Consider the following 1,153,433-nt stretch of genomic DNA (forward strand, 5'->3'; position numbering starts at 1 on the left):
ATGATTGTTTATGGAGAGGTGCCTGTCCAATTATTTTTGAAGGAACACAAGAATGCAGAATGACTGGAAGCATCAGGTTTTTGCCAGAGAATGCCTCAGGTAAGAGGAGAATGGCTAGAGGCTATAAGGAATCACAAGAGACAAGTCAGAGTCGTAAATTGGGAAACTGACATATCTCATCTAATATACTTGCTAACTAGGCCTTTAAAAATCTTGACATTTAACTAAGTTTGTGGAAAAGTTATAGATTTTTGTCCTTTCCTATTGGCTATAACTCATTAATATGATGAACAGATGTGTTTATAATCATTGCTAACATTAACATCCGAACATGAGAGATACGATTTAGGGATGCAGTTAAGCACCTAACAAGTAAACAAAGGCATTTTTGTTTACATAGGCTGTGCATTTTTCAAAGTCATGTCAGTCAAAAATGATATTTTCAGGTTATTTACCTTATGGTACTTCAATGTATGGAATGGCATGAAAGAATCCACTTATTCAGCTGAGGCATTTAAATAATGCTTTGGAAGTCATGGCCTGCTTGAAAATAGACCAAATTCTTTACTGAAAACAAACAAAAGTTTCTGATATTTTAAAAGTAAAAAAAAGTATAAAAACAAGATTTACAGTAAATGCTACCAATTAATTCAGTCTGATTAAGACACTTTAGTGATCTATGGCAAACTCAACTTTGTTGCTACGCACTGATGTGTCAAAGGTCAGTTTTATGTATGATCTGGAACAGGGGTCTCATCTTATTCACATGGGTTTTATGTTACTGATACTCTACTAAGTCCTGTGAAAGGAGAATTAAGCAAAATAATTCTGCAAAATGCAGTAAAAGACAAGATGCTGAATGCAATATGAAAAACCTGAGGGTGACTGCAAACAAAGGGTAGGGACAGGCACTCATAGCACAAGTATGATAAATACAATGTTTTTATATTTTTGCTTAAGATTTGATATTATATGAACAGGTCATTTAAAATGGTATGAAGTATGAGGAAGAGTTTTACAGCTATGGAATCTAAGGGTGTGTCTAGACTACATGCCTCCTTCGACGGAGGCATGTAGATTAGCCAGATCGGAAGAGGGAAATGAAGCCGCGATTAAAATAATCGCGGCTTCATTTAAATTTAAATGGCTGCCCCGATCTGCCGATCAGCTGTTTGTCGGCAGATCGGGGCAGTCTAGACGCGATGCGCCGACAAAGAAGCCTTTCTTGATCGACACAGGTAAACCTGGTTTCACGAGGCTTACCTGTGCCGATGAAGAAAGGCTTCTTTGTCGGCGCATCGCGTCCAGACTGCCCCGATCTGCCGACAAACAGCTGATCGGCAGATCGGGGCAGCCATTTAAATTTAAATGAAGCCGCGATTATTTTAATCGCGGCTTCATTTCCCTCTTCCGATCTGGCTAATCTACATGCCTCCGTCGAAGGAGGCATGTAGTCTAGACACACCCTAAATAAATAAATATTCCACAAAGACAGCAGAGAGAATAAGGAACAAACTTTCAGTGAGGAAGAAGCTATTCAGGTAAGTTAGAGGCCAAAATTCATTGGGAAATGGCATTTAGATGACAACTTTCTGTTATTTCCAAGTTCAATGGAATCCTGCAAATTCTTTAAAATAACCTGCATACCACTTATTTAAAACAAAAATCTCACTTTAGACTCAACTTACTTCTCAGCAACTATTTTATAGCCCAAATCTTAGTTAATTCTCCTATTACTAAAAAATCATTAGTTCTATTAAATACACTTTAGAACATTGTTAAATTATACTGTGATATCTTTTGGTGGGAGCAACCATGACTGTTGAAAAAACAACAACAGTCCAGTAGCACCTTAGAGACGAACCAAAAAAAAAAAAAAAATACATATAGTATCATGAGCTTTCTTTGGCACAACCCACTTCTTCAGATGACAAAGTGGGTTGTGCCCACAAAAACTCATAATATTATCTATATATTTATTGGTTAGTCTCTAAGGGTATATCTAGACTTCGGAGCTATTTCAGGATACCAGAAGTATCCTGAAGTAGCTACTCTACATCTATTGAAGCAGTCCATTATTTCAAAATAGGTTTCAAAATAATGGGCAGCTTATTATGACATCCCAGTAACCCTTGTTCTACCAGGGTTAAGGGGAATTTTGGAATATTGAGTTATTTCAAAATTTTTCTCTGTGTAGACAGCACCAAATTATGAAATAAGCTATTTCAAAATAACATTGAAGTAAGCTACACAAATTGCGTAGCTTATTTTGAGCTAAGCGTGCTGTGTAGACACACCCTAAGGTGCTACAGGACCATGTTGTTCTTTATGTTTTACTGAAGGTTATATAATGGTTTCCATTTAAATCTTTTTTTCAGTAGCTCTTTATTTCCTGAAGCATCAGACTGAAATATTCTTACTTTTGGTTTCTGTCTGAAATTGTTTTTGAAAAGTTTGAGCAGATAAATGTCTGTCTGCATAGAACATGTTACAGTGCCTTAACATTTTCCTAGAATATTAGCCTTGTGGAAATCCAATTTTGTATTAAAGGAAATGCATTTGCAATGTGCTCTTTTGATTTTCACTTTCCACAAGTTTTCTAGAAAGAAGGTTTGCTAGCAGGAATGGTCACAGAAATAACAAATGCATCAATGTTGGTATTTATACTGGAAATCTGACCACAAGTTATTCCCATCCAGTGAAGGAATGGAAAGAGTACAATATTACCTACTACCCATAAGAAAGCACAGCTCAAATTTCAATGAATTGCTAGGAGACAATTTGCAGGTCAGTAATTATTTAAATAAATTTGGTAAATAGTTTAAAATAACATATATATATAAGAAAATTGCAAACTACTCATGAATATTACACAGAAGGGAAAAAAACAGGCAGATTTAATTTAAATTTGTTCCATTATTTACTCTAAACTATTTGCTCAGGTGACTTATGTCAACGGCAGGTAAGCACAAGCAGTAAGCAATAGTGCACACAAAGAAGGAGCACAATAAAACATATTCAGCAATGATCCCACACTCTACTCAGCAGGTTAATACAAAAGATTGCTCCCTGGTTTGAAGGAAAGTCATATCACTAGGTAATACGATTAGTAGATGTTTCAAAGCAGTCTTTTTGTTGGGAACTTGGGATAAAACTGCTAGTTATATCCCCAGCTCATTGGCTCCTGGCCACTCGTTAACTCATGTGTCATCAAGACAAATTCAAGGTCTAGGGCCTGACAACAGAAAGTGGAGAATTGAAAAGGAAGATTGGAAGTGGGTGAGGAACAAATCCCTGCTCCCCATCTCTGATTTCCATCTGCTACTTGCAGGAAAATGATTGCTTTTTCACTGCAGGGAAAGGCAGTAGTTGTTACAGTGGAGAGACCAGAGAGGTATTCTTATCCTTCCCAATGAGCACAATAGCTGTTGTCTGTGCTTTCATGCATGGAAGTAGAGGAAAAGCTACTTCCATCTTTGTGATGTGTCACTTTTTGATTCTTCAGTGAAAATTTATCTCTGAGACAGAGCAGTTCCTCTCCAAAAGCAGACCCTTCAGTGAAAACTTTCCTGTGCACAGTCCTGTCAGGAGGGGAAGCGTTTACAATCGGGCTCCCTAGAAAATCATTTTCTGCTGAGGATCACATTGTGGCTATAGTATCTCCACTGTTTAAACAGGGCTATTTGCTTTTTCTCAGTGTACTTCCCAAAACAATTCATGTTCATGCTGACATATTGTTTAAAATTGCTTGTGCCTTTTATTGCTACCTTTGAGTTCCTAAGAATGTCTCCATAATTTTTCCCTCTATTTGAATTTTTATACCAGAAAGAGCAAGACTATCGGGTTCTAACTATTGTCTAGTACAGACTCTCTCAAATTTGATTGCACAGCACAGCACAGCACAGCACAGCCCTTTTGACAAGAAGAATTCCTACAAGATCCTTGGAAAGGATACTGAATCTCAAGCCCGGCCACCCTGGTCAGGGAGGCTAAGCCCAAGGCACCAAAGTTTGAAGGATTCTGCTCTGGGAGATGGGGCTTGGACTTTGGCTCAGTCCCACACCAGTCCTGGCAACCCCATTAAAATGGGGGTTTGACCCCTTTGAGGTCCTAACCCATAGTTTGAGAACCACTGATTCTAGTGTTTGATAAAAGCCAACAGAGTCCAGGATGCTAAATATAACAAAAAACAAGGTTTCTGCCGCAAGTGATTATAATCAAAACAGTTAAGACAAACAAGAAAGTAGCAGGGTATGACTACGGCCAAATTCACCCCTGTATTCACACAACTTATGTACTATTGTATTAATCTTTGAACAAAACATGCTTTCCATGCCATTTAAAACCTAATAACTCACTGAGCTATAAAAGGGAAGGGCAAAACAACACTGTCGGTCCGTCAGTCTTGTTTGTCGGAACATTTGATAAGGATTTTACCTTGAACCAAATTTTAGTTACTAGAAAGCATTTTATCTTTATTTCTGTTGTAACCATTTCTGACTTTAATGCCTTATACTCTTACTTAAAAATCTCTCTCACTTTGTAGTCAAGTATACCTGTTTTTTTATATAAAAACGAGTCCAATGTTGTTTTTAAATGGAATTATTTGACAGCACCAATTAAAGGAGCAAATTGTTGTACCTTGACCCCACACAGAAGGAAGAGATTTCTAATATCTGAACTGTCCAGGAGAAAGATGGACAGTGCAGAACAAACATTTTTAGAAACTTTAGAGGCTGAGAGGTTGTTGAAGTCATCCAGCAAGTAGTACCCAAGACTGGGAGAATCCAAAGTGTGACTAGTATATAGCTAACAGGCTGCAACTATAAACAAACACTTAAGATGTGCGCTATATGCTCTTTATGATCCAGCAAACAAAACATTGTGAGACACTCAAGATTTCAGGATGGGTGGTGACAACTCCTCACTGGTCTGGATTGCATCACATTGTGTTTGTATATATCACTCAGCATTAGTGTTCCCTTTCCTTTTTTTTGTGTATGAACGGAACTGCTAGTGGTGTGTGAAGGCACTTTCTAAACCTTTAGGCAATTTACTGCTCTCCACCTCTGTGCACCATTCCTTTGAATAGCATTGGGAGTTCTATTATGGATTAGGGGCAATAATGTGCATGCCATCAAAATATTCCATGCTCTCCTGGCAGCTAAAATAAAGTTGCTACCATTAGGGAACTCAATACCCCTGCAATTTTTTTGTGACACATGAATGGTGTGATGTTTTGTATAAGAAAGGGGACCATTTATATCACTATTGTTACTACTGTTACTTGATTATCATAAATCTTATACGGAATATGTCATGTAAGGTACTGTCTCTCAATCCTTCCAAGCTACTGTACCCTTTTCAAGAGCCTGATTTCTCTTATGTACCCCTCACCCCCATGCTTCACTTCACTTAAAACCTACTTGCTTATATAATCAGACATAAAAATACAAGTGTCACCATACATTATTACTGAAAAATTGCTTACTTTCTCTTTTTTACCATATAATTAGAAATTAATTGTTATGTAATGAACATACATTTCAATAGATTGTATACAGAACGGTATAAATAAGTCATTGTATGAAATTTTCATTCGTGTTGACTTTGTTAGTGCATTTTCTGTAGCCTGTAATAAAACTAGACAAATACCGGGGGGGGGGGGGGATATGTCTACACTATAGCACTAATTCGAACTAACTTAATTCGAATTAGTTAATGCGAACTAAGCTAATTTGAACTAGTGCATCTAGAACTAAAAACTAGTTCAAATTAGCATTTTGCTAATTCGAACTAGCATGTCCACATTGAGTGGACCCTGAACCGAGGTTAAAGATGGCCGGAAGCAGTGCCGGCAGGGCATCAGATTAGGACTTAGAGCGTGGAGCTGCTGTCTTAGGCTAGCCGAGGGCTGTGCTTAAAGGGACCCGACCCACACCCCATAATAGGCAGAGGGCTGGGTGGTAGCGGGTGGCTGGCTCGTGCCATGCCAGGTGCAGGTTCTGCTGGCTGGGTGCTGGCAGGCTTGCACCTGGCACAGGCACCATAGCCAGACCGTGCCCCTTTAAGGGCTCCGGGGCCGGGAGGGGGGCAGACGAGTTTCCCTGGTTGTGCCCAGAGTGGCCACCAGGGCAAGCTGGGAAGGGCTAGCCTCCCACTAGTTCGAATTAAGTGGCTACACAGCCCTTAATCCAAACTACTTAATTCAAACTAGGTGTTAGTCCTCGTACAATGAGGTTTACCTAGTTCGAATTAAGTGCGCCGCTAGTTCGAATTAAGTTTGAACTAGCGGTTTGCCTGTGTAGCGCCTATCAAAGTTAATTCGAACTAACATCTGTTAGTTCAAATTATCTTTGAAGTGTAGACATACCCTAGATGACTAGATGTACCCCCTGGAGGACCTGTGCATACAACCAGAGATGCATGTACTCCTGATTCAGAACCACTGATGTAAGATATCAAGAGAAAAGTGATGAATTGCCAACTATGGTCATCTTGTTTATATGCAAGTTTCATCTTTGTATTTGAAGTTATGAATATTAGTTACATATTTGCATCTTAAACATGCTACATTTACATCAGGACAGACAGCTGTGTGTTCATGGACCATTAAGGACACTCCACTCTCACAACTGGTCATTGAATAATCTTATCCCACGCAACAGGTCTTCCTATATATGCCACAGTCTGCAAGGAGACAATGGCCACTCACTAAGATTCAGCAAAATTTTGGAAGTTACCAGAGAAACGTTTGCAAGCCTATTCCATCACTGCTACAAACTTGATACTAGGATTCTGCAAACAATCGTGTATATATATGATCTATTAACCATGTATAACTCTCTTCTCTTATTAATGAGCCTCTAATTAGTTTAGTAATAATTGTCTGACAGCATATTTGGTTAGATCTAAGATACATGTTGAGATAGTGTAAGTGTCTGATTCTCTGGGATTAGTAAGGACCTCATCTATGGTGAACTAGGTTTTCCGTAATCCTCACTATATTAGATCTATTTATCTGGATGGGAGCCAAGAACTGAAATATGTGAATGGGACAGTGTTTGGATTTGGGGCAGGTTAACTAGTGTGTTACTGCAGAAGCTCTTTAATTATTTGCTTGGTAAATCTAAATATAAGATCAACTACCAGTTTGAAGGGATTGCCTCTGCCATATTTCTTGCAGTCTTCCCTGAATGTGGCACTCTCAGCGTGGTCCATTTCAGGTATTTGGTCACAGATGGATATGTTTGTTTTCTTGCAAATTTAGTGGCATGGCCATGCTCTCTTGTTTCTCATTTTCCCTCATTTTCTGCTGTGGAGAAGGGACCAAAGACAGGTGGTTGGGGGAAGGGAATGCTGCAGACCTCAGGAAAACCTGGCTAAGTGCAGTTAGAAGGAAGCTCATCTTTCTTCCAGAAAGAGAAGGAAAAGGCTCTGTCTCCTCTCTCTTTCTACTTTCCACCAGCCCTTAAGAGTACTGGGGTACCCGAGTACAACTTCCTAGTTGGTCTCCCCTCCCGGTGGTCTTGCAAAAATATTTCAGCCGAAGATTAAAGGAAAAACAACATTTCAGCTATGGTCTATCATGTTTGCAGCAATTAGATTTACAGTAGACTTCTGATAATCTGGCACCTCTGGGATCAGATATGCCAGTGTATCAGGAGGTCCTGGTACAGCTGCACGGCTTAACAGCTGGCCGGGACACAATCTCCCTGCCTCTCCCCTCCCCTTTCCTCTTCGCTTCTCCTCCGTGCTGTAACCTGATCTTCTTCCCCTCCCCTCTCCTTCCTCTTCACTTCTCCTTCTCCGTGCTATAATCTGATCTCCTCCCCTCTCCTTTCCCATTCGCTGAAGCAAAACGCTCTTCTTCATACTGTAACACTATCCCACTCTCCCGCCCAACCTTATGCACAGCCTGTGTACAGCCAGCATGTGTGCTGAGTGGCAGGCTTTTTAATCAGCTGAACAGGAGCACTTGACATTTTGATGCCGGAGTAACGGGAGTGCCGAACAATTGGATGCCAGACTATCGGAGTTTTACTGTACTTTGTGAAGTGCCCTTTTATAAATGCACATGTGCATGGACCTCTTCTGTTGGTCATTCTGTTCTACATGCCTGCTTAGCACTATACACCTAACAGCTGTTGACTATTTGTGAAGTGCCCTCTTATGAATGTGCATGAACTATGGCCTCTTCTCTTATAAATTTGTTTAAGCCAAACACACCAACATTAAGAGCAAGTTTTGATCTTAATCTCTATTTCACTGTTGGCCTTTTTCTCTAAAATGGATTAAACCAAAACTGCAGATTTGAACACTCCCAAAATGTTGGACAAAAATACGTATATAAAATATACATACAATATATCAGATGAACTTCTAGGTATTTTTTCTGGAATGGGATATGTCCAAGTCTTGCACCATAAAGTATGGTTAATAAATCAGCAACACTGTACATTCATATCCTATGAGCATCTAATTGTTCTAACTGAGATGGGCTGCCTGTGTTGTTTTCAGATTGGTCATTCTGTTCAACATGCATGCTTAGCACTGTACACCTAACAGCTGTTGACTTCAATGGGTCCTTTAATCCTACTCATGAACATATTCCTTTGTGTTTTAAACTCCAAGATTCATTTACTCAGATCTGAGACACATGCATCCTGAGACATGCATGGAATAACTTTAGAGAACTTTATTAAACAGTCATTTGTGTGTAATTTATAGCAAATACTTAAAGTTCACTTTTCTTGTGTCATCAGTGTTTATGTTAGTAAGGCTATGAAGCAATATCTTATACTGTGGGCACAGAGATCTACAGAATGACTCATTGGGTCATTTACCATATCAAACTTTAATTGTTCTATGTTTTGCAAATGGTTTCCTTTAAATGTATGCATACAATGGTTACCATTAAAGGGACTGATCCTGGCTCATTCAAACAATGAATTTTTGTCTAAAATTAATCAAAATACAAATATAATAGGTTACATTATTATCTGACCAACTTAGCTATTTTTTCTGTTTGAAAATTGATTCTAATTACTACAAATGTATTAACTGTTCATAGTGTAAAGATGAATATTGGTCTGTGTCAATGAAATACAGCTTTTGAGGGAAATAGAAGGGCTAAAAGAGATGCTAATTATATGCACACTTTGTCCTCAAAGTACTTAGATTCTCCTCTGAATTTGTCCTTGAACCTTGCAGAAAATCAAAAGCCCACTAAACAATCACTGGACGATTGAGATACTAACGAAGTTCTCAAGGATGGTATGAAATGAAATGAATTCTTTACATCAGTTTTCATGGCTGAGGATGGAAGAGAGATTCCCAAACCTGAGCCATTCTTTTTAGGTGATAAATCTGAGGTCCCAGACTGAGATGTCATTAGAGGAGGTTTTATAACAAATTGATAAATTAAACAGCAATATGTCACCAGGACCAGATAGTATTGCAAGAGTACTGCAGGAATTCAAATGTGAAATTGCAGAACTATTTACTGTAGTCTGCAACCTATCATTTAATTAAATTCTGAATCAAATGACAGACAAGGAGGAATCCAGAGGATATAGTGTACTTAGATTTTCAGAAATCCGTTGACAAGGTCCCTTCCAAAGGTTTTTAAGTTAAGATGTCATGGGATAAGACAGAAGGTCCTCTCATGGATTGGTAACCGACAAGAAACAAAGGGTAGGCATAAATGGTCAGTTCTCAGAATGGAGAGGGGTAAATAATGGTGTCCAGTGCTTTTCTGTAAGAAAAAAGATGCCAGTACTCTGGGGCAAAGTTGTTGGGGTGGAGGGAGGGAAAAACTTGTTGAGCATAAAAAAAAAAGTGCACTGGGGGCCTCTGTAAGAGCCAAAACGTCAGGAGCCAAGCTACCCCAGGAAAACAGGTGCCGGTACGCATGGGGGAAATGCCATTCCTTTTCTGTGTGCTGGGAAAATAGGTGACAGTATGCCATTCTGGGCCATACCATCCTGAAAAAAAGCACTGATGGTATCCCCCAAAGGTCTGTACTGGACCAGTCCTATTCAACTCACTCATAAATTATCTGGAAAAAAGGTAAACAGTGAGGAGGTAAAATTTAAGATAGTTAAGTCCCAAGCAGACTGTGAAGAGCTACAGAAGGATCTCCCAAAACTAGATGACTGAGCAACAAAATGGCAGACAATAAATGCATATTAATGCATATAGGAAAAAAAAACAAATAATCCCAAATATGCATATAAAATGAGGGGGTCTAAATTAACTGTTAGAACTCAAGAAAGAGATCTTGGAATAATTGTGGCTAGCTCTCTGAAAACACAATGCAGTTGCAGATTCCTTGCTCATAATTCTGAGGGTGCAATTATCCCCTTCATTGGTTTTCTCTTCCACTATTCGCTAGAACAACCCGCTGCTCTCTCTAGTTCACTGCTATAGTATATCATGCTGCACCAAAAAATCACTTTAACCCTCTCAGTCAACAATACTTGAATACATTTGGAATATAGGAGCACATGCAAGTCAGAAAGTCAAGCTGAAGACAATAGGATTACGCACAAGTTTGCATGTGCTTAAATATTCTCTTGAATCAGGTGAAGATTCATGATACTAGAAGAGATGAACCAGTGGCCTGATGGAAATTTATATCTGAGTCTATCTGGACAGAGCAATTTACTTGATTTCATGGATTTTGCATCATCCTCATTTAATTTTTCAGGAACTGCCTCCTTTTAAAACTGCATATCTTGCAGTGCTGTTTTGGGAGTGAGGGATGCAAGCTAAGAGATTTTTCCCACTGCCTGGGAAACAAGCATCCTGGGTGGTGTTCAACTATGTATAACCTATAACTGTATTTGCAATCTTCAAGAGATTATAAACCAATTCTCTCCCATAATTTTGGTGATGTTTTGGTTTTGGTTTTATTTCTCAGTTAACCCTTATCTCTTCTGCATTCATAGCCCCTATGCTAACAATTTTTTATGATAATCTTGCTTTTCATAAAATATCTGTTTATGGTCAGATAACCCCTAGTTCAGTAGCTGGATACATAATTCTAGAACTGGCCCATTTCCGTTAGTTTCATGCCTGTTTTCCTGAATTGCTCATTCATTCAACAGTCTACTTTCTTTCTCATTCCTTGCTAATAAAACAGCCAGAGAGCCACTCACTGGAGCTGCATTCCAGATTATGTCTTTAATTACATCAAGAGTTCAAAGTAATTTAATCACCCATGAATTTTATTTTCATCTGCAATTAAGTGGTTCCTAAAAAGGCTGTTAAGTATTCACAACTTTCTCCCCATGGTAAATCTGTTGGTTTTGAGGTACTATAGTTTGGTTTTATCTGTACCTGCCAGGAGGCTGTAATATTTAAATACACTATTAAGAAACAACAAGGAGTCCTGTGACACCTTAAAGATTAACAGATTTATTTGGGCATAAACTTTTGTGATAAAAACCAGTTTTTAGCCACAAAAATCTTATGCCCAAATAAATTTGTTAATCTTTAAAGTGTTTTTTTTTTCCAGATACAGATTAATATGGCTATTCCTCTGAGACTTATCTATTAAGAGTACCTCAAGTCAACCTCTGGACTGAACATCAGCTAAAGTTTCCATAAAGTATTGCCAGTAGTAGGCATCAATGAGATTACCATTACTTAACATATTGTAGAGTTTCTTGCCCATTGACTGTCCTTGTGTTCTGGATGTAATTATACCAATCTCTCTCACTGGATATATAGGTATTAAAATCCCCTCTTATTATTTGGCCATTTCTACAAATAATCCCCTCCAATTATTTGACCATTTTAATACAATTGTACTGTATTTAACTCTTCAAAGAACAATGTTTGGTTGATAGTAGGGACCACAGATCAACCCTAGAGAAGCAGTTTGTTCCAGAATTCTTCTGATTGGATTACATTTATATGTTAAACCATTTTAAACATTTTGCTAGTTGTTTATAGGCTTTCATAGAACTGTAAGCAGGTTCCTTTCCAAACTGCTTTATGAAAAGAGTTCACTCAACTATGTAGAGCCCAAACTTACCCCTTAACTGGGACTTGACTTCATTAAATAAAACAATAAAAGAGCGTGCACAAGATTAACACACACTAGATAAACTAAGCCAATATCAATTAACAGATTCCTCCGATAGTTCTGTTTAGTGACTCAGCATATCCCAATATCAAACCATACATCAAAGTAGAGCCTTCAAGTTCTGAAGGTCAACACACTAGGGCTGTGTCTACACTGGCCCCAAATTCCGGAAAAGGGATGCAAAGCAGGTAAGTCAGAATAGGGAAATCCGCGGGGGATTTAAATATCCCCCGCGGATTTAAATAAACATGTCCGCCGCTTTTTTTCTTGCAAGTAGGAATAAGAGATCCTCCGGAATAGGGTTTTATTCCGGAGGATCGTGCCAGTCTGGACGCTCTTTTCTGGCTTTTCCCCAAGCCGGAAAAAAGCGGCGGACATGTTTATTTAAATCCCGTGGGGGATATTTAAATCCCCCACGCATTTCCCTATTCTGACTTCTCTCATTTCCATAGCTATTACGGGTTATGTGGCCAGTGTAGACACAGCCTAGGGCTTTGTCAGATCTGCAGTGGCACAAGTTTCCAGAGATGAGACATTTTCATTGAAAATGCCCAGCCACACTCACAGAGGTGTAAGTGGGTTTTTCCCCTACTTACACAAGTCATCTGATCTCAACTGTCAAGCTGGTGATCATAAAATAGCCAGGACCCAAATCATGAAGGCCTTGAATTTAATTAGCAAACTCTTGGTAAGTTAGAGGCAGTTTGAATGCAAGCATGCTCAGTGACATTTCCTGCAAGCAATTCCGCTCTCCAAGAAAGTAAGCACACAATTTGATCTGAAGTTTCCAAATAGTCATCAGAGTTAGCCCCAAGTAGAATGCAATATGGGACATAGATAATTGTGGAAGGTATGCACTTGAAAGGAAAATTCATAATTTGCCTTGCCAAATATGTATTAAAAAGCACTTTTGGCTTCTGGTACTGCAATTTATCCTACAACTGCATGTACCCAAGGACATAAGTTTACACATCTTACTGACAAAGCAGGACTGAGCAATTTTTCCAATCAATACTTTTTACATTATACTTGTATAGAAGCAAGAAACTATTTCTTTGTACGAAAAATATTCAAACCTTTAACAACCACAGAACCATTTTTATTATCTCTTTACATATTACATTTCTAATAGTGCTGATTTCAACTTAGGGCTGGTTAAAATTCTTTGCACAAGAAATTTGCCATTGAAAAATTTGCCTTTTGAAAAAAAAAAAAAGCAGTGCAAAATTGTTCACAATAGGTATAGTTTTGGCAAAGTTTTCCATTATACTTTTTATGAAAATAGTTTTTCAATATTTCTTTGATTAAAACATGTTAAATAAATTCTAAAAATAACTACACAAAACAATCTTTAATTTTTTTTAATGAAATATTATTTCCCATTTTTCAGACTGTTTTACTTCAAATCTCATGTACATTGAATAGTCTGGGGGTGGGGTAGAGGAGTGGATAAATCCTACACATTGCAAATTTTTTGCTCATTACATATACATTTCAGACTCTGGGAGCTTTGCTCCTTGTGTGGTCATTCACACTGATCAAAATTAGTGTTTATGAGGTATAAATACATAGGCAGGCATAAAACACTTGACTTGGTCTATAGTGAAGGAAATAAGCATACATTTGGAGATAATGCAAGTTTCTACGAAACACACTGAAGCCAGTTTTTATGCCATTATCAACACAAATGAAAAGAAACTGCTGAGTATGAGTGAAACCCTTGGTCTATGTGGGAAAGCAGAAGGGGTCTCTACAGACAGATTTACTTTCAGTCAGCATAATGGAACAGTAGAATTAGCCACGTCCCAATGAATCCAACTTTATTGGCATAAATGCACTAAGAGTCAAACTGCAGTTGTACTCAGAGCACAGTTAAATGTTAATATATCTAACGAATCACATCAGATCATGGTAAAGAACATATCATAAAATCTCTACAAGTTTCAGAGGGGTAGCCATGTTAGTCACTTTCAGCAAAAACAATGAGGAGGCCTGTGGCACCTTTAATAACAAATTTATTCAAGCATAACCCAAGAAGATTAACTCTTGTCTCCAGATAAAAGAAAAATGAGAGTGTCTTGGAATTCTGATTTATATGCGTCCAAACAACCATTATAGCTAAACAGCAAAATGACCATTACCAGTGTCAGTGAGGACCTGCAAAGAGTCCTCACAAGTGCCACAAAGCAAACTCTAGCCACACCCCTCCAGAAAAGGGACTGTAACTCAAAGAGAAAGAAAGGAGGAAATCATATAATACAGGCTGCCATACATTAGGGAAAACAAGTGGGAGAACTCTCCACATTAAAATGCTGTACTGCACAATGTCTACTGTGACACACGGGAGCACTACAAATCAACTCCCGAGAAAGTGATCAGAACACACAAAGGAAAAATTAGCATGTGGTATGTAGTTTAAAATGCAATCTCCTAAGAAAATGAGTGGAAAGAAGGATCCACTCTGCTTATGCACGAATGCCAGATATAGAAAGGGAGCAATAAAATGGGACGATAAATGTAATGCATCCCAAAGGCACTAGCAAAACAGCTGAACTCTAGCACACACACCTCCCCACTTGGTTATTTCTGAACATGAGCTATATTCTCCAAAGTATCTCTTTAAAAGCTAGACACTTGCATGTGTGTTTTATTTTAAGGACATCCTCTAATCTGTAAAAGGAACTGAAAGTCTGTTAGAGGTGCCATAATGCAGTGGGAATTAGGAATCCTGCCTACAAGCTATAAATATCAGAAATAACAACTCATACAGATAGTGTCCTCAACACCCAGAATCACAAAAATGCAAAAAATAAAGAACACTGTCTGACTTCTGATGGAAGACAAATCACACGTTTTTACATATGGGTTAAACATTAAAGCCAGTCAGGAAAAAAAAAAAAATCTGCCTGGAAGGAAATTATGACATTTTGAAATTTGTTTTCATTCTGAACTGGAACAAAAATTCAAAAACATTTTCACTTAAACATTTTGTTTTGATAAGAGTGATAGAATGCTGAGATCTCACAGAGGGGTCAGCACTCTGATCACTGTAGACTCAATTAGCTCTCCCAGTAACATGTGATTGACTAATTAGCTAATAAAGTAGAGAGGCTGGGGAAATAAGGGACTAATTAGCCCTCAGCTGACTAACCATAGAGAGGAGGACAAGGCTAGCTGAGCCTGGAATGAAAGAGCTCCCTAGTGAGGTGGAGACCTCCTTTCCTTCTAGGGCTGTAGCAAGGAAGAGAATGAAAGAAGTAGACATTAAAACGATGATGTTTCATTGTATTGGTATTGGCGGTTGGGTATAGAAGAAATACAGCCTGCAAACAAGAAGAAAATGGGCCCAAGCAATTTCTGGGTCATCAGAAGATGGAGACAAAGCATCACAATAAACTGAAAGCATTTAACTTCCATAATGAATGTTAGAACACTACAATAAAAATATTTAAAGATATAATACATATTTGTAGTAATATAGATGTCGGAATGAAAATGTAAAAAAACATTCCAATACTTTTCCATTGAAAATATCATTGAAACGTGCATGTTCCTGCAAATCATTTAAATTTCAATGAAATGGCATTTTTTTATGGGAAATTGTTATGTCCAAAATTGTTCAGCCAACTCTACAAAGCATGTTGATATTCACTCTAGGAAGCAACTTAAAAATAAACAAACGTAGTCCTCTGCGCATTCTTTGACCAACTCTGCTAGATTATGTTTGTATAGCATTTAACACAGTGTGATCCTGAACTGGGGATGCTAGGCACAATGCCAGTGGTGGGCAATCTGTGGCCTACAGACCATATATGTCCCATCAGGAATCTCTGTATGACTCGTGAGACATTGTGTTTACTTTTGTCCATGCACAAGGTTGCCAGATTCTGCTAATTTCTGACCACATCGTTTTTTTCCTACCAGTATTACTAAAGTGGGTTGCATGTAAAACAAGGGCATACAAAGTGAGGTGTGTGCTGACTACATACAACATTCACTGCAAGAGGCATGCATCCAATCAAAGCACTGCTACGGTTCAATTGGTACACCAGTGCAGTAGCAAAAGTATCCTATCCCAGGAGACCTTCTTGGTTATGACAATCTTGTGGCCCACTGGGACGATGGAGGACCACTCACTAGCCTATAATTGCTGCACTATGGTAATACAAATACATAATAATAATAATTAATAATAAACTAATAAATTGGAAGTAATGGCTTATAGCCAGAACTGACAGAATATTAACACCCCAAAGAATTGCTCGAGGTAGTTCTGAGAAAAGTAAAGTAGAAAGGTCTTATCTGTCTACTATTCAAATTAATGCTTTATTATTTCAGAGTGTAAGCACTCTTCCACACAAGAACCACTAACTGCTCCATAACAATATCCTTTCCTTGGGAAGCCTCTTAGATTGTGTGATATAAGTAACTGCATTAACAAATGAGTTTTTAATTCGGGTTATCCCAGTGTGACGGCGCGTTGGGGGTCCCCCGTCTCCTGCACCCCGAAATGGCACAAACAGACTGCACCAGCCGGTGGAATAGAGGAAGTTTATTGCCTCTCCAGGTTACAGCACAGCGCAGATGTAATCTGGTCACAGAGCTGGGTTAGGATGCCTCAGGCCCCCTTGAGATGGGGGAGACTGGGCCCCTAAACTCCAGCCCCTTTCCCTAGGCTGTCTCCTCCATGCTCCCAGCCAGCAACTAACTAACTCTCTTCCAGCCCTGCCCCCCCAGCCAGGGCAGCATTCCACCTTCCTTTGTTCCTCTCCATGGGGGGTGTCTGGCCATACTGGTTTGCATAGTGACTCATCCTGTTTTGCTGGGTCATGGTACCCACGGCAGCCAGTGGGGGTTACCCCAGAGCCAGCAGCATAGAAACCAGCCAGGCACCCCCACTACGTCACACCCAGTCTAGTTTTGTTTAAAATAATTGCTTCTTGAAGCAAATATTGCTGATACAAATTGCTATTTATTTTGAATGGATTTGTGAGATAAAAGTAGTGCATTGCTATAATCAACAATGAGTTTAAGAGCTGGTTTTTATATATGGGATGCCATCTAAGCCACTTGTCACCATATAGCTAATGAGGGAAGGAAATCACTCAGAGTAACCAGACATCGTCATATTTTTTTAAATTGCAATTGCCCTTAGTTACGTCAGTGCTGCTATTTGAGGTGGATGAGGAAGCACAAGTGAAAGGGAATGTAACTGTGGATCATCTTTAAGTAGCAGCAAGTGCTCAAGCAGCACTGTGAATTACAGACACTTTCCTGCAGCAGGACAATCTAGTTTGGCTAACTGCAGTCAGAAAAGGAAAGGGAAATTGATTGCGGGGGAGGGAGTCAAAGAGAACTGTAGCTCAGAATAGACATGGAAAGACATGCATACAAATGGCCAGATGCTCTGGCTAGCTTCGGCCTCTGTGCACTCTGGTGAACTTGACATATGAGTGAAGGGAGAGGGAGACTACTGGATACAGAGGAAACATAAATGAGAAACAGGGAATAGAGTGGAGTAGCACAAGGAATTTGAAGTGAAAAGGGGAAATTGGAAGAGTCTGAGCATGAAAGGGAGGAAAAGAAGCCTTAGGGATGAGGCATGTTGCAAAGGAAGTAGGAGTGCAAGGGACAAATGGGGCATACAGGAAGGTGATGTTATTCATAGTGCAAAAGAATGCAATTAGGAAGAAGGCAAGTAGTCTTAATGAGAATTTTTTAAACTGTTATGGCTGCATCCCTATTAATATTTAAAGAGCACTATCATGGGACTTGAACCCAAACCTTACACACACAGCTGCAAAGAAGTGTTAAACAGCTTCACTGGCTTTATATGGGACAATGCAACTGTGTCATCATGTTAATGGCCTCTAAGATAGCCTGTTTCTCTATCTGGGATAGAATTGCATTCTAGAATTAAAACAGTCATTTTGAAAAGAGTCTAGCCTTGATGGTTGCTAGAATTACATGAGCAAAAGTAGGAGCACAATCCCCTCCTGTGGGAATCCTGAAAATCCTGCCATATAATTCAGAGGTTACTACTGCAGAGTAAGACTAATTTACTGCATGGAATATGGGGCTTTGGCCTCTTGAAAAAGAGAGAAAAGGAACTGGTGAAGGTGGAACATTGATAGAAGAGAATAAAATATCTGAAATCCTCACCCAAACCCACCCGACTACCCAAAAGCATTGTTCAAACTCATCTCAGTATTGTTTCAGTGGAAAACCATGCCACCTTATGTGATACCAGATGTCCCTCTGATTCACACTTTTTATTGAATAAGGTACTTGGGTGTTTTCTGGCTTATTGTCTGACATGATATCTGGGAGAACTTTCACAATACATTTTGATAAACTATAGTCACTGGTTGCTGACCTGAACAGAGTTTGGCTTTTAAAGTCAGTTTATTGCACTAAACGTGCAAATATTGCTTACATGAAGAGTCACCACAGCCTATGAAATGACAGTTATGTAACTGGATAGAATCCAATGAGGCCAGCTTAAAACTCAGGAGTAACACAGAATATCTCCCCTAGGAAAAGCTAAGCTTACATTCCACTTTATATTGAATACAGGGGGCATATTTAAAGTGTAAATTACTTCCAAGTTTGTGATAATTTGTTTACCTTATCACATATATGCCCAGGTTATAGAGGAGGTGTCTAATTGTAGCAGGACTGGAGTCTACAGTACTGTGTGGAAACAGCAAAAATCTCAAGTTAGGCAAAAAACAAACTGATTCCCATCTAATCAAACTTATCTTACATATACTTGAACAAGTCCTCTCTCACACAGAGCACTTTCCCACTAACCTTTCAGATCATTCTTGCAGGTTTCCATTCTCAATGCACATTCTTCCATGAGATAATTATTTAAACAAGCTTAGATCTTCCAGAATTGGAGTGGGATAGAAAAGTCTATGGTACTGCCAGTCAGAAGATTCTTTCTTCATTTTGGTGGCGGTTTCATGCTCTTTAGAGAGCCTGTGGTTGTGGCTGTCACTCTCTGCCACATACAGAGGCTTTTTTTATTGTCCCTGTCAGTTAGCAGCCCAAGGTTACTGCCAGTTCTCTGTCAGTGCTTTGATTTTTGTCAGTTATGGCCAGGTCCTTTTAGTTATCTGCTATCTTTTCAGCTTTGTTCAGTCTGAGCTCTACTTGTCTACTAATTAGCTCTTTGGAGATTTCCCTTTTAAAACTCTCTATCACAGAGGACAGGAACCGTTCAAAAGTTTTGTGCTGCATAGAAATTCCATATTCATCCACATCCCATGCAGCTATCTTTTTAAAATTAAAAGTGGCAGGTCAGGCCAATTTAAGGTATATAAGTAATGTAGCATAAAAAAAGATACCTTCAGGTTCTTGATCAGGTATGTAGATGAATGACAGAAAAAGAAAAGGTTTCCATCCAAAGGGCCAAGATATACAAATTAAAACAAAACTATCATTCTGTATAACGTATTCACATTTCTTTATCTTCTGGTGTGCAAATATTGTGCTAGCTGAATATAAAAGTAGCACAACTTTAGGGTACAGAAAATACACTGTAACAACATCAAGAGTGGTCTTACATCAAGGAGGGCCCTGAGGATGTCTTTGTTGTCAACTTCAGAAGAAAAGAGAGGAACAGAAGAGCAAACTGGCAGAAGGAATAGATGCCAAAGAGAACTCAAAGGATTAGGTCCGGGTGAGGTGATCGGTATTCGAAAACAGTCTGCCTTCTGGCTCTGATCTGAGGGAATAAGCTGGCAGCAAAGCCAGAGGGCATAACAGCACAAACACACCTTCAGCACACTGCTGGAGGCTTGCCTCAGTGCCTTAAAAATTGTGCTAGCAATTAGAAACAAAGGTGTGTAGGAGCAATAGGCAAAAGAGCTCTATTTATGAATAAAAGCCAGCTTTTTACATAATACCCTGTTTAGCTGTATCCCTCCCCCCATCACCTCCTCTTTTTGCCACTAAGTACATTTTTCTTGTGGTAACACACCAATGCTGTAAGTTGTGCCTACATTGCACTTACACAGTGTTAATGCCTGAAAGATGAAAGTAAAAACCTTTGAATATATTAACGTTACACTACAGATGTCTTACTTTTTATACTCTTTTTAGAAATATGGTGTGGTTAATAATGATGCAGATTGTGCTGGATGGATGAGCAGATGAAACAGGGGAATACAGATGAAATAAAAATTTCTTCAAAGCTTATGTTTGCTTCATAATTTAACTTCTGTACTTGTCATGATAGCAGTAGCTAGGTGCAACCATGCAGGCTCACATTGTTCTCACATATCCTGGTGAAAAAGAACAAACCTAATCTAAACAGCACCGCCATATCTGTTCACTTCACAGCAGAAATGAGTAATTAAAATATGGCTGGCAGCTCAGCTCCATGGTTGCTAATAATTAGAGGTAAAGTTAAACCACAGAAATACAGACAAAGGTTCTACAGCAAACAGCGAAGCAGCTTTTCCTAGATGTTAAGGCCAGAAGGAACCATCAAGTCTGACCTCCTTTCAGACAGTATCTGGTTTAGTTTTAGCCACCATGATTACAGCATCGTGTCCTCAGCATTAGGTTTCTGCCACATGAGATTGCAGCTCTCACAGTGACTCATTCTTTGCAAATGTAGACAATTGTTTGTCCATATTATTGTCAACATTGTCTTCCCTTGCCTCCCCCTCCCCATTACATTCTAGGCCCACCTATTGTCTCTTGTCCCTATTTGACTATAAACATTTTGGAGGATGAATAGCCTTTTATTTTCTGCATGCAGAATGCTCAGCAAGTGGAATCCTCCTCCTGACCCTCTGGGTGATACTTACGTTATTTGTAATTACTGTAAATTTAAGGAAGGAGCGATAAAAAAGATACCCCTGTCACTTCTACATATGCTCCAGCAGAATATTGTTAAATATACTGTATTATGACTCACCTGGACCAGTAAGGAGTTCTGTCACTACCTACCCCATACTCTGGGCACTACTGTTCAATGCAGATTTGGCTTAGAAGCCTGACATCAGCAGCCTGCTCACAGTACAATGGCCTAACCCTGGCTTCCACCAGCTTGGTCTCTCCTTGCAGGGTGACACTAACAGTCCTGAATCTCATCAAAACCATCTCTCCTGCAGTGCCCTGTCCCTCTCTTTGGACCCTCCCTGAAGTTATCAAGTTCTTTTGCCTCCAGAGGCAGAATTCAATCATACCGGCCTGTTGTTTGGCTGAGGGTTTTACCCTTCCATTTGCTACATAATATTGAGATAACAAGTACTCCTGTGGCACCTTAGAGACAAACAAAAATATATATAGTATCATGAGCTTTGGTGGACAAAATCCACTTCCTCAGATGAACTCATCTGAGGAAGCGACAAGGAGTCCTGTGGCACCTTAGGGTATGTCTACACTTTCACCCTAGTTCGAACAAGGGATACAAATGCAGGCATTCAAAATAGTCAATGAAGCGGGGATTTAAATATTGTGCAGACAGATGCCTCGGAGGAGGAGGCATCCTCCCACCAGCTGGACAGGAAATATCATGCAGATAGACGCCTCGGCGGTTAGACTGGGGGCCATCCTGGTGCAGGATGTAGAGGGAGAAGAACATCCCATATTGTATCTAAGTAGGAAATTATTCCCTAGGGAACAATCATACGCAACAGTGGAGAAGGAGGCCCTGGCCGTGAAATGAGCAGTAGAGTCGCTACGGTATTATTTACTAGGAAATTTGTTTAAACTGGTGACTGACCACGCCCCTCTGAAGTGGCTGCAATCGATGAAGGACACAAACGCGCGGGTTATGTAATTGTATCTGGCATTGCAGCCTTACAAATTTGAAGTGGTACACCAACCCGGGGAGAAACACGGAAATGCCGACTTCCTGTTGAGACTGGGGGAGATGGACAATGACACAGGTGGGGAGACGGCTGAGAACTGAAGGAGGGGTGTGTGTCACAGGGTGGCGGAGCCCAGTGAGGCGAGTCCTGCACCCCTCACTACCACGGCACTCTGTATGGATGCCGTAGGAAGCGTCCGACCGTGCCCGGAGTGTTCAGCAGCCGCCGTGGGCGCCTGCATGGTAGCGCCCGACCCAGCAGGGAGGAGAGCGCAGGCGCCAGCATACTGGCGCGGCGGCGCCGCTTTTGAAAAAGGCCAGCAGGTGAAAGGGAAAGAAAGGATGGACCAGAGAGCCAGGAGCCCCAAAAGGAGGGGCAGGGAATCACGGAGGCCACGGAGAAGGCAAGATCCCCAGCTACCGTGAGCGAGCCGCTGGAGGGGTCATCTGCATGATAAAAATCTTTTGAGAAATCAGGTTGTGCCAACACTGGCGTTCTCATTAAGCATGTCTTTAATGCCTGAAATGCCCCCTCATACACTTCCGACCACCTTACCCTCTGGGGTTGTGCTCCCTTTGTCAAGTCCATAAGGGGGGGCGGCTATAGTTGCGAATCCGGGTATGAATCTGTGGTAGTACCCGACTAACCCTAGGAACTGCCAGACTTATTTTTTAGTTGTCAGTGCTCTGTATTCTGCTATTTTTGAGGAGTAACGTTAGTTCAAATCAAGGGGTTTGGTTTGAACTAACGCGTCCTGGCACGTACTTTCACTTTTGAAACAGCTGGCATTCGGAGTAACGTGCCGGCGAAATCATGCTAATGAAGCGCGGGAAATTTAAATCCCCGCTTCACTGACTATTTTGAATGCCTGTGTTTGCATCCCTAGTTTGAACTAGGGTGCAAGTGTAGACATACCCTTATAGACTAACAGATGTATTGGAGCATAAGCTTTCGTGGGCAAAGACCCACTTTGTCAGATGCATGTATAAGGTGCCACAGGACTCCTTGTCGCTTTTGCAGATCCAGACTAACACGGCTACCCCTCTGATCATCTGAGGCACACACACACACACACACACACACACACACACACACACACACACACACACACAGAGAGAGAGAGAGAGAGAGAGAGAGAGAGAGAGAGAGAGAGAGGCCACAGGACTACACTTTTTTTTTTTAAGTTACAAACTATCACAGCTCCCCTTCTAGTACTGAGATATTACAGTTTTATCAGAAGACTACGATTATTAACAAAGAACAGATATTTAAGTGATTAGAATAGAAAAGACAGACACGGTTACAATGAAAAAACATGCTTTCTGATGACAAACAATTTCAGCAAGTAACTTGATAGTAGAATAAGGGGGTTTCATATTAAGTTCACTTAACAGTGTCAGATGCGGGCTGGTAGAACAAGGAGACATGACAGTTCGGTGTCATTTACTACCTAGATAGTGAGCTAGTCCCAGAAATAGGGATGAAAGTCAGACCAAGATTCTAGCTAACATTAGAGAGGCTGTACTCCCAAAACACCCCAGCAACCTAACCATCACATGATTCTCTAGACCTGTGCTTTGGTCCAAAAAACTGTAGTCACGTGACTACACCAAAATCTCAGCATTATTTTTAGCTCATATGGTTGTGACTCAAGTGCAATGAATGCTATAATTGCCTGCATTTGCCAAAAGCCTACAACAATATTTCTGGGAGACATAAACCATTCCGTTCATCTCAAAACTGAAGGGAAAAATGCTTCAGCAGCAGAGGCTCCTGATGCTGTTCTAGAGGGGGAGAAGCCTCTCTTGCTGCTGCTGCTCTCAGTGATTCCCCTGCCCTCCTGTTGCCACCACTATTTCAAGAATATGTGAGGAGTATGGCCATGGTATGGGGTTGAGGCCACAGGGAAGAGATACATAAGTGGAACTATGGAGGATGGGGTGTCACAGTGTGCTTAGGGAACCAGCTTATTTTGATCTGGCCCCATGTCGTAAAAAATATTAGGCACTGGTACCAGGCTAGAGGTATCATCTGGCATTAGAAAAACAGACGGTCCCTATTAAAAGACACCAATACTGTTATAGAATCATAGAACCATAAAGCTGGAAGAGACCTTAGAAGGTCATCAAGTCCAGCCCCCTGCCCTTGACAGGACCAATCCTAACTAAATCAACCCAGCCAGGACTTTGACAAGCCGAGACTTAAAAATCTCCAGGGATGGAGACTCCACTACTTCCCTAGGTAACCCATTCCAGTGCTTCACCACCCTCCTAGTAAAATAGTTTTTCCTAATATCCAACCTGGATCTCTCCCACCACAACTTGAGACCATTGTTCCTTGTTCTATTGATCACCACTACTTTCAGTCCTATCTATTACACCTATTTGGAATTCATCTGGCCATATAATTTTAAAAAAATGGCACTCTTTGCTCTAGAGGGATAACACTTGCATTTGAAAACATCTACATTTTAAATACGAACCCCAAAGTATTATGCAACATCTCTCACCAATCAGGTCCTATTCCTTGCAAGTAGGAATAAGAGATCCTCCGGAAAAGGGCTTTATTCCGGAGGATCGCGCCAGTCTAGACGCTCTTTTCCGGCTTTTCCCCAAGCCGGAAAAAAAGCGGCGGCCATGTTTATTTAAATCCCGTGGGGGATATTTAAATCCCCCACGGATTTCCCTATTCTTACTTGCCTGCTTTGCATGCCTCTTCCGGAGAAGGGGCCAGTCTAGACGTAGCCTAAATTGTCTTAGCCAGGCTAAATTGACAGAATTTCCCAAGGCGCTGTGAAAAATAAGAGGGGGAGGGAGAAGGTGAGGTGCATTCTCTGGTTGAGGTTATTTATAACCATTAGCATGAAACTAATTCCAGTATTTTCACTGGTATAACAAACCTACAATAAAAGTCCTCTGTTTGCATGAAAAGACAGAGGAAAGAGAGGAAGAACGCAATACACATTTCAACAGCAGCAAAGCTTATATGTTCATTTTTTAAATCACATTCTGCTCTCAGGTACCCTGTGCACAAGCCAAGAAAAAGGAGTTCAGACCTATTTACATACACATTTCTGGGTTAACATACTGTACTAGCCCACAGTAAACAAGGCTTATCATAGTAGCCATTTGTCTATGCTATATTTTATGCACTCATGTAGCCAACCCAATTTAGCTGCACCTGTGCAAAGCCATAGTGCAAACAGAATGGCCTAGTGCAAAAATGGCTTGAACCAGGGAAATTTGCACCAGTGGAAGCCATGATTTACACTAGTGCAGCATATCTTCACTAATGATTTGCCCTGTTAAACCAGTACCAAAGCAACTACATGGGTGCAACCGCCCATCTCTATCACCATCACTGTAGAAAAGCCAAAAAGATAAAACTGTACAAGTCTCTTTCTGAAATGATATGCCTGTAAGCAACAATAGCTGGGTGATCCCCTTCCCACTGCACAGTAGTAACAGAAAAAATAAAATCTCACAGCAATTACCACACTCCCCTTTTTCTGCTTGGTTTCAAACACTTTTACCCTTTGTTAAATCATTTTTTCATACACTTTTTTTCCTCTCTAAAATTAATTTTTTATTTAAAAAATAATGATAGCAGCTGTATAAGATAAAGGGTTATCATGGCTAGAAGGGACAGCAGGAGTTTGTGTGACTTGGGAGTTCTCCATGTCACTATTTTCCCCCTCACCAAATAATCAAGCTACTTATAATTAACTAAATATGAATATGTATGGTTTCAGACGCTGAGTGTGTGATTAGCTCTTTGATAGGTTAAAAGGGGTTGTTTCACCAGACTTGTACTCAAACAGTTAAGTGATACATTTGGAGTGGTTAAAAGAAGTCCTCCTGTAAGTACAGTGTGTATATTTGACTGGTTTTTATTTTCTAAATCAGCTGAACCTCACTCATGTGGCACTGCAAAGCAGGAACTGTTTTCAGATTCATCCCTGATGACTTGAATAATAAGGGAGGGAGTTCTTCATGTTTTTCAGATGGCAATATGAATATAAAAGCTCAACAGAGATACTACATGGACCATATGTCAGAATAAATAACACAACACAACTTTAAAGTTCAAGCCACCACAGTAGCGGCCATAAAGTCCCTCCCTAAACCTAACCTCTGTCATAAAGTTTACAGAAAACTGCAGTCTGATGTTTAGGCTGGCAGTGAGTTATTATTGCTAATGTCTGTCTACATATTGTTCACAACTAATCTGTGATAAATCAACTAATTATTTGTTAGCCCATTCTTCCTATCTTACCTTCTTGGCTGTTTCGTCCACTTGTTATTGCTCATCTTATAAGTCCTGATCCCTCTACTGCATACAGATGGACAGAGCCTTCTGTTCATGCAAAGCCCATCCACTTGGCGGGGTCCACATGGACAGGGAGATCCACCTGTGTGGAATCTATTGCAGCCTCAAAGGCTTAGATTATAAATACTATGAGGCGGGGATTATTATTTACTATCTCTTGGTCTAGTGCATAGTATTATGGAACCTGACCTGGCTGGGGCCTGTAGGTGCTACCACGATATAACCGATTAACTCACGTAGTCTGGATGCAGCCAGTAATACTACACATGTGAGTAAGAGCTGCAGAATACAAGCCCGCTGCAGCTCCCATGGAAGTCTCCAGCTATCTCCATTTGACTTCAATAGTGCAGAAAAGGTATCTACATATGATGTGAATGGGATACCCCTCGTAATAAGTTGTATGTCTTTTAGTACCATCAAGAAATTGGAAAGCAAGACTCAGCTTAGAGTTTGTGTTAACATACTGGCCCGCAGTAAACATGGCTTAGCTTAGTAGCCATTTGTCACTCTAGGGGTATGTCTACACTAGCCACCCTAGTTCGAACTAGGTGGCTAATGTAGTCATTCGAACTTGCAAATGAAGCCTGGGATTTAAATATCCCGGGCTTCATTTGCATGTTCCCGGGCACCGCCATTTTTAAATGCCCGGTAGTTCGAACTACCTGCCCCCGGCTACACGCGGCATGAGCTAGGTAGTTCGAACTAAAGCTCCTAATTCGAACTACCGTTATTCCTCATTGCAGAAGGAGTAACGGTAGTTCAAATTAGGAGCTTTAATTCGAACTGTCTAGCTCGTGCCTTGTGTAACCGCGGGCAGGTAGTTCGAACTACCGGGCATTTAAAAATGGTGGTGCCCGGGAACATGCAAATGAAGCCCGGGATATTTAAATCCCAGGCTTCATTTGCAAGTTCGAATGATACATTAGCCACCCTAGTTCGAACTAGGGTGGCAATGTAGATATACCCTCAGATATATTTTATGCACGCATATATCCAGGCCAATTTAGCTTCCATTGATAAATGAACAGAATCCAAACACAAACTTTCAACTATTATGACCCCTAATCTTGTCAAGGCAGGAAGAGAAAGCAAAGATTGGCACAAATGTGGTATGGAAAGAAAGAGGTTCAAGGTAGAGGATGGGGAAAGATATGGCATCCACAGAATGGTTAGTTCCCAAAAAACACTGAGAGAGAACAAAAGGAGAGAAAAACAAGAGAGAGGAACAAAAATGATAAAGCACATAATTAATAGGAAGTGCTGCAAGAGAAAGAAAGTAGTAAAAAAATGTGATTTAACAGAGTCAGGTTTGTATATATTATACTCTTTCTCTGAAAGAAGAATAAGCAAGTCACTGTGCTGATCACCTAATAAAGCATCTTGTTAGTCTTTAAAGTGCTGCATAGTCCTGTCTTTTTTTTCAGCAAGACAGGACTAACACGGCTACATCATCTATGTAACTGTTGAGGGAGTCACTTGCAGGTGAGAATGAAGCAGGGCATGCAAACACTCACTGTGCCTAATGGAATATCTGCCAGTGGATTTTCAGGCTTTTCACATCCATAATGCTAATCCATGTTTTGAATTGATTTAAAACCTGAAATAAAGGAAGTCAGAACAAGACATTTAAACCATTTAAAAAACATGGTTTTCTAACCTCCTGAATGACACACTCAGTAACTGTCATTTTGTATTTCACTAGACAGTAGGCACAGCTGAATTATAAATTATTGCAATATTATCATTTTCTAAATCAGTACACAGCCTCGACCCGTATCCTCATGTGGTCTTGTATTATTATTTGAAATGTATTGAAGCTTTGTGTGAGCATGCCGCAGTAGCCCCTTTTCTGGTATGCATTTCTTTTCTGCAACCTTCCTTCTGCAGCTATTCTAAACAGTTATGAAATGGTGACTGTGATGCTTTAGTCATACTCATCTGAGCAATATTTGCACTCTTAAGTTTTATTTTTGTCGAGAGAGTTATGATATGAGATTTCAGGACTTTGTTATGTAGATTTCCTAATGACTTTTTGTATCATGTTTGTGATCTCTTTGCTGTTGAAATAGGTAAAATGGTCAATTTGCTTTAGTTGGATTTCACTAATGGACATGCCAGGGGACATGCCATGGAGTGTGAAGATGACAGTCTGATTATAAGGCCAAATAACTATGAGCCATCAGCCAAATGGCTTACAGTGCACTGGAGATCTCCCTCTATGTATGTAGGAGGACACAATCATCCGTAGAGCGCTTCTCTGAGTAGTAGTTCTGTGACTTCTGTTTTTGCTTAAAGCCTTGTAAGATTAAAGAGTGAACCATTATGTCTGTATTGATGTATATACCCCTGTTGAGCCCATTTGTGGTATGGTTGAGAACTTGAGTGAAGAAGAGGTTCAACAGCATGGGGTAAGAACACAGCCTGTTTGACTCCATTTGAAATGAGAAAGGAGTCAGTGAAGTCTCATTTAAAAATACTTGACCTTGCATCCCCTCATGAAATAAACAAATGATTAAGTTTTTTGTACCAATTTTGGTGGGCAGCCAAGTTTGCTGAGGATCATCCTTAATCCTTCTCTATTGACTGTATCAAAAGCTTTTGTGTGATCGATGAAGACACTAAACAGATCTATGTTTTGTTTGATGCCTTTTTGTTGTATTTGCCTGATACTGAAAATCATTTTTTTATGGTGCTACAAATAGGTCTGAAGCCACACTGAGTCTCAAGTAAATTGACTTGAGACTCAGTGTGGCTTCAGACCTATTTGTAGCACCATAAAACAATGATTTTCAGTATCAGGCAAATACAACAAAAAGGCATCAAACAAAACATAGTAAATTGACTTGAGACTCAGTGTGGTAGGGTAAGGCGATCAACTGGTTATCTAAGGCGCAGAGGGTAGGGCGATCAACTGATTATCTAAGGTGTTTGTATACCAATGCGAGAAGCCTGGGTAACAAACAGGAAGAATTAGAGGCTCTGGCCCAGTCTAAGAACTATTATTTGACTGGGATAACAGAGACTTGGTGGAATGACTCGCATGACTGGAGCACTGTCATGAAAAGGTATAAACTGTTTAGGAAGAACAGGCGGGGAAGAAAAGGAGGAGGCGTTGCATTGTATGTAAGAGAGCACTATGATTGCTCAGAACTCCAGTATATAGAGGGAGAAAAGCCTGTTGAGAATCTACAGGTCAAGTTTAGAGGTGCAAGCAACAGCAGTGATGTTGTGGTTGATGTCTGCTACAGGCCACCAAATAAGGTGGATGAGGTAGATAAGGCTTTCTTCGGACAACTGAGAGAAGTTTCCAGAGCGCAGGCCCTGGTTCTCATGGGGGACTTTAATCACCCTGACATCTGTTGGCAGACCAATACGGCAGTACACAGACAATCCAGAAAGTTTTTGGAGAATGTTGGGGATAACTTCTTGGGACAAGTGCTGCAGGATCCGACCAGAGGCTGTGCACAGCTTGACCTGCTGCTCACAAACAGGGAGAAGCTAATAGGGGAAGTAGAGATGGGTGACAACCTGGGAAGCAGTGATCATGAGATGGTAGATTTCAGGATCCTGACCAAAGGAAGAAAAGAGAGTAGTAAAATACACACCTTGAACTTCAGAAAAGCAGACTTCAACTCCCTCAGAGACCTCATAGGCAGAATCCCCTGGGATGCTAACATGAAAGGGAAAGGAGCCCAGGAGAGCTGGCGGTATTTAAAGAAGCCTTATTGAAGACACAGAAAGAAACCATTCCAATGCGTAGCAAGAGAAGCAAATGAGGTAGGAGACCAGATTTGCTCACCGGGGAATTCCTTGGTGAACTTAAGCACAAAAAGAGAGCTTACAAAAAGTAGAAACTTGGACAGATGACTAAGGAGGGTATAAATGTATAGCTTGAGAATGCAGGGGAGTTATCAGGAAGGCGAAAGCGCAATTGGAATTGCGACTTGCAAGGGATGTGAAGGCTAACAAGAAAGGTTTCTACGGGCATATTAGCAAGAAGAAGGTGATCAGAGAGAGTGTAGGGCCCCTCCTGGATGAGGGCAGTAACCCAGTGACAGATGATATGGGAAAAGCTGAAGTACTTAATGCTTTCTTTGCTTCTGTCTTCATAGACTAGGTCAGTTCCCAGACTAATGCGCTAAGTGACACAATATGGGATGAAGGTAGACAGCCCTTAGTGAGGAAAGAACAGGTTAGGAACTATTTAGAAAAGCTAAACGTGCATAAATCCATGGGTCTGGACTTAATGCATCCGAGAGTACTGAGGGAGTTGGCAAATGTCATTGAGGAGCCTTTGGCCATTATCTTTGAAAAGTCGTGGAGATCAGGAAAGATCCCGGATTATTGAAAAAAGGCAAATGTAGTGCCCATCTTTAAGAAAGGGAAGAAGGACAATCCCAGGAACTATAGACTCGTCAGTCTTACCTCAGTTCCTGGAAAAATTATGGAGGGGATCCTCAAATAATCCATTCTGAAGCACTTGGAAGAGGGGAAGGAGATCAGGAATAGTCAGCATGGATTCATGAAGGGCAAGTTGTGCCCGATCAATCTGATTAGCTTATATGATGAGGTAACTGGCTCTGTGGGTATGGGAAAGTCAGTGGATGTGATATACCTTGACTTTAGCAAGGCTTTTGATACGGTCTCACACAACATTCTTGCCAGCAAGTTAAGGGAATGTGAATTGGATAAATTGACGGTAAGATGGATAGAAAGCTGGCTGAAAGGTCATGCCCAGCAGGTAGTGATCAATGGCTCGATGTCAGGATGGTGGTCGGTTTTTAGCGGAATGCCCCAAGGTTCAGTTCTGGGACCGGTTTTTTTCAACATCTTTATTTACTTGGATGCGGGGATGGATTGCACCCTCAGCAAGTTTGCAGATGACACTAAGCTAGGGGGAGAGGTAGACACGCTGGAGGGAAAGGATAGAGCCCAGAGTGACTTAGACAAATTGGAGGATTGGGCCAAAAGAAATCTGATGAGGTTCAACAAGAACAAGTGCAGAGTCCTGCACTTGGGACGGAAGAATCCCAAGCATTGTTTCAGGCTGGGGACCAACTGGCTAAGTAGCAGTTCTGTAGAAAAGGACCTGGGGGTTACAGTGGATGAGAAGATGGACATGAGTCAACAGTGTGCCCTTGTAGCCAAGAAGGCTAATGGCATACTAGATTGCATTAAGAGGAGCATTGCCAGTCAATCCAGAGATGTGATTATTCCCCTTTATTCGGCTCTGGTGAGGCCACATCTGGAATAGTGTGTCCAGTTCTGGGCCCCCAATTACAGGAAGGATGTGGATGCATTAGAGGGGGTCCAGCGGAGGGCAACCAAAATGATTAGGGGGCTGGAGCATATGACCTACAAGGAGAGGCTGAGGGAGTCAGGTATATTTAGTCTGCAGAAGAGAAGAGTGTGGGGGGATTTGATAGCAGCCTTCAACTTCCTGAAGGGAGATTCCAAAGAGGATGGAGAAAGGCTGTTCACAGTAGTGATGGATGGCAGAACAAGGAGCAATGGTCTCAAGTTGTGGTGGGAGAGATGCAGGTTGGATATTAGGAACAACTTTTTCACTACGGCCGTGTCCACACTCAGGGGTTCTTTCGAAAAAAGTAGCCTTTTTTTGAAAGAACTTCCCCTGCGTCCAGACTCAAGCCGCGTTCTTTCGAAATTAAATTGAAAGAACGCGGCTTTTCTTTCGACGGCGGTAAACCTCGTTTCACGAGGAAGAACGCCTTTTTCGAGGGAGATCCGTCGAAAGAACGTGAGTCTGGACGGGGGGAACCCTTTCTTTCGAAATTATTGGCCTCCAGGAACAAGCCCTGGTGGACAATCTGGGCCATGGGTTGCACGTCTGTGGTTCCTGGCTGCAGCCATTCCTTAAAGGGACAGGCGCAGCCTCACAGCCACTTGTTGCAGACAAGGAGCCAGAGCACACGGCGACCTTGCTGCAGCATGTCACAGCCCCAAGAGCGTCCTGGCCCTTCCACAGAGCCTTCTGGGGACCCAGCCAAGGGCTCCAAGCGCCGGGCACCATCCTGGTCCGGCACAGAGATCAAGAGCCTGCTGGAGCTGTGGGGCGAGGAGGAGGCCTTACAGGCCCTCAAAAGCCGGCGGTGAAACGCCGACATTTATGGCCGCATGGCTGAAGCCCTGGCCCAGAAGGGCCACTACCCCCGCACCCAGGACCAGGTGCGCTCCAAAGTGAAGGAGCTGCGGCAGGGCTACGCCAAAGCCAGGGAGGAGAGCTCCCGGTCTGGGGCAGCCCCCCACTACTGCCCCTACTACTCAGAGCTGGACCAGATCCTGGGTGGCAGTGCAGAAGCACGCACACCACGGCGGTTTGTCCAGTCTGGATTGGCAGACCCCGTGGTGGACGCTCCAGAGCGGGAGCTACAGCAGTCTGGAGACGGGGACATGGGCCCAGAGGAGGAGGACACCGAGGAGACGGCGACCCTCACCCTGGAGCCAGTCACCCAGACCTCTGAGGCCTCCCAGGCGTCATCTGGCATGGGAGAGGAAGCAGCAGGTGAGTACAGTGAGTTTGTGTCACACCCGGGGGGGGGGGAGGTAGGTGGGTGGGTGCACAGTGGGTAATGCACAAGGGAAACCTGTTATGCTCAGGCTGATGCCCAGGTCTCACACACACACACACACACACACACACACACACACACACACACAGAGTGTGACCTTCAGAATGTCTGCTTCCCCTGTCTCAAGGGAGAGGGCATGCCCTTTTGGACAGCTGTTGCACACATGACTGATTGTGATAGAAATGTAGCCGTGTTACTCTGATCTGAGGAAGTGGGTCTGGCCCTGGAAAGCTCATCCCCTAATAAACCATCCTGTTAGTATTTTCAGTGCTACAGAGTCCAGTTTATAGGACTGATTGTGTCTTCTTCTTTTCCTCCACAGCCGGACCAGCCGTGGAAGAGGGCCGCAGCACCCCAACCCCACCTCCATCTCCATCTCCACCTCGGAGACATGGGAGCCGCAGACACAGGCGTGTCTACGCCGACATCCTCCGGCAGCACGTCGAGGCTGTGCAGGAGCAGAACGCCATCCTGCTACAGAGGGCGGAGGCAGAGGAGCGGTGGCGTGATCGGCTCATAAATGAGCTGGTCCTGCAGCGCACGGTGCTGTACGCCACCCTGAGGGAGGTCAGCGGCTTGCCTGCTGCTGTGCCTGGTCCTGCTCCTCCAGCACCCCATGACCCCACCCCACCAAACCCCCCTTCCACAACAGCAGCCCTTTCCCCCCTTGGACCTCCCTCTCCCCCAGCCCCCCCAGCTCCCCAGCCCCTCTCTCCCCCTGGCCCTCCTCTCCCCCAGGCTTCCACGTCCCAAGAGCCCCCCAGCAGCCAGCCAACCAACAGGTGCATCACCCGATCCCGTAGCCGGGGAGCACCCCAAACACGAGGCCCAGCCAGGAAAGGGAAATCTGCCAAGCCCCGTTCAACCTGATCCCCTTCCCCCCCTCCAGGTTTCCAGGCCCCTTCCCCCCTCCAGGTTTCAATCACCCCCATCACCCCAGTTAAAGCACAAACAAAGGGTTAAAGGAACTGTTTGTTTATTGTATATAGTTTGGCCACAACAAAAATGAAGAAAATTTTTGTTATTTTGCCACATTGTTTGATAATATGTACAAAATTATAAATAAGTAAAGAGAACATTTTATTTTGAAACACACCCTGGTGTAAGTGATGTGTCCAAACAGGGTCAGGAGATGGGTTGTGGAGGGAAGCTTCTATTGGGCCAGGGCCCAGTCCCCAGGCAGAAGCCCCTCAGTGCACTCAGTCTCAGTGGCCTCCACTGGAGAATTGCTCCCGGAGGGCCTCCCGGATGCCAACTGCAGACCGGTGAGCCTGGCGGATGGCAGCTGTCCGGGGCTGGGCAAAGAGCCTCTCCTGGGCATCAGCAGCTCTCCCCCACCCTGGTAGGAAGGCCTCCCCTTTCCTCTCCACGAGGTTATGGAGGACGCAACACGCGGCCACCACCTCGGGGATGTTGGTCTCCCCCATGTCGAGGCGTGTGAGCAAGCACCGGAATCTGCCCTTTAAACGGCCAAACGCACATTCGACCTGGTTGCGAGCCCGGTTAAGGCGAGCATTAAACTGCTCCTTGCTCGCATCCACCTGGCCAGTGTAGGGCTTCATCAGCCACGGCATCAGGGGATAGGCGGCATCAGCCACTATGCACACCGGCATGTGCACATCCCCAACCGCAAACTGGCGATGGGGGAAAAAAGTTCCTGCCTGAAGCCTCCGGTACAGGTACGAGTTCCTGAAGATGCGGGCATCGTGTGCCCGCCCTGACCACTCAACACAAATGTCCGAAAACTGTCCACGATGGTCGACCAGGGCCTGGAGGACCATAGAAAAGTAGCTCTTTCTGTTTATGAATTGGGCTGCTTGATGGGGCGGTGCACGGATGGCAATGTGTGTCCCATCGAGCGCTCCTCTGCAATTGGGGAAGCCGAGGGCAGCAAAGCCGGCCATGACGCTGTCCAGATCCGGTAGACAGATGAGCCTGTTGAGCAGCTCCGAATTGATGGCCCTCACCACCTGCAGAACGAGACAGACAACAAAGTGTTAGAAGGGGTGCCTTATGTCTTAGGAGGAGAACCCACCGCCCACCTTCCCTCTCAAACAAACAGCCCGGGAATCCCCTCCTCAGAACCCCCCCCCCCCCCACAATTCAGGGTGAGTGGAGGAGCTCCCTCCCACTCCCACTCCACTTGGCCCTTCCTGACAGTCTCCCTTCCCCCCACCCCAAACTGTGACTGTCCCCAGACAATGACTTACCTCCATCAAGACGGCCCCGACAGTAGATCTCCCCACTCCAAATTGGTGTCCCACGGAGCGGTAGCTGTCGGGGGTTGCCAGCTTCCAGAGGGCAATGGCGACCCTCTTTTCCAGGGGGATGGCGGGCCGCAGGTGGGTGTCTTGCCGTTGCAGAGCAGGGGCGAGCCAGGTACACAGCTCCTGGAAAGTGGTCTTTCTCATGCGGAAGTTCCGTAGCCAGTCTTGGTCATCCCAGATCTCCATCACGAGCCGGTCCCACCAGTCAGAGCTGGTGTCAAACCTCCAAACACGCCTGTCCACGAAAAAGTTCGGAGGCAAGGGCAGTATGGCTGCCGGACGGGGGAACCCCTCGTCCCTCTGGTCTGGGTCCAGCTCGGGAAGGAGCCTCATGATTGTCTCACGAAGATGCAGCAACAGCTGCAGTATGGTGGTGTGGGGCCCTCGCCTGCCCAGGGGCAGCTCTGGCTCCATGCCACAAATAAGGGTCTGCAAGCAGAAAAACCTCAAAAGAAAAAAGCTGCTGGGGTGTCCCAGGAAGCTGAGCACTCCAAAGCAGCACTGCAATGCCTTGCAAAATTCCTCGAGGGACAGCAAAGGCAGCTGCAGGAGCAGAGCAACGGGTGTTCAGGAGTGTCCCTCTCACCACGCGTCTCTGCAGAGGACAGGCAGGCAGCACCCGGAAGGAAATGCTGCCCCCATGCCCTGGCAGAAGCAGTTCCGGGTGGCTTTCAATTTCGAAAGAGCGTCCGGCAGTCTGGACGCTCTTTTTCGAAATAGCGGATCGATCTTTCGATCCGCGCATTGTAGTCTAGACGCGCTCTTTCGAAAGAGGCTCTTTCGAAAGAAGCCTGCAGTCTAGACACAGCCTAGGAGGGTGGTAAAGCACTGGAATGGGTTACCTAAGGAAGTAGTGGCATCTCCATCCCTAGAAGTGTTTAAGTCCCAGCTTGACAAAGCCCTGGCTGGATTGATTTAATTTAGATTGGTCCTGCCTTGGGCAGGGGGCTGGACTTGATGGCCTTTTAAGGTCTCTTCCATCTCTATGATTCTATGACTTCTGAGACAGATGAAATCAGACAATTCAGGACACGAGCAAAGATTTTTCCAGCAACAGATAGGAGAGAGGAATATAAGCAAACCACATACAGTTTTATTTCCATGTTAAAAAATAAAGAATAAAGTCTATGTCAATTATGTCTCATCACCCATCTACCTAGAAGTTGTGTAATTATAGTAGTACTCAGGAAAGGAATGGGTCTTGAGAAGAAGGTTTGAAAGAGAAAAGTGTCATATCACAGAAGAACCTTATTTTGCTTAATGTACAAGATGGGTCATATCTGTGAACTCCATCTGCATGACATCCCAGTGACTAATATAGATCTGTGTTGTGTATAATGATAATATTGAACAATAAAATAACTCCAATTATTCATAAAACCAAACTTTTGGAAGACAATGATTTAAGGGCTTCCAAAGTTCAGTTCTGGTGGAGTGCAGCTTTAAAACAGGACTATCTTCTAAAGAATAGAGTAGAAGGATACTATAATTAATAACCAGGCAAGATATATAAAAATGCAACTTCTATGTGCCATAAAAGTGATGAGCATTCTACCTGGTCCCTTTTGGGCTAAGCTGTTTGATCAGCTTCCTTCAGTCTCTGTGGATGTCCTTATACTAGTCTAATTGAAGGACCCCTGTTCTCTTTTTATTTTTGCTCTATGAAAAATGCATTGGAGATGTCTTATAATGAACTTTGATATGGTGAAATGATAATAATGTCCTAATTATATATAAAAATGTAATTACACTTGCTACTATTATAGAAAAAACTCCCTTTATAATGAAGTGTTATGTTGGAAAAAAGATTTCATTATAGGCGGATTCCTTTACTTGTTAATTTGGCCTGTGATTCATCGCTTTAATATTAAAAAAATTCTTTCGAAGTTACTTTTGATGTCTCTCATTTATGGTTCATTTCACTGCTCTGGCACCTCAAGATGCCAAAATTGCAAACTTATTTAAGAGATACTTAAAAATGCACAGTTCTTTTTTTATAAAGAGAAGAAGAGAGCAAGAGTCCCTTGTTTCTTAGTAAAAATACTCTAACCGAACATAAATCTATAGGAAATATCCATGGATGTATTCTCACTGGCCACTTACATTTTTCCTCAGAGCTTTATTTAAAAACAGACACTTGTTCACTACCTACCATCATTAAAGGAAGGGAGGATGATCAAAAAAGATTATTAAAAAGAATAGTTTAATTAGGATATGAATTTAGTCAGTTATCAGAGATTCAACTCTCTTTTCCAAACATCTATACAAAAGAAATTCACTATGAGTCTGGTCTAATGCATTACAATTTGATTTTCTCTCAATTGCAAATATTCTTTTTTTGGCATTCTGAAAAAAATGGTAAATATGCTCTTGTGCTGTAAGAGGTGAGTTTTCTTTTGGTCTTTGGGGGTTGGGAGATGAAGATCAAGCAACCTCTCTGTTTATTACTCTGTAATTTGCAACTAACCCCTCCTGCACTGGTTTCTTCACACAGTGCACAGTCAACTTTGTAATTCCTTGCCAGAGGATATTATGAAGACCGGGACTTTAACAGAGTTCAAAAAAGAACTAGGTAGATTCATGGAGGTCGAGTCCATCAATGGTTATTAGCCAGGATAAATGGGAATGGTGTCCCTAGCCTCTGTTTGTCAGAGGCTGGAAATGGATGACAGGGGATGGATCACTTGATTACCTGTTTTGTTCACCTCTGGCATTGGCCACTGTCGGAAGACAGGCTACTGGGGTAGATGGAGCTTTGGTCTGACCCAGTTTGGCCAATTTTATGTTCTTATGTTCTTAAATTCAGAAAGGGCAGAATATTGGAACAGATATTTCCCAATTATTTAAAAACATTGAAAGTAATTTTGCCATTGGATGACAGTATTTCCTAATACAATTCCAACACAAGAATAGGGAGTCAACTGATAGAGTCCACAATCAACTCCAATAAACTACATGCTCAATGTAAAAGAGTCACAAAGTCACCAGCTCCAAAGATTAGCTTTTTACCAAAAAAGTGCGTGTGTAGAGTGGAATCAACAATAACTTGACATAAATGCTCCAGGCATGGCTATTTCTCCAAGCTCAAGTCTAATGAGCTACCTGCCCCATCGAGTCAACAGTTCCCCGTAAGGTTCCATTAATTGCTATCAGAATGGAGAAATACTGCTACCAGGTTAAAGTAGATCACAAAATAAAAGTCACCTGTAGGCAAGACAAGACATCATATGTGGGTTTTTGCATTCAATTCTTACCCTCTTCAAGATTACGTAGATCATCAACAGAGACCCTCCCTCCCCCGAGAGACAATAACATTTTGAGAGAAATATAATCAGAAATGAGGCAAGTACCAAGCATTTAAACCCAGATACTTTTTTTTGCTTGTTTGAGTAAAGAGGGATCCAGGCACACTGATGATTTAACATAACACTGAAAGCCAAGTGTGCCTAAAAGCATAAGTTAATGGAGAGCTCATTTGCCTCTCTGTGTAATTTTATCAGCATTATCCTTAATTATTAAGCCCTGTTCTCCTGGCCTCCTATTAAAGTCAACTGGAGTTACTTACAGCTTGTGGTGGGACAATCAGGTGGACATATTAGCCATATACAGTTTTAGTTAGTCCAAACAATTTGAAACTAGTACATAATTCATAGCTTTTGTGAGAGTGTGCCATCTTCTCAGAAATAGCAAAGCAAATATGAGAGAAAGCAGAAGAGGAGTTTTGAGTACTCACCAGCTAGAAAACAGAGAGATACACCATGTAACACTCAATTAAAAAATGGCCACTTCAGGAGAGTGGCTACTTGGCTCTGCCAAATTTAAAGGGCCAGATCTCAGACAAAGCATGCTGGAGAAAGGCTCCCATAAAAGGCAAGGACTGCTCCAAAGAACCTTAATAAGGAACTGGTAGTCTGAAAAAGGTGTTCCTTGGGAAAGAGGCCATTTCTCTGTTTTTTTATTCCACTGCTTTATCATGTTCCTTAGGAAGTTGCACTTTAGCACTCCACATCAGATGTTAAATTACTATATAAGATTACATCTACTCTACTAAGAACATCAAAACCTCAAAAATTCTTCCCCCATGCAAAATAAAAAGAAATGTAGAGTAAAAGAAAAGGAGCATTCCTGGAGCTCCCAGGAATTATTTTATTTTTAGGTTCAGATAATGTGTGTTAGACCTTGTGCTAATAGTGTAATTCTTAGCAACTATAAGCATCCCATATATATAAAATAACTGTATAAACATTATCTAATAAATTCTCCCCACAACTCAGTGAAACAGATCTTAATATTTCCACAGACAGATTCTGATTTAAATTACACCAACATAAATTTAAATAACTCCACGTAAAGAACAGCTGTGCATGCCTGTCTAGTGTGGGTATAAATAGCAGCGTAAATAGCAAAGCAGTGCTTAGCCTTAGAAGATTAAAGACATGCCAGAACCTTAGGATATATATTCTGCATGGCTATCTGTGCACGTGAGCAGTGCCTCCCATATCTACACTGCCATTTTTAGCAATGGAACATCCTGTTGGCTCCCAACTGCTGGAGTATTTCCCCACTGCAAGGAAAAGCTCAGGCAGCAGGGAAATGCTGTCGTGGCAAGGAGTTGCTGGAACCTGGCCCTGACTCCCTCCTGTGGTAGGGACTCCCCACTCCTGGGAAAAAGGTTCAAGCAAAGGAAAGCCTCTAGTCACATGCATTTACATACTGCAGTGGGGGCACAGCCTGCTACCTGGACCCTACTTGTTGCAGCCAGTATAGAGAAGGCCTGTAATCAGACTCTTGGCTTGAGAATCTAAGAAAGTTTAAGGCACCTGCCCAACATAGTGGAGCAAGGAGGTCAGCCTAGCTTATCACAGCATTACCTTCTGGGTTTTTAATCTATGAAAACTGGGCTTTACCATGAACCAGTTAAAGCCGTAATGATGGATAAATTCAGTGCTTCCACAACAACTAAAAAATTAGATTACGTAACACTTGCACAGTGTTTTATAACAGAACATCCCTGTAGACCAGGTTTGGGGAACCGTTTTTGTGTTGGGGGCCGATGCTCCACAGAAAAATCAATTGGGGGCCGCACACAAATAAGAAGCAAGAAACAATAACAACAAAACCCTCACTGACATGGCCCCTGACTGAGAAGGAGAAAGACACTCCCCATATTCCCATTGCATACCAGAGCCTAGGGGGCCTCAGGCGAGGGCCGGACAGAGATATTTTGGTGCCCTGGGTCAGGGCACGCGGTGCCGCCCCCGGGTGCACAGCGCATGCACAGGTCCACCCCTGGGGTGTGAGCTGGCCCCCCTCCATCCCCCAAGAGCACGGGCTCACCCACGGGGCGCATGGCACATGTTCGGGCTTGCCCCTGGGGTGCACGCTGCATGCGCTGCCAGGCCCAACTGTTGGCACGCAGCCCGAGGCCTGCCCCCGGGGCGCACGGCACATGCGCTGCCCAGACCGGCCCGGCCACTGCTGCTGGCGGGCAGCACCTGGCCATGCAGGGCCCCACAACTGTGGGGGAAAGGGTGCTGCTGGCCGATGCCGCAGGTATGGGGGGGGCCAGCATGGCGGGAGCTGCACACACGGCTCCTGATGGCAGCTATAAGGGTTGCCGCATGCCCCTTACAGCTGCCATCAGGAGCCCCCATCAGTTGGCACCCCGGGCAGCTGCCCAGTTCACCCACCCCTTAGTCCAGCTCTGCCCCCGGCTAGTAGATTTTGTGTGCTCCAGCCCCAAGAGGAGGTGGGGGGGGGTACTGGAGCACCAGTGAGGGCTCCCCAATGCTGAGTTTCCCGGGCCTGAGGTTTCTCACCCCTGCTCTAGGCATACAGGGTGAACAGAAGTTTTGATGAGCAGGAGATTCCTTGAATGTTGTCATTACTGTGGCAAAGTCAACTGCAACATAACTCTTTTGTTGTTCTGTCAGGTTAAAACAAAATACAATATAAACTTTTAAGGAAATACTAATTCCCCTTAATTATTCTTCGGTTACCATTGGCTATTTAACTCTTTATTCTGCTTTTGGATAGAAACCAAATGGTGGGAACAGCCCTCATCCTTCACTGTGTCTACCCCCAGATTCTTGTAGCATCTATGACACATTCACAATATAGACTTATGGCTCCTAAGCAGGCCTTTTGGGCTATATTCCAGAGTTCAATAAAACAAAAAAATGTTTGGCATTTCCAACTAACTTTACTGACCAATATTTCTGTTAGACTGAGATGCTAATTTTCATGTATGAAGAAGAACTTTCTCCTATTAGCAAATCCTAGGATAGGAGAGCAAACATCAAGATTTTTGACAGAAGGCACACCTTTGAAGGCTCTAAGATCCTTGCAGCCTTTAAAAATTTCATTCCAGGCTAGCCACTTGTAAGATATTTCAAAAGCTTAAATTTCCCTTGATCAAAGGCACTCCTGAATAACTCTATTATGTTCTCCTCCTTAAATTCTGTCTGCTTGGCAGTGTTGGTGTGGAATTCTGTAGTTTTCTCCTTTTTCTGCTAGAGAAGTGTACTACAGAATACAAAGTGAATGCATATCACTCCTTGAGAATGTCATAGGCTCAGTTGATGTTGAGTCTCTTGATAGCGTGGAGTAACATCTTCTGAAAAGTAGATTATCTACCTATTCTATTATGGGATTTAGGAAATCAGACCAGATCACCACTGTCGATAATATCATACAAAATGTTGTTTCATGCTCATGTAAATTAAAAAAATAATGTTAGTTTAAGAATAGGATAGTGAATCAAAAATTTAGCCCTGGTCTTAGAATTCACTTCATTTTAAATCATTAGCCTGCAAAGATGGTTGTGTGCTATTTTATGTATGTAATCAGCTACTTTGCATGTGTAATTTGGTCAGCTAGGCACCTAGTTATCAGATTTGTATGTGCAAATATAGATTTTATGTCTGCCCACTGATGTTCAGTTGTGCTCATAGCAAAGGGATATTCAATATTGGAAACCAATTTGTGCCTGTGTAAAAAATTCACATGAAGTTGGTCCATAATATGCTCTTACCCCTTTAATTTTGTATATAGACAAAAGTAACTGCTAAAATAAATTAGTGAACTTTTTAAAGAGAACATAAGTGAAATTGTCTTTCGAGTCAGATGCTTTTAATCTCACAGACACATATAATAGAGGCAGCAGTCATATAACTCTCTGCCATATTCCTCAATTCTGTTCTAGTGTTTATTTTCATTTTGGTCTTTGAGATGATACCTCCACCAAACATGCTATTTATGGTAAAAACACTTGTCCACTGGGAACTCAGTCAAAACCTCCAATTTACTAAATTACTTACATTACTTTGTAGACTTTCAAAAGAAAGTGACTTTCAGTTACTATTGCCTTGAGTCCAATTTGTGTCCTATTAGAACTAGTATAATTGAATAATCCTGTTTCCTATACCCTGAACCAGTAAGAGAGGTGATTATATTTTTAACACATATTCCTTATTAGTACTTCATAAACTGTGGGGAAAAAAAGGTTTATTGGTACAAATGCCAAGAGTGAAATCCTGGCCCCTCTGAAGTGAATAGCCAAACTCCCAGTGACATCAGTGTTGACTTCCTGAGAATGCAGACAACCTGAAATGATAACTCTGAGAGGTTTGTACTGTTTGTACTAAACACACTAAAGTTGTTAACATAATACAATCTCGGTCTAATACTAAACTGTTTTAAACTGTTTTAAATCCAGGATTAGGAATAGGGACTTCAGCCTACTTAGTACCATGGTATATACCTTTAAAAAAATGTTTAAACTTTTAAATTCAAGATATACAAAAGAAGGAAAACAATTGAAATGTAAAGTATTAAATAAAGCTTTTATTTTAACATCTCTTGTGTCTTTTCTATTTAGCTGAAGAGAGTTTGGGAAGGGAAAAAAACCCTTGTCTTGTTTTCTTTTTCTCCTCAGCATTTGAGGAAGTGAGCTGTAGTTCACAAAAGTTTCTGCTCTAATACCCTAATAAATTTGTTAGTCTTTAAAGTTCCACTGGACTCCTTGTTGTCGTTGTCTGACAGTCTCTCATGCTTGGTCTATACCAGCAAATTAGGTTTTCACTATAGCCGTCAGGGGTGTGAAAAATCCATAGCTCTGGGTGGTGTAGTTAAACCAATCTAAATTCCTGTGTAGAAGAATCCTTCTGTCAACCTAACTGCTCCCTCTTGTGGAGGTGAATTACCTATACTGACAGGAGAAACCCTTCACATCTGCAAATGTTGCATCTACACTGTAGCAGAGGGGTGGTCATGTACTGGCCTGTAGGCCAGATGGTTAGTCCCTGGTGGGCCACCAACACTATATTTCCCTGTGCCTCCACAGGTATGGACAACTGCAGCTCCTATTGACCATAGATTGCTGTTCCTGGCCAATAAGAGCTGCAGGAAGTAGTGTCCCAGTTCACATAGCTTCCTGCTTCTTCCTTGGCCAGGATTGCCAATCTATAGCCAACAGAAGCTGCAATCACCGGTACCTGCAGGGGTGCAGTAAACATAGAGATGGTGGCCCACCAAGAGCTAACCCTGGTAAACCACCGCCATTTTATTGACCATCTCTGCTGTAGTGCTACAGTGGTGCAGCTATGCCTCTGTAGTGTTTTAAGTGTCGACAGAACCTTAGTGGGTACATCAGATGGTATTAACTGTCTTTTTTAGAAACAAGGAAGTTAGTTGAGATGAGCTTGAGCTGTTATTGCTGCTGCTGCGGCTGTTAAGTCCTTCCATCCAAGCAGGTGTTCAGGACTTGGCTGGAGCCTATAATTTGGTGAAGTCATCAGGTTGCCTCTTTCTGGCCTTGTTTGGTTAGGACATTTCTCAAGGTTAGGATGATGAAGTCCTTGGGGCCGAGGAAAAAAAGGGGTGGTAGCCAAGATGATGAAGTTGGCTTCAGTAGCTGTTCTTTTGAGTGTTGTTTTTTTCTTCTTCTGAATCTTCCCCATAAAATCTCTTTCTTGTAAGTTCCCAAAAAGGGGAGTGACAGGTGGAATAGCCCAACCTCTCATTATTTTGTTGGCCAATTAGCCCTAATATCAAACATACCACTGATAGGGCTCTAGGTCAGGGACCAGTGTAAAGGAAGGGCCCGGGCCCCTCTACCCCTCCTGCCCTGAACCCCGGTGAGTGGGAGCTCAGCTGAAGGACTAGGCCTCCGAGTCTGCATACTTTAAGACTAGGCCAGTGGGTCGCATTTCCCCTAATACGGGGCAGTGTACTGTGAGACTAGACCCAAGCAGTCTAAACTATGCCCCGGACTTGGGCGGCACCCTCCGAAGGGGCAGCAGCCCCCCGACACATATCAATTTGGTCTTTTTGTTTAGATATACTCAGTTATTCTATCTCTCTTTCATACCTTTTCTCATCAACATTTGCTATTATAGTTTATCGTAACATGTTATTAACTTTTACATACTTTTTACAATTCATGTAAATTGGTAGGCCCAACTGTCACCGTACTGCATCATTCATCTCAATGGAGAGGTAACTCTGATAACTTATCATCTTTTCAGTTATTTACTGCTAATCATTTGAATAGAGACTTCCAGGTAGTGTGCTTGTCCCATGGTCTCAGATGTCCAACTGCTTATTTTCAAAGGGCCCACAAGTCATGCCCCCATTGCAGCTTCCACATCTTCCCATTCTCCCTCCCTGTACAGTGATGCCTATGGTGACAATGGTGGCAATGCAAAAATGCAGAGTACAACGAAGACTAAAGTGTGGCCAATTTACAATAAATAATTTAATATGAAAATAAATAATGCTCAAGCTACTGTGTAATCGCTATTATGGTTTGTGTATAGGAACACTTAGTGGCTCAGTTAAACTAGGGGCTCCTTGCACTACACACTGTACAAACATATAACAAGAATCAGTCCCTGACCCAAACAGTGTAAAATACACTGACCGTAGTATTCATTATATATTTACTTCAATAAATGCCCCAATTTTTTGAATTTACGTGGAGCTGCCAGACAATGCCTAGTCTGCTGAACCCAATTGCCACAGACTCCAGAAAGTCCTGCCACAAAATCCACAGGCTTTGTGTATAAACTTACCACAAGATTATTGTCTATAGGCTTAAATCTTATAAGGCTAATCTTCCATTCAAAACTCACCTTGATGTGTGCCTTGTTTTGACAGCCCCTACAGCCTATATGTAAAATTTGCACATAATCAAAGCTGATAACTATAAGTGTAAATGTCTAGGACTGCCTTACATGTTTTATACACACAGGTGTGTAATATGAATACATCACTACCTGGTGCATCCATTGTATGTATCACTTCATTACCAACATTTGAATACGTGTCTTGTAACATTAGGGTCATGTTGTGATCAGGTACAGAAAGGAGTAATTACAAGCGCAGTGACATTCTCACTGTGGTATCCCACACAGGAAATCCACCCACTAGAGGAATGAATCTGTTAATCACATATAATCTACCCTGCATACTCTCTCACCAAATAATAGATACAACAGCTATGAGGAAACAGTATAGGGATTGTGGTTTATCATCCAAAATAATTTGGCTAGGTAATCAAAAATTGATATACTGGACCAGTCATGGCACACAGGAATTCTGTGATACACAAGTGAGAAAGTGGATAGAGAGTGATATGGCAATGGTAATTATATATACTGCAGTGGAGGCAATGGCAGAAATGTTCTTGTCACCTGTGTCCCAGTCTGGGGGAGGGTGCAGGTCTCTCTGACTAAGCAACGATTAAGAAAACAGCTTGGACCAGATGGTCACTGCTTTCTGAGTTGCTTGACAGCTCTAACACACAGCGGCCAGGCAGAGATGACAGGCTCAGTGGGACTAAAGACATCCCCTCACTTAAAATCATTTTATTGAGTGGAGTGGGGACAGTGAAACCTTGCCACAAACTCTATCTCCCTCAAGCAACTTATTTTTGTGGGGCAGACTGACTGAGCTCTCCCAGCCTTTTTATCTTCTGGCTTCTCCACAAAGACTGCTCTGTGAGGATTATTGCAGCCTCAGCTGTCTCTCTGATCCCTGCCTAGGTGGGAAGTGGCACACGGGGTCACATCTTCCCCTTCCCCTTCCCCTGCAGATTTCTGACACAGAGGGAGACAGGCTGAGCACAGCTGAAGGGACATGACTGGGAAAAGCACCAGCTGCAAGCGATCCTGCTGAGGCCCACTGGTGGCCCTCAGAACAGGGAAGTGAAACAGGGCTGGCAGCACAGTCCTTTGCCTGGGAGGGTTTGGGGAATCTCCATGAGTCACATTCCTGCTGCAGTTACTTGCTTAACTATGTGTCTGCACTAGCCTGCCTCAGTGTGGGGATACAGTAGGCAAGTTGGGCTTGGTAGTCCAGAGACATAGCAGAGGTCGGGGGGTTGGAAAACTGCAGGGAGCGGGGCAGGGGAGGGAAAAAAGGGGGAGCAAAAGTGATGGAGAGGGTAGTGAGTTTGAGGGAGGCACCAAGGGTGAGGAGTGATGGATGGGATGGCCAGGAAAGGTGTGGTGGGGAAGGCCTCAAAATTGAAGTTTGCCCAGAGTGCCATTTTCCCCAAGGCCAACCTTGGCAAGGCCAGCTTTAAGAATGGGTGATGTGAGTGATCACACAGTGTGCAATGGTCAGGGGGCACCATGGTTTCCCAGAGGGTGTCTTGGCAGTGACTAGGAAACTATCAATGCTGTAGGGAGGACCCCTCCCCCTCACCACAGCATTGCATCTCTCCCTCCCCACCCCACCCCACCCAATGATCAGTAGTTACCAGTCACTTCTGGTCCCTGCATGTGGGAAAGAGAGGGCAGGATCTAGAAGCATAAACAGAAAGATTCAATCCAAAGAAACTCTCATAGCATAGTATGACATATCTTTGTGAAAGGACATACAAGGTACCCACTGACTATTTTCCTCAATTTGCAGTAATTTTAATTGCTGCTAGACCCACAAGCCCTCTGACCATAGAAAAGTAAAAAGGAACATTTTTTTGTTTTAGTATTCTGGAGGAAATAGCAGCTGGCAATGGGCCACAGTTTTCAGATTTAAATTCCAAGTTTTTTAGTTACAGCATGATTTCAAGCATATTACTTTCAGCATCCACTACACACAAGGGAATAGACTAGCAGAGACAGCAGTACACATTGGTAAGAGAATTCTAAAACAGAAAGAACCCCTTTATTAGCTTTGTTGAGTTATTGGGCACCTTCTATATGGGTATGTCTACACTTGCACCCTCTTTCAAGAAAGGGATGCAAATGAAGACATTCAAAATTACAACTGAAGCTGGGATTTAAATATCCCATGCTTCATTTGCATAATCACATTATGGCGCTATTTCAAAATAGTGCTATTTCGAAATACAAAACACGGTGTAGATGCGGTTATTTCGGGAGAACAACCTTCTTCCAAATTAACTGTCAAACCTCATTTTATGAGGAATAAGGGTTGTTTTGGAAGAAGGGTGTTCTCCCAAAATAACTGCATCTATACTGTGTTTTGTATTTCGAAATAGCGCCATAATGCGAAGATGTTTAAATCCCGGCTTCATTTGCTATTTCAAATGTCTTCATTTGCATCCCTCTCTCGAAAGAGGGTGCAAGTGTAGTCATGCCTGTCCAGTAAATAAACCCAGCTCAGTTGCTTAAGGATTGGCAGGTCAGAACAACACTGTTCAGCTTAAAGGATAGGAGGCTCATGGGCTCCAAATCTTAAGCATTCCTGGGCTTTCATTAATTGTTGGAATGAAGCCCAAAAGCTTACATAAGCTTAAATCAGGTGCGCTAGTCCAGATAAACCTGGAAGAGGAAGCATGTTAGCTATCAGTGGTGTAACTAGGTATGGCTGAACCCTGAGGTATGACATGAGTGAAACTGATGAAGGTACTTTGTGCATAAGAAACTGGTGGGTGGTTCCAATCCCAGTGATACATGTGACTAGTCACAGTGGTGCTTACAACATGAGTAAAGAATGAATGCTTAGCTTAATGAACAGCATGGAAATGTCATAATTTAAAACCCTCCATAAGACTAGAAGATGTCCATATCTGGATGAATAGTCAGTTGCTCATTTGGATAATAATTTGTTGTTAAATATGAATTCTTGTTAAATATGGCTTATACATGTGAAAGAAGAGGGACTAGGGAAGAAATATGTAGATATTCTGCTTTTCTTTATATCACTAGCAGGAATGAGGTAAGCGAGGGCAGAAAAGGTTCTAAGCAGACGTTCTATAGTGAAGCAGAGACAGACACACAGACACATACAGAAACTACCTTTAATCATAATGCAATTTTTCTTATTCTAATAAAATCCCATGTTCATGTTCAGTGTTAGAAGCAAATGATTCTATCTATGAGTTCTTACTATTGTTACATGAGAGTATCACTCCTTTTTGGAATGGATATTACATGTCATTGGTACCAATGCACCGGGCTCGCCGAACCACAGCCAGTCCCGCTCTCCAGCCGCGCTATCCGGCGATCTGCGCATGTGCAGATGATTCTGCGCATGCGCAGATTGCCCGAACCCGGCTCTTCCGGGTTACAATCTACTCGCCACGCGCAAGTAGATTGTATTATTTGTCAAGCCCTGCGCAAATGCATATTTCAATTTATTCACCACAAATTTACACTCAAGGTCAGTGTGACATTCCATTCTATATTCTTTATGAAAATATGGTTATAATCGGAATAGGACATAACTGAGATGTACTTAATGCACAGTAACTCATGTAAGATATCATTGGAAAGATTATGATTTACTGAATATGATTATTCTATTTGTATGCATGTATTGTTTTTATATCTGAAGTTAGAAATATTGACAGTGTATCTGTATTCCAACTATGCTACTTTGGGCGATGTCCCTTGATAACACTTCAGATATAACAATGGAAAAAGCCAGATAGGGCTGATGGCCAATAGTGAGGACAATAGACTGTGAAAAGACTTGGCCTTCCTGCGAATGTTCCACACTGCTATTGACTCATGGATTTCAAGATACTAACCCGCATCTTGGACTGCTGAACTGTTCCACTGGGAGGCGGGGGAATCAAACAAAGGATTCCTTTCTTATGGAAATTGAATATAAGGCAAGAGGGGAAAACACTTAGGCTACATCTACACTGGCCCCATTCCGAAATAGCCATGCTAATTTTAAACTTTGGAATAGGGAAATCCGTGGGAGATTTAAATATCCCCCACGGGATTTAAATAAACATGGCCGCCGCTTTTTTTCCGGCTTGGGGAAAAGCCGGAAAAAAGCATCTAGACTGGCGCGATCCTCCGGAATAAAGCCCTTTTCCGGAGGATCTCTTATTCCTACTTTCAGGTAGCTTTCAGGTAGGTACTTTCAGGTAGGAATAAGAGATCCTCCGGAAAAGGGCTTTATTCCGAAGGATCGTGCCAGCCTAGACGCTTTTTTCCGGCTTTTCCGCAAGCCGAAAAAAAAGCGGCAGACATGTTTATTTAAATCCCGCGGGGGATATTTAAATCTCCCGCAGATTTCCCTATTCCAAAGTTTAAAATTAGCATGGCTATTTCGGAATAGGGGCCAGTGTAGACGTAGCCCCAGGGTCTTCAGTTTGCTTCGCCTCCACCTCCTGACCTAAGGCCATATTTGAAAACACCTGAAAATAAAAGGACTATATCTGGGAGATCGGGAGGAAGGGAAAGTACTAGTCAGTACGAATAATGGTAGCCAAATTTGGTCCTATGAAGTTTGCAAAAAAGCAAGATTCTGACTTTGTTAATTTATAGTGTTAGTTCAGCTCATTTGTAGATAAATAACAATGTAATCAGGAGGCATTTTAAAATAAAATATTACCCAATATTACCCAAAATAGAAACAGCAATTTTATTGTAGGTAAAAATAAAAATAATGAATAAAAAAGTGAATGAATAAGAATCTTCCTCTGAGACTGCATGATGAAAGAGAAGTGACATAAACAATCATCAGGATGTATACTGATACATATCAGATCCTATAGTTCATCAGAAAACTGCAATGTTTTTTCAAAGGGAACTGCTGTTATTTATAGTAACCCAAGAGGGAATTTTATTTTTTGCTAAATTTTGAATGAATATAATTTTCAGTTATATATTTACCTAATTAAAATATAGTTCATCGATGAGAGGTGAGATGGGACTTATACAAACACTGATCAGGCAAAACAATATCCTTTTTAAGATTTTTTTTTTAACAGTTCATTAGGTCAGAATCTTTTCAGAATATCATGTCAGTTTCCTAAACTCTTTCACTTGTTAGTGGTCAGATTTGCTACATATTTATTGACAATCTACCAAATGGGTTTTCTATCTGTCTTTTATAGAAATACCTTGCAAGAGATAAAAAGTGCTATCCCTAATGAATTTATAAATTGCAGCTTAATGACACATTATGCAACGTGTAACATACAGTAGTATTTATTTAAAGCCTTTAAAAAAACCCTCTTCTTTTCTTATACTACAGACAACTTCTTATTCACTATAATGGCAGCTTGAGCCCTAGTCTTTGGGGAATATCCAGAAGACATTTTAGCGTCTAATTCTTCAAGTACCTCATTAGGGTGATGAAAAGCACATGATGAAGGGGCAGTGCCGTGTTCGAAGAGCTAGGGGTTCCTGTTGTCTTGAATTATTAACTACTCATATTCAGTGGTCTGCTACTGTCTGCCTGCCTACAGCAGGTGGTACCCCACTGCCTTTCACTTGGAAAGCATCTGCTTGCTCTGAGCCTCCCCAGAGCTTGCTACAGTCATTTGTTCGATTTAAGACAGACACTGTCATTATTCTGTGTAGCACTTCACAGAAATATTTCCTACTAAATGCTTGAACCATCTGAGCAGCACCAGGCAGGCTTCAGGCTTCATTAATAATGCATCCATGCTTATCAATAGATTTAGACAACTACTATTTAGAAGCTTCTTCAGAAGGAGTGGTTTTTTCACACCAGTTAGCTTCATTCTGTCAGTTCCTTGATGTAGACATTACATCCAACTGAGTTCTGAAAGCCAGAGGTGCTAAAATTGTATTTGAGCTGTTCCCTTGCTTTGGAGCACTGCTTGACTGATGTAACTCCTAAGATTATCCCCACTGTTGCACTCTTCTTTTGCATTTTTTTTAAAGAATTTAGACTAAAGGAAATTTGCAGTTATATTGCCATAAAGTTCATGGCAGCAGTGGCTTCCTAGTCCCAACAATTTAAACTTGCACCAACCTCCCCCTGGATTCAATTCATGAATAAGGTAGAAAATAAAATAATTCATAAATAGGTTTGCACATCAGTGACCATCCCCTTTATCTCCAAAGCACTCAGGCAGTAAGTGACTAAAAGCCAGAATACATAGACAAATAACAAAATGCTACCCTGTTCAAATAGAAACAAATGTAGGGTCCAAAATAACAAAGTGATAGAAAAGGAAAGCGAGAAATAAATTTTTTAAAAAACCATCCTGGAATTTACATGTTCTGGTTAGAGGGCAAGATGCATTTAGACTCCCTTTAGCCTCACACAAGTACAGCCCTCTGGTGATTGGTTTTGCTATCTATACACCACTCTGAGTGGAACTACCCAGTCTTACATCAGTTAAACTGGGTCTCTAGAATTCAGTTCCCTGTTTCTGAGCAGTATTAACCCCACATGCCCAAATGCATTTGGCACTTGTAAGTCCTTTTCTTCCAGGAGCCTGTGATCAGAGAGATGATTAAAGTGACTCAAAAAGAAGCTTCTTCAAAACAGAGCATTATTTATTTACCCAAAGGTACACAACATGCAGAGCAAAAGGATAAAACAATAAAAGCCTATACACATGTGTCTTACCTACAACATAATCCTTTCTTGAAAGCTTTTGTAAGATCCCTTCAGACAAGTTGCCACCATTTCTGGGTTGGGAATCAGTCTGCTTACTGCAGTTTCTGTCTGTCTCTGTGTCAGAGTCTTTCCCAATTGCTGCTGACAACCCATTCAACTTCCTTCTCCACATCTTTTTCTAGGCCAGGGATGGTTTACTATCTCCTTGATTTTAGGCTTAGGCCTGGGAAGGGTGAAAACTTGCTATGCTGGTTGGAGCTAGGGCAGATACAGTCCCCAATTCGTAACACTCTCCATTGTTCCCACCGTGAGTCTGATGTGTCTCATCTTAAAATAACTGGATCACATTTGTCTACTATACTTGGGGCACAATTCAATTCTTATTAAAGTCAATGGGAGTCTTTTCATTGATTTCAGTGGTAAATGTTTAGGTGCGTGGAGACCGGAGAACGATCTTGCCAGGTGAGCCTTGAACTAATGGATAAGGACTTGAGCTGGTATCCACCGAAGTCACTGGGAAATTCTCATTGTCCGCAGTGGGGCAAGATATGGGCCTAATGAATGGAACAATAGTCAAGTCAGTTTTGTTAGTGTAAGCACTGCAAGTGAGCCTGAGGCACAGATGAAGCTGCTACTGTGCATACAGTAGAGGTTTCCTTTTCAAATATCTGCCAAGAGCAGTACATGCAGCACAACTGTGCAATGCCCCAAGGACCGAATTATAACATGGGAAATAAAGACATTGTTTAAAAAAAGAATATTTTATCCCATTTATTATAAGTAAATATTAGACCTACTGTGGAAAAGGCAGGACATTATTTCAACCATGATTTATCAGGGTCCTCTGATTTTAGTTGTATAAAAGATGACACTTTTCACAATCCACATTTTTAAAGTGAATTCAGAGCTCATGCACTCTGCTAGACTGACAGCCTTGAAGAAGTCTGACAGCCTGTATTTACCTACTGAACAACTCCAGAACCAGCATGGAAGTACATGCTTTCCCACCACACCCTGTTAATATACTCTAATCTTGTTCTGAAAGGGCCTCCCTTGAAATGAGAAGGGAGTTCTGGATCTATGCTGAGACTGCAAACATGGTTCTGCTATATGCCAGTTGTAATAGAAGCTTTTTGTGATTTGGGCACTCATCCATCAGCAACTGCACCCTGGCCACTAATTCATTAACAATGTTGTACAAATTTCAATTGCATCATGGCTGTTTGGGGTCGGGAGGTGGGGGAGGAATCTTCTGCTCTTGCTGTGGAGAGGATGGACATCTGAGATGCTCAAAAGCCAGCAATTAAAATAGGTAAAAAGGTGTAACTGACCACACGGACACTCTCTACCTTTTGCTATTTGAGATATTTTATGTTTTTAATATTAATCAGGCACAGAAGACTTACTATCAACAGATATCTATTCAAATGAATGCTCTTCTTTGCACTTCAAGACCACTGATGGATTTATTTGCAGTATTAAGGCAGCCAGCACGTCTTCTGTTTTGCAAATGCGTAACTTCAGCGTTCTTTTTTATTATACCTAGTACTATTGTGGGTTCACTCAGGGTACCGCTACACAACAGGGCTAAAGTCAAATGAAGCTACACAAGTTCAGCTTCGTCAATTGTGTAGCTTAAACTGAACAGCTTAACTCGGCTTTTGGCTCTGTCTACACAGCAGGAAGTCAAAGGAAGAACACTCTTCCTTTGACTTGCCTTATTCCTCTTGAAATGGGTCAGAGTAAGAAGTCAGGGGTTCCATGGGTCAGAGTAAGAAGTCCTCCAGCTCAACATTATTTTGAAATAAAGGTTTGTAGTGTATATGTGCACTATGTTATTTCGGAATAATGTCAGAGGATTAGAGAACAAGCAACACGTGACAGATGTGTAGACACATTATTTAATGAACTATATAGTGAATAGGCTAGGATAGAATATTAGGAGCAGTGGCCATGGGGCAATTCTATTGTTCCATGCCTTTTCCCTGGATTGGGGAATTTCTCTTCCCCACCCATCCACACTTCACTGGGATATAGCCCGATTACTCCTTTGCTCTTGGTGAAGCGATTTCACCCTGAGGCAGTTCTGCTTTTTCTGCTTTCCCTCAAATATAGATGACTTCCTAATCTTTTACAATATTTCTTGTTCTCTTGTTTCATGTGCAGTTAAGAAAAAAGAATCCAATAAAATAAAACTATTTTAATAATTTTTAAAGAGGTTTTAAATGATACACACTTTATCAAGGTCGATGAAAATGACACCAGTGTCAGAGGGCAATAGGTTGCTAATAAATACAATAGTTGAGGGAAGTACTATTCTTGTCATGGAAAAAATGTATTCTGAGGGAAATAATACTTGTATAATTCATTTCTGAAAGCTAGAGAGACTTCTTGGATGAGAAATGTAGTTATTAAAGGTAAAAGTACACAATATGTTGTAATGAAATGTTTGTGCTACACGCTTCATTAAATGGTTTGTGAGCCATCTGGGAAATTCCATTTCTCCCACACCAAGAAATAATGTTTATACATGGTAGTATCACTAGAGGGAGCACATAGAGCAATACTGTAAAAGAAAACATATAGTGTTGGTGACTTAAGCCGGAGGGTAAAAACACAGCTCTGAACAAATACATTTAAGACTAACTGCTGAAATAGCTGTTTTTAGTTATTCTTTTAGTGCAAGAGGCGGGGTTCACAAGCACTGTTGACTTGTACCTGATCACTTAGTCCTATAAAAATAAGTTAAAATAGGAACTTTCAAGTCATTCTGAATGACAGGATTGGAAAACACTGACAGTTTTATATACATCTTATGTCCATGGGAAAAAAATTTACTGTCACATGAGACGCTGAAAAGTTTAAAAATTCAGAGGGCACAGCAGGGAGTCCTCCAGAAGAATTCAAAGAACTGATAGGTTTGGGGATATGTTGATTATTTGATCTACAATATCTAAAAACAGAAAATACAGAAAAATAAAAACCAAACACACATAATGTCACATGAACTCTATGGGGTCCTGCACTGTGGGCTTGATACCTAAAATAAATATTCATGAACATTCATCAGTGCAAATGCCTTTATATTGGGGGCAATATCTTGAAATATCATTTACTACACATGCTTTACTGTTTAAGTTCACTATAATCCACTCTCTATATCAGATGTGCAGTCCACTGCAAAAGCTACAATGAAGACAAAAGATTCAGAAGAAACTATCTTCTATCACCGACACCTAACCTTACCCACCTTCTCAAAAAAGAGCTGCTAAAGGACTCCATCTTTTTAAAATATTGTTTTAGCAATAAACCCAATAGATATAAAGATAGCTGAAGCCTATCACTGCTCAAAACTACATGAATCACAGGAAACCTTTGCTTATCAAAATACTGTAGCCTATTAATTTTAATGTTTTTTCCTAGAATTTCAATTAGCTGATTTGAATATTGCAGTGTAAAATAAAAATTAAAAATTTTAAATGAATTATTTATTTTTAATGTGACAGAATTTTAGTAATTTTCTTAAAATAATTACAGTAATAATTATCTAGGGTCAAATCCTCAGTCTTCATTCAAGTTTTACTCAATCTTTATTCAAGTAAAATTTCTCCAAAGCAAGTGGAACTTTATCAAAGCAATGTCTGAAAGTGGCTTCATGTACAATTGTGTCCATAGGACATCAAAGTGCATCTATAGCAACTTGTCCTCTCTCTCCCTCATCTCAGGTCTGGTGATGTAAACAAATTAGTGGGTGGCCAGAAAATTAGTGGGTGGCCAGTTAGCTGGATGTCCACATATCATGGGTGTGGCCAAGTGTTCCACAATCCCATAAAGTTTGTTTGTAGCCCTCCAGTCCTGGCTCAATTTTCTGTGCTGTTATTCAGCTCTAATTTACCCCTAAATGTCTTCAGTTGCCAAGTAAGGAGTGGAAGTGTTGGTAATGCTGCTAGACAACCTCTTGTGGTTTGGCAAATTCTCTGATTTGGCACTGGTCAGGTCCCGAGAGTGCTGGACTAGAGAGGTTCAAACAAGCACCAGATCAGACTGAGGGAGAATGTACTCCCCTATGATACAGAGATTGAAGCGGGGCGGGGGAGGGAGGAGATAATACAGTCCCAGGTTGTGAGGTCCCTGAAGCGATCATCAATTTTGGAACCTCTGTCAGTGCAGTTTTGTGAAGTCACAATTCCAGAGAGAAAGCATCTGGCAGGGGCACATTAAAGGCTAATCCCCCAAGATCTGTACTGATCTGCATATCTGGGGAGCTGGCCTAGCTGCCTGTTTCCCAGGAGTTATGGGGGACAAATCCAGCCCCACTTTTTTCCTTCCCTGTTCTTCCCTCCCCTTTTCAATGGAATGACTGACAGCAAATCTCCATGAGGAATCCACTTCACTTGACTTTTCCTCCACTTCACCCCCCCCTCTCTTTTAACACATTTAGTTGTATCATACCTATTGGTACAACAGAAAAGACAACTAAGTGTCAATCAAAGTTACTCAAGATTCTGATACCACTCCCAGTCATGGCAATAACAATTTTGTGATTGGTTGTCCTGGTGGTGGAATTGGTTTCTTTACAGCTAATTTCACATGTCTGTGTTAGGTATAGTAAATAATGTGCTTTATTAATTTAATTTAATTTAATTTAATTTAATTTAACAAAGCAAATTAGTTACTGTACTTAATACAAGCATGTGAGGTGTGAATTTCAGAAGTGATGCATTCTACCTGCATATAAACCAAGCAGCATTTGGAAAAGGCTGTTTTCATTTGAGCAGCCGGGAGTTTTAGATGTGGGCAGCTATAAAAGGGACTTTTCCCAACTATATATAAATTCCACCTCCACATTAGACTGTTGTCTGAACTTAATACCCACCAAATGTGAAAGCAGAATCTGTATATTCATATTAAGTAGACCAAGGTTCTAATTCAGCAAGGAGATATACATAGAGTCCTTGACTCCATGTGGAACTATAGTGATATCCATGCAGATTTGAGGGGCTACAGGCCAGAGATTCTATATTATAATAGATCTGGCAGTCCTTATGGTTCCTATAATGTTCACCACTCTCACTTTTTGTGTCTATTTTCCTTTCCTTAGGCAAGATGTATATCTTGCATGGTTTCTCTAAAGCTAACTGTATTTTTTCCACTAGTAAAGAGCGCTACTGCGGAACATACATGCTGAAACAGGGAGATATTCCATGATAAATGAAGGGTCACAGATTGTGCCTTTGAGGTGGTTTTAAAAAAGAGGCCTTAAGATGGTCTTGACCCAGTGTTCACAGATGTTTAATGCTGTATCCTATTTATGCAATCAATAGACACCCCTCCCCCCATCACAGGGAAATCATAGGAGATCGTGAAAGCTATTGAACACTGTGGGTTTTCAGTGTGGGTCAGGACACAGCTATTTAGCAAAAGTGTTTCCATAATCATAAGGGGAAATTAGTTTTTAATAGTCCTCAGACACACCTTCCCCTGTGAGATGGGGTTATTTATAATTAGTTGAATGGACTATAATAATAAGTAATAATAATTCAAAGCTTAAATAAAAATATTGCACCTTTAAATATAAGCATAATAAATATTATTTATATTACATAAAATACTACTTTACAAAAATATTAAGGTTGTGAAGACAATTTCTTAGGAGCTGGGAAATAAGAGTTAAAAGTGACCATGCAATCATAATTCAGTCCCGTTGAATGTAGAGTGTCTTTAATTATATAATCACAATCTATTTTTTTCCATAGAATCCCTGTATCATTTAATGAATGGGGAATTATTAAATATTCTTTTTGCTCTCCTCATTTACTGTGCAGCTTCCTGCACTTACAGATAACATTCACAAAGTGACCCTTGTGCATGATTTTTGCACATGACAGAATGCTCATGGAGGAAAGCAAAGAGGTAGTAGAAGATGATTTAGAGAAATGGACAGGTGTACTTGAAAGAAATGGCATGAAAATCAGCAGTAATAAAAAAGAGTATATATCTAGATTTGATTATATCAGATGGAAAGACAAAGGGTATGTCTAGACTGCATCCCTCTGTCAGCAGAGGGATGCAGATTAGGCAGCTTGACATTGTAAATGAAGCGACGATTTAAATATCCCATGCCTACTTTGCATAAAAATGGCCACCGTTTTTGCTGACTCAGCACTTTGTTGGCAAAAAGAAGCAGTCTAGAGAAAGCCTTTTTCGACAGATCCTGTAAACCTCCTTGCAGGGGGCATAAGGGATCTGTCGAAAAAGGCTTTCTTTCTCGACAGATCCCCCTCTAGACTGCCACTTTTTGCCGACAAATTGCTGAGTCGGCAAAAATGGCAGCCATTTTTATGCAAATTAGGCATGGATATTTAAATCCCTGCCTCATTTGCAGTGTCGACCTGCCTAATCTTCATCCCTCTGCCGACAGAGGGATGCTATCTAGACATTCTCAAAGAGACTAAGTCTAGAGGGTCAGAATACCAAATACAGAAATTCAAGTCCTAGGTAGGTTTGACTGCTCAGGATAATGGTGAACTCAGTAATGAGCTTATGAGCAGAACAGAACAGGCATGGACTAAATGGAGAAAAATAAGTGGACTGATCTGCAATAGAAAAATATCTATCATACTGAAAAATAAAATTGACAAGACAGAAATGTTGGTATGGCTCCAAATGCCAGCTACAGAGTTTAAAAAAAAGCAGAAGATCTTGAAAACAGTGAGAATGGAAATGTAAGAGGAATGCATGGAGTTACAAATCTGGATCATGTTTGAAATGAACAAATTAGGAGAAGTGTGAATGTGATACAAATTATAGAAAAGCTGAGGAAATCCAAGTTTATGTGTTTTGGGCATGTGAAGAGAAAATTAAAAGAATTATCTTAGAAACAGGGTGCTAAACTCAGAAGAGAAGAGTTAAAAGACCAAAACTAGATGAATGGATCTTGTATCAAATTATTAGCTGCAGAGCTTCTAAGGAACTGCTGCAAGACAGAACGGAGAATATGGATTCAGAGAGCTAACCCCATATAGATTAGATTAAAGCTAGAGGACAACAGTTCCATGTGTTTATTATACACCATGCAAGTATTGTTCTCAATACAGAATTATTAACTTCCTAATGGGCATTTCTATGGTGCTTTCACTATAATAGCTGATTGCTTCACAAATATTAATGAATGTATCTTCATAATCTCCTATGAGACTGTTGGTTATGGTCATCCTTCTGTTACAGACGGGGAAATGAAAAACAGAGAAATCAAAGTCAAAATTGTTGTCCACTAATTTTGGTTGCCCCTTACACTATTAAATTTCATCCCATTTTGATCATTCCAGTTTTCAAGGTCATCCAACTTCAAATTACATCGGATGATATTTTATGTCTCCTCCACATTGGCAATAACTCTCAACTTTGTGTTATCAGCAAATTTTATTAGTCCTCTCCCTGTTTTTATGCAAAATAATTAATGAAAAAATTAATTAAGGTTGGTTCCAAGTCTGATCCTTGGGAAATTCCATTTAATCTGTTCCTTAGTTACCTTTTGGATTCTCTTACTAATCCCAATTCTCTCCAATCTAACTAATATTTTTTTCCATGTGCAACTGTACCAAATGCTTTACTGAAATCTAGGTAGGTTAGGTCTGCATTTCCTTTGTCTAGAAAATAGGTTATCTTCTCAATGAAGGAGATGAGGCTGCTCTGGCATGATCCACCTTTATGTGAAACCATGTTGTATTTTATCCCAACTACTATTTACCACTATATATTTAGTGAGCTCAGGGTGGGGGAGGGGTGACAATTTTTAATCCTCATCAACACACTAATGAAATAGTTTTAAAGCAATTTTTAAACTACGGCGTTATAGACTGTAAATTCAGAAAATGACAGCGTATACCTGGGGCTGGCAAATGCCTGTTAAACGGTTTCATTATCACTTGAATGGCTCTTTCACAGGTTCAATGTTCTGCTGATAGATCTAGGCCTTTTCAGTTTTAAGTTAACTAAATACTCTCCAGAGGCAGCAGGGCTGCAGACCAGGGATAGGAAGAACAGGTGGATGGACATTTAAACACAATGATGCTCCATATTTTTGGGTGGCCATATTCTGCATACGGGTAAGGACAGTCCTAACCATGAGGCTGTTCATCACCTTTGGTGAGATCTACCATCATCACATCTCTGAACATCAGGGATTCTAAGGTGCCTCTCTACAGGTGCCAGGTACTCTCTTTCCTTGGCAGGACAGCGAGAGGACTCTGATCTTTCTGCATGTGACTCACACTGATCCAGCCACTGAAAGCAGCTGGTGGCTGGAATGTGGGGACAGTGTATTTCATCCATGTCAGCAAGATCGCAGGAAGGGTAGTCGTCCTGGTCTCCTAGGACCTATAAACAAAGGTGCTGAGGGCTGCTGAGGTTGTGCATAGTCACATATTGCACTTTCAGGTCTGTGCTTGTTTACATCTCTGCCTCACAACCAGGCCTGAAATGGGTACAGTTCTATCGTCTGGCATCTTCTTTCTTTGGCACATTGGTTTCTCACAAGTTCTTAATTTGGGGCAGGAACTTTATTTAACCCCACCCTGGGTGAGTAGGACCACATCAGCACAGAGAAGTGCCTGGTCACTGCAAATGTCTTCAGGAAGATCATTGGTCATCATTTCCTGGTGGAAGTCTGGAGCGACCACCACCTGGATAATTCTACTACCTTTAGGGTATGAGGAGAAACCTATGAATGGTTAAGTTTATTCTGAGGCTTGTTTATTCATATTATGCCAACTACTCACAAAGCCAAACCCTTGAAAGGGACAAGTTGGTAATTTATATGCAATATATGTACATTCTATTGGAGTAAGGATGTTAAGTAACAGTTAATTTACTAGTTGAGTAGTCGATGGGATTTCCATCGACTGCTCAACTAATTGATAGGCACTTCAGCATTGCTCCTTTTGAAATGTACAAGAGCTTCGGTGTTTCAAAGGGGCAGCTCTGCACAGCTGAGCCTGGGCTCAGCTGTGTAGTGCTGCCCCTTTGAAGTACCCTCTCTGCCCCCCGCTTTGCTGCCTCTATCTGATAGAGGCAGCAAGGGGGAAGGAATTAACTAGTCATTTGACTATCTAATAAGCATTTGCTTATCGGATAGGTGACTAGTTGACTAATCCTTAACATCCCTAATTTGGGGCTGTCTGTAAGTGCAGGCAAATATTTCTTAATTGTAATATTTTTAAATGAGTGGTGAAGAAAAAGGAGGAACTAAATATCCAGGGAATTGAATTTAAATTACATGTTTTGGATGAGCATTTTAGGCATGGACCAGAAAAATAACTTGGTTTTTTTTTACCAAGTAGTTTCAGAAAATAAGGAATTAGGTACTGTAAGGAGAATTTATTTTCCAATACTCAAAACTCTACTCTTGTTTTTAAAAGAGAACTATTTTAGAAAGCAGTAGAAGTTTAGTTAGAGGTTTATTTATTTATTAGTGAGCTTTTCACTAAGTCACCAGCTCCTAATAACCTTGGATGTGGATGTCAGTATTACATCATAATCTTGTCTTCAGTTTAGTAAAGTGAGTACAATCATTTATATAAAATTGTTGATTTGCCATTGATTATCCTTTTAATTATTTCAGAAGGAACTTATTTCATATTTGTTGGCTGAGTTATTACAATATTTTTGAAAACTTATGACTGACGTTATATGTTAGTATCCAGTTTGGTTAAGGAATAGGTATCTACAACTCATGCCATATTTACATATCACATCAGATCAAGAGAGGATTATAAGTGATCATTTTTGCATAGAAGCTGAAACATATGAGGCAGGTTTATATTTTTTTCTGAATCATGTATTTAACCAGCTTCCCTGACTAATAAGGATAAGATAAAAAAAATGAACAACAAAAGACAACACACAACAACCCTGCAATCTAAGGGTGTGTCTAGACTACATGCCTCCGTCGACGGAGGCATGTAGATTAGACAGATCGGCAGAGGAAAATGAAGCCACGATTAAAATAATCGCGGCTTCATTTAAATTTAAATGGCTGCCCCGCTCTGCCGATCAGCTGTTTGTCGGCAGATCGGGGCAGTCTGGACACGCCGCGTCGACAAAGAAGCCTTTCTTGATCGGCACAGGTAAACCTGGTTTCACGAGGCATACCTGTGCCGATCAAGAAAGGCTTCTTTGTCAACGCGGCGCGTCCAGACTGCCCCGATCTGCCGACAAACAGCTGATCGGCAGAGCAGGGCAGCCATTTAAATTTAAATGAAGCCGCGATTATTTTAACTGTGTTCATCTTCCTTTCCTGTCTTATTTCTGTGTCAATCTCCTACATATTCCTTACACTTTTCTAGCTGGACCTTTTTTTCACTGATCATACTCAAAGACTAGAATCCATAGGGCCCTAAATGCATTTAGCAATAGAAAATATGTAATACAGCAGAATATAAACCTTTTGACAACTCATGTTATTCATAAAGTAACATCCTAGCATCACTATTCATTATATAGGCCATAGTGGACAGAGGAAATGTATCTTGGTAAAACATTATAAACCTTGAGAGTAAATTGATTTAATCAGAACAACAAGCAATGAAAGGGAATGTCTTCTGAGAGCCCCAGAATGGAAGAAGGATATACCTAGTGAATCACAATTTAGGTATCAATGAACATGAGCTGCCAGGTTATATATTTATATATTGTCTAGTGTCTAAACTCTATTATAGGAAGTGCGCTTACCGTATGTTTCTTTAAAAATGTATCAAGTTCCTGTTAAAAAGCAATAATGGAGACTGAGGTCTATAAAACTTCAGAAACTAATTTGAATGTGAATTAGTGTTTGCATATTTCTCAGTAACTTTTAAAATCAGATGTATTACAAAAGCAGAACCCTGTGCACTGCTGTAATTATAAGTGTTAAATGTTTCTAGCGTAAACTTAATATTTCTCAGGAGTTCATAAAGCAAATCTACAAGTGCTAATTGAGAGGCAAGAATGAAGAATTGTTTCCTGAGGTAGGTTTAGATGGCTCTTGCAGTTATTTAGTTGAAAAAAAAAGTTCCTTTAAAATTATTTTTCAGGTGCTTATTCCACACTGCAGACTAATAGCTTTTGAAATGTAAAGGTTGTAACAGTGTTGCTGCTTTATCGGATAGATAATCAAGGACTAAGACAACTTTGATTATTGAATGAGCCCATCCAGGGGGAGATTAGGACACACACACACACACACACACGTGGAAAAAGTCAAAGGTACTCAATGCTAATGTCCACAGTTCCATCAGCAGGCCCCCCAGAAGGCCAAATTTGTCATTTCTGCAATCCCAGCATTTGAGGTCTGCCTTGTGAGATGCTTCTTCGGGTATGAATTATCTGTAAAATTCGACCTCACTAAAAGTAAGCTCTGAAAATGCTTGTTAATAATTTGGTAAATGTTATTTGTGATTGCTTGGCATTTTATTAATCAACTGTAATTTATAATAAATTACAAGCAATTGTCATTAATATTATACTGGCAGTTTAGCAAGCTTTGCACTGTACAGAAGGAATCATCCCTGGCCTGTACCACTCTGAATCGAAAGTGGGACTAGCGTGCTCTTCTATGACTGCATGAAGAGAATGGAAGGGATTCATACTCCCACAACCAGTCATGGCCTCATTTTATGTGAGGTCATCTGGTTAGCAGTTCACTCCACATATAAGGGGGCCTAGCAGGATTGGAAGGTGGGGACCGGGACCAGGTATCCCATTTCTAAAGGGAGAGTACCATTTCATCTTCCCTCTCAGGACACTGGGACAATAGTAATTTCTCATTGATCACCCTGATATATATGATATGATACACATAGGCTGTGTCTAGACTGCATCCCTTTTCCGTAAAAGGGATGCAAATTAGAGACATCGCAATTGCAAATGAAGCGGGGATTTAAATCCCCCCTGCTTCATTTGCATAAACATGGCTGCCGCTTTTTTCCGGCTCGGGGCTTTGCCGGAAAAAAGCGCCAGTCTAGACGGGGATCTTTCGGAAAATAAAGCCTTTTCCAAAAGATCCCTTATTCTTCTTAAAATAAGGAATAAGGGATCTTTTGGAAAAGGCTTTATTTTCCAAAAGATCCCCGTCTAGACTGGCGCTTTTTTCCGGCAAAGCCCCAAGCCGGAAGAAAGCGGCAGCCATGTTTATACAAATGAAGCGGGGGGGATTTAAATCCCCGCTTCATTTGCAATTGCGATGTCTCTAATTTGCATCCCTTTTACAGAAAAGGGATGCAGTCTAGACACAGCCATATAGAAATATGCCAACTCTCCACAAGCTAAGTTCTCTCTTCATCCACCCTCCTTCTCCCCAAAAGTAAGCCCTTAAATTATCATAGTAATTTGATGGGAAAATCTTGGTGTATACTGGCATTGACAATAAGTAGCTTGGCTCTGATGCAAGGGAAATTCTCAAGCTACATGGCTTTCAATTAGGAGTAAGCAGTATTGTCTCCCAATTTAGACATTTGGTGATGGGACAGGACAATGAAATCTATCCATACAGATTGCTAGGGGTTGGTCTGGAGGCCCATTCTAGACTTTTAAATATGATCCACTGAACTTATATGAATTAATTCAGCAGTAGAAGAGTTGAGCAACAAACCTAAAGGTAAAAGGAAACCTGATTTGGAGCACTAGTAAGAAGTTAATACTTTTTCCCTAAAGAACATAAGTGAGAGAGCAGGATCTTAGGCAGTCATGGAGATGTGCCTTTTACTGTTGTATTAAATCCACAAGAAAGTTATCTTAGATTGTTAAAGAAAGAAGCAGAACTTTTGCAGTTCCATGGAACCTTTTTGTGGTATTTCCATCACTGCTACTGCTGTCCTAAAAGTGTTTGCCTTGACATTCCCTGCTGCTGGTGCCACCACACACTCTGAGGCAACAGGGCATACTCTGGGCCTTCAGATGCTAAAATGTGAAAAATCAATATAATCCCCAGAAGTCAGAGCCATTAGTGCAGAAGGTGACTAAACACTGGCAGTTGTTCTATAGCACCAAAGCTTTGAAAGAGGATTCTACACACACACACACACACACACACACACACACACACACACACACGAACAAACGAGCTGACTTTGGAATAACATTCTGCATAGTATCACTGCATGCTTTGTGCTCTCCTGTATATAAATATTTTATTCTTCACTGTATGAAGAGTTTCCCTCCAAACACTCATTGGTTAATTTGCACTTTGACTAGCCCCTTATTTCTGTCTGTCTTGACTTTACTCTAATTTTTATCCTTCTACATCAGAGGTGGGGAACCTCAGACGCAGGGTCCAGATGTAGCCCCCTGCTCATCTGGATCCAGCCACTGAACCTCAGCATTAGGAAGCCTGCACTAGCACTCCAGCTACCCACCTGCCCACAGGGCTGGAGCACATAAAATCTACTAGTTTGCATTCTCCTCCCACTCCCTCTTCCCCCCTCCCAGCTCTGGTGTAAGAGGGGAATGTGCGGAGTGTCTTTCTCTTTCTCAGTTGGGGCTTTTCAGTTTGCTTCTCACTTATGTGTAGCCCCTGACTGATTTTTCTGTGGGTCAGCTACTCCGACCCAAAAAAGGTTCCTAACCCCTGCTCTACATGTTTAATAACTATTTAGCAAGATTAAAGGGAACTTAAATTATAGGTTGTGTCATAGTCTTGATGAAATTTAAAATGTTTGCTAATTTGTAATTATGGATACATGGTCACATATGTATATTTTATATATTAGACAGATTTGTGTAAATTGGGGTCTAATCCTGGAGCACCTATGCAAAAATCCTATTGGTATTTATGAGAGCTTTACCTGAGTTAGGACTACAGCATTAGGGCCTTATGTGACATCTCATACTCCGATCTTGCTTTGATTATTTGACCTCTTGTGACTTTACATTATATTTATTCAGTAATAATAATAATTTATTTATCCAACTTCTGGAGCACTACACTCAGGCTCCCCTGACCTTTACAATAGTAGGATCAATAAAAAAGAATCCTTAAATTATTAAGGCAAACCAGCATAGCAGTCAGAAAAGTATATCCTTCAATTTACAAATAAGACAAACAACCTAACTAGGGAAAGAATGTTCACTTTGGCGACGCTGTGATTCTAGGTCACTTTGTATAAACAGAACATGAGAATTCATCAGTGCATAGATGGCAGTGGCTCTTATTTCTTCAATTCCCTGGCTGTCTTTCTCCAAAGAAACATTTTTCTTTTTGGTGTTATGCAAACTTATAGTCAAATGGCTGTGGCTCCTTAAATATTCTCATGATTTCTGTAAATTGTGTGACAATTCACATTCAGAAACAAATGTGTTATGTGATCAGAAATGAATGTATCTGATCCAAATTGTAAAGCCACCAAAAATATGGAATTTGGCATCTAACAATGTGTACATAGTAAGTGCTGGGATTCACAAATCCTAAGACACCCGACTCTTCCATTTACTTACTGTGCATCAGTATATTCCTTTCTAAAAGATGCGCTGCACTTCCAACACAAGTTGTTGGACCAGATGGGGAAATCCCTGGGTGAAACTATGGGCTGTGTTATACAGGAGGTCACACTAGATAATTAGAATAGTTCCTTCGGGTTTTAACATGTATTTGTATTTTGCAGAGATGTTATTGCTCCTAACTAATTAACATTTGTAAAGGGTGTTAAGATCCTTGAATAAAAGCTACTATGTACTGTCAATACTAAATATTTTATCCATACTTTATACAATGTCATGGCACTGAAATCTAAGGAAAATGTATATTCTTTCATCATTGTGTGTTGTAAATACATGATATGACAGCAGTGTCTGCATGTATTCTAACAATAAATTTCTTACCTCCATTCCAAACTAGTGGGAACACTACAGTGATTTAGAGGAGGGCTTTTTATGAAATGTACCAAACAATACTCCGTTGTTAGTCATTGTTACACTACACAATTCAGTCCTGTGCTTGTAGATTTCCAACTTAAAAAAAAATCCTCTCATTCTCTTTTTTGTAACCTTTATCTTTCCTGCTTGGTTATCTTATCATAGCCTTTTTTCTCTCTACTTCTACTCCTTTGTCCCTTTCCTTCAATTCACTTACTACTTATTAACCCCACAGTTGTTTTACAAATATAGCTGATCTATCCTGAGGATTTTGCAGTATGTGACCATCATCAACATATTCTCTATCTGCCCCAGTCTTAATAGACCACAGTGAAGAAGATATAGCAAATTGGAATGCTTTTTGTATAAGAAACTGGGAAGTCATATTAACAGATTTAAAATGTTAAAATGCATCCTTTAATTATAGTAATAACTAATTACTATTTTAATAACAAATTGCTAATACCTAATAATAATAATAGTAATAACTACTACCAATAAAGATGGTCTAGCTATTAAAGCATAGGTGTGTGCATCAGGAAATGCAAGTTCTATACATGGTTCTGATGCAGGCATCCTGTATCAGCCTGTTCCTCAATTTACCCTCTTGTAAAAAAAAAGAAAAAGAAATTATTAATAATATTTATCTCCTCAGGCAATGATTATTTCAGTTAATATTTAGAACATATTTTGAAATCTCCAGTTGCAATGTCCTATAGAAGTGGACAATATAATTAGATGTAGTATTTTAACTCAGATATCTGTGGTTGAATATCTATCAAATTAGTAAGCTAGCAGAAAGCAAAAAAAAAGAGAGGAAATAGGAAAACAGGTTAAAATAGAATGTTTGTGCTTGAACGTGACTGGCCAATAGATTTTTGTTTGGCTGTAGAAATGAAGTCTTCAGAATATATATATATATATATATATATATATATATATATATATATATATATATATATATATATATATATATTCGCTGCTTATTTTTAGCCTGAATGAACAATTCACACTGTCATTTTTGTTGTACACGGTTAAAAATTACACGTTAGTTTTTGTGATGGAGAGTCTTCTCCACTGTACCTCTGTAATGTCACTGATAAAATATCAAGAATGAATTTGGCCTTGTAGTCCATATGAGTGCTGATACTGAGGTATTCAAAGGTTTCTCCCTTTTAGATATTTCCTAATTAACTTGTATTATGCTTTACACATCACATAAGACAATTTACAAAAAGAAAAGAGTGACACCATTCTCCTAACAAGCTTGATACCATCCTTTATGTATACTATCCTTTCACTGACAACAAAACAAAAAGAAAGAAAAAGAAAAAAATGATGTGGCTATTCTGGGAATGTCAAAAGTTGGTATTTTTATTGGTCTTTAACTTGAAAGCAATCCTTGTCAACGTGATGATAAAGATATCATAGAAATGATGCTTTTTATCTGCCTGACACTTAAATCGATGATCCACAAAACAAATCATCATATAGGTATTTTCAAAAACAAGCTCCAAAATGAGCCAGCCTGTCTACAAGTTACATTTATCTTTGACAGAGTAAGTTGCACTGCTTCTCCAGGCACTCACTCACTGCCAAAGCTTCTCTCTCTTGGCTGTTATAACATTGACCCTATGTAGAGGGCAGAACTGAAGATGTTGTATGGATAGAAACTCTGAAATTGGTAGCCTTTTCCAGGGTGTGAGCTGACTTAATGGGCGGCTTTTCTTTCTCTTGGGAGCAACTGCTCTCTCCATCACTAGGACAAGTGACCTGTAGGAGAGGCGTCCAAAGCTAGAAGCTGTATTTTGTTATAAATGCCAGCTTAGATCATAACATGTTTCTGTGACTCATAGTACTAATGACCAAAGTCTTCGATTTAACAGGCGAGAGGGGGAGAAAAAAAACCAGACACTCTCCATGAGTCTTACTGTAACTTCCAGAAATGTCTGTTTTATTTTAAAAACTGGTCCTTTTCTTTTGTTACTTTTCAAGGAATTAAAGTTTGCATCTAATATTCCTATGTAAATTTTTATCAAACTGTTCATTTAATTAACAACTGAGGATTACCATATAGTATCAGTACACATTTAAAACATGTTTAGGTAAATTATCATTCTTTGCACCAAGGCAGGGCATCTTGAAACTGTGCTGGAGAGGAAGGTGGTGGTTTCTATAAGTGTTCCCTAACTTGCACATTTTTATTGGTGTTAATCCACTTCATCTTCCCACAGCAGGCAGAAGCTTTGTGTTACCACAAACATCCCCTCCTCTTTGGGCCTTTTGTCTTGGAAACCACTGGATTAATCCTCATGTTGTAGGGAAAAGTGGCTCTTGTAAGGACCACCAAAGAAGACCTAGAAAAGGGAAATGGGTCCCCTGCTTCAGGTTTCCATGCACCTGAAAAGGGAAGTAGAATTTCTTTGTGCCTACATAGCTCCAAAAAAGGAGCAAAGGTTGGGAAGTGAGGTGTAAATTACAGAAGAAATGAGAAAGGAACAAAGATATTAGGAGGGGAAGAAGCAGAAAGAAAATTGAGAATATTAGAAAAAAACTGGGAGGGATATAATTAGGAGGAAAAGAAAAGATGAAATATGGGGAACTGTGACGGGGCAGCAGAACCCCACACTTGCAGCCCTTTCCCCCTCACAGGGGACAAGTGGCAGATGATAAGGGGCAGACACTGTCGCACCACACGGCTGAGGCAGGGCAGCCGAATGGCTCAACACTGGTCCCACCAAACGGGGCTGGGGAGCCCTGGGCGGCAAGGCCTGGCACATGTGCCAGTGACGCTGCACAAGGGGCCGGCCCGCCCAGTGTTGCCAGGCTATCGCACGCAGCCCCAGCTGGCAGAGCCGACATGCTAGGGGCCGGCCAGGGAGGCATTGCCGGGTGGTGCGGTACATCCCCCGCGGGCCATGGGTGGGGTGACAACAGCGGAGATGCCAAAGGGTGGACTGGGGCAGAGGCCAGGGGGATAAAATGCAGACTAGAGGAGACACAAAGAGGTAACAAAGAGGCGGGAGGAGAGGAGAATAGACAGAGAAAGGGAGAAGGAGCTGAAGAGGGACTAGGACAGGAAAGGTCCAGAGTGCAAGAAACAGCAGACGAAGGGGCGTGGCATGTCTGGAATGCTGAGAGAGAAAGCTCAGCAGACATGGGGCCTGGTGAGCCAAGAGGAGAAGGAAGCAGCCCAGGCCAGGGCTAGGGAGGTAAGCCCGCGGACTGGGGAGTTAAGGGGCAACACTCCATCAGTCAGGTTGCAGGGGGAGCCATGACTTCCCCTTGACCTCAGGGCCTTGGATCGGGACTCGGAGAGAGGGTAGGCCTGAGTCCCCCTTCCCCTCCTTTACTTCCTACTGCCCAGCCAATTGGAGCAGCATTCACAGCAGCGGCCAAGGGTGTAGCCCTGTGAAGCCCGACGGGGCCGGTAACTAGAGGTCTAAATTATCGAGACCTTTCACAGGGACCATAAAGAATAAACTTCAGGTTAAACTAGTGTCAGAGGAAATATGGACAGGAAAATAAAATTAAGAGAAGGTAGAATCAAGAAAGGGGAAAGTGACCTGAAGGGAAAATACAGATTTAAAAAAAAAAAAGAGGAAGAGAGAAAGACTGCCTGATGGTACATTTTAAAATGAGACAAAGAAAAATGTAAAGTTTGAGATGGAAAATACAGGTGGAGTTAAGAAAAAAAGAAAAACAAAGCTAGGACAAGTGTTAAATTACAGTAGTTTATTCTACCAATTGCTATGTACACATATTTTTATATGACTATGGAAGGGGATTCATTTTCAAACACAGTCTTGAAGACCATAAGCAAAAATTCTATTGGCATCAATTTGCATTTTGTGTGAACAGAGATTGAGGAATCAGGTCCAACAAATCTTTTAATATTTAAATGTATCCAGCAGGGAGCAAGGTAGATATTTTGATGTTTAAAATGCACACAATGACTTTTTACTGTCTATTCATATACCGTTAAGATACTTAATATTTCTCCTGCTTTACTTGTTGACATTCCCAGAAACAATTTACTGTATAGATTTCAAGATCCAAATTATGTTAAGTTGGAGTTAAGGATAAGAAAATATGTCAATAATTTAAGTATAAAAAGATGACAAGGATGATGTAATTATCCCCCAAATAAGGAATATTTATAGAGCTAGTAGCAAAATAGGATTTTTCCCAACAGAAAATTCAAAAAATTTACTTTGTTGAAATTTTCATCAGAACATTTTGATTTGAAAAATTTTAAAAAATGGAAAAAGTGTTTTTTAGTCCAAGTGTTTTTGTAGAAAACTCAAAATACTCTGCAGGACAGACTTTTCTACAGTAAAGTTTGTTTAATTGAAAACCCAATTTTCTGTTCAAAAACAATTTTGATATTACATTTTCAATTGGCCCAAATTATATAACTCCCTCTCCTGTCAGGAGCCACCATATTAACTGTAATAACACTCCTACTAGGACCAATTGGATGTGGTAGACATTTTGAGAGAGCACCTCTTCTTGAAGTGGTTGTGGCTTTAGTGCCCTCGAGAATAGGAGATGGCAGTCATCTTGAAAGAACATAGGATTGTAGACATGATGGTACCAGAATATTAAAGAGAGAAGATGGATGAGGTAATATCTTTCATTGGACCAACTACTTCTTATGAAGAGATCTGTGTAAGCTCAAAAGTTTGTCTCTCATCAACAGAAGTTGTTCCAGACAAGGTCCTCACCCACCTAGTCTCTCTAATTTTGAGAGAAGACAGCCTTCCTGCAGCAGAACAATATTCATCCATTCCTGCTAGATACATTTGTATTTATAAAGAAAAGTAGCACTTAATGGGAATTCTAACTCCATTTCCCAGCTTTGTGGGGAGATTCCTTCCCCTAAGACCACTAATTCTAGTTTATCAAGGAACTGGATCATCTATGGGAAGAGTACATGCACTGGACTTCTGTTACAAAAAGGTGCCAGCCATTAGGTTGGCTATTTCCCCTCTAATCTGAGCCAGAGACCCAGATAGTTAATAGGTCTCTTCCTAACATCAACCAGATATATCCACTGCTTGGTCAAAGAGGTGAACCCTATCATCCCTGAGAAACGCAGGCTCCAAATATGATACATGGGTGAGTAATTATCAATCCTTATTCCAGATGATTCAAGAGTCTTCTGGTCATGGTATCCCATGAAGGCCTGGCAGCTCCTCATCATATCCACCCCTTCGAAATTTCAGAGCAGTTTACAGTCTCCCCATCCCCAGCTACTCTTATGACAGAAAAACCTGGCAACGAATAATCAGGTAGTGTAAATCTTCACAGCTCTAGTGAAATCATTGCTGCTACACAGATTCATGCCATCTGTCCCTGTCTTGTGTATTGATTGAAGATCCAGAAGCTAATCGTCTCCCCATCACTGCCTCTGTGGTATGCCTCTGCCTCAACTTACTAATCACAAAATGGAAATCTTAGACCATATCAATATTCAGTTACCTCAGGTGCGTAGTAAGCACTAATAAGTTAATAGTATTAACTGGTGTGAAGAGAAATGATGTTTGTATAATGGATTACTATCATTAACCCTAGCATTTTCTCTCTCTTCTAAGAAATGTTGGGATCTCTCCCGAGTGGACATTGCCTGGATGATAGTTACTTGATGCAGGAGAATTCTTTGCGAGCAACACCTTTACTTTTCCTTTCTTCTCTGTGTATTTGAGCATTTTATTTCATCATGGGCCTTGATTCTAGTGTTATGAAAGACCAGGGGAGCCAACAGATTTGTCGGGCACCTGGGCAAGATAGGAGGGGTTCCAGCTCTGTGCTCTTGGAAGGGGTGGAGCCTTGGGCACAAGGGGAAGGGCTAGGGGCAGCCAGCCCTCAGCACTGTCCAGACTACATCCCCTCACTCCTGTCAGCCCTCAGAGACACTAGGAGAGGGCAGTGCAGGGCTCCAGCGGCAAATGAAAGGACCCAGGGCTCCAACTGTCACCACTGTTGCAGTAGCAGTGGAGGCCAGGGTCCTGGGGCAGTTGCCCCCTTTCTTACCCCTCCTTTCCCCCATTGACAGGACTGTGAAAGATATGACCCTTTTTTTGTGGTTTGGCACTGGCTTACTGCTCAGGACATTTCCTTTATCGTTCTACAGTGCTCGCCTATAGTGTTCAATAAACACGTATCAATAACACATTTGGACAAACAGTGAATTTAGTAATGCAGAAGAGTTTCTATACTGTATGCTTATAACTTCTATACTGATTTCATATTTTAGTTGTAGCCTCCTTTCTTGTCTTAAATAAGTTTATTATTGCCTGCTCTGCTAATGCTAGTGACTCCTATGTGACCCCTATGTAATTATCACAAGACCTTAAAAAGAAAGAGGTTTAGGGCAATGGAGATTACTTAAAAATATTTTGGAAACACAACACTTACAGTGCACCATATCTTTCACATGATATTTTAAGATTAAAATAATGTTTTTATATAGCCCCCAATTTAGCAAAGTCCTTAAATCCACACTTAGCTTTAAGTTTGAGTTTAAATGGCTTGCTAAATCAGGGCCATAAAAATAACCAATATTCAATTTTAAAAATAATTTGTAAAGGATTAAGATTTTGAAGCTCTTAAGAGTCATAGTCCTAGGCTGTTTTCAGTACCTTTCATCAATTGTACTGTCTTCTTTTTTTAGCAGTTAGACTCAGACTCCTGTACATATCCACAACTGCACAGAACTCCTGAGCTGAAGTTAATAGCTGCTAGGGCAATCGGCCAAGTACCTTGTCTGACTCCTTCCTGTGCCAGAGATATTAGCCTCCTGTTTACTGTGCTTTTATCTGTATTTGTCTTTTAAGCTAACTGGATTTAAATTATGTTGTTCTCTGTTCCTACTTAGACTTCTTTAATTCTGTTTTCATCCTATATGACTTCCTAGTGGAGCCCATTTTCTTTTCAATGAGTGTGTCATAAATAAAACTTGATGGGAAAATGGAACACTTCTAGTAAAGTATGTTATGGCTAGAATGCTGTAGATGAGAGGGGCTTAGATTTCCCAGCATTAGAAGTTAGCAATCAAAAAGGATCTTTTACATTTTTATTTTAAACAACTTTGTTAGTTTGCTTTAAACATTTACAGGTAAAGTATTTTTATTTACTTGAATTGTACACTACTAAAGGCAATGTAAGAAAATCTAGACTAATCATCAGCGTAAGTTTAAACAGACACATTAATCTGCCATAAACAAGTTTCTTTAGAAGTCTTGGAAACAGTTCCACATGCTGTAAAACAGCACCAATTGAATCATCAGAGTTTAGTCCATTTATATTGTCATCACTATAAACTACTGTGGTTAATGGCGTATCTTATGCTTTGAATGGAAATTTCCTACAATTGGGTTTACGTGGTGCAGTGGACTACTGAACTAACCTTTCACTGCTGGAAATTTGACTTACCTTAGCTACAAGACTAAGGGTGAAACTTGGTTAAAAATATGTTTGTGGAAAGCAAACACAAGAAAAAAGGAAACAAGGCTGAAGTAAATTCATGTAAAATTTTGAACGTAAATTAATGCAAGATATTTTGAAATATCCATTCAGCTCTGGTAGTTGTATCTACTATTGCTTGCAATTTAATATCTTTCTTTCATTTTTTAAAATCTCAATATTAATAAAGGATCTTTGGGTGAAAATTAATTCAAATATTTCAGAGGACAGAAAAGCCAAGATACTGCACATCATCTGAGTGGAGAGGGGATAAAGTTTATTTCTCTGTCCATACCTGTTACTTGAAGATATCAAGTGTGTGTCTGGAATCAAGCATCACAGTAATTGCTCTTCTCCAGAGTCAGCAGGAACTAAATTCAGCAGTGACATCTGTAGAATATAGAATATGGATCAGACCTTGTTAACTTTGCATTTGACATGAGTGCCATGTTGAAAAAAATGCAGAAGCATAAACCCTCCAGATGATAAAGAATGCCATCAACTCTCTTTCCCCAAATAGCTCGATGGCATCTCCTTCCAGGCATGATGATGAATCAGTAGCTGCCACAACTGTTTCAGTGAAGAGTTCCAGTATTTGAGTGCTATCCAATGAGACATGGAAGCAAGCAGGCAAAAGGGAAGTGACAGGTCCATACACAGGTCTTCACACTCTTCTTGGGGAAGGAGTGTCCACTTTTCTCCCTGCAAAGTTACTGGGTTTCATTTATACTCATTCTTTGTATTATTTTGTTCTTATTCTAACCAATTGCAGCCGCTTTGTTATACATATCACTATATAAATATTGGGTGTATATACATGTTTGCTATCTTATATGGATGTGTTACAGTTGGTATACAAGTAACAAATCCATATCCTCGGGCAATGTATTTGTAATCTAGATGATGTATTCTAAAAATTTCTCTTCTTAAACTACTTAATAGATATTTAAATATTTTAAGGAAAGGGCAACAAGAGCTAACTTTCACAGCAAAAGTTAAAAATTAGATGGATTTTTTTATTTCTATATATTAACAATAGAAAGTAGAAAATAGTGCTTTTAAGAATTTATTACTGCAGTGGTCCAAAGAGCCATCTGTTATGTACCTGAGAAATACATATAAAACTTTATATTGATGATGTTTTACTATAAATATAAAATGTAACTAAATAACAAATTACAGTAGTTACAAATTAATTACAAAGTAATTACAAATTAAATAATTATATATCAATTAAACTAATCCTTCTGCTGTGCTTTCCATATGAAATATTGAAAACATGGGTTAATTATGCCAAATTTTGAAAAATAGCTTCTATTTTTGTGCAAGGAAAATCCTCTCAACTCTCCTTGTACTCAATGGGTGGTGAGGGCACTTTGTGGTACACAGGACAGAGACCCAACAAATGCACTTGGTTACAAAAAGCAGACAGACATTCTCAGCTGATGCAACTATATCTTTTGTTCGCTATGGAAGAAAGGTGAAACTTTGTATTTAACATGAACAAAATAGAGAGGATAATAGCTAAGTTGGTTTATGACAAAACATCTATGCAAACTCACTCCTGACAATGCACGCTTCATATCTATGGACACAGTTAAGGGCAAGCAAAGAACTAGTGTTCCAGAAAATGATGTACCCTTTCATTCTTAATAACCAAATAAAAATGTGTAGTCAGTACTAGGGAGCTGCTCTAGCAAGTATATCTCCAGGAAACAAGGTTCCCCACAGACTTTCCCTTGATCTTAAAGCTTAACGTGAAACATTTATATGCACATAGCACCTAGCCAGAAGATGTGGGAAGGCAGTATTACATTGGCTGTATTTCTTTCTTAAATAATATATTTCTGCTCTCCCACTACTCCTGGAAATGATTTTTGCACTCAACTTTTTTTGTTCTTTTTTAATTGTCTTGCTCTTCTTAAACTATCTTGAATACCCCTATTAACACCCATCAAACCTTCGTGTGCTGAATGGGGTTCCAATTTTTGAAAGCTGAAATATGTAGTCAGAGTAGATTAATCTGACTCAGTTCATGAACCTCTTTTTACAAATTGTTTGGGTTACTTGAATACTAATTTGCCACACACATCTAACACTTTAACCATGTATATAAATGACACAGACTAACCTGCTATAACTCTAACTATACAGTGCACCATATCAGTTGCATTATGGATAATAGGTTCTCAAAGTCTTTCTGTTGAACTGAGGAAAAATATTCTGTGAACCTTAAATCACTACTGCAAACTGTTACCAATTCTATAGTAAATTCACTGCTGTCTTATATGGAAGTGCATAAATCATCTGTATACAGTTATACAAATCTATAGCTATAATATCTATAGCTGAATGTATTTTAAAATTGACTTGTCTGTGCATACATCCTAGGGAAGTGAATGTTGTCAATTTACATAAATAAATCTCTACATTGAAATAGCAGCACATACCAAATTTTATGTATACAGAATTGATAAATTGTCCAGTCCAAAGGCAAAACTCCCTTTCGTTGAAATAGCAACTCAGTTGAGTCCAATATCTATTATTCCATATTTACATAATTGGTGCCATAAATGTAAACTCAGTGGAAATCTGTATGTAGAGAATTAATTTTTCACTTGTAATAGCTTGTTTTTTAATGTTTGTTTTACACATAGGCCTGGATACTTATTCTTCACTAAAATCAGCATTTGGAAAGATTCCAGCTTGGAATCTTTTTTGTGCATATAAACCAGTCTTCGTATCTTTTTAAAGTAAAAAAGTTAATTATTTTAATTCTCTTAACTCAAAAGTGGGTGAACAGATTTTGCTTACTAATTCCCTGACCCTCCAAGTCCCATCCCACAACAATGATTTAAATGAAGAAAAACAAACATTACTTGAGTTAAGTACCCAAGCAAAGTTAAGTACCAGGTAAACCTTCTAGTGTAATATATATGTTGATGGGCATTGTGAAAGATAGTTAGTTCAGTAGTCCTTTGCATGTAGTCCATGGAGACATGTCTTCGAGGAATGATACTTCTTGCTATATGTTGCCCAGTCATGGCCCATTTTAGGGTTTCTGGCTTTTATGGCCAACTAAACTTTAAATAAATCTTGAGTCCCTCTCTGACCTATGATCACTTCACATTGTACAAAATATAGGAGTATCAAACCTGGAGAAATTGCCCTCAGGCCCAAAATAAGGGGACACTTCGCAATAATAAATCTCAAGTTCTTCAACCAGAGAGGAAAAAATGAAGGGATAGGGACAGATACCAAATAGCTAGATCACCTTAAGCTAAGTTCATTTTCATTTTGACTGCTTATTACTGCATCTATATAAGAACATAAGAACGGCCATCCTGGGTCAGACCAAAGGTCCATCTAGCCCAGTATCCTGTCTGCCGACAATGGCCAATACCAGAGGCCCCAGAGGGAGGGATCACAACAGGTAATCATCACGTGATCCCACCCGTTACCAACCTCCAGACAAACAGGCTACTTCTACACTACAAGTTATCTCGGCAAAAAATATGCAATATGCTATGCTCTCATTTGCATATTTTCTGCCGATCCATTTTTGCACTAGGGTTTTTACACAAAAACAAGCAGTGTGGATGTTTTCTTTTTGTGCAAAAACCCCTTTTTCTGCAAGATCCTTATGCCCCAAAAAAGGAGGTATTCGGATCTTGCGGAAAAAGGTTTTTTTGTGCAAAAAGAAAATGTCTACACTGCTTGTTTTTGTGTAAGAACCCTAGTGCAAAAATGGATCGGCAGAAAATATGCAAATGTGATTGTGACTCATGCAAATGAGTCCTTCATTAGTATATTTTTTGCTGAGAAAACATGCAGTGTAGACATAGCCACAGAGGCTAGGGACACCATTCCTACCCATCCTGGCTAATAGCCATTGATGGACCTAACCTCCATGAATCTATCTAGCTCTTTTTTGAACCCTGTTAAAGTTCTAGCCTTCCTCTGGTAAGGAGTTCCACAGGCTGACTATGCTCTGAATGAAGATAAACTTCCTTTTGTTTGTTTTAAACCTGCTGCCTATTAATTTAATTTGGTGACGCCTGGTTCTTTTATTGTGGGAATAAGTAAATAACTTTTTCTTCTTCACCCAGTAGAATAGTGGCAGTAGGAGAGGTACAGGGTTGGGATTTGGAAGTGGGGAGAGTATTTGTGGAAAGGGTCTCTGTCTTAAGAAGTGTTCCATGATATGAAAAAACAAACTCTAGGTAATCACTAGGCTAGCTGTGATTAGACTATACTGTAGCTGTATACCTGTCCTAATTGTTTTGGTTGTCCTCTTTGGCCACAATAATCGTATTGGGCCATAAAGTTCAAGAATGAATTCCCTGACTCTTACAGAGTCCTTTGGAAAGACTTAATCCATGGTCTCTAATCCAAAGAACATCACTTTCCTTACTATATAACATTCAAAAGCATGAGCAGGTGTTACAGTCTGAACTTGACTCAACTTGTAATTCATATAGTCTATTAAGAGATTAAGACATCTATGTTTAGTGTACTTCTTCCTTCTCTTTCAAATTTGTAGGTGTGTGAAATGGCAATGAATAGTTGTGGATTTTGTCTATTTCCTGGTTAACACATAACGGACATTGGGAACCTTTTGGATGCTAACTTCTCTCCATCAGCTGTTGGGGAAACAGCACTCATACTAATACTTCTCCTTTGCCTTTTGAAATCTGTAAGAGTTCTCGCTGATCCGCTGCCAGTTGCTCTCAATTTCAGTACAATTAGCAACAATGAAGCCAGTAGTTTTAGACATCTTTTTACAAAGAGAAACAAACAAACAAAAAGTTGTTGTTAAACAGCGGGTTCCTTTTCTGGTTAAGCAAGCCAAAGCCTGCTCAATGTGATAGTGGGAACCAAAAGGGTTCTACTTCTGAGTTAACCCAGACCATAAAAACTGCATTTTAAAAAACATGTTTTAGAAGTTAGCTACAACATTGTTTCCAGCCCTGAGGGAGTATGCAAAGGGAGACAGGTTGCAAAGAACAGTCCCCTGGTTTTTAACATGCCCTACAGAGGCCAGACCTAATTGTACCACCTTCCTTCAGAGAGGGGAAGGACTGCTCTGGGTTAGCATTACATTTCTCCTAAGCTGGAAAGGAGGATTTGGGAGTGGGTAGGAGCTACGAGCCCAATCCTTCTGTAGCAGCCAGTAGCATTAGCCCCAGTGGATGGGAAAGCACAGTGAAATATGGACTTGTCACTGGGCTGGCAATATGAATTCACTGTCCAGTTCTCACTGGCCTGCAGAACAGAACTGCTTCAATGAGTGGGAACAACATAATTGGAGATGACTGCTCAGTCCCCCAGGCTTGCAGAGCATCCCTAGAGAGACTGTGCTTCTCAGGACACTGTGATTCCTCACAGCACCAATGCAGAGATGTAGCTTGAAAGCCACAATCTAACTCTAAATGATTTTAGTTCACAGCTAAAATATTTCATAGCAAATTTTGGAAGCATGTAACTACATTTTTAGGTCACAAAATTACAGAACAAGGTTGTGTTTCATATACTGATTGCATATTTTTATCTACTTTTATTATTATACTATTTACTAATTATTGTATTTTGAGGGAGAAATAAATATCAAATCCAGTACTGTGGCTACCCCAAATGTCAGTTGTCCCAATGCATACGGTCTGCTTGTCAGTTTCCGCTACTAGTAGAGCTACTCCTTAGCACATTGCACAAGGGTCTGTTGTTCTGAAGTAGACAGTCCCTGCAGTGACTAAACTATACATACACTGGACCTCATAGATATGTTAAAATATGCACAATATCAAAACGAAAAAATTCCATAGAGTGATCTTGATTCTCCTGACAACGTAAACCTGTTTATTTCAATAGGATTACTCTAATTTACATATTTAAGTTGGAAGTAGAAATTGATGAAGTCTAGTATTTTCTTTGATGCAATCTTGTTTATTTACAAGGAATGGATAAAGCCCTGCTTCTCCAAATGTAAAAGAAACCAAGAATCAGTTTCTTATTTTACAACACCCCAGCCTATTTACCCAATACCAGATTCAAAGCTCTCAATGCCTTTTTGCAGGATCTTGCCATGTTAATCGGTTTGTGCTTAGCTTTCTTGCCTCTCCCCCATTCTTGTTTGTTCTCCATTTCTTTGTGATATCTTTTCCACCCACCCTGCGACCCAAAACAATACAGTACTCAGCCAAAAGGTGGGTACATTGGCAAATACCTTTTGTCTTAGATGGGAATTTATGCTTACAGCCAGGTTAACTGAAGGAAAGATTCACACCTATCAATCTCAATAAAGTTTTAGCTCAACCTAGCTCATAGCACTGCCTTTTAATGTTGGCCAACACGTCCCATTATAAGACTTAGTTGTCGGACATTTTTAATTTCACCAGACTAACTGCTTGGGCATTTTCACGGTGGATGTGTGAGACAGGATTATTATTTTTTTTATTTATTTTTTCAATCAAAATGGCTCAGCTATTCCTGAGAACAAATTTAGGGAAATACATTGCTTTGCCCATGTTAAAAACTCCTGGCAACCTTTTATTTGAAAAGCTCAAGTAAACCTTTGTTTTGGGACAGAGAGATGAAATTTAGCAAGGAGTGGCCTTTGTGTCAAGAATTCACACTTCACATATGCACATATGCCCAATAGACTTCTGAGATTTTAGTTGCTGATTTTCCCAAATTCCCATTGCAATTGCAGCTCTGGACTGCATCAGACTGTGCTGACTCCAGCTGTGCCATATAGAAGATGCTTCTGCTTCATTTGAATGCAAGGGGCACAATACACTGGATCAATCATGCATATTGGAGGGCAGGGGGAGAAAACTAGGCAAAGAGTCAGAGGTGGAACTGAAGCTGTCAATTGGAGGGGGTGGATTGGGGGGGGGCAGAGACTGGGATTGAAAGCTGCTTTGGGGAAGATGAGGAGCCAGGGGCTGAGGCAGGCAGGGTTTATCAATTAATAGATTTTAAAGACAGAAGAGTCCTCTAGATAATCTCACCTAAACTAAGCCAAAGCTGGACAGGCAGAGAGACTGGGAAAGAAAATGGGAGCTGGTTTTAGGGGAGGAGAATAAACATCAGACAAGAAGCCAGTGAGCAAATCTGAGACTAGAAAAGAAGGTGAAAGGGAGGAAGGCAAATCTGAGGTGGAGGGAGGTTGCTGGGGAAGAAAGGGTAAAGAGAATGAGACAAAGAAAGAGGAATGATATTAGAGAAGGAGTACAGGAGAGAAAAAGTGGGACTAAGAGGCTGTGGGGTCAAAAACAATAGAGCACACTTCTCTCCAAAGCCTGGAATGGAGTCTCACCATTCCTTTGCTCTCAGCAAGTATCTGTGAAACTCATTGGTAAAATGTCTCATCTCTTTCTAATGCTGACACACAGAGGATGGCAACTTCTTACTGCCATCAGTTACAGCTCAGTTTGTTTAAGTGGCAGAGCTCTGTGTAGTGGGTCTAATGATCACAAATCTGCTGATGACCCATGTGAGCATCAATATGAGACCACATGATGGAATTTCTGTTCTCAGTTTGCTTTTTTTTTTAAAGGTTGTGAAAGTGTGCATGAGAAAAGGGTACTACCCATTTAAGGGATGAACCTGGGGACTGTAAGCTGAGGATAATCACCAAAGCCCCACTCTAGGGACACAAATCAGGGAGCAGTGCAGAATGAGGGGTAACTAAACATCAGTCAGGCTGTAGTGAGTGGTAGTTGCTCCCTCAGGTGCCTGGAGATAAACTTGGGCTAAATGGATCAGTTGTAATGGTGCCTAGACTGAAGAACCGTTAGTAGTTATGCTTCCTGAGCTGACCTTTATTGAAAGGGCAGGCATGACATTTACTTCTCCTTGCTTGGGCTGTTAAACCAAAATTGATTGCTGCACTGTTGGGGAAAATGACAGTTGGGGCTACCTGTAGCAGCACCGCACTGGACTGAGAGGGGGTACACAGGGACTTGCCCACATCTTTACCTGAGAAAATTGTATGCATACACACAATATCATTAGAAGGACATTATAATGTGGAACATCTATACTTAAGTTTGTCCAGTGCTTCACTATTATTAAATTTACCAAGTCAGGCTCTCAAAAGCAAGGAAATGCCAGAATTAAGTTTTCCTGTATAACATTATTTTGACCCTCTTCCACATATGAATAATAGTACAATATTCCATTACATGATCATGTAATATCTTTTTTCCCCACAGGGCCCTGCCTTGTTCAGTATACAGGATGCATGGAGATGAATCCATGTTGTGTAATGATGGAGACGACTGTGGTCAGTCAGATCTCTCCATCTGCAGCAGAAGTGGGAAGGTTTGTGTAGAGATTGAGGCAGGAGATTGCAGCAAGAGAAATGAGGGTGTCATGGTTAAGACAGCTGAAAAGTGCTCTGGAGAACTGGATTTTATCCTTGCCTCTGCCACAGAGTTTCTATTTGTTTCTAGAGAAGTCATTTAAACCAAACTTTTCACAGATGTCCGCCAATGGTATGTTCCTCATTTTCTGACTTCCCAGTGAGAGACACTGAAGCTCTCACTTACAGAAGTGTTGAGCACTCTGAGCTGCAACTGAAGTCAGTGGGAGCTATGCTTTGAACATAAGAAAAATGGTAACAGCTGTAAAAAAAACAAATCCCAAGTGTCTCAGTCTGAGCATCCAAAATTACTGGATTAATGACAATTTTGGCCTTAATCTCTGTCTACCTCCTTTTTCCCATTCATGAAAAGGAATAGCCACCCATTATCTGGCAAAAGGTATTGCAAAGATCAATTCATAATGTTTGTGAAGCACTCTCACACTATATGAGAACACCACTGAAATGCCCATGAAAAAATTTATTATTCTGTCTTTATAGCACAGTTTGAAGTGCATGCCTAGGACCACACATTGAACAGTGAAAATAAAACTAAATATTGAATAGCTTCTCATTAATTAAGCACTATTCATTCTGTGCACTGGATTAGGCAAGGGTCCTGTAAAAATAGTGTTGGTAATTAAAGACAATAATATAATGTATTCACATCAAGGGACTGAATCAAGATTACTTCTGGCATTTCCTTACTCTGGAGTTCTTGACTCTCCAACCTTAATGTTCCTCTAACATGCAGGGTTTGTTAATAGATAGGTAGTATCAAATAATGCAATATAGCAAACAAGTAATGGACAAAAATGAACAAAACTTAAGTAGAAGCATTTCTTTCTAGCCACAGATTTCAGGAGCAATAATTTGTTTCATCCTTAATTTTATTAACACCTTCTATTTAATTTTATCATAAGATTCTTGCACATTTTTCTAGTTAAAATATTGTTCACTTTGTTACAGAAAAAGAATACACGCTTCTAATTAAATAAAGGGACAGAAGGCTATTTGTTTGGCCATTAACTACATATGTGGGAACATAACTGACCTGTATGTTATTATAGAGTGTTTGTCAGAGTTTTCTATGAGTTATACTAACAACATATAAACAAAGCATTAAAATAAAAAACCAAATCAGAACTATTGTGGTTCACTGTATTGATAACGTAAAATCTGTTACACCTGCTGAATCCAATGTATGCTAGAGATTGTCATGCTCTTAGCTAAGGACAGGAGCAAGTGATTTTATGATTTACCATGGTTCCATCTTGAGGAAACAAATATTTTCAGTAATCATGTTATGGTTTTGGAAATGCTTATTTGAATTATAATTTCCAGAAGACACTAGTTTAAAGTAGCACTTCTGGGAATCTTATACCACCTGTCTAGTAGTGCACAAAAATATGTGAGTAATTGTCATGTACATGGATAAGTGTGTATTGTAATAACTGTCTCAATCAGATATTAATTCTCATTTTTATATAAAATATCCTGCAAACATGACTTTATGAAATACTTTTAATTAAACAGTGCCTCTTTTAGTATTAAATAATATAAAAAACAGGAATACTCTGAATTCTCTTTCTACAGTATTTGTATGTAAAGCTTTAAGGTAATACAGTATGTGACAAAGAACAATGGTGACATCTAGTGGTCATATTAAGCACACTTACATATTGGCAAGAATATATAGAACTGTATACAACATTTAGGCTATTTCTAAACTGCAGAGTTAAATTGGAAAAAGATACGTAATTTGCGGTACGCAAATTGTGTATCTTTTTCCAATGTTCTTTTCGAAAGAGGCTTTTCACACATCTTCATGGTGCCAAATTTTGGAAAAACCTGCTCTTTTGACACATACCTTATGCCTCGTAGAACGAGGTTTGCAGGGATGGCGAAAGAGCGCATCTGCTTTTCCAAAAGTTCCTTGGATACTGGAGGTATCCAAGGATTGTGTCTGCTTTTCCAAACATACTTGGATACTTCCAGTATCTCAGAAAAGCGCTGCAGTCTAGATGTAGCCTTACAGAATAAAATGTTGCACTGATTATTCTAATAGTTGTCATTAATATTTTGAGGAATTGTTGGATTTGTTGGCAAGTGTTTGCTTAGTCAAGTTAGTCATTTGTATGTTTTCCTATACATTCTTCAGAGAATTTTTATCCTCAAGGATCTAGAATTTTCATTACTACAAAAAACACAGAAAACCAAAATTGTTAGCAACAGATTAGAGGAAGACATCTCTCAGAATGCATTAGTATACAATTGTGTGAGAATTCAAATATACAGAACTCAAACAAAAAGTCTTTTTAAGTTTCTGAAATGAGATAAAATGCTGCATTCCTTATTCAAGCAAAATGCTCAGTAAAGTTATTGTAAACTGTTCAATTGTAGACCTTACTTACTGAAACCACTGACAATGTCAAGTATTACAGAAATTGGTCTCTGAGAAAAAAACACAAATAATGTCTTCTTTGCTTTGTGCCCCAGCACAAATCATGTTCCCCTGGATTCCTATTCTCCCCTAAGAATCAATAAATAAGGTATGAGACAATACATCAAACAGTGAGGAGAAAAATTATTATCAGACAACTACTCAGTAAGTGATCATCATCCTTTCTTTTTACTGAATGAGACAGGGATCCAATGGGGAAAATATAATGCCATTAAAGACTGTGTCATAAAGCAAGGGAACTAAAGTGAGGCTGTATAGGAAGAGTTTATTCTGTATTTCTTTTAAAGTGACTTTGCAAAGTCATATCTTAGGGTCTGTCTGTATTACAAGTGCTACAATAACACAGAAGAGGTTTTTCTACCACTGTATTAGATCCACCCCACCTCAAGAATTATTGCACTGACCTAGCAGTGTCTACCTCCTGGGTTAGACCTTCTTAATTACATCAAAAGGGTGACATAGGTAATTCAACCTAACTTTTAGGTTCAGCAATGTAGCACCATGATGTAAATGCTCGTCAAGCGGTAGTAACTAAAGCAATAAACAAATTCTTCCACTCATCTAGGACATGGATTTTTTCACAGCCTCAAGCAAAGTGGCTAGATCAATCTAACATTTAAATTAAATTCAGCCCAGGCCTTAAAAACAGTGATGCTATAGGCAAAATTAAGTAGAGGAAGAGCTAGTAGTACCACCTATATTTGCATTCTACGCTTCTTCAAAATGTGATCAAGTTACCATTGTTGTACAAACTTAACTGTTGAAGTTCCTAATCTTTTATTATTAATCGTGAAAACTTAATTTTTCACTAAATAATCATTTTATTAAAAATTGTGGTTATATTTTAATTATTTGTTAAAAAAAGTAAGGACAAATACATATATAGAGTGAATGCTGCAGAAGAGAGAAATCTTATAGAGAATGGATAAGTGTAATTTTATTCAGTATAATCAATTAATTAGTTCAAAGAATCAACTCTCACTGAAGGTGTTACACATAGGGACAGAATTTCAAATGTAATCTTATGGAATTGCTTGCATCTATGTAGCTTATGAAAGCAAAAGCTAGTAATTGCCCCCATTCAGGTATTTATGCATCCACATTGTAAATAAGGCTTTATTTTTATTTTATTTTATTTTATTTTATTTTATTTTATTTTATTTTATAAGAAAGCCCAGAAGTTCTACATATTTTTGCACAGTTTTTGTGAAGGTATGAGAATGATGAAAGATATGCATTAAGATCTTAGTAAAAATGTAATGATTTGTACATAGTTGCAAAATATTTGTCCTATTCTAAAAGCTGAGGAAAATATGAAATGTCAGATTACGTATATGAAAAGCATTTCAAGATTTATTAAATGAACAATCTAATATTTTGACCAGCATAATCACTTAGATGTAGCTACTCACAGTGAACAATACAACTTTTGGGAAGAAAACTGCTTTTCTTAAGTGTAAAATAGCACATATTCCTGATGGATCACCAAAAATGTTTGCACCTCATGAGAGAGACTGGAAAAAAACACGTAGAGATACTTGCTGATTTTCCTGTGGATTTGCCACGGAAATCCTATATACATAGTAATTTAAATACACTGGTACCTGTGAACTGAGGACAAGATAAAGGCATCAAAATAGAAATCAGAGATGGCTACAAGAATGGAATTTTCCCTCTTCCCAACAAATTATGCTGTGAAACAGTAGTTCATGCATTGGAAATTATATACATGAAATAAAAAAGCTATGCAAAATATCACACAGGCCAATCCAATCCATAAAGGAAACAACTCTCTGAACTGAACACAGGGTCTAGGTATCAGCTATTATAGCAGTTTTTCTTCTGCCAATACTGCTGTATTTTCGAACGTCTATGTGACCTTCCAGACCCATGCAAGAATCCATTTATAACTGTGGCACAGCAGTTTTGATTCCATCATGAGACACTCTCTGTTACCAAGAAAGTTTCTAGTTGATTATTCAGCTGTAAGTGAGCAACTGACGTATCTTGGAGAAAGGAAATACATAAATGAGAAACAAGAACTGCAACTGTTGAAGAGGAGAAAGAGATTATTAATCTCATAAGCACTCATATACCAAATGTGTGATTAACTCAGGAAAACTGGGGTGTGCGCAAAAATTGTGCATTGGTACAAATATGAATGATTTTCAATGCATATCTTGTAAAGTACTAGCAGATATTCTGAACCTTGCTCACCAAATTTTCATTCTTTCAATCTTATTCTCCCTGGGTATGTCTACACTACCCTCCTAATTCGAAATAGGAGGGTAATGTAGGCATACCGCAATTGCAAATGAAGCCCGGGATTTGAATTTCCCGGGCTTCATTTGCATAAAGCCGGCCGGCGCCATTTTTAAATGCCGGCACTTCGAACCCCGTGTCGCGCGGCTACACGCGGCACGGAGTAGCTAGTTCGGATTAGGCTTCCTAATTAGGAAGCCTAATCCGAACTAGCTACTCCGTGCCACGTGTAGCAGCGTGACACGGGGTTCGAACTGCCGGCATTTAAAAATGGCGCCGGCCGGCTTTATGCAAATGAAGCCCGGGAAATTCAAATCCCGGGCTTCATTTGCAATTGCGGTATGCCTACATTACCCTCCTATTTCGAATTAGGAGGGTAGTGTAGACATACCCCCTTAGAGTTTGACACTACTTTGCACCAGTGCTTTCATAAGTTCCCTCAGCCATTTTACGTCAGTATAAACCTACCAATTTCAGTTCCAGTTTTACACGAGTGCAAGTGAGAGGAGAATCAGATCCAAATTTTTAACTGTGGAAAGCTAACTGAAACCTACCACTTCTCTGTGTAGGAGCTTTTATAACACCTTCTTGACTTACAAGTGAAAGCTGTATTGTTAAGATAGAAACATAAAACTGATTTCGTCTTATGACACTCCTCCTGAAAGATGCATTATCCTCATTTTACAAATTGGAAACTGAGGCATGGGTGGTGAACGACCAAACTTTCCAAGTGTCCACTGATTTTGGTGCATGATTTTTTCAGTACCTTACATGAAATATATAGGCAGAAATTCAGATATGCTGAGCGTTCACAATGTCAACTGAAGATCTTTCAGTTACTGAAGCAACCAAAACTAGTGATTACTTTTGAAAAGTTTGACCCAAAAGAGTTGTCCAAGGACATACAGGATGTCTGTTAAAATGCTAGAATAGAATCCTAATCTCCTGATTACTAGTGCTGTGATTTAACTCACGGATTCTGCATCCTTTTTCTCTGTACTGCCCAAAGGTATATTCCAGAAGAAATAAATACAACAAACAAACAAACATGGTGGTACCAACATAGCGCTTTCTGTGTCTTCTGCCTCTTTCCTTTTGCTTTATCCTAGAGCCCTGCATCAGTTAGCAGCACTTCAAAGCCACAATTCCTTATCAGCAATCAGATACAAAAGTGTCCATAGCATCTTCTAGTCCATGGATAAACAAGTTTAAAACATGCATCTAACTATGGTTCTTGGCTCGTTGTATTTCTAAATTTGGGAGCAGATTATCAGCAGCTGTGCATGTTAGACTATAATACTCTCATGTGAAAATGGCTAAGGACAATGTCTGTGTAATAAAACAAAAGTTAAGCTAGTGTATTACAGAGGAGCCATGGTGGTACTGATATGGTTGGAGTGGTTGCCTTGTTTAGTGATTACAAGCATCTATTTATATACAATAGCATACAGAATCTGCAACACCTAGGGAGGGAGTATAAATACATACATCATTCTCAATTTGCAAACTTCAGTTCTTCCAGTCATCTACAGGGATCTTCAGCAAAGAAAGTATTCAGGAGTTGGTATTCCTAAAGTTACACCAGCTAGTTTATTTTTTATTTATTGAGGAATAAAGGCCCAATACTTCACTTAATGTAAATTGACACCATTCCACTGACTAACAGAGGTATGCTGATTTACAGAAGCTGAGAATCTGGCTCACAATCTCTTCCTAGATCATAAAGGCTGTGTCCAGACTCAGGGGTTTTTTCGGGAAAAGTAGCCTTTTTCCAAAAAAACTTCACCTGCGTCTAGATTGCAACCGCGTTCTTTCGAAATTAAATCGAAAGAATGCGGCTTTTCTTTCGACGGTGGTAAACCTAATTCCACGAGGAAGAATGCCTTCTTTTGAAAGTGCTCTTTCGAAAGAAGGCGTTCTTAAAAGCAAACAGGCTTTTTAGAAAGAGAGCATCCAGACTCACTGGGTGCTTTCTTTCGAAAAAGCGGCTTGCTTTTTCGAAATTCCGCGTGCAGTCTAGACGCTCTCTTTCAAAAGAGGCTTGCAGTCTAGACATAGCCAAAGGGATACAGAAACAGCTCCATTTCAAACAACTAAGTTTCCCTAAAAAGTGAACAATGTTCCTCACCATAAACAAAAAGGCACCTTAAACACTAACATTTTATTATGGTGTAAGCTTTTGTGAGTTGCAACCGGGGCGGACCGTGAGCCTAGGCGAACTAGGCAGGTGCTTAGGGCGCCACTGGCCCGGGCGCCCGATGATGATGTCACGGGACGTCGGGGCACCCCGTGATGACGTCACGGCCATTGATGACTGTGCAGACAGGGGCACCAATTGCACTGCCCCGCCTAGGGTGCCAGCTGCTGCAGCTGGCCTCGGTCCACTCCAGGTTGCAACTCACTTCAGCAGATGCATGAAGTGAAAGAAAAAGAAACAGATAGTAGGGAAACAAAGATGGGAGTTACATCAGAGCTAATTCAATCAGAGTTGATGTGCGTAAGAAAGTCAGAACACCTAAAGTGGAAAATTATTGGGAGAGAGTAATTTCCAGTCCCTATTCAGACCCACTCTGATGATTTCAAATTTGTATAATAATTACAGCTCATCAGGTTCACACTGCAGCTTGTTTTTGAAGGTTGTTTTTTGGTTTTGGTTTGTTTCTTTTGCTTAAGGATGGCAACTTTCAAGTCTGTTTTCTATTTTGTGAGTTGTCAAAGAATCACAGCTATCACAATTTATCAAAAATGTGTCCTCTTTTGCCAGAGTACAGTCTGTTTATAACATACATAGGGGTGTGTATGTATGTAAATGTGCATGCATGTTCAAGACTGAGACCTGAAGCCAGACGTGATTTGGTATAAACTGGCACAGCTCAAGTATGTTCAAATGAGCTACTTTGATTTACATCAGTCTCAGAGGTGTAGCTGTGTTAATCTGTAAGGGTATGTCTACACTACAAAGTTAATTCGAACTAACAGACATTAGTTCGCATTAACTTTGATAGGCACTACACTAGCGCTCCGTTAGTTCGAACTTAATTTGAACTAGCGGAGCGCTTAATTCGAATGAGGTAAACCTCATTCTACGAGGACTAACGCCTAGTTTGAATTAAGTAGTTCGAATTAAGGGCTATGTAGCCACTTAATTCGAACTAGTAGGAGGCTAGCCCTCCCCAGCTTGCCCTGCTGGCCACTCTGGGCACCACCAGGGAAACTCTTCTGCCCCCCTCCTGGCCCCGGAGCCCTTAAAGGCCCTGCACCTGGCACGGGATGAGCCAGACACACGCTGCCCCCCCAGCCCTCTGCCTCTTCCCGGGACCAGGCTGGCGGCTCCCAGGAGCCTGCCCGGGGCTGCAGGAGGTGGACGCCCGCATGGTCTAGTACGGAGATCAGGGACCTCATCCAGGTTTGGGGGTAAGCCTCCAATGTCCACGACCTCCACACTAGGCACAGGAAAATGGCCGTCTAGGGCAGGAGAGCTGCCAGCCTGGTCACCCAGGAGCAGGTTTGCATGAAAATCAAGGTGGTCCAGTGAGACCCCCGACCCTGAGCTTAGAACATAAAAATATAAGAACGGCCGTACTGGGTCAGACCAAAGGTCCATCTAGCCCAGTAGCCTGTCTGCCGACAGTGGCCCACACCAGGTACCCTGGAGGGGATGGATTGAAGACAATGACCAAGCCATTTGTCTCGTGCCGTCCATCTCCAGAGGCCAGGGACACCATTTCTACCCCCTGGCTAATACCAATCCCTGGACCCAACCTCCATGAATTGATCTAACTTCTCTTTAAACTCTGTTATAGTTCTAGCCTTCACAGCCTCCTGCAGCAAGGAGTTCCACAGGTTGACTATTTGCTTTGTGAAGAAGAACTTTCTGGGTATGTCTACACTACCCCGCTAGTTCGAACTAGCAGGGTAATGTATGCATACCGCACTTGCAAATGAAGCCCGGGATTTGAATTTCCCGGGCTTCATTTTCATAAGCGGGGAGCCGCCATTTTTAAAACCCCGCTGGTTCAAACCCCGTGCAGCGCGGCTACACGGGGCTCGAACTAGGTAGTTCGGACTAGGATTCCTAGTCCGAACTACCGGTACACCCCGACGCACTGCCACAGGAGGCTTGTTTATCTGAGACCCCTTTCAATGAGGGTGTTTCTCTTGCAAGCACTGGTGTCATATTTTACGGTTCCCACATTTAGAGGTAGCATGGTTTGTGACCCTCCAACAGCCCAAGTTAGTTACAATATACCACATTCCAGTCTAACAACCGATCCTCCATCAGCCCCGGCTGAATTGGATTTACATAACCACACCTCAGATTCCTTCCCCATCCTAGCATGTGCTGTATTTACATATCAACAGTTAATTATCTTGCAAGGCTAAACAATCTGAGGAGCATACCCTCCCCCATTGCTGCTGGCTGATTGTAAGCAGTAGTTCAGCCCCTGCTTACAGTTATTTATCACAGAGATAAACATATTACTCTGACTGACATATAGTGTTATGTTGCAGGTTGGATGACTCCCAGAGAATGTGTCTGATCTATGGACAGTCACAAACCTCCTCAGACTGGTAGGTGGGTTACCTGCCTTCCATTCAGGCTAAATGAGGGTACGTCTACACTACAACATTAATTCGAACTAACTTAGTTCGAATTAGTTAATTCGAACTAAGCTAATTCGAACTAACGCATCCAGACTAAAAAACTAGTTTGAATTAGCATTTTGCTAATTCCAACTAACATGTCCACATTAAGTGGACCCTGAACCAGGCTTAAGGCTGGCCGGAAGCAGTGCCGGCAGGGCATCAGAGGAGGACCTAGAGCGTGGAGCTGAGCTGCTGCCTCAGGCTAGACGAGGGCTGTGCTTAAAGGGTCCCGACCCCCACCACGGACAGACAGTTCTCTGGGGTGTCCCGCTTGCAAAGCAGTCCTGGCTTGGATTGCCCGGAGTACCCACACTGGGCACATCACACCACTCGGCCACCAACCCGGCTGCACTTGCTGCAGGCTGCCATCTGAGGAGAGGGGGTAATTGGGGGGCTGCAGGAGAGCTTCCACCCCCAGAAGCCCGCAGAGCCAGCCCAGTCCTCCCTATCGGGGGCACGTACTCCATTCCTCCCTCACCTCCTTCCACTAACCCTTCCCTAGCCCCTCTTCTTGATGTACAAAATAAAGGACAATTGTGTTCAAAAATGGAATCTGTCTTTATTGAACAAAACTGGGGGAGACTGGGAAAAGGAGGTGGGAGAGGGGAAGAGAGAGGGTGGGAGAGGGGAAGGCAACTAAAATGATCAGGGGTTGGGAACAGGTCCCATATGAAGAGAGGCTAAAGAGACTGGGACTTTTCAGCTTAGAAAAGAGGAGACGGAGGGGGGACAGGATAGAGGTCTCTAAAAGCATGAGTGGGGTGGAGAGGGTGCATACAGAAAAGTTCTTCATTAGTTCCCATAAAGAAGGACTAGAGGACATCAAAGGAAAGGAATGGGTAGCAGGCTTCAAACTAGTAACAGAAAGTTGTTTTTCACAAAGCAAAGAGTCAACCTGTGGAACTCCTTGCTGCAGGAGGCTGTGAAGGCTAGAACTAGAACAGAGTTTAAAGGGACGTGAGATCAAGTCATGGAGGTTGGGTCCATGGAGTGCTATTAGCCAGGGGGTAGGAGTGGTGTCCCTGCCCAAGGTTTGTGGAAGGCTGGAGAGGGATGGCACGAGACAAATGGCTTGGTCACTGTCTTCGGTCCATCCCCTCCAGGTCCCTAGGGTTGGCCGCTGTCGGCAGACAGGCTACTGGGCTAGATGGACCTTTGGTCTGACCCAGGATGGCCACTGTAAGCTCAGGGCTCAGGGTCGGGGGTCTCAGTGGACCACCTTGATTTTCATGCACACCTGCTCCTGGGTGGCCAGGCTGGCAGCTCCCCTGCCCTAGATGGCCACTTTCCTGTGCCTAGTACGGAGGTCGTGGACGAGGTCCACGATGTCCGCACTAGCCCAGGCGGGTGCCCACCTCTTGCGGTCCCGGGCAGGCTCCCGGGAGCCGCCAGCCTGGTCCCGGGAAGAGAGGGAGGGCTGGGGGGCATCAGGTGGGTGCCCGTGCCAGGTGCCCGTGCCAGGTGCAGGGTCTGCTGGCTGGGTGCTGGCAGGCTTGCACCTGGCACGGGCACCGTAGCCAGCCCGTGCCCCTTTAAGAGGTCCGGGGCCGGAAGGGGGGCAGACGAGTCCCTGGTGTTGGCCAGAGTGGCCACCAGGGAAACCTGGGGAGGGCTAGCCTCCCACTAGTTCGAATTAAGGGGCTACACACCCCTTAATTCGAACTAGCTAGTTCGAACTAGGCTTAATCCTCGTAAAATGAGGTTTTCCTAGTTCGAACTAAGTGCTCCGCTAGTTCGAATTAAATTCGAACTAACGGAGCGCTAGTGTAGCCCTATTAAAGTTAGTTTGAACTAATGTCCGTTAGTTCGAACTAACTTTGTAGTGTAGACATACCCTGAGGGAGCAGTTAAATGCCCCGTTGTTTAGGGACAGCTGAAACAATAGAAGACACCTCTGAAATCACAGACCAGCATGGTAAGGCAGAAGTAGGTGCTCATCTATGAGACATTTTTCCTGGGTACTGCTTGCAAACACACAGATTGAATGTTGGTGGGTGGAACTGTGTCCATGAGTCACCAAACTGGAAAAACAAAAAGAGAAGCATTGGGTATGTGGCCCTTTGAGAAAGTGAAGAGATAGTTTTGGGGCAGAGTGATGTCTGGGAAGAGGTTTGGAACAATAAGAAAAGATGGCTTCCTGTTTGATTCCCACTGTGTTTCTTGAAACAGGAGTTTGTAAATAAACAGATCTGTGACAAAGGAAGATTTATAGGTCTCTCATTCTAATAGAAACCAGCCACAAATGAAGCCCTGAATATTGACTCAACACTTAGGATGAAAAGGGAGAACAGTAATTTTTTTTTCTTTTTTTCAATATTTTGCTTTTTACTATCTGGATCATATAAACTTTTACTCACTTCAGCAGGACTGCTCACAAGCCTGGAGTTATGTATGTGCTTAAGTGCTTTACTGAATCAACATATAAGAACAACAAGGAATATATTTGGTCTGTGTACTAAGCACTCAAATGAACATGACAATAGCTATTTTACCCATACATATTTGCCCACCTGTATTAATGTGCTCTGTTAATGTAGCTTTTCAAAGATTTTGAGTGTACAGTTTTAGTTGGCATTCTCTCTCATTTTGGTTTCTTATTCACTACATGAAAGAGAACAGGACCTGGACCACCCCATTTTGATAGTGGTTTGAGTTCAGTGGTCACTTAGTTTAAGTTAGTTTGCAAAGTAAGTAGTTCTAATTGCAAAAAGATGCCAACACTACACATATAATACAACTCCATTTAACTGACATAAGTAAAGCTTCTTTTAGTTCCCCAGAGTTTTCAGAATGGTCAGTTGGCATCTCTTTGTTCCTAATGTTAGAATCTGGAATGCATCCCTATCAAAGCTGTTTGGCTGGTAGCCATAGCTGACTGGCTGGCATGCAGCTTTTCAAATCTCTCTATTTTTGCTCCAAGCACTTTCCATCTATTTCCTACAAAGCACATAAATGCATCTGCTCTGAGAAAGGTCATCTGACAGCTGCTTGAAGAACTTAGCATGGGGGGAAGTATTAGATTCAGAAAGCTTCAGAAAGAGAGGTTGCTGAAGGCCTACTCCCTGCCCACAAGTCTGCCTTAAAGGTACAGTTAGTCTAAGGCCTCTTGGGGAAAAGAAGGAGTCACAAGGAAGGAGAAAATGGCCAGATTCAGCTCAGCCAAGCTTTACACAAAACTCGTCTTTGACCATAATTCAACACACTATCCCTATTCATCAATGCACTGGAACATGTTCTTAATGTTAGGAGCATGTTTAAGTCCAACTGTTTTTAGTGGGATTTTACTGAATGGAGATGGATTGAAATACATGTGTAAACGCCTTAATGAACCCGGGCCATCATTCACAATGATAACTGCATACAAAATCTCCCATGAAAAACTGACAAAATTCAAAGCAAAAAGTTTCCTTTCAGTTTAAAATGAAATGTTTGTTTCTGAAGATAAATAAGTTTATGGTTGTCAGATTCCACTCCCCCTCACCCCAACCTCCTCGTCTCTCCTTTTCTTACCTTAGTCCAGTGTTTCTCAAAGTGGGCCACAGGCCTTCTTTGGGAAAACTACTAGTGGGCCCATGCCATTTTGTTTACCTAACAGTTCCCATTGGCTCTTATCTACCATTTCCAGCCAAGGAGAGCCACTAGAAGTGGCGGCCCAGGCCATGCTGCTTCCCGTGGCTCCCCTTGGCTAGAATCGCTGAATCAGACCCCATGGGAGAAGGTAAGATTTGTGGCTACAGATTCTTTCCATAAACAAAGCGGTGCAGGACTGCTAGCAGTTTTCCCAAAGCAGGCCTGTGTCCACTTTGAGAAACACTGCTTTAGTCCCTTACAAGAAAGTGAAAATAGAAAAGGAGAATTTTTCAGAAATAACCTGAAAGATTAAGGGTCTCGTTTATTCTAAGGCCTCTTTAGAGTGCTCTGGCAGTGTAAATAAGAGCTAAAATGGGTATATGTTTTCACTGAGGTGTAAAAAGGCTTTAGTGTAACGGAAAGCCAAGCACAGGAAAAGCTTACTAGGACTCAATAAGCGAGGACTACCCAGAACCCATACATATAAACCACTTCATGACTCAACTCAAAACACTATGAAGAGTTTGCTTAAAAATAGAACATTCTATATGTGAACAGACTTTTTCTAAAAGAAAATAGATGCTGGCAGAAATTATTGACAATACCTTCTATGAGGATATGACTGCAGAACACACATTGATAATTTTCCTACGGTATCTAATTATTGGATATCAATATTATTCTCTATGATCATCATTAATACACAGATGCAAGACTTGTAATCCACAAAAAAGTTGAAAGTTTATAGTCAAACAATCTACCGTATATTTTAAAGACTTTGTCTATTTGATCAAGAACTCTTCCTAAACAGCAAGAGCTAAGGTCACCAAATTTGGTATACAGCTTTCTCTTATCATAACTTAATACAACATAAGTGTTTAGTTGTTCCAGGAAAATGGGATTTGCCTGGAATGGGATTGCTTCTCCCAAAACCAAACAGAAGAGACAGAATCACCAAATCAAGTACAGTCCTCAAAACTAACATAACCGAGTGAATATTGAAAGAGACTGAACCAAGATGAGTCAGAAAGGGTATGTCTACACAGCAAAGTTATTTCGAAATAACAGCCGTTATTTCGGAATAACTGTACTAGCATCTACACAAGCCAACTGTTATTTCAAAATTAATTCAAAATAGTGGAGGGATTATTTCGAAATTGATAAGCCTCATTCCAAAATAACACCAATTTCAAAATTGCTATTTCGAAATAAGCACTGAGTAGACACTTATTTTGAAATAGAGGGCCTCCAGCCCTTTCCAGGGTGCCCTGCTGGCCACTCTGGCTACAACCAAGAAAACTACTCTCCCTCCCCACCTTCCCAGAGCCCTTAAAGGGATAGAGTCTGGCCACAGTGCCTGTGCCATCTCCACGCCCACCAGCCCAACAAACAGTCTGTCCTGCCCCTGACCCAGTGGCCCCAACATGAGCCAGCAAGCCACTGGCAGCCAGCCCTCCACCACTCCCCAAGAGCAGTCTGCCAGCTCCCAGGAGCCTGCCAGGGGGTGGAAAAGGTGGGCACCTTCCTGGTCCACTGCAGAGATCATGGACCTCATTGAGGTTTGGGGGGAATCCTCCGACGTCCATGATCTCCACACTAGATGGAGGAATGCAGATATTTATGGCAGGACAGCTGCCAGCATGGCCAGCAAAGGCCACATCCGCACCTAGGAGCAAGTGCAGATGAAAATAAAAGAGCTTCAGCAGGCATATGCCAGGGCCACAGGGGACAGCTCCCAACCAGAGGCACACACACCAAGCTGCCCCTATTTCAATGCCCTGGACCGCATCCTGGGCAGCAGGATGGTCCGTACCCCCCAGGTGGTTGTCAACCCTTGGGCAGAGGACCCTGACCATCGAGGAGGAGGAGAGCCAGGAGCCACAGCAGACCAGATGGTGTGTGCTGAGCAGCCAGGACCCCCGAGCTGTCCCAGCAGACCTGTTGCTGAGGCCACGGAGGCAACAACATGTGAGTGCCATCACTGTCCCCTTATGCGGGCGAGGGGAGGGGACGGAAACCAGGGACTGCATGTGTGAGCCTTGCTGTCCATGGATAATGCAGCAACCTGTGCATGTGTGAGCACGTGCCATGCCACCCCCTGGGTATGTAGCCCCAGCTGGCTGCCACATAGGGACCTTACCCTGTAAGCCACACACGTGTGTGAAGAGGCATGACATTCTTCTAACTCGGGTGAGACACAGCAGGACACTCTCTGTCCATAAGGCCACTCTACACAGATGCGGGGGACATCTCCCCACCACACACACACACACACACACACACACTATATAAAGCACAGGGGCATGGGTGCGGTCTTGGGGCAGCTCCAACTCCTGGGGATAACAAGAGATTCCTACCAGCAGCGACTGGTGGGACCACATCATCCTGGAGTGCTGGGGAGACCAACAGTGGACGCAGAACTTCAGGATGAAGAAGGACACCTTCCTTGAACTCTGCGAGTGACTTGCCCCTGCTCTGCGGCAATGGGACACACACATGAGGCCTGCCATTCCCGTCCACAAGTGGGTGGCCATCGCCCTGTGGAAGTTCTCCACACCGGATAGCTACCGATCCGTCGGCAACCAGTTCGGCGTGGGGAGATCCACTGTCAGAGCGGTGCTCAGACAGGTACAGCTCTCACTGGCAAATGGGCCTGGAGTGGTGGCTGCCAGGAGGATGTGGGCTGCCCCAGGGAAAACGGGGGGGGAGGTGGTGTAAGTGCCCTCCCCGGATTCGGTGTGTCCCGGCTGCTCTACAGACCGCCTGCAGTGGCCAGGATTGCAGCAGTGGTTGCTTCTGGGAGTGGGGTGTGGGGCAGTGGCAGGGAATGAACACTCCCAGATGCCTGGGCACCCCAGTGACCCTCGGTTTTGTGTGTCTCTCTGCAGGTGGTCAAGGCCATCAACAGGGTGCTGCTCTGCAGAGTCATCTGCCTCACCAACCTGGATGCAGTCATCCAGGGGTTCAGTGCCATGGGCTTCCCCAACTGCTGGGGGACAATCAACGGGATGCACATCCCCATCCATGCCCTGGACCACCAGGCCTCCCTCTACATCAACAGGCAGGGGTACTTCTCCGTGATCCTGCAGGCCGTGTCTGACCACAGGGGCCAGTTCACGGACATCAATGTGGGCTTGTCCAGCAAGGTACATGACGTGCAGCTGTACCGCAACTCCTCCGTGTGCCAGAGGCTGCATGCTGGGACTTTCTTTCCTGACCGCGACATTAGGGTCGGGGACGTGGACATGCCAGTGTGCCTGCTGGGGGTTGCGGCCTACCCACTACAGCCCTACCTGATGAAGCCCTACATGAGACACCTCAACCCCTCCCAGCAGGCTCCCGCAAGCTCTCCTGCTGCAGCTGCAGGTCCCCTTGCACCCACTGCTCCTGGCTGTGAACCTGCCATCCCTGTAACCGCAGCTGCTGCCTCTGGAACTCCTCCTGGTTGCGGGTGCGCCTGCTGGCCTGGGTGCGGGTGGATGGTCCAGGCGGAGTGCTGCATCCTGCACTCGCAGGTGCTGCGGCTGTGGTGAAACAAGAGAAGTGGTCAGTTCTCCCTGGGGACACAGTGGGTGAAACCCAACCCCCCTCTGCAAGGCGAGGACAGCAGGTCTCTGCACCATCATGTCCTGCTATCCCCGGGAGTGTGAGTTGGCCTAGGACTGCACCCCAGCCCCTGTGCTGCCTATAGTCTGGTGGGGGGGCGGGGAGGGGAGATGTGCCCTGCCTCTATGTAGAGGGGGCGTCGGGAGGGAGGGCAGTGTGCAGTGTCTCTCCCCAGGGTCAGGAGCCTGTCATGTGCCTTCATGCATAGACACATGTGGGGAACAGGCCAGGGCCCCTGCATGGCACCCAGTTTGGGCCACAGGTCCTGGATGGCATGGCAGATGCACAGGTTGCTGCCTGCTCCATGGTCAGCAAGGTTGACGCGCTCTCCCTCCCCCCTCCCCCGCCCCACATAAGGGGACCGTGATGTCACTCACATGTGGAGGCCTCCCCGGCCTCAGATGAGGCTGCTGACAGGCTCTCAGGTTCGGCTCGGGAGTCCTGGGTGCAGGATGCGCTCTGTGCAGGCTCCTGGCTGCCATCCTCCTCCTCTTCCTCCTCTTGCCCTGTGTCAGGGGCAGGGCCCTCTGCCCCAGGGTCGATGATGACCGGGGGGCACGGACCGTCTGACCCCCCAGGATGTGGTCCAGGGCTTAGAACTGCGGGCAGGCCTCTGGGTCAGTCCCTGGTTGGGAGGCCCTGGCACAGGCCTGCCGCAGTTCTTTTATTTTGCTGTGCACCTGCTCCTGCCTCTGGTGACCAGGCTGGCAGCCATGTGGCTGTAAACGGCTGCATTCCTGTACCTAGTGCAGAGATCGTGGGCATTGGAGGCCTCCCCCCAAATCTCAATGAGGTCCACGATCTCCGCACTAGACCAGGAAGGTGCCTTCCTTTTGCGGCCCCTGGCAGGGTCCTGGGAACCACCAGCCTGGTCCCAGGGAGTGGTAAAGGGCTGGGTGGCAGTGGGTTGCTGGCTCATGCTTTTCCTGGTGCACAGTCTGCTGGCTATGTGCTGACTTGCTTGCAACTGGCACAGGCACTGTGGCTAGAGTCTGCCCCTTTAAGGGCTCCAAGGCTGGGGAAGAGCAGACAAGTTTTCCTGGTTGTGCCCAAAGTGGCCACCAGGGCTCCCTGGGAAGGGCTAATTTGAAATAAGTGTCTACACAGCACTTATTTCGAATTAGCTATTTCGAATTTGGTGTTATTCTTCGTAGAATGAGGTTTACCTAATTTGAAATAAGGGCTCCACTATTTCGAATTTATTTCAAAATAGCGGTTTGGCTGTGTAGACGCTATTAAAGTTAATTCGAAATAACTGCTGTTATTTCGAATTAACTTTGTATTGTAGACATATCCATAGTGAATGATAAGCATTTATAGGGATGAAGAAAAAAAAACCAATCTTGATGGAATTCCAATTTTAAAAATATACTAAAAATAAACCGAAAAATTGTAACAGTTCCTTTTATAAATAAATCCAAAATAAAAATTAACTTCTTAAAAATAACAGTGTATTTTTAAACATTATAATTTAAATAAAGCATTTTCCTTTTATTTCACCCTCCCCCCAAAAAATTAATTGAGTTAAGAACTTGAACAACACCAGATAAATCTGCTAATGTATTATAAATTAATGAACTTTGTCCAGGTCTACCTCAACTATTTCTTATGAAACTGAAGACTGATATATATTGTAGAGGATACTGTATACCAGTGATTTGTTTATAGGAATTTTTTAAAATGTCAAAATAGGTTTCCTTTTCACATATATTTTCCAGTTCCTTTTAAAAACAAAAATGTTCATTTTAAGCCATGACAGCTAAAATAGAAATGTCTCAGCACAAGCTTAGCTTTCTAGCCTGCAGGCAAAATATAAAATTGTTGTTAAAATGGAGTGGACCAGAAACTAGATGGTAAAACTCATCCATGAAACTTCTGCTAATAACAAACATTTGTCTTGTGACATGTACTGTAAGTAATAGCACATGACAAGGTATGTGTTACATACAGCAGGATGCAGGAGCATTTGGGGGCACAAAGCTAAAGACCACATGACTCTGGTCCCCAATGTTTGTAGCTATTACCCCATGCATTTGGGCTGCTTTTATTATTTTAAACATTATTTTAAAACAATTAGGAAAGATTTTTTGCAATATTTGAAAAATTATTAAGCCCATTTCCATAATTTAAAAGGTTATTACATTCTTTAATATTTTCCTTGCCTTTTCAATATTCAGTCAAATGTTCATGACTATACTTCTTATCAGACCTTTAAATGCATGGCAGCTGTCAGTGAACTGGCTCTGGCTGTTTGAACCTAAGCCGTTATACTATTATTTGAAGTGTGTGGCAGTAGAAAGAAAGAAAGAAAGAAAGAAAGAAAGAAAGAAAGAAAGAAAGAAAGAAAGAAAGAAAGAAAGAAAGAAAGAAAGAAAGAAAGAAAGAAAGAAAGAAAGAAAGAAAGAAAAAGCCTTAACAGTATTTTGCCCCCATCCAAAAACCTCTTGTTTTTCTGACTTCAGAAAAACTTTCGAGAAATCTAAACTCACAGGCTATGTTTACACTGGCGTGATCTTGCGCAAAAACTTTTTAGCGCAAGAGTTCTTGTGTTAAAGTAGTTGCGCAAGAGAGCGTCTACATTGGCATGTGCTTTTGTGCAAGAGATATGCTTTTGCGCAAGAGCATCCGTGCCACTGTCGATACTCTCTTGCGCAAGAAAGCTCTAATGGCCATTTTAACCATAGGGCTTTCTTGCGCAATAAATTCATGTTGCCTGTCCACACTGGCCTTTTCTGGAAGAGCTCTTGCACAAGAGGGTTTATTCCTGACCTGGAGCATCAGAGTTCTGGCGCAAGAAGCCCTGATTTCATACATTAGAAAGTCAGTTTCCTTGCGCAAGAACACGTGGCCAGTGTAGACAGGCAGCCACGGTGTAGGCTAGAACACTACCAAAAGGCATTAAAATAAACATTTTTATTTTAGCCAGAATAGACTTTTTTTCCATAAGTCTCATTAACTGCAGAGGCCTCATCCTGTATGCCCTCTTCAAGGAATTCAAAACTTGGCCCATAATGTTCTAGCTAGGAAGTAGCTAGGGATAAAAAGGTGTTGGTACAGTATGAGCCAACTCAAATCTTCCTCTAAATTGTGAGCCAAGTATGAACCTTTGTTTAAGTTCAACATTTAGTGTATTCTGGCACTTATTGCTTTCATGCAAGACTAAAGTTGCGATTCTTGTGGGAAAGAAGTTGCTCTCCTTGTGTCTCCTTATCAAACCAAAAAATACTATAATGAGGGTGTGACGGACCCGGCAGGGTCCGCACTAGGGGCGGGGGAGGCCCCCCCGCTCCGGCAGAAAGCGGCGGCCAGGGACGGCCAGAAGCCGCTCGGCGCGGCGCCGCCGGCCCCGCAGCGGCTAAAGGCGGGGGCAGGCGCGCGCCAGAGGGGACGGGGGAAACACCGGGGGCTCGGGAGGCGTCCGGCGCGGGCGCCCCGGTTTGCGCCCCGGGCGGAAGCCGCGGGCACGCTCCGGCCGGAGCCGCGCGGGGATCCGCTGGAGTGGGCAGGGCTGACGGCCCCGACGTCACCCGGCTGTGCCCATAACAGGGGCACCGGGACGCCCAAGGAGGGGGAAGCGAGCGGGCAGCCACCCTGGCTTCCCGGCACCCCAAGCACACGGCTTTCCGGGCGACCAAGGGAGACGACCCCGGCAGTTGGAGATTCGCATTGGGACGAACCCGGTGGCTACGACGGGGTAAGTGACCCGACTCTGCACCGGCCCAGGGGGCCGGAGCATCGGGGGTGGAAGGAGTCCGAGGCGGGGCCGTTCTGGCGCCCGTGGGCAGGCGAGTTTCGGGCGGCTGCCCCGCCTGCCGTGAGGGGAGCACCTTAAGGCACCCATCTCACTTAGGGCCTCGGGCTGGGACCCGGTGGTGAGGGCGGGCCCGGGTCCCCCACTCCCCCACACCCCGACCTCAGCGCAAGCCCAAAAAGGCAGCGACGGTCGAACGCAGCACCCCCCCTTCCCCCGCAAAGAGGGGCAACGAGGCGAGGGGGCAAAGAAGAGAGGGACGGCTCAAGAACTCCGGTCGGGCCCCCGATCGGGGGCCGCCCGGGGAGATACAGGTCCGGGTCTGCTGAGCCCCCTCGACCCTGTAAGGGGCGAGGGGTGATCGCACCCGGGGCCAGACTTGCCCGTGGACCCCGGAGGGCGGGGCAGCTGGGCATTTGGAAGGCGGTGGGTACGCGGAGCCCCCCCCCACCCCGCTGGCCCAGCCCGGGGGATTTCGGGGGTGCGGGGCTCGCACCCTTAAAACCCGCCACAGAGGGTTTTGTGAGACAGTCCAATCTCTGAAGATTTTCAGTCCAATTTTCAGAACAAAAAGAACAGACTGGTGCACGTAAGCACTTCAGATGGATGGAGAGATGCCATGTGAATACTATGATGCCTGAGGCTTGGTCCTCAAGGATTTGGGGAAGTAGGAATGCAAGGCTCCCCAGTTTTCAGTTTTAAAATGAAGTTGTTGTCCGCAGTTTCTCTCTTGCAAAGGTATCATTGAAAATATGTCCACACATGCTGCTTATAAGGACTGAAAGATGATCATTGTTTATGCTTGAAGATCATAGTCATTAGTGGTGCTCCCTACTAAAACCTAGGGCCAGCCATTGGGATCTATACAGCCCTTGGCCACATATCCCTTGATTTCTCCGAGCACTCCTTGTAAGTTTGTAGTTCTAGTGGCAGTGCCAGCCTGTCTGTCACTGATTTTGCTAGTGCAAGCAACTACGATAATGCCTGGCTACAAGAAAGGACAGGAAAGAAGCACAAGCAGGAGAATGAATATTTTATATAAAAGGAGCTTAACTGGGGTTGCCGCAAGAATCATCTTGCAGACCCTCCCCAAAATCCTCATGTGCTTAATTAATGCTATGGTCATGAAGAAGAGAGATGGGTCCATTTGTGGGGATATGAAATTTATGAGAGGAAAGCCAGCTGTGATTGGATGCCTGACAATCCTTCTGAAGTTCACCTATCACTGCTCCCACATCAGCATTCTATATTTCAGAACGAAGTTTTAGTCAAGTTTCTCAGAGCCATGCTCCTGAATTCATATTGCCAAGCAATAACAAAAACTCTACATGGTTTACAAAAACCTGTTTTCCCTTCATTTTTCTCATAGGTGAAGCACAGATACAATACAAGTTAATGTGACCAATGAAATGCAAGTAATATCTCCATGTGGAGTTACAAAACAAACTCGGTTTCTTTTTTCCTAACAATTTTATAAATAAAAATAAAAAGACGGCAAATTTCATGGACCTGTTGCCCTCTCCTTGTTCTCATGAAGTGTTCTTAAGACAACTAATGTCTCTTTACAAACACTGTTTTGCCTTTCCTAGAGACATAGTAGCCTACAGAGAGCTCACACAAAAGTATCGTTTGTGATAACTGTTTTCAAATATATATTCTCTATATTTTACTGTGTTTTAGTTTGCAGGATTCTTCTGCTTTGGCTCCATACAATTTCAGGGTTGGGTCAGAAGCACTATGAGCACTTGAGGTTTACAAAACATGAGTAGCCTTGCAAAATCTAGGCAATTTGCCAGAAAGTTTAAGCCTTGTTGAACTATGTTAAAAGGTTAAACATTTCACACAGTTTTAATTCTCTCATCCCATTTTGCCTTGTACTTCATGTCTTCTTGTCAAGCAATGAAATAACCAACAATGGAGCAAATGGAACTATTTCAACTCTTACACAGTGATGATGGCATTGTTAGAAATCTGAATTAAGTGTTAGTCTTGTTCCTCCCCCTCTCTCCAGTTTAAATGGCCTGCAAATATCTAATTGGTTCAATCTTCTTTCATATCTCATAATATAAAGGTTTCTTCACTGGAGAAACATTGCTTGGAGGAAATTGGTGGGTTTTTGTTTTGTTTTTGTGGGTTTTTATTGTTTGTTCTACTGACCAAACAGATCTGGCACAAAATAACTTGGTATCTCTCTGGGAACTGGAATGAAGGGAGATCTACGTGTACCAAAGACCAGCTTTGCTAATGTCTCCATGAGTGGAAAAAAGATTTGTTTTAACTCTCCAAAAACATTGATTTGTGCATCATGCAGCAGAGGGACAGTTCCACAGTTGTGTCACGTCTCCCTCTTACTAGATGGCAGGGAACTCCAGTTACGTAAGAGTGCAAAGGCAAAAATAAATACAGTGCAGCTTGGTAAAAATTCATATTTTAAAACCCCTGACAATATCGTGCCATCGATTTTTAAATTTAAAAAAATCGATAACACAATATGGTCCCCTCAGAAGTGTTCTGAATGATCTATTACTATTGCAGAGAACTTCTCTAATTGGAACTAGTGACAGCAAGAACCACTATGCGTAACTGAGTTTTGCAAATTAGCCAATAATGAACAAATACATTAGAACAAGCTAGGCATATATGTAACAAAATGTACTCTGTTCATTTGTTTTGACAAGTGTCATTTAGTTTTTATTTATTTATGATTGCACTTTACAATGCATTCAAATCTAACCCTAGCATATTCTGTTACAAATGCAGCGTTAATGTGAGACATCTCTCATAGTCCCATTGTTAATAAATCTTTACTGAGAAAAAAATCAACCTATTTTGTGCAAATTACAAGGTTTATGGATTAAGTGTAATTCACTGTTTCCACTGTATTACATAAAATTACACTAGTGACTTAATAGAGATTCAGGCTAGGATTTTCAATGGAGTTTAAGGAAGTTAGGGTATGTCTACACTACCCCCCTAGTTCGAACTAGGGGGGTAATGTATGCATACCGAACTTGCTAATGAAGCCCGGGATTTGAATTTCCCGGGCTTCATTAGCATAAAGCCGGCGCCGCCATTTTTAAAAGCCGGCTAGTGCGAACCACGTGCCGCGCGGCTACATGCGGCACGGACTAGATAGTTCAGATTAGAAGCCTAATCCGAACTATCTAGTCCGTGCCGCGTGTAGCCGCGCGGCACGGGGTTCGCACTAGCCGGCTTTTAAAAATGGCGGCGCCGGCTTTATGCTAATGAAGCCCGGGAAATTCAAATCCCGGGCTTCATTAGCAAGTTCGGTATGCATACATTACCCCCCTAGTTCGAACTAGGGGGGTAGTGTAGACATACCCTTAGGGACCTAAAACACATTGGGTATGTCTACACTACAGCACTAATTCGAACTACCTTAATTCGAATTAGTTAATTCGAACTACCTTAATTCGAATTAGTTAATTCGAACTAAGCTCATTCGAACTAGTGCATCTAGACCTAAAAACTAGCTTGAATTAGCATTTTGCTAATTCGAACTAGCATGTCCACATTGAGTGGACCCTGAACCAAAGTTAAGGCTGGCTGGAAGCAGTGCCGGCAGGGCATCAGGTTAGGACTTAGAGCGTGGAGCTGCTGTCTCAGGCTAGCCGAGGTCTGTGCTTAGAGAGACCCAACCCCCGCCCCGGACAGACAGTTCTCAGGGTTCCCCGCTTGCTTGTCTACCTCAATAAGGGACAGCAAAGCAGTCCTGGCTTGGAGTGCCCTGAGTGCCCACACTCGGCACATCACAGCACTCGGCCATCAGCCCGGCTGCACTTGCCGCAGGCTGCCATCCAGGGGGGTCAATTGGAGGGCTGCAGGAGAGTTTCCACCCCGAGGAGCCCGCAGAGCCACCCCTCCCCATCGGGGGCTCGTACCCCATTCCTCCCTCACCTCCTTCCACTTACCCTTCCCTAGCCCCCCTTCCTGATGTACAAAATAAAGGGCACGTGTGTTCAAAAATAGAAACTCAAACCTGAAAATAAACTGCTGTGGTGTCCGGGGAAGCAGAGCAACCAGAGCAAAAACTGTAGCAGTTTTACTTTCCCTCTAGGAGGTAGGTAAGCCAGAAGCAGGAGCAGAGCAACAGCTGTCCAGGAGGATCCCTTTAAGCATGCATCTCTGCAGAGAGCATGCAGCGGTGCCTGGGCTTTAAGGCTGCCCCTGTGACTAGGAGCGGCCTGAGGCCGGCTGCGGCAGCTGGTGCCCCAGGCGGAACGTGCAATCGGTGGCCCCACCTTCAGGGTCGTTAATGGACTGACATCATCATCGGGCACCTCAGGCGGCGGCGCCCTAGGTGGCGGCCGAATCCGCCTATAGTCACGGGCCGCCCCCTCTGTGACCTTCTAGAAGCACTTCTGGGTGCCTTCTTTTGTCGACAGAGCATCCAGCAGTCTGGACGCTCTGTAGACAAAGCAGATTGTTTTGTTGATCCGCATTATGCAGTCTAGACGCTCTTTGTCGACAGAAGCTTTGAGTGACAAGAGTCTGTCGACAAAAGCCTGTAGTCTAGACATATCCCAAGGTGCTACAGGACTATTTGTTGTTTTTAAAGTTACAGACTAACACGTATACCCCTCTGTGATTGTATTATAGCGGGTTAATGCTGTAGGGTAAAGCCACTACATTCATAAGTTAAACAAATAATTTGCCTAAATAGCTTGCATTGTACAGTCAAGGCTAAATTCTAACCTTATTTATACATAGTGTCTCCACTGAGGTCAATGTGATAGTGCAATTATAAACAAGCCTATGGCCTTAGACCAGTGGTCCCCAACCTTTTTAGGTTGTCGGGCGCCAGGGGGCGTGGTCGTTTGCCCGCCGGGCACCAGGGGGCGGGGCCCGGGGGCGCCCCCCCATCCACGCGCCCGGGGGCGGGGCCCCACCTAGCTGCGCGCCCGGGGGCAGGGCCCCCCATAGCTGCGCGCCCGGGGGCAGGGCCCCCTCCAAGGGCCGCGCGCCCGGAGCCGGCGCTCCCCCTCCCCCCCGCCGAGTGCCGAGCGCCCGGAGCCGGCGCTCCCCCCCGCCGCCTCCCGCCGAATGCCGCACGCCCGGCGCTCCCCCCGCCAAGCGTGCTCTCCCCGCAAGCGCCCGTGCGCCATGTGCCCGGGGCCAGGCCAGCCCCGAGCACCTGGCGGGCGCATTGAAATGCCCCCGCGGGCGCCATGGCGCCCGCGGGCACCGTGTTGGGGACCACGGCCTTAGACTATACTCAGTACTAAGATTTCTTTAATATTACCAGACAAATTCAGAATTGATTTTTTACTACTTATAGTTCCAGTGAAGTTCAGGGGAAAGAGGTGAAAAGTTCCACAGAATGGCAAACCATCCTGTGCAGAGATGACCTCTTTAACTGTGCCCTTTAGCTGGAAGGGAATTGACTATGATGTGTGGTGTAAGGACATAGTTCCATTATTCAATTTCAAAATGAAAAATCCTGCAAATCAAGCCATGTAGATACTGAAAATAGGGCTCAAATAACACCAGAACCAAATACTAAAACTTAATTGAGTAAATACCTTTTGAAGTTACAAAGCAAAGACTAATTAAAGACTTACAGAAAGGAAAAGCACCAATGAGCACACATTTCAGCTCTATAGAGCTTTATCAAGATTGTCCTTTAAAAGAATGTCATTTTGTGTTTCACTTCGTAGCATGCTCTGTTACTATACACAACTCCTCTTTCCCCTCTTTGATGCATTTGAGCTCATGTCTCTTTTTCTTCCTGATCAAAATCTTGATCCAGACCCCTTAAACTCCATTCATCTGAAGAAATAGGTTGTGTCTAGCTCATGATACTATCTGCATTTTTTTGTTAGTCTCTAAAGTGCTGCAAGACTAATAATTGTTTTTTAAGTTTTTCTTGATCTTCCTGATAAAGAGAAAACTGTGGAGACTGGGATTTATTTCTCCTATCAACTGGTTTCCTCACTTATATTTCTCCATTCTCTTCCCTGTTGGAATTTTGTGGGACTTTGAAATGTTTTTTGCTCTCTCTGCTCAGTGCTAGAGAGGGTGTAAAAATACTATACATGAAGGAAATAAAACTATGATGTAGTCTTGAATGTTTAACTCATTTTAACAGAATAAAATCTAAAGTTAACTAGACAAAGTATTCACTAGAAAATAATATTTCCCATTTCTTCATTGAACACAAATGTGAAAATGACATCATGAGAAAAATGGTTAATTTATTCAGATTTACTGTTTGTAAAACCTTTCAAAATACATCTAATATTAGTGACCTGCAGCATTAGCCTTTTCTTAGAAATCAGGATATTTTCTTTGTCAGAGTTTTTTTCTGACAGTCTCAGTAAGTGAAGTGTGTGCTGTGATACAAATACTATCTGATACTGAGGCAGTATAAGAAGTGTTATTGTACAGAGTTAGTTGCCCAATTCTCCATTTCACCAGCAAGCACTTTTCTGCTGTCTTGAATGCTTCTTAGCAGAAAAAACATCCATTTTCAAAATATATAAAGCCATCACCTTTTCCTCCTTCAAGTACTTCCCCCAAACTCATCTTTTCCATAATGCCTACAATAGACTGCTGTTATCAAGTGGTGAGTACTGAATACTATTCCTGACTGGTAAAGAATTCTGTATCTTCTGTTATTTCGTACACTATGTCTCCTTCCTCCCTAGGCCATATGTTTGCTTCAACCACTTATGTTATGTCTTGTCATTTTCTATATACAGGTTGGACCTCCCTGGCACCCTTGGGACTTGACAGGTTCCAGATAAGAGATTTTGCTGGATCAGGAGAGGTGATTTCTGAACCCTGCCACCAGTCTCCTGACCCAGGCACTGGCCTCCCAGCCGGCTCCACACATTCTGCTGGCCCCGCTGCCCTGCCGACCACTCTGGGCAACCATTGTTGCTGTGGCTCTGGGACCCGCCGGGCAGCCCCACACTGGGGCTCCAGGACCTGCCGAGCAGCCGTGTGCCACAGCTCCTTGCCCCACTGAGCTACTGTGGTTCCCAGCCCCACTGGGAATCCATGAGCCAGGTCTTGCAACCCTACCAAGCAGCTCTGCTGCCCTGCCGTCAGCACACGGTGGGCAGCCCACTGCCCTACCGGCCCCGCAGGGATGCTTGCCACTAGCCTTCTACCGGACTCTCTGGACCTGCAACAGCCATGCCAGACACATGGATGTTGCCGTACCAGACAATCCCGTTTAAGAGTTTCAACCTGAATTTTCACCATGTTTGCAGGGCCCAACCTCGTTGGTCTTTAGACACTACCACAATATACACTATAGCAATTAGCATTGGAATATCATTAAAGTTGGTTTAGAGAGCTAATAGATCTTAAAATCTATCATGACTATTTCGTTAGTCCTTTTACAATAAATGTAAAACTCTATTGGTTTCATAGAGTCATTGGAAGTTAATTTAACAGTGGCAGCCACTGAAGTCTTTACAAGTTGTCTTTTGAAGTAGCTAACCACACAATAGAGATGCCTATATTTAACTAAAGGTATGTCTACACTAGCCCCCTAGTTCAAACTAGGGAGGCTAAGGTAGGCCTTCGAAGTTGCAAATGAAGCCTGGGATTTAAATATCCCAGGCTTTATTTGCATCTTCCTGTCTGGGCGCCATTTTTAAATCCCCTTAGTCCGAACTAACTGTCTGCAGCTACATGCGGCAATCAAAAGTTAACTCGAACTAAGTCCGTTGACACCTCGTGGAATGAGGTGTAACAGTTAACTCAAACTAAGGACTTAGTTGGAGTTAACTTTTGACTGCTGCGTGTAGCCGCGGGTATTTAATTCGGACTAAGGGGATTTAAAAACGGCGCCCCGACGGGAAAATGTAAATAAAGCCCGGGATATTTAGTTCGAACTAGGGGGCTAGTGTAGACACATACTAAGGAAGTTATTAATATTGCTACCACATTAATTACTTGCAAAGACAACAGTAAATGTTTTGAAAATGATGATCAAACTTTCTTATGGTTTCATGATTATTTTAATAGTAAGATAAAAACAATTCTGATTTAAGCCTTTTAAGGATTGATTTTCAGTATCTTAGGATCCCAGAGTCATACATAATATGCACTAAAATTTGCTCAACTAATTGGTGAGTTTAATACTGAGATGTTAGGGTGGTATGTTGGTTTCCCCAGGTTCTCTGCACAAATGCACAGTTAGACATTTATAGTAATTGCTGTCTAGCACACAGATACCCAACTTGAAATCAGATGCAGTAACTGCACATCCAAAATCAGGTATATAATTTCTCCATGCAGTTTTGTAGGCTTCTGCAGTTTTGAATAAAGAAATAGTCACTTAATCTGTATTACTGTAAAAACTAGAGTCATCTTACAGCTAGGCTCTGTGCAGTACAAATACAATTAATAATTATTTCTTTATGTGCATTACACCCTGGTTGCAGTACAACTCAAAGCTACAATTTTACTACACTATGAGGTGGAGTTCCTGAAGAATGTTGCTTCACAGGCAGCATCAATTGCCACTCTGTCACTCACAGGCTGTTTCTATTTTCTTCTCAGAGGAGTGAATCCCCATGACGATTGTTAAAGCTTTAAAAGCTGAGTTTTCACTTGAAAAAGCAATTTCTGAGCACTGACTGTGTTTATGCAGACTTTTTCAAGCAGAATCAACTATTCAACTTTTCTAGACTCTCAAAGTGTTTGTCTCTCTTGAGGTGCTTTGCAGTAACTTTACAATTAAAAAATAAATCAGCCTTCTAGAGCTAATCAAATAAGTTAAAGGCTAGTGAAAACTAATATGTATATATCCCTTGCACCAGGTCAATATGTAAGGGTTCTGTTTAACACTGCAAAACAGAATCAACTCAAGCCCCCACCCCAAAATCTGGCAACATTGAATTTAGCATCACCTTTAGGAACTTCTGAGAGGCAATATTTCCAATCTTTTGCATTCTGAGACTCTGTACAGCAAACACAAATAGTATTAAAAGGGAAAAGAAGACCCAACATTAAAATTGGAGAAAAATGGGACCATAGGGAAACACGCCCCCTCCCCACCTCACCCCAGTGCTTTGGGCAGTGTCCTTTGCCTGTGTTTCTCACCTTGAAGCATGAAAGTCAAAAAATGAATAAGCCTTAACATACCACTCCCCTCTGCCTCTGTTGCACCCCACTCAGAATTGGAAAAGTTAGCCAATTCTGTTCAGCCATGTAGTTGTGGGGGGTTCACCCAAGCTATGCTTGTGCTGCTGCCTCTGCAACCAGCTCACAGCTGCCACTGTCTCTCTGCCATGTCACATGCTGAGATTCCACCACTTAATCCAGCTCTTAGTGACTGCAGTGGTTAGCAGGGAACCTCACAGACCATACAGTGTTGGTGTGGTCTTTTGCAGCAACACTGCCCTCACACAAGATCTAAGGCTTAGTTCCTAGACCTGGTCAATAATGATGTCAGCCCTCGGACTCACCAAGGACTTTTATTGAGTCTAAACAGTTCTGTCTTTAAACACTGGAGAAAAGCATGACAAATGACAAAAAACACCTGTCCCCACACACTCTCCACCTCACCGGGATTTGGCCTTACTACCCCTAGTTGGAAAGTGAGGTTCAGTTGAGGGTGATGCTCTCAATTAGACCATGTTAAAAATTGTTCTGCTTTCCATGACTCAGACACTTCCTTTTACTCTTTCACTCAAATAATACAGTGATTTGTAACCCAAGTAGCCAAAGTTGATCATTTTGGCCAACTTTCTCGATTTGCGGTGTACAGAAGCAGAATAGGCATGTCTGTGGAAACATAGATTGCTCTTGAAGTCTTTTCCCCAGCTCATCATTAGGCCTTGGGTAGCATTTATGGAGACCTTAATTACATATATTAAATTTAGACTTAAATAAGGAGATTTTAAGCACCTTTCTTGTATCCATGAATTTCCGGAAAGCAAGTGCCTAAGGATAACCGCCGTACTTGATATTTTGTCCTGTAGCTGTAGAGATGACCCACTGATCTTAGAAAGCAGCAAGTGAGATATGAGACACCAAATCAGTGGGGTAATTTGGCCTTTGTTTATACTAATTTATAAAGTTCTTTAAACATAAGAACAATCTGGCAACTGGTCAAAGGATGGGGTGTACATAATCCTGCCTTTCTGCACTAGTGGAAATTCTACCAGAAGTATGTTGTATTATCAACAGCCTTTTAATCAAGGAGGATGCAAAAATAAAATCTTGAAGAATGGTTGCAGGAATTCAGTCCTCAGAGGAATGAAACCACATTGATAGCCAGGATTGTGTGGCTCTAAACAGAAACCCATAGAAGTCTGTATTTTGTACCATGTGACTGGTAGTCCAACAATTTTCAGATATCAGATTACGTCTAAACTACAGGCTTCTTGCACAAGAAGCTTTTATCGGAAGAGATCTTTTGCAAAAACTTCTTGTGCAAGAGTGCGTCAACACTGCAAAACCACATTGAAAAAACGATTCACTTTTGCAAAAGAGAGCATCCAGATTGCATGGACGCTCTCTCAAAAGTAAGCTCTGAGGGCACCTGTGCTTTTTCCATTTCTCCCCATCCACACACACCTTTTTGCTAAAGAGCTCTTTCGCAAAAATCCGTTCTTCCTTGTAGAATGAGGAATACCTATGCCGGAAAAACCCCTTTGTTCTTTTGATTTTTTTGCGCAAAAATGTGCTTGAGGTGTGGACGTTCTGTGAGTTTTTATGGAAAAACTCATGTTTTTCAAAAAAACTCTGTAGTGTAGACATAGCCTCAGTGCTGAAGGATCGTTGTCAGCTATCAGACATGCAAAAATGTGAAGAGAACAAATGTTCTCAAAACAAGGACCTTTCCACACTGAGCAGTAACATAGTTCCATTATCTCAGATAGTATAAAGAAAACTACCATGCATACGTGCAAGATTTGTTTGACATTAGAGGACAGCACATACACACAAAACAGTTTATCAGATTAGAAGTTGTATTTTTGACCTTGTTCACATGATTCCTCTTAGATCAGCTATGCTGGCCTTAGTGTGCTAAGCCACTCAGAAAAAATTCTTGTTTATGTTAGGAGTCAAATCCACAGTTCTGATAGCGTAAGGAGTGACGATTCATCTGTGAGTGGAGGCGGTTTTCTCCTATGCCTTCATAAAATGAACAGAACAGGCTAATTTTCAAAACAATGAAAGGGGCCTTAAAATTAATCAGTCATGAATATTAGTCCCATGATTTAACCATGGGGTTTCCTCCACTGTTGCTTTCTGTAATCAATGTTAGTCACATAGCCTCAGTTAAAGGGGCAATACTCAGGCTTTTTATATGTGCTAAATAGGAACAGATTTATTCTGCAATGTTCCAAAGGTAAGTTTACAGCTTCTAGAGTATTTTTTCTTTAAATAATATTAAAAATAAGATCAGACAGCTTCTTTGATTCAACTTTGCTTTCACTGCAACAATTTTATTGTGATGATAATAGATCTTTCTAAATAGTGAGAACATAAGACAGCTTGCAGATAGGCATTTTCAACCTATCCTATCTGTAAAATATATTACTCTAACTCATAGGGTACGTCTACACTACATGCCTCTGTCGGCAGAGGCATGTAGTTTTTTTTGTTCAGCAAAGGTAAATGAAGCCGCGATTTAAATGATCGCGGCTTCATTTACATTTACATGGCTGCCGCGCTGAGCCGACAAACAGCTGATCAGCTGTTTGTCGGCTCGCCGCTAGTCTGGATGTTCCCCCTGTCGACATCAAAGCCCTTTGTCGGCAGCCCCGGTAAACCTCATTCCACGAGGAATAACGGGGCTGCTGACAAAGGGCTTTGATGTCGACAGGGGGAACGTCCAGACTAGCGGCGAGCCGACAAACAGCTGATCAGCTGTTTGTTGGCTCAGCGCGGCAGCCATGTAAATGTAAATGAAGCCGCGATCATTTAAATCGCGGCTTCATTTACCTTTGCCTACAACCCTAATCTACATGCCTCTGCCAACAGAGGCATGTAGTCTAGACACAGCCCTAGTCACAGTCATGTTGTGGCTCCTCTGAATCTCCTTCAGCATTCTAGTTACCCACTCTCTAGTTTTTTCAGGTGATCAGCTTCCACTATGGTTCTGAAGCTCAGACCTTCCATGTGTACTCTGTCTGGGTACACCTACACAGCAAGGCTAAAGTCAAATTAAACTATGAGACTTCACCTATGTCAATTGTGTAGCTGAAGTCATAATAGCTTAACTCAGAGCTTTTGGCGCTGTGTACACAGCAATGAAGCTTCACACCACCATATTCATGGTTCTACTGTGTGGCTTCCATTGGAATGCCACAATCATCATTTATAATATTGCTCATATATGCTGTATTAGAAGATGAGGAGGAAGAATAAGAGATTGCTTCTATGCCATTAGGAGAAGGGGTACATAACTCTAGTTTCCAAACCACCCAGTTGAATGCCCTAGCCCATACGCTGCAGAGTCAGTGTTACTTGCTATCTCTGGCCTAATGACTATTTATACAAACCATCAGTGGAAGGATAGAGCCTCCACACCAGCCTATCCCATAAGCCAGGGGCTAGGGCAGTTTGCTGAAATTAGGGTGACCTAAGTACACAATGTCTGCTTCACATCAGGTATGTACTCCCCTTCCTCCCAGGCTAAACCTTAAGATGGGCACCACCTGGTGTTGACAGACTTCTATGAATCTAGCCCTCTTTTCCTTTTTATTGTCAGACTTCTGTGAATCTTCTTGTTGACAGACTTCTGTGAATCTAGCCCTCTTTTCCTTTTTCTTTCAAGAAAAACAAGACAAGACATTTTGTTCAGGGTTGAACAGAATATTTCATTCAACTTCTGATGTGCCAATTTTTTTCCAATTTTCAGATTTGGTTCTGATTTAACTATTTTTCATTTGTCCAAACTGCCAGCAGCAAACTGAAACAAATAAATCCCTGGGTAAAGGACAGTTTTCCATAACATGCAAAGGGAGGGGCTGCTGTTCTGAGAGACATGATATGAGTGTGACCTCTGGGGGCAGCAAGCCCACCGGGGACATTGATCCTGCAGAGAGACCACTGGGAGCAGCTGCACCATCAGTGGAATGGCCAGTAGGGGTTGGGTTCTGCCCTCTTGCCTGCAAGCATGCCAGTAAGTAACCCCTCTCCCTCAAACTCTCTGTTTTCCTCCTGGCCCAGGGCTGCAGATCTCCCCACCCCTTGGACAGGCTGCAGAACACGGGGGGGCTGCTGGAAGGGGCCAGCCCCGAGAGCCTGCATTCCATGCGAAGAGAGCCTGCGGGCTGCAGAGGCTGGGGCCATCCCTCCGAGCCTTGTCCCCCCATCCCCAGGCTGCAGGCCAGGGCCAACCCCTGCAGCACCAGCCCCTCAGGAGAAGCTTCCAGCTGGAGAGGACCACTACAGGATGACCTGCCACCACAGCAGTGCCACCCTCATCTGGTAACTTCACTTCCCCAGCCTCATAGCCCCCTGCTCTGAATCCCCTTTCCTGAGCCCTGCACCTCCCACTCCCTGCCCTCACTCCTGAACCTCCACCCCATCCATGAACCCCCGCCCCGCTAGGGCAGCTGGTATTCTAGGGGAGGGAATACTGCCAGCCTGGCCCCACCCTGCTGTAGGTGCTCAGGGGCCAGAGCTGCTGGAGTCGTACACCCTCCTCCTTTCCTGGTACTCCCAGGCCGGGGAGGCTGGAGCCAAGTGCACTCCTCCCTCCCCCTTGCTCTGGGGCCATGGTGGTGGGTGGGGAGGCAGCTTGACTCCTGTGGGGGGTGGGATCCCATCAGAAGGGACAGGGCTGGGAGTGAGGCTGGGGGCTTACCTCCCCTAGCCCTACCTTCACTGACTGCCCATGGCCCCCCACATTCCCATACCCTTGCTCTGAGCCCCCCCCTCCCATCTCCCTGCCCTATACAATCATGTAAATAAAGCATGTACATTTTCATTTTAATTTACAAAAACAAACCCCAAATATTAGTACAGTTAAAGACCTGAGTAATGCCGGGTTCATCTGCTAGTAAATATATAATCTTGGACAGTGATTTCTCCAGTGACCTGAAAGGTTCTCTGTTCAGAGGTGGAGGTAAAATCACAAACATAGGGAAAAAGCGGCATCTAAAATCCAAACTAAATAACTATCTACACTGTGTTGTAAAAGATAGAAATTTGCAAGAGGGTTAAATACTGCAGCTGGGAACTGACAAGTTCAGAGTCATTTTTCATTTAAATGAAAAACAGGAAAGCTGTGAGTAGACAACATACATTTTAGTGGTGTATGATTAAATCATTACCATTAGATTATTGCTATTAAGATATTATACTGCACAATCTATTTTGTTACTGGGGCACAACTCTAAAATATGTATATGTGCTGGAGAATATGTATGTATGGCTATTTTGCAGCTTAATATTACCATATTTATCTCTTTTTTTCCCTTAATCTCTTTTTCCTTTTAGTATTTGAGTTTGTACACATCATTGGGAAGGACAAACTATTTCATTTCATAATTGTTCACACATACCACTAGGAATCTGAATTTGATAGCCATTCTGATTAATTTGTTTTTGTTTTATTGTTTTGACACTAGAAACTGAACATCACGTACACAATCTTCATTGCCCTCTGTGATGTTCCAAGTTCAATCTTTAGCCAGGTCCTATAAAACATTATGTTATCTTTATCCTCAAAGACTCACACCTTACTTCAGAAATTTCTACAGCAAGAGGAATTTAAGTATTCTATTAAGAAAAAAGACAGAATATTATTCAACTATGCGTATTAATAAATAGCAAGTTGCAACTGGAACATAATTCCTTGGGACTTGATTCTGCAAGATACTTAACCAAATGCCTAACTTTAAGAAAGTGGTACTGAACTCAACAGAACTACTCCCATGTTGAAAGTTAGACATGTACTTGTCTAATCAGTGTCTCAGAATCAAATTCTCCTGTCTGCTACATTCATTTGGCACAAGTCATGCAATGTCAAACTTCAGCTGACCAGAGATTTCATCTGGAGAATTTCCTCTTTTCTGTTCTAACTTCTACAAGCTTGAACAGTCATGGATTAGGGAGCTGTAGCTAGTTCCTTGTACCTAACCATTGGTCTCTATGTCTGAGTGCATCTTGGAAGTAATGAAAAAAATTGGGGCCTCAGTATTTAGGGCCCAATCCAATGCCTAAGTCAGTCAATGGGAGTGTTGGATGAAGCATTTCAAGCACAGAAGAAGAGTGAAATTAATGAGGCACTTAAAATGGAGGTGACGGTTGAAGGCTTGTCTACACGAAAACTGACAGTGCAGTCCTAGTTTGCAGCAACGGTGCAAAGTGTTCAGAAAATGTGTCTCATTTAGACAAAGCTCAAGAAAGTGTCTTGCAGGGAAAAATGACTCCTTTGCTGGAACTCTGAAAAACTGCATTTTATTTTGAGAGTTATACAGTTCATTCACCCTTAGCCATCTAATATCCAAGAGTTTAGGTATTCCTAAGTCAATGTTTATCAAAGTGGTCCATGAAACCACTTCGAAAAAGCTGCTAACTGGCCATGCCGGTGGGTTGAATTTACTGGTGCTGTGGCCATAGAGCCTCACGGCTTCCATTGGCTGTGGTTCACTGTTTGCAGCCAAGGGGAGCCGTGGAAAGTGGTGTGAGTTGGGCTGCCACTTGCCGCAGCTTCCCATGGCTGCAAACAGTAAATTAAACACACCGGCGCGGCCAGTTAGCAGCTTTCTCAATGTGGTTTCACAGACCACTTTGAGAAACACTGTTTTAAGTATGTTAAAAAGAGATATCTCCTTAACAAGGACATACTGGAGAGTGGTGAACTTTCCGAACCAACTGGAATCCGTGATAATATAAAGTGTTTCAAAACCATGAAATGATTTCTTGATGTAGATCTCAAAATTGTTCAGCCTGATCTGCCATTCTCAAACTTCTATAACTGGAGATTAGCTTTGTTCTCTTCTCTTCTATATATGTTACTAACATTCACATGTGCTGTGAAGAGTTGAATATTGGGACCCCAGAACAGCTGTGCATATCTGAAGCATAATTTTCTCCTGAAACTGTCTAAGCTATAAATTATTTTTTTCTTTCTAAGCAAGGCTACATGTATCTCTAGATAATTTTCTTGGGGCATGTCTACACAGCAAAGCTAAACTCAAATCAGCTATGCAACTTGAGCTATGTCACACAGCACTTAGTTCGAAATAGAGCACTCTTCCACCGATTTCCCTTACTTCTCATACAATGAGGTTTACATAAGTCAGAATAAGAAGCCCGTTATTTCAAATTTACTTCAAAATAATGGGCTTACTGTGTAGACGTGAACTATTTTATTTTGGAATAACTGATGTTATTCTGAAATAACACTGCTGTGTAGACACAGCCTTTCTGGCCATTCCTATTCTTGTAGCATTTCTGGAGTATTAGAACTATTTTGAGCATGAATACTCTCTTATCTATTACTTTCATTTCTGAAGGATTTTTATAAAATGTAAGGCACCATATTGGTTGACATTATTGGTAAGGAAATAATAAGGGAAATTATGAGTAACAAACCAAAATAGAGATATTTGTCATTCCTTATCTCCTCTCCTTGGCCTACATGGAGTTGATGTAAAAAATTAGAAAAATAAAAGCCTCATCCATAATCTTTATTTAGTAACAGTTAAAATTGAATTGGGACACACCCCACCAATTCAGAACCTGAAAAGTATGGGGAAAGCTTCCTGCATTCCTTCCCACGTTCAGATCACCAGAAACAGCATAAAAATGCACTCCAATGCTTCATAAGTTTTTCACTTCCATGACCAACAGATAGCAAAAACGCAGTAGGTATTCCAGCTTCATCCAATTTGTACAGATATTAAATCAGATTTGGAAAACCCTGTGAAGCATAATTTGGACTCCTCAGACAGTCTCACCAATGACTTTTTTCTCTACTCAAGCTTATCTGAAGAAGTGGGTTTTGCCCATGAAAGCTCATGATGCTATATATGTGTGTGTGTGTGTGTGTCTCCAAGGTGCCAAAGGACTACTCATTTTTAAAGTTACAGACTAACACGGCTAACCCTTTGAGACTCCCCCCCTTCCCCCGGCCTCAGCAAGGCAAAAGCTTTACTTACAACAAAGAATTGTGTCATTCATAAACTCCAGAAAGATGCATAGATTTAACATAAGATTTGGAAGCACAAAACATTTATTCTTCTCTGTATTATTGTATATTGTAGCCTACAGAGTAGTCCCCAAGTGATGTGTGAAGAAACTCTGATATCCTGCCTCACACATCAGTAGATTATTATGGATCTGGCATGTGAAGGAAGACGCACACAGGGGAATATATTCCTCATGCTTCTTTTATTCATCTCCTAGCTAATGTTGAAAGAGCCCCAGGAAATCAGAGAATGCCTGCGGGAAAGATACCTATAGAAATGCCCTGAAGGTACCTATAGAGATGCCTCAGAGAATTTTTGGTATGGACCTGTATTCAGTTAATATTTGGGATGTTAACATGAACATATTTATTTCTACATATAACTGTGTCCATTCTTCTGAAAAATCTGAACTCAGCAAAAGAATCCAATGTATCTGTTAAAACAGAAAGTATTTATACCACAAAAGAATGTCATTGGGCTGTGCTAGTGGCAAACATTTCTCTTTAAAAGTTCACAATCAAGTTTTAAAAGGAAAAGCCTTGTTTATTTTGCTCCTGGGCCCGTCTCAGAGTCTCAAACTCATAGTGGAAAATCAACCCTTGCTAAAGGATTCTCTGGCCTTCTCTAATCACCTGACCAAAGGATCTGTGGGACTTCTGTTTACACTTAGGCTATGTCTAGACTGCAAGCCTCTTTCGAAAGAGCGTCTAGACTGCAAGCAGTACTTTCGAAAAAGCAAGCCGCTTTTTCAAAAGAGAGCACCCAGGCAGTCTGGATGCTCTCTTTCGAAAAAGCCCTATTTGCATTCAAGAACGCCTTTTTTCGAAAGAGCACTTTCGAAAAAAGGCATTCTTCTTCATGAAATGAGGAGTACCGCCGTCGAAAGAAAATTAAATCTTTTGATTTAATTTTGAAAGAACACAGCTGTAGTCTAGATGCAGGTGAAGTTTTTTCAAAAAAAGGCTACTTTTTTCGAAAAAACCCTGCAGTCTAGACACAGCCTTATTGTGTAAGGACTTTTTTCTTCTTTTTGGCCTTAGGCCTATTTGATACATGTAGCATCTAAATTAGGATACTGAATTCTGCATTGATGTGTTCTGACTGACACTTACTCAGAATTGTGTACTCTTAGACAATCACATGTGGAGACCATGCTTCAAAAGTCGAGAACTGAGGAGACCCTTAGAGTAAAGCACAAGAATGTGTCATTTCTATATTTACATGGGACGTGTGTGCCATAGTTCATCTACCACCACGTCTAAATATCACTGCCAAAACACTTCTGAATATCCTTGCCAACACTGACTGCATATCCAGCTGCTTCCATTTCTCAGCATGACTGCTGTGCCTCACTCTCACAGACTTCCCAAATCACCTCACTGTCTCAGTATCCATAGTCTCTTAGTTCCATAATCATCTCCAGCCAATACCCAAAAGAAAACACCATGGAGCACCGTGGTCCCAAGGGGATTTGTGTCTCATTTAATCTTTTAATAACACAAAGATTAAACTGACAAAAGTAACAGGCCATGACAGCTGTCAAAAGGTTGTTTCTAGGTGAAAGGATGGGCCTAAAGCAGCTAGGAAAGAAAATAACTTACAGAAAATCTTTAAAAGGAAAATATTCACCACCACGATAACTGCAGGCAAGTGCCACACAAATGGCAAATCCTGCCTTTTCCTCTGCAGCTTGTCCCTCGACCACAGAACAAGAATGGTTCTGCAATCCTATTGTGGGGAAGGATTTAAAGAGACTGTCCAGAGGGTGTGCTACATCATTGGGAGTGCATGCAGGTGATAATCCGGGTAGGCTTAGTTAGAAGGTGAAGCCAGGCCCAGAGGATCCATTCCCACCCTTCAGTGACTACAAAGAGTGCATCAGGACATTGGAAGCCATGGAGCTCCACAGCAGATGGCCAGAGAAAATTCCTTTTGTCCCATCCCCAATACACTGCCAGCACCTGGCCCATCTGTCTTGATTGGCTCTGGTCTAAGGATATGGAAATACAGGGCTAAATCTCTTTTTGTAATTCAACATTAGATTAGCAATAAAAAGCATCAGGTAAAACACATTTTACAGCTGACATTTAGTTAGATCCACAGCTGTGGCCTACGGGATTTGCCTTCAGTACAACAACAACACAGCTCTTCAGTTTTTCCAGCATATTTTCTTTCCAAAGGGCAGCATTGATTACACTGCAAATTCTTTATAACCTTTAACATAAACCAGCCCAGAGCAGTAGAAACAACAGTTGTTTCCTAACCCAGTAAACAATATTTTAAAAGACACATGTGCCTCTTACTCTTGGAGACAGATTCATATGGCTTTTCAAAACACATAGCCCAGCTGTCACTAATGCTGCCTCTTAAAGCATAATTTCACATACCATTTTCAGAGGTCCCATTCAGCACCAAGTCACTGCAGTAGGTTGGTTCTTGGCCTAGGAAAATTCTCAGCAAACCCTACCTATCTGGTTAATGCTGCCACTAGTTTTTATCTGTACCATGGGAGCAGTTTGGCTCCTGCTGGCCTCAGGTCTCAAACTCCTCACTTCAAACTTCTCACAAGGATCACCCATATTTTGCCCATGCCATAAATAATAAGAATTATTTCAGCCTAATATCTCCAAGTCCCTTGCAGAGGTACAGAAAGCCCACCTGCTTTCTTTTTTTCTATGCTCAGACTTGTTTAATGATCCTCCTTCCACTCAGTCCCATCACTTTCTCTCCTGGCTCTTTCTTCCAACTCTGAAAGACAAATCCCCCAAATGACTTAATCAGTTACTCTGATCTTTTTTCAAGAATTTTTCACTGGTGGGCACTGGCTCCCTTTATCTTGTAGCAGGTGCACCCTGTTGTTGTAATCTATTTCCTCTTCTTTCCAGTGTCTCCCCTACATAGGCCTTGTTTTGTTGGGCTATTATGTTTTACCTGCGCCAATCCCCCACTGTAAAAGTAAGGCCCACTGTCTCCAGGGCCACATGAACTCTCCTCACAAAACTGTTCTTCTGTCATGACAACAGCTTGAGCCCCCAACCACCTACTTATAAGCAAACACATCTGCCCAGCTTCACTCACTATAGCTGTTCTCTCTGCCTATTGACTTGTGAACTTTACCTGTCAGCCTCCACAAACCTGATACTGGGTCTGGTTTGGGGGACTGTGGCTCTGCAAGAGCATACTACATTTTTTATATTCAGCTCTGGTAATGAATATGGAATATACTCCCCTCCGGCGGGGCCAACAGCCACCGCAAGTCCAGGGGCAAGGTGTGGGGGGCTTGCCTCCATGCCCTGGAAGGGGTAGAGCCTTGAGTTGACAGGCTGGAGCCAAGGGCAGTCAGCCCTTAGTATGACCCAGAACACAGTGCTGGGCCTCCCCTCAGATCCACATGAAGCGGCACTCCTGCAGCACTTTAAAGACGTCTGGAGATCCTGGCTGCTGCCGCTGCTACTACAACAGCGGCTGAGCTCCAGGCCCCTTTGAATTGCTGGGCCCCTGTGCAGTTGCCCCCTTTATCTCCCTCTGTTGGCAGGACAATCCCATTTTAAGCCTCTCTACCTAGCCAGAATGGTGTAAAGGGGGCTAACTGTACAAGAGAATCTAGCCCTCTAATATGATGGAGTGAGGCAATATTAGGATAGGACCTGTAATCTGGACAATTTTGATAACATTCCAGCATAGCAACTGAGCAAGTATGGGGGGGATATGGTTTTTATTTTGAGGAGACTTTAGAAGCCTTTCTTTAAAAAAAAATCTTCATGGTAATCAACCCATCAATTGACTGATGATTGGGACTCGCTAATGATCAGGACTCATGCTGTTTTATGCATTTCCCCATTTGTCATGTTTATCCTTCTTCTTCCCCCACAGCCCAATGACAGCTCACATTTTTGTCCACTGCCTATACATCATCATCTCCTCTGCAGTTCATTTTTTCTCTCTGGTTATGATTTTTCTTTCAGCCAGGGGGCAAATAAGCAGTGACCTTTGTAGCTGGCACCAGTGCCTCTCTTGTGGATAGTCCTGAGACAGCCTTTGTGCAACAGGCAGCCAACTCCTTCCCCAGGGGAGGATGTTCACCCCCTCATAGCAAGTCTAAGCAAGTCTAATCCACTCTGAGTGAATTAGACTTGGCTCTATTTAGTAATTCATCAATTAACTTCATTTCTTTTTTGTGGGGGAGGTAAGAGGAAACTATGGTTTAATAGTACAATGCAAGCTTCAGAAGTGAGCACTAAGGAGGGAAAACTGCTTTGGATAAGATAAGAATCCCTCCTAAGCCTTCAACCTAAACTCAAACTGAATCTTTGAAGACGTTATAAGTCACAGTTATTTTTCACTTTTCCATTATATTTTTCTTCTGTGTTCATCTCTGAATTTCTTGGTTCTAGCACACATGTAAGAGTGACAATACCATAACAACAGGAGTGGAGCTTGTCAAATAATTTGTTGCAAATACTGACTGTGATTTTGGGCATATTTTTCCACCAGATAATTATTCAAATACATTTTTCCATTATTCAGCCAGATCCAAAGAGGCTGAAGGTGATTTTATCTGGCCCAACTGGAAGAAGAAATCGTATTATGATTTTTAAGATTAAGAGCACTGGAGAGTTCAGATTTGCCTCTCCCGGTACTTACTAGGCAAGCTATGATACATTAGTCCCATTTTGCAAATATGTATGTACATACATAGTCAATTTACACACACACTTCAGACATATCTTTGCAATAGAACTACTTGTACTTAAAATTATGCATATGTGCAACTGCCCAAGTAGGTCCTCAGACTCGCTTTATTTTAATTTGGGTATTAAATTTGTAAGTTTATGGACAGTGAATTTCATGCAAAAAACAGAACTTAACTTGCCCAAACCTTCCAGAATTCAAGATTCATTTAATCATTTCTTTTACAGTTAACACAGCATAATATTAATGTTTGCATTTGGAATCCTAGTCACCCAAATAGAAGGGCCTTATCCAGCAGTGTGCTAAGCACCTTCAAATCTCATTGATTTCAGTGTTTTCCATATGCTGTAGGCTCTTTTTATTTCAAGGTTCATTTTGAATGCGTCAAGTGGAAATCAGGTCACAGTGACATGCAGTGTTAGAGCTGTCCAACTCTATGGGAACTAATTCTGTGAATTACCTCTGCCTTACTTTATCTCTGTTTCTTCTCTTCATTTGCAAAGAGTCAGTCTAAGCGATCAGGACATGATGAATTCAGTGGCTATCATGCCAAATGATTACAGTGATTTTGTGCAGATGACACTTTCCAAGAACTGATTTTGACCGATAAGTATAGGAATGCCAATTCAGTCCTTGTAAAGGAGAGTGATGAATGGCATGTCTAGAGTGTATGGTGCTGGCTTCCTGTCACAGAAATGCCACACTCTCCATTGCTAGCACTGTGATAAGCCTGGCTAAGTTTAGCAGCTTTCGCCAGCCAGCTGTGTATCAGAAGAATCAAGGCTGCTATTTCACACATTGGGTGTTCTGTCAGCACAAAATGCTGAAACCATTAATTGGTCTTGCACAGACGGTTAATGTTAGAGCTAAACATAAATCTAAATGAGTGAAAAAAAATTATAAACTGACTCCAAACTAAATAATGGGTTGTTCTGAGGGAACCTAAAGACATGAATCTCATTGTAGTCTTCTGGTAATGAGAAATGGAGGCTCATATTTTTACAACTGTTTTAAAGCCTTCTGGGATTTTTCTGTCTCCAAGCTGGTGGAACTGAAGTGTATCACAAAGAAGAAGTCTGTAAACAAAGTATTCTTTTAAAAACCACTGTTATTTCTATGGTGAAGCTGTCCCAGAAGGGCAAGTAAAAATCACACTACCACTCAGTCTTAAAGAAATTGGGAGAAAGGGGGTAATGGAAAAACATAAGAAACCTAAAGTCGTTTTTTTGTTTAAAGTTTCTTACTCGGGATTACAGGCCAGACTATTTTTACATACTGTGTACTGGATAATAATATGAAAGGACTTATAATGCTTGTAAAACTAAACTATTTTTTATTGAGAACTTTTTTTTACAGAGATGCTGCAACTGCATCTAGCGTTTTAACCTCCCTCCTCCCCCTCCCCCCCATCCCCTTATAGGTTGCTACAGTGCAATCTGGGGGCCCAATAGGGCCTCCAGAGACATTAATGGTCAGATTTCTAGAGATCACTCACATTCTATTGCTACGCTCAGCACCTTTAAAAATAAAAAAACCCAAAGCTGGGGAGCTCTTTTTAATAGTGTTTCTTGGATGCCTTCACCCTATTAGGATGTAGCAGACTGTTCATTCATTATAATAGACTCATCCCACAGATTGGTTGGGGCTGTACCTAACCTGCTCTCTTTTTGGCTGTACGGGGACCAGGAGCTCTGCATGTGAGGGGGAGCAGGAGTGAACAGTCCTGTCAGCAGCACAGAGACTCATATATAAGAATCCTCTACATAAGCATACATTGGTAGAAGAAAGCATTTTTCTCACTGTGTGCTGCCACCCTGAACGGAAGCCATTTTCAGTCTGGGGAATGCCTCCAGCACTAGGATAAACTCTCAGAATAGAAACACGAGCTATGCATCTCTCAGATGTGACACCCACCTCTTGTAAAAAGATTTTCAAAATATTTGGCAAAAATATAGAGTACCTTCTTGGAAGCATTGCTGGAAAGTGTTTGAAATCCATAACTCTGCAATCCAGCCCCTTTGAATTTGCTGAAAACATTCCTCATATGCCTTTGCAAAGAAAGAGAGAACATTACTGTTGTAATATGTACCAGAAAATGAGAGTAAGATTTTCAGTACAGCTCAGCATTAGTTTAACACCTCTCTGCTCCCATGGAAGGGAGGACGAGTTTTACCATTGACTTCTATGGTACCAGCGTTAAGCCAATGGGGAGCTCTTTTTAATAGTCAACCACGACTACTGTTGTGTTGTCTCCTGCTTCATTTTCTGTTAATTACTATTTTGGACAGTGACTTTCCTCTCCTACATTATCACCCATACACTCGTGGTTAAATTTGCATGTGAGCTGCACTTCAGCCTGAGACTATTGATGTTACCTTATTGCTATTTCTTTGTTTTATTTCATATTTGTTTTTCCCTATGCCTCCAAACTACTAGTCTCTCTGTGTTTTCCCCATTGACTACTGATGGTATTAAGTACACTGTTCAGCAGCTGTGCCTTACTGCCTATTGATTAGTTTTATCACATGGCTGTTAATAGGTTGTATTGATATTCTGGATTCATTTCATACAGATTTTGTCAATTTTTCCCATTTTCATGCTCAGATTCATTCTTGTTTGAGGAATGGATGCAATTAGTTCAGCTCTTAAAAGCCTAGCTCTCTTATTTGTGATTTAGCCACTGGCTTTATTTACTCAGGGTTCTTCCCATTTCTAATTTCTCTGGTTTTTCGAGTGCTCCCTCCTGTCATCAAGTAGATCCATGGTCTAATCCCAGTACTGCCTGTGGACTTTTGAGTGCAAGCAGATCAAAAGCAAATCTCCAAATTATGTTCTGTTAGCATTATGGATCTCTCTCAAATCTCGTTCTTTCTAGATCTGCATTGCTCAACCCACATCTAAAAGTTTTGCACCAGATCCTCTGTTGGAGTAAATTTGTGAAACATCATTGCACTTGATAAAAGTGTATGCAGATTTAGGTAAACCAAGACTCTGATCCTTTATTATTAATGAGGGAGGATCCCAAAAAATCATTTATTTCAGTCCAGGCAATACTTTATATCAGCTACTTGTTGAAGAGCAGTACATAGGTCTGGTAAAAGTATTTGGGTCTAAATTATAGAAGATTGGAAATATTCCAGAAGTTGTACATATTCCAAAAACTGAACTATTTAATGATCATTGTAGGGACTGTGCATTCATGCATTGTTGATACCTTTCCAACTGTTCTCGATGATTTCTGTTGGATAATTCTGAAGATTAATTCTACATTCACTACTGAAACATATACCATAGAAATGTAGGGCCCTCAGCGGGCCATCTAATTCAGTCCTTGCTCTGAGAAAGGTCTAAGAATTATCTAGATAGTTGTTTGTCTATTCTTTACTTAAAACCCTCCAATGACAGAGTTTCCATATCCTCCATAACTAATTACCAATGCTTAACTACCTTTAGTTAGTCAGTTTTTCTTAATAGCTATCCTGAATCTCCCTTGCCACAATTTAAATCAATTACTTCTTGTCTTGTTCTCAGGAGAATAATCACTCTTAATAACAATCTTTTACATACTGTAAGACTGTTAGCACATTCCACCTCAGTCTTCTCTTCTCCAGACTAAACAAATCCATTTTTTCCCAATCATTTCTCATAGGTCATGTTTTCTAGACTTTCAGTCATTTTTGTTACTCTCTTCTGGACTTTCTTCTCTTTGTCCACATCTTCCCAAAGCATGTGCCCAGAACTGGACATAGTACTCCAGCTGAGGCCTTATCAGCACAGAGTGGAAGAATTACTTCATATGCCTTGCATAAAAAAAACTATTGCTAACACATCCCAGAGTGATCTTTGCTTTTCTTTCCCAATAGTATTATACTGGTGACTCATATTTAGTTTGTGACCCATATAATCCCCAGATACCTTTCTGTAGTACTCCTCCCTAGGCAGTCATTTCTCTTTTTGTATGTGTGCAACTGATTATTCTGTTCTAAGTAGAGTACTTTGCAATTTTTCCTAAATGAACTTCATAGTATTTGAGACCTTTTCTCTCATCCGTCAAGATCATTTTGATTTTTAATCCTGTCCTTCAATGCACTTGCAACCCTTCCCATTAAGTGTACTCTGATCTGTTTTTGACCGGCTAAGATATTACTTGTCACACATACTTTATTTGTTATTCTTGAGAACTAAAGTTTAAAGTCTTGTCTATGTGGCAAACTGGAATGTGAATCCACAGTGCACCAGATTGCCTTGCAATAATGTCTCATGTGGATGCTGTTACAGCACAATCAATTTCCCAGAGTCCAGTTTAGCATTGTTATTCTAAGTCACCACATGTTCCTTTCACTGCCCTCCTAGTCTCTATCCAGTTAGTGCCAATTATTTGATACATCCACATATGTCTTTTCTTAAATTAGACTTCAAATTCTTCAGGGACTATCCAGCATCTAGCACAAGGAGACTAATCCTAACTGAAATCTCTGGAAACTATTTTATTTGAATTACAGCAAAATGAAAAAAAAATCAGTTTTGTTTTAGAGTTCATCATGAACTGTGTGGGAAGATAATCACTGTTTCTGTATATCAAGCAAGGTATCTCCTATTTCTTGAAAAGTGGTCCACTCGGGGGTAAAATTTATACACTCGACTGTTTTGATTCACGTTCAGCTGGAACCAGCACCACGTCTGTCCTTTGTTTACACAGCAGGACTGTATCAGGAGTATGGAGAAAGGATGTAGGCAGGCAGGCCAAATGACTGGCTGAGGATTATAGAAATAACAGAACAATTTGCTGCAAGAGAGGAAAGGCATCATAAAAAAACAGATAGCATCCTGCTTCATATTTGCAGTTCTGAAAAGCTCAAGTTTGGCAGTCTTGCTCTGTGGCTATGGCTTCCTTATTTGGGAAAAAAAATAGTGATGCTAAAAAAAAAAAAAACAACCAACAACAGAGAAAGAAGGAGAGTATTTTTTGACAGGACTTAGACCCAGATAAGCAAAGGCAGATATATGTTATTAATTGAAAGACCACAACATTGATAGTCTGATTGCCTATTTCAATGGGAAAAAAATAAGATTTACTGAATGATGATGCCGGTTAATTGTTAATACACTGGAATATTGCAAAGGAGTGAAGAAGTATAGAATGTATTAATTTGGCTTTCCTATTTTGACAACAAAAATCTTGTCCAGAAGCAAGAGAATGGTTAAAAAGCACATAGTATTCAACTACTTAACTAAACTGCAGTGTGGTGAAAAAAATTGTGTTTTGTGTTTGAAAACTATAGTGAGTGTCAGAAAAGTATAGCTAGTACCCTATATGGATACAAAATTGGTATCTGCATCCGCATCTCCATAAATAAGCTGTGGATATTCACATCCATACCCATTGATACGGATATCCACAGATAAAAAGTGGAGGTCTGCAGATTTGCAGGGCTCTAAGCATAACATGGCATTCATGGTGTATCACTGCGGGGAAATATTTGCCATTTGACGCAGGCTGGGCTATTGCAGTGTCCATTGTGTACTCCCACTGCATGTTGTGGGGCGGGAGAGGAAGAAGATAGAGCAATGACAGTGCAGCTCCATAGTCCTCACTACTTAAGAGTGTAGCTACTATAAATGCCATAGGCTAGACATAGACACCACTTCAGTAAAGTGCTAATGCCTGCAGTCAGTGAGGCATAAGCATGTGCTTAAGTGCTTTGCTGAATAGGATGGACATCATCACATGGCTTACATTAACCATGTGATGAAATGCTTTACTGATTTGGGGCTTGAGTCATTACTGTGGACTGTACACATTTAATTTAAAAAGTGAGCTGAATGGGATCAACCTCATAACCAGCCCAGCAATCAGCATGAATTGCGGCTCTATTACCATTCTAGTATTTACAATATGGCTATGTCTACACTCGTGGCTTCTTGCATCAGAATATGCAAATGAGGCGAAGCGTGGAATATCACGGAGCCTCATTTGCATACCTAATGAGCCGCCATTTTTGCAGAAGAGGCTCTTGCGCCTGAAGGAGCTGTCTACACTGCCCCTTCTTGCGCAAGAAAAACCCTCTTACGCAATGCCGTTATTCCTGAAATTAATTGGCGTAATAGCATTGCACAAGAGGCTTTTTTTTTTGCGCAAGAAGGGGCAGTGTATGGCAGCTCCTTCTGGCGCAAGAGCCTCTTCTGCAAATTGGCGGCTCACTAGTTATGCAAATGAGGCTTGGCGATATTCCACGCTTAGCCTCATTTGCATATTTGATGCAAGAAGCCGTGAGTGTAGACATAGCCTATAAATCTCTGCAAAGGGTTCCGACAGTGAATGACCGGATCTACTTCACAATAAATATGTTCCTTTGACAGACCTTTTGTGCATTTCTCTCTGAGAATATCTGGTCTTCATTAATGTGGGCTGCACTTTCGTTGCTACATTAAGAGGCAGTGCTTGTTTTTCATTGTATAAACATTTCTCGCTTCCCACAAAAATCTCTGGAAAAGAACCCTCATGGCCAGAATGTTAGAATTAACAGTGTAAATGCAGCACTTGAAACAATGAAACCCATGCTTTCCTAATCAGCCATTCCATGCTGTTTTTCCTGTGTACACAATTTGTTTGTATATACTGTAGGTTAACATCTGTCTTCTTCCAAAACATATGCTAAGCAACTAGGCAACTTAATGTAGTCTGATGGTGTCATGTCATTTGAATAATGATAGGCTACATAATGTAAGGCATAAGTAACGTTATGGTAAAGGTCTTAAGGACTGTTCCTGGGACAGGACAACTTTAAATTGACTCACTTGCTCCAGGGCCCTCTAATAGAGTCTACTCCAGCAGAAACCAGAAACCTAAGTTGCTTCTACAAAATGCATGCATAAGCTCCAAGAGATAATTGCATATACCATGATGCAATTGCATCCTCAAACCACTGGATATTTTGCAGGTACTTTTTGAGTCTTTCTGTTTGAAGATAAGATCTTAAATGTCTCAGGTAAGTGTCATTTGTAAATACCTTGTCAGGTGACCAAAGAGAGAAGAGCAAAAATAATAGTTCTGCTGTTGGCTAGATGATACTCCTCTGCAATGTGAGTTGGAAATTTTCAACGCTTTCCTGAAAATCTAGGTGATATTGTAGGACAAATTCCTCTGCAGCTACTTCAAGGCTCCTGGGATAAAGTCTGTTGGATTATCTTAATTATAACTTTAACTTTATGAAAATGTCTGAGGACAATCCACATCAGGGCTGGTACTATTACTAGCATGGTTAGCAACAATGATTATCCTGAGACTAGATAAAAAGCATCTTGTAGGTCTCGTATCACAAAACATTGCAAAGAGCCAGTCCAGTATAGTGCTGCTGTAACAACACAATACAAAACAAGTTGATTGCACAATATGCTGTTAATTATCTCCTCTCTGTTCTCATGAAATAGCAAGACCAGATTCTTTTGCTCTGCAAATGGCTGTTCTGAGTTATTAACCTTTGCATGGTACAAAAAGTTCTGACTTAACTCCAAAACAAATCACAAAAGTCAGCTACAAAGATCCAGTGCACAAAGAAATAAGGCTTCCTTGCTCACACTGATGAACTGTGGTATGCTGAAAATGGTTTTAAAAATGGACTTAAAAAAATTTCGTCGCTTAACTCACCTGTTAAAGCACGGTGTGGTACTTGTTAAAACAGGTAACAAATAAACTTCCATCAGATTCGCAATGCACAGAACATTACACATAAATGCCAATTTTACAAGATTGGAACGTCTTTAAATTTTAGTTTTCCAGTTCTGCGGGTTTGGTACAGCCCAACAAGTTTTTGTAACAGCTTATTTCCTTCCTGCTGCTTCTTAGGGCCCAATATTCTGCAGCGGGTAGGCCTATAAACTTGCACCTAGAAACGTGGTACAGGTAAGCACAACTTCATGTGCATGAATCTCCTCTCCCCCTCCCAAATACATGCAAATGGCCATCTTCACATGGAACGTGAATAGAAAGACACACAATGTGGGAGCAAGATTTAAAAGACACTTTTGTAAATTTGATCTTACTTGTCTTTATACAGAAGTCTGAACCATAATACCTCTGCCAGGATCACAGCTCATCTGCATCTCTTTGGTTGACTCCCAGTATCAATGATTTGAGATCGAATCATTTTTAGAGTAAGTGATAGTAAACTCTCTGACCTCTTGCTATTCAGAATCACAGGTCAAGATGGATGATACATTAAAATATATCATGTAGAAGAGTTCAGCTTCATTTTAAAAACAAACCCATGCTGTAAGCAGGTTTTAATGTTGCTGAATGAGAAGTAGGTAAATGGATATTATAATTCTGTGTAAGTGTGAATATATAGTGCAAAGATATAATTACATTAAATAAAACAATCATTTGATTATAAATCCTCTGTGTCAAAGCAAAATCAAAAGAGAGGCTAGCATTTGGGAAAAACAGAGTAAAAAAATCATACTGCTGAAACATGCTCCACTAATACTCAAGTGAAATACTGAGAGCTGAGACTGCTCCAGTCAGTGAGCCACATCAGTCACTGCAAATTTGACTGTTAACTTCAGATGTATTACAAGAGACCAATGTGACCATTGCATAACACCAAGAAAGCAATGTCAGCTCTCAAAGTCAAACCTTGAATCCTTTCCACTGGCTCTGTTGCTTTCTTTTCATTACAACAGAAAGGCACTTCAATTACCCGGCTAAAATTAAAGTACAGCAATACTTTCAAGTAAAAGTGTGGCCACAACAAGAGTGCTGGGAGACAGATATCCCAGCCTCTATGTAAACCACCTCCACAAAGGGCGTAGCCGCCGCACTGGGAGGCCCATTTACACTAGCGCTTTACAGCACTGTAACTGCTGCACTCGAGGGAGGGTTTTTTCATATCCTGAGGCAGAAAGTTTCAGTGCAGTAAAGTGGCAGCGTAGACTTGGCGATGGAAGCAAAAACCAAATGCGGCTCATCTCATTTCAATATCTAGGATCTCCAAGGATCTCCTTCCCACCAGGCCAGGGCTCCTCCAACCCATCCTTTGTGACAAATTAGTGGCAATCTGGATCTGTGATCTTTCCCTCAGTCTCTCCTCATGGGTATGTTTTCCAAATGCCAGGTCTCAGTGGGTTCTTTTGCCAGAGAGGAACTCCTTGCTTTATGCCCATGGGCGGTTGGTGCAGCTGGGGGTGGGGGAGGCAGGCCTCCAGCCCCACCTACAGCCCTGCCCCCTCTGCTGAGGGCCCACCTCCACCACAGGGAGGGGAGGAGGAAGAGCAGCATGCGGAGTGTGCGCGCACCTCCCCCCACCAGAGGGAGGGGAAATGCGCACCCCAGCATCCCCAAAGCAGTGGGGAGGGAGGTGGCTATGTGACTCCATCCTGCCCAGCCCCCAAGCAGCGGGAAGGGAGGTGGCCAGGTGACCCGAGCCGGCCCAAGCCTCCTCAGGAGAAGCAGGAAGAAATGCGGCCACACATGCAGGACAAACACATGCAGGGAATTAAGTGACAGGCCTAACTCCTATTCCATGGTTCTAATGCTGGGGTTGCCAGGCTCTAATGGAGGGCATTATAAGGCCCCTTGCCACGTTAACCTTAACATAGGCTGGCTCTCCTCAGCTTACCATCTATGACTCAGCTGTAGCCAATTTCCCACAATTAGGGGGAAAAGGGGTGCAGCTGGGTGGGGACTGTGGCCCACAAAGGCCACAAGATCTCGGCTTATCACATAAACGAAGACCTGTCACTTAACATCCGATGTTTGTTTCCCTCTGGAAACTGTTCATTTTATTCTCTTAACCACAAGAAGCTGGAAACTGGCCACAAGTTGCAACGAATGACTACCACCACCACCTCAGTTAGGTACTAAGTGTGCTCCTACTTAGCTCGCTAGTTTGAAGGTGCAAGGAAAGCAAAAAAACTTGTCTTCTGTCAATTAGCCTATGGGAAAAAAATTATATCCTGACCACCTAAACAGAAGAATGACTTGACCTGCAACATCTGTCAGGCCATGCTCCTATTCCTAAGTCAGATGTATAGGGTGAGCTGCTAGAATGGAGCTGAAAGAGGTTCTGGTCTAAATCTTGAGAGCTGGGGAATGCTGGCCACTCAGCACCCTTTTCTCCCAACAGGCCAATAGGTGCCAGAGACTCCCAGAAAAAGAAGCTCCCTTGCAAGTGTTTCCCTTCCTTGCTACTGGCATTGCAGCCCCATCAATTTCCCTCACCAGTTGATGAGCTTGGGTGGCTTGACTCGGTACTTTCAAACAATTCAGTGCATTTCAAGATGGGATGAACAACAGTAGCCCTAAGGAGAGGCGATAGTACAGTATGGGACATTGAACAGACAAGGCCAATACTTAGAAGGAAAATCTCACTACCACCTCAATGATCCTTATCTTCATAACAGTCCTATGAGGTAAAGAAAAATTATCCCCATTTTACAGATGGGGAACTGAGGCACAGAGCCTAGCTTATCCAAGCCCATACAGGACATTTGTGACAGACCCAGAAGTTGAACCCAGACCCCCTCTCCCTGAATTCCAGTCCAGTTATACATAAGATCATCCTTCTTCTATACATGTCAAATCACGTCCACCATATAGCAAACAAAAAGAATACCTCCCACCTTCATCACCCCCAGATATGTCATTTGACATAAACATTCATTTATGACTTATTTCTTTCTTGTAATACCTGGTAATAAGATTGCTTTGAATCTGTATTTAAAATGGATACGTTTTTGGGGGACCTTATTGCATTGACTGAAGAATGGTTTCTTCCACTTATTGTTCATGTAAAAGACTATAACGATCATCATACTTATGAATAAGTGATATTAGCTGAAATAGTTGAAGAATCTCCTATTCCTTTGCCTCTGATTTGTATTTCATTTTTCACAACATGAACTTTGTTAGTTTGGGGCTACTCAAAGAGCTGCAATGTTTAGTAACCTATTACCAACAGCTGCTTATAGGCACCGTCATATTGCTTGTCTAAGATATGAGGAATATTTGTGAAGAAGGGTACCATAATCCTACTGTGTTTCTTTCTGAGTTAGATATTTGTTTCTATTGTTGCTATTTTTTCTTTAGCATTAGTTTTTGCATAAGAGTGTTATTATAGGAATTCATTCTATGTATAGCAGTCTAAAGAGGTTTGTAGTTTAGTAATGGAGACAAATATTTATCAGGAAAGTCTCAACAATCATATATGTACAGGCAGTCCCCGGGTTACGTACAAGATAGGGACTGTAGGTTTGTTCTTAAGTTGAATTTGTATGTAAGTCGAAACTGGTACATATTGTAGGGGAAACGCTAGCCAAACATTTCTCCAGAGCTCAGTTTTATTCTCCCACACCTCACTTCCCTCAGTCCTTTATTCTCAAGCTGAGGTGTCTGCTGAGAAAAGCCGCTTCACGTCTCCCTGGTCTGCTGAGGGGAAGCAGCTAGTGCGGGGTTGCCTCACCCCGTTTGTAAGTAGGGATCCGATGTAAGTCAGATCCATGTAACCCGGGGACTGCCTGTAGTCCTTAAGCATATTCTTTTCTGCTATAGAACAAAGATACCTGATTTGGAGCACATATACTCAAAGAAAGTGAAATATTGTTTAAACAAACAAACAAAACATGAAAGGTTACCTTAATGAAAAAAAACCACCAGATGTGGCAAATGTCAAACTCTTTAGAGCTGCTGAAACATGCAATGAAAGGTGACTAAGGTAACAGAGAAACACACTGCTATTTCTGTTTCTATTGAAACTTCAAGCAGAGTTTGACACACCAAAGAGTTAGTTATTCTAATGCCCTACAATGGGACAATTTCCAGGGGAAAAACAAAAAAGCAGAATTTAAAAATGGTGTTACATGTGTGTGCTTGATCATAGATACTGTATTGTCAGTGAGATTTGGAAAGAAACAAACACATTTCCCTGACTAAAGACATAACAATACATGACATCACTTTCCTCTGGAAAAGAACTGAATCCTTTCCATGTAAATTATGGAAAACATACATAAGAAGAAAGAGGCCTCTTCACACCAAAGACATAATTGAGAAAGCATGACATGACCTTAAGCAAAATGCTAATTAAAACAAATCCACATTTTTCCCCAGCTCCCAGCAATGTCCTTTTCTCTGACTTCTTAGATCAACTTGAGGCATTTCTCCCTTTTGACTCTGCCACATGCAAAGTTTTTGTTTATGTAACTCAGTACATGAATATTTGGGGGGGGGGGGAGTCTGCTTTTATTTATCTAAAGTTCAATACCTTGTTAGGACACATTTACAAAATGGTGGAGACTAAAGTCCATATGAAAATAAATGTATGGGTACCTCTTTTTGTGTACACAAGCACATATTTCTTATGAAAAGCGGAAAATTTGCTGAGTATCTACAATGCATGCTATTAAACAACTAAGTGCACATATTGGTTTCTGTTCAAGCTTTGAGTCATGGCGGCCTCAGCTTTCATCCATTTGAAAGTTTGATCCTTTCTTTGTAATATACACAAATAATGCTATGCTTATTTTCCCATTAGTTTGACATTTCTTCTGAATTTTCTTTCTCTCTCTGAGCGCATACTATCCTTTTTCCCTTTCAGAAGTTGTAACAACACATCCCTGAAGGCAGAGACAGGGAAAATGAGACACACTCCACCCTCACATTCTTCCAACACCACGGGTTCAACAGACAGGAGATTACCACCATATGAAGTAAAAAACTATACAGTCCATTTGATCTCTCATCCACTTCTTTCCCAGACATCTTTCCAGTATCTGGTTTTAGGGTCATTTCTACATGAAAGGCTAGCAATAAATCATGAAATCAGGACACAGAATTTCCTTCTTTTCTGTGAGACTATACAATATATTTTATCTTTAATAAATCCCACATATATTTAGCCATGAATTCCCTACATTTGGATATATTGCCCATGCAAAGAATTAGAGACAGAAGACACTGGAAAACTTGTGATTAACCCAAGGTATTCACTATTTATAGTAACACAACCTAAATATTCTTATTGGGATTATTTTCCAATGCAGCTTCTCTCTTTAGGGCTCTTGGTGACGTTTCTTATAAATATAGCACCACTAGCTGATTAAAAATTTCCCTGAAGAAGTTGGTAAAAATGTACCTTTGGGACTGGGTAGCTGATTCAGAAGAGTAACTTTCTGTGTGTGAGGATGACAGTTTCTAGGATCTTGCATCAGGATAAGGGACTGTTCTGGGAAGCCATCTACATACAGGTGTGAGACCCATGTGTAAGTGATTATAGCTTACTCATACTGGAAGGTGAAACTCATTAACACAAATGAGGCATAGGAGCTCTGAAGTGTCTCTCTGTGGGAGAGAAACCTAGAGACTAGGCTAATGGAGGGAAGTTAAAGAATGTGCTAAGAGTATGTTTTATGTTATGTAATTTGTGTTACCAATAAAAGAAAACTATAAATCCAGATTACATATAGTCTATAGTGCTGGAAACTCCACTTGCTTATACCATGTAATAGGATTATCCTATTTCTGTTGAGGGAATAAATTTTTTTCCAATCATCTGTATGTTCACATTAATGTTCCAGGGGAGTTTGGCACCTAACTGCATATTTAGGTACATAAATAAAATTTAGCCCAATTTGTAGAGGTGTGGAACAGCTGCAAATTCTAGTGAAGTCAATGGAATCTGGGACTGAACACCTCCGAAAGTCAGGTCACTTTTTGGCTGATTTAGAGAGTGTTTTAAATGTCAGTGATTTCACCCAAGGTTCATAAAGGTGGTCAGCTTTCTAAGTGCTTTCCATTCATTTCTCATCTGAAGGTGGCCAACTTTTCTGATTGGCCAGACCAAATGCCATTCATGGCAATGGTGCCCAGTTCATCCACTCAAGAAAGTTGGCAATCCTATCCACATCCTTAAAAAGAAAGCTTTCATCAAAAATAGGACTACAGTCTCTCTCTCCCAGAAAGGCAGATGGGGGATAAAATGACCAGGGATTAAAATTTGAAATGAAATTTTATTTTAAGATCTTTAATAAAACATAAATCATTTACCAAGCAAATTATTAGCATCCACATATGCTGTAATCTTGCTTTAAAATCTAGTACTGTGATCACCAACCAGTAGATCGCGAGCTACTAGTAGCTCTCAGGGGCTCTAAGAGTAGCTCTTGAGCCCTCTCTGAACTGCGCGCCTGCGCAGTACATTTACATTAGATTTCCTCATTGGAGGAGCAGCTACTCACCAAGCAACAACACAGGTGAGTAGCTGCGAGGAATGGTGGGAGCTGGGAGGTCGGGAGGGCTGAAACACCCCAGCCAGCTGACTGTGGCTTTCAGCTGAAAGAGGCTGCCCCGCGCTCCAGCGGATCAGCAGCTACTCCTCTGCGCCTGCCCAAGTGGAGTTTGAGCTGAGCGCCATGGCCAGCTGGCCGGGCAGCCACTTCTCTTCCCTCCAGCCCAGCTGCCCTGCGCTCAGCCCAGGGAGGCTGAGTCTAGCTCCAGCTGTGCTGGAGCAAGCTTCCCGGGCTGAGCGCAGGGCAGCCGATTGGGAGCGAAGAGAAGCGGCTTCCCAGCCAGCTGGCCATGGTGCTCAGCCAGGGTGCACCAAGCTCCACATGGGCAGGCGCAGAGGGGAAGCCGCCCAATCAGCTGGAGCGTGATTCAGCCTCCTCCGGGCTGAAGGCCACAGCCAACTGGCCAGGCAGCTTCTCCTCTGCACCAGCCCACTTGGAGCATGGTGCACCCTGGCTGAGCGCTATGCCCAGCTGGCCGGGAAGCCGCTTCTCTTCGCTCCCACCCGGCTGCCCTGCACTCAGCCCAGGAAGCTTGCTCTAGCACAGCTGGAGCTAGGCGCAGCTGAACCGCGCTCCAGCTGATTGGGCGGCTTCCCCTCTGCGCCTGCCCACGTGGAGCTTGGTGCACCCTGGCTGAGCACCATGGCCAGCCCAGGCAGCCGCTTCTCTTCGCTCCAACCCAGCTGCCCTGTGATCAGTCCGGAGGGAGTGTGGGTCGGAGGCTTCCCTCCATGGCTGGTGTAGGGAACTCCCTGCCCCCAACCTTGTTCCCTCTTCTCTGCCCCAAACTTGTCCCCCACCCTCCTGGCCCCCCATTCCCTCTCCCTTGCCCCCCCCCCCACTGCAGAAACCTGCCCCCCCCCCCCCAGAAACTTGTCCCCTGGCACCCTGCCCCCCCTGCAGAAACCAGTTCCTTCTGGCACCCTGTCTCCTACTACAGAAACCTGTCCCCCTGCTCCCCTCTGCAGAAACCTGTTCCCCCCAGCACCCTGTCCCCTGCTGCAGAAACCTGTCCTGGCACCCTGCCCCCTCTCCCCTGCCCCCACTGGCACCCTGTTCCCTGCCCCAGAACCCACTAGCACCCCTCCCCAGTACTGTGTCCTCTGCTCCCAAATGACTTTTCTATGGGTCAGTGACTCCTGACTTAAGGCAGGTTTCCTGCCATTCTCATAAATAAAGACAATGCAGAAACTTATTTGTGTTTAACATAGTATTTTATTTAAAAATGAATCCTGGCCAACAAACCTCCAATTGGGGCCAAGCCCCCATCTGGCCACAATCACTCCTGCACTGCCCCTTCCCCAGACCCTAGATCTGAGCCTATCAAACACTGGAACCTCCTGACCTTAGCCCCTCACCTACCCCAACCCAAATTCCTGCACCTTCACATCCGCAAGCCTGTGGCTTGCTTAATATCCCAACACTGCCGAGCCTGGAGCCCCCTCCCTGAGCCAGTGCCCCCTTCTCCACCTCCTCCTGCATCCAGATTTCCTCCCAGAGCCTGCACCTCTCACCCCTTCCCACACCCAAATCCCTCATTCCCATCCAAGAGACTACACATCCTGTCTCAACGCAGCAAGGGTACAGCTAAGACTGGAGTTTTTCAGGATTCTGGAGATATCCCAGAAAAACTCTTCTAAATCCAGGATTGCGTTTGTTCTTCCACTTTTTTAGTAGAAGAGCAAACAGGCTCTTTTGGTCACCCCTATATTCCTCTTTCCACAAGGAATAAGGTGGCGTCCAAAAGAAGGGTTTTTTTTCTGACATTTGGTCCAGTCTAGACAGGCCAAATGTTGGAAAAACCTCTACCTACAGAAGAATTTTTTTTAAAGCAGCATTATAAGGATTGGGGATAGCAAGTGATGGAGAGGAGGATAATAGAGAGGGCGGGGCTTCAAGGAAGGGGTGGGGCTTCAAGGAAGGGGCGGGGCGGTAGATCTTGGCTTGGTCTGTCATTTAAAAAGTGATCTTCGGTTAAAAAGATTGAAGACCACTGATCTAGTAGATCTCTCCTCCCCTTTCACCTACTCACACACCTACAAAATATGGCAAAATTTCCTATTGATTATGAGGTTCTCTAATCATATTATAATAATGTTACAATAGTACTGTACATAGAAGGCCCATTTTGCACATGCAAAGATGCCTAGAAAAAAATTTAACTTTTGCCCTACAGAGTTAAAAAAGCCAAACTATCTTTTTAACTGAGGGTGTGTCTAGACTACTGAGTTTTTTCGACAAATGTGGACTTTTGTTGACAAAACTATACCAGCGTCTACACTACGGCTGAGTTCTGTCGACATAACGTCGACAGAACTCAGCAGTTTTGTCGACGCTGGTAAACTTCATTTTACGAGGCATAACACCTTCTGTCGACAGAGTTCTGTCGACAGAAGGGGTACGTCTAGACTACAGGCTTCTGTCGACAGAAGTTTTGTCGACAGATACTGTCGACAAAACTTCTGTCGACAAAGAGCGTCTAGACTACATTCAGTTCTGTCGACAAAGCAAGCTGCTTTCGACAAAGCAAGCAGTAGTGTGGACGCAGGTATAGTTTTGTCGACAAAAGTCCACTTTTGTCGACAAAACCCTGTAGTCTAGACACACCCAAGGTGTTACTGCTTGTAGGGTTGCGTCTATACTACAGGGTTTTGTTGACAAAGCAGCTTGCTTTGTCGACAGAACTCAATGTGTCTTGACGCTCTATGTCGACAGAAGTTTTGTCCACAGTATCTGTCGACAAAACTTCTGTCGACAAAACCCTGTAGTCTAGACGTACCCTGAGATAATATGACATACCACAACTTATGTGTGATATAAAAGGCTTTCTCTTTGCCTAAATAAACTACTAATCCAAAAAATTACACTGAGTAGATTGAAATATTCATCAGAGAGATGCCAGACTGTACAGGAAGGTGACTGAAGAATCAGCAAACAGCTACCCAGAGCAGCTTTAAATCTCTGTTCCACATCAGATGAGTTGAGCCTGGCTGCATAACATCCAGTTTTGCCTAAACCCACCCACTGAACAATGAGAACAATGTCACTTTGGAAATTTTAAGATGATTTGCCTTCCTCTGAAACACTGATTTGATAAATACTTCCAACCATAAATAAAAATGATTTAGGGTTCTCTTAAAAATAAAAGTCAGCTGTGATGTGCACAGCTTCTGGAAAAAAGGGTTTTCTTCAGTAGAATTTATCATGTAAAGCTGTGCTGTAATGGGGTGCCAAATGTGGTCTCAACTGTGATGTGGTGCTCAGCAACTGAGTAGGCAGGGACCCCCTGGGGAGGTCCTTTCTCCACCCACTGTCCCAATGCCATCCCGGGTGTGCCCAAATGTCCTCACCAACTGTGAGGCCACTGACCCGTCAGACGAATCTAATCCGGCAGCAGTCTCCTGCAATGCTTCAATGTGTTTAAGGCCTTCTCGGCCAGCAGGCAGCTGGGAAAGGTAGGGGGGCTCTGGCCCACCCCCTCTCTGAGCCCTGTCCCAGGGTCCTAAGGATCAGGATTTGGTTCACTGGTCCGGTTGGTAGGGCTGAGAACCATAACGCACCAACCCACAGGCATCCACAAGCCGTGCCCTAGCCCTCTTCCTACCTTCCTCCTCCTCTCATGGTTGCTTCTGACTGCTCCATCTCACGACCGCTTCCTATGGTGGGGGCACTTCTTTTAAGCATCCCGCCGATGATGTGTCCAACGTAGGGAGGGCCATGCCACTGCCCTTGGTCCCTCCCCCTTCCGGCTCCTTGGCGTGGTGGCGCCAGCTGGCGTCCCCAGCTGCTTGGGTGCTTGTGCATCCGGCGCCGCCCAGGAGCATCACCGCCGCTTCTCCCCTGATGGTGTGCTTGGCGGGCGGGGTGCTGGAGCATCCTCACGCCAGTCGCTGGCCGCTGTGGAGAATGCGTGGCAGAGCCAGGTCTGGGCCGGCACCACAGCTTATCCCCAGAACGCCGGGGACGGCATGGCTGGCATGCAGGGTGCCCAGGGATCCCCATCACATGCTCATAGAGTTTGGGATCCCAGTATACAGAGAATATTAGATTTAGCTTCTCTCTTCTGTAGGCATATGGTTTATCACTCTCAAATTTTCTTCTTGTCTTTTTCCAGCCATCCAATACTGCACTTCAGTTGGCCCCTCTCCCATCTTCTGTATGTCTTCCCAGCTATTCAAACTTAACATCATCAGACCTGAACATTCCTTTCTTCTAAGACAGTCCCTTGATCCCACTGTTGAACAGCCAGCCATTCGACCTGTCCCTTAGGTCTGTAAACTGGGTGTCGTCTTTTACTTCTTCCTCATCCCACTCATTTGGGCCTTGTCCAAATCCTGCATCTGAGAGACAATCATTTGCATTCCTGCAGTGCCTTGTTTCATTCACTACATGCCTTCTAGCTTCTGAAAAAAAATGAAGCACATACTGTGGCTTTATTCCCAGAACCACTTTTCCCTAAGTAGGGCCGATCCTGTGCACTGAATGAGCAAGCTAGGAACCTATTGGAAAAATAGTATGAAGTCATGTCTCTTATATACGGACAACTAGGCTGAAGGAAGGTTTCCCTCTTGCACAGAATTCTATCTCCTTCTGCTCTTATTAACCTATCAATTTTTCCCTGTTATCTCTCCCCACTTCTGTTCAACCCGGTCTGCCTCTGTCTTCCTCTCACCCCACAACTTTCCCCTTTTTCTTCTCATCATCCATTTTCAACTCAGGCTGCATCCTTCTCTCGGACACCAGCAGACAGAGAATTGGGAGCATACAAGAGTTGCTCTGCTCCCAGTTCTGACACCTCTAGAGGAGCAATTTCAGGAAGTTTTCTGGAGTATATTCACTGCAGACTAAATCATCAGAGAATTTTGCTGCTAATCTCTAACAAGTATCTACTGAGCATATGTAAATGATGATTAGTAGAGGCCTCTTACTCAGCCAAATTTTAGGTGATTAGTCCAGGGAGAGTAAAAGACACATCTCCAACTCCAGGCACTATAGCTTCTCAGCAATTTATAGTAAGAATGTTTATAGCTGGAAAACAATGTCTTTTTAGCCTAGTCCTAACCTCAGAAAAGCCAAGCTATTTTTAGAGAAACTTAAAATCAGTCAGATGTAGATATCCATTATGGAAAATTCAACCCAAATGGTTGACGCTGTAAGGTCTTATAATGGAATGTGTTAGGGAACTTTAACTATAGACAGCCAGCTTCACCTATATCAAGAACAGATTAAAGAACATTGCCTCTGTTTTTCCCCACCAGAAGAGATCTCTTGTTAGATAGCTGCAGATGCTATATTCTGCAAATGGCTAATGCAGACATTTTTATATTTACTATTATTTAATATCTCACACCAAAATCTGTTCAGGTTTATTATTGAAAGAAAACCATGGATTCTGAATAATGCTAAAATCAGCAGATTTGTTACAGAGCACATTTTGACTATCTTTAGTAAGTTATACACAAGCCAAGTGGGGCCCCAGATATTTAACTAGCCACATAATACTTTCTGTTTAGCTGGAATTTCTGCAAGGAAAAGCTCCCTTCAGAAAGTTTAAGCTTTAAAAGAAGTACTTTGAAATTTCCCCCTCCCTTCTTTGCAACAGACCTGGGGAGTATGAAGCATTTCTCTTGGACACTGAGTATAATTATAACTAATAATCCCCTTCTCCTTGGAGCAACATTCGTTGACTTCCCCTCATTTTAGGATCGTTGGCTGACACAATTCAAATATAATTACTCGTTTTGCATGATAAACTCCAGCCATGTGAGCAAATATGTCTCATTTTCAAGTTTGGCTAGACAGCAGCAATGTAATAAAGACCTTTTTCAACCACTGCTGCAGCCCACTGCCTTTGAAACTTTCCTAGATAACAAAACTGCCTTCGCTTACCCTTGGACTTTTTCATATATCCATATTAAATACACACCCAAACCCCTAAAAACCTATACACTTAATCAACTGGCTGCCAATCACAATGTTTCTACTGTCAGTACTATATGATGCCTGACAATAGGATTAAATGTTAAGATTGAGCATGGGGATTATAAATTAAGATTTACTAGACCACCTGAATTATCCCAGCCACTCTAAAGGCAGAATGCTGCCTAGCCATTACTGTGCAACTATAGATTTCCCTCCCTCCCCCCCATATGTATGATTTGCTGAATTCTTCTTGGTGGATCATCATATCAGGCCATATTTGAATAATGCCATACTCCACACACAGTCTCATTTACAACAATGTCGAGTTAGTTACTACACAGTATTAGTATGGTCCTTTATATTTACAGCTTAATAAGATCTCAATATTGGAACCCAGGCACTATAACTAGTATTTGGACAGCCAATCAGAGTGCAGACATTTGAAAAATTGATAGATGGCAAAACTCAATATTCTGATTGGCTCCTATAAGGAGTGGGTCAAGGAACAAAGGGGGTTAATGTCTCCCCTTCCTCTCTCTCCCTTATTCTGACATATGCTGAGTACCTGAAAATCCAGTTTACTTTCATGTCAGTTGTGGGTGATCAACACTTCTCAGGATTTGCAGTATCTTAGTTATAACCAAGACATATAGAGATGTGTGAAAATAAAAGAAAAATCTCAGAAAAAATTTGATTTCAAGTTCAGTTGTCAAGAAGGATTAAATTTCAGATTGGATCAAATGGAACAAAATGGTTCATCCATCAGCACTTAAGAGACTGGGAAATTCCCAGTGGGAGTGCAATAGCAGTTCAATGCAGAGTGGAAGAAGAACCAGGCTATTAGATACAGCACAATTATTATTTTCACACTTCTGCGGAAGGCAGCATGTTCCCAGCAAAGCTATTGTTAAAGCTATTATTCTTGTAAGTCTGGTTTTCATGCAGCCCTGTAAATGGATGAGTGTTTAACACAGAAGGCCAAATTCATTAGTGCTCTAACACTACTAAAGTCAATGGACTTACATAAGGGATAATTTTGCTCCAGACTGCTTACAGAGCCAGACAATCCACTAATATTCAATCATGATTGGCTGTCAGCATAACCCAAACCATAAAATACATTTAGAACAGGAGCTTGAGAGCTTTGGATTCAGGAGTGTGGAGAGATTTTTTTTATTTATTTTTTTTAATAAAACTCAATAGTGTAGCAGAAAATTCTCCCAGGTTACTTATTTAAACAGGCAACAACTCAGAAGAAGTTGTACAATAGTATGGTAGAGAATTCTCCCCCATTGCTTATTTAAACAGGGAATGCAGAAGAAGAGGCACAATGTTTTTAATCAGTAAAGATGCAGCACTGAGGGAAAGCATCATGGAAATAGAAAAAGGCAAAATAGGGTGCATTTGCATATATCACTTGAAATTAATCTGTGTTGCAGCATGTGGTGTACGCATATGCATTGGATGTCAGCTGAGTTACATTTTTCTCAAGGTGACATTGGGGCTTGTCTTACCAAATTTGATACAACTGACAAGTGTTTTCATGTAAGGGGGATATATACCTCCCATCACCTTGTCAAGCTGAGTGAAGGCAAACTCCAACATATTCCTTCTCCAGTGATGAGGTGGTTCGGAGTCATTAAAAGCCATAAAGTTATACTGCAGCAATGTGCCATGAATACGATATGAACTCAACCAAGGCTGTCCTCCCTGAAGCAGGTGAAAGCACCAGTTCCCAGCCTTCTCAACTCTAACTCAGACAGAGGCCCAGAACCTGGCTGAGATTGAGGTTTCTTTTTTTAATATGCCTTTGAAATTTCATGAGAACTGTAAATATCGTTTCAGCCAGTCTTCCTGCTGCTTGTTTTCTCATTAGAGAAATATCTAATGGCTCTCTCATTTACCCAGAGTTTTCCCAAACATCTGACAGGGATCAGCACTCTCCTAGTGTCAGCTGTTCCTGCAGCACACTCCATAATGACATTGAGTTTCCTACTAGCCATGGTAAACAACATTAAACAAAACCTACTTCTTACACAGTATCCCCTCTTTCCCCAGCCCAATCTTTCCCAACAAAGGGATGTAATTTCTCTTGGCTATGATTTAAAAGAACCTCAGATCATTCTGACAGATCATTATAAGGCAATTTGTTTAAGAAAAAGAAAAAAATCCATTGATTAAAATGGTGTGGCGGTGAGGTACTGAGGAGAGTTTACCGCTAGTCTTTGCTGCCATTGTACAATCTTGCTGGGCTGTAACTTTTGGCTGAATACCAAGTCGCATATTGCTCTGGCACTGTGATGATGAATGTGCTATAATATCCTAGACAGATAAATAGCATTACACCATTTCAATATGCCTACAAATATCCTGCTTAAGTGGTCTACATTCTCAGGTGCAGTTCCACGCTGGTGCAAATAGTTATAGCACCAATGACCTAGTGTATTCCCAATAAGAGTTTATTACTCTTGCAATGGCCATTGGTTTTTGATAGGAGATTTTTGTTCTATTTGTAAGGCTACGTCTAGACTGCAAGCCTCTTTTGAAAAAAGAGAAATGAGGAGTACCGCTGTTGAAAGAAAAACCACATTCTTTCGATTTAATTTCGAAATTAAATCGTCTGTAGTCTAGACGGAGGTGAAATTTTTTTGGAAAAAGGCTGCTTTTTTCGAAAAAAACCCTGCAGTCTAGACACAGCCTACGAGACAACATCTGTCCTAGTGTTGTTTATTAATATTACATGTAGGATAATTGAGAGGGAGGAATGCCTTGTGAGTAAGGCACTAAATTGGGACTTTTGTGATGGGGGTTCAGTTACCAGCTCTGCTGAGGACTTCTAGGGAGACCTTGAACAAATAATGTAATCATTCCCTGACACCGGTCTCCAGATGTAAAATGGAGATAACAATATTTCCTTTCGCACACCCTTGTCTGATTACAAGCTCTTCAGGATGGGATTGCCTCTTACTAGATGCTTGCCTAATGCCTAGCAAAATGGGGCTAGCCTAGCACAAATGTAGGCACACTGTAACACAAATACTAACACACACCAAGATTAATAATGTAAGAATATTCTAGAGCTGAGAACCATTTGGATCACTCAAAAGTCAGGTGGTTCCAAAAGTCACAGATTTTATGAAAATGTTACATCAGCCAAATTGCACAGCTTTGTAGAACAGATTAAATACCAAAGAATGATTTGTTAAGGTTTACAATTTACAAGGCAAATGGAAGTAGCAAATACTGCATTTATATAATCTGGTCAAGTTAGTGTTGAGACTAACTATCTTCATTGTAAATTTTTCTAATTTTTAAATTATTGCTCTCACAACATTAATATTGCACAAACATTAGCTTGCATAGTTAATTTCCCTGACTGCTTTTAAGGAAAAGAAGAAAATGTAAGCACCCCTGATTTCAAGATTCCTCCATACTGTTGAAATTGTTTTAGCAGCATAAATTTAAAGGGACACAATCAATTTGAAATCTAATTAATTTTGTAAAACAATGAGCTAAAAGTAGCATCAGATATACTTGGACCCGAGTACTCTTCTAATTTTTTAGTTTTAGAAATATTTTCCTGTTAAAAAATGTTTTCATTTCCTCTGCTTATATGTGAAAGACCCACAAGAACAGGTGAACAGAAAGTCTACACAGAGAAACAGTAAAACTGTTGATTATGAACAAAGTACCATCAAGTCACGTGCATAAGCAAACAAAGTGGAACACACTGATTTTTAACATGCTATGAGTTCATTCAGTTGTAGTAATCTTAGATGTTATTTGTAACATCAGTATGCTGAAAAATAATTCAGAAGCATGATTGTATAATTTGATTGCGTCTTTTCAATTAAGACACACTAAATTCAGGAGGGTGTATAAAATAAGTCTTTATAAATACATACATAAATATACCTATTTCTCTCAGATGGTATTGCCTAATATTTTTTATTTATTAATGTCAAATATGCTAAATTATTCTATGCAACCAGAGAATTCTATAGTGTCTGGGTAAAATGTCAACCTTAAAAATAATGAACTAATATTTCTAACATGTAAATTAATGTTCATTCTCAAATGAGGACTATAAAACAAGCCTAGTTTGAGCTTTACTATATCATTTTTATTTGTGTCATGTAAACATGAAGATTTCATTTAGAGTACATGGAGAATATGTGTCCCATACACTTGTAACCCAAATAGCTGAACTGATTTTACTCAAGTTTTCCAAAAACCTGGATCACTGAGCTAAAACCCAGCATCACAAATATTTGGCAAGAATTTATCTGAGAAAGTTATAAGCTAATGAATAGGTGAATTAAAATGGAAACGAGCTAAGCTTTATCTTCAGCATTTACAACTAGCCAAAGCTGTACAAGTAGTTTTTATGATGCTTTAAAATGGGAAAGCTACAAACAGTATTTCTTACACCATCCCTACATCCACTGGGTAAAGTCATGAAACGCAAGCCCTTCTTGCTGGTGTATATTTCTTCCCTATTTTTTTTCCATCAGGGCAATTTAGGATCATTTTGACATGCATAAATTCTTAACAAAGGGTAAGAGCCATGACCAGAGGTCAGTACAACTGGGTAATTCCTTATACCTCATTTAAATCTTCTAGACCAATAGCAGTTTTGAAATGGACTGAACTAATATGTATAAGGATATTTAAATCCTTGCAGGGACTGATTATAGTTTAAAAAAAACCTACAAATTCCTTTCTAGAAAATGAAATAATGTCCCTAAAGCTATATGCATTGGATACAAAGGGCATAATATATTAAAGATCTCATCAAATGCAAAAATCTGACTGTCAAGACTATGTATTTCATCATTAAGGCTCTAATCCTTCAATGCAAGTTACTAAGCTTGGCACACATGCAGATACCCACCATAACCAACAGGACTCTGTAAGAATCTATTTTAGTGAATTTACAAAGCGGGACTGGTCCTTTGTTAGAATAGATTGCTTCTGCCGGAAGGTACACAATAAAATATAGGTGTATACAATTTGGGTCATATCTACAGTTGAGCTGCTAAAGCATCACTTCAGCTGTGCAGCTATAGCATTAGAGGGTAGATGGTACCTACAACAACAGAAAGTGTACTTAATCCATCCCTCTGAAAGGCAGCAGCTGGGTCAAAAGCAGGATTAGTCTGCCAATTTAGCAGCTTCCATACCAGGACGTAGGTTGACTTAACTATGTCTCCACATCTCCAACTTGATGCTGACGATCAATCTTTTGGAATTTGATTTAGCAGGTCTAGTAAAGACTTGCTAAATTGAATGCTGAGAGTGCCTCTGGTCGGTACTAGTACTTCTTGCAATTGCGAAGAGTAAGGGAAGCCAACAGGAGCATTTGTTCCTGTCAACCGCCCACTGTCAAGTCCACACTAACCTCAGTTTAAGGTTATTTACATAACTGGAGCTGCGTACGGCACTAAGCTCATCTTAAGGTTATTTACATAGCTGAGTTTATGCCGACCTTCCAGGTCTGGTATAGACCTGGTCACAGGGAGAAAAATTTTTCACAGCTCTAACTGCTACATCTTGATTAATCTGATTTTTACATGTAAACCAGGCCTCATTCTCCATATAGACGAAAGAGATGACTGATGGGTACAATGAAGGGAGCATACGGTAAGTGTCTTGGTACATTTCGGGAGGGAATAAGAAGCTGTGTGTGTTGAATCTTTGATAGGCAGCAGCAGAAGCTGCTGGCATTTATAAGAAGGCAAAGCACCACACCCAGATTATCACTAAAATATCCAAATGTGTATTTTAATCCAGCTCCCAGATAATAGTCTCTTTATCACTAGGCCATGATGGCAGGATTCCCTATAGCCACAACATTATAGAGACACCATAACGTCTCCTGAAAAGACACCAATACATGAATCAATGTCATAGGAACAGAATGGAATGAACTTAGCATGTCATGCTGCAGTCCTAACCTATTGCATGGAAAATACAGAATCAGTTAAAAAATTGGCTCATGTGCTAAGTCTAATTCTTAAGCTATAAAAATGAAGAAACCAGCTATCATATGTACCAGCTTGTCAATGTTCAATATGACTCACTTCATGATAAAAGTGCTATTTACTCTGCAAAAAGACCACACATTAACAAGAACTCACAGCCATTGATGGTCTGATCCCATCCTATTTATATAGTCTGGTTTATTCCATCAAACACTTCTCTAACTCTGAACTGATTTTTGCCTTCTCCTATATCAGACTGGATGTAGGATTGGGACTCTTTTCTTATGGACATTTATCAATCAATCAGTCATGACTACCAATGTCATAGAGAAATATATAAAAAGAATCAGGTACTGAGAGCAATCATGATAACACAATAGAGGGTGGGAGCTGGAGAAAAGGACCTACTACACTGTAAACAATCACCCGTTTTGTCGCTGTCAGATGTAAATCCTTCAAAGTAGCAAAATTCTAACCAATTGTCAGTGGAGCTCCATCCATTCATACCACTGACCATTTTAGCCTGGAGTTTTTAAGGAAACCACCAAAAGACTATATTCTGTAGCCACTCTGCTGTAATATGATAATATAAGATGAACTTGAAAAAATCAGTATTAACTCCCACTAACAAAATCTTTTCCCCTAATCCTTAGTAAGAATAACAAAGCACTTTTTAAAAAATATGGTATTTATTTTTAACAGGAAAATACTTTTGATTATTATCTAAGAGCCCTTTAAGAAGGATAATGTTATCTGTCACAATGGCCTTCAAAATAAGAGCACAACAAGGACAAGACGCAAAAGTTAATCAGACACTGATAAAGCTAAAGGAGAATGATCAGCTTGTTTTGGAAACAATTAAACGAAAACCAGAATTACTATGTAAATAATGTTGCATCATTGTAAATCAGCAAAAGCAGCCTTGAGTAACAGTATTACATTACAGAACTTTGATTTTAAAATGGCTTGAATTTGAAGCTTTTTGTATTTATTAAATAGATTAGCTTTCAGTACAAAAGGAAAATACCTACTTACTTACCCTTTCATAATAGATGACTACTGCAGGCCTTACCTCGATTTCACAGTACTGAAGAGCAATTTCTTGCCCTAATTTTCAGGCTCTGGCATTTGATTATTTACAAGCAGAGTGGCCTAGTAGCCAAAGCACTGCCAGCACTGAGATTCAGGCAGCCTGGGTTCTCTTCCCAACTCTACTGGTTTCTGTGAGGTTGGGTGAGTCACTTTCTCTCTCTATTTCCCTTCCCACCTTTTTTCTGTCTTACCTAGTTCACCTGCATGTTCTTCAGGGTAGTAACTGTCTCATACCATATGACTGAACAATACCGGGCATAACAGAGCCAAGATCCCATTTGGACTTTTAGGCACCACTGTACTACAAAAAAATCATGTGTAAAAAAAAAAGGTATTTTAACACGATATCTCACAGCGCATTCCAAATAGCATAGGAGATAAAAATTCATATATACATCAGCTACAGGACAATGTTCACAAGATTTGGGAATAGCCTGTACTCTACTTTCCAGAGACAGTGAGAAAGGTGGATTGATTTATTATTCCAGAACTGCTGAGCACATTCTGCACGTCCACAACAATCTGCTAGCTAGCGGTGTCTGGCCAGGAACTCAGTCTTGGGCAGGATACTTTTCTTACCCTGTTGTAGAAGTATGTTGTAAAGCAAAGGGCAGAATAGTATTGGAAGTGGGATGGTGTCAGGTTGGAAGAATTACTCCTAGTAAGAAACCTTCTTTTCAATAGATTTAGATCAGTATTTAAGTTCCATAAAGTGATTGTGGCAGTTTTAAAATCAATAGTCTAGACATGATGTGAAACTTTAAAATTGTAGTTAGCTAGAGGTTTTTTAATTGCAATATTAAGCTTGCATGCCCATCCAGTCCATCCCTATAACACATTCATACCGTACCCCCCACTAAACAACAAAACAAAGGAAAGAGAAAGCTCATGATACCATCTATCTACATTTTTAGTGCTGCAAAACTATTTGTTGTTTTTAAAGGAAAGAGAGTTAGAGATATCACGTGCCATAGTGAGCTTGAAGTAAGTAACAGAAAAAAATATAATGGGCTATCAGCCAGGCATGATGCACTTGATGCTTCAATATTTGGCTTTAAAGAAAAAGCAGACATGGCTTAGAAAAAGCAGACAGTCCTGCTGAGCTAAATGAAATCAAACACTGAGACAAACCATTACAAATATTACATGCTGGGGTCTAATGCTAGAAAACTTAACACTGCTGGATAGGCTTTGAACCACACAGTAATGGCAGGAGAAACAGTGTACATGCATTGTGGTGGGAGTGCCTCTGATGGAGGCTGAGATATGATTCTCTGTTTTCTGAGGCTGTGAGCAGGAAAAGATGTAAACATGATTTTACTTGCCTAGGAAGTGAACAAGCAGAGTGTTGCTTCAGGAAATACACATGTGATCATCCTCTAATCCTCTTTAAGCAATTGTCTTGCAACAATGAAGGATCATGGGGGTGAAGAGGGCTGGACTTGATGGCCTTCTAAGGTCTCTTCCAGCTCTATGATTCTATGATTCTATACCTCCATTGGAGAAATTATTGAAAAAAAATCTAGTTTTTCAAGCTATCATAACCGATTATATCAAATTACAGGCTATCCTCACTATAAGTCCAATATACATTCCAAAATACTTGGACTTGTAGTGAAACAACTTAAAGCAGGGATTTTTTTTCCCACAGCTGACTTCTATTTGTGCAAATTGAGGGGGTTGGGTTTTTTTGCGCGACTTAAGACTGGGGAATGGGAGGACTTATAATGCATCAGTTCCTACAAGCATCAGCGACGTTAGTACAGAACGGATGTAAACCGGGGCGACTTATAGCAGGGAATCCCTATATGATTGTCCCACTCCAAATGCCTGCTCCAACATCACCAATAAAAATACTCAGCATTAACTTGTTTGTTAGACACAATGGAACTGCGAAACCAACTTCCTTCCCAGTGCCTCTGTTCAGTGATTTTACAATCACCCCAACAAATTACCAGGGACATGTTAATATCTGTATATAGTTATGTTTAGAAATACATTTTTCTGAGATGCGAACAGGACCTCAGTGCTAAATGGTACAATTATGTCTTAATTTGAAAAGGTCACTGAGATTTGAGGATATATAAATGACAAAATCCTGGTCACATCACCCCCAAATGACATGTCCTTATGACTATTAGATCTTAGCTAGGGCATGCCACTCCATGCCCCAAAGCTTTATATCTATACAAATGCTGACATATATCACACACACCCCAACCTTCCATTGTGCAGATTCTTCCTAAATACTGGGTTTTGACAACATACTTCTTGGATCACTGAATATGTGCTGTCAAAGCTCAGTCTCATTTATTTGGGTCAAATTTCTAAAAATTTAAACATACCTAGAGGAATTTCTTTAAAACGCCAGCCTTTGAATAACGAGCTGGGAATAAGGAACCAACTTCAGCCACATCACCAGCACTAATTTATAAGTGGCATGAAAGGAGCAGGACTAGAACAATATTTCCACCTCTTCTGCGTTCATCAGGAAAGGCAGCTGGCTTCAGGGAGCAGAGCAAGACCGTGCACGTCCACACCCCCTTTCACACCCAACAGTTCCCAAGCCAGGAACCTGATGTGGCGCATTTCCTGGCGCTTTTTCTGGGGACTAATATAAACTGTGCATCAACATTCAGGTGTAACTTTGAGATAATAATCAAGTCATACAGTAATGTAGGTCAATGAGCAGAATCTCCAGCCAAGGAAGATGAATATTAATCTCCCTAGCAGCAGAGTTTCAAAACCTTTCTGCAGGGCCTTCATGTGTTGAGTCCAGAAATCCAGATAAAATGAAGCTACTCAGAATAGTCCCAAGTACTGCAGACCTTCCTAGCTTCTTAACCACCTGGGAGGAGAAAAGACATATCCATCACATTCTAAACTAGCTTACTTAGAAAAGAGAAGACTGAGAGAGGACATGATAGCAGTTTCCAAGTATCTAAACGGGTGTTACAAGGAGGAAGAAGAAAAATTGTTCTCTTTGGCCTCTGTCGACAGGACAAGAAGTGATGGGCTTAAATTGCAGCAAGGGAGGTTTAGGCTGGACATTAGGAAAAACTTCCTAACTGTTGGGGTGGTGAAACACTGGAATAAATTGCCTAGGGAGATTGTGGAATCTCCATCACTGGAGATATTTAAGAGCAGGTTAGATAGGATGGTCTAGATGACGCTTGGTCCTGCCGTGAGGGCAAGAGACTGGACTCAATGATCTCCTGAGGTCCCTTCTAGTTCTAGTATTCTATGATTCCTCCTCTTCCCCAGATAGCCAAAACTATAGGCTCTTTCCCTCTATCTTTATATCCCCTCAATAACAATGTGACTAGCAGTGGTTAAGGCTAAGCTCTAGTGCACACTAGCACTTTCTCAACTTATCATACAAACTGTGAAAATGAATGCTATTTGTTATCATCATGATTACTAATAATGCAGGTACTTAAGAGCTGACCTGAACTGTTATTAAAATCAATTAATGGATCAACTTTCTAATAAATCCAGGTAACTGACTCCTCTTTTTTAAAAAAAATTATCTTGAAGCGGTCCAAACTCTAGCTTCCTATTGCAATGCACACGAGAATAATACCAATGAATTATGAAGAATCTGTGCATGCTACAGACATTGTCCAGATTATAAACCATTTTGAACAAGTTCATGTTTACAGAGCTGTCTCCATGTAACTTCTTTCTCAGTGAATCAGACACAGATGTTTTCATAACCTAAACTTGATCTGCCCTCCATGCAGTTCCAAAGCTGCTGCTGCAGATAAAGTATAAGATTTAATGACTGCTCACTAGAGTCTGGGAACATAATGCACTGGTCTGCAGATTCTAGACTACACACATACTGAGTTCAAACATTCAAGTACTGTCTTTTGCACTTGGTAAATAGCATCTATAGCACATTATATATGTTAAACAAAACACAGCCAAAAAAATCCGAGTAGCCTTAACACAAATATGATCAGAATATGGAGTCCAGACTGTTCTGTGTATAGTATGACTCAGTTTTCACACTGTTATAATTGGGATAAGAATCTAACTCACTTATTTCTCAATATACTTATCTAGATTACAGTAGCTACCAGATGCCCCATTGAAATAGTGGCCTCATGGCGTAGGGTGCTGTACAAACAGTCAGGCTTAGTCTCCACTAGAAAAGTATGCCAGCATAACTGTTTCACTCAAAGGATGAAAAATCCATACCCTGGAGCAGCATACTTAAACTGAGTTAAAACCCCATGTAGATGGTGCTAGGTTAACAGGAGAATTCTTCCATCTGCCTAGCTACTACCTCTCAAGGTAGTAGATTTCCTATATCAACAGAAGAATCCCTCCCGTCAGCGTGGATAGTGTCTATGCTGAAGTATTAGCAATGCAGTTCTAGTGTTTTAAGTATAGGCAAGCCCACAGCAAAAAACAGTCCCTGCCCTCAAGAGCTTACAATCTAAATCCCTGATCTTGCACAGACTAGTGCATGTGCTTTCATTTCTGCTCTACGAATAGTGTCACGTGAGTAAAATCTGCTACACACTCAAACTTCAAGGGAAAACCTACATTTCTTTAGGAATTCTCTGTGAAGAGCATTCCAGGATCCGCACTGTTAGGAGACGATAAATAATAATAATAACAACTAACTCTTATGTTTTTTGCTGTAGCGTTCAAATCACTTTGCAAAAGGAGGCAGTAACAATAACCCCATTTTACTGATGAGGAAATAGGCACAGAGAGGTGCAGTGACTTGCAAACGTATGGCACACAGCAAGCTAGTGACAGAGATGGTATTCAAACCTAGATAAATGATTATTCAAAACTAAATTGTAAAAAATATTTAAATCTGAGGCATGCAGTGATAAAACTCATGGTTTTGTCCATTAGGGAGTATTTAGTTTCTAGTATAAAATGGCAGTAAATACTACAAGCCTTAGATATTGCAAAGAGATTTGGAGAAAAACGTATATAAGTTAAATCATTTCCACTCAGACACCCACCGCACTTCTAGTACCTCTGCCAGTTTACCTCACTCCCAACCTACAGCATTCCTCATATGACAAGGAATTGGCCATTGTAGCAGTCTAAACAAAACATTCTTCCAGTCTCCTTCCTCAGCTTCAGGACCCCATAATTCATAATATCATAGCTGGGAGCTCTAAAAAGGGAAACAATGCATCCTTAATTCTGTCTTGTTTAAATTGGCTATTTAAATGGGCAACAGTTTAAAAAAAATGGTACTTATTGAAATATTCCATTATATGGATTGACCCTTATCTCTAAAATGTCTTGATTTATATAAAAGGGTGCAAAATCTATCAGAGAGAAAAATATTTAAAGAGATAAATTTGGAATTCATTTAAAATACAGAATTAAATCAAATTAGTATAGCGTCTGGATGGCCAGTTACATGATACCTGACTGGCTGATTTGAATAACGACCTCCCAAGAAAGGAACAGCCTGACCACTTACCAGAGTTCCTTTAGCATTGCTTCCAGCCCTATTCTCCATATATTTTGGAAATATCATGTGACTGGAGTAGGCTGCTGAATTTTTTTGATGTGTTAAATGGTCGGTTCGCTTGTCACCATTTGGTGACAGGAAGGAACTTTTCTCCTAGACATAGGTGGGTTTGCTAACCCATGTTTTGGTGGGGTTTGCATGCCTTTCAGAACCCAAAGGCTACATCTACACTGCAGGCTTCTTGCACAATAACTGTTTTGCACAAGAGTTCTTGTGCAAAAGGTCTTCCACAAGACCACGTCCACACTGCCATGTGCTTTTGCGCAAGAGATGTGCTTTTGTGCAAGAGCATCCATGGCAGTGTGGACGCTCTCTTGCACAAGAAAACTCTGATGGCCATTTTAGCCATAGGGGTTTCTTGTGCTAGAAAATCATGTTGCCTGTCTACACTGCCTTCCTGTGGAAGAGTTCTTGCGCAAGAGGGCTAATTCCTCGTGGGGAGAGGAATAACTCTTCCAGAAGAAGCCCTGTTTTCCGACGCTGTACTGTAAATTTACTTGAGAAAGAACACGCGTGCAGTGCAGACACCCGGCAAGTTTTTATGCAAGAACAGCTGTTCTTGCGCAAAAAGCCTACAGTGTAGATGTAACCAAGAGGTTTGGTTGTGGTTTATAATTTAGTTAGTTGTCATGACCGAAATAGATGTCCAATGAAGGATTACCTAGTTAGTAAGTACCAGGAGTTGAGCCCAGCAAACTGATGGGGAGGTCAAAGGCCAATGCAATGAAGGGTGAGGATATGACCCACAATCTCACCACCAGGCTGATCCTCAAAACTAATGAGTAAAGGTGTCGGGGTATTTTGTCTAAGTGCAAATTCCCAGTGAAGACTTGCATCTTTCCTCACAGTTGAATTGGTCTCATCTTTTAATTTTTGTTCTTAAAATTTAATAAAATTACAGACGTACTTGAAAGCCAAAATCTTTTCTGTGTCTCATTTCACCTCCCGTCTCAAAGTCAATGTGGCTAGGCAATTTTTTTTCAAGATTTCCGTAGCTGCATTCATTTATACTCACCACTTTTACTTACCACAGACTAACTTTAGATGAGGTTTGAGCAAAATGAAATTAATCATCTCTTTGCTATTCATAATCTTGAGGGATGTTAATACCATATTTGTTCAATGGGCCTGAGGTCAGAGCTGCAAGGATGTTACCTTATCCTAATTAGCTCCCCAGATACTATTTTTTTTAAAAAAAATAGACTCTACATAGTATTGAAGAATGTTTTGTGTCATTATCTCCTTGATAAATTAAGTCTTAGTCAAACAGCTGTTTTTCAACAGAGACTTCATGATACACAAGATTTCTGGTTATATTTTTGGACCAGTTGTTATGTTTTCCAACACTTTGTAGAAATACAACCTCTAACGTGCATCCCATCCTGTCATGATCATTGGTACCAGACAGTCCCTTCTCATATGGTAATGAAATATAATTGGCCAGATGCTAAATTAGTGTAGCTGCAATGAAATCAATGGAGCTATATTAATTTACAGCTACTGAAAATCGGACCTATCATGCCTGCCAACGGGGAAAGGGGGGGAAATAGTGGCAATTGCCCCACAACCCAATGAATCAAAAGGGCTCTGAGCTCTTGGCTCCTAGTGCAGCAGCAGTAGCTGTCAGAGCCCCAAGCCCTTTAAATCGCCGCTGACGTGCAGTGCTGCATGCTGTGCACGTCTCTAAGGGCTGGGGCTGCCTCAGTCCCACTCCTTCTGCCTGTGGCCTGGCCCCTTCTGCCTGAGGCTCCCCCCCTTTCCAGAGCATGGAACCCCCCATCCCTCCACATACACATACATCTTGCCCAGGGACCCATGGTGGCTGTTGGCCCTGCTGCCTCTTCTTATAACTGCTGTGCTTCACTGCATTTAGTACATAAGAACGGCCAATACCATATGAGCCAGAGGGAGGGAACACAACAGGTAATTTCATTTGGTGACCCCCTAGTTCTTATATTGTAGGAATAAGTAAATAACTTTTCCTTATTCACTTTTTCCCACCAGTCATGATAGACCTCTATCATATCCCTTCTTAGTCTCCTCTTTTCTAAGTTGAAAAGTCCAAGTCATCTCTCTTCGTATGGGACCCATTCCAAACCCCTAATCATTTTTGTTACCCTTTTCTGAAACTTTTTCAATGTCAACATATCTTTTTTGAGATGAGGTGACCACATCTGCATGCAGTATTCAAGATGTGGATGTACCATGGTTTTATATAGAGACAATAAGATATTTTCTGTTTTATTCTGTATCCCTTTTTTAATGATTCCTAACATTCTATTTGCTTTTTTGACTGCCATTGCACACTGAGTGGATGTTTTCAGAGAACTATCCACAATGACTCCAAGATCTCTCTCGAGTAGTTGAAGCTAAATTAGCCCCCATCGTATTGTATGTATAGCTGGGATACTTTTTTCCTAATGTGCATTACTTTACATTTATCAACATTATGTTTCCTTTGCCATTTTGTTGCCCAATCACTTCATTTGGTGAGATCTTTTTGAAGCTCTTCACAGTCTGCTTTGGTCTTAATTATCTTGAGCAGTTCGATATAATCTGCAAATTTTGCCACCTCACTGTTTACCCCTTTCTCCAGATAATTTATAAGTTGAATAGGATTGGTCCCAGGACAGACTCTTGGGAAACCCCACTAGTTACCTCTCTCCACTCTGAAAACTTACCATTTATTCCTACCCTTTGTTTCCTGTCTTTTAACCAGTTATCAATCCATGAAAAGACCGTCCCTCTTATACCATAACAACTTATTTAACAGCCTTTGGTGAGGGACCCTGGCAAAGGCTTTCTGGAAATCTAAGTATATTATATCCATTCAATCCCCCTTGTCCACATGTTTGTTGCCCTCAAAGAACTCTAGTAGATTAGTAAGTCATGATTTCACTTTACAGAAACCATGTTGACTTTCCTCAACAAATTATGTTCATCTATGTGTCTGACAATTTTATACTTTACTATAGTTTCAATTAATTTGCCCAGTACTGACATTAGACTTCCCGGTCTGTAATTGCCAGGATCACCTCAAGAGCCCTTTTTAAATATAGGCATCACATTAGCTATCTTCCATTCATTCGTAAAAGGGGAATAATACTTACCCCCATTGCAAAGTTGTTTTGTGGATCAACAGGATTGTAAAGCTTTGTGTAGTCTGTGTATGAGACACACCATATAATGGAGCAATTATTAATTTTTATTGTGTATGTTAATTTCGTTTTGTCAGATTGCCATGTTTACAAGTCTGTTTTAATCCTTGTTTTATTTTTTTCTCTCCAGGCTCCTTCTTTAGTCTCACTAATTCCTTATTCCAGTCTTTTTGCCCAGACAGCCCCAGTTCTTCCCTGCAGCAGTTTGTATGAACAGAAAGCATATAACTTGCAGTTCTAGAGATTAGCTACTCCATTTGTCTGCTCGTTTGAGGTAATCTATGGTATATGTCATTTGTTTTATTATTTGTGGGGGTCCAAGCTTTTATTATATAAGGTGAGGGACTGATGGATTTATCATCTATATTCACTCAGGCACTTTTGAAAATTCTAGTAGGTTCCCAACTCCAATTGAAATAAATGGGAGTTAGGTGCCTGCTTGCTTTTGAATCTCACTAAGCATATGCACACACCTTTGAGGAGCTACATATTGTAAAAATCTGGTCCAAAGTCTATAGGCTTTATATTTAGTGATTCACCTTAATCAAACGTTTTTAAAAATCCTATTCAGAGTTTAGAGGGGAGTACAAATCCATAGACACATATCCCAACTTTTAAAAGTTGCCTCTCTATCTTTACAATAGAACAAATCAAACCCACAGATAAAAACATCTTGATATTCGGTAATCAAATTGAGAGCTGGTTCTAGACTTTGCAACTTAAACCTGTCTCTGTAGGACTTGTGTCAATAAGTCACAGATGAGAGAGCATGCTTCATCACAAAAAACATCAGCTGTTCCTTTAAGGAGTTCTGTTCCTTACCAGCAAAAAAGTCATTTCTAGTAAGACATGAAATATAGACAACCATAATCGCTCTTACTTATGCAAGCAGATACTTTTACTACTCCCAAGTAGTATGGCTTCATTGTATCTGTGTTCAAGCTTCAATACATTAGTGTCAGGTTTGTCTGGATTAATTTATTATTATGTGAAGTCACAAAGGATTTCAGATGTTATGAAGCAGAAAAAAAGCAGCAGCAGTCCTTTAAGATTTTTGACAAGAATCATCACCTTTTTGCAGTATAAGGTCTTGGTAGAAAGAGTCCTTAGCACTTATTGAGATGAAGTTAGTTTTATTTTTGTCTAAACATACACTAATACTAAATGTGCTGTTAAGACTGAATTCAAATTGTTTTTCTGCTTAATTGTTAAAGGTGGGAAGTATATAATATTATGTTACCCCTTTTTGACCTGAGCCACTACTCAAACTTTGGGGCCCTCAGTATGTTCCACTTGGGAGTAGAAATTGATGAAGGAGTCTGGTATTTTCTTGATGCAATTTTGTTTCTTTACAAGGAATGGAAAGAGTCCTATTTCTGTGAATGCAGGAGGAACTAGAAGTACGTAAATGGAATGATTTCTTAACTTGTGGGTCCATGTTTTCAGCTAGTACACAGAACCTTTCTCTAGGTTTCTCCAGGTTTGCACTATGTTTACAGGCTGTCACTTTGCTATTTTGTCTATTCTATCTGTCTTTCTGTTTTTATTTGCACTCCAGTTTGCTTTATAATTGACACTCAGGCTATGTCTGCACTGGCGGGTTCTTGAGCAAGAACTCTTGCGCAAAAACACATCCACACTGCTATGTGCTTTTGTGCCAGAGCATCCATGGCAGTGTTGATGCTTTCTTGGGAAAGAAAGCTCTGATGGCCATTTTAGCCATAGGACTGCCTTGAGCAAGAATCCCTGCCATGCGTGCACATTGCCTTCTTGCACAAAAGCTCCTGTGCAAGAGGGCTTACAACTGTTAGAAAAGAGCATAGCTCTTGCGCAAGAAGCCCCCTCTTCTGACACCATACTGTAAACCTTCTTGCGCAAGAGCAGGCAGTGTGGACGCTCTGCGGGTTCTTGAACAAGAACCCGCCAGTGTAGATATAGCCATACTGTCAGAACCATACACAGTCAAACCCTCCACTCACGCTGTGCAAACTCCAGTAGCCTTGTTTCAAGGGTAACCCTTTAGCTCTCTCTTATCACAATCATAAAGGAAGGGCAGGTTCACACATCAGATTGAACTTAATCCATAAGATTTATCCCAGATCATAACAACTAAATTGCACCATTTGGAACAGCTGTTTCATTGTTGTCTCTTTTAAAATGGGCCAATATCAAACATGCACATAAAAACATCCTGATCTTCGGTATTCAAATTGAGATCTGGTTCTAGGCTTTGCATTGTGAACCTGTCTCTGTAGGAGGGTATGTCTACACTACAAAGTTAATTCGAACGGACGTTAGTTCGATTTAACTTTAATAGGTGCTACACTAGCGCTCCATTAGTTCGAACTTAATTCGAACTAGCGGAGCGCTTAGTTCGAACTAGGTAAACTTCATTCCACGAGGACTAAGCCTAATTCGAACTTACTAGTTCGAATTAAGGGCTGTGTAGCCCCTTAATTCGAACTAGTGGGAGGCTAGCCCTCCCCAGCTTTCCCTGGTGGCCACTCTGGGCACCACCAGGGAAACTCGTATGCCCCCCTCTCGGCCCCGGAGCCCTTAAAGGGGCACGGGCTGGCTACGGTGCCCGTGCCAGGTGCAAGCCTGCCAGCACCCAGCCAGCAGACCCTGCACCTGGCACGGCTCGAGCCAACCGGGACTAGGCTGGCGGCTCCCGGGAGCTTGCCCAGGACCGCAAGAGGCGGGCACCCGCCTGGGCTAGTGCGGACATCGTGGACCTCGTCCACGACCTCTGCACTAGGCACAGTAAAGTGGCCAGCTAGGGCAGGAGAGCTGCCAGCCTGGCCACCCAGGAGCAGGTGTGCATGAAAATCAAGGTGGTCCACTGAGACCCCCGACCCTGAGCCCTGAGCTTACAATGGCTGTACTGGGTCAGACCAAAGGTCCATCTAGCCCAATAGCCTGTCTGCCGACAGCGGCCAACCCTAAGAACCCTGGAGGGGATGGACCAAAGACAGTGACCAAGCCATTTGTCTCATGCCATCCCTCTCCAGCCTTCCACAAACTTCGGGCAAAGACACCACTTCTACCCCTTGGCTAATACCACTCCATTGACCCAACCTCCATGAATTGATCTCACTTCTCTTTAAACTCTGTTCTAGTTCTAGCCTTCACAGCCTCCTGCAGCAAGGAGTTCCACAGGTTGACTATTTGCTTTGTGAAGAAGAACTTTCTGTTATTAGTTTGAAGCCTGCTACCCATTCCTTTCCTTTGGTGTCCTCTAGTCCTTCTTTATGGGAACTAATGAAGAACTTTTCTGTATGCACCCTCTCCACCCAACTGATGCTTTTATAGACCTCTATCATATCCCCCCTCCATCTCCTCTTTTCTAAGCTGAAAAGTCCCAGTCTCTTTAGCCTCTCTTCATATGGGACCTGTTCCCAACCCCTGATCATTTTAGTTGCCCTCCCCTCTCCCAGCCTCTCTCTTCCCCTCTCCCACCTCCTTTTCCCAGTCTCCCCCAGTTTTGTTCAATAAAGAGAGATTCTATTTTTGAACACAATTGTCCTTTATTTTGTACATCAGGAAGGGGAGCTAGGGAAGGGTAAGTGGAAGGAGGTGAGGGAGGAATGCGGTACGAGCCCCTAATGGGGAGGACTGGGCTGGCTCTGCGGGCTTCTGGGGGTGGAACCTCTCCTGCAGCCCCCCAATTGCCCCATCTCCCCAGATGGCAGCCTGCAGCAAGTGCAGCCGATCTGATGGCCGAGTGCTGTGATGTGCCCAGTGTGGGTACTCCGGGCAATCCAAGCCAGGACTGCTTTGCAAGCGGGGCACCCCTGAGAACTGTCTGTCCGGGGTGGGGGTTGGGTCCCTTTAAGCACAGCCCTCGGCTAGCCTGAGACAGCAGCTCCACACTCTAAGTCCTCATCTGATGACCTGCCGGCACTGCTTCCGGCCATGCTTAACCCCGGTTCAGGGTCCACTCTGTGTGGACATGCTAGTTCGAATTAGCAAAACGCTAATTCAAACTAGTTTTTTAGTCTGGATGCGTTAGTTCGAATTAGCTTAGTTCAAATTAACTAATTCGAACTAAGATAATTCGAATTAGCGCTGTAGTGTAGACATACCCGGACTTGAGTGGGGGTTTGGAGTCCACCACCCTGTGGTCTAGAGTCTGATGCCCTCTCCCTGAGTTCACTGGAGACCCCACTCCCCCTCCCTACCTTTAGCAGGTCCCTTATTCTGCTTTCCAAATGTAGGAGCCAGCTCCATCCCAGGGGCAGGATGTCCCACTTGCTTGTTTGTCTGAGGGATTCCATCAGGCATGGGCAACTTTAAAACTCTGGAGTCCTGCTCACAGCAGTTCACTGGGAGATAAACTAACTCAGCTCACCTCCTGCTCAGTTCCTATCTTATCCATGGCCAACCACATTTTGAGGATGGTGCTGTTCGGTTTCATGTCCCTAGCTCAGTGAGAGTTTCAGGCAGAGAAAACTTGACCACAGAAGCTGAAAATAGAAGAACCTAGATAGTGACTCTGATCCAAAGTTTGGGGTGATTACTGGCACCTGAATGAATCTGATGCTCATATTTATTGTAAGTGTCAAAAGTGACATCTGTGACCATTACCGTGCAGATGTTCAAAGCCAGAGAATATCTCCATGGCCATATTTACATGTTACATGAAATATTAAGGTGCTGATTCTACAGCCCACCAATCTCATTCCAATGTCACTACACAACACTGACTAAATGTTCATATACTACAGTTCTTCTGACAGGGTGGATGCTGATATGAAACCTCTGGCACTGGGCTCCAAAGCTGCTGCTTGCAACACAAATGATGCCAGTTGCTTAAAACACAATGATAAACTGCAGCAAAAGATGCTGTGACATCTGCTTTAATTGCAATTTATTTTGAACTACAATTCACAGTTGATAAATGTCCTGAAACCTACTTCTAAACATAAACATAGCTTTCAAACCCTACACCAAGCAAGGGGGCCTTGAGAAAAATAGTTTCCTTACTGTGAAAGAAAGCAGCTGTGCCAATACTACCTTGTCTTAAGCATGTTTTTCTCAACTCAAACTGGGTAGCAGCTGGAACTTTACAGCAGGGATTCAAACCCTCAAACTTATTTTAAAGAGAATCTCACACTACTGGATATGCTGCTCTATTATAGTATCTGTATGTATTCAGCACCTGAATTTGTGACAACTTATATCAATGTTGCAAAACTGCTGGTTTTGCTAAAGGTGCCATCCAAAGGATGTGTCAGAGGGGAATAACATTGTTGCAATTTCAATAACTAGATTATTCCATGGAAATGGTCGTTCTTCAAGAGTTGAAAACAGTCTTCTTTTAAAGGAAAAGCTTTTGGTTATAGAGCAGAAAACAGTCTTCTTTTAAAGGAAAAGCTTTTGGTTATAGAGCAAAGGTATAATTAGATAAACCAAAAGCAAGTTCAGTTTTTAGTATCTGCTTTATCTGACCATTTCCTTTTTCTCTTTTTGAATATACTCTTTTGAATATACTGCTAGAGAAGAGTCAGTCTTGCTCCTGAAAATTGATCTGATCTTTGTAGAAGAATTTGAACTTGGAAAATGCATGTGAAATAAAATGCATAATCTGCTTTTCCCTTAAGAGTCACTGAAGTTCCATATTCCTTTGGTTGCTTTCTCTTTGTCCAGTGACTAATTTTATATTTGTGCCCCTGCATAACATCTGCCATTTTAATAGCACACTATTATGTGTAGTAGAAGGAATAAGAATGAGCTTCATATCATCTGTATTTGACAGTGGAATAAAGCAAGATCTGAGAACAATAAATCATTAAGTCAACTGAGAACTAAATTCCCAATATTAATAGGAGGTAAATTTACAAATCACTTAGAGTCATATAAGTCATCTAAGGAAACCTTAGGGTCAAGAACTTATATCTGACAAGAACTTATATCTGACGGTCCGCTTTAAATCTTAGACCATAAAGAAAATATAAACTTTTTTCTGAACTTAATTAGGTCATTCAATATTACACTGAATCCAATAAACCAGATACTGATCTTGCTTGTTAAAAGTATAAAATAGGTGAATACTAGTGAAACAGATTAAAAATAGCTAAGGAAGAAATGCCTGACAGAGGTTTTAAATACAGTAAAACTCCAATTGCCTGGCAACCAGTGGTCCGGCACTCCCGATAGTCCAGCACCAATTGGAACCCAGAAGTGCTCTGGCCAGCTGGACAATTGGAGCTGCTCCGCGCCACTTCCCCAAGTCCGCTGCTGAAACGGACCAGCGGCAGACCTGGGGAAGCGGCACGGAGCAGAGCAGCTGGGGTGCTGCTGGGTTGGTCCCACCGCACCTCCCCTCACCCCCCCTGCTCGGTGCCTGGCAACACCCCAGCTGCTCTGCCCCAAGGGTTCCCCAAGTCCACCGCTGGTCAGTTTCAGCAGCGGCAGACTTGGGGAAACCATAGGGCGGAGCAGCTGGGGTGCTGCCGGTTTGGTCCCACAGCACCGCCCCTCACCAGCACCCAGTTTGCCCCACACCGCACTGTTCCCCGCCCGGCCCCCTCCCTCAGACCCGTCACAGCTCCCCTACTGTGATAATTTCCTGTCCTGCTTATGGTTCCTTGTTTTAATTAAAGATCAAGCAGGCTAGATAGTAACACAATCTTTCCCTAGCTATTTTCTCCCCCAGACCTTTCCCCCTTCCTCTTTAAGCTCCTGTCTTCAGCAGAACTGCATTTGAAGGAGTCAAAAAATTAAAATGGAAGAGACCATTTATAGAATTATCTCCCCCCAGAAGTATGGTTACAATAACTAGGAAATGAAACTTAGTTCTTACATATTCAACTGTCTGTCAAAACAGTGGCTTACTCTGGTGATTGTGTGTGGCTAGATTTTTACTTAGGCCAGCCAAAGCTGCTCTTTACTTATCTAGCTAATGTAAATAGTCTGTTTTATAGTGTCCGGTTTGTTTCATCTACTTCTCTTTCATTATGACATGCCTGGGGAAGGGGGTTGTTTCAGCATTATCTATTGAACCTGATTTCTATTTGGGTAATGTGGCAGGGTAACCCCACTCCTGGGTCCCAGTACCCTGCTCAGTCTTTCACAGACAGTCTCCATACTGCATTACTAGCCCTTGGCTAGGTTTAAGCTCTGGTCCCTCAGCCACAAAGGGCATTGGGGCCAGTGCCCCCAGGGTCAGGCTGGGCTGCCAAAACAGTCCTTTTCAGCTCTCAGACTGCCTGGAAAAGATGGGCCTAATACCCCTCTTTGGAGCTCCTCAACCCCACTTTGCTCTCTCTGGAAGTGTTCCTGTTGCCTTGCTTAGTCTGCTTGAGTCATCTCTCACTCCACTTACTTTTTTCTTCCCTTTTTTTCCCCTCTCTCTCTCCCCTCCCTGCATGGAGGGCTTCCTTTTAAAAGGCTCCATGGCAGCCTCAAGTGAGATCAGCTGGCCCTGATTAATTAACAACAGCCCTGTCTCCTTTGCCCCTGATTGACCAGGGCTCTTTCTGCCTTACAGCTGCCTTTCTCTCTCTCAGTTGCAGTACTCCAGCCTGATCCTGTCACAGTATACACAAAGGCTACATCTACACTGCAGGCTTCTTGTGCAAGAACTGTTTTGCGCAGGAGTTCTTGTGCAAAAGGTCTTCCACAAGAGTGCGTCCACACTGCCATGTGCTTTTGCACCAGAGATGTGCTTTTGCACAAGAGCGTCCATGGCAGTGTGGTTGCTCACTTGTGCAAGAAAGCTCTGATGGCCATTTTAGCCATAGGGGTTTCTTGCACAAGAAATTCATGTTGCCTGTCTACACTGCCTTCTTGTGGAAGAGCTCTTGTGCAAGAGGGCTTATTCCTTGTGGGGAGAGGAATAACTCTTCTGGGGAAAGTCCTGTTTTCCAATGCTGTACTGTAAATTTACTTGCGCAAGAACGCTCGTGCAGTGTAGACGCTCAGGCAAGTTTTTGCACAAGAACAGACGTTCTTGCACAAAAACCTGCAGTGTAGACGTAGCCAAACTGTCTCTAACCATTCTCCCAACCCCATCACAAAGAAATGTGGCTTTCATCAAAAAAGGGAAAGAAGAGTCAGAAAAGTCTGAGGACATAGGCACCAGGTATTCTATACCATACTTCTCATATTCTTATCTAATTTGGATAGGAATTACTTTAGGCAGGCAGCCTTCTCCATCATCTGTATCTCTAGTATGTTTCTTATTTCTCATTTAAAGTGTCTTTTACTAACAAAGACTATACCCTTTTCAAGTTAGTTCTAGAGTGACATAAGTAGCCCCTTTCTTTCTCTTACACTTTTAATCTTTAAAAACAAAAAAGTAGCATTTTAAGAACAATGAAATGTACATTAATGTATCTGAAACATTGAGCCCATGTATATATATAGCGTCATCTTGTTCTTGTCTGAACATTTATTTACATTCAATTATTTCTTTATAAAGAACTATCCTGATGTCACTGCTATCTTTATGCAATGCTTTCATAAAAATTTAGGGAATGAATAGGAACATGTGATGGCCCATAACATTCTACAGCAGGCCAAGTGTGGTTTACCATTTGTATGTATGCTTAATAGATAAAAAAAATCAAGAATTCAAATGTATGTATTCATGAGAAATTATTTTGACAGTTTTAAAAGGTCAATAAAAGAAGTAAATGATTAAACAGAAACATATGCTTCAGTGGAGACCAGTTGAAAACACAGAAAACTTGGGAAGAGGAAAATTATAACATATTAAAAATATATGAATCAGGCTTAGCAGCTGTAAATAACAGAAAGACATGTAAACTATATAGGTGGAGACAGGGGCTTGGAGTAATCTTCCACAGTTAGTGGTAAAAGTCATAATCAATTCAAGAGAGAATTCCAGAAGAGGAGACTATTGGGTTTATAAGGACTACATAAGGCCTGTGCAAAATACAGCCCATGGGCTGGAGCTGGCTTGCCAAACCACCAGATCTGGCCCATGAACGTTGCAGGGAGCCCCAGGCAGGCTACCCTCTGGCCTCACCTCACCCACACGTGGCTCTGAAAAACAGCTGTGGGGCATTTTTTCTTTAAAAACTGTGAGTGCGAAGGGTTAAGGTAAGCTTTAAGAGCTGCTCCTGCCCTCAGCACAATCCCATTAGCCAGTTTCTGGCCAATGGGAGCTGCCTATTTCAATAACAGGCAGCCACAAAGCACAAGGTTCTCCAGAGCACATGGCTGCAGCCTATGCGGGGGTGGAGCAGGCAAGGAGACTGATTTAGGAATGGGCTGCTGGCAGAGCCTACCTTAGACACCACAGTCCCTCCCTATCCCATCCCTCTGCCCCCCACTCCTGTCCCCTACTCCACATACCCAAATCCTCTGCCCCCTCCTGTACCCATATCCCCTCCCAGATCTGGCACCTCAATCCCCTACCCCAGATCACAGTCCCCTCCTGCCCTAGCTCACAACCCAAATCCCTGCACTCCCTCCTGTACACCTTGCCCGAGATTACAATCCAACCCCCTGCACCAGTCCAATGCCCCAGGTGTGCAAAAGGAGCTCAGTACTTATAAGAGACTCAAATGATGTTTTATTCATTAGTGGATATTATTTCTATTGGGAAGCAGTTAACAGAGAAAAGACTGCAGGAAATGCTTAGATCTGAAGTACTAGTAAAGACACTTTATACATCAGCTCAGATGCACACTGAACTATCCTTTATACCCACTTAAATATTCTTTGTGAGCAAGATCAAAATTCTGCATGTTTAACTCATCTTTGTTGCAAACTTGTTTACATTTTCTTTAGAAGAATTTGTTTTTAGAAGATTGAAGCTGATCTGAATGTTTAGTTGCTTGTATTTCTTTAGAATAGCTTTCTATCACAAATTCCTAATTGGCTCAGGTGAACACTCTTGTGATTTAATTCTGAACACCAAATTATGATAAGAGAAGCAATATGAATCCACGCATACTTGGGAATGGACAGAGTCCAAACCCAGAGACTGAGTTTTGGGAAAGATTTTTGGGGGCAGGCAATCTGCAGTGATTTAAAATGTGTACATCGAATTATTTCAAAAATTTGTTTTGTAAAAGTGTCTTTTGCCCCTACAGGGCACAAACTGGACCAAAATGAGATTTTAAATTAGTGCAAAAATGTAATAGTATAAATTAGACTACTCTGAATTCTAGAAAGTAATGACACTAGAAAGAAGGTTAGAAGGTAAACATCATATGGCATTTAAAGAAGGAAACTTGACATACTTTCAAAATTCACTATGCACTGCAATTGAGAACATCAGAAAGGAAAAATCTGGAAAATAAAAATGACTTACACAGATGAATAACCACCTGGAATAACTAGCCCATCTGCTTGAATTCAGCTAGCACAGTATTGTCCTGTCCTTTCACCTTGCAGTGGAGACTCACTTTCTTCTGAATTTGAGGTCACTTAACTCATGAACTTTGTTTCCTGGAGTGTCCCCATTTGCAGATGGGCTTATATGTTGCCTGCTGAGCATCATTTTGAAAATACAAAATGATGGATGGGGAAAGGAACTAAAAGATGGTGGATGAATCTGCACCTTGGAGCTGTATCAGCTCTGTGTTTGGTTCTTGCTCTCTCCTTTGGATTGTTGATATTTGGAGCTTTGTGAGGAGTACCTTGAGTTTAGCATCCCTTTTCCAAGTGCCTTTGTTTTAGCAGAAGCAAAATGCAGGACAATGTAGCACTTTAAAGACTAACAAGATGGTTTATTAGATGATGAGCTTTCGTGGGCCAGACCCACTTCCTCAGATCAAATAGTGGAAGAAAGTAGTCACAACCATATATACCAAAGGATACAATTAAAAAAAAATGAACAAATATGAAAAGGACAAATCACATTGCAGAACAGGAGGGGGATGCAGGGGGGGGGGGGGAGGAAGGAAGGTAAGTGTCTGTGTCTGTCTGTATCTGTGCGAGTTTGTTTTAGCAGGAAGTGTAAATGTCAATGATTCTTAGAAATAAGTATCTGCAAAACCCCAGCCAAGGGAGAATAAAAATTACTTGGCATGATGCAGGTGCAGAATGAATCTACTCAAGAGTTTGATCTTCATGATCAAGATGTTTGGGGTTTTTCTTTCCTTTTCATAGGGTCAAAAGAAGATAGAGAAATCCCCTAGACAATAAGTGCATCATTAGCAATAAGTTTTGCTATGTCAAGAATGTAGTATAGATTTATGCTCTTTCGTTGAAATTTGTGAGAAGGGAACTGTAAAATTTTGACCATATTGCAGGAACTTTAAAAAGTGAAATCCAAATATGCAAAGACCAACATAGTGTCCTTGATTGGAGAAAAAGTTCTAATGTTTAAAGAACTAAAAAAAGTTGGAAATTAGCTGTAAAAACAAGAATTAAGGATAATGCAGAAAGGGAACATATAGATGGCTTTTGAAATTGCTTGGAAATGTTATAGGAAATTATATTAAAGACACCCAGATGAACAGAGAATGTTTCTAGTACCCCGTCTAAGATTTATTAAGCTATGATGATGTGACTGTTGCTGGATGAGTGTGTTGGGCAGTAGTGCTATAATACTTTTTATAGTGATGGTGCCATGCCCCCTCCTTGCTTCTGCCTGTGCCCCTTAGAGCAAGGGCTGAGAGCAGTGTCATGATTGTGTGTGTGTGTAGGGGGAAATGTGAACACAGGTTGCTGATTCAATTGCATCTATTGCACTCACTGACTTTATCCTATGCTGTCTGCTGCATTTTCCTGGAGAAGGTTAGCGGTCTTGACTAATCACACAAAGAGATGCAGTTGCTGATTCAATTGCATCTATTGTTGGCTTTAAGTATTACAAGCAAGTGCAAGAACTGGAAAATGAAGCACTTTAAGACCCACTGAAGCTATGGAGGTGAGCAACTGAGTTCTTAGTAATTTTAATCACAGATGCACTTAATTGCCAAAATCTAGTCTGCAGATGACAGTGCATGGATCAGGGTGACCAGGCACAAAGATTTATCACAAGTAGATGTGACTCCAGGGGGCTGGCAGCTGGGACCCTAGGTGTGGGGCCAGGAGCAGAGTCAGGCATAAAACCTGGAGATGCTGCAGCACCTCTTGTACCCCTAGTTCCCATTCCTGATTGCAATTTGCCCCAATCTGTGCAATCTTTGAGACTTATCAGGCCTGGAAACTGGTCCTTGTAAAAGAGGAACTCAGTACAGCTGGGATGGTATTTGGAAGCAAGTAGAGAGAGGGCTTCCAGCCTGTAGCACTAGCTGAAGAAGAGTTTGGAATGCTACCTGCATTGGCCCTTTGAGGAACATGATGAACTGGTTTGTTTCAGATTCATCTGAAGAAGCGGGTTGTACCCATGAAAGCTCATGATACCATCTACATGTTTTGTTAGTCTTTTAGGTGATGCTAGACTATTCTAATAGTTTAAGGGTTTTTTGGTTTCTTTTTGTTTTTAACTCCCAAGAGTAAGGTTCTGTATTTTGACAAAAGTGGGAGCTGAGACATGCCTTTCCCTTACAAGAGGAGAGCCTGAATTCTTGAGAATGGCAGAAGTGGGGTTTTTTTGTTGTTTAGACGGCTTTATTTCCCCGAAAGTGGATGGGCTTTCTAAACAACTAGGCTGGAGGTCTGTATTGGACATGGAGTTGTGGCTACCCAGGGCATGATGTATGAGCTATGCAAGGTAACTGCCCTGATTGCAAGGGGATGACCTTGAGGCCTATCATTTTTTACAAGAAATAAATGAAGACAGTTTCTGAAGCTGCAGGCTGTGTCTAGACTGGCAAGTTTTTCCACAAAATCATCTGCTTTTGCAGAAAAACTTGCCAGCTGTCTACACTGGCCGTTTGAATTTCCACAAAAGCACTGACAATCTCATGTAAGATTGTCAGTGCTTTTGCGGAAAAACTATGCTGCTCCCATTTGGGCAAAAGTCTTTTTCCGAAAGACTTTTGCGCAAAAGGGCCAGTGTAGACAGCAGAGATTTCTTTTCCGCAAAAAAGCCCCGATCACAAAAATGGCGATCGGGGCTTTTTTGCAGAAAATCGCGTCTAGATTGGCCACAGACGCTTTTCCCAAAAAATGCTTTTGCGGAAAAGCGTCCTGCCAATCTAGACGCTCTTTTCCAAAAATGCTTTTAACGGAAAACTTTTCCGTTAAAAGCATTTCCGGAAAATCATGCCAGCGTAGATGTAGCCGCAGAGATTACAGGAAAAAAAATGTCAAAATGTGGGGAACTGCTTTCCTCTAAATGTTGAAATCTTCTATTATTTATGTTTCTTCCTGGCTAATAACTGCTCAGAGATTACTAGAATTATAGAGTAGACCACAAAGGTTTACTCTTGTGCAAATATTTTAAAACTTTTTATATAAATTTTTTGCATCGGTAATGTACTACATAGACTGTTGTCACTCTAGCCAGAGAAGTTGATGTGGACTGGCTAGTGACACTTTTGGATGAGCACGATAGTGTTACTTCTCCATTTTGGACAGAACAAAGGGGAGGAATAGAGAAGTCGGGGAGACCACAGTCTACTTGATGGTGCCCCAGGCCATAAGGGGCTTTTAGCAGGGCCTGTTCAGAGTGACTCTCATGGTGACTTTCACTTCACCTGTAAAAATCATGAACCTGACTCACCTTCTGTATTGGTGCACAGAACCAGAGGGGAGATAATTTGTGTTTCATTATCCTGGCACTGGTTCAGCCCCCAGTGAAGGTTAGGCCACCCCTGGGAGCTGGCTTAGCTTGTATCCCACCTGTCTTAGCCTGAGGCTTTACAGTCACCTGGAAATGACAGGGCACAGGAATGCCTGAGACATCCTCTCTCAACATTCCCTGGAAAGCGAGCTTCTGCAGGGCACCAATTATTCAGGCTCTATGAACACATAAGAAAGTCCCATGGCGTTCTCTGCAGGCCAGAACCACTGTTGACCCAATGTGCTATACATAAATAAATAAACCCCAATGACGAGGACAGGAAATATTTTTATCGGAAAAGTCAAACATCTGCTTTCTGACGGACCTCAGTTTACACAATTTAGGAGGAAAAAGTCTGACCTTTTAATACCTAAATATCTCCAGGCTGGAATAGATTAACAGTGACATACACAGAGTGCTTCCTGTAGGATTGGTTATTTAGCTGGACAGTACTATGAAACTTGAATATGTAATTGTTGATTAAATTGGGAATATGGAGAAACAAGTGCTTCCTTTAAAAGTGAGCCTGCTGAAATGGAAAAGGACTTGTACATTGGGCCCCATCCTATTTTTATTGATGTCCTTGGCAATGTTCCTTTTGATTTAATTGAGAGCAAGAGAAAAGGGAAGGAGAAAAAGGCAGAAAGGAGCAGAGTGATCATCACTTTCATAGATGTGGCATAAGGTATATTCAAGAATCGACCCCAGTTTGTCAGTGGTCCCTTGCAAACTATTTTTAGATTATCTAGAAGCCCAGGCTGCTCTAATAAACCTGGGAGAGAATGTAACCCACTCTTTGGGAGGTCCCACTCTTTGTGTCTCAGTTACAGCAGAAACCTTGCCAAGAGCTCTAAAGCAACCTTAAAGCAGGAAAGCCAACAAAAATAAGCATGTACACAATAAATTCAGTTTAAAATAATTAAATTCCTTTTGCTCCTTTGATCATCTCTGTCATTGGAAAGAATATTTGCATCCTGTGTGGTAGGAGCTTTTCATGACATTTTTCACTGGGCATCTTTTGCCTATTACTCAGGCTCAGTTGCTCTTGAACTGAAGCTTTCCTTGGGGAAATGTTTTATTTTCAGATTAGAAACCAAACTTCCCAGGTATGATACGGGTTCATGAAAACAGAGAATCATAGAATACTAGGACTGGAAGGGACCTTGAGAGGTCATCGAGTCCAGTCCCCTGTCCTCATGGCAGGACCAAATACTGTCTCCCTGATAGACATTTATCTAACCTACTGTTAAATATATCCAAAGGTGGAGATTCCATAACCTCCCTGGGCAATTTATTCCAGTGTTTTACCACCCTGACAGTTAGGAACTTTTTCCTAATGTCCAACCTAAACCTCCCTTTCTGCAGTTTAAACCCATTGCTCCTTGTTCTATCCTCAGAGGCCAAGATGAACAATTTGTCTCCCTCCTCCTTATGACACCCTTTTAGATACCTGGAAACTGCTATCATGTCCCCCCTCAATCTTCTCTTTTCTAAACTAAACAAACCCAATTCTTTCAGTCTTCCCTCATAGGTCATGTTCTCTAGACCTTTAATCATTCTTGTTGCTCTTCTCTGGACCCTCTCCAATTTCTCCACATCTTTCTTGAAATGCAGTGCCCAGTGTACCAGATACATTAACTGCTGTCCACTTAGTTACATGTAAGGGTTTCTTAAAAAATCCAATTCTCCTCATTGCTTTTAAACCCATTGGACTATCTTCTGATTTAACCTTCTTATTAGTGCAAAGAGCACAACTCCACCAGGCACTGCATAGTGTTGTACATGAGCAGGCCGGCTCACAAGGGAGGGGGGGAGGGATTACTGCCCCCAGGACTCAGCAATTCAAAAGGAGCCAGAGCCCCAAGCCCATTAAATCATCACGCGAGCCCTACGTAACATTCTCTGGACAACTCTGAGGGCTGGCGGGAGGACAGAGGGGGTTGGGGGTGGGGACATGCAGCACAATCTGGGCGGTGCTAAGGACTGTCTGCCCCAGCCCTGCTCCTTCTGCCAGAGGTTCTGCCCCTTCCAGTTTTGTGCAAGATCCTTATGCCTGACCTGGAGAGGCATAAGGTTCTTGTGCAAAACGGGGGTTTTGCGCAAACCCCCTCCCCCCCGTCCACTCTGCTTCTTTTTGCGCAAAAACCCCTTGCACATAAAGAAACGGCAGAAATATGCTAACAATGTCATGACTCATGCTAATGAGTCCCACACTAGCATATTTTTTGCCAAAAAAACCTCGTAGTATAGACGTAGCCTTTGAGAAACTGGAGAGAGACTAGCAGACTAACAAAAATGATTAAAGGTTTAAGAAAATCTGACCTACAAGGAAGGTTTTAAAAACTGAGTATGTTTACTCGTGAGAAAAGACCACTGATAATGGTCTTCAGATACATAAGGGCTATAGAAAAAGGGTAGGAATCAACTGTTCTCCAAGTCACTTGAAGGTAGGACAAGATTGGGTTTAATCTGCAACAAAAGATTTAGGTTAGATATTAGGGAAAAAATCTAAACTATCAGGGTAGTAAAGCTCTAGAATTAACTACTAAGAGAGGTCGTGGAATCCCCAACATCGGAGTTTTTAAAGAACAGATTGGACAAACACCTGTCAGGAATGATATAGGTTTACTTTCTCCTGTCTCTGCATAAGGGCAGGACCTGAGGACTTCTCAAGATTCCTTCCAGACCTACATTTCTATGATACTGTGATCACTGTTATTGAAGATGATTTTGTTATCAGATCTCCTCTTTGCCACTTCATATTCCCATTTTCTCACTACACTCTCCCACTCTCATCTTCCGTGTATGTACCAGCAGCAGACACATTCAGTCCATCTTCAACCAAAATTCCACAAGCACAATTTCAGGTATTTCTTTCCATCCAGCTTAATGCAGCCTAGGTATTCATTTCTTAAATGCATCATCTGTTTTTGGCAGCCGGGGAGGGAGGGGGCATGAGCCAGGGCCAGCTGAGGGGGGGGTGGGCAAGAGCTGGGGCCGGCCAGGGAGGCAAGAGTCAGGGCCAGGGCAGCTTTGGAGCTAGGCTCTCCCCAGCAGCTGGGGGGTGGGAGGAAAGAGCCAGGGATGGGGCGACCTGAGCCCCAGGCCCTCCACGGAGGCCGGAGGGGTGGGAGAGAGCCGGGATGGTTTGGCCCCTGGCCTTCCAATGGCAGGGGGAAGTGCTGGGGGGGGGGAGCTAGGGCCGCTGTAGCCTTGCTCACCAAGTCCCCATACTCCCAACCCCCTCACTCACACCTTCCACTGAGATCCCACACTTTAGCCCGCTCCTGCCCCTCCCCCTGGCCAGATACCTACCCCCAGCTTGTTCTGACCTCTTTGAATGTACCTTTTTCTTATCAGTTTCACTTTGTCAGTTTAATGTCAGTTTCCCCCTATAAACCTCCAAAGGTCCAGAGTATCTGAGTATGGGAATATTTTCATTTCAACTAGTTTGCTTTTGTGGATCTGATAAAATGTGGGTAAATATTCTTGTATACTTTATGGCCAAAAGTCTTTTTCCAAGGAACGTTTATTCTGAGTATGCTATTACAAGGGTTAATCTTTCATATAAGGGGCATGATTACAACTCCCTTCACTGGAAGGGAAATGTATGGCTTAACTTTATGGAGGCAAAAGGAACAGAAAACTGACACTGTAGCTGAGAAGTTTAAAAATGTGAACTGCAACATGACTTTATTGCAAAGCAAATGATAGAAAGACCTCAGTGGGATAAAATGGTATTATTGAAGGAAATGCTAGATACCTTTCCAATGAACTAAGGCATATTAAAATGTTATTAAAAACACACTGTTGGAAAATTGCAGAATGTTGAAACTTAATGATGGAAAACTTTGTTTTTTTAGTTAATACCAAAATACTAGCTGGTATAGTGTCTGAAAACACTTTATCAGATGTCAAGAGTATTTTAATAGTGTTTGAAACTACACATGGCATTCATTCCCGCTTCTGAAAATACACTGTACAGTTCTCAATAGTGGATTTTTAGAGATACCTTAAACCAGTTCAGAAAGGTGTTTTCTGAAGGGCAGTAGGACTTGTTTCAAAAGGAAGAAAGAATAATAAAATAATATAATAATATAATGCCACCTAGTGCTTTTCCTATATAGATCTCAAAGAACTTTATAATGACTCATATTTTACAGATGGGGAAACTGAGGGAGGGAGCAATGGAGAAACAATAGACCAGAAATTTGCTATCAACCGTTTTCTGAATTTTATTTGCTTGTTCAGCTGATAATGTTTGTTCTCTGTTGTTGTTGCAGGTGTTGAGTTTCTTTACTTTATAACAGATAAAATTTGTCAGCAGCTGGGGTGACAGTTCAGAGGACATTCGTATCTACCAGCTTGCTTGTCCTGACAAAATGCAGAATGTGAAGTAAGACTAATAGGTAAGATCATCTATGTTGCCAGAATGACATTACCAAAAAGTACTAAGTGCTCTTTCCCACTTCTTTTCAAGAAGTCTTTCTGCCTCTCAGAAAAGGATCTAACACACATCTTAAATGAAAAGAAGTCAGAAAATATTATTTTCTCCTGCAGAACATTTTGGCTTTTCATCAAAAAAGTGAAAACTAGTGTTTTATTGAGTGCTCAACATTTTCTACAGAAAGTAAGCTATGAAGGGGAATATTGTTTTGTTGAAAATAATATAAAAAAAAAGATTTGACACAATTTAAACCAGTCCTGCTCAGAGCGCTTTACTCATTGTCTTTGCAAAACACACTTTAAACCCCCAAAATAAGAAGTAAAATTAATTCATCCTTATTGAAGGTCTGAATATTTCATTTGGAAATATTAGATTAGAAACTGCTTTCAATACCTCAGCATACATAACAGTTGTTCCTTTTTTTCCCCTTAATGTGACAAATAATAACTTACTTCTGGTGCCTATGGAAGTTACCACAAAAGTAGGATTTTATTGCTTGAAGAAGAATCAAAAGATGAGAGCATGAAACCAAAGGTTTTACTTCAAATATTCAATTATTAAGCATTTGTAAATTATTTATAATTAAATGTATCGGCATTTCTTAGAGACATAAGTAATGTTAACAGCAGAAACGCTTTTTGATTGGTTTGCAGCACTCATACAGTTTACTGATTTTTTTTTTTAATCTGGAGTTCAACAGTTAAATTGTTCAAGTCAGTTGCAAATGATTAGTTTTTTTCAAAAGCCCCCCATATTTTGAAACAAGGACTTTAATAGCGAAGGATCTTGCCCTGCTCCCACTCAAATTTCATCAAGATATCAGCCTTTGACAATAACAGTTCATGCATGCTTAATAAAAACTTGTTAGAGCTTTGTAACTCAATTTCCCAGAAATTACATCCAACATTCAGCATGCTCTGGCCAATGTCCGAGCAGGAATTTCCCTCCAATAACATCTTTAGGGTGCTGTGGCTCTGGAGGATGACCCATAGGAGGGTCAATACCATATGGTGGAATTTCTGTTTTCTCAGTTTGATGTTTAAAAAAAATCTGGGAAATTACATGTGACCATTGTCCAATTTGAAAAATATCACACTGACACAGAGAACAGATATCTCCAGTGCTCTCAATAATCCGCTTGCAGAGCTTAGGCAGTGTGGAGAATTATCTGATTCAACTGAAGATGACAAAAGAGCCAAGTCCTGAGGTAGAGCAATATATTGGGACAATGAGTCTGGTCTGGGAGAATAGGAAGCTGGCAAAGGAAGAGGGAACTTAAGACTGAGTGCTGGAATGGTTCAGAGACTGAGCACAAAGGCTGGGGTCAAAGAAAGGCTTGGACTGAGAAATCAGAGGGATAGTGGGAATAAGTACGAAGTATGAAGAAACACATTAGACAGGGAGTCACAGTGGTGCACATGGGCAGAGGAAGTAGGAGTTTTCCTCCCAACTTCCCCACACCCAAGGACCAGCTCCATCAGCCCTGGATCCTGGGTTTGGGTAGCCCCTCTGGAGTCCCACTGGCTTTGGCATCCCTCAGGGTCCTGCCACTTGCCATCCCCGTGGTCCAGACCACCAGCCCTGTAGACTGTGCTGCTGCTCAGGGTCCTGTCACTGGTCTAGGGCTCCACAGCCACCTGCAGTTGTGGCTAAGTTGGCAACTCTCCTAGAACAGATGCCATTTGCTGCAATGGCATCCAGTTCGGGAGAGTTGGCAACCTTAAATGTGACCCCAGCCTGGGGCGGTAAGGGATGTAGTGAGGGAGATAAGACTGGAACATGAACAAATTGCAAGGGAAGAGGTAGACTAGATCAAGCTTGGGTGAAGTGGGCAGAAGTGTCTGTGCCTTTCAGGGCACACTACCTTGCAGAGCCTCATATGAAACCCAAAATTCCTGGGTTTTGTCATTCCTCTGCTGTCAGCAAACATCTGTGAAACCTGTGGGAAAAACATAAAATAGTATGCGCTCATGCAATTAAAGACTTATCATAATGCATACATAAGGCAGCTGAATTACGGTAATATGGGACAATCATAATTCTAGAATTTCGTAACTCATGTCCTTGACTTTTGTAACCTGTAGGGCTAACCTGCTTGCTTTCCTGTAGCTATATACATTTATTATTTCCTTATGGTTGTATTGGCAGCTTGGCTGTAACGCAAGAGACTTGCAGGTCACGACTTGTATGCTGAGCTAAGACAAAGTTAGTATTTTTGTCTGGGACCTTTCACCCAGATAGTACAGTTAGCTTTCATATGTTTGGGACCTTTCACCTAGATAGATGATGATAAGCTTGAGTGACTTTCCATGGTATAGGGATTCCCAAGAATACCCTCAAACTTAGCAGGTACATCATCACTTAGAAAAATCCGAAATAACTGGTTGAGAACAGACCAAATAACTTGGTAAGACAGAAATAATAAAGGTGCTAAATTGACATATATGATAAGTTGAGATCAATCATATACTAACCTATTGGAAAAAGACACTTCACCATTAGTAAGGTGAGGAAATACAAATAAGGAGGAAAAGGAACATCCGTGCCCGCGGCTACGAAGTCCGCACTAACGGGGATTTAAAAATGGCGGCGCCCGGCAAAATGCAAATGAAGCCCGGGATATTTAAATCCTGGGCTTCATTTGCAACTTCGATTGACTACATTAACCACCGTAGTTCGAACTAGGGTGGTAGTGTAGACATACCCTTACTGAATATGCATCAAACATAACATCAGTGTAATATATATATATGATGGCCACTGGTGATGATGGGGAAGGAGATGAAGAAGATGATGGCTAACACCTCAGGTTGTTCTAGAACATGGGTTCCCAAACTGGAGGGCGTGAAGAAATTCCAGGGGGGGCGTGAGGCAACGCAGCTTCCCCCCGCCCCTTCTCCTCCCAACAAGTTTTGCTGCCCTGGTCAGTTCCTTTTATTTTTTTTGCTCAACAAGTTTTGCTGCTATTTTTTTTGGAGGGGGAGGGGGGCATGAGGGTTTTTCAAAAATCAAAAAGGGGACGTGATGCCACAAATGTTTGGGAATCACTGTTCTAGAAGAAGTTGTGTGAGTTTATGGTATGGAAATGGAGATGCATATTCCCTATTTATCTTATGAAACTGGGGTGTTTATTAATACATATAGCACAGTCACAAACTATGTTTGCAAATATACAAGAGTTCCCATAGTGTGAGTGTTGCATCTGTGCATATCAGGGTTCTCAATCACAGAATAATTGAATACTGGGCCTGATCCTGGGATGAAGGACCAGTCAACCCTAAAGGTAGTAACAGGAAATTCATAAGCAATCTTAGATCAGACAATACTTTGCAACTTTAATATTCTTTTAATGAGTGCTTTTTGTGTTCTGAAAGCCCCCTGCTTCTCCCAGAACTGGTTCCTCCATAATAATCACATCAACACAATCTGGCTTGTTAAACACCGCAAACTACAAAAGCTCAAGGGAATACAGATAAATTTCCCACTGTAGTTCATAGAAAAGCTCTAAAATATTTAAGATGACAAATCCAATGCATAATGGAGCCATTTCCATTCCCCTCACCATCTGCAAATCTTGTATGTAATGTGTTGTAAATAATGGGCATATGAATAAAGATACAGATGAATACAACTGTTGTTTATTTTTAATAATCCAATGAAACCAAGCAAGAGAGGTAGTTCTGATATGTGTGCTGATTCCTGAGGACAGAGTAGTTCTCTCAAGATTTCTTACACTCCATCTCCACCCTGTTTTCTCTCTCTCACACACACACACACTCACACACACACATACACCCCTGTTAAATAATTGAAGTCAAATGATCTTCAAGTTTGGTTTTGCATTTGTAAGCGGGGGAATGGTCCCGCTATTGTGGGGAACTCTCCTGGCTTCTATACCACCCTGGTGAAATGGACCAGCGAAAGGATCTGAGTCCCCGCTCCCACTTCCTTTACCCCACGGCTTCCCTGATTCTGAGGGCTCCCCCTCCACTCTCCTGAGTAGCAGAGTCCTCGAAACCCCAACAAGGCTGGGCCCAGGTTTCCTGGGGCTTAATCCCCGACCTTGTAATCACTAGGGGCAGGAGTTAGGGTGTCCCCACTCTGAGGTGCTCTCTTCACACTGCATGCTTTCTTGGCCCAGTGATCATTTCATAAGGTTCAAAGCAAATACAATTTATTAAACATCAACTGATTAAAGAGAAAATAACAAGAAAAAATGAGAATGGTTAAATGAGAACACACAGCCCTGCTCTGAAGCACAGGGACATCAAAACAGCAGTCTGCAGAGTGTAAGGACAGTCCACAGTCTCTTCCTTAGAGGCCCTGGATGTGCTGCAGGGGGGCTGCAGGCTGGAAACGCTTGCTCTGGCAGTGACCACACAGCCTCAAGCTCTAAGTGGCCAGACCCCTCCCTCAGTCTGGCCTGCTGGGCCTCTTGGCTGGTGATATCTCCCTGCCCAAAGCCTCTCCCCACACTTTGCTGGTCCCAGCTGCTCACCACACCCAGCTGCAGGCTGTGCTGCGTTGCCAGTCTCCAGCTCCTTGTGTTGCTTCTCTGTCCCTTTAGGCTCTCTGAGCACTGCCAGTCTGCTGCTCAACACAGGGTCTGCGCTCCTTGCGCTGTGTGTGCCTGGCTCTGTTGCTGCAAAACTGCCCCTCAGCACAGCTTGCACTCCTTGGGCTGTCTGTGCCTGGCTCTGTTGCTGCAGGACTTCTTCTCCACACAGCTTGCTCCTCTTAGCAGTCTCTCAGCTCTCTCCTTGCTCAGAAAGAGACCCAGAACAATCCCAGCTCACAGGGAGGACAGGGCCTGGCCTCTCACTTTCCTCACTGGCCTGTCCAACCTGTCAATCAGGACGAACTGGAGTGTTGGCTGCTTTCCATTGTCTCTGGTGTCTGTCAGTCTCATGGACCTGTCCCCTTTTGACACTGGGAGCTGGCGAACCAAAAACTCCCACAGAGTTTTAGTAAGGGGCTAACAGTCCCCTTACACATTGAAATAAAGGCAGTCATTGGGCACATTTTCTACTTTAAGCACACTTTGGCATACACATTATTAGTGCTTAGTCTTCTCTGTTATTCTTCTTCTCCATCTTCTATTCTTTCCTACCACAGCCTTGGTATTCCTCTTTTACCTCAGAAGTAACTGGTACTGGGATTACATCATCTTCATCTTGTTCCTCAAAAGAAACATCATGACATATGTCCTCTGCTGACATTTGTGGATATGTTGACCTCCCCTTCATCTTGCAATTAGACAATAGCCGGTGCCACATCCTAGGCATTCAAAAACATCCCTCATTTACCTCAGTTCCTGATTGAGATGTTAAGTGTCAGCCTGTCAGCAAAGGGATTGGATCTTCCTGTATGTTTGTACAACTGTGCATGTGTTTGGCCAGAACTTCAATCTCAGAGATTTCTCTCCAATTATTCCATTAGAGGGACAGCTGGAGCACACGTGCACACACACGGTGACTCCTGTGGACAAATCCTGGGGAAATGCAAGGCCATCTCCACAGACAGCCTCCACCTTCATACTCTATCTCCGGCAGCCCGCTTGCCCCAGACATAAGGTTGCTAGGTGTCCGGTATTTACCCGGACAGTCTGGTATTTTCGCCTCCTGTCTGGTAAAAAAAATCAGAGAATACTGGACACCTGAGATGTGTGGTATTTTCTGAATTTTTCCCCGGCCAGGAAGCGAAAATGCCGGGTACCTGACAACCGTACTAACTCTGAGCACCTGGCTTCCCCCGCCCCCCCAACCTCCATGCTTACCTGGTTCCCCAAGGCTGCCAGCACAAAATGACTGCCGGACAAAAGACTTAGGGGAAGCAACGCTTCCCCTGGGTCTTAGTGCTCAGCTTCTCCCCTGTTCCTATCCCTGCACTCGCTCTTAAAGGGGACATGCTGTTTTATTTTAATTTTGGAGTCCCGTACCCCCTTTTTTTTTTGCTCAACAAAATTTTGGTCTCCCCTCCTTTTTTTCCCGTCAACAGAATTTCTTCCTGGTGGTTTTTTGGGAGTTTTTTTGTTGCGGGGAGTGTTCGGTATTTTTGTTTCAACCATCTGGCAACCCTATGCACACACAAAATATAGCAGTGTAGCTGCAGTAGACTCATGATTGCTATGGCTTCTGCAGCCAGTGTCTGTTCCATGATCACTTGAATGGAGCTTCCCACTACAAAGAGAGAGTTATAAAAGAGCCTTACAGCTTTTGGGTGAATAAAGAGGGTCCAAAAGGAGTGGTCTCTATTCCATACAGGAGAGTGTGTCTTCCATGAGGGATTGAGGGCTAGGATTAGGCCCACTGATAAAGGACTCTTCAATAAGCATCCCTCTGAAATTATTTCCTTTTAGTCACAATCTTATTTTCCTTAATAAGAGTTAGTGAGTTATCTTTGTTTTTACAGCACTTTTCTTCCCTAGCAGTTTGGGATAATAAAAATATGAGTGATTTGAGCCCTAACACTTTCAGGCACCAACATCTTAATTATTTAACAATTCCTGGACTGCTGATATTTCCAGCCTGTGGACGTAGTTACAAGCTTCAACCCTGGGAGTTGTGTTACTGAAAACAGATTATTAAATAATGAAACAGAGGCTTTGAAAAGCCTCTGAGATGTTTACCTTCAGGAATAAGACCAGCATTAAGAGATTTCTAATAAAATATTGAATGAATTAAGGGACTTCCTTTTTCTGTATGCTGAGGTTACATTTAAATCCCCTTGCTGCGTAGCAGCCTTAGGCAACTCAACCTTACTTGACGTTTTGTTGCCTTGAAAAGGATGAAGAAGTCAGGCTTCTCTGCATGAAAGACAGGCAGGACTCTTCCTTCCACTCTTGACTTTTTCCTTTAGGCTCCCTGGTTGACTAAGGCTGTGGTGATTGAACTGAAACCCCTGGAAAGAATTTGCCTGACTTTCATTGCTTTTAGCGTCTCTGTGTGTATGTTTATTTTCTGGCATTGAAGCTGCAGCAGAGCTAACTTTTGTTTGTACAGCCCATGCCGGAAAGAGCCTAAAGCTGGGTCAGGCCAGGCATGCCTTTGTAAGAGCAAAAGGTCCTGACCACCAGTGGACACAAAGAAAGACTTGAGGCCTTGGGGTCACTGGCTAATTTGAACAACATTGGGGAGAAGTCAGAAAAAACATGCTGCAGTGCTGGGGATGAGAATATACTGCCTATGAGAGCTGGCTAAAAAGTGGGGGGGAGGGGCAGATTAATTAAAGCTTTCACTTAACTTGCTTTTTTAATTTTCTTTTGAAATTTTTACTTTTTTGAAATTTTCCATTGACAGAAAGACATGATAAACATTCCAACTGTGCTTCATAATCCCTTAATTGTGATTTGACTCTGATCCATTATCAATATCCAATAGATCCTTTAACCAACTGACTTCATCACAATCATAATTCAAAATGCCCAAATCCCAAAGGATGCTGACTTCTAGCATCTGGTTGCCACCTAAGCTTCTGTTGGTCTTCTAAAGCCACTCTCTTCAAGCACGGGCAACCAGCAGTTGCCTTTGGATTACCACAGATGCCCCTGACAGTCCTGAGACATAAGGTAGGCACTGGCTGATGTAGCTGTGTGATGAGACACAAAGTCACTTCTCACCCTGGGATGATATGTCAGCAAATTACAACATCTCATAAAAAAGGGAAGGGTAAAAGTAACAGTTCTGCAGGAAAACTATGTTGGCCAGGGCCTGCCCAGGCTTACACTAAGATGGATGAATAATACAAAACCCCACGCTGCTATTATGGTGCAGAAAAATGCCAAATCTTGAGTTCTGTTCATGGACCATATTCTTGGTTCTAAACCAGTATTTTGATATCCATGAAAAGGTGTACCAATCTCAAGAGTTAAATAAATGGTAGTGGAATGACTATTTCCCTGAAAATGTGTATTGGAATGAGTTAGCTGCTAATAGTTATTATTTACTGTTATATTATTTTAAAACATTCAGTCATCCACTAGCAGGCAGAAAAAAAACATTAAGGGCTACACTGTGTCCTGGTCTTAACGGAGCAAGAAAATAAGACCCACAAGACACATTGCTCAACCTAAATAGATCTCATGGGTTACACAAGACCCACTCCCCAGATACTGCCCCCTTCAAGCTAACAGGAGAGAACAAGGCAGGGACAGCAGAGACATGACTCTGCGCATTCATACCATACCTCATACTCTCTTGTAAGAGAACAGGAAGAGAAATAAACTGCATCCTTTCAAAGTATGCAGTAACGTACTATGCATGCACCTACACACACACCCCAAGAAGAAAGCAATGGGGGAGTTATGCAGAGAACAGAGTAAATAACTGATGGGGAGTAAGCACAGGTTTATTAATACAAATAAATAATATTAGCAAATTTGAACTAACAACATCACTGTTTTCATTGCGGAGAGACTTCTATCCCCAGACATGTGTATGCAACAACATTTGAGGTCAAGACATAGTGTATCAAAGGCAGAGTTTGCTCCATCATATTTTGGCATGGCATGGCACCTCTAGGTATCTTGCTAAAGATGTACACTGGTTAAATAATAAGATCAGAGAGCATGTTTTTTTGTGATCCATATATAGAGCGTGCCCTCCAATTGTGAATTGGGCCTACCCCTCCTGGAAAGTTTTCATGGTCATAGATTGCTTTCTCTAGCTGCTGCTGAAGACATTTGGCAAAATTTAGAATCCACTTGGGAATCTACACAAAATGGGGTCACCTTGGAAAGATGTCATGGTTACCGGGCATGCTGCACCTCAGATCTTTTTTTATGCCTTTCCAATGCACCCCATCAGGTGACAAGCCTGTTCCTCGCTCTGGGTGGAACCATGGTATCCAACCAGTCAGACTGATTCTCTGGGTGGCAGCTTTCCATGCTAACCTGACTGGACCAACTGAGTTTGGTATCTGTAAGTATTTCTCCAGAAGCCTGTGAAAGTGGCTGATTAGTGACTCAAAAGCAATTTCTTCCAAACAAAATATTATTTAACCCAAAGGTACATGGCATGTTTGGCAAAGTTTTAAAAAGAACAAACAGTCCTATAATCATACTTCCCTTTACCTGTACCTTAATCTTCCCTGGCAAGCATTCGTAAATTAGTAAACCCAGCTAACTCCACTTTTCTGAATGGGAAAAGCATATTGGCCTGCTTGCAGCATGCTCTCTCTGTCACCGTGTAACTCAGTTAATCTGGATAACATCTGACTGTGTGGTGAATACCCACCTCCCACATCATCTTTAGACTAGTATCTTCAAGATTTTAGTATTCCCCTTGGTTTTTAGTGAAAAGAATTCACCTCAACAGACTAACTGAAGCCAGGTAGTTGATATTACCCCCAGTTAACGGTTGTCCTCAGGAAAAGGCTTATTATTATCATAGCGCCTTATCTTTGCAATTGTTTAATTCCTTGTAGGTTGTTATCTTTCAGTATCCTTTGATTTCATATGCATTCAAGCAGGATAAATACTACATAGGTAACCTGAAGGACTTGTGATAGTTATAATAGAATGCTACATATAACTCACTTTCCACAAAATATTTTAACTTTTCTTATTTGATTAAATCAATTTAATTGATATGTTCAGACCTCACGGATCAACTTACTTATGCTTACCATATTGTTGGGTTCTTAATCATTTGGGGTATGTCTACACTACAGCACTATTTCAAATTAACTTATTTCGAATTAACTAATTAGTTAACGAATTAGTTAATTCGAAATAAGTTAATTCGAAATAACGCAGCTATACACAAAAACTAATTCGAAATAGCATTTTTCTAATTCAAAATAGTGCGTCCACATTGAGTGGACCCTGAATCGAAGGTAAGCCTGGCTGGAACCAGTGCCAGCAGGGCATCAGGGTCGGACTTAGCGTGTGGGGCTGCTGCCTCAGGCTAGCCGAGGTCTGTGCATAAAGGGACCCGACCCCCCCATCCCGGACAGACAGTTCTCAGGTTTTTCTGTTTGCTGGTCTACCTCGCTGAGGGACAGCAAAGCATTTGTGTCCCGGAGTGCTCTGCTTGCCCTCACTCGGGACACAACAGCACTCTGCAACATGGAACCAGACCTGCCCCTGGGGACTCTGCTGCATCTCATGGACACGTTGCCAGCAGCCTGGCTGCACTGTCTGCAGGCTGCCATCTAGGAGGACCATCAAGGGGCTGTCAGGATCCAGGGGGCCCTGCAGGAGAGCTTCCACCCTGAGGAGCGCTAACAGTCTCCCCGGTCTGCCCCACTGGGGGCTTGTGCCCCATTCCTCCCTCTCGTCCTTCCACTTACCCTTACCTAGCTCCCCTTTCCTGATGTCAAATAAAATGCACTTTTGTCTCAAAAATACAAACTCTATTTATTTAACAAAACTGGAGGGGGGATGAAACTCTGGGGAGATTGGGAAGGGCAGCGGGAGAGGGGAGGAGAAAGGGTGGTAGAGGGGAGGGAAAAACTTGGAGAAGGGAGCTGGAATGGGGAAGCAAGGGGAAGAAGGGGAAGGGGAAGCTCAGCACTCAGGGGTGGAGGTCTCGGTGGGCCAACAGCCTCCCAGCACCGTGGGGGAGGGGGCCTCGGCATCCCCGGGGGGATGGGGAGGATGGTGCGGAGATTGAGGTGCGGGGTGTAGAGATTCAGGAGGAAGAGGCAGGAGGAGGGCAGGAGTGGGAGGAGGAACAGTAGCTGGGGGGGCAGCAGGCGCAGGACCAGCATGGGGCAGCACGTTCTGCACCAGGGCCTGCAGATGGTAACAGATGGTATGACCCTGGGCAAGCAGTTCCCATTGGAACTCCCGTTCTTCCTGTGCCTGCTGCTCCGTGATCCAGGTCTGGGCTCGCAGGGCCTGCAGGTGCTGCTCTCGGTACCCCTGCCGCATAGTGGTGGTGGTCCTGCTGAGGCCGTGGGTGCGGAAGCATGTTCTGGGCAGGGTGGTGCACCTGCATGCGCAGCTGGTGCAGCTGTAGAGAAAGAAGAGAAGTGGTCAGTTCTCTCTGGGGACACAGTGGATGATGCCCAGCCACCCTGCGAGTTGAGGATGACCATGCCCTGCATCATCAGAGCTGATGTGCTTGCACAGAGGCCATGGTCGGCATGTCCGGCTCTGCCCAGGAGTGGGAGCTGCCCCGAGACTGCACCCGTGCCTCTGTGCTGTGTATAGTGCGGCCAGGGTGGGGGGGGGAGATGTCACCTGCCCCTGTGTAGAGGGGGCGTGTGAAGGGAGGGCGTCCTGCTGTGTTGGCTCCCTGGGAAGGGCTGGAGGCCCCCTATTTCGAATTAAGTGTCTACACAGCACTTAATTCGAATTAGCTATTTCGAATTTGGCTTTACTCCTCGTAGAATGAGGTTCACCAAATTCGAAATAAGTGCTCCACTATTTCAAATTAAATTCAAAATTTAATGTGTAGACCCTAATGAAGTTAATTCGAAATAACGGCTGTTATTTCGAATTAACTTTGTAGTGTAGACATACCCTTGTTTGTGGTAGCATTCATGCCATCCTAGATGCTTTCTAGGCCTTCAAGAAGGGCTCTAAAGATAGAAAAGTAAACAAAGAACACATCCCTTCCTCACAAGGAGCCATCTTTTACCCCATAAAGGCAAGTTGAAATTTTTTCATCAAAACTGTTTTTCTATGAAAAATTGGATTTTTGACCAAATAAAAATGTTGGTATACTTTTCATGGAAAATTTTCAGTTGTGGGAGAGGGGAGTAAGGAGAGCATTAAAAAACTCTATTTGCCAACCAATTCTAAAAAAGTCATCTGCCTTGGATGTCTTACTAGCCTGAAATCAAACAAGTCAAAAACAAACAGGGACCACAGAAGAAAACTTTTCTTCCCTATTAGCTTGAGACAATGACCAACTTTCCTTCCAATCATATCAAGAGCAAGCTAAGAAAAGGAATAAAACAAGAGTAAAAATAAAGCTTCTAGACCGGTTATTGTTTGGAAAAAACTGTCATTACTTTGAAAACCAGGCTTGTCTGATAAGTCAGTTCTAATTTTTACAGACATCTTGTTCACAGTTTCTTTCAGAATCCCTTGCCTTCTTTTGCTTTCACTGTAAGGCGTTACGCACATTCCTTGTTTCTGGCTTCAGAACAAAGACTATTCTCCTGGCATAGTCACTATCACATTTTACCTCCAAACTCTTCCCCTAACCTGGGACACAGATTGCTTGGCTTTGGATGTGTGACTTGATATAACGTCATTAAATCTGCACGAGCTCTTATTATAAGCCTGAACCCTTTAGACAAAACTTTCTACAGAAGTGTAGAAAAAAGCAGGGTGAGACACTGCTTCCTTTCTAGGCGGTAATTAGACAAATTGGGATAGCCGTATAGACCAGGGCTACTCAGCATGCGGGCTGTGGGCCACATGCAGCCCGCTGCCCATTTGTTTATGGCCCGTGGTGCGGTGTGGGTTTACGCCGGGCTCAACACACGGCCTGCGGGTGGGAGCCAAAACAAAAAAGTAGTCAATATAATGGTCTTCTGTTGATATGCATTTTAGTAGTTAAATTCCTGGACTGTCATTGCTCATTAAAAGTGCTGTCATATGAGTAGAAATCAGGTAAATATCGCATTTTATCAATATCAATTAAATGGGGCCTGTGTGTTGTATTGTCTTGCCTTAATCTTTGTAATCAGGTCCATCAGTATGTATATTTACATGTATATTTGCATGTACAGGCAGTCCCCAGGTTACGTACAAGATAGGGACTGTAGGTTTGTTCTTAAGTTGAATTTGTATGTAAGTCGGAACTGGTATATATTGTACCCCAGGTGTCCCCAATTCAGCCGCTGCTGAAACTGACCAGCGGCTGACTACAGGAAGCCCGAGGCAGAAATGCTTTGCCCTGGGCTTCCTGGAATCAGCCGCTGATCAGTTTCAGCAGCAGCTGACTTGGGGACACCTGGGACAGAGCAGCTGGGGTGCTGCCAGGTTGGTCCCCACAGCGCCGAGGTGTGGCGCTGCGGGGACCAACCCGGCAGTGCCCCAGCTGCTCTGTCCCAGGCGTCCAGATTTAGCTGCCGTTGAAACTGACCAGCAGCGGCTGAATCGGACACGCCTGGGGCAGAGCAGCTGGAATGCTGCTGGGTTGGTCTGATAGCGCCGACCCTGGGTGCGAACCCGGCAGCACCCCAGCTGCTCTTGGAGACGCCTGGGGCAGAGCAGCTGGGGTGCTGCTGGGTCGGTCCCGCAGCGCCGCACCTCGGCACTGTGGGACCAACCCGGCAGCCCCCCAGCTGCTCTACTCCAGGCGTCCTGATTCAGCCGCTGCTGAAACTGACCAGCGGCGAGAAAAGCCTGGTCTGCTGGGGAGGGGGGTGCACTAGCTGCGCCCCCCCCCCCCCAGCAGACCAGGGAGACGCGGGCGGTGGAACCGCCGAGACGCGCCGTGGTCCCGCCGCCCGCATCCTCCATGGCTTTGCTCTGCGTCTCCCTAGTCTGCTGGGGGGGGCCCCCCAGCAGACCAGGGAGACGCGGAGCAGCTTTTCTCACCGCGGAGGACGTGGGCGGTGGGACCGCGGTGCGTCAGGGCAGTCCTGCTGCCTGTGTCCTCTGCGGTGAGAAAAGCCCCGTTCGTAAGTAGGGATCCGACATAAGTCGGATCCACATAACCCGGGGACTGCCTGTATATGCAATCCCACTTATGTTGCAGCCCTCAGCATGTACTGTGAGTATCATTGTGCCCCATAGGGCTTCCAAAGTTGAGTAGCCCTGTTATAGACAGTGAGTAAGATTTTTTCCAGCCTCTGTATGGATTAGCAGATGGAAAGAGGTTAAAAGGAACTTTCCTCCATTGTACCCCTATGCAGTGCTGAGCACACAGGCAACCCTTGTGCTTAGAGTCCAATAGCTGCTCAGTTCTAGCCCCACTGCGTACTCCAACATCTGCAAAGACGGTACAGTGCCTCCTGGAGCTCAGTCCAGGAGAGTGCACCTGCTCCCAAACACAGAGCTATGCTTTCCAACGACAATAAGGCTCAGTTTCTGAGGGAGGTGAAATGATGAAGAGTGAAGGCTTGCCATGAGGTTCTTTCTACCAGCAATAAGACAAACATTTTACAGATTTGCCCTTTGTTACATTGAGGGCGCACAGATTGATAGTTACATCAATGGTATTTTGAGATAGACTAGTCCTTTTTAAAAATTGTTTGGTTATTTTAACTTTGTGTTCTTTCTTTGGTGGTTGTGTGCTATAGATGAATGTCCCAGGGGGGTTTGGCCATCTCATTTCATGTGTCTAAATTTGACCCATAGACTGCAGAAGGGAATTGCAAAGTCAAGTGGACTAGAAGTGCAATTCCTTCTGTTGTAGATGTAATGAGAGATGAGAGTATTTCATTGGGCCAGATCCAATGGAGCTATGATTGTTTACACCAGCTGAGGATTTGGCCTAATAGTTTCACAAAGTTCACAGGAAGCACCTGAGATATAAACATAGCCTACACTGAGGCCAGAGCTAGAAATAAATATACAAGCAAGGATTTGTTTAAATTACAGCTGGCCACAAGACATGATATACAACCAAAGAGCATTCATTTCTCAAACATTCCTTCCATTTATTCCCCTCCCAGAATCAGGATATGGCTAGACAGCAGAGGTTTTTCAGGATACCTCTGGTGTATCCCAAAAAACCTCCACTGCATCCAGGGTTTTTTTGCAGAAGAGCAAACATGCTTTTTTTAAAATGGAACAGCAAATACGCTCTTTTGGAAGCCCCTGTATTCCTTGTTCCATGAGGAAGAGGAGGGCTTTCAAAAGAGTTTTTTTCCAAAATTTGGCCCAGTCTAGGTGGGCCAAATTTCGGAAAAGCCTCTTCCGACAAAAGAATTGAAAAAAGATATGCAAAATGTGTATCTTTTTCCAATAGATCCTCACAGTCTAGACGTACCCTCAGTGCTAAAGATGATCCATGCTGGTCTATCGAGCATGAATCTACTTTTAAAGCCGGAAGTAACAGTAGACTCACTGAACAGCTGTGTTCAGAAGACTGAGGTCTCGTGATCCCTCTTTTCACACTCAACACCTGACAAAGGTGTTTTTGTTTAGTAAATAGATATTACTAGGGAATTCAAGCCTGTTTGACAAACCAGCTTTCCTTTATAAGGACATTTATTTGCTCAGGCTCTTTTTCTCATTTTGTTTTTTTACCCGAAGATGTCATACACGCTCCCTCTTTCATAGGGGACAGGGTTTTTTTCCTGTGAGTAACTATGGATCATCACAGGTTCATGTACGACTCTGTGAATTAGCTTAAAATATTATTAACATTCCATACTTCAAAACATTTCTCTTCAAAATTACACACCCAGGAATTAAGTGAACAATAAAGTAAACAGAGTCATTTAAAATAATAAATAGTTTGGCCAGACAGTAGAGTTTCTACATCCGATGTACAATTACACAGGATAAAATCTTGAAAAGTTATTTTGCAGTGGTTCAAATCTTTCTGAAAAGAGCATCCACATAAATCAGATGGGTGTCTTAGTGTTCTTAACCTCATGAGAGAGGTTTTCTTTCATTTGGTGAAATTTTTCTAGAGCTGTCTTTCTGCATTAGCATCTATTTTTATTACCAATATGGACATGCATGTGGTAGAAGGTGTGGGGAATGAGATAAGGTAATCATTCATACTTAATAGGCACAGTCCATTTTGGGGAATGGATCAGAAGTATACTACTCCTTCTGGAACTCTAGGAAGCATTACATCTCTTGGAGCTCTTATGCATGTTCCTTTTGTGGGTGCACTTTGTGCAGCCCTCTCCCCACCCTGTTGTCCTGGCCAGTAATAGGAGATGGGTGACACAGGCAAAGCCCCACTTTCACCCAGTCTGTTACCGACACTTGGTTCTTTGCCAAGGGGCAACAGAGCCAAAAAATGTTCCAGATCATTGCTCTTATTAATACATCCCAGAATTATGTTTTCTTTTCATTGCAACAGTGTCACACTAACTCATATTTATCTTGTGGTCCACTATGACCCCTACATCCCTTTCTGCAGTACTCCTTTCTAGGTAGTTATTTCCTATTTTTGTACGTGGACATCTGATTGTTCCTTTCTAAACAGAGTACTTTGCATTTGTCTTTATTGAATTTCATCCTATTTACCTCAGACCATTTCTTCAGTTTGTCCCAAAGCACTTCCAACTCCTCTCACCTTGGCATCATCTGTAAACTTTAAGTGTACTCTCCATTGATACAGATATTGAACATAGAAGGTTTCAAAACCTTTTTATGCCCTTCCAGAATGACTGTGAACCATTGATAACTACTCTATGGGGAAAGTTATCCAACCACCTTATACCAGCTCTATTTTATTAATGAGAAAGTCATGCAAGACTATCTAATGCCTTAGAAAAGTCTAGATATATCACATCTACAGCTTTCCCCTATCCACAAGATTTATTATCCTATAACAGAAAGCTATTATGTTGGTTTGACATGATTTGTTCCTTACAAATCCATGCTGACTGTTACTTATCACCTAATTATGCTCTAAATGTTCACAAATGGACTCCTTAATTATTTGCCCCATGATCTTTCCTGGCACAGAAGTTAACATAATCCGTTTTGTTAAAATCATCCTTCTTGTAACAATGTTCTCGACTTAGTAGTTATGCCTAATTATACCACACAAACTCACCATGGAGTGGTTAAAAAAAAAAGTTGGAGGTATCCAAAATATAGGAAGACATTAATTCAAAACTTGCCAAAAAATTTTCCTCAGGAAGTTATAAATTTCATCTCAAAAAGTTGCAACAGGAAGTAACCAGCTGTATTCATCATAACTACGTACATATTATTTCATACAATAACTTTAAAATATGAATTTATGGTGACATTATTCTTGTTTTCAAAACAATGAATGGTTATTAGAGGTGCAGAGTGAGGCCCAATGTTTCTGGATTGCAGGGGAGCACAGAGGCCGAGAAACCACTGGTCGGCCTCTTTACAGGATGCAGCATGTACTGATACATTAGAAAACTGTTCCATTGGCTACTGTGGAAGGAAGTGAGGCTACGAATTTGCCATCAGCTCACTTTGAGAGTATAATGCTGCAGGAGGTACTGGCCTCCTGGGTTTTAACATTCATATTCTATTCCTGTGCTGAGGAGAAAGTGAGAAGATGGCTTGTGCCTTCTTCCTCCATTCATCTTTACACAGTTTGGCCTGAGTCTTTAAGCAAAACATCAAGAGTCCAATCCCTTTCATGGAGCTGCATAGTCAACAGGGATTCCTCACAAGACCTGGTAGTATAGGGCTGTATTCTCCACTACCTTCCACCTTATTTGAACCTGAGCAAAATGGGTGCAAAATGCAAGGAACAGATCAGTAAAGAATCTGCCCAATAAATCAGCCCAATACAGTACTACTTTTAAAAGCAGCACAATGTATCTTTACTTATTTTGACTTTTAAATAACGGTAGAGCAGTGCCTGACAATAGCCATAGAGCTAAATCAGTGGTCACAAACCAGTAGATCAGGATCTACTGGTAGATCTTGGAGCCTCTGACAGGTGATCCTAACTGGTTTGGCCAAGAGGCTATCAAGCACAACACTTCTCCCAGCCACTGCTCTGCTGCTCCAGCTCTCTGCCTTGGAGCTGCCCCCAAGAGCCTCCTGCTTGCTGTGTAGCAGAGAGGAAGCAGAAGAGGAGAGTGTTGATGTCAAGATGTCATCCTCCCTCCACTCCTGTACCCAGTGTCCACAGAGTGAGCAGGGTGGGACCTTGGAGAAGGGGTGAAATGGGGCAGGGCCTCAAAAAAGGGGTGGGGAAGAAGATAGGAAAAACGTATTTGGGTTTGAAGTTGCTCCTAGATTGACTTAAATTGAAAAAGTGAACTTGTGCTTAAAAAGGTTGGAGACTACCGAGCTAGATTGTGGCTGGCCCTGTTAGGAGTGTGAGGACGGGAAAGTACAGGTAATCCTCCTTACCATACAGTCTATGTAAGTTAAGACCCTGGACTCAGGAATGCAGAAACTACTTTTTCTGTGCCCTTAGGCATGAAATCCACCCCATAGAAAAGGTGAAGCATGGTGGAATCAGGGCATTTGGAGAGGTCAGTGGTTGTTCTGGACCCTTTGCAGGGCTGCAGCATTTCATATGTCCATGCTGTTGTGCATTGTAGAAAAATTCTTTCTAGAAGCAGAATTTCTCCCTGTGCTATCCGCAGGGCACAGCCCTGCCCTGAACTCCGAGGGCTAAACAATTTGCGCACGCTATCCCACAGACGTACACTTGATTAATGCTCAACTTTAAAATGAATTGAAATGTTACCCATCTTGGAATGTCTCCTTTCTTTAAGGAACCATTTTCTTACCTTCATATATGATTATATCGCCTTTAGAAAAAGGACAGACAGCAGAGCGCTTTAGAAAGCAGAAACAGAATGGCTGCATTGCATTTTTGAAACTCCCTGAGAAGTTTGAGACTTTTCTCCCCTTTGATCTACCTTGAGATTGTTTTAATTTTTAAACAGAACAATTTTTTCCTTTGCTTTTTATTCATTTCTTTTGGCCAGACAGAAATAAACCTATTGTACATTTCTTAATAGACAAGTTGTTCCTTAAATCAGTTTGTTTCCTGCTTCTCTTTTTTTTTTTTTTTTTTTTTTGGCGTGTTGATCAACTAGAAATAATTGTTCCCAGACTTTCATACTCCACTGCCGCTTTGTATTCCCAATACCTTCCTTCAACCCAAACTACAAAGGCCAAGAAATTGGCTTTTGCCCTTGCTAACATGAGAAGCCTGTAGACAGGGGTCATTTTTGGTAGATAAGAAGTAACCTGAGGACATTAATCAAAGATGACAGTTAAATACAACTATCTCCTGTTATCAGGACAACCGTATGATTCACCCCAAATTGCCAATAAAGAGGACTCTTCTGCTTCCAGCAAAGAACACAGATACATTTAATTATAAATGTAGGCGTAGAGATCCTGAGTGTGCTTCCACTATCCAGATTTAAATGAGAGATGACTGCACTGTAGAAGCCAACCTGATGCACTTGCATCAGGACCACATTGCAACTAATCTGGGGAGTTGCATTGATGGTATTTTCACTGTATTGGCCACATTTTGCTTTCTTAGTCATCGTTGCTACTCAAGAAAGGCAGGCAGAATTTGACACTCCAGATGCAGAGGCTTCACATCCCCTGTATCCTGCATTATTTTAATATTGTGTATGAAGGGAATTATGTATAGTAAAAAGTTATTTGCTTCCACACATCTTTTTTCTCCCCCATTCCCTTTCCTTGCTGCCTGCAAGCATGGAAAATGCATCTTCTATGTGGCCTCAAATGACACAGAATCTCTCAGCCCATCACTGAAAAAAAACATTAAAAACAGCCTTTCGCACAGCATTTGAGTCCAAACTAAAGCACACATTTTAGTCCAAATGCCAGCAACTCCCACAGTTTCTCTTTGGTTTCCATTTTGTCCAAACATACCCAAGTTCAGACAGGATAATTTCTGTTCTTCCAATTAAACTATTTACTATTAAACGAAGTACAAGCAGTGCAAAAGACCACAGGAAACTTCATTACCAATGTCTGAAGTCTTAACATGCTTAGAGGAAGTCAGTGAAGTACTTAGATGAGTATGTGTATTCTGACTGAGAAAACAAACTGCCTGTGAACTTTTAAACCTCCCTTTGTAGAGATTAGGGACTTTTTCTTCAATGCTCTTAAAACTGCACCTTTGCCCTGTTTAGGAAAAATGAATTTCAGGAAGGATTCACTCTCAAGTTTGCACTGCCACTCAACCTCAACTATTCCCCCCGGGAAGGTTAGCTTTAATTTGCAGCCTGGTCTCACCAAAAGTCCTGTCAACATAAACTATTGCAGCAATTCACTGAACCAGTGGATAAACCCATCACTTTAGATATGTGCCCTTTTTATCCAATGCCACTGATGTTTGGTGTCACCAACCTTCTTTGGGCAGATGTTCCTCTCCCAGGGTCCTCATGCCTGAAGTGAGAGCCACTGTACTTCTGGGATCCTTCTAGTACTAGGTGTTCAGTATTTCTGGGGTTTAATTAAGGATGTTAATTGAAATGAATAACAGCTGTGATGCTCTGACTCTTTCAGTATAGTAGTGTAATTCAGAACAAAGATAGGAAAAGTCTTCATCAAATTCCCAAATTATAGGGGAATACACTTTTGATTTTTATAAAAGTTCAACATAAAAAATGAGTTTGTTGTCCTTTGCCACACATGGCTTCTAAATGTAACCCTCCAGATTTGCGGCTTGTTATGCAAGTAATAAGAATATAATAAAACTGTATGAGCTCTGTTCCCAGATTGATGGACATTAATCCTATAATCATGCCAAGAAAAACATTTCACATGCACTGCATTGAACAAAAACTCTTCCTGTGAAGGAAGAAGGAAGTCATTTACCAGATGGTGCTGTTTATTTTATAAGTCTCTCTTTGACTTTTGCTTATTTTCTCTTGACCTCCTAAGCTTATCCCATATACATTTAGTGTGGAGAAATATAAAGAATCTGAAAGACTATTGAAAAGTATCTAGTTTATCCAGCTGAATCCCTCTGAGTTTCATCCTATATTGCCATTTATTAATCCAATAAAACTGTTGATTTAGCCTGACCAATTTCATCCTTACATGTCTGAACAATATAAATTGGCCGCTGTTGTATATAGAGGGCTCTGTTGATGAAAAAAGTGCCATTTACTTCCATACTTAACGGTTTTTATGTGGGACTCAGTTTCAAGACACTGGTACAAACACTGATTAATGTGATTCTATGAGTGAATCAAGTCAAGTCATAATTGCCAAACAGAAAAAAATCACCAAGAACCATCACAGAACAAAGGAGAGCATGAGATGGTTTATCTGGCCTTGACTAATAAGTGTCTCAAACAGAAGTATAAGAGGGAGTAGCTCACCAAGAGAAATGACAGTAGGAGTTTCCGTTCTCTTTGATCACTTTAAACATTTAGAACAATGTTCTCTTTCCCTCTTACACCAAAATAAACAGGAGGCTTCTGGTGCTGCTAAATAATCTATAAGACACTTGAATCCCAGTCACTTTGTCTATATCTGTAGTCACATATACACAGACAACCCAGTCACCAGCAAGACCTTTGGCACTACATGCACAAGCTTCTACCACTTCAGCTAAAGGAGAACTAACTAACTCTTGTGAATAAAAGTCTGTCCCTGCTGTGGCTGGAAGCATGTCTTCCCCCTGTGGGAAGATATACACCCCCTATCTCTGCTTATGCTAGTCTGCTAATGTGGCAATAGCAGTATGGGTAGCAGCTCAGGATAGCCTCCCACGGTCAAGATACTTGACCCCCCATGTATGGGGCAGTTAGCCCCAACTCCCATCTGTGCCACTGCAGGCACACTATTTTTAGCACACTAGTTTGAGTAGAGCTAGCATATGTCTAGGCGGTGAGGGCTCTGAGTTACTATAGAGAATTATTTCCCAGGTGCTAGGCTGGTGGAACTTGCCCACATGCTCGGAGTCTAATTGATGGTTATATTTGGGGTCTGGAAGGAACTTCCCCCCCCTCCCCAGGAAGACTGGTAGAGACCCTGGTGGTTCTTCACTTTGTCTTCAGCATAGAGTACAAGTCACTTGCAGGTTTAAATTAGTGTAAATGTTGGATTCTCTGTAATTAGAAATAATTAAATCATGATTTGAAGACTCAGCCATTAACTAGGGGTCTTACAGGTCATTACAGTTGAGGTTTGCTGTGGTCTGAAATGTGCAGGAAGTCAGACTAGCCAATCATGATTGTCCTTTCTGACAGAGGATAGGTTGCTGTTCGTCCATCGAGGTCGGTGAGGACCTCCCAGTATCATCAGTTTAGTTGGGGGGTGGGTTCGGATGGCTGATTAGTCCAATCCAAGCCCGAAATTGACGGTTACAGTCGGGACATGGAAGATCGGACTGCCAACCAGAGGAAGAGAAGATACCAGCCCTGGACTTGCGAAGAAGACGTTTCTCTGCAGCATAACACAGTTTCTTTTATTTGTGGGCTATTGCACCATCATGTATTCGTCTGCGCCAGGCGGAATGATCATCAGCAATATTCTCCCAATTTCCAGGATCTATGTTACAGTTCTTAAGGGAGGCCTTAAGGGTGTCTTTAAATCTCTTCTTTTGACCTCCAAGAGATCGCTTGCCGTGTTGTAATTCGCCATAGAGCATCTTCTTGGGCAATCGATCATCGGACATGCGCACAACATAGCCAGCCCATCTGAGTTGTGCCTTGCAAAGCATGGTGTGGATGCTTGTCATATTAGCCTGTAGAAGAACATCAGTATCTGGAACTTTATACTGCCATCTTATCTTCAGCAGTATCCGTAGACAGTTCAGGTGGAAGTGATTCAGCTTTTTCGCATTACGACTATATACAGTCCAGGTCTCACAAGCATAGAGGAGGGTGGGCAAGACGACCGCCGAGTAGACTTTTAGCTTGATCTCAGTCTTAATGCCTCTTCAATTCCAAACATTAAGTTGAAGCCTTCCAAAAGCTGCACTGGCTCTGGCGATTCTAGTATTCACCTCCTCATAGATGTTGGCTGCCTTCGATAGAGTGCTGCCAAGATATGTAAACCAGTCCACGTTGTCGAGCTTCTGGCCATTGACAGTGATGGATGGCTCAGTGTAGTCACAGCCAGGAATGGGCTGATGCAGACCCTTGGGTTTTTTGGTGGAAATCGTGAGGCCGAAGCTCATGCACGCTGCGGAAAATAGATTCATGCAGTGTTGCATGCCTGCTTGCATACCTGAGTTGAGGGCGCAGTCATCCACAAATAGAAAGTCACGAATGGTCTTGACCTGAACCTTGGTTCTGGTCTAAAGCCTCCTCAAAACGGTAGCGCAAGTCGATCCCGACATTATTTTCTCTAAAGGCATCAATCAGCACAGCAGAGAACATAAGGCTGAAGAGACTGGGGGCCAGGACACATCCCTGTTTCACACCATTTGTGACTGCGAATGGCTCTGAATAATTGCCACGATCTTGGACTCTGGCAAGCATGCCGTCATGGAACTGCTTCACCATTTCAATGAAGGTATCTGGGTATCCAAATTTGGCCATAATCTTCCAGAGGCCCTCACGACTGACAGAGTCAAATGCTTTAGTTAGATCCACAAAGACAGTGTAGAACTGGATATTCTGTTCTTGACACTTTTCTTGTAGTTATCTGGCGGCAAATATCATGTCAGTAGTACCCCGTCCCTTCCTGAAGCCACACTGACTTTCCGGCAAGAGACCTTAGTCAAGGTGCTGTGTGAGTCTGCTTAAAAGTATTCTGATGAGGACCTTTCCTGCAACACAGAGCAGAGTGATTCCTCTGTAGTTGTCCCAAGAGTGGCGATTTCCCTTGCACTTGTATAGATGAATAATAGACGCATCTTTGAAGTCTTGCGGGATGCGTTTCCACATCTCACAGAACATTTCAGTAAGCCTCTTAATTAACTTGGGTCCACCAGATTTGTAAATTTCAGCTGGAATAGAATCAGCTCCAGGAACTTTACTTTTGGAGAGCAATTCAGTGGCCTTTTGAGTTTCCAGTACTGTTGGAGGATCAGCCAGGCTTTCGTTGATCTCCACCTGAGGTAGGCGGTTTATTGCCTCCTCGTTGATAGAAGAGGGCCTGTTAAGGACATCAGCAAAGTGCTCTGCCCAGCGATTAAGGATCTTCTCCTTATCAGTGAGCAAAGTACTACCATCTGCACTCAAGAGAGGGGTTGAACCAGATGTGACTGGGCCATACACAGCCTGAAGAGCATTGTAGAAGTTCCTCATATTGTGTCTGTTGGCAAAGGCCTGGATCTCATCGGCTTTCTGGCTCTGCCATGTGTCCTGCATCTCACGTAACTTTATCTGTACAGTCTGACGTATCATGGTGAAGGCAACTTTTTTTGCTACAGACTTAGGGTCACTGCTGTAGGCACGATGGAGACAATGTTTTTCATCCAGCAATGCCTTGATTTCTCCACAGTTTTGGTCGAACCATTCCTGGTGCTTTCTTGTGGTGACGCCAATTAACTCGGAGGCAGTGGAGTACACCAGCTGTTTGAAAGCTGCCCAGCTGTGCTCTATATCAGCGTCAGTTCCAGTGGCTTCCAGTTTAAATGCCAGGGCATCAGCAAGTGATTGTTGGACGCCGCTGTCTTTCAGTCTGGAGATGATTAGGCGTTTTGGGACCATGATGCCTTGTGGATGTCTGGGCGGCTGAATCCTAAGGTTCATCTTTGAGATGAGCAGTCTGTGGTCCATCCAGCAGTCGGCACCACACATAGCCTTGGTCACACAGACATCCTGTCGGTCTTTCCTACGGACTATTATATAGTCAATTAGATGCCAGTGCTTTGAGCGGGGCTGCATCCAAGTTGTTCTGTTATGTTTGGACAGACGGAACACGGTATTAGTTATCAGGAGATCATTTGTTGCACATGTCCTCAAGAGCAGATGTCCATTGCTATTACAGCTACCAATGCCATATCTACCGATGACTCCCTTCCAGGAATCATGATCAGTACCAACTCTGGCGTTGAAGTCGCCTAAGACAATCAGCTTGTCTGACTTTGGTATTGTAGCAATCAGCTCTTCCAGGTCTTGGTAGAATTTGTCCTTGATGTCTTCTGGGTTAGTCAATGTTGGTGTGAAAGCACTAATGAATGTGACTTGCTTTTTCCCAGACAGAGGTAACTTCAGCACCATCAGCCGGTCATTGATTCCTCTTGGTAGGTTGGATAGCTTATTCACCAGATTTATCTGCACAGCAAATCCAACTCCCGACTTGCGGCATTCGTCTATTCTTTGCCCACTCCAGAAGAAGGTGTAACCTGCTCCAATTTCAGTCAGCTGTCCTTCCTCTGCCAACTGGGTCTCACTCAAAGCTGCTATATCAATCTTGTAGCGAGCAAGCTCCTTGGCAATCAGGGCAGTTCTCCTTTCGGGTCTGTCGGCATCCGTATGATCCATAAGGGTACGTATGTTCCACGCTCCAAGAATGAGTGGAGTGTTACCGGTTTTCTTTGTATTTCGACCGCATAAGCAGGATTCCCACCAGCCGCGGTAAGCTGGTCAGGATTGGTGAAGCAGGCATTTTTTAGGGCACCTTTTCTAGCCCCTTCCTCAGACTACGGAGATAAGCAGCGCTATCCTAAAAAGGACTGCTCCGTCGCCCAGGTGGCTGCGGAAAACCACTGCTGCTTCAGATCAGTGGAAGACAACCCTATGGCCTGAGCCGCCTGAGTGCAGGTTTGCCACTGCGGCCGCCAGTGTATCCACACCTGCCGTTTCGCAGCTAGCCCATCGCCGCAGGACTTAGGGTGAAGGAATGGATGATAACATGGGTGACTTGCGAGTAAATTTGATTAAAGTGAGGGAGAGTTGCACATCGTCAACCTCACTCTCTCGTCCAAGCTCCATTTCTCCAGTGGCAAGACATAGTCAAGACGGCTGGAATGGAAGCTAGATGCAGTGGATGACCAGGGCATTCTACGTGTCTTGCCATGCTCTATGCTGTCCACAAAGCATTGCTGGAAATCGCCTTTCTGCCAGTTGACCACATGGTGATTCCTCTGCGCAGTCCGCCAAATCCAGTCTTCACGTGCATTGGGTGACAAGCCCAAAAACTCACCGATGGTTCAGAGCCCATCGGCTACCCTCACCTGGTTCAGCCGACCAGTCGAAGCCGTTGCCCGTGGTGTGGCCACTGTGCATGCTACTTGGAGCCACAGGTGAGAGCTGAGTGTCAAGTGGGGACCAAAGGTGGACGAACTACTCCCGAGGGAGTATGGCGTGTCCTCCGACCAGAGGTGCTACCCCTCCATGAACACCCCATACACCACTACAGAGGATAGGTATCTATCCGCACACTATCAGCTGAGCCAGCTGCGGTGTAAACATACCCTAAAATTCAAATTGGAAGTCACAAATGTGTAAATCACCGCAGCCAGGCCTATGTCTTTTTGCCACCAGAGCAATCTGGCCATGCAATAGCATGGAGGAGTCCCAAAAGAGCTAAAAGCTATCATCCAACTTGACAGTACAACAGCAGATGTCATCAAGAGTTGGGAGTTATAGCATGAGCAAGTTACTAAGAGCACTTCCCTCTTCCAATAGCATCACATGCCAGATTTACCTGGGCTCAGCTTTAGCCATCCAGGTGATTTCATCTCAACAATATAAAATGTAGACTGCTCTCTCACATGGAAGATGGACATTGTCTGCAAACTACTAACCTCTTGGGGCACGTCTAAACTTGCTTTCACTTTTGAAAGAAGATATGCAAATTCAATGCAAATTCTTCCAATCGCTTTTTCGAAAGAGGTTCTTTCGAAAAAGAAAGTAGTCTAGATGCAGTTCTTTTGAGAAAATTTTTTTTTCGAAAGAACCATTCTTCCTAAAAAAATGAAGTTTACACAGTTCTTTTGAAAAAGTTTCTCGAAAGAACCACATCTAGACTACTTTCTTTTTCGAAAGAACCTCTTCTGAAAAAGCGATTGGAAGAAGATATGCAAATTCGTGCCAAATTTGCATATCTTCTTTCAAAAGTGAAAGCAAGTCTAGATGTGCCCTGGGTCTGTGTTTTCTCACCAGCTCTTCCAGAAGCTTAACTGTTGAATAACATGGGAAAGCAGGTTGAAGTTTGAAGGCTGTGGAGCCCCCCTGCAGTGCAAAGGGTCCAGGCCTAACTGGAGGAGTCCTCTTGTGTACAAGGGGTTCGGAGAAGGGCCCTGGTTAGTATAGGAGGAAGAAATGCCAGCCCCAACTTTCTGTTGCCATACTACCTCCTATGGAGAAAGACGGGAATGTCACCACTTAGTAGAAATTCCCTATGCCTACACAGGGACAGGTAGGTACAGGCCAACTGGCCACATCTCAGCTAATCAGTTGGCACTAGTGTGAGGCTGTAAAGAGGAGACACAAGCTTAATGTGTGCTACTGGAGGAGGAGGCAGATCTATATTTAGCAGAAGAGCTCTGAACCAGCTCAGTGAGTGTAGACAGACACCAGGCAACACAGCAAAAACTGAGCATCAAGCACTAGTGACTACAAGGGACAGAAGATTCCTGACATTTTAACAAAGGGCTGGTAGTATTTCTTGGGGACTCAGCACACTGTACTTGTGCTGTGATGGAATTCTAAAACTGTATTCTAATGTTTGGCCATCATGTGTAACATATCTAATCTGCGCTAATCACCGCCACACCCGTCAGTGCATTAAAATATCTTGAAGAGAACACATCTTGTGTCTCTCTCCATAAAGGAAGCTCTTAGCCAATCCAAATCTGGTATAGCAGCCCTGATCTGCCAGCAGCAGCTCTGCAACTTACCAGGCACAAGGTGCATATGACCAATACTGAAGATGGGAGACACCACACAGAGGCCTCTGAATGGTCCTTGGCACTAAGGTTTTTCTCTGTGGTAAGACAAATTACTACACTGCAATTGAAACCCCTGAAGCTGGCCCTGACTCAGGTTCAGAGGGCTGTTTAACTGTGGGGTAGATGTTCAGGCCAAGGTTCTAGGAACCTGCGAGCTGGAAGGATCTCAGAGCTCAGGCTGCAATTTAACAGACCCTGAAATTTAACAGGTTTAGGTTGGACATTAGGAAAATGTTCCTAACTGTCAGGGTAGTCAAACACTGGAATAAATTGCCCAGGGAGGTTGTGGAATCTCCATTTCTGGAGATATTTAAGAGTAGGTTAGATAAATGTCTATCAGGGATGGTCTAGACAGTATTTGGTCCTGCCATGAGGGCAGGGGACTGGACTCGATGACTTCTCGAGGTCTCTTCCAGTCCTAGTATTCTATGATTCTATGATTCTTAGCCCAAACCTGTCATCTGGTAGGGGCCAGCTGTGGGTGTCTACTTGCAGCATAGACAGACCCAAACTGTTAGTTGGGCTACAGCATTTATTTCTGGGGCTAGTTCCTGCATCCTCAATAATGGTTTTCAAAGGAGTCCAAGGGGAAGATGCAGTGTTGCAGGCATATGGATATCGTAACAGAATAAATCCTGAACAGTGTAATTATACTCTTCTAGTCTACTGAGTATTTTAAGGGTTTTTTTTATGCTTATCCATAATGTACTCAGACCCCCTTGAGATAAATATCTAATGACAATAGGTTTTCTGTGTGTCCATTACTCTCATAATGCCCATGATTCCTACTTTCACTGATAAGAGAATAGTTGGTCTCCATAATCAGCTAGTCCTTGATCTCTGCGCTGGTTTTTGTCATTTGTGGTGGATAGTCTGTGCTATTGTATCCAGTTAGGAATTTGATGAAGGCCCCCAGTTATGAAGCTGTAAACATACGCTAATTATTTTTGGATTTTCTTTGAATAAGCCAAAACTTTAAACAGAAAAGTGCCTAATATATTGATTCAAATACTATATCTGAAGATGACTTTGGGAGGCAGGCCAAAGGCATGCCCCTAACCTGAGACAAATAATCACCACCAACTTCACAACCCACAACAGAAACACTAATCCATGAACCTACTCCTGCAACAAACCCCATTGCCAGTCCTGTCCACACATCTACCCTAGTGACACTATCACTGGATCTAACCACATCAGCTATACCATCAAAGGCTCATTCATGTGTACAGCTATTAATGTAATATATGCCATCATGTGCCAACAGTGTCCCTCTGCTGGGTACATCAGACAAACAGGACTGTCTCTATGCAAAAGAATAAATGGAGACAAATCAGATATTAAGAATGGCAAAATGCAAAAACCGGTTAGGAGACACTTTAATTTCCCTAGACACATAGTTTTGGACTTGCAAGTTGCCATTCTCAGGCAAAAGAATTTCAAAAACAGAGTACAACGAGAAACTGATGAACTGGAATTTATACGCAAATTTCACACAGTGAAACAAGATTTAAATAGATACATGAAGTGCTCGCATTACAATAGGCCATTTCCCATCAGGTACTCTCACCTTCTCCACTCTGAGGGTATGTCTACACTAGCCCCCTAGTTCAATCTAGGGAGGCTAATGAAGGTGACTGAAATTGCAAATGAAGCGTGGGATTTAAATATCCCACGCTTCATTAGAATGTTCCCGGCCGGTCGCCATTTTTAGAAATTGACTAATCCGAAGTAACTGCCCACGTCTACATCCTCCTGGAATGAGGTTTAACAGCTAATTTGATTTAGGGCTTTAATTCGGAATCCCGTTTCACTGCCACGTGTAGACGTGGGCAGCTACTTCGGGCTAGTCAATTTCTAAAATGGTGACCAGCCGGGACCATGCTAATGAAGCACGGGATCCCGTGCTTCATTTGCAATTTCGGTCGCCCTCATTAGCCTCCCTAGATTGAACTAGGGGGCTAGTGTAGACATACCCTGATTTAATTAGAGTTGATGTCACACTCCCATCTCTCTATTCCTCTTTTTCCCTTTCTTTTCTCTTCAGCATCAGAAGTAAGTTGTAGCTCATGAAAGCATATGCCCTAGTAAATTTGTTAATCTTTAAAGTGTCACCAGACTCCTTGTTAATGCTGAAGTAGGTTCTGTACTGAGCAATGCCTGGGAGATAACTAATCGTGGAGCTCCCATCAACCTCGGTGCACTGAAGGAACGGGCTCCTACATAATGGAAAATGGTTGTTGCTGATTATCTAGAGTTTGCAGGAAAAGGCAGAGGGAACCCAAGGAAGTACCAAAATCAAGTAATTTTACTGAGGAGAAATAAGAAGAACTGAGCATAAACCAGGCTGTCATCAGCATTCCTTAGCCTCCTAACATAAAAAAAAAGCCTGAAACTTTTTCCACAGGAAGACCTTTGCCTATACTGGAAAAAGGACAGGGTCTTCTATGGATATAATATATCATAATTCCAAAATATTCAAACCAATGGTTTTTAACCAAAAGCAAGTTGAATTTGCACAAAAACAATGCAAAGTGTGCAGACCTTGTTGTTTCAGCTTTAGTAATAGACTTGTTTTTCTCTGTGAAAAATCAGCTGCTGTTTTTATGGAGGACAACCCAGGGAATTTCTGTCAGAGCGATGAGCATCACAGTTCACACATGAGATCCTGCCAACAGACACAAGTTAGGAGGTTTAAAAACTGTTTATAAAACAAAGCAAGGGAAAATGTTGCTTCAGAAAAAAAAAAACAAAGAGACACTGATCTTCAGCAATTCAGCTACAGGTTGGAACTCCTTGGTCCAGCACCCTCAGGACCTGACAGTTTTCCAAACTAGAGAGAGAGTTTTCCAAACCAGAGGAGGCCTGGGAGGAGGGGGGTGCCAGCCTCCCCACTGGGCTCCTCTCCCCAGCCTTCTCACCTCGCAAGCTGCAGCAGTCTTGCCAGAGCTCCTGGCCCTGCTGGAGCTCCCAGCGGCCCTACCAGCCTTATAGCAGCCCTGCAGTCCCACCAGCTGTGGGCTCCTCTGCCCCACAGGCTCTGCTATGCTGCTGGCCACCTCTGCTGCTGGGGTTCTCTAGTCCCGCAACATCCAGGGTCCTTCCAGACCGCAGAGGATCAACCTGTATTACATCAGGTGTGTGGGAGCAATAAAAACCAAAGAATTAACCATTAAGAATGAAAAAGCTAGGATGAAAAAATAGATTGAAAGTTCTGAAGTAGTTCATGGCTGTGACTCTGCATGCATACCATGGGCTATAGAAAGAAAAGGCCACTCGAGTCCCAATTAGCCCCTTTGTCAGAGAGAAATGCTTCAGACTTTGTATCTCTATATTACAGCAGGCAAGAGATCTTCTTTGTGTTTCACATGTGCTTTACAGGAGTTGCCATTCCACTGGTTACTCGACTCATTGCCCAAATCAAACATCACTAGAAAATCAGTTTCCGAACAAAGGGAAACATTTGGCAAATAACATGCTGATGCAGGTGGCGGGAACAATGATTCATCTTTTCTGAATGGATGGACAATACGGTCTTGGAAACAGGGCTTCTATTGTGTTAGCTCATGACTTGCCAGCATGCAAAGCTCACACCTGGGCTAGTTTGCAAAGATAAGTGAGAGGGATGTAGGAGATGAAGGTATGTGGGGAAGTATGACAAAAGAGTAGATTGGGAACAAAGGCTGCAAAAAATAAAGTTGTAGTTATTGTCAGCGATTTGTTTATTGGCCTCAGATGTTCTGCTACCTGGCCCTGATTCAACAGGGTGCCTAACCTTTAAGCACATTAGTGTCAAAGTCTGTTCAATCATTTGAATTAATATTTTATCTAGTTCAGCACTGACCCAAAAAAAAGTGAGATCAGGGGCTGACAGAAGTCTTTGTGGAGTTTATTACTATGCTTAGTTACTTGAGCAAGAATCCGATTACATTAGAATTATAGAGGAGAGAAACTTGTTTCCTGATATCAACTCTAGATATTAGGCTTAAAGAGGGCGCTGAGAGTTCCACCTCTAGGGGAAAAATCAATCTTTGACTATTATCATTTACATTCATTATAATATCGGTGATACATAGTTCACACTGTGTGTCATTGCTTTAGTTGGAATGTGTGAATGTTCTGATCACAGAAGTGACACTAGTTTGTTCCTGTAACTGAACTCATGAATGGGCATAGGAAATATAGGAATGGGCATAGGAAATAGGCCTAGAGTGAGTGAATTGCCCTGAATGCAGAAGTAGTAGACTCTGGTTTAGAAACAGGACTGAAGTTCCACAAGGGAGGGCAGTGGGCTCCATCGTAGAGAACAGAAACTCAGTCCCAGGAAGCCTTTGTGGTTCAGATTTCTCCAACTGGAATGATTCTGAAGAACGAGACTAAGTTGAACTGGTGGCAGTAGGTTTTGTAATGGAGCCAGACCAGCAAACATCACAGCAGATCAGAGGTGGCAAAACAGACTCAAATTTACCACAGGCTCTGTGAAGATCAGAGGCAGCAGAGCTGATGTCACAAAACTGGATCAGGCAGCAGCACATCCATTTGGAATTATTTGCTGCCCCCCATGGTACACCTGCACTTAGCATGAAGCATTTGCCTACTGGTGTCTGCTGTACTTCAGCTCCCTGAAACAAACAGCCTCTGGCCACAGACAAACACTTATTTCCAGATCTCCACAGACCTCATCCGCCTAGGCTAGCTACAGATACACCCCAACCCCACATGCCTTCTGCCAGAATCCCACTGCAGTATCCAGCCTGTCACTGTGCACTCACAAGAATTAATAATTCCAGAGCGATAGCCGTGTTAGTCTGTAACTGAAAAAATTTAAAAAACAACAAATGGGTTGTGCCCACGAAAGTTCATGATGCCATCCACATTTTTGTTAGTCTCTAAGGCACTGCAGGACTATTCATTGTTTTTAAATGTTTTCAGTAATTAAGGAACATGACACTCAGAACAGAAGCATGTTTGATTCCATGGAATATCCATTTCAATGGAACAGCACAGCACCCTCATCTGTTTATAGTGAAAACAGATACAAGTTTAGCAAAGGTTAAGATTAAAAAGAGAGAGCGAGCAAAGATAATCACAGGTTTACATATAAGACAAAAAATCTCACACAATTCTTCGACTCTAAACTTGATCTTAACAGGTTAAATCCTTGTCTAAAGCAACTTGTCACCTAAAGCAGTCTTCCAGCATCACTAGGGGTATGTCTAGACTGCATTCCTCTGTTGGCAGAGGGATGCAGATTAGGCAGGTCAACATTGCAAATGAGGCAGGGATTTAAATATCCCGCACCTAATTTGCATAAAAATGGCCACCGCGTTTTGCCGACTCAGCACTTTGTTGGCAAAAAGCGACAGTCTAGAGGGGGATCTGTCGAGAAACAAACCCTTTTTCGACAGATCCGGTAAACCTCTTGCAGGAGGCATAAGGAATCTGTCAAAAAAGGCTTTCTTTCTCAACAGAGCCCCCTCTAGACTGTTGCTTTTTGCCAACAAAGTGCCGAGTCGGCAAAACACAGTGGCCATTTTTATGCAAATTAGGCGTGGGATATTTAAATCCCTGCCTTATTTGCAATGTTGACCTGCCTAATCTGCATCCCTCTGCCAACAGAGGGATGCAGTCTAGACATACCCTAAGATTCCAGGATGCCCAGGATCCAACGTCCATGAACACAGAAAAGCACTGTCCTTTTTGCTTCCCCAGGGAAGGATAAGAAAAAGGATCCTCCTTGTTTCCTTCTAAGGAACTTTTGAAATGCCCATTCACTCTTCTTCCTCATTGCTTATTCTGATATACTCTCCCCTCTGTTGGTTTCTCATCCCCCATGTCAGTCTGTTTTTTCCTGGTGACTTAATGTGCAAACAGAGCTTCCATTGTGTTGATGTAATTCAAATGTGAAAGAAAGATACACACATCTTATCTCTTGTCAAAGAAACCAGATTGTCAACCTTGCCTTAATATAGATGTTTTAGGAACATATTTCTAAGTATACACACACACAACTCTTTACATGGGAGTGATACTTGTAAAGATCAGTATGACTGGTCAAGACGCATTTTGGGACTATCACCTGATGTGCTGAGACCTTACTGAGCTTTCTCCCTGCCAGCTGGGGACCCCAGTTCCCTGTTTTGTTGAGTCAGACACACTAGCCTGCTGCAACATGTAACCACTGAGATACTTGTCTCCAGCACTCAGATACCCAGCCCCTTTGGGAGCTGAATACTAGATAAATCTGTGTTATGCTGTACATAAATATGTACCATATATATTCATGAAATTCGCCCTTTCACTGTGTGAAGAGAAATGCACAGACTCCTAGCCCCCCAATATCAATTATTTACTCTGAATTTATTTATAAACAAAGGTGGTTTATTAAATATAAAAGGTAGGACTTAAGTGAACATAGAAGATAGCACACAGAACAGTGCAGGTTACTAAACAAAGTAAAACAGAACACAGAAGCTAAGCTTAATACCCTAAGAAATTACATGTAATCTCCCACCCTCAAAGTTGTTCTAATAAGATTCCTTCTAATCCTTTGCTCAGTTCAGTCTTAGATGTTTCCAGCAGTCTTCTTGGGTGTGGTCCTAAGGGAGAACTGATGACTAAGATGATATTACTTCCCATCTTTACATAACTTTCGCCTCAGGCAGGAACCCTTTGTTTCAGTTTGTCCCTCTCCCAGCTTCTCATGGAGAATACAGGGTTTAAGATGGAGTCCAGTGTCAAGTGACAAGGTCCCATGCAGGTCTGTCGATGGCACGGGGGAGGGGCAAAGCAGGCCTAGAGCTACTACTGGCAGGTGCTGCTGCTATTGCAGCAGTAATGATATGTGAAGCCTGGGCCTTTTAACTCACTGCTGGAGCGTCACACAGCATGCTCTAGGCAGCACTGACGGCTTCCTGGGGAAGGTGCACTGCTCTCCATGTAGTGTTGAGGGCTGCCTAGCATCAGCCCTGCCTCTTCCGCTCAAGGCCCTGCCCTTTCCAGGGGCATGGAGCAGGACCCTCTCATTTCTCGGCCTCACTGGTCACGTTTCTGAAAGACCCTGTCTCCATCATTCATGGGCTGACTCACATGTCCACTGGAAGGTTAAGCTCCACTGTTTCTCTGCTAATGGGCCTTTACAGCCTTAGGGTATGTCTACACTAGCTCGTTAATTCAAACTAGGTAGGCAAATGAGGAGACTGGAGTTGCAAACGAAGCCCGGGATTTAAATATCCTGGGCTTTATTTGCATGGTCCCGTCCTGTTGCCATTTTGAAATTTCACTAGCCCGAACTCACTGCCGCGTGGCTACACACGGCAGTGAAACGTTAATTTGAACTAAGTCCTTAGTTCATATTAACTGTTACTCCTCGTGGAATTTTGCCCAGAAATATGATATAAATATTTCTGGCTACTCTGGATTCTGTGGTTAAGATACACAGAACAAAAAATAGTGTAGGGTTTTTTGTAGGTTCTGTTGTTCATGGCTACAGTTCTGTAGTGCCAACATTGTGCTGGGTGCACCAGAATGCCCATAAAACCCGTAGAGGGATAAGAACTTAACAGTTCTAGAAAACTTGGTGATTTGAAAAATTATCCCTTGAAAATAAAGCCCTGTAAACCACGTCAGTTCACAGAGCCCAACAGCAGCAGTTTTGGACTCCACATTACACAGAGGAGATGCATGGCATCCTAAAGATCTCCTGACTCTTATATAAAAGTCAGTCTTCTGAGGGGCCCCTAGGAAATGTCTCACTGGTCCTATGTGTAGTGGTGTGGAGTTAGACAGAAGTTGGTTAAGTATGACAGGAAGCTGGAAGAATAGTTTTACTAACCCATTCCAAAATGCTGACCTTGGCTTGGATCACATCCTTCTTCAGAGTTTAGCAATAAGCCAGTCCTTAATTAAAGTTCAAGGTGATTCAGTGGACGGAGATAGATTTAGGGCCGGATTGTAATATGGTCTGCATTGGGATGGTGTGGAGCTCTGGGGCACAGCTGCAGCCTGGAAAGAGCCTCTGTCATAGGAGGTATGCTCTCCACCCCATTATATGCCAGCTTCACAAGCCAGGGAACAGACCCAGCTTCCCCAATTCTCCCCCATATACCCCTCTTTTGGAAGTTTGCACAGAGGCATCAGAGGATCTTCAAGATGCGGAAGTTCTTTTCATACTCTTCTTCCCTCCCTCCTTCCTTCCTCCCCCAAGGACTCATGTTGGGGTCAGGGACAATCAAGGCCTTAGTTTAAAATAGCGTTAGAGCCAATGTTTAAAATTTCAAAACTATAAATCCATTATATTAATATAAGCAGGGTCTGAACCACTGCTTCCAATGAAGCCAGCTGAAAGGGGAAAGGAATCCTGGATGTGGTTATACTCATTCAGTTGTTTAGCCAGCAAGATAATCAACTGTTGATATGTAAATACAGCTCATGCTGGAATGGGAAAGAGATCCTAAGTGTGGTTATGTAAATCCAGTTCAGCTAGTGCTATAGGCCTGATGGATGGTCAATTGTTAGAATAGAATGTGGTATATTGTAACTAATTTGCCTGTTGTGGGATCACAAACCATGTTAACACTAAATGTAGGAATTGTAAAATATGATACAAGTGCTTGCAGGAGGGACACTGTCTTTCTAAAGAGTCTCAGATGGGCATGCCTTCCCCTTCCAGACTCAAGTGGACTGGACTGGGGGGAAGAAGCCTGAACCAGCAGGCTTTGTGCCCTTCAGGCGTGAGCTATAAAACTAGTTCAGTCTGTCTCTCTTTCCCCTCATTCTAAGGATAGACCTAAAACTGACTCCATGAGTCTATTTGTTATTTTGAAATATTATTCCAGTGGGAGATGGAATCTTTTGGTCAGCCTAGGTAGTGAGCCAAGAGCTGAAATCACTGAGAAACTGACAAAGAGTTGAAATCACTAGGTATGGCCCAGAGCCAGACTCATCATGGAAGCAGCAGCTGGCAGGAACAGGCAGCCAGCAGTGTGGCTGGTGGGAGCAGGTGGCCAGCAGGGCGGCTGGCAGGAGCAGACAGCAGCGGGGTGGCTGGCAGGAGCAGGAAGCCAATGGGGCAGCTGACAGGAACAGCCAGTCAGTGGGGTGGCTGGCAGGAGCAGCAACGAGTGGCCAACGGAATGGGTGAGATGCCTCCTATCTCCACCCTGCAAGGGTGGGAGGTGAGCTCTGAAAAACACCTCTGATCTCTGATCTACCTGACCAAGGGCAGCAACTATGAGTGGGGTACAAAGAAAGTCTGGGCATGTGAATAGGACACTTATGTTGCTGGACTTGTGGGCCTGAGAGGCAAAGGACATTGCTCAATCCATTTGAGCTGGAACGTTTACTCATGCTTTGTTTATGAACTCTGTGGTATTTTCCCTACAGTTACCTCTCTCCCTCTTTCATTAAAAGTTTCTTTTCTACGCTCAGACTCTGTGCTTGCGAGTGGGGAAGTATTACCTCTCAGAGGCGCCTAGGGGTGTGTGTAAATTTCCCAGGCTAGTGGGTGGGGGCTCAATCCCGTTTTGTGTGAGATGGATGAAAAGGAACCCCTAGATATTGAACCCAGCCCTGGCTGCTGCCAGCGCTATCTGGCAGAAGAGTTAGATTACCCAGCCGAAGGGTTCAAATCTTTACCCTCATCTCCAAACTAAAATTCATATTCAATCAGGTGAACCAATGTCCAAATCAGTTTTTAGACAGTTTATAACACACACCCTCCCCAGTTATTCCTTTTCCTCTAGCAATGGGTAAGGAACTAAAATAAATTAATAAAATCAAAAGGCAGATGTTTTTAATAGCAAAAACAAAAAAGAAAGATTAAATGAGTGCTAAAGAGTCTGTAGAATGAAGCAATTTTGTACTTGCCACAAACCCATTTGTAAAATTAATCCCTTCTGTTTCAGCTATAACCCTCAATAGCTGGCTGGTGAGGGAGGAGAAAGTTTATTTTAGTGCTTCTTTACTAAATATTTTTCAGAGTTGAAGGGATGACAGATAAAAAGTTACAGCTAAAGAAACGAAGGAGCAGCAGGGAGTCAACTGGTGTGTGGGGAGCAAATATAGAAAGAGACACAGGGTAGATAGCAGGATAATCCAGAAGGAGGGCTGACCAGCCAGACAGCACGCACTGAGCAGCTGCTCTTGTGAGGACCAGTACTGTAGTTGTGCCTAATGAGCACAGATAGTTGTAGTTACGTAGTGCAGAATGGGGACTATGAAGAGGCAGGCCTAGATGGTGAAGTGAAGTGAGTACAGGCAAAGCTGCAGAACCAGTTGGCAGCAGAGCTGTCCAAACAACAGAATTTTCAGCTCAGTGGCAATTCTGGAAAAAAAATGTCCAACCCAGAATTAAATTTTTGGTTAATGGGAGAAAGTCAGAAAATGTATTCCAGATCAAACAAAATGCTTTTGCTCAACTTAAAAATAAAGTGGTTTTGTATCAATTTCAGCCATTTTGAAGCTTATTTGCTTTTTAATAAAATTGGAGGAAATTTCTACATTAAGTGATTTTGACCTGACTCATAAATTGGAATGTTGTTTCCAGAATGCTAAAGAAAAAATGTTTTCAGAGTTTGTCTCCAGTGTGAAAAATTCAGCAAAATCAACCCAAATTCATAAAATGCTTTTGGTGTTGTTACCAAATCTACATTTTTGCTGAAAAATGTTTGACAAAAAGTTTTGCCCAGCAGCACTAGTTGAAAACCAGCTCTGCATGAGCAAAGCATTTATAGTCTTCTCAGAGTGAGGAAAACTTTTTATCATTAGGATGCTTGCAATGGGCTAGCGAGGCAGCTCATTAGAAGTAAAGGGTGAAATTATCCTGGATAACCATAAAAAGGCAGTGGGATATGACAGGGTGCATTTTCTCAAGAGCCTATGCAGGAGGGGGCTGTCCACTGAAAACAGGAATAAGGGGTATTTTACAGCATGAATCTTTGTAAATGATCACATACCTGAAGCTCTTAAAAACCAACTGTCTTTGAGAAAGTATCAGAGGGGTAGCCAAGTTGGTCTGTACAGGATAAACTTAAAAAACAACAAATGGTCTGGTAGCACTTTATAGACTAACAAAACATGTAGATGGTATCATGAGCTTTTGTGGGCACAGCCCATTTCTTCAGATGACCGTAGTGTTGTATGTCCAGAACAAAAATAAATACGGAAGAAGGGAGGAGGAGGAAGAAAATGGGGGGGAGGAGGACAAAATGAGGCAGTGGATATCAAAGTGAAAACTAAGTTAGTATGTAACAGGCAAAATTGATAGTCTATAAGCACCTAAAAACTGGAAAGTTACAAGGAGCAGATAAGGATCATTGGTTAGCAATTAAAGAGGAAGCTTATGCTCTCATATCCCCCACAGGGAAGAGGTTCCCTACAGGTACTGTGATAAGAAAATGTTGGATGGGGCAGGGGAGGGGCAGGCATGGAGAAGGATCATTCTAACTCTTGCTGCGCCCACAGTTGTTAGGACCTGAGCTAACTAAGCTCACACAGAGACATCTTGTTACCCATTGGTTTAATTTTAACTTTTAAGATTTAAAGGGAACAAAAATGCTGCCTCCTGGTTCCAGAGCATCTCTATTGTTAGCAGAGCCAGATGTCATTGCTGCACAACTGGAGCTGGGTTTGGAAGGCTTGGTACACGGCAGGCCAGCAGTTTGCGTAAAGATGGCAAGCCCAAGACAAGGACATTGATTACTATGTAATGTGTCCAGTTGTCCATCCCAATCCTCCTAAAGGGGTCTCCAAGAGCATGGAGTGATTGGGTAGAAGTAACTTCCATGGTGCAGCTACACAGTGGACTCTGGTAGGTGGGGGTATGTCTACACTACCCCGCTAGTTCGAACTAGCGGGGTAATGTATGCATACCGCACTTGCTAATGAAGCCCGGGATTTGAATTTCCCGGGCTTCATTAGCATAAGCGGGGAGCCGGCATTTTTAAATCCCCGCTGCTTCGAACCCCGTGCAGCGCGGCTACACGGGGCTCAAACTAGGTAGTTCGGACTAGGTTCCTATTCCGAACTACCGTTACTCCTCGTGAAACGAGGTGTACCGGTAGTTCGGAATAGGCACCCTAGTCCGAACTACCTAGTTCGAGCCCCGTGTAGCCGCGCTGCACGGGGTTCGAAGCAGCGGGGATTTAAAAATGGCGGCTCCCCGCTTATGCTAATGAAGCCCGGGAAATTCAAATCCCGGGCTTCATTAGCAAGTGCGGTATGCATACATTACCCTCCTAGTTCGAACTAGGAGGGTAGTGTAGACATACCCTGGGTGACTGAACTATTCCCTGCTTCCTGTGCATCTAACCATCCCAATTGCTCAACCTGGGAATTGCAGTTAAAGCAGACATTCTGGTTTCTGATCAGCTCTATGAGAAATTCCAGAGGGAAGGGGGAGGGGATCAAATTGGCCCTGTTACAGTTTGGGCCTTTCTACCATCTCCTGGCAAAGAGTTCTACAAGTTGACTGTGAAAAAATAATTTGTTTTATATCTGGTGTCTATAAATTTAATTTAATTCTCGTGTTATGTTAGTGATGGAGTAAATACATTTCCTTACTCTGATTTTCAACACTGTTCATGATTTTCTAGACCTCTAACATATCCCCTCGTCTTTTAGTCATTTCTTTTCCAAGCTGAAAAATCCCAGTCTTGTTAATCTCTCATCATTTGAAAATTGTTCCTTACCCCTAATAATTTCTGTTGCCCATATTGTACCCTTTCCAAATCCAATATATATATATTTTTAAGAGGGTTGACTAAATCTGCATATAGTATTCAAGATGGTGGCATACCATGACTTTATATAGAGGAAATATGATATTTTCTGTTTTAGCTATTCCTTTCCTAATGTTTCTCAATATTCTGTTAGTTTTTAGTCTGCCACTGCACATTGAGCAGATGTTTTCAGGGAACTATCCGCAATGATCTCCAAGATCTCTTTCTTGAGTGGTAACAGCTATTTTAGATCCAACATGTTTGTGTATGTAGATGGGATTATATTTTTTCCATGTGTAATACTTTGCCTTTCTCAACATTGAATTCCATCTGCTATTGTGTTGCCCCATTGCCCAGTTTTGTGAGATCCCTTTGTAACTCTTTGTCATCAGCTTTGGATTTACCTGTTTTGAGTAATTTTGTGTATCTGCAAATTTTGCTACCTCCCTGTTTACCCCTTTTTCAATAACTTTTAAAAGTTTAACAGTACTGGTCTAAATTCAAATCCCAGCAGCACAACTATCATTACTACTCTTCCTCCCTCCCCCATCTTTTAAGTACCTGGCAACATTTTCATGATGATCTAACAATCCTTCAATTACTGGAATGCCCAGCCTTTTGTTATTCTGCCTCCCTCCTTTTATAACAAACTCCCTACCTCAAAGGCAAAACTGCAAGCAGCCCAAACTCTTTTGCAGTTCAGAGCTGCCTTTGGAGCCAGGGCATGCAGTTTTAAGCAGACCTCAAGTATGAAATCCAGAGGCTGAAACTCATTAAGGGAGGGCTACTGCTCCCCCCCCTCCCCCCCAGTCCTCCATAAATGGCACCTATGCTCTGAGGGCTGGGAAAAGGCACTCCACAGTCCAGGCAGAGTTGAGGGCTGGCTCATCCCTTCCACCCAAGACACCTCCCCTTCTGGGACACCTACCCAGCCCCCCACACCTTGTTCAGGGGCTCACAAAAGCTGTTGCCTTCCTTGCTTCATACTCACAATCCGCCATCAGATTGACTTCATTTTCAGATGGGGCTGACCCACAATCCAGGTGCCACCAAGTGCACTAATTGCTCTTTTACACCACATCACAGTATTAAATATATTCACATTAATACTTAGACTTTTATTTTGAAGTGATTCAACACTGAAAATGAAGTGTTTGAATCTTTTCAAAATGGAATCAAAATAATTAGATCCACACATTCTTGAGAAACAGATCTATTTCAACAAACAAGCATTCCCTAACCTATTCAGAAATTTTCAACTCTTACGACAATGATGATTTGGTCTCAAAGGGAAAAAGGAATAGTTTACCATTTTTTATTTAGACTGAGGCATCATAAAGAAGAAATATGTATTCTTCAGCTGCGCACCTATTTGCTGCTGATGTGCTCACCTTAAAATTAAAACTCTGAATGAATATAGCATTTAACTAAGCTTTGGTTTTGCTCCTGGGCTTCTAGCCAAACTTTAAACGAGCTGTCATGGGTTCCCAGTCAGACAGAATCTTGCTAGGAAGAGAACCTATCAGTCATGAGGTCATACAAATGTGTTCCAGTCCTCAGAACCTCAGTTAGCATTCCCTTGCATGTTTTTGCTCATTTACTACAGAAGAACAATAGTCTATTGTTTTATTTACTATGAATTACAGACTTTATGAGGAACATTCTGTTTCAACTAAAATTTTTATGAACGTTTATTAAAGCAAAACAAAAAAAGGAAAAGAAAATAAACAGGCATATCACAGACTGATGTCTTTGCAGTAAATTAAAACCACTCTTGTCTAATGTGTTCCTATAACAGTGTCCATTTCAATAGCCTCAATATACTTTAATAAGATTTCAAATCCAGACCCTATTTTATAAAAAATGTACTAATTCAGCTCATGAGAAAATTATGTTAGACTATTTCCTCATTCCCTTCAAGAGAAGCACAATTTCATTAAAGTTGCTCAAATGTCTAAGTAACAGGGGCATGGTTTTCTATGATGAATAACTCTAGTCACAAGGTGTTGCAATTCAGCAAGGAACACTTGCAGTAGTGATGGACCAAACCCAGAATGTTTAAAAGTTTGGTTTGGTAAATAGCCGTGACATTCCTGACATTTATCTGAATCAGTTTGCTACACAAAATTGGGCTAAACCCTCTAGAAATCTTTCACAAACATACCAGCAGAAGAAATGTGATCCAGCAATTACAGCATTTCACGAGGCATACCAGAGTGGTCGACAAAGGCTTCCCTTGTCGACCGCAGCGCGTCCAGACTGCCCCGCTGTGCTGCCAAACAGCTGATCGGCACAGCGTGGCAGCCATTTTGATGTAATTATTTAAATTGCCGCTTCATTTTCCTATGTCTAGTAAACTCATCTACATGGCTCCGTCGACAGAGCCATTTAGTCTAGACATACCCTTAAAATATGGTAATAATGCTTATAATTTAGCTATCCTGTCTAGGTATTTACATAGCCTTCCTTATACTTTCTGAGCACTTTGTGAACATTAATGATTTTGTTTTCAATATGCCCCTCTAAGATAGAAAAATATTATCCCTATTTACTAGATGGGGCACAGAAAGTGATGAACTGATTTGCCCAAACAGGAAGTCTGCAGAGAGTCAGGAAGAGAAGTCAAGTCACCTGAGTCACAATCTAGTAGCTCAAGAGGAAGGATGGCCTTGTGGTTAAGTCACTAATGCTTGTTAATCATTAGCACGTCATCTGACAGGAAGGATCAGAGGAGTGTGAATTATTGTTACAACTTCTAGTTTATAGTCAGTTGGCTGAAAATATGAGATCAGCCTCTCTTACTATTCAACTTTTTCAATTTTGGTCCTACCTATATCCAGAAAGTAAAGTGACGGATGTATATTGGGGGAAGGGGACGGAAAAGGATAGAATAAAACAAAACAAGACAAAAACCCTCTTCATTTCAAAAGATGGGCAAAAGATTTGGGTTGGATTCCGTTTCAGTTAGCCCCAACTTGAGCAGAATTATTTCTTAAGTCAAAAAACTCATTGACCTCTGAAATGGGTCCAATGCCAATAGCTGTTAGAGAACTATTTCCCTTTTTTATTTGGGATTATGTCTTAGTGTACCATACACCCTTTCTTTGTACTACAATGTTGAGTAAAAACAATACATGAATTATAGGAATTGAATGCCATCTGTAGCTTTTGGGTGTTGACATTAGCCACAAAATTATACTCCTCGCCTCCGCCACTACAAGCTCTTACCATGTTTGCTAATTATTTAGTTTACTGAATACACAGTTATTGTTGCTGTTTTGTTTTGGTTTTTTTTAGCTTTCTTATGTTGGAACAGTATCAAAAAAATCTGTCAATGTCAAACGTCTCTCACTAGTCAAGCCGCAGTGGCGATATCAGAATCTGATGGGATTAGTCATGATTATTAATGGCCTCATCTGCACTTGCAAACTTTGTAGCTATAATTCCACCTTCAACCAGAGGAAGAAATGGAAAAAGCTACATGTAGACAGGTCTCATGCTCTGTCCACCATACAGTAGATTAAGGTTGTCAGAGTAGGTTTAAGTAGTAGCACTGGAGCTCTATCTACACTAGAGCTTTTGCCCTTTAAAATGGAACTGCACTGTGAATTGTAGCTATGAAGTTTGTTCATGTAGATGTTGCTAGACAGTAGGACACATTTTTCTGCTTACTTAACATCAGCAGCAAGCTAGCCTTTTCAAGCTCCTTTTCTTGTCTCAGAATGGAAGGCTAATCAGTCAGTCTTATACCTGCCATTGTGAAATAAGCTGTTGAACTTTGATTAGGCATCAAAAATATATTTCTTCTATCAGTGCATGCCTTGTCAGAGCACTACAGCATTCTCAGATAGGACAGGTAGAAAGCTGCTAGGGCCACTCGATACAAGTCCTCTCCTTGGAAGTCACTGGAAATCTATATTTAGAAGCAGAGGTTGGCCACTAGGTAAGAAACACACTTACACACTCAGAGTTGGCACTCACTGTTGGAAGTCTCAATAGACTAGGTAAAGCTTGCAGGCCCATTCCAACCCCATTTGACAACAGTGACACTGCATTATACTGTTAAAAGAGCAGAGAGGCTGAAGTACCCTCCTACTATTGAAGGTTGAACATACACCTATACTTGGAACTGTGCAAGAAAATTTCATTGCAGTTGCCTCATCCATATCTGCTTTGGATATACCATGGATTGAATTCTTTAGACTCAAGGGCTGTCAGTTGAGTGACTAATTCCATGTATTCCTTTCCTTTTCTACTAAAAAAGTGGTGCTAGACAGCCAGATTTATATAGTCTATTGTTTCTGAAGACTAGTGAAGGAGAAAAAAAGTCTCTCATGCTCTCACCCACACAATAGGTCATCGAGCTTGATTTTGATACAGGCCAAACTATTCAGCTACAAGATGTGTCATAAGGGATGCTTTTCTGTAATTGAGCTTCACAAATGACTCATTGCACCTTTACGTCAGGCAATTTGAAACTCAGCCAAAGTTCTGAATAATGCTAGAGTCCCTCAGAGTATGTCTACACTAGCCCCCTAGTTCAAACGAGGGAGGCTAATGTAGGCATTCGAACTTGCAAATGAAGCCCGGGATTTAAATATCCCGGGCTTTATTTGCATGTCCCCGTCCAGTCGCTATTTTTAAATGCCACTAGTCCAGACTAACTGCCCGCGGCTACACGTGGTAGTTAAACTAATTTGGAATGAGGTGTAACAGGTAATTCGAACTAAGGACTTAATTCGAATTACCGTTTAACTGTCGCGTGTAGCCGCAGGCAGTTAGTCCGGACTAGTGGCATTTAAAGATAGCAATTGGATGGGAACATGCAAATAAAGCCCGGGATACAGTATTTAAATCCTGGGCTTCATTTGCAAGTTCGAATGCCTACATTAGCCTTCCTAGTTCGAACAAGGGGTACGTCTACACTACAACGTTAATTCGAACTAACTTAGTTCGAATTACTTAATTCGAACTAAGCTAATTTGAACTAATGGATCCAGACTAAAAAACTAGTTTGAATTAGCGTTTTGCTAATTCGAACTAGCATGTCCACATTAAGTGGACCTTGAACCAGGCTTAAGGATGGCCGGAAGCAGTGCCGGCAGGGCATCAGAGGAGGACTTAGAGCGTGGAGATGCTGTCTCAGGCTAGCCGAAGGCTGTGCTTAAAGGGTCCCGACCCCCACCCCGGACAGACAGTTCTCAGGGGTGCCCTGCTTGCAAGGCAGTCCTGGCTTGGATTGCCCGGAGTACCCACACTGGGCACATCACAGCACTCGGCCATCAGCCCGGCTGCACTTGCCGCAGGCTGCCATCTGGGGAGAGGGGGCAATTGGGGGGCTGCAGGAGAGCTTCCACCCCCAGAAGCCCGCAGAGCCAGCCCAGTCCTCCCCATCGGGGGCTCGTACCCCATTCCTCCCTCACCTCCTTCCACTTACCCTTCCCTAACCCCTCTTCTTGATGTACAAAATAAAGGAGAATTGTGTTCAAAAATGGAATCTGTCTTTATTGAACAAAACTGGGGGAGACTGGGAAAAGGAGGTGGGAGAGGGGAAGAGAGAGGCTGGGAGAGGGGAGGGCAACTAAAATGATCAGGGGTTGGGAACAGGTCCCATATGAAGAGAGGCTAAAGAGACTGGGACTTTTCAGCTTAGAAAAGAGGAGACGGAGGGGAGACAGGATAGAGGTCTCTAAAAGCAGGAGTTGGGTGGAGAGGGTGCATACAGAAAAGTTCTTCATTAGTTCCCATAAAGAAGGACTAGAGGACACCAAAGGAAAGGAATGGGTAGCAGGCTTCAAACTAGTAACAGAAAGTTGTTCTTCACAAAGCAAATAGTCAACCTGTGGAACTCCTTGCCGCAGGAGGCTGTGAAGGCTAGAACTTAGAACAGAGTTTAAAGGGACGTGAGATCAAGTCATGGAGGTTGGGTCCATGGAGTGGTATTAGCCAGGGGGTAGGAGTGGTGTCCCTGCCCAAGGTTTGTGGAAGGCTGGAGAGGGATGGCACGAGACAAATGGCTTGGTCACTGTCTTCGGTCCATCCCCTCCAGGGTCCCTAGGGTTGGCCGCTGTCGGCAGACAGGCTACTGGGCTAGATGGACCTTTGGTCTGACCCAGGACGGCCATTGTAAGCTCAGGGCTCAGGGTCGGGGGGTCTCAGTGGACCACCTTGATTTTCATGCACACCTGCTCCTGGGTGGCCAGGCTGGCAGCTCTCCTGCCCTAGCCGGCCACTTTCCTGTGCCTAGTGCGGAGGTGGTGGACGAGGTCCACGATGTCCGCACTAGCCCAGGCGGGTGCCCGCCTCTTGCGGTCCCGGGCAAGCTCCCGGGAGCCTCCAGCCTGGTCCCGGGAAGAGGGGGAGGTCTAGGGGGCATCAGGTGGCTGGCTCGAGCCGTGCCAGGTGCAGGGTCTGCTGGCTGGGTGCTGGCAGGCTTGCACCTGGCACGGGCACCGTAGCCAGCCCGTGCCCCTTTAAGGGGTCCGGGGCTGGGAGGGGGGCAGTAGAGTTTCCCTGGTGTTGGCCAGAGTGGCCACCAGGGAAACCTGGGGAGGGCTAGCCTCCCACTAGTTCAAATTAAGGGGCTACACACCCCTTAATTCGAACTAGCTAGTTCGAACTAGGCTTAATCCTCGTGGAATGAGGATTACCTAGTTCGAACTAAGCGCTCCGTTAGTTCGAATTAAATTCGAACTAACGGAGCGCTAGTGTAGCGCCTATTAAAGTTAGTTCTAACTAATGTCCGTTAGTTCGAAGTAACTTTGTAGTGTAGACATACCCTAGGGGGCTAGTGTAGACATATCCTCAGTATGTTCAGCGTATTCTCTCTGTAATCGTAGGCAAGCATTTCATTGTCATACATATGTGTTTAAATGTGCGTGTGCTTGCCGTTATAATGCAGCAGGATGAGCTCCTTTTGCAGTGAGTTGCTGCTTTTATTTTTTTTTTAAGAAAGAACTTTGAATTCATGGTCAAAAATAATAGATTAAATATGGGAGGTTCTCCTGTTTGAAATATAGTCACATAGTAGGTAATACACAGCCACAATGTCAAAAGAACAACAACAAAAAAGGCACACAGAATACAAAGAAATATCCCAAACAAATGGGGCCATGTTTTCAAAAAGGCACACCGAATACTTTTGTCTGGCACAAGACTGGAGGAATAAAAATAATTCTTATTTGAAAAACTCAAGAAATGTATCAAATTAGTCAGAGATTTTGTTCATGAAAGTAATGCAGTGCTGACAAACTAAAATAAATCTCAGTATTAATTGAACAAACCCTTTCATGATTACTCAAGCAGATATAGCTTAGATGTAAATAGAACCTGCAATACACGTTCACACATCCTAGATTTTCATACAGAAATGATGATTCACAAACATAAACTGAGAGTAGGTTTCTATTTGCCAATATCTTAGGCTACGTCTACACTGGCATGATTTTCCGAAAATGTTTTTAACGGAAAAGTTTTCCATTAAAAGGATTTTGGGAAAAGTGCGTCTAGATTGGCAGGATGCTTTTCCTCAAAAGCACTTTTTGCGGAAAAACATCCATGGCCAATCTAGATGCGGTTTTCCGCAAAAAAGCCCCGAAAAAAAAAGCCATTTTCATGATCGGGGCTTTTTTGCAGAAAACAGTACTGTGCTGTTTACACTGGCCCTTTTGCGCAAAAGTCTTTCAGAAAAATACTTTTGCCCGAACGGGAGCAGCATAGTATTTCTGGAAAAGCACTGACCATCTTACATAAGATCGTCAGTGCTTTTCCGGAAACTCAAGCGGCCAGTGTAGACAGCTGGCAAGTTTTTCCGCAAAAGCAGATGATTTTGCGGAAAAGCTTGCCAGTCTAGACACAGCCTTACAGTATATCTAATCCACCCAAAAACATTAGCCTTCCTAAATGGCAAAACTTACAATATCCATTGCATCCAAACATCCTATATTTGTAAATGCAAATAGGCATTTGGAAAATACAAATCAGGTAATTGATAAACTAGGAAAGTAGTTAAGTGTGCATTTAGCTACTGTATGCACATATATCTATTAGTATTTGAGTGTGATATTGGATATGATTTAGATGTCTATAATCTACCTTTAAAAAAATTGGCCACAGAAAAATAAAAATTCTCCAACGCTTTCTTCTCATTTCTCAGATTCTCAGTAGAATCTCTACTCATGGGATATTTCTGCGGGAATAAAATAAGGCTTCCCAGACCTGAAGAACAGCTCAAAAACTTTTCTCTGCAACCAACAGACATTTGTCCAATAAAAAGATATTTTCTCCCTCATCTTTTCTTTAAGTTTTACAGTACAGACCTAAGTATATTGGAAGCTCTCTGAAAAATTGATTGGGTATTTTTTACTATTGCCCACTGAAACCAACTAAAAGTTCCTAATGAAATAGAAACAGATTTTTGTTGTTATAGTTGCTGTCTTCATAGCAAGGACACATCGTCCTTTAAACCAACCAAGCAAAGCAGCAGCCATGAAAGTGGCCTTTCTGATAAACTTTAAAAACATCACCACACAGCAATTCTAGTTGTTCTACCCCACTTCAATACTTCATATGTATCCCCCATGTCAAAATCTATTTACTCTCTACCTCCAGGAATGATCCATTAAGATACATCTCCTATAAAGGGATATCTGTGACAAGAGAATAAACAAGAGTTTTGAGATCCAGTACCTAGGGAAACACCCTATAGATGCCAAACATTTGACCAGACACAACATTAGATGTTTAATTCCTTTAAGGACATTTGAATATAAAAACACAGAAAGATTCAGTTCAAGGTTTTGGTCTTATACCAATGTATGCAGGAGAACACATGGTATATGGGAGAGTTATACCATGCTCACAGCTTGAATTCTGTGAGAAGCTGCAATGATTAAAACCACAAAGTATAAGTTTACATGAAACTCCTTTATTACAAAACTCCAAGTGCTGCAGACTGCAGCAGTGTGGGTTTTTATGAGATGATGCTGAATGAGCTCCATGTGTTGAGTCATCGTCCAGCTCTCTGATATTTCACGCACTGTAGTAATGGCAGGGTTTATTATTACTGAATATTAACAGAAGTGGTTCACTGGAAAATTGCTTCCTATAAATCCTGCTCATAGTTGACTTAGTAAAAGTTGTTGTTACTTTTAATATTCCTAGTTAATGAGTTCTAGGTACACAGAGGTTAGAAAGGGCAGGGTTGTGGGTTCAAGTCCTGCCTCTCCGGGCGGCCCCAGGGCAGGAGGGATAAGGGGTGCCCTGATGGTAAGGGTGGGGAGGGTTTATCCTACAGCCACTTAGTCACAAGGTATCTTTAGCTATGAGAGGGCATGTCTACATATAAAGTACTGCACTGATGCAGCTGTATGCTTGTAGTGCACCAAAAGGAGAGTTCCTCCTTGGGCAGGTGGATTAGCAACACCCACATAAGAGGAAGCCATGATGATGGGAGAAGCCTGCCACTCGACACCAGGCATTAGGTCAGTATAAGGACATCGTTAAGGGGTATGGATTTTTCACTCTCTTGAACAACTTGATTATAACAATGTACATTTTTAGTGCAGACCCAACCTGAGTGCCATTTAATTCTGGGCTTAGTAAGTGCATGGAGTGAGTTTGCAATATCAGGGCTGTACTATATAGTATTAGTCCTTCCTATGGCCCCAATACTCTTTGTACAAAGTATTATCTTAGTCATACTCAGTAGTATGGTCATGTTGAGTAGTTAGTTACCTATCAAGCTGTTGCCCCAACCTCAGCCCCTGATTTGCATCCTCCCACCCAGAGCTATGGGCCTGCTCCCAAACATGGAGGCGGGGGGGGGGGGGGTGAGGTAAGAAAGTTTGGGGATAAAATAATTCCCAAAATGGCTTACAAATGGTACAACAACTAGATTTAACAAATTATGGAAAAGATTACACAAAGCAGAAAAGAATAAGGTAACAGCTAAATACTGTGCAGTTGTACAGAGTAGCTATGCTCTTGGTTTTATTTGGAAAGTGGAGGGGAAAGGTTGGGACGCTGAAGCAAGTGAGGTTTCATTGGTTGGTATTTTAAAATTCTGCTTGAGCAGGCTCCAAAGTAAAGGCTCCCTTTGCCCTCCACAACCCTTGGATCAGGCCCTTTATTTCCACTTTACCTAGGTTGAGCTAAGAAATTTCAAAAGCAAAATATACTTATTTCCATTTTTAGTTGTAGTTTGTGACCAGTAGGTGTTTCTATTTGAATTTATATTTTTATCCATTGCCTAGCAGAATTTTTAAATGTACTAGTAACTGGACGGTGAGAATATAAATACCATTGTCCATGAAACTGAACATATAATGATGACCCAAATACAACTCTGAATTGTATAAATCAGTAGCAGGACCAAATCTTGGCCAAAGTCTTATGCTTGTGATTTGGAGACTTCTCCACAGCTCACTGAAGAGAGTGGAAACGCTACACTGTACCATAAACGTGAATGGGTTTGGACTAGACCCTTACATAGTGCCTTGATTCTAGTTACTTAAAATAGCTTAAAATAATTTAGAGATCATTGTAAGGAACAAAATTTGGATCTAGGAACTGTAGGGATCAAGTGAGAAATTTGGATCTATATCTTCTGATTCAGAATTTTAGTCCCCATCTTTTTCCAGAATAAAGCCTGACAATACGCCTGTGGTCAAACATTTCACAAGCAGCTTTCAATTTCCAACCTGAGACACCATCATCTTGAGTCACTGCTGTTCAGAAACTTTGGGAAAAAAATCAGACTAGGATAATCTTGACACAACAGATACTTACTCAAAATTAATTTCCACTTTTGGAAAATTTGTGACTTGTCTTCAATTACACATTAAGTCAAGGTAGAGTCAGCATTAGCCCGGTCTAGTGTTTTGACCATTACTCGATGTTTCCTTCCCGTGCTTTGGTTTGTTGTTAGCTATATGTAACAAAGCTCTTCATAAGTAATATCAATGTAACTTCTAAAATGCCAGGAGATACTGTGTTAGGACATTTTTTTAAAAAAGACACTCACACTCCTTTCTTAATTTTTATGTGCTGAGTATTAACCTGGAATATCTCAAGGTGTCTAGTTCCAAGAACTTGGTACATGCATAGTAGAGGAAAACTTGTTTGTATTTCCCCACATAAGAAAGGTTCCATGAATATGCTTCAACTAACTAAGCAGAGAAAGTTTCAGTGCAGTGAAAGGAGAGGATCACTCACATATTCAAGGACAAGTCTCATGATCTTTGACAGGAAATTGTCCAGGAAACTAATTCAGAGAGATGAAAAAAGGGTGGTATGTTCCCAGGACCCAGGGTTAGTCAGAAATCTTACAGCTGCATTTTGTACATATGGTAATTGAACAGAGTGGATACAGGGGAGGGGAAACAGCTGACAGAAAATTTAGTTGTTACTGCAAGGGGAAAAAAAATGTGAGCAAGAATGTGTGTCATTATAAATACAAGATAAGTCAGATAGCCATCATATTTAAATGAAAAACAAAGATAACTTTCAGTAGTAGGAGCAGAAATATTATTATTTGAAATACATTTTAGATATAACTTCTGTATTACACTAACTGATCATTTAATGTGCAGGACACTGTCTTCATTTTTCTTCTATACTGTCCATGAAATGTACGCTGTCTTGCCATTGCACCTCAAAATAACACGTGAGAAGAGAGTGTTTGAATATGTGGGATTTATTGAAATCCCTGAATAGCAAGGAGCTAAAATACACTTATATGAATTCTGTCTTAAGCAATGAAAATATTCCCCCTTCATTTAAAATATGTATTAGACAAAAGGAATGTGGATCTACTACCACCGCTCCAAGGTTCCAGCCTCTTGCACTTTCTAATAAAATGATCGAGAGGGATTTAAAAAGAGTTTATCAGTTACATTTTACATATGCACACTGTACACTGGCATCCATTCAGAGAGGACATCATTTTTGATGTATTGCACAATGATAAATAAAAAGGAAGGGAAAAGGAGCAAATTATACAACTGACCTTTACTCTGAAGCACTTTTTAGAACCTCTAACTTCTAAAAATAAAATGAACCATACAATAGACAACTTATATATTGTCAGTGATGGGGAAGTGGATAGGAATGCCCAGTAAGTAGAGCAAAAATCATGCCTACTGGTTAGAACAGAAGTCAGAGCCATAGTCAAGAGACCAGTCACTAGAGCATGCACACATACACACAAATCCATCCACATTCCCTGGAGTGAAGCAGGGTAGAACTATCAGAGCCATGGGCAAGTACTTTGGCTATATCTACACTCGCGGCTTCTTGCGTGAGAATATGCAAATGTGGCTAAGCGTGGAATATTGCCGAGCCTCATTTGCATACCTAATGAGCCACCATTTTTGTAGAAGAGGCTCTTGCAACAAGGAGCTGTCTACGCTGCCCCTTCTTGCGCAAGAAAAACCCTCTTGAGCAATGCCGTTATTATGCGTAGAGGCATTGCGCAAGAGCGTTTTTCTTGTGCAAGAAGGGGCAGTGTAGACAGCTCCTTCTGGCGCAAGAGCCTCTTCTGCAAAAATGGTGGCTCATTAGGTATGCAAATGAGGCTCGGTGATATTCCACGCTTAGCCCCATTTGTATATTTCTCACGCAAGAAGCCATGAGTGTCGACATAGCCTTTGAGTAGCTGCTTTGGCTGGGCTTAAAACTGATCCGCTAACTCTTCTAATCAATCAGGGTATGTCTATACTACGAAGTTAATTCAAACTAACAGCCATTAGTTTGAATTAACTTTCATAGGCGATACACATACAAACCGCTAGTTTAATTCGAACTAGGTAAACCTCATTCTATGAGGACTAACACCTAGTTCGAATTAAGTAGTTCGAATTAAGGGCTGTGTAGCCACTTAATTCGAACTAGTGGGAGGCTAGCCCTTCCCAGCTTGCCCTGGTGGCCACTCTGGGCCAAACCAGGGAAACTCTTCTGCCCCCTTCCCAGCCCCGGAGCCCTTAAAGGGGCACGGTCTGGCTACGGTGCCTGTGCCAGGTGCAAGCCTGCCAGCACCTAGCCAGCAGACCCTGCACCTGGCACAGCATGAGCCAGCCACCCGCTGCCACCCAGCCCTCCGCCTCTTCCCGGGGCCAGGCTGGCGGCTCCCAGGAGCCTGCCCGGGGCTGCAAGAGGCGGGCACCCGCCTGGTCTAGTACAGAGATCATGGACCTCATCGAGGTTTGGGGGGAGGCCTCCAACGTCCACGACCTCCGCACCAGACATGCACCCTCTCCACACCACTCATGATTTTATAGACCTCTATCATATCCCCCCTCAGTCTCCTCTTTTCTAAGCTGAAAAGTCCCAGTCTTTTTAGCCTCTCTTCATATGGGACCTGTTCCAAACACCTAATCATTTTAGTTGCCCTTTTCTGAACCCTTTCCAAGGCCAAAACATCTCTTTTGAGGTGAGGAGACCACATCTGTACACAGTACTGAAGATATGGCATACCATAGTTTTATACTTCCCCTCCTCCTTCTTCCTGGCTTCCCCCTTCCAGCTCCCTCATCCCAGGTTTCCCCCTCCCCCTTCCACCCTCTCTCTTCCCCTCTCCCTCCTCCTTTTACCAGTCTCCCAAGAGGTTAATCCCCCTCCCCCCCATTTTGTTAAATAAAGAGAGTTTCTATTTTTGAACACACGTGTCCTTTATTTTTTACATCAGGAAGGGGGGCTAGGGAAGGGTAAGTGGAAGGAGGTGAGGGAGGAATGGGGCACGAGTCCCCCATGGGGAGGACTGGGGTGGCTCTGCGGGCTCCTCGGGGTGGAAGCTCTCCTGCAGGGCCTCCTGGATCCTGACAGCCCCCCGACTGTCCTTCCCGGATGGCAGCCTGCGGCAAGTGCAGCCGGGCTGATGGCCGAGTGCTGTGATGTGCCGAGTGTGGGCACTCAGGGCACTCCAAGACAGGACTGCTTTGCTGTCCCTCATTGAGGTAGACAAGCAAGCGGGAAACCCTGAGAACTGTCTGTCTGGGGTGGGGGTCGGGTCCCTTTAAGCACAGCCCTGGGCTAGCCTGAGGCAGCAGCTCCACGCTCTAAGTCCTAACCTGATGCCCTGCCAGCACTGGTTCCAGCCAGCCTTAATTTTGGTTCAGGGTCCACTCAATGAGGACATGCTATTTCGAATTAGGAAAACGCTAATTCGTATTAGTTTTTAGGTCTAGATGTACTAATTCGAATTAGCTTAGTTCGAATTAACTTAAGTTAGTTTGAATTAGTGCTGTAGTGTAGACATACCCTTCGTTTGGTGTTTTCCTACAAGCTGCAGCCTCTGAAGTCAAGCAATTGTAAAGATATCTCAGCCCTCACTTTACAAGAAAGAGATTCTAGCCCTCATGTTTTCACAGCCAAAAATGAAAATGTCACCTCTATGCAAATATTCCCAGGTGTAATTTTTTAAATCATTTTTAAAGCTAATCTTACGACTTTTAGGAACCTGACTCCTGATTTTTCAGTTCTTGGAGTTAATACTACCTAACCTGTAAGACACTGATTTTTGAGAAGTCCTCCCCCCAAATCAAATTATGAAATGTAAAGAACAGTTCTATACCAGCTGAGCTGATAGCATGACTTCTGATCACAGGGCAAAGATGCTCAATAACACAAGCTGCGGTGATTGTCTGAGCAAGGTATTAATTCCAGCTGTGACACTGATTTGCTGTGGGACTGCTCATAAAGTAAAGTATTGCTCACACTGGCTAAAGGTGTGAAAATCTGACCTTTTATTTTCCAGTTTATTTATAGTCAGCAGACAGAACCAGGCCATTATTCTGCTCTGTCAGCCATCTGAAGATAACAGTAGCTAAATCACACTCTGTTTGAATGATTTCCTATATTTATTGTTCATAAATACAGAATATATTGAGTAACTGAGCTAGAGCTGATGTAGGATTCAGAAGTAATTTGAATTTATACCCACTTTTTCCTTTGTGGGAAGGGAAAAAAAACAATGCTGATAAGACATATGCCTAATTCTGTTTCAGTATATTTATATTAGGGAATATATGTCTTGGGTTTCTGAGAGGAGAATCCCAGTAGTCCGACAGTAACCTGAAAGGCAATGAATGGGAAAGTGTAGGAAAGGTTAGACGTTTCCCACAAGCTACGGGATTTCCCACAGTGGTTTGATATATTCTAGTTCTATTCAAATTCTGTGCTGAGTTACATGAGCCAAAACCCCTCTGATTTCTGCAGAGCTACTCTGTGTGAGAGTGGAATTTGATACCCTGCTTGCACCACTGAATATTGGTTCGGAGCAGGTCAAAACTATGGAAGGTCAGTTCTGAGCTAGCATTTTAAAGGACAGTGTCCTCTTCACAAAACATAACTTCATGCAGCAGGGTACCAAGAACACCTCATAAGATCATGGAAGATCAAAGAAGACCCTGTAGTTCTAGCTGGGTTTTCCTGAGACTAGGAGACAAAGAAAGGGCTTTGCTGTAAAAGTAGGCCATTTTTATTTTTTATAAGTTTGACAAATACCAATAAGGTTGCCAGGTGTCCGGTTTTGAACCGGACAGTCCAGTATTTGAGGTTGCTGTTCGGGAAACTAATTGAGAAAATATAAATGTCCAGTATCTTCCAAATAAGATGTAATGTAGATTGCGATGTAACGTCAAGTGTGTCTGGTATTTTTGTTGAAACCATCTGGCAACCCTAAATACCAATGTTTATTTTTATCTATCCAATTTTCAGTTGTGGGATGTTATGGAGGGGAAAGACGATTTAACAACAGACACTGAGATTCAAAAAAGTTGAAGCTTCATAACTACTAAAAAACACAAACTGTCCACATTACATCAAAAGATACAAAGTAAGTTTCCTTAAATCAGACTCTCAAGCAGTATTTTTCTTTTTGCTTGTCTGAAAATTCTGATAATGGAAATATATTTGCTGATAAAAATTGAATCCTTTCAGACCTACATATGAAAATGAGCTTGACAAAAGAATTATTTCATTTAAAAGCAAATGGACAGGACCTTCTGTCCAAGGGGGTCTAAACCATTGTAGAAGTGTTGAAAGACTTTGATCTATTACAGCCCTCATCTGACTGATGGGCTGTGTCTAGACTGGCAAGTTTTTCTGCAAAATCATCTGCTTTTGTGGAAAAACTTGCCAGCTGTCTACACTGACCGCTTGAATTTCCGGAAAAGCACTGACGATATCATGTAAGATTGTCAGTGCTTTTCTGGAAATACTATGCTGCTCCCGTTTGGGCAAAAGTCTTTTTCCGAAAGACTTTTGCGCAAAAGGGCCAGTGTAAACAGCACAGTAGTGTTTTCCACAAAAAAAGGCCCAATCGCGAAAATGGCAATAAGAGCTTTTTTGCGGAAAACCGCGTCTAGATTGGTCACAGACGCTTTTCCGCAAAAAGTGCTTTTGTGGAAAAGCATCCTGCCAATCTAGACGTGCTTTTCCGAAAATGCTTTTAACAGAAAACTTTTCCGTTAAAAGCTTTTTCGGAAAATCATGCCAGTGTAGACATAGCCATGGCGTATATGAAATGGGTCACCTCTGGTAAGCTATTAGCATGTATATAGGAACTTTGGCTTTTATATTACTATACATTTTGCTTCGTAGAAACAACTGTGTGGTAACACGTGACTGTTGGCAATATACTGGTCACAGCCTTCAGAGAGAAAGCAAAGCACACGTCTCTCAGCAGACTGACTGTCTGGGTATAAGGCACGAGCTGTGCAGTACTAAATTCCCAGGTAGAAACCATGGGACAAGGATCCAGAGACAGGTGATGACTGGACACCTGAGACCTTACCGGGCACTCCTGCAGTGCACCACGGGGAGGAGAGAGGGTTGGAATACAGGTGCAATTAACCCTGAAACTGTGGCACACAGTTCTCTGGGAATTTGATTTTTTACTCTGTCCAGTCTTTGCCAAGAGCTGAAAGATGGCTTAGAACTGCTCAACTCCAGCATAACTCAGAGATGCACAAGGAAAGCCTTAATATACAGCACTGGCATACAAGTTCCAACCCTGAGGACTTCCACCAGTGGAAGAGAGGGGGTAGTGAAGTTCCACACTGCCCCATCCCTCCCAGCTCTGCTTATACCTTGTCTCCAACCTGCCTCCTACTTCCTCTTATACCAGCAGTACAAGGGGCAGCTGGTGCAGAAAGCTGCAGTGCTCCTTCCACCAGTGGAGAATTTCCTACTGCAAGGGGAATTATTTACATGCCCTCTTACCTGATACAAAGTAGCTTTAGCAAACCAGTGTTTCCTAAGCTGGCTTGGACATTTAGTACAATGCCATAGTCATGGTGAGCAAAAATTGTTAGCGATAAAGAAACAAATCTGGAAAGTAACTGTTGCCAGGCAGGGGCCTCATTTCCTTTGTTGTCTAGAATTATTAATGACATAGTGAGGGACTGTATTTATATCCAGAGAAGTTTGAACACTTCATGAATCTATTAATGAGAAAGGGGCTAGGATTGAGATTCTGGTAAAAACACTGCAATCCAGTTTGGAATGGAATTAGTTATTTACTGTTATTCACAGCAACTGTCTGGAACAAGGTGACATCTGGATTTAGATGTTCAGTAAGTGAAACTCATATTTTGTCCTTAGTTAAGCCCCTAGTAACCCTTTATTATTAACCATCCTACTGTGCTCAGTCAAGAGGGTTTCTGTAAGTTAGTGGCAAATTTGATCACTACAAGACAGGACAAAAGACAGGACCGTGCAACACTTTAAAGACTAACAAGATGGTTTATTAGGTGATGAGCTTTCGTGGGCCAGACCCACTTCCTCAGATGAAATTGTGGAAGAAAATTGATATATGGCATGACCATATATACCAATTTTCTTCCACAATTTGATCTGAGGAAGTGGGTCTGGCCCACAAAAGTTCATCACCTAATAAACCATCTTGTTAATCTTTAAAGTGCTGCGCAGTCCTGTCTTCTGTTTCAGCTAGACCAGACTAACACGGCTACTTCTCTATTACTATTCTACAAGCCAGGACACCCACTGGAAGAATAGGGACTAATTCTGTTCTTACTGACACCAGTGTAAGTGAGGAGGAAAGCCAGAGGAAGTGCCAGAGGAAGTCAGGTGCAAATGGAATCAGAAGAAAGCCTACTGAAAATAAAACTTGGTCCCAATTTGAAAACAATCTTTACCAAAGAGCTAGAATATCAGTTCCAACTCAGAAAATGTGGTGATAGGTTCCCATTTTTAGGGACTGTGGTAAGTGATAATACAATGAACAGTTTATGAAGATGCAGACAATGGTCATATAAGTATATCACTCTAAATCTGTCCACATCTCTCAATTCTCAAGTATGATTTTCCAAGAAAATCTTTATGAGACAATTATTTTAACACTCGCATGGACATATGAACACATTTAGTTCCTGGTTCATCCAGTCTTCCCCTTTCCCTTCCCCAAAAGAGGAATCAGCTACCACTTCCCTATAGATTTTCTTCATGTAATCTAAAAGAAACTACATATTGAATATCTGTCTCCAGACAAGTGCCCTGCTGTAATATTTCATCTCTGGGCAAGTTAATGAAATTGCATTTTTGGATGCATTAAGGCTTTTCCCAATACTATCAAAATTCTTTCATTTTATTGCCTAATATAAAACATTTATACACAATCAATTCAGAAAGCAGTAAAAAGGGAAGGTAAATTTCAGCTGAAAGTTTGAAAACATAGACATAACTCATGCCTTCTGTTTCACAAGTACACAGCAAATAACAAAGGAAATGACACAAGCAAGCAGCTTTATATGTGCATTAAAGCAAACCTAAAACAGTCAAGATGAGCTGAGACTTTTAGTTTCTCAGAAGTCTCTAAGAGCTTTATCCCACAATGAGCTGATCACTTCTTGGAAGAAAATGACACTTAATTTACACTGACACTGAAAGTAGCTAGTCATGTGAATAAAATTCCACCTCTCAGGGTCAAGGTGGTACAAAGGTTGGAGCCACTTACCTGCAGAGACATCGAGATCAGAGCAGAAGTAGTAAAATATTGATTTGCTCAAAGATTTTAAACAACAAAAAGTTGTTGGGTGCACCAACTTGAAACCCTTTTATAAAACGAGTCCCTGAGCCAAAGTCCAGAGCACAGTAAATGTATGAAAAGTACTTGCAAATGGAGGTGCTACAATGGACAAAATATTGGCTAAGAGCCCCAGCCAAGCATTTGCTTTTGCTCATGTTCCTTTATATTAGCAGTGTATGCAACCTTTTATAAATCATGTAGGCCCTTAATCATGTTGAGCCAATTATAGAAATGTGTTCATCAGCTTAGATCCTCAGATGTCAAATACAAAAATCTTGTAAGTTTAAGCCTTTCATATCAAAATAATTATAGCTCAAAAATGAAACATTGCCAATCACTATGCCAGACACTCCATCCGTTTGCAGGTATTGTAGGCAGACAAAATCCATAACAACAGTGATGAAAGCAAACAAGACCACTAAACTCCTAATACCACAGATGACACACCTCAAGCCACATGCAATGTTAGAAAGCTACATGTACATCACAATTCAATTTTTTCTTAACCAATAAGGTTGCATGAACCTATTCTATGCATAAGGGCATTGTAAAATATGTAAATGGGAAAATACCAGTTATTTTAAGTCCACAGTAACTCTATTGTAGTACTTTGAGCTGCAATATGTAAGTAATTTATACTGGGGTACAGGAAATATAAGTTAATAATGTAAGATTCTGATCTGGATATGAATTTCAGACTGACTAAAGTGTGGAAGTGTTTAGATTTGGCATTTGGTTCGGTCCACTGAAAACCTACTGGGATTTTCAGAAATGTGTAATTTGGTTGTGTGCCAGAGTCCCACTGAAATCAACGGGATTAAGTGTCCAATCTGATTAGGCACCTTTGGAAAATCCTATTAGATGCTCCTCCTCATCTTCAAGAGAATACTTTTAAAAATCTGGCCCAAAGTGACCAGCTGTAAAAATTTCTCTTGCTCTAGATGTGGAATTCAAACACTCCACCTCCCTTCCCCCCAAAGTTCTGTTCTTGGATATTGATTAAGGCCTGCATCTGATACACAAAAATAATTAACATGCACAACAATTTTCTTCCTTTAGGATTAAAGCTAAACACATAAGCATACACATGCTAATACAAAATGTTCTTTAACCTTTCCCCTTTAAGGAATATGCAAAGCATGAAGTGAATGAAATATGAGAAGAAAAAGCATGTGAAATAAAAGGACCATGAGTAAGGTTGCTCTCATAGTATTTCCGATTTGGCTGAGACATAGAAGTAATAAAAATGAATAAGAATGAGCAATAACAGGCTATTTCCAGAACAAGGAAGTCTGGCTATGTCTCCACAGTTAACCAAGCATCCAAACCTTTAAAAACCTAGTATAGGTTGTACTTCTCTAGACCAGCACACTCTGGTCAGGCAACATCTGTTGTCCAGCATGATTTTAGTTAGCCAGATATCCTCTTATCGTGGATATGGGCAAGTTTCCTGCAGTCCCATAACATTTGTTTACAGCCACCAGTCCTGGCTCTCAGTGTTCTGTTCTGTTATTTAGCTCTAATTTACCACTAAATGTCTTCTAAGATCCCAGTAAGTAGTGGAAGTGTTGGTATTACTGCTAGACAATATTGACCTCCCCTGGACTGGCAAATTCTCTGGTTAATCCCAAGAGTGCCAAGACTAGAGAGGTTCAACCTATAGTCCATTTCTACCCAAAGATGTCTTAGTCTATGTAACTAAAGGTAGTGTGTGATAAACTATTCACATAGTAAAGGTTTGTAGGTACACTGATTATAGTGGTATGTGATCAAAGGCCAGACCAGTGCTGGAAATAGTAAAACACAATATTAAAAAGAAAGTCCCTCCAGACATACAATTCTGCATGTATCCATACACAAACTCTTTGAAATGTCAAAATCTTATCACACGGAATAAAAACAGTGATTCTTTTTATAGTTCAATGTATAATCACATGCTTTGCAGCTATAGTATTAGAATGCTAGGATAATTTTTTCAATATGTATGGATGATTTTAATTTGTTATGTACATCAAAATCAGAAACAAACTTTCCTTCCCATGAATCTGACAAATTCTTTTGCATTGTTGCAGTATAACAATGGGGATGAAGAGGAATTTAATGGTGTGCATAGCTGAGTGAAATTACTAATGTGTGTCAGCTGAACTATGATATTTTACTTATGGACAACAGATTTCTCTCTCACCAAATGAAAGAAACAAATGCAATGTTTAAAGTATACTGTAGACACTTTATAGGCTATGGAGAGAAAGAATGATTTAGCAGTAATTGACCTCTGTTATTAAAGTTAGTTAATGAGGTTGTTCATGAGATAAAACTATAGTATATTTCAAATCATGAAATGAGATTTCATGGTACTAATTCATTTATTCATTTCTTGTCTGGATTTGAAGGTATTAAGGCTAACATTTCCAGAAAAGGTTGTACTCCTAAACCCATACTTAGGCTAAAGTGGCCTGAATTGCAGAGATGTTGAGCCTATACAATTCCCATGGTCTTCAGTGAAATCTACAATAGAATTCAAAATTTTTGAAAAACCACTCCATTTCCATAAAAGTGCCTAAATGTGAATTTAGAGCTACAATTAATAAATTCTGAAAATGTGTCTTATAGGAGAACTGCAGAGTTATACGCACTTTTGGAATGGCAGTTGTTTATAACTCTGAAATGTTCATAAACGTGAATAAAAATCACGGTTATTCCTTCAAAAGTTTACAACCGAACATTGATTTAACACAGAAAACAGATACAAAATTTAAAGTAAGTCAATTTCCTCTTTTGTGATCCTTATTTATAAATATCCTTTATCATTTCTTATTTATACATTAATATTTTGTATGTTGCTGTGAACATTTCTGCATTTGATACATATCTGATAACTGTTCTTTCAAACATCAAAGACACATAAAAGTTCAACGAATACAGACGTTAAGAACTATCAGTAAGTGCACAGATTATACTACTTATGAACAGATGGGAAGGCTAAGCGAGCATTTTAAATGATAAAAGTGATATAGAAACTCCTTAAGGAGTTTTTGGACCTCATCCAAAATCCACTGAGTCAATGGAAAGGCTTCCATTAACATCAGCAGGCTTTGGATTACATTCTTTGATAAATAGGCTCCTACATCTTTTAATGATCTTCATTTAGATTTAATTACCTTGCAGGGAAATAATATAAGTAGGAGATACCATATAGGCCTTGATTATAGAGAATGATCTACGTTGTTTCAAAGCGCAAAGTGAAGTTACATACAGACACAAGAAAGGTAAAGTGCTAGATGTCAAGATATGCACTGAGTGGACTTGATCCTCTTGAGATTATCTCCATGCAGCAACAAGCCTCCCGGCCCAGGCTGACAGACTTGGGCTACCAGGCTCATGCTAGCACTCTAATAACAGACAGAGCTTTAAAATTGCATCTCAAGCTCTGAAGCCTGTTAGAGTGCCCATGAGAGCCCTGCTAAGTGTCAACCCAGCCTGGGAAGCTCGCTGCCATGAGCTATGTAGCCATACCTGCATAGTGCAGGCAGAGTGTTGGGTGCAGGACAGGGAAAGCTAAACTGTTGTAAATGAGAGTGCTGCTCTGCCTAGTAACAGGAATAAAGTTACACACAGGAGTGCCCTAGCTAGTCTTCTAGCTCTCTCATCAGCAGAATTGATAATTAAGTTCTAAATGCAGGATCTTTAATAATACGTAAGCCAGGTGTTACACAGCTTTGACAGATCTGAAGCAGAATTTGCATGGCTGGCAATTAGAAAAAGTAAATTGATTAAACTGGATATAGAAGTCATTGAGAGATAACAGGCATGGAATCTTTTTTTTAACAGTCAGTTTGCAGAGTGTAACTACACTTTCATGTCTTCACTGTGCCTTCAGAGTCACTGCTTCCACATACGGTGTCCCCACTCTGTAAGTGTGGCCATGGCCAACAATGGGGGGTGTGGACAAAAGGGGCAGATGCCCCAGGGCCCGATCATTTAAAAAGGACCTAGGCGCCTGGCTGCCACTCTCATGGCAGCTTCAGCAGCCGGAATCCCAGGCCCTTCAAATTGCTGCCAGAGCTTCAGGTGGTGCAGACTGGACTGTGCTGAAGGGTTGGCTGCAGAAGGTTAACCCCTAGCCCTGCCATTTCCACCCACAGCCCTGCTTCTTTCAGAGGCGTCGCACCATGCCCAGGGACTGAGCCATTCTGTTGGCAGCTCTGAGTATGGCCTACATTCTTTCATAGTATATATATTTACATATCACTGTATTAAAATATATTGTCAGCTTGCACCCAATTTACCTTGCAATCTAGATCTCTCTGCCACAGTGATGTGTCCTCTTCATTATTTACCAGTCCCCCACTTTTTGGGTGATCTCCAAACTTTATCAGTAATGATTTGGTTGCAGTGCTAAATAGTACAGAGCCAAGAACTTAGCCCTGCAGAGCTCCACTGTAGAAAAGCCCAGGTACAATTTACAGTTACATTTTGAGACCTACATACCAGTTTTTAACCCATTTAATGTGTGGCATGTTATTTTTGTACTGTTCTAGTTTTCTAATCAAAATGTCATGTAGTAACAAGTCAAATGCTTTACAGAGCTTTAAGTATTTATATGAGTGAAATCCATTTTACCTGACTGTCTGCCAGAATAAAAGATTAACAGTGATTCTAATGTTTTGGTTAAAGCAAAGGGTCAAAGGGACGGGGGAGAGGCAAAGAACATATTCTGTGCCAAGACAAAAAGGCTATGTCTATATTGGCAAGATTTTGCACACATACTCTTTAACACAAGAGATCTTCACTCTTTAACACAAGAGATCTTCTGGGAAAGCTTATTTCGAAAGAGAGCATCCACATAGCAAAAGTGCAACGAAATAGTGATATGCTATTTGGAAAGATAGCGTCCACACTGATTGGATGCTACCTCGCATTTAAGGCCACCCAGATCCAGTTCAGGCAGGGCATTAGATCAGCAGTTGCTTCCAGATACTGTTGCCTACGGCTAGCTGAGACCCCCCTGGACAGCCATTTCTCAGCTTCTTCTGCTTGCTTGCCTACCTCTCTGAGGGACAGCAAAGCATTTGAAGTGTGTGCTCTAGTTGCCCAGCTTTTGGACGCCACAGAGCTGCCTCTGGGCATGCGATGGCCTGATACTGCCATGCTGCAGTTTCCCTGGGGGGTTCTGCAGTCCCGCCTTCACACAGTCCCTGTGCGGGGGGGGGGGGCAATTTAGAGGGGGTGGCTCCTGGGGAGTTTGGGAGGGGAGGAAGGGTGAGGATCTCCAAAGGGCTCAGGCCCCCCTCTGATTCTCTGTTTTGTGTCTTTCTTTGTCTCCTTCTGCAGGTGGTGACTGCCATCAACTCTCTCCTGATGCACAGGGTCATCCACCTGGGTGACCTGAACCCCATCGTGGCTGGATTTGCCACCCTCGGTTTCCCCAACTGTGTGGGGAGGGCATTGATGGAACCCACATCCCCATCTGAGCACCAGAACATTGAGCCACCCAGTACATCAGTCAAAAGGGCTATTTTTCCATGGTCCTGCAGGCCCTGGTCGACCACCACGAACAGTTTACTGACATTTTTGTCTGGTGGTCAGGGAGGGCGCATGATGTCCATGTGTTTAGAAACTCCAGCCTCTACCAGAAGCTGGAGGTTGGCACATTCTTCCCACCAGCATGACTTTCAGGGGGGGACATACAAATGCCACTCTACAGCATGGGGGATGCAGCCTAACCCCTCATGATGTGGCTCATGAACCCCTACACCGGCCACCTGGACCCCAGGAGGGACCGATTCAATGCCCGCCTGGGCACTAACCACATGTAGGTGGAATGCACCTTCAGGCACCTGAAGGCACAATTCAGGTGCCTCCTGACCCGCCTCAATGTGGGGGAGCACAACATCCCTCCTCATGTTGTGTTCTCCAGGTTGTTTTTTAAAATGAGGAACTAGGGAATAATTCTGTGTGCAAATCAGACCATTCCCTGCATTTTTTAAAGTCTCTTCATGCCTCTAGGGCAGTGGTCACCAACCAGTCGATCGGGATCTACTGGCAGATCTTGGAGCCTCTGGCAGGTGATCTTGAGAGGTTTGGCCAAGAGGCTATCAAGTGCTGGCACTTCAGCTGCCCCTCCCCCCCACTGCTGCACAACTCCTGCTCTTTGCCTTGGAGCTACCTCCCCCCTCCACCACCGGGAGCCTCCTGCTTGCTATGAAGGATAGGGGAGGGAGAAGAGGGGTGCTGATGTCAAGTGCCCCCTCTCCCACCCTCTATACTATTTCCACAGAGCAGATTGGGGGCACAACAGGACTTGGGGAAGAGTTTGCTGGATGCCTTTGGGAGTGGTGCAGGGTCAGGGTGGGGGTGAGCCTGCCTTAGCCCCACTGCATCACCACCCAAGAGCCACCTGAGGTAAGCAGTGCCAAGTCGGAGCCCAAATCCTGAAACCCTACCCCAGTCATGAACTCCCTCCTGCACTCCAAGCCGTGACCCTAACCTTGAGCACTCCTGCATGCAAATGCCATCCCAGCGCCTGCACCTAGAAACCCCTCCAGCACCCCAGCTGCCTGCTCTAAGCTCAGCTCAGAGCCCCTCTCACACTTCAAATTCCTTAATCTAAGACCAGAGCCTGCACCCCAACCCGCTGGCCCTGCCTGATGAAAGTGAGGGAGTATGGGGAAGGGGACGAAGATGGAGTGAGCAGGGGGAGGAGCCTCAGAGAAGGGGCACAAAGGAGGCGGGACCACATATTAGGGTTTGAGGTAGATCTCGGAATGCACTTGAATTCAAAAAGTGATCTCATGCTTTAAAAGGTTGGAGACCACTGGTCTAGGGCATATAGCACAAATGGGAGGCTGGAGCCATCATAAAAAGCCAGGCCATCCCATCTCAGGAAAAATTATTGGAATGGGTATTGGAGGATTGAGAGGAAAGTTCCATGAAGCAATGGGCCTGCTTTGCATCTTTGCACCCAGACTGTACACAAATTGGCTGCGTCTAGACTGGCAGGTTTTTCCACAAAAGCAGCTGCTTTTGCGGAAAAACTTGCCAGCTGTCTACACTGGCCGCTTGAATTTGCGCAAGAACAGTGACAATCTCATGTAAGATTGTCAGTGTTCTTCTGCAAATACTATGCTGCTCCCGTTCAGGAAAAAGCCCTCTTGTGCAAATGTATTTGTGCAAGAGGGCCAGTCTAGACAGCTAAAAACTGTTTTGCTCAAAAAAGCCCCGATGGCGAAAATGGTGATCGGGGCTTTCTTGCGCGAAGCCGCGTCTAGATTGGCACGGATGCTTTTCCGCAAAAAGTGCTTTTGCGCAAAAGTGTCCGTGCCAATCTAGACACTCTTTTCCACAAATGCTTTTAATGGAAACACTTTTCCGTTAAAAGCATTTGTGGAAAATCATGCCAGTCTAGACGTAGCCATTGAGTAGAATCTCTTCCACTACAGCCTGGCTGAAAAGGCCAGTTACAGCCAGCTGAGTGAGCCCAGGCTTGAAGGGCTAATGGAAGCAGCTGTGGGCCTCATTAGGCAGAGGGGACGTGAAGAGAGAGGAGTGAGGAGCCAGGATGTGGTTGTGCTCCCCAGGCAGAAGGAGAAGCTGGCTGAGTTTGCTGTAATCCAAAAGCTTTGTAAATAGAAGTTGGTGAGAAACTGACAATAAAAGGCACGGGTGACTGCACCAGAAGGGGTCTCCCACTGATTTGTGGATCAGAAGGTGTCCCAAGGCAAGAGCTTGTAAGCCCTATGTCTAAGTCCTATGGTCTAGAAACCAGCTAAAGCAGCAATTTGTATACGTAGATAGCTAGGCCTTGCATGTTGCATGCATCTGGCCAGCGTGGGTATTTAGACCCCACCATGCCCCTGTGGTCCCTTTCATATCATAGCTGTTGTGTAAAGAACAAAAATGTTATGGATGGATGGTTATACTTAGTAGTCAGAGTCCAGTCATGAGACAGAAGACACCTGAAGCAGGAAACAAGTAGGAGGACAGAATCACACATCAGGTGCCAGGAGTCACACTGGGACAGAATACCAGGAATTCAAGCCAGGAGGCTCCAGAGCAAAGCAGAGCCCAGTTGTTTAGACAGCTTCCTGTTCCTGCGGCTGGTTTAAATAAGGCCAGTGGGATAACCAGTCACTCTGGGATTTTACCAACTGGATCTCTGGGGTAGAGCCTCACGGTATGGTCTTTGAAGTAAGCAATCATCAGCAGGCTATGCCTTTTAACCTTGCAGATCTGGCTTTCAGACAAAAGGAGTCTGGGGAAATAAGAAATGTTTCAGTCACCAAATTCTAAACATCCCCAATAATCCATCCGTTCAGATCTCAAACTGTTTGTATGAGGCACAGGCTCCTTCAGATATTGGAAGGTTTTGACTTGGCTACATCAAGAAGCTCAGCTGTTTCAATTCATGTTGGGTATGGTTAATATTTTCTTTCTTTCAATTTTAATCCATTGCCCACTGAATTGTACTTTGATATTTAGGTTCAAAGAAAAGTGAAATCTCCCTAAACTGTTTTCATATGGTTTCAGCATGAAACCAATAAATCCCAACCTAGTAAATGCAAAAAAAAGAATGTCTTAACTCAGGTTTTCCTGAAATGTTCACAACCCTTGTTCAGTTTTTTTGTTAAGCCTGAATTTCTGGTTGGTAATAAAACCTGAAAATTAGGCAGCATATGGTTTCATTATGGAGGTTTATACACATTCTGGAACAAATTCTGCTCTCAGTTACCATGGTATAAATCTAGAGTAACCCCATTAATGTCAATGCTGACAGCATTTGGAACATATTTGCAAATTTAGGGCCCACCAACTTAATTGAAGTCAATGGAATTACCCTGGATTTATGCCAGTGAAAGTGAAAGAAGAATTTGGCCTAGTGTGAGTGTGAGACTTCGGAACTAGCAGCACAAAATCAATCATTGTTTCACATTATATTCCCAGAGCCAGCAATGATGTGCACAGCTTTTCTCCTAAGCTGTCTTTTAAATAGCCTTTTTCCCCTATAGCTGCTCCTTCAAATGAAACCAATCACTGCAGCAATTCATCCTCCATTCACTGAATTTTGGTATAGTTGTTTATGCTTGTAGTGCCCTCTTCTCTAACCTCTGCTCTGGCTTTGCTGCAGGCCATGGAACTCACATGCCTTTCTTGTTATTTTCTTTCAGTCCTTCTGATTGTGATGTCATTGTTCTGTCCTCAACATGTACAATTTAGGTCCCACTGCATTTGTATTAAATCCTGTGACGGGGTGGCAGAGCCCCACACTTGCAGCTCTCCCCTCCTTTTGGGGGATGAGCGGCAGGACACAGTGGGGCACCAGCTGTCACCCCGTGTGGCTGAGCCAAAGCGGCCAGACGGCGCATGCGCCAGCAGCGTCACGCAATAGGCCAGTTCGCCTGTGATTGCTGGGCAACCATATGCCACCACAGCTGATGGGGCCGGCGCGTGTAGGGCCGGCCAGAGAGATGTGGGCGGCGGCAGCACCACGCAAGGGGCTGCCTCTCCCGGTGTTTCCGAGCAACCACGCAGGCTGTGGCAAGACGATGGTTTGGGCAAGCTTGGTGGCAAGGATCGACCAAACGGCCGACCTGTGAGGATGCAGTGTATCCACGGAGAGGTGCATACATACCCGACCGTGTGGGTCACCCTTCGGGACGAGCACAGGAAGGACCGCTGTAACTTTGCCCTCACTCCCAGACTAGTGTACCTGATATTGTTGGGCAGTGACTGGCCCAGATTCGCACCAGCCTTAAAACGGTGGAGTCAAGAGGAGGGCTCCCAGGGAACAGAGAGGGACCAAGGCATAACATTGGCAGCCCCTGGGGTGGAGATGGGGAGGCCCCAACCCGAGAATAGCCAGGAATGCGCCCAGAATGCTGTGGAGGAAGATGACCAGGCACCATTTGACCTAGACGTTGGAGAAGGGGACTTTCTGCAGCAGGTGACGTCACAGGGCATCCCGGGGCAGAAGTCGGGAGGATAAAAGGGAGAAGGGAGGAGACACAGGGAGAGGACAAAGATGCAAAAGGGGAGGAAGAGAATAGGTGAAGGAGGGAAGAAGGACTTAAGAATGAAGTGGGACCAAAAGAGTCTGGAGAGAGAGGGAGCCCGGACAAAAAGGGGGGTGGCGAATCTAGGACTCCAGGGGTGGGACCCCCAACGGAGGTGGAGCTGGGTGAGCCAAGAGGGGGAGGAAGCGGCCAAGGGTCCATAAAGTGTATTTTGTCTGTAACAGACAAAGCACCAAGATGATCACTTTATTAGCAAATAATATTGGTGACCCTTTCTTCTCCCTCTTTGTGCCTCTCTGGTAGTCTCCTAGAAAACTCTTTGGCCACTTGCACCTGAAAAGATAAAGCATTGTGTTTACTTAATTATTATAAAAGTTCAACGTTGAAGTAGTTTGTCCATAAGATAAATGTTTTCAGAAGTTTCTCTCTTGCAAACTGAAGTAACTAGTGTGTTTATTTCCCCTTGTCATTAAAGGCTTACTAACCTTTTCACAGCATGTTTATACACAGAGAACAAGAAACATTCCTTCCAACAATACTATTGCCATTTTGAAAGTATTTGTAATCTTTAGCCCTTCAAATTGCAGTGCCAATTACAAGAAACCCACGAAGTTGAACTGGAGCTGCATGACTATTAGCGTTTATGTTATCCCGGACTAAAGTGCTAACTAACAGCCTGATCCCTTCACCTTTACTCTTGAGGGTGTTGCCTTTCCATATATGTCAACACTTCTGGAGTAAGCCAATATGCAACTTGAGTAAAGAAGGCAGTTTCAGGATTTCAGATCCTCCAAGATGCTGAATACTTTCAACTCCTGTTGGAAGCCAAGGATATCAAAGACCTCAAAGGATATCCATTGTCCAACATCTGTGATTATTATTGGGACCAAACTGTAATCCTTGCTATGGCCTCATTAAGGATTGCAAAGGTGTGCAAGGCACCCCATGTGCCTTTATACAGGCTACCACTGGAATGGATGGTGCTGGAAAGAGAGCGACTACCACTGGGTCATGCAGTTGAGTGGAGTAGAGTCTGAGTTTCACACACACACACGCATGCACCCACACACACATGCTGTGCACGAGCTACTGCAACTGAGTCAACACAAAGAAGAAAGTAAACTGGACTACAAAAAAGGTTGGGATAGTTTTCTTCCTCCATGATGTAAGAGGAAAAAACACAGACCAAATAAGGACTCTCAGGGTGTGTCTAGACTACATGCCTCCTTCGACGGAGGCATGTAGATTAGCCAGATCGGAAGAGGGAAATGAAGCCGCGATTAAAATAATCGCGGCTTCATTTAAATTTAAATGGCTGCCCCGATCTGCCGATCAGCTGTTTGTCGGCAGATCGGGGCAGTCTGGACGCGATGCGCCGACAAAGAAGCCTTTCTTCATCGGCACAGGTAAACCTGGTTTCACGAGGCTTACCTGTGCCGATGAAGAAAGGCTTCTTTGTCGGCGCATCGCGTCCAGACTGCCCCGATCTGCCGACAAACAGCTGATCGGCAGATCGGGGCAGCCATTTAAATTTAAATGAAGCCGCGATTATTTTAATCGCGGCTTCATTTCCCTCTTCCGATCTGGCTAATCTACATGCCTCCGTCGAAGGAGGCATGTAGTCTAGACACACCCTCAGGTACAAATCTGTTTCTTCTTTCTACTTTGGGAAGTGCTACTACATGCTGTCTCCTACTTGAGGTTGTTTTCAAGATGCCAATCCGGCCCTCAGTGAATATTGTGGTCCCCCCTGAAAACTTTTGTTACTCATAGACAGGCTTGGAAGGATTTAATTTTTTAACAGTAAATGTTGGTAAATGTTGATTTCACTACACTCACACAAATCAACAGAAAAATACTTTGATATTTACACATAGCAAAGAAAGAAAATTGCTGCCTGAGAACTTACAAGCGCTTGATTTAAGTGTATTTACTTTGTCTGTTTTGACACAGTAGGTTGATAATTTGCCTTTTGCTAACTATAAAGCTTTAGCTTTTTGAATCTCAACATCTACTCTCATTAAATTATTATTGTCCAACAACCTCTGCATAATGCCTTGCAGCCATGAAAATTTAAATTAATAAAAATTGGAGGAAAAAACTTAAACACCACAATTTTGTGCAACTAAGAACATTTAAATCAATACTAATTGAAATGAATGCTTCAAGTACACCATACTATTATCAGTTGAAATTAGAAATATATATATTTCTGCTAAGCTTACCATGGGCAATAGGTGGACTCAATTTAGATGTGTGAGAGACTTCCACAATGACATCACATCCTTTCAAAATTTAAAGATTTTCATGTTTCTATTTTAATTTTTTGTAAATTGTTCAGTTCAACAGCATTTTTATAAAGCTCTTTTTCTGTCGAGGTTCAGAGAGCACTTTCAGTCATGTGGCACAAATGGTAATATTCACATAATTAATAATATCTTACAATAATATGCCAAACACAGTTTAGAAGAAAAATTATAAAATAAACATTTTTTCTAAATGTACAATGCTAATTTTTAAATATAGTTCACCTTGTTTATTTCCCAAAACTATTGACTGAGGCCAAAGGAACTGGAATAAAAAATCTTCAGAAAAATCCTCAGGGTTCAAATTCAGCTCAATTGAGAATATGCATGCAGCTCCTCTGAACTTCAGGCTGCCTTGTACCAAATTTGGTCCCATGAATTCATTGTGCCTGTAGCTAAGCTGCCTAGAGAGTGCTCTCTTGTAGCTTATCACAGCATGATTTCATCCTTGCAGGTACTCATAGTTGGGTGTGTCCCCTCACAAAGCCAATGCTGTGGTGTCCTTGTCCACTAGCTAAGGCACACTGAAGTCCTGTAGCTTCTATTCACTGCATAGAAACAAGCCCTGAGCAGAAAGATAGCATTTAGTTGATGCATTCTAGCATGCCTCTGATTTTTAACTCATCGTTTTCCTTTATATTTTGGACTTAAACACCCGTTTCTATGCAGTTAATCCTTTCCTGTCCATCTTCCTAGGCCTAGTTACCCCATTTACCAAATGTCTCTTCCAGATTTGACACTGTATGGCTGGAACCAGGCTTCCCTTGTTGAGGGCGTAGGAGAACTTTGCTCCCTTCCTAGTCAGCCTTGAATTGGCCTAGGTCTCCTCCTTTAACTCCTGTCTGCTTGCTTGACAACATCTGCAGGTATAGCAGGACAGGGACAATTGGTCCACAGGCTTTCCTTAACCATCTTGTTACCTATCTGCCCTATAAAAACAGATCATTGGGATTTCTATACTTGTACTAGGGCATAGTTTTCGTTATATGTTTCTACAATGTTAGCACAACAGCAGTTTGAGAAGTGTCATTTTTCACAGTGTATTCATGCAATGCACTTCTGATATGCTTCATCAAATATTCCAAGATAGCAGATTCACCAGCCAGGCAAGGAAAAAATAAATCCCAGCTACAGGTCTCTTCAGTTCACCTTTCACTGGCCTTACTTTATTCCTAAAACCAGGGGTGGCCCATTAGCCTAGGTGAGCTAGGCAGCTGCCTAGGGTGCCGCTGGCCCAGGTGCCCGATGATGACGTCACGGTTATTGATGGCTGTTCAAGCAGGGGCTCCAATTGCACCGCCCCACCTAAGGTGCCAGCTGCTGCAGCCAGCCTCGGGCCACTCCTGCCTAAGACACAAACTCAAAACTAGAACACATCAGCTCAAACAACTGAGTAAGACACACCCAGGGCTCGTCTACACTGGCCCCTTTTCCAAAAGGGGCATGTTAATTTCACAGGTCGTAATAGGGAAATCCGTGGGGGATTTAAATATCCCCCGCGACATTTAAATAAAAATGTCCGCCGCTTTTTTCCGGCTTTTAGAAAAGCCGGAAAAGAGAGTCTACACTGGCCCCGATCCTCCAGAAAAAAGCCCTTTTCCGGAGGATCTCTTATTCCTATTTTGAAGCCTACTTTGAAGTAGGAATAAGAGATCCTCCGGAAAAGGGCTTTTTTCCGGAGGATCGGGGCCAGTGTAGACGCTCTTTTCCGGCTTTTCTAAAAGCCGGAAAAAAGCGGCGGACATTTTTATTTAAATGCCGCGGGGGATATTTAAATCCCCCGCGGATTTCCCTATTACGACCTGTGAAATTAACATGCCCCTTTCGGAAAAGGGGCCAGTGTAGACGTAGCCCCAAGGTTTTCCAACTTCAAGAGGAAAAGGGCTATAGCTTTTAAGTAGCCTTTCCTGTCAGCTCTCCCATCCCCTGCCTCTACCTAAGAAGCAGGAGGTCTTATAATTGACTTCCTGTAAATCTTGGGCTTGCTTCTAGTCATCTGCCTGGTAACTTTTGCTACCTGCTTTAGAGGACCCAAGAGTCATAATGAACACATTGGGATGCATACATGTACCTAAATCTCAGTGGCCTCATGAAAAGTAACTAAATACAATTCAAAATTTATATTCAAATATGACATCTCTAGGAAGACAGGCATCAACATTTTAATTCACACAGTCCTCTAAGGGCACATCTACACAGCAGGGCTAAAGTCAAAATAAGCTACGCAACTTCAGCTACATCAATTGCATAGCTTAAGTCGAAATAGCTTATTTCAGTTTTTGGCATTGTCTACGTAGCAGGAAGTCTGAGGAACAGCACTCTTCCTCTGACTTCCCTTACTCCTCATAAATTGAGGGTTACAGGAGTCGGAATAAGAAGTCCTCCAGCTCGACATTATTTTGACATTATAATGATGTAACTGCTTCTAGTCTAGACATGGACTATGTTATTTTGGAATAACATTAGTTATTCTGAAATAACACTGCTGTGTAGACGTACCCTAAAGGAGAGAAGGCAAATACTATTAAGGGCTGGCCTAAGTCCTAAACAGCTTTGCAGAGAAATAAAGGAAGCCCAACTGCACCTCATGTGTGGCTACTGCATAGGACTTAGTTGAGTTCAGACATGGGAAGAGAACAGGAGTTATGTAGCCAATATTCCTAGGAGAGCAAGGAACTATGACAGATAGCAGGGAGAAGGCAGATCTATGGCTCAGTCCCCCCTCTATATATCAGGCAGCAAAGCTAGAAAGATATAATGGTGGGCTGAGGAGAGAGAAAGACTACTCTTCTCTATGCCTGGTAGTGGGCTGACACCAAATACTTACCATGTGCAAAACAGGAGTAATACAGAATTTATTACTCGGATGTCTCTTTGAGTCACCGTTTCTTTCCAGAGCAACTCTAGAAATGATAGAGCTCCATGCCACTCCTTACACAACTCTGCAAATACTCTCTCAATCTAGCCCTTAGCCAATGAAATATTAAAGAACTACTACACATTTAGTTTCTTTGTACACATTGGGCTGCCATTAAGTATTTGTTTATAAAGCTGAGCTACGTTGTTTATTTGACCTTCCTTCATAAAAGAACCCGTATTTGCACTATTTCCTGTTGCCTATTTCCCATCAGCCAAGTACATTTTGTACCCATATCTTCATGACGTTTTACCTCAGAGTTTTTATGTACTAATTTATTTCTTGTAAAGAATATAAACAACAGCATAACACTTACAAGAGGCAAGGTTCTGATATAAACCACACATATGTTTTATATTCAGTGAGCCAAATCCTCAGCTAACATAAAGAAGCATAGCTTCACTGAAGTCATGGAGCTACATCTTTTGACACTAGTTGAGAATCTGACCCTAAAGATGAATCTGTAGTGATTTAACATAATTATACAATATCTGCATAATTCAGAAAGAGTTCTAACAAAATTTGGAGTGGTACTTAACAGGAATAATTACAGTATGGATACTGCTTTAGTTCAATGTAAATGGTAATGTAAAAAATGTTAGTAGATTCAATAGCACAGGGGGCTATCCTGCAAAAAAGTACACATGGGTATGTCTACATTACCATCCTAGTTGAACTAGGGTGGTTAATGTAGGCAACCGGAGTTGCAAATGAAGCCCGGGATTTGAATTTCCCGGGCTTCATTTGCATCTTGCCGGGCGCCGCCATTTTTAAATGTCCGCTAGTGAAGACTCCGTGCCGTGCTGCTACACGCAGCACGGACTAGGTAGTTCGGACTAGGCTTCACGAGGAGTAACGGTAGTTCGGACTAGGAAGCCTAGTCTGAACTACCTAGTCCGTGCCGAGTGTAGCCGCGCGGCACGGAGTCCGCACTAGCGGACATTTAAAAATGGCGGCACCCAGCGAGATGCAAATGAAGCCCAGGAAATTCAAATCCCGGGCTTCACTTGCAACTCCGGTTGCCTACATTACCACCCTAGTTCGAACTAGGGTGGTAGTGTAGACATACCCTATCTGAGTAACTATTTATGTAAGCAGCCCCATTAGCTATTTGCATGTCTTTTCATTTCTTGGCTTTTGGATTCAAGTATATCACAGACTACTGCCAATTTCCTGACAGCTAACAGATCCCACAAGCAACTTGCTATATAGATGCTAACATACTATATATTTTATTTAAAGTAAAATTTAAAAGAATTACATAGAAAAGTCAATTGTCCTCAGAAGTTACTTTACTAAATTAGAATCAATCTTTATAAAATAGAATGATTTTAGTTTCTTCTATCACAGATTTTAGTTTCTTCTACCACCTACTAAGCCCAGTATAGCCACAGTTTTCTGTACTCTGTGAACAGTTTTGTAAGATTATTGTAATACTGTGTGCATGTGTACGGTTAGGTTGTAGGCCCTTGAATTGTCTTTATATACCATTTCCTTTTTAGAAAGACTTAGATGTTAGCTTTGTTATTTCAGTACTGAAGTCACAAGGATTGGATGAAACCTTGTAGGCACCACTCTCTATTGAGTCGATACAAAGTCTGCTATAGTTTTCCCATATGCAAAGGGTATTGCATAAACTCCTTGGTGCCCAGTGGTATTTAAAAGAATACTGGCCAAATTCCCCTGTGCTAGCCTGCAGTGCAAAAAAAATGTACCTTCATTTTTCTCTTGGACAGGTTAATATGCCTCAGAAAATAGCCTGAGCATATGGACATTTGAACAAGGACATTAAATTACCATTTTAAAAAACCCAATTATTATACCCTTTTATGTATTTTATAGTACTAATGTTAAAACTTAAAACAAAATTATAAGACTTTATTCCTGCATAGGAATTAGCTTTAGACACAATATTCTGGCTGGTGCACCTTTACCAATGGTAAGGTAAAAGGTCCTTTCTGCTTTCAGAAAGGGTGACTGGCAAAATACACTGAGGCACATTACTTAGCATAAAGCTACATTTTAGCTGCATGGCTATACACTGAAGAACTGTTGTTGGTATCTGCTGGGGGGACAGTAGTGAGCACCTCCCCTTCAGCTCTATGTATGTGAGAGGAGACAAATGCATGTGTACCTTGAGAGAACCAGGATGCCTCATTTTGGCACTGCATTGTCTATGGAGTACCACTAGCAGGACACACCATGGGGACTATGAGCAGTTAGTTGAGTGATAAGTTGGATCTATGAATTTAACAGAGGTAAGTTAAAGTAGTGTTTGCTGGAGTCATGTACATAGCAGTGAAGGGGTTGTACAAAGGTTTGAAGGAGTTGTAAAATTAAGCAACTGCATTTTTTCTGTGGATTAGGACAAATATGTGAGTGGAGAGAGTTCTTGTTCAGTACAGGGCAAAAGAAGAGTGTGAGCAAGTGTTATGCACTTATTAGGGTATTTCTCAGAGAGCAGAGTTAACGTTGCATGGACATGGTTAAGTTTGAGTTTTGCTGAATTCAACTTTATGAAAGGACATGAGCTATCCATGTGCCATCTTAACTCTATTAATGAAGCTTTTTGAAATTTGATTTCCTAGTTTTTTTGAAGAGAAAGAGAAAAGTTGACAGAAATGTTAGTGGTCATTTAAGCAATATGTCAATGTTCAGTTGAGAAGCTCATGTGAACAGGTAACGATAATACATAGTTCTTACATACAGGTTTTCATTAGTAGATCTCAAGGAGGGAAACATCATTATTTGCCTTGTAAAGGTGGGGAAAATGAGGCACAGAAAGACATTAGTTGGCCAGAGTTACCCAGCATGTTACTGACAGAGCCAGGAACAGAACCAACATTTTTTAAAGCCCAGTCTATTATGCTTTCCAGTCGGCCACACCAGTCCTAGATGAGTCCTAAGAGCTTTTACCCACCTACTCACATAAAATACACTTTGTTGTAGTGAAACAAAGATAACGATCCTGCTTTGAAATGTGCAGATTGTTTAATTGCTAACAGAGCTTGTGAGTGACATCTCAGACATGGTCTGTCTCAAGAACTTGATGGCTTTATGATATGGTGGTTGCAGTAATTGTAAGCATGTGAAAGAAGAGTGATGTGCCTCTCTCCTTCTCCTCACAATATTTAGCCTCCCTCCCCTGACGCTATTTCCAGCTCACGCTACAGTTTCTGTCCAATTAAACCATTAGCACTTTAGAAGCCATGTGTACACACACAAAACCTTGGTAAATCTGTGAATTTTAAGAAAAGCTCTTTTATTTGGGGTATTGTATCTCAGGAACCTCTTTCTCAGATGATCCCTAATTTGGATCACTTGAAATCTCAGTTTCTGATTTCACTGTAAAAATATGTTGCTGATGACACTCTGTTCTCTCTAAGGGATTGCACCATAGCACTTAATTTAACAGACTGACTGTGAAATACACAAGGGGAAAAACATATTTCTTTTGGGAAGTGTCCTGCTCTGAAACCATGGAGACTTTACTCATGAGATTGCAGAAGCAGAATTCATTTGACGGCGAGGCTCGAAACTTTGGCTGACATCAAGTCTGATCAAGGGCATAAAAACTCCACATCTCTGAGTGCCATAGCGATGCCATAATAACCCCAGTGTAAATGAAGCTACATCAATGAAGGAATTCTTCCATTGACCTAGCTCAGGGAGATGGGGTTCCAATAGTTGTTGTTATAGGCTGCATTACACAAAGTGATTTGTGCTGGCATAGCTGTAGTGCTGTAGGTGCTCTCCCTGTAGTGGAGACATGACCTGCATTATGACAAGCCAAAACACTACAAGATTGAACCTCTCTAAACTGGGAATCTGGTCTAGCAACATCTGTGGTCCAGCAGGGATCAGAGAGTAGTTGGTGTCTGGGAACACTATGGGCCAGCAGGAAGGGCTGGTGGTGGGGAGAGGAACCGGCCAGGAGGCCAGTGGCCAGGACTGTGGGGCTGGCAGTAGGGGGGCCAGAAATTACCTCCTCTGGCAAAATCCCTCATCCAAGACTGGTCAGGTCCCAAGGGCATTGGGCCATAGAGGTCCAACTTGTAGGAGGAATACTAAGTCTGATCCTCCACTGTCTCGTTCCTTGAGTTCCATTTTGATCTGGTAGCATTATACATCCACTTTGCACAGACTATATATATGCAAAGCAATGGAAAATCAGGCCAAGTGATTTTTATCTCATGCCCATGTAAATCAGAAGCAACTCCATTAAAGTTAATAGATCCAAAAGTCCCATACAAATGCCTAGTGTTCAACATACCGATTTTAGTTTATTTATTTTCAGTCCCATTTTTTTTCGGTTTATCAGACATGATCTTAACACAACCCTTCAGAGATACCAATAAGTCTTGCTACTTGGACAGATTCAGTTTTTCTGACAGGTTTTCTTGCATCTATGTATGACATTCTTTATTACAAAATAAAATAAGTTGACCTCATGATAAATTCTTAAGCAGGCGAAACATTATATGTGAGGGTGACAGGCAGCCTTATGCCTATTCACCAGTCCTTCTGTCACTAACACTCATCTGCCCTCCATCCCAGTGTTCCTTCCCTCCTATTCCACTTAACCCCTAAGGCCTCTCTTATCCACCCACCTCCATTCATTCCACTCCCCAAAATTACCCTATCCCTCTCTTCACCCCAAACCTCTCCCCCTTCCCACCCACTTTTCCACCCTTAATCACCATCTTCTTCCATTGAGAATCTACATGTGTTTCAGCACGTTCTGAATATTCTCCTGTATTCAGATTACATTTCCAGCATCAAAAAATAAAACCATCATTTTGACCAAAGGTTGGCAATAGTTTCCACAGGGGGAAACGATTGCCCATGAATTTTGGTAAGTCGTCATGCGCCACACTTTTCCATTATATTAATAGAAAAGGTACAGGATCTGGGAGGGAGTTTGGGGCCAGGAGGAGGTCCTAACCTGGGGTAGGAGGCTGTGGTGCAGAAGGGGGTGCAAAGTTCAGGCTGTGGCTGGGCTGCTCCCAGTGGTGCAGCAGGGCTCAGGTAGGCTGCCTGCATGCAGTGGCCCCACACTGCTCATGGAAGAGAGTAGATGCTACTGACATATTTCTGCATGCCCCTTGGGCAGAGGAGGGCAACAGGTCACCCTGCATGGCATGTACCCTCAAGCACCTGCTCTGCAGTTCCCATTGGCCAGTTTCCAAGCTATGCCGTGGGGCTTTTAGCAGCTCAGAGCCACAGGTTGCTGACCTCTATTGTAGTAGTTTCCTCAATTACTGGGAGTCATGGCAGGCCAGACAGAAATGTTAGATGAGCCAAATCCAACTCATAGGCTGTACCCCACTACATTAAAAGGTCTTATTTGGTACCATTGAAATTCTCCCATATCTTCCTTTCCCTCTCTTTATTACTATTAATTATTACCCTAATTAAGATGTATTCCATAGCTGGATGTAGTCATGGATATATGGAAATAGATAAATCTTTCCAATCTGATACTAAGTAAGTTTTAATGAGCAAAATACACATTAAAAGAGTAGAAGATTACCTCTTTATCTCCAATAGTTCTTCAGATTTGACTAATTCTTAACCATTACATTGAAACATTTGAATTGAGACAAACTTGTAACATGATAAATCTATGGCCAGAGGTTACAATAACATCTGTGAGAAACACGGTAATTTTTATGTAAGATTTTTTTTTGTTTTAGTTTGTTTTTAAAGCAAACATTACAGGATTTTTTAGCCAGACCTAAATGCCATCTTCCATTTTAGGATGATAATACGAGCAGAACTTTGTCTTATATGTCATGCAATGTGACACAAAGAGATGCAGCATGATATGCCCTGTGTTAGTTAAGAATCAGCTAAAGAATATGTAGGAATGAACCAGAAAAAGTTTGGTTTATGGTTCAGCATCTAGTAACAACATCTGTTCAACACAAATCTGACCTAATCATTTCCTAATTCAAAAGAGGGGTTACAGAAATTCAAGAATCTTCTTTGGCAGCTGCTTCCTTGTGTAAATAATTATTTTCTACCACCTGTACTCTAGGAAGGCTCTATAAACTAGTTTACAACTAAATCTTTCTATTAAATTATAGAACATATGGTATTATAAACATAAGTAAAAAAGATGCCATCACTAAATGGAGTAACAATTATGAAGCTCTTGATATAGTCTATTGTATCAGTATTGGAAATCTGACCCTACAGTCCTTACCTCACACAAAACTATGACTAATTACAAAGGCAGTTTTGCCCAAAAAAAGACTTCATAACTGGACCTTGTTCACTTAAAGAAAGTAAGTCTATGGTATAAAATTAAGTCAATCTAAGTTACATTGATGAACGTCCACAACAGTAATCAAATTACATTTGTAGCATGTCCATATTACATTCCTGATTTCAGCACTGCGGGTTCTCACCAGCAGCACTTGTACCAATTTAATTGTCAGCGTGAGGTATTATGGGATGAATTCAGAAGGGCAACAACAGCTAATATAAGGGAGTGAGCATCTACACCAACACTGTCAACCTAACTAGATAGGCCTAAATGTTACACATCTCACAGAGGTGGAGTTATTAAGTCAGTGTAGCGGACAAATTACATTTGTGGGAACTATATTTTAGTGTAGACATGATATAACTGCCTTATGCTGACCTAACTCTGTAGCATATTCCAAAGCTTAGTAAAATCAACTAAGATTGTTGCCTTGCTACTATCATATATAAGATGCTATTCACTGAGGAAGACTTTCTGAAGGCTGTTTTAAGTTATAGCAGTTGTTAGTAAATGTGAGTTACTTACCTACAATATATTACTCAGAGATCTTTTAAGTGATTTTCTAATCAAATTATACAATTTCACAGCTTTTTACTCTTCTTGTAGTTTTTTCTAATATGAAAAACTTTAAAAACAACAAATAGTCTAACACCACCTTAAAGACTAACAAAACACAATACCATCTACATGGTTTGTTAGTGTTTAAGGTGCTACTAGACTATTCGTTGTTTTTTAAGTTTTTCCAGTTACAGACTAACTCCGCTACCCCTCTCTAAAGTTTCTAATTTGAATTAGGAAAGAAGAGCCATGTCACTGTAAGAAGTCAGATAGCAACTGCTAACTGCCTGTAAAAGCACAGAAGAATGCCACACACTGGCAGAAATTCACTATTTTGTTTGCACTGATCTGGACACAACCATGTTCAGTCTCATTTTAAAACTCAGGATGAGCTTGGCTTTTAGTAAGTGGTTGAAAACATAGTATCATCTATTAAGAAAACCTGACATCAGACACAGACAGCATACCGTATTTTAAAATGTCAATGGTTTTAACTGCTCTGTGTGTGTGTGTATGTGAGAAAGAGATATCAAGTGTTTACCTTTTCAGTCACCTCTAAGTGCCAATTTAAACAGAGCTTGATTGTTATCTTAGTTCTATGAAGACTCTCCAGGATGCACTCATTATTTTTGTGTGTGGCTAATTTAATACTTACAAACTGACACACCTGGAGACTGAAACCCTATATTTATCCATTGAACAACTACACAATAGCAGGTACAGTGTAAGCCCACACACGTGGGATTTGCCAACAGACCTCAACCTTGACTTGAAAGGACCACATGTAGTGATAAGAAGATTGTTCACTTTTTATGCCCATTCAGTCCTTGGCTTCTCTGCTGAGCTTGCCAGCTTGATTGTGCCAGTTACATATTATGTATATATGTCAGTTATAATTGATTTATGTAGTAGACAAAACAAGCACCGTGTGCAGGAATTTACTTGTGTGACTTTCTTTGACATTTGACATTTACTGACATTCACTGAAGACACAGATATAGAACCCTATATTCTGCCTAGATACTGTGGCAGTCCCTCTGGGTGTGTCTAGACTACATGCCTCCTTCGACGGAGGCATGTAGATTAGCCAGATCGGAAGAGGGAAATGAAGCCGCGATTAAAATAATCGCGGCTTCATTTAAATTTAAATGGCTGCCCCGATCTGCCGATCAGCTGTTTGTCGGCAGATCGGGGGAGTCTGGACGCGATGCCCCGACAAAGAAGCCTTTCTTAATCGACACAGGTAAGCCTCGTGAAACCAGGCTTACCTGTGTCGATGAAGAAAGGCTTCTTTGTCGGGGCATCGCGTCCAGACTCCCCCGATCTGCCGACAAACAGCTGATCGGCAGATCGGGGCAGCCATTTAAATTTAAATGAAGCCGCGATTATTTTAATCGCGGCTTCATTTCCCTCTTCCGATCTGGCTAATCTACATGCCTCCGTCGAAGGAGGCATGTAGTCTAGACACACCCTCTCATTGTAGTAAAGTGTCTCTTAAGGGATTAACTTTGATTTCTTCTTTGTTGGTGGGAGTTGCACCACCATTTTAAATTATGTACTTCCAATAATAATGGAGCATGTTCTTTAGCCTGTAGTAACTGTGCATAAACAGTATCTTACTGTACCCTCTGGGAGTCCCAGTACAAAATTTATGAGTGCATTTGAATGCCCTAAGTGTGTGTTTGTCAAGACATATCTAAAACTTAACTAAAGCACCTCATAATCTTACCATTGTAATCTTGTCTATCTCACTCTTTCCTTCTGTTTATTATCTTCTTTTATTGTGTCCTGTCTGAGTTTAGGCTGCAAACTCTTCCAGGCAGAGAGTCTGTAAAGCATTCAAACATAACAAATAATAATTAGTAGTAGAAATATGACCACCAATGGGACCTGGTAGATGCAGATAAAACTCCTTTAAGATGGCTATTTTTGTTCCTTTCTTAGGGCATGTCTATACTAGAAAATTATTTTGAAATAACTTCTTTTGAAATAACTCCTAAAATAACTATTTCAATATAAGCCTATTCTCCAAGGAAAGTAAGAGTTATTATTTCGAAACAACCAGCCCCTTATTTCAGTGTGGACGGTCTGCTTGTTATAAGGGTAGACCAAGGCTTAGAGATGCCAGAGTAGAGAAGAGAAACTTGTGATATAACTCAAAGGCTCTCTCATGTGGAGTCTTTCAGGGATTTACCCTGTTTCCAGTCTTATATAGCATGTATGTGAAGTCACCCTTAATTGATCCAGACACAATGATCCTCCAAGTAATTCAATAGGTGTGTGAGATGAGGACTAACATGAAAAGCAGCTATCTCAAGCACAATCCAGGCCAGATGGACCCCACTTGAGGAGGAAAAACTATTTTGAGGAAATAGCTTTAAATATTATCTTTCTTATTATTGAGAGCATTTGGCCACCGGTGATCAAAGGCCTCAGGCCCTGGTAGCTAAAGTAATCTTACTCACTATCTTCTCAAAGCAATGAGCCATACCCATTCCTACCACAACAGGCAACTTCTATCAAACTGATACTTCTAGTCCTTCTACATGAGACTGACCAAGGACTATGTAGAAGTGATAGCTGGTGCAACACGCTGTTTTATTTTCTAAACAATGCCATCCAGGGTAAAAACCACTGCTCTGCACACTATATTAGCCGCTAATAGGATTCTAAGGCCACTTCAAGCTTCCCAATCTCATATTAAAACCCTTGAATAAAACAGAGCCCTCTTGTCCCTTGGATAATCATATACTCCACTCCTCATACACTTGCTACTTTCTACAGGGACACTCTTGTAAGCAACAGATCCACTATGATGGTGGAGATAGGGTCCACCATTAAAGAACAAATTTCAACTGGGAAGCAGGCTGAGCCTGAATTCCATCATCTTTAGAGTAAGCTATCAAACACACTTGTTCAAGCTCGCATTTCCTCAATATACCATGTCAAACAACCCCATCAGGACATAAAGAATTAAACTATCAGCTTCTATTTACTATATTTAAAAAGATTTTTGTTCTTTGAGATGCAGCGTTAGAGTAAAATGTGCAGACAGTGTTATAATAAGAGCAGTTCTTCATTAAAAATAAAAAGCAATTGAGTGTTTGTATTCATTAGAAAACTACATAGACCTAGTCCTATTACTTTGGTGGAAGCAACAGTTATTGCCACTTTCTCTAGAGAGTACTTAGTCTAGACATGTTCATTAATACCAGACTCATTAAGTTTTCACAATCTATGGAATATCTGCTTGATGAGCTTCTCTTTAGTCTAGCCAAATACCAGCAACTATAGTCATATAAGCTTTCTTTCTACATTTGTATAATTTGGGAGGGATTCTTTAATACTGTGCATGAATTTTGAACAATAGGCAAGTTCTTTCAATAAGCTAGTATTTATTGTACAGACTTTCATAATTAAATATACATGGATGTGAAATTAAGTTCTTTAGTATAAAGAAAGCCATTAAAATATCTGGAAATAAAATATTATTTAATAGAGATGGTTGTGATTTCCCAAATACAGAGCTCTTGATTATTTGTTGTTGTTGAAAATTCAATTTTCAATTAAAAGAAAAAGAAACAGAAAATGTATGACAAAAGTGTGTCTAAACATTTTGGGGGGGTTGACCAACTATATGGCTGATCAACTTTTTTTAAAAAATCTTGACATTTTAACATTTTTTTAAATTAAGAAAACAATAACAAAATTCAGAATATTCTCTCATTGTATTGATTCCTCCCCCCCAAGCTCTATTTATAATATAGATTTAACTGATGGAATCAATATTCAAACCTAGGTCCAGGTAAAGATTATGGCCAAAGTGGAGTTAGTGTTTTAGTCTAGATTCAATTTTACCAAAATAATTTAATCCAAAATAGATTAAACTCTCATGAGTTTAGTGGTTCTTTTGAAATTTCCATTCCTTTTTTACCTAATATTTCATAGGAAGTGACTTGAGCACCATAAAACAAAAACTAAAAATCGTGAATTTTCGAAGTAGATGCAACATGCAACCAAAAACACTAAATAACCCTGACACCTATATTCATTCAGATTCAGACTCAATTTTGACCCTCATCTCTTCATGCTACAGCTATATAAATAACAAGTTACAAAGAAAATAGTCAATATATTTTAACTCTTTGCTAATTATCTATCAAAATTGTAATTTTTCCTCAATTTATTATTCTCAGTTCTCATATTCATTTTTAAATTACTGAACAGAAAATAGTCTGTAAATACATATTTTCTGAAGTTCATTTACAGGCTGCTCAGTGCACATATTCAGTATTTGAAATTAAAGCTGATTTGACTGGATGCAGATCACAATGTCAAAATTTCAATTTCTTAGAATAGTGTCTGACTGAAACACTAGAGTTACCAAAACTTTTCAACAATATTCATATGGGCAAACATTTCCATTCATAATAAATTCACTTGGCTAAACATTCATGAAATGTAAATGCAAAAGGAATATGAACATGTTTGAAGTAAATTTTCTGAAAACGTTTACGGGCCTGAGTCTAAGATGACCATAGTTACCCATCAGTGACAAATACATATAATTGATTCTTTATATATTATATATTTTAGAGAAAAACTATTGTGAAATGTTTTAGATAACATCTCTTTTTAAAAAAATATTAAAACTATTTTAAACTCTTGAGCTTGTAAATACCAAATGAAGAAGAAGAATACATTTTGTAAATCCTTAAAATTAAACTAAAATTACTTTTCTGCTTATAAAGAAACATTGTTAGCAAATCAACAAAGTTACATTTTCTTTAATAGACTTGTGCCCATTCACACCAACTAAGGCTATGTCTATACTGGAAAGGTTTGGTGACAAAAGTGCTGTTGACATGCAAAAGTTGCCCAAAGTGAAAAATGTTCAAACCATTTTTCTGCCTCCCATTGTCGATATTTCATGGCTACATTGATAGTACCCTGTCAACAGATAGAGCAAAGTAATGTGGGTAAATATCCCACAGAGCAGTGTCATGGGAAGGGAGAGCTGATCCCTGCGCTTCTTGAGATTTCCTCATAGCTCTGTGAGCTCTCCAGGCTGAGGAATGTCAAAGTAGCACACTAGTCTCTCCAGCCCTCCCCCTGCAGCTGTCTGCCTGCTGCTGTGTTCCTACCAGGGCAGAACAGAAGCATTCCAATTATCTGTTCTTTGTTCCCCAAACAGAGCACCTTACTCAGATGTCAGTTACTTCCTGGAGCTTTGAAAGGGGAGAAGCACATGTCTGCAGGACAGCAGAGATTACTTAACACTGAGCACCAGACATCAGGAAAGGCATTGTGGGATACTGGCAGAAGCCAGTTTTCTTGACAAAACAAACAGCAGAGTCCACACTGGCTTTTTGTTGACAGCAAAGGGAGGGAAAAAGAAAAGAAGTCTCTCACAGGGCTGGACGTTTTTTGTCACCAAAAATGAGCGGTTTTCCAACAAAGGTGGCATTGCATTAAAAACACCCTCACTGTTTTGTTGCTGAAAGCAGTTTTTGGTGACAAAACGTGCCAGTGTAGACAACCCCTTAGATTGTGATGATAGTAAAATGGCATCTCGCAACATACCAGGGTTAGAAACATAAAGTTTCCACTGTAAAGATTTCAATGAGACTTGAGTGAACAACAATTCTAAAAAGGCTAAGAGGGAGGCTAGAATTTTTATTTGTAATATAGAAATGAAAATAATGTGAAACCACACTTTGAGCAAAATATAATTTGGAAATGTATAGTCTTTAGTAAATTCATAATTCAAAGTGCCATAGAGCTTTCATCTTGCTAAAGAGAAAATTAAATTCCCACTGCTTTAAATTTAGCCTACTTAAAATTTAGTATATCATTTACTTATGGATTAAGAAAAATAAGTTTTATGTTTATGGGGCACTTGAAAGTGTTTTTCCAGATGTTTCTCCTTAGGAAAGTATGATGTAAACAATGGTTCAAAGAACGCATGAACAGGTTGTACCTCCCTAATCCAGGACTTTCTGGTCCGGCAACATCTGTGGTCTGGCAGGACCATGGATGTTCCTGGACCAGAGAGCCCAGGAGCAGGGAGGCCAATGGTGGGCAGGAGGCTCAGGCAGCACAGGGAATCCAGCAATGCATCTGAAAGCCCTGCAGCAGTGTCTTTGGTGGCGTAAATAGCCCTGCAATAGGGGGTCCACCAACATGGAGAGTTCCGGAGGTGCAGCCAGCAGCCCCTCAGGAGGGGATCAGGCAGTTCAGGGAGTCCCACAGCATAGCTAGGAGCCCTGTAACAGGGGGTTCAGGTGGTGCGGGGAGCTCTGGTGGTTTGTACAGAGCTGCTCCCTATAGCGATGTGCTACTTAGGGAGAACTTGGGGTTCTACTGGTAGCACATCGCTACAGGGAGCAGCTCTGTATGAGCCACCTGCAATACAGCCAGGAGCATGGCAGGGGCTCAGGCAGCGCAGGGAGTTCTACAGCGCAGCTGAAGCCCTGCGGCAAGGGACTCAGGTGGTACAGGGAACACCACAACTTGCAATCCAAAGGCTGAGGGGTTCAGCCAGGGCCGGCAGCACAGCTGGCTAAGGGAAGTGGGAAATGGCTGGGGCCAGAAGCGGAGCTGGTGGGTTCCTGGAAGCCTGATAACAGGGGACCTCCCCTGATCCGGCAAATTCCCTTATTCGGAACCAGTCAGGTCCCAAAGGTGCCAGACCATGGAGGTCCAACCTGTACTATATTTGTGTAGTCATTCCTTACATTTAAAAACTGCCTTTTAATAAGTTAAATAGGGCAACACACTAAAGCAATTACTGTTAACATAAAAGTTATGAACTGAGATAAACAGAAGTAAGAATTTTTTTTAAATGTAAGTTATTCTGTTTGTTGTCACATCAAATACATGTGCAGGTCTATTTAATCACCAACTATAGCAAAGAAACTGCAGTATTTTTGGCTATATTCACAATAATTCTGAATAAAGTTTAAAGCTCTTTTCATTATGCATTCTATTGTGTACAGGTTTTGCACTGGTCCCAACAGTGCTCAATTTCTATTATTATTTTTTTATTATAGCAAATCCAATTCTTCTGTTTCACCCTGACAAACAAATTTGGCCTTGTTTGTGCTGTGAATGCGATTTTTTGTTTCAGGTTTGTTTGTTTTCGTGACATGCAAGTCTGTTGCCCTGAAATTGATGTGTTGTCAAAAATGTAATATCATGATTCTGACTGTCAAGTGCTTAGATTCAGCAGCTCCCATTGACTTCACCCAGAGTCATAATTGGTCAGCATGTCTAAAAAAGTCAAGCACATATTACTTCACTGCAGAATCAAATAGGAAGAAAAGACAGTCTAGGAAGGAACAGATTTCTGGTTCAAAACAAGTCTTTGTGCGAATTAGCAATTGTGGCAAGAAAAAAAAAGAAACCCAAATAAAAAGTAAATGATGAGCGTATAATAATGTCCAGTATGGTTAACAGTTATTCTCAGTATCAAAGTCCTTCCAAATTTTCTTTTAATTCTTGGGATACTTCTCTAGTTCCCAACTGTTTAGCATTAGGAAGATTGTTCAGTTTCAAAAGTCTTGGAAGTGGCTAAATGTGGTTGTCCTCATGAAGGAAAATACAGGACTATGTAGCACTTTAAAGACTAACAGATGGTTTATTAGAAGGCCCACGAAAGCTCATCATCTAATAAACCATCTTGTTAGTCTTTAAAGTGCTACATAGTCCTGTATTTTGCTTCAGCTACACCAGACTAACACAGCTACATTTCTATTACTATTCCTCATGAAGGAAGTGTTTCTTGTCAATGGGAAGCAGGGCTAGGTTGGGTCTTTTGTTACCTCAATAGAACCTTCCAAAGGAACCCTGCTTCTTCTCTTCTGACTGGTCCTATCTTTCTCTTACTGGGATCCCCATTTCTTCCCAGGCTTGCCTTCCTTATATACCTGCTTTCTTTCACTTATCGTGCTTAAAGGCCATTCATATGGTATTAAGCCAGACCATCATACTCTTCTAGAATCTGTCCCCCATACACAGCCATGTCAGGAAGAAAAACTGAGGCACAAAATAATTAAGTTTCTTATCTCTTGTTTTTCTTAAATCAGTGGAAAAACTCCTCTTGAGACCAAGCCTTAAATGATGGGTCCAATGTCACACTGGAAGTCTATGAAAGGAAGGCCATTAAAAAAAACCCCAGTTTTCACATTTCTAGCAGAGAGGAGCACAGGCCACTGGTTGCATTGAGGTGGGGAGATCACCTCGAAACCCCAGCCCCCAGTACAGGAACTCCGCAGTGAGGCTGCAGCTGACTCTAACACAGTGTAAAGGCTGGCCCTGCCCCTTTGTGCCAGGCATACCAGGTGTGGCTGGGCAGGTTCAGCCCAGCATGAGCCAAGTGTGGAGAGGTTATTGTGGGTGATTCAGGTGTGGGGCAGTCTGGGTGTGAGTGGCTCAATGGAAGATCTGGATGCACAGGGACTCAGTGGTGGGTTCTGATGTAGGGGCAATGGGACTCTGGTTGAGCTCAGTGGAGAAGTCGGGAGGAGGTGGGGCTTGGTGTGGGGTCCAGGTGCTAGGGAAGTGGGATTTCTTAGGATAAGGGATCCAGGTGCAGCTTCCTGGGGCTCAGTAGAGTGGGGGCCTGGATGTGGGATGAGCTTGTTAGGTGAGTCCAGGTTTAGGGGAGCAGGGCTTTCAGGGTAAGGGCTAGATGAGCCTGCTTAACCAGGGAGCCCCAGATGCTGCTGAGGGGACACTGCATGCTAGACTTCTGCTCCCCCCGATTCCTCACCCCCTTTTCTTCTCTATGCTCCATGTAGGGAGAGGACAAGAAAAGAAGGGGAATGGGCAGCTATCTCTGGAGGGCTTATAGGGCTGCAGTGCCCCCTCCCCACTCCCCCCACACACCACCACCACTCCACACATTAGCAAAGGAGGGAGCCAACCAAGCAGAAAGAATGCAAAGGAGGAGAAGGGGGCAGCAAGGAGGAAACCCACTTTGCCCACCCTGGCCCAAGATTTAGGGCGGGGGGCTGGATAGGGTGAGGGGCCAAGCAGGGAAGGGGACGAGACCAGCGAGCAAGCAAGTAGCAGCAGAAACACAGCAAGCTTGGTGAGGTGTTTGCAGAGCAGGCTGCCTCTCTGGTTTGATCTGCAGGTTGAGAGTCCATGTGACTATAATTTGAGCCTTTTGCCATACAGGTTCAGGATTATGCCATGCATATGCACTGCTAAGGAGGCTCCCTGCTACTTACTATGCCTTTCCAAACACCCTGGAACCTACCTGAACCATACTAAACATTCCACAGCAACCCCACATGGCCTTTGGAGGCAGGGAGGGGTGGGGCAGGACCAGCACGGCTCCAGCTTTGGGCAAGCTGAGCCTCTCTTTGCCTACAGACCAGATGCCCATGTGGGCATTGTTAAAAATCATCCATCCCACTCCCATGGTGTGATGTGGTGGAACTTCTTCAGATCAGTGTAGTTCAAACACTTGTCTCTTTCATCAGAAGTTGGTCCAATGAAAGATGTTCTCTCACCCACTTGTTCTCTCCAATACCTTGGGACCAACACAGCTACAACACAGCATAACACAGCTGTGCCATGTCTGTACCTGGCCAGAGCCAATGGTGAGAGATCAACGCTCAGTGATGGTCTGTTCAAAGTTAAACACCTTGGCTGCATCTAGACTGGCATGATTTTGCGGAAATGTTTTTCCATTAAAAGTATTTCTGCAAAAGAGCATCTAGATTGGCACGGATGCTTTTGCACAAAAGCGTCCGTGCCCAGTATAGATGTGCTTTTGTGCAAGAAAGTTCCGATGGCCATTTTAGCCATCGGACTTTCTTGCGCAAAAAATTAAGGTGCCTGTCTACACTGGCCCTCTTGCACAAGTATTCTTGAGCAAGAGGGCTTATCCCTGAGTGGGAGCATCAAAGTATTTGTGCAAGAAGCACTGAATTCTTACATTAGAACGTCAGTGCTCTTGCACAAATTCAAGTGGCCAGTGTAGACAGCTGGCAAGTTTTTGCGCAAAAGCAGCCACTTTTGCGAAAATCTTGCCAGTCTAGACGCACCCCTTGTGACAATGGGTTTGCTGTAACTGGGAGAAGATACTTCCTCTTCCTGTCTGAGGAGAGGGGGTTTTGAGAGCAGTGGAAATAATCACCAAAAGGAAGAACAGCAGTAGTCTCCAAAGGACTCATGGGGGGAGGGGGGAAACTGGAAGTAAGCGTCATTTTGTACCACATTAAGATAAGGGAGGCTGCTGCAGGAGCCGGGTAAGTAAGGGTGTGAGGACCCTCCCTGTCTGCCTACTAGAATCCATGGTTCCCCAAGAATTCCAAAAAGAAAGGTTAGCTACAGAGGGACATTACATTTAGGATGTTTTATTGTTTTGTATCATCTCTATTCTCTGCTTCATGTGATTAAGGATAGAGGATAAAGATGTTACATTGTACACCAGACCAAAAGCTGTTTTCCTCTGAGAGAGTTAAAGCATCACACCTTTTGGATGAAAAGTTCTGGGTGAGAGGTATATTTAAGTACTAGGTGGTATTGTCAGTGCTGTGCCTAGTGGGGTAGGCATCTAGGAAGCATGTTCCAACATTCAAAGAGTGGTGCCAGAAAGAAAGTCTGAATCCTGAGACTGTGTCTAGGGCCTTTAAATTTGGGACAGGCTCCAGGAGCTTGAAACACCCTGCGGATTCAGAGGGACACAGGGTTGGAGTCACCTCACAGCTATTCTAGTGGATGATCAGGCAACTGCAATCTTTAGGATCGGCGACAGAAAGAACTGGCACATTTGCAGTGGTGGGAGAGAGTAGGAAGAGAAAAGCCATTGGTTCCTCAGCAGAGTGGAATGGTGGCCAGCAATATGAGGATGTCAGCCAACCGGGGCAGGGAGCCTTCTGGTACCCATATGAGGCAAGAAAAGATATGAGAGGGCCTCATTAGAGAGAAAGGAGCTGGAAGAGAAACAAAGCTCCTGATGATCTGAGATGATAGGGAAAATAGGAGTGAAATGAGAGCCAAATCTCCCTGACTCTTAACCCTTACTTTAGAATCCTCAAGATTAGTGGTGTTATCCTGATGGGTCCAAGATTTAACATATATTGTGTGCTGTTCATGTAGCCAGGTACTGATGAGTTCCATATAGAGTCTGACTTTCAGCAGTGCCGAGTAGCTCCCAGTAGGGAAAAGGTTCATAGCTGCACTGTAAATATATTATAGATGGAGTCAATAAAATCAAAACTCATAAAACTTCTGTTTCAGTAAAATAACCAAACATAATTTGGCATGGTGTTCATGATTAATGTGGAGGATTTCAAAACAGTCTCTTAATTTTGATATTCTATTATTTACTGTAAATGAATATCATTGTTAATAGGTCTCCAAAGGAAATGTCAGTTTAATTTCAATTATCCAGGAAATGTTTGATTTGATGCAGTAAAAAACTAAAGGGAGGAACCATAACCTGGTTCTTTTTCCTGGAATTATTAGCATTTCTGTAATGTAGAACAACTAAAGAAGGTTTGATGTATCCAGGCGCCTCCACAACTAGTGGGAGCGAAGAGGGACATGTCCCCCTCACTGTTCAGGTATTCCCATACTTAGTCTCCCAGCTATTTGATGTGATAGCATATGTTTTATAGCAATAATAAAAACATCCTTCATGAACGACCGCTATGTGGATGAGAGAGGGATCCATACTAGATTAATGGAAATTAAATGGAATGAGCCAGACTGAGAAGACATAAAACTGCCAAACAATACTAAGGCTTTATAAATCAACTAGGAGACCAGTGTAAAGAGAACCTGTATCATTTCACTCTACTTGTAAGCAATTGTTACATATTACGTGTACTTGCAATGTCATATTCCTACTCATAATCATACTCTGAAGACAAAAAAAACACTTAAAAAATAATTTTATAAACATTGAAAACCACAACATTTAAAAGGTCATTCATATTTATTTTCCCATATTACTTTCATGGACTCAGACAACACACTGTGCTCTCTGTGACAAGAAACATTTTGCATGCATAGCAGGAGAGTTTAAATTAAGAGCTTTATTCACTGGGAAACATTCCAGGTCTTTTATGACGTTCATCCTGAATTAGTTGATATATTCAGACCAAACTCACAAAAATCTAATCTTACTGAAGAAAAACCCAGTTTTTTTTAAAGAGAGAGAAGAGAGAGAGAGAGAGATTTATCGTTTCTAGACTGTGATCTTATGATAAAAGAAACCAAACCTGCTCCCATTGAAATCAGTGGGAAAAACCACGCTGCCCCTTCAAGGCCCCAAATCAGAAAAGCATATTTAAGCACATATGTAAATCCATCTTAGCTCAGCAAAGCATTTGAGTGCATTAAAATCAATTGGATTAAAGTCAAACATGTGCTTAAGTTAGAAAGGACTACTGAATCAGGGCTGAATGGATTGAGATCAGGCCCGATTGTGCCCAGCTGCTTCACAAATTGTACAGTTGAGAAGGGGGGAAAGCAGGGAGTGCTGCAAAGAGCCCTCCCCTTTACATCCCTATTCAGCAGGAACAATATCAGTCCATGAACCTCCCCCTGAGTTTAAGAAACTGAAACAGAGAGTAGGAAGAACGATTTGTCCAGAGCCTGCCATTTCACACGTGATCAGCCATTTGTGGGTGAATATGCAAATACCTTGAAGAGTGTATAAGAAAGCATGCTCTCTGTCGAGCAGTGCAATTTTTAATGTCCCCAACACATGACTATATCTTAAGACACTGGGGCTGTGTCTAGACTGGCCACTTTTTCTGGAAAAGCAGCCACTTTTCCGGAAAGCTTGCCAGCTGTCTACACTGGCCGCTTGAATTTCCGCAAAAGCACTGACCATCTCATGTAAGATTGTCAGTGCTTTTGCGGAAATACTATGCTGCTCCCGTTTGGGCAAAAGTCTTTTTCCAAAAAACTTTTGCGCAAAAGGGCCAGTGTAGACTGCAGAGATTTGTTTTCCGCAAAAAAGCCCCGATCGCGAAAATGGCGATTGGGGCTTTTTTGCGGGAAAGCGCGTCTAGATTGGCCACGGACGCTTTTCCGCAAAAAGTGCTTTTGCGGAAAAGCGTCCTGCCGATCTAGACGCACTTTTCCGAAAATGCTTTTAACGGAAAACTTTTCCGTTAAAAGCATTTCCGGAAAATCATGCCAGTGTACACATAGCCTAATGGTCCTGAGACAGACTACTGGCTAAGGCAGAGATCTGCCTGGCTAAAGAGGCTGAGGGGAAATAGCTGAGCAAGCCCAGACCTGAAGGGCTATTAGAAGCAGCAGTGAGCCTAACTGGAAGAGGGCTATATTCAGCAGAGGAAGGAAGCCAGGAGAGGGCAAGGAGGAGCATGGAGCCAGGGTGTGGCTGAGTTCACACCCAGGCAGACGGAGGAGCTGGCTGAATTGACTGTAAGCTTTGTACGTAGAAGGTGGTGGGCACTAACAATAAAAGCATGGGTGACTGCTCCAGAAGCATCTCTGGCTGATTCGTGGACCAGAAGGTGTCTTAGACCAAGGGGATGACGACTCTGCCACAGGTCCCTAAACTCTTCTCTCTGGAGCCTGTTTATCCTTAGGGTTCTCTGGTGTCCAGTATTGATCCGGACAGGCTGGTAAAAAAAAAAAGCATCCTGTCTGGTAAAAAATGTCAGAATATACCGGACACCTAAAATGTCCGGTATATTCTGATTTTTTTTTCCTGACCAGGAGGCAAAAATCCCGGGTGCTTACTGGGTTCTGCAGGGGAGCTGTCCGGCCTGGTGCAGGGAGGCAAGATGGCAGATGGCCGCTGGCCGCCTGTGAAGGCCAAAAAGCCTCAAAAGCAAAGCATTTCTTAAAGGGGCCATGCTGGGTGGTTTTTCGTTTGTTTGTTTGTTTTGCTTAACTCCTCCCGGGGTCCTTTTTTCCTGCTCAACGACTTTGGTTTCCCCCCTTTTTTTTCCTTAACTGAATTTTTTCCTGTTTTTTTGGGAGGAGGGTTGGTATTTTTTGTTAATCCATCTGGCAACCCTATTTATCCTGATTCATTAAAATGTTTCCTCCCCTGGGCTGCGACATAGTTATGAATTAGGGTATTTTGACAAAGAGTTACTCTAAACCTAAATAACTATTTGGCATGACTGAACCAACATCAAGGCCTTTTAAAAATAATCTAGCTTCTTGCTGTTGGGAAGTTTTCTATTATTCAAAAACATTTATCAAGTACGATTCAAGGAGAAATTTCAAGTAGTCATGACAAGCTCCTTTTTTTCCAGTATACCCTGCATATATTTGATAGAGTCAAGTCACATTTTTTCATTACAAATGAGATTCTTTGCAAATTTGCCTGGGGAGGCCTGGCATACATACCAGGTCAAAAAAAATCACAATTGGTCATTTCTGACTGGGGAAAAAAACCTCTATAACATAACAACAAGACTAACGTGCCTCAGAACTCCTCATTGTTTTTGCAGATACAGACTTACAAGGTTAGCCCTCTGAGACCGTAACATAACAAATATGCTTGCCTTACATGTTTATGATATTTTGTGGAAGAACTTCAAAAGCAACAACTTTTGTATGTGAGATACATGTTGGACCCTAAAAGAATAGCTGTGACTTAACCTGAAACCTAATAGAATGACGAGGTACAAAGCCATTGGGAGCCACATAGGCTGTGTCCAGACTCAAGGGTTTTTTCGAAAAAAGTAGCCTTTTTTCGAAAAAACTTCACCTGCGTCTCGACTACAGCCGCATTCTTTCGAAATTAAATCGAAAGAACGCGGCTTTTCTTTCGATGGCGGTAAACCTCATTGCACGAGGAAGAACGCCTTTTTCGACGGAGATCCGTCGAAAATAAGTGAGTGTGGACGCGGGGAGGCCATTTTTTCGAAAATAATGGCCTCCAGGAAGAAGCCCTGGTGGACAATCTGGGGCATGGCTTGCATGTCTCTGGTTCCTGTCTGCAGCCATTTCTTAAAGGGACAGGCACCCTCACAGCCACTTGTGGCAGCAAAGCAGCCAGAGCACACCGTTGGTGAAGTGCAGCATGTCCCAGCCCCAAGACCCTCCTGGCCCATCTAGAGAGCCTTCTGGGGACCCAACCAGGGGCTCCAAATGCTGGGCACTGTCATGGTCTGGGCCAGAGCTCAAGACCCTTCTCGAGCTCTGGGGAGAGGAGGAGGTCTTACAAGCCCTAAAAAGCAGGCGGCAAAATGCGGACATTTATGGCCGCATAGCAGAGGCCCTGGCCCAGAAAGGACACTACCCCAGCACCCAGGACCAGGTGCGCTCCAAAGTTAAGGAGCTGCGCCAAGGATATGTGAAGGCCAGGGAGGATAGCTCCCATTCTGGGGCAGCTCCCCACTCCTGCCCCTATTATACTGAGCTGGACCAGATCCTGGGTGGTGGTGAAGCTCGCACACCACGGCGTCTCATGCAGTCAGGCTTGGCGGACCCTGTGGTGGACACGCCAGAGCAGGACCCAGAGCAGTCTGGAGACGGGGACATGGTGCCAGAGGAGGACAGTGAGGAGACGGTGACCCTCACCCTGGAGCCAATCACACAGAGGTCTCCCAGGTGTCATCTGATGCCGGAGATGAAGCAGCAGGTGAGTGCAGTGAGGTTGTGTAACACCCGGGGGAGGAGAGGGTAGGTGGGTGCACAGTGGGTGATGCACAAGGGAAACCTGTAATGCTCAGGCTGATGCCCAGGTCACACACGGTGTTACCTTCAGAATGTCTGATTCCCCTGTCTCAAGGAGAGGGCATGCCCTTTTGGACAGCTGTTGCACACATGACTGATTGTGATAGAAATGTAGCCGTGTTACTCTGATCTGAGGAAGTGGGTCTGGGCCATGAAAGTTCATCCCCTAATAAACCATCCTGTTAGTATTTTAAGTGCTGCATAGTCCAGTTTTTTATGACTGATTATGTCTTCCTCTTTTCCTCCACAGCCGGACCAGCCGTGCAAGAGGGCCACAGCACCCCAGCCCCACCTCCATCTCGGGGTCACGGGAGCCGCAGACACAGGCATGTGTATGTGGACATCGCGAGGCAGCATGTGGAGGCCGTGCAGGAGCTCAACACCATCCTGCGAGAGAGGGCGGAGGCAGAGGATCAGTGGCATGACAGGCTGATGGAGGAGCTGGTCCAGCAGCGCACGTCCCTGAGTACCACTCTCAGGGAGGTCTGCGGCTTGCCTGCTCCTGTGCCTGGTCCTGCTCCTCCAACAACCCATGACCCCGCCCCACCAAACCCCCCTTCCACAGCAGCATCCCTTTCCCCCCTTGGACCTCTCTCTCCCCCAGCCCCCCCAGTTCCCCAGCCCCTCTCTCCCCCTGGTCCTCCTCTCCCCCAGGCCTCCCAGTCCCAAGAGCACCTACCCGCTGTTATCCAGCCAACCGACAGGCACACCACCCGATCCCATGGCCATGGTGGACCCCAAACACGAGGCCCAAGCAGAAGACTGAGATCAGGCAAGCACCGTGCAACCTGATCCCTTTCCCCCCTCCAGGTTTCAAGTCCCCTTCCCCCCTCCAGGTTTCAAGCACCCCCATCACCCCAGTTAAATGACAAGGAATGTGTTAAACAAAATGTTTATTGTACATAGTTTGGCATGAAAGTATATTTTCTACCTCAAAAATGAACAAAAGCTTTTTTATGTTTGCAACAGTTATACTATTTTCCAGTGAGTGATATTTAAAAAAATAAAACAGAACTTATTCTTTTGAGACAAACCCTGGTGTTTATTATTTCTCCAAACAGGGTCAGGAGATGGGTTGTGGAGGGAAGCTTCTATTGGGCCAGGGCCCAGTCCCCAGGCAGAAGCCCCTCAGTAGAGTCAGTGGCCTCCAATTGAGAATTGCTCCCGTAGGGCCTCCCATATGCAAACAGCAGACCGGTGAGCCTGGCGGATAGCAGCTGTCCGGGGCTGGGCAAAGTGCCTCTCCTGACCATCAGCACCTGTACCCCACCCTGGTAGGAAAGCCTCCCCTTTCCTCTCCACCAGGTTATGGAGAACACAACACGTGGCCACCACCTCAGGGATGTTGCACTCCCCCATGTCTAGCCGTGTGAGCAAGCACCGGAATCTCCCTTTTAAACGTCCGAACGCACATTCCACCTGGTTGCGAGACCGGTTAAGGTGAGCATTAAACTGCTCCTTGTTCGCATCCAGCTGGCCGGTGTAGGGCTTCATCAGCCACAGTATCAGGGGGTAGGCGGCATCAGCCACTATGCACACCGGCATGTGCACATCCCCAACCGCAAAGTCATGATGCGGGAAAAATGTTCCTGCCTGAAGCCTCCGGTAGAGGTACGAGTTCCTGAAGATGCGGGCATCATGTGCCCGCCCTGACCACGCAACACAAATGTCAGAAAACTGGCCACGATGGTCGACCAGAGCCTGGAGGACCATAGAAAAGTAGCCCTTTCTGTTAATGAATTGGGCTGCTCGATGGGGCAGTGCACGGATTGGAATGTGTGTCTCGTCGAGCGCTCCTCCACAATTCGGGAAGCCAAGGGCAGCAAAGCCGGCCATGATGCTGTCCAGATCTGCTAGACAGATGAGCCTGTTCAGCAGCTCCGAATTGATGGCCCTCACCACCTGCAGAAAGAGACAGACAACTAAATGTTAGAAGGGGTGCCTTATCTCTTAGGAGGAGAACCCACCACCCACCTTCCCTCTCAAACACCCCGGGAATCCCCTCCTCAGAACTCCCCCCCCAACAATTCAGGGTGAGTGGAGGAGCTCCCTCCCACTCACACTCCACTTTGCCCTTCCTGACAGTCTCTCTTCCCCCCACCCCAAACTGTGACTGTCCCCAGACAATGACTTACCTCCATCAGGATGGATCCAACAGTAGACCTGCCCACTCCAAATTGGTGTCCCACGGAGCAGTAACTGTCGGGGGTGGCCAGCTTCCAGAGGGCAATGGCGACCCTCTTTTCCACGGGGATAGCGGGCCACAGGTGGGTGTCTTGCCATTGCAGAGCAGGGGCGAGCCAGGCACACAGCTCCTGGAAAGTGGTCTTTCGCATCTGGAAGTTGCGTAGCCACTCTTGGTCATCCCAGAGATCCATCACGAGCCGGTCCCACCAGTCAGAGCTGGTGCCAAGCCTCCAAACACGCCTGTCCACAAAGAAGTTTGGAGACAAGGACAGTGGGGCTGCATGATGGACGATCCCTTCGTACCTCTGGTCTGGGTCCAGATGGGGAAGTAGCCTCATGACTGTGTCATGCAGATGCAGCAACACTTGCAGTATGATGGCCCAGGGGCAGCTCTGGCTCCATGCCAAAAAAACAGGTCTAAAACAAAAAAAACTCCAAACAAAAAACCTGCTAGGGTGTCCCAGGAAGCTGAGCACTCCAAACCAGCACTGCAATGCCTTGCTTACCTCCTAGAGGGACAGCAAAGGCAGCTGCAGAAGCAGAGCAACGGGTGTTCAGGGGCGTCCCTTTAACCACGCGTCTCTGCAAAGGGCAGGCAGCAGCACCCGGAAGGAAATGCTGCCCCCATGCCCTAGCAGAAGTGGTTCCGGGTGGCTTTTAATTTCGAAAGAGCGTCCAGCAGTCAGGACGCTTTTTTTCGAAAAAGCGGATCAATTTTCCGATCCTCGTATTGTAGTCTAGACGCGCTTTTTTGAAAGAGGCTTTTTCGAAAGATACTTTCAAAAAAGCCTCTTTCAAAAGAGGCTTGCAGTCTAGACATAGCCATAGATGAAAATCTCCAAGGAAATTTTAACTTCTTTAAAAAAAAAAAAAAAAAAAAAAAAAGCACTGTGTTAAAATCAAAACAATCAGTTTTCAACTTATAGCAGTATTTTATAGCTACAAGGTAATACCACCAAGTTAAATCAATCCACTTCTGAAGTTATTCACTAGTTTACTAATCTGGGGTTAGTTATTTGAATTTTATTAATCACATGTCTTGCCATAATAAGGAAAAAGACTAGAACTATCTGCAAACCAATTACTCTTTTCCCATTTTATGAAATATCATATTAGACCAGTCAGAAAAAATAATTTTCCTAAACTTCTATAAAACTTTAAATACTTCTTTAGACAAACTGTAGCCTCTCACTCACACCCCTACACTGTACCTCTCAGAAACGTTTTTGGTTTTGCCATATTCCAAGAAGAGATGATGTAAAACAAATACTTGAAGACAGTACAATGTTTACAAGAAACAAACATTCTCCCTCCCTTTAAAAATAGTGTCAGCTTGTTTTCAAAACTTTTCACAGCATGCAAAACAAAAAACAGCCAAATGAAACCTTCTCTATATACAAAGACAGAAGATAATTGTACTAAGGTTCATCATTTGTAAATTTGTGAAGAAAGTTTTAGATTCCAGATTAATGTAAAAAGCCATCATTTACCAATGGGTTTAATATTTAAAATATAAAAATAAAAGGCAAGGCATAGCTTTGTATCTTCCTGAAGGACAGAGGTAAAGGTGGTCTCCCACACTCCATTCCTTTTTTAATAAACATTTTTCATCTTCTCCATATCCTTCTGCTAGACAAAGTTTATCATAAAAGAACTAATTACCTGAATTAAGGCTTTAGTTACCATAAAGCCTCTTGCACAAAAATGGCCCCTAATGAATTATGCAAATGAAGTGTGGCAATATGCTAATCTGCTCTTCATTTGCATAGGGTTTCACGCAAGAGAGGTGCAGTGTAGACGTACCCCAGTTACTGTTTAATGTGCCACAATGAATCTCCACGTATATGTTAGAGAGTTTGTGCACATGTCTGTCTAGGAAAACAAGAAGTGCCTGGAATAGGAATGTTTTCCTGAACATGGAAAGGGAGGTAGCAGAGAGGCAAGACGTTATACTGCAGAGTAGACACTGAGGACAGCCACACAAATTAGGAGTGTGGCCAGCTAGAGCATGGGCTGTGCATGTTACCAGCCACTGAAGTGGGTAACTGGCCCCCCTGCACCAAAGAGTACTGGACCAGTAGCCCCGCTGCTCTGGGCACCCCAGAACCATACTGGGGGATAGGAAGCACAACTCACCCTCACCCCTGCAAGAGGTGCATTCCCAGAAGAGGCCAGGAACTGGGCCCACCCCCCTTAGGAGAGTGCCCTTGCTGTTGAAGAGAGTCTGTGGCCAAGGAACACAGCCCAACCAGGACAAGCTGTAGGCAGGGGAGGCTCATCTGGAGCCAGGGCTATCCCGCAGAGCCTCTCTTCCCCCTGCAGACAGGCTGCAGGCTGGAGCGGGGGCCACCGGAGGTCAGGGTTGGCCCACGGCGCCTCCCAACCCTGTCAGCCCGGTGCCCTCACTCCTGCATCCTCACCCTCTTTTTATTCTAGCAAAAGACAGAAACATTGCACATATTGTCTAGCAACAAGCTCTATCTAATGTAGAATCACTTTCCTTCTTTCATTAATACAAACAGCTCTCCTTCATTTTTTGGAAAAATACAATCATTTAAATAAAGCATGTACACTTTCCTTTCAGTTTGAAAAACAAAATTTTACTTTGGTTAAAGGCCCAAGTAATGCTGGACACATCTGCTAGTAATTCCATAAAAGGCCATGGGGTTAGAAAAACCTTAGTGAAATATAATGCAATTTAATACTTTATGATATATGATTTCATCTGGTGAAAGAATAGGGGGTTCCGCCATTTGGCTAGTAACAGTCTATGAGGTAAGATGCTTTTCTTTTCTCTCCTCTCTGCTTTTTTCCTTCCTGTGCTTTTATTTTTTTTTAATTTTTTTATTTTAGAAAAAGCTTTCATGGATATACATATTGAGACTTTTCTTTTGTTCACTTTGTAAAATTTTAATGATTTTAGATATGTACTAAATGCCTAACAAGTGTATGTTCCTTTTAAAAATAGGAAAAGGCATGAAATCTCTAGTTAGTTGTTTATTTTATTGATTCCGGTAAGGATAAATTAAATGAATTATTTAAAAACGGTCAATAATACAAAAAATGTGAGAGTCCAGAATTGATACCTGAGTGGTCTAGGAAAGGTCAAAGGGACTCTGATACCACACAGTGAAAAACTTAGGCAAAAAGTGGGTAAGACAAGAGAAAAGGTAATGTGGGGGGAGAGGTAGAAACCTGTCAAATATATGATGACTAAAAGTACAGAGAGTTATTACTACCTATATTCTTTCTTAAAATCCCCTTGTCTCTTCAAACTAAAGATCTTAGACTCAATTTGGTGGGGAAGTGGAGGGAAGAATGGCTTGACAAGATATATTCTTTATGATGCTGAGTCTCCGTGTTCAATAAATTTTTTCCAGTAAATGGAAAATTACTGTAACAAATTTCATATTTAAAGAGGGAAGGAAACATATTATATTGTTTTATATCTCCAATGCTTCGGTGCTGACAAACAGTAACATAGAGCAGCACTCTGTGCCTCTTCCAGTCAGAGTTTCTTGAGTTTATTCTTAAACTATAATATCACACAAAATATGAAAAAACCCACTCCTGGAGAAAGCAGTAATTGAAGTGACAGTAATTGAAGACAGTAAATGATTCAGGTTAGCGATTCTCCAAGGTGCATGCTGAAGTGTCAGTGATCTCCTTTCTCATAATAGCTTTTGTATTATTCTTCTCTAAAATAATTTCATTTATATACAAGAGAATGTAATCTATGGATGATCAAGTTTAGTACAACTGTAATAAGGTATATTAAACTGGAGGAGTTCTATATCTTTCATAGGGTGCAATCTCTGAGAGCCTGAGAAGTCAAACTCCATCCAAGTAGCTTACAGAGAGGTTTGGGAGGATAGCGAGTAAGACTGCGTGAGGAGTGAGTGTATAAACAGTACACCAACCAAGAACCTTAGGTCTCTTTGAGCCCTACTTTGTTACATCTTGAGGGTGAGTCAGACTCAGAAGGAGATATTTATTGTAAGGAGTTAAGTGCAGTGGGAAAAATATACTCAGGAAGGTGGTGGCCTGGAAATCATTTACTGAGAAGAGCCTGATGGAAGCCAAGTGGCCAGACAGCTATGGGAAAGAAGTAGAATTAGCTTTAGTAGGCCTTGAAACGGGCAAGATTTCAAGAAGAAGGTCATGAAGACTGATGTTCTGCAGAAAAGTGGAGTAATGGGAAGGGTGTAAAATGGACTAAAATCTCAAGACGAGGAGAAAAGGAGGAAAATGCACTCCCCCCCCCAGCAGTTCCCTCCCCCCCCCCCCAAAAAAAAAAGATTTGTTGAGGGACTCCACTGCTTTGGAAGGAAAGTGAGGTTGAAGAGGAGCCCATGAGGGGCAGAAGAGATTGTGTCATTATTTGTCAGATACAATTTGTTTGGGCTATAAATAACCCAGAAGGGCCAAGTCGCTACTGTACCAGGCTTCTGAAGTGTTGAGAAAGAGAACAAAGCAGAGTATCTGAAATATTGAGTCACACCTTGGGAGGATGCTCTGGGATGGTGAAACCAGTACAGATTGCAACACAGCTCCAAAGCCCATTTCACAACCTCAGCCCCTGACTAATTTCTCATCTAGGAGCTGGAGAGCAACTACAGCTCTTCCTGAACCAATTGCATAAGGTGTTGGCTTTCCTATGTCATTTAAACATGAATCCTCTACCCCTTCCTCACATGCCATCACAGCCCTGTGCTTAGGCCCACACAAGGTCATCATGGAAACTCGTCAGTGGCAGTACTCTGAACATCCACCTAATTATGATGAGCTAATATAAGGACGTCCTCCCTGGAATTTACTGTGAATTATAATTGTGTGTTAATAGTGGCTATAGTACTCTGGGAACATGATGAAAGGAGGGAAAGAATAAGCTGTACTTGGCTCAGGAAGAGAGGGTTTATTTATGCTTATCATTTAGGTAAAGTAGGATTAATAAATATGTCATTACTGGAAACTTACTATAAATAAAGCACTTACTGGAAAACAGTGACTTTCTGTGAATTTTATAAAAATCAAGTTTTTACAAACTTTTACATACTGAAGTCTGGGAAGCAAGCAGACACAAGCCTACCTGCATTTGAAGGGGAAGACTTGGGATTCAAATGAGGATGAGGACAATTAATGAAGAACAGGGTCAAAAGTAAGGGTCATAGGTACAATAACAGGGATGCAGAAGATGCCCCTCTTGACCATCGCTCTGGTCCTCTAGTGATCCTGGTCCTTCCATGACTCAGCCCCCTCTGATCAGATGACTGTTTCATGTCTGCCCCATTTCAGGGTATGTAAAGAGTTCAGCAACAGTGTAGCCCTCTAGGTTGAGGTCTCAATGTCTTGTCCTTCAGGCTTTGGGGCTTTTTCTCCCTTAGGCTCCCTCAATCAGGGATGTGCTCTGCCTTTGCCACCCCTTAGGGATTGGTAGGGGATTCCAGGTCAATCCTCTCCACCATATTTCAAAGCAGGGCCCAATGTACGGAGCTATATTCTTCGTTACCAAAATACTATATTGCTGCCTCCCTGGATCAACTTCCTACAAGTCCTCTTTTCCATTGGGTAAAGACACCAAATAAATGGACATCAGAGATACATTCTCAACCTTTCACAACTCTCTTCTCTTTGGCTTTGTCTACACTACTGTCAGGCTTCAGACCAAAGAAGCTCAGAAATGTTGGCCAGTTCATCTTCACAGTCTGCTTTCTAAGGACTGAGCTGGCCTGCCCCCCTTTTGAGCCATGTATGCTTGGGGTTGCCTAGATCCAAAGCAGCTGCTTAATCCCTTCCATGGTGGTGTGAGGTTTGTATACCCAAACACAGGTGTAACATTCAGTTGCCACATGAACTATATGAAAAAGATGGAGATCAGTGCCCAAAATGGGTTTATTTTTAAGCCACTCCATATATAATATACTAGCACACTTACCCAGCGTTGCTCGGGTCCTTAATTAAGGGTTTGGAGTTTATTATTTAAATGATTGTATTTTTCAAAAATATGGTGTTATTTTTATTAAATTAATTTTTATTTCAGATTTCTTCAAAAAGCATTGCTAAAATGTTTCCTTTTTTGTTTTTGGTAATTTTTTTTAAATGGGACTTCCATTAAGAGTATTTTTTTCTTCATCCCTATACTGTTATAATTTGCTATGTTTTAACAAAAAGGGCTTTAGTATACGTGATTTGCATTAAGATTTTATTTTAGCTTTCAAACTTTAAGCATTGATTTAGCTGTGCCAAAACAGAGCAATACTCCAAATTTCTCCACTTTATCTCTTTTTTTGTAAGCTTTATTGAGAAGCAATCCTACTGCAGGTTCATCCTATTTTTCAGGCTCACCGTGGATCAGTCTCCTTCAACATTCATTCAGTTATGTCAATTCTGAGGAATGTACTTGATTTGGTGACTCTGTCTCTTTTCTGTTTGACTGAACTAAGATGAGCCAAACAAATAAGATGAGAAAACTGAGACATTTGGAGTACTGCTCTATTTTGGCACAGCTACATCTGTGCTTAAGGTTTGAAAACTCCTCCTAAGTGGTAAGGGCTAGTGTAACCCATACAATTTGTATGGAACTTTTCTGGATGTTCCCTTTTATCAGGGTCCTCTACCTACGGTACATCGATGACATCTTTATGATCTGGACGCATGGCCAAGAAACACTGGAGATATTCCACAGAGATTTCAACAACCTACACCCCACCATCAACCTCAGCCTGGACCATTCTACACGAGAGATCCACTTCCTGGACACCACCGTACAAATCAACAATGGAAAATTAGACACCACTCTCTACAGAAAACCCACCGACTCATACAGTTACCTACATGCTTCCAGCTCCCATCCAGAACACACCACACGATCCATCGTCTATAGCCAAGCCCTTCGATACAACCGCATCTGCTCTAATCCCACTGACAGAGACCAGAAACTTCAGGATCTCTACCAAGCATTTATAAACCTCAACTACCCACCCAGAGAAATAAAAAAGCAAATTGAAAGAGCCAAACGCATACCTAGAAACCATCTACTTCAAGACAGACCCAAGAAAACCAACAATAGAACACCACTTGTCATCACCTACAACCCCCAACTTAAACCTGTCCAACACATTATCAATAAACTACAGCCTATATTGGAACAGGATACCATACTCAAAGAGGCTCTGGGAGACAGACCCATAGTCTCCTATAGACAACCACCTAACCTCAAGATGATTCTTACCAACCACCACAGGACATACCACACTAATACCAACCCTGGTACCTTCCCTTGCAACAAACCCCGTTGCCAGCTTTGTCCACATATTCATTCTGCTGATACCATTATTGGACCTAACCAAGTGAGTTATAAGATCAAGAACACATATTCCTGCGCATCCAGAAATATAATCTACGCTATCATGTGCCGAAAGTGTCCGTCTGCTATGTACATTGGACAAACATCTCAGACACTTCGCCAAAGGATTAATGCCCACAAAACAGATATCAGACAAGATCACAAAGAGAAAACAGTTTCTTGTCATTTCAACCAGAAAGGACACAGTCTCAATGACCTGCTAACCTGCATCCTACTTCAGAAGACATTCAAATCTGCACTTGAAAGGGAATCCTCTGAACTGGCATTCATGCTAAAATTCGACACCCTCCGCACCGGACTTAACAAAGACCCCAACTATCTTACACATTACAAAGATAGCTTCCCCAATTATCACCTCTAATACTATTAACTCACAGACATTTCCCCTTCCCCACCACTAATATCATTAACTCACTGGCATTCACCTTCCTTCCCCCCCCCCCCCCCCCACATCCCCCTTCTGTTCTGTACTGTGATTTGTCCTTTTCATGTGTGTTCATTTTTTTAAATTGTATCCTTTGGTATATATGGTTGTGACTGTTTTCTTCCATTATTTGATCTGAGGAAGTGGGTCTAAAGCTCATCATCTAATAAACCATCTTGCTAGTCTTTAAAGTGCTACATTGTCCTGCATTTTACTTCAGCTACCCCAGACTAACACGGCTACATCTCTACCACTATTTTATCAGGGAGTGAGAGCAAAGTACATACAGTAGTTTGCTTCATTCCTCATTCTGACTGGGGAGGGCAGGGCCAGATGAATCTGGACCTACCCTAGCTGGAGGACATGAACTCCTCCACTGGCTGCAGGGACTGGAGCTGCCGTGGCCATGGAGAGGCACTTCTCTCCTGGCCCCAAGCTGCTGAAGTGTCCTGGGGCAGCCTGTATACTGAACCCATATCTCCAGCCCCACCCCAGAACAATGATTTAAATGAAGCATGTATATTTTTGTTTTACTTTCTAATAATAATAATAGAGATAAGATCCCAAACAATGCTGCGTACATCTTCTAGTTAACGATACATTAATATTGTCACACTATACAAATGCTAGACAGGCTGTCAATAATAGAATTATGTACTCTGGTAACAACCATTTCTTTCTCTCTCCTCTTTTTATAACTTTATTATAATTTTTGCAGGAGAAAAAGCTTTCCAATACTATGAAATTTTCTTATTGTGCTTAATATTAAAAACATACAATTAAACACGGCACAACCAGGAGTATGTTGTTTGAATCTTCCAGAATGATTGGATTAGTTTATAAATTGGAACATACTTGTAAGATGAGTTTCTGGTCTCATTCGAGCACACAAGTTTACTCTTATTCAATAAGTTAGGCATAAGAAAAGGACAGTAAATGAACAGGATGTTCAGAATGCTTAGTAAGTCTATGAGAAAGATATAAATGGTATTTTTATAGGCCTCCTTAACGAATGCATAGTCTGTGGATTATATGGAAAGTGCAGACCGCACTCACTCTGGATAGTTAATGATTGTCAGTGCCATTTTTATAGAAGTTGATACCTAATAAAAACATATCAGTGACTCTAAGTATGTACCATAGAACTAATAAATATGAATGATTGAACTGCCTTTCATTTGGCAAACAGTATTGCCAATTTAATTACAGACCAGCATTAACTTAATGGAAAACATGTCTTCAGCTATGTTGAGTTAAGCTTGCCTGCATGACTTTGTAAATTTCAGGCTACTGAAGAGTTTCTAAACAACAGATTATACTTCAAGATAGTCACTATTTGTATTCACCAAGCAGGCAAACTGGTTTTTTTGCACTACCTGTTTGAACTAACTCAGATGGCACTGCTCTTTTTTCCATTGCTGTTAGCCAACTGAAAACTGTCGGTCTTTTCAGGATTTTAGAGACATTTCGGTTTCTTAGAATTTATTATCCAATATTCAGCACAAGTGCATATGAATTTCTCATATGATTTGGTTACCAAATCTCCATATTCTGTAGATTGTGTGGCTCCACCATCTTGATCCATTCTTCCTAATCTGTCCCTCTTCTTTCCTATTCTTTTAGAACTGCAAGTGTTAACACCCAATTAAGGGTTGCCATTTAGTGCTCAAAAAAAGAAGTTCACAGACAATTATAAAAATCTCGTGTAACCAACTGGGAAGGCAAAATTAGTTCTTGAAATCAAAATCTCAAAAGACGTTAGTAGGGCACTCAAAGACAACATTGCTTCGCTTTCATCGAGTATCCTATCATCTCATCCAGGGCTGGATTAAAACATCGACATTACAGACTTTTGCCTAGATGCAGGCTCTGGAAGTCATGTGACTACATCAAAATCTGAAATTTCATTTTAAAAAATGTATCCAGCCCTCTTGGCTTAAAAGAAGAGTTTGAAAACATGAACTATATATAACAAATACCATGACATCTGCATGAGTATGCAGAGAGCCTGAAGCAATGACTCCAAGAAGAGTAAACTGCCCTATTAATTTCAGTGGTGTATTACTTTAAGACCCACTGCTCAAAGTGCTCAGGTTGGGATGGGGAGGCCCCATCCCAGCAGAACATTCTTTGTAAGACTGTCTCACCTACCAAGTCAGGGGTACCTCAACCGAGTGCTGGGCTAAGTACCAGGCTATCCCTTGCTGCCCCCTCTGCTTCCCTATTAGACAAAGAGGATCTTTGCTGCTCTCAAAGAGACATGGGCCCTGATGCCATTCTTGGGGGTTGGAGAAAGGTCCTGATGACTCTGCTTCTCCCAGGCTACGTCTCCACTGCACCTCTCTTGTGCAAAAGACTATGCAAATGAGGCTCATATTAGCATATTGTCATGCTTCATTTGCATAATTAATTAGGGGTCGTTTTTGCGCAAGAGGCTTTTGCACAAAAAGGAGTTGTGTAGACGGCTCCTTTTTTCAAAAAAAAACCCCTCTTGTGCAAGAGCCATTCTTCCTCATTTTTTCAGGACGAATAGCTCTCACACAAGAGGGGGGGTTTGCACAAAAAGGAGCTGTCTACACAGCTCTTTTTTGCTCAAAAGCCTCTTGCACAAAAACGGCACCTAATTAATTATGCAAATGAAGCACAGCAATTTGCTAATCTGCATTTTATTTGCATAGGCTTTTGCGCAAGAGAGGTGCAGTGTAGACGGAGCCTAAGAGAAAAGTGGGCCCCTCTATTCTTGTCATACCAAGTGCTGGTAGACCCTGGGCCAGACAGGATATGTCCACACAGCGTATACAAAATGGTGGCTGGTCCATGCCATCCACCACAAGCTCAGGCTGCAGGGCTGTTTTAGTGCTCTGTACTCTAGGCTAGGGATGGAACCCAGACTCTGCATCTCTGTGGGGTGGGTGGAGCCCATGCTTTGGGACTCTGCCTGAGCCCAGAGAAATGTCTACACTGCAATGAAACATTCCCACAGCCCAAGCTCCACAAGCCCAAGTGGATTTGAATGGGCCAGCCATGCCGTTTTAGTTGTTGTTATGTAGACATACCCACAGAACCCTGGTTTGTAGTGTGCTTGCATTCCTGGATTACCTTCATCCGACACTTATCCTAGCCCAAGCTTTTTACTGAGCCTTAGGTCCTGGGTGTGGAAACAGGCACCTTCAGTGAGATAATAAAATTTTCCTCAGAATGAAAAAGGTTTATGACCATAAGGTGGGGCTTCTCAAACTTTTGATAGCATTGGCCTCATTGTAATAGAGAGGCTGTCTCATGGACACTGTCCCTTTCACAAACACATAACATCTCTGTGGCAGCTACAGTTACGCAAACTATTGCTCACCTGGAAGAGTAATACCAGGACATATTAGAAAACAGCTGTATTAGTATTTTCACTCACTTTTTTTATGTCAGTGAAATTTAGCAATTAGAAACAGGGAAGGGGTGATGTATTGGCCACCAAGCTCGCCATGGTTCACAGTTTGAAGAATTCTGCCTCTGGACAATCTGACTTTGGAAAGTCAGGGTTTTTTTTAAACATTTTACAATTCATATTTTAGTGACTCTCTTATAAGAGGCTTTTAATCATAACAAATGGGAACGTAGAAAGCAAAGGTCATGGAAATCTCCTGGAGATAATGTTTTCTCCTTGCTGTTTATCTTTCTAATGCCTCCTATTTCACTCATTTGTCCAGTATTTCAATAGGCTGCCCTGGGCTTCTTAAGTAGAAAGCTACTGTAGCGGATTTCTAAGCTCTATTGCTTAAATTAACCCAGCATTAGGGAGGAAATGGTTAAAGAACTCAGTGTTCCCTTGTGCCCCGGAGGCAGCCTTTGTGTTCAACATTGGCAGGGTCTCGGTCTCAGTTGGAGGTTTTTTTGGGGGGGGGGTAACTGGGGGAGGGGACAGAAATAGGGGACGTTCTAACATCTCTCTCTCTCTCTTGCTGATACAGTGGAGGTGGAGATTTCCAATCCCACCCAGTCACACTGAGAAAGGAGGTTTAGTAAGGCTTTCCCAAGAGAAGCCACACAGAGGAAATTCTCAGCAGCAGCCTGAACTACACTTGGAGTGAGTTTGCAGTCTCCTATGCACGGAACTGGGAGAGAAGCAGCTGCATGTTCCCAGGGTGAGAGAGCCTAGAGGGAGCTTCATGGTATGGTTTTATCACTTACTAAATGTGTATTAGTTATCAGGCATCTTATTTTATCTTTGCAACAAATGTTATTAACAACAAAAGTTTAAAATGCATAGAACATGTCAGATACCCTTAGCTGAAAGTGGTAATGCATCGCCCCTTGCATTTTGGAACTGATCTTTTGACAGTACTGCGAGAGTATTCTCTTTTGTGTTGGAAGAAGGGGAAAAGGCAGTTACCCCACAGTCAACTACACTTTGCTTAGTCTGAACTAGCCAGGAGAAAATTATTTTGTTCAGTATTTTTAATTGTAATTGCTTTAAAACTTTTGTCCCAATTAAGTTTATTAAATCCCATTTTAAACTTCATGTGCCTTTTGGCATTTTTAATTGAATGAATTAAATGTTAATACGTTTCAGTAGTGTTTAATCAATTAAATAAATCATTTCAAATTGCCGGGTTTGTTTTTAGAAATCTTGGCATGAGGATTGTCCTGATTTTGTTCTTCCTAGCAGAATAATTGTTGCTGGGAAGTTGGGTGTCTTCTTCTCAACATCCCATGCTGGCTATAAGAAATTTTGTGTACCATTGTGTTAATGACACACTGACACCACATGCATATGGCCTGTAAATGCAAAGAAATTCCTTAGCTATTCTAGATACTGACATTACATAAATAGAATGGGTTAATGTTCATTACAGAGAGTTAACACAAGTATTATTGTATTGCACATAAACAGGGGTGCTACTGCATTACTATTACACATGCATATCGGCACACTGAAAACAAACACATAGTAATGGAGGATTTGTCAATGGCTCCATATCTTGAATATGTATATCATGAATCCATGTTCTTGGGAATTTTTTTGGTTTTGGTTTTGGTACCCCTTCAAGAAAAGTTTCTTTTTGGGGTCTTAGGTATTTTGTTCTTAGTTCCTCAGGTGGTTTGTACAACTGCCATGTTGATATCACATTTAAGTGGGATACAAGTAATATATCACATTTGCACCTAAAAAGTTCATAAACCAAGAAAGAGAAGTTTAGTGACATGGTTCAAAGCATAGAACTAGCTGTAAGAAAATCTGGATTCTATACTTGGCTGCATCAGATTTGCTGTATGAACAGATCAAGTCACCACAACTGTCAGTGATTTAGTATTCCCCATTTGTAAAATGGTTGTAATAATAATAATGTATTAATAATAATATCAGACTGACAAAAAATATTGTTAAGCATGATTGAGTTTTACAAAAGTGCTTTATAATCCTAAATTGAAAGCATTGCAAAAAAATTGCTAGTGGCTCTGAGGTGCCAATAGAACAAGCATTTTTAAAATAAACTTAGACAGAAATCCAGTTCATTAGTCTTTAAGATCAAATAACAGACTAGATTATGATTTTAGCTACGCCAGTGTAGCAGGTTTGAATTTGTATCACTGAGAACAAACACAGGCATTCATATACCCTATGCAAAATACACATACACACACATGTGCTCCTATTACGCACTCATGACTTTTTACATACCACCTACTGGAATGGAAGAACATAGTAGGTAATAGTACTAAAATATTGGTAACAAAGGCCCAGTGTCAATGAAACCTCTCTCATTGCTTCCTACTGTAAATTCTTCACTGTTATTCTTTGTTTAATAATCCTTTAGGGAAAAATAGGAGGGGAAGCTCCCCATATACTTGAATTAATTAACTCTCTAATTACTTCATTAACTAATTCATTACCTCTGCAACTCCTTTATTCAGGTTCTCCTACTAATAGTATGCAACTTTCTAATCTCCTGTTTGGCTCAATGCTGCTCTTGACTTTATCCTAGTAAATACAGGGATGTCTTGTGAGAGTTTGTCACTGAGATGAAGGGAAGGGGGAGAAATTTTTGGTGCTTGAAAGTGCGCACTACACTTCACAAGAGAACCCTAGAGAGGTTTTTCTGTAACCTGTTACATGATGCAGCATTCCTAATAGCGATGATAACCATCCTCTTCTGCAGTAGGTAGGCTACAGACTTTTCTATTAACTCGGGTCACGCTTGTGAGGGAAGAACATCCCGCTACCAATGTATCCTTTAGAAGCAGCAGATTTCATGGGGTTTTCCTTGGGATTCCATGCCAAGTATTATGTATGAAGTATCTATCATGTTTGCTTTTTTACGCATTTATAATGGGCTTATCTATGACTAAACATCTGAACTTGGGCTGTACTGGAATTCTGAAATGTCCAGGATACATTTCTACTAGATACATATGTAACAGATTTAAAAGCATTAAGGGCTTGATTCAAAACCTACTGAAGTCCTTATGAGTCTCTCCACTTACTGCTGAAGGCTTTGGATCTGGCATTAAAATGAACTACCTAATTCATTAACTGGATTTGAAAATTATATATAAATGTAAGAAGCCAGCTAATTATTAAGGTAAAGAAAAATAGGTCTCTACCATCATTGTTGCAGTTCACCAAATATTAAAACTAATAATAATAATAAATACATTCTGGCCTTAAACAATTAATTATGAATTTAGAGTTGTGGCTTTCTTATTTAGTAGAATTTAGCTACGGAAAAATGTAAATGCTAGTATCCATAAAGTATCTGTAATGCTGCCAAGACACCACATTCTGATTTACTTCACTTGGAAGCCTAAGTCTTGTGACAAAACTCTTATCCACCACTTGCTGTCTGGAATGCTTTATCCCTTATGTAGACAAATACTCCTACACACTTTTGTGATATGGCAGCATTTCTTTAGCACTAGCCTTCAAATGCCATGGGGATTTTCTGTCTCATTTTGTAATCTATTATTCAAGATAGCTGCAGAGGCACTTCTTTTGAAATGAGAAATAAAATTATTGTTAATCTGTGCTTTGTTTATGTTTGTTTCTCCATGTAGGTGAAGAAGTGAGAAGGATCACAGTGAAATATTGAAAACTATTTCATTGAATGTGGCTGCCATTCAAGACTTCAGGATGGAAAGCTTTTGTTTAAAGGTCGCCTTGCTATTTCTTGTGGCTGGATGTGTCCTCAGCGACAGTTCTGATGGATATTACGCCAATCTGAGTGATTCTGGAAACTACTTGACCACTTACTCTGGAATAGAGCCCAGCTTACTCCTTACTACTATCCGACCTGTGGTGCCCAACAAAACACTGTATTGCGCCCAAAGGACTAAAATTGCGGCCACTTTCAAATACATTAACACAGTGATTTCTTGTATTATTTTCATCATTGGATTGGTTGGGAATGCAACTTTGCTGAGGATCATTTACCAGAACAAGTGTATGAGGAATGGCCCCAATGCGCTGATAGCTAGCCTGGCGCTAGGAGACCTTCTCTATATTGTCATTGATATTCCTATCAATGTATATAAGGTAGGAAGAAACAACGGCTACACTTTAACTGCTATTCTTTAACAAGTTCACAGCGTGTTTGCTTCTGTCGCTGCTTTTCTACTTATTCATAAGCAAAGTATAAAGAAAGGTAAACAGTCTATGTTTAAAAGCAAACGTCAAGACACCATTTTTAGGTTTCTCCTTATGAAGATAACAGTACATCTTTTTTTTGCAAGTTATTCTGACCTGCCATAGCAAGGTGTGTCTTTGTGTATTTAATAGCAACTAGTTACAAATGAAATCTATTCAAATTTGATTTTGAATGGTGTCCTTCAGCAACCTAGCAAAGGGCATACTTCAACAAAGAGAGCAGCGTTTGAAAAGACTGCCATTCTCTTTATGAATCAAATTGATAGCAACTATTTTGGAAACACATCCTATTTTTCCTTTGTTTATATCGAAAATATTCCCTATGATTTACAATCTTTCTGGGATGACTTAATAGCCCTTCTAGAATGTCAATAGAGTTGAGTGTTAAGGCTTGAATTTATCATTCATGGCAGAGAGTCAAATCAGTTTGGGTGCATCTACACTGCACTGTAACTTGAAATAAGATATGCAATTTGAGCTATTTCACAATAGCTTATTTCGTCGTTCGGCACTGTCTACAAAGTGCAAAATTTTGAAACAATGCACTATTCTGAAACATCCCTTACTCCTTGTAGAATAAGGAGTCATCATTACAGGAACGTCAGAATAGTGAGCTCGAAATAACAGACTTGTTGTGAAGAGGTGGAATAGCTATTTCTGGATACTCTGGTATCCCGAAATAGCATTGCAGTGTAGACATGATTGTTAAGGTCACGTATATTTATATCTAAAAATTGTTTCTTAACAACTAGATTTATCAAAATACATGAAGGATTATAAACAACTCTTTTAAATATAACTACATTATGTCGTCCAGCATAGATTTAAATGGAAGTAAGCAAAAGCACAAAAGTCTGCCTTTTATATTGTGTTGTACATTTACTGACCCAAATTTGACCATAAACTTGAATGATTATATCACTTGAAATATGTTGTGGGCTGGAAAGACAGAACTACAATTAGAAATAGATTTTAAAAAAACATGTTTTAAATAAGCAAAAAACTCTCATGGGCCCTAATCCAGTTGCTGTTGAAGTAAATAAGAATAGGACTGGAACCTAGTTATTTCTCATGAGTATCAAAACATTTGGCTGTTATTGATACTTGCCTAAATGTGTTTTAGAAACCCTTGAAATATGTTTGTAAATTTTTTCTCACTTTAGCCAAAGCAAACACGTTACTAAGGTTATTATGACTATTCTTTCCTTAGGACCTCAAAGAAGGCATAACAACATACAATAGCACCTTTCAACATTTTTTTCCCTACTTATGGATCCCTAAAAACTTTTGAAAGTAAATAGAGTCCCCTTTGGAAATTTTAGACATGACATACAGACCCCCAGGGCTCTGCCAAGCACGGGTTGAAAACCACTGTTCAATAGGAACAGCCACCTTTCGTGGAGCCCTTATATATATTCTGCAAACCCTTGAGGGTCCATAGACTACCAGATGAAAACCAGCTATAACATAAACAATTTAACCCCCAAACATTTTGGCAAATTTTGGATTTTGTTCATCTCACTTATAGATCTTTTTTCATGAATTAAAATATACAGTACATGCCTAAAGGGGCCTAAAATGGGTTTTAAAATAAAAAAGCAAATAGCTCAGATTTTGAAAATAACACTCTTTAAAAATGTATACTGTGATTTATAATTCGAGGCGTAACTATAATACAGGTGTACCCACAACAAGGTTACTCAAATATAATATATATGTATGAAATAAGATACAGGGTCTGTTTCTTATCTCATTTACACTGGTCATAATTAGAGGTTATTCCATTTAAGTTACGTTGGTTTTAAATGAGTGTGACCAGAATTAAGCCAAAGGGGTGGTCATAAAAATGCATGTGTTATAGTAGAAGTTGGTAGCAAATACAGGTAGATGAAAATTTTCAATTTAATTTGTTTTTCAACAGAGAGATACAAATTTTGCAAAATTGAAATCTTCTATGGCAATAGTTTAACTTTCCCAAAAAATGCACAATTTTACATCAGGAAAATCAAAATGAAATATTTTGTTTCAGGTTGAGCTGACGAGCTCTCTGTAGCTCAAAAGCTTGTGTCTTTCACCAACAGAAGTTGGTACAATTAAAAAAAAATTACCTCACCCAGCCATCCGTATCTCGAAACCTTGGTCCTGCTGTATGCCATGCATCATTATGAAGCAGCTTCACAGACTAGAACCACCACACAAAATACAAACAAAAGGCCCCTAACTCACACTATCAAAATACTCTTCTGGCTCTTTTGGAAAACGCATTATAATGTTTATAAAGTTTGTGGATGATACCAAGCTGAGAGGGATTACAAATGCTTTGGAAGATAAGGATAATTCAAAATGATCTGGACAAACTAGAGAAATGGTCTGAGGTAAACAGGATGAAGTACAATAAGAATAAATGCAAAATAATCCATGTAGGGAGGAACAATCAGTTTCACACATACACAAAGGAAAGTGACAGTCTAGGAAGGGGTACTTCAGAAGGGGATCTAGGGGTCATAATGGACCACAAGCGAAATATGAGTCAACAGTGTGACACAGTTGCAAAAAAAAATCAAACATAATTCTGGGATGCATTAAGAGGAGTGTTGTAAGCAAGATATGAGAAATAATTCTTCCCCTCTGTGCTGCACTGATTAGACCAAAATTGGAGTACTGTGCGTCCAGTCCTGGGCACCACGTTTCAAAAAAGATGTGGAGAAATTGGAGAAGGTCTAGAGAAGAGCAACAAGAATGATTAGGGGTCTAGAAAACATGACCTATGAGGGAAAACTTAAAGAATTGGGTTTCTTTAGTTTGGAAAAAAAGAAGACTTAAAGGGGGCATAACAACAGTTTTCAGGTAACTAAAAGGGTGTTACAAAAAGGAGCGAGAAAAATTATTCTCCTTAACCTCTGATGATAGACAAGAAGCAATGGGCTTAAATTGCAACAGGTGAGGTTTAGACTGGACATTAGGAAAAACCTCCTGTCAGGGTGGTTAAGCACTGGAATAAATATCTTCAGTGATGGGAGATTCTATAGCCTTCCTAGACAATTTAAGAGCAGGTTAGACAGACATCTGTCAAGGATGGTCTAGATGGTGCTTGGTCCTGCTATGAGGGCAAGGGACTGGACTTCTCAAGGTCCCTTCTAGCATTCTATGTAATTAGAGACTGTATTTGAAATCTTTGTCTCATTGAAGTCAGTGGGAGTTTTGCCATTTACTTTTCTGGTGTTAAGAATTTCATGCACACAAGGAGCAGAATTAAAGTTGCATTATGGTTAATTCTGCCATGTTTTAATTTTTGAGTGTTTAACTTTGCAACATGAATTAGTGGTTGAAATACAACATATTATATACAGGCACTCCCCGGGTTACATGGATCCGACTTACATTGGATCCCTACTTACAAACGGGGTGAGGCAACCCCGCACTAGCTGCTTCCCCCCAGCAGACCAGGGAGACGCGAAGCTAGCACCCCTCCCCCAACAGCAGACCAGGGAGACGCGGAGCGGCTTTTCTCAGCAGACACCTCAGCTTGAGAATAAAGGACTGAGGGAAGTGAGGTGTGGGAGAATAAAACTGAGCTCTGGAGAAATGTTTGGCTAGAGTTTCCCCTACAATATGTACCAGTTCCGATTTACATACAAATTCAACTTAAGAACAAACATACTGTCCCTATCTTGTACGTAACCCGGGGACTGCCTGTACTTAGAAGCCCGAAGCATATTGTTAGTTGGCTGGGCAAATGCACTTGCTGTACTGTGCTTCACTTCCCTGTGGCTCCTGCCACCACAAGGAGTGAGGGGGCATAACTGCTGCCGCCGTATGGTACCAGGCTGCCATTTGGCATCAGTGATCCCCAAAGCTGCCTCCTCGAGGGATGGGATGCCATCGGGGGAGAAGGCAGGATGATGTCGGGAAGAGGTAAGGTTTGGGGGTCAGTATCAGACAACACCCCACCTCCACCAGCCTGCCGAGAGTCCCAGACTGGATTGCACAATCACTCCAGCTGGGGGTGGCCCTCAAGCCAGGAGTCTGAGACCCCTTACATATAGGAATCCTAAAATCCACAGCAGCATCTAAGTGCATTCTGATAGCTACAAGATTTTCTACACTCTCTGTTTTGAAGTAAATTTTAAGAGTCTATATTTCAGAAGTCATCTTCATGATGAGCCATATAAACTCAGGCAAAGCCAGACCAGTTGGAGTTGGAGGGGCCAGAACAGTTTTCTGCTGTAGATAGTATTAAATTGCTTCCATGACAAATTAAGACAACACAATCTTTTATGTATAAATGATTTCAAATGTTTTATAAGTTATAGATCTGATCTTTCACTGTTTAGTTAGGCAAATTGCCCAAAACATCAGAGTGCAAATATTTATCTTGATAATAAGACTTCCACAATTAGGTAACACAGGATAAAAATGTGTAAGAGATTGAAACCTTCATAATTTAGGACATTAACCATACAGTAAATCACTGATCCTAAGAATAAGTTTCCTCTATAGGAAAGTTATTCCATTATTATTCACTCTATCAAAAATCTGTTTCTTTTGAGTTTCTTTGTATTTATAATGCATATGCAATCATGAACAATTAATTAATCTAAATGTATTACATTCATAAAATGTAAATTTCAAATGCAGCAAATCTACTAATTGTCAGTCATATGCTATTATAAAAAGTGAAGAACTGGGTATATTTTTCTATAAATCTGATCAAAATGTTGGAGTGTGGTTTGCAGGAGATAAGTTTCTGGATGCTCTCACAATCTGAAGTTTTATCTCTTCTTGAATAGTCCACCACTATAATTCCAACTGAGACCCTTCCTGTAACATGTAGTTTGAACTAATTAAACATGAAGTAATACTGCAAACATAGGGGAGATTTATATATATCATCTGAGGATCTGGCCCTTCATGTTTAGGTTTTTTCTGATCATGCCCTGATAGTAAGTTGGACTCAAAGATCTTCTAGAACTTTTTTCTCTCTCACTGCTATTATCCTGTAACCTCTTTTCCTCATAAAAACAAGAAGTCCTGTGGCACCTTAGAGACTAACAAACATATTATATCATGAGCTTTCGTAGGTAAAACCCTCTGCAGTCTTTTCCTCATGACTGACTTCCCCCAAAACGTTCTAGCAATATTCAGTAATGATTTCTGAATGGCCTAAACCCTTACTGACTGAAACATTGGTCTTATGACAACTTTCAGTTTTAATCAAGTTTATATTGTCTTTACACTACTTGTACCCAAATCTCTCCCCCCCTCCCCCCCCCCCCCCCCCCCGCCCCAGGGATCTTCTGATGCTTATAAGTCCATGGGAGTTACTTGTATGTAGCAAGGGAATAAAAAACTGGATCATTATTTTTTGTAAAAATTGCTGGAGCAGTGAACATAAGGGCTGTGTCTAGACTGGCCAGTTTTTCCGGAAAATCAGTCGCTTTTCCAGAAAAACTTGCCAGCTGTCTACACTGGCCGCTTGAATTTCCGCAAAAGCACTGGCTTTCTACTGTAAGAAATCAGTGCTTCTTGCGGAAATACTATTCTGCTCCCGTTCAGGCAAAAGTCCCTTTTGCACAAAGCTTTTGCACAAAAGGGCCAGTGTAGACAGCTCAGATTTGTTTTCTGCAAAAAAGCCCCGATCGCAAAAATGGCAATCGGGGCTTTTTTGCAGAAAAGCACGACTAGATTGGCACAGATGCTTTTCTGCAAAAAGTGCTTTTGCGAAAAAGCGTCTGTGCCAATCTAGATGCTCTGTTCCGAAAATGCTTTTAACGGAAAACTTTTCTGTTAAAAGCATTTCCGGAAAATCATGCCAATCTAGGCGCAGCCATGATGTAAAATATGGCAAAGTGTTAAGGATTTAGTCGTATGTGATGGGGGTTAAAAAAAGACTTCACAAATATTTATTATTAAAACGTAAATAAAATAGTCTAAAACAACTGAGCTTCCATGGAACACATTCTGTTACAATTTTAACATGGGCTGACCATCCAGCCTATGTGTCTTTTAATGTATATTTAAAGCAAAGAGCTAATCATTCAAAAGTAACCTAGGAAATAAGGTTGATGTATGACTCATTGCCTTTCATTTAATAGTTTTAAACTCTCTGGACCATTAGGTTACATACAAATGATTACATGATAAGGGAAGACGCTCAGAAGGAGCTACCACCGCTGCAGCTCTGCAGTTTAAATATAGTAAGAGCTGGGTGCCCAGGCAGTCTGGATCCTACTACATTTAAACCGCAGAGCCACAGCGGGGAAGCTCCTGAACCTGCCACAAGCCGGGACTCAGCTGGGTTTGCTCAGTCCTGACTCACACCAGGTCAAACAGCCCCTGTCCACTCCCTGCTGGGACCTCCCACAGACAGGAGCTGCTGCCAGAAGAGCTTCCCCTGCCCCCCCTTAGAGGCAGCAGCATGGAGAGAGGCAGGTGACATCACGGAGATGGTGCTGGGAGAGGCAGGCTTTTAAGCAGGGAAGGGGGAAATGCGGTGCTAGGGGGAGAATGCAAGTAGTTGACTTGACTCCCCGGGGACTTACTGGGGAGTCAACTAATTGACTATTCTTTTACATCCCTAATGGCAAATGAAATTTAATGTGGATAAGTGTAAAGTAATGCACATTGGGAAAAATAACCTCAACTATATGTACTGTATGATGGGGGCTAATGTGGCTACGACAAATCAGGAAAGAGATCTTGGAGTTATCGTGGACAGTTCTCTGAAAACTTCCACGCAGTGTGCAGCAGCGGTCAAAAAGGCAAATAGGATGCTAGGAATTATTAAGAAAGGGATAGAAAATAAGACCCAGAATATCTTATTGCTCCTGTATAAAACTATGGTACGCCCACATCTTGAATACTGTGTACAGATGTGGTCACCTCACCTCAAAAAAGATATTTTGGCCTTGGAAAGGGTTCAGAAAAGGACAACTAAAATGATTAGGGGTTTGGAACGGGTCCCATATGAGGAGAGGTTAAAGTGACTGGGACTTTTCAGTTTAGAAAAGAGGAGACTGAGGGGGGATATGATAGAGGTATATAAAATCATGAGTGGTGTGGAGACGGCCGATAAAGAAAAGTTATTTATTAGTTCCCTAAACAGAAGAACTAGAGGACACCAAATGAAATTAATGGGGAGCAGGTTTAAAACTAATAAAAGAAAGTTCTTCTTCACACAGCGTGTAGTCAACCTGTGGAACTCCTTGCCAGAGGAGGCTGTGAAGGCTAGGACTATAATAGAGTTTAAAGAGAAGCTAGATAATTTCATGGAGGTTAGGTCCATAAAAGGCTATTATCCAGGGGATAAAATGGTGTCCTTGGCCTCTGTTTGTCAGAGGCTGGAGAGGGATGGCAGGAGACAAATCATTTGATCATTGTCTTCAGTCCACCCTCTCTAGGGCACCTGGTGCTGGCCACTCTCGGCAGACAGGATACTGGGCTAGATGGACCTTTGGTCTGACCCAGTATGGCTGTTCTTATGTTCTAGTCACGCCAGCATCCAAACCTCAGCAGTTTGTGTATAGCAGCATTAGGCTGAGTAGTGTGAAAGGCATGCCTCTGGTAAATAGCATGTGACCAACCTGTGGTAAATAGCATGAATTCTCAGACTTTTTCTTTCTACTGAAGGAAGTCATGTTGTGGTATTCCTAGTTGACAATTAGCATTTCTGAGCAACAGAAATTCTGAATGTCAGGTGAGGAGCTAAACCAACCTATCCCTAGCTAATGCTCAAGGATTTAACTCAAAGTCACAGGCTGTGTCTAGACTGACCAGTTTTTCCGCAAAATCAGCTGCTTTTGTGGAAAAACTTGCCAGCTGCTACACTGGCCGCTTGTATTTCCGCAAGAACACTGACAATCTCATGTAAGATTGTCAGTGTTCTTGCGGAAATACTATGCTGCTCCCGTTCGAGCAAAAGCCCTCTTGTGCAAATCATTTGCGCAAGAGGGCCAGTGTAGACAGCACAGTACTGTTTTGCGCAAAAGAGCCCCAATGGCTAAAATGGCGATTGGGGCTTTTTTGCGCAAAAGCGGGTCTAGATTGGCACGGACGCTTTTCCGCAAAAAGTGCTTTTGCGGAAAAGCGTCCATGCCAATCTAGACGCTCTTTTCCGAAAATGCTTTTAACGGAAAACTTTTCTGTTAAAAGCATTTCCAGAAAATCATGCCAGTCTAGACGTAGCCACAATGTTTAGTATTGGTACACTTAGCTGGGTTTCTTTTTTCCCCCATCACAATTCATACACTCCACCATGCAGATGACAATGAAACAAAATGAGTCTTAAGCAAGTAGCATCACAAAAGGGGATCCTATGCAAAAGGGGTTCAGGACAAAGCCCACTAAAAACACAAATCTAAACCCTACAATTCTTACTTGGGTGAGAAACTCCCATTTAAAGCAGGATTTGGCAATACATTTTTCCCATTAAGTATTAGCCCCTTTAGGAGTAGAGTGCATACAGATTACATCCCAGCTTCCACTCAATGCTTCTAAGAAGTAGTGGCTTAATACCCACAAATTCTGCAGAACTCAGTATATTAATGGTCAGAATGTGCGTAACTCTATGGATGACTGGGAGAGCAGGGGAAACATGAGTCTTCCCTTCCTGATGCCTGCATACAATGGCCTCGGAGGACACAGGATTTGCTCCATCCTAATGAGCCTAGTGGCACAAATCACCCCAGAAAGATCAACAGGGGCCAGTACGAGTCAGGATCAAGGATCTGTCTTTCCCACGTGCTCTGTGGGAGCAGACTACAGCAACCTAAAGAAAGGGTACAACCCATATGCTCCCACTGCACTCCAAAGAGTTGTGGTACAATCCCTACCAAAGGTCCCTATGTGGGGGTACAGAGTTTCATCATCTCTTACTCACAGCTGTATATCATAAGCCATACAGAGACCCCTTAAGCAGTAAGTTCTCCTCACCCAGCACATCACCAATTCCTCCTTTTTCTTCCTTCTAAAATATGGTGTCTGTGGATTTCTAAGTGCATTGATCACGTGTAGAAGCTAGGTGCCCTAGGTATAACAAGAATGTGTTTTAGAATGTTCTCTGTTCCTTCTTCAATCAGTTGAAATAGTCAGATAACAAGGGAATGTTCCGACTGTGCATATCCAGGGTTCACTGGTTCTGTAGCAGTTCGTTAGCAATACTGTCGCTCTCTTTTAGCAACATACAAAAGGCAACACAGTTGGAAGAAAAATAAAAGCAGCACTTTGCCTAGGGACTGAAAAAAAATCTTTTCAACAAACTACCATTCACACAAGCATACCTAACAGATAATTTCTCTGAAGAAGAGCAGCACAGCTTGAAGTACAGTACACCTCAAAAGAAGGGGACGTTTGCCAACACCATAGACCATATAAAAAGAGCAACTAATCATACTGTGTAAACAATGAAAATATCACCAGGGAGATATCTAGAATTGTAAAGAATGCTTTACCACTAGGCAGACTTTGTAAAATAATAGTACAAGAATTTTAGAGAGAAACAAACTCAAAAACTTTAACTGCTGTTTGCTTCAGAACCAGGCATTCGTTATCTGCGCTTTCAGCATCTCTGTGAAATGTAACCTTTCTGCTTCAGCGTGAGGCCTGTACATCCGCATCCATAGTTACATCTCACTGCCTAAAAGGGAAGAAAAAAACAGTAGGAATCCAACTATATCATTGCCAGAGTCCATGTCGCTCACTGCCATCTCTGCTTAGCGGGACAAAGGGGATTAAAATATCTGAAAAAATTTGGTGGGATAGTGCAGAGGGGAGGAAACGTAATGGCTTTACTAATACTCCCTACTTCTCCACATGGCCTTTCACCCCTCACAAAACCTAGAGACAGCTCATTGTCCTCACAGAAAATGGAATAGGAGGAGCAAAACTAGCAATATGTTCCCTGCAAAGAACTGAAGTATGCATTGTTTAAAGTTAGTGTTGTTTGAAGCTCCAGGATTTCTGATCCCCTATAAAACATGAGGGGTGACCACCCGTGATAGTATACTCACCCAGAAGTGACTAGTGGACGGCCAGAGAAAAGATGGCTGGTGTCCTGCTGTATGGAAATCTACAAATTAACACTGGGATAATGTGGGTCCCATATTAGATTAACTCCCTGCTTCCCGTTCATGCTCCCTCCACTAATCTCACAGAGCAGGGAGAGAGAAAAAAGCAATATGGCTGTTGAAGAGCTAAAGATATTTTCTATTAGTTTGTTTTCTTCCATCCAGTTTTGGGCAGGAGGGAAATATGGACCAAAATCATCTTTTTTATTCTACAAACAGCAGAGCTGTAAGCAAAAACATCACATTACTCTGCTTCTAGCTGCATGGATCATCTCAAGGGTTTTGTGGCTTTTTCAAAATAAGGGTCATAATAGCAACTTGTGACAAGCAGCTTGCACTTCCAGAGGTACAGCTGTGGGAGTCTTCGATGCTTAACAAAGCCGCTTAGCTCTCTTTTCACAAAGGGGCAAATCCAGCCCCACCTCCACAGCAACAAGATCCTTTGGCCATGAAACCTACACTATTCCACTGCATAAGGGGAAAGGTCCCTATGTCAAAAGCACAGACCCTCTGTGAAACAGAGCTCAGCTTCGGGGTGCGGGGGGAGAGCATGAGGTCATGCTGGCAGGGCCAGGTTGGCATACTCTGAAAAATGGCATCCTCCGTGTGGCTAACCTGACAGGTACCATGTGAAGTCACAGGAGATGGGGAAGGGCTCAAACCATGCCTAGAAATACCACAATGTCTGGTATTCCAGCCACCTACACCTACAGCGCAGAACAGAGCCATTTCATATCCAGAACAAAATGCAGGATATGTACTTGGTCCTAGGTTCAAGATTTACCTATGTGCACATGTACTTAGTATATACATATATAATAGGACTATAACATTCATGTCTGTTAGATTGTAAATTGCTTGGGACCTGGACTATGCGTCTGGTTTTTATCTGAATTTCATACAGCAGTTAGCACACTAATGGCACTTAAATAGCAAGACCAGCAAAGTAAAACCAGCTGAGTGACATTTAAACATTATTCCATTGGAATGTTTTCAACACTTCTGCCTTGTTTGCTTCAATACTCCAGAATAGTAAGAAGGGAGGGGGATACTCTGGAATCTGTGGCTGGCTGTTCAATTTTTCTGAATATAAAGAGTAGAACCTTGAAATCACAGTTTCTGATTTCACTGTAAAAATATGTTGTTGACGGCACTTGGTTCTGTCTTAGGAATTGCACCATAGCTTGATTTTACAGACTACCCTGTGACTGTGAAATACACAAGGGGAAAACATGTTTCTTTTGGGACATGTCCTGTAACCTTCGAGACTATTGATGAGATTACAAGAAATAGAATCCATTTGACAGTGAGGCTTAAAACATAGGTCAACATAAGTACAGCGATCACTACGGGGACTACGTGGACACAGCGGCTGCGGACACTGGCATGATTTTCCGGAAATGCTTTTAACGGAAAAGTTTTCCGTTAAAAGCATTTTCGGAAAAGCGTGTCTAGATTGGCAGGACGCTTTTCCAGAAAAGCACTTTTTCCAGAAAAGCGTCCGTGGCCAATCTAGACGCGCTTTTCCGCAAAAAAACCTCGATCTACACTGGCCCTTTTCCGGAACAGTTTTCTGGAAAAAGACTTTTGCCCGAACGGGAGTAGCATAGTTTTTCCGGAAAAGCAGTGATGATTTTACATTAGATCATCCGTGCTTTTCCAGAAATTCAAGTGGCCAGTGTAGACAGCTGGCAAGTTTTTCCGGAAAAGCGGCTGATTTTCCGGAATAACTTGCCAGTGTAGACACAGCCAGCTTGCGTTATGGAGAATCAGAATGCCAGGAGGGATAGTGAGCCTGATTCTCCGCTTGTTCCTTGAGTGCCATTATACATACACTGTGCACAGACTATACATATGCAAGGCAATGAGATATCAGGCCCAATGGGGCTAATTTCATCTCATGCTGATGTAAATCAGAAGTAATTCCATTAAAATCAATTGATCCAAAGGATCATGCAAAGGATATAACTCCTGCTGAAGTTCTTAGGAGTTATTTGTATCCTGTTGGGAAACTGGAAGAATAGAGGCCATTGGATTGCGCTGATATAACAATAATGCAAGTGCAAGTAGATCTACTGATTCTAAGGATATTTGAATAGGAAAAACCTGACACCTACTCTAAAAGGAAAGTAAGAAATTCATAGCCAGGATTGAATAATAATGGAAACTACCCACCAAAATAACTGCAAAATTAGTCTGTAAATGAAATAAATTAATTATGATCCCAGTGATCTTTATTAAAATCAACTTAAAAAGGGATGTGAAATGATTCCATAGTAGTGTTACTTCAGCTAAGGAAAAATAGAAAGGAAGAAACAAAAGAAATAAAATACTTTTCATCTTGCAAAAGGAGAGATTCCTAGGGAGTTGAGAGGAAATGTACATGCTGCAACCAGGACAGGGTCTCATTGTGAAAACCAGTGACTAAATGAACCTTTTTCAAGTACAAGACTTTTCTTTTTGAAGCCAATGTTTGCTTTGTAGTAGCAGAGTTTCAGATAGTCACTACAAAATACAAATTCGTTTCCACTAACTCTTAAGTGTTAACTCTACTGGTAAATAAATGTTTGGATGACTTGATGGCTAAAAGGATTAATAACAGCAATACAAACCTTCCCACATGACAGTGCCACTTCAAATCCTACCTCCAGCAGTAGGAAGTAAAAGCTATTGTTATTTGGTCCAGATCTAAACACTGAGGCTTGGTCTACACTAATGGGGAAGTTGACTTATGATACGCAACTCCAGCTACGATAATTACATAGCTGCAGTTGACATATCTTAAATAGTGTTTTTGGGCTGTCCACTCAGCAGGAGATCGATGGGAGCAAACACTCCTGTCAACTTCCCTTACTCCTCATGACAAGCAGGAGTACTGGCACTGACAGGGACGCCCTCTCAGTTCAAATTAGCGGGTCTTCATTAGACCCACTAATTCAAACACTAGACAAACCTTGACCTGAATTTCGCAGTTGGAGCCATGTCTCCATAACTGGCTGGACAATTATGTTGTGGAGCATTGGAAGTGAAAAATCTTACAGATTAAGGCCTTCCATCTTCAACGGCTGTTCTTTGGCCTCTGAAATGGACTGAAGGCCTCATCCAAGAGAAGAATTATTAAGAAAAAGCAAATATATACCTGGCAAATATTTGTTAGAGAGTGCCATTCCATATAGAATAGATTCTTGCTGGCTGCAGTAAAATGGTCTTCTAGGGGTTAACTGGGTTATCCAGAGTATTATGGGTGGGAGCTAGACTCCAGGAGATTTCCCCCTACAAGAACATACCCTACTATAGGTAGAATATGTTTCCTGTGCACGTAATGATTCCTTTACAAAATTGAAGCTTGTAGTTTGTTAAATACGTTCTGTAAGTTCAGCTAGGATCAGAGGTCAGTACATTGCTAGTGAAACTTAATCGTTTCATTTATTATTATTTACAATGGCTCAAACTCAAGTCCTATTAGGATATCAGTGGGGTGTACATTTTCATGGAAGTGAGAAATAACTGAAAAGATGACAGCATTCTGTCTGCTGAGGTTTGGTTAAACACAAGTATGCTGCTCTACTGATCACATCTGGAAGTGTTGAGCATTTCTTGAGGAAGTGAGATGCTCAGAACCTTGTAGAATACAACAACAAGCAGAACCAAGCTTATATTCTAAACCTTTCCAGCAGCAGAGAGTATTGAGACCTGGGATTTTTGGTCTGGGTCCCTCTCTGCAGTATTTACATAGTTTATATACAGTTAAAGGAGAAAAGATTCCTGTTAAAAATGTACAAATAGGATAGTGTTGTTTACCATGGAACTTGCAGTCCCATGATCAGTCTGCTTTAGGAGGGGAAGGGTTTGGATTTCTAGAGAAACATGTCTTTGGCCATAGAAAATGTAAATGTTCAAATGGAATGAAAGGTCTGAACAGATAAAATATCCCTCCAAATCTGAGTAATCAGAGACCCCCACAGTTTTTTTGAAAAGTGTCACTTCAAACATTTGGAAAAAAAAATGTTGTGCCCAACATTCTTAATACAGTGTAGCAGAGTTAATATACAAGGTTATTCCCTGGTTTTAAAGACAACTGCACCAATAATGGAGTCTAGACCCTCTTGTAGTTCTAACACACTTTCCTTTTGTATTTAAAAGGCAAAAGCACCAATATTCTGGCTAATTTGTGTGTAGCTGTATAACAGAAGAAAGTGATTCCTTGGTCCCATCTTTCACCATTGTGCCTTGCTCAGAGGTAGCTCCACTCTGACATACCAGAATTTTTTTGATTGGAAGAGCCACAATTGTGTATTTTGTGTGCTTAGCAGATCCACAGGAAATGTCATGAAACTTGGGATTTCATTATCAATTCTCCTAAAGTCTGCCCCAGTTCACGCTGTGACTGGCCAATGTTTAGAACAAGGCTGGTGTCATTTAAGATTTTCAGTCAGATTGTGCCTAACCTGTTCATATGCATTATATTTCTATTGTATATATAAGATTCTTTATAATACAACCTACTTCAAAGAAGCGAACTAAGTGTGATTAATACAAGGTTCAAAGCTGTGTACGCATCTTTATTTGTTCAAAGAATAAATGACAGCTGGGATAGAGATTACTGTTGGCTCCCTAATCATGCACATGAATCAATTTATTCACGTATTATGTTAATACATCCTACAGGAAAGAAATGTTATTCCATACTGATGTCAGTCATGCATACACTCACAAGCCTTTCTATTGTCACCCACCACAACTTCAGCTCATGATCCTATATATTTGTTAGTCTCTCAAGTGCATCATGCCTTGAATACTAGACTCTAGGCCAAATTCAGCCCCGGTGAAATCAGACACAAGGGGTTTTGCACCCACTTATATCTGGGCAGGGCTGAATTTGATTATTTGTAGTAACAGAGACTGAAACATTTTAGGAAGGGATCCTCAGAATGTTTATGTTTAAACTGTCTCCTTAATTCCTTCATGTTTCTACAGTGTCTGAATTATCTCTCAGCTTCATTCATTACCAAGAGAAATGCTTAAACATAAAAAATGTTGGGCTATTAGGGCTGTGTCTGAAGACAGGTCATTACTACCGTCTGTTACGTATTCGCTGTCTACATTGCAATTCAAAGTTTCTGATTGTCTTATGTCCTTTCTTTAGCTTCTTGCTCAGCGGTGGCCCTTTGGGGATTCTGATTTCGGGCTGTTTCTTTGCAAATTCCTCCCCTTTATACAGAAGGCATCAGTGGGAATCACAGTCCTCAATCTCTGTGCCCTTAGTGTGGACAGGTATAGTATTTCTTATCCTTTTGTTGGGCACTGTTCTCTGAGACCTTTCACTTGTAACTGTTCTAAAACTGAGAACACTGAATGGTGTGGCTATGCCACTGGTCTGCTTATTGTACATACTCTCAAAAATATATAAGATTTGTTGTATGGCAATTTACAGGATTGTTTTAAAAAAATGCCTGAACTAGAATCCCATTTTTCCCTTCAAAGGACAAATAACTTGCTAAAGTTATTGTGGGAAGTGATCTGAAAGTACAACACTAGAATCAAGCAATCCCCAGATTCTAACCCTGGCTGACACTTCCTTTGTGGCCATGGACAAATGTCTCTTGCCCAAATTTTCAAACCTGGGTCCCTAAAGCACCTAAATCCATATAAAGGCCCCTAAATAAAAGTGTCCTTATTTTTAGGGATTCACTCAAAAAGTATCCAGTGCTCCTGCTGATGTCAGTACAGGTCCCATTTGACTTAGGTAAATGGGGTCTGATTTTTAAAGAAGTTGAAGTTAGTGGTCACTTTTAAGTACTTAACTTTAGACACCCTCATTTGAAAATTTGGGCTTAGCCTTTCTGGGTCAATTCCTTATATCACTGGGGTTAATCCAGTTTTACTTTTGAATCTCACCTATATGTTTGTTTGCCCCCCACATAATGTGCTCTTGGCAAAGGATATAAAATGAGCATATTGATACCCTGGTGAAGAATGCTAATGTTGAGAATTAACAACACGCTAAGATAGATTCTTATATTTCAATGAAAAAGAATAGGGTTCTTGGAGTGATTAATTAGTTAATGTTTGTAAAATATTATATCAGTAATAACTGACTGCAGTGGAGTTACTCACAATTTACAGCAGTATTAGTGAGAGTAGCATAGGGCCTAATGGGAACACAGTACTCAGAATTTGGCCCATAGACTATACATTCCACATATGGTGTTGATATAGGAGCTGTTCCTTGGAGCACTCTCTCACGATCTCACATTTCGACTTCAAAAAGTTTTACTCTGAAGCAAGTATCATTCCCACATCATTTGGGAGATAAAATTATTTTTCCAGTGCTCAGATTGAGTATTTGGATGGAGTTTTATAGGATTTTTTCCCCCAGTTTTGGTGTTCAATTAAATAAATAGGAATTAAAGCACTATGTTAAGCTCCCTTTCAAAGACAGATACTACTATGTCAATTGTGGATTATGTAATTTTTTATTGTGCATCTTGTTTTCCATGTTGCAAAACGAAACCAACATTATTTTTTGAGGTGCTGCTTTACGCCTGGCATTGTTACATTAACATAATGTCATTTCTTATATATGTGGTCAAATTATGAATCAAAGTTATCTATATTTTCAACTAGGACTTGATAAAGCAGGGAATAATTAAAATAAGCATGACTTACATAAGAAAAGGCTTCATTTATTATTGCCAAATTAATTAATTAATGATCATATGCAAAGCACAAAAGCGTGGATTGCGGTATAATAACAGTATTAATGACAGCTATTAGTATATTGTTATCAGAGATTATTGGACATCTTTTGTCATCCAAAATAAATGTATATGTAAAAACAAATCAAGAGGTTGTTTGTTATGAACTTCCAAACCAGGGTTAGCAGCAGAAAGAACTCTGGAATTGTTGAAACCACATAGCACGCTAAATGGATGTATTCCAGTAAAATATAAGCAATTAGCACTGTAAATTACCAAAACAAAAACTGTATTTATTTTTAAAAGTAACAAGCTAAAAAAAACCCTTGGACCTCCTTTGTCATATTAAAAGCCTTTTTAAAATACAAAATAAATCTGAGATCTTACTGGAGAAGAAGCCTGAACATTGATTCAAACTCCAGCAAAATTCTCTCTGAAAGGGAGGTAAAGACAAAGTGTCGCTGCTTTTAGAACTGCTTCTCCAGAGCAATACGTAATCAAATATCAGGAAAAGTTATACATGGCCATTTATAAAACAGCTTTGTTTTATGCCTCCAGCCCCACAGTTGGTGTCAATTACACATGCCTCCATGATTTCAAATGGCAGAACTTAATGAGAAAAGAGCCCATGTTCCACATCTTTGGTCACTATTGCACTTCTAATCACCTTCAGGGATGTTAACCCTGAAAAGTTTTAATGTTTACAAGAATTTTCCCTAGCTTTGTCTATTATGTAAACCTACCCATTACCCATGTCTAAACAGAAACGGGCCAGCATAAGTGGTGTACTAAAGTTTAACTGTTTATGCCCAGGGGGAACAATGCTGCTCACATGTGGAGAGGGCTTTTAGAGGCTGGCAGACAGTGCCACATGTTTGTCCTTCAAAAGGGAACACACATTTCTTGCAAATCCCTGTCAGGCCTTTTTAAACTCTGATTCATGGTGATGACTACAGCTTGAGTCTGTCTGACTGTAACTAAAGCTATGTCTTCAGTACTACCTATATTACCAAAATTTAGGTCACTCAGGGCGGTTGTCCCCACTGTGCTTTTACTCTTGCCTTGTCCCAAACAATGATCTGAAGATAAAGAGTGAAATTAAGGATTTTTTCCTCTATGCAGAAGGACTTTTTTAGCCTTTACTGCATACTGTAGTGTGTGGAACACTAACTCCAGGTTACTTGTTTTGATCTAGTAGCCCAGTTTTCAGGCTCTATGCAGAGGGGCAAGGTTATGCCAATAAACCACAGGACTTAATGGTTGCCATAAAGATCCTTCCAACCATCACCCAGCTGGCTGCAGCTGAGCTGGCTCTTCTAGTGAGAAGCCATGGTGGTCTCTTTTCACAAAGAAGAGATCAATAGCAGGAGAACCAGTGTGATCTGGTGGAGTAAGCACAGGATTGAGAGCAAGGGAATATTTGTATTCAAAGTCTGATTCTGACTAACTCCTTCTTTGCCCTTGGTCAAATCACTTATCTTTTCTGCTTAGCTTCCCCTTCTGTAACATGGGGGTGGTAGTACTTATAGTATTTAACTACAGGATTTAACTACACTTGTGATGATTACATAATGTTTATTACCATCTATATAAACAGAGGAGTAGAGTAATGAGGTAGGTGATTTTACCTCTATATTTAGTATTAGTGAGACCGAAACTGGAATCCAGGTTGACCCTCTGAAATCTGGGACTATCTGGTCCAGCAACATCCATGGTCTGGCAGGACCATGGATATTGCACAACCAGAGAGCCCCAACTGGCCAGGTTCTGGGGCTGGGCTGGTGTGGAGAGCACAGCCCTGGTGGTAGCAGGGCTGGCACAACAGGACCAGAGGCAACAGGGCGAGCCCCTGGGACTGCAGCCCCAGCCAGGGACATGAGGCCAGCCCCTGTGCTGCGTGTGGAGCACGGGGCCCAAACGGCCGCTTGTGCCACTTGCTTCCCCGTGGCGGCCCAACTGAGCAGCGCAGAAGTCAGCCGAGTGCACATGGCTAGGGGTGGGGCCTGGCCACGTACGTCACCGCCCCGCCCCCCTTCGCCTCTTGCCGTGGCTCTTGGCTGACTTCTGGGATGAGGTTTACCTGGGTGGTCAACCAATACCTTTGATGTCGGCAGGGGAGCGTCCAGACTATCACGCTGAGCCGACAAACAGCTGATCAGCTGTTTGTCGGCTCAGCGCGGCAGCCATGTAAATTTAAATGAAGCGGTGATTATTTAAATCGTCACTTAATTTTACTATGTCCGGTAGCCTAATCTACATGCCTCTGTCGCCAGAGGCATGTAGTCTAGACGTACCCTTAGGGTATGTCTACACTGCAGTTTTTCCCGAAAAATTACACTTACGTCCACACTGCAATTGCGTTCTTTCGGCAGAAAGTTGAAATAACGCAGGGGTTTTTCTGACAGTGGTAAACCTCTTTGTATGAGGAAGAAGACTTTCTGAAAAAGCTCTTTCGAAAAAAGGCATGTGTGGCTGGGGAAGAGGGTTTTATTTTGGAAGAAGAGGTTTCGAAGAAAAAGCACAGGTGCCCTAGTGGCCACTCCATCCATACTAATCACAGCTTAAATGCAAACTAGTGTCCACATTGATTGGACGCTATCTCTTGAAAAAGCAGATTGTTTTTTCTATGCCCTTTTGCTGTGGGGACACTCTTTCAAAAGAAGATTTTCTGGAAAAGCTTCTTCTGAAATTAGCCTGCAGTCTAGACGTAGCCATAAGACTGAATAAAGGAAGCAGAGAGATTCGGAAAAGGACATGAAGGGTTAAACATTGTGATATAGGACCAAGCAAGTGGGTAAACAACATAATAGGAAAGCACAGGCATGGGAACTAGGTTTCAGCTGTCACCCTGTGCACTTGGGGCTTTGCTGCTGGCCCCACGTGCCAGGGTCCCAAGTGTTGGCCATGTGTCAGAGGCTCTGCTGTTGTCCTTATGCCCCATGGGGCTCTGCTACCAGCTCCACATGCCAAGGCTTTGCTCCCAGCTTCAGCTGGGGGGGTGGACCCGGCTAAAGGGTGTGGATTTCAGCACCCTTACCCCCACTATTAAAAATGTTCCCACGCCACTGTAAGAAAGCTAAGAATTCAACAGAAAGGCAATGCTGTTTTTCAAAGAATAGAAAGAACACCAAATTCAGAAAAAGAGAAAAAAATTATCTGATTGTAAATAGAATGTGTTTTAATATCTTGAAGAGCTTACGTATAAAGCAACCATTGACCCTGTATATACACCAGAGAGAGAGAGAGAGATTCTAGTCTAAATACTCTACTGGCCACTTTGCATCTTCCACTTTTGTATTCTCCATTATTATTCTATTAGACAGCAGAACAGAGTTTTCCTCAGCAAGTAAGGACCCAATCCTGCATCCATCGATTCAATTAACTCCAATTATTACTGCAAGAGACAAATTCATCAGTCCACCATCTCATTAATGGAACTTCCACAAGCCCTATAATGACACACATGGAATTTTTACTGTTTCAGTGGTGTATACCCCAAGTTATGGCATAAGGAGAAGGACAGTACTGTATTTCTAGGATGCCTATTTTGTTTCCCAAACTTCAGAAAAAGCTTCTTCAACAGACAATATAATAAACCTATACTTCCCCGCCTGGAATTATTATTTTATATTTATTTATTACTGTTTTGGGAAGAAAAACAAACAAACAAAGCATAAATAGTTTGCAAAAATGGAACTGTTTAGATTAAAGAAATCTACCCACCAGGCCACTCCAGATTATTATGGGGACAATATACTGTTTGCTGAAGTCCAGCTTTTGACATTGCTAACCTGTTACAAAGGCTAAGTACATGTGAATTGTTGCTGCTGGAGAACCACGGCCTGTTGCTGAAAAATAACCTTTTTAAAAATGGATTAAGTTATAGGGAAAAGTGTAGTTTTTAGCATGGATTTATTTTCAGACTCTGTTACCCTCTGCTTCAGTTTCTCACAGGAAAAATGATGTGGGTACTGAGACTGAATTGACATACTGCCAATAGCACTAATGCTCACCCCAGCTATTTGTATTCTGAGACCAGGATAGAAATTATCCCATTCTATAAAGCCCAGTAACTTAACATTTAAAATACATGAAAGATGGCACTTTAAGCAGAGTAAAAAAAACCCCAAAACCACAGGTATTTTCCTGCTTGGATTTTGAGAGGTTTTTTGGTTTTGTTTTGGTCAGTATTTTAGTCTATGAAAATGGACAACTCTACCCTACCCTGGATATAAAACATTTATTTAACTACCTGCAGATATGGTGATGCCAGGTATAAGCATTTGCATCTATCAGTTTGCCACCAGCCTCCTGATCTGCTATGCAATGTTGCTGGTGGCCTATGGGGGGTAGGTTTCCTGGATGAGTGAGATCTTCTGTCATTACACAGGTAACATAGATCTAAGATTATCTCTCAAGGGAGTTCAAAGAATCTAGAACTATCCCTGCCATGTTAAAACAACCCAAGAGCTATAGATTTTAAAAATAAAATAGGCCAATGGCTGAAATATCATGTTTATCTCTTTATTTTAGGTACAGAGCAGTTGCCTCCTGGAGTCGTGTTCAGGGAATTGGTATCCCCATGATTACTGCTATTGAAATCTTCTCCATTTGGATTCTCTCCTTTATATTGGCTATTCCGGAAGCAATTGGTTTTGTCATGGTACCTTTCAAATACAAAGATGAACAGATTGTTACCTGCATGCTCAACAATACAAACAAGTTTATAACGGTGTGTATAACATTAAAGTAATCAAAGTTCCTTCTTTTGCAATAAGCCATTTAGAATACAGACACTTGCAAGATGTTGAACTGAAGAGTGAAACAAAGTTGTATTTATCTACTAAAATCTGGGAATCATACATAAATATATTAATTTTTAGTCATGAATCCCCACATTCAGCTGCAGCTAATAAAAGTAAATCTGACCTTAAAGAATTATCCTTTGAAAGACTTGAAAGACTCATGCTAGGACATGAATCCCAGGAGGCTGAGTGCATTAGGAAACATGTTTAAAATGCACATTTCCTGTAGAAAACTAGTTCCATGTGGAGTTACAAGGCAAACAAAAGGATGCCTATTTCTCTTAAATCAGCCCAGTTTGGCACTTTGATGTAAGTTTCTTGCAGTTCAGATTCTTTAATTAATCATTTACAGACATCTTGCTGTGGGTTTTATTACTTGGGACATGTCACCAAGTAAATGCTTCATACAGAGCCTACATGTTGGTCAGGTTGTATGGGGGTTGTTCATTTGAAGTTTTTGTTATCACACTCATATAGTGCTTGTGAGAGGTCCTTGATAGGAAACTGTAGAAAGTGAGGTGTTTCTTTTGAGTACAGAACAAGTCCACAATGGATAATAGCACAGAAGTTTCCTTACATTCCCACACCAAGATGTTTCAAGAATGATCTGGAGGAACATCCTGTAGCAGGGGAAATAATTCTCCCTCTGTCTCCTCAGTCCTTGTCTCTCTGCCAACAATGGTGTCAAATGGAAATCTACACCTGCCCAGCCCAAGCAGCGAAAATATTTCAGAATGTGAGGCTTGCCTTTCTTTTGGGTTTCTGCTACCAGAAGCCAGGCTGTGCATCCCTCATGGTGGAATTTCTGCCCATAGAAAATACAGCTATGGAAAGAGCTCACAATCCCCTCCTCCACATGATGGCAACGAGAAAAGAACCAATCAACACAATTCAGAAAGTCAGATGAGGAAGGGGCTTTGGCCAGTGCATGAAGGATGTGTGCTGATTCATCATATGTCCTGAGCAGCTTTTCTAGGTGTGCTCCTATGAGGTCCCATCTAGAACGTAAAGTTGTTCCCCTGAGATTTCCTCCTCAACTATCTCCTTTACTCCTCCCTCACAATACCACCTCTCAGCTCTGGACTTTACCACAGGAGGAGGAGTAAGTTCACCAATGTTTATATCCCAGCTAGTGGGAAAATCCATTGGAAACTGGGTGCACTGAGCTTTAAAACCCTACTTAAAACTGAAAATCATTCTAGAGGAGAGGTCCTATTCGATTCAGTCCTGAAAAACTTATCTGAGTAGTACCTTCTTACTAACAGTCCCACAGGCTTCAGTCTGAATATTGGTATAATAGTCAATATGCATAAAGGTTTCAGAGTCAGGCCTCTGATCAGTGGTCCCTCCATTCATTCTACCTGTCCTGAGTGAAAGCTTTATCTTAGTATAACTTATGCTTCTCTCATGTAATCTATGGCTTTATTGGTAGAGTTCATGAAAAATCAGCCTCATTAAATGCAGGTCAATTTATCTGCAGTATAGCTTTAATTTTGTTCCTCTTCAGAATCAAACATAAATAAGATCTCAGTCCTCTTGACTTCTTTCTACAGTAGTTAGGAGTCACATAATCCTCCATTATTAACATGATATTTTGGTGTGGGAGCTGTGAGGCTACAAGTAAGATCAGATTCATTAGGAATAAAGTAGCGAGGTGAAAGAGTATGAGAGACACATCCAACACACCAACTAATAATCTATAGACAGGAAGTCTTTAAAATAGCATATTTCAATAGACAATGTGGTAATTAAAACAGCTCTTCTTTAAAAAAGGAAAATAGAATACAGCATGTCTTCCAGTTTGAAAATATAGCTGCCAACAGAGGAATAAAATTGTAAATGCGCTGTCAAATATAATATGGCTCCTAAATCTCTACCAGTAGTTTAAAATTAAATAAGAAAATACCAGAAGGTTATTAGTGAGCCTGATTTCCCACCATGAAAGTCAGATAACAGGCACCCCCAAGTAAAGGGTTAACACTAACCAGAAGCTGAAGCCATTGGAAGCAGCTAGTCCTAACCTTCACATTTTCCAGACAAGCACATATTAAGTGGCCTCTATCTACTCAGTACGTAAGCAAACCAACTAGTAATCTATCCACTGATAGCTGAGGGTAATTACACTTACAAGACATTTTTAACCTACCCATTTTGGAATAAAAAACATTTACGGACCCTTACAAGGTAAATTATTTTTGTTGAGAAAGGCTCTTATGAAGACTTGTTATCCTAGAGGTTTAATATGCATTTTGGGGGCTGTGGAATTGGGATTTAGGAGTCAACCTGCAGTTTGTTTCAATACGGCAAATCAGTTGTGTGGTAAGTGTTGAGCGCTGATTTGCATGAATGACTATAAATACCCAGCAAGCACTTACTCAAGCAGCAATTTCTGACTTGAGACAGATTGTAACAAAGTTATAGACAGGTTTTCCCCAGGGAAAATGGAATGTTTATACTACAACCAAATGTCTGTTTTGTCTCTAAAGGTCATCTCCACGATTCCTCTACATTAGATATAAAAAAATAGCATGGTAATCAAGGGAATAATACACAATCCCTGGTAAAAGAATACCTTATAACTTTTCCATTTAGTCATAACAGGTGAGTTCAGTCACACAGAGATTACAATACAGGTTTATTGCTAATTCTAACCTTTTAAAACTTGGAGCTAATTAACATCTGGTAAGTCAGGAGTAATTTTTAGATATATTTATCTTGTTCCCTGGGAAATGCCTTGATGGTGCCTCAGAAAGAATCTTGTGCAAACTGTCAGAATTCCACTCCATCACAAACACTCTAGAAGGTACAAGAATGCATCAAGTTCACTGCAGTTAATAGGCTCAGAAAAACTGCTATCAACCACCACTCTTTCACTTATATTTCTGTTGTCTATTGCACTGCATTAGAAAAAAATTCATCCTCCTTTTTTTCCCCTCTCTCTCATCTTCAGTTTTACAAAAATGTCAAGGACTGGTGGCTGTTTGGATTTTATTTCTGTGTGCCACTAGCATGCACTGCTGTCTTTTACACATTAATGACTTGTGAAATGTTAAACAGAAGGAACAGCAACCTGAGAATTGCCCTCAGCGAACATCTTAAGCAGGTAAATATTAGGAAAGCCACGGTCTGGAAAACTGTGCTGCTGTGTCTGAAAGTTGGTTTATAAACACTTCAAAACATGTTTTAATAAAATAAATTCCAGGACTAGAAAATGAGGCAATAGATGACTTTTGACCTTGAGGTATTCAACCAAACCCAGAACATAAGAGTAATTTATAGAATGGGCAGATACCGGAGACTGCATGTTCAAGAGACTAACCAGAGTTTATTTCCTTTTCTATGAAAGTCTGACAGCCTTGCTCTTTACCCTTAAATCTGTACTGGCTAAATTCCCTAGAATCCTGCTATAAAGCTTTGTTTTGTGAATTTTTACCATTAAACGTAAGGCTCTGCTGGTCCTTCATGCTTTAGTTACAGCTAAATATTGTATATTTCCTGAAAAGAGCTAAAGAAAGAGGTATTGCATCCTGGTTATAAACACTTTGACTTCGTCTGTACTAGACTTTTTTGGGAAATCTCCCTTTGGTGCACTCATGGCAGAAACAGTGAGAACACAAGGTTTAGGCCACCATCAGCATTTTTACCAAACTCTTATCTTGTCCTGCTCTGAATAGTTTAAGATAAATGATAAAAACACCAAGGGCTTGTTTACACTAATGCTCCCATCATTGCAACCCTGAATGGCAAAGGAAGTCTAATGTAAACACTGATTATTGTGCAAAGTCAGTCACAGATCTTACTTTATTTGGTTTGCAGCTTTTTTTCTGGGCTGCCTTTTTAAAACTCTGCATCTATGGTCTGAGAGGAAGCTGCAAGTGCTACCTCATGCCCTTCAATCCTATCTCTTTGTCCCCAGCTGCGAATAACCCTCTAAAGGCTGAACCCCTGTGTAATCTCTGTACATAAGAGTGAGTCCCACTGTGTATACCCCTTCATAATACAAAGTGGACTCTGTATGAGCACCCTTCACAACTGTGCTTGAAAGGGTGCAGAGCCATAGTCAGGTGGGCCAAAGGAGATACTGGTACAGAAAATTTCTCCCACCCCATGACTCCCAAAGCCTAGCCAAGGTGTATTTGTGCCTCAGTTTATAAAAATGTGGGTTACTTTCCATTTTTGCTCTCACTTTCGCCCCTTCCACATTAACACTTAATTGTGCTCTTGGCTGTAGCCATGCTTGGGACAGAAATTGCTTGGGACAGAAATCAGTTATCATAATATAAGACCTGATGTAACTGCTATTACAAGAAAGAAGCTATAATAAGATTAAGTCATATTTGGAGATTAACTAAAGTTATGTGGCTGAAAATTGTAACAACAGAGGCTTACCGTGCATGTTATATTCTAATGGCAACTGCAGAGGCAACACCTCTATTCTCAACCCCACACACAATTCCTTTCACTAGCCCACACCTGTTGGGTATGATGTCTGCATTGATAAGAGTCAAGTGAAACAATCTGAGCCTGCAGTCTTTGCTCATGCAAAATTCCCAATGAATGTAATAGTTGTCATAGTAATCATGAGTTTTGCATGAACAAAGATTGCAGAATTAGGTAAGAGAAATCTTAAGAGTATGTTTTTATCTAGTGTGACTACTTTTGTGTGACTGTCACTTCCCTGCCCTGACATAGCAATGTGACTGATATATATCAAATATCTTTTTATTTGCTTTTTTTCCTTAGCGTCGAGAAGTTGCTAAGACAGTTTTCTGCCTGGTAGTGATTTTTGCCCTTTGCTGGTTCCCTCTCCATTTGAGCCGAATTTTGAAGAAAATGGTGTACAATGAAAGGGACCCTAACAGATGTGAATTGCTCAGGTACTGCAACTTCTTACTTCAACCCATTTAGAATGAAAAAAAGATAGGGTGATATGTTATTGGAGGTTTAATGTGATTAAGCATGCAACTGTGAGAACTGGTAATTTAACCAGTCAGAGCCAGACACTAGAAGACTGTATGTGCTGAGTCCTCCATTTTATGATCTTTCCGCTGTATCCTTCAGCTTTAGGGGCTTCTATTTCAATGAGATTAAATGATAAAGCAGAATTTGGCTCATTGCCATTATATTCACCTTCTTCTCATTTTTCCAAACTGGAGTGTCTGACTAGTTATTTCAGACTGGCCTTTTCTAATTACAGAAAACTGGCATTTGCATCAGAGAAAATTATCCATGTGTGATGTTTATGCACTTAGAATGTGTGAAGAGTTGTAATTATTTTCTCTTTTTTTGTTGCCTAGTTTCTTGTTGCCACTGGATTACATCAGCATTAACCTGGCAACCATGAACTCTTGTATAAACCCTATAGCTCTCTATTTTGTCAGCAAGAAGTTCAAAAACTGTTTCCAGGTAAGATTTCTGAAATGAGACATTTTTAGGTAGATGTCCCACAGACATGCCGTATTAAAGTACTTGATAAATATCTATATTTATCATTAAGTTTAAGGATAAGCATATAAGGATATGAAGTTTATCTAATTTTATTAGCAGGTCACATAGCACATACCAGAATGAGAGCTGAAACTATACATACAGGGTAGACACTAAACCAATAAAATAGAATTTTGACAAAGTAGACCAAGGCAAACATTCAGTGAAACATCTTAAGTACTGTCTACCCACTAGATGACTGTATATGGAGTGGAATTCATTTGATCATTTTTCTCCCAGTATCAGCTTCTGGCCTTTAGTTATCACGTTGTGCCTCTACATTGCTGTTGTTGGTGCTTCCTTAATGACACATTCAGAACAATAGTAGTAAAGTGAGAGAGGAGAGTTAAGAACAGAATAGAAAGAAGTGGTTGGGGGAGGCTATGAAACCAACTCATCCTTCAAAATATGTATCATTTCCTTAGCTATTGTTAGAAAGATATGTAAAGAAAGGAAAGCAAAGCTACCAATGTGTGGCACAGGTCAATGAATCACGTGACTAATGGTTTTGATGTGGAACACCTCTGTTGTGTTCAGCACAACATGAACTAATTTGGAGATTTTTTTTTTTAGGATAGTTTCACACTATGTGAATAAAATAAAACCAGGTTTGCAATCTATTACAGATTGCAGGGGGCTTGATCCCTGCCCAGGGTGCTTGGAAACTGGTGAATTTATGGAAAGGATCTTTGCCTGGACCTCTCATTGGACACCTTGAGAAATGGGGCTGGAAATAGAGTTTAACCTAGCCAGGCTGCTTCTAATATAATTAATTCTGCCTCTCTGCCAGCCCCAGTACAATTAGCACAGGCCAGCCCTGTCTCTTGTCATACAATTAATTTATGCTTCTCCCCCCGCCCCCATACTGCACCCCATATCTCCCATACCAAAAACAATACATTCAAGATACTCTCCCATGTTATCACCTTACCGCAGTACCAATACAGTTATTTTACATTCTAGCCCACAAATACACAATAGAGTTAACTTAGTCTAGTTCTGCCTATTGGCAAAGCTTTTTTGCTGCTGCCTCCCAGAGGGGACACTAATCTGGCTGGAATCCCAGTCCTCCCTTCCCTTTCCTCTCTGGAGAAGAGTCAGGAATCCCAGTTGCTGGGATCCAACTTTGTTTTCCGTGGGGGGGGGGGGGGGGAAGAGTCTGAGGGAGCAGATTGTGCCCCTGCACATTTCAAGTGGTCATGGAGTCTCACAGCCTGAGCAGAGTCCAGCAGCATAGGCTTGAATCAACATCCTCACCATTCCCCTAGCATTAAAAAAAATGTTTGCTCCTGCTCTTCCTCTCTTTTGAACCATTGTGCTTCTTAGAAAGGATGGAAGGAAAGGAGGAGGGAAAGAGGATAATGATGTAAGAGTTGCAGGAAGGTCAACTCCACCCTCACCACTCTCTTAGTACTAGTACTTGTCTTGGATCACTGTCCTAGTTTCCAGGACAGGAAAGGACAATCTACTGTAATGGAGAATGTATCACACAATGCATTATACTTGAGAAGTGTGGTGGGAAGGGATCTCCACTTACATGCCTTCCTCAGGCAAAATTCCCATTCACTAAAGTGAAAATGTTGCCTAAATAAGAATAGGGTCAGATCCTAATTCTGTAGCACAAAGATGGGCAGGTCCCACTTTTTTACTTGGAGACCCATACACATGTCAGAAGGCAGAATATGGTTCCACAGAGAGTTGCAATTTATGTTATATGGAACGCTTTTTCTTTCAGTCATGTCTCTGCTGTTGCTGTTACCAATCCAAAAGTCTAACGACTTCAGTACCAATGAATGGAACAAGCATTCAGTGGAAAAACCAAGAACTAAATAACCACAATACAGATCGAAGCAGCCATAAGGACAGCATAAACTGATACTGAAGGACACTGAGACTACTTCAGAATTCAGGAGGAAAAATGTCACATGAAAGCGGTTTAAACAGGACATCCACAGAGTGTTCCACAAAATGTACTTCATTCAGAAGTTCTTTGCCCTTCTACCTGATTTCAGAGGTGATTTCATGACTATGAATTTAAAGAACTGCAAATCTGTGGATCTTCTTGATCGTGTTAATGAAAATTACATTCATCATCTTATGAAAAATGCAAGACTCAGCACTATGCAGAGTGTTTGCAATCTTTGACCCAATCAAGAACTGCCCAGTGTATACCTGGTACCCAGAGATCTTTTTACTTGATGGCTGATTAGAATTAGTCACCATGGGATTTTCAGAATATGTCAAATGTGGAATCTGTGAGGTTATAGTTTATCTCTGTCCTTTTGCCACTTTCTTAAAAGGAAACATTTAAGCAAGTGATTAATATATTCTGTATAAAAGCATGTTTAGCATGAATTTCAAAAACTTTTATTTGGAAATGTCAGTCCACACCAGTATTTTATTTACTTAATTTTGCAAAATGAGACAATCCATTAGCTGGAAAATTAGCATTTCACTATTCAAAGATAGGAATAGCCCATCTAAAAATAGCACCAACGTTTGGCACTTACTTTCGGCATCAGTCTGTGCTATAAGGTATTATAATGTGCTATTTATTCTAACACCCTTTACATAGACACACATATTTTTCTATATCAGCAAAAGAGCAAACATTTGTAAAAAGGAATCTTGAATCACATTTATAATTAGCCAGTCATATTTAACTCCTAGGCCTGTTTATCTGCTTAGGTTTTTAATTGAAGTGGTGTGTGGCATTATCAATGAAACACAATAAACTGAAACTATTCTCGGAAGATAGTCACTAAATTTCAGCAATACTACTTACAAATTGTGACCTGAAGTTACAGTGCAAGTGAAGGCAAAACTCCTGTTGGAGTCCATAGGAGTTATGCATATATATAGTCTGAAGTGTGTGTGTGTGTGTGTGTGTGTGTGTGTGTGTGTGTGTGTGTGAGAGAGTGTGACGCTTACAAAGTTCAAACTTTTAAAATGAGTTTGATGTTTTATTGGGGTTATTAACCATATAAATGCAGTTGACAATATAATGTATAGAAATTATTGCTTGCATATATGTAAACGTGATAAAACTTTCTCTTCATTATTGTCAACTTTTTGGTTACATGGCTTGAAAAGCATCGTCTGGCTGTTAAAATGCTACCCACTCAGCAAATGTACTAAATAGAGGAATGAAATATAGCTCCATCATATATAATGTGCCTGCTGCAAAAATCTTCCCTAAGATTTATAGTATCTGTTTTGCCAAACTGAAAGGCAATAGCCATAGCTACACAATGCAGTTCTTAACATCCAGTTGTGTTTCAAATGGAAAATGAGAGCCTGCCAACAAACTCAAAATATTAAATTACTCCAGTGACTTCCACTGCACAATTTCTCAAATGTTTACATACACCGTGCATATTAAAATGTCCTGTAAATTACTTTATGTATTTTCTGTGCTTTTGTCTTTATGGCATATATGCATGTGTACATATACACATATGAATGTGTGCTAATATATTAAAAGCTTAAATATAATCTGACAATGCTCTGTAATAATGCTCAAAAGCATGCTACTGAAGGAGACCTGTTTTCTTTGAAAACAGCCTGTCACCCAAACTGTATCAGTAATCAGAAGGAACACATAATGATAAATCGCTTTGAGAGTTTTGGTATAGTGGACTTTCTTTGTATTCTGACATCATCAATGCCACAGTGACTGAAAGAATGTATTATGATGTGACACAGTTCAACATGAATGGAGGTTTCCAATACACTCTATTCTCTTGATCTCTACTCCTTCATTAAGGCTACGTCTACATTGGCAAGATTTTGCGCAGATACTCTTTAGCGCAAGAGTTTTTGCATTAGAGTATTTGTGTAAGAGAGCATCTACACTGGTGTGTGTCTTTGCGCAAGGGATGTGCTTCTGTGCAAGAGCATTCATACCAGTGTAGACGCTCTCCTGTGCACGAAAGCTCCGATGGCCATTTCAACCATCAGGCTTTCTTGCGCAAGAAATTCATGTTTCCTGTCTACACTGGCCTCTTGCGCAAGAGGGCTTATTCCTGAGTGGGAGCATCATAGTTCTTGTGCAAGAAGCCCTGATTTCACACACTAGAACATCAGTGTTCTTGTGCAAGAACTTCCCGCCAGTGTAGACAGGCAGCAAGTTTTTGCACAAAAGCAGCCACTTTTGCACAAAATCATGCCAATGTAGACACAGCCTTAGGGTATGTCTACACTGCAGTGATTGCCCCTTGGCTGTGTCTACACTGCACCCCTTTTCCGGAAAAGTGATGCAGATGAGACAAGTCGGAATTGCAAATGAAGCGGGGGATTTAAATATCCCCCGCTTCATTTGTATAAATATGGCTGCCGCTTTTTTCCGGCTCGGGGCTTTGCCAAAGAAAAGCGCCAGTCTAGACGGGAACTTTCGGAAAGGTCCCTTATTCCTCTTAAAATCAGGAATAAGGAACCTTTCAGAAAAGGGTTTATTTTCCGAAAGATCCCGTCTAGACTGGCGCTTTTCTCCGGCAAAGCCCCGAGCCGGAAAAAAGAGGCAGCCATATTTATACAAATGAAGCGGGGGATATTTAAATCCCCCGCTTCATTTGCAATTCCGACTTGTCTCATCTGCATCCTTTTCTGGAACTGCCCTTGTGTTCATGTTAGCTCCAATAAAGCTATGGCAAGGAGGGCTGTACAAACCCACTTGGAACAATGGGTACGACTTGTATTTCTATTTTAGCCATGCTAGCTAAAAAATCCCTCTTATGCCTCTGATCCCCTATCACCTAATTTTATTTCTAAGCCTTTCCCTTCTCTGCAAAATTCTTGGAAAAGGAGCTCTCAGTCATTTCTCTCTAAATGCCTTTCACACAGCAGCCTACTGGGTTGTATTCTAGCCATGGGACATACATTATTTCCTTTCACATTGTTAATGGCCTTAATCCTTCTGGTGAAGACTCTTCCTCCTTTTGTCTCAGCACATTTTTTAACACTTTGGACCATCACCTCTCCCTCTTGAATAGCTATGGAAAGGTTTCTTTCATCTATTCTAAACCCTACCTGACTTTTCCAGATGCTGATCCCATCTCTCCACTATACAACTGTTTTCTATGAGTCCTACAACGTTCAGCTCTCAACCCCCTCTAACTCCTCACTCAACTACCCTCATTTATAATTTTACTATTTTTTACACATATCATTTCCATTTCTGTTCTCTTTGTCACCTACATGCCTCATACACAACTGCTTTTCCAGGACGAATGGCCTACCTATTCCTTTGCCATCATCCCTGAGCCAATTTTTTCTCACGTACTCTATGGCTGCAGCTCTATCTTTTGCTCTCTTTGCAACATTAATAGAGTACACCAATGTTTGAAATCCATTTGTGCCCTCATTTCCCCTTACTTCTATTATCACAGCTCCCTTCTCTGGGGCCTCCACAATTGCCACCTGTACCCACATATACAGACTTCTCTCATACCTTCAATGGTCCTGTTTTAATCAGTCCACTGGAACCGCTTTCATTTCAAACACCACTTCAGTGTTGTCCTCCTTGTTTTAACTTAAATGTATTCCTGCCTGCCTTGCTAATGTTGTTTCTGTTTGTCACTCCAGTGATCTAGCATAGGCCTCCATTCTGTTTTTTCTAGGGTTGCCAGATGGTTTAACAAAAAAACCCAAGCACCTTCTCCTCTCCCCCCCCCCCCAAAAAAAAAATAAAATAAAATAACACAGAGAAAAATTCTGTTGAGGAAAAAAAAGGGGGAGGGAGACCAAAGTTGTTAAGCAAAAGTTGCACCACTCCCTCCAATTTGGGGCTACACACTAACCCCCAATGCACCTCCCCCCCCGAGCCAGGCCCCCCTAGTGCCCCTCCCATCCCAATGCAACAGGGGAAAATTGTCCCCGCCGGGCTTCCGTCCCAGGGAAACAGGAAATAGTCCGGTATTTCCTGTTTTGTTTTTTTTTTACCAGATGGAGCCCGCAAATACGGGACTGTCTGGGTGAAAACCGGACACCTCGCAACCCTAGTTCTTTCACATGGTCTTGTCTCTGTTTCTTCAAGATATTCTTCACATGTAGCTCCTACAATCTGGAAGAGCTTTGCTGTATGGCCTTTGTCGCATTTCAAATCTCATCTAAAAACTGTTTTCCCTTGCTGCCCATCTGACTGTCTTCATTTTAGCATAGTGGGATACAATTTCATGAAGACACGATACAAAATCAAACTTTACTGTTTAGAATTATGCAAACAAAGATTTCTGCTAGAATATTCTGAAATTTCCTCAAGACACAACAAACATTTTTATGAGGAAACACACTCAGGTTGCATGCTAACATTGCCCTAATTCATTCAAGGTAAGCTGCCATTCAAAACTTGGATCATCAATTATCTCTAATTTACGCTCCGCAGCCTGCCAAAGACTCAATAAGGGCAATTATCTTCAAAATGTGAGGTGATGAAGCAGTATAAAAGGTTTATAAAAACAGAAACCACCACAATTATCACCCCAATCCATGTAGGAAAAAATCAGGGAACATTTATAATGCTGATATAAAATAAAACACAATACAGTGTAGGCGAAGGGGGGAAATCTAAAATGTAGGTCACCTGCACTTTCTCTAAAGGAAGATGAAATAAAATAACCTCTGAGACCTCGTCCATAGTCAGTAAGATACTTTTTCTCTAAGCACATCTGACTGCTGCCAAAATCAATTGCTTCTTGCTTCATGCTTTTGCAGTCTCATAGGTTACAGTACCTACTGTTATTCTTGAGTTATTGGTCTGTCTAAAAATACAATTTCTAAATTCCAAATTCCTCTGGGTCTTTACACACATTTAGATGTAAACACAGGTAATTTTGTATTTTTCCAGTTCTGTCCATCTTTTACTTGCAACCGGTGAAGTAAGGTAAAGATCATAATGCTCAGGTTTGTTTACCTCTAAGATTTGGTCATGGTTAGACATCAAAAAACACAAACAGCCACAGTGTCACTTGATCAGATTTTCAGCATAATATACTATGAATCTTCTCACAAGCTGTCCATAGTAGTTGCCACTTTCCACTTTTATACACTTAGGCTGTGTCTAGACTGGCCAGTTTTTCTGGAAAATCAGCAGCTTTTCCGGAAAAACCTGCCAGCTGTCTACACTGGCTGCTTGAATTTCCGGAAAAGCACTGACATTCTCATGTAAGATTGTCAGTGCTTTTCTGGAAATACTATGTTGCTCCCGTTCGGGCAAAAGTCTTTTTCCAAAAGACTTTTGCGCAAAAGGGCCAGTGTAGACAGCACAGTACTGTACTGTTCGGGGCTTTTTTTGCGGAAAACCACGTCTAGATTGGCCACGGACGCTTTTCCGCAAAAAGTGCTTTTGCGGAAAAGCATCCTGCCAATCTAGACGTGCTTTTCCGAAAATGCTTTTAACGGAAAACTTTTCCGTTAAAAGCATTTTCGGAAAATCATGATTCGGAAACTCATGCCTTAGGCTACGTCTACACTGCAGGCTTCTTGCACAAGGATTGTTTTGCGGAAGAGTTCTTGTGCAAAAGGTTTTCTACAAGAGTGCTTCCACACTGCCATGTGCTTTTGTGGAAGAGATGTGCTTTTGTGCAAGCGCGTCCATGGCAGTGTGGACACTCTCTTGTGCAAGAAAGCTCTGATAGCCATTTTAGCCACATGGCTTTCTTGCACAAGAAACCCCTGTTGACTGTCTATACTGCCTTCTTGTGGAAGAGCTCTTGCGCAAGAGGGTTTATTCCTCGTGAGGAGAGGAATAACTCTTCCGCAAGAAGCCCTGTTCCGACGCTTTACTGTAAATTTACTTGCTCAAGAACGCACCTTCAGTGTAGATGTAGTCAAAGGCTACGTCTAGACTGCCCACTCTTGCACAAGAAAATATGCAAATGAGGCGAAGCAGTAAATATCACAGTGCCTCATTTGCATCCTTAATGAGCCACCATTTTTGCAGAAGGGGCTTTTGCGGAAAAAGGATCCGTTTACATGGCTCCTTTTTGCGCAAACCCCCCTCTTGAGCAAGAGCCGTTCTTCCTAAAAAAAAGCGGCAGAACGGCTCTTGCACAAGAGGGGGGTTTTGCACAAAAAGGAGCCTTTAGATGGCTCCCTTTTGCACAAAAGCCCCTTGAGCAAAATGGTGGCTCATTAAGTATGCAAGTGAGGCATGGCAATAGTCACCGCTTTGTCTCATTTGCATATTTTCTTGCGCAAGAGGAGGCAGTCTAGACGGAACCTAAAGGTACACCTCCCTCTTTCATTCCCTTTTTCAAAAAGGCTTTTCGTTAGTGCTTTCAAAATACCCTAAGAGCCCCATGCACATACAAACACACAGCTCTATACAAGTACTGGCATGAAATCATTGAGCTGGAAGAGTACGATATATAATGGTATGTTAAAGGACACAACAAGCATTTCACTTTGCTTCTGTCTCCTGTGCTGCTTCTACCACATGCACGTCTTTTAGAACTGAAGTAAGGAGAATAAAGTGGGCCTGGAAACAAATTGCTCCAGTTTGAAAAGTCTGCATATTGTAGTACTATTGAAAATGCAGATTTGCATTTAATTCATTTCACCATCTTGTACTGAAAACTATTGTATGGTATTGGTATATGTTGTACTGTCTGTCCAGCAACAAAATACATATCATATCTCTCCAGCAATTGTTATCAAGAGCTGAAAATATAACTCTCCTTGTCCCTTCTACTCAAATGAAAATACTGCATGGCATATATTCCTGCTAATACACAATTCAACAAGCCACATAAGAGTGTCTTTCTCTCTCTCTCTCTTAAATATTTTCTGCTCTTTAGTAATCTAAAAGTATTACATAAATAGAATTGTCCTATGGTAATTCTATAAATCTTGACATAAAATCAGGAAGCAAAGTTGAAACTAGGGATGCAAAAGCCTAACCATTTGTAGGTTTAACCGATGAGCCTAGACTGTTACAGGAAGCCTCCCTCTCTTCACGCTGCTGCCTCTGATCCAGAGGTAGCAGCGCGAGGCAGGGCAGGTGGGAGCCAGTGCATGCGGGGAGCCAGCTTTTCAGCAATAGCTGAAGAAAGCGGGTATGTTTAGTTTGGAAAAGAGGGGCCCATGTTAGTGACTTTCAAATCCTTGAAGGTCTGTCATAAAAAGATGGAGAAAAGTTGTTCTCTCTTGCCACAGAAAGCAATACAAGAGGTAATGGGTTTGAACTACAGCATAGCAGATTTAGATTAAATTTCAGGAAAACCTTCCCAACTATAAGAATAATAGGATCATGGAACAGATGGCCCTGGGAAATTGCAGAAGCTTCTTCACTGGGGCTTAGTCTACACTGCAGGATTTTTGTGCAAGAAGCCTTTTGCAGAAGAGTTCTTGCACAAAAACTTCTCGCACAAAAGCGTCCAGACCTCGACGTGCTTTTGTGCAAGAGACCATCCACACTGCATGGACACTCTTGCACAAGAAAGCTCTGACTGTAATTCACAGAATAGCCATCAGAGCACCCGTGCTTTTTCCGATAGGAGTTTCTTGCGCAAAACCCCCTACAGAATGTCCACACCTGTCTTTTTGTGCAAGAGCTGTAGCGCAAAAAGGAGTTATTCCTCATGGGAAGAGAATAACTCTACCAGCAAAAGCCCTCTGTCCTGTCGATTTTCTTGTGCAAAAACGCACTTAAGGTGTGGGCGCTCCACCGGTTTTTGTGCAAAAATGGCCGTTTTTGCGCAAAAACCTTGTAGTGTAGACATAGCCTGGAGGTTTTCAAAAGGAGGCTGGATAGCCATCTGATGATTTAGACACAACAAATCTTGCATCATGGTAGGAGATTTAGACTGATTACCTTGTGGTCCTTTCTAGCCCTATGTTTCTAATTCTAGGGCCCGTCAGCCCCTCTGTACAACCTCCAGATAGCACCAGTTGAACAGCTTGAGACTCCTCTCCTGAACTGCAAAGCAAGGAGGTCATGGGGCAAAGGGTGGGGCCACCTATGTGAACCATGTCAATAGCAGCTACAGCAAGCAGGGTCACTGACAAGCCCCTCTTACATAGACCATAGAGTTCATTCTCCAATACTGCTGTTTCAGCAGAATACTAACAAATCTAGTCCAAATCATTTCTTGCCTTTCCACTTATCCCCTGCGTCCCACGGGGAAACTGGGGGAGTCTGCAGAATGGTCCTGGGGATGCAGGGTTAGGAGGGACTGCTCTGTCCCCTCCACCCACAAACACCCTTTATCCCATGCTCCTCCGGCCTCTATATTTCCCTGCTGTCCATCAGTTTCCACAATCATGTACGCCCATCCCTCAATTCTATAGTGCCTGTATTTCCCTTACCGCATGGCCCTTACAAGAACTGAGCATCTGCAAATACCACTGAAGTCAATTAGCATTGCAAGTGCTCATTTGGCCTTTAGCCTGAACTCATTTCTGGCTTAGTTCCCTGGAGCAAATGACTTCTTTACTCATTGAGTTCAGTGCATAAATGCATAAAGGAGCTCCCACCCTGCACTCAGAGTGCACTTCCATAGGGTAGCAGGACAATAAAACATTGTAATACTGTATAAGGGATCATTTCTCCTGTCCTAATCGATAACGATACACTGACAATTGAAATTTTCCACAACAGACATAAAACTCATCCAACCGTTGGGGCCCCCAGTTCTGAAAGCTTGGGAGAGAAGGTGGGCCTTGCCCTGAAGGTTAGTAGCTCCAAGATGTGAAGGGCAATTTCTTTTCACACTATGACTGGATATTTTCTGGCTTTTTTGTTTTGTTTTGTTTTTTAATCTCTATAGTAAAGTCACTGTTCAAAGCATGGACAATAAAAACATCCCATCTCTTTCCAGATCATTAGACTTACAGCCATCCATAGCTTAAACTCCAGCACACGCTCAAATGACTGTACAAAAAAAGAGGAACATTCTGTACAGCAGACCTGAACAAAAGTTCACATTGCTTCTTGTTTAGTATGCTGGAATCTCTGATTCTTACAAAAGCAACTGCTCTATATAGTGGGCCAAACTGTGCCTGTTTGGCACAGGTTGTTGGCAGTGGTGTAGCATTGCACTGCCCCAGCATCAGCCCCCGGGGGGCATTGTGTTTTAGACAGCGATGGCTGGTGCTCAAAACAAATAATGGGACTAGGGTTGGTAATTAGATACCATGTCTAGCCATAAAAAATATTTCTGATATGTGCCCCCCAATACACACACACACTCATTCTTTACAGAGATCCCTAATACATTCAGCTAGCTTCCCTCTGCTCCCTATCCCACCACATCCTCAACAGGTTCCCCATTTTATCTTCTTCACCAGTCACAGACTCTGCTGCTCCACCTTTCACCTTCCTTGCAAAGTTACAGGCCTTCAGTTGCTTCCCCTTTGAAGTCAATCTCTTTGCTCCTTGCATTCTCACTGGATAAAATTCTAAAGTTTAGATTTCTTCATAATTAATATTATGAATTAAAATTATAAACATTAATTTCTTATTAACTTCTAGAGATCGGCACACTACAATAGCAGTACAAATCAATCAGGCCTATGTGATGACACACTACAATAACAGTACGCAAGCATTGCCGACTTTCATCTTCAAATATTACGTAAATTTGTTAGGAAAAGGTTCAAAGTAAAAAGCTCATATTATTCATTTAGGCATTGTAACGGGGTTCACTCACCCCACAGTGCCACCAGCCGTCGGACTTGGGAATTAGCTCGGACAGCTGCGTCCAGCGTCCAGCTGGTTCGTCAGGTCCCAGGGTTCAGGCAGGCCTCGGGGTTCGAGCCGGGTCTTCAGCTCAGGCCGGTCCTCCGAATCGCCAGGCACCACTAGAGCCTCGGGTTCCTCTAGGACAGAAAGTAGCCCTGTTGGCCGGCTTGGCCAGGCCTCGGCATCCCAGGCAGGGAAGCCTTTGCTGGCCTGAGGGAAGGTGGCTGTGGGAGGCCTGGGCCAGGTCTCAGCCTCATCAGCCAGGAGCTCTGGGCAGGCTGGGCCCCGACTGAGCTCCCTGGCAGAGTTCTTATAGTCCTAGCCATGACCCTTAGCTTCCTGTCAGGTGAGGGGGAGGAGCTAGGCTGTGCACAAAATGGCTCCCGGGGGGGGGTGTGAACGTGAAGTTCACTTTCAGGGGAGGCGTGAAGGAAAAAAGGTTAAGAACCGCTGATCTAGACAAGTGGTTCTCAAACTTTTTGGCATCATGCCCCCTTTTTGATTTTTGAGAAACCCTCATGCCCCCCTCCCAAAAAAATAGCAGCAAAACTTGGGGTGGTATTGATGGGTGTGTGTGTGGCTGGGTCACCTCACGCCCCTCCCCCCCAGAAGTTCGGCATACACCCCAGTTTGGGAACCCATGATCTCTAGACTTTCATTTAAATAAAAAAAAAGTCTATAGGCTTATAGTTTGTAGAAAAACCTCAAAAACATGATCCCAATGGTTCAAAAACCCAGAAGGAAAATAAAAAGCATCCAAAATACACTTTTAACATTTTAAAAATAATCTCATAATTTTGAGGGAATGATTGATGATTTCTGAACACTTGGGTTTAGCAATTCTGAACTTAACAGAAGTTTTACTGAAGTTTTGCTGAAACTATTGAAAAGAGAAAGGGAACCTTCTACACAGACCTAAAACAAAGTTTGGGAAGCAGAGTATGTTTAAACAGCAATATCTCAGGAGACTGAATAATATTTTGAATTGCAGGACTTTAAGCTTATTAGGAAATTAAGTTATCTTTAAAAGCAACTTTTGTTGAGAGCATCAGTATCTGCTGAAAGAATTATTATAAGGAATTGCAAGTTGGTAAGAAAGCTTGCAAGTTGGTAAGAGACACGAAGGAAGAAAAAAGTGAGAGTTTGGGGAAATATGGTGGCCATTAGATCTCCATGTGTTCTCAGATACTGATATCGTATGTTGCTAGTCGTTTCTCACATTTATTATGATTTCTTGTGTTATTGTATCTATACTTCTACAGGCCATGTATTATTTTGCACTGGTTATCTTTTTAAAGTATTTTAGAGACTTTCCAAAGTTCACGTCTCTAGTATTTTGAGAAGGAAGTGATTTGCCTCAGAGACCAATCCTAGATAAAAATATTTAAGGGTCCCATTTTTCCCTTTCTCTTCTAACCCAACATCAATAAATCTTAACACCCAAGCATCTGTTTTTCCTAGTTTCCTGCTCCAGACTTCCCACCAGCTGAGCTGGAGACACATGTTTTCTCTTCACTGTGTTGGATTGTAAGAAAATGAGTCTTACCCTGTTTTGCAAATTGTTGTTCTATATGTTAAAAATGATTTAGAAATGCTGAATCAGTTTTTTAAAACTTAGTAATAGCACATATTTTTCCTCACCATTCAGCTAATGTACCAGTGTTATGTCCAGGGCTTCTTAAATCAGTTATAGGAAGCCATGGAGAAAAGGGAAACAAGGAATTACACCTTTGAATTGTATCCTGATACAATATAAAGTATAAATAGTGTAAGTTACCCAATACAGGCAGTCCCCGGGTTACATGGATCCGACTTACATCAGATCCCTACTTACAAACGGGGTGAGGCAACCCCGCACTAGCTGCTTCCCCCCAGCAGACCAGGGAGATGCAAAGCTAGCGCCCCTCCCCAGCAGACCAGGGAGACATGGAGCAGCTTTTCTCAGCAGACACCTCAGCTTGAGAATAAAGGACTGAGGGAAGTGAGGTGTGGGAGAATAAAACTGAGCTCTGGAGAAATGTTTGGCTAGAGTTTCCCCTACAATATGTACCAGTTCCGACTTACATACAAATTCAACTTAAGAACAAACCTACAGTCCCTATCTTGTATGTAACCCGGGGACTGCCTGTACTTGAATAGAGAGAAATGCACAGGCCTGCTGATGGGGTGGAGGCAAAGTGGGCAACTGCCCTGAAGCCAGGTTATTTAAAAGAGCTTAGGGCCCTTTAAATTGCCTCCAGAGCCCTGGGTGGAATACTGCACAGTGGCATTGAAGGACAGGCAGGGAGTAGACTAGTCTACAGCCCCACCCCTTCTGCTTGAGGCCCTGCCCTTTCTGGGAGTACCAAGCCACCCTCCCCACCATTCTCAGGAGGCCAGCAATTCCGTCATCCTCCCTTGAGCACTATAATGCTCTACCAAAGCAGCTTTTAAATTGAGATTCTTTGATACTGTTACTACGGTTTCCCTAAGGACTTCAGAATCAAGTCCTGTAGTTTGGATAGCGACCGTCAAATTATCAACATTCTAACTTAAGCCAGTAGAATTGCCAGGTGCCTGGTATAGACCCGGATAGTCTAGTATTTTCTCCTCCTGTCCTGTAAAAATTGTTTTCTGATTTTTTTCCCGGCCAGAAGACGAAAATACCAGGTGCTTACCTGGTTCCGCAGGGGAGACAAGATGGTGGATGGCCGCCAGCAGCTTGTTTGGGCCAAAAAGCCTCAAAAGCATTTCTTAAAGGGTCCATGCTTTTGTTTGTTTGTTTGTTTGTTTGTTTTGCTTAACTACTCTCAGGGTCTTTTTTTTGTGTGTGTGCTCAACAACTTTGGTCTCCCCCTTTTTGTTTCTCAACAGAATTTTTTCCCTGGTGGTTTTTTTTGGGGGAGGGAGGGGAGAGGAGGTGTTCAGTATTGTTGGTTAAACCACCTGACAACCCTATCAGTCAGTCAAATGAACATTTCACTTGTGAATTTCACTAATGAAAACTACCAAACTTTTGGTCTAATGACTGAAAATTAGGCTCAGGCATTTGGTTAAATGACTAAATTTACTCCCAGAATAAAACAGTAAAATCCAGCGCATACTTTTGTCAGAGGAATATCATCCATATCTGCAGGTCCTGTGTGGTTTACTATCACTGCATGACAGAATGACCAATATATTTCTGTCCATTCTGGCACCCAGTTAAATTCCATGCAGTAATGTTTGATAGGCTTACATTGTATGCTGACTGTATGCTGCCCGTGGGGACCTTGAGGAGAAGCTTTCTTTCATCTCCACATTACACCACATTGTTGCAATTGCTGTTACATATTGCTAGCCATCCAGAGACAATACTCATTGTTAGTTCAGGTAACTTGAGAAACTCTGGCCATCTTTGCCATTTATCATTACAGAGTCCACAATTTTCCACATCCTGGAAGTGTGCAGAAAGCAAAGAAAAGATATTATACTTTTAAAACCTTCATTTTAGAATAAAATTAATTAGAAAACAGATTTCTGTAGCCCCTAACCCATAGCCCCATCTGGATTAAAATTAAATTTACAAAAACAAGGGAAATATTCTTATCCTTGAAGAGGAGTAGTGGGCATAGTTAGCAAATAAGCATCTTTACAACTGCATGTGCAAGTTCAGTAGCAGCATCTACACAATTGGAGGAGTGCACAACTTTGCCACAGTGGGCTACCTAAGACTTTTTAAAGCTTAAATCATTGTCTAGTGAAGAGAAAATACCAGGATCAAATAATGAAGGTCTAACTCACATTCTTCATTTTAAAATTAAAAGTTCTGATACTTAGCTTACTATGTAAACAATTCAAATCTGGTTAATGCAAAACCTTTATTTTTCTCAACCAGTTCAGCAATTGTAAACTCACCCTACAGAGCAGTGTTTCTCAACCTTTTTTTTATAAAAAAATTGTAAGTACCCCCAGTATCTATAGTTTTCAGACAGATGCAATTTTTTTCTACCATTGTAACACATTTGTTTAAATAACTTAATTGGAGCCAGGTGGGCAATTGGGTGTAAAAAATACAAAAATAATAAAGCGCTGTAAAACTTAAAACAAAAATTCAGTTTTCTCTGAATTTCAGAAACACTGCTATAGAGCACTGGTGGAAATATCCCATCTCATTCCAATTAATTAGACACAGAGGCAACCAAGGTTTGAGCCAGGGGCAGGGAATCTTTTTTGGGTTGGGGGCCACTGACCCATAGAAAAATCAGTTGGGAGCCACACACAAGTGAGAAGTAAAAAACAAACAAACAAACAAAAACCCTCACTGATGTGGCCCCTGTCTGAGAAGGAGAGACACTCCCCACATTCCCCTCCCACAGTAGTAGAGCTTAGGGGGCCCAGCCTAGTAAATTTTTTGTGATCCAGCCCTGCAGTGGGACAGTGGGGGCACTGGAGCACCAACATGGGCCCCCCAATACTGGAGGGGTCCTGAGCCTCAGAGAAAGAATCCAGGCAAGCCGACAGCCACATCCGGCCCCAGGCCTGAGGTTCCCCACTCCTGGTTTAAGCTCTTGAAAATATTAAAAGAAATATGTAAAAAGAGACCTCCTTTACAGTGCCCTGAACAACATTCATGTAATTTCTTGTTTAGTTTGGTTTTAAATAGCTACAAAAATATGAATAAAGCATCCATCTGTATGGTCTATGGTATAGTCCAATGCAGAAGCACCGATAAATAACATGACTGGAAAGGTCACATATTGTTAGGGTCAGTTTTTAATAGAAATGTAATGTCCAACTCTGGGGACAGATGAATACTCATGTTTATCACTGGTAGGGGAAATTTACTGATTTTTTCCAGGAAAAGTAACTACTGTCCCTGCCAACATCATTTTTTCAAACTCAGCCAAGATAACAAAATGAGATTAGACTTTTATATGGCCAATGAGAACTCAGTGAAATTAACTATGATAAAAAAGAGATATAAATCCTCATGCTTCAGGACATAAGCCAACTATTAACTTCCTGTATTTAGGAAGAAGTTTCCTCTATGGACAAGGTGCTCCATAAGAGTCCAGTGCATTTTCCAAAGCATCTGATACTGGCCATATCAGAGACAGGCTATTGAACACTATGAACCACTGATGATGATGATGTGCGATCACTCGCTGCTGAGTATGATCATCTTCCATGGGAGTTGTGGACCCTTAGGTGGCTCATAAGGCTGATCCTTGAACCACAAGTTCTGTTACAGTGAGGATAGATGTTTCCAGGCACAGCAGGAGGCTGCTGCCCATGATTAGGCTGCTGCTGCCCATGATTAGGCTACTGCCAGTCTCCCCTTCCTCCTGTGCCTCTTCTCCTCAGCTTGTTGGTGGGCAAGTTGAAAATGCAGGGAGCTACTGTGTAAGATTTCTCGCCATTTTGAGCGATCTGGAGTGAGTGTCTTCCAAGTGTCAACGTCAATGTTGCAATTCTTTAAGTTATCCTTTAGCAAGTCCTCAGAACACTTCCATTGTCCTCCCACATTACGGTATCCTACTTTCAGCTGCGAAAACAGGACCTGCCAAATTCCGAAATAACTCACTATTCTGAAATGCACCGCAACCCTCATGGAATGAGGGTTACTAGAACGTTGGAATAAGCCACCTGTTTCTATTTTGAAATAACGGGCTGCCTCAATAGACGTGGAATAGCTATTTCAGGATATTGGAAGTATCTCAAAATAGCGACACAGTGGAGATGTACCCTCAGAGAATGATCTTCAAACTATCATGAATGTGTTTGCTGATGCTTACGCAAGTCTTGGTTTCACCTTCAACATCAAGAAGACCAAAGTCTCCATTAGCCCTTTCCAAATAAGGTACCACATGCCCCATCTATTAAAATCAATGGAGAGGCACTGAAGAATGTTGATCATTTTCTCTACTTTGGAAGTTATCTTTCATTCAAGGCAGATATTGATGTAGAAATCCAACATCATCTGATCAGTGCAGGTGCAGCCTTTGCTCATTTACAGCACAGGGTTTTTTAAGATCATGACATTCGAACAGACACCAAATTTCTTGTCTATCAAGGGGGAGGGATAGCTCAGTGGTTTGAGTATTGGCCTGCTAAACCCAGGGGTGTGAGTTCAATCCTTGTGGAGGCCATTTAGGGATTTGGGGCAAAAATTCATTGGGGTGGTACTTGGTCCTACTGTGTAGGCAGGGGACTGGACTCGATGACCTTTCAAGGTCCCTTCCAGTTCTAGGAGATAAGCAATCTCCATTATAAAAGCCATCAACCTCCCACACTATTGTATGGGTCTGAAACCTGGACAACCTATAGACATCACTTGAAAGTCCCTGAGCAGTCTTACCTGCACTGCCTACACAAGATCTTGAAGATCAAATGGGAGATAAGTGCACTAACATCAGTGTTAGGGAAGAGGCAAAGAGTATGAACCACTATTATGATAGTAGTGGCTGCAGTCAGAGCCTTACCATTACAGCTGGTCAATTATTATTTTCAAGTGTGTTATTCAACTAACATTGTCTTTCTTATACCTGATAAATTATCTGATTAATAACTTTAACAGTATTCAACCCCAGGCTCCATATCTAATCCCCCATTAGCACGGTGTAAATATAACCACACACCTCCTGTATATGGTGTTCTTTCCCATCGACTTGTACTGAGGCTATTTAGAGAGAGATTAATGAGTGTGTTCTGTGGCTTTAGCTAAGTGTTACATGGGTTTTAGCTCATGTTGTAGATTGGCAAATACTGATCTGCAGGCCAGATCCAGTTTGCCAGGTAGCCCTTGGCAGGTCAGCACCACCATATATACCTGTGTCTTCATAAGTACAGGTGATTACATTGCCCATTGTCCATGGATTGCTGTTCCTGACCAGTATGAGCTACAGGAAATGGTGTCACAGTCCATGCCGCTTCCGGCAGCTCCCATTGACCAGAAATGGTGATCTGAAGCCAACAAGAGCTGCAATCACCCATACTTGTGGAGGCGCAGGTAAATATAACAGAAGTGGCCCTCAAGGGGCTAACCCCAGTGAACCATTGCCATTTTATTGCCCACCCCTGTTGTAGAGACTCATCTACTAAGCTCCAAAGGTCCCATGTTCAATCCCACCGGCTGATGACCAGGGTCTGTTTGTATTACAAAGTGGTGGCTTTACTGGGATTTCAATAGGGAAGTCTCTGATGCTCAAGACATGCTTCCTCAGTTAGGGAAAGTATATAGCCCACCCCTCTCCTGGATGTGGTGTTCTATCTCATCTAATGTTGCCAAGACCATTTAGAGAGAGACAGATTAAAGGGTGTGCTGTAGACCCTTAACTAAGAGTCTTATTGGTTTTAGCTCAGGCAGTATAGGCTCATACACTAAGCTCGAGAAGTCCTAAATTCAATCCTGCCCTCTGATGATTAGGGTGCAGGTGTTATAGAAAAACAATGGTTCCAATGCCAAGAAACCCATCCCCTCAGAAGATGTCCCTTTTTGTGAACATTTGTACAAATTAGATTTTTAAAAATTTTTAATTAATTAATTTATTTATTTATGCATAGCTGGTTAGGGAATGATTAACAAAAAAACCAAAGGAAGCTGTGCCTGAACTAAGGTATTACTTATTCTGTTTGTCTAAATGGTATCCCTTATTCAGTCGGAGGTCAGTAACAATGCCATGTGACTTAAATGACCAGACACAGACCACAAATAATATTTAGTTTATGTGAACAGTTCATATATTGCCAAAAGTCTAAACTTTTTTCACATAAGCTGTTGCTAAATGAGGAAAAATTGTGAATACAAGCATAAAAATCAGTCTATTTCAATGATTCACAAGATCAAAAAGTGACTAAAATCCTATGGTAACTTACTCACAATTAAGAGTTTGATCAGTGCTATCTAATATATAAAAGATGATTATCAACAATGTATTGAGTACAAAGCTGAGCTAAACAAGGATCAGACCCATTTCCAAGGCTTCCAAACTCTTTGGGCTATAAATGGCCTTACATAGTCTATCAAATCTTTCTTAGCTTTGATTTTTGATAGATTTCTTAATCTTTTCTATTTTGAAATGATCAACAACAAAACATGTTTGTAGTCACATTGAATGACATAATTAGTCATATGTGGGATGGGGTGGGGCACCATGTAGTACCCCTTAAACATGTCACAGATTTTTCTCTATGCTTGCATTATCATGGAGCTCCAGGAGGCATGGCAGCATGTTTATATTCCTCAGATAAAGAGCATATATCTCATCTTCCAGCCCTTTCTCATGCAGCTCATCCCATAAACATCAGTAGAACTGGTCACGTGAGTGAGAGTTGCAAGATCAGGCTTTAGTATTTGTTGTTGCAGGGGCTATAATCTGCTCTATTCCTGAATGCTTGATACATATAAGAAACAAAGTATCTCAGTAGGGTTTTATCTTGTTGAGTCAAAACCTTTCAGTTCTGTTGATACAGACCTGACCTCTGGGATTGGCATTTTTTCAGTTTCCCTATGAAATGTATACAGCACTTTCTGAAAGTTTCATCTCCTGTGGCTGATTATATATTCAGCTGTTCCAGATATGTGTTGTATAGGCTTTGGGAAAATGCAGTTTACACTAACTAAACACTGCATGAGAACTGAAATGTAAAGCCATTCCCACTCTGCAGCTTTTACCGTGTGTAAGTGATCTCATAAGCCTTGTTTTGTACGCATGGAAAATTGTCAAATGGGGAAATATGCCACACAGACAAAGGTGCTTTCTATGAATGAACCCAACTGACACACTTCTTACCATATGCCACAGAGTTGTTCTATATACTTCTAAATAATTATTGGGATAAAACAGGCCTCAGATAAGAAGAGAATGCAAAGCTATGCTTCAATTATTGGCTAATTAACAGCCTTTTAATATAATTAATATAACCAGTTTAATATAATTATTTACTTTTAATAAATTATCTGTTTATTTCCTATTTGAAAATGTCATTTTAAATCTGTCCTGTGCATTGCTTTGCAACTATACTGCAATTGAAGTGTTTCCTGAAATTGTTTAATATCTGCTGGACTGGGGAGGAGTTATTTATTACTGAGGGTTTCAGGAGAAAATGGGAAGGCCTGTCAGACGTAATAAATGCCGCTCAAGAACGATACTGAGCTCACTGGGTTCTTTTCAAAATGTATTCCAAGTACTGCTTTGGTTAAAAATATTCTAATGCAAATAATAATCAAATACCTTTCTTTTTGTCTGAGTAGTTTATATGCAGCAAGGCTGATGACAAGCTCTGCATTAAATACAAATTTCTCATCCTCAAGGCTTTCTCCAGATCACAACTTGTCTCTTATATTGCCCATCACCTTCTCAGTCTACCAAATTTATCCGTGTGATAGCTCAGTTCTTGCAGGGACCTCATACAGCACTAACTCCACATTCTTGCACATACCTCTTAAAGTTCTAGAGGTAATTCCATACTGTTCCCTATGACTGAAATGACTCCCCTGATCCTATATATCATTCAGTCTCCTCCTTCAAATTCCTCCTCAAAACTCTTTCCATTATCTGTCTAATAATAATGTCTGCCACTTGAAATTCTAGAATTGCATTAAATTATGGTACTGCCTTCTCCTTTTCTCCACCAAACCATTCCTGGAACATCCTTCTACTAGGGCTAGCACAGAGCACTTACCTCCATTTTTCATCAGCCAAACAGAGCCCTCAGGAGGAGCTATTAGGTAGCAGTTTTCATCTCCTTTAAGGCTCCTTTATGCTACTGAAGTGGCATAAGAGGTCTGTGTAACAGAATTTGGGCTTCATGTCTTTCATTCCTGTGTATCATAGAATCATAGAAGTGAAAGGCTGGGAAGAGCCCTATGCTGAGGCAGGACCAAGTATACCACTTAGACAACCTGTGGCAGATGTCTGTCTAAACTATTCTTTAAAACCTCCAATGAAGTGGATCCAACAATCTCCCTTGGAAGCCCTTTTCAGAATTTAACTACCCTTATGGCTAGAAAGTTTTTCCTGATCTTTAACCTAAATCTTCCATGCTGCCGACTAAGCCCATTATTTCTTATTCTACAAATGGCGGACAAGGAGAATAATTTCTCCCCATCTCTTTATAAGAGCCCTTAACATTTTTGAAGACTACAGACATACACCCAGTCTTCTTTTCTCAAAATTAAACATGCCCAGGTTTGTTTGTTTGTTTTAATTTTCTTCATAGGTCAGGTTTCCAAAACCTTTTATCTTTTTTGTAACACTCTTCTGGACTCTCCAATTTGTCCACAGCTTTCTTAAAGTGTGGAATCCAGAATTAGCCACAGTGCCCCTGATGAGGCCTCACCAGTGCCAAGTAGAGCAGGACAATTAACTCCAGGTCCTTACATACAACACAACACCCCTGTTAAAATGTCCAGAATGATATTAGCCTTTTGCACATGTGCACCACACTGTTGCATTCAATGTCTTACCCCACTCGCCTACTACCGCCTAGCCAGTTATTCACCAGTTTGCAATTGTGCATCTACGTTTTCCTTCTCTTCTTGTAGTACTTTCCACTTACCTTTATTGAATTTTATCTCATTGAATTCAGACCAATTCTCCATTTTGTCAAGGTCATTTTGAATTCTAATCGTGGCCTCCAAAGAGCTAACATCTCCTCCCAGCTTAGAGTCATCCATAGATTTTATAAGCATACCCTCTGCTCCACTGTCCTAGCCAATAATGAAAATATGGTCTAGGACCAGATCCAGAACTGACTCCTGCAGGCCCCAAAAGATATGTCCCCCTAGTTCATAATAACAACTATAATGTCAACTGCGTAGCATCTTGGAGAAATCTCAGACTGCTGAGCCCACCTACTTTGTTTGGCTTTGTGGTATCGTGAAAGGGATCTGAAAGTTCAGTGCACTGGAGAAAAGTCACTCTCCAGTTATCTCCTCTGGCAATTAATTAATGTGATATGGCAACAAAAAAAGACATGCAATTTTGAGATGCATAGGCACAGGCATCATGACTTGGCACAGGTATGGTAGATAGAATGATGCATTCATCTCCTTATACCACAGTACCCACAGGTGCTGGGACTAGGGATACCAGGATGTGGGTGCTACTGCACACCCTGGCCTAAAGTGGTTTCCATTATATTCAGGGTTTACAGTTCTGTTCAAGGACTCCCAGTACCACCTCTCTACAAATTGTTCCAGCACTCCCGACAATACCAGAAAAATACAAACAAATTGAAAAATACAAAGAGAAGAGGATGAAGAGACTGGTTTATGTAAAAAAAGATTAAAAGCACTAAATATAGCATAACTTAGCTAAGCAATGATTAATGGAGACAACAGTTTCCCAAATACAACAAACCACAAATAATTGAATGGTGTAAATACCAAGAACAAATAGTAATTATTTAGGGTAATAAGAGACTGTAACTAGGAACAATGGAATTAAATTCAGAAAAGGAAAATTTTGGCTTATTATGAAGAAAACATCCTGAGAGATAAATGTATCAGGCCGTTGCACTTATATGTGTACTCTTTCAGCCAAAGAGAGGGGTGGATTTCTAGGCAGAAGTTCCACAGCAAAGCAGAAAGACACAGAATAAATTCAAAGATCAGATGGCTTTTCCCTACTTTAATAAAGATTTTTGGTCAGTTAGATAAAATAAACTCTTTCTGTGACTCTTCAGCATTGCTAAACGAGAGCAGTGGAAGAGAAGTGGTGAAAGTCTCATTACTTTGGCTGTTTAAGGTTCAAGGCTTTTAGGTTTTGTGGAATCCCAAGGCCAATATGGGGAAAATATATGTTCAGTTCTATACACATGCAATTATCATAAAACCTCAAGGCCAGTCCCAGGTGTTTTGTCAACCATGGAAGAAAATGTTTCTGGAACCATCCTGCACACATCCAAAAGGCACATGCAAAACCAAACAAACAAAGAAACAAATAAATAAGCCAGAGGATTTAGTGCCTCCAAATGTTGGTGACCAGGACAACAGTCCTGATCACCCACCCCTAAGACAGTCCTGATGATTATGCATGCTGACTGAGAATTAAGAGCACATCCATACTACAGGGCAAAACGCAACTGTGTAGCTGAAGTTGAAATAGCTTAATTCAGCTTTTGGAGTTGTCTACGCAGCAGGAAGTCGAAGAGAGCACTTCCTTCGACTTCCCTTACTCCTAATGAAATGAGGGTTACAGGAATTGGAATAAGAAGTCCTCCAGCTTGACATTATTTTGAAATAATGGCTTGATGCATAAATGCGCTCTTTATTTCAGAATTATGTCAGTTATTATGGCTATGTCTACCCTGCAGGCTTCTTGCGCAAGAACTGTTTTGCGCAAGAGTTCTTGCGCAAAAGGTCTTGAGCAAGAGTGCATTCACACTGCCATTTGCTTTTGCGCAAGACCATCCATGGCGGTGTGGACGCTCTCTTGCGCAAAAAAGCTGTGATGGCCATTTTGCAAGAGGGCTTATTCCTCATGGGGAAAGGAATAACTCTTGTGCAAGAAGCCCTCTTTTCTGACACATTACTGTAAACTTACTTGCACAAGAATGCGTGTGCAGTGTAGATGCTCCACAAGTTTTTGCGCAAGAAAAGCCTGCAGTGTAGACATAGCCTAAGTGTCCAGCTAAGTCTCTTGATTTGCACATACATTCATAGTAACATTTCTCAAAAGGACAAATAGTTTCCTCGTAAGTCTTTTCAATTTATATATTTATTGTGCATGAAGAGAATAAAACCAGACTGTACAGATAAGATGAGTTCTTTGAGAACTGGTCATCTGTATATAAAGTTAACATGCCTCCATGTCAGAACAAGTGAGTCATTGGATTAAGTATTGCTATAATTGTATTTTACTATGGAGCAATCTAACTTGTCCACTCCAGTTTTTTCAGTACAACTAAGTTTGACATGTGAGAACTGGTAGTATGCTCTTGTTTGAGATGAATCTTTCCCATCTACCAAATTATGACTTGTGCCAATGCCATTAAATAGCAAAAGATTCAGGGGTCTGAACAAGGATTATCTGTAAATAGATGTTGACTTACCACTTGGATTTATTTCCACTAAAAAGAGCCCTCTGTGTTAAATTTGTACCTTGCCTATTTAATGATACTGTTTTAATGGTAGGTGGTTTGGAAGTGTGATGGGGATCTCAATGTTCTCTGGTAAATAACTATGCTGAATGCAGTCTGTAAATAGCTTCAGTTGCTGCAAAATATGGGGTGAATTGCTGAGAAATAAAAGCATTATTTATTTACATTATTTTTCCTCATTAAAATAGACATAAAATTCTATACTCCATTGCTCAAGTAATGTGAACAAATCAATATATATGTTTTTTCTAATTCCATTTTTTAAAGCACTTAAAAATGTTCTGTAAAATACTGTTCAAGAGAGACAGCCACTACACCATGCTAATGGGAAGTGGGTATGATGATTCACAATGAAAATTTACCAAAATAAATTTATCCTCATCTTGATTAAGCTAACACAATTGATATAGAATATCCAGGACTCTTCCTGCTAAGAGAGCTATTGCAGTGATTCTGGTATCTGCTTTCTATTGAATAACGTGTAAATATTATTATACTGTATTTTCAAGAGTTAAATTATGTTTACTGCTAAGTAACTAACCATTTTTTTCATCTCTTCAAGAAAAAGTGTCTAAAAATATTTTAATCTTATTCAGGTAAGACCTGCTCCTGCTCCACTGAAATAGATGAAGTACATTGAAGTAGCCCATTGACTTCAATTTAATAGGAGCAGTATCAAACCATTACTTCTATTTGATAGGTTATCTCCAAGGTCAGAACAGCAAGCATTTCTTATTTACAAAAATGGAAATGAGAAAAATACAAGTATAAGAAAAGCCTGTCCTGTTAGATGTCCTGAGCAAGAAGTTACTAGATCAACATATTTTAATGTGAATATGCCATTTCCTCTGATAAACCAGATCTTTGTGAGAAAATATTATGTAACCCACTCTTCAGACTTTACTACCCAGCTTTTAACTTAATTGAAATCTAGCTGATACATTCATTCTTCCTTTCCTACATAATTGACAGGACTTTTTTAATCTTTTTATTAGCCTGCCAATCAGTTATGTGGCTGAACTCTTTAACTGAACACAGATGGTCTCGTGGTTACAGTCCTGGGCTAAGGTTCAGGTAGAACTGAATTCAATTCCTGGCTCTGCCAGAGAATTCCTATGTGACACATTTAGGTTCTGAGTCTGTGCTGCACTATTCAAAGTTTACTCCACCTCTGCAGCTCAAGGATTCTGGCCCTAGCCTCCAGGGTAAGTTAAAGTAGGTCCATCAGAGTCTTTGAACAGGCACCTTTGGATTGCTCCACTATCTCAGATTAGCTGAAATATAAAACAGTCCTGGCATACCCCCAAGCTGGAAGAATTCTCCAAAAGATGATTTAACTAATTTTGCAGCCTCTGTGCAGCAGCTAATGCACAATAAGAAGAGGCTCAGAACTGGCCTCAGTTTTTCTCTGCTCTGGTACTACTGTGATGGAGAGCCACATACGTTGCTACATATATGATTTTCTGCTGTTTTTATGTATTAACAGGATATCTCAGGTTCATTCCTAGGGAGGCTGGATGTTTGGAGCCGGCTCCTGTGTTTCACACTATCTTTCATCTCTTTCAGTTATTCCCCAAGAACCATGTGCTGCCTCCAATTCATGGTCCCCAGGCCATGAGAGGTCAGATTTCTGTTCTGTAGCTGAAGTAACGCTGACACCATTACAGGATTTGGTTCTGTTTTCTATCACAGTCACAAGGAATGACTCAAGAAGACAATTTTACAAGGTCCACAGGAAAATATCTGCTGACTTTACATTGGTATTTGCTTGTTACTATAACTATGACTATGATGTCCACAATGAATAATTGATCATTCTTTCCATTAAATTGTTTTGAGAGGAGTATAAATGTGTTTAATTTATTTGCATCAGCCAGTAAGTTACCAGGTTGCTTCAGACGTCAAATCCTCCATAGTCGCAACAATTGACTCCACATATTCTTTGATGTAGTGATTACTAAGGAATTTTGGCCTGAAATGAAAACCATCAACCTCCAGTAACTGTAAACAGAGCAGCATCTTTGACATCCACCTGAACAAATACAAAACACAGGATGATGAAATCTAGGTTTAGCTTCTAATTCAGGGTTCAGGATCTTCAATAACTCAGCAATCTTCCCCTTTCCTTCCCTCCTCCCCCCGTGCTCTAGCTCTGGGCTTAATCTAAGACCTATTGAACTGATCCACATGGGAGGGTGCTACACAGATAATATTTAGTACATATTAATCTAGTAAGAATGTCCTGGAAGTGGGATGAAGAGCCTGAGCAATGGAAACTTGGACTGGCTTGGTGACTTAGATTGGACTAGGACAAGGAGGAAGGGATAAGGAAGAGAAAGGACTGGGACAGGGATAATGCAGAAGAGCACATGCTTCAGAGAAACTGGCAAAATAGTTTGAGCCCATTAGAGTCTTGAACAGAACCAAAGATCTTTTAGTGTTGTTTTTCTGCTGCTGTCAGCAAATATCTGTAAAATCCATTGGCAAAGTTCATATTTCAGCCCCCTTAGCGCTGGTCCATATAGAGGATTACAGCCTACTACTATGCTCAATTACTCCATTTGTTCAAGTGACAGAGGTCTCAATGATAGGTCTAAATTTTTCAGCCCTGCAGATGAACCCTGGGTGTCACTTTGCTCCCACACATGGGCAGTGGATGAATATCTGGCTTGAGGAGGTTAGGTGCCCAGCCCTGAATTTTCCCTCTAATTTTTTCAATCCATATGTGGAATAAAATGTGTTATGTGCACTGGTGCACATATGGATGTGCACCACCAATAGAAACACATGCTGCTAGTTATGGGTGCTGTGGGTGCTCTGCTAATCAGATCGGTGGCATTTCACCCTTGGGGTATGTCTACACTACCACCCTAGTTCGAACTAGGGTGGTAACGTAGGCAACCGGAGTTGCAAATGAAGCCCAGGATTTGAATTTCCCGGGCTTCATTTGCATATAGTGCGGACTCTGTGCCGCGCGGCTACACGCAGAATGGACTAGGTAGTTCGGACTAGGCTTCCTATTCCGAACTACCATTACTCCTCATTTCACGGAGTCCGCACTAGCGGACATTTAAAAATGGCGGTGCCCGGCTATATGCAAATGAAGCCCGGGAAATTCAAATCCCGGGCTTCATTTGCAACTCCGGTTGCCTACATTACCACCCTAGTTCGAACTAGGGTGGTAGTGTAGATATACCCTAAGTGCTTAGGTGACCACCTCTCCTGGGTGGTCACCTAAGCACTCAGCTTATAGAGAACACTGAGCCACACCCCTTCTGTCAAAGGCCCCCCCTTTTGTGCCCCCCATATTCCATTGTAGCTGCTGGCCCCTGTCCTGCTCCCCTCCATTGTGGCCACTGGCTGGTGTCTGCCCAAGACTTGCTCACACCCCCAATCCCCGAGTACTAGGTTACAAAGCAGCATGGTCCCAGCTTTCCTCACCCCCTACCAGGCAGCCATATGACACCCAACTTCCCAGCCCTAAAGCGCCAGAGAGCCAAGAAGCATGGCCTGTACTTCCAGACCCAACTCCTGACCATCCTCTCCCCTCCAGCCACTAACACCCAGTGCTGGTCCAAGAGTAGCCTGCTTCACAAAGGTAGGTAAGGGAGTGACCTGGGGCAGAGCAAGATGGAGGACCAACTCTACCCTCCTGGAAGGGGTGGGCCTCAGATCAGGCAGTAGGGGCACGGCCAGGGCAGCCAGCCCTATGTGCTGTCTGGAGGGTGCTGCTGCCTCCCCCTCTTGCCAGCCCTCAGTGCTAGCTGGAGCACATAGCGTGGTGCTGCAGCAGTGATTTAAGGAGCCTGGGGTTCTGGCTGCTGTCATAGGCCCCTTTGAATTGCTGGGCCATGGAGCTTTTGTCCCTTTTGTCCCTCTGCCTGAACCCCAATTGGCAGGCAATGCCTTCCTTTGCCTTCATTATCTGCTGTCCATGCTGCCACAGTATAGGGTTTTAGTTTTTCACATCACTTTTTAAAAATGTCTATGAAATTACTAGACATGTGATATTATGTTAAAAGAACTATATTAAGATTGCAAAGTGGAGCACTCAAAAATGAGGCAATGCCACAAATAAGGTTGTCTGTGCAACTTTCATTTGCCCTCTTTGTGTGTGTATGTATTAGGATACGCAATTACATGATTACATACTCTTATTTCCTCAGGACTGCTGCCTCATTCAGGGCACACGATGCACCTGTGATGGGGGGATGACTCCTGGCTGTGTAGTAAAGGAAGCTTTATGTGTAAAACCCTTGCTTCATTTGTTCCAGAAGTTGGAAGGTATGCAGTGAATGAGACATGACATTGCAGGAAGAGAAAGAAGGGTCTTAAGGGAAAGGCAACTGAATGCTGCCTTGAAGAAGTGGATCCAATCCCGCCTCTGCCCTAGACTTCCTATGTGATGCCTGGTCTCTAATAATATGTTCTTCAGTTTCCGGGTATCTGTTTAGAGACCCACGAGTTTGATTTGCCGAAGTCAATGAAAGCTATGCTTTGAACATGTAAAGTGTTATATAATGCTAAAAACTCTTAAAATCTAATCCTAATTGTCTCACACAAGCCACCCAAATCAGTAGATAACTTTGCCTTAATCTCTGTTTCTCCACTTCCCATCTGTCAACTTTTATTTATCTCACAGGAGTGTTGAAAAGATAAGCTAGTCAATGTTTGTGAAGTGCTCCAATACTATACTGATGAGTACCATAAAAAGAAAATTAATAATTCTGTCTTCAGAATTGGTTTCAAATAGTCTACAGTGAATAAGCCACGAGGACTCAAGAGAAAACAAAATACAGAATAGCTGTTCATTAAATGAACACTCGCCATCACTGAGACTATGTCTAGATTACAGGCTTCTTGCGCAAGAAGCTTTTTTCCGAAGAGATCTTCCAAAAAAACTTCTTACAAAAGAGAGCGTCCGCACTGCAAAAGTGCATTGAAAAAGCGCTTCCAGACTGCCTGGACGCTATCTCGCATGTAAGCAGTGATTGCTATTGTAACCCTTCTGCTGGGTAGGGCCAGCAACAACCAGGGCCAGGTTCAATATCTAGGGGTCCATCTCACACAGAACCAGCTTGAGCCCCCACCCAGTAGCCTGGGAAATTCACACACCTCTGGGCGCCTCTTCTCCACTTGCAAGCACAGAGTCTGAGTGTAGAAAATAAACTTTTAATGAAAGAGAGAGAGAGAGAAGTGACATGGCATTAACTCCCCATGAGTAACCGTCCCAGTTCAAATGGACTGAGCAATGTCCTTGGCCTCTCAGGTTCACTAGTCCAACAAGGTAAGGGTTCCATTCACTTACCCAAACTTTCCCCATATCCCACTTCAAAAGCCCCACTTACAGCTCAGTCCAGTCAGTGCAGACCCAAACACATCACCCTGATGACTTCCTTCATAGAGCCTAATGTGATGCCACCTGTGTGCTGCCCCTGCTGCCTGCCAGTTGTTCCTGCCAGCTGCTCCGCTGGCCGCCTGCCGCCGCTCCTACTGGCCGCCGTTCCTCCCAGCCACTCCGCTGGTTGCCTGCTGCCGCTCCTACCGGCCGCCCATTCCCACCAGCTGCTGCTCCTACTGGCTGCCTGCCAGTTGTTCCTGCCAGCTGCAATGGGTCTGGTTCCAGGCCAAACCAGTGACTTCAGCTCTTAGTGATTTCAACTCTTTAGCCATCACCTACACTGGCAAAAGATTCCAGCTTCCACTGGAATAATAAAAGCAGTGTGCTTTAGGTCTGTCCTTAAAACAGGGGGGAAAGGGGCAGATTGAACCAATCTTACAGCTCACACCTGGCAGGCATGATGCAGCCTGGCTCAAGCCGTTCCCCTCAAGCTCCGTACACCCAACTCTGGAAGGAGGAGACTTGTTCATCTGAGACCTCTTACAATGATGGTGTCTCTCCTGCAAGCACTGGTGTCATATTTTACAGTTCCCACATTTAGGGGTTGCATGATTTGTGACTCCCCCCCCCCCCCACAACAGCCCAAATTAGTTACAATACATCACATTCCATTCCTAGCTGAATTGGATTTACCTAACTACACCTGAGATTCCTTCCCCATCCTGGCATGAGCTGTATTTACATATCAACAGTTAACAGTTAAGTATCTTGCAGAGCTAAACAATTTGAGTGAGCACCCCCACCCCCAGGGCAGTTCTTTCCTTTTAGCTGGCTGATAGCAAGCAGTAGTTTAGACCCTGCTTACACTATGGACAGAATGGCCACCAGAGCAACTATGCTTTTTCCTCTTCCCTCTTCTTCTGAAAAAACTCCCTCTTCCCCGTCCACACACGCCTTTTTGCGAAAGAGCTCTTTTGCAAAAAGGCTTCTTCCTCGTAGAATGAGGATTACCATTTGTGCAAAAAGCCCTCTGTTCTTTCCATTTACTGTTGAAATAATGTGCTTGCAGTGTGGACAAAACTCAAGTTTTGTCGGAAAAACAGCTGTTTTTCCGACAAAACTCTGTAGTCTAGACATACCCAGAATGATGCAGCAGGAATAAGAAAAAAAGAGTAGATGATCATGCAATTAAAGATTTAAAGGAGTGCCACACACACCAAAGCTAAATTAAGGCTATACAGGCATTCTTAATACTAGTATTGACTAACTTTTGAGCAGCTAGCTTTGCAACTTTAATAATGATCTTTTAAAATAATTTGTGTGTATAATCCCTGTTTAAATTGTCATACTTAGGCTTCAAAATTAACACAGTGTCCAGCTGAACTGGACATTTTAGATCTCTAGAAACTGAGCTTTCTGACTCCCTGTGGACTTACCATAGATATCACAGCATTGTGTCACAATCATTTTACATCTGGAAGGATTTCTTCACAACCACTGTGGCTATTACAGTATCTCTTTTTTCCTAAGTGAAAGATTAGATGCTTCAAAATTTATATTAAATATCTGATCCTGTTCACCCCCACATTACAGCTCAATCTGACTCTTGGACAGCATATAGATTCCACTATTTTAGACTCATGCTTGCACATACAAAAGAATAAATTCTAAAAATTGTATTTTTTCTTCAAAACTACAAATTCACAACTTCTCACTTAGGAATATCAAATGTGAAATATGTTCAAGATTGGGATTCTGTTTGTGTGTTAATGGCAAGCTAAAATGTTTTCCTTTTTTTAAAGGTAAAGAAATACATTTTGTCCTTTGACTATAATTGCAACAACAGTTGAATGGTTTTCTTCAAACTGCCCTCTCCAAAGTATCACCTGTGGGCTGAACATAGAAAGCAAGTATAGGAAGTTTAGACTTCAGAGCATTATTTCTGAAAATTGCATGAACAAATGAAACAGGGCTTTACAATGAAAGTGTGCAATCTTTAGGCCAGTCGTGCTCTCCTAAATCTTACTACATTTGAATTAAATGGTATTTTATGCTTTGAGTCTGATTCTTTGAAATCAATGGAAGCTTTGCTCTAGTAAAGTAGAGTAGACTCAGACACTTGGAATTTGAGCCAAATTCTCCTTTCAGATATAGCACTAGTGTAACTCTGAGCTGAATATAGCCTTTTAACTATGACATTCAGTATTGCAAATGCCAAAAGGCCAAACTCTGTCCTCAGTTACAGGTGAACAACTTCCAACGAATTCAGTAGGGACTGCACTCAGGGAAATACTAGTTCTGGTTCAGACAATGCTGTCAAACCCATCACTGCAGTGGGCTCCTGAGTCATGAGGGTATGAAAGCCTGAGGGACAAGTTGAAATGGTAATGTTCACTTCTCCTTTCCCAGTTCTGTGGGGTATGGAATTCAAGTTGGGGCACATTGGAAACTTTGTGGCAATAAATTGCCCCTTTGTTTGTAGCTGGTTCAGAACACATCACAGCAACTCCCCACAAATTATTTAAAAGGAAATTCACATACAGACACAAACACTTTCTCCCCTCTTCCCATCCCCTCCTTCAGCTGCTATATAAATTTGAAGAAGGGTATGGATGCAAATGAAATTACACATAAATAGCCTGATACAGAATGAAATGTATTAGGTACTGAACACTTTTGAAAATCTATAAATCTGAACCCATAGCAAGTAACCCAGCTAAATACAAGGAGTCTGGGGCTATGTCTACACTACAGAGTTTTTTCAGAAAAATTACCGTTTTCCAAAAAAACCATGAATTACATCCACACTGCAAGCACATTCTTTCGAAATAAAATTGAAAAAAACAGAGGGGTTTTTCTGACATTGGTAAATCTCTTTCTCTAAGGAAGAAGCCTTTTTGCGAAAGAGCTCTTTCGGAAAAAGGTGTGTGTGGACGGGGAAGAGGGTTTTCTTTCAAAAGAAGAGGAAAGAGGAAAAAGCACAGGTGCCCTGGTGGCCACTCTGTCCATAGTAGTCACAACTTAAATGTGAGATAGTATCCATTCAGTGTGGATGCTATCTTTCGAAGAAGCAGATTGCTTTGTAATGCACTTTTGCTGTGTAGACACTCTCTTTCTGAAGAAGTTTTTTCGGAAGATCTCTTCTGGAAAAGCTTCTTCTGAAGGAAGCCTGCAGTCTAGACATAGCCTGAGACTAGCTATAACTACAATTGGTATAACTCAGAGCAGAATTTGGCTCATAATATTTATAATATTCCCTCTTTTGTTTGAAGATTAGCTGAAATATTTGTAGTTGCATACAACCTTACTGTGATTGTAATTACCTCAGAAAGGCTTTTAGAATTTGGTAAAATCAAACCATGTGTCTGATTAAAATAACTGTGTCTGTTTTATAAAAAGGGAGTGCTAGATGAACACTTTGCTGATACAAAGTAAATCAATGCAAAAGAAATCTTCAGTATGAGCGAGTTAAAATACTGAATACACTACAAAACACAGATATTGAATTTCTTGAATTGATAAGAAAATGGAGTAAAAGATTCCTTTGGGTTCATTTGAAGGCTAATTCCTGCAATGTAGGTATTTTGAAACAATATATTTCTCTTTGGGAAATGTTGTCCAGCACTGAAAGTTTACTTGAGTTTTGTGGGAAAAGAGCTGTTTGGCAGAGTCCCAGTCCATAAGGATCTGAGAATGATGTGCCAGAAAGACTCAAGAGGCCCAAAAAGCCACTTTAAAATATGGAAGAGTTTTCTTTTCAGGGGCCCAGTTCAGGGATTTCAGTCTGTTTCACGGATTTCTCTACACAGCCAACACAAAAGCTAACAATTTGCTACAGGCACATAAGTATTACTGTGTTTAATCAATGTTACTATTTCAAAAGGGCATTTTGTTTTCACTTGTTTTTATGGTTGCTGAAAAAACTTTTTCCCATTAATAGCTAATAGCTATTCATTTGAAATGTATTTGCAAGAAGAATGTCTTCCAGTCACATCATTGCTTATATTGAATGTTTGCTGGGATCAAAGTCTGTCATCATCCAAATATGGCTTTGTGTTTTTCTATGCCCCTGTTTATAAAGAAAGGGAATATTTGTCTTTATAATTTTATTCCACAATAAATGATTAAATCTAATTAGATGCATAAGCTATAACAGTAAACTTTCAATAAATAAATCTATGTGAGGATAAAAGCAGAATCATGCACATATTCTGAACACAAAAGCCTTTTTGCTTTTCTTGTCCTTTTTTCAGCAGCTCTTTGAGCCACTTTACACAACACTTCTGGGAAGAATTCAGGTTAAAATTCACAAAGAGATTCCTTTTAATTGATTTGTTTTAAAGTGAAGACAGCTGTATAGATTTGACAGAAATGTAGGAGGCTCTAGAACTAAGTACAAATGGTATCCATTCCCAATAGACACATGGTTTCCTCTCCAACACTCTACTTCCATTGAATTAAAAGGAAATTTTGTTACTGCTTTCAAAGGGAACAGGATAAAGAATGATTTTTAATATGCTATATTTTTTGGGTGGAGATATGGAGGGTGATTGGAAATACTCCATTTTAATGTTTTTGAAGGTGTTTGTGAAAGTAACCTCAGTCAAATAAACAGATATTTAAGAAAGAAAAGACCTACTAGGTCATTTTGCCCATTCTGCCCTCTAGCCTATATTAGCATTAATGTATATACAAAACATCACTGATAGGGTTTTGTCTCACCTTATGCTTTTGCTGTAAAACTTGCAACACTAAACAAAAGCCAGAAAGAAGACGAAGTAACATGCCATCAAGAAGCATTGCATATACCAAAATGTTCCAAAGACCGAATATCTCCAAGAACTGATGGTGATTCAAAGGTCTTCCCAACCCACTCAGACCATCGTTGTGGCTTGTAGAGCCATGATAGATTCTTAAATCTTTTTTCTTTTACAGTTATTTTTTAAGGTTGCTTATTTAAAACAAGTCTGAAGGAGACTGTAAATCAGCACTGAAAATTGGAGCAGAATAAACCAGAAAATAATTCCTATGGTGTTGTAATAAGAAAGTATATTATTTTCAAAATATTTTTACAGGAGAGAACAAACATTTAATTGTATATTTTGTGTTCCTTTGTATCGTCTTTCTCCATCTTCACTGCTTTAAAGTATGTTGTCCACAGTGACAGTATCTAAAAACTTAACATTGGAGAACTCTAGCATTTGAAACACTGTAGATGTGAAAGTACCAAAAAGTAACTGGCAACACAAATTTGGGCTAATTCTAAAAGCCATAGTAGGAAAGTTTCCATCATCACAAATGGTTCCAAAATTTTCATAAAAAACATGAATTATTTCATATTCGTATCATTTACAAAACACTGTTTAATACATATTCTTACATTTAGTGCAAACCAGAGAAGATCAATAACAAAGTTTCAATTATATCATCAGCAAATTCTGAACAGAGAAGGAAAATGGAGTTTTCTGTATTACACATATTTGTACAGATTACATATGTATGCTATTCAAATTTTAACTCTACACACATACATTTAGTTTTCCATAGAGGAATCAATGTATTTTCATAGTATAATTGCAACCTGAAATATCTACTATATGTATGTATATTTACATATAATGTACGGTATATAGTATAGTGTTTACACTGAATTAATGCCATTTCTGCAGTGATCATCCTTTATTAAAAATCACCTGTCAAATCCTCTATTCTCTTCCCTCATTAAATGTGTATTCTGTACTTCTTTTCTGGGACCTCCAAAAGAGAATATTAGTGTATTATGTTTACACTAGACTAATTTCTCAGTCATTTTCTCAGTAGTCACTTCTTAGATATAGCTTGGCTTCAATTTTAGAACTATAGCACACCCTATTGGCTATTACCACATTTTACTGCATTTCTCTTGCATATTATTTCAATCACTTTTCTGCATTAGTAAGGCTTCAAGTCTTTTCCTGACCTTACCTTATAAAAGTAACAAGAGTTAAGTGATCTGAGATAATCCAGGTGTATGGTGATGTTAAATATTACTGTATTCAGGTCTTTTCATGTATCTTTTTAATTAAAAAAAACCTTTCTGTTATCACATCAGTTTTTAAGCAGAATTCACAGTAGTTAGTAGCACAATATATCTTTGTCTCATAAAAGATTTCCTTTATACGAGTTCTGTTTTGTTAGATAATTGAGGAGAAGGGATGTACAAGAAAATATTTAAAATTTCACATGCTGAATAAAACTGTAATGCTAACCAAATGAGAGCAGGATATAAAAATGTCTCGGTGCATTTTGTAACAGTTAAATCATTGAAATTTGTATGCTGGATTGATGAATCAGGAGTTGGAAGTGTTTAAAAATAATCAAATATTTTAGTGATCCATTTAAAAAAATATCGGTAAGTGATATCTCTGAATACCCCAATTAATTAGCTTTTTACTTCTCTTTTGCAAAGTGGAGAACTATGAATGATTACTAGTATTGTGGGTTAAACCCACTGAAAATCTTGAACATTCATGGGCCCAATTCCATTCTAAGTTACTTTAGTATGATTGGATGGTTGCAAATCATTCTCCCAGAACAATATATTCCTCAGGGCATCTGATAACACAGATAATGGCTTTATAACAGTACTCTTTTCAGCATATTGTGCCTGGTAAGATGTACACTTGCTAAAGCAATAGATCTATAAACAGAATATTGTTTATTGATAGGAGCTAAAACTGTATTCTTTATTTCTGTTGGGCAGATGGGATTGATGGCAATATGATGCAACTTTCTCCCATACATGTAGTTGGCCAGAAGCCTTTCATAGTATCCAAGGCTATGTCTACACTGCAACACTATTTCAGGATACCGGAGTATCCCGAAATAGCTACCCTGCATCTTTACAGCAAGCCCGTTATTCTCATTAGGGTAAAGGATATTCTGGAATAGCGGTTTATTTCAAAATTTAACAGCACCAAATGACGAAATAAGCTATTTCAAAATAGCATCAAAATAAGATATGCAATTTGCAAAGCTCAAATTGTGTATCTTATTTTGAGTTACAGTGCAGTGTAGACACACCCCAAGAGAAGATGACAAGCCAAAAAGGGGTAGACCTGGCTAACTTGCTAGGCAATGTACCATGATATCCCACATCCCCTGGGGAATGAGGTATCTTTTGTACCCCAGCTGGTTAGCGTCCACCTCGCCATTAGCAGCATACACTAGCCTGGGCTGTGCTTTTACTTCTGCTCAGAGAATTAGCAAAGTGTGTTCCACTGTACATTGCCCTGTCCTGTTAAAAGCATTCCCACAGGTTCTGACTGAGCCACCAAGCCAAGTGATATTGCCTGGTACAGTAAAACCTGTGTTATCCGGCACACTCGGGGATTAGGGCATTCCGATTATCTAAAAATTCCGGTTATCTGAGGGTCCCATCAACCTAGGAAAAACCAATGGACAAAAATAGTAAATCTTAAGTTTTTAATATTGGTAGTTTTGTAGTGTGAGGCAGTTGGTCTCACATTTCTATTTTGAGTTAAAGATGATTAGTACTTCTTAAATAAAAAATTGTTTAGCCAATAATGGTAAACCAAGCCAGGCCTGTGTGCCTGAAGATGTGATAGTATTGTGGCTAGGAGCAATGCCGGTTAACAAAGTTTTCTGGATAACAAAGGTTTCACTGTAAATGGTTTGCTTCCTGCTGCTTCAGTCTAGTCTTCTCTCCAAATCCGGTATTAGTTAGTTGCAAGCAGACCTTTGCAGCAGGAGCTGCTGCTTTGAAGAAACAGGCCACTCAGGGTATGTCTACACTGTGTGCTTATGTCGAGTTAAGATATGCAACTTCAGCTATGTTAATTGCTTAGCTGAAAGTTGAAGTACCTTAACTCAACTTTTCGCACTGTTCTACACAGCTAGAAGTCGAAGGAAGAACACTCTTCCTTCGACTTCCCTTAGTCTTTGTGAAATGAGGGTTACAGGAATCAGAGTGAGAAGCCCGAATTTATTTCAAAATAAAGGGCTTGCTGTGTAGATGCGCACTCTGTTATTTCAAAATATAATGAGTTATTTCTAAATAAGTGTGCGGTGCAACATAGCTTCAGAGACACGACCCTTCCCAGCTATTGTTCCTTCTTATTTGGATTCCCTGCTGCTCTTTCTGCTCCCTTCTGATTCAATGCTGGCAACTCTTACAATGTTATTGCAAGTTTCATGATATTTAATTTTCCTCTTATTGTCCTCGCTCCGGGAATCATGTTCTTACACGATCTTTCCCACTTTGGGAAAGCTGCTAGCAGGTCCATGCTGCTTTGTTTACCTAAAGCTGTGGTGTCCAACTATAGTGGCTATTGCTATAGTGAACTAACCACAATCAACCGCTCAAAAGCCACATGTGGCTAGTGGCTAACATGTTGCACACCATGGACCTAAGGAGTCAGTAGCTATGGAGCCTTATGGCTCCCTTTGGCTCCAGTTTACCATTTCCAGCCAACGGGAGCCACAGGAAGCAGTGTGGCCAAGGCCACCACTTCCTGCAGCCCACTTTGAGAAACACTTCTCTATGGAATGGAAGAGAAGATCCTCATGAGCTCTCTACAGCACTGGGTGGGATGTGAAGATTCCTCCTGTTCCCTTCCTAAAATGAGAAAGGAGAAAGAAGATCCCAGCAGCACAGACCTTAGATGGATAAGTCTACTTCATTAAAATGATAGCAGGAAGCCAAGCAGGAGGCAGAAAACAAAATGTTCTACACAAAAGCTCAACAGAGTAGAGAGAGAGATGAAAAACTGCCATCGTCTCAGCAATAAGGATATACTAGGTATTTACTTGTTAGAGGGGAGAAAGCACTAGGGATGTGAAGAGGTAATCAGCGCAGGGTTGGAAGCAGCCAGGCTGAAGAAGTCCCTGCCCATGGCACCGGGACTGCTTCACCCAGCTGTGGGACGGAGGGCTATCCCGCCCACTCCTGTTTAATCAGTTAAACTTAACATCTAACTGGTTAACTAATTAAATGGGATTTTACATCCCTAGAGAGCACATATTACTATTTTCTATGTAAAACTTGTTTAGTATTAGAAAAAATAACTTTTGAGATGATCCTTTACTTTTGTCATATGACTTTGGCAGGCAAGGGGGCAATTATGTGTATTCTTTCTGCTGTATTCAGTTGAAGTCTGCTTGCTAAGGTTGTCAAAGGCAATATCTTTTACCCTCTACCTGTGCTATTCTGGGCAAGATTTTATTCCTTTATATTGTTTAAATACCATTCTAAACCCAATCATACCCAACAGTCCTCCAGTGTTCTGTGAATCCTAACCTGTCATGCTTTTGGAGCTGCCTAGGTGACAGTTGGACTTTTGGCTAAGAGATATATGGGATCAATTAAAAGATATTTGTTCTATGCTGCTAGACATACATGATGAAATTTTGTAAAGGTTTTCATATTACTGAAGTTGACAGGAATGTGACATTACTTCCTTGGAGCAAGACTTCATAATAAGCTTGCTGAATTTAAGAACACTTGGCACCCATCCTTTGTATATTGTAACAAGTCAAAGCATTGATAGATGTGTCCTTTTGAGGCCTGGTGTGAGTTATTTATGTTTGATTGCTTTATGGCCACTGTTTTCTGTGTTATATAGCCTCTGGTCTTTATGTTCCACAATATACTTTGAGTCATTGTACTTAAATTAAAAACAAAATAAGTAAGTGCAGTACCAGGGAAATACAGATGCTCACTCACTGTAACAAGAATTCATGATTAAAACTGTCAATCAACCTAGCAATAAATAAATAATATAATATAATAAATAATAATATAATAGTAATAATAATAAGTCCCCCGCTGATACAGTCAGATGGCTGGTGTTACCCTGAGCAAAGGAGCCAAACTGGAAATTATCTCACATGCTGCTCATGAGAGATGTTTCTGGAGTTAAACAACAGCCATTCTCTTCAGTGACCATCCACAAAAAAGCAAGGAAGTAGGCAGGATGTGATGGTAGTAGTTTACCAGATTCTCATAGCAAAGATCAAACTTTCTTGTACTGGTGTCACCATTATCATATTCAAACATGACAGAAGCCAGGGATTGGAAATAAAGGAGTGTTTAGTATTGATAAAGAAGGAACCTATGGTGCTTAAAACATTATTTTGGTTTCAGTTTTAAAATGGTTTATAAAGTTTTAATAAAGTAAAAATACCATAACAAAATGACTAGTGTTAATATGACCCAATGCTCTCTTCTGGACGAAACAGGACTGATCAACAGAGTATTACAGACTGCACACAAGTTCTACCCCATTTTAAGACGTAAGGGGCTTGTTTTTTGGTTCAGGAGGATCAGAGTTCTTTCCCTATTGGCACCACAAAGTTTTACATGACCAAGGTGGGCAGCACAGTAACAAGCATCAAGGCATATACTTATTCAATAAAAAATAAAAGGTAAGAGTTCTAGAAAAGCTAGAATACCTACTGCATATAAGTATGTGTAATAGTATATTATACGAATGATATATACCATGTGGAATTCAATTTGAAATTATAACAGGTCAACTACTTTCTTTGCAAATTATTTACAAGGACCATATAGTAAGGAATAATTCTATCACCATTAAAATCTCTTTTAAGAAGTTCATCAGAATGCACAGTGATGGCTATGGACAGTAATTTATATATGGCTTTCCTGTAATGGAAAATAATGCCAGTAGAGCTCTTCCCTATTGTTTTGTTTGACTGGAGTAAGAGTATTAATCTTTTCTCCAATAGAGATTTAATTAAAGAAAATATTAACTCTGTCCCTTTGATCTTAGTAATATTTGGGTAGTAATAGTACACACCTTTTGAAATCAAGGGAGTTTGTGAGTGCATTCTAGAGGTAGCATTACATCCACACCATGGTGTTAGTTCAATGACAATGCACACAGCACTTGAAAAGTGATTCCTTCTTTTATACATCAGTTATGACTTTTTCACTGCACAGTATTCTGAACATTATAAATTCACAAAGAAGAATCAACTTGTGAGAATGTGAATGCATGCCGCACATAGCCCTTGTGTTACTGAAATGAGACTGAAGGATAGAATGTTCATAGCATTCAACTCACAAGAACTGAGTAAGTTGAGGGGTATATTCTTCTATTCATTGGACCTGATTCATCCCAGTGGTTAAATCATTTCTGACCACGAAGTTACATCAGGAAGGGATTTGGTTCTTTGTTGCACCTCCAATTGTAGTCGATGGGAGTCTGCCACAACAATATGACAATAGAATATGGTCCCAAATAGTGTTCAAAAAAATAGTGTTCAAGAAAGGATTTTTCTAGGATATGATTTGTTTTCATACATTAGAACCATCAAATTCTTGTAGTTCCAAACAAAATAAAGTTCTTCTAGTTTGATTTCTTTAAATCTGTCTTCTTCAAAATATTCAAAAAGGTTCTTTCACACTATTTAGAATTTTGATTATATTTATTTACGGTGCTGATTATATATATATATACACACACACACACACACTAGGGTTGCAAGATAGTTTCAGAAAAAATACTGAATGCGGGGGAAAAATTGGTTGAGCAAAAAAAAAAAACCCCCCCATACCCCCCCCCAAAAAAGAGCCATGGCCCCTTTAAAGTCCCACACTTCCCCCGCTTCCACCATACATGGTGGGGGAGATCGTCCCAAGTGGCCTGCCGTCCGAAAAACAGAAAATACTGGACATTTTACATGTCCAGTATTTTCTGGGTTTTTTTTAATCGGACACATGCCGCAAATACCAGGCTGTACGGTCCAATACCGGACACCTGGCAGCCCTAACACACACACGTACATATAAACAAATTAACTGACTGCTCTAATAACCTGCTAGGTAACATCATGGCCTCTCTTGTACAGTTTCAGCCAGTTATATATACCTTATCAATCATCTAGCCCACCACACAGAATTACAGAGCACAGAGGTGGAAAAAGATTATTGGGTCCAGTCCAATGTCCTCCTAACCCAGCATTAATTTTGGAGAGCACCTGAAGAGTACTTTGACTTCTAAGGCTCAGAAAGTACGTGAGATCCCAACCTCTGCTCCATAGTGGTAGTGTTTGCCCACCTTGTTGCCTTTGCCAAACGAGAACCCTGTTCTACTCAGTTTTGTGTTATGCACTTATCTAAGGGTACGTCTAGACTACCGCGTTTTGTCGACGGAAGTTTTGTCGACAGATACTGTCGACAAAACTTCCGTCGACAATTTGCGTCCAGACACATGGAGTTCTGTCGACAAAGCAAGCCGCTTTGTCGACAGAACTCCGTAGTCTGGACGCAGTGTTACAGGCAATAACACCTTCTGTCGACAGAGTTCTGTCGACAGAAAGTGTTATGCCTCGTAAAATGAGGTATACCAGCGTCGACAAAACTGCGGAGTTCTGTCGACGTTATGTCGACAGAACTCCGCGGTAGTGTAGACGCTGGTATTGTTTTGTCGACAAAAGTCCACTTTTGTCGACAAAACTAGGTAGTCTAGACACACCCTTTGTCCACTCCAGAATCCTTTCCATCATCCACTCAGGCACAGCCTTTAAAATATGAATGAAAACAATATTAAAGATTCTGGGACATTTTGGATAATTAAATACACCTTCTGCAAATGATCGTGTAGTGACAAGACACTGTATCTGGAACTAGAAACAACACAGACATGGGAGAAGGTGAGAAGGGAATAATTTAGGAAAAAGTCCCCTCCAATCTCATTTTCGTATAAAGTATCTACACAGGAGATGGTTATACAGGAGACCCTGCTTCAAAAGCAGATTCTTATTAGTAATCCCAAAATTGTCAGAAACTCTCATATCTTTAATTTCAAGATGAACAAATTATCATATAAATGCAGCAGCCAAATCCAAAAAGGAAAAAAACCCATAACCACTGAAAAGTATTATTAATACAAAATTATAACATCAATGGAGCAGGATTAGACCACTGAAACAAAATAATTATGGATCATAATCAGATCACCAGTGTTACTTCTATAGATGCTCACAAAAGAGAGACTTTATCAACCCATGATCTTGGTTAATAGTGTAATACTTTAACAGAATGTTATAGTGTACTTACATTTCACATTTACACTAAACTGTAAAGCTTTGTCTCATTCTGCTTAAAGATTTTGTTCTTACTTGATTTTGCAGAATATGAACATCCAGGAAAAGAAATAAGTTAAATAGCAAAGATTAACTGATTTAACCAATTAAAAGAACTGTTAAGGTCTTTGCATCTGAATGTTACTATAAAGTTTTTTTTAAGAGTGGCTAAAAATTGACACTAGTGCTGCCAAGGATATAAACTGGCCTGTTGTTTTTATTTAATGTCGAGAAAGCATTGCTTTCATTAGCTGTTGGAAATAGAGATGAAAACAAACCAGACTATTATTGTGAGACTGCTTAAATTGTTTCCTTTCAAACTAAATATTAGTTTTGTAGGTGTCTTTTTGAGTGGTAGGGTCAAATTCACATGCTGTAAGTGGGTGGGTTGCTAGAACCTAAATTCTCTGTGTCAGTTGGAGGAGGGGAGAAAAAGAATTAATTACAGAGAGAGGGAATGAAACTGTAACAATGGGGGTGATGGTGAACTGATTTTCCTCAGTCCCTACATTAAAGAACAGTGCTTGCTGCAGGTGATCAGTTACAGCATCACCCCTTGTATTGTTTTTAAAATAAAATGTAACAGTGGGGGAAAGAAAAATGACACCCAGTAGAATCCAACAGAAAAAAAAGCACTTGGAATAGTAGAAAAATCATCTGATAGTCTGACAAAGATGAAGCCTTGCAAATTAACTAGAACCTCAGAGTCTTCAGGAACAAAGGATGTGCTGGGGACTTTACAGAAAAAGGCTGTACTAAGCCAAACAATGGCATGGAGTTCTTTGGGTTATAGCCAGGAATAAGTTTTCAAAGCCAGCTCAGGCAGGAACTCGCAGCTGGGAAATAATTAGGTTATGTGTTCCAAGTTAGGCTTAGAAGCTTAAAAAAAGACCGGGTTAGGTTGGGGAGATAGTGCTGCCTTTGAAGCATAAAATACAAGAGTGCAAAATAGAACACAATAGGCAAGGATGGCAAGAGCTCAGAATAAAGTCTATATGACCAACCCTGTGACCACCACAATTCTTGTGGAGTTTATGGCAATAGGCGATGCTGCTTAAGACTCTTGAGGGAGTCCAGTAGTGACCAGCACCTTCCTCCTTGGAGTGGAATCAGATTATGCCCATAAACAGCTAGTAGCTGGCTCCCACTCTGGAAGCAGCAAAGCGGCAAAATTTGAATTTCTGGATGCCCCTAAAATGCTGGCACCACTACTGTGCCTAATTAGAAATTCATCCCTGCAGGTATTAGAAATGAATCCAATTACTGACTTCAGCTAAGAACTACAGGTTGCACCTCTATAAACTGGAACTCTCTGGTCCGGCAACTTCTGTGGTCTGGCAGAACCTGGTACACTTCATGGGCGGGGGAGTCCAGGAGCCTGCATCGTGTAGGAGGGGCAGCGCACAACTCAGCTGGGCTGGGCGGGGGGCATGCCAGGAAAGTCCAACCTGTAATACATAACATATACAGGCAGTCCCCGAGTTACGCGGATCCGACTTATGTCGGATCCGCAGTTACGAACGGGGCTTTTCTCACCCCGGAGGACTGGAGCGGCGGGACACCCAGATGCACTGCAGTCCCGCCGCCCCCGTCCTCCGGGGCGAGAAAAGCTGCTCCACGTCTCCCTGGTCTGCTGGGGGGGAGCCCCCCCCAGCAGAACAGGGAGACACAGAGCAAAGCCTTGGAGCACGCCTGGGCTGTCCCGCTGCGGGCGTGCTCTATGGCTTTGCTCCCCATCTCCCTGGTCAGCAGACCAGGGAGACGAAGCAAAGCCGTGGAGGACATGGGTGGTCCCGCCACCCACGTCTCCCTGGTCTGCTGGGGGGGGGGTGCAGCTAGTGCTCCCCCTTCCCCCCCAGCAGACCAAGCTTTTCTTGCCTACGCCTGGGGTAGAGCAGCTGGGGCGCTGCCGGGTTGGTCCCGCAGCGCCGCTCCTCGGCGCTACTGTACCAACCCAGCAGCACCCCAGCTGCTCTGCCCCAGGCATCCTGATTCAGCTGCTGCTGGTCAGTTTCACAAAATCTGAGTTGGGTGCCTAAGCTTTTTTACAATGAATGTGGAGAAATACACACATCAGAATGTAATCCCCAAGGAGCTGCCTATACTAGTCAGTGGGGTGTGTGCTGAGCACCCTTTTTTGGAAAGAGTTGCCAGCATATACTTAAACATTAATGGGCTAGGGAAACAGTAAGAATGACTCTATAGCCTGGTGTTTGCAGCATTCACCTAACAGGTGGCAGAGTCCTGTTCAAATCTCTTATCCCTGTCAGGAATAGAAGGAACCTGAGCTGAGAGCTTCCCAGATCCTGGGTCAGCAAATACCCTAACAACTAATTCAGTGGTTCTCAAACTGTTGGTTGGGACCCCATTTTAAACAGGTCACCAGGACTAACTTAGACTTGCTAAGGCCCAGCACCAAATCCAAAGCATGAGCCCAACTATCCAGTGATGAAGCTGTAGTCTGAGGGCTTCAGTCCTGCGTGGCAGGGCTCAGGTTACAGGTCTCTTGCCTAGGTTGAAACTCTTGGCTTTTGGTTTTGGCCCCTCTTGCCCAAGGCGGTGGGCTCAGGTTTTGGTCCCACAACCTGGGATGGCAGGGCTCAAGCAGGCTCAGGGTTAAGTTCCCTTCCTAGGGGTCATATGCTAATTTTTATTGTCAGAAGGGGGTTGTGATGCAATGAAGTTTGAGAACCGATAAACTAATAAAAAGATTAAGGGTAAAGACTCCTCTCTTTTTCCCTCTCCCTGTCTGCTTTCTATTAATTTACCTGAGGGGCATAATCCAGTATGCTTCTCAAAAATCACCTACTGGATCAGGCCCCTGCGTACAGCTGGAGCAACTGAACACATATACTTAGTCTGTGACTCGCTCTGGACTTATGCAGGAGGTAGGTACCTGGGCAGAAAGAATAAGGCTGCCTTGCACATGCCCTGCCTTGCACTGTAGGCATCTACAAGTCTATGTGGTAGACAAGCAGGAATTTTGTGGACGGCAGTGGAACAAAACAAAGGGATTTGGTTCCTAAGTACCTTCATGGACTTTAGGGTATATGTAGTTATATATGTAGATTGTGACAAAGCCACCACGTTCTTACTACATTTTAAAGGTGTAGGTACCGCACTATGCCTCTGTCTCCCCTCCCCCCATGGAGACTTGCTTTTAAGCTGGTTCTCCCCAGCACTAGCTCCTGGTCCCCTCTTGCTGCCTCTGTATCAGAGACAGCAAGAGGTGGGGAAGGGGGCGGGAATGCACGTATAGTTGACTACTTGCTTACATCCCTAACCTAACCCCTCTGAAAGCTCCCTTACCTTCATGTGCATCACTCCAATAGTATACAGAATGGAGAACAGAAAGTCCAAGGCAAGAACCATATCCTGCATCCCCATCCTCAGCCTGCTCCTGTACCCCGAGCTCCCACCCAAACTCCTCATCTCTCTCCTACACTTCCCACCCTCCCAGACTCCCCCAATCCTCACCCTCCTCCGGCATCCTACATCCTGCTTAAACCTTGCACCCTGACCCCAGCCTGTTCCCATGCATCCCCTTCCCACATTTTCAACCCCTTATTGTTGTCCTCACCCCAGAACCTCAGGGTCCCACAAAATCGACAAGCCCTGGATTCCCAGAAGAGTTAATCCAATTCAGGGGGGAAGCCCTTGAAAAAGTCAAGACGACACCCATTTTATGGACATTATGTGGTAAAACTGGATCTCAGAGAGCAAGTCATATCACCAATATGATCTCCAAAGCAAATGGAGTTGGACCTTTCTGGGTTAAATGCGTCTATGGTCATACCTCAATGCACCCCATATGTACAAACATTCCATAAGGAGTGGGCAGCATGGCTAAAATTATGGTACATTGACAAACCCATTAGAAAAAGAACCCCAAGAGGTGTATTGGAAACTGTTTTGGGTGGAATTGGACTAGGAGTTGGGAGTATAGGCAGTCCCCGGGTTACATGGATCCGACTTACATCGGATCCCTACTTACAAACGGGGTGAGGCAACCCCGCACTAGCTGCTTCCCCCCAGCAAACCAGGGAGACGCGAAGATAGCGCGCCCCCCCCCCCCCCAGCAGACCAGAGAGACGCGGAGCGGCTTTTCTCAGCAGACACCTCAGCTTGAGAATAAAGGACTGAGGGAAGTGAGGTGTGGGAGAATAAAACTGAGCTCTGGAGAAATGTTTGGCTAGAGTTTCCCCTACAATATGTACCAGTTCCGACTTACATACAAATTCAACTTAAGAACAAACCTACAGTCCCTATCTTGTACGTAACCCGGGGACTGCCTGTACTGGATGCCACTAACATAGAGGTATTGGCAAACAAACTAAGTTTTGTTACAACTGAAATACAAAAGTTGGGAAAGCCTATCAGTGCATCTGTATCAAAATTAGGAATGGGACAACAATTATTTTCTAGAATATTGCCAGTATGGCAACAGCGGGGGGGGGGGGGGGAGGATTTGTCACTGTTAGCAGGAACTATGGGATCAACACAATAAAATGTGTCCCTAGCATTAGCCTGAACACATGCCCAGGAAATAAGTCAGCAGTTGTTCATTCAAATAATCTGGGAAGGTATACAAGGAAATTTGCTTTTGAAAATAAGCAAATGTTGAGGAAAAATGTTACAGAAGGGGAGAGACAATTAATGGCATGATGGAAATTGGTAAATTTTACCCTAAACAAAGATCAAATGGTTCTACAAGAATATGTAATAACTGTACACCCTAGCCCAAGAGTGGTGAACCTTTTTTTGGGTAGTGGGCCACTGACCCACAAAAAATCAGTCAGGTGCCACACATAAGTGAAAAGCAAAAAAAAACCAACCCTCACTGATGTGGCCCCTGATTGAGGAGGAAAAAGCCATTCCTCACAGTTCCCTCATACAAGAGACCCTACAGCAGTCCATCTTAATAGATTTGGTGTGCTCCAGATCCATGGTGATTCAGCAACAGGGCTGGAGTGCCAATGCTGGGAGGGGGCTCTGCAATGCTGGGACGGGGAGGGGAGCCTGAGGCTCAGGGGCTGGATCCAGGTGAGCTGGGAGTCGCATCCAACCCCTGAGGCTGAGGTTCCCCACCTCTGCCTTAGCCTAACTATTGATATCTATTCAGCGATACCTTTGGGAATCCAAAAAAATTAATTATGCATTTGATGAATCATCATCCCTGGGAATATAAAGAAAACCAACAATGGAAAACCACTGAGATGTTTGTGTGTGGCCCATGAAAATTTGGGATATGTGCACGAGGAACAAAATTTAAAAGAAAGGGATGAATGTTTCTATGTAAAAGACAAAGGAACCCAAAGATGTATGTTTGATATATCAGGCCCATACACGAGGATTGTGTGTGAACGGTGCAAACACACCCCACCATGGTCCCCCAAGTAAGAGTGCTCTGGCTGGATAGGGAAGGCAGGAGCCCAAGGCTCCCTCTCGCAGCAGTGAGGCCAGGGCTTTTCCGGAAAAACTTGCCAGCTGTCTACACTGGCAGCTTGAATTTCCGCAAAAGCACTGACTTCCTACTGTAAGAAATCAGTGCTTTTTGCAGAAATACTATGCTGCTGCCGTTCGGGCAAAAGTCCCTTTTGCGCAAAACTTTTGCGCAAAAGGGACAGTGTAGACAGCTGAGATTTGTTTTGCGCAAAAAAGCCCCAATCGCAAAAATGGTGATCGGGGCTTTTTTGCACAAAAGCACATCTAGATTGGCCACGGTCACTTTTCTGCAAAAAGTGCTTATGCGGAAAAGCGTCCGTGCCAATCTAGACACTCTTTTCCTAAAATGTTTTTAACGGAAAACTTTTCAGTTAAAAGCATTTCCGGAAAATCATGCTAGTCTAGATGTAGCCCACATGTGGGAAAACCTGTGTAAATTATTGAGAGGTATTTTAGGGTACCTTGGTCCTTAAATTTGAGTAGGTGTGGGAGAGAATCATGCACTGCCAGCTCTTCATATTATCAGCTTGCCTTCTAACTAAGCAGTCTGACAAAGTTTTGTTTTCCCAGTTTCCAAGTTGTGTTGCAAGATGAAAGTCTCTCCCTAATGTTTAAATGCCAGGGGAACATGACTGTTCGCAAAGATAATTTGAGCAATGCAAAGCTACAATCAAATACAACCAATGCTTACATATGTAGCTTGAGTGGAAGAATTTATGTGGGTTAATCCCTTAGTGCCTTCCCACCTCCTTCTCTGTGATGCAGGAAAAAAAAAATTTTGATCCCACTTTGCTTACCCAATATTTTATGCAGTCATTTAAACATCTGATTTAGAATAAAAAGCTGGCATATTAGCCAGTGTTAGCTCACACCCCCTTTAGAAAAACGAGACGTAGATAAAAAGCTTGCCACACTTAACATGGAAAACTACTCAAGAGTTTTTAAGCCCACCCGTTTTGCATTTGTGCAAGTACTTGCCTTGTTTTCTTGACCAAAGGATTAGAAGCTGTTTGCTGACTGACCCAATCGAAGAACATACAGCTTCTCCCTCCTCCCGTCGAGCCAAGGCTTTGGGGCTCTTTACAATGCAGGGCAAAGGTGTCTTTTAAGAAGAGGACTAATAAAACCATCCACCTTCCTTTTAAGCAATGTGAGCGTGTAAACAAAATGCCCGCCCATAGCGGCACCTGGCTACTAGCGAACTGGGAACTGAGCTGCAGGGACCACACGTGATTTCACCCCCATGAGCTATAAACCCAGCGCCGGCTGGCAGGAGAAGCGGACACACGCGCCTCTCTAGCTGAAGCAGCGCCCGCTCCTCACCGAACAGGCGTCACCCCCGAGAACCTGCCCTGCTGCGGGCGCATTCCCTGTACCCAGGCACGCGCAGCCCGCGGGGGCCGCGTTCTGCTGGGACAGACCATTGCACTAGACCAATGGGGGAGAACAGGTGCAGGAAACCACCTCGCAAGGAGGGTAAAACACGCATTAACCAATCGCCGTTTCACGGATCACTCGAACCTCCCGCCCAATCACAGGTCTGGAATGGGGATGGGCTCGCGAGAGGTTCGGCCCACTGGCAGCCAATCAGTGGTGCGCTGCGAGAAGCCGGAAGTGCAGTGAGGAGCCGGGGCGGAAGTGGCGCCGAGAGAAGTTGTTGCTTGGAGTCGTAGCACCCGCGTGCGGCGGAGCCGGGGAGGGGCCGGGCCGCGCTGCGTCCCGCAGGTGTCGGTGGGATGGGCCGGCTGGCCGGCGAGTCCCGGCCGCTGGTGTCCCCGCCGCGCGTGCGCTCCAGGCCGGCTCCCAGCACCTGAGCCCCCCGGGTGGAGACAGCGAGGCGCCGCGGCCGGGACCATGCCGTGCACCTGCGGCAACTGGCGGCGGTGGATCCGGCTCCTGGTCGTTGTTCTCTACGTGGTGGGGCTGCTGGTGGCGGTTCCCTTGTGCGTGTGGGAGCTGCAGAAACTGGAGGTAAGCGGCCCCCGAGCCTTTCCCCCTCCCCTAGCAGAGCCTATGGGCCGGGGTGTGCGTGGGCCGGGCCAGGCTCCGGGCACGAAATAAACAAGCAAGACTGTGTCCTTAGCGCGGGCACGCTGGTGCGAGCACACGCCCATGGGCTTCCCCCCCTCTTCGGCAGGCTAGCGTCAACACGGCGCTGGGCTTTGAAATCCAAAGTTTACACATTCCACCACCGCCGGTAAAAACGGAGTGTATGTAGAAACATCACTTTCTTGTTTAGTGGCACACGCTGTGCATCTCTGGCAACAGTTATCCGATTTCAGTCTTCCATCTGTTCCTGCGACCAATCCAATGGCTTGTTCAAAGCAATCATTGTAGGCTCATTTCCTCTTCAGTTCCTTCTTGTAGTTAGCGGCAACGTTACCTTTATAAACCCAAAATCTTATTTACAAACCCTGCCTGTAGACTTAGAGTTTGAGTGATGTGACAGCAGAAAAGTTAATTGAAAACTCTTAAGGCAAGGAGTCTGGCTCTCTTAAGTCTTAAATTTTTCTTAGTGCTAGTTTGCGCTTATTTGAAACGACCACATGTTAATGTAAACATGTACAAAAGCACAATGTAAACAATGGAGAAGTAGGCATTTGTTCTCCTTTAGGATCAGTATTCTTATTTTAACAATAGAGGGTTAACTGTTCAGACATAAGTGATTATATTGGTTTTCTCTTTAAAAGTGGAGTCATTTGCCACTCAAGCATGAATGGGGAATCTGTCAATACAATACACTGTACAAGTTTCAATGCATTTATACTAGTTTAATAGTCTGATCTAGTGGTGGGGAATGTCCAGCTCATGGCCAAATCCAGCTCCTGCCTAATTTGATCTGGCCCATGGCAAGTCTCAGTGTTGCAAGCAGGAAGCCTTGAGTCTCCGTGCCAACAGTCCCTCCCATCGAGCTGGAACCACAAGTGCTACCTCATCCCTCTTCAGGGGAAAGCTAGGGTGCCAGGCTAGTCAGCTGTGTACACTGCAATCAGAAACGCTCTTGAGTCTGAGTGAGCCTGTCCCTGCAGCTTCTGTTGTCAGGTCAGTGGGAGCTGTGGGGGGCAGTGACCCCAGCCATGGATGATGCACACTGCATACAGCCACCTTGCCATGTCATGGGAACTAAATAGTCTGAAGTTAGCAGCACCCAAGAGTGAGCCTATAGCTCTCATTCCTTCCTGCACCCCAACCTGCTGCCCCAGCTTTAAGCCAGTTCCTGCAGCCAAACTCTGTCCAAGAGCTGAAACTCCATCCTCCACTCCAAACTTCTCAGCTCCAGTCTGGAGCACCCTCCGACATCTTGAACCCCTCACTCTGCTACCTAACAGCCTAGAGAAAGCCCCAAACTGCCACATACCCAGAGGCAGCCGGGTGTGTGTGTGTGTGTGTGTGTGCGCGCGCAGTTAGTTGTTAGGATTAACCAATAAACCGAGGCTTAGTAAATTGGTGTAGTACTTCACTGACATTGAGGGGAGGAAACCTCTAATATAGACACTGACATAATTAAGTCAACGTAAGCATCCTTAAATCAACGTAAGTGTGTAGTGTAGATAAGCCCTAAGTGAGTTAAGACCAAGTAACCTCCATTTTTTTCCTTGTTCTTTCATTGCCTGTGCTTTATGCTATGTGCATGAGGGAAATACTTACCACAACATCTACCTTATTTCCACCTTACCTGTTTCTGAGATCATGTAGTGCTTTCTTCTCTCTTTATCTTGTTTAAGTGTTCCTGACTATCAGAATTAATTCTGAAGTCTAAATTCTCATAATCAGACTAGGGATGTTAGGATTAATTGATAAGACCAGGCTTATCAGTTAATCATTTACTCAGTTATACACTATCAACTCCATGCACTCACCTACCCCTTACTGTATCAGAGGCAGCAAGGATGCGGGAGCAGGCACCCCACAAGCACCAGATTCACCTGCCCACCCCACCGCCATGTTGTTACCTTTGATAGAGAGAGAAAGAGAGCAGCAGAGAGGGTGAGGGAGGCAGGCTAGAGCTGATATGCACAGAGATCAGGCTCTCAAGCAGGCTTCCCTTGTGTGCCAGCTCCGTGAACCTGCCTGCCACCCTCCTTGCTGTCTTCTACAGAGGCAGCAGGGGGGCAGGCTGGAGCTGGTGCTGAGGGGAATTACTTAAGCCATCAGAGGCAGGAGTGGGGAGGGGCAGGGAAGGCTGCTGTGAAGCAGCAACTGTGGACCCACCGCGGACAGGGGCTCGTCCATGGCAGCAGTTCCTCTCTCCTTGGGTTCGGGCTGAACTCCTTGTGGACAGAGGCTGCTGTCGCAGGCCAACCTCTGTCCTCATGGAACTTGGCCCCCACCCCTCTGTGGATGGGCCTGCTGCTACCTCATGCCACTGCCTCTGTATCAGAGGTGGCAGGCAGCCATTCTGTGCAGGGAGCTGTTTATTTTTCAATTGGCTCCCCTCATGGACCAGCTTCCTCCGGCCCCACCCGTAGTACGCAAGAACTATTGCAGAAGAACACATGCACACAGCCATGTGCTTTTGCGCAAGAGCATCCATGGCAGTGTGGACGCTCTCTTGTGCAAGAAAGGTCTGATGGCCGTTTTAGCCATAGGGCTTTGTTGTGCAAGAAACCCCTGCTGCGTGTCCACACTGTCCTCTTGCGCAAGAAGCCCTCTCTTCCCATGCTTTACTGTAAACTTTGCGCAAGAGCGGATGGGCTGTGTGGACGCTCTGCGGGTTCTTGCGCAAGAACAGCTGTTCTTACGCAAGAACCTGCCAGTGTACACATAGCCCTAGAGATTATTCAATTACGTGATAGCTAACATCTCTAACTCAGACAGCTGTGCTCCTTTCTAGATTATAAGTAAATTTCCTTGTTTTATCTAAGCACTGACAGCAAGTTACATTTCTGTTCTCCTTTCTGCATTTTAAACTTGACCATTTTATGTTCACATCTAAAAGCTTCTCTCAGAAATGTTACCTTCCTTTCTCTCTATCCACTGGATTTGCATTGTCTCACCCCACCATTCTTCTTAAGCCTGCCTCACTTTGCTTGATTTAAACCTCAGCTTTATACTGTTGAATTGAACAATAACTTCAAACCTTATACACCTGTGTTGGGCAATGGCAGGCATTGAAGATCTGAAGTTAATTGAAACTGCATAGCCTTTATGGTATTTGGGGCTGTTCTGTTTGATATATCAACATCTCATGACTGTTGAAACAATAAATAAATGTGTATGTACTAAAAATATGGCATTGAGCTTACAGTGACCATGTGATTTGAAGCTGTTCTCTTTGATCTCACAAGCAGTGTTAAAAATTCCTTTCTAAAAGCATTCTCAAAAGTCAGCACTTGGCCATAAGCTTATTTGGTTTAATGGTGGTATTTTTCTTTAGTTTTATTGAATCTCTTTAACTCCGTTTAATGACCTAGTATAGCTCAACTGCATTAGCATATGACCGTGGTTTTCAGTCTTTGATCCATGGACCTCCTGTATCTAAGATTTCCATCTCCATTTGAAATTTGTTAGTGTCTGCAAATGAAAAAAGTTGGAAAGCACTGATGTATAGAAACTTAGTGAAACTGCAGCCACTTATTTTATGACTCAAATACTCACATCTTAATCTGTGTTAAATATACAATACTCATTCATTAAGTACGGTTGTTAAATTACATTACAGATTTGTAGTGTTGTCTACCTCAGTTGAGTAATGTACACTTTTATTTGATTCCTTAAAATGACATTGTTACACGTATAATAGAATACAAGTTGAACCTCTGTGGTCCTGCCATGGATATTGCTGGACCAGAGAACCTGGGAAACCCAGTGGCAGGGAGTCCTAGTAGCTCCAGGGCTGCCTGCGGAGCCATTAGCAGAGAGGCAGAGTTGACCTCCGACAAACTCCCTCATTTGGGATCAAACAGTTCCTGAAGGCGCCGGACCAGGAAAGTCCAACCTGGATTGCTAATTAGTTGTTCCTTCTTGAACTTGCACTTACTAGTGTTGTGTTTTCTCTCTCTGTGTGTTAATTTCTGCATAATCAACATACTAGTGCAGTCATATTTCCCATATTCATTTTAATTTCCTTCAATTGTTACTTTTAATAAACAACTTCAATTTATTATAAAGTTGTTTCTTTTAGGTTGGTTTGCGGCCACTACTGCATGGGAAAAAAAGAACCAAAAAGGACTTAATGTGGGATCACTCCCTGGATCAGTATTTCTGTCTTTTGTGTTTTTCCTCGCATGTATCAAGTACACTTTATTTTGGTAACTTTTAATTACTTGATTTTGAACACTTTTAAACACACCTCTTTCACGCCTACAGTTGTTTACTGAATCCCCTCTTATCTTGTATTTTATATGTTCAGTATGTAATGCTGTTGTATTATTTAAGGGGCTTCTGAAATTAAGAAATACTTTAAAACTGATTAAAATGGTAGAGATATCAGTATAGTAAATTACCATTACTTTTTTTTATCTGTTCTTCCCTCCCTCCCTCCCAAGGTTGGAATTCACACCAAGGCATGGTTTATTGCTGGAATTTTTCTGCTGATGACTATACCAATTTCTCTTTGGGGAATATTGCAACACTTAGTTCATTATACTCAACCTGAATTACAAAAACCAATAATAAGGTAATACTTTGCATATTCTTTGCTGCTAATATTAAATTTCATTCCTGGTGATGAAAATACTTGCAGTAATCTCAGATCTTCTTTTGTCATTGATGCAGGATTCTATGGATGGTGCCGATTTACAGTTTAGACAGTGTAAGTATGATCTTTCTAGTCTCTAATTTGCAGTTGTTTGAACAACTGTGTTTTGCTTGCTCTGAGGGAAAGGGAAATGGAAACCAATGTAATACTTCACAGAACAATGCTAATGTGAAATCATTGCTGTAAACCTGACATTTCTTCAAATGACCTCTGCACACTCCTACTATGCTAGCAATCTGCTCTGGTGGGGGGATCTTCTGCTAGCAGTGTCTGCTGAACCACACTCATCCACCTTCCTAGTCTTCCCCTCACTCTCCTAAGAATAAGTCTTTAAAAGGGGAGTGGTGCTCTAGTCCCCTCAGTTCAACAGCAGTACCAGACAGACCAGTAATGTCCAGCCTTTTCAGAGATTCTGTGCCTTAGTGATATGTGTTAATTGATTAGGACTGGTGATTGTTGGCAGGATTTTTATTTATAAAGTTATTTCTTTAAGCTTTATTAGTTAATGGATCCAAAGGAGAGAGAAGATGTAGAAGCCGGTTATGCCCACAAAAGCTTGTGATACCATCTACATTTTTTGTTAGTGTCTAAGGTGTTGCAGAACTATTTGTTAAAGTTTTTTTTCCAGTTACAAACTGACGTGGCTACTTCTCTGAGTCTTTTGAATACTAGAAGGCTTTCATTGGCTTATTTTCCCCAAAGAATAAATGAGCAGCCTAAAATTCCACTGAAAATATTGTTCTCCACTCCTGGAGAACCCTAAGGTGTCAACCTCTGCTAACAGAGGTTATCTTCATTTGTGCACATCTTTGGGTCCCAGTAAGTGTCTTGCCCAGTACATCGTTTCTGACAGCAGCGCTGAGCCACATTCCAAACCCCTTTCAGATACAAAGGGGTCAGAAGATCTGTTTTAGTTCCATCCTGGTAGTACATTGTGTTGCAGTCAAAGGACTGAATTCTTCAATTTTTTTAATCTCTTTTCAAGAGAGGAATGTGAAGGGACATAGCAAAGGAGCTAGCTGGCCAAGGAGGGAGTGTACAGCAATAGAGGCTATCGGGGATATTCTGTGAAGTGGAGTGGCATGAGAAGGGGCTGGTAGAGGAAAATTATTTTAGATTTTTGCCGTGCATAAAACTACAAATATACTCTTCGGTGAGGATTATGTCCTTGTCATATTTCCTCAGTGTTTTTGATGCTCAAAAAATTAGACTTGGTGATGGTTTTTAAATGAGAAATTGCGTGTCTTCTCCCTCTTTGACTGAAGGAGATTTTGCTCAGATTTCTATAAAAAAAGTTGTCTTTGGGTAAAGCACAAGTTTAAAAAAACTTCATCCCAAACATGAATATTTCATATAGCTTTTATCTGCAAAGATCAGGAAAAAAGAACACAATGGAAATTATTAGTTAGCTAAACCAATACATTTATAGGTTATGTGACTTTGCTGCAGATATGATGTTTCAGCTGTGTAAAAGGTGAGTATCTTTAGAAATGTGACAAGCATATTTAAAAACTTATACCCATGTTATGTATGGTCTAACTGAAGCACAGCCAAATGGGTGGCAACATTGCAAATAAGCCTCTACTAAAGATACAGTTGCCTAATTTCTAATCCAAACCTCTGGTTGCTTATAACTCAGGCAAACTCCAAGATGTGAAGCATTTCAAAGAAAGTAAGACTTCTTATTTAGATTAAACAAAAGTCTTTATTATGGAGCTATGAGGTGTCTGTGTGAAATAAACTTTTCACATTATAAACTTGCAGCTGTTCTTTAAGGACTCAACTCTGAAACAAGGGATTAGAAAGTTGAAATTTCCATGCAAGTAGCCTTCACTACAAAGTGCTTGGGTATATTAAGGAAAACTGTATTTTGACAGATCTATGAACCTCTGAAAACTGAAATTTCACCATATACTAAAAAAATGCTACTGTATATAGCGCTTCCTAAAACAGTGAAGATAGAAACTGTATTCATAATGCATCTTAAGTCCTTTTTGGTGCTGCAGAACATTTAGGATTCCTTTCCAGATGTTTGGAGGGAACGTCCTGCCTGGCAGAAGGGACCCTGCTACTGCTTACTGTTGGGCAAGGAGAAAAAGAATGAGGGCCAGGAAGTCACAAGTGCTGTTGCAGACGCTCAGTGGCTTGCCTTAAATCTCTTCTCTTTTTAACTCCTTTGAAAAAGGATGTTTTTGTGATTAAATCACAGGACTGGGACTCTAATCTGGGTTCAGATCAATATTCTAACTCTTCCCTTGTGTAATCTTGGGCAAGCCACTTAGTCTGTGCCTCAATTTCTCATATACAAAATGGGGATAATGCGACTTTTCCTACGGGCTTTATGAAAATAGCTCAATATTGTGGGGCTCCCAGACCAGTTATCCTCTAGACGGGAAATTCTAAGCTCTGACTGAGGTGAGGGCAACAACAATAGGGTTCCAGTATTATCTAACCAAATAGTGCCTGATTATGGAATGAAAAATGAAATGTAACTTTAACTCTCTCCCTTATATAATATACGGTTTTCAATTACTTTGACATACTGCTGCTTATATAATTTTCTGGAGCCTTAACTACCAAAAGATGCTTATGCATAATTATGTCAGAGATATTGTCTTTAAAAGTAATTTATATGAAAAGTATTCCATCTATACTTGGATTCATTTACTTTATTTGAATGCAACTTTTTAATGTTTCCATGTTTTCTTATAGTGGATAGCTTTGAAATATCCCAACATTGCAATATATGTGGATACCTGTAGGGAATGCTATGAAGCATACGTCATCTACAATTTTATGGTATTCCTTTCAAATTATTTAACCAACCGGTATCCAAATCTGGTATTAATCATAGAAGCCAAAGATCAGCAGAAACATCTACCTCCCCTTTGTTGTTGTCCATCATGGGCTATGGGAGAGTAAGTACATTATAATATCTCTTTTAATATCTTGAATGTTTAATGCTGTGCACTTTGATACAGAAAATATGCTTGCTCATACTTAGTACTATAGTAGATGCTGCCTAGTTAAATCAATTTGCAATGTGCACACAGTACAGGTGGTTTGGTTTACCACTTCTGAACTGAAGCTTAAAGTAGTTGTGGAAAGTCTTTTCAGGTATCTGTAAAAATTACAGAATTAGATTTTTTTTTTTTAATTAACTTATGACACTGAAAGACTCCCTTGTTTTCCAAAAATAGGTATGAAAGCAACATGCACCTGTTCTCCATGATTATTCTCTTAAATTTTCCTCTTTTTGAGGCAAACTCTTTTCCAGCAGTATCCTAGAGCAGGGGCCAAATCCTGTTGTTGTAGATTTACTCATGCAGTGTAGCTCCACTGACTTCACTTCAACAGCTAATGTGAGTAACATGAGCAGGATTTGGCCCATTAACTGATCATGTTTCTAGTTGCTTCATCTGATAGATATGTCCTCTTTCTTCTGTTTGATATTTTGGTAAGTTGGAATATCATGATTTTTTTTCAGAATAACCTTGTTTTATGACTAAGAAATCAAAAGCAAATGTTTTTACATTGTTAGCAAACACATAGAACATCAGAAATAGAACTCTCTTGTGCTGTGTAAAGGTCAGGTTCTTATTGCTGAAGAAAAGGAAGCATCGGTGTCCTACAGAGTGAAACAAAACAATCTGCTCATCTATATTCCATAATCTAGTGGTTTTCAATCAATGGTACATGTATCCCTGGGGTTCTCAGGTTTTCCAGGAGGTACATCAAGTCATCTAGATACTTGCCGAATTTTACAACAGTCTATGTAAAAAACACTAGCAAAGTCAGTAAAAACTAAGGTTTCATAGACAATGATTTGTTTATCCTGCTCTGTATGCTATATATGAAATTTAAGTACAGCATAGTCATTTCAGTTGACTTAGTTTTATGGAAAATGAGAGAGTAAGCAAATTATCAGTAATATTTTTCATTAATATTGACACTTTTGTATTTTATGTCTGATTTTTTTGTAATTTTAAGTGAGGTGAAACTTGGGGGGTAAACAAGACAAATCAAATTTCTGAAAGGGGTATAGTAGCCTGGAAAGGTTGATGGTGTCAAAGACTTGGTGAGATGAATCTCATGACTGGAATATTGGTTTAGGGAGGCATATCTTTTTTCAGAAAGGGCAGGTCAGGTAAAATGAGAGGAGGTGTTGGATTATACTAGGGATGTTAAAATGGAGTTAATTGACTACTCGATGGAATTTCAATTGACTATTCAACTAGTCAATAGGCACTTCCGCATTCCTCCTTTGAAATGCACAAGAGCCCAGCAGGATCAGCTGTGGGGCAGCTGCCCCTTTAAAACCCCGCTTCTGGCATTTCAAAAGGGCAGCGCCATGGAGCCCGGGGTCAACTGGGGACTCCCCAGCTGACCCCAGGTTCTGGGGAAATGCTGTGCAGAGCCCGGGATCAGCTGGGGAGTCTCCAGCTGACCCCAGGCTCCACGGTTGCACCCTTTGAAATGCCGTGGCGCTGCCACTATTGAGTACCCCTTCCCCCTCTTCCCCTTTGCTGCCTCGATCATATAGAGGCAGCAAGAGGGAGTGGGGGAAATTGACTAGTCCACAGAGTAGCTGATAAGCAAATGCTTATTGGACAGTTGACTAGTCTTTAACATCCCTAGATTATACATCAAGAATATATACATTTGTTCTGAGATCTAGAGGGAGGCAGACCATTTGAGTCTGAGTAAAGATTAAAGGTGTTAAAAATAGGGTAACTTGATGGTACTAGTCTCCTAAACATCACCAGATCAGGAAGAGGGGGGATGAGGCATTTCTAGAACTAACAACAGAAATACCAGAATAGTAAGACCTGAGAGTAGTGGTGCGTTCTGACTACCCAGATAGCAAAACAAAAGATTTCTAATAAGTTATTCGAATGTATTGGCCTTTTTTTGGGGGGGGGGCGGTGGGGTTTTTTTGTTTTTGTGTTTTGTTTTGTTCCCGAAAATGAAGTAAACAGGGAGACAGCCATCTTAGACTTGTTTCTAACACAACAGAGAAGAATTGGTAGCAAATCTGAGGTTGGGACAGAGAGTGTCCTGTGCTAGATAGATTTCATGATTCTAAGAAAATGAAGGGATGCAGAATTGGCTTGAAAAGCAGACTTTAGCAAACTCAGAATTGATAAGAGCTCATGGGAAGAAAATCTTATAAGAGCTCATGGGGAAAAGTTATATAGGAATCTTGACAGAGGGTTGCATTAACCAGCGAGTTACTAGCCTAGTGGATGGGGATGGGGAGCAATAGATGTAATATATCTTGATTTAAAAAAAAAAAAAAAAAAAATTTAAGTAAGGCTTTTAACATGGATCCGCTTGGTAGTCTCAAACTAAGCAAGCTAAGGAAATGTGGTCTAGATGAAATTACTCTAAAGGGCACAGCTGGTTCTAAGAATACGTTTCTATTCAATTAGTAGTTAGCAATGGTTTGCTGTCAAGCTAGGGGGTGGGGATTGCATTTAGCCAGATCTGTCAAGGAATGGACAGTCCTGGGTCTGGTATTCTTCAATATTTCATGAATAACTGGGAATGGAAGGTAAGTTTATAAAATTTGCAGTTGACACCAAGCTGGGAGGTATTGCCGGCCCTTTGGAGGACAGGATTAGAATTCAAACGTACGTTTACAAATTGGATAATTGATCTGAAATTAACCAAATTAAATTTAGTAAAGATAAGTGCGAAGTATTTCACTTCAGAAGAAAAAAATTCAAATGCACATCTACAAAAGACAGTAATTAGCAATGTGCTAATACTGCTGAAAAAAATACATGGGTATATAGTGGATCACAAATTGAATGATGAACAATGTGATGCAGCTGCAAAAAGACTAATATTCTGGGGTATTATCTTGGGATGTCAAAATGCATTTATTAAGGTAGATGTGTATCTGCTAAAGTTTTCAGTGGTTACATGTTTTACACGTAGGGTGGGGGGTGGCAGCTCCCTAAGCATACCAGCTCTCGCAGAGCCCACTGCCCTCCACCACCTCTGTGTAAACATGTAACCCAGGCACATAAGTGAACTGTGTATGGGTTTACACTTTCGCATCCCTAGTGAGGGCTCTGCTGGATTACTGCGTCAAGATCTGGGCACCACACTTCAGGACTGATGTGGACAAATTGGAGAGAATCCAGGGGAGAGCAATAAAAATGATAAAATGTTTAAAAACCTGACCTATGAGAAAAGGGTTTTAAAAAACTGAGTATTGCTAATCTTGTGAAAAGAAGACTGAGGGGGAAAGCACCTGCTAAATTTTCAAATAAGTTAACAGCTGTTATAAAGAAGATTGTTGTTGTTGTTGTGTGTCCATTGAAGGTAGGACAAGGAGTATTGGGCTTAGTCTGGAGCAAGAGAGATGCAGGTTAGATATTAGGAAAATCTTTGTAAGTAATGAGGATACAGCTCGGCTACGTCTACACTGGCATGATTTTCCAGAAATGCTTAAAACAGAACAGTTTTCCGTTATATTTCTGGAAAAAGCACGTCTACATTGGCAGGATGCTTTTCCGGAAAAGCACTTTTTCCGGAAAAGCGTCCGTGCCAATGTAGACACGCTTTTCTGCAAAAAAGCCCCGATCGTCATTTTCGCAATTGGGGCTTTTTTGCGGAAAAGAAATCTGTGCTGTCTACACTGGTCCTTTTCCGGAACAGTTTTCCGGAAGCAGCCCGAACGGAAGCAGCATAGTTTTTCTGGAAAAGCACTGATGATTTTACAGTAGCTCGTCAGTGCTTTTCCGGAAAGTCAAGGGGCCAGTGTAGACAGCTGGCAAGTTATTCTGGAAAAGCAGCTGATTTTCCAGAATAAGTGGCCAGTGTAGACACAGCCCTCTAGTATAGGTTTCTAGCAGAGCTTGCAGAATCTCCATGATTGAAAGTTTTTTAAAAACAGGTCGGACAAACACCTGTCAAGGATGGTCTAGATTTACTTGATCCTGTCATAGTGCAGGGGTCTGGAGTGAATGATTTCTTGATGTGCTTTCCAGCCTTACATTTTCATGATTCTATTAATTGTTGTATGATATTTGAGCTAATTACTGAAACATTCTGGAAGTAGATTAGCTTGAAGAAAAGGACAGGAATTTTTCATCAATTGATGTCTTACATTTCTTAAATAATAAATTCTATGTTTGTTTGCAGAGTTTTATTATTTAGATGTAAGCTAGGCGTGCTGCAGTACACTGTTGTCAGACCATTTACCACCATTATTGCTCTGTAAGTATGCACATAAATAATTTGTTGTCTTTAGGATATAATCTTTGAGCTATACTGGAAAAGACTCTTTACACAGTTGGTTTTTATATTTGATTTGATGAAATCTAAAAGCATAACTTCTTTTGTTTTGCTGTATTGTAAGTGGAGCTCAAGCTGAATTGACTGTTAACTTGTGACTTCTCTGTGACCCCCGCTTATCATTTCCTGAGTTGGGGTAATGGGTATTTAACTTGGGGGGAGGCTTTTAGTCCTTCCCTTTGCTTTTTGTCAAACAAGTATTTCTCAGATTACATGTTAGTCATTGAAAGTGAGTGAAACTTTGGATGCAGGGAATTTGACTGTGCACTCTCCTGGAGTTCTGAAATAACTTTAAATCTTAAACATAGTCATCATAAAACCAATGACATCTATAAAAACTGCATTTAACATTGAAGTTACTTGAATTGTTGTTAGTGTTGCATGATTTGCAAATATTTGTGTCCTTCGTGAATTATTGCATAGACCTTATTTAAAACAGCTATATGTGTGCGGAGAGTTAAAATGTGTCCGTGTTAGGTTTCACATGGTAACAAATGGAAACTTTTTATACTGTTGAATCCATTGCAGGTGGTAAACATGCATTTCAGTTCAGGCCTCCTGTAATGGGGCTCAAAAGAATTGACTATATACCAGAAATATGTGGTTGGGACAGTGGTTAGATGAAAAACATAGTGCCCCCAATTTGCTGCTGCTGCTGCTAGGAAAAGGAGAATGTTGGAATTTTCTTTTAGCAGTTATCCTTGGAACTTGGTGAGGCAGCTTGGGAAGCCTCAGTCTTTTCAATAATTATTTTACCAGTTTAGCTCTTCTTATGCTCAGCAAAAATATAAACAGCATCAGACAACTCTTATTGGCTACGTCTACACTGGCCCCTTTTCCGAAAGGGGCATGCTAATTTTCCAGGTCGTAATAGGGAAATCCGCGGGGGATTTGAATATCCCCTGCGGCATTTAAATAAAAATGTCCGCTGCTTTTTTCCGGCTTGTAGAAAAGCCGGAAAAAGAGCGTCTACACTGGCCCCGATCCTCCGGAAAAAAAGCCCTTTTCCGGAGGATCTCTTATTCCTACTTCAAAGTAGAGCGTCCTACATCAAAGTAGGAATAAGAGATCCTCCGGAAAAGGGCTTTTTTCCGGAGGATCGGGGCCAGTGTAGATGCTCTTTTTCCGGCTTTTCTACAAGCCGGAAAAAAGTGGCGGACATTTTTATTTAAATGCCACAGGGGATATTTAAATCCCCCACGGATTTCCCTATTACGACCTGGAAAATTAGCATGCCCCTTTCGGAAAAGGGGCCAGTGTAGACGTAGCCATTCAGTATAAGTTTTCATATTTGAAAGGTTATCTTCACAGCCATAATGGTTAGAAGTTTAATTCTTTAAATGGGGAAACATTCTGCTAAATAGATAAAAATTGCCCACTTAAGCTCCTGTTCCTCACCAATAAAAACTGGAGTGTTTTTTTTTTTTTTTTTCCTCCCATATCAGAAGGGTATAGCTTCTTTTCCATTGTAAAAATACTACCATAAATATTGCTTTGTATTTCTTCCATTCTTGTATTAGCTCTCAGTACTGGTATTAATGAACATAGGTTTTTACATTCTGACTGCTGGTCATTGGGATACAAGTTAAGTAGCACTTTTAGAAAAGAGGCTCATTTGTATAATGGTTAACATCAAACTTTCTTCCAGAATCTGTGAGTTGGTTGGTGTATATGATGAAGGGAACTTTAGCTTCAAAAATGCTTGGACTTACTTGGTTATCTTTAATAACATGTCGCAACTGGTGAGTATCACAAATGTATTTTTGGTATTTTGTTAAAATTAAGATTTTCAAGTATTGGCAGGATCGCTGAAACTTTTATTAAAATCTTCTCAGTCATATCTACTAGATCCCCACTACATGTATAATAGAAGGAAAAAGTCATTCTCTACTATTTGCTTGCTTCATTATTAAACACTTCTGTAGAACATATATGAAATTTGCCATTGTGGTTAGGTAGAGAGAGAATGAAAAGACTTAGGCTGCATCTAGATTGACATGATTTTCCGGAAATGCTTTTAACGGAAAAGTTTTCTGTTAAAAGCATTTTCAGAACAGAGCGTTTAGATTGGCATGGACGCTTTTCTGCAAAAGCACTTTTTGCGGAAAAGCATCCGTGCCAATCTAGACGCGCTTTTCCACAAAAAAGCCCCGATCTCCATTTTTGCGATCGGGGCTTTTTTGCAGAAAACAAATCTGAGCTGTGTACACTGGCCCTTTTGCACAAAGGACTTTTGCCTGAACGGGAGCAGAATAGTATTTCTGCAAGAAGCACTGATTTCTTACACTATGAAGTCAGTGCTTTTGCGGAAATTCAAGCAGCCAGTGTAGACAGCTGGCAAGTTTTTCTGGAAAAGCGGCTGATTTTCTGGAAAAACTGGCCAGTCTAGACACAGCCTCCTTGTTTTAGTAAGATAATATACATCCGTTCATCACTACATCTTTGGTTCAAGTCCAGTCTGTTTGTAGTCAGTCACTACAAGTCATTTGCAACTGTTTTTTCCTTGCCATGTTGTAAATGAAATAATTTGTAATTATTCTCACTATTGGTGAGCATCATAAACTGCCACATTTGGGATTGACAGTCTCGTTGGTGTTCTCAGCAAAGTCTGAATAGGTGTGGCATTGTAGTCAAATATTAGTAGCAGTGGTTTGTACATATTAGAATTGTACTGGTGATAAAACACAGTGAGGCTTGCATGGTGACTTTCTGTGACGCCTTATTCTGTGGATAGAAGACTTTACTCTTAAGGATTGTCAATATGACATATTACTTAAACAAATTTTTCAAGTGTAAGTTTTTTAAAAATGATAAAGTAGGGAATTTAAGAACTTCTAAACTAAAACTAATCTGTAGTTTTTTCTTGCATTGTACGGAAACATTTTACATAATAAAACAGTTGCTTTAAAATAACTATGTACAAAGTAAACATAAGTAATTAAAAACTGTAAAAGGTAAGAATTTTTCTTTTCCTCTAGTTTGCGATGTATTGCCTCGTGCTGTTTTATAAAGTCCTGCGTGAAGAGCTGAACCCAATCCAGCCTGTTGGCAAATTTCTTTGCGTGAAGATGGTAGTCTTTGTTTCCTTCTGGTAAGTAAAATATTTAATCAATATTTTTTGTTTCAGGGCTTCTCACAGGAGAAACAATCTTAGGAATGTTCAGGTCACTGATGTATGCAGTCTACACACTGGGTGCCCCAAACCTCTGACTACGAGAAAATAGGACTGGATAACAGCAGATGCATCACTCAATGATTGCCCTGTTCTGTTAATTCCTTCCAAAGCAACTAGCATTGGCCAATGTTGGAAGACAGTATACTGGGCTAGATTGGGCCATTGGTCTCACCCACTATGGCATTCTGTTTAAACTACAAAAATGTACTATTGTTGAAATTAAGTTATATTTAAAATTTGTATAAAAATTTAACTAGCAAGCTTCTTTAAAAGAAATATAAAGTATCTAAGTAAACTTTATATTGTGGGAGACTAAGAACTGTTATATTTTATTCATCTACAAAACTAGAATTTCCTAACTTTTAAAATGGGTTAGAATGTTTAGGATTTAGGATGATGTCCTCAGGATTATATTCTAAGCCTTACTTATAACTCTGGTTGACTAATGTACAGTCAGCATAGCTATGTCTACACTGAAAGCTTCTTGTGCAAGGGTTTTTGTGCAAGAAGTCTTGCGCAAGAAAACGTCCACGCTGCCATGTGCGAGCTGTGCTTTTGCACAAGAGTGCCCATGGCAGTGTGGACGCTGTCTTGCACAAGAAACCTCTAATGACCATTTTACCATAGGGCTTGCACAAGAAATCCCTCCCGAGCATCCACACTGCTCTCCTGCGCAAGAGGGCTTACACCTGTTAAAGAGCTTAGCTCTTGCGCAAGAAGCCCTCTCTTACCACGCTGTACTCTAAATTTCCTTGCGCAAGAGCAGGCGGACAGTATGACACTCTGTGGATTCTTGCGCAAGAACAGTTGTTCTTGCGCAATAATGCGCCAGTGTAGACATAGCCTATAGGTGTTAGGTTACGTGAGGCTAATGAATAACTTATTGTGTTTCTGAGCAGCAATGTATTCCAGTGCAGAGGCAGTGAACCTAGGACTTCGGGAAGCTTGTTTTTTTGTCTAGACTTTTCCACTGTTGTTCTGCATGATCCCCTGGGAAACTGTACTACTTTGTGTCCATTTTTCTTTAATTTGTCTCATCTGTTAGATTGTAAGTTTCTTAGGGTGGGACTCTTTAGAAATGTGTTTAGTATAATGGGGCCTTTACGTTCTACTATAATACAAATAATAATCTTTATAGGCAAGCTGTACTTATAGCACTGCTGGTGAAAATTGGAGTTATTTCTGAAAAACGCACCTGGGAATGGCAAAGTGTAGAAGCTGTGGCCACAGGCCTACAGGTAAGTACAGCCCCTGCTTACAGGGAACTGGTAGAGGGGTAAAGTGAGTATTTTTCAAGTGAAACAGGATTGCTTGTTCACAGACACTCATGTTTCCAATGAGACTAGATTTCTGCTGCATATTGGATATTATGTGTAAGCAATGCAACTCATCTTAAATGAGTGAAGAATGTTACTTAGCACGTTGTCACCTGTTATTTGTATTGCAGAAATATTTTTTTAGTTAATCCCAACTGAGAATTTTTAACATAAATAATACATTTTTGAATGCTTTGTCACAATATATTCACTACTGAGTTTTCACTTATAGGAAGTTAGGATATGGGCTTGGATGCCACAAAGTGCCGAATTGAAACACTGTGGTAAGCTTGGTTGTCAGAGCAATCTGCCAATATCTTGCAGTGCTGCTGGTGCACAAGGAGTAGCTATTGGTGCCCCAAAGCATTGTTTTTCCAAAGCTCAGAGTGTTCCTGCCAGTTTTGCTCTGGAAATAGAGATCTAGGAATCTACATTTTGTCATGGTGATGTTCTTGCAGGACTAGATATGAGTGTGTGTCTCTCTCCTTGTTGCAGGATTTTATTATCTGTGTGGAAATGTTCTTTGCTGCTATTGCTCATCACTACAGTTTTACCTATAAACCTTATGTCCAAGAAGCTGAAGAAGGATCATGCTTTGATTCTTTTCTTGCAATGTGGGATATTTCTGATATTAGGGCAGATATATCTGAACAGGTTCGAAATGTTGGTAAGTACTTGGATGATGCATCAGTTTTATAAAATACCTTAAGGTCTGGTATTGCTGCCGTATCTGAGCACTTTACACATACATTCGATAGCAATAGTGAAGGTTTTAGTAGATATAGTGGTTTTTGGCTCTTCACCCTTGTTGGGATAAAAATTCTGTAGGGCAGGATTGTGTGTTTTGTTTTAGTGTTTATTATTATTTAATATTTTTGTTTTGGAGTAAAAATTGTTTAGGTAAGGGTGAGAGATAAAGATATGAATACTTAGTGGCATGTTTTAATTCTGATTTGCTGAAGTGATTTGTTTTCTGACTAGCTTTTTTCCTAATATTGCTGCTTAATTTTCTCATCTTCAATTTTTGGCATATTAAGGCCAGTTTCATGTAGCCCACTTACTATTTTGTACTTGATATCTACCAAACACACTCTTGGAGCTATAAAAATAATAAATAATACTTTTTAATTTGGAACAACTTTAGGAAGGACAGTTTTGGGACAGCCAAGGAAAATATTTTTTGAAGAGGATCATGAACAAAACGAGCATACAAGTTTACTGTCTTCATCTACTCAAGACCCAATTTCTGATGCTGCTTCTATGCCATCTTCACCCATGAGTGGTCACTATCAGGGGTTTGGACACACTGTGACACCTCTGACTACACCTACAACAACCACAGTATCTGATGGCATTTATAATGCTATTGTTGCAGAAGAGAATGAGGATTCCCTTGGTCCAGGACATAGTACACCTGAGAAGCCTTTGGATAAAAGTTAAGCCCATCTCCACTTGAGTGTGCTTAAGGAACCTATTCTGTACTTTCCTACAACATAGTTTCATGATGACATATTCTATTACTCTTGAAGGAGTAGTTGTTAGCTGGATAAACTGCAACTTGTCTCTCAAACAGGAACAAAGTAAGTGGTTGGAATTTCAGTTTTGAATACTGAATTTGTTTAAACTCCATAATGGATTTGAATATGTATCAGTTCAATATAAAACATGCACACCGTTTAAATTTTTAGCTCAGATTTTTAATAATCTGTTTAAGAGGGTTAAAATATTTAGAAAACACTATAGTGCCTAGCATAAAAAAGGCATAAAAATTAAACTCTTAGCACAAAAGATATCTGTGAACAAATACTCTATTGCTCTTCAAATGTGTGGGATATAGATAATGCTTCTAACTGGGGGACTTGATTTCAGGAATGTAATTTAAGCAACTAAATAGAGGAGATTTCTTATATTAAGTTTCTCTCCAATGAGTTGGTAGTAATGTGTGTCAGAATGGACTTCTGTACTTCCCCTCTCCCCTTCCCAACTCTGCTCCACACACCCCATCCTTAATTAAGATACTCTCGTTTCCAATAATATTCTGGGCATCAGCCAAAACATCCTTTTTAAAAAAGTTCTCCATACACAGGCCTAACTAAGCCTGTGAGTAAGAGACTAAGCCCAACACCCCCATTTGCCACACTTAGCATGGCAGCACTGAGTTGCTGGGATGCCTTCTAGAGAGGTACAGTCTGAGCACAGGACTGTAAGCCAGAAATGTATTGTAATTGCAAATCTAGGAAAGTAATTTACATTTTGCCACTATTTTCTCTGTCTTTAAAATGGGAATAACACTTACTTCATATGCATCCTGATAAGAATACTTCAGCTTGCAAAGTGTCAAACAGGAAAAACATTTCATAAGTTGAAGAAACTGAATTCTGTACTTAGAACTACAATGAACTTACCCCTTTCTCTTAAAAATCATTAACATGTCAAAGTAGGGTATTTCCCAACAAAATGTTTTGTCTATAAATTTTTGTTTGTGGATGTGCTGTTATCTTATGCCTCTGTATAGGTTCAAATTCAGTAGCAAACTTGACACATTGGGAGGAAAATTAAGATATTCACTAAGGTGGAATCAAGTAGCTAGTGTAATATTTAATATACTGTTACAGACTTCAGATCAAGAATATTGGCATTTATATCAGAGTTCTAAGGACTTTTCGCAAGTCTCATTAACCCTGGGGTGTATTTTTTCTATCTTAACATCAAACTTGCATTTGCATTGCATGTTTGCAACTTGGTATTTATATAGAGAAAGAAAAGTGGAGCTGCATTAGATGCTTTTAAAAGTGGTATCTGCACCATTCCACCAAAGTACTTTTTTCCAGCATTGATACTCTACAGATTTTTAATTGTAACTTCTAACTGTTTAATTCATCTTAAAAGTGCTTTTTGCAGTACTAGTGTTATGTAAATATTTTGCCTTATTCACTAGGCTGCATATTTTATAGCCGAAGTGGAGTATGTACTTAACGTATTTGAATTCGATAGAAAAGAAAACAAATCACACTTTCAATACGCCGATTCATTGCCTTCATTGTAAATAAGCAAATAAAGGTTTTATTTAAATGTGTTAATTGTCTCTTGTATTTGATTTATTTCTGAAATCTAGTTACATCCAAGATGATTTATGGTGTGGGGGGAAATTCCTTCCCCTTTTCAAAAAGATCTTAAAATGCAGCTAATCCAAACACTTCTTCAGCATTTTCAGTGTCTTCAGTGAGGCCTGAAGTGAGAAAAGGAATTTTGGCAATAAAATACACCTGGATTGATTTAGTAAACAGAATACCAACCTGCTTATGTGTCTTGATTTTTATCTACAAACACTTCCCAGGAGCCTTTTCACATAAAAACCATATTTTTAAAAAAATACATTTATAGATCCTTTAACCTCCTCCTATGATGTGGCAAAGATAGGGTAACTGGTGTGCTCAAGACCAAAGATTCACACAGTTCTAAACTTCACCTTTATTTTTCTAAATGTCAGAAAATAGATGGGATTTGTAATCTGTGTTAACTAATTGAGATTATTGGGTAAAGAGGGTATATTCCAGAAGTACATGCGTCTTCAAGGGAATGCCCTTCTGGCAGCCCCCTTCCCCTACCCACTGTGCTCTTCAGCTTCAGTGCTTCTGGCAGTTTTGAGTTGCTGGTATAGGTGATAGTAGCAAAGTTGGCCTTCGGAAGATAAGTTACAAGGATATGGCCAGATGGTAAGAAGAGCAATTTGGGTCTGTTCCTATTTTATTTTACACAGGTAAATTGTACAAGGCAGTGGAGAATCAAGATTTCCAAATTTAACTTCATATTCGTTTAATTGCTGGAGAGCGACTGATGTTTCTCCTGCCTGTTTAGTATTTCACCTGAATTACTAGCTTCCTTTTTTTATCCCTTGTTGAATATTTTTCCCCCTGGGCTCTAATATACACACATGCTGGATAGCCATCTGTGTTGGATGATTTAGGCCAGGGCTACTCAACTTTGGAAGCCCCAGGGGCCACAATGATACTCACAGCACATGCCGAGGGCTGCATATACATGCAAATAGATTTTCACATGGATGGGCATGAATACAAAGATTAAAGCAAGACTACACAACATGCAGGCCCCATGTAAGTCAGTTCTCCTTATAACAATAAAATGCAATATGTTCTACCCATATGACAGCACTTTTAATGAGTAATGACAGTCTAGGAATTTAACTATTAAAACACATCAACAGAAGATCATTATATTGACTACTTTGTTTTGGCTCCCACCTGCAGGCCGCATGTTGAGCCCCACGTAAACCCAAACTGCACTGTGTGCTGCAAACAGGCGGCAGCAGCCCACAGGTGGTGTGACAGTAGCCCTGATTTAGGCACAGCAAATCCTGCATCTTGGCATAGGGTTTTTATGATTCTATGTCGTGTTCCCTCCACTTTTTTCAAATTATTTTAACTAAGATGGAATTTATTTTATATGGCAGTGTGACCCTGCCATTTCTCTTAATCTCAATGATTTTTTTAAATTTCAGTACCACCCTTGTTCATCTTCTTGAAAATGTAATGTCCCAGTCTAAGTTGGTGTGCTCCAGTTCCAAAATGTTTAAAAGCTATTGATAAAATTAGATAAATTCTAGAGTAGAATCCATTTTTTATAGTTCACTGTCATATTTTTTCTGGAAGACATTCACAAGAGTTCAACATTAGCTCTTAAGTCATTCATTAATAAAATCAGAGGATGAAAAGGCCACATAGTCTCACTAGTTTCTACTGCCCCATCCTATTTCGCAGTATTTTCTGAAAATTGAATATGATGGTAACTATTGCCTCCTATTCATGTTTCTGATTTTTCTTTCAGAATCAGATGTTGCAGTTCCACAGAGAAGCACTCAACTTGCTGAATTCCATTTTTTTTTCCAGAAAAACTACTTCCTCCTCCCATTTCTTAGTATGCTGGATTCAAGTAACTCAAGGTTGCAGCTTCGGATCTTTCTCCTTTTCCTACTCAGATCCTTTGTATTATGATTCTAAAAAAATAAACATGGTCTGGAGTCTCTACTTCTAGGCAAGAAAACTGCCTTTGGTATAAGACAAGGAACCTCTCATTTGTGTTCAGTTGTATTTGTCCCTTGAAGGATTATTAAAACCTGCATTGAAGAGCCCAGTATTTGGTGATTTGGGACTTGTCTCCACTGCAGCAAGCGATCTACAAGTGGTTGATGTGTCCAACACACTAGCCATGTGTGACTAGTAAACTGTAAACATAGCACAAAGAAAAATCTACTGAGGGCTTCTCTGCATAGAGCAGCGATATTTTCTGGTGTGATTTCTAAAGTGCAATGTGGCATATTAATTTTATATATAGACCATGGTGGTGCTCAAACATACTAACAGCACTATATTAAGCACACTAGGTATTCTTTAATGCCCACTAGCATGTTCTACATGGATCAGTCCATGTACAGCACATTAGAAATTAGTCCCATGGGACACATTTTCCCTTTAAAGTTGATCAGTTAGATTAGGAAAGCAAGAAATAATTACTATATATATATATATATATATATATATATTAATCTTAACGTGGAAAAGCAGTTTTGATCATTGCTTTTCTCTCATCAAATGAGACGCGCCAGCTAGGCCTGATCCACATTAAGAGGGACAGTTGACAATATATTTAATTCCAGCTACATAATTATCTTAAATTGCATTTTAGGGTCACTAGCACAGCAGAAGGTTGACGGCAGCACATGCTCCCTTTGACTTCTCTTACTCCTTGGCAACGTCTAGACTGGCATGATTTTCCGGAAATGCTTTTAACAGAAAAATTTTCCGTTAAAAGCATTTTTGGAAAAGAGCGTCTAGATTGGCACAGACGCTTTTCCACAAAAGCACTTTTTGCGGTAAAGCGTCCGTGCCAATCTAGACCCACTTTTCCACAAAAAAGCCCCGATCACCATTTTCACGATTGGGGCTTTTTTGCGGAAAATAAATCTGAGCTGTCTATGCTGGCCCTTTTGCGCAAAAGGACTTTTGCCCGAACGGGAGCAGCATAGCATTTCCGCAAGAAGCACTGATTTCTTACAGTAGGAAGTCGGTGCTTTTACGGAAATTCAAGTGGCCAGTGTAGACAGCTGGCAAGTTTTTCCAGAAAAGCGGCTGATTTTCCAGAAAAACTAGCTAGTCTAGACACAGCCCTTGTGAGAAACAAGACTATTAGCAGACTAGGAGTTCATACTGGAGCTTCAACCTCCTGCCTCTAGCAAAAATGGAGCTAGCTCCAGCTTCCTGCAGCATATGGGGGGGGGGGGGGGGGGAAGAGAGGCAAGGGGAGTCCTGAGGCTCTGTGCCAGACCCAGCTTCTCAGGAAACATATGCACAGTGGTGGGCAGGGATGGAGAAGTGCCTACTTCATGAGAAGCCAGATATGGTGTGGAGCCTCAGGACCCTTGCCCACCCCAAATGGCATACTGAAGGAAGGAAGAGAAGACACAGTACACTCTTTCCCTGCCCACAAGAGCGCAAGTGCACTTTGTCTTCCCTGTGCTCCAGATGAAGGGCTGGGGGGGGAGGGGGGGGGGCGCGGAAGGGTAAAATGGTGGCACAGGATACAGCATGGCTGGATTTTTTAAAGGAGCCACATGTGCTGCTTGCAGTGCTGCCCACAGATCCTGCCCCAGAGATCCTCATCCCTAGAGACCCCTGGGTACTGACCAAGCTACCCCTGCTACCTCTTCTCTGGCCAGACTCCCACCAGCATCCTCCTTCCTGGCCAGACACCTATCCCTAGTTTGCTTCTGTACCCTACTCTCCATCCAGATTCTGCACCCCCATCTCTATCCCACTTACTGGCAGACCTGTCCTGTACACTGGGTCCCTCATTTTGGCCCCACCTCAGAGTGTAGGGGTGCCCACAAAATCCCAGAAGAGTTAATTTGGTCTGAGGCTTTGAACCCTCATCCTACCCCAGGGGCTGGAGTGCCAGGAGAGTGAGGTGTTGCAGTTAAGATCACATCACTCAGGTTTGGGAAGCTTTGGAAGGATTTTTTTTTTTTTTGCATCTCACTTGGATGGTCCCCACAGATTTTTCTGTGGGTCAGTGGCCCTGATCCAAAACAGGCTTCCCCCCCCCCATAAATAAAGACAATGCTGAAACGTGTGTTTGACATTTTATTTAAAAATGAAGACTGGTGGCCAAGCCCCCATCTGGCTGCAGCATCACAATGCTCCTGTACCTCTCGCAGACCCCAACCGTGAGCCCACCATACACCTGAACTCCTCACATCCCTGAGCTAGCATCCCCATCACCTCCTGAACCCAAATTCCCTCCCCGAGTTTGTACCTCTCACCCCTTCCCACACCCAAATCCCTCCTTTCCACCCCAGAGCACACACCATCTGTCTTAACCCAGTGAGTAAAGCCTGGGGACAGCAAGTGATGGAGAGGAGGGAAACACAGAGGGCAGGGCCTCAAGGAAGGGGTGTTGTCTTGGGGAAGGGATGGGGTAGATCTTGGCTTGCCCTGACATTTAAAAAGTGATCTTGGGTGTAAAAAGGTTGGAGACCACTGCTTTAGAGTTAAGTTCTCCTGTGATCAAACTTATGCTGCTGCAATTGTAGGGGTAGCACTGACTCAAGAACAAAATCAGTGGAGCCTACAACCAAGGAAACAAACAGTTTCAGAGGAGGGACTGTAGTCACACATGGTACTCATGAGTTTATTTTAAAATTGCCTCCTTAATAAATCTTAGTGTAACTTAAAATAGTTGCCACAAAAGGTGGGGGATTGAGGGAAGGATCTAGTTTCATAAGATTGCATTCTATGAATGTAGATGTTTATACAGTGCTTACTGCTAAGGTATCTGAGTATGCCTGCCATAGAAGTAACAGCTTCCTCTGTAGCTTGCACAATGGAAAATTAGAAATAAAGTAATCAATTCAGTTAATGAAATTTCCTGCTACAGAACAAGATATGACTTCACCATAACAGTTCAAAATGCACAATCACTTGTACTTCCATCAGTAGGTCCTCATCAAAAACACTTTTTTAATCAATAATAAAAACCCCTTTTGGACCAATACATAAAACCTATGTTTTAGGCTCATATTGTATTTAACATCTCAAGTACTGATCCATTCTGCTAGCATGCATAGATAATTAGATTTAAGCCAAGATCATTTTCTGATTTCAACTTGTGAACCAGTTTCCTGGTGACTACTCTTCACTGTTTTACTGTGATGCTGACACTGCTTTTATAGTGCTGAATGCTGAGCACAAGTTCATCTCCAAGTTGAACTAGGATGGGTTTGTCAAGAACAACTGCAGCCTGTTTCCAGTGGGAGGAATCACTCGATGTATCCAAATAAATATCATCATCTAGATGTATATGATACCAAAATGGGATAGCAGTGACTTGGCCAGACTTACAAACTTGCACCTGAAAAAAAAAGAGAATGTTTAAGGAAGTAGAAATCTAATTTTCAATTCTGATTTTATTTGTATTATGGCAACATATGCATCAACAACAACAAAAATGCAATGGCTCAAGCTTGTTCAAATCTACTTCAAAAGTGGTCTGTACTGAAATAGCTTTTGTACTGAACTTTTCAACTATGATCACGAGGAACTGAAAAAAATGGTGTGTGCTCTACTTACCTTTACTTCTCTTTTGGAGCTGTTCAAATAGGGATGCATGAGATCTAGTCTTAGAAGCGCTGCTGGCTTGCTTAAGGGCATACATGGTAATGTGGAAAGATCCAAACACACACGAACAGGCACCTAAGGAGGAATACACCAGGCTTTCAGGCTTAATTATACAACAGCAACTTTCTATTTCTGAATGATATAGCGTTAGAATGCTAAAATAACTATCACTTCTAATCCTTTTTAAAACCTGGATTGGTACAACTTGTATCAAAGGAAAGTCTCCTACCAAAGTTGTTTTTCTGAACACTGAAGTGTTGGAAGTCATAACTTTTACGGCTCTCCATGTCAGGCCACAAATGACTTCTGTCCTATCTGAAGCATCAATATTTATGCACAGAAATTAGGTCATAAAATATGTTGAAAAAAATTATTCCAACATTATTAAAACTTCCAAAATTCCTTATGGATTCCTTGTATCGAAGTTGTGGCCCTGAACTGGGCATTTGTGAATTTTGAGAGCTATGCTTGATATTGAAACATCTCACTAACTTCCTACCTTGAACTGGTTGATAAAAGGTGCTATATTAAACCCAAGTGTGGGTTCAGTCCCTTGAACTGCACTTTCAAGTACTAAGGATTGCGATTCTACGAGCATCCCATACATCACCACATATTGTGGGAATATCTTTCCTCCAGAGTGAAGCAAACACCTATAAACAGAGAGAAAGATATTTAATGCCAAAATCTGTTCTCCTGTTATTAAGACAACTAAACTTACTGCATTAAGGTTTTAATTCAGGATGGGCACTTAAGTTCCACTGAAGTCAGAAGTGTTACAATTCCCTGAATTGGGACCCAACAACTATTCAGATGACTCCCAATCTAAAATATCTTATCAAATTCTACCCTGTTTGGATTTTTAATATGCCAAACTGAGGATGCAAAATTTCAATTATGTGGCTAATCGAATAGTCGATGCAATTTGTATTAACTATTTGATTAGTCGATAAGGACGCTTTCACCTTTGAAGCGTGGCTGTTGCTACACTTCAAAGGCGGAAGTGCTGTGGGGAGCATGGGCCAGTGGGGAACTCAAGCAGTCCCCCACTGGCCCCATGCTCCATACGGTGCTGCTGTTTTGAAACACCACAGGGAGCCCGGCCTCAGGCTCCATGTGGCATTTCAAAGTGGCAGCGCTACCTGGGGTCAACAGGGGAGTGCCCAGCTGACCCCAGGCTCCACAAGTGGCACTGCTGCTTTGAAACACCCCGCTGTCACTTTGAAACGCCGTGTGCAGCCCGGGCCAGCTGTGGATTCCCAGCTGGCGCCGGGCTGCATGCGGCATTTCAAAACAGCAGTGCTGCATGGAACCCAGAGTCTGGTCCCAGGCTCCATGCAGTGCTGCCACTTTGAAGTACCCACTCCTTTAGCAGCCTCTTTCTGATAGAGGCAGCAATGGGGGGGGGGAGGGGGGGCGGGAGAATGACTAGTCGTTCACATCCCTATGCCAAGCATAAGATTTTTCCTAGGTTTTTTTAAATCATATAGTGATACATTTCTATAAAAATTAAATAATTTATCTGATTGTCTTTGACCAAAATATCTATATTGGTCACGTAAGTGGAAGTTTGGAGTTCCTAGGAAGGTTCTCTCTCACCTTCAAAAGATTTATAAATGTCATACAGTACCTGGATATTGCTGCCTTTTCCATCACCTCCTGCTGGATTAAACCTGAAGTCTCTATGACGTCCAGAATTATAATACTCCACAGTTTGTCTGATTTGGGTCTCTGTAACACCACATTCTCATCTTCCACGTGGCTGAGCCAAAACTCTAATGTATCTTTAGGGAAATGGTTGGCTTCTGAAATTATGTTTAGGGCTCTTTGATGCTGCTCTTTTTCAACAGAACTGTAAGCTTTAATTGGCCCAAGTTTGCCAGCAATTATTGGCAGAATTGAAAAACCCTCAGACACATCTAATACATATAAAGGGTCATGAGTTGAATATGTGTTCTTGTTTTGACTCTCTTCAAAATTCATCTGACTGCCACGACCATCAACATCCATTGCCTGAGATTCTTTCCATGGGATCAAGGATGACAGCACTTTGCCAATAGCAGTATTAAAGCATTCATGGTATGGCACATTGTTCAGAAGTGCAATTTCAGTGGATTCCAGCACGCATTCCTGCCCCTTGCCATCCAGTTTACTAGTAGTTTTAAGACCAGCCAGAGCACTACATAGTTCAGCCTCATTGCCCAAAGCCAGTGTATTCTCCCTTTCAGTGTCCATCACGTACTCTGAAGTCAAAACAGAAATCTTCTGGATCCTCAAGTAACAATCTTGGCAGCATACTTCCATCATCACAGTGTCTCCAGGTTTTACTGAATAATCTTATTAAAACATTACAAATGGTACATTAATAAGGGAAATTATTAATTATAAGATAATATCCATACAAATGTCTAATCTGTGGTTTTAGGAGGCAAAAGCTACACTAGAATCATTCTCCATCTACTAATGAGGAAACCATAGGCAGAGAAGAGGGATAGTGAGGGTTGGGGAAAGGTTTAGTTACAAATGATGTAAAAATTGCAAAGAATATCCAGAGAGCCTAAAAAAAAGAGAAATAAGGACTCTGCTGTGGTTAGTGATGTTTTATCCTTTTCCCCTAATGTGATCCCTTAACTCTGAGGCAAATTGATAGCATCCTTTTAAGACTTGTTATGCTCAAACAAAATGTTTTAAAAAAAGTTAATTCTGCCATGGAAAATCCACATACCAGGAAGGCCCTCCACAGGGTAGACTGCTTGTTCCCAGCAAGTTTCCTCACTGGGACTTGTAGACAGACTGTGCTCATCATCAAGCTGCAGTACAAACCAGACCACAATAGCATCCAACATGCCTTCTTGAGTGACAGGTATGCTGATCTTGCAAGGCTTCCTAGTTGCCAGGCTTTTCAATTCCTGATCACGAACGGTAAAAAGAGAAATAAAACTTGAGTATGCCTTTCCCCAACAGTGATCGCTACCTGATGTTGAAAATGGGATGTACGTCACATTCCTTTTTACTATTGAGAATGTAAGTTTAGAGCATGTTTTTAGATTTAATCCCAGAAGCTGTTCATTTTATTTTTGAATTTGTACTTTGATATGAAATTTCAGCTCCCAACTGCTATCAATCTTATTTTAAAACAGAATATGTTTGAATGACATGGTTTGAGAACCAACACTGGGCATGGGGGGGGGAGTAACTGAGTTGCCAATGTATAAAGAAGCTTCAGATTTTTTATGGCAAAAAGTTGCACCTTCATGAGTATTCACTTGTGTCAAACAAATGAAACTGAATACATTTGTTTTCACCTACCTCTTCATACAGTAAGGCTGGAGCACGCTTTATTTGAAAATCTAACTAATAAAATGTTTAGAGTTTCACATTTCTAAATCTTATAAAATGTATGTAAAGATCTTATAAAATGAATTATGTAAGATTAATAATGTATATATATTGTCACAAACTGAGGACATCAGGTATAAGATCAAGCACTTGACAAGACACTAATAGTATATCAGAGAGAAGCCAGAGGTGGTTGTTGCAGCATATAATATATTCCCTGTAATATATTCAAGTGCTTTTCTTCATTTATTGACTTCCAATGTCAGAAAAGGTAAACAGGGAAAGTTACCGATACAGAACACAGCAATTCCCAACTAATCTCTAGCTAAGAATAATTTGTATCTATATAACAATTATTTTAAGCTCTTTTGTATCACTTGGTGCAATCTCCTTTCCATGAGTCAACAAATCAGAACATGCATGAGCGAGCATCAAATTATATGGCCTTTGCAGTCTGCAAGGCCATCATTGGCTCAGAGACCTACATCTTAATTCAGGTGTATTTGGTTCATACACAAAAAATAAACCTATTTGCATTGTCAAAATATAAATGTACAAGATGGTTTCCATAAGGGAAAAATATCAAAAGTTGGTTGAATGGTGACACAAGGAGCTTCCTATCCCACCCTTTACTGCAATTATCTATAAACAGCTCATTGTTAAGTGGTAATGTTTTGACTTGAAATATACCCTTTCATGTGTCATCCTCAACAATTCAAATGCATTCCTATAATTTTAGTGGAAATATGATCAGTCACAACTCATTTATATACTGCAATCCTAGGGGTAAAAATGAAGCAATGAGACAAGAGCACATGGACAAACATATAACACATTTGATATATTTACATATCTTTACACTGCAGTTACTGCAGGACCCTTCTTGGGTGTTGTCCCTGTCCCCATCTTTGCTTCTGTCCACATATAAAACCCACTCACCAAAATTTAGTGATGCTAAGTTAACCTAACTAGAGGTAGAACCAGGAGTTCACATGCCACTTTTCCTGGTAGCCTTCCCACTTTGAGAATGAGAATGCAGCTGAATTACTTGAGCACTAACAGTTCTCCAGCCCCTATCCTTTATTTCCCTCTATGAACCCAGAAGGAAAAAATTCTTCCATAATCCAATGAGAAAGATCCTGCAGCACAAGGAACCATATATCCTAAAAAGTCTTAGTGATATACACAGGTGAGTGCAGTCCCAGCAAGCACACATGAACTCAGGTATGGGTTTATAGCATGTCTGTTCACACCCAGCGTAGGCTAACTTGGGTGCTCAAACTCAGCTACCTAACATCCAACATAACTGCAATAAAGAAACAACCTTAGAGACAAGCCAAAATTTTGCCTTTGCATCAGCTGCCCTACACTTTTGTTTGCTTGCATTTTAGGGTGTAAACCAGTGAAGAAATCATTACCTCCAGATTGTTGAAATCCACTGTCATGACTTGAAAGGGTTCTGTTAGAGGCATATACCCCCCAGGAACTCTACTGAGTTTTTCAGTGGTGTAAGGTTCAATAGTTTCTTCCGAGTTCACAGAAGCATGAATTGGACTACAGAACTCTACCGTTTCTGCCAAATGCACACAGGCAACTTCTTGTATTCCCACCCTGGGAGGGGAAAGGAGGAACAGAGAGCAAGAAAACGACAATCAATCCTAAATTAAACAAATCAAGGCCTATGAATGATTATAATGCTGAAGTTTTCAACAATAAACTACAATAATCCATACTGCATAAACTATAATGCACTCTCTTTCCCAGTCTCAATATGTTTTCAGATTAATAAACAATGCTCTTTCATTGGAGAGGTTTGTCTTTTAGGTAAGAGAAGCCATTCTGGAATATGGTGAAAAAGTAAAGCGTTTGCAACTGGTCTAAATAAAGACTAATGCAATACCAAAGGCAAGAAAAAAAAAACTTGCCAAGGTTACAATCCCCAAATGAATTTTGACAACTCCAATACAGATCTAAAAGTTCATCAGAACCAGCTCAGTCACTCAACCATACAGAATTCTGTTCATACTTTGCACTGCTGCTTAAGTTGAGGGTCTCATTTAAACTACACACATAATACATACATATATTTGTGTAAAATAAATTAAAAAAATCCCCCTTTGTTTAAAATGATCAAATTTCTTTTCATAAATCTGTCACATGTGAGCTCCATATCTTGTCAAAGTATAAACACACCTGTGATGTCTGCGTATCTCTTTGCATTCCACTGCCATCCCAAATAAAATAGCACCTGCAGGAATAACTTGACCATAGTCTTCTGTGCCAAAGTCTCGATTTTTAGGCTGTGAAAATGTAAATAAATAAGATGGTACAGTGGGATGAAGATCTATTTCTTCTGGTACTGCTGATTTTAAGTTTGTTATTTCTGTGTCTCCGTCATTACTATCTCAAAAACTTTAATAAATATTCTCAAGGTTAATTATGTTTTCAATTTTTAATGTAATTGCAACCAATTCAACTTTTGAGCAAATACAGTGAATTAAATGATGTCTCTCTTCTTGGAAAAACAGCCAAATGTATAGTATATATACACACAATGAAGGAGGAATACTCTAGAGCTCGAACCTATAGCTATTTTCCCAATTTTTTCATTTCCCACAGTATTTCAAAATACTCTGTTGAAACTATTGCATCCACAGCTACATATACTTTCATCAAAACAAATTGCTGGCATGTTAAAGGTTCACTTGCTAGAAGGTAGTAATTTTTTCCTAATGTATCTGCCTGAAGAATATCCCACTTTCAATTTCAGGCTTAACTGTAAAATAATATTTTTTCTGTAACTCCTTGTTTCTCAGTAATACCAATCTGTATCAAATATGAATTTTCAACTGATTAGAGAGGATGTCTGAGAGAAACAATGTGGTTTTATCAATCTATCCCCTGCTTATCTTGCTTAAATTAATTACTGGGAAAGTAATAGCTTCAATATATGTTTTATATTACTTTACTTTTTCCACCCTCTTTCAGCATTGGTTGTTTTCTCTGTGTCAACTACAGAGTAGAAATGTAAAAGTCTAACCAGTTAATCAATAAGCTTGATGATTACTGATTTCAGTTAACCATTAAACTCTGCTGCTGCCCTGCACACCTGGGATCCCATCTGCTGGAGTGGAGTGTGCAGCCGCAACACTGGGTACAGGGCTGGCAGCTGGCTTACCAGGCATCCTGCAATGCCACGTGGTGGCAAAGCTCCCAGGTGCAGAGCTGGAGAGCTGCTGGAACCCTGGGCAGTCATCCAGGATGCTAGGGAGGGAAATCCCAGGGGCAGGGTCACAGCAGAGTCCTGTATAAACCCTGCAATCTTCATTCTCTGATTAAATGTTACCTGATAGAAGTTTAATAGGTTACATGTTTATTCGTTTTACATATTATTTATATCCCTACTGCGTACTTTTTCTCAAATACTGTATTTCTTTTCCATACTTATCTTGTTCTAATCAGGTCTCTGTATTTTAGATATAAGTTGGCTTTCTGTTAATTGTCTTTTCTGCTCTATTCACAGTTTCAACATAAACAAGCTGCTGGTAGATACGTATGAACTCACTGAATGACAACACAGAACAAGGCAGAAAGAGTGAATCAGAAGAAGAAAATATTTATTAGATTGTTAGTACTTCTAAAACTACCCCTCTAATGGAGCTGTACGTAAGCTTTCAATTGCTGACACAGTAGTTCATTGTAATTTATAATTTTAAACCTTTTATTTGATCCATCTGATCCTAACCTTAAGGAATACAAAAGGTTAGTTAAAAACATGCATAATGAATATGCCAAACTATTCCTGTTTAACACAAGAGGTCATCAATTTCTAATACAGCCGATAAAAACCCTTCACCTAGATCAGGGGTGTGTAATAATTTTTAGTGGGGGGGCCACTCAAGATTTTGGTAAGTGGACACGGGCCACACTTCTATGGAGGGGGTCTAGGACCTGGGACTGGAGGTGGGGTGCAGAAGGGAGCTTGGGATAGAGGAATGGGGTGGAGTGGGTATGGGTGCAGGAGACAATTCTGGACTGGCGGTAGGGAGTAAGAATGGGTGCAGGATCTGGGAGGGAGTTGTAACCTTGGGAGAGGATACAGGGGGTTTTGATGGGAGTAGGAGGGGCTGATGATCTGGAGCAGGTAACTGCGGGGGGGAAAGAGATGCAGGGGGAAATGAGATGAGGGGAGTGCCAGAGATAGGCTGCATCTGGGAGACTCTTATCTAGGTAATTCCTAGCCAGCAGCCCAGCAGGAACCTGAGTCTGCGGGGTGGGATACTCCCATATGGCTCTGCTCCAGCACTGGGGAGAAAGGATGCTTTGCTCTCTGCTCCTATCTCAAGTAAAATTTCTCAGCTCCTATTGGCTGGAAATTGGCCAATGGGAACTGTGGGATTTTGCTGGGGATGGGGACAGTGCACGAATTCTCCCATCCCTGCCCAGTGTGCAGAGCAATCAGCAGGCCAGCTGTTTCAAACAGCGTAAGCTGCAGTGTAGTAAGGGTGCAGGCCAGTTGGCCATGGGCCAGATCCAGCAATGTGCTGGGCCAGATACGGCCCACTAACTGTCTCTTTTCCACCTCTGACCTAAATGGTGATTTTAAGGTAATATTTTTCTTTTAGTTTGGGAGGGAAATTTTTCACAGACTGCATCCCTGTAGGGTAAATTGAGGCAGTCCATGGTATCTTGCTGAGAACTGACAAACTCAAATCTGAAAGTATTAGGCCAGCCCTGGGAAACATACAGTACCACAGTTACTGTGACCCTAGATCCCCTGGCAACCTCATTCTAAAAGGGCCTCACTTTGATAAGGTTGGTACCAAACAACCGCGCGGGATTGTTTTTCATTGTCTACTTTGTTCCTAGAAAATAAGCTTGGATCCCAAAGATCGCGCCAAGGCAATACCACCCGTGCAGGAGATGCGTTATATTTCCGGCCGACAAAACGACCATCAACATGCCTTTGTTTATGTTGGCATACTTAGTTTGTTAGGAATAACACCTGTATTAGTGATAACATGTTTAATTGGCAATGGGCGGAGATACTGTGTAATTGTCGTAGACCATTGGCTTATGTGCATATCTCACTTCCGCTGCTAGACCTATCAAATCACTTCTCCTCCATCCATCTGCTACCTATATAATCTAATGTATGTTTTGGTTAAGTTAGTGCTCACCGGGTTAACCCCTGATGAGTAGTCCACCAGCTGTGTGAACCAATAAATCCTCTGCTTGTTTTCACCTGCACCCAGCATGTCCAGAAATTATTCCCTACAATCCCTTTATTTCATAGGACCTAAACAGAAGTTTGTTGACACAAGTAATACACAGTAGAGGTTTTGAGGGGAGAGTTACATTTACATAGTCTTAAAGGCAAGACGCATGTAGCAAACTTTCCTTTCCACAAAAGAGGCACTGGCATCTTCCAGGTTTTCAAATTAATCACCAAGGAACTATTAAATATTAAATGAGAATGAAATGGAAGATTTAACAGATTGTAAAAGAATGTTCTCTAGTATTATAAGCATAAAGAGAGGTATACTAGTTTCTATTAATTACATACATGATGAATTTGGTTTCAATTAGGGATGTTAGCAACAATCAACTAGACGACTAACTGATAAGCAGGAGCCATCCTGCTTATTGTATCCCCCCCACCCCACCCCGCTGCAGCTCTGCACTGTACAGCAGAGAGAAGCCAGTGCACATGCTGCCCCTGATCCATGCATTTCTTTTCATTCAGCCTGGTGGGGGGGGGGGGGGGGAGGAAAGGGGGTTTTGTGTGTGTGTGTGTGTGTGTGTGCGCGCGCGCATGGTGATGAATGAAAAGAAATGCATGGAACAGGGACCGACTCAGTGCCTTTGTGCGTGGCTTCCCTACACTGTGCAATGCAGAGTGGCAGCTGGGGAGGTTATGCACTGGCGTTAGCCAGAATGAGCCCTGGGACTGCCTACCTGTATTGACTAATCCACTAGTCGACAGAAAATCTGTCAACTAATCGATTAGGAAAGTAACTGCATTTTAACTTCCCTAGTTTCAGTCACAGTGAAGCCTTTTTTTTTTCTTTTTCTTCAGGCTGCTGTTTCAAATCCAGCCTAGACTCTACTGCATGGCTTTTTGGTAGCTGTGTAGTGTCTTAATACTTAATTATAGGTTGGACCTTCCTAGTTCAGCACCCTTAGGACCTGACTATCCTGGATAAGGGATTTTACCCTACCAGGGGAGGTAATATCTAGCTCCCTTGCTGCGGCCTACTCACAGGCTTCCTGGCTCCTCCCACAGCCCAGCTGAGCAGCATGTCAGCTCTCGCCTCCATTCCCTTGCTTCTGCAGCCCAGCTGAGCTGCATGCTAGCTCCCAGCTGTCCCCCATGGCATGCCGGAGTCACATGCTAGCTCCAGCCATCCCTCCGCTTCCACCCTCTCTCCTCCACAACCCAGCTGAGCCGAGTGCAAGGCTTCTGGGCTTTTGCCCAGTCCCCCAGAGCATTACGCAGGGCTCCTGGCTCCCCACCCTCCACCGCGCACCATGACTTTCTGATCTTGGAATGTCTGTGGTCATTCCAGACCACAGATGTTGCCGGAGAAGAGAGTTCCGGTTTATAGAGGTGCAAGCCAGACTGAAACCTGTTACAGGTTGCACTACATATGTATTACAAATGTCATCCTTATCAGCACCAATGATAGACACAAAGGACAAGGACTGAAGGGCCATAAACACTTGAACTACCCTCCCTACACTGCCAGGTTAGTGTCGAAAAACATCAACAAGGCAGTGTTATTCACAGGGCTGTGTCACTGCTTGTCTATTTACATACAACAGACATGATACAGTACTTGTGCTAACAAAGCTGTCAAACCTCACTTTCACAAACATTAAGTGGCTAAAATTTAAAAATAAAACATTAACTCTTTATGCATTAGAAAGAGGGGAACATATATAAGGATGTGTCATGTATGTATGTCTCAATGTGGTCCTGATTTATGAGCAGCTGAATTTATCACCTACCTTTGGTTGTAAAAGCAAATGCTCCCAAGCATGTATCAAACTCTCCACAATCCCTTCTCCAAACAAACCTGCATCTACAGTTTCTGTGACAACCAGAGAAACCCTATGAAAAATTGTTGTTAAAGAAAAGGTAGTTACAGTTTTGAAATGGTAATGGGTATTAAAAATTTCTTCTAGAAGCCAAACCTTTTAAAGAAAAATACAAATGTAAACTGAATCTAGATGTTGATAAAAGCTGTGCTTTTAAAATATTAATTAATGTAACTGAGAAGCAAAACACATCCAGCAGAAGGACACATTTCATGTTGTTGTTATTATAACACATTATTCAAAATATAGATAAGTTTATAAACACTGAGCAACAATTTACCATGAAACTTTCCAGATAATACTTATGAATCATTAGGTGTGGGAAGAACCTATGTGAAACACAAAAATAAACAGGATCTTTCAAACAGACTTGAAATATGGCAGACCATATCCCAGAACTCATGCTTATATGTAAAATAAATTTAACAGTGAATTAGCATTAGAGAGAGAGTCCATCACATTTTTGCTCCATCATCAATGAGTTTATTATGTATTAAGCTAAAGCATTCAAACAGTGCAATTTTATAATTATACTTAAAATAAAACTTCTAAGATGGACATGAAAATAATGTAATTTGAGACTAAAAACTAAGGCAACTATATTAATCTTAGATTTGTCTTAAATTGTTACAACCAACAGCAGCAAGACTGAAATGAATAAGCTTCTGTAAAATAGTGTTGAGTCCATACCAGCAACCCTTAACAGATTTCTGCTATTTAAATTTACAGCTTCCCAGAAGAATCCCATTTGAAAACAACTCTTAACCAGATGTGTGGAAAACTACAATGCTGGATTAAACTGTGGTCTGCCTACACTAACAGCTTTTTGGGATGTGGAGTGGATTGTAGAACAAGTAAATACACCCTTAAAGACAAAAACAGAAAATAAAGTGAAAACATACTAATGCTACACGAATACATGTAAGTGTGAATAAAGCCAAAATGAAATTACCAATATTAAAATTCTCATAATCTGAACAAAAAGATGCTGATGCCCTTTTCTGAAAGCTACCAGAGAACCTGAACTTGCTAAGGATGAAATCATTGTGACAGCTGCCAGTAATCAGTCTGAGATGCTTTGCAAAGAAATATGTAAGAACTAGAATCCACTTTGAGCAGTTGTAACATGGCCCTACAGATAATTACTTCAGTCTGTCGCAGAGCAGGTCCTTTTGACCACGGCCTCGCATGAGCATTGCCCATTCTGCCACAGAAAGGTCCCTCACAGAAAATGTAGGCCACTGACACACTCTGAGAAAGCATAACTTGTAAGCGCACAATGCAGCTTTCTGTGAACGGAATTTAACCTTGTAGGTATCTAAGAACAGGGAGGTGAGCATGAAAAGATAGAGCACAGCTGCAAGAGATAAATAAGACTCTCTTGACCGGTCCTTGAAGGTAGAGAGGTAGGCATAGGGAGATAAGATGCAACTGCCGTGCACACTGACCATGCCTGCACCCAGCACTGTCCACGGGGCCATCAGGCGGGCATCATGACAAATCCTATAGGGCAATATTGCACATTACCTCATTACCAGCCTATCAGGCCCGGTCAGGGAACAGACCCTAATAAAGTACCGGATATCAGGTTATGTTATAAAAGACCCTCGACCCCTTTGTTCAGCAAGGTTCCGTGTACAGGCAGTCCCCGATTTACGCGGATCCGACTTATGTCGGATCCGCACTTACGAACGGGGCTCTCTCGCCCCGGAGGTCGAGGTGGAGGATTGCTGCCTGCGAGCTCCGGGGCGAGAAAGCCCCGTTCGTAAGCTGCTCCCGGTGCCCCTGGTCTGCTGGAGACCATCTCCAGCAGACCAGGGGCACCGGGACTGAAGCCGCAGCAGCGGCGGGTTCCCGCGCTTCTGAGGCTTTGCCAGAGCAAAGCCTCAGAAGCGCGGGAACCCGCCGCTGCTGCGGGTTCAGTCCCGGTGCCGGTGGTCTGCTGGGGACCGTCCCCAGCAGACCACAGGCACCGGGAGCGAAACCGCAGCAGCAGCGGGGTCCCTCGCCTCTGAGACTTTGCCAGAGCAAAGCCTCAGAGGCGCAGCACCCCGCTGCCGCTGCGGCTCTCCTCCCTGTGTCCCTGGTCTGCTGGGGGGAGGGCGCAGCTAGTGTGGTCCACCCTCCCCCCAGCAGACCAGGCTTTTGTTGTGGACCCTGGGGCAGAGCAGCTGGGGCACTGCCGATTGGTCCTGCAGCGCCGCTCTGGGCACTACTGGACCAACCCGGCAGTACCCCAGCTGCTCTGCCCCAGGTCCTGATTCAGCCGCTGCTGGTCAGTTTCAGCAGTGGCTGAATCAGGACGCCTGAGGCAGAGCAGCTGGGGTGCTGCTGGGTTGGTCTAGTAGCGCCAAGGAGCGAGGAGCGGTGCTACTGGAGCAACCCAGCAGCACCCCAGCTGCTCTGCCCCAGGCGTCCCCAAGTCAGCCGATGCTGAAACTGACCAGCGCTGACCACAGGAAGCCTGAGGCAGAGTTGCTCTGCCCCACGCTTCCTGGAATCAGCCGCTGATCAGTTTCAGCAGCAGCTGACTTGGGGTTCTTAAGTTGAATCTGTATGTAAGTCAGAACTGGCGGTCAGTTTCAGCAGCGGCTGAATCTGGACGCCAGTTCCGACTTACATACAGATTCAACTTAAGAACAAACCTACAGTCCCTATCTTGTACGTAACCCGGGGACTGCATGTATTGAGGGCACGCGTCTTTTTGCCCGGCTGAAGGATTGATCACCCTGAGGCTGCCTTCTAACCCTTTGAGTCAAAGATAGGGGTGCGCGAGTTCTGAGTATGCTCCGAGTTCTAGTGTGTCTTAATGTTGTTATAGTTGCTGGATTTGTAAGTATTGCTTACATATATTTGTTACTGATTTAGTTAATAGTTGCATTGTGTTAATTTCACTGTGTAATTCTGTAGAGTGTAACTCAGTTCTATTAACCACACTGTGTAAATTGTATAATCTTGTGTTGCGTAGTGGCGTTGTATTTAGGCTAAGTATAAGTGTTAGAAATAGTAACCCAGGAGTTGTTAAGTTGTAAAGGTAGATTAATAACTCCACCAGCTGCCTAAAATAACCATAGAGGGGCTGGCTGTGGACGAAGTTTTTATCATCATTAGATTGGCTATGTTTTTGTATTTTTTGCTTGCATGCTACGCTGCCTTAAGCGAATTAGAGATAGTGATTTAATATAATCGAATTATAATCACAAAGTTTGTAATCAGTTAAGTGCATTTTGGTTCAGTTTTCCCCTCCTGTAAAAGCATTAGGCAATTGCTTGTTTTAAAATTCATTTAAAAGTCACTTGATTTTTGATAAAAGAACCGTTCTGTTTAATAAAAAATCATTTGTTTCACCATCATCCAGTAGTTTTCACTGGGTAGTCGGCTTTAACCCCTGGGGGCTCCCATCACATCACCGAACCAAGTTGCGACACAGTCCAGTGTCTAAAGCAGTCCTCTGTGCTGCTTAAACTTCCTCAACCTTGGGGGAGAGAATCTGGACAAAGGTAGGTCTCCACCAGCCTCCTAGAGGCCACCATGAAATGACCACCTAAAGTGCAGATTCCCTTACCTTTTGTCTCACTCCTGAATACCACAGATTTCCTTTGAGTAGTGAAGCTAAAATTCTTTGTTTATGGCATCACAGACCTACCACATATCAGAAACATCTTCCAAACTTAAATTCTGTAATTAATTGTAATGTAAGTGCAAGATGTACTGGAACAAATTAACAAATATAAATATATTTGGTAATTAGCCACATGGTTAAAATGTAAAAAAATGTAAAAAAAATAATTTGTAAGTATAAAGGCCCTCAAAAGAAACAAAGATGTCAAACTTCTAGGACACAATGTCCAATGACTAGAATCTGTTAGACAAATTTAGACTGGAAATAAGGCCTTAATTTTTTTTTTTTTTTAACAGTGAGGATAATTAACCATTAGAACTTACCAAGAGTTGTGATAGATTCTCAAACACTTGCTATTTTTAAATCAAGATTGGAGTTTTTTTTAAAAATTCCATAGTTCAAAAATAATTATATTGGAGAAATTCTTTGGCCTGCATTATACAGGAAGTTAGACAAGATTATGACTTTAGAATCACATTAAAATTACTCTACCAGTCAAGTATATATATTTTGAGAAACACCAAATTAAAAACGAGACTAACTTTTTAAAAATCCAAATTACTCTGAAGTTTTTGCTTTAACCTGATATAGTAATTTATCTTCTCACTGCGCCTAAACAAAATATGTAATAGATTTTAAACTTAGTAAATAAACGAACCTTTTGAAATCATATTCATTCCATATTTATACTGGATGGTGTTCCTTTCTTTATTTTTTTTTTAAACTTTATCCCTCTAAACTTATTCTTAGACTCAAGCCATTAGAAAGGGGTTTGGAGTGCAGGAGGGGGCTCAGAGCAAGGAGTTGGAGTTGTGAAAGGGGATGAGGGCTCCACAAGGAAGTTTAGGTGCAGGGTGGGGCTCAGGGCTGGGGCAAAGGGTTGGGACACTGGAGGTGAGCAGTGTGGGCTCTGTCTGATTGGTGCTTACCTTAGGTAGTTCCTGAAGTGACCAACATGTCCCTTCGACTCCTAGGGGTGTGCAGGTGGCTCCCTGTACTGCCTCTGCCTGCAGACACTACCCCTGAGGTTCCCATTAGTTGTGGTTCCTAGGGTAGCACATGGAGACCCCCAGGATGCCCCCCTATGTTTAGGAGCCAGACATACTGACTATTTCTGGGATCCATGTGGAGCCAGGGCAGGAGGGAGTGTGACTTAGCCCTGCTGCACTACTGACCAGACTTTTAGCAGCTTTCAATAGTCTTCAGAAGATCAATGCTGATTCTGATAAGTATCCTGGCTAATCCAGGAGGGCTCGCAACCCTAAGCGTGTGTAGATGTCTATAGTGAATTTAATCTGAAAGATGATGTAAAATTATTCTCCTGCAACCTTTATAATGTAAAGAGCTTCACAGTTATTAAATAACAGGCTCTGGTGCAAATGAGTGGACCTAGAAAGTTAATCAGACTTCCAAGTCCTATCAGGACTAGGGATGTAAAGGACTAGTTGACTAGGTCCTCCCGCCCCCTGCCTTGCTGCATCTCTCAGACAGAGGTGGTGGGGGTGTGTGGAGAAGAGGAGGATACTTGAAAGCGGCACCGCCACACAGAGCCTGGGGTCAGTTGCTCCATACAGCCCTGCCGCTTTGAATGCCACGGGGAGCCCGACATCAGGCTCTTCATGGCATTTCAAAGCGGCAGCGCCGCGTGGAGCCTGGGATCAGGTATGGACTCCCAAGCTGACCCCAGGCTCCACGTGGTGTGCCAGCTTTGAAATGTACAAGAGTCCCTGCCGGGGTTCTTGTACATTTCAAAGGCAGAATGTGGAAGTGCTTATTGACTAATCAAGTAGTCGATGGAAATTCTATCAGCTACTCAACTAGCAAAATTAATCGCTATTTAACATCCCTAATCAGGACACACAAAAGCTGCTGCCAAAAATTACAAAGAAAAAGAGGAGAAAGGTCCCTGACTGACAAGCAGAGACTGACCTAACTGACTGCATTCATGTTCTATTTTTCCCCTGTGTTTCTCCTTTCAGGTTTGTTTGCCCTAAATTCTTTTGCTTGCTAGGTAAATGGTTTTGAATGAATGGAGTTTACTCAAATGAACAGTGAAACATTATTTATGACACTGTTAAAAACTCTATCTTTTATGACAGAGAAATATTAATCTAACAAAGACAAATTTTGTGGGGATTTGTAAATACCATCTCAACAGACAATTATTTTATTCGGTTACAGTTTTTCCCACTTTCATGAACAAAACTGAAATTAAAAAAATATCACAGTAGGCTTTTCTAAACTACCTTTCAGGTATGTGCTTTGGAATTTCTATATCAAGAGACTTCATATGCAGAAGTTTGATCTTTCCTTCCATATTATTTGCTGCCACCACATCACAAGCAAGTTCATACATGGTCTTTGACAACTCGCAAGCATAGACAGAAGGTGCTCCAGCCTTCTTGGCAAACATACTGCAAAATAACAGAAATCACCACAGAAGTTAATTTATTCTTGTCCACATTTTGCTTATAAATTATTTTAGGTAAGAAAAGTCTGAATTAAAATAAATTCAGAAGTATTTATTTCATATTCTTAAGAATACTAGAGCTAATGCAAACTATAGGACTTGGGTGAATGTCAGATTTCCCCAGTATACATTGGGGAACATGAACTAAATCAGCATGTGGATACCGGACATACCAGCAGTACAGTTTGTCCAAACCTACTACAAAGGTTATATGTATGATATAAAGGCAGTAATTCATACACTATAAGGTCAGAGGGACCACTGTGATCATCTAGTCCTGGGGTGGACAAAAGCCTCTCAGCAGGCTGCATGCGACCTGCCTAGGGCTTCAATCTGGCCTGCATGGCAATTCTAGGCCCCACCTCCCAGCACACTGCCTGGGAGCCAGACACACGCAAGCCCTTTTAACTGCTTCTATTTAAAAGGCTCACACCTTCCCCATGTCTGTCGCGCAGTTTGTTGCCTGGCAGCTGCGGGGAAGGCGTAAGCCCTTTGAATAGAAGCAGTTGAAATGGCCCTAACATCCCCGGCTCCTACACGAGCAGTGAGGCTGGGAGCAATGAGCCCTTTAAATAGCAGGAACTGAAAGGACTCTCAGCTCCCATTCCCTGCTAACGTTATGCTTGAGCCATAAGAGAGGTGCAAGGCCTTTCACCTTGTGCTATTTAAAGGCCTGCCCATTCCACCCAAGACCCCATGCCTTCTGGGGCAGCGCAAGACTACTTCAATGCCTGAATTAATTCCAGTGAATTCACTTTTAAAAAATTCACACTTTATTTTCAATTTGTCTATCTTCAGGTTCCAGCCACTAGATCTTACCACACTATTATCTGTTACACAGAAGAGCTCATTATCAATTTTTTCCTTGTGTAGGTACTTATTTACCATGACCAAATCACTCCTTAGTCATTTCTCTTTTAAACAATAGGAGCCCAAACTATTTAGTTTATCACTACGAGCTATGTTTTCCAATTCAACACTGTGACTGAATGAACATGAACTAAATCAGCATGTGGATACCAGACACAGCACTGCACAGTAACAACTCTGTCTCTTTCCTTTCTTAAGCTTTGTTTTAGTAATATGATAAAATGAATTGTCATGCTTTTTTTTATAATTTAAATGTACATAATGTCTGCTAAAAATCAAGTATATTTATATTAATACTGTTTACGTAAAACATGCATTTATGACAAACCTGAGTATTCCTGTTCCTGCTCCAATATCTAGAACAGTTCTGCAACCAGAGTGGACCACCTTCTCAATGGCTTTCTGATAAATTAGATTCCTGTTGATGTCATTAAGCATAATAAAGTGCCAACGTTCTACCAGCCAGTTTGCAACACGGTAAAAATTCTCCTTTGCATCAGCAAAGTCAGGATTTAGCTTCAGTGCTTTGTGGAAATATCCAGCTGCTTCATCTCTAAAGCCCATTCTAACAGTAAAAATGACAAATAATAAGCACAGTGTATGCAGTTGGCTGCCAGACGCCTGAAAATTGAAGTAGTTAGGAGAAAAATAACATTTGTAGACATTCACTACTGAATTGTTAGGTAGCAATGGTTTTAATGTTTAGTCACAATTTGAAAACAACTTTATTTTGCTTTACGGACTATGTCTTCGTGACAGACGGGGCGTACACATTGGGCAATCAAAAGTGAGTACTAACTAATTTAAAAAGATCGAAAATAAGATGTTTTCATTTACAAGACTGTTTCAGACAAAGGTCCCTTTAATCTGCTTCTCTATAACAATGTTTTCACTAGAAAAGTAAGCTACTTGGCTAAAATTGAGTTATAAAGCACAAAATTCCTGTTTTCACTTTTACAGATATAAACTTAAATTCCGAAGTCAGTGATATGGTGGTTCTGTCTCAAAAAGGATAAAGTTAGCTTATAAAGCATGATTTATGGTTTTACTCTGTGATTTACAATGCAAAAATGAATAAAATATAACATTTGGGATATATCTAGACTGGCATGATTTTCCGGAAATGCTTTTAACGGAAAAGTTTTCCGTTAAAAGCATTTGCGGAAAAGAGCATCTAGATTGGCACGGACGCTTTTCCGCAAAAGCACTTTTTGCGGAAAAGTGTCTGTGCCAATCTAGACGTGCTTTTGCGCAAAAAAGCCCCCATCACCATTTTTGCGATCGGGGCTTTTTTGCGCAAAACAAATCTGAGCTGTCTACGCTGGCCCTTTTGTGCAAAAGCTTTTGCGCAAAAGGACTTTTGCCCGAACGGGAGCAGCATAGTATTTCCGCAAGAAGCACTGATTTCTTACATGAGATCGTCAGTGTTCTTGCGGAAATTCAAGCAGCCAGTGTAGACAGCTGGCAAGTTTTTCCGCAAAAGCAGCTGCTTTTGTGGAAAAACTTGCCAGTCTAGACACAGTCTTATTGTACTATGCATTCCTACTTCACAATTTCATCCAAGACTTAGCCGCAGTAAAACAAGTGGCATCTCATAAGGACAATCTGCACAACAAAAACAGCAACAATGAATCAGAAATGCAAGCCAGAATGTCATTCTCTGAAAATTAGAGAATTTTCATGTCAAATCTCTGAAAATCAGAGCACACTAAATTTTATCCAATCCAGGTGTAATATATGACATGATAGCTCATCACAATTCGAGTTACCAGTGATTCCAATAGACCACAATTTTAAGACTATAAGTACCATAAAAATTGCTCTGGGCTGAAATTCTCTATCTAGGAACAATTAAAAATCAACCATTTTTAAAATTTAAGAAAAACATGCTCTTTATTATTGCTCTTTATTTTAAAAAGAGATTCAGAGTGGACTATTCCAAAAAGTAATCTGGATTTCTAGTAGGAACTATGGTTTCAAGACCAAGTCCTATTCTATCATACCATGATGGTAGGAACTTGAGAGCACTGTGGGGCAGCACTTTTCGGGAACTGCACAGCTAAAAAAAATGCCTTACACTGTTAAACAAAGACTAAAGCTCAAAGTAGTCAAGAGGGAGAGACTTACAAGGTGTTCATATTCTGAACTAGCCCTCCTTTATCTTAACTGGTTGTAATGTGGGATCTTAAGAGGAACAGAAGAGAACAGAGGTAGAGGATCGTCATAACACCCACAGAAGCGTGGAACACAACCACTTACAAAAATTAAGTTACCTGAAACCATAGCCTTCACAATGGCTTTCAATCATTTTTGGTCTATTTTTTTTATTAAATAATTATTGTGTGAGTTAGTAAATGACATTTGGAAGACAGTATTTTTTATTATTATTTGTAAAGACCAAATGCATTTCTCAGAACAGTATGTTTAAACAGTGGTTACTGTATAAATTTATAGTGATTTAACAGATATGAAATTCAATATTACATATTTAACACAGTCTCCATGCTCAAAGATGCCCCTATTTAGCAAAGGTGAACCAGGTCCTTATATGTTTATTATTAATTCATAATAAATAATGCATTAAAAAAAACCTGAATATAGATTATTACAAACCTGAAGAGATGTTCCCCCATACTATTACATATTACTTCATCATTAGGAAACAGTTCCAGAGCCTGTTCATAGCAGTTAAATAAATCTTGAATCCGTGCAAGAGAAGCTAGCTCTTCAGCCCATTTGAAGAGGGTAAATTGAAAAGTTTCCTGAAAAGCGAAGCACACATTGCTAAGTCAAGTAATACACATATAAAAATTAAGGAATTGAAGACACTGGAAATTTCAGAAAAGGTAGTGTGCAATTAGTCTTGAAATGAATGCAAGGAAAGTTATTTCCTAAACAGTACATAATGTTGGAAACCCTAGTTTAGGTTCCCAGTTAGTCTATTTCTACTATTCCACCTATCCCTCCCACTAATAAGCACACAGTGTAACATATTACAGAGCTGTATGTAGAAAGCTTGTACAGTGAAAGCCAGTTCAAACAGAGCCTCATTTTACAGAATCCTAAATTCACTTATTACTTGATATCTCTTTAATTCTCCTTTCCATCCTACAAAATAAAAGCAACATCTGTTCAATAGAAAGTTCTTAAGAATGAAAAAAAATATAAAATATAACTGAGATTGGACTACCTAAAATAATTAAAAAAGCACTCACCCTGATGTCACTTTTTAGCTCAGGAGCTAGATTTAGTACCAGGAGGTAGTGGGCATATGCAGTTCCAAAATCCTGATCTTCCAGACAATGCTGAGCACTCTGTAAAGATGTGGAAACCAGTTCATGTCTGCCAGCTTTTCGACTACCTCGATGGCCACGGTGAGATCTGCCATTAGAGTTGGGCATTTTGAAGAAAATTAACTGTGCACTGCAATACAGAAAAACAAAACAAAAGATTATTATTCATGAGTTGTAAATAAAAGTAATAGGTCAAAATATTTTAAAATTCTAGCATAGAGTGAAGAAGCCCTCACCTCCTCATCTTACAAAGAGTTGAAGATGTGATTAACTTTGCACATTTTGAATAGTTCCATTGTTAAGCATATGTACAAGTATTTACAAGGGTTAAAACTGCACAATTTTTTTCTGCTAAACTTTTGAAAACCATTTAGCAGATCTCTGGAAGATCAAACTGTTTTTATAAATTTCTATATACAAATAAAAACTTATGCTTAACTATCCACAAAATTTATAAATTAAAGCTTTCCAATAGTATATACCCAAAGAAAATAGTCTCTATAAAATGATGCTGAGAACAATCTACATTGTACAGGTTGACCCTCTCTCAACCGGGACTCTCTGGTCCAACAACATCAGACCACGGATGTTATTGGACCAGACTCAGTAAGCGGCAGCCAGGAACCCAGCCAGGCTGGCTGCAGCAAGGCCAGTGGCTAGGAGTCCTGCCACGGGAGTCTGACTGAGCTAATGGCAGGGCAGCTGGAACGCCAGTAGGCTCTGGTGGGGCAGCAATTTGCTGTGGTGGGCAGTGTTCTGCTGCAGTGGAGTCAGGAGCCCAAGCAATGGAACTGCAGGCTGCCGCAGCAGGGCTAGCAAAGCCAGGAGCCCCAATAGCATGGCCGGTGCTGCCCCACTAACCTGGACAGGGTTGGGAACCCCGATGGCTGAGCAGTGGTCTGTCATGCAGTCACGAGAGAGGAATGGGAGTCCCGGCAGCAGGACTGCATGCTAGCAAGGCCACAGCTGCAGTAGCAGGGTTGATGGGGCAGGAGCACCTGCTATGGGGCAGTGGTGTGCCATGGAAGAGCTGGGAGCCCCAGCAGCGGACCGTGGACTGCTGTGGCAGAAGAGCAGGGCCAGATGATAGGTGGGGAGCTGGCTGGGAGTCCAGGCCAGAGTGAAGGCAGTGGCAAGGGAGCCAGAAATGACATCCTCTGGTCTGGCAAAACCCTCCTTCAGGACCACTGAGGTCCCGAGGGTGACGAACCAGGAAGGTCCAACCTGTAGTTAACATCTAAGAGCAACAAGTTATTACAACTTTTTCCTTAACAATAAAATATCATATATATTTGTGGATAGTTTAATCTTATGCCACATTTTATGAAATGGTGTCCTCTTTAATTTTAAATGCTTACTTGGTTCCTGCTCTTGCAGGATTTTCAGACTATATCCCAAGACTGAAAGATAGTACGGAAAACAAGTTCTCAAAACAGCAGAGATTTTTCAAGATTACATCACAAAGAAATAACAGTAATCCATATGAAAATTCATAAACTATTCTGGTTATGTAAATCCATCTGCCTATGCAACATGAGTATGACACAGACATCACATGACATAGTTATCTGCAAGAGATGGATTACCTAAAGAGAAAATAGATCAGTAAAAGTTCGGGTGATGTTTATATTGGCATTTTAAACTATATCCATCTACTGATTAGCTCTTTAGAAGGAATATTACTCCTGCTGGAGGAAACGAGTGCTGGACAGGAGAAAGCTGCCCCAGAGGTATGCTGGCACTTTGTGCAGAACCACATCCACACGTATTTACGTGGGAGCATTTTTTCTCCTACCAAGTCCTGAGGGGAAACATTTTCCTTAGTACCCGTCTGCTCTATTTTGTGTTTCTTTGGTCACACGCTGCAGGCACCATCCAGCAACTTTTGGTTAGCACCGTGACTAGTCCGTTGTTGTATTTTATTCTTTAAACCCGCCCTGGCTACAGAGGCATTCGAGGCACCACCCCGTGTGTGCGCCTGCGGAAGGCGCGAGAGTCTCCTGGGGGAAGCAGCACGAGGAGGGGCAGGTGCAACCCGCGCGGGGGGGAACTCCTGCCTGCGTGAGGGGAGACGCGCTGCTGTCTGGGTAGCAGCCGCCGGGGGCGGGGCGGAGAGCGGCCCAGGCGGGCAAGGCGCAGCACACGGGGCGGACGGTGGGGGGCGGGATACGGGGGCTGGTCACCTCAGCGCTCCTGCCGGGCGGGGCTGGCTGCTCGCGGCTCGGCCCAGACACGGCTCCGGAGCCACCCGCGGGCCGCCATTGTCGCGCCGGGCGGACCCTGCCTCGCACCGACAGCCGCTCCCCCGCAGGCCGTGCGCGGCTCTCGCGCAGCAGCGACGCCTCGGTGTCAGGGAGGTCGCGGCGCGCGCTCACCCGGCCGGGCTAACGTCACTTTCCGCCGCCCGGCGGTGGCGCGTCTATCATGTGATCGGGAGAACGGCGCATGCTCAGTAACATCTGGTGACTCCGGTGCCCTTACGCGGGGGCGACGGTCTGTGCTGGTTGCGCCCTGGGACGGGAGGGGCCGAGGAACAAAATCTAGGATGGGGGCGGGGCTATCAGAAAGGGGTGGAGAGAGAGGGAGGAGCGTTACCCTGGGCCGGGTACTGGGGCAGGCGGCGAAGAGCTGTTACGCCCAGGCAACAAATGGACGCCAGGCTGGGGACAGTCAGCGGGTGAGATGAGAGGCTGCAAATGAGGGTTCCCAAGGGGGATGTAAAAATTTGTGTACAAAAGCAAACCGGGTAACTGCTAAAAAATCCCAGCGTGGGCCCTGCAAAAGCTTATTTTAACTTTAAACGGCAGAGCCCGCCCTGAAGCCTCCTCCCTGGGAGCGGGCAGGTAGGGCTCTGGGCAGGGGTGGCCTGTCCATATAGGCGAACTAGGCGGTTGCCTAGGGCTCCAAGTTAAATGGGGGCGCCGAATGGTGGCACAATCTCATTGAGGGGTTTGGAGGCAGGGGCACCGATTGCATGGTTCACCTAGGGCACCAGTTGCTGGCAGTTAGTCTAGGGCTGCCCCTGGCTCTGGAGAGCCAGCAGCTGAGGGGCGGGACCAACCCACTACTGACAGGGGCTGCTTCTCCTACACGGCTGGAGCAGCTGCTACCTGCACTGGGCTGCCCAGGGCAGGCAGGGAGCTGCTCCAGCCCCTACTGGTTAATCAGAACCTGTAAACATTACCCATTTAGGGTGATGGTTATCAGTTAACTTTTCACATTTCTAGGCTCAATAGGAGCAGAAAGTCCACAACAGCGCCCAGTGCTCCTTAAAGGCACCTAGGGAATCAGTGGACACCTCCCAGGGGCCCAGTGTTCAGAGGCCTGATTGGCTAATCCCTGAGTCTGGCTTCCTCCTTCTGATGTGATGAATGGCCCTCAGGATGATATTGATAAGGGGGGGATCTCATAACCCTGTGGGGCCATGGGTGAGGTTTGCTAGGATCAGAAGGTACAGGGAAAAGTACAACCACATCCTAAGAAGATTTTGGAGAAACTGAAAAAGGAGCTGCAAGAACATAAAACGGGCCATACGGGATCAGACCAAAGGTCCATCTAGCCCAGTACCCTGTCTTCTAAGAGTGGCCCGTGCCAGATGCCCCAGAGGGCATGAACAGAAACAGGAAATTCTCTCCTGTCAGCCATTTCCAGCCCCTGACAAACAGAGGCTAGGGACACCATTCCTATCCATTTTGGCACATAAGTATCGATGGACCTAATCTTCATGACTTTATCAAGTTCTTTCTGGAACCCTGTTGAAGTCTTGGTCTTTACAACCTCTTCTGGCAAGGAGTTCCACAGGTTGATTGTGTGCTTCGTGAAGAAAAACTTCCTTTTGTTTGTTTTAAACATGCTACCTATTAACCCTCTTAATAGGGGCCTATCATCCTACAGGGCCCACTCAAAAGAAGCAGGAGGTAAGACTGCTCTCACCTCCTTTGACACCCCCCTACCCCCACAGAGTGTGTGCTGTGACTGGAAGCTGTTGGCTTCTAATCAAGGTTTGAAATCTAGAAGCCTCTGCTGATTGGCTGAGCAATTAGGTAGTCCAGGGCTTTATAAGCAGAGAGTCAGCGACCAGGGAGTTTGTGATCAGGTGATTACTAACAGGGAGTTTTGAGATGAAGTTGAGAAGGGGATAAGGTATATTTGCCATTCTTTTTAATCCTTTCTCTAGGAAAGCAGGTGTGGATAATGATAGGTCTGCTGTTGTTACCTGCACAGCTTGTGCCATGTTTGTCTTCCTCCTGGAAGAAAGAAGGGATTTCATCTGCACTAAGTGCAAGCTGATCACCATTTTGGAAGAAAAAATTAGAGGACTGGAGGCCCAGGTGTCAACCCTATGCTCAATCAGAGAGGATGAAGACTTCCTTGATAGAAGGCAGCGTTTAGTCCTGCAAATATGGCAGGCGGAAGAGCCAGAGAGGGCAGTACAGGACAAGGAAGAGAACTGGCAGCATGTAATTTCTAAAAGGAAAAAAAGGCCAACTCAGGAATCCCCCATTGCTATAAAGGTAAGTAATCGCTTTCAGGCTCTCTCCACAGGCACTGCGGTGGAGAATGGTTTGGGAGGGACCTCTCAAGGAAGAAATTAGAAGGGAACACCATCTACTGGATGGCATAGGATGAGTAGTCCTAGAAATGGGGGTTCCATGACCACCACCCCCAAAAGAAAAAGACAGGTGATGGTGGTCAGGGATTTCCTCCTAGAGGGACTGAGTCATCCATCTGCCGTTCAGACCTGGAATCTCGAGAGGTGTGCTGCTTATCTCTTGAGATGGGAGCTCGAATTCAGGATGTGACTGAGAGTCTTACAAAACTGACCAAACCTTCAGCTCTCTACCCCTTCCTGCTTTTCCATGTGGGAACTAACAATACGGCCAAGAATGACCTTGAGCGGGTTACTGCGGATTATGTAGCGCTGGGAAGAAGGATCAAAGAATTCGAAATGCAAGTGGTGTTCTTGTCCATCCTACCTGTTGAAAGGAAAAGTCTGGGTTGAGATCGTCGAATTGAGGAACTAAATGCATGGTTGCACAGGTGGTGTTGGAGAGAGGGCTTTGGCTTTTTCGACCATGGGACTCTGTTCTGGGCACAAGGATTGTTAGGAAGAGATGGGATCCACCTCTCTAAGAGAAGAAGGAGTATCTTTGCAAGCAGGCTTGCAAACCTTGTGAGGAGGGCTTTAAACTAGGTTCATAGAGGGGTGGTGACTAAAGCCCTGAGGTGAGTGGGAAAGTTGGATACCGGGAAGGAATGCAAAGACGAACGAGCAACAAAGGAGGACCCCAGATTCGAATGAAGAATGTAGGGCAAACAGCTGGTTATCTAATGTGTTTGTACACGAATGCAAGAAGCCTGGGTAACAAACAGGAAAAATTGGAGGCCCTGACCCAGTCCAAGAACTATGATTTGATTGGGATAACAGATTTCGTGGGATGACCCACAGGACTGGAGTGCTGTCATGGAAGGGTATAAACTGTTCAGGAAGAACAGGCGGGGGAGAAAAGGAGGAGGAGTTGCACTGTATGTAAGAGAGCACTATGATTGTTCAGAACTCCAGTAAATAGAGGGAGAAAAGCCTGTTGAGAGTCTGTGGGTTAACTTTAGAGGTGCAAACAACAGCAGTGATTTTTTGTGGTTGGTGTCTGCTACAGGCCACCGGATCAGGTGGATGAGGTAGATGAGGCTTTCTTCAGACAACTGACAAAGCTTCCAGATCGCAAGCCCTGGTTCTCATGGGGGACTTCACCCTGACATCTGTTGGGAGACTAATACAGCAGTACACAGATAATTCAGGAAGTTTTTGGAAAATGTTGGGGATAACTTCTTGGTACAAGTGCTGAAGGATCCAACCAGGGGGCATGCGCAGCTTGACGTGCTGCTCACAAACAGGGAGGAACTAATAGGGGAAGTAGAGGTGGGTGACAACCTGGGAAGCAGTGATCATGAGATGGTAGATTTCAGGATCCTGACCAAAGGAAGAAAGGAGAGTATCAAAATACACACCTTGGATTTCAGAAAAGCAGACTTTGACTCCCCCAGAGAACTGATGGGCAGAATTGTTACACTGAGGATGCTTAAGCCTAGATTTGCAATCTGATTACTACTAATTAATTAATTAAACCTCAGTGGAAGTTGCAGATACCACCAAACCTCATCTATCATAGGTGTTTGTGGATTAACATGCCGCAGAGAAATAAAAACGTTACGCAATTTAAAGGGGCCAAACCATATATTGTAGAAATTTAAAAGGTACAAGGAAATTTAAAAGGTACAAGGAAAGGTACACTCTTAATATCCCAACCCAAGAAGAAATAGGAGGATAGTAAAGTACCCCACAAACACAAGGATTACACAGGCAATAATTACACTATCCAGCTGTCGACGATGGACATGATGCACCTGTCTCTCAAGCCTTTGGCTAATTAAAGTCTCTAGCGAGAGACTAAGACGATCCCTCGCAGCAATGCCCTCTGCGGTGCTCTCGACCTTAAGCTGTAGGCTCCTTCCTCTGGCGAGGAACAGAGAGGCGGTCCCTCGTAGATCCTGGGGACAGGTGGAATGCAGGCAGGTAGTGAAGTCCTCCTCCGGGGCCTTCCGCTCCTGGACGCAGGATTCACTGCTGGTAAGTTGCCTGGCGCTGGCCTTCGGGCTGATTCCGCTCTTCAGCTGGAACCGGCAATAGACGAGCTACTCCAGACTGAATACACAAAATCCCTAACTAAACTAACACGATGCCTCCCGTCATGATATAATACCCCGGCCGCTTGAGCGTAGAACCGCCGCACTATACTAACGGACAGACTCGATGACGAACCTCTAATTAATCTAGCTATCTATAGACATGGACAGGGGATAGGGTGGAACGCTGCAGAAGAAGCGAACAAGTGGGAAAGGTTAACCAGAACTTAAGTAGTCTCTCCTCATGAATATTTATGAGCTGTAGCTTTAAACTCATTGGATCTTGTCTGAGAAAACAAGGGTCTCTGGGTGTCTGAATAAACAGCTTCTAACTGTCTGGGGTGAGTGTACTGTGTGCAGCAGCACATGGTGACATGTGCAGCTACTTGCATGCCGTGTGCAGCAGCACATGGTGATGTGTGCAGCAGAAACTAGAACCATCTATGTACATTCATGACAGTCATTACATATTCCGTGTCACTGCTCATGCATATTGATGAGAAGGCGGGGAACCACGTTATAGAATCCCCTGGGATGCTTACATGAAGGGGAAAGGAGTCCAGGAGAGCTGGCAGTATTTTAAAGAAGCTTTATTGAAGGCACAGGAAGCAACCATCCTGATGTGCAGCAAGAGAAGCAAATATGGTAGGAGACTGGATTGGCTTACCGGGGAAATCCTTGGTGAATTTGAGCACAAAAAGGAAGCTTACAAGAAGTGGAAACTTGGACAGATGACTAGGGAGGAGTATAAATGTATAGCTCGAGAATGCGGGGGAGTTATCAGGAAGGCAGAAGTGCAATTGGAATTGCAACTAGCAAGGGATATGAAGGATAACAAGAAAAGTTTCTAGAGGCATGCTAGCAAGAAGAGGGTGATCAGAGAGCATATGGGATCCTTACTGGATGAGGGAGCTAAGCTTATTACATGATGTGGAGAAAGCTGAAGTACTCAATGCTTTCTTTGCCTCTGTCTTCATGGACAAGGTCAGCTCCCAGATTAATACACTAGACAACGCAGTAGGGGAAGGAGATGGACAGCCCTTGGTGGGGCAAGAACATGTTAGGAACTATTTAGAAAAGCACAAATCCATGGGTCCAGATTTAATGCATCCGAGGATATTGAGGGAGTTGGCAAATGTCATTGAGGAGCCTTTAGCCATTATCTTCAAAAAGTCGTGGATATCGGGGGAGATCCCACATGATTTGGAAAAGGCAAATGTAGTGCCCATCTTTAAAAAAGGGAAGAAGGACAATACAGGGAACTATAAACCAGTCAGTCTGACCTCAGTCCCCAGAAAAAACATGGAGGGGATCCTCAAGGAATCCATTTTGAGGCACTTAGAGGAGGTGGAAGTGATCAGGAATAGTCAGAATGGATTTACAAAGGGCAAGTCATGCCTGGCCAATCTGATTAGCTTCTATGATGGCTTCTAACTGGCTCTCTGGATATGGGAAAGTCAGTGGATGGTGATACACCTTGACTTTAGCAAAGCTTTTGATATGGTCTCCCACAATATTCTTGCCAGCAGGTTAAGGGAATATGGATTGGATAAATGGACGGTAAGATGGATAGAAAGCTGGCTAGACTGTCGGGCCCAACGGACAGTGATCAACAGCTCAATGTCAGGTTGGCAGTCCGTTTCTAGTGGCGTGCCCCAAGGTTCGGTTCTAGGACTGGTTTTGTTTAACATCTTTATTAATGACCTGGATGAGGGGATAGATTGCACCCTCAGCAAGTTTGCAGATAACACTAAGCTAGGAGGAGAGGTAGATACGCTGAAGGGCAGGGATAGGGTCCAGAGTGACCTAGACAAATTGTAGGATTGGGCCAAAAGAAATCTGATGAGGTTCAACAAGGACAAGTGTAGAGTCCTGCACTTGGGATGGAAGAATCCCAAGCACTGTTACAGGCTGGGGACCAAATGGCTAAGTTAGCAGTTCTGCAGAAAAGGACCTGGGGATTACAGTGGATGAGAAGCTGGATATGAGTCAACAGTGTGCCCTTGCAGCCAAGAAGGCAAATGGTATATTAGGTTGCATTAAGAAGAGCATTGCCAGCAGATCCAGAGAAGTGATTATTCCTCTTCATTTGGCTCTGGTGAGGCCACATCTGGAGTATTGTGTTCAGTTCTGGGCCCCCAACTACAGGAAGGATGTGGACACATTGGGGAGGGTCCAGCGGAGGGTGACCAAAATGATTAGGGGGCTGGAGCTTATGACCTATGAGAAGAGGCCGAGGGATTTGTGTTTGTTTAGTCTGCAGAAGAGAAAAGTGAGGGGGGATTTGATAGCAACCTTCAACTTCCTGAAAGGAGGTTCCAAAGAGGATGGAGAGAAGCTGTTCACAGTAATGACAGATGACAGAAAAAGGAGCAGTGGTCTCAAGTTACAGTGGGAGAGAGCTAGGTTGGATATTAGGAAAAACTATTTCACTAGGAGGGTGGTGAAGCACTGGAATGGGTTACCTAGGGAGGTGGTGGTATCTTCATCCCTAGAGGTTTTTAAGTCTTGGCCTGACAAAGCCCTGGCTGGGTTGATTTAGTTGGGATTGGTCCTGCCTTGGGCTGGACTTGATGACATCCTGAGGTCTCTTCCAGCTCTGATTCTATGACCTGATCCATTGGCAGTGTTTGAAATAACATTGTATGTGGGGCACAGGGCCCTTCCCTTCCCCCGCCTCCTCCCCCCTCCATAACAGATCTCAGCACCTACCTTCAAGGGCTGCATTCTTGTCTGGACAAAACAGTTCTTCCCTATCTGATACAATGTTCTCAGCTGCTAAATGACTTGTGTGTGTCTGATATTTTACATATGTACACCCCACCTCTAGAAATTAGTTTTTACATGCTTTTTTAATGTATCTGTCTGCATACATCCTCTTGACAGTTCAGATTTGTCCGGCAATTCTCAATGTCTGAACTGGACTGCCTTTTTTTTTTAAACCACTGTAAAATATAATTCCAATCTAAATTATGTTTTCTAAAGTGTTATTTTTATTCATTCTAGAACTGTATTATATATCTTCATTAACATTATGTACATGGATGTCGTAGTGCTGTTTAGTTTGTTAGCAAAGAGTCATTGAAAATAATTAATAGTTGCTAGTAGCTTCAGCAGTCACATTTTCCAATGTTTCTTGTATAATGCCATCTGTTGGCAGTGTGCTATTCTGTTTTAACACACAAGTTTATTACTTTGAATTACATGACATCAAGGCTGATTGTTTTCCTGAGTTAGTGTCAAAACTTTCTCAAGCTTCAGAGGGGTAGCCAAGTTAGTCTATGCAGGATAAACTTAAACAACAAATAAGTCTTTAAAGTGCTACCATACTAACACAACATGTAGATGGCATCATCTTTTGTTAGTCAAAGAATCATTGGCACCTTTGTACCAGAAATCTGTTGGTGAACACTTTAATGTACCTGGTCACTCATTAAGAGATCTTCAAGTTGCTGTTTTGTTACAGACGATTTCCACAAGCCAAATACACAGGGAAGGGTTGGAACTACAATTCATTTACAAGTTTAATTTTCATGCCAGTGGTCTGAATCCAGGGATGGCTGGGACATTATCTATCAACCAACCAATGAAGGTGCGAATGGTTCTTTGTGTAGAATCTGGTGTTAGTACTCTTCCTCTCTAATTGCTGACTAATGGGTCTTATCTGCTTCTTTTAACTATCCAGTCTTTAGGTGCTTATAGACTATCAGTTTTACCTGTTACATACTGTTGGGCTTTCCCTTTGATATTTATATACCCACTGCCTCTTCCCTCCCCTCCCCCCTTCCTTATTTTTGGTTCTGGACATCTAACACTCCGGTCATCTGAAGAAGTGGGCTGTGCCCACGAAAGCTCATGATACCATCTACATGTGTTGTTAGTCTTTAAAGTGCTACCAGACTATTTGTTGTTTTTTAAATTTAACAAGAGTTCCCTTTGTCAACTGTTGTTTTGCCTCTCTATGCAGCACCTTATGCTTTTTCACATGATGTCCCCACTTGTATGTAGAACTTGGTTCCCAAATATTCAATGGATTTTTAGAATTTGAAAGTACCACCTAGATACTTTTGAAAAACCCTCTATTCACCCTAAATACCTTCAAAAATCTTTTCATAAGACTTTCTTGTATGAAATCCTTCTCAGAGGCAATTTCTACTGTAAATTTTACTAAATATAGGTATAAAAATAGGCCTAATAGATTGACAGCAACAAAAATTATTAGTTTTATACTCCCCCAAATGTATTAAAAAGAAGACATTTAGGTTTTTTACATTTTTTTGTTTTGTTTCTGAGCCTCTTGAGTGCATTAGCTTCATACTTTTGCTGTTACATCTTTCAAAGAAGCCACTTATTTAAATCTGTTGTGCACTCTAGTACAGGGGTTCCCAAACTTTTTGACACAGGGACCAGTAATCCATTCATGAGCTTTTGGAGGACTGGTAACATTTATTTGCATATTCATTAAGCAAATGATGAATATTCAAATAAGTTGTTTTTGGTCCTCCCAAAGCCCCCAGTTAGCAAAGCTTTTGATACAGTCACCCACAATATTCTTGCCAGCAAGTTAAGGGAATATGGATTGGATAAATGGACTGTAAGATGAATAGAAATCTGGCTAGACCAGGGTTTCCCAAACTTTTTACTTTAGTTGGAACCTGTTTTTTCAGTACTGTTTTTTGCAGCCCAAAAATATAAACGCATATAAAAAAAAAGAATGAGGGGACCCGGCACTGGATGAGCACTCCAGGAGGCGGGAGCAGGAGCAGATTGGGGTATGGTATCTGGCCAGGAGGGAGAGTGAAGGGTAGGGTTGCCAGGTGTCCAGTTTTGTACCCGACAGTCTGGTATTTGAAGGTTTTGTCTGGGAAAGAAATTGAGAAATTACTAGACATATAAAATGCCTGGTATTTTCTAATTGGGTAAGTTTTATTATAATTAGGTGTATCAGTCCTTAGCTGTGAACTGCCTGGCTGGTAGATGTGCTCATGCTGTCTGAGTGTGTCTACCTGCCAGGCAGTTTGCAACTACTCCAGGGAGGGTTGGGGGGGGGGGGGGCAGGGAGAAGGGGCAAAATGGAATCCCTGGCCAAACTCACTCATCTGCAGGGTCTGCATGTGCCTAGGTCAGTCCTGCTCTCCGCCCCCCCCCTTCTCCTCCTGATGTCCCCAGTCCAGCCCTGCTGCCCCCTTCCAGCCCTGCTTCCGGTGGCTGGTTCTCCCGTCCTCCTCCTGATCTCCCCCAGCCAGCCACCCCCCCCCCCCCCCCCGGCTCCTGTCCAGCCCTGGTTCCGCCGCCCGCACCTCCCCCCCCCCCCCATCGCCGCGGGACAGCCCCGTTGCCCCCTAGCCCTGCTTTTGCTGCGTATGTTGATTTTTCTACTGAATCGTTTATACTTCAGACTGCTTAGGAAAAAATCTGACTCTGGTGCATGAGACACTCACACACCCAAAGGGTAATGGTATGTGCTGTCACTTGAAAAAACAAAACAAAATATGTAGCATACTTAAAAGGCTAGAATACATTTTGGTGCTGTTTTTCATTCTAACATATGCACTGCTTTGTATTAACAAAAAATCAGATTTAAAAAAATAAATTATCCTCTTACTTCTTTGCATTAGATGCCTAGGTGGCATGGTGTTGGCCTCCACTTACGTGTTTTGGAGACATTGCCAAAGTGCTTTGTGTTGTAAAGCAGGCTTTTTCTGTCCACGGCCTTCGCGTATAGCCCATCCTGCCACACAAGGCCCCTCACACAAAACCCAGATACTCAGAGAAGCATGGGAAGCACAATGCAGTTTTTGTGAATGGAATTTGACCTTATAGGCATCCTGGAACTCAAAGGCACCAAGAAAATAGGGAGGTAAGCATAACTAGATAACACCTAGCTGAATTTACAGATAAGCCTCATTTGACCGTAGCTTGACCGGTCTTAGGGGCAAGGGGAAAAAGTAAACATAGGGTAATAAAACACAGTTGTCTCACACTAACTATGCCCCATCTGGTCCTGTCCACGAGGGGATCACGCATACATCACGAAAATTCCTATAGGGCAGTATTGTCATACTACCTCATCACTAGCCTATCAGGCCCTGCCAAATGCAGACCCTAGCATGGCATCAGACACCGAATTTTTGTATAAAAGACCCTCTACCCCTTTGTTCGACGGAGGTTCCGTGTATTGAGGGCACGTGTCTTTTTTTTGCCTGGCTAAAGGATTGATCACCCTGAGGCTGCCTCCCCACCCTTCGAGTCAAATATAGGGGTGCACGAGTCCTGAGCATGCTCCGAGTTCTAGTGTGTCTTTCTGTTGTTGTTGTTTCTGGATTTGTAAGTATTGCTTAAATGTTTGGTTTAATTAATAGTTAAATTGTGTTAATTTCGCTGTGTAATTCTGTAAAATGTGTCTAAGTTCTGTTAACCACATTGTATAAATTGTATAATCTTGTGTTGTATAGTAGTGTTGTATTTAGGCTAAGTATAAGTGTTAGAAATAGAAGCCCAGGAGTTAAGTTGTAAAAGTAGATTTATGACTAACTCCACCAGCTGCCCTAAAATAACCATAGAGGGGCTGGCTTTGGACAAAGTTTTTATTATCATTATATTGTCTTTGTTTTTGTATTTTTTGTTAAGCAAATCAGAGACAGTGATTTTGTATAGTTAATTGTAATCAAAGAAGTTTGTAGTTAGTTAAGTACAGCTAAGTTTAGGGTTTTCTACCCTGTAAAAGCATTGGGCAATTGCTAGTTTAAAAAAAAAAAACCATTTGCTAATTGTTAGTTTTGATTTAAAAAAAAAAAATCATTCCACTTAATAAAAATAATTTGTTTCACCATCATCCAGTAGTTTTCACTGGGTAGTCAGCTTTAACCCTTGAGGCTCCCATCACATCACAGAACCAAAGTGTAACACCTTGTCTCTGCTGTGTTTTTACAGTGGGATAGCTAATGCACGTTATTTACCCAGTGGCAGAAACACTCATTTTCTTTGCACTGAGAACACAGACTGTAATGCTGATTGAAATGTTAGACAAATTATTTGTGTCTTGAAAACTGATACCAATTGTGAGGTTAAAGAGATCCTTTGCCACCAGAAGTATTTGCTGCTGAATGCCTGCTTGGTGTCATGGAAAACCAATTAAAAACATTTTAGATTCAAGGAATTAAAACTGAGTTTTTCCCCTTATTTCTTTACTTTTTTAAAGATTTGTCTATATGATGTGACGCTAAAGTGTAACATTAATGGACATAAGTTACAGCACCTTAAACACTTGTGTAGATGCTCTTGTTCAGAGCCAACATGGCCTTAGTTTTGAGAATCGTAATTAGGGCTACTAGGGATATGAACGAGTAGTCAACTAGTCGATAAACCATTAAGCCTTGGCTTATCAATTAATCTAGTCAACTACTCGGGGAGAGGGGAGGGGAAGCTGGAGCATTGGCTCCATGGTGCTGCCTGCCCTCCGCCCCCATGCTACTGACTCTGTCAGAAGCAGCAGCATAGGGGGATAGAGGTGGGAAGGGAGGCTGCCACGAAGCAGCCTCTGCCCACAGCAAGTCCAGGCCTGCTATGGGCAGAGGCTACTCTGGCAACAGCTTCTGTCTGTGGCTCTGCTAGTGCTGGAGCAGCCTTCCCTGCCCTCTCCTCTTTCCCCTCTCTCAGCAGCCTCTATCCACAGAGAGCTCAGATCCCCTGTGGACAGGGACTGCTGCTACACCATGCTGCTGCCTCTGCATCGGAGGCAGCAGCACGGGGTGCCAGGCTGCCAGGCTGTGAGGGGAGCTGGTTTTTAAACTGGCTCCCCTCACAGACCGGCTCCCACCTGGCACCTCATGTTGCTGACTCTGAGAGAGGCAGCAATGCAAAATGGGAGAGTGCTCCTCAGGAGTGGGGCTGAATTACACTGGCTGCTGGCCCTGCTCCCGGGGACTATAGAATAGTCGACTAACTGCTAAGAATCCTTGTGGTTAGTTGACTATTGAATTAACCAATAGCTAACATCTCTAAGGGCAACCACAGAAGACTGCAGCAGTTCTTCTCAAAAAAACTATTAATCATCAACCCGTTGACCTGGCTTTAACATTTTAAAATTTTGTCTAGTAGAGAGATATTAGCAGCAAGTTCAATACCGTGTACTTTATTTACAATGTGACTTACAAGTGTTTGGTCTACACAGTGTAAAGCCGAGATGGGGAACTTATGGCCTGTGAGCCAGAGCAGCCCCTGGCTTACTTTGGTTTGGCCTACAGTGAAGCTCAGGGCTCCCCCAACAGCAGGGTGAGTCAGTGCTTGCTCCAACCCTGCAACAAGTCTCTGAGCCTCAGTGCCTTCCCTCCCCACCTTCTGCAGGGCTGGAGCTCAAGCAGAACCCCAGCACCCTGAGTGGAGGGTAAGTGAGGTAAGTGTCTGATATTTTGCTTCTCATTTGGGGGCCAGGTCAATGAGATGGGTTTTTTGCTTTTCACTTGTGTGTGGCCCCCAATTGATTTTTGTGTGGGTCAGTGGCCTTTGACCAAAAATGGTTCCCTGTCCCTGGTATGAAGCTTCTCCTCAAGCCTGTACAATACTGGTTACCAAAGCATAGGGCAGAAGAGGAGGGAGGTAACCTGCTACTTTTCCCTTCTCAGCGGCCTTCTCGGTCCACTGTCTTTTTCTGCCTCTCTTTGAATAGTTTCCATTTGAGTAGCTGAAACATTCAGTTAATTAATCACTCAGTACTTAAATTATTACCACCTCAGTTTACTCCATATAAAAATGCTTCCAAAGTACAAAGAGTGGTAAGTGAGCTTTAGGCTACTGATCTTATATAGGTGGCATTTGATTTTTCAAGGCCAAAGAGGAGAAGTGAAGCAGTGCTCACTCATCACAACATTCCTCTGTAGAAAAGCTTTTGCACAGGTATCAGCAGTTTTGGCCTGATGAAATGGCTTAAGGTTAAAATATAAGCTGATCTAATGCCCTCTCTCCTGCACTAGTCAAGATATCTTTCTTGATCAGAAGGAAGAAGGTCTGATTGTGTCATTAGATCCAGCTGTGCATGGGGCTGGTCTACTGTACATTTATCCCCTCTATAAGCAATATATAGAAAATTGACACTCTTGTCCTATTATGATTAATCAGTTGACTCATATTTTTGATGCTTTATCTGTAAAGATTCCTCTTATCTCAATCCCACTCATTATTGTAGACTTTCTTTTACTAACTGTAATCCCAGAAAAATGGTCTCACACATTTCATATATTATGATGCTTATATTAATAAATCTCTTACTGCAATATTCACAAAGGTGTGAGGACACAGTTTTAAAGGTAGCAACAAAAATATATTCAGCTCACTTAAAACAGTGTGCTATTTTGTCTCAGCAGATGTGCAAACTGATTACCTGCCCCAGAAACATCCAGAAAGAAGTTGTGGAAGTTATAGATTTGCTGTCTGTTTGTTCCTGAAGCTGTATGGGGTATTTTCATTTTAGGCAAGCTATTTGGCAAATAATTTCCTATTGACTCACTTAATAGCTGAATCAGAGTGTAAAGAGAGCAATGTTATAAATATATCTACAATCCATCTTGGAAAATGATCCGTCACTCTCAGAGGCCTTGGAAGAAAAGCCTATTCTTGCTTACAAACAATCCCCTAACCTGAAACAAATTCTTTCTGGTAACCATGCCACATAACCACATGATAAGCCTCCAGGAACCAAAAAAGATGCCAATTCTGCCCACATCTATACTGTCGAATTCATCACTGGAACCAACAACATCAGCCACCAAAACAAAAGGACTGCACATCCAGTAATTTGATCTATGTAGTCAAATGCCAGCAGTGCACCACTGCTATATATATTGAACAAACTGGACAGTCTGTGGGAAAGAATCAATGGACACAAATCAGATATACGCAAAGGAAACATAAGAAACCTAATGGAGAGCACTTTAGCCTTCCAAATCACTTTGAAAGATCTCCAAGTAGCTGTCTTGTCACAAACCTGTTCTACAAGCCAGATCCACAGAGAAGCATTGGAATTAGAATTCATCTGCAAATTCAATTCACATGCTAATGGACTTAATCCTGATGAGAGCTGGTTGGGACACTACCAATTTAACAACCATTGGAGGTGCAAACAACTCTCTGTGTTGTATCCTTCCTGACATGGGAGACTATCTGTTGACTTTGACTTTGATTTTTATCTGCTTCGGTTTAACTATCCAATCTTAAGATACTTACTGCTGCTCTGTCTCTCACCCTCCTTCATTTTTCTCCCCTTCCCCTTCCCTTACCCTTACTCTATTTATTTTGGTTGTACACATCCCAAACTCATAACTCCGGTCATCTGAAGAAGTGGGCTGTGCCCACAAAAGCTCATGATACCTTCTACATGTTCTGTTAGTCTATAAAGTGCTACCAGACCATTTATTGTTTTGTTTTAATAAATATATCGGTTCAGCCAGCCCTGTGATGTCAGTGACTGAGTAAAGCAAGAGCACACACATCTACTGATAGGGATGGTTTTGCTGACAACACTGAAGTGTTTTGAGGGGAAAAAAAAGGGAGGATGTTCACATTTTTATGAAGACCTAAAGCTGTGATGTCCAAAATGCTAGCCAGTAGTCACACACAGCTATTTGGCCGGTTGAGTAGGGCTAGTTCTCTATAGCAGTTGCCACTATAGTGGCTACTGCTTCAGAACTGGTTGGACACCATGGATCTAAGGAAACTAGGCCAATACATAGTATGATCACATTTTAGAGACTTAGGGGTAGATTCTCAAAGGTACCTATGGACTTAAGTCTGGGTTTGTTAGCAGATTTGCCCATTACTTTGAAATACGCTCATTTATTAGGGTTACCCTTCTGAGGGGGGTGGTAGATAATTCTATCAATGTGCTGTTTGTATTACAAGTGCTCTCATATGCAGCTCTACTGCTTGCTTCTGCCAGTTTCCTCACAATGGAGCTATCCTGCAAAAGGATGTTAAATTGCATTTAATCAGCTAATTGAGTAGTCAATGGAATTTATCAACTATTCAATTAGTTAATAAGGGGGAAACTGCAGAGCCACAGCAGGATTAGCTCATGTTCAAGCTCTTCTCCAGAACTATGAAGTCCATTAACGATTTTTGTGAAATTCCATTAGAGAAATTTTGTGAGATTCTTAGGTATTCATATTAATCAAGGGGTTGAGGTTTTCTGAATAACACTAAATAAAATTGAGAGTTTGAAACATTGAGGTACATATATTAATATAGCAAACCTATTATGATTCACGGTTTTAGTAATGGATCAAATGCACACAAGAAAGACCATAAGATGAACAAATTATTTTAAAATCTGCCTATTTCATAGAGGTAGGTTTAATTTTTAACACTGATCTTATTCTTTTCTATTAATGTCATGTTTGAGTTCATTGTAATCATTCAATTTACATTTTTTCCTACCAATTATAGAGTTTCCCACCTCCATTCACATCCATTTAATATAACCTCAGAAGGGTTTCTGAGGCTCTCCACATTCTGCCACTTTCTTTCTTGTTGCTGACTTGTGGTGGTGTAGCTTGGTGGTGTTTAGTAGCCTGTGATGTAGAGGAAATCAGACTAGATGATCTGGTGGTTTCTTCAGGCCTTAAACTCTATCTTTTGACTTCTTCCCTTAAATTCCTATATAAGGGAATATAACTTTCAAATATAATATAGTCATAGCTGCATATAGGGTTCTGTAGCGATCAGAATATATAATGCAAGAAATCACTTGAGTTAGTCACTCCTCAGTAGTCCTTAACTCAGTGGGTCTTTTAGGGTATTTGGAAAGTGAAAAATGTGAATGTTGGATTTTTAGCAGAAAATTTCAGGATCTCTGCCTTTACTTAATAGGACCAGATCTTTTCCTTTTCCCACCTGACTGAAAATTATCAGCTACCAGCAGAATGTGGTCTGGTTTCACTTTGACAAGGGGTTAGAACAGAGTTTTAGGACTCCTGTGCCCACGCACCTTAGTAAACAGTGGAAGTTGAGAGGCAAGGTGAAATTAGGGGCTGTAATAATGTCCAATGGAGTTAATGGATATTGACCTCTCCTGATGGTGTAAAACCTTTTATAACCATGAGTCATGGAAATAAAGTTTATTCTCTTCCCAATATTCCTGTGTGTCACATTTTTTATTGCAGAGGAAAATACTATAGATCTACAAATATAGATCTGAAAGTCGGTGTTGCTTGTGAAGTAGGTGTGTTGAGAAGTTGAAATACCAGCACTGCTGCTAGTGCTACCTTCAGTCCCTACCGGAAGTCTCCAGCACTGGGTTCAGTGTTTGGCCTCATAAATACAAATCTCATGTGGATGCTATATCACATTAACCAACTGCCAAAGAGGACGATGTGGAACTCCTTAAGAAAGGAAGATATTGCCTCTTTTCAACTCAAGTGGCCAGTCAAAGATTGAGGCTCAGGGTGTAGTCCAGTTGGGAATAGAAATTGGTGGTGGTCAGATATTTCTTTTATGCAATCTTGTTTATTTACAAGGAATGTATGATGTCCGGTGTGTCTGATCAGAAAAGGAGCCAAGAAAAAAAAAGGACTAATTTCTTAGTTTACCAGCCCCATAAATCCCTGTAGGCAACACCATTCTCAAAAAACTCTCTAGCTTTTTCCAGGGTCACACCGTGCTTAAAAGGTTCCTTGGCATTTTCTTGCTTCTCTTCCTCTGTGTTCTTATCTGTGATCATTTTATATGTTCTCTCCCAGTCCCATACCCCCACATACCCAAAACAATCTAACCCAACCTAGGCCAGCCCAAAAACTCCTGAGTGGGTTAACACTAACATTTGTTTTAGGTGGAGCTTATCCTGCTCCAAATCATAGCAACAGCATGTAACAATACTGTAAAAACTCCATGTTTCATTTTAACATTTCCAGTAGGTGTCTCCACAATACTGAGTAAATGCTTTAAAAAAAAAACTGTAAGTAAACAATTCTATAAAACCACACTACAAAATAAGGAATGGCATAATTACATTTGTTTACAAAATTGCATAGGAAAAATGTTGAATGCATGGAGCCTAATCTACCTTGGAAAGGAAACAGACATGACTGGAAGTTTGGCCCTTAGGTTACAGAATTAATGTTTCTTACTGTATATATAGCCTGTATTCACGATGTTAAGAGGTGTGTAATTGGGTAATTGTGTCATCGATAAGAGAAGGTGCTCAGGAGCAATCCCTGCTGTGGCTCTGCAGTTTAAATGTAATAAGAGCCAGGCATGCAGGCAGCCCAGCTCCTACTACATTTAAACTGCAGAGCCGCAGAGAGGTAACTCTTAGACATGGTCCAAGCCAGGAATGAGCCGGGCTTCCTCAGTTCCAGCTTGTGCCAGGTCCAGCAGTCCCTGTCTGTGGGAGGGTCCCAGCAGGGAGCTGGACCTCCTGTGGATGGGCTGCTGCAGAGTAGCCTCTCTTCGTGCCCAGCCTGGGCCACCACGGACAGGGGTTGATGCTGGAGTAGCCTCTGTTTGCTGCCAGCCCCAACCACCAGGAAGAGCCCCAACTGGTCTGGGACCCTCCTCAGATGGGGCTGCTGCCAAAACAGCCTCCCCTGATGCCTCTGATAGAGGCAGCCACACCCAGGGTGGGGGCAAATAGCACCCCCAGCACTGGCTCTTGCTCTCACCCTTGCTGCCTCTGACATACAGGTGGCAGGGGTGGGGGAACGCGATCAGTCGACTACTCTTTTACAGCCCTAGCCTGTATAACGACTATGGTGGGGTTTTCAAATTCACTCAGTACAATGCTTAGTGCTCTATAATGGGGTTCATGAGATATTATACAAATGAAGAACACACTTTCTTCTCATACAGGGTCCCACGATCTACAGTATCCTATTGCTTACTATATTACTTCCTGCATAATACACCATAGTTTTTCCCATCACAATCCTGATTACTTATAATTAAGGTAGTTTTTGCAGTTTTTCAGAAACAAGGCATTTTTCCTGAAATTAAGGCTCAGCAAAAGCAGGTTCATTTGGATTTATTTTGTAAAATATGACATTACAAAAGAAGAGTAAATTGCTATTCTCTTGGATATTCTGTAGTTTTACAGCTGAACATGACCATGATAAAAAATATAAAAATAATATAGAGACGCTCTCCTGCAAAAGTAAAAATTATATTTTCCAATAGCAAATATGAGGATTTCTGAAAAGAAATTTAATTTCTGGGACAAAACTGAATAGTTGTACATACATAATATATTTAATACTTATATACAATATTACTGTTTGTTTATGGTACTGGTGGGGAATCTTTTTGGAGTCTGGGGCCCCTAACCACAGAAAAATCAGTCATGCGGGGGGGCAGGAGTGCCAGCATGGGCTCCCCAAATGTTGGCAGGGAGGAGTCCTGAGTTCTGGGAGCCTGATCCAGGCAAGTCGGGTACCGCACCTGGTCCCTGGGCCTAAGGTTCCTCACCCTGGTTTATGCCTTGCATTATAATCATTGCAGTGCTTTTTGGGGAAATTTCTTCTATTGTGTTACACATCAGTTGATGAAAAACTGCTGTTTTAGTTGCTAGCTGTTGAAGGTAGAATGCAAGTAAATTTTCCACTTCTCCATGGGGACTGTGTTTTCAATATGTATGTATGCATTGCCTAACACAACAGAGCCTCATGTCTGATTAGAACCTCTAAGTGTCATCAGAATCCAAATACTAACAACAATTCTATGCTAGATAGTGTTGTGACCTGATTGGCTCTTTGCTGTAGGATTTCTGGATCAGCAAAATCTTGGTAGCATCTGTTGGGATTATAATACATTTGAAAATATTTCTTCTGTTGGAAGATAAAGAAAATGGACTGAAATATGGTGGAAGAAATGAGCTGCGAAGTGCAAAAGAGAGGAAGGGTTCAGCTTTCAAGTGTACAACTGTCTCCATCCCATAATGTCAACTATCTCCCATAATTTTCATGCCTTATTAAAGATTCCCACAAACCCAAGACTACTTACTGTTTGCTATCTATTAAGTATTGCAAGCACAGGACGTACTATCTTCCAGGATTTGCAGAGTAGTAAAAAGAACTGAATCAGTGGGAAACATGATAATTTTTTGGAGAACAGATTGTTGTGAGCTATAGCAAGAGCCTGTTCAAAGTTGTTGGTGACGTTTACAGAGTAGCTGCAGATAATGGAGATAATTCTGGGCCTGAAAAATAAGCACTCATCGGTGGGATCGCATCCTAATGCAAACTTGAGATGACAAGCAGAGGATGCAGAACTTTCATATGTGAAAGGCCACATTCCTGGATCTTGTGCCCAGTTTGCCCAAGCCCTCCAGCACAAGGACGCCAGATTAAGAGCTGCACTAACAGTGGAGCAGGGATCAGTGACCACACTGAAAACTTGCAATGACAGGTAACTACTCATAAGTAGGAAATGATTTTGGAGTTGGAAAATTCACAGTGGGGGGCTACTGTCATGTAAATGTGTTGCAGGGTTACTATTTGTAATTTGCAATACAGGAATGGGCCATGTGAAGGACACAGTGGATGGTTTTCCAGTAAGTTAAATTTTAAATTAATGGATATTGCCTATCTCCTAGAACTGGAAAGGACCTTGAAAGGTCATCAAGTCTAGTCCCCTGCCTTCACAGCAGGACCAAGTACCATTCCTGACAAATTTTTGCTCCAAATTCCTAAATGGCCTCCGCAAGGATTGAACTCACAACCCTGGGTTTAGCAGGTCAATGCTCAAATATGGCGTTTCCGGGGCGGAGCCAGTATCAGCTGGGGACTCCATTTTATCCCGGCCCCTGCAGTGCTGTCCCATTGAAATGCCGCCACAGCGTTTCAAAAAGGCAGCGCACACAATTAATTTTTTTAATTGCACGATTAATCACAATTACTTTTGTAATGACTTGACAGCCCTGCTATGAAAATAACACTGTCAATGCACCTATTAAGTTTGTGGCACTTGTTGTGTATTTATTATTGTTATATTGTTTGTTATTGATCCTGTGAGTTACCTCTTATTGTATGGTAACAAATAAATAGATGTTTGCAGAATTGTTATTGTAAACAATAAAGAGGAATTGTTTTTCAAAAAACAGAACATTACTCAGTAACAAAACCTATGCAAAGAAATATCTGTGCAATTTAAAAGGAAATTCATTAAAAATTAATGGAAAGAATTAAAGGGATAAGAATACTCATGTCCCTTTTAAACTGAAGATACAGCAATCATGGCTTTCACAGGTGAGATATGAGGCTGTGGTTATCTTTGATATTTCCTTGGGTGGAGTCATAGAGGTAGGGATGCGGCCTCTAGTGCAATATGGAATCTTGAGTAGGGGTATAGAGAAGCATTGATACAGAATTGTCAATAGTCTACAAAGGGAGGCAAGCCTGTGATTATGGAATCTGTAGGTTCTCAAGAGCCGGCAGCACGTTTGGTCTGAAAAGCCCACATTGTGTTCTGATGAAGCTCCCTCTCCTTTTCCTGCTAGGACACCTGGGCCTTTCTCTTTTCCTTGTCCAGACTAGGAACATAAGAGTGCAGTTGTTTAAACGGATAACCAGAAAGCTTATGCGGGAGCTGGAACACACTGGGAGCTGGCTTAAAAACAGGCTCCAGGCACGCACTGGCCTGGCCTCCAGGGAAATTTTTTGCAGTTACACAGTTAATTACACACATTTTAAGATCCCTATATCAGACTCTCTGCAGTGTTTACCCTCTAGTGCCCTTGCTAGTGGCCTGAGGGTGCACTGGCTTGTAGGATCTCATTGAATATGTTACCCTGATATCTTTCTTCTCCTTATTTGTGTCAGATGTTCTTCTGCAAGAGAGGGGAAATCTTTCAAAACTGCAATGGCAGCAGCTGCAGATAAAACACATACAGGCACCATTGTCAATACAGTCTCAAGGGGAAGCAAAAGTTCAGCTACTGAACTCCCTTCCTTTGTTCCCCAAGTTTTAAACAAGACATGCTTATTAACACTTCTGCTTCAGAGTGCTTGTGCATGTCACCACTCACAGCAAGAACCCTGGTGAGTATGGCTCATAATGGTGTGAGAATTGAGGAGGGAATGTCTTAGATTCACGAACCTATGAATATAGAGTAATGGCATAGAATACTGCCACCATTTTCCTCAGGCAGTGCTGGTTTAGCAGTTAATTCATTCACAGCTGCTGCTAATCCCCTAAGGCACTTGCGCCCCTATGCTAGCCTGTGTTGTAACACTGCCTACCAACAGGTAAGAAAAAGTGTCCAGCTACAGAGGAAGAAATAAAGCTTCAATTTCTAGAAACATTTGGCAAAGAATTGCAAAGTTCCTCTATGAAAGTTTTGAGATTTCTCAGGATTCATGGGACATCTCCATGTACATACACAATCTGTTCCACATACCCACAGGCTATGTCTAGACTGGCCAGTTTTTCCGGGAAATCAGCCGCTTTTGCGGAAAAACTTGCCAGCTGTCTACACTGGCCGCTTGAATTTCCGCAAAAGCACTGATATAAGATTGTCAGTGCTTTTGCGGAAATACTATGCTGCTCCCGTTCGGGCAAAAGTCTTTTTCCAAAAAACTTTTGCGCAAAAGGGCCAGTGTAGACAGCAGAGATTTGTTTTCCACAAAAAAGCCCCAATCGCGAAAATGGCGATCGGGGCTTTTTTGCGGAAAAGCGTGTCTAGATTGGCCATGGACGCTTTTATGCAAAAAGTACTTTTGCGGAAAAGCTTCCAGCCAATCTAGACGCGCTTTTCCGAAAATGCTTTTAACGGAAAACTTTTCCATTAAAAGCATTTCCGGAAAATCATGCCAGTGTAGACGTAGCCACAGTGTTCCCTCTAAGTTTTCCCACCCATGAACTGAACAAATTTTGTTGTGTGCACCAACATGGAGATGATGTGCGATGCATCACTTTCATATTGGTGCACATCACAAAACTTGTGTGTCCAGTGTACGGCCAAGGAATTCTGAGTATGGGAGTGGGCTCAGACCTGGGGCACAGAGTTGGGGTGCAGAGGTGTGAGGTGTACTGGCTGGAAATGCAGGCTAGAAGGTGGGGCTGGGTTGAGGTATTTGGGATGAAAGAGGGTGCTCTCTTCTCACAGCAGTATGTAGACCCTGGGGGAAGGTACCTCTCCCTGCTGTGGCAGCTCTGAAGCTGGGGAGGCAGGATAGGTGTCTCTTGCCAGCCCCAGCAAGTTCAAGTGGGGATTAGCTTTGATCTAAGCTGCCCCTGGCACAGCTGGGGCTGGGCCACCAAGAGTGCAGCAGGTCTCAGGCTGAGCCTGGGTTTTCGCCAGGAGAAAGGCACCCCAGCGGCAGCAGGTTGAGCATGGTGTTGGCTTCAGTTTATCCCTCCTCCAGCTATGGAGTTGGAGTGGGGATGAGGCAGCCCTTCCACAGCTGTAGCAGGTCTCCAGATGGGTTCCTTGAGCACCTACATTACACTAAATAGGCATCTGTGCAGCTACACAGCTAACTGGGAACTTAGCATGCCCCCCTTCTCCTCCTAAGTCTAAGGGGACTGAAAAGCAGATGACAACACTCTCTCTCTTAGTACCTCTTCTACAATAAGTAGAAAAATGAAAAGTAGATAGCTGTGGATAGTTGTGGTGCCATCAGTATCTTGTAATGCAGAATACAGTTACATTCCTACCTGAGGCTCCATCCTCTGCACTGGGTTTGACTTAACTGCCAGGACTGACTGGACTGGTATGGCTAGTGGCATTATTGGATTCACAAGTTGCATGTTCCTCCTCCTGCTCCTCACCAGAGGCCTTTAAAAATTGAGCTTCTTGGTGGTTGGCAACAATGGCAAGGTGGCAGTGTCTCTGCAAAGTATGGCATGCTTTGTAGAGGTGGAAGGCTTGAAATTCAGCATCAGATTGACTATTGGCTTCCTTGGCCTTCTGAAGTGCCTGACACATTTTCTTTGCTTTCATATGGCACTGCTATTGGTCCCTATTGTACCCCTTCTCCTGCATCTGTTTTGCAATCAGCCCGAAAGATACAATATCTCTTATTTTTGCCAAGCTGGAGCATGTCTGGAGTGTGTAGCTGTCATAGTCAGTGAAGCAGTTGTACACAACAATGGAGAGTTGCTAGGTGTGCTTGCCAAACAGTATATTCAGAACAAGGTATTTAAAAAATGTGCAGGCTTTAAAGGAGATTTGGAGCCATCTTCCAGTCTCCGTGACTGTGGGGCAACAGAGTTCACAGTTGTGAGTAAAGTGGTTACTCAGTGTTACTCATTGTGGGACAGCTGCTGAGGGACTTTTAGGGTCAACATAAACAAGACAGCCTCTAAACTTGCCCTGCATTGATCTCAGTACATTGACTATGGCTCACTACCTTTTCGGGGAACCGGGGAAGATGGTATCAATACGTCAGCCCAATTGGGTGCTCAGATCAGCGTGAGACAATGTTAATGCAGAGCAATTTATGTCAGCTTAAATTTTCTGGTGTAGATAAAGCCTTTTAGGTAATGTCTAAAATGAAACCACTACAGCAGCACAGCTATAAAGCTGTAGCTATAGTGCTTTAGTATAAATACTCAACTACAGCCAAGGGTGGGGTTTTTCCAGGGCTGTAGTTAATCCACTTCTGAGAGAGGCATAGATAGTAGGGATGCAAATGTCTAGTCAACTATCTGCTAAGCAAATGTTCATCGGATAGAGGACACACTAGGGCTATCTAGACTGGCAAGTTTTTCCGCAAAAGCAGCTGCTTTTGTGGAAAACTTGCCAGCTGTCTACACTGGCCACTTGAATTTCCGCAAGAACACTGACGATCTCATGTAAGAAATCAGTGCTTCTTGCGGAAATACTATGCTGCTCCCATTCGGGCAAAAGTCCATTTGCGCAAAAGCTTTTACGCAAAAGGGCCAGTGTAGACAGCTCAGATTTGTTTAGCGTAAAAAAGCCCCGATCGCAAAAATGGCGATCGGGGCTTTTTTGCGCAAAAGCGCATCTAGGTTGGCATGGACACTTTTCCGCAAAAAGTGCTTTTGCAGAAAAGCGTCCATGCCAATCTAGACGCTCTTTTCCGCAAATGCTTTTAACGGAAAACTTTTCCGTTAAAAGCATTTGCGGAAAATCATGCCAGTCTAGACGTAGCCTAAATGACTAGTTGCTTCCCCCACTCCTTGCTGCCTCTGTCAGAAAGAGGCAGCAAAGGGGGGGGAGAAGAAGGGGGTGCTTCAAAGCAGCAGTACCGTTTGGAGCCCAGGGCCAGACCTCCCCTGCTGACCCCGGGGCTCCATGCGGTGCTGCGCTTTGAAACGACGTGTGGAGCCTGACCCAGCTGGCTCCCCACAGTTTTTCAAAGTGGCTGTGCTGCATGGAGCCTGGGGTAAGGGAGGGCTGCTTGAGCCCCCCCGCTGGCCCCGTGCTCCCCGCAGTGCTTTCACCTTTAAAGTGTAGCAACAGCCCTAGGGACTGCTTTGGAGGACTGTTGCTATACGCCAAAGGCAGAGGCATCCCATTGACTAATCAAATAGTGCAAATTGCATCCACTAGTCGATTAGCCAATTCATCTAAATTTAACATCCCAAGTGGACAGGACAACCAAAGAATTCTTAACACTGTTTACATGTGGGGGTTAAATTGGCCTAACTATTTCAGTTGCCAACCCTCCAGAATTGGCCTGGAGTCTCCCAGAATTAATCTCTTGGTGGCTCTTGAAAGCAATCCTGGAGATTTTAATAGGCTACAGAGTTGGGAACCCTATGTAACTAAGGCATGGAGTTTTTACACTCCTAAGTGATGTAGCTAGGTCAACAAGGTAAGAATGTTGAGCTGCCCTTACACATGTATAACTTCCAAATGCAAGAATTCTTGTGTTGAAATTCACAATTTCATAGGGACTAAACTAAAGAGGAATATGGTAAAATATATGACTAACATAAGATATTTTATACTGAAAAATAAACACACCAATCTTGGCCTTTAACCAGTGTTACATGTTCTGTCTACCTCACTGTGTGGTTTTTAATTTCCTCGGGCCATCATCTCTGATGGTGCACTTGCAGATTATTTTGTTCTTCATTGGATTTTTAAATAATATACTTTTAGACAAGTGTATCTAATTTCATTTGCTGTGATCATATTATGAGTAACTTTTGGAGATGAAGAATCTAGGCAGTCAAAAAGTAAGAAATGTATATGCATGTTTTAAATTGCTTGTTATACCCAAGGGCTATGTCTAGACTGTGCCTGTTTTGCATATAAAATATGCAAATGAGGTGAAGCCTGGAATATTGTTGTGCCTCATTTGTATAATTAATGAGGCTCAGTTTTTGCGCAAAACCCCCTCTTATGCAAGAGCTGTTCTTCCTGAAAAAGCCTCTTGCGCAAAAACAGAGCTGCATTAATTATGCAAACGAGGCACAGTGATATTCCACGCTTCACCTCATTTGCACATTATTTGTGCAAGAGGCTCTAGTGTAGACATAGCCCTGGTGTTTAATGCTGTCTTAAATTTGCAACAACATTCTTGGGTTTGATTGAATTAGAAAATGCTGGTGATGAGTTGATCACTTGAGAGCTTCCAGAATTCCTTTGTAATCTTTTTATGCTCATCTTCTGTGAAAGTATTTCAACATTATCTTTTACAAAGACAGCCTGTACTGCATCTTATTTGCAACAGATGTAAGAAGATCAGATTGTTAACCAAATCCTATGCTATGGCCCTGATGTAAACTCAAAATGAAATACCTGAAGGAGACCCTTTATAAAAGGATGGCATAAACAAGCAAAACAAAATAAACAAAACCTACTGTCCACAATATCCCTGGACAAATTGCATACTTCTTTACTTGGCTCCATCTAAAAATATCCCTTAAAATCAGGAATTAAGTCCTTGTAAGTATAATTTGTAATAAATAGAATAGACAGAGTTCTTGGCATCTAAGTGAGTACATCCAGTTATTGTACTGTCAGAGCTATTTCACTTCATAGATTTCACGGGTTCATGAAGTTCTAACATACTGAAAAAAACCCAACCCCTCCCCCAAATCAAGATGAAAGCCAAATACAGATGTCCTCTTGAGCGATGAGGTGCTTCAGTATTTGCTCCCAAGAATCATATACTTAAATAGGAATTTGAAATGGAAGGACTTAAGTGTGAATCAAGGCCATAACATGCATTTTGTGGTTTATATCACCAAAGTATTTCTCACTTTCCAAGCCTTGGTTAAGAGTTCCAGTTACTTCAGTGCAAAGTCCCAGAAAGGCAGAGAAATGTGGAGTAAAGGGAACCTTCCTGAACAAACTTTCAGAGGGGTAGCTCTGTTAGTCTGTAACTTAAAAAACAACAACAACAAGAAGGGAGTAATCTTGTGGCATTTTAGAGATTCACAAGAAGGATGGGACACTTCCAACCCACTCAGTTAGCCTCACTAGCACTAACATTACAATTGACAGGTATTTTTTCTTCCCCTCTCCTTTCTTTTTATGTTGTGAGGTTCCCCCCCTCCCATCAGAGGAAGCCAGTTTTGCTCACAAAAGCTCATGATACTATATATTTTTAACAAACTCTGAGACCCAGCTACCCTTGCCACAAACTTTGCAAGGTCCATAAAAGGCTATTAGCCAGGGGATAAAATGGTGTCCTTGGCCTCTGTTTGTCAGAGGCTGGAGAGGGATGGCAGGAGACAAATCGCTTGATCATTGTCTTCGGTCCACCCTTTCTGGGGAAGCTGGTGCTGGCCACTGTCGGCAGACAGGATACTGGGCTAGATGGACCTTTGGTCTGACCCAGTACGGCCGTTCTTATCTTCTAATCCCAGCACCATTTACCCTCTGTGGACTGCAGACAGACCCAAGCCGGTTTCGGGGCAGGAAGTGCCCCAGGGCGGAGAGGAGGCGGCAGTCCTGTTCTCCTTTAGTGGGTCAGGGGGTGCTGGGAGTTGAGAGCGGAGCAGGCCAGCCAACAGGCTGTAGTGTGCGCAACCTACCGCTGAGTGTGGAACGGGCGATAGTGGCCACACAGCTTAGCTGGTTCAGTGCTAGCTGAGGGCGGCAGCCATTCAAGTCCCGGGCACCACCCAACCCAGCCCGCCGCCAAGCGCCCCTCCCGCCCCTCTCCGGCAGTTTCACGCGTGGCTAATCACGCAGCGCGGCGCCTGGAGTTTGGAAGCGCAGCAGCTGGGAGCGGGCAAGGCGCCCTACGCCGGCGGGTGGAGAGACCGGAGCTGGGCGGGGAGTTGGCAGGGTGGAGCTGGAAGCGGGGCGGGGCTGGGATGCCGAAGCTGCCTGTGGCGGAGGCTGCCGGGAGCTGGGCAGTGTCTCCGCGCTTAGCCCTCCCAGCTGCTCCCACGGCGGGAGGCTGCCCCAGGCGCTGCCGGGCGGCGCTGAGCTGATGAAGCTCTCGGGGTAGTTGCCGCTCGCCCCCTTCCCGCCCTTTGCTGCAAGAGTCCCCAGTCCAGGGAGCGGCTGGCCTCGGGCCCGCCTCCCATGCCGTGGTCGGAGCGTGCCAGCTGCCTGTTCACCTGGGGGAATCGCTGGCTGCAGCTGGGAGGCACCGCGGGCCGCTCTCCGGAGGATCGGCTCTGGAGGCTGCTGCTGCTTGGTGAAGAGGGATTTGCTAGGAGCTGAGCGGCTGGTGTAGCGGCAGCAGCCATGGGACTGCAGCCGCTGGAGTTCAGCGATTGCTATCTGGATAGCCCCTGGTTCAGGGAGAGGATCCGAGCCCACGAGGCTGAACTGGAGAAAACCAACAAGTTCATCAAGGAGCTGCTGAAGGATGGGAAGAATCTCATCGCTGCAACCAAAAGTGAGCGGGAAGGGAGGAGGGGCCGGCGGGGCAGGAGCCCCATTTGGTTGCAGACCCAAGAGCGGGGTTTTGCAGGGGCAGTAATCGGCGCTGCCTAAAGCGGAGTGTTGCTAAGCGCCGTGTGATGCGGGGCAGGGGAAACATCCTCCCCTGCAGGCTTTGGGTTGCCCCGCTGTCACCCTGGGCGCGAGCTGAGCGAGGACGGCAGCTGGCGGGGCGCCTTGCACAAAGCCAGGGTTTCCTGCCGGCTGAGGCGCGGGCGGGGGGAGGTTGCAAGAGGTGCCAAGCCGCGTTCAGCTGGAAGAGGAGCCTGCCTCAGGCCGTTCTTAGCATGTTTGCGCTGCGTGTGAGGAAAGGCTTTGCTGTGAATTGGATTTAGTGCATCGCCTTCCTCACCTTTTGCTCTACTTTGCACCCCCCCCCCCATTCCAGCGTGAAGAAACTGCTACCTTCCTGCCCTTGTGATCGTGGGAAAGTGATAACAGGCCTGCTACTGGTAGCAGCTCCCTTTTAAGAGAGCTTTTTGTAACCTTTCTTACATCTGTGACTTCCTGGCACAGGCCTACCTTAGTGTATGTGTCTCGAGCCCATACCACGCTGTACCTACAGTGTCTATGCTACACAGTACCACCACTGCCTTTGCCTGTGTATCATCTGTCCTGAAACTTAGCTAGGGTATGTGCGACAGGGGGGCTTACCTTCAGTGGCGCAACGGGGATGCTAAGGCAAGTTTCCTGTCTCTCCTGACACTGCAGACAACGCTGCGCCCTAGAAACAGCGAGCAGCAGGTTCCTAGCCAATGGCAGTGTGGAGTTAGGGTTTGGGGCAGGGCCCGTGCACGGAGCCCTGTGCACTCTTGTCTCCCACCTCCACTCTATCTAGCAGCTGACCCTGCTGCCAGCTGCTTCTGGGGTGCAGCACAATGTGCAGTGCCAAGACAGGCAGGAAGCCTGTTTTAGCACGCCCACTGGTCACCTAATCCCCCTGCAGCAATGAGACCCAGTGCAGTATGAAAACTGCTGGCTTAGGGAACATAGTCCTAGCCTGCTCAAGGTAGCTGGCTAGATCAAATTGATGAAATGTCATGGTTGGGGTTTCAGATGCACAAAGATGGCTACATCATGGTTTTTGTGGGTACCATAACTCTTAGTGGCATGATTGTGTGTTTACATTCTTGTCTGTAGTGTTGCGTTCATGTAACTTCTTAAATTTTTAAGTTCAAACTAGGGATGTAATAGTATAGTCGATTAACCGATAAGCAAAAGCACATAGGTTAATGCTATAGACTACACATATTCCCCCCCCTCCCGCCGCCCTTGCCAGTAATTTTTTTAGGAGGCTGGCCAGCAGCCCAGCTCAGTCCTGGCTCATGCCGAATCCCGGATTAACCCCCGCTGCGTCTCTGCTTTTGAAGTGTATTAGGAGGCAGGCAGGCAGCCTGGCTTAGTTCCTATATGAGAGGCAGCAGTGTGGGGCAACAGGCAGCCAGTCCGCAAGGTGAGCTAGTTTTTTAAACTGGCTCCCCTCAAGGATCAGCTCCCACCTGGCACACTGCTCTGTATCAGAGGCAGCAATGCAGCATGGCAGGGGCTCCTCAGTGACACACTGGGTCCTCACTGGCTGCCGGCCCCCTCCGGGGACTATAGACTAGTTGAGGAACCAATAAGAATTCATGAGGTTACTCGACTATTCAATTAACCGATATTTAACATCCCTAGTTCAAACAGACTAATGTAGTTCATAAATGCTTATTTGAATCCAATGATAATGTAAACAAACATGTTTATTTCATTTTGATTTTCACATAGGCTGGGACTATGTTCCCTAAATCAGTGGTTTTCAAACAATGGGTTGCAACCGAGTATTGGGTCATGGATTGTCAGGCACTGGATCTCACTGCTGCAGAGTCATCAGGTGCCCATTGGAGGTGCCAAGGCAGGAAACATTGCCTGTCCTGGCACTGCAGACTGCTGCACCCTGGAAGCAGCTGGCAGCATGCCTGGCTCCTAGATAGTGTGTGTGTGGGGGGGAGGAGGGAAAGCGCACGTACACTGTCCCGAACACTAACTCCGAACTCCCATTGATTGGGGACCTGCTGTTGGTTGCTTCTGGGAGAGAGAGGAAGTCTGCCTTAGTACCCCCACTGCATCACTGACCAGAAGCCACTCAAGGTAAGCTCCTTCTGTGTCACCCCTGACATCCCCCTCTAAAAGCTGGAGCTTCCTTCTATACCCCAAAGCTCTCATCCTCACTCAGGAGACCACACTCCAAACAAATTATGTTGGGTGATGGGCATCAATAATTTTCTTCAACTGGGTCAAGAGAAAAAAAAGTTTGAAAACCACTGCCTCAAGCTACACTGCTCGCTTGAAAGCTTGTAAAATTTGAAAATCCACTAGGGACCAGCAGATTCTAAGATGTCACCTTTTATATAAATTGTGGGGAGAGGGGGACTTAGAAGACTGTTCATGGACTAGGTTAAATGGCTGCTTCTGAAGTAGAAGGTTCCCCCGCCCCCCAGCAATCTCATTTTATCCAAGTGGCAGCAGGGCAGAACATGTGCATCTCTGGCACTGAATAACTGAGCAAAGGAGCTGGCATACATCATACCTTTTTCACTTATTTCTAATTCTGCTTTATTTGTTGGCCTACATGTTTTCTGCATTTTACAAGATGTGTTCTTTGGTGACTGCATGCATGCACGTCCAAATTATGTAGATTTGAAATCCAAATAATTGTTTTAGATTGAAGTGTGACATACAAATATTTCTAAATGTTCCAAAACTTGTAAAAAGTAGTTGTTCCCACCCTCTTCAAAACAGCTAACCACTATTTTCTGAATCTTTTTTTTCCAAAATTTCCCTTTCTGGCCCGCATGAAACTTCACGTGAAAAAGTTATACAGGTTGAACCTCTCTCATTCAGGACTCTCTGGTTCGGCAACATCTATGGTCCAGCAGGCCCACAGATGTTGCTAGACCAAAGAGCCCTTGCTGCAGGGGTTGAGAGCGGCTGGGAGCAGAGCTCCTCTGGTAGATGGCGGCCAGCAGGGCCAGTGGCCCGGGGGTAGAGGAGCTCAGGGAGAGACTGGAGCCCCCCGGGGGACTGGGGCGGGGAACTCTGGAGCGGCTGCTGCCCTGTGCAGGGCTGGGGGTGGGAAGCCCCACGAATGGGATGGGGGCAGCAGAATCAGGTAGGTGGGGCCGGAGCTGGTCAGGCCTCTGGGTTCTCCTGGTGAAGCAGCCAGGAGGAGAGTCCTGGGATGGTCCAGACACTGACCTCCCCTGGTCTGGCAAATTCCTTAGTTCAGACTCCAGTCCTGAAGGTGCTGGACCAGGGAGGTTCAACTTGTATAACTTTTAAGGAGTGCTAAATGTACTGGAAAAGCTTTGAATGACAGTACGCAGTGTAGTTGTAGCTGTGCAGGTCTCAGGATATTAGAGAGATGAGGTGAGGTAATTTCTTGTACAATGTAAGATGTTCTCCACCTTATCTATTGAATGAACATGTTTCCTTGGTAACCATAGAGTTACTTTAATATACGTAGTGTTACTTTTGCAACACAAGTTGTGCCTACGGTGTTGTCATTTCATCCTGTTAGCTCTTCTGAGTAGATAAGTTGTATGGTGGTGGAGGGTGCCATTGTGTTTATATATTTATTAAAGAAAATTAGTTACATCCTGACTGGATTTGTGCAATTGTGGATTTTTGCCCTTATGATTAGAGCCTTGCAAATCCATGGGTATACACATCCGTGCAATGCAATTATCAGCTTCTAACTTTTTTGCAGATAAAGATGCGGATACAAATGTTGTACTGTATCTAGAACTCAGCAAATGTGTGGATATCCACAGGTATTTGCATCCATGGCCCTACTTATGGTAGCTGTTTCAGCTTTTGTCAGCCTTTTTCCTCCAGTATTTATGAGTATCTCATAGGCATTTCTTGCACGCTGACAGTATTTGGTAGTAGCTGATTTTCATCTTAAGAATACATTAACATAAGCTCTTCATTACCAGGGCTGCTTGTGTATTTCAACCTAAACTATTTGGATTTCATTTTTGAATGGGAAATTATTTAAAGGTAAATACAACTTCAGGTATAAATTACATTTTATTCTGTAAATTGAGTTATTCAAGATAATTTCTCCCATGTCAGCAACAGCATCATATCTGTACCCTTATAAATACAGGGTTTCCTTTATTTTTAAAAAAAGGAAAGGGGAAAAAAACAAGAGCAACAGCTGAAAAGAAACTTCATGATGGTCCTCCATCTTTTGCTGAATGTCAGATATGCCCATATCATTTAATAAGTCCCATTTCCTGTTTGAGACACAATTGTAAGTGACTATGACATTGTTTATATGGAGTCACATTTTAAGAGGTAGTAAGCCTATGCCACTTTTTTTGTCTTGAAAGTAGGAGTTGTCACTGCTCCCCTTCTTGCCTTCCTTTTCTGTTATACTGGGCAATGATTTCTCCTCTGGTTCAAAAAGTTGCAGAGTTAATGTTGGTACACGAATATATTACCAATAAACAAACTATCTCTGCTGCAGCCATAACTGAAGTTTGTAGTTTTCAGTTTGAGCAGACTTATTGATGTTGCTTTACACGCCAAGTTTTAATTCTTTTCTGAATCTGAAAGGTAATCAGTAAGTTCTCTTGTGGTTCCTCTTAAAACTTTGCATTATTGAAGTGCCATTGGTTCTTGAAACCAAACACTGGAAAGAAAGAATGAATACACAAACAGTGGTTTTAGCTATTCACTGATCTGTCTTCATTGCGCTTCCCTTTTTCCATATTTAGTGTTTGCTATTAAAATGAATGAAACATTTATAGTAGAAATATCAATGGATTCTAGTCAAGAAATGGTTACCATTTGTGCTGTAAAGTTTGTTTTTTGAAAGGATTGTTTCTGAATAGAGGTAGTCGCTACATTTGAGAGAGATACTGAAGGGATACATATTTAGTAAGTAAATGAATTATTAGTTTGATATGAACAATATTTTCAAATACACACTTTAAAGCTCTTGAACACTATTAATGGTTATAACCTATATATGGCCCCAATACAACATGTGTTCAGATTAACATTTGAGGAACAGAGTTACGTGACTCTTGATCAAAACCAGTTTTTTTTTTTATGGCTTTCCATGAGAGAGTCAACTAAACTTGCGGAAGCCACTGAGCCACTAGTAGGATTGTGTAATGTGCACTAGCTCTCAGGCTCTGAAACTGTTGTCAATTGAAATAGTTATGCTGGAATTAATTTGTAAAATATGTAAAGAAATGGAGAAAAAGCATTTAGTCTAAAAACTGTAATTTCTGTAGTTTAAATGGCTGTTCAGTAAGTGTTTCAGAGAACATATTGATTCTTAGGATGGTTGGTTCTATTATTAAAAAAAGGAAAAGACTATCTCTATTGCAAGTTATATAGTAGATTACTGAAACAGATTTCTAAATATCTCACTTGCTCTTCAGTAGGGTGATTATGCTGTTGGTTTATCTTATGACTTTCTCTATGGTTGCAAAGTGGAAAATAATTAGTCCACTTTGTACTTGCATCCCTGTGCCCTAGCACAGTGCTGGTTTGTTGCAAATGCTGCCAAGAATGTTTACATGCTTTTATTAAAAATGAAATTTAAAAATAAAATGGAAACACTTCTATTGATCTTAGGTTTTGTAATTTTGGGGCATATCTGATCTGACTTCATTTTAAGAAATGATTACATGGAGAACACAGTCTTTAGCTTCTTTTTAGTCAGTAAGAGCCACTCTTGTTAATGTTCCTTGAAGTTAACATTAGCATAACTTCCCTGCTAATGGAAAAAGTTGCTATTGTGTAAGACAGCGATTTGAGAGTCTTTCCATTCAGCCCACCCAAAAGAGGTATTTACTTTTATGTAAATGGGATGGTATTACTCTATAATACAAATGTCGATTTAATTCTGTGGAGAGCGCTAAATTGTAATTTTTGAATGTGGTCTGAGCTGGGATTATGACATTAGAGCGATAGCCTTAATGTCAAGGAGAGGTTTGCCCAAAGATCAGACATAGCATGTAATCTTGATATAATCACCACTGTCTTCTTTCTTGTCACTTCTGTATTTGGGGTTGGTAACTTTTATAGCTTTTTTCCAAAACTCATGATTGTATGCCTGGATGTTACGCAGATTGATCTCCCTAAAGTCTGTTGATTGTCTAGTTCATGTACCAAGTCTTTGGCCTCTACTTTACATGATGGTTGCTATCCTACCAATATATTTCTCAAGTCTCTTATTGGACATGTGCATACTAATGTTGCCTAGTCTCCTTCAGTTGTCTTCAATTGGAGCAACTTCCAATATATCCCTCACAACCTCACTTCATTTCCTGTCATAGAATGATAATCTTTAATAATTATTAGTTCAGCTATTTTATGAAGTTGTTGCCCATTTGGCTCAATTGGTAATGGTAGGGAATGAAGCAGGTCATTTTTAGGACTATAGTTAATTCTTTTGACCATTTTGTGCATACATTTGACCAATTCTTACTTGTTGAGATGTTGGTTATTAATGTCATTATTAGGATTCAGACTCAATTGGAATGAGTGGAGTAGTTGATAATTCTCAGAGCTGTTGGTAGACTTCATTCACAGTGTTTTTTTTGTTTTGTTTTTTAAGAAAAATGAAAGCTTATGTTATTCAGAATATGAATCTGTCATAGACACTACAAAGTAGGATGGACTTGTTATGGAGATTTTAGTTTCAAGCTGGAGATTCGAACTGCATTAAGGGTGAAACTGGAGAACTGCTATTGAGCTTCAGGCAGAAAAATTCCACACTTAATGTATACAGGCAGTCCCCGGGTCACGTCAGTCCGACTTAAGTCGGACCCCTAGTTACGAACTGAGGGGGGGGGGGGGCGCAGCTAGTGCGGGGTGCCTTCCCCACTGTCGCCGCCTCTGGCAGCGCGGGGGGCGCTTCCCCCCAGCAGACCAGGAAGACACAGAGCTAGTACCTCCCCCCCCCATCAGACCAGGGAGATGCGGAGCGGCTTTTCTTGCCGCGGAGGACGCGGGTGGGGGGACCACGGCGCGTCGCGGCATTCCCGCCACCCGCGTCCTCCGCGGCGAGAAAAGCTGCTCCGCGTCTCCCTGGTCTGCTGGGGGGGGGGGGGTGCAGCTAGTTCACCCCCCCCTCCCCCCAAGCAGACCAGGCTTTTCTCTCCGTGGAGGATGTGGGCGGCGGGACTGCGGCGCGTCTCGGTGGTCCTGCTGCCCGTGTCCTCCGTGGCAAAAAAAGCCGCTCTGCGTCTCCCTGGTCTGCTGGGGGGGGGGGGGGGGAGGGGGAGCAGCTAGTGCCCCCCCCCCCCCCCGGCAGACCAGGCTTTTCTCGCCAACGCCTGGGGTAGAGCAGCTGGGGGGCTGGCGGGTTGATCCTACAGCACCGAGGTGTGGCGCTACTGGACCAACCCTGCAGCACCCCAGCTGATCTGCCCCAGGCGTCCCCAAGTCAGCCGCTGCTGAAACTGACCAGCAGTTGACTACAGGAAGCCTGAGGGAGAGCTGCTCTGCCCCTGGCTTCCTGGAATCAGCTGCTGATCAGTTTCAGCAGCGGCTGACTTGGGGACACCTGGGGTAGAGCAGCTGGGGTGCAGCCGGGTTGGTCCAGTAGCGCCAAGGGTCGGCGCTACCAGACCAACCCAGCAGCACTCCAGCTGCTCTGCCCCAGGCGTGTCCGATTCAGCCGCTGCTGGTCAGTTTCAACAGCTACTGAATTTGGACACCAGTTCCGACTTACATACAAATTCAACTTAAGAACAAACCTACGGTCCCTATCTTGTCTGTAACCCGGGGACTGCCTGTACTAGGATTTTTTAGGTCTTAGCAACATTTGTGGATGGCCTGGTTAGTTCAATGCTGATTGGAAAGTAAAGTATAAGAATGCACATTCAGTAATGTGGTGTGGTCCTCATGCTGGAAATGGAAAGAGGAAATAGAGCTGAAGCCCTTAAAAAGCAGAGCAGAGATAAGGCATGCACTTACTACAAGTTCTAGTTTCAGAAAAAAATGTGTGCTTTAAAGTTTTTGAAAATCAAACTGGGTGTGAACTTTTTCCACGCTTACTTTTGCAGGTAGTCATGCTATCATTCTGTGCTGTGAGTGATGCTTCTCTTATTCTAGATTGAGTTAACTTTTTTGCTTTTCTTTCTATATTTCTTTGTCTCATTATGAAATATTTTCCCCCTGTTGCTCTCACCTTGAGGAGCTATATGCTTAAAGTTGCTTTATACTGAACTGATGAGTTCTTTCAAATTGTTGGAAGTAACTTATCATTCTTGTGAGAGCGAAGTAGTAGTAGGAAAAGCTATCTGCAAAAGGGGGCGATGGAAGAAAGGATTTTTAAATAAAATAAAGCATTTTCTTAGTAGTTCTGTTTTTCACATGCTTAACAAAGTGCACCTACTTAAGGCTGATCTTCTGTCTGGGAAGACTAGCACAGATGGAGATCATTGGCTCATTAGGAGCTTCAATTTTTGATTTTCCTGTTAAATTTGATTTGTTTTTCTTGGTAGGACGAAGTCCTGGATTTAAAAACAAAAGGTTGTAATTGGACTCTAGTCGTACACCGTTTTTGTATGCTGAAGGTTTGATGGGGTTATTGGTATTGTCCATCACAGAGAAAAAAGCAAGCAAGATAAAATGCGTATTTTGCAATGCCTAATCTTTGTATAGGGCTTTTGTGCCTCAGCAAAGAATTAATGGAAATAGGAATTTTTGTAGCAGAAATTGGGAGTGATGTCCTGAACAAAAGTATGTCAGGAGCCAGCATGCTGTTATCAAGTATTCTTTGCTTTTCAAGGCCAGTCTTTTCTCTGTGTCTTTTTTTAAAATTGCACGTATGCATTGTTTATAAGTAGGAATTAATTGCATGGTGAAGAAGCTACATTTCCTATTGAACTTTTCTCACTGTTAGGGATGTAAAAAAGTAATCGATTAGTCAACTACCGGATAAGCCTAGGATTATCGGATAGTTGAGTTGATTATTCGCATTTCCTCCCTGCCTTGCTGCCTATATATATCAGAGGCAGCCAGGGAGATGGGGAGCAGGAGCTGGTGTTGAGGGAAGTCGGCTTAAAAACTGGTTCTCCCAGCACTGCAGTGCTGCTTGCCTCTCTCCCTGTACTGCTGCCTCTTATCAGGGGGCGGGAGGAAAGGGGCAGGGGAGGCTGCTGGCAGAGCAGTCTCTATTCATGGCCAGCCCCGGGGGCTGTGAACAGAGTCTGCTCCAGCAGCAGCTCCTGTCTACAGCATCCTAGGCTGGCCGCGAAAAGCGGCTGCTCTGCAGCAGCCCTTGACTATAGGGGTCCCCAGCTGCCCCTGGAATCCCCTGCAGACAGAGGCCACTGGACCAAGCCTGGCATAGTCCCGGCTCACTCCGGGTCCAGGAGCTACCCCTGTTGCGGCGGCTCTGCAGTAGGCTGCTTGCACACCTGGCTCTCGCTACACTTAAATTGCAAAGCTGTGCGGGGGTAGCTCCTTCTGAGTGCCTTGCCTTATTGACTAGTCGTGTAGTCGATACAAATTGTATTGACTACACGATTATCCAAATACCTGCCTCTTAATATCCTTAGTCACTGCAGCCCTAGAAAAAGTTAAAACTGTTTCTTTCGATCTGAAAATGTGAGTGATTTGAGTTGAAGTGCATCCCCTCCTAAGCAAAGGCCCATAAGAAATAGCCTAATTTTTCTTTTGGTTCCATTCTGTAGTTTTGAATTTTCAGTGATTGTAGGGAAATGCAAGCTGCACACTAGCTGTACTCTCCAATAGCATTAAAGATATTTGAATGTTTAAAAAAGTGCGATAGAACAAAAACCCTGTTAAATTGATGTGCTTGAGAGCTTGCAGCCAGGATTACAATGAAAGAATGAATTGTTAGGAAAAGCCTCATTCTTAAAAAGATTAACTTGTAAATAATTGAAGGAACATGCTGCAATGTAACGATGGAATTAGGACAAACTTTTCAAGCCCTAGTTTGTATTGGTACTGTTCTGTAACTCAGGTGGCTGCGTCAGCAACTGATTAGTCCACATAAAATGCAGTGTGAACATTTTGTTGTTTCAAAGCATGTTTGTCTTTGAAGATATAATTTTGTGTAATTAAAAAAAAAAATTGATTTTTTTTATGCTTTTTATTTTAAAAAGTGAATTTGTATGCTTCCATGCTTATCTACCGGGGAAATTGACAGCCATAGCTATAGTGGAATGATCATTTCACTAAAACTATTTTGGTATAACTGCACCATGTGAAGTTCTTCTTCCTGAGTAAATATTTTACTTCCAAATGTTTTTTTTTTTTATAGTACTGTTACAGTACAATATTCTCCTATGCAACCCTGGGCAAGTCATTTATCCTCTTAGTGCCTCAGTTCCTCATCTGTAAAATAGGGGATCAACAGTATTTCCTTGCCTCTTAGAGGTGTTTGTAAGGATAAAAGGTGTAAGGAGTCCTGTGGCACCTAATAGACTAACAGAAGTGTTGGAGCATAAGCTTTCGTGGGCAAAGGCCCACTTCGTCAAATGCATGTATCTGACGAAGTGGGTCTTTGCCCACGAAAGCTTATGCTCCAACGCTTCTGTTAGTCTATAAGGTGCCACAGGACTCCTTGCCGCTTTTGCAGATTCAGACTAACATGCTCTGGCAGATTCAGGCTATCCCTCTGATACTTGTAAGGATAAATACATTAACATTTTTGAAGCACTTTGAGATCAACTTATATTATTATAATTCTTTTCCCATACTTTCATCCCTCTCCCCCAATTCTGTCAAATCTTTTTCTCTAAAATCAACTCCCTGTAACTAAAACCAACTTAAATTATTTTAAATTCTTATTATGGCTTATACAGTCTGAATAGTTGCTAATTCCTGTTTAATAGATGGTTCAGCACTCATGCCACAAGAGTGACTTCTTCTCTGCGAGGTAAGTTACCTTAAAAAGAAAACATTGTTTGGGAGTTTTTTGTGTTTACAAAACATGATGAAGCTAGAAGAGTTAAAGTAAAAGTGTTTCTCAAACTATATTTTAACTAATAAAAACAGATTTAAATGTATTATTAAAACCTGTGCTTTTGGCTCTCTTCTGCTTGTTGAAAGTCTCCCCTCAGCATTAGATGTCACACAATTAACTGGCCTTATGTTTAGAATTAGCACACTCTTGCGTGATATGAAGAACATGTTTTTGAGGACTGACCATAACCCTTTGGGATGGACAGTGCTGGCAGTTAGCAGTAGAACTGGTGGTAGTGAGAGCAGCTTGGATTGACTGAGAAGAGAGGGCCTTCACTTTTCATTCTATAATTCTGGCAGGCTTGTTCTAGCTGCTGCTGCTGTTTCTCCTCATGTCCTTGTTACAAACTACATGGTTTTCCAGAAGTGCATAAGTGGTGGCCTTTTCCATCAGTGCGATGAGGTGGTCCTTCATACAGGTCTCCCCAAAGAGTCGGTAAACAAGTAGGTACTTCACAATCTTATGTAAGTAAGGCCAGAACATTTTTTTCAAATTAAGTTGAAAACTCAGTAATATAATTTTACTTATTTTATAAATGCCACCCAACAAATGCAAGTCAGGAACTAAGCTTGATACTTGACAATAAAAGGTGAATTTGATAAGTCATAAGAATCCAGTTTAGCAGGACTTTGGGTAAGTCTAGACTGCAAGTTTCTTTTGAAAGAAGCTTTTTCGGAAGAGATCTTCTGAAAAAACTTCTTCCGAAAGAGAGCCTCCACACTGCCAAAGCACATAGAAAAAGTGATCTGCTTTTTTAAAAGATAGTGTGTGGACGCTATCTCGCATTTAAATTGTGATTACTATGGACGGAGTGGCCACAAGGGCACCTGTGCTTTTTCCTCTTTCGTCTTCTTTCGAAAGACCTCCCTCTTCCCTGTCTACACATGCCTTTTTCTGAAAAAGCTCTTTTGGAAAGGTGTTCTTCCTTGTAGAATGGGTTTACTAATGTTCAAAAAACTCTCTGTTCTTTCGATTTTTCTTTCGAAAGAATGCAACAGCAGTGTGGACGTAAGTGAATTTTTTTTGAAAAACAGCCGTTTTTCCGAAAACCCCCCTGCAGTCTAGACGCATCCTTTATGATAAGACACTATTGGTTTGGGAGTAGATATCTGGAGTTCTATTCATGACTCTCTTAATATTTTTCTAAAAGAAATGCTCTTGTTCAAATAGGAATTATGTAGGGAAGTTCTATAGTCTGTGTTATACACGGTCATATTTACTAGATGATTACAGTGGTGCTTTCTGGCTTTCGAATCTATGAATGACTTGCTGTGTGGTTTTGGGTAACTCCCTTCGCTTAGTTATCTTCCACTTCTATTAAACTGTTAGCTTACTCTAAACTGTTAGCATGTGTGAAATGCTTTGAATCAGTGAGTACTATATGCGAAGTTTACACTACAAGCTAGGGAGTTGACTCCCCCTTCTCATTTACACATACTCACGCTAGTTCTCATTGAGCTAACACTAGTATAAATAGTAATGTAGCCATGATAGCACAGATTGTGGCAGCAGATGCACAGCCAAGCCATGCCGAGTACATACCCATAGGTTTCAGGTAGATTTGGATTTGGCTTGGTGGCTCTGTCATGCCGCCTCTGCCATTCCTGCAGCTATGCTTTTATTCATGCTAGCTCAATGAGAGCTAGTGTCAGAATGTGTACGCTAGCTGGGGAATTACACTCCTCTCTCCTACTATACATGTAGCCATAGAAGAGTGCTCAGTACCAAGTCACTATGTAAACTTGGAACTTTCATCCGTTATCTGCATATAATATCTTGTGCAGTGACAGTTCTCCAAGACCTCTCTTACTCTTCACTTCAGATCACCTGTACATTCAGTATTTGAATTAAACTGCAATGTTATAAAGTGGAACACATTCCCCTTACTAAGAAATGTGCTAGAAATAGAATCTGATGGGAGACAACCTTTATCCTCATACCAGAGAGGTTTTAGATGTCCTTGGTTGGAGAAGATTGCTCTGTGAGCTCACAGAGCAGCTGTACAGCACTCTCTATGCTGACCCTTGGAGTGGAAACTTCAGTCAGCAGTGTTTGGCTTTTGCTGTTACAGTACTTATTTCAGACAGTGCAATGAATTTTCTTATGGGGAATACTCATCAGCAGTTAAAGAGGAAAAATTGGGGAATACTAACTTCTCACTATAAGCCCATACATTTAATGAAAACCACACTTGAGCCTTATGGAAAAAATAAAAATATCTTCAGTATTTAGAGATGGTGGTGTATAAAGAAAATACCTGTTTTTTCCTCTTCCTCTTTGGTGTGCCTAAATGTTTAATTACTGAGAGGATTTGCAACACAAAATGCTTTGTTATAAAGAATTCCTTTCTTTCTGCTACTTTGCGCTGGATGTAATAATGTCATCAAATAACATCTGAATAACTTGAAAAGATTTAGTCTTGGCTTGAGTGAAGTGAGCAACTTGGGATAAATTAGTTTTTCCATCTGATTAATAGTTAAAGAAATATGGCTACATAAGCAGAAATGTTTCTAGATTTGTTTATATCCAGCCAACCATTCATCCTCCAAACCTCTCCCACCGCAATGTTTTCATTCCTGTTCTTAACAAAGTGGCTTGTATGAACCTTCCTGATATAGTTTGTGCATTAAATATAGCTTGCTGCTGGTGTGTATGTGTATGCATGCAAGCATGCAGGACCTAGAACAGGGTTGTCCAACTGACTAACTCCTTGAGTTGCATATATGGTTGCCAGATGGATGAAAACAAAAATACTGGAACCTCCCCCCCAAAAAAACCACTGAGAAATTCTGTTGAAGGGGGGAAAAACAAGGGGGGGAAAGAGACCAAAGTTGTTGTGCCCCTCAAAAAAAGGACTCCCAAGACTTATTAGGCAATAAATAAAAATAAAATAAAACAGCATGTCCCCTTTAAGAGTGAGTGCAGGGATAGGAACGGGAGAGGTTGAGCACTAAGACCCAGGGGAAGTTGGCAGCTATTTTGTGCCGGGAGCCATGCGGAATCCGGTAAGTATAGGGTCAGGGGGCTGGGAGTCCGGGGGAGGTGGGTGGGTTGGCCGGCCAGGCGCTGAGTGTTTGTAGGGTTGCCACGTGCCCAGCATTTTCACCTCCTGGCTGGGGAAAAAAAATCAGAAAATATCAGACATTTTAGGTGTCCGGTATTCTCTGAATTTTTTTTACCGAACAGGAGGTGAAAATACCGGACTGTCCGGGTGAATCCCAGACACCTGGCAAATATGAAAGTCTTCAGAAGTTCAAGAGTTGGGGCATTCCTGCTGGGGCTCAGGGCTTCAGCCCTGTGGGAGGCCCCTGTGGGTCGAAGCAAGAGCAATGCATTGGCCGCACTTGGTCATGTGGTGCTGCAGGGTCCCCTCCCTAAACTGCACCTGATGGAGCTGCCAAAAAGCTGGGAGCTATGGGGAGAGACCCTACATTTTCTCCTGCCTTTCCCCACAGAGTGCAAGCACTGGCTCCTCCTTGCAATTCCCAGCTGTTTGCGGCTTCCTCTCCATATAGCTCTAACACAGGAGTGGGCAAATACCAGCTGGATACCATCTGGCAAGGTTAGCTCCTGGTCCGTGCCCCACTGCTATATTTACCTTTGTGGTTGCAGATACTATCGATTGCAGCTCCCATTGGCTGTGGATTGCCATTCCCGGCAACAGGAGCTGTGACCTCCAGTACCTGCCACCCTGCAGGTAAATTTATAGGGTTGCCAGACGGTTTCAACAAAAATACCAGACACACTTGATATTACATCACAATCTACATTACATCTTATTTAGAAAATACCGGACATTTATATTTTCTCAGTAATATTTTTCTCAGTTTGTTTCCCGAACAGAAATCTCAAATTCTGGACTGTCCAGTTCAAAATTGGACACCTGGCAACCCTATAAATATAGCAGTGGCAGGTAAATATTAGCTTAGCCTAGTGGTTCACTGCTGAGTTATTGCCCACCCCTTCTCTAACACCTGGGTGTTTCATGTTGGGGTTTCTGAGAGTAAACCCTCACTCTTAGCAGGCACCAGTTGTCTCTGGCAGAAGCCCTTAGCTTCACCACGCATCCACAAGGCAAAAGCCCAGATTTTCCCACCAATATGGTAGGTAGAGAATAGGCTTGACCTGGGGTGGGGCGAGCTCTGAACTACACTTTAACTATAAAAGAGCTGCATGCAGCTAAGGAGCTGTGAGTTTGGCCATCCCTGACCTAGAAAGTCATTTGGAAGAAATATTCTGCCACTTGGAGGCTCTCGTTTGAAAATAAATAAGCGACTTTGAAAAGAATTGGAACTTTTAGCCCTAAAGAAATTTCTAGAATTTGGTCTGTGAAAGCCTCTGCCTCACAGACACGCTTGATGTGGTGGTTCTTTTTTTTTAATGGAAAAATTATATTTTGTTAATGGTCAGGAGTTAGCCTCTCATATCATAAGATTATTCAGCATTGCTCTCATTGGAACATTGCTTCCTGAAAACTATTATTAGTGTAGTAGTTGAGAGAGATAAGAACAGCTGTTGAGATTTCAGTTTGAGTCACTGCATGGGCGGAACTGGTTGGAATTCCAGAAGTGATAAGTATAGGAACTAAGGTGGAGTCATTATGGAATTTATTTGGAAAAGAGTGCTTCCAAACTTGGAGGGAAGAGGAGACATGGGATCTCTCCCTTCTGCTAGTCTGGCGATTAGAAATCTCTCTGCTAGTTCCCAGCTCATGTCATTCTTCTGCATCCCGTTGCTGTTTACTCCCTATCTCCATGTATATATCTTCTGTGTTCTTGTTCTCTCTCTCTCCTCCTCCTCCTTTGATATATTGTCTCTTTTTTGTTTTTTTTAATAGAAAAGATATATATTTCTGTTTAGTTTCCTCTCATCTTCTGTTCATAGTCTCTCATTCATGAGAAACTTATCAGTGCCTGTTGCTCTGGTTCCTGTAGGCCTGGTTTACAAGTCTAGTGTTTCTTTTCAAATTCACCATTACTAACATCAGTGCAGCTTCACCAGTGGTACCAATGTAGAGTGTAGCCTCAACAAGAATTTCACTGTTATCAGCTTCTAATATTGTATGATTTTTGACTTGCGTTACCCATTTTGCCATGAGAAGGGTTTAAGCCACTTTCAAGGAGGGCACTGCTTAGTTTCTGGCTTTTTATCATTTTTTCCTGACTGTAAAATGGGGATGATATGGTACATGCCTTAGAGCTGTTGAGATTGTTCAGTGCTTTTGAGAACCTTTTCGCAGAAGTACGAAGTGTTATTACTGTTATAATTACATAGGAACATAAGGACTGCCATACTGAGTTAGTTCTATGGTCCATCTAGCCCAGTATCATGTCTTCTAAGACAGGCCAGACGCTTCAAAGGGAATGAACAGAATAAGATAATCATCAAGTGATCCATCCCCTGTTGTCCATTTGCAGCATTCTCACAGTCAGAAGCTTAAGATGCACCAGAGCACATCTCGGATCACCGTGGCTAATAGTCATTGATGGTCTTATCCTCTGTGAACTTATCTAATTCTTTTTTGGATCCAGTTATATTTTTGGCACTCCCAACATCCACTGATAATGAGTTCCATGGGCTGACTTTTGTGCAAAGAAGTACTTCCTTTTGTTTGTTGTTAAACCTACTGCTTGTTAATTTCATTGGGTGATCCCTAGTTCATGTTATGTGATGGGACAAATACCACTTTCTTATTCACTTTATCCTTTTTGAAATGGGGTGACCAGAACTGCACACACTAATCAAAATGTGGACATACTATTGGTATATAGTGACATTATGATAGTCACTGTTTTTATTATCTTTCCCTTTCCCAATGGTTCCTAACATTAACTTTTTGACTGTTGAACATCAAGTGGATGTTTAAAAAAAGCTGTGACTCCAAGATCCTTCTTGAGTAGTAACAGCTGATTTAGACCCCATCATTTTGCCTGTCTAGTTGGGATTATTTTGCAATGTGCGTTAATGTGCATTTATCAACATAGAATTTCATCTGACATTTTGTTGTCCGGTCACCCTGTTTTATATGTTTGGAGGCTACAGACATAGAAAATGGCTTGAGCATCCAAAAAAATAACTAATGGGCAAAAATAAGGAAATTTAGAGTTAGTACACTCATTTTGTTCTTTACTTACCCTATTGTGCATAACTATTGTAGGGGTTTTACTAGTTAGTGGTTCGGTATGTTCTATTATTTAGTATCAGTGATGTAGGTGAACTACAAAGAATTTCAGTCCCTCTCTGTTTTCATTTTAATCTGTAATAAAGTAATGTACAGCTTGGAGGTGTATTATTGGTATGTACATAAAATCTGGACAGGAAACTACAGTTACTACTCCCATTGGAAGTAACACCAGCCTGAAATGGAAATAACAAATGATTGGTGAGATACTTTTTAATGTAAACATTGAGCCAGGGTTTGCCTGGGTCCACACCCATTTTAAATGACTGATAATGATTTTGTTTGTTTCATTTGTAATAGTCATGTTATGAATCAAGTGTATATATTGTAACACCTTTTTTTGACGAGAATCTTAAATTGTTTTTTTTATTTTATTTTCATATAGAAATGCTAAAACAATGTTAAACAATTTTAGAGATATTGATTAAACCTCTCAGTAGCCTGTGAGGTAGATGAACTGTGAGTCATCTTGCAGATGGCTGAAGTGAGACACAAAGAAGGTAATTTACCCATAGTCAACCAGCAAATCTATCAGTGTTGGAGTTAGTAAGTAGGAAACCCTTCTCCTTGTACTCAGTGGACTAGAATACTCTGCCTTTTTATATTTTTAGGCTGAAAAGATTAGATTTTAGATTCCCCTCTCTTCTTTTGCTTTCTTGAAAAAGTTAGTTTCATTTTAGATCAACACCATCTGAGTGGCTATCACACAAACAACAAATCATTTGCTGTAGGAACACTCACAGTTGAAATGAAGAAGACATCATAATCGTTTTAATTTTAATGTTACCCTGGAACGTATTGTAACTCCTTCCAAAAAGATGATGATTGCTTCTGCCTAAATTCTTAATCCTTAACCTTTGTACAATGCCAGAGCAAATTAGTTTTGCACGTGGAGTTTCTGCAAGAGTAATTTTCCTGTTTTCTCTTCATCCCCACTTTAGTCTGTTCCAATTTGGTCAGACTTTAGAGAATTGCCTTATTATTAAGTCATGTCCAAAGTTTCCAGTCATATGATTTCACTGAATAGAAATTTGTTACTGATGTGGGATGACCAAAACTTTGTTTTGCATGCTGACCCAAAAAATCCTAATGCTGTTATTGTATTGCTCACCACAGTAATATCTGTGTTCTATGAGTAGATTTCACCAGTGCAGACACTCCTGACCTATCCTGTCCATTTACCTTCCTTCCACATGCCTACAGAGCCAATATGGAGAGACATCCTCTTTTGTAGCTTCACGCATCTTTGACCCTCATAAAAAAGTTGCAGCATTTATGGCCTACCACAGTCTTGCTGGGATGGGGGATTTAGCCAGTGGGATTCATTTTCAGTCACTTTTAAAGTCAATGAGACTAGTCAAATATGTGCAAAAAGCCCAGATTTCCTTCTTTAGTCGTAACTTTGTCTGCTGGAGCACACATGAGGAGAGGGGAAAGTCCATATCAAATCAGAGGGTGTAGTAGGGCTGGTTCATTTAGACCAGGACTAGCCCTTGGGTATGAAGTAATTCATTCACAGTTTATCTAGAATTGCTTCAAAATAAGCAAGTATCACTACAGTTTCTTGTGACTTAAGGAATTAAATGCACATTTAATATGACTTTAAATTTGTCTTATAAGTTGGTTTTAAAAATGGTAATGAGAACCATAGAAATTCCTAATACGAACTGTGTATCACCATGTAGATCAATATAAGCAGTGATAATAACCATGCGATAGTTCACATCAGCTATGAAGAATGATGAGGTTTCTGGAAAGAAGGTGGTGATTTCTGAAACCTTGCCATCTTCTTTCTAGGAACCTTCTAATTCATAGGTTCCCAAACTGGGGGGCATGCCCCCTGGGGGGCATGAAGAAATTCCAGGGGGGCACGAGGCAACCCAGCCTCCCACTCCCCAGTCAGTTCCCTCCCCCAAGAAAGAACCCTGACTGTCCGGTAAAAAAATTCAGAAAATACCATGTGAACTGTCCGGTATTTTCTGTTTTTCCTGGCTTGGGCGTCCGCCGGAACATGTGCTGCTCGGACTGGCTGGAGCGGAGGGAGGATAGAGTGTCCTGGGCAAACTTCAAAATGGCCACCGTAAAAGGGCAGTGACTGTTCTGCTCTTAAAAGACCAACTACTTTTCCCCTGGTGTACTGGCACCCTTTTTTTACACTGGCCCGGACTGTTTTTCAGCCCTGGTCAGTTCTTCCGCTCCCCCCCCCCTTTTTTTCCAACAAGTTTTGCTGCAATTTTGGGGTGAGGTGTGAGGGTTTCTCAAACATCAAAAAGGGGGCATAATGCCGAAACGTTTGAGAACCACTGTCCTAATTCATGTAGTTTGGGGGCAGATTCTATAGCGTTTTCAAGTGGGATCTTGGGAGCCTAGAGCCCTTTCTGTGGAAACCCTGTGTTGGGAGTTCTTGCTGCTGCCATCATGGCTCTAACTCCCCTGTCCACAGATGTATTTTGGGGGAAGAAGCAAGGGTCTCTGTCAAAAAGATTAGATAGCCCCTGTCTTTGTTGTCCTCTTGTTTAAATGTCAAAGAATGAGAGGGAAGAAGTCAGACCCCCCCAAAGAATGGCCTCTTTGGGGTCCACTGGGAATTCAGAGTGTATGTGGCCCTCTTTTTGCTTTATTTCTTGTGAACTTTACAGAGTCAGATCCTCAAGTCGTGTAGTTATGAGTTATACTTCAGGATTTGAAATGAGATTGTTAGGTGTGGCTTAAATCTTATTTATCGGAGCATTAGCTGACTGTTGCGTTAGATCAGTAATAGCTGCCCAGAATCTGTTTACTTTTTCATTGCCAAATCCCTTGGCAATTAATTTTAGGACCATATCTATTCTGCCTACAATTCTTCCTTGGAACTGTCAGTAGGAAGAATAGCTATCATTTCCATTGTACAGGCAGTCCCCGGGTTACATACAGGATAGGGACTGTAGGTTTGTTCTTAAGTTGAATCTGTATGTAAGTCGGAACTGGCATCTAGATTCAGCAGCTGCTGAAACTGATCAGTTTCAATAGCGGCTGAATCTGGACACCAGTTCCGACTTACATACAGATTCAACTTAAGAACCCCAGGCGTCCCCAAGTCAGCTGCTGCTGAAACTGATCAGCAGCTGATTCCAGGAAGCCCGGGGCAGAGCAACTCTGCCTCGGGCTTCCTCTAGTCAGCCGCTGGTCAGTTTCAGCAGCGGCTGACTTGGGGACGCCTGGGGCAGAGCAGCTGAGGTGCTGCTGGGTTGGTCCAGTAGCGCGGCCGCTCCACGGCGCTACTGGACCAACCCAGCAGCACCCCAGCTGCTCTGCCCCAGGAGTCCTGATTCAGCCGCTGCTGAAACTGATCAGCAGCGGCTGAATCAGGACTCCTGGGGCAGATCAGCTGGGGTGCTGCCGGGTTGGTCCAGTAGCGCCAAGGAGCGGTGCTGCGGGACCAACCGGCAGCACCCCACCTGCTCTACCACAGGCCCCGGGCTTTGCTCCACGTCTCCCTGGTCTGCTGGGGGGGGGCACTAGCTGCGTTCCTCCCCCCCCATCAGACCAGGGAGACGCGGAGCAAAGCGGCGGAGGACCCGGGCCAGATCCGCGGCGCTGATCTGGAAGCGCCACTGGTCCGGCCCGGGTCTTCCGCCGCTTCGCTCAGCGTCTCCCTGGTCTGCAGACCAGGGAGACAAGGAGCAAAGCGGCGGAGGACCTGGGCCGGACCCGCGGTGCTGATCTGGAAGCACCCCAGCTGCTCTGCCCCAGGAGTCCTGATTCCAGATCAGCTGGAAGCGCCGCGGGTCTGGCCCCGGGTCCTTCGCCGCTTTGCTCAGTGTCTCCCTGGTCTGCTGGCTCCCCCAGCAGACCAGGGAGACAGGGAGCAGCTTTTCTCGCCCCAGAGGAGGCGGGCGGCGGGACCAGGCGTCCCGCCGCTCCAGTCCTCCGGGGCGAGAAAATCCCCGTTCGTAACTGTGGATCCGACATAAGTCGGATCCGCGTAACTCGGGGACTGCCTGTACAGATATTTGTATAATCTATATGTAATCATCAGGAAACAACAAATACAAAAGTGCCTTACAAATTTATGAAAGTATACCCAACTAAAAATTCTTAATGTGGTATTGTAACATTGAGTAACATTTCCTGGGCAATTTGTTTGACAATATTTGTTCTAATATTAAAAGTGTAGGCATGATGTGGTTGCGGTTTTATATACAGTGTCTGAGTTTTTTATTTATACAGGCAGTCCCCGACTTACACGGATCTGACTTATGTCGGATCCGCACTTACGAACGGGGTTTTCTCGCCCCGGAGGTCGAGGTAGCGGATTGCTACCTGCGAGCTTCGGGGTGAGAGAGCCCCGTTCGTAAGCTGCTCCAGTGCCCCTGGTCTGCTGGAGACCGTCTCCAGCAGACCAGAGGCACTGGGCGGGTTCCTGCGCTTCTGAGGCTTTGCCAGAGCAAAGCCTCAGAAGCGCGGGGAACCGCCGCTGCTGCCGCTTGAGTCCCGGTGCCTGTGGTCTGCTGGGGACGGTCCCCAGCAGACCACAGGCACCGGGACTCAAGCCGCAGCCGCGGGGGGGGGAGGGGTCCCGCGCCTCTGAGACTTTGCCAGAGCAAAGCCTCAGAGGCGCGGCACCCCGCTGCCGCTGCGGCTCTGCTCCCCGTGTCCCTGGTCTGCTGGGGGGGGGGCGTGGCTAGTGTGCCCCCCCCCCCCCCCCCCCTCCAGCAGACCAGGCTTTTGTTTTGGACCCTGGAGCAGAGCAGCTAGGGCGCTGCGGATTGGTCCTGCAGCGCCCGCTCTGGGCACTACTGGACCAACCCGGCAGCACCCCAGCTGCTCTGCCCCAGGTCCTGATTCAGCCGCTGCTGGTCAGTTGCAGCAGTGGCTGAATCAGGACGCCTGGGGCAGAGCAGCTGGAGTGCTGCTGGGTTGGTCCAGTAGCGCGGAGGAGCGGTGCTACTGGAGCAACCCAGCAGCACCCCAGCTGCTCTGCCCCAGGCGTCCCCAAGTCAGCCGCTGCTGAAACTGACCAGCGCTGACTACAGGAAGCCCGAGGCAGAGTTGCTCTGCCCCAGGCTTCCTGGAATCAGCGCTGATCAGTTTCAGCAGCAGCTGACTTGGGGAAGCTTGGGGTTCTTAAGTTGAATCTGTATGTAAGTCAGAACTGGCGGTCAGTTTCAGCAGCGGCTGAATCTGGACGCCAGTTCCGACTTACATACAGATTCAACTTAAGAACAAACCTACAGTCCCTATCTTGTACGTAACCCGGGGACTGCCTGTATCCAGTTTTTTACTACTGTATGTGCTTGTTTAGTTATGGCTAGGTTATTGCATCTTGATTGCAGGAGCCCATATTCCAAGTGCTTATTGATTGCAAAGTTCTCCTTCATGTTTAAGATTTTTGAATGGCTTTGTGTAACCCACACACCTAGGTGTGGTTACTGAGTACTGCAAGAGGCACCTAGACCACTGCAACAGTTAAGATCAAGAGACCTCTACAGCATGGGTTGGGAGCGAGCTGGCTTTTAGCTCAGAGGGTAGAGGCTCCTAGAGTCAGCTTCCTAGGTTCAAATCCGCCTTGGTGGTGGTTACATTTGCACTATCATTTGTCTGCCTTATTTTCTTTTCCCTTTTCTTACTTCCAACATATTTTCTAAAGTGTCCTTTAAATTGTGCACAGGCCAGCTATTTGTGACACTAGGCACTGGTGCATTCTGTAAATGAGCTTTTTCTGTATAATAACTTTTTTAACAGTTTCTGTGTCTGTACTTCAAAAGTAAGCTTTTTAAAAGTTCTCTCCCTTAATTATTAGCTTTTATTTGTATTGTAGAAACAATACAAACTTTGGTGTTTGTATATATGGCACTTTGTATACATACAAATTGTTTTTTCATAGATAAAGATAACACAGTCATATCAAGTTGCTTGGCACGTAAGTAAACACTGGATGTTGGTGAGAAGAAAGTGAATAGGTTTTTTTTCCCCTTAGTCCAAAAAGACTGCAATCATGCAAGTGAGAAAATGACCTTAGGCAAAAATTTAAAAGAAACAACTTAAAGATGCACAGCAGAATTTTCAGAATGTTGTGTTTCAGTTAGATCCTACCCACATCAGTCTTTTTTCCCCCCAGATGCATACATTACTTTCCTATGCCTTAAACATGTATGCCTTTTCCATATATCTGATGAGGATGTTAAATATCGATTTACTAATCGAATAGTCGTTTCATTTGCTGCCAACTTTGAAACACTGCTTGCGGCCTGGGGCCAGATGGGGTGTCCTCAGGCTGCATGCGACATTTCCAAATGGCAGCGCCACAGGGAGCCTGGGTTCAGTTGGTGACTCCTGTTTATCCTGGGCTCCATGCGGCACTGCTGCTTTGAAATGCTGAGTGCAGCCTGATGCTGGGCTCCCCACAGCATTTCAGAGCAGCAGCACTGCACGGAGCCACGGGTCAACAAGGGAGTCCCCAGCTGATCCTGGGCTCCACGCAGCACTGCCACTTTGAAAAGCTGCAAGGAGCCTGACGCCATGCTCTCTGTGGCTTTTCAAAGCGGCAGTGCCACGTGCATCCCAGGATCAGTGGGGGAGTCCCCAGCTGATTCTGGGCTCCCTGTGGTGCAGCTGCTTTGAAATGCCACGTGCAGTCTGTGGACACCTCAGCTGGCCCCAGGCTGCATGTGGCACTTCAATGTGGCAGCACTGCGTGGAGCCTGGGGTCTGGCCCCATGCTTCAGACAGCACTGATGCTTTGAAGTACCTCCTCCTCTTTACCCCCCGCCTCCTCACTGTCTCTTTCTGAAAGAGGCAGCAAGGGAGGGGGCGCAACTAGTCGACCAGCATGTTGGCAATCCGATAAGCATTTGCTTATCAGATAGTCAACTAGTCCTTCACATCCCTAATATCTTGGTTATGAAAGTTTCCCTTCCCCAGCTCAGGTGTGCTTATTGTAGCTGAAGCAAGGAAGCCTGTGAATATTAATGGTAACAGAACTGCTGTTCCAGCTCTTTCTATTAATGACTTTTAAATTATAGAATTATAATTCTGTAAGAGTTTTCCTCCCCTTCTACATGTATAAGAATATAGCATATATCCCAGTGTTTGCTGTGCCACCTTTCTCTGGTCTCAGTTCACACATGTTGCCTCAGTTTCCCTTCCTTAGTAACCCAACAAAGACTTTCAGGTATGCAGTGGCAACACCCTTTCTTGGGTCTTTGTTTATTGATATAAAGTTCAAAAGGAATACAAAACTTTTGGCTCAGATGTTTCCTGAAGTCACCTTAACTGGCATTGCCTGCCAGCCTGTGTTGTGGCCTTCCAGCCTGGTTCCTAGAATACCATTGTCCTTAGTAAATATGAAGCACATATGTCTCCCCAGTATTATCAAACAGACTTTGACAGTCTGTTTTCTTAAATTTCAGACATTCGTCAGCATACTCTGTTCAGTTTCTCTGCTGAGCCTCTTCTATCTTGTCTTTGGCGTTCTTGCTTGCCTTTATTATCCAGGGCTTCTTGGAGCCTGTCTTCTCCTTTTGGAGAAAACCTATGGCTGCCTCTTATATCTGGTTCTTCACAGCCTTCTCTGATCTTCCTCCAAAGGTTTAATTTAGCTTGCCTCCTAGCTTCTCTCCATCTGGGGAGGTGAGCTGATTGTAGCACAAGTAGAGCTGGGACCCCTCTCCCATAAGTATTCTAACCATTCTGGTTTATAGTGGAATTTTGCCAGTCAGACATACTAATGTACTTTACCCTGAACCACATTCTGATTCTGCCTTCTTAATTGGATGAATGTGCAAACTCTAACCTTTAAAATGTCTGTCACAGGCAAATATATTTTCAGTGGCAGATTGAAGGGATATATATCTATATTTTACTTAAGGTAACTTTTTATAGTTGGATGGAAGAAGTTTTTTGTATAATTGACTTACAGGGTAGCATTTTGCAATATGTAAATATGTTGGACTGTATTTCAGCACAGTCACAGTCTAGCAACTTGTTGATCATCCACAAAGATCCAGCAGTTTAAATCTGGAATAAAGAATTTGCTTCTGTTTTTCATGAAAGGGAGACTGACTGAAACTTAAGTGTTTTTATAGTGTTAATATTTTATACTTGTGCTCTGTTAACAGGTCCGTACTTTTTTTTTTTTTTTTTTAGTTTGGGAATACATACTAAAAACTTCATTGAAATATATATTAAATACAGTATTCTATAGCTTTCATTTTTAATGGCAAATTTTAAAAAAGGAATTTACTATATTTCAGATATATTCCAAATTAATAGAGAAAAACATCAGGCCAATTTAAGATCTCAATAATACATTGGAGCTCTTTTGGAAAGATGATCTCTGTGGGTCCTCTTCAAAATATCAAAGACCAACCAAGTCCTACCTCTTATTGTCTTCACAAATCCATATTTTGAACTTCAAGCTCAAGTTAAGCTTATGAAGCTAGAATTTCTATAATTGCAGATATAAAGTTCTAATATTGAACACAATTTTTATGGGAAATGTAAAAAACCATGAAATCATAAGAGCATGTGAAAGGAAGACACCATATTAATCACAACAATGCACTTTCTTCAGGAATAAAGAAGGAAAGACATTTTATCAGAATAACCTGTTTGTCTCCTCCTTTTTACTTAGAAATCTCATCTCTAGAGCTTAGTTGCTCAGGACCATAACTGCCAATGAGATGTTATAATAGGTAACAAAACAATGTTTTTTGGAAAATAGCTACCGTACTCAGTGCAATGTCAGTCCATGCAAGTCAATGATTGTTTCACACATTTGCATCCATGGAAAAGCTTGGGGACTGGAAAAAGGATGGGAAGTAGGTTACTAATGAAAAAACTATCAATCTGGAGATGCCACTTTCTTGATATGCAGCTGTTGTTAAATATGGTTATTTAATTAAATGTAAAGCTTAGTAGAATAGTAAGAAGCAAATACCATGTCAAGCTAATCTATTGTTCAGGGTTACATACACAGTGCCATCTTAATGAGATGATGCTCATGGAATTTTTCAAATGAAACATTTAGTCATAAAGCTGACATTTTAGTTTTTGTGCATCTCAGGTAACTGAAAACTTGACAGTATACTTAGTGGCCTGCTAGCCAGTGATTATGGGGCAGCGATTTATTGAAAGGCTTGTCAGCAGAAGTACAGGCCTTGCTGACCTGCACAGGATCTGTTACTGTGCCCTTTTCCAGGGCCTTTACAAGTACATTGAATGATGTGAAGGATCTTGTCAAGCTTTGTGGTAATTAATTCTGACATAGCTAATACCTGAAATGCAGGCATGGCAGTCGTGTTGAAGACATGGCTTTCTAGCAGTGAATGTGTTTGTGCACAATGAACTGGTCACTTTGCTTAGAGAAAAAAGGAAAACCTCTAAGAATCCTACAAAAATAGCTGACTTGTCCCATGATGAAATATGGTATTAACTTGCCATGGTTGCATTTTGTTAATTGGAGATTTGCACATTTAATTAAAAAACAATGGACAGTTTCTCATTTGTAAACAAAACTCTGCATAGTTTGACAGTACATCCACTATAGGTTGATTAAGTTAGCAGCAGCTAGTGGCAAGAGCCTAGCCTCCTCTTTCAGTAGGGAGTTCTGATATGGGCACACGGTAACATTGTCCTTCAGAAAAAAAAAAAAAACAAATCAGGAGGGAAGTGTTAAACTGGTTATAATGTTATATTCTGTCTGTATTATTTAATCTATTACATACTAGTACTGCTACTACTAGTTTCTTTTAATATGACAACTAAGTGTCAATCAATGACAGTGGAAAAAAGGTTAGCAGAAGAAAACATCTAAGCAGGAAAAGTGGGCAAGAACATTGGCAAACTTGGTAGCCAAAATCACAGATATTCTCACCATTTTTATCAGACAGTGTTTCCTACAGCAGCCTAAACATCTAATTTCTTTTGTTTTGGTTAAAGAAATGCAAAGCCCATAAATGTTGGCTTCTAACTGAAAGCAATACCAACAAGAATTCTTCTGTTTCCTTATCTCTCTGTCACACAAGTTGTAGGCAGAGTTTGAGGTGAAACAACTTTAACTGTCAGCATTCTCTGGGCTAGGATCAGCTGAGTGGATTGCTGAGTAAATTCCTATAGTCCAATAAATCTTGAAATCCAGTAAGCCCCTAAAAAGCAACCTGTCACCTTGTGACCAGTTCCTTTGTTTAGTTTTCCCTCCCTACATTTTTAGTTGCGCCTGTGCCTAAAACCTCCTTGAAAGTGAATCCATTGCTAATTACTAGGTGGGTCTGCAGCTGTCTGATATAAACTTTACCTGCTCGCTTGGTTTACGCACACATTATTCTTCATAATATAAATCTAGCTGCTGGTTTACTCTGAGCATTGTTGCATTACACAGGCAGCCAGAGACTCCTTCGCCCTAGCTTCTGGTAGATTAGCTATACTTTGATGGAAAGTGTTGGTTCTGGTTGGCTGACCGGCAGTGCTTCAAGTAAGTGGAAGATAAATGGGAAGGACTGATTATGCTGCTGTTAGTGGTGTATTGACTGAGTCTGTATGGCTGTAAGGTAAACATAGCTTTGTTTATGTTGTATTTAAACTGAATCACAGTAACTGGTGTAATTATTGTAAATAATGCTTTGATTATTATGGTGTCTCTTTTGGCTCCGCTTTTATCTTATTTCATCTTCTCCCCTGTCTCCATGATCAGTTATAACTTTTAGTATATGTTTAGAGTGTAGATTTCTCAGTGACTGAGAACTTCCCTTCTTTCTGGGATGTAAATTCCATGCACACAAATGGTTCTTGAAATTAATATCCTAGCAAAATGATTTAATTCCACTAACTTTGTTTTACTACTTTCCTTTTGGAAATCAGAACCATTCTAGGTATGAGTACAATGACAGAGTACTTGATACTAAATGAATCTCAAAAAAGTAAAATAATCACATCTGTGGTGTAGATAAAGGAAAATTACATCTCAAAGTCCTCATCTGCAATCTAACTGCGGAAGAAGAAATATAGATGTTTGTAAGGAGGTACACTATATTAGTGATACAGCATTTTGGTTGTGAGATTAGTAAAAAGAAAAAGTGGTCAAAGTAGGTATGTTAACGACTAGTCGATTATTTGATAATCAAATGCTTATCGGCTAGTCAGTCGACTAGTTGATGCCCCCTCTTGCTGCCTCTGTCAGTGGCAGCAAAGGCGGGTGTGGAAGGGACATGAAAGCAGCAGCATTGCACAGCTGATCTGGGGCTCAGCTGACCCTGGGTTCTGGGAGTACACAGCTGATCCCAGGTTCTGCAGAAAAGCTGCACTGGAGCCCAGGATCAGCGGGGGACTCCCAGCCTGGCTCCATGAGGCATTTCAAAGTGGCAGCACAGCATGGAGCCTGGGGCTGCGTGCGGAGTTCCGCATTCCTCCTTTAAAATGTACAAGAGCCCCAGCGGGAGGAATGCGGAAGTGCCTATCGACTAGTTGAGTAGTTGATGGAAATTCCTGTCATGTGGTTCGGCTTTTGGATATGAGAGGAGCCAGTAAAAAACACCTCAGGTAGGCTCTTGTTAACTTTATTATGTACAGAGTAGTAAAGGAGAGCAGTGCAAGATTACACAGATCTATTTCAGTACACAGGATAGGTAGCACAGATAATAATATAACATCTAGGACAAATACACAAGATACGTAATTTTAAGGATAGGGATATACATGTACTTATTTCTATAAATCACACATTGTTCCACCACTAAGACCTTACGATTGTCAGATGATTATCAGAGAGGAGGTAATAGCCTTGTTGTTTCTCCACGGGCAGAGGCATCCACAATGTATTGGTCGGTAGGAACAAGCACAGTTTCTAGTTGCAGCGAGTAAGGTAGTGGGTACTCTTTACCCAATTCCTTCCACTGCTATAAAAGTAGGTGTAGAAAAGATAATCGAAGTGAGACTTGGTAGTTCTAGTAAAATCTACCAATTGTTTACGTATTGTATATGCCCTTATTTGGGATACCGCCTGCTATTCAAACTATGCTATACTTGATGGACACGTCTGTGGCTGCATCGGTGATTTTCACTTATTAGAAATGTTACGTACCAGTACCAGTTACATACCAGTTACTCCCAATGTTCTTGGTATGGTTTCACTATACCAATACTCCCTACACACTATTGTTTAAGGCATTCCCTCCTTAGCCTGGCCTACATGCTTTCATGCATGAGACTTGAATCAGGCCTGGTTTGCTTTGTTAGAAGCCGCACTTTGGTCAAGGCAGCCATTGTTAGTCCGGTTAAGGCAGGGCTGGACAATGCAGATGATGTTGTTCTGGTCAAGAGGTGGTTGTCCAGGCTCCCCTACACATACTTAGGTCAAAGACCCATACCTAGAAAGCTTTACAGGAAAGTATGTTTATTGGCCAAAGTATGTTTAGCTTTGTCCAGTCCTGACATTCATGTTGCATAGGCGTCATTCAGTAGTTTATTTTTTTAAATTAAATGTTAACTCTAAATCTTCAGCAATTTTATATTATGAAAGTGAAACTTAATATCTGAACTCTTTCTGTGATTCTAAATGGCTGTTGGATGCTTGACAGCTGCAAGTCACTAATGCTCTGGACTGAATTTGAACTGGTGACCTAGAGTTGGAAATCTTCTTGTCTAATAGTTGAAGCTATGTAGATGTCAGTTTTGTCAGATTTTTTTCACATATTAAAACTTACTATCTCTAATTGGCTAATAAATATGCTTTTGACAGGCTTACTCAGTGCCCAGAAGGGCTATCTGGTGGATGAATGTGGTTCAGTAGGGTAGAAAATAAAAATGTCCCTGCAGAAATTCCACATGTATATGTTCCCATTTGGGGTTGCAACGTTGAACTTTCTTGGATATTAAGTGAAAAATGAGTGAAAAGATGAGTAACGATGATTATGATAAATATCTAGCTCTAAATTATTGGGTCTTGCTTCCATTAAGATAGTTGATTTAAAATGAGTGACTAAACAATATTTGTTAAAATAGCTTCTGCTTTTTAATATTTTTATATTGCTGTACATATTGAACCCCTCTAATGCAGCAACATCCATGATCTGGCATGATTCTAGTTAGCTGAATGCCCGCTTATCATTGGTGTGGCCAAATTTCCCATGGTATCAGAATGTTTGATATAGCCACCAGTCCTGGTTCTCAGTGTTCTGTGCTGTTGTTTAGTTCTAATTGATCTCTAAATGTCTTCTAAGAGCCTACTATGCAGTCAAAGTGTCTTTAATGCTGCTACACAATATTGACCTCCTGTGGTCTGGCTTAAAATCTCTGGATGGGCACTGGTCAGGTCCCGAGGGTGCTGGACTAGAGAGGTTCAATCTGTAATACCCAAAGGCCACAATCAGGATTATGCAAGTGCTTGTACAAACTTTGATACAGAGATATGTCTTAAATTTGAGACGCTTTAGTTTGAAAAGTAAAATAAACAAACACTTTGGACCAGTCTTTAATAACAGGTTGATGTTTTCACATATCTTGCAGCTTCTTGGTCAGCGTATTACATGAAACACAACAAGAGCAGTGAGGTAAACATTATGTAAACTATCCATTTTTTGTAAAACTGATTAAGGTTATTTTCATTATAATTATGTTATGGTGAAATATCTCTGGTATTTCATTATAAAAACACCTGTAACATCTGTACAGCTAGAAGGAAGTTCAGATATTTGGGCCTATCTACTTGGAAGGCCCTCGGTACTATAGTACGAATGCCTCACAATCATTGATGGGTTTCAGAGGGGTAGCTGAGTTAGTCTGTAACAGGAAAAACTTAAACAACAAATAGTCTAGTAGCATCTTAAAGACTAACAAAACATGTAGATGGTGTCATGAGCTTTTGTGGGCACAACCAACTTCTTCAGATGACCGGAGTGTTGGAAGTTCAGATCCAATAATTGATGGATCTTCCCAACACTCTAACAAGGGAAGCAAGTATTATTCCCACCTATGTGATGGGGGGAACTGAGGCACAGTATGATTAAGTGATTTGGCCAAGAACTGTGCCTGAATTGGTAACTGAGCTCGGGCCTCTTGAGTTCCAGCCCAATGGGCTATCTGCTAGGCTAGCTTTTTTACCCAAATAAATATATTTTAGTTTCTCAGCTGTTAGGTTTGGTCTACGCTACAGAGTGAAGTCATCATAAGGCAGCTTATGTCAGTGTCTGCATTATGGCCTTGCTCCTATCAGTGTTAAGTGCCCTACTGCAACAGTTCTCAACTGCCAGTCTGTGGACCGGAACTGCTGACCGCCAGGCTTGAGGCAGCTGCTGGAGCTGAACCACCTCTTTGCGGCAGTCCAGCTCTAGCAGCTGTGGTGGATGATTTTGCCTGGCAGTGGCGCTGGAGCTGAGGCAGAGCAGGAGTCACTTCCCTTCCTCCTCCACCCCCCCCCCCCCACCCAGATAAGATGGCAGCCCTACCAGGGCTCGCACCCGCCTCTACCTGTGATGGCGCGAGATGTGCTTGGGGAGGGAGGAGAGAACGCACGGTGGGAGAACTGTGACTATGTATACGTGTGAAATGCAGCCAGTGCCGGGCGGAAGGACACAGTCACATTCTTGGGCCAGCCACAGTAAAGCAGGAGGCCCTCTGACCAGTGATGGGGAACACACTTTATGGGAGAACAGGTAGAGAACTAGATGTGCACTGGTCCATGGTGCAATAATAAAGCAGCAAGGGCCGGTGACACAGCATGTTCCATGCACATTCTTGGAACTGAGAACACCCACTGGGCTGAGCCATTCAAGGCAGCAGCCCTGCTCTCAGGAGCTTTAAACCTTTATCTGAGGATGACTCGAGCTTCTGGCTGAGTCAGTGCAGGAAGGTGAGATACCAGCCTGTAGCAAGGTGGATCAGATCAGCAAGGGGAACCCCTTGCTGGGTTACAGTAAGCTCAGTGAAGCATCCAGAGGCACGGTGGGAGTGGGACCACTGCCCGGTACCAGTTCTAGTGACATTTGTCCATAGGTAGAAAGGAAACCAAGAGGGCTATTGCTGCTGCTTCCATGACCGTTGTTGTGGTTTGCACAGGGGGGTGAAGGGTAGGTGAGGCTTGCCCCTGCCAACATTACAGCTACAGCCCATATTCTTTCCTGAGGACTCTCACCCCTTCAATACCCTGTTCTAAGCAGATCGCACTCCCAGTAGCGGCCCTCGCAGTGCTTCGTGAAGGTCGAGACACACAGGCCACCATGAAAGAGGAATCTTAGGCCACTAATAAGGTGCCTTGTACAACTTGTCTTCGTTGTTGGTTTGGGTGTTTTTTTGTACAAGATGTCTGTCTGAAAGGATTCCAAATGACATTTGAACATGCTTTTACCTAAGAAAAGTCCATATAACAAAGAAAATACATCTGCAAATATTTCCAAAATTTCTTTAAAAAAATCAATCTGATCTAGCAATAATAGTAACACGCAATCAGTTATGGTAACATTTTATGCAGGTACAATGTTACTGGTCTGCTGAAAGTTTGTGAATGGGTTTGCCGATCCATGGTGTAAAAAAGATTGGGAACCATTACCCTATTATTCCAATGTAACCCCATTTCTGCAAGAGGCATAGGCCTTATAGAACCATGAAATTGACAAGAAAGCCAGTTCCCCAGAGGGGCTGCTTCCAGGTCTTTGCTTTAAGCTGGGCAGCTACCATCTGGGTTCCCCACTATCCATTGGGTGCCCTGCTGCTCTTTGGATTCCAGGTGTAAATCTACACACTGGAGGTTAGCAGGGTTTTCAGCTTTCTAGTCACAACAAACTGAACACTTATGACATGCTCCCTTACCCCTGACCTCTCCTTGCTCCATCCCCCTCCCTACATTGTATGCTCTCCCTGACCCTCTCTCACTTTAACTAGGCTAGGGAAGTAGGGTTCAGGATTTAGCAGGGGTTGTGGGCTGCAGGTAGGACCAGAAATGAGGAGTTCAGTGCACAGAAAAGAGCTCTGGGCTGGTGTAGGGAGTTGGAGTGTGGGGGAGGAAGGGAGGGAGGTGGACTGTGGTTGGGGATGTGGGCTCTCGGGTGGGGCCGGGGATGAGGAAGTGCAGTGTTTGATGTGTACGTATATATTGAATGCTTGCTCTGTGTGTTTGCATGTAAATAAACATGTTTTTAAAAAGTTTGTGCTGTGTAACTTATCAGTGTGCTTTGTAAAATACTACACAAAATTCAGCCAGTTTAAGAAAGTTGAGTAATCAGTACACATTATGGAATGCTTTCAACGACTGCTTCCCATTCACTTAAAATTCATCCAAAATTGCGCTTAAAGATATTCCAGGTACAGTCAGCTGTCCTGGTTGGTTGCATCATAACTAATTATGTATCTTCATTGTCTGTATCCTGTTTGTTCTTAAGTAATTTTTGGTTATGGCTACATCATTTGAAATTTACTTATTGTTGGGTCAGCATTATTCATAATAGAAAAAAGTGTGGTGATTGTATTGTTTTACTGTAGGTGGAAGCTCAATATCTGAAATCAGCATGTAGATTCTTCTGAATCCAGCTTTTCTACATTACTATTACAGTGCTCTGCTTTTTGTGGTATTTCCAATAGTGTGAAATGTGTAGCTCACATCCAGAAGGGTTATGCTGCTTCTACTATGGGCTGAACAATTTTTTTCTACTATCTGTATGGTTTTGTTAGGGACCTACTTTGGTCCTAGAATAGCTGTTCAAGTAGCAAATCACTTCTGTGTCATTTGTTGGAAATACCCTTGTTCATGTGAAGGGGTTGCAGAAATGTTGCCAGCTCCTGCGGAAGGATGAGTGGGCGAGGGTTACAGTTAAACAAGTGAGCTTATTGTTTTGCTTTGGATACCCAACCTGACTATTTGAAATATGCAGCCTTTCTGGGAAAATAAGACTTATTCAGCCATATATTTGTAGTGCTTGATTATGTCACAGGAAGGAGTGTGGTAAGCTGGTTGCTGGTTGCTTTAATTTTTTGATGCCTTTTTGAAGTTCCTGACTGTGGCATACTACTACAGGCCCAGCCCTAGGGGAAGTTAAGCACGGCAAATGCCTTGGGCCCACACTGCTGAGTATTCACCATTCACCAGCCAGGCCCGGGGCCCCACTCCCAGTGTCTTGCCTTGGGCCCCGCAAACTCTTTGGCTCGGCCTGTACTACTGTATAGAGATGTGATTCTCCCGCCTACCCCCGACCTGCTCCCCTTTTCGTCTTTTGCTGTTACTTTTGGTCTTTTGATGTAACTATAATCAGAGCTGATTAGATGGAATGGTTTATTCAGTTTTTAGAAATGTTTTTGAGTACTAGTCAGCTTGTAAGAGCCTTGTCTCCATCATATGATGCACATCATATTTAAATAAGTAATCTTCAAAACAATGTTGTACAGAAACTCCCACTTAGAAAATTGGCCAGCCACACCCTCTAATAGCTATTCTTTTATCTATTCCTGAGTCATCTGTTTAGGTCTAGTCTTATTTTGGAATGCTTGCTGAAATTGAGCAAAGAGGGAATCTTTCAACAAAGGCCTTTCTCTGCTTATGCACTTTCCACTTATATTTTAGCTTTCAGTCCCATGTGCAGGGATTATCTTCTCAACTAAATTTTCTTCTTTCTTGACATGGTAACCACTTAGGAACTGCAGATAAACTTAACAAGTACAGGTTTTCTACCATCAGAACCTATTGCCTTGATGGAAGTTGTTTCTGCTATAGGAGATGTATTTCTTGTCATCTCACAATATGAAGTGGAGATGATTTGCTGCACTTGTATTCTGTTCTTCCAGTAAGTGTGAAAATTTGACATACTGCTTTCAGATGAGTCAATTTATGGGAAAGCTGTTTTTATGTTCGGTGGCATGGGCTCTGAGTGAATTTAATACGTTATCCAAACATTCCATATATTTGTGGCAAGGAGTGCTGGTTGAATTCAGCTATTATCTATGTCTTGTTTAATTGGTATTTTCCAGTTTATTACAAAGAAAGTTTTCTTTAAATGTCTTCTAATGTTTTACTACTTTTTAAAATTGTACTTAATGTATGTAATATGAGACTATTAAAATGACATAAACAATAACTTAAATTGATTTGCCAGAGTGACAAATCTAAATCCATAATAGTAAAATTTTAATGACATTCATTTCATAGCTGCTCATGTGGGTTTTCAGATTATCTTCAGAGAAGTCATGTTACTTCTGTGTGACATCTTTTGTCATGGATAATACATACTTGTGTGTGTGCATGTGAACATTTTGTCTTCTGAAGAGTCAGAGGTATCCTTTAGCTTGTGATTGTCATTTCTGCTGGGATTCCTCCCCCTTCCGCCCCAAAATATTCATTTCAGATTTTTTGTGTGTGACCCTCCCACCCCCCAAGACACTCCTGCCCCATCTTTCCCTGTTTCATGAAAAGTACAGGTTGAACATCCTTTGTCTGGGACCTGAGTGGTCCCAAACAAGGAAATTTGCTGGGCCAGGGGAGGTCAGGCCTCCTGGCTGCTGTTCCGGGAGAACCCAGAGGCCTGACCTCTCCTCTGGCCCACCTGCCTGGCTCTGCTCCCCCCAGCCTACTCATGGGGCTCTGCTCCCAGCCCCATGCAGGGTAGCAGCTGCTCCTGGGGTTCCATTGCCCCGTGTAGGGCCACTGCTGCTCCTGTTCCAGGGGCTCCCTGACCCCGTCCTCGTGGGATGACAGCCTCTCCTTTGACTCACTACCATCAGGCCACTGGCCCTGCAGGCTGCTGATGACCAGACGGACTCTGCTCCCAGCCACTCTCAGCCTCTGTGGCTGGGGCTCTGTGGTGTTGCTGGGCCACGGATGTTGTCGAACCAGAGAGTCCCGGATGAGAGAGGTTCAACTTGTATTACAGTCCTGGATCAGCTTGCTCTGTAATAACCAAACACTCACAGGCACATCACATTTTTGTGTGTTTGTGTCAGCTGCTATGTATGTATGTAGATTCTGCAGCTTAGGTCCTCTTATTGTTCTGTAGCCTGATTGTTCGTGTCAAAGATAAAATGAGTCAGGGTAAATATGATAACTAAGGATAAGACTTCTTGACAGCTGTCTCACTTCCTGAGAAATGAAGCAATAATGCAGAGAGGGAGGATTTTTATAGTGGGCTGGGGAAGAGAAGATACGTAATAAGCACTGATAATGGGAGTTGTTTCCTCATTATGAATATTTTACAGTTGGTTAACACAAATAAGATAAACAAGAGTGATCAGGTCTGCCTGCATCCTGGGCTGCCACACCTTTTTATGGTGTCTGCTTCCTCTCATGGAATTAAATTGCCACATGCCTGTGCTCTGAGAAGGAATAATGTGTCAGAGCAGCAGTTCAGGAGCTCAGCTACTCCTTTTCTTTGTGGCTCATTGCATAAAAAGAAGGATGGAGCTTTTAGTCTTTGAAATGCTGATTATTGCCGTCAGTTCTTAAGGCTTTGTCTACACTGGCAAGTTTTGTCTCCCAAATCCCTTTTTGGCGACAGAACCTGGAGAGTGTTCACATTGCAGTGCAACCGAGACACTTTTTGGGGGTTTTGCATGAATTGATGATGGTCAACATCATAGATCTATTAAAAGAGAAGAAAGTCCAAAGTCAAGGATTTGAATATTTGCTTTTTGTAGCTAGCATAATCTTATTCCTTGGGTCACTAACATAAGAATGGCCATAGTGGGTCAGACCGACTGTCCATCTAGCTCAGTATCCTGTCCTCTGATAGTGGCCAATGCTTCATGTCAGGTGCCCCAGAGGAACAGAACATGTGATCATCAAGTGATTCCCTCCCCTGCCTTTCATTCCCAGCTTCTGACAGAGGCTAGGTACGTCACTGATGGCTCTCTCCTCCATGCATATTTTATTAAAATATTTCTTCCATCAATGTCAAACTGGATCTTTTACTTCTTATACCATATAATATATAGACTATGTAATTAACAGCTGGTAAACTCTCTTTGAATAGAGTTCAACAACATCGTGATCAAAATTGTTTCATCCTACAAGCTCCACAATTCAGAAAGAGGTTTGCAATTAAGCTTTTTGCTCTTGGTCACTGTATGGTGCTTTAAACAGGATGAGGCCAAACACAAAGATTTCACATGAACAGAGCTGCAACAGTAGGAGTGATCTGTTTTGTGAATGTACACAGCTTTTGCATACCACTTCCATTAAGTTCTAGATTGCCCCCAAATGCAGTGATTTTAAATCTATTTTTCTGAAGAAGATGCCCCTTCTTTCCCCTTTGAAGGGCAGAAATATGTAAATTGTCTTGTAAGCTACTCAGTGTGAATACTGTTTGGAAGCCATGCATCATAGTTCACTCATTCCTGTAGCCCGGAGAACATATTAAAGGAGCAGAGGCAGCAACAGCAGAGTTCTGTTTTTATAATAGCGTCCATTGAACTTGTCATTGGAGTGTCTGTCTTCCAATAAGAAAACTGTTAGAGATGGGGGAAACAAAGAGAGAAGTGAACTGTAACTAAATCAGGAAGCTCCAGTTTAAGGCCTAGAAACTGGGTATCTCTTCCCATTACTGCAGGACACAACCACAGCAGTGAGACTCTTCAAGAAAAGAAAATGAATATAGGCCCCGAGAGCAGTAGCAGCAAGCCTACCAAGGCCATGAACCACAGAGAGAAATTAAATGTATAAGAAGAGGCATCTTATGAAGGAAACCTGGAGCAGTGGCACTATCATTTCTTTCTGGTCTCCCTTTCCTCCCAAATAAATGACACATTTTCTGTTTAAAATTAATCTTTGTAACTTTTTAAAAGTTTCTCACTGTACTGACTGCCTGTTACCTTTTATTCTATTACTTTCCTTTATCCTCAAAACTATAAAGAGAAAAAGGATAAAGAGATAAAATCACTCAAAAAGCAGTATTGTAGTTCTTTATTCCAGGTTGCTTTGTGTGTCCTTGTTGTGATGGAGAGTGCCGTTTTTAAAAAAACCCAAAATAATACTGTAGACATGCTGGAATATTTTATTTCTATCCTAATTGGAAGCTAAGGTTTTGTCTACATGTCTAAAATTAAAGCGCAACCACAGCAGCACTTTAAAGTGTAAGGTGTTGCCATGGCAGGAGTGATGAGAGTCTTTCTAGAGCTTTATGTAAACCACCTCCATTAGTGGGGAGTTAGCAGTGCTGGGAGCCTATTTACACTGGAGTTTTATGGTGCTCTGGGGTATGTTTTTTTTTTTTTTTTACACACCTGAGCCAGAAAGTTGCAGCGTAGTGAAGTGGCAGCGTAGACGTAGCCTAAGTAAATGTCTGTTACTGAAACTGTACCAGTGTACCTATGGTACCATAGTCATTCTGATATAACTTCATGGGGTAGACTCATCCTGTACTGATGGAAAGTGTTTTTCTATTGCTGTTGGAACACCACCTCCCCAAGCGATAGCGGTTAGTTTGATGGAAGCCACCTTCTGCTCTAGAACAGTGCCATTCCTGTGGAGGAGGATTGAACTTGATGGTGGAAGTCTTGGGTTGTTTTGTAATAACGTGTCAGTGCTTGTAGTTTGTAGTAACAGAGTTACAATGCCCCAAAGTTAAAAAACATCTTATATATAGTGGTGGTGTTTTTTTAACTGAAAATCAGGAAGGAGAATTAGTATCAGAACTTCAGGAACAGGCCCTGCAAATGAAGAAACTACAGCTTCAGTTGATGACATTTGTTCAGACAAGCAAATCATCAGCCTGCATCCAAACGTGCCAGTTGGACATCTTAACTAATCTCCCATGCTTGGTAAAGGCCAGGTTGGCAGAGAGGTAGATAATTAAAACCAATAGGGAACACCCTTCGGCAACATAATGCACAGCTGCTAATTCTTCACCTACAGAACTTGCTCCTGCATCTCTCCTTCCAGTTCATCATTTTGCTTAAAAAATCAAAAAACAAACTAACAAATGGGGTGTGTGGGGGAGGGAAGGCTATTTGTCGTCTTAATTCTCTCAAGAAATACATTTGTTTCCTTTAGAGAAGTATTTTAGCTTTTGCATTTCTTGATTACCCCTATTCACATATTCAGTAACTACTACTGTACCATAAAAATGGCTACATAGAAGAGGAAAAAATTGTCAGTAGGTTTCTCAGATGTAACACCTCCTGTCTCATGACTTGTTTTGTTTTTTTAAAAATCTTTATGTAAATCATCTAAGGTGATGTAGTCATTAAACCCGTATATCTCTGCTTATGAGCGTAGACTTTTTAACAATGAAACGAAGTCCTCTTTTGCTTTGGCCTGATTTTTGTTAAATATGTGGCAAGAACAGAGTGAAGGAAAGAGGCTGGGCTGAAAGACCTCGCAGTCAATCAGATTAACCCTGTCTGCCTGATACTCCAAAATAAGACCACTTATTCATCCCACAAACATGAGATGAAGTAAACAAATGATAAAAGTTCTCTCCCTAAAAGACTATCTGTAATACTAATTTGGACATTAAACAGAGGTGGGTGGGAACATAAGAACAGCCGTACAGGGTCAGACCAAAGTTCCATCTAGCTCAGTATCCTGTCTGCCAACAGTGGCCAGCACCAGGTGTCCCAGAGAGGGTGGACCGAAGACAGTGATGAAGCAATTTGTCTCCTGCCATCCCTCACCAGCCTCTGACAAACAGGCCAGGGACACCAATTCTATCCCCTGGTTAATAGCCTTTTATGGACCTAACCTCCATGAAATTATCTAGCTTCTCTTTAAACTCTGTTATAGTTCTAGTCTTCACAGCCTCCTCTGGCAAGGAGTTCCACAGGCTGACTGCACGCTGTGTGAAGAAGAACTTTCTTTTATTAGTTTTAAACCTGCTACCCATTAATTTCATTTGGTGTCCTCTAGTTCTTCTATTATTTATTAGTTCCCAATATTAGTTCTTTCTTCTTCTTCGAGTGGTTGCTCATGTCCATTCGAAGTGGGTGTGCACACCGTGTGCACCGCGTCTTCCGGAGCGTTTTCCCTAGTGGTACCCGTAGCGCCGGCAGAGCGCCCTCTGGAGTGGCGCCGCCATGGCGGGGCATAAGTACCCCTGCCAGCGCTGCCCTACCTCAGTTCCTTCTTACCGCAGCGACGGTTGTTGGAGCGTCTCCATATCTCCCAGTCTACTAGTTAGTTAATGGTTCCCGTTCTCACATTCGTTTGTAAATAGTTCTCACAGTTAGGTAGTTAGGTTCTTTGCTTTGTTCCTTCTCCCTTGGGGGTAAGGAATGCCAGGGCCGCAAGGCTTCAAGATGTGCGCTGACTGCGGGAAGTTTATGCCCGGGGCGACCCACATGACAGCTGTCTTAAGTGCTTGGGTGAGGCTCATCTGGCTATTGCCTGTAAAATCTGCAAGTCCTTTAAGCCCTGTACCAGAAAAGAAAGGGTTTCCCGCCTGAAACTGCTACTCATGGAGACAGTGTTTCAGCTGGTGCCGCCGGAACAGCACTGGCTTCCACGCGGGACGCCCCTCACGACCTCCCCTCCATCCTCGGTTGACTCGGAAGGGTCGAGGTCACCATCGTCGGAGGCTCGACTGGCTACGGCTTCACCCCAGCATGGCCCAGGTCGGCATGCTAAAGTGGCTTATGCATTGGGACCACCCCATGTGGGGTCAGTACCGATCGCTACTCCGGCATCCTTCTCGTTGCCGAGCCATCACTCTCAGGGAGTTTCCAGCCATGCGTGAACTGAGATACAGTTGAGCTCCTTGCCAGCTCCCCGCCTGGCAGTGCCGGTACCGCATCTGAGTAGTCATGTGGCGTCCACTCAGACCTTTCTCTCCTCCATGGGAGGTTGCCCAGGAGCCGGCGTCTGTCTCCGTGCCTTCATCTGCACCGGCATCGACGCAGTGGTCTCATCAGGCACCGGGCCTGAGTACCCCAGTGCCGCAACCGCTGGCCGCAACTCAACCTGCACTGGGCCTGAGCACCCCGGTGCCGCAGCCTTGGGCAGCATCTCAACCGGCACCGGGCCTGGGCACCCCGGTACCGCAACTGGGTGCCATAGAACCCTTGGCACCGGGTCTGGGTCCCCTGGTGCCGCAACTGTCAGCAAGCCTTCCGACACAGGGCATGGGTCCCCCGGCCACGACGTGCTCATGCGGGTAAGCCCGAGTCAATGGCAAGGTTTGTCCCGCTTTCTTCATCGGCTCCACCCTGACCGGAGTCAGATTATTCCTCGGACTCGAATGCTTCCTCCGTCCGTTCGGGCTCCTCTAGGGCATCCTCTACCCATAGATCCAGGTCCAGACATAGGAGGGACCACACTCAACAAACGTGGCCTTCGCACCCACAGTGGCCTTTCTGGACCCTCTGGGCGTACCATCAGTGGCAAGGTCAGCTGTCTCCTTCTCTGGGGTCGGGGACTTCAGGGCACCGTTCCAGACCGTCGGCGTGTCTGTCCCGAGCCCCTCCCTCCCCTCTCCGGGCACCTCAACCCGATCCAGCGGCACCACAACAGCCGGCACCGGAGGTGGACCCATCGGGAGCGCAAGCTACTCAGACGGCTCCGCAGCTGGCGACAACTGTTCCTGTGCTGCTTCAGGAGTCGGTGTCATCGTCGTCTCCGGACGAGGCGCTAGCAGACCCTACACCGAGTCTGCCGTCAATGGATGCCCGCACACACCAGGACCTCCTCCACCGCATGGCTGCCAACTTGGATGTTCCGGTGGAACCTGTCATCGAGGACACGGATCCAATGGTGGACATCCTCACGGAAGATGCGCCTGCGCGATTGGCCTTACCGCTTAACAAAACGGTATAAAAGATTACCAACGTTCTGTGGCAAACGCCGGCAACCTTGACCCCTACCTTAAAAGGGGTCGAGAGGCATTATTATGTCCCAAACTCGGGGCATGATTACCTGTACTCACAACCCACCCCCGGGTCCTTGGTTGTGCAGGCCGCGGCCCGAAAGGAAAGACTCCCTCAGCCGGGCCCTTCTTCAAAGGCTAGGGAGCCTAAGAGGCTGGACCTGTTGGGCCGTAAGGTTTACGCCACGGGGGCGTTACAGCTCCGCATCGCAAACCAGCAGGCGATGCTGAGTAGGTATGCCTTTAACACCTGGCAGGCCGTCGAAAAGTTCCGAGACAGACTCCCTGTGGAGGACCGTCAGGAGTTCGTGGCTGTTGCCTCAGAGGGCAAAGTCATCTCATGAACTGCTCTCCAGGCGGCTCTGGACACTGTGGATTCAGTGGCCCGCACGATGGCGACTGGTGTCATTATGCGTCGGGGGGCATGGCTCCACATCTCGGGAATTCCCCCGGATGTGCAACATACAATTCAGGACTTGCCCTTTGAGGGCAAAGTGCTGTTCTCGGAGCACACCGACTCTAGGCTCCATGCCCTGAAGGACACTAGGTCCACCCTAAAGTCCTTGGGCATCCACACGCCGGCTCTGCAGCGGCGACAGCTTCCCTATAGGCAGCAGGGAAGGGCGCAGCCCCAGATCCCCCGTGGGGATTACTGGAGGTGCCGTTCCCGGGCCTCCGGTGGAGGTTCCGGGGCGGCCGCGCACCCTCAGGGGGCTAGGGGTCGACGTCGTCGCCCCAGGACCGATACCCAGCATGGAGGTCCTCATGGTCCTTCCCATCAGGGCAAGCCTCAGTTTTGACGCCTCGTTCGAGAGTCCCATACCAATCTCCTGCTCTGGCCCCCTGTTTGGGGCCAGGCTATCCCTTTTTGCCCATGCTTGGGCCTTAATAACTTCAGATGCCTGGGTTCTGAACATTGTAAGTGGAGGCTACTCTATCCCTTTCCTAGGCTCACCGCCCTCAAATCATCCGTCGCCGTCTCTAGTAAGGGACACTCCTCACGAACACATCCTCTGTCAGGAGGTGTCTGCACTCCTCGAAAAAGGAGCGATAGAGGAGGTTCCTCCGCAGCTGTGAGGAAGGGGTTTTTACTCCCGTTATTTTGTTGTCCCCAAACCGAAGGGAGGGGTCCGCCCCATCTTGGACCTCCGAGATCTAAACAAGGCGGTAGTAAACCACAAGTTCAGAATGGTGACTCTGGCATCGGTCATCCCAGTGCTACAGTTAGGAGACTGGTACGTGACTCTCGACCTCAAGGACGTGTACTTCCACGTGGCAATCAGACCCAGCCACAGGAGGTTCCTCAGGTTTATGGTGGGCCAATACCATTTTCAGTTTACGGTGCTCCCTTTTGGTTTATGTACGGCACCGAGGGTATTCATGAAATGCATGGCGGTGGTTGCTGCAAACAAGGGGTGCACGTGTTTCCGTACTTCAATGACTGGCTGATCCGGGGTCGCTCGTACGGGCAGGTAGAAGCTCCCGTGGCACTCACAAGAGCCCTTTTCCTAAGGTTAGGACTCCTGATAAATGTTGAGAAGTCATCCCTGACTCCCTCGCAACACATAGAATTTGTGGGAGCCCTCCTCGATTCGAGGAGTGGCAAGGGCGTTCCTGCCCAAGAGCAGGTTCCTCTCCATAGTGGAGCTGATCTCGGGGCTAACTCGGTCCCCTATAACGACCCCTTGGGTCTGCTCCAGGCTCCTAGGCCATACGGCGGCATGTACGTACACGGTCCGCCATGCCAGATTGCGGATGAGACCCATGCAGGTGTGGTTGGCGAAGGCCTTCAGCCAGTCCAGGGGTCTTTGGGACTCGATAATTACGGTGCCCAAAGTAATTCTGGACTCCCTCCTATGGTGGACCCAGGAACCTGTGGTACGCAGTGGGGTCCCTTCCAATACCCCTCCTCCCTCCCTGACGCTGGTCACCGATGCGTCCGATCTGGGCTGGGGAGCGCACCTAGGGCGACACAGAACTCAAAGCCTTTGGTCCCTCTCTGAACGAGCCCTACACATAAACGTCCGGGAATTGTGGGCGGTGAGGCGAGCCTGTGAACCCTTCCTGCCAAGGCTTGCCCACTGCTCGATCCTGGTTTGTACGGACAACACAGTGGTGGTCTTTTACCTCAACAAGCAGGGTGGGGCGCGATCACCTCCCCTCTGCAAAGAGGCCCTGCAACTTTGGCATTTGCGTGTCACGCACGGTATCACGCCTCAAGCAGAATAACTCCCAGGGTGCAAAAAACTGCTAGTGGACACGCTGAGCAGATCCTTTGGAGCCCATGAGTGGACCCTCAAGGACTCTGCTCTCCGCCAGTTTTTCCGCAGGTGGGGTTATCCCCGCTTAGACCTGTTCGCCTCGGCAAGCAATGCCAAGTGCAGGAGCTAGTGTTCCCTGCTGGGAATGGGGAAATATTCCCTGGGGGATGCCCTGACGACCATGTGGCCAGAGGGCATTCTCTATGCCTTTCCCCCGTTTCCCCTAATTTCCAGGGTATTGACCAGGGCGAGGACTTTTCGGTCCTCAATCATTCTCATAGCCCCCAGGTGGCCCAGACAGTTCTGGTTCCCCATCCTGGTGGACATGCTTGTCCAGGACCCAATAGCACTCCTTCCAGTCCGGGATCTGCTAACTCAACCCTGGAGCGAGGGGATCATGGTTCACCCGGATCTCCGGTCTCTCCACCTAACGGCATGGTTTATCCGTGGTTGAACCAACCTGAAAGGGAATGTTCCCAAGAGGTTCAGATGGATCTCCTCAGTAGCAGGAAACCCTCTACTAGATGGTTGTACGCTGCCAAGTGGCGGCGCTTCTCGTCTTGGGTGTCCCGGAGAGGAGTACACCCGTCCTCAGCTCCTGTTCCAACTATTCTTGACTACCTTTTCCAGCTTCGGTCTAGTGGCCTATCTTTCTCTTCTATCAAAGTCCATGTGGCATCTCTCTCCGCCTTCCATGTTGGTACGGCAGGAGTCTCCCTTTTTTCTAACCTGGTGGTTAAACGGTTTCTTACTGGCCTGGTAAAGCTGTACCCCTCGGTGAGGGCCCCGCTTCCCGCCTGGGACCTTAACGTGGTCCTCCACAGGCTTATGCTACCTCCCTTTGAACCGCTGGCCACGTGTTCCCTGCTGCACCTTTCATTGAAGGTTGCCTTTATCGTGGCCATTATGTCGGCTTGAAGGGTGTCGGAACTAAAGGCGCTAACTATAGACCCGCCCTACCTTGTTTTTTCCAGTAACAATGTAAGGCTATGGCCTCATCCAGCCTTCCTCCCGAAGATGTTATCACCATTCCACCTGTCCCAGGAGATTTATCTCTCGGTGTTTTTCCCAAAACCCCACGCCCCCTCTAAGGAGCGGGTTCTGTACTCCCTGGATGCCAAGCGGGCGCTGGTGTTCTACATTGATAGGACCAGGCCGTTCCGTAAATCACAACAGTTGTTTATTGCATTCGGGGACAGGGTCAAAGGGTCGCCTATTTCCACACAAAGGCTATCAAGATGGATGGTGCAATGCATCACAGAATGCTATCACCTGGCTAGTAAAACCCCACCCAGGGTGCCCAGGTACCGATCACAGAAATTTGCAGGGCAGCCACCTGGTCTTCCCTTCACACGTTTGCAACACACTATGCGCTACCTCAGCAGGCCAGGGAGGATGCAAGGGTGGGCTCTGCAGTCCTCGAATCTGTGATGTAAATATGTTTCCGGTTGTCTTTGTTCTTAAATGGTACCTTATCAGTGTTGAATTGTTCAAATAAATCAGTTTATTGTTCACCTCACTTCATGACTCTGTGGTATGACTGCTCCGACCCCTCCTCTGTGGGGTTAGCTTGGTGGTCACCTACTTCGAATGGACATGAGCAACCACCGAAGAAGAAAATAACGGTTACTTACTTGTAACTGTTGTTCTTCGAGATGTGTTGCTCATGTCCATTCGACTCCCACCCTACCTCCCCTTCGTCAGAGTGTCCGGCAAGAAGGAACTGAAGTGGGGCAGCACAGGCAGGCGTACTTATGCCCCGCCATGGTGGCGCCACTCCAGAAGGCGTCCTGCCAGCGCTACGGGTACCGCTAGGGAAAACGCTCCGGAAGACACGGTGCACGTGGTGCGCACACCTACTTCGAATGGACATGAGCAACACATCTCGAAGAACAACAGTTACAGGTAAGTAACCGTTCTTTTCCCACCCACCTCTGTTTAATGTCCAAATTAGTATTACAGATAGTCTTTTAGGGAGAGAACTTTTATCATTTGTTTACTTCATCTCATGTTTTGTACAGTTTTTAACATGCAAAGCAGTTTGTGTGGTTTAGATTATTGTCTGTCTGATTTAATTGTGCCATTTGCAGAAATGAGCTCTTCAACAGGTGTGGGATAGAGTTCCTCTGTCCAGCCTCATGCCTAAAATACACTGATGCTTGAAAAAGGTCACCCTTGTGATCTTGTGAGAACATCACTGGTAGAAGAACAGAACCTCAGTAGCTATGTAACCTTTTAGTATGGATAAAATAATAATAATAAAAAAGATTCTTAGACAATCTAAGAAAAAACTCGGGAATAGCAGGTAGATACTTGAAGCTATCAAGTTATTTCTCTTTAGGCCAACCTTTAACACTTTTAGTAGGTGTCCAAAACAAATTTTGTTAACAAATGTATCTCATTCTGCTCTGTATATTAATAGGCCCAGAATTGGCCTCAGGATTTTGGGGATGGTTGGTGAGAATTCTTTGGGGTCACTCATCAGATTCATTTTTATTTTTTAAAACTTAAAGGGCAGAAAAGGGAGGTCTTTGAGTTTCTACCAGTCATCTTTGCTTCAAGACAAGTGTCCAATGGAACACAGAGCTGTGTGAACATTAGCCAAAACTTGTTTTTGGTCAACGCTAGTCAAAGGATTTGGGGCCTGCTGGAGTTGCTTTGTTTCTATTTATGGTAAACTTGGGTTATTTTGTACAATCTTGTGTCGTTTAAGTGTAGAACACAAAACTAGTGTCTACAGCTTGGACCTCTCTGGTCTGGCACCCTCAGGACCTGACCGGTCCTGAATGAGGAAATTTGCTGGACCAGAGGTGGTCCCTTGTCACTAGCTCCCAGACCACCTTCCCTCCCCACTGCCGGCCCCAGAGGCCACCCCCCCCCCCCCCCACAGCCCTACTGCTAGCCCTAGCCGCCACCCCCTCCTCCCAGCCCTGCTGTCATGGCTGCTGTATTTCTGGCCTTGGCTCCGCTATCGTGGCTGCCACACCTTTGGCTCTGTTGTTGTGACTGCCACATCCCCAGGTCTGCTACTGGGGCTGTTGCAGTCACTGCTGTGCTACCCGGGGCTCCAGCGCCAGTCCCACTCCCACCGGGCCCCCAGCCTCCAGCCCTCTAGCCACTGGGGCTCCCAGCCAGAGCTCCCTTGTCCAGGAACAACCCATGGTCCTGCTGGACCACAGATGTTGCCGGATGAAGGAGACTCAGTTTTGAGAGGTCCAACCTGTAGTAGTATATGTAGGATAGGGTAGAATGTCTTGTCTGCCAGGGAAGTGCGACAAGTGAAGGTGTATAAAGTAAGCTTAGTTGTGTTGTGGGTTTTCCTTGTTTGTTCTTTCTCATTTCTTTAGCCTACTCTTCTCTCATTCCATCATGGACTTGTTCATTCCTTTTCATCCCATTTCCTTTCTCATTCCTGTGTGTCCTTCAGTAGTTTTTTTTTCTTTTCCCTTTCAGTGTAGAATAGTATCTCTTTTCCTTTAACTTTTTTCTAGTGACCTCCATTCTCTGTTGTCCATCCCTTCTGTTTTTATGTTGTTGTGTGTGGTTTTTTTTGTTTTTTTGTTTTTTGCTTTTTTTTAAACTCTCCCCACAGCATAATCTGTTGCCTTTTCTACCACACACATGCCATGCACATTCCTCTCAGAACTTATGTAGTGCTTTGACACTACATTTAAAAGCTAATCATCACCCTTCTACTTCCACTCTTTTTGGATTGAGGGGGCTAGGGTGGAAAAAATTACACAATCTCACCGTAAACACAGTTGTTGTTGGACTCATGATTAGAATACAGGAAACCATTGTTTATAATGTCAAATGGCATCAATTACTTCCTCTCACCCCCACATCCCTTAAAAGGCAGCACAGCTCTGCCCTGCTTAGGAGTTGGTTTAGCTTCAGACAGATTCTGGTGGAAGAGGGAAAGTTTTCAGTGAATGAGATGGTCACTCACTCTTGTGGATTCCCCCCAAAAAACTGAGGAATGGAAAAGGTAGACCTGGGTATCTGTAGACTTAAAGGTAATGTGGTGGGAAGCCTGTGAACCAACTGAATTTTTAGGAAAAATTTTAGCTGGTTTTCAGCATTCTAAAACTACCAGCAGAAAGGAATACAGCAAATGGACATCAAACTTCTGGGTAACAAAGGGGCCAGGTCTATATTACTGAAAATTGGTAGTGAGCTAGAAAACTTGGTGGAGGATATATCACTGTGGTGATAAGAAGTACATAAAACCACAGCCCCTTCTGATTTTATTTGCACTTAAATACTTTTTCATATGCATTAACTCCATTTACCTTAACTCAGCCTCTCTTTATTATGAGCGACGTAAAATCGAAGTCTTGCAACTTGTAGTCAGTAAATGGTGATTGTAAAAGGTCTGTAAAGAGTCTGTCTCTTACTGATTTCTCCCCTTCCCCTCATTCCTGACTGGTTTAATATATGAATTTCTTGCAGAGTAGGCACTCTGGACAACCAGTCAGTTTCTGTGGTAAGACATATTTAGTATAGCCACGTCTATAGTTCATGAGTCCTATAGACATGGTGGTTAGTCACTGCATGACAAAAAAACTCCTTTGCATAGTTAGATGGTAGTCCTCCGCTGGCCTGGAATAGGAATTCTTTCCTCTTTTCAGCCACCTCTGTAAACCTTATGACCACCAAAGTTTGTCCTGCATGAAAGGAGGATGTTGAAATCAAAGCTAGGCACTTGGACCTTGATAGGCATACATTCTTATCCCAGCTGCATATATGGGAGGACAAAGAATGGGGACTTACTGGAGCTTCTGAGCGGGTCAGTGAATAAAGATGAATTAAAAAAAGGTCCTTTTTTTAAAAAAAGATCAACCTTTATCATGATGCAGAGCTTAAAGTTTTGAATCCCTTTCTCTCTTTCAATCTGCTCTCCCATGTTCAAACAATAGTGTGTTCTTTCATTTATCCTGGCAGGCTTTTCCATTTCTTTTGAGAACAGACAAGGAACCAGGAGTCTCGAGAACTGGCACTGAACCAAAGTAAAAGAGAAGAGAATCAGGGCAGAAATGCTGCAGGATGTTGTGGTCTAGGTTACGGATGTGAGTGACTAGTCGACTAGTGACTCGACTAGTCACTTCTTACCCCCTCCCCCTTGCTCCCTTTATCAGAGAGAGGCAGCAAGTGGGGGAGCAGGAACCAGTCCTGGGGTGAGCCAACTTAAACTGGTTTCCTTCAGCACCGTTTCGGGGGGCGTGTGAGAGCAGCGGGGAACTGGCAGAGCAAGAGCAAGGCTTCTTCACGGAGCTTTGACTTGGAAATATAGCAAGAGCTGACAGGGCTTTTGCTATATTTCAAAGGCAGAGGCGCCCTTATCGACTAATTAATAGTTGATGCAAATTCCATCGACTATTTGATTAGTTTCTCTAAATTTAACACCCTTATAAGGGTATGTCTACACTGCCATCCTAGTTCGAACTAGGGTGGCTAATATAGGCATTCGAACTTGCAAATGAAGCCCGGGATTTAAATATCCCGGGCTTCATTTGCATGTTCCCGGGCGCCGCCATTTTTAAATGCCCCGTAGTTCGAACTACCTGCCCACGGCTACATGTGGCACAGACTAGGTAGTTCGAATTAAAGCTCCTAATTCGAGCTACCTTATACCTCCTGTAAGGTATAAACCTGTAAGGAGGCTTAATGGTAGTTCGAATTAGGAGCTTTAAGTCGAACTACCTAGTCCGTGCTGCAGGCAGGTAGTTCGAACTACAGGCATTTAAAAATGGCGGCGCCCAGGAACATGCAAATGAAGCCTGGGATATTTAAATCCTGGGCTTCATTTGCAAGTTCGAATTTGCAGTGTAGACATACCCTTAGTCTAGCTGGATGAAGAGTAGGAGTTTCAGAGACAAGGAAGGAAAGGAAATTCCAAAGGGAGAATGAGACAGCCCAGTATGAGGAGAGATAGTTGAACAGTTACTGGAATATGAGCAGAGATTGAGGGTGGGCGGCAGACACAGTTCAGCACAAAGACCTTTTTGAGAAATTGCTAGCTTATATGTCAATAGGCATCAGGCCTCAGCTGCAGCATCAGCTTCTGTCCAAGGTCTGTGTATCTACAGTAAGCGCTTGTGTTCCCATGCAAACATGTCCTTCAGCTTGTGCGGTTGTTAGATCATTCTGAGGTTGGTTGGTCCATGACCCATACAATTAGCAGTTTGTGGAATGATAGAATATACCATGTAGAGCAGACAACCCCTCCACAAACCTGACCCACATAGGCAACATATTTCTGAAAGAAGAGGGAGTAGAGGCACAATTGGGACATGCATTCCATTACCACTGGAAGCTGAAGTTTTGGCATGGTATACATTTTGCTGGTTTTGCACTTCTACCAATTTGGTTCTTTTATTTTATTGTCTTTTGTCTCTTGACAGTAGGTGGTCTGCCATAAATGTTTTTTAAATGTTATGTAAATACATGTTTCAAATAGTGTTTTGATTGCAAACAGGAAAAAGTCCCACGGCTACACAAACAGGTTTTCCTAAATTCATAAACATGTAATTTCATGGCAGCAGTACAAAACCTGTGCATAGAGATATGTTAAAAGGTTTTATTATATTTGTAAGCTGAAGCGGCTCCAATAATTAATAACTATATTAGTTCATTTTAGGGATGTTAAATTATGGGTAATCTAGCATTTTGCATCAACTTTTCAACTAGTCAATAGGGCGTCTCCGTCTTTGAAGTGTAGCAACAGCCTTAGGGCTGTTGCTACATTTTAAAGGTGAAAGCGCCACCTGGAGCCCGGGGTCAGCTGGGGACTTCCCACTGACCCCAGCCTCTGCAGCACTGCCGCTTTGAAATGCTATGGGGAGCCTGACTCCAGGCTCCTTCAGCAGCGTTTCTAAGCGGCAGCACCACACGGAACACGGGATCAGCTGGGGATTCCAGCTGACTCTCGGATCCATGTGGTGCTTTTGCCTTTAAAGTGTAGCAACAGCCCTACGGAATTTGCTTATCTGTAAGTCATTTGCTTATTGGATAGTCGACTAGTCCTTCACATCCCTAGTTCATTCTTTATCACCCATGTCACCGTGCAAACTGATCATGTGAGTGCACCAGGTTTCTCTGACTTGCTTTGTGCATGGGTTCATACCTCAGTAATAATAGGTGTTTGTTTCTGGTTGCATGTAGTGTCTTGAATCTACTCCTGACAAAATTGTTCTCCTTTTGCATCACAGATGTTGTAGACAGTTGTGCACTACACAGTAATGCAAACAGGATTGGCAAAACTGGCGTTCAAATAATTTTTAAGCAATGCCAGCTTGCCTTCAGTGTGCCAGATGTACATTCTATCATGATCCCTATTGCTTGTAACTGAAACCTCTTTTGCCAGGTCCTCTGAAGTCAGGAAACAGTTTCATAAGCTGTGGCAGGAATGGGGATGCAATGTTCTGTAGAATAACAGCGAGGACAGATTTGATTGATAAGAGTCATTTGGAAGAAATATAAGTGCCCTTCTTGACTAAGAAGGTAAAGTCATACCCAAAAAATTTCTGGAAACTTGCATTGCCCTAATATACTGCACATGAGTGTATTGGTGTCCATGAACCTGCATCTGTGACTGATCAGTGCCTGCATAATCATGGAATAGTACCCTTTGCAGTTTATGTATTCATTTGCTTTTTGTGGAGGATGAATTATGGATACACTAGCGCACATACCCAGTGTTGTTTGCATCTGTAATAGGGTTGTTAGATATTGTTTAATTTAATAGTCTTGGAACTGCACCAAATCTTATCGGTTACACAATTATTTGATAGTCCCTGGGGGCAGAGCCAGCAGACAGTGTGCTCTAGGGGAGGCCCCTGCCATCCCATGAGCAGCCTCTGTCCTTGGCAAGGATTTCAGAACATGTTGCATTCTAGCTCTGAGTGCACTAGACAGGAAAAATATGTTGTTTTTCTGCTGAAAACTGTATCTGTGTCAGATAATTAAACATATTAAACGCTGAAGAATTCAGTGTTCAAGAATTTTTTCTGTGGAAGGTTTTAAAAATGTTATATTAAATACCAATGTGGGTAGATTTATTTTTCAGCTTTGTTATACTGACTGTAGTCAAGTGTTTTGTTGTTGTTGTTGAAGGGCCTACGGTACAGGTGCAGTGTTCTACTAGTGGCCTTATCACTGTTGTGTTTCTTTCTTGTTTTAGAAATCACAATAGTGCTAAATAGGGATATTAAAATGAGGTTAATTTAGAATCATAGAGCTGGAACAGACCTCAGCAGGTCATCAAGCCCAGCCCCCTTCCCAACGCAGGACCAATTCCAACTAAATCAACCCAGCCAGGGCTTTGTCAAGCCAAAACTTAAAAACCTCTAGGGATGGAGATTCCACCACCTCCCTAGATAACCCCTTCCAGTGCTTCACCACCCTCCTAGTGAAATAGTTTTTCCTAATATCCAACCTAGACCTCCCCCACTGTAACTTGAGACCATTGCTCCTTGTCCTGGTGTCCCTCACTACTGTGAACAGCTTCTCTCCATCCTCTTTGGAACCTCCTTTCAGGAAGTTGAAGGCTGCTATCAAATCTTCCCCCCTCCCTTCTCTTTTGCAGATGAAACAAAGCCAAATCCCTCAGTCTCTCCTCATAGGTCATGCGCTCCAGCCCCCTAATCATTTTGGTTGCCCTCCGCTGGACCGTCTCCAATGTGTCCACATTCTTCCTATAGTGGGGAGCCCAGAACTGGACACACTACTCCAGATGTTGCCTCACCAGAGCTGAATAAAGGGGAATAATCACTTCTCTAGATCTGCTGGAAATGGTCCTCCTAATGCACCCTAATATGCCATTAGCCTTCTTGGCTACAAGGGCACACTGTTGACTCATATCCAGCTTCTCATCCACTGTAATCCCCAGGTCCTTTTCTGCAGAACTACTACTTAGCCTGTAACAATGCTTGGGATTCTTCCATCCCAAGTGCAGGACTCTGCACTTGTCCTTGTTGAACCTCGTCAGATTTCTTTTGTTCCAATCCTCTAATCTGTCTAGGTCACTCTGGACCCTATCCCTGCCCTCCAGCATATCTACCTCTCCCCCTAGCTTAATGTCATTTACTAATTAAGTAGTTGATAGGCAGCCCAGCTCAGTCCTGGCTCGCGCTGTGTCCGGGACCAAGCCCCGCTGTAGCTCTGCAATTTAAAATTCAGAAGGAACCAGGGGACAGGCTACCCAGCTCCTACTGCTTTTTAAATTACAGAGCTACAGGGGAGTTTAGTACTGGACCCAGTGCAAGCCAGGACCGAGCCGGAAGGCCTGCCCAGCTGGAGCAGGAGTGTGGGGTGAGGGGGTAGGGGAGGCTGCCACAAAGCAGCAGCTGTCCACAGCCAGCCTCTCCTCCCCACCTCACTCTGTTGCCTCTGATACAGAGGCAACAAAGGAGGGGGTGGAATGCATGTAGTGGGGGAAAGACGGCAGGCAGTATTGCAGAGCTGGTGTTGGGGGGAACTGGCTTTTAAACAAGCTCCCCCCGGTACTGACTCCTGCTCTCCCTCCTCCCCCTTTGCTGCCTGTTTAATACAGAGGCAGCAAGTGGGGGGGGGGGGGGAATGTGAGTAGTCGACTTGACTAATCCATAAGCCTAGGCATATCGGTTAGTCAACTACTCGGCTACATACTTAATAAAATGGCTAGGTTTTCAAGGGATGCCCAGGGCTCCTTGTTTTTGTTGCATGTGACAGTATTTTTGACAAAGTATATTAGATCAGTTGATCACATCTGAAAGGGAGGCTAGAGTAGGTGGAAGAAATATAGACCATTTAACACTTGTATTTCAGCAGCAGAGAAAGGGGAACAGACTGACAGATTTTACAAAACATTATGTTCTCAGGTTTTGCTTATGTTTTCCAGGTCATATTTTTAGTAACAAAGTGTCTCCCTTTTAAGAAAAAAAGTAACAGTGTCACTTGATGTCAAGTCAATTTAAAATATATATAGATAAAAGGTTCTGTATCTTTTTTGTTTCAACTTCAACCCAGGTGGGAGGTAATTGGAAAGTTACTAGCTAGATGATACATTAAGTACTCTCAGTTCTGTTCCTATAGGATAAGTGAACACTTGGTGGGAGACAACAGGGGAATTATTATCAGAATTGGCAACTACTTTGATGACTTCAGCGGAAAGGCCAAGCATTGAAAGGATATGGAGACCAAACTGCCCCTCTTGTGGCAGTGAGTCCGACTTGGGTCAGGTGTAAGGCTCTTTTTTGCAAGGAAATGTGAGGAGTTTGCTCTGCTGACATCACTGATGTACCTTTTTCTTTTTCCTGTGGATGAATGGAAGACTTGGTAAATAGGACAGTCAGTTCAGCACCTTACAGTGATACTGAATTCTCATGCTCAAGATATAGACCTACTCCTGCAAAAAGCCCTCTTTGTTCATCTTTTTTGTTGACTTGTGTTTTGGTTATCCTTCCTCCCTGACAGCATCTTAAGAGGAAAAATAAACATCAAGGTAGTACCCTTCTCCATACAAAGCACAACTGCTAGTCTGATGCTTGTAGTTGTCATGTTCATCAAGCAAAGCTAAAAATAGATTCCAATGTGGCTAATTTGGAATTTGCAAGTACTTTACCAGTCACTGGATTCTCATACCTTCATTGGAATTCCAGCCATGGATTACATTGTTGTGCTGAAAACTCTTAATCCTTTATTTATTTATTTATTTATTTATTTAAAAAAAAAAATCCCTCACTAGATTACAGACAGTCCCCAAGTTACGCGGATCCGATTTACGTCCGCAGTTACGAATGTGGCTTTTCTCGCCCTGGAGGACGGGAGCGGCGGGACGCCCAGATGCGCCGCGGTCCGCCGCCCCCGTCCTCCGGGGCGAGAAAAGCTGCTCCCCGTCTCCCTGGTCTGCAGGGAGAAGGGGAGCAAAGCCTTAGAGCACACTCACAGCGGGACAGCCCGGGCACGCTTGAGCTGTCCCCCTGCGGGCATGCTCCGTGGCTTTGCTCCCCGTCTCCCGACCAGCAGACCAGGGAGATGGGGAGCAAAGCCTCGGAGCACGCCAGCAGTGGGACAGCCGCGGCGCGCCTGGACTGTCCCGCTGCCCGCGTGCTCTATGGCTTTGCTCCGCGTCTCCCAGGTCAGCAGACCAGGGAGACGGAGCAATGCCGTGGAGGACTTGGGCGGTCCCGCCACCCCCATCTCCCTGGTCTGCTGGGGGGGGAGGGGTGCAGCTAGTGCCCCCACCAGCAGACCACGCTTTTCTTGCCTACCCCTGGGGTAGAGCAGCTGGGGGCTGCCGGGTTGGTCCCGCAGTGCCGCTCCGGACCAACCTGGCAGCACCCCAGCTGCTCTGCCCCAGGCGTCCTCATTCAGCCGCTGCTGGTCAGTTTCAGCAGCGGCTGAATCAGGACGCCTGGGGCAGAGCAGCTGGGGTGCTGCTGGGTTGCTCCAGTAGCGCTGAGGAGCGGCACTACTGGAGCAACCCAGCAGCACCCCAGCTGCTCTGCCTCAGGCGTCCCCAAGTCAGCCGCTGCTGAAACTGACCAGCGGCTGACTACAGGAAGCCCGAGGCAGAGTTGCTCTGCTTCAGGCTTCCTGGAATCAGCCGCTGATCAGTTTCAGCAGCAGCTGACTTGGGGACGCCTGGGTTTCTTAAGTTGAATCTGTAAGTAAGTCAGAACTGGCGTCCAGATTCAGCCGCGGTTGAAACTGATCAGTTTCAGCAGCGGCTGACGCCAGTTCCGACTTACATACAGATTCAACTTAAGAACAAACCTACAGTCCCTATCTTGTACGTAACCTGAGGACTGCCTGTATTTTGTCCTGCCATGAGGGCAGGGGACTGGACTCGACCTCTCGAGGTCCCTTCCAGTCCTAGTATTCTATGCTTCTATGCAAATGTGAGCGTGATTTGCTTATCTTCTTCCAACCTCCTCCCCCCAAAAGGCAGTATAGCCATAGCCTGATATACAGATTTTTCACATCTGAGTGATGTAGCTGAGTTGACCTAACTTTTTCGTGTAGACCTGATCTTACATTTTTTAGATGTAGATTTGAAACCTTCATAATAATGACTGAAAGGTGTGCATGCAGAGTTCTGTTCACAAATTCAGCTATTCAGATAGAATATTACCAATATTTTTTTAAATCTGCAAGTCTGTACAAGGCAAAATAATTTGTTCTGATTAAAAACAGAAAGGGCCATTTTGAATGAAACATCAGTTTAATTAGTAGGTGTTTTGTTTCCTTTGTGGTAATCCGCACTGGAGTTTGGTCAGCTGCAATGATTTGAATGACATCCTCCCAGAGGGACACTTTATTCTTGTTTGTAATGTACTTGTTAAGAGAATATAGTTTCAACCTGTATGGATAACAGGTGCTCCTCTTTTGTATGTGGAGACAGACAGTAGTATCAACCAAGAGAGGGAACAGATATTTGCTTTGGTATCTGTGCTCTATGGTTGCTTCCCCAGTTCATGCTCTTTCCTTGTTGAACTGCAGTTTCAACAGCTTTGTGCCTTAAGCGATTTGTGCTTGCTAATGGCACACACTTTATATTTAACAGTAATGGGCTTTGGGGAAGAAATGGAGAGGAAAAAGAAACAATAAAAGGGAAAAGGTATTGGCTTTCTTTATACTGCGCTCTGATTATCTTTTATTTCATTTCTTGTGATCCAATGCATTGACAATAGATGAATGCAGCAGCAGCATTAAAATAATGAATGACACTAGCAGCCCCCCCCCGCCATGAGTCAGCAAATGGTTTTTGCAAGTAAAAACAAAATACTGGGTGTACAAAAGAGGAGAACTGTCATCATTAGAATACATAGTTTTAAACAGAGAAACAAAAGGGCTCTGGAAAAGGTATTAAAAGGGATGTGAGATCAGAAAAGTCACAGAGTGCATCTACACTGCACCGTTATTTCGAGATAACTAGCGTTGTTTCGAAATAATGCAAGCATCTACATAGCCATTCCGTTACTTCAAAATAATTTCGAAATAACTGACAGCTTATTCCAAAATCTGTAAGCCTCATTTATGAGAATAATGCCTATTCTGAAATTGCTATTTTGAAATTAGGCGCGTGTGGACGCTCCACTGCTGATATTTCAAAATAGCCCCTTGCCAGGGCTATTCTAAGTTATTCCTCCCCAGTGCCTCCTGGGACTCTAAATCGAAGTAGCATGTCTACATTAGGAAAGCCTGCCTCAGACTAATTTTGAGGCTTCTCTGCAGTGTAGATGTGATATTTCTAAATAAGATATTTCAGAATAACTGTTCCGGAATAGCTTATTTTGGAATAAATGTAGACGTGCCCAGAAATTTCAGCAAAATGATAATGCATAGTGAGAAGATATAGCATGGTAGGCAACAACAGCAAGGCTCCTGAGCTCAAGTCCATTGAAAGCAATGGAAAGATTTCTGTTGACTTAAATAGGCTGCCAATAATACCCTAAGAGCGTGTCTAGACTAAAGGGTTTTTTAAAAAAAAGTGGCCTTTTTTCCAAAAAACTTCCTCTGGGGCTAGACTGCTGCTGTGTTCTTTCAAAAGTAAATCGAAAGAATGTGGCAGTTTTTTTGACCGCGGAAAACCTCATTTTACAAGAAATAACGTCTTTTTTCTAAAGTGCTCTTTTGAAAAAAGGTGCTATGTAATGCAAACTGTGCTTTTCTGAAAGAGAGCATCCAGACTGTATGGGTGCTCTCTTTCGAAAAACCAAGCCGCTTTTTCGAAAGTACTGGTTGTAGTCTAGACGCTCTTTTTTTTGAAAGAGGCTTTTTTGATGTATCTTTCAAAAAATCTCCTTTGAAAGAGGCTTGCAGTCTAGACGTACGTAGCCTAAATGATAAGAAAGGGAAGAAAAGTATTGGATTAGGCATTGACGGGGCTCCACGTGACTCAACAGTCTATCAAAACAAATAATAATGGCCTTATTGCTCATTATACAAGATACTTGTCTTGGCTGTGTTTCCTTGATCATGACTCACATGCCAACATGTTGAATACTGAAAAAATCACTCCAGATATAATTACGATTGAATCAATTAAGTTGTTTTCGACGTAGCACCTGATCATTCATGAAAAAGAGAAATTGGACTTAAAATATTGAAGGCTAGCTAATTTTATCTTTTTTGTGATTTTTTTTCTTTGTTGTAGGTATTAAATAGCCTTGCACCTTACATATATTAATGCCTAATTAGTGTAATACTGTGTTCACAGAGTGATTTTTAAATTATTATTTAGTTAATTCATTTGTAGTTAAAAGTGTTTCTGGGGCAGATATCATCTTTTCCTCCTCCTCCTCATGTTAGCTACCATATTACAAAAGTTCCCAAAATAGAGGAGTCTGTTGGGGAGGGGTACAGTTTCCATGGCACTATCATACCAGGCCACCTTTACTGCAGTGGTGCTGCTGGTGACAGTTTTACTTTCAGAGCTGGATGGTTGGCCAGCAGCCACCTTCTTTCTGTCAGGGTGCATTTGATTTAAAACAAGGAGATTTAAATAATTGATTTAAATCAAGTTATCAAAAAAGTTAAGGCTGACTGCACTTAAAGTGCATTTAATTTTGGAGTAAGCCCCATTAAACTCACTGGTACTTCTGTTTTTTGAGAAAATACCTTTTCCAAGGGAATCCCATTCTGTGAGTTATGCTGAAGTAAAATAGGGAATAGACTTATGGTCTCACCATTATGGTCTATGACATTGATGTTCCAAAATAAGGGGCATGTATTATGTAATTTTGCTGCCTGTGATACACCAGAGTACTTCTGTAGTCCTGCAGTGCTTGCACCAATGCAGCTTTTATGGTGTTAAGAATGAAGTCATTGCTTGGATCTGCCAAGCACTGTGGAAACTGGATGTCTTGACAGAAAACATACTGTAGTTGCCCTGTTTTATATCAAAGCCAGTTAATATCCAAAGTAGGACATATGGTGTAGACTTACATAAGGGTGACGATCTTCCCCAACCCCCGCATTGCCAGGGTCATCTGGTTTTGGATTGGAAATAAGCCATGTCAGCATGGATTTCAATACAAAGTTCAGTTACCCTATATCAGGGCTATTTTTTTTGTGATGCTGACTGGCCCTGTGCAAGTTCTACTAGATCGCCCCATGGCTAGAGTAGCCATACCCTCAAGCCAGAGGGTTTTTTGCTGGCAGTCCTGCACAACTGTGTGGAAGGCCTAACATGGCTTTTTCTCAGCAAGGTAACTTTTCACTCCATAGAATGTGTGTCCATGCATAAATATAATATATATAATGGGTTTCAGAGAAGTACAGGCAGTCCACGGGTTACGTACAAGATAGGGACTGTAGGTTTGTTCTTAAGTTGAATCTGTATGTAAGTCGGAACTGGCATCCAGATTCAGCCGCTGCTGAAACTGATCAGTTTCAACAGCGGCTGAATTTGGACGCCAGTTCCGACTTACATACACATTCAACTTAAGAACCCCAGGCGTCCCCAAGTCAGCTGCTGCTGAAACTGATCAGCAGCTGATTCCAGGAAGCCCGGGGCAGAGCAACTCTGCCTCGGGCTTCCTGTAGTCAGCCGCTGGTCAATTTCAGCAGCGGCTGACTTGGGGACGCCTGGGGCAGAGCAGCTGGGGTGCTGCCGGGTTGGTCCAGTAGCGCCAAGGAGCGGTGCTGCGGGACTAACCGGCAGCGCCCCACCTGCTCTACCACAGGCCCCAGGCTTTGCTCCACGTCTCCCTGGTCTGCTGGGGGGGGGGCACTAGCTGCGTTCCCCCCCCCCAGCAGACCAGGGAGACGTGGAGCAAAGCGGCGGAGGACCCGGGCTGGACCGCGGCTCTTCCAGATCAGCGCCGCAGTCCGGCTCGGGTCCTCCGCGGCTTTGCTCAGCGTCTCCCTGGTCTGCAGACCAAGGAGACACTGAGCAAAGCCGCGGAGGACATGGGCCGGACCCGCGGCGCTTCCAGATCAGCTGGAAGCGCCGCGGGTCCGGCCCCGGGTCCTCCGCCGCTTTGCTCCCCGTCTCCCTGGTCTGCAGACCAGGGAGACGGGGAGTAGCTTTTCTCGCCCCGGAGGAGGCGGGTGGCGGGACCAGGTGTCCCGCCGCTCCAGTCCTCCTGGGCGAGAAAATCCCCGTTCGTAACTGTGGATCCGACATAAGTCGGATCCGCATAATTCGGGGACTGCCTGTAGCTGTGTTACTTTGTTTTAGCCAAAACAAAGATTAGTCCAGTGATCCTTACCCTAATTACATTTGTTAGTTTATTAGGGCATAAGCTTTCGTGAGATACAGCTCACTTCCTCAGATGCTGAAGAGAAAAGAAAACAGAAAAGAAATGAGGTTATTCTTGTGGTGTTGTAGTAAATTATATGTACTGGTCAAGGTAGCAACTGTTATTTAGGATTATTGTTTCCATCTTCAGATTGTTGGTTGTTTTAGTCTTACTTATCTATTGTGGTGATGGCCAGGAACCCCAGAAATGAGCAGAGCCCCACTGTGCTAAATACAAATTAAAACACATAATAAAAGGATGGCTCTTGCCAATCTAAATATGTCATCTATGTGGAACTTGTAAGAGAAACTTCCCAAACACAAGCATTTTTAATGAAACTTTTCCTTTCCTTTAACATATTTTAACATAACTGCCAAGAGTGAAACTCTTAAGCAGTCCTTCACAAGAATAACTTGCCTGACACCTATTATATAATTTGCTCTTTGTATTCTGAAAGTGGTGAGAACAATCATTCCCAATTCAGAAGATGTGCTCTAGGAGGGAGGATATAGTTAGTGCACTGCCTAAAACAATACAACTTAATTTCTGAATGAAGCCAGACTGCTTTATCTCATGCAGGGGAACAGCATGTTCGTAAATCAAAATACCTAATTATGCAGCTGAGATGGAGAGATTAACTTAATGATTAACACAAAATATAGGGTAAATAATTTCTATAGGTTCTGTACCACCAAAACTAATATTGGAAACTCTATTAAGCATGAACTCTTGAAAGTTACTAAATGCTATTCTTATCTAATAGTTAACTATAGTATAACAAATGCACATATTTCAGCAAACCAAAATTAGAGTAAGACTTAACTCCAATGTTTTATACTTCAAACTAGGGATGTTAAAAAGTGGGTGATTGGGTAACCACGTAACCACTGAGATTTTCAGTGGTTACACACACGGGCAGTGCGGGGCAGCATCTGGTTCCTGTCTGCTGCCCCGCTCCCGGGGAGCCAGCTTCCGCCCTTCGCTAGGGATGTTAAATATAGGTTAATTGAATAATTGATTAACCTCATGAATTCTTATCAGTTAACTATTCCTTAAGAATGGGGCTGGTAGCCACCGTTCTCCAGCCTCACTCCTGAGGAGCCCCCTTCCACTCCACATTTCTGCCTCTGCATCAGAAGCAGCAGCACGAGGTGCCAGGCAGGAGGGGAGACCATTAAAAGCCAGCTTCCCTCGCAGACCAGCTGCCTATTGCCCTGTGCTGCTGCCTCTGATACAGAGGCAGCAGCACGGGGTGGCAGCAGCCCCTGTCCAGGGAGGGGCGCAGGATGGGTCTAACTTCCCGGACCTGGCACGAGCCAGAACAGAACTAGGCTGCCTGTTTGCTTGGCTCCTAATACACTTTAAATGCAGAGCCACAGTGGGGGTAGCTCCTGGACCCAGTGTGAGCCAAGACTGAGCAAGGCTGCTGGCCATCCTGCTAAAAAAATGTATTGACAAGGAGAGGGGGGAGAAATGTGTGTAGTCTATAGCATTAACCTGTAAGCTTTTGGGTTAATAGACTACACTGTTACATCCGTAACCCTCGCTGCTGCCTCTGATACAGCCAGTGCAGGGTGGCAGCCAGCTCCTGCCTGCAGCTCTACTCCCAGGGAGCTGACTGCTGCCTTGTTTATCGGTTAACCATGCATGGTTACACTTTAACATCCCTAGCTTAAACCATTTCTTGATACAAAAATATAAAGTCACTAAAATCTATTAAAACAAAATCCTTAGTGTGCTATTTGTTGTAAGATTCTTTGTTTGCTGTTAACAAATTGTTGATTGATAGAAATAATTAAAGCATGAGAGTCACATGTAAACTAATCAAACTGCCATTTTATGAGAGGCTTTGGCACCTGTTTCCAAAGACAATGGGATTTATCACTGAACAACATACCTGATTCTGGAGAAATTGCTATTATCTATGATTGATTGTTCAAAGACACATTCTGATTGGTTGGGCCAATTTAATGATGTTGCTTTTGAGTGCTAGATCTTTCTGGTGCCCAGTTAGAATCTAATCTCAAAAACACGTGCCTGAAGTCTATGAGTAAAGTATGGAAGAAAAGCTGAAGAACAAATAGAGAGCCTCCTCTTTATAAGTTGCCAGACTGTCATTCAGCAACATTTTGTACTGTTCTAACTTGCTTATTTAAAAACACAACTGGGAGCTTTTCAGTGTTCTATATTCAGATGTAATAAAATAGCAAGTGGATGGAGTGCTGCATAGCAAACTGCTGCTGTAAGTGCGGCTGGGCTTCTGCCTATTAAGGGATAGGAAGATGTCTGGTAGAGGGAGCATTAAGAGAGCAAAATTAATAAATACGTCCAAAATACTTGAACGAAAAAAGCTTTTGTGCACTTCATTTAATCAAAAGACTCTGACTTCAATGTCAGAAAGAATCATCACAATATCTAACCTCCAGCATGTTTCAAGTTACAGAATTTCATCCGCCCTCTCCTGTAATAGACTTATAGCTTCTGATTGAGTTACTGAAGTCTTCAGATTATCTTTGAAAGATTTTTAATCACTGCCATTTACAGTAGTTTAAGACTGCAAATGACCTCTGCAACTCCCCTGGGTATCTGCTAATCTGTTCTGGGCAAAATTCCCTTCCCATATGTAGTGATCAGATAGACCTGGAGCATATGGGCATGATCCAGACATCTGAGAGAATTCTCTGTATTAAACAGATCACCCAAACTCAGCCACAGCAAGTTTCATGGAGCAAATGAATGGGGGGAACTGGTGGAAATATAATTTAGTGTCAGATTCATTCTGACTTTAGTACAATACTTAATATTCAGGAGATGGGGCCTAGTACTCTCTAACTGTAAATATGCAGGAATGTTGAACACTTGTTTTGACATGTGCAATTGTTCTAATATTTCAGAGTATGTTGCAAGTTTGATCTCTTTGTTGGCTTTGTCTTCACATGCAAAAGATTCCTTGATAGGAAGGGGCTTCATACAGCTGACACTATTTTCAGATGTATGCTGTGCTGACTGAAGAAGACCTATTTTGAATGACTTTTTAAGAAGGTTTTATTCATATACATGTAATATTGTTTAACAGTGTCATTACAATAGATTTCACAATGTGTATCTGTACAGGGCATTTGAAAACATCTCTTGAACTGAATAAGTTTTAAAGGTAATTTAAGTGCATGCGTATTTATTACAGGGGAAGCATGTAACAGTTCCTGTGTTTTGGCTGCCTGACATTTTCCAGTTTTTTGTGACCCACTTATGGAAGCATTTACCTCCATTGTTTGCAGTAAACATTTGTAATTAAGTAGGTAGGAAGAGCGATCGGACTAGATAAATGTTTTTTCTTTGGCGTATAAAATTTGTTTAGGTTTTGCTGAGAGATTAAAATGTGGAAAATGGCCATTTCCTTTTCCGTGCTTGTAGAACTCAGAAAAAGTTTGGTAGTGTGCCAAAATTAATACCTTTGAACATGAGCTTTCTAAGATGAGCTGTCAGGCAGATTCGTAAAATACTAGAACTGGAAGGGACCTTGAGTTATCATCCAGTCCAGTCTCTCACCCTCACGGCAGGACCCAGCACCATCTAGATCAGGCATGTCAAACTCAAAGCCTACTGAGAGCCACACAAACAAAAACTGATAGCTTTGAGGGCCACCAAAGAAAATGTACTCCTATCGGAAAGGCGTAATTATTTATTATTATAGATTCTTTTAGGTATATTTTAAAAAAATTTTCAGGTCTTGTTTGACTACAGTACAATAATTTGATATGTAAAATTATTGTTTGTTCATATATTTTAATTTAAAAATAAATTTAAGGTACTTTTTAATTTTTTATGAGATACGGAACTTGTTGAAATAAAAACAAGGATAGACAGCGGTTAATCAAATAGAACAGGCTTCTCTGGAAAATTTGAGATACTTTGTAAGTTTGAGATTTTGCATTAACATATAATTATTCATGTGATTTGTTAAAAAAAGACATATTTATTGATATAAAATTAATACAATACATTTTGTGATTTTATTTGGGAATAAATAAATAAAAAACAAAATATTAGCAAAATATCCCACTCTATTCCCCAGAGCCAGGCACTTCCAGCCTCCCCTCCAACCTAATGCCTGGGACTCAGAGCCACCATTGCTGCCACCGCCATACTTCTTCCTCCATGTGCTGGGGTGTGTGAGCAGTGCGTCCAGTTGTGAGCAAGCGCTTGATGCCGTCCACAGAGCAGCTGGCTAGCTGTGATCTGCACTTGGCCATATGCTCAGAGTGGCCAGCAGGCTGCACTTTATTCTTTACAATACTGTGTAGATTGGACACACCATCACAACTCCCATTAGCTGTGAAAAGAAAAGAAAAAAAATCCCGCCCTGAAAAAAGAGCTACTTTGAATATCTATCCTGAATTTTAGCATGTTTACTGATTACTCTAAATGTGACTCACCTTCATTTCCAATTCAAACAGAGCTGACATAAGGGAGAGGGAATTGCTAAGATATTGCAAACACTTGCAGTTCACCCAGGGTTTATCTGTCATGGTGTCACTCAATTCAGTGTCCCCAGAAAATTCTAACTTCCCCATTAAAGTTAATGTCGGGGACTCTGGGGTCAGCGTTTGATCTCAGTTTAGCTGGTGTAAATGAAGCAACTTTTAATGACATCACTTCAGATGTATGAGAATAGGATTTAGCCTTGTGTCTCTTTGTGCTTGATGGCAACAAATTGACTGTGCTCTGATAATCTTGTCACCAATTTATAAAGAAATATGATAGGAAGATGTTTTAAATTAATAATAAAAGTGTGAGAAATGATGAAAGGAGATTGAAAGCCTGAGGATGCACATTTATAGGTACAGTAAAACTCGATTAGTCCGGCATCCAATGCTCCGGGACTCCTGATGGTCCGGCACCATCAGGAACCCGGAAGTGCTGGGGCAGCCGGACAGGCTTCCCCCATTCAGCTGCTGCTGAAACTGACCAGCAGCTGAATCGGGGAAGCTGGGAGCCGAGCAGATGGGGTGCTGCCGGGTTAGTCTCGTAGCGCTGCCCCTTGGGGCTGCGGGACCAACCCAGCAGCACCCTAGCTGCTCTTGGGGACGCCTGGGGCAGAGCAGCTGGAGTGCTGCTGGGTTGGTCCCGCAGCGCCAAAGGACGGCGCTGCGGGACCAACCCAGCAGGACCCCAGCTGCTCTGCTCCAGGGGTCCCTGATTCAGCCGCTGCTGAAACAGATCAGCGGCTGATTCCAGGAAGCCCTGGGCAGAGCTTTGGCGCTGTGGGACCAACCGGGCAGTACCCCAGCTGCTCTGTTACAGGCGTCCCCAAGAGCAGCTGGAGTGCTGCTGGGTTGGTGCCGTAGCGCCGTCCCTCGGTGCTGCGGGACCAACCCGGCAGCACCCCAGCTGCTCTATTGCAGGCATCCCCGATTCAGCTGCTGCTGAAACTGACCAGCAGTGGCTGAATCAGGGACGCCTGGGGCAGAGCCGGACTATCGTAAGGGGGGGGGCTATGAGGGGTCTGGGGTGACACCCCCTCCCACCCTACTCCAGATCCCTCATGGCCCCCCCTTCTGATAGTCCGGCATATCTGATAATCCGGCACCCCTTGGGTCCTAAAGGTGCCGGATTATTGGAAGTTTACTGTAAAACCTTCCAAATAAAGGCATCATGCTTAGAAGAATTTCTCATAAAAAATGTTTGGACAGAACTTTGCTACATGGTTTACCAACTCTACTGCAAAGCGGTGAAAACTTTTGGGGACACGGGGTTCCATTGAGACTTGCAGCCATAGAACTTAAACAAAAACCACAATTTCCAATATTTCTATTATGTAGTGGAAGACTGCAAAAAACTTTGATCGGGCCACATGCGGCCCTCCAGATGCTTGTTTGACGTGCCTGATCTACATTAGACAGACATCTGTAAGGGGTGACCGACTCTTAAATATCTCCAGTGATGGAGATTCTATAGCCTCTCTAGGCAATTTTTTCTAGTGCTTAACCAGCGTGACACGTAGGAAGTTTTTCCTAATGTCCAACCTGAATGTACCATGCTGCAGTTTAAGCCCATTGTTTCTTGTCCTATGCTCAGAGGTTGAGAATCATTTTTCTCCCTCCTCCTTGTAACATCCTTTTAGGTTCTTAAAAGCTGCTATCATGTTCCCTCTCAGTCTTTTCTTCTGTAAATTAAATAAGCCCAGTTCTTTTGGTCTTCCTTCATAGGTCATGTTCTCTAGGCCTTTAATCATTTTTGTTGCTCTTCTCTGGACCTTCTCCAATTTCTCCACATCTTTCTTGAAATGCGGTGCCCAGAACTGGTCACAGTACTCCAGTTGAGAACTAATCAGCATAGGGATGTTAAATATCAGTTAACTGAATAGTCCAGTAACCTCATGAAATTTTATCTGTTAGTCAACTATTCTATAGTTCCCAGAGGTGAGGCCAACAGCCAGAGGCAGCAGCGTGGGGTGCCAGGAGGGAGCTGGTCCGTGTGGGGAGCCAGTTTAAAAAAACAGCTCTCCTCGCAGACTGGTTGCCTGTCTACCTGTGCTACTGCTTCTGAGAAAGAAGTGGCAGGAGTCAGTCTAGTGGGGGGATCTGAGCTCTCGGACCTGACGCAAGCCATAACTGAGCTGGGCTACTTGCCCTCCTGGCATTTAATACACTTCAAATGCAGAGCTGAAACTGGGGTAGGTCCTGGACCCAGCATGAGCCAGGATTGAGCCCGGCTGTCTGTCCTCCCGGCTCCTAATACACTTTACATGCAGAGCCGCAGCAGCGATAGGTCTTGGACCCATCCTATGCCAGGACTGAGCCAGGCTGCTGGCCAGCCTGCTAAAAAAATTTACAGGCAGGAAGAGGGGGCAAGGGAAATGCATGTAGTCTATAGCATTAACCTATAAGCTTTTGTTTATCGGTTGATCGACTGCACTATTAGATCCCTAAATCACCACAGAGTAGAGCAGAAAAAATGACTTCTCAGGACTTGCTCACAACACTCCTGTTAATGCATCCCAGAATCATGTTTGCTTTTTTGCAATCGTGTCACACGGTTGTCTCATGTTTAACTTGTGGTCCACTATGACCCTTAAATCCATTTCAACAGTACTTCTCCCTAGACAGTCACTTCCCATTCTGTATGTGCGAAACTGATTGACTGTACTTTCCTAAGTGGATTTACTGGTTAACAGTTAACTGTGGGGGCTGGAGCAGCTGCCTGCCCCTCACAGGCAGGGACCATGGCAGCCCAAGAGGGGGGAAGCCTGGCCGGGGCCACATCAGTCTGGGTGGTGACAGGGCCACAGCAGCCTGGGAAGCAGTAGCATGAGTGGGGCTGTCTCTCCTGGCAGCTCTGGCTGCAGTATCCTGGGAGGGGAAGCTGGCTGGGGCCACGGCAGCCCAGCAGAATCAGTACGGCTGGGGCCACAAGCTGCCTGGCAGCGGGGCTGTGGCTGTGTGTTGACTAGGGCTATAAGTGATGAGTCGACTTGTCGCTTCCCCCTCTTGCTGTCTCCATCAGAGAGAAGCAGCAAGTGGAGTAGCAGAAGCCAGTACTAGGGGGAACTGGCTTAAAAGCTGGCTCCAACACTATCTCTTCACAGAGCATAGGAGGCAGAGGGTAGTGGGGAAATGGTGTGAATGGAGATTGAAACAGTCCCACTTGCGCTGGTCCAGGAGCCATGGGCAGCTCTTGTACATTTCAAAGGACAAGGCTCCATGAGATAGCAAGGCTCTCCCCCCCCCCCCCACCCCATATCAATAGGGTTGCCAGATGGTTGAAACAAAAATACAGAACACCCTACCCCTCCAAAAAAAAAAAAAACCCCCACACACACGCAACAACACACCGCCGGGAAAAAATTCTGTTGAAGGGGAAAAAAAGGGCGGGGGGAGACCAAAGTTGTTGAGCAAAAAAAAAAAAGGACTCCAAGACTTATTAAGTTTAAAAAAAAATTTAACCTGCGAAACCAGGTAAGCATGGGGTTGGGAGGCTGGCGTGTTGAGAGCTGGGGGGGGGGGGGGGGGGCTCAGGAGGCCGGGTGCTGAGTGTTTACAGGGTTGTCAGGTGCTTGGCATTTTCACCTCCTGGCCGGGGAAAAAATCAGAAAATACTGGACATTTTAGGTGTCCGGTATTCTCTGAATTTTTTTACCGGACAGGAGGCAAAAATACTGGACTGTCCAGGTGAATACTGGACACCTGGCACTGAAAAGGTAGGAAATACCTGATATAAGGTTGCCAGTGAAACACTAATTCTTTGTTCCTTTTATGTAGGTGTGTGTTATGGTACAGATTCTAATGACGTGATCCCTTTTTTCCCTTCCCTTTCCCCCACCCCAGGTGAACAAATGCGTAATTCATGGCAAAGCATGAACACATGGAGACAATATTATATTTGCTTTCCTTGCTCATGAAGCCAGACATGACTATGAAATTAAAGGGCTGGTGGTAATATGTTATGATTAGACGTTATCTTGGTGAGCCAAGTGTTCCAGGTGGTGTTGTGGTTTGTTTAAGATCTGCAAGGTGAAGAGGGAAGTGGTCAGGCTGCTGATTTTGCACTGCCTGGCACCAGGTCATTTATTAGAGGTGAGGAGTGGTGTGGCGGAGAGCAGCTTTGGAGGCACACTAAGAGTTGACTGTTGGCAAGCAGTACATTATTTATTGCACCATCTAGTTTTCTTACGTGGAAAAACAAATTTTGGATTGGTAGTGGCGGGTTTGGATTTTTTTAGTGGATTTACACCTCTGTAAGGCAAATACTGTTTTTTCTACAAAATTAAGTTTCTTTATGTAAGAGCTAACACAGACGACGACTGCTACTAAAAGAGGGAAAATTATTTCATGTTTGCGCCCCTGCTGTATGTCTTTGTCTTGCTGTCCTCCTTTGTCTTCTACCTACACTAGTCAGTGTACAGTGAAGATAGGATCAAACTGTTTTTGCAGCACAGTCTCTGGCATGTGTCTTCTGTACAGTATTCAGTACTATAGTAGCATCAGAGAGTTATAAATGGAAACATGCTTGAAAACTCTATTTTCATATTATAGTTTGGTGTATTATTGCTCGAAGAGTATTAAATCCCAGTTAGATGTGCTTCCATCATGGATGACTTTGTGTAAACAGGTAATATGTAGGGTTAATAATTTTGTATCACTTACACACTTTTCTTGAAGAAGAAGAGCACTTCAGACTGTGTGCTTAAAAACTTAGCTGGTTTTGTTTCAGTAGGGTGTGAGTCTCTGTATCTTTATTTAATCCCATTTTAAAAAATACAGTACAGTGGAACCTTAGAGATACCAGCACCAGAGTTACAAACTGCACACATGAGTGTAATTGTTTTTGGGGGGGAGGAGAGGAAGAGAGAGGACTGTTTCTTCTCTCTCCCGCAACCCAACAGAGGAGAGACATTGGGGAGGCCACATGCTATTGCTCCCACCCACCCAGTTTCTGCGAATGCTGAGCTGCCTAAGGCTTGCTCTGTTCAGCCTGCCAAGGAGAAGGAAGCTTTGTTCTTCTGCTGTGCCTCACACCAACCATGTGTCCAGCTCACTTGGCACCTCTTTCTGCAAGCCAGGCCTGGGTGAGAAATGGAGAGGGTGGAATGGAGCCTCTTCTCCTGCTGACAGAGTACGTGACTGCTCTAGCTCTCCATTTCCTAGGACCTACTGCTGGTCATCTTTCTTTCCTGTGTGTGCTAGGTGTCCTGAATGGCCACCATTGTTCCCTCTGCAACGGGGTCGGACAAGGTGCGTGGGGAAAGCATGGGGAAATGCGGAAAGACGGTGGTGTGGTGGATTAGGATTAGAATTTTTCTCCTGCACAGTGAAGTTTCAAAGTATTAACTCAGTGTTCAGTTATACATTTTTAAAAGAAAATGGTAACATTTTCTTCAGTTACAAACATTTCAGTTACAAACAACCTCCATTCCTGAGGTATGTGAAATTCTGAGGTTTTAATGTATATAATATTTTCCAATTCTCAGAGGACTCCTCAAAAGTAACATAGTGGTTGCTCCTGTTACATTTATCTTATACTTTAAAATTCCTGTTTAAATTATTTATAGACATGGTAACCTGATGATTTTTTCACAAGATATCAATGCAGCATTTCCTCATAAAGCATACGATTTTGCAGCTGATTTATTCCAAGTGTTAATTAGTTGGACAAGTACCAAAATATAGTGTATTTCCTCCCCCCTCCAATAATAAAAATATGCTAAACAAAACAAGCCTTAAATATTTCTTCTGCTGAGCAGGATATTTAGGGAATAAGGTATATATTTTCATTAGTATACAAATATTTATCTTTAGTTTCTATAATCTGAAGTCATAACTCTTTCCACTGTGAAAGTCTACAACATTGTTACTGACTTCAAGATGCATTGAAAGTGATGATAGATCTTAATTGTACAACTGTTAAAACACCACTTGTTTTTAATTTAAAAATACAGACAATAAACTAAAATAAAATATGTTGTGTGCATATTGCTGCTTAAGATAGATCTCTTCCATCGTAGTAATCCACCCTTATTAACAGTAGCTAATTCTTATTAGAAACACTGAACCTATTATGTCTTTAGGTAACTAAGAATTAACTAATTTTTATAGCAAAAGTTCATTTAGCTATTTATGCTGTTTATTTGATGTAGTTCTGTCTGATTGGACAGTGAAAATAGAAAATTTCTCTTCTTTCCAGTCTTTAATTTCCAAACTCTCATGTTATTACTATTGTGCTGCAGTGGTTGGATTTTAGATGCAGAAAAATCAATTTTGTTCTACTTAATAAACCTCTAGTTAGTTAATTATAGGATTGGCTATCAGTATTGTCTTAAGTGTAGGGTCTAAGGTGCAATTGACGGGGGTAAATCTGAATATTACTGTGATTTTTTTTTTTTTAATATATAAAGGATCGTCTGTCACAAAGGAAGTCTTGCTTGAGTGGCTAAATAGGTGGGATGCCCAAGGGAACCATCTGTTACAGCACTGTTATAATATCTGGTATATAGTGCTTGAAGGTTTCACATTTGTTGATGTAATCCAATTACAGAACACTAATTGACTAATGTGGAGTTTGTCCCCTCCTGGTATCTTGACTTCCCAAACTCCACAAAACTTCCCCAGTTCTGCTCACGACTCTCAGGGCAACTCTTTTCTGTTACAGAAAGACCAGTTCAGGTTTGCCTTTCTTCCCATCCCTGTGCTACCAGAGCTCTTGAGAAGATACGTTATGATAACGCCAGAGCACCCAACTGTTCTGGACAGTTTTGGTCCTGGACCTTCTGAGAATGGCCACATATCCTGCTATGAGGATCCATCCTGTCTCAAATCTTCTAACTCAGGAAAATGGCAAAACCAGACTCCCCAATCCAGATCCACTTTACCTCATGTTAGGGATGTAAAGAGGTAATCAGTTAACCCCAGTAAGCATGCCAGTAAAGCAATGATTAGGGGTAGCTGGTTAACATATAACTGATAAACATATAGTTTGTTTTTAACACTTTAAATGGGATTTTACATTCCTACCTCCATAGCCTGTTTTTTGGAAGGGCATCAGAGTTAGAATGATCATATTTGAAAGCTGTCCAATGCGTTCTCACTCAGAGCAGAAAAGATTCCACTAGGAAGTGCTGTCTATCTAAATAGAGAGACTTTTCTGCCAGGACAAGGAACAATCAGTCTTTCTCTGAATCAGTCATTTTTAAATGATCTCCCATCCATGACGAATTTGGGATTGTCCATTAGTTCAATTTGGGTCCATCTCATAGCACTTTATGCCTTCCTCCTGCCCATAATTGGGTGTTCCATTTGTATTTCCTCAATAACATTTAGATTCCTGAAAAGCATCATCAGCACCTTTCCTACCGCTGATAAAATCTACTCCACAATAGGACCTGAATTTCATCTTGTCAGACCACTATTTGAAAGTCTGGCCTCATGTGCTATATCCCATGTTGCCACAAAGTTCACACTTTTGGTTGCTATTACTTTATCTAGAAGGGTCAGTGAGAAGGAAGCACTGATGGCCAGTCCACAATACACCATTTCTCACATGAAGACGGTCTCCCTTTGACATGGGATTCAGAAACTACTTTCGTGAGAAATTTACGATGGAGGCAAACAGCCATTTTTTTCTTAGGAATGTCATGCTTCCACTGATGAGAAAATGCTTCATTCCTGGATATCAGATGAGCCCTTTTATTCTATCGGTAAAGGACCGAACCAATCAGACAATTATTTGCCGCTAAAGCAGAAATATCATAAGGACAAGCAATATTTTATCAGAATGTCTCATAATGGGCTACCACTTAGCATGTATCTTTCCACCCAAAAGGGTAAAGGGCCCCCTAGCTCAGAGCACAAGCTGCCTACTCAAAATCTCTTCAGGAAGTATGCAATATGGACATGTGGGCAGAGTGTTTACCTGGATCTCCATTCACAAAAAATATGCTCTAGTTCAGGGTCCAGTTGGTAGGTGCAGTTGTAGGGACTGTAGTTCTCAAAGCAACTTTAATGAATGCCTCCTCACGCTCCACTGCTTGTCAGTCATTCACATGGAATACACTTAGGCTACGTCTACACTGGCCCCTTTTCCGGAAGGGGCATGTAAATTTCACGAGTCGTCGTAGGGAAATCCGCGGGGGATTTAAATATCCCCCGCGGCATTTAAATAAAAATGTCCGCCGCTTTTTTCCGGCTTTTAAAAAAGCCGGAAAAGAGCGTCTAGACTGGCCCCGATCCTCCGGAAAAAGCGCCCTTTTCCGGAGGTTCTTATTCCTACTTCAAAGTAGGAATAAGAGCCTCCGGAAAAAGGCGCTTTTTCCGGAGGATCGGGGCCAGTCTAGACGCTCTTTTCCGGCTTTTTTAAAAGCCGGAAAAAAGCGGCGGACATTTTTATTTAAATGCCGCGGGGGATATTTAAATCCCCCGCGGATTTCCCTACGACGACTCGTGAAATTTACATGCCCCTTCCGGAAAAGGGGCCAGTGTAGACGTAGCCATCGAGTCTAGCACTCAAGGAATGGAGATAACTTAACACAGGAAGTTCTTTGAGATTTGTGGTCTAATCTGTATTCCACTACCCATCCTACTTCTCCTCTGTTTCATATTTTATCTTACTTGTGGAAGGAGGAGGAACTGGAGAGGCACCTGCCTATATCGTCTCTTATGCGTTCAGGTTGGAGCATGAGGAGAGCAACTGAGCATGCATTTGCCATTCACTTAAAATGAATTTCCAGATTCTGCTATGTGGTTTGCATGTGTACCCATGTGTGGAATAAAGACAGGGGTCACACCTCTCAAAGAACTTCCAGTTACAGGTAAAGTAGTCCCCATTTAAGGTTGCTAGATGCTTTCCATTATACATCCCTGCTTTTCAGTTGCTTACAACTTTGGCAAACTTCAAAACTGCTTAGATTATATTAGGTTCAGTGCTCACTTTATTGAATTTTGTTTACACATACAGTTGTGAAGATAATCTTCAACTTGTGCAAGATGTAAACTGGTGCATCTGTTTCTATGTTTTATACAAACGATTGCACTCAGATATTGACTTTTCAGAAGCACTTTCCCATTGTTGGATAGCATTTTTTAAAACCTGAATAGTTATTGTTAAAGTGTGTATGTGTGTGTTTAAGATCCAAAAAGAGAAACTAGTAAACTGTAAAAGTAGTAAATAAAGTATTGCTTTTAATATGTACTGGCATGTATGTTGGCTTTAAGGCCGTATGTCAGTTGTGAAGCTTAGACTGTTCTGAAGGAGAATAGTAAGAAGAGTTCATGATTTTTTTTTATTATTGTAGGTAGAGATACAGAAGTGCAGTTGCTAACCTACATGGTGCCCTTTCTGCACCTGAGGAAAAAATTAAGCTGGAAAAGATCAATCTTAACTAACATTGAACAAAGTTTGTTTGTTCGCCACCCTCCCCCCCATGTGAATGTTTTAAAGAAGCTGTGTACGTTGGTGATGTAAAATAAAAGGCAGAGAATACAATTCCTTGCAAAGAATGACAGTGATGTGGGGAACCAATAGAGACTGCTGTGAGTGGAATACTATGAAAACTGTCAGCATTAGATTTCATACAGCTATTGCAACTTGGTGTGAATTTGCTGTCATATATATATAAAGTCTGAGTACATTACCTAGCAAAGAATATTGTCATTATTTAGTGCACCAGTTCAGATTGATGACACTGAAGTTACTGTTGACGTTAGAGTAAATGGAGCCATTGGAATCTGGTATCATGCAGGTAGGTTACTGACTAGGAAATAGCAATGTCACAGTTTTAATGGAGTGCTTTCAAACTGGCACAGTTTAAATCAGTTAGAAAACAGTATTTTACTCAGAAATTCTAAAGTGGGAAAAATATAGGTTTTGTGTAAATTTTAATTATGCTGTAACATACACTGGGAGTTGATGAGTGTTTCCATGTGTATGTTTTGCAAAACTATTACCAGAAAAAAGTGAGACACGAGAGACCCAATTTCAGAAACACCTGTCTTTATTTCCTGGTATTTTAGAATACATTAGTTCCATACAAGTTCCAGCTATACAGAAAATTAAAAGCCTTCCTGTGGTCGATTTTGTTAGGTTCTTTTTTCTGTAGTAAAACATTTGGCAGACTTTCATATTCTTTCCCTGTTTACACACAATTCTGTGATGTAACTTTAACTTTTGCCAGCAATCCATCATAATTAAGACTGTTTTGAGCCTGAAACTAATATTTTGGTATTCGACATGTTTCACTAAATGGTGTTAAACACTGATGTTTTAGGGCTGTTTGGTTTTTAATGTTTTCTCATTAGATGGTAGCAGTGACTTTCAGTAACCTGCTTATTGTATGTTTCCTCCTGTTGTCAGCATACTATACTGCTGGGAAAAATTATAATAAGTAAAGCCATTTCATTCTACTTTGGTAGAAAAAGCCTGAAGCAAGGGCTTGGTGTAAGGCCTGAGACCTGAACCCAAGTCAGTAAAAGTTACATTATGAGTAACAGGCTCTGTCAGAAGCAGCTGATTGCTTGCAAGTCAGTGTCTGTGACGTGAACATGGCATCAATATTGCTAAGCACTGCTAAAACACATGGAACATGTAAATACATTCCACCAGGACAATACAAATCCCAACCTAGCTCATGATAAAATAGGTCAACGAAAGTGATGAATAGTAATATTTTGTCTGAAACATCAGGAATGAAAGCACAAGAATAGGTGGTGAATAGAAATGCTTTGTCTGAAATATCAGGAGGAAAGTACAAGGGAGGGAGGTACCAAACATTGTAAAACACATAAAATGATACATAAGGCGTGTATCACAGATTGTTAGTCTGAGTCTATACGGGTTGAGATAGCTGGACAAAGAGTTAAGGCGAGGTGAGGGGCAGTGGAAAATCTCTGAACTGAGTCCTTTGCAACAAGCTTACACCCATTAGCCTAATTGTAGACATCTGATCCAGGAAGTTAGGACACTACTTCATTGACAGTAAACCTGGCTCGGGTACCTTTGTACCTTATCTAATTGTGTGGCCCTTAGCCAGGACAGCAAGACAACCTTAGCCAAGATTGACCTATCTGCAGAACCAATGCAACACACAAAGGGAGCACGTACACACAGCCAATCCTCTATCAATATCTGACAGAACTCCACATTGGTAACAACTGTCAACACTGAAGTAATATAGCTAACATCTACTTTCTTAAATTCCTGCTTCATAGTCAGCTGAACACACTGTTGCTCTTTTACCACTTAAGCCATTGTACAGTGCTGCTAAATAGTATAGGTGTGTTATGTGGTTTTTTTATACTACAGGCAGTCCCCGACTTACGCGGATCCGACTTATGTCGGATCCGCACTTACGAACGGGGCTTTCTCGCCCCGGAGGTCGAGGTGGCGGATTGCTACCTGCGAGCTCCGGGGCGAGAGAGCCCCGTTCGTAAGCTGCTCCGGTGCCCCTGGTCTGCTGGAGACCATCTCCAGCAGACCAGGAGCACCGGGCGGGTTCCCGCGCTTCTGAGGCTTTGCCAGAGCAAAGCCTCAGAAGCGCGGGAACCCGCGGCGGCTGCCGCTTCAGTCCCGGTGCCTGTGGTCTGCTGGGGACCGTCCGCAGCAGACCACAGGCACCGGGACTGAAGCTGCAGCCACGGCGGGGTCCCACGCCTCTGAGACTTTGCCAGAGCAAAGCCTCAGAGGTGCGGCACCCCGCTGCCGCTGCGGCTCTGGTCCCCGTGTCCCTGGTCTGCTGGGGGGGTGGGTGGGCGCAGCTAGTGTGCCCCCCCACCAGCAGACCAGGCTTTTGTTTTGGACTCTGGGGCAGAGCAGCTGGGGTGCTGCCGATTGGTCCTGCAGCGCCGCTCTGGGCACTACTGGACCAACCCGGCAGCACCCCATCTGCTCTGCCCCAGGTCCTGATTCAGCCGCTGCTGGTCAGTTTCAGCAGTGGCTGAATCAGAACGCCTGGGGCAGAGCAGCAGGGGTGCTGCTGGGTTGGTCCAGTAGCACCGAGGAGTGGCGCTACTGGAGCAACCCAGCAGCACCCCAGCTGCTCTGCCCCAGGCGTCCCCAAGTCAGCTTCTGCTGAAACTGACCAGCGCTGACTACAGGAAGCCCGAGGCAGAATTGCTCTGCCCCGGGCTTCCTGGAATCAGTTGCTGATCAGTTTCAGTAGCAGCTGACTTGGGGACGCCTGGGGTTCTTAAGTTGAATCTGTAAGTAAGTCAGAACTAGCGGTCAGTTTCAGCAGCGGCTGAATCTGGACGCCAGGTCCGACTTACATACAGATTCAACTTAAGAACAAACCTACAGTCCCTATCTTGTACGTAACCCGGGGACTGCCGGTATACCATGTGAAGAGAGGGCCAGTTCTTACGAGTTGTTTAGTGACCTAATTTCATTATTGTCTTGAAGGCCAAAAGGAAAGATTTGAGGATGCTTGGCATCTTGTAGGATTAGGCCTATGCTCTTGTGAAGTTGAGATGTTAAAATGTTTGTTTTTGTAAATGTGTAACTATTGAAACTTTCAGTGGTTACCATTTACATGCAGGAGCCAGTGCTTGCATGGAGTCGGTTTTTTAGTACCAGCTCCTACATTTTCCCTCCTCACCTTGCTGCTGCCTCTGTGGGAAGTGGCTCTATAGGAGCTAGCACCTGCAGAGAGCTGGCTTAAAAGCCTGCTCTCCACATGTACCAGCTCCTGCTTGCCCCCTGTGCTGTTGCTTGTGATACAGAGGCAGTAGTGCTGGAGGGGGGCAGTTAGCTGGGCAGGAACCAGTCCATGTTGGGAGTTGGCTTGAAAGCCGGCTCCCTGTGGGTATCTGCTCCCACCTGCTGCCTCCTGTGCTGCTTCCTCTGTAGGAGGCAGCAGCAAGGGACGGGGATGGTGGCTCCCTACACACACACCAGCTCTTGTGACCCCTCCTCTGATGCCTCTGCCTTCTGTGGAGCCACCCTCCTGCTCCACACACTACTGCCTCCCACAGAGGTAGCCGTGTGTGTGGAGGCAGGTGGGATACAGAGTCAGCGAGGGGAGGGGTGCGTATAACTGTGAGGGTTAACTGATGAGCCCCGGGTACATGTTAACATCCCTTTTGTGAAGTACTTTTGCGGAGTCCTTTGAGGCACAGATGCTATAAACCCTAAATAATGCTTATTGTTTGAACAGGATGCAAGGAAGTGTATGTCTGAGAGTTAGTGTATATGAAACTTGTAACTTGTAGTTTTAATAGTGCACATTGTTATTGCATAACACGTGTGTATGTGCATTGCCACATATTCTTTCTGAGGGGGTCAGTATGTATTATGGAGTTCTACAATATTTGTGGTAATTACATCAGTAACTTTATCTTTTTTCTATAGCATGCAGATTGTACAAGAAGAAATGATGAACTGATTGCCTATTTCCAGACAGGATCAAAATGACACATACCTCTCAAGGATCTTACTTTACCCATGCCCTTTCAAAGCCTTTAATAATCCTTCGCAGAGCTATTCCTCATTCTGGTCTTCAGATTTTCCCTATGCTGAGCTGTCTACATTTGTATTCTAGATTCGCTGTCTTGGGGATTGCTCTTATACCCATGTCTTCAACTGAGTGCTCAGTTTTGTTACTTAGCCTCTGCACTGTCTGTGGGAGGTGAAAGAGGCAAAGTTTCATTTTTTTTCCCCAGGGAAACAACTGTGCACCAGTGATTGTCTCCAATCACAGAAACGAAATCCAAGTATGGTAGGAAAATATTTGGCATAGGAAAGAAAAATAGAAATTAATTTTAATGTAAATTAATAGAATAAAGAATCCAAAACTGATAGGGTAAATCTTGTGGTGGCAGTCTATTGACTAAACACAATTAAAAGCCTTCTGTCAACAATGCTTGTATGCTTAGGCTCCTACAGCTTGTTGAATCATTTAATTCAAACATCCTTTTTGTAGATAAGAATCTCTCTAATGGTCATCGCACTCTTAGAAATAATGCTTGAATGCTTGGTTCTTTCCTAGTTGTGTACTTGTCGTCTTCCCCACAATTCCATGGCTTGTACAGAGTTTATATATTAGATCAGTTTGTGGTAATTAATCATTGTGCAACATGGGACTACAGGTAACCACTCTGTCCTCTGATTGCTTTCTTCATGTAGCATTTCCCCCCCCCCCTTTATCAGTCTTCAAAGATTTTAGCACCCCAGACATAAAGATTGGCAGACGGACGTTACCATAGGGCAGGGGTTGGCAATGTTTTCAAACCAAAGAGACAAACTACATCAATATTGAGAACAAGTGGTCGTCAAAGAGCCAGTATAAGAGTGCCCATTTTCATGACTGAAAATATACAACTTAATATTACTAATAATTGATATAATGATAACAATAGCATACATTAAATATTGTACTCAGTGACTTTATTTAATGGGACTTCTGCTACTGCATCTTTTTGCACATTTCTTTGAAATTTATATCACAACTGGTCAAATTCAGCTTCATGCACACATGCAGGCGGTGTCTTGTCAGTCGTGAGTGCAAATTACCGTTGCTGTGATTCAAATGAGAGATCGTGCTCACACACATAGGTGGAGTCAAACATTGAAAGTAAGGTAAAGCTGACATTCTGCATAGTGGTGTACGTGACTGATTTCTTTCTAAGTTTGCAGAATCAGATTATCATTGTGCTCCAATTTCTTCATGTCAGCCCATTGATGCAGTTTTGCCAGCTCTACATGTTGTTGAGCAAGGCATTCTAAATCAGAAATCAGCTTGATGAATTTTTCCACCCAGATATCAAACTCCTTGAAATCTGCTATTTCTATTTCCAAATCACTGACCAAGATGCCTTGAATGACTGTTAAATCCTGTTCTTCAACAGACACTTTATGTGGATGAATCCTAAACTTAAACAGAGCACTGTATTTGCAAAAGTGAACAAAACGAGACTTGAATGCCATTAGGAGCTCAGAAACAAACCCAGCAAGCTGCTGCAAATCAAGGCTGTTACTTGGATTCTCTCTCTGATGCAAATCACAAAACATTCATAGTCTTTCAAAATGTGCCAGTCTCCCTCTCTCAACATCTTCAATGAAGACAGTCAATTTTTACTCATATCCAAGCACTGCCTGCTGCAGCCTCAAGACTGTATTTCCTTGCTCTTGAGCTTAAAGTTCGATTCATTCAAATGACCAGTAATGTTGATTAGATAATAAAAACTTCAGCAACCATAGCCTGAAACCTTGGTGTGTTTTGACATCATTCACATAAAAAATGACTTAATCTCATTAATACAGGCAGCGTAACAACACAAAACTTTGTCATGAGATAATCAGCAAACACTGTGCATTAATAGATGGGAATATTGGGAATCTACTTCCTCAAGCAGTGACTGAAATTGATGGTGATTAAGGCAAGAATCCAATTGACAATGCAAATGATCAGTCCCATTACATTTCCAAGTTCGGTTCCACAAAGTGCATTGAAAGTTCAAAAGTGGGCAGTTCAGCTGTTTTGACGAGTAAGGAATCCCCTGTATTTGCTGACCATGCTAGGTGTACTGTTTGTACACATAGACACAATATTATCCAACTGTATTTCTTTCTCATTTACAAAGTTGATCACAATTTTAAGGATATTCCCACCCCTTCTTATTTTTTTTTTTTTTTGCATTGGTATATCTCAATCATTTCTTCATGCACACGTTTCCACAAAATATATCATCCCAGAATGCACAACTGATTAATGTCACATATGTTGGTCTGTCTTGTCCAAAGCAAACAAAAAATAAGTAGCTGTACTCAAATTTTACATTTGTTCCTTGTCAATTTGATGGGCCATTTTCATAGCTCTGTCCTTCTTTTTTTTTTTTTTTCCCTGCTAATGGCATGTGTTGAGTTTTCTGTAAGATTTTGTTCTTGTTGTGAAACTTGTCAATTAGTTCATGATCAGTTTTTAGCATGTCTCTTCATGTAATCCCTGTCAGTGAAAGTGTAACCTCTTGAATAATGCTGTATAAGCCCACAAAACTTGCAGAGTTTAAACTCCATACCTTTTATTGACCATGCCAGCAGTCTATTTTCCCCAGTGTTCATTTTTCACTGCAGCTCCTTGCATGTGTTTTTTTTTCGTGAACCACCCTCAGGGTATTTTTTTAGCAAATGCTGCATGTTCTGTCATGAAATTTATTTTTTTTCATTTGAGAACATTCTTTAATTACAAATGAACCAGTGTGGAAATCCAGACCTTTTCACAAATGTATACAAGTCTGTCCATTCCTTTTGAAATATTTTAGTACTCGTCATCTCTCTCTTCCTCTTTGCCATTTTTGGGGGTTACAGAGTTCACCATCACGTATGATGATGAAAAGATTTGTTGACCAATCAGATATAAAGAGAATATTCACGATTCTCTTTGAGTGGAGAGGATGAATGGTTGTTAAAATAAACATTTTGTATATTTTGTGAAAGACAAAAAAATCAACTTGACATGAGTAATTATGCATTTTTAAAATTCTGAATTAATTTTTCATTTTAATTTAAAAAGTTGTGTGTATCTTGGGAGAGACAAAAGAGCCATATTTGGCTCTAAAGTCATAGGTCGCAGACCCCTGTCATAGAGTGTTCCTGGCCTGTATTTCCCCCTCCTCCAGCTGACTGAACATGGTGCTGCAGGAGCTCCTTGCCTCACTTTCCCCTCACCTGGATTTTCTCATTTTCCCAGGGAGTCACATGGCTCTGACCCAGCCATGAGTTCAATATTGTCCTGAGATGATAAAAATCCAAACAGTGTGCAGGGGTATGTGGAGAGGAGTGTAAGAGGGAGGGGAGAAAAGTAACCAGATGTGAGAGGAAAGGAATTTTAAGAAAGAGGGATGGGAACAGAAAATCTGTGGCTTTTGTGTCTGCGTCCTGCTAAGATGTGTCAGAAATGGATGGTATTCCTTTAATAAGTTGATACCACACAGTACAATGTAACCTTTGGACTCAGAGGTGGTGTTATCGATGTAACTGGGAAAAACAGCAGACTGGAAACAATATCTGCTAAAGAGATGTAAAAACAGTTTGTGTTTCAGCTCCAACTAATCCTGAGAATAAAATGTTTACACAGTGTGTTACATAAGTCACTCCTAGTCCTTCTGACTGGCATGAGATAGCTAAAAGATTAAATATATCAAATTGCTCTTAACATTGGTGGAGTATGAAAATGTGAAGAGAATCTTTATTTCAAGTTAAGAGTGCATGGGGACTTTCATCCTCTTGTCCTTGGAGGCCTACTTTTTAGGGTTGATGTACATGAGAGAGTTTGTAACGTCCATAATCAGACATGACAAATAGAAAAGCATATGATTTGCTCTCAGCTACAATATTGGATGATTGTTTAACATTCTGATACTGTAACTTAGAACAGAATTTTGACTAGTTAATATATCCAGTACGTTCCTGAAGGAAGGAAATAGTTCTGTGCAAAGCAACAGCAGTTTTGTGTCAGTAATAGTCAAATGCTATCAATAAAAGCAGCAGAAACTGGCTAGGAAATTGAAAAAAATTTTGAACAAGATATTTGCCATGCTTTGTAATTGTCTTTAAAATAGGATTTAAAAATTGCGGTGGAACTCTACTTCTGAAGTGATTTATTTCTGTATTGCTGAAACCTATTGAAAGATATAATATGACACATTTCTCTACAATTAAATTTAAATAACATTCAAGTTGCTAAAGGATTTTGTTTGCCTTGCAGACCTTTCGGCAGCCCAAAGAAAGTTTGCCCACTCTCTGAGGGATTTTAAATTTGAATTCATTGGTGACGCAGAGACAGATGACGAAAGATGTATAGGTATGTATAGGTGTATAGGTATGTGTGCATTACTGATTTTTGTTGTGCAGTCTTATTCCATTTTTTCTTTTCATGTTACAGATGCATCCCTGTGCGAGTTCTCAAATTTCTTAAAAAATCTGGAAGAGCAAAGAGAAATCTTGGTGAGTGCAACAATCTTTTATTGCAAACCAATTGTAAGAAGGCTTAATTTATGAACCAGCCAGCATAATTTGCCATGATATTAATCAGCAAAATGTTAGCATAATTGATTTATTATTGCACAATCTTTTTCACTACTCTGGATTTACAAGTAGCAGCTGCTTCTCACTAAGGAAAAAGCCTTTCATATTGAAGGCTGTAACAATACATTGGCTCAGAATTGTAGTAACAGTTTAAGTCAAAAAACATACAGTATATTGGTATAACATTAGGTTTGCATATTATACTGAGAACCAAAAAATGCAAAACGTGTGAAACAACCATTAACAGTACATTGGTTGGATCATCAGCAGGGATTTAAGCAGGACTGCTGTAGCTCCAAAACACAATCCTTACCCATTTTACTCAAAGCACCTGTGTGTGTGGGAGGGGAGGAGGGGGTGTTGGTGGTGGTCTTTTTTTTTTTTTTTTTTTTTTTTTTTTTAAAGTTGGAAGCAGTAGCAGTCTCAAATGAGCCAGGTACTGGAACATGACAAAGACCTACATGTGGGTTAGACAGAGAAACATGAAATTAGCCCCTAATTGGTGTATGGAGTGCTTTCTACTTCTGTCTTCCTTCTGTGTAACTTAATATATTCTGGATCATAACATTTACCCCAGTCTGTGACTGATAGCTAGGTCTTCATCTCTGAGAGAGCCAAATATGGCTCAACATAGACAGCAAATTCTGAGGCTAAGCTATTCTACTTAATCCTGCCTGCCAGATGCTCTGCATTCATCATTGGAACAAATTCAGCAGTTTAGTTCTCTCCTGCTTTTCTTTCCAGTTTTAATGTCTTCATTTTGTTTCTGGCTGTAGAAGCCTGGGACAGACATGGTTTCTCAGGGGTGGAAAAATGTGAAATTCTGCCATGCTGGCCTGGTTTGGAGCCACATCTCTTGAAAGAGTTTGAATCAGTGGGCGGTGAGCAGGTAGTTCTTAGTGTAAATTGACCAGGGATGCTGCATTCTGTATTGAACATGTTTTGTGGTGGAGAGATTGCATGACATGGAGCTGCTAAGTCGAAGGTCCTATGATTAAAAAAATGCCTTGATATTCTGGTGTTCCTTGTGCACAGACGTAATGGGTACGTCTACACTGGCCCCTTTTCCGAAAGGGGCATGCTAATTTTACAGGTCGTAATAGGGAAATCCGCGGGGGATTTAAATATCCCCTGTGGCATTTAAATAAAAATGTCCGCCGCTTTTTTCCGGCTTTTAGAAAAGCCGGAAAAGAGCGTCAACACTGGCCCCGATCCTCTGGAAAAAAGCCCTTTTCCGGAGGATCTCTTATTCCTACTTCAAAGTCACAGCATCCTACTTCAAAGTAGGAATAAGAGATCCTCCGGAAAAGGGCTTTTTTCCAGAGGATCGGGGCCAGTGCTCTTTTCCGGCTTTTCTAAAAGCTGGAAAAAAGTGGCGGACATTTTTATTTAAATACCGCGGGGGATATTTAAATCCCCCGCGGATTTCCCTATTACGACCTGTAAAATTAGCATGCCCCTTTCGGAAAAGGGGCCAGTGTAGATGTAGCCAATGAGAAGAAAAGGAAGAAGCCATGGTACCATCTAAAGAAAAGGACAAATTAAAAACAACTGTGAAAATACAGAGAAGAATGAGAGCTGAATAACCAAATTTGTTCCACAATTGGAGGCAGAATTTATGGGGAGTAGAAACCAGGAGATTAGCTTGCTCTTTGTCTTCAGTTGATGAACTCACATCTATTCCATTGTAGTTGTGCTATGAAGCAGGATGTTGGGATTGGTTTTGAGCACATCTTTAAGGAAAATGTAACGGTAAAGGTGTCTTCCTTGCTTATCAAATAAGGTTATTGGAATGTTTTTTGGCTATGCAGGTTTAATACATCTGCTTAATACAATAGATGATTAAAATGAGGTTTTGTACTGCAAAATTAAAATTCCATCTCGTGTGGGGTGGGATGATTGAGAGATCTATGATGACCTTTCAGCTACCTGCACACACGGGAGTATGGCACTCAAAGGCAAGAGATGAACAGCATATGAACATGGTAAGAATGGGACTCCATCACAGGGAGATTAATGCTAATTTTGCCTCACAGAATTTGAGATTTTATGCTCACTAATTTTTAAAAGTTATAGTAAAAGGTGCTTTAGAAAAAATATAGAGATTTCACTTGAAATGCCAGGCATCCCCGCTCAATAATTTTGTTTCTGAAGTTCAGTACACATTAGTAATTGTCCTTTACCTAAATGATAATTAAAATGTCAAAACTAAAAACTAATTATTTGCCATTAGTTACCGTACATGTGATGTGTGTTTTCTACTGCTGGTCTCTCGGTCCGTAACTTTAAATTGTAACATCATAATGGCATCTACTTTTTAACTCTACATCTGGTAACTAATTCCAGACATTATTTTATTGCTTATGAAATTTATGACAGGTAATTTGTTTCACTATTACTTATTTTAATGCGAGGAATATGGTGTTTTAAAGATTCATTTCTCTTAAGGTAGACTGTAATTTAGCTTTTTTTCAATAGGTTTAATTTTCTTTCCACCTGAAATCACATATGTGATGACCAAAGTACTTGCAGGAATTAGATGGATTTATGTGACAGATTTGCATTGATTTATTTAGCTTTGATCACAAATGTGGAATCTAATATATGGATTTCTTATCTTTGGAGCAGCATTGTTCTTCATCTCCAGTACGGTATTAATTTCTAGAAATTCTGTGTAGAAATTCTGTGTTTCAGGTGCTTATTTGCCAGCATCAATCATAATTAACAGACAAATTGGGAGCTGTTGAGGAATGTGTTGGAGGTAGGAGCAGGGAGAAATCCCAGCTGCACATGGCTGGTATGAATGGAAACATTTTGCTTGCATAAATTAGGGATGCAAAATCCTGTTTAATTGGTTAACTGGTTAACATATTATTTAACTGGCTAATCAACTAAAGGGGTGGTGAGTGGGCTGGAGAGGTCTCCCTCCCCCCCCCCACCACCATGAAAAGGGGCTGCTCTGGACAGTCACAGCATCCAGGCCAGGTTCTCTGTGGGCAGGGGCTGTTCCTGCTGTGGGCCCTGCAGGGCTGATCCAGCCCCCACCAGTTAACCATTCACATCTCTAGTGTAAATCTGTGAAGCCAGCTGGGGCATTGGGAACCCAATGAGCATCAGTTCTTCTTGCACATTTGTCTCGTTAATGTGCAGGAGTTGGATTCATAACTACACCCATGCGCACTCAGCCTTTCCTCTTACACGTTGAATATCATGTGGAGAACTTTCTAACCAATGGTGTTACACGGATAGTAGATATCACAAAGTTCTGTGCTATAAGAGTGTTTTGCTCTGGTCAAGGTTGTAAAAAATAGCACCCATATAGCTGTTTTCTTCCACCTCTATGGCTTTGTATTAGTAGAGATGTATGTATATAGCTATTACAATTATTTGGTATACTTCAGGATGATAAATACTAAGTAAGATTTAAAATTATTATTTCAAATTTTAATTTTAATTATTCAGGCTGTATCATAGGATATTCCAGTACCAAATGCAGCACTGAAAATGGGGGAATTTTGTGGCACATTTCACAGATTTCCTCAGCAGCTCTCTAGCAGTGATAACGTAGCAAAATGCAACTCAGGATTCAAAGAATCTACTGTGGGCTATATAATCTCTGGACATTGCAATTGTGCTGTGACCATGGTACAGGCAGTCCCCGGGTTACGTACAAGATAGGGACTATAGGTTTGTTCTTAAGTTGAATTTGTATGCAAGTCGGAACTGGCTCCAGATTCAGCTGCTGCCACTGAAACTGACCAAGGGCTGACTACAGGAAGCCAGAGGCAGAGTTGCTCTGCCCCCAGCTTCCTGGAATCAGCCTGATCAGTTTCAACAGCTGCTGAATCTGGAGCCTGGGACAGAACAGCTGGGGCGCTGCCCGGTAGGTTCCCACAGGACCAACCCGGCAGCACCCCAGCTGCTCTACCCGAGGTGTCCCGCAACAAAAGCCTGGTCTGCTGGGGGGGGGGGGGGGGGGGGGCGCACTAGCTGCGCTCCCTCCCCCCCCCCCAGCAGACCAGGGAGACCCGAGCAAAGCCGCACAGGTGGAGGGACCCCGCCGCCCGTGTGGCTTTGCTCCTTTGCCCCTGAGCAAAGCCGCTGGACCCCCCCAGCAGACCAGGGAGACCCGAGCAAAGCCGCACAGGTGGAGGGACCCCGCCGCCCGTGTGGCTTTGCTCCTTTGCCCCTGAGCAAAGCCGCTGGACCCCCCCAGCAGACCAGGGACACCCGAGCAAAGCTGCCCAGGCAGCGGGACCCCCGCCACCTGGGCGGCTTTGCTCCTGTCCCCCTGGTCTGTTGGGGGGGGTCCAGCGGCTTTGCTGGACCCCCCCCCCCCCCCCAACAGACCAGGGAGACCGGGGCGAGAAAAGCCCCGTTCATAAGTGCGGATCTGACATAAGTCGGATCCGCGTAAGTCGGGGACTGCCTGTATTCCACTTTATTATGTGCAGCCTGTTTGCAGGTAAGGAGGTAATATGACACTACACATGTACCAGGTGCTGGTTGCCTTATAGAAAACACTTAACTGAAATGGAAAAGATCATAAAATACACGTGTTCAAATGTGAAGGAGCTGATGACAAAATTCCTCAGGGAGTGAATAATTTCAAATGGAGACTGAATACTTCTGCTGAGATGTGGTTTCTTTCATGAGCAATGATATACTCTAGTAAATATTTTAGAACTGAATCACCATTAAAGTGGGCAGGTGGAAAAAGAACAACGGGATTAGTATCTAGGAAAAAAAAATTGTGTGGTGTTAGGGAGAAATGGACTGCTGATCTGACTACTTTTCTTTGGCTCTTCAGTGAACAGTGTAATGATGCCAAAGTTCCATAGATATTCTCTTGAAATCAGTGGAATGTTAGGACGTGATGCACCCACACCATTTGGCACCAGACCAGGGCTATAAAGATTTTCAGTTGTGGTGCAATGTTTATACTACAGTTTTTAAAGCCTTTCACAAAGGACTTCTTGCCATACCAGCATCCCCTTATCAGGCATTTATTTTTCTTTGCTATCCCAAAAGGCAGTGTGGAGGCTTGTGACTGATAAAATGGCTTTGACTGTGGTGTTGATATCAGCTGAGAGAAGCTCAGATAAGAAATACAGTTACAGATAAGATATATATTATGAATTCCTTTTGCTTAATTACTGACACGTATACTTAATAGGCTGCTGATCTTTTAAATGTGTTTTGTATTCAGCAAATGGTAAAAATGATTTTAATATCTATCTGGTAAATGCAGATATTTCAGACTTTGAATTCTAAATATGGATAAAAAGCTTTTGGAGGTATATTTTTCATAGTTTCCCAAAGCAATTAGAACATGTGTAGACATGAATCTTAAGTTCATAAAATGTTTCATACTGTCTACCACAAATGCACTCATTTGGTCTGCTACCATGTTAGATATTTAAACTGCATTCAAGCAGTTTTATTTTTGTTCTCAGTTTAAGGACTTACATGGGTTGCAAAGGTCAGGTTTCTAAATACCGAGGGATTTACTAGGTTTTGTGAAAAGAAAATCCTGGCATTGACCCAAGAATTCATTTGAATTATAGAGTGGCTCAATAAAACAAATTGCACTTTTCCGTAACCCTGTAACTTACTGAAATTCCCTGAGGCAAATATGAAGCAGGGCACTTTGCCTCTGGAGGCCATTCTGGAAATATTTCTATTTATATTAAGAATGCGTGGAATACAGGAAGTTCTAGTATGATAGAAGATTAGGGTTGGAAGAGATCTCAGGAGATCTTTTAGTCCAATCCCCTGTTCAAAGCAGGACTGACCCCAACTAAATCATCCCAGACAGGGCTTTGTCAAGCCTGGGCTTAAAAGCCTCTAAGGATGGAGATTTTGCCACCTATGTTCGCAACCCATTCCACTGCTTCATCATCCTCTTGGTGAAATAGTTTTTCCTAAAAGCAAATCTAGATGTCCCACGTGGCATCTTGAGACTATTGCTTCTTATTCTGTTCATCTGCCGCCACTGCGAACAACATAATTCATCCTCTTGTCACCCCCCTTCATATCTGACTGGTTCAGGATTACAAAAATAATTTAGGTAGTGTGTTATCCTGAGCCATTAATGTAAATTAAGTAAAAAGAGAGTCTTCCAATTTACTTTAGAGTGTTCTTTCCAGTCAATTTACTTGTATATTCTAACTCTACCATTGATAATTATAGTTAGTTACTATTTCCATTGTAGAGTCTATTAGGAATGCTAGTGGATAGTCATTTAAATGACTAACCAATAAGTCTAGGTTTATCAGTTAATCCTAACGACTACACACAACCTCCCCTTGCTGCCTCTATATCAGAGGCAGCAATGGAGGGGAGTGGTGGGAACTACTGCTTGTGGGGAGCTGGCTTGAAAGCCGGCTCCCTGCATGTACCGGCTCCTGCCTGCTCCCCTCTCCCACACTGCTGCCTCCGATACCGTGTATCAGCACCCAAATGCCTCCCTCCTCCCCTGCTGCCTCTGTAATTTAGTCAAGCTCTCAGAGTGACTTAAAGCAACACTGTGGCCCTTGGGCTGTGAGTTCAGTGCTGTGTAAAATCTATATGTGCATGTTTACAGGGTGTGTGTATTTGTGTTTATATAATATAGAAATATAAAGACCTTAAACACTTTACTCTTCTGCTTCATCCACCACTCCCATTTCCTGGTAAAGTTAGCTTTTGACAACCCCTAGGTCAAGATGAGCAGAAAGTGAATAGTGACTTTGTGGTGGCCTAAATTCAGACACCTTATAACAGGGATGGGGAGCCTATGGCTCAGATTTGGTCCCTGGCTTACTTGGATTCGGGCCCCGGCAAACCTCAGTGCCACCCTACCCCACTCAGGGGGTGGAGCATGAATGCCAGCAGCTCTAATCCTCAACTCCCTTGGAGCAATGGCAGCCCCTGACCCAGTCAGTGAGGAGTTTTGTTTTGATTCTCACTGGAATATGGCTTTCAACTGAAAAAAGATTCCCCACCCCTGTTTTAAAGAGTACATCACTTTCTGAAATTCGGCCGCTCACCTGAGATGACTTACATTTACTAAAGAATTTCAGTCCTAATCTTCAGTTTACTAGGTTTGATTTTCATTTAAAATTGGTATTAGGTGGTTTTTGGTGGTAGTTAGAGGTGTTTTTATTCAGTTGTGTGTGTGGAAGAGGAGTCAACTGATGAGAATGAAATGTTGGATCATAAACATTGCAGCTGTGTCTGTCACTTGGATTCCTTCCTTTTCAGTGCAGCTTTTTCATCCCCTGATGAATTACAATAAACAGGAGAAATTAGTTCCATAATGAGTTATGACTGAAGTATATAAGATCTTTGAGCAGGGCTGGCCTTATCATGAGGCAAACTGAGGCAGCCGCCTCAGGTGCCAGACTGTGTGTGTGGGGGTGCCACTAGGACTCAGAGTGTAGAAAATTGTGTCTGCTGCTGGTGCATATGTATTCTCTCTGCTCTAGATGCACAGAGATGGTTGAGTGTTGTGCTGGAGGGCACAAGAGACATAACAGGCAGGCAGGAGAAAAGGTGGCATGGGGGCATCATTTGAGCTCCTCACCTTAGGTGCCAAAATGTTGTGGGCCAGCTCTCTTTTTGAGAACAAGGGTAAACTAGTTGCTGACTTAAAGGGCAAACTTTAGAGAAGTCTCTATTTCCTGACATCTAGACCTGTTTTATGTTACATTTTACTGTCTAGTTCTCACATCGTAGGTTTTCCATCTGAAAACTGATTTTTACAAGGGGTATTTTTCCTTCAGTCCTCTTTCCCTTCCAAACTGGAAACCATTACATATTTTTGCTTGCAAAACTAATAATCTCATGGGCGCTCTCGAGTCCTCTTCTTCCTGGATTCCTGTTGCTGTTTCATTGAAGATATTTCTGTCCATAAAAACTTTTGTTGAAGATACTCCTTAAAAGGGGAAAGCTTCCAAAAAATTTGTTCGTGATAGCCTTTATATTCTTTCATTGAAAATCACCATCCTTCCTCACACACATCCCTTTTTATATGAGAAGGTCTTCATGAAATATTGTTGCATTTTGATCTTCTCAGCTCATTATATTCTCTTATTAACTCTGTGAGCCTTTAGCCAATAAAATGGATGCAAAGTGTTCTTTCAAAATGGAACACAGAGCTGCATACAAGTCACTGGAGACATCTGTGAGTGTCTTTTGGACCACATCATAAGCTTTCACTAACTGGAAAATAAATTGAGATTTGAAACAAGGACTTGCTACCAGTGTTTCTTCTCTGTGCCAAGACTCTTGCTTTTAAGAATGTTAAGAAATGCAAAACCCTAGCCTGCTTCCATTTTTCCCAGTGAGAGCATGAATGGCCCAAACCATGCAATTCCATGAAGGGTTGATTTAGAAATAGTTCCCCTGATCAAACCACTTTGATGGTAGCTTGAAATAATGTTTAAAATAACATTAGGAAATGGGTTAATTTATTACAGGCTGGCTGTGATCTCTGATAGAAGGAATGAAATCACATGGTATCAGGCCTGGCTTATGTTTCACTTAGATACAATCCAATAGTTTATACGGTCTACTTATTGTCAGATGTCTCCTTTCTCTTGTATGGTTGTCTTGAAGATTTCTTATACAAACATCAGAGTACTGGAATGCATGGAGTTGCTTTTTAAAAATTTCTTCTACTCTAAAGAGCCCATTTTTAATAGAACTACTCCTGGTCCATGCTTTCAATGTGTGGCAGGTGGCAACTCCCATAGTGGAAACTGAACCAAAGATTTCTAGGGATATCTCTGGAGCATTGGCCTGAGGTGTTTGCAGGAAACATGGCAAACTACAACACTAGTGCTTCAGTTTCAGTGTAGAAGTAAGGATTACAGCTAAAAGATGGCGAATGAGTCATTCCCCCACTTACAGTACCTAGAAGTGGGAGGACTGGGCATATGCAACTCTGCTCATGTTCTTATGAAGTATAGAAATCCACCTCTCTGAGCAGCTAGGTCCACAGAAGAATTCTTCAGTCAGTTTTGCTGTGTCTACACAGGGTTAGGTTAGCTTAACTACTGTACAGTGAGAATTTTTTCATGCTGGCTTGTCTAAGCTTATAAGGTGTTAGATTATGATTCATACATGCAATTAAATGAGGGTAAAATTCTTCTTGCTATATAGAGGTAAGGAAAGCCTTATGAAGGACAAAGGAAAGCTATTTTAAAAATATAGAAGAAAATAATCAGAGTTCAATTTCTTTTACAAGTACTTTACCTTGCATGCCCAGACCAACATGGGTAAATTTTACAGTATTTCATTGTATCCTCTTTTACAGCATAAAACCCTTATTCCAACAAATGCTGGGCTTGGATGAGAGCTGTTTTAATTGGATTTTTGATCATGTTCTGAGTCCAGTTAACTGTTTACTTACCTGTTTGTTTGACAAGCCTGTTCAGTTTCACTAATTTATAATTCTCCTTTGCTGTTGGTGACTAGTGTTTAAAAGCTTGTTTGAAGTTTATTTGAACTCTTTAGTATTAGCAAGAGAGCTCATAGCAACGCTTATATTTAGGTTGCCTAACATTTCCCATTTAAAAAATCCTGTATGCCTTTTATGAAAAGCTTTTACACCTCCATACACATCCTTTGCTAACACTTTTAATATTCAGCAGGGACAGAGCCTCGAGGCTAGTAACTTGCTTTTTGCTTATCCCATGATATGAATTTAGGGTTCACCCAGTTAGTGTTAAAATTGACATTTCCTTGCTCTGCTTTCATTTCTCAGAAAAATGTTAGCAGCCTATCATATAAAGATTGTTCTAAAGTGTGAGGCCTCCTAAAGAGTGAGGCATGGCCACTCCTGCACTGGAAAGAGCTAATAGTAACTGGAGTATTTGTAGTGTGTGTGGGGATGTGGATGGAGCCAGGATCCTCTCCCATCACCACCATTCCCAGCAATTGACGTCAGCCATTTCCACCACTTTGGGAGTACCATGTAGAGTAGGACCTTCTTCAACTCTTGGGGGAGGTAACAGTTTGTGGCCTAATGTTCCTGTGCAAACCTGGTCTTTTTCAGGGCAAAGGATGAACATGCAGGGTGTGAAATGAAGGCTACATGGTCAACAGTAGATGTGTCATTTCCTAAATTTTGAAAATGACTGCAACCTAAGTAATCTTCTTTTAATGCAAGGTGTTTTTTTGTGTACAATTAAGCTTAGCATATGAGAAATAGATTGGAAGGCTTAATTGGCAGGTGGGACTACTGCCTGTATATGAAGAGTGATTTGCTCTTCAGTACTGCATTTGTAGCAATACCTTGATTTGATGCCCCCAAGTGTAAGTCATTCTTGTAATTTATAAAGAAAAAAGGTGATGTGAAGTGTTTTGTGAATGAATGGGACAGAGCTTGATTGTTAGGAAACAATTGCCTTGTTCAGAAAGACTGGAGGAAACCTCATCCAAATCTTCTATTTGCATCAGACTATTCATACAGTTAATGATGCTAAACTTGGGAAATAATTTTTTATTGAAGATGAGTTGAAGAATAACATTTTCAAAATCTCTCAAGTGATGTAGGAGCCATAGGAGTTTTTTAAATGGGGCTCAAGCTCCTAACTCACTTAGGTGCTTTTTGAAAATTTATAAAACTTTTAATTTTATGTTTATTTTCAGTTGGGAGCTTAAAATGACTTGCCTTCCTCCTCTCTGGATATTATGCTATATATACTCTGATTTTTCTTTCTCTAGGCACTCAGTGTTACCGAAACGCTGATCAAACCTTTGGAAAAATTTAGGAAGGAACAACTAGGAGCTGTAAAGGTTTGTCTCCCATTTATTTGTTTGCCTTTTTAAAAATAGATTAGTTTCATTTCTCTATTTGGTCAAAGTATCTTCATGACACACATTTGGCAGAGTAGATAGAAGTGGTGGTGTTTATCTTATATGCCAATTTTTTTCTTTGGGAACTTGGTTCAGAATCAAATGGAAAGTATGTATTGAGAGGGGAGGAATGTGTCCTTTTCTCTCCCTGGTCGTCTTTGTCTTGGATAAATGTCACAAAGAACGTTCTCGTGTTGCTAATGGATGACCCTAATCTTCAGCTGTATATTCACTTGTTTGCATATTTAAAAACCTGCTCTGTTACCTACTTTAAGGAATTCAATGTCATACCCTTTCATCTTATATTTTCTACTGAAGTTAAACTGATAACTTGTTATTAAAAAATAATGATTCTGATTTGTTTAGGGTGGTGGGTTGGGAGGGTGAGTAGTTTAGCTTGTCTCTGCCTGTTCCAAAGAATTCCTGGCTCTTTGTGATTAAGGATTGCTGCCTCTCCTATCTGTCATATTTATCTCCAATAATGAAACTTAAACTCCCTGTATTAAACCATTCTTTACCGATAGAAATAGTAGAGACAGAGTTTACCTCCTTGTAGCTTTTCCTCCTATATACAGTTCTTAAAAACTTAGGGCTTTTTTGTTAAGAAAAACTTCTTAACGCTGTCCTTCTGCTGTGTACATTCCCAAAACTCACCATAATAAATTGTCTAATAACTCTGTAGATGTCAGAGCTTGGGCTCTTTTACTTGATCCTTTTGTGGTTTCACTTGGAAATGGCATCTAAAAAATTAGAGGGAAATTTCAATTAAGGGTTAACATGCTTAAATCTCCCTTTACCAAGAACACTGACATGGTGAACTTTCTAAATAGTTTCTGACACAGAAAACACTTTTTTTCCCCCTACAATTTCAACAAAATTTTGCAAGAAGCCAAATTGTCTGCAAAAATTCCTTAGTTTATAATCTGCCAAAATGCAATCCCAGCCAAAAGTTAGTGCTTCTGAAATAGAACAGGTCTGTTTCCTCCTGCCTAAACTTTGGTTGCTGATTTTTTTTCCCCACCAGGAAGGTAAAATTCCACTTTGTTCAGTGCCAAAGTGAAGAATTTCCCTCTTTATTCAGCCACTAAATGTTGCTTCCTGATTCACTTTCAACTCAGAACAAGAATCTCTTAATGGTACGCGATGGGAAAATGCTCTAACCTAGATTGTAAACAATAAAACAAGACACCAAGTCTGCCTTCACTTAATCTTCTGGAGTCCATGAGAAGTTTTTCAGTGCTCACAAGCCAATCAGGGCTTTTGTCTAGCATGTTTTAAAAGTTGTCTCAGTAATTGGTCCCCTTTTAAACAACAAAAAAAGTGAGTTAGTTGTACCACAGTTAGTCCCTACCCCCCAAAAATCAATATTGAACCAATTAGGGGGATCTGAATGACTAATTGACTCGTTGCTCCCCCCACCCCATTTGCTGCCTCTATCAGAAAGAGGCATCACGCGGGGGAATGGAGGGGCTGGGGTCTCTGTGGCATTCCAACTGGTAGCACCACAGGAAGCCCGGAGTCAGTGGGGGAGTCCTTAGTTGACCCCAGGCTCCACAGGCACTTTCGCACTAAGGCTGTTGCTACACTTCAAAGGTGGAGGTACCCTATTGACTAATCGAATAGTCGATGCAAAATTTAGCATACCTAGAACCAATACCTCATTTGTGAGGGTAAAATCATAGAGCTGGAAGAGACTTCAGGGGGTCATCAAGTCCAGCCCCCTGCCCAAGGCAGGACCAATCCCAACTAAATCAACCCAGCCAGGGCTTTTTCAAGCCGAGACTTAAAAACCTCTAGGGATGGAGATTCTACCACTTCCCTAGGTAACCCATTCCAGTACTTCACCATGCTCCTAGTGAAATAGTTTATCCTAATATCCAACCTAGACCTCTCCCATTGTAACTTGAGACCATTCTGCCATCAGTCACTACTGTGAACAGCCTTTCTTCATCCCCTTTGGAACCTCCCTTCAGGAAGTTGAAGGCTGCTAGCAGATTCCCCCCTCACTCTTCTCTTCTGCAGACTAAACAAACCCAAATCCCTCAGTCTCTCCTCATAGGTCATGCACTCTAGCCCCCTAATCAATTTGGACGCCCTCTGTTGGACCCTCTTCAGTGTGTCCACATCCTTTCTATAGTTGGGAGCCCAGAACTGGATACAATACTCCAGATATTGCCTCACCAGAGCTGAATAAAGGGAGATAATCACTTCTCTAGATCTGCTGGCAGTGCTCCTCCTAATGCACCCTAATATGCCATTAGCCCTCTTGTCTACAAGGGCACACTGTTGACTCATATCCAGCTTCTCATCCACTGTAATTCCTCAGGTCCTTTTCTGCAAAACTGCTACTTAGCCATTCAGTCCCCAGCCTGTAACAATGCTTGGGATTCTTCCGTCCCAAGTGCAAGACTCTACACTGGTCTTTGTTGAACCTCATTACATTTCTTTTGGCCCAAACCTCTAATCTTTCTAGGTCACTCTGGATCCTATCTCTACGCTCCAGCGTAGCTACCTTTCCCCCTAGCTTAGTATCATCTGCAGACTTGCTGAGGGTGCAATCCATCCCCTCATCCAGGTCATTAATAAAGATGAAACAAAAAACAGGACTATGTAACACTTTAAAGACTAACAAGATGGTTTATTAGGTGATAAGCTTTCGTGGGCCAGACCCAGTTCCTCAGATCAAATAGTGGAAGAAAATTGTCACAACCATATATACCAAAGGATGCAATTAAAAAAATGAACACATATGAAAAGGACAAATCAAATTTCAGAACAGAAGGGCAGTGGGAGGGCAGGTAAATGTCTGTGAGCTAATGATTAGAGGTGATAATTGGGGAAGCTATGTGTGTAATGGGTAAGATAATTAGACTTTATTCAAACTTAAGTGTAAAGTGTCGAATTTAAGCATGAATGACAGTTCAGAGGATTCTCTTTCAAGTGTAGTCTTAAAAGGCCTTTGAAGCAGGATGCAGGTAATCAAGTCATTGAGACAATGTCCTTTCTGGTTGAAATGGCAAGAAACTGTTTTTTCTTTGTGATCCTGTCTAATATCTGTTTTGTGGGCATTGATCCTTTGGCGAATTGTCTGAGATGTTTGTCCATTGTACGTAGCAGATGGACACTTTCGACACATGATAGCATAAATTATATTTCTGGATGCGCAGGAATATGTGTTCTTGATCTTATAACTCACTTGGTTAGGTCCAATAATGGTCTCAGCAGAGTGAATATGTGGACAAAGCTGGCAACGGGGTTTGTTGGAAAGGAAGATACCAGGGTTGGTATTAGTGTGGTATGTCCTGTGGTTGTTGGTAAGAATCATCTTACGGTTAGGTGGTTGTCTATAGGGGTATGTCTAGACTACATGGCTCCGTCGACATGTAGATTTGTTTTTTTTGGCAAAGGCAAATGAAACTGCGATTTAAATGATCGCGGCTTCATTTAAATTTACATGGCTGCCGCGCTGAGCCGACAAACAGCTGATCAGCTGTTTGTCCGCTCAGCGCGCTAGTCTGGACGCTCCCCTGCTGACATCAAAGCCCTTTGTCGGCAGCCCCGATAAACCTCATCCCACAAGGAATAACAGGGCTGCCGACAAAGGGCTTTGATATCTGCAGGGGAGCGTCCAGACTAGCGCGCTGAGCGGACAAATAGCTGATCAGCTGTTTGTCGGCTCAGCGCGGCAGCCATGTAAATTTAAATGAAGCCGCGATCATTTAAATCGCGGCTTCATTTGCCTTTGCCTACAACCCTAATCTACATGGCTTCATCGATGGAGCCATGTAGTCTAGACACAGCCACGGAGACTATGGGTCTGTCTCCCAGAGCCTCTCAGAGCTTAGTATCCTGTTCCAGTATAGGCTGTAGTTTATTGATAATGTGTTGGACAGGTTTCAGTTGGGGGCTGTAGGTGATGACAAGTTGTGTTGTATTGTTGGTTTTCTTGGGTCTGTCTTGAAGTAGATGGTTTCTAGGTATTCGTCTGGCTCTTTCAATTTGCTTTTTTATTTCTCCTGGTGGGTAGTTGAGGTTTGTAAATGCTTGGTAGAGATCCTGAAGTTTCTGGTCTCTGTCAGTGGGATTAGAGCAGATGTGGTTGTATCGAAGGGCTTGGCTATAGATGATGGATCGTATGGTGTGTTCTGGATGGGAGCTGGAAGCATGTAGGTAACTGTTTGAGTCAGTGGGTTTTCTGCAGAGAGTGCTGTCTAATTTTCCATTGCTAATTTGTACTGTGGTGTCCAAGAAATGGATCTCTCGTGTAGAATGGTCCAGACTGAGATTAATGGTGGGGTGCAGGTTGTTAAAATCTCTGTGGAATGTCTCCAGTGTTTCTTGGCCATGCATCCAGATCATAAAGGTGTCATCGATGTAGCGTAAGTAGAGAAGGGGTAAAAGGGGATGGGAGTTGAGGAAACGTTGTTCTAGGTCAACCATAAAGATATTAGCATACTGTGGGGCCATGCGTGTACCCATGACTGTGCCACTGATTTGGAGGTATAAGTTCTTCTTGAACTGGAAATAATTGTGGTTGAGAACAAAGTTACATAGGTCTGCTATCAGATTGGCAGTGGTGTCCTCTGGGATAGTGTTTCTAATTGCTTGTAATCCGTCTTCATGTGGGATGTTGGTGTATAGAGCTTCTACATCCATGGTGGCAAGGATGGTGTTATTGGGGAGGTTATCAATGTTTTGTAGTTTCTTTAGGAAGTCAGTAGTATCTCGCAGATAGCTGGGGGTGTTTGTTGCTTTGGGTTTGAGAAGAGAGTCTACATAGCTGGATAAACCAGTTGTGAGCGTGCCGATACTAGAGATGATGGGACGTCCGGGGTATCCAGGTTTATGGATTTAGGGAAGGAGATAGAACAATCCTGGTTGGGGGTCAGAAGGTGTTTCTGTGTGGATTTGTTCCCGAGTAGCTGTAGGGAGGCTTTTAAGGAGATAGTGTAGTTTCTTTTGGTATTCTGAGGTGGGATCAGAGGAGAGAGGTTTGTAAAATGTGGTGTTGGAGAGTTGTCTGGTTGCCTCCTGGTTATAGTCGGCCTTATTCATAATGACCACAGCACCCCCTTTGTCAACTGGTTTGATTATAGTGTCCAGATTGTTTTTGGGACATTGAATGGCATGGTGTTCAGCGCTGCTGAGATTGTGTCGCTTGTTGTAGTTTGTGAATAATGTCAGTCTGTGCGTTGTTGCGGACGCTTTGTATATAGAAATCCAGATTGTAATTCTGACAGGGGGAGTCCATATAGAATTATTTTTCCTTTGGTGTCGATAGGGGGATCTGGTAGGTCAGATTGATGTTCATTGGTGGTTTGGAAATATTCTCGGAGGCGGAGGCGGCAACAAAAAGCCTCAAGGTCATCACAAAATTGTATTCAGTTTGTGGGGGACGTGGGGCAGAAAGAGAGACCCCGGGATAAGACGGACTCTTCTGCTGGATTGAGTTTGTAGGTGGAGAGGTTAACAATATTATCCGGTGGGTAGAGGTAGTTGCTGTTGTAGCCTGTGGTGTGGAGCAGTTTAGAAAGTTTGTCTTTTCTTTGTTGTAGGGAATAGAAGTGTAGAAATAGTAGATTTCTTGTCTGGTGGAACAAAAGTCTTGCAAGGTGTTAGTCGGTGTCGATGTTTGTCTTGAGCTGAGACTCTCTAAGTTAGAAATGTCATTCTTGATGTTTTTGTATTTCTTGAAATTTGATTTGTCCTTTTCATATGTGTTCATTTTTTTTAACTGTATCCTTTGGTATATATAGTTGTGACAATTTTCTTCCACTATTTGATCTGAGGACATGGGTCTGGCCCATGAAAGCTCATCACCTAATAAACCATCTTGTTAGACTTTAAAGTGCTACATATTCCTGTTTTTTGTTTCAGCTACACCAGACTAACACGGCTACATTTCTATCATTAATAAAGTTGTTGAACAAAACCAGTCCTATAACAGATCCTTGGGGCACGCCACTACAAACCGACCGCCAACCTGACATTGAGCCATTGATCACTGCCTGTTGGGCCTGACAGTCTAGCCAGCTTTCTATCCATCTTACAGTCCATTTATCCAATCCATACTCCTTTAACTTGCTGGCAAGAATATTGTGGGAGACCGTATCAAAAGCTTTGCTAAAGTCAAGATGTATCACATCCACTGACTTTCCCATATCCACAGAATCAGTTACCTCATCATAGAAGCTAATCAGATTGGTCAGGCATGACTTGTCCTTCGTGAATCCATGTTGACTATTCCTAATCACTTCCCCCTCTTCCAAGTGCTTCAGCATGGATTTCTTGAGGATTCCCTCCATGATTTTTCTAGGGACTGAGGTAAGGCTGACTAGTCTGTAGTTCCCTGGATTGTCCTTCATCCCTGTTTTAAAGATGGGAACTACATTTGCTTTTTTCCGATCATCTGGGATCTTTCCCAATCTCCATGAGTTTTCAAAGATAATGGCCAAAGGCTCTGCAATGACATTTACCAACTCCTTCAGTATCCTCAAATGCATTAAATCCAGACCGATGGATTTGTGTATGTTTAGCTTTTCTAAATTGTTCCTAACCTGTTCTTTCCCCACTAAGGGCTGTCTACCTCCTTCCCCTACTGCGTTGTCTAGTGCTTTAGTCTGGGAGCTACCTTGTCTGTGAAGACAGGGGAAAAAGCATTGAGTACTTCAGCTTTTCTCACATCATCTGTCACTAGCTTACCTCCCTCATCCAGTAAGGGCCCTACACTCTCTCTGATCACCTTCTTATTGCTAACATGCCTCTAGAAACCTTTCTTATTACCCTTCACATCCCTTGCTAGCTTCAATTCCAATTGTGCTTTCGCCTTCATGATAACTCCTCTGAATCCTCGAGCAATATATTTATACTCCTCCCTAGTCATCAGTCCAAGTTTCCACTTCTTGTAAGTTTCCTTTTTGTGTTTAAGATCACCAAGGATTTCCCCGGTGAGCCAATCTGGTCGCCTACCATATTTGCTTTTCTTGCTGCACATCGGGATGGTTTCTTTCTGTTCCTTAAATAAGGCTTCTTTAAAATACTTCCAGCTCTTCTTGTAAGCATCCCAGCGAATCCTGCCCATCAGTTCTCTGGGGGAGTCAAAGTCTGTTTTTCTCAAATCCAAGGTGTGTATTTTGCAACAATCCTTTCTTCCTTTGGTCAGGATCCTGAAATCTACCATCTCATGATCACTGCTTCCCAGGTTGTCACCCACCTCTACTTCCGCTACTAGTTCCTCCCTGTTTGTGAGCAGCAGGTCAAGGGTGTTGCTGTCTTCTAGATGAGAACTGCTGATCATTTATAATCATTAAAAACACTCTTGGCATTTTTTACCAGTGTTTAACCCTGCTGTCATGTCAAATATTTGCTTGGGTAACTGTCTTCTGCCACCTTGAATTTCTCAACACAATTTCATTAGGATACCTCATTCCCCACTTTGTGTCTCAACTTGTACAGTTTTACTATCCACTGTTAAACAGCTTACTTATTCCACCCTGGAAGAGGCTACACTTCAGTGGTGGCCAAAAGGATTCCCAAATATATGCCTTCAGTACACAAGATTTGAAAAATGCTTCAGAAGACTTTTGAATGAAAAGCTTTGTATAGATTCAGGGTCATAATAAATATGTGACCCCCTTTTTCCTCCCCCAGTTACTGGGGAGCAGGTCACACTCACAGGTGTGCCTGGGCGCCAGATGTTTTAACCTAAAAGAGATCCTGAGCACCCCAGTGGTGATGGTGTTTAGTTGGGGAAAGCCCTATCCACCCCCCTTTCTGCAGTCCCTTGCTGGCAATGAATGTAAACTGGGGATGCCTCCACCTGGCTGGCCTTGTACACACACTGGTGCCTTGAGAGCCTCCAGGAATATACTCATTCCAACGTAAAGCTGGATCTAACAGAATACTTTAAAATAAACAATCTTTACTTAACTTAAATAAACAGGGATTAACAGAATAGCAAGGAATAGCATTAACAAAACACATAACAATAACTGAAGCTTATATAGCTAGACAACAGTGACCCCATCCCAGAGTGTGCACACCCTTAGACTCAGTCCCAGACACTTGCTTGCGTTGGCGCGCTGATGTTGCAGCTGTAGTGAGGATTTGGTCCAGGCTAAACAGCAGCTCTGTCCCAGGCAGCACTCTTCCAGCAAGGCCCAAACTTACTGCCTCATACTGTGCCTATAGGAAGCAGCCTGCTAACTCCCAGTTCCAACAGGCATCTAGTAGCTGCACTCCAACAGCCCCTGCACTGGGTCAGTGTCCTTGGCAGCAGCCTGGCTCCCCCTTTGGTTCCAAACTGCAAGGCAGAGTCCCAGACTGCTAGGCCTCTTTCTTCAAGCACATGGAGAGAGCCTCCTCTCTCTCACAAGAGTCCCTCCTACCTCTTTTGTTCCGAGGGCTCATGGGAATTGTAGTCTGGATTGTAGCACACAGGGTCTTTTTAGAATAAAACAGAGGCCCCTTTAGTAAGGGGACTACAAATATATAATATGTATCCATATTAAGGCTTTTTTTAAGAGAATTGATTTCTGGGTCTCCTAACATTAGCAAAAGGTTCATTTCTCCACAAGCATAATAGCAACAGAGATTCCTTGGGACAAGTTTTAGGCTCTTACTCTATTTTTATACAGTCCTTGCTTAGGCAACTGCACACAGGTACAACTATTTAAAGCAAATGTAAGGACCACCCCCAAAAAACTGCTTAGGAACTTCAGGCTCTTGCTGTGGAATTTTAACTGTATTTTAAACAAAACACCTATATTGCTAAATTTTAAGCTTAAATAGAACATTTTTAAAAATCTGTTTTATGGAAGTCTGAAGAATATTTTTCTGGAATTATTAAAATGTAGTATAATGGAAATGCTGAAGCATTAGTGATGGTATTGGAAAGATAACACTGCATAGTATCAAAATTTCCAAGTATAATACAGTCAGAATTATTGTGTCTGAATCTAGAACAGTAAATATATTTGATGTAGGAAAAATACATATGCTCACTACAAAAAGCAAATACTGAACGTTTAGTTCACCTTGTATGACTGCTGTTTAATATTAAACAGTTTAACTCATATTGGTAAATGAGACTGGACTAGACAGGTCAGGTCCAATTCTGAGCCCTCAATGAACTGACCTCTTGGAAACAAAGTTTCACAGTTGACTAAATAAATCTGAATTTAAATAGAGTACTGGTATGTGGTGAAGTTTTTCATATTAGGAAGTATCTTATTTTGGAGGAGAGGGGAAAGAGCACAAATATTTGAGCATTCTCGCAGCAAAACAAATGACCAAGTATTATTTTACCAGCTACAGTTGGTTAGTAACATAGTTAATGTATTCTGATTGGTGAATAATTAAGTCACACTCTTTTAATATCGGTTGCTAGAAAGAGCCACAGGAGATGCATTAAAGAGCCACTTGTGGCTCTCAAACCTCAACCTGAGTATCTTTGCTATAAGGGATATGTTGGTCTTATTTTCAAGCTTTTGTCTGCCACTGTAAGGGCTAAAAACTTACATAATTTAAAAAAGAAAGAAAGATGCAGTTCTCATATAATCATAAAACCAAGAGCCGGGCTTTAAAAACAAGGCAAGCTTTGTGAGTTTCACAATAAAATCTCAAGAGTTGGCAACATTAACCATAGTTACAGACTTTTTTTGTTTTTACACTGGAAAAAGCTCACTCATTTGTTAATAGGAGTTATTTTCTGTCATTAGTGTAATTGGGCTTTAATTCAGTTTAGGTCCTCAGTCTAAATTTAATTTTTTTTTAAAGTGTCACTTGTCATTTACTAGGTGGCATAGTATGTTGTGGTGTTTGTCCTTCACTGCTGCTGTTACATCTCTCACCTAGAACTTTAACAAGTGAGCAGATGAACTGTTCTTGTATTTTCATATTTAAGTGAATAATATTGAATTGATTGTTTTACTTGCAGGAGGAAAAGAAGAAATTTGACAAAGAGACAGAGAAAAACTACAGCTTGTTAGAGAAGCATTTAAATTTGTCTGCTAAGAAGAAAGAGCCACAACTATTAGAGGTACTGCTGCTGTTTCTTCATCAGTCACTGAAAATGAAGATCTTTCCTTTTTGCTTTTAGTACTTAAATATACTTAATAAAGTACAAAAAGAACACTTAGGCTGTTGAAAGACAATTGCCTTCAATCAAGGAAATTTGGTTTTCTTTAAGAAAATCATTACCAGTAGAACATTACCATTGTTTGTTGGGTCTCAGACATATTTTTAGTTCATATACGTAACATTACTGATCTTTGTCACTTTTACAGGTAGTTAAAGGAGTAGTGAAGCATGAACAGTGTGTGGAGAAACCTGCATTTATACAGGGTTTCACTGCATATATGCTTACATTGTAATATGTAGATTGGGTTGACTGATATAATGGAATACTAAATGCAACAACTCGCATGCTGATTTTATTTTTTAATTTGGAGAACCTGATCAAATGTTGCTGCCCGAGAGGAGGAAAGAATGTTGATGCCTTCTATAGGTCAAGACTTAAAAATCTCTGTTTTTTGTTGGCATACCTTTGGTTTCCTCAGTGGCCCGGCCACAGTAGATTTTGTCAGCTTCTGTTTCTCAAGGACCAGTAAATAAGGTATGAGAAGATGAGCAAAGGAAGCTTTTTTCAGCCTTTGTATTCAGAAGACTTATCTTACAGAAGGAAAATCTCCCAGATTGCTTGGTTTTCTATTTTGCTTCTCTATGCTCTACATATATTAAAGAACACTTATCACTCTCCCAAATTTAAGGTTTTTCCTAACAAAATGTTCCCACCATTCTCCTTCATAAAAACCATTTTCATAGTCCGCCAGTTACATAAGAATTTGAGCATCCAGTCAGACTTTCAGCATATTGTCTTTGCATGTTGTGTTTCTCAAAGTTAGACCATGCTTTTGCAAATCTACATGTGTTTAACTTTGAATAGATGAGTAGTTCAATTGAAGTACATTGGCACTACTCATGCTTAACTTGAAGCATATGCATAAATGTTTGTAGAATCATGGGTAGAAATTGTTCTTACTAAATTGATCAGATACTGTAGACAACTTGATACAGAAAAATGAAAATAATGTTTTCATAAGCCACGTATTGAGGTGTGTCTAAAGGTAAGGAAACTTGTAAACCTCTAAAACAGAGATGATACCTGAGCAGAAAAACAAGAGCAGCCTTTGAGCAGTGTTGAACAGATGCCTATTAACAGTACTAGCGCCACTTGTTCAAAGTATAGAAAATAAAAATAGATGTATTTAATTTTCTTGATGGAATTTTCAATAGCAAAGTTCACTTACACCAATTTCTTTTATTACCAATTAAAATATTCTTTAAAACTTATTAGATGTAACTTCTTATTCTTGTTTTTCGAAATGCTAGAAAACAAATCAGAATATTAAATATTTCAACAACCAAAATGTGCTCTTATTTAATGCCTATAAGATTTTAAATGAAAAAAACTATGGTTGAATATAAGCAGTTCACATCTTTTAGGCATGAATCTTCTTATCCCCTCTGTATCTGTGCAGGGCCCTTGTGTGTGATATTTAAGTATATATTTGCACTGACATGTTTGTGATCTGCATTGCAATTAAAATGAAAAGTCATGTGAGTTTCCAAGAACACTCCACCTTCTGAAACAAAATACAACCAAGCATATGGTAAAAGGCATTGCTGTTAATGTATCCAAAGTAAGTTACAGTAATGAATGATGTTTACAGTAATGAACAATTGGGGAGAGTCTTTTGCCTGGAGAGCCTTATTACTTAGCTTGAGAATGACATGTATGTAGAGCTGAAGATTCTATCTGTGTAATGTCTGTGAAACCTAAAACTGCTCTATTCTCTCCGTAGGCAGATTTCCAGGTGGAGCAAAATAGAAAACACTTTTATGAGCTGTCACTAGAATATGTGTGCAAGCTGCAGGAGATACAGGAACGGAAGAAATTTGAGTGTGTGGAACCTGTAAGTAGTGTGTAATAAATTCTGTATAAAGAAAGCAACACCTGATTGCTTTGACAAAGTGGAGAGATGGAGCATAAGTGGGTGAAAAACAAAGAGGATCAGAACTGATTTCTGTTTTCTAAGAAAATTCAAATAACAGGCTATCAAAGTATAATTAAAAATGATCTTGTTACATTTATGCAAGCTCCCAGTATAAAGAGAGAGACAAACTGATTTAGCTGAAAGGCACCACTGTAACTGTAGCTAGTCTAGTTACCTTGATGTTGTGACGGACTGGACTGGGTGTAGGCACCGCTGAGGGCGAGCTGCTCAAAACCAGGGCTGCTTACAGCCCTCTACGGGAGACCTTTCCCAAAATAAGCCACAAACCAATCACACAGAACACTTCAGCTGCCAAGATAGCCAGCAGGAAGCCTCATGAGCAAAACCCTCAGATCTCAGCTCTCCCTGTGCCACAATCAGTCCCGGGCCTTACACACAGGTGAGAGGTTATAAAACCTGATCTCACCTACCTGAACAGATCCTGCCCGTCCCAAAGAACTAGCCGGAGTCCCAGGCCAATTTATACTTTAGATCTTACCCACAAAAGCACGCTGAGCCAGTCCTTCAGAATCTAAAATCTAAACATTTATTAATAAAAGAAAGAATAGGTTCAGAGTAAGATTAAGGAATTACCAAATTCTTGCTGCAGGCTCTTAGCAGAGATGTTACAAACTGCTAGCTTAGAAGTCTCTGGTGTACATCCTGTATTAGGATGGGTCAGCAATCCTTGCCAGCTCTCTGTCCCTAGCAAAGCTGCATCTGGAATCCGGAGCAAGATTGAAGACAAGATGGAGACAGCCTCATGGCATTTTTATATTCCTGGGCTGTGTATAGACTGGCCAGTTTTTCTGGAATATCAGCCGCTTTTCCGGAAAAACTTGCCAGCTGTCTACACTGGTTACTTGAATTTCCGCAAAAGCACTGACTATCTCATGTAAGATTGTCAGTGTTCTTGCGGAAATACTATGCTGCTCCCGTTCGGGCAAAAGTCCTTTTGCGCAAAACTTTTGCGCAAAAGGGCCAGTGTAAACAGCTCAGATTTGTTTTCTGCAAAAAAGCCCCGATCGCGAAAATGGTGATTGGGGCTTTTTTGCGTAAAAGCGCATCTAGATTGGCACGGACGCTTTTCCGCAAAAAGTGCTTTTGCGGAAAAGCGTCCGTGCCAATCTAGACGCTCTGTTCCGAAAATGCTTTTAACGGAAAACTTTTCCTTTAAAAGCATTTCTGGAAAATCATGCCAATCTAGACGTAGCCCTGGTGTCTTCCAAACTGGAGCTGGTCACATGATCAAGTGACCGATCTCTGTTTCACATTCAAGTAGCCATTGTGCACTGGCTGGTTTGCAAGTTTCCCGACGCATTCCTCAGGTGTGTATTGGCCACTCCGAGAGCCATTGTCCATGGAGCAGTGCTAGTTAGCACAGCCATTTACCGAACAATCCTTCCTCACAATAGGCAGTCCAGGCCTATTGCTCTCTCCCAGACAGAGAACATTTGCAATACAAGAACAGAGCCTGTATTCTTCATATGATGTGTGTGCAGGGCTCGACAAATGTACTCACCCGCTCGCCCATAGCGAGTAGATTTTTCCAGCTGGCGAGTGCAGGGGCGGACTGGCCCGGTGGGCCGTTGTGATGGGCTGGCTGAGGCCCGTACCACGGGCAGCGTGACCCCATCCGATCCGCCGGCCGGTGGAGGAGCAGAGCGCTGCTGGGAAGGGGGAAGTGCGGCGATTCTTCCCACCGGGCTGCCTGCGTGCAGCTCCGGCACAAGGAGGCGGGATAGGACGCCAGGATGCTGGTGTGACCTGGCCCCGTTGATTTTAAAGGGCCGCGGCAGCTCAGCTCTGGCTGCGTGTCCCTGGGAGCTGGCTGCAGCGCGCGGCACAGCCAGGGCCCGCCTCACCAGCTCCAGTCCTGCCACGGCCCCAACCCCCCTTTGTCTCCACGCCGCCCATTCCCCATGCCACCCCTGCACTCCGGACCTCCTGCTCTCCCTCTTCCCTGCGACCCTTTGGCTCTGCGCCACCCTTACACCCCGCACTCTGCTCCCCCCGATCCCTGTCCCCCCAGCTCTGTTCTGCCCGTTCCCTGCACTGCCCCTAGACCCTGATTCCTCTGCCCCTCCTCTTCCCCGCGTCCCATTCCCCGTGCCTCCATCACATCTTGCTCCCCCACTGTTCCCTGCACCCCTCTGGCTCTGTGCTGTCCCTGCACCCTGCTCCCTCTGTGGGTCGGGAGTGAAGGGTGTTTGCCCATAGGGAGGGTCTGGACAGGGCAGGGAAAAGGCTGCTGTGACCCAGCAGCGAGTGAAAGGGGTAGTTCTCTTGAAGCGCCTTTGCCTTTATGGAAAAAAAATGAATGAAAATGCTATTTGTTATTTATAAGGCTAAAATGCTGGGACAAAAAAAGAAAACAAACAAAAAAAGAAAACACCACTGCAAAATGCAAATGTGTAAAAGACGACAAGCGGGAGGGGGGGGGGAGGGAAATGTTTTGCTTGGGGCAGCAAAAAACCTAGAGCTGGCCCCTGGGGAGGGGAAGGGGCTGGACTGTGGGGGGGAGGGGAAGGGAAAAATATGGGGAAGGGGCTTGTGCCGAGGGGAGGAGGTCAGGAGGAGAAGAAGAAGAAAGCACCAAGGGACAGGGGTGCAGGGGAGACAAATGCCAGGGGGCCAAGTGCAGACAATGAGGAAAAGGGCAGGAGGGGAGGTGTCAGTGGGAGGGGGGATAGAGTGATGCTGGGAGAGGAGAGGGTAAGGGCACTGGGGGCTAGAAGGGGAGGGGGAGGTGCTGGGAGAAGGCTTGAAAGAAGGGGTGGACATGAGGAAGGTGGGGATGGAGCAAGGCATGTGTGAGGGCACAGGGGCATAAGGGAAACGGGGGCAGAGGGTGGTGAGGGGGTGGGCATCAGGGAAAAAGAGAGCAAAGGAGGCAGGGGCAATGAGGGAAGGTGGAGGCACCAGGAGGGTGCAGGTGCCAAAGGATTCTGGGGGTGAAGCAGAAGGGCAGACACCTGCAGGGGCGGGACCAGCACCAGAAGAGAGAGGCAAGGCAGGTGTGTAGAGGAAAGTTTTAGGAGAGGGGATGAGGAGGGGTAGCTCACACGATCAGAGTGGGGCTACTGGAGGAGTGGGCACAGGGCGGAGAGAAGGGCTGGCGGAGGGATCAAATAGGATCTGAGGAAGTCTGGCCCATGAAAGCTCATCATCTAATAAACCATCTTGTTAGTCTTTAAAGTGCTACATAATCCTATATTTTGCTTCAGCCCCTCCGTGGGTGCACCAGTGATTTGTCTGCTCACTTTAAAAATAATGTGACAGATGCGAGGTTTTGAGTACAGCCATGCTTAAGCCCTGGAAATGTTCTTCAGATGACCTTGGCTTATGGTATTAAGGGCAGAGGTGGACAAAATTTCACAGGGTCTTTGGGGAAAGAGTTTGTATTGATTGAATTCAGTCCTGAAACATAACTTTTGAATCATCCAAACAGCATGTTTCCATTCTGGGGTTTTTGGGTTCAGCTTCATTTAGTCTGAAATGACAACTTGGTCATGGTTGAAAGTGTGTAAGAAAACCAATGAGTCGCACTTTGCTTCAAGCTAAACCATAAAAATTCTGCCCAGGCTTATGCTGAGCTCCAGCAAGGACTTGCTCTAAAATTTCTTCAAATCTTGACTAGGGATGTAAGCAAGTAGTTGCTACTCCCCACCCTTTTGCTGTCTCTATCAGAGAGAGGCAGCAAGGTGGGGAGCAGGAGCTGATTAAAAGCTCCAGCTGGTTCCCTCCAGCTCCATCTCCATTAGGTGTGGGGGGGGGGGGGGGCGCGGCGTAGCAGGGAGACTGGGTTGTGAGCCTGGTGTCAGCCGATTCCCGGCACATGCCTGGTCCCAGATGCTGTGCATCTGTCTTTTAAATGTATTAAGAGCTGTCAGGCTTTTATTACATTTAAAAGGCAGAGGCGTAGCCGGGAACCTGTGGGGAGTGGGGATTCAAGCAATCCCTACTTGTGCCAGGTCCCGAAAGGCAGAGGTGCAGCGGGGAATCTCCCCAAGTTCCCCATTGTGCCTATGCCTTTTAAATATAGCTGTGGCTTTTAAGCTAGCTCCCCCTAGCTCCAACTCCTGCCTACCTCCCTCCCCATGTCTGTAGGAAGCAGCAAGGTGGGGGGAAGGCGGGATTGCGGGAGCTGATATGAACCAGGTGCCTCTCCTCATCCTCTGCACTGCTGCCCCTCTATCAGAGACAGCTGTGGATGCGGGAGCAGACGGATCCAGTGCCCATGAAGACAGCTTTTAAGCCCGCTCCCCATGGGCACTGGTTCCTGCTCTCCCTGCTCCCCTTTGTTGCTTCTGATACAGAGGCTGCAGGGGGGAAGTGAATGTATGTAGTGGACAAGATTAACTGATAAGCTCAGGCTTATCAGTTAATCATATAGTTGTCTGCACAATGACATCCCTAAAACAAACTTGTTTGTCTTAATGATTGGCTGAACGAGAAGTAGGACTGAGTGGACTTGTAGGCTTTAAAGTTATACATTTGTTTGTTTTTAATACAGTTATGTAATACAACTCCCCCTACTTTTCTAAGTTGTGCTTTGATAAGAGATTGCATTAAAATACTTATGAAGGGGATTGAAAATACAACTTATTTTAATTTTTGCAGATATTTATAAAAATAGTATAACAACACTGTACAATTTGTATTCTGTGTTGTAATTGAAATGAATATATGTGAGTGTAGAAAAACAGCCAAAATATTTAATAAATTTCAATTGGTATTCTACTGTTTAACTGTGCAACTAAAACTGATTGATTGATTTATTTTAGTTTAGTGTTTTTTTATTTAATCGTGTGAGTTATCTTCATTAGTCAACAGCCCTATTTCTTTTTTGTTTTTTATCTCGATCAATTTGTGACTGGAAACAAGACATGCTCCACAGATATTAATCATGTTGTTAGCCATTTTTATCTAAATAGATTCTCATGAACAGTAGATATTAATTAGAATATTTTTATTAAAAAATAATCTGAGAGTTTTTATTTACTTATTTTTTAATGCTTCTATAAAGACTTAATGAGAATACAGCAATCCTTGGATGGCATTTGGTGTTCTCTATTCTAAGAAAGTTCTTCTGCTTGTATTCTAGGTGCTATCATTTTTTCAGGGTATGTTCACTTTCTATCATCAGGGATATGAACTTGCCAAAGACTTTAATCACTACAAAATGGCTCTGCAGATCAATATTCAGAATGTAAGTTAAGATGTTTTATGTTTAATCCATTTGCAAATGTTTGGAATAATGTTTTCTGTATATTTGGATTACTTGTTTTAGTGAATTAATCAAGAGAAACTTTGGGATTATAGTGCCATCTTCTGGCTAAACAACTATGTGACTGAATGAGCTATTGTGCAATAATTCGGACTGCAGCTAATCCTGCCACCTAGTGTTCTCTAACACTCTTTAAAATATTTTCTGACACATTTTCATAATTTGCTTTTATATTCTTTCATGTTCACACTAGGCATGTTTCTGTTTAATGCAATTAAAAGTTTAATTATGTGCAGTTGGCTGGCTCAGAGGTTTGGCAAAGGAATACAGCTCCTTTTTTCATCTTTTAAGGTCACATCTGAATTCATATTGGATTGACCTTAAGTCATTACCTCAAACTACATTGTGGGTAACTGAAGAAGATATAATGAGAGAGCCAGGCTTCCTAATGGTGTTTGCCACATTTATTGGCATTTCTTTGGCATTAAAGAAGCCAAAGAAAGAATGACATGGAGATTCAGAACCAGATGCTACTTTTTGAAAGTAGTACTCTGAAGTAGAGCTGCAAGAATGTAACCATTTAAATGGTTAACTGATAAGCATTAACTTATCCGTTTCTATTATGATTACTCTCTTTACTGGCTCCGAGCTGCTGGCCCTGCTTCTGGAGGCTGTGCAGCATAAAGCTTATATTGCAGAGCCTGCAGTGCAGTTGGTTCCCCGGGACCTGGGCCGGCACGGGGAGCCGGTGTGCATAAGCCAGCTCCCAGTGAGCTCTAATGGCCTTATACTGCAGAGCCTGCAATGGAGACAGCCCCGTGGGAGTAGGGACCTTTGTGCACCAGGAGCTGATGCATAACATGGTGCCTGGTGCACACTGACTCCTGGCTGCTGTAGGGGTGCGAACGAGTAGTCAACTAGATGATTAACCGATAGGCCTAGGCTTATTGGTTAATCTAGTTGGCTATTTGCATTTGCACATACCCCTTTTGCTGCTTCTGTATCCAGGCTTCATGGTGCCCTCCTGCCCTGTGCTGCTGCCTGTATCAGAGGCAGTAGTGGGGAGGCAGGAGAGGCTTCTGCGAAGCAGTCTCTGCCCATGGCAAGCCCTAGCTTCATGGCATCAGCCCCTGTCCGCAGGAGGGGGGCATTCCGAGCTCCCCATGGACAGGGCTGCTGTCGGAGCAGCCTCTGTTCATGGCCAGTCTGGGCCATCGTGGACAAAAGCTGCTTTGTGGCAGCCTCCCCTGTCTCCTTCCCCTTCTCCCTCAGCAGCCTCTGTCTGTGGGGAGCTTGGACCCCCCCCATACACAGAGTCTGCTGCCACCCTGCGCTTCTGCAACTGTGATACAGAGGCAGCAATGCAGGATGGCAGAGGGCTTCCCAGGAGTAGGGCCAGAGCACACTGGCTGTCGGCCCCACCCCCGGGGACTATAGAGTAGTGGACTAACAGCTAAGAATTCACGTGGTTAGTCGACTAGTCTGTTATCCACTATCTAACGTCCCTAGGCTGCTGGTCCTGCTCCCGGGAATCAGCTGCACTGTGGGCTCTGCAGTACAAGCCTTATACTGCAAATTCTGCAGTGTGTGTAATTGTTACTTTTTTTTAAAACTATTCTTTTATATCCCTACTCTGAAGAACAATGTACTTGCATCCCTGAAGTAGAGAGCTTCTGTTTAAGACCACTTAGATGCTGTTGCCTGTGCAACACTTGTTTTGTTGGTCGATTGTTGGTTTCCAGGGATGTCTGGAAATTAGGACACAGTACTTCTAGGAGGCTACAATCTAATTATAGACATGAATTGATGAGTCAGAAGAACAGACAGTAGTGGGCAGAAAAGGGGAAAGAGCGGAAGAGTGTTCCAATACTCTATGGCTATGTAAGTTCACATCTTTGATCTCACTACTCTTGCATTTCCTTTCTGTTCGTGTTCATCTTTTCCATGGACTCACCCACCCTCTGTATTGGGTTGCAGAGGGAATTTTTTGATTGTGACTTTGTGCTTGTGGGCTTTCTGGAAGATGTTACCCTTTCTCGAGGGGATTGAATAAGGGGTCTTTCTGACTGGGTTTGGGAGATTTATTTATTCCAAGCACAGATGGCAGCATAAAAGGTATAAGTAGAGAAGGATTGTAAAAATGCAATAAGTCTGATATTGGAATTATAGCAAAAAGGTGAAGTAGGACAGGATATAATAAGGTCTGAAACATAGGCTGGGATGAAGTTGTTGAGTAGGGTTTTGTAGGTGAAGATGAGGCAGTGAGAAGTTCAAAAAGGGAACTGATGTGATCAGAGTAATGAGAGAGAAGAATAATCTTTGTAGGAATATTTTAGATGGACCGAACAGCAGCAATTTGTGCAGCCCAAAGTGCAAATATATAGCAGTAGAAAGGCTAATATTATAAATGTTATAACTGAAAAGCTGAATTGGATTTCAAAATGCTCTAGAGAAAAGAGTGGCAAAACTTTGTGACAGCCTCTAACCCGTTTGGCTTCCCAGAGGGGTTCCTCCTCCTCTGGGTCAATGGGTGGGCACTCTGCCCCATTGCACTGGCCCTTTAAGTCAAGTCCAAAGTCACTAGTCCGTGCCTGGCCTTCCATCAGGTGGGACAGCACTCAACCAATGTCAACTTATGTATAGGCCAGTTATGGTTCAAGGCGGGCGCAGCCCAACAAAGCCTGTTTACAGATAGGCCAGGCCCTAGTTCAGGGTGTGGCAGCAAACAAACAGAGCCAGTTTCTAAAGGCCAGCCAGGCGCTGGTTCAGGGTATGGCAGCAACACTCACAGTCAGTTTATATAGAAAGGCCAGGCCCTGGTTTGGGGCGTGGCAATAACAAACACAGTTAGATGATGCCATGCAGCCAGGCTCTTGGTTCAGGGCGCAACAGCAACAGAACCCGTCATTAGGATTGCCAGATGGTTGAGACAAAAATACCAAACACCCGCCCCCTACCCCCCAAAAAAAACACTGGAAAAAAGTTCTGTTGAAGGGGGAAAAAAATGGGGAGGAGACCAAAGTTGTTGAGCAAAATAAATAAATAAATCAATAAATAAAATAAGATAAAACGGCATGTCTTCTTTAAGAGTGAGTGCAGGGATAGGAATGTGGAGAAGTTGAGCACTAAGACCCAGGGGAGTCACTGCTTCCCCTTGATCTTTTTGCTGGCAGCGATTTTGTGCTGGCAGCCTTGCGGAACTAGGTAAGTCTGGGGTTGGGGGAGGGGGGGAAGAGAGGCGGGGTGCTGAGTGTTTGTAAGGTTGCCAGTTGCCCGGCATTTTTGCCTTCTGGCCAGGGAAAAAAATCAGAAAATACTGGACATCTTAGGTGTCCGGTATTTTCTGAATATTTTTACCGGACGGGAAGCGAAAATACCGGACTGTCCAGGTGAATAATGGACACCTGGCAATCCTACCCGTCCGTTATGGGTAGGTTAGGCCCTTGGTTTAGGATGTGGCAGCAAACAACCACAGCAGGTTTGGGGGCTCCTTGTTCAGGAGGGGTGCAGGCTAATCACCTGTGGCAGTGGCAAGGGGGGAGACTGCCACCTAGTAGGTGCGTGGCAGGAGGGGACACAGGCCTGTCTACTCCACTGCACCCCAGCCCAGGGCCCTAGGAGCAGCAGTGAAGGCTGCTATGGGCTCAGCGGGGGCTCCAGCCTGAAACGTGCTGGCCTTGGGGCCTTTAACAGCCCCCACTAACTCCTGGGCTACTTCTCTTCTTCCTCTCAGCCAGTACCTGGGTTTCTGGCTGCGCAGTCAGGGAGTCCAGGTGGCCTCGTCCCAATGGGGTTCCAGCGGTCCGGTCCAGTCCTCCGCTGCTTGCAGGTCTGCAGGGCTCAGCCAGTCTCCTAGTGCAGGCTGGGTAAGGTGGTTGGGCCAGTCCTCAGGGTCAGGTTCTGTCAGGATCTTCGGCCTAGCCTCCAGCCTTGACAGCAGCAGCCGTCTCTCCCAGTTCCCGGGCGTGGGCTGATACACGGAATCAGGCTGGCCCCCTGGGTCCTCTGCAGAGTCTAATATGGTAGGCGGGCCAGGCCAGGCCTCAGCCTCCCAGGCGGGAAGCAGGTAGTCGGCTTTTGGCTCAGCGCAGGTTGGAGGCCCAAGCCAGGCCTCAACCCCAGCCTCCCAGGCCGGGAACCCTGAGCAGGCCTCTGGTTCCTCTGCAGGCTCAGCCTTGACTGAGTCCAGAGGCTGGGCTTATATAGCCCTAGGCCTGCACTCTGACTTCCTGTCAGGTGTCCGGGCTAGGTCAGGCTCAGTCAACAAGGCGGCTGGAGGGGTTCCTCCTCCTCCTCCTCCAAGTCGGTGGGTGGCCACTCTGCCCCACTACACAGCCTTGGATGTGGGAGGAGACTGAAAAGTAGAGACAGAGGTGATGCTGAGAATGAGACCCTGAAAGATGTGTGGAGCTCCGTGGCATTGTCCACTGTAAAGTGTCTCTCTGTGTTGATAAAGTAACACTATCTCCCTCAGCAGCGTAGAGTCACAGAAGATGTAATTTTAAAATCAATATTGGATGCTTTTCAAAAAAAATCCCCATAATAATTCCTAGAGTAGAAGTTCTGTGTATGGCCTGTTCTATACAGGAGGTCTGGCTAGATGGTCTCAATGGTCATGTGCGGCCTTAGAATATTTGAATCTGTATCACAAAAGTCTTTTAAGCAGTACAGTGCATGACAGTCTCACCAATCCCACCTTACCAATGTACTGCACAAACACCTTAATATAAGATATTGTTTTCCATCTTCCATTGGTCCATGAGATGAGAGCCCAGAGCAGCTCTAATTTCTGTGTTATGTGCATCCTGCTGCAGCTATGGTAGCTGCATTTTGTGGCAGCGTGTACTGTGGTTCAGCAGTCTGTCACTGTCTTGGCTCCATGATGGAGAAGTGTCTCATCTTTCTGCTTCCCAAAGACTGTGAAGAACACAGCAAGCCACAGTTATGCAAAGATCCAAATGGGTCTCTAGACCTAGTGTTTTCTATCTGCAATACCCAGGATGGCAGGACTTGGGCAGGCTCAGGCTTCAGTCCCTCCTCCTCAGGTTGGGTAGTAGCTTTTGTTATCAGTAGAGGGGGATGGTGTAATGAAGTTTGAGAACCCTTATTCTAGGGAACCCCACATACCCTATTTTGCCCTGGCTTATGAAAGCGCAAATGATTCAGCCCGAGGTAGAGGACCTGTAACCTGAGCTCCACCACCCAGGGCTGAAGCCTGAAGATTTTAGCGTCAGCCCTGGGGAACTTGGGCTTTGGGCCCAGCAAGTCTAATGCCAGCACTGGCAACCCCATTAAAACAGAGCCGCAACCCACTTTGGGGTCCTGACCCACAGTTTGAGAACTGTTGCCTTTAGAATAATAGTGGGGAGGGTAACTCTTGTTTATGGCAGTGTCATTTTGTGGGACTAGTGTCCCAGCCTGTCCTTGAATGTAGATTCCCAGTTGGCAGAAAACCCCAGCATTATAAGCTTTTCCAGTGCAGTCGTGTTGATGTGGTCTTCAGAGGCCTGAAAGAAAATAGAGCAGTACCTTTTTAGTTTACATACTAATATGCTCCTTGTGGAGGGCAAGCAAACTATGGCCACATGAATTTCAGTAATAACCCCAGTGCAGTTTGGAAACCCTATTCTTTCAAAGGCAGGAACATCTCAGAAATCTCTGCCACCATTTTACTCACATTCAGCTTTTCAAACCAAACTGGTTAGCAGCAGAGCAATAGCAGTTGGGGATAGCCTGTTTCCTGATGGCTATAGCAATCTACTTTTGGACCAGGATAAATATCTTTTTCTCTTTTTAGACAAGAAATCGTTTTGAAGGAGCAAGATGGGAAGTGGAGGAGCTCATGAACAAAATCAGGCGGAATCCTCAAGAACATAAAAGAGCAAATCAGTTTACTATAGAAGGCTACCTTTATGTGCAGGAAAAAAGTAAGATATATTTTTATATTATCACTTGTGTTCACCCTCCACGTCCTGCTAGAGGAGTTTCAGGACCCTAGTCATACAAGTTCCTGGATGTTCTTCAGTCAGGCACTCCTTCCAAAGGAGCATTCTCTATTGAAACTACTTTGCAGTTTGCTAAAGACATTTGACACATACTAGCCACCTGTGCCTCTACTCCCCAGAGGAGTAAATAGTAATAGAAAATATTAAAAAGAAATAGTTTGTTCTCTAAGGGTATGTCTACACTAGCCCCCTAGTTCGAACTAGGGAGGCTAATGAGGGTGACCGAAATTGCAAATGAAGCACGGGATTTAAATATCCCGCGCTTCATTAGCATGTTCCTCGGGCGGTTGCCATTTTGGAAATTAACTAGCCCGGAATAACTGCCCGTGTCTACACGCGGCAGTAAAATGGGAGTTCGAAGTAAAGCCCTTAATTCGAATTAGCTGTTAAACTTCATTCCAGGAGGAATAACAGATCATTCGAGTTAGGGCTTTACTTCAAACTCCCGTTTCACTGCCGCGTGTAGACACGGGCAGTTATTCCGGGCTAGTTAATTTCCAAAATGGCGACCACCCGGGAACATGGTAATGAAGCGTGGGATATTTCAATCCTGTGCTTCATTTGCAATTTCGGTTACCCTCATTAGCCTTCCTAGTTCGAACTCGGGGGCTAGTGTAGACATACCTTAAGTGAGAAAGATATTTATTCTGTTACCCACACCAGAACTCTCCGTATAAGCAGTAACAAAATGGAACAGACTAGACTGGTCAAAATCTACTCCTTTGGACAGGGACTTTCAAGAGAGACCTTTTCTTCCACCAGCCTACTGTTTCTTATTGCAAACTCGCAGGCAGTTATGTCAAAGTACAACTATATTAACTACAATGAGTTGTCAGAATTTCTCAGTCAGTTATCACTGAAATGTCTTAATTAGGGTGACCAAATTGCAAATGTGAAAAATTAGGAGAGGAGGGAGGGGAGCTAATAGGCAGCAATATTCAAGAGAAAGACCTGGATATTGGGACTCTTCCTGTAAAATCAGGACATCTGATCTCCTTCGTCCCAATTCAGGCTATCCTTTATAAAGTGATATTAGTATGCATCATTTGATGCAGCAAACATGGCACTTCACTTCATGATGACCTTAGTGGTTATGAAAAAGACTTCTTAATTGTAGTCATTGTCTTAACTTCCTTGGGAAGCCCCAACTGTAGAAAATTGCCTCTTCAGGAGATTTCCCCTCCCCCCCACCTGGAGGGTCCGCCCCTCTGCCTCTCAGATGGTGCCTCTCAGGGCCTTCAGCATGCCTGCCTCTGCGGTAAGCCCCTTCGGGGGGTCCACTCCCAGAGGGAATAGTGCGACCCTGTTCTCTAGACCAGAGCGACTCTCAGCCAGCACATAGTACTCATTAAACTGCTTCATCCTTTGCAAATTCTTGGGTCTTCAATTAAACCCAGTAAAGTCCATTTCAATATCCACAATGACTATAAAACTTATAGGAACAGTCCTGTACATGGTTGCAGCCAGGGCCTACTTCTCACAGGATAGGTTTTTGCGATGGAATACCTCAACGTTCAATTTTGACTCCTCAATCTAATAACAGTCCACTCTGTCTTGGTCCTTACAGGACACATGGGAGCTGCCTTCACCAGACTTTCCAAATCTGGCTGACTGAGGTCTATATTCCAAACAAAAACTCCTTAGACGAAAGTGTTTTACTTGCTCCCAGCAGCTGGGCATCTCTCACCTGGTGGAAGAAGAGTACGACGTTTGTGTGGGTTCCTAATATTCATTCATCATGGCTGTGCTCTCTAAAGTTCCCAGACTTCATAAGAGTCTGTGCCAAATCAAACTCCTTAAGCTACAAATAGTATGCGGAGCATGCAAACTTTTCTATTCCTGTCAGACATTATAACCACTGTTTGTTATATAAATAAACAGGACGGGGAGCAAGATCCAAACCACTGTTTTGGAAGGTGTCATAGGGCATGACTCACTGCCATGGCACCTCCTGCTGATCATTTGGGGAATTAGCTCAATTCTACCCTGGAGTGCTCCCTTCCAGCTGGTGTCTCACCTACTGTATCCTGTTTGTGGCAGAATCTGCCATTTTGTATTAGGATCCGTGTCCTTCCCAGACTACAACACACTCCCCTCTAGGTACTGCCCTGCTGCAGTGCCCTCATGTTCTGGGGTCCTCCCCCTTCAGGGAACTCCCAACCTTCTATACCCACTTTGCCTCAGTGACCCTACTGCCAGTCTCATCTAGCCCCTTACTTCAGAAGCAAACTACAGTCTGAAATAGCTGCTTATCATTGGCAAAGAGTGTGAACCTACTGTCTGTCTTTTATCTGTGCTGTGTCCCTGCGGCCCTGGTACCCTCATGCATTGCCTCAGGCCCTGCAGTCTAGGAGTGAGGTCAGGCCAGAGCTCCCCAGCTCTGCGTGCCTTTTCCCAGCACTGTTCTGTCTCAGGAAGCCTCCAATTTCCCTGGCAGTCAGGTTCCCAGCTAGAGCAAGTGTCTCTCTCTCCCTCTCTAGGAGTCCTTATTTATACAGCCCAAAATATGGGCCCTAATTGGCTATATCTGCTTCAGCTGAGAGCTCCACTCTGTTCTCTCTTAGAGCTGGTTTTTAACCCTGATAGGGCCAGTGCGGGACAGATGCCCCATCAGAAGAGGCAATACAACTCTGGAACTGGTATATCCAACATAGATCACCTCTCTGCAATATGTTTCTGGGCATGATGAAGTCCTTAGCAGACAGCCTCAGCAGGCTATTTTACAAGGAATGTACAAATCAGCACTCATGTATCCACGATCCATGATATTTTGTCAATGGAAGGTCTCATCTTGGGACTACTTGGCCATTCAGTCAAACAAGAAGTGTGCTCAGCTTACTTCAGGATTGGAGGGGATGCTTTCCTAAAACAATGGTCAGGCCCATGGATATATGCCTACCCTCCCATTCTCCTTCTACTGCATTTTGTGCTCAGGAAGATAAAGTGATAGTATTCTTAATAGTTCCTTGGTGGCCGAGGAAGTTCTGGTTCATGATGTTTTCCATCCCCTGCATCCACTTACTGTTACAGAATGGGGTTAGGACCAATAGTCCAACCCAGTATCTCTTATGCCTGGCTTTGGATGAGCAATAGACCTAGAGAGATACTACTTGAAGGTCCAAGCCATCCTTCCAAATATCAAGAAGTCTTCTGGGAGGAAGTTCTGTGCTGCCAGATTGAAGGGCTGACCATTATTGACTCTCAAAGAAATGTAATGGGACTAGTCCATGCTCAGTATCTTTGAAATCAGGCCAGTTACATTTTGAGGATTACAGCTCTTATTCCATAGTTCAGCTATGTGCTTTCATTATCTAGCTGTGTTCTTATTGTTTAATAAAAGAGGCTGAATGTTGAACAGCAAAAAAAATCATGAATCCTGTTGTGCTGATACACAGATGCTATGCAAAGAACTTCCTAGTGATGCATTCCAGAACACACAATCCAACTGTCAGTGTATTTAAATGATTATAGTGATCTGGACAAATGGGTGTGAAGTCAGATGTTGACTTTAAACAAGTTTGTTCATTTAAAGCAATCTGATATAAACTTTTAAATGTATGACACCCTTAATGACAATTTTTATCTAACCTGAGGCTGGCACTTCTCTCACTGAGTAAATGCTGATTAACTGCATAACCACAAGAACATCTTGTATGATGCAAATGAGGTCATGTATGAAATGAGTGTCATGTGTTTAAAGATTCTGCATGCTCCTTGAAAGGATCCAAAGTCATTGTTTTATACTACTACATTCTAGTCCTGAAAAAGCATTTTTTTAAACTCCAATATTGTGGAATCATGCTGATGACTCAATTCTCTCAGAAAACACTGTTTTGAGTCCTTGTTTCCTTTCTTTTCTTGCTTTATTTAAAAATAGTTGCCAAATACGTTTTGTGTATTTTAATTTTCTAATGCTTTCCTCCCCATCTATAGGTGCCAAATGTTTAGATTTATTTTTTGTTGTTGTTGCACAGACTGTCCAGCTAAGTACTAGATTGGCAGCTGGCTAGGAATCTTAAGGAAGCACTAATTTTTCCCCCCCAGATAGTCACCTTTAATACAGATGTGTGGTCTATATAGGCTGCCTGTACGAGCAAGCAATGTTTCTTGACCAGCTTATTCTTCTCCTCATATCAATGTGGGACATTGTGCTTGGACATAGTCTCCTTGGATTGCACATGGATTTAATTGATTATCCTTTAGGCATTTCTGCTACCTGTGTTTAATAATAACAGTGCCTATAGCAGATGAATGTGGTACCTATCTACTTTACAATATGAGAAGAACCAAACTGATTAAAAACATCCTGATCCTAATTTTAAAATAACACTTTAAGCTTTGAAGCAGTAAACAAATATAAAAGTATAGTCTTAAAGAGGCTGACTAGACAAAAAAAGCTATTCAGGTGATCTCACTAAAGTTAAGCTTTGACTAGGATCAGGTTGGGTGGGAAGAAAGTCTTATAGTCTCTCAAGATGTGCTTACTAACCATACTGAAAAACTGGGTTCTTGGCTCCCTTGCTCTGATCATACGCTGGGCTGAACTCTTACTTTTTCGATCTTTTGTCCTAGCAAATAGGTTGTAGTAATAAAGGTTCCTTACTGTTCACAAGGCAGGAATTTCTGCAGTGGCAGCTCCTTCTGTTTCCATGGGCAATTGCTCTTTGCTGGGGGAAGTGATTCAGTAGCAGGCTGGGCTCATTTTTTTTATGTTCCAACTTGAAAGCTGCACTTTTGATTTTGGTGCTCTGGTTCTGGGATACCAATGTCATAAGATCAGGAGAATCATGGCAGTTGGCTCAGAAGTGAGTCTGTGCAGTGTAACCCATGTGTATATCCAGTTTAAGCCATAGCTGTGATGTTGGAGAGTGAGGGTTGATGGAAAGGGCCTTAGAGAATTCACTTGCCGATGTCCAAAAAAATGAGTTCCAGACTTCAGTAGCTGTGGCAACCTTGCTGATCTCAGCTGTTGTAATAGAACATAAGGTGAGAGGGTCCCTAAAGTAACAGGTGTTATAACATGTAGATTTGGAAAGATGATTACTGGCACTAGGATTGAGCCAGAACCAGTTAAAGTAGAGCTTGAAACACTGGTGTTCTGTTCTCTTAGGGTATGTCTAGACTACATCCTTCAGGTGACAGAGGGATATAAATTAGACATACCGACATTGCAAATGAAGCGGGGATTTAACTCTCCCGCGCTTCATTTGAATAAAAATAGCCGCCACGTTTTGCCAAGTCAGCAGTTTGTCAGCAAAAAGCGGCTCTCAAGATGGGGATCGGCCGACAAAGAAAGCCTTTGTTGGCCGATCCTGTAAACTTAATTTTACAAAATATAAAGGATCGGCTGACAAAGGCTTTCTTTGTTGCCCGATCCCCGTCCTGACAACTGCTTTTTGCTGACAAACTGCTGACTTGGCAAAATGTGGTGGCCATTTTTATTAAAGTGAAGCACGGGAGATTTAAATCCCCACTTCATTTGCAATGTCGGTATGCCTAATTTACATCCCTCTGGCGACAGAGAGATGTAGTCTAGACATACCCTTGATGACCAACCCTACTCAAAGTTGGTCTGTACTAGCTAAGTGATCATGGACTCATCAAAGATGACTAACTCCAGTAAAGTGTATTATCGTGAAAGGCCTGGATAGCTACAGCAATGTCTCTCTTGTGGATAAAAGATCCCAGGGTCTCTTATAAAAGATTGAGGTGATCATGAGTCACGTTACAGTATTCTCTGGTGTGTGTTTGATTTGTATAGAGTAAAAAATGTCTGTGGAACCAAATGTGCCTAAAGTTCTAATTCAGGTTACCTAAAATTTGTTTTTTAAATATGAAATTCATATTGGAATTTGAATTCACATATTATCAGATTATCCAGTGCTCTGGATACTCTCACTTATTTTCAGGTAGCTGGATAAGCAGAATTTGCCTGTATATAATGTATCAGACAGCATTTTGTTTTAGAACAAGGATTACGTAAGCAATTGAATGGTCAAAAATTCTTTTATCTAGCAGAGAAGGGGGAAGGATGGAGACTCAACTAGTAAGAGCTGTTTTCCATTAGATTGCAAATATCAATGAGAACAGAACACAGCATGCAACAATTTACAGGACAGTAGACACAGGCTAACATCTATCATGATTTAACAGAAGTATTTTTCAACTTTGAACTTGGTACATCTATGTGGGGTTTTTTTTAAAAGGAATGTAATGATAGGCTAAGTAGATTTATGTAAACTGGGAAGAGTACCAAACATCTTAAATAATAATATAGAGTTAATGCTTTGATTTTTCTTTAAGGACCTGCCCCATTTGGCTCCAGTTGGATAAAACATTACTGCATGTATAGGAAGGAGACAAAGAAATTCACCATGATCCCATTTGAACACAGGTCAGGAGGGAAAATGGTAAGTACATTTCATTATACTACTTCATGTCCTGTATCTAAATGAGAGGATATGTTAGAGAAGATACGTCAGCTATCTCTTTTTCTTGTAGTTTATAATTTGCCTTCTAAGGACAGTAACCTAAAATAATGGATGATTTAATAGATAAAGAGTCTGTATACGTTTTAGTTGCTTAGTTTTGGAAAAATAGAGAACATGAGAGATCTAAAATGCACTTATTGTGCCATTGTATGTGGTTTTTACTAAGGGAATTTAAAGGGGATTAGTCTGATTAAACCCCAAGTGTGAATTGAGAAAGTATAGTAGCATTAGGTTTTTGACTTGGAACATAGACAGACAGTTGAATAGGCCCAGGGAGGGGGAGATGATTGGAATATGAAGCATTTAAATAATGTTTAAGAGGGAATGCAATTTGCACAATTAGAAATATAATTTAAGCTTTCCTTGATAACATCTAGAACATTCAGGTTTCAGTCCTTTGTTGGATGCTGAATACGCTTATTCCTTATTGAAATGACTGGGAATTGAGGGCAGTCAGCATCTTTCAGGGCCCAGCCCAGTATTAAATGATGGCATTAGTATAAATGAAATATGTTTTTGTTACAAAAATAGTAAATGTGAAGGTGAAAAAGACATTTTAAATCTTCCAGTCAATCTTCTAGCAGATGCAGCATCCTGCTCTGTTTTTTATCCTGTTTAGTTTTAATAGTCCCCAGGGCTTGCACTGCAATGGAAGAGTGTAGCCATATACGATGGGTAAAGGCGAGATTGTTTTAAACATTCTTATTAAAATATATATTTCTTTAAATGTATAAATATGTTGAGCTTGCTTGGGTAAAATTTTCATAAGTGCTTAAATGATGTCAGCCTAAGTGATGTTAGACTCCTAGCAAGGTTCCCTCTAAGCTGTACGGCAGCACAGTCCTGCAGTTGCTTAATGAGCCCCTCCCTGCTGAGGACAGAACAGCGAGTCCTCGCCAAGGTTCATCATAGTCAGGTGACATCATTTGGATTTCAGTTTTTGCTATTACATCAAGCATATAAAACAAACTTTTGTTTGTAGGGTGATGGGGACATTTTCTTCCTTACATGCTGTACCAAAAGAAATATGGATACTATAGATAGGCGTTTCTGTTTTGACATAGAAGCTACAGACAGGTAAGCTGGTAAAATGTACTAAATAAAGCATCAGGGTAAATGTTTATAGTAATTTGGATTCTTTATACTGCTTCTCATTGTGAGGATCTCAAATGCACAGTAATAAAATGACTTTCTGCTAGTAAATCATCATTAGAGAAGTATCCAAACAGGGCAGTCATGGCTTTTTGGTTAGCTTGAATATCCAAGGTTATGAGGCAGTAAGAATCTACCTTCAAATGCAAACATTGCCTGAGGCTTTCACTTTGTAGAAAAAAGCATAAATAGGTGCATTATTTCTTGACTCATGCACTATTGTTCTCTGTGCACACTAGGACTGAGTACAATAATAATGAGAAAGTGGTGGCTGTAACTGTATTTGAAACACATATTATGGTGATGGTTTGCAAAGGTCACCATGGATAATCCACGCATTCATGACCACTTCTTGTCATGATCTTGTTTACTAAAAAGTTCACATCACCAAAAGTCCAAGACAGATTCACATCACCAAAAGACAGATTCTCTGTCTCTTCAATGTTAGAGGTAAGAGATCCATGGAGATTTGTTGTGGTTTGTTGTATGCTCATGGCGGAAACAAAAGACATACAACAAAACTGCATTTTGAGTATGTTAGAACCGGGTCATTTATTCTTATTATGGCATGCAAAGGCCATATAAAAGTCTAACGTAAAGTAGAACTTGAAAGTTACCAACATCGGTATTATGAACTGACTGGTTAATCACACACCTCATTTGGAACCAGAACTACACAATCAGGCAGCAGCAGCAGAACCCCTCCACACTCTCAACAACAACAACAACAAGAACAACAAAAAAGGTCAACTATAGTACAGTACTATGTTAAACATAAACTGCTAAAAAGGGAAAATTTTAAAAGTTTTTAAAAAGAAAGGAAACGGTAATTGTTTCATTTAAATTAATGTGGATAAAAGCAGTATTTTCCTTCTGCATAATAAAGTTACAAAGCTGTATTAAGTTAATGTTCAGAGTTACAGATAGCCTTCAGGTGTTCATAACAGAGACCCTACTGTGCTAATTTTCCATTACACAGAGTACCATGATGCATCCCACTCAATGCTACCGCCATCTCTCCAGTTTGACTCCATTTGCATTCTATTGGATTATCTCAAAATGTGTATTCATTTTGCCTGTCATAGCAATCTAATATTTTAAAATGTCAAATTTTATGTTTTCAACTTTGATCAGTGTCAAAGTGGGAGAAGCCAGTTTAGAAAGGAACTGTGATTACAAAAATATTGCTTTGGTTAAGCTGTGTTCCATTGGTTAACCAGTTCTCTCTGTGCACTGGACTAGAGTAGGTCTAATGTATAATGTAAGTTAGAATGTAAGAAAGCAGTTCCCTTTAAGCTGTGCACTTATGCAGCCACTCAGGAGAGATTCAAATGCTGCCCTGCTGATTAGCAGAGTGCCTGCAACTAGGCTTTTGTTTTTACTGGTGCACGTTCACATGTGTTGATGCACATAACAATGTGTTCCACACATGGATGGGAGATTAGGAGGAACATTGTAGGAGAGTCCCATGAATTTCCAGTTATGGGTTTTAGGCTCCAAAATACTTAACTTAAACTGAATATTGGAGTATCTTTATGGATAACATGGTCAAATATAACCAAAACTTCCCTTACACTGATTGGGTATCCCGGGGAAGAGACTTTTCCCTGTGTGCCTTTTATCTGTAACCACCCAATTAATTAGCATGGATATAAAATTTGTATCTGCTTCCAATCCACAAAAATGGTTTGTGGATATGAAGTGGATAACCATGGATTTTAAGGGTGATTTAGTGGCTAATCTCACACATGCAAATTATCCTCTTTATTAAGCCCTATGCCAGTGTTGAACACATTATAATACTTTATCAGACCTCAGCGAAGCTACAGATTTTACTGTCACTCTCTTTTGGCTTCTGTGAGTGTGAAGAAATCCATAGGTTCTAGAAACATGTTTTAAAATAAGAGCTGGACTGTTTTTTAAAATGTTATTTTGTTCTTTGCCATTCCTTGTGACTCTGGCATGTCTTCCGAAGATGTGATGCTGGTGCTCTCTGTGACCTTATACACAGAGTAATCTGTCACTTTCTGTGGCTTCTCTCTAATATTTTTCTGATTTCATCCTTTTGCAGCTCTTGCCTTTCAGCCCCTCCAACTTGCTTCCTGAACTCACCAATTAATGCCATTCTAACAGTGTGTAGACTTCAAATTGTTCAGTCTTGTGTGGTCATTGTCAGTGCGCCGGAATGGAGTATGTTTGATCTTGCCCAATAGTTTTTAATGCCTATCTTCCCCTGGAAAAAACAGAACCAATTCCTGTTCACTGTGACCAGTACACGAAGTTGTCTCTTGTGGTACTGAGATGTGTCTCTTGGAGATAGAGGCTGTGCTGGCTACTCAGTAGAGGCCTGGTCACAGCTGGTTTAGGGGCTTAGCAGCTGCCCTAGCTTCATCAGTAGGAGTCTGAACAGCGCTGCCATGTATTGCTCAGATATTTTCCTTCCCTCCCCCCACCAATAGTCAAAAGGCTAACCATTGGTCCTAGGTTTTGTGTGTCCTATTGGCCTGAATACCCCAATAATTTTTAGGAAATAATCTCAGGTTTAACAACCAATTAGCATCTGTTTGTTTTCAAAGCTCTCTTAGCATGACATTAACTTTTATTTTCTTTTAATCAGAAAGCTGTGCTTGTCCTTTACGCTTACTCAGGCTCCAAAACTTGCCTCAAGCTAACAACAAACAGATACCAATTCTTCTGGTTTACTAGCTCATGTCACATTTGATGCTTTTCTACCCTCAAATTTTCACAACTTAATTATAGGTCTGTGCTGTGGGAATCCATTTAATGCTTTTAAGTACTCCAATTTCTTGAGAAATAGTTAAACTTCAGCATACTTGTCATTACAGTGACAGTGGAAGATGTTAGAAACTTTCCATATTTAACGTTTTTCATATCAGTTGGACAGATCACCCATATTTCATTCTTTCATACTGTTTCTATGTCTGCAACATGCACACTTTTTGCCTTTGCAGCAGAAGCTGAAAAATACCTGCACTTCTCCATAAAAGATTTATTCTAGCCCATTGTATGCTATTCACCCTGATAAGAGGCTTTTAATGACTGTAGTTTATGCCTTGATGCCATAACACATGTCTTCCCACCAGGTTCTTGCTGCAGCACCTGGCAGCCCCGCCTCCTCTGTACACACCGCGGCTCTTGCTGCAGCACCCGGCAGCCCCACAGGTGCTCTGGGCTGTCTCTGCAGTGCCCAGCTCCTGCTGTCATGCCGAGCAGCCCTGCAATCTCTGCTCACCTGGTTCCTGCTGCCTTATTGTTGCGCATGGGACTCCCACTACTTTGCTGGGAAGCCCTGCTGGCACGTGTGGCTACAGGGCTCTCAGTGCTAGCTATCCAGCGGGACTCTCTGGTCCTAGAACATCACACGGATATTGTCAGACCAGAGAATCCCAGTTGAAAGTTTCTACCTGTAGTGGCAAATTTTAAGAATTGAAACATTTAAATGCAGACAGCCATTGTGGAGGAGGGGAAGGAATAAATATCTCTCACAGAATAGCTTTGTACGAATACAGAACACGGATGATTCTCCTGAGATGCTCCATTCTTCTGAAATGCAACACAGAGCGAGAGAATGTGCATCTGTGTTGGGGGCATTGCATTTCTTTTTAGACTTTCTGATTTAATTTCAACATGGCCTACAAACAATGTCCTTTAGAAAATGTACTGAGTTTGAATTATTAGTTGGAGATCAGTTACAGTGCTTTCACTTCACTTTTATAATTCTAGCAAGGAGAAGGAGTAAGCACATTAGATAAAAGTGTTACACTGGATTTTGACTTTCACAATTAAAATGGAGATAAGGAAAATGCTAAAGTATTGCATGGTCCTTTTGCTAGTTCAGCCTTTTCCCTGCTTTCCTTTCCTTTCAGACTTGTTCAGTTTTGTACATTTAGCATGGTAGAAATTGGATAATATTAAATGGCCATTTTAAGCTCTGAAAAACAGTTTTTGGCCTGGAAAGTCCTTCCATCCCCCTACTTTTTCTACAGGTTGAATCTCTCTGGTCCAGCACCCTTGGGACCTGATCAATGCCGGACCACTGGGGACCGGAAATGCTGAAATTAATTTGGAGAACCAAAAAGTAGTTGAGTTAATTCTCAGTTTTTGGTGAAATTAACAAACTTCTACTTTAAATAAGTGGTATATAGTGGATTGATATTTTTTTCTGTCTTCCTAATGTGGACAATATTTGTTCACTTCTGGGATATATCAATTTCAGAGGTGAACAATGTTTTGTAATTTAACAAAGACAAAGTTTGTTCTTGGATGTTGGATTTTTATGATGGTGATTGGAGGCACCATTGGAAAATAGGCAAAATTGATGTTATATGTGTTGGCTAATAAAAAACCAATGTAGTTATTTTTCCTTTATTGGTGTTCCTATAGATTTGTTACTCCTGTGACGATGCAGGCCTTTTCTGAGGAGGATAGAAAGTTGTGGATGGAAGCATTGGATGGAAAAGAAGCTGTAAGAATATAATATATGAATTATTTTCCAGATACAGTTACAGTCTAATGATGAAATCTTTGTTCTCTGATCAAATTTTCTGCAGTCCCCTTATGCCAGATTTACATAATTTTGAAAAATGATACATTTACTGAAAAAGAATATCAGTGAAATAAAACATTAGCACACAATAGAGGTCTGTAAAGGTTGTGGTGAAACTGTGGTGTTTCATTTTAACAGCAAAAATTGATTTTTTCTTCGAGTGATTGCTCATGTACATTCAGCATAGGTGTCTGCCACATGCACTGGTGCTGGCAGTTTTCTCCTAAGCAGTACCCCTGGGGCCAGGATCATCAGCATCCCCTGGAGTAGCACATGCATGCCGCGCTATATGGGGTGCCCCCCAACCTCATCCTCCTCAGTTCCTTCTTACAGCCAGTGATGGTACTTGGAACAGCAAGCACTCCCTTTTCATTCAAGTTCCCCTTACCAAATTGTGAAGTACCTGCGAACTGTTAACTTCTGTGAAAGACTCTGCCTGGGGAACAGGGCATGTCCCACTCACCCAGCTTCAAAGCCCGTGCTGCGTGTCACAGGCCCATGCCAGTTAGTGACCTACATGCTGACTGGGGGTACAACACACGTTGGACAAGTTTCTCATTTGCAGGTCCTTCTGTTCCAGAATATTAAGGATCATAATATTTGGCTTAAAGTGCTCTTGATTGGAATTCGCACTATGTCCGTCAGACCAGCGATCAGACTCAGCAATGGGTCCCGGCACCGCAGTTCACTGCTGGTGTCAACAGCTTAGCACTGTTCATTGCCACTGGCCCCTGCTAGGAAGCCGGGAAGAGACAAGTTCCCTTGTAAGGACAAGGGGAGGAAGGGCGATCAACACGCAAATAGGCCGGAGAAGATCTAGAAGGCAGTGAGTGTGGTGCCTGGATTGCCATCATTGGTGTTGGAGATCTGTCTTCCCTCCACACCGGAGACCTTCCAGGCCACACAGGACATAAGTGTCATGCCACTTCCACCCCCGATGCCCAAGATCAGTGGTGCCCATGGACTACCTGAGGCTTCCTGGTTCAGCCCCAGGTTACCCACTCATTTGCCGGTGCATGCCAAGCCCTATTGGTGCCACCAGGGCCTCACGGTACCCACTCCTGCCACCCTCAACAGGTGTCCCTAGCTACTACCTCTTCATCGCAAGATGAGGCAATCGTGATGAGGCAATCGTGAAGGACCACCAGGACCTACTCAGTAGGGTAGCCAATAGTCTGGGGCTGCAAGCTGAGGTGGTGCAGGAATCCTTGGTCTTGTTTGGAGTCTTGGGTCAAGCAGACCAAGGAAGTGTGTCATTGGCCACCTCATGAGGTGGTTGCCAAAATTGCCACGGCACTCTGGCAGACATCCTCCTCCATTCTGCCAGTAGCCAAGAGGGCAGAGTGGAAGTACTTTGTCCCAGCGGTGTAGGGGGGAGCATAACTACCTTTATACCCACCCACCACCCAAATCCATTGTGGTGGAGTCTGTGAACCACCGGGAGTGCCGGGGTCAGCCAGCGCCCACCCCTAACAAGGAAGACTCCAAAAGGTTGGACTTGCTTTTGAGAGAAAGGTCTACTCCTCAGCCAGCTTTCAGCTGAGGGTGCCAAACCACCAGGCTCTGTTTGCACTATATGGCATGAACACCTGGGTTGGCGCTGGCAAAATTCGAGGCCTCCTTGCCCAAAGTGCGTCTCAAGGAGTTTAAGGCCCTCATTGAGGAAAGTTCCTCCGTGGCACTGGTGGCTCTAAAACAGGGATCTGATACTGCAGACTCAGCAGCCCCATGGCATGAGCCATTCGTATGAGGAGGGCAGCCTGGCTCCTCCTGTTGGGTCTGTCCCCATAGGTGCAGAACTCCATTCAAGACCTGCCATTTGACATAGGGACCCTGTTCACAGAACAGATGGACACAAGTTAAACCCTCAATGCATTCCACGTGCGTGTCTAAATGGACCCGTTTCTCCATGTGGGTGCAGCAGTGGCTGGTGATCCCTCACGAGGCATCCCTTCAGGAGATCCTGGATGACCTGCTGTCCCTGAAACACCAGGGCCTGACCTTGGCCACCATCAAGGCTCACTTGACAGCTATTTTCGCTTTTCATCCACCGCTGCAAGGTTGCTCGGTTTTCTCCCATGGGTTTACCTCTCAGTTCTTAAGGGGCCTGGAAAGGCTCTATCCCCCAGGTTAGGGACCCTTTCCTTCAGTGGGACCTGAACCTGGTTCTGGCATGGCTCATAGGATCACTGTTCGAGCTGTTAGCCACAAGCTCAGGTCGCTTCTCTCCTTCAAGGTGGCTTTCCTGATTGCTATTACCTCTGCTAGAAGAGTATCAGCATTGATGTTGGAACCTGCATATACCTGGTTCTTCAAGGGCAAGATGAAGCTTCAGCCACACCCGCCTTTCTGCCTTCCATGTGGACCAGGACTTTTTTCTGCAAGTTTTCTGCTCCAAGCCTCATATGAACAACAAGGAGAGGCACTTCCAAACCCTGGCTGTGTGTTGGGTGCTGGCTTTCTACCTAGAGGTTACGTCTAGACTGCAGGCTTCTTTTGGAAGAAGCTTTTCCGGAAAAGATCTTCCGAAAAAACTTCTTCTGAAAGAGAATGTCCACACTGATAAAGCGCATCGAAAAAGCAATCTGCTTTTTCGGAAGATAGCGTCCACGCTTCGGAAAAAAGCTTCTTCCTTGTAGAAAGAGGTTTACCAAGGTCAGAAAAAACCCTCTGTTTTTTCAATTTTCTTTCAAAAGAATGTGATTGCAGTGTGGACCTAAGTGAAGTTTTTTCAGAAAAATGGCCATTTTTCAAAAAAAAAAAAAAAAAAGCCTCTGCAGTGTAGACCTAGCTGGAGAGGACATGGGCCTTTCACAGCTCAACGCAGCTGTTTCTGACCTATGCAGAGCACAGGACGGGTTCCCCTATCTCCTCCTAAAAACTATCTAAATGGATTACTTCTTGCAGCCTCATATGTTATGAGTTAATGGGGCCTGGCCACCAGAATCAATTAGGGCCCACTCCCCTAGGGCTCAAGCTTCCTTACAAGCTTACCTCGCACATGTCCTGATCTAGGATATCTGTAGGGCAGCAAAATGGTCATTGGTATATATCTTCACATCTCACCAGGCCCTCACACAACAGGCTAGAGAGGATGCTGCATTCAACAAGGCTGTTTTGCAGTCTGCATGTACATAACTCCAACCCTACTGCCGCAGATACTGCTTACAATCACCTATGTTGAATAGTCATGAGCAATCACTTGAAGAAGAAAAGGCAGTTAGTTACCTGTTCTGTAGCTGGTTTTCTCTGAGATGTGTTGGTCGTGTCCATTCAATCTTCCACCCTCCTTTCCTCTGTTGGAGTTCTGGGAAGAAGGAACTGAAGAGGGCTGAGCCAGGGGTACCCTATATAGTGTGATAAGTATGTGCCACTCTAGGGGGTGCTAGAGACTCCAGCCCGTATGCTTAGGGAAAAACTTTCAGCACTAGTGCCCATGACAGGAACACATACCTGTGTTGAATGGACATGAGCAATACAACTCGAAGAACGCCAATTACAGAGCAGGTAACTGTCTTTTTTTTATAAATAGATGCCATTACAATGATGATATGACTATTCTAGTTAATGGTAAATGTAGACTTAATCACTTTCCCTGATAACCATCTACTCTATTCCAAGAGACTTGCACGAGCCATCATGTGACAGTATTTCCATAAGTTTTCAAAAGATACAGTGTACACTGGGAAATAAGGGTCTGTCTCGAAAATAATTTTTTTAAATCCATTAATAATTGGTCATCCTGTTTCTGGTTCACATGAAGGTACTTCAGAAATGGGCTGGAGTTGCAGTTAGGCTGTTCTTGTTATAATTAGGTATGTTAAAATGCATTTGATTAAGTAACTGTAAATGCTGAAAATTTCAGTGATTACATGCAGGCTGCATTTAGCTCCTTAGGAGTTGGGGGAGCTGGCTTTTAAACCCGCTTCCTGTGAGTGCCTGATTCCACCTGGCCCCCTGTGCTTCTGCCTCTGATACAGATGCAGCAGTGGTGGGAAGGTGGGTAAAGGGGGATCAGGCAGCTCCCTGGGAGCTGATGTGCACTGGGAGCCTGCTTTAAATTCATGCGCAGGGGGCTACCAGGAGCCTTTGTGTAACCCTGAAGGTTAACTAATGAGTTCAAGCTCTTTGGTTAATAGTGTACATGGTTACACTTTCGTATTCCCAGTTATAATTCACCAGAACTTGATTTACCCAGCAAAATTCAGCCGTTATATAATGTTGAGTTGCCAGTAGTTCTGGAAAAATCTAATTGAAAAGTATTGTTTAGGTTGAACTGACATGAACATTTGCATGTATTTTAGTTGCCATGATGCCACTTGAGAGATGTAATACAAGTGCTTTTTGCCTCCAATGCCCTCTCTAGGCTGAACTCCTTGGCCAGATTGCTGTGCATATACAAAAGATGTAGTCAGCCAGGAAGTCTGTGCATAGAGAAGAATGGGGGAATAGGGCACTTAACTACAACTCTTGTAAGGCTCTGTGGTAGCTTAAATGGTTGCAGTTTAATGTTGATCCAACCCAAAACGTAATGTCATTCCACAAAAGTTTAAATAGTTTGACTTCATGCTCTTGGGAACAAACACAAATGTCAAATATCTGAATTCCCCATGAGCTGGAAATTGTTGTTCTGTCTGCTCTAGGTTAACATACTGTATCAAGGGAGGCCCAGTATTCGTTAGCCGTCAAGTGCTGAAATTGTGCCTGGCATTAAGCAGGAAGCATCTTGATTCTGTTTGTATAAACTTGTTTACTGCAGAGCACTCACATTTTTTTTATTTTTCAATCAGCTGTTCATCAATTTGAATAGAGCTAACACAAAACGGGAGGGAAGTAAGTACCTGGAGCTACTATTTAAACTAATACTTATATTAAACATGCTTATACTTTTTAAAAATAAATATTAGGGTTTTTTTTAAATGTTAAATGTTTACCATTTAAATTCTGAAATGCATAGATAAAATGTTTAACAAGAGGTTACGCACTTTTAAAAAGATCTTAACTGTCATAATTTAGGCCACGATTCTGAGAAAATTGTATGCTCATTCTTAATTCGACTAACATAAGCCATCTCACAGAAGTTAATGGTTCTTCTCACAGGAGTAAAATTAAACGCACACATAGGTGTTTGCAGGATTGGGGGTCTAAGTTCTCACCTGCTTAGAGAAAAAAACATCCCTGTTCATATCAACTCATTTCATACAATAAGTACTTTTAGAGTACAATTTACTTCTAAGCATAAGAAAACCAAATTTGTATGGCAGTCAGAAACAAGAGCATAAAGATTAATTTCATATGTACATAATAGTATAAAATATAGCAGTTTTGCAAAAGTAGTGAGTTAATGTAGCAACGAGAATCAAAACTTGTGTGTCTTCAAAAACGGAACCATGATCTGGCACTCAAAAATATATATGTATTTTTTTTACTGTTGGCCTTTTCCTTTGGAGCATGAGGTAGTGATGAATGTTGAAACACATTTTTAAGGGCCACAGCTGGGCAGATTATTATTGGTAGCAATGAAAATGTGGATTTAACTTCCTCAATGCACAGCAGTTCATTGTAGAAATAATTACATAAGCATTAAAAAATTATAAAATATGTCTTTCTAAAAAGCCTCAGCTCACTGAGCATAAACCTTCAGTAACTATGTTGGCTTTACACAGAATCTTGATTGGCAAACAATGAAGATACAGCTAACAGTCCTAGATGGAAATTTGACTTTCTTCTCTCCTGTCTTACTTGATCTGTCATATGTCCTCCAAAGTAAGGTCTTAGTTACCCATAGGTCCTCTGATTCAAAAGTTCATTGTCGGAGCATATTGGCTGCTCCGAGACCTTCAGTCTTGCAACATCGCACAACTCTTCAGATGTTAGTTATTGAGTTAGAGCCAAATTAACACTTCTTAGCATTTATGCCTCTTCTTCTCAAAGGAGTCACATGTCCCAGAAATATGCCCTGTGGGTATTTCATTGCTCATTTTTCTGATTAATACTATGGAAGGAACTGAAAAATGGACAGAGACCAAAGATCAGTTGACATGTACCCCTCCATCAATCATTCATTTGGGCTCTTGGTACGGTGCAATCCCAAAAGGTCATTTTGACCTGGGTCAGCTTGTTCCAACCTCACTGCTCACATGTTTTTGTGGTTTCTTTACTTGGTGAGTTGTCCTTCAGTGGATATGTTCCAAAATTCCATGTTGAAAAAACAAAGTGCACGCATACATGTGCATGCGCGCGCACCTCGCCTCCCCCCACCTCTTCCATTCACACTCATAATTTTCCATATAGACTAATTTGAGAACTCTGATCCAGGAATTCTCTAGCCAATTTAGACATCTCAAACTCATGTTGATCATATTCCTTCATATCAATCATAATAATTTGACACCATCCCAATAATCAAGGTAGCTATTCTCTTTGTGTTCAGGGGTTAACGAGTGTGTTGTATGTAATATTGGGATTTATTTTGCTCACTATTAAGTGAACGGAAAAACTTCTTCACCTTCACTGTAAGCATGATCCTGAAACATGAAGGGTTAAGAGTAGATGGTTGGATGAAATGTGGTTTTGGAATATGAGATTTTAAATTATGTTTTGGTTTAATCTAAAAGGGATTAGACAGTGGTGTGGGAATTCTTTTGGCTTATTTATGACATAAAGCATATTTCATTGGGGATGATAGGATGATTTTATATAGAATACAATATCTTCTGTACAAGCACTCTCTTGTCCAGTTGAGTTACCTTTCTTAGATTGTATTCACTATGTACAATACTTTTTAAAGGAGGCATTGGATCTATTTTTAGGTATGTTGAAATTATAGCTAAGAAGCTATAAATAATGATTTTTTTATTAAAAATTTAATATTTCAAACCTCAGGGTGTCATTTCAAGAAGTTGTTAAAAATTAAAATATTTTAGCTTCAAAATTGATGTAATCATATCTTTAATAAAGGGCAAGTTCACATGAGACTTCTCTTCATCTGATTTTTCACTTGATTTTAAAAGGGAATATCATAGAATTATTTAAAGAAGCATGGAAATATAGTTATTGTATTTTTGGTTGTTAGTTGAAGGTTCTCCAACAGAAAACCTCCGTGCACATTTTACTTTTATGGATGTGGTTTAGGAATTGGGGTTTTCCTTCAAAAACCAACACTGCATAAAGCAAGTACTCAAATATGCAAGATCCTGCAGGATGTATTCCAATGAGCTGAGAATTTTTTAGGGTTAGTCTGTCTTGCTTTGCAGCAAATATTCTTAATTAGAACCATATTTTGGCAGGAGAAGAATGTGGTTTAAAGGTCCAGTTCTGGAAAGACTTACTACTGTGACTAGACTCCTGAAGTTACTACACCACAGAACAAGGGCCTGCAGCACTGGGTCTGTACAGATACATAAGAAAATAAAAACTCTAGAAAACGTAACCAAGTGCTTACTCCTGGAAATCTTTCTCAGTTTTGCCTGAGTGAGAGCTGTCTGTAGAAGGGCTCTTATATTTCTCTCTACCAAGAAAACAATACTATATTGGCTTTGAGGTTTTGAATCTTCTGGCATGTCTGCGTGAACACTTACTGCACAGCAAGTGGGGGTATATATCTTCAGCTTTCCAGTGTGTTGCATACTAACTGTCCTGGGAACCCTTAATGAGGTGCGCTAAAGGTTGTTTAGTGTGCATTGATGTACTATGGATTGAAACAGACGTAGGTGGAAATGTGTTGGACAGTGTCTGGAGCATCTACACAGACAGTTAGTGTCTGGAGCATCTACTCAGACAGTTAGTGTCTGGAGCATCTACGCAGACAGTTAGTGTGAAGCATGCTGGAATGCTGTACATTTACACCCCTGCTTGCTGCATGTGTTTATATAGACATGCTATCTGAGAGAAAGATGACAAATGTATTAATAATTGTGCCTAAAACCTTCTCAAACTGTTTTTCTTCATAGGTGCACAGTTGGATAAGATAGGGTTCACAATTCTGAGAAAATGCATCAGTGCCGTTGAAACAAGAGGTAATGATCAACTCAGCCAAGTGCTACTGCTCATGAGGGAAGGCCAAGTGGCTGAGGCCTGGGAGAAAGTGGGAATGGTGTGTGTGAGTGGATCTGATATAGAGTCTCACCAGTCCCACTGTAGAGCTTAGATCTTCTGGAGTCCAGAGGCAGAAGAAGCCATTTAGCTGTGGTTATGTTCTGGGTAGATTCGTAGAACTAAAGGGTTAGAAGAAACCACAAGGGTCATTTAATCTAGCCTCCTGCCAAGATGTAGGATTTGTTTGGTCTAGGGGAATTTGCTATTGCTTATATGAAAGTGTATCCTGTACTCTTGAGGAAACCCCCATGGAGAGTCTGTATCAGGGGTGGGCAATAATTTTTAAAAGGGGTTCATTTCACAAGTTTCTGAAGTGGCCCAAAGCCACCCCGGAAGGGGCAGGGCCTTGGGCAGAAGGGGTGGGACCAGGAGATTTCTCTGCTCCCACGCCCATAGAGCCTGATTGGCCTGGGGGAGTGTGTAAAGTTCCTCCCTGAAGAATCGCAACAGCTGGCTGTTTCCTCAAGGTGCTGCAGAGGGAGGAGACCTCGTGCTCTCTCCATCCTCAGGTCTTGATTGGCCTGAGAGCACCAGGGCAGCCACAGGCCAGATCCACTGGCTTGGTGGGCTGGCCCGCAAATGCCCTTTTCCCCCACCCTTGATCTGTAGGCATATAGTCTACCACGCTTTTCTGTCAAACTTCATGCAATCCAAGAGTGTGCGCAAAAAGTTCTGGGGATGACTCCGTTGCTACCACACAGGAGGTTTTATATTTTGCCAGTGGTTACGGGGGCACTATCCAGGGGTATGTACTGTAGAGTTCCTACTCTTCCTCACTCTGCAGAATATATAAGGGGCTTTATATGATGCTATTGAAGCTTTTTACTTTTTAAAAGGTACAATGTATATTGAAAGACTTGTCTTTAAAGAGAACAAGGTCTAATGAGGCTGGACAGTGGAATAAACTAATGTGGGTTCATTTTTTTTCCTTATAAGAGAAGAATAAATGAAAAGTGGTAATTTTCTTCCCTCCCCTCTCTCCTGCATTCTTCTTGACATGAAAAGAGCAATTGGAATTTCAGGATATGAATTTTTCTTCCCCTCTAAATGTGTCCAACTTAATGCTCCTGAAGATGAGTTTACCAGTGTGACCATACTGGAACTTCTAGTTCTGTAGAGTGAATAATGTTGCACAGAGCAGAAAATTAATATCTTTCAGTTGTGTTGTATGTCACTTTTTTTACTAATAGGATACAGGGGCGTTAACAATGGCTGTCACATCCACTGACCGTGCAGGATCTTGCTTACTAAGCAGTTTTCAAGTTGTATTTTTAGAATCTCATATGATTGATAAATACAAGTATTTTTGTGAAGTTGGGAACTTAACCATTAATAACAAAGAAAGATCTCAAGAACTGTTTTCACTTGGCTTTTAACATCAATTGACTCTGATAGATTTTTGAATAATTTCAGATTAGACTAGATGTGAACTGCAATTATTCTGTGCTTTTTGCTTTTAAAAATAGTTGTCAGATTTCCTTAGTCTAACCCATGATTTCAATTATTCTAGTTACTAACAGTGGTTTTGAACTGTGGCCCATGGATTATGTATAAGGAGTCTGCAAACTGACTGAACAGATTTCAATGATGAATCTAGTCAACAGATTTCCAAAGGGTTCTGCACCTCCTTTTGAAATCTAGGTCCCCACAAATGAAAACTGGTTGAGAACCTCTGATCTAGATTAAGATCGTGTGTGTGTGTGTGTGTGTGTGTGTGTGTGTGTGTATACCATCAAGCTGATAATATGTAAATAAGACTTAAAACATATGCTTTTCTTCACAGCAGTGGGGAAGTCACAAGCTCCTTTAATGCTGGTCCACATATAGAATGACAACCTGCTCCTGCTATCATTTATACCAGTGTTCCTTAAACTGTTTGAGACTGAGGAACACCAAACAATTTTTTTTTTTATGAGGAACACCAAGGATTTTTTGTTTGGGGAGGGGAGGGGAAGGATTGGGGGAAAAGTTATTCAGGGGGAAAATAAAGTTGCCTACCCCTTTAAGGGTGGCCATTTTGAACTCTGCTGTTCTCCGTGGCATGTCTCCAATAGCCTTGTGGCACACCGGTGTGCCGCGGAAAACAGTTTAAGAAATACTGATTTATCCTGTTTGCTCAAGTAGAAGGGATCTGTGTGGTAGATCTGCTGATGAGCCACATAATTGCCAATATGATGCATGTGATGTACATTGTTTTTAAATTAGGAAATTACACACTCAGAGCTATGTTAAATTAACAAGTTACAGAGTCAAAAGTGCAAATGCTACATGTGAAGCAGGAGTCTAGCAGACAACAATCTTCCTACACAACTATTGTTCATTCCTATCACTTGTCTAGTCTGTGCCTGAATGAGGTATAGTCTCTAGGGAAAAGAATTGTGATGATGCAATTGAAGATCATATCGCAATGCATACACACAAAGGGGATGAATTCCGGAATTTCTTATCTTTGGAGTGCTTGACTTTGTAACCTTAGTAATGTTTTAATATAGTTACTATATTCAATATATATAGTAGATGAAATGTATAGTGATGGTTAATATTGAAAACAAAATATTTCTTTCTTATTTTAATTTTATTAAGAATTTCAAAAATAAATATTCAGGGGTGGGTGTAGGCAGTATGTCTGCTATTTAGTAAACCACAGTACACCCAGTTTTGGCCTGAGGAAAACATGACTTGGAAATTGTATACAAAGTCATGGTTGTTGCTTATCTGTTCATTGACTCTGAACATACGCAAGATGTATTTAAAAACAAAATCTTGCCTTGTGAACGAGATGTGCTGTTGCTCTCATAAGGATGGAAGATCAGTTTCTGCACTTGCATTTCTACTGATGTCCAGTAAGCTGTGTGAGCATTAAGTGATGAAAGAGTTTCAGCAAGTCTCCTTGATGTACCTTTTATAATAATAATATGAAGAAAAATGTTGACTTTCAAACCTCCAGGTTTTATACCTAGGGAAGTGAAGATGCACTAAACTCAACCTTATAACAACTTTTACTGTGACTAGAGTAAGTTGCCAAAGTAATGTTCAATAAAAGAAAATAGAAGACAGATGCTCCTCAGAGTCTGTTTCTGTATGCCATGTTTTATCTCTTTTAATCATAATGGGTGTGAGGTTCGTGTGGGAGGAAAGAGAGGACAGTCTAGTGTGGGTGGAAACTGAGAATAGTCTTGTCATGTCATAGCAGAAAACTCTGGTATGAAAAAAAAATGAAAACATATTGAGCATTAAATTGTCAATGGCTGAATGATTTTCTCAGTTTGTTATTCATTTTTATCAAGCTGAGAAGAAATAAGTCACTTTGAATAAAAAAACCTATACTTCAACTCAAAGTAGTATTAGCAACTAGACTAGAAGTTTTGTGAGCTGCTGCATAAAGATATAGCTGTAACTTACTAAGTTAGAAAACTTGAGCTATTAAATCAGTATATTTAAAAAAAACCTCCTTGAGCCTATATTTTCCTCTGCATAAATGCAACTCTTATATACAATAACTGTGAGCAAGACTGAATGTTCTTTGTTGTTCCATTTTGATTTACAGCTCAGCACCTTAGTTGATAATAAAAGTGAGAGAAAAAATTCTAGAAATGTCAGAGTGCTGTTCTTCCAATAGGAAAAAAAACCTGTGTTAGACTATTTTTCCTGAGCACTCATTAGGTGGCATTCTATAAAATGTCAGTGCAAAGGGTTAATAACAAATTTCTACTTCAGTACTGCGGCAGAACCATTCTGAGATGTAGGGACAGATGGCAGCAGTGAGCCGTCATCTCTGTTTTTCCTCAGTAAGAATTTTTGTTTTTCTGGTGAGGAGAAAGTAGGGAACTTTCCTCTAGAACAACCTGATATTACCTTGATCTGCCAGTGTGCATGTATGAGCACATCCACACTACATAAGTGGACGTGAAACGTGTTGTTTCTGCAGCTACATTAATAGCTTGCATTAGGGGTGTCTATTAAGAAAACCCCTCATCTAAGCTGCACATACAGGCAGTCCCCGAGTTACGCGGATCTGACTTTTGTCAGATCCGCAGTTACGAACAGGGCCCTCCCTCTCCCTGGTCTCCAGCAGACCAGGGAGAGGAAGCAAAGCGGCGGAACACGCAGGCAGCGGACAGCCCAGACACGTCTGGGTTGTCCGCTGCCCGCGTGCTCCGCGGCTTTGCTCTGCTTTGCTCCCCGTCCCCCTGGTCTGCAGACCAGGGGGACGAGGAGCAAAGCAGAGCAAAGCCGCGGAGCCTGGGGTTCTTAAGTTGAATCTGTATGTAAGTCAGAACTGGCGTCCAGATTCAGCCGCTGTTGAAACTGATCAGTTTCAGCAGTGGCTGAATCTGGACGCCAGTTCCGACTTACATACAGGTTCAACTTAAGAACAAACCTACAGTCCCTATGGGTATGTCTACACTACAGAGTTAGTTCGAACTAACGGATGTTAGTTCGAACTAACTTTAATAGGCGCTACACTAGCGCTCCGCTAGTTCGAACTTAAGTCGAACTAGCGGAGCGCTTAGTTCGAACTAGGTAAACCTCATTTTACGAGGATTAAGCCTAGTTCGAACTAGCTAGTTCGAATTAAGGGCTGTGTAGACCCTTAATTCGAACTAGTGGGAGGCTAAGGCCTCCCAGGTTTCCCTGGTGGCCACTCTGGCCAACACCAGGGAAACTCTATGCCCCCCTCCCAGCCCCGGACCCCTTAAAGGGGCACGGGCTGGCTACGGTGCCCGTGCCAGGTGCAAGCCTGCCAGCACCCAGCTAGCAGACCCTGCACCTGGCACGGCACAGAGCCACCCACCCGATGTCCCCCAGCCCACCCCCTCTTCCCGGGACCAGGCTGGCGGCTCCCGGGAGCTTGCCCTGGACCGCAAGAGGCGGGCACCCGCCTGGGCTAGTGCGGACATCGTGGACCTCGTCCACGACCTCCGCACTAGGCACAGGAAGGTGGCCGTCTAGGGCAGGAGAGCTGCCAGCCTGGCCACCCAGGAGCAGGAGTGCATGAAAATCAAGGTGGTCCACTGAGACCCCCCACCCTGAGCCCTGAGCTTACAATGGCCGTCCTGGGTCAGACCAAAGGTTCATCTAGCCCAGTAGCCTGTCTGCCGACAGCGGCCAACCCTAGGGACCCTGGAGGGGATGGACCAAAGACAGTGACCAAGCCATTTGTCTCGTGCCATCCCTCTCCAGCCTTCCACAAACTTTGGGCAGGAACACCACTCCTACCCCCTGGCTAATACCACTCCATGGACCCAACCTCCATGACTTGATCTCACTTCCCTTTAAACTCTGTTCTAGTTCTAGCCTTCACAGCCTCCTGCAGCAAGGAGTTCCACAGGTTGACTCTTTGCTTTGTGAAGAACAACTTTATGTTACTAGTTTGAAGCCTGCTACCCATTCCTTTCCTTTGGTGTCCTCTAGTCCTTCTTTATGGGAACTAATGAAGAACTTTTCTGTATGCACCCTCTCCACCCAACTCCTGCTTTTAGAGACCTCTATCCTGTCCCCCCTCCATCTCCTCTTTTCTAAGCTGAAAAGTCCCAGTCTCTTTAGCCTCTCTTCATATGGGACCTGTTCCCAACCCCTGATCATGTTAGTTGCCCTCCCCTCTCCCAGCCTCTCTTCCCCTCTCGCACCTCCTTTTCCCAGTCTCCCCCAGTTTTGCTCAATAAAGACAGATTCCATTTTTGAACACAATTCTCCTTTATTTTGTACATCAAGAAAAGGAGCTAGGGAAGGGTAAGTGGAAGGAGGTGAGGGAGGAATGGGGCACGAGCCCCCGATGGGGAGGACTGGGCTGGCTCTGCGGGCTTCTGGGGGTGGAAGCTCTCCTGCAGCCTCCCAATTGCCCCCTCTCCCCAGATGGCAGCCTGCGGCAAGTGCAGCCGGGCTGATGGCCGAGTGGTGTGATGTGCCCAGTGTGGGTACTCCGGGCACTCCAAGCCAGGACTGGTTTTCAAGCGGGGCACCCCTGAGAACTGTCTGTCCGGAGTGGGGGTCGGGACCCTTTAAGCACAGCCCTCGGCTAGCCTGAGACAGCATCTCCACGCTCTAAGTCCTCCTCTGATGCCCTGCCGGCACTGCTTCCGGCCATGCTTAAGCCCTGTTCAGGGTCCACTTAATGTGGACATGCTAGTTCGAATTAGCAAAACGCTAATTCGAACTAGTTTTTAGTTCTAGACACGTTAGTTCGAATTAGCTTAGTTTGAATTAACTAATTCAAACTAAGTTAGTTCGAATTAGCGCTGTAGTGTAGACATACCCTATCTTGTACGTAACCCGGGGACTGCCTGTAATTGGTACACACACCCTGCCTGCTATAGCATACAGTTGAGACAATGGGCTTGTTTTGCTAATAGTAAATTTGTTTTACTAAGAAACCATGTATGTCCAAGTCAAGCCTTGGTGCTTCAAGAGCCAGAATTAGAACATGAAGTGGGGAGCCTTGCAGCACCCAAAACTGCTGATAGTGCTCTGTTCAAAGGCCTCTACTTCTGGCTGAACCAATAAGAATTGACATTTTAGTGGGCAGTAGCTAATACTCTAAAATGAATCCGTTTCAGTTACTCTTCAGTAATTAAAACTTTCAAATCTAAAATAATATATCAACACGCTTTTGTGTGTTTTATTTAAAATTTCATTAAAATAAAAATGGTGTTGAAAAGCATTAATTCCCTTCTGCACCTCTCATTATGCATTAGCAATTAGCGTTGCTTCTTTCAGGTTGATGAATTTGAACTTGATCAATTATCTGATAGTAATTGCCACCACAGAATATTATTGCTAAAGTGCCATCCTAGTTTCAATATTACCATCATTTCAGACACTTTATAGCAGCACATCTGTTTTTAAAATCAACTAATGAGTTGCTGTGGAATTTCCTTAATTATTTTTAAACATAAGATACCAATGCTTTTTGAGTCAAGACTATTTTGTTCTTACAAGTTTTAATGTTAGCAGTTCAGTAAATCAATATACAGCCTGACAGCTTAAGTTTTTGAGATGAGCAAAACCAATAAAATAGATTTAATTGTAAGAAAGTTGCTTCAACTTTTCTTTGTTTCTTGTGCACTATATAGAAAAGTACCTTTTACAGCACAAGAAACTAAAGTTGGATCTTCTTGCAAAAAGGCTTGGTGCCATTTGGCAAAACATTAAAAAGATGAATATTATTACCAAAGATCTATATATCTGTGGGCTTTCCCAGGGAGTTCTCAGGGAAATTCAAGCAAGAATTGCTCTTTGCTTTGCATCCTCTTCATTCCCCCAAGATTTCCAGTGCTTCCTAGTTTTGGGTGGGTCTGATTATTTTAATTGTTTCCTGCTAGCAGTTTTCTAGGCAGTATGTAGTACATATGTGGTGATGATCTTAGTCTTAAACATAGAACTGTCTGGAAAATCCAGAGGTATACAAAGTTAATTTTGTATTTATAAATGTATGTTATAATATCATGAGCGCCATGGCCGTTTAAACAATAAGAAAGTCGAAGAAGAAGAAAGAAAATATGGAGGACTTTGCATATTTCAAGATGTTTTGACCACTGAGGGTAGTAGGCAGTGGGTGGAGGTGTCTCTCTTGTGAAGCTGCTAGAGTAATTCATTAAGAATAATATTTATTGTGAATGTTACTTATGATCAGTGCTTTTTTTTGTGTATTAAAAAAAATGATGCCAGTACTCCAGGGGAAAAGTTTTTGAGCTCTGACTGTAGGTGCCGGTACTGCGTACCAGGCAGTACTGTCACAAAAAAAGCACTCTTATGATTGACATTTATCTAATATTTATTTAGGAATAAGCATTCCATTGTTTGACTAGTTTAACTTGTGGTTTGTTTGGTTTTTTTGTTCTATTTTGGAACTGCTGTTGAATTTGGAATTTCACCACAGATCATTGTCCTCTGTATGTTGTGTTCTTAACTAACAATAAAATACGAAAAATAAGAGCCAATAACACAAAACCTACTATGTAGTTAAAAAGAGAACATAAAGGTTGTTCTCAATATTCATACACTGGAGAATTTCTGCATTTCCAGTTCTGGGTCCATAATATATCAGGAATTAGTGAGTTGGTTATTGTAAATTGAATTTCATTAAAGCCCCAAAGTCAAACAGAATCTCCACTACTGTGATGTGTTTTGTACAGACATATAAAAGGATGGGATAAAGGGATTCAATATCCAGGCAAAGTGATCAGGGTGAAGGTGGGCATACAATTTGTGAGGGGTTTTTTTCAACTTCTTTAATGTTTTTATTTAAGCGTAGTTTTTTGGAGGAGGGTTATGTGGGATTATGCGCAGGGGGGGAGAGGGAATGTTGAAGTGAAAAGGGATTAAATAAAGGGTAAACGATAAGGGAGGGTGAAAGGAAAGTGAGTAGCATAATGACATGTTGAATGAGGCTGGGCAGCTAAATGGTTGCAATGGTGAGGCCTGTGGTCAGATGGAAGATAAGCAACAATCAGTGGCAGTGGAAAGCAAGAGAAAATATTCAGAGTCCATGTTCCAGAGCTGAATAAATCTGGAGAGCAGAAGGCTATGCTCATCTAGCTGTTTGGGTTGCTTCCCACATAGAGGAGAGAAAAGAAAGTATTGGCCTCAGTCCTGGAGTTAGGTTCCTCTCAGTATACCCAGTGTGGGGAGCACCTTGGAACCAAGCCTTGTATCTTAAGGAAAGAGCGTTGTTTACTGATGTGTGAAAACCCGGGGTTTGAGTTTTTAGGGTAGAGCTCATAGATCAAGGAAAAACCCTAAAACTATTTCTGAATGTCCTTTGTCAGTTAATTTGAAAAAAATGTTCATGCCCCTTTTTCCTGAAGACCAGCATTTTATTTAGTTTGAATTCATCTGAATGGAGAGCATAAGGATGATAATAAATAAGATAGATGCTTGTTTGCAGTGCATTGTTTTTATAGTCATGAATAACAATGTGGTAAAGGCAGCTTTGAGGAAAACTTATTGTTTAGCATTTGAAAGTTTTAAAAGTTGTATTTGCTGTAAATTTGAGTGCTCCAACTGATCTGTTTTCTTCTCCAATAGGTATAAATGACCAAGGATTATACAGAGTTGTGGGGGTGAGTTCAAAGGTCCAGAGACTTCTGAGTTTGCTGATGGGTATGCCTCTATTTTATAACAACTTCAATCATGTTTGTATTTTGATTTATGGTTGTTTTAATTTCATTGTTGAGATCTTATGTAACTTTTGCGTTCCCCTCATTATTGGTCAAATTTTAGCTTGCCTTACTCATGCAAATAGTTCTATCCTGCACTCACAGTTGTTTCTTGGCTGAATAAGACAAGCAAGTTTTAGCTGCCAGTTTAAACAAAGAAAACAGCCAAAAGGACCTGTTGGGACAAATCCTAGGTGTGGTGTAAGTAGGTTTAAAGGAGCCTGAGTTTAAATTAAAATAATCTACACCCAGAGTCTCTGGAAGTGGAGAAAAGTGGGTATATGTAAGGAATTTTTTTTTGTCTTCTGCCTTTTTGGCTCATGGTGAATAAAATTCCATTCAGCATCACACAGGATTTGTATCCATGTTAATATGTCAATTAGGGATATGATTTAAAAAACATTATCCAGATATAGGGCCTGCCTCTGGACCCAGTTATTCCAGTATGAATGTGCTTATACCAGTATAACTTTCTTTCTTTTGGGGGATAAGCTATACCAGTATGAGCACATATATACCGATATAACTGCATTCACATTAAGGGTGTTGTACCATTTTACATACTGGTATATTTAAAGTGGTATAACATATGTGTACGTGATGCTTTTTAGGTCTTCATTTGAATGTTAGGCGAATTTAACTACTTTAGTCAGAGATGGTGGTGAAGGGGTGAAGAATAACCCCCGAACAAGGTAGCTCTAAGGACCCACACCCAGTGTAGATGCAGCTTTGTTGATGGAAGAATGCTTCCTTCCGCACAGCCACTGTCCTTGGTCGAGGTCGTACTCACGCAGCAGTAGAAAAACCAGTCACGAGTGTGCTGTGGTGCGCTATGGAGTTAGGCTGATATAGCAACACAGATATGCTGGTATAGTCTCCATTAACATACATCAACACTTAAAAGGCTTTCTGCAGCAATAGGAAAGGTTCTCCCATTGCTGTAAGTAATTCATCTCTCTGAGAGGCAGTAACTAGAGTTGGTAGAACTCTTCAGTTGACCTAGTTCGTATTCACTGGGGGTTAAGTTGGCTTAACTACATCTGTCTGGAATTTTGATTTTTCACCCCCTGAGGGAGATGTAGCTATACTGATTTCACTTTTTAGTACAAACCTATTCATGCCTGTAGACTCAAGCCAGGTCTACATTATGGACCTATCTACATTACTTCAAGGTATGAAAAATCCAAACTTAGTTATACCAATATAACCTCCCCCCACCATGTGAAAAGTGCTAAATCAATGGGACAGCTTCTGCCATCAACCTAGCAACTGCCTCTTAAGGAGGGGGATTAATTAATGCTGACAAGAGGAGTACGGTACTGTAAGGCTACGTCTACACTGGCCCCATAAAACGGAATAGTCATGCAAAGCAGGTAAGTCAGAATAGGGAAATCCGCGGGGGATTGAAATATCCCCCGCGGATTTAAATAAACATGTCCGCCGCTTTTTTTCCGGCTTGGGGAAAAGCCGGAAAAAAGCGTCTAGATTGGCGCGATCCTCCGGAATAAAGCCCTTTTCCGGAGGATCTCTTATTCCTACTTTCAACTTTCCCCAAGCCGGAAAAAAAGCGGCGGACATGTTTATTTAAATTTGCGGGGGATATTTCAATCCCCCGCGGATTTCCCTATTCTGACTTACCTGCTTTGCATGACTATTCCGTTTTATGGGGCCAGTGTAGACGTAGCCTAAGTGAAGACAAGCCTTTATTTAGACTCCCTCACGTGCACTTACCAATGGAGCTTGTATAATACCTTATGAATTACCTTATTACCTCCCTCTGAATTGGGCTCCACACATATCTACACCAAATTTTCTTCTGGAAAACTTGATACTCCTGTAGTCCCAGTAGTCAGACTGTTCCTGCCCCCTCACTGCCTCTGGAAAAGTGCAGGCATCTGGATGCATTTCCTCACCTGCTTAGTATCTCTCACCAGAGTTATAACCATGTCTGCACAATGTGCAGCATTTCCAAATTTCCTGTCCCGAGCACTGAAAGTACATGCAGTTGGACAAGACCACGGGGATTCGTTCATTTTTATGGAGCTTCCAAACCTGTCACTTGACAGCAAGGGTCTGATTCTCAGGGATTCATTGGTATTCAGAGAAGCTTGTTTGCAGTTTGCACCAGGCTCTTCTCCAGAACCAGGCATGCTCCATCTGTGCTGATAACATAGTGTTCTTTGGCACAGCAAACTGGAGGAAACCAGAAAGTGAATTCATTTCATTACCCCAGACATTATGTGAATGACAAAGCGCTTTTATATTATACGCTGCTGTCAGTTCAGTGCCACCTGTAAGGTTTTTTGTTTTAAAGCAGGCTGTGTCTTCAGGAGTGATAAGAAGACTTCAGGCTTGAGGGCCTGAATGTCATATCAATCTGTCATCGTGACCTTGCTAAATATTAATTTATACAATATCTTACTTTAATCAATATTAACAATGCCCTGAGGCCCTCTGTCATTGCATATAAACCTGTCCATATTTTAAAGCATTGCCACAAGAAGGGAGTGTTCGGAAGCATCAACCAAGATTAACCAACACACAACAGGTTCTTTTGGCTGTTCAGCAGTATTATAATTAAAGACTTTTTTTAGTCATTAATCAGGGAAACAATTACCTGTCATCAGTGGAAGAACTTTGTTAAAATGCATTTGCCAGTATGGACTGTTTTTGTTTTTCAACTCGCTAGTTTAGTTAGGGTGTGCAGTTTTGGCAGTCGACTTTTCCTCTTTACCATTAGTGGTATCCAAATTAAATAGACCTAGGTTCCAGTGGTTCGGTAGCAGCTGGAAGAGTTTTATTGAGATTCCAACATCTGCTTTTACTTAATTTTGAAATGAGAGCGACTTTTTTACTCCTTTCCAAGATTGATGTAATGCTTTGAAAATCAAAGATTATACTGATGTCAAGACAGCAAGAAACATCAAACAGAGAACATGTAATGTTATGGACAGGTACTCTTCCCCTGGTCCAGTAGTTCATTGAAAGTATCACTATGCAATCCTGGTAGCATACTTACTTTTAAGTGGTTTCAAGGAAGATTAGAGAAGGGTTTCTGTTTGTTATGCCATAGAGAAGAATCTAAAATATTTGATCAATCTATACCTTTTTGTTTGAGTGTAAGTATCCTTTCAGATAAAATCCTCCTTCCAGTGTCATTAAAAATAAAACAAAAACCTATCTCTGATTAACTTTCAGGCTATTAACGTTTTAAAATAAGATCCCAATTTGTTTTCCAGCTACTTTTATTTATCATAGGCCATCCAATGTGTGTGTGGTCCATGATGAATGAAGAAGAAGAAGAAGAAAGGAAATAGACTTCAGATGCTAGGAATGGGTGTTGATGGCATATAGCCTTTTTGTCTCTGTTTGGAAAAGATATTGTAAAACCATGTATATGAAAGGAATGTGGAAAGATCTTAATTTTGGGACTGCTTCTATAATACCTTTCTCTGAAAGAATCCCACATTCCAAACAAAGTAAAAATGTGTGGACTCAAGCCTTACTTATCATCATAAATTAAATTAATCTAAAGCAAAAACATGCAGTTCTGTAAAACAGGCAGTATTGTCACTCGGTAATTGACTTATTGTCTGTTCTGATTTTCAACAATAGTCTTGTTTAAATGTGAATGACAAAGGCTAACATTTTGTAAACAAAAGTCTCATTTTTGCCTGAAATTGATATTAAATTACTCTTCTAATTTATTATAAACATGGATAACAAGTTACTACTTTGAAGGTTTCAGAAGGCTAACCATGTTAGTCTGTTTCAGCCAAAACAACAAGGAGTCCAGTATCAGAGGGGTAGCTGTGTTAGTCTGGATCGGCAAAAGTGACAAGGAGTCCTGTAGCACCTTATAGACCAACAGATGTATTGGAGCATAAGCTTTCGTGGGCAAAGACCCACTTCGTCAGATGCATGTAGTGGAAATTTCCAGAGGCAGGTATAAATATGCAGCCAAGAATCAGACTAGAGATAACGAGGTAAATTCAATCAGGGAGGATGAAGCTCACTTCCAGCAGCTGATCTGGAGGTATGAACACCAAGAGAGGAGAAACTGCTTTTGTAATTGGCTAGCCATTCACAGTCTTTGTTTAATCCTGAGCTGATGGTGTCAAATTTGCAGATGAACTGCAGCTCAGCAGTTTCTCTCTGAAGTCTGGTCCTGAGGTTTATTTGCTTCAGGATGGCTACCTTTAAATCTGCTATTGTGTGTCCAGAGAGATGAAGTGTTCTCCTACAGGTTTTGTATATTGCCATTCCTAATATCTGATTTGTGTCCATTTATTCTTTTGTGTAGGGACTGGCCAGTTGGGCCAATGTATATAGCAGAGGGGCATTGCTTGCACATGATGGAGTGTTACATTGGTAGATGTGCAGGTGAATGAGCCAGTGATGGTGTGGCTGATCTGGTTAGGTCCTGTGATGGTGTCGCTGGTGTAGATATGTGGGGAGAGTTGGCACTTGAGGTTTGTTGCAGGGTTTGGTTCCTGTGGTGAGGTGTATAGTTGCTGGTGGGAATATGCTTCAGGTTGGCGGGTTGTCTGTGGGCGAGGAGTCCAGTGGCACTTTAAAGACTAACAAATGTATAATCCCCTAATAAAGTCATTAGTCTTTAAAGTGCCATTGGACTTTTACTTTGAAGTCATCAGTCATAAGTCTTTGTCTGCACTGTTGTAGTGCAGCCAGCAGGATACTCAGTTCCACTCACTACTTTATGTATAAGTCACAGAATAAACAGTATGTTTAAGTGCAGCAATGTGCAAAGTAGGGGGACACAATTCCGGTTAGTCAGTTAATCAGTTAAACATTAGGATAATCTAACGTTTAATGTGTTAACCAACTAGTGGGATCTTATGGCTCCAGCCCTGCAGCCCATACTGAGGCTGGGGCTGGCTCTGCTGGTTCCCGTACCCAGCCCCAGCATGCGGCAGGTCTGCAGATGGTGGGCTACTGCCTGGAGAACTGATTAACCAGTTACCTGTTCACATCACTTGTACAAAGGAACATGTTTTATAAAGTGATTTTTATGATGATGTGGCTGTTAAGATCTTGTATGTTCTGTCGATGGGTTCAGTTTTGAATTCTGAGAGTGACTGCCATATAAAATGCAAGGTATCATATTTCATACAAAAGAACTTTGCAAATCCACCTACATTTTAAAACAGCTGTGAAAGTTACTGCATTGAATCCCTTGTTTATTCCAATTTTATACACAGTGTATTATAGTACATTTAAACTCTCACAGTGGCCATATTACAATCAAAACCAGAAACAAAGCTGCTCTTCGTGACCTAGCTCTGTGAACCTTGCTGGTTTCATAAGCCCGATTTCCACAATATCTGAAATTTTAGGAATTAAGAATTAAAGTTGAATTTTCAAAAACTCTCTAAAATTGCACAAAATTGTTTGTCTTCACACAACTATTTGCAGCTGCAGGTGCAATTCTTGGGTGTATTTTTAGTTTTGCCATGCACAGTTGTATATACAAAATTGTTAGCATCAATTTTGAAATCCTATTGCGATCCCTTGCAAATATGATCCTTAAATGTTTAGGAAAAAATGGAATGTAGTGGTAATGTAGAATAAAGGAAACTGTTTAAATATAAGACGACAGAATCAGAGATTCAAGAAAAGTATTTGATTTTTATGTCTTGAGATATCATTGCTGATTTTTTTGGAGGGTAAGGGAGTCTTTGAAAAGTTCTAGTGTTTTGTCTGAGGAGTTGTTAATGAAATCCTTTCCCGCTGTTTTTTTAAAAAGCAAAAATACTTTTTCTAATGGTTTTTAAGGATGATTATTCCCAGTATGAATTTCAAATATGTCATTAACAAATTCCACACAACCAAGTGCACCACTTGATTGTAAAGGAGAGTCAGTGATGATTGAGGAATTATTTGAAAACAGTGAAAATTTAATAGTGGATTACTAACATAGTTACTAGAGTCATTTGTTTCTGATGTGACAGCTGCTTTTTATTCCATGAAGTCAGTAGAAAGGTTTGTTTCTCAGTGGAAAGAATGTGATTCTCAGAGCAGAGGAAGATATGTCAGAAAGAAGAAAATAAAAGGTTCCATTTAGACATCCTTTAGGTTTTTGGATCGTGGTTGGCTGGTAGCAAGTTGACAGAAAATATCTAACTAGTATTTTAAAATAAGATTTAAATAATTGATTTAATGAGAGCAAATATTCAGTTACAGAAATAATTGGTTGGCACAGCTTTTAGAACATAATTATTTAGTCCCAGTTAGAAAGGACTGCACCTTTAATCAGGGTTTGTAATTTGATTTTTTAAATGTATGGGTCGTTTGTCTAACAAGCACAGTAACAAGTGAATTTAGGAGTGTAGGAATCAAAATGTAATACACGTCAATTACCATTGTTATAGTTTTTTGCATGTTGCTGTTAGTGGTTGTAATAAAAAAATGTTGAAGTGCTTAAAGGCGCAAGACATCTTGGCTTCATACAGGTTATGTTTTAACTGTAAAATAGCTATCAATTTTTGTTTATTTTAAAAATTCTGTAAAGTGATCATGTTTTGTATTGCTTTTTCTCAGACAGAAAACCTTGTTGATTACTCAGACATTTGACAAGTCAATTTCATCACTCCTATGATTAGTTTTGCAAAAACTAAACAGGCAAAAGATGAGTGGCTTTCTGTGGAATTTACAAGTAGTTAGGAAGCCAAATTATTTTTCCATTTGGCTAAAAACTTGTAAAAGTAAAATTAAAAGATTAATCTTAAATCCTAGGGACAGCCTCCCAGTACAGAACTTCCTTTCTTCTCTTTCACTTCAGTAATGTCTTTGCAGTCCCAGTCTTTGGGCATGGCCAACCAGGTGGTCACTTACGGCCCTGCGCTGCCCAGCCCCTGGCCCTGCCCACTCAGCTGGGAGCAGCGCGACTTTGCCGCTCGGTGTGCTGCCTTGGGCACTGCACAGTCTTTGGCCTGGCTTGTGTCTTCATTTAGCAATCAGCTGTGTATCAACTTGTGCAACATTCTTAAACAGAAGCACCAAAGTGTCTTTTTTATTTTTTTAAATCTACTTTCAAGGTATTACTATATTTGAACAGATTCCTTGGGCTCATGTGGATTTCATGAAATAAAGAACTATCATTATTATTTGTTCCTTTCCTTTCCTTTCCTTTCCTTTCCTTTCCTTTCCTTTCCTTTCCTTTCCTTTCCTTTCCTTTCCTTTCCTTTCCTTTCCTTTTTATTATATAGTGAATTTGATTTTTGTATTTTCATGAATATTCCAGTATTGAAAGCTCCCTGCCCCCTTCTAAATAAAGAAGCCTGGAAATAACTCCTCCTATAAAGAAATTTCAAATGAAGTCCTAGTCTAATTGTGCTGCTCACTGAAGAGAAAAAAAAATCAGCGAAATAGTTTTAAAAGCACTTGAAAGTAAATTTTCAAAAGAGATGGAAGTGTATTTTGTATTCTCTATCTTACTTCCATTTTAACATTTAAGAGGGAGATGACAATTTTGGATTTAAACTAACAAAAGTTTCTTAATTATTGACTTCAAATTCTATTCAGGGACCTTACCTTCTGTGGTTTTCTTTAGGATTATTATAATATTGTCTGATTTCACAGATACAAGTTTCCCCATGAATTTAACTTTGGTAAAAGTTTTAAAGTATGTAAAGATTTAGATTTGTTTTTCTTTTTTGCTCATTTGTTAGATGCAAAAACCTGCAGTGAAATTGATCTGGAAAACTCTATAGATTGGGAAGTGAAGACTATTACTAGTGCTATGAAGCAGTACCTGAGGTAAGGTTCCATTTGTTAGCTATTCATAATTGAACTCTGTTTACCACTGATAGATGATGAAGTTTTATTATTGTTTTGGTCATTTGTTTTTACTGTTGTTTGGATGGAGGTCTATACTGAATACAAATCCACATTTATTTAAGGCACAATATTTACTTTAGGGATAGAGGGGAGTTCATAATGTCACAAAGAGCAGTTTAATGACTGACAAACTTCAAAATCTTCAGAAGAGATAAGAGTTTGGCTGATTGGCTGGAAATCTGGAGTCTGCAGAATTGGTCTGTATTATAAAATGTGCTGTTTCCAGTCAGGTTAGACTTTTCTCAGCAGTATTTCTTCCTTATGGTACTGTGGTACAGCTTGTTAAAAAAAAAGGAGAAAAAAATTACAAAAATAGTATTAAAAGCTAATTTGAAATTGTTTATATTTTGAAATCTGAAAAATTTGACTAGCTTTATATTTTGCTACTCCCTCCACCCCCAAGGAACTATGAATTGCTAGGAGAAAAAAATGGAAGTGCATCTTCAGAGGTTTAGGTCTGTTCTGTGTCCACACCAATTTTCTTCTTCCCTGTTAAGATATGCAGCTGAATTATGTTAAAATGTATATCAGGAAAGTTAATATACTTTTCATATCAGTAAAGTGAACTAATAAAAGGCAAAGGAATTCTGAAGTTATCAACCTTGGTTCTTGAAGTATAGTTTAGAGGCTTCAGGGAGAAGAAATATTTATTTAAACGCACAAAACAAATTAATATTGGCCATCCATAAAATTTGGATATTTTCTGCAGTTATTTTAAAACATGAATAGAGTGAACTTGATAAACTTGAGTTTAAAAAAAAAAGTCAAGTGTTTCTGTAGTTGCTGTTATTTAAATAAGATTTTTTTTCATTGATAGTGATTTTTATGTTACTAGGAATTTTGCAACATTTTAAGGGGAATAATTTTCAGATGGTGGCACGCAGCACTTCTTAGAAATTAGATCCCTTAATGTTTGAAAGTTAGCCAAAAATTGAAGAACCCTAAATCAGTAGTCTGTTTTGACAATTATGGCTATCAATTTTTCAGTCCTCTCTGCAAGAAAAAGATCATGCTGTTGAAAGAAAGTTTCCTTCTGTAATCTTAATTGCAGTGTCTTTTGTGCTTAAATTGTGACTCACTCACCAGCACAACTCAAATAGAAAATGTTTGCACAGAACTGTTTGTGGTCAGTTCATAGTTAAATATTGACAACAAAAATTCATAAAATATGCATGTTCAAATTTTAAAAAATGATGTTTTGTTCCTTAATATCTATGTACTAAAAAGGTATATTAATGTATAGTCTACCATGATTATTCATTTAGCTCTAGCATAGAGGATGTTATATATTCCCTTACATTTGATGTAATAAAATATTCTGTTACACTTCCTTATTTTTAAACCGAGACATCTGGTCATCTGCTCTGTTATGCCAGCCATGCAAGAAGGAAGATGGCATTCCATAGATATGGTTTAATTGACCCTCAACTTTATTCACTTACAGTATCTGGGAATATCCAGCAATAAATTGTACAGTACAGATCAATGTTCTTTCCTTTAAGACTTCTCCCAGTTTGAGAAGTCAGCTGTTTGACTTCCCCCTTCCTAGCCATGACACAGAAAAATTGTGTCTCCAACCTTGCCATCCTCTTATACGAGGGGCAGGAGTGGTAGAAAAAGTGTGTGGGGAGGGTAGCAATGTAAGCGAGCGGTCGACTACCTGATTAAGGCTAGGCTTATTGGGTAGTCGAGTCAACTACTCAACCACTTGTTCCCCTCCCCGCCATTGCCTCTGTATCAGAAGCAGTGGGAAGGGAGGGAAGCAGGAGCCAGTTCTGGGGGCAGTCAGCTTAAAAGATAGTTCCCTCTTGCACTCCTGCTGTCTGCTCTCCCTTGCGATGATTCCTCTATTAGAGGCAGCAGCATTGGGCATGGAGGGGCCAAGGAGGCTGCCATAAAGCAGCCCCTGTCTGCAGTGGCCTAGGCTGACCACGGGCAGAGGCTGCTCCAGTAGCAGCCCCTATCCATGAGGGGTCCCAGAGGAGAGCTGGGATTCCCCCATGGACAGGAGCTCCTGGACCCAGTGCAAGCTGGGACTGAGCAATCCTGGCTTAGTCCCAACTCATGCTGGGTCCAGGAGCTGCCCCTGCTGTGGCTCTGCAGTTTAATTGTAGTAAGAGCTGGCTGCCTGTGCGTCTGGCTCTTACTATATTTAAACTGCAGAGCCACAGCCAGGATAGCTCCTGTACCTGGCACAGGCTGGGACTGGGGAAAGCCTTTCATTATCGACTAATCACGTAGTTGATAAAAATTTTATCGAGTAAACAATTAGTGGATTTACCCACGGCCTAACATCCTTAGTGGAGGGGTGTTCTACCAGGTGTTAGAAACCACACACCCGGCTTCCTTAGGGGATATCTTCTTCTGTCTACCTCCAACTGGGCTGTAGGGCTAATGGGGGATACTCTGGTCTGGCTTGTTGAGGAAGAGGATATAGATCTCCACAGCTGGAAGAGGAAACAAGGGTAAGAAGCGGCTGCAAGTGGGGAGTGGGTCAGCATGGCACTACTGACTCATCCTCAGGGACTGGAAGATCTGAAGAGTTCAATAGGGACAATCCTAGTGGGAGAAGACCTTTTTCTCTTGATCAACTAAAGTAGCACCTATCCTCCCTCTCCGTGAGTTGGGAAAATGCCAGGTTTAGTCAGGACCTGCTTCTTTTAATGTGAGCTGGGAAGAAAAATTTTCCCTCACCACCAGATTGGCCTAGATCAGTGGTTCCTAAACTTTACAGCTTCACACCTCCTTCTTGATTTTTGAGAAACCCTCACTCCTCCCCAACTCTTCTTTACCATCATCCAATCCCCCATTTAACAAAAAACAAAACAAAAAATAAATTCATAATTTAAAATTAAAAATAAACAAAAAAATTGGTATAAAAATTTATTCAAAATTAAAAATAAAGCACAACTAGTTGGGTTCAGGGCAAGGTTCTCATGGGGCTCTGGGCGACGGGGGGACAGCGTACTTGTGGGGTTCTGGGCAGGGAAGGGACAGGAACAGCTTGGCTGGTACCTGGGGGGTCCAACAGCTACACCTTCCCTCTGGTGCTTCAGGGAGGGCTTTGTTATGGTGAATAAGTAAGGAAGTTAGGCTGTGATGATGCAACTCATATGTAAATAGGCTGTCAAGCAGGGGAGGTATACAAGATAAATGGACCAGATAAATGGCTTGGTGAAGGATTTATAAAGGAGGGGAGTGGTTCAAGATTCCTTTGACTGGCACAGCAGGGAACCAGGCCCCTTTTCTATATAGTCCACTTTTAACTTTTGTTTGGGGGAGGAGGAGGGAGAAGGAGGAACAAGGCAAAAATCTCACTTTTACTTCTCCGGTTATGTGGTTGGAGAAAAATGACTTCCCAACCCTAAAATAAAAAAGGTGACTTATGCAGTGCCCCCCAGCAGATCCTGAGAAAACGTTCTCTTTCAATCCCAGTGGTGAGAAGATGGGTACTACTGTCCCCTCATTGATAAAATGAGGGCTTCTCCAAAAATGCGCAACTGATGTGTGGATACAGATCCAGCCACGACCTCTTCCTCCCTTAGCTCCATTTAGATAAGTTCCTTCTTCCCACTCTTGCAGCCCAATTGCTCAATGTGCCCTTAAAGTGGACACAGACCCACAACACTGAATTGCAGTGACAACATGTTAGAAACGGATGAACAACTAGATACGTAGAATACCTATATTTGTCTTTCGGATGAGTAAATCTCAAAATGTATGGAAAGTGTTCATACTACATTGGAGGCCTCACGTTTGGGTCTTGTGTTTAACCATTTTATTTTCCCAGGATTGTACTCTTAAATGTCACACTTTCAATTTGTGCTACATAAATCATTGAAATCCTGCAAGCTCCCCCCTCTCCTGCATGGAGAGGTGACTGCTTCTCATTGAAAAGCTTTCTATTTGTATTGATTCTGAATAGGAAACAAATGTACATTAATTTACTGTATTTAGTGATTCCATGTTGTTTTTGTCTTCCAGAAGTCTTCCAGAGCCTCTAATGACGTATGAGTTGCACGGAGAGTTCATCATTCCTGCCAGTAAATATTTGATTATAGTTCAAATAGAATTATTTTATAATAGCACTGTTCTAGCACTCAGGAGCAGACATTGAAAATGTACTCTCAGCTAAATTGCTCATTTCAGCTGAATAAATAAGAGGTATAGGAAAAAATTGAAACCATTTAATATGAAGTTAGATGGGAGTATACCATCAATGTATTATCTATAGACACAGCGTATAGAAATATATACACTTAAACATATATAGATGTTCATAGGTACAAGTTCATGGGGAAAATTTTTGCTTAGCTTAGAGCATTTCACTCTGCTTTGATTTATAGAATTTTTTAGTTCAAATTCTGAAGTCTTGGATTTTTTCCCCCTCTTATACTAACTGTACCATAGTGAATATTATATTTTCAGTTTTCTTGCAGTAGTTTGAGATGGTAATATTTTCATTTCCTTAAGCTATTTATACAGAAACAAATTTAATAGGATGCAGTATGCTTGTGGGAGGTGGGGGGGAGAAAGAGCTCCCTTGGATCTTAAAAGTGCTGAATGATCCTTGTTTTCAGAGCCATCTCTCTGGGAGGTCTGTATCCAAGCTGGCCTACGGGTGCCGTGTATATTACTAGAAGAAAGGAATGAACAAGCCAAATTAAACTATGGCAGTTAAAGTAAAGATTTAGAGAAGGTAGAAAAGTGTATTGGTAGATCAGCTGCATGGTGTCTAATGTTAATGGAATTGTCTGGAGGGGGTAGAAGTTGCATAAGGAAAAATGTTGGCAAAATAGCCAACCAATATTTAGCTGATTTGCTTTCCAGCCTGTGGCATTTCTGGCACTCCATGAGAATTGAAATTAAAGTAACGTTTTGAGGACAATTGTTTAAATGTTGTTGGCTAGTCTTAAAGATTGGGGGCGGGAAAAACAGCAGAATGCTAGTTTGTAGTCTTTGCATGAGTATTTTCATATGTCAAAAAAGAGAGAAATCTTTACTGATTGTTTATATATAAAAAGGAAATATTTTCTTACCTTGTGCACAGTTAGCCCTTGAAATTAATCGCTATACATTGCAATTAAGGTGAAGACCATAGTAGAATTCACGACATTTAGATAAATAAGTGAATAAAGAGTTGCAAGATACAGGATTTAAAACATTCCCTTTTCCTAAAGGAAATAACAGTGTATGTTTCTATATTCCTTCCACTCCATTTTATTAGGGTCTCCTGGAAGATGTGTGTTTACTGGTCTTAAGAATACAGTATTCACAAATACTAAAAATGTATGAGGCCCACATGTGTAATGGCTACACTTACCAAGCAAGGAGAAGATACTTGAACATCACTATTTGAATTTCAGCCATTCCGGGTTTTTTTTTCTTTTTTCAAACTTCCAAGTATCTTTCTAACCTAAGTTATAAAAATACAGTCCATTCCATTTTTTTTTATACTGTATTACATTGTAGCAGAGTGTATTCCACCCTGTTCTCTTAACAAGTATTTATTGACAGTGACAAATTCATTTGATGAAGGGTCACTTTATCTGGTGTTCAGGATTCCACAGTACTCAGAAGGACTTTTACTGTGAAGAAAGTTTGATTGTTTTGGAGACATTCTGAATTTGGCTATTCAGAAGTTTAAACTGTAGATGGCATTTTCCTTAGTGAAGGTCCACCAAGAATGTTCTCTACTAAAAATATTTCCAAATCTAGTAAAAGAAACTCTTAAGAAAAAATGGCATGTTCTCTTATAGTAATTTCCTAGCTTATGGAGTAAATTTAGGATAGTAAAGTCAGTGGAGTAGTATTAATATTAGAACTTCCCAGATTCAAAGTGTGTCATAACATCCATAATAGTTTTCTGATATGTACCTTGCTTTCAGTACTAACTTACAAAAACATAAGGTCTCTACGCTCACCTTACTATAAATCATTCTTCAGAATTAGTTTTAAGCCAAATAATAATGTAAAATAAAAAAGCTGATTTATTTTTTTATTATTTACAAATCTTTGTTTTCAGCTAATTAAGAACTTGCATGGCCTAAATTGTTTGTTTCTTTGCACATTCAAAGAAGCCATTGCTGCTTTACACCAGGCTCTGCTACCAATTACTCTACTGACAGCAGTGAGAGATGTAGTTGATATCAAGAATCCTTTATCCTGGTAATCTGACTCTGCAGCCTGGAGAGGGTTATTGGCCTACCTCTTCAAAAGGTGTTAGTTTTTCTCCTCTGAACCTTTTAGTCCTCTCTGGATGTTATTTTCCAGTGCCATTTCTAGTGCAAGGTGTTTTGAAGCAGTGTCAAGAGCTATGTAGCACCAACCAAGCTCAATGTAAAAGATAAGGATAATTAATAAATGTCAAAAGGATAAAGAAGCATCCTTTCGCACTTTGGTTTCACAATGAGATTCTGTAGCGTGTAACATAAACCTTTGCTCTGCAGTATATTTCTAAGCCACATGTGTGATGCAGAAGAATATCTGTATTAAAAAAAAATAGATGAACAGAGAAAAGGCATCCATTTACAAGTAGATTGAAATAACAAATGGACAGGTAGCACAAGAACAGGAGGCCTTGAAAGACACAGTATATGTATTCAATTAAGCTCTATTTGGGGATAGGATCTAAGTGCAAAACCAAAGTATGCTAGGAATGTTTTGTTTTGAGATAGGTGTGTGGGTGAGGAAGGATTTCTATCTTTGATATACACTATGTTGTTTCTGTTCTGTAGAAAGTGGCAGCCCTGAGTCCAGAGTTAATGCTATCCACTTCTTGGTTCATAAACTTCCAGAGAAGAACAAAGAGATGCTGGACATTTTGGTGAAACATTTAGTGAAGTAAGCACCATGGCTTCTTTTATTAGTTTTCAGAGACCTTTTTCTCCCTTTGAAACTCTTGTTATATCTAGAGTTGGCTAAATTAATTGTGGTTGGAGCCAAGGCTGGTTGTGATGATATTAGACACAATACCAGGCACCAAACCTACAGAATAGATGAGAAGTTTGACTCATGCAGTGTGTGTTTTGGAAAGGAGAGCAGAAATCTAATCTGTTAATGAAGTTATGCAAGTATTTACTTAGCACTTCTGCCAGAAATTGAGGATTTGATTGTAGTGAGAGAGTCAATTTATACTTTCTCTGTGCAAATTCTGGCAATGAGAATACTAAAGGTTTGTTAGCAAAATTAGGTTGGTTTCACACTTACCAAAGCCCAAGGCTAAGTGCATTGTACACATTTAAGTTCAATAAATGGCAACTTTTATTTCTTCTTAAATGCAGATGGAAGAATGGCTTTTCTACTTTCCAAAATTCAACATTGTTTTATTTGGAGAAACTTTGCACAAAATAAACTTCTAAAATATGGATTAGGGAAATGAAATGTTTTCATTTGTAAAGTATACTATATTTTTCAAGAGAACTGGGAATTTTCATAACTTGTTTCCTGCTTTTTGTCTTCCAATTCTTTTGAAAAAGTGTTTCAGACCATGCCAAGAAAAATCTAATGACTGTAGCAAATTTAGGAGTAGTATTTGGACCAACCTTAATGAGGCCGCAGGAAGAAACCGTGGCAGCTCTTATGGACCTAAAGTTTCAGAATATTGTGGTGGAAATCCTTATAGAAAACCATGAGAAGGTAAGACTCTATGTTTAAAAAATGCTTAATAAAGTATATATTGAATGTTACGTGAAGTAAACATTACGTTTTATGGGCATATAATTTTACATATGTACATAGAGGTTTTTCTCATATGCCCCATTGTCCCCAAAATTATCACTTTTGTGTATGCAAACTGACCTATCAGCATACTTACCAAGCATATTCAGATGCATATTTATTCATAATGCATACATCTGTACTAGTTGTATACACATGAGTTGTCATGAACAATTGCACATGCACAAAGAAGGGAACTCCTGTCTACTGCATGTGTAAATAGACTGAAAGTAAGTGATCTGTTTTCAGCTTTGCCATCAATTGTGTGTGACCTTGATCAAGGTGCCTGTTATACTTTCTGTGCCTGTTTTCCTCAGCTGTAAAACAGGATTCAGACTTTGAGCTTTATAGAACAAAAGCATTATTTGAGAAATATTGATAATATTCTTATTTAAAAATTCTCATTTAAAATTTTCATTTTCTTAAGTCATTGCTCTCTAGTATAAAAGTTACAATAGAATTTGCTTCCAGTTAAAGTACCCCACGCAGTGCTTCTTGGAGGAGACATTCAAAATAGCATCATGCATCCTCTCTTGGTTCCCCATTATTGCAGTTCTAGTAAGCATCCCACCCTTAGTGAGCCTTTTGGACCCACCTTGGCATCCTGAATTTACCCCCTGTCCCCTTTTTGGTGAGGCCTGAGAGAACCTGCTTGGCTCTTTTGGGTTCCTCCTGGATATAATTTCTTCTTAATTGGAGTGGTTGGCAGAAAGAGGTGGCAAATCCCAAGCCTTCTCACTCATGTTGTAAAATAAACTGTTGCAGTAGATTGTGCAGAAATTAATATGATCATCTTTTCTCCTTTCTTACCTGCTTTGAGCAGTGAAATAGGTAACACTTGAAATGTCAACATCATCACTTCTCTGAGGGTGTGTCTACATAGCAGCGTTATTTTCTATTGTCCACTGACCCCGTCCCTGCCGCAGAACCCTGTCCCCTGCTGCAGAACCCACTGGCACCCTGCCCCCTGCTGGCACCTTGTCCCCTGCCCCAGCACCCACTAGTATCTTTCCCCAGTACCATGTCCTCTGCTCCCACCACCACAGTTGGGGCTACATTAGTGAGACGGGGGGTGCGGAGATTGGAGGAGTTATTTTTTTGCATCTCACTTGTGTGGCCCCAACTCACTTTTCTGTGGGTCAGTGACCCCTGACTCAAAACAGCTTCCCTGCTCTTCTCATAAATAAAGACAATGCTGAAACTTTTTGGGTTTGACATAATATTTTATTTAAAAATGAAGGCTGCTCAACAAACCCCCAATTGGGGCCAAGTCCCCATCTGGCCGCAGCATTATAACATTCCTGGAACCCCACCCCTCCCAAGACCGTAGATCTGAGCCTATCATACACTGGAACCCCCTGTCCTAAGTCTTTTACATCCCCAAACTCCTGCACCCCCACATCCTCAGTCTTCTGCCATAACACTCCTGCACTATCCACACACCTGGAAATCTGCATCATCTACACACTGCCCATCTTACTCCCAACCTCCCTGCCCTGAGCCCCTCACATATGCCAACCCAAACTCCTGCACCCTCACATCCACAAGCATGTGGCTTGCTCAGTACCCCAACACTCCCCATCCTGGAGCCCTCTCCCCGAGCCAGCATCCCCTTCTCCGCCTCCTCCTACATCCAGATTCCCTCCCAGCCCTAGCACCTCTCACCCCTTCCCACACCCAAATCCCTCATTCCCACCCCAGAGCCCACACATCCTGTCTCAACCCAGTGAGGGTATGGCTAGACTGCAGGAGTTTTTCCGGGATTCCAGAGGTATTCCGGAAAAACTGTTCTGTGTCCAGGAATGCGTTTGTTCTTCCGCTTCTTTTAGTGGAACAGCAAACGTGCTCTTTCAGTAACCCCTGTATTCCTCGTTCCATGAGGAATAAAGGGGCTTCCGAAAGAAGATGTTTTTCTGACATTTGGCCCAGTCTAGACAGAATTGGAAGAAAAAAAAAAAGCGGCAGTGTAGCTGTACCCTAAAAGTGTATAAGACCTGGGGATAACAAGTGATGGAGAAGAGGAGAACAGAGGGCAGGGCTTCAAGGTGGGGTTTTTGGGGGAAGGATGGGGCAGTAAATCTTGGCTTGTTCTGACATTTAAAAAGTGATCTTGGACATAGAGGTTGGAGACCACTGTGGTAGAGGGTGCCTTTGAGTGTCTCAAAGAGGGGTTCTGCTGCTGTCTCGCCCATCTGGATCTTGGCAAGCAGAATGTCCCCCATGTGGTGGTGGCATTCTATGTTCTTCGCAATATTTGTGAGGAGAAGGGGGAGACATTCCTGCCAGAGTTTGGGGCAGAAGTTGAGCAGCTCACCAGGGCTTTTGAGCAGCTGCACACAGCTGCCATCTTGCAGGCCCACTGGGGGGTTCTGTGCATCTAGGAGGCCCTGAGGAAGGGTTTCAGACCAGGCCAGCTGTGACCCTCTCCCCTGGGCCTCCCCACAAGGGGTCTCTGCATTGTCCCTCTGTTCCTTTCCTTCCACACTCCTCCCCTGTTGATAAAATAAACCAGACCTTTTGTTTTGAACCAAACAACTCTATTTTTTGTTCAATTGGGGTAATTGTAACTAGGGAGGGACTGGGGAAAGAATCTGGGGAGGGAGGAGAGGCTGAGGGATGGGGCTTGGAGTGGCACCTGCCTCAGGTGGTCCCACCACTTCAGTGGCCACAGGAGGAAGGGGGGATAGAGGGAGAACCTGGAGGGGCGGGAGTGGGAGGGCATCTGCTCAATGGTAGCAACCAGGTAGTCGATGGCAGCTGGGTATACCACACACATGTGGCGGGTCTCTTGTGCCAGCTCCCACCAGGTGGTACGGCGCAGTTCCAGAGATCGCTGGAGACCATGTAGGCAAGACACATGTTTCTGCTCCAGGCCCTCACAGGCTCGTCTGTGGCAGTAGCTCCCACAGAGTTGGGAAGCTGGCACAGAAGGTGTTGCAGGCACCTAACTCACAGCTGATCCAGCAGTAAAGAACAAAGAGAAGGGCAGTCATCCCAGGAGACAGAGTACATGAAGCTTACCCTCATTTCTGAGGCGACATCAAAAGGTCTTGGGTCAACTGAAGGCAATGTACTTGGAGCAAGGCCATCTGTGGCTTTCACAGTGGGCCCTTTTCTGCAGGGGCACAGATGTCCCTGGGAGGAGCCTTGCTACCCCCATGTCCCAGGGACAAGGAGGCATGGGAATATGCCAGCCAGGCCAGGAGCTTGCAAGTGGGACTTGTTGCATAAAGCCTCCATTCGAGCTATTACTTGATTTTACACATGGATTTTCTGGAAATACATTAAACTGTAAGGTCCTGCCAACACATGGTGTAGGCTATGTCTAGAATGCAGGCTTCTTTTGAAGAAGCTTTTCCAGAAGAGATCTTTGAGGAAAAACTTCTTCCAAAAGAGAGCATCTACACAGCAAAAGCGCATCAAAAAAGTGATCTGCTTTTTCGAAAGATAGCGTCCACACTGAATGGACACTCTGGGTATGTCTAAGCAACATGGCTCCGTAGACTGAGCCATGTAGATGAGTTTACTAGACATAGGAAAATGAAGCTGTGATTTAAATAACTATATAGTGGAGTGTTAATTCCTCAATCAATACATCCATACTAGTGGAACCCAGTGGGAATTTTTTGGGTAACAGGACAGGGGTGATGGAACGGTTTGGCTTTCCTCCATGCTGCACACAGGCTAGGTTCAGCAGTAGCGGTGTCTTGTAGGAGAGGACTTCTGTCCCTGCCAGCAGGGGGGGGAGGGGTGTTGGGAGAGGTTTGTGTGAGTTGCAGATGCCACTTTCCGGGGAGGGTGCTACTGGGGTCCCCTCCACTTTCTTCCCCTCCCTGCAGGCTCTCCTAGCAGGAGCTCGGTGTCCTCTGCTATGCCTGCTAAGGAGCAAATACTGCCCCGAGAGAGCGGGTATACCCATGTGCCGTGAATGACACTGCTATGTGTGTGTCCATGACCCCAGCCTCCTTAGAGGTGGCTTGTGGTGGGAGGGTGTCCCACCACAGAGCTGGGAATAAAACAGGCTTCTCCAGAAACCCTGTGAGCAGGAGCACAAGAGTCCTCTGGACTGGCTCTCCACATGCAGGTCTGGGGTGCTGCCCCTGATAGGGAGCTGTGCTCCCTAGCCTTAGCATAGGCCTGCCTGAGCTCCTTAACTTTCATGCGCACCTGCTCCGGGGTGCTCATGTGGCCCTTTTGGCCCATGCTGTCAGTCATCTTACTGTAGATATCAGTGTTCCTGTGCCTGGTGCGGTGATCCTGGAAGTTTAGCCTTGTCTCACCAGATCTCAACAAGATCCAGGATCTCCGCACCAGTCCAGGATGGGGCTCGCCTCTGTCTCCGGGCAGGGGCTTGGGAGTGCCTGCAGCTGTGCTTGCAGCTGTGGGGGACTTAAGTGGCATGCTGGGGTCTGCCATGGCAGGGAATGCTGAGCTGGGCGCTGCTGTCTGGCATGGTGTCAGCAGCGCTAACATCGTGCCACAAACTGTTTCCCCTGAGTCTGCAGTTTTATGGGCTGCAGGGGAGGGGAAACTATAGAGTTCTGATGTGTGGACAGAGTGACCCCCCTGGGCACCTGTGGGAAGCCTGTAGGCCACTTATTTTGAAATAGCTCCAGCTGCCCTATCTACACATGCCGTATTTCAAAATAACTCTTTTGAGAAAGGCGTTATTCCTTGTAAAATGATGATTACAGATTTTGGAATAAGATGCCCATTATTTTGAAATTATTTAGAAATAACTTCATTGCTTTGAAATAACACTGCTGTGTAGACATGCCCTGAGTTAGTCTACATTCATCTGAATTGGACTGTCTGTCTCCCTTGGAACAATTGTTTCAGGTTCTATAAAAGAACCCAAATATAATGTTGGTTCTTATTTTTAAAGCTACCTCCGCGTTTGTTGTAATTCTCTCTCAATATATTTTAATTTAAAGGTTGGACTATGGAGGCCAAAAACAAAAAGCTTCCTGTAAAAGGTACTGGTTTGCCATATGGGCGCATACACTCTGACTCCAAGCTAGGGTCTATTTAACTCCTGCTTATCTAGATCCCTAAACAAGGTTTACAAGCATAAAACCAGGCTGGTTCTTTGTCATCTCAGCTGCTTATAGTTCATTTGAAACTAGTCACTGGTTGAATGTTTGAACCAGCAGTTGTTGTGGTTTTTCAAGTTTCCTGTAAAAAGAACTGTAGCAGAGAAGTGGAGAATGGAAGGCACAATAAAGTGATACAACATCAGCTTATACAACTTAATCTTTTATGCCTCTTTAGGATCTTGAAGGGTCATAATTTATATTTTTTTTTCTTAGAAGGGCTTTTAGTTTCTGCCTTTACCCTTGCCAGCAATGGTCTGTCTGTCTGACTGACCCTTTTCTGTCACGCACAGAGCAGCTGTCACCCAGACTGACAGGAATCTCTAAGACTAGTGGTGGATGGACTTGGTGTATGATGACCAAACTGGCAGGCAGACACTTATAAGGGCATCATAGTCATTACATATCAGATTAACATGTTTTCTTTAAAAAATGAATTTTCTTTCTTTGGCTTCCAAACAGTTGGCAGTGTAGGCAGTCAGGTGTATTAGCAGGAAGGTGCTCATCTTTGCATAGTCGTCTTGATAACAAAACTTCTACGTGCGTCAGATTTTCCAGAGAGACTCACATTATTTTTATTTTATTTATAATCTTGGTAAAATCCCAGCAGACAGTCTGCAGCTGTGGGTACAATCCTGGCACGTTAAACATGTAGAGATGTGACATTTCATTCAGCTGTAAATTTGTTTCCTTGCTAACAATTAAATCATAGAATCTAAAATTGGGATAGTAGTAGTTTTGTCGGGTCAAGACTGAGGGCACATCTTCACTACAAGCTGGATTGACAGGTTGCGATTGATCCTTTGGAGATAGATTTATTGTGTCTAGCTGAGCGCTCTCCCATCAACTGTTGTACTCCACCAAAACGAGAAGGATAAGCTGAGTCAACAGGAGAGCATCAGTTGTCAACTTACCACAGTGAAGACACCACAGTAAACAGATCTAAGTACATCCACTTAAGCTATGTTATTCACACAACTTCAGTTATGTGAACGTAAGATGATGGCCCCCGTTAGTGTAGACAAGGCCTTCGGTGCACTGTGAAGTTTGAAGTAACACTTACCCAGCTTGTGCCTGCCCAATGCATGCCTCTAGCATTCTGCAGAGAAACTTCTCCTTTCATTGGCATTAACATTTAAAAAAAACAAAAGATAACTTTAGAAGTGAGTACTGAGCCAGGTTTTCCAGTCCAAATTCAATTGGTTCAGTAGGTTTTAATCTGTTAAAATGATAAAACTGAGCGTGCCACCTTTTATGATGCTGTCAAGCTGTCATTAAACATCATTAGTGTTCTCTAGCACTGCCGTATGGGCAGCTTTGTTGAAGGATCTCAACTCATTTTTAGTAAGAGAAATAATTAGTTAGGGTTACTAGCTTTGAGATAGTGGTGCAGTAACAGCCATCATCACTCAACTGAATCCTAATTAGAGAACTTTTATACAATTTATATGTGAAGAAAAAAGTGGCTCTGGGCTTTGCCCTGGAATAAGAATAGCTTGTTTAATCCAGAAGCTATTTTTTAAGCATTGTTGAGTACGTTATTTTCTTCTAGCTGGAAAACAATCAGTGCAGCTTTCACCTTGTTTACAGATCTTGTATGTATTTCCAAATGGTGGTAGCAAAAGAGAATTATAGTAGTTTTTGTTGCAGTGGTTCAGGCTGCTGCAGCCGGCCTCGGGCCACTCCTGACTGTATATAGGCTAGTTACTCTGCAGACGGTTTTAAACACAGCTAGGGATGTGAACAAGTCACTGGCACCTGTCTGTTTAAAGCAGGGCTACTCAACTTTGGAAACCCCGGGGACCACAATGATACTCACAGCACATGCTGAGGGCTGCACTTAGTGTGGTTGCATAGATATGCAAATTGCTTCTTCCACACTAACGGGCACGAATACAAAGACTACACAGCATGCAGGCCCCATTTAAGTCAGTTCTGCTAATATTCATAAAATATTTACCCAATTTCCACCCATATGACATAACTTTTAATGAGCAATGACCGTCTAGGAATTGAACAATTAAAACACATATCAACAGAAGACCATTATATTGACTCGCTATTATGGAGCATGGTCCCAGTGGAGGCCATGTTCAAAGGATCCCACCCGTGGGCCGCATGTTGAGTAGCCCTGGTTTAGAGGGTAAACTCTTCAGCGCAAGAGCCATCTACTAGTTTGCATTTGCACAGTAGGGTTCCATTCTTCCTTGGTTCTTAGGAACTACTATAGTAAATATAATTAATACCATCCTTTGATGAAAGAGGCCTTGATGTGTGTATCTCCTTTTATTGCTCCTGGGGGCTCAGGACTATTGTTTAACTTTTTCCCAGTTGTTCTGGCCTCCAGATCCTGATAAGAGCTGTCCTAATGGTCTCTGCCCCGGGTACCATTGGGGGTATATGCACTCAGGAAGAGTGTTCTTGCAGTACCTGGCAGCATGAAGAAAGTAAACATCATTGTCACCAAGCAGCATAATGTTTTAGCCTGTCATTAGACAGTCCAGGGAAATGAATGTAACCATCACTATCTGAAAGGGTTACTTCTGTGTCACTGAATAAGCATACCTTACCGTGAAGCGTGTTGGTTTCTCAACCCTAAATTAAGCTTCCATTTAAAAAAAAAGAAAAAAAAAAGCTGAAATTAAATAATAATAAAAAAGATACTACAGGGGAGTAAAAAGATAATATTACTTCTCATTGATAAGAAAATAGAGAAGTGTAAGTATGAAGAAAGAATAGTAAGAAGAAATTACAAAAAGAGGAGAAAATGAAGTTTACAAAGGAAGAAAAAAACAAACCAAAACCTTGAGAGAAGGGCCAGACAAGAGTCCCATAAGGAAAGAAGGAAGCTGGAGTTTGCTAAGGAAAGAGAGCAAAAAGTAGTAAGGAAAGAATGAGACATCTCCCCCAGAGAATTTAGAAAATTAAATCCATAGGCAAATGCCATCTAAACATGTTTATTTTTAAAAGTTATGTTAATTGCTGTTGGAAGAATTAAGAATTTATTGATTCTTTTTTCCTTCTTCAGCTTTATAAATGTTAAGGGCAGTTAACTGGATACTATGTAGGTTAAAATATATCTATATGTCATGTCATATAGTCTAACAGGGAACTTAGAATGAAGTACTAATATTTGAATATATCTTTATCATTTAATTTTTAAGTAGATGTATCACAGTATTTGTGTATTAAAATTAAAAAATAAATTAAAATTTAAAATTAAAAGATAGTTTGATATAGAGTAGTATTTTAATATTTTTCTAAAACTTAAAACACTTTTGTACCCAGAACACTCTACAGACACTAATCTCTGCAGTAGTCATAAAAGGTGTAAGGAAACTGTATCCTCCTTACAGATGGGAAAACCAAAGCAGAGAGATGCAGGTCTGCAGAGTTAGCCAGGTGTGCTTAGCAACACTTCTGATGACTGATAGCAGGGCACTATTACAGTGGAGCACTGAAGACCCTCTAGGACTAGGAGATGAAGCCATCTCTGAAGATAAAATTTGTCTCCCTCACCAGTCTTCAAGGAAGAGTGGAGAAGCAGATCCCCAAAGAAGGGGAGAGGGAACCTTAGACTTAACAGATCTGTCTCAATGTTGGAAAGCTTGACATGCCACCTTTGCCAGGAAGACCGGGGATAATGGACGGCCAAGGTATAACATAAAACTTCACTGAGGTTGTTGAAAAAACCCACTTTGAATACTCTTGCCCTGGCATATGCTTATGCTTATGCACCCTGCTTCCGGCGACACTGTGACCTTAATCTATCGAGCATTTAAGCTTACGCTTAGTGTTAAGCACATAAGTAATCAGTGATGTCAGTGGGACAATGCATGTCCTTAAATGCTTTGCTGGATTGGTACTATTAAAATCAACCACGAACAATCCATGCTGTACCCTAGTGGATGGCAACTTAGCAAGGAGTCCTCTAGATGGGGCATAGAGTGGTTTTTTAAAGTCCTTTCTCAGTCCTAGGGACATGAGTCCCACGTAATAGTTGTTGTACCAGGGAGACCCTGGTGGAAGGAAGCCTCCATGATGGTTCAATTAACTGAAAAAAAAATCAGTGCATTCATTTAAAAAAACTTAAATCTTAGAGTAGTTTATATTAGAGGAGGCTGTGTATCTGACCTTCATCCAAGATTGTAATTGCTGCTGACATCAAAAGGAACCTAGCCTGGTTGGGGGTTTTGTAGTACATGGTTCCAAGAAAAAAAAGTATAAAACATCAAATCCGTGTAAACACAAAACACAAGCATAAGCTCTAAAAGCAGTCTGTCAAAAAATGAACTACAAGTACATCCATGCACACATGCATTGCATGCAAATAGTCAGTTCTTCTATCTGTATTCCCACATGTGGTAGATTACTGTGGAATATTTCTTTCAAGTCCATATAACATTTCCAAATGGAGTACTCTTTTGTGCTTTTTAATAGAATGCATCATTGACAAAATTCCTTGCCATGCAAACAGAAATGAGACTAGTGAGTGGAATTCAGATGACTAATTCTTTGGGGCTAAATGGCAAGGCTTGTTAAGGAATTGCTTTGCATGTGTTTAGCCTACGGAAATGACTGGAAGGTTCCAGAAGGAACACTGCTAAATATATTTGGTAAGAAAAGGAAATCCTAAGTCAGGAAATTTGCCAGAAAATGTTTTATGAGACAATGTAATTACCGCTTTCTTGAAGATGTGAAAAAAGTTAACCCTTTCCTCAGACTGGCATGCCCTGAAATTATCCACTACTGCAGCTTCCCTTCATGAGCGAAGTGCCAGAATTTACAAGATTCCATCTTTTCTCTTTTGTCTAAAGTAAACAGATCCAAATTATTGTGTCTAGTCTCAGCCAAGTGGATGTGAATAATCTATTTTGAGCCAGTATCTGCCTATATTGTTCATGAATTCTGATCAACTTTGGCTTTATTGAAGATGTCTTTAGAATCATGTGTATGATTAACTTCCACAGTATTTCTCACATAGTGCAGGCAACACCTTTTATTGCAACACTTGTTTAAGCTGAAAGGAGGACAAAAGACATTTGACATGGGTTTAATCAGGCTTCAAATTTATTATTAGATGTCTGGGACTAGCCGGCAGATAACAGTGTATAGGGCAGGTAACTCCATGTTCATTCCAAATAATTATCCAGGGGGCTTTTACCAGCTCCCCCTCTTTTCCATCCCTGTGTCTCCAGCAAACACACTGCTGGGATGTTACCATATCCAGGGTGAGAGGCTTCCATCCACTTCCCTTTTTTTTCATCTTAATCACCTTTCCTATAGAGTACCTGCACTGGACATCCACCCAAGACTTGAGCAATGAGTTGTGACCTACCATGTATCATGAGATGAATGGACAAAGCTCTTCCTCAAATCCTCTGTGGGGAAGATGGAAAAAAAACCCATCTGAACTCAAGCCAATATGGTGGTAAGGGAAACATTCTTTCCCAACCCCTTATAAAAGGGACAGCTAGCATAATGCCCACAGCAGGTGGGCATTACCAAACCTGGTATTTTACTACCTGCCAGGGAGGGAGGTTGTGTCCTGGCTTTACAAAGAGGAGGCTTCCAGCACTCAGATGTTCCTTTTCAAACCCTGCATTCCCAAGTGACAAGTCAGCAATATTTTGCAGCAGTTTTAATCTCTCCTTGCCCCCAGACATAAAGCACCATTCCCTTCATTCAGCCAGACCAGCCTAATCCTCTCCCCCGCCCTCACCTTTTAAAATTCAGTGGTCATTTGTATTGTGATCATGCCATCTGTCATCAGTCAAGATCAGGGCCTTCTTGTGGTAAATGCTGTACACAATATAATTAAAATATGGGCCGTATTCCCAAAGCACTTATGGGAGCTAAGTATAAAATAAATGACAAGAGATGTGTAAACAAATAAATTGGAGAGTGCAAGATATGTTTATTTAAAGGAGTAGCAAACTACAAACTGAATTAAATACAAATCCTTGTTGCCTAGAAGGAAAAATAGTAGCAGGATTCTTACTGTGTTAGTCAAGACCTAATGCATATAATTCCCTTTATTGTGTAGGGTCTGGCACCATTCTCAAAGTTCATGGTTTAAACCATTTCACTCCCATGTTTCAAACTTCAATGGACAGATTGAATGCTGCCTGTATTCTCCATGTATAATTTTTTACAGATGCTTGTGTTTCATTTTGGGGATCTAAGGAAACTCTCATCGCTAAAGATAAAATGGAGGAATTGTCTAGTTAAGTTTGGTGAAGCTATTCTTTGGCGACAACCTAGCTCAGTTTTATAACATTCCCCTTTATCTTTGCAGCTGCCTGTTACTCTCTTTTCCAAGAAAGAGACTTTCAAATTTTCTTTTGGAATTCTTTATTTGCTCTTTTAGTAACTAAATATGTGTGTTACATTTGGGAAAGCTATGAAATAGGATTATTTTGAGTAATTCACCCTCTTGTTTAAAGGCATTAATTGTTCCTTTAATTCTATCATAAGTAAACAAGATGTGTGGAGTGTGCTATGTCTGGCTATGATTTAAAGGGAAACCCCTGCCTTTTATTTATTCTCATTGATGCAAATACTACTAGCATTAAAGTAAAGTAATGAGATGGTGCATTTCTGCTCACTCCAAAGACAGATGTTTTAATCCATGAATATCAATTGTGAACTCTCTCTGTTCTGAATAGCAACAGAATTTGGTGACTTATTGGTCTGTTCATTGCTATCAGGAGCATTCGTATCATGAATTGGTAAAATATGGAACTAGAGCAGGATACAGAGAAAGCTGGAGTTCCTTCACTAGGAATGCTACTTTTAGAAAAGTCTGAGTCTGCAAACTCATAACTTCTAGTTGATCAAAGGATAGAAATTTTAACCTTATGTTTCTCTCCTCTCCCACGGCTGGTCTGTTAGATAGCAGACTTTTGTTTTAGAATCTATGTATAGTTTCTGCATTATAATATAAACATGAGCCACACAGTTTAAGGAGTTTCAGGGAGTAGCCAAGTTAGTCTGTACAGGATAAACTTAAAAAAACAACAAAAAGCCTGGTAGCACTTTATAGACTAACAAAACATGTAGATGGTATCATGAGCTTTTGTGGGCACAGTCCATTTCTTCAGATGACTGGATTTATGAGTTTAGGACGTGCAGACTCAAAATAAATAGTGGAGAAGGGAAGAGAGAGGGAAGGAAAAAGAGAAGGGTGCACAAGGAGCAGAGGGAATGAAAATATCAAAGGGAAAAACAAGTAGGCAGAGCTGGTGCCTATAAGCACGAAAGATTGGATAGTTAAAAGGAAGTGGGTAAGGATCAAAAGGAACTAACACAAGAATCCACACAGAGAGCTGTTCGCACCTTCATTGAATGTTAGGTTGGTAAGTCCCAGCCTTCCATTGTCTCGATTGAGGAGATGATGATCAGAGTGAGAACTGAATTTGTGGATGAATTGTAATTCCAATGCCCCTCTGTGTATTTGACTAGTAGAACTGGTTTGTCACAAGACAGCCACCTGGAGATCTTTTAAAGAGTGGTTAGGTAGATTGAAGTGTTCCCCAACAGTTTTCTGTATGTTCCCTTTACGGATATCTGATTTGTGTCCATTGATTCTTTCCCGTAGGGACTGTCCAGTTTGTCCAGTATATATAGCAGTGGGGCATTGCTGGCATTTGATGGCATAGATCAGATTACTGGATGTGCAGTTGAATGATCCCTTGATTTGGTAGCTTATGTTGTTGGCTCCAGTAATGAATTTTCTTGTATAGATATGTGGGCAGAGTTGGCACTGATTGCAGGGCTGGGTTCCTGGATGCTTATGATGTGGCTGTGTAGCATGGTTACCAGAAATAATTTGTTTCAGGTTGGGGAGTTGTCTGTAAGCGTGAATAGGCTTTCCCTTCCAAGGCTCCTGAGAGTGAGGGATCATTTTCCAAGATGGGTTGCAGATTATGTATAATGCGTTGGAAGGATTTGAGCTATGGACTATATGTAATAAGTGGAATTCTGTTGTTTTATCTTTTGGGTCTGTCTTGAAGTAGTTCATGTCTGGGTACTTTTTTTGTCTCTGTCAATCTGTTTTTTCACTTTTCCAGGTGGGTATTTCAGTTTTAGGAATGCTCTATAAAGATCCTGTAGGTGTTTGTCTCTGCCTGTGGGATCAGAGCAAATCTGGTTGTATCTTAGGACTTAGCTATATACAATAGATTGAGGCTTACCTTCATGCCTCCAGCTTCCATCCAAGACACATTTCTCAATGAGATAATACAATATACCTCAACATCCGTATATTGAAACCATCCCTTGCAGAACAAACTAAAATGTTAGTCATGGTCTTTCTCCCCCTCATGTTCTTCCTCATCATCACCATCAGTGGTTGTCCTCCTGGTATATATTATAATGTGTTGTTCTAACGCCACTATGCCTAATGCATTTTCAGACGTTTCACCCCTTTTCTTTATTTATAGTTCCTCTCCTTAACTCATATTGGGTACCCTTCTTTCATAGGATATTAATTCTTGTAGCCTATATACATCAATTAGTTGGCATGGCATACCAGGAGTCAGACATCAGGTGACTATTTTATATTTTACTAACTTAAAATATTCGAAGTTGGTATAAACTAGAATCTCATAGTTACCTACCTGCAGATTCGTCAGTCAACATTCTATGCTATATCTTATGATCTAGGTTTACTCTTGGCTATCTAATTGTTAGGATTTTGGGGGGCCTTATGCCTTGATCAGTTTGAGGCTTGTAGGCTCATTGTAATATTGCCTATACTTATACTTAGGCCCTACCTAATAAATACCTATATTTATAGGCTAGATGAGTCAATGATGGTTCTTATTTCACTATAATTATGATTTTTCCTTCATTGATTGTTTAGGCAGTCTACTTGGTTGCATTGATCAGAAATTTTTTTCAGCCTTAAAATTATGGATATTGTATAATCGTATACAGTGAGTTGCAATGAGATTTAAGCATCGAAATCCAGAGGTGCACGTTTGCATCCTGTACAGTGGCTTGGAATAAGTACATCAAAGATCACATGACCTGTTGCTGCTGGACCATTTGTTAGTGAGGCTGATCTGCCTGTAACTGGACCACCTACAGTGGTGACCCTGAGGAGGTAAGCAATTTTACAGGTTCCATTAAATTATTGTTAAATTTTATTGGCCAGTCATAATTTAGGTTTTGGTGAAAAACCTTTTTTAAAGCTGTGCAGAATAAATATCTTTTAATCAAACTCAAATTAACTCTTTTAATCAAACTAACCATACTAAAATAATGTTTTGGTTTGGATAGAAATATTTTCCTATTTCTAGGAAATACGCATCAGATTCTGGAAATAAAGTGAAACAAACTAGATATTGTGTAAAGACACAAGTGAAACTGATATACTACCATCTAAATTGAATGATTTTTTAAAAAATATGTATTATGAAAAAATTAAATGTTTAATTTTAGCCATCTACTTGAATGATAACATTGGTGAAGAGATGTGTTTTTAAAATAATATTTAGCAAAACTAGTCCAAAATGTTAATCTTTTGCATTAGTTAAGCAGTACTATAATTTCTATAGCAATGTTTTTAGCTAATAAATAATACTTAGAACATTGTATGATATTGATTTTTTTCCCCCTCATTGTTAGAATTATGATCCATAATTGTGTCTAAAAGATGACTTTGGTGGTTGAGTTGTCCATTGATAATTGGGTTGTCCTTTTTGCAGAAGTTTTTATCAATGTTAGATAGCATACTCCCTATATTTCACCTTGCACATCCCAACACTTTTTTGGTTTTCTCTCTATACTAAAGCATTGACTTATGCATGCCTGCTTTGTTGCTTTATGTTGCAGAAGAATGAAGAAATAGCACAACTAATGTCTTCATTGCCTCAAGGGATAAACTGAATGTAAATTCCAGCAGAGTAAGTTCATATTGTGAACCAGTCATATAATTTGCCTTTTATTCTGAGCATTGCTATGTTTCTAATACGTTTTTTGTTTTTGCTTTTGTACAGGTTTCTGAGTATAAACCCAGTTAGTTTATCACTGTCCCACAAAAGCTAAACCAGCAAAGAAGAAATTCTGGACATGATGAGGTTGCCCTAAAGTACTATTTACTTTGGAACATATTCTTGTAAATTGGAAAGGTAGGGAGGCGCATTGGGCATGTAGGATATATGGGCAGAGCCTTACTCTTGGTCCAGATGGAGAACTGTTGTTCAATAAAGATAATTTGAAATGTATGTGTGTCTTTTTTTCTTCTATTTAGCAATTGTAGTACACTCGTGTATTGCTGGGAAATTATTAGATAGAAACTAGTGTTTGTTGCACTGAATGTTTTGTGGCGCTCCAACTATAATACCGTAACAGAGATCATTATCCTGGTGGCAGAGAGCCATCAGTCCAGGACCGTGAGTGACCTTACTATTCCAGCATCCTGTAAATGTGATTAGATGTCAGATTACAGTATTGTGATTATTGAGTGTATGGTCAGGGCTAAAATAACTGCTTATTTTATGTGTGAATACTCTAAGAATCCTTAGGGTTTTGCCAAATACCAGGAACAACTTTAGGACCGTCTTTTTAATGTTCTGCTCCTCCAAAATGTTATGGCCAAATTCCCCAATATTTTCCCTTATTTTCATCTCACCCAGCTTTTCTGCTTACTGTTTCCATCTGCTTTTGGTTGAACTCATCCCCAAGTAATCTAAAGAAGATGGTGTGGAGTCAGGTTCCTTTCCTAGAATGGCTCCTGGTAAACATACTTCAGTTCATTGAATTATCTGGGCCTGAGACCAGAGAGACTACATTGACTATATTGGTGTCCTAGTATAGCAGCAGAGGCCACAGTTCCATCTAATATATATTTGAGAGACTCATTCTGTCTGTCTGTTCAAGAACTCCTCCTAAACAGTAAGAGCTAGGGTCACCAAATTCGGTTTACAGCTTGTCCCTGACTTATGAACGAGTTCTGTACCAAACACTGGGTCGTAACTCGATCTGTTCATAAGTCGGATTACATTCATTTACATGCAGCCGTGCTGTTTGTAAATGTGGATTTCGTTTAGTAACCTGGGGACCGCCTGTATAGGAGGTTGGTTGGAAATACGAATGGTTGTAAGTCAATGCATTCGTAACTTGGGAACCAGCAGTACAGCTTCCTCTTACCATAACTTAAGGAAGGACAGAGTTTGGTTATGCTAGGGAAATGTGATGTGCTTAGAATGGGATTGCTTCTCATAAAATCATACAGAAGAGAGAGAATCGCATAGGAGATGAAAGGGGCTGGCAAGCAGTGTGCTGCTCCCACCATCTGAGACTGCCGCAGCCCAGAGCCTTCCACTCTTCAGGCAAGCTGGAGCTCCACCCCTCCCCATTCATACAGGAACATTGCTGGCTGTTCTCCTTCATCAGGGAGCGAAGCAAAGTGCACAGTTTTCTGCATTCCTCACTCTGGCTGGAGAGCACATAGGGCAGATGAATCTGGACCTGCCCCACCCAGGGAACATGTATCCCTCCCCCAGCTGTGCCTGCTGGAGCTGCAGCAGTCATGGAGACTGGGATGGGGCAGTCCTCTCTCCCTAGGGCAGCCTGCATACTGAAATCCTCACCCCACCCCAGAGCACTGATTTAAATGAAGCATGTACATTTTCATTTTATTTTCCAAAAAACAAAAATTGAGTTAAGAACCCAATCAGTAGCGGGTATGTATATAATACATAGCAGACTCAAAAACTGTGAATTAACACAGCTGATTTGGGGCTTCTGTGGCAGCAATTTCTCTGGGCTCCAGAAGCAAGAGCTCTAGCAAGAGTTAGAAATCTGGAAGCAGAATGAGTTACAAGGGAGTTGCTATTAATCTGGAATTCTGTCTGTTAACACCATCTGTTCAGTATGGGGAGCTGCAACAAAATGTTTGTGTCAATTGCCATGTGGCATCTGTTAGTGGAATGCAGTTGAAGGAACATGTTGAATTTGGCTACTCTAGGAAATGCATCCAGAAACCTTATAGAAATTTTAATAACTATAGTAAAAGAATGGTCTAAGTGTGGAATGTAAGTGACTAGTCAAGTCACAGTAGTTGCTCTCTCCCTCCCCGTCCTTGCTGCCTCTATCAGGCTTAAAAGCCTGTTCCCCCAGCACCAGTTCTGGGGGGAGGGGGAGAAGGGGCAGGGGAGGAAGAGGTTCAGTGGGGACTGGGTGTGAGCTGGGAATCAGCTATCCCGGCTCGCGCCCAGTCCCAGAGTCTGCGCCTCTGTTTTTTAAATGTAATAAGAGCTTCTGGGCTCTTACTACATTTAAAAGGAAGAAGCACAGCGGGAGACTGGTTGTGAGCAGGAAATTAGCTGATTTCTGGCTTGTGCCCGCTCCCAGATGCTGCGCCTCTGCTTTTTAAATGTAGTAAGTGCCAGGTGGCTCTTACTGCATTTATAAAAGCTGCAGTGGGGTTAGCTCCCGGGGCGGTGTGAACAGGAGCTGCTTAGTCTTGGCTTGTGCTGCCCCGGGGAACTAATCCCGTTGTAGCTCTGCAGTTTAAATGTAGTAAGAATCAGGAAACCTAATAAACTATCTTGTTAGTCTTTAACGTGCTACATAGTCCTGTTTTTTGTTTGATAGACTAGACTAACATGGCTACATCTCTGTTACTATTCTAGGAGTCAGGTGGCAGCCCAGCACCTACTACATTTAAACTGCAGAGCCGCAAGTGGGGTAGCGCGTGCCCCCTCCATAGACTAATCGAGTAGTTGATGGAAACTCCATCGACTACTCAATTAGCTGATGATCTGTATTTTAACACCCTTCATCTTAGCGAGACTTGATTTGTTAGGTGTGGTATTAGCCAAGGTGGTTAGTGTTGAGTTCAGTAATGTATTATTTCTGTACTACAGAACAGAAAGAAATGAGTGAAACATCTCTGTGCTTAAAAAGCTCACCAAAGAGGCACATCTCTTTCCTATAGCTTTTCCACAGGAGACTTGAAGACTAACCTAGCAACAAGGTAAGTGTATGTAAGAAATCCCTACATTAAAAGTAAATTGAAACAATCTTTAAAAAATAAATCTTTCTCTCATTCCATATGAGCATATCGGGGGCAGACTTGAGAGTAGTTTTTTATTGCCACCTGTTATAATTGTATTGGTGCTCAGGTATCTTAGTAGTCAGACAGGTTAGGTACATACCTGCATAAATCATATATATTGTGAGCTTCAGTGTCTGGCAGACTGGTTTAAGGCTGATAAAATCACACTGGTAGATGAATGATAGTAACAACAGTGAGAACTAAGTTGCAGTGTGTTAGTATTTTATTGCAAATCCAGCACAATTTGGCTATAGCCTCCCATGTATAAAAATCACATTGTTACTGTATGTCCCTGTACTCTTGAAGTTTGAGTAATAGGTTTTTATCCCTACTAAAATCAGGCAATTTCGTGGCCAGAGTTCATTCCTGTAGTTGTGTTTATACATGCAAATCTATGGATTGTCATTACTTCTGGAATCCATGTGAGTGATTACTTGAAGGTATACGCCTATGGAGTAACAGGGGAATAATGATTTTTGTGAAGTATTGTCATCCTAGCTCTGCTTGCTTGCTTGCTTGCTGGTGGTTTGCTTGAGACGGCGCTCCAATCTGTTAAATATATTTACATTAGCTGTACCATGTATCCAGTCTGCATGTGACTTGATAAACCTAGAAATAAACTCTTGAGACCTAGTCAATTAAGCCTCCACAATGTACTTTGAGTTAAAGCATCAAAGTGTTCTGTAAACTACCACACTGTATAATTGATAATACATGTGAAAGTTTACCAATCACTTACATGATCATCCCTTCTTCTGTTCATATATTAACCACTTTACACTAAGCTTTTCAGGGCAGGGACTCCTTGTCTACAGAGCATTTAGAACACCTCAAATGATATCTAAATGATTAATAAAAATAAAGGTCACTTCCAGATTTTGTAAATGGTCAAGGGCTGCACTTTCCTACGGAAAGGTGTGGTGTCTGGGACAGATGGTGGGTGCAGAAGAAATGTAATTTAACACCCTCCTCCTTTTCTCACAGTTTAACTATACTGTTGTTAAATATATTGTTCTAATTCCCAATAAATCTGAACATCTGTGGGTCTAGGCATTAGCCAAGTATCAGTTAAGGCATGATTAAAGGAATTTCTGTTTCAGAAAGGTGAAATAATATCTTTTATTAGACTAATTTCTGTTGGTGTGAGAGAGAGAAGCTTTTGAGCCTCACAGAACTATCACGAACAAAAGTTGATCTAATAAAAGATATTACCTCACCCACTTGGTGTGTGTGCATCAGAGTGGGAAATAATTTTTATTGGGTGGGGCATTCAAAAATTTTGGTAAATGGTCAAGGACCGTGCTTTTCTATGGAGGGGGTTCAGGGTTTGGGACAGAAGTTGGGTCCAGAAGGAAGCTTGGGGTAGAGAATTGTTGTGCAGGAGAGAGTATGGAGTCAGAGAGGGAGTTTGGGTGGAGCGGATTGTGATCCTGGGCAGAGGATTGGGATGCAGGGTCGGGGGGAGGAAGCTATGACCTGGAGCAAGAGAGGTGCAGAGGGTTTGGGTGATGTTCTGGGACAAGGAATTGGAGAGTAGGTAGAGTGTCTGAGGCAGGCTCTGGCATGGAGGCACTTGCCTAGGCAACTCCCAGCCAGCAGCGTAGTGGGACCTACACGCAGGCTCCCTGCCTGTTGCAACCCTGGGCTGTTCAAAGTAGCTGGTTGCTCCATGTTCCTATGTGCCAAATGCTTTGTGTGATTACTAACCCTCCACCCCCCTCCCAAGTGCATGACACGGAGAGGCTGCTTTATGCCTGTACAAGGAGAAGGGAAGTCCGTAACAGGAACTTGGCGAAAGTTAGAAAAGGGAAGTCAATGACAGTTACATATATACCTTTGAGGGGAAAGTTGGGCCCTTCTGCTTATTTTGCAGACACTGACTCTGAGAAACTGTGGAGTGAGCTGCAACTTTGGCCTGCAGAGACAAATTACTATTGTAGAAAAGACTGATCTAACTATGAAGAGCTACTTTATAGATCTTACTTGCGTAAATAGAGGAAACTCACTTAAAAAGAAAAAGGCTTGAGTTTTTGGACTAGATGAAAAGACTGAAAGCAGAAAGATGAACCCCGAAACACATGTTCTAAGGACGTACATTGCAAAAGAACCTAGTTTTGCATTCAGCTTATGCTAATTAGTTCCTATCATACATACTGTATGATTTTAGCATATAAAGAGCCCGATACTGCAAAAACTTACTGCTCTGAATTTGTCGAATGGAGTTCTGTAGGACTGCTCATATCAGGAAGCAGCATTTGAAGGTTTGGGCCCATGGTGAAGTGTTAATTACAGTAGGTGGTATGTTGCTGAAGGTCAGGAGTTTGAATTTCTCCTCTCTATGTCCCATTAACTGTTTTTTGCAGACTGGAGAACTCTTGGAAATTTCTAAAGTCCGCAGCTGTGAAGATGGAGGTAATGCTGAAATCTGGCAGAAAGCACCATATTGCAAAAGGCCAGAGTAATGCTAAAATGGTTACTTGTACTTATAGTGTAATGCCATTGGGGGTAGGGCGGTACAGGCTGTATTGTTCAGCCCAAGAGCTCTCTAAAACTAATTTGTGTGCCCTAGATTTAAAATGCACCATTTCTGGAAATGTTCCCTTTTGACCTTCCATACTCCAGAAAGAAAACCTACCTTCTGGCCTGGAATATCTGAGCAGTTTGGGGAAGTGAGTGAAGGAAGAGATGAGGTTATGGCTTTGTCCAATTCCATGGCTTCATTAGTGAAACCATATTTGTTTGACCTAGTCTTGAAGTGACTAATTAATTTGCATCAGGCCCTTATGAAGCAGCAGTGCATAATTTTGCTGCTTCATTGGCTAAGCCATTCCAAAATAAGTTATTTTTGCATATAACACACTTCTGTCCCATAAAACAGATGATGATACATGCATGAAGGACTGAGCATTTAACATGGGCAATTCCAGCAAGAGTTTATAAAACTGAACTTTTCAGGAATCGTAGACATAAAGGAGAAGATTTGAGTTGATATGTCTCTTGTTTTGGGGGCTTACGCACATGTTGTTTTGTAAAGGATACTGATGGGGATCATATGACAATGTGCAGCAGTGAGTCACTGTGACAACTTCATGTGTTTCTCTGCTTCCCCAGTTCAATGCACTAGCTTTTCTAGCCATTAGCACAATTATTTTGGGCTTGCAAGGCAGTTTCATTACTTTCTGTTCATTTCTCTTGTGTGATATTATAGTGTTTTAAAAACTAATTTTTCCATCATGCTCGTAATTACAGCTGAAGTTTTGGATGGATTTACTTCCTGGATCCACTTCATTGACATTGTGCATGTGTTTAGCTTGTTGTTTCATTGAATGAGGTATTTTTTATCATTTGCTTGTAGGATGTTTTGCCTTTTTTTTTTTCTTTTTTTAAACTTGCTTGGTTTTTTAGTCCAGTAATTTCACTGGGACATATTGAAATATTTTGTGGAGTACCGAAATAGAAAACCAAGGAAATTTAGCACAGCTCTTGTAAAGTCAAGCTAATACACATAGGCAAGTTAATCTCTTGATTCCTAGAGAAGGCTTTCTTTTCCTACCCAGGGCATCAGTTTTGAACTGAGAGTTGTAGATGGGGTTAAACAAACACACATTTGTGGAACATAGTGGAGAATGTAAGACACTGAATTCTTTAAAAAATTTCTAGGTAGATTACTATTTGCCAGCGATCACAAATGTAATAATCAATCAATGGAAATAATTCTATTAGAAGTTTTGGCATTTTCTGTACTTTTTCAGAAGAAATATTCATGAGTTTGTTTAATTCAGCTTTGTTGCATTTACTCATAAGAGGGCAGTATAGCACTATTAGCCAAATACCTTGTGTGCACATTATATTTGATGATATTATGCATTGCATCATGTTTTAAGAAATGGCTTGAGAACTCTGAGCACAGTTAGAGCTTTGTGACTGGCTCCACAAGTTATATTGCATCTACACAGGGATCAACCTGTACTGGAAATACATAGATTGTTTTCTGTGTGCACATTATTTATTTATACATACAACTGTATTGCAAACATATGCAGTGTTTCTATTTTATCAATCAATATTTATAGGCATGTAAAAGAGGAGCTGGCATGGGTTTAAATTATGCCACCTTGCTCCTCAGGGAAGTCAATCGCTGTTTCCAACATTGCTTTTCCTTGGATGCCATATGCTTCCTGCCAAGTCAGAAGGGCAGTTTTCATCATTTTGCACCGTTGTCATTTCCTCTTCTTGGCACCATGTAAACCTACATTGATGCCAGAGAGCAATAAGTATAAATATGGGCTCTTGCCTTGAAGATCCTTGCAGTACGCAGCACACAATCCAGCTGCATGCAGCGCAGAGTCAACCTGTGGAACTCCTTACCAGAGGATATTGTGAAGACCAGGACTTTAACAGGGTTCAGAAAAGAACTAGATAAATTCATGGAGGATAGGCCAATCAGTACTTATTAGCCAGGATGGGTTGGAATGGTGTCCCTAGCTTCTATTTATCAGAGGCTGGAAATAGGGGACAGGGGAGGGATCACTTGATGATTATCTGTTCTGTTTGTTCCTTCTGGGGAATTTGGTATTGGCCGCTGTTGGAAGGTGGACCTAGATGGGCTAGATGGACCTTTGGTCTGACTGAGTGTGACCATTCTTATCTACAGTCTAATTCATATACACACAAGAGTCAGGATAACAGGCCAGTGAAAGATACGGTGTAAGAGTTTCTTTTAATTCATACAACATGGTGCCCTGAGTAGTTTATCTGAGTGACTACTCGCTTCCCATGTGTTCAATTGTTTGGCTTTTAGCCTCACGAGGCATGCTGTAATAATCTAGAAATATGCTATCTTTGGAGTCTTTGTTTAGAATTTCTTTATGAATTTATTCCTTAAAAGGTTTTTTCTCTCAAGGCTTATTATGAATTTTCTCTTTATAACATCTTGCTGTAATATACATGGGGTGGCCCGTGGATGTAGGCAACCTCGGCAGTTGCCTAGGGCGCTATGTTTAACGTGACGCCCAATGATGACGTCACACCACTGAGTGCTATGGAGGTGGGGGCACCGATCTGGCATTCCACCTAGGGTGCCAGTTGCCGGCAGCTCTCCTCGAGTCACTCCTGAATATACACAATGTTTTGTCTGCGTATAACTCCAGTACAAAAGAACACTGCGGACTGCAGGCTGCATATGGCCTGTTGCCTTTTTGTTTGCGGCCCGCAGTGCAGTTTCGGTTTACATGGGGCTCAACATGTGGCCCATGGGTGGGATCCTTTGAACATGGCCTCCACTGGGAACATGCTCCACAATGGTGAGGCGTCTTCCAGGTGGGGTGAGCATTAAAAGATGCAAGCAGATGGGCTGCCTGGAACAGACGGGTACAGAGTGTCTACGTTTCTATTTCCTGAGGAGGAGGTGCCAGGAGTGCTGGGGCATTGTGGGAGTTGCTTTGTATTCATGCTCGTCAGTGTGAAAGAAGCATATATTTGCATGTATATGAAACCACACTTAGTTGTGGCTCTTGGTACATGCTGTGAGTATCATTGTGGCCCCTGGGTCTTCCAAAGTTGAGTAGCCCTGCCATAGATTATTTGTATCTTGTTTCACCATTTGTGCTGTGCTGCTATATGATGTAGTGGAAATACTGTACTTCATTTTTTGTAAGCTACGTGCATGTCTGTTGTCTTCAGTGTTGTCTTGAATGAATCTTCCATTACCACATTTAAAAGGCTGCTATTAAATGCTACATAGGCATATTGATCAGCTTTTATAAGTAAATCAGCATCATGGATTAGTAAAAAAATAAAAAAGATGCAGGAAATTTGATCATCTGTGCATTGCTGCTTTACGCAGAGAGAAATGGCACGACACTGCATGTTGGATATTGAGGTTCCAAAGGTCATAAATCAAAAGATAAAATAACTAAAGGAAATGCAGTCTCTTGTGTGGTGTCTTTGTGGGTATCGTCATGGTTAGTAAAAGTGTGCCTCATGACTCACAATGTAACAGCTAATTGAAGACGTTCCAAAACAATATGCTACTCCTGCCTCTATCATGACAACTTTCCTCCATACTCTCCCTCCAAGAGCATGCTGTTTTTAGGGGTTAATATGATAGTATGACATACGTTTTCAAAATTATTATAGGTGTTCTGGCAAAATTACTGGCCCTAAGTGAAATTGTATAAATTTACTTTTCTGGTTAGTGGTTCATAGAATTAATTGATTGTTTTCCCTTGATTAGTTAATGTGTAAACAGTGCTTTTGCTTATTTTTATTTTGTATGTATGTATGTATTTATTTTTAAAGCACTCATTAAAGACCCACGACACGCTCCCAAAACTTGAAGTAATGGATTTTTGGCTCCTGTTGTCTTTGAATGAAATCCAGAACAAATGTTGTTTGATAATGGTTTATAGTTGCATTGCACAGGTTGCTGTTCATGGTAAATAATTAATGCCTCTTGTGTTCTTGATTGCAGATTTTCAGAACCCTGCCTGATGCCACTTTCTCTGAGCCAATCTCTATGTCAGTATCTCCTCCAAATGCCCCCCCAAGGCAATCGAGAAGACAAGGGCAGCGTAATAAGCGGCCCCTGGCTGTATATAATCTCTGTCTTGAGCTTGATAATGGTAAGATTTTAATTATATTGTCTGTCTTGGCAGCAGATGGAAGTTGCTGTATCTCTTATGTGAGTCTACAGTAATTTTCCATTTCACATTTCTATTTTTTTTCTTTTTGTCATTTGAGACATGGAAAAGTGGGGAGGCAAAGAGGGAATGTTCTCATATATATTTGAAACTGAGGAATAATTGCCCCCTCATTTTAAAAAAGGCAGCTCTCATTTGGGGAAAACTGTATGACCTCTGCTGAAAATGCAACCATAAAATAAATGGAGAGGGAACTAAAATTAGAGCAAATCTTTTATGAGAAGAGCTAATGCACTCTAATGTTAAATTCATCTGGATTAAAGGCTCAGTTCACCCAGTGACTGAAGAATACTGCTACTGAATTTGAATCTTTAATATCTTGATGTTCAGAGGCAGTAAATACTTGCATCCTGCTCTATGCTGCCGAGAAGCAAGAAATGATCCTGGATATACCATATGTGGCAATATCCTATAATGTAGTATGGTATATAGAGTGTCCTGCTTGTCCTGGCATTTAACCCCAGACTTGATTATCTCCTTGAAATCTTGTGGTGTGGGGACATGTGTAGTTCTGAAAAGGCAAGTTTAGTACTCAGTTTGTATGGAAACCCTCTCCATTTTACTGCCTTCCTCTCTCTTAATGTAGCTAGTTAATTATCCTACCACATGAAGAGACATGGAATCAAGACATGAAACCCAGCTAACATTAGAGTGAAGAAAATGAAGACTAGATGGTTGTGTGCTTATATGAGATTTATCGATACACTTTCATTAGATCACCAGTCTCGTATGGTGAATTTGGTAGTGAAGCACCAGAGATGCTTACTGTAGCTGTACATGCAGGTTTAATAAACAAACTCAGCACAACTGTATCAGACAGCTGGCTCTGAGAAATGTTTGCAAGAGACTCAGCATGTCTACAGTATCTTTCAAATCATTGGTGAGCTAGGGAAGCTCTGCTTCTTTCTTCCTTTTTTAAAAAAGATATATGAAACGAGAGGTATATACTAAAAAAAGTTAACAAATTACTTGGTGTATGGTCCCTGCTGACTGAAGAAAGAATGTGCTGACAAACTAAAAGACATTGTAAACAGTTTCTCCAATTATACATTTAATATTGAATTGAAACATTTTTTTTATATAACTTGAGTGGCTGCTGAGCATGTTTGAAGCTTACCACTGCCTCTATTTTGAATCCAAACTCTGATTGGGTCTGGGAACTCCCACCACACAATGGCAGCACCTCTCATTAAGGATCTGATCCGAGTAGTAATGTAGTTGCTGGGAACTGCCTAGACTTGATTGGGAACAGAATTAGGCCCTAAAGCAGGGTTGTTGGTAACAAAACAAATGATAATCTGAGAGAGGCAAGATGGGTGAGATGATACCTTTTATTGGACCAACTTCTGTTGGAGGAAGAGAGAACCTTCCAAGCTTCACAGAGCTCTTACTCAGGTGTGGGAAAGATAACTAGAGTGTGAGATAAGTACAAAGTAGGAGAGATTATTCAACTTTTCCTGTAGCCAAAGAAACAGTTCCCTCCTGGTTTGGATATTTTGAATCAAGAAAAGGTTGAGATATTAAAACTTGAACATTGCTGTGTTTAACATGGTAATCAATACTTGTTGGGATCCCTTTGAGGCATGCGGATTTTGTTGTGATAATGACTTGATGAAGCATGATAATCTAGTAGTGATGTGTCATCACAGTGAATGAGGATGGGTACCGTGTTGTCATGACTCTGCTGTCACAATATGGTGGTGTAGGATTTTGTCTGAGATATGATCCTAAAATGTGTTTGGGGGATATTTTTCAAAGCCTAAAGGGAATTAGGTACCTAACTCATACTTATTATTAGTGAGAATTGCGTGTTTAATTTCCTTTTGTGCCTTTGAAAAATTTCCCCGTTAGCATAATCCATGCATGTTGAAACAGAGGCATTAATTTAAGACACTCAACACTTTGCTTCTTGGAACTGACTGTTTGATAGATAGCTACTCTGTACTGTTTTGCACATTAATATTGACTTTTCTTCTAAATTTGAATTTAGCTGTTCAGTTTTATGAGGAACTTTTGTCAGTAGCCAATATCCTAATTATTTGACATTGGGTACAAGTAATACAGAATGTTTAGCTCAATTATGTCATCGTAGTACCTGAAAGACCATTTTGGTGGATGAAAAACATAATATGTATTACAGACTCATTAATTCTCCAGTCACTGGTTAGACTTAAATAGCTCTAAATATGTTCTTACAAGCTTTTAGTTACCTCATTCGGTAGAGAAGGGAGAAAGGAACAGAAGTTAGGTTGGGCTTTATTCCATATATTCCTAGTTTCTTGGCTAACAAATACATATTTTATAACTGCTCTTGGAAGATTTTATCCTGTGTATGTGTTGTAACAGGAAATTAAACATTAAATCACTCCCTCCCCTTTTTTTTTTTTTTTTTTAAAGTTCACAATGGCATGAGTTAAGCTTCTGTTTGCCAGAAGCTGAGAATGGGTGACAGAGGATGGATCACTTGTTCTGTTCATTCCCTCTGGGAAATCTGGCACAGGCCTCTGTCAGAAGACAGGATCCTAGCCTAAATGGACCTTTGGTCTAACTCAGTATAGCTGTTCTTATTTTGTATTTTCTGGATTTGATCAGTTTGTTGCAACCTTGTTTTTCTTAATGTATTTATAGAAAAAGGTGGGCAGGGCTGTCCCTATCAGAGTCAATGCCCTACGCAGCCCGATGGGGCAAAGAGTTGCCAACTCTCCTGGACTGGGTGCCATTGGTTGCAATAGCATCTGGCCTGGGAGAGTTGGCAACCCTGGAGCAGGGCAGGGAAGGAAGCTCATCTGCAGCCGTGGGAGGCATGGGTGGCATGAGTGCAGGCTAGAGGAGTAGAGGACTGGGGTCACTGCTGCTTAACATCCCATCCCTAAGCATGCCAGTGTGGTGCCCCAAATTTAGTGGTGCCCTACATAGCTGTAGAAATCTGTCTGTCTGTGAGACTGGTAGAGAACTCCTCCTAAAAAAATAAGAGGTAGGACCACCAAATTTGGTATGCAGCTTCCTTTTATTCAGGGATTGGTTGTTCCAGGACAATAGGATGTACCTGGAATTTCATTGTTTCCCATACTGTGGAAAGGGAAGGAACTGGTGGGACGGGGTTATATTGTGGAACGATCACAGGGAGGAAGCAAGTGCCCCAGAGGGAAGCCACTGACTGGCAGCAGCCTGCCCCGGGCAGCAGTTATCAGCCTTCGTGGACCCTCCCTGTCCCCATGTTGAATCCAAATAGCGCCAGTGTGTGGCTTTTACGGACCCTCCCCGTCCCCAGGCCAGGCCCAGGATTGCTGGTGGTAGGCCTGCACAGCACCCTTCTGCCCCTTGGCTGCCCTCCCTCCCTACCCCCGAGATCAGCTGCTTTCCTCATGCCTAGGCCACCCTGGGGTACACAGCCCCACCCCTACCCCAGGATGGTCCCAGGTAAGTCTTCTAGTATGTATTAGGGCACCCCATGGACAGAGGCTATTCCGTGGGATGCCAGAGCAGCCTCTGTCCATGGGGAGGTTGGGGGTCCCCCACAGACAGGGGTTGCTGTCACCCTACACTGCTGCCTGTGCGGGCGCCTTCATATCAGTTTTATCAGAGACAGCAGCATGGGTCAGCAGGAGAGAGCCAGTCTGCGCGGGGAGCTGATTTTTAAAATGGTTCCCCTCATGGACCAGCTCCCGCCTGCTGCCCTGTGTGGCTGCCTCTGATAAAATTGATACAGAGGCTGCGGCAGAGGGGGGCAGTGGGACCGGGAGTGCTCTGGCCACCGGCCCTGCCATCGGGGAGAGCATTTTAGTAACCCTGTAACTGCTAAGAATTGTTGTGGCTATGCAAATACTAAAATAAACTATTTCTAACATCTCTAGTGTATATAGGTATCTAGATCTGACTCTTAGCAGTGTCCCTCACATGGTCCCTTTGCTGGAAAATTTCTTAGCATATTTTACTTAGAATTATTATGCAAACCAGAAAATCATTTGGAAGGAGGAAATTAGCCTTTAACTACCAGCTGTGCCAAGGGGTCAGCAGGCTGCAGAGTCCCCTAGTTGGTATGAAAGCACAAGATCTACGCCAGGTTATTTATTTATTTTAAAGCACACGCTAGTCATAACGATTCTTGAGGGTACCCAAAATGTTTGTAGCAACTACTCAGAGGTAGGATTCTACCTGAAGTAATTATTGATAATTATACTAGGTTGAGAAGTAGTGCTCCGACTAAAATTTTTATTTTGTCTTCAAGAAATTAGCTACGCTGGAGTCTGATAGCACATAGGTTATCCTTACACATGTTAATTAGGAGATGTTTGCAAATACAATTTAATAATTAAAGTATTGTACTTTTCCAGCTTACGGGTTTTTGTTGACAGCCAGATAAACCAAGTCACAACAGATCCTGTTTTGCTGGGCTTTGAAAAAACTTTTTTGCATGGTAAAGAAATTATGACCGCTACAATCTGATGTTTTCCATTCTCTTGATATTTCAGGTAGAACACCACTAAATGGGGGACCTTACAAAAACTTTGAGATCTGGCCAGTTCCTCCAGTTCTCACGGCAGAACACTTGGACAGGTTGGCCTTTCCTGGTCCAGCATCCTTGGGACCTGACTAGTCCCAGGTGGTGCTCCAAGCTCTGCTGAGGCACATGGCTCATCCCCACTGAACAGCCCCGCTTTGGTGTGCCGGAGATGGGGTACACCATGCGGTCTTGCTGCGGGCACGCTGGGGTGTTCTGGGCTCCTGGCATTCTTGGCAGTTCGCTGCCAGCAGCCCTGCCTACACTAGTGCTCCACCGGGACTTTCTGGTCCTGCAACGTCTGTGGTCCTTGCAGATCACAGATGTTGCTGGACAAGGGAGTATCGGTTTACAGAGGTTTAACCTATACCAGGTTTTTTCCCAAAAAGACACTATACTCCGCTCCAAGTTTCACAACCTTCTGAAACTAGGGGATAGATTTCTTTTCACAACAGTATCTTTCATGTACTATCCTACTGAATGTTATAGACACCTGTGCATTGGTTGTGCAGTGACTGGTTGAGTTGTGTGTGTCATACTAGCTTTACAAACTCAGCAGTAGATGGATGGCCTTGGAAATTAGAACCTATTCTTTTGAGAGACACTACCCTTTTTTCCAAAAAGTGCCATGCATTCGTCAGTTTTTACATGGACAATCAAGAATGATTCTCAGAAGAGAGCTCTGTTGATATTTCATACATAAGACAATTAAAATGTTTTTTCCAAAATTTATTTATTTAGCCAGCTTTTTACAGGCCACAGAGAAATGCTCTAAGGGGGGAAATGTACTGACCCTGCGCACCCCTCTCAAAAATAAAAATAGAAGCCTTGTCCAAAGTTATTAAAAATGGAAGTAGGATATTATCTGTAGTCTCAGAATTGTAATAATCATGGTGGCCTGTAGGATTGGCGAGTCCAAAAGCTACAAACATGGAGTACGGAATGTAGCCCTGAATTGTCTCCATTTCTGTCTGTGCTGGTAGAAGTGCTTGTGTAACTATCAGGTGCAGGCTTTTCCCCAGCTCATGAAGTATCTATTGCCGATCCACTGCCAGAAAGTGTCTTTCCAGGCACACACTTATTTTCCAAATACCGGCAAAAACAACAAAGATAGTTCCTCTCTGTTCCTCCCACATCAAGGGGGGGAAAATACTATAAGCAGGCCAATTTGGCACTCTACAAACCATTAATCCCAAGCATGGAAGCCACTGATATATACCCTTACTTCATGCCAGCTGTGCCTTATGCAACTTCCATTCAAAAAATATTCCTTACTCAGACATGCGAAGAGGCTTGCCAAATAAACAAATGAAACCGTAGGCTCAAGTACTGTTAACAAGGAATAACACTGGAGTGAATGAGAGTACTTCTTTTAATAGGATGATGGTGTGTTTCTTTGGTGGTATTCACTGTTGGTGAAAAAAGTCTAGAGACTGGGCTTCTGACTCTATTATGGGATTGAGAGATTTAGGGGAACCATCCCATTTTACTCCTGCTCCTCCTCTACTTTTCTCATTCAGTTATCCAAATTCTGTTCCTGTTCTCCCATTTCCTTCTGCCCTTCCTTTTCCCTGTTAGATCCTGTCATTCCCAGGCAGCTCTTGGCTTCTCTTCTAGGCTTTTTACTTATCCCTGACAATGGAAAGCTGAGACAGTACCCCCTCTCCCTAATTCCAAATACAACTGCTAGGAACCAACAGCTGTGTCAGTATCAGAGCAGGTAATTGATTAGAAGGTGCTATGGTGGGGACCTAGTGATTGGGAGCTGAAACTGTAGCCAGTACCTTGCTACCTGGCTGGAGGCCAGCTAATAGAAGCAACATTCTTCTTTAGCTATTACCACTCAAAAAGAGGATCTTGGAATCATTGTAGATAGTTCTCTGAAAACATCAGCTCAATATGTAGTGTCGCATCAGTCAAAAAGCTAACAGAATCTTAGGAACTGTTAGGAAACGGATAAGAAGACAGAAAATATCACATTGCCACTGTATAAGTCCATCATATGCTGACACCTTTAATACTGTGAGCATTTCAGGTCCACCTAAAAAAAGATATTCTACAAGGGCAACAAAAATGATAAAGTGTATAGAACAACTTCTGTATGAGGAGAGATTAAAAAGACTGGGACTGTTCATTTTAGAAAAGAGACAACTAAGGGAGAATATGATAGATATCTATAAAGTCATAAATGATATGGAGAAACTGAATAAAGAAATGTTGTTTATCCCTTCACATGACACAAGAACCAGGGGTCACACAATGAAATCAATAAGCAGAAAGTTTAAAACAAACACAAGAAAGTACTACTTCACGCAGAGCAGTCAACGTGTTGTACTTCTTGCCAGGGGATGTCGTGGAGGACAAAAGTGTAAGTGGATTCAGTAAGAGCATAAGTTCAGGGGGACAGTTCCATCAATGGCTTTTAGCTAAGATAGGGATGCAACCCACTTGCTCTGGGTGTCCCTAAACCACTGACTCTTAGGATGACAGGGGTTGGATCACTCTCTGATTGGCTGTTCTCATTCCATTTGAAGCACCTGACATTGGCAACTACAGCTGGTCCCCGAGTTGCGAACGGTCGACTTATGACCGGTCGCAGTTACGACCAAAGCTGTCATAAATGGTGGACCCCAAGTTACAAATGCGATTCACGCTTATGAACAGCGCGGTCGCGTGTAACTCTATGGTGTCTGACTTACGAACGAACCGAGTTACGACCAATTGCTTGGTCCATAACCAGTTCGTAAGTCAGGAAGAGGCTGTATTGGAAGACAAGATACTGGCCTAGAGGGACCATTGGTCTAACCCAGAATGGACATTCTGTTCTTCTCACCCTCTGTTTCCATGTTGTCCAACACACTAGCCACTAGTCACATATAGCTATTTGGCTGTTTGAGTGTGGCTAGTTGAGTGTTGGACACCATGGTTCTATTTCAAACATAGTGGAAACAGAGCTGAGTGTTATCTGCATGTTGAAAACACTTTTAACATAGACCTCATGTTAACCTCATAAATCTGGGTTTAAGGAATTTCCTGCAGTAGCAGGCAAGCATTAGTGCTCCTCAAATGGAGATTTTTGAACTAGTGTAGTCATGGCACCACCTTCTCACTAGCAATCACCCTTGCTTTCTCTTCTAGCTGTAGCTTCCCTTCCTTTAATGACTTATGGCTCTTCTATAGGAGGTTCCCCAGGAACCCCACCATAGTTTTTCGTTCTAGTTGATAGTCTCCCCTTTGTCATTATAAACTGCAAAGAGTAGAGAGAGAAATTCCACCCTTGTGTATCTGATTTCCCCTTTGATTTGCCGTATCTCAGAATTTAATTATGAAGTCTAAACTGATACCCTGACTCTGGATCTGTGATGGTGCCTTAAACTGTTTGCCATAGCTTGATAAGGAGATTAGGATTCTTGAAGAATTTCATTTTACATTATCTTAGTGAAAGATTGACCTGCACCTCAGCATGTGTAGTTTTTACGGAGGGAATTGGCAATCTAAAAATTCTTCACCCTACATTTTAAGGAGAAAATTGAAGAGGCACTGGTATAAATGAAAGTAATTCTAGGCAGCAAAAATATGGTTGGAATTGCTGGGGTTTTAAAAAAAATTACACAAATGCTTTAAACAAATTAAAAAGATTTTGGGTGAGTGAGAAAGAAATGCCCTGAGATTCCCACAAGCTTGCAATGTCTTGCAGATGGAAGAACACATTTCCCTTTTCCTGCATTTTGTCTTCAGATTGGTTCATATCTTCAGACAGGTTCTGCCTTTTGCTGCTGCTTTTCTAGCATTCCAGAATCATTATGGGATTGAGGAAAATAAACTTTCTAAAACAACCCTCTGCATTGTGTATAGTCTGTATATGTGTACAGATACAGACATTTTTTAAACAACTTAATGCTGCTCTTTCTTTAGGAAAATAGTGAGGTCAGTAATTGTAGCCATATGTTAAAAAATATTTTAGCGTAAAGAAAAATTGGCCTACATAATGTTCTGCAACCCTACCTCTTACTGCACATGTTTTGAAAAGAAGCATGATTCTGATGACTAAACAAGTCATCCGCTATCTGGCAAATCTATATAGGCTTCAGTGTGCAACAGTCCTTTTTAACATTTTAATTAATGGAAGACATAATAACTCCGTATATAGTCTAACTACATGCTAAGCCAAGTCAATTGAGAAACAGATTTAGTGAAATGGGTGCAATTTGGAGGGTGCAGACAGGTCTGTATAGTAAGCAGAGTTCTGCTTACTGTTTCAGTTGGAAAGAAGGTGATTGAACTTCTATTATTTTCTTTGGCACTGAATATTCTTTCTTCAGATCTTCATATAAAAGACTACTTCTGCTTTCTGCTGTTTTGAACATGATCGGTGGGAAATGGGAGAGACATTGGCACAAGAGATTCACAACCCCTAGAGAGCTAGCTAGCCACCATCAAAAAGTGGGTGGTGGTTCGGGAGAGCCAAAACCCAATCTACAGATGGGCTGTGTAGTCATCCTATAAGCCCTGACCATGATATATAGTGGGATTTTTCTGATGGAATCCCTAAAGTGGGATGTCAGTGCAAACATAGCCACTCTTCCTAGGTTGTTGAATCCTTTCAGGGGTTAGCCTGCCCTTGGGCACTGGGGTGCAAATGGTAACAGTTGCGCTAATCAAATCCATAATGTGACAGCTTTAGTGGGGCAAATAGAAGTAGGTTGACTAGGTTTTTTCCCCTCCCTTTAGGAGCTTAAGTATCTTGTCTCAAAATCTTTGACTTCTGTTGTCATTATGTAAATGTGAATGTTCTTCTTCAACAGTGTAAGGTAATTTGTTTTGACTTCTGTTGGCATTTTAACCTAACTGGTCCTTTCAGTTCATAATCTAATTCACATAAGAATTCCATTGACCTTTTGAAGTAGAGGTGGTGGTTTGTGTCATAACAAAATACCTATTAGCCGCCATTGCTTAATAATGTGATTAGTATTTCATATCATGTGATTCTTTTTAACTTGTATTGACATTGTAAGACAACTAATCCTTTTGTCATATATTCATACCATTTCACTATACTGTGATGTAGAGCGGTATATGTTGAAGCTCTGGTGTCAAATGCAATTCTTACTTCTCTGTGGATGTTTATTATGCGCATATATTATTTCTAATCTGTGAAGTTTCTATTTAAATGTAAACATTGAATGTATCCATCATAAATTCACAAACAAATAAGATTACGTTCTACTTAGATATCTGTGTTATTGAGGAGAAATTGTTACTTATGGTGACTGAATATCTCAACTCTAATTTGCAATTTACCTATTTGGACTTTGTTTATTACAATATGAAAGGTCGGGGAAGAGGGGGAAGGAGTGGAAGTCTTTTAATCTCCCCATTTGGCATGTCTATACAGCCAAAGTGACACCTTCAAATGTATGAAAATATTTTATTCCGTTTATAATCTCTCTCTACCATGCTCATCCAGGGGTGCTAGAGCAATGTGTAGAGTGGGGTTTTTGAGAGACATTGACCCAAAGCGCAAGCCCTGTTTACAATAGAAACCACTTTGAGTAAGGGGGTGCTGCAGCACCCCGTGAACCACTACTTCCAGCACCTATGTGCTCATCTTGATATCTCAAGATATGTGAAGCTTTTACATTGCATACTATTCATACAGAATTTTCAATTTTACAAACTACTTTTTAATCCATAAATGTTCTTAGGCTGAGTTTAAAGGGGTTACTTTTTCTTTTGATGGTGCAGTCTTTAGCTCTGTTCAGCTTAGTTTGCAGAACAAAATGGTTAATTTGCTTGAGAGAGGTGTTAGCTGCCTGGTTTTCTTAACTCTTGTTACAAATGGATGTTTTCTTATTTAAAATTTTTGGATTAAAGCCAAGGACTGAATCTTGATGTTTGTCAAAGTTTCTTTCAGTTTTTGAAGCCAGCAACAAAATATTCTTTGAACAGAACATGCATTCCAATTACAGCAGCAACAACAGCAAACTTAAAAAAAAAAAAAAAGTCTAACCTAGATGGAAAGTCCTTTGAATTCTAATAGGGATAAGAATGTTGCATTTTATATATTGAGTCTTTCAAGCCTTGACCTCTGATTTTGAGTAGGGGGATGAGAGAAAGTTGGGAATTGAAATAACATACAAATTTACTGAATGCTGTGATTGACATAGTGTTGTTGCATATTTTGTCTAACAACTTTTTTTTTTTTTTTTTTTTTTTTAAACTGGGAGCAGAAGTAAGGCGAAGGGGAAGATCAGGAGTGTGGTAGTTAAAGAATTAAAGGAGAAAAAAATGATGATTGAGAGGACAGGCTTTTACAGGCAGCATAGATTCGTTCATAGATTCCCGTGCCAGAAAGGATTTTATGATCATCTGGTCTGATCCTCCTATGTAACACGAGGCATAAAACTTCTCTGAAATTATTCCCGAATTGTAGTCTTCTAGAAAAACATCCTGTCTTGATTTAAAAATTGCCAGTGATGGAGAATCCACCATAGCACTTGCTTGATAAATTGTTCTAATGGTTAATTACTCTGGTTGTTAATAATTTACTCCCTATTTCTAGTTTGAATTGATCTAGCTTCAGCTTCCGGCCTTGGAATGTTTTAAAGAGCCCATTATCAAATACTTGTTATCCAGGTAGAAACTGATCAATCACCCCTTTATCTTCTCTTTGATAAGCTAAATAGATTGAACTCCTAGAATGTGTCACAATGAGGTATATTTTCTTTAATCGTTCTTGTGGGCTCTTTTCTGAACTGTCTCCAGTTTATCAAAATCCTCCTTGAACTGTGGATACCAGAACTGGACACAGGATTCCAGTAGAATTTGCTCTAGCATAAATACAGAGGAAAAAATAACCTCACTACTGCTGTTTATGCATCCCAGTATAGCATTAGCTTTTTGGCCATGCAATTGCAGGGAGAGCTCATGTTCAGCTGATTATCCACATTTAATTGGTTTTTGGAGTCATTGCTTCTCAAGATAGAGTCCCCCATCTGGTAAGTATGGCCTACATTCTTTGTTCCTAGATGTCAAGGGTTACCTGTGTCAAGAGGCGTATTGTTTTCTCTGTCTTTATCAGTCACCTATGTTCTTCATTATTTACCACTTACCCAAAGTTTGCGGAATGAACAAACTTTATCAGTGATGATTTTATATTTTCTTCTAGATCACTGATTAAAATCTTTAAATAGCATACGTCCAAGAATACATCCTTTTGGAACTTCACTAGTAACACACCCATTCCATGACAATTCTTAGGTTTCAAAATGTAATTGTAATCTATCAGCCAGCTTGTAATCCATTTAATGTGTCATATTAATTTTATATTCTAGTATTTAAATCAAAATGTTGTGCAGTATCAAGTCAAATGCCTTACAGATGTCTAAATATATTACATCAATGCAGTTATCAACCAAATTTGTAATTTCATCAAAACAAGATATCAAGTTAGCTTGACAGGATATATTGCTGTAAAAGAGGAGTTTTAAAAGATGAGGGGATAGTGTTTTTGTGGAATTTCTAGTAGGGATGTGAACGACTAGTAGATTATCCGATAAGCATTTGCTCCATCTCCTTCTCCCCCACTGCCTTTGTCAGAAGGAGGGAGCAGAGTGGGGGTATCCCCAGCTGGCCTGGAGTTCATGCGGCATTTCAAAGCGGCAGTGCCACGTAGAGCCCAGGGTCTGCCACTTTGAAATGCCAGTCTGTGTGGGGAGCTAGTTTTTAAAGGGGCTCCCCTTGCGGACCAGCTCCACCTGCCGCCCTGTGCTATTGCCACTGATAGAGAAGCATATGTGCGAGGTGACAGGAGGCTCCCCGGGAATGGGGCTAGGAGTGCACTGGCTGTCAACCTCACCCCTGGAGACTATCAAATAGTTGTGTAACTGGTAAGATTTCATGCAGTTACACAACTATTGAGTTATATGATATCTAAGATCCCTGTTCCTTATTCAAACTTGGTACCTTGTGTAGGTCTCCCATCAGAAATTCATGCCTCCCAAATCAACTCATCCCAGCTTGCATCCTTGGCCAGTCACACACAAGTGCTGAGAAAAACCTCAGCATTGTTTGCTGGCCCCATCTTTGCCAATCTAGTGCCAGGCCTGCCTGAGCAGCCCTTTACAGGTTCCTGGAGCCAAGTTCTCCAGATGTTTTGGCAGCCATCCCTCTTCTTGGGGATGGCATTCCTGCCACTGCTATTGAGACATAAGCTGTACCTCTGCTATTGCTGTTGACTCTGCAGGAGTTGGAGGAGGAGGAATGCCAGGGTCTGCTGGTGCTGTTCTACCAGTATGCTGACAATGTTCTCTTTCTTTTCTCTGTTTGCTGTCCCTCTTGCTGCTTCCTCCCCCTTTAATACAAAGGGAAAAGGCAAATCCTGATCTTTCCTGTAGCTGCTTCAATTTTCTCTCAGTTCCAGGGGCCAATCACCTTGTCTGTCTTTCTTAGCCCCTGCTCATCAGAACACACTTTTTTATTCATACGCAAAAGCCACAAAACAAAGTTATTCCCTGATAGGGATGTTAAATTTCATGTAATCAACTAGTTAATTAATTTTCCATTGACTAGTCAATTAGTTGATAATTGGGGGAGCCACAGTGGGGTTAGCTCCCAACCCCAGGAGCTAACCCCACTGTGCCTCTGCCTTTTAAATGTATTTAGAGAGCCTGTCAGATCTTAATACAGTTAAAAAGCTGAAGTGCAGCAGGGGGGACCCTGCATGAGCTGGGATAGCCGATTCTCAGCTTTTGTGCCAGGTCTCCCGCCTGCTGCACAGCAGCCTTTTAAATGTATTAAGAGCCAGCAGGCCGAAGTGTAGCCAGGGGGACCCAGTGCAAACCTGGATAGCTGATTCTCAGCTCATGTCTGATAGAGGCAGCAAGTTGGAGGGAAGCGACTAGTCAACTATCCGATAAGTTTGTGCTTATGGAATAGTCCGCTAATCACTTAAATCCCCTATTCCCTGATCAAAGCAGTTTGCAGGGGCCCAGATGCCTTCCCCTTTGCATCTTTTGATACTGCTTCAGGCCTGTCACAAAAGTCCACTTCTTGCGACTCTTGTTTTGAGCTGAGCTCTCTCAGCCCTTTATAGGAATCACTTGACCAGTTCTCAGCTGGGTCTAATAATTGAGTTCTGTGGCTGATCCAAGGGTATCTGGTCCTTAGAGTGGCAGACAAGTCTGTTAAAGCATGGACCCAGAGTTTATTTGGACTGAAAAGAAAGGTTGAATTTTGTACCTATGTAGGAAGAAGCAGCAAGATATCAAAATAGCTTGAATGTATGTCTCTAGAGAAAAAGCCAAGATGAGAGTGATATCCAGTCTGTCTATGAGCCTGCATTGCCTAGATGATGGTGGTGTTGTCCATGGCTCTAGAGGAAAATGAAGTAGGTGTAGGACTGGGGAAGCAAAGGGGGATCAAGAACTCAGTTTTGCTCAGAATTTAAATGGATGGCTATATGAACATAACATAAGAACGGCCATATTAAGTCAGACCAAAGGTACATCCAGCCCAGTACCCTGTCTGCCGACAGTGGCCAATGCCAGGTGTCCCAGAGGGAGTGAATTGAATGGGTAACGATCAAGCGATCTCTCTCCTGCTATCAATCTCCAGCCTTTGACAGAGGCTACGGACACCATTCCTTACCCATAGTGGCTAATAGCCATCTATGGACTTAACCTCCATGAATTTATCTATTTAAACCCTGTTATAGTCCTAGCCTTCTCAACCTCCTCATGCAAGGAGTTCCACAGAGTGACTATGCACTGTGTGAAGAAGAACTTCCTTTTATTTGTGTTAAACCTGCTGCCCATTAGTTTCATTTGGTGGCCCCTAGTTCTTATATTATGGGAACAAGCAATAACTTTTCCTTATTCACTTTCTCCACACCACTAATGATTTTATAGACCTCTATCATCTCCCTCCTTAGTCTCCTCTTTTCCAAGTTTAAAAGTGCCAGTCTCTTTAATCTCTCCTCATATGGGACGCGTTCCAAACCCCATATCATTTTAGTTGCCCTTCTCTGAACCTTTTCTAATGCCACTATATCTTTTTTGAGATGAGGAAACCACATCTGTATGCAGTATTCCAGATGTGGGCGTACCATGGATTTATATAAGGGCAATGAGATAGTCTCCGTCTTATTCTCTATCCCTTTTTTAATGATTCCTAACATCCTGATTGCTTTTTTTGACTGTCGGTGCACACTGCGTGGACGTCTTCAGAGAACTATCCACGATGACTCCAAGATCTCTTTCCTGATTAGTTGTAGCTAAATTAGCCCCCATCCTATTATATGTATAGTTGGGGTTATTTTTTCCAATGTGCATTACTTTACATTTATCCACATTAAATTTCATTTGCCGTTTTGTTGCCAGTCACTTAGTTTGGTGACATCTTTTTGAAGTTATTCATAGTCTGCTTTGGTCTTAACTACCTTGAGCAGTTTAGTATCATCTGCAAACTTTGCCACCTCACTGTTTACCTCTTTTTCCAGATCATTTATGAATATGTTGAATAGGATTGGTCCCGGGACTGAACCTTGGGGAACACCATTAATTACCCCTCTCCATTCTGAAAATTTACCATTTATTTCTACCCTTTGTTTCCTGTCTTTTAACCAGTTCTCAGTCCATGAAAGGATCTTCCCTCTTATCCCATGACAACTTAATTTTCGTAAGAGCCTTTGGTGAGGGACCTTGTCAAGGGCTTTCTGGAAATCAAAGTATGCTATATCTACTGGATCCCCCTTGTCCACATGTTTGTTGATGACTCCTTCTTTGAAGAACTCTTTGAAGTTCTTTGAAGAACTCTAATAGATTAGTAAGACATGATTTCCCTTTATAGAAACCATGTTGACTTTTACCCAACAAATTATGTTCTTCTATGCATCTGGCAATTTTATTCTTTACTATTGTTTCAGTTAATTTGCCCAATACTGATGTTAGACTTACCGGTTTGTAATTGCCAGGATTGCCTCTAGGGCCCTTTTTAAATATAGGCGTTACATTAGCTATCTTCCAGTCATTGGGTACAGAAGCTGATTTAAAAGATAGGTAACAAAGAATTCATTTAGTTTCTCCGCAATGACTTTATTGTCTTTAAGCGCTCCTTTTGTATCTCGATTGTCCAGGGGCCCCACTGGTTGTTTAGTAGGCTTCTTCAAACTCCTTTTTGGCTTTTCTTATTACATGTTTACACTTAATTTGGCAGTGTTTATGCTCCTTTGTATTTGTCACTAGGATTTGACTTACACTTTTTAAAAGTTGTCTTTTTATCTCTCACTCCTTTTACATGGTTGTTAAGCCACGGTGGCTCTTTTTTAGTTTTTATGTTTTTTAATTTTGGGTATACATTTAAGTTGGGTCTCTATTATGTGTTGTCTTTGAAAAGTGTCCATGCAGCTTTCAGGGATTTTACTTTAGTCACTGTATCTTTTAATTTCTATATAACTAACCTCCTCATTTTTGCATAGTTCCCCTTTTTGAAATTAAATGCCACAGTGTTGGGCTGCTGAGGTGTTTTTCCCACCACAGGAATGTTAAATATTATTATATTATGGTTACTATTTCCAAGCAGTCCTGTTATAGTTACCTTGAGGACAATCCATGCAGGGTTGTTTTAGAGATTGACTGAGATATTGGAATTGGTGAAAGGAAATTTGTGCATTATCAGTATACCAATGATAGTCAAACAGGCTATCAGACTGCTCATAAGAGCACCCAGAGATAGTCATAAAAGAAGATAAACCAAGAAGGATAAAGACTTTGAGGAACACCTAAGAAACTGTTAGGACAGCAGTCCTCTACCTGATTTAAGTAAAAGCAAAGAACTTCAAAAATAATCATGTTCTGCTTTTTTTGTGCTGTATATAAGCTACCTATAACAAAGAGGATGTGGAAGAGAAAGGAGAACTGAAAGTTCCTGGTGCCCCGGTCTAAAAGAATTAGATATCAGTCCAGTAATGCAATATCACATTTACACACATAGAACTTGACAGTGCTTCTTATTGTGGAAGAAATGGGGAAAAACATAATAATATTAGGAATCAATTAAGCTACTGAACTTTTTTTTTAAACCCAACTGCACACAGATGGAAAAGGTTAGAGAGAACATTGTTCTTGACCTGTCTGTGTGCATTTGTATAGATTATATTCCCATTTGATAGTTTGTGACTGTAAGTGGTTAGCACATCACAGAAGCAGGCAAAATCCTCCAAAAGAGTGTGATTATGTTGACTGGGAGTACTGGTGTCACCAGTGTAACTGGTTCTGAAAAGCAGAACTTGAAGGGGAAATGTGAGTTACAACTTAGTTTATTTAAAGAATTAAATTACTTTATGAAATAAGATTACAATATTACTGGTTCATCTCTAGATTGTATTTCTGATTTTGACATGTATACCTGTAAATGAGATGTGATGAATTAGTTTTTACCTGACACTTGAACAGTTATCGTTGCATGTCATGCCAAGCAAATTAGAACAGCATCATCTAAGAATTATCAGCTCACATCATCATTGCAGAGCAGTAAGGTGGTGCAGCTGCTCTGAGAGTGTGCAAGATTAGGCTAGAATATTGAAAGACTCATTTTCTGAGGTTAGCATTCTCCTCCTCAGAATTTCATGTTCTGCTTCTACAGACTAATTTAGATGCTTAAATTAGTAGCTACTTCAGGGAGAAATTTTCAGATGATCACTTTTATCACTTGAGTGTCTTTAGTTGTATGTCATTTTAATCTCTAGGGAAGTTGTTCTTTCAAAATTACTGAGGGGGTTGGTGAAGAGATGTCTGGGGAAGGAGAAGTTTAATGCTTTGATGAATTTCTGCTTTTACAGCAGAAGGCATTGACAGGTGTAACTGGTTGTGAGGTGGAGGACAAATGCTTTTGTCCCCCGAAAGTGGTTTCTAGTTGACAATATTCAGATTTTTGAGAAAAGGAATGCAAATCAGTGAAACAGTAGAACACTCAACTCAGATTAGATTAGATTAAACTGAGCCACTCTCTGTGGGGATTAATTATGTCACTAATAGAGTTAGAAGATATAGGTGTGAGTTTTTTTCCATGTAAAGTACTATGTACACAATATTCAACTCTCAAACTAATGATGAGGTTGAGAGGTCATCACTATATTATATTATACTTTAAATATAGTATTCATTACAGCTTTCTTGAGATGTGTTGGCGTATGTTGGTGGGAGTAGAATGGAAGTCATGGAATAAATGAGGTGCATGGAGGGAATCCTGTGAAGATTGTCTTTATATTACTCGTGGATATTTATCTTATGGTAGCACCCAAAGGGTCCATTTGAGATTGGGGTCGTCTTGTGCTGGATACTGTAATATTTGTAATCTGTCTCAGAAATATCTGGAAGGATGTATATAACTATACATTTAAAGATGAAAATCTGTGCTCTGTAAATAGATAGATCCAAGTAAAATGATACGATGAGATGTAGTTTTTTGCTTGGCGATCTTGTACACAGTAATTTACAATGGTGTGGCATATCTGTAATTTTCTTTGTCATAGTTTGCGATGAAATAGATCTTTGTTTCTTGAAGGGTTTCTAGTGGTAAAGAAACAAAGCTACATAAATCATCTCTGAATATTTTACGCGCTAGGTGATGTTTTTGGAAAAGTGTGTAAAACAGCCAGCTGACCAGAAAACAATGTGGTCAGCTGCAAATTAACAGCAGCAATACCATAAAATGTCCTAAAGATATTATGTATTTCACAACTGTGTATTTGTCATAGGTCTGTTGCCCATTGTGACCTCTGTAAATTCCATAGTCTTTCATTTGATAGGATTATGATTACTGCTTTATATTGCTGAAACATCATTACCAAGAATGTTTGTGTTAGATTATTTGTTTTAAGAATCTTTTATTTAACAAAGATAGGGGACCTGAAGAATCCCAGTCCGAACAGGAAATCTGTCATAAACAAACACTCATAGGAATGCCTGAATTGGTTTGCTTTGCAGAGGTAACCTTCTAACAAAAGTGGAGCAAACTGTGTTCCATAGTTTCGGAAATACTTCAGGGTGATGGTGGGGAAGGGGGAATACTCATAAGAATTAAAATTGTTTCTCGTTATGATTTCACCATATAATATGTTGTACTTTGCTTAATTAAGTCATTTACTGTGTGCAGGATTATTTTTTTAAAATGTTATCTTCCTAACTTGCGGTATCCTTATGCTTTCCTCTTCTAGTTGACAATCACAGTCCTTCCAGGGAGGATACTCCTACTGGCAGTATGGATTCTCTCTCTTCTCAATCTCCTACTCCTGCCATCTCTAGCAGCCCCCCTGAGATTGACAAAAATCACCTTATTTTGGAGAGTGGAGACCTAGCAGACTGGGCAACCAATCAGTAAGTAACATTATTTCAGTTGGCTCTGAAAGAGAAGACTATTGCACTGGCACAAACATGCATAAAAATGTGTTCCCTGTCCCTACCTAGTTTGGATGCAATTGAGTACCTTTTTGAAGTGAATATATTTGGTTTCCATTGCTGTAACCATGGGAAGCAAAGGAGTAAGTCAGTACAAAACTGACCTGTCACATGTTTCAAAATGGCTCTCAAAGTACAGTTCTGCATCCAACAGTTATATCTGCTAAATCAGTACCTCTCAGCCTTTCCATATTGCTGTACCCCTTTCAGGAGTCTGATTGTCACATACAGGCCAAGTTTCATTTCACCTAAAAGCTACTTGCTTACAATATCAGACATAAAAATATAAAAGTATCTCAGCACACTATTACTGAAAAATTGCTTACTTTTGCCTTCTTGTCATATAATTATAAAATAAGTTGATTGGAATATAAATATTACACTTATGTTTCAGTGTATAGTATATAAAGCGGTATAAACAAGTCATTGTTAATATGAAATTGTAGTTTGTTTTATAGGCTGTTGTAAAACTAGGCAAATATCTAGATGATTTGATGTGCCCCTTGGAATACTTCTGTGTACCTCCAGGGGTGTACATACCCCTGATTGAGAATCACTGTGCTAGGTTATATTTTAGCTTTCTCCTGCAGAAAGTCAAGGTGTTTTACTATTAGCAGTTTGATGATTTATGATGATTTATTTGAGCGCTGCATTTGTAAAGTATTCTATGCATAATACATTACCATTATTTTATTTCAAACCACTGGGTGCCTCCATAAACCTAACCTGAAGAAGTGTCTACATATTGTAGGATGTTATCATCAAGACATAGGATCAAATTCTGTCCTTGGATACATATAGCGCCTGTTAAAATTAATAGCCCTTGTTATTCAAGGTCTGACTTAGATCTATATAATACATTAACACATAAAAATGCCTGTATTTTCAATTAATTTGCAGTTTGTCACTTTGAATAGTCTCTGTAGCAGTTAGTGAGCATGATTCTAGTTGAACAAAAAGTGACATTGCAACTTCTAGTACACTGGGGCTCAATTCACAATATGGCCATGCCTAAAACATAAGGAGTCTGACATTTTTTATCATAAATCAAACTGAGTGAATTCCCCAGTTTACTATTTGTACAAAATGTAAAATGTCATAAAAAAAATCTCTGACCTTGAAAGGCAAAAAGGTGAATGAAGTAAGTCTGAGGAAAGAATTTTTTAAAGATATTTTCCTTAGTGACATTTTGAGTGGCCTGGCGCGCGCGCGCTCTCTCTCTCTCTCTCTCTCTCTCTCTCTCTCTCTCTCACTCCTCCCCCCCGCCCTTAAGTAGCACACTCTTCTGCTTGGGACTTCAGGGAAGGCTGTGGACTGGGGGAAGGACAGTGGAGTTGCTGGTGGATTTATCACTGCATTGATCTGCCAGCCACAACCACCCCAGAAGAGTGTGTGCAAGGAAACTTAGCTTTAGGCTTTAGTAGCAACTGAAGGGTAGTTCTGCTAATGGGTCGCAGTTTGAGGAGAAGGGTTTTAGACTGATGCCTGAAATGCCTGTTTATCTTATGCATAATACATTACCATTATTTTGTTTCAAACCACTGGGTGCCTCCATAAACCTAACCTGAAAAAGTGTCTAAAGAAGTGAAAAAATGCCCGTTTATCTTAAACTTTGCACAGCAGTTGAAGAATCCGATTCCTGGAAGCACAGAGACAAAAAGTGGTGTGTGTAGAGCTTCTAATGTGTAGAACTTCTAACAGCGCTTGTGTGTCAATACTAGAGCTGGCATTTTTTGTCAGAACTGACCAAAGCATCTACATTGAAACATTCCACTGTGTCACATCAATTTTAATGAAAGTATCCTGGAAACCAGTCAGGTTTCTAATAGAACCATGTCTCTCAGGCAGATTTAAACCTACCTGACTTCCTGTCAGCTTGCCCAGCTGGTTCCTCAGCAGTCTTGGGTGGGCTCTCTAATATCCCAGGTCCTGGCCCAGCCTACCCAGTGGATAGTCCTAGAGCCAGGGTTCCCAGTAGAGTTAGGTGGAGAGAAGTAATTCTCTCTTGTGGAGCATTTCAATGTTTTGGAGTTTTGTTCTAAATCATATTTCTAAATCTCCCATAAAATGGAATTATTGCTCTCTGCCCAGCTCTTGTAAATACCATTCTGAGCCTAGGGCAGATGGAATTCAGGAGAATCTGGTTTCTCAAGTTTCTGCCGATGTTTATGACTTGTGGATAGTAGTTGTTGGAAATCAATCACCATAGAGCTATTATCTGTACAGTGAATAAGGTGATGGGTAACTTAATTGCTCAAAAACAAAAATTGGCTTTGTTTCCTAGGAGGACATTGCATCATAGTATGCTCCAAAGTGGCTCTCTACAAAATCAGGAGGAGGATGCTGGCTGGGGAGATGCTCTGTGACTGTGGGGCCCACTTCTGCTCCTTCTTTCTATGACACATTCAGGCAGAGCTCCCCTGGACCTCATTTGCTGACTCCCTAGATGCTTTTGAGGAGCAGTGGCTGTTGTCCCGTGATCTCTGCACAGTGTCCCCCTCCAGTTCCCTGCATTGCCTCTATGACTTCATTCTTGTCCCTCTTTTCATACTAGATGTCCCTCCAAATTATTTGAGATCTGGGTTTAGTCATTCCTCCTTTTAGACTGGGGGAGGGATCTTTCATCTGCATTGTACACATTGCACTTTTTAGCATACTTTTAAGTTTGCACTTTTTAAAGTTAGAACTAATATAACTCCATGCAAAAAGGGAATTGTCATATTGATGTGTTGTCTCCTCTCTGAAACTGGAAGGGAAATATCTTATAACTTGAGCCATAGAAATGATAATTGGATCTATTTAATATTCCTGGTTCTGAAACACTTTGGGGTGTGACTTTTGTCATTTAATCATTCAGTACCTCACTTTTCCTCATGCCTAAAATGAGAATGCTTTTGTGTCTGTGTGAAATAGCCCTGGAAGATCTTTGACTAGAAGGCACGAAGTGGAACAAAATATTTTATTGCTTTGATGAAGAACATCTGACATAACGCAGTATTTTTTATGTGTAGTGTAGATTTTCAAGCTGAGCCAGCCCTTCACCTTGTTTTATCCAGTAATCATTTGTAACAAAGGAATATGCAGTCATGCACAGCTGAAGTTCGACGAGCAATGCAGTTGCAATGTTTAAATGCATTGTTTAAAAACATAACACAAAAAGCACAGAGCTCTGCAATATTTTGTGTGCTAGAGAGCTGCTGTTAATTATTTCTATTATAGTAGCACCTACATCAGGGATCTCTGGCCCTAGGCACCGTACAGCAGTGCTACTCAGATCTCAGTGGTTCAAGAGCCAAGGTGATGGTCAGCATTGCCCAAAAGAGCCACAGTAGTGTGAGTTCATTGTTTCATTTACTATAGTACTATAAATTCATATATAAAGACTATGATGGGAAATTATATATAAAAATATTCTAAAACCAGTATTATATTATCAATGTACCACATGACAATAGACACAAGCTGTATTATCTGTGCGCTGCTTCTAAAATGCACACAAAAAGTTTGTGAACTAGTGACTAGTACTACATGTGACTAGGGATCTAAGAGTGTAGCCACTTAAACAGGTAACCAATAAGTTGTGCTTGTTGGTTATCCAAACGGTTACACGCAGCTCCTGGTCCTGCTTCCAAGGAGCTGGCTGCCACTCCGTGCTGCTGCCTCTGTACCTCTGCACACCTTGACTCTTGGGGAGCTGACTGCCATCCTGCGCTGCTGTTTCTATATCAGGCAGGTGGGAACAGGTATGCACAGGGAGCCATCTTTAAAGGCAACAGCGCACACTGGCAAGTGAGCACTGTCTCCTGGGGAGCTGCCTGCCATCCTGCATGTAACTATGTAACTGTTGACATTTTCAGTGGTTACACAGTTACACAATTACACATGTTGTAACATCTCTGCTTTTGACCATACTGTTCATGTTGTGCATGTGTTTCATCTCTGGTCAAGAATCCTGTTTTGAAGTTTCATGACTGCTCCTCCAGAATATTGTATCTCCCATGCTCCCTGCAGCCCGCTTCCTTCCCATCCGTCTGGTTTGGTAGGAAAAAAGTTTTCTTATTCCTCTAAAATTCGATCCCATTTTGCTCCTCTCTCCTTCCCCAGCTTTGTCTCCCTGACTCACCTAATCTCTGTATTTTTACACAGCTGTACTAACATTTCACTTTTTTTTTTCTCTCTTCTGGGGAAATTCCATGGCTTAAAACTCCTCCTGCCTGAGATCACCTGAAATTAATTGGATTCTTCCAGCTCAGGCTTTCCTTCATATACTTATTGCCCTTCCAAAGAAGAGTCACTAGAATGCTAACAATTCATTTTGTTTTCTTATAGACAGGTTGTGCAATATATGGCCCTTGTCATCTCATGGTTAGTTTATTAAATAACTAGAAGATTCTCCTGACATTGCTCAGGTCCCTAACTCTTTTTCTGGTTTTTGAAAAATAAAATTAAATATACATGCTTCATTTAAATCATTGCTTTGGGGAGGGGATAGGGCAGGACTAGGCAAAATATGGGCCAGGGCCTGGCTCTAGCCTGCGAAGCTATCGGATCCAGCCCGCAGACCACCCTGCTAGGTAAGACTCTCAGGAACACAGCTGCCGCAGTTTAAAACACAGTCCCTGAGGCTTTCTGCTTTGCAGAGAGGAGGAGGGTTTGTGCAATCTCTGTGCCCCCAGCCCAATCCTCAGCTCCTATTGGAAACAATCGGAGCTGAGAGTTTGCCCGCCCCCCCCCTCCCAGAAAAAAATTATTGCTCACCCCTGGGCTAGGGAGATTAGTATATAGATAGGCTGCTCAGGGGAGAGAGGACTACCCCAGCCCTCTCTCACCACATCATCTTGGAGCTAGGTGAGAAGCGCCTCCCCATGACCTCTACAGTTCCAGTGGACACAGTTGAGGGAGGGATGCATGTCCCCTGGTTGGGGCAGGTATAAGTTCGTCTGCTCCCTAAGTTCCTCAGCCAGAGTGGTGAATGCAGCAAACTGAGCACTTTCATTTACTCCCTGATGAAGGGGAACAGTCAGCAATGTCCTTGTATGAATTGGGGGGCAGAGGGGACACTTCAGCCCCCCTCTTGCTCTCCCTAAAGGGTGAGGAGGAACTGGGAGACTTGGGACTGGAGCATTCACCTGCCTGGTGATTCTGTCTCTTTTCTGTATGGCTTTATGAGAAGCAATCCCATTCTAGGCACACGCCTTTTTCCTGGCATAATCAAACCCTTACCTTAAGTTATGATAAGAGGAAGTTGTATACCGAATTTGGTTGTCCTAGTTTAGGAGGAGTTCTTGAACAGACAAACAGAAGAGATTTCTCAATTATATAGTATATCAGAGTTAGAGTTGTACACAGAGCTCAATAAAATAAACCAGAATTCATAAGTTTTCTATAGATTGATTCCCTAAATCATCACCAAATGCATTGCTGGATGTTTGTGAACAGTGAGTGAGGAAACTAACGATAAAAGCAAAGCAGCAGTAAATCTCAGGATGGCTGAAATCCTGAAGAAGAAAACCAGTGTCAAAGGAGCTGTGAGAAGGTGAGGGAAGAAGGAAACAACAATGGTTCTGAACACAAAGAAAGTCTTGGACGTAGTTACTCCTATTTGTCTGACTACCAAATGTATTCAGCCTCATTATGTCTGTAGTCACATAACCTAACTGGAAACCTTATGTGGTTCCTTTCTGTAGCTTTGGGTAGTGAAGCAAATTCGCAATTTCTGTACAGGTGGCAGGTGACTTTAATGACAGTCTTGAACCATGTTATATTCCTTCTGTGTGATTATCTGAGGTCTTTAAGTTATTTTAGAGGAAGAACACATTTAAACTGGTTTAAAAAAAGACATGATCCAATTATACTGAAATAATATACACTCGTCATGTTCGTTTTTGTAGCCTGCTATTGTTTCATCACTGTCATCCACTCTGTGACTTCAATTTTTGGAGGTATTTGTGAGTATTTGGCACTTGTTTTAATTCAGCCTGTATGTGAGCAGCACTGCCCAGCATTTCTGCAATTCCATTGAAACAAGCACAATCTAACCTCGCCTCTGAACTCACATGTTTCCTTCAAAAAACAGTCCAAGCCATAGCCAGTTCTTTCCTGAAAAAGTGGATTAGACAGCTAGAAACAGTGCATTAGAATCACTGTGTCATATTATATGGGATAAACTGTGTTCATGTTAGGAGGGATACAGAATAATGGGCTATGAATTGCAGCCTATTTTCTTCTTTTAGTCTTTTCAGTCTAGGAAATATTACTCTTGATTTCTGGAAGAGGAACAGCCTTTGACTTTGGTCAGTGGTTACTGCAGCATGCAGATATACATATGCTTTATTTTGTTCTAACTAAATTCTAATTTTAAAGTGTTTTAGCCTAGGACAGCTGCTGTAGAAGTATGCTTTAGATTTACCAGACTGGCATGAAAGATCATTGCACTAATGTGTTAGCTGCTCTACTGAGATGTCACAATCTAAGTTTAAAGAAACCTCTGTTCCAATGTTGGCTGATACCCTTCTGTGCAAATGAAGATGTATGTGTACACTGTACATATTCTGGGCCTTTTTCTTGAACAAAGGAGGGAGTTCCTGCTCTTGGGATGCTGCCCCCTGCTCTGACTCAAACTACAACCATCCGACAGCATAAACTGCAGTGTATTTCTTCCCGCCCCAACCAAACAGTCTGAGTTTTTATACAGCAGGAAAGCTTAATATGCACGGAGTGTGTTGTCTAGTGCTGGAGCATATTGGATCGCGTATTGAATTAGAAATAGGCAATACCTTTTGAAATATGTCTTACTGTAATGCACCATTTTAAAAACGTGTTGACAGAATTTTGTCAGTAATACATTGTGATATGACAGACACAACATTGCCAAACCCTTCTTTGAAACAAACCTATTTTCTAAAAAGTTGTGTGTCGATTCTTTTCATAGGCTCTCTGATGCTTGCTCTCAAGATAAGAGGCCCCTCAGTAGCTGTTACCTTAGGAACCAGCCAGATAAACATCCAATAAAATCTTGTTTTGAAGAGTTTGTTTCTGAATGTCAGTATGAAATCTTTAGCTTATTTTCAGTAAGGCTGTTCCCTCATGCCCCCCCCCCCCCCCCAGATTCTCTATACCAGGCAATAACATTTCTTCTCAAAGAGAGATGATTAGGTCAGGGTCCCCTCCTCCCCCCCAGGAAATACATTGCATTCATTTTAGCCTTTAGGAGAGTGGCTTTCTTCAACAGATTGCCTTACATTTGAGATAAGGTATACTAGTATGTTTTTTATCATCATCTTGGTAAACAAGGCTTTTTGTTAACTTTCTTTAAAATTCTTTTTATTTAAATAAGTATATCATAAGTATCTTTAAAAAATGCTACAGTGGTTGAAAAGAGATTTTTTTTTGTACTGAGTAAAAACTTCTGTTTAAAAATCAAATCAAATTCCCAGTTCTGTATGTAAAAAGTATAATAAAAGAGGAAAATAGCAAAATACAAGTGGGTCAGGTGGCTGCTTCATATTTTTGTTTTTAGTGATCGTTTCACCATGTTATGTTCAGAAATAGAGTTTTTCATTGCCGCATCATAGACCATGAACTCTTGCTCTGTAACCGCAAGCTGAAACTGACAGGCGAATTCAAGAGCAGTACTGCAGTGCTTTCTCTACAGCTGAATCATATTAAGTGAATACATCAAAAGGTGGGGGATGGAGTAATACAAAGCTCAGAGGTGCCTGCAGTTCTAAAGGTTTTTAGAAATATTAAATTCACACTCAGCTGCAAAAGTCTATATCTACATTTGTATTCAGTTTTACACTGTGCCTCAGGTGAGGGCAGTACAGTCTTATTGGTTGATATGCTACGATCACCTTACTTAATACTTCACATCGCATGAGACTTACATATTGATTTGAGCATTTCATTTCTTCCCTTATCCCTCTCTGGACACATCCTTCTGTCGCACACACCTACCCATTTAAACGGAGTGGAATGGGGGTGTGGAAGGAATGGGTGGGCTGGACCATCCCCAGCCCAATGCAGGTCAGGCCTACCACACCACAGGCAGGGCAGGGAGCTGCTCCAGCCCAACTGGGTGGTGTGCCCCCTGTCTGGCCGGGCTGGTGCAGTCTCCCACCTGTGGCAGGCACGCTGCTGTTCCAGCCTGGCTGGGCTGTCAGTTAACCGTACCGGAGAAGCATCACACAGGTAAGTGTGATGCTCACCAGTTAGACAGTTAACCATTCATATCCCTTCTCTCTCTCTCTCTCTCTCTCTCTCTCACATACACACACAGAGCTAGGTTTTTTTCCACAGATATGACTGGTCAAATAATTAGAAACAAAGTAATACATTTTGTAGGGGATTTTCTTTGTGTTTTTTGATATTCATCAAAGAATGTGTTCATTATTCACTGGTTGAGAACCAGGATATCAAATCTGATCTGCAATTCCAGGAGGCACTTCATTTGGTAGAAGATCCTTGAGCTGTTTGTAGTTGCTACTTTTAGTGACTTAAGTGGGTGCTGAGATACTTTGACAATAGAGTAAAACAAACCCAGAATATTTCTTTCCTTTTTCTATACATTATACAGCAGGGGTGTCCAAACTTTTTTCAAAGAGAGCCAGATTTGATAAAGTGAACATGAGTGAGGGCCGACCATTTTGCCTGACATTCTTTGAACCATTAAAATTAAATGCAAATTAACTATTTTATGCAAAGTTTATTGCAAACAGCATACTTTTCATTTCGTCACATGGATGACAAATCTAAACAGGTGTTAAACCACTCTGCCTTTCATATCTGAAGGCCAGATGAAAAAAAAAATCCAGGAAGCTGAAACATATGTCAGGAACATTGTAAAGTACATTACATATTATTGGTAATAAAGGTTGTCTGTCAACTTTTAAGTTCAAAAAATATGAACAGGAACATAACACCAAGTATACATGTTGTGTCAAATATATTTATAACTGATTTAGACCAACTGACATTAACTGAGATTTTACAATGTATTCATCTCAATACGTATGGATTCGTTGGGGGCCATAAAAGATAGATATTGCCAAATTACCTGTGGGGCCGTATTAAACCGGAACACGGGCCGCAATTGGCCCGCGGGCCGGACTTTGGACATGCCTGTAATACAGGTTTCAGAAATCAGCTTGGCACTAGTTTAAAGTGGGAAATGTTAAAAGTAAATAAAATAAGTATGACTTTTTAAACGTTGGAATTTTTAAATACAGACTACATTACTGGTTACTTATTGGACTTTTTTTGGACATTATTGGACTTTTACATGCCCAAAATTGTTAAAGCCCAGATTTGCAGACACCAATAGCTTGATACTGATTTTCATGATCTAAAGGTCTTAAAGTAAGCCAGACTAGCATATGCAAGCATTGTCAAGTTAGTCCTTCAGGATGCTTGATGGAAGTTTAACCCTTGACAGGGACTATTTCTCCCGCCTGGCACATGTGCCCCCAGCCTTGCACATATGCAATATTCCTGCATGAAGAAGGTCATTGGGACTTCTCGTCAGTTATGTTCACAGATGAGCACATTGTCTGTGCTCTGCAAATAAGGTTATAAAAAAAAAAGAGTGGGGGTTTTTATACTTTGGCTTTCTATGCCAAACTTCATTATGACTCCTAAGTATACACACTTCCATTTTCCAAATAAGCTGATTGGTCTGAATTTTCAGCAAACTTCCCATATTGTATGGCTATTGGATCTTAGTCCAGAAGCATCACAGTGAGCATTGTTACCATATCACAGTTGGGTGAAGCTTTTTTATCTTGGCCTTTGTCAGGAGTTGTGGAGCTGCCAAGGTGGCCCATGCCATGCTCAAATGTAACTACTAGAGCTGAGAGCAGCATCACGAGCCCGCCATTGTAATAGCTGCAACTTCTTTTGAAATCCTCCAGTCGCACATGGCTTAGTGCAGTACTGAAAAGATCTTAAAAATAGATTTGTCAAAATTTGTAAAGGCATAGTGGCAGCTCAAATAATAGCCTACAAGATGTGTTTTCATTGTAACTGCCTATATTACATAAGACATTAGGAATGTTTGCATTTGTATAATGTATGTCACCAATTTGAGAGACGTCTCATTATCCTGGAATGTAGGGCACATAGGACAAATAGTTTGAGCCAAGAAATTCAGAACTGTGGCTGGAAAATCAGTTCTGTGACCCCATAAATCTTGAGTTTAGAAGCTCAGAGCTCCCTGTAGTCACACAGTCCAACATGAAATATTTCTGACAGCAGATTTGTATGCAAGTTATTAATGCGGTCCTGAAAAAATTTCTCGTTTAGCCCCAGTCAGATTCGTTCATCAATGGTCTCATGGCTGAATACACAGTCTCCTGCAATACCTACCTCAGCTACCAGAACCCCAACACGGTCGTCTTTCCCCTTCCCCGTGTCTGTCTCAGGGAGTGACAGACAAGCTGAAAGGTACAATGTATACTTCAATTTTGTTGATGTTTTCTTTACTTCCGTCTCACTCTCATTGCCATAAGGAAAAAGCAAACGTAAGTCTTATTGTGGTCCACAGATCCCTGGATGTCCGCACACCATGTTAAAGGGATCTGCAAAAGTTTGTTAGTACTATAGAACACTGGTTTTCAGCCTGTGGTCTGCGAACTTTGGGATTCTGCAGATTGTCTTAAGATTTCCAACGTGCCCCACATCTCCAAAATGAATAAAAGTTGAAGACCTCTGTAATACAGAAGCCATTAGAAATTCAAGAATATAGCCATTTGCTAAAAGATTGCTTAAGGTTGTAGTATAACTGCTTGAAAGACGATGCCAACCGTGATGCTTAAGGTTGTAGTATAACTGCTTGAAGGACGATGCCAACAGTGTAAACTGTCTCAAGTGGACATGTTCTTCTTGCTCATATGATATCTATCTTGCTGTTTTCCTTGGCAATTGACATTATTACAGGTAGTTGTCCCCTTCATCAAAGCACAACTCTTGCAATATTCCTTTGCTGTCCATATCAAATTCAAGCTTCTCGTCCTTGCCTTCAAGATTCTGTATAACTCTTCCACTGTCCATGTCTCTACTTTCTTCTTTTTTTTTCTCCTCACTCATTTCACCCTGTCCCATCTCATCACTGTGCCTTTTCCCATGTTTCCCCTGTGCCTTCCACCTAGGATGCACTAGCCTCTATCATCTCATATTTTCCTTCTTAAAACCTTTCTCTTCTGTGAAGCCCATCATTATCCTTCCTCCTCCTCACAACAAAGGAATGCTGCACTGCTTACTTTGCAAAGGGAAGCAATCAGACAGGCTAACAAATCCTGTGCACCCCTTTGTCATAGATCCCGTTTCTGGCCATCTCTTACACTCTGCTACAGCTGTATTGTCCTTTTCACTGCAAGTTCACTGCGGGCAGGGACAGTCTCTTCCAATATTTCTGTACAGTTTTTTTGCTGCCAGGCCTCAACAAATGATGAATTAATAACACGGGTGCTTTGTCAAAATAAGGCATCGTTAAGTACCAAGTTATTGTCTATTCAGGAAAACATTTTAAAATAAGGCAAGCCAAAAAAGCTCTTAAGATTTCTGGTCATAGTAGCTGCAGAGGTCTGTAGTTATCCTAGAAAAATTGCATTGATATTTCATTATAAACTTCTTCAATACATCTCTAGAGTGGTATCTTAAAATTTTACTTCCATGGCTTTTAAGACTATTGTATGGTAAGAAAGTATTAGAACAGTTCAAATACAGGACTGCTTAGAGGAACACTAAAAACAAGAAACTGAAGTTCCCTGAAGAAAAGGGTCTCAATAGCTAAATATTATTTTAAAGTTAAGTACAGTATCCTTTACCTAGTGTTTGTTTCATTGCTAATTTCCTTGGGCAGTATTCTATGTAGCTTGTTTTTAAAAATTAGATGCACAAGTGTGTATACATAAGTATGATTACACATACAGATTGGGGATATAGAAGTTGAAATGGCAAGCTATGACATTGTAATTGTGCTATATGTGCAAATTAGGAACACAGAATTTTGCATATGAAATTTGGTGCTTAAAGAGCTAATAAGTATATTTCATTTTGTACCCCATTTTCAGTGTTACCAACAGAAGAGCCAGAGCAGTGTACCCTTGTGAGGCAGAACATAGCTCTGAATTATCTTTTCAAATAGGAGCAGTTTTTGAAGATGGTAAGTACTGTGCACACAAATGTTAAACAATAAAACCAAGCAAACTGAAAACCCTCCTCTATGGGAGACAAAATATAATCATAACTATCAGTGATATACTAAGGTGTCTGACTACAAATAGATTGTGACCCAATGGATTCTGGCATGTTGCTATAAATTTTATTGGGAGAGTATTGGAGCACTATGGTGATGATACTCTAGGCTCAGGTGATGAGGCACTTACTTTTCTGTGCTTCCAAATGCATCTCTGTAGGTGAACCTTCCTTTTTACACACTTAGCTTTATATAATTCCATAGAACTTTCCTAAAAGTTTACCTCAGGATTTAGAAAGTATGCAACATTTTAGCCAAAAGGATAAGGTGTTTTTGTTGGGGGGCAGGGGAGAATACATAAGGAGTGGTGAATATATGCATATGGGGAGTGAGTATGTGTTACATGGGGCCAAGTGATATGTCTGTGAACACAGAAGTATAGGTAAATATGGATGTCCATAAAGAGATCCTCCTTTTAGGGCATACTTGTCAACCACCCTGATTTGTCCAAGGGTATTCCAAATTTAGCTTATTTAGCTGGCTTCTACTCAGCTACTTCGGTCTACGGAATTTGGGTTGTCAGGAGCTTTTCTTATAGTTATGCCCTTCTGCTAGCAGGAGCTGCTGTTAAATTCCTCAAGATCTAGGAGGGGGCTGGATATGTCATCTACCCCTAAAAACCAGTTTGGCTTCTATCACAAAGAAGAACACAGAAAATGGGAGGACGTGGAAGCAGGAGCTGTTATGAAGGATTTTAAATAATGCAGTATTTGGAAGTTATTGCCCTATGAATGTGATGTACTATGTGCTGCTATTTGGGAAATATCAAACCAATGGAAAGAGTACCCTACAACTGCCTCTGTTATGAGGACTCAAGACATGGGCATGCTGAAAACTCCCCAAAACTTAAGTTGATCAAAATGCTTACCCAAGTTCTGTGCAGTTTGAAGGACCCCATGTTATCTGGGAATTCATTTCCTGAAAATGTAAAATATGCTGAGATCTGTGTGCTGAAATAAGGGGCACACTGACCCAGAAAAGCCAGGAAATTCTTCTCTTGGCAAGCATACCTGCTTCCTCTTAATTTATTCCCAGCTGTTCAACTTGATACTAGTGTCAGAAATTTGATATGCACTGTGTGACAGATACTGAAACTCTGCTGCAAATTAGGATGGTGTTTCTAGTGTGATCACACAGGGGTCAGTCCAGTATCCAGTACTAACCAGTATTTTTTTCATTAATTAATTTGGTAAAGGAGTGGATAGGAGGACACTTACAACGTTTGCAACAAGTGAGGAGGAGTTGCTAGCATTTTGGAAAATTCAAGTTGACTTTCACAAATTGGACAACTGGTCTGAATTCAGCAAGATGAAATTCAATTAAGACAGCTGCATTTAGGAAGGAAAAAAACAGATTGGGAATATATAGCTATATGGTAGTACTAAAAAAAGTTCTGGGGGATTATAATGGATCACAAACTGAATATGATTCAACAATGTGATAAAATTGCAAAAAAGATTAATAATCTGGATTGCAGTAACAGAAATGTCCTATGTAAGACACAGGAGGTAATTGCTCAATTGGGCATTTCTGAGGACTCAGTTGGAATATACTGTCCAGTTCTGGGTGCCACACCTCAGGAAAGACATGGGTAAATTGAAAGAATGCAGAGAAAAGCAATAAAAACTATAAAAGATTTAGAAAGCCTGACCTATGAAGAAAGGTTAAAAACTGGGCATACTTAAGTCTTGGGTGGGGGAAGACTGAGGAGACATCTAAAGTCTTTAAATATATTAAGGTACATGATAGGGATGTTAGTGTATAGTTGAGTAAATGATTAACCGATAAGTTTAGGCTTATCGGTTAATCCTGTCAATTACACACACTCCCTCCCCCTTGCAGCAAGGGGGGGGGAGAGCAGGAGCTGGTGCCCATGAGGAGCTGGCTTTAAACAGGCTCCCCCAGAGCACTGGATCCTCCTGACCCTCTACCACCACCCTTGTGCTGCTGCCTCCCATGCAGGTGGGAGCCAGTACACACACAGAGCCTGCTTTCAAGCCAGGTCCCCATGTGTATTGGCTCTCAAGGATCTGCCGCCCACCCCTACTCCCTTGCTGCCTGTTACAGAGCTCAGACCCTCTGACAAGGGCTGCTGCCACCCTACACTGCTGCCTCTGTAGGCAGCAGCGCAGGCTGGTAGGCTGCCAATCCACGAGAGGAGCTGGTTTTGAACTGGCTCCCCTCATAGACCAGATCCTGCTTGCCACCTCTGATAGGCAGCAGAGCAGGGTGGCAGGGGGCTCCCTAGGAGTGGGACCAGAGCACACTGGCTGCCAGTCCTGCCCCCAGAGACTTTCAAATAGTTGTGTAACTGATATTTTATGTGGTTACATGATTATTCAATTACACAATATCCAACATCCATAGTATGACAGAGGACTGTGATCACTTGTTCCCCAAGAAGTAATAGGCAACATCTGCAGCAAGGGACATTTAAATTAGATAGTAGGAAAAATGTTTCTATACTGTTAGTAAAGCTTTGAATCTGGCTGTAAAATCTCCAGCACTGGAGGATTTTCAGGACAGGACAGGTTGGACCAACACCTATGACTTAAGTTTACTAGGTCCTGCCTCAGCACGGGCTGAACTTGATGACTTCTCAAAGTCTTTTGCAGCCCTACATTTCTCTGATTCTGTAATCTTTAGGAAGCATTAAGTTAATTAATTTTATGTCTGGCTGTGTTCTTCTGCATGAGGGAAAGGTTACCGCAGCTCCTGAAGGAACTAAACAGCATTTGGGGAGTGTGATGGGATGGACTAGGCCCTAAGGCTACCTGCTATAGGCCTTTTTGCTCTGCTACATTCTGCTCCAGAAAAGGGCAATAGAGAGGTTCTCCAAGTAGCCTAGAACAACTCTGTGGGATCCAGCAGGTTAGTAGAAAAAGAGCTGCAGTTTCTTTGCTGGAGCTGTAGGAGTGTGGATGGTGTCTGGCTGGCTGACTGATGCAGCTAGAGAACCCTGGACAGGACAGTGCTGCCAGAAGCAGGAGAGAGGGAGTAGGAGCCCAGAGTGGGTTGTTGGGACTCCTTTTGGACAAAGCACTGAGGTATGGGTAGAGATGCCATGGGACTGTGGGAAAGTGGCCCAGGGAATTTTAGAGCCTATGCAATATAGTACAAGATGCTCTTTACAGATTGTGACCTGGGGTAGTCTGTGGGTCCTCCAATTCCAGATTAGTCTCTGAGGGAAGTGGCCTGGACATTGAGGCCAACTAAATCAACCCAGCCAGGGCTTTGTCAAACCGAGACTTAAAACCTGTAGGCATGGAGATTCCACCACCTCCCTAGGTAACCCATTCCAGTGCTTCACCACCCTCCTAGTGAAATAGTTTATCCTAATATCCAACCTAGACCTCCCCCACTGTAACTTGAGACCATTGCGCCTTGTTCTGCCATCCATCACTACTGAGAACAGCCTTTCTCCATCTTCTCTGGAACCTCCCTTCAGCAAGTTGAAGACTGCTATCAAATCCCCACTCTCTCTTTTCTTCTGCAGACTAAACAAACCAAATTCCTTAGTCTCTCCTCATAGGTCATGCGCTCCAGCCCCCTAATCATTTTGGTCGCCCTTTGCTGGACCCTCTCCAGTGCGTCCACATCTTTTCTATAGTGAGGGGCCTGGAACTGGACACAATACTCCAGATGTGGTCTCACCAGAGCTGAATAAAGGGGAATAATCATTTCTCTAGATCTGCTGGCAGTGCTCCTCCTAATGCAACCTAATATGTCATTAGCCTTCTTGGCTACAAGGGCACACTGTTGACTCATATCCAGCTTCTCATCCACTGTAATCTCCAGGTCCTTTTCTGCAGAGCTGCTACTTAGCCAGTCGGTCCTCAGCCTGTAACAATGCTTGGGATTTTCTGTCCCTTCTGTAACGAGGACCCTGTTGGACTTGAGCCCCCAAAAGGCTTGGCCTTACTTTTATTTCACATGGTCTGGTAGCACTTTATAGACTAACAAAACATGTAGATGGTATCATGAGCTTTCATGGGCACAGCCCACTTCTTCAGATGACGGGTTTTGAGTTTAGGATGTGCAGAGCCAAAATAAATAGGGGAGAGGGGAAATACACATCTGGAGAAGTAAAAAAACAGATTGACAGAGCTCATGATACCATCTACATGTTTTGTTAAACTGTACAGGATAAACTTAAAAATGGTTTAGGAAATGGTTGTAGCACTTTATAGACTAACTCGGCTACCCCCTGAAGCGTCGTTTATTTCACAGACTATGTATGACTTTGCCAGAGGGCTGAGTCAGTGAAGCCCCACCTCAAATATCTAAAGAGAAATTCACCCTGGGTGATGCTTGCTAGTGGTGGGTGCAACCCATTACAGAGTGATTCAGCTGAATCACTGGAACTAAATAACTCCAGAGAAGTCCCACCCTATAGGGTGTTTGCTTATACTGGCTCAGGCTGAATTTTCTCAAGACTAAGGGTGTGTCTAGACTACAGGTTTTTCTCGAAAAAACTTCCACTGCATCTAGACTGCTTCCGCATTCTTTCAAAATTAAATTGATAGAATGCCGCAGTTTTGTCGACCGCGGTAAACCTCGTTTTGCGAGGAATAACGCCTTTTTTCAAAAGTGCTCTTTTGAAAAAAGGTGTTCTTGAATGCAAACAGGGCTTTTTCGAAAGAGAACATCCAGACTGTGTGGGTACGCTCTTTCGAAAAAGCGGCTCTCTGTCTAGATGTTCTCTTTCTAAAGTGGCTTGTAGTCTAGATGTAGCCTTAGTAAGAAAGAAGGGGATTTGTTGGAAAAACTGCTGTTTTATGTCTGTTTGTTTTCATTTTGAGTGGAAGTGTGGATCTAGAGACCACAGATTGAAAACCATGGTTCTGTGGCAACGCCAGCCTTTTGTGGACCCTTCAGACATAGTCTATGGGTTTCAGGTAAAAAAAGCACTGCTATAAAAGGATGAGCTAGTGGCTTTTCTGATCCAGTCAGTGGACAGGAGCTTCTGTCCCAGGAGAACCTCCAATCTTTGCCAAAGGGTTAGAAAGACTTTGGCATATAAGGGTCCATAAGACTGATGGTGACCCATCTTTAAGTCTGTTTGGTTTTGTGTTTTCTCTGTAATGCTCTTACCTTGAGTAATTTGCTTGCTTAGAGCTGTGTGGTATCTTGCAACTGCTGGCAATGCACAGTTGTTAACCCTTTGAGAGAAAGCAATGCACAGGCACTGCCAATTAGGTAAACTGGCTTGCTGGGGGATATCTTAGTGTGAAGCTGTGTAGCCTGAAAGCCCCTGGTGAGAGAGGAGTGGGACAAGTCCCTGCCCCAGAGTCAGCTGATGGCTGGAGATTGGAGACCTCAGAGATATGACTGCTTCTGGAGTGGTCCACATGTGCAGTTTCCCTGAAAGTGTGACACACTGTCCTAGTAGAAAGAAGGATTTAATTGTGCTCAGCTAAATATACTGACTGATATGTGCTTAGACCTATACGCAAACACCAAGGAAGAGAATCTCTGTATGTATGCCCCTACGTAGGGGGATTCCAAGTTCCTAGCTTAGATCCAGTAGGAAAAAGAGGGAAAAAATTATACAGACAAGAACAGCTAAAAAATGACCCCACAGCCATTTTTTAAAAGGTAGTTCAAGACGGCTATTATGCTCCAGAGTGCACCCTACTAACTGTTGTATTGGACCAAAACTGTGTGTGTGGAAAGTTTCTCCGAAACCAAGATCTTTCCATCACCTCCCTCCCCATGCAGCCTCACCAGAATGTTCCTTCTGAGCTTTTTAGCAGGCTAGAATAACTGGAGCTCAGCAAAATATCTTTTTCACTGAACAAAAAGAAACCCCCCAGAAAAAACAAACTTAATTTAAAGCAGAAATATCATATAGCACAAACTTTTGTTTGGCTGTGCAGAGACATTCTCCCAAACAAGTATGTTCCAGGTTTCAGTTCTGTATGTTACAAGAGATGTGGAGACCTGGGCCCCCCAGTCACATTCTCTCTCCCTCCCTCCAATACTCACAGTAAAGGAATGTGCTGGGTGGACGTGCTTCCTGTCACAGAGCTGCCTTGCAGGCAGATCACGTCTGCATCAAGTTAGGTGGGAGACCTTTTACAAAGAAATTAGCTAAATGATTGTTCTCTTCAAAGTCTCTTAATGCAAGTTATTTTAATTTACCTTTTTTTTTTAGCATGGCTAGGAGGGATCTTTAGTAGAGAGAGATCCACGTACCGGAAAAATCTGGGTTTTGGAAGCAAAGGTGTACAAGGTGGGCTTTTTAACACAAGATGCTAAGACCTTAATCCTGCGCTATGTTGCACACTCATCGAGCTGGGGAGAAGGGCAGGTTGGGAGCTTTGACCCTCCCCTCTCTTGTGCACTAACATGGCCAGAGATCAAGCTTCTTTCATAGTAAAAAGGAAGGATCCTAGGAGTGAGACCCAGTTGTCTTATTTCCTGGTGCATCCAATAGGACATGGTGTTTCATGGCCTGGCCCTCCTGCCAGCTGGTACTTTATGCCCATGGGGATAGTCACGATCTGGGAATTATGTTGCTGCTTTTTCAGAGCAGCAGTACAGTTTATCCAGCAGGACGTCCGCTCCCCCTGGACCAGCACTGCTCTCCTGCTTTGCACAAGGATAATAATTTTGGGGTGAAATCCTTCTCACCTAGGGCCAAATTCTGCCCTTGAATATGTGGGCAGTGCTTTTAGCTGTCATGCTACTTTTAGACAATATCCTTCCTAAAATTTGGACCATTCAGAAATTCATGACTGGGGTGGGAAGTAAAAATAAGTTTATAGTGAAAGCTAATTACAGCCTCACCAATGAAGTCACTGCTTTTTATTTATTTTGGTTTGGTATCACTCAATGTCCTAGAGGCAGGCAAGCAAAAAAGAAGGCAAAATTTATCATCTAAAAATAAGACAGGAAAGTGGAAATGTCATAGAAGTAACATGGTCAAGATGGTAACTAGACATATCATGATGATACAGTGTTCCATAACGATTTTCACTTGGACGCAGCATAAACAAGCTTTGTCAGAAAGGAAAAGGTATCAATGTTCTTTACATTTTTAAAAGCCACCTCCTAATTTTCAGCCATTCTTTTGAGACTCCTTCAGAAAGGCACCTGTCTCTTCACTTATTATAGTATCTACCCTCTGGTGCATTTATACAGAAATCAAACTCCAATGAACCAATTCATGCTCTTCACTTACTCAATTTAAATTCCCATGTGGCCTAATAAGCCCCCAAATGAAGAATTAAAGTAATAATGCATCAATTCTGCTGCTCTACCAATAACCTTAACTATCAAAATGACAATGCATCAATCAAGTTGACTTACAGCTAATATCAACCATTAAAGTAACTGTTAAATTAGTGTCTGACAAAAGGTGTTGCATCCATTAGGGTTCTATCTGTCTCTTCTCCCCACCCTCCAGCTCTGTCACTTTTTTTGCTGTTTTTTCAGGCTTCCTGCATTTCTCTCTTCTGTTCTTCTTTCCCCTTCCTTTTTTCTGCTTTTGCTGTTAGCCTCTCTGTGATTAATCTAATAGTGCTTTTCCAGCACTTATATTGTCATGGACATGTGCCTGGTCCTAGATTCAATAATAGCTTTTCCTCTTCCTCTTGAATTCCCCAGGATGAGTGGATCAGACTCCAATGAACAATATGCTTTTCTGCTTCTGAAAATTTTCGAACCCTGTGTAGCTGTAGCCTGGATATCCCATGAAGGAGGCGGGGGGGTGGGAGGGAGGGAGAGATTACAGTGAGATCCCATGAAGGAGTGTGTGTGTGTGTTTACAGTGAGGGTAGTATTAATTCACTCTGGGCAGAAAACTGTTTAGGAGAGAATTGTGACAGTCCATAAAGAATGGATTAATCATTTTGATTATGGACTCCTCACTTCCCATTTAATTCTGCAGAGAAGGACTTCAGAACAATTAAATTGTCAGGAGTATCTGCAGTTACTTCTGCTTTACTGAGTCCTGTCTTATCAGAATTGCATTTTCGTTTAATGTACACAGACTAAAAATATAAATTACACAGTTGTTTCCTACCCAACTTGTACTTTAACACAGTACCTGTTGGTGTTCAGTAATTGGTCTAAGGATTAAGGCTCGGGGCTGGTATGGATTCCATTCATGGCTCTGTCACTGTATGATCTTGCACCCAAATCCTACCCACTACAGGACAAATCCCTACCCACCCTCCTCCAGGGGTATCTCCAGACATAGCAGAACCAATACAGTTTGGGGGAACGGGGAGAGGAGGGAAGATCTAGGGAGTCCACACATGGGCATTGCATGTTCTGTGCACCTGTGGAGGCCTCAGGTTGTGGAGCAGGGATACTGAAGCTGCATTTATTAATTTTTATAAATTGTTTTTTTATCCCTTGCTGGAAATCTGCTAGCAAAATGTGCTAAGTATTATCATTAGTGTATGGGTATTTTCAACAGCCCTGTATTCTATGTCAAACTGGGCCAACATTCTGCTCACTCTGTGTGGCAGGCTAGACATTCTCTGGCAGGGTTATTGGAAGCAATTGTCATATAGACAGTACAAAACCACATCTTAGAAGGTTGTCAGATACAGCTGGAGATTTTCCATTTGGGAAGAGTTGGGACACAATTTTGACACTGTAGAATAAATAACATCTAGGATAGCCATATATTTCTGTTGAAATGGATATCCCCAATGTCAACTGCTTCAAAGAAAATGAACAGAACAGGACAATGATCAAGTGATCCATCCCGTCATCCAGTCACAGCATCTGTCAGCCAGAGAGGTTAGGGACCCAAATCATGGACCTAATAGGTTTTTGCAATTAGAGGTATCCCTGGCCATTTGGCTTAACTAGGTAAAACTGGGAAGATTGTACGGTCCATCACTGTTTTGGGATGTGTGTGCATGTGTGTTAGAGATTTCCCTGTGGCCCTTCTTTTTACTTCAACTGACAGATCTTCACCTTAGAACCTCTCCCCAAATTTTCCTCCATTATGTGATAAAAAGGACAAATACTGATACTGCAGTGGGAAATGAGAAGGCAGTCCATTGACGGGCAGGTTTATCAGCTGGTATTTCTGCTGTCCCAGGAGGTGATAGCTTTTGAGAATCAGTCTTTGATCGGCAGTATAGTGCAGTCTTTTTGGGCTGTGGTTAATGTCGTGTCATAATTCTTTTTAATTTCTTTGCTCTGTATTTTTAAACCACAAATATTGTGTCTTCTTATCCCCAGCCAACACAAAGCATCTTTCCTGTTGGGTTGCTTGGTCTAGTAATGAATCGTAGCAGTTTGAGGCCTAGTGCTGCAAGGTATTTTTAAAATGAGGCAGATCTGAGGAAGTGATAAGGACTGTAATCTTTGTTGATTGAGGAGAAATGACAGAAAGGGGACACCAAAGAGCTGCTCTTTAGCCAGAGATTTTCCTGAAACATTGGATATGAACAACTTGCATTTAAAGAGAACTTAAAGACACAGTGTGTATGATTGCAGAGTGACTGACTGGTGAGAGTTAATGTGTTTGTACAGTACACTCAGGAAAAGGATGCATGGAGAAAAATGGGGCATCAGAGCAGGTTATAATTAGGGCCTATTAATCTGGGCACAGTTAATAAAGCCAGATCAATGTCAGTGTGGTGATCTTACTACTTACTACTTTGTCCCTTTTTAATTTTCACAAGACCTCTGTGAATTTTATCTTCAGAAGAATGACACACCAATGTTGCCTTGAGCCAGGTGTAATGGAGATAGATGGTATGCAAACTCCCCAAACAAAGAACTCTATTGTTACAGGGTCAGAAGCGAGGTACATCCCTGCTGTTCCCTTTCTGGTTTCCTTGGGGTGAAAATGATTTTTGGCTTAGAAATCCAATTTTTAAATGTTAAGGTCTATGGGATACAGCCTAAAATATCGTATTGAACATTTCACACTGAAATCTAAACAGTCATAAAATGGCTTCAAAATTCACTCCTAATGCTGCCAATGCAGTGATCTCATGTAGCTCACCAAAGATTTTCTTTTCTCCACCAATTTTAGGTCTTCAGTCTGGGAGAGGTCCTCAGCTCCCATTGACTTCAACTCTTTGAACTATATAAATACCTTATTTTGGAGTTCTTAAACTGGGCCTTTGAATTGTATACACTTTGTCTGATTGCTCCCCTCCATCATAATCATGGCATGTAGGTGACAAAGGGAGGGAAGGCATGCTAATTATTAATAGTACTGTAAGTGGAGAGATTTTAAAAGGTACTTTTCTATGTACATTTTTTCCTTTGGTAAATTTTTAATGAAAACCTTCCATTGCAAATAATGCTGGCAGATTACTGCTATAACTGTTAAAGTATCATTTTAAAATCTGAAGTCAGTTTTCTGCTCTCTGCCTTTTTAAGTCCTCTCTAAACTACAGTTTTTATTTTGACACTGCTTGCTTGAGCAGTGGCATTCTGTTATTGCCTGGTGATAGTATTCACCTTGGGACAGAGCAAAACGAGTGCACATGGCACATTTTTCAGAAGTACCCAAGCCCCATTAAGTGACTTAAAAGCCTAAATTTTATGGAAAGTCAAGGAACCGAAGTGCCTGCTGGCATGTCTACACTGCAATAAGCAGGGCTTGACAAATACGTGGCAAGTAGATTGTAACCCGGAAGAGCCGGGTTTGGGCGATCTGCGCATGCGCAGATTGACGGACAGCGCGGCTCGCCGCGGTTTGGTGAGCCCTGGCAATAAGACACCTGCAGCTGGCCTGTGTGACCTTGTGCACTTTGAAACTTTCAGTGTCACTGTTCAGGCTTGGAGAGGAGCCTGGACTCTGGTATCCTGCTGACTTCAGGGCTGGCCTTACTATGAGGTGAACTGAGGCGGCCACTTCAGGTGCCAGACTGTGCGGGGGGGCACCCCTAGGATCCAGAGTGTAGAAAACTGTGTCTGCTGCTGGTACATATACTCTCTCTGCTCAAGATGCACAGAGATGGTAGAGTACCATGAGAGGAGTAGAACAGGAAGTTGGCAGAATTGAGACCTTTCAAAGTTTTGACCCAAGCAAGGGGATTGGGGTTGTCATTTAAGCTCCCCGCCTCAGTTGCCAAAATGTTGTGGGCCAGCCCTGGCTGACTTGTAGGGTGCCAGAGCTCTAGCCTCAGTCCAACTGTCTAGACTGCAGTTTTATAGCCTTGTAATCAAAGTCCTGGAGCCTAAGTCACCTGTCTCTAGTCTCCCTCCCACATTTCACATGCCTTGAATCTCTTGTAGTAAAATTTTCCCCATGGCTCCAAGCCTTCAAACTCACCCCACCCCCAGGAGGTTTTGGTCTTGCCGTGTTCTCAACTTCTAAAATTTCCCCTACTATGCTTGGCTAGAACCCTAATTGCTCCCCACTGAACTTCCAAACATTGCCAATTCAGCAGTCCCTGATAAGAATCAAGATCTAATCTTCCTCTTGAGGTGGTTCTCTGCAAGCATTTTTACCTTGTATCCTTCCCAGATATTTCTTTCAAACTCCTTCTCCGTGTCCTGATCTTCTAAGTCTGCTCATCAAAAATGCCCAACCTTCCTGCACCAAACCCACCAGATTTGGTGCTCATGCACAACTCAGGTCTCTGGCATTTAGCTCCTAGGTGACACACACTAATATTTAAATTATTTACTCAGAAACCTCCTCTTTTACTCACTATGTTCTGTGGAAAAGGTTTAATGTTTTGCTGGGAATTTTCCAGGGAGATACAAGTTGAAGCTGCAAGTGTACTAAAAATACAGTAGACACTAATAAAAACTTTTTTTCTTCCTTTTGTAGTGCAATTTTCCAGAGAACCAGGTTGGCTTGAAGGAACTCTAAATGGCAGGAGAGGACTTATTCCACAAAACTATGTTCAGTTTCTGTAGCTCTCTGCATTTACTGCCCGTAAGGTGTACATGGTATCCATGGATTTTTTTTGTTAGTCACTTCTCTCCACTTTGGTGACTGCTTTTAATCAAGGAAGAGCTTGACAATGGGATGAAGAGCCTAATCTCTATAAAGATGAAATGTTGCCAAATAGGAATTTTAGAAATGTAATTTAAAGGTGTTTTTTTTTAGGGGGGAGGGCTGGTGGGTAGTTTAATTTTTTTAAACAGGTTTTACACGTGTAAAGCACAATGGCAATGAGATTGCAGGATAACCAGAATTTTAAGTGAGATATATGGTGGAACTCCAACCTAGCTGTCATTTAGAGCAAAGTTTAAAAGTATTTACATTGCTCTGGTGCTGATGAAATTGACATTTAAAAATTGTATTTATATCCAGTGTTAAATGCTACATCAACCCTCTACTATTCTGGTTCTGAAAATTTTCTGGGCAAAGAGGCTCTTATGCTGAAGGTAGAATAATAATCTGAAAGGAGAGGGGAAGTAACTAGATCAGATTAATCAGATAAATAAATCGCCCTGGGGGAGGAGGGCGCATGATATTTTTAAGTGTCTTCAAAATGCAGATGCCTTTGTGACATGTGTAGCTTCATTTTATATTACTTTTGAGACAGGGCCCATTAACATTTATTACGGGCTGCGGTACCTCCTGGTTCCATATTATGCAATTTTCAAAGTAGAGGTTTGACACCCCCAAAAATCACTGTAAATAAAATAAAACATTGTTTACTATTTGTCTTGATAATTGTCCATCTCTCATGTTGTTGGAGAGTGATCTGCCTTGTTTCTACAAATCAATAACTGAAATGCACCTTCCGAGGTGTATGTGCTGAATCAGTAAAGAGGAAGGCACTGCTGATTCTGAACAGGCCTGGGTTAAGATGGAGAACATTTCTTTCATCATACAGCTTACTGACTTCATTATCGTCTCCTAAATACAACTGGGCTGTGTCTACACAGTGGCGTGATCTTGCGCAGAAACTTGCTGCCTGTCTGGCCGCGTGTTCTTGTGCAAGTAAACTGACGTTCTAATGTATGAAATCAGGGTTTCTTGCGCCAGAGCTCTGACACTCCTACTCAGGAGTAAGCCCTTTTGCGCAACTGTTCTTGCGCAAGAGGCCAGTGTAGATAGGCAACATGAATTTCTTGCACAAGAAAGCCCGATGGTTAAAATGGCCATTAGAGCTTTCTTGCACAAGAGAGTGTCTACACTGGCAAGGATGCTCTTGCGCAAAAGCACATGCCAGTATAGACACTCTCTTGCGCAACTACTTTAACGCAAGAACTCTTGCCCTAAAGAGTTTTTGCGCAAGATCACGCCAGTGTAGATGTAGCCCTGGTGCGTCATGTGCTGCTTTCAGTCTGTAGGATGAGCTCATTGACACAAAGCCCTGTAGGCTACTTTTCCATCCCTCACTGTTTCAGGAACTCTCTGCAATTCCCGTCCTTTCCACCCATATCACTGCTTCCATGCCAGAAGTTCTGTGTCCTCTTCTCATCTTAGCAGGAGTCTCTGTTCTCGCCCTAGATATATTACTAGATGTTAGGTCAGATCCTGCACTATTGACTTCAAAGAGCGTAGGCTCAAGCCTCCCCTTATTCCTCCTATAGGCCCTGTGCATCCCTTAATTGTACCAAATGATATCTTACAGTGGGATTACTTGAGGAGTAAGTGATGGGACTGTGTGAGCAGTGAGGTAGAGGAGCAGTGCATGGGAGAGGTATCAGACTCTGGGCTGACTGTATCAGATCTGAGAGCTACCCAAAGTAGTTACCATTGTGATGAGAGCAATTTGTGTCTTTTTCCTTCTTGCATAAATATTCTTTACACACAACATGGATTTTTAAGACTTAATACATGGCAGTAGAGTGAGCTTTTGTGGGTTTTGATTCTTTTTGCAAAGCAAAAAGTTGCAGATATATTAAGTAATGCAATGCCATTATCTGTTCCTCTGCCCAGAACTGCACAGATCTTCCAAGTATATACAAATGAACTCCAGATGGTGGGCTGAGTTGGTGTTATTCTCCAGGTCCAAATGGAACTCCTCCATGCTATGAGGTTTCATATCTGTCTTTTTGTCCGGGGGGGGAGGGCTGAGCTGTGTCATACAGCTTTAAGGCAATTCTGGTTGAGAGTTTCTACAGAAGATGCTTTAGGACTACTGCAATGAGATCAAGCTCAAATCTGTCCCTTGATACATTATGGAAATAATCTCAGTGGTAGCACTGCACAGTAAATCATAGGCTTGTTCAATTTGGAAAGCAGTGTTTGGCTGGGGAGTCTATTCTCTGATCACAACAAAAGGCCCAATGGGACTACAATCTGCACACACTCATTTGTGTGCTAATAGGGGACACTGCATTCATGCCAAGGCTATGCTTTGACTCTGACACCAGTTGATTACTACAGTAGGTAAGTTAGTGACTGACTAAAAATCTAGTCAGTCATTTTCAAGTGTGAACTACAGGGAATAGCAACAATCGAGCTGTGCATAATAATTTGGCTCAGAATAGGTTCACTGTCTTCTACATGCCTTAGTTCTTGATCTAGGTCAGATGGCTGAAGTGAAAGGGAAGAGAAAAATTAGAGATTGAAGGTGTGGAGTGTCACCTCATGCTCTGTTCTGATCAAGTTTGCTACACTGCTGTCAGGTCTGTAAAGTCTTGCATATGCTATTCTGAACTTCCTGTTATTTCAGGTTCGTTTGCCTCCGATACCTCATGTAAATCTATTCCACACAACCTTGAGGAAGAGAACCCTGTTCAGTGTATTTCCTGGTCAGAAAGAGAATGCTAATTTCCTTTTTAAGTCCTAATTTGTCTAATTGTTTATTAAGGATTTTGTAAAAGGGAGGATACGAGTTAGAAGCTGGGTCAGAACTGTGCCAAGTTAAGCATACTGCCTGATAATTTTAAGAATTCAGTTCCAGAAACTCTAGAGGGAAGGTCTTCCATGGTGGCTTACACCCTAATGCTGAGAGAGCCTATGATGTATTTGGTAACAAGGGAATTGCCTTTGTTCTCTCTCTCCATTCATCTAGTGCAATATTTCAGACAATCAGTGTTAGCTAGGGTTGCCAGGTATCTGGGTTTGAACTGGACGGTTCAGTATATCAGCTTTCTGTTTGGGAAACAAATTGAGAAAATATAAATGTCCAGTATTTTCTAAATAAGATGTAATGTAGATTGATGTAATGTCAAGTGTGTATTTTTGTTGAAACCATCTGGCAACCCTAGTGTTAGGCCATCAGGAATTAGAGGTATTAAAAAAAGATCTCTCAAGCGCATAATGTACTTGCCTCTTTTCCTGAAAGCATGGGGCCTCACTTTCAACTCTTTGAATCCAATTCCTTTTCCCCTCCAAGACCTGCTTAATGACAACGTTGACTCCAAGGACAAGAATAAAGTCTTCTATGAGTGTGCCAATATTTAGCTTTTTGGTGGTTATTCTGTCCCATTTGACAGTGCCAGAAGGAATCCTGGAGAACACTTTCCTGGATAGTCTATGCTAAATGTGCAGATCAGCACTTCATCTTCCAATAGGGGAAACAACATTTCACCTGGACCTACCCCCATTGGGCAAGCTAACAACATTGCCTCTGAGGCTTTGTATTTCCTGCTCCCACCAGATGAGATTCTAGCCTCTTGTAGACTTAAGTGTGATGTCAGGGTTGGGTTCCATGTTGGTTTATTTCAACTACTGGTGCCTGATTCCTGGCTTGCTGCTGTGTCCTCCTCCTTCCTATGGCCAAAAGTAAGTAATATCCCCATTCAACTATTAGTGGGCAACGAAGAGGCAGTGAAGAACATAAGAATGGCCATACTGGGTCAGACCAAAGGTCCATCTAGCCCAGTAGAGAGTATGAACAGATAATCATCAAGTGATTCCTTTTATCCAGTTCCAGCCTCTGACAAACAGAGGCTAAGGACACCATTCTTACCTGTCCTGGCTAATAGCCATTGATGGACCTAACTTTCATGAATTTATCTAGTTTTTTTTTTTTAAAACCTTGTAAAAGTCCTGGTCTTTGTAACATCCTCTGGCAAGGAGTGCCACAGGTTGACTCTGCACTGCGTGAAGAAAAACTTTTGTTTATTTTAAACCTGCTACCTATTAATTTAATTTGGTGACTCCTGGTTCTTTCAGAAGACCTTTCTTCTCTTCTGTTCCATTCCAGAGGTTGTTCCACTCTGAGGTTTTCAGCACTGCAGCAATTTTCACTTTTCTTTAGCAGAACATGGTTGGGTTCTCAGCAGCTGGCTCCTCAGTGGTGGTCTGTTGTAGCATGGGCACTGGTAGCTCCAGCTAGAGTCCTATTAGGCCTATATTGCTCTCCTGTCAGGTGGGTGAAAGTTCTCTAACATGCATTCTAACCAACCTTGTTTGTTTACTGGGACCTTCTCAGACCAGTACCCTCCTTTGACAGTGAATCATATAGAAAAGATGGAATTAGTATTGGCTCCTGAAGGGCTGCAGTTCTTGCCAGTAACTGTAAGTACCTGGACCATAGGACTGAAGTTGTTGACTTCCTTCACTGAAAAATGCAGGAGCCAGGACTCTGATTAGCAGGAACATCAACAGGCAAGGTTCATCTCCCTTCCCTTGCTAGCAGTCTCCCCCTCTGTTGTTCTGTCTTGGATCTAGAAGTTCAGGCTCAGTAGAAACTTGTGTTTAATCAGAGGCCTGAAAGAATCATCATTCTTGCTATTCTTCATGGCAGGTTCCTCTCTGGTATGTTCTTGATCATATTGCAGAGCTTTCAAAACTTTGCTACGTAACGGAACTGAAATAGGCAAACTGACTATTTCACGTGCTACAGATTTAGTTGCGTCAGTGCAAGTCTGTGTGGGGATATGATGTAGGAAGAGTGCTCTGTTTTGAAAAAAGACTATTACTCATGTAATCTTGAAATAGGGTACCCTTTTCTTGGATTAAGTGTCCACACACACAAGCAGCAATGAAGTAACTAAATGGAAGAGGGGTGACCGCTGATAGTTATTTGTTATAGTTAGTTACTGTGCAAATAAGCCCTGTCCTCCTATGTTGATACCTTACATTCAGCTTCAGTGTGTGGGGTCTCCATAATTGCACCATGGAGATAATTCAGGCCCCCCTTTACTCTTTTTCTCTCTCTCTCCCCAACTGCCTGTTGTCCCAGTCTCAGCTAGGTTGTCTGTAATTAAACAGCAAGGCTGCAAGTACACTAGTGCTGAAGGGAGTGTATTCTATATAATAAACCATGTTAAATGGGGCTTGACATGGTTTTCCGAAACAGTGCTGAACATAGTGTGTCCTTGTCTACTCTTGTAGTAAAACTGTTCAGCAGCAAGTCAGATTTTCCCTTTTGATATTAGCAAACAATTTAAAAGCAAAGATATGGCACTTCCCATTCACTCAAAACTTTAGAAGACTTAGAAGTTAAGGGGAAAGAATTGTACAGTTTCCCACTTTTGTGTTGATCCCAATGTCCTGAAGAATTCCATAAAGCTTTTATTTCCATCTCAGACACCCCAAACCAGTGCTTATTTATGTCAGTGCTGGCCTCCAGCACCTCTAGGTGTGGCAGTTCCCAGACCTTACACCTCTAAGCTTGCTATATCAGTTATGAATGTAAAATGCTTGACCCTCCAGCTCCTCTCATTGCAAATAAAGCACTGCCAATAACAAATATGTACCCTCACTTCATTAAACCAGTACCCCAAAACATACAACCTTACCAATGATCTCATGCTTCTATAGCAACAGATCACATCTGTCACATTCTAGCATTTTGGGAAATACGGTAGTTATATTTTGCCTTAACACTAATGAGGTCACTACTATTCTTTTCTGCTGAACAACAGTGGGAGATAAGGCAGAATTAAAATTTCTTGGCACCAAAACATTTTGGTGAAACTTGATTGTTACTGCCACTACCAGAAATTGTTACTGCCACTACCAGAAATTGAAAAGTTTAGAGTGCACACTCCTAGCATTCTAAACTAGTGCAATCACTATTGCACCAGGAAAAATGCTAATTATTTGGAATATACTCTCCTACTTTTATTGTCCAAATGAAAATAGAGGTAAGGATGCCTAACTCCAATTTTTATCATATTAAACAGTTTTTGAAGGCCACTTTGTCTTCTGAGAGAGACATGCTTCACCTTCCATGTCACAACAGTCTCATGCCAGCTCTTCTGGGAGAAACAATTGGCAAACATGCTTAAGGATGCTCCCAAAGTGGTGCCTGCCACCCTCCGTAAGCACGTTGCCTCTCAACAGACAGGGCGGTATGGGGGTGTTAGCACTACAACAACTAACCCTCAAAAAGAGACTTGTTTGTAAAAAGAGATTTCAATGTGCATGAAGAGCAACAACAGTTATGTAACATGGCAATTAATTTCATGTTGTCTAAATAGATTGTTTGGAAGTGAACACAGGCTTGTTTCCAAGGAAATCAATGCACCATCAGCTAGTGAAGATTAAAGTGCAAGGAATACTTGCAATCAAACCATTTTAATCCATGTGTATACGTACAATTTATAAAAAGTGTACTTGCAGACATTAACAAAGACCAAACAATATTTTCTATTTATTTAAAAAGCTTTAACCATACAGAAGCAAACCCCAATTATAAATGCATCGTTATGCATAGATTTTACTGATTACACCATAGTGCTGACTGCTTTTATTTTTCATCCAAAAATCTATTTAAACTCCAAGAATTCTTAAACATTCTACTGACCTCAGAACTGCTGTCTATTTTTATCAAGTCATTGACCTCCAGCTGAAAACATTGCTCTACAAAAGAAAGTCAAATCTTTAATAAGCAATTAAAAGTGCATTAATTGTAGATTGTTTAAATTCATAAATGTTTAAACAAGTCAGTGAAAACACCACCCCATGAATTAGCTCATTGTAAGTATTTTTAATAGGAATTTGATATTGCAAACTTTAGTCTGTTTTATTTTGTGCAACTGAATAGTTACACGATGAGATCTAGTATTCCTGCAATACCTGCTGTAGTCTATTAAAACTATTTTACATATTAACTGTTTGCAATGTTCTTGCGCTATACCTCCATTCTTTCATTGCAACAACATAATTTAATGCAATCAGCATAAAACCAGTTTTAAAACAGACATTTTGAAATTTCATTGAGTTACATTTTGCAGGAGACAAATGCCTATTTCATTCTAAACAAGTCCAAAATACTCATTTCTTTGTTGTAGCTAAAAACAGTATTTTATTTTGCTGTAGATTTGGTTAGCTAAAGTGAGATGGTTATTCTGCCTAAGTGTTCTGGAGAAGAGAATACTGTCTCTTAAAACATCTGTATCCAATTATATCTATTGAATGATTTCTAGCAAAAAAATTCAATGAATGGTTTCATAAACAACAGGTGATTAAAGTAAAGGATTTATTGTAATCTGCTTACAGTTGTTTGCAAAGACAGACATACGTTTTTGCATAAAGATATAAATTGCTTTTTAAAACTAATTTAGTGTGTTTTTAATTATATGAAGTTTGTGAATTATGTACCGACCCAAGATTAAAAGCAATAAGGTACAAAAATAAGAGCAAACAAACAATTTGTACTGGGACAGGCATTTAACGGTGAAGTTTAGAATATGGCTTCACTATTTTAACCAAGCAAAGTTACTTAGAGATAGAAAAGGAGCTAGTAACTTTGTTAATATAAAAAGCTGATGCAGACTGTATTCACCCAAAACCTGGCTATTTTGAAATTCCATTATCAGTGTTTAAAGAAAAAAAGTAAATAAAGGATTTCTGGCCATTTCTTTATTGTAAACAACCAGTCTGCATGCAGTGTATTTATCATGTTGGGCATGTGGCATCCATATTGCTGTGCAAGTCAGTTGATTGTATTTAAGGATCTAGCTATGAATTAGACTTTCAAAATTGAAAATAATATATGTATGTATACATTTATATATAAGAACCCCACCCTCTGAATACAGCCTCTACAGATTACCCAGGGCATAAGGCAGGTGTCATTTAAAAAGACAAGCAGTGTTGACTCTGTCTTGCATGTGCCAGAAGCACAGCTCAGAGTTTTGAATCTGAAAGGGTGCGAGTGAGTTTATTAATTAACATTGGTAAGAATGCTACATTGACTAGTCAAGGGACAGCTGTAGCTCAAAAGGTCACCATTGCCCAGACAGAGCACTTAGAATAATTCTTCAGTCTTGATTCCTAGAATAATTCTTCAGAGTCTTGATTCCTATCTAGATCAGTATCAATGATGATCAGAAAAGTTCATCTGTTTTCTATTCTACTCCAGAATTTTGTATTTGTTTACAAATTGTGAAAGTCACCCCCATAATAGGTGCATCTTCATTGTTTTACACCAGAGGACACACATGGTTTTGAGACAAAAATGGATAACTAAGATAGAAATGTTCACACTGAAAAAAATCCATTTTAAATGTAGGTCTGCTTACTTTTTTTTACATTAATGTTTTGAATTTATAACCTCCACCAAGATTATCTGCCATATCAACATCTTATTCATCCTTGCCACTCAAAATATAACCAATATACTTACTGTAACGATCTGTCTGTTCCCTTAACCATAATTGGAATTCACTCCCTGAAATCAGAGGTGACAACTGGACCTTTAAAAGGTTACACGTATTCAATATTAAAAGGAAAAACAAAAGTTGGGAAACTTGAATTTTGAAAGGAAAAAAAATCATTTCACATATTATAATTTGCTTTTTTCTCCTTGAGTAAACTGGAGTAGAGGGCAGAAACTCACCACATCATAAACCTGGCAAAAGCTTTTGAGAGACTGAAATGTCTTGTTAAATGAAACCATCATAAAGCTGCAAACACAATATGGTTTCGTTTCCTACAGAAATATGAAGCAGCACTCCTAACATGTGCTCAAGTCACATATACTTGCAAGTGGTAGATAAAAATGGAGAAAAATGTACAGAAAAATAGAAAGGCTTAAGTATAACTGAAAAAGGTTGTGTGGCTATTTACAACGGATAGTGTAAAATGGTAAATTAGATATGATGCTAAAAAAGGCACAGCTTTCCCTTTCTTTAAATACACTGTAAACGGTTCATAATGCATGCAGAACATTTCACTTTACAAAAAAAATTACCTTGTTTGTTTAGACAAAGATAGTACTTAAATAGTCTCCAGCAAAATAGAATTCTTTCAAAAATACTTTCCTGTTCATCCTATTAACCATTAAAGATTTTTTTTCTCATTTACAAAAGCTCCTTGCACCTTACTTCAGGTCCTTCACAATTTATACATACAGCAATGTACAGTACAGCAAAAGACTGCAAAAATTATTTGTAAAGCCAGCACGATACCATAAACTGAAACTGAGGCATTTGTTTTAACATCTTATCCTTTTTAATTAAATAGTAAATGGACACTTAACACAGTGTATATCACCTATGATGGATAACATAGGATAACAAATGCCGCAGGTGGGGATAACGAGTATTCCACACCAAATGTTCTGTTATTACTTTACACTTTAGGGTTGTTTGTATATATTTTTACAAGAAAGGAATATTAATGCCCCATATTGACTTATGTTTTATGTGCAAACCAAGGGGTAAGCTTTAAAAAGTTTGTATTAGTCCTTGAACCCTTTTAAAACAAGCAAACAATACCAGAAACTACATGGCATATTTAAAACTTCCATCTGTTAAAATATCAAAATCAAAGAGTTATTGACTAGATATGGCTTTTCATCCAGAGGAACAGGAACATTTGCTAAGTGTTAGGAGTAAAGGGGTAATTCTCAAACATCTAGGTCTTGCCAAATCCAGATCAACTGTTTTCCAAACCCTTCACATGATTTTAGACTAGTCAGAGACTGCTGAACAAGTGTAAATAGCACATTTAAAATGTCGTTTCTTGGGTCCTTCATGGGTGTGGAATAACACAAGGAAACTTAAGGCAAAGTTCTTCTATTAAGACATTTTCCATCACTTCCTGTGAAAGTATAGGGGCTTGGCATTTCCAGACTCCACCTTTGGTAACTGGTCACTGATGATTTCCACCAGCATGGCTGGAAACTCCACTTTCAGTGCCTGAGACTCTCGGAAAGTGTAGAAACAGAATTCTAACAAGTCACTGACAAGCTGAAAAGCAAAAAAAAGGAAAATGGATTTAGACAATTTATAAACTGAACTGTGCACCCCATCGTCTCTTCTGTTTATTTTTCTCTTGAGAAGGAGTAATCAGTGCGACTTAACCAATGCAGTCAAAATCTGCAGATGGGGACTGGACCAATATCTGAACCCAGATACCAAAGTTTTGACATACAGAGATTCTGAATAGCTACCTGCTTTTTTTTTAAATATATTTTATTAAAGGCCCATTAACCTGCATTCAAGTTATGGGTGTTCAGTATCTATAAAAATAAGAGTGGGCTTTCTACTCTCTTCCTCTGCCCCTAGGAAATATTTTAAGAAAATTTACCTGTATTTTTTGCATCTGACTTTCCAGGCGATCAGATACCCAGTACATCAAGTAGTCTGATTAATTTTACTAAGCTAACATGGGGCCCAATCCAGAACACCTATTGAAATTGATAAGCTTTGCCTAATAAGGAATGAACATTCAGGCCCTGTGCATGTTACTGTGCTGACATAGGTCTGCAGTATTCATGTATATGTGCATGCATGTGCTAATGAATAAAACTATAATGTGTAAAGATATCTATCACTTTCCCTCAGTTTACTTCATCCAAATCATGATCGCAAAGGCAGCATTAAAAGAAATAAATATTTATTTTTCCAATCTTGTCATAGAATTATTTGTAACTGCCTTCCCGTTTTGATAGGTTATACCCTACATTACTACTAAGGCCATGCTCTTGTGGGGTGGGGTGGGAATGGATTATTAGAATTGTCATATCAGTCTTAAATAGATTAAGGACAACAATATGTTTCTATAAAACTTCAACTACAATTTTCGACAAGATTGTCTAGCTGAAAGTTTCATCTTACAACTTTTTTTTCCTAATGATCGTACTTCACCCTACTGAGACTAGTGAGGGCAAATGTGGAGATAACCTTAGCATAGATCTCAGAGTAAATCTACACAGCAGCGCTATTTCAGGAAATTTCCACTATCCTGAAATAGCTATTACACATCTTTTAAACAAGTCCATTATTTCAAAATAGCTTTTGAAATAACAGGCTCACTATTTCTACATCCCCATAAACCTCATTTCACGAGGATTAAGAGACATTTAGGAATAATGGTTAATTTCAAAATTGGGTGCTGTTTAGATAGTTTATTTTGAAATTTGGCACTATTTTCAAATACACTCAAACTAAGCTATGCAATATGCGTAGCACATTTTGGGGTATGGATGCAGTGTAGACGCCCCATTAGAAAGCAACTCTGTGGCTGCCATTTTGAAATCCCAATATAGCAGGATCCCAATGAACATTTATAATAACAAACTTCCTTTTTCATACAGATTACTCTTCAGTGCAGATTAGATTCTGCACTTCAGTCTATACATGCGTATGTGAATACTGTGACTGCCTTGTATTTATTTCTCTGTCTTTCAGACACTTTAAAATAAGATATTTTTCTCTGGCTTTTGTAATTCTATCATAGAAAATCACAAAACCGCAATTTATATTTGCTGTTGAAGAGATGGGCTAGGAGGCAACTAGAATGCTAACGACCAAAAGGCACTTTTATTGGTATGAATGCCCTTCAGTAGTAATGATAAAAATGCCATACAGCTAAGCCTAATGCTAAACTTACATTGGGGCAGGCATTCACAGTAAATTTTACTTTTAAATTGTGCATGCACTTCTTATTACAAACAATAAATACTAGGTTATAGTAGTAGAATTAGAAAAAGGCATTTAAAAATAGCAACTGTCTAGCAATTTCCTGGAGTCTTAATAATGTGTTAAGGCATCTATGATTTCTGCCAGGGACTGACTGATATTACTTGTCATACAATGGTGTGGACAAAACAGCAGCATAGATTTGGGCAGTTTGTTTGCCAGTGAATAAGAGACCTGAGTCTTAGTCTGAGTTAGCACATTTTCACCCTGCAGTTCATTAAATCATTGTTCCCCATGGCCGGGCACATCTGGCTTTGTACATTCATGTAACTTCATAGCAATGTGTGTGCCACTCAATCAAAAGATTACAAAATATTCCATTAAACTAGTTTTAGAGTAAGATTAAAGACGCATGACAAACTTATGCACAACTTAAGTCTACTTGCTCGTGTTATAATAGACTTTAATTGCATGTTTTCACAAATCACAATGGACAAATTTTATATATGTTCATACATATATTATCATTACTATATTTTGCCATATAAACCTCAGTAAAACAACCTATATAAAATAGAGTTAATGAGGGAATAATTCTGCAGCGCCCTACATACTTTTTCAGCATCTTGCACTACCTTAGAAACTTCTTGGTAGGAATATTACTAAGGAAAAATGTGTATTCTATTATATAATTAGAACATTTACCTGGTATTGCTCAGGGGGCTGGGAGTATGGGATGTGCATGAGACACGGCAGGGGCTTGGGGATATAGGAGGCTCAGGGCAGAGGGTGGGGATGGAGGAGTCAGGGCAAGAGATTAGGAGGTGCAGGGGGGCTTATGGTGGGGTGTGCGGCATGTAGGAGTCAGGGCAGCAGCTTGGAAGTTGGGTAGGGGCTCAGGGCACTGTGTAGAGGTGCAGGAGTCAAGGCAGGAGGTTGGGGAGGTGGAGGGGGGCTCCCTAGGATTGCTTGCTACCCCCACGTGGTCATTCAGGAGTATAACTGTCCTCTGTGCTTGTTGCCCTCCCTCATGGTCATTCTGGAATATAACTGTCCCTGCTATCAGAGCCCTCCCTTTTAGTTTTATGAGAAAATCAGATTCCATGTACATCACATTGTCCTGGCACAACCAAACCCTGACTTTGCTTTAAGTTATAAGAGGAAGCTGCATGCCACATTTAATGGTCTTATGGTTTAGGAGGAGTTCTTGAATGAACAGACTCTCTAAAACAGAGATGTGAAAGCATATGATTGTGAATTTAAATAATCTATACTATAGATTCTATCTAACGATAAACGAGGGCAAGCAATTACTATACTGAACAATCTTGTTCAGTCCCACTAGTACAGAAAAATCTTAGTGACAAACAACATGGAAGCTGATCCTGCTCAAGGCAGGGAATTGGGATGGATAACCAAGGAACTTTTCCAACCCTAGCATTTAAGATTCTGCTCTCTTAACCCTAGGCTCTGTACATAAAAATGCAGTAATCCTGTGCACAAAGGAGTGTATTTATTCTAGTGAGAATACTAGCATTTACACTTACAGCTCAACAATATTTACCTGCAATTTAAAATACAGCAAATATTTTTTCATCTCATAACTTTGAATTTTTCAGTTAGGTGATTGAGAGGAGGAAAGATTGGGAGTTAGGTGCTAGGTAGACTGGAGTTTGTACTGAGACTGATTGGGATGAAAAGCATGCATGGTGAAGTCTGGGATAAGGCAGGCAAAGAGAACTGGCTTTTGACAAAACTCAGGAATGGGGAAGGGACAGGGCAGGCACCAGGTTTGAGGGGGTTAGGCAGAAGAGGTTAAACTCAAGGGAAATGGGAAGAAGAGTCTGTGTCCAGTACAGCACAGATGCCTGCCACATTGTTCCTGTAATACACTCACTTAAACCAAACTTTTCAAGGGGCCCCAGCCTCATTCAGGGCACAGGATGATCCTGCATTGGGATGAAGGAGGGTAACGTAGTAAAGGAGGTTGCTGCCTATAGGTTACCTAATTCATTTGTTGAAGTGAGAAGGTAAGCAGTGAATGACACGGGGGTAAGAGCACAGGGGTCAAGTGACTCAGCTGCCTCAGGAGGCGAGCTCCCAGACCCGTCCTTTGTGTCCCCTCTTCTACTCCCCTCACCCTCCCAGGATCCCAAAACAGGCCCATCATGGTCTACAACCCCAGTGTTGCTTGGCTGGAGGCATGGCCCCAGCCCTGGTGAGCTTCAGCTTCAGTGCCCACAGCTCCTGGATGGTGTGGCTGCCATGCCCACAGCCCTAGGGCTCCAGGCCCCAAAGCAGCCTAGATCTTCCCCTGGCTACCAGGCCCAGCCTCCCTTGTCCCCATCTGGTTGCCGGGCAAAGGCCAGCTCTCCCCCCATCCCCTTGGCCATCAGGCAGGGCCAGCCCCATCTCCCCCCCCCCCCATCCCCCAAGCAACCTGTACTTCAATTTGATCCCCCTGCTTCTATTCCTGCACTTGTCATCCTCCCTATCCCTACCCCCTCCTCCATTCCTACACCCCCATCCTTCTCGAACCCCTCCACACCCTTATACTGCCCATCCCCTCCATTTCTATATCCCCTTCATCCCTAACATCCCCCCTTACTGTACCACTCCTCCTCCCATACACCCTATCCTCCCTCCCTACACCCAACCGAGAGCACAGAACAGCTGCTCCAGAGAGCTGGGGAAGCAGTCAGGGTGCATGAACTGCTAGGTGGGCCTGGGAGAGTGCACCTGATCCCAGCTGCACAGAGCCAGGCAGGCAGGGCCCAGAGGCAGGCAGAAGCTGCTCCAGGGGGCAAGTAGACATAGGAGAGACAGGCCAGGCTGGGTCAGACTAAAGATTCTGGTAGCTCCCCACTGCAGCTGATACCTCTGAGGCATCAGTCCCAGTCACTGGGCTCTGCTGTCGCTGGGGCTGCCTTCCCAGCTCCCAGCCTGCAAGGGGCTCCCAGCTGCCAAACCTGTTGTCGCACAGATGTTGCTGGACCGGATTTCAGAGGTTCAACCTGTATTTGACAGCTGGGCTCTGCAGGGTACAACAGCTCCAAGTGGTGGCCAGCAGCTCTACAACCCACTTTTTGTGGGGGGGGGGGAAGGTAATTCTGGGCAGAACATTACTTTGTGCACATTCTGCATTCTACAATGGAGCAGACATCCCCCGAGAGCTCTTGTTAATACAGCCCAGAATCAAATTAGCCTTTTTTGCAACTTCATCATACTGATTCATTACATTCACCCCCTCTCTCTGCCCCTATCCTTTTCAGCAGTACTACCACTGACCCAGTTATCTCTTCCTAAGAGAAGTGCTTCATACTTGCCTTTACTGAATTTCAAATGAATCCTCCAATTTATCAAGGCCATTTTAAATGCTAAGCCTACCCTCCAAAGTGCTTACAACCCCTCCCAGCTTAATGTCAACTGTAAATTTTATAAGCACACCCTCTACTCCATTATCAAGTCATGAATGAAAATATTTAATAGTTCCAGACCCACGCCTGACCTCTGTGAGACTGAACTAGATACTCCCTCCCAATTTGACAATGTATACCTACTCTTTTGAGTACAGCCTTTCACTCAATTTAAGCACCCACTTAATACTAATCTCATCTAGACCACATTTCCCTACTTTACTTATGACAATGGCATGTGGAACCAGGTACAAAGCCTTACTAAATCAAGGCACAACCCGGGTTACATGGATCCGACTTGCATCGCATCCCTACTTACAAATGGGGTGAGGCAATCCCGCACTAGCTGCTTCCCCCCAGCAGACCAGGGAGACGCAAAGCTAGCGCCCCTCCCCAGCAGACCAGGGAGACACGGAGCAGCTTTTCTCAGCAGACACCTCAGCTTGAGAATAAAGGACTGAGGGAAGTGAGGTGTGGGAGAATAAAACTGAGCTCTGGAGAATGTTTGGCTAGAGTTTCCCCTACAATATATACCAGTTCCGACTTACATACAAATTCAACTTAAGAACAAACCTACAGTCCCTATCTTGTACATAACCCGGGGACTGCCTGTAATACCTTCTACCTTTGAAGGTAATTAAGTTGGCTTGGCATGATTTGTTCTTGACAAATTCACACTGATTATTCCTTATAACCCTATTATCCCCCAGGCTCTTACAAACTGATATTAAGTTGATCTAGTATCTATTGTAGGTATTCCAGTTAGGCTGATTGGTCTTTAAATTCCCTGAACCCTTCTTGTTTCCCCCTTTTAAAGGGGAATATTGATTTTTACTATTCCACTGGTGCTATAAATTCTGTAAAGACAAAATAATGTCACTAAGGTAAAATCAAGAACCCCTAGAAAATAGAGGAAATTAAAATGTTAAACTAACATGCCATTCATCATTTACACTACAAGGCACTCTGGCAAGATGGCATGAGCTTGGCAGCTCTGATTTCCTTGTATTGTTGGTTTGTTAAACATTATTAAGCTTTTTTTTCTGTCTGTGCTTTTCAGGTTAAAGCTTAGAACTCTGCTTACAGATTGAATAAAAATAACTTTCTAACTTACCTAATGAATTGGCCTTATTTAGGTAAGTAAGAATTTAAGACAGGCAGAAAGGTTTTGTCTATGTTAAGAATGTTAAGGCTGCAAAGGCAAGTACTTCAAAGTTAGGAAAATTTGAATGTATGATTGTCTGTGCTACCCCAATTCTGTCCCTTTGTGGGCATACATAATGGCAATTGCTAAGTAGATAATCACATCCTAATATTTCCACAGGCTACCTGCTTGCCAGTGTGAAGGCTGGAAGCACAAGGAAGCAGAGTTAAGATTTCAAATGCCACAATAAATTAGGAATTTCCCAACTTTTATATGCTTGATTTGTACCCAAATTAATTATCATTTAACACAGTTTTCGTGTTTGTCATATATAGAAGACAGCTGCCCTATACTGACTTAGATAGCCTTACATCCAGATTCATTCTACACTGTATGAAAGGGAGTCTCGTTTGCTGTATCTAATCAGGAAGGAGCCAGAAAGCTTATGTTAAACTGGTCCCTTTCTTTAACTGACACCTCCTTACAGGCAGGCTCACTGATGGAAAGGAAGGAGGAGCAAAGGGGGCAATTGCCCGGTACTGGTGATTCAAAAGTAGCGGTGGTGGCAGCTTGACGCCCTGTGCCCTTTACATTGCTGTTGGAGCACTGCTCCATATGCTCTGCGTGCCTCTGCAGGCTGGGAGGGGAGGGGCAGCGCCACAGTACAAGTGGCACTGAAGGCTGGCTGCCCCAGCCTGCCCCTTCTGCCTGAGGCCCCACGCTTTCTGAAGCAGAGAGCCAGCTCCCCTCCGCACCTTGCTCAGGGGCCTGTGAAAGCTGCTGGTCCCCCTGCTTACGGACCATGATTTAAATTACAGCAACTGAGATTTAGTGGGTACTTGTAAGTTTAAATTAAAGTATGGCAATGCAAGCAGCTATATACCATCATATTGAGCTGAGAATTTGTTATATTTTATCCCATGCCTCTCCCCCTGGTTTTTACCCCGTGAAAATAGGAGTTTATAATGGAAGTGCTGATATCACTTCTACTAGAGCTGTGTTAACGACAACACTCTAATTAAGCAGTGTGAATGAAGGCACCACTGATTTCACAAACAGAAAACAGTGAGATCTTGGACAGAAATTATTTATTTTTACAACCATTAATTGTTTAAAAACTATTAAATTACTGAAAAGTTGGTTGGATGATAAGGTTGTGCTTGCTTAGCTGAGAGAATACAGAATAAATAATTTCTACTTCCTTCAGAGGAGGAAAACAATAGATCACTCTTACCAATTATATTAAGTTGTTGTTTAGCTCACTTTGATAGACTGCAGTAAAATGTGGATTTGTATCTTGGCGGATGAAACAAACCTTGTTCCATAAGAACCCCCCAAAAAACCAACTAACCAAACAAATAAATAAAATCCCAATTTCAGTGCCTATAGGTGCATTTTATTACAAAGACAGAATTCATAATATTTACTATGCTTACTGAAGTAAGACAGGAAAGCTGTTATCTATATAATGACCACCTCTGTTGGCTTTTAAGAGTGATTTGATGATAAACCGGGACAGAGATTCTCACTAATCCCATCAATTATTAATGAATCAGTCATTTCTACCTAATTCATGAACAGGGAATATGTTTCACGAAAACCATACTTCAACATTCTTAAGACTAAAGTAGGCTTTTAGTAACACATTATTGAGATTCTTGCATCTTTATGTAACAATTAGTGTCTCAATAGCCAATCTTTGCATTTGCACTCTATATTTAAGATCTGTTGAAATTCCAAAGATTAATCCCCTATTAACCAAAGTATGTCAGTTTGTCATTTCTATGAAATACTCTTTGGTCTATATTAATCTTCAGAGAATGAACAAAATTCCATCACCAGAGACAATACAGTTATAGTGGACCCGAGTCTGGCATCTGTGGGATTTTCATGGTGAATAACACCACCAGATTTCAGCCTAATGATTTTCACCACAACTTTGTACATCCAGGAGTAATAAAAACTGCTTTAGATTGCAAAGGTGCATATTACCACACACTGAGCCCTTTCCCTATACTGGCAAAATGAGCCAGTGCTTTCACTTAGAAACACCTCTCAATCTCTGTCTATGGCATGAAATATACAATTGCTCCATGACTCCTCTAAAAGTTTACCTACAATATTGTTATGATTAAGACCACATCTATGGAAACCAACAAATGGAAAATTAACAAATTCAAATAATGTAAGGCACTGTTTGGATACAGCAAAAAATGAATACATTTTCTCTAGTATTAGTTGCAATATCAGGAGCACACACAAAGTCTCTCTTTTCATGTAAAGTAATTCTCCTCCTGTGAATTCATGATGTACTGTATTGTACCATCAATATCAGCTTTTTTCAGAGAAGTGAAATCTTTGTTCTCACAGTCTCAGTGTAAGGGAAGATCCACTTCAGAAGCACAGTATTCCCTTTAGGAACCATACAAATTAATGATTCAGCAGCTGCGTCTTTAAAGAGTTTATTTTTATCAAGCTGAAAATATCAACAAGCAAATGACAGTGCAGTACTTGTCTTGCCATGCCAAGGGGTAGGTTCATATTAGGGTTTAATGACACTGCACTGAAACAAAAGCGGTCTGAACTAAAAAGTCTGTTTACATCTCAGTCAGATTGAAACTGAATTCATTTTTTGTTTTGAAAACAGCTGAAACACACATTAAACTCCTTATATAAAACAAAGATTGCCGAGATACAACCCTTGCTCCCAAGGCAAATTTGCTCCAGGAGATGCTGAAAATCAAAATGAAATTTTCAACAGCATGTGTGATACATCTGTTTCTTATGTTGCTGACTGCACAGTGTGGCTCACCTACAAACAAGTACTGTCTTTCTCTCTCAGGTACCCAAGAACAATCATGGGTATCAGACAGAAATGCTTCCCAACTGTATTAGGAAGTGGAATCAACTAGCATCGCTGCATTATGATTCTGTACAAACAATGCTGTTTAATGAAATCATTAGAAATTTACTTCCGACCATCAAAACGGTTGAAAGGAAAACTGCTGAAGAAAGGAAGTGAGGATTAAATATGTTGGTCCCCACAATACTGACAAAACTGTGTGTATGTATATTTTTATATATTTCAGTAACTGGTGCATATATAATCACCAAAGCCAGGCAGGAATGACTTTGTTCCTTTGCTCTCTGGTTCTGTTTTCAGTGCTTAGAGGTTTTATGAGTCATGACTTAAAGTTGCTGATACTTTCAAATACTTAACTGCATACCTGCTCTTCCTGAAAATTTCTTTTTTCCCTCACCTCGGCACTTTTTTGTCTGCACATATGCTCACCATGTGGATGAAAGGCTGAAAGCACTGAGCAGTGTAAAACCATCTAATTTGGTTATTATGCTATTCGTGTTATTTAAGCAAAATACAGTAAACTTCTAGTATCCTGTTTTCTTATTTTACATAGTCCTTAAAGAGGATATTTTAAAACGAGGTTAATCAAAGCAAGACTTAAGATACAAAGAAATGACATCATTGTGAGGCATTACACCAGGGTAAACTAAACTCTACAAATGATGACACGCTGCCTTTCTCTAATGAAAAAGCTGGAGGCAGCAGCGGGACTGAATACGCATGAATTCAACAGAGCTCCCTTCAGGCTTGTGCTGCAAATGCCAATGCTCTATCTGCAGCAGGGATACAAACATGTGATTTCAACTGTGGTTACAACATTCATAGGACCAAGAATATTCTGATCCTTTAAAACTAAATGGAATGAAAGTTAAAAATATACTGGTGACAGTTGAAAAGTAGTCAGTAGAGTCAGGATTTTAGCAAAAAAGTTGCCTCTGCGTTTGCATGACAAGGACTGAGAAGAACATGATGGCTACATCTACGCTGGCATGATTTTTCGGAAATGTTTTTAACAGAAAAGTTTTCCGTTAAAAGCATTTTTGGAAAAGAGCATCTAGATTGGCATGGACGCTTTTCCGCAAAAGCACCTTTTGCGGAAAAGCGTCTGTGCCAATCTAGACGCGCTTTTGCGCAAAAAAGCCCTGCTTGCCATTTTAGGGCTTTTTTGCGCACAATAGTACTGTGCTGTCTACACTGGCCCTCTTGTGCAAATGATCTGCACAAGAGGGCTTTTGCCCGAACGGGAGCAGCGCAGTATTTCCGCAAGAACACTGACGATCTTGCATGAGATCGTCAGCGTTCTTGCGGAAATTCAAGTGGCCAGTGTAGACAGCTGGCAAGTTTTTCCGCAAAAGCAGATGATTTTGCGGAAAAACTTGCCAGTCTAGACACAGCGGCTAAGTATAGGAGAAAGGTTCTGAAGGCTACATATATAGGCTGCTAGGAAAGAGATTGAAATCCAGCACCTCAATGGTAGCATTCTCTGAAATGCTTCCAGGGTCAGGTAGAGAGGCAGAAGTGCAAGGTGTCAATGTGTAGATGAGAGCAAAGTATGGGGAGGAGAAGTTTAGATTTATTAGGAACTGGGGAACTTTTGGGAAAGGGGGAGTAGGGGCAGCCCGTCCATATAGGTGAACTAGGCAGTTGCCTAGGGCGCCAAGTTAAATGGGGTGCCAAATGGTGGCGCAATATCATTGAGGGGTTTGCAGGTGGGGGCACCGATTGCATGGTTCGCCTAGGGCACCAGTTGCTGGCAGCTAGTCTAGGGCCGCCCCAGGGGGGAGCCTATCCAGGAAGGACTGACTTCACCTAAACAAAAATGGAACCAGATTGCTGGCACTTAAAATTGTACAGCAGTTTTTAAACTAAGGCATGGGGGAAAGCCAACAGGTGCGGAGGAGCACATGGATCGGACAGAGACATCCGTTAGAGAGTCTCTATTAATAGACCTTTCTCTATGTCCTAGTAAAGAGGCGAGGAAGGAAGATAAGAAGATATGAGTAAGATCAGATGAGAAATAGTCAAAAGAAGTCCCATCAATCACATCAGGTTATGGCAGACAGTTAAATAGTGACTAATTTTTAAAGTGCTTATATACAAATGCTAGAATTCTACATAATAAAATGGGTGAACTAGAATGCCTCGTATCAAATTACAGAAACTGGGTAGAATGAGAATAATCAATGGGATTCAGTAATACTAGTATACAAAATATATTGGAAGGACAGAACAGGTCGTACAGGGCAGCGGGGAGGGATTGGCACTCTATGTGAAATAAAGTGTAGAATCAAATGAAATAAAAATCATAAATTCACCAAACTGTTCCATAGTATCTTTAGCAAAATTCAGGGACTATGTAGCATTTTAAAGACTAACAATTGTTAGTCTTTAAAATGCTACATAGTCCCTGAATTTTGCTTCAGCTACACCAGACTAACACAGCTACATTTCTATTACTATAGTATCTTTACGGATCGTAATTCCAACCTCTAATAATATGAATATAACAGTTGGAATATCATATTGAATGCCTGACCAGAATGGTGATAGTGACTGTGAAATGCTAAGAGAGATTTGAAAGGCTATGAAAATTTAAAGAACAAAACCAAAAAAAAAACCCCGCAATAACAATGTGGGATTTCAGCTATCCCCATAATGACTGGGTACACATCACCTCAGAATGGGATGCAGAGATAAAGTTTTTTGGCACTTTAAATGACTGCTTCTTGGAACAACTGGTTTTGGAACCCACAAGAGGAAAGGTGATTCCTGATTTAGTCCTAAATGGAGTACAAGATCTGGTCCAAGAGGGGACTGCAGGTCATCTCTTGTCAAACTCATCTCTTGTCAATAGTACTGCAAAAATTATTCTAATATTCTTTGTTGTTTGGCCAAGTTTGGTCTCCTTTTGCATTTACACATATCTTTGGGAACAATTAAGTCAAAACAAATAAAAAGTAAATTATAAGGAGAAAAAATGAACACCAGTTTGGTAAGTCACAAAAATATCACAAAAGAACACAATATTTTACAGCCAAATGGCTGTTTTAAAGAGAATGCTGACAGCAAGACTTTCTTTAAAAATCTTGTATTAACTTGCTTATACTAAAATGATATTAAATATAATAAAATAGCATCAGTTCTTATCTTACCAAAATTAAATAGAATACCACAGCATTCTGAAGTGTTGGATCAAAACACTATAAGTTACAATATTAATGAAGTATTTGGGGTGATTACTTCGGGTTATTTTAAATGTGTGTAGAATTTTGTTAGCTATTCCTTCCATCCACACAATTCTCCTTATTAAACAAAGTAAAAAAGATTTAGAAGTCCACTACATAACTTTCAAAGAAATGTATGAAAAATATGATAAATAGTACAGGGGATTGGGAGAACTGTATTAACTGTTGTAGAGATATATATGTGAAAATTTTGCAAATAAATTTTGTTCATCACCCAGTCCATTCTTCCAAACCAGACAATAAAACATCCTTCACCAGCACAATATAAATGAAAACTCATCTCGAAAGAGTGAGCTATTACTGCAGTATTAATAATATCCTTTTCCTCCCACTGAGATTTTCAATGATTCAACAACAGAACAATATTTGAAAAATAATTCCATATGTACAATCTGTAAACAGACCTCAGGCTCTCCTACAGATTTGACCTAAACTGCGCTGCACTGTAATACGTCCCCAAAAATGAAAACTAAGACAAGTACGAAAGAGGGACACATTCATATGCAGCTGCTTCAATTAGGGCCCATGGTTCTACATGCAGCTCACAGTAGGGATGTTAAATTGCATTTAATCAAGTAGTGGATGGATTAATACATTTAAAAGGCTAAAGCACAACAGGGGGAACCAGGTGTGAGCTGGGAATCAGCTATCCTGGCTCATGCCCGGTCCCTCCGCCCCATCCCTGGTCCTCCCCATTGTACTTCTGCTTTTTAATTGTATCAAGAACCTGCTCCCTCTCTGAGAGAGGCAGCAAGGGGGAGGAAGCGATTTGTCGAGTCACTAGTCGACTATACAATAACCATATACTTATTGGATAGTCGACTAGTCCTTACATCCCTAGCTCACAGCAAAATTATTTTTGTGCCACATCAGGAGAGTGTGAGTGTTTGCGCTTTCCTTTGCTATACAGTTTAAATGGTTTTTTTGGACAGCCTTGAAAGTAGGCATGCATCTTGTAATTGGTGGCACCATAAGATAAGCCTATACAATTGCAAATTATGTTTGAAACAAAATGGAGGGCTAGAAATAATTGTATAATAATTCAATTAATGTTAGATTTGCAAAGTTCAGCAAAACTTCAAGGGATCCACACTGACCCTAAGCCATTAACAAATGTTTTAGAAAAAGTTATTTATGAGATTAGCAGCTAGAACGGGTCACATCTTTGTTCAATAGTTAAATAAACATTTTATTAGCAAACCAGTCCTTAAATTACAAAAAAGTGTAAAACTCTAATCAAACATCTTATATTGTGAACTGGCTCATGAGCATCTTAAGTTTTAACAACACACTGCATATTTCACTAATTTTTCTCTTTGAAAAAGAATTATTTATATAATTCATTTGCTGGTTTAGGGACAGATTACGGTACATTTGCTCACACTGGATAACATGACAACTAATAGTTCTGTCAACTTCACTGGGACTATTTGTGGTGTGAAATACAATTCACATGGATAAAAGTATCAGAATGTGGCCCTTAAAATTAGAAAATAAACAACTTTATATACAATTTTCCCCTAAATTTGTCCAAAAATTTCTAACAGACTCTTTGAAGACTGATTAGCTATTGCTTCCCTGCTGGCTAGTGTAATGAAAAATTACTAGTTTACCTTTAGGAAAAGATTTTTCTTTAATCCTTCTTAAAGTTACCACCCAATATACTACAAACTCCCTGATGGGTAATACTTACATCGTGCATGGAGTCCAGAAGCTTAGTCAGTTGGTAGAATCGTTGCCAGCTTTGTCCAGAGTTACTTGGACATTTAGTTACCATCTTCCTTAGTTCTTTGATGTAATTTGCCCTCATTTCTTCAAATGCAGCTTGGCTTTTGAGGCCATCCTTGGGAACTGTCAGTAAAATGACATCTTTGTATTACTGTTCTTTTTATTGAATATTCTTATACTATCTACATTATAAAGGTTGAAGGGTTATAGAAGTGTCCTGGTGTTGTGTAGAAGCATTACAAACATTTTCAAATGATACAAGAGTTCTTTCCAGGTTAGTGTATGAAGAAGGGCTAAAGTAGAGCAGCTTATCATCTTGAAAATACAGCACATTTGACTTTAGCATAAAATGACAGCAGAAGGAGTAGGAATCTTCCTATAGAATTGAGGACATTACATACAACTACTAGAGTACTACATTATACCTGGGGGAAGAGAAGATGTACATCACATACTTACAATTGCTTTGATACTCTATTTAAATTATATCTGCAAGGTGTGGAAAAGTTACATCAAATAACACATTTTTGTCAATCAAAGCTGTTAGACGGTGAACACATTATTGATCATGTGTGTGACATCTTAAAGAAAGCCATAATGCTAATGCAGAACAAGAGAGTATTTTTTCTTGTCTACACTACTCAGTGTTGTTGGATCCAGTTCAGCTACACAAGCTGCATAGCTGAAGTCAGCCTACTCACTACAGCGTCTGTGCGGTAAGTTCAGTGAGAGTTGCTTGCTCATTGATGCCAGCTGCTATTCTTGTCTTGGTGGATTAGCACACAGTCAACCTGTGGAACTCCTTACCAGAGGATGTGGTGAAGACTAGAATTTTAACGGGGTTCAAAAAAGAGCTAGATAGATTCATGGAGCTTAGATCCATCAGTGGCTACTAGCCAGGATGGGTAGGACTGGTGTTTGTCTGGAAATGGATGACAGAAGAGGAATCACATGATGATTACCTGTTGTGTTTCCTCCCTCTGGGGCATCTGGTATTGGCCACTGTCAGCATACAAGACACTGGGCTAGATGGACCTTTGGTCTGACCCAGTATGGCCATTCTTATGTTCTTATGATTACCAAGCATCAATGGGAGCGTGCTTGGAGACTGATTTATCATGTCTTCAACAGACATGATAAACAGGCAGCCGGAGGATCGATTACTGAAGCATCAATCCATTACATAGTACAGACAAGGCCTACATTCTGCTTAAAGATTTGACAAGATAATATATTTTCAGTGTTAACAAAACTTTCTTCCTAATACCCCATTAAAACTCTTATCTGTATTAGCAAAAAGCCCATTAGCATAAAGTAGAACCTCAGAATTACAAAATCCTCAGGAATGGAGGATGTTCGTACCTCTGAACAAAAATTTTTATGGTTTTTCTTTCAAAAGTGCATAGCTGAACATTGAATCAATACAGCCCTGAAATGTTACTATTCAGAAGAAAGAAAGAAATACAGAAACAATTTCCTTACCAAGTCTTTTAAAGTTTTTCTGTACTGGTTTTTTGTTTGTTTGTTTATGTTTTTGGCGGGGGGAATCTCTGCTGCTTATTTTGTCTTGGACTGCACATTTCCATTTCCAAACAAGGTGTGTGGTTGATTGGTCAGTTTGTAACTCTGATATTTGAAACTCTGAGGTTGCACTCTAGTCCTGATTTCTGTAAGCAGTTTGACGGACTTCTGTGGAACTAGTTATGCTAACAAGCGTATTATTGTCTATTTAGAAACTTCAGATAGATTATTCACAGTAGTAGATACTAAACCCAGTAGTAAATGTTTGTAGGATTAGACCAAAACTGAATCCTGGACATTCCTTTGAAAAGCTTACCAATAACTTTCAACAGTGTCATGATGTTTCTGTATTCACTAAGTTGTTTAGAGATTGTTGAGCCACAAATGTAAAATCTTCGATGGATTAACTCGGCTTTTCAATACAAAAATTAAATGCTTCAAGTGAGTTTAATTTCTAATGCAGTAGTTCTCAAAGTGTGATCCACGGACCATTAAGGGTCTGTGACCATTTGGAAGGGGGGTCCCAGGCTCAGGACTTGCTCCCCCTTATACAGCTTGAAGCCTGCTCTAGAGCTCCAGCCCTGCACTCCCCTCTCCCTTCCCCATGTGCTCAGAGCACTAGCACCAGCTTCCTGCTACAGGGGGAGCCCCAAGCCTCACAGGATGAATCTGACTCACATTCCTAATTAGAACAGTGGCTCTCAAACTTTTTGGCCTGCTGCCCACCCCACTCAATGCAAATCTTTCCATAGATCACCAGCAAACCACTCGTGATAACAAAATGCCTTCGCATATCTCCAAATACCTTAAATGCTAAAGTATTCATATTAGGCTACTGGAGCATAAAAATGTATAAAATAATGTAAATATATAGCTAATTCACAATAAGGGGGAGTATTCACTACCCCACCTGCAGCTCTGCAGGTTAAACGTAATAGGAGTCAGGTGTGCATGCAGCCTGGCTCCTACTACATTTAAACTGTAGAGTTACAGTTGGATTAGCTCCCAGGGTACTGAGAGACATGACTGAGTAGTCCCAGCTCGCGCCAGCTCTGGGACCACTGTGGCTCTGCCTTTTAAATGTAGTAAGAGCTGCCTGGCTCTTAGTACATTTAAAAGGCAGAACCACAGCGGGGGACCAAGCGTGAGCCAGAACTTAACAGTCCTGGCTTGTGCCGGGTCTGGACCTCTGTGCCTCTGTTTTTAAAAAGTAAGAGCTGCCTGGCTCTTACTACATTTAAAAGGCAGAACTGCAGCGGGGGCTCTTACTACATTTAAAAAGTACAACCGCAGCAGTCCAGACCTGGAGTGAGCCAGGTCCCCTGCTGCCTCATCTGCCACACATGCCCCTCTCCCCCTTCCCACACAATGCAGTATAGATGTACCCAGAATGTGCATGTGGCTACCACGACCATTTCTTTCATGGAATAGAGTTAGGAATGAATTTAATAGATTTTTATCTGCCTACTAAAGCAATTTATCACTGGGAAATAAGGAAGAGATCTAAAATCATCTGAACAGGAGGCACACTGTGAACCACCACCAAATGCATGGGGGACCACAGGATGAGAACCTCTGGTTTAAACAAGCTAATGGGTATTGTGTTAATCTGCAAACCAATGATAAATAGATTTCTTCACACATTTTCCATTGCAATAATACATTTGAAGGCACACACCAATGAAAGACAGCTAACACAAAGCAACCACTGTTTTAAATAAATTTGAGACCAAAGTCCAGACCAAATGAATAAACACTCACCACCTTTATTAAGAGAGATACTCTCCTACAGTAAAAAATAAAACACGTACAATATGCTATGGCTCTTACATAATATGCAAGCACTTAACTATTTCTTCAATATTCACAAATCTATCCAATTAAAAGTAGGAAAACAGACCTTTTGATTAACACTCCTATATTTCTGATGTATTATAAAATTGTGAATTAAATCCATGCTTCTATTTCTGTCAAATATTATTTCTTTGTTTACTGTTGTATTTGAAAATTACTGCACTATCATCCCAGCCAGATTATAAAAGGAAGAAATAAACCACAAATAAAAGGAACTCAAGCAAAACACCAAATTGTGAAGTCTGCCTAGTGTTTCTGATTTTACTTATTAAATTCAGAAGGGATACTGGCAATCTTCCAAGACTTATGGGCTGGGGAAAGGCAAGAAAACAATTGAGATGTAATGTGTGGTTTCTTTCACATTTAAATAGAGTGAAACTTCCTTGATGTGGTCATCATATTAGTTTCAAAACAAGCAGCACACTACATGTGACATGATTCAATAAAAAAAGCAAAAAAGAAATAAAACCAAGCATGGTATTTTCTATTACAATATAGTCTCAAGGTGAAGTGAAGGTATTAGAAACTGGAATTATTGCTGATCACAGAGAATACTCTATATGCATCACCACTATCTTTATTTCTTTTTATCCTACTTTCTTCCTCCCACTTAAAGTTACACAATGTAAATATTAAGAATATTCCATAGCTGACAATTTTTGTAGATTTTCTAAGAACATCATTGTCCATTTCAGACTGAACCAAGCAATTTATTTTTCAGTATGGTCTTGCAATGAACTCTTCAGAAAAGAATAATAATATGTGTCTATCTCACTGAAACAGCTACTGCCACATTGTTATATGCCCTGACTTCAGGTGGGTGAAAAATGATGGAGGATAGCAGCAATGTGCCATCCTTTCCTCTCTCCCCCCAGCTGGTCTGTGGGAAGCGAAGGATAGACATTTACTGACCAACCACCTGTAAATGTGCGCACCAGCATTCCTCACACAGCACTTGGAGCTTGCCTCTATCTGTTTCCAGGGCGCTTCTGCAGTGCCCGCCCAGTGCTCCCAGCAAGGAATGGGGTCAAGCTAGCCCTACTCAACTTGCCTGACATACTACTCCCAGTGGGGAGCAGGGTCTGGGCTCAGGGAGCTTGGCCCCTATGCCTATCTGCTGCACCAACAGGTTGTGGAGTCAGAGCACGGGGGCTTGTTCCACTCTGTGCAGGATTGGGGTGCTGGGGCTTACCCATCTCTGCCTGCCTTGTGCTTCCAGTGGGTAGCGGGGTCAGGATGCAGGGGCTTGCCCTACTCTGCTGCTGTGGAGTTCCCTTATTCACAGGGCAGAGGAGGGGTTGTAGTACGGAACTGGCCAGGATCTGAAGGGTGAGTGCAGTTGGGAGTGAGTCTCCCATGCCAGACAGACGGATATATGCTATTGGGTCATGAACTACTATGCTAAAACCAGCAGTATGGATGTTACGTCTTGGCCTGAAGTTTTGCCTTTTGTGCCTATGAGGCTAGGAGGACTTGAGATCCCAATTTCTAGTCCAAGCCTCACTGTTCAGACTGCTATTTTTAGTGCACAAGCTCAAGCCCAGGTCAGAAGGCTCACTCCCAGCTGCAATGTAGACATACCCAAAGTGTTCCCCCCACAAAGGTCAGAGCAGTCTCAGGCTCTTTCTCAAGCACCAATAGCTCACAAGTAGAAAGCAGGAAATGCAATGGGCCTCTGGCCACGTGTGGACTCCTCTTGTGATGGGGGAATTCCTGCCTAATTAATTCATTGATGTCACAGTCCAGTATTTGCGGCATCACAAAGCACCAAAGTAAGAGATGATGCTGTAAACAATCCTTTGGGACGTGACTGAATAAATCAAACAAAAAGAAAAAAGTTTCTGTTTACAAAAACAGATGGGGATCAGGCTGGATGGGGAAGGAAATACAGAACATAAGAATGGCCATCCTGGGTCAGGCTAAAGGTCCATCTAGCTCAGTATCCTGTCTGCCAAAAGTGGCCAACACCAGATGCCCCAGAGGGAGGGATCACAAAAGTAATCCTCACATAATCCCTTCCCTGTCTCCCACCTCCAGAGAAACAGAGGCTAGGGACACCATTACTACCCATCCTGGCTAATAGCCATTGATGGACCTAACATCCATGAATCTATTTAGCTGTTTTTTGAACCCTGTTAAAGTTCTAGCCTTCACCACATCCTTTGGAAAGGAGTTCCACAGGTTGACTGCACTGAGTAAAGAAAAACTTCCTTTTGTTTGTTTTAAACCTGCTGCCTGTTAATTTCATAGTGACCCTGAGCTCTTATATTGTGGGAATAAGTAAATAACTTTTCCTTATTTGCCTTTTCCATACCAGTCATGGTTTTATAGACTTCTATCATATCCCCCCTCCCCTTAGTCTCCTCTTTTCCAACCTGAAAAGTCCAAGACTTTTTAATCTGTCTTCATATAGGACACATTCCAAATCCCCAATAATTTTTGTTGCCCTTTTCTGAACCTTGAAAATGGTCATGCTGTTCCAATGTTTATGTTTTACAGACATGTGTATTGTATCGGGGTTGTAATTCTTTAAATCTATAGGAACAGAAGATTATTAAACATCATTGTCATTAACACTGAGGGCATGACTATACTCCCCTATTATTTGGATTATGGAGGTGTGAAGTTCAGTTCGCACTGAATTGCTGTGCTGTAACTTTCCCATATGGACTCCATGGGCATGAACTTAAGGATCCCAAGATTGCAACAGTGTAGGCCTCCTCAAACATGGCTACACTGAAGTGTACTAGAAACCTTTTAAATTGGCACCCCCAGAGATCACACTGGAGAGGTACCGCAGCAGCACTTCAGTGTGCACTGCAATTTACGCTCCTGTGGTCTGAACTTTGGGAGCATATCAACATGTCCTGTGTGGCAGTTCTTCAATACAAAAAGAAAGTCTCTGAAATTCAAGCTGCAGCTTAAGAAAAAAGCAATATTGTGTAGTATATATTATAGCATGCCACACTCACTGTACTCGATACTAGCACTAGACTTGTTTTGTCACATTCCAATCTTCAAGGGGCCTTTAAGTCATTTGTGTTGAAGACAATTATAGCTCAGTGAATCAGAATTCCTCCCAGTTCCCCAGCATGTAGGGGAGCAGGTTCTCCTTTTTACGAGAAGCAGCATGCTCCCTTGATATGCTTGACTAAATCTGTTGGTTCATTCATGGAGGGACAGGACTATAGCCCTGCTTCCTTATCATCCTTTCCAGGATATAGGACCTGAACAAAAAGAGCAGGCCCTGCTGTAATGGGGAGCAGGAACTGCAGTTGAGCTCTGACGTAGTGCAGTCAGGAACTGGGGCTCTTTGTTTTTCCATCCCTTCTCTTGTGAACTCCTTAGCCTCCAGGGCAATATTTGTTTCCTCTTTTGTTACTCTTGTACTTAAATGCCTTGTATCATTTTCTGAATTATAGGTACTAACCCAATCTGTCATCTAACAATGAGCAAGAATGCTGGGTAACAATAGAAGCTAACCTACCTGTGCTTAACAGCAGCAAAACTTTCATTATTGTATATTCTTCAAAGCTAATCTGCAAGCGAACAAACTGCAGGCTGATCTGGTGCATCCCCTGGCACAATTCAAACATTGCAGACTGGCGCATCCTCTCTCTGCAAAGGAAAAACAGAACAGAAGCAGGTGAGAATGCAAATTCATAACAAAATCCACACATGGCAACCCACACGTCCGGGAAGCCAAAGTGCAATCTTCCAGTGATACGCAGCCAACAAAGCTCTACAATAAAACCTGCAGCTCATTCTTGTTGAGCAACAGATTGATGTCCTACAAAGATTGTATGTGTTCCATCTTATCCTGAGTGGCCACCTCTGCTATATGCTGTAGGAATGAGAAAACAGAGAATACGGCCACTTTATAACTAGCTGACCTTTCTAAATGTTGTCACTGCATTCCAGCCTTACAGGACCAACAGCAGAGTCTTTTTAAGCTGTCAAGTATCAGAGGGGTAGCCATGTTAGTCTGAATCTGCAAAAGCGGCGAGGAGTCCTGTGGCACCTTATAGACTAACTGAAGTGTAGGAGCATAAGCTTTCGTGGGCAAAGACCCACTTCGTCAGATGCATGCATCTGACAAAGTGGGTCTTTGCCCACAAAAGCTTATGCTCCTACATTTCAGTTAGTCTATAAGGTACCACAGGACTCCTCGCCGCATTTTAAGCTGTGAGGCACATTGGAACATAAGTTGATTTCACTGAATCAGGAATTTTTGTTAACTGGACTTACTATAGGTAAGTAGGGATACTACTATATTAGTGGAAAACGGCTACAGAAATAAGGAAAAATATCATTTGAAAACAGATTTGAGATACACGTTTTGACGATACTAGAAACAACACATATAAGGTACATCTACACAGAAACGTTATTTCAGAATAACTAACATTATTCCAAAATAACATAGTGCACATCTACACTACAAGCCTTTATTTTGGAATAATGTCAAGCTGGAGGACTTCTTACTCCAACTCATGGTAACCCTCATTTTATGAGAAGTAAGGGAAGTCAAAGGAAGAGTGTTCTTCCTTCAACTTCTTGCTGCGTACACAGCGCTAAAAGCTGAATTAAGCTATTTCGACTTCAGCTATGCAATTGATGTTGCTGAAGTTGCATAGCTTAATTCAACTTTAGCCCTCCCGTATAGACAGTTAAAAAATACAAAATTAGGTTGTCAATGTCATAGAATCACAGAACACTAGAACTGGAAGGGACCTTGAGAGGTCATCTACTCCAGTCCCCTACCCTCATGGCAGGACCCAGTACCGCTAGATCATCCTTGATAGATGTCTAGCCAACCTGCTTTTAAATATCTCCAGAGACGGAGATTCCACAACCTTCCTAGAAAATTTATTCCAGTGTTAAACCACCCTGACAGGAAGTTTTTCCAAATGTCCAGCCTAAACCTCCCTTGCTGCAGCTTAAGCTCATTGCTTCTTGTCCTATCATCAGAGGCCAAGGAGAACAATTTTTCTCCCTCCTCCTGGTGACACCCTTTTAGATACCTTACAACCACTATCATGTCCTCTCTCAGTCTTCTCCTTTCCAAACTAAACAAGCCCAGTTCTTTCAGTCTTCCTTCATAGCTCATGTTCTCTAGACCTTTAATCATTCTTGTTGCTCTTCTCTGGACCTTCTCCAATTTCTCCACATTTTTCTTGAAATGTGGTGCCCAGAACCGGACACAATACTCCAACTGAGGCCTGATCAGCACAAAGTAGAGTGGAAGAATGACTTCTCGTGTCTTGCTCACAACACTCCTGTTAATGCATCCCAGAATCATGTTTTCTTTTTTTGCAATAGCATCACACTGTTGACTCATTTAGCTTGTGGTCCACTATGACCCCTAGATACGTTTCTGCAGTGACCTTTCAGTTCTTTTCTGGGAAAAGGCAACAGTGTTCCAAAGGAGACATATTGGCTGCTATATCCAAGCCTTCATGTAATACTTTACATCAAATACACAACTCCACACACTGTACAGCAGGAAATTGGCTAAGTGTGTGTGCGTAGTGTGAGGGAAAGAAATAGAGTGGGAAGAGGAAGGATAAAGTATATGGTCAGTTTTTACACAAAGTTCAGGGCAGTCAAAGAATTCTGTCAACATACAGACATCTTGACTTTGACATCATTTTGGATGGTGTACTATTGCAAAAATATAGCTGACAGTTTTAGGAAAAGAATAAAAATTGAGGCAAGTGGCTTATAAAAATAAAATTAAATGCATGACTGCCTGTTATCTCCTTCAAATCACTGTCATAGACCATGAAGGAGTTAGCAGCTTAATGCTATGGATGGACATCTGGGTATTAAAGAGGATATCAGGACTAAATAATAATGCTCCAGCTATTCTAACTTTCTGCCTTGCTAGCATTACCATTCCTCCACCCCAAATAACTTTCATTTCCAAAGCTGTTCCAATTACTTTCCTGGCAACATATAAGGTCAAGCTACAAAGACAAATGAGTGCTACAATAAAGGTGAATCTGATAAATTATTTTCTAGTTTATGTTAGAGTTTAGTATAATTCACTGAACTGCTTAATGGAAAATATTTTTAGAGTGTACAAGGAACTTCCAGGTATTTAGTTAAACTATTGCATTTCTGTTACCCTAGACTACCAATGGCTGACAAAGCATATATATTGATGGTGCCTTTATAAAGAAGAAAATGCCTTTTTGTAATCCCATGAGATGGTCTGAAATGAGGTAGTTTGTATAAACAAAACTCTTATTAACCAATAGAGCTTTTTCTATTTTAAGAGAAGTTACATAATGTGTCAGCATACCACACCATATTAGAGATAAAAATTTCTTAGTCATAGTTAAAAACAAACCAAATTCTACTTTCTCTTCACATCTCCAAGTAGCTCTTTTCTTAGAAAATCTCAGACTAAACTTTCCTGTATTAAAATAACAGTGCTAATTAGAACTTTGCTGTTTTTAAATTGCTATTGCAAGACAAAAAGGTAAACAGCCATGAGGATTTGGATTGCTTGCCTCACTTGTAATATTAGAATATAATATAGACGTATAATAGAGGAATATGATTGTTCAATGATCACTAGCCAGTTTTTATTGATTCTTCTGTGCTTATTCAAAATATTTAGTCACATAATACAGTGACTTAATTAATTTTAACTATTTTAACCAAGCAAAATGACTTTTCAAATGTATACACTGGCTTGTGAAAAGGAAGAATCATAGTGTAAGCAAACAAAGACTTCTCTGTTTCCTTAGATCTTTTTATTCTGGAGGCTGAAAAATGGCCTCCACATTCTTGAGTGTACTTCACATTCTCTTTTCTTTCCATCCTCTTTCTGAGATTTTGTAAAGCCTTCTAGCTTAGTTACAAGTAGTCATGCCATGTTATTTTTAATTTGCCATGATCCATCATGGATCAGAGAGATGAAAAGGAATAGAAAAATCACAAGGAAGCATTTCCAACACTTTGAACACTGACTAGAATACCTTTAGACTTTCTTACTAGCAAAACAAACAAGATAAACTCTTATTATTTATTAAGTACCCAAAGTACAAAACTTGGTAAAAGATATAGTCATTGCACCAAAGTGCTTAAAATCTAAAGCTGCAACATTTATTCAGCATATAATTTATTGATACAACAATCCATATGACTTGAATTAGACCATTTATGTACATGAATACGCTCTACATACAAGTAAGGATGTGTAAGATAAGATACAGAATATTAAACTGAAATAAAGAAATATTTCAAAAACACTTCCTCTTTTAGGATTGCAGCAATGACTGACTCTTAAGCAGGGGTGGGCAAATTCCAGCCCATGGGCCGGATCTGGTCTGCAGGCCTAGTCCCTGGTGAGCCCCCATTTCTATATTCACCTGCACTTCTGTGGTGTCCCAGTCTGTGCTGCTTCCCACCTCTCTTATTGGTGGGAACAGCAGTCCATGGCAAATAAGAAATATGATCACTCAATACCTGTGGCGGCGCAGGTAAATATAGCAGTAGCCCACAAGGCACTAACCCTGGTGGGCCACCTTTTTTTTATTGGCCACCCCTGATCTTGAGACTGTGAACCATTCCACCAGGCTCATAGGAGTTTGAAGAAAGTTATACAAAAATTATTAAAGCTAATGTTTGAAATTCATGTTTACACATGTTTAAAGGAAATGTTCTGTACATCTGGAGTCAAGCTTGGGTTATCTAAAACTGCAAGTCTTGGTTAGAAAGTTTACAACAGGGATCAGCAACCTTTCAGAGGTGGAGTGCGGAGATTTGACTTATTCTCCTCTATGTATGGGTCCGAGAGCCAGTGATACTTTGATGAGTCAATAATAGTCCTACTTATGGCAGCTTCATTAATAAATAAATAAAGATGAAGATCTTATGTTTTAGTGCAGGGGTCGGAAACCTTTCATAAGAGGTGTACTGAGATTTAACTTATTCATGGATCTGTGTGCCAGGAAAAAGGGGGGGGAGGGCGGCGGGGCGGCAAGGGGGAAGGGGGAAGGGATAGCTCACTGGTTTGAGCATTGGCCTGCTAAACTCAGGGTTGTGAGTTCAATCCTTGCAGAGGGCATTTAGGGATTTGGGGCAAAAATGTGTCAGGGATGGTACTTGCTTGGTCCTGCTGTGAAGGCAGGGGACTGGACTCAGTGACCTTTCAAGGTCCCTTCCAGTTCTAGGAGCTAGGCAATCTCTAAAAATTTAAAGCTGGGTACAGTGACCTTATTTTCTGAACCAGCTGCAGCTAGGGAGAATGTTTAATTGAAATTATGAAACAGATTAAGCATTTTAAACTTTCTCATGTTAATTTATCTAACTTCATTTTAAATAAAGTAAAATATTATGTCCAACACAAAACATGGCAGAGGTGGAGGACCTTTTTTTAGTCATGGATCCTGACCCACAGAAAAATCATTTGGGGACCAAACAAGTGAAAAGCAAATAAACTCCTCCCCAAACCCCCAACACTCACTGATGTGGCCCCAACTGAGATACCTCGCTCCTCTGGTTCTCCAGCCTCATGGGGTGAGAGGAGGGGAAGGAGGGGACTGAGGTTCAGGGCTTCCCATAGACCAGATTTACTTTTCTGAGGTTCCAGTGTTAGTGGATTTTATGGACCCACTTAGGCTCTGGTATAGGGGCAAAAATGAGGGGTTCAGTGTGTGAGACAGGGCTACCAGCAAGTAGGTACAGGATGTGGGAGGGAGGTGGGGTACTGAAGTGGGAGAAGTTGTGAGGCCTGGGTGGGAGATAGGGGGGCAGAAGCAGCCTGGGAGTAGGGTGTCTGGTCAGGTAGAGGGAGCAGGAGCAAGGAAGGGTGCAGTGTGTGGCCAGGAAAGAGGATGCAGGAACAACGTGGATGAAGGAGCACGGTGGGGGTGTCTGGCCAGGAGAGAGGGTGCAGGAACAAGGGAAGGTGTCAGAGGAAGCTGGGGGTGCTGGGTCTTGGAGGAGTGAGGGGAGTGGGATGGGGGGGAGGATCTGGGCATGAGGGAGGACCTTACCTGGCTTCATGCCACCTTGCAGCAACGTCTGCAGCCACCCCAGAGGGAGGTGCCGCTGTCAGGGCCCATGTGGTCTGGCCCCAGTGGCCCTGCTGCCACAGTCCAAGGCCACCCCAGAGGCCCCGCTGCCATTGTGGTCTGGGGCTGTCCCTGGAGGCCCCGCTGCTGTGGCCCATGTGGCCTGGGTCCAGCCCTGGAGGCCAGAGGTGCCACTGCCACAAGGTTCTGGGTCGGCCCGTCCGGGGCTGGCTTCGGACTGCACAGCTGTGGCCCCTCCAGCCTCCAGGGCTGGCCCTGGACCATGTGGCCATGGCAGTGGCAGCTCTAGTCCCAGCCGAGGTTCTGCTGAGGAGGCTCAGCCCCAACATTGCCTCCTCCACTACAGCCTAACCTGCTGTAGGGAGGAGGGAGCACTCTCCAGCCACAGCACAGCGGAGGAGGCTGAGCTCCCTTCTGCATGCCGCTGAAAATCGGCTTGGGTGCCATAAGTGGCATGCGTGCTGTAGGTTGCCAACCCCTGGTTTACAAGATACACAGGGTTCCTAATGAGCATTGTTCCAGATTAAGGTGTGCAAGTTTATGAGTACACCGCCCAAGGGAAGTTTGGCGGTAGAGCAGATATGTTCAGGGGTAGGGACTGTCCTTGGTTTGTCGATGTCTGAGTAGATCTTCTATATAAAGACTAGCCAATTAGCCCATCATAAGACGGGATTTTCAGGTCTGTCCTCCATGTCGGTCTTCTCTCCTGAGCCTCTGATCTCTCTCTCTCTTTCTCTTCTCCTCCCCCTCCTGCCTCTCACTCGGGGACTGCACCTACGGCCTTGGCACCTGTCTGAACGTTCCTCTGGCCACTCAGACTAGTCCAGCAACAGGCACAGGGAAACCAGCCTGCTGGGCAGTGGGACGATTCGGGGGTTACGCGACAGGCTGTGATGCTTGGATAGTGTAGCAGGGCAGTCTGTGAATTGCTAATGCACAAAAAAAACAACTATGCTGTAACACCCCTGACTTTGCATCTGGTACCACATGCTGCATCATTATGTATAAGTCAATGAAGGATCTTGTGCTCAGTTCAGTTCTTATTCCTCTACCCTCCCACCGCCTTTAACAGGGGAGGACCCTGTGGCTGTACAGTAGGGAATGAGAGAAGTCCAAAACGCATGAGTGTCAGAAGCGGGATATATAGGGGTATATTACTTACCCACCTTTGGTTCTCCACTTAGTTTTTGGCTGCATAAAAAAGGAAAGGGCCAGCTGATTGTCTGCCAGGTGCCCCTCCCTCCCATCTGTTTAAACTAGATCAGACTTTAATAAAGCCTTTTAGGATACATCTACACTGCAACACTAAGTCCAGAGGCGGGGTCAATAGAGCCAGGCTCATAGGGCTATAAATAGTGAAAATGCTGCAGCATGGGTCCCCTGAGGAGGGGAGAGGGTCTTGAAACCCAGGCTCCAACCCAAATCTCTATGCTGTTTTTAGATATGCAGCACAAGAACTGCAAGCCTGGGCCAACTGACCTGGTCTCTGAGATTTGGTGTCATGAGTTTGTTTTTGCAGTGTAGACAAACCGTTACTCGCCAGTTAGCTGCCCCACCTCCTCTTCCCTTAATTTAAGATTAGAAGTTGTGAGGCTTATGATGCTTCTGGTCTGATCAATCATCTGGTTTTTCCCATTGCAAATTAGAATATGGTCAGATAAGGTGTGTTTGTTTTTTTTTCCCCACCTTCCTTCTAACCTCCTGGAGCGACAACTGGATTAAAAATAACAGGATTCAAGGTTCATATAACACTTTTGTGATAACTGATGCAACTTGCCGCCCGTATCCGGGGCAGGTAAAAGGGTCAGTTCCAGAAATAAATGAGACTTGTAATTTCACAGCTGGACCGTGGGAGGGAAGGAGCCTTATAGATTGAAGCCCCTGCTCCAGGCCCCTGACACTCTATCCCCCTTGTGTGTCTTCTGGAAGGTGGTATTACAATAGAACTGACCCCCAGGGTAGACTCAGTGGGGGAGACTCTTCTGAATTATTGCTTGGTTTGTGGTTAAAATCCTGAACCTACACTGGAACCAATTAAATGCCTAGTATTTGAAAGCAGGAAATGAACAGTGTATTGCCCCTCCCAGATATAATTAATACTCATTTAATCCCACCCGCTCTGCTGTCAGTTATTTACCTATTTGCCCTGGTCAACTCCAAATAATATTTATTAGCACAAAAATGATGTGATTCTAAGCATACAAATTGTTACTTTTTTTGTTTTATTTAGTTCTTTTTACATTTTCTTTCTGCTTCTGTCATTGGTGTTTTTCTTTTATTGATGTATATTTGCTTAAAGAAGAGATATTTACTAGTTGTGATCTCAATTATTCATTATTGTTATTTATCTAGTCTCTTATCCACACTGTGTTCAAATATAGACCGAGAATTAGTGAATTTGAAAATAGTGTGTGTTGGTCCATGTCTTGAAGAGGCACTACAATTGTTGCAAGAGCTCTAGTGGAATGAGCTTCCACTCTTGAAGGTGAAGGGAGAGTTGAGAGCTGATAGCAGAATAAAACTAGCAGAATAAAACTACGAACTATTTACTGCTGAATTAATATGTTTTTCAGAACATCAGAACTGAAGACCTATACCATGAGGCAGTGCAAAGAAACTGGTCAGATGAGAGAGTTCAGAAGTGAGTTCAATCCTAGGGGTTGGGCTGCAAGACCCCACTGTGAATATAGGTTACACGCTGAATAAAGGCATGGAGGCCTTTTTACATGGCCCTGGGTCCAAGAATCTACCTGGTATTTTATAGAAGCTAGTTCTACCTCCTCTCCCTCTGCATTAAAGTTAAAAAATAAAATAGCAGCTTTAAAATCTGTGTTTCATTCTCTTGTGCGTCCTTATCAATGAAAGAATTTCAATTCCTTTTTTCTTACAAGTGATGCTGATGTAAGCAGATACCTATTTCTTTATTTTCCTTTTCCACCCATTCCCTTTATTGAAAAATTATTGGTTTGGCCACTAAAAATGTAAATATTCTGAAGAAGCTGTCACCAATGACAACTTTTGTTTATTAACAAAGAAAATATTTAACACAAGCAATGGAACCAACAACATGTGTGTGTAAAAACCTAAGTAAATACACAATCTTATTAGCGTACACTCTGTCCTCCCACATCCCCCTACACACTCTGTGCTGCTACCTCTGGTGGTGTTATTGCTAAATTTAACTGAAAACATTTTGGGTCAGAGACAGTATCATATTTATCCTCAAACACCCTATTTGTATATGTGTATAAGCAACATATTGGTATGATATATATTCATCTCCTACTATACTACAACATTTGGTATACAGTGCTTACAATGATAACAATGTGTTAAGAATTGTAAACATAAATTGCATGAGTAGCCCACAAAGATCTTATTAAATACAACTCAGACTTTCCAAAGTATGCAAGCAAAAGTGCACATCTAGTGTTAGGTGTGCCTTTGCTTCATTGTATGCAAAAGTGCAAGTATGCTTGTAAAAAGCTGATCCCTTACACTGTTATTACTAGGAACAAACTTATACCCAAATTATATGAATAAAATAAACAATATGTAATTTAAATAAATAGGCTTTCATTGTACTTGAAATAAGTACATTCCAAAAATTAGGGTTGTCTCCCCAGAAAGCCCTTCTAACAAACCTGGAGAGTGCAGAATCAGGAATGGATGTTAAGTGAATCAGAGCTGCCTTAAGGTCTCAGCTAAGTGTCTTCCCTGAAACCACACACCTATCAACAGAGGAACGGACAGAAGTCTATAGTTTCTTAGGAAAAACAAGAATTTCAGTTGCTAACCCTGTAACAGAAATTAACTGATTAACTGCTGGCTGCTGTTGCTCCTCTAGTTTTCATGGAAATAGACAGAAGATGAGCAATGTTTTGCTTCCCTCAAATGAAGGTAAAATTCGTAAACTAGTTATTATTCTAAACCACTTGCAGATGGGCTTGCTTTCACCAATCAAATGTCTGTTTTTGGGGCAAATAAAAACTGACTAGCAGGCAGCTGCTGAACAGTTAGAATTCTTGTTAATTCCAGGAGCTGACTGCCAATTGCCTGTTCTGGTAATATATTAATGGAAATGGACATTGGTTGGCCAAATGAAGATAAGGGCTTTAAACTAGTGACTTTTACAACACCCCACTCAGGTTCTGGCTTCTGAGTTTATGAAAAGGAGGGACGGCATAGCCCACTGTCAGTGTGAGAAGAAGGGCCAACCACAGTGGGATTGGGGTGTACAGGTTTTACATGAGGCCAGCATTCCCAGCAACACCTTACTCCCAAAAAGGGACTATCCTTGCTGGCCAGCTGAGAGTGGAAATGCATGTGGGACCCTCTTCAAAAATAGTAAGACTCCACATGGAAAGTGCTTTCCCAGGAAGTCTTCTGGTGCAGTCAGCTAAAATTCCTGGAGTTTGCTATTGCATAGCACCTCCATCCAGCATGTGTTGTGACTAAGCCACAATCAGCCCACAGACTATAGGAAGAAATACACATGCCCCTGGTTTTAAATAAATCTGTCTTCATTGAAATACTGTTATAACATCACATTAATAATACATTACGTTTTTCCCTGGAGAAGATAAAGACATCTGTTCTACAATGTTAAGATTTGCTAAGGATTCCATCAATTTTTATGTAACATCACATCATTTTCCATTTTTAAAACATATTAAATTTTATAAAACTCATATTAGGATTCATATTAAAATAATTAAAATAATCCAATTATTTAAACCTAAAAATTCATGATAATAAAAGCATACAAACAAATAATAAAAGCAAATGTCTGACATAAGTAACAATTAAGTATGCAGTTAATGGAAATCAAGGTAGAAGACATGAAAGCACTAATCTTCCTATCCATTTATGGTCTACTATGGTAAAAGTTCCACATTAAAAATAAAAACCACACAAATATTTTCTTCCTACTAAAACTTTTACTTTTGCAGTGCTACATTCAATAGTAATGGAAATATGCACCTCTACACCATAATGCATATAGGCCCTCCTCCGGTATAAGGTCAGTAAAACAGCATTTTGACATCTACTTACAGGTCCACAACCACACACTGTCTCCCAGACTGGCAGTTACTGGCTACACGAGGCCTACGCAGAACACCCTCTGCTTGGCCCAACAAGCCATTGGATCCGACCCAGGGATGCAGCTTGGAGCCTCAGGCAGACTCCCTGCTTGCCCTGCACCCAACACTGCTCGAAGTGGATGCCATGTCCGTTTTTCTTTCTCAGTTGTGAGCCTGGGAGGTAGTGGTGCTTCATGCGCTGCTCCCACCCGCAACACAATCTCATTGGCTAATTTCTGGCCAATGGGAATGGCCTTATTCACCAAAGCACATGGCCCCAGCAGCCTGTGTGGGGGTGAGGAAGGCAGAGAGCTTATCTGAGAAACGTTCTGGGCTGCTGGCCAGGAGTCACCCAGGTAAGTCTTCTGTAGGGTTGCCAGGTACCCGGTATACACCTGGACAGACAGGTATTTTCACCTGCTGCCCAGTAAAAAAATTCAGAGAATACCGGACACCTGAGATGTCTGGTATTTTCTGAATTTGTCCCCAGCCAGGAGGCAAAAATGCCAGGCGCCTGGCACAATACAAACACTCAGCGCCTGGCCTCTCCCCCCTCCCCAGCTCCCAACACCAGCCCCCATGCTTACCTGGATCCCCAAGGCTGCCAGCACAAAATGGCTGCCGGCCAAAAGACCTAGGGGAAGCAATGCTTAATGCTCAACCGCTCCCCTGTTCCTATCCCTACACTCACTCTTAAAGGGTACATGCTATTTTATTTTAATTTTTTGGGGGCTTAATAAGTCCTTAGAGTCTTTTTTTTTTTTGCTCAACGACTCTTTGGTCCTCCTCCTCTTCCCCCGCCTCTAACAGAATTTTTTCCTGATGGTTTTTTGGGGGGGGGGGGGCAGGATGGGGGGGAGAGTTTCGGTATATTTGTTTCAACCATCTGGCAACCCTAGTTTTCTGGCCAGAGCCTGCCTCTGGCACCTGAGCCCCCTCCCTCCCCACAAGCCCTCTACCCCACATAAGTCAAAACCTCTGTCACTCTCTTGAACCCATACTACCTCCTGGACCCTGCATCCCAATCCCCTGCCCAAAGTCACAACCTAAACCCCTATACCTCCTCCCGAACCCCAGTACCTAGCCCCAGGCCATAACCTCCTCCTGCCTTAGGTCACAACCCAAATCCCCAGTCCAGTGCCTCAAGTCACAACATCTCCTTTCACCCAGACTCCCTCCCAGACCCCACACTGCCCCAACTCATTTACCTTGACCTCCCTTCTGCACCTAACCTCTATCCCAGACCCTGCATCCTCCATTAATATAATGGAAGAGTGCTGCCCTTCACCACTTTCCAAAATCTTGGAGTGCCCCTCCCCCCCATCAAAAATTATTTCCCACCCCTGGGCTATATGCTCCTGTTCAATAGTGATGAAAAGAAGTGCTCTCCCCCTGTCCTCATATAGCCTCAGAAATCATAAGGCTTTTTCTGGGCAGGCAGTGGAAGGAAGCACTTTGGCTTCCTTAAGGAGTGCCTTACTTTTCCCCCTTTCCCAAGGCAATCCCTCAGTCCTCATTCCAGCCCTACCAGTGATTCTGTGCACACCCTTATTCCCCACCATTCCTATTTCTTTTCTTTCTGCTTAGGAAAGAAGTCATTCAAGGTGTCAACATTTTAAACTCTACTGGCTATATGGACAAATAGTATAGATGGGGGGGGGGTCATTTTATGCTGGAAATTGCTTGTGGCTGTCATCACTGGTTCTTAGATCTATAAGCAATTACAAAACTGGTTGAAGCTGTTGGCTCTTGCTAACCAGAGGCCAAGGGCTCCATCTTCCCCTTCTAGTTTTTCCAGTTCTCCCCCAAATCAATAGGATTCTACCCTTTGAAGTGCAGATCATGCCATGAAATTTGGAATTAATCGGATGTGAACTGATCTTTAAGGAAAATAAAGAATTAACATGTCTACTACAGATGTCACTGATAAAGATTTGCATGTTCCTGCCCATTTCTCACTGCACTGATGGTTCAGATTTCATGAGCTCAATTTCTGTCCTGTCAGAAGATGTATGCAAACAGCTAAATTACGGACAGAATATCAAACATGATTGTTGAACATTTCACAGACAGGTGAGCAAAGTCTAGCCTTTTATGAAGTAAAAGTATGAACATTATCAAACTGATAGCAACAAGTGTAGCTTCTGTACATTTAATAACTCATTTACATGAAAAGCTGAGCATGGGACACTTCCAGCCCATTCAATTAGTCTTATTAGCACTGGCATTACGATTGACGGGTCTTTTTTCCTCTCTCCTTTCTTTTTCTGTTATAAATTCTTGGATCCCAGGTTTTTCCACTTCAGCTCATCTGAAGAAGTGGTTTTGCCCATGAAAGCTTATGATATACGGTGCCACAGGACTATTCATTGTTTTTAAAGTTACAGACTAACATGGCTACCACTCTGAGATCTTTTATACAAAAAAGAAAAGAAAGGGTGACTTAATGACTGTTATATTTAAAAATTTACAAGATTGTCCTAAAGTCAAATGCTACTGAAGAAACAGATTGAAAACTGACTACTATCAGATCTGTGAGGGTTATATTCAACCCCATGTGAAATGCTGAATATAATAGTGATTTTCTAAACTCTTTGATAGGAATTCAAAATCTAAAGAATCATCTTTTTTCCTCCCAAACACATGTAGTCAAAACATATCTGGTGATCTTAAATATGCAGCTTAGTTAGTTGCATTTATCCTCCTTACTGTTACTATAGAAATCAGAATACCAGGAAGAATTACAGGCTTCAGCATCTAAAGGTCACTCAGAGGTAGTTGTAGTCTTACAGTACGTTATGCAACACTAATCTTAATGGTCTCAGGTTCCACGAGTATTCTATGAGAGCAGATTGGGAACACAATAAGACAGACAATGTATGTTCTGTTTACAAAGAAAATATGTACAATTAATAAAATACAGATTTAAAATAAACTCACAGCTACAGTTAAGTTCTAATTTACTAGATTTTAATTTAAAAATTCTGATGTTTCTTAGTATTGCCTAATCCTCTACACAGTCACGTAATCTCGTCACTGTAAGTGCAAGAGCCACCTTGGCAGCTCCTGAAATCTGAAAGAGCTTTTCTGCATCTCTACACTTCCTCTGCTCAAATCTCATCTGAAATATGTTTCTAATTCCTCGCTTGCTCCGCTTTCATTAATTTCAAACTTTGCAACTGCAGAAGCCTCAAAGGATTTAATACAAAAGATGCTGCACAAAATGAAGTTGTATTTTATTGAAAATTAAGGTTCCTCTGAAGAATGAGGACTGGGCTTTATATATGGAAATGTTTTTTTTTATATGGGCAAGAGTTAATTTATATAATGCAAAAATATTGCACTACAACTCAGAATACTAGCTAAAAGTGTGCTATATTGCCTGAAGTCATAGCTTAAAAGGATTGCTAATTATTAGAAGCATTTTCCTTCCAAAGTCAATACATTGGCCAATAGTTTCTTTTTCTTATCAATTAAAAAACTCCAACTGGCACGGTATGTTTTACTGCACCCTTAAAAATGTATGTCAACACTAATTATGCTGCAGCTTCACTTGCCTTCTGCTGAGTCTTTCTTCTTGTAACTGACTGAATATGTGACCCTGTGAACTAACAGCAGTGCTCCAGTGATGGAAATGACAGATATCTTCTTAGATAAATATTAGTAAAAACTACATTCTTAGTTTAATCCCTTCAACTTTACTTTAACTTTTCAATTATATTGTGAGCTGAGCATACCTCTGGCTGCCTCTGTGGACTTAAGAACAGTGGTTCTCAATCTTTTATATTGAGGACTCATTTCACATAGCAAGCATCTGAGGGCCATTACCCCCCCCCCCCCCATATAAATTAAAACACATTTTTATATTTAACCCTATTAACCTAGGTTAGAAGGGAAGTGGGTTTGGGGGTTGAAGACTGACAGATTGCAAACTCTAAATTATATCCTCATCACCCCTGAGGCGTCATAACCCCTCAGTGTGACAACCCCTGATCTAGAAGTATTTTTAATTGGACAAGCCCTCGAGTCTTTGCTCAGGGATATGCATGGCCAGAAATGGTACCAATATTATTTTGCAGTAGATTATCCAAGAGAAATGGTTTAGAATAGTTTAGTGACCTGAGCTGGAAATCTGTATTTTTGTCCATTCTTTTTTACTGTTTTTTCCTCTCACCACTTCTCTTGTTTTATTGGTTGTTCCTCTTTCATACTTTTAGAAAGAATTCTCATCTGTGATGAGGGATATGATGCTATTCTAATCTGACTGCTTATTTTTATTTCTTGACCCTCTCATTCTGAACAAACAAATTAAATTACTAAGTCAGCAAGTAAAAAGCACTAAAGTATGAACTTAAAAATATAAACAATAGTTCCTTCAGTCTTCGTTTTTTCACATCATATAACTAATTAGGTTTCGTTATAGAAAAACATTTTGGCTTCTTTCATGACTGCAAAGAAAGGCAATTATGATTGTCATGAAAACACACCGAGCAGCTGTATAATGTTAACAAAAGAAGTATTATTTGAATCTGCTTGGCAAATCTCACAATTTAAACATTAACATTTCCTAAAAATTAGATACTCTTCCAAACTATAACAGGTACCAAAAATAAACTGTTTTTTGTATATCAGTCATATTTCAAAGCCAACAAAATATCTTTGTTTTGGGAACATTTTTTCATGCACTTGCATTCACAAAGAAAAGTGGAAGAAGGTAAGGTAGCTTTGCTGAAAGTTTTCAGTTGCTCAACTTTTATGTATATATTTCAAATTGGGATTATCAGAATTTTTCATACTCCATGTATATATTTAAAAATATTATAAAAACTGAACTTTGCCATCTTGCTTTGGAAAGGCCAATTAACATATACTTACTCATTGAAGACCAGGTCTGGAGCAAAATAGAGGAACTGGCTGTTTGTATGTTTGTATGATCTCCAGCTCAAGGCAAATGATGATAGACACATCCAAGAGTACTGGATTAGTGTAATTTGGTCCTCAAGAGGCAAGTTTCTAAATCCTGAAGAACAAAATGATTAATCACAAACTACAATCAACATTCAGGTGCATTGTTTTGTGGAGCACCTTATAGCTGCTCAAACTAGGACAAAAACCTCTCTCTTCCCCCAACAGTTTACATTTCTACAAAGTATTCAGTGAAACAATTATAGCACTGAATTATAGACCATGTCCACACTTATCAAGTTTGGATGCTTCTGCAATCATTGCAGGATGTGTGTCGACTAGGCAGAACTTCAATAGACCTGAAAAACTGACTGTAGAGCACTCTCCGGTCAACTCCAGTACTCCACTGGAATGAAAGGAGTAAGGTAAGTCAACAGGAGAGCATTTCCCAACAACGCATGGCAGTAAGTCAACCTAAGCTTCATGAACTCCAGCTACATTATTCATGTAGCAGGAGTGGCATGACTTAAGTTGCTTTACCCTGGTAGTGTAGAAGAGACCTCCACTGGCATATTTTAAACAGTCCCAAACAGAACTCTTATTTCTAGCAACACAACATTTGTTTTATTTAGGTGGTTATTACTAATACCGAGAAGATTTTAAAGCTTTAAAATAAAATACATTCCTACCTGGAAGTATCTTTGCCCACTTTACCACCTGAACCATTTGCTTGCCAGCAAGGCGATTTAAAGTGGATAGCAGGTGCTCTGCTGTATCTGGTTTTGAATTATCATATCCTGCATACACAATTTCGGGTTCAATGCTTTCAAGGATCATAATGGGGGAAGGAGCAAGTGCTGGTGAAATGGCAGACAGGTGAGGAACAAGTGCTGTGTTTACAGATGGCTCTTTTACTGGAGCAATATATGTAGTCCCTTCCTCTGGGCTTTGGGGTGGAGGCTGTTGCTGCTGCTGTTGTTGTTGCTGCTGCTGTTCTTCATGCATCCCTTTCAATTTTCCCAACTTTTTGGACTTTCGGGCTGAAAAGAAGAACAAGGCAATCACAGAAATCTGATACGACCTTTATTTACAGAGACATAAAATGATTAGCTCAGTTAAAAAAAAAACATGGAAACTTTCTTTACCCAATAATAAACCAGACATTCCCAGAACACAGTCAACAATGGAACTTAGGCCAGGAGAAGAATATATAAGCAGGCTCTTATTCACTTAAATCCAAGCTATACAAATAAACTGATGTGTTTGCTAGCGCTACAATGTTTTTCTTAGACACTCTCTCCCACACATTCACCTTTCCCCCCTCATCAATTCAAATACATTTTAAAAAATAAGTAAGGCTTACCTTTCATATTTTATAACAATTAATTCTCCTACAATCATGAATCATTTTGGTGTTCTCTGTTGTATCATTTCAACAGTGAAATAATAATGTCTGTTAACTTATTGTTCATGTTTCTATACATTCAAACAAACAGTTTCCTAATTACATTTTTCAATATACAGTAAAACTCCAGTGGTCCGGCATCCAATGGTCCGGCACCATCTGGAACCCAGAAATGCTCCGGGCAGCCGGACAATTGGAGCTGCTCTGCCTCTGGCTTCCCCAATTCAGCCGCTGCTGAAATTGACCAGCGACTGACTCCGGGAAGCCCGGGGCAGAGCAGCTTGGGTGCTCTGCCCTGGGCTTCCCAGAGTCAGCCACTGGTCAATTTCAGCAGCGGCTGACTTGGGGAAGTCTGAGGCAGAGCAGCTGGGGTCCTGCAGGGTTGGTCCCGCAGCGCCGAGGGGCGCATCCCCCCCACTCCACCCCAGACCCCTCATAGCCCCCCCTTCTGATAGTCTGGCATATCTGATAATCCGGCACTCCCTGGGTCCTAAAGGGGCCGGATTATCGGAAGTCTACTATACATGAAACATTGTAAAAGTGGATTTGATTTGTTTTTTAGGTTTTTATCCTAATCATCCATCACCCAAAAGTTTTTCTGCATGGTCATTAGTTTCATTTTGGATTTGGTAATCAATTTAAGCCCGTAGTCTTATTATTTTCCATTTCAATACATTGATCAAAAGTCACTTATCAGCCTATTAGTCTAATCTAGTCAAACCAGCTTGTCATTATAACTCTTTTTTCCTGCCCTAGCACTGTCTCATCTCATGACTCCGTCATCTCTTTTGGCTGCTTCTGAATTTACATTCTGACCATATATAATCAGTAAAATAAAAAACCCTAAGGCCAAGAAACGTAAAACATCTCTTTCTCTGGTGTTAATTCACCTTTTCTCACTTGCTGCCACTATGTCAATTTTTACCTATCAGCTTTAATAGTGCTTTCTTAGGCTATGCCTACACAGGCAAGGTTTGACGACGAAAGTGGTGTTGATATGCAAAAGTCGCCAAAAGTGAAAACTGGTCAAAACCATTTTTCTGCCTCCTGTTGTTGATGTTTCATGGCCACGTTGTTAGCACCCTGTCGACAGACAGAGCAAAGCAATGTGAGTAAGTATCCCAAAGTGCAGTGCTGTGGAAACACAGAGCTGATCCCTGTGCTTCTTGGGATTTCCTCATAGCTCTATGAACTCTCTATGATAAGGAATGTCAAAGCAGCACAGTAGTCTCTCCAGACCTCCCTTGCAGAAGCAGACTGCCTGTTGCTAGCAGGGCAGAACAGAAGCATTCCAACAATTTGTTCTTTCTTTGTTCCCCAAACAGAGCAGCTCACTTAGCTGTCAGATACTTCCTGTAGTTTTAAAAGGGAAGGGGCATGCTCATGCCTGCAGGGCAGCAGAGATCACAAAACATTGATTACAGCCATCAGGGCAGGCATTGTGGGATACTGGCAGAAGCCAGTTCTCTCAAATAAACAAACAAACCAACCAACCAACCGTGGAGTTCTCACTGGCTCTGTTAACAATAAAGAAAGGGGGAAAGAAAGTCTCTCGCGGGACTGGAAATTTTTTATCGTCTACAGGTGATACAAGTTGCACTGCAGTGTAAACACTCTCACTGTTTTGTCGCAAAAAGGCAGGTTTTAGTACCAGTGTAGACAAGGCCTTAGAGTGAACTTGGACCATCACTAAACTTGGACCATCATTTTTAAAACAGCAAATACTGTCCTCATTTCTACTCCTTTGGTGCATATTGTCATTTCTTGTCAGAAAACAGTAACAGAGGTGTGTTTTCAATTATTGAAAGGATGTAGGGTGCAGAGGGCAGGGCTCCACACACATAAAGTGGCTCACTGTTCCTCATATTTGCAGAACTATCAGCTACATTTCCTTGTCCTTTGCATAGAGGAATAACTGCCACAGAAGCTTCACCAGATGCAAGACTGCAAAACAGCTTTGCTGATTCACCGCATTCAAGCTCTGTGAGGGAGGGGGAGGAGAGGGGATGGAGCATGAATCAACAGATTTACGGTGCTCTGAAAGTGCTGGCTGGGAGGGGGTCATGTAGGAAGAGCAAAGCTCATGTGCCCCAGTGCAAGAGAGGCGTGTGAGGTAACTGAGCAGAGGGGGGAGCATGGGCTGCAGATGGGACCCGAGTAGGCCACGTGCAGTCCGCTGGCCACCCACCTCTGGTCCAGGCCAATGCTTAGCCCTACACCAGAGTGAATTCAATTTTTTTGCCCGTTCTAGGACTTGTAGAAAAAGCAGAAAAACAACACCCCAGCCCAGCTCCAGCCTGCTTCCTCACACGGCCTAATCATTCCTGGAGCAGCCTGGCCCCCAGAACAGTCCCACTCCACCACGTGGCCTGGCCGCCCCATGAGCAGCTCCAGCCCCAAATCAGCCACTTGCCATGCAGCCCCACCAGCTGGGTCGTGTGGCTGCTATGGATCAGAAACCAGGGACATGGTGAGGATGCCCCAGCTGGCTTGACTCCAGCTGCAGCTCCCGGAACAGCCCCGCTCTGCCATGAGGCCCTGGCACTGGCTGCTGAAAGAGCAGCTGCCGCAGCCATATGGCCCAAGTCCCACCCTGGCTGCTGGAGGAGCTTGCTCGGCTGAGCTCCTATGTGCCCCCCTCTCCTACACCAGCAGCTCACCTATCTTCTACTAGCTCGCTGCTGTGTGGCCCTGCAATGAGTTGGGGAGGCAGAGAAGGAGGAGAGCACTGGCTGCTCATGCACAGCTCAATCTGCAGCTGCACACAGGCCACAAGATTCCAGTGGTAGCACGAACACCCTGCTGCATGGGGGAGGAGGAGGGCTGAGTTCCTGCCACACATTACACTCAAAATCGGCTAGCATGCCACTTATGCCGACCCCTGATCTAATCGGATTTCTATCTAACACAGGCCAAAGGACTCTGCCTCCTGGTAAACAAAGCACAAAATAGACCACCATAGTAAACTAAGGACTGAAATACTGTCACAGGCATATTACTTGTAGCTGAAAGCACTCCTATATGTGTCTCTTAAAATGAAGATGGACTGCGCTGAGATACTGTACACATCTTTTAAAACACAATATGTGATGAAGAGAGAAAACTGAAAGGAAGAACACAATCGAAATAAACAGTCTATGTCTAAACGTTGACAATTCTTTCTGCATAACATTCTTAAGATACCACCTTTCCTACCCATCCACATAGCTAAAACTCTAAGCTCTCATTATCTTGCACCTTTTCTTTTGTCTTGTCAAATGCAGTCTCACCTTCTGATCCATTAAAAATGCTGCTGCTAAGATCATTATCCTAGTCCACTGCTTTGAGCATGTCACCTCTGTTTTTACCTCCTTCCAATAGCTCCCACTTTTTATCAAAGATAATATACTTGTAGTGAAACATTGTCAAGGCTTTTCAGAGTCTATCCCCATGTTAAATATCTCTAATTCCCTACTGAGATATTGATTCCTGCTTCGTACTAGACCATGATGCCAGCCTACATCAGTCATTTGTTAAATTTTCAGAATGAAAACTTTTGTGCTTTCTGCAGTGTTATCCCTCATGCTTAAGAGGAGCTCTTCATAAACATCTACAAAGCCACTTCAGTATTCTCCTTCATAAACCTCCTTAAAACACTTTTTCCTTGATGCCTACAAAAACAGGCTGCTGGTGTGCTGACCAATAATATTTTTCTTTGTATTCATCTGTCTGTCACCATCTGTTGTCTCACGTCTTACATTTAGATTGTAGGCTTTCTGGGGACATAAACCATCACTGTCGTGGTGACTATGCATCTTCGGCAATATTACAAAATGCAAGGCCTTCAAGATCCTGGCCCTGGCCCTACTGTTAGATCCTGTACTGGGGAGTAGTTTTATAGAGGCCAATAGGATGTTTCACAAGTTCAACACAGAATACTATACCCAGTAGTAAGTGCACGTTCAATCTCTTTCATGTGACCACTGTAAAATATCCATACACTATGGTCCATAAAAAAGTTGCATTCCACTTTATTATTTTTTCTGTAGACTATATTTGTACTTTTAGTCTTTACTTACTTCTCTAGAGGTATGTCTATACTGCAATCGGAGGTGCAACTGCAGTGTGAATAGGCAAATCTGCACTAGCTTTTGGCATATTGAGATATCAGTGAAGACACAGCGATGCAGATTAGCAACCGAAGAACATACTCAGGGTTCTGGACAAGTTTACATAGCCTTGGCTGAAGCCCATGCTATTGCATCTAGAACAAAGCTAGCATAGGTATGTCTACCAGAGCTGCAATCTTAGGGTGTGTCTACACAGCAAAGTTATTTCTGAATAACGAGCATCAACACAGCAATTCCATTATTTCAAAATAATTTTGAAATAATGGACGACTTATTCCGACTTCTCTAATCTCATTCTATAAAGAATAATGCCTATTCCGAAATAGTTATTTTGAAAAAAGGTGTGTATGTAGACACCCCACTTCTGCTATTTTGAAATAGCCCCTCACTAGAACCATTCTAAGTTATTTCTCCTGGGGCTCTAAATCGAGATAGCACGTCTACATTAGGAAAGCTTGCCTCGAACTAATTTTGAGGCTTCCCTGCAGTGTAGATGTTCTATTTCAAAATAAGCTATTTCAGAATAACTATTCCAGAATAGTTTATTCCAAAATACCTGTGCAGTGTAGACGTAGCCTTAGGGATGTTATGCAGAAACTGTAGTGTTGACATAACCATGGACATGCCAACTTGTGTGCAAACCAGAGGGAGGGATGCCAGGTGTCTGGTTTTGAACCGGACAGTCCAGTATTTGAGCTTTCTGTTCGGGAAACAAATTGAGAAAATATAAATGAGAAAATATAAATGTCCGGGATTTTCTAAATAAGATGTAATGTAGATTGTGATGTAATATCAAGTGTGTCCGGTATTTTTGTTGAAACCATCTGGCAACCCTAACCAGAGGGAAACTGCAATTTTATAAAAGGAAAAAATACACAGCTACCTTTGAATCAAAAGCTGCTTGTCATAATTTAAAATTCAGTTATTTAACCTGCCATGTCTGTAATATATTGAGAAACTTTACAAAGTGCAAAAATTTAATCCAATCATTTAGGTCCAATACTTCTGAGTAGAAGTACAAATAGAGAAGTAAATCCTTTAGTGAACTAAGTAATCTATCACTATGGATGTGATGACATTAGCATGTCAGTCTGAGACCTGATTATTACAATTACTATAGTAAAACTAATCAAATATATATACAAAAAAAATAGAAAAAAGTAAAATGAGAGGCTAATTTTCTGAAAATAGCCCTATTTATGTTTTGCTCACTAGTGTTTAATTCACCATATCAGTGAATCCATTTTGAAAAATATTCATATTACCCTTAGCTTACCATATGTTCACTTTATCATAAAAGATACTCCTACACTTCAAGCAGCTCTATAGTACTGCCTAACAGATTATAGTTATTATTCCATTTTAGTGTTATTGCCTTCTTTTTTTCTTTTTTAAACCTTAACCATAAGATATTTTCTAATTCCTTTTTGAAAAGGCATAATTAAAAATACAAGTGATTCAGAACTTTGTTAAACTACAAGCAGCCAGTACAAATAAAAATAAAATGCCAAAATAAAACTTTAGATTTGTAATGGATAAAATAATCCTTGAATCCCATCTTCTAGTTTAACTTTAACTGATAAAATAATAAAACAGGAGGTATATTACATGTAAAAATAATGGCCTGTGGCTAACTTTGTAGTAAGCTGCAAAGAGTACATCCACTAACTAAAGGATATCCACTAACTAAACCCTGCTTCAAAGGCCTTCCTACCAGTGGAACACAACCTCTCTTTGATCTCGCTTCCCTAGGTGCCTCAGAATGAAAATTTCCTCTCTCATAAGATTCCCCCCCCCCCCCGCCCACACACAGACACACCCTCCAAAGCAACAGTTGATCTTATGTTTTGGTAACTTACTCTTTAACCCACCCCCAATAAACAGTGAGCTCCAAACTGGCAACAAGCAAAGCTTATTAAATTTCCTGTTAAGTAAGTGAAAATGTATTTCTTCCCTGTTGAATGCAGTTTACATGCACAACACTGTACATAAGAAATGTAAACTCTATCACTATTAAGTTTTTTTAGCAAGCCAAAGCTCAATCAGCATGGTTTGCAACCCAATATATCCCAAGAGCAAAGCTAGGATGTCCATGTTCAGCAAAATACTTGATAATGAGTTAACTGTGCCATTCTTCACTGAAAAATGTTAAAAATAGGCCTGATGGAATAAAGAAAGGATCAAATATCACTGCTTTTTTTTCAAGCTCTTTGTTTTAATACCATTAGCACAATGAAGCTAAGAACAAAAATCGTAAGCATCTTTCATGTGTGCAGAAGCAGAAACTATACTTTCATCTGGGATCATGCCAGAATGCTAACTGAACTGGTTTGGTAGCTCCCACGAACATAGAGCAGCTTAGCTAAACTGACAACTCATTTAACCAAGATATAAATCCTCTGATTTTCCTCTCAAGTTTTCTTCCACAACAATATAAATCACAAAAAGTGTGTTTAAATTTCATTTTCTTCCATTGTACCATCAAAACAAAAAGGAGAAAAATATTACTTCTTCATAGTCCTGTTCACAGTAGAAAGAATTGGGCTTGTGGGTTTCTTCCTCCCTCCCCCCATTTGGTTTCATGCCAGGACTCTAGAGCTCAACTGGTTTTGATAATTCTCATAGGGGACATCTACACTACACAGCTATTTCGAGATACCAGAGATATCCCAAAATAGCTACTCTGAGTCTACACAAGCTGCTTGGTATTTCAAAATATTCTTTGAAATAACGGGCACACTATTTCACCATCTCGGTAAATGTCTTTGCACAAGGGATGGCTCGAAATAGTGCGTTATTTTGAAATTTGGCGCTGTGTAGACACTCCGAATTTCAAAATAAGCTATTTCAAAATAAGTTCGAGATAAGATATGCCATTTGCATAGCGCAAATGGCATATCTTATTTCGAGTTTAGAGTGCTATGTACGTGCACGCGTAGAGACCAGCAGCCACTGACAGAAGATTCTGAGAACCTCTGAGAATTTAATTATACTTTTTAAAGCTGTGTTTCACACTTGTTTTTAAATGGACTACCAAATATACAACTAATAAAGACAAAATTAGAGAGAAAACATAAATCATAGCTTCTGCCTGTATCCCATTAAACTGAACACAGTCACAAGGCAGATCAGCAGGAATTCTGAATAAAGGTAACCGCTAATCAAAAGCTCAAACCATATAATTATTTTCTTTAGAAACAGGTATGTAATTCATATCAAGAAATTCAATGTCAATATTCAAAGAGCGATTGCACACTTACATGGATAACAGGAAAACCAAAAGTTACAATAGTCCATGAAAAACAATTTTTTTTCCCAGAAAGGTTATAAAACCTCCTGTTCCAGGGCTTAAGCCAATTTCCAACTGTTAAGGGTTAGGACAAGACTTTCACAATTGTGATCCTGCATAGCAGATCCTAAATTGTTATACAGGCAGTCCCCGGGTTACATGGATCCGACTTACATCGGATCCCTACTTACAAATGAGGTGAGGCAACCCCGCACTAGCTGTTCCCCCCCAGCAGACCAGGGAGACGCGAAGCTAGTGCCTCCCACTCCCAGCAGACCAGGGAGACGCGGAGCGGCTTTTCTCAGCAGACACCTCAGCTTGAGAATAAAGGACTGAGGGAAGTGAGGTGTGGGAGAATAAAACTGAGCTCTGGAGAAATGTTTGGCTAGAGTTTCCCCTACAATATGTACTAGTTCCGACTTACATACAAATTCAACTTAAGAACAAACCTACAGTCCCTATCTTGTACGTAACCCGGGGACTGCCTGTATTCCTAAGGCTTTCTGAAACAGATTAATTAGTTGAAGAAAGGAGAAGTGTGGTGAAAGATGCCTCGGAAATGACTCTGACTTTAACAGTTTGAATGCTTTACAAAGATTTTTTGTTAGATCAGGATTTTTAGATATTTAATATTCTTAGGCACCAGAATACAAAATACAACATAATGGAAAAACCTGTGGAAAATCACCACCTTGTACCTTGAGCTGAGCAGGTATTTGTTTGCCTGGCCAAGAGAGACTGATTTGTAATGACTTCAGAGGTGGAGGGGGAGACATAAAACTAGTGAAAAAAAGGGTCTGTGTGGTGGGTGACTTCCTACCCCGGAATGAGGGGTTTGAAAGGTCATCCTCTGCCTGGACCCTCCCTTCACATAGAGCTGGCTCAGCAGCACCTAGCCCCCCTCCCTATTCAGGTGATCAACATACCATATTATTAACTATATCTGCTGCGGGCATCACTCTTGCCTCGCCATTGAGGGGACCTGGGAAGGAATTTTTCCCTTTTCACCATACTGACCAAGTGCAGTTGTGTGTTTTGCCTTCCTTACAGCAGGTTCAGGCAGGCTCTGGTCTTCAATAACATTATAGGCATGTTACTCCACATCTTTTGTTGAACCCCTTCCCCCCATATGCAAAAAGTATAGCTGCAATATACAGTAAAATTCCTATTCTACAGTACTAATCATCTCTGTAGAAGACAAATATGGTATCAGAAAAAGAGATCAGAAAAATCATTCCTACTTCTCACTTGTGCAACTAAAATAGATGTCCACTTCCATAACATTTAATCAGAGATTATCTACTACTACTACTACCACCACCACCACCACCACCACCACTATTATTACAATGGAGAAATAAACAAATGAGAGCCTGGTTAAAATCAATGGACCCAATCTGATGGAAGTTAATACAGATGGGACTTCCCTGTTCCGGCACCCTCGGGACCTGAGCAGTCCCAAATGAAAGTTTGCCAGACCAGGGGAGGTCCAACCTACTCCCCACTGGGGATGTGCTTCATACCCAGGGCCAGGCCTATGCTCCCCAGCATGCTGACCCCAGCTGGGGCTGTGCTCTTGCCACCAGACTCCGAGGCTCCAGTCTGGGCTATGCTCCTAGGCACTGGTCTTGCTGCCTCTGGCCCAGGTGGAGCTATGCTCTCTGCTATGTAGGCTGGCCAGGACCCGTTGCCTCCAGGCTCAGCCAGGAGGGGCTGCACCCTCCCGCTGTGCCAGGCCTGCTGCCACTGGGGCTGTGCTCCCCTCCACCAGCTCTAATGGGGGTTGTTCCCTCCACCACCAACCCAGCTCCTAAATCTGGCCATGGTCATTGCTGGATCAGAATCACGGATTTTAGAGGTGCATCCTGTAATAAAACTTCAATTGAACTCTATGAGAGCAAGACTAAGCCCACTATCCTAGGAGAGGTGTTTGGGGAATTTGTAAAGCCATGTGAAGATTTGGAATCTAGATTTGAGACTCGTGAAAGTAAAAGAGCCTGATTAGTTGGTCTTCTTATGATCTGTAAGAGTTTTGTCTTCTTATGATCTGTAAAGCACTGCGCATACTTTTGGACATAGATATGCTGTATTTTATATTGTCAAATGTGTATCATATAATATGACTTTCTAATGAACTCTTACATATACTTGAAATTAATAATTTTCAGTTTCATCACTGACATATAATAGGGAGATACAAATGCTGGAAAATAGAATGCTATTAATATTGGATAATGCCATACACAAATATTGGACAGCATTAATATGAAACATTTGGTTCTGTAGCAATGGTATGGTATTGTGTTTTGCTGTATTTATTTAGTACACAAATGCATAGATACTTTTTTCTTTCCATGCTGACACACATCTAAATAGCATGGGATCCCTTGTAATTTTTCCCTTTTCTCTGCTTTTTTGCCTTAAAAAACCACAAAAATGTTTTCTAAAGAAAATTGTAGTTACAATAAAAGCACAAAATCAAATGCAGAAGCACCTGTAACGATGTTCTCCTTGCACAAGGTAAGAACAAATTCTACAGAAGTGATGTATTCAAAGAACAGCTTGGTTGCTGCCCATCACAAACTAATTATTGTTTGAGCAGCTAATGACTTGTTAATGTTGCTAAAGTTAGAGCTGTGTTAGCTAAAGTTCTGCTAGAATACAAGTAGTAAGGCTAATCATGGCTAAAAGGATCTTAGCCTCACCCATATCCAGAAAAAAAAATTGTAGTCAATAGTGATGCACCATCCCAATATTTTTGGAAACAGAAGAGAGAGGAGCAAACAGCTTTACAACATCACACTGCTATAGGTGTCACCTAAAGCCCCACTTAATAATGCTTGTTAGAGTTCTTATCCAACTTTCTAACCACATAAAACTGCCCCGGTATTTTCCCAAGGTCTTCTCTGAGCCCTGGCCTTCCTGCTCCCCCCCCCCAATCATTTTTCCCCACACTTCACCACTCAGGGCATGGAGTTGTGTGGGGTAAGGTCTCTGGGCTGGGAGTGCAAGTTGGGCAAAGGTCTCCCCAATGGGGTTGCACTGCTGACCAGAGCCTCCAGGGTCCCTTTTCAACCAGCCATCCTAGTTAAAAACTGGACGTTGGGCACCCTCCTAAGAATAGTGTGTCATTTCTCTCCCATTCAACACACACTGAGCGGAAAACATGGAACAGAGTCTGCATATGGAGAAGGAGAGGAGCCAAGGGAAAATGAGAGAGAAAAGACTACAGAACAGGTGATAGATTGATTATAGGCCACAAAAAATAACGAGGACGTAAGGAAGAGACAAGAAGTACAGAATGAAGTGGAAAGGCACGCAGTTCTATGTTAGAAAAAGATTTCAGGAAAAAGAAGGTGAAACAAACAAAGTGAGCAGAACACAGAAAAGCCTTGAAGAAGGTGAAAAAGGAAGAAAATATATGTAAAAAGAGAAGGAAAAGCAAAGAGGTAGTAAAATTTAGACAGAGCTTCAGTGGGAAAGAAGGAGAGGAGTTGCAAATTATACCAATGTTGTGAGCCTGAATGTTTAGGATAATAGTGGAGCTGCCAACAGTGATTGTTAAATTAATATTGCTGGATACATACTCTGGAACTGTGGTTAAACAATTCTGTAATTAAATTATTAGCCTTGTCTTGATTTCTAGCTACTCTGGACTCTGCAGTTAAATAACCGGCGTCCTAGTTTTTAGACATTTTATTTGACTCTCAGTTCCAGTTTATTACTGTATTTTCTCTTTTAAAATTATTTGTACATTCTTCTCAAGCAGACACAGAACAACTTTGTAACTGGGGACAAATCCTGCCTCCTGTTACAATGCCTGAAAGACAGGAGAACTGATAGAGTTCTACTAAACAGGAAGAGGCTGTAAAGAAGCTGCTTGGAAGAAATCTTCATCCCTTATATTGTTGTTCAGTGTCAGCCTGTACAAAGCTGGACTGTGAGGCAGGCAGAGAGATCCGGGGTCCATAAACCAGGAGATTATACAGATTCACTGACCAAAAACCACTGTATAGGCAGCTTCTAGAGTTCTAGTGGCTACTTTTACAGCCCCCGGATGCAGTATAAGTGATGGTTTTGCTGCAAAGGTCCAGGAAAGGATTTTGTTCTCCTTCAAACACCATAAAGGACCCTCATGCCTGGAATAGTGGTATTTATGGACTGTTACGATTTACTTCCAATATGCATTATTTCATACCTCAACATTCCAAGGGAAAAATGTCCCTGATCTCCATTTTGAGGTTAACAAAAGTTTTGTAAGTAGAAATACTGACAGAATAATATTTATAAAACTGTTTAATTTCCCCCTCTACGCTAGTTAAAGCATGTTTGATACTTAACAGGAATTTAGAATGATGAAACCTATTCTTGTGGAAGAATGCAAACTGTTCTATTAGAGGATATTACTTCACATTAGTCTTTCTATTCAGCCCTGCTGTATAAGGATCAAACGCCATTCTGTTTTACTATTTTGTATGCAGCTATCTTTTGAATCACTTAAATAATGAACCCTGGAGCTAACAATAAAAAGCAATTCTCAAAATTGAATGCAAATTGTACATGAAGGGAAAATTCTGATGCCCCTCTACAGGTGGGTAAAACCTGAGAGCCAGCAGAAGCTGTGAAGTTCTGAGTCCAAGAGGGGCTCAGAGGATAGGGAGCCCAGGCAGGGATGTACACATCTTGTGCATACCAGAGCTATGCTCCACAATGCCATAGCACAGAGGTGTTTTTGAGGGCAACGTGTGACATGGATCAGTGAATACACAGACCTATTAGTCTTTCTCCTTTTCACAAGTGGAGCCGCTGCTGTCCTGGAGATGCAGTTATGGTCACAGAGTACCCTATGTAAATAATCCTCTCCCATAGCCCCCCCCCCCCTTTTTAAACTCAGGATTGGCATGAGGAAAAGAATTGGGCTCTGAGTTGCAAGTTAAAATAGATATAGTCAGTGCACATACTACATCACAGCATTATGCCTAAAAATTATAAATGTGACTATTTATATCCTTTCCTAAACATCTAAGTAAAGTGTTAGTGTGAACTTCAATCATCTATAATTTCTGACAAATCAAGGTCAATAAAACTATATTGTGACATTGAAGTGAAAAAGGAAAATGGCCACATTGAAGGTAACTTCTTTGGAAATCTTGCATTTGGTATAGCTAGATATTATATATACAGACCTTAATGTTAGGGAGTCATTTGCAACTGATGCTACAGTGTAAAATAAAACCTATTTCAAAACACCATTTACAGGAACATTTAGGTTGTCAGAAAAAATTTCTAATGTATTGCTTACATTTTTAGCAATCTTCAAAGTGATGATTAACTGACAAACAACAGCTTCATAGGATTCTATTCCTCTATGAAGGAACAAGTTTTACCAACTGTCAATTAGTGGTTTCCTGGCAAAATCAAAATTAAAAAGCTTTATCCATAAAAAAAAGCTTAATAAGTAATGGCTAGAAGTCTGAAGATGTGTCCATATACGATATCTTGGGGAAAAAACCAGCAAAACAGACATATTGCAAACTTGCTAATATTTTTAGCATATGAAGCATCTTTTTGTGAACTTTCATTATCAAGCCCAGGAGAAATGCATTAACTACATTTTTAAATGATAATCCAATATGCAAAGAAATTAAAAATATCTGTTTAAGAAAGAAAATATCTTTGCTGAAAGTCAGGCTTAATCATTCTTGTTCAGATGTTCATATAATTAATGTCTTACTATTTATTTATTCATTAGTAAATTATATGTCACATTTAGTGTTTTTGGAGTATTACATTGTATAATAAATACATTTGTTATTTATGTTCATCACATAAAAGTCTTACAAAGAACTAGAAGCAAAACCCAAGTGGTAAATTGGCATAAATTAGTCAATTACAAGTCTAACATTTACCATCCACTCCAATTTGCCAAGATACCCTACAGTTCTTCCTCACTGAAAGAAGAGAGTAACTTGAAAAATCATTACATCAATTCGGGTTAAAAATTAAGGCAATTTGAAATAATGCATATATGCTGATAAGAAATAAAAAGTTTGAACAATATATTTTGGTTGAGATATTAGTAGAAGGACCCGCTCTACTGGATCAATTTAAAGTGTGTAAAACTCAATGCAGCAATAAGTGCTCTCTCAGGAAAAAGAGCAAAAGACATCTTGTATGGAGTTACTAGTACCTTAATTTCCCAAAAGAGCAACCTCATAGATGGAGGAAGAGGGCATGGAGTAGTTCATACAGTAATTCATACAGTTAAGATGATTGATATCAATATAAAAAGACTATCTTCTATCCCATGAAACAGACTTTATGGGGGGTTTTATGTAGCTATTGATAGTAGTTAATGGAGTTTTGGATAGGTCACAAACTTTGGTATTTATGTTCTCACATTTTATATTTATACCTATAGTTTATAAACTATTGTAATGTATTTTCCTGTGCTGCAATAAAATAAAACTAAAGAAAGAAAATGTAAAGAAAATGTAAAGAACAGAATATAGTTTTCTCAAAATTAGTTTTAAAATGCATAATTTGCTCATCAGTTTAAGGTCAGATGTCAGCATTTTCCCAAAATCTTGAATTCCTGCCATCATTCTCTCAATACTTTCTGAACAGTTCCAGTAGCTAAATGTGTTTGTAATTATCTTCTGTTATCTCTTCAAGAAAAGCTAAAACATCACGACTATTCCTTGTAAATAGCTATAAATATGGTAATAACTTTCTGGGTAATCAAGTTCTGGATTCCAGAATTTCTGCCACTGACAAAGTAAGGAGTCAGAATGATTTGGGAAGAAAGAGCATCTGCTCACATGGAACATACCAGAAAGTGAATTAGGATTAAAAGTGGTAATAAATAAAATAAAAAATAAAATATAAACCATTAGAGGCACATTTTGCTATTCCTAACCTTCTCCTCTGGATCTGTTTGCATTGTTGGAAACTGAATTGTTAGAACAATGTAAACAAGATCCAGGGAGAAGGTTATGCATAGCAAAATGTGCCTCTAACAGGTTATACTATTATCATTATTATTAATATTATTATTGTTTTTGGTGATGATGAAAGAAAAGCAAGCATAGGAAGATGACCAAATAATTTAGTTTACATATCGTTCAAGAAATGGCCTCTCCAGCGACATAATGCTTCATAACACCATAAAGACCCATTACTATTGAATGAGAGGGGAAAAATCACCTACTGAACTATCACTCAGAATTCCATCCAGCAACTTGGATTGGCTTGCAGATTGCTCTTCCAAGCAGAGCCAGTGCTGCTTAATTTATGAGACCTAACAAGATCACAGCACAAGGTAGAGTGGTTGCAGACTACAAAGATTCAAGATTACGTTACAGACCAAACTAAACCTGACTTAAATGATAAAATTGAACTTTACAATTGATTTTCCTGTTTCTTTTTTCGTCAAGACAAAGGTCACAGATTTTAAGACTAAACACCATAACTTGTTTGAATTCTATGAAATCTGAATGTGTTTAGCTATAACAGGTAAAATAACATGCACATCATGTGAAACACAACTAATGAACATCTGAAAATTAATAGATGTTAAAAATAACAAAACAGCTTAAAATTTAACATAATATTTACAACATTCTCCTGGGACATAAGACTGTTGCTTTTTAAAAACCTTGCAATCTTCTTGTGTCTTCTTTTGTAAATTTGACTAATATAGAATTTAGAAAACAGGGCTAAACCTGAATTGAAATAATGTCATTTTGGAAATAAAAGATAATTTAATTTTCCATGACTTCTATCTAAATATAAATGACAAAAGTAAGATGTTCATAATTCAGGTGAAATAGTATTTGGTAATATGCTCAAATACAATTTTTGTGAAATTTAAAATTGTAGATTACTCAAGGGCAAAAAACTGATTGCATATTCAGTTTCTCTAACTTTTTCCATTCTAACATATCGTTATGCTAAATCAGATTAATGTGCATGTTCAAATTAAAACATTAATACTTTGGAACAGCTACAGAAATTTTGTTTAATGAAATAATAAAAAGGTTCAAATTAAAGATGATTCTCTCTCTTCCTCACACACACAGTTGAACAAATTATCTCCATCTTGTATAGTTTAGGACTTGGAAAAATCAGACAACTCTGAAACATTTAGGCAGGATTGTGTAAATTAAGAAGAGAAAGGATCTAGTAGGCTAGCTAGTCCATCTCCCTATTAATGTACGATTGTTCCCTACAAAAGTTAGATTTCCTAGTGTTCTGTGAAGGCTGAAGTTTTAAATGCATAATGGGTTTTTTACTACTTCTGTTAAGAGACAGTTTCACTGCACAATGGAAGGTACCAATATGCAGACTAACTTTAGGTTAAAGTTCATGGTAGGATCAATTTATATGCTATACGAGGGAAATATACAGGCATTTTAACCAAAATGAAATGGTTGCAGACACTTTTCATATTAGACAAAAGCTTTTTAACTTTTCAACTAAAAAAAATCATGTCAGTTCATCCCTATTCCCTTTCTGTCTTCCAAAAATTGAAAATATGTTTTCGTTTGAATTTTTCCACAGAAGAGAGATGACTTACATATTTTTTATATCAGATTTGTAGTTTCCACTGCCAGAATTGTAAGTTAGGCCCTGATCTTGTGTTCACTTACATATGTGAATAACTTCATGTATGGGATTCTGTTACTCCTTAGTTCTACTTACTGAAATATTCTCATGTGTATTCAAGATCATCTCAAAGAAAAATTGGATTGGGCTATTGATAATATGATAGTCTTTCACTTCTTCATCCGGAGCAAAATTACACTCAAGTTGATAGGGACCTAAAGGTGACCTGTGTGCTCTCAATTCAGTTCTTAGTGCATAGCTGTTACCCTTTCCACAAAGCTGTCATTCTTTATAGAAATATGATTGTAAAGTCTAACGTACATGGAGACTAAACTATTTTTTAAGTCACAGGATAATATCTCCAGATCAAGATTAAGACATTGAAAAAACAGCATGAAAAAGCATTTGTGCTATTGGCTTTGTCTTAATTCTCTGAATACTTCATTCAGTTTCAACAGGAAAAAAAAGGCATGGATATTTATTAGGGTTGGTAGTAAAATGGTCACTTTTCAAATGAACAATCAGTCCTATCTATCTTACATGTATTAACAATATTTAATTTAGCTTTAAGGCTATCAAATTCTTGTTATTGCGGGGGACAAACCATGACAGACCTTAACCTAAGTTATAATTTTTTAACAGAATTAAAGGAAGAAGAGTATTGTGGGCCTGTACCATAATACATGCAGAAAGAAAACTTCAGAACTTGTTAAATACATTTGGTTCATAATTAACTGAAAATTAATAACAGTATCTTGGGAAAAAAGCACAGATGAAAATGGTCCAGCATGCATTTTGAACATGCTGGCTTTATCTGAATCTCAGACAGATGGGAGTGGGAGTAAGATGGGAGATATTCCTGGACCAGGGAGTCCTGCCTGGCTGCCCCAGTGGCAAGAGCACTGACGGCTTCGAGTGGGACTGGGGCAGAGTAGCACATGTGGGGCCACAGCAGCACTAGTAGCGGGGCTGAGGATGTGGCAGTCACTGCAGCTCCAATAGCAGAGCTGGGGCCAGGGATGCAGCAGCCCTGGTAGCAGAGCCGGGCCAGGGATGCAGCAGCCCTGATAGCAGGGCCTGCTGGGCTGTGCCAGTCAGGATTGCAGGGTGCATAGCACCCCAGCAGGGAGGTGGCTAGGGCAGGCAACAGGACGGGGAGGTGGGCTAGGGACCAGTAGCAGGGGACCTCCCCTGGTCCAGCAAATTCCCTCCTTCAGGACTGGTCAGGTTCCGAGAGTGCTGGACCAGAGAGGTCCAATCTGTACTAATAATTAACCTTATCATAAAATCAGACAGACTGTGGAGTAACCTTGCTGAAGAAATCATCATGTGGTGACTTGATGAATAATTGTCCAAAGACTACCAGAGTATAAAACAAGAATGGATGTTACAATTTTAATAATTTAAAATAAGGTAAATGAGAAAATAGCTATACTAACTTCAGGGAGTGTTCATATAAAGATCTATTCAGCTTTGTATGCATTGTTTTAGATACATTTTTGTAAAGTTGCCAAACATGGTACAAATGTTTAAGCATAATTCTAAGTACTAAATTTAAAAAAATACGAACACACTCTAAGGCAAAATGTATATGCTCAAAATACACACACAGGAGTGTTTATTATGACAAAAACAGAAAAGAATATTTTTATGGGAGAAAGATCAGTGGTGTCAAATGTTCAGTAAAATGCATGAGGTTCTGGAAAAAATTGCATTTATTGGAGAAAATATGGACTATTTACCCTGGATTTTACATTATTCTACCACTTTTGTTTGCTAGGAAAGAGCTTCCCATTACAGAGATGAAGTAAGATGGCAGCTAACTTTCACATTTTAAACTGTAATATGCTTTAAGACTATTCAATAAGAGTTTGGGTTCTTTCATTCGGATCAGCAGATCAAGATTCAAAGGAGAGTCAATTTCCTTACTAACGCTAGGAGGAGAGGTACTTTTTCTGCAAGATGACATCTAGGGACTGCAATTTTGAGTTTGCAGCAGTTCTCCTATAGGCCCCGTCCTAAACTACAACCTATTTGGTTAGAAAGTAAGTTCCCTTAGAAGGCCAAAACATAAGGCATATTTGATTTAGTTTGTGGTTTCATTAAATCTTTCCTTCAAATTAGATGGTGAGAAATTACACTGAGATTATTTCTCTGAGCAAAAAGAACAGAGTCAGCCAGTGAGAGAGTTTCTGGGCATTACCACCAAGCAGCCTCCAGCTACTGACTCCAAGCACCTCAGTGTCAATCTATCAAAACAGAGCCTCGAGGACCTGGCAACTGGCCAATATTTGGGCAGCATCATGTACAGTACAGGAGGATGCTCAAAAGATGCAGACACCAGTAAGGCAGACACTTTGGGTCCTTCAGTAACCTCTATAAGGGACACTGTGGCTACGTCTAGACTGCACTATAAAATTAAAAAAAATACAAAATTTGCGTTAAGCAAATTGTGTACCTTTTTTCGATTTAATTTCAAAAGAGGTTATTTCAAAATTTGGCATGTCTACATGGTGCCAAATTTCAAAGTAAAGTACTCTTGAGCCATCCCTTATTCCTCGTAGAACTAGGTTTACAGGGATGGCAAAAAAGCGCATCCGTTATTTTGAAAAGTATTTCGAAATAGAGGACGCGTTCCTTGGACGCAACATTGCTATTTTAGTATCCCAAAATAGCAATAAAGTCTAGACGTACCCTGTGATAACAAAGTTGTGAAACTGAGCTATAAAACCACCCTTATATCAACTCTGTTATACAGAGCTGAAATGTAGGCACTGGGAAAAGGTGAAGAACACTGATGTTCTTATTGATTGTATTGTATTGATGATTATTCTCATCATCTACATCAGCTGCTCTAAATCAAGTGGCTGGAAATGATCAGAAATGAGGATGCTGAAAGCAGAATTCACCAAACACTTCCCTCAGCATGGTTCAGTTTCAGTTCTATTATATTTCTACAATGAAAGATTGATGAATTTCAAAATACACGTACCAAAGAATGCTACTACACATGCAGTGATTACATGGGCACAGCGGCTTCAGTAGCATGATAAGATCCCCAGTGAGGGGCACAAATTGAATATCCAGTCAGACTATCTTAAGGACCTAGCCAGAGATCAATCTGGGTGGCACTCAATCTACAAGGAGACCAACTCCCTTTGGGATTTGCCATGACGATGACAACAAGCACATGATTTTCAGAACATCTGTGATAATTGTATTATACAGAAAATGCTTTAAATCGTGTTATTTCAGTAAGAATTAGGTAGCACTAAGCTATCATATAAATGCATATTCGAACTACAGCAGATTTCAATCTTTACTAGAACAGACTAACAAAAAAGCTGAGAGATATAACTTGCAAGAGCTTGTCTTTTGTTAACGTGTACAATATTTTTAAATTATCTCAAGAACGTTCACCACTGGCACCTCAAAAAATTCCATACATAGATGCTGGCTTCCTCCAAGCCAGGAGGGCACTCGGATATGCCACGTCTGATTGTGACAGGTGGGAAGCACTGTGAGGCACAAGGAGGAGTTAATCTGCTAGGCGCGTGAGGTGCTGGGAGGGAGGGGGAGCTAGCTGCCAGTGGGTGCTTAGAGCCCACTAATTTTTTTTCAACAGGTGTTCAAGCCCAAGAGCCAACAGAGACAGCACCTATAATCCCATAGACAATTCCTGAAGCTTCTACACGCCTAGCTATGTGAAGTTCCACTAAAATTACTGTCATCAACAAACACCTACTTTTCTTGTTCTGAGCCATAAAATACATCTTCCAAAAACTGATTTAGAATGACAGTAAGGTTTATTAGCTTTTCTGCATTTATCTCAGTGCAATTCTACCTGAAACATTTGGGATTATGCAGCTATGTATAGAAAGAGAAGGTGGTTAAAATATTTTTGCTTATTAAAATAAAGAACTATAAGTGTTATGCTTACCTCCTAAATTCATTCCAGCTTGTAAACATTTCTGTAATCGGCAAGCTGGGCAGTTCTTCCTTCGAATCTTATCAATAATACAGTCATTTCTTCCTGCACATAGGTAATTGTGCTGCCCTAAATGAACCAAAAACAAAAAACAGAATGTCAGTTGGATACTGTATATATAAATATTTCCCATTCAGTATGCAGTCATTTTGAATTTCCTGACTCTCGCTTCCCATTCTCTATGTACCTTGTTGACCTTTCACAGAATCTTCCTTCATGCTTCCAAAATAAACAGAAACCATTGCACTACAGCCTTTGCTTCAGGAAGGAAGCCTTTCAGTTTAAATAAGGAGATGAATATTTCTATCACTTGGTTGCATTTTTTTATCCTATAAACAGGATTAAACTGATTATTTATGGTCTCAGATACACTGGGGTTGAGGTTTTTGGGGACCCCTATAATCGTATCATCATTACAAGTCACGTAAGCAAAATAAGTACAAAGCTCTGTACAAAAATAAAGTCCTTTCCCCAAAGTGTTACATTCTAAATTAGAAGCAGACAATACAAGGCAGATGTAATACAGAATTCAATCTTTTTAAACAGTTTGTTTGTTTTAATCAGTTATCTCTCATGTGACTGATAATTTCTGAAATCTGTGCAAGTAAGTATCTGCATCCCCAATGCATTACTCCAATTGTATGCAGTTATTAAACTAGCCCAACGGATACATTTCAATGAAGAGAGAGTATGTTTAGTTCACAATGAATTAAAGAAAAGAAGTATAAGCAATGGAAGAAAGCATGAAGATGAGGGTGTGGGAAGGATATAAAAGGATGTTCAGTTTTAGAGACTGGAAGGACTCTAGATAGTAGGGGAACAGGAGGCAATAAGAGCAGAATTGTATGTGGGGACAGTATTATGAAGAGTTTTTTTAAATAAATGAGATGCTTAAATATAATGTGGAGGGAAAGAGGATAGCAGCAAAGAGTTAGTGTAGCGTGGTCAGAGTGATGTAAGAGTGATGTTGGTTACATCCTTTTATACAGACTGTCCTGGAAAGGATGTGATGCAATGTTGAGGACATCAGAAGAAGATGAGCTTGCAGTAGCTCTGGTGACAGATATCCTATTCGTATATAAAGAGATTTTGTAGCAGGACTGGAGAGAGCTCAGAGAAGGGATAGAGAAAGAAATGACAGTATTTGCCAAGAGCATGGATTTAGACAAATAGACAAAAGTCAAATTCAAAACTGAGGCTGTCAGTTTGTGCAACAGATTCAACCAAGTATTAACTGTGAACTACGATGGGAAAGCATTTGAGAGAAAAGAGGAGAAGTTCAGATTTCATTTTACTGAATTTGAGCTACCAGTGAAGATGTCAGAGAGGTAAGCTGGCTGGAGGGTGGAGTAAATGAGGGGGAAGAGGTAGTTTTGTGAGTTATCATTGCAAAAAAGATAACTAAAATATGGGAGTGAATGCAGTTGTTCACAAAAAGGATAGACAGGGCGAGGAGGAAAGGCCATGAACAGTACTATCAGAAACACTGGCAGATTGTGGAGAAGAGATGAGGAACCACTCAGCAGATTCTGAACGGGTTGTCAGAGGAGGAGGAATAAAGCTAAGACACAAGAGAATTGACTGTAGCACTGAAATGATGGATTTCGGCAAAGGATACGGCTAGATCAAGGAGGTCATTAGTGATGTCTAGGAAGAGCTCTATACTGGTGTCAGTAAGAGCACTTGAATTCAAATGGAGGAGCAAGTAGAAATTGGATTGCAGAGATCAAGGGGCTTGGAGACAAAAGAAAGCAGGGACCTAGGGCACTAATGAGATAAGGATATATAGCCAGAGGGGAATTTCTTCCAAATAGGAGGTACAAAGGTTAAAATGTCCAGGGAGCTGCTGACAGCAAAGGTAACTGCTTTCCACAAGGCAGAATAACTTCCCGTGAAGACTCAAGGCAAATATGAGGCTACAATTCAATAGAGCACTCTGAGCTAGGACTCAGAAGAACTGGGTTCTGTTCCTGGATATTCCACGCCTTTGGCAAGACTTCTGTAACTCTGTTTTCCCTCCTGCCCTATGTCTGTCTTGTCTACTTGAGATGTAAAACAGGGAACTTTTACGGTTTTTTCAGCATCTAGCACAGCAGGGAGTCAGTCTCACTTGGAGCTGCTAGATGCTGCTATAAGACAAGAAATAAATCATAATAAAATGAAAATGTAAAAGTTTAGGTAACCTTAAGTAATAAAAACTCTGCTACCTGCAGCACAACTCTGACAAAAAGACTGGAACTTTGGGGTAGTCCATTCCCCATTCATGAATATATGTCAAAGAAAGAGACTAAATTAGAGCACGCTGGATAATACAGTGAAAATGACTTGAACAATTATCTGATGTTGAAATACGCCTACTAAAATACTAATAATGGGCTAGTCTTAAAAGGAAAACCTACTTCAAATATAATATAATATATTTGTGCATTAAATCAACCTGTGTAACAGAAAGATATCACAATGAAGGCCGTTTAGAAATATTGTATTTAATTACTATTAATACATTTTCTGCCTACTGATTTAAGTACATCTAAAATATTATGCAAGAGTACTGTAAATTAGAATTAAAGTCTAAAAATAAAGCAAAAAGTGTTAAAGTAATGCTGAATACTAAGAGTGTCATTAAAAACCTTAATTTTGATATAACTTTGAAGTATTTAATATTCTCTGCTGGGAATGTGTGTATGATTGTTCAGTACTGCAGCTTTTCAGTGTCTTGCACAATGTCCTTTGTACAACATGGAGCATTGCAATACCATTTTTAGGCTTTCACAGGCGGGTGCAGGCTATTAATATGACAAGTCAGCTCTGATACTGCAAAATGAACCCCTCTGCAGATTTCCCCTGAAGGCAGTTTGTTCTATGAAATTGTACACCTGTTAAGTCAACATTTTTCATTATGGCTTTCAAAAACTGATGAGCTTAGTAAAAGTAGGTTAACATTTATGTACTTCAGGATAATTACATAGGACATATTTTGTATACGTTGTGGAAATGTTTATTTGATTTAAATCCTTGTCTTACTGTGTCCTTCATAAGACATATTCCTTCTATACCTGAACAGTTTCATGAGTCATATTTAAGATACTTTGGTTAGCTTGCAATTACCATATAAGCTTTTTCTTGCTAAATGTTTACTGAAATTAAAATTCAGTAAAAATGAACTAATATGTCCTTGAAAATTTCAACTAATACATGATGCAAACAGCTTTTCTTTTAAATTGCACAGGTATGTCCACTGACAGATGCCATATGCTAAATCTTTAAAGTTCTCAATTCCATATGCCAATTTACTTGGATAAAAATATAGAAATATTTTAAAACACTTTACTGTAGATTTTTTTAAAGTTTTCACTGAAGCAGAAATTATACAAATTGAACCTTTCTAATCCGGCACCCTCAGGAAACCAACTAGAGAATTTGCCGAACTACGAGAGGTCAGTATAGTCTAGCAGCATTACCAATACTTCCACAGCTTACTGTGCAATTAGAAAACATTTAAGGGTAAATTAGAGCTAAACAACAGCACAAAACACTGAGAGCCAGGACTGGTGGCTGTAAACAAACTTTATAGGACTGGGGAAACCTTGGTCACACCCATGATAAGTGGACATCAGGCTAATATGCCAGACCACGGATGTTGCTCTAGCAGTGTGCACTGGTTTTGATATGTTCAAGCTTCACAACAAACGAATGACAAACCCTCTTCATCCACTCCCTATGCATAAAAACTAAATAATAGAAAATATTTTATTACTAAAAAATAGCTATTTGGCCCCCCGAATTGAAATATTTAGTTATTTGTTTACTTTTTACATAATTAAGAAACCGTGTTTAGATATATTTGCAATTAAAATTGTAGAATGCTTAAAAAAAAAGAAAAACAATTCAAAATTGTGTCACTATAAAATGTAATATTTTACATAGCACAACTCTTTCTCAAGTATCCTTCAAAAGTATATCCCATCCCACTTCCTTCTTTTCTTTGATTTCAATAGGTGAATGGGCACTTTTGAAAATCCTGCCAGGTGCCTATCTGCATCCTTAAATGCCTAAATGTATTTGGCTGGCTGGCTTCCTCCCTCCCTCTCTCCTTTCCTCTCGATTCCCCAACTGCCCTCTGAGTACTACAAAATGGTAACAGTGCTCAAGCAGTGGTGTTTTAATATGGTTTGTTTCATGTATTGTAGGCTTTGTTTATTTATTTATTAATTGTGGTGACATGCTGTAGAGAAGGGAGAAAGAAAAGGAAAAAGAGAAAGAGAAATAGGCACATCATGTCACCTATCCAGCAACGATCAGCAGGCTAAGTTTTGTAGATTTGCTGGTAACAATCAGTCTCTTGGTGAGATTTGAAGGAAGATAAGCTTTTCCCATTCATAAAGGACAGTTGGGGAAAAAAGGGGTTCAAGGGAGGCACTGACTGAAGGGCAGCAGAGCCTGGGAATACTGGAGAAAGCAGAAGTCAATAACAGAATAATTTATGGGGTCAGATAGGAGGGAATAAATTAGGAAGAACGCTGAATATAAAGACAAGAGTTTGTATTGGCTGTGGAGAAAAGATGGAGTCAGGGAAGGAGTGCTAGGAAGGTGCTGATGTAGTGACTATAATAGGCTAAGATGGTGATTTTAGACATTCTGAATAGAGTAGACGGGCATGTCTACATTATGTGGAAGATCGACACTGCCACAGTTGATCTTCTGGGGTTCAATTTAGTGTGAGTAGTATAGACCCACTAAATTGAACTCAGAGGGTACCCTCATCGGCACTGGTATTCCTGCTCCTGATAAGGAGTAAGGGAAGCTAACGGGCTCCCACTGAGGCTATATCTACACTGCATTCTTTTTCCAGAACAAGATATGCAAATTGTGAACCACAATTTGTGTACCTTTTACCGCTTTTCTTCTTGGAAGAGGCTTTTCCGACATTTGGCCCATCTACATGAGGCCAAATGCCAGAAAAACTCTCTCTTTCAGAAGATCCCTTATTCCTCATAAAATGAAGACTACAGGGCTTCCGAAAGAATGTGCCTACTTTTTCGGAAACTGTTCCAAGAAAGCAGATGTGTTCCCTGGATGCAGCAGAGTTTTTCCAGGATACCAGAGGTATCCCGGAAAAATTCTATGGAGTAGACATAGCCTGAGTAGACAACACAGTGTAGACATATCCTGAGTGGACAACACAAAAACATGATGTAATATACGTCACCTTCAGCTACATAATTTACATCAGGCCAAAGAAAGCAAGATTGCAGCACTGAAAGCCAGAAAAGAGAGGCTGAAAAGAGATATGAAATTATAAATAGAGCCCTGCAGATCTGTGAATATCTGCTTTGTATCTGAAGACAGATATCTAAATCCACAGATCATTTCTGCAGATCACAGATGGATGCAGATTCAGATTTTGTATTTAAAGCTGCAGATCTTAAGATAGCCACAGATCATTTTTTGTGGATGCAGATCTGATGTGGGATACAAAATCTGTATCCCTACAGAGCTCTAATTATGAGATTTTGACTGAGTAAACAGAGAGAAAAGGAGAGATTTGAGAAAAGCAGCAAGATTTAGAAACAAACTCCAGAACTTCAGTGACAGGACTGAATCAATTTCAGAGCAGTTTCAGTGGAGCACATAAAGTGGAAGTCAGATGGAAGAGGATCAAGAATTCTATTGAAAGAATGGAACTAGAGATGACATTGATAGCAGAGAACATGAGTGTGGAAGTGGAGGAGAGAAAAGAGATTAGGTGATAGTTTGAAGGGGAGATACAGTCAAGGCTAGGATTCTTTAAAAATACAGGAGACCACAGTATGCTTGTCCTAATGAGAATGACAGCTTAAGGATAAGAATTAAATAGGGGAAGAGAAAAAGAGGAGAGGGGATGGGGCTACCTACTTATATATCATGGTCATCCACTGTACTATATAAACACATGATTAAATTCAACATGATTCTAATCTCTGGTGCTCTTCTTACTGTAGGGTTAATATTTTATTGAAGTTTTGAAAGACTATGTCAATTAAGTTCATTTTACAGTTTGTCCTGAAAGCAGCAATATTCAAGGTCATTTTGCACTCTTGAGAAAGTGAGTCCATATTTATGGCCAGCCACTAAAAAAGCAGGGTCTTACATTCCTGATTTTACTCATGTAAAATGTTTGACAGCTGCATGATTTCTGAAGACAGAAGCTGACATAAGAGGTCATGATCCTTAGAAGAGAAGTTGTCTCTTAAGTAGATTTGCTGAGTTCCTTATATCAGGTTGAAGATTAGAATGGAGACTGTGAATTTGCCTCAGTGCTATAGATGGGCTGTTTCATTCTGAAATTACACTTTTTCAAGGTAATAGAGAGATAGCAGTGTTTGTCTGATTTTGGTAAAACAAAAGGAAAAAATATGTAGCACTTTAAAGACTAACAAGATAGTTTATTAGGTGATGAGCTTTCGTGTGTGGGTCTGCCCCACGAACGCTCATCACCTAATAAACTATCTTGTTAGTCTTTAAAGTGCTACATATTTTTTCCTTTTGTTTTACTTTTTCAAGGACGTCGTTTCCTTCTAAGCTATGTCTTAGACATCTCAAAAGCATTATGACCAATCATCATCTAATAGGACGGTCATTAACAGGATAGGAAGAAACCACTTAAAAGAGTCACATTTACTAGAGCAAGAGTTGGGCAAACTTTTTGACTTGAGAGCTACATCAGGGTATAGAAATTGTTTGGCAGGCTATGAATGCTCATGAAATTGGGGTTGGGGTGAGGGAGGAGGTGAAGGCTCTGGCTGGAGGTGTGAGCTTTAGAGTGTGGATAGAGATGAGGGACTTGAGGTACAGGAGGTTGCTCTGGGCTGGGACTGAGAGCAGGAGGGGAATCACAGCACGGGTAGAGGGGAGGGGGATTATTGGTGCAGGCTCTGGGCAGTGCTTAGCTCAAACAGTTCCAGGGAGCACCAGCAAGTACTTCCTCTGGCTTCTCTGCAGAGGCACTGCCACACAGTGCTGCATGCTGTCCCACCTTCAGGCACTGTCCCACAGCTCCTATTGGCTGTGGTTCTCAGCCAATGGGAATTGCAGGGCTGGCACTTGGGGCAGGGATTGCACACATACTAGAGCCTTCTGGCTGCTCCTATGTGCAGGAGCCAGAGGAAAGACATGCTGCTGCTTTCAGGTGCTGCACATATCTGTGGAGCAGGGTAAGCCCTTGACTCTGCTTCCTAGATGGAGATTGAAGACTGGATTAAAACATCTCATGGACCAGATGCAGGCCATGGATTGTGGTCTGCTGACTCCTGTACTAGTGATTCATACAATGGTGAGAATTCCAGAATACCTTCAGGCTCTGGACTATTTTGATGATCTCAGCAAAAGACTTTCTCAAGGAAATTGACATAATTGTGGTAGCTAGAACTTTAAAGCATATGTCTCTTCCGAGAAACAAATTAACATTGCCAGGGTTATCTTAACTCAACTTTTCTTTTTGTCCAGTTTATTCAGCCAACAGTGGATTCAGAAGTAACAGAAAAAGAATCAAATTTGAGCTAAATATGAGTCAACAGAGTGACACTTTTGAAAAAAAAAAAAAAAGCAAACATGATTCTAGGATGCATTAACAGGTGGGTTGTGAGCAAGAGACGAGAAGTCATTCTTCCGCTCCACTCTGGGCTGATTAGGCCTCAATTGGAGTATTATGTCCAGTTCTGGGCACCACATTTCAAGAAAGATGTGGAGAAACTGGAGAAGGTCCAGAGAAGAGCAACAAGAATGATTAAAGGTCTAGAGAAACTGGCCTATGAAAGAGGACTGAAAGAATTAGGCTTGTTTAAGCTTGGAAAAGAGAAGACTGAGAAGGGACATGATAGTGGTTTTCAGGTATCTAAAAAGGTGTCAAGGAGGAGGGAGAAAACTTGTTCTTCCTAGCCTCTGAGGATAGAACAAGAAGCAATGGGCTTAAACTGCAGCAAGGGAGGTTTAGGCTGGACATTAGGAAAAAGTTCTTTCCACTGTCAGAGTGGTTAGACATGGGAATAAATTGCCTAGGGAGGTTGTATCTCTGGAGATATTTAAGAGTAGGTTGGATAAAGTCTATCAGGGATGGTCTAGACAGTATTGGTCCTGCCATGAGGGCAGGAGACTGGACTCGATGACCTCTTGAGGTCCCTTTCAGTCCTAGTATTCTAGGATTTCCCACATAGCAATGCAGTAGGGTAGAAGTAATTTTTAGCAAATGCCATTATTGAATATGTACATAGGTAACCCTTGCTTCACTTAAAATAGCTAAGCCAAAATGCCTGGAAAATTAACTGTTCAACATAAAAGATAAATAGGTACCACACGGTTAGTTATTAAGAAGAATGTAACAGAGTTGTCACATTAAAAGTATAGCTGTCAGAATTACTTTGTTTATAGTTCTCAAGTTTAGATAATCTGAGATGTACATATTCATGTATAATATGCACTGTGATACTTCAAGTGTGACAGGGGGAGTTGAGAACAGTTTCTGACTTGTGAATTTCCTAGATTTTTTTTTTTTTGGTTTTGTATGGCACAAAATTAAACCGATATCCTCATGCCCTGCAATTTGTTCTCTCTGCATGCTTTCGTTCTCCTTCTGTAGCATTACATTTTCTTTTTTCAAAGTCTGAGCAAGAAAATTCAAGGAATGTAATTATTTTCCTGGACTTCTGCTGTCTATAGTCTCAATGGAAATTTCTATAATGTTCAAAGAATGTTCAGTTTACTGAAACTGATTGGAAAAGATTTTTGCTTTGTCTAGCTCAGTAGGAAAAAAAAACTTCTTCCTTGTTAAAGTTGTAGATCTCTCAGATCAAATGTCAGAATAAATTCATGGAAAGTTTCAGAATCTGTATTGGCTATAAATTCCAAACCAACAGCGGGGGGAACTTTGTCTGGTCCAGTAACAGAAATGAAGTGATCAAGAAGTCTATGCTGGGGTTAGTAATGTGATAAAAGAGGGGTCAGAAGAGAATGGCTAGGTCTACACTATAAAAATAAATTGGGAAAAAGAAATGTAATTTGTGGTTTGTAAATTGCACGTCTTTTTCCAATTTACTTCTGTGACGGCGCGTTGGGGGTTTTCCCGTCTCCTGCACCCCTGTAATGGCACGAACAGACTCCACCAGCCAGTAGAATAGAGGGAGTTTATTGCTTCTCCAGGATATAGCACAGCACAGATGTAATCTGGTTACAGGGCCAGGCCTAGGATGCCTCAGCCCCCCCCTTGAGATGGGGGAGACTGGGCCCCTAAATTCCAGCCCCTTTCCCTAGTATGTCTCCTCCATGCTCCCAGACAGAAACTAACTCTCTTCCATTATTTCAAAATATAATGGGCTCACTATTCTGACATCCCTGTAAACCTCATTCCACGAGAAGTAAGGGACATTTCAGAATAGTGGTGTGTAGATAGCACCAAATTTTGAAATAAGCTATTTTGAAATTGATTCAAAATAAGCGTAGCTCAAATTGCATAGCTTATTTTGCACTATGAGTGCAGTGTAGATGCACCCAGAGTGTCCTGAGCTCAATGAATGTAGTTCTATATTAAGCTTCACCCATTCCCATTAATTAGCACTATTTACTAAATAAACAAAAGCAGCTCTTGCCATCTCCTGTACTGCCTTATTCTCTCAGTTTTGCACAGATTTTGGTTTCCATATTAATTCTGAAAGTAAGTATAGTACTATTTAACTAGGTGAATGGAACAGAATGAAATGTTTAACACACTGAAAAAAATGACATAATGAAGAGGAGAGACTACTTACTTCTAGAAAATCTGGTTCTCAAAATTGCCCCTACCCAGGATTCTCTCACCCCTCCCCCATTCTTCCAATTCTCACTAGTATAACTCTACAGAAGGAGTTTTCCTCCTGCAGACAAAAATCATGTAATTTGCCCACCTCAGATCCCATTTGTGATCAGCAAGTTATATGAAATGTAATTTTCATCACAGACAGCTCTGAAATCTCCACATACTTATTGAAATCAATGTTATTACTGTAATCCTTTCAATTTATTTTGTTTGCCAAAGTGTATCACTCAATCTTTTTTATCCTATCATATAATAATTATTATACAAATAATATATTGCTAAACATATATGTAATACCAAAAGACATGTTTAACAAAAGTTATATCACATTTTCTAGAAAGGAACAAATTGCATTTGTCCAACAAATCTTGATTTATGATGTATAATTGGCATGCTGATGCAAATCAAAATGATCAAGTATATTTTCAATTTCCTTTAAAATTTCATTTTTTTGAAAAGTCACTACTGTTGTGGTATTAAGAATACAAATACCTTACACTGACTCCATTTAAATCTGAACTGCATTTTCATTGTACTGTTAAAGAATTTTTTAAGCAGCTGACAACTGCCCAGCAACAGCAGCCTATGTTTGCAGTCACTATTTTAGGCTACATCACATGTCAATTACATAACCTTGTTTTACTGCTCTTGAACTGGTTAGAACAACCTGGGAAACAGATTAGGGCAGTCCCTCTGAATTCTGTAATCCAAAGTCAATTGCATGCACAAATCCTCCACCCCCCCCCCAAGCATAACAATATTGAATCTACAGTAAGTCACCCTCTTTCAATAACTAGTTACTTATTGTTAGAGTTTACTGAAACATTTGATAATTAACTTTCTCAGTTCTGTTTAAACCAGTCCAGTCTGACCATAATAAAGCAATAAACAATGCTCCCAGATGCTGACATTTATGAATGGTGAAGGCTTATGATGCTTATAAATGCCACAAGAAAAAAAAGCACAGAATTCATATAATACATATATATTGTACATAATTTTAAAAAAGAAATAGCGATCTTTTAGTTTTTTCCAGGATTCAGACTAATTCTGGAGTCCTCATATGGCCTATATTCTTTATAACTCCCTTGGGGTGTGACCATATCATTTCCAGATCAACATGTCTGCTGACGCAGGAGGCGGCTGTGTTTCCCACTTCCTCATAAACAATAGTGAGGCCAATCTATATCATGAAATAGAATGGGGTATGGGTACAATAGCTAAGGCAGAGAAAACATCTTCATTTACAAAATGTACAAAAATTAATCATAGATTTAAAATATATTTAAATATATTATAAAGCAAATTTATTTACTATGGTTCAGATTTACATTTTTCCTACTTCTGTTCTTGTCTATTTTCTAGTGTTGCTTCTATTACATGATGCATCTTTTCTTCAGTTCTTTTCACTATTCATATTCCCTCACACTAACTAACCTAAGTCTTCTGCCCTGGGCTACTTCATAGCTATATGCTCCTTCAATTTGGACCCTGGCTCCAACAGTCTAAAAAGTTAATTACTTAACAAAGAGTTTAAATGAGCCGGGTCCTACAGGACTTTCTGGTGGCAACTGGAGAAGGCACTGCCAATGGGCTTTACAGGCTCTGAGAGCATCTGTCAGGGTCAACCTTCTGTCTTGCTTCCTAGATAAGTTTCCTCTTTCTGCAACCTGTCCACCTCCCCTTTGCATGGGCTTCTGATCTCCTTTTAACTCACCTCTCCAGCTGGAGCAGACACAGCAAGGCTGGAGGGGCAATACCGGTACTGCCTTTTAGCTGCTTGTATATCCCATTGTGCTAAGGCTCAAAGTGGGAGTATGATAAATTCATGATGGCAGCAATAACTTAAAATACTATCAATAAATGCTTTGGCAAATATATTCATCTGGGAACCTCATAAATAGCAAATAATTTTCTTTAAACATTACAGGTAATCCATTAATGATAATCGGAAACTTAAAAAAAAAACTCTGTCTCTTGAGATTCAGAAAACAGAACTGTTGAATACCTAATTAATATTAGGCAATCAAATAGTTGAATATAACCCACAGAAAGTTTTTCAAATAGGGGGCTCATGTTTATCTTTTACTTCTTCAGGATGACTTTTTTTTAAACTTAATATTAGGAATGTCATTTCTTGTTTAATCACATGACTCGTGCGTTATAGAAGGAGAGAAATCTGAAGATATCAGATACATATTTAATATAAAATTCCATGGCACGCTTAAAAGTTAGCTTAAAGAATACTACACTAATTGTATTATTCATTTACATATTTAATTAGTAAAAACCTCAATTAAAAATTAATCTGAGGCTGCTGCAGAACTTTCAGTCTTGCTGCTCTGCCCACAGAATTCAGCGGCTACACGCGGTAGTTCGGCACGGAGCCCGCACTAGCAGACATTTAAAAATGGCGGCGCCCGGCTTTATGCAAATGAAATTCAAATCCCGGGCTTCATTTGCAACTCCGGTTGCCTACATTACCACCCTAGCTCGAACTAGGGTGGTAGTGTAGACATACCCTTTGTGACTACACACTTGTCACAGCTGGGCAGAGTGACTTTGCCAGATGGGCCAGAATCATCTAGAAATTGGGTGTGATGGGCACTAGGTGTGCTCATTAGTTGTTTGAAGCCACTTGGGAGATTTCCCATTCTGAGCAAGCAGCCTGTCAGAATCTACAGGGAGAAGGAGAACTTTAAAGAGTAGGAATGGAAACCAGACTTAAGCACTCAGCAGAGGGGGACAATCCAAGGACTGAATGCGTCTCCTGTAAGTATTGCATTCCAGGGCTTTGCTGTTTTGTTGGATTAAGACTGAAAATCCCTTCACCCCACTGATGAAGAAAATTTAGAACTTGTAGCTGGTGAGACAAATTGCTGATTGAGACTGCAAAGACTCAAGGGGAGTTTATTGAAGGATGTCCAAACCCTGTGTAGGGAATGCCAGCTTCTTAAAGAAGGAAAACCAGTCAGTTCCCAGTCTCAGAGACTGAGTCATGCCTTGCAGGAGTGTATGTATATACCTAGTTTATATTTTCATTGAACTTGTGATAGTAACAAGGTGGGAAACCCTGCCTGACAGTGTTATCTTTACAAAGTAACAGACAATATTTATAGATTTTTTGTGGGTTACAAGTAAAGTTTTTTGCATGTCTACCGATATGGATTTAGTAAATATTTATCCTTTAGAAGCCCTATAACTTTTCTTTTTTCAGAGAGATATCTCTGTAGTCTTTCTCTCTCTGAATGAAAGTCCTGTGAAGACTAAAGCCTGGTTTATGCCCCACCAGAGAGTTAAGCTGTGGTACAGGAAAGGGGAAAGAAATATTTATATTTAACATTAGCATAATGCTTTTCCCAAGCAGCTACTGACAACCACAATTTTGAATTGCCTGAATTCTGGGTGTTTATTTTCTTTACTGAAGATTTTTCATTGAACTTCATGATAATGTCTCTCAGAGATACTAATAATTAAAGCAAAAAGAGAAAGGAAAAACAATGTATGGCACAATCAAATGACCAGGTTCAGAGTGATTAACACTGAATGAAAGTACTGAACTGCACATGTCCCATGTGCAATTTTCAAATAACTATAAACTCATTGTTCCCAAAATAGATTGCTTCAGTCATGTTAAAGTAATTTGTCCTCATTCAGCACTATAAACCTCTCTCACGGGTCACTCATGAGTAATTTTACTCTCACAGGAAAGGGTTTATAGAAGCCTTCCCTAAGTTGTTAGCAAGTATGAAGTTTTAAAACCAAACAGCTTTTAAGCTAAAGCAGCCATCTTAATTTTTTAATGGCTTTAGAACCGATTTCCTTGCAGACATAATTCAAATTGCAAGATGTAATTTTAGCAAATTTCTCCCTCCCACCACAAAAATTTATCTATGTATGTATGTATGTATGTATGTAATAACAAGCATGAGCACAAATTATTGTAACAGTTTAACAAAACACTAGAAAGTAGGGACTTGGAACAGAAGTGTCTTCTCAAAGCACAACTATAGTATTGCCATGGCATAAAACATTTATTTCATTTTACTATCAGAAATCATGGTGTTTAACTGACAATAACTTTTTCAAAATTGGTTTTGTTTAGTTAAACCAAAGGATCAATTTCAGTTAAACACTGTTGTTTATAGATAACACTCACTCCAGAGACAAAGAGAATGTCATCTGAAGAAACTGATGTCCATCCTTAATATTCTCATTTATAAAAAAGTTTTTTTTCCAATTTATTGTCTCAAAGAGAAACATCGGTGATTTTTATAATTTTATTTCAGTTTTGTTATTAAAAGCCCTGTTGTATGAAAACAGGTTCTTCCAAGAATTAAGGTAAAAAGAATTCAACACATGAAGGCCTAAGAGGAGAGTATGACTAGTATGAAAATGCTCTGGGGCAATTTTAAGCAATTTTCTTATTAAAATCAGATATGAATTAAACATCATCAGAGTCTGCCCTGTATTTACACACTACCAGATCTAGAATTACAACTGTGAGTAGTCCTATAAAAGCAAATGGAGTATTTAAACACTTTGACAGATAGGGAGTATTTGGAGAATTGTGCCAGTCAACAATGTCTTTCTATCTCACAATTTTTCCCAGCCATCTAAATCTATTCTCAGATATTACAGATGGTAAGCAATGCTGCTGGTATCTATAAAACATTTGACAGCTATGAAAAGGGATGAAGATTAAAGACAGGATTCCATTAGCATCCAACATATTTTATAAATAAGATGGGGAAAAAGTTGGACCATCTGTCCCCCCAAAAACAATAAGAATTAAAGGAAAGTTGCAAAGAAAATTGATTGTTTTGTAAGTATACCAGTTTCACACCACAGTAACTGAGATACTCAAGACTCATAGCTTTGAAAATGAATCAACAATCAGACCCTACATTTTCTCTAAAATATTTGGAGTACCTATGAAGTATGATTTAGTCTTGCTGTTTTATAAGTAACTCTGAAACTGGTAAACAGCTGTATTAAACACTTCCCTGAAAGGCACATTTGCATCTGAAAATACATAAAGATTAGATCAAACAAACTGAAAAGTTGATGAACTTTATGTACTAAAAGGTTTTTCTACTTTGGTAAGTGAATTATAATGAAACATGACACTGTGTTTCATACAACTTATTAGTCCAGTCCCACTAATTTGCACTCTGAAGCGGTGTGATGATGCTATAATTGGCATATAGCCAAAACCAACATTCAAAAATAATTAAGAAATTATGTGGAAATCATTATTATTATGTTTTTAATAGTGAGAGTGATTATTAGTTAGTTACCATAAAAGAACAAATTAGAATAATTCAGTTATAGACATTAAATGGATGCAAGTGAAGTAAACTTTTTAAAAATACAAATGAAAAGATGAATGCAAAAAAACACTGTAAGCCTGATTCATCCTGTCACTATAGCCCTTTCATGTTTGGCAGAATAGTATGAAGAGTTTCTAGGACAGGCATAAAGTCACTCTTGGGAATACGGCTATTCCAGGAAACCACTATGCCTGGATTTAGAGCTGGCTTCATCAGCTCTGCAGTTCTCTAAGGAGGAAGATGCTTCCCAGGATATGTCAGCAGTAGAATAGGCATGTGAATCTGGGCAAACTGGAGGCAGGTTGGTGTATACAGAGCAGAGGCAAGAGGGAATGTCTCAAAGCCAGATCAATCTTCCTGCAATTCTGCATACCTGGCAAGGCCTCAGGGGCCACTGAAATAGGGGCACAATTCAAGAAAGCCCTCGGTGCTTTCTTAGCCTCTGTCATGGTCAACACCAGTCCCCACTACACCCGAAAAATGTCCCTCTAGTGTCCCAGCATCAGCACCATTGGCACTAGAGAGATGAACGTGCCTCCTTGCTTAAAGGCTTCAGGGGGTAGCCGAGTTAGTCTGTAACAGGAAAACTTAAAACACAACAAATAGTCTAGTAGCACCTTAAAAACTAACAAAACATGTAGATGGTATCATGAGCTTTCGCGGGCACTTATAGCTGTACAAAGTGGGTGTAAAACTCTCCAGGATAAGATACTAATCTATTTATACTCATTTTGTACATGTTTAAATGACTACATAAGGCAAAAGGATAATCAGGCCCTGAAGTCTAAAAATCCACTTTGTAGAATAAATAGTATTTGCGGGCAGTGACCCTACAATAGCCAGCCTCATACCTGGCATAGCACAGTTGTACTAGTTGTGCGGCCAAGAGTGCCTCGATGAGCAAGGAGGTAGAAGATGGATTTAACACTGATTGTATTGAACTACACAGACAGTTCCTTAAGACTAGGGCCAGCTTTAGGAAGCGTGGGGCCCAATTCGAACAGTTTCAACGGGGTCCCGGCAGCCAGGATTTTTTGCTAAGACAAAAAAAAAAAAAAAAAAAAAGGCCGCCATGCTCCTCCTCCAGGGCCAACGCCCCCTCCCACAGTGCACCCACCACACCAGCACATTTCCGGCTTTAGGGCGCGGGGGCTGATTCGGGGGAAATCGGGCGAATCGGCCTAAAGCCGGCCCTGCTTAAGACAGAGTTTTAAGGGTGGGGATTAGAGAGGTAACAACGAGAAATCTGAAGTGCCTATAGACATGAAGCCTATTTTATTCATTCACTGATGAACTACTATGCTCAGTTTATTCCCCAGAGCTACTCTCACTCATAGGGAAAAAATCATTACACTTAAGTTCATATTTATTATGTGTCTACTGGGGCAAGATTTACCTGCTGCATGTCAGTCCCCTAAGTGAGAATTTTTATAGTAACGTCACATTAACTTATCAGAGATAAGATGACGGCAGAGAATTTGTCACTGGGGATTTACCAGGTTAAAGGGATATGTCTAGTGGGGTAACCCAGACACTGCTGGGTTTGGGGAGGGGGTTTGGTATTATTAACTATCTTCATTAGCACTCAAAGCAGGAAGAGGAGTTGCAAACACTATTGTGGACAGGGAAATTGCATGAAAGGATCTGCAGAAGTCAGAAAATGGGAAGAAAAAAATCAAATGGAAGTTCAAGTTTAAAAAAATGCAAGAAAATGCATCAGGGAATAATCCACAAAAATGTTAATAATAAAGGGAAACTTGGAAAGCAGTAATGCTGGAGGTAACCTAGGGATAAGAGGACAAATTAGCCTTAATAATTCAGTGCAAGATGATAGCACAAACTGTCAATGACATTTTGGTCTACACATGCAGAGCCATTATGATGTAGAGCAGGATGGCATAATAGTTCTCTCTCTGTGCAGCCCTATTGAAAACACACCTGAATTGCTACATTATGTTCAGGCACTTTCATTATGGGAAAGTTATAAACAAATTGGAGGGGGTTCAGAGAAGTGAAACAGAAGTAATTAGCAGGAGGCAGTGATTTACAAAGGAAGGTTACAAGAATTGATTTATACAGGAGGGGAGGAAGCTATGGGGCAAGAGAGGATGGCAAAGGAACAATGGGAGCTACTGAGCCTCAGGTGAGGAGGGCAGCCAGCTCCAGGATGGGAAGGGACACTCCCACAATCCCTACAGTTGTTCCTCAGTGGGTGGTATCTTGTGCTCTACCCAACTCCTCGGTGACTGGCGCCTTGAGCTCCAACACTCATCTATCCCCCACCCAGGTGCGGGTGCCCTGCCAGCTGGCTCATATTCTCTTGCCATTATTCCAGAAGCCATGGTGGCTAGGACAGGAGTGCTATTCCTACCTATTCCCCAGACCTGATCTTGTGCACTGTGGCAACTGCTCTAGCCCTTTCTCCCCTTCCTGGGTCCCACTCTTGCCTCCATGAGATATGGGCACAAGTTGAAAACATACATCAACCCTCCTCCTCCAATATTTCCACTGTGGGATGCTAGTGCCCCCACCCTCTTATGTTCTACTTCCCCTGGCTTTATCTGTGTACAGTTTGGCTATGCTACAGCTTATATCCACAGAACTTATGTCGCTCAGGTGTGCGAATTAAACACCCCCCTAAAACATAAGTTGCACTGACATAAGCAGTGGTGTGGACAGTGGTTTGTCGGTGAGATTCTCCTACCAACATAACTTCTGCCAGTCTCAGAGATGGCTTTTTTATGCCAGCACTGAATGTGCAGATATGCCATAAATGACAACAAAAGTGGATATAAAGCCTAGGTATACTTGCAAGATGCCAAGGCTTGAATTCAGAAGGCTTCTTAAACATATGTCTAATTTTAAGCATGTGTGTATTATTTAAAAGAGGTGAATGAAGGTTTAACTATGAGTAATAGGATACAATTAAGACAGGAAAATGTTAGGCCATTGAAGAAAATTTCCTGACAGCAACCATGTAATAGTCGCTCAAGGGAAAAGGTAGAAGTTCCATTGCTTGAGACATTTAAAACTACAGCCTGACCCTGGATAGACCTGTGCACATTCTTAACTTCACAAGTTGTCTCATTGGTATCAGTGGAACCAATGGGAGTACGTAACATTAAGCACATACCGGTTAGTCAGTTTTTATAGGTTCAGTACCCAAAACTTGAGAAAGCACTAAATATGTACAGCAGCAATCAATCTTGCATTGGCAGGGATTGACTAGATGATTTAACAATGATTTCCACTGTAGGTGATATATATCAGGCAAGATGATTGTAATTAATGTTTATATGATAACATGGGATTGGTTGGATTCCATAACTGTTCAATTCCAAGGGAAGGGAAGAGAAGTTTAAAGGTTCAGACTTTTCATAAAAGTCATAAAACATAATTTTGAGTTCAGTTAACTCCAATGAAAGATGCTTTCATTCTTAAGCAAGTTTCTGCTTGTGAATTAGTTTCTGAGATTTACTTTTGGTATTATACATGAGCAAGTTTTAGACTTCCAAGATCAAAGAAAATAAATACAGAGGTGTTGAAAGAAGGAAGCTCAGAAAGCAATGACAGCAATTTCCAGCGAGTAATATGAGACTTACTATAGAAAGAGTCTCATTTTCAACAAAGGATAGAAATCTGAAGTGCTTATCAAAGGTCAGCACTGTATTACTAAATTATATTGCACATGCAAATCTGAAAGGTATGCTGAGCTTGGCTATTTTTAGGCTAGCAATGTGTTTTAATTTCTCGGTATTCCTGATATATCTGCATTTACCTGAAACAGAATTCTGTGTAAAAGGGTGAGTACTAGATTTATGGGAATGAAGTAAGAATTGGCATAAAGTCAACAGTTCTCACTTTCAGAGTATCAATAATTTTGATTTTATATTATGGACCTTTTGCAATACATTTTTTAAGTTTCTGGCAGAAGATAAAATGACTGCATGGTCAATCATCACTTTCATGACTTGCAATATCTAAAGTATTTTTTATTTTCTACAGTGCATGTCAAAATGAATGGAATAGTAATTTACATGTCATATTGCAGACCGTATGAACTCTATCAAAAGCAGAACATTAACAGTGGAAGTGATGGCACTACCTATAGTTAAGGTTGCACCAATACTTTCCATTATAAAACCTTGTTTTCAGTTGCTTACAACTTTGCCAACTTTAGCAGTTAGTCTGAAATTTTCCATACCAGATGTCTGCCTCAGGGTGAATTTTAAGTATCAGCTAAAACAGTTCAGCCATTTCTGAGAATGAGAGTAGGGGAAAATATATAGGTTTGCCCATAGGGAAAATAATTCTTCAAACTGCTTTGCTGAGAAGCACTAGCACCTCCATGCTTTGGAGCAGAAACTTAAAATGTAGTGTCAAAAATATTCCTTTTTGTCTCTCCGTGAACTTTGCTCAAATTTGGCCAAGTTGCAAGCTCTGAAAAAAATCTCAGTTTGCACCTGTTTGTAAGGGTTTCTTAGAACTAAATTCTCTCTGCCTATTCCTTCTGCACAGAGCATGCTCCAGCTAAGGGTTACAGGAATTGAAAAGAACTTTCCCTATAATCGTCAAATTATGCTGTGGCACATGGTGAGATTCTCTTCTGTGTTCTCAATATTGGTAGTCAGGAAACCACGAGAAAGAGGATGCTACCTAATTACAAATGAGAGGAGTGAGGGAGAATATAGGAGGAAACATGGGTTGAGGGATCTAGAGAGCAGGGAAGAACAACAGATGCTGGAGGAGGAACGTAGAAGGAGAGGGACAGGAACAGGAGCGGGAACCTGGACAGAACAATGAAAGGGGAGTGAAAGGGAGATAGAAGTGTATATGGAAAGAAGGCAGGAACCACTGATGGTCAGGAGCTCAGGTCGCAGGTGAACAGGAAAGAAGCAAGAGCCCAGGGGGTAGGAGGAAAGTTGGTAGGGGCAGTTCCGGGGGGGATGGGTGTATTGAGATGGCTAGAAACAGAAAGTGAGAGGGTAGTAGGAGATGGGAAGTGATCAGCGAGGGGGGCAGGAGTTGAGGAAGAGTAGGAACTGCAGGGGCAGGAGTCATTGGTTGCAGGCAGACAGAAGAGGAGAGGGTGGGTTGGACACAAGCAGAGGACAGCCATGTTTGGGTAGGAAAAGTCAGAAAGATCTAAAACTGCTAGAGCACACTCCTTTCCACGGCCTAGGAGTCCTGGATCTCACCGTTCATCTCCTGCCAGTGACCAGCTGTGAAAGCCACCAGGCAAAGACTCTTCCAGTGCTTAGTCCATAGCGGAGGTGGGCAATACATTTTGATGGGGGGGGGCACTCCAAGAATTTGGTAAGTGGTCAAGGGCTGTACTCTTCCATGGTATTTATGGAGGAGGAATGGGATCTGGGATGGAGGGTGGGTGCAGAAGGGAGCTTGAGGTAAGGGATTGGAATGTGCAAGGGAGTGTTGGAAGTTTGTGTGAAAGAGGCTTCTGACCTGGAATGGGGTGCAGAAGAGTGTGCAGGAGCTTGGTTTGTGACCTAAGACAAGAGGGGGTTGAGACCTGGGGTAGGGAATGGGGTCATGGCCTGGGGGCATATGGGTGCAGGAGGAAGGGCAAAAGGTTTGGGTGATATGGGGTAGGGGCATAGAAGTATGAAGGAGGAGCTGGGGTGCTAGAGGCAGGCTCTGGCTGGGAGATGCTTACTTGGGCGACTGTTGGCCAACATCCCAGCAGATTCCACAGACAGGCTTCCTACCTGCCATGCCCTAGCAGGCCACTCAGAACAGCTGCCCGTGGAGCCATATGTGCATCTGTGAACACTTGCAAGCCTGAATTAGTGGATAAGGGGTACATCACGCACTGCTTGTTCTTCAAACAGGAAACTCCCACTGCCTGGAAACCAGATTAGGCTGGAAGAAGGGACAATGTGCAAAGCCTCTTCCCCAAGGCTCGCAGCTGTTCAGACAATCAGGGCCCTACAGCCAGCTTTTTCAAGCAGCATACAGGAAGACTGTATTTTACCCTGTTCTATATAGAGCAGTGGTCTCAATCTCCTGGTCCACAGACAATCTATGGGTTGAAGCATTTTCACAATCTGGCTTGGGAGACCTGGCAGCCCAAGGGGGTGTGTCGAAACCCATGTCCAAGCCCCACTAGGGATTGCCAGGTGTCCGGTATTGAACCTTCTGTCCAGTAAAGAAATTGAGAAAAGAAATTGAGAAAATACCAGACATACAAAATGTCCTGTATTTTCTGCTTTTCACGGCTTGGCACCCAATGGACATGTGATGGGGGTGGGGGGGAAGTGGCAGGGGACACAACTGCATTTCGGTGAACCAGCATTTTTTTTTTTTATACTCAACAAAATTTTCCTGGTGCCTTTTGGGGGGGGGGGGGGGGGGAGGAGAGGAGGTCCAGTATTTTCGATGAAACCATCTGGCAACCCTAAGCCCCACTCCTTTCTGCCACCACCTCGCCTTCTCTCTCTCTACACAGAACCCCATTCCCCAAGGGACACAGCCCTGGGGATTAGGAGGGGGCTTATGCAGGGCAGCAGCAGTGGTTGGGTCCCTACATTCTCCCTACTGTGGCAGGACTCACAGAGAAACAACCTACTACTACTATCAGTTACACAATTTGCTCAAGTGATTGAGGGATATCTGGAGACCTAAAGCCTGCTGGTAACCCACTTTAGGGGTCTGTTTGGTTCAATATGATAGAATTTCTGTGTTTTTCAATTTGTTTTTTTTAAAACACCACAACTTAAATTTTGAAACTTATGCTGAAAGAAACTGAATGTTTTAAATTCAAGAACTCGAATGTTAGGAAATATAATAAAGGTTGCCTATCCAACCTTAATGCCTCCTTCCCCCCCTTATACATGCACATTGAGCTTTACATATTATGTTTTCCATGGGATTCCTGCCTTATTCAGCACACAAGATGGGCCTGCTCTGAGGATAAATCAGACTTCTGTTGTTAATTATGCTATTTTCAATAGAACTTCTGCCTCTTGTTGCTGAAACTGGAAGTTGTGTATTGAATGAGGCAGAGAATGCAGTGTCTCATTAAGAAGCTGCATACCACTATGAAAAACTGGAGTTCATCCTTGCCTCCGTCGTAGTTCCTGTATGATGCCTGGTAAGTCACACAAACCAAAGTGTTCAGTCACTAAAGTATTTCTCATTTACTGTGAATCTAATATGAGACAGCTGACCTCTGAAACCCAAGTCTGCCTCTTTCCATCACTGTAGCTGAAGGTGATTAGTTGCTATGCTTTGAATGCATATAAAATACTATAAAAATGACAAATAAGCCCTTAGAATCTCAAGTAGGGCACTCAAAATTATTGGAGACATTTGACAATTTTGATCTTGATCCCTCTGTGGCTCAGTTCACCATCTGGAAAAAGGGGGAAATGATACTCCCTAATCTCACAGGAATATTGTGAAAAATTCATCAATGTTTCCCAAGCACTGAAATATGTTGAGAGCACCTCAGAAGTCCCCATGAGGAAATTAATAATTTTTTATGCAGTGAAGTGTTTACAGTAAACACCTATAGAAACACACACACTTTGAAGGATAAAAAGGAATATTAAATAACTATCCTTTCACTGAAAAAAACGTAAACAACAAATAGTCTTGCAGCCCCATAGAGACTAACAAAAAATAAAGATGGTATCATGAGCTTTTGTGGACACCACTCCATTCACCTGAAGAAGTGGTTTGTGCCCATAAAAGCTCACTGTTTAAAGTTTTCCTCTTTCCAACCCGCTAGCAATGGTCTCTCAGGTTTCTTTGATGAAGGGGGCAACTGATCTCAACACGTGCAACTGCAGCAGGCATTCCTGCCTTTGACATAGGACACAATGGCTAAGGGCATATTCCATCCCTTCTTGCATCCCACAGAGGGTGCAATGCAGGAATGAGCGAAGTACAGGCAGTCCCCGGGTTATGTACAAGATAGGGACTGTAGGTTTGTTCTTAAGTTGAATTTGTATGTAAGTCGGAACTGGTATATATTGTAGGGGAAACTCTAGCCAAACATTTCTCCCGAGCTCAGTTTTATTCTCCCACACCTCACTTCCCTCAGTCCTTTATTCTCAAGCTGAGGTGTCTGCTGAGAAAAGCTGCTCCGCGTCTCCCTGGTCTGCTTGGGGGGGGGGGGGGAGAAGAGCGCTAGCTTCACGTCTCCCTGGTCTGCTGGGGGGAAGCAGCTAGTGCGGGGTTGCCTCACCCCGTTTGTAAGTAGGGATCCGATGTAAGTCGGATCCATGTAACCCGGGGACTGCCTGTACATAATAAAATGAAAGTCTGATACTACTTCTTTCCCAATTTCATATGCAAGTTAAGTTTGCTCAGACTCATATTAAGGAAAAACAGGACTACACCAGACTAACACAGCTACATTTCTATCATATTAAGGAAAGAATTTCTCAGCAACCTGTATATGAGGAACAGGAATCCGGGCCCCCTAATTTTCTTGTCAGGGTCTATCTAATCAGTACTACAAACTGTTTCACAACTGCTTCAAAAAACTGACCCGTATTCAAATGTCAATGCTATGCTTATACTGAATTCCTGACTATTCTCAAGTATGAGATGGGTAGCTGGGTTAGTCTGTTTCAGAAAAAATAACAAGGAATCCCATGGTACCTTAAAGACTAATACGTTTATTTGGGCATAAGCTTTCATGGCCTGAAACCCATTTCATCAGTTGTGGGTTCTAGCCTATGAAAGCTTGTCTCCAAATACATGTTAGTCTTTAAGATGCCACCAGATTCCTCATTATTTTGACTATCCTCAGTTGTGGTCACAATCTCCATAAATTTCCAATTTCAATAGAAACACATCTTCTCACAAAAGTCTATATTTTAGCTACAGATTATATGTTGCCAACATTGATGTGTTACATCCTCTGTTTTTTTTAAATATTACAAGATTTTAGGAAAGCAGAGGAAGAAAAAGGACTTTCAGACTATGGCAAGGGGAAAATAAATTTGATCTAATCTGTTCTAATATATGCTTTAGAATGGATATTTTAACAAATTCCATTAAAATGAATGGACACTTAAATTCTATAAAATAGATGCATATTATCAAATAATACATCATTCTAGAGAAATGAAAATACAAGAAAAGTTTAGAAGTCATGTGGGTTACTAAATGATCATAAAAATCTGCTTAGGCTCTGGAGCTAAACTATCACTTCCACATATTACAATCAAATTATAGCTACAACTCTACTCCTGCAATAGACACTGACAAATTGAACATTTGTTCACATCCCTATGGTTGTGTTGACTTTAACTAGGTAACTGGTTTAACTGTTTTAATCTTTTCAATTGGGAGTGCATGTGATAGGTTGAACAACAAATAGGATGAACTTTAAAGATAGGGAGGTGTATGTTTTATGTGGTGTGGAGATGAAGTTATTGCCTTCTTGAGCTGTGCAATTTCTTGCCTGTGATGGATTAAGACAAGTTGTGAGAGCTCTTTTGTGTTTAATCTGTGATTGTTGACCTCTCTTTCCACTATTGCTGGGAAGTGGTTATTTAACCTTCATAATTAAACAGTAAGGCATGACATGGCTGACAGCTTGCAAATGTAGTGAGGCATAAGGAGAAATCATGCTTCTGAGATCATGAAATGGACCAACATTACAAATTACACTAACCCAGCTAATCAGTCACTTGAGAGTTCTAATGAACAGCAACATATGCTTATGTGACATGAAAAGTCCCTGGACAAACAGAATAAAGGTTGTTCTTCTCTATCCGGCACTCTGGGGACCCTAACCAGGGAATTTGCCAGGGACCAGGGAAGGTCAATGCTGGCCCTTTTGCGACCACCAGCTGCTGGGCTTTGCAGTTACCCTGCTTCTTCCCCCAGTTATCTCCCATTCCCTGAGCTTGAACATGGCAAATGAGGAATATGCAGAACTCTGGGAGAGTAGGGCAGGAGTTGCTGAGCACAGGGCCCATTTTTTCCCCCCGTGAGCACTCCAGGCCAGAGACATGGATGGGGATGCTGGACCACAGAGGTTGCCTGACAAAAGAAGTCCAGACTACAGTGTTTTAACCTGTATTTAAAAAAATATACAGAAAGAATGGTTTCTATATTTTATGATTTGGCTGAATTCTAAATTAACACAGCAATCAGCCGAACTGTGTACAGTACATTAGCAGGCAAAACGCGCATGCCTCGAACACACTGTAAGAGCTGCAAGCACCAAGGTGTCAATCAACAGTTACTAAAGCATACAGCGGTGATTCCCAACCTTTTTCCCCAGGGAGGAACCCCTAAAATAATTTTTCATATCCCGAGGAACCCCTACCTCTGAAAACGTTTGCTTGGCCAGAAAAAGTTGACAGCTAAATTTTTTTTAAGAAAATTTATTTGTAAAGAGCTGTTTTATATGTCAGCTTACATTGTAAGAAAAAAATTGGAGAATTTTTCCTGTCTCTTCTGCTCCTCCTGCCTCACTCTCTCTTTTTCTCCTCTTCCTCCTCCTCCTGCCTCTCATTCACAGAGCCCAAATGGCTGCTTGCTTCCACGCAGCAGGCCATCTGAGCTGTGCCAAAGTCCCCACCTCTTGCGCTGCTTGCTCCTGTGTGGTGGCCCGACTGAGCAGCACAGAAGTCCCCGCCCTCTTGCACTGCTTGCTCCCGTGTGGTAGCACAGAAGTCAGCCGAGCGCCAGGGCAAGAGGCAAAGGGCATGACAGACGCTCCAGGCCCCACCCAGTGTTATTTATTCTACGATTTCTCATGGAACCCCTAATGATGGTCCGTGGAATCCTGGTTGGGAAACACTGGCATACAGTGTGGCTGTTGTGGTCAGAGAGTGAGATGCATTTTACATCCATTTTAGCATCTCTAAAATATACCCCTTTGGGGAGCAAGTTTTGCTATATTCACATCTCTCCAGGTAGAACCATTAGTCCTCCCTCCCCTAGAGTAGATCTGAGTTTTGGCCCTGTACACAGTTTTCCTCCAGGAATCTGTGACTACCAAAAAGATTAAAGGGGCTCACTAGCACCTTCAAAACAAAACATTATTTACTGACGCAAAAGCAGCACATAAAGTGTTAATACAGAAAAGGTCTATACGCTTATTTCCCTTTACTTAAACCTTAATCTTTCTTTGCCAGCTTTAGTGAGTTCTACTACAAGTTACTTTCATTTCTAGATTGGGACAAAAGACTTTGCTGTAGTATGCTCTCTGTGTGTTCCAGATGCCCACGTTTTATCCAGTTTAAACATCTTGTCCTGATTTCTCTCTAAGCCCCTTCATTTGCTTTCTGAGCAGAGCTGGTTTATTTCTCTCCCTTGCAATCTTTTCCCCTTCCCTCCCCTGGTGTTGTCAGGGAGACTTCAGTTGGAGGTGGAGCTTTCAAGGAATTCATGTGTACGGTCTTTAAAATATGGTGATTGGATTAAAGTCATTGTCTCTGACTTAACCCTTTGAGTCCAGCTAAGCATCAGTAAAAAACTGACCAAGTAAACTAAGCAACACCTGATATCTATAAAAGTAATAGATATTTCCTCATTCTCTACGGTGTCTTATTGCTCTTACATTATTAGAGCTAATAAATTACAGATTTAATTTTTAAAAACTTTTGGGAGAAGAGGGGAGTAGAGATGAATTAGTAAAAATCATTCAGCACCAAGGAAGAACAGCAGAAAATGGTGCAGGATTGATCAGGAGGCCAGGCAGAACTGAAGTTAGTAGTAGAGTAATGCCAAACTAAATAAATTGACTCATGAGCAGGGATTTGAAGGGCAATAAAGTTTCCTAGAAACAACTGGAGAAGTGCTGATGCTATTTGAGTGCCTGAAAATGCTCAAGTAAAAGTAAGGTCATCTCTTAAAAGATAATTTTGAAAAATTATTGCTGTTCAACCACTGTTCATGCTTTATCATAAAATAATTTTGTGCGTGTGCTAATAAATAAGCATGCTTTGCTTAGTCTGTTTATACCCTTTGTTCTTTTCTTATGCCTTCCAGTCACAAGATATTGCAGTCTTCTCCTCTTAAATGAATTATAATAGAGCAATTGGCAGGCATTCTTAGTAAAATTCTGATCTAAAAATGGTTTTGCTTCCCAAAGTAAATTGAGTCTAGAATACCACAAGTCAGTGCAGGCCATATGCAATTTTGTTCTGTTACATTAAGACAAACATGTAATTGAATTCACTGCACAGACCTACTGTATTTGAATGACTTCTAGCTGCCCTACATACTGTACAGCACAAGAGTACCTGTGTGATGACACGGAAAAAGATTGGGAGACCATTTCTCATTCCGATGGCTCTCTAAACCATTTGAACATTTGTGAGATCCTGTCATTTGAATTCATCTATTTCCCACTTATTTCTTTGGTGTCATATCATTCAAATATCACTGGCAGCAGCAGTCTCCTTCAAGAATCTGAGATTACCACTGCATCAGTATTTTCCTATGATTAGGCCATTACTAACATGACAGAAAATCTCAAACTACTATTTTTAAATGGAATGATGATTCTAATGGGGTTTTCATTTTAGATCCTAATGCATAACAAACAAAGAGTACTTATTCTTTGTATAGTAGTCCATCATTATAATGCCACTGTATCAGAGAATATGAGCAACTATAATTTATCTAATTTTAAGCAACATTGTAAAGAATGGTATTTGCTTGTGTCAAACTGAAAGTACTAACCCTAAGTCCCTTTCATTCTAAATGCACTGGATGAAGTAGATGACTAAACGACTGAATGTCTGAGTGCAAATATAAAATTATGTTGTATTATATAGTCCAAGTCTATGAAACAAATACAATAAATAATTCATTGTTAAATATTTAGTTGCAGGAATGTCATAAGCAAGACACAAAAAGCAATTCTTCCACTTTACTCAGTACTCTTAAGACCTCAGCTGGATTTATGGGTCCAGTTCTGGGCAACATGCTTCAGAAAAGGTGTGAACAAATAGGAGGAAGTCCCAGAGGAAAGCAAGAAAAATATTTAGAGGTCTAGAAAACATGACCTATGAGATACATTGAAAATGAAGGGTGTGGTTAGTATGGAAAAAAGAAGATTGAGAGCGGACAGGGTAAGAGTGTTCAAGTACATAAAAGGACAAGAAGTAAAGGACTTAAGTTGCAGCAAGGGACATTTAGATTAAACATTGAAGAAAACTTCCTAACTATCAAGGTAGTTAAGCATTAGAACAAACATCTGTCAGGAACAGATCAGAACTAGATAATACTTAGTCCTGCCTCAGTGCAAGGAACTGGCCCCATTGAGATCCAATACAGTCCCATATTTCTATGATTCTGTGATTTTATGCCTGCCAAGATTGTATTAATTAATTTCTGAAAATTAGGTTCCTAAATTCTATTTTAACATTAATAACTGCCTCATTTTCAAAAATGCAGCACATTTGTCATGCCCACCACCCGTTGCTTTATGAAAAGTGGTTCATGAATATGAAAAAGCCCAGTTTATACTTCACATAAAACATCTTCATCATGTGACATCATCTTAAAAGTTGTAATCCTCTGAATCTGTACATACTATTTGTCTGCATGTATCTTTCTTGTATGTGAAATTAGAAATATTAAGTGGGAAGTGATTTATTAGTCCAGGTATTCGAGTAAAAGCCATTAGTTATACTTTAGGAACTGAGGCTACTTCTACACTGCGGGTTTTTTGCGGAAGAGGAAATGCAAATGGAGCACTCATTTGAATATCTTCTTCCAATCCTTTTTGTGGAAGAGGTTTTTGCGATAAAAAGCCCTGTGCAAGAGCCTGTAAACCTCATTTTTGAGGAATAAGGGATCTTGCGCAAAAGAGGTTTTTCCCAACAAATGGCCCCATCTACACAGGGCTTTTTATTGCAAAAACCTCTTCCACAAAAAGGATAGGAAAAAGATATGCAAATGAGTGCTCCATTTGCATTTCCTCTTTGGCAAAAAACCCACAGACAGCCTTAATGGCTGGCTAATCAAGTCAACAACCAGTGAATGGTTTTGTTTATCCTGAAAGCCCAAACTGTGGTATCCTACAAAGACATGTGACCATGCCATCTGATGCTGCAACCCATTTTGGATCTGGTACTTTTCCTCTCAAGGTGAGAAAAAACTGAACTGAGGATAAAGACAGTTGGGCAAAACTGATATAAGGGGAAAAACCAAACAATAGAGAGAGTAACCAGGTGCCTGAAGATCCACACTTACCACCCAAGATGCCTGCTGGAAACATCTAAGAGGAAACAGGGGAAGGACTGGATCCAAGTTAGGAGGCTACCTAGCTTGTAAGAGACCATGGGTGCGTCTAGACTGGCATAATTTTGCGGAAATACTTTTAACGGAAAAGTTTTTCCGTTAAAAGTATTTCCACAAAAGCGCGTCTAGATTGACATGGATGCTTTTGTGCAAAAGCATCCGTGGCCAGTCTAGACGCGATTTTGTGCAAGAAAGCCCCGATCGCCATTTTAGCCATCGGGGCTTTTTTGCACAAAACAGTTCTTCCCTGTTTACACTGGCCCTTTTGCACAAGTATTCTTGCACAAGAGGGCTTTTTCCTGAGCGGGGTGTGAAAGTATTTGCGCAAGAAGCACTGATTTTGTACATTACAAAGTCAGCGCTCTTGCGCAAATTCAAGCGGCCAGTGTAGACAGCTGGCAAGTTTTTGCGCAAAAGCAGCCACTTTTGCGCAAAATCTTGCCAGTCTAGACGCACCCCATTAGAACTCCCATTAGAGTAAGAATTTGCATCTAACATGTTTCTTAGGGCTCATCTAGACTATGGGGAACGGTCGAAAGAAGGTATGCAAATTCTGCAGAGCTTTCAAAAGTGAAAGTAGTTAAGACGTGGCTTTTTGGGCAAACCCTCCCTCCCTTTGTCGAAAAGCCACATAAACCTCCTTTTTTGAGGAAAGCTCTGCTTTTGAAAGTACAATCGGAAGAAGATATGAAAATTCCCGCATAATTTGCATATCTTCTTTCTACCGTTCCCCGTAGTCTAAATGAGCCCCTAGTGTATTAGTATTAGCTGATGTGATTTGTTTATTTTGGCTTGGTAACTTAATTTGATCTGTATGTTTACACTTGCGATCACTTAAATCCTGCTTTTTATACTTAATAAACACTCTTGTTTATTATTGAGCCCAGTGTAAATAATAATTACAGGGGAAGGGGGAGGGACGGAAGCAAGCAACATGTATATGTTTTTCATTGATAAAGAGAGCAAACTTATAAACTTTGAAACAAAATACAGGACTATGTAGCACTTTAAAGACTAACAAGATGGTTTATTAGATGATGAGCTTTTGTGGGCCAGACCCACTTCCTCAGATCAAATAGTGGAAGAAAATAGTCACAACCATATATACCAAAGGATACAATTTAAAAAAATGAACACATATGAAAAGGACAAATCAAATTTCAGAACAGAAAGGGGATGCGGCGGGGGGGGGGAGGGGGGGGGGTTAATCATCTTCTAAAAAACCATCTTGTTAGTCTTTAAAGTGCTACATAGTCCTGTATTTTGTTTCAGCTACACCAGACTAGCACGGCTACATTTCTATCACTTACAAACGTTCTCTATGTAAAACCTTTACACAGAGTATGATAGATTTATTTAAGGTTCCAGTCCTCTTTGGGGGGCTGTGTTCCTAAGTGTTGTCAATGGTCTTATAGGTGATCCTTCCCAGAACTGAGCTGGTTCAGTGTCTGTGTTGCTCTGCTGGAGGGTTGTTGCCCCAACTCTGTGCCTTGGGCTGGAGGGGAGAGAGCTTCTGATCCAGCAGAACAGTAGTGGAATGCTCAAGATAGCTCAGTTGCATGACCGGCATACCCGGTGACAACCCCAGGGGATCCCTGTGATCCAACCCCTCAAAGTACTCTTTTCTCTTTAAATATTAATCACTGAATAATTTAAAACTAATCATAGCCTACTAAAATAAAGGTTTAAAAACTGTTTTTTCACCTTCTGGCTAAACAAACCCAAAGTTTGAAGGAAATGTTAAAAACTGCAGTTTAAAATGTTCCTTTTAGAAAAGTTACAGCTCAGTTCTTTTGATCTGTGCCCACACAAAGTATCAAATAGTGAATCTCTTCAGCAAAGTAACGTTAGTTTTCAATATCATCCATACCCATTTCTGTAATAAAGAGCTGTTCCAACAACTGGAAGAATTGTTTGCCATATGTCTACCTCCAATCTGAAGTTTTTTCCTATGCAAAAAAACACAGTGTTTATTTTTGGTTTTGTTAAAAACAAAAAACTGAGTTATGCCAGAGCATGTAGAAAACCTGAAACCTCTAAAATACAAAACATCCAGTCCAGTGCTCTCCTGCATTATAAATGTTACATAAGCAAGTTCCAGGTGAATTAAAATGAGCAGCTGGGTATATTATAAATGAAAAGCTGTATTGTAGTTGTACAGCTTAGTTACAGCTGAAGTCTAGGTGATGGGCTCTATAGCACTAGCAGAGAAAACATTCAGCTATAATAGCAGAATGAATGCAGGTGAACTAACAAGAAAGAGTGTAAAATGCATTTCGCCATCCTGGATCAAGCTTTCAGTTAGAGTTAAAATGAAGCACAAGCAAAATAAACTTGATTTAAGTGCACTGAACCTTTGGTTAACTACAGCTTTTTTTGGAAACTGAGATGAACAGAATTAAAATGAAAAACTCACAATATTTTGTGTATCATAATGGGAGTATTTTACATCCATTTTAGCATCTAATGGGAGGTTTATAAACATTGAAATAAGCTGCCCTTTATTTCAAAATTATTTCAAAACCACAGGCTAGATGTGTAGATGCTCGCATAGTTATTAAGGATGTTAAATACCAGTGAATTTACTAGTCGAGTAGTCGATGGAATTTCCTTTGACTACTCAACTAGTCGATAGGCACTTGGGAGTCCCCTGACTCCGGGCTCCAAGAGAGCGTTTACCCTTTGAAATGCACAAGAGCCCCCAGGTGGAAGCATCTGCAATGAACCCCGAGTCAGCAGGACTTCCCACTGGCCCCAGGCTGCACACGGTACAAGGAAAGCCAGTTTTGAAATGTACACAAGTTTCCTGGGGGAGGGGGGAGGAGCAGCAAAGGGAGGGTGGAAGTGACTAGCATTTGCTTATCGGATACCCAATTACCCACTTTTTAACATCCCTAGCCTGAGCTACCTCGCCTAATACTGGCAGAATGTGCCTGGCTCTTAAAGGATTTTTAGAAGGGCAGCAGTATAAGGGTAGAAGTTTAGATAAAGTCACCTAATTGCTGCTATAATTCAGCCAGTATGAAGCATAAATGCTGCTCTTGGAACATTTCAGACAATTCTTTGAGCAGAATGTCAAGCTCACAGAAAGAAAAGTTTAAGATGATAAACTAAAATCAAAACATGGGTCAGAGAGAAGGAAAAAGAATCCTGAATGGAACTGAAGCAAAATGCAGGACAATGTAGCACTTTAAAGACTAACAAGATGGTTTATTAGATGATGAGCTTTCGTGGGCCAGACCCACTTCCTCAGATCAAATAGTGGAAGAAAATAGTCACAACCATATATACCAAAGGATACAATTAAAAAAATGAACACATATGAAAAGGACAAATCATATGTGTTCATTTTTTTAATTGTATCCTTTGGTATATATGGTTGTGACTATTTTCTTCCACTATTTGATCTGAGGAAGTGGGTCTGGCCCACGAAAGCTCATCATCTAATAAACCATCTTGTTAGTCTTTAAAGTGCTACATTGTCCTGCATTTTGCTTCAGGTACCCCAGACTAACACGGCTACATTTCTATCACTATTCTGAATGGAACTGTAATTTCTAAAGTCAAAATAGAGATAGGTTGGCAAGCAAATGAGAATATTGTAAGATGGTATCTTCAAAAAAGCAGTATTACTGGTGCATAATTTTCACTTTTATAAAGGCAGCATTTGTTTGGGACTTTTACACCAGAAGAATAAAAAGATGATAGGTAGAAAGTAAAAAGAGGTCTCAAAAGAAAAAAAAAAAGTGAAGCTTCCCTGAAGTTTTGTGAAATGCCTCCATTCCTTCCACATTCTGATTACACCTGAAGATGCATTTCTACACTGATGCTTACTGACACAGCCTCTTGAAGAGCAACATGAGTTTTACCTATTCTGTTCAGGGCAGGGATTCTATCTCCAGTTCTATGATGTGCCTAGCCCACTGTTCTGCTGTTGGCATCTGGACACTAATGAAAATGTATAATAATCTGCAAGAATACTGAAAGTAGAGAAACTGATAGATCAGAAGCAAAAACAGCATAACAGATGCAGAAACAGCACCCCGTCTCACACCCTCACAATACCCCTGGATTCAGAATTGTGGGAGAGAGGTCATTGCACTCAAAGGGCACAAAGACCCACACAATGCTCCTCATCCTCCACCACGTGATCTTGGAGGAAGAATTTAAACTGCAGGGATTGAAATTAACAGGAGTAGCTGCACAAGCAAGTAAAGCATGGACTCATGGACATAAAAATATAGGAAAAACTGTAGAAATATTACTATTCTCTGCTGATTGGTTATTTACTTCAACTCCTTCCCAGCTTCTGTCTCATTCTCTTCCATCATAGCCTTAATCCACACCTGCCCCTCAAACCTTTCAGTGCTTCCTGCTCTGTCCTTCTCATCTCCTCCCTTCCCTTGTCTTTCCATTTAGTGAAATTCCCAGAAAAATCACATTTGTTGACATTACACTGAATGCTCTATTTATATATTATATCCTTTCCCCCTTGATTTTTGGCTATTTAGGTTATGAACTCTTCAGGGAAGGGATTGTCTACTACTGTTTATGCAGTGCCTGCAAAATGGGCTCTGATCTTGGGTGTTCCTTGTAGGCACTACTGTTATAAACATGATTAATAATAAGAAGCAGCAGTAACAAGGTTAATGGCAACAATATGAACAGGAAGGATTTCATATAAATAAGCAAGCATCAAAGGTATAATAAGTAGTAAGATGCCTGTTAGAAGAGGAATCAGTTTTCTACAGGGCTGAAGTTTGTTCCCCAGTGAAGTCAATATGTTTTGCCATCGAGTACAATAAAGCCAGGATTTCACCCCAAATTTTTGGGCTCTGGATCAGAGAATATAAGATGGGTATAAATGCTGAACTCAGCATGTGAGTTAAACTGTAGCAATGTATAAACTACTTAAATTACTTAATCTAAAATTGCAGCATTCTAACAATCAGAGTAGTCATGCCAGATTTCAGGAGAGAGATTCTATGGCCACAGCTAGCTGTGGAAAGAAAGAAAATGAAGTGACTGATAACTTCAGCTTGTAATTTATTTGAGCACCTATCGAGGAGGATGAAAGGGTATTTATGCAGTCCTAGAAAGGGGTGCATTCTGGAAGCTTCCAAAGCTCAGTGGTACCCATAAAGACAACTAAGGAAAAAAGCATCCTACAAATGGGAATATGCAGAAGCCAATAGGAGAAGAATTAATTATTTCACCATATAACCATGTTTGATCCAGAAAATAATAAATCATCTGATGGCATTTCACGGTTTTCTTTTTTTGACAAATATTTTTGGATTGATGAGTCATGCAGATCTTCATTTTAAAAAAGTCCTATACTTCTTCCTCTTCCATATTATGTGTATTGGTCTGTAAAACTGAAGTTCCCACTCTGTTCTAAATACATTATACAAACATAAAAAAGTTTGCTTTGCCTTGATTTTGGCTTGGAATTTGGCTTTTCAAATATATCCTAAACACATCTTTCCCTTGTCTTTCTCTCTAAACTTTACAGTTCTTAAGATTCTGCCCGGCAAATCTTCTGAAGAGTATCTTTTTTTCCCCACCACTAGCTCCCTGTTCTCCAGACAGGCTCAAACCCCTCTAGTATTCTGATTAGTTGCACTGGCCACTAGGACTAAGCAATTATTACTCTAAATCTTCATGCACCAATCAAATACTCTACATCAAGATGATCCAACAGAGGCATAACACATCCTTTTGCAGTATCTGGGATTATCACCATTACTGTGTCACATCCCAAATTTAAATTGTTTTATTCATCCCTTTTCTCCCCCCTTCTTTCTATATCACTGGTTACTTTCATTCCAGTACATGAAGTAAGCACCCCATTTAAATATCTTTCATTGTTCCCAAAATGAATATTACTGTTTCTGATAAACTAATGCAGTTAGGAAAAAAAGTGTTTTTTCCTCCTAAGTGAATATACTGCAGGTATTCATTTGTACACAGTGAACTAATGGTTGAGACTTTTGACCTGAATTTGATGATAGAAAAATACAGCCTTCACCTCCCTGTTATTAGAGAAAGAATACTTAGAGTGCCAGTTTAGGATTTAGGAGGCCTAGGCTCAATTCCCTGCTCTAATTCAGACTGTGTAACCTTGGGAAAAATCACTTACACTTGGGTCCAGATTTGCTCAGCATTGTAGTACCTACCCAACCCCTACTCAGTCTGCTGCCTATGGAATCCTCCTCCCTGTGAGAGGCATACAGGCTCCCTATACAACACCTTGGGAGAGTCAGGTGCCTAGGCAAGGGATCCTTAGACACCAGCAAGCTGAGCAGGAATGTGCCTAAGATGCCTATGAATGAAATGTACAGGAAATAGCTCAGGCACCTGAGCTAAGCCAGAGATGAGTGCCTCTCTTGGTTCAGGATCCTCAGCCTTGAATCTCCTCCTGGAAGTAGATGCCTGTCTAAGCCAGTTTTGCTGCTTAGGATGCTCAGGCACTCGCAGCAGAAACAGTCCTGGTCTCCTACTCACTATACGTAGTTTCCTCACGCTGTGAGATTTTCACATCAGAGTGAGTGAGAGGCATGCTTCTACAGCCTGGTAGTTAGGGCACTCACTTGGGATGTGGGAGACATGCTCAAGTTCCTGCTTTGTCCAATTTGGAGTTGCAACTTAAATCTTCACCGCCCTACAATTTGCTCAGCATTGTGTGCCCAGATGTCTTTTCTGCAGGTGCTGTATTGTCCCTTCACCCTATCAGTGGCTTGTCTTCAGCTTTCCTGCTGTAGCAGCTGACATGTATGAGGTCTTGTGCATATTCAGAGCAGGATTACAACAAGATCAACTTACTGTGTGAGATCCCACTTTTGGGGCTTTGGCTTGAACTGGGGCTTTAAGCACCTTGCTAGCTGTAGGAAGCAGCCATGCTTAGTTGGCTTTGTGAATGCTGACAGGCAGGAATTCTATGAACTAAGCTGGCAGCTGAGTGGCAGTTTTCAGAATATCAGTGGGTTTTTAGGTGCCCAACTACTTCTGACAATATAGACCTTGGTTTCTGTAGGGCTCAGTTCCCCATTTGTGAAATGGTAATTGTTGTACCTCACCTCAAGAAGGTACGGAGAGGAAATAAAGATTGTGATACATTCAGGAACTATGATTATGAAAGCTACATAAATATCTAAGATATATAGATCCTCACTATCAGAATCCATGAGTCCAGTCAAATGAACTGGGTTGTGCCCACAAACTTTTATGATTCCATCTACATGTTTTGTTAGTCTTTAAGTGTTGCTAGACTATTTGTTGTTTTTTAAAGAGCTCATGAGGTCATTGTTAATCAGAAATTGGGAGTACAGAGGAAGATTATACCTTGATGAATATAATTTTAACCCTGAAACAAACTAAGAAATTGTACTCATAAAACAAAACAAAAAAAATACAACTAATTATGGCTGATACTTATAGCATTTTCAGGGCTATCCAGGAAACCCAGGTTTAAGTACGTACTTAGGTTCCTGCTGGTTGCTGTCTAGGGCAAGCAGCCATGAGGAAGGGAATGACTTGAATTATTCCACAGTCATTCATGAGCAGATTAAGCTATCAACCAGAAGAATGGGAGTTATAATTTGGAGTCTTAAGGTGGAGAGGATTTAAAGCTACAGGAAATGGCACATTTTAGCACTAGGTTACTAGGACCTGACCTATACTGAAATCACTGAGAAATCTTGAAAATAAAAGTCAATATGAGAGATTTAAAAAAAAAAAAAAAAAAAAAAAAGCACTAGCACGTTTTTAGATCTGCTTATTGTGAAAGCATCAGTGTTTTCCCACTTTTCTAGTCATTAACAGCCTCATTTTGTGGTTCCCTGTGGCACTGAAGCTGCGAGAATTGTCACACACTCCTTGCTAGTTTTAAAACCAAGAGACTGCATCAGCTGAAGGATTTTTCTGGAACATAGCACCAAAATGAGCCTGCACCATTAGTACTGTACACTTAACGTTTATTCCCAGGCTTTCAGTTTCACTGTGCAATTTGCTATGCAGTTCACACACATCCATAGCAGCAACGGAACACTTTTTTCCTTCAATAACCTGTAAATGACCTACTGTAAAATGCCTTGCATTTAATTTAATTTTTTCTCTACTTATGTTAAACTTTGCCCACCCGCCCCCTTTTTTTTGGTGCAGCTGTTGTCATTTCTGGCTCCACTCCCCCCCTCCCATAAGCCTCCTAAGGTTTCAGCTACTGCATCCAGTCAGGGGCAGGAAATAACGGAAGCCATTACCCCCACTCAGCATTGTTGCCTTCCAGGGAGGAAGGGCGGAGAAGGATTCTTCCTTTCCATGAAAAAGTTGAAATCCGGTGGCACTTTGAAAACCAGGAATGATCAGTAAAATTTTTATTTTGCAGTTGTAAGCCATGGAATATCAGCTGTACGGAAATATCACATTAGGAACCAGCATTCAGGTGAACCTGGATCTACCCTTAGTAGATCATCCCTCAGCTTGCCCTTCAACCACTATTTCAGTGTGACAAGGCTGCAAATTCAAATTGTAAACTCAAATTGGCACAACAGGTCAGGAACAGATTCCATTTCATACAGGTACAGAGATAAGGTATGTACATTTGTATAGAACAACGTTGAATTCAGAAAGGTCACTGACCTTGTAAAAGTAGTTAAAATGAAAACTGCAGCCTATGATGGAAAAATACTGGCTCCAACACTGCAGAATGAATAGGAAAATGCAGGGAAGCACAGGAAAGGATTGTGTATATAATTTATTCTAGTGATGGGGGTGCAGACAAAAGTAATCCTTGCTAGTAAACATCACATAAGGGTAGTAAAAGAAATATCTTAAATTTAGTTTATTCAGCATGGAAAAAATACAGCTTTTAAGCAATAAAACACTTCTCTAGTTTTCATCAAAATACTTTTTTAAATGAACTTCTACTCATGAAGTTCTCTTTTTTTAGTTTTGCTAACTAAGCAAAGTCTAAGAATGCTCTAGCATTTCATTTTGCTTTTTGGAATGCTTCTCATTATCTTCTACCCTAATCCCTTATTTTAAGAAAAGAAAGACATTGTGTGACAGAAGCATGACTGGGAAGCATGAGAATTTAAAAAAAAAAAACTAGTACACTGAGGTGTACTCAATGCTACAAGTATGTGGAATATTAATTAGAGTTTTGTATCAATGTGTTTACATATAAAACTTTGTATTTCTGGCTGCTTAGGTGGGTTTCTTGTGGACTCTGCAGTTGGCAGAAGGGAAGGGGAAATTGCAAAGTGACCAAAGCCACTTACAAAGATTCCAGAGCTGAGTGATTTCTCCCCCCTCCCACCCAAGGAATAGAAATTTAGCTAAAAAAAAATTCAGTGAATAATTTTGGCTGAAAAAACAAATTTGGGAAATGTCATAACAGTTACAACATTTTATTTCAAAACTGCATTTTTCAAATGCAATAATTCAAATTGGCATTATGTTTAGAAAAATGTTAACACTTCATTTTGAAATGTCGTTTCAACTTGACATTCAAACCATTCAGTTCTACATGTATGTTTTTTTCCCATTTTTTCTTTGTCAGGAATACCAAAAATATTTCAGCTCTGTTCTAAATAAAAATGTGTCTACTGGATTGTTTTGGTTTGGTATTCAGAGTTCTAGCAGGCACCCAGAGCTTGAAATGTCACCCTGTGCAGAAACGGACTCCATCATTTGAGCATTGACTCATTTCACCTGTTTCAGGAAGTAAGGGGAAAACAAAGGCCCACAATTCCACCTGAACAGTCTTGTGGAATTCCTCATTGTGATCTAAAACAGACATTAAATTGTAGCCTAAAGGACAAACCCTGCTAACTGGGTTTGAAGGATTTTGAAACCTGTCAGATTTCCCACACAGAACATAGTTGTCTTACATGTTTTCTCTGTAGTTTGTCCTAAAAAAAAAAATGTACTATTGTCTGTGAAAGCTGGTTGGGCACTAGCGCACATCATCATAGCCCCTTGTGAGAGACAGCAAAACTGTCAAGCCAGGGAAAATGTCAGACCTGCTGGGAATAAACTAAGGATGTTAACACATGAGTAATTTACTAGTCGAGTACTCAATGGAATTTCCATTGACTACTTGATAGGCACTTCCGCATTCCTCCTCTGAAATGTACAAGAGTCACCATTGGGGCTCTTTTACATTTCAAAAGAGGAATGCGGAACTCCACGTGCAGCCCGGGGCTAGCAGGAAGTCCTGCTGACTCTGGGCTCTGTGAAGGCACTTAACCTTTTGAAATGCACAAGAGCCCTTAGAGCCCTTGTGCATTTCAAAGTGGAAGCACCCGCATGGAGACTCAGAGTCCCCCGCTGACCCCAGACAGCTCTGCCGCCTTGAAATGCCACGCAGAGCCTGGGATCCACTAGGGAGGCTTCCCCCCTCCCCCCCACAGCTGACCCCAGGCTCCACACGCATTTCCGCGCCATGGCATTTCAAAGGGGGCAGCACCACATGGAGCCCGGGGTCAGTTCTGTGCAATGCTGCCGCTTTGAAGTACCCTCTTCCCCCGCTCCCCCCCCTGTTTGCTGCCTCTATCTGATAGAGACAGCAAGGTGGGGAATCGACTAGTCGACTCGACTATCTAATAAGCATTTGCTTATCGGATAGTGGACTAGTCCTTAACATCTTTAGAATAAACGCAATGACGCACAGGAAGACTGCAAGCCTAAGTACCCCATCTAGAGGAAGAGGAGTGCAGGTCCCTTCCCCAAGAAAAGTGATGGCAAAGCAGCATGAGACCTGACCAGCAGCCCCAGAACTGTGACAGACACACCTTAATTTCTCTTTCATTTCAATTTAGAAGCATGGAAGTCTCAGAAGTATACTTCAAATAGAATATGGCAAGGCAATTGAACTTCCTAAATCTGAAATACATACTATATATCTTCAAAAAGAGGGAAAGTGGTACGCTTTCTGGACAGGGAAACTATAAAGTAATTCTGTCGAAAGAATATCATGCATCTTGCCTGATGCTAAATGGCTACAGAATACCTTTGCCTGCCAGAAGAACTGCACCCGTCCTCCAGTGAATCAGTTAGCTGGAAAAAAATCATAATCCTTCATGATAAAATGATTTGGCATCTTCCTCTGGCAAAAAGATTACCATGGTGGATTGCATAGGCAAACTTGTAATTGCCTTGAATTGCCTGTGGATTGGTACCTTGATCTTTTGATCTAGTCTATTATCTTCAATTCTAATAAACAATCTGGCAATAAAGAATCATCCGTAAACTTGAGTTAACCATCTCAGAGCCCAAGGTTTTGGTGGGTCAAAATTCTTTCTGGAGTTCAGAACCTTCAGAAGTTGCCATCAAAGAAAAAGATTCCCCCCTCAGTTGAAGCCTATTGAAGGGAAACTTGGAGGTTTATGCTATGCACACCTATACCAGAGGTTGTATATCAGTATAAGCTGCTCATTGTGGTGCACGTAAAATACTTAGCGTACAGCATCCAGCGGTCAGTTTAAGCAAAGCAAGCCTCAAATTATGCAGTGGGAAATTTCCTTGTGTAAAGAGTATTCCCTAGCAATCCCCCAGATTTACAGAATCACAGAAATATTGAGCTATAAGGAAATATGAGAAGTCATCCATTCCAAACTCTGAGCTAAGGCAGACTAAGTAAACCTAGATATCCCACACAGGTTTTTGTCCAATCTGTTCTTAAAATCCTCCAGTAATGGGGATTACACAATCTCCCTTTGGAAGCCTCTTCCCGAGCTTGACTACTCTTATAGTTTGAAAAATGTTCATATGTAACCTAATTCTATCTTGCTACCGCTTAAACCCATTTTCTTCTTGTTTCACCTTCAGTGGACATGGAGAACAATTGATCACAAGCCTCTTTATAAGAGCCCTTAACAGATGTGAAAATTTACTAGGTTCTCTCCTTCAGTCTTTAATACACATGTGCAGCTTTTTTTTTTAAAACTTTTACTGATATTTTTCTAAACCTTTTGTCATTTTTGTTGCTCTCTTCTGTACTCTCTCCAATATGTCTACATCTTTCCTGTCGTGTGGCACCCAAAACTGGACACAATACTCCAGTTGAGGGCTCACCAGTGCTAAACACAACAGTGCAATCTCCTCCTCAGTCTTATGTAGAATGCTTCTGATAATACAATGCTGAATGATGTTAGACTTTTTAGCAACTGCATCATTGATGACTGTTGACTTGTACTCAGTTTCTGATGCGCTACATCCCCCAAATTGTTTTCAACATTACCACTTAGCCAGTTATTCCCCATTTGTAATTGTGCATTTGATATTTCCTTCTTAAATGAAGTCCTTTGTACTTGTCTCTTACTAAATTTCATCCAGCTGATTTCAGACCAGAACTCAAATTAGTTTTGGTGTTTTTGAATTTTAATCCTGCCCTCCAAAGTGCTAGCAACTCCTCCCAGTTTCATGTCATTCTTAAATTTAATAAGTATACCGTCCAATCCATTATCCCAGTCATTAATGAAAATGTTGAATAGTGCTGCATCCATGACTGGCCTTGTGGGGTCCCACCAACTATAACAGCCTAATTGTGACAGTGCGTCTTTGATAACTATTCGTTGAGTTTGATTTTTTCAACCTGTTGTGTGCCCACATTATAGTAATTTAATCTAGAATTTGTTTCCCAAGTTTGTTCACATGAGAATACCATATAGGACAGTGTCAAAAGACTTTCTAATATCAAGATATATCACATCTGCTGCTTCCTTCCTACCATTGGGTCAGTAAACCCACCACAGAAGGAAATTAGGCTGGCTTGCCATGTTTTCTGCTTGACAAGTCTAGGCTGGCTATTCCTTATTATTATTCTCAAGGTGCTTACACAGTGATTGTTTAATAATTTATTCCAGTATCTTTACAGGTATTGAAGCTAAGCCGACTGGTCTACAATCTCCTAGGTCCTCTTTGCTTCCTTTTTTAATGGCAGATACTGTGTTTACCCTTCTTCTGGGACCTCATGTATCCTCCATTAGTAGCATGGCCATTACCTGTGTATCCAGTGCAGTCACATATTTTTTGAAAGAGGAAGATGGATGCATTTCAGAATCCATGCTACTAATAAAAATAATTGCCACGAAGAATAAAATAGTGTTCAACAAAAATATATGTCTTAATTAAACAAGACCACTTTTTCTTAAGGTCCCATAGGAAGAAAATCTAAGGCAGGGCTACTCAACATGGACCATTTGTTTGTGGCCCTTGTGGTGGTTTTGGCTTATGTGGGACTCAACACGCAGCCCGCAGGTGGGATCCTTTGAACATGGCCTCCACCGGGAACACGCTTCACAGTGGTGAGGTGTCTCCCAGGCAGGGTGAGCACTGAAACATGTAAGTGGACAGGCTGGCTGGAACAGACAGGGTACAGGATTTCGGTGTTTCTTGCTCCCAGGGAGTAGGTGCCCAGAACACCAGGACATTGCAGTAAGTGCTTTGTATTCAGGCCTGTCAATGTGAAAAGCTATTTGCATGTATATGTAACCACACTTAAACTGTGGCCCTCAGCATGTGCTGAGAGTATCACTGTGGCCCTCAGGGCTTCCAAAGTTGAGTAGCCCTGATCTATGGGAACAAGGAGTTGAAGAGAGTACGCAGTTTCTGAAGGAAACAATATTAAAGGCAAATTTGTAACTATCCCAGTGTAAAGGAAATATAGGAAAAACAATAAGAGGCCAAGATGGCTCCATCAGGAGTGTCTTAATGACTCAAAAAGGAATCCTATAGAAAGGTGGAAATACAGACAACTTGCTAAGGAGTAGAAAAGTATAGCACAATATTGCAATGCTGCGGAGGGGCTTGGGCAGCGGGGCAGCCCAGGTGCTGCCCCGCTGCCCGAGCCCCTCCGCAGCTTTGCAAAGCCTTGGGGGAAGCCGGCAGCAGGGCAGCCCAGGCGCGCCGTGGCTGTCCCACTGCCAGCGTCCTCAGAGCCTTTGCTCCCGGTGTCCCTGGTCTGCTGGAGACCGTCCCCAGCAGACCAGAGGCACCTCTGGCAAAGCCTCAGAGGTGCGGGACCCCGCCGCTGCTGCGGCTTTGCTCCCGGTGCCTCTGGTCTGCTGGGGACCGTCTCCAGCAGACCAGGGACACCGGGAGCAAAGCCGCAGCCATGGCGGGGTCCCGCGCCTCTGAGGCTTTGCCAGAGCAAAGCCTCAGAAGCGCGGCACCCCGCCGCCGCTTCGGCTTTGCTCCCGCCCCTGGTCTGCTGGGGACCGTCTCCAGCAGACCAGGGACACCGGGAGCAAAGCCGGGGAGGCGGAGGGGCGCTGCCGGTTGGCCTCTTAAGGGGGGGTAGTCTTATACGGCGAGTATAAGACGAAAACCTATCTTTTAACTAGAAAATTAGGGGGTCGTCTTATACGCCCAGTCGCCTTATACGCCGGAAAATACGGTAGGTCTAAAGGTACAATGTTCAGAGCATTATTTGAAAAATCTGAAATCCATGAAAAATCATGACTTCTTATTTAAAGAAAATAAGGAATTTTCTAATTTAATTGGCAAGCAATGTAAACTTCTCTGTTCTGAGAAGCTAGATCTTCCATCTTAAGAACTCAGAAATCTCCCAGCAAATATGCAGTATAGTATGGAAAATAAAGCTATGTAGTGCAATCTTTGGTGTGGCCCTAAGGAGATAATTATTCTAGAGAAGAAGAATTAGAACAATATAAGATGCCTGCCTCATAAAATATTTGTCTTTTACTAGGATGATGTAAGGCACAAATTTAGAAGGTAGAGTTCAGCAGTAAAATAAGAGTGATATAGTTCCAATTAGACATTTCTCTAGAGTTTAGACAAACTAAAAAGAAAATGGAACCTTGGCATGAAAATGTCCATTAACCCTAACAAATGCTTCAAATATAGCCTGTGTACAAGATTTCTTTGAGTGAGATCTATAAGCAGATATTTCAAAAGTCCGCATTATTCTGTTATTAAGATTATTTAAGAGAAAGGAGGAAACACTGAATTCTAAATATCTTAATGGATCATTTTAATATACATTTTAACAAAGTAATTAGCCAATTTATTTGTAAATTTTCAGAAAATTCACTCAAAGGCTATGCAATATAGTTTTCAGGAGGACTGCTGTATTCTTCATACATAATGAAGTGCCTGAATACCTGCGTTAAGTGAAAAACTCAAGTTTAAGAAATACCAAGTAGCACTTCCATAATTAATATGTTTAATATCATACTTCTTACTTTCTATATTCTACATTATACAGAGTTACTGCAAATTCTTGCATATATCTACACAGAGATATAATAAGCCAGAAACATTAATAAATATACACTTCAGTGGTGTTTGTCTGAAAAAAATTTTAATCATCAGAGTGAAAACGTAACATCTGCCACTCGGAAATATTTTATATTTACTCAAAGGCTAGGTCTAGACTACATCCCTATTTCGGAAAAGGGATGTAAATTAGACGTATCGCAATTGCTAATGAAGCAGGGATTTAAATCTCCCACGCTTCATTAGCGTAAAATGGCTGCCGCTTTTTCTCGGCACGGAGCTTTGCCACAGAATAGCACCAGCCTAGACTCTGATCTTTTGGAAAATAAAGCCTTTTCCGAAAGATCCCTTATCCCTTATTTCAAGAGGGAATATATATTAAATGAATTCTAGGCACATTTGTCTGTTTATATAGCTGACCTGCGTAATTCTTAATAGAGCAGTGTTTCCCAATTTTACTTGGCCACTGAATCCTTTTAAATTCAAAAGAATTTTGCGGAACCCCTAATAACAGTCTTATGCATTGAGCTGAAAAAGTAGACCACAAGTAAGATAGATAATAATAAACAAATGCTAAACAAGGTCATAAGATCAACACAAATGAAAATTGTTTTCAATAAAAATCATAAATGCTTAAATATTAATTTTTTTTTAATCATAAAATGTTGTTGTAATGGAATTTTCTCACGGAACCCTAATTTTCACTTCACAGAATCCCAGGGATCCACAGAACACCATTTGGGAAACACTGTAATATAGCATAGAAGCTACATGTTATGGTACTAACAGAATTGTGAAGCACAATGGGACACTTCCCAATCTTTACCCAAACTTCTCTTATAGCTCATGAAAGATTTAGGTATATTTGTGATATTCTCATAACTACTGTGTTAATTCAACAAATATTTTCAGACTAACACTACTGCAGAATTAATCATGAAAATATAACATCAGAAAGTAAATAAAAGAAGCACCCACATGAACATTTACCTTCCACTGCTCTTTTGAAGAAAACTTTGCAGCTGCCACAGGTAACCACCCCGTAATGACATCCAGATGCCTCATCCCCACACACCAAACATACTTTGGAAGGTCTCGAAGATCCAGTTGATACGCTTCTAAGTGATGAGCTGGGGGAAAACAAAGAAACAATAAATGTTTCAAGTCACACTGACCATAATGTAAAGTACAATTAGTAATTTGTAACAAAGTGTATTACTGTAAACACCTAATAATTAGAGAAGCAAAACTCTTTCTGGCATTGCCTGATTGCATACAATCACAGTTGTTTTAATTAGCATATGAACTATTTTTATTGCTCATTTTAAAATACCCATAACCTATCAATGCCATTTGTGCATACTGATAGTAGACGACTAAAACAAATACAAATAAAATAATAAAACAATCTTTAATTTAGCAATACAAGTGTTCACTAAAGTTTAGGTGATGCATTATGCAGTTCTTCTACCCTGACTTGCTATATTATGCTGTAAGTTAACAGCTAGTTAATATTTCTGTTCATATTATATTTCATTAAGCAACTTAATAGCATTTTATATAATATTTTGCATGCCAGAATAGGGGAAAGAAGTTTTGGAGGTATAGGCAAATGGTTCTGAAACTTCACATACAGACTGGAATCTTTAAAACCCAGCTTCAGAAATGTGGCACATGGTGGTTTGGGATTGAAGTGGAGATTCATGCATAACCCTCAATAGATGGCAATCTTGAGGTATTCCCCAAGGGAAGTTGCAAGAGTCACTGTACTTCAAGAATACTTAGAGTAAGTTGTGATTGCAGGTCTGGAAAATGCTCATCACGTTAAGGGAAAGTTTAAGCAATTGGTTATGTTAGTGCCAGTTCTTGTGCTCAAAGGAGCAGTAGCTCAAGAATAAGGAAGGCTTCTAGATCTGACACTATTTTATACCAATGACAAGGCACAATCTGGACCCTAATATCTCATCGCTACCCTTGGCAAGTATAATCTATCATTTCACTACCTTTAATATTGTCAACCAATAAACATTATAAAGTAATCACAAAGGGTTTTAGACAAAGTTCCAAATAGCTATGCTATTTCTAATTTGCACATATCTGCTAAAATGTATTCTACAGTAGCAGAATAATTTGATATTAACAGCAAAAATGTATCTTCTAAAATTCCCAAGTTCAAAAATATGTATTTATTTGTTCTTCACTATGAAGCAGAACAGTACTCAGGGATTTTTAATTCATGGTAATATTTTATAAGCACATTTTCTCAGTGTACCAAATTTACAACTTCACTGAATGAGGAGGTCAAGTGATTTATCCAAGGTCACATCATTAATGTCAATAGCTCAAATTAGAGTAGAGCCCAGGACTCTAGTGCCTAGTGCTTTAACATCTAAACCATTCTGCCTTTTAAATCTCAGCACTCAGATATTAATCACAACACTGTACATGATATTGCTCCTCCAGTCTGATCTATAGTAATCTGTTAGGTTTACTAGCCCTTATAAAGCTATTGATACACTCATTATATACCAATGTAGCACTGTCTGATAATTGTTGGGGAATGGCAATATTTTATTTATTATAAAGACGGGAAAGCTTGACAAATGTATCTGAATAAGAAACATGACATTTTGCTCAAGTTTTAGTCAGTAATATATCCCACTCCTACAACAGAAAAAGCATTACAGGATGATCATTTTAGAAATCCAGAGTAAACTAAACCACCAAAGCTGCACTTATAACTTAATATTTTTAAGCATTATAGTTGGATACTTAATCTGCTTCAATAATGAACAGGACTGGTCAAAAATTTATGTTAAAACAGTTGCTTGATAAAAAAAAATGGAGTTTAAACTATGGAGACTTGGCAAAAAGTTATCTGCTTTCAGTAGACTATTTCAATTGTTTGTCAAAAATACATGAAAACTAAAAATGTGCTGGTTTTCAACAGAAAACCCCTAAAGATTTTGGCTGAAACATAAAATACTTTGATTCTCAAATACTGTTGCCCCATTCTCCAGAGCAGTGACTGGGCTGCTCTACCAGATTTGACTTCCATAATGCACCACGAATCGTACATGAATGCAGTTAATTTGACAAATGTAACCTGATAAGGAAACCTGGTCTACACAGGAGCATGAGACACTGGAAATACAATTTACACGAGGCACCATAATGGCATTTCAGAATTAAAACTATTTTGATTTTCAGCCAAAATATTTTTAATTTGATTTTGTGCTGAAGATTTTTCTCAGAAAATTTAAAAGTTATTTCCCAACTAATTCTAGCAACAAGTTTGAAATTCTGTTCTCACTGAATTCACAAAAAACAAAACAAAAAGTGCGCAGACCCAGAAGGGCAATCATTGGCTCTTGCTTGACACTACATACCCAAACAATATTTTCCTACCAAGCACAATCCAACGCCACTATGTACTATATATTTAATTGTAGATTCCTTCTGCACCCAAACATTCCACCCATTTCAGTGAAGTTTGGAACAGGATTTGGATTATAAGTGAATAATGCTAGGTTTGTTTGTTTTTAAATAATTTTGCTTTGTTCCTGCATGTCACTTTCACCTTTAATTTTTTTTAAAAGGATGTTAAATTATTTCATACAGTAGGTATAGTTGTGTGTACAACATGGAAAGAGTGTAGAAGTGATTACTTCTAAAAATTTACTGCCACTCATGCTGCTAACCTTGAATTCAGTCATTCTGTTCACGGAAGCTATTTCATACTCAACAGGGATGCACATATGGTTGCACCTTTTTTTCCCTCTTAAAGCACTCCTATAATCAAGTTGTCAAGTTTTTCCTCAATGATTTGACTTGGCCATGAGAAACAAGCACTTTTAAAAACTCCAGGCCAAATATTCAACATTTCACTCCACAGAACTGCATTTCTAAATCAGTTTCAACCAGATATTATTAAATCTGTCAGATTTACATTTACTGAAAAAACAAACAATTTAGGAATGAAAATAAACAGTATATTTCTAAACTAGGAAATAAAGTATATTCACTTTGAAACTGCATTTGCCTTAAGAACTCTATGTTTCTCCTGTTTTAAATTAGATGAACAAGGATATTATCTTCCCTTCCTTGTCAATCTGACATATTACAATCCATGTGCTCATGCCAACAAAAATGATACTGTCCAAAGAATTGTGATTTTAAAAATCACACTGAAGAATTTTATGGAAAGCTATAGGGATGACAGTTTAGTAGTATTGGACGTTCAGTTCAGTTGATTCATTATTCAGTTCAGTTGATTTATTTGAATTCTTAAAACCATATATTTGGCAAAATTAGCTATTTCTACAGGTCAAGAGACACCAAAAATTAATTTGCTTAGGTAACACATTCTTTGTGGGGGAAATGGTAGTGAGATCAATAGAAAATTAAATTATCAAAGAAGTGTAGGAGTTCTACCACTGCTTTTATTCAGTTAAACAAGTACTAAATATTTTTCAAAATCCAATTCTAAGTCTGATTAAGCTATATCTGGATATGGCTGAAATAAAACTAGGTTTCAGAAAAAACACACCGAAGAAAAATGGCTAACTTAGGCCTGAACCTGCAAAGGCTTATGCTTATACTTAACCTATATACTTAAGTATTTTGCTAAATAAGGACATTGGTAAGGTTGTAACAAAACTAATTTTCCCTTTGTTTTCATTCACACATCCTTATGCAAACAAACATATTAATTTGCCAGTCAATATTCATAGACAAACAACAAATATAATGCAAAAATATTGGCTGTCCCCTGATAGGTGAGAGAAGGTTGTTTCAGTTTCCCAGTCTCGCAGGCTCTGTACTAGCACTACCATCACCCTGCTGCTGGCCAGTTCTCATAAGACCCGTGCAGACTTGCAAGATCTCTCCCCCACCTCCATGGCTGTTGGGAATAAACATGAGGGCACTGTGTTGGCCATTTGTCAAGCGCATGCATATACATGCTAGGAGGTGGCAGTTCCTACATGCAGGTGGCATTATATGTTAATCAAGGCATCTGGGTTTCTAACAGAATATGCACATTGGTCACATGGATACACACACACACACACACACACACACACACACACACACACACACACGGAACCATGAGAAATTATCTTGTCCCCTGTGCAATAGTAAGTTCAAATAAACCCAGACTATTCCTGAAAGGGGTTTGTCCAACTTATTTTTAAAAGCTTCCAGCGATAGCGACTCCCATGGCCTCCCTTGAAAACCTATTCCGGAGCTTAGCTACCCTAACAATTAAAAAGTTTTTCTCCTAGTATATAATCTAACTCTCTCCACTGCTGTAGATTAACCCTCCTTCAGTGGATATGGAGAACAACTGATTGCCTTCCTCTTTAGGGTAGCTCTTAATATATTGGAAGATGTTATCAGGTCCCCCCTCAGTCTTTTTTCCTAACACTAAACACACCTAGGTTTTAAATCTTCCCTCATAGATCAGGTCTTCTAAAACTTTTACCTTTTTTGTTGCTCTCCTGTGGACTCTTTCCAAATTGTCCATATTTCTCCTAAATTGTGCTACCCACAATTGGATACCATGGTGCCCCGTGTGGGGCCTGCCTTACCAGTGCCACATCGAGTATGACAATTCCTCTTGTGTTTTACATACAACATTCCTGTTAATACACCCCAGAAGCACACTGTGCCTTTTCTGCAGCTCCAGCACATGGACAACTCCTATTCAGATCCATTGCAGTACTACTAGCACTTAGCCAGTTATTGACTAGTACCAGACCCAGGACTGACTCAACTTGGTACACCCCCCCCAATTTGACAGCAAACCAACTGCTAACCACTCTAAGTATGGTCTTTCCTATAGTTGAGCACTCACCTTGTAGTAGTATTTTCATCTCCATCACATTACCCTAGGTCATTAATCCTATCAAAGAGGGAAATCAGGTTGGTTGGTATGATTTTTTTTTAACCAATCAATTCTGATTATTCCTCAAAACCCTTTTATCCTCCAGATGCTTACAAATTGATTAATAATTTGCTCCAGTGTAGTTGCTTTTCCAGGCATTCCAGTTAGCCTGACTGGTTTATAATTCTCCAGATCCTCTTTTTAAATATATTACTGTGTTTGTTCTTCTCTATTCTCCTGGGACTGCTCCCATCCTCCAGAAGTTCTCAAAGATAATAGCTAATGGCTCCGAGAGGGCTTTAGCTAGCTCCTTAAGCACTCTAGAATGAATTTCATTGGGCCCTCTACCTCATCTAAATATTTTTAAACTGTTCTTTTCGTAGTTTGTCTTGCATTCCTTCCCCTCGGTAGATAATATTGAATATCTGACCTTCATTAACTTTTTTAGTGAAAACTAAGAATGTTAAGAGACAGGTAATCCACTAATTGCACAGTCAATATTTTTATCAACTACACAAGTAGCCGATAAGGGAAGCCTGCTGTGGCTCTGCAGTACAGTAAAACTCCATTGGTCCAGCATCCAATGCTCCGGCACTTCTGATGGTCCGGCACCATCAGGAACCCAGAAGTGCTCCGGGCAGCCGGACAATTGGAGCTGCTCTGCGTCCGGCTTCCCAGATTCAGCCACTGCTGAAACTGACCAGCAGCTGAATCGGGGAAGCCGGGGACAGAGCATCTGGGGTGCTGCTGGGTTGGTCCCGTAGTGCTGCCCCTCGGGGCTGAGGGACCAACCCGGCAACACCCCAGCTGCTCTTGGGGAAAATCAATGGTACCATGAGCTTTTGTGGGCACAACTCAGGTTGTGCCCACAAAAGCTCATGATACCATCAGTAATACATGTTTTGTTAGTCTTTAAGATGCTACTAGACTATTTGTTGTTTTTAAAGTTTTTCCTGTTACAGACTAACTCAGCTACCCCTCTAAAGCATTAAAATCAATAACATTATTGGTTATTCTTACCAATTCTGAATTAAAGCAAAATTTTGAAAAATTGAAATTTCTTGTGAAGTGAAATCTGAAATTAGCAACTCTACCTGCGGATACCCTTCATTAAGATCTACATTGAGATGAATGCAGAAGTGCTGCAGCATACCTGAATAACCGACATGTATTTTGACTCTTCCAACCACAAAAAATACTGCAGGACTTGAACACAATTAATAGAATAGAATAGAATATGCTTTTATAACTCTTTTATAAGTGTGGTGTTATAGCCTAGAGATCTATGAAACAGCCATAAACTCAAACAGATATCTATCTTCTTACAGATTTCTAAAATAGATGTTTAGAATGTTCCAATAGCAGTGGTTACAGTGTATAGTAATTGTGTTTTAATATTTTCAGCAGTGTAAATGGCTGTTAAATAGTGACCTTGACCAACCATTGCCATCAAACTCATTGGTGCCTTTGTAAGTTGGCCAAAGTAATATTTACACGAAATATTAATTAAAAATAACAGATTTTGTAAAGAAGAGTCAATAAAAAAAATAAGATAATCCACCAGTTTGAAAGCTGATTATATGAGTTATTATCCTTCTCAAACCAGATGCAACACCAGAAATACAGTTTAACAAACTTTTCCTCCTTGGTGATAAGCTTGTTTGGAATGCTTGCTCTCAAGTCATAATGTTGAACCTGAACTAACTTGTTCCAATTTTTTAAGGTTTTTAAGGTTAGATGTAAATTATTAATTACAGGTTTGGTTTAGCATAACTGACTATTCCTTTTGCTGCTGTAATTTCCAATAATCTATAAAAAATAGCCACAGAGAAATTGGATGCAGGTTACAATTGAAATAATAAAGTCTTACTGAACTAAAGCTGAAGGTGGAGGTAAGGATGGGGGTGGGCAATATCTTATTCTTATCCAAACCCAAACAGTCAAAAGTTACAAGGATTGAAAGCATTTCAAAAATGTAGTTTGCCAGTAGCCTCTTCCTGTCTCATCAACTCATTCCTAGAGATTCTTTTGTAAATTCACAATCCAGAACAGTTTGCACTGAAGACTTTTGGTGCTACAAATAAAGTTCACCAATGCAGCACTGCTTAACGAGTCATGTGAGCATGAGGGTTGTGTGTTCACTGCAGTTAAGTTGTCCTCTTATTCAGCTTTGCCCCTAAAGCATCTCCCGGCCCACAGCTATAATCCTTTCGTCAGTCACTCCAGTTAGTGGTGCCTCTATGTTAGATGACCTGACTGGAGTTAAAAGTTAAAGCTCAGGTGCTGCTTTCACTTGGACCGGTAACACACTTGGGACCACCTTTTCAAAAAGCAAAAATGATGGCATATGCATGAGCCTGGCCCCTACGTGGCCCCGGCCCTTCACTGACTCCACCTTTCCCATTTTTTAATAACATCAAGTTATTTATTTAATAAAGTCAACAGGGGCCTGTTTCCCCCTCTGCTTCTTCCACATGTCTGGGTCCCATTGACTTTAAGGGTTTTTCTATGTATAGATTGAAACAACACACCCCAAAGGAGCTCAAAATGAGATAAACTAAAGCTTGGAAAAAATCACTAGAGCTGCAAGTATTTAGCTATGCAGATTGAAACTGAGAACATCTCTCATTTTTGAGTCACCAAGAGGAAAGCATCAGTACTCAGGTTAGCCTGCAAACAGGCCCACCAACTAGGAATGTTCAAAAGCAGTTAATTAGGTAACCATTTAACCACTGATAATTTCAGCTGTTCCACACTGTGGGCTCTTACTATAAAGCTTAAACTGCAGACACTGAAGTATGAGGCAGCAGCCAGCTCCTCAGAAGCCAGTTATCACCAGAAGCCAGCTTTTAGCCTGGCTCCCAGCACATACTGGTTCCTGCCTGAAAACCCAGCTTCTGCAAGCCAGCATGCTCCAGCTCTACCCTGAAGCCCTGCTCCCACAGAACTGGCGACCATGGTGTACTGCAGAGTATGATACAGAGCCAGCAGTGCAGAGTGACAGCTGGCTCCCAAAGAGCAGGGCTGGAAGCCTTGGTATAACTGTTAACTGATAAGCCAGTTAACGATTTATACTACTGCACTATTATGTAATTTATACTACTACATCCCTGTCGCCGACAAGGGGGTGGGTGTGAAAAAGAGGTAGTTCAGGGGCTGAACAATTCAAAAGGGCCTGGGGATTCCAGCCCTTTAAATTGACATCAGAACACTGCACCGAACCTTCTGAGAAACTCTATGTGATTGGGGGGGGGGGGGGTGCTCTGCACTCCAGACAATGTGGAGGGCTGTCTGCCCCCAGCCCTGCTCCTTCCACCACCCCTTTCAGGAGCCCAGAGTCATGCCCCGCCTCCCAGCTGTTGGCTCCCTTGCCTGCAAAAACAAACTGCGCTTAACCATTCCTGTACATAAATCAGGGTTTCCCAACCTCTGGGTCAGGAACCAAATATAGGTCACCATTACATTTCAAAAGGGTCACCAGGTATCTCCCCAGGTGGCTCTTAAGGAGCCATTCACACATTTTTTGAATTGCCCTAGGTCACCAAGTCTTCCTGATTGTCAAAATGGGTCCCCTGAAAAAGGCTGGGAACCATTGATGTAAATGAAGCAAAGGGTTTAATTCTGTGAGGTGCTGTGCATTTTCAAATCCCATTTACTTCAACAGAAGTTGAGGGCATTCATTACTTACCAAAAGCCAGCCTTGCAGGATAAGGCCCTACATGTTTACCTTGTCGTAATGGAGCATCATCATACATTATCTACGGAAATCTTTAAGCAGTAAGTTTAGATGTCCTCAAACAGACACTAAGCCACTCAGATTTTACCTTATAGTAATCTGTTGACTATGCAAAAATATTAATTTAATATGTGTAGATAGATAAATTTCAGTGAACTGAAATGTAGCAGTATTAACCCCCCAAAAGAATAAATCTAGTTTTCAACAACTTATCAGTTGATTGTAGACATTCTAAAATATAACATGGGTTCCTAAAATTCTTCTGATATGCATTTTTCACGAATCACTATCATAATGTAATAAGATCCAACAACCTGGGGAAATAAAATACATTGTTCTGCAGGGGGGGAAGGGGGGAGAGAGGTTGGTACATTAATACAGTTATCTACTCAAATAGGATGGTTTATCTGGGAAAGAAATATACAAGTATTAGCAAATCTCCCAACTAAAGCATAAGAGAGAGGAACACTGAATCATGATAAGGCATTTTTTTGACTTTTTAATACCAGGTTCAAGTTATAGAATTAGTGTAGTTTAAATGCATGCTTTGGCATTTGTTGTGTGCTGATTATAAATTACAATCTATTGTATGGCAAGATAAGGCAGGAACAGAAGTTTATCCATAAAAAGTTTCTAGTTAATTATTGTATGTTTATTTATGGGGGACTCATTTAACTCCTTCTTGGACTGCATCACTGCACTGAAAAAGAGCAAAAAATAAATAAACCTTTGAGAACCCCTTGTTTCACCTTCTCACATTTTTCTACTCAAAAACCGAAAAGATTTATTATACATCCTGGTCACACTTGCACTCTTGCAGAATGTTTTCTAGGTGATGCCAGAGTCAGCAATATTTTAGAACTGCAAAACAGATTAAGTCAAATGAGTTTCACCTGCTGATGCTGGCACCACTGAAAAACCATTCCTACAAAGGAAGGAAGAAACTGCATAACCATTTTCTTATGCTGCTTAGGACTCCTGGGATGAGAAAAAATGGAAGCAAAAGGTAGAAGGAAAGAGAGGCTGATGTGGAAACCAAGTGAGGTGCAACCATTAATGTAACTAGTGGCTGAAAATACTTCTAAATTAAACCCTATCCTTTCTCCCAAAAACCTTACCTTCTTTCATATCCTCAACCCATTCATGAAATACAGTTTCCATGTGAAAGAAGATTCAGTAAAAACTTTCACCATTAGACAATCAGAAATGAAATTGAAGCTCAGACACTCCTTAACTTGAGAGGTAAAGAAAATTAGTTTTCAATGATGCAAAAATGTAACAGGTATATCTGATAATAGGAGTGTGATCTAATGGAATACCAATTGCAAAGAGACATCAGTTTAAAAGAGGTATGGAAGCACATGAAAGGGTCAATACCTGGTTTAATTTTATTTGTTTAATAATTTACTATGCACACATTGTTTGACTTGAGCGCATTATATATTCAAAAACCAAAACAATAATCAGTATAGTACCCATATAAAGCAGCAATAACAGCCTTCTTCACTAACAAAAATTTTATAAACTTTGCTAAAAGAAAAACAAATTAAATACTTCAAAATGGCAACAACAACCACCACCCAGAGCTCATGCCCCAGGCTGATGAGGATTAAAATACCACCACAGAAAAACATCCAAAACAGCCAAGCAAATGTAGGGGGGAAAGAAGCACAAAAGCACAAAAAAAGTTACCATGGAAACACTCACTCTTTTCCAACCAGTCAAATAAAAGCCAGTCCTATGAGCTTTACTCATGTGAGTAGTCCCACTGACTTCTAAAGACCACTTGCATAAGCACTACTAGAGCTGAAATCAATCAATACTAAACCCCACCCACCCCACACAAACCCCTCCAATTAGCTGGTGGACCATCAAATAAACCTACAACAAACAAAATACAAAGCTACAGAAACAAACCATCTGGGCTAAGAGTTTATGCATCAGAACAGTACAAAAATTGATTACCTACCTTTTGTAATGGTTGGTCTTGGAGATGAGTTGCTCATATCCATTCCAAGTAGGCATGTGCACAGGTGGGTCAGATCTGGAGCCCCCTGGAGAGTTGTGCCTTCATAATAGCATATATAGGTCCCTGTCAAAACATTACCTCTTCATTTTCTTCAACCGAGGCTTACATCTTCAAATGGACATGAGTAAATCATGAAGAAAAACAGTTACAGAAGGTAGGAAACTGTTTTTCTTCAAGTGCTTGCTCATGTTGATTCCAAGTAAGTGACTCCTAAGCAGTTCCCAGGAGTCGTCATAGACAGCAGCACCACTCTGCCAGATGAAGAACCATCTTTGGTTTGCTGAGTAAGGGCACAGTGTGATGTAAAAGTGGCTTGATGAGAACACTGTTGGGCCTGGAGATGTCCTTAATGGGGACTTCCACCAAGGATGCCCTTTGGGAGCGTGTAGTCAATGTTAAGGTCGTGGCATGATCCTTTGGGATAAAACTGGGAGCCCCTTTATCCACTTAGCAATTGCAATGAATAGCTGGGCTGACTTTGAAAATGGCTTCATCCTTTCAACATAAAGAAGCTAACACTTGTCTGACATCCAGGGAGTGCAGCACCCATTCCTGGTTATTAGCATGTGGCTTAGGGAATAACACTGAACAAAAAATCTCCCAATTCACATGGAGTTGGTAACAAAACCAGATGTGAACACAACTGTACCTTGTCCTTGTAAAAGACAGAACAAAGGGCTGAGATATCAAGGCCTTAAGCTCTCACACCCTCATGGCAGAAGTTATGGCCACTAAGAATGCCACTTTCCAGGAAAGACAGATGAGAGAGCATGTTTCTAGGGGCTCAAAAGGAAGCCCCATCACCCTTGAGAGCAACAGGTTGAGATCCCATGGGGAGGCGGAGGGGGGGGAGAAGGAAATCAGCTCTATTACCTGAGGGTAAAGTCTATTTAGTCTTTTGAGGAAATGGAAGAGAAATGCATCTGTGAACGAATCCAAGATGTGATTCAGCAAAGAACAGAACTGTTGACACTTCCTTTTGCACCATGTTGAAAAAAGATTTCTCTAGGGAAATTCTCACTTCTGGATGATGCTGATTATGACTAGGCATGTAAAATCCTGATTAATCAGTTAACCAGTTAAATGTTAAATTAGCCCTATGTTTAACCAGCTAACTGACTAAGCAGAATCCCAGGCAGCAGATCGCTCCAGCCCGAAGGGCTCCCGGCTCCAGCCACTACACCCTTGATTATGACATACAAGCAGAGGAACCACTCATGATTATGGACGGACTTGCTGAGATGACTAGCCAGTTCGTTTTGAGAGTCCTGAAAGAGCGATGCCTGCAGATGTATAGAATGGGTAATGCAGAAGTCCCAGAACTTGAGGGTCTTCTGGCACAGGGGAGTGAGCACCATGATCTTTATTCATGAAGAGTGCTGCTGTTTGTGGTCTGTCAATACTGATGCACACCTGCCCTGCAGATGGGTTTGAAATGTTTGGCAAGTAAGACGAGTGGCACATAGCTCTCTGACACTGACGTGCAGCAAAAGTTCTGTTTGGGACCAGATACCTTGAGTCCTGATTCCTTACGTGTGAATGATCCTTGGCTAGACATGGCAAGAGATGGGACCCAAAGAAGGGCACTCCCACACATACAACTACAGATTGAGCCACCACCTGAGGAACTTAACTAGAGGACTGAATGAGGCCAACTTACCTATGCGGTCTCAGTTGAGGATGTACAGTAAAGCTAGCCAAGTCTGAAAGGGACAGATCCATGGCCTAGTGTGCTCCAATGAACTCTGTCCTCAGAGGAGGGGATAGAGTCAACTTTACCACATTCAGTATCAGGCCAAGCTTATAGATCAACTGAACTAGGTTCACAAGCCTCCATTTGAGCCCTGGAGTGGTCTCTCATTAGCCTATCATTGAGATATGGGAATACTTGCACCTGCCATTTCTGCAAGAAGGCTGCCACGATCAATATGCACTTGGTGAATAACTGAGGGGCTGCTAAAAGGCCAAAGGGCAGAACCATGAACTGTTTGTGAGCGTTGTTGATCACAAAAGTGGAAGAATAGTATGTAAAACAGGCCTATGGACATGTGAAAGTATGTGTCCTTCAAGTCAACAGCAGCGTACCAGTCTCCTGGATCCAGGGAGGGGATAATGGAAGACCACACAGAACTTTTTTCTTTATAAATCTGTAGGTTTCACAGGCCTAAAATGGGTCTGAGCCCACCCTAAGCTTTCAGAATTAGGAAATACCAGGAATTGAACCTAAACTTTTGATGGCACTCCTATACTACTTCCCGTAGTAGAAATAATTGCACTTGCTACATGGAGTTGTTCATAAAAAGGGTCTCTGACATGAAAACATAAAAGGAAGTGGAGAGGCAAAAGAAAACAAAATTGGACAATCTCCCAATTTTATGGTGATCAAGTCCCATTGCTTAAGGTGATTTCTACCAGGCATGGTAGAAATGGAACAGACAGTTTACGAAAGGAGGAGAAGGATCAGCGACCACTGCTGGGTGTCATGCCCAAGTTTGGCTTGGAAGCTCAGGGCTTCTTCACTGAATGCTGAACACTAGTTAGAGGATGGAGAAGATCTCTGTCAATTTCTCCTACCCAGCTTCCTGCTATAGACCTAGCTATGGGGAGAAGTCAGGGACAGGTGGTAGGGTTTTTAAATGTCGATTAATTGGCTAATCGAATAGCTGATGCAATTTCCATTGACTTTTCAATGAGTCAATAAGAGCACCATCCCAGGGCTGTTGCTACACTTGAAAGGCAAAAGCGCTGCAGGGAGCATGGGGTCAGTGGGGGATTTCCCCGCTGGTCCCGTGCTCCTATGGCATTTCAAAGCCCAGGGTCAGCTGGGACTCTGGTGCTGCCACTTTGAAATGAGGGAGCTCGGCATCAGGCTCCACACAGCATTTCAAAGTGGCAGCTCCACGTGGAGCCCAGGGTCAGCGGGGGAATCCCCAGGCTTCACACGGCACTTCCGCTTTGAAGCGCAATCTTTCTGATAGAGGCAGCAAGGGGAGCAGGAAACAACTAGTCAACTAGCATGTTCACTAGTCATTCATATCCCTAGCAGGTGGTGGCGTAATGTAAAATGCTCCCTCTGGAGGGCTGGCATTTGAAGTCCCAGGGATGTCAGTCAGCCATGAATCTTTCAGGCTGTGGAAGTTAGTCTGGTTGCTCTGAGAAAAGCTCTGAACAGTTAAAAGGCAAGTCCTGTATTGTCTGCTGGATTTCACATGGGAGTCCCGATACCTGAAACCACGAGATCTTTCCCATGCCTAGGGCTGTTGACATAGTACGGATTGCTGTACTTCAGAGAGGTAAAATTCAGAGAGGTGTGTAAGGAGGTCCTCACGACTACTTTGCGTTCCTCAAGAACTTTGAGCAGGAGTCCTCCGGCAGTAGCTCCTTGAATTGGACAACATGCTCCATGAGTAAAAAAATGTAGCTAAGCACTGACTGGTTAGCAATGAAAAGCTAGCACCTCTCAATAGAATACACCTTTCTATCAAAGAGATCCAGCTTTTCACCTCTTTGGATTTAAGAGTCAGTCTTGGTGTTTTTGCCTTTCCTATTGGTTGGCAGCCTCCATCACCAGAGATAGAGTGACCACAGCTAGGTTTTTCGTTTCTGCTGGTGGTACAAAGTCATACATGCATCAGTGCACAAAAAAATGCATTCCACACGGGGATGGAAAAAAATCCACCTATGAATGGAAAAGATTAGAGAGGAGGGAACACTGCTTACAAGCCAAAGGGTCAGAAAGACCCAGTGCCCCTGCAGGCATCTTCCTCATCCTCTCCTGATGAAGTACTGGGGTAGGCATATCCACCACAGTTTTGACCATGAGTTGTTCAGAATTTAGGCACACAGGCAGAAGTATTGGAGGAGACCAACCCCATGGTTCACATTCTGATGCCTGATCATTTCTCCAGGGTGTCTTTGCCCCATCCATGGTGCTATCTCTTTCCTCCATGGTTAAAGGGGAGAAGGGGGAAGAACTTTGTGCCTTCATAACGGTATGAATGCCTGTTCACTCACCCTCGGTGTGGCCTACTATTTGGCTGGGCAGCATTTGAATCTATCCTGAGCAGTCAGCAGCAAAAGCGCACAGCTTACCGGGAACACTGCTTGTGGGGATCCCCCATGTGCTGAAACAACCTGCATGGTGTTGGGAACAGTGCTGGTTTTGGAGCCATGCTCGTCTTGGTATTGGTCCTGGTACTGGGTCCAATTGTGATCTCTTTACTGGTACATGTGTCAATCCATCCCCTGGCCTTGTGAAAGTTCCAGGGCTAAAGAGGACAATAATGGCCCCAAAACATGCCCCCAAAACCATCAACAAGCATTTGGACTCCAGGCATTGGACTTAGTAGTAGGCTCATTGAGTCCAGAATGGTCACTGGGCCAGTGCCTGCCACTGAAGTGCCCTTGGCATCATCAGCAATGACTGCCCTTCCTCTTGTCTGAAGCAGTGCAGAGAACAGTGCAAGATTTACCTAGGAGGTGTAGGACTCCACCTCTGAGTTCAATGAAGACTCTGACTTTGGCCATCCAGGCAGACCCGAACAAGCTAATTCCAGGGATTGGTGCTGAAGTTATCATTGCTGGCTTGCCCTTGGAAAGCACTGTGCTTCTTTGTGGTTCCAGTGCCAGAGTCAGTGCCATACAAGGGACTGCGCCATCATCATTATGAAGTCTCTAGCTACCTCCAAAGTTGTCCAGCATGGACGGAAGGTCTAAGTCCTCCTCCTGACACTCCCACAGCGGGGATTTTACTAGACCTAGACTCTACGGACCTCCCTATGAGGCCAGAGTCAACAGTGCCACCTGAGTCAGAGTTGGAGCAGGATGTCCCGGCGCAAGATGCACCCACTGGTGCCTCCTTTCTCCACTGCTCTAGTGGGAGAGCAACCTCTGTTGGTCTCCTTTCTTTTGTGGGGCACCACTGGAGGTCTTCAATGATGGGAAATGGCAGTGCCAAAAAGGTCTGTGGAGCCTGTGATGGCACGTTGGGGTTTTCCCCATCTCCTGCACCCTCGTAATGGCATGGACAGACTCCACCAGCCAGTAGAATAGAGGGAGTTTATTGCTTCTCCAGGATACAGCACAGCACAGATATAATCTGGCTACAGGGCAGGCCTAGGATGCCTCAGCCCCCCTTGAGATGGGGGAGCCTGGGCCCCTAAATCCCAGCCCGTTACCTAGGCTGCTTCCTCCATACCACAAGCCAGAAACCTGACTAACTCACTTCCAGCCCTGCCCCCACTCAGGGCTCCACTCCCCTTCTTCCCATTGTTATCTCCCAGGGAGCAGAACTGGTCAGACAGGTTCGAAGCCCCCTTGCATGACAACTCATCCCCTGCCCTGCTGGGCCATGCTGCAGCCAGCAGCCAGTGGAGGTCACTCACAACCCAGTGCCCAGCATAGCAACCAGCAAGGTACCCCCCACTACGTCACAGTGCCGAAGTCCTCTCTCAATGCCAAAGCCTCTTTTACTAGGGTTAGCATACTCTGCACTGAAGTGTTGGGCTTGGGGTCAGATGCTGCCTTTGCTAGCTGGGGACAAAAGGCTGATCTACAAGGAGCAATTCACTAGAATCCCTCTCCTTAGTTCTTGGGTAGAAGCCACTACAGAATTTGCACTTCTCAGCCTGATGGACTTCTCCCAAATATGAGTTCTGCAGGTCTCCCTTTCGCACAGGCATGACCCACAAAGTCTGAACCCCCTGAGACAGAGGCATGCTCTGGTCTCTAGGAAGAAAATGTGGGGGGGAGGGGAAGAGAGGGAGAGAAGAATCACCCAACTGAAATTTATCTAAGCTAACTCTGAACTACAGCTAAGTTTTTGAATACTTACAGGTATAAGAAAAGTCCATTGGGGATCACATGCTACAGTAAAGGAAGACCTGCTCCAACAACCATCACTGGTAGGGAAGAAGGAGCTGAAGCGGGAGGGGGTCAGAAAGTACCTACATACACTGCTATGAAGACACAGTTCTAACCAACCTGATGGGTACCACTAGGGGAAAAACCTTTGGACAACTGTGCACATATTATGCACAGACTTGCTCGGAATCTACATGAGCAAGCACTTATATTCTAATTCCATATACTCTTAGCTATGTGAACTGTCCTTTGGACTTAAAAGGAAAGTTTGGACAGAATGAAAAAAACTAAAAGGAAAAGAAACAATTTAATGTAATCAATGTCTGTAAATTATTATTTCCTTGTAATTTATGATACGATGAGTTAACACTATAGATACAGATCTATACAATTTGGATTCCAGTTCATAAGCATTTTAAAAACTTATATCACCACTATAACTTGATATGCTTCAGCAATGTATTTTACATTAATATGTTAATAAAAAGTTATTGTAGAGAAATAAAACTATTTTTTTTTCTAGAGGTAGGATATGCTACCTTAAGTGTTACTGAAAGGAAATATGAAACTATCTGACTTGCCTTACCTTCTCAAAAGAATGCTTAGAGTAGCATTCCAGTCTCATCTTAAGCTATTATTAGTACTTGCTCTATCAAGGCATTTCTAAACAATGTGTTTCCATACATCATCTGAAATTTTAGGTACATTGTGAAAGTGAGTCTCTCAACAAAAAATATGGTAATTCTTGGTTTAGTAAAAATATTCATATTATTTTAAGTCAGATTATTATTAAATAAAGAAAATATAACCAGAGCAAGACAGACAGGTGAACACACAAACTGATGCTGACCTGTCTGAGCACAATACATTTATATTTAGGAGTGCACTTTTAGGCTTTAGAGTGCAAATCCATATAAAAGCCAATTAAAATGCTTTAGTGGTTTACGATTTGATTTTGTAAAACAGCTGCCCTGTGCATGGAACTCCAAGTCAATAGGAAAACTATACTTGGAGCAGCTGCAGAATTTGGTCAGCATGACAAATGACTTGCGTGACAGAGAGAAAGTGTGCGCGCAAAGGAGAGAGAAGTAAGTGATGCAGCTCCAGCACTCACAACTGAGCTAACTTTAACATAGCTAGCTTGTAACCTGCAGTCATAGCCTCACTCACCAGGGCCTTGATTCAGCAAAGCTCTTAAGCACCTGTCTATTTAAAGAAAGTGAGTGATAATGTTTCCAGCAATCATAATTTCTTCACAAGTTATAGGATTTTAGCCAGGACTGGAAACAACCTAGCTTTGTTTTAAGCAACAAATATCATAAATGGCAAAGGAAAACAAATATTGTTGCTGAGGAAAGGAAGAGGAGGGTTGAGAAGAGTCACAGCCCTGGGCCACCGGCCACTCAATTAGTATCTGGCCCATCCAAATCTCAGCCTCAGAGATTTTCCCCCCCCAAACTGAACCAGATCACTGAGGGGTACAGTCTTTTAGTAAAGCTGCTACTGCGTCACATCATTCCACTCGGCTTTGCTTTCTCATCACAGACTTGGGAGCTAACTGGTGTGGGCATAATCCAGTTATCACTTCTCCATCAACTGATTGGCTTTCAGTTCCCAAACAGGTTCCAGCTCAGCCTCTACCCTCAGCAGTGGACATGGGGAGGAAGTAAGCAGATCCGGGTGAGATGGAGCCTTGTCTATACCAGAGGATCTATACCTTGTCTTACCAGAAGATCAACAATCTGATCATCAATCTTCCGAGGTTCACTTTAGCAGGTTTAGTAAAGACTCACTAAATCAAACACTGAGGGTTTCCCCATCAACCTCCTCCTGTGAGGTTGCGCCAGAAAAAAAAAAAAGTAATTTAAGGTACGTTAACTCCAGCTATGTAACTGTTGTAGCTGAATTTGAGCTACAATAGTTTTCTCCACCAAAACGTAAACCTGGTCTAAGAGGAGAAGTCCATGCATTGGATCATAACATGACTTATTGGCTCAGTCACCTTTCTATCACCATACTGCATCCAGTGATAGTTACCTACTTCCCCCTGGCTCCAATCTGACTTTGGCCATCTCCCCTCCCCCCGGCTTTCTGACCATAGGTGGTCAGGATGCACTATTGCCAATGGGATGCTATCATCAGAGTAGGATGGTATAATTGAGGGGTGATTTGATCAAATTTAAGACCTAGCACACAGGGTCTTACTTTTCTGAGTCTCTGTTTCCACTGTGGTCTCTAATGGATAAAGACTCCACCACATAGTAGCAGCCCAGGACTAGGAACAGAAGCCCATATGCCAGGTTGCAATGCCACTCAAATTTGGCCCAGTCACCTGTCTGTCATACCAGCAGACAAGGTACTACACCTGGCAGAGATGGATTTGAGTTGGCACAACCTTGGACTCCCACCACTTATGCCAGCCTATTATTGCAGAACAGCAACAATAGGCTACTGTCATCACCTGTCCAAATACATCACAAGTAACAGTCAATAAGAGGCATATAAGAAACAGGCAGAGGTTTCTCTCCGTACACTTAAGGAACAAAACCCATTCACACCAGGCCTGAAAAGGAGCTTAGAAGAGTTGCCCCTTCCCTCAGCCTGGAAGGGAGGAAAAAATGGTACTGGAGCAGCCCTGCTAGGTTGGACAGAGGGGGGATTACTTGCCAGCAGCAAGAGCCAAACACACTGCGATACATTTGGGAGTAGTTACCAGGTGTCCGGTATTGACCCGGACAGTCTGGTATTTTCGCTTCCTGTCCAGTAAAAAAATTCAGAAAATACTGGACACCTAAAATGTCTAGTATTTTCTGGAGTTTTTTCTCTGCCAGGAGGTGAAAATACCGGACACCTACGACACACTCAACTACTGGACCCAGCCCCGGGACACCCTCAAGTCCCTGCCCCAGGTTATGCAGGGAAGCTGCCTTCTGGCATAATCAAAAAACAAGATGGCCACCGGCAAAAGGCTTAAAGACCTGAAGCAAGGGGAAGCAATGCCTCCCCAGGGTCTTAGTGCTCAACCTCCCCTCTTCCTATCCTATTCTGACTCTGTACACACTTAAAGGGACCATGCTGTTTTAATGCTCTTTTTTTTTTTTTAATGTTTTGCTTAACTCTCGGGGTCCTTTTTTTAGGCTACCCCCCTTTTTCTCCCTCAATAGAATTTTTTCCCTGGTTTTTCTTTGGGGGGAGGGGGAGAATGTTCAGTATTTTTGGTTAAACCATCTGGCAACCCTATTTGGGAGTGTTGACAACAGTATGTTACAATCAGGGTGGGAGGAGGCATGGGGGAATTTAAAAATTAGAAATGAGATACCGAAATCATATCATCATCTTGATTTATTGAGGTTTGGCACATATGTTTGGAAACTTTGGAGTTGGTAATAAAGGAAGTTTTCCCATCTGTGACTGTACATCACATTTTTTTTATATATATATATATATATATATATATATATATATATATATATATATACACACACACACACACACATATATACACACACACACACACACACACACACACACCACTGCACAGCTATGCCCACTGGGCCAAGTAATCCATCATCCGTGCTGTCTCCCTCATAAAACCAATGAAAGTGTTGCAAGTAAATCAGCAATTAGTGGTGAGTGGTTGCTGAGTTATCTCTGGTACAACAATTGCCCAGGCCTCTGGGGTTGGTATAGATACAAGTTTTGCTGTTGCAAAAGTGCAATCTGTGAAGTTAAAATAGTTGAGAATTTAAAAATTGGATGGTAACAAAGGGTAAATACCAGTGATGACTAAACCATGCAACATTCAGAAAAGAGAAGTTTCAACGATGCTTGTAGTTGTTTCCATGGCTTCTCATGGACTCTGGCATTCTAGCCTTTACAGCAACAAAGACAATCTTGGAATTTTGTCACCACAGATATTCGTAACAGTGCACTCAATACTTATGAACATCTTTACAAGTTTTTTTTACAAGTATTAATCAAACTTTGCATACTATTGGGATCTGGCTAGAATTTTACCTATTTTAGAGATGGGAAGATGAAGACAGAGATGATAAGTGACTTGGAAAAGTTCACATGCTGCAAGAGCATCAGAGGCAGGACTCCAACGTTTGCAATAGCAGACCGATATAGTTCTTACTTCACTTACACTATGCGGTTCCAACATTTTAAAATAGTGAAATTTAAAATGCCATGCCTCCCAGTTCAATGCACAAACTATGATATTGAAAATTAGGATTTGAAACCTTTTGCATAATTCTTTACAATTGCTTTTAATTCTTGAGATGCTAATTCAAAACATTTTAAGTAATTAGGAATAAAACCAGCTCCATTCTTAAAACTATTATAATTATGCAGCAGTAAAATTGTTTTGTAATTAATGTAAAATGAAATCTAGTCTATTAATAAATATTCATTAATTACACAAAATCCAGTTACCAAAAATTGTTGCATGTTTTTAAAGAAACTAAAAATTGCAATATTTCCATATTTTTCTCATTTTTCATGGAAAATGCAAACACTGTCAGGTAGCAGAGTTAGAGTACAAGATTATTCTTTAACTTTTGAATCCATTAAAATACTTCTGTTATGCATTAGAGTGAGAAATAACAGCCTGACAACTGCCATGGAAAATTTTGGTGAAGTAGCAGACTAGAACAGAAATCACTGACTGATACCTATAGCAAATACTTTTGGTAATTCTCCTTTAGTAATTGCAAGGAAGGAAATCATATGTTCTGCATCTTACATAACCACAGTCCATCTCCCTTCACTCCTCAAATCCTTCACTGAATCCTATATTTACAAAACAAAACAAAACCCAGGGCCAGATACAAGAGACTGAGCACTGACTATAAGAAGGGCCATACCGGTCCAATGATCCACCCAGCCCAGTATCTTGTCTAAGAGTAGCTAATGTCAAGTACCTCAGAGGGAATGAGCACAACAGGTATTCATCAAGTGATCCAGCCTGATTGGGCTATTCCCAGCTACTGGTAAATAGAGGCTAGGGACGCTTCAAAGCATGGTTTAGTATGCCAGTCCATCTTAGCTAATAGCCGTTGATGGATCTATCCCCCATAAGCTTATCTAGCTTTTTTTTAAATCCAGTTATTGTCTTGACTCTGCCAAAGACTTCCACAGGTTGTGTGAAGAAATACTTCCTTTAGTTTGTTTTAAACCTGCTGTCTATTAATTTTCATCTGATGACCTCAAGCTCTTGTGTTATGTGGTAAACAACATATCCATCTGGAGAAAGGGGTGAACAGTGAGGTGGCAATATTTGCAGACACCGAACTGCTCAAGATAGTTACAATCAAAACAGGCTGTGAAAAGCTTCAAAAAGATCTCACAAAACTAGGTAATTGGACAATAAAATGGCACATGAAATTTAATGTTGACAAATGTAAAGTAATGCACATTGGAAAAAAATAATCCCAGCTATACATAGAAAATGATAGGGACTAATTTAGCTATAACTAGTCAAGAGAGAGATCTCTGAGTCATTGTGGCAAGTTCTCTGGAAACATCCACCCAATGGGCAGCAGCTGTTAAAAAGGCAAACAATGTTAGAAATAATTAAAAAGGGATAGAGAATAAAACAGAAAATGTCTTATTGCCTCTATATAAATCCATAGTTCACCCATATCTTGAATACTGCAAACAGATGTAGTCACCTCATCTCTAAAAAGATATATTGGCATTGGAATAGGCTCAGAAAAGGGTAACAAAAATGATTAGGGGTTTGGGACAGGTTCCATATGACGAGAGATTAAAAAGACTTGGTCTTTTCAGTTCTGAAAAGAGGAGACTAAAGGGGTATATAATAGAGGTCTATAAAATCATGATTAGCGTGGAAAAAATGAATAAGGAAAAGTTATTTAGTTTTCCCACAACATAAGTAGTAGGGGTCACCAAATTAAATTAATAGGTAGCAGGTTTAAAACAAAAGGAAGTTTTTCCTTCATGCAGTGCACGATCAACCTGTGGGACTCCTCGTCAGAGGGACTCCTTGTCAAAGACTAGGACTTTAAGGGTGTGTCTACACAGCAGGGCTTAACTCGAAATAAGTTACGCAAATTGAGCTGTGTCAATTGCGTAGCTTATTTCAAAATAGCTAATTTTGAAATTGGGAGCATTTACACAGCACTTATACAATGAGGGTTACAGGAGTCGGAGTAGGAAGTCCTCCAGCTTGACAGTATTTCAAATAACTGCCTGTTGTGTAGGTGCACAGTAAGTTATTTAGAAATAACGCTAGTTATTTCAAAATAATGTTGCTATATATAGATGTACCCTAACAGGGCTCAAATAAGAACTTGATAAATTCAAGGAGGTTAGGTCCTTCAATAGCTATTAGCCAGGATGGGTAGGAATGATTCCTAACCTCTGTCACAGGCTGGAAATGGATGACAGGAGAGGGACCACTTGATTACCTCTTCTGTTCACTCCCTTTGGGGCATCTGGCATTGGCCACTGTTGAAAGACAGGATGCTAGGCTAGATGGACCTTTGGTCTGACCCAGTATGGCTACTCTTATGTTCATATTTACTTTATCCAACACCATTCATAATTTTATAGACCTCTATCATATCCCCTCTTAGTAGTCTTTTTCCAAGCTGAAAAGTCACCATCTTATTAATTTCTCCTCATATGGAAGCTGTTCTTATGGCAATGCACAACTTTTAGATGTTCTTCCACTCACTGTTACACACAACACAAAGCTCCCAATGTACAAAGACTTAGAAACCTAAAAAGAGAATTAAAATCAGGCCAGAAAATGAAGCATGGAGTCACTTAAGTGGGAAATTAAATGGGTGAAGTGGGATGGGGGTTCTAAGCTCCAACCCTCAAAGATCTTAGGCACCTATCTCCACTCCCGGCTGGAGTTAGGCAGCTATTTGCATTCAGGAACATCTGTGAGTTCTCCTAGAGTTAGCACCTAAGCCAGGATAATCTTCTCAAGATCAGAAGGAGCAGCCCACCCTTTGCTTTATACTCAATATCACAGTGGAGAGAGCACTTTCCCAGTCTGTCAAACCCACACTGATTCTGCTGGGACTTGAATCCAGGTTTCCCTCCACTCTGAGGTGAGTGACCTAACCACTGAGCTATAGTGTCACACGTACTCTCTTGCTTGCCCAATGACTATTTAAGAATATTGCAATTGACAAGGAACTTACATAAAGAATGGGAGACCCTAAGTTCCTGCTTTGAATCAAGAAGAGGACAACTCTGAACCCAGGTCTCATATCCTGGGTTAGTGGTCTTGCTACAGGGCAGTGAACAATCAACTGCTCTTCCTCTTTTGTGTGAGTGTTCTTAAAACTTATGTACAATACCCATATCAGTACCCTGATGCATGGGTCTTCTTGCCCTAAAGGTGAAAGCCTGGCCCTCCCTGGATGCTCTGCGGCATTTTTTTTCAAGTTATATCTGATCCCAATGTAGAGATTGGCAAGGAAATGTCTCATTTGCATCTTTCACCTGAGTTGGACACTAGCCAGCCTGGTGGTGTCAGCACTCAGGTAAATTAGCATACACCCACTAGCAGAAATTTGGACTTAGGTGCTTTGAGGCTTTAGGTGCCCAAAGGGTTAAGTGCAACCTGAGTGGTCATTCTGTGAATGCCAGTGGTGCCTAAATGTTGGACTTCAGGATATACAGGGAGTATTTAGAGCCCCTTTGTGAATCTAGCTTTCATTAACTAAATTAATTGGGGCCCAATCCTGGGGGAAACTTGCACTGACATCAGTGAGCACAGGAGTAGGTCCAATGGCTTAATGTTCCCAAATTCCTTCCTTTTCATGTTTGACTATTAATCCTCTAAAATATGCAACCACGTGGTTAAACTGACATCTACCTGGAAGTGCATTTTATATGCATGTGTGCCTACTTATGTATTTAACCATGGAATCAGCAAAATTCTGCATGTAAAAGCAGGTTTTTGATTAGCACAAGGCAAATGTGCATTATTAAATACTTAGCCATTGCCACTACTGGATCTTAGTTTCTATACGCTTTATATAACATGCAGACTTTCAAGATTATTTATACAGCATGACTGTGCAGTTCACATTGATTTTGTTAATTCACAGTAATATGAACTGACAAAGATGGCCCTCAAAGAGAACACAATTAAAACTAATAAAGAGCCTGAATACATACATTCTTTGCTCCAATAAGCATTTTATGGCTAACCTGAAAGGGGCTTTGACAATATGTTTTAGCAAGTGCTTAAATGATTTCTGCTATAAACAGGTGTACAAAGTGCAGTATAAGCACTTGAACAAAAACCAAAGTGATAAGAGAAACTTTATACCATCTAAAATTCTGAAATGCACAGGGCTAGTAATAGTTAGTGCTCTATCTGTACATCTACACTGTCCCTGTGATGGTTGAAGGTCCCAGAGTTTGGGCTACTGCCTGAGCCCAAATGTCTATCCAGCAATTTTTAGTCTCAGAGTCAGAGCCCTGCAAGGTTGAGTTGGCCATCTGTGGCTTTTATCCTTGTGCAGATGAGAGATATACCGGTAGGTGCACAGGAGGCTGGTCAAAAGAAGCCATTATCCTATCCCACTAGTGCCCTTCATAGAGGTCAGAATCTCAGTCCTTGACTTCCCTGACTGCAAATATCAGGTTTGTGCCTGATCTCTGCAGAGCAACGTAGGTGGTGGGGAGACACTTTACATCCTCTACATGGAGCCAGGAACAAATTGTATCTTCTTTGTGACTAGCATGAGCAAAACAATAAAACAAGTTATCAACTCACCAATTTCTAATGCAAAACTGACAAGCACCTTATCAGCCAACTGAATCTGAGGTCCAACTAATTTGAGTTAGTATTAAACTGTATTTCTTAACCCCAGCCGGTAAATAGCCTATAGCCATGCAGGCCCACCAATGAGGGGCAGGCCAAGGGGACAAATGTCCCAGCATCTAGCAATTCAAAATTGCCGGGGACTCCTGGCTGCTGCCACTACTATTAATTTCAACTGGTGACTCCTAGTTCTTGTGTTATGGAAGCAAGTAAATAACCTTTCCTTATCTTTCTCCACACAAATCACAATTTTACAGACATCTATCATATCCTCCTTTAGTCTTCTCTTTTGTAAGATGAAAAGAGCCAGTCTTATTAATCCCTCTTCACATGGCAACCGTTCCATACTTCTAATAATTTCTGTTGCCCTTTTCTCACCTTTCTCCAATTCCAAGATCTTTTTTGAGATGAGGTGACCACATCTGCACATATTATTCAAGATGCAAGTATACCAAGGATTTACACATTTTCTGTCTTATTCTCTATCCCTTTTTAAATCATTCCTGACATTTTTTGCTTTTTTGACTGCTGCTGCACATAGAATATGAGAACTGAAAGGGACCTCAAGGGGTCATCAAGTCCAATCCCTGCCCTCATGGCAGAACAAAACATCATCTAGATCATCCCTGATAGATGTCTGTACAGCCTGCTCTTAAATATCTTCTCCAGTAATGGAGATTCCACAACCTCCCTAGGCAATTTATTCCAATATTCAACCACCCTGACAGGAAGTTTTTCCTAAAGTCCAACCTAAACCTCCCTTACTGCAGTTTAAGATGATTGTTTCTTGTCCTATCATCAGAGGCCAAAGAAAACAATGTTTCTCCTTCCTCTTTGTAACACCCTTTTAGATACTTGAAAACTGCTATCATGTCCCCTCTCAGTCTTCTCTTTTCCAATCTAAACAAGCCTAATTCTTTCAGTCTTCTTTCATAGGTCAAGTTTTCTAGACCTTTAATCATTTTTGTTGCTCTTCTCTGGACCTTCTCCAGTTTCTCCACATCTTTCTTGAAAAGTTGTGCCCAGAACTGGACACAGTACTCTAATTGAAGTCTAATCAGTGCCGAGTAGAGCAGAAGAATTATTTCTCATGTCTTGCTCACAACACTCCTGTTAATGCATCCAAGAATCATGTTTGCTTTTTTTGCATCTACTGTTGACTTATGTTTCACTTGTCAGCCACTATGACTCCTAGATCCCTTTCTGCAGTACTTCTTCCTACTGTACTTTCCCATTATGTAAGTGTGAAACTAATGGTTCCTTCCTAAGTGGAATACTTTGCATTTGTCCTTATTAAACTTCATCCTATTTACCTTAGACCATTTCTCCAATTTGTCCAGATCATTTTGAATTATGACTCTATCCTCCAAAAAACGTGCAAGCCCTCCCAGCTTGATATTATCTGCAAACTTAATAAGTGTACTCTCTATGCCATCATCTAAATTGTTGATTAAGATATTGAACAGAACTGGTCTGAACAGACCCCTGAAGAACCCTACTTATTATGCCTTTCCAGCATTACTGAACCATTAATAACTACTCTCTGAGTACGGTTATCCAGCCAGTTATGCACCCACCTTATCATAGCCCCATCTAGGCTGTATTCCTCTAGTTTGTTGATAAAGTCATGCAATACTGTATCAAATACTTTACTAAAGTCTAGGTATACCATGTCCAACGCTTCTCCCTTACCCACAAGACTTATTAACCTATCAAAGAAAGCTATCAGATTGGTTTGACATGATTTATTCTTTACAAATCCATGCTGGATGTTACCTATTGCCGTATTTTCTTCGAGTGTTTGCAAAAGAATTCCTTAATTACTTGCTCCATTATCTTCCCTGTCATAGACATTAAACTGTCTTAGCTGTAGTTTCCTGGCTTGTTCTTATTTCCCTTTTTATTTATAGGCACTATATTCATCTTTTCCCAGTCTTCTGGAATCTCTCCCAGCTCCCATGACTTTAAAAAAAATTATAGCTAAAAGCTCAGATACCTTCTTTATCAGCTCCTTGAGTATTCTAGGATGCATTTCATCAGGCCTTGGTGACTTAAAGACATCTAACTTTTCTAAGTCATTTTTAACTTCTACACCTACCCCATTTTTACTAGCATTCACTGTGTTCGGCAGCCATCACCATCAATCTTCTTCATCAAATAAATAAATTGTTAAGCAGCTCTGCCATTTTGAAATTTTCTGTTATTATTTCTCTCTCTTCACTGAGCAATGGACTTACCCTGTCCTTGGTCTTCCTCTTGCTTCTAATATATTTGTAGAATATTCTTGTTACCCTTTACATCTCTAGCTAGATTGAGCTCATTTCGTGCCTTTGCCTTTCTAATCTAATCTTGCCCCTGCACTCTTGCATTATTTACTTATAGTGATACTTTGTAATTTGACCTAGTTTCCACTTTTTATAGGATACCTTTTTGATCTTTAGATCATGTAAGATCTCCTGGTTATGCCAAGGTGGTCTCTTGCCACACTTTCTATCTTTCTAACAGTGGAAATAGTTTACTTTAGGCCTTTACTGTCCCTTTGAAAATCTGCCAGCTGTCTTCAGTTGTTTTTCCTCTTAGTTTTGCTTCCCATGAGACCTGACCTACGAGCTCTCTTTTTGAGTTTACTTAAATCTGCCATCCTGAAATCCATTGTTTTTATTTTGCTGTTCTCTCTTCTACCATTCCTTAGAATCACTTTCACCCAAGCTGCCTTCCACTTTCAAATTCTCCATCAGTTCTTCCCTATTTGTTAAAAATCAAATCTAGAACAGCTTCCCCCATTAGTTCTCTCAACTTTCTGAAATAAGTAATAGTCTCCAATGCAGTCCAAGAATTTATTGGATAATCTGTGCCCTGCTGTGTTAGTTTCCCAACATATGTCTGGATAGTTGAAGTCCCCCATCACCACCAAATCCTACACTTTGAATGATTTTGTTAGCTTTTTTTAAAACATTGAGTGGATGTTTTCAGAGAACTATCTGCAGTGACTCCAAGGTATCTCTCGAGTGATAATAGCTAGTATGTATAGCTGGGATTATGTTTTCCAACATGCATTACTTTGCATTTCTCAACATTAAAATTCATTTGCCATTTTGTTGCCTAGTCACACTTTGTTTTGTGAGATCCTTCTGAAGCTCTTCACAGTCTGCTTTTGACTTGAGCAGTTTAGTATCAGTTAAACTCTCTCTCGAGATCATTTATGAATATGTTGCATAGGGATTGATCTCAATATTGACCCCTGCAGAACACCACTAGTTATGTCTCTCTTTTTAAAGAGCTAACCATTTATTCCTACCCACTGTTTCCTGTCTTTTAACCAGTTATCAATCCATGAGAGGCCACTTCCTTCTTGTCCCATGATAGAGTACTTTGCTTAAGAACCTTTGGTGGGGACTTTGTCCAAAGCTTTCTAGAAAACTAAGTAGACTATATACACTGGATAAACCTAGTCCACTTCCTTGTTAACCCCCTCAAAGACCTCTAATCATGTCTGCTGAGACATGATTTTCCTTTACAAAAACCATGATGACTTTCCCCCAACAAATTATGTTCATCTATGTGTCTGACAATTCTGTTCAGTACTGAACAAATTGGTTGAAGTTAAGATTTACTGGCCTGTATTGCCAGGATAACCTATTTTTTTAAAAATTGGAGTCACGTTAGCTATCTTCCACTGATTTAAAGGATAGGTAATGAACCACAGTTAGAAGTTCTGCAATTTTATATTTGAGTTTTCAGAACTCTTGGGTAAATGCCATCTGGTCCTGGTGACGTGTTGCTGTTTTGTTAATCAATTTGTTCCAAAACCACCTCTAATGACACCTCAGTCTGGGAAAGTTCCTCAGATGTCACCCCAAAATGACTCCTCAGGATTTGGGAATTTCCCTCAGATCCTCAGCTGTGAAGACCAATGCATGTATTTAGTTTCTATGCAATGACTTTCTTGGCTTTGAATGCTCCTTTAGCATCTCTATCATCTAGTGGCCCCACTGGTTGTTTAGCAGGCTTCCTGTTTCTGATGTACTTATCTTTTTTTGCTATTACTTTGAGTTGGTAACTAGCTGCTTTTCAAATTCCTTTTTGAACTTTTGAATTATATTTTTATACTACCTCTGAGCAATTTATGCTCCTTTGTATTTTCCTCACCATGATTTAACTTCTACTTTTTAAAACAATGCCTTATCACTTACTGTTTCTTTTACTTGGCTGTTAAGCCACAGTGGCACTTTTTAGTTCTCCTACTCTTTTTTAATTTGGGGTATATATTGAAGCTGAGCCTCTATTATGGTCTTTTTGAAAAGTTTCCATGCAGCTTGCAGGGATTTTACTTTTGGCACCGTACCTTATAATTTTTGTTTAACCTCATTTTTGTGTAATTTCCCTTTCTGAAATTAAATGCCATAGTATTGGGCTGCTGTGGTATTTTTCCCACCACAGGGATGTTCAATTATGGTCACTATTTCCAAGTGGTCCATAGTCACTTCTTGGACTAGACCCTGTCCTTCACATAGGACTAAATCAAGAATCATCTCTCCTCTGTGGGTTCCTGAACCAGATGCTCATTCAAGGTGTCAAGAAACTTTATCTCTGCATCCCATCCTGAGGTGATGTGTACCCAGTCAATATAGGGATAATTGAAATTAGGGATGTGAACGACTAGTTGATTATCCAATAATAGCTGACACACTAGTCTACTAGCTGCTCCCCCTCTCCCCCCCAGGTGCCGCTATCAGAAAGAGGCAGCAATGCGAGAGGGAAGTGGTGAGGGTGCTCCAAAGCAGCAGTGCCATGTGGAGCCCAGGGCCAGACCTTGGGCTCCACAAGGCACTGCCATTTTTAAACACTGTGTGACTCCGGGATCTATGCATCACTGCCACTTTGAAATGCTGTGGGGAGCACAGGGCCAGTGGGGAGCTGGTTGAGTCCCCAGCTGGTCCCATTCTCTCTGCAGCACCTTCACCTATGAAGTGTAGCAACAGCCCCAGGGCACAAAGGTGGAGGCACCCTTATCGACTAATCGAATAGTTGAAGCTAACTGCATCGACTATTCGATTAGCCGATTAATCTAAATTTAACATCCCTAGTTGAAATCTACCATTATTATTGCACTTTTTATTTCTGTAGCCTCCCTTGGCATTATCAGTGTCCTGGTCAGTAATATATCCCTACTTCTATATTCATATTAGAGCTTGGGATTACTATCCATAAAGATTCTATTGAACAATTTGGTTCATTTAGATTTTTACTTCATTTGATTCTACACTTTCTTTCACATATACTGCTACTTCCTCCCCCTCCGTACAACTTATCCTATCCTTCTGCTATATTTTGTATGCTGGTATTACTGTCCCCCATTGATTATCCTCATTCCACCAAGTTTCTGTGATGCCTTTTATATCAATATTCTCATTTAATATGAGGCACTCTAGCTCCTCCCTTTTATTGTTTAGATCTCTAGTGCTTGTATCAAACACTTTAAAAACTTGTCACTAGCTGTCTGCCCTTGCATGCAACTTTCATTTGACTGTTTTTCATCAGATCGTACTCGTATTTTATCTTCCATACTCTTCTTCCTACTGAGACAGAGAATCACTATTAATAGACGACCACCGAAGAGATGTCTGTCTGATCCATGTGCTCCTCTGCATCTGTCAGCATTTCCCTAGTCCTTAGTTTAAAAACTTCTTTATGACCTTTTTAATTTTACGTGCCAGCAATCTGGTTCCATTTTGGTCCAGGTGAAGCCCATATTTCCTGTTTAGGTTCCCTCTTTCCCAAAAGTTTTTCCCAGTTCCTAAAAAATCTCACCCCCTCGTCTCATCCACGCATTGAGACCCAGCAATTTTGCCTGTCCACCTGGCCCACCACATGGACCTGGAGGCATTTCAGAGAACGCTACCATTTAGGTCCTGGATTTCAATGTCTTTCCTATCAGCCTAAATTTGGCCTCCAGAACCTGTCTCTTATCCTTCCTTACGTCATTGGTACCTACATGTACCATGACCATCAGCTCCTCCCCAAGCACTACACGTAAGTCTATTTAGATGTCTCAAGAGATCCACAACCTTCATAGCTGGCAGACAAGTCTCCATACAATTCTCCCAATCATTGCAAACCCAGCTATCTATGTTTGTAATGATTGAATCCCTCATTATTAACACCTGTCTTTTCCTAATGACTGGAGTTCCCTCCCCCCAGAGAGGTATCCTAAGTTCAAGATACTACATCATCTGGAAGCAGGGACCCAAATGTGATCATTGCCCTCTGCTTCAGTTGAATGTTGTCCTTCCCTGAGCCTCTCACCCTCCTCAACAGCACAGAAGTGTATCTCACCATGGGTGGGACCATTCAACTGTATCCCAGGAAGTATCATCTATGTACCTCTCTGCCTCCCTTAGATCCTTCAGTTCAGCCACCATGGTCTCCAAAGCCTATTTGTGGTCTTTGAGTGCAAAGAGCTCCTTGCACCAAATGCATACACATGTCATCTGAATGTAAACCAGGTAATAATACATGCTGCAATGAGTGCAATAAACTGGATAGCCCCCTCTCTGCTACTGGCCTTCTGCCTGCATTCTCTTTTTCTACTCCTAGAGCTAATTCCTTTCTTGATAGTTTTTTTAATCAGGTGGTTTTGGTTTTGGTTTAATGTAAAGAATGTTGTGTGTTTCTAGGCCCCTTCAAACTCTCCTGTTAGCTGCTCCTGTTCACTAGCTCTGAGACTTGCTTAGCAGGCTGCTAGACTCAGCACCCAATCCTCCAAACAAGCTCAACACAGGGTATCTTTCAGGCAAGCATCAAGCACACCCCAAACACAAACACATACTACATGCAACCACTTACCCCAAGGATCACATAATCCCTCCTCCTTTACCTGGATATCTCCCTCAAAAAACTCCCCTTAGCTGCTCCTGTTTGCTAGCTCTCCACTTGGTTCAACAAGTTTATAACCATAAGTAGAGTATTTACTTCTCTTTGATTATGTATTCTGTATTTTCATTTTCCACAAGTACCTTATTAAAGCATCTGAGAAGCCATTTTATATGATCTTCTGCTACGCAACAACCTTTTTGGACACAATGCAGCAATCCAGGGTGTTATTTTGATGAGAGTCACTAAGCAACCCCTTCTTAGGTTGTTACTGATCATCTAGAATTCCAGAATTACTAGACAGAAATTAGCCAGAGTGAGCCTGTTTAAAAGTCAATGCCATCCCACTCATTTGCTCTTGGAAGGACATTTTAGTAAATATGATGAATGAGCCCATTCCAAACAATATTTTGCACTCTCACTTCATTCGCACATCTTAAAATGTCACTTTTGCAGTATAGAGTGCCTAACATTTTTATACAAAAATGATTCATTAAGTAGACATACTATGTAAGTATGTATGTAAACACACAAGAACCAAATGATAAACTTCAGAACCATGTCATAAATTGCAGGACTCAGGGAATTTATCATGGACATGTGGATATCATGCATCTATCTTCCCCAGGATTTTAGTCTAATATTCCAAACCCATAAACAACTTTTGAAGGCCATTTTTTTAAAAGCAACCTGCTTGAACTCCCCCCTTTCCCCAAAAGAGTGGAATTTCACCCAAAACAGTACCTAACTCAATTAAGAACAAGATTCAGATTCAAGATTGAGAACAATTTACAACATTCCCTTTTTAAAACTTGTTTCTTGAATTTCCACAGTTACCTCACAAGTTTCTCTCAGTGACTTGCTTATGTTCTTTTTTTAAAATCTGATTTCTTGAATTCCTTCTTTTAAAACGTCAGCTATTGGATCAAGGGTTTTTCTCTTACTCCACTATGGTACCTCATCAATAAAGACAAGATTGATAAGATTCAGATAAGTTAACTATTTTTCTTTCAAGAGCTGCAGATGACACTTTGGTTTGTTCCAGTTTCTAGATCTAGATTTTCCTTTGGGTTTCATTATCTTTTAACAGCCAAGCCACTTTTTGTTAATTCAACTTAGGTTATGATGAAACAGAAATTCTGTAGTCATTGGTTAAAATCAAGTCTTGAAGAAATGTTTCTTGAGGTCTCAGTATGTACTGTGAGGAACAAGAGCGGAAGTAGTACCTGATGGTCTGTATTCCACACACACAATTGCAGCTGTTTCTTCTAGAACTATTCTCAATGTATGCATGATATGAATCTTTCTAAACTAGCTTTTTATTTTCATTTTCAAGAAGAAATACTATGCAGTCTGAATACTATGCATCCTTTTGTGCTAAAGCCCACATTTGTGAATTATCCTTAAACATTTTAATCTAGTCATCTATAATCAAGATTTAGTGACAAAAGTCTAGTCATCCATAATTCAGAAGCAGTCACCTGTTATGTGTTTGTTAACCACTTTTGAAATATTAGTAAAAAGATCACTACAGGACCTGAGCAAGGTAAAATGCTCTGCCCTAGGAACATAACCTGAGGACCTGAGCAATGCCGAGTAAATCTTTCTAGTTATGTATAAGTAAGCTGAGTCATGTCCATCACATACTAGTGTAAATCTGCTCAATTCAATTAAATTATTTTGATGTAAAATTGGTGTGAGATCAGAATCACATATCACATAGGATCAAACAATTTCATGTCAGGAATTAACAGAAAATGTATTATTAGCTTCTAGGAACTTATTTAACATATTACTGAGTATAAAAGAAATCCTGCAAAAAGCGGGGATATAAGAGACTAGTCGGAAGCTTATCAGATAATCGACTAGTGATGCGACTAGTCGCTTCCCCCCTTGCTGCCTCTATCAGAGAGCGGCAGCAAGGGGAGGGGGGAGCAGGAGCCAGTGCTGGGGAGAGCCAGCTTAAAATCCAGTTACGCCCAGTACGGTCTCTGAGGGGGGCTGGGGAGGTAGAGATACAGCGGAAACTGCGCAAGCACAGACTGAAACAGTCTCCGCTTGCACCACTTCTGCTGCAAGTCTGCTTTTGAAATGCATTTCAAAGGCTGAGGTGCTGCAGGGAGCATGGGGCCAGAAGGGTCCCACTCTCCCTGCAGGGCTTCCTTTTGAAATGTACAAGATACCCACTGGATCTTTGAACTCTTGATACAGTTCAAAGGCAGAGGTCCCCTTACAGACTAATCGAATAGTTGATGGAAATCCCACTGACTATTCGATTAGTTAATCTAAATTTAATATTCCTATGCAAAAAGAAGCCCAGAATTGTGGGAAGACACACAAAAGGTTGTGTAGCTCTGAGTCTTATATTTTCAAGCATTTTCCTTACTAAACTCTTCTGCTAAAAGGAAACATTCTAGACTCAACTCATTACTATGTTGAGAATAGAAAAAAACCCTACACCTAGCAAAAATATATGAGTTTTAAATAAATAAACTTTTTTCTAATACCCTGTATAATTTAATGAAGCCCAACACAAATTGTCATTGAGACAAAATATCCTGCCTTTTGCTTTCTGTTATTATCCCTATGGAGTTTTCAAGCATTTGGTAAATATTAAATCAATTTGATTCTATAAAACAGTGATGGGATTCTATAGAAATTACTCTAAAAACTTAAAACATAAATCCATTAGCCATTAATTTCAATTCCATAGGTGTTTTAAATCATCCTATAGAAGCCTACATCAGGAATGTCATTTTCTATTAAATAGTATAATTTTTTTAAACAACCTACACTGGAGTCATCATTTTCTATTATTAAATTCTATAAGACTTTTTCTATTTCTAGACTTAGATGCTGTGAGATTTTATATGCTCCCAGTTGTATAGCTCGCTTGTTTTTTCCACCACTAAAATTAAAGATATGTAAATTAATTTATTCATTCTCAAACTAAAATTAAATATAAGATGGATTATTAAACATTGAAAATATCATGTTCCACAATTAACACTATTTTCTCTATATTAATGATAGGACAAAGAACTGTACTTCTCTATAAGGATGAATGAGCCAATCATTCAAAAATTCCTTTTAGGCAAAAAGAAATTTTACCCATATAATGAAATATTACATAATATTTTTTTCTGCCACAGTTTCCATTGTTGTAAACTGAATGCTTTCTTCTGTGAAAATGCAGGTTGCTTGGGACTAGAAATTTATCAAAACATGTCTGTTCTGAATAGCTCACTCTCATTTTAAGATTAAAAAAATTACAGCAACATGTTAATAGAAGAGGTTTTCCATTTACTGTCAAAATTACAAAGTTGACTAACCGTCTCTAGTCAGCACTGATAGAGGCATTGTGGCCTAGTGGATAAGACACTGTACTCAAGAGACATAGTTTCTGCTCCCCCGCTCAGACCTTGTGGGTGAGTTTGGGCCAATCACTTCACGTCTCATGTCTATTCTGTACCCTTCAATCCCACCATTTAATATAACAGTATCCCATTTACTCAGTAAACAGCAACAACGGTTCCTGAACACTGGCATTTCATTTTAAAATCTTCAACATAAGTTAACTTAATTTTTTCTTCATATTAGGTTACTTTTTTTTCCCCCCTAGACTCCCAAGGTAATGTTTAGTGGGAATTTAGGGTGATCTGCGAAGAGAACGTGGGGATGAATCTCATTTTATACTAACATTTGCACATTGTCCGGGCAGTAAAATAGATTTTACAGGTACAAAGCACCATAATATAAATTAGGATCAGACCCTCCAGGTCTTTGCACTTGCTGTGGCCACCTGTGGGATACATTTCCATTCTGAGCAACGTCCCTCCACTGGGAATGCTCTGCCATATGAATATGGGGAATGACAATAATCATTAAGATAGGCTAAATATAGTATAGCACCTAAATTACTTTCGAGTTCTTCTTTTAAACCAGCTGGAAGACACTGATCAATAACTACTATCTGGATCTTTTTCTCCATGGTACCTTGTGCAAGAATGTAAGTTGCCATTTATTTATTTCATGCATTATGGACAGGACCAATTATGAACCGGAGGCAACAAGACAACTCACTAATACCAGATTCTACAAGCCTCGCCTGTGATCCCACTAAAAAATATCAAAAACAGCCGAAACAACTGCTCCTGAAGCTCCCTGACTGTAGGGGTCAACTGCAGAAGAACTCTGTACGTGTGAAGTATAGAAGTGGTGAGGCCTGCCTTCCCCTTCTCCTCCCAACTACTGATGACCAGAAGCAAGCCTCTAATAACATACGCCATCGTAGCAAGAACAAATTGTAGATAAGGGTGGGAACTTGACCTTGTTTAACTAAATGTACTGATCACGTAAACAAAGTCAAAGGACAAGCAGTACAGCTGAGCCACACAAGCAATGACTAACCCCCGGAAATTTCCAAACTGCCACAAACAAGGTAGAGAAACAGTATTTAAAGCTGCACCAGAGCACAGTAATTTGGACCTTACCGATGGGCTTTGAGTACCAGCGCCTCAGAAGCTGAGACAATCTCCTACTTCATCCGCAGCTGAAACGGGGTTCCCCAGGTAGCAGAAGAGATGTAAGAATGCCACTTTTCCTATCATGTTCTTTTAGTTAAGAGGCACAGCTGATAGCTGTCAAAAAATAAACTGCTTATGTTTGATTACTGTACAGCATGTCTTTGTACTTTGAGAACCTAGTGTCGCACCTAAGATTTATTCTTGCCGGCAACAATGATGCCACTCAGGAACAAATTTACACCAACACCACCCCCTAATCCCTAACTAGGAGCTTTCTATCTGCTACCCAAGACACACAAACCTGGAAATTCTGGACAACCCATCATCCTAAGCATTGGCACATGTACAACAGGATTATCTGACTATATCAACTCCCTCCTCAGACCCTATGCTACCAGCACTCCTAGCTACCTCTACGACACCACTGACTTCCTGAGGAAACTTCAAAACATCAGGAATCTGATAACACCATCCTGGCAACTATGGAAGTAGAAGCCCTTTACACCAACATTCCACATGAAGACAGATTACAGGCCATCAGAAACACCATCCCCGATAACAGCACTGAACACCTAGTTACAGAACTCTGCGACTTTGTCCCACCCACAACTACTTCCGTTTTGGAGACAATTTGTTTCTTCAAGTCAGTGGCACAGTCATGGGCACACACATAGCACTACAACATGTCAATATCTTTGTCTGACCTTAAAGAACATTTCCTCAGCTCCCGTCCTCTAACACCCTTACTTTACTTAAGCTACATCGATGACATCTTCATCCTATAGACCCAAGGAAAAGAGACCCTTGAAGAATTTCATGGGGATTTCAACAACTTCCACCCTACCATCAACCTCAGCCTGGACCAGTCCACACAGGAAATCCACTCCCAGGACACTACAGAACAATTAAATAAATGGACAAGTTTCTACCTTCCTATACCGGAATCCCAGCAACTGCTACACTTACCTTCATGCCTCCAGCTTCCATCCCAGACACATTTCTCAATGTACTGTATACAGCCAAGGACTAAGATACAACCAGATTCGTGCCAATCCCACAGAGACATAAGCCCTAGGATACAACTGGATTTGCTCCAATTCCACAGACAGAAACAAACCTACAGGATCTATATAAAGCATTCCTAAAACTGAAATACCCACCTGGAGAAGTGAAATAAATTGACAGAGCCAAAAAAAGGACTAGACATGAACTACTTCAAGACAGACCCAAAAGATAAAACAGAATTCCACTTGTTATTCACTACAGTCTACAACTTAAACCCCTCTAATGCATTATCCACAATTTACAACCTATCTTGGAAAATGATTCCTCACTCTCAGAGGTCTTAAAGGAAAGGCCTATTCTCGCTTACAGACAATCTCCCAACCTGAAACAAATTATCTCTGGTAACCATGCTACACAGCTCCATTATAAACATCCAGGTACCCATCCCTGACTTTAGTCCCGATGCTAACTCTGCCCACATATCTATACAAGTGAATTCACTACCGGACCAACACATAAGCCCCCAGATTAGAGGTTCATTTAACTGCACATCCAAGAACGTAATCTATGCCATCAAATGTCAGCAATGCCCCACTGCAACGTGTATTGGACCAACTGGATAGTCCCTACGGAAAAGAATTAATTGACACAAATCAAATATCCATAAAGGGAACATACAAAAACCTGTCGGGGAACACTTCAATCTACCAAGGCATTCATTAACAGATCTTCAAGTGGCTGTTTTGTTATAGAACAATTCCACAAGCCAAATACACAGGGAAAGACTGGAACTACAATTCATTGACAAATTTGATACTCTTGCTAATGGATTAAATAAAGATACCCGATGGCTGGGACATTATCAACCTATGAAACAATGAAGTTGCCAATGATTCTTTTGTCTATATAGTACCTGGTATTAGTACTCTTCTTCTCTATTGCCTACTGATGGTTCTTATCTGCCTCTTTTGACTATCCAGTCTTTAGGTGTTTATATACTATTTGTTTTTCCTGTTACATTCCAGCTCAGCTTTCTCCTTGATTTCTTTTTATATCCACTACCTCTTCTTGTCCCCACTGCCCTTCTCTCCTATTTATTTTAGTTCTGGACATCTAACTCTCTGGTCATCTGAAGTGACAGTGCCCACGAAAGCTCATAGTACCATCGACATGCTTTGTTAGTCTGTACAGGGTAAACTTAAAAAGCAACAAATAATTTGGTAGCACTTTAAAGACTAAGGGTACGTCTAGACTACATGCTTCTGTTGCCAGAGGAATGTAGATTAGGTTACCAGACATAGGAAAATGAAGCGGCGATTTAAATAATCACCGCTTCATTTAAATTTACATGGCTGCCGCGCTGAGCCGACAAACAGCTAATCAGCTGTTTGTCGGCTCAGCGCGATAGTCTGGACGCGCGGGTGTCGACATCAAAGGTATTTGTCTACCACTCAGGTATGCCTCCTGGGATGAGTGTGGCCAGACAGCCTGCCTCCATATCATCCATCTTATTTGCCTCTCTGAAGCACAGGGCAGAGAAGGAGCAATAATATCAGCATAGTCTATGCTGGCTCATCTGATCCTGAGAAGCTGAAACACAGATATGTGGATAGAGAGCAGCTAAGTCAATAAGCTGGCCTCGAGGCTGCGGCTGGCACCTATGTTGATTCGAACACACACAGTCCCAGGAAGAGGAATTTCCCACTGAGAAAACAATGTCCAGTACTTCAAAATTTAATCACCTCAAATCTCTCTTACAAGTGTAAATTAAGTTCACAACTCCCTTGTAAGAACTGGTCTCACAGCAGACAGACCAGCATCAATTGGCATGACAGATAAGAAAGAGAAATACGTGACCCCATGATTATAAAAGATGGGCCCAGCACACACTCACTTTGAGTGTTATTCTACCCTCTACCTGCTGGTCGGGTTAGGTGTTTGACCTCCCGAGGTTCTATGGGGACGCCCACCTCGTATTTTCGTCTTTCCTAGGAATTGAGGGACCGGCCCTGGCCTGACATGCTGGAGTCGAGAGGCACAGAAGGGGGTAAAAATGGTACCTGGATGTGGTCCTCTGTCTTAAGTGTACACATAGAAAGAGTAAGCTGTTGCTTGGTACCATTATTTCTATTTTTCTATCTTTATCTTCTTTGTAACCATTTTAAGACCTATATTTTGCTAATAGTTAAGAAATAGAGCAATAGCCATTGTAACCATATGATTTATAAGCTTCTTTAATAAACCTGTAACTGTTTAAGCTTTAACCTGCCTCCTTCAGTTGCTGTAACAGAACCAAGCACAATTTAAAAGAACTTCAGCCGGTCTAAAGGGACAGTTATAGGAAGAGCTTGGGCGTTTGGATCTGTGTCACTCCCAGGTGACAGGACCCAGTGGGGCATCTTTCAGTCTTTCCTCAAGGCTGCCCGCTGCGAAGGAATTATGAAATTCTAGCAGCTGAAATCTAAGATGTAATAAGCTCTTCCTATATAACGGGGCGTCTGTTGGCCTGCTGGCCACCCTCTGCGATGGGACCCCGGTCCTAGCAGTAAAGGCACGGACGTTAAACCTTTTCTCGGAAACATACACACACACACTGCCCTGACCGTCGGCTGACAATGAGGTATACCTGGGTGGTCGACAAATACCTTTGATGTTGACACCCGCACGTCCAGACTATCACGCTGAGCTGACAAACAGCTGATCAGCTGTTTGTCGGCTCAGCGCGGCAGCCATGTAAATTTAAATGAAGCGGCGATTATTTAAATTGCCGCTTCATTTTCCTATGTCTGGTAGCCTAATCTACATGCCTCTGGCAACAGAGGCATGTAGTCTAGACGTACCCTAACTCGGCTACCCCCCTGAAGCTTTTAGTTCCACTAATGCCCATTTTTCAGCGAGTTGTGCAATATGCAGAACAATTACAAAATGATGTAATTTTAACTGCAAAATAAATGGTTTTAATAGTATATTCCAGCTGGATCGGGAGACGAAGTCTTTGCAGTTTTTGGTGAGGTGTCCAGAAGCAATGAAAGCCAAAGAAGAAGAAAGAAGGTGCTGCCCTTGACCAAAATCCCTCCTTTATGCCTCTGTTGAACTACACACAAAACCAGCACTGATGGGAGATGAGGACTGAACCACTGTTCAAGTTTTTTATTTATTTTTTTTAAAGCTGGAACCACTCTTTCCTACCGGATAGGAAGGATTAATCCAGCCCATGCTAAAAACAAATAACTGGACATTTTTGAAAAATAAGAATGTTAAAATGACAATAAGTTTTTGGCAAAAAGAGTGATGACTAAAAATATTGAGAGATATTAGACAGAGGGGTGGCCTTGGATCTGACACAGAGGCAAGCCTCTATTTTTGAGTTCTCCTGTTGTCAGGTGTTTCCCCCCAGCCAAGGAAGATCTATAGATGTTTCTGCAATATTGTTAAATACATAGAATTTACTAATTCTAACCAGGGTGCTAGAGCAGACCAATATCTCTCTGAGGCAGAAGGAGTAGGATTTATGACAAAGATACACAGTGAAATACATGATCTTGCTAAAGTTATTAATTCGTATTCCAATAGAGCTTATAGTATACTAGGAGCAGTTTATAATCAGAATCAGCAACATCTGAAACAAAAGGAAACAACGTACTGTATAAAGCTTTTGAATGCACATGGGAGAGCAGTGTTTGGCCCTAGTTATGGAGCTGATTATTGTTAATACTTCAAAGCACCGTAGGCTTTATCATCAATTTACAGCATAAGATACAGAAAGATCAAGGGTGAAAACCTGACCCACTGAAATCTATTTGAGTTTTACCATTGCCTTAATGGGTCAGGATTTCATCTTAACTTGTGGCAGACCTGGCAGGCTGATTTGTATAAAGCCAATTTACAGCAGTCATCCTACTTTATGTGGTCATAATTGGTATCTCTATAACACATTCAAGCAGGCGTTAAAGGATTTAGATTTATCATAAATGGCATTATACATGTGCAGAACAGGATGTAAAAGATAAGAAATGATAAGAGACAGATGAAGGGACTATGTCATTTCTGGATGCTATTCATAAAGATCAGTAAGTGTAATTTGGGGCAAGTATGTCAGCTAAAGGTTAAATTATCAAAGAGGCTTTCCTCTTTGGTGTCTCTAAGGCCTCAGTATCACAGTCAGATCTGCACAAATGTAATCCTAAACACAAATGAAGCCCCCAGACATCTTCAGGGATGTCTATGGACAAAATATTCTAGAATCAGCTGAAGGACTCTGACGTAAATTTGGATCTGTAGTTATCTAAAAATACACAAAAAGAACACAAAATCATGCATCTATTTGATCTATGAAAATATAGAGGTCTTCATTTGCAAATACTTGCACATGCAAAATTGAAGGCACAAAAATTAGCTGCCATTTTAAAAATTATCCCAATTTCATCATTATTATTGGGAGATACATGGGTGAATTATATCTTGCTCAGAGATCTTTATGGTCAGTTTCAAAAACCATCTGTTAGATCAAACACACAGCTTACCTTAGTAAACATATCATAAAATATTTAACAAAAAAAATCCCAATTCTTTTGTAGTATTTTTTAAAGCTAACATGATCTTGTTTGTTTTGTCTTTAAACTTAAAAAAAAATCTTTTAGTTACAATAGTTCTTTAAATACTGAGAGGTATTATTACATGTTTCAAAAGTTTCAGAGGCCTTTAAAAACAAGAATATTTTTTCATTATTTGATTAATGAAATTTCAAAACTATGTTCCCCTTCATTCTGAATTCATAAAATCATTTAAATTTTTCAAGTCTAGACAGAAAAAAACCAATCCTGGCATTCCTTCAGGGTTCAGTTTAACTTTAAAACACAAACTAATGTGACTTGAAGCTTGAAGTTAAATTATTATTACAATTTACAGTATGAAAAGAAAAATGTAGTAATTGTACATCTGGACAGTGGCCTGAAAATGGCAGAGACTAAATAAAAGCTGGAGGATGCTTTATTTTGTCTATTCCACATTCTTCAAGGACATGGCAGCTCGCATTAGAGGACAGCAGAAAAAGCAAGCATGTGCAGTGTGAGCAAGCTTGCACGTGCACTGCATCTAGTTTTCTTTTTGTATAGAGATCACCAAATAACTTGACTGCAGAATGTATTCCTCCATCCAACAGACATATTGTCATTGTCCACTGGTTGGAAGCCAGAAGCTAAATGCTATCAGGATTCAGACTCTAGTCACAACACGTCAAAATGCTAGAAATGAACTGTTGCTCTGGAATGCAAGAATTGCATAATGTTGTTATGTAATATAAGTCTATTAAATCACAGAATTACTCTTAATGAATCAGCAATCTGTTTGCTCTCCCCTAAGTAATTTACTGCCCCCTGTGAATCTCAAAAGAACCATTGACTCATGTGAAGAGAGATACAATTAATGTTTATTAAATCCAATCCACAATCAGGAAAAAATACTCCAATACTCCTGGTAAAACTTTGAGAGCTAGTGATACAATTACATTTAGTATCTGTTCTGGAAAAAATAAAGTACTGAAATCACTTTAGAACATTTTTAAAAGAATGTTTAGTGAATACACACACACACACACACACACACACACACACACACACACACTCCCTAAATTTCAAAGGAAAAGGCACATCTATGATACAAAAGCCATTCCCTTGCAATGTGTTTCAATTCCCTGCTCCAAAGCATAAGCGCACTATGCCTTTCCAAAAGAAAAGGATTACCAGATTTTTTTGTTTTATTTTTCTCTTGGCTCGCTCTCAGAAATGGCTGGACTGGTTTGGCTGAATTTCTTTTTCTTTTTTTTTTTTTTTTTTTAAAGTTCAGCCTGAAGAAGACTCATGTCTTCCAAAATTTCACACCATTTGTTTAAAAGTTTGGCAGTTCTGTGCAACTGAAAAGAGGATCTTACAATGTAAAGAGATAGGCCAGTGAATTTTGAACTGTGTCACAACCCAGCACTGGGTCTTGTTGCTGCAGGGGGACCAGGTGATCAGTGGGAGTGCTGAGGCAGGCTACCTACCTGTCCTGCACCACAAGCCTGACTCCTAGATTGGAGAGTTGGGGAGACAAGAGTGCACAAGGCTCTAGACATTGAGACTGCCCTGAGCACTAGCTCTGCACTCCCAGTGGCTGGGAACCTGCTGCTGGCTGCTTCTGGGGCAAAGCATGGTCTGTGGTGCCAGGAAAGGCAGGAAGCCAGTCTTTGCATGCCTGCTGATAGGGAGCTGCTCAATATAAGCCCCTCCTATCTCGGCCCTTACCCTCCCCCTCGCAAAGCTGGACTCTTCTTCTACACCCCAAAGTGCTCATTCAGCCCCTCCCTATAGCCCACACTCCCAAATTATGTTGCATTGTGGGAATCAACCATCTTCTTTAATTGGGTCATGAGGAAAAAAAGTTTGAAAACCACTAAGATAGGCCACCTTCATAGGCAGATTAACCAGCTCCACCTACCATGCTTTTATGTAAATATACGTATTTGCAAACTGCGTACTTAGTTTATTAAATACTGACAATTTAAGGAATAATGTCACCTTTGAATAGCCACGCTGATGATATTTTCAGTCTTATTGTGTCATTTTTTTAACTAAAAAATGCTTCTGGGAAACACCAATTATACAGAAGTGATCCCCCTTTGACTTTGCGCCCTTGGTTGTCACTCACCAGCATACATTGGAATCTATATGGGGCATCAGCAAAAAAACTGCAAGCCATCCTGAAAGAATTATGTCCTGACCTCCCCTCTTCTTAACCTCAAACAACCTCCCAACCACATTACCAGAAGCAATCTTCCCCACAGACCAACACATGGTACCAAAACAGAAGCAAAACCTGCAGACAATGATCACCACCTTTTACAACATACCTTTAAAGATATATGGCTCCTACACATACATGTTACGACATGTGGCGCACCACATGCATTGCGCTCAATGCCACAACAATTACATAGATGAAAGCAGTCACTGTGCTCTTGAATGAGCTCATACAGAAGAATAAAAAAAGGGGGGGGGGCAAACACCACATCAGCTCTGGATGAACACTTTTCACAAAGCAATCACAATATACTTGACCTATCAGTCCACATCTTCAAAAGAAACATGAACAAAGCTTGGGAGTTTAAACTCATAACTTAAGTGTCTAGCAAAAATCATAGACTGAATAAAAACACTGGGTTAATGGCTTATTTCAACAAACTATAATTTACTAGCAACTCACCTGCCCTTCCCGTTTTCCACGTCTCTTTCTTTCTTCCCTGTGGCTGCAGGGATGTTAACAGGTCACTTCACCTTGAATGAGCCCTTGATATATATGTGAAGTACCAAGAGAGGACAGGACTAGAAGGGATAACATCTAGTTATCTTTTGTAGTTTTTCTCCATTATGGGCTAAACACAGAAAACTTTTCCATAGTCAGTCTACATTTTCTTGGCAAGTGTAATGTCTCAGAAGTAGCAAACACCATGTACTCTCTACATCCAGCCTGCTACTTTGCTCAGATATGGGAACCTGAAAATGTCTCTCTGAAATCCAAAAATCCTTCAAACTGAAAAATTATTTTCCTAACTTTTTCTTTAACAAAATGATAATTCACTGTTGCATTTGCCTTGGTTCTGCTGTTCTCCCACATTTTTGAAAACTTGGATGCAGTCAAGAGACTCTTCCCTACATCAGATTGCAATCTGCCAATCAATATCCTCTACATTCATGATAATCTCTATTATATGCTTTGGGAGCTTGAAAGCTAGTTGACTTACTCAACTGAGATATGCAAGACATTGGCACTTAGCACTGAAGATCCCTATTTAATGACAGAAAAACTTAGTTCTACGGACAGAGAATTGTATCGCCTTGACCAAATCTGAAGTCTGATTTTTTTCCCCCAGAATACTAGAGCGTTTAGTGCACACAAAAGGCAGGTAATTGACTATTTTAATTGGAAGGGTTTTGGGAAAGGAGAGGGGGGCTGGCCTTGCTAGCACGTCTTGAAATAATCTGAGGTAATGTTGCTTAATGGAAAGTCCCCTAAGCACACAAACCAATGTGACTATTCAAGGGAAGGTAAATTCTGGAGTCAGAAGATACAAAGTTGCTCCATCCAGCAATTAGAAATGTGACTTAGTAAGAGGGTATACTATAGAAGTGAGATCCATGCTTGGCATCAGATTTGGGCACTGCGGTCTGTGTAGCTACAGGAGATAATAGGAGGTAACTGAATGAAGGAACAAGCTAAAACTGGGAGAAATAAGATGCATAGCAATTTCAAGAACAAGAGCTCAGGCCCTCACAGAAAATATCTAGAAGAGATTTGAAAAAAACCTTTATTTGCAATCTCAGAAGTTTCTCTCTCTTGCCATACAATATAAATATCAGGATCTCCAGATACTTCTGCAAGTTTAGTTGTCAGTTCTTTAGATTTAAAAAGGGAAATCAGCTCCTAAGAGTAACCATTTTGTAAAAGGCATGAAAGTTCAAGATAATGGAAGTAATTTTCAGTAGATGTGGGTCTGTGTTCAAAGAATCTTAATGAAGGACTGAGGGATTTCATTTGGGCCTCAATTTGAGTATCATGTCCAGTTTGATTGAGGGATTTCAATTAGGCCTCAATTGGAGTATTATATCCAGTTCTGGGTACCACATTTCAAGAAGGATGTGGAGAAACTGGAGACAGTCTAGAGAAGAGCAACAAGAATGATTAAAGCTCCAGAGAACATGATCTATGAAGGAAGACTGAAAGAATTGGGCCTTTTTAGTTTGGAAGGGAGAAGACAGAGAGGGGACATGATAGCAGTTTTCAGGTAACTAAAAGGGTGTCAGAAAGAGAAGGGAGAAAAATTGGCCCCCTTGGCTTCTTAGGATAGGACAAAAAGCAATGGGCTTAAATTGCAGCAAGGGAGGTTTAGGTTGGACATTAGGAAAAACTTCCTAACTGTCAGGGTGTGTAAACACTGGAATAAGTTGCCTAGGGAGGTTGTGGAATCTCCATCTGGAGATATTTAAGAGCAGGTTAGATAGACATTTATCGGGGTGGTCTAGATTATACTGGGTTCTGCCGTGAGGGCAGGGCACTGGACTCAATGGCCTCTCCAGCTGCCTTCCAGTTTTAGTGTTCTTTGATTCTCTGATTCAACATCTGCAATAGAAATTCTGATATGTGCATCAATCATGGAAACCAACAGCACATGGACCAGTTAGCAGTAATCAAAATAACTGAATCTCACTTCTGGCTGATCTTTCTGGTCACCACAGATATGAGGTGAAAAGACAGAAAAGCATATAACAGACTCAGTCTTCAAAATCAGAAGGGACCATCATGATTATCTAGTCTCACCTGCACGTTGCAGGCCACAGAACTCCAAAACCCATTCCTGTAATAGATCTGTAACCTCTGGTTAAGTTACTGACGTCTTCAAATAATGATTTTAAAGATTTCAAATTACAGAGAATTCACCATTTATACAACTTAAACCCGCAAGTTCCCTTTGCTGTAAGGGAAGGCAAACTCCCTCCCTTCCCCCCAATGGTTTCTTCCAATCTGCCCTGGGGAAAATTTCTTCTGACCCCAAATATGGTAATCAATTAGACCTTAAGTCTGTGAGCAAGACCCACCAGCCGGAAAGAATTCTCTATAGTAACTGAGAGCCCTCCGACCATCTAGTGTCCCATCACCAGCCACTGGATATATATGAAGCTATAGACAATCTCATCATACAATCCCCTTCATAAACTTCTCAAGCTCAGTCTTGAAGCCCATTAGGATTTTTGTCCCCACTACTCCCCTTGGAAGGCAATTATCAGGCCCCCTGATTTAGTTCCTTTAAGTTCTTTGAATTTGACTTGCACTCAGGATGTGGTCATTTCTACCTCCATGTCCTCATTTCAATTAGCCTCTCTGCCACTAACCTTGGAGATCCAACCTGATAGGGTGTCCATTCTCCGTTTTCAGTGCTAATGTCTGGAACAGAATTTGTTATTCTTTGCAGGTGGGGCTACAATCAGATGCACTTGTACAAGAACCCTTTCAATGCAACTGAATAAAATATTGCTGATTTAGCTACCATTTACCCAGCTCTTATTCACAATGGCTGATTCATTTGGCCTAATACTGGCATTGCTAGCCTAAGAAGAGATATATGTATTCCAAGTGCAGAAATTTATTTCTGGCCTATTTAAACTTCCATAGTTGTTAAAGTGCAACAAACAGAGATAAGTTACGGTTCTTTTGTCACTGTCTCCATGAATGTTGGAAATTTCTAGGGACAATCTTCAGGAGGATGCAGATCTTGTATTTCCTACCAGGGTTGTCCTTACCAATATGCGGAAGGACACCTGAGCACCACTTGCTCTTAATGTCCACCTATCCCATCCCTCTTCCTATCCTGGTTCTCTCGATCTGCTTCCTCCAGAGAGGATCGAGTTAATTTAAGAGTGAAAAAGTCTAAGTGGCAATGAAGCCATTTAACAGACATTTGCCAACTCCCAGTATAAACAGTCAGATTCTGAATTTAATGTGTTAGTCTACAGCAGTGGTCCCCAACCTTTTCAGGTTGTCGGGCGCCAGGGGGCGTGGCCGTTCGCCCGCCGGGCGCCTGGGGGCGGGGCCGGTGCACGCACGGCGCCCCCGGGGGCAGGGCCGGGGCCAGGGCACGCGCTGCGCACCCGGGGGCGGGAGTCAGGGTCAGGACCGGCTATGCGCCCGGGGCTGGCACCTGCCAGCCCAGATTGCTCCGCGGGCGCATGTAAAGAGCCCGGCAGGCGCCATGGCGCCCGCGGGCACTGGGTTGGGGACCACGGGTCTACAGGATCGTAGTTTAAAGTTTGCTTTAAAATTCATTACTATGTTGTTTAATATTATAAAATGACATCTCTAAAAGATAATCATCCTTTTCCCCAGGCCGTCATTGGGCATAGGGGCACCAGTTTAATACTACTGTATAGGGCCCCATAAATCCAAAGGACAAGTGTGTTCGATACAGTCCAAAATTGGAAGAAGGCTGATGTGCGGTTATGATTTCGAGGGAGATTATCTGTCTCAAGGCATGTTAGGTTTCAAAAATCTCTCCACCCTGTTATTGGCAAGGAGAAACTGTAATATGAAGAAATTCTCATTGAGAACTACAGACCATAAGAAATCTTGAGGGCCTTTGTAGAAGGGACAAACCCATCTCATATCTCCTGTCAGTTGGGTGTAACACTACAATCTTTGCTGGCCTTGGTGCCTCCCACAGGCTATTGGCCTTGATTGGTGCATCCCTCAGTGGCTCAGCCCTCTGAGCAAGTCTTACTCAGACTGAATGAAGTATGAAGATTTTGGGCTTTGATTGGTTGCTTCTGCATAGTCTTTCCAGGAAGACCAGGAGGAAGACCGGGCAACACTGCTAGGCTGCTCCTTTCCAGGGATGGGATGTAGTCCTCCAGAAAGGGGCCTGAAAGGGCCAGATACACCCCCATCAAAGTCTCTTTCTTTGGTCAGTAAAGTAAAATCTTCATGTAACTAGACAATGATTTCATACAGTCATTAGCTTTCTGACCTCAATTTGGAAAGTAAATATTTTATTCTCTTGCTCTCTTTGATTGCTTAGTTTTTATCCTTCATAAGTTGTCTGTTCTGAGAATACCACCAAAGGTCTTCCATATTTTGTGCACAATCCTTTAACTTCACTGAAGAAAAAAAACCCTCTCATCTACATATTCTACTTTTTGCCTATTTCAAATTTAGTTTATACTAAGAAAAAGATGTAGAATCTACCCGTAAATACATATTTTCATGGTCCTGCACTAATCTGAAAGGATAGTGTTCACTTTTCCTTCTAGCAAATAGGCACCAAAGCAAAATTCGATACAAGAATCTGTCATCTTCTCTCCACTTTAAATAATTTCATAGGAAAAAACCTTTAAAAACCCACAACTGCTGAAGATAAAATTATGTAACAGAAGAATTAATACCATCTCAACCAACACATAAAATGTGATCTGCTCACATACAAATACATTGCATCAAAAAAACTGAGGAAATATTGGAATTATAGAAACTATATAAGAATGGCAATACTGGCTAAGATCAAAGATCCATCTAGCCCAGTTTCCCTTCTTCCAACAATGACCAATGCCAGGTGTTTCAGAGGGAATGAACAGAACAGGTAATCATCGAGTGATCCATCCCCGTCAACTATTCCCAACTTCTGCCTGTCCTGGCTAATAGCCATTGATAGAGCTATATTCCAAGAATGTATCTAGTTCTTTTTTGAGCCCTATTATAGTCTTGCCCTTCATAACATCCTCTGCAAAGAGGGCCACAGGCTGTGTGTTGTATGAATACTTCCTTTTGTTTATTTTAAACCTGCTGCCTATTTTGTGACCATTAATTTTTGTGTGATGAGAAGGAGTAAATAAAACCTATATATTTATTATCTCTACACCTGTCATGGTTTCATAGACTCCTATCATATCCCCCCACTTAGTCATCTTTTTTCCATGCTTCAACCACAGTGCCAACTCTGCCCACATATCTATACAAGCAAACTCATTACTAGAGCAAACCACATAAGCCACCAAATCAGAGACTCATTCAACTGCACATCCAGTAATTTAATCTATGCCATCAAATGCCAGCAATACCCCACTGCAATATATACTGGACAAACTGGACTGTACCTACATGAAAAGATTAATGGACACAAATCAGATATCCCTAAAGGGAACATACAAAAGCCTATGGGGGTACTCTTTAATCTCCCTGGGCATGCATTAACAGATCTTCAAGAAGCTGTTTTGTTACAAACCAATTACAGGAACCAAATACACAGGGAAGGACTAGAACTTCAGCTCATTCACAAGTTCAATTCTCACACCTCTGGATTAAATAAAGATACTGGATGATTAGGTCATTAGCTACCTATCAACAATGAAGGCGACAATGGTTCTTTGTCTCTGAAGAATCTCATGATACCAATCTAGATGTTTCATCAATTTTTAAGTGTTTCCTGACTCTTTGTAGTTTGCTAATTAATGGTTCTTATCTTCCCCCTTTGACTATCTAGTCTTTAGGTGCTTTCCAGCTCTGCTTTCCCTTGATATATTTTTTACCCGCTGCCTTTTCTTGTCTTCCCCTCCCCCAATTTTTTCTTCTTCCACACCCTCTCCCATGTCCCCTATTTATTTTGGTCCTAGACATCCAACACTCCGGTCATCTGAAGAAGTGGGCTGTGCCCAGGAAAGCTCATGATACCATTTACATGTTTTGTTAAGTCTTTAAAATGCTACCAGACTATTTGTTGTTTTTTCAGTTTACCTGTACAGACTAACTAGGCTAGCCCTTGAAGCTTCTGAAAAGTTCTAGTCTTATTTAATCTCTCCTACTACCAATGCTGTTCCATTCCCCTAATCATTTTTTGCCCTTTTTCATACCTTTTCCAATTCCAATTCATCTTTTTGAGAGGAGGGTAATCACATTTGCATGTACTATTCAAGATGTGCGTGTACCATGCATTCATATAGAGGCAATAAAATATTCTCGGTCAGTCCATCCCTTCCTCCACCAAACTAGCGCTCTGCACAGGGGAGGAGAGGGAAAAAAAGAGGTCTGAAGCTGTGGGGAAAAAGGTCGCCAACTTTCCTGGACCAGATCCATTTACTGCAATGGTGTCCAATCCGGGAGAATTGGCAGGGCCAGGAGGGAAGCATGCACTGGAGACGCAATGGGTGACCAGCTCCCGCCTGCCCTCCATTCCCCTGAACTTAATTTTCTTTTTAGTTTGGTGAAGGATTCGCTTCTCAGTAGGATTAAATGTTTATACTAGCAAAACAAAATTGAACTTAGATACAGCCTTTGTAAGATTTGAACAAGAAGATTACACATTACTATTAGGAGATGCAGTTAAAGTACTATAAAATAAGTGAAGCTGCAGAACCTTCTAAGAGTAGCTGATTTATCTGTGAAAAACACACATTTAAAATTAAAAAAAAGTGTTTCATTACTACATTCAAAAGTAATGACAAAGGCAAGAAACAAAATTTGGCAGATAACAGCCTTTTTTGCTTTTTAGTTGCTATTCCAGTAAGTGAAATCCCCCCATGTCTTTCCCTGAAATTACAGCTCTGATTTGTTATTTAGACGTAAGAGCTGACTTTAAATATTCAATATGCATACCCAAAGGCATATAGCACATACTGGCTCATGTTTTATTTTTAAAAAAATGCATTACAAAACATTAAAATCCCCCCTTTTGTGGATCACTGAAGAAGTGATAACTAAGGCTAAGATTTGGTCACATTTTTAATAAAATTCATGGGGGAAAAACAATCACAGAAGCCTGTGACCTGTCTATGACTTTTACTAAAAAAATATCCATGACAATATGGGATGCTCAGGTGCAGAGTTCCCAAAATGTCTGAAGTGGCTGGCCAGTTGTGGGACCCCACTTGAAGTTCCAGTCCCAGTGCAGTTTCCAGTTTCTTGCTGGATAAGGCAAAGTATAGTTCTGAAAAATGTCAAAAGATTAAAAATCATTAAAAAGTTCTTATTTTGAAAATGTAAAGAGATAAAGGAAAATATTCATGAGCTGTGAAAAATGCCATGAATTTTTTTGAAAATCAGTATTTTTATTTCCATTTTGAAACTAGGGGATGCATAGACCAATAACAATAATACTTCTATACATTTCAAATTGCTCCATTTCTACTCTTAGGAAGAAGCTCAATTCTCTACTGAACCCCAGCAAAGTTTGGGCGCAGTGCAAAGGCAGTGCATCCTGCAGCTTTTAGCCACCAAGGGTTGAAGTCATTGAGGTCTCTGAAAGTTATGGATTCCATGACTTCTGCAGCCTCCATGATAAAATCATAGTCGTAGGGTATGCCTTTATGGCAGAGGTTTTTTGGAAAACCGTCATTTTTCCAAAAAAAAAAAACTTCATTTACATCCCCACTGCAACTGCGTTCTTTCAAAAAAAAAAAAAAAAAAAAAAACACCACGAAAGAACAGAGGGGTTTTTCCAACATTAGTAAACATCTTTCTACAAGGAAGAAGCCTTTTTCCAAAAGAGCTCTTTCGGAAAAAAGCTTGTGTGGATGGGGAAGAGGGAGTTTTTTGAAAGAAGAAAAAGCACAGTAATCACAGCTTAAATGTGAGATAGCAGATCACTTTTTCGATGTGCTTTTACTGTATAGACGCTCTCTTTTGGAAAAAGTTTTTCAGATGATCTGTTTCAAAAGAAGTTTGAAGTCTAGACATAGCCTCTGTGATAGCAAATATCAAACAGCAATTTCATATTGAAGCAAAAATAAAGAGAGGATAGTATCCTCAGTAATGTCAAGAGGTTTATTTTTTTATCTTCCATTTTCTAGACATTTCTAGAAACTATGTAGAGCAAATACAAGTCTGCAAAATTTGTGAAAGGCAAATGAAGCACTTGAACTCATGAATAGAAAATGCAACAACAGTTCCTGGAGAGGTATGTTTCTCCCCTCAAGCATTTTTGATAGCTGGACCTGTAATGGGGCCATTTGGCATTTTTAAGTTTGAAATATTGTAATCAGATCCTTCTCTCTGTCATACACCACTATCATCTCATGCTGATGTATTTTCCTCTAACAGAATACTTACTGTCGGGACTACTCTATCATCTGAGCCACCACATTATATTTGACAGTCTGTACCAGATAAAATGAAGGGCATCCAAGCAAGGACAAGGTTGTCTGGATTTCTGAATCTGTACAGGAAGCATTTAAAATTGTACTTTAAGAAGAAAAAAGTACTTAAAACTGAGAATTCATGCAAAGTGCTTTTAAGTCTGTATGATTTTGAATAAAATTAGAAAGAAAAGAATCTCTTCCAAGTGCTATTAAAAATAATGATGCAATTATTTTATCCTTTGAAGCCAGCACACGTAGAAATTATTAAAACTTTTTTAATAAAAGATCAATTAAAAGAAATCTTGCAGAGTATATTAAATAACATCTATCAATTTAGTTTACAGTGTACATCTTATAGAGTGCCACCTATGAACAGGATGACCTGCAATTCACAGGCAGAGGAGCTAATCTCAGTTGGAGACCAGGGCAGGAGGATGTTAAACTAGTACCTTCCCTTTGTATTGCTAAAGTGGCAAATGTGCTACAAACACAAAATTAGCATGTCATGAATAGACTGAAGCAATATGAAGACTGCACTTTTTCAATTGCTTTTTGTATCAATTTAAGAGTCTGGGTAACAAGCAAGAGCAACTGAAAATGCTTATTGATGAAAAAAAGTGATATAATTGGCATTCTTGAAAGTTTGAGGGATGAAACGCATAATTAGAATGTTAAAATGACTAGTTATAACTTGTTTAAGAAGGATAATATGTGTAAAAGAGGTGTGAGTTGGTGGCATTTCTTTTAGAGTTACTTAGAATTCAAAACCACAGGATCTTGACTACATATAAATCCATGTGATTGTGACAGACTGATAATACCTTGTAATATCCTGAACAAACCTTATGGATTGGAGATAAATGTTATAAAAAAAAGGTTTTAATAATTTCTGTGTGCTAACTTGAAAGGATAAATGTAATACCTTTGGGGTACACATTATTAAAATGCAATTGTGTACGTGGCATTCTGTATACTTTCTATAGTAGGAAGGAGATGCTAATCTATTTCAAAGGGCTGATAACTGAGGAACTCACCTGCCCTGGAGAGGTGTACATATATTAGTTCAAATGAGATTCTCCAGAGATCAAACAAACAAAAAAGGATTTGTTGGGTAATTAGTAGATTATTGTATTATTTCTCTCTAGTGCTTCATACTTACACAATAAAATAGGTTTGACTGAAAGACCTGTGTGGTACTTGTAGCAATTAACCCTTTTAACAGTCTCTGAGGAAAAACAAGGCGGCCTCTTTGGGTAACTTGTCTCTATTTGGAATAGCATACTGAAGGCAGGAAATTGGGCAGACTTTCAATACCCAGATCAGAAGAGACTGAGATGTGGGTCTCCACTTAGAATGACAACAGCCGGGGAGCTTAAAGTGAGTGCACTTGCTGGACAATTAGAGAAGTACAGGTGCAGGTGCCCTGAACAGTGACAGCGATAACTAAAAATGTCCCGAAGAGGGTGCAGCTGGGGGTCTGTTACAAACAGAATCAAACTAGAGAACAAGCATGAGTGATGAACTCTTAAGCACCCACTTCTGAAGTATTGAAAGAAAAATAACAAACCTGTTTTGTGGGACTTAAACTTTGGAGACATATAGGGGTGCTACATGTAACCATTAGTAATACATCACTGGGGTATCTAAAATGTGTACATATTTTTCTATCACAGGAGGTACTGCAGCTAGCACAAGGTAACTATTTTGGACACTACTGCAGTGAATAAAGATGAATTACTGAACTGGAAGTTAGTGATTTCCTAGAGACCAACAATCATGACCTGATTACATTCCGTATATAAAATAGGACTGTCCCAACTAATAATGCAGTTTGAACCTCTGTAAACTGAGACTGTGGTCCGGCAGCAACCATGGTCTTGGAATAGCCATGGTCCTGCCAGACCAGAGTGTCCTGGTGGTGGGCTGGCAGCTAAGAGGCTGGCAGGGCAGTGAGGGCTGAGAACCTGGTGCATTGGGAGCTGGGCTGATGCTGGGGTGCCCAATATGGCAAGGCAGAGGGATGAGGGCCAGCAGGGCAGGGTGCAGGGGAGGAGCCAGCTGGCAGCCAGTCCAGTAGCAGGGGGACCAGATAATATCTCCTCATATCCAGCAAAATCCCTCATCTGGGACCGGTCAGGTTGTGGGACCAGGGAGGTCCACCCTGTATAACTGGTTCTTCAAACAGGCTAATTTCCCAAGCTGTGGCAACAAAGCTGCCTCCCTGGAAGCAGAGCCATCAGCGGCTAGCAGCCCCATTCTAGGGGAGGCTTCCTGCGGGCTCTGCAGTATGGAGTTTATTTAAGCTTTATACTGAAGAGCTCACAGCCTGTGTAATAGTTAAGATTTTTCACGGTTACACAGTTACCTTATTAAACGTCTTTTAACATCCCTAGTATTAGGAACAAAAGAAATTTCTGCTATGGTCCCAGGCCCATTACTGAATGGAGACGGCAGGATTGTTAATAAAGATTCTGAAAAGGCAGAAATTTTCAATAAATATTTCTGTTCTATATCCGAAGATATGCAAGATAATGTGATGTGAGGATGAAATTGAGGATGAAATTTTAAGAACATAAGAACAGTCATACTGGGGCAGACCAATGGTCCATCTAGCCCAGTATCCTGCCTTCTGCCCAATGGTAGGTGCCCCACAGGAAATGAAGAGTACAGACAGTATGTATCAGAGGCAGCAGCACAGAAGGAGAGAGGAAAGGAAGGGAAGAAGAGCAGCAGAAGCTGGTGCATGTGGGGAGCTGGTTTTTAAGCTGGCTCCACACTGACACCTCCCATGGGCCCCCCCACAAGCCACTCCCTGTGAGCACAGGTTTCTGCCTGCTCCCTGCATGTAAATATTTAACCATTGAAAAAATCCAGTGGTTACACTTTACAAACATAAAGGCCATCCTCTCTAAGTCCAAGTTTTTTGGAACGCATCTTGGACTTATAGAGTGAAACAACTTAAAGCAGGAATTTTTTTCCCCCCACGGCTGACTTCCATTTCAGCAAATCGGGGGGAATGTTTTGCATGACTTATAGCGGGGAATGGGAAGACTTATAACACATCAGTTCCTATCAACGTCCACAACTTTCGTGTGGAACGGATATATACCAGGGAGACTTACAGTGGGGACTCCCTGTACATGGATTTTAACATACCTAATATAAACAGGGAAGTGGTGAGACGGAATAAGGAGAGGATTTTATTTCTGAATATGGCATTGGAGAGAACAATACAGGAATTCTACATACAGATCTGATGTCCACATTTTAAAAAATGTTAAACTAAAGGGAAACAAAGACACAAAAATGATCCAATGGCTGCAGAAAAACCATTCAATTGAGAGACTGAAAGAGAAACCTGTTTATCAAAAAGAAGACTAAACGGTGACTTGATTATAGTATCTTCACAAGGAGAAAATACTGAGCACTCAATGCACTCCTTAAATTGTAAGGAAAAAGGCCTTACAAGAACTAAGACATTTTTAATCATTCTCACTCTCTAGAAGCCAAATTCAAACAGTGAAAGTGATTAAAAATTGGGACAAACGACCAGGAAAACAGTGGATTCTCTATCTTTTGCAGTCTTAAAAAAAAAATCAATGTGGTTTTGGTAAATAGATTTTAGTCAGTCAAACGCAAATCATTGGGCTGAATACAAGGGTAACTAGGTGAAATGTAATGGTTTGTGATACACAGGAGATAAGACTGAATCAGTGGTTTTTCATTTTTTTTCATTTGCAGACCCTTAACATTTTGGAATGGAGCTACAGCCTCCTTTGGAAATTAACCCTCTATGAACCCCCATCACAGAAATCTTAGACTGAAAACTGACGAGTTCCACTATAAATGTTACATATGTTTGGCGTGGTATTTGAGGCAATATGAGAAAGAGTAGAAGCCTACGGTTTAGTGTCCTAAGTGACAACATTTCTGGGTTTTGACCCATAGGTGGGGTAGTCACATACAGCAATTTTGATTGAACAGAAAAATGGAATGGAATCTGAAACCATATTTTCATAGTCCCCCCCCCCCCCAAGAGCGCACAGACAACAGTTGACAACCACTGGACTAGATCTATTGCTCCCTCTTGAACTTAACCTTTATGAATCTAGGAATTTAGATTTATTACCAAAAGAAAAAGAATCCTTGAGAAAACAGATCTGCATTTACAATAGTAGGAAGATGAAAGATAAAAGGAATATAGCATTTCTATTTTTTAAAATAATGGATTTTATGAAATTTCTCTGCTATTAAATACATTCTTACAAGTGATTTTTCAAATCAACTGCAGCAAGCATTTGTGCAGACTATAAAATAAAATGTTAATTTGTTATTGTTTCCTAGTTATATTTAGTATCCACTTAAAAAAACCCATAAAAGGTTGTTTTAATTCTGCAGGTCCATTCTTAAAGCTCCATATTATTTCACAGAGCTGTAAATAAACAGGAGCATTTCTTAATTGCCACTAATGTGGACTCATGGTAAAGTGGGAACAAATCACTCACAAATACATTACTACATATTCTGCTAAAATAAGCAATTTTATAGGACAAGTAGTATTAAAAAGCTCCCATAATTATTTGTGAAAAATCAGGAGTTATCAAACTTGATTGTACCACAATACCCTTTGACAACAAAAATTAATTCACAAACCCGGGTAGGGGGGACTGAAGCCTGGGCCCATACAAGCCCCACTTCTCTGGGTGATGGGGCCAAAGCCTGAGCCCCACCACTTTGGGCAGGGGAGCCAAAGTTGAAGCTCAAGGCCTCTAGCCCCAGGCAGGAGGACTGTAACCTGTGTCCTGCTACTAGGTTGAGCAGATAATGCCCCAAAATTTAACATTTTAGCACATGCTCTGATGGGTGTATAATTCGAATACCATTTGTCTTGTTCAGGTGAGAAGATGAGTGGCAAGGCAAGTGGTGCAGGGAGGTGAAAGGGGCAAGTGGTGAGCCAATGGCAAGCAAATGGGAGGGGCCAGAGGGTGAGTGAGGAGGCAAGTAGTGAGCCTAGGTTTGCCACCTTTCTACTCATACAAAGCATCCTTGCTCCACCCCTTCTCCAAGGCCTTACCTCCACCCATTCCATTCCCCCCCTCTACGTGGATTGCTTTCCCCATCCTCACTCACTCATTTTCACTGGCTGGCTCAGGGTGTTGGGCTGTGGGAGAGGGTGAAGTTTCTGGCTGAGGGTTCAGGCTCTGGAATCAGAGATGAGAAGTTCAGAGTGCAGGAGGGGGCTCTAGGCTTGGGAGCAGAGCCAAAGGAGTTGGGGGGTGGGGGAGTCAGGGCTGGGGTGGAAGGGGCTTCAGGGATGCAGGCTCCTGGTGGAGCTTACCTCAAGCAGCTCTCTGAAGCAGCAGCAAGAGGTCTCGTCCTCCTCACCCCAGTAGGTGGCTCTGCCTACTGCCCAGTCTGCAGCTCCCATTGGCCATGGTTTCCTGACAACGGAAGCTGCAAATCCAGCACTTAGGGCTGATGCAGCACCTGGTCACCCCTACACATAGGAGCTGGACGGGAGACATGTTGCAATGGTGATGGCTGGAACTGCCAGGGTTTCTCTTCCAACAGGCATTCCAGTCGAAAACTGATCACCTAGTAACCAGTGTTCCCTCTAAGCTGCATGGCAAAACAGCTTCACAGGTGATTAATTAGTTCTGCCTAGTCAAGGGCTCAGGGCATGGAGCTGACTGACTGGGCAGGGCTGATTAATCACCTATGAAGCTGTGCTGCTTAGAGGGAACACTGCTAGTATCCCTATGTGAAACAAAAAGCAAGGGTTCTTTCAATGGGAAAGGGGGTTGTGTCTCACAAGGAAGTGAGGCAGCAAGAGGTGGTTAGGGGATTGTGGAGTGGGACACAGTAAGCCAGTAGCGGGGTTGGGGAAGAAGGGGCAATCTGGGGCTAACAGACTAGGTAGAGCAAGCTAGCTAGAGTAGGGCTAGCAGTGGAGTGCAGGTGGGGCTGATGGCATCCCAATGAATCCTGATATTTTATAGTCCTGCCCACTGCCCAAGCCTTAAGCCCTTCGGCTTTAGCATCATCCTTGGGACCCAGCAAGTCAAAGCAAACCCCTGAGAGGGTAAGATGTGACATGTTTTGGGGTCCCAATCCACAGTCTGAGAACCACAGGTTTAAATGACCTTCTTCTATCCCACTATTGACTAAAATTATACCTGCATGTAACATGAATCACGTACTAAAAATAACAAAAAAAAACCCCATATTGATACTTCAAAAGCCTGCCATTTAAGTCCCTCAGTGCACTACTTCTAGTTGTTTATATGAATAGTTTGCGAAGGTATGTGGCAGGGACATTTCAAGTAATTGTACAAAAATTACACCCTTCCAATTCCTTCTTTTTCTAACCTTCCCCCCAGCTCTCAAATCTGCCACAATGATGGCTGAGAGAGCTACAGCCCAAGATTCTCTCAGTTACATTGAGCAGAGTTTCCGTTAGAAAGTTTCACATTGATGCACAGCACTAGACCATGTCCCACATAACCTAGTACTATACAGAACAATTATTGATGTGCACTCATGCGTGTCAACTAGTTCAAGTCAGTGCATAGATCTCTATAACCAATTTAAAAAAGAGACTCAATATGAACATTTTAGTCTATTGGGGGAATCTCTGTACCCTACTTATTAACTAAATGCACTTTAAGCAAAAAGTTAAGATCCACTGATATTCAATACTCTTCTTTTTTTCTCCATCTGTGCCAACAGATCTTGTAAGCAAAACTGAGTTTAAATCCCATACAGTGTATCTAAATTTTGCTGACACCCTAACACAAGCAAATGAAACCTGCAACCAGTGCATATTCATTGTGGTACAAAGAATATCTAACTGCTAATCTTTAATTTAAAACTAACACATTCCTAAAATAACACACATCTATATGCACTAAATAAGCAAGTATACATAAAGTGCAGTTCTTCTCTTAGAAGTGACTATGTAAAAATGACACCTCTCTCACACAACAATTCTGCTTTCTGTGGGCATGCTAATGTCTGCAAACTTTAAAGAAAATGGTTGTCGAGGGGCCTTTTTTGTTCTTTGGGTTTTTTTTTTTCCATCTTGCCTAGTATAGTGTCATCCAACAGTGGTCAATGCCAAGTGCCCCAGAGGGAATGAACAGAACAGGAAATCATCAAGTGATTCATATCCTATCACTCTTGTAATGGATACTTTCCAGTTTACTCTTCTTCTAGAAGAATTCAAAGAGCTTTGGTCACTTCATTAACAGTGGGGGGACTAGTTTAGGCTCAGAAGAAGGAGGGAGTATAATACCTCTGAGGCCATGATTTTGCTAGAAAAAAGATTTTAAACATGTGTTAGCTAGTCCTAGGTTTCTAAACTGCAGTTCAGAATGACAGGTATTTTGTGATTATATGCACTTTTATATGTATAAAACTTTAGTTTGACAGCAGTAGTGGAAAAAAGAATCAATCCGGATGCGTAGTACTGTTAAACAACAAAGAAACAAGCAAATGCTATAAGACCATGATTTGGTGAAAGTTCTCTCAAAAATATTAGGTTCTCTCTACTATAGGTAATATAAGTCAGCTCTTCAATACACTTGAATTGCTGCAAAAAATTACATGAAGAACAGATCAGAAAGGAAAGTAGACTTTTCTCTTAAAATTATAGGAAATTTGAGAATCCTTAGGTGGGAGAAATATACTGATTGATTTATTTTAAAATCCACCATAAGCAATTTTAGGCCCAAATCTCGCAGCCCTTACTCAAGGACTTACTTTCCCTCTCTCCCTTCTCTCCTATTTATTTTGGGTCTGGACACCTAAACTCAAAACTCCGGTCATCTGAAGAAGTAGGCTGTGACCACGAAAGTTCATGATACCATCTACATGTTGTGTTAGTCTATAAAGTGCTACCAGAGTATTTGTTGTTTTTTCAGTTTATCCTTTACAGACTAACTTGGCTACCCCCTGAAGCTTCAAGTATATCAGTTGACATCAACAGGTGTGGGGAGGAGGATAAACATATGCATAATAATGGTTCTTTGCAGAGTCAGGTTCTAAATCGAGACTACAGAATTTTATCCCCATTTTGGAATTACCTTAAAGTCAGTAGGCCTGATTTTAATTTTACGTTGTGTTATACTGGATTAACTCTAATTACCTCAGTAGACATACTCCTCATTTTCAGTACAGGCAGTCCCCGACTTACGTGGATCCGACTTATGTCGGATCCGCAGTTACGAACGCAGCTTTTCTCGCCCCGGAGGACACGGACTGCGGGACCTCGCGGTCCCGCCGCCCGTGTACTCCGGGGTGAGAAAAGCTGCTCCACGTCTCCCTGGTCTGCAGACCAGGAAGACGCGGAGCAAAGCTGCGGAGGGGCTCAGGCAGCTGGGCAGCCCAGGCACGCCTGGGCTGCCCCGCAGCCCCAGCCCCAGCTGCAGGCGTGCTCCAAGGCTTTGCTCCCCATCTCTCTGCAGACCAGGGAGACAGGGAGCAAAGCCGTGGAGCACGCCCGCAGGGGGACAGCTCAAGCGCGCCCAGGCTGTCCGGCTGCGGGCGTGCTCCAAGGCTTTGCTCCCCGTCTCCCTGGTCTGACCAGCAGACCAGGGAGATGGGGAGCAAGGCCTCGGAGCACTCCAGCAGTGGGACAGCGCAGCGCGCCTGGACTCTCGCGCTGCCTGCGTGCTCTGCGGCTTTGCTCCGTGTCTCCCAGGTCAGCAGACCAGGGAGACGGAGCAAAGCCGTGGAGGACTTGGGCATCCCCACCCCAGTCTCCTTGGTCTGCTGGGGGGGAGGTGCAGCTAGTGCCCCCCCCCCCCCCAGCAGACCAGGCTTTTCTTGCCTACCCCTTGCTCTGCCCCAGGCATCCCCAAGTCAGCTGCTGCTGAAACTGACCAGTGGCTGACTACAGGAAGCCCGAGGCAGAGTTGCTCTGCCCAAGGCTTCCTGGAATCAGCCTCTGATCAGTTTCAGCAGCAGCTGACTTGGGGACGCCTGGGTTTCTTAAGTTGAATCTGTATGTAAGTCAGAACTGGCGTCCAGATTCAGCCGCGGTTGAAACTGATCAGTTTCAGCAGCGGCTGACGCCAGTTCCGACTTACATACAGATTCAACTTAAGAACAAGCCTACAGTCCCTATCTTGTACGTAACCTGGGGACTGCCTGTAGTGCAACACTGAACTTAATGGGAAAGAGAAAATATTCTAGGGAAGTAGTAAAAAACAAAACCATAAGGCAAACGGTCGTTCGGCCTTTAGAAAAATCACTGCATAAGTGTTTTGGCAAAAAGAAGCAGCAAAGTATCAGACAGAGAAGCAGATGAGAGTTTTGCAGGGCCCAGGGTATGGGGCCTATTGAAGCATGGGGCCCGCGGCAGCACAATTTCATGCATGCGCCATGGCCACAACCGACAGGTAGTAGCGCGTGCGCGGGGCCTATTGAAGCGCGGGGCCCAGGGCAGCCGCCCCGCTCGCCCTGCCCTATATCCACCGCTGATGAGAAGACTACTTAACCTGTATCATAAAACACCTGGATGGCATGAGTCCAGTTTCCAAAAACATCAGTTCACAATTTCTTTTAGAGCTGTACTTCAGATGTCCTAAGATATGCCTGAAATTTGTGTTGTACTAGCTGCCTAACTATAATGGAATAGTTCAATTAAACTTGTAAGCATACATAGTAATAAATTTATCCCATGCCCTTTCCTTGTAAGGGTGCTGGGAATCTACTTACGTGGCTCCAGTGATGGTTCCGTTTCAAGTGTCAGACAGAGTATAACAGAATTCAGACCATTTCTTTCATTAGCATATTACACATCCCTGATACATACATAACAACTGGTATATAAGCCAGGTTTGCAGCAGACAGCCCTAAAGGGTTGCAACACTTCTCATTCTGCAGGCAAAGTGATCTCTGTGCAAGAAAATTACACTTATGTGAGATCCAAACCCTAAGTAACCCTGTACAGGTTTTTTCTTTGAAACAATAAAGCACAAAGTTCATACTGATTTGTTTTGAGAGTAATCATAAAAGAGCACAGTCCATGTGAAAGTCTGTCAGCCTGTTCAACTACCCTCCTTTGATGCTGAACCATGAACATACAGATGATGAATGATGGAGTTTGACATTTTATGTCCAGATACATCCCAGCTTCTGGATTCTGATTTTTTACTTCTAGGCATCCTGTTTATCAATTATGCATTAGTTAGCAGTAGTAGTACTGCAGTAATTCCAAAAGGTCCCAATCAAGATTGTGGCCTCATCAACATACATAGGCAAATAGTACTTGCCCTCAAAGAACATATTTATTACATTGATCAAAACTTCTCCATCACATGATCTCTATTAAAAATCATGTTTAGATAATTACATTTTGGACCTATTTCCATTGTCCAAGTATCAATTCTGATGTTGGAATCATAAAGGTTTTGAGAAGTTTTACCAATCTCTAGAGGTTGATACTTGTATGGCCCCTTCCCTCCACAAATACATAATCTCTTTAAAACAAAAAACAAAAAACCCCCACACCTTTTGCAGAAACGCACTGCTTGTTAGGAATATTTTTTTTTTAAATCACAAATTGGTTAAGATGACTAGAGAGAAACAAAACACAGTAATATGCAATGAAGACTTTTCAGTGGGAGTAAAATCTATATAAATATAAGGAAATAAAAGACAGGACTATGCAGCACTTTAAAGACCAACAAGATGGTTTATTAGGTGGTGAGCTTTCATGGGCCAGACCCACTTTCTTAGATCAAATTTTGAAAGAATATTGGCATGACCATATATATCAAAGGGATACAATAAAAAAAGTGAACCCATATAAAATTGACAAATCAGAGACTAACTCGGCTACATCTCTATTACTATAAAGAAACAGGGACTCAGGAGGATGGTAATAAGTAGCTACTCAAGTCAAACATTTAAAATCAGCAGCTCTCATTACCTTCTATCTAAGAGTTTTAAAAAAATCTGGCCAAAGAGCTTTTTAGATTGCTGTTTTTGAATAACTCTTAAAATACTGGGGAAGTTGCAGAAGGCTGGAAGAAAGCAGTTAATGTGTAATCGATACACAAGATGATATGGGTAATTATAGGCCTATCATCCTGATACTCTGGCAAAAATAGAAGAGAGAGAAAGAAAAGGAAGGTAATACAATAATGCCAACCAATATGGTCCCAAAGAGTCGGTCCCAAAACAGATCCCTGTGGAACCCCACTTGTTATGCCTTTCCAGCAGGATTGAGAAACATTAATAACTACTCTGAGTACGGTTATCCAGGTGTAGATGTGGACTATGTTATTTCGGAATAATATTTGTTATTCCAAAATAATGCTGCTGTGTAGACATACCTTAAGATCAAAACAAAAGTCGGTCCAATATAAAAAAAAACCCCTCATGCACCCTGTCTCTCTCACGGTGAAGCTGATATGCCAGAATTACTGAACATCTATAGGTTCTATGGGCAAATATGAGAAGGACAGAGATATATCCATGAAGACAGTTATGTTTATTGGTTTAATATCTTAACTGGTTATCAGAATATGTTCACCAATAAAAACAAAATCAAAAGAGGCCAGCCAGACAAATTTGATGGAAGAGAACCAGGTTGTGCAGCCATATTTCTGCAAATTACTGGCACTAACAACAACAACTTGCAACTGATTTTCCAACAAAATTAAGTGTTTTCTAAACACTGCCTTAACTATACACACTTGATTTCTCTAAACACCCATTTCTGTTTTCTCTGAAACTTCTACAAAACATTTAGTGTTCTGGGTACAACACGATCCATTGTTTATAGCCAAGCACTGAGGTACAACTGCATATGCTCCAACCCCTCAGACAGAGACCTACACCTACAAGATCTTCAACATGCATTCTGTAAACTACGATACCCACACGAGGAAGTGAGGAGACAGATTGACAGAGCCAGACGTGTACCCAGAAGCCTCCTGCTACGGGACAAGCCCAAGAAAGAAACCAACAGAACACCACTGGCCATCACCTACAGTCTTCAGCTAAAACCTCTCCAACACATCATTAGTCATCTTCAACCCATCCTGGACAACGATCCCTCGCTTTCACAGGCCTTGGGAGGTAGGCCAGTCCTTGCCCACAGACAACCCGCCAACCTGAAGCATATTCTCACCAGCAACTACACACCGCACCATAATAACTCGAACTCAGGAACCAATCCTTGCAACAAACCTCGGTGCCAACTCTGCCCACATATATACACCAGCAACACCATCACAGGACCTAACCAGATCAGCCATACTGTCACTGGTACATTCTCCTGCACATCTACTAACGTAATATATGCCATCATGTGCCAACAATGCCCCACTGCTATCTACATTGGCCAAACTGGACAGTCCCTACGTAAAAGAATCAATGGACACAAATTTGATATTAGGAATGGCAACATACAAAAACCTGTAGGGGAACACTTCAATCTTCCTGGACACATAATTGCAGATCTAAAGGTAGCCATCCTGCAGCAATAAACTTCAGGACCAGACTTCAAAGAGAAACTGCTGAGCTACAGTTCATCTTCAAGTTTGACACTATCAACACTGGATTAAACAAAGACTGTGAACGGCTTGCTAACTACAAAAGCAGCTTCTGCTCTCTTGGAATTCACACCTCCAGATCAACTAGTAGAAGTGGGCCTCATCCTCCTTGATTGGATCCACCTCGTCACCTCCAGCCTGATTCTGGCCTGCATATTTATACCTACCTCTGGAAATTTCCACTACATGCATCTGACGAAGTGGGTCCTTGCCCATGAAAGCTTATGCTCCTACATTTCAGTTAGTATATAAGGTGACACAGGACTCCTCGCCGCTTTTGCAGATATTAGAATGAATATTATTGAATCTGAATAATATTCATATTCCCCATACAAACACATTGCTGTGGATAAAGCAATGAACAGTTTCTTGAAACGTTATTGCTCAATACAAATTGACACTATGCCAGTTCAAGGATTCAGCATTACAGATTCAGGAAATAGTTCACCAGTCTAAACGCTGAGTATCTGCTCTCATAGCTGAGATACGACGTTACAGCATGTGCCCCCAACAAACCAGCAATGCCTTTTCTCCAATTAATAGTTTGACAAGTTGGGGCAAAGGGTAAGGCAAAAAAATTATAAACAAACCAAAACCATAATGTGGACAAATAATGGAGTAACAAAAGGAGAGTGTGAATGGATAGAGAGAAGTAGAGACAGAACAACTATAGCAGGGCATGACAAAGGTTGTTATGGGGGGTACCATTTACTAACTTACTGTGTGACGGGTTAAAACAAAATAAGTTAGGGACTCGCAACCATTGTACTTGGGGGACAAGAAAAAAGTTAATTTATTCCAAAAATAAGAAACACCAATATGAACAGTAGCAAATTATATATTGTCAAAGAGTGAAAAGGACCGCTAAAATGAAAGGATCTCAAATTGTATTTATCTGCTGTATTTTTATTCTATTATGCTTGCAGGTTCTGGCTGTCCTGAAGTTAAAAGATACTTTGCTATAGCAGAATTATGCTTAGATTGAATAAAATACATACGTACACATGGCAGATTGGTAATATAAATACATATATAAAATGTTTGAGAAAATGACAACACGTGATCTTGGAAAAATTTACTTTTATGGTCCTTAGATCATCTGCAATAATAATTTTCACAGGCTGAAGAATAATATAATTTTTACGATGTTTCTTACTCTACCACTCAACATAATTTTGGTTCATGGTTTCAGTGAAATGACTGACCTGTAATATCTAAAATAATTGTAACTTATTTCGCTTTATCAACTGAAGGGTCTAACTCAGATGCCATGAAAACACAGGCAGACTACTGAAAATAAGAAAAGTGTTTTGTTTAGCTAATCAGACCATTTACATCAAAGCTGAATCTTTCCTCTATATTCCCTCCTGCCTGAGCACTCCCTGGAAGCCAAGCTCGCCCTCAGCCTCCTTACCCCCTTCCCTCCCCGCCATGACTCTTGGCTACTGGTGGTCCTTCTTCAGCCCCCCCCAGCTCTTCTGGAGCACTGCAAACAGCTGACTGATGGTTTTCAGGAAGCTCCAGGAGAGTTGGGGAGGAGAAGGAATGGGGTACACTGTGTAGGAGGCAGAGCGAGATTGGGAACTGGCAGGACAGAGTAGGTCTCCAGCACCTTCAGCTAGAGGGGAAGTCTGTGCCTATGCTTCTGAGTAACCGTGGCCCAGATGTTGCAAAGAGTAATATTCTCATCCACAGTTCCTGACACATTTGTGCCACTCTTCTTACCACTGTTACAGTACAATTAAGAAAAGGAATGAATGATGTTTATGACTTAATCTGCACACAGACATATGCAGAATCAGTAGATTACACCAGAAGATTTAAAATTATTATCCTGACCAGAAACATATTACTATAATGTAGGGCTGTCAAATGATTTAAAATATGAATTGCTAGGTTTAAAAAAAATTAAAATTTTGAATCACATTAAACAGTTACAGAACGTAAGTATTTTGATGTTGTCTAAATTTTCAAATATATTGATTTTAATTGCAACCCTAAATATCAAGTGAGCTATGTATAATTTGTATTGTTATTTGATTACAAATAACCAGCGTAAAAAGGATAGAACAAAAAGTATTTTTAGTTCACCTTCATACAATATTTGCACTACAATCTCCAGATGTGTTCTTGGGAGGTCAGAGAGATAGGGAGACAGCAGAATCTGAACAGTACAGATTAGAATACAAAGCGATAGGCAAACATGAAGGCACTCTCTCTGCACACAGAGAAACCAGGCAAAAGACTGTACAGTACCAACCATGGAAAATTCTCAGAGGGTATTTCCTGGGTCATGCAGCTCCCTCATTTTTCCTTTCATCTAGGAAGTGGCTAAATGCCACCCATCAACCCAAAAGCTAAAAATGGCTTTCCATTTTAACCTCAGTTTGGGCAACACTCTGCTCAGAATAAGCTTTTTGCCTGAAATGTCTCATTAGGGTTTGCTGCCAGAAGGATAATATTTGGAAAAGCTGATATTTCCAGAATAAAATAAGCATGTTGAGTTTGAAGTGAGGAGTAAGTCCCACTTTTAAAAATCTGTGTTTGGTCCATACAGTAGCTATGTGCATATTCATTTGTGAGTTTTTATTTAAATTAGTAAATTGTACCCCCCCCCCCCCCTTAGGCAAGGAGCTTGGAAGAGACTTTGGTGTGGGGTTAGTCCATGGGTGGGCAATAAATGGCCTGCAGGTCAGAAACTGTTAGCCTCTGGCAGGCTGCAGGTATAGCTGCTTGTAGTTCCCATTGGCTGTGGATCAATGGTTTCTGTGCAGGTAAATAAAGCATCGGCAGCCTGCAAGTAGCTAACCGATGGGCCACATACTGCCCAACCACTGGATAGTCCTTCCTTGCTGAGTGAAACAGAACAGCAATCCTCTAATTACTCCTTTTGCTTATGTTGCCTTGTTACATTTATATTTAAATCCTGTCCTGCTGGGGGGGGGGGGGGGGGGGAAGACATTATTACCTGTTGCTAGATTTTGTATGCCCCTAACCATCTCAATGGACAGATAGTTTTCAATATTCTCATCAAGCAGTACATTGCTGGAAAAGATTTTTATGGAAAATATTATGTATTTATATGGGGAAAGGAACATGTAATGTTTTGGCCCAGAAACTTCCAAATATGTTTTATCCCCAGTGTAGAACATTCCCTTTGAGTGCTTTTTGAAATGCTGGTTAAGTAACTTTAGAGACGTTTACTGCAGACTTCTGAAACTTTGTTAAAAATGGGGAAGTCCCTTAGTGGTTTAAAACTCTGCAATTCACAGTGCTCTGCTGAAATGGTTTAAGAAATCCATAGAGGCAGCTTTTTTGAATTTTATAGTCTTGATCTGAACAAACTGGGTTGAAAGAATTTAAGAAGTGCTCTGCTATAGAAAAAAAATTGACTGCAATTTTGAACCGGAGATGATGCTATATTTTGTTTTCATCAGTAAAACATTGGACAATTTTCATTCTACAAGTATGAACAGAACAGATGGAAAAGGGCTGCACTGATGACTTTCACAAAAACCTCACACAAATGGTTTGAAAGGGACTAAACTGTTTAAACCCAGGGTTCCAAACATTCTCTACAACAGGGACAGGACATTTGTAATGGGGGGCCACTCCAAGATTTTGGCAAGTGGTCAAGGGCCACACTTCTGTTGAGAGGGTGCATGGTCTGGGACAGAGGTTGAGTGCAGAAGGCAACTTAGGGTAGAGGTTTGGGTTTCAGGAAAGGGTGAGAGTCTGAGAAGGGGTTTAAGTGAAGGAGGGGGTTGTGATCTGAGGCAAGATCATGGTGTGCAGGGTCCAGAGAAAGGATTCCTGGCCTGCAAGAGGGATGTGGGAGGTGGTACAGGGTCTAGGAGGGAGTTGTGACCTGGGAGAAGGGGGGAAAAGGGGTACAGAGGGTTTGGGTGGTGGCCTGGGGAAAGAGGGGATAGGGCAGGCTCTGTCTGGGAGGTCCTTAACTAGGCAGCTCCCAGCCAGCAGCTCTGCGGGAACCTGAACTGCAGTCCCAGGCTGGTTGACTGACTGACCAGCAGACCAGGGAGACGGGAAGCAAAGCCTCTGAGGACGCCGGCAGCAGGACAGCCACGGCGCGTCTGGGCTGTCCGCTGCCCGCGTGCTCCGCTCCCCATCTCCCTGGTCTGTTGGTCTCTAGCAGACCAGGGAGACAGGGAGCAAAGCCGGGGAGCACGCAGGCAGCGGACAGCCCAGACGTGTCTGTCCCGCTGCTGGTGTCCTCAGAGACTTTGCTCCCTGTCTCCCTGGTCTGCTAGAGACCAACAGACCAGGGAGACGGGGAGCAAAGCCACAGAGCACGCAGGCAGCGGACAGCCCAGATGCGCCGCGGCTGTCCCGCTGCCCGCTTGCTCCGCTCCCCATCTCCCTGGTCTGCTGGAGACCAGGGAGACGGGGAGCAAAGCCGCGGAGCACACAAGCAGCAGGACAGCCGCGGCGCGTCTGGGCTGTCCTGCTGCCCCCGTGCTCCGCGGCTTTGCTCCGGACGCCTGTGGTACAGCAACTGGGGCGCTGCCGGTTGGTCCCATAGCGCCGCTCTGGGCGCTACTGGACCAACCCGGCAGCACCCCAGCTGCTCTGCCCCAGGCGTCCTGATTCAGCCACTGCTGGAACTGACCAGAGCTGACTACAGCAGCACCCAAGCTGCTCTGCCCAGGCGTCCCCAAGTCAGCCGCTGCTGAAACTGACCAGCGCTGACTACAGGAAGCCTGAGGCAGAGTTGCTCTGCCCCGGGGTTCCTGGAATCAGCCGCTGATCAGTTTCAGCAGAAGCTGACTTGGGGACGCCTGGGGTTCTTAAGTTGAATCTGTATGTAAGAACTGGTGTCCAGATTCAGCCTGTTGAAACTGATCAGCGGCTGATTCCAGGAAGCCCAGGGCAGAGCAACTCTGCCTCGGGCTTCCTGTAGTCAGCCGCTGATCAGTTTCAGCAGCGGCTGAATCTGGATGCCAGTTCCGACTTACATACAGATTCAACTTAAGAACAAACCTACAGTCCCTATCTTGTACGTAACCCGGGGACTGCCTGTATTTCTAAATATAGTTCTTCAACTTTTTTTTGAATTCTCATGTAGACACAGCCTTCTATTATTTGCACTGAATATTGTTCAAACAAACAATCAGACTGCAAGCCCACTTAGGATATAGCTTGAAGAGTACATCCTGCTACTAAAACATGATTCATTTATTCAAAAATTTAGATTTTTTTTCATGTGACAACAAGATTTAGAAAGACAAGTATTTTAAAATTCAGTTGGGCAAAAAAGTATCTTCTTTGATTTGCCCAAATAGATCAGAAAGGTTCCGACTTGGATTCCCCTCTATGAACCAATAGTGTTCAAGAAGGCTGTTCTCCCCCACTCCCATTCTTTTTTCCCTTGTAGGCCATTTATTCATGTTGCCAGATTACATTCAAGGAGAAAATATAGCCAAATTGCTTCCCATTTTCATAATCTGAAGATAAGATAGTTTATGTAGTTTCATCACATTGTTTTTTGTTTTGTTTTTTGAATAATGTTTTTCTGATCTGTAGCATAAATTACTGTACTATCCCACAGGCACCTTGAGATGGAAGGGGATTTTATATATAAAGTTATGTGCTGGAAATTTTCTTTCAAAATATATATCCTGTGCGTATGAGAGAGAGAATGCACGTGCAAAATCATTACATTTCACATGCAGATTTGAACCCTAGTTCTGATTTATTTTTGCAGACTATGGGAGCAACAAACAAAGCTACATAATTAGTCATGAGTGGTTGCTTGGCTTACAGCACTTCCTACAATAGTTTACCTGAATAAAGGATCCATGCAAACCCCTCTTTACCATGAGTCATTCTTGCTTCTAAGATTTCTCTAATCTGAATCTGAGTTTAATAAGGACAAATGCGAAGTGCTCCACTTAGGAAGGAACAATCAGTTTCACACATACAGAATGGGAAGCAACTGCAGAAATGGATTTAGGGGTCATTGCGTACCATAAGCTAAATATGAGTCAACAGCGTGATGCTGTTGCAAAAAAAGCAAATATGATTCTGGGATGCATTAGCAGGAGTGTTGTGAGCAAGACACGAGAAGTCATTCTTCTGCTCTAGTCTGCGCTGATTAGACCTTAAATGGAGTATTGTGCGCAGTTCTTGACACCATGTTTCAAGAAAGATGTGGAGATATTGGAGAATGTACAGAGAAAATCATCAAGAATGATTAAAAGTCTAGAGAATATGACTTATAAACTGAAAAAAAAAACCAACAAATAGTCTGGTAGAACTCTATAGACTAACAAAACATGGAGATGGTATCATGAGCTTTCCTGGGCACAGCCCAATTCTTCAGAAAATTGGGAGGAGGGAAAACAAGAAAAGGCAGTGGACTTTTCTCAGGGGATAAGACAGACTGAGTCTACTAGTGCATTCAAATGTGAAAAGACTTCTCCACCCTCACCCTCCAGAAGGGTCACACATTAGCCAGTCCATATTGAAGGATGGAAACATGGAAAGCCAAAAAAAGTGAAACTTTCAGTGGTGAGTTATTGGATAAAATTGTATATATCTGGAGACAAAACAATGTTTTCAGCTATTAAATTGGCTACTCTGTTTAAATCAACTTCAGTCAGATCGGTAACAAATATTAACCTAACTTTGCACTGGAGTCTCTCACAATATTCATTAGCTCAAACTTCCCAGTAAGCCAAACATATTCCTTGCTAACAACTCCAATTTATATTTTTATATGAAACACAGTAAAAGTTTAAACAAAATGTTTATGCATTCATTGCTATCTTTGATAGGGAACAAATAATTTTAAAAGGAAAATTAAACTGCATTAAATTGTTGGGTACCTTTCAAATTAACATGTAGATTTCCTTCCCCTTTATTTTGACTTCACATCCATAAAACTTTTTGAAGACAGAATTTGTTCCATGAAGTCTAAAATTAAATTCTGGTCTTCACTTGGCTCTGCTGCTACAACTCCAAAAGTTTATCTTTTTTCAACAGTTCAAATGTTAAAAGTAAAATATTTGATTATGACCTCTGTCTAAAGGCTGAATTTGGACATTTATAAACAGATTAAATTGTGCAATTGTGCTCTCCTCAGGATTGCCTGCATACTGAACCCTCATCCTGAGTCCCACCCCAGAGCAATGATTTTAAATACAGCATGTATATTTTCATTTTATTTTACAAAAAAACAAAAACTGAGTAAAAAGACCCATACAATGCTGAGTTATACATACACAGAGAACCACTTTAACAAAAACACCATAATATTTTTATTCAAAATAGAAAATATAGAATTGCTGAATTCCAATATCAGTCAGCCTAAACTGCAAAAAATACTGCTTCAGATATTACATTATATATGAAAGAGGCCTGTATTTTCCAAACTGAACATAGACAATGAAAAACAGACTAATCTGAAGACACAAAAAATAAAGTTGGCTTTTTTCAGCACTAAGTGGGCCAAGCTCTTCTCCCTTCCTCCCGCCTCTCCCCCAAAAATAAACCTGATTAACAGAAAAAGAATCTACTAAATAATTTAATATACCAAGCATGCAGTATATATCTATTTTGATTTATGGGCATATTGTTAGTTTTAATGCTCCAAAAATAGCTTTTAATCTAATCTGTTTTAGCCATCACAAAATATTTTCTTCAACTAGATTATAGCTATACAGGAAATTCACAGTAATTAATTTTTTTTTAAACACACATTTCCTATAAAGAAAGGGTTATGTAGGGCTATACCCCAGACAGTCAGGGTTTAGCAGTCTTAGGATGTGTCTACACTACACCGTAGGTTGAAATAATATACGCAATTAACATAGCTCAAATTGTGTATCTTATTTCGATGTTATTTTGAAATAGTTTATTTCAAAATTTGATGCTGCGAACACAGCACTTATTTTGAAACAAATCACTATTTCGAAATGTGCCTTACTCCTCCTGGAATGAAGTTTACAGGGATGTCAGAATAGCAAGCCGGTTATATCATGAAATAACGGCATGCTCAAAAGAAGCATAATAGCTATTATGGTACCTCTGGTATCCTGAAATAGTGCTGCAGTGTACACATGGTCCCTGAGACCATCTCCCTTCTTAAGGGAGAAGCATCTTCATGAGGAAGTCATACAGGACCAGATATTCAAAAATATTTAAAAATAAGTATCCAAGTAGATAGGTGACTAGTGGGATTTTCATGAGTGCCTCAATAGGTTAAGATACTTAACTTCCATTGGCTTCAGTGAGAGTTAGGTGCCAAAAGTGCTTTTATAAATCCTCCTGGGATAACCCTTAGAGAAATGTTGATTTTATTTATATTATACACACACACACCCCTGAAGATATTCCAAATATACTACTGCATATTTATGAATGCTTTCTGCCAATGCATTTCTGTAACATGCAGCATTTTATAAGTACTAAAGAAGTTTAGGTATGAGAACGGACTAAACAATCTCACAGACACAGGACGTGTCATATGCAAGACCAGTATCTTGTCTACCCAACTTGTCTTTTGAAAGATGTTTATTAATTCTAACATCAGAACGGATGCCACACATTTCTAAGCCCATCAACGTGAACTGTGTCAAGAGGCAAATGTTCTTGATTCCAATTCAAAGGTGGTGTTAACCGAAACGCATATTCTATAAACAGCATGAGCATGTCAAACTTTAAAAGAATAGACTCGTGAACTATGATTTGATGGGCTGACTCATTCACTTTACCTTCTGTCATGAACAATTTATTGGACAGATCACACTATAGGCAAACAGCTTACAAATTTATATCATGCAAAACACATGACATTCTTAAATCAACAAAAAACTGTCAATTATCTTTTTAGTCTTTAAGTCTGTTACGCACAATAGCTCACTTTTCACATGCATGAGAATATTAAGATATAAATAGAATGCCATGAACAATGTTAAAGCTTTGACACAAGGCAATGAATTCCTAGCTGCTATTCACCTGTTCCTTTTTTTTCCTAGGGAGGATTTTTAAACTCATTGTCAAGTCCATATTTACAAAATTGTAAAATACTATTTTCAGTATTGTAGATTTAGGCTATTTAGAAGCCATAGTTATTGTTTACATAGTAGAAGATCAGATTTTATTTTGAAAACTATTTCAAAGTGAAATAATAAGCACTGTTATGCCTAATCGTAAACTATTTTTAAATTACCTCTTTCTCCTCTTTCAAAATGTTGGGAGTAGAAGGGGAACTTAACTAGAGATCATAGTCTGTCAGTTATCACAGAGAATGTGCTATTTTAGTAGAGATGTGAAGGAAAGAAGGTAGAGACCCTGCTGCACTGAGAATTCACTTCATGAAGAAGAGTCAAGGAAAAAATTCATTCAAAAGAAGAATTGGAAGTGCTGAATTCCAGTATCAGACAGCCAGAACTAGTAAAAAAACATTACTTCAGATACATATGCACATAAGTTGGAAGAGAGTTGTGCAAGACCTTGAAGAAGAAAACAAGATTATACATGATATGGTAGGTCAAAATTCAAAGGAAGGGATTCAAAGAAAACGAATTGGTTTGTCTGGTGAGCAAAGTAGTAAATTGAGCACATAGATAAGGGAGAGGAAGATCTTACAGTAATCCAAGTGCAAGAGAAGTAGGACATGAACAATTATGTTGGCTATATTTTCTATACTTTTAAACAAAGAGGCAGCAACACTTAGTAGAGCCTGAACAAGGGGAGTGAAGAAAAAGAACAGAGCACACGCCTGTGTGAAACTGGGGTGGAAAAGAATGGTAGGCATGTCTACACTAGGAAAAAAGGTAAAGATTTAGAAGGTTTATCTAAAAAACAAGATTGGTTAGCACATGACAGGACAATAATGCAGAAATAGATGTAAGACTCATCCCAATGCATGGGATGATTAAAACGGTTTAGAGAGATGGGGTGACTCAGATTAGGCACAGACAGAAGAAGGGGCTCAACTCAGAGCCCTGTGGAACATCAGAGATAGGGTTGTAGGAGGAAGATCATTCTGAAAACAAAGTGCAGAGAAAAACTGAGACCACTTGGCTACAAAAAACAAAAAGAAAAAGGCTGCTAAAGGGGATTGCTACTGACAGATATACTGGTGCTATTGAGGGTCTGGCCCAATGACTCCAGAACTACTCTGATAAATCTTGCTCATGTTATCTATAGGCTCTTTGACAGCATTTACATTTTTCAGGTTGCAATAATCTCTCTTGTGAAGCTGCAAGCTGGGGAAGGACCAATAAGGAAGCGTGTTTTAGATCAGAGATATGCCCTCATTCAAACAGGAATTAACTCAAGAAAGTTTTATGGCCTGTGTTATACATTAGGTCAGACTAGATGACCATATGAACCCATCTGGCATTTCTTAATAAATGCATGATTAAGTGATTATATTTCATTTTAATTTTTTATATTTTTTCTCTGAGAATTTCGAGGTTAGTGGATTTTCTTCACTTTACTTGTGAAAGACTAGGGGAAAAATTATGGATTGACATCTCTTTCCATCAGGGAGAGAAAAATCATTACACAAATAGTTCAGTAAGCTTTTCTTTATCAGATTTTATCATTTTTATGTTTTAGTGTGTTAGAAACCAAGCATACAGATTCCCTTAAAACACAAATTCATATAAAGACATGGTCCCTGCCCTGAAGAGCTTAGAAATGAAACAGACAAAATGTAGGAGGTTACTCAAGCTGGAAAGGACACCATTGAAGAACCCCCCCCAGAAACTGCACTACCAGTGTAGGTCTACCAGAACTGCCAGGCAATTCTACCAGAATACACATTATAAGGAAAGGGTGTATTACAAAGCACTTTAGATATAAGTGTTTTTATTATTTATATACAGGGCTAAAGACATAAGGACAGACTTGGCCAGGGGATGGTGGCGGCCCTGGGCCTCCAAAAGGGACAGGGCCTTGGGGAGAAGGGCTATGGCTAGGAACTAGTCCCCCAGCCACTCCTTAAGCACCACACAAAGTGTACCACCCCATGGCTCCAGCAACAATTTAAAGAGCTTTTGGGTTCCAGCCGCTGCTGCTCAGGCGGAGTACTGTGTCCAGTTCTGGGCACCGCATTTCAAGAAAGATGTGGATAAATTGGAGAGGGTCCAGAGAAGAGCAACAAGAATGATTAAAGGTCTAGAGAACATGAGCTATGAAGGAGGGCTGAAAGAATTGGGTGTGTTTAGTTTAGAAAAGAGAATATGTTCCCTTTGTGCGCGTGTGCATGTATGTGTAAAATCCTTCATGGGAGCCAAGAACACCTGCATGCTGCCATTAGATGCTTTGATTGGGCACCCAACAGGAAGCACCACTGCATAGGGCTGAGTGGTAGCCCCTTCACCTCCTACTCAGACTGACACCAGTATCTAGACCAATAATCATGGTGAGAAGATGTCTGAGCAAATGAGAATAGATAGCCTGCCTGTTTCCGTTCCAGACTCTGTTTGTAATCCTCTGTTTAAATCCTTACTCATGCCTCAAGCATATCCCATCTCAAGTAGCACATTTTTTTTCTTTTGTCATCTTCATAAAATCTAGACTCAAACTTCAGGGATCAAGAATTCTGTTACCGGACTATACTCCAACTCCAGAAAGTAAAACTTTATGAGAGTTATAACTATGTCAACTGCAACACACTTATATCCATCACTGAATCCAGTTCATGTCACAAGCCTGATATTTTTAAAACTCTCCTTGGACTCACATGACCCTAAATTTCTAGGCTTATATCTAGCATCCAATTACTCCCCACTCATGCATTCCTCACTGTCCCATTCCTGTGACTACCCAGCTGGAGGCTGCCCTTTCATTTTTGTTCTCTCTTCTATCAGAAATTCCTTCATGCAATTTAATTAATCTCTTCAACTTTCACCTTAAAAACTTTCCTATACACTTTAATCTGATTGACACTAAACTCCACTCACTTTCCCCTTCCTTCATTACTGCATTCTTCAGTTCTCCCCCACTGATACTAGCAGATGCTGTGAGAATACTTAAAATCTTTACTGCTTTTACATTTCATCTCTCTTCTCTTTTATTTCTGTTTACTGTGTTGTTGGGGTTTTTTGTTTGTTTTGTTTGCCTGGAAGGCAATTGTTGTACCTACCACTGAAATATCCTACCTATTTTTGTATTGCAGCTTAATACAAATAAGCTGCATTGTAGTAGCTTAAGGAATATTCTCTTATGATTGAGTCATATTACTACAACTGTATTAATCTACTATAGTGCTATAATCTTTAAATATCACCACTGTATTGTTCCAATCTGTTTCACTCTTCTGCAGCAGAACACAAATGAGGAATGCACTGAGCACTGCCAAGTTACTCCATGCTGTTTAAAACCGTGGTTTGCTTCTCAGAAGAAAAAAAACTGTATTGTAGACAATACCTTAGCACTTTTTTCTAACAGAATTACTTCTGTGAAGCATGGGGAAGCTCCTCTCAACAGAGAAGTTAAAGAGGCAGAACAGTGATGGGCTAGGAATCAAATAAGCTGAGTGGCTGAGAAAATTAACAGTGGCAGAGCTGCTCAAAGTCAGTCGGCAAGGGTATGTCTACACTACCAGCACTACAGTGGCACAGCTGCAGCTAAGCCTCTGCAGTGTTGCGTAGGCACTTCCTACAGTGGTTGGGGGAGGGGGGGAGGGAGGGAGGAGGATTTTTATATCACTACAGTAAGACCTTCAACAGGCAGTAGCTAGGCAGAGCGAATAATTCTTCCATCAACCATTTTGCGTCTACACTGGATATCAGTTCAACCTAACTACATCACATAGTCTATGAATTTTCCCCACAAACCTGACTTATGTTGATCAACCTATGTTTTAGGTACAGATCAGGACTTCCTTTAGGCCCTGCTTTTCTTGAAATAAAGTGTTGAGTATTTGTCAAGCAATTAACAGATGGCTTTTCCATAAAATCCATCTTTGGAAAACTGCATTTCAGTTATATTTCCTCTTGTCACATAACTACTGATTGTGTTCAAAGTGTGTCCTCTTTGTAATATTGTTCCCATATATCTGAATATGTTAAATGTTGGCTTTAATAACTCTTAATAGCCTTTAAAAATAAAGTAGCTTTTTCCTCTCTAGGTACCTTAATCATTTTTTAGCATTATAAAAACTGAAAACATATTTCTTATTTTCTAATTAAATCATGTGACTCCAGTACACACAAATAGCTACATGCTTCTTTTGTTCACTTTCCTGCCTTTTATTTTAAGTGACTCATTTTGCTGCAAACTTAATTGGCATAAGGAAGCATGCTACTTTAAGTGAACCTGCTATGAATGCAACTGATTCACATGTAAAATATTTCTACTTTTGGCCCAGTAAAGGCACATTGTCAATCTATTCCTGGAAAGAAAAAAAATGCCATTCTAAGATTATGAAAGAAACATTCCATTCTTCAGGCTCCTCCCAATCTCTCAAGTAGCACCAGCATAATGGTATTTTTTTTGCCTAATCAACCTAGTAAAAGAGCTATTAGGGAATTCTGTGTTTATAGGACATATTTTAAGACCTATTTTAAAATGATATATTTTACTAATTAAGATGTACTCTATGCAAGGAATATGGATGTACTAGCAGTACACTAGAAGAGTATCTGATTAAAATCAATAGAGGTTTTTTATATTTTCAAATTAGGAGGGCATTGGGCAAGAGTTCACCACAAAAGAGACACTTACAAAACATTCTTCCTCACAAGAAAGTAAAGGCTGTGAAAGAGGTCTTCATTGACAACATAACAAAAATGTATTTTGAAGAGTAGGGGCATGAGGCTGAAAGATTCTGTGCTTCCTTCTATGCCTCGTGTACCTTCCCTTTCTACAGTCCTCGCAAAAAGTAATGAGCATCTTACGAGAGATACTAAGTACTTTGCAGGATCAGGCCTTTACACAATGTAGAGCAGATGCACCATCCACCTGCTGCCTTGGCATTGCTGTTGGAACTGAAAACACCTGCACCGCTCCACATCAGGATTCAGTCAACATGGGGGAGGCCTCAGAATGTATAGGGACAACCAGCTCCAATACCTTGCTTCTAGCAGCCCTAGCTTAGAGAGACATATAGGAGAGCTGGAAAGGATGACAAGGAGCACACACTGCACTCTAGTATTTCTTCATCAAGTGAACAATAAACACTGCAAAGCAGAGTATAAAGGGCCAGATTTTCTAATTCTCAGCGGTATATTCATTGCATGTTAATCAAACTGCCTTATAAAGTCAGAATAACCTTCTTAAGCAGCACATCTGAGTAGTACACTGGTAGGGCAGACATGGAAGTCACAAAGTTATAGAGCAAATAACAAATCTGAGCTATACAATAAATATGGCGTTGTTTCATGAGAGCCAAAAATCTTTAGTGTAGTTTAAGTACACCACACTGCTTGCAGTAGCAGTTACTTAGTTCTCAGTCTTAAAAACAAAGAGCTATTCTGCATGTTCATCTGCAATGCCCTTAATTTAGAATTTATCACCTTTAACACTACAATTACAACAGACATAAAAAAAACTGCACCATCTATTTGTGCCAAATTTTCAAAGAGTTTCAAGAATTTGGCACAAAATATTGAGACAATTATACTCCCATTTGCCTCACACACTGAAATTGTAATCTATATGGGAAGAGCTCACATGTGTTAAATTTGCATGTGCAAATTCTGTTTTGCACATGGAAAGTAAGCAATACACTGAGTGATTGTATACACCAAGCAGTGTGCATAAAAATACTGGCGGCATTTAGAAAATGTGTAACGATAAAAGTTTTTGGAGGCACAATGAAATTGTTACAGTAGGAAGACAAGCTGCAGAGAATAAGAGGCAGCTAACTCAAGTTACAATAAGTACATAGACCGAGGCCCCCTCTTTAAAAGAATATTTAATGCTTCAGCGCTAGTCTAATAATATATTCTTCTCTGTGTTATAGGGATGTAAGCAACTAGTCAACTAGGCTTATTGGGTAGTCAAGTCACTACCCTTTTTCCCCTCCCTACACTGCCTCTGTATCAGAGGCACCAAGGGGGGGGGGAGCTGGCTTAAAAGCTGGTTTCCCCCCAGCACCATCTCTGTGGGGGTGCAGTGGAGGCAGAGGCGCAGCAGGGGAAATGCGGGAGTGGAAACTGAAGCAGTCCCTGCTGTGCCTCATCCTTTGAAATGTACAAGAGCCAGAGCGGGATAGTAAAACGTCCCCCTTATCGACTACTTGATTAGCTGATTAATTGAAATTTAACATCCCTACTGTGTTATGCCACTATTCTCCCCCAAACACTTTATCAAAATTAGATATCAGTGCTGATACTTTCATAAGGGGTTAATCAACTAGTAAGAGGAGACCATATGATCCAGTGGAATGGGCACTAAAAATTAAGAGTTGGGAATAAAATCCACATCTCAATATCTTGCTGACCTATTTGCTGACTTGAGAAGATCACTTCACTTCTCAGTGCTTCTGTTTCTTCAACAATAGGATGGGGACGGACGGACACACACACACACACACACACACACACACACACACCCTTAACCTACAGATGAGAACTGCTACCTGGCACTAAACTATTATTGTTTTAAAGTAGATAATCTAGAATTTTCTTCATTGAGTAACTTCTTTTTAAGCACATAAATTGACAAAGATTGCTTTCTCTTACACAACCATACAATACCCTGAAGTCCAGGATGCTGCATGGGCATAAGTGAGGTTAGAATTCGGCATAAAATATTAAAACAATTACACTCAAAATGGAGTTGCTGTTCATGATTATAAAGATTTGCATTTGCTTTTCTCCAGACTGAATTTCAGCTATGGCTGCAAAGCTGTCACAGAAGTGATCATAAGTGATTAAACTGATCAGTCCTCAATTTTTTTGTTAAGTACGTATGATGTTAGCAATTTGTGTGTGCTTAATCTGCTATGATTAGATAAAAAAGTGTTAGATTAAGGACACTACCAAGGAAAGGCCATTAAATAGGCTTTTCTCTTCATACAGAAAATGCTTTTCCTGATACAATAAGAGTGAATATTTACATACTGTGTCCTAATAAAAATCTTTAATTCTACTGGCTGTTCTGGAAGAGCATAAACATTTATTAAAACAATCCAAATTTATACTGCTTTGTTCTATGCCTTCAAGTACTGTACATGGCTGAACTCCAGATCAAGTAGTTGTCCTCAAATGCCTTCCAAGAGCCCTGCCAGACTCCTTGGTTCAGAAGTAATTTAAAGGCAGAAAGCTGTAGCAAATCAGACCTAATGGAAAACAGAGAATGCTCTAGTTCAGTCTAGCTGTTTGCAGAAGAGAAATAGAATACCACAAGAAAAGGAGAGAGAGAAGGAAAGGAAAAAGAAAAAGGAAGTGGCAAAACATAAAATTTTATAACTGAAGCTAATCAGTCACCAGCACAAGCACATGTCATGTACTGGGCCTTTTAATAGTTTGAGAGATTTATAATAAAAATGTTATCTATTTCTTAGAAGTTTTCCACTTCCATTTTTTCCCAAATGCCATAAATGATTCCCATCGTTGTTCATCTGCTTGTTTGATTACCATTGACTAAAATAATTACTCCTGGCATAGCAGTTCAGGTTGAAACTCTCAAAATCAGGATTCTCAGGTCCAGCAACATCTGTGGACCAGATTTACATTAAAATAAAGAGAAATAATGCCTGGCCCCAACTATATTTCTTTTGGTTATCTCTTTAGCTCCTGAAGTTTGATAGTTTATACACCCTTTTATGAGGTTTTAGAGGGCAGAATAGCAGTAATTTTGTTCATGCCTGGTCAACCATGGAGGGAATTTGCAGCTCCTTGGACACAGAGTAATCAAGTGATTACAGAGTAATCTTCCACAATATATTATATGCCTTAGCAACCCATAGAAATTAGGGCCAATTACCTCAAAAAGACTACAACAGATTAGACCACCAGAGATGCTCACTGCTGATAAAACTGTATTGCAAACTTATTTTCAGAGTTCTTAATAATGTAAATAAAGAAACAGCAACATAATTAAATAAGGTAAGCTAAAGAAAACATCTTGCTTTAAAGATACCCAACCCAAATACCAAAAGGATATCTACACTGGTTCTACTGTTAGGCCAACTTCCTGAATAAAGAAAAAAAATCTCTGTAGGAAAAACTAGCCATTCTGGGGAAGGAAAGTTCAGGTTAATAAGCTCCTGACTTTCTAACATGAGTCTCATTTTTTCCCTCAGCTGGGCTGTGGAAGATAGTGGACAGGAACTTTTGACTTACCCAGATTCTACCTTTCTACACTGGAATCCTGCAGGGAGGGAGCTGCAGGACTTCAGCCTGTTAAGAAAAGGATCTGCTCAAAGGATCCTCTCTTCACATTCAGTCACTAGAGTTTCTGGTGTGAAAAATATGGCCAAGTAACCCATCTTACTTCCCCTGACTGATCTGTTTTTTGAACAGGCTATTCAGCACCAAACTTTTAAATCAAAAGAATCACATTTTCACTCTGGAAATGGATTTACCGGTAGTTCATTTTGTTTACTGCAGAAATAATTTTCTATGCACAACTATAGCTAAAATACAATGTAGAATTTTGCTTTAACAGACTCTAAAGTTCAAAACTGTTTAATATACACTTTAACTTCACAGAAAAGATTGTTTTTCAAAAATATCTGGAAGCAGGGAAATTCTTTTGTAACACAAGCAGTTTAAATGTATACACATTATACTTTTAAAGACTGGACTGAGAAAGGTACACCCCCAACTGCTCCTACCAAACTATTTGGCTACTTCCAGTATTCCAACAGTTAAGTCTTTAAGATGGAGGCTAACATTTAAAAACAGTCAGATAATACAAGTATATATTACTATCGAAGGAAAGTACTATCATATTATTGAACCCATAATTCCCTAAAGAGGAGGCTGGGGGGAGGGAGCGAGTGGTAATCCATTGAAGGGATCTATATTATAGATCAGAGGGAAAAATAAAGTATCAAAAAACATCACAAGATTTACAAAACTTCCTACCAATCACACAAGAACAAGTACATTTCCAAACAAACAAGGTAGCAACTCATACATTTTCCCTCAAGGTGAGCTTTATATCATCCCCACATTACTGTATGAAAGTAACCAGTACTTTTGCATGACATGAAAGATTACTTTTTGTTGGTAAAATTATGGAAAACACAATGCGCATGATAAAGTATTTCTTTATTAAAATCCAAACTCAGACCAAACACTACTGTGAAAGAGTGCATGTGTGCATCCATTCTTTCATATACATATGCAAATTAACTTTCTGTATAAGAAATAAAGTCATTTTATAAAACAAAGTGTTTGACTGGATAGCTTTCATTTAAATAGATGGGGGTGAAAGTGTGGACTGTATGAAAACCAGAAGATTAAAGTCCTTACATTGTGTTGTAGGTTAATTGTTGTTCAAGGCTCTTATTTTGAAGACATGAATTTTGCAAGTTGGACTGAATGATCCAAAATCAATACTTTCATCAGTGGAAGAAAGACATGAAGGCTCAAAAAGAAGCATAGCAGTTACTGTAGAATAATTTGTGAAATTAAGTTATCAATTGTATAGCTTTCTGTCCTATTACAATACATTTTCTTATGAAGACTCCCTACTAGGACATACATATCAAAGTTCTTGTGGGACAGCTATAATTTCAAGGCGGGGCAGGGTTAAAACAGTGTGTGTAGTGCATTTAAACTTCTCAATTTGCTTTGCACTTTTTAAAATAAAACAAAAAAAGGGTCAATAATGCAGTTTTTTTCCAGTCTAATAAAAATATGGTGAAGTGGGTTGTGAAAATAACCTCTCAGAGGAAAGAAGAACTAGATTAAAAACAAAAAAATGTTTTGACAGCTTTTGTAATACATTTTGCGTAACTGAATAAAACTTTAATGCACAGCAAATGTTATGTCAGTGCTGTATCTGCAAAACAATAGTGCTAATATTCTGAACACTATCCTGTGTGTTCCAATTACAGCACTATATAATTTCTGAAGAATTGGAAGGATTGCTATTGTCACTAAACTTAGTTGATAGTGTTTACCAAGTTGATTACACTAGGGCTCAGCTACAAAATAATATTATGGATAACACTCCTGACATGAAAGTCTGTGTGCATTCTCAAAATATAAAATATACAAAATAAACACATTTCCATACCCTACATCTTTTGTCTCACTCATCCAAAACATCCATTCCAAACCATGCTAGGCTTCCTTCACTTCCATCTTTCCTCTGTACAAAATCCTTGATGGCCAATAATACAAATGCAGAAGAAAGAGCAGCCGGAGCCTGACAATTTCCTACAGGACCCACTGGACTTACGGGATGAGAGCAAATTTAAAACTACAGTGAGATGTTTATAGCCCAATATAACGGTGTACTCCTTGTTAATGTTTAGATATATAGTGACAACATAGTTGAGTCACATTATAAATGTCTTATGTTCAGGCTAGCAAAGCATACTGCAAAGAAAGCAATTAATGTATAATTAGTGTATTGAATAATTGGTCCTCAGAGAAAGTGTCTTTCAAATGTAACATAATTACGACTAAAAATTTGGAGATTGCATCTCAAATCACATTGGCATCCCTCTGAAGTCCGTATTTTATTTCTATGTAAGGTTCCAAGTACCACATGGCTATTAGATAAGGAACCATATGCTACTGAAAATATTTGTTGATAAGGAGCTATCCTGCCAGTACAATAAACTCCTGCATGGAGAGAAACAGCAAAACAAAGGAGGTGGGTTGCAACCAAATTTTCCCACTACTAGTCAGGGAGCATCCAAAGATGTATTCTACATGCTGAGATGCTGTATGTAAACAAATCCGACGCTTTGATTCCTAACAGTGACAGAAGAAATCAAGGTACAGACAGTTCATAAGAGTGCAAAGATGAAACACTGTTGACTGTAGATCCGCAACAGAGTGACATAATTTGGCAGTCAAAGAGGAATTAAAAAAAAAAAGTATGAGAACAGTACTTATATAAAGGCTAGACTGCCAGGGAAGCCACCCCTTAGGGGTAGCTAATGGGTTAGGGGAAGAATTTTTTCCACTAATTCTGACATACAATAAAATCATGAACCTGCAAGCAAGAAAAATGTTTGCTTGGCTTTAAAAAGACAGTCACCTGGCACAGAACATTATCAGCAGAACATTGTTAAAATTTTTGGTTGCATTAGACTCCCCACAGGATTGCTGGATGGACAAAAGTGTATGTTTCCAGACCCACTTCATCCCACCCATAGATCCCAGATTCTGCATCAGGAGCTGATCCTCTTTCCTCACAGTTAAGGGCAGATCCATGAACATAGGGTGCTCTCCACACAATCCAGGGTAAAAACACACTTGGTAACTTCTGTTTAATTTATTGGTGCATCTCAACATTATAAATGGAATCAAACTGCCAACTCCTGACAGGAACTGAGTTCTTACAAGTTCCACTGAGTCCATAAATATTTAATTAAATAAGTCTGCATAGTACTAATTCACACTGGTATGTGTGCAGTCAATATACACACTCTCATGCTCCCTATAATTATAGTTTCTCTCCACTGTTGAACAGTGATATAAAAGCAGAGTTGTGGTTTTGCATTCCTTCCATCTTGGCTGTGAAGTCATATTTTATCAAAACTATATTGCTTTTACAAAATATAATGCAGAAATTCTTGCTACAACATGAACGGTTTTAAATTTTAAAAAAGCTATACTCACATGCATTACGTGTATTTTGTTATGCATTAGTCTTGATATTTTTATTTGTTCATTCACCAGTTTACAAAATTTGCAAGGGCGTCTCCATCATTAGTGCAAATTACCAAGGCTATTTCAAACAAAATCAAATATTAAATTTTTGAAAAGATGCATGAAAATTAACAGTATTTTGTATTTGAATTAAAATTAAAAAAAATGTTCAAGTACCAAAAGTGATTCTAGTTATGCAATCATGTATAAAGGGTGATTAGCCAAGAATTTAAAGACAAGCTAGAGGGCTGAATAACAAGGCGATCAACTTGAGTTCTTCAGTTCATTAGCTCTCTCAAAGTAATAGCCATTCAATTACAATTGGAAATATATACCATCTACATTATAAAGGAATAGTGCTTGAAATTACTTGAAAGTGACAGAAGAGGAAGGAAGCCACAGATCAGATATTTCACTGTGGCACAATAAATATGGAACTACAGGTCAAACCTCCTTGTCCAGCATTCTCTGGTCCAACAACTTCCCTGCTCTGGCATGATTTTAGTTAGCCAGATGCCCACTTATCATGAGTATGACCAAATTTCCCACAGTCCCATAAAGTTTGTTTGCAGCCACCAGTCCTGGCTCTCAGTGTTCTGTGCTGTTATTTAACTCAATTTACTTCTAAATGTAAATGTCTTGTAAGAGCTCAGTAAGCAGTGGAAGTGTTGATAATGCTACTCAACATTGCCTCCCATAGTTCAGCAAATTCTCTGGTTCAGCACTCATCAGGTCCCAGAGGTCCTGGACTAGAGAGGTTCAAATTATACTTCTTAAAAATGCCAACATGACAACTATTTCAGCACCAATGGCAAATATAGAATGAATACATTCAGATTGATGGCTCTACAATAGTTAAGATTGCAACAGTTTTCACTGTCCTCTTGCAGCCATCCATGTACCAATCACTATCTCCCCAAAACAAAGATCAACATACCCATCACTAGAGGGGGAATTTTCAGTGAACCCCCAGCTTCATCAGGGATTTCAGGCATTTGGTTGGAGTTTTCAAGGCCTACCACCATTTTTTGCTGGGGCTATTAGTAACTACTCTCCCTGCAATCTTTGGCAAAGGGGACACTCTCACTCTCTCTCATAAGGATCACAATAGTTGCACACCATTAATGTTAGAAAGAGTAGAAGGCAGCAAAAATTAAGTAGTAGTAATGTTAGCCTAGTCTCCCTGAACATCCCATACAATTATGCATGCATTGTTAAGTGTATCAAACAGTAATATAGAAGTTCAACTTCTCTAGTCTGGCACCCTCAGGACCTGATTGATGTTGAACTAGGGATGTTAAGTGACTAGTCAACTATCCGATAAGCATGAGCTTATTGGATAGTTGACTAGTTATGTGACTAGTCACTCTCCCCTCCCCCGCTGCCTATATTAGAGAGAAGCAGCAAGGAGGGGAGCAGGAGCCAGTACTGGGGTGAGCTGGCTGAAAAGATGATTCCCCCCAGCATCATCTGTGGAGGGGCAGAGAAGGCAGAAGTGCAGGAGGGGAAACAGTGAGAGTGGAGACTGAAGCAGTCTCTGATTGCTCCACCTCTGCTGCAATTCTGCCTTTGAAATGTACAAGAGCCCCATCAGGCATTTCAAAGTCTCAGATGGTGCAGGAAGCACAGAGCCAGTCGGAGGTCCCTGCTGACCCTGTGCTCCCTGCAAGACTTCTGCTTTTGAACAGTAGGAAGAGCTATATAGCAGCACAGAACACAGAGCCTGTAAACAAACTTTTATGGCACCAGGGGAAACTTGTCCACTTATCATTGGTGTGGCCATCTGTGTAACTAAAATCATGCTGGACCATGGATGTTGCCAGACCAGAGAGTGCCAGACTAGAGAGGTGCAACCTGTACTTGGCACTGGACTGGGACTCAGGAGATTTGGGTTCAGTCCCAAGCAATGGCAGAATTTGTGACCTCTAGCAAGTCACTTGATCTCTTTGCCTCAATTCTCCCTCAGTGAAATGGAGATAATGCTCCACTTCCTCATAGTGATGTAGTGAAGAAAACATTATTCATGTTTATGAGGTGCTTGGTACTACTCTGATTGTATCCATATAAGACCTAAATAGACAGCTATTACATTGTATGCTGAATAAGGAAAAACCGGGATAGAAAATTATGCATATGTGAAACGTGACAATTATTTTTGCTAGTGGAACCTATACTTTTGCATTCTGATGAGATTTTCATTGTGCAGTCATAATATAGCATTAACATAGATGTCCATTTAATTTCTTAACTTTCAGCAAAAGATAAATATTAAAAATTTGTTAAATCCTTAAATTAATCAGAGAAGACTTGAAATAGGTGCATGTTGCATGCACCATGTTGTATGCTCAGCCCCTGCCTCTATTGCAGTCTCTTTGTCTGTGTCAAAAGGGGACAGGAAGTTGAGATACCTAGATGTTCTCTTTACACAAGGGGATTGCACAGTTGAGGAGGTAACAAAACCTGGCATAGCCACCTCTTGTGCCACCCCTCTTTTGGATCCTGAAATAGGAACAGTTTATGGAGGACAAAGCACAGGGGCAACTTGACAGCTGCTGAACTGGCACTTTAGAGCATGAGCCAGCTAAGCAAAGTTTAGAAGATGGAGGCCGAAATAGCATCTAGTTGATCTAAAGATCATACAATGACCGACAGATCATCTTTGTGACTCCAACCCACTGATCAAAGCCTTTAAATGCGCACATAAAAACCAATTAAAAGCTTTCTATTATAAGTGCTCAATAAGTATTTCTCCATCTGTGATTCTCATTTAATCACTATTATTTTTTTACTTCAAGCATGCACGTTAATGAAGACTGTATTCATAACAACTTTCAAACTTCTGCATTTCTGTATCTAAAAGTGATTTTTTTATATAATAAAAAAACGTATTTTTTCACTCAAACTGCAAAAATGGTCAAAGGGTTTTTTTACTCCTTCCAAGCAAAACACACCTCATACAGAAGTCAAGCATAGAAAATGTCACCTAACAAAAAAAGAAAATATTTCAGGAAGTCCCGAACATGTGAAAATTGTTTTAATGGAAAATGCATTGCAACTTTATGGTATACTGAAATGCTGCTGACCAAGTAACTTAAGATGTATAGCAACTAAGCAGAAACTAGTAAAAATAAATGAAATAATGCAAAAAACCATTATCTGGATAAATATTTCTTCTTACAATACAATCTGTATGAAGGTTTTTCTACAAGTTGAGGCCACCTTTTCAGGAAGGTGAAGGACCCATAGTATGAGCAAGAAACAGACATAATGCACATACACTCAAAACATATACTTCTTTGGAAACAAGTAATATATTGCTAATCTTACAATAAACTTTTAAAAGTTCTGGAAATGCCCTTCAGCTTGACCTCTGGCTCCTTCATTTTAAGCTTTCTGAGAAAACAACCAGCCAGGTTGCATCAATGTTTTGAGGTGAAAAACTAAATAAACCTTTTCATTTACCTCACTCCTTGCATTCCTCAGCAATAAGAAACAAAGACAACGTCAAGGGCATTCTCACTTGAACTCTAGCAAGTTAAAAGTATTTTCTGTTATATTAACATTATATTTTGTGTAAATCTCCAAAGTATACTTTTTCCTCAAAGCAAAGGGCTACAAGTTCATTTTTGAGATTGCTTGATAATTAGCAAGGTCAGAAAAGTGTGTCAATCAGTACTGTAAGTCATAGCAGAAAGCAGCAATAGATGAAGTTGACAGAGCATATCTTAGTAAATAAAGCAATTATGATATGCCATTGAGTCATAAAATAAGCTCATGATCCAGAAAATACTAATACAGATACTTAACTGGATTCACTCACTGTGAGTAGTTGTATATATCAGCAGCCTATGTGTATTCAAAATTAGAGCAAGAAAACAAACACACGTTTTCTGCTTTAATGTTAGCCAGCAGTTCAGGCTCAGAATTTCCACTTCAGGTAGCCAGGTAAAACCCATGGAAAGGGGCTGTTCACAGTAGTGACGGATGGCAGAACAAGGAGCAATGATCTAAAGTTACAGTGGGAGAGGTCTAGGTTGGATATTAGGAAAAACTATTTCACTAGGAGGATGGTGAAATCTCCATCTCTAAAGGTTTTTAAGTCTCAGCTTGATAAAGCCCTGGCTGGGTTGATTTAGTTGGGATTGGTCCTGCCTTGGGCAGGGGACTGGACTTGATGACCTCCTGAGGTCTCTTCCAGCTCTATGATTCTATGAACATTTCTATTCTGCATATAAACACACTTTTATTTATACGCTGAGGACTATCACATGTTTTTCCTGTTTCAGTCATAGGGTTGCCAACTTTCTAATCACATAAAACTGAACACCCCTCCTTTGAGGCCTTACCACCATTCACTCTTTTCTCTTCTGTGGCTCACTCTCCCCATCCCACCATCACTGGCTCATTTTAACTGGACTGGGGCACAGGAGGTGGCCAGAGATAAAAGTGTGGAAAGGGGGGGTCTGGGCTGAAGTTTGGGGTGCAAGAAGGGGATGAGAGGTACGGACTCCAGGTAGCACTTACCTTGGGGGGCTTCCCAGAAGGTATGGCAAGTTCCTCAGCTCTTAGGTGGAGGGGCAGCCAGACAGTTTTGGGAGCTGCTTTCACCTGAAAGCAAGGCTCCCACTGTTCCCATTGGCTGTGGTTCTTGTCCAATGGGCGCGAAAGACCGGCACATTGGGCAGGAGCAGTACAGAGCCCCCTGGCTGTTCTACCTAGGAGCCAGAGGAACAAACCAATTCTTCCAGGAACTGCATGGTAGGGAGCCTGCCAGCCCCACCGACCAGACTTTCATGACCCAGTCAGCAGTGCTGACTGGGAGCCACCAGGTTTGCTTTTCAGCCAGGTGTTTTGGTTGAAAACCAGACACCTGGAACCTCTACTCAGTTGTTCTACCAGTGAAGAGAAAAAAAAGCCTAAAAACCTTTTCCTCATGGGTTAGACAACTGAAAATCACAGTATGTGATGGCCAATAAATAATTATTTGTTCCCCCTTATTTTACATTCATGAAAAGAAAAAAAACTGTCATCCTAAAAGAGTGCACACATGGTAATCTCCTGCTCCTAAAACACACTGCTTATTAATTTAAGCCACCACCATTGTGTTCTCAGTGAATCTGCACAACCTGATTTGTCATCTGTGACATGAGTTCTAAGGTTTTGTGTGATTCCTTCAAGCTAGTTCCTTGGGTTTGTAGCCTAACACAGCGTTTCCCAAACTATGGGCCGCAGCCCAGTACCGGGCCACGGGAAAGATACTGGGCCTCAGCGTGGCTGCCGGTAGGGGAACAGAGCAGGGTGGACTGGGAGGAGGTAGTGGCAGGGGGGAAGGGAGAACTGGCCACCAGGAAGCAGGGTTGGAGGCAGCAGCGCTGTCCTGTAGAGATCTGGGCGGGCAGCCAGCAGAAGCAGGGTTGGAGGCAACGGGGCTGTCCCGCAGAGATGGGGGGGAGGAGGCAGAGGGCGAGCAGGCGGCGGAAGCAGGGTTGGGGGCAGCGAGACTGTCCTGCGGAGATGGGGGGAGGGCAGGCGGTGGAAGTAAGGTTGGGGGTAGCGAGGCTGTCCAGCAGAAATCGAGAAGGGCAGGCGGCAGAACCAGGGATGAATGGTGGGTGGGGGGGGGCTGGCCAAGGGAGAACAGGAGGAAGAGGACGGGAGAACCAGCTGCGGGAAGCAGGGCTGAACAGGGGCAGCTGGGCTGGTTGGGGGGGGCCGTTGGGGGAGCAGGGCTGACCGGGGGAGATTGGTGGGAAGCAGAGGGAACTGGCCGCCAGAAGCAGGGCTGGATGGGGGCAGTAGGGCTTGACTGGGAGATCGGGAGGCAGGGGGAGGGGAGAGCAGGACTGACCTGGGCACATGCAGACCCTACAGACCCTGGCAGAGGAGTGAGTCTGCCTGGGGATTCCATTCCCCCCACCACCACCACATACCCTCACTCGAGTAGTTATGAACTGCCTGGCAGGTAGACACACTCAGGCAGCATGAGCACATCTACTATCCAGGCTGTTCACAGCTAAGGACTGATACACCTAATTATAATAAAACTTACCTAATTAGAAAATACCAGGCATTTTATGTGTCTGGTAATTTCTCAATTTGTTTCTCAGACAAAACCCTCAAATACTACATTCTCCAGTACAAAACCAGACACCTGGCAACCCTACCCTTCTAGACAGCTACCCTACCCCCAGTCTCCTCCTGCTCCCACCTCCTGGAGTGCCCATGCAGCACCGGGTCCCCTAAGCTCTGGCCAAGGCTGGATGGAGGATGCAGCCAGGTGAAGACTGAAAATTTATTCATTTTAATGTGTTTATACTTTTGGGGCTGCAGAAGACAGTACTAAAAAAAAAGGTTCCAACTAAAGTAAAAAGTTTGGGAAACCTGATCTAGCCAGCTTTCTATCCATCTTATAAGTCCATGTATCCAATCCATATTCTCTTAACTTGCTGGCAAGAATATTGTGGGTGACTGTATCAAAAGCTTTGCTAATGCTGGCACTGGGGGCTTTGGGAGGACCAGAAACAACATATTTGAATATTCATCATTTGCTTAATGAATATGCAAATATGCAGATGAATTTTACTGGTCCTCCAAAAGCTCATGAGAGAGCAATTCCGTGGTAGAGACAACCCCCTTCTCATAACCCCAGCACCGCAAATTAACATTAGAAACCACAATTAAATGTGTAGAATGTGACTCTTAAGCACCTAAATCAGCCATAATATACAACTGTATAAAACAGATATTTGTTGCTGTTAAATACCTTTCCTAGCTCTGCGTACAATATATTTCCAGGTTAATCAGGCAACTAACACATATGCTGAAGCTATATATTGCTAACTGGGTAAATACAATTTATTACAGCTATGTTACACAATGTTATAGCTGAGCATCATAGCTAGCTCACTATATTATGAGATTTCATAGTATTTCTTTAAAATCCCAATTTTACACACAGCCATATTTCAAATGTCATGTTTCGCCTTACTTACTTTTCAAATTATATTCTTACAGAATTTTATGTATAAATCATGAACATTTTAGTACATCTTACATAAATAAAAAGTCATTTCATTTCCCTTATTTTTAATAGGGAATGCCCACTATATTAACACAATGAGACAAAAATAACATTTCCTATTCTCTTCCTGGTATGAAAACAAAAGTAACTTCAAGACATGCTTTGCATTTAGAAACCCACTGGAGGAACTATATTCTCCTTTTTAGTTTCCCTGTACTTCTTTTATATAAAGCCTCAGAATAGAAAACTCAGGAACTCTCTCAAGAATCTTTATTTTATCAGAAAGAAAACATTTATAAAACTTCTCGTCATAGATGAAGTGCATATTATTGACATGAATCTGAAGAGTTAGCAGAAAGCACAAGCACTTCGTCTTCTGACTTGATATTTTATATTATGCATAATACGTTATATTCAGTTCTCACTTAAATCTCTGCATTGCCCTTTCAATGCTTTAATCTATTCCAGATGAAGTAACTGATATTTCTAGTTTCATCAAAAGGAAATGGGAAAAAATGCAAAAGAATCAGGAAGAAAATAACATTTTTGCAATAGCTAGTCAATATGAAACCTTCACTCAACATTTAAGTCATTTGTATTTGCCTCTTATTCACTGAACTCTAATGCAGATGGAGAAAGTAAATAAAAAGGAAGCACTGCAATTCTTGATCTCTTGCCAGGTTCCAGTATTAGAAAAAGAATCTGCGCCACAGATTGGCAGCCATCCATCTATACAGTAAGCTATCTACTGTTTCACCCAACAGGAAGGACAAAGGATTCAGTGTGGTGTAGCTGGTTTTGTGTACTTCAGATGTACTCTTGAAAATAGTCAAAAAGAAAGTAAAACTTCATACAACTAAACCCTTTTTACAGTCCATTTCTTTTTGTGAACATTAAGAAAACTCAAAACGTGTTCAGAAAAGAACATGCAAAGGAAAGAAAAGTTAGGGTAGTAGTCATTAACCATTTAAGTTATTAAAGCCAACTAGTTCAATAAGAAAGTCATGTACTGGTTAAAGTGGTTTAGTTCATATTTGTCTCTCTCCCAAACCTGGAAGTATATTGTATGTATATTTTTTTACATCAGCTAGGATTTGGAGATACTTAACAGCAATTTTCATAACCTCTGCTCCTTGTTTCCTGCCCCCCCCCCCTCCTTTTTTTCTTTCCTCCTTCTCCCCTCTCCTCTATTTATTTTGGGTCTGCACATCCTAACTCAAAGCTCCGGTCATCTGAAGAAATGGGCTGTGCCCACGAAAGCTCATGATACCATCTACATGGTTTTGTTAGTCTATGAAGTGCTACCAGACCAGTTTTTGTTTTTTAAGTTTATCCTGTACAGGCTAACTCAGCTACCCCCTGGAAATTCTGAGCAATTTATACAACAGGGCTGGCTAAAACTAGATTCCAAACTTAACTCTGAGGGCCAAATTCACTGTTGATTAATTCCACTAGTTTCAACAGAGTTGTACCAGAAGGGCATGTGTACATGAGGAAATTATTTTGAAATACTCCAGAAATAACTTTCAAAATAGCATGTCTATACTACAGGGAAGCCTCAAAATTAGTCAGAGGCAGGCTCCCTTAATGTGGATGTGCTACGTTCACTTAATGCCCCAGAAAGCGCTGGGGAGTAATTATTTCAAAATAGCAGCAGTGGAGTGGCCACACTACTGCTAGTTCAAAATAAGTATTTTGAAATAAGCATTCATTCCTTATGGAAAGCAGGAGTTATTCCAAAATAACGGGCTTGGTAGTATGGACACTCTGCTCATTATTTCAAAATACCTCCCTAGTGTACACCAACAGAATTTGGTCTTTTGAGGGTTTAAACCTCATTTCTGAGAGCATATGAACATGGTTATTTTCCTAAGAATTATGCTATAACTATGAACTCTTACATGTTCTTCTCTAAAGATGTATTTCTTGGGGGATTACCACTCTTGGGGGTATTTATGTATCTACCTAAAGACCTCATGCAAAATTCTTTCACCATGTTTGAATCTATTTGGCCTTCTAGAGAGATTTTGGTGCTCCCTTGCTGAGGTAGATAGTCTCCCAGTAGTAATTCAAACAGCTTCTTTGAAATGAGGGGCAAAAATAACTCCATAACAGTAGCCAATTAAAACACCAATATGAAATTTCAGCAGCCTCTGAGATTTATTTCAAGGATGAATAAACAAAGAAATTACCTTCTCTGGGAAAATATCTACCACAACGGATTCCCACACTTGAAGCCTCAAAAGCGTCTAAAAAGATAAGAGACTCCAGTATACAGCCAGAAACAGCAAGCAAGACAAAGGTATGTTGAATAAATAAGAAAACCAACATGCACCAGGGTTCCCTCATTTATGTGCTTAAGTGGCTCCTCCAGAGATACTTGGCAAGGAATTCCAGGCATTGAAGCTATAGAGAAGGAATCACAGATCAGGGATTGCAAGAGGAGCCAAGATAAGAACAATTGCTTTCTGCTGTGCCTGCCAACTTTCAGGAACAGGATCCATACCTTAGGCCCCAAAACAAAATGAGTAAACATCCTTATGGCTCCACTCAGACCACCCAGGCATGAAAGTCTCAGTGCAGCTCCCTGTCTAGTAGGGGCAGTAAATATCCCAACAACATAGGCCTCCTTTCATTACTGTTGGGTGGGAAGTGGTGGATGAAGATCCTAGTGATGCCCTAATTTCAGATTTGGGAGGGGAAGAGCAGATTCTGGCAGCTCTAATCCCTTCAGGCCTGCAAGATGAAGAAAATCTCATTATATCCCCACAGACTGAGTGAAAATCATGACATCCCCTTTCCCAATTTCAGACCAGGAGTAAAGGAGAGTGAAGATCCTTGAAGCTTTGAATGACTAAATGAGTGCACAGAGAACTGAAGGGGAGTGGTGAGTAAGACGCACATTAGTGATGGGAAGAGAGACGGGATGAGGGACCAAGAAAGAGGAAATGAGATGAGAGAAAAATGACTAGATGGATGAGAGAGGAGAGCAACTGGGACACAATGAAAGTGGGAAAGGGAAACTGACAAAAATGACCTGGATTAGGACAGAAAAAAAGAAGAGGAAAATTTAAACAAGTGAATAATGGGAAAAATGAATGAGAAGGCAAGTGGGAAAAAGTGAATGACAATAAGATAATTATGGGAAAAGAATCAATACATGGACAGGATCAACAAAATCAGGAATAAGGGATAGCGCTCAGAAGTATTCAACTCTCACTCAGTCAGCCTATCATTCTGCACCCAAAATGGAGAGCACTTAGACTTCCAGCTATGTACAGGTAACATCAATCCACACAATATGTGGCATTTATCACAGCTGTGCAATTTATCATGCACTTTTGATGACTTCACCTACACATTTGTCTGCCTCTGACAGTATTCCAAATTTCCAAGCAGCTTCAATAAGCCATTTAAAACAAATTAGAAAAAAGTCCACCCACCTTAAAAGATTTCCCTTTCCCCTTCCCTAAATGTGCACTCTTTGGCCCCTCCCTACACCTCAAGGTCACAATAAAATTTACACTGGTCCAACAACAATATTCAGTTCTTAGCCAGTGATAATTTCAAGCTCCAGTATCTAGTAGCCTAAAAATGGATTTGATGTTCAAAAGAAGATATTCCCAGCTTTTTGGTGGAATGCATACACTTCCTTCCAGTCCGGGATGGTCTTGAAATATTGGATTTAAAATTCAGGACAGTTTTATAAATACAAAAATTGTAGGTAATTCTTGGTCGGAAACAGTCTGGATGAATTTATCTTGTATACAGTGAACCCTCGTTTATCGCGGTAGATAGGTTCCAAACCCGACCGCGATAGTTGAAAATCCGCGAAGTAGGGACATGTATATTTAACATGTATACAGCGAGCCCTCGCTACTTCGCGGTTCGACCATCGCGGATTCACGTATATACATAATGTAATGAAAAAAGTCCGCGAAGTCGTGAATCCGCGATGGTCGAACCGCGAAGTAGCGAGGGCTCACTGTATATGCAAGTCTCTTGTATTTTGAAAACTTTAATGGACGAAGAACAAACTTCTTGGGAGTGAAAGTACTTTTATCTGCCTAAATTGATATTGGTCAATGTAAGCTTTACGGTGTGAAGTGTGGCTTATTTTACGTATACCCTGATTTAAGAAATGTATATTTGATTTAGGCAAATCTAGTAAACAGTACATATTTTATTACTATATTAAAAATCTAAACAAGTAAATATGCAAAATATAAATGCTTTTGTTCTATATACAATATGGCTATTGCCACCCAGAAAAGCCTTAGTGGGCAATAAATGTATAGTTTTTAGTTTGGGATATCTCTGTAAGAAATCACATGCATAGATTAAACACACACAAAGAGAACAAATCTAGATCTTGCCCTGGAAACTTGGTTGATTGACATTCTTTTGCTGAGTACAGAACAGAGGTCAGCTGCAATAACATATGTGTCTTACAAAAGAGGCCTTCACCTGATCTTGCAGTAACAAGCTACTTAACAGAAAGCAGCAAATAGAGGACTGATGTCGATTTGGGAAACCTGGTTTCTATAGCTTGATCTGCCACTGGTATGCTGGATAATCTTGGGAAATTATGTTACCCACCTATATTTCAGTTTTCCCATCTACAAAATGGTACTGACCTCCTTCATAAAGTGCTTTGAGAGCTACTGCCCAAGTAGTACTGTATAAGAGCGAAGAATTATTACTCAGCTGACAGCCATGAGATTCAGTGTTAAATGAAGCAAGACCAGGGTTGGAATGCAAAGGCATTTTAAACCTCCCCAGATAAAGCATAGATACCTTGTTTTTTGGGTTTGTGGGAAGAACTTTGCTGAAATTACCCATGTGAGTTTAAAAAAAATGGGGGGGGGGGGGGCTCTTCAAAACAGCCTAAATGATCGGAGAAAGTGTCCCATTAAGTCAATTTTTACCAACTAATGTTGAACTGTGTCACTGCCTGCATCTAGAGCCTTTTTCCTCTGAAGAATTTAGGAAGTCAGCTCATGTGACTAGAGTCAGAAAGTTACTTTGCAAGCTGAAATGACTGCCACCAAGAGAAAGGTGACCTTGCATGTACAAAATGTTGTACGTCATAGGTATTGAAAAGAACAAACAACTTTCATCAACTTTATTCACTGTTAATGTTTTACAATACACTGTACCTAAAGTTTCAAAAATTGGGATATAATATTCACCATCCTCTCATGAATCTCACAATGCTGCAGAAACACTTGTCTACCACCTTCATCCTCTTTTTGAAGGACTAAAACAGTTGTCAGACTTTAATGAAAATTATCTTTATCCTCAACTATAAAACAAAGGCATTTGAGCACTTTCTGTTGGAGCATATGAAAGAATCCATGTGATCCATCCTTTTTATATCAGATTTTTTTTTTGCACTGGCAGTTGAGCAGCATTCCAAGCAGCTAAGAAAACGTGAAACATTTACACAAACACTGCACCTACTTTCCTGATTCAGTGTGATTAGATATTCTAGTGACAAATGCAGCCATGCAGTTCTGAAAGAATCCATGTCAAAGACAGCTGCCATCATTGCCCTGTTGCTGACAACAAAAGGTGCCAGGCCAGCTACATATGACTTATGGTGTCTTATGTCAGCCTCAAACTCCTGGCAGCTTTCTCTTTGGGTATGTATGAGACTCCTTCTACAGCTAGAACTGGCACTGCACTACAGACTAGTAAACCCTGAGTTCAAGAATATCCAGTACTTCAAGCTGAAGTTCAGGGCCATTTGTGCCATAGTACAAGTCAATTTAGATGCTGCTCACATCAGTCTCCCTCCCTTGACTATCGTTAGGAAGAATAAAGTGGACAAGATAAGGATAAGAGATATTTTCAAAAAGAACCACAGAGAGTTAGCCAGGGCAGTAGAACAATAATGCCTCAAACTTTACCATCTGGCAGAGAATAAGGATAGTAGGTACTTTCATTCTATTTGTGGGTGTGTCTGTTCAAGGTATTTTGATATCATACCCCATAAATTTCTCAGATTCATCAAGTGAATGAGTTTAGTCATTCTTTTAATACTCTAGGAAAAGGTTCAATTTTTGGATAAACCCTCGTCTCTATTCACAGTATTGTAGTTGGTATCCAAAGCTGTGTCCAGACTCAGGGTTTTTTTCGAAAAAAGTAGCCTTTCGAAAAAACTTCACCTGCGTCTAGACTGCAGCCGCGTTCTTTCGAAATTAAATCGAAAGAACACGGCTTTTCTTTCGACGGCGGAAAACCTCATTTCACGGGGAAGAACGCCTTTTTTCGAAAGTGCTCTTTCGAAAAAAAGGCGTTCTTGAATGCCAACATGGCTTTTTAGAAAGAGCATCCAGACTCACTCACTGCTTTCTTTCGAAAAAGCGGCTTGCTTTTTCGAAAGTACTGCTTGCAGTCTAGACGCTCTTTTTCGAAAGAGGCTTTTTCGAAAGATACTTTCGAAAAAGGCTTGCAGTCTAGACACAGCCCAAGTAACAAGCTTATTCCACCCAAGTAGCTGTCACAGTATCTCAAGTAGCTGCAACAGTGTCTGTGCATGTGTGGAGTGAGTACAAACTTGCAGAACTTCAAAGCAATCCTGATGCTTGCTGGACGTTTCAGCATTGAGGTGATCTTTAGATGAGCTGAAGGCACCAGGGAATTGTTCTACACTCCGATGCATCCAAAACTTCCTTATCACCAAGGACACTAACCATCATCAGTCAGAATGATGTGGTGAATTACCATTGGTTGGTGCAATGACCTGGGACACCACCAACACAACAACTGAGAAAGAGGGTAAGACCCATATCCTGCTGCCTCTGTATCAAAATTATCTGGTCTAACATCACTATCATAAGAGAGCTAGGGGTACCAGAAGTATTGGCTGATTAATCCCCAGAGTTAGCACTGGGTAGAAATGTTGAGTATCATCTTCCAATGTCCATGCTTCAGTGTACATGAGGTCTCATTCAATGTTGAACATTTCCTGTTGTACAAACTGAATGACTAAAGGCACTAAAGCTTCAGACGGGTAGCCAAGTTAGTCTGTCACTGGAAAAACTTAAACAACAAATAATCTAGCAACAACTTAAAGACTAACAAAACATGGCTACCTTCCACATCCTAATGAGTTAACCAACCAAACAATGGATATTTAAGAACAAGTTGCACTTTCTCTATCAGCTTCATAGAACATGAACACTCTAATTCACTATTTTTTCCTTCCTTCTTCCCCCACCTCATCCCCTATTTATTTTGGAACTGAACTTTTAATACTCCATTCATCAGAGGGTTGTACCCATGAAAACTCATGATACCATCTACATGTTTTGTTAGTCTTTAAGGTGCTGATAGACCAGTCATTTTTTTAAGTTTTTAAAGGCACTAAAACTTTGACATCACAGCAACTCTGAAGCCTGAAACTGGTTGATCTTGCAGAATTGGACCCAGAATGTGGCCTCAATGCTGAAACTTTCCAGGTCTAAGCCTTAGAGCCTTTCTGGTCCAGGTTTCTGCCAAAACCTTAATCAGGTGAAATGGGTTACTGTAGAGAAAAACTAATATTAGACAATAGCACTGAATATGTTGTTTAAGAAACAGGGCTTACATCACTATAATAATCCTTCTTTTGGTAATGGGTTCTATTTTCCTCCGTGAATAGGATAATGGGGGAGGGGAAGGAAGAGGAGGAATGGAGCAGTTGAGAAACCAAAGGGGAAAAAATACTGTCAGGATCACTGTGTTTTTCAGGATAATTTTTAAAAGCTATTAGTTTAGCTTGTACTTTTCCTTGAAACAAAACATATTAATATACTTAAAATGCTGTAGAATATTTGCAAGTAGCAGGTCTGATTTTGCACCCAAAATTCCCTCTGGCTGCCAGGAATACAAGAACCCACATTTGCATAAAAATGGAGACTTCAGTATTTGAAACATTTCTTACTTTGATTATCCTCCCCAACATTTATAAAATCACCACATCAGAAGAATACAATTCTAAGCAAATCTTACATATTTTGCAAATTGTATCAAATCACAAATTATTTTATAAAAACAACATTTATAAAAATGTAAATGCTAAAGGTCAGCAGTCAAGGTCACAAGCAAAGAATTAAATATGATCCTGATCCCAAACTGACAGAAATCAATAGTAGTCTTGCAGTTAAGTTCAGTTGTTTTAGATCAGGCTTTAAGGCTCTTATCCTGCTATTCATTACAGGAAAAAAAAAATGGACCCCTGAATGAATAAGCAGTCAGCTGCACAATGTACAGTTGCAAATGTGTGATACAGAAGGATTTTATTAAAAAGTCTCCTTATAAGTGATATACAAGGAACTATAAAGCCTGTTAACTTCTTGTTTATACAGTGAATAGCCCAGAAACTACACAGTGATCTTGCCAGTCACTTTTGTTATGCTACTAGAGGTCGTAAATTTAAGCTTAGAATTTTTAATTGAATGAAAGTAAAATTTAGTTAACATGAAACAGGTGGAGGTTTCTAAGTATTAAGCCTCTCATCTCAGGCATGCTTTATGTTCTCATGATGTGGCGTTCTTCTACATAAATAGGTATTTGCTTCTCAACATTTTACTTCACTATTACGTATTTCTCTCAGTACTTTTTTCAGAAACAATATCTGTAATCACACCTATTTCCTTTTCTTTCATTTGTAGGAATTATAATCTTTAGTCATTCTTGGTATTTGTTCTTAGTATCAAGTTTTCATACTTTAAATGAAGATGGAGATGCTAGACTTATCTATACAATTAGAGTAGGACAGATGTGTTATGCATTGTATATGTAAAAATAAAGCGACCTTTTTTATCATTAAAGCTTTTGTGAAATAGCCATTATTACAGTCAATTTTCTAAATACCTTTTGGCTTCTTTTCACTGGTCACAAGTATTGTAGAGTTTTGGTTAAAAAAAGCTGATTCTACAAAATGCATACATTTATTCTATGAAGTGAGTGAACGTGTTGCAGCAATCCATACAGTATCTGTTCAACTATTTACAAATTATTTAACAAATCATTTATAGCAACAGATGAGTTATACAAATTGGCATACATGTCTTCTTAGTATTAAAATAATAATCAATATTGGCCAATAGTTAAATCTGAAAGAATTGTGGTCATGAACTAATTTACGGACAGATTATCTCCCCCAAATTACTACAGATAGTAAAGTCATAATAAATCTGAATACATATTTTTAACACAACACATTCTGCACTGAGTAACCCACCTGACCGAAACCATAATCCTCCAATTTCCTTTCTGTGCCAAAGACAGATACATCATAAAGGCATTCCAGTTCAAGTAAAGATAACTTAGTACTAAAGAATGACAGAAAAATAAGTCAGCTGTTTGTCAAGTTTAATCAACTTTTTTTGGCTAGGGACAATAGGCTTTTCTTAGTTTTTGGTTGGTTGATAAGGCAGTAGTTGAATTAAAGTATGGCTGCTAAGAGTTCTGCTAATCAAGCAACCATAGTTTCAAGGATGGTGTCTCAGAGAAAAATGAAGAATCAAAAAAGCAAGTTGTCCACCAAAATACAGACATGGGAGACAGATGATGAGGGAAAACGGGAAAATATTTTTGACATCAGTTTCTTTATATTCTTCCTCAGAGATGTCCCACTTATATACTACAAGTACTGGTTATCCATTTCTGGAGTATTCAAAATACTTTAAGTGAAGGAGTCAAGAAAATGATCTCACCTTATAAATAAGTACATACTAGAAGATTTACCCGGCATTGGCCCAGGGCAGAGCCATGCAAGCCATCCAGCAACACTTCCCAGGGCTGGTCCAGGGCAGCAGGGGCTGAACAGCAGCTGGCAGCTGCTTCCCAGGCTAACAGCTGTGGAAGATCCTCTGCCTCTCCCCATTAAAATGGCCCATTAACAAGGATACTATACATTTCTCTTAGTTCAGCTATTTTGAAATGCTCAATAAAATAAACAGATAGTAAGCCTCAGTTTTAAAGGAAGACTTGTCAGCTTATAGTGTCACATTTTTGTCCCTAGAAATTGAAGCCAAGCAATATACATTTAAGATAGGTGTTCCCACAGTTTTAAATGCTCTTACTGACTTCATACTCTTTTTTTTTTTAAATATAGGAGGTAACCATGAAATAAAGGATTTTTTGCAAGCTTCATGGTTTTGCATTCATTATTCTCCATACTATCTCTGTACTACCTCCCTTCAGGGCAGCTACTTGGTCCCTGAAGGGACAGATTAAGACACGCTGAGGCCCCAAGATGTGTCACATTTAAGAGGCCTGATAGCATTACTAACAATTGTGTATTAATCTAACAAAGACAATGAAACTAGAAATAAAGTTTTATATTTGCATATATATTGGTACATAGGCGCAGATGCAATTAAAAGCTAGTAATTTTTTATATGTAGAGCCCCACATAATCAGAGGCCCTACACTATTGCTTACTTAGCTTGTGCATTAAATCCAGCACTAGGTCTGTACTCTGCTTCCTGTCCCTCACCCAGACCTCCCCAGGGCTGCATTCTGGAAGGACTCTCAAGGCAGCTAGTCCCAAAACTCCCCCCCCCCCGGTCTTCTGCAGCTCCTCCTTGCTGTTGCACAGAACTTGCCCAGAGCAGCTTACAAAGATGATAGGTGGGGAGGCAATTCCCAAAATGTTGGAGGTCATCTCTTCCCCCTCCCCCCCCGCCTGTATTAAGCCAGAAGCTCTACCACTAACCCTCCCTCCAAAGCTTCTGCTTGGCGCCTGCTCCTCAATTTGCTCCTGAGCTCCCATATGCAGAGCTACCCAAGCAGCATGCACTATGAGAAGAGTAAATGGGAGCCAGTCCCGAAACTTTCTCACAGGATCACTTACCCCTGCCTCCCAGATTGTAGTAGGGACAGAGATAGGGGATCCCCAGGGGGTTCTGGAGCACAGTGCACCCAAGTCCTGGGGATGTACCTCACCTTTCTGGAGCTGACAGCAGCCAGGTTAGGCTGTGTGTATGTTTTTCCTCCCAAAACCTATATTAGGGATCAAGCTTCAAAAACACCTTCATCCAACAAAAACAGCTTCATTTAATGTACCATTTTAAAAAATAAGAATCATTTAATATTTTGACAGCTCTGGAGGCTGATGTGCTAATCATTGGAATAGGTGCATATGGGCATTTTCCCGTGATTGTGACTCAGCCTAGAGGTGGAGAGCCAAATTCTTAGATTAAGTGGCAGTTCAAAGCCTTCTCAAACTACAGTGGTTCTTCTGAGACAACCATGGAATAAACTAATTATGCAGGTCATGTACTCATGTGCTCCTTATAAGCACTACATTTAGGAAACAAGGTGGGTTGCCCCACAGTGCAACACATTCATAACACTAGACAGAGTATCAACGCTGAGGTTTACTTTGACTCTGGTCTAAAGCATCCACACCCCAGTGCAGAGCCTTAGGCCTGAGCACAGGACAGATAATCCTTAACATAGGGTTAAAATGCAAGCTCAAAGTTCCCCGATATGGGTCAGCTGACTTAAGTCCCATTACTGAGTAGGCAGACCCTTGAAGGCCTGTTATGTTCAGGGTCTGCCTACACAATAATGGGACTTAAATGTAGGCAGACCCTGAACAGGCCTTCAAGGGTCTGCCTACACCCTTCTTTAGCTGTGGTAACTTGTTCAGTCATAAACCTTGTAAACAGTGGGTCTCATGACCTCATAGCACTGGTCAGAAGTCAAATCTCAATGCCTGTCATCCATTACCATGCCACATATTAGCTTTCAGCACAGTCACTCCCCAAGGTGCTGGTGACCGACACATGATATAACAGGAATAGCCAGCATAGAACTACAAAATGGTTTCATTCCTCTCAAACAAGGTATAGAAACAGTGACTACAGGGAACTGCTTCACATGCAGAGTCCCACATGTATCTATCCAGCTCCTTCTCCTGCTGCAATATCTACATGAGAATTATAGAAGAGGTAAGAACACAATACAGTCTCCATTACCTAGAGTAAGCTGATGTCACCCAGCTGCATATCTTTTCAAAAGGAACAACCCATTTATAACAAATATTAAGATGTGCGCAAGACATGAGCACAGAGAGAATAAGGTCGTTAACTGGGGTTCCTCTGACCAGCACTGCCTCTTTTCAAAATACTGAAAATGTGACCGCCTGGAGTACTTCTACATTTACAGCAAAGTACAGTTTACACAGAGGATTCACTTTACTACTGAAATACAGCCACCTCTAAAATTAAATAGAGGAATGGTGTAATCCATCTGATGACATAAGGCAATACACTAAGCATGAGGTTAGGTTTAATTGAGTTTAGATGAGATTGTCGCGCTGGTCAGAGTTCTTAATTAGAACAAGTAGATAAGATTTCAATTTTACATTTTGCCTAAAAAGATCATGAAAATGTATTTGCTCTTTAACCATTCACTAAGCTGATTACTACTAAAAGAAGCAACTTACATATTTAGCTGCAAAATATATTCAAACATCCCTCAAAATAAGTGAGCTTGAACTCCCTGTTTCCCTCACCTTCTGTATGCCCCCTCCACCATGCAACACAGCATCCTACATCAAAACAGGAAGTCATGTGGCTGGCTCAGAAGCTAACTCCACTAATTTTGTCCAGTGGAGAAATTTCCAATAGCCAGGGAAATTCACTGGCCACTTGCAGACATAATGTGGCTTCTTTGAGTAGCTCAGAAAAGAGCTACTCCGCCATTGAAAATGTGACAAGATTTTTTTTAAAAACAAACTCTAGTCTTTTGTTTTCTTCCAGTTTTTAGATCAAAATCCAGCTGTTTTCACCCTTCTTCATGCAGCTAGAAATAGAAACAGCACCTGATAGAAACAGCAAGTCCTGTCCCCGATGGAAATGTGCAGGTACTATACTAAAAGTATTTCATGAAAATAATGGAAACATAGTAAATAAACTGAGTCACGGGCTCCATTTATAAGGTAGAAGAGTTAATAAATACAATATTTTAACTAGTTTATCTGACTTAATTCATCTTCTCCCTCAATTCAGCTGATAGACATGCTTCCTATATTAGGTTATTTCTTTGAAAAAAATTCACCTTCCCCTTTCATTCACCTGTAAAATGGGCACCAGTAACAAGTAGTAAGATACATTTATTGGTCACAATCACAAGGACTCTATCTTTAGATAATATAAATAAATTATGATGTATTCCCAATGAAAATTTTGGGAAAAGAGCATACAAGTTGTTGTTCTGGAGAAGCAGAACAATTTTGAACTCCCTGCAGACTCCATGGGACTATCTTGTGAGTTTGAGTGACAGGTCAGCTTCTGATATCAATCTGCATATAGGAAAACATTCCTCAAATTTTTAACCACAAAGGAGCAAAGGAACTGCTTGAGCAATTATTGGGGCTACAGATTGAAGGCCAAATAAATGTGAGTCTTACACAGCAGCTATTTAGAAAAAATCCTTATGTGGAACAGTCATATAAAAAGTCCCCACCAGCTAATGTTTTATATCTAGTAGATTTTTCTCATTAGATAATCTGTGGTAGGTAAAATTTAAGTCCAAGAATATGCACAACATATTTCTCAGGCCCATGGCAATTCTTTGTTTGTAATAAAGAAAGATTTCTTTGGATTTTCATTTCAATATTAATTCTTATGTCATCAGTATGACTGACAAGAGCAGACCATTTTCTGGCAGCAATGTGAGCAAGATTCTCTCTCATAACAAATCACTACTCTTCAGTTTGTTCTAGGAATGTTAGCATGTAGTCATTTACATGATTAACCGATAAGCCCAGGATGATTGGTTAACCCTACAACTACAGACACTCCTCCACACTGCTGACACACAGTAGCAGCAGCACGAAGGGGAACAGGGGAAGACAGTACATGCAGGAAGCTGGCTTTTAAGTCAGCTCCCTGGTTGTACCAGCTCCGCGGAGCCACTTGGCCCCCCTGCCCACACTTCTGCTGTTGTATCAAAGGCAGCAGGAGGGATGAGGGGATAGGTGGGAGCCAGTGCTCACAAGAAGCCAGCCAGCTTAAAAATTGGCTCCCCGTGAACACCGGCTCCTACCTCCCCCCTCCACATGTAAATGTGTAACCACTGAAAAATTCAGCAGGTACATATTTACAAAAATAAGCATTTGCTATTTAGGACTATAAAACTGGCCAAATACCTTATTGTATAGTTTGGATAAGAGAAGCCATACACACACACAAAAATGGTTAAACCAATACACACAGGTGTATCTGCTACAGGACCAAACAGTATATTTAATTGCTGCAAATATAGAAGATTGGTAAATACTAATCTTGGCAATATTTGGTAGGTACTAAAAATATAAAGTAAATATCTGTGCAAACACTGAAATTGTAATACAGAGTTACAGTATATAACTAGCTAAAGTTGGCAACACTGTTTCTTGAATACAGGCTCTGGAAGCTAAAAAGACTATAGCAAAATACAGGACTATGTAGCACTTTAAAGATTAACAAGATGGTTTATTAGATGATGAGCTTTCGTGGGCCAGACCCACTTCCTCAGATCGAATAGTGGTTGTGACTATTTTCTTCCACTATTCGATCTGAGGAAGTGGGTCTGGCCCACGAAAGCTCATCATTTAATAAACCATCTTGTTAGTCTTTAAAGTGCTACATAGTCCTGCATTTTGCTTCAGCTACACCAGACTAACACAGCTACATTTCTGTTACTAAAAAGACTATAGACATTCACTTCCTACAAATTCCTATACAGATGCTTTCATGAATCAAACAAGAAAAATCATTATTTGTTCTTGGTATAATACAAGCAGCCAAGATTCAGATACTTTACAGTACAGTAATATTTAATTGCAAGTCACCTGTTCTTTTTCTGAGCCTGTCAAGAACCCTTGGGTACTATTAATGCTTGCTACTGCACTACCTATAGTCATTGTCCTGCAAAGGTATGACAAAGCTAAAGGTATGGGGGGGGGGGGGGGGAGAGAGTAGGAGGGAAGTGTAAGGAATCACTAACTATTGAGAACAAATACCTAAGAAAACAAACTCTTATCACATCAATGCTCTATAACATTAGGAAACTATTTGCATCATGCAGTTTGCTAAAATACTTAGTGATCTCATCCTTACTATAACAAATCATTTGCCAGAAAGAGACCTTGAAGGTCAACACTGCCAACAATTAAAACATAATGAAAAACATTCATCCCTAAGGCAGTTACAATTTCTGTGCTGTATATTTTATTAGCTATTACTTGTTTAATTATTCATTGAAGATCCTCATATTCCATACAGCAACCTCAGATTCTGAAGATTTCAATTTGAAATGTTTGTTCCAATTCAAGAACAAACACCTTCTAAATGAATTTTTGGTAACTGTTTTGTTAACAAATAAAGAGAGTTGTCATTGTTTTTGTTTTAAATTCTCTATATTCTCTCTCAGATCTGGACTCCAGGGTCTGTCTTTCCAACAAAGACATTTTGTGTGTCCACATTCATCTGGTGCAGTATCCTTGAGAGAACACACAAGTTTTCTACCAACTACCTCTCTTCTTTTGCCAGCCAGGATCATTTTTATTCTGGTCTCATATACAGTAGCAGCTCACAGTAGAACAGTATTTTTTTAAAGAAACTCAGTGAGTTCAAATAAGGAGATTGTCTCAAAATAATTTTATGCTGCAAGTGCCATTTCACTTTCTAAATCACTACAAGTCAATACAATTCTTTTAAAGACTTAATACAGAAATAAGGAGTTGCCTGGACTAGCAAGAGTTAGATTGGTACTGTATTGCCTGAAATTTTTAATTTACCTTTCCAACAGGGACATGTGCATTGTGTCCCAAATGCAAGTCACATATACTAGAGGAATTAATTTGAAATATGTACAAAACATTGTAACTGAGGCATGAAGACCTCAGCTAGAATTCACCTTTAAAAATTTCATTGAATGGAAAACATTAATACTGAGTACAATTTGAGGGTTTGCTTTTTGTAAGTACAGGCAGTCCCTGGGTTACGTACAAGATAGGGACTGTAGGTTTGTTCTTAAGTTGAATCTGTATGTAAGTCGGAACTGGCGTCAGCCGCTGCTGAAACTGATCAGTTTCAACCGCGGCTGAATCTGGACGCCAGTTCTGACTTACATACGGATTCAACTTAAGAAACCCAGGCGTCCCCAAGTCAGCTGCTGCTAAAACTGAAACTGATCAGCAGCTGATTCCAGGAAGCCTTGGGGAGAGCAACTCTGCCTCGGGCTTCCTGTAGTCAGCCGCTGGTCAGTTTCAGCAGCGGCTGACTTGGGGACGCCTGGGGCAGAGCAGCTGGGGTGCTGCTGGGTTATTCCAGTAGTGCGGCTCCTCGGCACTACTGGAGCAACCCAGCAGCACCCCAGCTGCTCTGCCCCAGGCTTCTTGATTCAGCCACTGCTGAAACTGACCAGCAGAGGCTGAATCAGGACGCCTGGGCCAGAGCAGCTGGGGTGCTGCCGGGTTGGTCCGGAGCGGCGCTGTGGGACCAACCCAGCAGTCCCCAGCTGCTCTACCCAAGGGGTATGCAAGAAAAGCCTGGTCTGCTGGGGGGGGGGGGCACTAGCTGCACCCCTCCCCCGCAAGTAGACCAGGGAGACGGGGGTGGCGGGACCGCCCAAGTCCTCCTCGGCTTTGCTCCAGGTAGATGCGGAGCAAAGCCACAGAGCACGCGGGCAGCGGGACAGTCCAGGTGCGCCACGGCTGTCCCACTGCTGGTGTGCTCCGAGGCTTTGCTCCCCATCTCCCTGGTCTGCAGGGAGATGGGGAGCAAAGCCTTGGAGCACGCCCGCAGCGGGACAGCCCAGGCGCGCTTGGGCTGTCCCGCTCCGAGGCTTTGCTCCCCGTCTCCCTGGTCTGCTGGTCGGGAGACGGGGAGCAAAGCCGCGGAGCATGCCCGCAGGGGGACAGCCCAAGCGCGCCCGGGCTGTCCCGCTGCAGGCGTGCTCCAAGGCTTTGCTCCCCATCTCCCTGCAGACCAGGGAGACGGGGAGCAGCTTTTCTTGCCCTGAAGGATGGGGGCGGCGGACCGTGGCGCATCTGGGCGTCCTGCCGCTCCCGTCCTCCGGGGCGAGAAAAGCCCCGTTCGTAACTGCGGATCCGACATAAGTCAGATCCGCGTAACTTGGGGACTGCCTGTAGTCACCATTTCCCTCTCACCTCACACTTTTGTTGTTGTTGCTTTTTCTCTTTCCTTTTGGATAGATCTCTCATTTTCTGAAATGAACTTTTACATTAAAATAGTCAGCTCTGATGCCGAAGGTTAAAAATTGTATAAAGCCAGCATACATTAGTAATATAGTGAAGTGAAGGGAAAAACAAAAACATTTCTAAATGAATGTATTCTGAATTTTACAGGAAAGACAGTAAACAGGACTATAAAACATGCATTTCTATCTAACAAACAGGCAATCCCATCTAACGCTCTCAGAAAGTCTTTGGCTTAATTAAACCCACTAGATGCTAGGGAGAGGAGACAGCATTGTTCTCCAGTAGTCCTGGGTAAAAATACAAGCACGTATACAATTACAGGAAAACAGAGTCTTACAATGCAAGTAACCTACTTAAAGCATTAAGATGTACACACTTCAGGCTTCATTCTGAGATATGTTCACCACCACCTAGAAAGTGCTAAGTAGGAAGTACGTGGGGGAGAGGGAAGGGATTTTTCAAAGCACTCTTATATATGTGTTTGTGATAAATGAATACAAGCAAAAAAGCTTATTTTTAGTGTAAGACCAATTTCCATGCTTAAAGGGAAATCATTCTAATGGTAAACCATTTGTTCCAGGCGGTAGCAAAAGCTATGTTAGCAGCCACCCTAGAATATTGTTTGTATTTTTATGAAAGAAGAGTGTAAACTGACAACAAGAAGGAAATGGAGGGGACTGAGGAACTTACGATTTAACACTTGACTCAGAGTCCCCTCTCTGACACTACAAAAAGAGTAGAAAAAAATACATTCCCTGTAAAATGCACACGCTCTGGCCCTTAAAACCTTTTTGATACCCAAATGGTAAAGAGCAAGTCTCATTGCTTCTTGTTCGGTTTGCAGAAAATAAAATGATACATTGGGCAAGCCTATGAGAATCTGGAAAACTAAGCTGAAGATATCATGGAAGAGTAACCAGTGACACCGTAACCTCCTCTCCTGTCCCTTGTTGCTGGGGGAAGGAACAGATCTGCAGAGACTGACAGCCATTACTTTTAAAAGCTCCATAGCCTTCTTGGTGAACTCAGCCACCTTGAATCCATTCCTTGGAGCTTTGCTACGAGATCACGTGCTAGAAGCCCTATGAGGCAATATATCCATGAGGATATTAACAATCCTGGTGAGCCAAAAAAGTAACCATCAAGATTTGCCTCCACCAAAATGTTCTTCTCAATATGGAAGTTCTAATGAGCTTGAATTAAGGCCTCCCCAAAATGTTCTTCCTGTGAATGGCATGGCAACAAGTCTGACGTAAACAGCAGGGATGCCAGCAGGAACTGTCTAATATTTGTAAAGTCAATACATTGGGGCCTCTAACCACTACTGAAATACAAATAACAAACACCCAGCACCATACAAAAACATACAAAAAACTTGGAAGCCAAACAAAGGTTGGCCCAGACTTTTTTCATTTACCTGTTTGATAAAGCAACTGGAGGTGATGAGGGAACAACATTCTAGCCTATTCTGTTTAAGTTATAATATTCAGCTCATCACACTTACATTCAAGCATTTTCCAGTCGTGCACTAAGCATCGTGACTTTTATCCATCACATGTTGTTTGTTCTCCTCTCCTGCTCCCAGAGAGAGAAGAAGGTGCAGTGGAGTGTGTTGAGTTTTGTTACTGGTACTTTAAGTGCATGAAGCTAAAACCTGAGGTTTTATCAAAAAGCCACCTTTTCAGGAATGGTGACTTCAGTTTTACACACCGGCATGGCTCTCAGAACTCAAAACATCTTTCAGAAAGTGAGTCGACGTGTTTAGCCCTAAAGAACTTCAAGCATCTGGTATATCCCAGGTCTCCATGAGTGTATCCTTGCTGTCCTCATGAAAAGGGAAAGAGGCAGAGCTTTAACTCGATTTCAATGACCTCTAGTCTATCCAAGATTATTCTACTCCTTCCCAAAGCACAGATTCCTCTACCAGCACTTCTTTTGCACAGAGCAGTCAACTTCCTCACAACTTTCTAGAACTTGCCAGCTTGTGAAGAAGGAAAGGGACTCTTCTGGGGAATCACCCACTCATCTCACACAGAGTATACTGAATATGGTTCTGCTGAGGAAGGATCATTTATTTGTAAGTTAAATTGCAACAATGTTAAGTTACCCATATGTAGGAGCCAGCTCAAAAAAACATGTTCATGGAAACAGGAGAGAATGTTTGAACGATATACATATTTTAACAAATACTCGATCTTTCAATTTGAATACACATGATTGCTTTATTTCAAAACAACTATCACCCACGTTTATTCTGGAATCTTTGGAGAACTTTTTCGCTCTCTAATTCATTGTCTTCTAACCATACCCACTCCAGAAACTAGCCTTTCAGCATGAAAAACAATGCTAAACTGCTGAAACAAACACTTATCCAAAGTTGCCAATTAGATAGGGTTAAGGGGCAACTGTCCCTCTCCCCAAGTTTCATACAGGAGGTGCACTCCCAGGCAGAGCTCTTCACTGCACAGAACTATTGAGTTCTCCAGGCAGGTGTCTCTCCCAGTTGGTGTCCCTGGGGCAGGGAGTCAGTGCTTTGTTTACCAATAGCGGCAGGGTGATTAAGATGAGAAAAGACAGGTAATTAAGTTAAGGATCCTTTAAAACAGGAATCCCTCCAGGGACTGGGGTGGGAAGTTGAAGGGAACTCAAGGGACTCAAGTAGTATAGCCAAACCCTCTGACCTAATGTTACATTTAGAAAAAAGGAACTTGCGAGAAGCACAAGTGAAAAAAAGGGGCCAAAACCCACGGGAATGATAGGAGTAGCATGGAAAAGTTCCCACTATTTATGGCACTTATGTTGCCGGCCCACTACTGTTGTGTATCTGAGTGCCTCACATCACAGCCCTTTTGGTAAGGTAGAGCTGTGCTTTTATCCCCACTGTACAGATGGGACACTGAGGCCCAGCGAGACTAACAGCCAAATTTTCAAGAGGTACTTAGGTACCTCGTGTGATTTTCAAAAGCACCCGGAAGTCTGGTGCCTTGTAAACCCCAAAAGATGCATAATTCCATCTTTGGGTGCCTAGACGACTTTGAAAAACTCTGTACCAGACAGAGGCAGGCACTGACCTGCAGTCATACAGGCAGTGGATGGATGAGGGGGCTAGATGAGAGTAGAACCCAGGTCTCTCAGACTGGTCCAGTGAACAGGGAGCTAGCCTGATCTGCTGCATTTAAAATAAATTTTAGAAAGCCTCTGATGGATGGAAGCACAATCAAGGCGGCCAGCTCTGAGACTCCAGCAATTGGTCCCACATGACTGAGAAGGATGTCATGGATTACCGTATGAAAAGCAGCACAGAGGTCACGAAGGATGAAGAAAGAAAGAATGAGTCAGATGAGAGGAGAGCATTTAACTGCCAGTGGGTAGCAGGTTCTGCCCCAAGCTGATCTGTACAGAAATGCCTGCTGTGCAGTTTTAGATTTTAACAAGAATACCATTTTGTCATTTTTTTAGTCTGAGTTTTAGAAAAGGAAGGAAGAAAGTTGTACAAGTCTTAGATGTGATTATATATCAGATTCTTATGGATTCTGCTGTAGTCAGCTCCATTTCAGAAAAAAGACAAACTGCATCCACATGGTCCAAGAAGCTGACAATTATGGACATTGTGTTATTCAGTGGACATCATCTGTGTGTTCAGCACTATTCAGAATATGCCAGAAAATGTAGTCCTTGCGCCAATTTATACAAGATCTATAACTCTGGATAAATGGCTCAGCTATTTAAGTATGATGTGTGTAATTATCACGTGTTCACTGTGATATTCATATCTATTAGTGGTGGCTATAAAATTTGACTCTCCATCGTTCTTTTCAAGTGGAAGAACTGCCCAGATCTCCTGCACTTGTTTGTTTTCCTTTCCTGCCTGCAGTGGCCCTGAGATACCCAAGACACCTCAATTTTTTTTCCTCCAAATTTAAAACATGGAGTTTTTATTGTGTTTGATTTAAAATATTTTCCTGTGAAAATTGCAGTCCAGTCACTGTAGTATTGTGTTTAAGACCCTTCTGAAAAGTAACTAGCCTATCTAAAGGTGATATGGAACTTTCTGTGCAAAATCTTCATAAAATTTCCTAACAAGGAAGCTGTTAAGAATTCTGAAGCAGATCATTGAAAGTGTACAAATATTCAAATTAAAGTACGTGGGAAAACTAGTGCCAATAATGCTAACAGCAAACATTTTTAAACCCTTGGGACCAAATATAATGCTTTTCTTAAGTAAAGGTACTAACTCAGACATAAGACCAGTTCCTTCGATAGGAGACCACACAAGAGGCCTTTATGAGAATCCAACATCTACAAAAATTCCAGATATTTTATGCATAACTGTACAACTCTTAAAAGATGACAAGTACAAAAAAAAATTCCAGTCTTCACATTTTAAAAATGACCTCTGGGATTGAAAAGGTGTGTGTGTCATGGATTTATACATACATACTTTTATAAACTAAAAACAGCTACTGATATATGACTTTCAAGAATAAAATCAGGATCTGATTTTATCTGGTACACTACAGTAATTTACTTTACTGCTTCATGAAACAGTTACAAATAGCATTACAGCCAGAAACCAATTGCTGCTGAAATACAGGGAAATAAAACTCTGCAATTGTGTCTCAGCCCATCTTGTGTGTAGTGTTTCTAAATAATATATTATAGTTTCTAGTTTTTAATATAGTTTCCCATAGCAGAACTGATATGACATCCACTGACCTTTTCTCTATGGAGATCTAATACAGTATCCTATACTTTATTTATAAATCTGCAAGTCTGTAGCCTCTTCTTAGATCCCAATTGGCAAAATCTGTTTTTACAAAACCATGACTTGGAACAATGCATGAAACATCTACCAAAGAGAGCTGTTTGCCCAACTCTTCTCTCACACAACAATTTTATTGTACATAACTAAGTTGTACTTTACCAGTGCACAAACATTTGAAAGAAAAATCAGACTTGGACAAGAAAAATCTGTACTAAAACTGTAATATACAGATACAGTGCACTCACCACTTTTTTATATAGACTTTAACATGCAGCCTTGCAAGTTCTCTGAATGGATGAACCTGGGCAAGGAATGAAGTAACTGATCAGGTTCTCTGTTCTCCAGATATCTTGGAAAGTAAGTCATGGACTTGATCCAAATGTAGCAGGATGTTAAAAAAAACCACATATCCACCAGATAAGTAATTTGTGGGGCAGTTAAATCAAAGGTCAGATTACAGTTCCTTCAAAGAGGCCTTATGGGGATTTTGATTTGATATTGTACATAGCTCCACAATTAATCACAAAATAATGAAAGATTTGAATCATTAGCGGGAGGCTTTGAAAGGTTCAAAGGAATTCATAGTATGAACAACAAGAGCACATTTTCCATGTGCAAGAAAGAGCAACTCAAATTAAACACTGTATATTACACTCAAATAAACACATCTGTAATGATACAAATTAACAGAAAGGACCAGATCCTCCAAAGAGTCAGGCATCCAAGTTTACACACAAGTAGTCCCATTGACTTTAACAAAAATACTCATGTGTTTAACATTACATAAGTGCTTAAAAGCTTCAGAGGGAAGCTGAGTTAGTCTGTAACAGGACAAACTTTAAAATCAACAATCTAGTAGTACCTTAAAAGCTAACAAAACATGTAGATAGTATCATGAGCTTTCACGGGCACAGCACACATTGTCATCTGAAGAAGTGGGTTGTGCCCACAAAAGCTCATGATACCATCTACATGTTTTGTCAATCTTTAAGGTACTACTAGATTATTTGTTGTTTTTTAAAGTTTTTAATAAGTACTTAAGTCTGTGCAAATTCAGAACCTTAGTACCAGATCCTGTGCCAACTGAAGCTTGCAGACAAACTCCTACTGACTTCAGTGGATATAGGATTAAGACGTTAGTGCAAATACAGGATGTGGATTTTAAGGTAAAAGAAAGCCACTGTGATCATCTAGTCCTTACTTCTCAGATTACAAGACAGAGAAAACATCACCAACATAATTCTCTTTAGAAAAACATCCAATCTTGTTTTAAATATGTCAGGGATGGAGAATCCATCACAAGTCTTGGTAAATTGTTTTCATGGTTAATTACCCTCAGTTCATTCTTTTCTTCCCCCTAGTCTGAAATGATCTAGTTTCAAATATCATATGCTATGTTATACTTTTGAATAAAGGTTATACCTTTGTACAAACCTTTGCTTGAAGAGCTCACTATCAAATACAGGTTGGACCTCCCTGGTCCAGCTTGCTTGGGACCTGACTAGTCCCAGACAAGGGAGTTTTCTGGACCAGGGGAGGCCTGGAAGAGGGGCACCAACCTCCCCAGAGAGCATGCAGAAAGCACATTGCCCTTCAGCCAGCCGCTTTAAGCTGTGTGCGGGTTTATGGAAGGCATGGAGCCTACCTGGGAGCCGCCTATAGGAAAGCACCTCCTGACCAGAGCCTGCACTCGGCATCTCAGGTCCTTCCACCCTCCCAACTCTCTGGTCCCCCTCCTGCACCCATACCCCAGGTCACAATCCAAACCTTCTCTGCCCCTGCTCCTGCACCCCAATCCCCTGCCTCAGGTCACAACCCTCTTCCAGACCCTGCACCCCCTCCTATGTTCCACCTTCTGTCCAGAATCCTTTGCTGCATCCATACCCATTACCCCTCCCAGACCCCTCACTCCAATCCCTTGCTCCATCCCAGATCCTGCACCTCATCCATTAATATCATGGAAGAGTGAGCACCCTGACCACTTACGCAATTCAGGGAGTGCCCCGCATAAAAAGTTATTGCCTCCTCAGCTCCACATTTCCAGAAGGTAGAGGCAGCCAGCCCTTATCGTTGCCTAGATCATGGTAGGTTCTCCCCCCACCCTCCTAGCCTAAGAACAGCTCACCCAGCACTCTGACAGCAGTTTAGAGAGCCTGGGACTCCTGTCCCAGCCACTATCATAGTAGTGGGGGCAGCAGGGCCCCAGGCCCTTTTCAATCGCTAATATAATATAATTGCTTCTACTTCACAGTCTCCTGTTTATGCATCCAAGGATGACATTAGCCCTTCAGTCCTGAAAACTGGAGACACCAGTATTCGAGAAACTGGAAATGACTCACACATCACTAAATCCAGAGCTGCTGCTTTCTTTTTTCAAAAAAGGTACATGACAAATTTAAATGCATTACTTTGAAATTAAACAGAGAAAGAACAAACCACCTACTTTTATCAAGTTGCTTGTTTTCGCTGTCTAAAATAATTACTCGTTAATCTCTTCCCCAACCTTTCTGGTTTTCTACTGAAATAATTCTGAGCTCAGACTGTAGAATTATGTATGAAAAAAATCTCAATGCTACCTTATTCTGTGTTTTATTGCTATGAATATTCAAATAGTCAAAAAGTGGTTCAGTATACTACTTGGCAGACAAAGATAACAGTTCTATTCCATTTGATATAGGTTCTCTATACTGCACTCATCACCTCAATATCATGTTTGTTCTCATCCTCTTAGTATATGACCTCACTAATGCAGAAAAGCTGAAGTACGTTACAGGTACTACAAACTGAGAATAAATGCACTAAGGATTTTAAAACTATTATTACAAGCATTAAATTGAACAAAAATTAAGTTTATAATGAAACTGTCGGGTCACAGAGTAGCATTAAGTGTTTCGGCACTTCAGTATTTTATTGCATTTGGTTTTCTATTTGCTTTTTTATGCTACAACAAAAGCAGGCACAAAAACTTGGTGATGGTTGTCATAGGTAACAATACTCTTGATGTCATTCATTGCTCTAACCCCTATTGTTAAAATAACAATTCAGTATAGAATCAGAATTGAGATGCATTACTTTAAAAAACAATGCAGAAGTCAGAACAGCAACAAAGTTGTCATTAGTTTCATCCCATCCAGAGAGGTATAAAATTTCTATAGTAAACACTGTTCTTCATTGACTTTTTTTTTTTTTTGGTAAAGTAAATCTCAGAGCAATTGAAGGACCCACTCCTACCAACATTTTATGCAAGTGAATAACTATTTGCCTGAGAAAAAACAACAAGGGGTCTGGTGGCACTTTAACAAATTAGTCTATTAGAGCATAAACTTTCATGGGCTACAACTCACTTCCTCAGATGTTGAAGAAAAAAAAGAATAGAGATGGGAGTGTAACATATCCCTTTTTCTTCTTTATAACTTTATTTTTCTCCTTAGCATACTTTTCTGGGTCTTTTACAGGCTTATATGAGATTGCTGATATGTTTTTATTCAGAATATCCAGCTCTGACAAACAAACTGAAGTCCCAGTGTAGGAATTTTCTACTTTATTGATTCCACTGCTAGATTTTCCATAGGCCTCATTTTCCCCCCTCTTGGGGCAGAGCCAATTCCCTGCATGTTGGGTTATTTATAATTAGTTCTGGGGAAAATCAAGTCCAATGGGACATTTCTAGACTCAAAAAACTCAGACGTAAACCAATCAATCCAATTTTTCCCATTCTTTGTTCTTCCTCCCTTCTCTCCCCCCCTACTCTGAGCAAAACTTGACTGCAGATTAATTTGGATTAATGCATATTCTCTCCCTTTATACTGGATATGTAGACAGCCCCAAAATATAGTATATACAGGCCTGCTTGAATTAAATGCTACAATACAATTCATATACCCGGTCTTAATATTATACTGTGGAAGTATCTGGAGACCTCATTTAGCACAGGGTTTCATCTCATACCAAAAGGCAGTCCTGACCCACAAATTAACATTTGAGTTTACTTGTCACCAGACACACACAAATCTTAAAATACTTGATTCTTTTGTATATGGTAGCATATTTGAGCGGTCCTCTTTCGAAAAATTTAACTTTGGAAATGAAAATAAGCGTGTGCTATGGAAGTAATATCTTGCAGAATGAGATTTTATTTATCCTTACAATTGTTGCTAGGAAACAATGTAACATTTACGGCAAGCTTTTGAAAACATACAACAATTCATGGTATGATGCTGCTCTTGTACTAAGCTTAGTTGATGAAGCTGCAATGGAGGAATTCATGCTCAATGTTCATCTTTCCTATGTTGAACTACAAATATGTTGAGCCTAATTGTTTGAGGATCTCAAATAGGGGAAATTCATTCCTGTAAAGAGGCCAGCACAAGGCCTGTCACTTAAATCTCATTGTCCTACTCTGAGACTTAACTCAGACTATTTTTATTTATAGTAGTGCTAAAAAGGAAGCCCATACATATGTTCTTGGCACTTCTTACATAGCTTATAAATAAGTGCATCAATTTAAAATAACCCACCTCAAATTTCTTTCCTCCTTGAATAATTTCCCATGGGTACAATTACAATTCCTATCCATTTCCAAACACCTAGTATAGAAGTGAAAGTGCTGTAATGAGTCCTTGAAGGTCATCAAGTTCAGACCAAATGGTGTCACTTTTGCTGGCCCACCTCACAGAGGTGAGTTTCACTGGTAAAACTAGAGCAATCTTAGCTCAATTAATGTTGCACACTGGTCCCACTTAACAATATTAAAAAAATTAATAGTTGATCATTCTTTTCATCATGTAAGTTTCTGTACAACTCCCTCTTGCTTTTTTTAAAAAAAATAAAAATTACACTTGTTGAAAACATTCCAGTGTCAAAACTAAAGCACCCTCTCTTCCCACCAAAAGTTTGATATGAAATGAAGAACAGCATTTCATATCTTATTTTGCAGAATGCTGCTGCCATTGACCCATATTTAAATCAGCCACAAAGCATGTAGTTTAGGTCTGAATGTTAATTTGGGATAGTGGAGAGAGCAACAGATCAGTAGTCATGTCACACTCCCTATCTGTACTCAGCCCAGTCTGAAGAAGCCAATGATCTAATCCAGGAGTGGGCAATAATTTTTTTTTGGGGGGGGGGCCCATGCCAAGATTTTGGTATGTGGTCAAGGGCCACACTTTTCAGTGGAAGTGGTGTGGGATATAGGGTGGAGGTTGGGTGCAGAAGGGTGTATGGGGTAAGATACTGGGATGCAGGAGAGTGGGGTCTGAAAGGGTGTTTAGATGCAGGAGAGTATTCTGGCCCCAGGGGAAGATTGTAGGAGGGGATACAGGGTCTGAGAGAGAGAGAGTTAACAATGAGAAGTCTTGTGGCACCTTATAGACTAACAGGTAGGAGAGAGTTGCAACCTGGGGAAGAGGGTTTGGATAGTGACCTGGGGGAGAGAGGTGTGGTGTGGGAGGGGCAGGGGTACCAGAAGCAGGCTCTGGCTGAAAGGCGCTTGCCTTAGCATCTCCCTGCCAGCAGCACTCCCAAAACATGCTGGGTTCACTACCCGCTGCACCCCCAGGACTGATTGAAAATACAGGCTGTTCCCTCCATGTGGATCTCAATCCCAGGTGGGGGAAGAGGATTGTGCTGTCTCCAATGCCCAGGCGAATCACTCATCTCTGATTGGCTGGCTGTTTGGCCTAGAGCAGTTCTTATTGGCCAGTTGTTTCTGGCTAATAGGAGCTGAGGATTGGGCTGGGGCTGAGGAGATTGCACAAAGCTTCCCCTTCCCTGCAGAGTAAAGAAACATAGGGACTGCACATTAAACCACAGCAGCTGTGTGTCTAAGGGTCCTGGCAGGGTGGTCCAGATCCGGTAGATGGTATTTTGCCCAGCCCTCATCTAACCAGTGGACCAAATTTGGCGATGAATCCTGGTCACATGCCACCTGAGGCACACTGTGCATATGCTAAGATGTTGATTTTATAAATGTTTATAAATCTCCAGAAATAAGAGGGCTGGTTACAAAACAAGTACAAATCAGATACCTTTAAAAAAAAAACCTGCAGTGAAATAATGTTACCAGGCAGTGGTAGTAAAATTGTGGGTTGCATTCAATATTTACTTCCATATACTGATTAGAAGCTGACATGTCTGACTGCTCACCTCACACACACACACACACACACACACACACACACACACACACACACACACACACACTTCATCTTCCAGTTAGTTTGCACAAATTCGTATGAGGATTTAAGAAATTATAATTGAATTCATTTAAATTATTCATTTATTCCACAGTGTATTTGAGGGAATCTAATGGCTAAGTGATACAGGGTTTACATAACTAATCGTACTGAAATGGGGTTTTACCTCCTATTTTACAACATGTTTGTCTATGATAAAGGCTTGATGTAAAGCCTTGACGGGCTAGTCATAAGTAACTGTTTTGTAAACCAAATCCTTAAAGAATGTTTATTGACCAATGTTTGTTTTTAATTATTAACTTAAATAAGCCTTGGTACTTAAAAAAAAAAAAAAAAAAAAAAAAGTGCAATCCTCCTCCCAGGACACCTGAATAAACACAGTGTAAACTGTCCACTAGGGACAGAAAGAACAGAATCTTCCTCAGGGCTGCAAAGCTATGAATGGAGCAGCTTCATTTCCCTATTGGCCTCCCAGGACAGCATCAGTCTTCGGCTTTTGCCACCACCTTCCCTATACAGTTTATTCCTGGGAGGTGTTTAGCCAGGGAATCCCAGCTCACTTCTCCCAAAAGTTCCCCCTCTGCCTGTATGCATGTGGTTTCCCTGGAGCAGGGAAGGCACAAAATCTCTGTGAAGACTCTCCATATCATCGGTATAAGATACCAAGACTCATAGATATACAGTGCATATGCACTGTACATAACAAATAAGCAAAAACACCTGAGACTTGTGCCCTGTTGTGCAGGGGTTTTTCTTTTGATGGCAGAAATAATGCTAAAATCTCATTTTGAGCCAAGTCCTTAGTCTCTTGAGCTACAAGATTGTGCCACGATGCATCGTCTCAGTACAACATCTCCTTCCCTCAATTTGGTGCTGTTTACAAAGAACCTATGAAAAAAGGCCAATTTTCCTTTCCAGCTTTAATTCTGATGTTTTTCAAATAAAACCACCAGTGGTCCTTGAACTAGGAATAAACCTTATTCTTAAAATACTCCCTTTATCACTCTAATTTAGAACAGCGTTAATAAAAGAGCTAAGTATACAAACCAAGATTGATTTTCAAAGACAAGATGTTGCCAGAGTAAACTGGGACTTTTAGACTATGACACAAAGTTTCAAAATGGCCAAGTTTACGGGAGCAGTGCACAAGTGAGGTTCTGAAGTACACATGTATATTTACAATTTCCCAAATTGTGCAAGCCCTTCTGAATATTCCAATGCACATTTTTGAAAATACAGGCTTCTGGATCCATCCAAAAATCAACTAAACATAACTGCTATTCCTTTTTCACTGTGGCCTGAATATGCCATTGTGAAACAAAGCATGATTATAAAAACTCTTTCTGAACATACCATCTCTTTGCCTAGCCAACTGCTCAAACCAATTTCAGGGATTTCAGAATCCCATAGTGCAATCTCCAAATTTCAAGAGCAACCTCTTCTTCAAAATAGTTCAATGTATTTTGAACAATAAAGGGAAAGAACAAAGATTGTGATATTTCAGCACCAAAAGATAATACTTTGGAGTTTTACTGCTTTGTATTAATGTGCCTCCATTCTGTTTGCACCCTTATGAGATAAGTAATAGCACAGTTTACATGATTATTTAACTAGCTTGTTTCATAATACGTTTCAATAAGCATATACGTTTCAATAAGCATATATTGAAGAATAACAGGCAAAAGAAACAAAATATCAGAAGTTATTTCTACCTTCATGCAAGGCATACATTTCAGCATTGCACTATTGTACAGTATCTACTTAATGCTAAATTACTATTCTTTTTATAAAAATGCAATTTCAGGCAGTAGCAACAAAAAAAGTGATGTAGTCTATTACATGTTCTAAATAACTGCAGTATCATGTAAGGGTGACATCGAATTCAGAAAGAAAAAAAACCATTAGCAAAAAGGCTAGAAAAACCTCTATTGTTTGACTACAGACAGTCCCCGGGTTACATGGATCCGACTTACATCAAATCCCTACTTAAACAAGGTGAGGCAACCGCGCACTAGCTGCTTCCCCCCAGCAGACCAGGGAGACATGGAGCGGCTTTTCTCAGCAGACACCTCAGCTTGAGAATAAAGGACTGAGGGAAGTGAGGTGTGGGAGAATAAAACTGAGCTCTGGAGAAATGTCTGGCTAGAGTTTCCCCTACAATATGTACCAGTTCCGACTTACATACAAATTCAACTTAAGAACAAGCCTACAGTCCCTATCTTGTACGTAACCCGGGGACTGCCTGTATTTAGGTAAACTACAATTGCACTATGGACAAATTTAGTTACTATTCCCTGTTACTGGCTTATGCTTAAAAATTGACCGAAGAAGCATAATTAAACTGCACCTACAAAAACAGATTTCATGCTGAATCTCTTTGCTTAGTTTTTTAAAAAGTTAAATAAATAATTCACATCCTGGTAGCCTATACTGCCCATCAGGAGATGTATAAAGTTACACTAACTTTACTCCCAGTGTGCAGTAGCGTAGAAGATGCAATCTTCATAACCTGAGGTGGAAGGTAAATTTTCATCCTCCATCTGATGTGAAGGTTTTTCAGTGCAACCACAATTGTTAAATATGTTCATATCAGATATCATCTTGTCCTTGGGTGAGGTGCAATATTTGCACAAAACTGCTTAAGCTTAAGAGAAATTAATGCAGATGCTAACTAACTGTGACAACCATAATTTCTTGTCAGACAACACAAACTGACACTAATGTTTTCCTTGGGTAATTCACCTTTAAAATGCCCTGCAAGACAGCATGGTTCATAAAGAGCTGATTTCAAATGCTAAAGGTAATTAAAGCAATTCAAAAAAAGGACAAAGTTTAATTCAGAAAAAAAGCAAGTTATAGTTTAATTAATAGCAGACTACACAAAATGTTGTCCTAGCAAGTATGTAACTGAAGAATTCTGAACTCAAAGTTAAAAAGGACATCTAAAATATTAGTTATGTAATCTATGCAGTCCTTATTTTCTATTAAGATTTTTGGAAAAATTTTAGATATAAAATTCTTATAAAATGTTTTGCCCCAAATAAAATATGCAGTGCATTCTCAGTTAAAGTAAATCTAAGCACTAAAAGATGTTAAAAAAAAAACACCCCGAAAGACAGGACAGCTTAGCAATTAAAAACCAAGCGATGCAGAAGTATTTAAAAAATATACACATAAAAAAGCATGACAAACTTAGAATTTAGTGACTTTTCCCCCATGCAGTAGGAACAAGGATGCCTAAAAGTAAATCAATGACAAAACTCATTCCTTTCAATGACAGCAGGGTCCAGCCATTATATTAATGCAAAAGTTAACAGAACTGCATTACACAACAATGCTTTAGAAGCAGAAACTTAGAAAGACAAAGATTCTCTAACATTTGTGCAGATGAAATGCATTTGTGCATTAAGTGCAGCTAAAAATGGGTACTGAGAGTTCCTATCAGTATCCTGATGAAATGCAGTCAGGCCAAGGGAAGAGGAGTTTTGCTCTGTACTCTGCTCTTTTTGTCTGCTCAAAGTTCAGCACTGGGGTTCAAATAGCTAAAAGCAGGACAGACAGAAGAATCAGAGCACAGATAGAAGCACCTGTTTTCTCTTCCTGCAGAAATAAGGTGGATGCTGATATACAAAATTGTGACAGTCAATATAGGGTGGAAGCAGAGATGCAGGTATGTGGATGTAGGCATGGGGCAGCCAAGAGCAAATGGACATGTTGGTAAGAGAGTTTAAGGATAAGGTCTGTGGGTAAAGCAATGCCACCAACTTATGATTTTATCATGAGATGCACAATATGATTTTTTTTTAAGTTTCTCATGTTGGCATAAGGAAGGAGGTGGAGGAAAGTCAGGAACAGAAGGGAGAGTGAAGGTTTGATAGGAAATATGAATGCCAGAAAAAGAGACTGACTGATAGGAATCTAAATCCGGAAAAGCAAGGGAAGCACAGGAAGAACCAAATGCTTGGGACAGCCAGGAACATGAAGGGTGGAGCAGAAAGAGAAGGAGACAGTAATTATAAGGAAGGTGGATAGGAAAGAACTGATGGTGCTCACAATCAGATAAGTAACTGTATTTCCCCTCTGACAAGTGGAGTGGGAGAAGCATCCATTTAAAGTTGCATTTTGAATTTGATATAATCACACATCAGATAACTGAGGGCTTCTCCCCAAGTTTAAATCATAAAGGTAAAGGTTAAAAAAAACATTTAAAAATCTTGTAACTGGAGGGTCTGAATGATGATTTTTTTAAATGTTTGCAGAGTTAAAATGCCAGAAAAGAGGAAAGGATGTTGTGAAGTACTCATTTCAATATTTTTGACTGGTGGCCTTTTGAAAAATAGTTATGCTTCTGTATGTAAACAAAATTTTGTTTAGAAGTTAGAATGTTAAAAAAAATCAAAACATTCAAATTAAAACACATTTGTTTTTACCTTTAGGACTACACGACACCTTGATCTGTTGTCAACCTTCACTAACCACACAAAACGGGAGTTTCAGATGTTAATCTAGGCATGTCTACACTTGGGAGTTATTTTGAAATATCAAGGCAAGCATCCACACTACAAAGAATGTTATTCCAAAATAATGGGCTTGTTATTTACAAATGGTAAGTCCTTCTTGTCAAGAGGAATAAGCTTATTTTTAAATAATTTCAGGTGTTATTATTTCAAAATCAGTTATTTTGAAATAACCCAGTATTCTAACACACAGCCTAGGAGAGTAAATATTTCTCAGAGTTTTTTGTAATCTATCTGTTAATTCTGATCAGTTTGTTTAAACATTCCAAACCAAGGAAAAATTATTCTTTTCTATTTACTAATTAAAGTATTTCTTTAAAATATATGAAGTACTCGACTTATTTCCCTAACACCTAAAATGTATAATAGTATTGTTCCTTAATCAAGAGAAATAGCTGAGTACTTTACATACTTTAGACTTAGAGTAGCAACAGTTAACTTATTAGATTACATTAGAATGTGTTAAAACTGACAATTTAAGAAATAAAATTCAACTTAAAGTTAGCCTTTTCTGACCTGCCTACAGTTTGAGAACTTCTGCTTCTTTATTGAGTTACATTGCAACAGACTCTTGCAAAAAATATACAGCCAAAGAAACAATTTAAACTGAGAAGTTCATAAACATGTTGTGCTACTCAGAACATTTCCTATAAAAACTAAAATTATCTTTTTACAAACACAGTGAAACCTTGTTATCTGGCACTCTTAATCAGCTAACCAGCATTGCCCCCACCCACAATACTGTCACATCTTCAGGTCCACAGGCCTAACTTGGTTTACCATGATTAGTATTTAATAAAAAATTAAGCCAATCATCTTTAACTCAAAATAGAAATGTGAGAACAACTGCCTCACACTACAAAACTTCCAATATTAAAAACTTGAGTTTTACTATTATTGTCCATTGTTTTTTCCTCGGTTGGTGGGACCCTCAGATAACCAGAATTTTTAGATAAACAGAATGCCCTAATCCCCAGGCATGCTGGATAACACAGATTTTACTGTATTGTTTTTTAAATCCCTACAATAAATTTTTCAAGAAGTTCTTTTAAAATAGGAGAGTGTCCTTCAACAAAAGAACGTAGGAGTTTTTTAATGTTTTCATAAACCCTCATTTGCAATAAATAATTAGGCCAAAACCACAATTTAAAAAGTTTATTTGACAAAGTATATTCAATGTCTGAATTTCACATAAGTCTCATAGATAATAGGAACTTTCTGAGCTATGGTCTACTCCTATGATTCATGGAGCAAGCTGTATGCTTTCCACCTCAGCCACAGGGGCTTCAGTGGAAGTAAACCAATGTAACACCAGATATGTGCAGGGCCCTCTCAAAACACATCTTCTCCAGAGGCTTGCAGAAGCTGCTGGCTCCCCTGCATACATGTGAGTTATATCAAATTAATATTGAATGAATTTTACAACTGGAAGTGTTTTTCATAGGTTGCCTTTGAACATTCCTTTTCATCTATCAGTGCCCATTTTCACCATCCTTATCTACCCGCATCATAACATATATTTACCAGAGGACAGTTTTAAGTCTGTATGTACACCTTTAACATTTCCCAAATGAATTCTAATTTCATATCAGGATTACATCAGTTCTATCTTCTGCTATTATGACAAGAGATAGTAGTCAACAAAATACCTTTCAGAAGCACACCTTACAAAATGTAGATACTAAACTCAATGATGATCTAAATAAAGCACCTAAGTATTTAAATCCATCCTATAGAACAGATGCTTAAGTTCCATTAAAGTTAAATGTTTTGCGCTATTAGGATGGTTTACTAAGTCTAGGCCTCCCACAACACTCCCACTCTAGACCATTTGAGTACTACCTGAATAAAGTCTTTGCAATATTATTCTATTTCAATAAACATACCTTTATGCAAACCCATCTTTATAACAATCAAATGCCCAGTAAAATATTCATGTTTATAGTGCATCTTTAAGGCTGTAATTATTTTCATAAAGGAGGTTTTAGAAATCACCTTCCAGTTCTTAAAATTATCAACCAATATGGATTTTCAGTAGTATTTTCCTCATTTGGATTTTTCATCTGCATACTTTCTCAGCACACAAAATTGGTGCCGTTTTTCTGCCTCTCAAAGATTTAATTGCTGAATTTTCTGTAACAAAGGTCTTTTATTACTGAATATAATATTTAGCTATAATTCATAATAAATCAATCAAGTAAATTTGTTGCAGTTTTCTCCTAGTTGTGTGTGTTTTCAGTTACCAGTTTAAGAAATGCAATACTCAGGGCAAATTGTTAAGTTTCTACCGTAAGTGTTCCAGTACTCCATGGCCTTCTGACCTCCAGATTTTCTTAAGAAAAAAATTAAAAACTTTAAAAAGCCAATTTTGTGGCTGCATAGATTTAAACATGCAGCTCTCTATGGCACAAATGACCATGTCATGTATTCTGTTCTATGTGGGCCTATCACAGAGATTTTTTTTAATACAACATCCAACAGAAATCGTCTTGTGTTAACACTGTTTCATTGAAAATTAAGTCTCAAAAGTAAAGTTTTCTGAGAAACCTGTAAATTAAGTGTTGTGTGTCTGCAAAATATGAATAGAAAGAGAACTCAGAAAACAAAACAGTGGACCACTGGGCACATAAATGTGCCTCGATACAGCTAAGGAACCCTTTGAACATTTGATGTCAGATGTACATGTGATACTGTAGTTTTAATTGAATTGTCACTTACTGACAAACTCTATGTAGTAATACTTGGGGGAAGCTATGGCAGGAAAAAATCCTGCGAACTCTGGAGAATATCTTAGCAGCTTCATACTTTTCTATCATATCCTCCATTAAACAGTGGTCAAGTCGAATTATAAAGTGAAAAAATGTTTGTTAGGCCATTATCTGTGTCAGATAGGATTTTCAGTAAGTGACTATTCTAGGTAATATTTAAAACAAAGTTTTACAAAATATTTGTGATATCGTGGCACTAGATTTTTAACCAGAACTATCCATTTAAAAATCATGATTCTGCTCAAACTACGATAGCACAATATGGGTTTTTCTTTTTAGCACTCTATATGTTAGAGGTACAAAGCAGATATGCTCTGCAGGGTCAGCAACAATCTGGAGAGGCAGACCCCTATGACTACAAAGTAGCTTTTCAGGACTAGGGCCATGTTACATATTCTAGCATGTCTACTCTAATACACTTCAGTTTTACGTATCAAACTATTGACACTTCAGTTTTAAGTATCAAACTATTGCTATGACTACAAATACTACAAGTGAATGAATCAACAAGAGAATACACAAATCTAATCTTAATACACGTCTTTTTAAAATATAAGCTGCTAACATTTTTAAAGATCACACAAGCATTCTTCAGGTTTTGGTTTGGTTACTAAAATCAGCAAGGGGTTCACTGAAAGTCAATTAAAGTTTCTCCCTTAAAATTAAGTGCTTAGCTTTAAACATTTGGCTAAATTTCTTAACTTAAATTTCACTGAATTGCAATCCTGAATGAGGATGCTTTCCTGAATAAAGGCCCAAACCCAAACATTTAAAGTAAAACAAGAAAGGTCTGCCTCCTCAATGAGTGGTGCAAAAACTCTTCAAAATAACGTGTGTGTGTTGGGATAGGGGAGTGGGAGGACCCAACTGAAAAGAGGTAAAAATGACACCCACCAAATTGAAATGGCATTGGCCTAAAAGATCCCGTAAACTCTAGAAAATAAGAAACTTGAATACTCTTTTGTCTCTGAACATGGTTTGAATCACAAATGTAAGTCAGTGCTATAGGACTGTTTCTCCTCTACTATCTGTGCATAGATCTTTCCACTCTAGCACAGGAATGGAAACTACATTAGGGGAAAAAGTGGAGATTGGGCAGATTGGAGAGGAGAAGGATGAGCCGGGAGAAGGATGAGCCGGGAAGAGGGGAGGGGGAATAGAAGAGGGCAAGCTACAATCATAGCGGGACCAGAAAAGGAAAATGTGTATCTTTTTCACTCCCAGCTCTACTTGGGGACCCCCAGGCAGCAATTAGGAGTTCCTAGTAGTATAGCTACCAGAGAGTCATTCTGCCAGTGACTAGTCTTTTTTGCGGGGGATGTACAGGCAAATCCCAACTTTCCACTGGGATAATGTTGGGGGACTGCCACAAAGGATTTTTACTTGGTAAGGAGAGGAACTAGCCCAATACTATCCAAATTACTATTAGCTATTAAATGCATAGAAATATTAGTTGCTTGTTTGCACCAAGATAACTAAGGAATTTTTTTTTTTAAGAAGGCTGACTAGCAATAATGCAAGTTATTTGCCTCATTAATAGAGTGGATAAGGATGGAGAGAGTTAAGGTTGTATTTTGAGGGTATGCCTATCTACACTACAGAGTTTTGTCAGAAAAACAGCCATTTTTCCAACAAAACCTGAGTTATGTCCACACTGCAAGCACGTTCTTTCAATAGTAAATCGAAAGAACAGAGGGTTTTTTCTGGCATTGGTAATCGTCATTCTATGATGCAGAAGCCTTTTTGCAAAAGAACTCTTTTGCAAAAAGCTGTGTGAGAACGGGGAAGAGGGAGTTCTTTCAGAAGAGGAGGAGGAAAGAGGAAAAAGCACAGGTGCCCTCGTGGCCATTCCATCCACTGCAAGCACAGCTTACATACGAGAGCATGTCCATTCAGCCTGGACGCTCTCTTTCAAAAAAGCAGATAGCTTTTTTTGATGCACTTCTGCAGTGTGGACACTCTCTTTTGGAAGAAATTTCTCCTTCTGAAAAAAGTCTGTAGTCTAGATGTATCCCAAGACAACTATTCTTAAAATAGATTCCTCTCTCCATGAAATACTATACCATATACAACCACATTAGCAAATAAACTTAAGTCCTTCCAAACACACGTTAAAGTTAAAAAACCCAAAACCAGTTTTTAATTCAAAAAGATATCCAAAAGAATTTACTCTACTTTCAAAATTAGCTATGAAATTTACTAGTCTATAATTTCTTTCTGACTTCAATCCAAAGAATAAAATCTTTAAACCAAGAACAATTTGTTTCAGGTCAGGTTGTTTCCCTTAAATTATAGGAAGGGAGTATGTAAATAAGGCTTATGATTGAACCCTGGTTGCTTGGAATGGCTCTACAATTACAGATGCAGCTGAATAGTAGTATTGCCTTAATATCAAGTAGCGTTATGCTAGGGAAATGATAATGTATGCCCCATTCTGAAATATGGGGTGGACTTCTATGCCCAAGCAAAGCACCACATCTTCAACAGGGTTCTGCACAGATGCAGCAGTATACGCAAGTTACAAATTTTAGGATCTGGCTCATACATACCAAGGACAATACTGACATCCGTATCAAGTGTTCGGATTCTAGTCGGAGGGCACAGATTAGTTTCCTACCAGTCTAAATAGACCAGTCGTGAGCGACTGCAGGCCCACTGGGGTTCTACATGTGGCCCACGAAACATTGTGTATATTACTGCCAACTCACAGGGTTGCCAGATTCCTCTGAGTTTCTATCCATGTAGATTTCTTCCCCTACCAGTATTACTAAAGTGACACACATAAAGCCAGTGAGGTGCATGTTGATTGCACTCCACATTGATAGTTTGATGCAGAGCGAGCGCACAGGTTTCGCAAAGCACTGCTATGGTTCAGTCAGCACATCCTGCAAATTCTAGGCATGCAAGCGCAGTTAGCAAAACTACCCTGTCCCGGGAGACTGTCTTGGTTATGACCAGGGCTCAACAAACTGCAGCGAAAACCACTCGCCAGGCCCACACTGCGCATGTGAGAGACCCTACACTGCGCACGCACGAACAGCCGTTGAACAGGACGACCGGCTGAAATATACTTGCCGCGGGCAAGTAGATAAGCGGATTTGTCGAGCCCTGGTTATGACAATCTTTGTAGCCCTCTGAAATGAAGGAGGAGCACACATTAGCCTATGCTGCTCACCACTCTATGAAACACACAGGAGCCATTGTAACATATGAGCTTGTGCTACCCTTGTTCATGATAAGCAGCACTTATCCATGAGAGTATTTACATGCATGTCAATAAGATTACTTGCCAAGGTAATTACCGGTACCTCAATGTGAATTTCTCTCTTTCCCCCTCCCCACCCACTTATGTCACTAATCCTCTGGTGATCTTTATTCAAGAATACAGTAAACAGAATTTAAAGTTAAATGTGCCCAGTTACAAATCTCAAGTGTACTGCATTGGGGTGGAATATATACTTTTTAAGCTGAGACAGATACCCAGGGGCGGATATAGGGCAGGGCGAACGGGGAGGCCGCCCCGGGCCCCGTGCTTCAGAAAGCCACGCGCATGCGCAGTGGCACCGCTGCGCATGGCATCACTGCGCATGCGCCGTGGCAAAGGGTGGGCCCCGCGGAATTATGCTGCCCGGGGCCCCGCAAAACGGTCATCTGCCCCTGCAGATACCAGAAAATGCATATTATACCAGCAGATTATGTGCTCTATGGAACAGCCAAAGCAAAAATGAAATATGGTTTGGAAAATGATAGGGTGGATGAAGAATGACCAGATACGAGTTGTACATGTTTATTAGGCTTGGGAAAGAACATTTTAATTCTGTGTTTTGCCTCAGAGGCTTCATGTAGACAGATTATCCTTTTTTCAGTTTAATCTAGTTGAGTTTTTTAAATGAAAACGTTTATTTTTTTAAAGTTGATCAAAGCCAGAAAAATAGATTGCGATTTCTTAGCCCAAGCCCCATGAAGGAAAAGATAAAGTGTTGCGTTCACACAAAGGAAGGGAATCAACTGATCAAAGCAAAGGACCTGGCATGGGAAAATTCAAGTTCTGTCCCCAACTCTTCCTCTGACTACTCTGCACAACCTTCAACAAGCTGATCTAGCTGCATTCACGATCAAAAACAGCATGAGAGTTGTCAAAGCAGTTCACCAGTGTATCTCACCTGGTAGTAGCAACAGTACAAGGTGTAATATAGAGCTCAGTTGTGCTCTGAGCAAAGTTAGAGAACACAATAAAAATGCACCCAGTGCTTCATGATAGGTCCGCTGTTATCTCTGCAGAGAAGGCCTTCAAATTTCTATTCCCAGTGCCCCCACTTGTAAAATAAATATAATACCCATTTTATGAAATTCACTGAGATCCCAGATTGAAAAGCATTATGTAAGTGCTTATGCGTTACTACAGAGCTATGATAAATATATACCATCAACAATTCACTTACAGACTTCTTTTACATCTCCTGTTATTCTAAAGGTTACTCCTCAATCTGAATTATATGGGTACTCCATTTGTTAATAAAGCATGACTACTTATGATTCAGAAAAATAGTGTACAACTCAATATTTGCATATTTCACTTCAACGAGAAGTGAGGAAACCAGATTGTAGTTGTTTCAAATGTGTCGGATCTGTAAAGCTCTCTTCCATTATCTGTACGTATGAGTCAGTGTTCATACAATCATGATTCAGAAAAAGTGTGCCACAGACCCTCAGTTTTTAAATTTCATCAATTAAAAATAAATACAAATTCATAACACAAAACTTAGAAACTTAAGTCCCTAATGTGCCATTTCCATTTTGTTTATTTTCTTCTCACCATCACCAACAGTACAAAGCATTAAAGTGAAAACTAAGAAAGAATATCCAGTATTGGGCACATGAGAGTAAAAGAAACAAGCTCCATTATTAAAAACAAATATCACCACAGAAGCTCAATACATTAACTAACAGTACCATACCTAATGATAATAAAATAATGTTCACTATTTAAATATTGAAAGTTAAACAGGCAAGTTTTATATTAAAACCTAAATGAAAAAGCTGATTAGTAAATCATAGAAATGCACCTAAAAATATGAATGCAGTTTTAGAAATTAAAAAACTATGAAGTCTAAATTGTACAAAAAAAATCATTTATTTAGACACTGTGTAGTATGAAAAACATGATTTCAGTTTGCTCACCTTGACACATTTTCTGGAATGTATTCTAAAACTGGATACCCATCATTTCTTCTGGATGATAAGTCACTATGTGATTTCCATGTCTCAACTAGTGTACCGACTGGAGGAAATGAGCTCACATGCTGAAAAGTTTGTTCTCTAGCAAGAGGTCGTGATAAAGATATCGTGCCTTGAGCTCCAATCCTGTAGTGAAATGATTGTCCACCTGAATTAACACCAACAATGGCAGAGGATGGCATACTGCTCTCCTGAAAATAGCTGCCATCATTAGGCTCCTGTTTAATACCCACAGACAGGCCTGGATTTGGAAACCCACTACTTTCACAATTTACATCAAATGATGAAACAGGTGGTCCTAAAATTCCCGAAAGAGAATAATAGTCTTTGTCATCCATAAAAGAAAAATATGAACCATCCATAAATGGAAATGGATTTACTCCCTGATTCCCTTTAAAAGAGACACCAGAACAAGAATGTTTAGTTGATTCCTGCTTTACTGGTACTGAAAATGGGGAATCAGAGTTAATTTTACTGTTTTCTCCAACACATGAGGTACTGAACGCTCCATCTGGGTCAGGCTTTATAAACTGAACAAGATTCATCTGACCAGCTACACAATTGTTTGAGATGGCATTCTCCATTTTAGGAAATGTGATTTCTTGAGCACCTTTGTCTTTTGTTTCTGGACTAGGAATAGTATCTTGGCCTGTGTTAGGTCCAGAAGGTGTGCCAGAAGCAGGGAAGCTTAGGGCATTGTTTACTGGGCTGCAGATAGATGATCCCACAGTACTAACAGCTGGACTAGAGAGACTGGACCTATTATTTGTATTGGAAGGGCTAGCAATAGAGCACCTTGAGTTCATATTTGCAGGACTGGACACAGAGGATCTCATAGTGACATTGTTAGGACTTGAGACTGGAGACTTCACACTGCAGTGACTAGGAGGGCTTGAAATTGGTGATTTCATGCTACTTATAGGACTAGAAAGAGGAGATCCTACATTACTAACATGTGCAGGACTGTGCAACCTAGAGCCCCGGTTTTCAATGTTGGGAGAGCATGACAAAGGAGTTCCCTGGCTGATTGGGCTGTGCACTGGAAAATTTACAAAATTAGTAGAAGTAGTTGAAGATACACAGTTAAATCCAGCAGGGCTACAAACTGAAGTCATACGCTGAGGACTACAGCCCGAAGGAGCTCTCTCAGGACACGTTACAGGGCTTTTGACAATAGTATGGATGAGACCACCATTCATAGAGTTTCCAGAGTCTGATACCAAAGATCTCAAGGGTCTATTTGCACTGTTTAAAGGAGAGGCACAGTGGCCATTTTCCTTGTAGAGTTTTACCAGCTGCTCAACATTTTGATAAGTCTTTCCAGGACTTATGCTCCCTTGTTGATTTTGCTGATCGTAGGTAAAATCAGCATCTCGTATGGAATCCATGTATAAACCCATGGATTCAGCTACAGTTGCTGAAAGTTCCTTTGAGTCTGACTCACTTTTGATGTCAGAGTTTAAAATACCAGGCTGATTATTATCTTGCTGCAGGCTAGGGAGTAGTTCAGGTTTTTCTTTAGAGTTTCCTTGAGCATTGCTGTTTGGAAAAGCACCAGATACACAGCTTACGTTTACAATCTCCATATAGTTACTCTCATCAGTCTGTTCTCCAGCACCTGAAGAATACTGCACAGACTGAGAAACTTGACCCCACCGTTTTTCCATGTCTAAGCCTTCTGGGCAACTGTAGTATCCTTTTGTCTCCATAACTAGGAAAAATAAAAAGGTAAAATTAGTAAATGATTGCATTGCTATATATGTTAAATTATAAAAGTCTGAGATGTTAATAAAGTGTACCCTATCACCACATGTTAAGTATTTTTATATGCAGTTTAACATCATAAATGCTATTTTTAAAAACAGCAATAGCCATAGGTTTTGACTAGTCCTAACACAGCCGTGCTAATAAATAGGAGGGTGTTCAAATCACCTCCTGCCTACTCATTTGTTCTCTGCAAGCCAGAGGGACAGGCAGTGAATGGACCCATGGTTCCACACTTCCCTCTATGCCAGCCAGCCCAGATAGCTCCTTTGTGTAGACGTAGCCTATTAGCTATTCCACGTCTTTTGAGCATGCCCATTATTTTGAAATATAATGGGCTCACTATTCCAACACCCCTGTAAGCCTCATTCCACAAGAGCTAAGGGCCGTTTCGGAACAGCGCTTTATTTCAACATTAAAGAAGCTATTTCAAGGTAAGGGTGCAGTGTAGTCACACCCTTAGAAAGTGACCTGTACCCAGGAAAAAAAACAAAAAACAAACTATAGCCAAAATATTCCTCACCTAGAACAGTTGTTTATTCATTACTGTGCATAAAACGTACAATCTATACCTACATTTTGAAAAAAAAGAGGCTTTATTGAATTAGATGTTCATTCAGTGACTATTTTAGTGATTTTAAAAAGATATGCACAAAATGATGTACTTCCACGCCTGATGCAAAAAATCTATTTTTAAACTGAATGTTCAGTATTCAACATTAATGCCTAATCTATTTAAAGAATTAAACTGCCCATTTAAAAAAAAAGTTTGTAGTAGGGATGTGACTAGTCGAGTTGTGACTAGTCGAGTAACTACTCTCTCCCACCCTCTTACTGTTTCAGAGGCAGCAAGGGGGGGGGGGGGGAAAGCAGCTTAAAAGCCAGTTCTCTCCAACACTGTCTCCCTCAATACGGGTAGGGGGGGACAGAGGGGCAAGGGAGGAAGAGGTGCAGCCGTCAGTGAGCTGCTGTGAGCCAGGACTGCTCATTCCCAGCTTGTGCCGGGTTTGGGACCTACCCCCACTGTGACTTTGCACTTTAAATGTAGTAGGAACTAGGCTGCCTACATGTTTACTACATTAAACTGCAGAACCACAGCGGGGATAGCTCCTGGACCTCACCTCCTCTAAGTGACTAATCGTGTCGTCAAAACAAATTTTATCAATGACACGATTAATCAATTACCCATTTCTTAACATACTTAGTTTGTAGTCAACCTAAAAAAAAAAAAATCTTACTTTTAAATTATTTTGTGTAAACAGAAAAACATGAGAGAGAGAAATTCAGGATCAGGACTCTGTTTTCCAAACTCTATTTTCCAAAGCCAAAAGCATATTGGCAAAGACAGGGAGCAGTACTGCATCACCACTGATTCCCCTATCTATAACTTGCTCCTCTAATAAGGCCTGCCTTGTCATGACCCTGCATACAATGTTCCACCATCTAGTAAGTGATCAGTCTCTAGGTTGGCCCTACTGTGGTGGTGTTTGCAACAGTATTCTTTGGCATCTTGTGTGTTTATCTTCTACAGTGTCCCCACCAGTGTAATCTTTTCAATTGCAGCCAATCTGATAATGAAGAAATTAGAAGGAGAGCAGGATGTTAAATTGGGGTGTCTTAAAACCTGCTACCTTAAAAAAAATAATTAAAAAAAACCCTCCACTCCTCTCATTTCTACTGCCTTCAGAGGTCTACTCAATTAAATCAGTTGCTTCCAGACCCAGAGAGTAATACTGCTTGGAAGAAATCATTATGGAAAGTCAAAGTAATTACAATTATAAAAGCTATGAAAGAGGACTCCTGCACTACAATGAGAATCATTGGAAAACCAAGCAACTGATATAAGTCAAAGTTTGGTGTAAGACAAGGGGGCATGGACTCATGATCACTTTTAATCATGTTCTTAATCAGGACATTAAGCAAGATGATCAATTTCACAATCTCCAACTTGTCTACCATTCTTAGTTAATACAGATGACGTCATTAACTGACATTTGAATTTATGGTTATACTCCTTCCTACCTAGGGGAAGGAAATGGAGTCCATTTGGACATATAATAAACAACAAGAATACAACATGCATCTTTGAAAAAGAAAAATACAGAAAGTGTTGAAATACAATAAAGTCATAGAACAGGTAAAAACTTATGTGCGCTTATCAGTGTTGGCAGTTCTGCCAAGGATGAGGTTTAAAGTAGACAGCTGTGCCTTAGCCACAGGGGCTGCATGAAAAATTATGAAAAAGCATATTTGTTGCCAATGGATTTTTTGCACGGTCAACAGTTTGATTGTCTTCAATACACTGTTGTCTTACATGCCAAATGGTGTTCATACAGGTTAAAATTTTCTAACATAAAAGCCTAAATGTATGAATGCCTAAGTGCCACGTAAACCTATATTTAGATACCTAAAGAAACACATTGAAGACATGCTGAGCACCCCCAATTCTCAATGAAACCAAAAAAGCAGGATATGGATTTAGTGTGAACCTCTATTGGGCCTCTGCACAGGACTGAACATTTGTGTAGCACTTATGTTCTATTTAAGCCATAGGACTTGAGTGGTGCATAGACATCACAACACAGGGGTACATTTCATCATGAGTGCCAAAGCATTAGACACAAGCTTAAAAAGTTTAAGAAGTCAAAGCCTGCATCAGCTTAAGTGGCAACTTCCCTGATCCAGAAGCTATAATAGAATCTTAGTGTTGAAAGAGACCTCAGGAGGTCATCAAGTCCAACCCCTGCTAAAAGCAAGACAGATCACAACTAAATCACCCCAGCCAGAGCTTTGTCAAGCTGTGACATAAAAGCCTTTAGCAATGGAGATTCTACCACCTACCTACGTAACACATTTCAGTGCTTCACCACATTCCTAGTAAAATAGTTTTTCCCTAATATCCAACCAAGATCCTACCCTCAACCACTACCATTACAACTTAAGACCACTGCTCTTTGTTCTAGAAATGTAGCCGTGTTAGTCTGGGGTAGCTGAAGCAAAATGCAGGACAATGTAGCACTTTAAAGACTAACAAGACTCTTTGTTCTGTTCATCTGTCACCACTGAGAACAGCCTCTCTCCATCCTCTTGGGAACCCCCCTTCAGTTACTTGAAGGCTGCTATCAAATCCCACCCCCCTCCCCTTATGCTAGTCTTCTGCAGACTAAATCCCTCAACCTCTCATCCTAAGTCATGTGCTCCAGCACCCTTATTTTTGTTGCCCTCCACTGGACTCTCCAATGCATCCACATCCTTTCTGCAATGCGGAGGCGCAGAATTGGACGCAACACTCCAGATGTGGCCTCATCAGTTACAAATAAAGGGGAATAATCACTTCCCTATATCTGCTGGCAACGCTCCTACTATTTCACCCAAATATGTCATTAGCCATCTTGGCTTCAAGGACACACTGTTGACTCATATGTAACTTCTCATTTACTATAGACCCCAGATCCTTTTCTGCAGAACTGCTGTTTAGCCATTTGGTCACCAGCCTGTAACAATGCTTGGCATTCTTCTTGCTGAACTTCATCAGATTTCTTATTGTCTAATCCTCCAATTTGCCTAGGTCACTCTGACCCCTATCCCTTCTCTCAGAGTAACTAACTCTCCCCCTAGCTTAGGGTCATCTGCAAATTTACTGAGGGTACAATCCATCCCCTCATCTAGGTCATTAATAAAGATGTTGAACAAAACTGGCCCAAGAACCAATCCTTGCAGTACACCACTTGAAGCCAACCGCCTACCAGACATTGAGCTCTTGACTACTACTTGTTGAACCCAACAATCTAGCCAGCTTTCTATCCACTTTACAGTCCATTTATCCAATGTATACCTCTTTTACTTGCTGGCAAGTCAAGGTATACTAAGAGTTCCATTATTTCAAAGATATATTTTCAGAGAGTAAAAGCTTATAAAGATTTCTATATATCCTAATCTAAACTTAAAAAAAGAAAAAAATTCTGCAACAATCCACATCACAAAGGAAGCTGTTTGCCGCTAAACAAATGTTTGAGTGAGCACTAATGCTAAGATGTCTATTTAGGATTGCTGATGGGATCAGGTTTTGGGTTGCTTTTTTAAAAAAGAAAAAATTGTTCCAAGAATTCACTGACTTGTGTATGAACGTTTTATCTATATTTCATGTGTATTTATTTTTACAAATGTCTAAGAAGTGAATTAGACTCTGGGCTACAACTGCTGCTAATAGAGGGAGGGACTGTATTTATGTTGGAAATTATGCACATGCCATTTTATAGATATTTGTATTGTGAACATACCCATTCCCCAAATCTCAAAAATGTACTTAAGCAGTAATATCTGCAGTTTAAGTGTTTCACCAGGCACATCAATAAAATGTAGTTTTTGCAGTCCAACAATCCAGACAATCAGGTATAAAACCCTTTTCTCAGAAATGGTCAAATACAAATAACATAGTACCAGGAAGTCCTGTACATAGATAAGAAAATCTGAACTAAATCCCAATTTTTTGAATTTTAATATTTAAAACTTGGAAATAAAATTGTCTTTGTTTCTACTGTTATTTTAGTTCACTTTAAGTATTATTAATCTGTGGCCACTTTGATGATTCCCGATGTAATACTACTCAGGAGATATAGGTTTTATCCTCAGACTTGGCTGTTCCAAGTCCAAGGAGAACCATCTACACATGAAATACTGATTAGTCCAGTCTCTCTCAGACAGACACCTGCAAATCCTTACCCTGTAAATTTAAGGATATGGTACCACATTCTGTATCAATTATTCCCAGGCAATCCCAGTTACTTGAGCAGCATTTCACAGGGTAACAGCAATTCTGCAAAAAGGTTTTGCATATGGAACACAAGGGTATATATGCCCCTTGAAGAGGGAAAAAAAAGTGTATATATTTATTGCACCATTTGTCCTAAGACATAGATCATTACAAAAGGGAGGGCAGAATATTCCTAGTTGCTCTATTATTTTAAGATTTCTACTTATTTTCCTGTGTTTATTTCTTTAAGCTATTGATTCAAGATAAAATATTTTGAAAACATTAAGTGAATTCCATTTACCTATTTGCAGTCAGAATTTAAAAAATGAATTTTTGCTCTAAAAAAACAAAGCTGTTATATTAAACAGATCATTTATTTTTCATCTAATCCTTATTTTCCTTGCCATGTGTGTTAATTATCAAAGATGCCTATGCTTAATTTAGATTTTTCTCTTAATACCCATCACCTCCTCTCATCTATCCTACAGTGATAAGATGCTTAATTTACGATTTAATTATTTTCAAGACAACATTCTGTCATGTATAAACTCAGAATTTAGACTTCAGACTAGGATCTCTGAGAAAGCTCTTATTACACAAATATAAATAACCTGAAAATTTACCCAGTGTTGCTCGGGTCCTTAACTCAAATTTTTGTTTTTTGGAAAAAGTGAAAATGCACTGGGTTCTTTTAAATCATTATTCTGGGGTGGGCTCAGGAGAGAGAGGACTACCCTAACTCTCTCATCGCAGCAGGGGGCAGGTCCAGGTTCTTTTCCCTCCTGCACTCCCCAGGCAGATTGAGGAATGCAGCAAGCTGAACCTTTCCCATACTCCCTGACATGGAAGAACTGCCAACAAAGTCCCTATAAACAAGGGTAGGGAATCTCAGGCCCAGGCCCAGGTGCACCCCTCCAGCTTGCCTAGGCTCAACACCTCGCCTTAGTATTGGGGAGCCCAGGCTGGTTCTCCAGCCCCTCTAGTGCCCTACCACAGGGCTGAAACACACAAAATCTAATAGACTGCCCTCCCCCCCAGGCTCTGGTGTAGGAGGGAAACATGGGGCGTATCTCTCTCCTTCTCAGTCAGATGTCTTGTCAGTGAGGGTGGAGTCTGGTTTTTTTTTTTGGCACTTTCCACTTGTGTGTAATCCCCAACTGATTCTTCTGTGGGTCAGTGGCCTCTGACCCCAAAAAGTCCTGTCCCCCCACTATAGGGATGGGGTGGGGGAAGCTTCAGCCCCCTGCCTTCTCTAAAGGAGGCATGGAAGGTGGGATGCAGGGCACATCCCCAAACAGCCTCTTTCACCTGCCAAGTGATTGTCTCTTTTCTATATGATTTTCTGAAAATAAATCCCATTCCAGGCACATCCTGTTTTTCTGGCACAAACAAACCCCTACCTTGCTTCAAGTTATGAGAAGGGGAAGCTGTACACCAAATTTGGTTGCCCTAGCTCTTATCGTTTAGGAGTTCTTTAACAGACAAACACTCACATATATATTAGATTACCAATATAAGTTTCCATACTTCATTTACTATACATATCTTTATGTTTTCATGTCCTCCCAGATTTTAAAAACTAACTTGATTTTTCCATAGAAAAACTAGATGTATATACACTAGATAATAAAAAATAGGCACAGCTAGCTAAATTCGAGACACACAATTCTAATCTAGTGTATGAAAATTAGGCTACAATGCACAACTGGATTTGTATACTGCATCTGAATAAAAAGGCCAAGAATGGAACATAATAGTCCTTTTTGACTAACTTAACAAAATAATGCCAGATTAAAAAAAAAATCAAGAAAAATATTTTGAGGATGAAACCTCATTGAAACCAAACAGCTATGAAATATAACTGATTACTTAATGTATATGTGAAACAATTTACAGATTGATAAAAAACAAACAGATCACTTAATGTATTCAGTTTGACTTCCATCTAGATTTAAGGTAGATTTTATACTTGAAGTTGTTGAAACTTACTGGCCTCTTCCTAACATCACCCAATTACAAATCTGATCTGTGGATTGCTTTGTAAAATGCAAAAAATAAAACTTTTAGAGGCTTGGGTGAGCAAAGAGAATCTCCCATAGTTTGGAAAAACATAGGTACAAGATTCACTTGTAAATGTCCATATGTATTCTTAAAAAAAAAACACAACCCACAGAGAACCTAAATCAAATCATAGTATAATAAAAACATCCAGCATCTCCTGCTCTAAAAGAAACCTCTTCCCTTGCAAAACAAAAAACAACTCTCAAAGCCCTACCTCCTTTCCAAAGTGGATACAATGACTGACTGTGCTTACACCAGTACTTCCCCCGGACACCTGCGCTGTCTGTCTCTACCTGTTGCTACAGTCCGCATTTCCATAAAAGTGTAACCCACCTAAATCCAACATCCAAGCCAAAAAATGTTGATGGTGTCACATGAAAGCAGGAAATAATTACTCGCCAGCAGGTACATCCGCGGACTTCCCTCTTAACCTGTCGCCCAATGACACGGAGCAGGGCAGAGGAGGAAAAAAAGGTGCCAAGTCCTTTTAAAAACATGTCACATGCTCAGATAAAGTTCAAGTTGATAACCCGCCCTTCGGTTGCCTCCACTGGCGAAGGGGAAAAAAAGAGACGCGCTATTGGACTCAGACGGGTTTCTCATTGGACGGAAGCTGTTGTCAGTCAGCGGCGGGCGACATGACTGATACAAAGTTGCTGCGACACAGGCTGGAAAATGTATCTCGCCTTAAAGCCACAGGAACTGCTTAAGAGAGCGCGCAGCCTGGGACAAACGCTACCTCTCCCCAGTGCAACTTGCACCCCTCCAGTTCGCTTCCCCAGTCGGAGAGGAGTCAGGACGGCGGCCCGCTGCTATCGGGGGAGGAGTTAAACATCTCCCTGCAAACTAGCGAGGGGAAAATATTTTTAAAAACCGCTTTTAGGTGAATCCAGAACGAGGGAGGCCCCCTCCAAACGGAGTCTGGGCAGGGCTCTCGCTGAGTGCGTGTCCTCTGCTGGGGTTCCTGCTGTTCATTTCGCTTTCCCCGCCCTCTCCTCCCCGTTGGACGGGAGGCAGGCAGGCTAGGGAGCGGGGTTGGTTCCGCTCTGTTTTGCGGCACTGCTAACAGGTAGAACTAGAAACTAAGGTCTATAGAGAGGGAGCCTTTTATCCCCGCCTACCGCAGTCTCCTGGAGACCAAGTTAACTCCACCTGCGCCAAGGTGAGCAGCTACGCTAGCCGACGAGCAAATTTGGAAGGACGCAGCCTTTTCCTTTCTGTGCTAACGAGGATCACCTCTAAACCGGTGTAGCAAGACTATCACGTTTCTATTTCAGTTTCCGTATTCAAACAATGCACGAGTGTGCCTGCATTCGATGCGGTAAGGATTTAAAATAGAGACATTCACTACGGTTCAAGGACTTGTCCTTTGCTTGCCTTTGGGCTTCATTTTATTACTCTTGTAGTCTTTGTAAATGCTGCGCACAGATTTTCTCCCCCTCCTTTCAGGTGAGGGTAATGATATGGGGGCAATAAAACTGTTTCAAAACTCGAGTCTCTGTCTAGAGCCTGAAGCATTTAATTTCACCTTCCCCGTTTGCTTGTTTCCAAAGTTTATAAATATTTAAGAGGAAACAAACAATATACAATTTAAAAGGATACAGTTCTCTGAAGTTCCATATAAACATCCTTTAACCTTTAGCTTTAAAGCACATCAGCAATAATGATGGGCGATCCTAATCTGTCGATGGAAATGTATGCCTCCTTCTCCAGGTTGATACCAGCAACAACCGTGCAGAGTCTCTTTCTCGCCAGCTAAAGCCTAACCCAGACACTCCCCCACACACTCCCTTTTTGATCCCATTTCTCCCCATTTAATTTTCAGACATGAATAAAGTCCCTCACGCCCCGAGCAAATCCCATAAAATTAGAGGTACGCTGGAGAAAAGGGGGGAACCTGCAGACGAATCGTACCATAAAAGCGGTTTGAGATAAAAATTCGACATAGAATTTAGACATTTTTGCCAAATGGGCGCACTAACTGTATTTACCTTTAGGATTATTTTAAAGTCACGTGCCTTCCATGTTTTAATATTCTGCCAAAACTGATCTGCACTCCCAGCAGGAGACATGGGCCGAGGAATGAGCCAGCCTCCCAGATCCAGCAGTGCTACCCAGAGAGGACACCGCTGCTACTTAGTTATGTTTAAGCAGTGGTCATTATTTTTTTAAAAAAACCTAAGTTAAGTAATTTTAATAGGATTGATCTTGACCTGGACAATTTTTCTGTTGCAAATCTCCGTAGACACAATTATTAGTTCTCCCCTCTTAATACCCTGCCCTCAAAACTAACCTATCTGGTCCTTGCTTTTTTGCTCTATTGCTGTCACCGTAAAGAAACGCTCTCTACCCGCCCTTTCTCCTTAGGACTCTATGTAAAGTGATTTGACTGCACTCACCTTTTCTAGGACATGGTGGGGCGGGAGGAGGAGACGAGACCCCGAGCTACCGCCAACAAGCCATCCAACAAGCAGAAACAGCAAGAATTCGGAGGAAATGATGGTGAAGATGCGACTGAAAAGGCTCGAGGTGGTTTTGGTTATATCCTGGAAGAAGGTGGTGTAAAAAAAAAATCACACCCCTAAACCCCGGCAGAGGTTCCTCTTTCACGCTAGCCCCACGGGGGGCTGCAGCACCGTAACAGGAGAGCTGGAAACAGTGAAGTCCACCCAGATCAGCTCCTCTCTGCTCCGGGTGACAGCTACCACCATGAAGGGTTGGGTGTGTTTGTGGGGGGGGGGTTCCCCCCGAGTGTTACACCCTCGTGCGCTGCTGGTGGGGGCAGTCGGACCCGACAGCGTGGGAAGAGAAAGAGCCACCCCGAAAAAAACTTGTCATTCCAGATAAAACTCCCGGCGACGCCGCCACGGAAGGGGGAGGGGGCGAGAGTGGCAGCGGTGTAAACTTTTTCCTCCCTTTTTATGTTGACAAGCCCGCCGTGCTTGCCCTCCCGCGTCCGTCCTCCTTCACCTTCCCTCTCCTCCTGGCGCTGCTCCGCTTGGCGTCCCCGTGTTTTTCTCACGCACAGGAGGCTGCCGCTGGCGCTGGTTCCTGGTTTGTGGAGCGGCTGGAGGAGAGGGAGGAAGGAAGGCGGGAGGGAGGCAGGCCAGAGTGGCGGTGGGGGGAGGAGTATCGCTCCCTCCCTTCTCTCCAGGCGGAGCGTGTCTCTCGGCTCTCACAGCAGCAGTCTGAAGCGCCGGAGCCCACCCCCGCCCTCCCCGCGGCGGCGGCAGGGGGAGCGAGCGCCGCAAGGATTCGGAGTCGCTCCGGCCGCGCCGCGCCGGAGCCCAGACACCTAGAGGGGCGGAGGACAGGCGAGCCGAGCAGGCCCGGCCCGCGGGAAGGGCCACGCCGCACCGCGGGGCGGGCGGAGAGCAGCGCTTGCTGCTGCCGCCCGGCAGTGGAGGGCAGGGGAGGCCACCGCCGCGGCTCCGGGAGGGGACGCGAGACGGGAGCCACCTTCTGCCCTGGCTTGGAAGGGCCGTGACGGGCCGGGTCTGCCCTCGACTGGGGGGGGGGGGGACCCCCTTCCGGACTCGCGCTGTCGCGGCGCTGGAGCGATGATGGGAGTTAGCCTGGGGCCGACACGAAGCGCAGCTGGCTTGCTCCCGGGAGCTTAGCTCCACGCTTGGGGGCTGGCGGCCTTCGCCCTCCCTTTGGTAAGGTCTGGTTCCCCGCGGCAGCCCAGTTTGCCGACACCCCCTCCCCCTGATGCTTGTGCCCGCGCCTGGAAAACGCTAGGGGGTAGGGCGGAGAGGGAGGGTGCAGATACAGGCCGGGTCTTCAAGCAGTTTCTAACCTCGAGGGTTTACAGAATGGCTCTAGACACTCCCATTCAAATTCCCCCCGCACCCCTGCTCAAGCCACTCATTAGGAATGAAAGCCGTTAGAGAATTTTCCTTGGGGACTAAGCATGAATGAAGGACACCTGAGTTGGCCTATGGGGTCCTGAAAAGCCACAGCCCTAGCTGTACCAGCTCTTAAGGGAAGATGCCCCTCCCCCCAGCATTTCACAATTGTAGAAGCCAGGTTAAACCAAATTAACACAGCTGGTGCTAAAACCAGCACAAACTGCCTGCAGCCAAACCATCTTTGCTGATCATCCAACAGGTGGCTGCAAGAGGCAGCTCAAGAGTGTTGAGAAGCAGCATGATCCGAATACTGAACACATACATGAAGGACTAAATGTCAGCTCAGAGACTGGGAAATTAATGTTGCTTGGCTGTCCCTGATCTTGAGGACAGCCCCTCACTTTAGCCCCAGGAGTTATCAAGTTTGCAGCCCTGGCTTTTAAGGACAAAAGTTATTTACATCAGCATTGAAGAATTATGTAACTGAGGTTAGAGATATTTACACTAAACAAAAGAATTTTACAGATTGTTTCCGGCATTTGTGGGTTGGCTAGTTGATAGCCTCTGCTAAATCGCTAGGTCAAAAGTCTCATATTTAGCTCCTTACAGTGAGATATTGAGCACCTGTAGCTACCGTGAACTCCCATGAGAGTAACAGAAGGGTCATATTTGCACAATCAGGCCATTTATGTAGGTGCCAAAACTTGACTTCACCCCAAACACAAGTCTGAATGTTTTGCCTTAACCTCTCTGCCTCATTTTCCACAACTGTGAAACAGAGCTATTAATAATACCCATTATACTGCATACCACCAACTACTTATCTTTGTAACTGTTATCCTTCATACCTTTCAAACACAGGAAAGATTCATCTATTTAAAAAAAGTGATCACTAAAGCTAAAGAGAATGAGATTAAAATTCAAGAAGTCAGTAAAACATTAACGTCAAATTTACAAATTATGATAAATTTTAATGGAGAAAAAGTTGGTGAGGTGGCTGCCCCTTAAGGCCCTGATTTAGTCAGATGTTTAAGCACATGCCCCACTTCATGCACATTTATCTGACCCTTCAGGGCTGTCATTGTATTCCCGCATACAGGAGTAATTTTCCAGATGTCAGTTGACTCACAACCCTACTCATAAAAGTCAAGTTATGCATTTGCAGAAGCCTAAGTAGGCAGTGGGCCCCTCTTTAATTCAGTTATTGTCTATGCTAAGCAGCCATCTAAAGTTTATGATTAACTTAAAGGTTAAACAAGCATAAGACAGTTGCAAGGCAAGACTTTGGGATGACAAAAATTCAATAGCACATGTTATTTAAAACCATATTTCATTATGCCCACACTAGCAATCTACATTCAGGCATAATGTAGCTGAAAAGGTGAAACCTATCAATACGTAGATTAACAAAAATTAGGAACCTTCTATTCTCTTCTGTCCTCATTAGCAAGCCTGGTTCAGAATACAGGTAGTTTAAACAGAGCTACCAAGTATGGGCTAGAAATTGCAGTTCACAGGCAGCTAAAACCACTCTTTCATCTCTTAATCATGCAAATCAGTGTGATTTTATATTACAGTATTGATCCTGTTATCCTTGTGTATTAAAGATTCCTTTCTTTTGCATAAGTTTATAATAAGTGATTGTTAACAAATTCTCTTTTTTCCTTAATAAGAGGGGGAAAGATAGATGACCCTTGAAGTAATGGAAAGGGGTCCTGACATCAGGAGTTTGTGATTGCCTCCATATTTTATCATATCAGACAATTTGTCTTGGTATTAATGTTGTGTCTATTTTCTATAATATGTAATGATAGCTGCATAAAGAAGAGCATACTTCAGAGGGGCATTTATAGGATGCTCACAAGTTTTCCCCAAATTCAAGGCAAACCCCTATCTTTTTTTCTGCTTGTGGCTTACAGAAGCATATCACGTGTCAGTGGTTGGCACTATATGTATTTTAACAGCTGTTACCAACAGATAACTTTGGAGAAAAATAGGATTATATTTTTGAATTTAAAAAGCCAAATTAAAGCATCAAGAAATAAAATGCAATTTGGAGTTTTTAATCAAGAGAAACACTTGTGGCTATGTACACTAAAAACAGGAGCCCATAAGTACTATGGTGAAATTATAAATGTGTAATTAATAAAATTTTAATATAATTTTGAAATATACAAATATACAAGTAATATGTTCAAAATTGTATTATTGTCTCTCACAGCAATCTAGCAATAAGCAAATGCAGAGCATGTAGTCATAGTTTTCCAAGTAGGTCAAGAGCAGTAATGTGACATCTTATATGAGAAATTCCCTTCTCTTGCATTAGATGAGAGATAAACTCATATCAGACACATGACATTGAAAGTGGGCTGACAGACAGACAAGAGTAAACCAACCTGTGGCAGTTGTCATCTTTATTCCTAAAGATGAGTACATTTGCTCTGGCTAATTTATTGCCACACACCAAAGTTCTGCAAGTGTCACATTTTCTATCCCATCCAACTATGCTTTCTGAATTGAGAAAACCTAATCCAAAATTCAGCATATTGTACTTTTTTAGAGGTCCTATGCCCTAGTTTGAGAACTCAAAAACAGGTGAGGTTTTGTATTGGTTCCAGCTGAGGCAACTGGGCATTTCTCATTATACTCAGTCTTGCTGAAATAACTAACTAAATAAATAAACAAACCCCACAAACTACCTCATATTCAAAAAATGTTATTCCTTTAGCGGTGTTTATTTCTGTTGTTTAGGGTCATGAGTTTGGAAGTTTGTAATTGCTTTGTAGTTACCCTTTAGGGGAGTAGTACTAATTAAAAAACACCAAGGGTGCATCTAGACTGGCAAGATTTTGCGCAAAAGCACTTGTAGACAGGCACCTTAATGTTTTGCGCAAGAAAGCCTGATGGCTAAAATGGCCATCGGAGCTTTCTTGCGCAAAAGTGCGTCTAGATTGGCATGAATGCTTTTGCGCAAAATCATGCCAGTCTAGACGCAGCCTAAGTGGTTAGGCTTCATAAATTAGTTACTTTCCCTCTCAAACAGGTGCAGTCCTTTAAAGGAGAGAGAAATACACATCTTCTCTAACCCAATGGTTAATTTTATTAAAGTCAAAAGTTCTTGATACATGATCAAAATGTTTAAAAGTCTTTCAGCAATAAAAACATGTAATATTTTCTGTATTGTATGTTTATTTTCTACTTTCTATAAATATTTAATTTACAGTCTATTTTGAACAATTTATACTAATTATAGATATATGTGGATGTTTTAGCTGAACAGGACATAGTCCCTTTTAGCCCAGTTTCTTTCTTTTTTTAAAATGCTCTTTAATGGCTCTGCCCATAGAGGTAGTTCAACCACATCTAAGTATAGTACAATTCCATTGCTAATGCATATTGACATTATCAACCACATGCTAGTGTGCAGGGCCAAGACATGCATTTTGAAAATACATGTTTCCAGCAGATTTCAAATAATATTTTTACTGATAGTTTAGTTCCAAATCAGAACTTTCTGCAAAGACCTATGCATTTAAAGTATTAGGGCTTGTTGACAAGGATAAGGTAGGTATTGCACAAGTAATAACATCCAGAACTTTGTGTACAAATCAGTGTACCTATTTTCAATTTCTAGTTTGTATACAACATGCACTAATATTCGCATTAGTTATAAATTCCAGAACTAAAAAATAATTAGTGGAACAGACTTAGTCTGGTATTAATTTCCAAACACTTGTTGCAACTAATTGAACCTCAATATTTATCTGCTAGCATTTTTACACTATATGTATCTGATCTGATTAAAGGTTTTCTGAGTGCAATAATACTGTACTTACACTGTAAAGAAAGAACAAAACATCTTCCATCACATATCAGATGCAAGTTTGAGGACATTTAATCACTCTAGTTTAGTAAATTTAGTTGCTATTCACAAATTCTAAAGGAAGCACTCATCTGAGGAACAGATAAATATCCAAGTTAGAATGACAATGTCAAAGCTAATTTCCTTTGATTTCAAGAGTCCACAAAGTTTCCTTTACAGTGGCACACTGCCTGTAAATATTACATTGCTTATGGTATGAGGAATGTAGAATTCCAAAATTATATATGTTAAATTACAGTAATATTGTGGATTAAAGATATTTTTCAAGAATCAAGAGAAAAAATTTAGATGGAATCTGACTTTAATGTAGAATTCTACAGACATGCCTGATGAAATCAATATATTCTATAATTAAGGAAGTGATAACATAGGACACACTTTACCTCCATTACAGTTAAATGAAAGAGTCTCCTGCTGACCTCTGGGGATTTTGAACTGGTCTCTAAGGCTACATCTGTACTGCAACACTATTTCGGAATATAGGAGTACAGGCAGTCCCCGGGTTATGTACAAGATAGGGACTGTAGGTTTGTTCTTAAGTTGAATTTGTATGTAAGTCAGAACTGGCTTCCAGATTCAGCCGCTGCTGAAACTGACCAGCGGCTGACTACAGGAAGCCCAAGGCAGAGTTGCTCTGCCCTGGGCTGCCTAGAATCAGCCGCTGATCAGTTTCAACAGCAGCTGAATCTGGACACCTAGGACAGAGCAGATGGGGCGCTGCGGAGACCAACCGGGCAGCACCCCAGCTGCTCTGCCCCAGGTGTCCCCAAGTCAGCCGCTGCTTAAACTGATCAGGCTTCAGGGGAAGCCGGCAGCGGGACAGCCCAGGCGCGCCTGGGCTGCCCCGCTGCCCGAGCCCCTTCGCGGCTTTGCTCCGCGTCTTCCTGGTCTGCAGACCAGGGAGACGCGGAGCAGCTTTTCTCGCCCCGGAGTACACGGGCGGCGGGACCAAAAGGTCCCCCAGTCCGTGTCCTCCGGGGCGAGAAAAGCCCCCTTCGTAACTGTGGATCTGACATAAGTCGGATCCGCGTAAGTCGGGGACTGCCTGTATCCCAAAATAGCTATCTAGCATCTTCACAACAAGCCTGTTATTTCAGGCACACTATTCTGAGCCTGTAATCCTCTTCTACGAGGAGTAAGGGATGTTTCAGAATAGCACTTTACTTAGAAATTTGTTGCTGTGTAGACAGCGCCAAATGACAAAATAATCTATTTCGAAATAGCATTGAAATAAGATACGTAATTTGCATAGCTCAAATTGCATATCTTATTTTGCATTACGGTGCAGTGTAGATGCACTCTAAGGGTATGTCTACACTACAGAGAAGATTGAAGCTGCCGCTGTCTATCTTTCAGGGTTCGAATTAATGGATCTAGTGAAGACATGCTAATTTGTACTGACAGGGGCATTCTGGTTAATGCTTCCTGCTTCCATAGGAAGTAAGGGAAGTCAAAGGGAGAATGTTCTTCCTTCAACTTCCTGTAGTTTGGACTGTGCCAAAGTAGAGTTAAGGTAGTTCGACTTATGGTACGCAATTAACGTCGCTGAAGTTGCATATCTTAATTCAACCTTATCCCATAGTGTACCCTCTGGACATTATTTATTTCAAATAATAACTCCTGAAATAATAATTTAGAAATAAGCATTATTCCTCATGGAAAGCAGGAGTTATTTCAAAATAACTAACTTCGTATTTTGAAATAACTCTCTAGTGCAGACCAAGGCTAAGAGTTTTAGATTTTCTTGTGCCCTAGCAGGAGCCGCTCACACAGCATGCCAGCTTCCACAAAATAACCTGGGAGCTGGGCCACAATTTACCTTCAGATTCATCCTGCATAGATTAGAAAGTTGGGCCACTTAACTCTCTTGAAATAAGGGATCTTTCGTAAAAGGCTTTATTTTCCGAAAGATCAGTGTCTAGACTAGCGCTTTTCTCCAACAAAGCTCTGTGCCGAAAAAAAGTGGCGGCCATTTTTATGCTAATGAAGCACGGGAGATTTAAATCCTCATTTCATTAGCAATTGCAATACGTCTAATTACATCCCTTTTCCGAAAAAGGGATGTAATCTAGACGTAGCCTAGGGGTGAGGAACTGGATGCGGCTCCCAGCTTGCCTGGATCTGGCCCCAAGGCTCAGGGTCCCCTCCCAACATTGGGGAGACTGCACTGGTGCTCCAGCTCCTCCTCCCCCCCCCCACTACCCTACCACAGGGATGGAACACACAAAATCTACTCAGCTGGTTTGCACAAGGAATGTGGGAAGTATCTTCTCAGTTGGAGGCCACATTTGTTTGTTTTGTTTGTTTGTTTTTTGTTTCTCGCTTGTGTGCAGCCCCTGACTGTTTTTTCTTGGTGAGTTAGTGGCCCCCGACTCAAAAAAGGTTTCCCAGCCCTGCCCTACACTCAGCACCCATGCCAGCTACACACACACAAGAGCATGATGAAAGGAGAGGGACAGAAATGAGATTATGGGCACCCTGTGTACAAGTACCTATGCTTTTAGTGCCCTAAAGTAGTAAACAGGGCTGTTCCAGACAGTTTGGCATGAGGATGATTGTGTGATTATTTGATTGTGTATGAGGAAACAAGCAGCTCATGCTTCCCTTACAGTTTGTTATTCAATCTTGTTTTCAGTATTTTTATTTTAGTCACAACTATTTCAGGATCAAACTGCGTTGCATAGATGTGCTTACTCAAGTCACAGTATTCCAGATCCTCAAGACATTTGATGTCTAACTCCACTTGTTTTCTGTTCCTTTAAAAGAGGGTGTTACATTCGCATTTGAAGTTTGGCATTACCCTTACCATATTTGAATATGCAACTTTAAAGTCTGCTTTCCATGAACAATTTGACAAGAATACAATCTAGTTCACGCAAGAGTAACCACTAAAGTTGGAAAATGAACATGATCACTTACATACCATGAAATATTTCATGTATTCAGTATCATTCTCAGTAATGACTGAAAAGTAGCAATTGTGCATAGAAATATGTTTTAGCAGAAACATTGTACCTGATCCTTTGGAGAACTCTTTTTTATGTTCCTGATGAGGTATCTTGAGAACTATGATTCACTATGCTTGGTAAATTACAAACATGAAGACAGAAGTGATAGTTGAGGAAGAGGAAAATTTAACTCAAACTTTCAATATGCAAACAAGTCTAAAAGAGTTTTATTTCAATAAAATAATAACAGTACACCAATGAGAGAGTCTCTACGGAAGGAATATGAAAAATAAGGAGGGAGAACCAGAAGTAAGAAAGTGAAGGAGATTATGATTTAGAAGAACAATGAAGCCTGGTAGGAGGAGTTCCTAGATGGAATGTCAAGAGAGAGGAGACCAGACTGTATCAAAAGAGAAAGAGAAGAAGGTGACTACTTGTTAAACCATATGTATAGTAGTGGTCATCTACTGTAGACTACTTGGACTTGGAGAAGGAAAAAAAAACTTGGATCAACATTCCTGGTACTTAAAGCCTTGAGATACCATTTTTGTGGCAGATCGGTAGGACAAGAAATTACTAGATTTTGTTGTATGGAGAGAAAGTATAAACCAAAAGCGGAGAAAAGTCATCCTACATTTACATCTTACAGATATGGAAGAGGAGAATACTAGAGAAGCATGCTACAGTATCATGACCACGAAACTGAATGGATTCAGGATGGAGGTATTACATTTCAGGAAAGTTCTAATAAGCGCAAAAGGAAGAACTATTAGAATCAATCAGTGTAAAAAAATACTTTAGGTCCCAAAAGCTACCATAATTAGAGTAGACTTCACTTTCTTAAAAAGAAGTCAGAGAACAAGAAGAATAGTTTATGTGGTTGTTGGTAGACAACTCAGGCTAAAGAGAGCAGTACTAGGACCTGCTATTCGAAATAGAAGAGGTTAGTGACAAATCCATTACATTGGCAGAAAATAGAACCCTGGCATCAGGAGAACACTATGGCTACGTCTACACTTGCATGATTTTCCGGAAATGCTTTTAACGAAAAAGTTTTCCGTTAAAAGCATTTTCGGAAAAGCGCATCTAGATTGGCAGGACGCTTTTCCAGAAAAGCACTTTTTGCGGAAAAGCGTCCATGGCCAATCTAGATGCGCTTTTCCACAAAAAGCCCCGATCGCCATTTCGCAATCGGGGCTTTTTTGCGGAAAACAGTACTGTGCTGTCTACACTGGCCCTTTTGCGGAAAAGTCTTTCAGAAAAAGACTTTTGCCCGAACGGGAGCAGCATAGTATTTCTGGAAAATCACTGACAATCTTACATGAGATCGTCAGTGCTTTTCCGGAAATTCAAGCGGCCAGTGTAGACAGCTGGCAAGTTTTTCCAGAAAAACGGCTGATTTTCTGGAAAAACTTGCCAGTCTAGACACAGCCATTATGTTGAACTAATCCAGTAAGTTAAAAAGGTACTTTTCTAACTTGCTCACTTATTGTCATATTATCTACTATTTCTTCTATAGTCTGTTTTTAAATTAATTATGTGAACCTTTAGAAGAGGCTTTTTGAAGTTTGTCCAAACTTCTCCCACTTCACTTTTCTTGCTAAAGACAATTAGGAAGCACAATCCTTGAAAGACAGCAACAGAAGAAAAATGTTCATGACTCTTCCCTTTCCCAACTGTTCCCAGAACAAACAGCCATTCTGTCCAGAAATGCTACCAAGTGATCCTGGTGCAGCAATAAATTATGAGTCTGATTCTGTGCTGGCTTTAGAACCCTTGCCTTCTTGTTCCTAAGTAACATAGCCCCTTTACGGCAGTGAATCTTTAATTGGTGACTGTGGCAGGGCATTGCCCTGCACTGGCCCGTTAAGGGGCTGGCAGCTGAAGTGAGGGAAGCTCAGCTGTGGCAGATAAGGAGGGCCCAGCTGAGGGCTATAAGAGCAGCTCCTGAGAGGAGGAGATAGATCAGCCTGTTGGCCTGCAATGAGAGAGGCTTTGGTCTACCGAACCCAGGCTACCTGGCCTGAGGCCCAGGGCTGCAAGGAGGCAGCTGCAGCATGCACAGAGGCAGCTGCGGTAGGGTGGGGGAGTTCAAGCCAGAGAAGCTCTAGGCCAGTGTTTCCCAAACTATAGGCAGCGGCCTGATACCGGGCTGCGGGAAAAAAAATACCGGGCCTCAGCATACCTAGTGGCTGCCGGCAGGGCCGGCCTTAGGCCAATTTGGGCCCCGTGCCCCTGAACCTGGAAGTGCCAGTGAGTTACAGAGCTGGGGGCCCTGCTCCACCAATACGTGGAGCTGGGTCTCTCCCCTGGCTCTGCCTAGAGTGGGCCTGGGCCCCTGCGCCGGCTCCCCCGCATGTCCTCCCACCCTGCCCCCAGAGCATCTCTACCGTGTGCGGCTCCTCCTCACCGCCTGCTGCTGCCGCCCATGTGCGGTGATGCACGTTGGCGTGACGTGATGTCACAGCCCGGGATTTTAAAACTCTTCAGAGGCATGTGGCAGGGCCTCCAGGGCCTGAGTGTGGCCTCCAGCCCTGCAATGTAGAAGGCAGAAGGTAGGGAACAGGCTTGGGTGGCGAGGCGGAGGCACAGACTTAGGCAGGCTTGGGCTTGGGCATGGGCATGGGCTTGGGTGGAGGTGGGGGGTGGAAGGAGAAGGGGCTTGGGTGGGGGAAGGGGAAGGCACCAAGGGACAGGGTGCAGGAGAGAGAGACAAATGCCACGGGGCAAAGTGCAGACAATGAGGGAAAGGGCAGGAAGAGAGGTGTCAGTGGGAGAGGTGATGCTGGGAGAGGAGAGGGGAAGGGCACTGGGGGCTGGAGGAGAAAGTGCTGGGAGAAAGCTTGAAAGAAGGGGTGGGCATGAGGAAGGCCAGGATAGAGCAAGTCATGTGTGAGGGCACAGAGGGGCAGGAGGGGAATGGGGTAGAGAGTGGTGAGGGGGTGGGTATTAGGGAAAAAGGGGGCAGGGGCAGTAAGGGAAGGGGGAGGCAGCAGGAGGGTGCAGGGCTAAGGGAAGGTGCAGGTGCCAGGAGATTCTGGGGTGAGGAGGAGGGGAGAGTTGGCCACCGGAAGCAGCATGAGATGGGGGAATCGGGGCAGGCTGGGGAGGTTGGGTGGCTGGTGGAAGCAGGGCTGCTGGGGGGGGTGCAAGGTTGGGGGCAGGGAACTGGCTGGGGAAGATGTGGAGGGAGTGGAAGAAGCGGCCACCGGAAGGAGGGCTGGCCAAGGGAGATTGAGAGGAGAAGTGGGGAAGAACTGGCTGCCCGGGAGGAGATTGAGGGAAGTGGGGCTGGCCAGAGGCACAGCAGGGGGGAGGGATGAATCGGCCTGGAGTGGAGGTTCCTCAGGGATCAGTTTTGGGGCCAATTTTATTTAATCTTTTTATCGCTGAACTTGGCACCAAAAGTGGAAGTGTCCTGATAAAATTTGTGGATGACACAAAGTTGGGAGCTATTGCCAATTCAGAAAAGGATCGGGATATCATACAGGAAGATCTGGATGACCTTGTAAATTGGAGTGATAGCAATAGGATGAAATTTAATAGTGAGAAGTGTAAGGTTATGCATTTAGGGATTAACAACAAGAATTTTAGTTATAAGCTGGGGACACATCAGTTGGAAGTAACGGAGGAGGAGAAGGACCTTGGAGTCCTGGTTGATTATAGAATGACTATGAGCCGCCATTGTGACATGGCCGTGAAAAAGGCTAATACGGTCTTGGGATGTATTAGGCGAGGTATTTCCAGTAGGGATAAGGAGGTGTTAGTGCCATTATACAAGGCATTAGTGAGACCCCATTTGGAATACTGTGTGCAGTTCTGGTCTCCCATGTTTAAGAAGGATGAATTCAGACTGGAACAGGTACAAAGAAGGGCCACTAGGATGATCCGAGGAACGGAAAACCTGTCTTATGAAAGGAGACTCAAGGAGCTTGGCTTGTTTACCTTAACCAAAAGAAGGCTGAGGGGGGACATGATTGCACTCTTTAAATATATTAGAGGGATAAATACCAGGGAGGGAGAGGAATTATTTAAGCTTAATACCAATGTGGACACAAGAACAAATGGATATAAGCTGGCTAGTAGGAAGTTTAGACTTGAGATTAGACGAAGGTTTCTAACCATTAGAGGAGTGAAGATCTGGAACAGCCATCCAAGGGAAGTAGTGGGGGCAAAAGATCTATCTGGCTTCAACATTAAACTAGATGGGTTTATGAAGGGGATGGTTTGATGAGATAACATGATCTTGGTAACTAATTGACCATTATCAGAGGTAAATAGGTCAATGGAGGGATGATAGGAGTTACTACAGAGAACTTTCTGGGTGTCTGGCTGATGAGTCTTGCCCACATGCTCAGGGTTTAGCTGATTGCCATATTTGGGGTTGGGAAGGAATTGTCTTCCAGGGTAGATTGGCAGAGGCCCTGGAGGTTTTTCGCCTTCCTCTGTAGCATGGGTGGCGAGGAGTCCTGTGGCACCTTATAGACTAACTGAAGTGTGGGAGCATAAGCTTTCGTGGGCAAAGACCCACTTCGTCAGATGCAAGTCATCTGACGAAGTAGGTCTTTGCCCACGAAAGCTTATGCTCCCACACTTCAGTTAGTCTATAAGGTGCCACAGGACTCCTTGCCGCTTTTGCAGATTCAGACTAACATGGCTACCCCTCTGATATCTGTAGCATGGGGTACAGATCACAGCTGGAGGATTCTCTGTATCTTGGGTTCTTCAAAGTATTTGAAGGCTTCGATATCTGAGATATAGGTGAGAGGATTATTCTAGGAGGGGGTGGGTGAGATTCTGTGGCCTGCAGTGGGTCAGACTAAGGTCAAAAGGGACCATTATGATCCTCTAAAGTCTATGAGTCTATGAGTGGGACTGACCTGGCCATATGTAGATCTTGGGGTGCTGCCCAACCGCACAAATGATGAGTTAGTCCGGCCCGGGGATTCTATTGTCTCTTCCCCCCCCCCCCACACCCCTCGAGTAGTTGCGAACTGTCTGCCTGGTAGACACACTCATGCAGCCTGAGCACATTTACCAGCCAGGCAGTTCGAAACTACAAACTGATACATCTAGTAATAATACAACTTACCTAATGAGAAAATACCAGACATGTTATATGTCTGGTATTTTCTCAGTTTGTTTTTTATGTGTTACTGCTTTTTGCCACCCAAAAATATAATTGGAAAAAAAGGGTTCCAACTAAAGTAAAAAGTTTGGGAAACCCTGGTCTAACCAGCTTTCTGTCTGTCTTACAGTCCATTTATCCAATCCATATTCCTTAACTTACTGGCAAGAATATTGTGGGTGACCATATCAAAAGCTTTGCCAAAGCTGGCACTGTGGGTTTTGTGAGGACTGGAAACAACTTATTTGAATATTCATTATTTGATTAATGAATATGCAAATGAACATTACCAGTCCTCCAAAAGTTTGTGAATGGATTTACTGGTCCCTGTGTCAAAAAGTTTGGGAACCCCTGCCCTAGGTCATAAGACTGCAAGGCAGGGTTGCAGGAGGCAACTGAGGAGGCAGAGGCATGCCTGTGGCCAGGGAGAAGAGGCCCGGAGAAACTGCAGTCTGCCCGGAGGGGCTAGTGAGGGACTGGCAGTGGGCCACTGAGGCCAGGAGGGTGCTGAGGATTGGGGTGTTCCAGGAGGAAGCTGGGTGTTCCCAGGAAGAACTAGGGGTCCCAGGGAGTAGGGAGGACCCTGGAGGAGGACCAAAGCAAGAATAATGACTCTCCTCCCTGAAGGGGGTGCAGACCAAGAGCGGAGTGGTCATTGCCGGAGGGCAGTGACCTGAAAAGAACACCTCACCCAAAGGGGGCGTGTTGGCGTCAGAGCAGCCGGTGACTTCCCTACAAGCCACCCTGAGGGAAGAAGCCGTGTGTAAAAGTGAGTGAACCTGATACAGTGACTTTTGAAGATACCTATCAGCCAGGGAGGATCAGGCAAGGGAGCAAAGAGCACATTTTAATCTAGTGATGGGTAATCTGCAGCCTATTGGGGTTCTGTGTGTGGCCCAAAAGACATTTTATGTACCTTTGCCCGCATGCAGGGTTGCCGGATTGCATTGGTTTCCATCTAGATAGTTTTTCTACCAATATTATTAAAGAGACATGCACATGACGCAAGGTGCAGGCTGATTGTGCACAACATTAACTGAGAGTTGTGTTCCCTTTACATCCAATCACAACAGTGCTATGGTTTGATAGGCACACCCCACAAATTCTAGGTACACAAGCGCAGATAGCAAAAGTATCCTATCCTGGTGGTGATAATCTTGAAGCCCACTGAGATTAAGGAGGGCCACTCATGTGGTCCACTCACTAGTCTAGGTTGCCCATTGCTGGCTTGGTCTATTCCATAGTCCTGGAATTTAGCTTTAACTACAGTCTACTGAAAATGCATTACAAATAACACTGTCCTTAGAAGTCATTCCAAATATAGTGTGCATAAAACATTTGTAGTCCAAGGATGTTGTCCTTTTTTAAAGGTAGAAAGGGAGCTTTACTTCATATGCATTTCCAAGTCATGTTATATTTAAGATACTGCTTCAAGTCATAGGTGAGCAGTTACTCATGAAAAACAACTACTGGTTTCCGGCCAGACACAACCATTTGTTTTAATGGATTCACTTCAAAGTTACCTTTTTCGAAAGCATTGCATTTAGTAATGAATAAAGTTACATACTCAAACTTCTTTCAAAGCTAATGAAGTCAAAACAGGGAGCTGTATTACAGGCTTTTCAGATAAAGATGGACATGCTGCAGAACCCCAAATCTCACTCAGTTTTGGGTGAGCTTTCAAAATTCAGACTCAGATCCAGGTTCTGGTTAATATGTCTATCATCATTTGCAATATTGCAAATCACAACGCAGCTCAAATTGTGGGAGGAGTTGGAAAATAACCTAAACTCAGATATGAATTTTGCAGTTTTGGCCCACCCCAGCAGTGCAGAATACATGCAGAAGTTCCTGTCCCCTAGACTTTTATAGGCTTCTTGTTGCAGTAAGGTCATATTTCCTAATAATGAACTCAAGCCAGTTTGTTTCAGCTGTTAATTGCAGGGGTAAGTGATGGTGTATACTTTTATTAGAGGGCCACATCCTCACTATTTTCATATGACATCACCATCAATCTTACACTAGTGGGATAAGTAGGGAAGAGTTAGAATACAAGAGGGAACTGGAGGCTGCTAGTCCAAGGATAGGGGATTGTTAGTCTATAGTATATGGACAACACTAGAGGCTCATGTTAGTGGGCTACCACAGTAGGCTACTCTTCCAGCACTCCCTGCTCCAGTGGTATGATTCTTCTCATTCCAATTACAGTAAAATCTCGGTTATCTGACATAAAACGGGACCAGAGGATGGTCGGATAAACGGAAATGTCGAATAATAGGGATGGTGCTAGGGCCCAGCGCGCTCTGGCCAAGGGGTGGGAGCGGAGCAGCAGTGGCAGCGGCTGGGTGGGAGGCCTCCCAGGCAGGCTCCGTTTTTTGTCTCGGGGGCTGTTGGCACACGCGTTGCCCCCTCCCCGGTGGTTTCCGGATGCTGCGTCCTCATGAGGGACCGTGTCCTCCCACTTCCTCTTCCTCCCTCCTCCCCCAGGCTGCCCAGACGTGCCCAAGGCCCCGGTGCTCCTGCTTCTCTGCAGCCCCTCCCGTTGCCACCCTTCTCTTCCTGCCTCGGCCCGGACTCCCCGCTTGTTCCAGCCGGGAGCCGGGCTCGCTCTGCAGGGGGGCAACTCCCTTCCTTCCCCCCCTCCCCAGCCCGCAAAGTTTTGGGAGGAGGAAGTGGGTCTGGGCCCGCTTCTAAAAGCATCCTCCCCCTTCCTCTTCTTCCCTCCTCGCCCGGATGTGCCCAAGGCCCCGGCACTCCTGCCTTTCCTCAGGCCTGCGGTGGCCCCTCCCCTCGCTGCCTCCCCCTTCCCTTCCTGCCTTGGCCTGGAATCCCCGCTTGTTCCAGCTGGGAGCTGGGCTTGCTCCGCAGGGGGGCAACTCCCTCCTTCCCTCTCCCCCCACCCGCAAAGTTTTTGGAGGGGGGAGCGGGTCCAGGCCCACTCCTAAATGCAGAGTTGTTAACGTGGCAGGATGGCCAGGACCAGGCCCGGCATACCTGAGCGCCGGGCGAGCCCATAGTGCGGGCGTGAGCTGCCCCAGGTGTGGGGTGGGCAAGTAAGGTTGCCGAGTCCACGTTGCATGCTGGGTTGAGGGGAGCCCTCACAGACCTGCCAACCAGAGTTCCTGCCCAGCCCTGGAAAAAGGGAAAGCAAGGCAATTGTGGTATGAAGTGTCCCTGGAGCCCCTTACCGTCATGTGACAGGCAGCACCGTTGGATAAAACAGAAGGTCGCATAAGTGAAGGTCGGATAACCGAGACTTTACTGTACCTTGCATTCAGTCTGATCTCTTCTGGGATAGGAGAAAATCCTACGGAACAGTAGTTCAATAACTTTACACCAGTTCTTCATACCAGGGTGCACCGTCATTCTTTCACTCTACTCTGCGCTGATTAGGCCTCTCATGTAGTATTGTGTCCAGTTCTGGGCACCACATTTCAAGAAAGAATTGGAGAAGGTCCAGAGAAGAGCATGTTTTCTAGACCTTTGATCATTTTTGTTGATCTATGAGGGAAGACTGAAAGAATTGGGCTTATTCAGTTTTTAAAAAAGATAACACAGAGAAGGTACATAACAGCAGTTTCAAGTACAGGCAGTCCCCGGGTTACATCAGTCCGACTTAAGTCGGACCCCTAATTATGAATGGGGGGGGCGCAGCTAGTGCGGGGTGCCTCCCCCACTGTTGCCGCCTCCGGCGGCACGGGGGGCACTTCCCCCCAGCAGACCAGGAAGATGTGGAGCTAGCGTCCCCCCCCCCCAGCAGACCGGGCTTTTCTTGCCAACGCCTGGGGTAGAGCAGCTGGGGGGCTGCCAGGTTGGTCCCACAGCACCGAGGTGCAGCGCTACTGGACCAACCCAGCAGCACCCCAGCTGCTCTGCCCCGGGCTTCCTGGAATCAGCTGCTGATCAGTTTCAGCAGCAGCTGACTTGGGGGCACCTGGGATAGAGCAGCTGGGGCGCTGCCGGGTTGGTCCCCGCAGCGCCGAGGTGTGGCGCAGCGGGGACCTATCCGGCAGTGCCCCAGCTGCTCTGTCCCAGGCGTCCAGATTCAGCCGCTGTTGAATTCAGCCTTTTTCTGGGCTTTCTCCTTCACAGATTCTTCACCTCTTGCACAGCTCTAGATAGCTCTTTCTGGCAGGAAAGATCTCCAAGGAAGCACATTTGTTGTCTACCTTCTGCACAAGGCTCCCTCTATTCACTCAAAATAAATAAAATATATAAATAAAACAAAAACAAAGAACAACTCAAGACCTAAACAACAAAACTACCCCCCTCACCTGCCTCCTGGCACCGTATCCTTTTGCAAAGGCTCATCATAGACATTTACTCTGCCTCTGATTCTCAAAATCTCACCTAATCCTTGACTAGCATTTTCCTTCTCAAAAGTTGATCTCAAGCCTACTCTCACCCCTAGTTACTTAACTTTTTCTTACTACCCTGAAGTTCTTCCTTTATTAGTCACCCTGTTCCTCTCATCTGGGACTCATCCTTAATTCAGACATTGAATTTCTCTCCCTACCCCCACCTCTCTTCTGTGTCAGCCTAATCCTAAATTGGGCCTGTTTGCCCACCCACTGAGTGCAAACAGGTGCACTAATGGTTTAGGGCTCCATTTAACTCTTTCTCTGCCTGTATAGGCTTTTCTCCCCATCACAAATGGAAAGCTTATTTTGGTAACCACAAGAAAAATCACCTGTTACTTGTGAAACCATAGTCATATGTAGCTCCCGTATCTTTTGTAAGCTATGTTTACCATGAAACTGTTTAACTGTACTGTGTTTTCTCCTATGAGTTAAACCACATATTATGAGGAATGAATGTTATCATGATTTTAATGAGAAGAGCAAGTATAATAGTAATAGACTCTTTTTTTCTAGGAACTATTGAGAAAACCCTAATAAATAGCTGGCTTACTCTCAGATAGTAAGACAGGAAAATCATGACTTTCTTTAAATATTAAGGGAGATTATTGTTTAATATTTCATACATTGGGGGCATAAATCAATCATACACAATAAACTAGTTCATTATTTCAGTTCTGCACAGGATGTATTATCAAGAACAGGAAAGCTGAAAATACATCTATGACAAAGAATTTTCAAGTATCTATCTTAATTTTTCATATCTACATATTGATCTTTGTTTCATTTTTAGGATTACTTAGCTGTTTAAGTACTTTAATGTCCTCAGTCCTATTAAGGGAGAGGCTTCAGTTATGCCAGTGACTCCCACGGAAGAAGCATGTGAGTATTTAGACTATAAATGTCTGCTGCAAATCTCTGAAAATACTTTCAAAAACTAAAGCATGAAAGAAATGTATGCTTCCTAGTAAAACCTGTTGCACAACATTCATTTCCTAAGTGATATAAGTTTGTTGATCTTCCAGATATTCTCTTTTGCCCAAATAAAGTGATCGTGGAAACTCTGAGAATGATAGGAGGTTTATTTGTTAAAATGCTTCTTTGTATTTGTGTAGATATATATGCTCATGCTCGGAGTATTATTTAATAAAAGGTATTTTCTATGCACTCCGTAGTTTCTCTTTTACACATGGAGGCTGAACAAAGTGTTCAAATTAGAATAGAATGAATAATTGATCCCTTTGGTTCATTGGAAGTTTTGAAAAATTAAAAAACAAATTGATTGAACTTAACTTGAAAATTCCAAAAGATTTTGGTCAATCAAAAAAAAAGTTTGACCCAATAGGAACTTTTTGCTAACAAAACATTTAATTTCGGGGAACTTTTTAAGAGAAAAGGAAAGGAAGAACTGCATTCACAAAACAACTGAAAGATGCGGGATTATAGACTTCCTATATTCCTAAGAAATGTCCTAACCCTCATGCTACAAAACCATTGTTATGCTCATTTTTTTCTGGCTCAATGACTAGTAAAGTATTTTCTAGAGAGAACAGCTTCAACAAGAGAGAGGCTCTCCTCATAGCCAATTGTTATCATGTTCTTCTGTAAATTAGATCAAAGTTCAGATACTTTCTCCATAGACAGAAGAATTGAACCTAGAGGTCTCATATCCCATCTAAGCACCCTAATCACTGGACTAAAGGTTGGACAGGAGGCAGTAGCAGAATCATCATTACTGCCTCCTTTCCACACCACTTTGTGAATGGAATGTATGTCCTGGGGAATGAATATATATATTTTATTTTTATACTTCTGCTGAGTTCTAGCCAGAATCAGTTTTAAATGTATGCAGCTGAGTATTGGGTTATTCCAATTAGATGCTCTAAAACTTTTTCTATTTGCTTTGGCAGTTCTTTTGGTTACCATTACTTCAGCATATATAAAGCAGGAGCATATGGTACATTATCATTTGCAATTCTATACTCTGATGAATTTTCTTCCAAATATGTATATAAAGGAGCATGATTAGTGACAATAAAATGCATGTGGAATTCTACGAATCTGTACCTCATCCAAGCAGGAACAGGGCTTCTTAGACTGTAATGACTAGGTCTGATTGTGATGGGAATTAGGGAAGATGGGTTTCTAACAAAACAGAGAGATTATGGGAATTAGTAGATGATTCTTTCTTTCAGAGAGCAATTTTGGGCAGAGGAAATTCAATTGTCCTTAGCGTTAGGTTGATGGAGAAGCAGCATGATTACTTTTGTGCTCATGAAGAAAAATTACAGAATAATAAATCTGAATAATATTAATTTGTATTTGAAATTATTACAATTAATAAATCTGCAAGCTTTATAGGTGGAAGGAATCACACCAGGTTTACATCTCATAGAACATTATAATGAAGAACCTTCTAAAGAGGAAAGAATGATGTGTTTATTATACCCTCTTAACTTTAAGTACATTTAAAAGTATTGCCATTTCCTTCTGTTGTCTCATTTACAAGCACCAAGTTAGGCGGTAATCGTAAGATAATTCAGTAACACTCTAAAATAATGATTCAGCTAATTAATGCTGAATTAGAGGCAGTTCTACACAGATTCAGATAACATCGACATTAGCACTGACTGAGTGCATCATGATTAATGTTATTACAGCAAGCACCAAAGGAATGGAACATGATTAGACTATTTCTTGAAAGTGTTTTTTTTTTTCCTGAAATGTGTTTATAAAACTTAGTGCTATACTATATTGTTCTCAGGTTCACTAGGAAAGAGAAGAGGGTATATAGTAAGCCTTTCCCCCATGCATCAGCAGTGGAATTCCTAAGAGAATTCCGGAGAACAGGTTCCAGTAATACTCTGGCTGGAGAATCAGGACCCGCAAAGAGTTGTAGTTGAATAGAAGGCATGACCAGGCTTCAGCTAGCAACAAGCACACTGACAATCCATGGCATCTGAAGCAGTGTGACCCTATCGAGTGAGGGAGTTGCTTGTTCAAGAGACAGCAGTGAAAGTCTTGTGACCAACACAAGGCCCAGTACTGTTCTCTCCATTATTACTTCAACCAATAAAGGCTGGATTTCATCATTTGTCTTCGGAGTTTCACAGAATTTCTGGGTTTGTATTTCTCCTTCTAGTAGCCTATTGTCTTATTTTTATAAGAAGCAAGTGGGCTATTCTTTTAAAATAGGATAAAAAGTTACTAATAATAAGTATGGCACAGAGTTAGTCTTTTCATTTACACATAAGAAACTAGACATAGGGCACTGTAGTGCAGCAAATTTCAGGTATTTTCAAAACAGTATGCTCAGGGGTCCCAAAAAACATAGCTGGTTTTAAAAACCTTTTAGCTGGTTTGTATACATATGAGCTGATCTCTGTCAGAGTTTGAAAGATGAAAGAAGTATCAGTCACTCCTGAAGATGGTGCTTCTGGCAATGGCACCAAAATGTTCACTATTGCCAAATGGAATGATCCCTATATCTAGCGTGCTGTCTTTCAGAAGCAATACTTCTAAGAGCATGTAAAGTCATGGCACCTTCCCTGATCTTTTACAGAAATTGGCATGCCCATGTCCAAAACCATGTGTTTGCATGGCAGAGCAGTTAGGAAATTGATTATAAACATAATGTAAGTCAGCTGGGAAACTGAAAACAAACTCAATTTTATGTAAAGAGAGTTGGCTGAAGTTGTTGTTTTTCTCTTTTAAGTGGTGTAATGGGTAACAATTGCCCCAGGACAGAGTAGAAAGCCCTACACATGATTGAACATTTTTGTCTTAATTTGTCACCTGCATGCTAGATGTTGAGCCTCTTCATGCAGGGTGTAGGAATTGCAGTGTGGAGTAGCAGCAGAGCCACTCCACTGTCAAGATTAAAATATTCTGGGTCTGAGGCCTTTGCATAGCTTCTCTGAAGGGCAAAATGGTTGATGGACCATGTCCTGGCATATGTATTGACCCTGACTCTCACTCATTGACTCTAAGACCTCATGTATGACAGTGTAGAGGAGACTGCTATAGAGCTGGACTGTGGTGTTCACTGGGTGCACACTTTACCACAAATAATAGCACAGCAATGATAATAATGGTACATTGACTTGCAAATCTGCAACATGCTTTATAAATACAGTAGTATGGTAATAAATCATCAAAACATACCTATAGCAAAATCCCTGGATCCTGTCCTGTAGCTAAGAAATAGGTGTTTCCATAAAAACTCTTGTGGATTACATTGTTCTCCGTGTCTTGAACTACATTTAAGAGTGGAGAACAAGGTGGGAGATCATTGGTATGAAATAAGGTATCTCCTGCAAGCAGTTCTTTATCTTTCCATTCTGCAGCAGTTTTTATCCTTCTGTATAAGGTTTGCATTGTAGGCTGACCTTTCCACTGAACAGGTCATCTTGATGTTGAGGTAGTCCTGGACCTTTTTACAGATAGCTGTTTCTGTGTGTGTTTGAAAAATGTTAAATATGTGTCCATCTTATCAAACTGACTCTTTAATAGATCCCAAACAACTCCTTGGAAAAATGTGTTAACCTCAGTGGAAATGCATGCTTTTGTGGGGCTTAAATATTTTGACTTACTGTTCTTATAAATACGGCTCCTCATAGTTTCACCAAAGAATTTAAAGTGGGATGTTACTGCTTTGTGGAAATTACCCATTTGTTTTCTTTTGGATTAGACTGTTAATGGGAGAGCTGCACCTCAGGAAAATGTATGCACAGACATATGAGGCTTGGCTGGTTGTAGGGAGCAGGAGCAATTTCAATGGCTGGTCACATCAGAGAGAAGCTGTCCTGTATTCACACTGAGGCTGCTGCACTATAAACAAAATTCTGGAGCAGTATAAAGCACACGTTGAATCTTTCTTTCTATGAAGTAGTTTATACACAGTTGAGCAGCAAACACTAGAATGACTATTTGTAATTGCTTCTTTTAAAAAGTATTAATGCTTTTTTTTCCAGTGAAGCCTCATTTTAATTATATATTTATATGAACTAATTGCTTGCAAATTAGAAAGTCTTGTGCTTCTTGGCTCTGCTCCTCATGAGTAGCTCTGAACCTCTTCCTTACTTTGAATGATTTTAATTGAGACAGGTCCTTGTACAAGCTGTGCAAGATCAGGAGACTCCTGGCACCTATATATATGTAGCCATTAAAATACTTATTTTTCACTCTGTAAACCAGCTCTATAGTGGTACCTTTTGAATGCTGTAACATTATATAAAAATTTAGAAAACCTATGCAGAAATGCCTGTTTGTGAAAAGAAGATATCCAGAACAATTTTTGGATCAAATACATTTTTATTTTGTTCCAACAATAACATAATTTACCAGAATATACTATTGTAGTGGACTAACCTTAACCCTGTATACATGTAAACTTTTAAACACAAAGTCTTAGAATTATGGAGCTGTTCCCTAGCATGATAGTTCTGCCTTCCCAGACCTCCCTTCCCCAAATGCTCTCTGCAATAAAAAATGGTTAAAGTGGTGCTACTTATATTTAAAAACAAATAAACAAAATACCCAAACAAAACAAAAAAACAAAATAATAAAGTTGGTTTCAGACTTATCAGAGAATGGTTTGGAAACATGTAAATCTGTAAGTAGGGGCAAGTCTACACTACAGAGAAGATCAAAACTGCTGCTCTTGACCTTCCAGGATTTGAATTAGCGAGTCTAGTGAAGACATGTTAATTCCAACTGAAAGAGACACTGTGGTCGATGCCAGTAGCCCTGCTTTCACAGGAGGAAGGGAAGTTGAAGGGAGAGTATTATCCCTTTGACTTTCTGCACTGTGGACAGTGCCAAAATTTAAGTTAAGGTACTTTGACTTCAGCTACGCAATTAACGTAGCCAGAGGCGGCCTGTGATCCTAGGCAGACTCAGTTGCCTAAGGACCGCCAGCCCAGGGCGCCCGATGATGACATCATGGCCATTGATGGCTATGCAGGAGGGGGTGCTGATTGTGCCTTCCGCCTGGGGCGCCAGCTGCTACAGCCGGCTTCGGGCGGCTCGTGAACGTAGCTGAAGTTGCATATCTTAATTTGACCTTATCCTGTAGTGTAGACATACCCTAGATGACTCGATTCTGATCTCACTTAGTTCACACCTGTTTTACAGAGTAACTACATTGACTTCAGTGGAATTACTTCTAATTGGCCATTATGAGCTGGTATCAGAATCAAACTGTGGGCTAGAATGAAATCTGCTTTGGAGTCAGTTATAACAGTTAGTAATGGTGTTTGAGAGAGATGCTTATCTTAACTAAACCTATTTACTCTTCAAAATTTCTTCTGCTATTTCAGCACATCAAACCAGAAATGTTTGGATATTAAAATGTTACTTAATTTTATCTGAACAAAATCACCAATCCCTTGCTATCATAACAACTGTCAGTTTCAAAAGATAATGTATAAATGCCAAAGCAGCGTGGTTACTATGGTACGTCTACACTGCACAGATATTTCGAAATAAGCTATTCTGGAGTAATTATTCCAAAATATCTTATTTTGAAGTAGCACATCTACACTGCAGGGAAGCCTCAAAATTGTCCGAGGCATGCTTCTCTAATGTGGATGTGCTATCTCGATTTAGAGCCCCAGGAGGCACTGGGGAGGAATAACTTAGAATGAGCCTGGTAAGGGGCTATTTTGAAATAGCAGCAGTGGAGCATCTACACAGGCCTTATTTCGAAATAGCTATTTCAGAATAGGCATTATTCCTTGTAGAATGAGGTTTACAGATTTCAGAATAAGCCATCTGTTATTTTGAAATAATGGAATGGCTGTGTAGATGCTTGCATTGTTATTTTGAAATAATGCTAGTTATCTCAAAATAACAGTGTAGTGTAGACAAACCCTTAATGTCATATCACAGCATCATGAATAGCTAAATAGTCCAATTCTTGAGTGACAGTTCTTACCAATAATAAAACAGGTGTAAAGCACAGGCTCAGTTGAAGCTGATACCTTGCTAATCCTTGAGGCCTTCTGTGCTTCCCTCTTTGCTTTCTTCACTTTCCAATCTCTCAACAGCGTCTCTTCAACCTCCGTGACTCACTGGAGCAGCACAAACCTTCAGTGTAGCCCATTACTTGCTGCATATTGCCAGGGTGCTGGATTAATGTTGAAAGTTTTTACATCCCTCATGCAACATTCTTGAACCTGAGACTAGGTCAGCCAAGTGGCCTTGGAGTAAAGAGAAGTTTTCCATGAAGGAAACTCTTTGGAATATATCTATCATCTATCTGGTGAAGATGCCCCAGCCAACAGACATGTTCGTGTTTGGGAATAGTGACCAATTTGGTAATTTTGCTTTTTCAAGTACTTCAGCATCAAGAACGCTGGTTTCTGACTTGATAGTTACAATATGGTGATGACAGTATAGTAATGGAAGGTGTCAGCTTTCTCTAGTGTCTGAAGAAGTTGGTACAAATCTCAGCACCAAACTGTAGTGTGTGCAAAATACTCCTGGAAGTATTTTGGTGTTCAGTGTCAATTACCTTTTACCCCTCCCTTACTTGGTCAGCTGGCCAAATGTGGTAGTTGCCTTTTCAGTACAAGAGTTAAGGTTGTTACCTAGGGATAGATTATCCAGTACAAGTTAGTAGAACTAGTGCTCAGATTCCTATGTGGTGCTACCTATTAATCCTTCTGGTGTAGTCAACACCCTGTAATCAGTGTTGCCTGTAGACTGATGATTAATTCAAAGCCATCATGAGCTAGCACAAAGCTATTGCAAAATTGCTGGAGGTCCTCTTCACTGTATGTAATGAGCACAGCATCATCAGTGAAAAGGAACTGCCTTATGAGCAGATATTTAACTTTGCACTTTGCTTTTAAACATGTGATGAAGATTTTCAATCTGATCTTGTATGGAGATGTGCAATGCTAGAAGAGAAAGCATGATGAAACAGCACAAAGAAGACTATACCAAAGTGTCAGAGCCAAAATGCATCCCAGTTTGACACCACTTGTTATTGATACTCTTCTTGCAGTTGCCTTCATGCAAAGGCTATGCCAACTGTGGATCTACTGGCATGAAAGCTGTGCTGATTCTCTGCTCACATGCTCAACAAGTAATCTCAGTCTTTTGAAAAGGGCCTGTGCAAATACTTTGCTACCAACACTAAAGAATTCCTCTGTAGGTGTTACAATCACTCTGATCTCCTTTGTTTTAATATAACATTATGATGTTGGCATCCTTCATCTCTATCCTTCTTTCTTTCAGCAGGCAAGCAAGATTTTGTGCAGATGCTTAAGCACAACCTGTCCTCCGTCTGTCAGTACTTCAGCTGAAATTCCATATTTTCCTGTCACCCTTTCTGGGTGCTAGGCTGGTGATTCCCTTTTCAAGCTCATTTATAGATGGCTCTGTATCAAGCTATTTGATAATCTGGAGCCTGGAAATCATCTTGAGCACCGCTTCAGAAAGAAGAGGTTTCATGTGAACAGTTTGTAATTATGTCCCACCCAGTCTTGCATCTATTTGTTTCTTTCAGTGACCATGTCTCCATTTAGAAACCTACGAATATAAATATTAATGGGTACTGATAATGTGGCTATTATGAAATTTAGAATTTTGAGTACATAGTGACATGACTAACCACAATAGCCAGCAAAAATGGGAGTTTCTGTGGTTTAAAAATGTATTTCAAGGGTAGAAACACTTTCAATAACACTCTTTATTTGGAGCTAATCATGGCCCAGCTATCATGATAGCACAGAGGTTAAGAATATGCAAGGCTACCCCCTATGCACTATATCACTGGTAGTAGTGCAGAAGAAAAAAGAGACTCCACACATGTCTGTTTCTTCCTCTCATGCAGGTGGATGGAAGGGGCAGGGAATTCCCCATTTTACTTCCTTCCCCTGCACCAACTCTACATCTAGCATAGTTTTCTCTCTTCTAATAGCAGCATCAAGACTAGACTGTTGCAGTGACAACAGTTCATTGTGCTTTACACAGGACAAATTGTAATGTCACAATGTAGATCTTAGGGAGTGAAGATAATCCTGTGATAAAGAGTTTATGTCATGTCTGCATTTTTTATAATTATGTATACATTTTCGTCAGAACAATAAATCTGTACCTGCTTTAAATGAAATGGGTTCCAAGCATTCAAAATAACATCAGCTATTTAAACTACCCCTCTAAAGAGTTTTACATTAACTTACTAAGAACATTTTTTATATGAAACAAAGTATGTCTGTAACTGTGGTTCTTCACCTGTTTCCCTGTATTGTGAAAAGTTGAAAGTGACTTTTTTAAATGGAACATTTGTATTTGTATAAGTGGAACAGCCTTCCAAAGTCATCTGGTTCTCTATTTGGTTAAACCATACTTGGCACTACTGCTATATTATCCAAGGTATAAAATAATTAATCTCAATACTGAATGTCTCCTTGAGAAGGACTCACATTCTGGCTATGTCTAGACTGCAAAGAAAAGTCAGAAAAAGATACACAAATTGTGAACTGCACTTTGCATATCTTTTCCCACTTTTTTTTCAGAAGAGGCTTTTCTGAAATTTAGCCCATCTACATGGAGCCAAATTTTGGAAAAACCTCCTCTTTTGATGCATCCCTTCTTCCTCATACAATGAGGATTACAGGGATGGTGAAAGAACGCATCCACTTTTTCAAAAATTGGTCCAAAAAAGTGGACGTGTTCCTTGGACATAGCATAGATTTTCTGGGATTTTATGTTATTGTTTTTAATTAACTGACAAAGGCTTCTTTCTTGCTTGCTTGCTTTCTTTTTATTCAGAGTTTGATTCAGTGTGTATACAATAAAACAACCATTCTATGCTATTGGTAGGTGTCAAAACTGACTTCTTAGTTGCCTCAGAAGCCCATGGAAAATGTGTAATCCACTGTAAATGAAAGTCCAAAATTTCTCAGTCTTTTGTAGCTAATAAAATGTTGTCTAAGAATATTAATCATCTTACATTTTTAACTCATTAGTGATCAAGCTACTAGCTCTAAGACCTTGTTAGTGCTCTGTAAGCTGAGGCAAACTGCAAATGTTATTAATTCTCACTGGTACATTAAATCTGCAAAATTGCAATGCTGATGTTGTATGCAAAGACCATTTAATGGCATGGTAAAAAAGGCATTCAGTTTCAGTCTACTTTTGCTATTAAATCCCGTTGAAAGACAATTGCCCTTAGCTCTTTCAGACTATATTTTTTCTGAAAAATTACAGTGAAAAGAGCTCAATCAATGGGCCAGAACATCAGCTAGTATACATCTGTGGACTCATGAATCCTGTGGAGGTTGATGAATACTGAGTGTTTTTTATTCAAAGCCCTTTTTAAAGGAAGTCAGTATCATTAGCTACAGTTTACGAATTAGGAAACTGAGTCACAGAGAAGCAAAGTAATTTGCCCAAGCTCATCCAGCAGGCTAGTGGCAGAGCCAGCAATAGAATGCGGGGTTCCTCAGTTCTAGGTTTAGAACCCACCTGTTGAGATGCACGGCTCTGAAGGATATGCACAGGTTCTATTACAAGTCATTAGAAGACCATATCCGGTAATTGAGTTCTATGGCCTGTACTATGAAAGAAGTCACTAGATTACTGTACTAGTCTGGACACAAAATCCATGAATAATTGAAAAGTTGATCTCTAATTCTTCTGTGGATGGGAACTCTATAGGTGAGCAGTAGGGTTGTTTACTTTTGTTGGTGGCACATTCACTGGAGATAATCGATATATTCAGAGCATATGCCAGACACTTTTGGCAAAAGAAGTGGCTTCCTCTCATGGTATTCTGCAGATACTCATAACCTCATTCCACTTTGCAAGAATCTTATATCTCAGTTTTGTGGGGAAGGGCCTGCATTTGATTGAGTCTAAATATTTTGTGTAAAGATATGAAGACTGTTTCTGTCTATTGCACATCTACAATTATGTAGAGTAAGCCAATGTTTTTATGGGTGTGGACCTACTTCTGATCTATATGAGTTTTGCACTAATGGATTATCATTTGGCAGGCTCTCAGTGCCAGATATTTCATGCATTTTCTTGTGATATTTGTGGCTTGATGGGAGTATAAGAGATGCTGCATACTTGAAGAATTTTCTTTAAGGCATGACAATGGGTCATGTAGTTTGACTTGGTTGATACAGTATACTTAATAAAGCTATACGTGTTGAACAACTCATTATTTTCCTTGTTAGTGACTCAGCAAGTCAAGATGTAGGTGCATGACCACTCGAAGTGATTTTGGTTGCTGACAACAGTTGCTCTTGTGTAATTTATCTGGCCAAAAGGCCCTCATTAGTTTCAGGGTGTGGATGATATAGTTTGATTCCCGTGAAGACATGACTGGTTAGTAAGACTATATGTGAAGTACTTTGCTATTAACTTGCTATTACAATAGTGTTGTATGGAATTATAGCAAAAGGGATTGCATGGCCAGTGTTTACGTGCAAATGACTGATTTTGACTGCTGTGTTCATTTGGCTCTGCTATATAGCCATTTTCCTGCACCATGAATGGTATCCTGTGTGACACAGCATCACCCGCATTCCATAATGATAATGTTGGCATACTTAATTCAGATCACACCGATAACATTGGCATGCTTAATTCAGATCACGCTCTTGCTCTCTTGTAACTGAAACTGCGTGATGATATAGATAGCTGCTATTATGATATGAGCATTGCCTTTTTCACTTTGTTATTGAAGGTGAAGGCTATGTTGGTGTACTGATAATTGATCATTTTATGCTCATAGCTTCCTGTGGAACTGGAACTAAGGCCCACATTTTCAAGGGGGCCTCAACACTGTATGGAATTGTGCACGTGAAACTTTGTGCAATTTTCTTTTGTTTATTTCATATTTTTAAAGAGTACACTTCACAGTGTACTTGCACATTATAGTAGACATTATGCCTCCCCTCCTCCCATCCTTGGCATCTGTTCTAGCTGCTTTGGATTGCTGACCTAAGTCTAATCAATCATAAAGGTGGTTACCTGATAACTCTCCATTGTGAGTAAATTGGGACAGTGACATTATGCTGCCTCCTGCTTTTGGGATAAAAGAAAGGGGGGTTGGTCAACATACCTAGAAAGCCCTGGGAAGTAAACTGGCTTCTTGCTGTCTTAACCAGCTGCCAAAATCTGGTTCTATAGTATGGAATCCACTACTGTCCCTTTTTTACAGCTTCCTTCTGCACCTCTGTCTGGCAAATACTGGCTGCAGCTAATAATCTGTGTCTGCCCATATAATCCATAACAGCCATATTTACATGCTTACAGTGTGTGTGTGGGGGGGGGGGGGGGGGGGGAGGATTGCATGTATGCATTTGACCAAAAAGAAGTGTGTGTGTATTTATACAGTTTTCTAAATGCTATTTTCATGTTCTGAGCTTTTCATTTAAAGTTTCAAACTGTAGGCAGACTGTAATTAAAATAATTAACCAAGACCCAAAGAACAAATGCTTGTAGAAAGAAATTGTTATGTAAGCAAAATCAGAAGTTTGTACTCTGAGACTTGTCTTAATCTCCATCAGAAAAGAATGAGAATTTAAGATAACAGAAAACCTCCCCTTAATGTTATTTTTCTTATTGATCCACCCATTAATATCCTTAATGTAAAGTTGGGACCCTAAACCAAAATAAAACTAAGGAACTATGCAGGGAAACGTGACATATATACAGAAGTCCATTTTCCAAGATCAGGTAACGTTTTCATGTTATGTTTTAATTTTAGAGTTTATAGTCCACCTTTGAGTAGTCTAGGAGTCAAATACAAAGCCTCAGAGTCAGGAGACGCGAGTTCGTGTGTCTGCTCGAGCAGAGACTTTCTGTGTGACATCAGTCAAAACACTTAGCACATCAGTGTTGTGAGAATAACAACATTAGAGATTGAGACATTCTAATGAGTGTCATAAGTACTTCAAATAGAATATATTTTTTAAAAACTTTAAAGCTATGTAAAAATAAAAATCCTGGTTATTATTATTAAAATATACAAATGTGTGCTGACAAACACAAAGTGTCCAGTTTGTATAAATGAAAGGCCACCAAATGGATTTTATCGTAATTAGTAATTACTTTGCTATATTAACATCACTCCTCAGGCAGGGCACACAGGGCTAGGTCCTGTATAAAGCTATAGGAAAACACAGGCACCACTCTAAAGAAAGTCAAGTCTAAAAAAGGTCAAGGCAAACAAACAGTAGCAGACAAAACATATGACCAAATTTTCCAATGTGATATTAGATACACGCCTTGTAACTTTCCCTCTCCCATTTTTGCTCCCCAGGCCACCCCACCTCCTATCCTTCAACCACTCCCACTCCTCCAGCGAACTTGTGCACTATTGCTGCCTGAATGCGCTTTCTCCTTCCACCCTGAAATTGCTCCCAGGCTGAGAACCTGCATAACAAGTTTCTGCTCAAAACAAACATTCATGGCTGAGTTATGAACCATGGAGGGTTAGGTAGTAAAGTAGATTAAAACACTAACTTTGTGCCTTTGGTTCAAAGCCTCATTAGGCCAAAAGTTAAAGTTAGTTCTGTAATGAACTTTTATTTACCAACATGACTTGGAGTGAAATACCAAAACAAGCACAGGCATGAAACAATAGAAGTGATACAAGTTGGCAATGAGGTAGATGCCTTGGAAAAGTTCAGGGGAAGCTAATCTATTGCTCCTGTCAGTGTGACCTATTTAGCCTCTGACATGTTTGGATAACAATTCAGGATAACACTTTAACTTCAGAGGAATAACTAACATACATAAAAAACTCACGCAAGAAAGGGACTGTGGGAAAAGAAAACACCCTGTGTGATTTCATTGACAATTCTTTCATTGGAGGGATGAGCTCTGCATTTTCGCAAAAAATGAAGGGGCTTTTCAAACCCAAAGATCTTAGTTGGTCTGTGAGATGTGCTGGAAGCACAAGGACATCTGTTCAGAGGCTATATTTTCACTTTGACTCCACTGGAGCCATGTGGCACAGGAAGTCTTCACAGATGGTTGTTGCTTGAACCACCCTATTAAGGTGGTTTCTTGTTTTGCTCCCCTGTATGGACTCATGCATTGGTGCACTGACAACCATGCTGGGGCACCTGGGCAAGGGCGGGGGGCACAGCTATGCACTCCTGGAATGGGTGGGACCTTAGACAGAAGGGGCAGGGACATGACAGCCAGCCCTCAGCACTATCAGGAATGTGCCACACTTCCCTTTCAGCCCTTAGAGACAACCTGAGCAGTGTTCCCTCTAAGCTGCACTGCTTCATACGTGATTAATCAGCTCTATCCAGTCAGTCAGCCCCTGAGCCTCTGACTGGAAGAGGCTGATTAATCAGCTGTGCTGCTGTGCAGCTTAGAGGGAACACTGACCCTGAGCATGCAGTGTAGTGCTCCAGTGGTGATTTAAAGGGCCCAGGGCACTAGGCACTGCCAGTGCCACAGTAGTATCAGTGGTGGCTGGGAGTCCTGACTCTTTGGAGTCGCCAGGCCCCAGGGCAGATACGTCCTTTTCCCTGCCCCCCTTCCCCCCCGCCATCAGTGGGCCTGCTCATGTGTAATTATTTGCAATAATTATTTGTAATAATCCTTACGCAATCTGCATATAGCTTATGAATCGAGACCTTCGGTAGGATCTCAGGATCAGGTTGTGCCTCAGTGGTATCTCCCCCCCCTAATTTTATGGGGATGCCTTCATGCATGAGTCAAGGACAGTGACCCTTAGCTACAACTACAGAGCTGGGGTAAAAGATAGCACTGTGCTTAGGTCCTATTGCATAAGAAGGAGTTGTGTATAGTTCAAAGGTTTTGATTTAAAATGTCAAGGCTTATTAAGGCAGGATAACCAAAAGCAATAAAGAGTATGATAAAATCAAGTATATATTCATTGTTAAATGCAAAAGATAAATTTGTACGCAACTCAGTGTTTGCATTTCCTTGCTCTCACTGACAGTTGTCTGAAAGTTTACTTCATTTTGTCCTTTGTAAACAGAAAGATATGAGATTTAAACAAGGCCATACTTGTTTAATTTACTTTAATACTTGAATAATTTTCTCAGGATAAATAAGATTGCATTTTAAATGTACTTGCTATAGAGCACTTGAGAAAGCATCCTAAGAAAACATTCCGTGGGAGTGGTAAATTTTCTGTCTTCACCTTTTTCTTTATTCAATTCACAGGCTGTGCAAAATGGCCAGTGCCCTAGCAGGAAATTCCCCAGCACCTGCTGTCGATGAAGAGCTGTATTAACTAGCTCGTCTCCTATTTTACTCTTGGCTCAGAATGTGTGTCAGACTTGGGGTGGGATGCGTCAGGGGAGGGGGAAGGAGAAGCAGGACCAGGGGGAAGAAGCAGCAAGGGCCATTTCAGATTTTGGTGTTATCTGTCCCCCTCCCCCTCCCCTTACACATCACCTTCTTCCCTGGGCTACTAAGGCACTTGAAAACTCTAATTTATGGCAGATAGCTTAATAATTAACTGACAGGAGCATTGTATCTAAATCTTATATAAAAGAAAAAATTAAATACATTTACATCCATTCAGCTCTAATTCTAATATATTCTGACATCTTGTCAAAAGTCACTTTAGGGATGTTGATTAGTCTTAACATTTTAATGTATATTATTTTGTGCTAACTCTGCGGAGAGAGGCACACACAGAGTCAGGATTCCTGGGTTCCTTTCAGGTCTGGAAGTGGAGTGGGGTCTAATGGGTTACAGCAGGGAACAGATACATCTAGATTCTGTATAAGGAAGTCATAGTACCATACTGGGTCAGACCAATGGTCCATCTAGTCTAGTATCTTGTCTTTCAACAATGACCAATGACAGGTACTTCAGAAGGAATGAACAGAAGAAGCAATCACTAAGCAATCCCTGTCACCTATTCCCAGCTACAGTTACAGTCTAGGTCTTTTCACCATCCCCTGGCAAAGAATTCCATAGGTTGACTGCAAAGAAATAATTTCTGTTAGTTTTAAATCTGCTGCCTATGCATTTCATTGGGAAAGCTTCTGGTGTTAGTGGAGGAGTAAATAACATTCCTTAGTCAATTTCTCCACACCATTCATAATTTTATAGATCTCTAACATTTTCCCCTCTCACTCTGTAGTCTTTTCTTTTCCAAGCTGAAAAGTCTCATCAGTCTTTAATTTTTCCTCATATGGAAGCTATGCCTTACTCTTCATCATTTCTGCTGCCCTTCTCTGTACCTTTTCCCAAATCCAATATATCTTTTTTTTAGCTGGGGTGAGCAGATCTGCCTGCAGCATTCAAGATGTAGGCATACCATGACTTTTTACAGAGGCAATATGATATGTTCTGTCTTATTATGTATTCCTTTTTTAATGGTTCCCAATATCCTCTTAGTTTTTTTTTTGATTGCCACTATACATTGATGTTTTCAGGGAACTATCCACAAAAATTCCAATATATCTTTCTTGAGTGATAACAGCTAATTCAGGTCCCATCATTTTCGTATGTATAGTTGGGATTATATTTTTCTGAGAGCATTATTTTGCATTTATCAACATTGAATTCCATCTGCCATTATGTTGCCTAATCACACAGTTTTGTGTGGTCCCTTTGTAGTTCTAAGTAGTCAGTTTTAGACTTAACTATTTTGAGTAATTTTGTATCATCTGCAAAATTTTCTACCTTTCTGTTTACCCCCTTTTCAAGATAATTTATGAATAAGCTGAATAATATTGGTCCCAGTACCTACTCCTGAAGCACAATATTTATTTTTATCTTTTGTTTCCTGTCTTTTAAATAGAGTACCTGGCAATGTTTTCATGATGATCGAACCATTCTTCAATTATTTGAATGATGAGCCTTTTGTTGTTCTTAATCACGCTGCTTCCCTCTGTTTATAAACAAACTCCCTGCTCCAAAGGCAAAGCAGGGAGCAGCACAAGCTCTGTTGCAGTTAAAGTGCATGCACCCCACACACCGCTCTTAAGCAGGTCTAAAGTATGAAATGCAGAACTTCAATCTTCAGGGGGGCTCTAGCACCCCATAATCTCCCCTAAATGGCATCCCTTAGCAGGAGATGCTCTAATTAGCCTTTCCTGCGGCAGAGAACTGGACAGATACAGAGGTATAGCTGGCCTCCCATTAGCTCCCTCTCTGTACTTACATAATAGCAAGCAGGTAAGCTAAAAGCCTTTTTAGGCTGCTTGATTATTCAAATAGTTTAAAATGGATGATACTTAATTTGTCACTGTCCATATTTGGAGGTGAAGGTGGAGCTTTAGAACTAGTGTGTACTGGACCATTTTCACTGGCAAGGTGTCTTAAAATACTCTACTTACAGGAGGCTGACTTTGTAGTTCTCTTGCAGCTCTCAATGGTCTTCATAAGAGCTGGAGATTGGGTTGGTTGAAGTGATACTTGGCTCAAGAAAAAAAACTTCACTTACATCCACACTGCTATCGCGTTCTTTCGAAAAAAATCTGAAGAACAGAGGGGTTTTTCCAACATTGGTAAACCTCCTTCTATGAGGAAGAAGCCTGTTTCTGAAAGCTGTTTCAGGAAAAGGCGTGTGTGGACAGGGAAAAGGGAGTTCTTTTGAACAAGAGGAAAGAGGAAAAAGCACAGGTGCCCCTCCATCCATAGTAATCGCAACTTAAATACAAGATAGCATCTATTCAATGTGGACTCTTATCTTTCCAAAAAGCAGATTGCTTTTTTGATGTACTTTGGCAGTGTGGACGCTCTTTTTCAGAAGACGTTTTTTTGGAAGATCTCTTCTGGAAAAGCTTCTTACAAAAGAAGCCTGCAGTCTAGACATAGCCTCGAAGGGGTAGCCATGTTCATCTGTAACTTTAAACACAACGAGTAATCCTATGACACCTTAGAGACTAATATATATATATATAGTACCATGAGCTTTCATGGGTAAAACCAAATCCATCAGATGAGTAGATTCTTCATTCCATAAGTAGAATTTAATGATAAGGTGGGATCTTTTCTGGGTTTGTCTCTGAAGTCAAAACAGTCTATTTTGCATGGAAAAAACTTCTTGATAATAAAATATAAGGAGAGGCTTATGAATCGGAATAGTTTAGTGAATCCCCTCCCTTTTAATCACAAATAAGCTTAAACTGAGTTTTAACCATTATTAAAATGGTTGCCATTTTCATAAAAGTGAGGGTTTTTATCCTGTTAGGTCTTGCCAACTGATCATCAATTAGCAAAAGCAGACAGGACAAAGGCCCAGTTTTGCGAAAACAAATGTGGTGTGCCATTCTGGGGACAAAGAGGAACGTTTGAGAGGAATATAATGGTGGTGACAGGCAAGTTGAGCCAGCCCTGCACAGGAACGGGGTGGGGTGGAGGGGCTCAGCCTCACACAGTGTCTCTTTTTTCACTTTGGGAAATATTGTTATCCTTATCGTGTGTGTGTGGGAGAAGGGGGTTTGTGAGCAATTAGACTACATTGTTAATCTGCCTCTTACTTCCCTGAAGAGATTTCAGTGATTTCTAGAATGACCACTAGAATGGATTTTATTTGATAGTTGGATTTGATTCTACAGCAATGAAAAAAGCAACTATATAGCACATATCGTATAATCTTTTCTTCATATACCTGCTTAAATGAAAACTGCACTTGTGTGTCTTGTACCAGCACTTTGCGATTGCATAATATAAAACCCATAATGCTGCATGAACTAGCCCCTCAATGTGTATATATATCATCTAGATTTGTATTGCTCTATATGAATTTAGCATCATGTTTTGAAATTTCAAACTTTAAAATGAGCCAAATGGGTACAAGACAAGTGAGGTAATATTTTTTATTTGAACAACTGTTGGTAAGAGAGAGAAGCTTCAAAGATTGTACAGAGCTCTTATTCAGTTCTGGGGAAACACGGCTAAAACAACACTGAATACAAAATGGGTGCAGTTGTTTTTAACAGCTTATATACACTAGGAGACAAATTTAGTCAGGGTGTAAAAACACTGTCAGTGGATTTACTGCAGGAGTGAATCTGGCCACAGGAGTGAGAGAACAAAATATAATATAACATATGAAAGGCAGCGACGTGTGTTTTTTTTTTAATTTGACAAGTGTGTGTTTTGAAGTAATAGACATATCACACTCTTGCTTTTGAAATGTGACATATCAAAAGCTAGCAGCTGATACAGCACAGCTTGGCACGCATAGTTACAGAACAGTTATGTGACATACCTTTTTACAGAGGGCTTCTGTTTTTCAGAGTTTATGAATTTCAGTTTTGGTTTTTTAAATAATTTTTGAGTTCTGTGCAGATGTCCAGAAAAATCAGGATTTTACCAGGCTCTACACACACACACACACACACACACACACACACACACACACACACACACACACACACACACACACACACACTTATAATTAAAAGTTCTGGTGTGTGTGTGTGTGTGTGTGTGTGTGTGTGTGTGTGTGTGTAATGACAAAGCTCCTACTTAAACTCTGTGGGTCCTGTGCTTCTAGGCTCACAGCAGTCCCCAATTCTAGGCACCACACCTAAAGTGCTAGTTTGCTGTTTGCTGACCTATTTTCATCATTGACCAGCATGTGATATAAAGGGAGAACAATCTCCACAGTCTTTTCTCTGAGTTGAAATGGGGTGTTGGATGTTGGGGGAAAACCAGGCTCACCCACTACTCCAGGTTCCAGCCCAGGGCTCTGTAATAGTAGCTGCCTATGTGAGTCCTCAGCACCTATTACAAGACAACACCAAGACCACTGGGATACTTCCCTACACCTTCCTGAGCACCTTCCTTCTATCCCATTCTTCTTCCAAGTGTCCACTTGTTGTTTCTTTTCCTCCTACTCTCAGCAGCACTTTCCTCTGTCCTTTCTCTACCCATCCCCCAACTGCAGGCAAGTTCCTTTTATAGCCAATCTCAACTGGTTTTCCTTAACCCTAGGTGCCCTAATCAGCCCAGGCTGGCTTGACTTTGCGGAAGAGGTTTTTGTGGGAAAAAATGCAGTGTAGATGGGGCCATTTTGCTCAAAAAACCCCTTTTGTGCAAGAACCCTTATTCCTCAAAAAATGAGGAATAAGGGTTCTTGCACAAAAGGGGGGGTTTTGCGCAAAAAGGCGCTATCTACACAGCGCTTTTTTGCACAAAAACCTCTTCCACAAAAAGGATTGGAAGAGAATATGCAAATGAGAGCACAAGAAATGCTAATGAGCACTTCATTTGCATTTCCTCTTCCGCAAAAATAGATGGAGCCTTTTATATCCCTCTTCACTACTTTTCTAAAGCCTTCTTTTCAGACCTGTCACTATATATACTTATTGATAGAAGGCCTCTGGACAAATAGTTTTCTGTTTCCTGTGCGTCTACACTGCAGCCTTAGCTTGAAATAAGATACGCAATTTCCGCTAAGCAAATTGCATGTCTTATTTTGATTCTTTTTCAAAACAGGCTATTTTGAAATTTGGCGCATCTACACAGTGTCAAATTTAGAAATAAAACTCTATTTCGAGACGTTTCTTATTCTTGTGCAACAAGGTTTACAGGGATGCTGAAATAGCGCATTTGCTGTATTTCGCAATAGCGGACGCATTGAAAAGATGCGGGGTAGCTATTTCAGCATACCTCTGGTATCCCAAAATAGCACTGCAGCGTAGACGTACCCTAGATAACCAGGGTAATGGAAGCTGCTGCAAAGGAAGGTGGATCTTAGAGCTAATTAAGAATCTGCCAAAAGCAAGACAGAAACAAGCTAATCCAGTGGTCCCCAACCTTTCGGGGTTGCCGGGTGCCCGGGGACGGGGCTGCTCATGCGCCATGTATCCGAGGCGGGGCCACTCACGCGCCGCGTGTCCGAGGCAGGGTTGTGCATGCGCCGTGCGTCCAGGGTGGGGCCTCGCATGCACCGCATGCCTGGGGCAGCGGCCACCCATGCGCCACGCACCCAGGGCCGGCCCAGATCATTCGGCGGGCACACATAAATGCCCCGGCGGATACCATATCACCCACAGGCACCGTGTTGGGGACCACTGAGCTAATCATAACACCTTCAGTCCATTAAGGACCTGCAGGAGCTAGTTTATAAAAGGCTTCCCTTCAGTGAGGGCAGAAGGCCAAGGACTGAAGAGATATGCTGAGGAAGAGCAGAAGGATGTGGTCTGGTACCAGGGGAAAGATACTGGGAGGAATTGGTTGGGGGAAGTGATTCTGGGAAAGGTTTCAGCTCTGGTGGTAGAAGAATTACTACCTGCTCTCATTAGGCTCCCTGGGCTAGAACCTGAAGCAGAAGGTGAGCCTTGATTTTCCTAACCCTCCCTGCACCATTATAGAGACTACCCGAAAAGGGGAGGTTGGGACTAAAAAGAACTCAATTGTCTGTGATGCTATTCTTCAGTAAAGAGAGAGAGGCTCACACCAAGCCTCTGAGGCAAGTGCCAACCAACTAGAAATGCAGGACCCCTGAGGTAAAGCTGGGGCTCTGCCACAATCTATGTATATGTAAATTAGTAATGAGATGTTTTCTAGTGTGCCTTAATATGGTATTGTTTCAAACAGCACAATGTTAAAGTGTGCTATGGAACAATTAGTGTGTACCAGCAGGGTCTACATAGACCAATTAAATATGCAAGATGTTTGTGCACTTTAGAAGGCACATACCTGGAGTCCATATTACTGCTCTATTAAGACAAACTCTTTAGTGAAAGTAACCATTTTTTGTGGTCTTCCAGAGTTTATTAGCTATACTTTCTCTCCACCCCCCTTTGTAAATCAGGGTGTTTTATCACTGTTTATTAGATAAACTAAAATCAGATGCCCTACTTTTACATCAAAAATATGCATGGGACAATTTTTGCCACCTGTATTTTGTTCTGGAATGTAACCTCTTGAAAAAAGCAGACATAACTTGGACTGTCTAGCATATGATATGTCTTATTCTATTGAGAATAAGTGGCAGTTTTCAAATGTGCAACATTGTGAACTAATCTTTTGAATTATAGCAGGAACAATTGTGCAAGGTAGGAAAATCATGTGTATATAATTCAGTTAATGAAATAACAAGGAGGCCTGTTTCTGGAAATCAGAAACATGCACTTTGAACTCTTTATCTATATACATTTTTCTAGGTCACCAATCACCCTGCTATCTAAGCATCCTCAAAAAAACATTCTTAAAGTATAGCCCCTGTAACAGCTGTTATCAGCTGAATCCAAACCACGTGTTTCTGTAGTCTGAATTTTTTCAGACCTCTTTTTGTGCAAGTCACACATTGGGAAGAAATGTTTGTGGTATAAAAGAATTTAGTAAAAGCCGTACAGGTTTTCTTGCTCTTAGAGCACTACATCAAAATAGAAGTTAAGAGCAAGATGAATTTTGCCCTAGTAGAAAAAGAACACAAGTTTTTCAATCACTCAGATATCTGTAGTCTAACATTTTCCTTTGGACACAGTAATGACCATCTGAAAACTATATATATGCTGAGGGCTCTTATGCAGAGTTGAGATGGTTATACCTATTTTTCTCAGTATTGATGCGTATGTGGTCCTATATAATATACTGTACTTGTCACTATGGGTTCAGAAATATCGGATTTAACTTCTCTGCAATCATTTTTACACTGAACTTTTTTTCTGATCTTGTCACTGAAACCTATTCTTTCCTGAATCCTTCTGAAATAATGCTTTTAAAATATTTCTTGTTCACTGTAATACCTTCTTACTTTTGAGGGTAGGTGAGTTATAATACCAACATTTATTCACACCAACATTTGTTTCTTAGGTGTTTCTAGGGAAATACATATCTTGTAGTTGGTACACATAAATGTACTACATGAACGTTTACTCAGAGCTTTATGGTATTTGGCTCTTTGCACTTTATTTATTTATTTTTAGAAGTGGTTTCATGGTGCTTTTATGTGGAGTATTTAGAAAAAAATTTAAAGAGGGTAAGTATTTTTTGACCATCTACTTATTTGTGAAATAAGGCCCAGTTTAACACCCCCCTCCCACCGTGCTGTGATAAGCACAAGGCTGATTTTCATATATATTACATTGAAATCTTCATGAGCTAATCATAACACCTTCATGAATTTACCTACAGTGTATTTTTTACAGAATGCATTAGGAAGGGAAGAGGTAAACAGAGAAACCAAGACAGAACACTTGGTAAGAGCCTGCACAATGCACACTAAACATTCTGAAAAGGCAGAGATGAAAGAGTTAAAACTGTCATCTGGTGGTTGTACTTTACTTAACCTATGTTGCTAATGAACATTTTAAATGTTTGTCCCATCAGAAATTCCATAACTTTAAAATCTAGTTAAACTCAGAATGGGCCAAAGTTGAAATCTCAGCATTTTTGCAAATGAAGCATTTTGAAAACTTTTCATTTTGATTCATGACTCCTTTTTTATAATAAGCCTCTCATTGGAGTTTAGTAATTTTCCACACAGTTGGACAAAATCAGCCCTTTCCGATGAAAAATTTTAATTCTGTTGAATCAGTATTTGCCAACAACAAATGGTTGCACTGGAAACTTTTCAATCAGCTGTACTGAGGCTAAGGAGAAAAGTGCCCGATACTTGCTACCACTGAAGTGAATAACAGAACTCATCTTTATTTGAGGACAGGTAGTGCCAGATCTGGAAAAAGTTATAAAGCACTACTTTCATTAAGACAAATTTGTTCCCTTTTCCAAAGTTGAGTACTAAGATTTAATACCAAATAAACCATTATTTGTAGATATGCACTTCTGAGGGAGCACCAGTGACAAATGATGCAACATTCTCTTTTAATAATCTCATTAGCGGAATCCCTGATTTTTGCAATTCTGAGACTTTGAACATACAGAACAGCCTCTTACAATCTCTAAACTTGCTCAGTATTCCAAAATTCTTTCTCCATTTACTACACTAAATGCAATTATAGTACTAAGCATCCTTTAATGCTTCCCATCTTGCTTTACAAACATAATTAATATAAGCTTACAGTATCCATGAGAGTTTTAAGGCATTTCTCTCTATATATCTATATCTAAATACAAAAAAAGTTTCCTGTGGGATGACAGTGATGTTATGCACACCCCAGCACTTCCCTTCATCCTCAGCTCCATCCTCAGCCGCATGGCCTTCCCTCTGTGCTCTGGGAAGCCGCAAAGCGTGCGGCCTCCCCCGTCGCCTCTCCGCTGTGCTTGGGGGGGGGAAGGGGAAACAGGGGAGACAGGAGCTGCATAGCCTCTGGATGGACCCAGCCCAAACCTCTGGCAGCCATGGGGAGGAAGCTGGGCCCAGAGGGCTTGGGGCTGGCCCCTCCAGGTGGCTGGGACAGAAAGCCAGGTCTGATGTGAGCTGGGTCTGGCCCCTCCTGGTGACTGAGGGGGGCCCAGAGCCGGGCCTGGACAGGGTGGCCTCAGAGCTGGATCCCCCTGATGGTTGGGGGGCAGAAGGGAAGAGTTGGGGCCTGGGAAGCCTGAGATCCTCCTCAACAGTGGCAAGGGAGGAGCCCTGGGCCCTCCCCGGCTGAGAGGGGGGTTGGCGAGCGTAGTGAGCAGGGGGCGCAGCCCCCTCATTATAGATCATGAAACTAAGGCACAGAAACATTAAGGCCCTGATTCAGCAAAGCGCTTTAGTGGGTTTTAACTTAAAACCTGTACACAAGTCCCAATTAAGTCACTAAAGCAGATGGCACTGAAGCATCTATTTACATGCAGGGATGGCCTTGGTATATGATGCCCTGGGAAAACTTGTATTTTGACAGCTCTGCCTCCAACCTCCATCCCGTCCAGAACCCACTGCCTCCCTCTTCGGGTGCCTCAAGCTGCCTCCTGTGGCCTCGCAAGCCAATTAGTCTCACTCCTTGTCTCTTGACCATGGCACCCTGCATGGTTGTTCTCCCATAAGGCCAACACTGATTACATGTTTTCTGAATAGAGATGGGCTTAAGCACATGTTTAAATTCTTTGCAGAATCAGGGCCTTAGGGCAGGGGTAGTAAGCTATTTTTTTCTCAAGGATCACATTTCTTGGTCAAGCCTATAGTCAAAGTTCTGGCTCCAGAGAAAATGATACAATCTCCTCTCCAACAATTATAAGTAAATAAAAGGATTTGGGGATCTGTTCAAAAGTGTATGGTGGTCAGAATTTGGTTTGCAGTCTGCCTACTGACTACCCCATTGCTTAGGATACATCCACATGGCAATTAAACACCCACAGCTGGTCCATGTCAGCTAACTTGGGCCAGTGCTGTGGAATTTTGGGGTAGACATTTGGACTCGGACTGGCCTGAAATCTGGAGGTCCTAGAGCCTAAGCACGAACCTGAGCCCAAATGTTTTCACCAGATTTAAACTGCACCTTGTCCCAAGTCGGCTAACATAGCCAGCTGTGAGTCTTTAGACTGATTTTTGGCCAAGATTGCATATGTAGGAAGCCTGAGGCAGAGCTAGAAATACAACAAATCTCCTGATTTCTTCCTCTGCTTTTCTGATCTGTGAAGTTCACCGGTTCAAAGGAATATAGCCATTGGGCTCTGTTGCAGGCCACAGAGAATCCAGATGGGTCTTGTTTAATGCTTCAAATGCAGTAAGATATGGTAAGGGGTCCAATTAAGAGTCCCATTCTTCAAAGATAGTTACAAACAAGGAATGTAATTTTTAAAGTGACTAGTAGGGCATTATACATTTCTTCTTAAATCTGTTTTGGGCTTTTCTTTTTTCAGAGTTCCCTATTGGAATTTTAGATTCTTACATGGTGGTGTTAGATTTCCTCATGTGGCCTTTGATGTGGTGCTGGAACAAACAGGGGTTTCTCTATGAACATATTGACACATGATCATGTTTCATCTTTGTATCAGATGAAACATTTTTCTTTAGCAAATTAAGATGGAGTGGTGGTGGCAGTGTCTATTTCTACTTTCCTACAGTGTTTTATACTCATCACAGTAGTAATTGCTTAAAAAAAAAAAGAATAGAGTATCCTTTTAGAGTTGCAGGACTTCTATTCAGATCTCCAGTGCATTAGGATATCTGGCAGCATTTAATAACCTTCCATTGTGACAGCTAATTTTTATAGATCTATTAAAATTGTTTGTCTGCATCTTGGCATATGATGACTCAAAACGTGTTATACATCTGATTGCCCTAAAAACGTAATCACAGAGTAAAGTTCTCAATGATTGAGGCATTTACGGTATCTGGAGGAATGAAATTATTTAGCAACATATGATAGTGTCATTGTGGAGGTGGCCTATCAAGCTGATCAGATCATGGAGCTGATGAAGCTAATCCCATGATGGGAGGGGATCGAGAATGGCAAGGAGTCCCTTAAAAGACCAAACTTCTGCTGAAGGCAGATCATTCATAGGAACATATATCTTTGCCAATCTGAGGATTTTGAAGGAGATGCTAACTGTTTTCAGGTAGTAGAGATAAGGCACTATTAAATACTGAGTTGTTAAAAGAAGATATACCAGGAGAAACTGATAAATTAAAGAGCAACAAGGCATCAGAAGCTGACCCAAGAATTTGTGAATGAAGCAGCTAAGCTACAAACTGTGACTGAGATCAGCTAAAGGTTTTATGCTTGCATTTTTAAAAAAATTCTTGTGGTCACACAAAGAATTACAGGTCAGTGAGCACGACTGCCATCCCGGAAAAACTGAAACAATGTAAAATAAAACTATAAACCAGACTGAAGATGACATGAGGACAATCTATCATGTCTACTGAAGGAAAATCCTTCTCTAATCTACCAGAATTCTTGGAGTATGTCCATAGTGGATAAAAGGGCTGCTTTTCAATATTCATTTTTTGGTTATAATGATGGAAAATGTTGTGACACGAGAACTCGGTTTTTCTGGATGCCTGAGCAATTGGGATTCCAAGTTGGATACAGCTTAAAGATGGTTTTTATTGCATTGGCTGGTTTTTTTCCCCCCTCAGATGGATAAGTGGAGAAATAGTGTCTCCGCTGATGACAATAGTAGGATTTCAGTGATGCCAGGATTTTATACCAGCTGTCAATACTAATACTGGTAGAATTATTACTGTCTTTGATAGTTATAAGGTGTTGATGGGCTTTGAATCCTTCACGAGAAGATGGGAGCTACACTTCTATGGCTTGGGTTCTTTTCACAGAGGTCCCAGAGGTAATATTGGTTAGTTGCTTATGTGCTGAGGGTATAATCATGTCCCATACTATAAAAATCTGTCACCTCTCTGACTCGGTGTATATATTTGGCTGATTGGAGGATTAGGCTTAATTCAAAGGTTACTGAAGTTAATGGGGGTCTTCCCACTGACCTCAACTGGTAGTGGAGCAGGCTCTTAATGAGATTGGTGTTCAAATGTTTTTAGCACCCTGATAACCCACTGTTCATTTCTGTGTCTGGGTACAACTGGACCATGGGTGCTAGTGAGCAGGTGGAAGCTAAATTCTGTGAAGATTGAGGTGACTATGGCAGCTGTCCGGTTTTATAACTGTCCCACAGATTGAAGCTATACAGCTAACATTTGTGACCAAAGCCTGCAATTTGAAGATCTGGTTAGACTGCCAGTTGCAGTAGAGTGATCACAAAGGTACAGCAGTAAAGACACATTAATTTCTTCTGATCTGTTCAAGAGGTTGTGGCCTTTTGTGTAGTATCTGGGTTTTGCTCCATGATCCATATCTTCATCTCCTCTAGACTGGACTACTTCATATGGGGCTGTGGTTTAAATTCAAAACCAACACACATGCTTATATAACTCCTCATATAAACTGGCAATTGGATGCACAATTATCCATTTTACATGTGCAAATACTTACATGTTTGTGCAATCATGTTTTGAAATTAAGCCGTTAATGCTTTTCTTTAAATTAGGCCCTTACTCTTTCTTTCTGTAAATATTTAAAACTTAAGGACATATAATCTACAAATGATTATTACAGAGTGCTTCTAAATCCCCTTATACTAAAGATAAAACCCTTACATTTTTCATGAACATGCAAGTAACTCTTGAAAGTAAGGGCTATGAAAATCCTAATTTTCATATGCAAAACTAAGAAAACACAAGCAATTTATTATAATCAGAATGTTCCTGCTGATGTGTGTTTTGTTTCTATTTTTCATAATGAATCATTAAAATGTATAGATTTTGCTGAAACAATTTTTGCACAAATCATTTAAAGCTTTTTTCTAAATAACTGCTAGATAAAAAGGATGACAGACTAATTGGAATAAGATTACAAATTACTTGATTCAAGACCCTAATTCAGCAAGTTAGTTAAAACACACACACAACTTTAAGCATATAGACATTCTAATTGAAGTAAGTGGATCTGAGCTACAGGAAATAATAATAGTAACACTGAAGGATGGTGGAGTCTGGGCAATAGAGTACTGATGTTTGTTCTTTTTTTTCCTTTCTTCTTTCAATTTTCATTATTTCCAATAGGTATAAAAAGATCAAAAGTATAACCAATGATCATTGCTTAATGATCATTTATTTATGTCAAATATTCCATAGTTAAAGCCCCATTAAAGCAGGTTAATCCTCATTCTTTGCATGAAATATTAAAGGAAGATCTATGGCTGCAGAAGCAGCTTTGAGTGGCTAATGGACTATAGAAGAATCTGTAGAATGATCCTGCATGGATATTTTAACCCCTTAACACCTTAATCCTGCATATACTGGAGCAGAGATTGGTGATGTTTTGTGTCATCCTCCCCTGTGTGCTGATCTGCTCCCTAAGGCCATGTCTACAATTTGAGATAAGGTCAAATTTATTAAGATCTATTTCTTTCCACCCAAGTTTGTAAAGTCAAAGATCCACGTACGCAAGAATTCAATGTAGTTCAAAGTAGTGCATCCCCAGTAGGAAGAGTGCCATTAATTTTGAGAGTGATGCATTGTGGGTAGCTATCCCTCAGTGCCTATATTACTTTGCATTCTGGGTTATGCTCCTGGTGCACACAGGGATCAAAACTGTGCAGCGGGGTGGCTCTGGGTTCATCTCGTCCATTTTTCATAAATTCATTCACTTCTTCCCTTCCTCCTTGCTTGAGATCAACAGGAAACAGTGTTTTTATGCCCTTGTTGTCCTGTGACCAGTGCAGACACCATAGCAGCACAAGCATGGCCTCCTTCATAGAACATAGGTTTGAAAGAGGGTTCAGGAGGTCATAGAGTCCAACCTCCTGCTAAAAGCAGGACCAATCCAATCCCTTGTAGCTACCATTGTGCATCAAAGTATTGTAACATTGATGTCTACCTTGGTGCAGCATTTCGAGAGCATAAACACTAGGAAGAGGATGAGGAGGAATCTTCATCTATTGGTGCCATGTGAACGCTGTATAGGCAAGTCCTTGTGGTGAGCGAATTGGAAACACAGTTGGCATTTGATCCTCTGGAAACAGTGGAATGCTGGTTCTGATGCCATGAGACAAGCACGGACTGGTGGGACTGCATAGTGCTGCAGGTATGGGACAATCAGCAGTGGCTATAAAACTTCCAAATGTGCAAGGTCACCTTCATGGAACTTGTAAATGGCTTTCCCCCATCTGAAGCAGAGTGACACCTGAATGAGACCCGCTCTGACAGTGGAGAAGCATGTGTCAATTGTCCTGGGGAAACTTGTAATTTCAGACAGCCGCTGATCAGTTGGGAATCAAATCACAGTGGCGAAATCTACAGTGAGGGCTGTAGTCCAAGTAGCCAAAGCAATCAATATCACTCTGCTACAGAGAGTAGTGACTATGGCAAATGTAGATACTATAGTGGATGGCTGTGCCCTGATGGGGTTCCCTGACTGTGGTGGGACAACAGATGCTATACACATCCCCGCCTTGGAACCCGACCATCTTGCCAAGGAGTACATAAACCACAAGGGGTGCATCTTTTAGAACTCATGCCTCTTTAGAAAGTTGCAAGTTGGAACTATTTTCTCATCAGAAAATAGACAATTAGAATTGGAGAGGTGGAAATATCAATAGTGATTCTTGGTGACCCAGCCTACATCTTGCTTCCATGACTCATGGAGCCTTACATGGGCAGCCTGAACCCCAGTAAAGAGAACAACTACCCTCCACCATCATGCTGTCCTCCACGTTGTTGCCCTGAGTGTCTTGGGCAGATTCCATGGTCTGGCTTGAGAAACTGGTCAGGTCCCCATTTTCCCCCAGGGATCACATGCAGCTCATTGTAGAAGTGGCATGTTTGTGGCTATGCACCACACTATCCATTTGCCTCCTTTGTTTTGTGATAGGACTGTCTCAGGTCCTTTCTTTTAACACGGCATTGCTGGGAGTCCCCAGAGTATCCTTTCTCCACCAGGCACTTTGTGATCTTCATGTAGATATTGCCGTTTCTGTTGCTGTTTCAGAGCTGAGCAAATGAATTCCTCTTCCTGTGCCTTAATGAAGTCCAAGATCTCCTGCTCACTCCACACTGGCACTCTTTTGCCCCCCTAGGAACAGGAACTCTTGGACTTTGAACTCAAAATCATGGCCATGTGTGCTGCCGAGGTGCGCTGCCTGCTCTGAGGTGTGCTCGCAATGCTGGTCACATGGGAAATGAAATTCAAACTTTCATGGTGCTTTTTCTGCTCATCTAGAGAAAAGTAGAGGCTCAATTTCTGGTCAGAGCGGGACACTGTGGAATGCCTCTGGGGGCCAAGAACCTTGACTTTCTCAATGCTGGGTCCAAATATCCATGAAGTTGACCATGCAAAATCAAATTTTGCATTACTCCAGTGAAATCAACCAAAATCAACTTCAATAGCCCTTAAAGTCACAGAATGGGCTTGGTAGTGTGGACTCATTGTTTAGAAAGTCAACCTTACGCAGACAGTTTTGACCTAGACTCCTACTGTAGACGAGGCGTAGGTGTATAATTCATCTCCTTACTTTGCAAGTTCCTTGTTGCAGAGACTGTCCCTGGAGCTGATTGAAGTTTTCAAATTTTGAGGGAGAAATATCAAACAGCTCTAGTCGTCACATTTATTTCTCGGCAACCAGCCCTGCACACCTAGTGCTAACAATGTAACTGTTTGTAGAGATAATATAATTAGGGAACATTTCACCAGTAAGCACCAGCCCATTTCACTGCTCCTCATTATAGATCTGTAAGTGAGCCTTAACTAGTGGTTAGACCAGGTTTAGAGTAATTCTGCATCACTGGACTAGTGCAAGCCACTAGGAATGTATTAGTGTATCTGCCCTTCTATTACTAAAATATATAGTGCAGGTGAGCAACCATCTTGTCAGAACAAACCTGGGAATGATTCACAAAGAAATCATATCATGCTTTGCTGGGTGTGGTTTGAAGAGTATGTGAGACAGTTGGGTTTTCAATAAAACTTTGGCAGGAGGGAAAGCTAACAAATATTTGAACTACCTATTACTGTTGCAGTACTATCTAGAAGCATGTATCAATGATTGGAGCCCTGTTGCCCTAGATTCTGCACCCATTATCATGAAATGAGAGTACTTTCCTCCAAAAGCTTACAGTCTAGGTGTGTGACAAAAGTCAACAAAAAGAGCTAAGTAGCCCAAGGTAACAGAGGTGCAATTATGATTATGTGATTATGGTGCAATGATAACTGGCATCATAATACAATAAGAGTAGGACCAGATACAGGAGGGATAAAAGTACTTCCCAACCTTACTGAGATTCCACAGAATTTGGAGGGAAATCCCTTCATATTTTGCCAGAACTACCAACATATTCCTATTGTTTATGGCCATGTCTTAAATAAAAAAATACCTAGAAAGTTACCACTTAATGCAGTAAATTTCTAAACCTCAATTTATCATTGGCTTCCTGGTTCCTCATCAGACCTAGACTGGAGTAGGTCTGAGAGGGGTCTAACTGGATCACAGAAACAAGCCAGTGCAGAGTAGCAAGTTAATTAATTTTAATTAACAGTTCCAAACAAAGTTGCACAACAAGGTTATTTATCTTTCAGTACATTTCGAAAGCTGTATGGAATATACCTACTCAAACACTTTGTATAAACTTCAAAGAATGTCTGCCTTCCTGATCTAGAGTCACGTTCAGTGTTGCCAAATAAATACCCACTGAAGCCAAAAAACAAAACAAAAACAAAATCAGTCATGACCTAATTTCATTCCTTCATCCCCAAAGGTCACACAGTGGACACAGTACGAAGCGTAAGAGTCTGGGCAACTCAATATTTCTGTATGGAGGAGAGATGTCAATTACTACACCGAGCAAAAAGGAAAGATAAGTGTGTTTACATTAGAACCAAAGGGGCTTACTTTCCCTTTTAAACCAATAAAGGGACAGATCCTGGCCTCACTCTGCTCTGTGGCACCATGCTAGTGGAAACTCCCCAGATCAGTTTGACTCAGTTGACATGCAGTGGAGCAGAAATCTTATGGCAGGTTTCTCCCTGTGTAGAGGCTGCCACATAGTTACCACTTGAACTTAGGGAAGAGTTAATGAACACCCGTTCCCCTACTCCACCCCGACTTTGGTGATGTCCAAACTATTATGAGAGCTAAATTATGTCTGCTCCTGTATGAAGGCATTGAGGTGGACAGAAAAGGGCTTTTGGGTTCTCCCCCTCTTTTGTACACTTGCAAAGGAGAGTCAAAATCCTGGTTCATGCTCCCCTGGGAGTATCTGTTGCAGGGAGCCTAAATTCAATACAAACACTAGCCACCTTTCAGGTAGGGGCTCAACTATAGCCTCTTCTCTGTTCACTTGATAACACGATGAGGTGCTTCCACCCTCTACAGGTGGTGAACTGCCCTTCCACACCACTCGTCATTCATCTTCGATATAGATTAAATCTATGAAATAACCCATGAGAAATAAAATTAAAAAGCCAGAGGCTTTTTCCTAAGGTTCAGGTATTGTGGGATGCTTAAGAACACAGTCATAGACCTGACTAAAGATATTTCACCTCAACACCTGCTTTGGAAGTCTACCAGCTGAACAATGGCACGTACACAGCTGAATGGTTGACGTTTTGTTCAAAGCTACTTTCTCAACATGAGAAAAAAACAGTGAAAACTGGGCAAAGCTGTTGATTTAGGTGCTTAAACTTTTTCAGAAGACAGGACACAACTTCTGACAGTGTAAAATCGGTTCTAAGGGCAATGTTATTCCTGCTATCAAAATGATATCTGCCTTACCCATTACATTAACTACATTTCTCCCTTCAGTAGTAAATCTAATGATTAAGGCTGATGCATACAGTGGGCAGTTGTATGCATTTATTAGATATGTTAATCTGATAATGTTAAGGTCAGGAAGAAACACTGGCTAATAGTTATAAGAATTCTCACAATACCAGACTCAGTTGATGTAAAAAAGACAAAATCTAGCTCCCATATCTCTTACTCTAAACCGAGAGAACATATCCATGCATGTAACACAAGCACTCACACTACTCAAACTCATTTAAATGATTGTGCACTGCCACTAATCACACTCACACATAATTGAGGAGTATTTCTGGGACAGCATCCTCATGTCGTTGTCAGATATCCTGTACAGGGAAATCCCAGTGTATGACATGTACTGTCACCATAATGTATGTTTCAAGCCACGGCAATACTTGGGTGGCATGCATATTAGTGAATTACCCTAGGCATGCAGATGGAATCAGAAGTGTGTTCCTTGTGTACTGATTAATGAGCACAAATAAATTGCTGTACTAGTGATTACAAATACTGTATGGTGCATTTTGTCCTGTTGCCCAGATTCTCAGTTTGGTTTAATTAAAGCAGGCACTCCTTATAGTATGCTACTTTTCTAAAACTGGGCCTGAGTTTTTGGGTCTGATTTGCATAAAGTTAGCCATATGCAAATATGTAAGTACAACTACATGTCTAATTCACAATGGAGAGAATGGTGATTGCATTTACAATCTGGGGATTTGCCTATTTAGGTGGCCTCCCAGTTAGAGCTATCCACAGTTGGCTTTTTTTCATTTTCTGATATTTGCATAAGTTGAGGCACATTTGGCCTTCTCTTCAATCAGGAGATCTAAAATGACCTTAGGGCCCAATTATTTTCCGCATTTTAAAGCACACCAGAATCTGCTTGCATGACTTTGGAAATTAAATCTGTGTACACACAGCTGGATAAAGGGAAAAATAGAGTGAGAGATCTGTGTTAATTATCTGAAAGGGAGCACCCTTGAAACATACTCAAATCTAGGGAACATACTGTTTGGTGTAGCTTTGTAACTTTACTTAGTTATATCCAAACATCCATTTCTCCATGAAAATTATAATCAAATTATAGTCCTAGGCTTGCCTGCAGCTTTGGGGGTAGCTACAGGTCCCAAAAGGAGGGTACTCCTCACACTACCTTCCATATGCAAGTCAAAATAGGGAGCATTGGGTAAACAGGACTGAAGTCTCTGGGGGTACGTCTACACTACAGCGCTAGTTCGAACTAACTTAGTTCGAATTAGTTAATTCGAACTAAGCTAGTTCGAACTAGCGCATCTAGAACTAAAAACTAGTTCGAACTAGCGTTTTGCTAGTTCGAACTAGCGCGTCCACACTGATTGGACGCAGGGGGGCATTTAAGGGCAGCTGAAACCGGTTCTGGCAGGGCATCAGGTCAGCAGTTGCTTTGTGTGGCTGCTGTCTGAGGCTATCTGAGGCTCGTGCTTAAAGGGACCCCCCTGGACAGCCGGTTCTCAGCTTTTCCTGCTTGCTTGCCAACCTCGCCGAGGGACAGCAAAGCGTCGGTCTCTGTGCCCGTCTGTGTCGGTGCTTCCCTTCGGGGGGGACCGCCGCAGGTGGCAACATGGAGCCACGGCTCGCCCTGCACCTTCTGGTGCACGTTCTGGACTTGCTGCTGCAAGCCTGCCAGCAATGGCTCGAGGCTGCCTGGCACCACCTGGGGAACGTCAGCCCCCTGCCTCTCCGCCTGGCCGCCCTGGGGGCCGTGGAGGAGCCGCGGCGGCGCCCCGGCACCGGCGTGCCCCGCCGCATCTGGCGTCTGGACACCAGCAGCGACTGGTGGGACCGCATCGTCCTGGAGCGCTGGGACGACCGACAGTGGACCCAGAACTTTAGGATGAGGAGGGACACCTTCCTGGAGCTCTGCGAGTGGCTCGCCCCTGCCCTGCAAAGAAGGGACACTCGCATGAGGCCCGCCATCCCCCTCCAGAAGCGGGTGGCCATCGCCCTCTGGAAGCTCTCCACGCCGGACAGCTACCGATCCGTCGGGAACCAGTTCGGCGTGGGGAGATCCACTGTCGGAGCAGTGCTCATGCAGGTACGGCGCTCGTCGGCCACCGAGCCGGGGGGGAGGGGGGCTGCGAGGAGGGGATGGGCCGCCCCAGGGACAAAGGGGGGGGCGGGAGGAGGCGAAAGCGCCCCGCACCGGAGGGGTCGGGCTGTCCCGGCCGTACTACACGCCGCCAGGGGGGTTGCTTCCGGGAGTGGGGCGCGGGGCACTGCCAGGGCACGCACGCTCCCAGCCACCCGGGCGCCCCACTGATTGACGCTTTGCTGTGTCTCTCTCCGCAGGTGGTCAAGGCCATCAATCGGGTGCTGCTCCGCAGGGTGGTCCGCCTCGCCGACCCGGATGCCGTCATCCGGGGATTCGGCGCCCTCGGCTTCCCCAACTGCGGGGGGGCCATCGACGGGACGCACATCCCCATCCGTGCCCCGGAACACCAGGCGTCCCGGTACGTGAACCGCAAGGGGTACTTCTCCGTCATCCTGCAGGCCGTGTGTGACCACCGGGGACAGTTGACGGACATAAATGTGGGCTGGTCCGGCAAAGCACACGACGCCCGGGTGTACCGGAACTCCTCCGTGTGCCAGCGGCTGCAGGACGGGACCTTCTTCCCCGACCGCCACATCAGGGTCGGGGACGTGGACATGCCCGTCTGCCTGGTGGGGGATGCCGCCTACCCACTGCAGCCCTGGCTCATGAAGCCCTACACGGGACACCTCAATCCCTCCCGCCAGGCCTTCAATAACAGGCTGAGCAGGGCCCGCATCGTGGTGGAGGGGGCCTTCGGGCGACTGAAAGCCCGCTTTCGATGCCTCCTCACCCGTCTGGACCTGGCCGAGCACAACATCCCTCCCGTGGTGGCGGCATGTTGTGTGCTCCACAATTTGTGTGAGCGGAAGGGGGAGGCTTTCTTGCCAGCCTGGATGGCTGAGGCTGACCGCATGGCTGGACACTACGGTCAGCCCCGCACCGCCGCCGTCCGGGAAGCCCAGCGGGGGGCCATCCGGATCCGGGAAGCCCTGCGGGAGAGCTTCCAGGTGGAGGAGGAGGAGGACTGACCTCTCCCTGCATGCCCCACCGGGGCCTTCTTCCACCCTACCCCCCCCTTCCCCTTTCCCCTCCCTACCTACTGTCAAATAAAGACACCTGTTTTTCCAACAAAAACGTCTGTTTATTTCACAGAACTGGGGTGGGGGAGGGAGGAATGAAGGTGGGAGAAGGGAGGGGGAAACCTGGGACGAGGGAGCTGGAAGGGGAGGGGAGGGAAGGGAGGAAGGGAAAGGAAAGCTCAGGGGTGGGAGTCTGGGTGCCTCTCCCGTCTCGCCACACTGCGGGTCCGGGGGCGTCGGTGGGGAATGGTTGTGGAGGGGGGGGCAGAGAGGACAGGGGGTGTGGAGGAAGCAGGAGCGGAAGCAGGAGGAGCAGGAGGAGCAGGAGGAGCAAGAGGGGGAGCAGGAGGAGCAAGAGGGGGAGCAGGGGGAGCAAGAGGGGGAGCAGGAGGAGCAAGAGGGGGAGCAAGAGGGGGAGCAGGAGGAGCAAGAGGGGGAGCAGGGGGAGCAAGAGGGGGAGCAGGAGGAGCAAGAGGGGGAGCAAGAGGGGGAGCAGGGGGAGGAGGAAATGGAAAGCGGTCTAGCAGGCTCTGGAGGTGGCCTCGCAGGGCACGGCCCTGCTCCTCCAGGGCCTCCAGACTCCTCTGGCGCAGCCTGAGGTCCTCCTGGACCCAGTGGTCCTGGAGACGGAGCTGTCGGTCCAGGAACCGGAGATGCCGCCTCTGGTAGTCCTCCTGGTTCCTGGCTGTCCTGCTTGCCCGGGCGCGGGCGGCTGCTGCAGGCGGTGTGGTGCGCCCTGCAGTCCCCGGTGCTGCAGCTGTGGTGCAAGAAGACCAGCGGTCAATGACCCCAGGGGCCCAGGTGTGTGAAACCCAGCTCCCCTCTGCAAGGCCAGGGCCCCTGCAGGATCCCCAGCTGCTGCTCCGTGGTGGGCAAGGCCCAGGCGCACGGTCCCGGGGCTCCCTCTCGCCCCAGCCCCCCGTACACATAAGGGGAACACGAGGGTACTCACAGGTGGACGCCTCCCCGGCCTCAGATGATGCAGGCGAGCGGCTCTGTGGGGTGCCTCGGGGGTCCCGGGTCCTGGGAAGGCTGGCAGCAGGCTCCTGGCTCTCAGAGCCCTCTTGCTCCTCCTCGGTGTCCAGGAGCGGTCCCTCTGCCCCGGGGTCAATCACGTCCCGGGGGGCAGGGACGGCATGAGCCCCCAGGAGGCGGTCCAGGGCGTGGAAGTGGGGGCAGGCCTCCGGGTCAGCCCCTGGCAGGCAGGCCCGGGAGTAGGACTGCCGCAAGTCTTTAATCTTGCAGCGCACCTGCTCCCGGCTGCGCTGGTGGCCCCTGGCGGCCAGGCTGGCAGCCATGCGTCCATAGACGGCCGCATTCCGGTGGCTAGTGCGGAGATCGTGGACATTGGAGGCTTCCCCCCAAACCTCGATGAGGTCCACGATCTCCGCACTTGACCAGGCGGGCGCCCGCCTTTTGCGCCCCCGGGCAGGCTCCTGGGAGCCGCCAGGCTGGTCGTGGGGAGCAGTGGAGGGCTGGGAGCCCTCGGATGGCTGGCTCATTGTGTGGCAGGTGCAGGCTGTGCAGGCACGGGTGCTGGCAGCCTTGCAACTGGCACAAAGTGAGTAGCCAGCCCATGGCCCTTTAAGGGCTCCGGGGCCGGGAGGGGGGCAATAGAGTTTCCCTGGTGTTGGCCAGAGTGGCCACCAGGGAAACCTGGGAAGCCTTAGCCTCCCACTAGTTCGAACTAAAGGGCTACACAGCCCTTAGTTCGAACTAGCTAGTTCGAACTAGGCGTTAGTCCTCGTAAAATGAGGTTTACCTAGTTCGAACTAAGCGCTCCGTTAGTTCGAATTAAGTTCGAACTAACGGAGCGCTAGTGTAGCGCATAGGAAAGTTAGTTCGAACTAACGTCCGTTAGTTCGAACTAACTTTCTAGTGTAGACATACCCTGGGATCCTTCCCCTTATTCATTTTAATTATTTATATTACCACATTAGCTTCTAGGAGTCCTAGTCATGGGCCAGCATCCCCTCCCCCATGCTCCAAATAGCTAGAAAAGTGACCACTGAAGAACACCTTTTTCCACTTCCTCCCTTTATCTGGGGTTATGAAAGCAAAGTAGGAGACAGTGGACATATTGGACCAAATTTAGCCATACTATAAGCATTGCACCTTTGTGCCATTATATCAAATGGAAGCTCAGAGAGCCACATGTGCTCAGAGGGTGATGTCCAGCTGTGGTACATTGCACTGTAAACATAGGGAATTCAATACATTTATTGATAGTGTCTTTTTTTATCTTTTCTAATGAAACAGAGTTTGAGCTAAACACACTCAATGCACGCCAGCTGAAGTGCTTTGCAGCACAGGTTTTAGAACATTTCATGCCTGCTAATCTCTCTCTTTCTCTTGCAAAGATTACCACTTGGACTAAATACCCCCTTTTATGCTCCTGCCTACATTTATAAGACAAGATACAAAGTAATTTTTCACAGAAAATTGCTTTCCCTGGAGTATTCCAACATTTTTACTCACATTTTCTGAGAGAGGAACAAAATAGTTTCCTTCAGTATGATCATAGTGGAAGACAGAATAACTGAAACCAAAGGAGAGTGTACATATAACACTGAAATAAAAATTAACTGTATTTAAAATGAAGATAAAAAGTGCCTTTTATCATTTTAAAGTGCTTCACAGACAACAAACCTATGAACTTTGGTGGTGGAGACATGCACCATGTTTTCTCCTGTATTATTTCCATGGTTTCCAAATGGTCAAGTATATCTGATCTCTAGGAAAGTTAATTCCCTTGTTAGTAAATAAATATTTACCACAGTATACTGTGCTCTTTTCTAAATGCATATGCATGTATGTGCATTTTTGGCTGCAAATTCTGTTATATGATCAAAGTAAAACCCATAATTCCCTGATGCAGAATGCAACTTTTAAAATCCCAGAAAACAGCTCTGGACCAGTTCCCAGGTAGACCATTTCAAGATGACAGCCAAACTGCTTGTGACTGCTGTTTCATCAAACTGTTCCAGCTGTCCCCTCAGGTGTAAAATGGTTCAATTCTAAGAAACTCCTTGCTATCACATGGCATTCTTTTGTTTAATATGCTGAATGGACTTAGATATGTGGCTTGGGAGGTTGGATTAGAAGGCTGACTGACTCTTTGCTTCTTGATGCTCTGAAAAAGGAACCCTGTTCAAATCTCTTTCTCTCTCGCTCTTAATTAACCACAGGTTCTTCAGCGTTTGTAATTATCCATCCCATCTGATGACATGTTATTTCTCTTTAAATGCTCCATTTACTTCAACTTCATATCCAACTACTGTAAATGTATTTGCAGTAGTTATTAACCCTATATTGAAATTAATATTTGAATCCTCATTTAAAGTTATTCCTCTACTTACTGTCCCGTGGAAGACTAGAAGGTCAAGAAGGGACAGAGCATTTCATGCAGCATTAGTTATGATCTGCTATGAAATTTGCCTCAAAATATTATTCCTAATACCTTAAAAAAAAGTTTAATAATGAACTTTCAAGATACAGGTTACAAAGAAATCCCTCTCCCATACCTCGGAAATGTTTCTTATTTCAAAAGATGTCACTCATTTTAGTCTCTAAATTATTAATATTTTGCACAAATTTGATGTCAGATCAGTCATGTTGTTGGAAGTTATTTACGTAAGAAATGAAGACTCCCATACCTGAAGATGCAGAAAGAAATAAACTAAAGGAATGATTCTCACAGCATTTTAAGTTTCCTGATTTTTTTAAAAAAATTCCCCTCCTTTTAAGTCTTTATCTCACATTGGGTTCTGTTTCTCTATCTTTGTACTTTATAAAGATTCTGCTGCTACAGCACATATTTGCAAGCAATTATGGTTTGTATGCATTTAAAGTATGCAGTTTTTCAGAAATACTGAATGTAGAAATGGGCCAGATTAGGCCCAGATTCTCCATTCTGGGAATGTTAAGGGCTTTAAAAGGGTGTACATGTTATCTAAACTCATGCTAATATCCCTAATCCAGAGCATGATGAAGAGCCTTAAAGTAAACAGTCTAAGCCTCCGGGGAGATTCTATACTGAGCTTCCAAGATATTTAGCAGACCTCACAGGGCTAACGTGGTGAGAAGCCCCTTTTACACTTCCCGGAGTCTGGTGTGAACGAGCAAGGACAGAGGGGAAAATCTGAACCTTTTAAAAAGTATATTTTAGAATTAACAACAGATGCCCCTAGAATGAGTAGATGCCTTAATTATCTCTCTAGGCTTTTTTACCCTCCCCCTCACTGAATTTTTGCAACACCTTATGCTTTAATTTGACAAAGCAATGTTTTCAAAAATCTATAACGTGACTGCTATGGAAGGTTTATTACAAAGTTTTGTTGCCTCCTTAAATCACTACTGTAATTTGTTCCCTCCCACTAAGTCTGTTTTGTAGGCTTATTGCAATCATCATAACAATGATATGTTTCAAAAGGTAACAGCACAGAATTAAAGGCCACCCTGTACAGAAAGAAAACACAAGCTATATTTTCATGATAATATCTGTACCAATTGTAAATCATTCAGATATACAAATTGGTTGAGGACTATTATGTAAAGTACAAGTTTCATAATATTGCATAATTTCTCCAAACATTTACACTACATCCAAGACAGGGAATAATAAATTTGTGAATTGCAACAGTAATTATTTGATGGTTCATGAATACTATCCTCCATTTAGGGATAGATATTCTCTCCTGGGAAAGATAAGGTAGGCCTCACTAATGGGCCTATTTTCTTCCAAGCACTAACAATAACTATTTATTGTAAATGGAATTATGTGGGTGCTCGAAAGAAAATTAATGCCTATGAAGGACATGTATTTTTCCCAATGTAGAAAATCTCCCTTGCAACAGAAACTACAAATCTCCAATCCTTCTCTGATTGACTAGTTTCTCTGAAATTCCTTCAGGTGTGTAGGGAAGACCTTCAAACTCCTGTCATTTTGTTTTGTTGGTCGGTCCCAGAAAACTAATCAGGGATAATAGAGACTTCATGTTTTTCACCGCTATCAAGTTTTCTCCTTTGCCCAATTCCTGGTATCCCCAAATTGCAAAGGCATGGAGGTTATTAATTTAAATTTTAAAACTAACTCTTCTCAAAGAGGAGTTAGCTACTGGGGAAGCCTCTGATTAAAACACTAGTTTGGCTAGAAAATCTCTGATACAAAAATTTATTTTAAAAAATTATTTCTGTAAGTCAGTGTCAAACTGCTGTCAGCTGAAGGGAAACAATTTCTCTCCCCCCTTTAACATGTTACAAGACTGCTGTCTTTTAAGCCTGGACTTCTTAAACTCTTTCTTTTTGAGGTTCCCTCCCACCAACATTTTATAAAAACTCCATGGCACATTTGTACCAAAATAACTGGTTTTCTCCATACAAAAGCCATAGGGTATGTCTACACTACCACCCTAGTTCGAACTAGGATGGTTAATGTAGGCAACCGGAGTTGCAAATGAAGTCCGGGATTTGAATTTTCCAGGCTTCATTTGCATATTGCCGGGCGCCGCCATTTTTAAATGTCCGCTAGTTCGGACTCCGTGCCCGTGGCTACACGCGGCACGAACTAGGTAGTTCGGATTAGGCTTCCTATTCCGAACTACCGGTACACCTCGTTCCATGAGGAGTAACAGTAGTTCGGAATAGAAAGCCTAATCCGAACTACCTAGTTCGTGCCGCGTATAGCCACGGGCACGGAGTCCGAACTAGCAGACATTTAAAAATGGCGGCGCCCGGCAATATGCAAATGAAGCCTGGGAAATTCAAATCCCGGGCTTCATTTGCAACTCCGGTTGCCTACATTAACCACACTAGTTCGAACTAGGGTGGTAGTGTAGACATACCCTTAGTGGGTAGCAAGCAGGACACTTGCCCATGGTTCCATGCAGAAGGGAACATAGGGAAGTTACATTGCTAACACTTTATCTTCAGCTGTAGGTGGTGGGGCTCATTACCCTGGGTTGCAGTCCTGTGCAGTGGGGCTTCAGCTTTCTGCCCAAGCTCTAGAGAGTCTAATGCTGGCCCTGCTTGGTGAACTCCCTGAGACCCCAAGCTCCTGGTTGAGAACTACTGCTTTAAGCATCTCACGGGTTCCTTATCTCCCTCTAATGCAACAAAAACTATCAGGAGATATAAACACAAATTTTCATATGGTCTGAACTATTGGTTTGAATGCTGAACCTCTCATGTGCATTTGCACTGTTAGCTGTTCCCTGCCCTTATTTATCACTATCTTTGGAAAGTACAATTGGTGTCTCTGTCTCTATAGGAGATAATATATTTTAGATAGAAGAAAATGGACACCTGGTCCAAGATTGTTAACTTATGAGTAGAGCTGCAAATCTGCCAGGAGGTCACAAATTCTGTGATTTTACAAGACCTCTGTGACTTCTTGAAAATTCCAATAATTCAGTCCTGGGCAGCAAGGCTCACGTGTGGATTTTTGCCCCATGTGGTGGGGCTTGGACTTCAGTAAATCTATTATTTTTTTCTTTTGCCTGTGATTTTTAGTGAAAATGTCCATACCAAAATCATAGCCTGCCATATAATTTTTTTTAGCTGGGCTGAATGCTTCAGGGATTTTTTTTCATGATAAACATCAATATTTTTTCCTTTTTCAACATATTGTGTGACAAATTAATTTTTGACATCCCATATTTTGATTAATTGTTCCTATTATCATTATTCTATGTTTGTCTATGCTGAACTGTATATTTAAAATTATATTTCATTTTAAGCCACCTGGATTAGTCTTCCTTTGGATCTTTTAAAAAATTTTTCTTGCTATTGGCCATATTTACAATTTTGGCATCTTCAAAATGTTGCAGTCAACCATTTAGATAGATATATATTGGCAATGAACTTTTCTCAAGTGGGAATTAATATCCAAGGTTACATTCTCATATTGATTGTGGAGAAATGCTATTAGATGTATTGAAACTATGATTATAGGCATAATGCATGAAGGCGAAAGCAAGAGAGACAGGTTATCCATTATTTTTAAAAAGAATGATCTATTTCTCATCATACTGCAGGGAAAATATATCCCCAAGAACTAATTCCTGGTGGTAATTTATTGGCTAAAAGTATCAGTACAGATGGCTGCCTGGAATGAAATAATGCTAGGCATGTGTCACCATGATGTGAGAGCTCATTCAAAATGGAATACTGTAGCTAAAATAATACTGTAGCCTATATAATATGGTTGGTGTTCTGCTACCATTTGACACTGAATTCTTAAATTTGCCATAAAAATCATTCTCATACAGCTATCATATGTATAGAACCTTGACAATTTCAGAATGAGATTCAACATTTAATCAGAATTACAACAAGGAAAAATATATCACCAAGTTTGAGATAGCAAAGACCTACTATTTTAGGGTCATTGTCTTCACATAATTTTGTAGGTTTTGTTCTGAAGAATGAAGGATCAAGTGAGACAGTTCTGTCTACAAAAGTTAAGACTACCATGAATATGCTGTGTAACTAATGAATGTATACTGGTGGCAAGCAGCATGTGCTAGGTCTAGTCAATTACTGCTTTCCAGGGTGACAACTAACCCAAGTCTTATATTTAAAGCAGCAAAGTCAAGGGCTCTTGCGCTATGTCTACACTATGAATTTTCTCTGCAGAATATGCAAATGAGGGTCACATCTGCATATTTTCTGCTGGTCTGTTTTTGTGCTAAAACAAGCAGTGTGGACATTTTCTTTTTGCACAAAACTCCCTTTTCCCACAAGATCCTTATGCCCCAAAAAAGGAGGTTTACTGATCTTGTGGAAAAAGGGGGTTTTGCACAAAAAGAAAACATCCCCACTGCTTGTTTTTGCGCAAAAACGGATTGGCAGAAAGTATGCAAATGAGATCACAACTCATGCAAATGAGTTCCTCATTTGCATTTTTTTGCCAAGAAAACTCGTCGTGTAGACATAGCCTCATAGTGAGGAGTCATCTAGAATGTCACTGAGAATTTCTGGCAGCAATATTGTTTTACTCTGACACAAAAGCGTATAAAAAGAATATGGCAAAAAACACAGTGAAAGCTAAAGAGAAGTGACATGAGGTAAATAAAACACTATAGAAGAGAGCTACTAAAAACTGGGGCTAGACCAGCAAAAGTCTCTCACTCTCTCTCTCACACACACATGTACGTGTACCTCGTGGAATAGGGAGCAGGGAGTCAATAGATATACTTACCAGTAATGTGATGGTAACGCATATAAGAATTCACTACACAGATCCTCCTGTATTAGTAATATATGGATTTATTATTAGTTTTTATTACAAAAAACTGTGACAGATCCTATAATGTGCATGCAAAGTGGAAGTTCATGCCTCTCACAGACAAGTGAAACTCTCAAAACCAAGGATGTAGAGATCTTGTGCTGGCTCTGCACTGCATACAGCATGAATTTCACTTTGAGCATATTACTTTATAGAAAACCCAGTTTAGGCAAATAACTCTCATTTGTGTAACCAGAAAGACACATTCCCTTCAGTCAGTTTAAATCCTTAAACGCCAAAAATTACTTGTAAGCAAAACAAGACAGACATGTTCTCACAAGAGCACCATATCCAACCTTCTAAGTACCTTCTTCTCTCCTCCCTCCCTATCTTTGAGAGCTGCTCCAACTCACCTTAATGTTCTCAGCCTAACTAAGCTAAGCTGCACACGATATCTTCACAGATGAGAGTGCCTGAGAGGATTGTGATTCCACTTGTGGGGATTTAACTCCAAACCTCAATCCCATGAAGATTGCTATATCCCTTCTCAGAGTCACTGAAACATGGGTTCACACTGTCAAATAACTGTTAATATTTGTAATTAAATTTCAATTTCAGATACATGTAATCATTCAAAACTAGGTACTGTATATAAATACATAAACATTATCTATGCACACTATGAGGCAGCAGAACAAGGAGGAAAGCTAGCTGGCTGAGACTTACTGCAACTAAAACTGAAGAGATATTAGGGAAAGAATTAGATGACTTGGAGCAGGTTATACTCCCCTTTTTTCAAAGACAATGAAAGCATCATGAGCTTTTGTGGGCAAAACCCATTTGCTACTATATACTTTTGTTAGTCTCTCAAGTGCCACAGGACTACTCATTGTTTTTAAGGATATATGCATAAAATTCTTATACTGGTGTGCAGTCTCTGTGGGGTCTCTTTCAGTTCCTCTACCCATTTGAAATGATGAGATAGGAACAGCGACCAAGACAGATACTTTGTGTCCGATATTGATCAGGCAATTGCATTCTCTCCTTGAGGCCAACTTCATAACCATCACCTATCCCTTTGCATCTAGTGGTTAGATCATTGTAATGAGCTCTACCTAAAAAGCTGAGTATGTTTGATTTAGAGAGGTATTGAGAAGGGCATGACTTCTGGGTCATTATTTATCATCTCCGTAAATGTCTTTATTGTGTGTCCCAAAGGCAGAAAGCAAAAGAGGCATGAAAAGCACTCACATATCACAGGGATAGGTGTGATATACAGATATAGATAGAACAGAAAATAGAAGAGTGTGAAAAAATGGAAATCTGTTCTGGCATCTCTTTGAAAATACAATTCTTGATCAAACAGGCAATCAATAGTGATTTGTTAGAGAAAGTACAAAACATTAATGTCTTACATCAGGTTGTCTATTGTATTGTTTTTTAAAGGAAAAAGCCCCCTGAGGTACAAAGATCAGCATATTACCTTTAAAACAGAGAGAACTCTCTCTATAACAGGCTCAACTTAAAAGTATCCCCCAAATTAAAAAACATAGTAAGAGAACTATAAAAGTGTCACTGTGGCTTAAAAAAAAGAGTCAAAGCAGCAATGAGGGATAAAAAGGAATACATAAGTGGCAGTTAAATCTAGTGAGGAAAATAGACTGGAGCATATGCTCTGGCAAGTGAAGTGCAAAAATATAATTAAGAAGGCCAAAAATTATTTGAACAGCTAGCCAAAGAATCAAAAAGTAACACCAATTTTTTTAAAGTCCATTATACAACTAATAGGGCCACTGGATGATCAAGGTGCTAAAGGAGCATTCAAGTCAAAATAAGATGGTTAAGAAGAAACCAAAAGAATTCTTTGCTTCAGTCTTCACAGTTGAAGATGTGAGGGAGATTCCCAAACCTGAGTGATTCTTTTTAGGCGACAAATCTGAGGAACTGTACCAGACTGAAACAAAGGGGGTTCTGGAACAAATTAATACATTAAACAGTAATAAGATAGCAGGACTAGATAGTATTCACTGAAGAATTCTGAAGAAACTCAAATGTGAACCTGCTTCTGTACTACCCATGGACTTTTGGCGCCTATGCTGGGCTAGGTGAACCATTGGTCTAACTCAGTATGGCTGTTTTTATAACAGAGATCTGCCAGGCATGTCTACAGTTACTAAACATTTAGAAACTTGACATCAAATGCTGAAATTCATGGAAATCACATACAGAATCATTCTTAATCAAGGAACGAATGTTGTGCTTATATATCTGATAGGAATCAAGTTATGAATATGGATATTGGAAAATCATAGTAGGATGTCAATGCAGTTACATACTTCAGTCAAAGGAAAGAGTCTTACCAGCAACTGGAGTATTTCATGTGTTTTGAAAGCTTATTCTTAGAGTATAACAAAGTAAAACATAAAATAAACAAGAATTTCTGGTAAAAGCAATCATAATGGTTTCCCCCATTCTGTGTATATGCATGCACAAGTGATAAACACAGTAAAAATATTTCTTACAAGTCATAAATGAGACAATTTTATTTCTGTGTGTGTGAATGTTCTATCTGAGGATAAAAACATTTCAACACCCTTGGTGAAGTCTTATACTCTCTTTGGTTAAGGCAATTTTCCTCTTAATTGATATGCTGTAAATACTATTTCTCAAGTAAAAATATGGAAGACTAAATCAATTAAGAAATCTACAGTTATCTGTTTTAAATGTAAATATTTTCAGTCCTAAAATAATTTTTCTTATTTAAAATGAACAGTACTTTTAAGTGTTAGACAATAAAAGATGAAATATTACCCTTATTTCCTATGTCATTAAAGTATGCTACTTCTGACTTTTACAAGTTTAATTCCAAAGTCAATTCAATTGTGACTCTAAAGGCTATTAAGGTATTCTGGCTGGGATTTAGGCAGGATCGAGAGACTTTAATGAGTTGGAAATGGGTCAAAAATCATTTACTACTCATTAAAAAAATGTTCCTGACTTATGTCTTTTTCCTTCAATACTTTCAGAGTCCGTCTGTTGGCTGGATTAAATCCTATTAATGGATTGACTAATGTCTCAATTCATAAGTAGTCAAATCTCTTTCAAAGGGACATGAACAGACATTGTAAAGATAATGTATAACACTCTAAACATTTCTTGAAAAGGCTTACACTTTAAGAAATACTTTGAAAGGAGAAATCTTGAAAATATTAGTCTGGAAAATACTAATACTGCACCTCTTTCACACACCAAGGGTGCATCTACACAGCAGGGCTTAACTCAAAATAAGTTACGCAAACTGAGCTTTGTCAATTGCATAGCTTATTTTGAAATAGCTTATTTCAAAATTGGGAGCATCTACAAAGCACTTATTTCAAAACAGAGCACTCTTCCTCTGACTTCCCTTATTCCTCATACAGTGAGGGTTACAGGAGTTGAAGTAATACGTCCTCCAGCTTGCCAGTATTTTGACATTATTTTGAAATAACTGCCTGCTGTGTAGATGTGGACTAAGTTATTTTGAAATAATGTTGCTGTGTAGACATATCCATAGTGTGGGCTAGGCCTTTAGTTGTTGTAAACTGACACAAGCCTATGAAAGTCAATGGAGTTACATTGATGTACAGAAAATTTTGACATCCTTCAAAGTACCTTTCCCATATGATGGTGTATGATCAAGTCATATCTTATTTTTAAATCATATAATCTATAAATAAAAATACACAAAATAAGGGGCCATTGCTTCTAGTTTAAAGCAGGATCCTTTTCTAGAGTTTTAGCTCAAGAATCACAGCAATTTAATTGGGATATTGCTCCTTATTTTCTCAAAAAAAGTTACCTGCATTTAAAGTGTCTCATTAATATGAATGCTTCTGCGGAAAGAACTTAAAAAACAATGAATGGTCTAGTAGCACCTTAAAGACTAACAAAACATGTAGATGGGTGCTGCAAGACCAGGCATGTCAAACTTGAAGCCTACTGAGGGCCACACAAACGAAAACTGATAGCTTTCAGGGCAACAGGGCCATTTCCAATTTGTCAAGCAAAAAAAGAAAAAAAAAGTTACTTTGTCAGAAAGTCATAGTTATTTATTAGATTATGTTTTAGCTAAGGAATGTTTATAGCACAAAAAGCTAATAATGAAAAACCTTTAAAAATACTGTAACATTCTCACACTAAAAAAAACCAACACACAACACTAGTATTTTAAATTGAACACTACTGCCCTATTATGTCTTGTGAGTTTTGTAAACTTAAACTGAACTGAGAAGTAAATTAGCACAACTCCAGCTTGTTGATCTCTGGTATGGTTTCCTCATTTTTTTTTTTTTTACTTCAGAGGATTATGGGGGTTTTTTTAGTTCTAAAAATTCAGGTCTGTCCCAAACAATAAGGGAGAGACTCGTATCTCAGAATAATTGCTTCAGCCTGGCAAACAATAGCCTTTAAATTTTCTTTAAAGAAGCACAGTGTCTATAGTTAAGTCTATAGAGCAGAAAATGAAATAAGGATAGGTAAAATGTAAGATAGATATCAGGTTTGTAAAGTGGGAATTGATGAGCAAACAGCCAAAACATTACAAAAATATTTGTTTCTAAGAAGCAGGAAGTCTATGAGAGACATTGTTGAGTTTGCTAGACTAGCAGAGAGTAAACAGAAAATTAAAGGAGAATAAAGACATTGCAAAGAAGCTAAGTAATTTCCTTTCCACATAAACTGTTCCTGAACTTCTGTGGATATATTTAAGATCAGGTGTTACAACAAAGTGATAAATCTAAGAGCAACAGGTGCAGATGAAATGATTCATGTGTTTGGAAGACATTTCAGAACGAACTAGGTGAGCTGCTAATTAAGTTAAGCAATCTCATCAAAATAAATTATATGGTAGAGAACTGGAAAGTGGTGAATATTGTTTCTATCTTAAAAGCACTAGGAATGGATCTTGGAATTACAAAGAAGAGCATGGTCTTGAATACCAGGACCAATGGTTGAAACACTATTTTAAAAAACAGAATTATTAACACTTTGAAAAATGTGAAAAGGCAATAATAAGCATAGCTGCTGCAAAGACAGAGACCCAATTTTCCTGTCCTTTTGACCAGCTTCACACACAAAAAAATAACATTTGCTCAATGCATGATAGATGTTAAAAGGAGAAGAGGGAGAGTGAAATCCATAAGGAAAGGATTTCACTGAATTCATCAGGAAAGGAAATAATACTGAAAGTATTGTAATGCCATTACAAAGAGCTAAAGAGCTGTGGTCCAATGCCTCCCCCCTTCTGCAGAGCCAGGAACTCCCAGCTCCCCCCCCCAACCTAATGCCTCCCCTCTCCCCCAGAGCCAAAAACTTCCAGCCCCCCCAACCTGATGCCTTCCCCCTCCCCCAGAGCCAAAGAATTCCAGCCCCCCCAACCTAATACCTGCCTCCTTCCCTCCCCCAGTGCCAAGGACTTCCAGCCCCCCAACCTAATGCCTCCCCTCAGAGGCAGGCACCTCCCAGCCTCCCCACAACCTAAAGCCTGGGTTCTGGAGCCGCCACTGTCATGTTGCCACTGCTGCACCACTTCATGCCACCCCAGGGCCTAAGGAGCACAGCAGCCAGCTGTGAGCAGGCTCTTGATGCCTGCAGGGAAGATGGCTGGCTGTGACCACGTGCTAGGGGAGGAGGGGGCATGTGCAGAGTGGCTGGCCGTCTGTGACCACATGCTGGGGGTCGTGCGCAGAGCTGCCCAGCCAACTGGCCTTGAGTAGTCGCTGCGGAACCCTGCGCAGAGCGGCCAGCCAGCGTAACCTGCACTCGGCCATGTGATCTGAGCGGCTAGTAGACCGCACTTCAGTCTTTCTCAAAATTTATTGGCAAGCCATAAAAAACTTTGATGGGCCGCATGCGGCCCTCCAGACGCCAATTTAACATGTGCTAGACTATTCATTGTTTTCTAAGTTTTTCCAGTTACAGACTAAGACGGCTACTCCTCTGAAGCTTCTGCTGAAAGAGTAATTCAGTGTATGTGAATCTGGTGAACTACCTTGCAGTGTATTCTTCTGTACATGACAAATATTTGTAAATACAAGAAGAAAGTAACCTTATATGAAAACCTCCCTTACTTATACCATAGTATGGATCTTCATTCCTTCCTCACTGGCTTTAACAAGAATTGTATCCTTGTACCAGATTAAGCTCCAGCATGTTTAGTGCAGACTAAAGGGCATTGACATAATATAAATTCAATGAGTCCAATAGTATTCTGCAACATTGACTATATTAAAAATTTCTTTTCTTTGTGAGTGCAATTATTTAATTGCTTCAAAAGCTCCTAATTACACTGAGTCATTACTGAACAGGTGTATGTAGTTATGCAATATCCCCAATTTCTCTTGTGAATCATATTTCAGGGACTGTTGCACCAACTCTGGTTTTGACAAAACTATCATGACCATTAAGTTTTCCATTGTCTGCAAAGATAATAGATGGTAAGCTCTTGGAGCAGAAACATTTTTTCTTTATGTTAGATATTTGTGTAGTCCAAGGGTTCTGGTCCATTATATGAGTTCCCAAGTACTCCTATGAAACAAACCATACTATTAAAATTAACAAAATATTTAAAACTTGCTTGGTAATGAACAGATTTTCTATAAGGTCTCTTTTTTATTTCTGGAACTAAGCACATGATGCATCTGGAAGATAATAAAGTGATAGGTAACAGCCAGCATGGATTTGTAAAGAATAAATCATGTCAAACCAATCTAATAGCTTTTTTTGATAGGATAACAAGTCTTCTGGATAAGGGAGAACGTGATATACCTAGACTTTAGTAAAGCATTTGATACAGTTTCTCATGACCTTCTTAACAATAAACTAGGAAAATACAACCTAGATGAGGCTGCTTTAAGGTGGGTGCATGATGGCATGGAGAGTCTGCTTATTAAGTTTGCAGATCATAGCAAGCTAGGAGGGGTTGCAAGTGCTTTGGAGGATAGAGTCAAAATTCAAAATGATCTGGACAAATTGAAGGGGGAGGGATAGCTCAGTGGTGTGAGCATTGGCCTGCTAAATCCAGGGTTATGAGTTCAATCCTTGAGGGGGCCATCTAAGGCAAATCTGTCAGGGATGGTATATGGTTTTGCCATGACAGCAGCAGATTGGATTTGATGACCTCTTGAGGTCCCTTCCAGCTCTATGAGATAGGTATATCTCCATATTTAAGAAATGGTCCCATGTAAATAGGATGAAGTTTAATAATGACAAATACAAAGTATTCCACTTAAGAAGGAACAATCAGTTTTACATGCCCAAAATGGGAAGTGACTATCTAGGAAGAAGTACCGCAGAAAGGAATCTAGGGTTCATAGTGGACCACAAACTAAATATGAGTCAACAGTACGACATTGTTGCAAAGAAAGCAAACATGATTCTGGGATGCATTAACAGGAGTGTTGTGAGCGAGATATGAGAAGTCATTCTTCTGCTCTACTCTTTGCAGATTAGACCTCAGTTGGAGTCTTGTGTCCAGTTCTGGGCACCACATTTCAAGAAAAATGTGGAGAAATTGAAGAAGGTCCAGAGAAGAGCAACACAAATGATAAAAGGTCTAGACAATATGATGTATGAGATTGAAAGAATTGGGCTTGCTTAGTTTACAAAAGAGAAGACTGAGAGGGGACATGACAGCAGTTTTCAAAGTATCTAAAAGGGTATTACACGGAGGAGGGAGACAGTTCTCTTTGGCCTCTGAGGATAGGACAAAAAGCAGTGGGCTTAAATTGCAGCAAGGGAGGTTTAGGTTGGACATTAAGAAAAACTTTCTATCTGTCAAGGTGGCTAAACACTGGAATAAAATGCCTAGGTGGGTTGTGGAATCTCCATCACTGGAGATATTTAAGAGCAGGTTGGATAAACATCTGTCAGGGATGATCTGAACGGTGCTTGGTCCTGCTGTGAGGGCAGGTGACTGGACTTGATGATCTCTCCAGATCCCTTCCAGTTCTAGTATTCTATGATTCTATGATTTATTATATTAGTCTTTCATAGGGTATATTTGTAGGAAGAAAAGAATGTGTACTGAAACAGAACGATAACCAATCTATTCCAGTAACTTGTCTCCTATACAAGCTAATCCAGGGGAAGGTGGAATTCCCTTTTAATACACCCTTTTTGCACAATTGTAAACTTTATCCTAGAGATATTTTGTGACCCTAGCTAGTGATTAGTTTATATCCTGAAGCAGGAGTATTAATAGCCTTTGTAATTGCATTGTAGCTGGCATATTTTTCTCAATAGTATCCTGCAAGGGTGAGTTCTTAGGGCTAAATTATACAATCCATTAAAATCATTTTGTTGTTTTACATTTTTGCCTTTTAATGTTGCCGGGTAGTATGTAGCAGTGAAATACAGGAGATGGAGTTAGCTCCACTGCCAGGGGAGCTCAGTTTAGCTCATTATGGGTAAAGATTTATCTAAAAACTCATTCTAATCAATTTCCATTGCTATTCAATATGGGACTTCAGTGAGCGATGTTGAGATGTCGATTTGATGACATTGGTTCAGCCTTACCAAGTAACAGGGCAGTACATGAGAAAGTGGTCATTGCGAGCTCCATTCTAGTCTATGGAAAGGGTTTAATTGACTTCTAAAGACTTTGGATTGGGTCCCATGTCCACATAATTTATGGACCAGATTCTCATTAAAAAAACCCTTTATATCATTCTAGCTATGTGAAGATACATTAAAGTGGGTATAAGTTACATTTACTTCTACTTTAGTATCTCCTTACTGTGCCTTAAAGTACATGAGATTAAGTCCCTTATAAGTACAATATAGATCACATTCAAATGGAAGTGTAATCACTTGAGTGTGCCAACTTCAGAATCCAAATACCCAATATAGTATGCAAAGCATGGTGTCATGTAGGTCAGCCCAGAGGGGCAGCAACAGGGGCCCAATCTCCTATAACTTCTGCATCTACAATGATAATTGATGTTGCTAATGAGAACCCAGATGCACTGCAAGATCCTGAATTACTGTCTGAACCAAAGAAAGATTAAATTATGGTCAGTATAGTTTAAGTGTTAAGTGTATTTTTAGTGATCTGGATGTATACTATGTACTGCCCTTAGTGACATGAAATGTCATAAAATAACCCACTCTATAGAAAATGTATGTGCATACACCTAAGTGCTTCAAGAAACCAACCATTCTGCACTGCAGTACTACTATTGGATTGGTGAGTACCAGTGTACTATTTTATACTTAATTCATTTTGTTCTATTCTAATTCTTTGAAAATAGGTATTCCATTGGTAACGTATAGCTCTCCCAGTTAATCAGGATTTTTGATTAACTGGCACCCCTATTCCCCAAAATGCTGGATCTTTAACAGCTAGTATAATTTGGCTGTGTAATTATGGATTATCCTTGAAGACCAAAGAGTAAGGTGTGGTATCTTCACAAACATTGGAATGTGGTTCTATGATTGTCATAACTGACCTTTCAGTTGTTCCAAATGTTGATGTGCATAGTCAGTCTGTGCCAGAGTAATTGCAGAGGACTGGAGGGTTACTCATGTTACTCTCATCTTTCAAAAGGAAAAGAATCAGGAAGCTATAAACCAGTTAGCACAACTTCAGGCTCAAGTAAAAGTAAGCTAGCATTAAGAACAGACAGAGGAAATGGCATTTGACACTATAATTGCCAGCCAAAATGTTTTCACAAAGATGTAGATCATGCTAAAGTAATCTGAACTTTTTGAGGAAGTCAATAGGTGATTGACAATAAGCAATGTATATGATGTTTCCTACCTTGGCTTGAGTAGAACTTTTAATGAAGTACTGTATACATGTTTGGTTCTTAGAATAAATTTAAATATACAGGGAGGAGGCAGGTGTGCAACATTTATTTTTAGATTGCTTATTAGGAAAGAAGAGAAAAGCTGCATGCAGTGCAATTTCAGACTGGCAACACAAAATAAAAATAATGAGCTTTTTGCATGAAAATTAAAATTAATTTAAATACTTATTTTGAAAATGTTTTTTAAATAAAATAAATAAAGTAATTATTTATAAATGGATAGTCGTTTACAATATTGGAGTGCTTTGTTCTGGGCCTGATTCAAAGCCCAAACCACCATGTAGTCTGAGCTCCGAGGATGAAATGGACTCTGTGTGCAGAGGACCAGAACATGGCCTATATACCATTTAAATCCCTCACAAGCCTTCAAATATATGGGATTTAAGTAGTGCATAGGACTTGTGCTGTCCCCTTGTACTTTTGGGGGCTCTGCTTATTGAAAGTAAGGCCTGTTGCTGACCTTTTCTTTTCTGTCTACATTCTCAGTAGGTTCTGGGAAGGGTTAATGGAATTTCTTTTCCCACCTTACTTCCAATTGGTGGCAGATGTATAGGTGTGAATTTAGAATGACTGGTTGTGCTTATGGAGGGAAGGAGTATCAGAAGAAGAGGAATGAGTTTGTCTGAGGATTAAATAACCGGAGTGCAAGAGTTTTGAATCAAGCCTGAGTGTGTAGTATGGTTAGTGTGTGTATTCAGTATGAATGGCTATAAATGACCATGTGTGGAATGAGTAAGCTGTGGGGATGTTGTAGGTAGATTGAATAACTATGTAGAAGTGGGAAGAACATGGTGAGAGCATGATTATAAAATGAATGGGAGTGGAGCAGGGGGTGAATGGATAAGTGTGGACTCTTGAAGAATGCAAAACTGGGTGTGGAATGTGGAGCTTGGTGTGGAATAAATGTATGGAGAATCTGACAGTGAAAGATCATAACCTTCATATATATAATGTGTTATGAAATTTTGCAGTATGGTTGTTGTTGAAATATGTTGTGAATTTGGGAGTCACCCAATGCTAACTCTCCAGTGATGACAACAACAAAGAAGGTGACCAAGCATCAAGAAGGTGAATGATCATCACCAGGCATTGGCCAGCAGGGGAATAGTAAACAAAGGATTTACAAGTCAGTGACAGTTGTGCAAGCACCATACAGTTGGAATTATCAACCCTGTGACTCAACAACGTCTACCAGGCATGCCTGGGATAATGTCTTCCATTAAGAATATAAAATGACAATGGCATCATGCTTTTGCTTTTTTTCCTCCTCCACCTAGGCTGGAAGCAACAAGAATGCTGGGCAAAGATTTGAACTGAGGAGACTGGTCCCAGGCTTAAAAGGGGAAAGGCAGTATTAAGAGCTGAAGCATGCAGTATTGAAAGAAAAATTGCTTGATCCAAATAATGGCTTGTCTAAAAATGGCTTAAGATTTAGACTGTGCACTTACCTTTTATTTTCTTTGGTAACTATCTTCAACCTTTTGTGCCTATCACTTATAGTCACTTAAAATCTATTTGTCTGTAGTTATTAAATCTGTTTTATATTTTACCTAAAACAATGTGCTTTGGTAGAAGTATTTGGGAAATCTTAACTCAGTTTACAAAGGCTTGGTATGTGTCCTCTCCACATCACGGGGAGGAGTGGATTGGGTAATGAACTTACACTGGTCAGGCTTCACATGCTATTGGACTAAGTGAGAACAGTGCTTGCAGGGGGTTACTGCTTGTCACTATAAAAGCACTTGGAAAGACTAGAGAGTTAATAGAACAGGGACACCACTGTGCCCTAGGTTGTACCTTGCAGACCCTGTCACAGTGGGTAGGTACTGCTTAAGAGTAGACGTGGGAAGTGAATATAGAACGAATGAGCAGGAGAATGCGGAGTATGGAATGAATAAATTAGGGGCGTGAATGTGTTGGAGAGTGTAATGTGTGGAGTAAGTGGGATTGTGGTTGTCTATGCTGCTGCTGAGTCTCTATCATGTCAATTACTTGATAGCCCAGTTTGTAGTATGCCTCGTTGTCTTTCCCATTCCCTGTTTTGTTAAGCTTGACTATCTCAGCATTTGCTAGTATCCATCACTGGAATATCTAAACCTTCTGAAAATACAGAGAATGCTAAAGTGGGAAAGAGCTTTTGGGGGGAGCTGAATTCCAGTAAGTTTGATTCAAAAGAATATCATTTTTCTTGGACACTAGCAGAACTAACAACACAAATTTATACATTCTTCTGGACACATTTTTGTCTGAAGCTGTTGGTAGGTACAGAACAGGAGACTGGATGTCTGGAGACCAAATTTCCTACCCCCACTAGTTTCTTAATTTCCGTGCCTCAGTTTCCTCCTGCTTCTGTCTTTATGAGATAGTTTGAGATGCTTGAATAAAAGAAACCTTGAAGTGCAAACCTTTGTGCAGTTTTAAAATATTTTAGGTATATTAGGTGTTATTAAATGATTTATTCCAGAAACATGAATTCATCAAAATTAAAGGGCAAATAATTGTTCTGATGTGCATCCTGTACTACCTTGTAAGTGTATTTGCATAAGGTTTAGCTTAGGGCAAAATTTGTCCATAGGACTTCAAGCGGTTTGAACTGCATAAAAATATTGGCCCGCATTCTCAACTGGTGAGAACAAAAATAATCCCATTAACTTCAGTGAAAGTCACTGATTTACATTAGGCCATTGGGTATTTCCAAGGTGTGTGTACTTGGATAACAGGGTGACATTGTAGTTATTCTGATAAATGTATTAATCAATTATTACTAGCTGTCATCAAGGCTTCAGTCAGCTGACCATGATTCATGAAGGAAAAAAAAATCACTCAATTAATTAAGCACTCAGCTAATTACTTTTTTCTGGAAACAAATGAAATATGCAACCGATACATTCTGTAACAGTTTTAGAAGAGTACCACCAGGGAATGTGAAGTCAAATGACTGAATGCACAAGGACACCTTTCGGCATATGCTGCCTGAGAAACTTAACCCAAATTTAAACACTGCTGCAAATTTAAAAACAAATATTATTTAATGTAAAATTAATCAGAGCAAAGCACATGGGTGGCTATAGTGCTTGATCTTTGGGAGAAGATTTCATTTTCTGACAACACTTTCTCTAATCCCAGGTGTAATACTGTCCTAAAAGGAGCTTCACATTGAAACAAAAATGACTTCTCAGTAGTTTAGATAAAAATTCCTTATGAAGGCTCACATATTGCTCTCCATGTTCTTTATGAAAATATGTTTGTGATATGGATACGACATAACTGAGATGTACTTTATGGAAGATGGCTCAAGTAGGTACCATTGGAAAGATTATAATTTACTGAACATAATTATCCAGTTTGTATGCCTGCATCATTTTTGTGTCTGAAGTTAGGGATATTGATTATGTATCTGTATTTCAACTATGCTACTTTGGGTGATGACAACTGCTAACACTTCAGGCTCAACAATGCAAAAGTGAGACAGGACTAATTGCCCATCAGGGAGAACAATGGACTATGAAAAGATTTGGTCTTTTTGCATACCCTCCATATTGCCACTGACTCATGGACACTGTGATACTATAGAGTTAGACGACTTGGTCACCTGATACTAAACTCCATCTTGGAATGTTGACCTTTTCCACTGGGAGGTAGGGAAAAACAAAGGAGTCATGCCTTAAGGAAATACTATATAAGGAGGGTGAGGAAAACAATTGAGGTCTTCAGTATTTTCCATCTCTTCCTTTCCTTCAATAAGAGATATTAAATAATGCCTGGAAACAAAGGGAAAGAGAGGTGGAATGAAGAAAGAAATGAGTAACCCAGGCTGGAAAGATACCTGGCTTGTCAAGGAATCTACTTAAAACAATACAGGACAGGGAAGAGAACTGGCAGCATGTAACCTCTAGAAGAAGGAGGCCAACTCTGGTATCCCTCATTCCTGTAGAGGTAAGTAACCACTTTCAGGCTCTCTCCATAGACACTGTGATGGAGAATGCTTTGGCAGAGACCTCTCAGGGAAGAAATCAGAAGGGAACGCCATCTACTGGAAGGCATGGGATTCATAGTCCTAGAGATGGGGGTTCCACGACCACCACCCCCTAAAAGAAGAAGACTGGTAGTGGTGGTTGGGAACTCCCTCCTAAGAGGGAATGAGTCATCCATCTGCTTCCAGACCTGCAATCTCGAGAAGTGGTGTGCTGCTTTCCAGGAGCTTGCATTCAAGATGTGACTGAGAGTCTTCCAAAACTGATCAAACCTTCAGATCACTACCCCTTTCTGCTTCTTCATGTAGGAACTAATGATAAGAACCAATAATGACCTTGAGCGGGTCACTGCAGATTATATAGCATTGGGAAGAAGGATTAAGGAATTTGAAGCGCAAGTGGTGTTCTCGTCCATGCTTCCAGTTGAAGGAAAAAGTCCAGGTAGGGATCATCAAATGCGTGGTTGCACAGGTGGTGTCGGAGGGCTTTGGTTTCTTTGACCATGGGACTCTGTTCGGGGCACAAGGATTGTTAGGAAGAGATGGGATCCACCTAACCAAGAGAGGAAAGAGCATCTTCATGGGCAGGCTTGCAAACCTAGTGAGGAGGGCTTTAAACTAGGTCCGTTGGGGGATGGTGACCAAAGCCCTGAGGTAAGTGAGGAAGTTGTATACCGGGAAGAAACACGAGGAGGAACGGGCAACAAGGGAGGACCCCTTACACAAATGGAAAAAGTAGGGTGATCAACTGGTTATCTAAGGTGTTTGTACACAAATTCAAGAAGCCTGGGAAACAAACAGGAAGAATTAGAAGCCCTGGCTCAGTCAAAGAATTATGATTTGATTGGAATAACGGAGATTTGGTGGCATGATTTGCATGACTGGAGCATTGTCATGGAAGGGTATATACTGTTCAGGAAGACTAGGTGGGGGAGAAAAGGAGGAGGAGTTGCATTGTATGCAAGAGAACACTAGGATTGCTCAGAGCTCCCATATATAGAGGGAGAAAAGCCTGTTGAGAGTCTGTGAGTTAAGTTTAGAGGTGCAAACAACAGCATTGATGTTGTGGTTGGTGTCTTCTATAGACCACTGGATCAGGTGGTTGAGGTAGACGAGGCTTTCTTCAGACAACTGAGAGAAGCTTCCAGATCATAGACTCTAGATGTCATAGGGGACTTTACTCGCCCTGACATCTGTTGGGAGACCAATACAGCAGTACACAGACAATCCGGGAAGTTTTTGGAGAATGTTAGGAACAGCTTCTTGGTATAAGTGCTGAAGTAACTGACCAGGGGCCATGCAGAGCTTGATCTGCTGCTCACAAACAGGAAGGAACTTGTAGGGGAAGTAGAGGTGTGTGACAACCTGAGAAGCAGTGATCATAAGATGGTAGATTTCAGGATCCTAACCAAAGGAAGAAGAGAGTAGCAGCAAAATACATACTCTGGACTTCAGAAAATCAGACTTTGACTCCCTCAGAGAATGGATGGGCAGGATTCCCTGGGATGCTTACATAAAGGGGAAAGGAGTCTACGAGAGCTGGCAGTATTTTAAAGAAGCCTTATTGAAGGCACAGGAAGAAACCATTGTACAGCAAGAAAAGCAAATACGTTGGCGATCAGATTGGCTTACTGGGGAAATACTTGGCGAGCTTAAACACAAAAAGGAAGCTTACAAGAAGTGGAAAATTGGACAGATGACTAGGGAGGAGTATAAATATATTGCTCGAGAGTGCAGGGGAGTTATCAGGAAGGTGAAAGCGCAATTGGAATTGCAGCTAGCATGTAAAGGATAACAAGAAAGGTTTCTACGGGCATGTTAGCAATAAGAGGGTGATTAGAAATGGTGTGGGGCCCTTACTGGATGAGGGAGCTAACCTAGTGACAGATGATGTGGGAAAAGCTGAAGTATTCAATGCTTTCTTTGCCTCTTTCTTCATGGACAAGGTCAGCTCCCAGACTAATGCACTAGACAATGCAGTAGGGGAAGGAGGTGGACAGCCCTTGGTGGGGGAAAGAACAAGTTAGGAGCTATTTAGAAAAGCTAAACATACACAAATCCATGGGTCCGGATTTAATGAATCCGAGGGTACTGAGGGAGTTGGCAAATGTCATTGCGGAGCCTTTGGCCATTATCTTTGAAAACTTTGAAAACCAGTCCTAGAATAGATCCTTGGGGCACGCTGCCAGAAACCGGTCCTTGTGGAGCTCAGGAGAGATCCCAGATGATTGGAAAAAGGCAAATGTAGTGCCCATCTTTAAAAAAGGGAAGAAGGACAATCCAGAGAACTATAGACCAGGCAGCCTTACCTCAGTCCTGGGAAAAATCATGGAAGGGATCCTCGAGGAGTCCATTTTGAGGCACTTGGAAGAGGGGAATGTGATCAGGAATAGTCAACATGGATTCACAAACAGCAAGTCATGCCTGACCAATCTGATTAGCTTCTATGATGAGGTAACTGGCACTATGGATATGGGAAAAATCAGTGAATGTGATATACCTTGACTTTATCAAAGCTTTTGATATGGTCTCCAAAATATTCTTGCCAGCAAGTTAAGGGAGTATGGATTGGATACATAGATTGTAAAATGGATAGAAAGCTGGCTAGACTGTTGGGCCCAAAGGGTAGTGATCAGTGGCTCGATATCAGGTTGGCGGTCGGTTTCTAGCGACGTGCCCGAAGGATCTGTTCTAGGACCAGTTTTGTTAAACATTTTTATTAATGATCTGGATGAGGGGCTGGATTGTACCCTCAGCAAGTTTGCAGATGACACTAAGCTAGGGGGAGAGGTAGATACTCTGAAGGGCAGGAATAGGGACCAGAGTGATGTAGACATATTAGAGGATTGGGCCAAAAGAAATCTGATGAGATTCAACAAGGACAAATGTAGAGTCCTTCACTTGGGATGGAAGAATCCCAAGCATTGTTACAGGCTGGGGACCGAATGTCTAAGTAGCAGTTCTGCAGAAAAGGACCTAGGAATTACAGTGGATGAGAAGCTGGATATGAGTCAACAGTGTGCCCTTGTAGCCAAGAAGGCTAATGGCATATTAGGTTGCATTAGGAGGAGCATTGCCAGCAGATGTAGATAAGTAATTATTCCACTTTATTCGACTCTAGTGAGGCCACACCTGGAGTATTGTGTCCAGTTCTGGCCCTCCCCTCTCCCCCACTACAGAAAGGAGGGCGACCAAATTGATTTGGGGGCTGGAGTGTATGACCTATGAGGAGAGACTAAGGGATTTGGGTTTGTTTAGTCTGCAGAGGAGAAGAGTGATTGGGGATTTGATAGCAGCCTTCAATTTCCTGAAGGGAGGTTCCAAAGAGAATGGAGAGAGGCTGTTCACAATAGTGAGGGATGGCAGAATAAAGAGCAATGGTCTTAAATTACAGTGGGAGAGGTCTAGGTTGGACATTAGGAAAAACTATTTCACTAGGAGGGTGGTGAAGCACTGGAATGGGTTACCTAGGGAGGTGGTGCAATCTCCATCCCTAGAGATTTTTAAGACTCAGCTTGACAAAGCCCTGGCTGGGTTGATTTAGTTGGGATTGGTCCTGCCTTGGGCAGGGGGATGGACTTGTTGATCTCCTGATGTCTCTTCCAGCTCTGTGATTCTATTATTCTAATATCTAGAGTGAGGAACTATTATTTGTAACACATTTCTTTAGTAACTCAAGCTTAGTTTTCATGCTTTGTTTTATTTTCTTAATCTGCTTCTTTTTCTGTTTTCTACCACTTTAACCACTTACATTCCATCTTTTACAGTTAATTAACATTGCTTTTTAAAACCATATAATCCAATTTATGTCATTTTTAATTGTGTATGGGGGGGAGGGGAATTGTGCACATCTTCCTCCATATTGAGGCAGGAGGCAAATTTCATATAATTTTGGGTTTGCACTTCAAGGGAGGTGGCACATGGGTTCTATGGCATGTCCTGTAAGCTGAGCCTTCCCAAAGCAGATCTCAGTGTCTATATCATTCTGCAGTTGACTGCAGCCCTGCCTGTATGTATGTGTGTGCTGTAGAAGGCATAAGCTCCTGGTTCAGCAAGATAGCAGCAAGATAGAGTTAAAGGGAGCCCAGGCTAGCAATATGGGCTCAGTAGTATCACAGCACATCAGGCAGTATCCCAAGTTAGTCCAATCTAAGACACATATTTTTGTCTTTTTGCTGTGTATTTTTAACTGTCAGTCGGGTTTGTGCATGTGTAATAAGCAGGAGTAATTTAACTCCTATAAAATGATGTAAAAAAGGAAGGGATTTAAAGTTCATGTGATAGAGTACAAATACTTATTGACTGCTGGGAATAGTTTGTGAGTCTTATAAATTTCCCTCTTCCCCTAACTTAATTTTGGATGATGCATTCCTTGAATACGTGGCTGTTAAGAGGTTTTTCAAATCAATGACCCAGCTTTTACTCCTGCTCTTGATTTACATCAGTAGAAGTAAATTCCTTAAAATCAATGGAGCTGTACTGGTTTAATACTGATCTAAGTTAGAGGAAAGTTAGGAATGAGAGTTAGAAACATTTTCCCTGCTGAAAATGGCAAATGTTTGATGTGTACTATCCAGCCCCATCATAAAGTTATTCTAGAAGTCTGATCCTTACTTGTTTTGCTAATAACAATTATCAGACCAGCTGCCAAAGGTATAGCAACTTCATTTATGAAGGTACAATATTGCCAATAAATTCACTATGCACAATTTTAATAAATATAATCTTTTGTTAAGAAACTTCAACCTTAGTGTGGGAAAAATGAAATATTTGAAATACAGGAAAACATAAGCAATTTGTGGTTGTTTTTATGCTGTCTAAATTGGTGGCAAAACCTTTAGCAAATTTATCAGACTGTTTTGATATAATTACACCTGCAGTTTATCAGGTTTCTGGCAGAATACGTCTATAATAATGACGCAAAACTGAAATTTTGAAAGTATCGGTGTTGCAAGATGATATCGGAGTCTGAATTCTCTTCCTAGCTCTGCCAAATGCTTTATATTTAAGTCATGTATCCTCTCTGCTACTAGTAATTACTACATGCCAGAAGAAAACAATGCAATATCTAATATGGTTTTGAGTACTATACAACTATCTGTCCTAGCTTTCCTGGGACAGGCCCAGGTTTTCATGTGATAAGTTGGAGTTCGAGACATTTCTGCAGGTAACATGGAATGTTCCAGGTTTTCATCTAGTCTAATTTGGGTTGTAAGTATAAAAAGTAATTCAAGACATATTGCTATATTAAGTAGAAGTTGCTCTGTATTTACCAGGATCAAGTGGTTCAGTGGGGTAAGTGTTCAGTGTGATGAACAGTGTTTGGAGTGAAGAGAAAAGTGGAATGCACATACATGCTGTCGGAGTTGTTCTTTTGCTCCAAGTAATCTCAGTCACACCTGCTCAGTGGTTCAAGACAAACTCCTTAAATCAGTACATTATTAGCACATTTTTAAGAATAGGTATACATTTTATTTTGAATATGAATGTGATTACAAATGTATACCTTTTTATTTATAATAGATGATCATTCTAATTATATTTAGTCACCATAATTACCAATGTTATTAACCTGGCAGTATTGTCTGCCTTCACACATTCCCCAGATTAGTAATTCCAATATTTCCATCTCTAACTGTCTTTTTCTTGATTTCCCTAGTTAGCATCTGACTAGCTTTAATGTTATTGTAAACTGACGTTCTTTGCATATGCTACCAAAAGTTGCCCCAAGGAACAGTACACTAGAGAGTACATCTGACGAAGTGGGTCTTTGCCCATGAAAGCTTATGCTCCTACACTTCAGTTAGTCTATAAGGTGCCACAGACTCCTCGTCGCTTTTGCAGATTCAGACTAACACGGCTACCCCTCTGATTCTAGAGAGTAAATGTTAGCAATCACTGACAAGGGAAATTAGGAAATCACTAAACCTTGGTCTACACTAGTGAATTATTTTGAAATAACCCCCTTATTTACAAATAATAAGCAAAGCATCCACACTAAGCCCATTATTTTAAAACAGTCTGGTTATTTTGAAATCTGTACTCCTGCTTTCCTCAGATAATAACAATTATTTATTTTGAAATAGTGTTAGTGTGGATGATCTGGTGCTGCTATTTTGAAATAACTACTCCCAGTAATTCAAAGTAATTACTCCCCAATGCTTCCTGGGGCTCTAAGTCAAAGTAGTGCATCCACAGTAAAGGAGCCTGCCTCAGACTAATTTCAAGGCTTTCCCGTAGTGTAGACACACTATTTAGATTTTGTTATTTTGGAAGTTATTACATCAATTTTAGTTATTTCAAAACAGTTTCCTGTTGTAGACATGCCCTAATATTGCTATTTGCTATGAGTTCTCTTCTGGGATATTTTCTTTTCCTTTTTACTGCAATGTGGTTAGGATGACACATATCTGTAATACATAATCAGGGTCTTTTAACAGCTGTTTCTCATCTTTTCAACGTGTATTTTCCTGCACATCTATTGAATTTGGATGGTGACTCTTAGATAATGCTTTTTTGTTATTGATATATTTGATATCTACTTACACAGCAGTTGAAATACATATTTATTAGTTTTACAAATATTCATGCTGGCTTGTAAATAGGATTCAGCGTTTTGTTACTATTTTTTTTGTTTCTGTGCTGAATAATTGCTAAATTATTACACTTATTTTCAGTTTTGCCAATTAACCTTAGTCGTTACTATAAATATGTTTATAGTCATTCTACTAAGGCATTACTAATTATTTTGGAACATCTAATTGTGCTTGCTCTGGGGTACTAACAATGCAACAGTAATTAACTGAGGTAGTTGCTGCTTTCCCTTGAAAACTAAAGAATAGGATTATACTCCTTTGATAAATTAATAGACTTGTACCAGTTTAATGCATAATAGAATTCTTGATACCAGGAAGACACCTCAGAGCCCTCAGTATGACCTTTTCTTGTTTCAAAAGTGCAGACAAAGAAAATGAACCAATCAAAGCTCATTAGGTGTAATAAAAAATAGTAATGCATCAAATCTCCTTAGAATCAAAGATTAATCTTAAATTATAATTTTCTAATTAATGATAATGATCATATCCCCCTGGATCATTAAGAGCTTTGCAAACTTGATTAAGCCACAGCACTCTGGTGAGGTAAGCATGTTTTTATTCTCATTTTACAGATGGGAAAACTGAGATAAAGCGTTTAATTTTCCAAATTTGAGTACTAGTATCATTGTGGCCCAGATCTTCAAAGGTATTTTCCATGATGGAAGTTCAAAGCCTAAATACCATCTGAGGATCTGGGCCTGAGTGCAGCAAGGAATCGGGCATCCTCAAATCAGGTTTCTTGGTTCCTGCAGTAACCATGGATTAGAAAATTGAGCCAAATTCATCCCTGGTATATTTTCACTGGTTTCTCTGGGCTTACAGCAGAGATTAATTTAAGTGCATTTTGATAACTAAAGAAAAATCTTGACTAAATCATAGTAATTTCATTCTGCCCCATTAAAAATACAACATTGCTTAAATATGATTTATTTTTAATTGCATTTTGTGTATAGTTTAACCACAGCATTTACTGTATGAGTGCAATAAATTACATATTCTGATCACACTTTCAAGCCTGAGAGTCTAAAGTTAGATTCTTAAATCCATATTTAAACTGCTAACCAAAGTGGCCTGATATTCAGAAGTGTTGCCTGCACACTGCTCTTAAGATAGTCACATCACTGAAGAAAGAGCCCTTGAAGTCTCTGTCAATAGTTCTTGAGGGGGGGGGGGGGGGAAAAAAACCTACTCAACGTGCAGCAGCAGTTAAAAACAAACACCAGACAGACAGAATGTTAGGAATCATTACAAGGATAAGGGAATAAGACTGAGAATATCTTATTGCTGCTGTATAAATCCATGGTACACTTACATCTTGAATACTGTGCAGATGAGGTCACCTTATTTCAAAAAAGATATCCTGGCATTGGAAAAAGTTCTGAGAAGAGCAACAGAAATGATTAGGTGAATGGAATGGCTGCCATATCAGGAGAGATTAAAAAGATGGGGACTTCTCAGCTTGGAAAAGAGACGACTAAGGGGGGATGATAAAGGTCTATGAAATCATGACTGGTGTGGAAAAAGTAAATAAGGAAAATTTACTTATTCCCATGACACAAGAACCAGATGAAATTAATATGTAGGTGGTTTAAAACAAACTAACAAAAGAAAGTATTCCTTTTCAAAATGCACAGTCAACCTGAGGAACCCCTTGCCAGAGGATGTTGTGAAGTCCCAAACTATACAAAGTTTCAAAAAAGAACTAGATAAATTCATGGAGGATAGGTCCATCAACGGATGAATCAGGATGGGCAGAAATCCTGTCAGAAGCTGGGAATGGGCAACCGGGGTTGGATCACTTGATGATGTCAGTCATATGAATAACACCATGTGGGACAACTGCCAGAATGAGCCAACTGTAAATGAGAGACAGGGAAAAACAACTACCAGTGAAAGAGTTTTGAATAATGTCATATAACATGAACTCCTTATCTGAACTTTCTGTATTCCTGACACTTTTTGTGTATCAAGTGAAAATGATGCAGTGGAGGAACTGGTCTGACGTTTGAACACTGGGGAAAAAAGCTCATTGAGAGAACATTTAACAAAAGCCTATGTTCAGAACACCATGGTGTTGTGTTTAAATGTGAAACCATATTTCACATTTTTGAAAGGATTTTATTCTCCCATGAATTACTTCAGCTGTGTCAATGGGAATATGAAGAGGAATAGATTTTCTTCTTCATTAGGTTTTGTTTCTTTATAGCTTGGAAAAAGTTAGGTAAGATCTGTGATGTATATAATCCTTTGTAATTTTGCTTGTAGTTGGGGGACAACTTCATGATTAACCTAGTTCAGGGTTAAGTCAGGTTCCTCTGTCTTTGACCTTCTTGCTACCTCAGTTGCTTTTTGTATATGAACATCAGGCACAACTAATTCCCCCTGCCTTCTGTTAAAAAAGTCGGTGTTTTATGCAGTAACATTAAAGGAATTACAGCAATTCCTCCTTTAGCAGAAGTATAAATAACACATACTGGCAGCGGTCTGAATAGTTACTACAAAGTGCTGATTTTGTTATTGTTATCAGAAGATACTTTTGTACTTCTTAATGTTCTGAAGGTTTTTTGCAACAGGTTACAATTTTTGTATCCTGCAGTCTGAGGTACACTCAACAGGAACGTCTATATGACAAATATGTCTCTTTTGTTTCTCCATATTGTTAATATATTTCTTTAAATTTCTCTAAAAGGAGATGCTTTAGCTTATCACAGCCAAGTAAATTAATATTGAAGGGCATCTCCCCGTCCCTCTACTGGAGTGTACACACACACACACACACACACACACACACACACACACACACACACACACACACACAAAGCTGTCTAGACTAGAAAGACATGGTTGCTAGGTAGCCACTGTCATGATAGCTGAAGGTACCAATGAGGCATACAGAGGTGAGTCTCTCATAATAGAAGAGTTCCATTTTTCATTCTCCTTGAAAATGAGTCTCTTTAATAGACAGATGACAAGATCACAAACTCAGTAGGAATAAGTCTGCGGAACAAATACACACGGTTTTAATACTTCCCTTAGGAGGCAGAAGACTTTGAAGAGGATATTTGGAAGTAGTGTGGATTATAGGGGAATGATAGCTTCCACTTTAATTATGGAGAGAAAAGGTTTTAAGGAAAAATGGGTGGCATGGAAGAAGCAGGGCCAAACGCAGCCAGCCTTCAGTGCTGCCCGAAGCATGGCATCCCCTCGGCCCTTAGTTCTGCCTAGAACACAGTGCTCTGACAGCAATTTAAAAGGCCTGGGACCAGTCACCACTTTTAGTGCTGTGGAGGCAGCAGCAGCCGGAGCCCCCGACCCCTTTGAATAGCTGGACATAGGGGCAATTGCTCCACCCCCCCTTCACCCACAGTAGGTCTGACTATGTTATTAGAAAATGCATATTTGGTTGTGAAAAAAGAACTGTTCCTTGAGTCACATTGTGATTTTTAAATAGATGTTTGAATCAGCATTATGGATAGACATAGGAGTTAATGGGTGCCCCGTTGCCAACTGCCTTCTTCTTCCCCTTCTGGAACTGGTTATGACTACTCAAAACTCCATGTAGTGGGAAACTTTGATATTTATTAATTTTGTTTTATGCTGAACTGGAATGAAAACAACTATTGAAATTTCCCACAAATCAAATTCTAGTATTTGTATAATATTGTTTAGAAACTTTCATTTTGTAAAATTTTTGAAGTTTCATTTCAACATTTAATTTTAGCTTCACCTCTTTTGTGCAATATTTTGATTGAGACATGTCAAAAGTAGCAGTGCAGAATGTGGCATGGTGTATCGTTCTCTCATGTGCAGCATTATGTGCATTGTAGCGGGATTTACTGCCTTTTCCTGAAGCAGCAGGCAGTTGCTGGAAGCAGAGCACTAAAGAGCAAGTGAGTTCGACATATGATATATAAGCCCCCCTTCAGAAATTTTACTTTGCATTTCAGATAAACAAATCAGCATGTTGGCTCTCTGATTTCAGAGGGTAAGGGTGGAAACTGGAGGCCAGCTTTTCAGAAGGAGAGGCCCAAGGTCAATTTAGCCCCCTGACTGGCTATTTGTGTATAAACATCAGATTTGTAAAACAGATCTTGGCTTTCTTTTTTCACATTTGGCATTTGATGAAAGTTCTGTCAGGGCTGCATTAAGTGCCTTATAATTAAGTAAGATGAAGAGCTCTGTAGCTTGAAAATTTTCTTTCATCAATAAAAATTGTTCAATTGAAACACCTTGTAGGGAATAAGGGATTAAAAGACGCGTGAAATTTAAGGGGAGGCCATTGTCTGGCACTAAATAGAAATAGTGGGTTTTTAAAAAAATATTCTGTATATATTGCATGTCATGACATGCTCCCTCTTAGTCAGGAATTACAATAGTGTAATCTGTGTACCATTGATAATTTGATTGGTCCTAGCAACCCCACCTACCCCTTTCCCAAGATTACCATGTGGAACGTAAACCTGCATAGAATTTCCTAAGATTATGGGAAAAGGACCAGTATCCTCTAGAAAAGAGAGATTTAGAGTAATAGCAGTGGCTGTTGGCAGCAGATGGAAACAGGGGGCCTAACAAATGTTAACCACCACACTTCATAGAGCCATGAGTTTCGGGAAATTGTGGGATAAACTGAAGTTCAAAGATGTCTGAGATCAGAGGGCAATTAGAAAGATAAGTTGTTGCTGAATCTGTTGGGCAAAACTAACTGAATACCAGTCAAACCTGGAGTTCAGTCATGAGAAAGGCTTTGATTTCTAACAAAGCATAAAAACAATCACTTTAAGACCTTTATACATTCAAAGTATTACAGGAACATTGACTAAGTAATGTTCACCACACCTATGCAAATAGGTAAATAAAAATCATCATCTCTATTGATAAGGCAGAGAGATAGTGTCCTGATAAACTTGGGTGTCTTACATAGACCTAGTGTCTTGTATAAGGCCAAACAGCAAATACGTAGCAGAAATTGTGTAAATCAGTATTTCTTGACTCCTAACTCTGTGCTCATCCTTGGAAACTCCCTTGCCAACATGAAATGGAAACTGGTATGTCATATTGCACCATATTGTTAACTGCTGAGGTACGTTTTAATGCACCAAAGCTGACTTCTTCTTTGCCAATTTCATACACCAAGTTAAAAGGAAATGTTAACATTAATCTACTTAATTTGTGTTGCTCTGAAATAATACATAAAAGCTTTTCGTTATCACATGAGGAAGCCTTTTCCTTTAAATTTGTCCAAGTAATTGTAAATCGTGGTCTGTGCTGTACGGACAGTCCCAATGCAAATACAAACAGACCTGTTTTGATCTCCAGTCCAGCCAAGTATTAAATCACATGCTTAGCTTTAAGCGTGTGATTAGTCCCTTTGAAGTTTAATATTAGTGGATTCCCAATAATATTTGACTAGTAGCTTTTAACAAAAGATAGCATAAAATTTCACAGGAAACCTTAGTGACCATCTTAGGCCATTGTCCACATAGCCAAAACCACCCATTTTCTTATCTTCCCTTTTTTCTTATCTTTTTACCAATCTAGCTATGTATTTAATACCTAATTCTGAAAGATAACCCAAACTATTAGAGGTACTCAGCATCTGTCAGGATCAAGCCATTGCATTCCATTCATCATCACTGTGGAATCTGAGCATATCTCTTGACAATGAACTCTGCCAGAAGCATGGTTGGTCACCAATAATTTGTTTTGGAACCACTGTTGGATAGTGTCACATTTAGAATTATATAAAATACAACACGAGGGGAAGTAGCAAACAGGTGTGGACCACTGAAGAATGATGCTTTTCTGTTCTTTGCATGACTCACAAATTATGTGATCTCTTCCACATTAGCCATGCAAAACTATCAGAATCATATTCCCCAGTGCCGAACTGCACTTGTCGTCAATATTTTTCAGGAAGTGCCAAGACTATCGTGTACTCAGGCCAACAGGCTGTCATAGATGATATAACAACACTCACTTTCTGGATGGGATTAATTCATCATCATAGGGTAAGTCTTTTTATGATCATCAAAAAGTACCTCATCAGATCACTTTCAATCTGACTCTTAATTTTCATGAGTTTCTTTGAATAAGCCTGATACTGCCTGAATCATTAAAACCTCTCTCAAACAGACTGGTGAAGAAGCCAAGTGAAGAAGCATCATGCAATCTGACAGCAGGCTCAGTGACAAACAACACATTTTGTATTGACTTGTTAACAGTGTTGAATCTCTGCTGACTTGAATCTAATAATTGTTAGGCAAACCCAGAGCATATTCATTTTAAGAAGTCCTAAATGCTTCAATTAAGAAGGAAGAAGTGTTAGGAATTTTTTTTTTATTTTTTTTAATTTTTTTTTTGCTTTTAGAAGAAAATATTTTAACAGCAATATTTTGGATTGTGCCCTCTTACGGATAACCAATACAGTTTATTTATCATTTATTTAATGACAGTAACAGAAATTATACACAATACGAAAATAGTTTCACAAGTTAAAATTAAAAAGTATAACGCTTCTTAATCTACATGCATCAAAATATAAGCACTAAAGGCCAGATTCAAAGTGCACTGATGTTACCAGAATCACTTCCACAGGACTGGCTCTATTTACCTGAAAAATATTACCTTTTTATATTACTACCTCCACAACTGAGGCCTCCTACAACAGCAAGCATTGCACTAGAGTAATGAAACAATTATCTAAAGTGGATGGCTTGTGGTGGCTGGACACAAATTTCTGTAGGTGGACTGAGACTATAGAACTTGCTCTCACAAGCAATAATGTGGATCACGAGGTCAGAAGTGCCAACCTCACCACATTCAGAGGTAAATGCAATACTCTTCTCTAAATGCAAAAAACTCATCTGTGTCCAGCTCTGCTGGCCACAATTCAAGAAGGATGTTGGTAAACTGGAGAGGGTTCAGAAAAGCATCACACAAATGACTACAGGATTGGAAAATATGCCTAACAATGATATGCTATGTGGACTGAGTTCCTTGAGTCTAAAAAGAGAAGATCAAGGGGCAACTTGAGTACAAGCTATAAGTACCTCCATGGGGAGCAGTATTTGCTAACAAGTTTTTGCTAACAGTATTTGCTAACAAAGGTATAACACTATTGAGTACCTGGAAGTTGAAGCTAGAAAAATTTAGACTGGAAATATTTTTTAAATAGTGAGAGTAATTAGTGAGCAAGAGTCATGCTGAATTCTTCATCACTGACAATGTTTAAATCGAGTTGGGACGTTTTCCTAAAAAATCTGCTCTAGGAATTATTTTGGGGAAGTTCTATGGCCTGATGTTATTCAAGAGGCCAGACAATGATCACAGTGCTCCCTTCTGGCCTTGGAATCTATGAGAATTGAGGAGTCTTTGAGACTAAATTTTCCACACAAGTTGCTCACAATTGTGAGAGAAAAGTAGAAGAAAAACAAAAAAACCCACTATCTGTTAAGAAGGAAAAAAGGGAGGGAGGGATATTCTTATTAATATTTCTATTTGTATACACTTCTAGGTTCAGATACTATGGTGATGGTGGCAATATAAAAACTGAGCTGGAGAATGTTTTTGCATACCTGTTCATTGTGTGTGTTTTTTAAACACAGACTGACCTGTTTACCTTAATCTGATTCCATATTGTAGCCTGTCTTCTTGGCTTTGTCTCATAGATATCCCATCATGAATTTAAACTTAATATAGCCAAAACTGAAATGTGTATGTTTCCTATTAAGCCCTCCTAACTCCTGCAATTTTCTGTGCACATTGAAACCACAACATCAGACCTGTAATCTGAGGGTCATCGTTCTTCTCGCTCCACTCACCTCCTAAAATGGCTAGTACTTTAACACTACTTCCTACTAACATTTCTCAGGCTAGGTCTAAACTATAATGTTTTATTAGAAAAGGTATGCAAATTGCGCTCCACAATTTGCGTACCTTTTTCTGATAGTTTTGTTGGAAGAGATGTTTCTGAAATTTGGCCCATCTACACTGGGCCAAATCTTGGAAAAACCTCCTTTTTTGAAAGAGCCCTTCTTCCTCATGGAAGGAGGAAGACAGGGCTTCTGAAAGAGCAAGTCTGCTCTTCCACAAAAAAAAACAACAGAAGAGCAGATGTGTTTCCTGGATGCGGCAGAGTTTTTCTGTAGTCTAGACATAGCCTCAGATACAACCTTTTTTCTTTCTACACAGCAAAACAAAGGGGGGGGGGGAACGAAGCAAAATGAAGAATAAGGAATGAAGAAACTTAGCACTTCTGATGTGAATTCTTGATTGGATAAGAAGAGATCCTAGAATCCATGCATCTTGAAATTCACAGTCCTTTTTACAAATGGCTGTCTGAATCTATGCAAACAATTAATGTTATAGCCCTTCAAATAACATCAAGCCAAATTTTCTGCTTTTATTCATGCAGCCCTGTTAATATTAGTTAACCAGTTCTAGTGATGACTATGGAACACAAGTGTAACAGAGCAGCAGGAGGGGGGGAAATCACAGATATGCAAAATATATTTTTTCCTGGAATGAGTACTACCATATTAATTGCACTAAACTCACAGAACATGAACAAGTCACTGCACAACCCTCGAATGACAAAAAAGCCTCTACAAATGCAAAGGGCAGAAAAATATGCAGCTGTCCACACATTGCCATAGCCAGATGACACAGGAGCAAGAGACAAATACTGAAGTGAGTTGTAGCATTTGGCCTGTGTCTGCCTTCTAATGGGTAAACCCAAAGCAAACAGTTTATGATTATGAAAACATTTCATATCCACCAGAATAAGAACACCCATAATGGACAAGATGTGTTAGCATACGGGGCACGGTTATGCAACTAATATTGAAACTGAGAAGCAACTGCAGAATTGAGTCATTATGCTCATGCAGGCTGATGTTGTCACCTCCCCAAAGGGATGTACAGATAGTGACAATAGGCATACTACACCGCATATTTATGAGTAAAAACGTGTGTTGGCCACCAGTGACAGTCACTGTCAGTTCTGCATATTTCACTCACTAATGTAAGTGCTTGATATCTGCCTCCATCCCAAATGGCTGAGTGATTCTGGAGTTTGTGCCCTGAACACCTTTCCCTAAAGCTTTTCGCTGATGCAGCAGTTTGGTGATGATGAATATTAAGTCTTGCCTAAGTTGCTGTGGCTTCACAGTGTGCAGTTTAGTGATACACTTGTCTTCCTAAATATGATGTTCAAAAGTAGCTCCAATACCAGCATCCTTTCTTTTCTCTCTACAGGAATGACTCCAGTAGTGTTGAAGAGGACTATAATGCTCCATAATGGGGAACTCTAAACAGCAACACGTTTCCAGAATTGGAGGTCAGCAAAGCTGCTTTTTGAAGACAGTAAAATTAAAAAGACAAATTGAGGTTACTGTTGTAATTATGATCAGGACCTGCCCTTTAATATTTTCAAAGTATGCCTCTGATTCCATTGTTTTCTACTTTTGTTAACCAATTTCTTTTACTTTCCCTAATGTTCTGAGAGAAGTCTCATTTCATGAAACACGCTTGGTTCATATCATTTCAGTAGCCAGAGACAAAGCCTTCAACAATATCTCCTGCAATTTCTTTTATGAAGCATCCTTTCAGTGTCTGCATGAGTTAGATGTACTGCACGGGCCAGATTTTCAAAACTGCTCACCATGCACACTCATGGCCAGATATTCAAAAGAGTAAAAAGACACATTGGTTGGAGTTCTTTCACCATAACTGTCACAATGGGGGCTGGGTGGTTCTGAAAATCAAGTTTATCCTAAGTTGTGCTAATGGGAGCTAAGCTCTTCTAGAAACCTGGTTCTGTGTTGGAACACAGCAGTGCTTAATAGACTGTAAGACACATGCAGTTTTCCCACTCAATTATTTTCAGTGACTCTTGACTCTACAGAAACTCATCCCCTACAGGAGTAGCTGACACCTTTTAAATGGCAGGTGCAGGTCATATGGTATAATTTCTCTCCTCCCCAGGGATCACTGTAAATGATCTGAAAGCTGTTAAGCTAGCCCCGGCCCCTTCCCTTGTGATCCTCTCTTCTACCTCCCTCTCCCCTAGAGGAGGCCAAAATATGCCCACTGTGATCCATGATCCCAGCATTGTCCACTGTGGCCCATGACCCTGACTTGCTACAGCTTCATCACACAGCTTCTGGGTTGCACAGCCAGTGCACTTGCAGCCCCAGGGCTCTTCGCCCCAGAGTACTGGATGGACAACCCCAAGTCCCTGTGGGAAGTGCACTGGCCTGGGGGAGGGGCCACACTAGGCTGTTTGGGGATGCTCAGTCTCCTCCTGCCTACAGTACTTGGTGCCCATGCTACTCTAGCAAGACTGTATTAACCCATACATGAGCCAGACAGATTCCAGTTGTGTGTCTGGCTGTGTCTCACAGATACATGGAGACTCTGACATTGGCAGCAACTTAAGGAGAGATTTTCAGCTTATATAAATAAGGTAAAACGTTGTACAAGCACACATAGATTACGGAAACTCCTATAGTGCTCCTCTTGAAGGCTCTTATACAATGAGTTCATAAATAGGCCAGAACTAGAATCAATATTTTGTTCAGTATGGAAAGGAGTATGCCCCCCCCCCACAATATGTGTTCAGTATGGAAAGGAGTATGCCCCTCCCCCCCCACACACAATATTTGTTCAGTATGGAAAGGAGTATGCCCCTCCCCCCCCCACAATATTTGTTCAGTATGGAAAGGAGTATGCCCACACCCACACACTTTACCTTACGTTTCATGTTAGAATGAATGCACAAAATTAAACCAAACCAGATGAGAGTTTGAAACTGTCTGGAAATGGGGGATTTTACTTGGTTCTCATGGAATGCCTTTAAACAACCCAGGCTTGCTTGAAAGTGCTGCGAATCTGTCAGGGTTCCTGAGGGCTCTTAACAACATGCTTGGCAGCGTGGGGCCATAGCGCTGAATGTCCACGACCACATTGCATGGCTTGATTCCAGGAGTTTAAAAGCTCCTCAAAGTTATTACTGATCTGGTACAGGCAAATTAATCATGGATGACCACAAAGCTGCCACCTGTCCATGGCTGGGCAATATCTCCTCCTGACCTTAAGTCCAATCTTTAGGGCTCAGTTTGCAGGGACTTTATCTCTGAGGCAGGCTGTATGATCAGTGAGGACTTTAGTTTTCTCAAGGCTGGTTCTCAATAATACATTCCTATTTCTGGTAAAATCAAACTATCAAAAATGCCCCTCAGTCACTATTTACAATGCATATGAAATGCCTACAGTCTCCTTCTGTCTTGTTTAAGTAACCAGACTAGAGAGTGAGGGTAGCCACGAGCCTGGCCCAAAGCACATTTCACTTAAGCAGAACAGCTTCAACAAACAAGAAAGCAGACTATCAAGGAACAGGGGCAGATACAAGCACCAAGGCAGACGGGCACCTGTTGCAATGACGGTCCAAGACCACCGCCAAATCTTTTTGCTATAGAGGGAGTTAGAAGCTACTCCTGGCCAGGTCTGGCTTTAGGAAGTGTGGGGCCCAATTCGAACAGTTTTGACAGGGCCCCGGCACCCAGGATTTTTTGTTGAGCAGAAAAAAAAAACAAAAAAAACCCAACACACCACACACAAGAGTTTTGGTACATTACGTCATATGTTATAAATATCAAGTTGGTTATTATAAATATCAAAGTTGGTTAAGAGGGACTTTATTGTACACCTCACCTATATGTTTTTAAAACTTTATCTTCTTTGCTTTTTGTTCAGCAAAATCTTTCAGTGAAATGAGGTTTACAGGATCTGACGACAAAGGGTTCTGGGGTTGGCTGATCCCCATCTACCAACAATCAGCTGATCAGCACAGCGCGGCAGCCATTTTGATGTAAATGAAGCGTCGATTATTTAAATCGCCGCTTCATTGTGCTATGTCTAGTAAACTCATCTACATGGCTCTGTCAACGGAGCCATGTAGTCTAGACACACCCATTGATAGAAGTCACCATGTTCTTGAAGAATATTAATTATAGATTTTCACTTTCATATTAGGAAAATAATTTGTTTTGATAGTTGTACAACTGATTTTCAGATGTAGGGTCTGGGGGAAAGGGGAGTGCAATGATGCTGTGGCCAGATGGGGGCTTGGCCCCAACTGGGGGTTTGTTGGCCAGGCTTCATTTTTAAATAAAATATTATGTCAAACACAAAAAGATTCTGCATTATCTTTATTTCTGAGAAGGGCAGGGAAACTGTTTTGAGTCGGGGTCACTGACCCACAGAAAAGTCAGTTGGGGCCACACAAGTGAGATGCAAAAACAACCCCTTCAACCCCCGCCCCCCGAGCTTCACTAGTGTGGCCCCAACTGTGTTGGTGGGATCAGGGGACATAGTACTGGGGACAGGTTTCAGCGGCTGGGGAGAGGGAACAGCGTGCCAGTGGGGACAGGTTTCTGCAGCTGGGGAGAGGAAACAGGAGGGGAGTGGGGGCAGAGTCTCCCCTGCACAGCCTCCTCCCAGGATTCTCCCCCACCCTGAGAGAAGCTGGCCAAACCCCCCTCCCACAGCACATCCAAAACCCCTCTTGCAGTCCCACGCCTGCTCCAGAGGCCGGAGCCAAACCCCTCCTGCGACTGCCCCGGGGCCAAACCCCCTCCCGCAGCGCAGACAAAATCCTTGCACTTGACTCACCTCTCCTGAGTCCTGTAGTCACGGTGCTGCAGGGAAGCCGCCAGCACTGCGATCCTCCTCGGGGCTGACACCCCCTGCCCGGCAAGCTACAGAGCTGTGGGGAGGGGAGCAGCCACCGCACTTCCAGAGTCCACAGAAGTGGCGCAAAGCTGTAGGAAGGACTTCCGTCCACCCCAGGGAAGCCGGCACTACGCTTGAGGTAGCTAGTGGGGCTTCTCGGGGGCAGAGGGAGAATGGGGGTGGGGGGGCCCCGAACGCCTCACGAGCCACTGGTCAAGGCCTTGCAATAGACCAGTCGATTGCGATCGACCGGTTGGGGACTGCAGCTTTAGGATGCGGGGCCCGATTTGGGGGAGTAGGTTGAATTGGCCTAAGGCCGGCCCTGCTCCTGGCCTAACCAACATTTAATTAAACAGCTTCCACAGGGAAGAGGGAAGTAAGACCCACATCATCTAGGGCACATGCAACATAACTGTGTTTGAAACCCCTCCAAAGCCCTTGTTAAAGCAGGCAGAGGGAGTATACAAACCTGCAGCACCACCAAACAAGATAGATAGCTGGACAGTAAAATGCAAAGTTGCTGCTGCTCAATTAATATTTAACAAAAGTGTATCAGCTTCAACAGGCAAGCTCAAGGGGTCCCCCCAGCCTCCATCACCATCGCTAACTGTATAACCTAGGTGTGCACATGGACTGTAGCACATCCCTCTACCCACACCCCCTTTTCAGGGAGCAGAAAGGAGATTTGACCCAGCAGCTCCCCTTACACACTAGAGAAGCCCCATCACTGGCCTAGAAAGGGAACCATCTCACCCTAGTACTAGTTAATTGAAATGGAACAGCTTCATAAAGAGGCCCATGATTCACAGAAAATTGGTGCACACACATGTTCATTTGTGCACTTGATTATCTCATTTACATTCACTGATCATTGCATTACATGCACATCTATTCAGTGTTAACATGCAAATGCTCAGTTAAGATAGTCAGATATATTCTGGAGAATCTTTATTTTTGGTGATGTCAGAGCCACAGAATATAGTGTGATTCTCAGAGCTAAGTCTGAGTTTGCAGAGATGACAACAAAAATATGGTTTAAACTGTACACTGAAAAAGATGTAATTTGGAAGTTGTTGAAAGATACCAAACATTAATCAACACAACGATGTTCTTACCGCACCACCTTTTCAGTGGATAACCATGCTTTAAAGCAAATCTAGCATATTAGAGGATGGCCTCCAGGAAAAAAAAAAAAGAAGAAACATGCCATTCTATGAGCTTTTAATTACCTAATTTAATTGATATATTATTAAATTTAAAATAGCTTGTTATTATATTCAGTTTAGTTCCCTTTCCATTCAAATCAAAGGCAAAGGTCCCATTGACATCAATGGAAAATTTAGTTTGCTTTGTTGATCTATTTATCTAGCTATAGATAAATTTTGGCCCAAACCTATGTATCTGATCCATATATGATGATCCTAACATTGATTGACATGAGTGGGACTCTGCATGGGCATGAAAGTTCACCAGTTTAATTCCAAATGAAGAATCTAACCCAATGGCTATGTCTATACTACAGAGTTTCTTTGGAAAAATGGCCGTTTTTCAAAAAAACTTCACTTACATCCACACTTCAATCGCATTCTTTTGGGAAAAAAAAATCGGAAGAACAGACGGGTTTTTCCGACTTTGGTAAACCTCTTTCTATGAGGAAGAAGCCTTTTTCTGAAAGAGCTCTTTTGGGAAAAGGTGCTTGTGGATGGGGAGTGGGAATTCTTTCAAAAGTAGAAAAGGAAAGAAGCACAGGTTCCCTGGTGGCCACTCCATCCATAGTAATCACAGCTTAAATGCGAGATAGTGTCCACACTGAATGGATGCTATCTTTTGAAAAAGCATAGCGCTTTTTCCATGTGTTTTGGCAGTGAGGATGCTCTCTTTTGGAAGATCTCTTCCGGAAAAGCTCCTTCCAAAAGAAGCCTGCAGTCTAAACATAGCACGTATCTTTAGAAATATTGTTAGAGGCCTTTTGTTGTTGTTAGTGTTTTTTTAAACTCCTAAAGTAGAGGACCGTGCAAGGATATAAAATATGTAGTTAATCTAGAACTGAGCTAGTAATATTTTGTTTTGATTTGAGGGGCAAATTTTAAACATTTCAATTTTGTTCAAACCCAAACAATTTTTTTCTTGCTGCTACAAAACTCAGAGAGAAAAAAATAATAGGGTCAAACACAATGGTTTTTCTACCTGAAACTATTCTCCTACCCAATTTTCTGTTTGGTGTCAAGACACTTTATGAATTATTTTCACCCTTTAAAAATTAGCTGCTTTTCAAAATGAAATACTGTTTCTAAGAACATAAGAACATAAGAACAGCCGTACTGGGTCAGACCAAAGGTCCATCTAGCCCAGTATCCTGTCTACTGACAGCGGCCAGCACCAGGTGCCCCAGAGAGGGTGGACTGAAGACAATGATCAAGTGATTTGTCTCCTGCCATCCCTCTCCAGCCTCTGACAGACAGAGGCCAAGGACACCATTTTATCCCCTGGCTAATAGCCTTTTATGGACCTAACCTCCATGAAATTATCTAGCTTCTCTTTAAACTCTATTATAGTCCTAGCCTTCACAGCCTCCTCTGGCAAGGAGTTCCACAGGTTGACTACACGCTGTGTGAAGAAGAACTTTCTTTTATTAGTTTTAAACCTGCTCACCATTAATTTCATTTGGTGTCCTCTAGTTCTTCTATTTAGGGAACTAATAAATAACTTTTCTTTATCGGCCCTCTCCACACCACTCATGATTTTATAGACCTCTATCATATCCCCCCTCAGTCTCCTCTTTTCTAAACTGAAAAGTCCCAGTCTCTTTAACCTCTCCTCCTATGGGACCCGTTCCAAGCGCCTAATCATTTTAGTTGCCCTTTTTTGAACCCTTTCCAAGGCCAAAATATCTTTTTTTGAGGTGAGGAGAGCACATCTGTACACAGTATTCAAGATGTGGGCGTACCATAGTTTTATACAGGGGCAGTAAGATATTCTGGGTCCTATTTTCTATCCTTTTCTAAATAGAAAGGCAAAACTTGTTAAAACAAAATGCTCTTTCAAAATGTCATTTTGTTTTGACATTGAAAAAAAATATGAGTATTTTTGGCTGAAATTATTTGCTGAATTCAACCTGAATTTGTAAAAAGCTTTGGTGTATTTCCCCAAAATTAATTTCACCCAGCTCTAAGAGAATTTGCTAAAAGATATTACTGACCAACATTTTATTATTTTGAAATGCATTAAACTTCAGAACATTGAAAATATCAGTGGAATACATCCAAAATAGACAAGAGAACTATTGTATTATGAAAATTAAAATAAGAGAAAAAAACCCTATAAATGGGGTTAGGAAAAAACATAAGGCATTCATAAGAAATCTTCAGATTCAATTCATATTAGTATTATAGTCCCCAAGTTGCTTAAAGTTACTAATTGTATTTATGGTTCTTTTTGAAAGTGGCGCTATTTTAAAATTACTGCTGTATCAGAAAACAAAACCCTGTTATGATACACAGAGTTATTAGTGCATAGTTGCCTTGTATTCAAAGTTCCACTAAGCACTACACCCAGCAATAAGCATTTAAGAACCTTATGCTTGGAGAAAAGGAACCCAACCCCACAGATTTTACCATTGTGTGATACAGACACTGCTGTCTCTTCAGTTTCCACCTGAGCAGCGTTAGGCATGTGGTGTGAACACTATAACATGCCCAGTTGCACAGAGAGTATGTCAAGAAATATTGAAAAAATGGGTACCTTTTGAATAGGGCTCTATAGAAGCCTGGCCAATGCAGGCTGAAGCAATAGTTTGAAGTTAATGAGCTAGCACAAGAGAAAAGTTCCAGCTCAGCTGGGTTTAACAAGAGTAAAAACAGTGTGCTGTGCACTTTGAAGGTTCCACAGAACCCTGATGATGAAAGATTTGAAGAAATTATAACATTTCTATATGAACATTTATCATCCAGTTCATAAAATAAATCAACATGAAGGTGAATCCATTTCCTCTTATGTGGCTCAATTAAGAAAGCTGTCACAATGCTACCTGCTTTACAATTATATATCATTGAAGTAAGTTACACATTAGAATATAGAATCCACACTGAGAACAGAGGCAATTGACTGAGGAAGGCCTCACATTTCACTGCAGCTTTGAAATGGCATTATGAATGTGTGTGTGTGTGTGTGTGTGTGTGTGTGTGTGTGTGTGTGGAAACAGCAGCAAAAGTTGCAAAATAATTGCAGACTAGAGTTTAGAGGAAGAAGCATGCAGAAAATCCTTCCATTACCACACCATTAAAAGGCAGAGCTCTATGCAGTATGACATGTCAATTATAGGAGAAGCATCCATAATATTTCTGAATGAAGAATTAAAGGTAAGTAATGCAGAAGTCAGTAACTGAAAGGGGCACACTGAAAGAATTTTCCTTTGAGGGAAAAGTTAAAATAATGAGCTTTCCTAAAGGAAAGAAAAAGAAATCAAGATATACATGTGATGAATAGAGACAACATAAGTGATGGTTAAATTTTCATCAGGTTTTTTTTTTTAAGGCTTTTCCATCAATAAAAATGTTCTTGTGAAAAATGCCCATTTTCACAGCATTGTCTACATTTTAAATGAAAAAAGTTTTTGTCTAAAAGTTTTTTTTAAACGTTTTGTTTTCTTTTGGTGGGAAAACCTTATGCTGCTCTCTCTCAAAAACCTTTTCATCCCATCTTATGCAGTGTAAAGAGTGTGAGCGTGTTGTGGAAAGGGAGAAACACCTCCTGTTTTAAAAATTTCCCTCCTTTTTTCCCCAGCAAAAAAACCATGTAATAGAGAGAGAAAATGTTTTCACCACTGAAACAAAATTTTTAATCCTGTAATTAGTAATTTTGTCTTCATAAACATACAAAAATAGTCAAGTAAAAAAACCCAACATCCCCTCAAAGCTTGTTCCTTTGTTTCATAAAAATATTACTTTTCTCAACCAGCTCTTGGTGACAGTGACAGGGGCTTAAATATACAAAGAGATTTAGGTGCCAGATTTGAGATCCACAAACCCTCCACTCAGCTGTGTAGCGTAAATTGAGTATCTTATTTTGGGTGCTGTGTTGATGCACCCTAAGATTCAGCACAAACCTCACATTAGGGGAAGATATTTGTTCCTTTTAAGGTTGCAAAGTGTCCGGTTTTCACCTGTACAGTCTGGTTTTTGCTGCCTTTGTCCAGTAAAAAAAGCCCCCAAATACCAAAAATCATGTAAAATGTCCTAAAATGTCTGGTATTTTCAGTTTTTCTTGGTCAGAAGTCCAGCAGTGACTTTCCCTCCCTTATTTTTTGGTCCCCCATTTTTTTTTTTTTTTTTTTTTGCTCAACCAATTTTTTTCCCGCCATGTCTGGTATTTTTTTTTTAAAGTACCTGGTAACTCTAGTTCCTTCCCCTTTCCCTCCTCTTCCTGCTGCCATTTCTTGCCAGTAGAAACTTGAGCTGCTTTAACAGTGCTCTGAGCTCAGGGGGTGAAGAGGTCTGGGTGGGAGTCAGAATGCAGGAGGGTACTTCAGGGCTGGGGGAGTGGCACTTTTTTGGAACAGCTCCTGTTTGGTCGGGGGAGCTCAGCTGGCTCCATGTTGACTGGCACACACCTGCAGGCACCATTCCTCTGCAGCTCCCACTGTCAATGATGCAAGCAAGTGAAGAGCTGGTGATGCAGTTCCAGTCTGTAGCGGGGGTGCAAAAGGGTTCTGGACAGAGATTTTATACTTTCCAGGGAGTGCTCACAACTATTGGGCTACAGGGGGAGCTTCTCAAGCTCTGCTGCTGAAGCTGTTCCCCTCTGTGTAAATAATTAAATAGGCATTGGCTAGAACCAGAGTGAGAATGACTCCAGTCATTATTACACTCATCTAAGAGGTAGGAAACTCCTGTTCAGATCTCTTCTCCACATCCATCAGAGGGAGGAAGTGAGCCTGGATGAGTAACCTAATCAATGACCCCCCCCAACCATTAAAAAGAAATTCTCCTCCTCTTCTGTCAGCCATTTTGCTGCTGTTGTTCTTGCAAGATGCAGCTTAGCCATCTCCCTTCCAAAACAGGGTTCCTGGTTGTGAATTGCAAGCAGAGATAGGCACCTCCCTGCAGCCCACACTTAGGCCTTGAGGGGGACTCTGTTTAGGACCTCTACCATAAGCACTGGCTATCAGCTAGTTCAAGCAGCTCCTCGTCTAGCATGCTGGTTTCTGTGGATCCCATTGTTAAGCTTCTCTCTCTCCTCCATCATATATGGAACCTATATGCCAAATCCAAAGTTTGTGAATTCAGTGCACCTAGACATTAGATGTTGCAGTGCAATTAGAAGGAATGAAAGCACAGGAGACCCTGAAGCAGCTGTTTCTCAGCAGCACCTGAGAACACCTTACACAAGGAGAATCCTTAGGGGATGGATTTCTTGGCTGCGTCTAGACTGGCATGATTTTGCGGAAGTATTTCCGCAAAAGAGCGTCTAGATTGGCATGGATGCTTTTGCGCAAAAAGTGCTTTTGCGCAAAAGAATCCATGCCTAATCAGACGCGCTTTTGTGCAAGAAAGCTCCGATGGCCATTTTAGCCATTGGGCTTTCTTGCGCAAAAAATTAAGGTTCCTGTCTACACTGGCGCAAGAGGGCTTATCCCTGAGTGGGAGCATCAAAGTATTTGCGCAAGAAGCACTGAATTCTTACATTAGAACGTCAGTGCTCTTGTGCAAATTCAAGCGGCCAGTGTAGACAGCTGGCAAGTTTTTGCGCAAGAGCGATCGCTTTTGCGCAAAATCTTGCCAGTCTAGATGCACTCCATGGCTATGTCTACACTCGCGGCTTCTTGCACGAGTAATATGAAAATGAGGCTAAGCGTGGAATATCGCCGAGCCTCATTTGCATACCTAATGAGCCACCATTTTTTTTCAGAAGAGGCTCTTGCGCAAGAAGGAGCATCTACACTGCCCCTCCTTACGCAAGAAAAACCCTCTTGGCAATGCCGTTACACCTATTACTTGACAGGCTCCTCCCTTCCTGCAATATTCCTGTAACATAGTACAACTAGAATATAAAATCATTTAACACAGTTATTCTTATGCAACAATTACTTTAACCCTGTTTATTTTTTTAGGTGCATCTTTCATTTCCTACAATTCACTCATGTTTTGGGTTGGTGCAATTCCCATGTATTTATGTAACCAATGTACAGTAACAGCCCAATAGTCTCTTATGTTTATATTTTTGGTACTGTGCAAAAAGTTTCCCCAGCTGAGTTCACTAGACAGTATTATTTGAAAGTGCACGTGGTATGCCAGCTTGCTGCATGGAAGTGATATGCTTTTTTAAAAAATAATATTTTCAGTAAATTCCACTGTAAATCCTCAACTAGTTCTAATGGACAAATCCATGCCTCAGTGCCAGGCACTAGGAAGATATATAGAGATACAAGGTGCAGAGTCCCCTATTGCAGGACATGGAACATACCATGAATGCTGCTTCAGTACAATAGCTAAGTAGAATATGAATTCCCATACAAGATGTCCACACAGGGCAATTTGCATTTTTACTTGACATTTCACCTTTAACACCTTATGAGTTGTTACCTCTATTCAAGTGATATTTCTGCTATTTGAAAGGTAATCAGTATTTGACATTTGGCTGCTTAATCAAAAGGGATCATACCAGCATAATCAATAAAGCTTTAACAAAAAATGGGGTGGGATGAGGAAGCGGATTTATCATTAAAATCCTTACATGTATTTTATTCATTATAATTGCAAGTATGACCACTGGGCATATAGAAAAGCATATAGTAAATCACTGAATAAAAGATTTTTCTTAGTTATTTATTTTTACATGAGCATCAACATAAAGACCCCTTTGTTATGTTCATATGGAGAGGAGCTCTTAAACCATGTCTCTCTCCAACTATAAGAAAGCATTAAAGAAACCCACTATGAAAAAGTCTTTCAGAAAGCTTTTCCCAAAAAGACTGGGATTGCATCAGCCCTTTCTGAGACACCCTTCTGAAATTCAGCACAATCTTGCACAGAAGTCACTTCCCAATTTAATTCCTGTAAGTAGCAGGGAAGTGAAATAATTTTTTAAATAATGTTTTATTACTTTCCCCAAATTCTATACTAGCGTGGGTAACAGATGAGTAGAATGCTTTATTCCCCTTCCCCCAAGTCTGGTCAGAAGCTTGTGGTTCAATAAATGGATGTAAATCGGGTGTTAGATTAAAAAAAGTAGACATAATTTAAAACAAACTTTTGCACTGTACCTTTTATATGAAAAGAAAAAGTTATGGGATTTTAGAATCAGATTTTACATGTTTGATTTCAGTGGAGTTACTTCAGATTTATTCTGGTATAAATGAAATTAGGAGCAGAGCCATACAGTTGAGAGAAAAAGAGAGAGGATATTGATTTAGTCCTGTATATGTCTGAAACTCCCTTAGATCCTGTTACAGCAAAAACATTTAAATGACACCTGTTAACCCTGAGCTAAGATTTTGTTTCCCAAGAGCAAAGTGATTGGTTCATTGTCCCAGATCATAGACAAATTAACTGAGAGATCATCTTGTTTTAGAATCCAATGAATATCTAAATTGCTATTTATTTCGATAAAAATCGAGGAAGAGAAACAACTTTAACCTTAAGCCTCCTTACATATTGCCTTATGTAATGGAATCCAATGCAACCATCTCATAGAATCAAATTCAGACCTAACTGGTGTTATTCTCATTGAAGCAGGGTGGGAGCCAAAAATATAGAAACAGAAAAATAAAAAATGTTCATATTGCCAAGAAAATTGGGTTTCGCTATTCCCTTCCACAATTACAATTGCGGCTGAATTGCTCTTGCTGTTTTCACTTACAAAAATCACTGAGAGGGAGTTATAGATATTTCCATACAATAGTGGGGGTTTTTTTTCTTTCAGTTCATACCCTTGCGGGATATGGGACGACAACTGCCCCCCCCCCCCCGTCAGAAACCAGGAAATACTCAGTTAAAATCTCCTCACAAATCTCCCAAAGAATGTTATTGTTGCAAGAATAAACAAACCACAAATGTACAAAAACAAGGAAATGCACAGCCCTTTCACTCACAACCGCTCAACCTTAACTTACTCTCTGTAAAAATGAAACTACCTTGTATTATTTTTTGGGGAGCAAGGGAGTTTTTCTCTTCTCTAAACTGTAGAATTTTAGGAAATCCCCATCAGCATTATTAGCTTCTTCAATTTTGCAGCTAGAAACAAAGAGAAAAGGCCGTTCAATGTGTCCAGGGCAATCTCTGTGAGCCAGCAGTAGTCACTCCCCCTATCACTTTGATGACACAGTCACACTGAATGTCTGCTTGGACTATATGAATAGAAATCCTGATAGAGAGGTGTGATGGAAGGGTAAGGTACTATATTTCTGATTGTCACATGTTTGGGGGCAAAGTTAGGGTTATTAGCGGTGTTATGTGTGAAGAGCTTAAATCATTGCTGTTCTAAGTTAAATCAGTTACAATAGCTCCCTGGGGAACCATTGCACTAGTAAGGGATAACCAGGAGATAGTGGCACTCCATCTTGTGTAGTTTGTGTCCTGCAGTTAACACTGAAGTGCTGAAACCTATTGTTGTCTATGCTGACTCTACACTACCTTGAGATTTCCCCATCTTGGGGGAGGGGAAGAACTAGCTAGCTAGCTAGCTAGCTAGTTAGATTAACTGGACAGCCTCTTTTTGCTGGATTGCTGGGCCAAGATTCATGGCAAAAAACACAGATCTGGCTCCAGTGCAAGAATGAAATGGTACTATTAAGGCACATTTGTGGAGAATTTTGATTTGATGGTGGAGAACAGGGCTGGATCCAGCCCATGGACCATCCTGCCGGGACCCTCAGACACACAGCTGCCATGGTTTAAAGTGCAGTCCCTATGTTTCTCTGCTCTGCAGGGATGGGGGAAGCTTTGTGTGATCTCCCTACCCCTAGCCCAATCCTCAGCTGTCTTACCCACTCTTCTGCACCCAATCTCCACCCTAGACCCCGCACCTCCTCCACAGCAAACTGCAGCCCTTGACCACTTACCAAAATCTTGGAGTGGCTCCCCACCAAAAATTATTGCCAACCTCTGGAAAATCACTTTCTTTGGATCCCACTGGAAAATAAAAGTAGGCTAAATTCTACAGTTTATTTCCCAATTCTTATGTGGGAACAAATCTCTTAGAAGGCCAAAGGAGTTTCCAGTCAGTAACGTCTGCATTGTTTCTTAATAGTACTCATATTGCAGCTGTATCTAAAGGCTACAGTCAAGTTGAGCCTCACTGTACTAGGTACTGAACAAACATTTAGCAAATGAGTCCTTGTTCCACGGAACGCACAATTTAAAAACAGTCCAGGTCTACTAAGTCTCCATTTTCTCCCAGGGAGCCTCCTGGTTTTTGCATTCCTCTCCTCTGCTCCTCAATCTCCTAGTGTCTAAATCTCCTGGGAAAATAGGGATGGTGTTTTGAGGTTTGAGTTGGTGTTCATATTTCATTTCCATAATGGCAACCAATCATTTTGCTGCTATGATATCTGGAAAGAGCAGTACTGACATAAGTAGATGACTTTTTATATTAAGCCCTCAAATCAAGAAATTCTACATTTTTTAATGAAAAGTAACAGAGAGGTAGCCGTGTTAGTCAGATCTTGGTAAAATAAAAAAAAGCGGTCATGTACCATTTTAAAGACTAACAAGATGATTTATTAGGTGATGAGCTTTCATGGCTCTGCCCCACGAAAGCTCATCACCTAATATACCATCATGTTAGTCTTTAAAGTGCTACATGACTGCTTTTTTTTGGTTTTACACTTTTTAAGTAAATTGAAAAATTCATTTACCAAGTGTTTATATACAGTCAGGTACATCCAAACAACTCCAACCATCAATGGAGGTGGTGAAAAAGATTTTGGCCCTTTAGGTTTAAGTAATAAACTTACCAAAAAAAAAGTCTCTTAAGTTCAAAGTGAGAATATGTGAAATTGGAAATGGATAAAGGGTCTGATGCAGAAGCTGCTTTGGGCATAGTTAATGAGACTTTTGATTTCAGAGGATTGGGCCCATGGCTATAGTTTCTTTGATGCTCTCTGGGGATGGGCAAAGTGGAATCTATTTCAGATATGCTACAAGTTGTTGGTTTCTCAGAAGATATCACATAGAATAGTGGCAATTTTATTGAGGAGTCTGGTAATTCCTTTCCTAACTTTTCCCTTAGTTCTCTTGTATTACCAGGCTTACAGTTATGTTTTTTAGAAGGAAGAAAAAAAACAAGAAAAATTGACCATCAAAAATGACTCTTGCAGGAGAGGAAATTTGGAAAGTAATTTGAAGGTAATCAAATGTGTTCTGGCCATTTCTATAGCTGCCTATGCCTCCTACTATAGTAAAAAGATGCTTTAAAATTGGCCAAGGACTTATTTAGCTATTTCAGTAAGAAAGGTACTTTGATCCAGCTGGAAACACCTATTAAGAATATACATTATGGCTGTGTCTACATTGGCACCCTTTTCCAAAAAAGGGATGCTAATGAGACAAGTCGGAATTGCAAATGCCGCGGGGGATTTAAATATCCCCCATGGCATTTGCATGAACATGGCTGCCGCTTTTTTCCGGCTCGGGGCTTTGCCGGAGAAAAGCGCCAGTCTAGATGGGATCTTTCGGAAAATAAAACCTTTTCCGGAAGATCCCTTATTCTTGATTTTAAGAGGAATAAGGGATCTTCCGGAAAAGGCTTTATTTTCCGAAAGATCCCGTCTAGACTGGCGCTTTTCTCCGGCAAAGCCCCGAGCTGGAAAAAAGCGGCAGCCATGTTCATGCAAATGCCGCGGGGGATATTTAAATCCCCCCCCACATTTGCAATTCTGACTTGTCTCATTAGCATCCCTTTTCCGGAAAAGGGTGCCAATGTAGACACAGCCTATATGCTGGAGTTAGTTTAAAGAACTTCTACATTTTGCTACGTCAGCCGGACATACTAGTTGAGTCAGCCTGAGAAGTTTATATCATCCAATTGCCCTCTCATCATCAAATTGGTTACTCTGGCATAAGTGTCTGGAAACTCTGGGGCACGTCATGTCCTCTATGGACAGCCTGCTTCTCTCCCTTACGCAAGACTTTTGAGGCATTGTGTTACTAGGAGCAGTGTTGCAATGTGATCCACAAAATTCAGAGCCTGAATTTCTTTTTAGCAGGCTACACAGGAAACCAAGGGAAAAGCTTGATATAGCCTTCTCTTTCCCTTTGACTCTCCCCTTGCAGAATTTTTTTCCCTCAAATTCCAAGCTCATTCCACCAAACCAGTACAAAATCTAGGAAACTGTGGGTGCCAAAGCTTAGCATGGAGAACTTTTACTTTTACTTTGCTATGGGACTCACCTGGCCTCTGAACTCCTGTATAACCTGCCTCTTGGAAACATACTGCCAGGGGCTTCCCCACTGGCTGCTGCTCCCAAAAATCTCCTTTTAATTTAGGAGGAAATGAGGGATCAGCACAGAAAACATACTTTTTCCTGATACACTTCCAGCTGCAAAGCCTGAACCTTTGAAATCTTCTTTGGGGGCTCTTCTGATAGGGTTAATTGAAGGTAGAAATGATGCTTTGTTAGGGGGAACCTTCTTCAACCCATCACAAACCTGGCAGAAATGTTGTCCCCTCAGACCCTAAGGTAAGTACAGTGTCTATTTGGTTAGCCATATTAAACGCTATCTACCCAAAGCACAGTGGTAAATAACTAATTATAATCCAAGGAAGAAGAATGCAGTAATGGCTGCGCACAAAGAATTTGCAAGAAAAAACATCTTGGTATTCACACTTTAAAAATTAAACTACCTAAGATCTGAGGGATGCCAGACATAAAAGAGGGGGAAAAAATACTTCCCTTCTCCTTTGAGCCCAATTAAGTAATAATAATGCATGCAGAACAACTACAAGAACTAGCTTAGTTAATAACTCAGAAAGGAAACTGTTATTTTGTTAGAAAAATAGCAAAGATAAAAATAATTCAAAAGGTGAAGACAAAATTGTGGTGGGCAAAATGGCAGAAAAATGCTTTATAATAGTAAATTATATTTATTGTTTCTACCACTCTTCATTCTAGGATCTTTAATTGCTTTACAAACATTCATTAATTAAGCCTCCCAAATCTTCTGACACACAGCTAAATGCTATTACACCTATTGTGCGCATCTAGAATCCTAAGGTCATGGCTATTAGAACTGAAGAATTCTGAACCCCAGTGCTGTGTTCAAAGACAACACTTCTACCACCTAGGATTCCACCGTTTCACATGCTGCTTCCAAAGGAAAATCTAATATTTATGACAAAATTAAAGACAATCTCACCAAGACACTACAGAGAAAAGGGCAAATCAAAAGTGAGGGATCCAGTTTCAGTCTTATTTTTTCTATGGGAGATAATTGTAAAACAGGAGATTTAAATAAAATGTATCGATCTTCTAATATCCTGGAAAAGCCCAGAAAATACATCTCAGAGGATGAATCTGATGGTGTAGGTGAGGAACTGGCGCAGGAGTAAGTGTTAAGCATCCTACCTAGCAGGCATTACTAAAATATAAGTACTGATCTCCGCCAGAAGTAAACTTTGCTGTGAAGCCTGTATATATCTATTCCAAATTCTCCTTTCTTAAATCAGTCAAGTTTAAGAGTGAGAAGGTTAACATTCCTCTGTTATTTGCATGTATGTTGTATCTGTATGATATCATTACTGGTCCTTAATTACATGGACTTTATGATGACAAAAGAATGTTTAGAAATGTAGGGAGTGTTATATAATTACAAAAGTGGTCCCTGACTCTGAAAGATTTTATGTATGCAAATATAACTTTATTTATAAGAGTGAGATGCTGGACTATATCATGTGTATGCAACAGCAGAATCTGGACCATAGACTGTACAGGGTTAAAATGTCTTTATATATAGCTGCTGCAAAAACATCTGAAGGGCTGACATACATTTGCAAAATGTTACTGGAAATTATGAAATGTAGAAAAATACATTTGGTTTCTCCAAATCCAAATTATGGATAGAAGAAGGAACTGTGTTTGATGTATAAATAAAAAATATATAGTGATTTATTATGTATTTATGATAAATGGGATTGTCTATTCCTAAAATCAAAGATAATACGTCTTGCATAAAAATGTGTAGCTAACACAAATTTGCATGCAGTAATTCTTTTGTGCCACAGGCTATTACATACCAAAAAAGTCAAGAATGGTACAAAGTGCTACACACAAAATTTTCTTTGTAGATTCATAGAAATGAGTTACTAATAATCTATGGAAGTGCTCATTCCTAGTTCATACAATACACTTACACATTTACACCCATGGTATTTGTCCCACCTTAGAAAAAAACAAGTTAGCACCCATTTGTTGTTTTGGTGCTGTTCAGTAGTAACTAGATTTGACATTGTTTTGTGATTTTAATAGACTCACTGATGTATTTAGGGCCCAATTCTGTTTCCACTCCAGTCAGTGAGCAAAATCCCCATGGACTCCACCGGGATAAGGCTCATGCCCTCAATATGCATATAATTAAATCTATTCTTCCAGTTCTTTTTAAGCCAAATCCTAAGTGATGCCGAGTGTCTCCAGCTCTTGAAGTAATAATTTCTACTTACATATTAATTATTACATTTCTCAAAAATTAGGATCATAACACCAACATATGAAACTTGATCATACATCTGTGCCCATTGCCCTCAATGAGAACTCTCCCATTGACGTAACTTGAACTTTACCAGTCTCTAAAAACAGAAAGGGAAGCTTCACTCTGCTGATAACCAAGTTTCAAATCTTCTTAGAGGAGTGAAATGCTATGCAGGTAATTTGGGACTTACACTGAACGCTAAGGATCACTGCACTGTTGTTTTGAGAACTAGCATTATTTCAAAATAACAATGCGAGTGCCTACACAGCCATTCTGTGTAATTATTTTGAAATAATGGACGGATTATTCCAAAATCTGTAAACATCATTCTATAAAGAGTAACGCTTATTCTGAAATAGTTATTTTGAAATAAAGCACGTGTAGATGCTCCACTTCTGCTATTTCAAAATAGCCCCTACCAGGGCCATTCTAAGTTATTTCTCCCCAGTGCCTCCTGGGGCTCTAAATTGAGATAGCATGTCTACATTAGGGAAGCCTGCCTCAGATAATTTTGAGGCTTCCCTTCACTGTAGATGGGCTATTTCAAAATAAGCTATTTTGGAATAACTATTCTGGGATAACTTATTATAAAATAAGCGTGCAGTGTAGATGTACCCTCAGTGAAATGTGCCTCATTGAAGAGATCTCATATCAGACACTATTACACACAAAATTCAACTTTAAATGTTGTCACAATATTCAAGTTCACCATAAGCAGGTTCTACCATATACAAAGCCATATGTCATCTGGATTGCATAAACCAGTTACTTTCTTTTTATGATTTCATCCATTAAAATGCCTTTATTTATTCTGAAATACATATTTTGTTTTGTGAATCTTTGAGAGTATCAAATTGCACTATTTTAGGTGTTTGGCTGATTTTGCCGAAGACTTAACTTGCCATAGTTTACAAGACACCCAAAGTCAATTTGTAAGGAAAAAAAGGTTTTATTTTTTCCTCAGATCTATGATTTTTCTTCAGAATAACATTATGGAAATAGTAAAACGAAAGTTAATGGTAAATAAACCCTCAGAGGCCAAAAAAATGTAGCAAATTTTAAAATAAAGAACCTAAAATCCCATATAATTTAATAAAGAATGTTTGGCCACACTCTAGGATTATTAAAACATTTTATAGAACTCCACAGCAGTTATATAACTTTCTATTAAGTTATGTTTGGTTGTTTAAAGTCTATGAAAGAGTTTTCATTTTCTATTAAATTCTATAGCAATTTCCCATAAAGTCAGGCATTTCTGACTTCCTTTTGTTCTATTTTCTTTCTCCCAGGAAACATTTATGATCATAAAGTTAGTCTGATATACACCAGCTGAGACGCTAACTCATTTATTATAAAACTGTAAGGAAAAAGATAAGTTTCACTTGCGGCATAGTGATTCCAGTAGAGTAGAAATACACGAAGTCTGAATTTGACAAATTCCATATTGTACAGAATAGTTATAAGTAAAACTGCATGAATTTCCATTAAAAAATATCATTCATTTCCAGCCTATATGAATTTTGCCTGTTCTTTTTTATGTTTATTATAAAATCTAAACATAAACTAGGGCTCCTAAATATTTCATAATGACTTAAGAGTCTGTCAAACAAATCTTGGCCTAGTTATACACATACCAGGGGTGGGGAACCTCAGACCTGTGGGCTGGATGCAGCTTTCAGCTTGCCTAGATCTGGCCTCTGAAGCTCAGGGCCACCTTCTATCATTGGAGAGCCCGAACTTGTGCTCCAGCCCCCCTGCTGTCTCCCTGAAGGCTGGAGCACACAAAATCTACTAGGCTGTCCACCCCGCCTGCCTCCCCTCTCCCAGCCCTGCTGTTCGAGGGGAATGTGTGCAGTGTCTTTCTGCTTCTCAGTGAGGGGGCCACATCAGTGAAGGGTTGTTTTTTTTTCCAGTTCTCACTTATGTGCAGCCCCCGGCTGATTTTTCTGTGAGTCAGTGGCCCCCAACCCAAAAAAAGGTTTCCCACTGCTGATCCCTTTTAGAATTTTGGTTTGAAAATTTCAGTCCTTGAAGCTTTGTGAAAATAGGGCCGTGTTGACAATTAAATTTTGTGGCCACAAGTTACAACAGCATATGGCCGCCACAATTAGTCTATTGCTTGTGCATCTGAATACTTGGCTCATTGAGTTGCTGCTGAGTGTACTAACAAGGAGTGCTTGTGTTGATGCACAGCATGGTGCAGGAGTGATTGGGAGCAATGGATCAACTTTCCATAATGCAATGTTCTCCATCATAGAATATCATTTCTCACACACAAATGTTGTGCCTGTTTTCAATTTCCCATGTATCTATGCACGATGAGGTGTTGTCTGCCATCTCTGATAGAAGCATAGAGCTTGCACAGCCCTGAGTTACTGTCATGAGCAGTGCAGGCACAGGACATATAATTCTCTAGCCTTTGCAAGAATGCAAGGAGAAATGCAGGGAATATTACGATTTCCTAGCTATTGGTTTGCCAAATATTGCCCCCCCCCCTGCATAATTGGCCAATTCTGCTGGCTACATCACAATGAGGGGACAGAACTGTGGTCACCTTCCTTCCCTCTTTTCAGAGAGTTGTTCCCAGAATAAAGAGGGAGGGATGTGGGTAGCCTGAGTAGTTCTAGTTCCTGAACAGTACTGACACTTCCTTGAGCGTGGATGCTCTAATTTTGTTCACGTCACGTAGGGAAAAACTCCTTCTCCCACGCATCTCACTCACAGCTATGTATGGTAGGCTTAACTTAACTGCATTAAGCTATAGGTAAGGAAATGAGTCACAAGTAATTTATCTTAGCTTGCAAATTTCTTACCAGCAACTTACAATTAATATTTGTTCTTATCCAGTGATATTTATGGCATAGTTTCTAGAGACAATGCCTGGCCTGCAGATTGTGAGCTGTTGTTACAAGTATTCAGCAACCAAAATTTGAGCTGAATTCCTTCACTAGTCTGTTCTGTTCCTTGAATAGATGAGGTTCTCTCATTAGAACAGATTTCTGGTAAGAACATTTATGTTTGCAAATTAAAAATTAATTTTCCACATATTCTGTGACAGTTATTTAAAATTTGCTGTTTCTACAAACCTTTCTGTGGGTATGTCTACATAGAAAAGTTATTTCAAAATAACTGTACTAGCATCTTCACAAGCCAACCGCTATTTCAAAATTAATTTGAAATAGCGGAGGGCTTATTTCAAACTTGGTAAACCTTATTCCATGAGGAATAGCGCCTATTTTGAAATTGCTATTTAGAAATAAGCACTGTGTAGACACAGAATAGGGGCTATTTTGAAACGGGGGGGGGGGGGGGGCCTCCAGTCCTTCTCAGTGTGCCCCGCTGGCCACTCTGGCCACAACCAGGAAAACTCTTCTCCTTCCCCCCCGCCCCGGAGCCTTTAAAGGGGTAAGTGTCTGGCCACAGTGTCTGTGCCAGCTCCAGGCCTGCCAGCCCAGAAACTGTATTGGCTGCCCTGACCCAGTGGCACCAGCATGAGCGAAGTAGCCAGTGCCAGCCAGCCCTCCACCGCTCCCCGGGCCCAGGCCCCCAGCTCCCAGGAGCAGGAGAAGGCGGATGCCTTCCTGGTCCAATGCAGAGATCATAGACTTGATTGAGGTTTGGGGGGTTGCCTCCAACGTCCATGATCTCCGCACTAGATGGAGGAATGCGGCCATCTATGGATGGCTGCCAGCCTGGCCAGCAAAGGCCACATCCGAACCCAGGAGCAGGTTCAGATGAAAATTAAGGAGCTACAGCAGGCCTATGCCAGGGCCACAGGGGGCAGCTCCCAAACAGGGGCAGACCCAGAGAGCTGCCCCTATTTTGACGTTCTGGACCACATCCTGAGGGGGGTGGAATAGTCTGTGCTCCCCAGGTGGTCATCAACCCTGGGGCAGAGGGCCCTGACTAGGGCATGGTGAAGGGGGAGGAGGGCCAGGAGCCGCAGGAACCCAGAGGGAGTGTGCCGTGCAGCCAGGACCCCCGAGCCATCCCAGCGGACCTGTCGCCGGTGTCATTGGGGGAGGCTACAACATGTGAGTGCCATTACGGTCCCCTTATGGGGGGGGGGGAAGAGGGAGACTAGGGACCGCGCACCTGGGCCTTGCTGACCACAGATCATGCAGCAACCTGTGCATGTGCGAGCACGTGCTGTGCCACCCCTGGGCATGTGACCCCAGCTGGCTGCCACACAGGGGCTTTGGCCTGTTAGCACATGCCTGTGTGAAAAGACATGACATGCTCCTGACCCTGGGGTGGGACACAGCAGGATGCCCTCCCTCCAAAAGTCCCCTCTACATTGAGGCAGGGGACATCCCCCCCCAACACACATCCACACTACATACAGCACAGGGGCATGCAGTCCTGGCCGGCCTTAAATGCGATTCAGCGTCCAATCAGTGTGGACATGCTACTTCAAAATAGCAAAACACTATTTTGAAATGCATTTTGTGTCTAGATGTGTTATTTCTAAGTAAGGTATTTCTAAATTACTATTTTGAAATAAGATATTTCAAAATAACGCTGTAATGTAGACATACCCTGTGAGTCCAATCCATTGCTAAAATAGTCACAAGTATGCAAACACAGAATCATTGACACAAATAGTGAGTGTTTAGAAATTGCAAAGAATATTAATTGGAGCTGTTTCTATAATATTCACTAAATTGTATTGTATACATTTTCCATCACATATAAATATTCGTGCTGTTCCCTCGTGAAATATATCTGTCCTAATGCGTCCATGTGAGATATATGCATTTTTAGAAATATCATCTACCAAATGGAGACTTCCTAGTTGTTCTTTGTTAGAAAGCTTTTGAGCCACATTACATGCAACTAACATACATGAATGTAAATAGGACAGCATGATAAAAATTGAATGTTTTTGTCATTTTATTTCAAAATGTATCAGTCATATGCTAGAGAGGCTGATTTAATTTTAAAATGTAAATATTTCTAAATGTCACTGTGTTGCTCTGTGTGAGATCCATTCCCTCCCCTTCTGCCAGCATCCTGGTTCACCAAGTGCTAAAACAGTTTCAAATGTCTCCTTCCTGCTTGCAGGCTTTTTTGGCAGCATTGATATTGGGAGGCACACCTAAATCCAGAATCAACGCTAGTCATAAACCATAAACTAGTTTGACTTTAACTTTCTTTTCTCTCCAGGTTAATATAAGGCAATAAAACCACTTAGGTAAGTTAAAAAATAGCTTTCACTGGATCTTAGTTTACTCTGGTAGGAGTAACTGTGTGGCATTTTGCTACAGTTTCTCTCACAGGAAAATTAGTTTAAAACAAATTGGGTGAGAGGGTGAATGGGATTGTCTGGAAGCAAATGGAATATGTATGATATTTTATATTCAGTAACATTTACATATAACTTTTGTGCCAAGACATCTACTCCCTGAAGAAAATGTATAGATTTGGGTGGTAGTCTCACATATGCAATCAATTTGCTCGGTGCTCTTGATAACTTAACTTTTCCGAGCTTCAATTTCCTCGTGTAGAATTTGGATAACATTCATCTATTTCACATTTGGTATAAAATCTAATTTTTTGTTACTTATCAAACACTTTCAGTTCCCCAAGTGGTGGTGCAGATGCCTTGTGCAGATTTAATAAATTAAAATGTCACTTCAAATTAAAAAGAGGAATAATGTTACATATAATTGAATCAGCCCTGCTGCATTGGTGGAGGCAAAACTTGTTAAAAATCGCTTAGCAAGGCTTGAAGGGTCAGCCCCAATGTGAATGGCAAATGCCTAAATGTGAAGCAACATGTGTTTTCTTCAGTTGCTTTTGGTTAAGGTTTAAAGTCTTAATGAGAGTCACAACTTTTAATATACTATTAGGAGAAAGCTCTTGTGATTAGTCATAACTAAGAATCTACTCCTATCAACATATACATTAATTAGTTTTTTCACATAGGGAAAGTTACAACAGATAGTCTGGTAGCACTTTATAGACTAACCAAACATGTAGATGATATCATGAGCTTTCATGGGCACAGTCTACTTCCTTCAGATGATTTGAGTTTAGTATGTGCAGACCCAAAATAAATAGGAGGGGGAAGGGAAAAAAAGAGGAGAGTGGGAGACAGGGAGAAGTGGGTATGGAAAATCAAAGGGAAAAATAGGAAGGTAGAGCTGGGAGTCAGTAAGTATCTGAAGATTGGGTAGTTAAAATGAAGCAGATAAGAATCAAAGTCAATAGATAGTATCCTTCCTAACAAAGGAATCTACACAAAGAGCTGTTTGCACCTTCATTGAATGTTAGATTGATAGTGTCCCAACCATCCTTCATCATGATTGAGTCCATTAGCATGAGAATTGAATTGGCGGATTAATTCCTATTCTAATTCTTCTCTGTGTATCTGGCTAGTAGAATTGGTTTGTGACAAGACAGCCACTTGAAGATCTTTTAAACAGTAATTAGGAAGATTAAAGTGTTCCCCAATAGGTTTCTGTATGTTTTCTTTACGTATATCTGATTTGTGTCCATTGATTCTTTCTCGCGAAGACTGTCCAGTTTGTCCAATATATATAGCAGTAGGGCATTGCTGGCATTTGATGGCATAGATCAGATTACTGGATGTGCAGTCAAACGACCTTTTGGTTTGGTAGCTTATGTTGTTGGCTCAGTGATGAATTCGCTAGTATAGATATGTGGGCAGAGTTAGCATTGCGTTTGGTTGCAGGGCTGGGTTCCTGGATGCTTATGATGTGGTTGTGTGGCATGGTTACTGGAAAGAATGTGTTTCAGGTTGGGGGTTGTCTGTAAGCAAGAATAGGCTTTTCTCCCAAGGCCTCAGAGAGTGAGGGATCATTTTCCAAGATGGTTGTAGATTGTGTATATAGCGCTGGAGGGGTCTGAGTTGTGGATTATAGGTAATAAGTGAAGTTCTGTTATTTTCTCTTTTGGGTCTGTCTTGAAGTAGTTCATGTCTGGGTACTTTTTTGGCTCTGTCAATTTGTTTTTTCACTTCACCAGGTGGGCATTTCAGTTTCAGAAATGCTATATAAAGATCCTGTTGGTGATTGTCTTTGTCTTTGTGCGTAGCAAATCCGGTTGTATCTTAGGGCTTGTCTGTATACAGTAGACTGAGAAATGTATCTGGGATGGAAGCTGGAGGCATAAAGGTAAGTGTAGCGGTTGCTGGGTTTCTGGTATGGAGTGGTGGAAATGTGTCCATTATTTATCTGTACTGTAGTGTCCAGGAAGTGGATTTCTCATGTGGACTGATCCAGGCTGAGGTTGATAGTGGGGTGGAAGTTGAAGAATTTCACAAGGATTTCAACAAGAGAGTCTCTTTTCTGTGGGTCCCTATGATATAGCATAAGTAAAGTAGTGGTGTTAGGGGGTGAGAGCTGAGGAAACATTGTTCAAGGTCAGCCATAAAGATGTTGGCATATTGTGGTGCCATGTGAGTGCCCATGGCCATGCCACTGTCTTGGAGATACAAATTGTCTCCAAATTGGAAGTAGTTGTGGGTGATGACAAAGTTGCAGAGCTCTGTAATCAGGTGTGCAGTGCTATTATTGGGGATGGTGTTCCTGATGGCTTGTAATCTGTCTTCATGTGGAATGTTGGTGTAAAGGGCTTCTACTTCCGGTGGCTAGGATGGTATTTTCAGGTAGATTACTGATGTTTTGAAGTTTCCTCCAGAAGTCAGTGGTGTCGCAGAGGTAGCTAGGAGTGGTGGTAGCATTCCTCAAAAAATGAAGTTTACAGGATCTTGTGCAATAAGGGGTTTTTCCGACAAATGGCCCGCATCTACACAGGGATTTTACTGCAAAAACCTCTTCTGCAAAAAGGATCAGAAGAGAATATGCAAATAAAAGAGTGAGATTTGCAAATGAGTGCTCCATTTGTATTTCCTCTTCTGAAAAACTGCCACAGTGTAGACGTAGCCTCAAACACTGGGAAGTGAAGCACCACTATTGAGGATGCTTATCTATTCCCATTCCTGCAATGTCTAAATGTCATTAAAATGTGTTTATTCTCACAGTGTCCATGCAAGGTAGTATAATACTTTTATCCACATTTTATAAAAGGAGAACTAAGGCAAAGAGAGGCTTTGTGACCTGCCCAAGCTCACACAGGAAACTAATGGTAAAGTGAGAATTTGAATCGAAGTAACCATGGGTAAACTCCCCCCTCCTTGGGGTCCCATGCAAGAGTGATCCCTCTGTGGATGTCAGATTCTTCCCAACTTGGCCAGCAAATATGTGGAGTTCCTTTGATTACACAGTAATTGCATTAGTAAAGAGATTTCCCACTAAGTTCATGCTATGCCATCCATGATAAGTGTGGGTGGGTTGAGAGCTCTCATACACAGTTTCCTCTCACCTGGCTTTCCCTATCTTGGTCTGCAAGGAGTGGAAAGGAGGATGGGGTAGGAGGCACACACTTGGGTATCCACTCCTTTTCTCTTTCCTCACACCCAAGGGATGTTTCAAGCAGGGGCCTGTCATAGTGTAGGGGAGGATGCTTCCATTACTTGCTCCTCATCTAGAGTGACAAAATCCTTCTTCATCATCCCATTGTCTTGATTCTCCTTGAACAAATCAGTGAAGGTTCCCCACTTCCTTCATTCACACCCTCTTGAGCCCATGCTCAGGAGACAGGGGCTAGGAGATCTCCCTCTTCTTCCAGTGGTGCAGCACCTCATTTGAGTCGCAAATCATCATTAGATCATCTTGTTCCCCCATTATTGGTTATGAAAGGGAGTATACTCATAGACCCACTCAGTGAGACACCAAGCAAACACCAGAAGGGAGAAAGTCATTGATTCCTAGCTTCCTGCATGGTCTTGTCTGTAGTTTCATATTGCTGTGAGGATTAGGTTTTGCAGGCAGGTGTTGCTGGACAATGCTAATGGTGGTGTTTGCATGTTTTTCATTGTATTATATTTTTAGTCCTAGAAACAAGGGAATAATTTTTATGATGAACCTGACAAGTGAGCTGGAAACTTGGAAATGTAAAATAACCTGATTTTTAAGCTTTTTATTGCAGCAAAGTTGCAATAAAAAGTAATGTGCAATGCAGAATGATAACATTTTGCTTATTCAGAATCAAGTTCATACTCCAAGAACTGTCTTAAGGTTCTGGCTTGCTGGCTGTGGAAACCTCCTTTTCTGACTATGCTAAGAAGGTTAACCATATTTCTGAATATATGCTCTTTTTTTTGGCACTTCTCTTTTATATGTACTAGTATGAAAGCTCTTCCATTATAAGGACAGTTCATATTTTACCACATTTCTGTAAGGAGGAGAAATCACATTTTGCCAATAATGTGCAAAACAAAGTCTTGCTGCTAGCAATAAAAGAAATGAATCTGTTGTGCTGTTTAAAACATAGATCCATTACTGGAGATTAAATAAGCAAGTCAAGGGACCCCACGAAGCAGGCATTTTGTCATAAGATGAATCTGTTTAATAATTTCTTCTCCAAACGATCTGATTCCTGGGTGCAACTACCACATGTGCAACTATGTGCCTCTTTCCCTGCAACCCTCAAACAGAATGCCTGCCTAACAGCTAAAAGAGGATGGCTCTTTGGGCTTGTCAAATGCCGCCCAATACATTCTTTGAGCGACAGAAATTAAAAATGTATATCCTTTTTCCGATAGAGACTGATTTATCCTGATTAATTTCTTTGTCCAAATTCCTTCCCCACCATTTCAGCTGGATTTTCGTATCCAGATCTTTTCCAATAAACACTGTATGTATTGCTGACATTAACCTTGTTGTTAATGTGTGTTCTTGGGTCGCTTGAGGACAAACCAATAGACTTGTAGAAAACTGATTACCAAAACCAAATCTTACTAAATCTGTCCGTGATAGCCCTACTTCAGACAGTCGAAGATTTCTCAGCATCTAAAGAGTGCAACTCATAGGAAAAATTTCTAAAAATTAAAATTATAAATCAAATGCTGAGTACTTCCGATATTATCAGATACCTGCCAGCAACTAATCCAGACAGGAGAGACTGAACTTATTTGGACAAGATGACCCTAAATATTTTTGCTAGCATGTTGACATGTATATTCATATCCACATTAATTCAAGAGATCAGTATGATGCACAATTGGTAAGATCTTTTCCTTCTTTAAGAATGACAACAATTTTGCCCCTCTCATGAAGCTTGTTTCTTGACTATTCCATTAAACAATTCAGTTAAAACAGAGACCAATGTTTGCTTTACAGCTCTACAATACTACTCAGAAAACCCATCAGGACCTGGAGCTTTATTGGATATTAAATTCTTAATTACAACTTCAACTTCCTCTTCAGCAATTTACTTATCAAAAGCTGCCACATCATCCTCTGAGAGCTGAGGTTTCATGCTTCTCACATATCTAAATTCAGGATGTAAATATTTTGAAGTGTACAAGTATGGAAAAAGTTGGATTAGAGATATGTTTGATGCCAGTTATTAAAAATGTTTATTTCAAGTTGAAGGCTGCTTTATCTTATGGGCCATTAATTGAAAAAGGCAATTATAGGTGGTTTGGGTTTTCTCCTTATATAAAAGTTCAATGGCTGAGACTTAGCCAAAACCAAAGCATGGTTGCCAATGCGCATTTTATTTAAATGTACTCTATCTTTGTTATACATTCAAATGAGCTTCATTATTTCTGTCTTAAAAATATCAACATCCTGTCCACTTGGCTGCTTCCTATTTCATTTATATATTTTTAATTAGCACACATTTTTCTAGTGGCACAATTTCTTTATGAATGAGATGCATTTCTTAGCTTTTCTATATTACTTTCCATTCTTCGTTTTAGAGGAAAAGCTTTGGTTTGGCTTTCAATAATATTACATCATCTAGTCTGAAAATGATGATAAATGAAAACCAGTTAAATCACTACAAAGACAAAAATTCATTCTTTTATGTACATTTTGACACAATAACTAAACAACACACCTTTGAATTTATCATTTAATGAGATTAATCATTTTCTGCCTCTGGAAATATCAGCACTTCAATAAATTGGAAAAGTGCTTGGGTCTATACATTGAAAAGATTTGTTGTTGCTGAAAGTGTTTATGGTATACTAATAAATGTAGAGCACTGAAATACAAAATGCCAAAGCTATTTCTCATCAATATAAATATTAAACTGTAGGCTTAAAAGGTCAGAAGCTGGTAAGTGCCTGATTTACTAACTTTTTAGGTGTTGACTCAGTCATGAGCCAACTGGTAGTAGAGAGGTAGCCATGTTAGTCTGATCTTGCTAAAACAAAAGGAAAAACTATGTAGCACTTTAAAGACTAACAAGATGAGCTTTCATGGGCCACCTCCTCAGATCATATTCTGAAAGAGAATTGGCATGACCATATACAGGCAGTCCCCGGGTTACATACAAGATAGGGACTATAGGTTTGTTCTTAAGTTGAATCTGTATGTAAGTCGGAACTGGCGTCCAGATTCAGCTGCTGCTGAAACTGATCAGTTTCAACAGTGGCTGAATCTGGACGCCAGTTCTGACTTACATACAGATTCAACTTAAGAACCCCAGGCATCCCCAAGTCAGCTGCTGCTGAAACTGATCAGCGGCTGATTCCAGGAAGCCCCGGGCAGGGGCTTCCTGTAGTCAGCCACTGGTCAGTTTCAGCAGCAGCTGACTTGGGGACGCCCGGGGCAGAGCAGCTGGGGTGCTGCCGGGTTGGTCCTGTAACGCCCAGAGCGGCGCTACGGGACCAACCGGCAGCGCCCCAGCTGCTGTACCACAGGCGCCCGGAGCAAAGCCGCGGAGCACGGGGGCAGCGGGACAGCCCAGACGCGCCATGGCTGTCCTGCTGCCCTCGGGCTCTGTGGCTTTGCTCTGCTTTGCTCCCCGTCCCCCTGGTCTGCAGACCAGGGGGACAGGGAGCAAAGCAGAGCAAAGCCCTGGAGCACGCGGGCAGCGGACAGCCCAGAGGCGTCTCGGCTGCCCGCTGCCCGCCGCTTTGCTTCCTCTCCCTGGTCTGTTGGAGACCAGGGAGAGGGCCCCATTCGTAAGTGCGGATCCAACGTAAGTCGGATCCGCGTAACTCGGGGACTGCCTGTATACCAAAGGAATACAATGAAAAAAGTGAACATTATTAAACTGACAAATCAGATTTAGAACAGAAAGTGGGGTGAGGGAGAGGGAAGGAGGGAATAGCTCTTTATAAATCAATGAATGGCTAATCAGGGGTGATAAGAGGGGAAGCTGTCTTTATAATGTGTAAGGAAATTAGCATCTTTGTTAAGGCCTATTCGTGAAGTATCAAATTTAAGCATGAATGAAAGTTCTGAAGTTTCTCTCCGTAATCTGGTGTTAAAGTCTCTTTGAAGAAAGATGCATGTAAGTCAGGTCATTTAGACTATGTCCAGGTAGGTTGAAATGCAATCTGACAGGTTTTTCCTTGTGAGGATGCGCCAACTGTAAACAATTAATTATAACAATCCTACTTTCTAAACTCTAGCAGATCTCACCATAGACTGATAAGAGCATTCACTGAAATACGCCTTTGTGGGTAAAAATCTTTACATAAAATTCTTTAAAAACCCATTAAACATTATTTTTTATAAAAACCATGAAAAAAGCATGTTTAAAATTGACTGTGGCTTATAACCATTAGCCCCATTGAAAGCCAGTGGAGTTGGTGGTCCTAAGTCACGTAAGCCCCCAAATCTGTAAAACGTAATAAAACCCAACAGCAACAAAATCACCAATTAACCTATTAAAGACACATAAAAGATACAAAGGCCAACATTTTCCAAACTGGCTGCTTAAAGCAAAACTTTTGTTTATACTTGGACACAGCTATAGAGGCCCTTATTTTCACAAGTATTGCATACACAGAAATCCTGATAAAGTGAATAGGAACTGTGGTAATCTGCACTTTTATTTATGTGCTTAATTACAATTTTAGGAGACTAACTTTAGGCACCCAGTGATGACTAATTTGAACAGGATATTTATAAAACATGATTAGACTAAATATTGTTAGGAGACAAACAAACAGTCTCATCATCCTGAAGGAACCTGAAGTGCTGAAGGAACCGACCAAGGGCCATGCACAGCTTGACCTGCTGCTCACAAACGGGGAGGAACTAGTAGGGGAAGTAGATGCGGATGGAAACCTGGGAAGCAGTGATCATGAGATAGTAGATTTCAGGATCCTGACCAAAAAAAGAAAGGAGAACAGCAAAATACTCACCTGGTCTTCAGAAAAGCAGACATTGACTCCCTCAGATAACTGATGGGCAGGATCCCCTGGGATGCTAACATGAAGGGGAAAGAAGTCCAAGAGAGCTGGCTGTATTTTAAAGAAGCCTTATTGAAGGCACAGGAACAAACCATCCCGATGGTAAGAAAAGCAAATATGGTAGGCGACCAGATTGGCTTACCGGGGAAATCCTTGGTGATCTTAAACACAAAAAGGAAGCTTATAAGAAGTAGAAACTTGAACAGATGACTAGGGAGGAGTATAAATATATCGCTAAAGAATGCAGGGGAGTAATCAGGAAGATAAAAACACAATTGGAATTGCAGCTAGCAAGGGATTTGAAGGGTAACAAGAAAGGTTTCTACAGGCATGTTAGCAATAAGAGGGTGATCAGAGAAGGTGTGGGGCCCTTACTGGATGAGGGAGGTAAACTGGGGCTCATCTAGACTACGAGGAATGGTCGAAAGAAGATATGCAAATTTCCCAGGAATTTGCATCTCTTCTTCCGATCGCACTTTTTGAAAGTAGTTAAGACACAGGTTTTTTGGTGAAAATCCTCCCCCCCTTGTCGAAAAGCCACTTTTCCTCAAAAAAGAAGGTTTACGCGGCTTTTCCCTAAGGAACAGTTCTAAGGCTGGTTTTATTCAAAATTTCATTAATTACCTGGCTGAGGGGATGGATTGTACCCTCAGCAAGTTTGTAGATGACACTAAACTAGCGGGAGAGGTAGATATGTTGGAGGGCAAGGATAGGGTCTAGAGTGACCTAGACAGATTAGAGGATTGGGCCAAAAGAAAACTGATGAGGTTCAACAAGGACAAGTGTAGAGTCCTGCACTTGGGACGGAAGAATCCCATGCATTGTTACAGGCCGGGGACAGACTGTCTAGGTAACAGTTCAGCAGAAAAGGACCTGGGGATTACAGTGGATGAGAAGCTGGATATGAGTCAACAGTGTGTCCTTGTAGCCAAGAAGGCTAATGGCATATTAGGGTGCATTAGGGCTGTGTCCAGACTCCATGCCTCCGTCGACGGAGGCATGTAGATTAGCCAGCTCGGAAGAGGGAAATGAAGCCGCGATTAAAATAATCGCGGCTTCATTTAAATTTAAATGGCTGCCCCGATCTGCCGATCAGCTGTTTGTCGGCAGATCGGGAGAGTCTGGACGCGATGCCCCGACAAAGAAGCCTTTCTTCATCGACACAGGTAAGCCTCGTGAAACCAGGTTTACCTGTGTCGATGAAGAAAGGCTTCTTTGTCGGGGCATCGCGTCCAGACTCTCCCGATCTGCCGACAAACAGCTGATCGGCAGATCGGGGCAGCCATTTAAATTTAAATGAAGCCGCGATTATTTTAATCACGGCTTCATTTCCCTCTTCCGAGCTGGCTAATCTACATGCCTCCGTCGACGGAGGCATGGAGTCTGGACACAGCCTAGGAGGAGCATTGCCAGCAGATCTACAGAAGTGATTATTCCCCTTTATTTGGCCCTAGTGAGGCCACATCTGGAATATTACATCCATTTCTGGGCCCCTCACTTCAGAAAGGATGTGGACGCATTGGAGAGGGTCCAGTGGAGGGCAACCAAAATGATTAGGAGGCTGGAGCACTTGACCATGAGGAGAGGCTGAGGGATTTGGGCTTCTTTTCAGTCTGCAGAAGAGAAGAGTGAGGGGGAATTTGATCCAAAGAGGATGGAGAGAGGCTGTTCACAGTAGTGAGGGATGGCAGAACAAGGAGCAATGGTCTCAAGTTACAGCGAGAGAGGTCTAGGTTTAATAGTAGGAAAAACTATTTCACAAGGAGGGTGGTAAAGCACTGGAATGGGTCACCTAGGGAGGTGGTGGAATCTCTATTCTTAGAGGTTTTTATGTCTTGGCTTTACAAAGCCCTGCCAGGGTGATTTAGTTGGGATTGGTCCTTCTTTGAGCAGGGGGCTGGACTTGATGACCTCCTGCAGCCCTATGATTCTATCCTTCTTAATACTATTCACAAATATAACTCAAACAATTAAAAATTCAAAAAATTTGATTTTCATATTTTCTGAAAAGACTTAAGTCTTTAATTATACGTAATCATTTCTGAAGGAAAATAGGTATCAAGGACATTAATTCATTCTTCTATTGATTAAACTGATTTTTAATTTGTATTAATGCATAATATAATTTTGAGTTACAGATAATTAATGCATCTTACTTTCTCTTTAAGAGAAATGATGATAGATCATAGATACTAAAGAATATCTTGCATGCCATATTAGCTTTACAATGTTCACCATAATTCTGCATATTTTGGGAATTAGTAGTAGGGGTGTTTTGTAATTGGTTACCTGATAAGATAGAGCATACTTTTGCCAGTGAGATCAAGAAAAAAGGATCAAATTAATGATGTATATCCATGGGTGCCACTTTGGGGCAAAAAGACAAATTCTCATATCCATTACACTCGTGTAAATCAGGTGTGACTCCTCTGGTATGAGAAAGTGTTGTATCAGATTAAGACCTTGTAACTAAGAAAAGAACCTGATTGTATTTAGAATCACATATAATCATAAAAGTCACAGGATTGGAAGGGACCTCAAGAAATTATCTCATCCTGTCCCTTCCTCTCAAGGCACCATTTAGTATTATCTACACAAAGGGTGGGGAACCTTTTCTGGGATGGAAGGGCACTGACAGACAGAGAAATCAGTCGGGAACCACATGAAAGTGAGAAGCAAGCAAATAAACTCTCACAGACATGGCCAGCAACTGATAAGCAGGAAAAAAAAAAAGACACCTCACTCATGCATCTCAGGGACTCGGGGTGCCAATGCTCAGGGCATTTCCTCAGGGCTAGATTAACTCTTCTGAGGGAGTTGAGTTAGAATAGTTTGTGGGCTCCTCCTTAGGCTCTTGAGTGGGGCCAAAATGAGGGGTTCAGTATGTGGGAGGTGGCTGCAGGTTGTGGGTCAGGGTGTAGGATATTATTGTTAATATAATGTGGCAAGGGATAGAAAGCATGGTGCAGGCTGGGTGCAGTTACACGTAACCTACTTTTCTGTGCTCTTATTTTGTTTTGTAAAGTAGCTCTCCTTGGCTACATCTACACTACTAGATTTCTAGGCAAAAAATATGCATATGATGGACTCATTTGCATGAATTGCAGTCTCATTTGCATATTTTCTGCTGATCCGTTTTCACGCAAAACCAAGCAGTGTGGACTTTTTTTGTGTGCAAAAAAACCCCTTTTTCCTCAAGATCTTTATGCCCCAGGTATACCGATCTTGAGGAAAAAGGGGTTTTTGTGCAAAAAGAAAACATCCACACTGCTTGTTTTTGTGCAAAAAAGGATCAGCAGAAAGTATGCAAATGAGATCGTGACTCATACAAATGAGTCCCTCATTAGCATATTTTTTTCCGAGAACTCATAGTGTAGACATAGCGCTTGTTTTATACTATTTCTACTGTGGTTAATTTGAGTGGAATCAGGATTTCCCCCCCCCTCTCCTTATCCTACACATTGCCACAATAATTCTTCATTGCTCAACTAAAAATTGGCTTATTATTGTCGTAGAAAAACAATTTTGCCAAAGGTAATACTACATAAGTTTAGAATTGTAAGGGGGCACTGACCCCTCAAATCCCATCTTGCAGCTGGGTGCAATATTGCAGTCCTTTCACACATGGGCATCTCCTATAGGCTGTCTGCCTACTTCTGTTGGTCTTCTGCAACTTGGCCCTCAAATATCATAAGATTTACAGTAGAATCATGAGTTGGCAACTGCTGATGTTATATATTTCTTACTAAATGCATAGGAAAGCTTTTGAAAGAAATATAACTGAGTTTTATTGGGGTTTTTTCCTATTGTGATGAGATGGAGTAGAATAACATTTTTATGAATCAAATTAGATTGATCTGTTTACGTTGATTATATGGTGTTTTTACAGGCTTACGTAAATGTATGTAGACCTTGTAATTTTGTTGTTTAACTATAATGTGTAGCTACTAACATATGCAGTTTTTTACTGTGAGTAATGTTGTAACATATGTTCATGTTTTAGTACTTTGGAAATAGATTCCTTGGAAAGGAAATGGGATTTTTGTAATGTTGACCTTTACATGTATTTTTGCCAATGTTAGGGGCAAAGATAAGTTATGTAAGTTGTCTGGGGTGATAGTAGATGAACAATTAAGGAGCATAAGAAAGTGGCCAAATCCCTAAGAAGCTCGTTTCCAATTACGTGACTTTTTAAAAGACGTGCTAGCTATAAACAGAGAATGTTTGTAACAATATTTTGTGGCTTTGCTGGATTGTATTTGAAGCACTTACAAAAACTTTGCTGCAAAAACCGTAAGATTTTGCAGCATTTTTAAGGCCCACCATCATGGAGCTCCCATCCTGCAGTGTTTCATAAGATCACAAAGGACAGGCTGTATGTGTGATATACATTTGACTGGAACGTGGGTGTAGAAGATGATGGAGGTGGAGGGTTTTATCCCAACTTTAAATACATGACGTTTTGTATCTATAACATTTTAATCTTTTGCAATTTAATAGAACTCTGCCCTTTCCTGTCTTAACTCTGTCACTTTCTGAATCTCTCATGGTGCATCACTTCATGCATCTTTCTGGTACTTGGTCTGAGCCAGAGAGAATCCTGATTGAGGATTCAGGAATAAAGAGCGTCTTGTGTCACATCTTTACGCCATTACTATAATGAGCTGCTGGTTAGCCCTCTACATTCCATCTCTCTCATCTTTCTCTACTTTCTTTGTAATTCTCCTACTACTCTGCCCCCAAAGGCACACAATGAAAGATAACTTTGTTCAACAAAAAGTCCCCAGGGAGTTCATAAACCAAACTATTCTGAAGATAGTATGAGGTAAAGAAAGATAGGAACAATTAAAAAAAAAACAATGAAAAGGAATTATTTAAAGCCCCACAACTTTAATTCCTAGTTTGATGTTTTGCCAAACTTCAGAAAGACTGTACCCTGAGGCATGATACAGTAATGCCAAGTGGATTCATTTATACCTGGGAAAGTTAAAATCTAGACAGAATAAAACTCTGAAAAAGGAATCTGATTAAATATAGAGCAGTTATTGCTGCTTTATACTACAGTAGAAATTTACAAACAAGTAATCTTTGGCTAATTAGTCAAAACACTTAGGGACTTTATACTTTGCATCCAAGGTATGGAGGCCAACCATCTCAATGATACAGTGCATACAGTTGGGTCAATCTCCATTTGCAAAGAAGATATGCACGGTGGATATCTAAGTCAGGCTTTAGATGTTCATTCTAGCACTTGGAGTTAATTTTTGCTGCAACTTGATCCCCTAACTAATTATACCAAATATTTTACAAGGCATAAAATGGGATGATAATAATAAAGAAACCAATCTGATGATGCTCAGTCATTAATCTCATGTTACCATAACAGATTAAATCATATTCCAGGACTTCCCTATCTCTGTTGTGATTATTGATGGCACTGCTAACACTACCAGATAATGAAAACAGTTATTGGAAGTACTTTGACTGGCTAGTAGGATGTCTCTAGGAGCAGAGATCTGGAAAATTTATTTTCCACAAGAAAGACTAGCTGTTCCCACATTAAACAGATTGATCTACACAAATCAGCTGTCACACAATGAGGGCTCGTCTACACTGGCCCCTTTTCCGGAAGGGGCATGTAAATTTCATGAGTCGTAGTAGGGAAATGCACGGGGGATTTAAATATCCCCCGCGGCATTTAAATAAAAATGTCCGCCGCTTTTTTCTGGCTTTTAAAAAAGCCGGAAAAGAGCGTCTACACTGGCCCCGATCCTCCGGAAAAAGCGCCCTTTTCCGGAGGCTCTTATTCCTACTTCAAAGGAATAAGAGCCTCCGGAAAAGGGCGCTTTTTCCGGAGGATCGGGGCCAGTGTAGACGCTCTTTTCCGGCTTTTTTAAAAGCCGGAAAAAAGCGGCGGACATTTTTATTTAAATGCCGCGGGGGATATTTAAATCCCCCGCGGATTTCCCTACTACGACTCATGAAATTTACATGCCCCTTCTGGAAAAGGGGCCAGTGTAGACGTAGCCTGAAAGTAAAGGAGAACCTTGGTGTGGATTAATTGATTAATCTCTGAATTCTCTCTCTAGGTGTTCATGTTCCTATCTGACTTAGATTTTCATGGCATTATATCCTAACGTAACTAAACCTGATGCTGCCTGGGGAATAGCTTCCTTTTAGTGAGCAAGGTCTTCAGAGCATGTTGTGCAAGACAGTCAAAAGTTGCAGTGTAGTTTTTTTTACTCCATTTCTATCATACTTTGCTCCACTTTATTAAGGCCCTTAATTTTCCTCTGCAACTAGAAATCTAGCTCTTTGATTGTTTTCCTTTAGGCTTACAGAGCTTTCTTACATAGAATTTATGATTGTTAGGGAAGAAATTAATGAAAAGCTGTAACTTAGATAAAGGGAGTAGAAGAGCAAAACTGCTTCCTAGGTAGCCATAATATATAAGGAAGTTAAAAATGTAGTGAACAGTTGGTGAAGCTAAGGGCGTTATTTGTAATACTTGGTAAAAGTGTCAATCAAACTCTAAATTGAGTTTATCCACAATAGACATTGTTCAGCTAGAGATTAGCACCAGAAAAATGACAAGAGGGAAACAGCAGTAATGTATTCCTGCTAGGGAAAATTGGTCATAAAATGGCTTTTTGTAGGAGTCACTAGATCAGGCCAATAGATGACAGGGGGCAGTTGCATAAAGTTTACTGGTACACTAGGAAGGAAAACCCAACTCAAGATCTATATATTTGATTAAACTATGTAGAGAGGGGGACTCCAGTAAATAGAGCATGGATACAAAATGTATATCCGCATCCACAAAAATGAGCTCCAGATAACTGCCTCTACATCTATAGATGCAGATACCCATGGATCTAAAGTGGATAACTGTGGATTTTCAGGGCTCTACCAATAACTCCTGAGCAGGAGAGCTTATTCTGTAAGTTATTAGGGAGAGACTGAATTTAGGCGGGAGCTCTGTGCAGAAATGAGAATTTTTGACCAGTATTTAATATGAATTCTTCCCCCCTTTCCATCCTTCCAGGAAAAAAATGTTTTAAGTGGAAGTTGTGTCATATTGCTTGCACATAAGGGGGCATTTGCTATCTTTTGAGTTGACTTTGCAACCATAATAATATTCTCATGACATAGCTTGTGCATGTATTTTTTTAAAAAGCAAAATTAACAAAAAAATCTATCATGGGGCATCATATTGACACACATGTGGATCATCAGCAGGGTTGAAACCTTTAGAGCCACTGCACAAACCTTTGCCACATGTTCATAATAATAGGTCATTATACTCTATGTGGACCAGTCCAATAGGATATCTTCTTCATAGCTTTTCCCCAAAAAAAGAAATGCAAAGAAATGGTACTTTTGAGCTGATGGAATCTGTATTTCAAGGGAGAACCTTTAATTTAGGCTTAAGGCTTAGCAGTTTCCAGACTCATTCTGCGTGAGTATGTGTGGGTATGTCTACACTACCCCCCTTGTTCAAACTGGGGGGGGGGGGTAATGTAGCCATACGGAGTTGCAAATGAAGCCCGGGATTTGAATTTCCCGGGCTTCATTTGCAACTCCGTATGACTACATTACCCCCCCTAGTTCGAACTAGGGGGGTAGTGTAGACATACCCTGTGTGTTTCATGTGTACATGTGTACACACACATTTTCTGCAGCTAAGAGTTTGTCTGCAAGGCAAGATACTGCTTAACTGTACATCTACTGTGCACCTCCTACACAGACACTGCTGCAGGGAAGATCTTGAAGTGTGGTTTAGCTTACTACTACTGAAAGCACAGCATGCCAAGTCACAATCCAGGGCTTTCACTACACTGCAGCAGTCCCCACATGGGATGGTACTACATAGCAAGTTGGAGCGGTAGAGATTCACACTGTAGCTTTCTATGTAACTTACTATGTAAATGAACCCTTCAGTATTACAGATCAGACCTAAATGCGGGGGAGGGCACAATACTTCTGAGTTGAATCCTCTGAAAAAATAAATGTTTCCACTCCCCAGAACAGTACCAAATACTTCTATTGTCAATTACACAACTAGACATAGACATGAAACCATGTACAAAGAAGAGATAGATCTGGAAAAGTAGTGTTTCCCTTAATAATGGAATTAGATGACAAAAGTAAAATGTTCCCCATCAATTTAGGATACTAGATAGTTTAAGGAAAGCCTACGAGGGTGTATTATGTCTCCACAGTGCAGTGTGGTGGATTGAATTAGGAACCGGACTGAGAAGTCCTGGTTCCTGCATTGTAAACCAATTTATTGATTTCAGACAAGTGCAAAGTACTACCCTTAAGAAATTAAAAAAATTAAACGCACAGCTACAAAATGGAGAATAACTGACTATGTGGTAGTGCTGCTGAAAAGAATCTGGGTTTACAGGGGATCAAAAATTGCATCAGCTACAGTGTGACAGTTTCAAAAAAGGCTAATATTTTGTCCGTGACTACTAAACATTGATGAGGCCTCAGCTGAAGTACTAAGTCCAGTTTTGGTGCCACACTTTAAGAAAGATGTGGAGAAATTGGAAAGAGGCCATAGGAAAACAACAAATTGATAAAGGGCTTAGAAAACCTGTTTTAGGAAAGAAAGGATTTAAAAACTGGCATATTCAGTTGTGAGAAAAAAAAACCTCATGGACTGAGACCTAATAAGCCTGCAAAAACATTAACAGCTCCTATAAAAAGATGATTAGTTTTTTTCTCCGTGTCTACTGAAGATAGGACAGGGAGTAAGCTGCTATATCTGCAGTAAGGGAGATTTAGGTTAGAAATTAAGAAAAAAAATGTTTAAACTATAAGGGTAGTTACACTCCAAAATAGGCTTCCAAGGGAATCTTGTCACTGGAGGCTTTTAAGGACATGTTCAAGAAATACCTGCTGGGGATGGTTTAGCACTTGGTCATGCCACAGTGTGAGAGGGTAGAGTAGAAGATCTCATGAGGTTCCTTCCAGCCCTGTATTTCTATGATTAGTATGAAGAAAATGCATGAAAGTATTCTTAATTGTTTAAACAAAAAGCTAAGTTCTTTACAAAGAAATAGAACATAAAGGGAGAAAAACGTGATCTATTGAATTTACCAAATCCTACAAAGGGGCATAAGGGCCTGCCCACATGGTATCCTTTGCAGGATTATGCCTAACTAGATAGTATAAAAGGAAAAAGGAAAAGACTGTGACAAAACCAATAACAAAACCATAGAATTATAGAATCATAGAATACTAGGACTGGAAGGGACCTCAAGAGGTCATCGAGTCCAGTCCCCTGCCCTCATGGCAGGACTCAGTACTATCTAGACCTGTCTATGGACCATGGACAATAACACTACATTTATGGTAAATATTTGTAAATAAAAGGATTTCTGGCACATTATCAAAATGCAGGAAAATATAGAGGTGCTAGACCCACAGGTTTATTTTTCTTTACAGCAAGTGTTAATACAAGAGTTGCATGATTTCCAAACATCCTCATTGAATGGTTTACTGGAAACAAAGCTGCCACAACATCTAATAAAATTTATAATCATAGCCCAGACAGGGCCATACCTACAGTGACACACTAAAATATAGTGCATTGGTCCAAGGACAGTGTCAGCTGCAAAGGAACTGACTGAAGGAATTGATGGGAATTCCAGTGTAATGCTGAAGATGACTAACGTCAAGATCAAAGTTCACTCGCTTTTTCAAAAAAGAGCATTTCTATAAATATCTGGAGTTTGAACCATTTGCTTGTATGACTAACTACCTTTCTAAAGTGGAAATCTGTCCATCTTGGAGGATGCACAACATTCCCTAAGGCAGCAGTGACTTAGTGGGCCTCCTGTGGATGAATTTGCATAATGCCCCACTGCTGGTGAACTCCCTCCCACATGTGTAACCCCAAAAAGAGCATGCAGGTCTTTGACTAGCTTGAATGTCTGTGAAGAATAGCAAAATGCAGGACAATGTAGCACTTTAAAGACTAACAAGATGGTTTATTAGATGATGAGCTTTCGTGGGCCAGACCACTTCCTCAGATCAAATAGTGGAAGAATAGGTGTCTATTAGAGCTTCTAATGGAGTTACTCATAGGCTCTTCCTTTTAGTGCTGAAAATCTTGGGGTGTGTCTAGACTACATGCCTCCTTCGACGGAGGCATGTAGATTAGCCAGATCGGAAGAGGGAAATGAAGCCGCGATTAAAATAATCGCGGCTTCATTTAAATTTAAATGGCTGCCCCGATCTGCCGATCAGCTGTTTGTCGGCAGATCGGGGGAGTCTGGACGCGATGCCCCGACAAAGAAGCCTTTCTTCATCGACACAGGTAAACCTGGTTTCACGAGGCTTACCTGTGTCGATGAAGAAAGGCTTCTTTGTCGGGGCATCGCGTCCAGACTCCCCCGATCTGCCGACAAACAGCTGATCGGCAGATCGGGGCAGCCATTTAAATTTAAATGAAGCCGCGATTATTTTAATCGCGGCTTCATTTCCCTCTTCCGATCTGGCTAATCTACATGCCTCCGTCGAAGGAGGCATGTAGTCTAGACACACCCTTGGATTTAAGACGCTCCGATGATGCAAAAAGAGCAAATGTTAAGTAGCGCTGTCTCTTCACAGCTGTTGTTTTTGAGTGTCATGTCTGAAATAGCTGCACTATTCAAAGAGGCAGAGCTCTTGTCACATCACCCTCTGTGGTGCAAAGGGAACAGAAATGTGCCCTAAGGCCACAGTTACAGATATCTGGCCTTGTTTTAGTGCCTGTTCTCATCAGATGGCTACTTCTCCCCATTGCTACTCTCAGGAAAAATCACAGTGTGCAACCAGTCCTAGTGCTGGTTACAAACCCCAGCTACAAGTGACTCTCAGAATTCTCAGGAGGAGACAGATTTAAAGAGATCAGAGTATTTTAAAATCATAAGCATCTCTATTTTTATAGTTTTCGGGTGAACAAAAGGTGAAGTTTTCAGAAGTGACTAAGACCCCACTCCCCAAGGATATTTAGGTGCCAGCTTCCCATTAATTTTTTCCTCCTACATAGATTTGAGGATCTGGGTCTTAGATGCATAATTGCCTTAAGTCACTTTTGAAAATGGGACTTAGAAGCCTATCTTAATTAGAAGTGCTGCAGTTACTCTATTGTGAGGTAGACACTTCCTACACTGATGGAAAGAGTCTTTTTAGCCATGAAATAAATCTCACCCTTGTCTCTAGTGCGGTGTCTATACTGGGGTGTAGGTTGATTTGATTATGTTTTCCAAGGGTGTGATTTTTTTTTCTTAGCAATATCATTAACTGGATCTAAGTTTTTGGTGTGGACCAAATGTAAGACACTTAGGCATTTTTTTAAAAAATATTCACCAGTTTCAAATACAGTAAAGACCAACATACTTATGGCAGTTCTTTAGCATTCACTTATAATTCACTTATAATGTCTCACTCTGTGGAGCTTCCAAAATCTGCTATATAAAAGACTAACTTAACTCAGCAGTGCATTTTCTATAACAAGTGTAGAAACATCTGAATTGGAGCAAAATCTCTTTCTAATCTGGACCACATATACTCACTTATCCAGACTTTTATAATTTCTTGATGGCCAAAAGCCTTCCAGTCTTTTCTGGCTGCTGCCACACATGGGTCTTTTATTCTGCTGGCCTTCTGGCTGTTTGCTTTGGCTTTCCAAGGAGGCTTCTTATTTAATTATTCCCCCTCCTTTCTTTCCACATGAGGTTTTGGAAATGGAACAAAGGCCAATAAAAAGGATCTTTATATTTTAGGTGAGTTGCACACATAAGGAGCATTGCTGGCTCAGAAGTACTGACCTGTATTGACACGGTTGCCTTCAACCCAATGTATATCTTTGTGAATGATGATGCTTTTTGTTAATAAATTCTCCTGTATTTCATTGCTTTGCTATTTATAAAGAAAAGCTTAAATAAATGTAATCTCTGCCCTCTTATCCCAGCCACTCTAGTAGTCTTATTTTATATGCTGTTCAGATAACTGAAAAAACAGCTGAACAGTATAAAAAGAAAATATTGGTGATAAAAGTACATTCCAGATTGAGATTCTATATGCCAAGTTTCAGTCTAGAGTGAATTTTTATGGCTGAATTATAAACCAGTTAAAATATGGTTTTATAATGGAACTGTTGACTCAACCTTTACATACTCCCTGCCATAATTCTAGTGATGTAAAATACCATATATGGAAAGCCAAGGTAAGTGGCTTTTTGCACTAACGAATAAGTAGGAGATAGAAAGCAAACCTTACAGCTAAGTATTTTTACTTTGCCTTAATTTTGACTAAAAAGCAAACCATATGCCATTAGTGATGTGTATTAATGTAGCAGTTCATAATTGGCATAAGATTAAATTACATTTTAAATCTCTTTGGAAACCTAAAATAATTCCTTTGGGAAGTTCATTCCTTTTAGATAGTCAGTGTTATGACTGCTTTAGCCAAGAAAGCATTTTCTAAAAATACAATGTATTCCATATCTTTAATAAATATCACAGAAATTAAATTTCTTCACAAACAGGCTACCACACTCAGAGATAAGTGTGTTAAAAAAACCTGCCTGATTATAGATTTTATGAGACCAATTTGAATCATAATGTTTTGTTGGGAGTGTTTTTGCAGGTCATTTCAGGGTAGTTGAGAAGCTTTAAAATAATGTCACAGCTAGTAATGAAAAACTCTTGAGAAGTTCAGAGGTTTAGTTTGAACAGAGCAAAAATTCAAAACATTCATATTATCTATGCCTATTCAGTCTGAGAATTGCTCTCTTTCACACACACACACACACACACACACACACACACACACACACACACACACACCTATTCTTAAGATTTTTTCAGTAGTTCCTGCTTTTGTTCAGATCAGAAATACTGCAAGAATAGACTTTTAAAAATTGTCCTATACTTCTTTCTAGTTCTTTTCTTCCTGTTTCTCTCTATTTCTTTTCTCTATTAAACCAAAGTTCTGGGTCAGGGAAAATTGCTTTAAATAAGCGGCAATATTTGTCATATGTTAGGAATCACAAACATTTTTAAATCCAAATCTTGGATGTCATTTTCCTCTGGAAATAATAAATAACTTAAGTGAAAGTTAGTGTAGCCGGTCACAATTTTTTCCATTAACCTTTCCCTGCCTCATCAGAAAATACCAATTTGTTGAAACCATTAACAGGAAGTAGTCAGCTACAGTGAGCTTCCTATTTTAACAAATATTTGAAAACAAATTCAAAATTGTAGAAACCTTTCAGTCAGAACAGACTGAAGCAAACTATTATAACAACATAACACACATTTAGCCTGAGTTTGGCTTGAGATTAGGATAACAAGTGCTACAAACCCTCAACTTGTTTAGGAAAAATAAGTAGGAAACCTAGACCTAGTATAGTGATTGATTTCACATTAGTTTTATCCATAAGTATCCAGTGGTGATGATCACTGATGAGTATCACTGTAAGAACCTAGACAGATTTTTACAGAGTTAGAAGTGAAGTTACTGAAAACTTATGTAACTTATCTAAGAGTGCACAGAAAGTCTGTGGTAAAGACAAGAATAGGATGTAGGTCCCTGATTCCTATAGTCTCAGCCTTGTATTTTAACCACCAGATCACTTTCTGTTCCTTATAATTTGTGCAATGAATGGTGTCATTTATAACAAGAGCTAGTAAGAGGAAAGTTACATTGTATTAACTAACAGTAATATTGCAGACTTTAAAACATATTTCTCTACTAATCTGTAGCAGCTCATTGTAAAATAATTTAAAACGAGCTATGTTGATTGCAATCATAATCAGCTTTTAAAGTGAAGAAAATGTTTAACTGAAATATTTTGTTTTAATTTGAATAGTGCTCTCAGATTTTGCAGTAGCTAATATTGAGAGTGAAGACTAATGTAATAACAATGCAAGTGACCACAGTGACTAAACTAGAAGCTTTTCTTTGAATAACTTTTTTACAATTCTAGTTGTGTATTTTTTTTTACTTTACTGATTTTGGTAGTAAAACAATTAATGTATACATTCTCTTCTCTTCATCCACAGTATCACAGGATTCCTGTGAATTGCCAAGCAGTAAAATATTAAGTAAGATGAAAAAGCAAGTGAATGAAGACTGATTTTTTTTATATGAAACTCTAAAGTTTGTAAAGAAAATTTGCAAGCATATCTATGACTTAAGAACTAGATCAAAACTTGACACTTGAAACTAGTTATTGAAAAACACTGTGAAGGTATCTTTTGGAAATAATTGTAAAATAGCAGCCTATAATTCCTCCTGTCTGAGTCTTAATCTTAGTAATCTGCAAGAAAGTTCTGCAACTCTACTCAAACAGCGTTATTTTTAAATGGTAAAATATTAAGTCATCTAAATTCTTAACATAAAATAAAATATTGGCTAACTGCACTGAAATTATAATTTTTGAGATACAAGTACAAAAACTGTATAAAGTGAGTTTGAAAACTTAAAGCAATAGTAAATTGACTCGTCTTTGATCAAGACTGTAAACTTGTTAATTAAACTGTGCTGCACACAGAACTTTGTGCTCTCTTAGGTAGCATTTAGTTATTTTTTACTCAAGAATAGGCCATTCCCGAGTGAAAATTATTATGAATTATAAGTAGTCTCACAATCTGAATCACAACCTGCTTCTCAGGCTGTTCCGGGGGCAGTGCAACAAAGTGCTACCCTTTACAGAGGGCAGCTCACAAAGTGATGATCAAGCCGTCTGCTAGTGCATTCAGAAATCTTATGCCATTGTATGATTCAATATTGGTTTTTTTTAAAAACATAAAAAAAATAGGATCTACCAATTTGTTGCTTTCTTAAACTGATGTAGCTAGCAATGGTTGCCTATTTGCTCTTCCTTTCAGTCTTCCTATACTCCCCAATCTTCTAAATGTAAGTTTTAAATGTTGAAAGATTGAATACACCTTCTTTTGAGTGGAACTAACAGATACTTGTAGTTCACATTCTGGGTAACCACAAGCACTGATATTCAACTTGTTTACTATCATGGCATAGCAAATACAAATGGATTCTTTATAATAAAAAAGAATAAACAAGACTGGTTCTTTTGATTACAATGCTTTCAGTAAGTTATTAAAATATATTAAATAAATGATAAACATAGATCAAGTAAAAGAGTGGATTTTTTTTTTCCCTGGAACAATGTCATTTCTCACACATTAAGTGAGGTGAGATGCTCTGACACACAGCTCTGATATTCTAGAAAGTGTTCTGGTGGTCAGATTTGCACACAAGTACTATCCATTTACTTGGAATTAACTAGGAAAATTCATGGGCCAACTCATTCCAGAGAATAAAGGCAAGGAAGAGAAAATTTGTTACCTTAGTATTCTCTATAACACCAAGATATAATACATGAAGATAGATGTTTAAAAGCTTATTGTAGCTGGATTGCCAAAAACATGTATTCTTTCATCATATGTAAGAGAAGTTGGATCCCTTTACAATAACATTAGGAGTGAGGTCTGTGGGCAGAAATTCATCCCAAGGCTTTTATGATTAATGAGAGGTAAATTACATCTCCTGTTCTTCAGTGGAAAAGCATCTCGTGACTGACAAGACTTCTGGTATACAAAAAACTGGAATAATATGACCAAATTGAATAGTTACTGGTTTGATTAAAGCATACTTTTTTAGATCATTATCATTATGTACCAAGACGTAAAAGAGCTCCACAAGAATACATAGGCTGTGATATAAACCTATTTGATCTCCTTTTCTTCTATTTTTCTCTGGTTTCCTCACATTCTTATGGAAAGGTTTTAATCTAACAACTAATCAATAGATCAGAGAAGTAATTCATATCACATCAGTGTAAAATTTACTTATTTGTTTTAACTACATCTTGCCAATCCAGAAAGAAAACAGATTTTAAATATTTTAACACTGGGATTCTCTATCTAATGGTGTAATTTATAGCTAAGATGACCAACTAGTTTCAACTGATTCAGAAAAAAAATCTGCCTATCCCTACTGCCCCATCTTTGTATGCACGCAAGCAGACAGACTAGTTGTTAGGCACAAGAGCAAATGCTGTCTAGGGGCATATCTTCACCATAGGACAGATCGATGTGGCAGCGATTGATGCAGCAGGGGTTGATTTATTATGTCTAGTATAAATGTGATAAATCAACCGCTGATTGCTCTCGAGTCAACTCCAATATTCCACCACAATGAAGAGCATTAGGGGAATCGACGGGAGAGAGTCTCAGTCGACACATTGCAGTGAAGCTACTGTAGTAAGTAAATCTAAGTACGTTGTCTTGAGCTATGTTATGCATATATCTGAAGTTGTGTAACTTAGATCAATTTTCCACAATAGGATAGACAAGCTCTACTATATTTATCCCCAGTGGCTGTCCACACCTCCGCAGATGAGAATCCCTACTTATAAATGGCAATTATGTTTTAAAACAAAGAATTTGCACAGCACAGATTTCTGTAAGCCTTCACTCTAATACACAAAAACAAAACAGAGATAGCAGGTTATATAGATGACTAGGTATAAACATTCCCATACGGTTAAAGGCAGCCAATTGGGAGATGAAATCACAATCCAAGTGGCAGTATTTTTAAACTTTGACTTAAACTGTATTTAATACAATACTTTATTCTCATTTGCTGCTGAAAGGAGGTTTTATATTCCATTAAAACAACTCAGAAGTAAAAAAATCTTAAAATACTGCCATGCTCTTCTCTCTACTAGTCATTGCAAACTCATTTTTTCAGAAAACAATTCTCTGAATAGAACTCCTCGCCTTAAGTAGAAAAATGTGTTTAATACTTTGGTATCTACTACACACGTGGTGTTTAGTTCTTGTTTACAATACAGTAACCAGCACTCCTGAGGATCTATCTTGAATCAGTTCCAGTAACACTTACAAGTTTGTCTTAACATTATGCAAGTACTAAGGTCATTAGTGTTAAACCCTAGTGCTTATTAGGGCTTCTCTGCTCCACTGAAGGAGGGGGAACACAGAGTTAGCTGCTTTGTTTGATAATGGTTACTACGGCGTGGGAGAGTTGCTGTAGATTCTAACACACAGTGTTGCTCCATGGAAGAGGAATGAAATATGTACCTCTCCATTACCTCTTAGTGCTTGCTGATCACTACCCCAGGACACAGAGTTTATCCCTTTGTTTACAAAGGAGTATGCATGTACGGGATGATGTTTTGAATCCAGTATATGATGGAAAGAGCTAGTTAAGGGAGCTTTGTATTGGGCCTCTGAGAAATGAAGCTTTGTGCTTTGGAAGGAAATAGGGGGAACACCAATTGTGCCATGAGTGGGAGCTACTGAACAGCATAGCTTATGCATGTGCAAATTACCAGCCCCTCCCCTCCTGCACTCAAGCAGTTTAACACCCCCCCACCCTTTCATCTTGTTGCTGGAGATGTAAGGACTGAGGGACGGGCTATAGACCTATGGCAATGGGGTATAATACCACCAAGGTGTCTGCCTAAAAGTCCTACATTTATAAAGAATCATTTATAAATTAGCTGAGTAAAGAGCAGAAAGGATTGTGCCTCAGTTTCAACCCATTCACTACAGATCACCATCTTGAGAATGGTAAAGAATTTAATATGGCTAGATAACCAGCCAAGAGTTAATTGTATAGAGCTGCTGCTGGGCCTATACTTCGGCATAATAGCGTCAATGTGATGACACTCAAGCGTAGAGATACCTGGCATGCTTGGAGTCTGCAGCTGCCAAGAAAGGAAAGCAGGCCCAGAGTTGCTACATACAGGTTAAACAGATTCCGAATTCCTCCCCCCTTGCAGGGGTAGAGTCTGAGACATTAGGGTACAACTGCCATCAATCATGCACAGTCCCTCTCTGGCATCTCAGATTGCTAAATGACAGACAGACAGCTGTGAAGAGACACTTGCAAGAGGACATGTGTGCTAAACTGTATGTGAAGGTATCTCCCTGGTCACTAGCTCTGAAAGGGAGCTCAGACAACCAGAGTGAGGAAAGAGGAGAGGGACCCCTGGAGATACTCCTGGTGTAAAACAAAAGACCAGGACCGTACTCTTTGGTGCTACTAGCTTTAGGGCTCTGCAGCTGCAGGGTTTCATTCAGTCAGCCCAGAATCCTGTGCCAATGATGTAAATGGGAGCCCTAAATGACCGCAATGGGAATTCATCAGAGTTCTGCTCAATCTTCCTTCCCAGGAGTGGAATCTCACACATGGCTCCATTATAAATATGCAGGTACTCAAATATAAATTAGCTATATAAATCATTCATGTAACAAAAAATATTAAAGAGAGGAAACCACAATGTTCAGTGTAGTTATTCACTTGCTACTGTGATTTTCATACAATTATATTATCATGTCACCAAACAGCATGCACTACACCTTCTCTCCCATTACAACTAGTTAAAAAAAACCCAAAAAGGGGTTACATGCAAGCTAGACGTGGATAAAGTGGTTACAGGTGATAGTTCAGCCAACAGCATTTTAAAATAGATCTGGAACAAGAGATAAGCACAAGGATAATTAACAACTGAGGAGCCAAAATGTGAGAAGGAAGTAGGCTGAAAAAAAGGTAAAAATAAAGAATTACTAGATTGAGGTCTGTATAAGGGAAAAAATGTGGAGAAAGATCAATGTGAGAAAGGCTAGATAGACCATATGCAGATCCAAAGTAAAAGTTAATTTAGAAGATCTGAAAATAAATAGCTGAGTAAAGTTTCCATATGAAGTATGCTCTATATTGAATGGTTAGCTTAGAACTGAAAAGCTATATTGTAGCAATGCAAGAGACAACAAAAATATTATTTGGCACAAATATAGGATCAGGGTCAAGCCTTATTCAAGTTAATAATTGTAAGAGAATGCATATGCTCTTTTCGGGCAGATTAGGTCAACCTGGTAAGAGTGCCAAGAGGCTAAGGTAAGTCTACATTCAATCAGTTTAGACTGATCTTTCTTACACTAGCTCGAATGAAACCAATGTGACCACAATGATATGAGATTAGACTCAAACTTTATATTTTCATTTAAATGTAGTCTCTGTACTGTAAATGTTCTTATGTTGTAGTCAATTAAAAATACTATAGTTTTAAAAGATTATCAACATTATTTTATTTGTGGTTATTTGAATGAATAAATTCAGTAGAGTTTAAAAGTCACATGGCCATCATGATTCAGTTAAACCAATCAAGACAGGCCTTCCATAAAAGTGATGCACAGGTGTACAATAGAAAAACATGACATGAATAGAAAAAGTTTTAAAAAGCCAGAAAATCTGAAGTGATAAAAGATTATGAAAATACTAATACAAAGTAAAATGGAAAGATAAAAAATTCCATTTGGTTTTCATTAGTGACACAAGTTAGGCAAGGTAATATATTTTATTGGACCAACTGGTGGAAAAAAAAAAGAGACAAGCTTTTGAGCTACACAGATTTCAAGCCAATTACATTTTTATTGTTATAAATTAGTGATTTTGAAATCTTGATTGGAATATTAAAACATTTCTTTATAGTAATGTCACAAATGTGAAATTAAGTGGGAAAATGTTTAGATCAATTGTCCCTTAACTACTGCTAAGTTTATCAGGTGTTGGCATGTTTCCCCACGGAATGCAAGAGATTGTTTTCTTTCCAAAAAACCAACAAAATTACATACTTAAGTCACAAAGTATGTTAATGATTCTGAGTAATTCTGTTTGCAGTTTATTTATATAGGCTGAAATTCTGTTTGTAAAAACAACAGAATGACATCATAACCAAATCATAAATGAAGATTATTTAAATCACGAGAGAAACTTGGCTTTTACACTATTTTAATGAATAGGATACAAATCCACAAAAGAACTAAAATCAATGCACATCGTCTATAACAGTGTTTCTTAACCTTTTTTTGCTCATGGCCCCCTTCTGAACCTCATTCATCATATGCCTGGCAGTTAAGTTTGGGTGGCCTCCTCAGAAACTTACTGTGGTCCCCTAATGTTCCATTCTTTTCCATGTGGCCCCCTAGAAGTAAGGTGTGGCCCCCTGGGGAGCCATATGGCCCATGTTGAGAACCACTGGAGTTCTGTGCAACACACTGGCTCACCATCAGATTCTGAATATAGTCCTAGGTCCAAGTCCTCATATACAAATCCTTTTGAGTCTGCTCACTTCAGGAACTACTTCTTTTATATACTATTCCTACTGGGAAGTATAGCCAATGGTGTCCAGGAAGAAGTCCTTAGAGATACTGACATGGGAGCAAATAATTTTGGTATAGCACTCATGACTACAAAACTCCCTACCGCCAAAATTAGGATGAGCTCCTCCTCCAGTTCTTTTAGTGTACATGGCAGAACACACACAGAAATATCTTCCTTTCACCAAGAGACTATTCTCCAAAGGACATGCAAAATGCAAGCAAACGGAAAAGAGAAAATCTCTGGATGTCATGTAAACTTTGATATGTTATGTTTCCTAGATGCTATTGTGATGAGCATGTTACAAGCAATGTTCCCTCTCATCTTTTCCATCTATGTGCAGAATAAATATTTGTGTGTGAGAATGTACACCACCATCAAAAACAAAAAAACCTAGCTGAGGAAGCTCTGCTAATTATCTGGGGAACTTTTGAATCTCTCCTGAGAGCCCGCACAAGTGTACAGCTTACAGGAAACACTGGTTACAAGTGGAGGACCAAGGTTATTTGCACAGTATGAAATAGAACTCAGAAGCCCTGTACTTTTAGTCATCTGTTCTAACCACTAAATCATATTCCATCATAAAATTCTATGAATCTTATAAAAGTAATCCGGAAACAGTAACCGGGAACATTTTATTGTATTTACTATTTTAATGAAACTTCATAGACTTATTGAAATGATGTTATTTCTTAAATAGAATATACAGACACAAGAAAGTTGTGAACAGATCTATGCACATATTTCCAGTTTCTAATGACATAATTTTCTAATATGCTTACTATAACCTTGATGTCTGCTATGTACAGTAATTCTTCTTTTTAATTCAGTAGTGTGTCAGTTCCATGTGACAGGATTCCACACTAAGGCTATGTCTAGACTACATTCCTATTTCAAAAGAGGAATGTAAATGAAGAACCTCAAAAGTGCAAAGAGTTGAATATCCCACACTTCATTTGTATATTCGCATCCGAACACTTTTTTGAAAAAGGGTTTTTCGAAAGTGAAAGAGCAGTCTAGACAGGGTTCTTTTGGAAAAAAAAAAAAAACCTTTTTCGAAAGAACCCATACTCCTGAAAAAATGAGGAGTATGGGTTCTTTTGAAAAAAGGTTGTTTATTTCCAAAAGAACTCCATCTAGACTGCGCTTTCACTTTCAAAAAACCCTTTTTCAAAAAAGTGCTCGAACGCGAATATGCAAATGAAGTGTGGGATATTTAAATCAGTGCTTCATATGCACTTTTGAGATGCTTCATTTACATTCCTCTTTTGAAAGAGGAATGTAGTTTAGATGTGCCCTAAATGGGAAATCATAAATTATTTTAATATTAGTTGGAAAATAAGCATGACACACATGAATGAAATAAGTAGTTTCATAAGAATTGTACTGTCAGGCATGTCTACACTACAGATAATATCAAAGCAACCGCAGTCGATCTTCCGGGATTTTAATTAGCGGGTCTAGTGATGACACACTGATTTGAACTGAGAGGACACTCCCATTGATGCCAGTAGTCCTGCTTCTACAAGGAGTAAGAGAAGTCGAAGGGAGAACATGCTCTCTTCAATTTCCCGCAGTGTGCACGGTGCCAAAATTCAAGTTACGTTGCTACTCAATTAACATAACTGAAGTTATGTATCTTAATTCAAACTTATTCCCTAGTGTACACCAGTGCTAATTAAGCAATAATTGAAGTTCACTTAGTATAAAACTATTGTGACAATTTCAGAGTGTTAGGATTCAAAGGTTAGCTGTGTGTACAATATAAGAGGTTGATCTTTCAATTAAAATGAAAGGCTCAGGTCTGCATACTCCCATTGAAGTTGTGACAGCCTTGCCCCCTCTCCTGCCCTGGAGGAAGGGGGACGGGAAGATGCGAGTCCATCACGACCAGACCTGCCCACGTCGTTCCCGTCCGGGGACATCAGGTCTTCCATATGCGAGGCTCTCTAGCCCCTCACCATTGAGTACTCCTCATCTGTCACATTCCCCCACGCGGAAGGGGGGGAAAAGGAGGGCCTGGGCCCGCCCTCACTCACGGGCCCCAGCCCAGGGCCCTAAGGACTCAGACTGCCTGCGGTGATTACCAAGATCAAGTATTTTGTTGGAATTAACATAAACAAAAACCTATGTTGAACCACAGTAGATTTCATCAAAAAATCCCTCCCTCAACCAAAGTGTTGAAATCATGAAAATAAGAATTGTTGTGAAACTTTCAGATGACCATCAAAACTCAAAAGTAGCATATACTCCAAGCTGGAGTACCTCTCACTTTTTGATACCTCATGAAGACGAATTAGAAGACCTACAGGAGTTTTGGAGAATGTTATGCACATCATTGTAGGCAATAGCTGGACCCTTTTTCTTGAAAAAAAGAAATGCTGGAGACTTTTCCCTTAACTTCTTGTTTTTTGTGCTTCCAAGGTTTGCCCTCAAAATTAGCCACTCCTGCATAAGAGTTTCTTCTCTATAACATTTATACAAACACACTTTGTATCCTTCCCATGAACTTCTGATATATATTGTGAGCCTCATGAGTATTATCACTCTGCTGTAGGATACAGGATCAAGATGAAAGGTACCAGAATCAGGGCTTGTGGGAGAATTTGCTTGGGAAGGCTTATGGAGGGGCCTCACTGAAATTGGCCTTTTAAGAGCTACCTTCAAGACAAGCCACCCTCACTCTAGCAATGCCCTAATCAATAGAACCTCCTTCTGTAGCTTGTTATAGACTTGTTCAGCTTCATCGTATCAGCAAACGGACCACAGGCCCTGTTACAGTTCCACTTTATTTCACTGACTCCAAAGCTGCTGACTCCATCGCTTCTGTATGTACTTCTCCCATGTTGGCCTCTTTTCTTTCCTCCCCAGATTCTGTACAGTTAGGGATCACTGTTTGACTTCTGTTACCATATTTTACTGGGACTTTCTTTTTTTCCTCTCAGCCATTAATTGTTATGAAAAAAGCCACAGAATCAACAGAAGTTAAGCATTTCCGAGATTCATGGTTCTCTCACATAATCGTGGTACATTTTCTGGCTGAAGGTTTCTTATCCTTCAGTCTGCAAAGATGTCTATTATAGTAGGCTGTTCACTTCCTGAGTCTACAAGGAGCCTGATACTATAGCTCTACAAGAAATGTCCCCATTATTCTGGAAATCTAACTGCAACATTTTATATACAAAAGTAGCTAAGCCTTTCACAGCTGATTGATGTACTAGAAACACCCAGGTAACACGATTCTTTGGTGTAGCTGGATATATTTGTTATATCTTGTGATTCCTTCATTTAAAGAATATTCTATACGGTTCAGGACTTGAATTTGAAAAGCAGTGAATATTCTAACTTTTGTTTGCTAGGGCACTTCAAATTTATATTTAATAGAGTAATCACACTAAGAGGATGAGATTATCAGGTGCAGTTTTTGTAGTTTTATGTTTTCTGTTTAACTGCCTTTGTTGTTGCTGTTTGAGGTAATAAGTTACAGTTATAAATATATTGGAATGACACTATTTGCATCTCACAATGATTTCTGATATTCAAATGCAAAAGCAAAGATGGATAGAGTAGAAAACACAAAGAAAAATTTGCAGATTCTTTAGGGAGGCATGGAAAGCAGGAAACCTCTGTAGACTTGCCACAATTATCCATGGATATTTCTGTCCTCATGGGTTTGTTTTCTCTATGTTCTCTCTAGCTCTGTGGATGCCTTTTCTGGCTCTCCATATGAAACATTTTATGAGACTGTTAAGTATTCTATATAAAAAAGTAAATTGCATTGCACAGCCTTGTAGGACAGGGCAGGAAGGACACACAGGCTGAATAGCTAGTTAATCTCTTTCATCTTTTTCATGCTGTAGTTAATACTTATCTGCTCTCATAGGTATTGCAAAGTCATCTGTTGTTCTAGTACAATAATGAAACCTTTGGATTTGACATGCTGGTTTGTTTGTGATTCTGGTTTTATTCATCTTCATTCTGATATCAAACTTTGTGCTTTCTGTAATGTTTTTGACATTCTCTAGCTTTCCTTTTTATGGGAATTCAGGAGTTTATTTAGCTCCACATCTTTGTCATCACTAAAGTGGTTTGATGTGGACACGTACATTGTACCTGCATTACTCTAAGATTATACTACTTAAAGATCCTGGGAATTAGTAGGTTGATCTCTTTGATAATTTTATCCCAACAATCTTCTTTGATAACAGTCTGTCATTAAGAATCACAAATTAACCATAGCTTTTCTCTGAAATCAGAGTCTATCATAAGCTCTTTTTTTTTTTAAATTTATAAGAATTCTTTTGCCAGTTCTGTAAGATGCAGGTATATGCACAAGGAATTCATATTGTTAGGAGCAGTTCAAGATTTATAGAAGCCTTTATTCTTTTCCATACATCTCAATTGCCCCTCATTGTAAGGCGCTACCTGTTGTTGACCCTACATTCCATAAAAATTAGTTTTCCCTTAATTTTATTGTTTTAAATTATTTTAACAGTAATAAACAAGCATGAAACTGGGGATACAGGAATAGTTATTTACTATAAAGGAAAGAATCCTACAATATTTTAAGATTCCTGCATTTTTCTTTAATTTCTTTCATGAAATGTCTTTGTCACATTTGAGCAATAGCAGGTTTAAAATCTTTTACTAGGTCTGTAATCTATGCATAGCCACCAGTCATTTTTCAAAGATAGTTATTTTACAATAATTTGATAGAGAGAGAGCATGTGTGTGTGTAAAATGCACATGGGATTATATAAGTGCGTGTAATATTATTTGCATTGTGGAAAGACGGTTTAAATTGGAAAAATAAACTAAAATCTACTGGATGTACTGAGGAGAGAGAAATCTTTGATGAAGAAAGAAAAGGAGAAATTGTTCTTCAAGGATCTACCCCTTTCTCAGGGGTATGGAGAATTCAAGAAAGATCTTCCTTAGTATATGGCCCTTAGAATCTGTAATAAACCAATCCATCTGCTACTGAAATGGAAAGAAAGACACTTGAATATTTGACCTAGATTTTGGATTTTATCTACTAGCAGAAAGGTTATATGTAGAAGCAGCACCTGAAGTCAGACAATTATATTAAAAAGATACAGGATTTTGCAAGCTTCACACCTACTCTAGTGAAGAAGTGGATTCTTTGTTTTCATAAGGGAGAAGCCCCAGTTTTGTGTTAAGTGAAGTCAGCTTACCATATTGATAAATTAGAGAGACTCGTTTTCTCTTAAAAGAACTTGGCTCCTAAGTCTGAGCTTTTATAAAACTGGTCTTCCTGAATGAACAAAACAAAACAAGATAAATTAAAGCTAGTCTCATTCATTGGTGAATAGCTAATGCAACACCATTAAAAAAGGCTCTAGAGGCAATCCTAGCAATTGCATCCCAATAAGACTAATTTCAGTACCAAGAAAATGTGGCTGAAACTACAGTAAAGAACAAACTTATCAGACATGCAAATGAACACAATATATTGGGGGAGAGTCAACAGTGCTTTTGTAAAGGGAAATCATACCTCACTAACATATTAGAATTCTTTGAGGAAGTCAAACAGACACGTAGACAAGGATAACCCTGTGCATACAGTTTATTTGGACTTTCCGTAAGTCTTTGATGCGGTCCCTCACTAAAGATTCTTAAGCAAAGAGTCATAGGATGAGATGGAAGGTCCTCTCATGGATCAGTAAGTGGTTAAAAGATAGGAAATAAAAGCTAGGAATAAATGGTCAGTTTTCAGTGTGGAGAGAGGTAAATAACATGGTCCCCTAATTGTTAGTGCTGTTTCATATTGGGGATGTTAAGACGTGGTTAATTGGCTAATCGAGTAGTCGATTGATTCGTCAATAAGCAGGGCTTGCCAACCACGCTGTCCGGTGATCTGCGCATGCGCAGATCATTCTGCGCATGCACAGATCGTCCGAACCCAGCTCTTCCAGGTTGTAATCTACTCACCATGAGTGAGTAGATTGCATTATTTGTCGAGCCCTGTCAATAAGGAAAGGCAGCCTGGCTCAGTCCTGGCTCTCACTGGGTCTGGGACCTACCCCCGCTGTGGCTCTGAATTTTGAAGGTAGCGAGTGGCGGGCTGGGACTAAGCCAGGCTGCCTACACAGCTAGAGCAGCCTCTGTCCGTGGCCAGCCTGGGCTGCTATGGCCACTGAGTGCTTTGTGGCAGCAGCCCCTGTCCACAGGGCTCCCAGCAGACAGGGGCTTTTGCCAGAGCAGCCTCTGTCTGTGGCCAGTGCTGCTGCTTGAGCAGTCTCTGCCCACCACGGACAGAGGCGGCTCTGCAAGATGTGGAGCAGCTTGGGCCTGCTGTGGGCAGAGGCTGCTTTGTGGCAGCCTCCCTGCCTCTCCCCCAGCAGCATGGGTGGGTGGGGAGCAAGGTGATACAAAGGCAGCAAAGGTGAAGGGAAAGCAAGTAGTTGACTAAATTAATTGATAAGCATATTCTTATTGGTTAGTCTACTAGGGATGTAACTGAGTAGTCGATTATCTCATAAGTGTTCTGGAAAAAAGGCAAAAAATTGTGGTGGCAAAGTTTGCAGACAAAAATTTACTCAGGATAGTTAAATCCAAAGTTGACTGCAAGGGGTTACAAAAGGTTCTCACAAAGGTTCATTGGGAAACAAAATAGCAGATAAAATTCAATGGTGATAAATGCAAAGTAATGCACATCGAAAAATTAACCCCAACTATGCATACAAAATGATGGGGTCTAAATTAGTTCTCAAGGAAGAGATCTTGGATCCATCATGGATAGTTTTCTGAAAACATCTGCTCAACATTCAGTGGCAGTCAACAACACTAACAGAGTTTTAGGAAATATTAAGAAAGTGTCAGAGGGGTAGCTGAATTAGTCTGTATAGGATAAACTGAAAAAAACCAACAAATAGTCTGGTAGCACTTTAAAGACTAACAAAACATGTATATGGTATCATGAGCTTTCCTGGGCACAGCCCGCTTCTTGAGAACAAGTGGGTTGTGCCAATGAAAGCTCATTATGAAAGTGGTAGCTAATAAGGCAGAATATGTCATAGTACTAGTAAATAAATTAATGTGCATTTCACACCTTGAATACTGAGCACAATTTTGGTCGCATCATCTCAGAAAGGGTATATTGGACTTGGAAAAAGTACAGGGAAGGGCAACAAAAATGATAAGGGGTTTTGAACAACTTCCATTGAGGAGAGAGTAAAAAAAAATAGAACTATTCATCTTAGAAAAGAGATGACTGAGTGGGAATATGACAGAGATCTATAAAAGCATGAGTGGTGTGGAGAAAGTGAATAAGTTTACTCCTTCATGTAACACACAAATCCGGGGTTACCCAATGAAATTATAGGTCAGCAGGTTTAACACAAACATAACACAGAACTTCTTCACACAACACAATATCAACCTGTGGTACTTGTTACCAAAGAATGTTGCGACAGCCAGAAGTAGAATTGGGTTAAGTTTATACATGATATGGCAGGCAATTAGCCAAGATGGTCAGGAATGTAACCCAGTCCTCATTGTGTCCCTTAGCCACTAACTACCAGAAGCTAGAGCTGGATGTTAGGGGATGGGTCACTCAGTAAACTGCCTTGTTTTGTTTATTCCCTCTGAAGTATCTGTAATGGCCACTGTCAGAACATGGACCATTGTCCTGATCCAGTAAGGCCATTCTTATGTTTGAGAACATGTGTCCATGAAGGAGAACTTATATTCCTACCTTGTTTAATGGCTTTGGAATGGGCTGAAATGTAAAGATTCAAAGCACTTTTTTATGCTGTCTAAGACTTTGGTCCTTTAGTTCACTATGACTATTGAAACTGTGATGCCAATTTGGATTACAATATCAGCACAAAATATATATTTATTATACTTATACAATACATACACTGAGGCTTAAACATACAGTTCTTGAAGTGTTTTAAGATGTGGATAATTCTACACAAATAGCTCAAAAGAATACAGAGTATTTCAAAATGTGTCTGTCTGCTGGTTTTGTGTTTCCATTTGTGTCCTGGATAAATGGAAAAGCTGAATGTTGCTTCTATTTGTGATTGGACTTTTGGTTGCTAAGGCTTTATATGTAACGAAAGGCTAGTTAGGTGACTGATTTCTTTTATATGAAGGAGGGATTGTAAGAAACCACTGTGTTAGAACACAGCACATTAAAAGTGTGAATCAGAATGAGTTTTATTGCTTTTGTTAAGCTTTTACACAGCAGTTTTCTTTGAAGTGACTAAGTATGCAAATAAAGAAGGAGATACTACCTCAGATAAAGAGATACTGCCTCAGGAAAAAGAGAATTCATGGTATAACTTCTAGGAAGAAGGTAAAATCAGTTAACAAGGCTTTCAGAGTACTGCTGGTTTTGCCTAAAGAATTCTCAAATGGCCTAGATATAGCGAAACATTTTCAGACGTGCATGAAAGCAAATCCAGATGCATAAGTGGATGACCCCACAAATAGAAAGGAAAAATGCACATAATATTCCAAAAAGATATTTGGGCACATGCAAACCATACGCAAGTGAGCTCATGCAATCAATGGAGGTAGATTGTAAAGGTGGATTAGGACATAGGTCATCCCTATTTATTTTCATTTTCTTGTCTGTGACAGACAGAGGCAACTTAACATGTCTTCTTTTTGGGCACTTTCATGGGGCAGGCCTTTTTTTTGGCTTGTAGACTTTCTGGTTAGCTGCTGTTGTAAAAAACAGTCAGCTGATGTGGCTGAGGCAGGTTCAGTACTTAAAAATGGGAGAAAGAGTATGAAAGGAAGGTTTAAAGAATTGGAGAGGAGAAGAGGCAGGAAGTTAGGGACAAGGGGGGAAGGACAGCTAGCTGTCAGAGACAAGCAGAAGTGATGAACCTGATTACTCAGGCAGATGAGGGAGTGCAGCCACTATACTCTGGGAACAGGATTCACATGCCACACTTTAGTTTTCTGTACTTGTCAGAGAAACCCGTGTTCCAGAGGTACTGACTAGATATACATGCACAACAACTCTAAGTAGCTGTTTTTATTAGACTTAAGTTCTTCTTGTGGTGATCAAGGTATCTTATAACCCTGTACTTCTAAGCCACAGTGGCATTTGACGGGACTATTGAAGACTCAAAGGGTACCAGTCAGTCAGTCACCTCCTTCCAGGTACATATAACAATTCTGTGCATACAGCTCAGGAGAACAAAACACTTTGATATTTAATCCAGCGAGTGAAGGAGAGCTCCTAATTTGAGGTCTCCCAGTAGTCCCCACATCAAACTTTGGGGTCTTTTAAGCCTCTCTCCTTCTACTGCCAGTACCTCTCTCTGCCATCTCCCACTCATCCTCCAGCAGTAGCTTTTCTGTGAGGTTGACGGTATGTGCAGTGCATAGCTTGGTATCTCATAACGGGAATATTTTTCTATATACACTGAATGTGATAAGACATTCTTAAAGTTAACAAGCAGTAATGGTGAACAATTGTAAACTAGTGCACCTAGAATGGGTTATGGCTGAGGATGCCTTATGAGCAGCCGCATGGCCTCACAATATGTCAGCATGTGAACAGGGACTGCTAACAGGGAGTTTGGAGAGGGAGTTCTCCTGGTGAGGAAGCTAATACAGGACCCTTGAGGGAAGTGGCTGTCTGTAGTGTGTGTTTGTGTTTGGGGGTTACTTGCTATTTGCTGAGCTTGTGTTTGGCTGTTTGTTTCCCCTCCCTCCCCCGCCCTTTTTCCTTCCCACCTCATGGAGTGTGTGCTGTGGCTGGCAGGTGGAAGCTGTGAGCTTCTAATTAGGGTTTGAAATCTAGAAGCCTCTGCTCATTGGTTGAGCTTTAATCATGGGGAGGCGCTATCAGGCAGTCCAGGGCTTTATAAAGGAGTGAGTCAGCGACTAACAGCAACTGCTAACAGGGAGTTTGGAGAGGGAGTTGGGAAGGGGAGTGGGAAGGGGGTGAGATACACTCGCCATTCTTTAAAATCTTTTTGCTACACTCCTGCCCTTCAAGGAGGCATTGAATAACATCTGAGCAGGAACAGTTTGAGGCCGGCTGCAGCAGCTGGTGCCCCAGGCGGGCGGCACAATTGGCGCTGCCCCTGAACAGCCATCAATAGCCATGATATCATCACGGGATGCCCCAGCACTCTGTTGTGACGTCATCACTGTGCGCGGGCTAGCAGCGCTCTAGGCAACTGCTCTAGGCTTAGGCTCACGGGCCACCCCTGCATCTGAGCAATCTCTCAGAAGGAAGGTAGGTATGGATATTGATAGCTGCACAGCATGTGCCATGTTTGTCTTGCTCCCAGAAGAAAGCAGGGATTGCAACTGCACTAAGTGCAAGCTGGTCACCATTTTGGAAGAAAAAATTAGGGGACTTGAGGCCCAAATATCAACTCTATGTTCCATCAGAGAGGATGAAGACTTCCTCAACAGAAGGCAGCGTTTAATCCTGCAGGCACAGCAGGCTGAAGAGCCAGTCAGGGCAGTATAGGACAAGGAAGAAAACTGGCAGCATGTAACCTCTAGAAGAAGAAGGCAGCCAACTCAGTTCTCCGCCATTCATGTAGAGGTAAGTAACCACTTTCAGGCTCTCTTCACAGACACTGCGGTGGAGAATTCTGTTGCATGGACCTCTCAGGGAAGAAATCAGAAGGGAACACTATCTACCGGAAGCCATGGGATGCGTAGTTCTAGAGATAGGGGTTCCATGACGAGTGGTGGTAGTTGGGGACTCCCTCCTAAGAGGGACTGAGTCATCCATCAGCCATCCAGACCTGCAATCTCGAGAAGTTTGCACTCAGGATGTGACTGAGAGTCTTCCGAAAGTGATTAAACCTTCAGATCACTATCCCTTCCTACTTCTCCATGTAGGAACAAATGATACGGCTAAGAATGACCCTGAGCTGGTCACAGCAGGTTACGTAGTGCTGGGAAGAAGGATCAAGGAATTTGAAGCGCAAAGTGGTGTTCTCATCCATCCTTCTGGTTGAAGAAAAAGATCAGGTAGAGATAGTTGAATTGAGGAAGTAAATGTGTGGTTGCACAGGTAGTGTCGGAGAGAGCTTTGGTTTCTTTGACCATGGGACTCTGTTCCGGGCACAAGGATTGTTACGAAGAGATGGGATCCACCTAACCAAGAGAGGAAAGAGCATCTTCGCAGGCAGGCTTGCAAACTTAGTGAGAAGGGCTTTCAACTAGGTCCATTGGGGGACGGTGACCAAAGCCCTGAGGTAAGTGAGGAAGTCGGATATGGGGAAGAAACACAAGGAGAAACGAGCAACAAAGAAGGACCCTTGATTTGAATGGAGAAAGTAGGATGATCAACTGGCTATCTAAGGTGTTTGTACACAAATGCAAGAAGCACGGGAAACAAACAGGAAGAATTAGAAGCCCTGGCACAATCAAAGAACTATGATTTGACTGGAATAACGGAGACTTGGTGGGATGACTCGCATGGCTGGAGCACTGTCATGGAAGGGTACAAACTGTTCAGGAAGAACGGGAGGAGGAGAAAAAGAGGAGGAGTTGCTTTGTATGTAAGAGAGCAGTATGGATGCTCGGAGCTCCATATTTAGAGGGGGAAAAGCCTGTTGAGAGTCTATGGGTTAAGTTTAGAGGTGGAAGCAACTGGGGTGATGTTGTGGTTGATGTGTGCTATAGACCGCTGGATCAGGTGGATGAGGTAGACAAGGCTTTCTTCAGACAACTGACAGAAGCTTCCAGATTGCAGGCCCTAGTTCTCATGGGGGACTTCACCCTGACATCTGTTGGGAGACCGATACAGCAGTACAAAGAAAATCCAGGAAGTTTTTGGAGAATGCCCAATCTGATTAGCTTCTATGATGAGGTAAGTGGCTCTGTGGATATGGGAAAGTCAGTGGATGTGATATACCTTGAGTTTAGGAAAGCTTTTGATATGGTCTCCAAAATATTCTTGCCAGGAAGTTAAGGGAGTATGGATTGGATACATGGACTGTAAGATGGATAGAAAGCTGGCTAGACTGTCAGGCCCAATGGGTAGTAATCAATGGCTCAATGTAAGGTTGGTGGCCAGTTTCTAGCGGGGTGTCCCAAAGATCTGCTTTAGGACCTGTTTTGTTCAACATTTTTATGCTCCCTCAGCAAGTTCGCATATGACAATAAGCTAGGGGGAGAGGTAGATACACTGAAGGGCAGGAATAGGGTCCAGAGTGATGTAGACATATTAGAGGATTGGGCCAAAAGAAATCTGATGAGGTTCAACAAGGACAAGTGTAGAGTCCTGCACTTGGGATGGAAGAATCCCAAGCATTGTTACAGGCTGGGAACTGAATGGCTAAGTAGCAGTTCTGCAGAAAAGAACCTGGAAATTACAGTGGATGAGAAGCTGGATATGAGTCAACAGTGTGCCCTTGTAGCCAAGAAGGCTAATGGCATATTAGGTTGTATTAGGAGGAGCATTGCCAACAGATGTAGAGAAGTAATTATTCTACTTTATTTGACTCTGGTGAGGCCACATCTGGAGTATTGTGTCCAGTTCTGGGCTTCCCACTACAGAAAGGATGTGGACACACTGGAGACAGTCCAGCGGAGGGTGACCAAAATGATTAGGGGGCTGGAGCACATGACCTATGAGGAGAGACTGAGGGATGGGGGCAGCCCATTAGGCTAGGCAAACTAGGCAGTTGCCTAGGACGCCGCCAGCCCGGGCACCCGATGATGGCCTTGCAGGCGGGGGCGCCAACTGCGCCTTCTGCCTGGGGCGCCAGCTGCCGCAGCCGGCCTCAAGCCACTCCTGCTGAGGGATTTGGGTTTGTTTAATCTGCAGAAGAGAAGAGTGAAGGGGGATTTGGTAGCAGCCTTCAACTTCCTGAAGGGAGGTTCCAAAGGGAACGAGAGAGGCTGTTCACAGTAGTGACGGATAGCCGAACAAGGAGCAATCGTCTCAAGTTACAGTGGGAGAGGTCTAGGTTGGACATTAGGAAAAACAATTTCACTATGAGGGTACTGAAGTACAGGAATAGGTTACCTAGGGAGGTGGTGGAATCTCCATCCCTGGAGGTTTTTAAGTCTCGGGTTGACAAAGCCCTGGCTGGGTTGATTTAGTTGAGATTGGTCCTGCCTTGGGCAGGGGGCTGGTCTTGAGGACCTCCTGAGGTCTCTTCCAGCTCTATGAGTCTATGATTCAGCATCTTTATGGCTGACCTTGAACAACGTTTCCTCAGCTCTCGCCCCCTAGAATCCTTACTCTCCTTCGCTATATTGACAACATCATCATCATATGGACACATGGGAAAGAGACCCTTGAAAAATTTCACAGGGATTTCAGCAACTTCCACCCCACTATCAACTTCAGCCTGTACCAGTCCACACAAGAGATCTACTTCCTTCACACTACAGTACAGTTAGATGTTACACATTTCCACCATCTTATACTGGAAACCTACTGACTGTTACACTCACCTTTATGCCTCCTGCTTCCATCCAAGACACATTTCTCAATCTATTGTTTACAGCCAAGCCCTAAGATACAACCAGATTTGTTCCCAACCCAAAGACAGAGACAAACACCTACAGGATCTATATAGAGCATTCTTAAAACTGAAATACCCACCCAGAGTAGTGAAAAAACAAATAGACAGAGCCAGAAGAGTATCTAGACATCAGCTACTTCAAGACAGTCCAAGAAAAGAAAACAGGATACCACTTGTCATCACCTACAGCTCACAACTGAAATCCCTTCAACGCATTATCAACAATCCACAATCTTTCCTGGAAAATGATCTTTCACTCTCACAGGCCCACCCACCCCTGCAATCAGTCCCGGTGTCAACGTGGTCCACACATCTATGCAAGTGATATCATCACAGAATCAAACCACATAAACAACCACATCAGAGACTCATTTAACTGCACATCCACTAATGTGATATATGCCATCAAATGCTAGCAATGCCTCCCTGCCATGTACATTGGCCAAACTGGACAGTTTCTACGAGAAATAGCTTATTGTAAGTCAATAAGTGGCTAATCTGGAGTTACTACGAATATCAAAAGGTGGGGAGGCTATCTTTGTAACATGTAAGGTAATTAGCATCTTTATTAAGGCCCATTCATAACGTGTGGAATTTAAGCATAAATACAAGTCCTGAAGTCTCCCTCTGTAATCTGGTGTTCAAGTCTCTTTGAAATAAGACACATGTTTTCAGGTCTTGAAGGGAATGGCCTCCCAAACAGATGTCTACGGACCTAATTTTGCAGTGCTAGATGTCAACCTAATGTAATAACATATGCCCTGCTAGTACATTTGATTCCCCTGGAGCCAAGTCTGTGCCCAGATATATGTGATATGCTCATTTCTTAGCACACACATATAACAGAGTGATTTTTCAACATGGGATGATTGAGAACAGTTTGTCAATAAGGTTAGTCCTAATGCACAGGCAAGACTAAACCACAACATGGTAAAAGATAATGGTTAGATGAAGCTTATGAAAATTATTACTTTTCATTAAAGTAGTTATCTTCATGACTTACTAATACCTTGGGTCCTCTTCCATAAAGAGTTCTTTTCTCACTTAACTTTATCTGTCTTATGTTAGGTTATCCTCACCCTCCCATATCTTGCCAACCCCTTGCTTTTCACATTGAAGTCCATTTTCTTGCATTCCTTTACTGCAGATGGGTCACTGGACTTGTGTGCGCAGTTTTTGTACTGTCTGAATGGTACTGTTTTAAGATCAATCCAGGTAAAATCTCTGCAACAACCCCCTAATGTGAAGGTAACTACACTGGAAAAAAGGTACGTACATGAAATAAGTTTATTTCCATGGTTTTTTGAGCTGTTTTGATCTCTCTCAATTCTTTTGCTTTAATCCTGGTTCTGCTATATCCTTTGTATAGCTATTCTCACCTTCTAGTGATGTCAAGGGTAGATTGTACAAGGCTCAATTGTACTAATAAAATGAGTTGCTATCAAGCAATGCAGCAAACCATATGTATGACCTTCATTTGGGTGTTGATTTTTAAATGTCCTTGTTAAGGGACTTTTGCTGTACATTTGGTTTTGCTTTTCTTTATTTTTTTTCTCATTTTAAAACAAGGGCCTATATTTGCAGCACTTCATATTGCAGTGACATTTGACTATAGGAATTTGAGATTTTCTATACACAAGCTGCTATGGAACTAGTAGTAAAGTTTTGTTCTAGGAGCAACAAATTTCTACTCCAACAAAAACCAGTGAATTCCTGCTTTCACAAGGCTCTGACTAACAGCACTTTCTTTATTGGGTTCCAGTGCTATACCTATTATATTACATTTCCTTTGAAGCAGTCGTAGCCTTTGAGGTTCTAATTTTCTTGAAAGGGCTAGACTCGGGGCTACTAAATAGTTTTGTTCTAAATTTTTGCATGAAAATTACAAATTACATGCATGAACTATATATTTGTTAACCTGATTTCTGCATGTAGCTGAAAGCACAAAAGAGGGGAGTGTGGAGGCAAAGAAAAGGGGAAAAAGGGATGTGTGAAGTCATCTAAGTTTGTCAGTAGCAGAGCAAGAGTCAGCCTCACTCTGATTCCTAACAACGCGAGAGTGAGAGATTAAGAGACACTTTCTCTGGTTCACTCTCAAAGATAAGGATGGAATGCTGACTCCAGCAAGGACCTTGAGATTAGGTAGCATCTGGGAGGAACTAAGAAATAACTGTTAGCCGTTGGTATATGTAGTGGGAAAGTATATACACTGCTTCATAACTTCATATTCAAAGATCTGCCTAAGGGGGGGGCTTCCCCCCATCCGAATCAGGCTTCCCGTACAATTGAATGAAATAAAACTGCCTCTGGATGCTTGTTGCTTACAAATGCAGAGTGAAGGCTTGTTTTCGTCCACATAGCTGTGCTAACTGTGAATGTAAAGTAAACATGCAGTTGGATATGTGCAATTGTGCACTGTCAAGTGTTTTTACCCATTTGGAAAATTGCGCCCAGAATATTTTCAGGAACAAACAAGCTACATAGAAACATGGCAGTTAGAGTAGTCATTGAAGAAAGTCACTATTTCACCGATTTGGGAGGTTGTTTATGGTCTATGGTCAAAGATGAAGTCATTGAACTTAGCTGGGAATTCCTTAAGCAGCTCTCTGCTTTGAGTTCTCTTTTCTGTTGGGTGATTCCACTATTTCAGTGGGATTACATTTATGAATATTATCATGTAACTGTAACAGTAGCTTCAGAGTTGTACTCAGTCTTGAGCAATTCCCTGATTAGTGGTGGTGCATTGGTTGCTCCCATCAGCTCTCTTCAAATTTTGTCTGCATAGCTGACTGGTTAAAGCAGTGAGACGTGGCTGTTAGTAGCTGCTTATCACCATTGCTATTCCTGTCCCTGATTAGTGAGCATTAGAATAGGCTATCAGGAGTTGAGCATTACCTTTAGCTAGATGACCCCACCTCCATTTCAAAATTCATGATCTCATCTATGGCAAATCTGCAAATGGTACACTGCAGAGCAGTGCAAACTTGTGTTCAGATAATGCTTATGGTGCATGAAGTGATTTCTGTGGTCTCAATATAGTCGCCAGGGGGTGTTTCTTTGCGTCACAAAAATCACATTGCAATTTCACTTATTTCCACTTAATTTGCAATCTCAGCCAAGGAAAGCCCCATAACTAGAATAGGAGGGATAGTGTAATTGAGACTGAGTGCAGTAGCAGAGTCATGCAGTTAAAACTTGCCCACCTGACACTACTCCTTGATTATGCAGATGCAAAAAGTTCAACCAGTTTTTAAAATAAAAGAGAACACTAAAAACTTTTCACAACACTTAAGGCAAGCACATTCTTTGGTCAACTCAGTGTTATTTTTATAGTATATTTCTCCTTAGCATGCCAGGTTATGCAAATTTGGTTTTTTATTATCATATTGAGTTACTTTTTTTCCCTGTCATCCATCCTCTTTTCAGAGCTAAGCCCATATTTCTCTCTGATTTCTTGACGTCACTGGGGCATAAGGGCACGGGGACTTTTTCTCTAAGATTATTAGAATTCAGTACCATTGTTTAGTACTTAGAAGAGACTATAAGATCGACCTACTAAGGAATAAGTGCAGGGCATACTAAGTCCTGATGGGAACAGCTAAGATGAGGATATTTTGTCTTTAGTGCCTCTGCATTTTTATTTTATTAAGACATTGCAGTGGACTATTGTACTGTAAATAGGGCTGGTACAGTAGTGTAAACAAAGCAGTAAAAATACATCACTTGATGAGTCAGTTTGTTGCATGCAACAGAACAGGCACAATGTTACAAGCCGTACTGCAAAATTAGAGCAGTTCAAGAAAACACACAGCAAAGAAAATTATATCAGAAATAATCTTACAGACAAACTTTTTTAGGGCTAGGATAACTGTCCCTTCCCCCAAATCCTTGGGTACATTGCATCCTTTTCACTATATTTGATTTACTTTTGCCTTGAATTGTGATTTCTGTGTGCTAATGCCTTGCTCCAGTTCTTTCCGCAATTCAGCCTGAAGCCATTACCACCTCTGCGTGCTTCCCTTGTTATATATCTGTTTCATTTTGTAAGTTAAGTCGAATGTGAACTTTGGGTCAAGAACAGATGAGAGTCAGGTGATGTGAATGAGGTATAACTGCCTTTTCCAGTTTTTTCCACTGCGCTGTCTAGGGTTTTGGGAGCACAACCTAATATACTGTGCAGAAGCAAAGTTCACAGTTCAGTTGTTAGGTATGAAATAGGTTCACAAATTAATATCTTCAAGAGAACCACAGTGGATAGATCAATCACTTTAAGGTTTGCTTTTAAGGGCACAAAAGCTCCTTTTGAAAACCATTATGTTGATTAAATCTCCTTCATTAAACGTATGTTTTGGACAGATAGGAGGCCATTTGATGCAGCCATCCTGAGAGGTAGCTGATATGCTATTTCCATGTTTCTCTTTAAGTCTAATCTTTAGAAATATGCTGTTATGAACTCAGGGTATGAAGTAGTAGTGGGGCAAGAATTCATACACTTGTTAGGAGATATCCAGCAAAGAAAGAAAAATGAACCAAACTGCCAGGACTTTTGAAATTATATTGTGCTACTGTGCAATTATAGGTCCGTTATTCCAGCTCACAATTATAGCAATATTTGGTTTTGGGCCAATTCCCAATTGCACTAGCACTGTACCTTTAACTGATGAAGCGTTTCACAATCACATAAGAGAAGGGGCACACAGAGCCATGAAGAATGAGGAATATTTAGATTACAAAAATAGGTATTACAAGTTTATTATAAAACAATGGTTCATTTAGCTATTCAGCAAAATACAACTTCAAGTTTTCAAGGCTCCCTTGAGTAACTGTACAGTCAGAATCTATCACCAGTTTTGAAGTGTAGTTCTCATTTACAAGTACATGTTTGGATAGATGTTTGTATCTGTGGATCAGTGTGAATTGCCATGGGCTTGAATATCTTGTTGTTGTATGTTTTAAAAGGCAGTACTGTATTTTCCGGCATATAAGACGACTTTTGATGTTAAAAAACATCCCCCCAAAATCGGGGGTCGTCTTATGCGCCGGGTATGCGGCTTTGCAAAGCCTCGGGGGAAGCCGGCGGCGGGGCATCCCAGGCGTGCCTGAGCTGCCCCGCCGCCGGAGCCCCTCCGCGGCTTTGCAAAGCCTCGGGGGAAGCTGGCGGCGGGGCAGCTCAGGCGCGGGGCAGCTCAGGCACGCCTGGGATGCCCCGCCGCCGGCTTCCCCCGAGGCATGGGAGGGGGAATGTTCTAAACCAAGCCATTACTGTATCACATACTTCTGTGACAATACTGCAGAATTTACTGAGGCTTCATAATGCATCTCTGGCATGGAGGGCATTAATTGAGTATAAGTTACACAAAGCATAGAAGAATGCAGAAGAACTTGAAGAGAAAAAGCTCTCTGGCTGGATTATCTCAGGGAGAAATATAGTATGTGTGTCTGCATCAGTCATACTAGTTTTTTGTTTGTGGAGATTTTTTTTAAAACATACATCTGTTCATTTTAGGGAGAAATTCCCTCCCCTGGGCAGAGTGTTTGCAGATGGCTTTTGTACTTATTAAGACCCTTTTAAACCATGCTGGGGGCCCATCATGGAGCTGAAGTGGTAAACAGGCTTCACACAGACTCTGTGCATAATTTCACCTTTACTGTTTTGTCATTTTTATTTTGTTTGGTCTGAAAAAGATGCACTAGTTAGGGTGGAATAAAGGTTTTACAAAGGGTCTGGGCTTTGCACAAAGCCAATCAATCACCAGGGTTTGTTCAAAGCTTTCTGTCTGTACCAATATTTTGCCATAACTGAATTCACATTAGTTTGCTTTATCAACTTATGCATAAATCTTGCAAGGCTGATATTTGTCTGGCTTTGTGGGCAGGCACACCTGGGCTACATATACATTGCATCCCTCTTGCACAAAAGCCTATGCAAATGAAGCACAGATTAGCATATTGCCATACTACATTTGCATAATTAATTAGAGGGCATTTTTGCGCAAAACCCTCCTCTTGCACAAGAGCCTCTCAACTTTTTTCAGGAAAAACGGCTCTTGCGCAAGAGGGATTTTTTGCACAAAAAGAGCTGTGTAGATGGCTCCTTTTTGAACAAAAAGCCTCTTGCGCAAAAATGGCCCCTAATTAATTATGCAAATAAAGCATGGTAATATGCTAATCCACACTTCATTTGCATAGGGTTTTGTGCAAGAAGGATGCAATGTAGACATAGCCCTGGTATGTAAAATTACCTATTACATGCTCTATCTTCCTGATTGGCTAAGCTTGCCTCTCATAATTGGGACGATCAAAAGAAGCTGCCAGCAGTTGGGCATGTAGATAAAGAAGAGCTGTCAGTTTGTCAGCATAGTGTCCTCCTTTGATTTGGTTAAATACATCCAGAAAGACCCCTCTGTTCCGCCACTCAGTTGAGATCCCACCTGTGAACCAGTTGCTCTGCCCAAAGCTTAACGTTTATAAAGCTACAGACAGTGTATATTTGTAAAGACAGAAAGAACAATAAGTGGGGAGCACTGACAGACTGGAGGAGAAGCGGAGAGGAAAAGGCAGTAGTGTGGAGAAGGAATAGGAATTCAACTTGTTATGCCTCCATATCAGAGCCACTTTTATCCTGATGTGCCAGGGTACCAAAAGTTCTTCAGCACCGTAGTATTGCCAACACTTGATTTTGTGCCAAGTCTTATGATAATTATTGTTTTCCTTAATACCCTAGCTCCTGGAGCCAAGTGGATGTGTGATAATATAACCCTTTATTCTTAAAGAAACAAAAGTTTCTATCTCTTGTGGCTGTGCAGAAAATTTCAAAACGTGACCCCAATGCACCCTTAAGTTTCAAAAAGTAGAAGGCAAATAAAAGAAATCAAATCTATCATTTTTACACTGTCTCATGATTGTTGAGCATTTGAGGGTGGCAATACCAGCCGTTTCTGAACTGTCCTTCAGAGTAGGAGATGGTGGAATGTTGAAACCCCACTCTATTTGTGCTACATGCCATTTACAGCTATCCAAGAATTCTACACATGGAGTAAGCTGGGCCCCTAGATGGGAGGAAAGGTGCTTATCAGTTTCTAAAGGTGCTTATCTGTTGTCTATTCCTGAACTGACAACTGTTGAGGGAATCCTCTCCCCAGCTATATGCCTAAGCTGGTAACTACAGCAAGTTTTAAAAAAAACAAAACAAAAACAGGGCTTCCTCTGAAGATACTCAGATCTGGGCAGTAACGAGTCACGTGGGAAAGGACACCTTTTCAAGGGACATCTCCCCACCCCCACATGATACAAACAGAGGAATATTAATGTCTTGGCTGATCCAAACTACCCATGGAATCATGAGAAGTGAAAGGTGGATTCTAAGGCGATCAAGGCCTATTTACGGATTATAAGTCAGAATTGCCAACTTAGATTTTTGCCTGGAAATCAGCTAGCAGTTAAGCCATGCTCTCATCAGCCAAATGATACAAGTCATTTGACTAGTGGATGAAAATTAATCATCTTACTTCACATCATGCACATTGGGATAACAGAATATGGGCAGCATAGTCAGGCTCCCTGCCTGACCTGGCCCTGTGCAGCTCCTGTAAGTGGCTGGCACATCCCTTTGTCCTGAGGTGGATGTGGTCCTTAGAAGTGGCTCTGCATGCGGCCCCTGCACAGAGGCACTGTTTCTGCAGCTCCCAATGGCTGCAGTTCCCAGCCAATGGGAGCTGCCCAATCAGCCCTCGGGGCAGGCACAGTGCATGGAGACAATCTGGCTTCCTCTCATCTAGGGGCTGCAGGGCATGCCAGCCATTTCTGGGAGTGGCACAGTGGCCAGGCCAGACAGGGAAACTGTTTTAGCCATGCTGTGCTACCAGACTTTTAGTAGTTTTAAATCTCCCAGATTGAGTTAAGTAGCCTTCAGGAGATTAAGCTCAGTTCCAGGAGTCTCCAAGCAAAACTGGAAGGGTTGGCAATCCTATATGCTGGCCAGTCTAAATCAGGGTAGCAGCATAGCAGCAGCATGAAGAGAAGAATAAGAGTCTCCTGGGACTTGTTAGAAGACTTTTGGTCCTATGTGATACAAAAACTGGAGAGCATTTTAGAATCAGCAGAGGCAAGTGCTACCCAAAAAGAGGCAGATTATTTGGAGGGCATATGTGGTCTCTGCCTTTACAGAACCACTGCTTGACTGGGGAAGCAGAAATTGTGACCATAACTGTGAAGCATATAAGTTACCTGCTTTCAAACATCTACACGGATCACATATTCAGCACTACGGGTGGAGCTGTGACAGAACTGAACCTCATTTCCCCATGGCAGATAGAAAGGCCTTTTCATACAAATGAAAAAAACCCTTTGTCCATGGACTAGGCCCTGAGAAAATAGCCGGGGGGGGGGGGGGGGGGGGAGTGAGACAATGTGCACAAAAGACCATAAAATCAGATGTGGGTTATATAGCTGGCATAAAAACTATATAAACTATGTTCTGCTGCCCAGAGTTCACGACATGTAAGAACATATGCTGCTTTTTTCATTCTAAATTGTGAGCTAACTGAAGTTTTCAATGGCAAGATTAGCAAGAGATCTTTTTCTGGTGCATTTTCAAGCTACAATGCCATTTATTTGTCCTTTCATTTCCATAACTCATTATTAATTTTTATAACAGAATATTTAATATATGGCTGGACTTTTATGCATGAAAAGTAATGTCCGATAGATGGAAGTCATTCTATTCATTGACTTTCAGTTTATTGTCTGGTGTTTGGGCTTAATGAGAGACATGGAAGAAAAAAAAATGGAAGAAAGGCAACCCTGCTTGAAGACTCTAAGAGAATACAACAGAGATAAAAAAACAAATGGAAAAAGTTCCAATAAAATGACAAGTGATAATCTTCTCTTTTCTGCTGAATTTTACTGATACGATAGCCCTATAATTAGTTATTTTAAAACTAAAATGGTCTCATATATGTGTACGTCTCAATGAATCTTACATACTATTCCACGTTTAGAGACATAAAGGGTAACAAGAAAATATTCTACAATTATATTAGAAACAAGAGTAAGACCAAGGATCAGGGAGGCCCATGATAGGAGACAGAAAATAACAGAAAAGGTGGAAGTGGCATAGGTGCTTGCTGACTTCTTGGTTCTGGTTTTCATCAAGAAGGTTGTTGGTGGTGAGTGGTCATCCAATAGTGAATGCCAATGAAGTTAAAATAGGAAAAGAATAAGTTAAAATTACTTCAGTTAGATCTGTGTCTTCAAGTTACACAGTTTGATGAAATGTGTCCTAGAATACACAAGGAGCTGACTCAAGATATTGAAGCTATTACTTTGAAAAGTAATGGAAAACAGGAGAGATTCCAGAAGACAAGTATAGTGCCCATTAATAAAAAGGAAAATAAGGACAACCCAGGGAATTACAGACCAGTCAGCTTAACTTCTGTACTGGGAAAGATAATGGAGCTAATAATTAAGGAATCAATTTACAAATATCTAGAAGATAATAAGATAAGTAAAAGTCAGCATGGATATGTAAAGAACAAATCATGTCAAACCAACTCAACAGCTTTTTTAAAAGTAAATTTGTGGACAAAAGGGAAGCAGTACATGCGGTATACCTAAAATTTATTAAAGAACTTGATACAGTCTTGCGTGACCTTCTCATTAACAAACTAAGGAAAAACAATCTAGATAGAGCTACTATAAGGTGACTGCATAACTGATTGGATAACCACTCCCAGAGAGTGGTTATAAAATGGTTCACAGTCATGCTGGAAGGGCATAACAAGTGGGGTTCCACAGGGGTCAGTTTTGGGACCAGATCTTTCCAGTATCTTCATCAATGGCTTAGATGATGGCATAGATAGAGAGTACACTTAAAGTTTGTGAATGATACCAAGCTGGGAGGAGTTGCAAGTGCTTTCGAGGACTGGGTTATAGTGCAAAGTAATCTGGCAAAGAGGTTAAATGGATTGAGGTAAATAGGATGAAATTCAACAAGGACAAATGCAAAGTATTCCACTTAGGAACGATCACCAAATTGCATACATACAAAATGGGAAATGACTACCTAGGAAAAAGTGCTGCAGAAAGGGATTTAGAGGTCATAATGGACCACAAGCTAAACATGAATCAATAGTGTGACACTTAAAAAAAGAAAAGAAAGAAAGAAATATCATTTTGGGATGTGTTAACAGGAGTGTCATAAGCCAGACACAAATAGTAATTCTTCTGCTGTACTCTGTGCTGATTAGTCCTCAACTTGCATCCTGTATCCAGTTCTGGCCATCACATTTCAAGAAAGATTTGAACAATCTGAAGAAGGTCCAGAGAAGAGAAACAAAAATTAATAAAAGGTCTAGAAAAGAAGCTAGGAATAATAAAAAAGTTACATTTAGAATTGCAACATGTGCAAATGTCACTTTTTATTCTCCATATCTAATGATGAAGAATCACTTAGAACATGGCGGTTTTGGTATTTTATTTTTAAACCTCATTTTTGAGGGGTTCACTATAGATTAGGGTGACCAGACAGCAAATGTAAAAAACCAGGATGGGGGATGAGGGGTGCCTATGTAAGAATAAACCCCGAATATTAGGACTGTCCCTAGGAAATCAGGATAGGTGATCACCCTACTATAAACATTTTATTATCTAACAAATTTTAACTTGTCACCCAGGTTCTTTATAGTATCCAAAGGTGACTCCAATTAAAAAGGAATAAAACTAACTAAACGAGAAAGGTGGACTATGATCAAGCACTGCATATATAGGGCTAGATACTGCAGAGATTTATTCACATGAAGAACTACTACTCATAATACTTTTCAAATTCAGGTCCACAACAAAATCACTAACTGAACTGTAAGATTAATTGCTAACCTCTAAAGAGAACTTGAGAAGTTATTTCTCTTTCTGGAAAATTTGAGTTGTTGCAATTAAAAATAGTTTTCTATATATTTTTTCCAATTCCTTTAGTTCGTGGCCATTTGGCAACTTTGTACCTAAGTCAATTTTACTGCAGCCTGATCTGAAGCCCACTGAAGTTAATAGAATTATTCCCACTGATCCCAGATCATGCTTTGCTTGACTACAGAGATCCATATAATTATCCACAAGGTAGCCGAACAAAAAAAAAAAAAAGTGGGTTTTTTTTGTTTTGTTTTTTAAATCCATGACATATAGTTAAAGGTCACTTTTATAAATTAGACTTAAAAAAAAATGGAAAATTCTCCCAAACCTAGTCCATTTTATAAAATTCTATCTGACCAGATTCCTTTAATTCAAAATTAAACCTGAAGCAGACTTAACTCAGAACATTTTTTCCGTTTATGAATTTAATCTGAGCTTTAGTGCTAATATAGGAGGTTTTCTTGTATTTAATATTACCTACATTTTTTGTTATGACTTGGCTCAGTGCCTCAAGAACCTGAGCCAAAGCTGTTAATCTGTAATATCCATGAGTTTCAGGTTTCTCTTTCACCTGCAATACTGTACTCTCAGTGTTATGCTAATGCATCTCCTGTAGTATAACAAAGAACCCCTAATGACAGAAGCACAGGGTCCTGAATGTCATTTACACCTATTTGTTATAGTCAAGGTCAGCAAAAATGCACCTGCAATACACAGGCACTGCAAGCTAAATAATCGACATGTAAATAGTTTTCTCTGATTAGCTTATTTTGAATGAAAGATTTTTAAGGCTTCAAATACAACAAACTTTTAAAGGTCTTGCACAAAAATCATAATTAGATATTCATTTAAGTAAGCATGTGCTTTCCCATGGTAACAATCAGAGAGATGCATTTGGGAACAATTAGAAATAATTGAGAAATTAGTTTTAAAACACGTGTTATTTGTAAACAAATTGGCTGAGACTTTTTATTACCGTAGATTTTATACTCTGCTTTTTGTTTAAGGGAATGCAGTTTTGATTAAGAGATTAAAAAAAAAACAATTCAAAATTACTTTGTAACTATTACAACCAATGTGATTACCCAGGAAACAGAAAGAGCATCTATTGGTTTTATTGGATGGAGTGGAACAAGTCCTGAGTCTTTATTGCAAGCACGAAGAGTGAATTGTGCTATGTTCCTGTGCAATGTGCATTATATTACAAGTAACAGAGAGGTAGCCTGTTAGTCTGATCTTGGTAAAACAAACAAAAAAAGCAGTCATGTAGCACTTTAAAAACTAACAAGATGGTTTATTAGGTGATGAGCTTTCGTGGGTCTGCCCCACAAAAGCTCATCACCTTAAAGACTAACAAGATGATTTATTAAGTGCTACATGACTGCTTTTTTTTGGTTTTACCATTATATTACAGTAAAATACACTGAAATATGTTTTTTTAAACCAATATTTTGTATGCCTATTATAGTTTCCCTTTTTTAGTCTCTGTACCAGTCCAGGTGCATGGGGATAATCCTGCCAGCCAGTCTACACAATGCAGCAAGAAATACCAGGGAGGCCTGATTTGTAAAGCTCTTTAACATGCTACACTTTAGCTGCTCCAGGCTGACCCTGTTGGTGCACTCTAAAAGGCACTTAGTATGCATTATCATAGATGTTGACATGTACTAGGTACCCTTTATAATACACCTGCTGGTCCACATGATATAATTATAGTCTTTTGGCTCCAGCAGATGGCTGGACAGCCTGAAAAAGAGAATAGAGAAGCCTTCAGAGATCTAACGTATATTTTACACACACACACACACACACACACACACACACACACACACACACACACACACCACCTTTGTAACAGCATGTAGCAGAATGTCATGTGAAGCACCACCATGCACACAGCACAACTGACTCCAGTAGGAGCTCCACCGCCAGATAGTGTCCATGCGGCTATGTTTTTTAGACAGACAGGGTCACAGAGCCCTTCTGTTTGAACTGTTGGGAAAGTTTGACTCTAAGGGGTCTCAAAAGAAAGGAAATTTTGTAAGAGTTGTCAGTTTCAGCCATCCTCAGATGTAGGGGGACTGTCCTGAAAAAAGCCCTGTAAACATTTAATACATATACATACAGAGATGTAATTCTTTAAAATGTATGTAGATGTAGCCCATAAATATTTCTTAGACATATTTAGGTAGGGCAATACTAGTAATATGCTCATCTTCGAAAAAGATTTTCCACACAACTGATAAGCATTTCTCCTCTCTCATTCACGTATATAAAACGGACAGTGATATGACTATATCTGCGATAAGATTCAACAACATTACATCCCCCATTTATACAGCAGAAACAAATTCTTCTCAGGGCAGGACTTCAGCAGATACAAGTTGTCATAACTTCAGGAGTATAGGGTCTGCCCTATCAATTTTATATTTAAAACAGATTTAAAATATTGCTATTTAATATTCCAGATCGCTACTTTTTACCATTCAACAACATTATTTAAAACGTTAACATCAGACCAAATACTTGTATATTCAATCTTTCAGGTGGCTTTACAACAAACCCACAACTAACACAAGTAACAAAGATGATATATCTTTTAACTTTTAGGTCAGGCAGAGATGCAAAATCATCATGCCAAACAGAACTTTCATCTGTTCTGAAATTAAAATTTCTTGAGTCATAATCAGAACCAAATGGACTAAAATTAATGTCCTGCAATTTGAACAAATATTTATGAAGTAATCCTCCATTGCCAGTCCACAGCAAATAATCTTTTAATGAGGAAGTGGGTCTGGCCCACAAAAGCTCATCACCTAATAAACCATCTTGTTAGACTTTAAAGTGATACATAGTTCTGTCTTTTGTTTCAGCTACACCAGACTAACATGGCTGCATCTCTATCACTATTCTACATGACTCAGGAAGGCATCCCTATTCAGGAAGGGCCTATAAGCTTTCGTTTAAGAATGTGCTTGGGTCCCATTAACTTCAAGGGTACTTAAAACACATACTTAAAGAAAGTTAAGCACATGTAAGTATTTTTGAGTGGGGGTAGGTACAATATTGAGCTTAAGTGCTCAAGATAAAGATAAATGTACTTTGATCAGCCACCAAAGGTAATTTGCGGGAATATGGATAACTGGGGATCTTGTTTAGCTGCAACCATTAGTTGGGTCAGACTGATCTTGTGCCTCAAATGATATTACCACATCCTCACACTTGGCCAAAAAACACAAAACACACCCTATAAAAATGCCAACAGATGATATACAGGCAGTCCCCGGGTTACGTACAAGATAGGGACTGTAGGTTTGTTCTTAAGTTGAATTTGTATGTAAGTCGGAACTGGTACATATTGTAGGGGAAACTCTAGCCAAACATTTCTCCAGAGCTCAGTTTTATTCTCCCACACCTCACTTCCCTCAGTCCCTGGTCTGCTGGGGGGGGGGGGGGGGGGGGCTAGCTTCGCGTCTCTGTGGTCTGCTGGGGGGAAGCAGCTAGTGCGGGGTTGCCTCACCCCGTTTGTAAGTAGGGATCTGATGTAAGTCGGATCCATGTAACCCGGGGACCGCCTGTATCCCTGTCAGATCTTGGTTTATCCACAATATTGCATTTCTGCAGGGCCATCATTATTCTGGATAGTTTAAACTCAGAATTCCATTGCAACTTTTCTCTTACATGTACTGGCAGATACACTTGTAGCTAAATCATGCTGGGTCACTCTCGCTCTCTTGATTTACGCATAGTTTATTTTCATGGAAATAACAGATGTGGATGCCTGAACTACTGCTTTCCAGATTTTGACTTACACAGCCCAAGTTACTAAACTTTAACTGTCACATCCCCTCTTTATTTGTATCATACATAGCACCTGCAGCACTGGCAGCCTATGGCTTCATTTGGCAAGATCTTCTTGGGTCTCTCATTTAAACTCTCATTTGTCAAATACCACCATGCAGTAATTTTTATCCTTGACTGCCAAATTCAGATCCGGATTTTAGATATGGATGCAGCTTTGTCATGCATGTTTTTTTTTTCACTCCTACCATGGAGTATATATATGGTTTTCCTACAGTTTTTAAATCTCAAAATCTTTTAGCCATGTATCTCTCCATGCAATTTGGATTTTTCATGTAGCATGTATAACAGGATTCATTTTAGTCCTGTATTCCCAGGAAACTGCTCTGCTCCATTAAATACATTTTTATATTCTTCCATTAGGTCTTTTAGCTTAGCAAGCATTAGTGACACTAAAACTAGTGTATCTCCCCGAGTTATTGTCAGTGTGATCCAAGCATGCTCTGAAACCAAAACTGGAAGTATTTCTGTCTACAAGGTAGAATTTAATATTTCATCTCCTTTATGCTTATAGTATAGTGCATTCATATATCTTGCACCTCCAGCAAGTCAGCACATAGCCAATAACTTTTTTGGTAGGAGGCAGAAGGGGCTTTTTGATCTATTTATTTGTTTGAATTCTTTTGGGGATCTACTTACCTGGTGAGATTTCTCTCTATTGGTAACCTCTGTGAGGATGACTCCATTGCAGCCAAAGCTCTCTTTAATCATGTCACGGGCACACGATCACAACTATGCAGTCCAAGTACAGATGATGTAACCATCACATGTATTCTTTTGGATGTGCACATTTGCATGGTGAGGTGTGTTTCTCCTTAAATGGCCTCCTCTGGAGACATGGATTTTTGGATGGGTTTGTGCCATTTTATGAGTGCCAGCAATAACGCTGCTTTGTTTAAATCAAGCTCAGCTTCATGATTTATCAGCTTCTTGTGGACTTTTGGTGGACTTCTCCCAAACATTACTGAGAATAGGGCAGTTGTCTCTCCTGTTCTAGGAGCCCTCAAAAACAGCCCTGGGTGTCTTTTTTGGTTGGTTATCACCTTAAAATCTTTCTTCCTCTGAGTTTTGCTAGGCCTTTGAAATTCCTTCTTGTGCTTTTAACAAGTCTCCCCAGCTGGTGGGATAATGAGCTCCTTAGCTTATCAACCCACAGTTTGCTTATGCATTCCTGGTGGAGCTCATTAATGCTTAAATGATCAGAGTTTTAGGTCAGCCACCATCCGTCTCTCAACACTCTTTAACACCTCTCCCAACACAAAATCTTTCACCCATGTCAGTCAATGAACAATCCTTATCTAGCAACTTTAACACAGTTACAAATATGGTTTCACTTAGCCCTTGCCCTATTACAGAATATTAGCAAGCAAACAATGCGTTTACATTTGGGAATACATATTTAGCAAACTACTGTAGTATGTCATATTTTTCCCCCCTTTTCAGCTAACATAGGTATCTAAACATTATATTTGACTTGACCTTTCTCTTCAACCCAGACTGGCCAATAGCATTTTCCCTTCTAAACTGTGGATTTCAAGGGACTCTTGAAAATATGCTCTGAATGCTTCTTAAGTTTCCAACAAACCTTACAGAGTTTCACACTTTCCTAATTAATTCTGAGCAACTGAACTCCATTAAACTTCAGGACTTTATCATCCTTTCTTAGACTGCTTTATCTTGGTAATACTTCTGATTCCACATAATGAGTCTGAAATTATGCAATGTCTTTGTTTGCATGCATGGGTATAACCTACAGGCAGCAGTTACACCTAAAAACTATTCTTAGACAGTGAGAAAGAGCACAAGAGAAAGATTTAGACCAGATTTTTCTGGTGGAATCTCATTTAGTCTCTGATCTGGACTGATTACCTTAGGTTACCCAGCAGAAAATCATGTGACCTGGAGAAAGAATGTGACAAAGAAGAGCTTGACATGAAAGAAGGAAATTTAAAGTTGCAAAACAAATGGTGGGGAGATCCATCTTCAACAAAGACTTAGAAAAAAAATGCAGGAACTAAACCAGGGTAGTTTTTCTAGGATAATGTGACCGTGACAAACTAGGGATGAATGATACGATATTTAATAATTCTTAAGACAATCTTACAACTTTCTCCATTTCAAAATCCTGTAAATATTACTTGAGCAAGGTATTTGAACAAACTTTTAAAAATACTTTCATGGGGGAAAGGGGGAAAGAAACATAAAAATAATATAAGCACTCCACCTTTTCCCCTTAGGTATCTGTTTGTGACTCAGAGCTGAGGTAAGAGTCTTTGAACATGTTACTTTTGTAAGTCTACAAGTGCAGGCAGGTGTTTATTATTATTCCCTGCACCCTCTTGGAAGTAATAAAATGCAAGCTGAAACATCAGCACACTCTTGCATCCCTAAGACCCACAAGGCGAGAGAACCTCTGAATGTTTCATTACATTTTTATTTTATATTTTATAAGACCTACAGGGTATGAAAAGGAAATCGAAAGTAAAGGTTAAAAAATGGAAGCACAAGAGAAGGGATCAGACTTGAAACTGAAAAAAATATTGTCCATCCATTTTTGCGGAGAAACAAAATAATAGAAAAATCCTATAAAAATCATTAGTTGGGGAAAAATATTTAACTGAAAAACAAAATGACTAATTATATTAAATCTGTAAAGAATAGCTGACAATAATGGGATCAAATCAACTCTGCACGTGTGTCAAATTAAGGAATGGGCTGATGGATTTACATATTAATTGAGAGGAAGGATGGCCTTGTGGTTAAAAGCATAGTCCTGAGATATGACAGTTCTGGATTCTCTTCCCTATTTGGTCATACACATTGTGTGTGATGTCGTGCACAAACCTGCCTAGTTTCCAGAGGATAAATTCATTAGTGAGGTACTGTTGAGTGCCAAAGAAAATCCAATAAAATAATTTAACTTAAATATAAGAAACACAAAGGATGACAAATGGGCTGATTTTGGGCTCAATCTACTTTTCATAAATCCTGTATTTTAAAAAAAAAAAGTAAAATTCAGTATTTCAAACTGGTAAAAGGATTTCTACAGTGGAGTGGAATTTTTTTATACCATAGAGCTGCTGTAGTGACTCCTATAGCATTCTCTTTCCAGTTCTAGCATTGGGGTGAAGCAGCCAGAGAAGGGGGTGTGACGTGAGCCTCACTTATCCCTAGTTACTGAAATGGACCCATGGAACTGTTTGGTAGCTAGTTGTAGCCAGCCAGAGTAAGTCTAAGACAGCCATAACTGGATTCTGTGTAAAGGAGGCATGTTTCATCCCCCAGCTCTATTGCCTGCTTGCATGACAGGTGTATAGCCACTAATTCTGCTGGCTGGCTGGATCCTCCTGTGCCTTCTTTAATCATCTGTATGTACCGGGTCTGCTGTATTGGGCAGACCCGTCAGTGAACCAGGCAAACTATTTCTGCTCGGTAGTCAGAGCACTGTAAGGAGAGCCCCACACTGCTATCCCTTGCAGCGGAGGCGGCTGCTGTGGGCTGGGCTGTTCAGCCTTATCTCCCTCTGGGAGTGGTGCTGTTAACTCATGCAAGTGGGAAACCCATGAGGGTCCAGGCTTAGCTCTTTCCTGGATGTTCCACCTCCACTTTAACTGAGTGCTGGCCATAACTCAAACTGATCGGGGAGCAACTATATTTCACACCCAGCTCAAGATAGGGAGCTCAGGGCGCAGCAACACCTGCCGATCCTGAGTGGCATGCTCAGTATCTAATAATGCCAGATAGCAAGCCAGCACCTGCTTCTCAAAGGGAGTGTTATTAGCATTGGCCCCGGTAACAGTTTTACTCCAAAACCCTAAAGGGACCCGACGCCCTTGCTGCATTTGCCACAGGCTCCAGGCAGCTTAGTTCCCCTGGGTGGAGACTTGCAAATCTACAGGACCTGGTTCCCACGGCCCCAAGGTGAGGACAGTTGTTACTGCTGCCTTTGCTTGCTGAAAAGCTTCCTCCTGGTCATTCTCCCATGTAAAGGTAGCCTTTTTCCTGCTGACCTTGTACAAGGGTCTTAGAATGGCCTGCAGGTGAGGGATAAAGCCCTTCCAATAACCCAGTAAAGCGCTGCGTTTTCTCTTTTGAAGAGGGTTGAGTTGCACTTAAGATCTTATTCTTTGCAACTTCTGGCATGACACATTGCTTTCCTGTCCATACTATGCCCAGGAATTTGACACTCACTGGGGCCTTGATTCTTATCTTTGTTAACCTCCCAACCGTGTTACCTAAGGTGGTTCAGGATAGCGTCCAAAGCTTCTGCTACCTCCTTTTTGGTGCCTCCCTGAATCAACACGTTATCAATATACTGCAGGCACTGGATACCAGAGGGCAGAGAGGATCTGATCTAAGTCTCGGGCAATCAGCCTGTGGTACAGAGTGGGGGAGTGCAGATACCCCTGTGGCAGCCGAGTGAACGTATACTGCCAGCCATCCCAGGTAAAGGCAAACGGATCTTGCGATTTGGGGCCTAAGGGAATAGAAAAGAAAGCATTTGTGAGATCTATCACTGCTTTCCAACTTCCTCCAAACTGGGCAGCTTGTTCCAATAGGGTAACTACGTCTGGTACAATGTCCGTGAGTGAGGGTGCTACTTGGTTCAGATTCCAGAAATCAATCAATAGTCATATGCCAGCTGCCGTCTGTTTTCTTAACAGGCCAAATAGGACTACTGAAAGGTGACACAGCAGGGCGGATTACATCCGCTCATTCCAGATCCTTAATGGTGGCCGTGATTGCTGCTGTTCCCCCCGGGATACGGTATTGCTTGGTATGCACCGGGCAAGGGGGTGGAGGTACAACCACTAGTTCCCACTTAGCATTTCCCACGGTCAGTGCCCAGACACCAAATGCAAAGAACCCTCCTGGCAGGGAGAGTTGCTAGCCTTTTAACACATTCATGCCCAGAATGTATTCACCTCCAGTGTTTGCAATTACAACAGGACAGACTGAGGGGAGAGATTTCCAATTCCCAATCTTAGGGTAGTTTTAACTGCAGGAAGGTCAGGGCCTCCCAAACCCTGGATTACAACAGGCTGCCCCCTGTGTGGGTTAGGGGTTCCATGGATTACAGTCACTTCTGCCCCAATGTCCACCAGAGCGGTTACTTTGTGTGGGATCTGTCCTGCATGATGATCGGGGAACATACGGCCTCAAGGCTCCCTGTGTGTCCCCCCTGAATCCCAAATATCCCCATCCTATGTGGTGGGGTCCCAATCAATGGACCAGAGAGCACAGACCTTTGCCTGTGAAGGCTCGGAGTCTCGGTTGCACTTATACTTCTGATTGGCATATCGGACAGCCATAACTTGCAGATTCTGAACCATCTCTGCTGTCTGTTTCTGTGCATGCTCTAAGGAGGCTTTCTGTACTCCAGACAGAGCTTTAACCGTGTCCAGTTCCTCCTTAAGCTGTGCCACCTCTCGCTGTAACACCTCCTTCTCCTCACACGCACACGGCAGAGCGTGCTGAGAAACAGCCATCCGGCCTGATGCATCCCCTTATCCTTCTTGTGGACGTCCAACGTCTCCAGCCCCTTTTGGATACTAGCGGGACTGACCCCATCAGCTAGCTCCCCCTCAAACTGCACGGCAGGCATTACTATCATACCAAAGTCGAGCAACCAAAGCCCAGGCTGATGTGCACGGCCTGTTAATATATTTAAAAGACAGAGCTGCAGCTCACTGGGGCTGAGAGCTAACCCCATTGTGGCTCCACCACTTATTGACTAATTCGTGTTTCTCCACCTTGTTTTTATAAAGTACCCCTTTTGTCATGACCATGAGGGTTAGCCAGCAGCCTGGGGACTAAAAAGTTAACTGTACCTAGCCAGATAGCAGTCAGCCAATAGAAATGCAGATAGGGATTTCAAACTGAGACAAAGGAATTTGGGGATTTTCCCTCCTTTGCCTCTGGGCAGTTGACTCTCCAGAGACTGAGGGGGACAGACAACACATCTCTCTCTAAGAAAAGATTCTTCACTATCTGTAAGTAGGGTAAAGTTTAGATAAATCCATTAAGTTTTATTGTTTGGGAATGGGAATCTCATGTCTGTGCATTTAGAAATGGGTTTTCCCTTCTTTTGTAACTAAGTTTTGTTCCCATGAGAAAATTCCTCATGAGTATATTAATTGGTGACTTTTCCATCTAGTCATTATGCTTATAACAGGAGTATTGTGGTGATAATAAAAGTTCTTTCTTTTTTATTAACCTGGTATTGGTTATTTTGTGTGTCCTGGTTTTACTTTAGGGCTGAGATTTTCCAAGTGATTTCTTCCCTGGTTTTTCTTACCATTACTTGGGTGGTGGCAGCAGATTTTTATCCCCAAAATCTAGGGTTTTAGGATTTTGGGGGGAAGTTTTATACCAAAGCCTGGAAAGAAGTTTTTGGGGTACTTTTGCGGGACCCCACTTCTGCATTCATCATGCCAGAGTGGCAAATGAGCCATGACACTGGGGCTGGGAGCTAACCCACTGTGGCTCCCCTTCTTCTTGACTGATTCAGTGTATCTCCACCTTTTTTTTTTTTTTTTTAAAAGTACCCCCTTTAAAAAAAAAGTTATAAGTACCCCCCAGTACCTACAGTTTTCAGACACACACATTTTTTTCCTACCATTGCAACACATTTGTTTAAACAACTTAATCATAACTGGGTGGGTGATTAAATTTTTGGTGCAAAAAGTACAAAAATAATGAAGCGCTATAAAACTTAAATTAAAAATTCAGTTCTCTCTAAATTTCAGTTGTGTTGACTCACCGCCTCCCAGACTTCGAGAATCTCTAAGGGTACTTGTACCATTGGCTGAGAAACACTGGACTAATTTACTGGTGAATGGAAATTCCATTGATTAGTTGACTAACCTAAATTTAACATCCCTACTAGATACCTAAATGAAACTGACTAATGGGCTAAAAAAATTCATATATATTTGTTGATATGTCTTGTAATAGGCGCAATACACATTTGGGTACAAATAGCGAAGTCAAAGTTACAGTTCACATACATGTAAGTTTGCACAATTAAAGGGGGAGCTTAAAGAGAAAAATACACATGGAATGTATAGTAAAAACTATTAACAACTTTATACTGACAATTGCTGACAACAACTGCAGATAATTTAAGTAGTTTCTCTGCTTGCCGAGTGAGGATTGATTCTTCCTTCCTTCCTTCTATAACTTTACCAGGAAAATTTAGAAATGATGACCAAAGCATGATTTAAACAGGTACTTCTATAATTATATAGCATACATCAAATAATACAAATCAAATATGTACTATATAAAATTAATCTATTATGCATTTTGATATAATCCTATTTACATATTCAATGATGTATCTACCCTAGTGAAGTTATCTTGTTCGAGCTTTTCTCCTAGATTGTAATATGTATTTTCAGAATCACAGTGGTGCATAAAAGCTGGAAGGCAGTAGTCTCCCTTGTAGTCTGTCTTTTTATTGGAAAAGTTTCACTTTTAAAAAATTATCAAAACTCCAGAACAAACAAAACCTGCCTGACAAACGATGTCTTAATGTTTGATCAAGTTCAAGGCTTTAGCAATACCATGCAGCATAATGCTGCTTTTTGAAAAACAATGAAGCTCGTTTAGAAATTGGGATTCCTTGGAGAATTCCACATGACTGCAAGCTATTAATTGTGATGTTCTATTGTTATCTTTTATTCAGAACAATAGTGCTCCTAAGGTCCTGTGGAATTTTTCTCCCATGGAAGGTGTCGGGTTTTGATTGAGCATCATTACATACAGTTCATTAACAACATATCTTAAAATGAGTTCTTGATTGAACATTTTATTGGTCATTTAATATAATTTATAGTTTCTGTTGAAATTTCACATACAACATTTGCCAAGTTGGTTATTCTATTTTTTTTCCATTAAACAATGACATTTTGGGGAAAGATTTCATTTTTAAAATAATGGATTATTCATAAAGTATGATTTGGAATATAATATATCTTGAAAAGAATTATTCTACTAATGATTTTTACACTTCAGCAAATGGGGAGAGGAGTGCCAATATGAATGTCCCAGTTCAGGTTTGTTGCATCTAACTAAAGCACCTAATGTGTTTATGCTGCTACTTAGATGTAAAACACTACATTCTGGAAATGAATGACTTTTGTTAATAGATTTTTATCATTGTGAATAAATCAAATTCTAGCAAATCTACAAAAGCAGCCTATAAAATATGTTTGCCTGAAAATTACCTATATCATATGGAGAACATAAGTATTCTCTGCTATTTAGATCACAGGCCACACTGAAGACACAATTTTAAGTCCAGAGAAAATTATCCTTTGAAAGATTTACCATATGGCTTATCCTTCAGCTTCCAGTGATCTAAGAGGAGTTCAAATAAGACCTTTTAACTTTCAGAGTACTCAGACTACCGGATAATATTTTGCACATATTTTTGCATCTAGAATATGTATTTAATGAAAAATCTATGCATTATGAATTATAATGACTGTCTTGTTTCAGGGCTTTGAGGCAAATTCAGTTTTATACAAAGATTTGAGATATGCACTTGATCTAGGAAATAACCCTACGGGAAATAGTCATTTTTCATTTAAAAAAAATTAGGGTGCATTTTGATGTCTGATGAATAGGATGTAATATTTTTTTTATTATTGTTGAAACAGCATCTTCAGTGGGGTACATGAAAGAAGCCAAACATTGAACGTAGAAACAACACTCAGTTGGAAGTTGTTTCCATGGGAAACTGCTAGAAGACATGTCTTGATTTTTAAAGTATTTTTAAAGTAATGCAGAGAAACAGCTCTAGCCATGAAAGTTTGTCAGAACAGCACATGAATTGCCTGAAACGAAATGAGAAACAGCCCAAAGCTTTATCCTCCTAGGCAAATTAATGCAGATCATCCTTTGCTGGAATTCCAGACAATGTTCTACTTCTCCACTTCCTAATCCTAGCAGGGATTAGGAGCAGAAAAAGCTAAAATGGCATCAGAGAAGATATTTTCTTGATAATTTTTGGCCAGCACTGAATTTGGCTTTTTTGGGAGAGTGTCATGCTTCCTAAATGTAGAGTTCCTGGAGCTACAGACCGTTCAGGTAGAATTCAGACAGATATCTGAACTTGAGAATGCTTAATCGAATAAAACCAACAGTCCTTTTGAACAGAAATGGGCCAGAGCCACAACATTTAGATTTAGCTCTAGACCTCTTACCAAAATTTGGGGAATTTAGATCCAGATTTTTGGTTTTGCCTATTACAGAAAAACTGTCAGCTGTGAAACGTGTATTTGGATCCACGTTTGGATTTCAACTCACCATTAAATATGAGCTGTTTGGTTTCAGGATATTGGTCCATCTTTACATTCGTGGTTTGCCTGTCACTAGAAACAACTACAACTAAGAAGTTCTGATTTGTTGTGTGCCTGCACTCTGTATGTCTCTTTGTCTAAGGTTTGATAAGTACTTGCCATTCAATAATGCCTCACTTTGCTTTATTACCCACTAATCACTTCACATATTCTCTTTCCAATACATCAATTAAAAGGGACACCATCCCTTATATTACATTTCTGATTGGTTTTGCCAACCTACTATTGTAATTGCTAATATTGCTATAATTGAAAGAGATGAGAGAAAAGTATTTCTCAATTTTTTCCAGTTTGTTTACTTTGTGCACTTGATAGCATCTAATTCCTCATTTTTTCTTCCATTTAGTCTGTTAGTCAGCTTGCCCTGCTGCTTGTGGTGGTCTTTCACAGGAGAAAAACATGCATTTAAAAATAGGAACCATGAGTGTAAGACCAGGTCACATGGTAATATAATCCATATCAAATCATGAATTACACTTCAAGTTGATAGCATCATTTTAAACTACTTTTTCTTTCCTTTGAGATGCGACATAACTATTACCTACTTATCCAGCTTAGATTCATACCATGTCACCACCTTTTCTGTCCTCTGTTATAATGCTAGCCTTAATTTCCCACTGATTCTGTTGCAGCTGTCTCTTTTTCATGGAATGCCCTTCAAATTTTGATCTGTCCAATCACTGCCCATTATACATATAAATCTTTCCCTAAGACTCACACTTTTCATGATGTGCACAAGTGGTCAATCAATAATAATCACTCTTATCCTCAGCAAAACAAAAACAAAGGTCACTTAAAATATAACCCCCTTCCCCAAACCTGTATACTTTTAATTGAGCTGACAAGATTTTTACATCTCTATACTGAATAATAGTGTCATCTTGTCATAACCTTTATCCTTCATGTCACTTGCCCCCTACAGTTTATCTTCACTTGTCGCATGGGGCTAGATTCACAAAGAAACATAGGCAGCTTGCTGCTGAGTGGTGTCACACCTGACTTATGTGTCTAGAAAAAAAATTCTGGAATTCACGAGGCCTGGGTTAGGAGTGGAAGGTCGCTAAACAATGAATAGGTAGAGATGGGTACCTTAGAATGGGACTAGATTAGATTAGAAGCTCTTCAGGGCAGGGACAATGTCTTTGTATTTATTCCAGAAAGTACCCTTATGGACTCTGAGCACTGTAAATAGAACAACAACCACCACCAATCATTGTTTGTGCTTGTGTTATTCACACTGTCAGCAAATTTCTCTCTTTTTAAAAGAGCTGCATCTTAAAAAGAAAATAGTTAAATTGTCAGGTGCTTCTGATCAGGAATCTCATTTGTGTCCCACATCTTCTTGTCTCTTTGGGTGTGTTTGCAAAAGCCTCAAAAATCCATGGTAGATTGAAAAGAGAAAGAACAATTCATGGAAAGTCTTCAACTTTATTAAAAAAAAAAAATCAGAACATGAACCAAGATTCAAAGAAATTACAATTCTTCGAAGAGTTTACGAATGAGACAAGACAAATGAAGGTTAGAGAAAGGAAGAATTCTTCTTCTTCTTCTTCACTATTTTACAATGGGGAACTGAGGCACTGAGGAATAATGGGATTTTCTCAAGATCACACAGGAACTGTGCAATAGTGCTGGAACTGAACTGAAGGACCCTTAAATTGGGGTCTATGCCTTAGCACAACACGATTTCTCCTTTCTGACAAATTAAAATGATTACAATAGGATGGCTGCCACCTTCATATCGATATTGCCAGGCACCAATAACCTCAAAGCTTAAATCCTCATTTATGTGGAGATGCCACTATAGTTTAACAATTAATTTTCAAAGATTTTGTGCTACTAAATTTGGCATTTTTGTCTGTAAATAGATGTAATTGGTTTTTCAGACTATTGAGCATCAATAAAAGTGTATGTAAGTGGGTCTTCATTGTACTATGCCCATGAAAGCTAGCGCCTGTCAGAGGGAGAAAATTGGAATGAAGTGAGGGCTTGGGAAAGCAGAAGTGGGAACGATAGCCCTAAATAGTTTGCATAAAATATATGTTTGTTAGTATGAAAAATAGCTTTTGTTTTGGATGGCCATGCAGAGTGTGGGGGGTCCCTCAGGTACTTTTGGACCAGTCCCTTGGAGGGATTTGACCATTCAAAACCTTGCATTTAACCTGGGCGTCATATTTTAAAGCCAGAAAGAAATATTGTGCTAATCTAGTCTGACCTCCAATATAACGCAGGCCATTGGACTGCTTTAAAATGTACTCTAAACTGAACAAGAGTATCTCTTTCTTAAAAAGCACCTAATCTTTATTTAAAAATTTCTACCACAATCTTTCAGAAGTTATTCCAATGGAAAATTACTTCACATAAAAATGTGTACCTTATTTCTAGTTTGAATTCACTTCACTTCAACTTCCAGTCATTGATCTTGCTATACCTTTGCTAGACTAAAAAGTCAACTATTGTCCATTTTCTTTTCCCCCATGTAGGTTCTTATACATGGTGATCAAGTCACCCCATAAACTTGTTAAACTAAAAAAATTGTGTTTCCTGAGTCTCTCACTATAACATGTTATCTAATCATTTAAATCATTGTCATGGCTCTGAATCCTCTCTAATTTAACTATTTTCTTCTTGAATTGTGGACACAGTAACCGGACACAGAATTCCACTAGCAATAATACCAGTGCCAAATACATCAGTAATAGAACTTCTCAACTCCTAGTAATAATTCCCTCATTTCACACAACCAAGTATGGCCAAAGGCTTAATGTGATAGTGTCACACTGGGAGCTCATGTTCAGCTGATAATCCATCATGACTCTAAAGTCCTTTAGAGACTCACTGTTTCCCAGGACAGAACCCCCATCTCCTAGAAGTATGTCCTATGATTCTTTATTCACAGATGTATACATTTGCATTCGGCCACATTACACAGACCATTATTTGCTTGTGCCCAGCTTACCAATTGATCCAGATCTCTGTCACAATGACCAGCCCTCTCATTATTTGCTGCTCTCACCATTTTGGGTATTTTTTAATCAGTGGGACCCAGTGCAAAGAGTGGATTACTGGGGAAATATGTTCTTATTGGCCTATGTTGTTGAACCAACTAGAGCTTTTATAAGGTTGGCAGTAGCACTCCTTGGGTATGTCTACACTACAGCATTATTTCAAAATAAATAGCTTATTTCAAAATAACGCATCTACACACAAAATGCATTTTGAAATAGCTATTTGCTATTTCAAAATAGCATGTCCACACTGAGTGGACGCTGAATCACATTTAAGGCCAGCTGGAACCAGGTCCAACAGGGCATCAGGTCAGGAGTTACTTTGTATGGCTGCTGCCTGAGGCTGAGGCCCATGCTTAAAAGGTACCCCCCATGGATAGCCAGTTCTCAGCTTTCCCTGTTTGCTTGCCTACCTCAGTGAAGGACAGCAAAGCATTTTGTCTCTGTGTGCCCTAGTTGCCCTCACGCAGGACACCACAGCACTCTGCAACATGGAGCTAGAGCTGCCTCTGGTGCTTCTCGTGGATGTGTTGCTGTGAGCCTGGCTGCACTTTCTGTGAGGTCCATCAGAGGGAGTGGGGGTGATGTCAGTATCTAGGAAGCCCTGCGAGAGAGCTTCCACCCTGAGGAGCACTAAGAGCCTCCCTGGTCTGCCCCACTGGGGACTTGTTCCTCATTCCTCCCTCACGTCCTTCCACTTACCCCTCCCTGATGCAAAATAAAATACATATATTTTCATGAACACAAACTCTATTTAACAAAACTGGGCGGGGAAGGGGGGGGAATGAAATCTGGGGAAAGGAGGCAAGAGGGTGGAAGAGGGGAGGGGGAAACCTGGGAGGAGGGAGCTGGAAGGGGGAAGAAGGGGGAGGGGAAGCTCAGGGCTCACTGTTGGGTGTCTCGCCAGACCAATTTGCTTTTCATGTAAACCTGCTTCTGGGTTCACATGTGGCCTTTGGCGGCCAGGCTGGTAGCTATCCTGCCATATAGACAGCCGCGTTCCTCCATCTAGTGAGGAAATCATGGACATTGGGGGCATCCCCCCCAAACCTGAATAAAGTCCATTATCTGCACCCTGGACCAGGAAGGCGCCTGCCTTCTCTGGGCCCTGGCAGGCTCTTGCGAGCAGACAGACTGTTCCAGGGGAGCAGTAGAGGGCTGGCTGCCAGTGGCTTTCTGACTCATGTTTTGGGGCCACTGGGTATGGGGCAGTGACTGCTGGCTCTGGGCTGGTAGGCTTGGAGCTGGCATAGACACTGTGGCCAGAGTCAACCCCTTTAAGGGCTCTGGGCAGGAGGGAGGGGGCGAGGAGTGTTCTTGGTTGAGGCTGGAGTGGCCACCAGGGCACCCTGGAAAGGCTGGAGGCCCCCATTTCAAAATAAGTGTCTACACAGCACTTACTTCAAAATAGCTATTTTGAATTTGGCGTTATTCCTCTTGGAACATGGTTTACCAAATTCAAAATATGCTCTTTACTGGATGTGTAGATGCTAATAAAGTTATTTCGAAATAACAGCTGTTATTTAAAAAATAACTTTGCTGTGTAGACATAGCTCTTGTGTGTGAGAGTAATTAAGCTCTGCTGTCACAAAAGGGAAGTCTCCAAGCCAGCTGGAAGAGGGAAGGAGTATTTTCACAGCTGAGGCCACTAGGGTATTCAGAAGCACGGAAGAGTCCAAGGTAAGATTTGTTTTAGAAACAAGACAATCTTTAACCTACAGTCTCTCGCCCCTCAGCCCCCCTCCCATCTTCGAATATTATGGGAGTCTCCATGCCACTGTAGATAGCATGCACATGGTGGTGGAGGCACTTTTCCACTGTTCAAAATGTAGTACTATGGATGTAAAATTAAACAAAAATCAAGGCTGTTAAAACACTATTACCATACCACTTGATACGCTCATCTTCTGACTCCTAGGCTGTGCTGCCATAAGGTGGAAATGAGATACAAGAGATAAAAGTATCACCTCTTCCTCCCTTCTCACTTTCCCATGACATAAATGAGGGACTTGTCCAAAATTATTCACAGAGAAGAGATTAAGAGGCAATCCAATAAGCACACTCCACATATCACCATATTTTTGCTATCTTTGTTCTCTAAATGGTATATGCAGGATACAATTTTGTCATGTCTTTAAGGCAACGGAAAAAGGGGAAGGACTGAAAGAATTGTTCATACCGTTCTTGCCAGGATAAGATTTATTCTTCCCTCATTTAACCTTCTGAGGGAATCTGAGTTTAACAGCTTTGATTTACTCTTATAATAAGGTGATTGATTAATCTGAAAGACAGGCTTTACGAGGCCTGTCCTCAAATGGTCTTAGAGCCTGGCATAGCATGAGTATTACACTACTATATCCTGAAAAAGGTCAGATAAAAGGAATCAAAGAGAAGATAAATGATGGTTTACACACCAGAATAGCTCTCTGTAGCACAGACAAGAGAATGAAGAACATAATGTACCTCAGGGTTCAGTGCAGATGGTATATAGCAAATATAGTCTGAGCTGCCTTCCTCCATGTTATTTCAGTTTTTTGCCTTTTACTTTTGAACAAAACTGTGCTTTTGAGCCCCATGTCACACAAATAGCCTTTGTCTCAGGTAAAAATACAGCAAATGAAGAGGACTGACAGGGTATGTCTAGACTACATACCTCTGGCGACAGAGGCATTTAGATTAGGCTACCTGGCATAGGAATATGAAGTGGCCATTTAAATAATCGCCGTTTCATTTAAATTAAAATGGCTGCCATGCTGAGCTGATCAGCTGTTTGTCAGCTCAGCATGCTAGTCTGGATGCTCCGCGGTCAACATCAAAGGCATATATCGACTGCTCCGTTATGCCTCGTGGGATGAGGTTTACTGGGGCGGTCGACAAATGCCTTTGATGTCATCCGCAGAGCATCCTGACTAGCATGCTGAGCTGACAAACAGCTGATCGGCTCAGCACGGCAGCCATTTTAATTTAAATGAAGCGGCGATTATTTAAATGGCTGCTTCATATTCCTATGCCAGGTAGCCTAATCTACATGCCTCTGTCACCAGAGGCATGTAGTCTAGACATACCCACAGATCTCAATATTATATCCTAGGTAATTTCCACATCCATATGCAGATATTAGCCATTTAATTTATCATTTTCTGTCCTCAGGCTTCAAAAACAAAACAAAACAAAATCATAGTGTTTTTAACTGGACATCTTGGGAGTGGTTCTCCTTAAAAAGAGAAAGGTGAACTGGACTGGTTAAATTAAGAATTCATCTAAAAAAAAGTTGGCTGTATTCCTAGGTTCAAAACTGTGACTTTTTTCCTGTTCCTTATTTTTAATTTTGGACCATCTCTGAAATTCCTGAAGCATGATGCAAGAAAAATTATGAGAAAGCTTATTTTTCTCTGATTTACCCCGTGATTTTGAAGAGGAAGTATTAATTTTATTCAGCTTCCTTGACTTCAATAGTTACTTCTGATTTACCATGCTGTAAGTGAAAGAAGAACTAGGCCCATATATTGTAAGGAACAGCTACAGCTGTACAAGGAATTTTGTTATTATGTTTGAACTTTTGTGTGATTTATTTAGATGAAATTCACTTCATTTTTATAGCCTCTTGCACTTTATGTGGGCGATATGCACAGGTTGGGGGATGAAGACAGGATTCTGTGCTAGATGGACCTTTGGTCTGACCCAGTATGGCCATTCTTATGTAAGTTTCTCTCTGCACTCCGGGACTAGGGTAGCTGTCTCCCCAACAATATTCTAATCAATGCAGCTTTCCCATGGCTGTTACTGTGGATAATAAAAGGAAATGGTAGATGCAGACCCAATTGTTCCCATGCAGGTTCTTAGAGTCACTCAGCATACTTAAATATCCCATGAAACCTTCTGGCCTATCCCAGGATTACTGCCCATGAGGCCATCTTATGCAAGTGAAATATCCCTCTGCAAGTAGTAGGTATGGAGACTCTACTAAAGGCTGAACTGAGGTGTCTTAATTAGCCACCCGACCTGGCTGAAGTGGTGTGGAGGACCTTTCACCAGTACCTTAGAGCTGGGTGAGTGTTATGCAGGTGACTAACTTGTACTTTTAAGTGGGGAACAAAGAGATAACAAAAGAATGTGTCTAGCTTACATGCCCAAATACAGGCAGTCCCCGAGTTACGCGGATCCGACTTATGTCGGATCCGCAGATACGAACGGGGATTTTCTCGCCCCGGAGGACTGGAGCGGCGGGACGCCTGGTCCCGCCGCCCGCCTCCTCCGGGGCGAGAAAAGCTGCTCCCCGTCTCCCTGGTCTGCTGCGGGAGCCAGCAGACCAGGGAGATGGGGAGCAAAGCGGCGCAGGACCGGGGCCAGACCCCCAGCGCTTCCAGCTGATCTGAAAGCGCCGTGGGTCCGGCCCTGGGTTCTGCGCCGCTTTGCTCAGTGTCTCTCTGATCTGCAGACCAGGGAGACGCTGAACAAAGCCGCGCAGGACCGGCCGGACTGCGGCGCTTCCAGCTGATCTGGAAGCGCAGCAGGTCTGGCCCGGGTCCTCCGCAGCTTTGCTCCGCGTCTCTCTGGTCTGCTGGGGGGGACGCAGCTAGTGCCCCCCTCAGCAGACCAGAGAGATGTGGAGCAAAGCCTGGGGCCTGTGGTAGAGCAGGTGGGGCGCTGCCGGTTGCTCCCGCAGCACCGCTCCTGGGTGCTACTGGACCAACCCAGCAGCACCCCAGCTACTCTGCCCCAGGAGTCCTGATTCAGCCGCTGCTGATCAGTTTCAGCAGTGGCTGAATCAGGACGCCCGGGGCAGAGCAGCTGGGGTGCTGCTGGGTTGGTCCAGTAGCGCCGAGGAGCGGCTGTGCTACTGGACCAACCCAGCAGCACCCGAGCTGCTCTGCGCCAGGCGTCCCCAAGTTAGCCGCCGTTGAAACTGACCAGCGGCTGACTACAGGAAGCCCGAGGCAGAGTTGCTCTGCCCTGGGCTTCCTGGAATCAGCTGCTGATCAGTTTCAGCAGCAGCTGACTTGGGGATGCCTGGGGTTCTTAAGTTGAATCTGTATGTAAGTCAGAACTGGTGTCCAGATTCAGCGGCTGAATCTGGATGCCAGTTCCGACTTACATACAGATTCAACTTAAGAACAAACCTACAGTCCCTATCTTGTACGTAACCCGGGGACTGCCTGTATATATTTTCAATTATGGGGAGTCTGTGAAACATAAGACACAGCTCAAAATGCTATATGGTTTAAATATTATGTACTTTGTGGAAGAAAAAGACTGACCCAATCTGTTTGCAAAAGATGACTGTTACAGTTTCAGGTAATAGGAGCTATTCCTCACCTTCACGGTTCCTCAAGAATATCCACTATAAATTTTAGGCGCCTAGCCATCGTCCACTTCCTCCTCTCTCCTTAACTGTTTTTCCCCCCAAACTGCAAAGCTCCTTCCCATCCACCGTGATGGACCCAGCAAGTCAGTTTGCCCAAAGGCAAACACTTAGAATTTGCTTTTTCTCTGAGGGCTACAGAGCACTGTTAGCTGTTACAAATTACCACACAACTCTTTCTAAGCAAGCACTTCAAGGAAAGGCATTATAGAAAGCATGTGAAGGGGAAGAAAAAAAAACCCCACCAGTACAATTTCCTATACACATGCTAAAAGCTTACCAGATATAATCCAAGCAAAATGCAGGACAATGTAGCACTTTAAAGTCTTTAAAGTGCTACATTGTCCTGCATTTTGCTTCAACTACCCCAGACTAACACGGCTACATTTCAGATATAATCCATCAGTTTTATGTGGCCTTAGCAGGCCAATGTCATTCCAAGCCTTCTGCAAGAATTGGAGTCCTCACTGGGCAGTAGGTCCTATCCATATGCTTGATTGAAAAGAAAGCCTTAGTCGGCTTAAGCTCAGCCTTTTTAATATAAAAAGTCATTTTTATTTGTTTGATTCTGGAAAAAACAGTTTAAATGAGTATATGGAAGACTCCATGGTGTGGTAGTGATACTTCTCTGGAGATGTTTACAACCTAAGCGATTTACTTTAAATCGGTCTTTTTCCCCCCTCTGTTTTTGATTCCTAGAAGAGCTCTGATAACACTCCCTCCTGGAGCTGTATCTAATTCCTGGCCCTCAATGCTATATAAACTTAATACAACATGGTCCCTAAAGATATATCCAGTATCTGTCAGAATGACATTTAGGAAAAAAATATATGTAGTGAGCTTTTCAGATTTTTTGTAAGATTATCTTTTTGGAGGATAAGAACAGTGAAGAGGCATTTGACTTCCTTTCGCCCACCCCCCCAAAAGCTCAATCATGTATAGTTGGATACATTGCCATTAAGACATTAATAAAAATGTTAAGTTATAGACGGAAATGTTATCTAATCCATTCTTCTGCAAGATTGCTGCTTATGTTACATTTACAAATACCTTTAATATTCAACTTTTAAAAGAGAAATGAGATTTTCTTCTACTCCATCCATGGGGGAGGCGGGGGGGGGGGGGGAGGGCGAAACCCTGGGTTTTTAGAGCAGCAGCTGGTTAATATTCTGTGAGAAGGATCTTAACTTGGTGCCACTAACTGGATTTCTCTTCATATTCAATATAACCTGACCAGACACTACAGTTAGAGACTCTCATCAACCATCTGCTAGTCAGTGTGAGCAACTGCCTAAGTCTTAAGGACAGGATGATCTCAAGGAAATAAGATTTTATATGATCACGAATCACTTCTGGAGCCTAATTAGATAGCTTAAGAGGGGGGCCATTTAGGTAACCTTCTCATACTAAGGGCAAACAAACAATGAGAGGAGAAATTTGATCTTGTAGATCAAGTGATGGATGCATTAGTCATGTGGTTTGGGACTTACTTAGCACCCTTGTATGAGAAGGGATAAACGAGGAAAAGAGGTTTTAATGTCCCAAAGCCAAAATGACAGACTTTCTTTAGGTAAAAAAAATGGAAGGAAGGGGTGCTTTGGCTTAAATTAAATGATTTGGCATATAGTTCAGATCATTGTTCGAAAACAAGAGAGGAGCAACATGAAAACTTTCACATTAGAATTGGATGAACAGACTATAAAAAAAGCTCTCTGTGAGCAGTTGTAGAAATTTTAAAATGAATTTACTGCAGTGGCACACACTATTCACAAACTTTTGAAAGACTGATTTTTACTCTCACAAATCTTCTTTGAGAGCAAGTTTTAAGCTTGCATGCTCAAGACTTGTATGCTTTTCAGTAGGAAATGTCTAGTTTATATAGGATACAGTTTTGCACAATCAGTGGGGAACAGGGCTTCTAAAATGCTGGGCTAGCGTGCTTGCTCAAACAAGGTCTGATTACACTTTTTGTAACTGGGACCACACTTAAATGCAATTTTTTTTTCATTTTAACAAAAGAAAATTACATATAGATTTATTGACTTGGTGCATAATTTATAGTAGCAGGGTGTGTGTGTGTTTTTTAAATGCCGCCTCAGGACAGGCCTGCATGAACACCGACAAAGGAAGTAGTTTACAATTTTAAAAAATTCCCGTATGCTGTCTATGTGTCACTTGCTCACAAATGGTTGTAAAAGATTCATAGGCCTAATGGTTTCCTTAAAATTTTTGATGATTATGATACTCCCCACAAATTAGTGATCAGAAGGTGATTTATGGCCACAATCCTAACTAATCAATGTAGCATTCTTTTCTAATATTGACTATAGAATGTTTAGTGAAATATGTCTACAATCAAATCATAGAGTACATAGATCAAGGCTTTTTATACTGAGAAAATAATATTTTGTTGCATGCCCTGCCAGAGACTATTTTGCAATGGTGTGGGAATTTCAAAGTCAGAGGGTCCCTTAAGGAGAGCACCATATGGAAACCAGGAGCTGGGAGGCACATTTCAGATGACATATTAAACCTTTTCCATCTCTAATTTCTATTATTCCATACTACAAGTTAAATTCTTGTTACTATAAATGACTTGAGCAGAATACTGGGTTAGAGATTTCATTTGTACCTATTGTAAATTTAGTGTGTTGGGAATTTTCACACCTAAATTGTATACAACCTTGGGAAAATATCTATTGTAAAGTTCTGTAGCTCCATTTATTATGCTGTTATTTATTTAAGGATTTGTACCACAATCCTTTTCCTGTAAAAACACATCTCCAAACCTTCAACTGGTTAATAAAGCAAGCTCATTTTGATGGATGGGAAAAAACAATTTGGAAAAATATCAAAGCCAAGCTGGAAGTGTTCTCAATTGCAGAATTCTGAAGGTTGGCACAGATCAAAGCATGAATTATAGTGGTATAATACAGCAGAAGTTTAATATACAAAGCCACCTGTAAGCAATACATTTAATAATTTTCATGTTTGCTTGTGAAAATGCAACATTGTGAACACAGGGCAATGGGATTTATGCTCCTAAATCCTTTAGGTGCTTTTGAAAATGACTCCCGTAAACCTTTTGTGTTGCAGTTTTTCTATGAAAATGGTGGGACTTCAAGGTACTGTAGTAACTTTCTTGGAGGCCTTGATCTTTATCTAGAATGCCTTTTTTTCTTAAAAAGATTCACATTCACTGCCTGAACTTTATAATGATAGAAATGTAGCCGTGTTAGTCTGGTCTGAAGCAAAAATACAGGACTATGTAGCACTTTAAAAACTAACAAGATGGTTTATTAGATGATGAGCTTTCGTGGGCCAGACCCACTTCCTCAGATCAAATAGTGGAAGAAAATAGTCACAACCATATATACCAAAGGATACAAGGACACCCCCCCACCCCTCGCATTCCCCTTCTGTTCTGAAATTTGATTTGTCCTTTTCATGTGTGTTCTTTTTTTTTTAAAATTGTATCCTTTGGTATATATGGTTGTGACTATTTTCTTCCACTATTTGATCTGAGGAAGTGGGTCTGGCCCACGAAAGCTCATCATCTAATAAACCATCTTGTTAGTTTTTAAAGTGCTACATAGTCCTGTATTTTGCTTGAACTTTATAAAACTCTGTTTGACCACTGGAACTACCAACTACTATTACTGCTAGATCTACTACTATTTGGAGATATGGCAAATAAGTTTTCAATACTAAGTCTGCCTTCATTAACAGAAAACAGAGTCCTTTTATTAAATGACATACAACAACCATCAAGCAGGCCCAAACTGGTGACACATGATGTAAAGCATTCAGACTAGGAGGAAGAGATGAAGTATATGTGGGAGGATTGCTACATTAGTCTTCAGAAATCTTTGTGGAATCACTTTGCCATTTACTAATCTTATGTTCAACACACCTCCCACGTTTATCATTTAAATTTTTTTGATACCATTCGAAAGCATACTAAACTCACAGCAGCACTTCCAAAGAGCTTTCTCCAGACCACTCCATGCTTCTCAGTCCAGTTAAAGCAGAATCCTGTCAATAAGAATATTTTTCCCATGCTATGTATAATTTATTGGTCTAGTCAATTATAGTTGTGATTCATCCTACAAGGAATACAACTCGGCTTTCATTATTTTGCAGCTAATATGACATATGGCATTGTATAAACCATTCTGAGTTTCTATCAACTTCTCAGGTTTTACTTGCACCTGTAATCATCTAGGGATTGCACACAGGAAGGAGTGATTTTTTTAAAAATCACTTTTCCATATTTAATATCAAAAGCTCTCTCTGTGGTGCATTTAATGATGGTTTGTAGTTTGTGTACACCCTTGTGCTTTTTAAAAGCTAATGTCTTCCCTCCCTCCTACAACGAACCAGCCTGAAAGAAAACAGTCCCCCCAACTGATAGAGTTTTGTTCTTATTAATCTTTGCCTTCCACACTTTTTATGAGGGCTCACACTTCAGCATATTCCCATTAAACCCTGGTCTACACTAGGACCTTTTTTCAAAATACTCCTCCCCCCAAGTCCGTTATTTCAAAACAACATGCTGCAGAATTTGAACTCTCTACTCCGGCTTTTCATGAGGAGTAATGCTAATTCCGAAATAGTAATTTTGAAATAACATTAGTGTGGACTCTCCAGTGCTGTTAATTCAAACTTATTGGCCTCCAGATGCTTCCTGGGGTTCTACATCCGAGGGAGTGCATCCACATTAACAGAGTCTGCCTCGGACTAATTTCAGTGCTTCCCCATAATGAGGACGTGTTAGTTCAAATTTGTTAAAATCGGGAGCTCTTAAGTCAAATTTAGTAATTTTGAAATAGTTTCCTAGTATAGACGTGGCCTAAGAGATAAACACGAGTCGTAACCCATCTATCTAGTCTCTTCCAAGAGAAAGGGAGACCAAGAACAAGTGATAGAAGGAACACAATAATAAGACAAAAAGAATGTGAAAGCTGAAACAAAGCACAGGAATAATTGAAGTAGGAAAGGAAAAAAAAAAGTAGAAGCTGCAAGAAGGAAATAGATTACATTCCATCTTTGTCTCCTGTTACTATTTTGTGTATACTGTGCTAATAAACAAAAAAGCTTGCAAAATAAGATGCATTGTTTTCAGAAAGACACTGGATGAAATGATAGGAGTACATCTTATTTTGCAAGCTTGTATATTGTGCTAATAAACAAGAAATGGATTGTGTTCAATTCTTTGTCTTCAGTTACTGTTTCCTTCTTGCAGCTTCTTCTCATCTTTGCCTATCTTCACTTCTTTTCTTTTTGTCTCTCTCTGTGGGGGTGTTTTTTTTTTTTTTTTTTTTTTTTTTTGGAAAGTGAATATGACCCTCCAGTAGGGCCTGTTTAACTTCTTTTGCCCATAAGCCCAGCTTCTCCTATTTTATATAAATGTGTAGCAGATGTTCAGTATGTACGTGTGCATATTCAACATGCAAAACATGGGTAAAAATAAATGAACCACATTGCAGCAATTTACATCAAATACTTCAGGAATAATCTATTGGCTCTTTCTCCCAGATCCCCCATAGAGGCGCTGTCATGTTTGCTTACCCATTTGCAGATGTCACCAGCCTCCACTGCAGTGGGATACCACTGAAGTCACTGAGAGCTGAATCCAAGAGCAGAAGTTGGCCTTTAAGATTCACTTCCTTATAACATATGGTACTGTATTTTATACCAAGAATCCTAACTGAGAAGAAGCACGCTATTTACAGTATATTAGGTTTAACTCTTACAGTAGCCTCAAAGTCTCTGGGCTAAACCCTGAATTTTTGATCTTAATCTTTCTTTCCACCAAAACTCCCATTGCTCAGGAATAATTGAGAGTAAAATATGAGTAAAACTTCAGTATTTGGCCCTCTGCCTTCAACAATTAAGATAAGCTGATGGTGACTCATTTCCTTAATGAATTGTGTCTGCAGGACTGCAATATGAGATTGGTTATTACTACAGCTGCTTTTTAAATTTTTTTGGTGACAATGCCAGAGACCTCACAAAGAGATCAATAGGCTATTAGATACTAAAATAATATTGAAAAGCATCAATAAGTTTACTCTGACAATTAAAGGAGCAAAACTGAAGTAGCAATATGCTGGGTTCTGGAGGTCACGGCAAAAAGGTGGGCTTATTATCCTTTTAAAATGACATTAATGCAGAAGTGAATTTACAGCAAGTTAGCTGATCTCCAAAACAAAGTCAAAAAAGATTCGGGATCAGACCTTTCCAGTTTACTGCTGAAATATCCCATTCCTTGCAAGTAGCTCCAATGATGATTAGACATACTCACAAAACAAATCATATGGCAAAATTCATCATGACTAATATCAATATCCAGCTCATGGGTTTGTCTGACTCCAAGTCTCTATATCCCTGCGTGACAAAGTACCACACGCTTGCCTGTGTCCTTACATCCTTGTGTCTGTATTGCAATTTTGTAGCAATAGGAATGGAACAGATTGCTGACACTGTGGCAGCAAGGATATTGTTGAGTGTAACTTGGCAACACTTGTAGATGTTGTGACACTGGCTTTTTGTTCAAGGGCAAGGACAAGAGAGGGAAAGTTGGATGCAAGATGGTGAGAGAAGTGATGTCAGGAAAGTTCAGCAGCAGTAAATAAGTCTGAAATTATTTTAGGTTTACATATTTTAAGTCCTTAGTGGCTGAAAACACAGCCAAGAATTGCTTCAGCAATATTCCTTCATAAATCTGCATAATAATCTCTCAGAGGGGCTTTGCTGAAATTACAAGTATTCATTTACTAAATTGGGTTCAATGTCTGTATCATATATGCTATATGAATATTCAGTACTATGAATTCTTCCAAATTAGGGAGAAGTTAGCACACAGTCTATAAGTCAAGTAGAGAGCACATTACTGGACTTAGGGAAAGGGAACATAATTATTTTAGTTTCTTTCCACTAAGGAACTAGCGGGAAAAAAAGCCTTTAAAAGACAGGTCTCCTATGGTAATTCAGTAATTCATACACAAGTTAGTCCTTCAAAAAGTGGGGCTTCTGATTATATGGATCTGATTTTGAAAAAAGTTTCCTTGATTATACTAGACCCTAAGAATATTACAAAGAGTTTATAAATTATTTCTGAAATAATACAGTGGTTGTTGCCAAGAAGATATGGGAAGAATATTTAATACTCTGCATAGTAATGGATAGAGTAAACATTCACACATACAGAATGGGAAGCAACTGTCTAGGAAGGAGTACTGCAGAAAGGGACCTAAGGGTCATAGTGGACCACAAGCTAAATATCAGTCAATAGTGTGACTCTGTTGGGAAAAAAAGCAAACAATATTCTGGGATGCATTAAAAGGAGTGTGGTGAGCAAGAAGTCATTCTTCCACACTACTCTTTGCTGATTAGGTCTCAATTGGAGTAGTGTGTCAAGATCTGGGCACCACATTTCAAGAAAGCTGTAGAGAAATTGGAGAAGGTCCAGAGAAGAGCAACAAGAATCATTAAAGGTCTAGAGAACATGAGCTATGAGGAAGACTGAAAGAACTGGGTTTGTTTAGTTTGGAAAGGAGAAGACTGAGAGGGGACATCATAGAGGTTTTCAAGTATCTAAAAGTCTGTCACAAGGAGGAGGGAGAAAAATTGTTCTCCTCGGCCTCTGAGGATAGGAAAAGAAGCAATGGGCTTAAACTGCAGCAAGGGAGGTTTAGGTTGGACATTAGGAAAAATTTCCCAACTCTCAGGGTGGTTAAACACTGGAATAAATTGCCAAGGGAGGTTGTAGAATCTCCATTTCTGGAGATATTTAAGAGCAGGTTAGATAGACATCTATCAGGAATGGTCTAGATGGTGCTTGGTCCTCTTGAGGTCCCTTCCAGCCTGAAATACGAGAATTCATGCATAGACTCGCACTAAAAGACTAAAGATGTGAGTTACCCTTAGTTATTTTGCTCCAAGTCTGTCAATAGACAAACACAATGAGGAACTGGGTTTGTTTAGTTTGGAAAAGAGAAGACACGATAGCAGCTTTCAAGTACCTAAAAGAGTGTTACAAGGAGGAGGGAGAAAAAAATATTCTCCTTAACGGCTAGTGATAGAACAAGATGCAATGGGCTTAAATTACAGCAAGGGAGGTTTTGGCTGGACATTAGGAAAAGCTTCCTAATATCAGGGTGGTTTAGCACTGGAATAAATTGCCTAGGGAAGTTATGGAATCGCCATCACTGGAGATATTTAAGAGTAGGTTAGACAGACACCTGTCAGGGATGATCTAGATGGTGTTTGATCCTGCAGCGAAGGCAGAGGACTGGACTCAATGGCCTCTAGTTCCCTTCCAGTTCTAGTATTCTATTATTTTTGGCTTAGCCGCTCATATGGATATTTCTAAACTGCAATATATATTATATATATATGAAAATAATTAAAAAAAGCCACTCACCCATGACTCAGGCTTGGCTGCAGGCTATAAAACTGCAGTGGAGAGACATCCAGGGCAGCTGTAGGATATTATTGCAGCACAGACACATCCTCATGGTCCATTTATGCTCCAGTCACTTGAGATTCAAAGCTATTTAATGTGTAGGGTGCAGGTTCAAACTTAAGATATTGAGTCCCCTCCACAGAAAGAAAGGAATAACCTGGAGGTTATTTTGACTATTAGTGGCAAAACTAATAAGATGAAAGTAATCAGGGAACTTTCAATGGGCCCCATAGCGAAACATGTGAAATCCATGCCAGAACAGTAGTTATTAAAAGTTATTATTAGCTGGTAGCTTCTGTGTAGCTTGTCAAATGTATATGCACAGAGACTGAGCTAACCTCTCAGTACGAGCTGAATCCTACAGCATAATATTGAGATATGTTGGTGGAGTGTTTGAAGGGAAATAGCTCTTCAGTATCATACTGCCATTTAGTTTGGTCCACCTGGCTAAGTTAAGGGTTTCAGGTCTGCCCATATGATACCTAGTAATAAATTTACTTTACACAGTTTAAGTAAATTAGAAATATCTTATTAGCTCGTGTCTTTCCTTAACCTTTACCATGCTAGAAAAAAAAAAAGTTTTTAGAAAGGCTTCCAAAATTTCTTAGGCAAGGAAGGACGAAGTTATTCCTAATTAGAAAGAAAGAAATGCACATGATTGGATCCGGGCACTTTTGAGGGTGATAGCATAGTAGATAGCTCCGTGCTGAGGTTGAGTTGGATGATTTTCTATTGACCCAAGTGAGATGAAAGAAATTGCACCTGAGCTTACTCTACAGAAAGGAAATAAATATTTGCACTCATCACCAAGAGACGTTTTAGGATAATGCTGCCAAATGTATTAAAACTACAGAAATTCATGTACAGTTAGGCAAGAATGCACTGACTCAGGGCCTGAACCCACCTCCCATTCAAAATCAACAGAAACACCCCTTTTGGACTCCTGACTATGTCTACACTGGCAGGTTCTTGCACAAGAATGGCCGTTCTGCAGAGAGTCCACACTGCCCACCCGCTCTTGTGCAAGAAGTTTTACAGTAAAGCCTGGTAAGAGAGGGCTTCTTGCACAAGAGCTATGCTCTTTTCTAACAAGTGTAATTTCTCTTGCGCAAGAGCTCTTGCACAAGAGGGCAGTGTGGACGCACGGTAGGGGTTTCTTATGCAAGAAAGCCCTATGGCTAAAATGGCCATCAGAGCTTTCTTGCGCAAGAGAGCAGTCACACTGCCATAGATGTTCTTGCGCAAAAGCGCATGGCAGTGTGGAGGTGTTCTTGCACAAGAACCCACCAGTGTTGGTATAGCCATTGGGAGCTATATCAGACCCACCATATTTACAGGGTCAGACATCCTTTGAGTAATGCTGAAACATGTAAATGAGTCAAAGAAAACCCAGACAGAGAAGTGTTATTGAAAAAAAAAATCACTCCCATGTCTTTTCTCTTTGGACCACTGGATGTTGCTACTTTTGGGGGGGGGGGAGAAGAGGGGGCTATCATTGGGCCCATCCATCATACAGGGAGATGTGTTGATGCTATAAAGGTCAGGAACATATTACTGATTCAGGTATTCTTAAGCATATTGAAAATAGACCATCTGGACTTCAGCATACTACAGCAGGAGTCATTCAGCAGAAAAGCAGAAAATCACACAGAAGGCAAAGGCAATGAATGTATCAGGAATATCTTAGTCAAGTCAGGTCCTGCATTATGAATCTGTGGCTTGTTACCTTCAATCACCTTTCTTTTTTGTAAAACTTTTCACCCATTCTGAAACGGCATATATGAACTTGAAAAAACCCCCATAGCTATGATTTTCTTCGCTTAGTAATGCTTTGAAAAGCCAATGGCTTTTCAAAGCTTTATTTGAATATCCTCCACCCACCCCCAACTAATTTTCTCAGGCTATGTCTACACTGGCGCGATCTTGCACCAGAGAGATGCAAATGAGGCTAAGTGTGGAATATCGCTGAGCCTTATTTGCATATCTAATGAGCCACCATTTTTGCAGAAGAGGCTCTTGCACCAGAAGGAGCGGTCTACTCTGCGCCTTTTTGCGCAAGAAAAACCCTCTTGCACAATGCGGTTATTCCTGAAAATAATCAGCAGTGGCATTGCGCAGTAGACATGGCCTCAGAGTGGATCCATGATCAGCAAACCCTGAACCTTAACAAAATACAAACAGATAAACTGAAAAAACAACAAATAGTCCGGTAGCACTTTATAGACTAAAAATCATGTATTCTATATAAACAGAAAAGCTGGCTTTGTAAGGTCAATTTGCTTACCTTAGTTTCCTTCAAAGGAAACTGAATTTAGTGCTTATTAACGGAATGGAAAATGGATCCCACTTGTTGTTATTCACAGGACAGGTAAAATGAAGGGGGAAACAGAGCAAGTTTATTCATGCTGCCCCCTACCTATACCTCAGACTTGTCCTGGAGGTTGTTGATTTCTCTTCTGAGAATCTCAAAAAAGGTGTCCAAAGTGCTGGTTTTTTGTGTGATAGACATTGGTGTGATAAGTGAAATAGTTTGTTGGAGTTGGACTTAGATCACTGAACAGGCATCAGGTAATAATGTATTTCAATTGCTACTGTATACTAAATGGGATCAAGTTAGAAGGTATTTCCAGAAACTCAGAGACGAGAAGCTAAGGTTCTCTGCTTCTATATGAATTAAATAATATGGATAAATTAAATATGGCTTTGTTTTGTTACATTTTAGCAATACTTTTTCATACTGCTATGCTTATCACTTTAGTATTAAATGAACATATTATTATTATTACAAAAAATGGCCAAAGGACCAATCAGGATCAGAATCCTTTTGTACTAATTCATGTACAGACGTATACAAAGACATGATCCCCAAAAAGATCAAAAAAGCTCATGTTATATCATCATATACATACCATATTATTCAAGAGGCATAATTCATAACCACCATTTCTAGAATACATTATAAAAGAGTCTGCTGCTTAGTGAGTGAATTGATTATGCTTAGTACAAGTTTGAGGAACAGCTTTCTTTAGTCTCAAATTTGCGACAGTTCCCCTTCTATTTGGCAGCACATTAATGGAAATGGAAAATTGCCTCATTCTAAATGTCAGAATAATAGAGCACCAAAAACAATTCAGTCATGTCTTTCAAACCACGCACATATGGTTCAGTACCAAATGTCATTATTCTTCCTCACTTCTTTTCCATTTGTCGCTTTGTGAATTGTCATTGTTTGGGTTATAATTGTCCCACAGGCTCAGTGCATAACCTGTCTTGGCACTGTCTAGACTCTCTCTTCTAGCCGAAGTCCTGAAAGTCCATGCCCAATAGTAGGAACCAGGTTCCCCAATTACAAAAGCCCCAGATTTAGATGTCAAACAATGACTGTTTTAAAAAGCTACTCCCAACTTCTTTTCAGTTACATCTTTTTCCATACAGCTCAGAACTTGTCACTCCCTACATTGACTTCACTCCCTACATTGACTTCATACACAACATTACTCAACTTAAGTTACACTCATACGGAAAAAGTTAAATGTATTTATTACACTTTTTCTTGCCATACACAGAGTGCCTCATATAAAACTTTTGAAAACATTTTAATTAGCCCCCATCCAGCCTTAATGTCAAGTTTTCTTTGTTTCCCTTCCCATGTGCATTAGTATTAAGACTTAATGCATGAAAAGAGTCATCTTGTTTCTTGAGAGTGAATCTGCTTATGCCCTCCTCCAGTTATGCTCCATCTGTGATATAAAATCATAGATATATTGCTGCAGTGCCTAAAAATGTCTCAACTGCTTTCTAGACGTAAAGGTAGACATATACCTTGCCCCAGAAAATCTTATATTCATATGATAAATATCACGCAACAAGAAGTGAGGGCAAAAGGCAACAGGTATATATTAAAAAAAAAAATCACACAGACAAAAACTATATTAACAGAACATTATTAAGGTTGAAAAAAGTCAATCATTTCAATATAGGAAATATCAGAATTAAGGTTGCCTGTCTTAGCTTTTCTCTTTTGAATGAACACATTCTGATATAATTTTTAATTACATGATCACAGACGTGTGTTTTTTTTAAACTCATTCCCTGTCTTATTCAGTGCACAGGATGGATGGTATATAATTAATAAACAGCAGTATTTTATTGAGTGTGTGCCTTATACCTTACTTACTACACAGAGTACATTATAGAAACCATGCTCTGAAAACAGATTCATTGCCTGTTGGTCTTTTCCATATTACACCAAAATCAATTAGTTAATCTTCTTAACACTCCTCTGAGATCATGAAGTAGCATTATAATTTTGGGGGTTACTTTGTAACCCAAACCCCACAGGTGCTAATCATGCCCAGCATATTAGGATGTGGAGGAAAGCACTATTGGTGCTTCAGCAGCCAGGCGTTGTAAGTGCTAACCCTGCATAACTATTCAGACACATGGCTAAGCTAAAGGTTTTTACTGGGGTTGCTAGGAAAGAGGAAGTTTGCAAATACTCCAGCTGAGGAGGATTAATCAAGTACAGTTTAAACTGTTTGAGTACCTGTGGCAGTCCATCTGGGAGTCAGGGCTCTTCAGGCCTATGACTTCTGGTGCCTTCTCCAGTTCAGTTGCTATTCAAGGAAATAAGCAGGCTCTGTTACAGTGTCTCCCTAAGGATCATTTACACTATTTTCCTTCCCAGCAGTTGCTGCTCCCCCATTAGTCCCACACAGACTTGTACCCACCTGTGCTGTCAGGCAGTCACAACTGGTTTCACATTCAGCCCTGTCCATAGTTCCTCTGATTGCTCTGAGCTCCCTGCATGTGGTTCTCATTACCAACAGCCCCAACCATTACTTGTTTCAGGATCTTTAGCTTTCTCTGGCCAAGGGAAGTGCACTGGACAGGAGGGCTGATAGGAGTTGTAGTCCCCCGCTTAGTATTATTCCCATTTTACAAATATGGAGCGATTGCATGGAGAGATTGGTGTCAAAAGGATATTGAAGAACAGCTCCTACTGACTTTAGTTGCAGTTGTGAACACTTCTGCAAATCAAATCCAATTAGTGACCTTCTGTGAAAAGTTTGGTTTAAGTGATTTGCTTAGCATCCCGGTGCCTGAGGCCGAGATAGAATCAAGTTCCCCTGTGCAGAATTCAAATATCTTAACTAGGAGACCTCCCTTTTGCTGTAGTCTCCTATCTTATTCACTACACACATACACATTTCAACTTCTGCAACAAATGAGGCAGGGAGCCTATGGACAAGACTCTTCTTCCTCAGACAAGGTTGCACAGGCAGCCTTGATTATGGCATTTCCTAATTTTTGAGTGCTTGACCATGCAATCTTAATAATAGCTATTCATATATATTTTTGTGTGTAGTTTTCTAGATTTTAAAAAAAGCAGATTGAAAACTCCCCAGAAATTTCATCATGTGGCATCCTTTTGACAACTATGTAGGTCACCAAGGGACTGGAATATTTAGCTCTACTGCACAGACATCTGCCCCTTGAACTAACAGAGTAAATTATAGCAATAGTATGTTGTCACCCTGAGATAGCCAGCAGTGAAGGGCAATGAGACATTTTGCCATCCTCCTCTCCTCTGTGAGTCTTCTAGTCTCTGGGAACATGTCCCAGTCTCCTTCCATCTCCCAGTCTCTGCCTCTCTCATTCCCACTCTCCTTGCCCACAGTATCAGTTTTCCCTTCCCACCTTCTTAGACAATCTGTCTTTCCCCTCTGGTTTTGGTGCTCGTGTCCCTACCCAATCTCCTCATCCAATCTCAGTATCTTGCCATGGCTCTGATTTCTTTTTATAGTCTCTTTGCTCAGATAGTACCAGTTTTCCCATCCCTTATCCTAACTGCTTGCCACACCTGTTTCTTGTCCTCTCCTCTCTTGTTTCTCCACAATTCCTAGTCTCAGTCTCCTTTTTAAACCAGTTCCAGTCTTTTCCTCTCCTGATAGCTCCTCATCCAATTTCAGTGTTCCTTTCCTCAAGCAACAGTCCCCTCCAGATATCCCACATGAGCTTCCAGTCCCAGTCTTCAATGCCAAGCTCTCAGGCCCAGTTTTGTTTACCAATCAGTCCCATTCTCCCCCTTTTAATCAAAATTTCTCTCTCACCTTTCCAGCCCCAGGCTCACCAGACACCTCACCTCAATCATTACTACGCCTGCTGGTCTGGTCTTTCTACTCCTGGGCTTTATGTCTACACTCGCGGCTTCTTGCGCGAGTAATATGCCAATGAGGCTAAGTGTAGAATATCGCAATGAGCCACCGTTGTTACACCTATTACTTTTCAGGAAGAAAGGCATTGCGCAAGAAGGGGCAGTGTAGATGCTCCTTCTTGCACAAGAGCCTCTTCTGAAAAAAATGGTGGCTCATTAGGTATGCAAATGAGGCTCGGTGATATTCCATGCTTAGCCTCATTTGCATATTACTCACACAAGAAGCCGCGAGAGTAGACATAGCCCTGCTATCCTCTCTGCATTTGGATTATATGTCTGCCTCTTCCATGATGCCTGGGTGCCAGGTGGGGATTTCTGAAAACACAAAAGAGACAGGTTCCCTGCTGCAGTTTTGGTAGCTGACTCATTGCCTGCTCAGAGCAGGTAGGAGCAATATCCACCTGACAGTCCTTCTGAGCCCCCATATTTCTGGGCTGGAGCATGCTTAGTCTGTCTTGGGGGATAGCATGTACACAGTTTGGTCACCTGCAGGAACTTTGAGAGGCTCAAGCATGCACTATGCAGAAGGAATCTTTTTGATGATTTTCGCTACTAGAATATGAGCAGTGTCTACTGAGCAAGGGCAAACCATGATTCTTTAAAAGTTTCCAATTTAGGTGGATTTTCAGAGGATTGACAAAAGGCACACCCTGGTACAAAGAGATCACCACCCCCTCCGCATACTTCAACTCCCTGCTCCACTGTGAGGGGATGCTAGAGCATTCCATAGTAAAGCTCTCAATTTATTTAACATGGGCAATACAATACGTTTTCCCTTGGCCTTGTTCTCAGAAGTGGCTGAATAACAAACAACACAGGAAAAAAGCAAAATATCAGCGTGAGTCAGGGGCACCCAGCGTGAAAAATTTTGGACCAAATGATTATAGTTTCACAAAACTACAAACAACTGCAAATAGGATCATATGATGGGACATGCTGAACACTCATAGTTATAGGTGGAGTTACTAGCCCTACCTGTAATCATATTATGTAGTTACTTACACAGAAAACATGAGGTGCAACTGCTCTGCGGTCATCAGAACCACCAACAGTGATTCCATCATCCTGCTGCTTCCCTCATATCTCAGTCATTGTCCCCTCTCCTCACTCCTTCCCACAGGTTGGAGACTAACAGTAATGATTACTGCAGCCTGTTCTTGCCTTTTCTCAGCTTTGTCCTCTAGTGCTACAGCAGAATCAGTTAAAGATAATGTCTATACTGATAGGTGTGATTCCGCATTGGGCTGGCACAAATAAAAATAGCAGTGTAGGTATCAGTATCAGCTGTGGAGGCACAACTGAACCCCACTACAAACCTGCTTGAATCTGCTGGGGCCATATTCAGCGCTGCCAAGCTATGCTTTTGCAGCCACTACTTGTGCTACCTTGGCTACACAGCTCTTCATATTCATGCTTGTGTGCTGAGAGCTAGTGAGAGTATGTCTACATGAACAGGGGAATCATATCCCTAGCTTATAGAATAGATATAACCAAAAAAGAATGCTGGGGGCAAGTTCAAGTATTTGAAACAAACCTGAATGTGTTTTGAACAGTCAAAAAGTTTGCATCAAACTCCGTGTGTTAATTTTCTCAAAGCTTTTCTCTTCCTTGTGACAGTCCGGACTTGAAACACACATATCAACACGTAATAAGAAAAGACATACTATAAGTCTTGCCAAAAAAAACCAAAACCAAAAACCCTCAACAACAAAAAACTGGATCTCTTTAGTTGTCTAGCCTGATTTGCTGAATTAAGTGCTTTGCATAATCTTTTAATCGTTTTAGATGCTTTCCGGTATCTGTATGAACCTTTTGAGTGTCACCTACTAGAAACTTACTTTCTGCAGATGCTTCACAAGGAAAAGTACTTCACATTCTGAAAGTTCAAAAGGTAAGAGGCTGCACTTTCTTATTAGCAAAAGAAACATAATTTTGGTGGTCTCGGTCCGTGCTACGTAAGTGTCCACATCATACCACCTATGCTGTAACTTGTGTGAATAAATAGAACTCTTCTGTCTCCACTATAGGCATTCAAACACCCTTCAAAATTACTACAGTGAAATGGAAAAATATACTGGAAAAAATACCCAGAATTTGAAACTTATCCAAGGAGGATCATTATTTTAAACCATCTATGTAAGAGTCCACAGTTTTGCAGACACTTAGATGACTAAAGCTTTGTATCATCGGGCCCTTAGATATTTCTATCTTTAAAAAGCCTTTGGGACTGACTAAAACTTCCAAGATACCTCTACACTATCAGATCTGTAAAATGGATTTTTAGCATAAATGTGAATCAGGCCCATTCTCTCAAAATAAAATGATCAGTTGTTGCAGAATTTACTATGAATTAAACTATTTTATCAACATTTTTTTCCTAGTCAAATGTTTATGGATTGAGTAGAAATTGTATATACGATATAAAAATTTTAATCCAATATTCAAAATTTTCATCCGTAGGAAAATAATTTCTGAAGAATTAAATTCTGCCAGCAATTCATTTTAATAATGTTATAGGTGTTTTAATGTCTCTCTTCCTGTCATCATCTCGAGAGGTATGCTGTCTGCCAGGGGCCCGTATCCGAGATGTTACGGAGGCATTGTCGAGGATTATCCTGCCCTCTGACTACTACCCCATGCTACTCATCCACGTGGGCACAAATGATACTGCCAGGTGTGACACTGAGCAGATCAAGTGTGACTACAGGGCTTTGGGAGTACGGGTGAAGGAGTTTGGAGCGCAGGTGGTATTCTCTTCTATCCTTCCTGTCAAAGGTAGGGGCCCGGGCAGAGAGAGGTGCATCCTGGAGGTGAATGCCTGGCTGCGACGATGGTGTCGCCAGGAGGGATTCGGCTTCCTTGATCACGGGGTGCTCTTCCAGGAAGGACTGCTTGGCGGAGATGGAGTTCACCTTTCTAGGAGCGGGAAGGCCTTGTTTGGACACAGACTGGCTAACCTTGTGAGGAGGGCTTTAAACTAGGTTTGTTGGGGGCAGGTGAGCAAAGCCCACAGGTAAGTGCTGCATGTGTGGGACTGGGAGATGGGTTGGAAATGGGGGGGACTACGGCCTATAATGGCAAGGAGAAAGGAGGGTCAGGGCACAACAGGGAGGCAAGATCAAATCAGTATCTTAGATGCCTATATACAAATGCGAGAAGTATGGGTAATAAGCAGGAAGAACTGGAATTGCTAACCAATAAATACAACTATGATATCATTGGTATTACAGAAACCTGGTGGGATGGGACGCATGATTGGAATGTTGGTATGGAAGGGTACGGCTTGCTCAGGAAGGACAGACAGGGAAAAAAGGGAGGAGGGGTTGCCTTGTATATTAAAAATGTACACACTTGGACTGAAGTGGAGATGAATGTAGGAGATAGCTGTGTAGAGAGTCTCTGGGTTAAGCTAAAAGGGGTAAAAAACGAGGGTGATATCATGCTAGGAGTCTACTACAGGCCACCTAGCCAGGTGGAAGAGGTGGATGAGGCCTTTTTTAAACAATTAACAAAACTATCCAAAGCCCAAGATTTGGTGGTGATGGGGGACTTCAACTATCCAGACATATGTTGGGAAACTAACACAGCGAGGCACAGGCTATCCAATAAGTTTCTGGACTGCATTGGAGACAACTTTCTGTTTCAGAAGGTTGAAAAAGCTACCAGAGGAGAAGCTGTTCTGGATTTGGTTTTAACAAATAGGGAGGAACTAGTTGAGAACTTGAAAGTGGAAGACAGTATAGGGGACAGTGATCACGAAATAATAGAGTTCATGATCTTAAGGAAAGGTAGAAGGGAGACCAGCACAATTGAGGTAATGGATTTCAGGAAGGCAGATTTTGATAAGCTCAGAGAACTTGTAGGTAAGGTCCCATGGGAAGCAAGACTGAAGGGAAAAACAACTGAGGAGAGTTGGAAGTATTTCAAAGGGACGTTGTTAAGGGCCCAAAAGCAAACAATTCCGCTGTGTAGGAAAGATAGAAAATATGGCAAAAGACCAGCTTGGCTTAACAAGGAGATCTTGCACGATCTCAAAATAAAAAAGGAGTCATATAAAAAATGGAAACTAGGACAACTAACAAAGGATGAATATAGGCAAGCAACACGGGAATGCAGGGGCAAGATTAGAAAGGCAAAGGCACAAAATGAGATCAAACTAGCTACAGGCATAAAGGGAAACAAGAAGACTTTTTATAAATACATTAAAAGCAAGAGGAAGACCAAGGACAGGGTAGGCCCACTGCTTAGTGAGGAGGGAGAAGCAGTAACAGGAAACTTGGAAATGGCGGAGATGCTCAATGACTTCTTTGTTTCGGTCTTCACCGAGAAGTCTGGAGGTGTGCCTAACATAGTGAATACAAGCAGAGAGAGGGTAGGTTTAGAAGATAGGATTCACAAAGAACAAGTTAAAAGTCACTTAGGAAAGTTAGATGTCAGCAAGTCACCAGGTCCTGATGAAATGCATCCCAGGATACTCAAGGAGCTGATAGAGGAGGTATCTGAGCCTTTAGCTATGATCTTTGAAAAATCATGGCAGACAGGGGAGATTCCAGAAGACTGGAAAAGGGCAAATATTGTGCCCATCTATAAAAAGGGGAATAAGAACAACCCAGGAAACTACAGACCGGTCAGTTTAACGTCTGTCCCAGGGAAGATAATGGAGCAGGTAATTAAGGAACTCCTATGCAAACACTTGGAAGGTAATAAAGTGATAGGGAATAGCCAGCATGGGTTTGTGAAGAACAAGTCATGCCAAACTAATCTGATAGCTTTCTTTGATAAGATAACGAGCCTTGTGGATAAGGGAGAAGCGGTGGATGTCATATACCTACACTTTAGTAAGGCATTTGATACGGTCTCGCATGATATTCTTATTGATAAACTAGGCAAATATAACTTAGATAGGGCCACGATAAGGTGGGTGCATAATTGGCTGGATAACCGTAGTCAGAGAGTTGTTGTTAACGGTTCTAAATCCTGCTGGAAAGGGATAACAAGTGGAGTTCCGCAAGGGTCTGTTTTGGGACCCGTACTGTTCAATATCTTCATCAATGATGTAGATATTGGGATAGAGAGTACGCTTATTAAGTTTGCGGATGATACCAAACTGGGTGGGGTTGCGACTTCTTTGGAGGATAGGGACATAATTCAAAATGACCTTAGCAAGTTAGAGAAATGGTCAGAGGTAAACAGGATGAGGTTTAATAAAGAGAAATGCAAAGTGCTCCACTTAGGAAGGAACAATCAGTTCCATACATACAAGATGGGAAGCGACTGTCTAGGAAGGAGCATGGCAGAAAGGGATCTAGGGGTCATAGTGGACCACAAGTTGAATATGAGTCAACAGTGTGATGCTGTTGCCAAAAAAGCAAATATGATTCTAGGTTGTATCAACAGGTGTGTTGTAAGCAAAACTCGTGAAGTCATTCTGCCGCTCTACTCTGCACTAGTTAGGCCTCAGCTGGAGTACTGTGTCCAGTTCTGGGCGCCACATTTCAAGAAAGATGTGGAGAAATTGGAAAGGGTACAGAGAAGAGCGACAAGAATGATTAAAGGTCTAGAGAACATGACCTATGAAGCCAGGCTTCATGAACTGGGCTTGTTTAGTTTGGAAAAAAGAAGATTAAGGGGGGACATGATAGCGGTTTTCAAATATCTAAAAGGGTGTCACAAGGAGGAAGGAGAAAATTTGTTCCTCTTGGTTTCTGAGGACAGGACAAGGAGTAATGGGCTTAAAGTGCAGCAAGGGAGGTTTAGATTGGACATTAGGAAAAAATTCCTAACTGTCAGGGTGGTCAAATATTGGAATAAATTGCCAAGGGAGGTGGTGGAATCTCCCTCTCTGGAGATATTTAAGAACAGGTTAGATAGACATCTGTCAGGGATGGTGTAGGTGGAGCTTGGTCCTGCCTTGAGGGCGGGGGGCTGGACTCGATGACCTCTTGAGGTCCCTTCCAGTCCTATTATTCTATGATTCTATGATTAACTTTTGGAAGTGTTAAGGAAAACTGAAAACATAATTATTTTCTGAAAATTCTGCAGAACAGGCCTTATTGTCATTTAATCCAAGGCTCCTTTTATGCCACTCTTACAATATAAAGGCTTTAAATGGTTTTAAATAATTTACATTCATCTTAAGACTTCAGTACAATGCTAGCACAGTGTAAAGGGACTGAAGTATAAACAGGAATAATACAACTTATGTATAAAATCACCACGGACTGGTGCAGATTTTTTGCATAATTCTATTATATTCTAATAAATCATGAGGGAAGAAAAATTGTAAACATGGACATACGCGCAGATTGGTTTTTACAAGGAATATGCTTTTGTTTTTAATGAGATGCCAGCTACTTTTGAGAAGTTCTTAGAAGTGTTTTATGGCAATTAAATATCTAGATTTTGCTGTATAAATTGAAATAAAGTAATCAATTCACATGTTGGAATTTTTAATATGGAACTGATTTCGTAGGCGTGAAAAGCCCTTGTTAAGAACTCTGTCTGCTGTACTTCACATTATTGATTCTCTACAAACTGATTTTATTTGTGAATTTGCTAAATAACAAAGGAATTAGCAAGGACAAACTTATTTGTGTAAAACTAGTATTCCAAATGCATGAAGAGTAGACAGGAAAAGTGTCCGGAATCATTTCTATATCTGATCTACTGACTTGTCTAATCCTTTTTACTGTTGATAGTTGGCCTGATATGACTTTAGATTAGTTTAATAGGGATTAAAGCAGCATGAGTGTATAAATCTATGAATTCACAAGTGCAAACATGTAAAGGAATTCATTTATCTTTAGGGGCAGGAGAAAGGGAGAAAGATGAAAGTAAATCTGAATACATTTATAAACAAAGATAATTTTCTAGGAAATATTGAAAACAGCTCCATACTGTGCAGTTTGGGGCCAAATCTTGACATCTTTACTCAGTGATTACCAACACAAATTCCTGTTGAAATCAAGGAGTAAACACCTCAAGATTTTGTCCCTGGAAAATAAATGTACGTGTCCCCGTGTAAACTTTTAAGTCCCCTTGATTGCTGCCCGAATAAAGCAGGCCTCTGGCATTCAGTTTTGTGAGCTGGTATGATCTGTGCATAATGTTTTTAGAGCAAGAGCTGCCAAGAGACAGGGTCAAAGACAGCCAAATTATGATATCACACCAATATACAACCTCATCAGAGTGACATAGATAAAACACTCTGTAAATTGCTTTTGTTCATTTTAATTTATTAAGAACTTTGGAACTATGGGTTTCATTCTGTGACATATTTTCATTTACCTCTCGTGACCTTCATTAATTTGTTTCCCTTTTTAAAAATAATACCACATTTTGGGCAGTTTGAAATTGCTGAAGCTATGTATGTATCATACCTTACATGAAGTAGCTTTGCCAGATATTGAGAAACCCTCAGTAGTCTGAAAAGCTAGGCTAGACTCTAGTGACCTTTTTTACTTGATTTGTCTAGTTGCTGGCTGGAATGGAATTGGACCTTGTCATGTTGTCGTGACAAATAGAAGGCCCATCTTTAAGACTAGTTTGCTTTTCCTGTGGATATTGGTGGTTGTGGTATTGTGACACATTCATTCTCTGGAGCAGGGTTATGCTCTGGAACTTACCTTAAATAATATTAGGGGGATGTGCCCTCTGCTTGCTATGCTTGCTAATCCCCACCTCCCCCAAGCCTGTTGACGCTGATGACGTGATGATGTCATTCTGTCACTCAGCAGGAACATTCTGTGGTCCAACAGGAAAAACTTTAAAATATATATATAGAGAAAAGATATCGGAGCAGTTTCTTTCTGCTACTTTTGCAAGCGGAGGATGTCAGGGATACACAGTGTGCCTTTGAAAGCAGAGTACAAATTAGAGGGAGCTGAACTGAGTGAAAATGAGTTGGAAGCAATCTAGTGGCAGCTTTACCAGACACACAACTAGGAGCACCTGGCTCTCCTTTGTCTTATGAAACTGTGTTTTAGCTCTAATAAAGTCTTAATTCTGAATTCAGACTGTGCCTCCTTCTTATGAATGTACAAGACAACAGATTAGGGAGAGGTAGAAGGGAGGACAGACAAAAGAGGTCTGTTTGAAGGAGTGAGGGAGACATCATGAAGACAGAAAAAGCCTCCAAGGAGCTGAAACTTTCAGATAATGCTGCACACTCCTGGTAGAGATTCAAACAGAGTGCGACCAGTAGAAAATAGCTATCTTCTTCAACACTGCAGGAGTTGAGGCAGTCGCTGTCTTTAATAGCATGCTACTAAGTCAGGCAGAGAGAGCAAGTTAGGACACAATTTTGCAGGAATTTGAAGACTATTATATACCCTTAAAAAGTGAGAGATTTGAAAGGTAAAAATTTCACCTTGGGAGATAAAGGAATGGCTAAAAGCAATGAACCAAACCTGCCACTAAGAACAGTTAACAGATTTGGTTAGAAGTAATAAAACTGTAATTAGAATCAGAGATCCAAAGTTGCAAACAAATAACAACAACAAAACAGAAACAAAATGAAAACCTTCGGGAAGATACGGATCTCACTTTGGAAAAAAGCAGTAAAACTGGTCATACAATAAAAATAACTGTGAACTGAATAAAAATAATTGAAGGAGAACAGGAAACTGATACTCTGGATAGACTGACAAGAGAAAAAAAACCCTGTCAATCAGTAAGTCAGGACAGAACAAAAGAAACTTGAAAAAGCAAAGCACAAGAGTTTGCAAAGGACATTTTATAGGACTGCACAAGATGTGGGCACAGACACAGATCTCAGCAATGCTCAGCTTCTGGTGAGTGCTGCAGTATTTGTAAGAAATATAATAATTTTGCCAAAGTTTGCAACCAGGATAAACAATTGCAGAAGAGAAAGTAAAGCCTGCATGCTGATGCAGAAATCCAGGAAAAGAGTGCAGACAGCAATACAAAAGAGGTTTTCTATGGAAGAGCTGTCTCTGAATAGGAAGGAACAGATGAATGGACAATTTCCTGAGAGACTAATGGAACTTGTATAACCTACAAATTTGACAATGGTGTTCAGATAAAAGGTATATCAGATAATAATGTTTAAAGGTTGGGGGGGGAGGGGAACAAGTAACATGGTAAGCAAACAGGTTGAACAGAAAGCTTATAATAGGGACCTTGTTCCTACTCGTACATGTGTACTGGAAATAAAGACAAAACATCAAATAGAAATGACAAACTTGGTGATAGCTTAAGGGAGTGAAGCACAGTATTGGATTTTAAAACATGTCAAGTGTTTAGCCTGATACAAAGAGTTTACATGGCAGAAGGGAAAAGAGCCACAGGCATAGAGGAACAGTACCAGGAATTTTTTTGGAGGAATAGAGAAACCAGTATCCGAATAGAAAATTGAACTAACAGAACCAAAATGCCCTATTGTACATGCTGCTAGAAATATTACGGTAAGATTGAGAAAAAAACTTAAAGAACTGTATAGTTTAATAACAACAGACATTGTTAGAAGAACTGAAGAGTCTCCAGAATAAGTGCACTCATTAGTAATGGCAGGGGGCGGAAAGATATGGAACATTGAAATTATGCCTAAATACTAAAGATCTTAACAAATATGTCAAAAGATAACATTTTTAGTTAGCTACTAAAGAAAACATTTTTGGGGATATGGCTGGTGCAAAGTATTTTACTACTTTAGATACATAGTCTGGATTCTGGCAGATTCCCCTAGATGAGAAGGGCTCCATATTGGTTTCTCAGAATACTGTGTGGCCTAAAATTCAGAAATCTTTCATAGAACTATGCAGCAAATAGCTAGGGAATTGAAGGCACTTAGATAGATGATTATCTTATCTCGGGCAGCACAATAAAGGAACACAATTACAGGTTAAAGAGAGCATTGGATGGGGCTAGAGCAGTAGGCTTGAAGCAGAATAAATAAAAATGTAAATTCAGGCTCAGAAAAATTACCTGATTAGGAGAAAGATTAATCAAACATAGGGTATGTATTGATTTTATCAGAATACAACCTATAACAAATATGCCAGTCCCAGAAAATAAGGAGGTAATACAGAGATTTATAAGAAGGGTTAATTATGTTGGTACATTTATAGCTGATTTAACTGTACAAAGTAACCAGCAATCTCTTTATATTCATTCAAAAGAATAGTCTATGTAAGACTTGGGATGGTAACCTGGACAAAGTTTGATAACTTCAAACAATTGATTCAGAAAGGCCCTGCCGTGGGGTATTTTGACAGCCTGCAGCAAACCACATATCCACTGCTGCTTCCAAAGTAGGAATAAAAACAACACTGCTACAAAAATATGAGGACCATTGGAAACAAGTGGTGGATGCATCCAGGTCTCCTACAAAAACAGAAGCCATTACATCCAAATTGAAAAGTAAGCTTTAATCGTGGTTCATATGTAACCCACATACCTACTGCTTCCTTCTTGCGCAAAAGCCTGTGCAAATGAAGTATGGATTGTGCATAAAAAAGCCTCCGCCTGAGCTCACTAGATTTATATACATGGATTTTCTAAAGCTACACCAAGCTGTAATGTCTAAGGTTTTAAATTGCAATTTATTGTGATCCTTGTCAATCTTTGCAATCTGTGTAACTCTCAAACTTACTGTAAACTGCAACTTTGTAATCTTTGTAACATGCAGCCACCTTGCTTGTAACTTTCCCTAAGCTGCATTCTCCCCTGAGTGAATGGAAAGAGAGTGTGAGTGTTTGAAGAAGGCTTGGAACAAAAGACCACATGGCAATGAGTCATCACAGTCTGGGCATACTCTCTGCTGGATAAAGGGAAGTCTGGGCATGCTCCCTGATGACAAGGTGAATGAGTCACAGAAGCCATTCAGACATTATATAAAGAGAAGGAACACATGTGAGACTCTCTCTTTTTCCTTCCACTGATCCTGAGAAGCTCCTCTCCAGTGTCTCTCTCTGACCAGCTTCTCCAGCCATGATGAGCAGACAGACCCTCCAGGATCCACATGCCTTGACTCCTTTTGCAACCTATATGTCTGTGTAAGTGTGTGATTGCCTGAGGGCAGGAATTAATGGGTGTGAATGAGTGAATGAATGGAGGGGGTGTGTGCTTGCTTGTGTGTGTGTGTGTGTGTGTGTGTGTGTGTGTGTGTGTGTGTGTGTGTGAGAGAGAGAGAGAGTTTCAGCTTCTTTAGCTTAAACCTTTGGTGGCTGCTTTCTCCTCTTTAGTTCTATTTAGTGGAAATAAACCCATACGAGTGTAACCCTGGGTGGTCTCCAGTGAGAATATTTTTGGGTAACATGGATTAACATATTGCCATGCCTCATTTGCATAATTAATTAGAGGCCCTTTTGTGCAAAAAGCTTTTTGCACAAAAAGGAGATGTGTAGACGGCTCCTTTTTGTGCAAAACCTCCCTCTTGTGGAAGAGCCACTGTTCTTCATTTTTTCAGGAAGAACAGCTTTTGTGCAAGAGGGGGGTTTTGCACAAAAAGGAGCCGTCTATACAGCTCCTTTTTTCGCAAAAGCCTCTTGTACAAAAATGGCCCCTAATTAATTATGCAAATGAAGCACGGCAATTTTTTGAGGAGTACAGGATCTTTCGAAATGGGGCATTTCTGTGGAAAATTCCCCATCTAAACTGCTGGTTTTTTTTTTTTTTTAAAGCCCCATTTCAAAGAAAAGCAGTGGCTGCCGTTATGCAAATGAAATGCAGGATATTTAAATCCCGGTTTCATTTGCACTTTCAGTACATCTAATTTACATCCCTCTGCTGACAGAGGGGTGTAATTTATATGTAGCCTTAGTGTCCCATGTAGTGGCACTTAGACCACTTACAGCAAAAGATAAGAATGAGTGAGCTTTACGGCCTAAACTCAGAGCCAGCTGGCTTCATCGCTCAAGCTGTGGAGGTTCCTACACTCAGCTCTAGAATTCTGTAGTTTGGTTCTGCCTCTGTTAGTTACACGTTTTGACAAAAAAAATCCATGTGCTTATAATGTTGACAGTTCTCAGTCATCTCCAGGTGGACTTGAACATGGACCTCTGGAGCATTGTGTATAAGCTAAAAGGCAGCTGGCTGGTAGCTACGGAGCTCACTCATTATTCTCCCTGTAAGTGAGCTTGGTGCCACTAAATGGGACAGACCACTCCAAGCAGGTGTATGGGTTATATCTTCATTTATGGAAGTCTGTTTGTTACAGAAACAGACCATAAGCCTCTGATCTCAATTGCAAAGACGGGGCTAGCTGACAGTCCACCCAGAATACAGTTTTTCTTTCAGCTCCAATTTTATGGTTTAACAATAGCAAACAAACCATGAAAAGAGGTGGGGGTAGTGGCCAAATTGTTCAAAGCATCTCATAAAACTGTGGTAGAAATAGAAATGGAACCCGACATAGTGCATGTCAACCTAACAAAAAAGAATTGTCTGATCTCAGAAAGTAGAGGCTATTGCTAATGATGAGACTTTATAGAGGATGATTAAGGCAATGACCACAGGGTGATGAGGACAATACATACCAAGTCCATATTATTAGTTCAAAGTGGAACTGTTGTTGATGACATAGTGTTTGGAGGAAATAACATAGCAGTACATATGATATTCCAAGCTGACTTGCTCTCACGATTACATGAAGGACATTTGGGTGGGAAGAAATGTAAATGCAGAGCCAAAGAGATAATGTATTGGCCACGAATGAACA

General features: G+C 41.4%; 5 protein-coding genes, 5 long non-coding RNA genes and 1 pseudogene across 28 annotated transcripts; 6 read left to right on the forward strand and 5 right to left on the reverse strand.

Moving 5' to 3' along the window:
- Window positions 1-51,869: 51,869 nt before the first annotated feature.
- LOC142829433 (uncharacterized) lies at window positions 51,870-137,995 on the reverse strand. 3 transcript variants are annotated; one of them, XR_012903841.1, is made up of 3 exons: window positions 137,895-137,995; window positions 74,565-74,659; window positions 51,870-52,470 (listed from the first exon to the last, which is right to left on the reverse strand). It is a non-coding gene; the product is annotated as an uncharacterized LOC142829433 (long non-coding RNA). The 3 variants fall into 3 exon arrangements; XR_012903843.1 differs by lacking the exon at window positions 137,895-137,995 and adding an exon at window positions 126,725-126,791; XR_012903842.1 differs by lacking the exon at window positions 51,870-52,470 and adding an exon at window positions 71,264-72,241.
- Window positions 137,996-289,666: 151,671 nt separating this feature from the next.
- Window positions 289,667-324,024, forward strand: EDNRA (endothelin receptor type A). Of its 2 annotated transcripts, none has more exons than XM_006133843.4 (8): window positions 289,667-289,867; window positions 292,752-293,229; window positions 308,551-308,678; window positions 314,636-314,834; window positions 317,858-318,010; window positions 319,651-319,784; window positions 320,205-320,313; window positions 322,130-324,024. In XM_006133843.4, exons 2-8 carry the CDS (start codon window positions 292,828-292,830, stop codon window positions 322,268-322,270), a joined length of 1,266 nt encoding a protein of 421 aa, XP_006133905.1. In that variant the 5' UTR covers window positions 289,667-289,867; window positions 292,752-292,827; the 3' UTR covers window positions 322,271-324,024. The 2 variants fall into 2 exon arrangements, with proteins under 2 accessions (XP_006133905.1, XP_014434421.1); XM_014578935.3 differs by having other exon boundaries at window positions 289,667-289,840.
- Window positions 324,025-355,526: 31,502 nt separating this feature from the next.
- On the reverse strand, window positions 355,527-370,502 carry LOC142829593 (uncharacterized). 2 transcript variants are annotated; one of them, XR_012904146.1, is made up of 3 exons: window positions 370,014-370,502; window positions 364,884-365,038; window positions 355,527-361,708 (listed from the first exon to the last, which is right to left on the reverse strand). It is a non-coding gene; the product is annotated as an uncharacterized LOC142829593 (long non-coding RNA). The 2 variants fall into 2 exon arrangements; XR_012904145.1 differs by lacking the exon at window positions 355,527-361,708 and having other exon boundaries at window positions 364,883-365,038.
- A 138-nt stretch (window positions 370,503-370,640) lies between these two features.
- On the forward strand, window positions 370,641-393,085 carry TMEM184C (transmembrane protein 184C). Of its 2 annotated transcripts, XR_012904147.1 has the most exons (11): window positions 370,641-371,006; window positions 375,524-375,654; window positions 375,753-375,789; window positions 378,448-378,653; window positions 382,891-382,965; window positions 384,692-384,785; window positions 386,022-386,134; window positions 387,357-387,456; window positions 388,030-388,201; window positions 388,679-389,114; window positions 392,380-393,085. XR_012904147.1 is itself a non-coding variant. In XM_075930004.1 (10 exons), exons 1-10 carry the CDS (start codon window positions 370,890-370,892, stop codon window positions 388,972-388,974), a joined length of 1,341 nt encoding a protein of 446 aa, XP_075786119.1. In that variant the 5' UTR covers window positions 370,641-370,889; the 3' UTR covers window positions 388,975-390,610. The 2 variants fall into 2 exon arrangements, 1 of the variants encoding a protein (XP_075786119.1); XM_075930004.1 differs by lacking the exon at window positions 392,380-393,085 and having other exon boundaries at window positions 388,679-390,610.
- Window positions 393,086-394,678: 1,593 nt separating this feature from the next.
- PRMT9 (protein arginine methyltransferase 9) lies at window positions 394,679-419,266 on the reverse strand. Of its 4 annotated transcripts, none has more exons than XM_075930001.1 (14): window positions 419,103-419,241; window positions 417,781-418,156; window positions 416,842-417,049; window positions 416,240-416,388; window positions 413,955-414,191; window positions 412,533-412,700; window positions 406,575-406,677; window positions 401,757-401,863; window positions 400,982-401,174; window positions 398,950-399,133; window positions 397,855-398,560; window positions 396,724-396,877; window positions 396,177-396,299; window positions 394,679-395,958 (listed from the first exon to the last, which is right to left on the reverse strand). In XM_075930001.1, the coding sequence occupies exons 3-14, from the start codon at window positions 417,025-417,027 to the stop codon at window positions 395,743-395,745; spliced, it is 2,526 nt and encodes an 841-aa protein (XP_075786116.1). In that variant the 5' UTR covers window positions 417,028-417,049; window positions 417,781-418,156; window positions 419,103-419,241; the 3' UTR covers window positions 394,679-395,742. The 4 variants fall into 4 exon arrangements, with proteins under 4 accessions (XP_075786116.1, XP_075786117.1, XP_075786118.1 ...); XM_075930002.1 differs by lacking the exon at window positions 417,781-418,156 and adding an exon at window positions 418,278-418,319 and having other exon boundaries at window positions 419,103-419,209; XM_075930003.1 differs by lacking the exon at window positions 417,781-418,156 and having other exon boundaries at window positions 419,103-419,266.
- Window positions 419,267-446,696: 27,430 nt separating this feature from the next.
- ARHGAP10 (Rho GTPase activating protein 10) lies at window positions 446,697-716,896 on the forward strand. 8 transcript variants are annotated; one of them, XM_075930007.1, is made up of 24 exons: window positions 446,713-447,359; window positions 530,012-530,107; window positions 530,189-530,250; window positions 541,045-541,116; window positions 551,114-551,215; window positions 553,041-553,151; window positions 558,340-558,444; window positions 564,260-564,389; window positions 570,771-570,877; window positions 571,941-572,035; window positions 576,515-576,596; window positions 581,468-581,510; window positions 584,630-584,695; window positions 593,802-593,876; window positions 601,624-601,711; window positions 605,777-605,835; window positions 608,530-608,635; window positions 609,271-609,430; window positions 634,146-634,296; window positions 653,091-653,250; window positions 663,631-663,771; window positions 665,400-665,491; window positions 671,742-671,819; window positions 677,349-678,203. In XM_075930007.1, the coding sequence occupies exons 1-24, from the start codon at window positions 447,206-447,208 to the stop codon at window positions 677,435-677,437; spliced, it is 2,424 nt and encodes an 807-aa protein (XP_075786122.1). In that variant the 5' UTR covers window positions 446,713-447,205; the 3' UTR covers window positions 677,438-678,203. The 8 variants fall into 8 exon arrangements, 7 of the variants coding, with proteins under 7 accessions (XP_075786128.1, XP_075786123.1, XP_075786122.1 ...); XM_075930010.1 differs by lacking the exon at window positions 446,713-447,359 and adding an exon at window positions 472,794-475,039; XM_075930008.1 differs by lacking the exon at window positions 541,045-541,116 and having other exon boundaries at window positions 446,711-447,359.
- On the reverse strand, window positions 684,016-936,652 carry NR3C2 (nuclear receptor subfamily 3 group C member 2). Of its 3 annotated transcripts, none has more exons than XM_014578934.2 (9): window positions 936,512-936,652; window positions 925,478-927,245; window positions 791,081-791,232; window positions 745,412-745,528; window positions 724,751-725,101; window positions 724,032-724,176; window positions 708,510-708,640; window positions 701,613-701,770; window positions 684,016-687,577 (listed from the first exon to the last, which is right to left on the reverse strand). In XM_014578934.2, the coding sequence occupies exons 2-9, from the start codon at window positions 927,241-927,243 to the stop codon at window positions 687,422-687,424; spliced, it is 2,976 nt and encodes a 991-aa protein (XP_014434420.1). In that variant the 5' UTR covers window positions 927,244-927,245; window positions 936,512-936,652; the 3' UTR covers window positions 684,016-687,421. The 3 variants fall into 3 exon arrangements, with proteins under 3 accessions (XP_014434420.1, XP_006133909.2, XP_014434419.2); XM_006133847.4 differs by lacking the exon at window positions 936,512-936,652 and adding an exon at window positions 934,446-935,283 and having other exon boundaries at window positions 791,093-791,232; XM_014578933.3 differs by lacking the exon at window positions 936,512-936,652 and adding an exon at window positions 934,446-935,283.
- On the forward strand, window positions 762,401-766,606 carry LOC142829596 (uncharacterized). 2 transcript variants are annotated; one of them, XR_012904150.1, is made up of 4 exons: window positions 762,401-762,761; window positions 765,137-765,211; window positions 765,801-765,891; window positions 766,468-766,606. It is a non-coding gene; the product is annotated as an uncharacterized LOC142829596 (long non-coding RNA). The 2 variants fall into 2 exon arrangements; XR_012904151.1 differs by lacking the exon at window positions 765,801-765,891 and having other exon boundaries at window positions 762,402-762,761.
- Window positions 783,255-783,570, forward strand: LOC142829594 (transcription initiation factor IIA subunit 2 pseudogene; annotated as a pseudogene).
- Window positions 935,283-938,549, forward strand: LOC142829595 (uncharacterized). The gene is made up of 2 exons (XR_012904149.1): window positions 935,283-935,433; window positions 936,521-938,549. It is a non-coding gene; the product is annotated as an uncharacterized LOC142829595 (long non-coding RNA).
- Window positions 938,550-1,137,336: 198,787 nt separating this feature from the next.
- On the reverse strand, window positions 1,137,337-1,141,858 carry LOC142829434 (uncharacterized). Its single transcript, XR_012903844.1, has 3 exons — window positions 1,141,757-1,141,858; window positions 1,139,084-1,139,153; window positions 1,137,337-1,138,277 (listed from the first exon to the last, which is right to left on the reverse strand). It is a non-coding gene; the product is annotated as an uncharacterized LOC142829434 (long non-coding RNA).
- Between the last annotated feature and the right edge of the window lie 11,575 nt (window positions 1,141,859-1,153,433).

This window comes from Pelodiscus sinensis, chromosome 5 (assembly GCF_049634645.1).
Source record: "Pelodiscus sinensis isolate JC-2024 chromosome 5, ASM4963464v1, whole genome shotgun sequence".
In the NCBI taxonomy this organism is placed as follows: domain Eukaryota; kingdom Metazoa; phylum Chordata; order Testudines; family Trionychidae; genus Pelodiscus; species Pelodiscus sinensis.

Bases quoted from the DNA above. Each gene is read 5' to 3' on its own strand.
- EDNRA (XM_006133843.4), top strand. From the start codon at position 292,828: ATGGAAAGCTTTTGTTTAAAGGTCGCCTTGCTATTTCTTGTGGCTGGA. The intron at 314,835-317,857 runs GTGTGTATAACA...TCTCATCTTCAG, and splicing joins ATACAAACAAGTTTATAACG to TTTTACAAAAATGTCAAGGA. The intron at 318,011-319,650 runs GTAAATATTAGG...TTTTTTCCTTAG, and splicing joins TCAGCGAACATCTTAAGCAG to CGTCGAGAAGTTGCTAAGAC.
- NR3C2 (XM_014578933.3), bottom strand. The intron at 724,177-724,750 runs GTAGGAATGTAT...TTTGTTCTTCAG, and splicing joins GTGGGCAAAGATACTTCCAG to GATTTAGAAACTTGCCTCTT. The intron at 687,578-701,612 runs GTAAGTATTACC...TTTGCTTTTCAG, and splicing joins TTCTGGACTCCATGCACGAT to CTTGTCAGTGACTTGTTAGA.
- ARHGAP10 (XM_075930007.1), top strand. From the start codon at position 447,206: ATGGGACTGCAGCCGCTGGAGTTCAGCGATTGCTATCTGGATAGCCCC. The intron at 576,597-581,467 runs GTAAGAATATAA...TTTTTCAATCAG, and splicing joins CATTGGATGGAAAAGAAGCT to CTGTTCATCAATTTGAATAG. The intron at 593,877-601,623 runs GTATGCCTCTAT...CTCATTTGTTAG, and splicing joins ACTTCTGAGTTTGCTGATGG to ATGCAAAAACCTGCAGTGAA.
- TMEM184C (XM_075930004.1), top strand. From the start codon at position 370,890: ATGCCGTGCACCTGCGGCAACTGGCGGCGGTGGATCCGGCTCCTGGTC. The intron at 382,966-384,691 runs GTAAGTATGCAC...ACTTTCTTCCAG, and splicing joins TTTACCACCATTATTGCTCT to AATCTGTGAGTTGGTTGGTG. The intron at 386,135-387,356 runs GTAAGTAAAATA...TAATCTTTATAG, and splicing joins GTAGTCTTTGTTTCCTTCTG to GCAAGCTGTACTTATAGCAC.
- PRMT9 (XM_075930003.1), bottom strand. From the start codon at position 417,027: ATGCCCAACTCTAATGGCAGATCTCACCGTGGCCATCGAGGTAGTCGA. The intron at 398,561-398,949 runs GTATGTGGATTT...TGTTTTAATAAG, and splicing joins CCCTGTGGAGGGCCTTCCTG to ATTATTCAGTAAAACCTGGA. The intron at 396,300-396,723 runs GTAGGAAGTTAG...ATTCCTCCTTAG, and splicing joins CTTTTATCAACCAGTTCAAG to GTGCCTGTTCGTGTGTGTTT.